The 945,593-nt window shown below is 37.5% G+C and overlaps 8 protein-coding genes, 1 non-coding gene and 4 pseudogenes across 34 annotated transcripts in view; 5 read left to right on the forward strand and 8 right to left on the reverse strand.

Annotated features, from left to right (window-relative positions):
- UBXN4 (UBX domain protein 4) overlaps window positions 1-39,511 on the reverse strand; it is a 58,345-nt gene extending 18,834 nt beyond the window's left edge. Inside the window, exons 1-8 of the mRNA XM_032411234.1 lie at window positions 39,168-39,511; window positions 31,437-31,539; window positions 28,224-28,252; window positions 27,582-27,700; window positions 26,775-26,949; window positions 9,398-9,491; window positions 3,150-3,204; window positions 2,241-2,405 (exon numbers count right to left, since the gene is read on the reverse strand). Of these exons, the coding sequence (XP_032267125.1) occupies window positions 2,241-2,405; window positions 3,150-3,204; window positions 9,398-9,491; window positions 26,775-26,949; window positions 27,582-27,700; window positions 28,224-28,252; window positions 31,437-31,539; window positions 39,168-39,249 (822 nt within the window). The 5' untranslated portion in view covers window positions 39,250-39,511. The remainder of the gene's footprint in view (window positions 1-2,240; window positions 2,406-3,149; window positions 3,205-9,397; window positions 9,492-26,774; window positions 26,950-27,581; window positions 27,701-28,223; window positions 28,253-31,436; window positions 31,540-39,167) is intronic.
- On the forward strand, window positions 12,808-24,518 carry LOC116637565 (transcription elongation factor A protein-like 1). Its single transcript, XM_032413067.1, has 2 exons — window positions 12,808-12,882; window positions 23,486-24,518. Exons 1-2 carry the CDS (start codon window positions 12,808-12,810, stop codon window positions 23,987-23,989), a joined length of 579 nt encoding a protein of 192 aa, XP_032268958.1. The 3' UTR covers window positions 23,990-24,518.
- A 12,245-nt stretch (window positions 39,512-51,756) lies between the features above and the next one.
- Window positions 51,757-249,352, reverse strand: R3HDM1 (R3H domain containing 1). Of its 11 annotated transcripts, none has more exons than XM_032411256.1 (27): window positions 249,195-249,352; window positions 182,121-182,326; window positions 180,505-180,715; window positions 165,430-165,471; window positions 164,874-164,963; window positions 160,539-160,653; window positions 159,382-159,460; window positions 150,466-150,525; window positions 150,242-150,382; window positions 146,457-146,565; window positions 146,272-146,367; window positions 144,093-144,130; window positions 143,960-144,010; window positions 143,624-143,850; window positions 141,265-141,519; window positions 138,211-138,362; window positions 134,702-134,803; window positions 132,146-132,442; window positions 125,296-125,419; window positions 104,531-104,685; window positions 100,808-100,959; window positions 69,842-69,945; window positions 67,460-67,632; window positions 59,769-59,913; window positions 54,397-54,479; window positions 53,843-53,927; window positions 51,757-53,108 (listed from the first exon to the last, which is right to left on the reverse strand). In XM_032411256.1, exons 3-27 carry the CDS (start codon window positions 180,673-180,675, stop codon window positions 52,747-52,749), a joined length of 3,408 nt encoding a protein of 1,135 aa, XP_032267147.1. In that variant the 5' UTR covers window positions 180,676-180,715; window positions 182,121-182,326; window positions 249,195-249,352; the 3' UTR covers window positions 51,757-52,746. The 11 variants fall into 11 exon arrangements, with proteins under 11 accessions (XP_032267147.1, XP_032267137.1, XP_032267184.1 ...); XM_032411246.1 differs by lacking the exon at window positions 249,195-249,352 and adding an exon at window positions 197,007-198,799; XM_032411293.1 differs by lacking the exons at window positions 141,265-141,519; window positions 249,195-249,352 and adding an exon at window positions 197,007-198,801.
- A 458-nt stretch (window positions 249,353-249,810) lies between these two features.
- Window positions 249,811-560,569, forward strand: ZRANB3 (zinc finger RANBP2-type containing 3). 9 transcript variants are annotated; one of them, XM_032411398.1, is made up of 23 exons: window positions 277,983-278,043; window positions 283,736-283,777; window positions 284,559-284,639; window positions 358,136-358,154; window positions 395,416-395,525; window positions 405,735-405,913; window positions 417,941-418,172; window positions 421,654-421,739; window positions 465,320-465,491; window positions 467,075-467,191; window positions 493,228-493,347; window positions 495,779-495,898; window positions 498,764-498,943; window positions 499,762-499,914; window positions 533,627-534,014; window positions 537,238-537,435; window positions 540,837-540,928; window positions 544,199-544,300; window positions 545,478-545,620; window positions 551,747-551,857; window positions 552,867-553,269; window positions 556,279-556,410; window positions 558,256-560,569. In XM_032411398.1, the coding sequence occupies exons 6-23, from the start codon at window positions 405,735-405,737 to the stop codon at window positions 558,352-558,354; spliced, it is 3,027 nt and encodes a 1,008-aa protein (XP_032267289.1). In that variant the 5' UTR covers window positions 277,983-278,043; window positions 283,736-283,777; window positions 284,559-284,639; window positions 358,136-358,154; window positions 395,416-395,525; the 3' UTR covers window positions 558,355-560,569. The 9 variants fall into 9 exon arrangements, with proteins under 9 accessions (XP_032267250.1, XP_032267239.1, XP_032267289.1 ...); XM_032411369.1 differs by lacking the exon at window positions 395,416-395,525; XM_032411359.1 differs by lacking the exons at window positions 283,736-283,777; window positions 284,559-284,639; window positions 395,416-395,525 and adding an exon at window positions 249,811-250,203 and having other exon boundaries at window positions 277,873-278,043.
- LOC116637962 lies at window positions 257,996-258,095 on the reverse strand. The gene has a single exon (XR_004300572.1). It is a non-coding gene; the product is annotated as a U6 spliceosomal RNA (small nuclear RNA).
- Window positions 275,343-276,442, reverse strand: LOC116636624 (annotated as a pseudogene).
- Window positions 433,594-461,457, forward strand: LOC116637572 (annotated as a pseudogene).
- Window positions 560,570-598,988: 38,419 nt separating the features above from the next.
- Window positions 598,989-712,037, reverse strand: RAB3GAP1 (RAB3 GTPase activating protein catalytic subunit 1). Of its 2 annotated transcripts, XM_032411443.1 has the most exons (25): window positions 711,953-712,037; window positions 711,797-711,852; window positions 705,843-705,918; window positions 680,927-681,059; window positions 678,822-678,900; window positions 658,840-658,959; window positions 657,223-657,388; window positions 652,631-652,730; window positions 649,704-649,785; window positions 645,311-645,379; window positions 643,683-643,756; window positions 640,468-640,560; window positions 639,848-640,017; window positions 637,854-637,943; window positions 636,136-636,308; window positions 634,866-634,920; window positions 634,265-634,624; window positions 622,861-622,998; window positions 619,323-619,550; window positions 606,482-606,578; window positions 606,281-606,384; window positions 606,024-606,139; window positions 604,466-604,568; window positions 601,651-601,671; window positions 598,989-600,792 (listed from the first exon to the last, which is right to left on the reverse strand). In XM_032411443.1, exons 1-25 carry the CDS (start codon window positions 711,968-711,970, stop codon window positions 600,556-600,558), a joined length of 2,958 nt encoding a protein of 985 aa, XP_032267334.1. In that variant the 5' UTR covers window positions 711,971-712,037; the 3' UTR covers window positions 598,989-600,555. The 2 variants fall into 2 exon arrangements, with proteins under 2 accessions (XP_032267334.1, XP_032267344.1); XM_032411453.1 differs by lacking the exon at window positions 601,651-601,671.
- On the forward strand, window positions 647,708-649,485 carry LOC116636636 (annotated as a pseudogene).
- A 26,203-nt stretch (window positions 712,038-738,240) lies between the features above and the next one.
- On the forward strand, window positions 738,241-789,232 carry MAP3K19 (mitogen-activated protein kinase kinase kinase 19). Its single transcript, XM_032425626.1, has 12 exons — window positions 738,241-738,264; window positions 740,353-740,507; window positions 742,223-742,338; window positions 752,059-752,165; window positions 760,887-760,983; window positions 767,018-767,096; window positions 768,011-768,270; window positions 772,442-772,485; window positions 775,064-777,517; window positions 780,770-780,919; window positions 782,005-782,702; window positions 788,373-789,232. Exons 2-12 carry the CDS (start codon window positions 740,410-740,412, stop codon window positions 788,437-788,439), a joined length of 4,170 nt encoding a protein of 1,389 aa, XP_032281517.1. The 5' UTR covers window positions 738,241-738,264; window positions 740,353-740,409; the 3' UTR covers window positions 788,440-789,232.
- A 6,020-nt stretch (window positions 789,233-795,252) lies between these two features.
- Window positions 795,253-832,994, reverse strand: CCNT2 (cyclin T2). 6 transcript variants are annotated; one of them, XM_032411496.1, is made up of 11 exons: window positions 832,812-832,994; window positions 831,905-831,986; window positions 830,011-830,037; window positions 812,216-812,344; window positions 810,380-810,440; window positions 808,481-808,543; window positions 805,277-805,322; window positions 803,527-803,690; window positions 799,439-799,509; window positions 797,763-798,921; window positions 795,253-797,661 (listed from the first exon to the last, which is right to left on the reverse strand). In XM_032411496.1, exons 1-11 carry the CDS (start codon window positions 832,967-832,969, stop codon window positions 797,594-797,596), a joined length of 2,028 nt encoding a protein of 675 aa, XP_032267387.1. In that variant the 5' UTR covers window positions 832,970-832,994; the 3' UTR covers window positions 795,253-797,593. The 6 variants fall into 6 exon arrangements, 5 of the variants coding, with proteins under 5 accessions (XP_032267387.1, XP_032267395.1, XP_032267367.1 ...); XM_032411504.1 differs by lacking the exon at window positions 830,011-830,037; XM_032411476.1 differs by having other exon boundaries at window positions 795,253-798,921.
- Window positions 832,995-859,353: 26,359 nt separating this feature from the next.
- ACMSD (aminocarboxymuconate semialdehyde decarboxylase) lies at window positions 859,354-927,369 on the reverse strand. Of its 2 annotated transcripts, XM_032425760.1 has the most exons (10): window positions 927,187-927,369; window positions 919,450-919,494; window positions 907,691-907,787; window positions 895,312-895,361; window positions 893,441-893,677; window positions 888,930-889,023; window positions 885,889-885,984; window positions 884,541-884,713; window positions 863,365-863,463; window positions 859,354-859,569 (listed from the first exon to the last, which is right to left on the reverse strand). In XM_032425760.1, exons 1-10 carry the CDS (start codon window positions 927,241-927,243, stop codon window positions 859,507-859,509), a joined length of 1,011 nt encoding a protein of 336 aa, XP_032281651.1. In that variant the 5' UTR covers window positions 927,244-927,369; the 3' UTR covers window positions 859,354-859,506. The 2 variants fall into 2 exon arrangements, with proteins under 2 accessions (XP_032281651.1, XP_032281737.1); XM_032425846.1 differs by lacking the exons at window positions 895,312-895,361; window positions 919,450-919,494; window positions 927,187-927,369 and having other exon boundaries at window positions 907,691-907,765.
- Window positions 904,640-905,606, reverse strand: LOC116637581 (annotated as a pseudogene).
- Window positions 927,370-945,593: the final 18,224 nt, after the last annotated feature.

Below are 945,593 nucleotides of genomic sequence, written 5' to 3' on the forward strand. Positions count from 1 at the left end.
TAAGTCAAGCAGAGAAAGTCAATTATCATATGGTTTCACTTATGATAATTGACTTTCTCTGCTTGACTTATTTCACTTAGCATAATCTCCTGCAGTCCCATCCATGTTGATGTAAAAGTTGGGTATTCATCCTTTCTGGTGGCTGAGTAATATTCCATTGTATATATGGACCACATCTTCTTTATCCATTCGTCTGTTGAAGGGCATCTCGGCTCTTCCCACAGTTTGGCTATTGCGGACATTGCTGCTATGAACATTGGGGTGCATATGGCCCTTCTTTTCTCTACATTTGTGTTTTTGGGGTAAATACCCAGTAGTGCAATTGCTGGGTCATAGGGTAGCTCTAGCATATGAGATTTCTTAAAGCCATCTGTAAACTTTATCACTCTGGATCCGCTATTTTTTAGTTTTATGAACTATCAGAGACCAGCGAAGTTGTTTATTAAACAAACAAGGACTTGATTTTGGTCACTACTGTATCGCCAGAGCCTAGAAAAAGATCTGACACACAGTAGGTAATCAACAAATATTTGTTGCATAAACAAATGAACAATATTATTAAGGTAGACATGGCTTTCATATGTATTATAACTGCTTAATTCTAAAAGCAGTTGTTGCGGGGCGCCTGGGTGGCTCAGTCGGTTGGGCACCTGCCTTCAGCTCAGCTCATGATCCCAGGGCCCTGGGATCGAGCCCCGCATCGGGCTCTCTGCTCAGCGGAGAGCCTGCTTCTCCCTCTGCCTGCCACTCTGCCTCTCTGTGCTATCTCTCAGTCAAATAAATTTTAAAAATCTTTAAAAATAAATAAATAAAAGCAGTTGTTGCAAAACCATCTTAACCTCCTACTTGATGTGTCTATATCTTCTGAATGTCCCAGAAAAGAACAGTTGTGACTACAGGAGAATGCTACATAACCAGTTCTAAGCTTCTTTTCTAGGGATTTTTTTTTTTTTAAAGAAAGGCAGACTGCCACGTGCAGCACCTCATTTGGATGTGTCTGAGTCTTGGAAGCCTAACTACGTTCTTCTACAAATGGACCTTGAGAGCTTGTTTGGAGGTTCTAGCAGGGGAGCGCAGCTTCAGAAAGGACACACATGGAGCAGTGAGGGAGGAAGGGGACACACACCTAGCCAGCCAGATTATCTGAATCAACCCTGGCAATCAATAGCATGACAGATGTAGCAGCCAGATCGCCCTCACATCCCTAGGGAATTTTTGAAAACTACATTTGACTACTGATAAAATTCATAACATAGAGAAAAATTACTTTGAAAAAAATCATCTCAATTTTAATCTTTTATCAAGTTTTTGTTTTAATTTCAATATAATTAACATACATTGTTATATTGGTTTCAGGTGTTCAGTATAGTGACTCAACAACCCCATACATCACCTGGTGCTCATCCGACAAGTGCACTCCTTAATCCCCATCACCTATTTCACCCATCCCCCCGACCACCTTCCCTCTGGTAACCAGCAGTTTGTTCTCTAGAGTTAAGAGTCTGTTTCTCGGTTTCTCTCTTTTTCCTTTGCTCATTTGTTTTGTTTCTTAAATTCCACATATGAGTGAAATCCATATGGTATTTGTCTTTTTCTGATTGACTTATTTTACTTAGCATAATACTCTCTACCTCCATCCAAGTTGTTGCAAATGGCAAGATTTCATTCATTTTATGGCTGAATAATATTCCATTGTGTATATATATATACTACAACTTCATCCAATCCCAATTTTTAATTTTTTTTTTTTGTTACAGGGGGTGAGGGCAGAGGGAAAGGGACAGAGAGAGTCTTAAGCAGGCTCCAAGCCCAGCATGGAGCCCAACGTGTAGCTCGATCTCACAACCCTGAGATCATGACCTGAGCCAAAATTAAGAGTCAGCCGCTTAACGGACTGAGCCACCCGGGCATGCCCCCCAATTTTAACTATATTTTATGGTTTTTTGGAGGGGGAGAGGGGCAAAGGGAGAGGGGGAATCTTAAGCAGACTCCACGCCCAGCTCAGAGCCCGACACAGGGCTTAATCTCACAACAGTGAGATCACAACCTGAGCCAAAATCAAGAGTTGGCCGATAGCTATCCAATATACAATTTCTACTAAAAGGAAGCTGAAAATTGGTACTCTTTGAGTCACTAAAATCTACTATTTTTGTGTTCATGGGCTGGTAGTAAACCAAAACCACTGTGCATGGAAAAACAATTGCACAAGAGTCAAGCACTAAAAATAAACGACTACTCACCAACGCAATCTGCTGTTTTATACGCTCTCGAGCTGCCCTATCTTCTGCCTTTTCTCTGTTTCTTTCCTCTAACATTCTTTTTGTTAATTCTTCTTCTTGTTTTCTTTTATAATCCAACATTTCTTTTCCAGTTTTTCTCCTCTCAATTTCCTTCTTAATTTCTCTCTAAATTAAAGAGAGGGTAAGTCTTATGAGCCCAAAAGACAACTTAATAATCCACCTTAGGTATTATTTTATATGAGCTGGTTGCAGGGCACAGCTAAAGGAATAAAATAACTTTGTAAAATATAAGGGTCTAGAGAATTTATTAACAGTATGAGTTAAAGGTCAAGTGTCTATCAACCTACATATCTTAGCATTTCTATTAAGCTTATGATATAATTTGTGATGTGATTTGAAAAAAGAATTCTAGGTCTTTGGTTTGTAAAGTAAATGTTACCCTCTAAGGACAAGGTAGTCATTTATTTGGCATAAAGAATTGATAACTTTCTGATACTACAACCTCAAAGAGATGATGTAGTTTAGGGGCACACGATGAGAAAAATGAATGGTGTACCACAATGTGGCAACACCAGAGGGAAAATTCAGCAAAATGTCTACAAATTTCTTTTGCATAAAAAGGAACTAAGAATTTCATCTGCATCAAAATAATACAATTTTAATTCAATTCCCTTTATTCTTAATGTAAAAGACTCACTGCAGGGGGAAAAAAGATGATCAAACTTATTCCTAGCAATTTCCAAAAAAGTATACACTATGATCCTACTAAGGAAGCCAGGTAATTCCCTTCACTGTGCTTCAACACTCAACTGTAACCAGAAAGCCATCCAAGGTCTGCCAAATTGAGCAGGGAATCAAACATTCCCTCACTTACTGGAAGAGTGAAATGATGATGTACGTGAACTTTACCTGTTCCTCCTCTTTCCTTTTCTCTTCTCTTCTTTCTTCGAGTTTTTTAGTGAGTCTGTATATAAAAAGTTTAAAAAAAAAATACATTAATGGAGACACATCTTATTAATATAATAAACAAATGGGAGATTCCTTTCACTAAAAACAACTGGGAAATGAAGTAACAAACAAAAAAAGCTCCTGCAGGCAAAGGAGCAACTCATCTGCCTGGCCTCCGGCCCCAAGAGAAATCCATAATCAGTCAGTGGGAGCCTTTTAGAAGCCTAGTTCCACCTCCTACTTATTAACCATTAGTTTTCCTTTCCCCCACCGATATATCTGATACTGATTTTAAAACATACATACACATCTTCAAATAAGTACATAAATTAATGAGTTACAAATGCTACCGCCACACAAAAGTAAACAGCAATATAGCACAAATTGTTAAAAGTAAAAGCAAAAAACTGAAGGCTAGCATTTATAAAAACCAATACCAAAACTGATTCCCAACTCTTAAGAAGTTCATCAATTAAAAACAATTATGAAAGCAAACAGTAGTAATGGTTGCAAAACCTAGTGAATACATTAAAACCCACTATGAGTTTTGTGATATCTAATTACTTCAATTTTTAAAAATTAATGGTACTTTCTCAGAGGGATTTCAGTTACACAGTATAAGTGTTTGCTAAAGCTCAGTTAAACAACCTGAACCAGAAATCAAGGGAGTGCTCAAAGAATGATGGGGACATACATCAAAGAACAGAAGAGCAAGAATGAAGAGGATGTCACTAGTCAAATCAATGGTAATGTGTGCACCAAAAAGAATGATAAGAGAAGTGAACTGTAATGCAGAGGAAAAAAAGGATCCATAAAATGTCTTACTGCTGAGGGGAGTTATAAACTGGTACAACCACTCTGGAAAACTGTTTGGCAAGTGTTTATGACCCTTTTCTGCTCCTGCAAATACACCCAAAAGATATGTCCACCAAGACATGTAAAAGAATGCTCATACAGCAGCCCTGTTCATAATAGCCCCCAAAATGAAAACAAAATCCATCAACAGAATGAATTAGTCAAGGGCGCCTGGGTGGCTCAGTCGTTAAGCATCTGCCTTCGGCTCAGGTCATGATCCCAGTATCCTGGGATCAAGCCCCGTGTCGGGTTCCCTGCTCAGCGAGAAGCCTGCTTCTCCCTCTCCCTCTCCCCCTGCTTGTGTTCCCTCTCTCACTTTCTCTCTCTGTCAAATAAATAAAATCTTAAAAAAAAAAAAAAAAAGAATGAATCAGTCAAATAAAAGAATACTATACAGCAACAAGAGTATACCAATTATTGCCACAAGCAGCAGCACAAAAGAGCTGAAGCAAAGGAGAGCAGAGAGAGAACATGTGGTGATTCCATTATGAAGTTTATGAGCAGGCAAAACTCAGCTATGGTGTTAGACGCAGGACAGTGGTTATTTTGGGGAGGAAAGTACTCATTGTGAAGGGGTTCTCAGACCCCTAGTGTATGGAGTACACTAGTAATTTTCTATTTCTTGATCTGGGTGCTGGTGTCTAGTAAGTTTACTGAAAAAAAGGTAGGGGAAAGAAAGTAGGAAGAGGTGGATCAAAGCAGTTCTCTACAGAAGAATGCTAGCTAAAAAATGTATAAGGTATGAAATTAGAAGGTACAAAACTAGAAAAAAAAAATCACCATTTTCAACTACCAATGAAATAACTGATCCAAGCAAAAATAATAGATGCCAGAACCACCGGGTAAAAGCTTTTGAGGAACAGCATATTCACTGTTTCAAAGAATCACCCTATAGATACTTATTAATTAGGGAAAAGGGCATATTTATAATCAAGAAATCCAACAGACACCATCTTAATTAATAATTAAACTTAACATCACCAATAATGCAAACATCTGATATCAGGTGCCTCCTCATGTGAGTAATGAGAAAGACAAACATTACCTACGTAATGTTCTCATACTTTAACCTGAACCTAGAATGATAAAACAGGAACCAAATCAAAGGACATTCCAGAAACCGGGACGCCTGGGTGGCTCAGTGGGTTAAGCATCTGCCTTCAGCTCAGGTCATGATCCCAGGCATCGGGCTCCCTGCTCAGTGGGGAGCCTGCTTCTCCCTCTGCCTGCCGCTCCCGCACTCTCTCTCTGACAAATAAAATCTTAAAAAAAAAAAGACATTCTAGAAACAATTAGCCTAGACACTTAAAGAATGTCCAAGTCATGAAACATAAAAACAAAAACAAACAAAACAAAGGAAATGTTTTGAATTAAAAGAGACTAAACTAAATTCAATGAATGATCCTTGAATGGATCCTGTATCAGGGAAAAAAAAGTTATAAAGGACATTACTGAAATAACTGGGCAAATCTGAATGACTGCTTATCAGATATTTTACTGTATCATATATTTATAATCTGAGTGTGACAATGGGATTATACTAATATCTGAAAATGTCTTTAATTACATGCCACTTGCAGAATTCTCTTCTGAGAAAAACAGATGCTATTTTGTTCTAATCTAGTTGAAAAGCCCATTGCATCTTACTCAATGACATAACTATTGACTGTTTCACCACTCCCGCATCCAGGAATCTACTGCTAAATTGTGTTCATTGGCCTGAGGAATGGGGTAGGGCATGAATCAGTAGGCAGAGACTCCCAGGCCCCTTCCTAGGCTGTAGCCCCTGCTCCGAGCCCATAAAATCTCAGCCAATGTTTTTATTCTTAGGAGATACACACTGAAGTATTTAGGGTAAAATGAAAATGATGTCTGCAACTTTCAAATAAATTGGCAAAAAAAAAAAAAAAAGGTCATTATACTATTCTTTCAACTTTTTCAGGCTTGAAACCTTTCCCCAAAAAAAGGTTGGAATTGATGGTACAATTAATTGATAATATATCTATTATCTTTCCCAGAGAATTCTGCCAATTTTTAAACATAATGACATAAAAACATAAGCAAAATTTAACTAAAGATTTATCTTTTCATGTGAGTCGCTAAAAGATTCAAATTTCAGGGCCACCTGACCAGATCAGTTGGTAGAGCATACAACTCTTGATCTCAGGGTCGTGAGTTCGAGCCCCACGTTGGGCACAGAGATTATTAAAAAAAAAAAAAAAAAGATTCAAGTTTCACATCTTTTAGCTTTGAAAATAAAATTGTATATGTTTTAATTAATATTAAGAAGAAAAACTGATATCTCACAATTACAAATCATCAATCTGTTTCTTAAAAAATCAAGTTTACTTCCCTTTAAGACAGTTTTTTTTCTTTTTTTTTAAGACTTTATTTGACAGAGAGAGGGCACAAGCAAGGGGAGCAGCAGAGGGAGAGAGAGAAGCAAGCTCTCCGCTGAGCAGGGAGCCTGATGCAGGGCTTGATGCCAGGATCCTGAGATCACGACCCAAGCCAAAGGCAGACGCTCAACCAACTGAGCCACCCAGGCGCCCCAGATTTTTTTTCTTAATATGTATGGGATAGGATGAGTTTCTGAGCTGACATCAATTTGATTTAGTCACCTTTTCACCTAACAAAACTCCATCTCCTTGAAGCCAGATGAGAAAAAAGCCTAAGATCTAGTGGGAAGTACTTAGTTTTCCAGAAACTTGGTCTCTGGAAACAGATGTTATAGCTTGAGAGGATGATGAGAATCCTATATTTAATAATCCAACCTGCCAAATTTTAAGGCTGAGTTTTTTTATTATTATCATTTTTAAAGATTTTATTTATTTGACAGAGAGAGACACAGCGAGAGAGGAACACAAGCAAGGGCAGTGGGAGAGGGAGAAGCAGGCTTCCCTCCAAGCAGGGAGCCCAATGCGGGGCTCGATCCCAGGACCCCGGGATCATGACCTGAGCTGAAGGCAGACGCTTAACGACTGAGCCACCTAGGCGCCCAAGGCTGAGTTTTTAATCTGTACGACAGAAATTTTAAAATATATTCAAAGTTAGAGAAAAATGTATGTATTTTGCTTCACAGAGCTTAGTATTACAAACTTCTATAAATATCAGATTACACCATAGGTATTTGATGTGTCACATTTATCTGGGCTGCGAAAAAGCACTGCAGCTCAGTTCTATGGGCCAGGGAAACTAGCAGTACATTAGGGTTTCAGAGCCGAATAACCTGCAGAAGATGGGTAAGTCAACGGCATAAAAGCACTACAGAGTCTATGACAAGGGATGATGGAGATGAAGGCCACCTGAAGGGTAAAATGATGAGCTAAGATGCCATTTGGGATAGGAATATTATATAGGCTATTGTTTTTAGTTGTCATTGTCAGTGAATCCAATTCCATAAAAGAAACAAAACTCCTAAGAGGTTACAACTCAGATGAATAAAATACAGGACCACAGTGTAGGAAATAATCTGTATTAGTACCTAGGCTTTACTGGTTAGCTGAGTCTGATAAACTAATCTCAACAACAATCTGAAATGCTTTTATGGTTTAATTATATGACCTGGATTTTTCAAAAGTTGTTTAAACAGAGAACAGTTACTTCCCAATGAAAACTGTTCCATTTGTAAGTATGCCAACATTTCATCCAATTTTAACACTAGTGTCCTTTTTTAAAAGGCCCTAGCCCACATACATTTCATGTAACGGGTTCTAACAGTATATGGTTTAAAAAAATATACATGTATGTATCTCCAAGAGTGCTTTGAAGTTTTTTTCAGTTTAAGGATCTCAAACAACTTGTAGACCCACTCTATCCTGATATGCGATTATAAAAGTAACAATGCTCAATGAAGACAGTTTGGCAACCTCAGAAGAAAGCAAAGAAAAAAATCCCTTAATTTCCCTTTCATAGATATTAATATAAATGTTTTCTTCTATGTCTTAAACTCTCTTTATCTGACTCAATATACTATACATAACACATATACACCAGCGTAGTTTCTTTTAATTAAAGATGGTATATTTGTTTATAGCACCATATAGGCAGACAGGGGCAGACACGCTCTTACTTAAGAATGGAAGGGGCGCCTGGCTGGAAGCTATTATGAAACAAGAGAAGCTCCCCTTTCACACTGCAATTAAATAGCACGTAAGCCCACCTTACAATGAAGGGATATCTGCTGTGTGTCCTCTCATTCCCCCCAAGTCTCCAAATCCTTTTCTGACCTTTTATTGTCACTTCCCCCCAAGGTGGTACAAATAAAGATGTCCAGTGATGGACTTGGTGTTAGCAAAACAGAATGAAACAAAGAGGATGAACCACTGGGTGAACTTTGGTTCCCTGCTAATATTCTTTGAGCCTTCTACCTCTTCTCACCACCGTGAGCAAATCTATCCTTTTTAGCTCAAGATCTTGGCCCTGCCCTGACTCCTACAAAGAACCATCAGAATCTAGGTTTTGCTGAAATAAAGCTGATTCTCAGTCATGAGCAAACCCAAATGCCCAATGTCAGTAGTCATTTTGAAACTTGTTTCCCCATAGCATCTGTGTGGACAAGAAACTCAAGTCTAAGGAATTTTAACTTCCATATAACACTAAGTTGTTTTAGGTCAGGATTAAAAAATATTCCTGCTTTATCCATTCACAATTCATGTAACTTAAGAATCATACTATAGGGGCGCCTGGGTGGCTCAGTCCTTAAGCATCTGCCTTCAGCTCGGGTCATGATCCCAGAGTCCTGGGATCGAGCCCTACATCGGGCTCCCTGCTTCTCCCTCTCCCACTCCTTCTGCTTGTATTCCCTCTCTTGCTATGTCTGTGTCAAATAAAATCTTTAAAAAAAAAAAAAAAAAGAATCATACTATAAAGGACTCTAATTTGGTAATTTCTGTATTATTAAAAATACTAAACTACAAACCACAAAAAGTCAGAAATCTGTATCTGATTATTACACCAACTAATAACACATGACATTTAACAGACACCCACTTATGCAAAACCAAGGCTCAGTACAGTCATAAAAGTAGCTGAAGTTCTTCCCACCTGGAACTTACTATCCTATGGCATAGAGAGTTAAAAGCAGAAGTGATGGAGACAAACACACATGTACCAAAAACCAGTGAAAGAGATTCTTAGGCTGATCAGACCTAAGAGTGACTGATGACTTCAGATACCCAACTTTATTTGTAGAATATAGTTTTTATGGATACAAATAAGTTGGCCAGGTAATAAAAAATTTCAACCCAAGATTCTGAAACTTCATTTGTGTAATTTTAACTTTTATTCAAATTAATTAAGTAACTGAAAACCACTCTCTTTTAAAAATACTATTTGCAAAAATAAGAGCAAACCTTTCCACTCTGACAGTGAGGTCCTCCGGAGGTCTCTGATTTGAACATCCACCAGGCTCCTGAGATGGACTGGCATGGCCTGAACTTTCTCCTCCTTAATTATTTAATAAAAAGAAATAAGAATATTGTATTTAATGCCAAATTTTAAAATGTATAAATGTTTTAGGTTACATTTGTTAATCTTTTTTTTTTTTTTTTAAGATTTTTGTTTATTTGACAGAGAGAGAGAGAGAGAGAGACAGCGAGAGAGGGAACACAAGCAGGGGGAGTGGGAGAGGGAGAAGCAGGCTTCCTGCTGAGCAGGGAGCCCGATGCGGGGCTCGATCCCAGGACCCTGGGATCATGACCTGAGCGGAAGGCAGACACTTAACGACTGAGCCACCCAGGCGCCCCCATTTGTTAATCTTCTTAAACATTACAAATTTTTCCTAATAATGAAGAAGATAAGAAATGAGTGATTACTGGGGCACCTGGCTGGGCTCAGTCACTAGAGCATGCAATTCAGGTTTGTGAGTTTGAGCCCCACACTGGACGTAGAGTTTACTTAAAAAAAAAAAAAAGAGAGAGAGAGAGAGAGAGAGAAAGAAAGAAATGAGCAATTACTAATTTTGGCATTTGGATCTGGATACAACAGTATATAAGTGGAAAATAAGGTAGTTACCCTGGCTGAGGGCCACCAAAGTCAGGGTCAAAGGGAAAATATGAAGAAGTATTATCCTGGCAGAAGTTCGGGAACATAACAAAAAGAGTAAGCATGACTGACCATGGGTAGGCTTCACTCTAGAGCATCACTGTCCAGTATCTATGCTGTCCAATACAGTAGTCACAGTCACATGTAAAGTTCTAGAGGCAAAGTCTGATCCTGGGTATCACTCTAGACTTATACTGGCCCAAGTGATCGGCTTTTGCAAACCAGAGTAATTCCTTAAAGAAGCTATTTTTATCTACACTAGTACTAGATGGCCTCCAACTTAACTATGGTTTGCCTTACAGTTTTTCAACTTCATGATGGTGCACAAGTAATACACATTCTAGAAACCATACTTCCAATTTTGATCTTTTCCTGGGCTACAGATAATGCACTAAGATACTGTCTTGTGATAGATAATGGACAGTGGCAGCTCTCAGTCAACCACAAAATCACAAGGACAAACAACTAACACACTTAATATCATTCTGTACCCATACAACCATTCTGTTCGCACTTTCACTACAATAGTCCATAAATTACATCAGAGAGTCAACCCTTCATTATAAAATAGGCTTTGTGTTAGATGACTTCGCCCAACTGTAAGCTACTGTTTAAGTGTTCTGAGCATGTTTAAGGTAGGCTAGACTAAGCTATGATGTTCAATAGTTTAGGTGTATTAAATTCATTTCTGACTTACAATATTTTCAACTTAGAATGGGTGTATCAGGCTGTAACCGCATCATAAATCAAGGAAGATCTGTATATTTTAAAAAATTTCCTGGGGCATCTGGGTGGCTCAGTCAGTTAAGCATCTGACTCTTGATTTCGGCTCAGGTCATGATCTCCAGGTCATGAGATCGAGTCCTGTGTCGGGCTCTGCACTCAGCGCAAAGACTGCTTGTCCCTCTCCCTCTGCTCCTCCCCAGCTTGCACTCTCTCTCTCTCAAAAAAAAAAATAAGTAAATAAAATCTTAAAAAAAAGTTTCCTGAAGGCCAGAATTTTCTCCTTGGCTTGTAGAGAATAACTACGTTCTGGTACTTCTCTTTAGAACCTCTGCCATTTTTTTCCTTACCACTGTGACTAACTTGATTCTTTACATTTTTGATCTTTGAAAGAGCAAGGACTGGGGTGCCTGGGTGGCTCAGTTCGTTAAGCATCTGCTTTCGGCTCAGGTCATGATCCCAGGGCCCTGGGATCGAGCCCCGCATTGGACTCCCTGCTCAGCGGGGAGGCTGCTTCTCCCTCTCCCTGCCACTCCCCCTGCTTGTGCTCTCTCTCTCTCTCTCTGTGTCAAATAAATAAATCTTTAAAAAAAAAAAAAAAGAGCAAGGACTATGAAGAAACAAAATCTGGATTCAAATCCTGTTCTATTACTTTAGTAAATTACTTAATCTGGGTCTTATCTATAAAATGGGAAGAGTAACCTCATAGAGTTATGTTAATTCAAATAAAATGCTTACACTTTTACTTTTTTTTAATTTAATTTTTTTTTAAAGATTTATTTATTTATTTATATGACAGAGAGAGACACAGTGAGAGAGGGAACACAAGCAGGGGGAGTGGGAGAGGGAGAAGCAGGCTTCCTGCGGAGCAGGGAGCCCGATGCGGGGCTTGATCCCAGGACCCTGGGATCATGACCTGAGCCAAAGGCAGACGCTTAACGACTGAGCCACCCAGGTGCCCCCACTTACACTTTTACTAAGATAGCACAAAGTAAGTGCTTCAGCTATCACAGTGGTGGTGGAATAGGAGAATTACTAAGTAGAGCTGATGATGCACATCTATTCCTACCTCTGCATTCAGTGGCATCACCTAGATAATCTGAAATCAGCCACAGCAGGAGTGTTTACACCTTGGAAATTAGCAAATACTGCCAATAAGGGCCCTCACCCCACCCCCACCAGAGCCTCTTCTTAAATATTTACTGGCACATCACTAAATACAACCCTTGAATAAGGAGTGGTAACCACTAACATCTGGTGTGTGTTCAATAGGAAATAAATCAATTTCTTTAATAAATAAAATGAATGCCAAGGACACTCATATCTTAATACAGCAAAAAAATTAACAGAACTGTGGAAAATAACTTGTAGACAGTTGAAAAAAAAGGTGAACAATACAGTTAGATGGATCTATGACTAAACACAAAGAAAAATGGACAGATGTTATATACAGTAACATTTCCAATGGCATGGCAGAGTGACTTAAAAGTACAGAATATACATTTATAACTTTATGCATGAAACAGCTTATATGCATGAAAAGCTTATATTAGCTCATATTTAACAGGTAATTAATGAATGAAAAGTTCCAGATTTTCAAAAAAACGTTAAACTAAAACAACTGATAAACATCCAAACATAATGAAAATTTATTAAAAGTTCTAATTGAAGGTTTAAAAACATAACTGGATAATTAAGCATAATGTATCTCCCACTTACAAAGCAGTCTTGCCAAAAAAGAATACATAATGAACCTAAATCTGATCAAGCCTGTAATTTTAACTAACAACTTAGAAGAATATTTACATAATACCATAAGAATGCAGCAAGGTCCACAGTGAGGGGAAGATGGAGGTGAAGTAGGAGGACCCTGGGCTGGTCTCATCCCACAGATACAAATAGATAACTATCAAATTATCCTAAATATACCTGAAGACTGGCAGAACATACTCCACAACTAAAAGTAGAAAAGAGGTCACATCAAAGAAGGTAGGAAATGCAGAGACGCAATTTGGAAGAGAAACGAATCATGGATGTTGAGGCGGAGAGAGGACCGTGGTTATGGAGAAGGGTGAGAAACAGATAAGACAGGGGAGTGCACAGGGAAGACAAACCCCCAGAGCAACTGGCTTGGAAAGCAAGAGGGCCCAAATTTCAAAAGTTCTTCTAACCAGCGGGGCTTAAAGCCTGGAGTTTTAAAGGTCAGTGTGCTTGGCTCTGGGAGAGCTCAGAGGACACTGGGGCTGCTCTTGGAGAAAAGGCAGGGCAAACAGCCCACAGACATGCAGCATGGAAAACAGTGATCTAAAGAGTACCTGGAGCACATAATGGGGAAGTTAGTTGCTCATCTCAGACTGTGTCCCAGAGAAGCAGCACTGACAGAGAGACCCCTCCAGAAACAAAGGAACTGGCCAGCACCATTTCCCTCCCTCACCCCTCAGCATAAACACAGCCACAAGCGGGAAACAGCACAGCACCCACACTGGCTACCTAACTTGCTTAGAACAAGCCCTGCCCCCTCACACTCTGGAAAAACTACCCTTCCCAGTCATACTGCCTCAGTCCTGGCATGGTGGGCCCCCTTCCCTGAAAGACCAGCCCAAATCCCTGCTCACAACACATCTCCCAACCCTGGAGTATAGTGGGGCCTCAATTCTGGTGGCGGTGGTGACAGGTGTCATTTCGCAAGCAGACCAGGGCACACCACTTTCAGGCCAGGAACCAAACACTGTCCACAAAAGACAAAAAGACAAAGAGAGCATCTGCAGACAACTGGCCTGAAGCATAAAGCAGCCAGGACACAACAGCAGAGTGCATGAAGCACACGTTGGACACACTCCCAGAAGCGCAGGCCCTGGGGAACAGAGGATGCTACACTGCAGGGCACTACAGGACCTCTTCTTCATTATATCATTACCCTCAAGAACAGGAGACGTAGCAGACTTTCCTAACACACAGAAACAGGCACAGAGACTTAGACAAAATGTGAGGACAGAGGAATTTGTCCCAAATTAAAGAACAAAACAAGGCCATGGCTGGAGATCTAAGCAAAACAGATATAAGTAATATGCCTGATGGAGAATTTAAAGCAATGATCATAAGGATACTCACTGGACTTGAGAAAAGAGTAGAGGACATCAATGACCATTAACACAGAGATAAGAAATAAGATAGCAGAGGGGTGCCTGGGTGGCTCAGTCAGTTAGGCAGCTGCCTTCAGCTCAGGTCATGATCTCAGAGTCCTGTGATCGAGACCCGCATCAGGCTCCCTGCACAGCAGGGAGTCTGCTTCTCCCTCTGCCCCTTCCCCCCGTTCATGTGCACAGGCATGCTCTCTCTCAAATTAATAAAATCTTGGGGCGCCTGGGTGGCTCAGTCGTTAAGCGTCTGCCTTCGGCTCAGGTCATGATCCCAGGGTCCTGGGATCGAGCCCCGCATCGGGCTCCCTGCTCAGCGGGAAGCCTGCTTCTCCCTCTCCCACTCCCCCTGCTTGTGTTCCCTCTCTCGCTGTCTCTCTCTCTGTCAAATAAATAAAATCTTTAAAAAAAAAAAAAAAATTAATAAAATCTTAAAAAAAAAAGAAAGAACATAACAGAGATAAATGGCTCAATAAACTAAATGAGAAACACACTTGAAGGAAGGAATAGCATGCTGGAAGAAGCAGAGGAATGAATTAATGACCTAGGAGACAAGAGTAATGGAAAGTAATCAAACTGAACAAAAGCAAGAAAAAAGAATTATGCAAAACGAGAACAGACTTAAGGAACTCAGTGAAAACATCAAACATAAAATTTGTATTACAGGGGTCCCAGAAGAAGAAGGGGAGAGAGAAAAGGGGACAGAGAATTTATGTGAAGAAATAATAGCTGAAAACTTCCCAAATCTGGGGAAGGAAACAGATATCCAGATCCAGGATGCACAGAGAACCCCCAACAAAATCAATAAAAGCAGATCCACACCAAGACACATTGCAATTAAAATGCCAAAATATAGTAAGAGAGAAAAAATTTTAAGGGGTGCCTGTCTGGCTCAATCAGTGGAGTGTGTGACTCAATCTCAGGGTTGTAGGTTTGAGCCCCACATTGGGTGTAGAGACTACTCAAAAATAAAATCTTTAAAAAAAAAAGGAAAAAGAAAAAAGAAAAAATACTAAGCAGTGATATAAAAGACGACAGTTACATAAAAAGGAAACACCATATGGCAATCAGAGGATTTTTCACCAGAAACTTTCCAAGCCAGAAAGGAGTTGCATGATATATACCAAGTGCTGAAAGGGAAAAACCTGCAGCCAGGAATACTCTATCCAGCAAGGCTATCATTCAGAATAGAAGGAGAGGTAAAGAGTTTCTCAGACAAACAAAACCTAAAGGAGCTCACGACTACCACACCAGTCCTGCAAGTAACATTAAAGGGGAATGGAAAGGAAAGGAAAGACCAAAAATGACAGTATGAAGGTAGGAAACATAAAAACAGTAAAAATGAATATTTATATAAAAAATCAGTCAAGGAGCTCTCAAAATAAAATGATGTAAAATATGACACCATATACCTAAAACATGGGGAGGAAAATTGGTTCAAACTTAAACAACCATCAATTTAAAACAGACTGCTACATACAGAAGATGTTATATACAAATCTAATGGAAACCACCAATCAAAACCACTAATAAATATGCAAAGAATAAAAAAAAAGAAATCCAAATATATCACTGAAGAAAATCAGCAAACCATGAAAGAGAGAAAGATAAGAAAGGATCAGAGAGAATCTTCAGAAACAAACACAAAACGAATAATAAAATGGCAATAAATACGTATCTATCAATAATTACTTTGAATGTAAATGGACTAAAACCCCAATCGAAAGACAGGGTGACAGAATGGATAAGAAAACAAGACCCATCTATATGCTGCCTACAAGAGACTCAATTTAGACCTAAATACATCTGCACTGAAAGTGAGGGGATGGGGTGCCTGAGTGGCTCAGTCAGTTAAGCATCTGCCTTCAGCTCAGGTCATGATCCCAGAGTCCTGGGATCAAGCCCTGAGTGGGGCTCTCTGCTCAACAAGGAGTCTGCTTCTCACTCTCCTCTGCCCCCCCCCCCGCTCATGTTCTCTCTCTGTTTCAAATAAATAAATAAAATCTTAAAAAAGAAAAAAAAAGTGAGGGGATGAAGAAACATTTATCATGCAAATGGATGTCAAAAGAAAGCTAGAGGAGCAATACTTATATCGGACAAAATAGACTTTAAAACAAAGACTATAATGACACAAAGAAGGATACTATATAATAATAAAGGGGACAATCCAACAAGAAAATATAATAATTGTAAATATTCATGTACCCAACACAGAAGCACCCAAATACATAAAACAGTTAATAATAAACATAAAGGAACTAATCAATAATAATACAATAATAGTAGGGGACTTGAACACCCCACTTATATCAATGGACAGATCACCTAAACAGAACATCAACAAGGAAACAATGGCTTTGAATGACACACTGAACCAGATGGATTTTTTTTTTCCTTTCAAGATTTTTATTTAAATTCAAGTTAGTTAACATATGGTGTAGTATTAGTTTCAGGGGTAGAATTTAGTGATTCATCACCTGCATATAATATCCAGTGCTCATTACAACAAGTGCCCATCGCCCATTTAACCCATCCCCCCCCCCTCCTCCCCTCCAGCACCCCTCAGTTTGTTCTCTATAGTTAAGAGTCTCCTATGGTTTACCTCCCTCTCTCTTTTTATTTTATTTTTCCTTCCCTTCCCCTAAGTTCATCTGTTTTGTTTCTTAAATTCCACTGAGTGAAATCGTATGGTATTTGTCTTTCTCTGACTGACTTACTTCACTTAGCATAGTATGCTCTAGTTCCATCCCTGTCATTGCAAATGGCAAGATTACGTTCTTTCTGATGCCTGAATAATACTCCTGTGTGTGTGTGTGCGCGCATGCACACGCACATGCCACATCTTCTTTATCCATTCATCCATCAATGGACATTTGGGCTCTTCCCATATTTTGGCTATTGTGGATATAGCTGCTATGTGGAGGTTCCTCAGAAAATCAAAAATAGAACTACCCTACGACCCAGCAATTGCACTACCAGGTATTTATCCAAAGAATACAAAAACAGTGACTCAAAGGGGCACACACACCTAATGAACCAAATGGATTTAACAGATATATCAAGAACATTCCATCCTAAAGCAACAGGATACACATTCTTTTAAAACATTCTCCAGAAGAGATCACATATTAGGCCACAAAACAAGCCTCAACAAATTCAAAAACACTTAAGTCATACCGTGCATCTTGTCTGACCACAACACTATGAAACCAGAAGTCAACCACAAGGAAAATCTGGAGAGACCACAAATACATGGAAGTTAAATAATATGCTACTGAACAATGAATGGGTCAAACCAGGAAATAAAAGAAGAAATAAAAAGCACAGAGAAACAAATGAAAATGAAAACACAATAGTTCAAAACATTTAGGATGCAGCAAAAGCAGTATTAAGAGAGAAATTTATAGCAATACAAGCCTAACCGGAGAAGCAAGAAAAATCTCAAACAACCTAACCTTATACATCAAAGAGCTAGAAAAAGAACAACCAACAAACCTAAAACCAGCAGAAGGAAGGAAATAATATAGAGCAGAAATAAGTGAAATAGAGGGGCGCCTGGGTGGCTCAGTCATTAAGCGTTTGCCTTCGGCTCAGGTCATGATCCCAGGGTCCTGGGATCGAGCCCCGCATCAGGCTCCCTGCTCCGCGGGAGGCCTGCTTCTCCCTCTCCCACTACCCCTGCTCGTGTTCCCTCTCTCGCTGTCTGTCAAATAAATAAAATCTTTAAAAAAAAAAAAAAAGAAAGAAAGAAGTGAAATAGAAACTAAAAAACATTCGAACAGATCAATGAAATCAGGAGCTGGTTCTTTGAAAAAACATCAATAAAATTGATTAACCTCTAGCGAAACTTAGCAAGAAAAAAAGAGACAAGACTCAAATACATAGAATCAACAAAGTAAGAGAAGAGAAATAACAACCAACACCACAGAAATACAAACAACTGTAAGAGAATATTTTAATAAAATATATGCCAACAAAATGAACAACCCAGGAGAAATGGATAAATACCTAGAAACATATAAACTACTGAAAGAGAAACTGGAAGAAAACAGAAAATTTGAACAGACCAATTACTAGCAAAGAAACTGAATCAGTAATCAAAACACTCCCAAGAACCAAAAGTCCAGGACCAGATGGCTTAACAGGCAAATTCTATCAAATAAGGAAGAGTTAATACCTATTCTTCTCAAAGATTCAAAAAACTAGAAAAGGAAGGAAAACTTCCAAATATATTCCATGAGGCTAGCATTACCCTGATACCAAAACCAAACAGACAACACACAAAAAGAAAACTACAGGTCAGTATCTCTGATGAATACATATGCAAATATCCTCAACAAAATACCAGCAAACTAAATCCAACAATACATTAAAAAAAAAAATCACCATGGGGTGCCTGGCTGGCTCAGCTAGCAGAGCATGTGACTCTTGATCTCAGGGTCGAGTTCAAACTCCACATGGGGGTAGAGTTTAGTTAAAAAAAATTAAAAATAAAAAGCAATCATTTGCCACAATCAAATGGGATTTATTCACAGGTTCCAAGGGTGGCTCAATATTTATGTATCGATCAACGTGATACGCCACATCAATACAGAGAAAGGATAAGAATCACATGATCATTTCAATAGACAGAAAAAATGGATATGACAAAGTACAACATCCATTCATGACAAAAACCCTCAACAAAGTAGGTCTAGAGAGAACAGATCTCAACATAATAAAGGCCACACATACACAAAATCCACAGCTAACATCCTCCTCAATGGGGAAAAAGCTTTTCCCCTAAGGTCAGGAACAAAACAAGGATGGCCACTCTCACCACTTTTATTCAACACAGTATTGGAAGTCCTAGCCACAGCAATGAGAGAACAAAAAGAAATAAAAGGCATCCAAATTGGCAAGGAAGAAGTAAAACTTTCACTATTTACAGATGACATGATATCATACAGAGAAAACCCAAAAAGACGCCACCAAAAAACAGCTAGAACTGATAAATGAGTTCAGTAAAGTTGCAGATAACAAAATCATTGCACAGAAATGTTACATTTCTATGCACCAATGAAGCAGCAGAAAGAGAAATTAGGAACATAATCCCATTTACAACTAGACCAAAAATAATGAGATATCTAGGAATAAACCTACCCAAAGAGGTGAAAGACCAGTACTCTAAAAACTATAAAACACTGATGAAAGAAAGTGAAGAGGACACAAAGAAATGGAAAGATGCTATGCCCGTGGACTGGAAGAACAAATATTGTTAAAATGTCTATACTACCCGAAGTAATCTACACATTTAATACAGTCTCTATCAAAATACCAACAGCATTTTTCAAAGAACTAGAACAGACAATCCTAAAATTTGTATGGAACCACAAAAAAGCCCAAAATAGCCAAAGCAATCTTGAAAAGCAAAGCTGGAGGCATCACAATTATGAACTTCAAGTTATATCACAAAGCAGTAGTAATCAAAACAGTATAGTACTGGCACAAAACAGAAAACCGAAAATAAAGCCACAACTTATATGGTCAATTAATCTTCGACAAAGCAGGAAAGAATATGCAATGGGAAAAAGAATCTTCAACAAAAGGTGCTGGGAAAACTGGACAGCTACATGCAAAAGAATGAAACTGGCCCACTTTCTTACACCATACACACAAAAATAAACTCAAAATGGATTAAAGACCCAAATGTGAGACCTGAAACCATAAAAATCCTAGAAGAGAACACAGGCAGTAGTTTCTCTGATATCAACTGTAACAACATCTTTCTAGATATATGTCCTGAGGCAAGGGAAACAAAAGCAAAAACTATTGGGACTACTCTGTATAGCAAAGTAAACAATCAACAAAACTAAAAGGCAATCTCTGGAATGGAAGAAGATACTTGCAAATGACGTATCTGATAAAGGGTTAGTAACCAAAATATATAAAGAACTTAACAAAAATTCAACACCCATGGGGCAACTGGCTGGCTCATTCAATGGAGCACGCTACTCTTAATCCTGGGGTTCTGAGTTTGTGCCCTACACTGGTTACGGAGATTACTTAAAAATAAAACCTTAGGGGTGCCTGGGTGGCTCAGTTGGTTGGGCATCCAACTCTTGATTTCAGCTTGGGTCATGGTCTCAGGGTCATGGGGTTCAGCCCTGCATCAGGCTCTGTGCTCAGCAGGGAGTCTGCTTGTCCCTCTCCCTCCCCCCTCCGCCCCTCACCCCACTCACATGTGCACTCTCTAAAATATATAGAAATCTTAAAAAAAAAAAAATCTAAAACTAAACCTCAACACCCCGAAAATAAATAATCCAACTTAAAAATGGGCAAAGATATGAACAGACATTTCTCCAAAGAAGACATCCAAATGGTCAACACATACATGAAAAGATGCTCATCATCACCTATCAGGGAAATGTAAATCAAAACTACAGTGTGATATCACCTCACACCTATCAGAATGGTTAAAATCAAAAAGAAGTGTTGAAGAGAATGTGGAGAAAGGAAACCCTCTTGTACTATTGATGGGAATGCAAACTGGTGCAGCCACTCTGGAAAACAGTGTAGAGGTTTTTCAAATAGTTAAAAATAGAACTACCCTATGACCCAGCAATTGCACCACTACGTATTTACTCAAAGAACATAAAAACACTAATTCAAAGTCATACATGCAACCCTGTATTTATAGCAGCATTATTTACAATAGCCAAATTATGGAAGTAGCCCAAAGTCCACTGACTGATGAACAGATAAAGAAGATGTGGTACACACACACACACACACACACACACAGACACACACACACAGAGGAATATTATTCAGCCATAAAAAAGAATGGAATCTTGCTATTTGCAACTGCATGGATAGAGCTACAGAGTATAATGCTAAGTGCAATAAGTCAGTCAGAGAAAGACAAATACCAATGATTTCACTCATATGGGGAATTTAAGAAACAAAACAAATGAGCAAAGTGAGAAAAAAGAGACACAAACCAAGAAACAGACTCTTAACTACAGAGAACTGATGGTTACCATAGGGGAGGTGGACAGGTGGGGGGATGGATGAAATAGGTGACAGGGATTAAGGAGTGCACTTGTGATGAGCACCGGGTGATTAAAATAAAAACTTAAAAAAAAAAAAAAAAGAATGCAGCAAAATCCAGACTGCGGGCAGTTACAGAAAAAAAACAGTGAGAATGGGAAACTGTTTATGAAATGAAAAATAAGACAAAAAAGAAAAAAGAAAAAGGAAGACTCATCAAGCAATAACAATATACTGGACTGACTCCAAACAAACAAAAATTTAGTGTAATATAAATACTGCCTAGATAATTAATGATAAAAAGGAATTACTGTTCAATTTTCTATGTTTCATAAGGGATACCAATTTGTGGTTATTTATTTATTTATTTTTAATATTTTATTTATTTGACAGAAAGAGCCACAGCAAGAGAGGGAACACAAGCAGGTGGAGAGGGAGAGGGAGAAGCAGGCCTCCCGCAGAGCAGGGAGCCCGATGTGGGGCTCGATCTCGGAACCCTGGGATCATGACCTGAGCCAAAGGCAGACGCTTAACGACTGAGCCACCCAGGTGCCCTGTGGTTATTTTTTTAAAGTTCTCATCTTTTAGGGGCACCTGCGTGGCTCAGTCAGTTAAGTAACTGACTCTTGATCTCAGCTCAGGTCTTGATCTCAGGGTCATGAGTTCAAGCCCCAAGCTGGGCTTCACACTGGGCATGGAGCCTACTATAGATGATAGATAGATAGACAGATAGATAGATAGACAGACAGACAGACAAAGTTCTCATCTTTTACATACTAATATTTTAAAAATGAAATGATATAATGCCTGAGATTTGTTCTAAATAATAAGTGAGAAGGAGAAGAGCAGTAGGGAGCTCCAATGAAACAATACCAGCCATGAGTAGGCAGGAGTTGAAGACAGGCAGTGAGTTCATGGGATTTCTTACACTGTTTTCTCTACTTTTCTAGAAGTCTGAAATTTTCCATAACGAAGTAAGAAAAAAAAAGCTATAAAGAACTGAGATTAGAGCTTCTACTCACACTTCAGGTAAGGCAGAGTTTGAGTTAAAGTTAAGTGCCTACTGAAACAAAAGCATCAACACGGTTTGTAGGAATATAACAGAATCCAGAGTGTCTATAACAATGTACAAGATACAATCCAAAATTTCTTGACACAAGATCCAAAAGGAAAATGTGACTCATTATTAGGGGAAAAGACAAAAAAAACGGCAATCCTGAGATGAGCTAGAGCCATTATAACTCAATGAGGTAAAGAAAAATGAAATGAATTAAAAGATAAATTGAATAAAATGTTGGTAAATGGTACTCAGGGACCAAGTATAACTACTGTAACTTTCTGTGAGTCAAACTATTTCAAAATAAAAAGTTAAAAGAGGAGGAGGAGATGGAAGGAAGAATAAGAAAATCTAGAATCATTTTACCTGCAAAATGGTACAGCCACTTTGGAAGACAGCTTGATGGCTTCTTACAAAACTAAACATATTCTTAGCACACAATCCAGCAATCATGACCTTGGTATTTACCCAAGGAAAGTAAAAAAACTTATATTCACACAGAAACCTGCACACAGATGCTTACAGCAGCTTTATTCATAATTGCTAAAACTTGGAAGAAACCAATTTGTCCCTTCAGTAGGTGAATGGATTAATAAACTGTGCTACATCTAGACAATGGAATATTATTCAGCTCTAAAAAGAAATGAGCTATCAAGTGATGAAAAGACATGAGGGAAGCTTAAATGCATATTACTAAGTGAAAGAAGCCAATTTGAAAACACTACTATATGACATTTTGGAAAAGGCAAAACTAAAGATCAGTAAGGATGAACAGGCAGAGCACAGAGGACCTTTAGGGCAGTAAAAATACTTTGTTCTATATTATACATTTGTCCAAACTCATAGAATGTAGAACACCAAGAGAAAACTCTAATGTAAACTATGGACTTTGCCTGATTACAATGGTGTCAAATGTGGATTCATTAGTTGTAACAAATGTACCACTTCCGTGAAGGATGTAGATTGTGGGGCAGAAGGTATATAGGAAATCTGTACCTTCCTCTTAATTTTGTTGTAAACCTAGAACTGCTCTAAAAAAAAGTCTATAGGGTGGCTCAGTCGGTTCAGTGACCGATTCTTGATTTCAGCTCAGGTCATGATCTCAGGGTCATGAGATCGAGCCCCACATTGGGCTCTGCACTGAGCATGGAGCCTGCTTAATATTCTCTCTCTCCTTCTTCTCCTCCCCCACTTGTACGAGTTCTCTAATAAAAATAAAAATAAAAAATATTTTAAAACTCTATTAAGAAGGTAACGGGATCTGAGCTCGGCAGTGACGGGCAGCCCTCACGTGACCAGGAGCCTATGTCTGCCCGAGTCCCTCTCTCCTGGTCCTTTTTGCCTGTCCAGACACCGTCTGCCTCCTGCCCTTTGGTCGAGGGGAAGAGGAGAAGGAAGTCTGCAGATCTGCAGGTCACAGCAGTGCGCCTCGAGGAGAGGACTCCTAGAGCAAACCGCCAGGAGAGGTCCAGACCGTCCTGAACACGGAAAAATCCTGCAAAGAAAATGAAGAACAGCCACAGAGCGCACCCAAGATGGATGAGGAGCAGCCTCCTGTGGAGCACTCTCCCGAAAAGCAGTCTCCAGAGGAACCATCTTCCAAGGAGCAGTCCTCGGAGGAGGAGTTCTTTCCCCAGGAGCTCCTTCCCGAGATGCTGGTATCCGAGGAGCACCCTCCTCAGGAGCACCTTTCTGGAAGGGACCTTTTTGAAGATCCCCCTCCCATGGAGCAGCCTCCTTGTGGAGTGGGAAAACATAAGCTAGAAGAAGGAAGCTTTAAAGAGAGGCTGGCTCGCTCTCGCCTGCAATTTAGAGGGGACACACACAGCAGAAATTTAAGCAATGAGGAGATGATAAAGGTAGCAGAGGAGATGGAAGAAATGAAAAGAGTACACAACAAATTGATGGTTATGCACTGGAAGGCGAGATGGAATCGTCCTCATCCTATTTAATGTGTTCGGCCTTCAATTCTGCTTTGCCTGATGTAAGTATTGCCACCTGAAGGTTGTATCTTCTCATATACCTTTCCCCATCTCAATCATAACTTTTCGCATGGCTTTATTCTAGGTGCTTCACTTGTAACTGGCATAAAATTGGGTTTTCCCCACCGACAAGCTGGAAGTTTCCCTTTTTCAATCATGGGTCTCACCCATTTCCATGAAAAGATGTACATTATATATCGTTAAGTGAAAGAAAATTTTCAAAAAGTATATGTTGTATCCCATTTTTGTAAAAAATGTATATTTTATATTAATATGCAAAGAAAAAACTTAAAGTATATACTTAAATGGCTTAACAGTGGCTATCTGAGGTAACAGGTATTCTGGTTTTTCATTTTTGCTTCATCGGAACTTCTCATTTGTCAAGACAAACATTTTACTTCTGTTGCAAAAATATATAATGGAAAAACTTTAAAAGCTGTCAATCAGCTTATAAAGACAATGTGGCACTTAATAAATACTTCTCAGAACTTAAAAGTAAAAAAAAAAAAGCCTATTAAGAAAAGGTCAACTTAAAAAAAGTATAAATATGTTACCAAATTTTATCTAAAATAAAAATCCACTAGGGGCACCTGGCTAACTCAGTTAGTAGAGAATATGACTCTTGATCTCAGGGTTTTAAGTCTGAGTCCCACACTGGACAAAGAGATTACTTAAAAATAAAAATCTCAGGGGTGCCTGGGTGGCTCAGTCATTAAGCGTCTGCCTTCAGCTTTAGGTCATGATCCCAGGGTCCTGGGATCGAGCCCCGCATCAGGCTCCCTGCTCAGCGGAAAGCCTGCTTCTCCCTCTCCCGCTCCCCGCTTGTGTTCCTTCTTTCGCTGTGTCTCTCTCTGTCAAATAAATAAATAAAATCTTAAAAAAAAAAAATCTTAGAATAAAAATAAAATAACAATTCACTAGATGGGCTTAAGAGCAGAGCAGAAAGAGATGATAAAGAAAAATCAGTGAACTTATAGATCAACAAGATTATCCAATCTAAAGAAGAGGAAAAAAAGAAAAAAGTGAACCTGTGGGATAATATCAAAGAAGCCTAGCATACATGTAATTATTTCTAGCAAGCTAAGAGAAAAATAGTTAAATAAATAATGGCTCCAAATTCCCCAAATTTAGTAAAAGTCATACATTTTCAGATTTAAGAAGCTCAGCAAACCCCAAGCGGAATAAACACAAAGAAAAGCCCATCTAGGCATAATATGGTCAAACTGCTGAAAACCAAAGAAAGAGAAAATCCTGAAAGCAGAGAGAAAAGCAATATATTCCATATATGGGGAAACACTGCTACCAACAGAAAGTTCTCATCAGAAAACTATGGAGACCAGAAGATCCTTAAAGGGTTGAAAAAAATAACTGTAAACCCCAAATTTTGTATCCGGTAAAAATACCCCTCTAGAATGAAGATAAAATCATTTTTCAGAGACAAAGAGAAGTATTTTACCAAAAGACCTGTATAATCAGAAATGCTAAGCAAGGGGCACCTGGGTGGCTAAGTCAGTTACATGTCCAACTCTTGGTTTCACCTCAGGTCATATTCTCATGGGTCATGAGATACAGCCCTGCACTGGGCTCCTTGCTCAGCAGGGAGTCTGCTTGAAAATTCTCCCCCCCACTCCCCTTGCGCATGCCCTCTCTCTCTCAAATACATAAATAAATCTTAAAAAAAAAGAAAGAAAGAAAAGAAATGCTAAGGGAAAATTTTCAGGCTGAAAGAAAATGATACCAGAGGAAAACATACTCGAAAGGGAATGAAGAATTTGGCAATGATAAATATCCAGATAAACGTAAAAGATTAAGTATCCTGCTGTACAGTTAAATGGGCTACATTCACTATAGCATCCCCTCGTTCTGTATGCATCCAGAATTTGAATGATCTGCAGATGTAAACCTCAAAATGAGACTACTGAGAGGGGACATGGCAGCTATTCTTCAAATATTCAAAACCTGTTATGTGTAACTTCTTAAGTTGCACTAAAGTTAATGAGAAATTACAGGGCATCAAATTTCATCTCAATATAAAGAAGAATTTTTCTAAAAACTAGGACTTTGACAGTAGGCTTTCTTGCAAGGTAATGAGCTTCCTGTCAGTAAATAGAGGTTTGATAATTATCTATCTGGGATGCTAGAGTAGGATTATCTTTTAGGATACTAATCTACTAACTTCTTGATTTATCTAACTCTATGTTGCCCAATACAAAGATATATTACACCAAGCAACTCTGAACACAATCCCTAATATATAGTATAAATTTTCTCTTTTGCCTTTTCTATCAACCCCTCTGCAGTCACATCTTTTATTTCCACAATTTTATCTTTTAATTCTAATTTCTAAAAATGCAAATACTATTTTTTAAATGTGTATGGTATCTTATAGGTTATAAAAACAATTCCAAATACATTAGTTCATTTGGACCTTTCAAGATCCTCTGGCTGGAAAGATATTTATAAAATTGTTAACTGTCATAATGACAGTCCCTGAACTACAGCACAGTAAAAGAAATTACAAATCAACTATTCTGGACTGTTGCCTATTTGGATTTGAAAAGCATATTCACTGACTTTATTCTCTTCTGCCACTGTATGACCAACACCTGTATTTAAGACAACCTTTAAATTTTAAGTTAAATGAGTATGACAGAGTTTGAGAAACATGCTATTTTTAAGGATATTAATCCCTGGCCTTTAAAACAAAGTGATGGAGTACTTCTACCTATACCCAAAAGGGTACACTAAAAATTACCTGTTGCAGAATCTGACTTTCTATCAGAAGTGGGTGGTGTCTCACAAAGCTCCACATTTCTGGACTGAGAGTTTTCAGAAGTGTTGTTAGGTTCACATGAGGTGGGTGGAGTAGAGACTGAACTTTCTGACTGGCTGCCATTTGCCACCGATGTTTCACCTTTTAATGAGTGCATCTAGGGAGAAAACACACTGGAATTTAATGAACAGGTAAGAATCTAAACCTACCTGGCAGATGAGGCCAAAATATAAGTCAATTGTCTCTACAGGAGGGAAAAGTACTAAACCTTCTAAGTACATGAATCTAAACTGTGTAATCCTACACATGGTATAATCACACTATGGAATTCAACTATAATGTGACAAGAACATAAAAAGATTTTCAAAGCACAATGATTTTCCTTCAAATTAGAATTCTAGGAAAAAAGTTTGAAGCTATCTTAGCCATTTGCCCAAAGAGGACACTAATGAGAAATTGACTAAATTCCTTAAAATGTGTCAAGCAATACAGTTTGGGAACTTAATGTGCAACCTCTCTCTTGCAACAAAGGAATAGTGATGTGTATTAGTAGTTAGGTGAGGGAGGAAAGAAGGGAGAGTAAGAAGTCACTCATTAGGTTCAGGTACTTACAACTTCACAATGCTATTTTCAAAACCAATCCAGGAAAATAGTATTTACTACCTTTTAAAAGTTTAATGGCATGGCAGGTTCCTGATTATACAGAGCAGCTCCAAAAATATTCCAATGTCAAGTTTCTGACATACCATTTTCCCATGTTTATAATAAAGAAATTCTGTTCCTTCTCACCTGCCGGACTTTGTGAATTCTGGTAACAAGTTCATCTGCAGAAACACTTCCTGCTATTACTTCCAAGGGAATTCCACTGTCTCCAATAAAGAAACTGGATGGAACACACACTACGGGATCTGTACAATTTAATTAAGTCTAACGATTCATGAAAAACAAGGGGATAATTTTATGAAATATTACTGATAAAAAAGCAAAACAAATCTTTGTGAATTTCACAATGTTATCCGCTAACATGTTTACCAAATAATTTCAACTACCTTATCATTATGCTTATCATGCATGTGATAGATAAACTGATTTATGTTTTATTTGTATTGTATAACTGAGTGGAGAACATCCACTACATTCCCCTCTATTGTCACTTTTACATCTATCTTGCCCCTTAACAGCTTCTTCTAACATTCCAACCAAACTGCTCCATACTGCTTTCCAGATCTTGACAATAAAAAAACTCTCTATGATCCCCTTTGTTACAATGTATTATCTCAAAGGACACTTAGCAACATAAATTTTCAATAAACAAGAATGCAAGAGTTCCTAAATAAAAATGAATAATTTCAAAATGTCATGAATTAACTAAAAGAAAGGCAAATCCTCAAGCAAAATATATATCAAACCAATTCTTTATTGAAAGGATACAGATTTGTGAAAATTGTAGGCAGGCTTCACTGTAAAACAAAATCAAACAGAAAATCACTAGATGCATGCGTTTTCCAAATACTCAGTTGTTTTTATAAAAATTTACTGAACCAATTAAAATGATTTTTCTGAAAGTACTAGTTCCTTTCACAGTCATCAGGTGGGAGGAGAAAAGTGCAATTCTTATTTTACAGACCTTTTCTGGTTTGTTTTATAATTTTCGGATTAAAGAGCTACTTGCTCTTGCAACCCACAAACTGGTGGCTGGATCTGGGGACTAAAAATCAAGCAGGTATCTGCCATGTTGCTTCCTCAGCAGCAAGTATACCTCAATACAATATCTTAACTTGTAACAAGAGGCTATTAATGCTTATAACTTACTTGTGCAAATGATAATACAGTACTTTGTAATAAGAAATGATTCAAAACAACCTAAATATCCACCAGTAAAAACTAAGCAATCATTAAAAAGATACAAAAAAGTGTATCAAAATGCTACCACTTTTGTAAAAAAAGGGGAGGAAAATAAACGAGAATGTAAGAAAGGGGAAGAAAATAGATTTGGTTACTGCAGAGAAGGGAACTGGGTGGTTAGGGACAGGGATAGGTGGGACTTTACATTATGATACAAGTAAGAGATACTAATCACTGTGGGTCAATAATACCAAGAATCAAATTAATATTTCCAAGAATTAGAAATTTGTTTCATTTTCTGAATATAAACCATGATCATAAAAACATCTGAAAATAGAATGGGAAAGTATAAAGAAAAAAATTACGAAGAGTCCTACCTTCCCAAAACTAACCAAAGTAAACTTTTTTTAAAGATTTATTTATTTGGGGGGGGGAGGGGCAACAGGAGAGGAGAGAGAGAATCTTCAAGTAGACTCCCTGCTGAGCACAGAGCCCAACACAGGGCTCTATCCCAGGACCCTGAGATTATGATCTGAGCCGAAATCAAGAGTGGGACCCTTAACCCACTGAGCCAGGAGGCAGGCGCCCCACCAATGTAAATTTCTGATGTATTTCCTACCAGTCTATTTTCAACACAGGCTATCTCTATAAATAAATGCACACTAGAATGTTACTAAAACATTAGATAATTTCATAATTATTATATAATATATAAAATTTACTTTCATCAGTTAAGACACATTAGATTCTATTAGCAGGCAGTCCATAATGAAACAAATAGCAACCATCCTATACACAGGTATCCCTGCAACTGCTTTTAGAAATTTGTTTTTAAAAAAAAAAAAATAAAATTTGTTTTGAAAAATGCTAGATACAGGGCTCCTGGGTGACTCAGTTGGTTAAGCGTCCAACTCTTGATTTTGGCTCAGGTCATGATCTCAGGGATGTGAAATCAAGCCCTGCAGTGGGCTCCTCACTGGGCATGAAGCCTACTTAAGATTCTCTCTCTCCCTCTCCCTCTGCCCCTCCCCCTCTCCCCCCTCTCTCTTTCTCAATAAAAAAAAAACTGCTAGATACATCAGTCTGTGTACAACCTCAAGAATTCTGATATTCTCATCTCTTCTCCATTTCCAATATACTCCTACACTCCTCCTGCCATTACTGGTACTTCTGGAAATAATGGACAATATAAATGATAGGATATACATTAAAATGGTAAGATTCTTTTTTTTTTAAGGATTATAGCTCAATAAATATATAGTTCAATAACTCCTGCTGTGAGGCAAACCACTATGATGTGTTTTATGACATTTTTAATATTGAAAAATTTTTAGTAAAAAATTTTCAAACTGGGGCACCTGGATGGCTCAGTCAGAAGAGCATGTGACTCTTGATCTCAGGGTCATGAGTTTGAGCCCCACGTTGGGTGTAGACATTACTTAAATAAATAAAATTAAAAAAAAAAACAAACGTACAAACTTACCAGGTAAATTGCTAAATATTTTAATCTTGACAGTAATTTTCAACCACCACTCATTCTGATATTATCAGTATCAAAAGGACAAAAATGCCATTTTATAGTTGCTAATGAATTAATGCTTCTAGGACTGATCATTGATGCCTGCTGCTAACATCATAAAGATAAGACAACAGGTCATTATGTGCCTTCTAATGGAAGAATGGAAGACATTACCACTATTTATGAGGTAGTCTTGATGGAAAAAAAAATCTAACCTGAATCCAACTGTCAATTTACAAGAAATAGAGGACAGAGGAACATATTAGATAACACTAACAGGGATGCAGTCAACAAAATCCATACCGTAGGAAACTAAAGAACGAATGACCTAGTTTCTCCAAAATATTAACTGCAAAGAAAAAAAAGGGGGGGGGGTCTACAGACTAAAGGAGACTTGAGAGAGATCAACACATCACAGTGTGTGGACCATGATGGATCCTCAACCAAACAAATTATAATAAATTAAGAATACAACTATGACATAAGACAACTGAAAATATGAACAGTAGCTGGGTATTTGCTATTAAGAAACTTTTATTAATTTGTTTTTGAAGTATTACAGTTATGTTAAAAATTTAGTTTTTCACATATTAAATTTAGGTTAATTAATGTTAAAAAATATATTTTTTAGAGACATACTAAAACATTCATTGATGAAGTGACATGATGACTGAGATTTGCCACAAAAGTATATGGGATGAGTGGAAATGGGTCGGGGTATAGCTCAAACAAGACTGACTATAAGTTGATAATTACCAAAGTAGTTGACAAGTACATGGGAGTTCATTACACTTTCACTTACTTGTGTATATGTTTGAAATTTTCTACAATAAAAAAACATTTTTAAGGGGGGAGGAGAAGGAATGGATTAACAAATAAAAGAGACTTGTGGATATCAAGTACTGTGAGGACCTAAAAAAGTCCTTACTCCTACTGAATTAAACAGCTTCATTCCAAAAATAGGATCCAAAAGAGTGGTCAACCTTCCAGAGATAATCAATATATAATTTATAATTTACAGTTACTTCCAAGTTCTTAGAAGCTAAGGATCACATTCTTTTGAATTCCTGGTACATGTCACATTGCTGCTTGGTGGACCAGCAGAACTTAAAAGTTTTTCAGCAAGATATCATGATGTATTTGGAAAATGGCAATCAGAATTTAAGTCCCCAACATGCCCTAGAGAAAAATCAACATTCTTATAATGTAAGAGTATCACCATAAATCTCAACAAAAGACAATGGTTATAATCTTTAAAAAATTAACATATATAAGCAAACCTTTTGGTATCGATTTTAATAGCAACAAAACTGTCTGAAGATGCTTCTGTCACTTTCTCATCTTCCCAACTTGCAGCCATCTGTGTAGACTGCTCATCATCACCTGTAAAACATTTCAAGGATACTTATAAGCCCAATATCTGCAGATTCTTTTCCCTTAGAATATGGAATTTCAAATAAAATATAATTCCACAAATACTACAATTGGTATTTTCTACCAAGTTTGAAAACTAAAATTTTCGCATAAAATGAAAAGCATGATTATATACACTGTTAACATTATAAAAAGTAATGAAAAACAGCTTAGACAGCTAAAAAAAAATAAATGACGATGTAATGAAAAAGAATGAAGGTATCTCGATTTTACAAAGTATTTTCTAAAAAAAGACATCCAAATTATGAAGCAAATGGTATCACAATAATTGGAAGTCATAGTAGAAATGTACAGCAGCTATTTTGGCTTTTGTGCATGTAATTTTAGAAAATAAATGCACAATACTCTTCCTTTATGTAGCACTTTTCTGTCGAGCTCAATGTTCCCACACCACAGCATCACTCCCCAGAATTCCTCCAAGGTAGACAGAAGCAGGTGCAATTCTGATTGCAGTTTTGGACTTGCCTTTTATTATAGGTATGCTAATTTTAAAAGATATGCTGATCCAGGGGCACCTGGGTGGCTCAGGTGGTTAAATGTCCACTCTTGATTTCGGCTCGGGTCATGATCTCAGGGTCTTGAGATCGAGACCTGAGATGGGCTCCACACTCAGCAGGAGTCTGCTTCTCTCTTCCTTTCCCTCTGTCCCTCCCCCTGCTCACATGCATGCACACGTGCTCTCTCTCTAAAATAAATAAATCTAAAAAAAAAAGTTATGCTGGAGCGCCTGGGTGGCTCAGTCGGTTAAGCAGCTGCCTTCGACTCAGGTTGTGATCCCAGGGTCCTGGGTTCGAGCCCCGCATCAGGCTCCCTGCTCAGCGGAGAGCCTGCTTCTCCCTCTCCCTCTGCCTGCCTCTCTGCCTGCTTGTGCGCTCTCTCTGTCAAATAAATAAATAAAATCTTTATTAAAAACAAAAAAGTTATGCTGATCCAGAAGTTATCTATGGTGATAGAATTCAGCATAGCAGTTACCTGGGTGGAGGTGCTACTGACTGGGAAAGAGCATGAAGGAGCCTTCTGGGGGTGCTGGAAATATTTATATCTTATCTGGATGAGAGTTACACGAGTGTGTTAATATATAAAAATTCACTGAGCTGCTCACTTAATATATTTCACTTAATATACTGTATGTCATACTTCAATAACAAAATGTTTTAAAAGTTCTATCTATCAGATATTACTTCCTTTTTAGACTTGTAATGTCTAGACTTTGACATAACCACTTACTGGTGGGCAGAAGGAAACTTACCCAAGTAAGTCAATGAAAAATACTTCTGATGTTTAGCAGAGCTAAGTGCTTTCTCAAAAGTGAACAACCTCTGCCAATTTAAAGATTAAAAAAGTTCTCAGGTCACATTTTTGTTTACCAAAAGATAATTCTGTATCTATTCTTCCATAAGCTGTTTTCTTCTCATGTGTAGCCCCTTTCCCCTATTTAATCCACCCTCAGCCTTCCTCATCTCAGTTACCTGTTTAAGGTAACTCCATCCTTTCAGTTTTTAGGCTAAAAACTAATTATCCTTGACTTCAGCTGACTCTATCTCCAAAATATATCCAGAATGTAACTATTTCTTACCACTTTCACTGCTACCACCCTGATTTAATCTACCACATGTCACCTAGATGATTACAATAGCCTCCTAACTGGTCTCCCTTCCCAATCTAGCTTCCCCACCCCACGCCAATCAATATAGCTTTTACTGCATCTTTTAAAATACCACAAATAAGCCTGAAAAGTCATCTAGCATCTTGCTGTTGCTGTAGCTGGACAACTTAGATCTTATTCATTAGCCTGCTGAACTCTGCCTTTTTCAGAAACATAGATACCGTCCAAAAATTTACTGATATCCTTGTTTTTAACTGTTGTGGCTTGCTAAATCAAAGCAGCTGAGTTTGATACAAGTCCAATGTCATTTCCTTCAAAATTAACTCATCTTTCTGGACTTGAGACACTGAACAAACAATACTTGGCCTCATCCAAACCCCACAGATGTGTTTTTCAACCAAGAAATTCCAGATTTCAACAAGAGAACCATTCTACTGAATAACAATATTTATGGGGAAGTGACCATACAAAGACCTCATCTTGTAAGGGAAGCCCAGTGTAGCCCCCTTGATCACGTTCTTTTTTCTTTTTTTTTTTAAAGTAATCTATATACCAGGGGAGCCTGGTTGGCTCAGTTGTTAAGCGTCTGCCTTCGGCTCAGGTCATGATCCCAGGGTCCTGGGATTGAGCCCCACATCGGGCTCCCTGCTCCACAGGAAGCCTGCTTCTCCCTCTCCCACTCCCCCTGCTTGTGTTCCTTCTCTCACTGTGTCTCTCTCTGTCAAATAAATAAATAAAATCTTTAAAAAAAAAGTAATCTCTACATCCATCATGGGGCTCAAACTCACGACCCCACGTTAAGAATCACATGCTCTACCGACTGAGCCAGTCAGGAGCACCCCCTCCCCCAGATCATATACTGTACAGGACTACAGGTAATGGGAATAGTAGCCAGTTCTTTTCTATTTCCCCACCATTTGTCAACTCAGAGCCTCTTCTTTCTCCTTCCAAGGAGATGGAGTTCTACACTGATGTGACTGAAGTCCCTTCACAGGGTTCCTCTGGGGCCTTTCACAATAACTATGCATCCCTTCACAGTGATGTCGACATTTTCTGGAACGCCAACAGTCTGACTGCTGGCTGCAGTAGATGTGGCAAAGCTTCTCAGTCTGTTCTTAACATGGCAACTTTCATTAGAGTCTTACCACATCAGTCCTCTGCTCAAAATCCTACAATGGCTCCCAATTTCCCTCACATTAAAAGTCAAACTCCCTACAAATGGTCTCATACCTCCAGTTACCTCTGACCTCATTTCTCTTTACCTTATTCCTATTCAGCTAATACAAAAACACTCTTACTTTAAGGTCTTTGTACTAGTTGTTTCCTCTGCCTGGAATGTTCTTTCCTCAGATATTTAGATGGTTAACACTCAACTCCTTTAAGTTCTTGGTCAAATATTACCTTCTCAATAAAGCCTTCCCTACTACACACTACTTTAAAATGACAGCCTTTAGGGGCAGCTAGCTGGCTCAGTCAGTAGAGCATGCGACTCTTGATCTCAGGGTCATGAGCTCAAGTCCCACAAGTCCCATATATACAAATATATACAAATAAAAAACAAAATGACAGCCTTCAGACATCCCCAAAGTTCCCTAATCTCCTGGTCTTTTTTTCCCCCTGTAATACTTAGGATCTTCTAATAAACCATGTGTTTTATTACTATATTTACTGTCTCCCTCAACTAGAAAGCAGGCTCCATGAAAGCAAGGACTGTTTTCTTTATTTACTAATATAACTCAAATGCCTACAATACAAGCTGGCATATGGTAAGTACCTGGCATATAGCAAGCCCTCAATAAGTATTTTGTGGAATGAACAGCTAAATTTCTGGTATAGTAAGTATCTTGGCATACCTACAATAATTGACTAATGCTGCATATATATACATATTTTTTAAAGATTTTATTTATTTATTTGACAGAGACACAACGAGAGAGGGAACACAAGCAGGGGGAGTGGGAGAGGGAGAAGCAGGCTTCCCGCGGAGCAGGGAGCCCGATGCAGGGCTCGATCCCAGGACCCTGGGATCATGACCTGAGCCGAAGGCAGACGCTTAACGACTGAGGCACCCAGGCACCCCTAATGCTGCATATTTGAGTATATTCTATGTGAGATGATCCAGGAATAGGAGCTTGACAAATCTGGCCATGGAAAAGTAAATAGGGAGTAGAACGCATCCACAGACCAGGACCAAAAAGAATGCCCATTAGCAGACTCCCAGATGTTGAGGAAGCAAATGAGGAAAACTATAAGCTAAATGTGAAACAAATGAGACACTGCCTGCCCTCCGTGGAGTTTAAAAATCTAAAGGTACAAGAAATGTACTTGTTTAGTAAACAATTATAAATAATTATAGTAATAAATACGGTGAAAAAAAGAACAGATCTAAGAAAATAACAAGACCTTTTTAGATCAGTCAGGGAAGTCTTCTCTGGGGTGGCATTTAAGGGAAGACATAAAGGATGAAAAGGCTGAGCTGGGCCAAGAGTCTGAACAGTTCACTAAGCAGGATTTTACGTGTAGGAAAAGGCCTGTGTGACTGGGAATGTCATAAACAACACGGAACACGAGACAAGAGGAGACTAAAGAGTTGAGATTCAAAGATGACTCCCACACTATGGTTTATCCACCTGAATGTAAAAGTCGTGCCATTTACTAAATGTACAACACTGATGGGGAGAAACACAAGTTCAGGCAGTAAACATACTTTTATACTTGAGAATCCTATGAGGCATCTAAGTGGGGATGACGAGTGGGTAGCTAGAAGTATGGATCTCCTATTTCTGAGGTTAGTACTTCTTACTATGTTGTACCATCTGGGGAGGGTCCCAAATATCACATCCCCGTTAGCAGTGTCTGTCCATAGCTCAGCCTAGTGGCAGCAACACCTGCTTGACTAACAGAGACGTAAGGTTGAATGGAATTACTTAACTCACTGTGACCTACATTAACTCTACGGAGTAAGATTATTAACTGCCGACTTCAGTATCTTTAGTTTCTTATTAATCGGTATATGAACTATGCTATGGAGTTAGGTCAGCCTAAAATTTTAGTAGAAAATGTTGTATCTTTGGTAGTATCAGCAGTACCCAAAGTAAAGACACTTAAAAAGAACAATACAAGGACACCTGGCTAGCTCAGTAGGTAGAGCATGTGACTCTTGATCTCAGGGTTGTGAGTTCGAGCCTCACATGGGGTGTAGAGATTTTTAAAAAAATAAAATCTTAAAAACAAACAAACAAAAGAACAATACAAACTCAGAAACAAAGAGTTGCAGATCTTAGTACAGCCAGGAATTCCAATCCAGAAAACGTCAACTAGTCAAAATCTAAAAGCTTTTGTGGTCTTTTTGAACCTAAAAGGGCAGTAAATAGTGTCTGTCATGAGAAGTTTAGCCCACTAGCAACACTAGTCTGTGAACTGACACCTTTGCTTCCGGATCCTTGTCAGAATATTCTACCTTCCCAAGAACAGAATCAAAATCTTCAGTTTTATTTCTTTCAATTTACAAAGACATAATACCTTGAAAATACTTGCTAAGTTCTTCTCTGAACTAGTAGTAATCTCTCCAGTTTTAATTCTACAATTTTCTTTAATTCATCCATGAAATCAACTTGCGTGAAGTGCTTCCCAAATGAGGGGTTATATGAAACAAAGTATACCCTTAAGACCACTTCTTCCAGCCTTTAAGATATCTTTTTAATTTTCTACTGAGTTGGTTTATTATTGTAAAGGTATCCCATCTAAGAAAATCGTAAGTTCTGGCTATGAACAAAGGTCTAAGCAATATGTAAGTGTTGCAGTTTCAAGACCCCAATATCTACATATTCCTGGAGTGAAACTAATCCTACCTAGTGTTGGAGATTCCTAAAAACTCTAGGAAAGCCAACAGTATTTTGAACAGGTCAAGGGACAAACTCCTTTGACAGATTGCTAACGGTGTTCCTACAAACATTCAACAAACATTCATTGATATTCTACAAACATAATATGTGCTCATCAGTAAAAAGTTAACTGAAGAATGTATACACACACACACACAGTCCCAAAGACCTCTAACTTTATTTTGCTATAGTAATAACTACCACTACTGTTTCCTATGTTCATTCTAGAATTTCTTATTTCAAATTAACTATTTAGCCCAAAAAGATCTTCTAGGACCATTTAGACACCATCAGTTGTGTTTTTTGTTTAAAAAATGACTACCATCAGGGAGCCTGGATGGTTCAATCAGTTAAGTGTCCGACTCTTGATTTCGGCTCAGATCAGGATCTCAGGGTCCTGGGATCAAGCCCAGCACTGGGCTCCCCACTCAGCTGGGAGTCTACCTGAGGATTCCCTCCCTCTCCCTCTGCCCTTCCCCCCTAAAATAAATAATTTTTTTTTAAATGACTACCATAATCCTAGATTTCCTGACTTCTACACCAATTTCATTAATACATGAAGTCTACAGTTCTTGGTTTTTCTTAAGAAACAAACAAACAAAACAAAACCAAAACAAAAAAACACATCTGAAGCTGCTAAAAAAAAAATTTGTCAAGACAAGATGGAAATACTTTTTGTGATGCTGGTGCAGGTCACTTAACCACTGTGGACATAAATTTCCTCATCTACAAATGGGTATAATAATACCTGTTCTACTTATCAAAGAATCAACCGAGATTTTATGTGAAAAACAACTTAAAATGTCATAAAACTATTAATATACTCTTAATGAGCATAGTTAAGTATCATTTAATTCTCCTTTCCTTTGTAATCCCTTTTTTATCCCACTTTTTTTTCCTTACAGGATTATAGCAGTTATGTATGTAAAATACAACTCTAAAGCAGCATAAGAGGATCAAACTGCTTTTCTAATTAACAACACTGAACTAAAAATTTGGCATAACTTAAAACAATTATAAATTTCAAATTTTATGTTAAGTGAAACTCATATTTTAGCATTTCTTCACTGCAGTGCATAAAGTTATAGAGCTGTTATCTACTCTCCCAAGAGTCATAAGTGAATGAGTACACCGTTATTAAGCACAAATTGCTGAAATAATACACCTCAAATTAATAGAAGTCACAAACACTAATTTGGCTCATGTAATGAGAACAGCAAAACCACAGAGGCTTAGATCTACTATAAATCTAGATGATTTCTGTGATAAAATAGGGTGGTAATAAAAGACGGAGCAAAATAAACCAGAGTAACACGGATAAATGAGTTAGCTCACGTTCTCGAAACTGTAGATATTAGACTAGGTAGACAGCAAAACGAACCAAAGACTGAACGTCTTCTTCTAAACAAACGGTACAAAAAACAACTTGCAACAAAGCAAATATTCCACATTAGACTCTCTCCCCCTATTACAATTGAAAAAAAAAAAAAAATCCAACCTATATAAAGCTCAAAAGTTTGCGTTTCAGGAACGTAACGACCGCCAGTAGCCGTGAACATCAGGTGGCTTCTCTTTGTTGCTTACCGATGACACAGCTTTCTTCCTGACAGTCCACAACTAATTACGAACCCAACTCCCTGTCGAATGGCCTGTCTCTATCCCCACCTAAACACTTACGCTACACGAACGTTAAGCATCCCGAGGTGGGTCCTAGGGGACAGAGAGATCTACTGAGGTCCCCGAGAGGGGGCTGTTGGGGTCTAAGTGCGCCAACTCCTTAGGGGGCTCAGCGGGGGTGGGCGGCGAGGGCCTGCCGGACGCTGCCCCGTGCCCCGCCAGAGCTGTAAGCGGGGCTCAGCAAGCTTTGGGGGCGAGGCGGGGACCATGCCTCCCGCCGGGGTGCTGGGAGAAGCGGGAGCTGGGGGCCTAGGCAGGCTCGGCATGCCCCAAACGGAAGGGGGAAGCGCTGAGAAGCCAGGGACGGCAGCCTGGGCCTGTCGGAGCACGGAGGAAAGGCTGGTGGATCCTAGGATTGGAGGTAGGCCGGAGGGGTGTTCGGCCACAACTCGGGCCCCCGCCCCCTTCACCTGCCACGAATACCACGAACACCGCGCCGCTCCTCTTGGCCGACGCGATGGCGGCCGGAATGGCGCCCTGGAACCACAACATCGCTCTCCTCGGGCCCAGGCGCTCGCTCGGAGTGTTGTCGCCGCTGTCCCGAAGCTGGCCCCGCCCTCTCCTTCGTCTGGCCCCGCGGCCCCCGCAGCCCCAGCTGGTCTGCCCCCCGCCTCGGCGCAAGCACGCAATCCCGTCAGCAGTCCCCTAGGACGCGCGCAAGCGCGCGAACCAGGCGCGCCCTGCGTCCCGTGACGCCACACGTCGCCGTTGACACCGCGCCCCAGTGCCTTGTCTCGTTGGCAAGTTGGTGTGTGCGCGCGGCCTCTAGGCCTCAGACCCTGCAGTTCCGGAAGTGGAAAGAGCCAGTGGGAAAGCTGACTAACCGCTCCGGCGCGTCGGCGACGCCTTCATGAGGCATGACGGGAATTGTAGTCTTCTTAGGCTTCTTTTCTCCTATGTGGAAAACGTAACTGTGGTTTCCGGGGCACAGCTGAAGGGGGCAGCAATGAGAAAGCCTTTTTCCAATCTGTAAAGGGGAGGAGAGGACGCAGGGCTCACTGTCGAGGAGGTGCTCTGCGCCGCCTCCCTGAGACATTAAGTATGGAGGAAGTCGTCCCCGCCCCGGGTGAAACCCTAATTGTGGACGATGTAATTCTTTATTATGAGTAGTGGCCATTGTGTGATAGGGTAGGTGTTTCTCTGTATGGAACTAAGTGCGCTTCGACTTCTGCTGAACTTAGCAGCCCAACCCTGAAGAGAAAGGGTAAAAACCGCGACGTCAACCTCTGTAATACCATACAGCCCGTGTACCTGAGGGGAGGTGTTGGTAGAATGCAAGCTTCCAGCAGTCCCTAGGCGTTTCCAAAACCTCAGAACACTGGCTCTGCTAGTGCCACAGCTGCTTTCTAAAATGACTTAAAAGCAGAGAATAATCATTCATTCTCCATGGTAATCCAAAGGAGGAGGACAGATAATGCTTTCGTTTACAATTTTATATGTGAATGTTCTATAATCAAGATACGGCCTTTTGTGCTCGGTTACCATCCCGTGGCTCCTGGCCGGCTCAGTGGGTGGAGCATGTGACTCTTGATCTTAGGGTCCTGAGTTCCAGCCCCACCTTGTGTGTAGAGATTACTTAAAAATGAAATCTTTAAAAAAAAATTTTAATAACCTGAAAACTGGTCTATACTTAATACTTTCTGGAATTACACAGTCTCTAATAACTATTAGCTAAGGCTTATATGGCTTTTTTAAAGTTGCATATGTTATTATATTATACATTCTACATCAATTGAATTGCCCCCTCAGCAGTACAACCATTTGACAGTCTTTGCAGGATTAAGATACTACATCTGAAAACACCTCTTTCCTATAAATATTTTACCTAAAAATAGTTAACAGATTCCACTCTGATTTGTATTTACTTTTTTCCAATCAGGCCTCTTATATAGTGTTCTTATACATGGAAACATAATGCTGCTTCTATAGGACATCATTTCTCAAGAAGAATTAAGAGTTGTTCTTCAATATCAACTTTAAATGGATTTCTTAAAATTCAGTTAACCTAGGGGCGCCTGGGTGGCTCAGTCGTTAAGCGTCTGCCTTCGACTCAGGTCATGATCCCAGGGTCCTCAGATCGAGCCACACATGGGGCACCCTGCTCCGCGGGAAGCCTGCTTCCCCCTCTCCCACTCCCCCTGCTTGTGTTCCCTCTCTCGCTGTGTCTCTGTCAAATATATAAATAAAGTCTTAAAAAAAATTCAGTTGACCTGTAAATTCTTTCAGTAGAGTGATGTCTTTATTTCTAATGTAAGAATCATTCATAGCCTTTAATTCATTTATCAAATGTTTATTGCTCATCTACTATGAGCCAGACATACATACTAGGCATGGATACAGTGAGGCAATCAGACAGGGCCCTGCCTTTGTGACTGCACAATCTAAAGAGGAAGGCAGACACTGAACAAGTGATTGTAAGTGAGGATGAATGTCACAAAGGGGAAATTCTAAGTGCTTCAGAAATGTGTGATGATGACCAAAAATGTGTGATGACCAAACATGGATAGCAGGGGTAAGGAAAGCCCTTCCTGAGGAAATGACATGTCAGGGAAAATCTAACCAGGTGAAGGAAAAGACTAATCAAAGTAGAGGAAGCAGTAATGTGAATGCTCTGAAGCCAGTGAGAACAGTACACTTGAACTAAAATGTCCAGTGTGGCTAAAACATAGAAAGGGGAGTGCGGTGCAGATGAGGCTGGAAAGAAAGGCAAGAATTAGATCATACAAGGCCTTGGAAATCCTGTTAAAGATTGCAGACATTTTTCTAAAAGTTGCAGAAAGCCATTGAAGAATTTTAAACAGAGGAGTTACATATAAGACTTGTGTTTTTAACATTTAACTATGCTACAGTTTAAATGGACTGGACTGGAAGTGGGATGGGTGAATGTGAAGAGACTGGTTTAAGAGGCTACTGTCCATGTGTAAGGGAAATGGAGAGGTGGATACTTTGGATGTTTTGGAAGCAGACCCAACAGTGTTGTTGATTTATTAGATACAGAATTTGAGGAAGGAGCAGTCAAGAAAAAATCTTGGGTTCCTGTCTTGAGAAATTGTATAGAAGGTCTACTGAGAGGGAGAACATTGAAGGAAGAGCAGGTTGAGGGGGAGGAGTGTATGAAGACGTGAGTTCAAAATTAGACATGTTTTTGGAGTGCTGGAGACACAAAGTGGAGATATTAAGTAGGCAGATACTAGGTTTGGAGCTCAGAAAACAGTTCTTAAACCTTGAGGTAGGGATTTTCTACATACAGGGGACAATTGAGGCTCTGGAGGATGATATCACTTATGGAGTATGCAAAGTCAGGGAAGACAAGGGTATATGACTGAAGTCTCAACCTCTAAGATCTACAGGGTTGTATAGAAAAGTATAAACCAATAAAGGAAACCCAGGAAAAATGGTGGGGTTGGAGGGAGGGACTGTGTGGAGGAAAATGGGAGAATGTGATACCAAAGAAACCAAGGGTAGAGAGAGTTTTGAGAAGGGAGTGAGAAGCAGCTATGTTGAATCCTACTGTTGGGTCAATTTAGATAAGATCTTTAAATGTCCATAGTTTTTAGCAACATAGAAGTGATTATCAACTTAGCAAGAGGGGCTTTGGATTCTCTGTGTAAGTTAGATGGCAATGGGTTGAAGAGAGAAGGGGGAAGTAAGGAAGGGATGTCAGTAAGTGTGAACGGAAGGAAGAAAGGGGTACAGGGATTTGGAATGGTAAAGAACAGCCTTTTTAAATGATTGAAGAAATGTGTACACAATTCAGTACTGATAGAAAAGAGCTATGGAAACACAGGAAAGAGGGAGGGCTCTATGAAGATCGGAAGGAATATGAGATATATGGCAAATTCTGCTAAGAGCCCACCTGACAATCATTCTTTTTCCACGCCCCCATTATCCCTTGCTGCCAGAGTTTCCCCATTGAGAGGGGAAACTGCCAGACACTTATTTTTTCAACCTCCCCTTCCTTGCAGGGCCTCATGGGAAGGGAGGGTGGCACTTCTAGGAGGAATTTTCCTAATAAAAAGAGACACATGGAAGAAAGCACAACCCTTCTTTGCTGTATGTGGTTGTGTGCATATGATGCCTGGTACTGCTGCAGCTATCTTGTGGCCATGAGGAACGACATTGCCAACACTCTGAGAATGACAAAATGGAATATGGAAAGCACTGGTATCTATGATGACACAAGTCTTGTGAGATAATAACTAGGACAGTTACTGTAAGTCAAATGTTGCTTATTGTACACACCACGGTTCTAAACAAGCTGCAATGGGATCCAGAGCACAAGCAGAGGAGATACCCCTTCCATTTTAACAGGAAGAGGGGGAAAAATATAACTTTAGACATAAATCCATTCGTAAGTTTCAAGATACCCAATATTCACAAGAAGGTGGATGATTCAGTGCCAGCCCTTTACCATTGCTTGAAAAAGAAGTCAAAGCTGGCTTGGTAATATCACCTTGAAATATAAAGTCCTACACCTGCTTTTTTAACCTCCCCCCCACCCGCCTTTTTTTATTCCATAGAAGCTTGCACCTCTTTACCACCAGAGGAGGCTATATGACTTACATATTGCAAAGCCATTTATATAAAAAACATGTAAAGGGAAAATAATATTCTCTGTTTTTGTTTTTTCTTGAGTGAAAGAGGGAAAAGTGTAAAGAAATTAAAATGATTATACAAAGGATAATCACTTGCCTATAGACCAGTGAGAGAATAGTTACGATATAAGGCTTATAGATGCATATGAATTTAAAAGGAGAGAAGGAACATTTGAATATATTCCAAACTTCACTCACAACAATCAAATTTTCATGAGTAAAGATGGGATGGCATTCTTTTCCCGCTTCTCATAGAGATCCAGGTGAATAAGACCAATAAAAGTGGCAGTCACTCTATTAACAAGGCTTAAGGCAGTAATGTAAGTAATTAAGCCCATGGACTCTGGAGTCAGGCTTTCCTGGCTCAATTATACAGCCAACAGTTACTGTGTGACCTTCGGAAATTTCTTCACCTCTCTCTCACTTCAGTTCCCTCACTAGTAAACTGGGATAAAAATAGAAACTCTCCTTTTAGGGCTATTGTCATAAAATAGGGACCTTCGTAAGTGTTGAGCAAGTGCTAGGCACATAGTAATTAACTGCTTTATACATGCTAGCTATTATTTCTGCCTGCCTGCCAAAACCATACTTAAGAAAAATAAATGTGTGCCTTTCAGGATTCAAAGCATTTGACTCAGCTAGATCATTTCTTCATTTAATTACTGGACAAATATTTGTTGAGAAAGGCCCTGGTAGGATCTGAGAATGTATTAGTAAACAAAAGCAGTAGTCATTTTTCCTGCTCTGAAAATTACATGCTGATGGATAGAAAAACATTAAGCAACCAATTGACCAATTACTCATATAATTACCATTGTGATTAATGCTTCAAAGAGAAAGGACAGGATATTATTAGGGTTAATACTGGCAGAAATGACTTAGTCTGGAGGACTGAAATAGGGAGCTCTAAAGGAAGAGCAGGCTACCTGAAGGAAGTGATATTTGAGGTAAGATCTGAAGTGTGAGCACAGATTAACCAGAAGTTGGTGTAAGGTGGCAAGAACAAATGTTCCGGGCAGAGGGTAAGTTACATGGGGAAAAAATCCTCAAATTTCAGTGGCTTCACACAAGAAAGGCTTATTTCTCATTCACTTCACAGACTATGCCAACCAGAGGTATAAAGGGGAGTTGGTGCATGGGGCTCTGCTCCGTATAGTCAAGAACTCTTGAATCTTCCCATCCAGTGGCTGCTCCTTTTCTTGACACCCTGGAGATCTCCGTTAGATCCTCCACATGCAGCCAACAAGCAAATTTCAATGTCTACAGATCACCTGGAAATCTTTGTTAAAAATGCAGATTCTGATTCAAGTAGGTGTGAGGTTGGACCAGAGATTTTGCACTTCTATCAAGCCTTCTGATGATACTGATAACAGCTAGCTTCTAGCCCCCACTCTGATTAACAAAGACAAAAGAAATGTCTCAGAAGGTTTAGGGGCCAGGCATGTACTTCTGCTCACATTGTAGGCTAAAACTCAGTCACATGGCCATCTAGGTGCAGAGGGCAGGAAATCCTAATCTGGCAATGTGCTGGAGAAGAGAGAGACATATCCACCTCCTCATAATTTGCTGAAAAACTAACTGATCTCTGCCATAGATGGGGAAGAACCCGTTTCTGGCAGAAGATTACCACTGTACAGAACTCTGGAGACAAAACAATTTGGCATGTTTGTGAAGCTTAGGGAGGTCCAGTGTGACCAGAACCTAGGAAGGGAGAGGGCAAGTGCCAGGTAAGCCTAGAGAGGTTGGTAGGCAAGGGTCATAGCATGCAAGACCTGGGAGGTAATGTTAAGGATTTTGGACAGTGGAAAGTCACTGAAAGGTATTAAACAGGAAAGTGACATGATATGATTTGTGTTTTAAAAAGTTCACCCCAGGGCACCTGGGTAGCTCATTTAGTTAAGCATCCAACTCTTGGCTTCAGCTCAGATCATGATCTCAGAGTTGTGGGATTCAGCCCCATGTCAGGCTCTGCGCTGAGCAGGGAGTCTGCTTGAGATTCTCTCTCCCTCTCCCTTTCTCCTGCTCATGCTCTCTCTCAAATAAATAAACAAATAAATCTTTTTTAAACATAATAAAAAAAAAAAAAATGAAAAGTTCACCCTGATTGCAGAGTGGAGAGTAGATGGTGAGGGCAATGAGGAGAGAGCACTCAGAACCTATTGCAGTTGTGCAGGTATGAAATGGCAGGGGTCTTCAGACACTACACTGCTCTCCTATGCTACCAAAGATAGAAGACACGTTGACTGTTCTACCCCGCATGTCTGCATATTTTTGAGCTTATACTCTCAAATCATACAATCCATACTTCTTTTTTTAAAGATTTTATTTATTTGACAGAGGCAGCAAGAGAGGGAACACAAGCAGGGGGAGTGGGAGAGGGAGAAGCAGGCTTCCCGCTGAGCAGGGAGCCGGATGCAGGGGCTCGATCCCAGGACCCTGGGACCATGACCAGAGCTGAAGGCAGATGCTTAACGACTGAGCCACCCAGGCGCCCCATCCATACTTTTTTTTAAAGTCAACTCTACACCCAACATGGGGTTCAAACTCAGGACCCCAAGATCAAGAGTCACATGCTCTACTGGCTCAGCCAGCCGGGCACCCCTGTATAATCCATACTGTATTTGCAGTCTTCGTCTAGTCAACATGTCTACTGTATATAAAATTTTACTGGACATCAAGGATGTATGAGATGTTATCAGTTTTTAGGACAGTGTTGTCTGATAGAATTTTCTGCAATGGAGGGAATGTTTTATATCTCCTCTATTCAGTACGGTAGCCACTAACCACATGTGGCTATTGAGCATTTGAAATTTGGCTAGTGCAACTGCGAAACTGGATTTATATTTAATTTAATTTAAATGTAATTCATTTACTAGCTACATGTATCTAGTAGCTACCATTTTGGATAATAGAGCTTCAGGAGTTGGAATAAAATGGGAGGATAACTAGCAATTCTTGGCAGTACTTATTTATTTATTTATTTATTTTTAAAGATTTTATTTATTTATTTGAGAGAGAGAATGAGATAGAGCATGAGAAGGGGGAGGGTCAGAGGGAGAAGCAGACTCCCCGCTGAGCAGGGAGCCCGACGTGGGACTCGATCCTTGGACTCCAGGATCATGACCTGAGCCGAAGGCAGTGGCTTAACCAACTGAGCCACCCAGGCACCCGGCAGTACATATTTAAAACCAAATAAGTCACATAATACAGAATAAACTGTGTTAGGGGCACCTGGGTGGCTCAGTCGGTTAAGTGTCTGCCTTCGGCTCAGGTCATGATCCCAGGGTCCTGGGATCGAGCCCTGTATCAGGCTCCCTGCTCAGCAGGGGAGTCTGCTTCTCCATCTCCTTCTGCCCATCCCCCTGTTCATGCTCTCTTGCTAATAAATAAATAAAATCTTTTAAAAAAAGAATAAACTGTGTTACATACAATTAAGAAAGGGATACAGAGTTTAGGGCACAGTCTCTGGAGCTCTCTGTCTCTCATTCTCTCTCTCTCAAATAAATAAAATCTTAAAACTGATGAAAAGACTTATTAGCTTGTTTAATCTCTCCAAGCTTCGATAAAATGTAGCTAGTCATACTGACCTCCATGGATTATTTTAAGAATGAAATGAGATCAGGTATGTAGTATAGATACACAGAAACAATACAACTACAAGGAATTCTGTGCAATGCCTGCTTCCTCTCTTTGTTCTCTTCCTAATCCCATTCTTCTGGATGTAAATGTGGCTGGTGGAGACTCAGATCACAAGCCCTATCACAGCCTTGGTCTTCTGAGCAAAGGGAAGCTAGGAATTGAGTCATCCTGGCCACTCTTTTGGGGAAGAAGGACTTGTAATATGGGAATTTCCCCAAATATAGAAATATAAAGGATATTCAAAAGGTGTCCAAATTTGACAGATGTCCTCCACCAAGAGTGATGTTTTGGTGACAGTGGAATATAGGATAATGTAGACCACAATTAAAGAGGAATAACTCATAGATATTTGTACTGATGTGATACTGTGGGGGCCAAAGTATAAAATGAATACTTTATTGGCTCTCATCCATGTTAGTTGAAGATGCTTGTTTCTTCTGTTTACATGTGGGGTAAATGACGCTAATGATGTGTCAGAGCTGCATGATTTTCAACTACTCATAGGAATTTTCTCCTCACCTGGAATAATAATAGCCTCTTCCTCTCAGGACGTCCAGGCAAGTCCCAGTTCTAGCTATGTGCTTGGAGTTATTTCTCTGAAAATAGGGATGCCTTAGTGCTTACTCCAGGTGTGGTCTGAGTACCAGCAGCATCATCGACTTGAAGTTTGGTAGAAATGTGGGACTCTTAAGCCCTATCCCGGACCTACTGAATGAGGATCTGCAATTTAAAAGATTACCCAGGGGAAAAATTACCCAGGGGATTTGTATGCATATTTTGTTCCACTTTCTCTTGTGACCAAGCAGCACTGCTGTAGCTCCAGTCATTAAGGAACTGAACTAAGTGCCAAGACAGCCAGAGCACGGTATGTGAATCATCCTTCTACTCCAGCTCCCTGCCATCTCCTGACATCACTTAGTAGGAGAGCTCAAGACCAGCAAAATGACCATGGCTGGAAGCTCGGGTTCTTCTGGTCCTCTCTTTGTCATGAAGCAGTCAACAAATATTTGTTGAACAACTAACAGGTGCTTGGGAATAAAGCCACAAGCAAGACAGGCAAGATCTCTGATCTCATGGAATTTATATTCTAGTGGTAGACAGAAAACAAAGAAAATACCTAATAGTGGTAAATAATATGCAGAAAATTGAGATAAAATGATATAGAAGGTTGTGAATGGTTGGCTAATAAAGATCTCTCTGCTGGGAACACCTATATGAGAGATAAAGGAGTTGGCTCGGCAGAGTTCACGGGAAGAGCATTCCAGGTAGAGGGAACAGCAAGTACAGATACCCTGGTATGAGGTAAGATCAGAGACTAGACAGGGCTAGATCATGTAGTAGAGTTCTGTAAGCCAAGATAAACATTTGCTATTTAATACTAGAAAGCCATTGAAGGATTTTGGCAGGGGAATTATATTTTAGGTCATTCTGGGGATGTGAGGACATGGGAGCAAGAGTGCAAGCTGGGAGACTGGTTAGGAAGGTCGTTTCAGTAGTTCAAACACCAGATGTTGATAGCTTGGATTGGGTGGGGGTAATGGAAATGAAGTGGTCAGCTTCAGGAATTGGTTGGGAGGCAGAGTCAATGGGACTTTTTTTGTCTATTTTGTCTATTTGTGTTTGTGGTAAATTGTTTCCAAAATTGGTTGCTGCCACATCTTTCATCCTACACGCCTTTTGGCCCCCTCTCTCATCAAGAGGTGGATTTTATTTCCTCTGTTGTGGGCTGGCTCCAAGACCTCAAGAAGAGAGTGTCCACGTAGAAAACTGAGGCATCATAGTGGGGAGTCAGCCCCTGGACCTCAGATGTGAACGAGACCATTTTGGAACTTCCAGCCCAGGCCATTCTGAGCTGAGGGCAGCTAATTTCAGGTAGAGAGGAGCAAAGCCACCCTTTTTGAGGCTCCCCCAATTCCTGACCCATAGGATTGTTGCTTTAAAGCACTCAATTCTGGGTGGTTTGTTAAACAGCAAGAGATAACTGAAACAGTCTGGGATTTTTTGAGGGGTATTGGGAAGATTATGTAGCTAATGATTTATCTATTTCAGTGCTTCCCCCTCCCTTTGCAAAGAACCAACTTCTGTTTTCTGATTCAGAAATTCCTACCGTCTTTTCATTATACATTTCCAATATTCTTATGCTGGTGAAATCAAACCAAAATGATTCCAAGCATAGACACTAAAGGGGAAAAGAATTGATATGCAATATGCAGCCTGAGCATATGTAGGCATGGGCTAGATTAAAGGGCAACCATACCTGCCTGTTTCTAGACTGGTGAAGGGCTACATATAGGCTGCATGTGTTCATGTGAGCTCTGGTTTTTAGCATCAACTCATAAGGCTTCTAGAATTCCAAGCAACGTGGGGCTAGATTTGAATCATACCAGCATGCATAGAGCCCCTTGATGCTACTGCCATACTGGACCCTAGCAGGAGATGGGAGTCTGTGCTCTCTGCTTTTGAGGACTAGACATACTGTATTTCATTATGTGGGCAGGTAGTATACTGGGAGAGGGGATCTGGCCGCCTTCACAAAGGCCCTGTGGCTGGCCTCTGCTGAAGTCTTAAACTTGCATTTTTTCTGTTGCTGATGACATGTGGAGAACCCAACTTTTGCTGCTGCCTGAGGCTGGCTTTGACTCTTCTCAAGCCACTCAGGCAGTGTGGGTTCTACTGAGACCTGTGTTTCCATACTATTCCCAAGCTGCAGGTCCCTCCCGGTGGGATCAGAACAACAATGGCTAGCTTGGTTGAGGGTTCAGACACCTATTCTGTCAGTTCGGATGACAAGCTAATTACTGATTACTGCTGGCACCATGGCAAATACTTTGTGCTCTAGATTCACAAACACATACCCAATATATTCGTGTTCTTCATGGACCAAGGGCTCAAAAATATTAAGCTGTATCCTCAGCTTTCTAATACATAAAGTAGCAGAAGTGGACCAAAATTTATAAAGTGACCTCTATCGTTCCCAAAGAAGGGGCTGATGGAGCTGCTATTATTGGCATAGGTAAGAATGGCCTGTTTTATTGGCAAAAGTAGTATCTGTCCCTAAATACAGCCAGTGCTCTGGGAGAATCCACAGCCAACGCTGTGGGACATCTGAAGTTGTCTTTAGAAGGTTTGAAGTCTGGGCCAAATCACATCTTAAAAGCTTCCTGTGTGTGCTTCTTCCTCCCACCTTTTTTCTGTAGGTGAAATCAGATTCTAGAAGATCAAAAAGAACAGGGGAATATAGTCTAGGGAATGTATGCATATTTTTGTATGTGGGGGATTGGCAATATTACCATGTGATTGTCAGGGAACTGCAGTGGTGGTGGTGGGGTGGCTAAGACCTGACTTCACAATAGCTTTGCTCTGGTTTCTGACCTATTTTCTCTGGGCAGGGTATACCAAGTGTTGAAAGAAAAAACAGGTTTTAATGTATAGCATGGTGACTATAGTTAATAATACTGTATTGTATATTTGAAAGTTGCTAAAGAGAGCATGTTTTAAAAGTTCTCATCATACATAAGGGGCATCTGGGTGGCTCGGTCAGTCAAGCAGCTCTTGATTTGGGCTCAGGTCATGATCTCAGGGTTGTGAGACTTAGTCCTGTGATGGGCTCTGCTCTGGGTGTGGAGCCTGCTTAAGATTCTCTTTCTCCCTCTGCGCCGCAACCCCCCCCCCCCCAACCAGATGCGTGGGCTCTCTCAAAAAAAGTTCTCATCACATAAAAAAATCGGTAACTATATGAAGTGATGGATGTTAGTTAGACACTGTGGTGATCATTTTGCAACACATACAACTATCAAATCATTATGTTGTATACCTGAAACTAATATAATGTTGTATGTCAATTATATCTCAATGAAAAAAAAAACAAACCACTTAGGTTTACCAGGAATCCTATTACAGGAGTTAAATGTTCAGAGAATTGAAATAAACCAAAAGGTTGTGGTTTTTGGTCTCCATCCCCCATATATGACTGAGTAATAATTCTTGCTGCAGTGCTGTCCCTAACTGTGTATCCTCTCCTTTGACTCTCTCCAGTCAAAACTAATAAAAATTCAGCTGGCCTTGGAAGTGAGGCACTTTCTTACTTCTTCCTCTGTGCATGGCTCCTTAATCTGAGGCATGCTCCAACTTCTCCCAGGAGTAAAATCTTCAACATCAGGATGTACCAGCTTGCGGGGAGGCCTGGGATTCCCTGAGACCAAGTGGGACTTTGCAAAAGCTTTAGAGTGAGTGAGCATCTGCGCCAGAGTCTGGTAACACCTGTTGATCTTGAGTTGCAAAGTAAACCCGTAGTCTGGGCTGGAAGCAAACCAGGCTCCAGGCAAGTTGCAGATGGCAGACACTCCCACCTTTTGGGTTTCACAAGCAGTTTGTGCTTGGCTAACAAATGGAAAAAGCTTTCTATAAAGCACTTGAGCTAAACTGGACAATGGGGTGCTCAATATATTAGCTAAAACCACGGATTCTTTGTCCAAACAAACATAATGTTCTATTTTCAGTTGTCTGACTTTAAGTATATTCATACTGAAAACCGTCTTTAATTAATTGGTATTAACTTTATGATAGAACAAAATGACATGAATCATACCCACAGCAATCACTCCCACCGAGAAAGCGATGTTTTGTAGGACTTTCGTAAAACTAGTGGTTTTACTGTCTATCATCTTTTGTAAATTTAAAATTGAAATCTTCAAGACGGGTTAAGTCTCCAATACTGATACTCATTTAAAAAGGTGTTTTTAATTTACAAAAGACAAAATGGGTCTATATTTGTAAACATTTATTCTCTTGAACTGAAAAAGGCTTGCATCAGCACACATTGTACAGCCTTGCAAATTACACAGAAATTGAAAAAAAGTTCCTTGTTCATAAGTGCAATGAATCTTTGATGTCCAGTGATCCGCTGCAAACAATGAAAACAAATTATAAACCACTTAAGAAGTTTCCAGCACTCATCAAATGCATTTCCTTAGGTGACAAAAAAATCCACAAGGAGGGGAATGCAAAGTAAGTGGCATTTAGTTATCAGAGGGACACTTAAAAAAAAAAAAGTGGAAGTATTTTCTTGCCTAAAATGATTCCTATTCCCCTTTGAATCTAAGTGGTTTGATTAAGAAGTGTTAAGAACATAATTTACTTTACACCTAATGTTCATACTACCTAAATGAATAAGGAAAACACCTTATGAGAGAGCTCTGCGTTTTCTGAAAATTGTTTCTATGTTTAGAGATATAGGGGAAGAGTAATCTTCTATTTGTGGGCTCTCCTTAGGTACCCTCCAGCCCCCCCAAAAGATAGTACATGGCTTTGACTTGGTTATTCCACTCCTGCATTCTTTTCCCCCCAGATTCTATGTTGGCTCACATTGTGCTGGCTGCAAAAAAGAAACACAGGCTGCAACTGGTTGTAATCATTTTGAAGAAGACTTTGCTGTACAATAGAGCTTTGGATCTGATACAAGAATTCAGAAATATAAAACAAAATAACTATAAAAGTTAGGAGGCATTTGAACAGCATTTCCTCAGAAAAAGCTGCTAACTCTGTATCATTCCGATGTGGATTCCTACAGTCATTTGGGGTGAAATGTGTAATTTTCCCCCTTTGCTGGATCACTGGCCTGTCTTCAAAAGCTATAACGCCATGACCACACGTCCTAGGAGTCTCTATCATGTTAACAGAAGCTCCAAATACCAAGCCAATTAAAGATGGGTGAGGACAGGGGAATCATAAAGGCCAAGGGTCCAAGGTGGCTCTGTTACTGAGAACTTGCCCTTTCCAGAATGTGAAAGTCATAGTGCTTCTTGCTCGTTCTCAGCTTAAACTTGTTAACCGAGTTAATTTGTTTCTTCAATGCATTCTGTGCAGCTGAAATGGAGGGGAATGTGGCTAAGACTGTATATGTGGAGGCCAAGTCACTGGGTTTAGAGCGTTCAGGGTTGACGGTGTTGTCCCCGCTGCCACAGCAGAGGGGGTGACGACGCAGCTGGGGCTGGGATTGAGGGTCCCGGAGCCACCGGATCTTGGCGCCAATTTTAAAGAGTTCCCCAAAAAGCTTCTCGGCTTCCATGCGAGTTATTCCATCTGGTAGTTCAGTAATTTCCAAGACTTTCCCAACAACTAGAATGGAAAAGGTGTAGAATTAATAATCCCTGTTACCAAGATGGTGGGCAAAAAGTACTGAAGACCCAAATACGACATAAGAAATGAATGGGATTTTTGTGAAACCATTCAAACCCACAAAACTATAATTATGGCCATCTTTTAAATCATTTCTACTTACCCCTAAGGCAGGGGGTGTAGAGCTAATGGTACTAAATTACCCGTCTCAGTCTTGACTGACAGTTGTACATAGAAAACACAGCATTGTATAGTGGATTCTCTAAGTTAGGTGTGTTATCTTGGGCTGTTTCCTGAATTTCCTGTTCCCATTGTAAAATAAACGTAAGAGCACTTGCTGTAACCACCCAAGGCTGTTGAGTGCATACCTGAACGCCCAACTGCCAAATAAAGGCAGTTATTTGTTCATCAGACTATTTCTGCGTGGGTGTAAGGACTACTTCCTTTCTCCAAAAATAGGGAGGCAAAGAGTGTCATTCTACCTGTTCTTTTCACACATAACTTTTTCCTTTGGTCCCTTCATCCTTCCTAAATCCACCTGACCTTACTGTACTCTGAAATCTGAAAATGAGACAATTAAAAGAATCTATTTTAAGAGCCCTACATTACAGATGGCATAATTTCTTGTAAGGTTGTGCAAGACTTCATGAAGCGGAAAGCCCATTTATGTTTAAAGACTGTTGAACTGGCCAACAGTTTGCAGAACCACATCCAATTGCCTCTCAGGGACATACCTGCTTCTCCTGCACCAAGGTCAGTGGATGCAGCTTTTTTAGCTTGTTTCCTTCCTCGGTTTCCATGTCTGTTGCCAGATTGACCCTGAAACCCCACAAACAGATGAGAAATAAGGTTCAGTGCTGAAAAATGTGACTGTAATATTTAGACACTTAACACCTAAACATACTCAGTCTGGGTTTTGTACTTCAGCAGAAAAAATCCAATCCGAGGCTCCTGTGGCAATGGCATTTCTGTCCCTCACTATGACCAGTCACTTGTCTTTCTTAAGCAAGGGTGCCCTGATGCCCCAGCCACCCTCTGCCCCCTTTTGGAGAGCGCTAGTGCATGACTGCTCAGGCAAACAGCACACCACCTTCTCCTTTGTCTGTTCTCAGTGGGGCCAGACCCACACTCAATGCAGCCAGATGACACTGATACATCAGCTGGCTGAGGCACACAGGTCTCCCTTTGCAGTGCCAACGAGCGGGCCCAGGGCCCCCTACACTCTCTGCAACCCAAGTATGATGTTCTGCCAACAAAGCCTAGGTCGTCAGACAGCTAGCTTTCACACCTGTTGGGCTGGAATGTGTCCATGCAGAACAGCAGGAGGGTTGTACTGCAGAGGCTGGCCAAGTAACGGATATCTGGCATCTCCTGAAAGTCAGGAAGAAAACATTTTTACATTGTTCTCTGCTCATTTATCAAAGTACTTTCCAAAGTTTTCTAAATTGTCCAAAATAGTTAAGATGACTAGGGGAAACACATTTCGTAGAATAAAAAAAATGTAGGTACTGACGTATTTTTAAAAAGGATTAAAAGTGGCGCCTGGGTGGCTCAGTTGTTGGGCGTCTGCCTTCGGCTCAGGTCATGATCCCGGTGTCCTGGGATCGAGCCCCGCATCGGGCTCCCTGCTCTGCAGGAAGCCTGCTTCTCCCTCTCCCTCTGCCCCTGCTTGTTCCCTCTCTTGCTGTGTTTCTCTCTCTGTCAAATAAATAAATAAAATCTTTAAAAAAAAAAAAGGATTAAAAGTTTCCATTTTTCCTTTAAAGAGCTGGGGTAAATTTATGAGAGGAATAAAGACTAACAGTGGCTATGAAGGAAGGTAAGCGGTGGGAACTGGGTGGAAAGGGGATAGGATGGAGAGAAAGTTCCCTAATTTACCTTAACATTCGATATGAAAGCCTTCAAAATAACTGTAATACCCATTCCACCCACTTGAGATGCTAAAATCCACATTTTCTATGATGATTAAAAATTGATATAACTTACATTTCAGGAGAAGGAAAAAACCCTGGAAAAACATTAAGCTCTCTATCTCCCCAAAGTTACTGCTTTTTAAAAAAAAGTATTCTTAATTTTTTTTTCAGTAATCTCTACACCCAATGTGGGGCTCAAACCCACAACCCCGACATCAAGAGTTGCATGTTCTGATTGAGCCAGCCAGGTTCCCCTCCCCAAAGTCACTATTAATTACTAAAAATATATGCATGAATACATTTATATACACTCATTACATTTTTTATTTATTTTTATTTATTTTTATTTATTTATTTATTAAAGATTTTATTTATTTGACAGAGAGAGAGACAGTGAGAGCAGGAACACAAGCAGGGGGAGCGGGAGAGGGAGAAGCAGGCTTCCCGCCGAGCAGGGAGCCCGATGCAGGACTCGATCCCAGGACCCTGGGATCATGACCTGAGCCAAAGGCAGATGCTTAACGACTGAGCCACCCAGGTGCCCACAAACATTTTTTTAAAAGTTCATTTATTTTGGGGAGCCTGGGTGGCTCAGTTGGTTAAACATCCGACTCTTTTTTTTTTTTTAAGATTATTTATTTACTTGACAGAGAGAGAGACAGCGAGAGAGGGAACACAAGCAGGGGGAGTGGGAGAGGGGGAAGCAGGCTTCCCTCTGAGCAGGGAGCCCGATGCGGGGCTCGATCCCAGGACCCTGGGATCATGACCTGAGCTGAAGGCAGACGGTTAACGACTGAGCCACCCAGGCGCCCCTAAACATCCGACTCTTGATTTCAGCTCACATCATGATCTCAGGGTCAAGCCTGGCATTGGGCTCCACACGCATGCTTAAGATTCTCTCTCTCTCAAGAGAGGAAAAAATAAAACAAGACAAAACCAGAGAGGGAGACAAACCATAAGAGAATCTTAATCATAGGAAACAAACTGAGGGTTGCTGGAGGGGAGGGGAGTGGTGGGATGGGGTAACTGGGTGATGGACATTAAGGAGGGGACGTGATGTAATGAGCACTGCATATTATATAAGACTGATGAATCACAGGCCTGTACCTCTGAAACCAATAATACATTATATGTTAATTAATTAAATTTAAATTAAAAAAGTTAAAAAAAAAGATAATGACATTGGGGGAAAAAAATTCTCTCTCCCTCTCCCTCTGTCACTCCCCACCACCTCTGTCTCCCTCTCAAAAAAAAAGAAAGAAAAAAAAGGAAAAAAAAAAAGTTCATTTATTTATTTATTTTTTTAATAATCTCTACACCCATTGTGGGGCTTGGACTCATGACCCTGAGGTCAAGAGTTAAGCTCTTTCAACTAAGCCAGCCAAGTGCCCATTACAAAGATTTTTATAGTCTTAACCAATGGGTATATTTATACTTTAGGTCTTGGGTCTGCTCTTGAACACTCTTTAAAGGGATTAATAAATGCTGATGGTAAAAACCTTGTCCTGGAGAATAATGTTTTCATTTGTTAATATTCTCATTTTAGGGACGCCTGGGTGGCTCGATTGCTTGTTTCTGACTCTTGATTTGGGCTCAGGTCTTGATCTCAGGGTCCAGGGATTGAGCCCTACATCGGGCTCCATGCTCAGCAGGGAGTCTGCTTGAGGATTCTGTCTCCCTCTTCCTCCCGCCCCTGCTCACACATGTGCACTCTCTCTCTAAAATAAATAAATCTTAAAAAAAAAATTTCTCAGGGTGCCTGGATGGCTCAGTCGGTTAAGCGGCTGCCTTCGGCTCAGGTCATAATCCTGGGGTCCTGGGATCGAGCCCCACGTCCGGCTCCCTGCTCAGCGGGAAGCCTGTTTCTCCCTCTCCCTCTGCCTGCCACTCTGCCTACTTGTGCTCTCTATCTCTGTCAAATAAACAAATAAAATCTTAAAAAAAAAAAATTTCTCATTTTATTTTTAACCATAAGTTCCCCAATTCAGTACATTCTGTATTTGGAGGGGGATTATGCATAGGTGCTAGAAAAGCACTTCAGAGAACCATACGTCCCTTCTCCTGAAAGCTTCCTAACAGACAAAAAGCAAGGTGTAGACTTCTCTCCACTCCATGGAGCTCTTTTCAGATGAACAGTGTGAAGGTGCTAGGGCAGCTCCCTGGCAGGACACACCTGTGACACACCTGCTCTTTCCCAAGCACTATTTGAAGGGCAGATATGCCATGGTGGCTTAATGCTGAGATCAGAGAAGCATGAAGATGCATAAAAAACAGTTTCAAGAAAGTCAGTTAAGTTTACATCATGGAGCAGTATTCTTTTGAAATATGGAGATGAGCTGTAGACAGCAGTAATCAAAGACCCCTCCTTATAAGCCATGCTATGTGCTCCTCTTGGGGCATTCATACTAGACCATGCATCCCAATATTACTATATTGCCATATACTGTTTAAATTTAAGGTATGTGGCTTTGTAGAAAATTTGGAAACAGAATTACAAAGGAGGAAATAAAAACCTGTCTGGTAATTCTATCACTTCTAACATTTTGGTATGTATCTTTTCAGTCTTTGTTCTACATATGTGTGCTTGCACATATGTACATGTGTGTATTTTATAAGTCTTTTTTTTTAAAGATTTTATTTATTTATTTGAGAGAGAGAGCATGAGTGGGATGGGGGAGGGACAGAGGAACCTGAGCCGAAGGCAGATGCTTAACCAACTGAGCCACCCAGTCACCCCTATAAGTCTTTAAAAAATTGAGATATAATTTACGTAAAATAAAATGCGTATCTTTGGTGTTGGGTCTGATGAATTCTAACAATTGTAAAAGTCCATGTAATCACAACCCAAAAAAGACAATGAACGTTTCCATCCCCTGAAAAGTTCCCTCAAGCGCCTTCACAGTCAATTCAATATCCCATCCACATTACTACCTGATTTCTAACATCATAGCTTAGTTTGCCTATAACTGGATTTCAATTAATTAGAATCATATAGTAGGTCTTCTTTTTTGTGTCTGACTTGTTTTTTGCTTAACCTGACTCTGAGATTCATTGATGTCACTGCAGTCAGTTTGCTTTGTTCAAATTGTTGAGCAGTATACCACTTTAAGGATACATTACAATTTGTTTATCTAATAGTCTCCGTTTGGTGGACATTAGGTCGTGTCCAGTTTGGGCTATTATAATAAAATAGGTTGTTATATATGCTGTGGTACAAGCCTGCATAGACATGTTTTCATATTTCTTGGGTAAATACCTAGGAGTGGAACTGCTGCATTGCAAGGTAAGTGATTAACTTTGTAAGAAACTCAAATCTTTTTCTAAAGTGGTTTTAAAATTTTACACCTCTACACCAATGTGCAAGAATTTTAGTTGCTCTGTAACTTCACCTACATTCAGTTGTGTTAATCTTTTTGATTATAGCCATTCTAGTGGGGGCGAAGTGATATCTCATTCGGATTTTAATATTCCTTTCCCTAATGAATAATGAATGATGTTGCGCACCTGTTCAAAGGCTTGCTGGACATTTGTATATCTTCTTTTTTGAAATGCCCACGTAACTTTTATTTTTAATTAAAAACATTTTTTTAATTAAGTAATCTCTATGCCCGATGTGGGCTCAAACTCATGACCCCAAGATCAAGAGTCACATGCTCTACAGACTGAGCCAGCCAAGTGCTGCCTTTTTAAATTGCAGTATAGTTGACACACAATATCACATTAGTTTCAGGTGTACAACACAGTGACTGCACAACTCATGCGTTATGCTATGCTCACCGCAAGTGCGGCTACCATCTGTCACCATTATAATACAACTGAGTATATTCCCCTATGCTGCGCTCCCCATCCCTGGGACTTACTCATTCCATAACTGGAAGTTTGTATCTCCCACTCCTCTTTATGTAACCTGTTTTTTTGAAATCACTCACTGTACTGTGAATATTTCTTCTAACGATTCTTTAAAAATGATTTGTGGATAACTGCATAGTATTCCTTATACAGATAAACCAAATCTAATCCTTACTGATGGACATTTAGGTTGTTTTGCATTTTTCTGCTATAGACCCAAACTCTTCTGTGGATAAATCGTTGTGTGCATTATCCTTAGGATAAATTCCAGAAAATATAATTAATGTTTTCCGTATTATTTTAGAATCATCCATTTGCTGTTCCTCCAACTAGACTGAGGGTCAGTGAGGGTGAGGACTTCACCTTATTCATCTTTGTATGTCAAGGGCACAGTGAGGACTCAGTAACTGCTGAATACACTTTTGAATAACCTCTTGACATATACTACTCTGATATAAAAATTAGAAATAAAAAACAAATTTATAGCATTGCCTATTACTACTATAGAGAAATGGAGTCTAAAGATAGTAAATTATGGTCATTTTAACTCTATCACATAAGTAATTATTAAATGGAAGTAGTTACTAAGATAGTAATTATTAACTAGTGATGAAACATCAAGGTTAGGACAGTATATGGTAATAAACACATATGCCTGGGTGGAGGTGGAAATGCAGTCCTGTGGAGAACTGAAAACAGTACCAAGGGGAATCACAAAGTGATTGGGAAGGGATGTCTTTTATCTTCAATTTTTAATTTTTTAAAAAAATTTAATTTCAGTGTAGTTAACATACAGGGTTGTAAGAGTTTCAGGTGTACAATACAGTGATTGCACTCAACACCCGGGGCGGGGATGCCCTACAATCCTCTGAAGCTGTGACTAGTTTCGTGCACTTACCTTGCCCTGGAACGAAAGGTCTAGAAAACTGAGGTATGATGGAAAGGGGTGGTCCAGAGGGACGGACAGTTTTGAGGGTGGTCAGCTGAGCTGGTGCTGGCGACTGAGCTGGTGAAATAATGGGACTACTGAGTTGAGGGCTGTGCTGTAATCACATCAAAAAAGCAGGTTAGCATTTTAGTCATGCTCTTTGCAAATTAACTTTTGGACAAATTTCTTATTTTTTTTCTGATTACAAATATGTATTTATTAAAAAAATTAAAACAGAAATTTATAATTTTCAACTTCTGAAGATACACACTGGAAGATTGTTTCTATGCATATGTGTCCATATGTCTATGTTTTACAAAAACGGAAGTAGACTATACACCCTATTTTTGAATCTTGCTTTTGTACCTGGACAATAATATTGTAGATACTTTTCCATGACAAAAAATATCCATTTATCTCATTCTTTTTGTCATGGTAACTGTTTAACATTTTGTTTTTAAACAATTCATCCCTAAAGAACAATTACCAAAAATAGTACAAAGAATTCTCAGATTTCCCAAATGTTATTTTCTTATATTTTTTATCTCTCTCTGCATACTTTTGAATCTTTATCTCTCTCTGTATATACTGTTACTTTTTTCGTTTGAGAATGAGTTGCTTACAATACCCCCATCCCAAAATAACTTAGTGTCTTTTTCCTAAAAACAAGGACATTCTCCTATATAATTAACCAGAGTAGGATCATCAAAATCTAAATAAAAGTGATTCTACTCTGTATGTAGTGGAGTGTTTAAGAACACTTGAAATAAAGATGCTTCTAAGAAAAGTCCTTAGAATTATCAAAGAATTATCAAAATCAGGCAATTAACAACACAGCAATATTATGTAATCTATAGAATTATTCAAATTTCACCAATTGTCCCATTAACATACTTTATAACAAAAAAAAAAAAATAAAAAAAAAAATCTCCCTTTTTAGTCCAGAATCAAATGGTGCATTTAGTTGTTATGTCTCTTTCAACTTTTTTTTTTTTTTTAAGTAGCTTGGGGCTTGAACTCACAACCCTGAGATCAAGACCTGAGCTGAAATCAAGAGTTGGATGCTTAACTGACTGAACCACCCAGGTCCTCCTTTTTCCTTTTTCTTTTAAATTGGGAACACAGACTTAGTCTTTTTTCTCTCTCATGACTTTGACATTTTTGAAGGTCATTTTGAAGATCAGTTATTTTGTAGAATGTCCCTCAATTTGGGTTTGCCTGCTGCTTCCTCATGCCCAAATTCACAGTGCACATTTGGGTAAGGACTACTAGAGAAGGGACGATGTGTCCTTCTCAATGCATCAGGAGAGGGAACTTGAGGTCCACGTGTCAACACAGTCCTGGTGATATTTACTTCCATCACTTGGTTAAGGTGGTGTCTGCCAGGTTTCTTTGTTGTGAAGTTATTATTTTTTCTTTTCTCGTTATAAGTGTCTTAGGGGGAGATCATATTTTCTGTAAACAGAGAATTTTACTTCTTCCTTTCCAATTTGGATGCCTTTTATTTCTTTTTCTTGACTAATTGCTCTAGGTAGGACTGCCAGTACAATGTTGGCTGATATGTACCCTTTAAAATCTACTGAGATTTAACTTGCGGCCTAACATATAGACAGTCTATCCAAGAATATGTCCCATGTACACAGGAAGAGTATAAATGTTGCTGTTGTCAGGGAGAGTGTTCTCTACACCTCTGTTGGATCTAGTTGGTTTGTTGTGTTTAAGCTTTCCATTTCCTTACTTACCTCTTGCCTGGTTGTGGTATCCCTTATTGAGAGTAGGGCATTAAAGTTTCCAACTATTATGTGACAGTCTGTTATCAGGTAAGTAATTATTAGGTTCATATAATCAGGTTTATAACTATTTTATCTTCTTGCTGTATTGAACTTCTGTATCTTGAAAATTTTTTGGATCTAGAGACTTACTTTGTTTAATATTAGCAATAATAACCCCTATTCTCTTTTGGTTACTATTTTCATGAAATATCTTTTTGCATCCTTTCATTTTCAATTGATTTGTGTTTTTGGACCTAAAGTGAATCTCGTAGACAGCATATAGTTAGATCGGGTGTTTTTAACCACTCTGCCAATCTCTGTCTTTACAGTTAAAAGAACTACTGATAAAGAAGGACTTACCTTTGTCATTTTGCTTTGTTTTCTATATGCCTTCCAGCTTCCTCCCCACCCTTCGTTTCTTGCATTACTGTCTTCTTCTGTGTTTACTCCATTTTTTGTAGTAAAATGTTTAAATTCCTTACTCATTTCCTTCTGTATATATTCCCTAGGTTTTTTTTTGGGGGGGGGTGTGGTTTACCTTGGGTATTACACCTAACATCCTAAAGTCACAACACTCTAATTTGAATTTATACCAGTCTAACTTCAATAATATACAAAAACTCTGCTCCTTTACGGCTCTGTTCCCACCCCTTTGGTTGCTGATGTCATAAAACCACATCTTTATACATTGTGTGCCCCAAAACATAAACCAGTAATTCCTTTAAGTGCATTAGTCTCTTAAATTATGTAGAAAGCAAAAAGTAGAGTTATGGACCATTGGTACAACCAGCTTTTATAACTGCTCATGTGTTTAACTTAATTGAGAACTTTATTTCTTCGTATAGCTTTGTCTTACTGTCTAGTGTTCTATTTCACTCCGCAGGACTCCTTTGAGAATTTCTTGCAGTGTAGGTCTCAGCTTTTGTTTATCTGGGGATTTTAATTTCTACCTCACTTTTGAAGGGCAGTTTTGCCAGGTATGGGGTTCTTGGTTAACATTTTTTTTTTTCTTTTAACACTTTGAATATACTGGTCTGCTGCCTCTGGCCTCCAGTTTCTGATGAGAAATCTGCTGATAATCTTTCTGAGGATCTTTTAAATGTGTCAAGTTGTTTCTTTCCTGCTGCTTTTAATATTCTGTCTTTATTTTTTGAGACTGATTATATTGTATTTCACTGTGGGTATTTTGGCAGTTCTTACCTGGAATTTGTCAAGCTGCTTGATGTTTATATTCACGTCTTTTATCAAATTTGGTATGTTTCCAACCATTATTTCTGCAAATATTTCTCTTCTCCTTTTGGGACAACCACTACATGTATGTTGGTCAACTTGATGGTGTTCCACAGGTCCCTTAGGCTCTGTTCACATTTATTCATTATTTTTTCTGTCTGTTCCTCGGACTTGATCATTTCCACTGTCTTGTCTTCAAGTTCTCTGATTCTCTCTTCAGCCTGCTCATATCTGCCACTGACTTCCTTCACTGAACTTTTCATTTCAGTTATTGTATTTTCAGCTCCAGAATTTCTTTTTGGCTTCTTTTTAGGTTTTCTATCTCTTTAATGATATTTCAATTTTGTTCATATATTGTTTTCTTGTCTTTTTCCGTATCTTTCCGTAGTTCTTTGAGCAACCTGAAGACAGCTGTTTTAAGGTCTTTGTCCAGGAGATGTGTCATCAGGTCTTTTTCAGGGACAATTTTATGTTGACTTCTTTTTTCTTCCCTTGCATGGGCCATACTGTCTTGTTTCTTTGCATGCCTTGTGACTCTTTGTTGAAAATTGGACATTTGGATCTAACAATGTGGTAACTGGAAATCAGATTCTCCCCCCCTTCCCAGGGTTTGTTGTGTTTTGTTGTTGCTGTTATGGTTTTTGTTTATTGACTGTTGCAGCCTGTCTCTGTGCCAAAGATCGGCCTGAGGTATAACCTTGAGGTCTTCTCAGGGTTTGGCCTGTGCCTTTCCCTGGCATGTGCCCTATATATTCAGTTGCTTTTGAATGTCCTAGGCTTACTGTGTGGCTCCCAAAATGGATTCCAAGAGAACAATGAAGGGAGGAAAAACAGGGTTTTGTCCCTTTAAGTCCCCTAGAAGTGTCAGGGGAAGAGATTTGCAACAATGTGGGGAGGTGCACCAACAGTGATTACTGCCCCTTTGTCTACACCTCTGTGATCAGAAGCAGAGACCCATGATGAGAACATAAAATCCTTTGTATTTGGAGGACACGGTCCTTTTTGCCCACCCTGACTCCTGTAAGCTGCTCTAGTAACAACGTGCACAGTTGCCTGTCTGGGGGCGGAGCTAAGGAAAGGTAGCTGCTACTGGGCTAAAAGCCGAATTTGACTGAATTTAATTACAATTTATTACCCAAGCTTTTCCTGGCAGTTGCAAGCCTTCAATAGATTCTAGAGCTCCAAAATTGTTATATCAGACAGATTCTACCAGTGCAATTATTTCTAGGTGGAGGGAGAGACTCCTGATGCTTCTACTCTGCCATTTTCCTAGAATCCTCTCTCCTCCAGCGATGATTCTTGCCTGGTGGTTTGCAGGTGGTGATTTTCTAATTCTATCATTCTTTCTATTTTTTACAGTTCACATTTTACTGTAAAGAAGAGCTTCACTTTTTCCCCATTCATTCATTTATATCAGTAAGGACTCATGGGTTCTATTTTATTTTATGGGTGATCATTCATTTCTTATTTTATTCCTAAAGTATTCAAGCCTGGTCCTGTGTCCCTTGACACATCTCCATCATCCTTTAAGTACTTCATTACCTGCTGGCACAGCAACATGTTCCAGAATCATCTTGTACTTTTCCCTGAATGAACCCTGGCAACAGTCATTCCACTAAGGAGCCCTGGTTGCTTTTAGTTTGGAGAATGGTATTTAGAAACTACCATTTGGGTAGTAGGTATATCCCATTCTTCTTAGTACCTACACTTAAGATATTTTCCTAAATGGCATAGTAATTTATTTAATCGGTTATCCACTGTTGAATATCAAGATATTTTTAGCTTTTCAAGGTTACAACAGGTAAGAAAGAAATATCCGTGTACACGTATTCTTATATGCTTGTTCCACAGTTTTTATTGGACAAAGTTCTAGAAGTAAATTTGTGGATCAAAGGCTATGTACCTTCTACATTAATTTTTTTTTTTAATTTGAGTACAGTTGACAGTTTCCAGTGTACAACACAGTGACTCAACTTCTCTATATATTATGCTATACTCACCACAAGTATAGCTACCATCTGACACCACACAATGCTATTACAATTATCACTGACTATATTCCTTATGATGAATGTTTCATCCCCATGACTTATGCATTCCATATGAATGTATCGCCTGTATCTCCCATTCCCCTTCATCTATTATGTCCACCTCCCCATCCTCCCATCCCTCTGGCAACCATCAGTTTGTTCTATGTATTTATAGGTCTGACTCTGCTTTTTGTTTATTCATTTGTTTTGTTTTTTAGATACCACATATGAGTGAAATCATATGGTATTTGTCTTTCTCAGTCTGACTTATTTAACTTAGCATAATACTCTCTAGGTCCATCCATGCTGATGCAAATGGCAAGATCTTATCCTTTTTAATGGTTGAGTAATACTCCATTGTTTATATATACCACACCTTCCTTATCCATTCGTCTATCATTGTACAGTTAGGTTGCTTCCATATCTTGGCTATTGTAAACAATTCTGAAATAAATGCAGGGCTGCTTAAATTTTCTTGAATTAGTGTTCCCATTTTCTTTGGATAAATACCCAGTAGAATTATTACATCACATGGTATTTCTATTTTTAATTTTTTGAGGGAAGTCCAAACTGTTTTCCACAGTGGCTATACCAGTTTGCATTCCCACCAACAGTGCATGAGGGTTCCTTTTCCTCTACATCCTTGCCAACACTTGCTATTTCTTGTCTTCTTGATTTTAGCCATTCTGATAGGTGTAAGGTGATATCTCATTGTGGTTTCGATTTGCATTTCCCTGATGAGTGATATTGAACATCTTTTCATGTATCTGTTGGCCATCTGTATGTCTTCTTTGGAAAAATGTCTATTGAAGTCCTCTGCCCAATTTTTAATTGGATTGTTTGTGGTTTTGGTGTTGAATTGCTATGTGCCTTCTACATTTTCAAAAATGTCATCAAACTGCCTCCAAGAAGAGTTCTATCAATTTGTAGTATCATCAAGAATGTACAAGAGAGTTTGTAACTGGACATCTCTGCCAACACTGCAAATTTTAGTCTTCCTAAATTTCCCCAATATAGATAAAAATATTTTTATATTTTCATTTTATTTTGTGAGCTAGCCTATAAATTGATCTTTGCCCTTTTTATTCTGATTTTGTCATGTGCATTGAAATATTTATTCAGTTCATCTTTTTTTTAAAAGATTTTATTTATTTATTTGACAGAGAGAAACCAGCGAGAGAGGGAACACCAGCAGGGGGAGGGGGAGAGGGAGAAGCAGGCTCCCCGCAGAGCAGGGAGCCCGATGTGGGGCTCGATCCCAGGACCCTGGGATCATGACCTGAGCCGAAGGCAGACGCTTAATGACTGAGCTACCCAGGCGCCCCTTATTCAGTTCATCTTTAAAAAATATTTATTTATTAATATTTTCTCTCAGGATGTTATTTTAGTTTTTTTTAAGTAATCTCTACACCCAATGTATATGAACATAATGAACTTCCATGGACCCATCACCCAACTTTGACTGTGTTCTCCCCTGCTTTGTTCCCCCTAAAGAGTTTTAAGCAAATCTCAGATATCACAGCATTTCACTTGCAAATATTTTAATATATAAATATTTTTATCTAATGGAACTACTTTTTTTTAAGTAGGCTCCACATCCAGTGTGGAGCCCAATGTGGGGCTTGAACTCATGACTCTGAGAACAAGACCTCAGCTGACATCAAGAGTCAGATGCCCAACCAAATGAGCCACCCAGGCGCCCCAGGAACTATTATTTTCTAAAAAAAAAATCAAAACATGATTCTCATACTAACAAAATTAACATATTTAAATATCCTCTCTATGCTGAAAAATGTCTTCTGAGTGTTCAAAATCCAAGGAAGATGTGCATGTTTTATCTGATTATAACAACTGAGTATCTTTTAATCTATGAAAGACTCACCCTTCATTTCAAAATGCTATTTTTTTTTTTTAAAGAAATGAGGCCAATTTGTCCAGTAAAATATTCCATGGTATAAGTTGTTTTTTTCCCCCTTCCTATATTTTCTGTAAATTAATAGCTAGATTTAGAGGCTTGGTTCGATTCAGGCTCTGTGTTTCTGATAAGAGTACATTATAACTGATGCTGTGTACTTCCTTCCACACTACATTAGGAGGCAAGTAATATTTGGTTGACCCACTTTTTAGTGATCTTATAATTGATCAGTTGCTTCATGTGTTGTCTGCCTAATCTATCCATTTTAAATTCCCCCATAAACCTTTTTCTAATGTTCCTGACGTGTGCTGATGATTTTCTTTGATCCATTATTTTAGTGAAATTCCAAAAAGTCCACCATTGCTTTTACATTTATTAACTGTATTTCTTCTACAATAAAGAATGTTCTCGCATCAACCTTCTGGTTACACTAATAGTTCATATGGAAAAGGTAGGAAAATGACTTAATTTTTTTAAATCAAATTTTAGATCTAGTACATCTTCTGATTTTTTTAAATTAAAAATATTTTGAATATGCAAAAGTTGAAAAATAATATTTACATATTGAAAGAAATAGTGTGGATATAGAGAATGTTCAAACTTCTTTACTAATCTGAGAGGATTTCAAATTCAAAGTCAAGCCTTATAAGGTCTATCACATGTGTCTAAAATGTAGAAAGTTATAAATTATAATAAACAAAAGAAGCATCTTACCTGAACAATATTGTCTACATTGCTAAATTCCACACACTTCTGCCCTCTCTGGTGATCACAGTAATATTTGTTTTGTTTCCATTGTGGGGGTGAGTGGGCACGAGATTGTGGATTGTTTGGTACATTGAGCTGCATCATCACCATTCCTCCACCAGGGGGCGGAGGTGGCACAGCTGGAAATTAGAGTTGGGACACTGCAATCAGTATACTTTACCAACTAGCTGGTATCTTTAAACACTAAGAAAATGGCAATAATTTTACACTTCTGAACAAAACTTTACTATCATATATGCGAGCCAGATTTAAGCCCTAGAGCTTCATGCTACAAGCATGTGTGTTTAAAAAGGCATTAAAATGGGACTCTGTAGGCCTAAACATCTTATTCTAAAAATAACACAGTTCCACAGTTACTCAGGGAAGTCCAATTACCTACTACCGGACCTAGTAGAGAGTAGCATAATTGAGACATTATCTATAAAAGTGATTAATTTAAAAAATAAACTAATTTTAACACTGGCATTAAATACACAGAGAAGAAAAAGTTTGGGATGTGGGAATCAGAAAGCACAATTTTAGTACTCTGAAATGTTCTAGGACTCTGGGAAAATCATTTAACCTCTTTTATTACAAGTTCTCATCTGAAACAGCAGCAAAGACTTCCTTGGCTAACTTTATTTATTTTAAAGATTTTATTTATTTGACAGAGACAGAGCAAGAGAGCAGCGGGAGTGTGAGAGGGAGAAGCAGGCTTCCCACTGAGCGGGGAGCCTGATGCGTGGCTCGATCCCAGGACCCTGGGATCATGACCTGAGCCGAAGGCAGACGCTTAACGACTGAGCCACCCAGGCGCCCCTCTTTGGCTAACTTTAAAAAGTTGTACTGATCACATGCATGCACAAACACTTGTTAAGTGTATAGCAGAGATAAACAGTCTATTTTATCTGTCTCCTTATCTGATTTATTTCTCTTGTGTATTAGACTGCAGCACTACTAGTATTAGGCATGTATGTTTCCTGCCACCCACCCCTTCAGCGTAAGGTAAGGTAGGATTCTTATGCCTCGAGGGCCTTAGTTCTCACTGCAGTAACCAAAATGGTAGTTTCCAGTTCCCTAGAAGTAGAGCCAGGCTGACCAGCGAGGCAAACCACAGAGGGCTGACTGCTTAGGGACACCTCAAAGTTCTCCTCAACAACAGCAGCCATGCTGGATGCACACTATTAGCCATTTATTTGATAATCATTTACTGTTTCTCTGTTTCTCAGAGATTTACATATGTCAATAAATCATTATAATAAAATATGGCATCATGATAAAGGATTAAGACACTACAGAAGCCAAAAAAAGAAGAAACAAACTCTATTTTAAGTGCTAGGGAAGCCTTTGTAGAAGAGGTGATTTTTGAGTCAAACCTTAAGCACGAGCAGGATTTTGGCAAATAATGGTGGATGGGCATTTCAGGCAGAGGGAGGAACAGGTACAAAAGTGTCTTTGGCATAAAAAAGCATGGTACTTTCTCGAAACACAGTTCTGTTTGACTTGAACATGTAAATATAAATAGGAGGCTTACTTGCTAGGGAGTTTAGACAGAGAATCCATGCACATTCCTGATTCAGAGGAATGACATAAACAGACTTTTGTTTCAGGAAAGTATTTCTTGAACAGTGTGTGTGTGTGTGTGTGTGTGTGTGTGTGTGTGTGTGTGTGTTGGGGAGGTGGGAAGCTGGGTGTGGGGGAAACATGAAACCAGCAAAATACTCAGGAGATTGCTGCAAATAAGATGTGAAAAGACTGACCAAGAACGGTGGCAGTGGGGAAGGAAAGAAGGCATGATATTTGAAGGAATGGTGGCATCACGAATGTGAAAGGAGAGAAAGAAGAGAGGTGATTACGACTTTGAAAACTTTTTGGTCCCTAGAGAGAAGATGACGTAAGGGATGCAGGAAGAGGGAGGAGTATTAAATCTAAAGTGCCTCTGGCACAACCAGGTAGGGATGCCCAGTAGGCAGTTGGCTATCTGCCTCTTCTCAGCCAAAAGAAGATTTGAGAGGCGCTGGCAAAAAACAGTTGTTGAAGCCTTGGAGATAGATGCATCCGCTAGGAAGAGCATGAAGAGTAAGGAGATGATCCCAGAGAACATCAATGTTTATGAGGCAGGGAAGGAAGGAGAGTCTGAGGAAGAGAAACAGAATAGCAGTGTGGGAGTAATAACAGCAGAAAAGGAAGGAGCGGACGGGAACTGTTAGCTCTGAATTTGCAAAGCACCCTAAATATCTTGGCTATATCTCAGCACATAACAAGTTGAAAACCGCATTTGAGAAATGCCTAAGGAACTTAATTTCTCAAGTGGACAAACCATTACCTATTTTCCAATTATATTCATACCTGCACACTGGTGGCTTTGAAGCTGCTGGGAATTGCATGGTGAAGTAGTTCGAGGAAACTGTACTTGTTCTGATCCTGGATGTGGCAAGTAACCTACTGATGAGCTATGGGGGAAAAATCAGACAAACACAAAAACACAGCACAGTGAGATGGAGAGGACTGTAAAGATTCTTTGAAAGAACAAACCTACAAATTTATTTAAATGAAATTATTTTTCAAATTGATTAGGAGTAAAAATAAAATCTACCTCTATTCTCTAAGAGTTATGAACAATTACTTTTTGGACAAAAATCTATGTTATGACAGTAATACTGATTTTTTTTTAAATCAGGAAACACCACTCCTAATTTCATTGCTCTTACTCCTTTACAACTTATTCTAAATAAGACTTTTTTTTATTATTCAAATAATTATTTTAAAAAGAAGAAAAATAACTCACTAACTTTACAAAATGAAAAATTAACTTACTTGGATCTCACTAAGCTATATTTTAGAAAAGATACACAGTTTGACAACAATGAGACTCAAGAGAAAAATGTTTTACTGCCTTTTTTAAAAAAAGATTTATTTATTTGACAGAGAGAGAGAGAGCACACAAGCAGGGAGAGCAGCAGAGGGAGATGGAGAAGGAGACTCTCTGCTCAGCAGGGAGCCCAACTTGGGCCTTGATCCCAGGATCCTGAGATCATGACCTGAGCTGAAGGCAGATGCTTAGCCAACTGAGCCACCCAGGTGCCCCTGTTTTATTGCTTAAAATATGTACTAAGAATAAAGGAAATAGTAAAACATAATTCTGACATATTCTAACATAAATACTGACAAAATTAAAGGCTGCTAGTATAAAACTATTCAGTTTTTCCTGTATTTTTCTTTTTAAAAAGATTTTATTTGAGAAAGAGAGAGAGCAGGAGTAGAGGGGAGAGGCAGAGGGAGAAGTAGACTCCCTGCCGAGCAGGGAGCCCCACATGGGACTCGATCCCAGGACCCCAGGATCATGTCCTGAGCTGAAGGCAGATGCTTAACAGACTGAGTCACCCAGGCACCCCTTTTCTTTATTTTTCAAGTTAATCTTTGAGACTCAAACTAACATGGAATCTGTCACAATGTGTCTTTAAAGTTTTCTCTGTTTAGCAAATTCTTTGAGGAAAATAGTTTCTTTCCTTTTTTTTTTTTTTTAAGATTATATTTATTTATTTGACAGCGAGAGAGGGAACACAAGTAGGGGGAGTGGGAGAGGCAGAAGCAGGCTTCCCGCGGAGCAGGGAGCCCGATGCAGGGCTTGATCCCAGGACCCTGGGATCATGACCTGAGCCGAAGGCAGACACTTAACTACTGAGCCACCCAGGCGTCCTGAGGAAAATAGTTTCAAATTAGAGAGTGATACTATTAGTTCTTTCTGAGAATTCTCAAGTAATCAGAATATTTTTTTTTTTTAAAGTAATCTCTACACCCAATGTGGGGCTTGAACTCACAACTCCAACATCAAGAACTGCATGCTCCACTGACTGAGCCAGCCAGGCACCCCTCAAGTAATCAGTCTTAATTTATATATAAAACCCCATTAGTTACCAGTCTTTTTTCATCATTTAAAAAAACTTTCCTTACATAGTGTAATTTCTTAATCTAGCTTTAACAACTTTTTGCATTAAAAATATGTTAGATCCAACTACTGAATTATTATAAAGACTATAGGAAGATGTGTTCAACACCATGACACAATCAGTAAAATTCACACTATGGGACACTCAAAAAGACAAATGTGTAAAAACATAAGCAATATTTGTAGGGTAGTTGGAAATAAAAATGCTAACTAGATATTTGATATAACTAAGAAGTTAACGATTACAATTTTTAACATGCAGAAGTGTAGTTCTGTGGGTTAAAAAAAAAAAAAAACAACTTTCAGGTATTCCTAAACTGAAATACTCATGATTGAAATGCCATGATATCTGAATTTATTTAAAATCATATGGGAAGAGGGTGAAATAGAGCTTTAGAGGAAAACAGATAGGTCATTAGTTAATAACTGTAGAAGTTACGGGTACATGGGGGTTCAGTGCACTTTACATTTATATGCATTGAAGAATTTCTATAATAAAAAGTTAAAAATGTTTCTCTAAATTAGGCTGACAATTCTCCAATTACTAAAAATTCATAAAGTTTTATTTTTTAGTGGCAGTAACTCATTGTGGTTCAATAAAAAGGAAAAAGAAAGGGCTGTAAAGGGAGGATTTCACAAAAGGTGATTTGGGACCGTATGACAAAATGTAAAAACAGTACTTCCTGAAATTGATATTAATTATGATTGGGATGCATTATGAGTCTTAGCTAAGCTGTGGAAATAACACAGCCCAAGACATGGTTTGTAAACATGCTGCTACCAGGAGAACAGAAAGTTTCACCATAGGATGGAAGGATTTTTAGGTTCTGTTCTAATTGGGATACATGCCCCCTTGGGCCATACAGGACCCCTCACCCTGATCTTGTTCACTAAGCACCTTCTAATGGCTTATCCAAGTTCTGAAGCATATGAGTGACAGGAAGCCACCCAGAATAGGAATAAGAATATTCAGGTCACTGAGATGAGTGATATATCCCAAACTACTAAACTACAAATCGCCATTCACTTTACCAGTTTAGTGGGTTTTAGTTTTATATAGTTAGTATAAATTGGTTTTGTAGTCCTAGATTATCCCTTAGGTAAATGAATTATAAAACTGAGTTCCAAGACTAACTGATCTCCTCCAAAAGACATGAAGACACTTCAAGGGATATAGACTGGGCAATGAATCTCTCTCTTAAATTTCTTAAATGGTCTATTTTCAATTACCATCTATTTTGTCTTTTACAAAGGCAGAACTAGAATAGGTTAGAAAGAAAAAGAAAAGCAAAAGAGTCAGCTTTTTAAATAACACTCTCACTTTAAAACTACAAATATTTAAATAATATATCAAAAAGGAAAAACCGTTTTGTAGTAATTTCAAAAATTTCTCCTTTAGAAGACAGGGTATAAACAGAAAGGGTACTTTTAATTTTTTATTTTATTTTAAAGATTTTTATTTATTTATTTGAGAGAGAGAGAGAGAGCACAAGAAGAGGGAGAGGGAGTAGCAGATTCTCTGTCGAGCACGGAGCCCGACATGGGACTCGATCCAGGATGCTGGGATCATGACCTGAGCCGAAGGCAAATGCTCAACCGACTGAGCCAAGCCAGGTGCCCCAGAAAGGGGACTTTAAAGCAAAACACCACGCCTAGTTCTTGAAATTCAGACACTACCACTGAACAGGAAAATAAAACATCAATCCCATGAATCCATTTGGTCCCAAGCTTCCTGAAAACCATGAATGTAAATTAAAACTAATAATATCAACTTTCAAAGGTATTAGAGTTCATTGCAACAAAAATTGGCCTTGCCACTTACACCAATTGTTTTGCTATTATTTTTTAGGAGCTGTCCCTTCCCATTCTTTGGTACAGCCAGGTCAAATTGCTGCAAAATTGCGTCTATGGGATCAGCAGAGATTGATAAATGATGTAAATATCTGAAAAGTTTCTTCTTCTGGGTTTTCTATAATGTGCACTTATTCCTACAATGTTCCACGATAATTCATAGGTAAAAATTCCTCTTTCCTCTAGTCATTTGTTTTTGCATTCTTACTGTATTTTGGAATCAAAGCCATAATGGGAAAAATGATAAACACATTATGTATTTTTAAAATCAGAAACCTACTGTAGTCTACCAAAGTATGAAGAATTTTAAAAAGTGTCCTATAACCATTTATGAATGCTTAAAACAGTCCTTTTAAGGAGTACTCCTGATGCCTCTTTGATTAGATCATGGTAATCTATTTGATACACGATGAGTGGAAATTAATTCTTATTAAGATATACTCATTGGATATTCTTGCAAATTCAAGTGATATTACATTGCTCTCTATTTTAATGGCTTTTGACATTTAATACTTGATACAGTGGAAAGCACCACGGATTTGGGTGTCAGAGGGCAGCATGGGTTTGAGTTCAAACTCCATTTATTTGTAGTATGTCTTTGAACTTCAGCTCTCTCTTCAGTAAATGTGTGATTAATCTTTACCTTACCAAATATGAGGAAAGACTTGTCCAAAAAATTCAAAATACAAATAGTCAAATGCAAAAATGTACATCTTCATTAATGATCAAAGAACCGAATTAAAATGAGATACGTCTTTACGAAACATGAAAACAACAAAAACAAGTCAGTACCTACAAGGATTGTAAATCAAAGGAAGATTTTGTCAAAATGCACTTAAGGACCTTAAAAACAGACATACTTTTTAACTTACTAATTTCCCTCTAAGGACTCTATGCCAAGAAAGAAATTCAGATTGCTCACTAAGTGGTTCAATAAAGTGAAAAAGATGAATACAACCTGTATGTTCTTTTTTTTTTTTTTAAAGATTTATTTATTTATTTGAGAGAGAGAGAGGGAGGGTGTGAGCAGGGGGAGGTACAAATGGGGAGGGAGAAGGACAAGCAGACTCTGTTGTGAGCTCGGAGCCCAACGAGGGGCTTGATCCCATGACCCCAAGATCATGACCTGAGCCAAAATCAATTGTCGGACACTCAACGGACTGAGCCACCCAGGTGCCCAAACTATATGTTCTTTTCAAACTATATGAACAGAAAAAAGACAAAGGAAAAATATGAATGTGACAATAAAAGTCAACTTAGGGTTGTGGGAATATAGCTGATTCTTGACAATTTATACTATTTGGTATTTTCCAAAAAGGCATGCATACATTATATAAGTATAAAAAATAAACACTAAAAATATCCAATGAAAACTGCCTGGAAAGTTTGACGTTTAAATGTTGTTTAGGGATTTAATTTCAGTGACTGATCTGAATCTCCTCAGAACTCCTCAGCAAATGTCAGAGTGAGGCCATCTGGATGGAGACAGTTAACACTGATCCTCTGCAACATAAACCTTCAATTCATTTGAGGATCAGCTGCTCAGCTGAGCTTGCTGTGTCTAGAAGAAAATATTAGTTTTTGGCCTTATAACCTTTTTGCTTATATATTTTTGTGATGATGGTACTTACTTAGGACAATATAAATAAAACTCTCAACTAATTAGAATCTCACCAAACTACATGCTCAATTAAAAATAAATATCAAATAAAATTTTTACGGTACAATATTTTAGGTTTTCCCTTAAATGAGAATGGCCAATTTTCCTTAGCTTTCTGGTTAAATGTTCATATTTATACAAATACTCATTTACAGCTTACCTATTCCCAAATGTAAACTATTTCTAAAAACTCAATAGAAAAGAAAATATTTAAAAGACAAATAAAACAAAGATGGGATAAGGCCACCTGAGATAAAATTGTTGCTTTCATTGAGCACTGAATCTAGCTTTGTGTTTCTTGGCAGCTAAGACAAAACGGTGAACCCAGAGGATAAAACTCTGCCGGGATGATAAAAGCAGCAAGCATTTAAGCCTCTGGCGGGTGCTGGATTACAGACATATCATAACTATATTCTATGATGAATTTAAAGCATGTGGTTAATTATAGAAGAATCCAGTCTTTCGATATGAGACACAGTTCATATTTTACTATGAAACTGAGGGACTGGGGTGGAAAACTGGCCTTATGACAGGATTATTTCCCATTAAATAAACAGGTAGGCTGCAAAAGTACCTGTAGTAAGGGCTAACATTTTCCTTACAAATGAACTTTGAATTTTTCAATTACTGGCATGAGAGCCAAAAGTCCACTATAATATTTCACATAAAAATGTCTTTGGCTTGAGCACTGTAAGGGCAGCTATTATCAAACACAATCAACCATAAATATATCTCTGGTGCTCTTGGGAGAATGACTGATTTTGAGAAGAACCATATTCTGACCAACTTACTAGGATGAACTTGCTATCATTAAGCAGCTGTGTTACTGGACCTGTTGGATACATCACTTTAGTAGCTCAGTGAAGTGGCAGAAAACACAGGCCAAGCAGTAATTTTAGCTTTATTATAGTTGATCTTAAGTTGCTCTTTCTGGAAATAATTTAGCTACTTATTAAATCTGCTCTTAGAGTGACACCATAATACTGCCATTGACACTGAGGATGATGGTTATACACCTATAGGGATAAGCTAAGGAACATGGATCCTGTTCCTCAAACAGCTTCATCAAATCTTTTAAATATAATTTCAAAAGATGGGATGCCAGAATAGTGTAATTTCATATTTTTTAAATTAGTATTTCACCTATTAGAAACTGATTTCTGGCATGACAGCAATTCTGTTAAACTGCTCCCTAGTGGAACTGGTGAAACTATAAAAAAAGCAACCACTTAAAGCCTCTGGAAATGGTTCTAAGGATGACTAGTAAATAAGAAACATCTTAAGAACATCTACAAAAATTTGGCAAGAAACGTTAGTCTGGTATTTGAACCAAGACTGCTCCCCCTTGTCCCCCCAGTTTAGTGAGAGACTACTCCAGACAGCTGCAGCCAAGAACACAGAGCTCCTTCTCCTTGCAGCACCCAGATGGAGGGCTTTCTTCCAAGGAGGAGTCGTATGTCAGCTTTCTCATCTTGCCCTCAAATACCTGTGCTGAAGCTAAGTCCAGTGTGAGTGAGGTAGGGAGGTGGAAACTCCTATTCCCCCAACCTCCATTTGTAGAACTGAGGGTCTACTGTGGGTATGACATGTTGAGCAAGTACTGGGCCCTGGCATGATCACTCTTGCCCCAGCTCCTTAAGTGGTGATTCCATGCCAGGAGAGGTAAGCTGAGGACCCTAGGTTGTGGTTCCCTCACTCTCCACCAAATATTCAGCTCATGGGGAGTTAGGGTGTGATTCTGAAAGAAGCTTATGATTGTCCACATCTCCAGCTCCAGAGCTCTCACTCAGAGATTATTCTGAGGAGTAAACACCATAAAACAGCACCTAATTTCCTCCCAAAAGAACTATCTTAATTGCAACAGAAGGGGAAGAAGTTCAAGCCTACATGTGCAGTCAAGAACGGCACAGGTTGTGGTAAAGACAACTGGGAGATTCAGGCTAAACTGTAGGTCTGCTAGTTTGCAGGAGAGCATCAGGTGAAAAAAGAGCTGGAAGGAGTCCTCTTGAGACCAGAATAAAAATCAAACACTGACCCCAGAAACTTTACCTTCAAAGGAGCCAGATTTTGATAGGATTACTTTGTAGAGCAATTTATGCACCAGGGCATTGTTAAAAACAATAGAGCAATGAGCTGGCAGTTAGTAGAGTTTAACAGTTGGGTGTTCTAAGGGAGAGAGGAAGACAGTCCTAAAAACATTGTCATCCTAGAATGACAGTGAGAATACCCAAAGCTTTCCCTTCTTGAGGAAGATCAGAGGCTGAACATCGGGGGTGGGAGAAAGTAAAAGAGACTTCACTAAAATGATCCAGTAAGTCACTAAACAAATAAAGTAAACAACAGGGGTGCCTAGATGGCTCAGTTGGTTAAATGTCCGACTCTTGATCTCATCTCAGGGTTGTGAGCTCAAGCCCTGCGCTGGACTCTGCTGGGCATGGAGCCTACTTTAGACTAAAAAAAAGAAAAAGAAAAAAAAAGATGAAAAAAATTAAACAACATCAAGTACCCAAAGTTGCTAAAATATATCATCTAAAATGTCTAATTGAAAAAAAATACAGGGCATGCAAAGAAACAGGAAAGTATGACTTATACATTAGATAAAAGCAGGAAACAGACAGTTTCTACAAAAAAGAACAGATTTTTCACACATTCATCAGAAAAAGACCATAAAGTAATCATTAGAAGCAAGTTCATAGAACCAAAGGAAACCATGTTTAAGGAAGAAAAAATGGTGACAATATCACATTAACAAACAGAGAATATTAATAAAGACAAAGAAATTATAAAAAAGAACCAAATGGAAATTATGGCATTGAAAAACAGTTAAAATAAAATATTCACCAGAAGGGCTCAACAGTAGATGTGAACTGGCAAGAGAAAGAATAAGTGAACAGATAGATCATGCAAGCTGAAGAACCAAGAGAAGAAAGATCAAAGAGAAAAAAGAGCCTCAAACAAATGTGAGACATCATCAAGTACACCAACACATGTATAACGGGATTATCAGAGGAGAGAAAGAGAAAAAAAAAAAATCCAAGAAATAATGGCTGGAAATATCCCAAATTTATTGAAAAACAATGACTTACTCATCAGGAACCTCAATGAACTCTAAACAGGATAAAGGCAAAAAGATCCAAAGAGACATCATAATAAAAATGCTGAAAATCAAAGACAAGTAACAAGGAAAAAAAATGACTAGCTACTTATAATGAAACCCCATTAAGATTAATAGCTGACTTTTCAGCAGATGGGAGGGAGGCCAGAAGGCAGTAGGATAAAACATTCAGAGTGGTCAAAGAGAAAAAACTGTCAACCAAGACTCCTATATCCAGCAAAGCTATTCTTTCAAACATGAAGGCAAAATAAAAACTTTCCCTAGTAAATAAAAACTGAGAGAATTTGTTGCTGCCAGACACACCTTACAGTAAATACTAATTAGAATATACATAAAATGATAAAGAGTACCAGGATCATGGACTGAATGTTTGCCCCTCCTCACATTCACATGTTGAAGCCCTAACTCCAATGTGATGGTATTGGGAGGTGAGGCCTTTGAGAAGTAATTAGAGTTAGATGAGGTCATGTGGGTGGGGTCCTGGTCCAACGGGGTTAGTACTCTTTTAAGAAGAGACATTAGAGAGTTTCTTTTCACTCTCTCTGCTTGCACATACTTAGGAAAGGCTATGTGAGCACACAGCAAGAAGGCAGCTGCTGACAGCCCAAGGGGAGAATCCTTGACAGACATCAACCCTGTTGGTACTTTAATCAATCTTGGACTTCCAGTCTCCAGAACAGTGAGAAAATATGTTTCTGTTTTTAAGCCAAGTAGTCTATGGTATTTTGTTATGGCAGCCTAAGTGGATGGATACAACCAGTACAGGAAATTATGTGATTGTACAAGACAGGAGAAATGCATATTTTACTTCCTTTCTTCTAGTTGATTTAAAAAAAAAAACTGTATAAAAGAATGTATATATATAATGTAATGTTGGGCCCATAGCATATAGAAATGTAATATATCTGTCAATAAAAGCACAAAGGAAATAGGTAGGAGCAAATCTACAGTGGGATAAGGAAATGCCTACAGATGGGAGGGAACGTGATAATTAGAACGGGTACTTTTTTCTATGTGACACTACAATTAAGCTAGTATAAATAAGAAGTTGATTTGGATACGTTAAGATGTATATGGTAAATCCTAGAAAAATCACTAAAAAATGCTAAAAAAGTAAAAAAAAAAATCATTAAAGAAGAAGTGACATTAGGAAATATTCACTTAATGCAAATAAAACAGGAAAAGTAGAAATGGAGAAATAAAACACATGAGAAAGAGAAAACCAAAGCAAAATGGTAGACATAAGTCAATTATATCAATAACATTAAATGTGAATGGATTAAAGAATTCAATCAAAAGACAGAGATTGTCATAAGAATTAAAAAAATGATCATACACTGTCTATAGGAGACACACAGGAATAAAAGGATGGAAAAAGATATATCATGCAAACAGTGACTGTGAGAAAGTTGGAGTGATTATATATTAATATAAGATGGACTTAATTTAAAACAAAAAACGTTTTGAGAAATAAAGATTTCATAATGAAAAAGTGTAAGTTGGACAATGTAACAGTTATAAACATATCAGCCCCTAATAAAGGAGCACCAAAATACATGAAACAAACACTGATGGAATGAAGGGAGAAATAGACAATCCATAATAACATGTGAAGAATGCAATGGTCCACTTTCAATAATGGATAAAATAATAACACAGAAGATTAATAAAGAAATAGAAGACTTGGATAAAACTATAAACCAACCAGACCTAGAAGACATCTACAGAACCCTCAATCCAATGACAACAGAATACACAATAATTTTCAAGTGCACACAGAACATTCTGCAGGACAGACCATATACTAGGCAATGAAACAAACCTCAAAAATTTTAAAGGATAGAAACAATACAAAGTATGTTCTCCAACCACAATGGAATGAGATTAGAAATCAACAGGAAAAAACTGGGAACACAAATGAGTGATAATTAAACAATGCAACCCTAAATAACCAATGGATCAAAGAAGAAATCAAAAGGTAACCAGAAAATACTTTGAGATGAATGACAATGAAGATACAACATACTAAAGGAGAGAACTAAAGCAGTGCTTAGAGGGAAATGCAAATGCCTATTTGAAGAAAGAATGATTTCAAAGCAGTAACCTACATTTCCATCTTAAGACATGAGGGGAAGGGGAAAGAGCAAACCAAACCTAAAGCAAGTGGAAGAAAGTAAATAATAAAGATTACAATGGAAATAAAATACAGAAAAGAAAAACAGGAAAAAAATCAAATCCCAAATATGGTTCATTGAAAATATCAACAAAACTGACAAACTTTTTGTTAGACTGACAAAGAAAAAAAAGAGAAAACCCAAATTATTAGAATCAGAAACAAAGAGGGGATACTACTGACTCTATAGAAATAAAAAGCATAATAAAGGAACACTATGAAAAACTGTATACCAACAGATTAGATCAAATTCCTAGAAATATGTAACTACCAAAATGAACTCAAGGAGACATAATCTGAATAGACATAAAACAAATCAAGAAACTGAAGTAGTAATCAAAAAGCAACTTATAAACACAAAAGTTCCAGCATAGAAGCCTTCAACAGTGAATTCCATCAAACATTTAAATTAACACTTCCTCATACAATCTTCCAAAAAATAGAACACTTTCCAACTCCTTCTATAGGGCTAGTATTACCCCGTACTAAAATCAGACAAAAGTATCACAAGAAAACAACAGACTGATATTTCTTGTGAATATAGATGCAAAAATCCTTAATATACTATACTAGCAAGTGAACCCAGCAACACATGAAAATAATTATATACTAAGACTGAATAGGATTTACCCTAGGAATGCCAGGGCCATTTTGTATCTGAAAAATCTATTAATGTAATATATCATATCAACAGAATAAAAAACAAAAATCACATGATCTCAGTAGGTGCAGAAAATGTATTTGACAAAATCTAATACTCTTCCATAATAAAAATATTCAACAAACTAGGAATAGAAGAGAATTATCTCAACTTGACATAGAGTATCAATAAAAAATCCACAGCTAACATCATACTTAAGGTGAAAGAATGGGTGCTCTCCTGCTAAATTCATAAACAAGGATGTTTGCTCTCATTATTGTACTGAACATTGTGCTGAGGTTCTAGACAGAGAAATTAGGCAAGAAAAGAAAAGGCATCCAGATTGAAAATGAAGAAGCAAAATTATTATCTTCACAGATGATATGATCTTATATATGGAAAATCCTAAAAAATCCACTGAAGGAGTATTATAACTAGTCAATCAGTTCAACAAGGTTGTATGATACAAGATCAATACAAAATAAAAATACATACAAAATACAATATATACAAAAATAAATTGTATTTCTATACATTTCCAATGAATGAGCAAAATAAAATTAAAGCAATTCCATTATAGTATCATTAAAAAAATGAAATACTTAGGTATACGCTTAAGAAAAGAAATACAAAATTGACTCTGAAAACTCAGGAACATTGTTAAAACAAATAAAAGATCTAAATAACTGGAAAACATCCCATATTCATGGAATGGAAGACTTAACATAGTTAAGACGTCAATACTTCAAATTAATCTACAGATTCAATGCAATTCTCACCAGAATCCCAGCTGACTTCTTTGTGGAAACTGACAAGCTGATTGTAAAATTCATATAAAATTGCAAAAGACCCAGAATAGCCAAAACAATCTCGATAAAGATCAAAGTTGGGAGGACTCACATACCCTAATTTCAAATTTCATCAATACAGTGTGGCACTGGCACAGGATAGACATATTGATTAATAGAAGAGTATTCAGAAATAAACCCAGACATCTACGATTATCTGATCTTTTAAAAAAGATTTTACTTATTTGAGAGAGCGCATCTGTGCAAGAGAGCACAAGAATGGGGGAGGTGCGGAGGGAGAGGGACGAGCAGATTCCCTGCTGAGCAGGGAGCCCAACGTTGGGCTTGATCCCAGGACCCTAAGATCATGACCTGAGCCGAAGGCAGACACTTAAGGGACTGAGCTACATAGGCGCCCCAATCATCTGACTTTTGTGAAGTGTTCCAAGACCATTCAATGGGAGAAGAATAGTCTTTTCAACAAATGGTGCTGGGGCAACTAGACAGCCATGTGCAAAAGACTGTAGTTAGGTCTAGTCTCTTACCATATAAAAAAATTAACTAAAAATGGATCAAAGATTTAAATGTCAGAGCTAAGACTATAAAATTTTTAGAAGAAAATATAGACAGGAATCTTTGTGATCTTGGGAGTTAGTAATTATTTGATATGACACCAAAAGAATGAGCAACAATAGAAAAATAGATAAACTGAACATCAAAGTTAAATACTTTTGTATTTGAAAGGACTACATGAATAAAGTGAAAAGACAACCGACAAAATGGGAGAAAATATTTGTAAGTCATACATCTGCTAAGGGACTTTTATCAGAATACAGGAAGAACTCTTACAATTCAATAATAAAGAGACATATAACCCAATTATATTGGGCAAAGTATCTGAACAGACATATTCCAAGGAAGATATACAAATGGCTAATGAGCACATGAAGAGATATTCAATATCTTAGTCATCAAGGAAATCAATATCAAAATCACAATGAGACATTACTAGAAGGGCTATAATAAACAAGTCAAATAATTAACAAGTATTGGCAAGGATGTGGAGAAATTAAATCACTCATGCATTGCTTAAGGGAATTTAAAATGGTGTGGCTGCTTTGGAAAAGTCTGGCAGTTCCTCAAATGATTAAACAGAGTCACCATGATCCAGTGATTCCACTCCTAGGTATATACCCGAGAGACATGAAAACATATGCCCACACAAAAACTTACAAACTAATGTTTATGGCAGTACTGTGTGGAACCAACCCTAATGTCCTTCAACTGACAAATGGATAAGCACAATGTGGTAGATCCATACAATGGAATATTATTCATCTATAAAAGTAGCGAACTACTGATATATGCTAACACAGAAGAACCTTAAAAACATTATGCCGAATATAAGTAGCTCATCACAAAAGACTACCTATGATTCCATTCATATGAAATGTCCATAACAGGGAAATCTATAGAGACAGAAAGTAGATTAGTGGCTGGGAAATGATGGTGGTGGTGGTATTAAACAGTGATAGCTAAAGAGTAGAGTTTATTTCCTTTTTATTTTCATCAGTATATTCACATTAAAACATTTAATTGTGGTGAAATACACATAACTTACAATTTACCATTTTTAAGTGTGTAGGTCAGTGTCATTAAGTATATTCACATTATTGTACAATCATTACCACCATCCATCTCCAGAACTCTTTTCATCTTGCCAAACTGAAACTGTACCCAGTAAATACCAGCTCCCCACTCCTTTCCCCAGCCCATGGAACCACCATTCTGTGAATATGACTACTCTAGTTACCTCATATAAGTGGAATCATACAATACTTGTCTTTTTGTAACTGGCTTATTTCATATAGCATAATGTCTTTAAGATTCATCCATGATGCAGCATGTCTGAATTTCCTTCCTTTTAAGGCTGAAAAATATTCCATAGTATGGAATACCCCACATTTTGTTTATTCACTAATCTGCTGATGGACACTTGCTTTTTTCCCACCTCAGGGTTTCTTTTTGAAGAGACGAAAAGATTCTAAAATTGACTGTGGTGATGGGTACATATCTGTGAATATACTAAAAACTACATTTTGAGTAGCTGAATTATACAGTATGTGATTTTATCTCAATAATACTGTTGCAAATAAAGATAAATAAGGAAATGGTAGAACGGACAAAAATGGTGTGTGTGTGTGTACATATATATATATATATATAAAATTATTCACAAAGAAGTTCTATCACATTGGGATGCCTGGGTGGCTCAGCTGTTAAGCGTCTGCTTTCAGCTCAGGTCATGATCCCGGGGTCCTGGGATCAAGTCCTGCATCGGGCTCCCTGCTCAGTGGGGAGCCTGCTTCTCCCTTTGCCTGCCGCTCCCCCTGCTTGTGCTCTATCCCTCTGACAAATAAATAAAATCTTGAAAAAAAAAAAAAGTTTAAAGCAGTTAACAAAGAACAAACACTTTGAAACCCACTGGTACCAATGTCTGAAATACCATGTGTGTCAACGAAGCAAATTTCATTATAGTTCTTTTTTTTTTTTAAAGTAGGCTTCATGCCCAACGTGGGGCTTAAACTCATAACCCTGAGATTAAGAGTTGCACACTCTAGCGACTGAACCAGCCAGGTGCGCCCCTATAAATTTAAACCAAACTTAATCGGCCTAGCAGAAAAATAGGAAATTGATAGTTTATTCAAAAGCCAGGGTGCCTGTGTGGTGCAGTTGGTTGAGTGTCTGGCTCTTGGTTTTGGCTTAAGTCATGATCTCAGGGTCCTGGGATAGAGCCTGTGCCAGGCTCCATGCTCATTGTGGAGTCTGCTTGAGATTCTCTCTCTGCTCCTCCCACTCATGTTCTCTCTCTCTCAAAATAAATAAATAAATCTTAAAAAAAATTAAACTATTCAGGGGGCCCGGGTGGCTCAGGTCATGATCCCAGAGTCCAGGAGTCCCGGGTTGAGGCCCCAGGTCAGGCTCCCTGCTCAGCAGGGAGTCTGCTTCTCCCTCTGCCCCTCTCCCCACTTGAGCTCTCTTGCTGTCTCTCAAATAAATAAATAAAATAAAAGGTTTAAAAAAAATAAACTACTAAAAATTATTACGTATTTCTTTTAGACTTAAAAAAAAAACCCTTTCAAATTTAAGTATAGTTGACAGACTGTTCTGTTAGTTTCAGATACACAACACAGTGATTCCCCTTCTGTGTATGCTACGTCACCACAAGTGTAGATCTGTCACCGTACAATGTTATGACAATACCACTCCATATATTTCTTTTGCATCTTTTTTGTTAGATTTTCTTATTAATAACAGCACTGTTGTAACTTGTCTTGCAGCAATTTTAATTTTATGAGTGGATTATATATGTGGTAAACTTTCAGAGATAGAATTACAGAATAAACAAGTATAGCAATTTTGTGTTCTGTTAAATGTCATCAGACTGATTTATAGAAAAGTGGGCTTTTCATATGCCTAGCAACCAGCAATATTTGTCTTTATGTATAACACTGTTTAAAGTTGCCTTAAATTCTCATTTCTTAGATTGCTGGTGAGAGTAAACATTTTCTCATGTGATAATTTACTATTAGTTTTTGTTTGTCGAGTCTCACTGTTCTTATTCTAGAACATACAGAAGTGACAAAAGTATTTTATATAATAAACTTTTATCAGACATAATTGTCACATTTCCTCACATCTTGCTGCTTTCCTTTTGAAATGTCTTAATGTTACCATACTGGATCTTTACATTAAAACACTTTACAGTATTCGTCTACTCTTTGACAATATACTTCATATCTTAAATCAGTGAAAAAAACAAAGCCATGAGAAAAGAATTTTCATAAACTCCTTACTGAACCTACCCCCTACCAATATCTTGTGTACTTGGCTTTTCCTCTATTACCATATGTAAATCCTCTGCATTCTTAGCTAAGGCTTACATACTTATATTTGAATGTTGGCTCACCCCCTCTTTGGGGACCTTACAACTCCCCCCTCCTCCTATAGTGACAAATCTTTCTACTCTCTTTCCCTTCAACATAGTAACACTTCTTTTTCCAATTAAGAAAAGGACATTCTTTCCTGACCTCCTTTTCCCTTCCCATGTAAGATCGAAATTCAATGTTCCTTTTTATGAAAACAATCCTCCTCAAAAGTTGTCTCTATTTCCTCTCCTCTCATTCACTTGGTTTTTATCTCCTAGAGTCTTTCCCCATAGTTAAGTCTCTCTTCAAGTGCTTTTATTACCTTTTTTGGGGTTTGAAATATATATATATGACAAGAATGGCCAGAAATACGTTATACAGTTCAAAGAATTATAAATTGAACCGCCATTCAAATAAATAAACAAAACATCACTAATATCTTAGTAGTCCCCAAACCTCCCCCAACATGCACCTCTAACTGTTGTATGGCTGTTCTCTGAATGAATACACCATAAGGCATTTATCCATTCTATTTGGGTTGCTGCTACAAACACTCATGTACAGGTCTCTGGTACATATCTGTTAAGGTTTTAAGGCAGAAGCTGGAAAATTTTTTTGTAAAGGACCAGCTAGTATACATATTTAGGCTCTATGGGATATGTATGGTCTCCATTGCCTAGTCTTCTTTCATTTTTAAAATTATCCTTTAAAATTTAAAAACCAAGGAGGATGGGGTGGCTGGGTGCTGGATAATGAGGGCACATGATGTAATGAGCACTGGGGATTATGTAAGACTGATGAATCACTGACCTCTACCTCTGAAACCAATAATACATTATATGTTAATTAACTGAATTTAAATTAAAAAATTATAAAAAAAATTTAAAAACCATTCTTAGCTTGTGCATCATATTTGATTTGTGGGATACTGATGACTTCTATTTTAAGGTATAAACCTAGTAGCAAAACTGCTAAACCACAGAATCAGGTATGCACATCTTCAACATCACAAGATGTTTAGTTTCTCTCTGTTTGTTTTCTGCATAAATGCCCACATTGGGCTCCCTGCTCAGTGGGGAGTCTGCTTCACCCTCTCCCTTTGCCCCACCCCCCATGCTCTCTCTAATAAATATCTTTAAAAAAATTCATCTTCAAAATGATTCTGTAAAAGGTTTTAAAATTAATTATTGTGAGTCTACTTTTATGCCTCCGTTAACTGCTCTGCAGTATTTACGTTTCCTTAAAAACTCGATTTGAAAGATTTCTTGGTTTTGCAGCTTTTCTCTTCATTTTATTTTTTTTATATTTTTTGTTAAAGATTTATTTATTTGAGAGAGAGAGAAAGTGTGTGAACAGGGTGGGGGGGATGCAGAGGGAGGGGGAGAAAGAGAATCTCCAGCAGACCATCTGCTGAGTGCAGGGCCCAATGCAGGGCTTAATCTCACAATGCTGAGATCATGACCTGAGCTGATGAAATCAAGAGTTAGACAGACACTGAACTGACTGTAGGTTTTAAATAAAACTAGTCTTTGCTCAAACTTTTAGAAAAGGAGACCAAGATCATATTTTTATAGCTTTATGGAGGTATTAACTGAACAGAAAATAAACTGCACACAATGTGTATTATTTGAGTTCTGACATATGTATATACCATGAAACCTTCACTAACCCCCAAAATTGCATTATGCCTCATTGTAGTACCTCCCTCCTTTCTTCCCCCTCAACTCCCCCTTAACCACTCCCTGGCCAAACACTGATCCGCTTTCTGTCACCAAAGATATTAGGGTGCATTTTCTAGAGTTTTATATAAATGGAATCATATGGTATATACCTTTGTCTGGCTTTTCTTCACTCAGGATAATTATGAGATTCATCCATGTTGTTGTATATATCAACAGTTCATTCTTTTATTTGCTAAATAATATGCCATTGATGAATATAACACAAATTGTTTATCCATTCAGATGTTGCTGGACATTTGGGTTGGTCCCAGTTTTCATTTCTCTTGGTTAAATACCTAGAAGTGGAATAGTTGGGTCACACAGCAAGTTTTAAGTTTAACTTTTTAAACAAACTGCTTCCCAAGGTGTGTTTTTGTTTTGACCGAGGTTTGAGAACTCTTGATATATTCTCCACAAGTCCTTTCTAAGATATTTGATTTTTTGAGCAGTATACTGCTTGACTTTTAATTTTTATTCTTTTGTACAGGGCCAGTTTCCACTAGATACAGTTTTCTTTCTATCTGAAAGACTTCCTTTAACATTTCTTGCAGTGGAAGTAGCTGGTGATTATTAATTCCGTTTTTGTATATTTGAAATAGTCTTCATTTCACCTTTGTTTCTGAAAAACATATTTACTGGTACAAAATTCCAGATTTTTTCTTTCACTACTTCAAATAAAGATGTTGTGACACTGTGTTCCAGCTTGTATTGTTTCGAGCAAGAAGTGTGCTGCCATTCTTACCTTTGTTCCTTTATATCTAATGTCTTTTTTTCTCTGGCTGCTTTTACAATATTCTCTTTACCATTTTTCTAGAAGTTTTTTCCTTCAGGCTTCTTTTGCTTGGAGATGGTTGAACTTTTTGAAACTGTGGGTTTATAATTTTCATCAAATTTAAAAAAACTTCATCCATGACTTATTCAAATTTTTTTTGTTCTCTCCTTTTCTCTCTTTTGAGAATGCCAATTACACAAGTATTAGGCCCCTTGAAAAGCACTGCTGCTCTATTCATTTTTTCTCCTGTCTTTTTTCTCTCTCTGAATTTTATATTTACATTGTTTCACAATCAGTTTTAATTAACTGTTTTTTCTCCTCATGATTGGCCTTAGTTTCCTATTTCTTTCCATACTTGGTAATTTCTGGTTGGATGGCAGGCATTACAAATTTAACCTTGTTGAGTGTTGGGTATTCTTGTATTTTTTAACAGTACTTTTGAGCTTTGTTCTGGGTCACAGTTATCTAGAAACAAATTAATCCTTTTGAGTCCTTCTTTTCTTTAGGCATGACCAGAGCAGCCTATAATCCAGGGCTAATGTTCCCCCACTACTGAGATAACATCCTTTTAGGTCCTCTACTCAATGCCTCATATACTATGAGGTTTTGACATTCTGGCTGCTAGGACTATAAACTATTCCTGTCCTTGTGTGAGTTCCAGGGACTGTCCTGTTCCTGGCCCTGTATGGTTTTTGCACATACAAGCACCAGGCAGAAATCAACTAGACTCAAAAGTGTCCCTCTGTAGATCTCCACAGCTTTTTCTTGGTAGCCTCTTCTCTTCAGCATTCTGCCCTGTAAACTCCAGCCACCTTGGCTTCCTTGCACTCCTAACCTCATCTCCTTAATTTAGAGAGAGGCTCTCTTGGGGACCCCTCCCTGTGTGGTAGCTGGGAAACTCTCTCAAGGTAGCAAGCTGGGGCACTGATGACTCATTTTATGTTCTTCTCTCAGGGTTTATAAGTCCTTCCCTGTTTAAAGAAAACTTGTTTCATATATTTCTCTGGTTTTTAAGTTAAGGTAGGAGGATAAATTCAGTCCCTAACACCCCATCTTGGCTAGAAATGGAAGACCAAAGGATGTAGATTTTTAAGATCATTTCATCAACTTGCCACATATTGTTCCCAACAGCAGTAAGTAAAATACAAAGTCAGCACGCTCCCAAGCCACCGGAATTATTTGCAATATAAAATACATGGGGCCAGATGGGCATTCCAAGACAAACCTCTTCTGCCTCCTAAACTTGGCCTATTTCAGGGGACTGCATGTTATCTAGGTTACCTATGGCCTGGAAAAATACCAAATAAAATGGAAAGCCATTCAAAATCTTGGGCTGTGCAGAATGTCACTGTGGATACTTAGAAACAGTTTGGAAAAACTTAAAATGTACATGGCGAATTAAGTAGTGAAAATCTAATGATTCAAAAAGTAGACAGGGGAGATTAAGAGATTTTCTTTTCCCCTAATGTTTAAAAAATATACTTTTTAATCTGAATTTTTCCTTTATATAAAAGTTCTTTCCTTTCTATCTTTCAAAAAAGTAGTATCTATTTTTGAATAAATACTCTGGACCCTTCATACACAAGACTTCATGAACTGTCTAAACTTGTCATTTCCTTTTCGGAGTTCTCTAATCTACTACATACCTTCTGGAAGGTTGCAGACCTTCCAGGTTCTTACATCCAATGTCTTTCCCTCTTGATGGTTTTCATGCTCCCCAGCAACACCTGACTGTTAATCTTTGAAATCTCCTTGTATGTTGGCTTCTCTTTCCCTCTTTTCCTATATGATCAGCCTTCATTTCAGACCATTTCCTGTTGGTCTTTTTTACTGGCTATTAATCATCTAGTATAGGTACTGGCGAACTATGGCCACTGGGCCAATTATGACCCAGTGTCTGCTTCTGAACAGCCCACATGCCAAGAATGGTGTTTACTGATAAATATTTGCAATCAATTTGATGATAGAGAACACTCACTTTGAGCCCCAATTAAATGAAATGCTATCTCCCTACCTAAAGTAATTCTATTCTCATTAATAGGCCTGTATTAAAAAAGAAAACACTATGCTCAATTATTGCTATATTTTGAATTGTCAATAAAATTTCTTTGGAAATTTATTGATTTAAAATATTTATTTATTTGAGAGAAAGAGCATGCGAGCACACGAACAAGGGGAGGGAGACAAGCAGACTCCCTATTAAGTGGGGAGCCTGATGTGGGGCTCGATCTCAGGACCTTGAGATCATGACCTGAGCCAAAATCAAGAGTTGGATGCTTAACCTACTGAGCCACCAAGGTGCCCCTGGAAATTTCTTTTCTTTTTTTTTAAAGATTTTATTTATTTATTTGACAGAGAGAGAGAAAGCGAGAGCAGGAACACAAGCAGGGGGAGTGGGAGAGGGAAAAGCAGGCTTCCCGCTGAGCAGGGAGCCCAATGTGGGGCTCGATCACAGGACACTGGGATCACGACCTGAGCCGAAGGCAGATGCTTAACGACTGAGCCACCCAGGCGCCCCTGGAAATTTATTTTCTTATATTCTTGCCTTTAAAACCTAAAGTATTTCCTTTCTGGCCTGTTACAGAAAAGTCTGTTGACCCTAGATCTAGTAGGTTTTTTTTTTTTTTTAAATATTTTATTTATTCATTTGACAGAGAGAGAGATAGCGAGAGCAGGAACACAAGCAGGGGGAATGGGAGAGGGAAAAGCAGGCTTCCCCTCAAACAGGGAGCCCGATGTGGGGCTCGATCCCAGGACCCTGGGATCATGACCTGAGCCGAAGGCAGATGCTTAACCGACTGAGCCACCCAGGTCCCCCTCTAGTAGGTATTTTTAAGTAAATGATATTCAAATAATAATTACACTAATCTCCAACCCTAGCATTCTATTGTTGCTAGTGAAACATTTTCCATCAAGATATCTGAATTTTTTCTTTAATCCTCACTTACAATATCACCAAATATTTGTATCTTCTTTCAAAGGGCCACCTTAAATGTATCCCTTTCCTACTGGGACCACCACAACCAGGGATCCTGCTACTTGATGCTTGTGGTCTCTGCTGAATTCAAATGTATCTCAACAATTGCTATGAACTAATTAAAAAACAAACAAACAAAAACAAACACATTATCACATCAATTTCATACTTCAGAAACCACATTTTTTGCTATTATTAAAAGTCTAAAACACAAATTCCTTAGCCTGACCTCTTACAAGCTGGTTTCTCTCCATTCTAACCTAAAAGGAAAAATTCAAATACTCTCTGGAAAGATGTTCAAAAGTAACATTTAATGAAAAAAAACAAGCTGCAGAATAAAACATTTAAATAATCCCACATATGCAAAAAAAATTCACAGTAAAAACAAAAACACTCCTAATCTCTTTACCTCAAAAACAAAATGGTGATGCTCTCTTTTCAAACCACAACTATTTTACATGTCTACTTAAAAGTAGTAAAAGTGTTAGAAAGTACATACCAAAGTCTAAATGGTGATTATTTTGGTGAATAGTAATTGCTTTGCACAAAGGGCAATGGGTAAGGCAGAATTTTAAAATTTTACTTTGTATTTTTATATGGTTTAATTTTTAAACCAGAGCTGATGAATAATACAGTTAAAAATACAGAAAATACAATGTTTAAAACATTTAATTCCTAATAAAGTTTACATATTATGTGTGCACTGAGAAATGACTTGAGAAGTGCACCAAAAAAATTTTTTTTAAGATTTTATTTATTTATTTGAGAGAGTGAAAGAGAGAGAGAGCACACAAAGTGGGGGTGGGTGGGTAGAGGGAGAAGCAGACTCCCCACCGAGCAGGGAGCCCGACGTGGGGCTCGATCCCAGGACCCGGAGATCATGACCTGAGCCGAAGGCAGACACTCAACCGAATGAGCCACCCAGCTGCTCCTGCACCAAAATTTAACAGTAATTATTTCTGGGTAATGAGACTGTAGTTGATTTCCTTTTTCACACTTTGTAATTCTTCTATATTTTCAAATTTTCTACAATGACTATGTATCATATATAATGAGAAATGGAGAAAAGACTGTTTTAAAGACAAAATACAGATGTAGGAGAAATATTTTCTGTTGTTGACAGATACCCACTGAGAGAAGGAGGGAGGGCCACAAGTATGGTCAGTTTACATATGTATAAAATGAAGAGATTTTTGCATGAAAGGTTACCACTCCTCCCAATTCTTTAAGAACCTATGAAGTACTATTATTTTAATCTAAAATATTATACTATCAGTCATTTTGGTGAATTCACAAAAAATCAAATAGCTATAGCACCCTCTTTCCTTCCCATTTAACATCATTTACGTCAGTAAAATTTAGTTTTCTAATGAATTTGCAATAAATTCATGCTTACAAAAATAGTAAGAAGATTTTATATTCAGTGAAGAGAAAATGAATGTTACGGAAAGACAATGTTTTAGCTCCAAAAGTCATTTTCTTACTCCATTTTATTTCTCTCGGTTAGGTGTTAACTTCCTTGTTAATAACAACAAAAGCAAAACTTCACTAAAAGGTATGGCTCAGATTGCCACTTTGTTATTGACAATTATTTCAAAGGATGGCTGAGGCAAATGAAAAAATTAAAATGCAAAACCAGAAGTTTAGGAGAAATAAAATTAATCCAAGACAGGTTCCAGAAGTAGGACAAAGGGGATACCACAGGAATAGCAGAATATAAAAATGGGGAAAAATATACTGTGGGGAGGCAAAAGGGAAAAGACTTAAAAGTAGGTTTTCTTTTTCATCATTTCATAAAGATACTGTGAAGCATTTTTATAGCAAGTTCTGAAAAATAGAGGTTACAATCTCTTCAAGTTTCTCTGTGTATTCTAACCCTTTGAGATGACAGATCAAAAACAAAGGTATATATTCTCCTTTTGAGTTTCAAGATAAAAATGAAAAATGAAAGGTAAAACATGAGGAAAAAACCCACCAAAAATGAGGGCATTTTGAAGATTTATCCAACTAGCTTGCCACTTTTGAAGACACTGTAGGAATGGAATTAATTTTCTCTCTATACCAAAAACGGACAGAAATCCTACGATTAGTTGTAAAACTAGTTTCTCTGACCACTATATGGCTTGCTGAAAGTGACAAGACATGTAACGTATATCAGGCTATGCTAAATCTTCACAGTACACATAACAACACAATCTAATCTAAACACAAAGTAGCCTCAGTGATAACTGGAAGGCTGAGCGGAAAGTAAAAATAATAATTCAAATTCTATTTTTCTGCATAAGGAGTCTCTCCCAAAAAAAAAGAAAAAAAAAAAAGAAGTTGCTAAGCAACTCAAGCTAAGGAAGACATTTTTAAAACAAAGTCTCACTTATTGTTCTTACAGAAATCTTCTCTTCTTATAATCTGGTAATGGAATGAAGCTCATTACAGTCCATTTAGTAAAAACATAAAGAATGTTTGGATGAGGACCTTGTAAGCTCAGAGTTTAACATATACTTCCCATCTAAAACTGAGTATACTTGTTGATATGGGGTAATTTACACAGTTTTATCTTCAAACATTGGGTCTTGGATGAAAGTTTGCAAATAAATAGTGACAGACATAATTTTCTTGCAAATGTGTAAAATATTACTGGGTTATGGCTACACACAGCTCACGTCTATGGATAAAGATAAGAAGGGCTGGTTAGGTGCAGGTGAATGGGTCTTAACTCTTGTTGCCTGAAGGCTTCAAGGCTTGTTGCCAGAGGGCTTCAAAAAAAATTATGTTCAGGCTTAAGAGCAGGCCCATGCCAGTGAAAGGAGAATGTGGAGAACTAGGGATTATGACCAGTACTTTTAACAGAGCCCTATAAGTGATTCTAACATGCTGATAAGATTAGGAATCACTAGTAGATAGTTAACAAGGTAGGGTGCTACAAATCAGGGCCGAAGAGTTAAGGCCTTTAGGTTAAATTCTATGGTTAACCTTTTCGGGTTTCATAGTCTATATGTAAAATAAAAACAAACACACATTCTTATTCTTTTCAGAGGACACTCTGAGGACAAGCTTCTAGAAAAGTAAAATGTTTAGACAAGAAAAAATTTTGGAAGAAAGGTTTTATCTGCATTTGTAAGCTTTCTGGAATAAAAACACCATTTTAGATGGAATGAAACTGAAGGTGAAGAAATGTTGACCAGATAGGTAGGGCTCAAATGATAATATGGTCATATACCATTTGCTTAGTATCTATACATATTTTAATACTCTCAAATTATCCCTTCCCCCCCCCCCTTTTTAAAGATTTTATTTATATATTTGAGAGAGAGAGAACATGAGCAGCAGGGAAGGGTAGAGGGAAAGGGAGAAGCAGACTCCCCGCTGAGCAAGGAGCCTGATGTGGGGCTCCATCCCAGGACTCTGGGATCCTGACATGAGCCCAAGGCTGAAGCTTAACTGACTGAGCCACCCAAGTGCCCCTAATTATCCCTTCCTTATATGCATTTTGTATGACTTTCTTCTTGTTCCTTATGTATAAATTTAGCTTTCCATAAAAAATTATAGCTCTCTAAGGACAAGGATTATGTCCTATCTTTCTTCCTTATCTAAATATATTTAAATATATGAATTCTTGCTGGATTGAGTCTTTGGCATTAGAGAGGAAAGCAAACTCTTTAGTGTTCTGAAAAATAAAGGCTACAGATTTGTCAAATTTTATAGTCTTTACTTGACCATCATGCTTTACTAAGATTAAGTAGGCTTTAGCAGTAGTAATAATTAAAACTCAGTAACAATATGAACTCTATATTACTACTGCATTCTGCATGCGTTTATGGTACCTAACACAGTATGAGGCGTAAGATTTAGTTGGTTCTTGTTATTCCTGACAATTATGTTCTAAAAGTCATACGAACACTGAATTAGCAAATACCGAGCCATTGTCCCCACAGGAAATACAGGGTTAGGTTACTGAGAGCCTCTGGTCACAACATCTTCATCGACTGTTCAATACATAACCTGTTTTTATGTGTTTCTGTTTAAAGATATTTTATTTAATATAGATTCCTTACAATAATTAATTATATGCAGTATTTCTTTATAATGAAACGTTACTTGAGAAGGCTTTAACATTTTCCTGACCCAGAGTAATCTGACCATAAATCTCTTTGGTTTTGGCCTTAGAACAATGTTGTCTCTATGTTTTTTTTTTATTGCTTGTCGGCCCAGAAATCCACAAATTTATCTGCTTTTCCATCCTTTCCATAGCTTGATCACGCACTTTAGATGTTACTTTAGCATTTTCTGGAGCGATCTCAACCTACAGACTGGTGAATTTCTTTTTCCTTTTTCTGGATATGCCACATTGTTGATTCCTTAACATTAATCTGATGGCCAGCAACAATATAATTAATGCCAGAACATACATATTTACTCCATAAGACACATCACACAGCCTTCTTGTGATTAGGAACACTAGAACTTCAGTACTATGCTTGGGGGCCATTTTAAGCAGCAACATCACCAAATAATAGCACAAAAATGCCAAAACTGTGGCACCAAACAGGCTGAAAAGAATATTTACAGTATGAGAACTGAAGTAAGGAGGAAGAGTGTCAACTTGTTTGACCTCAGCTGAGAATGTGTTCGTCGGGTGACTCAAATTTTTCACTGTTCTCTGCATATCCGCAAATGACTGAAAAAGCCTGCAAATATCTATTTTGGGATTATAAATAAATTATAGGGAATACACAAATTTGCAAATACAAATCCACAATGTGATCAACTTTACAGATCTCTCTTTATGTAAGTGACTCTGAAGATATAATGTAATATATTTTTTCTTTCCTCAGCTTAACGTTTTGGCAAAAATACAGGTTTGAAATTCAGTGAAGTAAATAGAGATAAATTTTTTTAAATCTACAAAATGGAGTGTCTTTTAAGAAGTCTTGACTTGGCATTACCAGAAAAGAACAAATATGTAAATTCTGTTCACACAGAAAACACAAATAATTCGGAAAACAAATGAACATTTTACTATATTTAGTCTACATGGGAACAACACTCAAAAATACTTTCTGCTTCAAGGAAAGACTAATGATATTCTATGGTTTCTTCCAGCTTTCTTACTGCTTTTCAGGGAAGTGTGCAGCCACCACAATAAAGGGGAAGAGAGCTCGGAACCAGGTAAGCAGTAAAGGCATGGAACTATTAAAACAGAAGTCACAAATTCCTCAAAGATATCACAACCTTTTTTCAAAGTAGAGCCCTCCAGCATCTGACTCACAGCCTTTCTTTTTAAAAACTTAGTTCTGGTAACTCCACTGCAGATTTAGAGCACTTACACTGACAATAACTGACAAAGAAAGACCCTAAGTTTAGAAAGTAAATGAAAATATCTCCAACATGCTCAGGATTATGGCTCTGAATCAGCAATAAAAAGTTTAACTATTTTTAGTGTCCTCTACTTAAGAACACAGGCAAGTATATATTTTATTTATTTATTTATTTAAAGAGTCTATTTATTTGAGAGAGAAAGAATGAGACAGAGAGAGCATGAGAGGGGGGAGGGTCACAGGGAGAAGCAGACTCCCCGCCGAGCGGGGAGTCCGATGTGGGACTCGATCCCAGGACTCCAGGATCATGACTCGAGCTGAAGGCAGTTGCCCAACCGAGACACCCAGGCACCCTATATTTTAGAATAATTTTCATACACAAAGTCCTACACATGGAATTCCTCACACCAATCCTGTAAGGTGTTCTTATTTTACAAATGAGAAAACCAAAGTGCAAAAAGACTAAGTAACTTGCCTAAAGTCACAAAGGCTTGAAGTCAGGTTTTGTTTGATTCCAAAGCTCATCTTCTTTCTAACCATATCATGCCACCCCATCAATTAATGACTAAAGGCACAAGATTCAGTTATTTAAAAAAGTACCTAAGTTAGACCATTTCATAACCTGATATCAAATCAATTAGATTCCAAGATGAAGAGCCTCAAGGAATAATGCATACATTTGGACTCCTGAGAAAATGGCAGAGGTTACAAGCCCAGTGTCATAAAATAAACAAATGAAGCTACAGGAAAAAAACTACTGTATCATTTGTAATACTAAATTTGAAAGATTAAATTCTCTTATCATATTTCAAACATCATATGGTTGTGTATTAAAAAAAACCCAAGCTGTAGACATTTCATATTTAAAATTATTTATAAATTCCATTTTGGGTCTGTGTTAATCTTAATTGTGTCTCCATACCTATTTATGTTAGCATGTGATTAGGTACAAGGAGGAAAGTGAGGAAGGATATAAACCAGGATAGAAACATGGGTTACCCAGCATGTGTGTATATGGGGAATGATTCATTGAAAGGGTCGGGGGAGAGAAGGAGGTTAGAACAATAGAAAACTGCTTGTATGACATGATTTCATTTATGTAAAATTATGTTTGTGAAGAAATGAGGAAAAAAACCACACATAAAACGAGAATGTCTTAGACCGAATTTTACTAATCTGATATTCACAATACACTATTAAAGAGAAAATGCAAGATAATGTTTATTTCATTAGAATTTACCACCTAATTTCAATATATGTGTATTTTATATGTGTATATGTTTGTTTGGTCAGGAGGCTAATGTGACAGAATGCACATACTATCATATGAACACTGGTTACCTGGAGGTGAGGGCAGAGTGGGGCATGATGATTAGCTTTGTTTTTACACATTTTTGTATTGATTGTTTAACTTGTGTCAACAAGCATAATTTATTTTGTAGTAAAAAAATGAAAAATTTAAAAAGTATATAGAGGTTACAGAAACAAAATAATAATATTAAGGCCAATAATTCTACATAAACAATAATGAATAACATATATGTACCAATACATATGTGTAAGTTGGCCTTTACCACTAAGGAAGTGTGTTCATTCAGTATGCATTTACCAAGCTTCTATCCTGGACTGGGCCCTGTTCTAGATGCTGGAATATTCAGACAAACCTCTGCTCTGCATGTAAACACAGTGGAATATGTAAGATAAAATATAATTTATACAAGCTAGTAAATCTAGATTTATGAAGGAATGGTCTCTCTAGTATTGGCCCTTGGATAGTAATGATCTGGTTAATAAATGCCAACAGTTGATTTTTAAGTTGGAAATCTGAAATATTAAGCAATTTGCTTATTAAATATTGCCCAGAATCAGAAACAAAATTTTCTGTAAGAAATGCTGTTATATTTTGGAAAATAACATTAGTTAGAAATGGTTTTCACCCAAAGGTATCCTTAATTAATTCTGTATGACTTGTATTCCTACCTAATAACTAGCATAAAAGGTACCAGAATACAAGTCTGACAGGATACACATTCTTTTTTTTTCCCCCCAAAGATTTTATCTGTTTGTCAGAGAGACAGAGACAGACAGAGCACGAGCAGGGGGAGGGGCAGAGGCAGAGGGAGAAGCAGGCTCCCCGCTGAGCAAGGAACCCAACATGGGACTCAATCCCAGGACCCTGGGACCATGACCTGAGCCAAAGGCAGACTTAACCAACTGAGCCACCCAGGCGCCCCAGGATATATTCTTGCTTTATGTGCAACTCATTCATTCCATTTCTCACACTGGCAATTGGTAGTTGGAAGAGATCAGTGCTAGTTTGTTACATAGTAACAATCTCTACTGTCAAGTAACAGCTAGCTTATTTCAAATTTCTTTGACTCACTTAGGTCATAGCCCTAACCTGCGAGTAATTCCCAAAACTTTTTCTCAAAATTCAAGTTGGAGGGGAATCTCACTTCCCATTTAATTGCTGGGCTTCCAAGCTATTCCTCCAGCCAAGGCTAGCTCACCAAATTTTTATTTTCTTGCAGAAGCAGGCCCAGGAACTAAAAGTTGGTATGGTTCTTTCCAAAGTGTAGTTATGACAGCTTTTAGATCCTGCTGTCATACTTAAAGTTGAATGTGGGGGGACAGTACAAAGCTGTGCTCTCACCTCTACACACACTCCTGGGGTCAATTCTCTTGCAAATCAAGGGGACAAGATTGTTTCTGTTTAAGGTATTGATAAATATAACAAACACGGGAAAGTTTAAAGTCTAAGTCATTTTATATAGGTCCTTTTAGGCTTGATCTTCCTTCAAGAAAGCTCCTCTACCCAGCATGTAGGTCTACATAAGTTAACTTATAAAAACAGGTGTTTTTGATCTTGAACAAGTCACTGAATTAATACCAACTTCTCTTAGCCTCTGTTCTACACTGGAATGATTTCTTTGGTAATTTTCTCTCAGATAAAAGGTTATACTTTGGTTCAAGAAGCAGATAACCCAGCCATTTTCACACCATCTATTTCACCTGCTTTAGCACAGAATTCTGCTTCTGACACTTCTGAACCTGAACTGGCATTACAGACCCCAAATTTACCTAAATTGGAAAAAGGGGTTCAGATTGGGAGTATCTTCCCCTTATTTAGAGATTTTAAACTTAAACAACAAATGGGAAATTTAACACAGTACACATTTCTATTTTCATTGTGTAGTCCCTCTACCTTTAAAGAGCTGGGCTCATTAGAATTTAAAACTCCAAAGTTGCCTATGATTCACAACCAACTCACTGTTTAAAAAGCCTGGGCCTCTTCAATCTGTGAAACCACAGAGCCGGAAAGGGCAAGGAAGTATGTTGAGTCCTGTGTGTGTGTGTGACAACAAATAAAATGAGAATCAAGGCTGAGGAAATATGTGAGTTCCTATGTGTGTGTGTGTGTGTGTGTGTGTTTGATAACAAATAAAATGAGAGCCAAGTTTCCATTCTCCCAAGTAGATTCAATGAAGCAAGTCTGTCAATCACTTTCTCACCCCTAAATACCATTATCTGTAACCATAACCAGTGTCAACCTCTTATAAGCAATTAGAACATAGGTCCTCTTTCTTAAAAAGAGCACTGTAGTCCCTCTGGCCACCTTACAGGGATGTCATGAAATAATGAAAGACTGTAATATTTTGTTTTCTTTCTTTCTTTTTCTTTTTTTTAAAGATTTTATTTATTTGAGAGAGAGAGAACAGAGGGAAAGTGAGAGGGAAAAGCAGACTCCCTGCTGAGCAGAGAGCCCAACGTGGGGTTTGATCCCAGGACCCTGAGATGATGACCTAAGCTGAAGGCAGATGCTTAACTGGACTGAGCCCCTGTAATACTTTCTGAATAATGGACTAAAGTTACCCAATTCAAAGGAAGATTACTCTGTATCACATTCGGCTTATCAGAAGAGCTTCTGCTCTTCCAAGTTGAAGTAGCTAAAGAAGTAGCTTCATGACTTGCTTTTTTATAGAGCTACTATCATTTGCTTCTCCTATATGCCTCCTTCTTCTTACTGATGAAAATTGAGCTCCCTAGAGCCTGAAAAATTTTAGCAAGAAATTCTGTTGCTGAGGTTATATTCTCCCCCAACTCCTACAAAAATCTTACAATAGTAAATGCTCCAACTCCAGGGTCCATGGCCAACTACTATTCCATCTGGCTAAGAGGAGAATGGCCTACTTTTAGGCAAATGAGAGAAGATCTGACTCTTCTTTAGGTTACATATGAAATGCCTGGCTTATCCTGATTTTGTTAGAAAAACTATGAGAAAAGGAGACTGTATCCTACTTTTTCTATTCTATATTAGATAATGATTTCAGGTCACGCTCCTTAATCAACTTTAAAATTAGTAACAGATCATAATCCTGATAAACAATGAGCAGCTATAGGATTAGGTTTCTTGGTTGTACTCACCTTAAATTATTTTGTTGGCCAGGCGGAATGACACTATAGTAAACTGGCATTCCTGTTGTGGGCATAGATCCTTGATTAGACTGATTAGGGAACATAATAGGCTGTTGATAAGTCTGATGGGCAATTCCTTGAGAACTTTGAGGCAGTGAAACCTAGAATTTGAAAGACAATTTAAAGGGAAAAATGTTCTTCAAAACCTTGCAAATGATAATGTCTCCAGCCTCCATAAACTTTTCCAATATCAACATTTAGGAATAAGCTAAACTGCCAATAGTCATGATAAGTTGGCCACAGTACTACCACTTTATTTCTGCCCTTTTCAGCCAGCTTTTGTTTTTGGCTAGCATTTATCAACTAAACAATAGGCTAGATGCATTAGATTATAAAAATAAAATGTGACTTACATCCTTAAGTAAAAGTTGTTTTAAAAAAGAAATGGTTTCCAAATAAGGATGATCATTTGACGTGGAAAGAGTAAATAATACAGTACATCTCAGACAGAGCTAAATAAAACGCAGGTAGGGCACCAGTGAGATAAACTGGATCAGAAAGTGTGAGTTTTGGAGCTTAAGATATCTAGATGTGGTATTGGTTTCATCCTTTAGCTATCTATGTGACATTAGGCAAATGACTTAACTATTGTGAGGCCCAACAGCTCCTTATGTGAAAAAATGAGATGCTACCTCCATCTCATGGGAGGCATTATCTCCACTGTAATCTCTACTTGCAGGATCTAGCAGAGTAGACGTCTGGTGAACAGTGTATCTTTTAGTTCTGTTTTCTATACTATCTACATAGAACCCACATGAACACAATGGATTTTTCAGGTCTCTGGTTTCTAAAATAGAAACCACAGACACAATGGACTCTTCTGTTGTTGTTGTTCTGTTGTAATGGGTTCTTGTGCCACAACATTACAGGTGGAATATACTGATTTTGGTAAATAAGGCCAATATAAAAGCTTCAGACGGTTATGATGATGATGATGTTAGCAACAGCAGTAGCAATAATAGTAGTAATAGTGATGATAATGCAAATTAACATTACTAAGTATTTATTTACCACCATGCATCAGGTTCTGTTCTAATGACTTTATGTGTGTTATAATATTAAGTCTTCCTAATAACCTTAAGAAGGTACTTTTATCACCCCCGTTTTATAGATGGGGAAATTGAGGTTAAGTATCTTGCCCAAGGGTGTATAGCCAGTAAGTAGGGAAGTTAAGATTTGATACTATGCCCTCTGGCTCCAGAGCTTCAGCTCTTTAACCATTTCATTATTCTCTATACCTGGCTTCCATGATTTAGAAGGTGATTAACTTCTGAAATGCAAACTAGTCTTTTCAAAATACACAGTAATCCCTTAATTACTTTCAATTTGGCTCAATTATTGCAAAGAGAAAGCTACTGGTATGATTTATCCAACTCTGTATAACATAATATATATCAGTGTTTTTGCCTACTAAGGGAGTATAACATTCTAAGATTATTATTTCTGATTGTATCTAAGTTAATATATACTCAAAGCAGATCCAGGGAAAACAACACAGTTCAATCTAGATGATTTAAACTATAGAACAGACCTACAACTAGTGGTAAAGAAAAATTAAAGTAGCAGAAGAGAGGGAACAGTATTTGAGACATGTGGCCACCAAATACAGTCTACTGAGGACAGATGATTTTTCTGACTTATTTTTTGGACAGCATTTTATTCCCACTCAGCCTCTCTACCAGAGGTAGCAGGAATTATAAAGCAGGCTCTAATTGCTCTACAGGGCTATCCTTCTCATAGTCTTTTACCCAGTATGAGGATTATATAAAATACCTTGAGAAATGATTTATAACTTATAAAAAAGTATGCTATAGAAATTGTAATTACTGTCTTAGCTCTGACACATTTCCAGTATCTAGCTTAAAAAAACCCCAAAACTACACTAACAAGTCTGTAATTTATTTAAAAATTGTATTACTTGCACTAGACTGTGAGCCCCTAGAGGTAAAGGGCAGATCTTATTTGCACAGTGCCTAGACATCTAACAGGCGCTCAATGGACTGGGTTAGGTAGCACAACCAAGGTCCTTGACAGGAGAGAGTTCCTGGCCTGGTACTGATTCTCTCTAATGTCTATCTATGGAGAAGAAGGGAATGGGCAGTCCCACGTGCTGGGCTCAAGCACAGAGGATAAGGAAGAAGCACGGGGATGGGAGAGAAAATAAAGATGTAAAACCTAGTTCTATGATTAATCTTTTTAAAAAAAATTTTTTATTGTTATGTTAATCACCATACATTACATCATTAGTTTTTGATGTAGTGTTCCATGATTCATTGTGCATAACACCCAGTGCTCCATGCAGAACGTGCCCTCTTTAATACCCATCACCAGGCTAACCCATCCTCCCACCCCCCTCCCCTCTAGAACCCTCAGGTTGTTTTTCAGAGTCCATCGTCTCTCATGGTTCGTCTCCCCCTCCGATTTTCCCCCCTTCATTCTTCCCTTCCTGCTATCTTCTTCTTCTTCTTTTTTTTTTTCTTAACATATATTGCATTATTTGTTTCAGAGGTACAGATCTGTGATTAATCTTTTCTTTTTTCCTTAGTTGCTTTCTATTATCAAGAAGCTAGAAAACTAGACATATATATATATATATATATTTCCTAGATATATCGTAGTGCTCACTAGTCCTTGACAATTCCATAGTTTACATTTAATTTCAATTTAAAATTTCTGGAATTATATGAAATATGCTAGCACCTTTACTCATATCCTTCCCCATCCCCAGGATTTCTTCTTAACCAATTTATGCCCATAATTTTCTCTTAAGAGCTAGTTAAAGGTTTTTATCTTTCCAGAGAACTTGTACATTTAAGTTCCTAATCTGTTCATGGCTCTACTTCATAATCCTTTTAGTTATGGGTCTGTGCACTATCATCAACTTGTTTATATGTACATTTATCTTCCTAACTAGATTGTCTTTACCTTGTTGAGATGAATGAAAATGGTCTTTGATTTTTTAACATTAGGCTCAGCTACGGAAAACCATGAGGCTAATAAAGTCACTTGCAAGTTATTCAGAAAGATGAAGGAAGGGTAAAACAAATTTCTGAAAATGTGCCGTATTATACTAGATATATTTGACTTATTTATGAAATAATAGATACTTCTACTTTAGAACTATAAATTAAAATCCACAACATTTTAAATACATGATATGCCATTCTTTTCTGGGAGTGAGGTGGGGAAAAAGATCAGTTCCAGCATGGAGAACTTAACATTCTTCTCTATTCCGTAAACACTGATTTATAGTTTGTACTCTACCTCACTCTTTTAGGTACCTACCTCTACCATTATTTTCCCTCTCATTCCACTCTTTCCTCAAAAGAGACTTTCTAAGAAGCTGAAGAATTGAATAAGATACTTGCTTATTATATACTTATATCGTTGGAAACACAGACAATGCCAAACAAAATTTACTTGCTACTACCAATGTGGTTAACATTGTAGTTCACATTTAATTATTTATAAAAATTAAAAAAGTGAATGAATAAAGCAATACAATGAGGATAAAACAAAGCTGCTATAACTAATAAAACTCTTAAGACTATAAAGTTATATATCACAAAAGCATTTTCCCTATATAAAAAAAAGAGAGGAGATGAACTGTGGCTATACATTTTATTTACTCAAAATCTCCTCCATCCAAAGATGGCAATAGTGACCACATACCTGGTATGATGGCACTGAAGGATATGGGATGACTACTCCTTGGATCTGATTTCCAATGCTGTTGGGTTGGCCACCAACTAGGCTCTGACTCTGGGGTTGCTGAACTCCAACTAGTCCTTGGTAGTTTTGCTGGTGGTTGGGTATAACTTGATAACCTGTAATGGCACAGTGAGTTAAACCCTGCTTTGAATTTATTCTTTTTCATCTAATAGAATGTTTCTGTGTTTTAAGCAAATACTTTTGTGTTTTGAAATGACAAAATTCTGTTAAAATAGCAAATCTTAAAAACCCTCTATTATGAGAGCTGACATTTAAAGGGTTTACTGTACAGGTAACTCCCAGCTATATTTTTCTCCGCTTAAAATGCATTCAAATAAAATTTGTGTACAAAGATTTCCTTTATAGTTGAGGCAATTTATATGGTCACAGACTTGGTTTACAGACAATTACTTTTCAGTGTATATTACAATCTATTACGACAACTAGTGTCTGAGGATCAGTACTAGTTACGTAATTCCTGGTCCCTGGGCAAGAGGAAAATGCAGGGGTGCTTGTTAAAAATTATTGAGAATTTTGAGTTGGTAATAGCAGAACATTAAACCAAACACAGGGCCCTGTGTTACATCAGAGGGTGCATGCCAAGGAAGCTGGCCCTTCTGAAGACCAAAAGTAGGAGAGAGGAGAATCGCTTTTATAGAATGGTTGTCATACTAAAATAGGAATCCTTATACTAGGAATGTGTCAAGGGCACAAGGAAAATGGAGTCACTTAGCAAATTTTTAGATTATTTCCTTATTATATTATTAAGGTCACTTGACAGAGAAACAGATCATGAAAGAGATTAAATAATTTGACTGCAGTCACAAATCAGACACCTAAGGGACAACTCTTCTCTAAACTAAAGGCACTATTAGTAACTTAAGTAGTAAATTAAGAGTATACATTTACTTTTACCAAGTGAATTCATCAGTTATTTAAATAACCACAATGATAAGCTTTGAGTAGTGAATAAGAATTGTATTAAAAAAAAAAAAAAGAAAATAGGAATTGATTTTGCTTCTTGACCCCAAGAGGATTCCTTTAGGTAAACCAACCAGCTCAAAACTTACGTAAATTACTAGAAGTTACCAGAAATCATTTTTTTCTTTTTTAAAAGAAACCAGATAAAAATAACTAACCATCCAGCTTCAGGGTATTTAAAAAGTTTCTACAAAGATGAACCAAACTATAGTATTGCCTATACAAACTCCCACAACTAAACGTCAGTGAAATGATTTCTCTGGTAATACCATAAATATATTTCACTATCCTATAAATAGCAGTTTTCATTTCTATCCTTATTAATCCCTAAAGCAACAGAAATGGCAAAGATCGCATCTCAGGTATTTGACTATAGACAACAGCATCACTGCAGTTGCCTTTCAGCCTCAATGATTCTGCTCAATGACTAAGTAATTGAATAAAATCTAGCATTAACCTTCTCTAAATATAGAAATACAAAGCATATTTGTTAACTAATCAACATATTAACACCAACAAAGTAAAAATCCAGTTATAGTGAACTAGTTAGAAGTGAAAGGTTTTGTAAAATTATGCTATTTCTACGGCAATAGTGCTTTATGGCCATGTTACAAATGACTTCTGAGTAATCTAACTTTGTACAAAAAATTTATATTCTAATCCTAGTCAGTAATGAAGTGATTGATAATATGCTATTTTCTCAACTTTTCTGTGAATGAATTTTCTGTAATACTTAAACTTGTAGGCAGATAAAGGACAAGGGGAAGCTTATTTCTTGCCCTTTAGTCTAACAATTAACAGTCAATCCTCTTTTCAGTTTATCAAATCACATGTACTTCAAATTCATGCTCTAAATTCCAAACACCATCAAAGCATACATTGACACATTTCCACTCCTAGGAACATAAAGGGCAGGAATGGAAATGGGAAGTGAAGATACAACCTTTTCTTGTGTTGGAAACATTACCTCAGAACATACACATACAGAAGCATAGACCACAGTGTCAGAATTTGGGCTCAGCTCTTTATAGACTGGAAAAGTAACTTACAATGGTCTTGTAAGAATATAGTCCACTACAATTGACAAGAAAAATGTAGAAACCTGGCAGAATTCGCTGCAACATAACCTGACTTCAAATACCTTGACTTATATAGTCACATCCCCCCAAGGAACTTCAACTATTTCTCATACTACTTTTGTAGTTTATTCAAAATACTTTCAAAGTTATGTTATCTTGAAATACAACTTTGAAAAAAAATGCCAATTTATGGACAGATGTGGCTCCAATTTCCTTTATTTAAATTCACTAATTTTTGGAGATTCACATTGGAGCCTCCCAGCCTAAAAATTCTCTCTTAGGAAAAAACATCTGACAGCGAAAACTCAATAAATAGTTATAGATTCCATGTCACAGAATACTGCGTTATGGAATTTGCATCAGTAAGTTTCCAATGGTATTTTAGATTCCCTAATGCAACCTAATCCCAATCAATATCCATGTCACAGTGTATCTCCACACAAACATGCACATTTTCAAAATGTGACAACATAACACGAAATCTAAAACATGTGACTCCAGCACCTCATCATTTGTAACAGAGTGTAGTAGGCTGTAAACCCAGGATATGACTGGAGGGTGATATAAAGATGAATAAGGTCCCTGTCTTTGAATTAGGTATGCTTAGCTCTGACACCATATTAGAATAGTAGTATAAATAGGACTTATGAAAGCAGGAGGCAGAAATTAATCCTGACAGCGGTAGACATCTGAGCTTGAACTTACGGAAAAAAAAAAAAGTCAGAAAAAAGTATAAAATGAATAATACCCGTGGGGAAAAGTAGAAGTAGAAGAGTTGTGAGAACACGAAGTTCTAGATTTGAAAGACTTGGAAAATAGAACAATGACTAAATGTTAGTACTTCATTCAGAAGTAGCATAAATACACTGGTAGCATATTCTTTTTTTTAAAAATTTTATTTATTTGACAGAGACAGCGAGAGAGGGAACACAAGCAGGGGGAGTGGGAGAGGGAGAAGCAGACTCCCCACGGAGCAGGAAGCCCGATGCGGGGCTCGATCCCAGGACCCTGGGATCATGACTTGAGCCGAAGGCAGACGCTTAAGGACTGAGCCACCCAGGCACCCCTGGTAGCATATTCTTAAAACAATAGTGGAGCTATTAAAAACAAGAATGTCAAGCACTTTAAAAGAAAATATATTTCCTAAGAAGCTCATATTAACATAATTTTGTTCACTGCCTTATTTCCAGATGTTTTAAAAGCTGTAAGTAACCCTCCTATGTGGCTCCTGCTGCATCACATCCTGCAAGCAGCGTGGACAGGGATGGGAGGCACTCCAAAGTGACTCCTGTCCTGGGGAGAGGGCAACATAACCACACAAACCAGTTCCACTGCAGCCCCAGCAGATGGACTGGGGGCAGACAGCTGATCTGACTGCCAATCACATCCACCAACAAAAAGCTCTCAAGTGGCAGCACAGGAAGAGAGCCCTGCAGTTTGGGATCACTGCAGCCATGCCAGACAAATTGGGGGTAGGCATCTGGTCTGACTGCTGGCCCCACCTACCTACAAAAGCCTCTCAGGGGACCCTGCAGGGCAGTGCTATTGTAGACCCAGTGAATTGGATGAGGGCAGGCATCTGGTCTGACTGCTGACACTGCCCAACTACAAGCCCACAGTGGCCCTAAACAGCACAGGGACTAAATCCTGCCCACAGCATGCAAGATGGGCCACTGCAGCTAAGAGGACTGAAGGCAAATGTGGCTCAGATACAGCAGCAGCGCACACGCAACCCATGGAGGAGACACCCTGAAGAACCGGGTTCAGATCAACAGGAAACAATGTGCTACAGGGCACCACCCTTCTTCCTAAGGCCACTACTTTCAAGATCAGTAGACATAGCTGACTTTCCTAATACACAGAAACAAACACAGAGAGTTAGACAAAATGAGGAGACAAGAATATGTCCCAAATGAAAGAACAGGACAAAAATTGCAAAAAAAAGAGCTAAATGAAACCGAGATCAGCAATATGCCTGGATAAATAATTCAAAGTAATGATACTTTGTAATGATACAAAGATATTAACTGGACTTGGGGAAAAAAATGGACAAACTCAACAAGAACTTCAACAAAGAGAAAAAAACAAACAAAAAACCAGTCAGAATGAAGAATTCAGTAACTGAAATGAAAAATATACTAGAAGGAATCAGCAGATTAGAGGATGCAGAAAAACAGACCACTAACCTAGAAGGCAGGGTAATGAAAACCAAAAAGAAAAAATAATAATAAAAAATGAGAATGGGTTAAGGGAGCTCAGCAACATCATCAAGTGTAATAACATTTCCATTATTGGGATCCCAGAAAGAAATGAGAGAGAAAAAGAGGCAGAAAATTTATTTGAAGAAATAAAAGCTGAAAAATTCCCGAATCTGACGAAAGAAACAGACATCCAAATCCAGAAGGCACAGAGGGCCTCCAACAAAATCAACCCAAGGAGGTCCACACCAAGATACTTAGTAATTATAAGCAGTGATAATGAGAGAATTTAAAAAGCAGCAACAGAAAAGAAAACAGTTACTTAGGAGGAAAATCGCAGAAGACAATAAGCTGATTTTTCAGCAGAAACTTTGCAAGCCAGAGTAATATGATATACCTCAAAGTACTGAAAGGAAAGAAACCACCAACAAGAACACTATGACTGGCAAGATTATCATTCAGAATAGAAAGAGAGAGAGTTTTCTAGGCAAACAAAAGTTAAAGGACTTCACCACAATTAAACCAGACTTACAAGAGAAATTAAAGGGAACTCTTTGAGTGGAAAGAAGGCCATAATCAGGAGTAACAACATTATGAAAGAATAAAATTTCATATGTAAATACAAACACAATAAAAGTGGTGGATTAACCATTTATAAAATCATTACAGAGGTTAAAGCACAAAAGCAGTACATTAAATTATATCTATAAAAAGCGTTTAAGGGATCCACAAAATAAAAGGATGTAAAATATGACATCATATACATAGAATGTGGGTTGGAGGAGATTATAAATTAGTTCTCTTACAACAGGTTCAAAGTTAAATTGACATCAATGTAATATAAACGGCTAATGCATAAGATGTTACATATGAACCTAATGGTAACCACAAATCAAAAATCTGCAATAGATACACAAAATAAAGAGAAAGGAATCTAAGCATTTCACTGGAGAAAGCCAGCAAACCACAAGGGAAGAGAGCAAAAGAAAGGAAAAGAGAACTACAAAAACAACCATAAAACAAGTTAACAAAAGAGCAGTAAATATATACCCAACAATAACTACTTTGAATGTAAATAGACTAAATGTACCAACTAAAAGACATACGGTGAACGAATGGATAAAAAAAGCAAGACCCTGGGATGCCTGGGTGGCTCAGTTGGTTAAGCATCTGCCTTTGGCTCAGGTCATGATCCCAGGGTCCTGGCATCAAGTCCCGCATCAGGCTCCTTGCTTAGCAGGGAGCCTGCTTCTCCCTCAACCTGCCGCTCTACCTGCTTTTGCTCTCTCTCTGACAAACGAGTAAGTAAAATCTTAAAAAAAAAAAAAAAAAAAAAAGGCAAGACCCACGTATGTGATGTCTAAAAGTCTTACTTCAGACCTAAATAATCATGCAGGTTGAAAGTTAAGGGATACAAAAACATTTATCATGCAAATGGAAGTGAAAAGAAAGCTGGGGAAGCAATACTTACATAAGACAAAATAGTCTTTAAAACAAAGACTGTAACAAGAGACAAAGAAGGATACTACATAATGATAAAGGGAACAATCTAACAACAGGATATAACAATTGTAAATATTTATGCACCCAACACGGGAATACTTAAATTAACATAAAGTAACTATTAAGAGACATCAAAGAAGAAATTGATAGTAATACAATTAATAGTATGGGACTGTAACACTCCAATGTTACATGGATAATCAGTGGATAGATCATGATGGATAGATCATCAATCAATGGATAGATCATCCAGACAGAAAACAAGGAAGCAGTGGCTGTGAATGACACATTGGGATCAGGTGGACCTATCAGATATATTCAGAATATTCTTTCAAAAAACACTGTAACATACATTCAAATGCACATGAAACAGTCTCCAGAACAGATCACTTGTTATGCCACAAAACAAATTTCAGTAAACTGAAAAAAACTGAAAACATATCATGCATCTTTTCTGACTACATGGTATGAAACTAGAAATCAATCACAAGAAAAAATCTGAAAAGAATACGAATACATGGAAGCTAAATAACATGCTACTAAACAATGGATGGCTCAACCAAGAAATCAAAGAGGAAATCAAAAAATACATGGAGACAAATGAAAATGAAAACACAATGGTCCAAAATCCTTGGGATGCAGCAAAAACTGTTCTAACAGAGAAGTTTACAGCAATACAAGCCTACCTCAAGAAGCAAGAAAATTTTCAAATAAACAACCTAATCTTAGACCTAAAGGAGCTAGGAAAAGAACAAACCCCAAAGCCAGTAGAAGGAAGGAAATAATAAATTTTAGAGCAGAAATAAATGAAATAGAGACTAAAAACACAACAGAACAGATCAATGAAACCAGGAACTGATTCTCTGAACAGATAAACCATTACCCAGATTCATAAAGACCAAGAGAGAGACAGATACAAAGAGAAAGGACTTAAATAAAATCAGAAATAAAGGAGGAGAAATAGCTGACAGCCACAGAAATACAAAGGATTATAAAAGAGTATTATAAAAAATTATATGCCACAAATTGGGACAATCTGGAAAGAATGGATACATTCCTAGAAACATATAATCTTCCAAAATGAAATTAGGAAGAAATAGAAAATCTGAATCTCTCAATTACTAGCAATGAAATTGAATCAGCAATCCAAAAGCTGCCCCAAAACAGAAGTCCAGGACCAGATGGCTTCACAGGGGAATTCTATCAAACTTTATTTATTTTAAAAGTTTTTATTTATTTATTTGAGAGAGAGAGAGAAAGAGAGTGTGAGAGATCACAAGCAGGGGGGAGGGGTAAAGGGAGAAGACTCCCTGCTGAGGAGGGAGCCCGATGCAGGACTCAATCCCAGAACCCCTGGGATCATGACCTGAGCTGAAGGCAGAAGTCTAACTGACTGAGCCACCTGGGCGACCTCTATCAAACATTTATTTATTTATTTTTTATTTTTTTAAAGATTTTATTTATTTATTTAATTGACAGAGAGAGAGAGAGAGAGAGAGACAGCGAGAGAGGGAACACAAACAGGGGTGAGTGGAAGAGGGAGAAGCAGGCTTCCGGCCGAGCAGGGAGCACAATGCAGGGCTCGATCCCAGGACCCTGGAATCATGACCTGAGCCGAAGGCAGTCGCTTAACCAACTGAGCCACCCAGGTGCCCTCTATCAAACATTTAAAGAAAAGTTAATACCTATTCTCAAACTATTCCAAAAAAAAGAGAAGAGGAAGGAAAGCTTCTAAGTTCATTGTATGAGGCCAGAACTACTCTGATACCAAAACCAGATACACTACAAAAAAGGAAAACTACTGGCCAATATCTCTGATGAACACAGATGCAAAAATTCTCAACAAAATATTAGTAAACCAAATCCAACAATACATTAAAAAAAATCATTCACCAGTGTAGAGTGAAATTTATTCCAGGGATGCAAGCGTGGTTCAATATTTGCGAATCAATCAATGTGATACATCACATTAACAAGAGAAAGGATAAAACCACATCATCATCTCAGTAGATGCAGAAAAAGCATTTGATAAAGGACAACATCCATTCATGATAAAAACCCTCAACAGGGGTGCCTGGGGGCTCAGATGGTTAAGCATCTGCCTTCAGCTCCAGTCACGATACTGGGGTCCTGGTATGGAGCCCCGCATCAGGCTCCTTGCTCAGTGGGGGGCATCCTTCTCCCTCTCCCTCTGCTGCTCCCCCTGCTTGTGCTCTTTTGCTCTGTCAAATAAATAAATAAAAATCTTAAAAAAAAAAAAAAACCCTCAACAAAGTAGGTTTAGAGGGAACAAACATACATAATAAAGCCCACATACAAAAAACCCACAGCTAATATCATACTCAGTGGTGAAAAAGCTTTTCCTCTAAGAGCAGGAACAAGACAAGGATGTTTACTCTCACTACTCTTATTCAACAAAGTACTGGAAGCCCTAGCCCCAGTAATCAGACAAGAAATAAAAGTCATCCAAATTGGAAAGGATGAAGTAAAAATTTCACTATTGGAGATGACATAATATTATATATAGAAAACCCTGAAAATTCCACCAAAAAACTACTAGAACTGATAAATGAGTTTAGTAGGACACAGGATACAAAATTAACATACAGAAATCTGTTGCATTACTATACACTAATAATAAAGTAGCAGAAAGAGAAATTAAGAAAACAATCTCACTTGTAATTGCATCAAGAATAAAATACCTAGGAGTAAACTTAATCAAGAAGGTACTTTGAAACTACCAAACATTAATAAGAGAAATCAAAGATGACACAAACAAAAGGAAAGATATTCCATGCTCATGGATTAGAAGAATCAATATTGTTAAAATGTCCATACTACCTAAAACATTTTTTACTGAACTAGAACAAACAATCCGAAAATTTGTATGGAACCAGAGAAGACCCTGAATAGACAAAACAATCTTGAAAAAGAACAAAGCTGGAGGTATCACATTCCTAGATTTCAAACTACAGTATAAATCTGTAGTAATCAAAATAGTATGGTACTGGCACACAGAGAGACACACGGATCAACAGAACAGAATAGAAAGCCCATAAATAAATCATATTTATGTGGTCAATTAATTTATGACAAAGGAGACAAGAACATACAATGGGAAAAAGTTTCTTCAACAAATGGTACTGGGAAAACTGGGCAACTACATGCAGAAGAATGAAACAGGACCATTTTCTTACACCATATACAAATAAACTCAAAATGAATTAGAGTCGTTAAGTATGAGACCTGAAATCATAAAAATCCTGGAAAAAAACATATGCCGTAATTTATTTTTTAAGAGTTTACTTATTCATTTTTTATTTTCTTTTAAGATTTTATTTATTTATTTGAGAGAGAGAGACAGAGAGAGAAACAGCATGAGAGGGGAGAGGGTCAGAGGGAGAAGCAGGCTCCCCGCTAAGCTGGGAGCCCAATGTGGGACTCAATCCTAGGACTCCGGGATCATGACCTGTGCTGAGGGCAGTTGCTTAACCAACTGAGCCACCCAGGCACCCCAGCTTACTCATTTTTTAAAAGTAATTTCTACAGCCAACAGGGGGCCTGAATTCACGACCCTGGGATCAAAAGTCACATGCGCTACTGACTGAGTCAGGCGCCCCCTAGGCAGTAATTTCTTCTTTGACATTGCCTTAGAAACATTTCTCTAGATAGGTCTCCTTGGGTAAGAGAAATAGCAAAATTAAACAATTGGGACTATACCAAACTAAAAAGCTTCTGCACAGCAAAATAAACCATCAACAAAACAAAAAAAGTAACCTACTGAATGGGAAAAGATATTTGCAAATGATATATCCGGTAAGCGGTTAATATCCAAAATATATAAAGAACTTACACAAGTCAACAACAAGAACCTTCAAATAATCCAATTAAAAAATGGCAGAGGACATGAACAGACATTTCTTTAAAGAAGACATACAGATGGCCAACAGACACATGAAAAGATGCTCAACATCACTCATCATCAGGGAAATGCAAATCAAAACCACAATGAGATATCACCTTATACCTGTCAGAATGGCTAAAATAAAAAAACACAGGAAATAACAAGCGGTGAGAATGTAGAGAAAAAGGAACCCTTGTGCACTGTTGGGAGGAATATTAACCAGTGCAGCCATGGTGGAAAACAGCATGGAGGTTCTTCAAAAAATTAAAAGTAGAATTACCATATGATCCAGTAATTCCACTACTGGGTATTTACCCGAAGAAAATGAAAACAGTAATTCAAAAAGATATATGCACCCCTATGTTTACTGCAGGATTACTTACAATACCCAAGATATGGAGGCAATCCAAGGGTCCACTGATAGATGAGTGGATAAAGAAGATGTGGTATAATATATGTACACCATGGACTATTACTCAGCCATAAAAAATAATGAAATCTGCTATTTGCTACAACATGGATACACCTAGAGAAAGACAGATACCATATAATTTCACTCATATTTGGAATTTGGAAAACAAAACAAAGGAAGAAACAGAAAGATTGAAACAAAAACCAGACTCTTAAATAAAAAGAATAAACAGGTTGTTATGAAAGGGGAGGTGGTTGGCAGGATGGGTGAAACAGGTGAAGGGATTAGGAGTACAGGTATCCTGATGAACACTGAGTAATGTACAGAACTGTTGAATGATTTTATTGTACACTTGAAACTAACGACATTGTATGTTAATTATACTTAAAGAAACTCTACAGGTAATATAAAATTGATCTCTTTAATTGTTCTCTCATGATGTATGCCTTAAAAAACCAAAAATTAAATGGTGTGCTTTTTAAGAGTAAGGTTAGAAACTTTAACATCCCCCTTCTCCACCCCCATTAAAAACAAAGAAACCCATATCAGCTATTGCAGGGCTAAGCCAGTAAGCAGGCATTCAATATTATACTCACTGAATAGATAATAGAGAAAAACATATTCTTAATAGAGAATCAAAATAATATATGCTTCTACATGAAACCAGAAGCTTACTATGCATGCTGACAGGCAGACCGAGAATGGCATTTTTCACTCTTCATGTTCAGCAAATGGCTCTGTAAGCAAAAGCTGAACTTAAGTTTTAAGGTAACATGTTTAAAATACGGTTAAACACATTAAATTGCCCTTTCATTAAAATGAAACTTGACCGCATGATTACAAAGCACCTCAGTGAATTCATGAATTCTTGGTCACTCATAAATCCTCTCCTTAGAATCTGCACTGCAGCTGAAATGCAGATTTCATGTCATTAATCTCGAAGTGTTTACTTGATAAGGAGTAACACCAAACTGTTTTAGTTTACATTTAATACAGAAAGCTTGAAACAAAGGTTTTATTTCAATATTTCTGAATAAGTCTGGACATTTAAAACATCTCTTAAAAAAGCCTTACTTGATTATACTATAGGTTTTCATAGTAGAACATTTGGAAAATACAAAAAAGGAAAAAGCCACTATAGAAAAATCCATTTTTGTAAAACAATTACTCATAGATAATCACAATTTACATGTATATATAGACAGCCTTATTTCTATGCTCAGATATAATATAAATATCCACTTACACTGTTTATAGAAATGGCACACATACTGTTTTAAAACCTTTTCCATGTAATGTTTCCATAGCTATGGATAGATAAGATTAACAGAAATTTTTAGAAATGATGGGAAGTCAATCAGAGGAAGACAATTACCATATGATCTCACTCAAATGTGGAATTTAAGAAACAAAACAGAGGATCATACGGGAAGGGAGGGGAAAATAAAACAAGACGAAATCAGAGAGGAAGACAAACCATAAGAGACTCTTATTCATAGGAAACAAACTGAGGGTTGCTGGAGGGAAGGGGGCTGGGGGGATGGGGTAACTGGGTGATGGGCATTAAGGAGGACATGTGATGTAATGAGCACTGGGTGTTATATAAGCCTGATGCATCACTGACCTCTACCTCTGAAACTAATAATACACTATATGTTAATTGAATTTAAATAAAAACAAAAACAAAACAAAAAAAATGGGAAGGAACTATTTAAGTAAATTTTCTTAGAACATATTTAGACCTCAAGTTAACAATTCAAGGATGAGAAAAGAAGTCAATTGATGTGACTCTGTTGTACTTTAAGGAAAGGGCATATGTTAAGAAGCTAACAAGACAAAAAGACTAAATATTTTAGAACAAACTATGTCGGTTTCCTCTGGCCACTCTGGAATTCAGACCAAACACAAATTTAGCCCAAAATTCCTATGCCTTTTCATTTAGGATACTACATAATGTTCTTTTTTTTTTTTAATGGTAACACAAAGTAACATTAGTAGCTAACATTACATGACATTTACTAGGTTTTGGGCACTGTTCTAAGCACTTTATATATGAAGTGAGATGAAGAAACAAAAGCACAGAGAGGCTCACACCACATTGCCCAAGGTTACCTCCTGGTAAGTGTTGTAGCTGGGATTTTCACATAGTAGTCTGATTCTAAAATTTACTTTTCTCAGGGACAAATGTTGAAGTAGAAAGAGTATTAGAGTAATACTGCTCAAATAAGTGGAACACTATATACTTGGTCTCCTTCCATTTTTTTAGTATTTTGGTTAATGAAGACTTTTACTGTAGTTTAAGATACTTGTCTCAAGATAAATTTAATTATAGGAAAAAAATTATTGCAAATAGTCAAACAACAAGGGAACCTTTTTCATTTGAATTTAAGATTGTTTGTATGTATAAATATGGTTATCCAAAATAGGAATCAGAGTGAAAAGTTGCTGAACAGTTGGTGCAGATGGTAGTTATATGAACTTGGAGCTAAAAAAAAAAGACCATACATCAAAGAGTTTAAACGATCAGCCCATAATGTCCTCTCCTTGGGAGGGACTCTTCTTTACTTGTTTTGCCCATTACTCTCAAGGTGCGTGGTTTGTGACCTCCTGTATTTCAAGATTACACTTCCTTGCCTTATTATAATTAGATCTCACATGTACATGAAACAGTTGGAAGAGGAAAAGGAGGCTCAAATGGTGACATGTTTCAGGTTCATGTCCCTTGATCTGTGTCTCTCAACCTAAGTATTTTCATGCCAATCTTCAATGTTTCTTGTTGGGGTTTAGCTTTGCTTTTTTGCTTCAAAGGCTGACTTTGCTCAAAATGTATACTCTGTTTCTATATCTCAGATGAATCCACACAAGATTTAACAGAATTTTCATTATCTGGATCTCTTCTCTGCAAAGTTGACTTGTTTTGCCAAGAAATCAGCCTCTACCTGGTGGGGCAAAGCTAGCTTTAACCTGGATGCCTGTGTACAAAGGGCAATGTTCTGTATCATGGGTTAAGTCTTAAGTGCTTGTGAAGCAATGATTTTTTTTTCTATACAGAGTAGCTTTACATTCACGTTTATATTTGAGGCAGGAAAACTCACCAGGTATGAACCCCACTGGGCAGGAAGCTGCCAGGGCTTAAGGACTCTTAACTCTAAGCCTGTTATGGCTGAAAAAAAGTATCATTTAACATTTGATACTCTGTATGACTAGCACCTCAGGAGGTGAATTCTAGGGTAATTTGGACAGGTGCCTAAACGTTTTTCTAGAAGTCACAATGAGATGCCAGACCACTCATTCCAATAATGACAACAAAAAACCCACAACCTAGTAACTAGTTGAAAAGTATGTAATTTTTTTTAAAGATTTTATTTATTGGTCAGAGAGAGTGAGAGTGCGCACAAGCAGGGAGAGTGTCAGGCAGAGAGGGAGAAGGAGACTCCCTGCTGAGCTGGGAGCCTGATGTGGGACTCGATCCCAGGACTCTGGGATCATGACCTGAGCCGAAGGCAGACGCTTAACCTACTAAACCACCCAGGCACCCCAAAAGTATCTAATTTTGGAGTATATTCTCTAAAGAGCAGGATATTAAAAGTTGCAAAAAGACTGGGGCGCCCGGCTAGCTCAGTCAGAAGAATGTGTGACTCTTGTTCTTGGGGTCGTGAGTTTGAGCCCCATGTTGGGTGTAGAGATTACTTAAATAAAAATAAAAAAAAGTTGGAAAAAAGATTAATCGACTTTTTTGGGTGACGTAAGACCATGGGAATTATGTTGGTTAAAGTTACTATAACCACAGGGAAAACTAGAAATATTCAGTTCGAAAGCACTAAAAACAGAAAAATCCCCCACATCATTCTACTAATCAAATTAAAGAACCTTACCACTGTCTATGCAAGACAAAGTCATCAATAATTTATTAGCAACATAATATAAAGGATCATCTAATCACAAGTATGCCTCACTTTATGCACACTTGGTAAATAAAATTTACATTTAAAAGAACTGTTCAAGTTACTCACAAATTCCTCTGAACCTGTGTTTAAGCAAAGGAATCTCAGGCTGCTAAGTGTCAACTGTTACAGAGTGGCAGTAGAGAAGTGGCACTGTGGTTCAAGTTCATTATCTAATTATTCAGTCTAAAAGGAAGGGAAGGGACATAGTTCTGATAGTTTAGATGGTATAGTTTGAAGACTGCCAAGTATGAGTAAAAAAAAAAATAGTGATCTCGAAAAGAGGGAGAAAGCTGAAGACCTGGAAAGAGGAAGTAGATTCCTAGAGAATGAAAAGTACCATTAGGTTGCTGGAGGGGAGGTGGACAGGGGGATGGGTTAAATAGGTGATTGGGTAGAGGCACCTGGCTGCCTCAGTCAGAAGAGCATGTGACCCTTGGTCTCGAGGTTGTAAGTTCCAGCTCCATGTTGGGTGTAGAGATGACTTAGATAAATAAACTTTAAAAAAAAAATAGGTGGCGGGTATTAAGGAGGGCACTTGTTGTGGTGAGCACCAGGTGTTGTATGTAAGTGATGAATCACTAAATTCTATTCCTGAAGCTAATATTGCACTCTATGTTAACTAGCTGGAATTTAAATAAAAACTTGGAAGAAGAAAAAAAAAAATTCTAAGAGTATTTCCAGTATTCTAACACGCAATATATCACCAACTTGGCTACACCTAAATTATTCTTCCTTTAATAATAAGTGTTTCAGTATATCAGAAATTAAAAAAACCACAAATCATTCCTTTGATCTATCTAGGTTTAACCTGGAAGTCAGAGGAAAATAGGATCTATATCATCTGTAGAAATTTGTGTCAATATTGTGGGAAAACTTGTATTTTGTAAAGTAAGCAATGCTGATAAAAGTGATACCAAACAACAGAGTAAAAACCTCCAGACCTCAACATAGGTGTTACTTAACAATGTCATTCTCCTTTGTTAAAGGACTGCACTGCTGCAATATTACCCCATTTCTTCCAACACTTTCAGAGAAGAGTACAATCAATTCTGCAAGCAAAGAGAACTAGGACAATATAAATTGATGGCTTAGGCACTTTCCTGGAGGGCTCCAAAGAATATTCTATTTTTAACTCTCTTTCACTTCAACAGAGAAGAGAGCAAGAAGGAAACACAGTGCTCAGCAGAAAAGTATTGCACAGGCTTTAACAGGCTAGTTTTACTTTATGCAGGTGACCTGAACAGCATCTGTGTTAAAGGAAAGCATTCTTAGTAATACGAATTAGATATAATAAGAAAGATAATAAAAAGAACCGAAGAACTGCTTTGTCAGAACAGCCCTAAATCTAAGGTGATTTCATTTAAGTTTTTCAAGACTAAACTTGTATAGCAGAAGCAGTGTGAGGGGAGATTTGTTTTTGTTTTGATAAGCCATTTTTGCCAACTCTAAGTTTATATGTAACTAGGTATCTACAGTGCAATTTAGATGAACTGTTTCCAAATCCTCAAAACCTCAAGTTTGTAATCCTGGTCTGTCTTACACACCTGCAGCACATTTTTAGTGAGCAGGCAAGTCCAACTAAGGATAGTGTCTTTGGTGCATTTAGAAGAAGACACAAACACCAGCACACCTTCACTACTCTTTCTCCTGTATCACCTTCTGCTCCACTACTTCTGTGCCTGAAATAAACATAAACACAAACACAAAAAAACGAATCTAATAAAAACAGCCACGTAGAGGTTATAACTCAGGGCTATTTAAATGATGACCCCATGGAAGAGTCTGCACAGCTCAAGGAAATCGGTGGGTACTTACCAGATACTTTTGGCTCCAAGTTTCAGTGGCGGCAGGTTAATGGAGAGGGAAAAGGGAAATAGGTGGATTTGTAGGTATTACACAATGTCTGAATCTGTGCTGGTTACACAATACTCAGAAAAGCTCATAGAATCAATGAAAAAAACAAGGATAACCAGGGCCATCACGAAGTAACATCATTACAAAATTCCTCTTACTTGAGTCAAAAGATGCCAGTAAAGAAACTAACTTTGTACCAAAGTCCCTATTTAACACAGCTAAGTCCCCTGTTAATATCATCCCTCTGATGCTTATCCAATATATCAATTTCTTCCTTGCTTTTATACCAAGTCAGCTTTAAATTTGTGTTCTGCAATGCTGCCAATATTCTCCACATGTCACAGATTGTTTATCCTAAAATGTTCCTTCTATGGTGTGGTTCATCGGGAACCTACTATAGTCTGCTGGTAACGAAGCTTAATTGGAACCACATAGTTTGAGTTACCTGAAAAGCTAATACTGATGATATAATGCATTGATATTCTTTGCATTTATCAACTGGCGGCAAAACTAAAATGACATTTCATTTTACAAAGTCATTTTGCTTCCCACATGCATAAAATATCACAGTTTGGGGGAAAAAAATTGAATTATATCCTTAGTCAGAGCCAAAGTAGTTTCAGATGCTTTTAGGTGTCTTAGGTCCATTAGATGGCATGCATTAATGCACACTAATATTCCTTAAAAGTTATGTAGCAATAGACTTTTGCTAATGAGTTTGGCATGCTTAAGCCATTAGATTTTTAAGAAAAGCTATAAACCAAACTGAATCTGTCATTCAAATCTGCTTTGGAAAAGAAATTAAAGCAATAGCTTTCACAAATTTTTAAAAGGTAAATTATATTAAGACAAGGTTGTCATTTAAATTCAAATCCCTATTTCTGAGTATGATGCATGAATAAAAGGCATTATATGGAAAATATAAGCAAATATTAATACCTTAATACAGCATTAAAAAAAAAAAAAGAAAGAAAAAAAGCAGTGGAAACCTGAGTAAAAGGAAGCCAGGAAGCAGCTGAAAAAGAGACCGGTTCACTGTGAGAAATGTAAACCTCTCAGACAGTGCTACGGCCCCGAATCCAACAGCTCAGGAACAAGGCCAATTATTGCAAAATATTAAACATATATGGTAAAGCTGCAAACCTTTCAAAAAAGAGTCATAAGAATGAAAGCAGCTACAGAGAAAACAGCCAGGGCCGCATAAACCCAAAATCTTTGCTCTAAGTACTATGTGCAGGAACGGTTTCTTTATATCAAGCTCCTTACATGTAGTATACCTTATAGTATTCAAGCTGTAAAGTTTATGATAAAGGGTTAAGATAATAAATCCTTACTATTGTAAATGGCAAATAACCGTATCTTTTGAAATAGTTGTCTGTGTGACTCCAGTTATTGACAGTAAGTCACTAAGCTATTGCAAACCAGTCTTCCAATATTCTACCTTTCTGAACTAAAAAGGTCTCACATAAGATAGAAACCAGAATCATGGAATTTTAGAGTACACAGAGGCTTCAATAGCCAATACAGTAAACCTCCCTTTGCAAGCAAGTAAATTGAAACCCAGAAGCTTTAAGTGATAGATCTAATACCAGTTAAAAATGAAAAAGGGCTGTCAGGATTTTACTCCTATTTTGTTTTCTTTCACACTATACATTCCATTGTCTGAAAATCCTCACGTAGCCAGAATTTCTTCTGCTTCTGTTGACTGGGGTTGACTTAACCTTGTTTTGAATGACCACGACAGTTTCATATTCATAACACAAGATATATATATTCATTCCTCAGCAACAGGGTTAGCACTGTTTTCAATTCAAGTCCCGTAAGAGATGAGAGGTTTGTTGTTAAGGGGATCAATAACTATTGTGGACCTCTGACACGCATGTGGGATAGAAGACCAAAGCATTTTATCCTTGAGATATCTCCCCAACCTTCTTCCTGCCGCCAAAAGGGAAAATAACAGAAAATCTTTTATTTCTCTTGCCATATCCCCTGGTTTAAGAATACTTAATTCAATAGGTAAAAACAAACAAAAAACCCCAAAAAACAAAACCCCCAAAACCCCAAAAACCACTTAATTCGATTGGATTTGTTAAGTTAGGGGACAATTTCTTTAAATTCACATACAAACATTTAAAAATTATTTATTTGTGCCCCAGTGAAGAACTGTTCCAAATTTATTGTTTTCATTATTTGGTTGAACAATTAGTCTTACCCTTTTATGTAATAAAAGAAAATATGTTTCTTCACTTAATGTTGTTTGACAAGAAACAAAAATGTAAGAGACATTAACAAATTATTTCTAATTTTAATCAGACCGGGATGGTGGAATGTATATAGGGAAATACAAGGAAAAGAATAAAAAAATGAAATCCAGAAAGTATGATGTGTACATATCAAAATGTAAATTATGGAAGGAGAAATTGCTATAAATCTGTTAAAAAAAAAAAATTAGAAAAAATTGCCTTGTCCATTTCCCACTGCATTTTACTTTTCTATTAGGATATACACAAACATAAATGCACACTTTTCTATATGCTTTAACATAAAAAATAACCATCAGCTAACTACAAATTTTTAGATTATAACTTTTTTAGTAGTTAAAATACTACTAATTCCATTAAAAGGTTAAAATTACCAACACAATACTTGCCACTGGCACTATGAACTTTTCTTTAAAGAGGAATTTGCTATTGTACTTATTAACATAACATTCCTTTCCCTTTCAGGTAAGGAATGCTTTGAGGATTAATTTCTCTTTTTTTTCTTCACACTGAATGATATTCAACTAACTTACGCCTGTAAACTGAGAGGACAGTACATAAAATAACTGGAAGGACAAATTTTATATAACAAGTTATATTATGATGACTTTAAGAGTCAAACATAATGTCAAAAACTATTCAGATGTACTTTTTTCTGTGCCTGTTCTATATGGATGCAATCTAACTTACTTTCGTTTCCTTCCTTCTCACCATAATTAGCATTAGAAAAAAATCCACAATTAAAGTATCACTGATGATAAAAACACCTACTACCTATAACATAGATATTTTGGCCTTCAACTGGGAGGAGTGGCATATTCAGTTGTTTTCCATTACGTGGGAATATTTTTGCTGAGATGCATTTGTAAAAGCACACTGGTCCGGCCTGTGATTGAAAGTTTTCATTCTGTAGGCAGTTTGACAATGCAGAGGAATAAAAGTTTAGCGATGGAAAAGAATGAAACTAATAAGCTCAAACAAATATAGAGCAAAGGATCTCTGCTTGCCTCAATTGGCTGTACTAATAAACTAAGTTAATTAGTCACACAGAAGATATTTGAATTGGGAGAGTAAAGGTAAATTTCTTTTTTGTTATCATGACATTAACTATAGTCTGTATTATAATTTTGAAAGAAAAAAAATCAAGACAAAACAATATGAAACATCAGTCACTGTGGCCCAGGAAAACTCAGAAAATAATTTTTATTAGAATAAAACAACAATGTGTTTAAAGTTAATGAATGAACAGTGTCACAATGAATATTCTCATATAAAGAACAACTTTTGATGACTTTCAAAATTAGAGCCTGTACTAATTTGAAGCGGACTGTATTATCAAACTTCACGAAAACTTGAACTAAAGGGAGTCACAATTAAGAAAGAAGACAAATTCTAAGTTGGCTAAAATGAACAATGTTTGTACTCAATATCCTTTGGAAGAACATTTGCCACAAAAATGGGAAGACCTTATACTAAGTGTAAGATGACTCCTAGGAACAATGGATTAAGAACCTGAAAGTTCCCCTACACGGGTGATAAGTAAGAATCCTCTCTGGTTTAAGAAGTTGGTGAGTCACAATGATCACCGAAGACTGCTCAAGTCGGGAGAAGCAAGAATACTTCTCTTCAGATTGCCTGGTGCAGGCATCTTTCTCCTAAAACTGCGGCTCCCCTTAAGACTTGCACATAATATCAAGAGCAAGAAACTACCTAAGTGGAGGGTTTTGTGGCCTCAGTGAGTCATGCTGATATAGTGTGAGAGCCTCCAACAGTGACAACCAGCTAAAAAGGCCTCAAAGATACCAATAAACATTCCGCTTCAACCGCTAGAGGTATGGAAGGCTGAAAAGTACCTTATTACACATCTAGGGCAGAAATACAAATCTAGGTGGGAAGCACAGAAAGGAATTCAGTCAAGATCGTTTTTTCCACTGAGGTCACAGCAGTTTTCACTGAAAGCTTAAAGAAAATTTAAGAGGGGCAAAAGGAAAAGAATCTTTTGAGTTTTAACATATGAGATATGCCTAGTATTAGATTGCATTTGGTTTAAAAATACCTTTCACTATACAACCAGCAAACCGAAAAACAAAACACAAAAAAGATATTTAAGGACATCATTCCTTTTAAAAGCATACTGAGACCAAGACATCAAAACATCTTCACCAGGCTAAATTCTCAAAGTTGGGTCACTTGGGTCCTTGCTTCTAGTTAGCTGTTCAGGAGACATTGTAGCTTGCCTCGTCTCTCTTTTGTTGTTAACAGAGGTGGATTATTGGTCCCCAAAGGAGGCTTTACTACAATGGCAGGGAGCAACATGCAGCTGCTCACCACTCTGCTTGGCCTGGTACAGTCTTCTCATTATGGCTCTAAACACTTTACCATATAAACCTGGCAAGAGTTATTTTCTGGCAGGTGCTAAGATTTGCCCACTCTTTCAATCTCAGTGGTTTGTATATTCATATGGATCATATCTGAGACCCCTGACAGGCAGAGTGTGGCAATATCTTAATGGTAAGACTGAAATAAAGCAGAATGAAAAAAGCAATATCCGTAGCTAAGAGATCATAGCCTCAGAAATATTACTCACCTGTCTGCTGTGCAGGCTGTGGCAGTGGTTGGTTTAGATGTGAATTGTAATGGACAGAAGGGACTGGGCGGTACTGAGGTTGACTGGAGTGATAGTGGCCTGGAGCACAGTAACAGGCTGGCATCTAGGGTAAGTATTGAAAGAAAAAAAGTCCATTTCACTTGCAATAGAAATGTCTTCTCTGAGGAACAACAGAGTGTAATGAGTAATACTTCTTTTTAATGCCATCTAAAAAAATATTTTCTTAGCTTTAACTGAAAAATTTTTTAAAAATTTCAAGCATGCAGTATACGTAACAAAAGACACCTACAAATATGCCCATCAATTAGATTTAATAGGTTTAAAGTTTTGGGGCATAATTGTTTCAGATTTTTCTCCCTCTTTTATAAAACCAAACACTATTAAAATAGCTAAGGGCTCACTCCAACATTCTTTTGCTCTATGTTCAACAGAAAAACCATTATCCTATAGTTGGTATATATGATTCCTATAAATGTTTTTAAACTGTTACTATATATATGTTATCCGTAAAGAAAATTGTTGAGGATTTAAAAAATTTACATTTATGGTGCTCTACTACATAAAACTCCATGCAACTTATTTTGCAATTAACATTCTTTTTCGACACTTATCTTGGTTGAAACATGTACACTCATGCTCATTCAATCTGAATGCTGAACTGCAGTCATTGTATAAATCAGCCTATTTATCTATTCTCATGCTAATACACAGTTGTGCTGGTTCCATTCTTTTTCTCATACTTCTAATGTAAATTAAAATGCCAATACAAATCTTATTTGTCAATTATATCTTAATAAAGCTGGGGAAAAACCCAGTAAGACTAGCTTAATTCTATTTCCTTCCGGAGCTATTTATATCAGTTGTGCATTTCTCTTAAAGTAATCTGACCTAGTTTGGAATAAGGAATAAACAATCAATTCAGTGATGTAGAAGTTTGTGGTAAATTAACTTTATTAGCTTCAAAAGCTCTTTCAGGTTCTGTCTTCCAATCGGGTTACTTCTAAAAGAAGAGACATCTGTAGACATCTTAAAGAGTGCCTATTTCATCTGGAAACCAGTTGAATACAGAATTTCTAGATCAGTTATAAGCCAAGAATCTCCTAAATTTACTGTTAACATTCTTCTGTTTTTGAACCATTAGATGCAATACATTTGTGATCCCTTAATTGTTCCTGGAGGTATCAGCAAGCAATAGGTATGTCCTAATTTCAGATCTTAATCTATTATTATACTCTTCAGTATGTGTATAAATAAGAGTATACACTGTTCTCCCACTTAATTAAAAAAAAGACATCATTGTTTAAGGCAAAAATCGTAACCATGATATATTTTATTTATAATGTATACACATGCAATGTATATGACAACAGCACAAACAATGGAAGGTAAATAAAATTATACTGTCAATATGACTACTATATTTTACTTGCAGTTTCATATGAACTTGAAATAGATAGTAATAACCTAAAGATACAGATCATATCCCTAAAGAAACTATACAAACATGAGATTTAAAGGACTGTAGTAAAAAGGCCAAAGAAAAAATAAATTAGAACACTAAAGGAGTTCAAATAATACAAAAGGTAGGATAGGAGGCATATAGGAATAAAACAGAGATAGAACAAATGGAAAACAAATAGCAATGTGGCATACCTACCTCTAACCATGTCAATAGACCTATTAAAGCTAAGAGGACTAGACATTCCAATGAGACTAGATAGAACAGCAAAGATGAACTATATAACTATATGCAAAAGACAGACTTTAAATATTAAGGTCACAAATTACAGGATGGAAAAGGCATACCACTTAAATGCTCATCAAAAGAATGCTGAAGTCACTATATTAAAGTCAGATAAAATAGGTTTTAAGACAAGAAACAGTACTAGAGAGAGAAAAACATTTCATAATGGTAGGAGTCAATATATTAGGTAGAAATGATAAATATAAATCGCTTAATATAGGTTTCAATATTATTAAAAAAACTGGCAGAATTTAAGGGAGAAATAGACAAATCCACTATCACTTATTGGTAGAACTGGATAAAAGATCTGAAAGACACAAATCAACCACATTGGCTCAACTAATACTTAGAGAATACTAAATGCAAGGAACAGTAAAATATGAAAGAAATTAAAGACGACCTAAGTAAATGGAAAGACATCGCATGTTCATTAAGACTGGAAGATTTAATATTAAGATGCAGTAATATCCAAAGCAATCCACAGATTCAATGCAATCTCTATCAAAATTTTAATGGCCTCTTTTGCAGAAATGGAAAAGCCAACCATCAAATTTACATGGAATCGCAAGCTATATCAGCAAATAGTCAAAGCAATCTTGAAAAAGAACAGTTGGAAGACTCACAATCCCTGATTTTAAAACTTACCACAAAGATATAGTAATATAATAGTGTAGTACTGGCATAAAAGTGGAAACATAGAGAATAGCATAAACTGAGAGCCCAGAAATAAACTCTTACATTTATGGTTAACTGATATTTGACAAAGGTACCAAAATCATTCAGTGGGAAAAGAATGCTTCAACAAATGATGCCAGAACAGATAGATACACACATGCAAAAGAATGACGTTGGACGCTTATGCCTCATTATCATATGCAAAAATCAACTCAAAATGGATAAAAGATCTAATTATTGGAGCTAAAGACCACAAAACTCTTAAAAGAGAACATAAGGATAAAATCTTCATGACTTTGGATTTGGCAATGGATTCTTAGATATGACTAGAAAAGCAATGAGCAGTAAAATGAAAAGAGATAAAATGGATTTCATCAAAGTTAAATTTTTGTACATTAGGGACATTATCAAAAAGTCAAAAGACAATCAATAGAACAGGTGAACATATTTGCAAATCACACACCTGATGAGGGTCTAGTATATAGTATATATAAAGAACTCTTACAACTGAACAACAAAAAGACAATCTCCTGAAAAAATTGGCAAAGGACTTAAAAGAGACATTTCTCCAAAGACAGACAACAGCCAACAAGTACATGAACAGATGATCAACACCACCAATCATTAGGGAAATACAAGTCAAAACCACAATGAAATACCCACTTCACATCACCAGGATAGCTGAGATAATAATAACAACTTTTAAAAAAGGTAAATAGTAAGTGTTACTTTGTCAAAATGTGGAGAAACTGGAACCTCTATACATTGCAGACGGGAATATAAAATGACACTGTGGAAAACAGGCTGGCGATTTCTCAAAAAGTTAAACATAGATATACCATATAATTCAGCAATTTTATTCCTATATATATACCCAAATAAATGAAAGTGGATATCTGAATAAAAACATGTACCTACATGTTCATAACAGCACTGTTTACAATGGGCAAAAGGTGGAATGAACAAATGGTGGTATATTCATACAATGGTATATTATTCAGACAAAAGAAGGAGAAGGAATGAGGTACTGATACATGCTACAACGTGGATTAACCATCAAACATGTTAAGCTAAAGAAGCCAAACACAGAGGGTAACAATATTGCATGAGTCCATTAATAGGAAGTATCCAAAATAGGCAAATCCTTGGAGACAGAATGCAGACTGGTGGTTGCCAGGGGCTGGGGGCTGGGGCGATTAGGTAGTAAATGCTTAATGAGTAGAGTTTTCTTTTGGGGTGATAAAAATAAAATGTTTTGGAACTAGAGAGAGGTGATTGTTGGAAAACACTGTGTATGTACTAAATGTCACTGAATTGCTCACTTTGAAATGGTTAATTTTATGTTATGTGAACTTTATCTCAAAACAAAACCAAAAGAAATCACAAAACACTAAAATGATAGAATACAAGTTCTTTTCTTTTTTTTTAAGATTTAATTTATTTATTTGACAGAGAGACAGAAAGAGCACAAGCAGGCAGAGCGGCAGGCAGAGGGAGAGGGAGAAGCAGGCTCTCGCTGAGCAGGGAGCCCGATGCGGGGTTCAATCCCCGGACCCTGGGATCATGACCTGAGCCGATGGCAGACGCTTAACCGACTCAGCCACCCAGGCGTCCCTAGAATACAAATTCTTTTTTTTTTTTTTAAAGGTGTTATTTATTTATATGACAGAGAGAGACAGCGAGAGAGGGAACACAAGCAGGGGGAGCAGGAGAGGGAGAAGCAGGCTTCCCGCTGAGCAGGGAGCCCGATGCAGGGCTTGATCCCAGGACCCTGGGATCACGACCTGAGCCGAAGGCAGACGCTTAACGACTGAGCCACCCAGGCGCCCCTAGAATACAAATTCTTTTCAAGTGCACATGATCTTCCCCCAAAAGACTACATACTGGTACATAAAATAACAAGAGATTCCAAAACAATGAAATCTTAGATTCTCTGACCACATGAAATTAAAATAGAAATCAGTAATAATAAGGTATTTAGAAAGCCCCAAGTATGTGGAAATTAAATAACACACTTCTAAATAAATCATCTGTCAAAAAAGTCATACACATACAAAAAAGAGACAAAACATTCTGAACAAAATGATAACAAAAAGAACACATCCAGTTTTGTGGGTTGCAGCTAAAATGGTAATTAGAGGGAAATTTATAGCATTAAAAAATTTATGTTAGAAAGGAAGAACAATCTAAAAATCAATGATCTATGCTTCCACCTTAAGAAGCCAGACACAAAGGAGCAAATGAAACCCAAAATAAGCAGAAAAGAAGAAAACAATGGTAAAAGTAGAAATCGTTCAAATAGAAAATGAATAATAAAATTAATGAAATCCTAAGTTGGTTTTTAAAAAACATCAATGGAATTGATAAATCTCTTGAGTAAATAAAGCAAAAAGAAGAGAGGAGTGAAACTACCAACATTAAGAATTACAGAGGTGATACCACTATAGATCTTTTTTTTTTTTTAAAGGTTTTGTTTATTTATTTGACAGAGAGAGACACAGCGAGAGAGGGAACACAAGCAGGGGGAGTGGGAGAGGGAGAAGCAGGCTTCCCGCCGAGCAGGGAGCCCGACGCCGGGCTCGATCCCAGGACCCTGGGATCATGACCTGAGCTGAAGGCAGACGCTTAACGACTGAGCCACCCAGGCGCCACACCACTATAGATCCTTAAGATACTAAAATTATAATAAGGGGATATCATGACTGACCTTTTGCCAATAAATTTGACAATTAAATTGATATAAACTACAAAATTCAATCCAAAAAGGAATAGGAAATTGGATTAGCTCTATATCCACTAAAAAATTGACTCTGTAATTTTAAAGTCTTCACCACAGAAAACTCCAAGTCCAGATGCATTAGTGAATTCTAGCAAATATTTAAGAAGGATGTTAAGAAGAATCCTACACCAACTGTTTTAGGAAATGAAGGAGGCAACAATATCCCATTCATTTGAAGCCAGTATCACTGCCATCTTGATACTACAACCTGAAAAAGACATTATACACAAACTACAGACCAATAACCATTATGAACATGCATGCAAAAATCCATAAGAAAATATAAGCAAGATGAATCCAGCAATATATAAAAAGATATTCTATCATGACTAAGTGGGAGTGTGCTCTCAAAATGAAAGGATTAACTTAACATTCAAAAGTCACAGTAATTCACTGTATAAATAGAATAAAAGGGAAAAATCACATGATCATCTCAATAGATGCAGAAAAGGAGATTTCATAAGATTTAATACTCAAGTCATGGTAAAGACTCTCACCAAACTAAGAGAATTTTCTCAACCTGATAGAGGGCATGATAGAGGGCAAAAAACTCACAGATAATATCATAGTTAATGATGAAAGACCAAATGCTTTTCCTAAGACTGGAAACAAGGAAGAATATGTACTTTCAAAATTTGGCTTTAAGTTAATAAATGAATTCTAGGGATTTTACTTCTCCCTGTTGTGTTGTGTGTATATTCAACATTAGCGCTCATAGGTAATTCAATAAGGCAAGAAAAAGGAATAAAAGGCATATGTATTGGAAAATCCTAAGCAGTCTATGAAAAAAGTACTAGAATAATTAAATTTAGAAAGTCTACAGGATACAAGATCAATACACAAAAATCAACCTTATTTCTACATATGAGCAAATGAATAGAAAATGAAATTTTAAAATAATCTCCTTTAGAATATTAAGCATTTTTTTTTTTTAAGGATTTTATTTATTTGAGAGAAAGCGAGCGCATGTGCAAGTGCGGGGGAGGGGAGAAGGGTCAGAGAGAGAGAGGGAGAAGCAGATTCTTTGCTGAGCAGGGATCCTGATACAGGGCTCAATCCCAGGACCCTGAGATCATGACCTGAGCTAAAGGCAGACGCTTAACCGACTGAGTACTCAGGCGCCCCACGAAGCATTTAAAAACATTACATACTTAGAGATATATTTAATAAAATATATGCAATATTTATATAATGAAAACTACAAAATATTGTTGAGAAAAATTAAGGAATATCTAAGTAAATGTAGAGAAATAACAATAAAGCTTTATTAGTATTACGATGTTATTAATTCTCCCTAAATTAACCTACTTCTTCCTGAAATGCATCATTTTATTTTTACAGTGTATTTACCTTATTGTGTTTCTCTTAAGCCAATTAAAACAAATCAGTCAAGAGGAAACCCAAAGGTCGCCTATTTTTAACCATCCAGCCAACTGAAGGGTCTACCAGTCATGTGGTTGTCTAGCATATATTTGAGAATCTCCAGAGAAGGGAAGATGATGACCAGCTTTGTTTATACATTGTCACAAATTCTCTCCACATGAAATTAAAAGTAAGCTCTCTAGTTAGGGTTAAACTGATCTTAAATGAAGAGGTTTCCATGGGAGAGAAAAGATGAAAAAGCGCCGTACCTGTGGTGAGGGCTGCTGAATGTATCCCTGCTGCTGCAGCACAGGCTGGCTGACAGGATGGCCAGAGGCAGAATAGCCAGCAGTAGGGACTGGCTGCCCGGGTGGCAGGGGAGGCGGGGGAGGTGGTGGCGGCGGCGGCGGTGGTGGTGGAGGGGCTGCCGTCATGATATAACCAGACTGCTGTGGGGACTGAAGAACAACAGTGGACTGGAACATGGTGGCATGAGGGTCAGAACCATCTGCAGATGGCTGGCGGGCAAGACTCATGTGGCTAAACTGAGACCCAAGGTTGTCCTGCTAAAAAAGGGAAAAGTCAGAAATCAGTAAGCCTTCCATACATACTTACCAAAATCTTATCAACCAAGCTTATCGAAAAACCCCCACTTCATATATTTTAAGATGATTTGCAGTAGTATGCATTATGGATATCATACATCTACAACAGATATGACTTAATAGAACAGTGTCAATAAAATTAGAACTCTAAGGCAGGAAAGTAGGAATATTACAATGCTGTCATTACAAATTACTTATAAAGTGTATCTAGTAGAGTGCATAGCATGCAGAAGAGTAGGGTGTAACAACATTTCACAATAAAAATGAAAAGACACTAAATGACGATTAAAGGCACATTAGGATGTGGAAGTGAAACTGGACATATTTATATTATACAGTTAACATTTTCTGAAGAGACCTCAAGGACCAGGTAACTAGCAAGGCATGGCACTAATTTACACTCTTTACCTCTCTTCCTAAAAGGCAAGATTCTGCTTCTATGACCTCTGTATATCTTAGCATACCTGTTGAATATACTAGTAGAAATGAAATAAAATATATAAAATCTATCCACCCCAGTCTTCTAATCTCTCAAAAATCATTTGGCCATAAATTCTATTCTTCCCTAGTGTTTTTCAGTCTCTTCTTAAAGTCAGATGTTAACACAAGTTTAATCCAAATGACAGTTTCCTACTGCTTTTGCTACTTGGTGAGCAGGCAACGGTGTCCGGCCACGAGAGGGTGATGATTTACATGCCATCTGACAAATGTTTTCTCTGACTCAACAGCTAAGGACCAGTTCTGACTGGTCTGGACAATATCACTGAAATGATAAAAATGGGGTTAAAATGGCATCCCCTTGCTCCCAAAGAGACATAGATTGGCAACAATATATATCACAATTTGTTAAGAGGAGAATTTTGGAAAAAGTTACTTAAAAAATTGTGGCAATTGAGTTGTCAAAGTTGACATGTCTGCAATTTCTACAGTCTGCTGGTTTTTTGCAAAGTACATTATGGCTACAGAGAAGACAAGGGATCGAAAAAGGGAACCTGATTCAATGACTGAAAATATGTGGTTTTACTCTTCCAATGCTGCTCTGACATACTCTAGCACTATTAGCCTAATTCAATGAATACTTTCAAAAGGGAAAAATGTACCAAAATATACTTATTAGCTGTAATTACATAGTAATCTGGCCAAATATTTTAACTATACACCACCATCAGAGTCATCTCAAAAAAAAAAAAAAAAAGTCATTTTCTTATTCCAATTATCCACCATTTTTCAAAACATTTTTGAGGCTATTATGCTATTCTTAATGATGCTTTCAATCTTCTCAATGCCGGCAAAATTTTATTTTTTCAGACTGGAAGTCATTTTTGAAAATCATTCAGAGCCGATGCTGTTAAATAAGGTTGCCGCCAGCTCAAAACAAAAACACTCCCAATAAAAGAAAACGCTTCTAAAAAGTGTCAAGTGACTTTAAGATATAGCTTACATTTTAACTTGAAAAGTAATGTCAAAACGTGATGCCATATAGTCTGGCAAAATAACAGCATCACTGGGAAAAGTGTGTTAGGCTGAGACTCATATCAAGGGAAGGAAAGTAACAACTTATCGAATACTAATTTCATGTTAGGCACTAGGCAGGAAGTACTTTACATGGTTATTAGAGAAGTCACTAGTAACTAGAGAAGGTTACACAGAGAATACACAGCACTGGTGCTTCTAAGCTCTTACTGAGAAGTATAATTTGGGGCATACTTTGGATTGAAGGTGGTTATCACTTCTTTACAGTCACAGATTAAATATCTAGGGATCTTCTTTGGAAATATACATAATGTCTTATGTAACTGTAAGGTCCAATTCACCTAATAACTGGTATGTAGTTTAATGGACCTAGTTATTGGGGAAAGAACAGAAAGCCTTAAACCCAGATGAAAGCTGCCACTCCAGGATTGCAAAGATAGCACTGACCTCAGTGAGAAAAGTAGCTAAACTATCTTAGGACTAGAATACTCAACCTGAAAATCATTTCATTATGAAAAGGCAGGAAAAGATTTGGACTTATATAACCACGGTAATATGCAAATATAACAAATATTATACAGTAGAGATTAAATTATTTCTAATACAGGTCAGAAACACTTTTTCAGTATATATGTGTCCAAGACTTTAAATAATCACAGAAGTTCGTATCACATTAATCACGTTCATGAGCATCCATCACACATCAGCCCACAGAAACAATGCAGGAGGTGAATAGAGATATAGTACCACGGAATATTGCTGGGTGGGTGAGACTGGCAGGAGCGGGGATGGGTAAGGGGCTGTAGAGTACTGAACAGGCTGTGAAGAGGACTGCAGAGGACGAACAGGCTAAGAAATAACAGGTTGGCAAACAATGTTAATGTCAGAATAAAATGTTACAAGAGTTGCATAAAATGGAAAGTTACACTTTTTTGGCAATAGCTTATAACTACATTTATAAAGTCATCTTATACAATGATATAGGAAACAACAAAAATGATGCTAAATGAAGAAACTGCATAGTAAAAATTTTTTAAGAATACCTATGCTTTAATATACAATTAGATAATTTTTTCATAAAAATATTTCTCTATTAGATTCACAGAAACAGGTAATTTAGACATTTCAAATCCTATTATCTAACCAAAGTCCCCAGGTTAAGTCAGTAAAAGCAAAACCACTCATTCTTACTTCCTCGTTTGATGGAGGAGTTGCTCTGTTTAGCATTATGACACTAGATAATAAAAGAAAACTTCACTCATTATCAGACAATGAAAACTTATACAATATGTATGCCAATTACCCTCTCTATTTGATAAGGCATGATTAAATACTCTTTGGGGACCAAAGTGCCTGAAGTTTTTGCAATTTTTAAAGAAAAATATACTGTGGGTACCATTAAGAATAACAACCTAAAGAACCACACACACACACACACACACACACACACACGCACACACACGCACAGGAACACGCACAAACATATCTCTTTTACACAAGGAAGATAAACACATTTTTCTTGCAACTAAAAATTTTTATCGAGAGAGTAGATGCCAGGAGCTAAAAAATTAGTTACTTGAAATTTTTTTTGGTAATGAAATACTCCTGCATTTCAGGAAAATAAAATAAGTTTTATGTTTCCCAGGGACAATCAAAAACAGGTGTTATAAAAAAATGAAAAAAGATTTAATCATTTCTAAACCTTAAGGAGTACAGCTGGTCATCCGCAGGCTAACACTGGCATCTGATTTAGTTTCCCAGTCTTGCATTTATATTATCTAGTTTATTCCTAAGGGGTAATAGGCATACGGCTTAAAGACTCTGGTCATCCACATTACAGGTGGCAATCAGGCTAAGATAAGTTAAGTGACCTGTATGTAGACAGTCATGTAAAGCAAACACCGGAGGAATCCAGGTAATTTTATCCAGTGAAAACTCTTACTTTTGGTTAAAATGTACATACATGAATCTCCCTCTGGGCAGTATTTTCTAGAAGAATACTTTACAAATGCAAAATAAATGAACTGAATAAGACTGCCCAGGAAATAATCTAAATACAGAGAAATTGTTCTGACAACTAAGATGAGTAATGATGAGTTGCACTTCTTCCACAAAATCAATGCAAGAGTTTCTAAAAAGTGAAAGTCTTAGATCAGAATCCCACAAAAAATCTAAAATTAAAGTAAAAGTACTACAAAAGGTAAAAGCTGAAAGATCTATAGAGCCACTGGTCCCTCACTAACCTCTTGGTCAGCAGTTAGCAAGCTTCCTAATGGATGGCAGCACATACCACATACCTTTAAATGAGGTACAGTAGCTCTAGAATTTCCAAAGTACAGGCTATTCGATCTGTTATTAAGTCAGACAACCATTAAGACATAACTTTCTTCCAGACATCTTGACCTACTATGTAAGTGTCAGATGAAACAAAAGCTTTAGACTGCTGGGGGATAAAAGAAAGGGGAGTCCTACAAGCACCAATGGTATGAATTAACGTCTCCCAGAGTGTCAAGTTGTAATGAGTCAAATGTGGGCGAGAACACTGGTTGATCAAAGTGAAATTCTGATACCACTTAGAAAAGAAAAAGCCTTAGCACTTCCTTTCCCTACTTAAATTGCAACTGGCTGCAAAACAACAACCACTTGAAGTGATTGATTTTAAGACATGTAGCCCATCTGAAGGCTTTGGAAATCACAGTATTATTTTGTTTGGTTATTTGAAACTTCATGGATGGATTATCTCAGTGCAAAAAATGGTTACTGAGTATCATTTGTTTGTCAATTCTTTCTACTGGTATCTGATGGTGAATTACCTGAAACACCTGAGGCAATACCAGGAAAATCAGCCACGAAGTTTGATGCATATTGCAAGATTTCAAATTACAGTCCATTAAGGCTCTATTTCTAAAGTAAGCTGTCTACACCTTCATTTAGGATTGTCTCATCTGTGAATCAGACAAAATTATTTCTAAGAGATAATAATCTGAAATATATAACCACAGATAAACCCTTTAGACTTTTTTGAAGCTGCCAGACAAACATTATTTCCATTGAATGAAATGAAAATCAGGCCTATAAAGCTCCTGGTGAAATACATAGCACTACAAAGACAATTACGTGACAGCACGATGAAGGAAAAACACTTCAGGACCAAACCGAATGAAGGCAAGGCACAGAAGGCCAGGGAGGGAGTTTTACGTAGTCTAACGTGTACCTGAGAGTTTGTAATTAAATGGGGCTGCGAAGCAGATACGGCAGTCTTTGGAAACAGGTTTAGGCAACTTCCTCTACATGTATTTGTACTGTCTTAGAAGCACAGCAGAAACCTAGAAATCCTTCTACTTTATATAAGCTGCCTTGCCTATTAGGAGTTTTAATTGCCAGAGGTACAATTACCTACAAAACTTTCAAAATATTTGATAATCTTATCAAACTGCTCATATGTTCTTCACCCTTGCAATACAAACGATATAACTTGTGAGCAAAACTAATGAAATTTCTCCAGTTCAAGTTTCTCATCATACTTCTTTCATACATCATCAGAAAGTACTCTGCAAGTTCTCACCAGTAGAATATTTAGATAGTCTTACGGGGAAAAAGAGGTGTAACTAACTGTACAAACTGTCTTTGAGATGTTACACAACCTTTAAAAGATAGAATAAAATAAAAGAATTTACACTGGTATAATCAGGTTCCCCAAAGATGAGTAACACATCTATAGGGGAAAAAGGTGAAAGTGTATGTGTAAACTCTAAACATTTATACAAATTCAAGACACTGCTAAGAGTGCTTCTGTGAATTGTAATTCAGAATGTTTTTGCCTCTCTCTTTCATAGGGTAGGTGGGATGGAGGGTAACCTGCAGAACTTGAGCAACTCAACTCAGTTTCTTCTATCTTCTTGATCTGTTGAACCTTAGAGGAACTTACTTTGCTCAGTGGGATAGTCTTAGTTGTTTTTTTTTTTTTTTTTTACTCCTTTTCTCCATTTCTTGCTGTTGTAGAATAGGGAGAACATACTCACCACATAGGCTCATAAGACACAAAATTTCCTTCTTTCCAATATACATTCTATATTTATTAGCTGAAAATCTTGTGAAATTAACCTTTCTTCCTACAAGCAGGGAATGGGACATCACTGGTACAGAATATTAAAGTTCTAAGAAATACTTGGGCTACCCAATTATAATTAGTGAGTTTAGTCCCAAATATGCAAAAGCAGATGAACTTAGCATTATGTAATCATGGATATGTGCACCTGTGAGAAAATGTGATTAGCTGCTTGTTGTTGAGGTGGTGGAGGTGGCAAAGGTGGCTGTGGAGGTCCAGGCACTTGGGTTCTAACTGGTTGTTGAGTCATAGGAGGATTATACACAACTGGACTTCCATCTGGGTTTATGAAGGGCTGACCTGAAAAATTAAAAGAGGAGGGAAAAAAATACTTTAAGAATAGAGATCGAACATAGTTCATTTTATGAATAATTTACAACACATGTCTATAATCCTTATTCACAATCCTAAAGACCCAAGTTTCTGAAAACCAAAAGATTTACTCAGCAGGGGAAACAAAGTCTGACCTTGCAAGAGGTTATTTTAATACTCTTTTTCTCACTTAGTGTAAATATTTGAAAACTGTGCTGCAGCATTTTACTATGGGGGTGCTGCTCCAAAACCTACTGAAGTTATTTAATAATATGTAGTGTTTTTCGAAAACCTCTGAATCCTGAAACATATCTTGCTCCAGGGACTCAGGTATAGGATTGTTGTCCTGTAGTGTTGTAACACAATTCAGTTTTAAGAAAAAATTCTTGACTTTGGGATAACTGGAATATTACTAATTAGCCTGTATTAGGTGGTGAGAAAGAGCTAATTTATAGACCACACTGTGTATACTTGAGTAGTGAAATTAACACTGGATGAAAATTAAAAATGGTTGATAGCTTCAAATTTCAAATCATGGACTCGATGGCAGAGTCCTTATTTTATAACTTCTTCTAAAATAATTTCTTTTTAATTCCAGTGAGCTTGATTCATAGGTAAGAGAGAAAACTTTTGTATTGATTCTGTGGCTTGTTGTTATTGCTTACTAATTACGGGGGTTATCTTAAGTGCTCAAGTAAATAAATTCTATTCTCTTTTCTATACATACATTCTAAACAACTTTTTTTTTATTATAGAAAGTAATATTTTTATTGTGGGAAAATAACCAAAAAATAGAGATCAAAAGAAAATAATCTTATAGTTAACAATTTAGATACCTTCTTCCAGACTTTTTTTTCAATGCATATGTAAATAAATTCACAAAAATTAGTATTTTTCCTTATCCTATATAGTATATTATTTAAAAAAAAAAACAGGGTGCCTGGGTGGCTCAGTCATTAAGCATCTGCCTTTGGCTTAGGTCATGATCCCAGGGTCCTGGGATCGAGTCCTGCATTGGGCTCCCTGCTCAGCGGGAAGCCTACTTCTCCCTCTCTTAATCCCCCTGCTTGTGTTCCCTCTCTCGCTGTCTGTCTCTGTCAAATAAATAAATAAAATCTTAAAAACAAAACAAAACAAACAAACAAACAAACAAAAAGGACTATGTGAAATACACTATGATATATCCATGTAGAATGGAAGGAATACAGAAGAAAGAGAAATCTGACTGAATAATAGTTCTTAAAATTGTTTTCACAATATCCTTTCTTCCATGATAAATCCCCGTGCCATTTTTTTTTGGAACTTATGACATAGAATAAAATAAAATAATTGTGGGGAGAGAAGAATATACTGCTCCAATGATACCAAGAGGAAAAATTCCTTCAAATTCAAGTCATACTGGGTATTTATTGATGGTTAAATAATTATGAAAAAAAATGGTGGAGAAGATTTGGGTGGAAGCATGTTTTAAAAGTAACTTAAGGATTGTCTGAAAAAAGTTGGATGTGTTGTCATGCTGTTCTCAAAAAGCAAAGAGATCACTTTTGGACACATTAAGACTACAATTCAATTTCAGGTTGATCAGTTGCTCACTCTATCATTTCCTATTCAGTTAAACCTTTCATATTATCAAAAACTCATTAACTAAGATGTTTTGAATGAAAAATAATAGTAAACAGTAAATTAAGTCATCTTATATCCTGCTTCAGGAAAACAAGAAGTTTAGTAATATAATAAATCTGAAGGATAGGAAGACAATGGTTATTAAGCAAAAACTGAATTTCTGAATAGTCAGTTATTCAATTCTTATAATAGAAACAATAGTCTGAACACTTTATCTTAAAAAAGAGATGCAAAGAAATCTGAAGGTAACGAGTTCCAAGCCATGGTCTTCTCTACAACGAACAAAAGGAAAGGTTCAGGAGCACACAGAGACCCTGATACTCTCACCTGTACCTACCTTGCCCAGCTACTACCATACTGATGTGACCACATTAGCTAAGTGTGAGAATTTCTAAGGAAGGTTATCAAATGATTTATAAGATTGTTCTCATTATCTCACAAAATTATTGGACTATAATACTGTGAATAGAGACCAAAGACTTCAAGTGATCTTTCAAAAGACCATGTTTTCCATATTTGCTCATACTGCATGCATAATGAAACATATTATGACTACAGTTTCTGAGTCTCTGAGGTTCAGTTTCCTTATCTGTAAATGAGGATTTCACCTACCTAATAGGGTTGTTACAATGATTATAAATAATGTATTTAAAGCACCTAGCACATTATATGACACATAGTAAATGCTGAATAAATGAGAATTATTACCTAACTGAAAGAATATGTGTCTTCAATATTAATTCATAAAGACTACCTAGTTCCTTTTTCTAATAATAAGAATAAGAATAAGTCCCTTACCTTTTCCTCAGGAGAAAACAATTATCATATTCAGGAGAACAATTGCTTATAGGTTCTTTCTACTTCATTCTATAATGAATAAGAGCTGCTTACTTTCTCCCTCTTCATGAAACGCATACTATTTTCCCCAGGATAATTTTTATTTTTTTAAATCAAATAAAGTTCTTTCAGTGGTGTTTGTCTTATTTCTAGGAAATGAACTGTTTTTTTCAATTATGGTTAGGCCATTATTTGGCCTAAAAGATGACATCTGGATGTTACAAAGAGAAAAATACTTTCTGATATAAATATATGTCTTGGAACATTTTCTAGCAGAAATGTTTTATTAAAGTTCTAGGGAAAATGCTAATTACTCATGAAAAATAAAAAGCTGACAACACATATACAAATAATACATTTAGTACATTCTTTAATTTTCAATAACTCCTGCTATCTCAACTGAAATAAACACCTTTTTCTGGATACCAACCTGTTTGTGGGTTGATCAGAATACTGCCAGGTGGTATGCCTGCCGCTTCCAAGGGAAGCAAAAAGAAGCTAGTGCTAGGAGATGCGACTTGCCCATTTAGGCCACCATCAAAGGAAAGAGAGCTATGAGTGCTGACAGTTGGATAGACGACAGGTGCGCCATGAGAAGACTGGCTGAGAGCTGTACCTGGAAGAGGCTGCTGGATGTGAGAAAGAGAGCCCGTAGATGACCCTACACTACCAGAAGACTCAGAACCTAGGGGAGGAGTAATGAAAAATAGGGATTTTTTAAACCTCATATAAAAACGCAGGTTTTAAATACGTAACAATAAAATTCACATTGCATAACATGCGGTTACCACATAAAAGCATTGGGTATTTTTGATTTACTGTGTAATTTTGCTTCCCCTCCCCATAATGAACAAGTTTAATACAGCAAACGGATCACATAAGTTATCAGAGATCTCATAGCCAAAGCATGCAACTTAAGCAAGTTTATAATACCACCAGCCACAGACAGCCACAAAAAGCACATTACCCACATTCCTCAAAGCACAAGGTTATGTACATTTTACCTTTTTAGATTAATACTTAGGAATATACAGATTATAATTTTCCCCCAGGAAAAAGAACATAGCACAGCCAAATGCCCAAAACCTCTTATATCAGAAACCCCTTATCTATAAGAACACAGAAAGATTAAGAATAGTGTAGGAGATAACAAAAATGATAAATTCTCTATCAAGAGAAACAACTGTGAAGTTTCACCGCAGAATTCCATTTTAAGCTCATAATCATAGCATCTTCCTATAAAGTCAACTTCGCATTTTTTTTATCATATCAAGGGACAAAGACAGCATGAAAAATAATCTAAGTACTTATATTAGATCAGCATCAGTTTAAAATTTATTTTCACTAAACTTAGTAAATTTGATAATTTATTTTTAGCTGTTTTCATTCCTGCAATCTTATTTCCTTTTCTATTACCCAGAGACTGAAAATGTCACTGACTTTCAGGATAATAGCTGAAAGTGGATAATAAGACAATCAAAGAAAGGAAAAGATTTGGAAAATGTATATAGCTAATTAGGTTTTGAGTAAGAGTTGACTCTGGGATGGAGAATTAATCTTTAATGAATGAAATCAACAAATATGATACACTATACAGATTTGCCTTCTGAAGGATAACTTCTATTTTAAATTGTGCCAAATGACTACTGATAAAAACTCCATCAAAAATAATTTTTCCCTATTAAAAGAGGCGATGTTTCTTTTCATCTCTGAAGATAATACAAATTAAAAACAGTAGATGATCTTAAATGTTTTTATTCAGCAGTATGCGCCTAAGTAACATTCTCATAAATAATTTTTTTCTGTTGTGATGACTGAGTGGCCATTTTCCAAATAAATGCATATCTTGTACACATGCATATTTTTTATATTAATAAAATTTACCTATCTCTAGCAATATTCTATCATATACACTAAGACATTTTTAATATCCATATTATAAGCTGAAAAGGTGACAAGTGCAATTCATAAGCCTTAACAATTTAAAGCACTGACTAATAGATAAGGTTTAAAAAAAAAATACTCGGCTACCTTCAAATCTCTCCCTTTGATTGTTACCTGTATAATACCATATGTCTAGGCTAACCCAAATAAGCTAAAGATAGCCACTTCTGCTAACTTTCAATGCTTATTTTGGGATAAAAATAAAGATCTATAAGGATTCTAAGAGAGACATGAGCTTCTCTAGTACTGAACCCAGTTGGTGAAGGTGAAGAGAAAATGTATGAGCCTAAATGTCAGGCACTGCAAAAGCAAAGAAACTAGGAAAATGAGGATGTTACTAAAATTTTTACTCACTCACAATAATTACAGCACATTATTTTTCCTTAGTTTTAAAATTCCTGAGAAACTTCTCAACAATTTTATTGATGTTTTGAATAGCAAATGAAGGACTTTATCATGAAAAATGCAATCAATAATTGATAGTATTAGCTGAAAATGCAATCAATGTTAAATAATCCTGGGTGAGAAATGAGGCCTTCCAATTATAAATAAGCAATGAAAAATTTCCAACCACCTCTGGGGACTCAAATAAGAGACAACATTTTACTGAACTAACTTGATTAAGTTTATGTCACAATAGAGAATTTTTACTTTAATTGATGTTTGTAAATCTCTCTCCAACAGAGAATGAATCTTAATGTTGATACATATATTACCTCTTAAGTACTGTGGAGGTGCTCAATGCACTGCTGGTAAGAATTTTATATGTTAGGATAACTGCAAAAGCCACATGATTAATGGGTAAGACAACAGTTGATTGCACAGCTGTAGACAAATATTTATACCTGTTTTTGAAAGCCTGCCTATGCTTTTGCTGCTCCCAGAACTATCACCTCTTGTCAGGACTGAGATTCCACTGAAGCTGCTGGCTTTAGTTACAGCAGGCTTGAAGTTTCGGAGAGAACTGTCAGAATCCGTGCTGCTCCAGGGTCGTGGTTCAGAATACTTCAGCTCATTCTCGGTGCTGCTTTGATGGCTATTTGTTGACCTCCCTGAAGCATCTTTATTAACTCTGTAATTTAGAAATACAACTTTAAGAAGCTAATAGGAACAAAAGGGGAAAGAATAGAGAAGAAAATGCTTTGATTTTTCAATATAGCATGAAAACATGCTTCCAATACCTAAATATCTGACGCCTCTGCTGGGTACTATTAGCATCCTCGTCTTGGATTCTGTTGGCATTTTAATAAGACATTTTAATTTTTATTAGCATCAGTCAGATAGTTAACAAACGAACGTTATAAATTCCCTCACCTTTTGTCAATAATATAATTCTCTTGGGAACACAGGGACTAGAAAGAAAGAATAGATATAAAAAGTTGAGCTTTTGTCAAATACATCATGCATCTGTAAACCAATGATGACAATCAAAATCATATGTAATAATATTTAAAAAGTATCACCCACCCTGCCCACAAAATCCAAAATGGTGATTAGGATGCAAAATAAATAATAATGAAATTATTTCTGGCTTAGAGACACATGCATTCTTTTAACAGATACACATCTTGAAGCCATTCATTTTTGTGGTACAGATTAATTTGAAATTCAAATATTCTCTTCCAAACAAGTGAACTCATTTTCATGATTATATATGGAAGGTATACACCAATATGTAGATTCTACCTCATTCACTCAACAAGTAGTTTGATCACCTGTGCTTCGGCCGCGGCTGTAGCAATGAACAAGCAGCTCTACCTCAATGCAGATCAGAGCCACTCTTCTAATGCTAGTAACCTAGCTCAGGCAACCACCATTTTTCCTTCTATTATTACGACAGTCTTCTAACTAGTTTTCCGCTACCAGTTTTTGCCCCTTTCATCCAGTTTAAACAACAGAAGGCACAGCAGTCTCTCTAAAATGTTAATCTGATCACGCCTCTTCCCTCCTTAATAGCTCCCTCATGTTCTAGCACAGGGGTCAGCAAACTGGTCAGCCACCTGTTTTTGCAAATAAAAGTTTTACTGGCACACAGCCATGCCCATTCATTTATGTATTTTCTAGGTCTGCTTTCACATTAAAAAGGCAGATGTGAGTTATTGCAATAAAGACTGCATGGCTCTAAAAGCCTAAAATACTAATTATCTGGCCCTTTACAGAAAAAGTTTGCTGACTCCTGCTCTAACTAAAAGCCCAACCACCTTAACCAGCTTTCATGGTCAAGTCATCTGCTTCCTGCTTATTTCTCTAATCTAAACTTTCCTCACTTCCTCTGTCACCTAGGCTATAGTCCAGCTTCTCTGAATCTTTTAATTCCTTATCTGTCAAGTTCTCCTTTATCTCTGGGCCTCTGCAAATACTGACCCTCTACTTAGAGGGTTCCTTTAGGTCTCCTCTTGGAAGCTAACTCTCCCCCTCACGCCTCAGTTCTGGTTTGTGGTGCTTCTCAGCTGTGTCCTTTATTTTACCGTCATGTCTCTGCACAAATCATACACATATTGTCATTACCTGGCTATTTACTGGCGTAGAGACTTTATAAACTAGAGAGAGAAATACATCTAGTTTAGGCTCTGAGTGCAGCAGACCTGGGCTAAAATCTCAACTTTGTCGTTGAGATTTGTTGAGTACGCACACCACATACTATTGGTGTTCAATAAGGTTTGTATGAATATTAACTGATAGATTTTAATGTTACTCTTTTTTTTTTTAATATTGAGGAAATTTTTATCTCTGGCAGTGTTAACACAAATTACATGCATTCATATGTCCTTGAATAATACCTAGTACTGTACAGAATGGGTACTTAATAGACACAGGTAAAACCAAACTGAATCTCTTCTCACATACATGTATAAAATAATTAGCCACTTGAAAGATTTTTCATATAATCACTTAAAAGTAGAAAACAAATATAATCTAAAAATTAATTAGTTTTATTTACTTATTTGTTTTTTTAAAAGTAGGTGCCACACCCAGTGTAGAGCCAACGCGGGGCTTGAACTCACAACCCTGAGATCAAGACCTGAGCCTAGATCAAGAGACTGACTCTTAATTGACGAAGCTACCCAGTTGCCCCTAATTAGTTTTATTTTAAAAGAAGAAACAAGTTACTTATCGAGAAAAGTCTACTACCGAGAAGAATTTAGAGTACATGATTTTGTAGACTATGACCAATGCTCTTAAGATCTCAAGTCTGTGAGAGGTCTGGAAGAAAAAAAATTACACAAACTATATACTCAGTCTGATATACTGCTCCTGTAGTCTATCTGCACGCAACATTTGAAATATTTATCTAACTGCTGCAATGTAGCATTTTATAAGCTATTAAATTATTAATATGAACAAGAGAGATCTCAATATTTCTAATAAGTGACTTTATACATAACAAATATGGTTACAAATAAATGATCAATAGATGATAGAAGGAATGAATTCCTATAATGCAATTAGTATATATCCTAACAGTGAGATCTAAATCTAAGTCAGTACATACATCTTGGGAAAATATTCGGTCTCTAGCTCTCTGGTACTCTTCTTCCCTTTCTTCTATAGATTTGCTTCTTCTGTCGTCTTTCAAACGTATTCTCATCTAAAGAAACAAGGACAATTAATTCTTGGGAAAATGATCTACTGGTATAAGTCCTGACCTAGAAAAAAGCTGCAACTGTCACAGATTACCTGATTATCATCTTTGTCAAAGCTGGAGTTATCTCTCTTGAGGATATATCGTTTCTGAAAATCTTCACCTTTATCATCCTTAATATGTTCATTGAATTTCTGATCAGGTCTAAAAAAACCCCACGGGAAAAGAAGAGATAGTACACATTATTTACAGTAAAGTTAAATATAATATTTTATGTAATCAAAGCAATAAAAAATTCCCACTCGCTAGTGCCACTAATAATTAATACTTGTGTTATCTCATTCACTCTTGATAATAATCTTATGAGAAAATATTAACCACCTTATGTTACGATTGAAAGGCCATTATGAAAAATACACTGTGGGCTCTGGAATCAGACTGCTTGGGTTCAAATATTCAGCTTTACCACTTTAGTTGCTTCAGGATGTGCACAAGTTACTTAACCTTTCTGTTCCCTAGTTTCCTCATTTATAAACTGAATTATAGTATACTCACTTCATAGGCTTGCTCTGAAAAGGAAATGAATTAATAGATGAACAGCACTTAAAACAGGAAATACTCAACAGAAGTTTGTTATTATTATAAATAATACTAAAAAAACCTAAGGGTCAAATGGCTTAAGCAACTGTCCAGGGTCAAGGGCAAGCGCATGGCTAAGTTGGACTGCTGGTACGTCAGACTCAAAGTCTATTTATCCTTTTTGCATTTCCTCCTCTAAATCTAAGAAAAAATTCCAGGAGAAAGAAAAAAGTATATAATACTTCATCTTATGTTACATTCTTACAGTACCTGGTTTGGTGTGACATAATTTAAAGTAATAAAATATTTTGTGTTTGAATTACCTAAAACCTAGGAGGCTCATTCAAAATGCTACCAAGTTACCAAGAATTCTTAATTACAGTAGGGTACATCTTTGTTTTATATTACTTGGAACAGGTTAAAAAATAGTTCTTTTTTTGGAGGTTAAAACTTCATTAAAGTTTTGGACCTTAAGGAATAATTATGAAATCGTAACAATGGCTGAATGGTCTTTCCTCTACAGAAATGTTTCAAGTTCTAATGAGATCCAGAAGACAGACATAAGGTTATGTTCTGTGGAAAACTAAAATTATGTAAAACTTCACTTTCTAAAATATATTGTCAGCTTCAACAAATTAATTTATTTAATACTCTTGTGACTTAATAACATCTTATTATAAAATTGGAATTATTCTTTTGAAATACATGATACATAAAAATATATTTAGAGGCACAAAGGAAGTCTAACCGAACCCGAGTAGATTTTTACATATAGTTTAAATATGTATTATATAGGGACATAATGTATTGTGAATATTCCAAGTAAATTCCTAAACCAAATAAACCTAAGTAATGATATCTTCAGCAAACATGACCATATATATATATATATAGTATATATAATATTCAAGTAACTCTTCTGAATATTTGTTTTAACCTAGTGAATTTTTAAAGTACTGTTTCTACATCCTGTCAAATTATGCAAAAGGAGATTTAAAAATAAGAATTATCTAAGTAAGCTGAAGAAATCTCTACTTTAAAATATACTCAGATAAGCGAAACAAGAGCAGATCTCCACACAGAGCTATGTACATAACTAGGAAGAACAATAAAAAGAGTAAAAACAATTTCATGACCAAAACGAGGAAGAAAAGACTGCTTTCTTTAGTAGGAGTTTGAAAGATTATCTATTTAGTTCTGAAGATGGCAGTATGTTATTTCTGTCACATGATTACCCTGCTTACTTTTATCAACTATTTTTGTAGCTGTTCAAAGTCATATTTTCTTCTTGAAGGAGTCTATACTTGGGTGAGAGATTCTTATTCCAAAGTCAACTATAATGTTTGACCTAAGGCCTGGTAACTTTTCTAAAGCAGCTGGATTCCCACACCAAATAGCATTGGCAGGCATTTCAGCTAACCTTAAGACTGTCTTACCTCTTTCTTTTATAGATGCCTGATATTACTGCCCTGCAATCGCCAACTTCCCGCTCCATTGAGACACCCCAGTGGACACTGGGTTGTTGACATCCACAACACCACTGGTTCAAGGCTGGAGCGGGTAATTTGCCTATGAGGAAAAGGTAAGTTTGCATTTATTCAATGTGGAGCAGATCTCTAAGGTTTTCTGATTTACAACCTTCTTCATATTTCAGAAGATATAAAATAAGAATACAGTGTAACTTCAATGATCTGAATGTCTAGTTATAATTACACTACTGATCCATTCTTCTTTAAGTACATCATGAACATCTGTGTTTAGCTCAACTTTTGATGACTTTGATAAAGAGAATCCTAAAGCTTTCTGACACCATTCATAGCATTCAAATAACTGAGGTTACACTGTATCGAAAACCTTAGAGTCATCAGTCGAAATGTTAGACAAAATGCCTGCTAATGTACATGTGGTTGGGTATCCAGCAGCTCTGAGTAATGTTGAAAGGTATTGGCTAAATGAATTAGAGTTCTATTCACCTTCAGTTCAGCTCAAATCTTATGGTTACTTGAGCTATGATATAACGAATTGGGCAAAGACTAATTGATGAGGATATTTTTAAGAGTAAGGGACAAGTAGAGGAATATTAAATCAGATTCACATTTGCAGTAGGTAAAATATAATCTCTAAAGAAAGACAAGATACTTTTCAAAGACATCTATCTTCACTAATTTTAATTGTAGGAACAAAAATTTAAAAATACTAGGTTCCACCACTGTTATATATTTAGTTGACAAAACACCATATGAAATGGAAGAAAACCAACTTTGTTCCAGTAAACAATATGGCAGCTGTAAGAGTAAAGGCCATTATAACAGAAGGGATGTAAGTGAATTAAATACAACCATGCAAATTGAATAGTTCATAGATAAGACCCTAAGAGAAACGTAGCTTCAAGAAAAGCAGAAAAATAATTAATTTTAGCATTATCTATGTCGTCTGAAGCTGACTGCTGCTCATTACCACAGACCCACTGCTGCCACATATGAAATTGATACAGAAAATGCTCCCGATAAGCAGATTACCACCAAAGTATAAATATTAGCTGAAATCAACTAGGTGTTTTAGGATTAGTTTTACAAATAGGCAGAAGAGGTGCTGTGTACATGTTAAAATTTTAGGTACCTCTGCATTGGGCCTTTTGCTTCCAAATACCAACACTGATGATATAATTCAGCAACACTATAAGGCTATCACTTTTTAAAGCAAATGGCTCCTCTTAACTCCTTAAAAACTTTACGTCAGTCAATTATATATAGCTCAGAAGGGGGATACAACATTATGGATAATACTGTATTAATCAACATTCCCACCTTCTTGAGATTTGTGGGATAAAGAAGCAAAACTAGAGGTTGAAAGGATGGTAAAATGATGGGAGATTAATTCAATGTGAGGGTGTCAAAATCTGCCTTAAAAAAATTTTTTTTACACTGTATTAACTTGAATTAAAAAACCAAGCAAAAAACCCCAAATTTGCTTAAAGTTGGCCACAGCTACCTAAATTACATTAACTAAAAAATCCAAGTGAATGGTTTTCAAACATAACTGATAGGACTTCTCAAGTTTTTTTGTTTTTGCGCTTTTAAACCAGTCCTTATCGATTTGCCTTATTTTAGTCTAGACTGGTTCATTTTGTATCTAGTGTGCTAAAATACATTTTATGTATTTTTTGGCCCTATTACATAAGGTTGTCATAACGCTTAATTAGGCTGCTAAAACGTGGAAAACCTTGGATGAAAGGTGCTGTAGAAAGATAAAGTATGGTCACATACGTACTTAACAAATGCCTACATTTGTTGATACTTACATTCTTGTATTACTAGTTTTGTTTACTATGACAGACTTCCCACTCTGATCAACATTGTGGTCTAATCCAAAGTAAGCAGCTACTCTGTGTAATAGCATCCTATGGTAAGATGTCATTGGGGGAAATTTTTTACGTGGAGACCTAGAAGTAGAAGAAAAACTAATTTAGTAAGTCAAGGAGAACTATGATGACAATTTGTTTTCTTGTTAAATGTCAGGACTTACTCATTATTACCAATGAAATCTAAAATTTCTTGTTCCAATTTCAACAGCATCATTCTGTCCCTGAAACAAAATATGAAGACTCATATATAAAACTTAACACTGAAATAATCATAAATACTGAATTATTATGGCTAAATTTTTCCCTAAAAACTGCATTTTTGAGGAATATCACAAACTTGATGCCAGAATATATACATGATTTCTAAAAAAGTAATGTTTAGAAAAAAATAAGAGATTACTTTTTTTAATTTTTTATTATGGAAAATTTCACACATACACAAATGTACGGAGAACCGTGTAATGAATTTTAATGTAGCCTTTACCCAACTTCAACAATTACCAACATGTGGCCATTCTTAAAACAGATATATTTTGATCTGCTAAGTATCACTATGTTGGAGTCTGTTCTGTAGATACATGGATAATAAGAGCATATTAGTCTTTACTTCCTTAATAAAGCTGAGAAATAGCAGGAACAGACATCTTTAGTTAGGCTCATGACTTTGTTATCCTGAACTCTATAGAAACAGTACTCTAAAGAACATGCAATGCCAGTAATAACAGGAATACTCCTGTGGGAATCTAATTCTAGTATACAGATGGAATTATAGCAGAGAAGTATGAATTACATTACTAATTCTAACTCAGAAGGAGAAGCCTTTTCAAATCATTCTGTAAACTTGCATCATACATTTTTAAGACTTTGGAAATCTTTGCCATAAAAATAAAAATGAACTCAAGGCTTCCAATATGAAAAATAAATAAGGACTCTAGGGAGAACCTGCATGTGCTCCTTTAGACCACTAGGGTCCTATTTAACGCACATATGCTCTAACGAATACTAACGGTATCACTACTCCCCAAAGGACCACCTTGCTCACATACCAAGGACATGGCTCAAATGAGTGTTTTTGTGCTCACTGGGAATTTCATGTGCATGTGAAACAAACAAACACTCTGAGAATCTTCAAACTAGAAGTAGCTTTAGAGATCATTCAGTTCTGTCCCTGAATTTTTAGAGATCAAGAAAACTAGGCCGAAGTTTAATGTTTCCCTCTCAAATAAACAATACAGAGTAGAATCCTCTAACTCTAATAGGACAGAGGATGTGGTGCTCCTGCTTAAGCTGCCTGAAAGTCTATACTATACATCAGCCCTGAGTTTGACCCTCCCTCTAGTTGCAAAGAAGTCTCATAAAAACCGAGTAATATTTGATATATATATATATATATATATATATACACATATATATATTCATACATTAGTTGAAAACTCAAGAGAAAAACATGCCTACCTGGTGACTTTAAACCCAAAGCTGAAAACCAGATTACACTTTAACACAAATTCTAGCAACATTCAATTCTGCCCCAAGCCTGGTTCACCTTTAGTATTCCTCGTCTCAGTAAGTGGCACTTTCTTTCACCCAGCATACTGTACTAGAAGCATCTGTAGCCTGCTATAATCCTTTTTCTAATCCTCCTATGCAGTTAATTACTACTGCAAATTTTATCTGCCTTCTATTTTTCTTCTTTTTCTCACTGCTGCTACCCTGGATCCAAGCAAGCAGGATCTCTGGCTTGACTACTAAAACCGTCGTCTGTTGTTTCTCTGTGTCTTCCCTTGTTCCCTCCTTATCTATTCTACCTGGAACATCCATAACGATCTTCTAAAAACACACATGTGACCACATGTTATTGCCTTGGTTAAATATTTATCATAGGCTTCCCACTGCTCTTAGGTTAAAAATAAGTAGCTGTAATGGGGCCTACATTTATCTACCTCTTCAGCCTCATCTTCTGCCCCTTAATCACAAAACTCTTACCATTTTGGCTTATCTCTGTACTTGCCAAGCTTCTTCCTGTCTCTGGTTACTTGAACATGCTGTTTCCTTTGCCTAGAACAACTTTCTATATTCTTTCTTAGAATCTCTTTCACACTTTTCTTTAAAAGCATTTATCACAATTGTCATTGTATACTTATTTGGACTATATAGAGGAGCTCAACAAATGTATCCGCATGGAATCTATTAATCAAATTATTTCACTCATAAGTCTTTTAATATTTTTTCCCCGAAGTTTTTTGGGGCGGTTGGGAAGGTTTACTTCAGATGGCTCCCCCCCACAAAAGGACTAATTTATGTAACTATAAGACCCTCTTTTCATTTAACCTTTTGAATACAATGTGTATTGAGATGAAATAATTCTAACTTTCCTGATGTATTTTATATACTTATTGTTAAAAAAAAAAAAAAGGAATCTGAGGCAGGCAATTCATTAAGCATTCATGAAATAGTACTTTCAAGTTGGTCTTCTGTTTCACAGGTAAGTGCAAACCTATAATAAAGGTAGTAGATTAATCACTAATAAAGCCAATATGGAGGTTAAAACACACAAGTGGTAAAATAAATTATATCTATAAAAATCAGGCAAGGGGTACACAAAATAAAAGGATGTAAAATGTGATATCATATATATATAAAACATGGGGGAGGGAAGTAAAAATTTTGTGCTTTTAACGTAGTTAAAACTTAAGCGACCATCAACTTCATATAGACTGCTATATGTATGTTATATACGAACATAACAGTAACCACAAATCAAAAACCTGCAATAGATGCACACATAAAAAGAGAAAGGAATCCAAGCATAACACTGAAGAAACTCATCAGACCACAAGGGAAGAGAGCCAAGAGAAGAAAAGAAAAGAACAGAGAACTATAAAACAACCAGAAAACAAGTAACAAAATGGCTATAAGTACACACTTACCAATAATTACTTTAAATGGACTAAATGCTTCAATCAAAAGATATAGGGTGAATGAATGGATTAAAAAAAGATGATCCATCTATATGCTATCTACAAATTTCAGACCTAGAGACACATGCAGATTGAAAGTGAAGGGATGGAAAAACATTTACCATGCAAATGGGAGTGGTGGAGGGGGGGAGGGAAGCCAGGTTAGGAATACTTGTATCATACAAGATAGAAAAAAAATTGTTTTCTGTTTTTGAACAGCGGGCAAAAGATCTGTGAAATGTTCTTCAGTGAATATATTGCTACTGAAAAGAAATTTCTGTTGTCTCCATGAAAGAAAAAATTCTAACAATTCTACTAGCTACTGATAAAAATTCAGGCTTCTTTTTTTCTTTCACATGTAGATCTATGGATTGCAGAGGATTTTTTTTTTTATTAACATGTAACGTATTATTTGTTTCAGGGGTACAGGTCTGTGATTCATCAGTCTTACATAATTCATAGCGCACACCATAGTACATAGCCTCCCCAGTGTCCATCACCCAGCCACCCCATCTCTCCCACCCCCCTCCACTCCAGCAACCCTCAGTTTTTCCTGAGATTAAGAGTCTCTTATGGTTTGTCTCCCTCTCTGGTTTCGTCTTGTTTCATTTTTCCCTCCCTTCCCCTATCATCCTCTGTCTTGTTTCTCAAATTCCTCCTATTAGTGAGATCATATGAAACTTCTCTCTCTGATTGACTTATTTCGCTTAGCATAATACCCTCTAGTTCCAACCATGTCGTTGCAAATGGCAAGATTTCATTTTTTTGATGGCTGCATAATATTCCATTGTGTGTGTGTGTGTGTGTGTGTGTGTGTGTGTGTGTGTGTCTATATATACCACATCTTATTTATCCATTCATCTGTTGATGGACATCTAGGCTCTTTCCATAGTTTGGCTATTGTGGACATTGCTTCTACAAACATTGGGGTGCATGTGCCCCTTCGGATCACTACATTTGTATCTTTGGGGTAAATACCCAGTAGTGCAATTGCTGGGTCATAGGGTAGCTCTATTTTCAACTTTTTGAGGAACCTCCATACTGTTTTCCAGAGTGGCTGCACCAGCTTGCATTCCCACCAACACTGCAGGAGGGTCCCCCTTTCTCCACATCCTCGCCAACAACTGCTGTTTCTTGACTTGTTCATTTTAGCCATTCTGACTGGTGTGAGGTGGTATCTCACTGAGGTTTTGAGTTGTATTTCCCTGATGCTGAGTGATGTTGAGCACTTTTTCAAATGTCTGTTGGCCGTTTGGATGTCTTGCAGAGGATTTTTTATCATTATCTGGACCACATACTATTTAAACTAAGCCTCCCTGCTTAGTTTACTAAACTCTTAGTTACTAAGAAGTATAACTTATTAGAAAAATAAGGCCGGTAATCTTCCTAAATTCTTAAGATTTACACTTCCTGCCTTTTATCCACTACAGCTTAGTATATGCTTCCTGTAATATGTAATAAAGGTTAGATATTTTGGTAATGACTGTAAGTTAAAAAATTAATAACCCTTTAGAGAAGCACTGCATACAGGACTCAAACTAACAGGTGCACAAATTACTTTTCCCAAGGCATAAGGTTTTTAGCACATGAACCTAAAAGTGGGCATACTTATTGAAATTATTGTACACTCTTTTAAAGGGAACCAATGTATGCTGTCTATTATTTTATTTTATTTTATTTTTTTAAAGATTTTATTTATTTGACAGAGAGAGACACAGTGAGAGCAGGATCACAAGCAGGGGGAGAGGGAGAGGGAGAAACAGGCTTCCCGCGGAGCAGGGAGCCCGATGCAGGGCTCGATCCCAGGACCCTGGGATCATGACCTGAGCCGAAGGCAGACGCTTAATGACAGCCACCCAGGCGCCCCTGTATGCTATTATTTTAAAAATAAGAAGAACAGGGATCTCAATCAAACCAATCAATAAGCTATTACCTAAAGTTAAAATGAAGGGGCAAAAATCTTTTAGTTATCAGTGTTCTAGCCATTATACCAGAAATAACTTTAGAGAAACTGTACACAGCTGGTAATATCAGTGGCAAATAAAAAAAACCCAGAAAACAATAATGCCTCTATCTGACCACCCCCTTTCCCAATATTCCATATGAGCCTGGCCAAACATTTACAGCAAATAAATAAAATAAACATTACTTCCAATAAAAGCAATTTTAGAAATTAAAACAGAACTATTATATGACATTCCCCAGAGCAAACCAAATTACTTTTAAAATACCCATTCTCAGGATTAATCCAAAAGTTTCTCCCCTCCATTAGTTATGTAACACAGTTGCCTGTATTATCCATATTTCTTTACTACACATGGAATTTACACAAAATGGTATAAAATCAATACAAAAATAGGTAGAAGATCATGTCACTGAGTATAATTTCTATCAAAGTCAATTTTAGGTTCTTAGGTTCTAATTCAGCAATGACTAGTTAACATAGCCTCTGCAAATACTTTTTGCAGTAAGAATTACTGATAAATTATTTTACATTTGGAGCTAAGTTTATTTATTTGGCTAAGAATAAGATAAAAATTTTATGATCAGAAGAAAAATTTTGAAATGAAACATTGAATTTTTATATTACTAAAAATAAATCTGCTTAAAATCTAGCAGAACTCTCTGAGCAATATTGAATCTTGAAAGTTTTACTGGAAACCTGTCATACTTACTACTACTTTTGTACCATGTATATCTGGCAATTAATTGTGTGTTTCATTGAGAGAACACTGAGTCATTAATTAAGCAAATTTTATTTCTCACAAAAATTTAACATTTGCTACAACTTTCTAAACCACACTGACATTAGTAATAACTTATACACTAGCCATTACATGAATTATTCACTTATGTTTATCCAAATATAAATGCATACACAGAAAAAAAATAAAGTACTGATACATGCTACAACATGGAGGAAACCTGAAAATATTATGCTACGTGAATGAAGCCAGTCCACAAAAGACCACATACACATGATTTCATTCCTATGAGATATCCAAAACAGGAAAATCTATAGAGATATAAAGTAGATTAGAGCTCAGAGCATAGGAAGATGATAGCTAAAGAATACAGGGTTTGTTTTTGGAATGATGAAAAAATTCTAAAATTGACTGTAGTGATGGCTACATATATCTGCGGGTATAATAAAACCATTAAATTGTACACTTAAAAATATATATGCAGATAACTTTATAAATTTTGCATTTGTAGAAGAAAACAGAGAACTTACAATAGAAAGATATTTTGGGATGTATAAAAATAGACTTCTAATTGTTGTCCTTACCAAGGTCTCTCCTACAGGTTCAGAGCAAAGAAAAATTCTGCCTTTCTAGCATCCTATTTTGTTTCATGGAAATTAGCTACGTGTTTTCTACCTTCCCCCTTATTCCTCAACCCACTGAGTTCTGGTTTCCACCATCCCACCCCAAATGGAACAATTTATTAAAATAGCCAGCAATTTCCTAATTTCTCAACCTAGTAGGCTGATTTTGGTACTTCTATTTTCAAGTCCCTGTGTTATTTTATCTTTCATGAAACAGCTCCTGGCTTCTGACCCCCTGGCTAACTTCATTTTTCTTGAGACAGAAAAAGAGGGTGGGGTGGGTGGGGGGAGCAGGGAACGACAGCAGGAGAGGGAGAAAGAGATAGAATCTCAAGCAGGCTTCAAAACCAGGGTGGAGTCTGACGAGGGGCTCGACCTCATGACCTTGAGATCATGACCTGAACAGAAATCAAGAGTCAGATGCTTAACTGACTGAGTCACCCAGGCCGCCACTCCCTGCCCCAGCTAACTAAGACAAATGTTCTCATGATTGTTCTGCTTTTAAGACTTAAGTCTCTTCCTTTCTCATCTACCTTGTTTATGCTGTCTTTCCACAGAATTTTATCCTTCTCATTTAATCCATCTCTCAGGGCAAACACATCCTCCTCAAGCTCCATCTCTACTAGTGACTCCCGAATCTATTACTTGAGTCAGGCCCATTTACTTGAAAACCAGAGCTTTTTAATTTTGGACAGATCTCATCTCCTGATTTTTCATCAGGCACCTCAAACTATACTTATTTATAACAGAACATGCCCTATTCCATTCAGGCCTGCTCCTTACCCACTTTCGCAGTTAATGGGGCTGTCAGCCTAGCCAGAAACCTAGTAGCTATTCTGTTCTACCATATCACACCACTACCATGGTACTTCCTAAGTATCTTTCTCTATTCTTCCCTATGGTCTCCTAGCCACACTCCTTGTTTGTGGTATTGGTCCCTCACTGCCAAAGTAATCTTTCTAAAATGCACATCTGATTATACGGCATTACCCTATACAAAATCCATTAATTATTCTTCAACTTAGCATGTCAAACTCAGTACTTAAATGGTACACTACTGACATTTCAAAGAAGACTATTTTTCACTGTTCATTACTGTCTTAAAGATCTTTTTTAGCATCCTTGGCTTCCCAGTAGCACTCCACACTCACTGGGACTCACCACCCCATAATGTTGGTACAATCTTAGGTCAAGGACAAATGGAAATGGGCTGTCTTCATACCTCACCAACACCTTCCCCATCACTTTCTAGAATCACCTGCCATACGCCTCCCTGCTGGAGCCAGAATGTACAGTCCCGCACAGTAGTGTGTAAGAAAGGAAGTATACTACTCACACACTACTGTATCTTGTCAATGCGTGTGTATCTATCTAGAATGCTTTTCTCATGCTTCTCTATACGGAGAGCTTCTACTTAAAGCACTGTGAATTCAAGGCTCAGCTCAGGCATATATTTTCAGTGAAGTCTTCCCATATCCTTTCAAAACGAGGTTGAGGCCTCCTCCCTGGATTTTTATAGAACTCCAAAAACTTCTTGAACAACATCAATTCTATTTTGTTTTTTAAAAAAATTTTCTGTATTTATTTGACAGAGAGAGAGAGAGTACACAAGCAGTCAGAGCGGCAGAACCAGGCTCCCCACACCTCAATTCTATTTCAATTATATATCATGTCTTTTTTTCTAGCTCAGAAATGGTGAATACTTTAGGGTAGAGATTATATCTTCTTTATCTTTATATCTACTATTTTTTAGCACAATGCTTGGAACATGACAGGTGCTCAGTAAATGCTTGTTCAATGAACTAATGAATTAATTGTTCTTTTGGGACCACTGAGGAATAAACTTGAACTGAAAAAGTTATGTAGACTTGTCTTATCTTCTTCCTCACTCCATACTGTATACTCCTTCAGCCCTTTTTACAAGGAGACCACTTTTCATTTTGGTGGTTCTCTTTTTGGCGTTTATGTTAAATGTAAAATAGAAAACCCAGATGATACTGACTACAATAAATCCTGAATGAAAAAAAGATTATCTTGAAGCATGACATAAGCCTCAGTGAGACTAAAGAGAATTATTCCTGTTTTCTTCCATGTGCATATACCCAAAGAAACTGTTTTACTTTCATTTTAGTGTATGTTAAAAAACTATCACTCTGGGAAGCTAACATCTAGAAGAGGGATTCTCAACCTTGGAGTCTTCTACCCCATGGACGTGTATTTTGTAGATAAGCCTTTTTGTGGGGAGAATGCCACAAAGGGGTCAATGACCTACCAGAAAGTTAGAGTCTATTCATTAGTACCCTGGCAATACAAAGGGTTTCACAGTGACCCACATAAGGACCTTAAAAATCTATGGGTTGAAGGTTAATACCTGAGAAGGAACAAAAATTCTGCATTTAGCTAAGTTCAAAAACTCATATAAATGAATACACCAAGTTCTTATGTGGTTGAGAGTATTATTACGAGGGAAGTTTTTTCTTTTTCTTTTCCATGATTCATGATTACCTCTCTACCTCAATTAAGAGCCAAAATATCTTGGTGATTCTGTATTTCCAAAAATTCCTACAAAAAGGATCAGTTATTTTTATATCATGGGACATGAATAATGCAAAGAACTATTTATACATGTTCATATAGTAGACCAACAACATCTTAGCCCTAAGAAACTAAAATGTTTCTGGTGTTCTTCAAACACTGCAATCTTATTCTAATATTCTAACTCAGTAATGAAAACAAACATAGCAAAATTATGGTACTCTAAGCAATGTAAACCTTATAAATTTAATTTTTACCTGGGATTGTTTTTTAATGTATTTACTAAAAATTCATGTAGATCTATGCCAGTTGAATCAGTGTATTCTTGACTGGAATCTAAAAAACAACAACACAAAAACCCAGTATAAAGCTGTTTGAAAACAAATCCCTTTCCCTTTCACACATGATGCATAATCTTAAATGAGATGCCCCACATGGGAAAAAAACTGACAAATTAGGAAAAGGGAATTTATGATGAACTCAGATGACCACAAGCTTTCTATTCCCATATAATAAACATGACATTGATTTATATAACTGCATGTACATTCATGTTCTTAAAATTTTTTCTCACATGTGCCAGTTTAATTTACTCTAAATTCTTTAAAGACCCTTTTATATACACATGACAATTCTCATGATTAAAAATGCCTCCTTGAGTGAAAAATTAGAATGAGTTAAATCATCTACAATTAGTGCAAATTAAGACAGCTTAGTTCAGTTATGAATATATGTAGAGGCAATAATTTGGAGTTAGGTAGGAATTCTAGTTCTGAAAGAGTATTTAATTAGATTTGATCAAGTCTATCACCAAAGGCTTGCTTTCAAAATAGTTTTTCAGACTACTCATGCATAGTTTTGCATATTTAAGTTCTTCCCCCTAAATGTAATATACTTTCGCTGTTTATAATACTGGCCAATGTAACTGGGTTTATAAATCAAAGAAGCATTTTTATTGACTTGCAATGCTAGATGATGGTGGAGTTCCTTGAAACTGATTATGAAAGATAAACATTCTGGGTTTCCAAGAATATTCTTACTGGATACTGAATATTTTGGCATCAGATCGTTGTATCACAAAGAATTAAAGAGTAGTAGTATTTTTAGCGGAATCAAGTATTCAAATTATAGTGATTCCAGTATTCCATTATGAGAGACCAATAAGAGGTCAAGACAGTTACCTGCCTCAGTGATTCTGGCGTATGTTGCAGTTTTTTGGCTGAAGCATCTTACTGATGTTCAGATTTGTGTTGCCATTTTGCCCAGATGAACAAATATTTTATCATCCCTTCAGTCTGTTCTGTTAGCATTTTTACTACAGATATACTATTTTTAATTTTTCTGGGGGTAAAGGATGGAATTATTGATATTAAAATGAAAATTTTGTTTGAAAACACAGAAATAAATCGCAAACCTCTTGATAACATTTTTCTGGGCAACTTATCACTGGCTTTTTCTTTTTCTGCTTCATCTTTTGAGGGCTTCTCCTCTTTTTCAAATGATTGCGTTAACTGGATCTGAATTTTCTCCTGTTGGAAGGCAAAATCAGTTATAAATGAAAATATAAAGCAATTTAGTTAATACCATACATTTTATTTCTTGAGTAACACAAAACTGTATAGGAGGAAAGGGACACAGTTTTTATGTTATCCAATTAGATTCTTCAAACTGGAATACAACTTAATATTTTTATTTTTATCTAAGTCCAGACAGAAAATGTTAAAATTAATGTTTTGAGTTGAATATATCAATTGAAACATATCCTCAAAATTACTTCAGAGAATGTAAGTATTTTCCACATTACTCTGAAGATATCTACTTGTGAAACCCCTAGAGAGTCAGGAGCAAGATCTTCTTAACCTATTTTTGTACTGGAGAAGCCACAGCCAAACAAAAGAAATAATTATCATCAATTATGACAATACGAACGAGTGACAAGTCAACACTTAAAAAATAATTTTTTGAGTATCCATTATAATCTCATACTCCTCCATTCTCTTAACATATAAAAATGTAAGTAAAACTTTCTAAAACCAAATCCACACAACTGATTATTTTTAATTTATGATTTACACATTACTGTTCCTCCTTCAATCACCACAAAGTTTTAGAAAGGTTTCAAACAAGATTGTTTTCCTTCTGGATATGTAATATTTAACTGTGAAGTGATCACATTCTATAAAACTGAAAAGGAGAAGGAATTCTACATTCCATTTCAAAAATAGTGTCATTACATATAATTTCAGAATCCAAAGAAATTGTTGGAAATGAATTCACATAGCCTAAAAAGGCAAAAAAAAAAAAAAAAAAAAAAAAAAAAAAAAAAAAAAAAAAAAAAATCAAATCACATTGCTCTGTTTATTCAGGCAAAGTTATAAAGGTAGAATCACTTCCAGACCAGTTCTACTAATGCTAGAGGTATGATCTATTTATAGACTAAATGATACTATTCTTTAGTGATGAAAAACTCTGATCAGATAATTACTTCACTTTTCTGGGCGATAGCTGTGGTGGAAATAGGTCTAATAAGTCAACATCTAAGGGGATATAAATTTCAGGAGTTGAACTTGCAACCACAAGAATTTTATTAACCTTTTTTCCCCCCCACATAATTTTTTTGAAATAATATTTGGCAGAATTTCAAATCATATATATATATATATGTGTGTGTGTGTGTGTGTGTGTGTGTGTATATATATATATATGTATTTTTTCCTATAGGGTTGGTGACTGCTATTTTTATCTCCTTTTACTTCTGCTTCCCATTCTACTTCAGTTCAAATTTGTGCTTAGAATACAGGGCAAAAGCTCTGCATGGCAATTTTTATTAGAATGATGAATACTTGCTTTATGCCCTTCCTTTATCTTGCTTACTAAACTTCATATATTAAACAACTTCATATATTCATCAACTGGTAAGTCATTTTTCTCATTATGACTCGTTTTCTAATCTATTTTCCTTATTCTATTCCTAAATGTAAAACAGATATTTAAAAATGAATCCCAGAACTATGTTTCAGAAGTAGAATATTACAGAAGTTTTCCTGACTTATAAATTCTACTCCTACTCAAGAATAATCTATGGAATCCAGGTTGGAAGGAAAGATTTCACATTCAGACCTTCACTAAAAGGAACTTCCATTATCAAATTTCATTGCTAAATTCCCTTCCCAAAGCCCTACATTTTAATTACAGATACTAAATTATTTTATCAAGATGAAATGTATTTAAAAATCCAGTAGGCTTCATACATTGAGGCCTTGCTTTCAGTTGGTACTGAGGCCTTGTTTTTAGTAGCAAATAAATGAGACATATTTTAAACTCAGTAGTCCTTTTAAATGAACTCTTCTAACTATAAATAACTGGAAGGATAGCAACATCTCCATAGGAAGCTGTAACTCCTTTACTCTTCACTCTGTCATTGAAATCTGTTATTGAGGTCACTTCCCTCTCATAAGCTCTCATCAGACACAAGTGACATTTCTCTTTTAATTGCCTCTCAATCTTTTGAATAATGAGTTTTATTCCAAATTAATTCCTCAAAAACCACATTCTGAAGCAGGCATTATTAGTTGGAAAGTGTCTCTACTGCCAAGAATTAGATACTACCACATTTCATGAGAAATAGTTCATTTTCTAATTCCCGTTCAGGTGCAATTTAGTTAACTCAAGGCTTGGAAGAAGACAACTTTTTACTAAAAGGAATATCTTTTGCTCAGAGAGAATAATAATGGGTTATTATCTGAAAAGAAAAAATTTATTGTATCCAAGAGAAACTGAGAAAGAACCTAGTAAGTGGAATACTGAACTCTGGCATAAATACCTTATTCATTTTTCACATGCTATAAACTCAGCTTTTTGAACTTTATATAAACACAAAAATTATTATCTCTGATCAATAATATATGTATTAATATACAACATACAATCTTGATATTTTTTCTCATATGAATTTTCACTAGGCATATTTATGTAGCACTGTAAGAATTTTCCCTCTAATATTTTTCAGATCAGGTTAAAATGTACTGAATAAGACCTAAGATCACATTACACTTTTTCTCAAAAAGTATGTACTTTTTCCGTATTAACAGTCTTATGAATGCCTGACCCTTCTCATTTTCTCAATATCCTTGGATTAATTGCATGAGGCTAAGATGATGCAACATTTTGGATAGCGGAATAAAGAAATGAATTTTCAAAAAACGTTACAATATCCACTGCTCCACCTTGTACAGGTGTACTGTTTACTCTGACTTGTACAATATAACTTTTAAAATTGCTATTTAAAAAAAATTTCATTCATTTCTTCCAAAGTGTGCCATAACTCTTCAGCCTTGTCAACAACCATGTAAAAGCCAAAGGTTAACACTTAAAAATGTTCTCCAGGCAAAAATTCTTAATAAAATATTTTGATTATATTTCAGCTTCTTGCTAGAAAGTCCATTATTTTATTACTAAAGTGTATCTACTTTATAGAATATACAGTTATCTTCTAACCATGTAGTTAAATTTTAAATAAAAATCACAAATTTTGAACCCCATGTTCCTGACACTTGAACAAATTTCAAAGGAAACGAATTTGTATATATTCTTCATTGACAATAAATAATTTATTTTCAAAACCTTCCTTTTCTTGTATTTTGGAAACAAAGAAGTGAAGTATTTTTAAAGAACCCAACACGTTCTAAATATGTGACAACTATCTTCAGTATCTACAGGAGGGTTTTGAGGGTATAAGCTTCTAAATCAAGGTAAAGCACAACAGTCTTTTTTTGAATTAATAAATGTACAATTGGCATTTATTTAAAAAAAAAAAAAAGATGTACAACCTGCATGGTCATTTTTTTCCTTCCTCTTTTTAGTCATAGTTTCTTAAATAACCATGAAGTTGCTTTAGTTCTTTGAAAATGGATTAATGGGATGTAAGGGGATATCAGACATGATATATCCTTAAGAAGTAGAACAAAGCACAAACAGGCAAAATTATCACACTTGATAAAAACATTGGTAGAGGGTCCTAAAATATTTATGTATAAATGTCCAAAGGTAACATGAGACAAAGATCAATGCATAGCTGAGATTATTAGAAAAGTAAAGCCATAGCATTAAAAAGAATACAAAAGGCAAACTGAACCATTTGCTTGAACCTCAGTTGTTCAATATTTTATAAGCACAGACAGAAGAGAAATTAGAAGTATTAAACTATTACAGCCAACCTAACTAGAAAACTGGCTTCACCATGCATTCAGGTTAATAAGTAAAACAATACATCAAGCCAAAGTCTTGGGTAGTCTCTCCTCTTCACACACAAGCAGTAAGTGTTTAACAAATTTATAAAAGCCAAAATCAAAAGGGCAAATTTCACCACAATTACATTCAGTCTAAGTACTACTTTAGTATTTTATAACTTTTCAATAATAATTTATAATCCCTTAAAGTCATATTCCCAGTTAAGTATATAATCCCTACATTTTTCCAGAGAGAAGCTACTGCACTAAGCCTTAGATTGAAGTAATAAGGTTTTTCCACCTTTTCATGTGTATCTTCCGTAGCAAGTATTATGAAATCAGTTTCACTCATTAAAAATAAAACAAACGAATGAAAACACATACATAATGCACACACATGCATATACAACTTTTATTTAACCTTATGAAAAAGTATTCTCCAGGAAGCAGGTTACTGGACCATGTCTTTAAATAACAATTTTGTTTTGTTTTGTTTTTGTTTTTGTTTGTTTTTTTTTTACCTGGTTCTCCTGTGATATCTCTGCTGTAGGGGGTGGTGGAGATTCTTCACACACTGCAAGGCTCCGAACTAGCTTTAACTTTGAGCTTGACTAAAGAAAAGTATTTAAAATTAACACTACATTTCACAAATCTAGGGCATATCCAAAAGCCCCCTAGAGTTTCTTAGAAAGTTTCTTTATAGTTTCTGCCATGTATAAAAGTAGGTGAAATGTACAAGTTAAATATATCATTAAATATCACAAAACCCTTTGTTAAGAGTGAAAACAAATAACTGCAGTTTCGAAAACTGTAGCAATAGCAAGAATGGGACTAATTCTAATTTCAAAACCCAAAGAATGGTAAGAAAGCCATTTTCTCTATAGAGAACCATTAAAGATATAAAAGCAATGCACAAAAGCGACTAGGCAAGACAAAAACCCCAAATAAAACAAAATAAGCTTTCTGCCCCAAACAAAATATGACAAAACTAAACTGAATGCAGCGCTGTATGAAAACAAGGATTCATCAAGCATGAAGGAAGGCCCTTGGCATGCCAGCACAAAATATTTACTATACCTTAGACCTTTTTCCTGTCTGTCCAAATGACTGCAATGGCCGCTGAACACACAAGAAAGATTTGTATTAAATATCATACTGAAACAGAGAGTTTGTTGCTTAATTCATAATCCTAAACCACAGAGAAACTACCTGCACAAAGTATTGGAAATGAGGAAATCAAAGTTGGTTTTAAGTAAAAAAGTATTGATTCCTCCCAGAAGTACACTTGTGGAAGATTCTCTAAAACCATTCTGTGGGTTGGTATTTTCTTTAAGTCAGCAAATGGCCACAATTCTCATGTTAACTGAGCTAAATGGAACTTGTAAGGTAACTTCTTAGGTAGTACCAAAATAAAATACACTTCTTAAGTTATTTTATAACACATGATACTTTAAGATTAGGAACACACACACACACATACACACACACACACACACACACACAAAACCCTGAGGCATTTTAAGTAGCTACACTTAGAAAAATTCCAAACTTATTAAGAAGAATGTTTCAAATGCACATCAAGTCAGAGTACAACCATCTATCTACGGCGTCTTTTCAACACTGTAAGAAGTTCACCACCAGTTTATTAGTGATGGAATCCTATTTGCCTGGTCTAGGGTAAGACAATGAAGCAGAAATGAAGAAAAGAGGGCAGAGTTACAACGTGCATGTTCATTCAGCATGACTGTAAGATTGTCAATCACATGACTGGGACACCTGCTGGGGCAACCAGCTGTAGTTTGTGATACCAGGCTTTGGTTTGGGAAAGCAGCTGAAGTGTCTGTGAAATAGAGCCAGATAGGTTTTAAACACACTTTACCACCTCCAATCTACCTCTCTAACCCCAATACCAGACAGGTATCTATCATTCATACATATTAAAAGCAAGAAGCTAGTTTGGTACCAAACATGAAACATTAAAAAAAAGTCCTTAATATCTAGATTAGCATGCTTGACCTATGAAAAAAAGCCACCATTTCATTCTAACATCCAAGAAAGCCTTCTGTAAAACCAACAGAAATGAGAATCTGCAGTAACAGTGTGTCTTGTCCCCCATTTTGTGCCCAAAGTTCTTGAAAGATAAGCAGCACTGTATTTTGGGGATTTTGTCCCTGGACTATGCATACTACAAATTTAGCAGTGACAACAAAAGGAAAATAGAAAAAATAAATAAAAATGACTTTCCATGTCTTACAGAGAAGGAAGCAGCACGTAAGTGCATGCAGATGCACACATCAGTGCTCCCTACGAGAGCTTCTACATGTCAGGACTGTCCTCTGTTCCCATTTACTTTCTTTAATTTGGTCAAGAGGATTTCTAACAGTCTAAAACACACAACTTAAAAAGTTATGCTACATAATGGAGTGAGGGCTTACAGGCAAAAAAGTGGGAGAAAATCAAGAGATGAATACTAGAAAATGCACAAAAGTAAATGAGTTCCAAGGCATTAGAAGAAAAAAGAATTTGTAACTTACTCCCATCCTCGGTCATCCCTTATAATTCTAAATATCAGGGGTATAAAACTTTCTATTAAAAAATTTTAAAATAAAAGAGATGAGGAATTGGCAAATACAAGCTGTATTTCCTATGCAGGAGGACTGAATTTAAATCTCTAGCTTTGCTTATAAGTAGGTGATCCTGGTCAAATTTTTCAGTTTATTCTCATCTGTATAAAAGCTCATACTATTTGTACTAGTTTTCAAGGCTCTTGAATAGGTTCATTAAAAGGCAGATTTAAAAAAGGGGTTTTGTAAAACCTAAAGCACTATATATATATGTAATAGGTTATTAAAGGTTAGGAATCTAGCCTGTCAGAAGACCAATGTCCTACTTCTGCTCACTAGCCGTAAGATTTAACTTAAAAAAAAAAAATTAAGTGAGGATACTGTATGTTACTCCTATAGTAATGATTTATAGTTTTCATAGACTTATACATGCATTCACCAGCTCAGTTTTAATTCTGTAGGAACCTCTGATGACGATGAAGATGAAAAGAAAATAGAGAGGTAAAATTATCTCAGTGTGACTTCATTTAATTAACATGTTCTGAGTTCCCCTTATATACAAGACACTGCCAGGCACTGGGGCTACAGAGATAAGTAAGACAGTTCTGGTCTCAAGAATCTCATAGTCCAAGTTCAGAATTACTAAACAGTCAAACAGAACCCAAGACCTTCAGAACCTCAGTCTAGTACACTTTACATCAGACCTATAAAAAACCTTCTTGTGGATCAAATACTCTCTGTGGCAGACAGAACACTAAAGATGGCTTCCCCAAACTCCCATCCTCTGATTATTTAATCAAACTCCAATCTAAGTATAAGTAAGGCTGTGGAAGGGGGTTTTATAGATACAATTAAAATCCCAAATAAATTCATGTTAAGATACAGAGATAACTCAGCTGGGTCTGATCCAATCAGGAGAGCCCTTTAAAAGTTGAAAGTTTACTTTAGTTGGGAGCAGAAAGGCAAGTCAGAAATAAAGGGTGAGAAGGAAATGACACACCATTGCTGGCTGCCAAGATGGAGAGGCCGTGGGAGGACTGTAGGCAGGCTCTAGGAGCAGAGTGGCCCTTGGCTGAGAAGTCAGTCAGGAAACATGGATCTCAGGCTTACAGCTAGCTGTGAGGAACTAAGTTATGCCAGCAACTGGAATGAGCTTGGAAGCAAATTCTTCTCCCAAGTTTTCAGATGAGGGCCCAGCCTGGCCAACACCTTGGATTTTGGCGTTGTGAAACCCTAGACAAAGAACTTGGCTGAGCCCAACTTAGCTTCCAATCTACGGAACTGTGAGTTGACAAGGGGATGTTCTTTTAAGCATCTAAGTTTATAGTATATGCTATGCTGCAACAGAAAACTAATACACTACTACATAAGTAGATTATAACCTGCCAAAGTGGCATTACTCAATAAAAATCAGTTATAATTTCACTTCAAATAGCAAAGAACTGAAATTACATAATATATACACAAGAACAAAGCAGAGAAAACAAGTTCTGTTTATTAAAGTAAATAGCCTTTGTTTTATATTTTGGTATCAATTTGGCTGCCAGATTTGGCTGTAATAGGAATACAATTTCTTAAAAAATGTATCTTATTACTTAAAGCATGCTTTAACTTTTTCCCATTTTTTTAACCAGAAAAATACACACAAAATTTACCATCTTAACAATTAAGTATACAGTTCAGTAGTATTAAATACATTTATAATGTTGTACAACCATCACTACCATCCACATCCATAATTTTTTTCATCTTGTAAAACTGAAACTCTATACCTAATTAAATATAATTCCCATTCTCCTCTCCCCACAGTCCCTGGCAACCACCATTCTTCGTCTTAATGTTCTATTTGAAGTACTTCATGTAAGTAGAATCATACAGTATTTGCCTTTTGTGATTGGGTTATTTCATTTAGCATAATGACCTCAAGATTTATCCATGTTATAGCATACTGCAGAATTTCCTTCCTTTCTAAGGCTGAGTAATATTATATTGTATGTATACACCAAAGTGTGCTCATCCGTTCATATGTTGATGGACGCATTTGGGTTGATTCAATGTTTCAACTATCGTGAATAATGTTGCTAAGAACAAGGGCATACAAATAAATATATATTCAAAATTCTGCTTTCAGTTTTTTTGGGGTTATATACTTAAAAGTAGAATTGCTGGACTATATGGTAATGCTATTTTTAATTTTTTGAAGAACTGCTATACTGTTTTCCATAGTGGCTGTCCCATTTTAAATTCCCACCAAGAGTGTACAAGGTTTCAATTCCTCCACATCTCTGCCAACACTTGTTTTTGGTTTTTGATATCCATCCTAATGGGTGTGTGAGGTAGTATCTCACTGTAGTTTTGATTTGCTTTTCCCTAATGATTAATGATGATTTGTCTCTTTTCATGTACTTATTGGCCATTCACAGATCTTCTTTAGAGAAATGTCTATTCAAGTCCTTTGCCCATTTTTGAATACAGTTGTTTCATAGTTGTGTTTTTAGGAATTCTTTATATATTCTGGTTATTAATCACTTGTCAGATACACGATTTACAGATGTTTCCTCCTACGGGTTACCACTGCCTTTTTACTCTGTTGACAATGGCTTTTAATGCACAATTTAAAAGAATCTTCATGAAGTCCAATTTGTCTTTTTTTCTTTTGTTACCTGGGCCTTTGGTGTCATATCCAAGAAGTCATTGCTAAATCCAATGTTTTGTCCCAAGTTAATTCCCCTCCCCCTTTTAGAGATTTGATTTATATTCCCTTTGATACTCTGATTAGAGTAAGACCAGTGAGAATTATGCTTTATAAATACCATGAGATATGACTTTACATTGATTGTATATGGAGAAAAATTAACATTGGAATTAAGGCAATAATTACAGGTGCAAACCAAGCACATTACTCTGACACAACCCTTAGTAACAAGCTCTTTTGGTTAGGTGATAATTGATCTTGCTGCATGGGGTCAGTCACTGCTTTGAAGAATAATCTTTGAATGGCTTCATTCATTTAAAAAATACCTCCTACTGGCCCACAAAGGCCAGAGGGAACCTTTAGTAATCTCCACTAGTGTCACTTGGAATCACTGTGCCTACAGTCTTCTGATACACCTGACTGAACATCTGTTTTATTTGTACAAGATCAATCTTCAGTGACCATGATCCTGATTAGGGTGGAGTCATCTGTGTTGGCAACTTTCATGGACTAGTAGAGCCTCTCAGTAAAGAAAGCAAGGTGGTTCAGGGCACACAGCAAGATGGTCTTCAAACCACTTCTAACTCAAGGCCAACACTGCCTAACAAATCTTGATTAGCCATCCTGGAATAAGCCTCCATGGTAGTTTTCAGCTGAGAAAACCTACTTATGGCAAGAATCATGTTAAAGCAAGATTCATCTGTCCCTAGTCTCCCCTCATCAGCCTGATAGAGATGCTGAATACCTTTCCTGAGCCAATCTGTGGCATGTATGCATGTGAGTTTAGCATTTTATTTTCCCTTTCTAAAACCCATCCATCTTGAGAACACCCTATCTTATCTGACTCTCATCAGAGAAGTCTCACAAATTAGGAAGCAAGTCAAAGCCTCGGACAGGGATGCCCCCTGGAGTGTCCTCATTTTTGCAATGTTGTAACATCTACAAGACTCAGCAAAAAGAGCTTGAGTTCGCTGGAAAATGCACCGAAACACAGATGCTGCTTTTAGGGTAGTTGGGCAAAAATGAGGTATCACTGCTCTGGAAAAAACAAATGGAGGTAGAAGGCTAGAGGCGAGTCTCAATCATGCCACTGGCTCCCCAGGTGACCCTGTGTAATTCATTTCCATCAGCGTAGGTATCTGGAAAATGGAAGGAGTGCTCAGTTGAACTTTGGAAACTTTAGCTCTGAATCTTTGAGTTTAATGAATTTAACTCCAAAATGGTGGGTCATTACTTTGAGCTTCTCTTTCCAACTCAGGATCTTTTTTGGGAAGAAATGTCAATGGGATTAACAGAGGGCACCTCTCCTCCAAGGATTTCTTCCCCAAGTTCTTAAGGTTTTCAGGAGGTCCATGGTTTTCAAAAGGAAACCCATCCACTCTGAACCCAAACACATACTCTCAAGTTCCCAGGCATTGGGTCTGGCACCAGAAGATTAATATAGTCTTGTCTCAGATCTCAGCATCGACTCTTTTCTTGAGAATGCCACATTCCCTCTTTGGTAATACTGAACCAGCCTAGTGGCTTTCCTCCTGTTGTCTGTGGGGCCATGATCATCGTATCACTGCTCTGGGCTGTGTGGGTTTTTGCTGGAAACACCCAAGGGTCAAGGAGTCTGCTGTGACTAATCATTTGGTTGGCATAGCTTCCATAGCTTAATGGTTGTTTTCCTTTATTAGTGTTGTTGTTTTTCTCTTAGGCATCTTATGTCCTCACTGTTCAAAGTACAGCCCATTAGCCTGTCAACAGCCAATGCTGGCATCAGCTGGGAGGTTGTTGAGATGCAGAATCTTGGGGATATCAACCCACACCTTCTTCAGTATGTTTTGTGGTTTTGTAGTATTTACCCTTTGACCTCCTTAAAGTTGTCAACTTTTAACAGGTCTGGCAGCCCCAGCTCCATGGCCTGTTCTCTCTCAGATATGCAGATTGTAGCAGGTATCCCTGGGGACTGGGGTGTCTTGGAGGTACGGTCAGTTAGGGACTGAAAAAGCCCTCTTGGCTGGCCCCTTTGGTGTCATATTTAAGAAATCATTGCCAAATCCAATGTCATGATGCTTTCCCCCTGTTTCTTCTAAGAGTTTCATATTTTAGCTCTTATGTTTAGGTCTTTCATTCATTTTGTGTTAATTTTTATATACAGCATTAGGTAAAGCTCCAACCTCCTTCTTTTGCATGTGGATATCCAGCTGTCCCAGTCACCATTTGTTAAAAAGACTGTCCTTTCTCCATGGTGTTGGCACCTTCTCAAAAATCATTTGACCATATATGCAATGCAAGAGTCTATTTCTGGGCTATTTTCTTACATTGGTCTATCAGTCTTTTTGTCAGTACAACAGTTTTGATTACCGTAGCTTTGATATAAGTTTTGAAAATGGGATGTGTGAGTCCTCTAATTTTGTTCTTTTTCAAGATCGTTTTGGTGGGTGTAGGGTGGAGCAAAATGAGTAAAGGGAATCAAGGAGTACAAACGTCCAGTTACAAAGTAAGTTACAGGGGATGTTATGCACAGCATGGGGAATATAGTCAATAATATTATATTATAATATATTATATTAATTTTGTATGCTGAGATGGTAACTAGATTTATTGAGGTATACATTTCACAGTGTATACAAAGGCTGCATCACTGTTGTATACTTGAAGCTAATATACTGTATGTCAAATAATCCTCAATCAAGAAAAATTATTTTCTTAATTCTATTCTGGGTCCCATCAGATTCCCTATGAATTTTAGAATGGGTTTTTCTATTTCAGCAAAAAATGTCATTTGGATTTTGATAGGGATTGCATTAAATCTGTAGATCATTTTGGGTAGTACTGACATTTTAACAATATCAAATCTGTTCATAAACATGGGATGTGTTTCCATCTAGTTATGTCATTTTAAGCAACATTATACAGTTTTCATTGTACAAGTTTTTTACTTCCTTAAGTTAATTCCTACGTACTTTATTCTTTTGGATTTTTTTTAAGGGGGAGCAGAGGGAGAGCAAGAGAGAGAATCTTAAGCAGGCTCCATGTCCAGTGTAGAGCCTGATGTGGGGCTCCATCTCACCATCCTGAGATCATGACCTCAGGAAAAACCAAGAGTTGGACACTTAACCAACTGAGCCACCCAGATGCCCCAGTATTTTATTCTTTTGATGCTATTGTAAATTGAATTGCTTTTACAATTTCCTTTTCAGACTGTTTGTTGTTACTGTATGGAAGTGCAACCCAATTGTGTGTGTGTGTGTGTGATTTTGTGTTCTGCTACTTTACTAAATTCATTTATTAGTTTTAACGGCTTTTTAGGGAATCTTTACAGTTTTCTATATATAAGATCATATCATCTGCAGAAATTTATTTCTTCCTTTCCAATTTAGATGCCTTTTATTTCTTTTTCTTGTCTAATTGCTCTGGCTAGAATTTACTAGTACTATGTTGAATAGAAGTGGTGAAAGCAGGCATCTTTGCCCTGTTCCTGATTTTAGAGGAAAAGCTTTAAGTCTTTTGCTACTGAGTATGAACAATGTTGGTTCTTCATATATGGCTTTTATTATGTTGATGCAGTTTCCTTCCATTACAAGTTTTTTTGAATGTTTTATCAAAAAAGGGTGTTGAATTTGTGAAATGCCTTTTCTGCATCAATTGAGATGATCGAATGTTTTATTCCTTTCATTCTGTTAACATACTGTGTTTAACTGATGGATTTTTATATGTTGAACCATCCTTGAATTTCAGGATTAAATCCCACTTGGTCAGGGCATATAATCTTTTCATATGCTGCTGAATTCAATTTACTAGTATTCTGCTAAAGATTTTTGCATCAATGTTCATAAAGGACATTGGTCTTTAGTTTTTTGTAGTATCTTTGTCTGGCTTTGGTATCACAGTAATGCTGGAAACACAGAATGAGTTCGGACGAGTTTCCTTCTCTGTAATTTTTTGGAAAAGTTGGAGAAGGATTGGTATTACTTTTTAAATATTAATTTATTTATCTTAGAGAGAGAAAGAGAGAGCAGGGGGAGGGGCAGAAGGAGAGGGAGAGAGACAGAATCTCAAGCAGACTCCCATTGAGCACAGAACCCAATGTGGGGCTTGATCCCATGACCCTGAGATCACAACCTGAACCAAAATCAAGAGTCGGACACTTAACCAACTGAGCCACCCAGGAGCCCCTGATATTACTTTTTTAAATGTTTGGTAAAATTCACCAGTAAAGTCATCAGGTCCAGGGCTTTTCTCTGCTGGAAGATTTTTGATTACTGATTCAATCTCCTTACTAGCTACAGGTCTTTTCAGATTTCGTGTCTTCATGATTTTGTCTTGTTAGGTTTTATGTTTCTAGCAATTTGTTCATCTCCTCTACACTATCCAGTTTGTTGGTGCACAGTCATTTAGACTACCACAGTCGTTTATAATCTTTTTATTTTGTAGAATTGGTAGTAATGTCCCCACTTTCATTTCTGATTTTAGTAATTTGAGTCTTGTTTTTTCTTAGTCCATCTAGCTAAAGTTTTGCCAATTTGGTTGATTTTTTTGAAGAACCAACTCCTGGTTTCATTGATTTTCTCTATTGTTTTGCTTTTCATTTTTACCAGAATTTTATTGTCACAGTAAAAATTTAGCAGGTTGTTTAACAGAACTTAACATCTCTAGAAAGATGCTAAGGGACAAGGTCCCCAATTTATAATTAACATTGTTTGATACAAAACATGTATTAGGCCAATAAATGCATGCAGAATATGAAATATGCTTAAAGAACTTCAGTTTGAAACGGGTCAGAACTACAAGCTACTAACCTGGAGAAAAACTGAGGTTTAGGAATAAGTGGTTAAGGTGTAATAGCACAATAAATGTAAACTATTCTTAAATTAACTACCCTGTAGATCAATTTTGAGGGCAAATAAAAACAAACATCATTGATGATTTCAGTACTTTGGTCTTTTGTTTACAATAAAGGAACTTTAAACAGATCTAGAATTTGTTTCAGAATATGAATGTGGAAGGATTCTCAAAACATTACTTGTACCTTAACTGCTAAGCCAAACCAGACAGTTTTACAACTAACAACAAAAGAAACAGAAACTTAAATTTATGTAGTCAACTTAATATAAAGAAATGGTACATAGGTGTTTTTTTTTTTCCTTTTTCCTTACCATAAATGTCTCTTTTGGTCTAATAGTTTCAGTAGTTTTCTTACCTTTCCCTGTATTATTAAGAATAGTTTAGATCTGTTTGAAGGCTCTTTATTATAAAAGAAAAGTGAAAAAAACACAAAAAACAAAACGTGGAATGATGAACAATGACAATTAGGTACTGCTAAGAAAGAATAATCTTTATGAGTTATACTATGTGTTAGCATAAAAACAGCCACCAATTAAAGACCCTCAATTAAGAGGAAATCTATTTCAAAAAGGGGATCATTTTTCATACGTAATTACTATGAACAAAATAAATTATAATGGTTGAAATGCTTCAACTAAGACTCCTAATACACCTTGAAGAGTTTACTAATTCTCAGTACTTTTTAAGTTAATAGTAAGGATTATGGTAATTATGTAGGAGGAGATAATGAATTGAAGTGTTAAATGTCTAGCTTAAGGTCAGTAGCAATAAAAACCATGGAGTCGGGCTGATCATTTCCACTGGAATAATAGAAAACATCAAAGTTTTCTGAGTTGGAAGACAGGACTTTTAAATCAATAAACCGACAAACCAACACCAATCACTAACTGGTTTATATCATTTTACACTTTGGGCAAAAGAACACAGGGTTAAATATCCAAAGCCCTAAATCTTAGACTCTAAGGAAAAGTCCATGGAGAAACTCACAGACTTATCTGGTTTACAGTTACCCCTTATATTAAAGATTAAGGATCTCAGCATCCTATTGGAATTTACTGGAGGAAGTAAAATATTATGTAAAAAGATTTCTACATCTGTAAGAAGTGAACTTCTATATACATGTAATAATGAAGCACTGTGAAAAGCAAATGTGTTTATAAGTGCTAGCTATCTTATGTGCATATAACCCAGGTTCAATAGAAAGAGTATCAAGTCCTTGAAATAATTTAAAAATTAAAGTGCACTATGGGAAGTGAATTTTAGTTTTAAAAGTTGAACTCATTAAATATTAATAAAAGACAATAAAAGTACAGTATAAAGATCTAGAACTTAATGCAAAGGAAAAAAAACTGCACTGAAATTTTGGGGAGCTTATATCAAAAAGTAAGTTTTTTTATTTTATCACTAAAAAAAGGATGTTGTGTGACAATAAAGGGACCAATGTGAGGAGCCATACAGTTGTACTATTGCTATTAAATAATTAATAACATGCTAATGATTATAAATATGATACGGTTAAGAGAATCTACCATTTGCCAGGCTCTCACTGTGTATCAGGTATGTTATATACATCCTTTATATCTTTGTTAGACAAACAGGAAAACGGTGAAGCTATGTATGATTTTGTATAAACAGACTTTTATTCAACCCATCAAATAAAAACTTCTTTGCATGTTTCATCAGTTAAGGAATTTAATGCCCATTAATCTGTTGAAGTGTACCTATACCTCGAATTTTTCTGATAACCTTATTAGATTGCCATTGCTTTCTTGTCTCTTACATGCCCCATCTTCCCCTTTTTAAAGATATGCATTGGAACTAACTAGGTGATACAAGATGTAAGAGTATCATCTTGATTATCAAAGGGCCTGCTACAGAAACTGAGAATATACTAAACACCCACTTCAACTGATTCTGTGTCTGGAAAATTCACTCATATATATCAGAAGCTGTTCATGCACTTTGGCACATAAAGGCCTAGTTGTTAACAAAAATCGGTTATTTCCTCCAAAACAAAGGTAACCAACACAGACTGAATTGGCCATCCTATTGTTCAATAAATAGTTTGTCGAGAGACCATTGTTTAAATTGCTCTAAAATATGTTTTGGATCGTGTTTACATACACATGTACACGGATGAACACACCTAGGCAAAACATTTGTCAAGTAAAAAGATACAACTGTATAAGAATGGGAAAGTTGAGTATGACCCATTAATAAGTAAGCAGAGTACAAGATTCCTAATTTTACATTTCAAATAAATTATTGCAAAAAATCAACACAATTAATTTACCCTAAATTTAATCTGAAAATTCTATGGCTGAGAAAAACCAAACACCAGACGTCACATAAATTAGTTATACAAAGAAAACCAAAGCAAACACTTACTCCCCTGCCCCCACCATTCACCCCACATTACATATTAGTTGTAATCAAACAAAATTTAGAAACTTGGCTCCTCATCACCTCTATCTTCTAAATACTTCATAATCATAGAAAGTCCAATATGCAACTTAAGATTTGCAATAGGACTAGCGTGTGGCAGTAGAAAAGTTACTAAGCAAAAACTATGCACAATTATTTGGGACCATAATCAATAGTTCAGAACAACTCCACAGCAATTACATGGGTAAGTTAACTTCTTGATATTAATGCACACAGATTGCTTGAATTAGCACTAAAGTATTCTTAAGGAAGTAATCCTTAAAATTCTGTAAAAGATTATAACCTGAAGCAAAACTTGGAATAAAAAACACAACTAAAATTTTTTAAAAGTAGAGAGTCACGCAAGTAGAATTATTTATAAAAGCAAAGGTTAAGGAGCTCTATGAGAGAGTCTCTACTTGTAACGATCCACCGCGATGTCCAACGTTTGCTGGCTTCTCCCTAGTTGGATGAAATTTTTCATGTAAATGCTATCTTTAACAGATAGTAGAAAATCGTAAGATTTCTTCATAGTATTAAAGAAGTTAATATATCCCTTCATTTAAAAATGACTTTTTCTAGGGGCACCTAGGTGGCTCAGTAGGATAAATGTCTGCCTTCGACTCAAGTCATGATCCCAGGGTCCTGGGATGGAGCCCTGCATTGGGCTCCCTGCTCAGCGAGGAGTCTGCTTCTTCCTCTCCCTCCGCCCCTTCCTCTCCACTTGTGCTCTCTCTTGCTTTCTCTCTCTCTCTCAAATAAATAAATAAATAATATCTTTTAAAAAAATGACTTTTTCTAAATAAAATACTAAGGGGATGGCCAGGAAATTAAGACTTGGAAATGGATAAAATGTATGATTGTTGAGGAAAACATTTTCATTTTCCTAGGTCACTTCAAGTATTACTGTGCTGAAGCAAGACAACTGGACATAAGTTTATTCATGGTAGTTCACTTTCAAAATGATATAGAAGAAAGTAGAGAATATATTGGTTTATTCAAAATTCTTAATGGGAAACCTATGTTAGTTCGCACATACATCTAAATTTGAGTAAAAATAACAGTTGCTATTTTCGAGCCCATGAACGTGGGGCTCGAACGCAAGACCTGAGCTGAGATCAGGAGTTGCACACTTAACCGAATGAGCCACCCAGGTGCCCCTAATAATAGTTGCTACTAAAATTAAATCTTTAGGCAGTATCTTAGAGGTACCAAAGAAAGATGAACTGTCTACTAGTATGTTAGAAGAAAGGCATTTCATAAAGAGTAATTCCGTATTAAGTTAAAAGGTAACTTTGTATTAGCCAGATTCTTGTTAACAAGATTCTATTCTCTTAACACAGTTGTTCCAAGCAGAGTTAATATTCTCACACATAGTAAATTCTTAATAAACGTTTGAATAAACTGTGAATATAGCATTCAATGGATTAAATGAATTCTCATGTTCTCTTTGTTCCTCTTCCCAACCTTTACAGTCATGATGCTATATGGAATATGATATCAGAGACCATGCCATTTTTGCTTACTATAGTATTTCCTTGACATAGAATAGGCCTTCAATAAGCGTTTGGGTAATGCATGAAATTTTCCTATAATATCAACAATTGGGCCATGATTCGATAGTCATCATCAGAATGCTCTTGTGCTTATTGCCGAGGGCAACACAATAGACACAGTTGGAAATGCAGTAATCCAAATTAATCGCTTGTTTATAAGCATGACCTAGAAGAGTGAACATTAGGTGTAAAAAAGGGACTAAAATGAAATCTTCTACTATTTCAATCATGAATAAAATAGAATTTTAGCAGATTTTCTCTGATTCAATCAGGATACTGGCATACTGCCATCACCAAGTATAGTGATTGCAGGCTTGGCAATTTTTTGTTTTAAAAAGTGCTATTACTAAAAATGCCTAGGGAAAGTACGTGATTTCTCCCCATTTCTTAGGTAATTACCACTTGACTATACTTAATAAGTGGGGCCTAAATGCTTTTTTATAGCTGTGTGAGTTGCTTTCATTTTCTAACACATTTCTGGCATATACTGGGGAATAAACAAAGTTTTTGACTGAACGAAGGTATGAAATAACCTTCAAAAGAATCTTCTTTACTTACAAAACAAATAAAAACAAAGTAGCCCTCATGTAGCCCTCAAGATCTCCAGGATGTATTAAGAATGATAGAGTAATGATAAAATATTTTCTCCAAAAGCAGAATTCTTTATCCATAGGGCTAAACTAAAACAAATGAGTTAAAAATAGTATTTTAAGGTAAGTTTTTTGTGGCAGATTAAAGGTCTTTCCTACTAGAAGAACCATGAGAGACGATGGACTCTGAAAAACAAACTGAGGGTTCTAGAGGGGAGGGGGTTGGGAGGATGGGTTAGCCTGGTGATGGGTATTGAGGAGGGCACGTTCTGCATGGAGCACTGGGTGTTATGCACAAACAATGAATCATGGAACACTATATCTAAAACTAATGATGTAATGTATGGGGATTAACATAACAATAAAAAAAAATTAAAAAAAAAAAAAAAAAAGGTCTTTCCTACTGAGAAGCAGGCTCTAATTCCCCTTCCCTTAAATCTGGATTAACTTTACTGACACGTGTCATCAAAAGACAACAGTGGAAGAGACATTCTGGGACTTCTGAGCCTAGGTCAAAAGAACGCTTGCAGCTGTGCTTGGCTTTTGGAACACTGTTTCTGTGACGCCCTGAGTTGTCACACGGTAAGTCTAACTACCCTGGGCCTCCCACGTTGGAGGGGCCATAGGTAGGCGCTCCCAGTTTCAGCTGAGACTACATTTCTGCCGTTCCTACCAAGGTGCCAGATATGTGGGTGAAACAGTTTGGACCTTCCACGCCAGCCCATCTGTCAGTTAAATACCAGCAAAAACCACTTTTGATGCCTTGTGCAATAGAAAGTTCAGTAAGCCAAGCCCTTATTCTTTCGGACTCATAAATCATGTAATATTAAAAAATAAAATGGTGTTTAAAAATTAGTAACCCTTTGTTTTGCAGTAATGTCTTTTATAGCAAGAAGATAACTGGAACACTTAGAAGTGAATGTATGTACTACCTGAAATAATTTTTTACCTATCTTGAATCTGTTGACCAACTCATCAATTTCCATCTATGCCTGGAATTAAAAGCCTTCTCCACGGTTAATTCTGTCATCATATATGTGTAGTGACAAAAGCCTCAAGTGACTTCTTTTTTCCCCACCAACCACTTTTCTTAGTCATGGATGATTGCTTCCCTGGAGGGTTGTTTTTGCCAAGAGAACTATAGTTTTCAATGCTTATTCTGCTCTCTTTTAAGGGCTCTTAGGTTAGACTCTGAACTCTCACGACACTAACAGGTGCAGAATGGTATGAAAAAGTAGAATGCCAATAAAAAACATATTGGCCACATACAAATAAAAGCAATTACAAGTAAATACAAAGCAAATCAAAGATATAAGCAATTCAAAGAGCTACACTCAACAAGCTAATCCAGACCGCTAAAAAACCAGCCGGTCAGCATGTCCCAAAGGGTCAACTTAACCTTTTAGAATTCTGAAAGTGAGTTTGGTATAAAGAGTATAACTCTATCTTGAGTATTTAGTATTTGTAGCCAGAGAGAAAATCCTGTTTACCTGCAAATCAATATTGTTGTCAATACAACGTTCATTCTTCTCTGCCAAAATCTTCCCATAGTTTTCTGATTTGATAAGATTTTCAACTCTGGTTGTATCTTTCACTTCTGCCTCCAAATCCTTCATTGTTTCAGTTTCATTTTTTACAGTAACAGTATCAGACATCCTCATCAGCAAAGGTTATTTTAGAATTCTACAGGGAACTTGAAGCCTTAGCAAGAAAGGAAAAAAAATTAAGTTCAGTTTGAAACATTTCTTAAATTCGGGTACTGTACAATATTGACTAAGTGCCTTCTATGGTCCAGGAATAATGTTGAGTTTACACAGGTAGAAGCAAAATTCCTGCTTTCAAAGAGTACAGAGCTTAGTGGCAGACATATACAAATTAAAAAAACCATAATACAACGAGATACGAGCTATAATAAGGATACCAGGTAATTCTGATTTACATATCACTTTTTTTTTTTTTTAAGATTTTTATTTATTTGACAGACAGCGAGCACAAGCAGGGGTAGCAGTAGGCAGAGGGAGAGGGAGAAGAAGCAGCAGACTCCCCACTGAGCAGGGAGCCCGATGCGGGGCTCGATCCCATTATGACCTGAGCCAAAGGCAGACACTTAGCCGACTGAGCCACCCAGGTACCCGTACATTTCACTTTTAAAGGGTCTTAAGAAACATTAAGGAGTGAGCCATATCAAAGCAAAAGATAATGGTTGCAGAGTTATAAAAAATACATATTTAGATGACATGAGAAATCTTTTTTTTCTAAAAGGATTTCAGGAGTATCATCCTGTAAGAAAAATGTATTCATATTATAATCTTCACTTATTCCTAAAGTTCTAAAATTCTTAAATTTTCTTTCAATTCCAAAAGGAAATAATTAAAAAAAAAAAAAAACAGCAACATTATATACAAAATACAGTTGGGAATGTGCATTAACAGTCTGTATTAGGAATCAAGCATTGAAAACTCTCCTGACTAATGTGATTCAGTGCCTAACAACATGTATTACCAGACACTGAGGAAATCAAATCCACTGGATGCTAATATATTTCATATCTTTAGTGAGGTTAAGAGAACACTGGGGACTTTATACTGGGTATCAGATAGGAATGTATGAGGGACAGGTATCAATTTAGATCCTGTGAGAAATGTGATGTTGAAGAGGAGAACTTGATGTCAACAACTTATATTTTTTTCTAGCTTGAGATATAACTGACATATAACAATGTGTAAGTTCAAGGTACATGACATAATGATTTGATACTCGCATATACTGTGAAATGACTGCCACAATATATCGCTTAACATAATAACAATATCTAAACAGACGAACAAAAAATATCTAAACACAAATTTCAGAAGTCCATAAACAATCTGAAAAGGTTAAAAAACAAAAAAAAAGAGGGAGAAATAGATTCTAAAGTCACAGGTAGACTAAACTGAATTTAAAAGTCTTCCTTAATTATATTCCATACCAGAGTTAATTGGCTCATTCTCAAAACAATAAGGTTATTAAGAGATACGGCATTTCTTAAAATACTCTGGTTCCTTGTTATTCGTAAGATTTTGAAAGAAAAAGGGATGTGTTTTTCTCAAGTGTTCAGACAGGTTACCTGACGTATCCTATGGAACTGGGATCGTGGTGTCCCACAAAAATAAAATAAAGTAATCCAAGGTTCTTTTCCGCAGTTGTCAGCCAGGATGTCAAGTGTATTGAACCATCTGGAATCTGGCAGGAGGAGTCCCATGTCCTTGTCACCACTGTAAGTTCCTGGGCTGAGGACTGTTGTGGATCAAATATATCATACCTTTCAGTGGCCTAAAATTAAAACAAAAGGAAATGTTTTAACAAAATAGCCAAGAGAAATGGAACACTATATAGTATTCAGAAATTAAAAATGCTACTGTTGGTGAATTTATTATTTTCTTGTCCTAAACAAGTCAGAATGCTTAGTTATGACATGTATTTTGTGAGCCTGAAGTCACTCAGGGCACACCGAGAATTTATCAGTAAAAGCAGAGGGGAGAAGAAAAAAGGGAACTACCATATAATAAGAATTCAGTATGTGGTCAGTGTTGTAAGGGAGATAACTGTTTATTTTATAGATAAAGGAAAAAAAGATTTGCCTAAGATTGTGACCGAGAATGCTTAACTACAAGAAGAGTTTTCTTCCAGAGCTACAACTCTATGGACTTAAGGGAAGACTGAAGTTGTGAATAATGATCATACTCTAGATTTTTAAGAGTACAAAAGAACAAAAGGCTGTAATAAGTCATTTAACATCTTCAAAGAAACCCACATTGGTCTGTTAAAAGCAAATGTCTATGAAGGGTAGAATGACTATTTTCAAAGACATCTGAAATGCCAAAATTCTTTCAGTGTCATCTGTTTTTAAAGTCAGTTTCATTTTATGTTTCTCTGGTGCAAATGAATATATTATAGTAAATAAACAGCTCTAAAAATCCTACATAGCTTTTCCATTTTCCTTTGACAGTGCTGTTGTCAATAAACAGATCAGTACAGTTTTAAGGTGAAACAACTGAATATAGAATGGTGTAAGCACCAAGAGATAATATTGCCAACCATGCATCACAGAACCATTCACATCTTATACTAGCTCTTCAAAAACTAATTTGAAATATAATAATTTAGAACCCTGATATAGATTCACATTAGTTTTCACATCTCAATTTCACTAAGAGATTAACAGGAGGGATCAACAAATGTCCAAGTTGTTTTCTGACACCGTCCTCTCTATTTCATCGAGGCTGCTAAGCCACTAAATCAAATAACTGTTTTGTTTAATTTTCACAAAAAACAAGAACAAAAAATACTTCGATTTAATTTTTCTAATTTTTAACTTTTTGTCTCATAGAATGGTAGACACAAGATGGCAGCACCCACTAAGCACCCAAATTATTATGTGTGTGGTTTTTTTTAGTAAAGGACTTGTGATTCAATCATGAATCCTTTAAGTTTGAAATTGCAAAGCAAGGCTATAATCCATATAAGAAAAAAAGGGGGGGGGTGCTCCTAGATGGCTCAGTCAGTTAAGTGTCTGACTCTTGGTTTTGGCTGGGGTCATGACCTCCGGCTTGTGAGATCGAGCCCCATGTCAGGCTCCACGCTAAGAATGGAGCCTGCTTGAGATTCTCTCTCTCCCTCTCCCTATGCCCCTCCCCCTGCACGTGCTCTCTCTCTCACTAAAATAAATAAATCTTAAAAAAAAAAGAACTAAAAAAGGCAACAGCTGCAAGGGGTAAGGAGGACGAGGCACAATATAAAGAGGTAAACACTCAGTTCTGAGGAACCCCAATGAACCTTAGGAACCACCTAGTTGAATCTAATAATTTACCATGCAAGCTATTAGCACCCAGAAGTCAAATGACCTGTCCCAAATCACACAACCAATGTGATAACCAATACTTGTCAATATTCCACACTTGACAAACTAAATAAATAAATGATTTTGAACCAAAATGACCAGTTATTATTTCCTGGGAAAGAGATAATGATCAAGTGCATTAGCATTATACCAGAGTTTAAAACCCAGCTCTGCCAGTTATGACTTTGGAAATCACTTAATCTTTCTGAGCCACAATTTTCTGAGCTGTAAAGTAGGAAAAGGAACATTTCACTCATAAACTTATTGGGAAGACTGAATGTTTGGTTTTTTTTTATGATTTATTTATTCATTTGAGAGGGAGAGTGAGTGAGTGGCGGTAGGGCAGAGGGAGAGAATCTTCAAGCAGACTCTGCTGAGCAAGACGCCCTATGCAGGGCCCGATCCTCTGATCCATGAGATCATGACCTGAGCCGAAACCAACAGTCCGACGCTTAACCGAATGAGACACCCAAGCACCCCAAGACTGAATGTTTTAAATAAAAATGTTTTTCCTCTCCACATCTTCAAATAAAAGAGATAATACAGCTTTTTGGTACTCACTAAAACAAAAACCTTTTTATCTTGGCATAATGCCTACACTTCTGGAGTTACTCAAGGCTGTATGGGCATGTGGGGGTCAAGTATAGGAAGCTACAAGATCGGGATGGCATATGGTGTCTCTGCCATAACAATTAGGAGTCACTCTAATGTAATAAATTGTTATACAGTAAGTGAAAGCAATTTAAAAACGTATATAAATTTGGTAAGTTTCTACAACAGAAAGGCAACTTAGAGAAAGTTAGCAAAATGTTGGTATTTGTTAAGTGCATACATGTGAGTACCTGTTACTGGTATTTAAAAATTGTCTCAATCTGTTTCAACCTAAAAGAGATGGATATATGTGCTCAAAATTCATATTCAAATTTGAATAAACATTCTTGCAACTGCTAACATGTTATTTATTAGGAACAAGTCAGAGATTTGATTATATGCAATTTCTGTGCTATCAGGTAGCCAACAAAAGATAAACGTCTGTATAAATAATAAAATCTTCAGAACCACATGCACAAAAAGGTTTGCACCCACCTGGCACCATAAGCAAAAGGGAATCAAAGGTAAACTTAAAGATTGTAACCTAAAAAAAAAAAAACAACAAACTATAAAAGTACAAGGAAATACAAGAAATATTTTTATAATTATTGGGAGAGCCCTTACCAAGCATGACGTAAAAATCTAGAAGCTATCAAAGAAATATTAATAAAACGTACAATAAAGTTTTAATATTTCTGTATGACAAAGTATAACAAAGAGATTAAAAGGCAAATGATAAAATCTATTTCCAACAGAAAGGGTCAAAGTATCTAAAGTAAAGCAGCTTTTATAAATCAAGAGGAGAAAAAAAGAGAGAAATGGGGAATAGGCAATCTACAAAAGAAACACAAATAATTACCACCAAAAATTAATACTAATATATAGCTTGCCACGTGCCAGGTGCTGTTCTACTATCTTTCATAATTAATAAATTTAGAGCTCACAATAATTCTAAGTAGGTCCTGTTATCACCCCTGTTTTACAGATTAGGAAACTAAGGCACAGAGAAATTAAGTGATTTGTCCAAGGTCACACAGGTGTCCCACTCCAGGCTCTTTCTTACCCACAGTGCTCTATCATCAGTCCTATGTACCCAGAGGGGGGGCAGTCTGTATTTAGAGAACACCTTTATTTCAAGAGTTCTTTCTTCTTTTTAAAACAATTTTATTTATTTATTTGACAGACGGAAGAGAGAGAGCACGCGCACAAGCAGAAGGAGCGGCAGGCAGAGGGAGAGCGAGAACCCAACATGGGGCTGGATCCCAGGACTCTGGGATCATGACCTGAGCCGAAGGCAGACGCTTAATCAACTGAGCCACCCAGGCGCCCCTCAAGAGTTCTTACAACATGTACTCACTCCCTTAGCATTGTGTTCATTACAAAAAGTAAACTTAGCCTTTTCACATGGATAGGAACTACGTATTGTTCTTTGCTGCACAGCAAGGCAGCACTATTAACTTATAGTGGTCAATAAAGCTAATCACTACCGAAATATCAGAACTGCTGCATAATCATCCAGTTTCTCTTAATCTCCCTATCTCGGTAATCATCACTATCAAACAGGGTATACCTGGTTGGCAATAAGGATTCAGTTTGTGGCTAAGGAACAATGTGAAGCCTAGTAGTTTACAAATGATAAATATGAATACTTAAGTACCTTCTTCAAGGAAACAAAGCAAGACAGAATTGGGATCAATATTTGAAAAGACAGACTAGTATATGCAATCCATGAATGTGTAGTTTCTTTAGTGAAAATTTCAGATAGAATTTTCAGCAATAAAAATACAATACTGCTAATTCAAAGGATCAGTTTATTATGCCTGGGGTCTACTATTTGGTTCTACAGCACAAAAGAATTGAAAAGTTAGGCATTTACAAAAATAAATAGTCTACTTTCACATGAAGAAAATCAGTTCACTCCAGGTTAACAAAACATCAAAAAATCAATTAATTTTGTTACGAGGAAGAAATCCGGCTCATACAGGTAAAAATTAAGTACTCTTCACATGAGTATTGAGGGAAAAAAGAATTACATTACTGAAGTTATCTGAAAGAGAATTTGGCAAAGCACACTGCATTTTTCTTCTCTTATGACTACCTGGTTATTCAGTGTCATTTCATTAGATGAACACAGTGCTTATTTCTTCCTTCAGAGTAAAACATGTAATCAGGCAGGCAAATTTAGAAAATAAACCAAGTTGCACAAGACCAACACACATCAGCTTCTTCTCTTAAGGTCAGCAATCAACACAACCAATTGGTCATGGGCCTCTGGTGAGAACGACAAGGAAAACGGCTTATGCTCTATTTAGAAAGAATGAAAATTTACATTCTCAGAGTCAGTTACTTGAAGAAGAATATAAGCACCAATATTTCAAAATGCTCAATGTCTATGTGATTTATAAACAGCTACTACCATCCAGAAATGTAATGAGGAACCACAGAAAGCAACAAAGCTGCAATAAGTATTAGCTACGTTTTACAAGAGCAAAAGAGAAAGAACTACCTTGACCTAATGGAGTTGGTGAAACCCAAGAGAGATGGTTAGCAATGACATTTATCAACAACGATATAAAATAATTTTAAGATGATATTTAAGGAGAGGGGAAAAGACTTGGTAAGTTGAAGAATGGGTGCAAATAAGAGTCCTTACAAGACTATGAAACAAATTACTTTTAGAGAAGAAGTGTTACAGAGACGTAAGATGTTACAAGAACATGTTGCATTCTCAGTGGTGAAATGGGGAAGATAGGAAAAAGAAGCCCATTTAATGGAAAGAGAGTATATATGTTCGAGGTGAAGACAAACCAACCAACAAACAAACCAAAAAAACTGATGATACCTAGAGGTGTGATGGCATGGGGAATGGGAACTCTCAGCTGCTGTGAGTTCACTTTAGTAAACAATCTGTGATCTCAGATGAGGTATAAATTCCTCTTATGTTACAGCCCAGCACTTCTACTTCTCGATCTACACACTAAAGAAACACTTATATGTGCATGAGGAGACATGTACAAAAATATCCACTGAATTGTTTTATTTAAAAGCAAAGAATGGGAAAGACCAAATGTTTACCAATAGAGGCATTGATTTTTTTTTTAAAAGTGTAAGAACTGTAGTATACTCCTGCTGCACCGTATGATAAACAATTAAAATGCATGAACTAAAGCTGTAGCAATACAAGTCTCCAAAAGAATGTCAGAATGTTTAGCGGAAAAGCAGAATTATCTCTACAATACAATGCAACTTACATAAACATTTAAAAACCACTCAAGCACTGATGGTAATGGTACAAATCTATTTCACGTAGTTCTCTCTGGGGAGGGAAAGGAAAAGGTTTCAGGTGAGACAGAAAAGGGACTTCAATCATGTCTTTATTATTATTCTATTTCTTAAAAAAAAAAAGACTTGTAGCAAATATAACAAAAGGTCAGCATTGCTAATTTTGAGTAGTAAGTACTGAATTTTTGCTGTAATGCTTCTTTTTTTGGTCTTGACATTTTTCATTAAAAACATGTTCTAAAAACAAACAATAGGAAAATAGCATCAAAGGGTGGATATATTTGAAGTTAAGACTAGAAGTTTACCCTTGATCTCATGAGGGATAGAAAGCCTGAATAATAGAGGAACGTATTTTAAGAGAAGCCATAGAGAATTATTTCAGTTACAATTGTAGATGGACTCTGTTCTACCAGGTAAAATGTTATAAGAATTGTGGTGGAAAGTGACTAGAGCCTAGACAAAGGACTGAGAAGGCTGAAAAGGAAAAAAGAGATTTCACTCATTCATTCTAATCTTTTGGTTAGGTACTATGTGCTAAGCACTGCTCTGACTGCTAAGGATTATCGCAGTGAAACAGGCAGATAGGACCCTTTTACTCAAACTGCTTCCATTCTACAGCAGGGGAAAAGTCAACAAGATAATTACTGACTGTGATATGTGTGTTAAAATCAATAATATTAACAGCAAACTCTGAAATAGCTATTATTATTCACAAAGCACTATTCCCAAAGCTTTCACTGTATTAATTAATTTAATCCTCATAATAACCCTGTAAGGTTGGTACTCTTATTATCCCAATTCTACAAACAAGGCAAGTGAGGCAGAGAACGGGTAATCAGCTTGCCCAAGGTTGTAAGACTACTGAGTGGCAGAGTTAGAATTTGAATTCAGATAGTATGGTTCCAGAGCCCTTGCTATTAGCCATTACCTATATTATTGCCTCTAGAAATGAAGAGATATAACAGAAAGTAACTACCTGGGGGAAGCCAACTAGATACAGGAGTGGTCAGGGAAAAGGTTAGGGCTGTGATAACTGAAATCGTTATGATACAACACAGTGAAGGTGTAGGTGGTGCTTGCTACCCACGACACAGGAAATATCTGAGGGGGAAAAAAAGGATTTGGTGCAGAACAATGATTTCTGTTATGAACACAGTAAGTTTAAGGTACCTTCAGGACATCTGGGTGGAGAAATCTAACAGGATGTTGGATGACCTGGAGCTAAGGAGAGAAGGCAGGGCTGATTCTATTTATTTGGGTATAATCACTGGATAGATGGAAGCCTTGAATTATCAACATAGATGAAATTGATAAGGAGCCACCAAGCAAGACAAGAAGTAGGCTTAGGATAGAATCCCTAGAGCACCACAGACCCTTACAGATGATGAGTAGAGAGGTGGAGGAACAAAAAGAGTCTACCAGATTTGGCAACAAAGTTAACAGAAGATGCAAAGTTAGTGGAAGACTGTCAGGATGGAAAGTGTGTAGGCCAAAGAGAAGCCAGAAGAGAAAGGAGAGAGAGGCTGGAGGTTTAAGAGGAAAAAAGAATAAGAATTAGAAGAAAAATCTGAAGTGGAAAGAAAAGAAAAAAACGGGGTCGGGAGCACAAATAGAGACATAGACCTTAAAAGTATTCATTGTCCTCAGAAACTGAGGGAATTCATATCTAATAAATACATTTTCTATTTTACCCAGAACATTTCTTGCTGGAAGTCAGGAAGTTGGGATGACTGTAGGGGTTGGGGAGAACAGTGGGTGAGGATAAGTCCTGGAGTGAATCTCTAAGGGGAGGCTCTTTAAGTCTGACACCTACATCCAGGACCATTTAGGCACAGTTCTCCAGGAGAAGTCTGTAGACTACAAGATTTAGGGTTTCTATAATTCTGTAACTGAGGTCAGTGTAATGGGAGTGATTTAAATGAGATAGCTCAGGTGCAATTTGGCTATAGAACAGGCCAAATGTCCTTTCACAACCATTCCAGATCTGACTTTATAGTACTGTGTGGTACAGGCTTAAGAAGCCTAGTAATGTCACGGGTGCCTCGGTGGCTTAGTTGGATAAGCATCTGACTCTTGATTTTGGCTCAGGTTGTATGATTGAGCCCTGCTTTGGGCTCCCTGCTCAGGGGGGGAGTCTGCTTCTCTCCCTCTTCCTCTGCCCTTCCCCCAAGCCTGCGTGTGTGTGTGTGTGTGTGTGTGTGTGTGCGCACGCGCTGTCTCTAAAAGAGATTTAATTTAAAAACAGATTTGATTTAAAAAGAAATCAAATCAAAAGGTAAAACCAAATCAAAAGGTAAAAAGTTAGAAATTAGGAAAGCTAGAGTACTAAAAGAGCTCTACATGTATCTTTATGTAGCAGGGGCCCTAGTTTGAGCCAAAGCAGAAGCTAAAGGGAATGTTTTCATTAGTGAACCAAAGCAGCAGAGAAGTGGGAGACAAAAAGCTTTATGGTACCCATGTGATGGAGCCAGGAACAGAAGACTCTAGGGAATATGGTACCCTGAAGACTGATGTTGGATGCTCTAGGAGATGGAACCTTGGGCAGGGACATGAGCAAATTATTGCAAGCACTACCAAAACTGGTAGTGCACCAGAGAAAGACAAAATTGGAATAGTACAAAAGAGCTGTTCAGGAGCTCCCAGGAGATACCTGGAGAATCCTGGGGTAACCTGGCGAGATTCTAAAGGCATTTAGATATTGGGAGAGGAAGGCAAGAGACAACGCAGTATGTGAGGGCCATTAATGTAACTCCATAGTTGAAAGCTTTATTAACCACCTCTTAATACAGTGGTAGTGAGGATAAAATGTATTTTGCCTTAATTCTAAACCTATCACAGTCTGGGATTAAACTGGGAGCTCCCTACTTTTGTGTTAAATGTAGGATTGAAACAGATCAAGTTCTAATAAGCTCTCTTGGCACATAACAAAATCTCTTTTAAAGACTACAAAGAGAAAAAACGACTGGTCTTACCATCTGATCATGCTTTGGGAAATAAACAAAGAACATTTAAACGTTTAGATTCCTGGAAACTGGGCACAGATAATGAGGATGAGACAAGAACTTAAGATAATGGGCACGTAAGGAGAGAGAACATGGATTTTTATTCCATATTGAGTTTAAATGATTATAGTTCATTCTTTAAATAGTGTATTATCTACTCAGAGATGCTTCTAAGCAATGCAACTGGATAGAGGGAACTGGTTGGAGGGAGAAATATTGATGTATTCAGTCTGGAACTCAAGTTTTTCTCTTCTAAATAATGAGAACCACAAAAGTAAATTATTTACCTAATACAGAACACCAAGAAATATGATAGAGAATAAAATATTGTATAATGAAGAATTTGGCTGGCCTTTTCCTTTGTTCCTGGGAGGTAGCTTCCAAATCCTTGCCATGAGAGTGTCTTTGTTACTATTGGTTATGTCCTGATAGTTTACCCTAATGAGGTGACTCATGGTGGGCCCCTAAGTAGTTTATGCTAATGAATGATCCAGGATGGGGACAGGTCACACCAGAAAGACTAACCAGGTAATTAGCAAGTTGGGGTTTTGAACCATGCGATAGCAGCATGACCTCTTAGAAGGGAAGGGTGGGGCGGGAGTATGAGTTCAACTGCACAGCCAATGATTCAATCTTTCATGTAACAAAACTCCAATAAAAACTATGAATGCTGAAGCCTGGGTGAGATTCCTGGACGGCAACATTCTGCCTATTGTCACATATCACTGAATGGGAAGATAATGCATCCTAACTCCACAGAGAGAGGGCAAGGGAAGCTCTGCATTTGGGATTCTCCTAGATCTGGCCCTGTGTGTCTTTCCTTTGGTGCTGACTGCATCCTTTATAAGAAAACTGTAATTTTAAGTTTAGCACTTTCCTGAGTTAAGTTGTTCTAGTGAATTATCAATTCTGAGAGGGTAATAGGAACCTTCATATTTATAGCCAGCTGGTCAGAAGTGAGGGTGGTTTGGTGTCTGAAGTGAGAGTAGATTTGTAGGGAGTACCGTGTCCTTAACCTGTGAAGTTAAGCCCAACTCCGGGTTAGCTGGTATAAGAAGTCACTGCAATTATCAACCTTTTGCATTGTCTAGTCTCATTCGTTACATTCCTTACCAATGTATTTTGTGCTAGGTTCATAGCATATCTGTAGTTTATAGCTCATGAATAAAAGTGAACATCATCATGAGCATATTCAGCCATTCTTAATGCCATCAATGAGAAGGTATATACTTTACATAGACTGTGCCAAGTGCTAGGCTGGTCCCATAAGAAACCTTTATAGTCTTCATGGTATTTTAGCTAGACTGTGATGTGATGTTCCCTTTACTCCTTCAGAATTCTATTTCATTTGGTATTTTTTTCTCTGTATAACTAATATAACTAAGTGAATTTACCTCCATGTACTTTTTAGCCATGACGAGCATTTCATTCTTATCAAAGGATCACAATGAAAATTCTTTGAAGGCCTTAGAAGTATTAAGCTCTGTCATCAAAGAGTCTTAGTAAAACTCATGCTGGGCTTCTGGCACATGTATCTAATCCACCCAAAGGTTCTTTGATGGCTTAATATATTTCATCAACATGTGAAACTTCATATTTTCTCTAGCATTTGAATCAGTAGACCCAACAACCCATTTCTTTCTTACAACAAAATCTGTTTCCTTTATAGGATTTTAATTTAGGTTACAATTGGCATTCTGTTTTATAACTACTGATATGCCACTCTTTATTTCTTAAACTGCCAACTACATTCTTTCTAACAAAGGATCACAACCCTCTTTCAAGAAAGCACCTAGGGATTATGATTGGAGGGAAAAAAAAAAGCTCAAAAATGTTTTATTTCTTCTTTCGGTCAAAGAGTATTTCATGGTCAGTAAAAATAGCTTAAAAACAGCTTGAGGTAGAACAGGTGCTGTCTTTCAGTTGCCCTCGTCTACCTTCAGACTCGACAAAAGGATGTGTACAACAAAGTGCAAATACTTTTATAGCTTGAGGATGCTGCTACTAGGCATGAGTGAACACTGCTGAGACCTTCATGGTCTCTAGCATTCACACCATACACTGAACTTGTACAATGAGCAGATAAAATTTCTCTTTAAAACACCTAAGGTTCTGTCCAATTTAACCGGTTCAACTGCCTATGGCTTTGCAAAAAATGAATAAATTCAATGTCTAATACATTTCAGATCTGATTTTTTAATGACTTTCGTTCATTATTTCCTAGCCATGTCCACATCAAATTGTTTTAGTAGTTATTAATATGTAATAAATTTCTTGCTTTCTTTACAACTGTTTCATTGGAGCTCAATGGGGGCATGCAGTCCTCAATGATTTTGGCATTCCTTTTCGACCTATTAAAAGAAGTTGTGGTTTAAAAGTACTTTGAAAGTACTGAGGTAACAAAACATTCTGCTGTATCTCTCTGGTGATCCCGTATTGTAGTTTGACATCAGATGTGTTTGGTAATCAGTCATTGTGTATGTTCAAACTACTTGAAAAAAACTACATATGATTTTTGTGGAAGTGCCTCCTGTTGGAGGAAATCATACACCCTTCTAAGCATTTGAAAATAAAGGGAAAGAGAGAAAATGTTAAATCCACATAGATTAATGATTTATAGACACCATAAAGCAGTAATTCTTAATTATTTTTAGACCATGAAAGGATCCTCTTGAGAGTCTTATTAAATCCAAGGATCTTTTCTGTAGAAACGCAGCACTCATACTTGTGTATGTTCAGAGACATTTTTGCATGTGGCTTTCGGGGTTTCTTGGTTCTCCAGAAGCATATACATGAATCCTAGAATTAGCAATTCTTATTTTATATTTTACATGTAATATTTTTATATGCATGTTGTGTATAAAATATAGAATATATATATATGTGCATACACACACACACACATTTCCCCTCCCTTCATTCCCCCCTCCCCCCAACCTTGCTCTCGTCAAATGAGAAGGTGGGGCTGGGTCAAGAGACATTAACTGGGCTTCAGGCTTCCCTCTAGTTACTAAGGCACATCTGTGGAACTCTATGGCTTAGAGGATCTTAGTCTGAAAAAATAAAAATCACTGTATTAATTTTATTAAAGATAACCTGTATCAATCAGAATAAGGGTTGGTCAGCCAGAGAGGTATGATGAGAAAGTTTACAGAGACAATGACTTTTCAGTCCTATTTCACTCCCACCCCACAGGACCAGGAGTCTGACTGAACAGCAGAGAAGCAAACTATAACAAGCAGGGCAGGAAACAAAAGAAGGTAGAAATGACAAGTGCTACATAATTTCAGAGGAGAGATATATGTGAAAATGACATTTAACTCTGCTCTGAGAAGATTTTCATCTTACATAGCTTTCTTTGCTTTTTAAACATACATAACTTGTTAACTGTGAATTTTTCTTCCCAGATAGTTTTATGCTAGTTATCACGAAACCACAATGCTATTTAAGAAATACTATTGCCTTCATCAAATTGCTGTCTCAATCTGCTTCACAAAACAAAGCAAACACAGTATAATGACAGTTGCTAGGTTTGTGATTATGTAAACAGGTAAATGCTAAGTGAATTTTTGTTCTTCAGAATATTTTTAAAAACTGAGACGCTAGATACAAAATCTTGAGGAAAGCATTTAAAAAATCTTAAAAATCTTTAAAAACACACATGGGACCTCTGTGTACTATTTTTGCTGTTTCCGGTAAATCTATAATTATTTCAAAGTAAAAAGTTAAAAATGAAAGAAAAAAAATCCCAACATATGTCCAATGTAACACATTTGGAAAATACAGGATGGTATAAAAAAAAGCCATATAGGTATTAAAAATAATACAAGTTTACCATAACCTGGAACACAATTATGAGGTGGGATATTGTCTTAATTATCTTGAAAAGTTAAAAATCTTGAAAAATACAAAAATTATTTAAGAGAAAAAGAATTCCCTTTAACAGTGTAAACATGTCTCTTTGGAAGGCAAAACATTTTAAATGATAATTTCAATATGTAGTCATTTCAATCCACTTATAAGGCCTGAAACATAAGTTTCTAAAAATAAAGAAATTGAGCAAAGGGTAAAATCTGTTTATTTAAAATATATGTAATTATTTACCCCTTAATATCTTTTAGAAAGCACAGGGTTTAATTAACATAAATTAAAATGCAACTAGTAACTGCTATTAATTAACCAAAAAAAAAAAAAAATTAAAGTCAAGTGCAGATCTGGTTCCAATGAAAAATGAAAAACTGTATGACAATGAAAATTGGAGAGTGTAAGTGTGTGAGTAAAGCTTGGTCAGGAAAGACAGAAAGACCTGAGGGTAGGGTGAAAAGTGAGCAAAATGCCAAGAAAGGGAGGGAGGGACACAGAAAGAGAAGGGCAGTCAGGGAGAATGGGAAAGACAGAAAGAGGGTCAGAGAGGTAGGGAGAAGGTGAGGCACCAAGGAGTAAGAAGATGGTAAGTGAGGAAGAAGGAAGGGGTAGGGGAGAGGACAGACAGAAAGAAAGAGGGAGGAAGGGGCACACTGAGAACCCAGAGACAAAGGCAGAGGGAGAGACAGACAGAGACCAACAGAAAGGGAGAAAAGAGATAGACAGAGAAAGACAGAGAGGGAGATACAGAGATGGCTAGACAGGGACAGAGAGGCAAAAACAGAGAGGGAGATACCAGGAAGAGGGAGAATCAGATGAGCAGAAAAGAAAGAAAGACAGGAAGAGAGACCTTGAGACACCAGACAGATGGACAGAAAGGGAAAGAGACTGAGACAAAGTGGGAAAGACCAACGGGCTGGGGGAAGGAAAGAGGGAGAGAGGAGTGACAGGAAGAGACACTCAGAAAGTCTCTCTCTCTCTCTCTCTCTCTCACACACACACACACACACACACACACACACACACACACACGGGTGGGGCAGGCGAAGGCAGAGAGAGATGCAACCAGAAACTTAAAGGAAAAAAAAAAGAATAAAAAAGAGGAAAGGTATTTAAAAAAGTAGAATATGATAAAAGATGGATGAAAGCAGTTGTAGGCAAGAATTCAGAGAATGTGCTATTTAATTTTTTTCTTTTCTACTTCTCAACATAAAACTTCAAAGAAACCCTGAAGCTTAAAAGAGAAATGATGAAATTCTCCTGGCATTAGGCTGAAATAATGTATCTGATAAAAGACCCTAATTTTATTAGTAGCTATTAATATTTTCATGATCCTAATTACTTACACAACTGGGAAGGAGAAAGAAACAAAAGAAAGAGAAGTAATGATATTCAGCATTGATAATAGGCAATTTAGTGATTTTCCTCCTGTTTCCTCTAAAAGAGAGGAGTTATTTCTCAAGATCAAAATAACTTTCATATGGGGGGGGGGTTGAAAATAGCACAGAAATTCCATATACTGGTAAAATTTCGGCTAACTGTAGGTGAAAAGGAAGCAAAACTCTCAAAAACCTTTCAAACGAGCCAGTTACACACTAATGGACATATTTTAGTCATCTCAGTATACCTCACCTATATGGTGAGATTCCTGTTTTGAAGAATTATAAAATATCAAGGTAAATGTCAAAATTTTTAGACAGTATGATTAGAAATAAGATAGTTCTTTAAAATTACAGAGTTTTATTAGCATTAGCTCCTTTGCAATGTGGTATGATTATGCTAATCACAGCAATGACAGATCTAGGTATTGCTCTGTTATAAGCACTTTAAAAATTATTCTACCTCTTCCCCCTAAAAAGGGTACAAAAAATTAATATCATCTTTGAAAGTTAAGGTTCTTAGTTTCCTATTTTCAAAAGAAGACTCTCATCTATACTGCACTTGTTCCACAATGAAATTTTTAAGATTCAACAAGCCATACAGCATGTCTATTTAAGATGAACCTGAAAGAAATCATTTCGCCAAATGACAATTTGTTCTGTTATACACAAATAATAAGGAGCATACAGATAAACTGTTCAATCAATACAGTACAAAGAGTTACCACAAATTTGGGGGTAGGGGAGGAGAAACTTGTCCTCGGCTAAGAAGTAAATGACTCCTACTACTCATTCTATCAACCTAAACAAATCTATCTTTGCAAAAATAAGCAAAAACCATTTTTAAAACATACTCTCATTTTGGACAAGGTAAGGATTTTACCACACATGCCCCTAGCAAAATTATGGTACTAAGTGACATGAAGAATAACTCTTCATATATTTGATTACCTTTTGTACACATTTAGCAAATAAACGAAGAGTCCCATACATACCTTCATTGTACTGGTGTTTGCTTCATCATACAGAGTGAATGAAGATATACTTCCCATAGTATCTGTAAACTGGTGCTCTGCATTGCTCCTCTACAGAGCTCCCGCACACACAGCCAGCTGATTAGTCAGGCATCGGGAGAGCGCTGCTTTAGAGCAGTCTAAAGCACTTGCCGAGGACTCAGAGACAATAGAAAGTCAACAGCTGTATGTTGTGATGTCAGTAACACTCTAGCCAGTCACCACCAGAATATCTGAAATGCATCAGAAGCTATATTGAGCTCTTCATTAGCAATTCAGAAGCAATGATGCAAAAGCCCATGAAACTGTGAATGTGCAAAGGCTGTCAGGATTTTTGAGATTTCTCACTCTTAAATTTTGCACACTGATTCCTGATCTCACACTGGTGAAAAAAGTTGAGATAATTACCTGTCTCTGAATTCCCTAAAACAAAAGGTATAGAATCTAGGCATGGTTAATATATCAGCTTTTTAATAACTCTCTTTGACACTTTTAGTATCATTAGCAAAAAAGTCTATAAAAAAATAAAGACAATCTGACTATGGAAGCTGACATCCCATCATAGTTTTGCATCTTCAAACTGACTTAACTGTCACAAAGGAAGAAAATGCAATTAAGAGCATAATTCCTTATTTGTTAATTTGTTTTTGCTAAAATTAAAATGAGCTCGCTTATTCTGGCAAGAGCATTACTTCTTCACACCAACAGATGGAGACAGCAACAGAACTGAGATCAGAGGACAATTCTGCCTTGTGTCAAATGCTTGTTGTCTAGATGAGCTCAAGTGGTGGACTTACAAGAAAAGGAATTAACCGAAATCAAATAAAAAAAAAAAACCCAAAACAACTTATTAAACATTCAATATCTAGGAGCAGACACACAAAATAAAATGAAGAAAACAGACAACCAATTGTGTCTGTTGGGTAAAACACCAAATAAGCAGACAAATGTGTTTTTTAAATTCTCAGCATGGATTTCTGTGATAGCTGGGTAAAGCACATGCCTGTTTCCCATTCTGTGAAACAAAGATCATACTTTCTGTAAGCATACAGGAATCTTGTACGGATCCTAATCAGACAAGGCTTATACATTACTGGTACATTGGAAGAAAAAAGTATCCCACCAACCAGACATACTACTTTTCTCTGCCACTAAAAGATTAAGTCTTAAAGAGTTGATACGCTCTAACAGATCAGCAGTGCACTATATACCAGCTAGCAAACAGCAAAATAAAAGACACTGACTTTTTAACTTGGAAATGTTCCTTTCTCAAAAATAGGCTCTATTTCAGTCCTATAAATAGACTTAATAATAGATTTAAATCCACAAAACCTTCCCTGACTATACAAACAACAAAGGTGGTAACAGCAGCTACTATCAGTGATTCTTGACTGAGAGGTTTCACATTAATTTACTTAAAGTTCCTCAAAATACCTACCTCCCCAGTGTACAATCCTTACCATGCCCTGTACTTTTTGGTATCTAGGTATGTGTTAAGAGGTAAAAATCAAGCATGAGAATCCCAAAACAAATATCCAAGTTCTTGACTTTTCCATAAATGGTTACTGCTTTTATCAAAGGGTACAAATGATTTTTTCTCAGATAGAATCTGTTACTTATGAGAAACAAATTCAAGGCAGCTTTTCTTAAAAACCATAATAAAGTCTTTTGCTATGAAACAGATGGACAAACTAAAATGCAGAATAATGAAGGAACTCACTTTCATTGTGGCAAAAATTAAAATGAGTATTTCTACTAGTCAGAAAGGTCAGGATAAATCCACTTGTATACACGTGGATGATAATGTTCCACATGAGTCCATTTCTCTTTGAGCTTTGGAAATTTTTAGGCCTTATAAATTCAAGGAATTTTGAATTAGTGAAAAATCATAACTAAAAACATTTTAAAATGTAGTTATATTACTGTCAAGTAGATTCTGAAGGGAAAGGACTTAGATGTTAATAGTGAATTCCATGGATAATGAACCTTTCTTTTTTTTTTTGTTTAAAGATTTTATTTATTTATTTGACAGAGAGAGACACAGTGAGAGAGGGAACACAAGCAGGGGCAGTGGGAGAGGGAGAAGCAGGCTTCCCGCGGAGCAGGGAGCCTAATGCGGGGCTCGATTCCAGGACTCCAGGATCATGACCTGAACCGAAGGCAGACGCTTAACGACTGAGCCACCCAGGCGCCCCGATAATGAACCTTTCATTTAGGAACATCTACAACTAGCCAATAAGACACAGAACCTTCAATATTCCTTTTGGATACTATACCATTAATAACCATTAATGGATACTATTATCATTAATTACCAAGTCACCTTGTCTGCACCCTGTTAGGTATTCCACACAAATAAATAGTGCAACAGATTTAGAAAGGTTTCTTATGATGCCTTAGAAATGTGCTTAAAACATGCCAACAAGGTCAGGTAACAAAGGAAAACTTTCACGAATAAATCCTCAGGAAAAGAAAGATGAATTAAAGAATTTCATTTTTTGCTTGCATCTCAAGTTTCATACTATACTTCTTAGAATGCTCAGTAATGTCCTCTGCAAAAACTGAAGCACACTGACTCTATTAACATATTGTTTAACTGTAATTATAAGGTAAAAACCTAATTCCCAACCGAATTATAGGAACTAGGGCAACTATGGGACTAATAACAGAAATTTAATTGTCTAAATCTAATTACTGACATTCCTGATAAACTTTCTTAACTTTTTGGTGCCTTAGCTCTCACTTGACTTTTTAAGTACCTGACCTTTAAAGGTGAAAACAACATCTGAATCTAGTTCTCTCACATATTTCCCAAGACATTGTAAATAAAAAGAGCAAATGATTACCATAAGCAAGGGACGTCTTACGGGAACTAATTTTTTAAAAAGTTAACATTTTCCTACAAGTAGAAAATCAGTATTTTGCAACTAGTAATGTAAAAACAGATTCTGGCAAAGATCAGGAATATATGACACAACCTACTGGGTGAAAGACAGTTACTGCACAAGATACTCTCCAATTTATGGTAATTTTTAATTACAAAGAGTAAAAGATATGTTTACAACCTGCAGACTCTACCTTAACCAAGTGACCAAATTTAACATCACAGGCTTCCTGATGTAATGCAGTAGGGGACAAAAATAACAACCTATGTGATATTCCTCTGAAAATATTTCAGCTGAATCTAGTCGTGAAGAAACAATCAGACAAATTTATACTGTGGACCATTCTACAAGACAGCTAGCTTGAACTCTTCATATATCAATATTATGAAAAAATAAGCAAAATTATGAAAGACTAGAGAGATATGACAACAAATATGAAGTGTTATGTTTGAGTGGATTCTGGATTCTTAAAAAAACTATGAAGGATATTTACAAACAACTGGGGGGAGGTGTCAATCGTATGGTTACTATATGAGATGAAATTTTTATCAATATTAAAATTTGGGGGTATGATAAAAATACATTAGCCAAAGAGACAGAACAAGCAAATATGGCAAAATATTAAGAACTGGTCAAACCAGAAGGTATTTGGATGCTCATTATACTACTATCTTTAAACTTTTCTGTATAACCTGTTCTAGCAGTCTTCCTTCCTTTTTTCTTTTTGAGGTAAAGTCTTAATCTATTGTAGCTTTTTTTATGTATGGAATTTGACATATCTTTTAAACTGTGGTGTACTTTTATTAGGATTATTATTTTTTTATAATGTTATAAAAGGGGGGCAGGGAGACTGTCATAAGGCAATACTCTATTAGCAAATATATTTTCCTTTCGAAAACTCTGTAATTTGGTAAAAATACTTCACTTTAAAGTATTAAAAAATAAGATGCAGAAGACATTATCCTGCTAAGGGAGGGTTCTTTCTACTACTCCATGCCAAAGAATGTGGGTTTCTACATGTCCCTCCACCCCCTAACACACTCCTTGTGCTACTGAGTAAGCTAGTCTCTCCATGTGGTATTCTGTGTTAGAGATACATTTGAACCCTGGCAATTTCCTCATTTCCTTAAGATTCTGCTACTTTTACTGAAAATGAAATCACAGCAACATAAAAAGAAATTCATTTCCTGTGTCTATTTTTATTTTTCAGCCAGAATAGCCCCCTCAATAGAAACACTTATTTCCAATAATTGTCAATAAACAACAAAAGTACGAAAATCTTGAGTCTTGGCTTGGTCAAGACACTTCTATTTATATTATACACCTTTAGTAAAATGCTTTTGTTGATTTATGAAATAACTAATAGAATTTTATACATTTGCAATGAACCTCAAGAACACTCTTACCTAGTCCCCACCTTATTTTATAGTTTGGCAACTAAAGCTTAGAAGTGAAGTGACATGATGACTGCCTGTCTTACTGTAAACTGGATGGTAGTATAAACTAGCTAATCAGATTTTTTTAAAGATTTATTTGAGAGAGAGTGAGAGAGCGCGTGTGAGTGGGGAGAGGGGCAGAGGCAGAGAGAGAGCCCCCCAAGCAGATTCCCCGCAAAGCCCAACTCAGGGCTCCATCCCAGGATCCCAAAATCACAACCTGAGCCAAAACCATGAGTCGGATGCTTAAACGACTGAGCCACACAAGTGCCTCGCTAATCAGATTCTTTAACAAGTTTTTATCACACACTACTTACAAATTGCCCCAAATTAATCTGGCCTAACTGTTGGCTTGTTTGCAATCAGTGCATTTAATAAATTGCAAAGGTGGATAATATACACATGCAGGGATTATGTCCCTCATGGGATGGATTCCTTTCATCTTGTGAACAATGAAGTTCACTCCTTGATTGCTTTTCCCGTGTCCTGTCCTAATGAGTCTCCAGTTGTCTTATTACTTACATTTAGATGCTATGTTCAGCATTTTTAACATATGCTGAACCTGATATTACCTCCCCCAAAGTGAAACTACTTCATGTCTTAAGTGTTTCCTGTCCAATTAATACATACGTGCAGTTACATTACAAAAATATACAACATGTTTTGAGTGCTTCAGTAATGATCACCTACGATTAATGTCAATACACTTTTATTTGTTACCAATGTCAGAAAAATGTGGCAAATGTAGTATGCTAGGTAGCAAGCAGTTTGTAAATGTTAATTTAATTAGACCTCATGACAATAACCCTAAAGGAGACATTATTATTCCTATTTTATTTTATTTATTTTATTTTTTTTTTAAAGATTTTATTTATTTGAGAGAGAGGATGAGAGGAGAGAGAGAGCACATGAGAGGGGGGAGGGTCAGAGGGAGAAGCAGACTCCCTGCTGAGCAGGGAGCCCGACGTGGGACTCGATCCCGGGACTCCAGGATCATGACCTGAGCTGAAGGCAGTTGCTCAACCAACTGAGCCACCCAGGCACCCATCCCTATTTTAAAGTTGAAAAGTCAATGGTACAACCAGATTAAGTGATTTGTCTTGTGTAGTGTCAGACCCAAGACGTGAGGCTGGATTTAAATTCTACAGCCTTTACTCTTGATTAGTACACGATTCCCTTCCCCTGTAGAAATTAAGGCTAAACAAATATTGGCTCAATTATGAAAGACCTTAAGAATCAAACATTAGAGTTTAAAATGGAAAGATTTTAAAGAAGAATAAAGCAAGAGCGAAGGGATATATATTTACAAAGCCCTCATCTATTATCTCATTTACTACCATTCTGTCAAAAAATTAAATTCACTGAGATACTTCAGGGTCAAAGCTTAAAGTCAAAATAACTGTGAATCTAAGTTGAGGATAATGAGGCAAAGAAAGTAATAATGTAACCTGGGAGGTTCTTATAATAATCTAAATATAAGATGACTATGGTTGCAGATGGGAGTGCTATTTAGGAAAGAAAATGAAGGCAGTGGAGACACTTCAAGGCAAAACTTGGCAAGTTATGGACGACTGATGAAATGACAGGGAAGGTTAGGTCAACGATCCACCAAACACTAAAAACTGGGGAAGGGAAAGAATGTTGATGCTACTATAATAAGTAGGACATTTGGCATGGAAAACTGACATGGGGCAGAATCACTAATTTCTTTTTTAAGATTTTATTTATTTATTTGTCAGAGAGAGAGACTCAGCACAATCAGGGGGAGGGGCAGGCAGAGGGGGAAGCAAGTTCCCCAATGAGCAAGGAGCCCGATGTGGGACTTGATCCCAGAACCCTGGCATTATGACCTGAGCTGAAGGCAGACGCTTAACCCACTGAGCCACCCAGGTGTCCCAGAATCACTAATTTCTTATCTACCCAAGCTCATCCCCACCAAAATCAAGTAAACAAATTAGCAAGGGAGCAAATAAACAAGCCCAATCATCCTCTTCAACTCAACATGGCACACAGAGAAGATTCTAGAGTAGTAAGATATTCCCCAGTTAGTCAGATGAACTGAATCAATATTTCACAGACTTTCGCAGTTAATTACAGAAGTAAGGTATCGAGACAGGTAAAGGTAAAGTGAAATGTTCCACATTTCATTTATGACTTTAAGGCAGGATTCATGAGCGTCTCCCAGCTATGGATCTAATGGCAAACAGGACAACCCTGCCCTCAAGGGTCTTGCAATCTACTTTCTAAATGTTTGGATTAAAAAATAAAAAAATAAAAAAATAAAAATAAATGTTGGGATTCCATCGCATTACCATTGTTGCCTTCCTGCTTGATTTCCCCAAGCAGGGGAACTGGTCTCTCTAGCTTTAAAATAGCCATGTCCCTTTCCAATGTATTCTTTATACCACAGATAGTCTGATGAGAGATACAAACATTATTATAATAGCGTGGTGCGTGCTACAACAGGGGAACTAAGTGACGCTACGGAAGCATCTAAGGGGCCAGTGAATGATTTGGGGGAGAAGAAACAGTATGAGCAGGAACCAAAAGGCATAGTATGAGTAAATTTGGTGAACTGAGAGTAGCTCAGCAAAGCAAGAACTTCAAACTCAAGGAAGGGTAAGAGTTTTAAAAATGAGGGTGAAGATGTAAGTCGGAGCAAAACAGCCAAGGACTTGTGAGTGAAGTTTAAGAGCTAGAACTTTTATTGCGACTAATTCTAGAACTTTTATTGCGACTAATTAGGGAGACAGTGAAGACGATCAGGTTGGTGACATGAACAGATTTTTCAATGAAAAGTGAAAGTGACAGCTGATGCCAAATAAATGGATGAGCTCTCTGAGAAAGAGAGAGAGAATAAGCAAGGACCCGAAGGTTGACCCCTGGGGAATAAAAATAAATACTAGACCAAGTTTCAACAATACTGCAACATAAATATCAATAATAAATACATGTATTTGGTGAATCTATTCACCCTTATTTCAAATAGAGTTCTGACAGCAAAGGTTACTGTTTTGTCAAAATTTATCCGGTTTCTGAGTTCAGGTAACAAGAGTTCAGGCAGTAGAAGGTACCTGTATCTCAAGCCCTTATCTGTTTTTTAAAAATGTTCTATTTGGAAATAATTTTAGAATTGGGGAAAAGTTGTAAAAGTAGCAGAGTACCTGTATATACTTCAATCAACTTCTCCTAATGATAACATGTTACATAATGATAGTACAATTACTGAAGTCAGAAAATTAACGATAGAATACTATAAACTAATCTGACCCTAGTTAAATTCTTGAAGCAAATTAATTCTCCAGTTTATCAATCAATAAGAGCTTTTAATTTTTTTTTTTTTTAAAGATTTTATTTATTTGACAGAGGGAGAGAAAGAGCACAAGCAGGCAGACAGGCAAGCAGTGGGACAGGGAGAAGCGGGCTCCCTACCGAGCACAGAGCCCGACGCGGGGCTTGATCCCAGGACGCTGGGATCATGACCTGAGCCGAAGGCAGATGCTTAACCGACTGAGCCACCCAGGCGCCCCAATAAGAGCTTTTTAATACCTTTTCCTGAGCTAGGATCCAATCCAGGATCTCACGTTGCATTTAGTTGTCATGTCTGCTTACCCTCCCTCCCTTCAATCTGTGACAGTTCCTCAGATTTTGTCTTTCATGACCTTTACACCTTTGAAACACAATGGTCAGTTATTTTATAGAAGGTCAATTTAGGTTTGCCTTATTTTCTCATTAGAAGTTAGATTAAATTAAGATAATGCGTTTTTGGCAAGTATAACACGGAAGTGAAATTATACCCTTCTTAGTGTACCACATCCGGGTATACATGATGTTGCCATGTTGTCTTATAACTGGTGATTTTTACTTTGATTACTTAAGGTGGTATCTGCCATGTTTCTCCTATACAGTTGCTTTTTTCCCCTTTGTAATTAATAAGTATCTTGTCGGGAGGCATTCGGTAACTTTGAAAACATCTTGTTCCTCATCATAATTTTGCCAATATTAGCACCCACTGATACTTCTTGCATGCAATAATTATTACAATGCTGTTTGCCTAAGGATGATTTTCATTTCCTTCTTCTCTTCTATACTTATTGGAAGTATATAGTTATTGGAATTCCATTGTAGGAAAGCACTATCCCTTCTCCCCCTTTAATTTTGTTTTATATGTATGAATATTTGAATATATATTATAATCTAATACCCTCATTTAAAAAATTACTTTCTGGTACTACATGACATTCCAGGCTCATTCATATTTTCTGGGTCCCAGACTCAGACAGAGCCACTTCTCCAAGGATCCATGTTTCCTTTTTTCCAGGAAATGGTATTTACAGAGGATCTGGGCACTCATGTGCTCATTCTGACTAGGGTCTCAGTCCTCTTTGTCCCTCTCAAGAGAGAGAGAGCTAGGACATAAACATTCATACATCTATATTTACTTTTGTATTTCTGCATTTGCATATGCATTCAATCATGGGTTCATGATTTAATGATATGTCCAACTCCAGGGAAAGAAAACACTGTTCATTCTAGACTATTCCTTTCACTATCTTTAAGTGCTTTATCTAACAGTGAGAAATCGTACTTTTGTTATCTATGATATATTCACTTAGTTGTTCAAACTCAGTATACAAAAAAGATAGTTTCAGAACTCCCAACCAATACCTCTGGAAGAACACATTTAGTACAATATTTGTTCTTTTTGTCTTCAGAGTACATAAGTACTGTTTCCCAAGGTTAGTTCTTTTCTTCCCCACTCAAGTCACTGTACTTACGTTATTTATTTGTAATATAGTTAGGTTCACTGGCTAGGATTTGTATTCCATTTTGGAATCCCCACCCTCACCCCTCTGCCTGCCCAAACACACACACTGGGTTGATTTTTATTTATTTCTGGAGGGCATGTGAAATATCACCAGAGTTCTAAGAGTCAGAATTATAAAGAAAAGTATAGTTGGAGACATGTTACTTCCTCCTCATCCCAAGTATCTCATTCCCACTATCCCCAACCTTTCTACCACATTCCCACTCATTTCCTATAGGAAACCAATTTCATTAGTTTTTGGTTTATCATTCCTGTATTTTTTGCACAAATAAGCAGATACATGTGTATACTTCGTTCTACTTACACAGAGTAGGACAGTATACACTTTTATACTTTATTCTTTTTTTTTTTTAAAGATTTTATTTATTTATTTGAGAGAGAGAATGAGAGACAGAGAGCATGAGAGGGAAGAGAGTCAGAGAGAGAAGCAGACCCCCCGCTGAGCAGGGAGCCCGATATGGGACTCGATCCCGGGGCTCCAGGATCATAACCTGAGCTGAAGGCAGTCGCTTAACCAACTGAGCCACCCAGGTGCCCTATACTTTATTCTTTTCACTTAATTGCACCATAACAGTTCAGAGATAATCCTTTCTTTCTTACAGCAACATAGTACTCTATTGTGTGGCTTTACCATAATTGATTCAGCCATTCTCCTGAATGGGCATTTCAATATTTTGCAACTACAAACACTCCTAAAATGAACAAACTTGTGCATATGGAAGGGTTATCTTTACAGAAGATTCCTACAAGTGGGACTGTTGTGTCAAAAGTGCACGTGTAAGGGGTGCCCGGCTGGCTCAGTCGGAGGAGCACGCGACTCTTGATCTTGGAGTTGTGAATTCGAGCCCCACATTGGGTGTAGAGATTAAATAAATTTTTTTAAAAGTGCATGTGTATTGGGGCACCTGGGTGGCTCAGTCGGTTAGGCGTCTGCCTTCAGCTCAGGTCATGATCTCAGGGTCCTGGGATCAAGCCCCACGCTGGGCTCCTTGCTCAGTGGGGAGTCTGCTTCTCCTTCTCCCTCTCCTGCTCTCCCTGCTTGAGCTCTCTCATTCTCTCCCTCTCTCTCAAATAAACAAAATCTTAAAAAAAAAAAATGCATGTGTTTTTATTAGGGATTGCCAACTGCCCTCCAGAAGAAGGGCTATGCCAGTTTGCATTTTCCACCAGCAGTGTGTAATAAGGATGCCTACTTGCCAATAATCTCACAAGAGAATGTGCTGTCATTCTTTTTAATTTTCATCAATCTGACCAGTAAGAAATGTTATTTCAATGCTGTTTAATTTGTATTTCTCTAGTTTTAAGTGAGATTAAACTTAAAAAAAATTTTTTTTTTTTTCCTAAAGATTTTATTTATTTATTTGACAGAGAGAGATAGCGAGAGCAGGAACACAAGCAGGGGGAATGGGAGAGGGAGAAGCAGGCTTCTTGCCGAGCAGGGAGCCCGATGTGGGACTCGATCCCAGGACCCTGGGATCATGACCTGAGCCAAAGGCAGACGCTTAACGACTGAGCCACCCAGGCGCCCCCCCCCCCCCAAAAATTAACGGTCATATTTACATTGTGAGTTGTCTGTTTATGTCTTTCCCCCATTTTTCCATCATGTCTTTGGTCCTTTGTCTCTCTCTCTATATTTTTTGTCCTTTAATTATTAAGAGTTCATGGGGAACCTGGGTGGCGCAGTCAGTTGTGCCAGACTCTGGTTTCCACTCAGGTTGTGATCTCAGGGTCATGAGATCGAGCCCCACATCAGGCTCTGTGCTCAGCCTGCTTGGGACTCTCTCTCTCTCTTCCCGCTCCCAGCCCCCACCTGTCAATCCCGTATGCACCCATGCACTCTCTCAAATAAATAAATAAATCTTAAAAAAAAAAAAAGAGTTCTTTACTAAACCTTTGTCTGTGGTATATGTTGACAATATTTTTTCCTAGTTTGTCAGCTCTCTTTCAACTTTCCTCATAGTGGTTTTTGCCATGCAAAATGTTCTTATTTTTATGAAATCCACTTTATCAATCTTTTACTTCTTCTGGACTTTTGAGTCATAGCAGGAAAATCTTTCCATACACCATGGTTAAACAAGAAAATCCAATTTCTTCTAGTACTTGTATGATCTCTGTCTCTCTTTTGGAAAATTTTATCCATCTGAAGTTTATTATTATTATTTGGTAAGAGTTTTATTAATATATAATTCATATGCCATACAATTTGCCCATTTAAAGTATCTAATTCAATGGTTTTCAGTATATTCAGAGTTGTTCAACCACCAATACTTTGACCAAATTTAGAACATTTTCATCACCTCAAAGAAAAACACTGTACCTTTTAGCAGTCATTCCCCTTTACCCCAAATTCCCTCAACCCCTAGCAACCACTCACCTGTTGCTATCATTTGCCTGTTATGGACATTTCATGTAAATAATTAATAAAATCTGTGGCCTTTTCTGACTACCTTCTTTCACTTAGCACGTTTTCAAGTTTCTTCCATGTTGTAGTATATACAATATACTACAGTACATACAATACCACTTGCTATTGCCATATAATATTTCATTGTATGACTATCACATTTTGTCTATCCATTTTTTGAGTGATAGACATTTGTGTTGTTTCCACTTTTTGGATATTATGAATAATGCTATGAATATCTCTATACAAACTTTCACATTAAGTCTATTCTTGTGCAAAATGAGGATCTAATTTTATCTCTTTCCAAATGGCTACCCAGATATCCTGATACCACTTATTAAAAAGGCCTTCTCTACCTGAGTGATACGAAATGCCACCTTTATTATTTCCACTTGTACCTTGGTTTGTTTCTGGGCTTTCTATTCCATTGCTCTATTTTATTCCTGTGGCAGTAGGACACTTTTTTAATTGTAGAAGTTGTATGGTAGATGTTTTAATGTCTGGTAGGGGAAGTTCCTCCTGGCAGTTTTTCCTTTTTTAGTCTCTTCTTGGCTATTATTGTATGTTTGTTTTTCCATATAACTGAATACCAATGAGTCTATCTTTATTAATAAAAAGTTTCTTGGTACTATCGCTGGGATTGCATTGAATTTAGAAATTATAATGCAGTTGTCCTATTCAAGTCTACCACTGACCTTCAAAAATGTTAGGAAATTATTCTCATATAGGTTTTGCACAATTCTTTTTAAGTTTATTCCTAAGTATTTAACCTTCTTTGTTGCTATTGTAATTGGGGTTTTCACCACCATTACGAGTATTAATTGGTAATTGTGTATATGAGGCCAAGTTAATTTTATATACTGCTACTTTACTGAATTCTTTTGTTTGATTTAGTCTTACCAGTGATCCTGTTTGCTAGCTATACTACCATAAAATATGCAAATAGAGATAATTTTACTTCTTTACCCATTCTCATGCCTCTGATTAATTTCTTACCTAATTATATTTCTTAATACTTCCATTACAATGTTGAATATTAGTAGAGATAGCGAGCACTCACCTTGTTTTCATATAATGTGGAAATACCACTAGTATTTCCCATCTTATAAGCTTTCTGGCTTTAGGACTAAGGATTTTTTTAATTTAAAAAAGTATCCTGCAATTTCTATTTCCTTGAGTTGATATGTGTGTGTGTTTTATTTTTATCATGAATGGGTCAATTTTTTTTTTTTGAAGCTCTTTCAGTATCTATGGAGATGATTTTTCTTACCAAATCTATTAATATGGAGTATCATATTAATAGATATCCTAATACTGAACCATCCCTGAATTCTTGGAATGAATAAATCTCATATGATCATATTACTTAATAATAACAATGATATTATTTAGTATTTTTGTATCGATATTCATAAGGGATATTGTAGTGCTTTTCTTTTTATTTCGTACTGTTCTCATCAGGTTAAGTATCACCACATTTGTTCCATAAAAGGATTAGGAAATTTTTTATAATTTTCTTTCTTTTTTTTATTTAATTTTTTTTTTTTAAGCTTTTATTTATTTGCGAGAGAGATTGAGAGACAGAGAGCATGAGAGGGAGGAGGGTCAGAGGGAGAAGCAGACTGCCTGCTGAGCAGGGAGCCTGATGTGGGACTCAATCCCGGGACTCCAGGATCATGACCTGAGCCAAAGGCAGTCGCTTAACCAACTGAGCCACCCAGGCGCCCATTTTCTATAATTTTCAATGCTCTGGAACAATTTATATAGCAGTGGAAATAAAATGGGGTTCAGTAGAAATCCTCTATGAAACCATCTGGCTTTTTAGCTGATGCTTTTTAGTGGGGGTAATTTCTTAATAACATTATTTCTTCTGTGGAAATTGGTCTGTTTAAAATTTCTCACTCAATTTTGGTAATCTGTATTTCCCTAGGAAATTATTCATCTAGGTTTTCAAATTAATTGCTGTGAGGTCTGCTAAGTAGTCTCTTATGAATTTTAAAATAAAAAAAAATTGTTTTCACTAGTTATTTTCACCCTTATCTTATTTTGCATATTTTTGCTTTATTCCTCTACATGATCAAGTTAGCTAGTAATGTCTATTTTGGTAATTTAAAAGAAATTCATTATATAGATTAATTAGGTCTACTGTTTTTCTATTCTCTACCTCATTAATTTCTACTTTTATCTTTGTTATTTCCTTCCTGTGCTCTCCTCAGGTTTACTCTGCTGTTGTTTTTCTAGATTCTGTTTTGAGCTGGAAACTGAATTCACTTATTTTCATTTTTACAGATAAATCTGCTTACGGCTATGAATTTTCATCTGAATACTATTTTAGAGGGATGATTTACAGATACCTATTTCAATGGTGCCCTCTTCTGTCAATATTGCAAATTCCAGATATTTCAGCCAACTGTTTTGTTCTGGGGGAGAAGTTGGTTATGAATCCTGCAGTTTTATGGTTCCCTTTGTCTTGCTGGATTCTGAATTTCCTGCTTTTGCTTTACTCTTTCTTCACCACCCAACTGCCAAAGAAGGCGTCTCCCTTCCTTATGTGCCTTCTTCCCTCCCCTGAAGCTAGACATTTTGAAAGCTGCTGCCTCAAATTGTATCTTTACGTTCTTTCCCTACTCCGATTTGAATCCTTTTTCTTTCAGAATTTTTAGTGTGTACTTAGTCTTTCTGGCTGAGTGTTTAGATCAAGCTTAGCTTCCCTCTCTATTTTGCCCCTCCTTTTTTTGGGGGGGAGCTTTGCTTGCCATAAAATGTTGTGTGGCAGACAGGATGGAGTGAATGTGAGAGCTCATATGCTAGATTTTATATTTTTTCTTTTTACTTAAATTTATTTTGAGGTTTTAAATTCTCTCAAATTATGCTATATCTACAAGTTTTATATAAATTTTTTCTTCTCATTCTGTATTTTTCCCAAGGAAAATTGAGAGACAGTAGCTACATGGCCACCACTGTCTTCAGTGGAAGCCCTCCTGACATTTACTTTTTGTAACAGTTTTATTGAGATAGAATTCACATACCATATTATTTGCCCATTTAAAGTGTACAATTCAATAATGTTTAGTATATTCACAGAATTGTGTAACTATCACCACAATCAATTTTAGAATATTTTCATCACCCCATAAAGAAACCCTGTATGGTTTAACTATTATGGCCTAATCCCTACAACCCCTACCCAGCCCTAGATAATCATTAATCTATTGTCTCTATAGATTTCCCTATTCTGAACATTTCATATAAAAATGATAGACACTTGAGGGTTGTTTCCCATCTTTTGGTTATCATGAATATGCTGCCATGAACATTCATGTACAAGTTTTTGAGTGGACATATGTTTTTACTTCTCTAGGCTATATACCTATGAGTCAAATTGCTGGGTCAAATGGCAACTCTACTTTCCCAAGTGGCTGTACAATTTTGCATTCCCGCTAGCAGTGTAGGAGAGTTCCAATTTCTCTCTATCCTTGCCAACATTTATTATCTGTCTTTTTGATTACAGCCATCTCAGTGGGTATAATGTGGTATCTCATTGTGGCTGTAATGTGCATTTCCCCTGATAGCTAATGATGTCTGTTACCCTGCCATGTGCTTGGCCATAGGTATATCTTCTTTGGAGAAATGTCTATTTAGATCATTTGCTCATTTAAAAATTAGATTATGTGTCTTTACTATAGAGTTTTAATAGTTCTTTATGCATTTTCCACATAAAAGTCCCTTATTAGATATTTTCAAATATTTTATCCTTTTCAAATGGGTTGTATTTCTCAATGATGTCCATTGAAATACAAAACCTTTTAATTCGACAAAATCCAATTTATCTATATGTGACATATTTGAAAAACAATTACCAGCAAACATTCTATACTCCACATTAACTAAAAATACATATTGATTCCAGGAATTCTGGTAGTAGAACATGTGTTAAAGCAAGGTATAGTCATCTTTGGGCTCAAGAGAAATGAGTCAAAGAATGTTAAAAGGTGTGTATTAACTTTTCTAAGGGGTAGAAAGGCAGTTTTTTTATAAAGTCATTGCCTAAACGAGTCTTCTTGAAGGAAATTTGGTCACAAAAGATATGTACATCAAAAATAGTTTTGAGGGGCGCCTTAGGTGGCTCAGATAGTTAAGTGCACAACTCTTGATTTCATCTCAGGTCGTGACTTCGGGGTTGTGAGACCTGAGCCCTGTGATGGCTCTGCGCTCAGCAGGGAGTCTGCTTGAGATTCTCTCCCCCTTTGCCCCTCCCCTCCAACACTTTCTCTCTCTTAAAATACATAAATAAATCTTTAAAAATAACAGTTTTGAAAATGAGATAGCAAAGCCTAATCAAAGACAAAGGACCTAGAATAATGAAAATGTGTATCTGATGTCATGCAAGAGTAACAAGTCCTCTGGTAATATTGGTGAAAAGCTTTATTTTACATCTCAACAGCAATGTCTAAGATTTACTTAATTTCATTCTTTTCATGCTCATTTCTACAACTTTGGGAGAACTGGATAGCTGTAAGGGGAAACTGATATTTTTTTCTTTTGTTTTTAGAAAGGGAGGGTAGGAGGGAAAAAAAAAGAGGGAGGGAGGGAGATGGGGGTGGGGCGGAGGGAGAGGGGGAAAGAAAACCTTCAGCATGCTCCATGCACATCAAGGAGCCCGATGCGGGGCGGAGCCCAAATCAAGAGTTGCATGCTTAACCAACTGGAGCTACCTATATGTTCCAGGGGAAATCAATTCTGATTCTTGCATGAAGTGTGGGATATCATTTTTTTTTTCCAAAGAAGTTTTCGGTCCGTTTGGGTATATGAACCAGTTTTTCTGGTGTTCATCATCCCCTTCTTAGCTGACAAAATTAAGTTATACAAAATAAATTTCCAAGAGGCTGAAGGTAACCAGCTAATCACTTAACCACCAACAAATGAAAGATTTTTTTTTTTTTTTTTTGCCAAGCATATGGGCTAAGGCACTATTTGCTTATACATTCCTAAATTAGAGAGACATGTAAGAAAATGCATTACAATTGGACACGACATTCAACATCCAGATCACTTAAGTTGTATATCAATTAACAACCAGAGAATTAATCTGGAGATCAACTGGTGGAACAAAAACTTAAATGGCAAAGAATAAGGATGACTCAGTTGCTTAAATTTTAAAATGACTACCTCAAATACTCTACCTAAATAAAAGAGCTATTGATAATTAATAGATTCAAATTTATTAGCCAAAGAACAGATTCTTCTAATTCTTGGACAAAAACAGGAAAAGGACCATGACCTAACGCTTAGAAAGGGTTTACTATGTGACAGGTAGGTATAGGTAGGTAGGTTTAGGTTTGCCCAAGGTCACACAACTAGCTAGTTGTAAAGCAAGGATTTGAAATGAGTAGTCTAGCTGCAGAGTCCATGTGCTTATTCACTTTGATATATCACCTATTTGTGATTGTATAATTTTTTGAATGTCTTCTACATTTTTTTTTAAATGGAAGGATCCTTTATTTATTTGAGAGAGAGAGTGAGAACAGGCAAGGGGAGAGGCAGAGGGCCAGGGAGAAGCAGACTCCCTGTTGAGCGGGGAGCCTGATTCAGGGCTTGATTCCCAGGACTCCAAGATCATGACCTGAGCTGAAGGCAGATATTTAACCAACTGAGCCACAAAGGTGCCCAATCTCTTCTACATTCTTAATTGGTTTAAATGGCAAACATTACCATCTAGTCTTGTTTCCTTTTTGTGGTACAAAGTAGGGCAAGTCTGGTCCATATACTCCAGAATATAAAGCCAGTGAAAACAAAACAAAACAGGATTACTGGATTGGGGAGAGACGGAGAAAATAAATGTGATGCTAAAGTTTCTGGCCTGAGCAACTGGTTTTATAGAGCTGAAGTTTGTTAAGATCATGATTCCCTGGGGTGGAGCTGGGGGAGGAAGAAGTCTTCCCTTTGCTGTCTCTTTGCACATTCTTTGTCTTTCACATCAGAGAAATCCCAGAACAGAACTGGTAGGCCTCTTATCTACCTGAGGTGGTTACCTATGTGGAAACTGTTCCTCAGCAGCAAAGTGTTAACTCCGTATCCCTCCACTCCTTTCTTCTAACAGGTCATCCAATATTCACCCTTTGAATAGGGGTTCTAGTGAAACAATTAAAAAGAGAAGAATAATAAAAAGACAAAAAAACCCTACATACAGAAATAAACCCTGAAATGAGACCAGTAGATGATTCTTAGGCATGGTTTAGCCCTTCAATGAAAAGGAGCTGTTATGAATACCACGTCATTTTTTTTTTTTTTTTTTTTAAAGGTTTTATTTATTTGACAGAGAGGGAACACAAGCAGGAGGAGTGGGAGAGGGAGAAGCAGGCTTCCCGCAGAGCGGGGAGCCCGATGCGGGGCTCGATCCCAGGACCCTGGGACCATGACCTGAGCTGAAGGCAGACGCTTAACGACTGAGCCACCCAGGCACCCCAATACCACGTCATTTTAGACATTTAATTAAAAATAGGAAGACCTAACTTAGTTTTTTTAAAGGCAAGATATGAGAGCTGTATCTTGATATATTCTGCATTGCTGGAATTATCAACTTTACCATTCTTGGCAGTACTTCAGGCAAGCAGTGTGCCCCCAACCTTCTCCTTGTAGTAATAAAAAGATTACACTATATGGGTCAAAAGTAAAGCTTATCTGTGTATGTGCATGCAAACATACTACACAATTGTCTATCTTTGGGAATAAATCAAGTCACTGTAAATATGACTCCAGAGTTTAATAGCACCTAAAGTACGTGGGTATATAGTCTCAAGGAGTGAGTACTTATTAATTATATTGGGCCTTAACTGGACCAAGTCTATAAAGAGAAGCAGGATTTATAGGCTACTGCAGGGATTACCAGACTACAAACTGCAGACTGCTGAGTAACAGCAAGATCTATATCCCAGGCATTTTACTACTGACCTTTTAGAAATTAAAACGAAATTCTTTCATACTTGAAAAAGTTGAGACCCTGATCTTGAAGACAAGTACGAGAGTCAGGAGTGCCAACACCAACAAGGAAGAAACCATTTTGCCCAGGCCTATAGATTTGATTGTTCCTTCCCTAGAATAGGTATATTCCTCTGCGACCATCCAACCAACCAACTCACTTTAATCTGCACCCTGGTCACCAAAAACCTTCTAATTATAATCAGCTAGCCCATGCAGGTTACCCTGGATAGAATGCACTGGTAATGCTGACTAAAACAAAACTCAACTCTCACAATCAATTAATAATCTGACATCTGGATTTATTCATTCTCTGTAAACTTTATTAACATATATGACCTGAGTACTTGCTTTATGTGAGTAAAGTGAATCAAAAACAAAACTTCAAAGTTGAGGCTCCAAACACTACAGTTGTGTAAATCCACCAACATAAATGATATCTTGTAAGGTCTGTTGGCAGTACCACTCTTACCCCTAACTCATGCCCCTTCTATAGAGGGAACAGGTAAAATAATATCAAGCACTTTATACGTATCCTAGATCAGTATCCCAAAGCAACTGCCAAGTTTATGAAAACAGAAAAAGAGAAATCTAGTATTCTACTTAGTGTTTCTAGCTCAGGGAGAGTGGTTGTTGAGGAGAACCTTTCAGATAAAATGAAATTCAAGAGTGATATCTGAATCATAAATTATTTGGTAAAGTTTTCAATTCACTATATGTATATCTGCATTTAAATTTCAAACATATCTTCTCATTGCAAAAGGCAGTAATTTATTCTTATTGTTGAAACTGCAAAGCATCTTCAGTTAGCTCTGTGCAATAATTTCCAGTAATAAAAATTTAATAATTACTGTTAAAGGATATTTTTAATTTCTAAATAAAGAAGAAAAAGATGAACATACCTGTGAAAAATAGGCAAAAAAATAGGTATTTCACAGAAAAGAAATTAAAGATTTTGGATTAAAGAAAAGCACAATTTTAGAGAAGAGCGTTTTTCACTGGTAAGGACAGAAGAGAACTCTGACAAGTGCATGGAGGGCCCAGAAAAATGGGCATTTTCATACATTGTTGGTGGGAGTGAAAAATGGTCCAAAAACTTTGGAGGTAAAATTTAGCAGTATATATCAAAAGCCTTATACTGAACATATCCTTTGATCCAGGAAGACTACTTAGAGGAATTTTACCCAAAAGAAAAAATTACAACATGTATCATACTACAGTAAGAAAAACTGAACAAGTGTAAACACTACAGGACTGGCTGAGTAAATGGAAATACACTCAATAAGCTGCAGAAATTCCTTTATTGGCACTCAAGATGATGATATTTAGGTGAAAAAGAAACAAACCAGACCACAAAACAGTATGTACAAAATGATCTCATTTTTTGTTAAAATAAAAAAAGGAATTACTTATTAACTTAGTGATAACTATTTGGCTAGGAAATGCAAAAAATACATTTTTTAAAGTCTGGAAGGATATATACCAAATGTTAACAGTGGTTTTCTCTCCATAATAATAATTTATTAGTGGCTAGTTTTCTTTTTTTTTATTTTTATTAGTGGCTAGTTTTCATTATTTTGGTTGATTTGTATTTTTCTTAACGGTCTTCTAAAATGTATATTAGGTATTTGTTTATAAAAATCAGTAAAAATCTACATGCCACTTTCTATACTTGTGGGAAATGTGACTCTGTCAGACTTACCTTATTCTCCTCTCAAAAATAGACGCAAAGATTAAGCAACTGTCCATGACTACCTTACTGCTGAGGTAGAGATACAAAATATACAGGACAACACATAATAAAGAGCCAAACCATAAACGTTAAAACTTATTTTAAGGCTAGTACTAAGTAGCTAGCTTATTTTTAGTAGTTGGTCTTTGTTCCCTGTACCAGGGTTATAAAAATATTACACTCAGCTTTGCGTACTTTCTCCACCCAGCCTCAGTTTATTTCAAAAATAGTAATGGCTAACATTTATTGAGTGCTGAAAAGGTTATGATTTTATACCAATTACCTCGTCCCAAGTTTAAGATGGCTTCCAAAGTGCCAAAGAGTATACCATAAAATCACTCTCACGGAAAGGAAGACATATGTTAACTATCAAAACAGCTACTACAGATAACCTGATTGAGGATTAATTTGGGTCTGAGTGTTAAAGCAGCAAGGGCAAAAGGGGAACAAGAGAGACATGCAGTTTTCATTCTCAGAAATGAGAAAATGTACCAAATCCTTCAGAACAGAGAGAATTTTTCTTTCTTTAAATTAAAAGGCAATTCTAATACTTCCTTTGGTGGTGCATAGGCAAAAATTAGATTATATGACCCCTGCACAATGATGACATACACATTTGTGAATTATTCTCCTTGCTAAGGATTTCAAGGTACCCAAGTATCGTCCTGTAGACTACTTGCTGTTGTAAGGGATAAATGAAGCAATCAAGTTATCAGCCAAAAAATCCAAAACACCTGAATCCAAAATATTTCTGCCAATGATGGCCATAAGCAAATGACAGAGAGACTGACCATGTAATTTTCTGTCCAAATTAGGGAGAGTGAAGGGGGGCACATTATTTTTCACAGGGCAACAGGTGTAAACCAGTACTTGTGATCACCACAGTTATCAACCTAACAGCAAATGGTAAGGTGAGAAGTAAAAGGAAGAGCTCATTTATTTCCACAAGAAATTAAATGAAATCAATAGTAAACACTTACTGCAATTGAAACAGGAAGTTTACCTTTCCTAAAGCTGAATATGTCCCAGCCAGGTAAGTTTAGTTTATTAAACACACTTGGCTTTAAAAAGATACTTGCTAAAAGTACAGGACTAAGGTAGGGATAAGAAGGCCAAAACACATAGCCAACTTAAAATCTCAAGTGATCAACTGTTCAGGTCATCTCATGAACCTGATAGCGTAAATAAACCTGAAATGGTAAGTTTTTTAAAACTAAGGAGATGAAATTTTTCAAAAGTCTAGATATTGGTAAGTGATCTCCCAATTTTCAATAAATGGTGTAAAGACTGGTAAATTTGAGGTCAGTCCCCAGCAAAATTCTAGACTGAATTATTACAAGAAAAGCAACTAAAAAGGAAGAAGAAGAAAACAACATATGATCTTTAATTACTAAGAACTAGGATAGAAAAGTAAATCATATAATAATAACCACAATTTTGAACAGGGTTACTTTTTGTTAATATACTATAGACCATATGCTTTATGATTTTAAAAAGTTAATAACCAAATATGCTATGGAAGCTTTAGGGATAATGCTCAAAGATGGCTAGAAAGATCAAATGTAGAAGCTAATATTCACTTTTGGAATAACTGCTTAAAGCTCACAAACCTTAAAGATCTGATATCTCAGTCTCTCCCTAACCCTGGATATCCATATGCCTTATTCCCACAAACAGCCTAAATTAGCCATCCTCTGTGAAGATACAGAGAGAAAACTATTAAAAGATGGATTTCATTATAAACACTTGAGTATGACCATATGATGTCTGATGGCCCATTTCTCTTTAATAGGAAATCTCCCCACTTTCTTTAATCATTTTCTCTGTGATATGGTTTCTAGACTTTTGGTCTAGCCATCCTAGTGACCATTCTTATACACTAACTTTGTCGATTTTTCCTTTAGAACTGGTTGCCTTTAATTGAATAGATGTGGCTACACTGGTTGTCAAACAGTAGAAAGATACCTGCACTAAACAGAAGACAAGGTTACAATTGGATTAATTTTTCAATTGTCATTTTACTGCTTTACACTAAGTTGACAAGTTTTTTCTCATGAACTGAGTCTGTCTTACCACGTATGCAACTGTTTTTCCTAAAATTAAGTGCAGCTTAACACTTTCTAGTTTATATAATTTTATTCTGAGTTTAATTTTTAAAAATCATTTTTTATTCTGTTTTCAGAATTATCACTCTAGGAGAGATCTGAAAACTATCATATAATAATAAAAAGCTGCCATAAAGTATAAACTTTATCCAGAAGCACAAATGGAGCCAAGAGATAAAATGGTATCAAGAATTTGGCTTACTAAAAAGAGAAAAGTTTCTTACATCTGGAGTTGAACTATAATGGAACAGGCCCTTTTACAGAATGTGCAGTATGGAGATTCCTGATGTCAGAAGCATTCTGCAGGAATCTGGTGGGGTGAGGGATTCAGATGAGATCACCTGTATATTAGTCAGGTTATGCTGTAATAAATAACACTACAACTCACGGGATTAACACAAAAACTTGTTTCACTTGCACCATACATTTGATACCAGTCAGGTGACTCTCTAGTATAGATGTTAGGACCTGCTGCCCCTTTCATATGTCCCTTGAGCTAACATGGTTTCTTTCATTTTTAAAGATCTGTGAAAACAATATAAAACAAACGACAAAAAAGAATGCGTGACAGGAATGGTACGTAGTCTGCAAAACCTAAAATATATACTATCTGCCCTCTGTGTGAGGACTCAAAGATTCATGCTACTTCCACCTGTGACTTCTTGCTTCCTTCTCTAAGTGTCTCTGCCATCACAACACCTACCCTCCATGACTCTCTTCTGCTCACCCTCCAGAAGGACTCATGTGGCACCACTTAACTGCAACAGGGTTGGGAAGTGTGTTGTGCCTGATGTCCAAGGAAGCAGAACAGTACTGATACGGGAAAGCACTGCCAAGTCTCCATCACAACTCACATACTTCATTCTAACTCAAAGATTTCATGGTTCTAAATATTTCAACTATAATTTTCATTTTTAGTATAAATCTTAATGAAATGGTTTTAAAATTGAGTTAGAAAGAAATGTATCGTAATATTGCAGCTGGTGGTAAAGTAAAAATGCTTTATGCGTGTTACAACTAAGACAAAGGAACCTAAACATCATCTGCAGCATGTCTGGATTAAATTGTTTAGTTTACATAGTCTTCAATTTTTAGTATGCCCACAATGTTACTAATGATTCATAAAAACTTGAAATTTTAAACATTAAATGATTTAGAACAGAAGAATTGATAGGTCTTGCAAAAAAAATGTACATGTAGTCACTTTGTAAATAAAAATAAAGTAAGTCCTATGCCATCACTGCAGGGAAAACTTGGTAATTTGGTCATTTAAAAATCTCAACACTTTCCACTGAATTGATTTAGTAAGTTATGGAACAGCTGCAAGCTGAATTATACATGATGATAGCAAAATATTTTATAGATTGTTCAGCCATATCTACTGGGCATACTAAAAGACATAAATTGGAGTACCCCCTTTATTTTTTTAAAGATTTTATTTATTTATTTGACAGAAAGAGACACAGCAAGAGAGGGAACACAAGCAGGGGGAGTGGGAGAGGGAGAAGCAGGCTCCCCGCTGAGCAGCGAGCCCGATGCGGGGCTCGATCCCAGGACCCTGGGATCATGACCTGAGCTGAAGGCAGACGCTTAACGACTGAGCCACTCAGGGGCCCCTGGAGTATCTCTTTTTTCTTTAATTTAGCAAGTGAATATTTCATTACTTGGTAAAAAGACTTTCATTTACACAAACATATCAAGTTTTAAAAACTTAGTTCACAGTTCACTATAGGTTTTAAAAAACCCAGGTAAGTCGGCATACCTGCCCTATACTCATCTGTCAGGCATAATAGGAAACTATATAAATGATAAAAAATATTTTAAAACACACACTAAAGATCAAATGACAGAAAAAAAACTAATCATACCAGAATATGTTATCACATTAGGAAGACTGAAAAGTAATTTTAACAGTCTACATCTCACAAGGAAATTACAAAAACTAAGATCGCCTTTTTATGTTAATAATCAGTATCAATATAGAAAATGAGGAAGGAGGTATAAGAAATGAGATGAAGTACAACATATAAACTTCTAAACAAAGTTCACCACCAGTATTACTATGAGAAAGCTAAAAACTTGAAATTAATTTTAGTTCCACATTTCAAAAAGACAAAACACTGTCAGGCATACTTCAAACATTCACTGGGATAGATCTTTCAACCAACTATTGATAAGAAACAACAAACTAATAAACAACTGTCTAAAATATTCAATTGCAGATAATAAACAGGTGGATTGTAGTGTGAGAGGTAGGGAAATGCAAAGGCCAAGGGACTCAGCACTACTTAAGTATCTAACACTAATGTAGCAATTAAGGTGGTCAAGGACTTAAGGAAAAAATTACAAAAATAGAAGAAATACAAGAAGAACCCAGTGATTTTTCTAACATTTCAAAACATTTCAGGGAACAAAATATCAAACAGGTATTAAGGAATGAAAAAAAAGGGATGACAGGTAACATTCTGCAAAATCGTGAACACCATTAATAAAGGTTAGTTTTAAGATCTCAGTAGGCAAACAATTTAAAAATGGAAGTAGATTAAAATGTAGTAATCTCTAAATTTTGTTTAGTTGTATTCTGACTTTCAGAGAAGGAAATCCTTAAAGAAAAGTTCTGCTGAAGATACTAATCAGTAAGGCCATAGCTATTACTGACAATTCAAAAAGGTTTCAGAGTATTTTTAAAAACATGACTATCATTTTAAAGGTTTCAAAATACATTTAGCCACCTTAAAAATGGAAAATACTGACCAAATCACCACAAATTATGTTCACGGACTTTGGTTTGATAAATACAATTTCCCCCATCTCTCATGACAACCAATCCCAAGAGCTGACAATACTTAGTACTGAAATGTTCTTCCCTAAATCTCTCCAAGCTATATTTAACCCCGTTTTCTATGCTCAATAATTCAGTCAATAATAAGGTACACATTATCAGTAAATGGCCCAAATGCTACAGCTCCAAAAATCTTCAAAAAAAACCAAAAAAACCAAAAACTTAATTAATGGACTACTGGCCCATTTTTTTTTTTTTAAAGATTTTATTTATTTATTTGAGAGAGAGAGAGAGACAGCGAGAGAGGGAACACAAGCAGGGCGAGTGGGAGTGGGAGAGGGAGAAGCAGGCTTCCTGCGGAGCAGGGAGCCTGATGTAGGGCTCAATCCCAGGACCCTGGGATCATGACCTGAGCCGAAGGCAGACGCTTAACGACTGAGCCACCCAGGCACCCCCTGGCCCCCCATTTCTTTAGCTCCAATTCTAAGGTGATGAAATAATGACAACAAAGATGATAATGACTAACACTTGAGTGCCGTCTACCAGGTATGTGGTCTGAATGGTCCCCCTAAAATTCATGTTGAAATACTAATGCCCAATGTGAAGGTGTTAGGAGGTAGGACCTCTGGGAGGAGCTTAGGTCATGAAGTCATAATTCATGGAACCCTCATGAATGGGGATTAGTGTTTTTAAAAAAGACATCCCACAGTACTCCCCTTTTGTTAAGTTGATATGCTTTGGATTTCTGTTGCTTAAAATTAAAGGAGCAGAACACTAATCAGAGATAAAGAGTTCAAAGGCCCTTGGTATTGTTTGGGAAGTAGAATAAGACACTAATGATCTATTTATGTTAAATATGCATAGTAAAAAAGGGTAACTACTGGGCACCTGGGTGGCTCAATCATTTAAGCGTTCTGCCTTCGGCTTAGGTCATGATACCAGGGTCCTGGGATAGAGCCCAGCGTCGGGCTCCCTGCTCAGCGGGGAGCCTGCTTCTCCCTCTCCCTCTGCCTGTGGCTCCCCCTGCTTGTGCTCTCTCTCTCTCTGTCAAATAAATAAATAAAATCTTAAAAAAAAAAAAGGGTAACCACTAAAAGAAATAAATTCCAAATTAGTAAAGCAAAATAAATGGCAAAATCAACCCCAGAAAACCAGGAGTAAACCAACAAAAAAATACCAACTTAGGATAACTATATTGCTAATTGCCACTGCTGAACAAGTGGGACAAGAAGGGCACTTGTCCTAGACTCGCAGTTCTAGGTCTCTGAACTAGAGCCAAGATGGGGTTTAAATGACTCATTAAGAAAGAAAAAAGGCTGTCAAGCCTAGACATTAGCCTGTGTTTTATGTTATTCAATCTTTAACCCGTGGCACCTTTCCTACAAGGGTAAACTACATTTCTGTAGGAAGCTACAGCAATATGATCTAGCTATATAGGAAAATGATGAAACTGTAAGATCTAGAGAACAGAAGTAAAAGAATTTTAATAGTTCTTTTCCCCCTCTGAAATCTAGTGAGTGTTGCTCCAAAATGACAATTTTGATTTTTGTTTTATTAAAGTTAGTTGCTAATGATTCTGTCTCTACAACTAAGAAGGAACTTAAGTCTCTTGTCTTTTCATACCTAGTATTTAACAAAGAACCTGATATACAGTATGTGTAATAAATGATTATTCAGTCAATTGTTCCTCCTGCCCACAAATTACAGTGATTTATCATGTGTTCTGTTTTTTAAAAAACTGCTTTATTGAGATACAATTCACATACCATGCAGTTTACTCATTTAAATGTGTAATCCTACGCTCTTAGTATATTCAAGGAATTGTACAACTTTACCACCATCAATTTCAGAACATTTTCATTACCTGAAAAAGCAACCCCATTTCTCTTGGCCATCATCCCCTAATTGCCCCCATTCTCAAAACCCTAGGCAACCACTAATTTACTTGTGTCTCCAGAGATGACCTATTCCGGACATTCATATACATGGAATCACACAATATGTGGTCTTTTGTGACTGTCTTCTTTTACTTAGAATGGTTTCAAGGTTAATCTATGTTGTAGCATGAATCAATACCTCATTTTTGCTATCATATAATCTTCCCCTGAATGGATATACCAACTTTTGTTTATTCATTTTTCAGTTGAAGGACATTTGTGTTGTTTCCACTTTTTCACTATTACAAATAATGACGTTATGAACATTCATGTATAAATTCTCTGTGAACTTACATTTTCTTTTCCTTCGGTTATATACCTAACAGTGGAATTCCTGGGTCTATGGTAACTAATGTTCAATCATTTAAATGCTTACTCATTTTGAGGAACTGGCAGTTTTTCAAAGCTGTGCCATTTTAATAACCATGGGTGGTATAAGAAGCTAGTTTCTCCACATCCTCAATAACACTTGTTCTTATCTGCTGTTTTGATTATAGACTGTAGGTATGAAGTAGTATCTCACTGTGGTTTTGATTTCCATTTCCTTGATAGCTGATGTGTACTTGCTTTTTAAGCTGATTCCTGAATGCAACAGCAGGATTATGTCATCGGCACAAAGGAGGACGTTTATTTGTTAGGATAGAATGGGCATGGACCATTTCATCTTTGTACTAATTTGCTAAGGTTGCTGCAAATGAAATACTGCAACTGGGTAGCTTAAGTAACAGAAATACATTGTCTCACAGTTTTAGAGGCTACAAGTCCAAAATCAAGGTTGCTGGCAGCATTGGTTCCTTTTGAGAGGTCTATTCCCGGACTCTCTCCTTGACTTTCAATGGTAGTCTTCCTGTTTACCCAGCATTTTCCCTGTATAAGTATCTATCTCCAAATTTCACCTTTTATAATGATATCAGTTATATTGGATTAGAGGCTTATCGTACTCCAGTAAGACTTCATCTTAACCACTCTATCTGCAATGACTCTATTTCCAAGCAAGGTTATATTCTGAGGTACTGGAGGTTAGGACTTCAACATAAGAGTTTTGCATTGTGGGTGGGGTTATAATTCCACCCATAATATTTTCAAAATTTATGGTTTAAAAAAGATGATACTGAAGGAAAGGGCATAGCTTTGTCTTAGATACCCCTTTAAAATTAGATCTTGCTCTGCCAAATGCCTTTTCCATGGACCACGATTCCTACTGGTACTGCTAGGAATACTTTCCAGCAATAACAAAAGCCTGGGATCTTTACTGTTAGAAGATGGCTTAGGTCATAAACTGTTCCTCTCCACGTAATCCTAAGGAAGCTAATAGAAGTGGAGGTTCTCTTAAAGAAATATTAGTCTTAAAAAAAAAAGTACTTCTATATTTCAGAAGCTTCTGGCAGTCCATTGGCTTTCAACTTTCTCATCTACTGCTTTATTTTTCATTGTACCTTGGTGAATGTTTATTTCTTTTCAAATACAAATGTCTTTTATACAACATAAAGTTTTGAAGACTAGAAACAAAAATGAAAAAGTTTTTAAAGAAATACTAAACTTATCCCAGATGTGTAAAAATATTTATGAAATAGCCAACTGATACAGATACCAGAATTTTAGGAACAGCATTCCTTAGATGACCGATACTTTCAACAATAATATAACTGACTTGTAAACTTGGGAAATCCTAAGAAGTTTATAATGCATTTTAAAAACAACTTCATCAATTAAGACAATTCTAATTTACACTAGAAATGTGTAATTATACTATACTCTTAGATTGATTTATTAAAAACTGACTGAAGAGTAAAGTTAATTTCTTAAAAACCACATATGATATATATTTTCCCATGTCTAACTTAGTCCTCTGGAAACAACTTGAAACTGTACAGTGTCTAACTATATTTCTGATATATAGCTTCAATTGTTGCTAAGGAAAAAAATACCAGTACTCTTCCTTATATTATTACTTTGTGAAGCATCCAATATTTAGGCTTCCAGTTACATGTACAGCACATTTTAACACGTGACATTAAATAACAATGGAATCTGGCTTTTAAAAAGTATTGCTTAAAACTGAAGCCCAATAAATCTACAATATAAACAAAAAACACCTCCAACTCAACAATAAGCAAATAATCCCCATTAAAAAATGGGCAAAGGACGTGAACAGAAATTTCTCCAAAGAAGATATACAAATGGCAAACAACCACATGAAAAGATGCTCACCATCATAAATAACTAGAGGTATGCAAATAAAGGCCACCTCACACCTACTATTAAAAGAGCAGAAAATAACAAGTTTTGGTGAGAATGTGGAGAAACGAGAACTCCTGTGCAATGTTAGTAGAAATGTAAAATGGTGCAGGCATTGTGAAAAACATCATGGTGAATCCATGAAAACTCACAAACAGAATTCTATATGATCTTGTAATTCTACTTCTGGGTATATACCCAAAAAACCTGAAAGTGGGGTCTCAAAGGGATATTTGTATACTTACATTCACTGCAGCATTACTGACAGTAGCCAAAAGCTGGAAACAACCCAAATGTCCACCAATAGATGAACAGATACACAAAATGTAATATATACAAAAGAATTTTTGTCTCAGACTTAAAAAAGAAGGAAATTATCTATAGTTTTGTTTTTCTTTTTCAAGACTGCTTTGGCTATTCAAGGTCTTTTGTGATTCCATACAAATTTTAGGATTGTTTGTTCTACTTCTGTGAAAAATGCTGTTGGTATTTTGATAGGGATTACATTAAATGTGCGGATTACTTTGGGTAGTATAGACATTTTAACAGTATTTGTTCTCCCAATCCATGAGCATGGAATGTCTTTCCATTTCTTTACATCATCTTCAATTTGTTTCATCAATTCCAGACTTCAAGTTATATTATAAAACTGCAGGAATCAAAACAGTAAGGTACTGGCACAAAAACAGACACATAGATCAATAGAATAGAATAGAAAACTCAGAAATAAAACCCACAGTTATATGGTCAGTTAGTCTTGGACAAAGGAGGCAAGAATATGCAATAGGAAAAAGTATCTTCAACAAATGGTGTTGGAGAGCTACACACAAAAGAATGAAACTGGATCACTTTCTTACACCATATATAAATTCAAGATGGACATCTAAATAAATTCAAGATGGATTAAAGACCTAAATGTGAGACTGGAAACCATAAAAATCCTAAAAGAGAGAGCACACAGGCAGTAATATCTCTGACATTGGCTACAGCAACATTTTTCTAGATATGTCTCCTGAGGCAAGGGAAACAAAAGCAAAAATAAACTATTTTTGACTACATCAAAATAAAAAGCTTCTGCACAGTGAAGGAAACAATCAATAAAACTAAAAGGCCATCTATGGAATGGGAGAAGATATTTGCAAAGACAAATCCAATGAAGGGTTAGTATCCAAAATATATCAAGAACTGATACAACTCAACACCCAAAAAACAATCCAATTAAAAAATGGGCAGAAGACATGAACAGACATTTTTCCAAAGACATACAGATGGTCAACAGACACATGAAAAGATGGTCAACAGCATTCATCATAAGGGAAATTCAAATCAAAACTACAATGCGATATCACGTCACACCTGTCAGAATGGCTAAAATTGAAAACACAAGAAACAATAAGTATTGACAAGGATGGGGAGAAAAAGGATCCCTCTTGCACTCTTGGTGGGAATGCAAACTGGTACAGCCATTGGGGAGAACAGTATGGAGGTTCCTCAAAAAGTTAAAAACAGAACTACCCTATAATCTAGTAATCATACTATTGGGTATTTATTTAAAGAATATAAAAACACTAATTCAAAGGGATACATGCACTCCTATGTTTATTGTAGCATTATTTACAAAAGCCAAATTATGGAAGCAGCCCCAAGTATCCATCGATAGGTGAATGGATAAAGAAGATGGGGAATATTATTCAGCCATAAAAAAGAATGAAATTGTGCCATCTGCAATAACATGGATGGAGGTAGAGCATATAATGCTAAGCGAAATAAGTCAGAGAAAAAGAAATACCGTATGATTTCACTCACATGTGGAACTTAAGAAACAAAAACAAATGAACAAAGGGGAAAAAAAAGAGAAGACAGACTATGCAACTCTTGATCTCGGGCTTGTGAGTTCGAGCCCCACACTGGGTGCAGAGATTACTTAAAAATAAAGTCTTAAAAAAAAAAAGAAAAGAAAAAAGAAACAGTGCAGCGCCTGGGTGGCTCAGTCGGTTGAGCATCTGACTCTTGGCTTGATCTCAGGGGTCGTGGGATCGAACATGGTGGGCTCTGCAAATTGGTGGGGAGTCTGCTTCAGATTCTCTCCCTGCGCCCCTCCCCCCACCCCGCAAGGGCATGCACATGTGCTCTCTCCCTCTTTCAAATAAATAAAAATTAAAAAAAAAAAAGAAAAGAAAGAAAGAAAGAAAAAAAGACTCTTAACTATAAAGAACTGATGATTACCAGAGAGGCGGTGAATGGGGGGATGGGTGAAATAGGTGGTGGGGATTAAAGAGTATACTTATCATGATGAGCCTTGAGTAATGTACAGAATTGTTGAATCACTAAATTTTACACCTGAAGCTAATGTAACACTTTATGTTAACTATACCAGAATTAAAAAACTTAATTTAAAAAAAAAGAAGGAAATTCTGACACATGGATAAACTTTGAGGACATTATGCTCAATGAAATAAGCCAGTCACAAAAAGACAAATACTGTTATGATTCCACTTGAGGTACCTAGAGTAGTCAAATTCATAGAGATCCAAAGTACAATACTGGCTGCCAGGAGCTGGGGAAAAGGGAATGGGGAGTTATTGTTTAATGGGCATGAGTTTCAGTTTTGCAAGATGAAGAGTTCCGGAGATTGGTTGCACAACATGAATATACTTAACATTACTGAACTATACACTTAAAAATGGTTAAGATGGTAAATTTTATGTTACATGTATTTTACCACAATAAAATAAAACAAAACAAAACCTGCCAATCACCCAGTTTCAAGATTTTTCTGCCCTAGGTTTAGGATTGTGCACACATAAACTCATAAAGAAAACATATATTAACTATATATAAAAGTACCACATTCCAATGAGATACTGTATTGATGTATAATTAGAGCATGGAATTTTACACACACACACACACATACACACACACACCCCCGCAGGGGCTAGGGGTACTGACCCCTGCATAGTTGAAAATCCATGCATAACTTTTAAGTCCCTCAGAACTGAACTACTAATAACCTACTGCTGACTGGAAGCCTTACCAATAACATAAACAGTCAATTAACACATATTTTGTACATTATATGTATCATGTACCATATTCATATAATAAAGTAAGCTAGAGAAAATGTTAAGAAAATTGTGAGAAAATACATTTATAGTACCATACTGTATTTATTGAAAATAATCTGCACAGAAGTAAACCCACACAGTTCAAACTCATGCTGCTCAAGGGTCAAATGTATATATAATTTTGTATATATCACATATATTTCATATGTATAAATTATACACACAAAATAAGAAATAACTGGATTTAAGCTGTTCAAAAGGTTGGGATTAGTAAAATATATATAGGAATCTTTACCACAGCAGTAGATCTTCAGCTTTTTCTTTTTTGCTACCACACACTTTAGAGACATAATATACTCCTTTCAGAAATCTCAAATGGGAAGAAGGAGAAGGTATAATGTAAAAGAGGCTCCCACCTCTTATCTCCTTGAGGGAAAACAATCTTTCTCCTTTCCATTAAAAAATTCTCTACTTCTCGGAATACAAACAAAAATGAACAAATGACAAAGATGAGAACACTGCAAACAGCACAAACACAGACCAGTAAGCTTCTTTTAAGAATTATATCTTGGGGCACCTGGGTGGCTCAGCTCATGATCTCAGGGTCATGGAGTCTGCTTAAGGTTCTCTCTCTGCCCCCCAGCCCCACCCCCGCTTGTGCACCCTCTCTCGAAAAATAAAATAAAATTGTATCTTACTCATTACTGTGTTTCCTAGAAATCCTGTCACAATCCCTGGCACACAGTTAGGGATCAACACATTCTAAAGAAAGGTGAGGAGTAGGTTTGAAGGAGAGGGACATCTCTTCACTTGGGAGTCATAGAAGAAAAAAGAGTATGGGCATCGAGACAGATACTTCTGAAGTGCCCACACCTAATTCAGTGATCCCATACATAATAAATAGCCTCAATGTCTTCAGAAAAAAGGAGAGAAATTCATTTATGAAAATAAGAGGAGGCAAGGGGGCTTAAAGACAGAGGAGAAAAGAAAACCATAAATGCAGGCTGTGAAATACAAAAGAGATAATTAAAAGTATTATGATCCAAGTCCAAGCCAACATTGATTAAAGAAAAGGTTAAATACAAATACTTCTCTATCTTCTTTTAATACCACCCACATATCAGAAAAAGCATAGAAAGGAGACCATGTGGGTGATCTAGAAATGAAGGTCAGGGCACTGGCCTTGGTGAAGTAACACACCAATGAGAATTTACTTGAAACAAAATGGGTGAACAGGTGGCTAATATCTCTCTGAAAAGGTTTCTAGAAAAGGTAATTTTAATATGGCTTAACAGAACAAAAGTATACTACAAAGCATTTTTTTTCAGGTTAGTATTTATCCTTAGCAATTACACTATCAGTTTCTTACATGGCAGTGTTCAAAACAAGATAATGTCAATTAGCAGTTTGAAAATCAATTCTCCCAACTAGACGGAAAAGCAAGTTCCTCAAGTAGCCATGAAGACATACTTTGGTCCAGAGAGGAAACATGAGAGCATTAGGAAGGATAAGGACAGTTCAGTGTTCATGGATCAACCTAACCGCAGTGTTAAGACTGGGATATGGCATTAACCTGGGATACAGGCATCAGGCTAATGAATAGGACGAGTCTTGAGTTCATTAAACAAAGGGTATCTGCCAGTTATCAGATTGTAATCATTTCTTATCAGAGTCACGCTTAAACCAAGGGGGAAAAATTTTACTCAAGATAAGGTTTTGACAAAATTTTATCTTGAAGTAGACTATCTTTGAATTTATGAAAAAGAAGTTTCTTTTTCTCAACCTGTTACTAAAATATTCTAGAGCTGTAAGGTTCAGTCCTACTATTCTCACGAATCAATACAAGATATCTAATTACATTTAATTCCACATTTATTAAGTACAGTGGTATACAAGGTATTCTATCAAGCTGACCAAGTCCTTGACCTCAGGTAATTTTAAAATGGAGCAGTGCTTCTTTGGATATAGGGGGAAGGCAGGTAGTTAATGGAGGAGAGGTTGTGTACACGATGAACTACATTTAACACAAGGTTCAGAGTAATAAAAGTTAAAAATGACACATATTTAGTGCCTCAGAAGAACAAATGTGAGAGAGCAGTTCTGGTATGTTTCAAAACAAAATTGGCATTTAAAAACAGGTTACAGAAACGTGACATACATAGTGGGGGAGGGAAGGATTAGTAAATGGTAATTTCAGTTTGAAGAAATATGAGCAAAGACTGGAAGTGAGAAACTGCATGAGGATTTTAGGGATCACTCAGTTGTTTGATCTGAGTAGGGTTAACCCTGTGTGTTAAGAAATGGTATCGTTAAACAGGAAAAGCTTTATCCATTTCATCTTTAAAGGTTTTTGACACACATAGGGGATTAAATATGCAGATTAGCGAAATTTTATTATTCCTGTGCTCATCAGTGTTTATGGCATCCCCCTTTATTGTTATTTATCTATTTTCTATGGTTCTGTCCATTATTAGGTACATATAATTTAAAATGGCTGTTTTCATTTTGAACTGAAACTTTTACCTTTAGAAAGTCCTGCTTTTTTATCTCTAGTAATACTTTTTTGCTTTAAAAGCTACTTTGCTACAAGGTTGTATGTGTTAAAAACAAAAGAGAAATGGTAAGGTAAGAATTAAGGCAGGATGTTGCTCCACTGCACCCTGTACGTACCTCAACACACCTTTTGCTTTTTTTTAAACAAACAAAACAAAACAAATTATCAAGTGGATTTGTAATTACTTACTTAGATCGCCTCTCCTATTAGATTGGGCTCCTCCAGGGCAAGAGTCCAAATCATTGATTTTTGAATTCTCAAAGCCAGGCAGATATTCACTAAATGTTTTTTTGAAGTAATTGCTAAATGAACAAATGAATGGACAGTATAGTAGAACCAGATCAGAGAGTCTTAAATGCTTATTATTTTCTTCTGTAGGAGATCAAATGAAAATACTTTATGCAGTATCACATTTAAGGGACAGTTAATTCCTAGGAAATAAAAAAGTAGTCAAATAATACTAGAAAATAAAAACAGAAAATTACAGGGCGCTTGGGTGGCTCAGTCGTTAAGCGTCTGCCTTCGGCTCAGGTCATGATCCCAGGGTCCTGGGATCGAGCCCTGCATCGGGCTCCCTGCTCCGTGGGAAGCCTGCTTCTCCCTCCCCCACTCCCCTTGCTTGTGTTCCCTCTCTCACAGTCTCTCTCTGTCAAATAAATCTTTAAAAAAAACAAAACAAAAAAAACAGAAAATTACTCTAAAAGCCATAAAAGTATTTAAAGTACACATAATCCAACATGGGTTTAAGGAAATTGTATTATTAAATTCTCACAACCTGAATTTGGCTTTAAGATAAACAGTTACATGTACTTCACATTTTAAATGCAGTTTTTATCTATATATTTGAAGTTAAGAAATCAACAAATGATGAGATGAGACTAGAAAAATACTCTTGGGACCTTCTCACTTTTTCCTAAAGTCTACATTTATAATGTCTACGGATCCTTTACATTCCAGAAAACAAAACAAAACAAAACAAAACATAATTTTCTTAAGCTGAACTTGCTTTGCTTCTCTAAATATATATTTTAAAATAAAGGTCAAGAAAATGAGACAGTATAATTTTGGATCTTCATATACAAGGAGGGCCCAGTATCTTTAAATCTTTCCAGACTCAATTATGTTGCCTAAAATTCATATTCTTGAAAATTCGTAATATTTACTGAATTAAGCCATACTTTAATACTATAATAGTAGTGGAAATTATTTTGTCCCTCTCTTCCAGATCTAGTATTATTACTTTATTGTAATTAAAGAGATTTGATAATACCAAGAAAAATAAGGTGACAGGTTGATTAACATAATAAAATAAAATTAAAAAAAAAACTATGAAAAAAAGTCAATAAAAAAAAGAATTTAAAAACCAATTTCCTGATAACCACAACTAAAGTATTAAAGGAAAAAAGGCTAATAGCATAAAGAGGCAGAAGTAGCATTATAAATACCTCAAGAAAAACACAGCCCAAGTAACAATAAGGCAAGGAAATCTGAAATCAACTATCTTGCTCAAGAAAATCTTCAGTAGTTCCCCTTGACTCAGAGACACCATTTAAATCCTTCAGTCTGGCATTTAAAATCTTCACCAATTTTACCCAAACTTAACTTTCCATTTTTATTTCCCCTCAACCATCCCAGACTGCAGCCAAGCCAGACCACTCACCTTTCATTACCTATACTCACTGGTTCTTCCCTTCTCTAGAATGTTCTTTCATCCATGTCTACCTAGTGAATTAAATCTATTCTCTAAGCTCTAGCTCAAACTCTACTGGACCCCTTCCTGTGTTGTCGTTACCTGTTTCATGACCTACTTTCTTCCTCACAACTTTCCCTAACCTCTCCAGTCCAGCCATTCCTTATTCTTTTGAACTTCTCAAGCATTTATTATTGTGTTCTTCATTTGGCACATCATTATTTGCTCTTGTTCTCTCAGATAAATATATACAAATGAAAAGTCACTAGCTTTTGGAGACAAGAGTACTTGCTCCATAAATATGGACAAGTCTTAGTAATAATCCAATGTAAATCATCTTACTATAAATAATTCATGACAGTTTCCCCAAGTTAAATTAACAAGCTGTTTCATTTCTCCACTCAGTTACTGTATGCTCAGAAGACAAATTATAATGGCAGACTTGCCATAGCATCAATTAAAAAAACCAGCATCTCTTCCAAATACACTTTGAATATATGCAGTTCATTGTACATCCATTATACCTCAATAAAGCTAAAAAAAAAAAAAAAGTCCCCCCCCAACCAAAGAGTTTTTGGATGAAATACTGTGGTGTGGATAATTATATTGAAGACTGTGTTCCTTGGTATTACAGCCCATATAAGAGTTGGCTTGATTTTCTGGCTAATGGAAATATCATGAGGCAACAGTTACGTTGGGATACAGATAAATTCCTAACTTTCCAGCCATTTCTTAACTAATTTCTTAATTATGTGTCATTGGTGGTAAAGGGTGATCAACCAAATGACCAAATGTGAATGGCCCAGTATAAGACCCTCCACAAATAACTAGTGCATATTACTTGCTTTATACTGAGTCAAATGTGTTTGCTTTCATCTTAAAGACAGTTATACAATTAGCAAATAAAAAAAATCTTAAAAAACTTGGATGGGCATCTCTGACACCTGTGTAAAAATACAGATCTCTTACAAGTGCCTGACTTAAAAATGACCATGTGTAGAAATATTCTCAAATCTCACTGACCCCCAAATAAATAAAAACCAATGGTACTACATTTTTTTCTGTAACCTAGCCTCGGAATCTGAAAAAACTTCTCCCACACCTCTGCCATTAGTTCTTGATCCCAGTTCTCAGGTATGAAGAACATCTTCATGAATCTCTCCTCTACTCTCATCCAACTTAAAGGGAAACATTACCGAGATGTTCAGTTTTGCTCATTGCCTCCATCCTGAGACCACCCTACTTCTAGAAATGTATTTCCCTTTCTTTTCCCATACTCTTTTGCCCCTAAGAGCCTGTCCAACACGTGTATTATGAAATATTCCTCCTCTATCGTTACTTTAAGGAGAAGGATGGCGCTAGCTTATCAAATGAAATTATTTCTCTCAAATTTTAACTTGGAACTCACTGTCCCACTAAAACAATGATAATGGGTTTTGGGTCACAGAGCAACACCAGCATTCTGCTAGAATAATATAAATGTGCTTGACCTTGAAGTTGCTAAAAACTTATTTCCAGGCACCTTTCTCGGAGGCTCTGATCTAGTAGGTAGCAAGTGTGTATTTAAATACTCTAGGTTAATTGTCAGTAGGATGGCCATATCATTTATTGTCCAAATCAGGGCACTTCAAAGTGAAAGAGGGCACTTTTATAATTATGCCACAACAATAGGCATTAACTGGGACTATCCCAGGCAAACTAGTGACTATCCTAAATATCACATAAGTTTGGAAAAACAGATGAATCAGTATCTCTCCAATTCTCCAACAGGACATAGAACTAACTAGGACCTTTAATGTGTTCATATATACACTGGCATTTTCTGTGGAACACAGAGCCTAAATACTGAGTAATTGTAGAGTGCATAAAAGCTACACAAACATCTAGATATCAAGGTCTACATAAACTCAACAGTAGCCAATAATAAGTACATGAAAAAATGTTCAACATCTTTAATCATTAATGAAATGCAGATCAGAACCACAACAAGATATTACTGCACACCTATGAAAATCACTATAATCAAAGACTGACAATGACAGCACTGGTGAGTATAAGGAGACTGCAACCCCTTCATATTGCTGCTGGGAATGCAAAATTGTACAGCTACTCTGGAAAATAGCTTGTCAGTCCTTCAAATGGCTAAACACAGTTATCATGTGATCCAGCAATTCCACTCCTAGGTATATACCCAAGGGAAATGAAAACATATACCCACACAAAACTTATACAAAAAATTTCATAGCAGTGTTATTCATAATTGCCAAGAAGTGGAAACAACTCAAATGCTCCTCAACTGATGGATTAAAAAAATGTGGTATATCCATACAGTGGTGTATTATTCAGTCACAAAAAGGAAAGAAGCACTGATTCATGCTACAACATAGATGATTCTTAAAAACTATGCTTAAGTGAAAAGACAGTCACAAAAAATGACATATTGTATGATTTCATGTATATGAGATGTCCAGAAGAGGCAAATCTATAGAGACTGAAAGTAGGTTAGTGGTAAATTCCTTTATACTTGGTATAGTATAAAGTTGGACTTGTAGTTTAGAGATGTGTGATGAAGTCTTGGCTGGGCTGTTAATTTAGTATCTTTGAAGCATAGGATGCCAGGTGAAGAGTTGTGAGAGAAATGAGATCAAGACAAGAATACCTGTATTCTTTTAAAAAAAAATTTATTTGCGAGAGAGAGTGAGAGCAAGAGAGAGCACAAGTAGGGGGAGGGGCAGAAGGAGAGGGAGAAGCAGACTCCCTGCTGAGCAGGGAGCCCCTAAACATGGGGCTCTATCCCAGGACCCGGGACCACGACCTGAACCGAAGGTAGACACTTAACTGACTAAGCCACCCAGGTGTCCCTAGAATACCTGTATTCTTTATGACAGGATTTTATGATAGGATACGTGAGAGCAATTCAATTCATAGTTACCTGACCACCAACTTTCACTTGGTTTTCTATTGTGCATTTAGAAGGGTAAACCCCTTGGATTGAGATTCCTGTCCTTTCTTTTCCTTTTTTTTTTTTTTAAAGATTTCATTTGTAAGTAATCTCTACGTCAACTGTGGGGCTTGAACTTACAACCCCAAGATCAAGAATGGCATGCTCTAGTACTGGAGCTGGCCAGGTGCCCCTTGTTCCTCCTTTTTCATAGCTCATTCATCCTGTCCTATCTTTAAGTAAATATGTTCAAAGACAAGGGGAAAGAAGAGAAGAACAAGTAGGTGGAGGAGAAATCAAGAAAAGGAAATGGAAGCTGCAGCCATTTACAATATGGAAATTTTGACTCTAATGGATTTCCACTAAGTCATGAGCTTCTTGAAAGTAGAGTTTATGTCTTCAAGGACAGAAGCAATTTATTTAGTAGTCATTTCTGTGATTTTAGTGGAACTTTCACAAACAAGAACATCAATTATCCCTTATCGTAGTACCAGCATTTCTTTAAGCATTTTCACAAATGCCACATAAACCAAGAAAAAAATGACATGAGAAAAGATGAATAAGTCCTTTCTAAAATTAAAGTATAGGTGTTATATGCCAATAAAGTCCAGGTACACATAAGCAGTATTTAACATTTAAATCAACCCTCTCAAACTGTTGCCTATTTTATTACTGGGTTTTCCATTTCAGTAGTAAGGTAAATGCTACTGAAACGTTGTGTAGCAGCTGCATGTAGTTTTGGAAAAGCCATAAAATAATTTTCATACGCCACAAACACGGCCTGAAAACTAGACTACAAAAGACACTACTCTCTTTTTGTTTTAATTAAATTTCAAAATCAGCATTCATTAGGCATAACATTAACACTCACAAAAAGCTGTGGAATGTGTACACTGGAACATTATACCAGGATAACCCTTTTGTGTAATGTAATATGGCAACCAGAAAATTTCATTCTTATTTACCATAAAAATTTAACAAAATTTTAAGCTAGAAAAGACCCTCTAGATCACGTATATACGATTTTAAAATTGGGTCTTTAAAATTTCAAAACAATTACCAGTAGAAGCGACAATCTTTATTAAAAAATAAGTGAAATACACAGTACTCCTGCATAGTAGACACAAAACATAACTCAAAAGGTCATGCCTCTCTAGATTAAGGGTGATTCATATAAAAGTTAATGTCAAATTAATATATTCTTTAAAAACTTCTACCTCTAAAATTCAATGACTTTATGTGCTGAAATGCTAATTTCTAGGAAAGACAATTACTTTAAACACCCAATTACCTAAAATCAGTCAATGGACTAGGAAACACAGGTTAATCCTAAAATTTCAATAAGAATGTTCAAAACTTTAAAAAAAGGGGATGACTTTACGGGGTGCCTGGCTGGCTCAATCAGTAGAATATGTGACTCTTGATCTTGGGGTTGTGAGTTTAGCCCCATGTTGGGTGTAGAGATTATTTTTTTTTTTATTCATTTTTATTTTCTAAAGATTTTATTTATTTATTTTGACAGAGAGAGAGAGAGAGCGAGCGAGAGAGGGAACACAAGCGGGGGCATGGAAGAGGGAGAAGCAGGCCTCCCGCCAAACAGGGAGCCTGATGCGGGGCTTGATCCCAGGGTCCTGGGATCGAGCCCCGCATCGGGCTCCCTGCTCAGCAGAGAGCCGGCTTCTCCCTCTCCCTCTGCCTGCCGCTCTGCCTACTTGTGCTCTCTATCTCTCTGTCAAATAAATAAATAAATAATCTTAAAAAAAAAAAAAGGCATGACAATATTCTCAGCTACTGTGCCTTAATTTTGTATTAACAAAAATTCAAGATCTAGGAAATGAATGGACAAAAGAAATAAATGGATTTTTGTGCTGTACACTGCATGTTAGCAGGTGTTTCTAATTTGAAATTTAAAACTTATTCTCAAATATTCTTGCGAGTCAAACAGCTTTATTTTATTTATTTATTTATTATTTATTTATTTATTTTTTTTTTAAAAAGATTTTATTTATTTATTTGACAGAGAGAGATAGCGAGAGAGGGAACACAAGCAGGGGGAGTGGGAGAGGGAGAAGCAGGCTTCCCGCGGAGTAGGGAGCCTGATGAGGGGCTTGATCCCAGGACCCTGAGATCATGACCCAAGCCGAAGGCAGACGCTCAATGACTGAGCCACCCAGGCGCCCCCCAAACAGCTTTATTTTAGATAAAAAGCAGAAACAACACATAGGTGGCAATCGACAGAATAGAAAAACAAATTCATACATGCAACAACATGGATAAATGTGAAAAACATGCTGAATTAAAGAAGCCTTACACAAAAGAGCACATATTGTATGATTCCATTTATGTAAGTCCCTAGCACAGGAAAATATATGATGAAAATGAATCAAAACTTTTGGTTGTTGTTTACTGGCGTGATGGTAATGTTCTATATCTTGACAGACACATGAGTCTATGTATACAATTTGTTGAAAATTCACTGAATGGTAAGTTCCTGATTTACGCATCTCCTGTATGTATATTTACCCATAAAAAATAATCAAATACTGAACTCTAGTTATTTACATGCATGCCAAAGTGTTCAGGAGTGAAGTATACTGATCCTTGAAATTTATTTTGAAATGTGTCAAAAAAATGAGATGGATTGATCTAGAATAAAGCAAACAGAGCAAAATGTTAACTGTAGAAATGAGTCACCTATCAAACTTTGTATATGCTTGGACAATTTCAGCAGCAGGTTTCTCAAAAGCAACCCAGATGCTAGAAGACACCAGCGACACATATAAGTACAAAGGGGAAATGACTCTGAAGTTAGCATTCTATACCCTCCATCAGGTATGATGGCAGAATAAAGACTTCAGGCATCTAAAGTCTGAAAAGGTTTACTTTTCAAGCAACCTTTTAAAGGAAAATATCTCAGGCTATAATCTAGCAAAATGAGTATAAAAACCAAGAGATGAAGGATCCACAGAAGTCAGCAAACAGCTGACTCAACCTCAAAGGGCAGAAGGGAAGTCCCAGGATGAGGGCAAGAAACAAGAATCCAAAAGAAAATCTCTGAGGTAAAGAGGCCTCCATGAAACTGAGACTGAATAACTTTGATATGTTGATGGTACATTATTGCTTGTCAATCAGAAGAAAAGACAATTAGAAACTCCAGAATAAATTTTAAAAAGTTACAGAAAATCCATGCTTTCAATGTGTAAGAAAACAATGTGACATGATTTTGATAAATTGATGGAAGCATAAAGAAGAATGCATTTGATTTTTGGTGCTAAGAACATTCTAGCTCTCTTCAAGACACTCCTGAATCCAGATAATAAGATAGTAGATAAGGGAATGATAATCAATTACAGATCCACTGTACTATTTGATTTTTATGTGCAATACACTGATTTGATTTTTAAAAAAGCTTTTAAAAACTACAAACTTTCCAAAAAGTTCATTTTAGAAAAGCAGTGAGTTTTAAACTGGTTCAGTTTTTATCCCAGTCAAAAAGTAAAGCTTACAATCTGTTGAGTGTATTAAATATTTTAAAAAATTTTAATTTATTTTTTCCTTTTTTAATGAAATATTTTTGACTTTAAAAGACACACAAGTTGGCAAAATTACCCAAGTTAAAAAAGGCAAAACACTTAATTCTGAGCATATTTTTCAAATCAGCTTATCAAAATAATTTAAAAATAGTTTTTAAAACTGTCCTTCAAAACATTTCTTTCCTGTGATCGTACCATCTTGCATGATATAAAAACCTAAAACCAGAAAGTGGTATCATTATGGTCTAGCTTCCTCGTACTGTGACAAGATCTAATGCACTTTGAGGACTAGGATGGAGTCTCTCAGCCAGTAATAATATGGAATACAATCTGGTAAGTCTAAAGAGGGTGCTAAACATCCAGGGGGAATAAAATGGGGAGACACATACCTACCGAGGACATTTACAGGGTTACTTTTCCTTTCCCTTTTCCCCGTTATTAGGACAACTAGGCCAAGCAGGAGGGTCTTACACCTGGGCAGGTAAAGTCTCCCATCCTTACCCACACCTTAGGTTCTACTCTCTGGGGGCACTACTTTTTGTGTGGGATATTTTTGACATGGATATTGATGCACCTTTATGATTAACATTTCAATTACACTCTTCTCCTCCAACTAGATCTCCTCTCCGCTGACTATGCCCTTCCTCCATATATCAAAAAAAAAAAAAAAAAAAAAAAAAGCTATACACACACACACACACAAATATAAACATACAAATCTACACTATGTACACATCTGTATATATGTATATATCCATATCTGTGACTATATACCTGAAGACGCTGAAACATCCCTTAGAAATGTACTCCTGTCACAAGAATAGTTCAAGCAAAGGCTTAATGACTGTCTGCCTGATTTCTCTGTCCTATCAGATCCCCACCACAGCTGGCTTGAAAGGCAGGAGCCAGGCATCTCTCTCTCCTGTCCTCATTCTAATACCCTCTGGAAGAAAAAAGGAAATGAAAAGCAGATAACTTTAGGACAAGCTGCCCAGGTGATTGCCACTGGATTGATCCCTGAGAACTACTGAGGTTGGACAAGATGAATTCTCACATTCCAACACAAAGATGTGCCTACTGCTCTATGTAAATGCAGGTTAATTTTGTTTAAGAAAAACTACTGCATCTTTTGGTTTAGCACTGAAAAGACAAGAAATCCTTGATAAGTGAAGATTAAAGATTTGGGTTGAGACTTTGCAAATGTCCCTTAAAACCCAGTACATTTGGGATTAAGAGGGTCTACAGTGGAAATGATTCATTTGGCTAAAAATATGCACAGCTGACAGTCCCAGAGCCACACCTCAAAGTGTTCTTAATGTACTTGTTCCTTTAAATACTGTCTTCAGGACAATGCTGCTGAACATCAGTAAACAAGTATAAGTTCCATCTCCATCTCCTCCATTTCATGGCCTTTGCACTTTGTACCTTCTACCCGGAATGTTCTTCCCTTACATATCTCATGGCTTGTTCCCTTACTTCATTCAAGAGTTTGCTCAAATGTCAAGAGGTCTTCCCTGGTCACCCAGTCTCAACAAATAGACCCTATACCTCATTCCGTCAATCCTTAAGCTCTCAACCTGCTTTTGTTTTCATTGCAATAATTTCTATATTTCTATCTGACATTATATTTTATATATATTTCATTTCTTTGTCTCACCCACAAGAAAATGAGATCTAGGAGGGCAAAGGCATTCTCTGTTTTACAAAACCAGTGGAGGGTACAAAGTAAGTTTTCAATAAATACTTTCTGAATGAATGAATCCACACTTTCCATGTCCTATATAGTAACAATCAATTCAATTTATTTAGTTTTGCAGATAAATGCAAAGTTAAACTTACTACTCTAATGATGTAGAGTTTTAGTGGCAAGAGTTTTTTTTTTTTTTTTAGAACACTATATATGATTTGGTTCAGTATTATAGAATCATTAAAGATTTGGAGTCATTTATACTTCAATTTTATTAATTGAATACATGCTAAAGAACCATTCTTTAATTTAAGGCAGAGGATTTTTTGGCAGTTTCCTTAATTCTTCAACATTAATAGCAGGACTGGAGTGAGTGACAAATGATCTTAAAGAAGGCATCAAAATTACTCCCCCATTTCTGATAAATTCTTTTACCTTCTTTGTCAACCCTTCTCTTTCCTTCTTACCGTGATTCCTAGCTAAAAGGAATGATAATAGAAAACTATATAAATAAAGCTCCACTCTTAAGTAAATACCACTATAATGAACCAAATTTACATAAAGGTTACCATGCTGTGGTATGTGAACTTTCTGAGGAAAAAAATTAGCTAATCCCATACAACAGACAGAGGTGAACAAGTATGAATGGAAGAGAACAAGAATCAATTCTTTGGTGGTTTCTATATTCCCAAAACCTTACAGGCATGATCTTGTTTCCTCCCTTCAAAGTATGGTGTCATTTTCCCCATTTTACAGATGAAGAAACAGATTGAAAGGCTCAAAATCATATCAGTTGTTCAGTGGAAGTCTTGTGATATTTAATCAAGTCTCTTGAGTTTCCAAACATGTATTTCTTTCCACTGGACAAGCTGTTTTCAAAGTGTGGTTCAAGGACCACTGTCGATCAAGATCCTTTCAAAGGGTCCATGAGGCCCCTCACTTTTCTTCTGAATATTGGTTTGTGGCCAAATTGTCTTCTTATATTTCAACCAAAATCAAATGTCCTATCAGAGTGAATGCAAAAGCAGATAAAAGAACCCAGCTACCTTCTGATAAGTCAGACATTAAGGAGATTTGCAAAAATGTAAAACAATCCCATTCTTCTTGCTATTTTTTAATTTGGAAAGTTATTTTTCATAAAATATGGTATTTATATTAATATGCAATGAGTTTATTATTCTTTTTAAATGAATCATTACATGTTAAAGAAATTCTCTTATATAATACTGTTAAAAATGGTAATATTCCCCAAATTACCAAACCTACCTACGTGTTTGCCACAATCTGTATCAAAAGTCCAGGCTGATCTTAAACTAGTGAAGAAATAAAAGGGACCCAGAATAGCCATAACAATTCTGAAAAAGAGCAAAGTTGGAGGACCCAGAAGTCCCAATTTAAAAACTTGTTACAAAGTTACATAATCAAACGGTGTGGTACTACTGGTCTAGTGATAGACCTATAAGTCAATGTAATAGAATTTAGAGTTGAGAAATAACCTCCTACATTTATGGTCAACAAAAGTGCCAAGACAATTCAACAGGGAAAGAACAATGTTTTCAACAAATGGTGTGGAGATAAAAATGATACCCACGTGTAAAAGAATGAATTTGGACCCCCTACCTCATACCACACACAAAAATTAACTCCAAATGGATCAAGGTCATCCATATCACAAAAGATGTATCCTCCCCAAGTTGGTGGTCTAACTTTTACTTTTGGCCTCCTCACATTACTCTCCAGTTGCTTTAGAACATTTAGTACTTTTGTATTAAAAAGTGTAGGGTCATACAGTAACTACAGTGTAACTTAACAAGCACTTATATCACTTTCTTCCCCCAAATGATTTATTTGCTGGTTCTGTATGTCTTTACAAGAAGATAACATCTTTTTTTTTTTATCTTACAGATAATCAATAGGTTTAATATATAAATATCTGGTTAAATAATGAATACATAGCCTCTTGACAAAATCCTTTTACTGCAACTAGAAAATGAACAATATAGATAACTAATGTCAGATTCCTTTTAGTTTATATGAAGAGGGGTTGAAAAGTCAAAGGGTAGCAAGCCTTTATAAAAGGAGAATGAAGAAAGAATTGGCATTTAGGGAAAACAAGGCATATAAAATGAAAACAGAAACTGCACCTTGGATATGTCTGATGTAGAGGTATTTCTGTTGTCCTCAGATGCATGTGAACTTGACTTGGTAAAACTAACACAAATGAACAATATAAAATGTATGAATGGTATTTTAAAGGATATTTGCTTAAAATTATATTTTTTCTCAATACTATACAGGAACATATATGTAAATACCGGGGTTTGCGCTTAACTTTCATTTTTCAAATAATTATATATTCATAGGAAGTTGCAAAAAAAAGTATAGAAAGCTCCCCTGTACTCTTCACTGTTTCCCCCAATGATAGCATTATGTAAATACAGTTCAACATCAAAAGCAGGGATTGACATTGATATACAACCTTATTCAGATTTTGCCAGTTTTACATGCACTCATTTGTCTTTCTTTTTTCTTTTTTTTTTTTTTAGAGAGTGAGAGAGTGCATGTGCACAAGTGCTCATGCTTGAGTGGGGTGGAGGGGCAGAGGGAGAGACTCTTAAGCAGGCTCCACGCACAGTGCAGAGTCTGACTTGAGGTTCCACCTTACCACCCTGAGATCATGAACTGAGCCGAAATCTGGAGTCAGACACTTAACAAACTGAGCCACCTAAGTGCCCCCATTTGTCTGTGTTTCTATGCGATGTAGATTTAGGTAACCACCATACAATCAAGACACAGACCCGTTCCATTACTACAAAGATCCCTCATGCTACCCCTTTATAGTTACAACCATCCTGCTCCCTCAAACCCCATCTCTAATGCCTGGCGACCACTAATCTGTGCTCTATCTTTATAATTTGCCATTTTGAGAATGTTATATAAATGAGACCACACGGTTGTCCCATTTTAAAATTGTTTTTTTCACTTGGTGTAATTACTTTAAGATCCACCTAAGTTACTTTATCAGTGGTTTGTTCCTTTTTATTGCTGCATAGTATTCCATAGTATGGATATAGAATAGTTTAACCATTCACTCAAGGAAGGGATTTGGGTTGTTTCCAGCAAAAACATACTATTTTTAAACATAGCAATTCTGTAATAAGCATCTTTCCCAAGAGCACTTTAAAAATGAGGGCCTTATGTTCATTTAAGTCCTTGCTTTGCATACATTTACAGTTTTTTTCCCCACAACATTAGACCTTTCTTTTGTAATTAAATTCCATAGCTTCTCTCCCTATTGAGAAACAAGGCATCAAGGTAAATCTGCAGTTAAACTTCCAACTCAGACTATAAGTTGATATACCGGTTATGGAATATCTTTCAAGCAGAAGAAAGGTTAGTAAAGTTAACCGTACAACTAGCCCACAAAATTAATTTTTATCTGTCAGTGATAAAACTAAAGTTGGGAGAAGTCAAATCATAGTACTTTAAGCTCTTAGGCAAGACAATATCAAATTATTGCCCTTCAAGAAGAAAGGTCAAGAATAAAAACATATGTAACTTATTTTCCATACTTAATTTCTTTTCAAGAGAAAGTACTTATAGGGAGTTGTAGATGAAAGCACTAGTCAAGCAGGCTATAAGAACAATAATTTAAACATGCTATATGGTTTAGTATTTATGAAATAAGAAGGCACAAAAACCACGATTTGCTTAGAGAAGTGAGCTTACAGGTAGAAGTTTTTTTTTTTTAAAGTTACAAATCTACAGTTCACAAGGCAAAGAGAACAACAAAGATCGTAAGTACAGGTTTTCAAAACTCATTGGGAAAAAATTTTAAGTTAATAGGCACATGTAGAGACTAAGAAGGTAAGAAGAGGCAAAATTTTCAAGGACAAAATCTGGGAAAAAACCAAACTGTTGGAAAATAAGACAAAGAACTAGCTTTGAGCCAGGATTAAATAACTCATCTCTTATTTCAACCATCATCCGATGACTAATTGAATTAAATTCTGGAAAAGATACACATGCTTACATCTTATCAGGTACACACAAATTTGCTTAATTTATATAACATATCCTTATTTGGAAAGCAAAGTTAACTTAATAAAATTCTGTTTGATTTTAAGATTTGATTCTTTGCACATGTCTGTATTACTAGTAAACATGAGACTTCACAGGATCAAATGCAAGACTATTTTACTTTTTTAGGAAAAAATTATTATACTGAGAAAAAACTGACATGCTCCTTATGTATCCTAGTTATCTTAAATTATAAATTATAAATAATAAGTTATCATCACTGTATACAGGTGTGACTACAGAGTATAGATTCTATGATTTGGAGCTATAAGAGCCTTTTGAAAAGTTGACTGCTATTTATAGCCACACCTCTTTGACACACAGACTGCCAGAGTATTTACAATAGATCATGAAAGTGTTAATAGTGAAATTTTCTAATTCAAATGGCAACAATATATTATAAACCCATCAAGTCTTAAGTGTTTATTATTGTAATATTTTCAAGAATGGAGAAAATAAAAACTTTATCAACTCTCAGTGCTTCTGTTTCTGCGGAATTAAAAGTTAACATCAACTCAAATGTGTATAATTAGGTATTCTAAAGTGCCAGTACTAGAAAATCTCTTTATTTGGCAAGGCATGGCAGTGCATTTCTTCTGCATAATTTTTGAAAAAGTTTATTTCAATTTTATAAAATATTCTGCTGATGCCATGTAACGCTCCCCAAAGGAGCATCCAATCATACTGTGTTCATTCACCATTCAGCATAAGGTACAGCTGCTGTGAACCCTGGCCAGGCCTTACTATCAGAAGACTTCACAATAAAACTTTTCATGTTAAACTTTAATTTGCCTACCGGGACAAACTCAAAAGACACTATTATATGTGAAGACCAATACATTTTCAAAAGTGCCTGAAAAGAGAAAGGAACAATGTATCTGGGATACTGTTTCACAGAAAAGAAACACTCAAGTACTGATAAATATTGAGAATTAAAAACAGGAACAAAACTGCACTCAGCCTATGGCCATAATGAATTCAAATGACTTACTTAATCTTCACTCTGTATTAAAGAGTTGCTTGTCAGTAGCCTGATAGCACAGTGAATATGGAAAGCAACAATATAAACCTTGAAACACCTATCAGCTAACTAAAATTTAAAAGATTTTACAATTTATCACTACAACAATTTACCACATACTTTTATTCCAAATAATTCATTTGAAAGATATTCCAAACATGGGGATTTTAACGCAAAAATTAAAAACCTTCTCTAAAATCAACAACTCTTCAGTATCTCATTACCAGTTTCCCACATACCTTTTACTTTGAAAAATGGCTAGCAGCAAACTGCACCAATTTAAGTCCTTATATAAATGAAAACTCCCGTCGTACTCTGCCATAACAGAGCAAGTTCTGAGGCTTCAACATCTTGTGCATGTGTATCACTCATTCTCTTAAGATGCATTAATAAGTTAATATTTAATAACACATGCTATGTATTAAACACAATAGTAGGAGCTTTATATACTTCATCTCTAATCCTCACAACTCAAAGAGTTAAGTGCCATCATCCCAACTTTATACATGAGGAGACTGAGCTGAGGCTCATAAAAGGGTCCCACAGCTAGTAAGAGAATGTAAAAGTCTCCTGTATTTTCATCAGCCCTTTCTGTACATGAAATATATGAGATCTGAAAGTATCAATTCTGTAACTTATCAATTAGCCAACAAGTTACAGAAAATGCTAAGCTGAGTGACACGTGAATACATATATACTTATCAGTGCTTTGTGGGGAGCTGTGCGAATTTACCTTCCAGGGTTATGTTTCATTTTTTTAGCACACATCCACATTTCTTCCATATCCTGAATGTAGGATCTATGTAATTCTGTGTGCAAGTATATTAGCTATGGAACATGTAAGATCATTAAGCCAGTAGGATCTCCTTAGACCCTGAAGAAATGGTCTAACACATAGTCAAAACTCTGATTATTTTTTCAGAAGCCAAGTTTACTCTGGTAACAAGTTAAGCCTCAGAAGTGGGCCTAAAATTTTACCTTTGATACAGCCTTGTCTACAACAAATTATAGAATCCATTATTTAAGGACATACTCACCCACGCAAAACACACACACACGGCGTGAAAAGATGAGCGCCTAATCAATATGTGAGAAAAAAGCAATCGCTCTCAAATATGCCAAATTTTATTAAACTGAAGCATGTCCAATTACTCTAGTTACACTGGTATCGACTATATTAAATATTACATAGATCTTACTCTTTCAAATATTACAACTAGGTTAGCTTCCAGTTAGACTTTAACCACCTTTCATTACTCAAAAGTTCTTGTAATCAATGACATACAAGCTAACAGCAAAGGGTTTCTTCAGAATTACAATTTGACAAACTATAACCATGGATACTTAGATCTATATACACATATTTTCTGGGACATCATATTAGAAAAATCATCTGCTATTTACTAAGCCTTACTTTTACTTAACTTGCTATCCAGGAAATTACACACGGGACAAGACAGCCTCAACAATTTGTTTCTACATAAAAGCAAGCTCAAAAAGCAGAGGCACTCTCCTCTGCACCTAGTAACAAAAAAAGGGAACAAAAAAACCTTCAAAACCATAGGTTTGCTCCTAAGGCTCAACCATAAGGTGTGTAAATCTGACCCCCGGGGTCCGTGGCACTAACAGTCATTCAACTTTCTTTTCAATAATCCCATTGTGCTTTTTTCTTGTACCACAGGCAAGATATGCCTACATTTTACCAACTGGTCGGAACGCCTTATTTCCTTTCTAAAAATTCTCCCGGTGCAAGGCCGGGGGCTGAGGCGTGGGGTGGGCCGGGGAGCCCGAGGCATCGGCGCCAGCCACCCGAGAGAGCAGAAACACGCACGGCACCCGCTCCTGGCAGGCCTGCTGTGGCTGGTTCCCGAGTCCCTGGGGCTGCAAAGGCAGCAAGCAGCAGCCATGGCAGGGACTCGGGAACCTTTCCCCTGCCTCCTCCGCTAGGCCTCGAGGGGTTTGCTTTTCACATGGCCCCCGGGTGGGGGCGGTGGGCACAAGGTAGTGGATGCAGCTGCAGCCGCAGCCGCAGCGGCGGGCCAGGCGAGCCGGGCTCCCTCGGAACCCGACCTCCCGGCGGGCTGGCAGCAGCAGCACCTCGGCGGGGGCCTGGCTGGGGCGCCGATGGCTCGGCGGGGAAGGCCACCTTCTCACACACCTCTCCCCTGCCTGCCTCCTTCTCCGTTAGCGCTACCGGTTGGCGGGCGGGGGAGGGGACCGAGGCGCGTTATTCCCGGGGAGCTGGAGGGGGGAGGGGAGGGCATCTCTTACCCGCGTTACTGAGGAGGAGGAGGAGGAGGAGGCGGTTGGAGCGCGGCGCGGCGGGGCGACGGCGGGGCTGGGTGGGTGCAAGTAAGAGTCTTACGAAAGGGAATTAACCCCATCACCAGCCCGGACACCGGCTCCAGCGGCAGCCGCGGCTGGCAGAATCCCGCCCCTTCCCACCACGCACTAGCCCCGCCTCTTCGTTCTCTTTGAGGGGCAGTCCACAAATCATAGGTTATACATCCTCCGAGTGACAGGAGGATCATCCAATCAGGCTTGAAAAAACTGCCTTCTCTCCTCCCCTTTATCTCCTCCCGGGCCGCGGGAGAGCCGTGCCAAGTCTTCCTCCACCCTCAAGAGAAAAAGAACCAATCGGTGATAAGTAACCGCCCTTGAAGGACGCAAAGGACAACCAATGGTAAAACTAAGAGGACAGCCATTTTGCCCACTTGTAAAAAAGGCACCTTTTCCCACGAGTTGGGAGCCTGAGGTGGCAGAGTTCTGTGGAGTTTTTACTGACCTGGAGATATCGGAAAGACAACCATATTTCTTTAGGGAATATTTATAAAGCTTTCTTGGAGTGAATGAACATTTTCATCCTCCATGGGAGGGGGAAGTGAGGAATGCTGTTTAAGGGCTTGGCTCCTCCTTTTAGTGGTAACGGGTTCTAAGCCGAACACCTGGTTTCTCCAGCTTCAGTGGGGGAAGGCGGAGTTACTGCTCTGTTCGGCCTGCGGGGGACTACATTTCCCAACGTGCTTTGCCCCCGCCGCTGTCCTTTCCTGCTTTTACTTCCCGTGGGGCCTGACGGGAATTGTAGTTCCTGGGAGATACCCATGGCACTTCGTTGACCAATGAGAGGAGACGACCTTAAATGATTGGAGTTTGGAGCGGGGAACAAGTTGCAAGTGTGCGGCGAATCCTTTTTGCCACCCTAACAGAAGAGGAAGGCATAAAAGAGAAGGGTACTCAGAGAAGAGTCTTCTCAGAACGCCGCAGGGGTTTTAGATTCCTGGTATTTGAACTCTCTTACTTTCAGTTTGTCCCTTTGAAGTCACTTCCGCCTTGGGGCGGACGCAAGCCAAACCTGTGGCGGGAGTTGGAGATTCTGCAGCGAATACACCAGGTGTGGCTTTCGGAGTGGCGTGGCGGGCAAGTCAGTAGTTTCTTTCGAGAGAGATAGGAAGTTGAACGGCATGTAATTGTGTTTTAAAGAAAGAGTGGGTGAAATGGGATGGCGGTAGTTCCTAAGTCCGGAATGCCATTCTCCACCTCTAGTCTTCAATCCCAGAGTCCCATTTTTCTTACCTTTTGACTTGCTCACGATTAGATTGCACCCGTGTATTTGTGGAGGGTGCCTCTAATGTTTTTAGCCGCTTTGCGTGCATGAAGCATGGCTTCAGGTCGTCTGTTTGAATAAAAATGGTCTTAGAAGTTCTGAACTAACAACTCCCTTACATACAAACACTCTACTAAAGACTGGTTGGAAGGAGATAAGCTACGGAAGGGTACAGGATTAATACTCAAGAATGGTCCATTACCATTCTTGGGTTTTTTTTTTTTTTCTTCAGTAAAGCATCAGTGTTGTGGGACCAACAGTCAAAGCATTATCTCTTTTTTTTGGTAATATTTTATTTTAATTCAAGTTTGTTAACATATAGTATTAGTTTAAGGTGTACAATATAGGTCTCTTGTTTTCTTAATGCAGTTGGGATTTTCAGTATAATTTTGCAGTGTAGTTTCCTATAGATGCTTAGTTTTGTTTTTGTTGTGAGTTCTTCAAGTCAAGAAATAGTAATTGTGGCCATCATTTTTTATTGAGTGTTTCCCCAGCCAGGAATGATATTAAGTGCTTTAAGTACATTTTTCTTGAAATAATCTGCAAGTATTGTTATGTGACATTTATAGTTGAAGAAATTGGTGTTCAGTGACGTTCATTAAGACTTTAAGGCCTTGATCAGTAAATTTTGGAGCTGAGATTCATATCCAGGTCTGTCTCATTTCTGATCTCTTAATCACTACTCATCTTGCCTCTCAAATATTTATTAATTCCCCAATATGTGCTATAGACACATAGGGAGAGAGAAATGTAAAATTCCATTCTAGAATTCTGGAACAAATGGTGGCAGTCACTTCTTTTGAAGTATTCTCTGTCACGTACATAGTATGTACTCATTGTATTTAAAAACAAGGAAAATATAAAAAAGGAGGTCATCTGTAATACTGTTTTCCAGAGATACCACCATTAAATTGGGGTGAATATCCTTACAGATCTGTTATAGGTACAGACATTTGCATGAATGCTATCATACTACTTTGCTTTTTTGTAAACTTTTTTTAATTCAACAATAGGCTGTGGATATGACTGGATATATATTAATGTCATTTTTAAAATATCATTTTTGGTTGCTATCTGGTATTTCATTGTATGTCTCTAAGATAATTCCTACTTGATGGATAGTATTTTTGATTAACTTTTTTTGATTGTGGTAAAAAACATAAAATTTACAATCTTAACCATTTTTAAGTGTATAGTACAATAGTGTCAAGTATATGTACCTTGTCATTAAACAGATACATGGAACTTTTTCATCTTGTAAAACTGAAACTGCACTTTTTGTACAACTCCCTTTTCCCCCTCCCACAGCCCTTGGCATCTACCATTCTACTTTTTTTGAAGAGTTAAACTACTTGAGTTCACTTGTATGAGTGAACTCATGGCAGTATTGGTTCTTCTTTGACTGGCTTATTTGACTTAACCATTGTATCCTCAAGGTTCATCCATGTTGTAGTGTATGACTGGATTTCCTTTTTCAAAGCTGAATAATATTCCTGTGTGTGTGTGTATACACTACATTTTATTTATCTGTTCCTCTGCCAATAGACATTTAGATTGCTTCTACCTCTTAGCTATTGTGAATAATGCTGCAGCCAACATGGATGTGCACATATGTCTTCAAGATCCTGTTTTCATTTCTTTTGGATATGTGCCCAGAAGTGGGATTGTTGGGTCGGTTATTAACATTTAAAAAGAATGCTCTTGTGAACAAATCTTTATATGCTTGTCTGATTATCCTGTAAATCTAACTTTTTAGAAGTAGGTTATTTAACCACAAATACTCTATAATTCCTAAATTGCTCTTCAGAAAGGTTGTGCCCATTTTCTTACTAACAGTGTTTGAGAGCACCCACTTCCCATCTTTTATCCCATCCAATCAGATTGCAAAAAGTGATTCTTCATTATTTTGTTTGTAACTGAATTCTGTTGATGTTGAGCATTTTTTATATGTGTAGTGTCCATTGTTTAATCTCTTTTAAGTAGCTTGTTATTGGCTATCATGATCTCTTAATTTTAAAGGAATTACTTCTTAGGTTTTTAACTCCCATATTTTGCAAGCTTTGACTCTCATTTTGAAATTTGTCTTTTAAAATTTTAATGCTGTTTTTCCATGAAATAGTTTTAATTATTTTACTTTTGAAATCTGCCTTTTTTCTTTTACAGTTTCTAGTTTATTTGTGATGCTTAGAAAAACATTTCTGATGCTTATAAATTAGATAATAAAAAATAGTATGAATATATAATTTAAAATTTGTTCTTACATTTAATTTTACAATTTATACATACTTGATTTTGTTTGGACTCTGTTTTTTTTCCCCCATTGTTCTGTCTTCGACTTGAACCATACACATTATCTTAATTTCTCTAACTTTAGACTATGTTTTGATATCAAGTAGGTAAAGTGTGCTTCCACTTTTCTTTTTTCGGTATTTTCTTGTTATTGTCATATTTTCTTGTATTTTTTAGATGGATTTTGGTATCATTTTGTCAAAAGTACATCTCGGCACTTCTATATTTTAATAAAGTACAAGTTTAACATTTATATAGATACTGAATGCTACTTAATGACAAGTATTTCATTTCTTATTAATACAGAATTTTTCAGATACAGTCAAGGCTCAATGGGGGCTCTCTGTGCTTTGTGAAAACATGTTTTTATTACAGAATTGGATCTAAAAGATTACAGTTTAAGAGCATTTCCAATTTTTTAAAAATTATATGATCGCTTTTTATTATAAAGGGGCTTGCATTTTACAGGTGGTTTCCAGTAGAAGCTGATGACTTCTGCATGCTTATTTTTTTAAAAAGATTTTATTTATTTATTTATTTGAAAGAGAGAGAGAGAGGGAAAACATGAGATGGGGGAGGGGCAGAGGGAGAAGCAGACTCCCTCCTCAAGACAGTTAGTCTGATGTGGGTCTTGATCCCAGGACTCTGGGATCATGACCTGAGCCCAAGGCAGACACTTAACTGGCTGAGCCACCTAGGCGCCCCTTTGGCATGCTTATTGTAACTATCCCTCTGTACTTCATAGTCTTCTCCAAGTACTTCAAACTTAGCATGTCCCCTAAACCTGTTCCTCTTCTCATTTGTTTATTAACAATATAAATAAATAATAAATATTGTTAATATTTATTGAGCACCTACTAAGAGAAGTACTAGCTAATAATCAAGAGAATGGGCTCCAGACTGCCTAGGTTTGATTCTAGGTTCTGCCATGTACTTGTTGGGTGACCTTGTGCAGATTAGTTAGCAATCTGTGCCTTAGTTTTCTTATCAATAGAATACCTACATCACAGGGGCGCCTGGGTGGCTCATTCTTTAGGCATCTGCCTTTGGATCGGGTCATGATCCCGGGGTCCTGGGATCGAGCCCGGCGTCGGGCTCCCTGCTTGGCGGGAGGCCTGCTTCTCCCTCTCCCACTCCCCCTGCTTGTGTTCCCTCTCTCGCTGTGTCTCTCTCTGTCAAATAAATAAAAAATCTTAAAAAAAAAAAAAGAATACCTACATCACAGGTTGTTGTGAGGATTAAATGACTTCATATACATAAAACACATAAAATAGTGCCTGGCCTATAGTAAGTATGTGGTAGTTGTGTTAATACTGTTTATTGACCTGGCTGATGCTAGTGTGCTGTAAAATGATAAACAAGACAGTTTATGGTCTTTGATTTTATGAAGGCATTCTAATAGGAGGGAAAGACAAAATTCAAGTAAATAGAGGAATTGCTAATTATAATAAGTGCTTTAAGGAAACCAACTGATATTAAGGAAAATGTCAGGGAGTCCATTTGGGAGCTATTGCAGTATTCCAGTTGAGCAGTAATAGCTTGGGATGGCAATGGAACTGGAAAGAAATGGATGCATTTGAGATATGCCTTAGGAATAATTAGTAATAAATGGATTTAGTTTGGTGGGTAAGGGAGAGGGAGAAATCAAGAGCGAACCCAAGTTGCTTGTTTGAGTAACTTGCATGGTTGTACTATGACTGAGAGATTGGACAGGGAGCACCCAAGTTTGGTGGAGAAATAAGACTTTGATTTTGGACATTTAGGCTAGAAATGTCTGTGAGATGTCCAAAATGTCAGGTAGGTAATTAAATATAGGAGTCTGAAGCAAAAAAATTATAAATTGTATTACCTGGGCTATTTGTGGTAGACTTCTAAAATGTTGTTCCAACCCTTACATCTATTTTTCCATATTTGACAAGGTAATCTTTGTAAACTAATGGCCTGATCAAAGTCTAAGAAAGGTCCCCAGTTTCTTACAGGATAAAGTCCAGACTCATTTTCACATGGCATATGAGAACCTCCCTAACCTGGCATAATATTACTTCTCTACCACTTGTCACAAGCACTGTATTTTTTAGCTATGCTAAACTGCTTAGGCTTTTCTGAAACTTTGTGCTTTTGCAAATAAGGCATCTTCCTGTCTAGAATATCCTTACATTGATTGTCCATCTGCAAACCCTGCTTTTCCTTTAAGTTTCAACTTGCATCAACATTTAATTTAATATAGGGGCACCTGGATTGCTTAGTTGGTTAGGTGTCTGACTCTTGATTTCGGCTCAGGTCATGATCTCAGGGTCCTGGGATCGAGCCCAGTGTGGGGCTCTGTACCCAGTCTGCTTGGGATTCTCTCTCCCTCTTCTTCTGCCCCTCCCACCATGTGCTCACTCACTCTCTCAAATAAATCTTTTAAAAAAAATACTTAATATAATGTCTCTTATATACCAAGCATTTTTTTCTCATAAGTGAAGCCTTCTTTGATTGCTTGCTACCTTACACAGAGCAAACACATCCACTATTATATGGTATTCATATATATCTACTTCTTTCATAGCACTTATTGCATTGTGTTGCAATTATTTGTTTATAAGTCTTATTTCTGCCCTAGATTGGGCTAAGATGTGAGGCTGCAATGGCACAAACTCATCTTTGTATACGTGGTATTTTCTGCAATGCCTGGTACATAATGGGCACTCAAAAAGTATCTCTTGAGTGAGTGAGTTTAAGAGGCAGTGTTGTATAATGGCAAAAATTCAGACTTAAAATTAGAAAAATCACCGTTCCAGGCTTACTTAATATAACCAGTTGCTAACTGGTAAGAAATTATTTCACATCAATTTTCCTGAACCTCAATTTTCTTGACCTTAATGTGAAGATAATAATACTTTGTGAGTTGTTTTGAGAATTACAAGAGATTAAAAAAAAAATGTCCTCACAGAGAGGTCACTCAATAAGTGGGAGGTATTGTATCATTATTCTGGAAACAGTTGCCTACAGAATGAAAGGTTCTAGTGTCCTTGCTTTTAAAGTAATTAGATACTAGATATGGTAGTTTTTAAAGCCCCATAAATGATTTTTTAAATATTATATAATTTTGTAATTTACTGAAATTAACTTATCATTTTAGAATATTCAGTTTTATTGACAAAAAATGTGATTTCCATTTATTTAATTTAGGTTGTAGCTTAACTGACAATTTTTAAATATAGCTACATCAGATATAAACGTAAAGAGAATGTATGCTATTATGAAAGCACTGAGTATGTTAAAATGTGACATAGGTACATTTTCAAGTCTTGTTTAGATTTGAAGAGTTTCTGTGATTGAATATATGACTTTGTGTATAATCACTTTGAAAATATTTGAGTGGATAAGTAGACTTCTTCATTGACTACCTTTTGAAACTTACAACGATAAACTTTGTTTTGTTTTTTTGTGAATCTGTGGTTTCTGGAATCCATGTACTTTAAAGCAGAATTGTCCAATAGACCTCCATATTAACCACTTGCAGGAACTGGTACTTTTTCAAGCCAAATTTATATCCCCAATAAGGAACTTGGAATTATTTATGTTATTACATGGTTACTTCCCTAGTTGGGAGAGGTATTTACTGAGGTTCCTGGCTTCTAGTCCTCTTCCCTTGCCTCTATCCACCTGCCTCTTATTATTAGTGGGATGGGAGGAGAGGAGGTGTGAGTAATCAGATGTTTTATCATAGGTCCTCCAAGATTTGTTAAGGCATTTCATTGTCACAGTATTTACTGGTTGTATCTATGTAGCCAAACTGCTGTACTACTTGGAACCATTTCCACGGATCATTTTTTTGTTTGACTAGGATGAATTTATGAAATTTAGTTATCTGGATTAACTGAATTTGATCTTAATTTCAACAGAAGATTTGATTGATACTCTGTAGTAGGAAGAATTTTCCATATATAGGCATCCTTTCTATCTTAGAACTTTTTTTTAATCACAAATTATTTATTTTATTCATTCAACAAATACTGGTAGAGAATGTGCACAGTGTGCTGGGGACAGGAAGGAATACAAAGTTGAATCGGGCATGGCTCCTAGCCTCATGGGAGGTAGGAATTACATATGCCATAAAAAAAAGGAGTATGTGAGACAGCTGTCTTCTTAGCTGGGCGAGCAAAGAAGGCTCTTTAGAGAAGGGGACCCAGTGACTGAGGGAAGAACAATGCCAGCGTGGGAAGAGCACCAGCAAAGAGATGACTCTTCAGGGTATTCTAATACCCTAATATCCTAATAGGGAGCCTTAATCTGTATTCAATAAACAACCCTCCCTCTAATCTTAATCATTCTGCAAACTGTGTCCCCAATTTCCCTGCTAAAACTTGAATTTGACTTACTGTCTTTCTATCTACTTAGGGTGATTTCTGCGTTTGAATGTTTAGCCCAATTGACACAACATGCTAGTTTCTTAGTTCCTGGACTGCTGTGTCTCCTGTGAATTTTTTTTTTTTTTAAAGATTTTATTTATTTGTCAGAGAGAGACACAGCGAGAGAGGGAACACAAGCAGGGGGAGTGGGAGAGGGAGAAGCAGCTTCCCGCTGAGCAGGGAGCCCGATGCGGGGCTCGATCCCAGGACCCTGGGATCATGACCTGAGCCGAAGGCAGACGCTTAACGACTGAGCCACGCAGGCGCCCCTCTCCTGTGAATTTGATTTCCACACTAGTTCAGCCATGCACTCCTATGGTCCTACTTTATACTTCCTCATCTCTATGAACTACTCTACCTCTAAACTCTCTAATCATGGTACCCCTGTCCTTTGAAACTTGAATGTAACAAATAATATTGAGTGCTTGGTGCCGGGCATATCTAGATGCATGGAATACACCAGGAAACAAAACAGACAAGAATCTCTGTCCTTTTGGAGCTTATACCCTCATGGGGAAAGACAAATAAAAACTGCAATAGGAAACTAAATCATATAGTGTCTTACAAAGTGGTAAGTGCTGTCAAGAAAGAAAACGTAGGGTAAGGTAGAGATAATAGGGAGTTGCAATTCTTGTTTGTTTTTTGTTTTTAAATTTTTAAACTTTTATTCTGAAATAGTTTAAGACATACAGAAAGTCACAAGAATAGTGCCAAGAACTCCCATATGCCCTTGACCCAGAATCACATATTGTTGCCACATTTACTTTAAAATTCTTTCTCTGAAAAATATGTAACAATTCATGAATTTGTGTGTCATCCTTGGGCATAGGCCATGCTAATCTCTGTGTCGTTCCAATTTTAGTATATGTGCTGCTGAAGCAAGCGTGAAAGTTGAAATTTTAAATAAGGTAGTCAGATTTTAAATTTGACATTTCAGAAAAGACTCTTGAAGGAATCAAGAGAAGTAGCCATGTAGATAATTGGGGGAAGAGTGGTATAAGCCAGTGGACCAGCTAGTGCAGAGTCCAAAGCAGGAACATGTAAGGACATCATTGTGACAGAGAAGAAAAAGTGAGGAGGGACGGTAGTAGGAGTGGGAGCAGATTGTAGAAGGGCTTATAAGCCATTAATAGGCCTTTTATCTGACTAAAACTGGGAACTGCTGAGGAGTGTTAGGATCAGACTTACCTTTTCAAAGTATCTCACTGACTGCTACATTGAGAGGAGAATGTAGGGAGGGAGGTAGAAGCTGGGATATCAGTCAGATTCTTGCAGAAATTCAGACTAGAAATGATAGTAGCTCAGATCGGGTGAGTGGATTTAGAGGCAGTAGGAAATGGTGGGATTCTGGGTATATTTTGGATGTAACAGGAGTTGCTAATGAATTGGATATGCAGGATGAGAGACACTGAGAGGAGTCAAGGAATTGGTGTGGACAACTGGAAAGATGAGATGGGGAAGATTGTGGATGGAACAGGGTTTGAGAGAAAGATCTAGAGTTCAGTTTTAGTTGTGTTAAGTTTGAGATGCCCATTAGACTGCTAGGTAGAGATGTTTGGTTAGATTTATGAGTCTGAAGTTCAGGAGAGGTCTGATCTCTTTATATAAATGTGGGAGTCATTGGCATAGAGGTAATATTTAAAGCCATGCCACTAATGATATCTCTGAAGGATAGAGCAAGGGTTACTAAGAACTGAGCTGTGGCACACTCTAACCTTAAGTGGGCAGGGAGATGAGGAAGAACCAGCCCAAGTGTAGACTGAGCAAGAATGACCATTGAAGTAGGATAGAAACCATGGGGATGTGGTGTTCTAGAATCTTAAATGAAAAACGTGATTTAATGAGGAAGGAATGATTTACTGATAGGTCCAGTAAAATGAAGACTAAGAATTCCTACCTGCTCTCTGCCTTTTATTTCCAAATCAGGGCCTTTGTATATGCTTCTCATCTGGTTATTGTGTATTCTTTATGTCTCAGCTTTGTATGTATCTCTTAGGAAGCCTTCCAAACCTCCAAATTTGAAAACTGAATTTTTGTTATATGCTTCTTTAACACCTAGTACTTTCCCTATAGTATTTCTTCAAAACTACATCTATTTTTTGTATTATTATGTTTCCAGAGCCTAGTGAAGTGTCTGCTCCATGTCAACACCCAAATATATTTTTGTTGAATGCGTGAAAGAATGAAATTCAGGAATAAGATTCATTAGATAATTACTTATTTTTTAACTGAAATTCTTTTCAGGGCAAATATTTTGACTGTTTAAGATAGATATTTTCACTGTGATTTAGCTCTGAAGCAGAGGTGGTGCATTCCTGTGTTGAAAAGGAAGCAGAGACCCAGGTATATGTTTTACTTGTCAGTGGCTACATAATCTTAGAGTATTATCTTTGTGGACCTCCTTCTCCTGCACTTTGAGATCCATTGCTATGTGTTAAGCTAGAGTGTTTTCCCATTTTTTTAAATGAAACTTTATTTTGAGATCATTGTAAATTCACATACTGTTGTGAGAGATAATGCAAAGAGATCCTGCATATGCTTTACCCAGTTTTCCTCAATGGTAACATCTTAAAAAACTATAGTACAATATCACAACCAGGATATTGACATAATTAAGATAGAGAACAGTTGCATCCCACAGGGATATCTCATGTTGCAACCATCACTTCTGTCCCTCTCCACCTTCACCCCTGGCAACTACTAATCCCTTCTCCACTTCTATAATTTTATCATTACAGGAATGTTATATAAATGGAATCAAACAATATGTAAACTTTCAAGATTGGCTTTTTTTCACTCAGCATAATTCTCTGGAGATTTATCCAGATTGTTGTGTGTATCAGTTGTGCCTCTTTTTTGTGAATAGTGTTCCATGATATGGATGTACCACAGTTTGACCATTCACTATGAGTATAACTGAGTTCTTTCTAGTGTTTGACTGTTATGAATAAAACTACTGTAAACATTCATGAATAGTTGTTTTTTTGTGTATGTGTATTTTTTGTTTGTTTGTTTGTTTTTGTGGACATAAGTTTTGATTTCTTTAGGATAAATGCCCAGGAGTACCGTTGCTGAGTCAGATGGTAGTTGCACGTTTAGTTATTTAAGAAATTGTCAAACAATTTTTCCCAGTGATTGCATACCCCATCTTCCTAGGAGCATACATCAAGACAGGATTTGTTTTTTCGTTTGTTTTAAAGATTTTATTTATTTATTTGAGAGAGAGAGAGACAAAGAGAACGAACGGGGGGAGGGACAGAGAGACAAGTGGACTCCCTGCTGAGCGGGGAGCTGGACACTGGGCTCAGTCCCCGGACCCTGATATCATGACCTGACCTAAAGGCAGACGATTAGCCAACTGAGCCACCCAGGCGCCCTGTTAGTTTGTTTGACTTTTGCTTGTGTTTTAATTCTTTGGATGAAGATTTACTTCTTTTTAGGCTTTGTAGCCATAGAAGCTTACATTTGAATCCTGGCTTTCTCACTCACTGTGTCATAGTTTCCTCATTAGTGAAGAAAAAAGTACTTGTTGCATAAAGTTCTTAGGATTAAATGAGACAGTATGTGTTCAAATTCTTGGCAAAAAGAAGACACTGTGATAGGCACTCCAAAAATATCAGTTTTCTCCCCCACCTTCAGAACTAATACCTGTTTTTGCTGATGTTCATGTTGTTTTAGTGACATGTCACATCATCTCAAGAGTTTGTTTATATTATAATCAGTTCCAATCTATTAACAGGGTTATCACTTCTTTGTTTTATGTCTTGTTTAATTTTACTAAACATCTCTTATAATTTTTGTTTACAGTTCTTATATTTCTTTTTATTAGGCTTATTTCTAAAATTTGAATTTTTTGATGCTCTTGAGAATGGTTTTAGTTTAAAATTTTATTTTCTGCTTTTTGTTTATATAGAGGAACACAGTTGACTCTGTATATTGATTATGTATTCATTAATCTTACTAAATTTGCTTATAAACCTACTAGTTATATATAAATTATTTTTGTTCTGTCTACATAATCCTGCTATGTCATCTGTTACATTTTAATTTTTTTACTTTATATTTTTAATTGAAGTATAGTTGACATAAATGTTACATTGGTTTTGGGCATACAATATAATGATTTGACAAGTCTATACATTATGCTCACCACATAGCTTCATGCAACTTTAATTATCATGCAACTTTAATTATAATACCATTGACTATACTCCTTATGCTGTATCTTTTATCCCTGTGACTTATTTGTTCCATAACTAGGAACTTGTATCTCCCACTGTCCTACACCCATTTTGCTCATGCCTCCCTCCCACCACTGCTACTACATCCATTGGTGTGTTCTATTTATGGGTCTGTTTCTGCTCTTTGCTTGTTTGTTTATTCATTTGTTTTGTTTTTTAGATTCCACATATAAGTGAAATCACATAGTATTTGTCTTTCTTTGTCTGACTTATTTCACTTAGTGTAATACTCTTTTGGTCCATCCATGTTGTTGCAAATGGCAAGATTTCATCCTTTTTTATGGCTGAGTAATAGTCCATTGTATATATACCCCAACTTGTTTACTCATTTATTTATTGAGGGACACTTGGGTTTCTTGGTTATTGTAAGTAATGATGCAGTAAACATAGGGTGCATATATCTTTTTGAGTTAGTGTTTTTGTTTTCTTTGGGAAAATACCCACTAGGGGAATTACTGGATCATATGGTAATTCTCTTTTTAATTTTTTGAGGAACCTCCATACTGTTTCTCACAGTGGCTGCAGCAATTGCAATAGTGTGTGAGGGTTCCTTTCTCTCTGCATCCTCGCCAACACTTATTATTTCTTATCTTTTTGATTCTAGGTATTCTGACAAGGTTAAAGTGATAATTCATTGTGATTTTGATCTGCATTTCCCTGATGACTAGTGATGTTGAGCATCTTTTCATGTGTCTGTTGGCCATCTGTATGTCTTCTTTAGAAAAATGTCTATTTAGGTCCTCTGCCCATTTTTAATCAGATTTATTTGTTTTTTCGGTGTTGAGTTGTGTAAGTTCTTTATATATTTTGGATATTAATGCCTTACCAGATAGATCTTTTGCAGATATCTTTTCCCATTCACTAGGTTGCCTTTTCTTTTTGTGGATGGTTTCCTTCCCTTTTTATTTTGTTATAGTCCCGATAATTTATTTTTGCTTTTGTATCCCTTGCCTGAGGAGACATATCTAGAAAAATGTTGCAAAGTCAAAGAAATTACTGCCTGTGTTTTCTTCTAGGAGTTTTATGGTTTCATGTCTCACATTTAGGTCTTTAATCCATTTTTTTTTTTAAAAAGATTTTATTTCTTTTTTGACAGAGAGAGACACAGTGAGAGAAGGAACACAAGCAGGGGGAGCGGGAAAGGGAGAAGCAGGCTTCCCACTGAGCAGGGAGCCCGATGTGGGGCTCGATCCCAGGACTGTGGGATCATGACCTGAGCCGAAGGCAGACGCTTAACAACTGAGCCACCCAGGCGCCCCGGTCTTTAATCCATTTTGAGTTTATTTTTGTGTATGATGTGAGAAAGGGGTCCAGTTTCATTCTTTTGCGTGTAGCTGTCTAGTATTCCCAGCACCATTTATTGAAGAGACCGTCTTTTTCTTATTATGTATTGTTGCCTCCTTTGTCATAGATTAGTTGACCATATAAGCATGGGTTTATTTCTGGACTTTCTTTTCTGTTCTGATGATCTATGTGTCTTGTTTTTGTGCCAGTACCATATTGTTTTGATTACTATAGCTTTGTAGTATATTTTGAAATCTGGGACTGTAATACCTCCAGCTTTGTTCTTTCTCAAGATTGCGTTGGTTGTTCAGGGTCTTTGTGGTTCCATATGAGTTTTAGGGTTATTTGTTGTAATTCTGTGAAAAATGCCATTGGTATTTTGATAGGGATTGCATTGAATCTGTAGATTGCTTCGGGTAGTTGGGACATTTTAACAATATTCTTCCAGTGCATGAGCATGGAGGGTCTTTCTATTTGTGCCATCGTTCATTTCTTCATCAATATTTTATAGTTTCCAGAGTAAGTCTTTGATCTTTGTGGTTAAGTTTATTTCTAGGTATTTTATTCTTTTTACTGGGATTGTTTTAATTTTTCTTTCTGCTACTTTGTTATTAGTGTATAGAAATGCAACTGATGTATGTGTATTAATTTTGTATCCTTCAACTTTACCGAATTCATGTATTTTAATAGTTTTATGTGGAGTCTTTAGAATTTTCTTTAAAGATTTTATTTATTAGAGAGAGAGAGAGAGTGCGCATGAGCAGGGGGAGGGGCAGAGGGAGAGGGAGAAGGACAAGCAGATTCCCTGCTGAGCACCGAGCCCATCGCAGTACTCGATCCCAGGACCTGAGATCATGACCTGAGCTGAAGTCAGATCCTTAACTGACGGAGCCACCCAGGTGCCCGTGGAGTCATTAGAGTTTTCTTTTTTTTTTTAAATTTTTTTATTGTTAATGTTAATCACCATACATTACATCATTAGTTTTTGATGTAGTGTTCCATGATTCATTGTTTGTGCATAACACCCAGTGCTCCATGCAGAACGTGCCCTCTTTAATACCCATCACCAGGCTAACCCATCCTCCCACCTCCCTCCCCTCTAGAACCCTCAGTTTGTTTTTCAGAGTCCATCGTCTCTCATGGTTCATCTCCCCCTCCGATTTCCCCCCCTTCATTCTTCCCCTCCTGCTATCTTCTTCTTCTTCTTCTTTTTTCTTAACATATATTGCATTATTGGTTTCAGAGGTACAGATCTGTGATTCAACAGTCTTGCACAATTCACAGCACTCACCATAGCACATACCCATTAGAGTTTTCTATGTGTAGTATCAGGTAATCTGCAAATAGTGACAAGTTAACTTCTTCCTTAGTAACTTGGATACCTTTAATTTATTTTTCTTGTCTGATTGCTGTGGCTAAAATTTCCAATATTATGTTAAATTAAAGTGGTGAGAGTGGACATGCTTGTCTTGTTCCTGATCTTAAAGGAAAAGCTCTTTGTTTTTCACCATTGAGTATGATGTTAGCTATGTTTTTTTCATATATGGCCTTTATTATGTTTAGGTATTGTCCATATAAACCTATTTTGAGAGTTTTTATCATGAACAGATGTTGATTTTTGTCAAATGCTTTTTCTGCATCTATTGGGATTGAACAAATGATTTTTATCCTTAATTTTGTTGATTGTGGCATATCACGTTGATTGATTTGCTAATATTGAACCATTATTATGTCCCCGGAACAAACCCTCTTGATTGTGGTGACTCATCCTTTTAATGTATTGTGAATGTGGCTTGCTAGTATTTTGTTGAAGATTTTTGCATCTGTGTTCAGGGATATAGTAGTTTTCTTTTTTTAGTAGTGTCTTTGGTATCAGGGTAATGCTGGCCTCATAGAATGAATTTGGAAGTTTTTTTGTTTTTTTTTTTCTATTTTATTTTTTGGACTAGTTTGAGGAGAATAGGTATTCATTCTTCTTTAAATATTTGGTAAAATTTGCCTGTGAAGCCATCTGGTGTTGGACTTTTGTTTGTTGGGAGCTTTTTGATTACCAGTTTAATTTTCTTACCATTAATTAGTCTGTACAGATTTTCTATGTCTTCCTGATTCAGATTTGGGACATTGTGTATCTAGGAATTTATCTGTTTCTTCTACATTGTCCACTTGTTGGCATATAATTTTTTATAGTATTGTCTTACAATTCTTCATATTTCTGTGGTGTTGAATGTTACTTCTCCTCTTTCATTTCTAATTTTATTTTTCTCCTGTTTGATTTTGTTTTTTGATAAGTCTGGCTAAAGGTTTTTCAATTTTGTTTATCTTTTCTAAGAACCAGTTCTTAGTTTCATTGATCTTTTCTATTTTTTTTGTTTTGATTTTAGTCTCTGTTTCATTTATTTCTATTCTGATCTTTATTAATTCCTTTCTCCTACTAACTGTGGGCTTTGTTAGTTCTTGTTCTAGTTCCTTTAGTTGTAAGGTTAGATTGTTTCTTTGAGATTTATATTGTTTCTTGAGGTAGGCCTGTATCACTAAATATTTCCCTCTCAGAACTGTTTTTTCTATGTCCCAAAAACTTTGGACCATTGTGTTTTCATTTTCATTTGTCTCCATGTATTTTTTAATTTCTTCTTCGGTTTCTTTGGTGACCTATTTGTGTTTTTTCCAGTTTTTTCATGTGATTAATTTCTAGGTTCATACTGTTGTGGTCAGAAAAGATGCATGATATGATTTCAGTCTTCTTAAATTTATTGAGACTTGTTCTGTGGCCTAAGATGTGATCTGTCCTGGAGAATGTTCCCTGTGCACTTGAAAAGAATGTGTATTTTGCTGTTTGGGGATCAGATGTTCTGTATGTATCTGTTATGTCCTTCTGGTTTAATTCAAAGGTGGTGTTTCCTTATTGGTTTTCTGCTTGGATGAACTATCCATTGATGTAACTGAGGTGTTAAAGTATCCTACTATTATTTTATTACTGTCAATTTCTCCCTTTATCTGTATTAACTTTTGCGTTATGTGTTTTGGTGCTCCATCATTGGGTGCATAGATGTTTACAATTGTTATATCACCTTTTGAATTGTCCCCTTTATCATTATGTAGTGTCCTTTTTTGTCTCTTGTTATATTCTTAGTTTTAAAGTCTGTTTTGTCTGATAGAAGTATTGCTACCCTGGCTTTTTTCTCACTTTATTTGCATGGAGTATCTTTTTCCTTCCTTTAACTTTCGTTTTCTATGTATTTTTAGGTCTGAAGGGAGTCTCTCTCTTTTTTTTTTTTTTCAAAGATTTATTCATTTGACAGAGAGAGCACAAGCAGTGGGAGCGGGGGAGGGAGAAGCAGGCTCCCGCTGAGCAGAGGGAGCCTGATGTTGGGCTTGATCCCTGGATTCTGGGATCATGACCTGAGTTGAAGGCAGACGCTTAACGGACTGAGCCACCCGGGCACCCCTGAAGGGAGTCTCTTGTAGGCAGTGTATAGATTGGTCTCTCTCTCTCTCTTTTTTTAAAATTTTCTGCCCCTCTTTGTCTTTTGATTATATCATTTAATCTATTTACATCTAAAGTAATTATTACTGGGCATGTGGTCTATTGCTATTTTGTTAATTGTTTTTAGTTGTTTTTGTAGGTCTTCTCTATCCTTTTTTCTTCTCTTGCTCTCTTTCCTAGTGATTGATTACTTTCTGTAGTGTTATGCTTGGCTTTCTTTCTCTTTATTTTTTGTGTATTTATTATAGGCATTGTGTTTGTGGTTACCATGAGGTTCAGATGTAGTATTCTAATTATATAGCAGTCTATATTAACTTGATGGTCACTTAAGCTTGATTACATTGATGTCACAACCCTGAGGTCATGACCTGAGCCAAAATCAAGAATTGGATGCTTAACAGACTGAGCCACCCAAGTGCCCCTTATTTTTCATATTTTTATTTGTAATTTTCTTCTAATTATGAACTTTCCTTTTCCACTTAAAGAATTCCCTTTAAGATTTCTTGTAAGGATGCTTTAGTGGTGATATACTCCTAGCTTTTGTTTATCTGGCAATTCTATCTCTACTTCAATTCTGAATGATAATCCTCCTGGATAGACTATTTTTGGTTGTAGGTTTTTTTCCTTTGAGCATTCTGAATATATCATGCCACTCATTTCTGGTCTGTAAAGGTTCTGCTGAGAAATCAGCTGACAGCCTTAGAGTGTTTCCCCTGTATGTCACTTACTTCTTGCTGATTTTAAAATTCTCTCTTTATCTTAAACCTTTGACATTTTAATTATTATATGTCATAGTGTGCACCTTCTTGGGCTATCTTTTTTGGAACTCTCTATGCTTACTGAATCTGGATGTCTGTTCCTTCCCAGGTTAGGGAAGTTTACGTCTATTATTTTTTCAAACAAGTTCTCTACCTTTTTCTTTCTTCTTCTTCTGGGACCCCTATAATGTGATTGTTCATTTGGTCTTGTCTAAGAGAACCTTTACCTTATCCTCATTTTTAAAATTATTGTGCTTTGAATTTGTTTTTTGCTGTTCATCTCAGGTATTTTCCAAACCCTGTCTTCCAGATCACTGATCTGTTCTTCTGCATCCTCTAATGTTTTGTTGATTCCCTCTAGTGTAATTTTTATTTCACTTATTGTATTCCTCAATTCTGATTGGTTATTTTTTTATATTTTCTCTTTGTCAAAATTGTCATTAATTTTTTCCACTTTTCCGTGTGGTAAGCATTTTTATGATCATTACTTTAAACTTTTACCAAGCGTATTGCTTTTGTTTTGTTTCATTTGGAGCATATTCCTCTGTCTCCTCATTTTGCTTGACTTTCTGTATTTGTTTCTGTGGATTAGGTGGAACAGCTGATTCTGTAATTGTCCCCTGTGAAGACTGTGTGTGCCTGGTGACTTTGGCTGGCCGGCTGGAGCTGTGTCTGGGGTGCACTGGGGTTCCTGGGACAGTCTGTACTGGTGCTGACCTGATATGATGGCCTGAGCTGAAGTGGGCATACATTGGGGTGGTCTCAGGGCTCTTTGTGCAGGGGGCACCCTGGCAAGACAGCTAAAGTTGAAATGCATGCTATCCAGAGTGTCCTGGGACTGTGCAGAGAGTGCCTTGGTAGGACAGCTAAAGCTGAAGTGGGTGCGGGCCAGTGCAGTCCCTGGGTTCTCTGCACAAAGGGCACTCTGGCAGGGTACCTGAAGTTGAAGTGTCCCAGGGTTTGCTGCATAGAGGGTGCCCTGGTGGGGCAGCTGGAGCTGAGGCAGGGTGCAGGCCAGGGTGTCCCTTGTGCTACATGCAGGGGCACCTTGTTCAGATAGTTATAGCTGAAGTATGCATGGGTGGGGCATTTCCTAGGGCTCTCCATGTAGATGGTGCCCTGGGAGGACAGTTGAACCTGAAGTGGGTGCAAGCCAGGATGTCCTGGGATGCATAGCACAGGGGATTCCCTGGTGGGGTGACTGGAGCTGAGACTGTTAGAGGCTAGAATGTTCTGATGTGCTCATGCAGGGGGTGCCCTGGCAAGGTGGCTGGAAACTTTGTGGGGTGGGGACAGTGGTGTCCTGCTGCATTCCATATAGGTGGTGCCCTTGGCAGGTAGCTAAAACTGATGTGGGCATGGGCTGGGGATTCCTGGAATGCTCTGTGGAGGGGGTGCCTTGCATGGGTGGCTGGAGCCTAAGCAGGGGTGAACCGGGAGGTCCTGGAGCACTCTGTACCAGGGCTGCCTTAGCAAGCTTTCTGGAGCCAGAGTGGTGTGGGCCTGGGGTGTTCTGGGGTGCTTCGGTCCTGTATCACCTTGGCAGTATGGCTGGAGTTGTAAGCAAGTGCTGGCCAGGAGTGTCCTTGTGTGTGCTGCTCTGGGGCTGTTTTCGTGGGATGGCTGGCCCTGGTGTGGGCTAGGGGCCCATGGCTCACTGAGCGAATAAGCTACATAGGGCACCCAGACCCTGCTCCTGTTTGCACTATCAAAGTGGATACAGAATGTAAACTGTGATGCTCTCTAGCTCCTCCACCCTGGAGAGAGTTCCAGCAGCTCCCTTGCTGTTTGATGGAGATCTATGGCTGGATATTTTACAAACTAGCCTCTCTTCGAAACCCTGACATTTTCTTCTGTGCCCAGGGCATCCGGGGCTGCTATGGGCCGGGGACCCTGTGGTCACTAATGTGGTAGGCTGGCTATTAACACCTGGACCCTGCTGCCATCTGTACTCTCAAGGTGGAGGATGTGCGTAAATGTGGGGTTTGCCAGCCTCTCATACTTGGAGAGAGTTCCAGCAGCTCCACCATTCAGCAGGGTTCTAGAGCTAGTTCCTTTATATTGCAGTTGCCCTTTTAAACTGTCGCTTTTTTTTTCTGTGCCCCAGGGTAGAAGAATCTGCTCTGTGTCTTTCAGTCTTATCCCTTCACACTGCAGATTGCAGCATCAGAGGTGGCATTTCTTTGTTACCATGTCTTCATCTCTCTTGCCTTTCTCTATGTGGTCTATCTTTTGTTGTATAGAAGTTGTTCACTCAGCCCTCAGTTCTTCAGGAGGAGTTGTTCTGTAGTAAATAGGTGTAGAATTGTTGTGTCCATGGAGGAGGTGAGTTCAGGATCTTCTTACGTTGCTGTCTTGGACTGGAATCAAATTTTAATTTTTTTTTCTCTTATTTCTTTGTCCTTTTCCTTTTGTCTTATTCAACTGAGGTGATTCCACTATTAAATAAAATTGGCAATAACAGGCATATTTGTGTCTTTTATGACCTTGCAGGTAAAGCTTTCAACATTTTACCTTAAGTATGATGTTTGCTGAAGGTTTTTGGTAAAAACTTGTATCATATTAAGGAAGTTCTCTTCTATTTTTCCTATGTCAGGTAGCTTTTGTTGTAAATGAATTTCAAATTTTATCAAATGCTTATTTCGCCACTGTTGAAATGACTGTACAACTTCTTTATTTTGTTATTTTTGAGGATTACATTGATTGAGCTTTTTTCACAGTGCATTTTTTAATAGCTTAATTGAGATGTAATGCGCATACCGTAAAATTCACTTATTTTGCAATTCTGTGAGTTTTGTTATATTCATAGAGTTTTGGAACCATCATCACAATCTAATTTTAGAACATTTTCATTACTTTAAAAAAAAACCTAGTACTCATTAGCAATTGCTCTCTGTTCTCTGCCATCCTACTCTTCCCACCCCCTGTCCTGACTCTAACCCTAGGCAACTATTCATTTACTTTATGTCTGTATGAATTTGCCTAATCTGGACCTTTCATATAAATGGAATTACACAATATGTGGTTCATTGTGACTGGCTTTTGTCACTTAGTGTAATGTTTTCAGTGTTCATCCATGTTATAGCATATATCAGTGTTTCATTGCATTTTATTGTCAAATAATACTCCATTGTATGGATACACTGTATTTTCTTTACCAGTTCATCAGGTGATGGACATTTTGTTTGTTTCCCATTTTTACTTTTATGAATAATACTGCTATGAAAATTTGTAAGCAAGCTTTTGTGTGTATGTGTTTTTGTTTCTTTTGGGTATATATCTAGAGGTAGAATTTCCAGGTCTTATGGTAAGCAATTATGTTTAAAATTTTGATGAACTGCCAGACCGTTTTCTACAGTGCTATATTTTTATACATTTCCACAAGCAGTGTTTGAAGGTTCTAATTTCTCTACACTTTTGTCAACACTTGTTACTATCTATCGTTTTTCCTTTAGCTGTCCTAATGAGTGTGAAGTGTCTTATTTTGGTTTTGATTTGCAGTTTCCTTACTACTAATGGTGTTGAACATACTTTTGTGTGCTTATTGGCCATGTATATACCTTCTTTGGAGAAATGTGTATTCAGATCTTTTGCCCATTTTTAAATTGGATTTTTTTTTATTATTCAGTTGTAATTCTTCTTTATACATTTTTGTCATACACAATGTACAAATATTGTCTCCCCTTCTTTGAGCTGTCTTCATTCTCTTGATTTGTAGCTGTAAAGTTTTTAATTTTGGTGAAGTCCAGTTTATCTATTTTGTTGTTGTTGCTTTTAGTTTTGGCTTTGTATCTAAGAAACCGTCGCATAACCCAAGGTCATGAAGATTTATTCTTTTACTTTCTTGTTAAGAGTTTTTCCATTTTGGCTACTACATTTTAGTCTTTGATCCATTTTGAGTTAATTTTTATGTATGGTGTTAGTTAGGGGTCCAAGTTCATTCTTTTGTATCGGGATATCTAGTTGCTCTAGTGCTATTTCTTGGAAAGACTGTTCTTTTCCTGTTGAATTGTTTTGGCACCCCTGTGAAAAATGAACTAACCATAAATATAAGAGTTTATTTCTGGACTCTAAAATCTATTCCATTGATCTGTCTATCATCATGCTAGTACTACACTGTCTTAGGTAGCTTTGTGCTAAGTTTTACAACCAGGAAGTATAAGTCCAAGTTTGTTCATTTTCAAGATTATTTTGGGTTTGATTGAGTTTTGAAAGTTTAACTAGGCTTGTGTTCCTAAAATAAGCCCATTTTATTTTATTTTATTTTCCCTAAAATAAGCCCATTTTACATGTCTTGATATTTTAGGCTTTTAATTTATTGCTGTCTTTGGTTTGCTAATATTTTGTTTACCCATGAATATGAGAAAATGGCTTGTGTGTGTGTGTGCTCACATGTGTATGTTTGTATTGTGTTTGTCAGATCAGTGTGTTTCTCCCAACCTGATGGGGGCCCTCAAATGTGGGGTGATGATGATTGGGTGGGGGCTTTTGGTATGGGTGGTGAAAGAATTCACCTGAGGCGGGACAAAGGAGATAGAAGTTTATTAAATACACCACAAGGGAGCAAGGGGCAGGACAGCAGAGGAGAGACTGCAATGAGGCAGTGGTTGAGGGTTGTTTTTAAAGGGGGAGGGTGAGGAGGTATTGGGATATATGGAATTTTCCCTTTTTTGGTAAATGTGTGTTTGTTAGTACTCCATTGGTCAGTTAGGGCTTATGGATATTTTGAGGTGGGTTTCCTGATGGGCCTGTCTGTATTCAGCTAGGTGGTCGCTGTGGGCTCTTTTGCCTTGTTCTACATTCCATTGCTCAAGCCTGTTGTCTAAAAGCAGCCTCTACCGGACGCCTGGGTGGCTCAGTCAGTTAAATGTCTGCCTTTGGTGCAGGTCATGATCCCAGGATCCTGGGATCGAGTCCCGCATCAGATTCCTTGCTCATCAGGGAATCTGCTTCTCCCTCTGCCTGCTGCTTCCCCTGCTTGTGCTCTCTCTCTGACAAATAAATAAATAAAATCTTAAAAAAAAAAAAAAAAAGCAGCTTCTACAATCAAGTTTAGGCTGGCTTCATAGAATGAGCTTGAAAGGAATACATCTGTCATTCACTAAATGGCTCAAGTTTGTATATTGGGTTCTTCAAATCTTCCATATCCTTTTTCTATTTTTAATCTGCTTATACAATCAATTACTGAAAGAAATATATTAAAGTCTTCCACTGTAATTATAGATTTGGCTATTCTCCTTTCTCAGATTTTCCTTTTGTTTTTGTGTATTTGCATTTTATTTTTTACATATTTTAAGGCAATGTTTATGTTTTTAGTAAGCTAAACCTTTTATCATTATAAAATACCCTTTATTTCTAATAATGCCCTTTTAGCCAATATTTGTTGCCTTATGTTAATAAAACTATACCGGCTCTATTTTGATATGCATAATATGTTTTTTTTCATTCTTTTCCATTCGGTGTTTAAGATGTGTCTTTTTAAAGCAGCATATAGATACTGATTTTTAAATCCAGTATGATAATCTTTTTCTTTTAATTGGCATTTTACTTCATTTCTATTTAATGTGTCTTCTATTCACTGATTCTCTTTTTGTCTGTATCTATATCTACTGCTTATTTCATCCAACAAATTCTTTTTTAAATTAAATTAAAATTTTTAAAGATTTTTTATTTATTCATTTGATAGAGACACAGCAAGAGAGGGAACACAAGCAGGGGGAGTGAGAGAGGGAGAAGCAGGCTTCCCGTGGAGCAGGGAGCCCGATGCGGGGCTCGATCCCAGGACCCCGGGATCATGACCTAAGCTGAAGGCAGACGCTTAACGACTGAGCCACCCAGGTGCCCTATAAATTAAATTTTATTTTTAAGTAATCTCTACACCCAGCGTGGGGCTTGAAATTGCAACCCTCCGACCAAGAATTGCATGCTCTACTGACTGAGCCAGCCACACATCCCTCATTGAACAAATCCTTAATTAAAAAAATAAAAGTAACAAAATCATCTCCTCAAAGTCTATAATTTCTCTGAGCAGCCATTTGGTTTTTATTTCCAAATAAATTTATTAGTACTATATTTCAACAATAGCTGATTCTCCTCAACACGATTCTAATATTTATTTAGGAATGTATCAGTAAATTCCATTTGAATTTATCTTGTTCCCAATTGATTATAAAAATGCCATCTTGATCTTAAATAAAATATTGAAAATGAAAACTTCCCTTTATTCACTTCTCAAGTGTTGTTTATCAAGAGAATTGCTCAGAAAATGAGTTCTGCTAGATTTTGCTTTTACTAAACTTCCCTAGCCAATGATTTTAATTTTGATAATTTTAATAACATGGTATTAAAAGGTAAATATTGTTGGTTCCATCTTACCAGCTCCCCCAATCTTACTAAAAAATAAAGTTGTATGTATACACTGAATAAAACTTTTTCCTAAATTTCTGAACTAAATTCTCTATACTTTTCATGATTAGATAGACATACACACTTAGTATTAGTTTCTTGATAAGTTAGAGAGAAGATGAAGCCCAAGTCTTCCTTTATTAACACAATATTGGTTACACCTGACCTTTTGCAGCAGACGAACCTATATGACTGACCTAAATGAGGTATTTTTTATTATAATATAATTTTTAGACTTTCTATAGTATAAGTGGGAAAGGGTATTTTAAAATTATTTTATTTTGAATATTAACTGGAATATCCCTGTGTTATTAATTAATCGTACCACTACTTATTTTTAAGTTCTTTATGTATCCAAATACCTATTTGAATCATCAGTGAAGCAGACATACCACAATTTTAGTTCAATTGAAAGTTTTCTAAACATTTTTGTACTATTGTAGACTTTTTTAATCTTCCATCTATATTTTTTCTCTTATTTGTGACTCTCTTAAAACAATTTTTTTATTAAGATGGCTTTAGTTTCATTGTTTATTTTTACAAATGTAGTGCTTGATTCAGTCTTACTAAAATAAATCAGATAAGTTGCAGTATGACCTCATTTTAGCAGGTATTTTTTTCTTGGTGTTCGTTAAAAATTTTTACAATGTAAAGAAAGCAAAGATAATAGACAGTAAAATGGTTTTTGTATTTTTTTTCTGAGCTTCTTGCTAGTGTTCCACCCTAAACTAATGGTATGAGGTACTCCTTAAAACGTTAACCCTCAAAATTGCTTCTGAAACCCTATTAGTTTTGGAAAGCAGACGTGGCACTTTCTACTGCTGCTACCCTTGCCAGAATGGGTTTCACTTATTCATTGCTTCTTTGAGTTTTGACTTTCTGGATTAAAGTCTGGAATGGGTATATCTAATTAGCAAATCCAATTTCTGTAAGGCAGGCTGAGAAAGCAAGAATTTGCTATTTCCAGCTTTTCTATTGGGACATGGTATCTGACTCCTACTCAGATTTGTAATATGAGGAAATTCCTAGACATAGCAGGGGTCCCAGATGTTGGGTGGCCTCAAAGAATAATGTAGATAGACTATCCTATGTCAACTCCCAAATACATATATCCAGCCTTGTTCTCTCCCTAGGGTTCCAGACTCATGTATTTCCAAATCTATTAGACATTTCCACTTCATAATTTACAACCATCTCAAAGTTTATATATTTCTAAAAGATGTATTGATTTTTTTCTCCCCAATCCGTTTCTTCCTTAGTCTTTACTATCTCAATAAATTTGCATAAATTCCATCACTCTAAATGTACATCTTGAGTTCACATGTCCCTCATTCTCCACATGTCTTCCATCAGCAAGTTCTGTTTGCTTTACTTCTGATTCATTTCCTGAACCTCTCCAGTTCTACTGCCAAAGATGATTCTCGCCTTGTCTGTTTCAGCCTGGTAATAAATTTCTTGCTTTAATGCTTTACGCTTTTTGAACCATTCTCTGTTATTTACTCAGTGTTTTGGTGGTGGTGTTGAGAAGGGATGCCTACTCACTGGTGTTTAGGAGGACCTTATCAGACAGGTTTGAGTCTGTCATAAGTCATATCCAAATCCAGTGGCCTTCAGATGTAGTGGGGCCTTTATGGACTGGCCAAGTCCTCTAGGGACATTTATCCCCTATCTTTCTATTAATAGCTTTGTCTTCTACTGGTAGTTTTTAAAATATAAGAGTGTGTCTCGCTCCTGCTTAAAACTCTCCAGTAAGTGCTGTCTAATACAGCTTTCAGTGAAGATTGAAATGGTATATATCTTCACTGTTCAGTATGATAGCCACTAGCCACAAGTGGCCACTGAGCACTTGAAACATGGCTGATGCAACTGAGGAACTGAAGTTTTAATTTTTTTTATTTTTATTATTTTTTTCCAAGCCAAACTGTATCCAGCTTTATTAAAGATACTTTTCATAAACAATCATGGTATTTCAGGCAGCACATGGGAAGATAGTCATTAACAATATTCCGTAACTATTATACTCCATTCTTCCATGGATTACCAAAATCAGAAAGCCACTATAAAACCCAATGGAGTCTTCATCTGATCCCCTGAACAGGGGAAGTTTAGAGTGAGGGTTGACATTTCACATTTAGCATGTTGTTCAACAACCTTTTCACAAGCAGACACTGACTTTCAGGAAATGAAATGAAGATAGCATAATTAGCAATCTGAAGATCCACAAGCTAAAAAAGGAGGTCTTTTGAGGGATGCCATCTCCATGGTGACACTGTAAAGTCCAGATTGCCTGACATATACTGGGAACCATGTCTTGGGGTCAAGTTCCAACAGATCTCTGGGTTTAAGGGAGTTAAGTCTATGTTGAAGGCAGACAGGGAGAAGAGGACAAAAAAAAAGAATTTTAGTTTTTCCACACCACAAGGCATTTGTGCCAAGGTGGCTAATGTGTTTCAACATCAAGGAATCCCTCCTCCTGGGAACCAAAAGGAAGATTCTCAAAACTACAAGGGAATGGTGTTTTTCCATTTGTATCAGTCTAGCTTCAGAGATACTCTGTTAGTGATATATGCCCTTCCCCCCAAACAACAATGAAATGTTCTGTGTGCTAACAACATAGCTTAAAAGAAAAAAGTAAAACAAAATTCTGCATTTTTATAAAACTTGATAAAAAATAGTATTTCAAACTGTACAGTCACAAGAAATACACAGCTATCAAAAATGCACACACTTCACTTGGCATCTCCAGCACCTTCAGCTTTCTGTGCCTGGTCTGTTTTGGCATCTCTGTTTTCTGCAGGGTTATTCCCAATCTTTGCCCATTGGGTACCTTCTCTCCCTTCTTTGCAGGGGCCTTTCTAGGCTTGGGCTCTGGCTTTAGAGGAGCAGGTTTAGCAGATAACTTTGCAGATCTTCTCTATGGCTCATTCTTCACCTTAGCTTTATCTCCTTTAGCATCCACTTCAGCCTTTCTCTTGGGCATGGTGGTGACGGTGGCACTGGACGCGGAGATATAGTGGCATGGGCTTTGGCTGTCCGGAGGTCATTCTTGTCTCTTCTTCACACCATGCCTGGAGTTTTAATTTTTAACTTAAATAGCCACTTCTGGTTAATAGTGTTTTGGATGGCAGAGCTGGATTGGCTCCCCTTCATTCTTAAAATAGAATCCAAAGCCCTTATCAGGGCCTTCTATGATTTTACTCTTGCTTATCTCAATAGCTTCATCTCATACTATTCTCTCCCTTGGTTCAGCCACATTGGCCTCCTTTCTGTTTCTAAAGATCACTCAGCCCTTTCTCAGCTTGGAGCCTTTCCGCTGATGCTGTCTGCTGGGAGGGCTCTTCTCTCAGTTTTGAACTTGGTTGACTCTTTCACACCCTTCAGTCTATGGAGTAAGCATCATCTAGGAGAGTCCTTACCTGGTCAGCCTACCTAAATTGGCTGTTACGATCTTAAGTTCCTTCATAATATTTACACTATACTGTAATTAATCATTTATTTATTTATTTTTAGTCTCCCCCTTAAGAATGTAAGCTCTGTGAGGGTATGGTCCTTGCTTCTCTAGATCCTGGCATGTAATATCTATTTATTAACAAATACGCACTGAATTCTTGAGATTCTTAGACATTGGATACAGAGGTTGATGATTTTTTTTTGGGTGGGGTAAAATTTTATAAGTCTGCAAGCAATTGAGAAAAAAGTGAATTTGTTTTAAAGATGAAGTGAGATTACACATAAACAGATGAAAAGGTGCAATCTAAATACGAAGTATTATTAAAGAAGTTTTATAGTTTAGTGATTTAATAGGACTTTTTCTTGCAGAGCTCTGAGAATTTACAGATATATGAAATTTTCATATAGAAAATTAAATTGACATTTGTGGAAACCCAGGGGTGAGGGAGGTGCCAGTCAGGCAGAGTTTATACTGTGTTTCATTTGATTTAAAAGAATTCATTTTAATATTTAAAAATGAGTCTCATTTAATATTGATTTAATTATAAATTTGGAGTTAATATCTTTGTATTTTGTAATTTTTAAAATGCAGTTTTATCCCATTCTTAGAAAATTTGGTGTGATATGAAAATGTACATCTACAAAAGGATTAATTAGAAAAGAATTCCTCTTTCTGTAGCAAATCATTCCTTATTTAAAAAATTATTTAGTCTTAAAAATCTGGCTGATGTATAAACTTTCAGTAAAACATTTATTGCTTAAAACAGGATAATGGTTATGTATATGGTTCAATTTGAAATATAAATGAAATAAAGGATGCTGAGTTCCCGAATTGTGCACTAAGTAATTGCTTTTGGACTTAGTGCTTTGAATTTTCTTAATAGCTCATTTTGGATTGTGATGTAACCAATTTATATCTATGTAGATAGTATATCAAAGCTAATGGTAAGTACTTTATTATTTATGTTTAGTTCTCTAATACACTCAGTAATAACTATTTCCCTACCCCTCCTCTTTTGTGATTTCTTTTTTTTTAGGATCAGGATGCCTAAAGTTCATAAGATAAAAAAGTCTCTTACACCTCAGATTTCTTGTTTGACAAATGAAGATTCTTATAAACAGTTGGATTTTTTACCTGACAAACTAAGAGCAAAGCTGCTTCCTTTCCAGAAAGATGGCATTGCTTTTGCCCTCAGAAGAGATGGCAGGTAAAGTACTTTTTTCAAGACATGCTAAAAATATTTAATTTTGGAGTGTGTATATATATAAAAAAGAAAACAACAAAAGTTTGTGCAAACCAGTTTTTTGTGTGTGTACATAGTCTTCCTATTAATTTTTTTTTACTGTATCTTGAAATAATAATTTTAGGATACACCTCATTTTGCCTTCTTGAATTATATTTTAGTTGACAATACAGCTCTACATTAATAGCCATTTTTTTCCTAGCACGTGGAAGGTTGTATCCTATTGACTTATGTCTTTCATGGTTGCCATTAAAAAGTATGCTCTTGAGTCTCAAAAACTTACTTTGCAGTTGACTTACTGATTACAAAGAGAAAATTACAAAATGTTCATTTAGTATAACCAATAGTGGGGCAGCTATAGGCATAATGTGCTGCACAGGAGTTATACAACATTTCTTTCTGGAGATACTTGTCCTGTTGATAATGGGGAAACAGTCAAACCAGTTCAGAATGTGAGGTATTTTTTTAGGACAATTGACCTGAACTCTTCAAATGATACAGTGTCATGAAAAACCAAGGGAAGTGATGAGAATGTCCTAAATTGAGAGACCGAAAAGTTAAAACATCTGAAAGTAATACATAAATCTTGATTAGATCCTGGATAAGTAAAAAAAAGCTTTAGAGGACATATTAGGATAACTAGGAAAATTTCATCTGTGCTCTCTTAGAGTGGTGTTATTGAATTAATGTCAATTATCATGGGTGAGGTAATGATGTTGTAGTTGAATGTTCTTGTTCTTGGAAAGTGCATGATAAAGAATTTGGGATGAAGAATTGTGATAGCAGCCTACTTTCTGTATTTCCCCAAAAGGAAAGGACATATATATGTTTAGATAAACTTTGAGTCAGTCAGTCACAATGTTAACACTGAAGCTGGTGAGTGGTTAAGGGTGCTCGCTATAGTATTCTCTTTGGATTTTCTGTCAGTTTGAAAATTTGAAAAAAGAAGTGATCAGTCTGATTTTCATTCCTTTGTAGGTCATCTGTGTTTTCTGATTGGATCCAATCTTTTTCTGTATCTGATTTTAAGATTTTCTCTTGGTCTTTGGAGTTCTGCAGTATCACAATAATTTATTCAGTGTGGTTTTCTTCTTGTCTATTCTCCTTGAGATTATTGTGCATTTTTTAATCTGGAATTTATGTCATGTTGATTCTGGAAAATTCTCAGCTATTATCTATTTTTAAAAATTATTTTTAAAGATTTTATTTATTTATTTGAGAGCAAGAGCATGAGCGGTGGTAGGGGAGAGAGGGACAGGGACAAGCAGACTCCCTGCTGAGCAGGGAGCCCGACGCAGGGTTCCATCCCAGGACCCCACAATCATGACCTGAGTGGAAGGCAGACGCTCAACCAACTGAGCCACCCAGGCACCCCTATGTCTTTAAATATTGATTCGTACTCATTCTGTTTATTTTCTTCTTCTGCAACGTCAATTAGACTTAAACTTAACCTTTTCACTCTATCTTATGCTTCCATTAACGTGTCTTATATTTTCTGTGTCTATCTCTGCTACAATATGGCTACTTTTAAAGATCTCTTTTTAAAAATAAAAGATCATAATTTAGTTATTCTAATCCATTTAACTTACCTATTCAGTGTTTAAAGAATTTTTTGAAATGATGTATAAAATATATGGAAAAAAGTATGCAGATTATAAGTGTACAACTTGAAAAATTTTTACAGTATCACCATCACCAAGATCAAGAAATAGTACATTACCCGCATCCCAGAAACCTTTCTCTTGCCCCTTCCCAATCACTACTGCCTCCTTCCTCTCCAAAGGTAACTACTTACCCTAACTTCTCAATCTACAGATTACTTTTATATATTTGACTGTATCATTGTAATCATCCATATGTATCTTTTGTGTCTGAGTTCTTTTGCTCAACATCATTGTGATATTCTTTCTTGTTATTGCATGTGGTTGTAGTTGGTTCATTCTCATATAAAATTCCACTGTGTAAATATACCATAATTTTTTTTATTCATTCACTGTTGATGAATATTTGAATTATTACTAGTTTGGGGCTTTTACAAATAATAATGTTATGAACATTCTTATACAAATCTTTTGGTAAATACATACATACACATATATTTCTGTCATGTGTATACCAAGAAGTATAATTGTTGTGTCATAAGATCTGTATGTATTACAAGTAAATAACTTCCTGTATTAGTTTGCCAGGGCTGTCATAATGAAATACCACAACTGGGTGACTTAAACAACAGAAATTTATTGTCTCACATTTCTGGAGTCTAGAAGTCCAAATTCAAGGTGTAAAAAAGAGTTGATTCCCACTTAGGGTTGTGAGGGAAGGATCTGTTCCAGGTCTCTTTCCATGATTTGTAGAACACTGTCTTCTTCCAATGTCTTTTCACATCATCTTCTCTCTATTCATGTCTATTCCCTTTCTTTAAGGACACCAGTCATTATTGGATTAAGGCCCACCTTAATAATCTAATTTTAACTAATTATATCTGCACTGATTCTGTTTCCAAATAAGGTCACATTCTGAGGCACTGGGTGTTAGAACTTTAACATATAAGTTTTGTGGGGACATAATTCAACCAATAACTCAGACAGTTTTCAAAGTGTACCAATTCTTATATCAATAATGTGTAAGAGCCAGCTGTATCACTTCTTCACCAACACTTCTTATTGCCTATCTTTAATTTCATTTTAGGTATTCTGGCAAGTATATAATGATACCCATTTAGGTTTTCATTTGCACTTTTCTGATAACAAATGAAATTTAACACCTTTTCGTATGCTTATTAGCCATTCTGTCGTCCTTTATTATTAAGTGTCTGTTCATATGTTATCCATTTTTCTACCAGGTTGTTGGCCTAATTGTTTTCTAGGAGTGTTTTGTCATATTTATATTCTGGATACAAATTTTTTGTCAGATATATATGTTGCAAATAAAATTTATCAGGCTACAGTTTTCCTTTTCTCTCTCTCACTGATCTCTTGATAAGCAAAGTTCTCAGTTTTAATGTATCTTAAATACTCATTATTGGTATTGTATTTTATGGCTGGCACTTTTTGCATCTTATTTTACAAACCTTTGTCTACTACAAGGTTGTGAAGTTTATTTTCTATGTCTTCGAAAAACTTTATTGTTTTGGGGCGCTTGGGTGGCTCAGTCGTTAAGCGTCTGCCTTTGGCTCAGGTCATGATTCCAGGATCCTGGGATCGAGCCCCTCATCTGGCTCCCTGCTCCACGGGAAGCCTGCTTCTCCCTCTCCCACACCCCCTGCTTGTGTTCCCTCTCTTGCTGTGTCTCTCTCTGTCAAATAAATAAATAAAATCTTAAAAAAAAATTAAAAAATTAAAAATAAAAACTTTGTTTTATTTTTAATTTTTTAATTTTAATTTTTTTAAGATTTTGTTTATTTATTTGTCAGAGAGTGAGAGAGAGAGAGGAGGCATAAGCAGGGGGAGCGGCAGGCAGAGGGAGAGGCAGGCTCCCAGCTGAGCAAGGATACCAATGTGGGACTCGATCCCAGGACCCTGGGATCATGACCTGAGCCGAAGGCAGACGTTTAACCGACTGAGCCATCCAGGCATCCCTGTTTTATTTCTTACATTCAAGTCTACATTCCACTTAGAATTGAGTTTTGTATGTGGTATAAGGTGGGGATCAAAGTTGATTATATATTTATTATTGTATTATTTACTTTTGTCTATTGGTGTCTGATTGATCCATCACAATTTATTGGAAAGACTAACTTTTCCCTACTATATTAGACCTTTGCCATAAATCATATAATTTTATGTGTGTCTTTCTAGATAAGTGCTGTCTAATGGAACTTTCTGCCATTATGGAAATGTTCATATATATGCCGTTTAATTCAGTAGCCACATGTGACTGCTGAGTTCTTGAAATATGGCAAGCGTAACTAAGGACTGAATTTCATATGTTAATGAATTTTAATTTAAATTTAGCCACGTGTCTGGTGGCTACCATATGGGACAGTACAGGTATAGATTCTTTGTTTTATTTTTCTGATTGTCAGTCTGTGTCAGCACCATACTTCTTAATTATTATAACTATAATAGATATTTTGGTCTGAGATAGCATAAGTCTTACAACTTTATTATTTTTTTCAAAATTGCCTCAGCTCTTGTTGACCCTTTGCATTGCCTATAAGTTGTAGAAATCATTTATCATTTTTCACCAAAAAAGCTGCTGCAATTGTGAATGGGATTGTTTTGTATCTGTAGATCAGTTTGGGGAGAATTGATATCTTTACAGTATAAAGTATTTTAATCAATTAATGTGAATATTTTTCCTTATTTAATTGTCCTTCATTTATTTTCATCTCAATTATTCTTTCCTTTAATTTCTTTTCAATAAGGTTTTTTTTTAAGATTTTATTTATTTATTTGACAGAGAGATATACAGCGAGAGCAGGAACACAAGCAAGGGGAGTGGGAGAGGGAGAAGCAGGCTTCCTGTGGAGCAGGGAGCCCGATGCGGGGCTCGATCCCAGGACCCTGGGATCATGACCTGAGCCGAAGGCAGATGCTTAACAACTGAGCCACCCAAGCACCCCTCAATAAGATTTTATAGTTTTCAGTATATAATTCTTTCATGTATATCATTATATTTATTCCTAGGTGTTTAGTATTTTTGATGTTGCTGTAAAATGTCATTTCCTCCCTCTGGCTTTTCTAAGATTTTGTCCTTGTTTGGTTATCCAAAAGTTTTGCTATGTATGATGTGCTTAGGTTTGCATTTAAAGTTTTTCATCTGTGGGTTGATGTCATTTATTAGTTCTAAGAAAATACTCAATCTCTTGAAATCTCTTCAAATATTATTTTTGCCCCATTCTTTTCTCCTTGGTCTCCCATTATACCTATATTAGACCTTTTCTCTGTGTTCTATATATCTCTTATTATTTTATTTTTTAAAAACTTTCTGTGCTTTATTTGGATATTTGTGGTTTACTTATATTCTTCTTTACTAATCCTAAATTTTGCTATTAAATTAATTTATTGGATTCGCTAAAGGAAAAGACCATCACTCAAAATACTTGAAACCAAAACCCATTAATTATTGCTGAAACAAAGAGGCTGAATTTATTACTTGCTAAGCAAGGGAGAAACTGTGCTTCTTAAACATGGCAAACATAGCAAAGAATTGGTGTTGAATCAGAGTTTGGGAAAGTTTGGAGTCTTTAAAAAGCCAGAATGTTTAAGTATTTGCTCAATATCACAGTATACTTTAGGATTAGCTGACTGATGTCAAAGAACAGTTAGTCCTTCCCTATCTTGAAATTGGAGAACAGAAACATTTATTTTCTGTTTTTGATGTCAGATAGTGTATTTTTAAGTCCTCGAATATCCAGTTCCTGTCTGCTGGTTATGTTGATAATATCTTGCTTCTTGCCATGTTTTAATTCCATCTCTTCTTTCTGTAAATATTTAGAACATACTTATTTTACATATCTGAAGTCCTTTGGAGGCTAATTTTACTTTTGTTCTTGTTATTCATGATGGTTTATTTCCCAATGTATTTGCTAATTTTTAAAATTTTTGTTTTTATAATTAGGTAATCTTAATCTCTGAATCTTGAGAGACTTAAAGAATGGTTAATTTTTTTAGGGAGGATTTGCAAAATTAAGTTCTTGGTTTTTTTCCCACAGCACAGAGGCAGTATAAATTCAAAACCTCAAATACATTTTCAGGTAGGCTTGTGATTATGAATTTTGATAATTAATTATCACTTCATATTAAACCATAAGTTTCTTTAGTGGCTTTTAAAAAAATTTAGATATAATTAAATTTAATAAAATGCACAGATGCACAGGTTTTATGTGTATATTTCAGTGAATTCTGATGTTTGTCTACCCATGTGTTTTTTAATACCTCTGTCAATATATAGAACACTTCTACCACCCAGAATAGACCTCTTTCTAATCAACCTCATCCCCATGAATTAGGAAACTATTGAGCTGACTTTTGTCACCAGAATATGTTTTTTTATGGTTACTTGATGCTCTTTATTTTTTTAACTTTTAATTTTGAAATAATTTAAACTTTGATTTAAAAAAGGTACAGAAATAACTTTCATATACCCTTTACCTCGATACACTAATTTCTAACATCTTAGCACTTTTCCTTTATTGTTGTATTATTCTCTCTCCCTCTTCTGTCTTTCTACACACACACACACACACACACACACACACACACGTGCACTTGCACACAAAGTAGTATTTATTTTTTTCAAAGCCATTTGAGATTAGGTTGCATATATCTTTCTCCTTTAACCTACAGTATTTAAGAATAGTTCATATTTTAAGAACAAAAATATTCTCTAACATAACCACAGTACAATCATCAAATTCACAAGATTTAATCTTTAATCTCCATATATGTTGTTTTTCAGACTTTCATGACACTGAATATAGGCCAACGTATTTTATAGAATGTGTCTCAATTTTTTTAAATGTTTTCTCATTATAGGATTTAGATTGTGCAGTCCATTCTGGATTAGTACACAAGGGAGAAAGAAGTTCTATCCTTCTCAAGATACTGCTTTTGAAGGTACACAGTATCTATCAGCCCCTCACTGGTAGTGTTATTTATTTTTTTTTCCGGAATGGTAGTGTTAATTTTGATTGTTAGGCAAAGTGTTATAACTACCACACTCTCTACCACATAGTTGCTATTTTTCCCTCTCACAATTGTTGCCTATTTAACAAACAACTAACATGAGATGTTCAAACCATGTAAATATGCTTCCCCTTATCTAGTTTTCTCTTTTGAATTTAGCTTCCATACATGTTCTTGCTCAAAATAATTTTTCCCCTGATAGTTATGAAATGATGATTTATTAATTGGCATTTTACTGTAAGGAAGAGCCCTCCCTTCTGTTGCAACAATCTCTCTCTTTTTCTCTTTTTCCCTGTCTGTTTCTACCCATTTATCTATCCATCCATTCATCCGTTCTCTTGGATTCCTAGTGGGTTATAATCCCTTACTATACCATAGCTTACTTTAGTCTATTTTGGAACTTGTTGCAAAAGGAATCATGCAGGTGATATGAGTCTCTGACGACTTTTGCTCATCATGTTTTTGAGATTCATATATAGTTTTGATCTCTGAATATAAGAGTTATTTTGTTCATTCACTTGCTGATGGACATATGGGTTGATTCTAGTTTGGGAGTCTTATGAATAAAGATGGTGTTAACATTTATGGACAAGTCCTTTTGTGGACATGTTTTCAATTCTATTGCTTTTTTTTTTTTTTAAGATTTTATTTGTGTGTGTGTGTGAGAGAGAGAGCATGAGTGGAGGGAGAGGCAGAGGGAGAGGGAGAAGCAGACTCTCCACTGAGCAGGGAGCCCAATGATGGGCTGGATCCCAGGACCTTGAGATCATAACCTGAGCTGAAATCAAGAGTCTGATACTCAACCGACTGAGCCACCCAGGCACCCCAGTAACTCACTGATTTTGAATTTGTATTTTCCTAAAGACTAATAATGTTGGCCTCTTTCAACATATGTTAATGTTTTACATATGTTTTAATTACTGTCTCTTTATTATTGATTGAAGGAATTCTTTTATTATGCATAGAAGACCTTTGTCAGATACATGTATTATAATTTCTCCTAGTCTGTAGTTTGCTTTTTTAATTTTCTTTATAGTATTCTTTGATGAACAGAAATTCTTAATACTCTGGTTTTTCTTCAGTTGAAATAAATTTTTTGCCTTTTGATGAACAGAAATTTTTAATTTTCTTTCTTTTTTTTTTTTTTAAAGATTTTATTCATTTGCGAGAGAGAGAGAGAAAACAAGCCTGTGGGTGGGAGAGGCAGAGAGGTAGGGAGAAGCAGACTCCCCACTGAGCAGGGAGCCCAACATGGGACTCAATCCCAGGACCCTGAGATCACTATCCGAGCTGAAGGCAGATGCTCAACCAACTGAGCCACCCAGGTGCCCCAAGAAATTTTTAATTTCATAAAATCTAATTTATCAAGTTCTTATGTAGTTAATGCTTTTTATGTTGTCACGAAGAGGTCTTTTCCTACCCCAGGATCACAATGTCCCTGTGTTTTCTTTTGGAAGCTTTCTAGTTTTAGCTTTTATGTTTTGATATATGATTCATCTCAAATTAATTTTTGTGTATGGGATAAGATAATAGTTCTAGGTTCAGTTTTCTTTCATATTGATATCCAGTTACTCTGGCACCCTTTCTGGTGGTGCCAGAGTAAAGTCTCTTCTGTCCCAAAAATTACCTTGACATCCTTCTGAAAAAGCACTTGACCATATGTATATAAATCTGTTTTCAGTTTTTTCCCCCCATATTTGTCTTTTTTTAAATTTTTTTTTATTGTCACCCCTTTTCCATTTTTACTTAGGTTATAGCTTTCTTAGGCTCAGGGTTTGTTTAGGAGTCATTTTCAACCTCTGCTTTGTGTAGGTATAAGACCTTATTACCATTGCTCTGCTTGGCTGTTAAGTCATAAGATTCCCTGTTGATGGTGTTTGCAGACACCTTCATTGTGGCCTGTAGTTTTATCACTCACCTATCACTCAGGTTTTGATTTTTCTCTTTTGTTTCTGGCAGTTGTAAATTTTTTTACTTTTCTTCAGAACAGCTCTGCATTTTAAAAGATGGTATTTTATCTAAGTTAGCATTTCTAGGTGTTTGCAAAGGGAAGGATCTGAGACTTTATAAACCACCATAGCACTGGGAGCTGAAATCTTACTATTAAGTCTTCATTCATTAAAGATTATACTTGCTATCATTGTAAAATACCCTTATTATAGAATTACTTAATTCTTTCCTATTATATTCCAAATTTAATATTATATAATTTCCCAACAACGATTTCTTTCTGACCATATTTTCCTTGCATGCCTTTAACTATTTTTCTATTTTCAACATTTTTGAGACACTTCTTTTAAATGAGTTTTTAAGTTCCAGATTTGTATTTCACTTTGTGATTCCGTTTGTCTTTTCTTTTAAGTAGTATTAAGCTCACTTTCATTCATTGACATTAGAGCTGTATTTGGTCTTAATTTTGCCATCATAGCATTTGTTATGGTTTCTGTTCCTAAAAATATGTTACTATATAATCACTATATGATCCATTAAATATATTACTATAGTAGCATCAAAGTTTTCTTCATGTTTAGTATACACTTTTAGTAAATTGAAGGGTTTGGAGCTTGAATCCATTAGTAATCTTTGTAACTATAGCCTTGCGTAATACAGTTGATTCTCTCTTTTATTTTATTACGCAGTGTTTTCTTATTCCCAATTATGTACAGTGGCATTTGGTGTATTACCTTTTCCTTCCTTTCTGTCCTTCTTTCTCAGCACATCATATTGGTTAAATTATTTTTCTTGATATTCACCTTTGTATCTTTAAAAATACTTAAATTTGTTCCTATGAAATATGTATTATATATTTTTTGCAAACTTTAGATGATCTTTGCCTTTTTCTCCTCTTTGCCTCTTGTTAGGTATGTCATTTCTGTGCAGTCATTGTCTGTAACTGTTACATTCTTTTCTGTACCCAGATTATTTAAAGAACTAAGTACTTTCATTGCTTTCCTCTCGTCCATTTTGTTTTGCACAGTGTTCTTTGGTTGGGGTTATCTTCTCAAAGTTCTTTTAGAAGGGCTAATAGGAAGTCATTTACCCAATTTCTTGCATTTAAAAATGTCTTTTCACTGAGTTTATACTAAATGACAAATTGGCTGAGTAAGAAATTTCTCAGTCCCAGGGCACCTGGGTGGCTCAGTCGGTTAAGCATCTACCTTCAGCTCAGGTCATAATCTCAGGGTCCTGGGATCGAGCCCTGCGTCGGGCTCCTTGCTCAGCAGGGAGCCTGCTTCTCCCTCTCCCTCTGCTGCTCCCCCTGCTCTTCTCTCTCTCTCTGTCAAATAAATAAAATCTTTAAAAAAAAAAAATTCTCAGTCCCAGTTTCTTTTCTGGCTGGTGTTATAGTTATTGTTCCACTGTTTGCTGTAGACAAGCCTGAGGGCTGCTTGGCTTTTTCCTCTTTGGAGATGGTTGTTTTTTTTTTTTTTTAATTTTTTTTGTCTCACTACTTATTTTGGCAATCCAGTACTAGGGTATGGCTTGTTGTTGACACTTATAGGTCTCTTTCCTTGTTGTGCTTTATTATTTTAATCTCTAGTTTATCTTTTTCTTTAATTTCTGGAAACTTTTCTTGAATTATATTGAGAACAGTTTTCAGTTCTTTTATTTTGGTTTTCTTCTTTAAAGACACCAAATATGCCTATGTTGATTTGTCTTGACCTGTCATCTGTATCATTTGTATTTTCTGTCTTTTTGTTTCTTAATTTATTTTTTCTCTAAAACTCTTTTGGTTTCTTCATTCCCTTTGAAAATTTCCTTTCAGTCCTGTCTCGTGTGTAATCTCCCCCACCCCACCCCCTTTTTTTTTTTTTTTTTTAGCAGTACCTATTCTCTCCTGCTTCCATTTGGTCTTCATTTCAGTGATATTTATTTTTCTTTTACTTCTCTGACCTTCAGCTCACATTTAAGTTCTTCATGTTTCTTGCCATATCTTTCCTGAGTCTTGTACCTCTGCTTTGTGGTTCTTGTGTCATAAAGGTGATTGCTTCTTTAAGTTTATTTTTTTAGATTTATTTATTTAAGAGAGAGAGAAAGAGAGCACAGGGGAGGGGGCAGAGGGAGAGAGAGTCTTAAGCAGATTCCTTGCTGAGTGCAGAGCTAGACTCGGGGCTCGATTCCAGTACCGTGGGATCATGACCTGAACTGAAGGCAGATGCTTAACGACTGAGCCACGCAGGTGCCCCTGTGGCAAAATGTTTGACTATGATTTTCATCTGCTTCATAGGTACTTTTTTTTTTCTGTGTGTTTTTCCATTTGATTTCCCTTTTTCCCTTTTTTTTATTTTTGTAGAATTGATTTTTTATAGTTACTACTCTGTATTCATTGAGGAACATTTTTCCTGAGCCTGCTATTTGCAAAAGATCACCTGAGAGAGGGCCAGAATAATGCTCTAATAATGTTCTAGACTAACACCTATTCTCTCTATGACATTATTTTTATATGTATTTTTTTTCATTTTATTTCCTGAGCCAAACGAAATCAACATAGCGAAGTAGCTAATGTTGCAAATCTGTCATTCCTGCCCTTACTCTGCTTCCCCCCATCTGGGAGTTTTCATTGAAGGCCTTGCCTTCTCTGCTTCTCCTTGTAGCCTGGCTGGTCCTGGGGATATTCTGGCCACCAGTCTGTTTCTTGTCTTGTGGTGATGCGAGGAAAGGATTCTTGATTACGATACAAGTGTCCCTCTCACTTTGGAACTATGTCTTGCTGTTTTGTTTTGTTTTGTTTTGTTTCCCTGAGATGTTTAGTCAAGTGTTCTTTCCAGATATACCACTTTAGTTGTTGTTGTTGTTGTCTTGTTTTTCATATTTAATATTTCTGGTAGCCCATGCTCTTTTTTGTCTAGTTTTCAAAGATGATAAATAACCATGCATTAAATTTTTAATCTGTGCTCCAATAAGCTGCATATTGTATCTATTACTTAGCTCTTTATTAAATAATTATTTATATACATGAATTTATGTCTGCATATATGTGGATTTACATGGTTAAAAATAATTGACAAACTTATTAATATATGAAATTTTTGGTATATAGTTGAACAAGAAGGTTTACTGTATGTTGTTTGCTTATTCACATCCAATGAGATGTAAGAAGTCTGTTACTGAATGAATTAATTAGACTTGTCATTGTTACCTTTGTCATTAGTTAATACTCTTTGTATAGATAGTGTTCTGAAATAAACTGTATTTCATTTCTTCTGAAAAGTCTGGCAGAACAGTTTGTTTTAATTATCTGTCTGCGTGGAGGAAGAGAGGACTTTGTGGTATTTAAAGCTTTTACAAAAAGTATAAGAGATGATTTTGTAGTAATTTGTATTCTTTAAGGTATCACTTGATGACAGCCTAATTGCTTTCATTGTTTTCTTTTCTCTCCTAAAATTGAATAGTTTTCTGTTATATTACCCATTTAGATATACTGCTTTTGTAGTGTTACACTCCTCAGTTGTTTCGCTGAATGTAGATTGAATTTTTGCATCAGTGAACAAATATATTGAAACACCTGGTGGTTTTGCTATGAGAAAGTTCTTTGTTAAACTCTTTTAATATTAGGGTATAAATCACCATGCTTATCATTTCAGTTTAAGATAAGAGTAATTAAGTGAAAGTATGAATGAACCTTGAAGTATGGATATAAAAAAGCCAGACGAAATAAGTTAAACAATTTTACTTATTAATTTTATACAGTCTAAGTAATCTGATTTATGAAGTACAAAATCTTGCTATTCTAAATAGTGTTAATTTGAGTTTTAGAATGTCATTGTTTTGCCTCCTCCCCAGGCAGCAAGGGACCCTATAAGGGTGTGTAGAGAGAGGCTTGGCTGTGTCGAAAAGTGTTATTGATGCATAGGTATACATTTTGCACAAGCCAAAAAAAAAAAAGCAAAAATAAATAAATGGGACTACATCAAAATAAAAAGCTTCTGCACAACAGAAAATACAGTCAACAAAATGAAAAGGCAGCCTATTGAATGGGAGAAAATATATGCAAACTATATATCCACTGAGGGTTTAATATCCAAAATACATAATAAACTCGTACAACTCAATAGCAAAAAACACCCAAATAATCCAATTAAAAAATGAGCAAAGGACATAAATAGACATTTTTCCAAAGAAGACATACAAATAGCTAACAGGTACATGAAAAGGTGGTCAACATTACTAATCAGGGAATTACAAATCAAAATCATAATGAGATACAAGCTCATACCTTTTATTAGAAAGGCTCTTATCAAAAAGGTAAGAGATAACAAATGCTGGCGAGGATGTGGAGAAATGGGATCCCTTGTGCACTGTTGGTGGCAATGTAAATTCGTAAAGCCATTATGGAAAACAGTATGGAGTTTCCTCAGCAAATGAAAAGAAGATGTACGGTGTGATCCAGCAATCCCACTTCTGAGTATATGTCTAAAGGAAATGAAATCAGTATCTTGAAGAGATATCTGCAACCCTACATTCATTTTAGTGTTAGTCACAGTAGCCAAGACATAGAAACAGCTAAGTGTTCATTTATGGATGAATGGGTAAAGAAAATGTGGTGTATATGTATATGTATCTATGTGTGTATACATACATGTATTTTTTGTAATGGAATGTTATTCAGCCATAAAAGAAGGAAATTCTATAATTTGTGACAACATGGATGAACGTTGTTGGCATTATGCTAAATGACATGTCAGAGAAAGACAAATGCTATATCTCATTTATACGTGGAATGTAAAAACGCTGAACTCATAGAAACAAAGAGCATATTAGTGGTTGCCAGGGGCTGGGGTGTGGGGGACTTTGGGAGATGTTGGTTAAAGGGTACAAATTTTCAGTTGTAAGATGAATAAATTATAAGGATCTGATGTATAGCGTGATGACTATAGTATATATATACATAATATACTATAAAAATATACTTGACTGTTTACTTGAATGTTACTAAGAGAGTAGATCTTAAATGTTCTCACTACACAAAAATTGGTAACTATGTTTGGTGATGGATGTGTTAAATAGCCTTATTGTGGTAGTCATTTCAAAATATATACATACATCAGGGCGCCTGGGTGGCTCAGTTGTTTAAGCGACTGCATTCGGCTCAGGTCATGATCCTGGAGTCCCGAGATCGAGTCCCGCATCGGGCTCCCTGCTCAGCGGGGAGTCTGCTTCTCCCTCTGACTCTTCCCCTCTCATGCTCTCTCTCTACCACTATCTCTCTCAATAAATAAATAAAAATCTTTAAAAAATAAAAAAAAAACAAAAAAACCCCAAAATATATACATACATCAAATCATTACATTGTACACATTAAACTTATGCAACATTATAAGTCGATTATATCTTGATGAAGCTGGAAGAAATAGGTATCCATTTTAATAGATGAGCTTAATTGCTGCTTTCGCTTTAGGTAACCTGACTTAAAATCAGACTTATTTATTTGAAAGTATCCTGTGGATTTGAGGAATAAAGTTAAGTGTGCTTTGGTCAACATATGTACTAATTTCTGTTGGAGATGTATATAAAAGCAAAATTGCAATACCACTACTCACCCACTAGAATGGCCTAATTAAAAAAAAAAAATCAGGGATGTGAAGTATCTGTAATTATCTTACACTACTGTTAGAAAAGAAAATTGGCACATCTACTTTGGAAAACTATTTGGCAATATCTACTATAGGTGAACATATGTATATATTCTGAGACCTAGTAATCCTATCTCTAGGTCTATAGATACATATATATGTTCACTATAAGAATGCTCTTTACAGCATTATCCATAAAGGTAAAAGTTGTCCATCAGCAGTAGAAAGGGAAATAACTGTAGTATATTCACACAACAGAAAACTTAAAACAATGAGAATGAACAAATTATAGCTACTATAACAGCAGGATGAATCTTACAGACATGGTGTTGAGTGAAAGAAGCCAGACATAAAAGAATACATACATTAACTGTATATATCCATTTATATAAAATATATGTAAGATACTAATTTATTTATGATCACTTACGTAAAATAAATATACTAATTTATGGTGTTAGAACTCAGGAAGTGGTCACCCTTAAATGGGAGAGCATTATGAAAGGAAGAGGGTCAGTCACAAGGGAGGCTTCTGGGGTGTTGATAATATTCTGTTCCTTGATCTTGGTGCTGTTACATGGATATCTTCATTTTATGAAAATTCATCAAGTTGTAGCCTTAAGATTTGTTTAATTTTCTATATTTTTTATATGTGAATAACAAATTTACCAAAAATATTAAACGTGGGGGCACCTGGGTGGCTCATTCCGTTGGGCGTCAGACTCTTGATTTCAGCTCGGGTCATGATCTCGGGGTCATGGGATTGAGCCTCCCATCGGACTTTTTGCTCAGCAGGGAGTCTGCTTGAGATTCTCTTCCTCTGCCCCTCCCTCGCTTGCCCTCGCGCTCTCTTGCTCTCGCACTCTTTCTCTCTAAAGTGAATAAAGCTTTCAAAAAATATTAAATGTGCTTTGCTTTTAAATACATATATACATGTACATATGTACACATATATGTCTGTACATATGTATGCACATAGATTTTTTAAGCATAGACCACTATTGAAATATTAGTGTTTCACTACTTTATCAAAAAGAATGCAGGGGTGCCTGGGTGGTTCAGTCGGTTAAGCATCTGTCTTTGGCTCAGGTCATGATCCCAGAGTACTGGCATCAGCCCATGTTGGGCTGCCTGCTCAGCGGGGAGCCTGCTTCTCCCACTCCCTTTTGTCCCCCCCCCACTTGTGCTCTCTCTCTCTCCCTCTCTCAAATAATTAATCTTTTTTTAAATGCAATTTCTTTTTTGGGGGGGAGATAAATGTTCATAGTAGCTTGATTAATAATAGGCAAAAACTGGAAAAATTCAATGTCCATTAGCTGTTGAATGGATAAATTACAACACACTACTGTTCAATAAAAGACAGTGAACTACTGATACATGCATCAACATGGATGAATTTCAAAATAATTACACTGGGTGAGGGAAGCCAGCTCCCCACTCCCAAAAAGACTATGTACTGTATGATTCCATTTGTTTAAAACTCTGGGAAATGCAAATTAATCTCTAGAGACAATCAGATAACTTATTGATTGTAGCCTCGTTCATTTTTGTAAGTGCTCTGTGAGTGCTTTAAGAGAATATGTATCCTCTAATTGTTGGATATATAATTTGTTTATGTTATCTTAAATTTGTTAATTTTTTGTTCCCTACCCTTTTGAATTTTATGCTCTCTTAATCCACCAATTACAGAGAGACATTTGTTAAAATGCCCTTCTTTGTCAGTTTAACTCTTGTATTTCTGTTGATTTTTGCTTTACATATTTTGAGGTTATGTTATTAATTGCAAACAAGTTTCTAATTGCTTCATCTTCCTAGAGAATTTTTCCATGTTCCTTTTTTTTTTTTTAAAGCTTTTATTTATTTATTTGACAGAGAGAGACACAGCGAGAGAGGGAACACAAGCAGGCGGAGTGGGAGAAGGAGAAGCAGGCCTCCCGCCGAGCAGGGAGCCCAATGTGGGGCTCGATCCCACGTCTCTGGGATCATGACCTGAGCTGAAGGCAGACGCTTAACAACTGAGCCACCCAGGCGCCCCCATGTTCCTTTTTCATTACGATTCTTAGTAATGTTTTCTGACTTAACTCTAATTTGTTTAATATTGATATAGTAACACCAGCTTTCTTTCACTGATATAGTAACACCAGCTTTCTTTCTATTAGTAATTTCCAGCTCTACCTTTTTTTACTCTTTTACCTTCAACTTCTTTATATTTTATGTGGATTTTTAATAATAATTGTTAATAATTCATAACAAATTTTAATAGCACACACATATGGTTTCTATATGTTACCTGAACTTGTTAATATTCTGTTTTGTTATTTAATTAGTCAGTAAATATGCTAAGATGGTTCAATTTAAGAGATTTTAATGAGGGACTATTAGGAGGTATGGGTGAAGTTAAGAGAGCCAACATATAGCTAGGGGCTACAAGCAGCACCTGTGGTTCTGGTGGGACCCAGCCACTCGCAGACCTCCTTCTTCCCATTCCCTAATCACCTCCCACTATCTAATCTCCAGCTGGTACCTTCATTGATCAAACTGTTTGAAGCCACCTGGCATGGGAGTAATCTGTAGGAGGAAGAAAATGGAGAATAATCAGTGAAATTACTTTGACTTTGGAAAACTCCTTCCAGAGAATTTATATGGAATATGATGTTTTGCCCTCTAATCACCTTTTGCCTCTGAAGTTCCATTTTTGGTGATTGTCATGTTAAATATACCTATCCATCCATGCATTTTTCTTTCTCTCCCTCTTTCTCTCTTGTTTTTATTGAAGTGTAGTTGATACTGTTACATTGGTTTCAGGGGTACAACATAGTGATTTCACAACTCTATATGCTGTGCTATTCTTACCACAAGAGTAGCTATCATCTGTCACCGTACAACACTATTACAATTCTATTGACTATTTCCTGTGCTGTACCATTCATCCCCATGAGTTATTCATTCCATAACTGGCAGCCTATATCTCCCACTCCCCTTCATCCATTTTGCCCATTCCCGACTCTCTTCCCCTCTGGCAACTATTGGTTTGTTCTCTGTATTTATGGGTTTATTTCTTCTTGTTTGTATGTTTGTTCTTTTGTCTTTTATTTTTTTTAAAGGTTTTATTTATTTATTTGACGGAGACACAGCGAGAGAGGGAACACAAGCAGGGGGAGTGGGAGAGGAAGAAGCAGGCTTCCCACCGAGCAGGGAGCCCGATGCGGGGCTCGATCCCAGGACCCTGGGATCATGACCTGAGCCGAAGGCAGACGCTGAACCAACTGAGCCACCCAGGCGCCCCTGTTCTTTTATCTTTTAGATACCACATACAAATGAAGTCACATGGTATTTGTCTTTTTCAGACTTAATGTATTTAGCATAGTATTCTCTAGGTCCATCTATGTTGTCACAAATAGCAAGGTCTCATTCTCTTTTATGGCTAAGTAATATTCCATTGTGTATATATGCCCCATCTTCTTTATTCATTCCTCTTTCAATGGACACTTATGTTGTTTCCGTATCTTGGTTATTATAAATAATGCTGCGGTAAACATAGGGGTTCTCTTTATATATAGGCACATATATGTATGTGTATGTATATATACACACATACTTCACAACAAGTAAAATTAAAATTAACACTAAATTTAAAATCACTAAGTAAAAACAGTGATGATTTGTGAACCAATATGATGGTAAGAGTTTAAAACAATAGAAAAAATTTAGGGGCGCCTGGGTGGCTCAATTGGTTAAGCGACTGCCTTCGGCTCAGGTCATGATCCTGGAGTCCTGGGATCGAGCTCCGCATCAGGCTCCCTGCTCAGCAGGGAGTCTGCTTCTCCTTCTGACCCTCCCCCCCCCATGCTCTCTCTCTCTATCTCATTCTCTCTCTCAAATAAATAAAATCTTAAAAAAAAAAAAATAAAACAATAGAAAAAATTTAAGTCATTAGAAATGTGGAGAACTGAATAGTGGTTGAATTTTCAGGGTATCCCTGTACTGAATTTTGCAACATGGTTACCCAAAGTTTTATACTAGAAAGAAATTTTACAAAGTTCAATACTGCAGTTTGTTTTATCCAAACATTTTTATTATGGAAATTTTCAAGTGTATTCAAAAATAGAATAGTATACGGAAACTTCATGTAGTTGTTACCCAGCTTTAATAATTATGAACATTTCTAGTTATTTGTTCTATTCTGTATTTCTTCCATAAAAGCATACTTTTCTTTAGCTGGTATATTTTAAAGTAAATTCAAGAAATTATGTTTTACCCATAAACACTTCAGTTTTAATCTCTAAAAATAGGGATGTAAAAAATAGTGTAATTATCACAGCTGATAAATTCAAGGTAATTAATTCTTCATTATATCTATTATTTAGCCCATTTAAAAATTTTCCCCACTTATCTCAAAGTGTCTTTTGTACTATTGGTTTTTTCATATCAGTTTGAAACAGGGTCCACACATTGCATTTGATGGGCTCTTTAACTTACAGATCAGCAAATTTATAGGAATATTATATTTTTGTTTATAAATTTGCCTTATTAACTTTTAAAAATTTTCCTAGGTTGAGCTGGATTATTTTTAATATAAGGGAACATTCTGTAATGAATTTAAATATCCACTAGCACTTTGCATTTTTTTTGAATCCTCAAAATAATCTAATGGAATAAAGAAATACTCTAATGACTGGCCTTTCCAGAAAGTATCTACATAGTGCCTGCTGTGGTGCCCAGCACTTGAAAACACTGGTGTGGAGCAAAAAGAGCATGTGCTTTGGCCGTAGCTGGCCTCATGTCTGTTTGTTCCCTTTATTTCCACCATTACAGTCATGGTCATATTTTAAAACTTTGTGAAATGGGGGATGATAACATGATTCTCAGTTCAAGAGAGATTCCCAAAAAGTGTTAGATTTAATTATTGTGAGTTACTTAAAATATTTATGAGTAGATGAATTATATCTGGGAATTTCAGACATTCAGAATGACTGCAGTCAGAGACGTAGATGGAGGGCAGGAAGAACATACTCTCTAGCAGGAAAGACAGAGTAACTGAGACCCCAGTGTTAAGTGAACACTTCGTGTCTAAGTGTAGACTCAGTGGTTAGACCTGATTAGACTATTGCAGAGGGAAGAAGGTCAGATTTTTATCAGTAACAAGTCTGCTTTTTTATTCAAAAACAGACTTTTGGGAATAGTGACAAAAAATGGGAAGCATGTTACATTGATGAGTAGTTACTGTTTCTGGCAGCAGTTAAAAGTGGTCACTGGGAGAGTGAATGGTTGATTCTATCATTAGAAAGGGGGGAAACCAACAGATGAAACACAAAGTAAAACAGCCCTTTGTTCTGCAGAAGAAAAATGCCACCATTCCTATCTGCTCCTGTAGGCAGAGCCCGATGACCAGTATCCTGCAGTAAGTCCTGTGTGTGAATAGTGTGGGTGGGTGGTCTGTGTTGGGATGACGGTCACATCCTTTTGAGTTTCTTCTTAGGTTCTGTGTCTCTGCTACCTCTCTGGTATTTATATATACCCTCCCTGCTTTTAAAATATTTAACCTTCATCCCATCGTGGTAACTGAACTACATAGGAATCAAACCACAGCTATTGTTAAAAATATTTCAGTATCCATTCTTTTGTACAAAGAAATTCAGGGCAGGAGTTGGGGTCAAACGTGGCCAATTCCGTTGAATTCATATTCGTTACTCCAACTGGCATGAAACTAATTCTTCTTGATTTTATTGTCATAGATTTCTCTAAGTATATTCATCTATTAAGGAAAGTAAGTTTCCCTTGTAAAAGGTTTTTTTTTTTTGTCTTTTTTTTTTTTTAATTTGGAGCTCCAGAGCTGAGAGTGATTTCTACTGCTCTGGGCCACACTGCCACCTGGGGGCTAACAGGAAAGGCTGTTCTGGTGTTGTCCTAGCCAGTGCCAGAAATCTTTGACATTGACCTTGATTTTATTAAGACAAATACCAAGACACCATTATCTATTGGTAGGTACCAAAATAATGCAGTTGGCTTACCTGGTGGTGGTGTGGTATGATACAATATTATAAAAACATATTTAAAAATTTAATGTGATACTTCCATATTCTTTTGCTGTCTTTCACTTTTCCCTTATATTTTGGGGTATTACCAACTATCTTGAGACAAAGTTAATGTACATTTCCTGGGTCCTTTTATATGTATACTGCTACTTTATACTTATAGAGAGTAGTATGTGAGTACTGGTAGTTTACCTTTTATTACCATAAAATTGGTTAGTATATGAGTGTCCTTCTAGCAGAAATATTTTGAACATATATAAACATTTTTGTACTATTGATATGTATTTATTTTCTTTAATGAAAGATGATTTTTGTTACTATATGCTATTTGGCGCTTTAAAATGTGTAATTGAAGAACAAAAATTATATGATTCCACTTATATGAGGTACCTAGAATAGTCAAATTCATAGAGACAGAAAGTAGAGTAGTAATGGCCAAAGGCTAGAGATAGGAGTGGGGTAATGGGGAGTTACTGTTTACTGGATACAGTTTCAGTTTGGGATGATAAAAAGTGCAGGAGATTGACAGTGGTGATAGTAACACAGCAATGTGGATGTACTTAATACCATTTAATTAGACACTTAAACATGGTGAAAATGGTAAATTTTATGTTATATATATTTTACCCCAGTAAAAAAGGTATTCCTTTAGTAGTAGTATTGGGTGGTATACTTTCTTAGGGCATAGGAATGAGTAGGTATGTGAATTTCATTTTATAAAGCAGATGTTATGTGCTAGAAACTTCACATGTATAAGGCTATAACCCTATGTGGTATATACTTACTAGATTTCTTTTACCCATTAAGAAACTAAAGCTCAAAGAAGATCTTTTATAACAAATTTACTGACAGCTTAACTGTTCGATCAGCTCTCAGGATAATTTGTCACAAGTATACGATTTATAAGCTAATGAAAGAAGTAGCGGAGATGTGGACCTATTTCTGCTTGACTCTAGCATATGTTCTTTCTATTCTACCACCCTATCCATGAGAACATTTTAGGTTTATGTTACAGTGAAATGCTGACATGGCATCCTGTTATACTATAGATTCTGACATGTCATCATTCGATATTGGAAAAAGGCCCTATAACAGCAGTGGGAACACCCTGAAATAACCCAAGCTGTGTGTAACATCTGAGGGCTTTAAACAGGTCATGTCTAATTTGAGTAGACTATATAAGGTGGAAATGACTCATGTGCTGAGAGGTCATCTAATATAGTATTTTTTATTTTAAATTAGTTTTCCATCAGACATAAGGTTGGAGCTTCTTTTCATAATACCACGAGTCTCTAAGGGAAGAGGTTCATTCTTGTATCTGCTATTTTAAATTGCATTCTTCATTCCTATCTGCTTTTCTTGCTTCCTTTGGGAGACTCCTTCCTTCCAGTGAAAGAAAACTAAAGGTATCTCATCATGATGAATAATTTAATGAAGAAGTCTCAGCATAATGATTTTTAAACTCTAGTCATGAAACCACTGTCTTTCAGTAATGTTCTAAGCAAAAGAATTTTAGTGTAGACAACAAAAAAGATCTGGACATTCCCTTTATATTTGTGGTAATCTGATTTTACGTATATAACCTTTCAATTACCCTTGGAATTGGATATTTAGAATATTTCATATACTGTGGAGAAAACTAAATCAATCTTACTTTTCTTGAACCCTAGTATTTAACCATCTTTAGTGTTCCTGGGAATAATTCCCCAGTAAGAATGTAATTGTTAAATCACTACCTAATTACTTGATTTTGTCTATGCACAAAATAACTAGTATTTGTAAAACACCTAGGTTTTTAAATGAAGTTAGGATATTTGACTACAGTGAAACAATTCACATATTTTGTTAACGTGTTCCCCAAACTCTTACAGAGTACTGAGCCATACTGGAATGCTTCTTTGGAGGCCAAGGAACTTGTTGCTGACATAGTAATAATTTGGTTGTTTGCACATTTTATAAAATATTAAAATGTTCCCAGTTACCATAGTCCTTAAATAACTTAGGGTGAGATGTTATCTGTGAAGTGTTGGCTTGTGAGTAGGAGGGAAATTATATGTTACAGTGTTATATAAAACTGACTCATATGAGTGGGTGAAAAATCCCAAGAATACCAGACACCCACACTTGAAAAAGCCATTATGTGTCGTTTTTCTTTTTATACCATGTTCCTGCAGGCTGCTTAATGGAGCTGCATTCATTAAAGAAATCTCTATAAGTTCTTTCATTGCCTTCATGAATATCTTCCTGTTAAAAAAAAAGTGAAATAACATTTTTTGTCATTTAAAAAATCATTGTTCACAGGACAAAAAGTTTGATTCAGTATTTGAAGTAATTCACTTCTCTGTGCTTCAGGTTTTTTAAATTGGTTAAAATCAAGAGAATCAAACATACCTACTTTTGGAGTATATTAGAATATTTGTTAAATCCTATATAAATACAATTAAATTATCTTTTAGCAAGTAGTAATCTAGGTCTTGATAAACAGCTAATGCTGTTTTACTGATTAAAAACAGTATATTATATGGCGATGTTATCACAGATTAGCCCGTTAGGTAATTCAAGTTTAATCAAGGTATTCCTTTGCATAGTAACATTAAATATTTTTAAATATATTTGTTATGTTATCCAAAATGTTTTGGTTGGATTTCACAAATTAGGTTTTGTTTCTATGGAGATTTTTGTTGTTGTTTGATTTTTAAAGAACGCTTCCTTGGTTCTTGCACCACATGTGCTAACTAAGCCTTACTGTTTTATTCAAATTCTCCTTCCTCTTTTTACCATTCTTTGTCCAAACTGAGAATCTCAACTGTACTAAAAAAAAAAAAAAAGTTCCTATTGGTTGAGAAGAATGTAACCTTCATTTGAAAATAGTAAAAGGACAGTTCTTGCTGTGAAATAGGTCTTCCAAAAGACACTTTCATTTATGTTTTTTAATTATCATAAGACCTCTTTGATGGTGATGGTGTTATCCTAACTTTTTTGAAATGAAAGCTATAGCTTTGAGAGGTAAAGTAACTTGCTCATCTAGTAGAGTTGGGATTTCAACCTAGACAAAACCTCTGTTCTTTTATTTTTATTGTGCTGTAAAACACAGTATATATGCATTTTTGTACATAAATCTTTTGAAGGGTGTTTTGTTGCTGTTTACAGATGTAGCATATATATATATAATTTCTGGTATATAATTTCTGTTATATATATTCTGTTATATATATATATTCTGTTATATATATATATATAATTTCTGTTGAATTGCATGCCTGTCTTGAACTCTGTTAAAAAAAGAAATCTAATGAGCAATTTGTCCCCTTAATCTTCTGAAAATGAGATTCTATTCAAACTGATTTCTATTATGATTATTAATATATTTTTAAAAATGAGTTTAATATGATTATTAAAATAACTCTCCTTATGACCCAATAGTAATTCTTGTTATAATTGTCATACCCCATCGTGTAACTAAAGCTGTGATCAAATTACCAATATTATTTTTACAAGATGCTTATTTGCTTTAGTTAAGAGGCAGCATGAAAGCATATTAAGTAAATCCTAATTTCTGTGATATATATATACACACACACATATATATCATGTATGTATATGTATGTATTTATCTTTTTGTATTTGTGTATGTATGTATCATAAAATTTTAAGTAGGGTATGTTGCACATGTAGAAAACTGTTGATTTGTCATTTTTCCTGAGACTTTTCTTAGTTAATGAAAAGTTAATTTGATCAGCAGGGACCTCAGAGGATAATTTTAAGTTAGAATCTTTCATACTTGTATCTAAGATTATCATTGCTTGGACTCATGGGGCATCTTTATTTTTTATCATTTATACTTTAATTTCTATGATCTCATCTTAGATATTACTCCTACTGTCTGCAGATAGATGTGTTGAGGTGATAATTCTTGATGATTTTCTCAGTAGAATTTAAGCTATTTGTGACAACTGATTCTTACTTAGTTCTATCCACTAAATCATTGTTTGCAAATATGTCTGTCATATCTATGGGAATTTTTTATTTTGTCTTTTTGTCTTAGGGATAAAAGTTATATAGGTAAAAACTAGTTTCCAGAAATAATTCCCAATTGGAATAACATTTTCATAGAATTGGACTTTGTTTCTTAAACCATTGTTCCTCACATTAGAGTCCAAATAACTCACTTGTTTTCTGAGGTAATTTCAAATAAATATCCACTGAATGGCTATTTACTGGACACAGAGAGAGGCCCTTGGAGTGCAGAAGTGGATAAGACATTGTCTTGTTTTCAGGAAATACATTGCCTAATAGCAGAACATACATAAAGAAATTTTATTGTAGTGTGATGGATGTTACTGTAGAAGGATGTTCGAGGTACAGAATGCATACTGATTGAAAATGAGGGCATGGAACAAAGATTGTATGAGAATGCTTCTCAGGGGACTAAATCTAAGCTGATTTTGAAGGACAAATATGCACTTACTAAGAGGCTGGAATATAGTAGGGAATTTTCATGGGCTTACTTCAGGTAAAATGAACACTGTTTAGGGAAATATATAGAAAAAATTCATATTTATTCCAAAAGATTATTTTAAAACTGTTTCTCCTTGTTTTTTAAGTAAAATATTGCAGTAATTAGAGCATTTATCAAGAACACTTGCAGTGGGTGCCTGGGTGACTCAGTCGTTAGGCGTCTGCCTTCGGCTCAGGTCATGATCCCAGGGTCCTGGGATCGAGCCCCACATCGGGCTCCCTGCTCCGCGGGAAGCCTGCTTCTCTTCTCCCTCTCCCGCTCCCCCTGCTTGTATTCCCTCTCGCTGTGTCTCTCTCTGTCAAATAAATAAATAAATAAAATCTTTAAAAAAAAAGGAAAAAAGAACACTTGCAGTGACCTAAGTATTCAACCATCTCTGATCGTTGGTAAGCATTAATGGTGGTCCTAAATAGCAGATAATGGAAATGAATAAGATACCTGGATTATCTGCCAACTTTTTATATATAACTTTATTATAGTTAGCTGAAAATTTAACTATGTTATTTAAAGTGTAAATTCTATGTGTGATTTATTTATTTAACATACGTATATTGAGTTGGTACCCCCACTTTACAAGCAGAAAACTAAGGTACAGAGGTGAAGTAATTTTCCTACACGTACTGGTATAAATAGAGGAGCCAACATACATTTTGATTCCAGAGCCAGTGCTTAAAGAAATAAAAAAGGTCAGTAGGCTGGAGTGGTGAGGGTGAGACAGGGCACAAAATGAGGCTGGAAGCTTGGCTGTGCTGAGGTGGGAGAGAGTGAAGCTAGAGAGGCAAAGTAAGGAAAGGGAGGCATTCTTGTTTGTTTTTAAGTTGAGTAATACTTAGCCTATGGAAATGCTAATAAAAATGATCCAGCAAAGATGGACAATTAGAAGATACAGGTGACAGAAAAGCTAATCAATAATGAAGGGGCTGAGAATGTAAGATGTGGTGGTACGCCTCTGAAGAGGAAGGAGATGAGCATGGTACTGAAGCAGGTGAGTTAAGGTTGGTGTTGGGAAGTTAGAGGTGGTTAATATATCACCTGCACCAGCCTATTAGGCTGCTTCATTTCTGCACATCATCTTTAACCGATCTCTGTGGTATACCTGCAAGAACACCATATACAGTTTAGAAGTGTTCATGGAATTCATTTGGGAGTGTAATAACTGAAGAGGATAAGAATAGGAGGCTTGGTATTTGGAAGTCTTAAGGGAGAAACCTGTGACTGCATAGTACAAGGGGGAAAGTGAGGTAATAGTCTGCTCAGTTTAAATGCAAGCAGAGAATGAAAGCCACTTGGGGCGCCTGGGTGGCTCAGTCGGTTAAGCATCTGCCTTTGGCTCAGGTCATGATCCCAGGGTCCTGGGATCAAGCCCTGCATCGGGCTCCCTGCTCGGCGGGGAGCCTGCTTCTCCCTTACTCTCTACCCCTGCTTGTGTTCCCTTTCTCACTGTCTCTCTCTCTCTGTCAAATAAATAAATGAAATCTTTAAAAAAAAAGAAAAAGAAAAAGAAAGCCACTTATTCCAGTCTTAATTAAGCTTGGGTCTAGGAGAAGCTGTAGCAAGAAATACAACTAAGTTATAGGAAGAAGTACTGGACTCAGAGAGAAAATACCTCTACCTTAAAGGAAATGAAGACATTCTGTCCACAGTAATAGTGATAGCATCGTACTTTAAAGAATCTAAACTTTTTCTAAGCTCTTTTTCTAAGAGCTTTTGTATGCAATAACTTTTCAGATCAATGAATCAGAATTCTAAAGCTGGAGGATACTTAGGTATTATTATTGTCCATTTAATAGAAGAGAGAACTGAGACCCGCAGAGGTGAAGTGATTCATCCAAGATCTGAAACACAGCTCTTGGTGTCCAAACTCATACTGCAGGTTCTTAACTTCTAGTTTACTGTTCTTCCCACCACACAATGCTGCCTCCCGTTTCAGCAACTTAACTAAAACTGTTTTTGCAAGGCCCTTATATGTATTTGAAGATTGCCATAGTGCCTCATCCTCACTTTTCCAAACATTTTTCCTCTTAAAGTAATTTATTCATTCATTCTTCATATGTTGTGTTTTTCATATTCTTCACTCTCCTGGTGACTCTCTTCTGAGTTGCCAGCATTTAATCGATGTTTCTCTTCAAGTGTATAATTTAGATTGTCAGCTACTTGGTCTGCATAATATCTGTTAGATGAAACCATGAACTTTATTTTGCTACTCATTAAACATTTATGATGTGGTAGGATAAATACTCTCAGTGAATATGCTACTTTCTTATTAACTTATATTTTAATTACCTTATTTAAAAACTGTATCAGAGCATCCTTTCTAAATTTAAATTTCAACTTTAATTTTTTTTTCTTCCCCTTAACTGGCAGTTACCTAATCTTTTGATGAAAATCTTTGAAAGTTTAAAATTCAGGTCAAGTGACAGTTCATTATCATTCTCAGGATGTAATCAGACTGGCTATTCCAGAAGGAATTTGGTGAACAAATGAAGCAATAAGATTTCATATTTTTCTGAATTCTTGTTGTTGTTTTTTTTTGCTGGATTAAATTAATTTGCAGAACATGAAACTGAATATGTATGTGAAGTTGAAAATAAATGTTTAATAACTCAGACTTGTACTCCCGGATATAGATTTCATTAAGTTTTTATAGGGACAGATGGGTAGGGTGATGACAGAATTAGGTAACTGCCAGTTAAAGGAGAAATGTTTAACTGAACCTTAAAACGCAATAAGAACTAAGAATTTCTGAATCTAAGATATTTTGCATGAGTGTCCTTTGATAAGTCTGCTGAGGATTTATTTTCCTCATCGATAGAATGAAGAGACTTATCCATGCATGCAGGAATCATTTGCATCATACCTACTTGTACTAGGAACTGAGGGTACCATTCCAATTCTAACCTTCTTCCATTCTGTTCTCCTTCTGCTTTCCTGTGGACTGAAATGCCTTCTTCCACCCACTTTCTTTTTGGTGTTGGGGTGCAGTCAAGCTGGAGCTGTTTCTCAGTTCATCCTGCTTGCCCAGAGTACAAAAGCTTCTAACTAAATGGGTCTGGAGTAGTTTGTATAGTTTTCTTTTGAAGCAGAGCTGGAGTCCTAACACATCTAACAGACTCCCATCTGGCAACTCCTGTCACCTATTACAACATTAAGTGATAGAGAGATCCTTAAGCCACAGGAGTTAGATGAGTGGCATATGCATGCTGTGAAAGAAGCATACATATGAGGTAACTTTGTACTGTAGATCCTCTTCAGAACCATGCCTGAACTCCTCCTCAAACTACCTTGCAGCGGCCAGGTAGGTAGCACTTACCTCATATCTCAGGGGATAGCTGCTACTTGGGTCCAGCCAGTTATTGTCATACCAGAGGACCCACCAGAGGACCCATCCAATTTTGCTAGATTTCTCCATTTTTCAAGGATTTTTTTAAAAAGATTATCTATTTATTTATTTGACAAAGAGAAAGAGCAGCACAAGCGACGGGACGGGGGGCAGCAGAGGGTGAGGGAGCAGGGACTCCACCGAGCAGGGACCCCAGTGCGGGGCTCGATCCCAGGACCCTGGGATCCTGACCTGAGCTGCAGGCAGATGGTTGACTGAGCCACCCAGGTGCCCCTTCAAGGATTTTTTTTTAATGAAATATTAGGATTTTTAAATGTTAGCAACGAATATGAATTTCCAGAAAGCTCTCTGGGTCCAAAACAAGTCCTTTTGTGAGCCAGACTGCCAGTTTGCAGCCTCTACTCTAAGGAGAACAGTGTGACATAGATCCCTGGACGTCCCCATAGCCCCACTTGCTACCACTGCCATTTTTACCCTGACTCTGAGACTGGTAAGGAGGAAGAATAACAAAAGCAAGTGGGAACTTACTTGCTTTTTGGGTAAGTTGCATTACTTCATCTCTTCTATTTTCTGAAGAGGAAAAGCATTTAAAAAAAGCATTAAACATTAAAGCATTAAGCCTATTTTCCTCTGAGAAACTTTTTTGGGTAAGTTTATGTCAAAATGATAACTGCTCAATTTTGTTTCAAGAATTGACCTTACCTGTCTGTTGAAATTGACTGTAGTACATCTTTGAGATTTTATAATTCAGCCTTTTCTTGTCCTTTTTGCTTCTTAAAATGATGAGAATTGTGGATATTTGCAAACATTAATAGGTAGAAGCTTATGGTTTATAGATGAATGGATTTGGAACTTGGTCAGAGAATTTGATTTTTCTCTGAATTAAACTGTTCCCAAGCTTTTTTTTTTTTTTAAGATTTTATTTATTTATTTGAGAGAGAGAGATCAGAAGTGGGGGTAAGGGACAGAGGGAGGGAGACAAGCAGACTCCCCACTGAGCAGGAAGCCCAATGCGGGGCTCTATCTCAGGACCCTGAGATCATGACCTGAGCTGAAGGCAGATGCATAACTGACTGAGCCAACCAGGCGCCCCAAACAATTCCCAAGCTTATAATTCTAAAGCTAATTTCTGTGGCCAATGTTTATGTTAGTCAAGAGAAAGTTTCTGATACATTTTTGGGGAAAAACAGAAGGAAAAGCAGGGGCAATTGGCATTTGTAAGAAAGACCAAATGCCATTTACTGAAAAGGCAAGACTACTTAAAAATTTCTGCTTACTTATGTCATCCTTCCATAAAATTTTTAAATGTTTAATATAGATCCTTTCAAACATGTATGTAACAGAAAAAGAATAATATAATAGCTTCAACAAGTTACCAACCCACATAGATCCCCCAAGCTTTATCATCCTGCTGGAATTTTTTTTTTTTTTTTTTTAGATTTTTTTATTTATTTGACAGAGACACAGCGAGAGAGGGAACACAAGCAGGGGGAGTGGGAGAGGGAGAAGCAGGCTTCCCGCGGAGCAGGGAGCCCTATGCGGGGCTCGATCCCAGGACCCTGGGATCATGACCTGAGCCGAAGGCAGACGCTTAACGACTGAGCCACCCAGGTGCCCCTGGACTTTTTTTAAAATTTAAAAATTTTTATTTATTTTTAAAGATTTTATTTATTCATGAGAAAGAGAGAAAGAGAGAGAGGGGAGGGCAGAGGCAGAGGGAGAAGCAGCTTCCCACAGAGCAGGGAGCCCGATGCAGGACTAGATCCCAGAACCCCGGGATCACAACCTGAGCTGAAGGCAGACGCTTAACCGACTGAGGTTAAAAATCCAGGCAGCCTGGATTTTTTTTTTTTAAAGCAAAATCACAAGCTTTTAAATATTATGCTTCTATGTGTGTACTCAGTTAAAGGGAATTGTCACCACAGATTTCTTCTATAACTGGATGCAGTCATTGGGAATAAGTTTTGAAGTGACCCTTGGGGCCTCAGTTGCCGGGAAGTAGGAGCTTTGTAGTACTTGTGATCAACTGAAGTAAAGAAGACTCCTGCACTACTAGATTTGTCAGACGAAGTGTCTGTTGGTGCTTTTATGTTATTACCCAGTCCATAAAGTGTTTATTAGTGGCACAGCAGTTTATTCAAATGTATGTGTAAGTGTATATATCTGAAGATTGAATAAACTAAGGTAATTAATGTTTTTATTTTACTTTAAGTTACATTTGTCTTTTAATTTGAATTCACATCCAATTTAGTCTTTTTCAGGGTAAGAATGTTTACTGAATTCTTAACTTGCCTAGAGACTCTGCTAAATGATTTACATGTTTTAAATTATTTAATCCTTGTAACAGTCTTTTGAGACATGTACTATTGTCTAGGTTTTGCTAATGAATAAGCCAGACTCCAATGCATTTAATGTTTCTTGGCCAGAAAATGGTAGACTCCCTATTTGAATAGTTTGTTTGATTAATGAACTACTGTCTTTTCATCATACCCTATTGCCAGAGAGCCTATTCAGAGCTGTCTGGTCAGTGTTAAGTGCAGTATTTTCAGTTTATCAGCTCACAGTTTTAGTCTGAACTACTAAACTATAATACCATAATCTACTATAATATTAATGTTGATTATATTTATCTATAGCAAAAACCTGCTTCATGAATCTGCCACTAGACCTAATTTACAGGCATTTTGTTTACCACTTACTTGACTGTGAAGGTCAAACCTGCCATTCTTATTCATAGTGTAATTTATGAATAATGTATGCATCAACTATCCAGGAGTGATGAAGGTGAGCATATAAATTTTTCACTCTTATCCTCAATAGGAATATCCGCCTGAATGATGATTTTCAGGCCTTTTCTCTGTCACTGTCTAGTAGAACTTCCTTTAATGAAGGAAATGTTCTGTCTTTGTGGCTGTCCATTATAACACCTGCTAGCTACTATGGCTCTTGAGAACTTAAATGTGGCTAGTGTGATGGAGGGGCTGAATTTTGTTTTTTCGTTTCATTACATTTTTATTGAAGTATAGTTGAAACACAGTGTTATATTAGTTTCAGGTGTACAGCCAGTGATCTATTAACTCTATATGAAAGAAACTTCATAGAGGTTTTCCCAAATTAGATAACATTCCTAGAAATGTACATGACTTATCAATATTGAGTTGGGAAATTAAAAGGCTATTTGTTGTTTTTTGTTTTGTTTATTTTTGTTTTAATTCCAGTATAGTTAACATACAGTGTTAGTTCCAGGGGTACAATATAGTGATTCAACAATCCTATACATTACTTACTACTACTCATTGCATTCTTAAATGCCTTCACCTATTTCCCCCATCCCCCTACCCACCTCCTTCTGCTAACCATCCATTTGTTCTCGGTAGCTAAGAGTTTGTTTCCTGGCTTGTCTCTTTTTTCCTTGTTCGTTTGTGTTGTTTTTTAAATTCCACATGAGTGAAATCATATGGTATTTCTCTTTCTCTGACTGACTTATTTTGCTTAGCATTATACTCTATAGATCCATCCATCTTGCTGCCAATGGCAAGATTTCATTCTTTTTTATGGCTGAGTAATACTCCATTGTACATATATGTCCATGTATATATATCCATATATACCTGGATACAATGAATATTAATGGATAAATTCTTCCACTGTATATGTATATATACCCTTGTATACACACACACACATACGCAATTCTATTCTTCTATTGATAGACACCTATGTTCTGTTGATAGACACTTAGGTTGCTTCCATAACTTGGCTACTGTAAATAATGCTACCATAAACATAGTGGTGCATATATCTTTTTGAATTAGTCTCTTCATATTCTTGGGGTAAATACCCCATAGTAGAATTACTGGATCATAGAGTAATTCTATTTTTAATTTCTTAAGGAACCTCCATACTGTACAGTGACTGCACCAATTTGCATTCCCACTAACAGTGCACAAGGGTTCCTTTTTCTCCACATCCACTCCAACACTTGTTTCTTGTATTGCTGGTTTTAGCCATTCTGATGGTGTGAAGTAATCTCATTGTGGTTTCGATATGTATTTCTCTACGATAGTGATGTTGACTATCTTTCATGTGTCTGTTGGCCATTCATGTCTTCTTTGGAAAAATGTCTATTCATGTCTTCTGCCCATTTTTAAATTGCATTATTTCATTTTTGTTGTTAAGTTCTATAAGTTCTTTATATATCTTGGATACTAACCCTTTAGAAGGTTGTCTTTTACTTTTGTTGATGTTTCCGTTGCTGTGCAGAAGCTTTTTATTTTGATATAGTCCCAATACTTTATTTTTGCTTTTGTTTCCCTTGCCTCAGGAGTCATAGCTAGAAAAATTACTGCCTATGCTATCCTACAGGATTTTTATGGTTTTAAGTCTCACATTTAGGTCCTTAAACCATTTTGAGTTTTCGTGTATGGTGTAGAAAAGTGGCTGACTTTCATTCTTTTGCATGTAGCTGTCCAGTTTTCCTAGGATCATTTGTTGAAGAGACTGTCTTTTTCCCTTTGCATATTCTTGCCTCCTTTGTAGAAGATTGATTGACCATATAGCTGTGGATTTGTTTCTGGACTCTCTGTTCTGTTCCATTGATGTATGTGTCTATTTTCGTGCCATTACTATAGCTTTGTAGTATATCTTGAAATTTGGGATTGTGATACTTCCAGTTTTGTTTTTGTTTTTCAAGATTGCTTTGGCTATTCAGGACTTTTGTGGTTCCATATAAATTTTAGGATTATTTGTTCTAGTTCTGGGAGAATACTATTGGTATTTTGATAGGCATTGCATTAAATGTGTATATTGCTTTGGGTAATATAGACATTTTAACGATACTTATGCTTCCATTCCATGAGCATGGAATATTGTTCCATTTGTTTGTGTCACTTCAATTTTTTTCATGAAGATTTTATAGTTATTAGAGTACAGGTCTTTCACCTCCTTGGTTAAGCTTATTCCTATATATTTTATTATTTTTCGTTCAATTTTAAGTGGGATTGTTTTCTTAATTTCTCTTTCTGCTGCTTCATTATTAGCATATAGGAATGCAACAGATTTCTGTATATTGATTTTGTATCCTGTGACCTTACTGAATTCATTTATCAATTCTAGTAGTGTTTTGGTAGAGTATTTAGGGTTTTCTATTTATAATTTTATTTCATCTGCAAGTAGTAAAAGTTTTACTTCTTCCTTATCAATTTGGATGCCTTTTATTCCTTTTTCTTGTCTGATTGGTGTGGTTAGGACTTCCAGTAGTATGTTGAATAATAGGAGAGTGGACATCCTTGTCTTGTTCCAGATCTTAGGGGAAAAAGCTCTTAGTTTTTCCCCTTTGGGCATGATGTTAACTATGGGATTTTCATATATGGCATTTATTATGTTGCAGTATGTTTCCTCTAGATCTGCTTTGTTGAGGGTTTTTATCACGAATGTATGTTGTACTTTGTCTAATGCTTTTTCTGCATCTACTGAAATGATCACATGGTTTTTATCCTTTATCTTGTTGATGTGGTGTATTGATTTGCAAATATTGAACCACCCTTGCATTTTAGGAATAAATGCCACTTGATTGTGGTGAATGATTTTTTAATGTATTGTTGGATTCATATTGCCAATATTTTTTTGAAGTTTTTTGCATCTGTGTTCATGAGATACTGGCCTATAGTTCTCCCTTTTTTTTGTAGTATTTTACCTGGTTTTGGTATCAGGTTAATGCTGGCCTCATAGAATGAATTTGGAAGCTTTCCTTCATCTTCTACTTTTTGGAATAGTTTGAGAAAAATAGGTATTAATTAACTCTTCTTTAAATGTTTGGTTGAATTCACCTGTGAAGCCATCTGGTCCTAGGCTTTTGTTTTTTGGGAGTTTTTTTGAATACTGATTCAGTTTCATTTCTGGTAATCGATTGGTCTATTCATATTTTCTGTTTCTTCTTGATTCAGTTTTGGGAGGTTATATGTTTCTAGGAACTTATCCATTTCTTTTAGGTTGTCCAATTTGTTGGCATATAATTTTTAATAATATTCTCTTATAATCTTTTGTATTTCTATGGTGTTAGTAGTTATTTCTCTTCTTTCATTTCTGATTTTATTTACTTGAGTTTTCTTTCCTTTTTTTTTTTTTAAGTTTGGTTAAAGGTTTTTCAATTTTGTTGATCTTTTCAAAGAACCAGCTCCTGGTTTTATTGATCTGTTCTAGTGTTTTTTATTTTCTATTTCATTTATTTCTGCTCTAATCTTTATTATTTCCTTCCTTCTACTGGTTTTGGGTTTTCTTTGTTCTAATTCTAGCTCCTTCAGGTGTAAGGTTAGGTTGTGTTTTTTTATTTTCCTGCCTTCTTGAGGTTGGCCTGTATTGTGATAAACTTCCCTCTCAGAACATTTGTTACAGCATCCCAAAGATTTTGGAACAAATTTTCATTTGTCTCCATGTGGTTTTTTTATTTCTTTGATTTCTTGGTTGACCTGTTAATTGCCTGTTAACCTCCATGTATTTGTGCTCTTTCCAGATTGTTTGTTGTGGTTGATTTCTCCTTTCGTACCATGTGGTCAGAAAAGGTGCATGGTATGATTTCGATCTTTTTGAATTTGTTGAAACTTGTTTTGTGGCCTAATACGTGATCAGTTCTGGAGAATGTTCCATGTGCAGTTGAAAGGAATGTGTATTCTGATGTTTATGGATGGAATGTTCTGAATATATCTGTTAAATCCGTCAAGTCCAATATGTCATTCAAAGCCACTATTTCCTTGTTGATTTTCTGTTTGAATGATCTACTTTCAGATACTTTAGGTTTGTTATTAACTGTTTTATGTATTTCTGTGTTTTCATGATAGGTGCATAAATATTTACAATTGTTTTATCTTCTTGTTGGATTTTTCCCTTTATGATTATATAGTGTCCCTCTTTGTCTCTTGTATAGTCTTTGTTAAAGTCTATTTGTCCCATATAAGTATTGCTACCCTGGCTTTTCACTTCCACTTGCATGAAAAAGTTATTTCTATCCCTTCATTTTCAATCAACATGTGTCTTTAGGTCTGAAATGAGTGTCTTGTAGGTAGGTTATAGATAGTCTTGCTTTTTTATCCATTCACTCACCCTATGTCTTTTGATTGTAGCATTAGTTCATTTACATTCACAGTAATTATTTTCTCAAAAGATTTTATTTATTAGAGAGAGCGAGAGAGAGCATGAGTGGGGAGAGGGAGAGTCAGGCTCCCTTCTGAGCAGAGCTCGATCCCAGGACCCTGGGCTCATGACCTGAGCCAAAGGCAGACACTTAACCAATAGAGCCACCCACGTACCCCCATTCACAATAATTATTAATAGGTATGTACTTATTGCCATTTTGTTACTTTTTGATGATTGTTTTTGTACTTCTCTGTTCCTTTTTTCTCTTGCTCTATATTGTCTCATGATTTGCTGACTTTCTTTAGTGATATACTTGGATTCCTTTCTTTTTTTTCTTTTTTTACATCCCTATTACTGGTTTTTGGTTTGTGGTTACCATTAGGTTTGTATATAGCATCTTTTACATATAGTAGTCTATATTAAGTTGATGGTTGTTTTAGTTTGAACCCATTCTTTAGTCCTCTCCCTCAATGCTTTAGGTATATGGTGTCATACTTTACATTCTTCTATTTTGTGAATACCTTGACTAATTTTTATAAATACACTTATTTTTACTGTTTTTAACTTCCTACTTTTCTTACTCTTACTTATAGTCTTTCCTTTTCACTCAAAGAGTCCCTTTGAACATTTCTTGTAGGGCTGATTTAGTGATCATGAATTCCTTTAACTTTTATTTGTCTGGGAAACTCTTTTTCTCTCCTTCTGTTCTGAATGATAGCCTTGCTGGATTGAGTATTCTTGGCTGCAGGGTTTTTTTTTTTTTTTCCCTTCAGCACTATGAATATATCATGCCACTTTGTTCTGGCCTGCAAAGTTTCTGCTGAAAATTCAGCTGATAGCTTTATGGGGTTTCCCTTGTATGTAACTGTTTTCTTTTGCTGTTTTAGAATTTGCTTTTTATCACTACTTTTTAACATTTTAATTACTGTGTCTTGGTGTGGACCTCCTTGGGTTGATTTTGTTGGGGTTCTCTGTGCCTCCTGGATCTCAATTTCTGTTTCCTTCTCCAGATTCCAGTTTTCAGCTATTATTCAAATACATTTTCTGCCCCCTTTTCTCTCTCCTCCTTCTGAGATCCCTATAATGCACATGTCATTATGGTTATGGTGTCACCACGTTCCTCCTTTTCTTTTTTAGAAAATATTTTATTTATTTATTTGAGAGAGAGAGTGTGTGAACACATGAGCGGGGGAAGGGCAGAGGAGAGGGAGACAGAGAGGGATAAGCAGACTCCCTGCTATATATCCAGTGTATTTTTAATTTCATTTATTGAATTCTCCATCTCTAATTTGTTCCTTTTTATATTTTCTATCTCTTTGTTAAGGGTCTCACTGAGGTCTTCCACTGTTCTCAAGTCCAGTGAATATCTTTATAACCATTACTTTAAATTCTCTATCAGTCATATTACTTATCTCTGTTTTGATTAGGTCTCTTTCTGTGATTTTGTCTTATTCTTTCATTTGGGACATATTTTTCTCTCTTCTCGTTTTGTGTACCTCTCTGTGTCTTTTTCTTTGTGTTAAGAAAGTCATCTGTGTCTCCTGCTCTTGAAAGTAGTGACCTTATGAAGATGGAATCTTGTAGTGCCCTTCCATGCAGTATCCCCTGTTCAGCAGGACCTGATGCTTCAGGGGTATTTCCTATGTGTGTTGTATGTACCCTGCTGTTGTGGCTCAATTGCTTTTCCCTTCAGACCAGTTGTCTACCATGGCTCTCTTTGCCTGTTGTAGACAAGGTTTGGTCCTTGTGTTGTTGGTGGGCAAGTCTGGGTCCTCCCTGGGCTTAAGTTGAGTCTAAACAGGCATTTGCTAGAGATGCAGTAGCTCCAAACTACAGGGCACTTTCCTTGTGTTATCCCTAGAGAAGATTTTGTTGGGGGCAGGGCCTGCAATCAGACCACATGTCTGCCCCCAATCCACTGCTGGGGCCTCAATTTGACTGTGATTATATTCCCCTTGCCCCTGGGGCAGGAGTCACTTTAGAATGTTGCTGGCCCCTATCAGGGCTGCTTGCACACTGTCAGGTTTGTGACACCAGTTTGAATGTGTTCCAGCCAAGGGTCTGTGGAAGGGGAAGTCAACAGGACAATGTGGGGGTGAATTGCCCAGTACCAGCAAGGATTGCACCAGTTTGCTGAGTAAGGGGACCTGTAGCTGCCAGGACAATTTGAGACAGTGGATTCATAGAAGCCCATGTAGGGGCCTGTGATGTGTGCAGGGTTTGCCCAGATCTGCTTTGGGAGGAGACCTGGAACCAAGGCTTGGCCGGAGGGGGCATGTCCATAGGATAATGCGTGGGCAGGGTGTGCTGTTAGCAAGTTAGGTAACAAGTGTTGGTGCTGCCCTGGTGAGAGGCTGAATTTTTAATTTAATTTACTTTTAATTAATTTAGATTTAATTTGTCTAGTGGCTACCATAATGGATAGCACAGCTCTATAATAATCCTATAGGATTATAGTTTATATTAGATACGAATCATACATGTTATATGTTTATTTTAAATAAAAAATAAGGTATTTAATTCAATTTGGTCCTGAGAAGCCTTATTGGAGCAAGGAGTATAATTTATTAAATTGAACACTTAATACTTGTAAAGAAAATAAGAAATTGCCTTACTCAGATAGCAGAGACCTTATGAAACTAAACTTACTTCGGTTTATTTTATGCAAAAATCATTAAATAAGAAGTTTAAAATATTACTTTATTAATAATAATGCTTTTGGATGGGTGGAAAACTTTTAAGTTCAAAAGTTGTTAGCCATTTGGTCAATTTGCTATTTAAGCAGTAGACAGGAAAATAAAAACAACAGTTGCAGTAAGGAATTCTTGTGGCTGCATTTATAAAAAATTTGAAATAGTAAATCTTAGCCAGGTCAGGAAGAGAAGTCTTAAAATCTTACCTATATTGCCTCTCCCACCCCACATTGATTACCTTCCCACCCTCTGAATATTCTGATATATTTCCCTTTCTGTTTCAAGTGATTTTGTAAAGTATGAAATGTTACTGATGTTGGTGGTATACACACCTCTGAGAATGATGAAGACAATGGGGGAAAAAAAGACTTGAGAGCCAAGATTTTAAATTTTATAATTTGGAATAAATCAACTAAAGATTTGTTACTTAAAATTCTTCCTTCTTTTAATTTAAAAAGTTTTATTACCACTGTCAAATTACTGTAAATAAATCAGCCAGCAGATTTCTTTTTCTCTTTTTTTTCATTGTCACTATTCCAGAAGATTATGTTGAAAGTTTGAATAGAGTCCACTAAAGATGACTACACTGTTCAACAGTTTTCTTCATAAGGAGAATTTCTAAGTAGGTTTTAGCCCTAGAACTGGATGAAAACTTTTTTCTTTGTACAGTTCTTAATTTGGGGGACCTTTTTTTTTTTTTTTCCTGATTTTAAAAGACTTTTCCTGTTTTATTCAGGCTTCTTTTTTTTTTTTTTTTGAAGTAGGCTCCATGCCCAGTGTGGAGCCCTGTGTGGGGCCCATTAGGGTTCTAACATGGGGCCTGAACCCATGACCCTGAGAAGAAGACCTGAGCTGAAATCAAGATGCTCAACCTACTGGACCACCCAGGTGCCCCTTGTTTTATTCAGGCTAAGTGATTTAATAGGACCTACTCTGATTAGGGAGGACAATAACTTTTTTTTTTAAATCAAAGAATCATAATTTTTCTTTTTTTTTTTATAAGATTTTATTTATTTATTTGACAGAGAGAGACACAGCGAGAGAGGGAACACAAGCAGGGGGAGTGGGATAGGGAGAAGCAGGCTTCCCGTGGAGCAGGGTGCCCGATGCGGGGCTCGATCCCAGGACCCTGGGATCATGACCTGAGCCAAAGGCAGATGCTTAATGACTGAGCCACCCAAGTGCCCCGAATCATAATTTTTCATTGGAGCAAAGGATTCTGGTTTCTTCTCTCAGGGGCTCTCTTCAACAGAATGATAATAGGACATTTTTAATAGGTATTTGTAGTAATGTTCATTCGTCTGTGTCCAGGGCATGCTTCTTTCTTTTTCCTTTGATTTAAACCTCAAACTTTACTCTGGATAGAGTGGGGCACTAACGCTGTCAGAATAAGCTGAAAATGTATTAAAAGAGATGAAGAGATGAGTTCTAATAGCATGTTGATTGCACTGCAGCCCGAAATAACTCATGTGTATGAGAATAATCTTATGTTTTAACTGAGAGAAGAATGAGGCAGAAGGAGTTAACAAAGTAGAATGATTATATTCTTCCGTAATTACCAATTCCATCATTGGATTATCAGGACCCTGTGAATTCTGAGAATCTGAGAATCTGTCATACAGTGAGAAATAGTCATGATCACTATCTTTTTTTTTTCCTTTTTAGTTATTAAAGAAGATATAAGGAGTAACATGTTTGGGGAAAAGAGGTTTCAATAAACCTAAATTAGAATTTCTCAACCACAATGTCTGTCTGCTGGACTAAGAGCTAAGAGACCTGGGTTCCAGTTTTGTTCTAATGTTAATTATGTGTTTCACCTTGAGCAATTTACTTAACTTCTCTTGATCAGTTTTATTTTTCCCTTCAAATCCGTATTAGGGTTTTCCAGAGAAACAGAACCAACAGCATATCTATATTTTTGTCAAGACTTATTATGAGGAATTGGCTCGCATGGTTATGGAGGCCAAAAAGTCCTGAGATCTGCAGTTGGCAAGCTGGGGACACAGGAGAGTCAATCATGTAGTTAGTCCAAGTGTGAAGGCCAGAGAACCAGGAGAGCCAAAGCTGTTAAGTTCTAGTCCATAGGATACAAGCTTGAGACCCAAGAAGAGCTGATGTTTCAGTTCAAGTCCAAATAAGAAAAAAAAAAACTGTTGTCTCTGCTTGATGATAGGCAGGAGTTCCTGTTTACTTGTAGAAAGGTTAGCCTTTTTGTTTTATTCAGGCTTCTTTTTTGTTTTTTTTTGAAGTAGGCTCCATGCCCAGTGTGGAGCCCTGTGTGGGGCCCATTAGGGTTCTAACGTGGGGCCTGAACCCATGACCCTGAGAAGAAGACCTGAGCTGAAATCAAGATGCTCAACCTACTGGACCACCCAGGTGCCCCTTGTTTTATTCAGGCTAAGTGATTTAATAGGACCTACTCTGATTAGGGAGGACAATATGCTTTACTTTGTCTACTAATTCTAATGTTAATCTCATTCAGAAACACCCTCACAGACACACCCTGAACTTTTACCCAAATTTCTGGGCAACGCATGGCTCAGTGAAGTTGAGCCACAATGTTAACCATCATACTGTTGCTTCCCACCACCCCCCACCCCTGCCATTTCAAGGCTACATTCAAACACTTCACTACATTTAAAATAGCATATGTAAGGTATTGTTTCTAATAAAGCAAAGTAATAAAATTAGCATTGTCAACCTACAATCCAAATTAAAAAATAGAACATTAGTGATGATGTGGAAAACAAGGGCAAAAGAAATGTAGGTAAAATTAAATCTCCTTACAACTTGCAGCCCATTGACAAATACTTGAGTCAGGTAGAGTGACATTCCTCAAGGAACTTATAACTGCCTTAATGTTAATACTTTACTAAAGGCAAAAAACAGCCTTAGCCTGTCGTTAGCCAGACCTCCAGGATCCTGTAAGTCTTCTTTAACATATGAAAATACCTTTGGAAACTTCCTTTATCTCTACCCGCCCCCCCAAGATATATGTTAGTAGCCATCCTTCAAACATATGGCCCAGTGATAAATATCTGGAGGGTCTCATGACTTATGTTTTACTAGACAGTGGTAAATAACCTTATCTTAATGGCAGCTAGCCCCTCAAGGTCCTGGAAGTCTTGCTTCCAAATTCCTTAGAGATTTAAGCTATCCCTAACCCCCACTAAGAAGTATATAATCAGTCACTCATCATTATCCCAGTGCAGTCCTACTGCACACAGGTCCTGTCCCCATGCTTTAATAAAACCACCTTTAAAAAAAAAAAAAAGATTTATTTATTTATTTAACAGAGAGAGAGAGAGAGAGAGAGAGAGAGCACACATGCACAAGGAGGAGGAGTGGCAGGGAGCCTGATGTGGGGCTCAATCCCAGGACCCTGAGATCATGACCTGAGCTGAAGGCAGATGCTTAACCGACTGAGTCACCCGGGCGCCCCATAAAACCACCTTTTTGCACTGAAAACATCTCAAGAATTCTGTCTTGCTTGTTTGCTCCCAGACCCCAACTTCACATCAAGTGATACAATTGAATTTAATACAGGGTGTTTTTTATTTTTTTAATATTATAGTATTATAATAGATTTCTATTTTTTATCATAAACTTTTCAGATTCCAAGTAATGTTTATTGAAACTTGCATCACATTTTTTTCATCGATGGTGCTCAGTATCCCTGTAGTACCAATCATATGTTACTGAGCAATTGACGTATTATTCTACTGTGAACTCTAGACTTCGTAACATCTCCATTTGCACGTTTAATAGATATGTCAAAACAGTACGTCTAAAACCAATATATATTATAGATTGAGTGCAATCCCTATCAAGATTCTGGCTACCTTTTTTTTTTTTTGTAGAATTGACAAGCTGATCATAAAATTCATATGGAGTAAGATGCCCAGAATAGTCAAAGCAATTTTGAAAAAGAAAAACTCATATTTCCCTACTTCAAAACTCCTACAAATAAAATCAGAAATGAAAGGTATGACAGAAATACAAAGGATCATAATAGACTACTATGAACAATTATATGCCAAGAAATTGGACAACCTAGATAAAATGGATAAAGACTGAATCATGAAGTAGAAAATCTGAACAGACTGATTACTAGTAAGGAGATTGAATAGGTAATCAGAAACCTCCAAACAAAAGTCCATGACCAGATGGCTTCACTGTTGAATTCTACCAAGTCTTCAAAGAAGAGTTAATAATTATTCTTAAACTCTTCAAACAATAGAAGAGGAGGGAATACTTCCAAACTTATTTTATAAGACAAGCATTACCTTGATACTAAAACCAGGCAAGAATGCCACAAGGAAACAAAATTAAAGGCCAATACTCCTGACTAACACAGATGTAGAAATCCAGTAAAATATTAGAAAGCCACATTCAGCAATGCATTAAAGGATCATACACTGGGGAGCTTGGGTGGCACAGTTGGTAAGCATCCAGCTCTCGGTTTCAGCTCAGGTCATGATCTCAGAGTTGTGAGATTGAGCCCTGTGTTGGACTCCACACTCAGCATGGAGTCAGCTTGAGATTTTCTCTCCCTTTCCCTCTGCCCTCCCGCTCGTGCTCTCTCTCTCTCTCTCGAATAAATAAATAAGTCTTTGAAGATAAAAAAAGATCTGGGCACCTGGGTGGCTCAGTTTGTTAAGCGGCCAACTTGATTTCCACTCAGGTCATGATCTGAGGATCGTGGGATTGAGCCCCAGGGATCGAGCCCCACATCGGGCTCCTTGCTCGGTGGGGAGTCTGCTTGAGATTTTCTTTCTCCCTCTCCCTTTGCCCCTTAACCCACTCATGTTCACATGTGCATGTGCTCTCTCTCTCTAAAATAAATAAAATCTTAAAAAAAAAAAAAAAAAGGATCATACACCATGGTCAAGTGGGCTTTATTTTAGGAATGCAAGGATGTTTCAACATCTGCAGATCAATCAATGTGATAGACCGCATTAAAAAAATGAAGGATAAAAATCATATGAGCGTCTTAGTATATGCCAAAAAAGTCTTTGACAAAATTCAACATTAGTTCATGATAAAAACTCTCAACAAAGTGGGTATAGAAGGAACGTACATCAATTTAATAAAGGCCATATATGACAAGCCAAGAGCTGACATCTTTCTCAGTGGTGAAAAGGTGAAAGCTTTCTAAGATCAAGAACAATAGAAGGATGTCTACTTTTGCCACTTTATTCAACATAGTTTTGGAAGTCCTAGCCAGAGCAGTTAGACAAGAAAAAGAAATAAAAAGCATGCAAATAAGAGAGGAAGAAATAAAATTGTCACATTTACAGATGACATGATATTTTATATAGAAAACCCTAAAGACTACACCAAGAAAATGTTAGAACCGATTAGTAAATTCAGTAAAGTTACAGGATACAGAATCAGTATAACAAAAGTCTGTTGCATTTCCATACACTAATAATAAAGTCTCAGAGAAGTTAAGAAAATAATCCTTTTTACAATTGCATCAAAAAGAATAAAATACCTAGGAATAACTTTAACCAAGGAGGTGAAAGACCTTTACACTTGGTTTCAGCTCAGGTTGTGATCTTATTAATATGATAAGGTATTAATGAAAGAAATTGAAGGGGTGCCTGGGTGGCTCAGTCAGTTAAGTGTCTGCCTTCAACTCAGGTCATGATCCCAAGGTCCTGGGATAGAGTGCTGCACAGGCTCCTTGCTCTGCAGGGAGCCTGCTTCTCCCTTTCCCTCTGCCTGCCGTTCCCCGGTGCTTGTGCTCTCTCTCTCTGTGTCAAATAAATAAAAATTTTAAAAAAAGAAAGAAATTGAAGAAGACACAAACCAATGGAAAGATATTTCATACTCATGTGTTAGAAGAATCAATATTGTTAAAATGTCCATACTCCCAAAGCAATCTACAGATTCAGTGAAGTCCCTATCAAAATTCCAGTGGCATTTTTCACTGAAATAAACAATCCTAAAATTTGTATGGAAGCACAAAAGATCCTGAGTAGTCAAAGCAATCTTGAGAAAGAAGAACAAAGCTGGAGGCATCACACTCCTTGATTTCAAACTGTATTTCAAAGCTATAGTAATCAAAACAGTATAATACTGGCATAAGAGCCACATAGATCAATGGAACAGAATAGAGCACAGAAATAAACCCATGAACATATATGATCAGTTATCTCCTGTAAAAGAAGTAAGAATATACAATGGGAAAAGGACAGTCTCTATTGGTATTGAGAAAACTGGACCACTCTATTACACCATATACAAAAATTAACCTAAAGTGGAGTAAAGAAAAAAAATAATAAAATGGATTAAAGACTTGAACGTAAGACCTGAAACCATAAAACTCCCAGAAGAAAGCATAGGCAGTAAGCTCCATGACATTGGTCTTGGCATTGATTTTTTGCCACCAAAAACATAGGCAACAAAAGCAAAAAATAAATAGTAGGACTATATAAAATTTAAAACTTTCTGCACAGCAAAAGAAAACATCAACAAAATGAAAAGGTAACCTTCCAAATGGGAGCAGATATTTTCACATCATATATCTGTTAAGGGGTTAATATCCGAAATACATAAGGAACTCATAAAGCTCCGTATCAAAAACAAACATACAATCTGATTAAAAAATGGTCAGAATATCTGAATAGATATTTTTTCAATGAAGACATACAGGTGGCCAAAAGGTACATGAAAAGATGTCCCAAATCACTGATCATCAGAGAAATGCAAATCAAAACCACAATGAGGTACCACCTCACACTTGGAATGACTATTATCAATATGATAAAAAATAACTAGTATTGGTGAGGATGTGGAGAAAAGGGAACCATGGGCACTGTTGGTGGGAGTATAAATTGGTACCACCACTATGGAAGACAGTATGGAGGTTCCTCAAAAAATTAAAAATAGAACTACCATATATTCAAGCAATTCCACTTCTGAGTATTTATCCAAAGAAAATGAAAACACTAACTTGAGAAGATACGTGCGCTCCCATTTATTGCAACAAGGGAAATGCCTGTTAACTGATAAATTCATGAATGAAAGTTGTATATCCATACAATGGAATATTATTCATCTTCAAAGGGAATGAAGTACTGATATACTCTACAACATGGATGAATCTTGAAGATATGCTGAATTAATGGAGCTAGTGAAAAGGCCACATATATGATTACATTTATATAAAAGTTCCTGGAATTACATAGTGGTGATAGTTTACAACTTTGTGAATATACTATAAATCACTGAATTATACAGTTTAAAAGTGAATTTTGTGGTATGTGAATTGTATCTCAGTTTAAAAATACTGGATTTAGTGATTTTTCCCCCCAAACCTGCCCCTTCTAGTCGTCTGTTTCAAAAGCTAGGGACCATTTGAAAGGCGTTCTTATGTTAGAGGTGACAGATTATTGAATCAGAAAGAGACTCAGAGGTAATCAGTAGAGGGATAGTCTGAGGTTCTCTAGGAATAGACTGTTTACCTCACTTCTGTACTTCCCACCTACCGAAAATCTTTGCCAGGCATCACATAATGCGATGGTCTAATTTCAGATCAATTGGTAAGTGTGACTTTCTGGATTCCTTGGAAAAATCACCAGAGCTTTAGGTGGCTGGAACCTTCCAGGATGAATGAGAATTCCTTCACCCACAAGATTAACTAGATTGACACAGTCTGCCTCAAAGCAACTCCCATCTTTCCTCTAAAAATAAATTGTTATAAATAGTGCTTTGACAGAATGGCTATGACAAGACTGATAGCTATTCACCCCAAATCCATTTCCTTTTCTTCTTGGGTATACAGCTGGATACATTTCCTCACCTTTCTTATAGGTAAAAGTAAAATCATGTGAATGAATTCTAGGCAATGAAATATTAGCAAAAGAGACTTTCCGAATGTGTTCCTTCACTTTCCCCTTCTGCCAGCCAGATGGAAAAGCTAGAAAATGGCAGATCCTCCTGGAGCCTGTGTCCTTGAATTAGATAGACAAGAGGTGCTTACCAACCAGAGACACCCCTGTTGTATTACTATATAATTGGAAAATAAATTCCTTTTTTAGTTGAATATTTATACACTTTGGGGTCTGTTTGCTATTACAGCCATGCCCACACTAATTAACATATGGGTGACTGCAATTCTAACAAAAATTAATGATGAAGAAAAATCACCGAAGTATTTTAACAGCAGAGGCATGTTGGTACTAGATACTTTTATATTCTTATAAATATTGTTGAGCTTTGTTCTAGGACCCAGCTAATTTATCTAGAAATGGTTTGGTTCTTTTGGGTCTTTAAAAACATATTCAAGTAGGACCAAAGCAGTGTTGAATCTAGGGCTGATTTTGCCTTGCTATGAAGCAAGACCTTTCTGAGTTCCCAACATTCCATGAATTATGAGCAGAAACTATTCCTGGTCTGGAGGTTGTTCTCTCCAATATTTCAAGTGAGTGTTTCCTTGGATTTGGGCATTCCCTGATCAGTACTTGGACAGATTCTGTAGATATCTGGAGCTCTCTCTTTGGGCAGCTCTTTCCTCTTTACTCAACCCTGTGAAATTTGATCTTCATCTCCCCACATTCCTAGTATCATCTCCGCTCAAGGAGACTGTGGAGACTACCAGTGTGTTCCTCTTGGAAGCTCTCTCCATGCAGTAACCTTTAGCACTTGTAGGGCTCATGTCCTTTGACCTGTTGTTCAGAAATCACGGCCCTTTTTTGGCTCATGTGCAATGTCTTAAAAACCATTGTTTATTTTGCAGGGCACCTGAGTGGCTCCGTCAGTTAAGGGTCTGGCACTTGGTTTTGGCTCAGGTCATGATCTCAGGGTCATGGGACTGAGCCCCGCGTCAGGCTCCATGCTCATCACAGAGTCTGCTTAAGACTCTCCTTCTCCCTCTCCCTCTGCCCCTCCCTGCTGTGCTCTCTCTTTAAAATAAATAAATAAATCTTTAAAAAACATATATATGTATTTTGCATGGGTTTTTTTGGTTGTTTTAGGTGGGAGGATAAATTTAATCTCTTATCCTATTTTAGCTGAAACTCTTTGTATAATTGTAAGAATAATATAAAAGCGATATGAAAAGGCTCTGAAGCTTTATTGCTTCAATTTAAATGGTGGCCCTTAGACTAATTAGCTGTTTGACTTTGGGCAAATTACTTAAGTTCTCTGTTTCAACTTTCTAATCTATAAAAGGAAAATAATGGTAATACCTCCATTCTATAGGGTGTTTGTGGGGATTAAAAGAGTTATTAGTACATGTGAAGTACTTCAAAAAGTGATTGGCATATAAGCTCTCAATAAATGAGTTATTACGGTTATTATTATAATCATAGAAAATATCTAATGCAAAAAACTTTGGAGTAAGGGAGTTCTTTGTTTCAGTAACCAGCTCTACCACTTATTGTGGCCTTATATTTAGCCTCTGTTAATCTCATTTTGCTCATTACAAAAAGTGGATAATAATAACACCTACGTATTAAACAGTTGTGTGGGTGAAATAAAATGATAATAGTACAGCATTTGGCACAGTGCCCGACACAGATTGGGTACTAAGTGATTGTTATTATTTGGATTATTTATTGCTACATAATCAATTGCCAGGAAGCTTAGTAGCTTAAAACAGCAGTTATTGTTTTATTATCTCTAATGGTTCTCTCCTGCAGTTGTGGTCAGACAACGGCGGGCCTGCAGTCATCTTCAAGGCTTTCTTAGTCATCTGCCTTGTAGTTGATTCTGGCTCTTCACTGGGATCTCTTCAAACCCTCACAGCATGGTGACTGAATTCTAAGAACAAGCATTTTAAGAGGATCAGGCAGAAGCTGCATTCTGTTTTATAATAGCCTCGAAAGTCAAAATCACCTCGTGTTATTTTGGCTGTAGTTACAGGCCCACCTAATTTAAGGAGGAGAGTCAACATCACCTTGCAAGAAAAACATGTGTGTAATGGGAGATACTGCTGTAGTCACTTTTAGACAATACAGTCTGCCACAGTTAGCTACTATTCATGTTTACATATATGCAAACATTTTGCATAAAATTTTCATTTCCTCCAACACCACACTTTATATAAGGTTTTCCATGTACTTTTTAAAGCTTTTTTAAAAAGTTTTTATTTTAATTACACTTAGCATACAGTGTTATGTTAGTTTCATCTGTACAATATAGTGATTCAACAATTCCATACATCACATGGTGCTCATCACAACAAGTGCCCTCTTTAATCCCCATCACCTATTTCACGCATCCCCCCTGGTAACCATGAGTTTGTTCTCTAGAGTTAAGAGTCTCTTCTTGGTTTGTCTCTCTCTCTCTCTCTTTCCCCTTTGCTTGCTTGTTTTGTTTCTTAAATTCCATGTATGACTGAAATCATAAGGTATTTGTCTTTCTCTGACTGACTTATTTTGCTTAGCATCATATTGTCTAAACTTTTTTTTTTTTAACTTTATTTTTATTTTATATTTTTAGATTTTATTTGAGAGAGAGAGAGTGAGAGAGAGAGCACGAGCAAGGTGCGGGGCTGAGGGAGAAGCAGGGAGCCCAATGCGGGTTCGATCCTGGGACTCCAGGATCATGACCTGAGCCGAAGGCAGACACCTAACCAACTCAGCCACCCAGGAACCCCAGCATTATATTGTCTGGATCCATCCATGTTGTTGCAAATGGCAAGATTTCATTCTTTCTTATGTCTGAGTAATATTCTGTTGTAGATATATATCACATCTTCTTTATCCATTCATCAGTTGTGGGCTGCTTCCATATCTTGGATGTTGCAAATTATGCTACTATAAACATTGGGGTGCATGCATCCCTTTGAATTAGTGTTCTTGTATTCTTTGGATATATACCTAGTAGTGCAGTTGCTGGATTGTAGGTTTAATTCTATTTTGAAAAATTTTTTTAAATATTTTATTTATTTATTTATTTGACAGAGAGAGAGTGAGAGAGGGAACACAAGCAGGGGGAGTGGGAGAGGGAGAAGCAGGCTTCCCACCAAGCAGGGAGCCTGATGCGGGGCTGGGATCATAACCTGAGCCGAAGGCAGATGCTTAACAACTGAGCCACCCAGGCGCCCCTCTATTTTGAAATTTTTGAGGAACCTTCATACTGTTTTCCACAGTGGCTGCAGCAGTTCGCATTCCTAACAGCAGTGCACAAGTGTTCTTTTTCTCCATATCCTCGCCAACACCTTTTGTTTCTTGTGTTGTTAATTTTAGCTATTCTGATAGGTGTGAGGTGATTCTTATTGTAGTTTTGATTTGCATTTCCCCGATGATCAGTGATGTTGAACATCTTTTCCTGTGTCTGTATGTCATCTTTGCCATCTGTTTGTCTTCTTTGGAGAAATCCATTAATGTCTTCTCATTTTTAAATTTGATTATTATTTGGCTGTTGAGTTTTAAAAGTTCTTTATATATTTTGGATTTTAACCCCTTATTGGATATGTTTTTGCAAATATCTTCTCCCATTTCATAGATTGCCTTTTAGTTTTGTTGATTGTTTTCCTTTGCTGTGCAGAAGCTTTTTATTTTGATGTAGCCCTAGTAGTTTACTTTTCTTTTGTTTTCCCTTGTCTCCGTAGACATATCTAAAAAACAGTTGCTACAGCCAACGTCAGAGATGTTACTGCCTGTGTTATCTTCTAGGATTTTTATGGTTTCAAGTCTCACTTTTAGGTCTTTAATCCATTTTGAATTTATTTTTGTATGTGGTGTAAGAAAGTGGTTGATTTTCATTCTTCTGCATATTGCTGTCCAGTTTTCCTAAATACCATTTGTTGACGAATCTGTCTTTTTCCCATTGGATATTCTTGCCTCCTTTGTTGAAGATGAATTGACCATAAAATTGTGGGTTTGTTTCTGGGTTTTCTATTCTGTTCCATTGATCTATATGTCTATTTTTGTGCCAGCACCATACTGTTTTGATTACTACAGCTTTGTAATATAAATTGAAGTCTGGAACTGTGATGTCTCCAGCTCTGCTTTTGTTTTCCAAGATTGTTTTGGCTATTCAGGTCTTTATTTATTTATTTATTTTTTAAATTTTGTGGTTCCATACAAATTTTAGGATTGTTTGTTCTAATTCTGTGAAAAATGCTGTTAGTATTTTGATAGGGATTGCATTAAATGTGTGGATTCTTTTGGGTACTATAGATATTTTAACATTTGTTTTTTCAGTGCATGAGTATGGAATGTCTTTCCATTTCTTTGTGTCATCTTCAGTTTTTTTAATCAGTGTTTTATCAAAGTACCAGCCTTTTACTTCTTTGGGTAGGTTTATTCCTCAGTATCTTATTATTTTTGTTGTAATTATAAGTGGGACTGTGTTTTTAATTTTTTTTCTGCTGCTTCATTATTGATGTATAGAAATGCAACAAATTTCTGTGCATTGATTTTGTATCCTGTGACTTTACTGAATTTGTTGATTAGTTCTAGCAGTTTTGTGGTGGAGTCTTTTGGGTTTTCTCTATATAATATCATGTCATCTGCAAATAGTGACAGTTTTACTTCTTCTTTACCAATTTGGATGCCTTTGATTTCTTTTTTTGTCTGATTGCTGTGGCTAGAACTTTCAGTACCATGTTGAATAAAAGTGGTGAGAATGGATATTCTTGTCTTGTTCCTGACCTTAAGGGAAGAGCTCTCAGTTTTTCCCCAATGAGGATGATGTTAGCTCTGAGTTTTTCATATATGGTCTTTATTACGTTGAGATATGTTCCCACTATACATACTTTGTTGAGGGTTTTTACCATGAATGGTTGTTGTGCTTTGTCAGATGCTTTTTCTGCATCTAGTGAAATGATCATGTGGTTCTTATCCTTTCTCTTATTGATGTGTTGTATCATGTTGATTGATTTGCAAATATTGAACCACCCTTGCAACCCAGGAATAAGTCCCACTTGATCATGGTGAATGATTTTTTTTTAATGTATTGTTGAATTTGGTTTGCTAGTATTTTGTTGAGGATTTTTGCATCTGTATTCATTAGGGATATTGGCCTATAGTTCTCTTTTTTAGTGGTGTCTGTATCTGGTTTTGGTATGAGAGTAATGCTGGCCTCATAGAATGAACTTGGAATTTTTATTTCCTCTTTTATTTTTTGGAATAGTTTGAGAAGAATAGATACTAACTCTTCTGTAAATGTTTGGTAGAATTTGCCTGTGAAGTCATCGGGTCCTGAACTTTTGTTGAGTGCTTTTTGATTACTGATTGAATATCTTTGCTACTTATCAATCTGTTCAAATTTTCTATTTCTTCATGTCTCAGTTTTGTTAGTTTATATGTAAGTTTATATCTAAGAAATTTTTTGTTTCATTTTTTTTGTTTTTGTTTTTTACTGATTATATCACAGAATGATACTTATATCTTTATTTTTTTATTTTTCTTGAAGTATTGTTGACGTACAATGTTATAGTAGTTTATATGTAGTTTATATCTAAGAATTTATCCATTTTTTCTAGGTTGTCCAATGTGTTGGCATATAGGTTTTCATAATATTCTCTTGTGATTGTTTGTAATTCTGTGGGGTTGGTTATTTCTCCTCTCTCATTTGTGATTTTATATATTTGAGTTTTTTCTCTTTTTTCCTTGATAAGTCTGACCAGGGTTTTATCAATTTTACAGATATTTTCAAAGAACCAGCTGCTGGTTTCATTGATCTGTTCTGTTGTTTTTTTTTAGTTTCTATTTCATTTATTTCTGCTCTAATCTTTATTATTTCCTTCCTTTTGCCAGTTTTAGGTTATGTTTGTTGTTTTTTTCTAGCTGCTTTAGGTATAAGGTTAGGTCATTTATTTGAGATTTTTCTTGCTTCTTGAGGTAGACCTATATTGCTTTAAACTTCCCTCTTAGAACCACTTTTGCTGTATCCCAGAGGTTTTGGACCATTGTGTTTTTATTTTCCATTGTTTCCATGTACTTTTTTAACTTTTTCTTTGATTTCCTGGTTGACCCATTCATTGTGTAGTAGCGTGTTATTTAACATCCATGTATTTGTGTTCTTTCCAGATTTTTTCTTGTGGTTGACTTCTAGTTTCATAGTGTTATGGTCAGAAAAGGTGCATGATATAACTTCAGTCTTCTTAAATTTATTGAGGCTTGTTTGGGGCCTAATATGTGATATATTTGGAGAATATTCCATGTGCACTTGAAAAGAAGTGTATTCTGCTGTTTTAGGATGGAATGTCCTGAATATATCTGTTATATCCATCAGGTCTAGTGTATCATTCAAAGCAAATACTGTGGAATATTAAAGTCCCCTAGTATTATTGTATTATTATTGATTAGTTACTTTATGTTTGTTATTAATTGTTTTATGTATTTGAATGCTCCCATATGGGGTGCGTAAATATTTATAATTGTTATATCTTCTTGTTGGATTGTTCCCTTTATTATTATAGTGTCTTTCTTTCTCTCTTGATACCATCTTTGTTTTATTTTATTTTATTTTTATTTATTTATTTTTAAAGATTTTATCTGTTTGAGAGAGAGAGCAAGCAAGAGCGAGCATGAGTGGGGCGTGAAGGGGAGAGGGAGAAGCAGACTCCCTGCTGAGAGGGAGCCTGATGTGGGACTTGATCCCAGGACCCCAAGATCATGACCTGAGCTGAAGGCAGACACTTAACCAACTGAGCCACCCAGGCAGCCCCTGTCTTTGTTTTAAAGTATATTTTGTCTGATATAGATATTGCTACTCCAGCTTTCTTTTGGCATCCATTTGTATGATAGATGTTTCTGCATCCCCTCACTTTCAATCTGCGGGTGTCTTTGGGTCTAAAATGTGTCTCTTATAGGCAGCATGTAGATGGGTCTTTTTTTTTTTTTATCCATTTTGACACCCTGTGTCTTTTGATTGGAGTATTTAGTGGAAGTTTGTACCTCTTAATCCCCACTACTTATTTAACACATTCCGCTATCTGCCCCCCTTTGGCAACCACCAGTTTGTTCCCTGTATTTATGACTCTGGTTTCTATTTGTTTTGTTTTGTTTTTTTTTTTCATTTTTTAAAAATATTCCACATATAGGTGAAATTATTTGGTATTTGTGTTTTTCTGACTTCTTTGACTTAGTGTGATAACTTCTAGGTTCACCCTTTTTGCAAGTGGCAAGATTTCATTTTTTTTGTTTTTGTTTTTTACTGATTATATCACAGAATGATACTTATATCTTTATTTTTTTATTTTTCTTGAAGTATTGTTGACGTACAATGTTATAGTAGTTTCAGTTTTACATTATAGTGATTCAACAGTTCTATACACTGTGCTCACCATGATAAGTGTGGCTATTATCAATCATCACATAACATTATTACAATGTTATTTACTATATTACCTGTGTTGTACTTTTCATTCCTTATTTATTAACTTATTTGTCTTAGCATAATAGTCTCTAGGTCTATCCATGTTGTTGGAATGGCAAGATCTCATTCCTTTTTTATGACTGAGTAATATTCCACCATACCACATCTTCTTTATACACTCCTCTATTAATGGACACTTAGGTTGCTTTCATATCTTGGCTATGGTACATAATGCTATCATAAACATAGGGGTGCGTATATGTTTACAAATTAGTGTGTTATTTTTTTTTTTAGGTAAATACCCAGTAGTGGAATTATTGGTTATATGGTATTTTTATTTTTAATTTTTTGAGTAAACTCTATAGTTTTCCCTAGTGGCTGAACCAATTTACATACTCACCAACAGTGCACAGGGGTTCCCATTTTCCGCATCTTTGCCTATACTTGTTATTTCTTGTCTTATAGATAGTACCCATTCTGACTGGTGTGAGTTGAGATCTTGTTGCAGTTTTGATTTGTATTTCCCTGATGAGTAGTGATGTTGAGCATCTTTCTATCTGTTAGCCATCTATATGTCTTCTTTGGAAAAATGTCTATTCATTTGGTACAATGTCTACCCACTTTTTAATTGGATTGTTTTATTTTTGGTATGGACTCATATGTGGTTTTTTAAAATATATTTTGGGGGTGCCTGGGTGGCTCATTTGTCCGACTCTTGGTTTTAGCTCAGGTCACCATCTCAGGGTCATGAGATTGAGCCCCATTTCTATCTCCGTGCTTAGTGCAGAGTCTGCTTGACATCTCTCCCTCTCTTTCTGCCCCTCTCCCAGCTTGTGTGCACATGCATGCTCTCTCTCTCTCTCAATAAATAAATGAAATCTTCAAATTACATATATATAGATGTTAACCTTGTATCAGATATATGATATGCAAATATTTTCTCCCATTCTGTAGGTTTTCATTTTGTTGATGATTTCCTTTGCTGTACAGAAGCTTTTTAGTTTTATGTACACCCACTTGTTAATTTTTGCTTTTTTTGCCTTTACGCAAGGATACAGATCCAAAAAAATACTGCTAAGACTCATGTTTGAGATTTTACTGCCTATGTTTTCTTTTGGGAGTTTTATGGTTTCAGGTCTTACATTTAGATTTTAAATACATTTTGAGTTTATTTTTGTATATAGTATAAGAAAGTGATTCAATTTTAATTTTTTAATATAGCTGTCCACTTTTCCCAACATCATTTATTGAAGAGTCTCTCTTTGTCCCCATTGTTGTTTTTTTTTTTAAAGATTTATTTATTTATTTTTTAGAGAGAGAGAGAGAGAGAGAGCATGGGCATGAGCAGGGGGAGGGGCAGAGGGAGAGGGAGAGAAGCAGACTACCACTGAGTGTAAAGCCCACCCAGGGCTCAATCTCATAAACCTAAGATCATGACCTGATCTGAAATCAAGAGTCAGATGCTTAACAGAATGAGCCTCCCCAGCACCCCCCCTGTTGTATATTCTTTAGTCTTTTGTTGTACATTAATTGACCAAATAAGTATGAGTTTATTTCTGGACTCTCTATTATGTTACATTGATCTATCTTTCTGTTTTTGTGCTAATACCATACTGTTTTGATTACTGTAGCTTTGTAGTATAGTTTGAAATCAGGGATTGTGATACCTCTAGCTTTGTTCTTTTTTCTCAAGATAACTTGGGCTATTTGGGGTCTTTTGGGGGTCCATACAAATTTTAGGATTATTTATTGTGGTTCTATGAAAAATGGTGCTGGTATTTTGATAGAAATTGCATTGAATCTGTAGATTGTTTGGGTAGTATGTACATTTTAACAATATTAATTCTTCTAATTTATGAGCATGGTATATATTTTAATTTATATGTCATCTTCAGTTTCACCTTGGTTAAATTAATTTTTAGGGTTTTTCTTGGTGCTATTGTAATTTGGATTGTTTTAACTTCTTTCTGCTGGTTTGTTATCAGTATACAGAAATGCGATTTATTTCTATATATTAATTTTGTATCCTCAAACTTTATTGAATTTATTTTTTATAAAGATTTTATTTTTATTTATTCATGAGAGACACAGAGAGAGAGAGGCAGAGGGAGAAGCAGGCTCCCTGTGAATCAGGGAGCCCAGTGCGGGACTTGATCCCAGGATCCTGGGATCACAGCCTGAGTTAAAGGCAGATGCCTAACCGACTGAGCCACCCAGGCGCCCTATTGAATTTATTTATTAATTCTAGTAGTTTTTTTGGTGGATCTTTAGGGTTTCTTATATGTAGTATGTCACTGCAAAGAATGACAGTTTTATTTGTTCCTTATCAATTGGATGTCTTATTTTTTCTTGTGTGATTTCTGTGTCTAGGACTTACAGTACTATGTTACATAAAAATGGTGACATTTGACATCTTATCTTGTTCTTAATCTTAGAGGAAAAACTTTTAGCTTTTCATCATTGAGTATGATATTAGCCCTGGCTAGGACTTCTTCCAATATTATGTTGAATAGAAGTGGCAAGAGTGGGCATTCTTGTCTCCTTTCTAATCTTGGAGGAAAGGCTTTCAGCTTTTTAACACTGAGTATGTTTGCTGTGGGCCTGTCATATATGGCCTTATGTTGTGGTATGTTTCTCTATACCCACTTTTTTGAGTTTCTATCATGACTCAATGTTAAATTTTGTTAAATGCTTTTGCTCCGTCTATTGAGATGATCATATAATTTTCAGCTTCATTTCATTACTGTGGTTTATCTTGTTGATTGATTTGTGGATATTGAACTGTCCTTGCACCCCTGAATGTATCCCACTTGATTGTGATGCATGATCCTTTTAATGTATTGTTGAATTCAGCTTAATAATATTTTGTTGTGGAATTTCATGTCCAGTCCATGCTCATTAGGGATATTGGCTTGTAATCTTTTTTCTTTCTTTCTTTTTTTTTTTTGGTAATATCTTTTCTGGTTTTGGCAACATGGTAATGCTGGCCTTGTAGAATGAATTTAGAAGAATTCCTTCCTCTTCTATTTTTTCGGAATAGTTTGATAGAGATAGTTATTAACTCTTCTCTAAGTGTTTGGTGGAATTCACCTGGTCCTGGAAGCCATCTGGTTCTGGACTTTTGTTTCTTTGTTTTGGTTTTGTTGTTTGTTTGTTTTTTTTTAATAATTAATGCAATTTCATTACTAGTAATTGGTCTCTGATTCTTCCTGATTCAGTTTTGGAAGATTATATGTTTCTAGGAATTTATCCATTTCTTTGAGCTTGTCCAATTTGTTGGCATATAATTTTTTGTAGAAATCTTACAATTTTTTGTTTCAGTGGCTTTGATTGTAACTTCTCCTTTTTCATTTTTGAGTCTTCTTTCTTTTCTCTTTTTCCTTTTTTTTTTTTAGCTAGACTTATCTGGTTAAAAGTTTTCAGTTTTATCTTTTCAAAGAACCAACTCTTCGTTGTATTCATCTTTTCTTACTTTTTAGTCTCTATTTCATTTACTTTCACTCTGATACTGTTATTTCCTACCTTCTACTAACTTTGGACTTTGATTTTTTTTTTTTTTACTTCCTTTAGGTGTAGATTAGATTGTTTGAGATTTTAGTTGTTTCTTGACCTGCATCACTATAGATCTGCATCACTATAAACTTCTCTCTGAGCACTGCTTTTGCTACATCCCAACAATTCCAGAAAATTTTGTTTCCATTTTCATTTGTCTCCAGTTATCCTTTGATTTTCTCTTCGATTTCTTTGTTAACTCATTGTCTGTTTAGTAGCATGTTGTTTAGCTTCTGTGCATGTCTCGCTTTTTGTTTTGTTTTGTTTTCTTCTGGTAACTGATTTCCACTTTCATACCACTGTGGTCAGAAAAGATACTTCGTATGATTCCGTCTTCTTAAATTTATTGAGACTTGTTTTGTTGCCTGACATGTGATCTGTCCTGGAGAATGTTACATGCTCACTTGAAAAGAATGTGTATTCTGCTGTTTTGGATAGGATGTTCTGTATAAATCTGTTAAGTTCATCTGGTCTAATGTGACATTCAAAGCCCCTGTTTCCTTTTTTTTTTTTTTTTTTTAAAGATTTTATTTATTTATTTGACAGAGAGAGACACAGCGAGAGAGGGAACACAAGCAGGGGGAGTGGGAGAGGGAGAAGCAGGCTTCCCGCGGAGCAGGGAGCCCGATGCGGGGCTCGATCCCAGGACCCTGGGATCATGACCCGAGCCAAAGGCAGACGCTTAACGACTGAGCCACCCAGGTGCCCCGCCCCTGTTTCCTTTTTATTTTCTGTCTGGATGATCTATCCTTTGATGTAAGGGGTTTAAGTTTTTTCGTACTGTTATATTATTGTCAGTTTCTCCCTTTATGTCTATTAATATGTGTATTATGTATTTAGATGCTCTTATGTTGGGAGCATAGATATTTACAATTGTTATATCCTCTTGTTGGGTTTATCCCTTTATCATTATGTACTGCCCTTCTTTGTCTCTTATTACAGTCTTTGTTTTAAAGTCTGTTTTGTCTAATATATATATTGCTACCCCAAGGTAATTTTTGTTGCCATTTGCATGGAATATTATCTTCTTTCCTTTCACTTTCAGTCTTTATCTGCGTTTAGGTCTGAAGTGAGTCTCTGGTAGGAGCATATAAATGGGTCTTTTTTTTTTTTTTTTTAATTTGTTCGTTCACTGTGTGTCTTCTCATTAGATCATTTAGTCCAGTTACATTTTAAGTAATTATTGATAGATATGTACTTACTGCTATTTTGTTTATTGCCTCCTAATTCTTTTTGTAGTTCTCTGTTCCTTTCTTGTTTTCTTGTACTCTTCCTTTGTGATTTGATGACTTTCTTTAGTGCTGTGCTTGGAGTACTTTTTCTTTTTTGTGTGCGTATCTGTTGTAGATTTTTGATTTGTGATTACTATGATGTTCATATATAACATCTTATAAATACATAGCTATCTATTTTAAGTTCATGGATGCTTAGTTTGAACACATTCTAAAAGTTACGTTTTTATTTCCCCCTTCCTTGCTGTATGTATTTGATGTCATAATTTACATCTTTTTATTTTGTGTATCTCTTAATTAATTATTGTAGGTAAAGCAACTAGTGTAGACATAATTAAAATTACTACTTTTGTCTTTTTACGTTCATTCTAGCTTTATAAATAATTAATTACCTTTAGCATATGTTTCCTTTATCATTGAAATTATTTCTTTTGTAATTTTCTTCTAGTTGTGACTTTTTTTAAGATTTATTTATTTATTTTAGAGAGAGAGAGAGAGAGCACACGCATGAGTGTAGGGAGGGCTGGGCAGAGGGAGAAAGAGAATCTCAAGCAGACTCCCCACTCACTGGGCACGGAGCCAGACTCGGGGCTTGATCTCACTACCCGAGCCGAAATCAAGAATTAGACACTTAACCCACTGAGCCGCCCAGGTACCCCTAGTTGTGGCTTTTTCTTTTCTGCTTAAAGAAGTCCCTTTAACATTTATTTTAAGGCTGCGTTAGTGTGATAAACGCCTTTTACTTTTCTCTTTCTAGAAGGCTCTTTATCTCTCCTTTACTTCTGAATGATAACCTTACCAGTAGATTATTCTTGGTTGTGAGTTGTAGCTTGCAAAGTTTCTATGAAAAATCTGGTGATAGATAGCCTTATGGCTGGGAGGGGTCTTTCGTGCATAACTAGTTGCTTTTCTCTTGCTGCTCTTAAGATTCTCTATTTTAATTTTTTCACATTTTAATTATTATGTATCTTGGTGGTGATCTCTTTGAATTCATCTTGCTCGGGACTGTCCATGCTTCCCCTACCTGATTGTGTGTTTCCTTCTTCAGATTAGCGAAATTTTCAGCCATTATTTTTTCAAATAAGTTTTCTGCCTTTTTCTCTCTCTTCTTCTGGGAGCCCTGTAATGTGAATGTTAGTGTGCTTGATGTTGTTTCAGTGGTCCTTTAACCTATCCTTATTATTTTTTTAATACATTTTTTTCTTTTTGTTGTTCAGTTTGGATGATCTCCACTAACCTATTTTCCAGATTGCTGATCTATTCTATATCATCTAATCTCCTTTTGAGTCCCTCTAGTGTATTTTTCATTTCAGTTATTGAGTTCTTCAGCTCTAATTGGATCTTTTTTATATTTTTACTCTTTTTGTTGAAGTCCTTGGTGAATTCAACCCTTCTTCTCCCAAGTCTGGTGAACTTCTTCATGATCATTACTTTGAATTCTTTATCAGGTAGATTGGTTATCTCCATTTTGTTTAGTTATTTTCTGAGGTTTAGTTTTATTCTTTTATTTGCTACATGTTCCTCTGTCTTTTCTTTTTTGTCTCTCTGTGTTTGTTAGTATGTATTAGCTCAGCTATGTCTCTTTATCTTGAAGTTAGTGGCCTTGTGTAGGAGCACCCTATGGGCCCTAGGAGCTCAATCCCCCCTGGTCACCAGAACCAAGTACTCCAGAGTTGTTCCATGTGTGGGCTGCTTACTGCTGCCCTTGCATTGATGGGTGGGGCTGGCTACAGTGGCTTGCTGTAGCTGCTGTGGGCTGGCTATTGGGTGGGGTTAGCCCCCAAACAGCTGGCTGAGACGCCTTGCTGCAGCTGCTATTGATGTGCTGATGGGTGTGGCCCTTCCCCCTTCCCCAAGGAGTTGCTTTGGCGGGTGCAGAGTCTTGGCCAGGGCTGCCCTGTGGGTGTGGCAGGGTGGTAGTCACTTTGAACATTGTTGTTTTGGGGTTTGGTGGCCCCACTGATACTGCCTGCCAGGTTTGGTGAGGCAGGAATTCTTTGGAGGCATGCCAGCCAGGGCAGGCTGGTGAGCTGGGTGGGTTCACAGGAGAAGTCCAGCATGGGGACAAGTAGTGTTAACAGGGTAGGGAGAGGGTGCCACAGCTCTCACCCTTCTGCACGAATGAGGGAAGAAAAATGGTACTTACCAGTCCTTCCATTTTGGAGAAGTTCCTCTTGCATACTCCCTAAAATTTAATCTGTCTTACATGTGGCTCAGGCACTTTTCATATCACTCCTTCTCTGCTGTGTCTCAGAATGAGTGATATTGTGTAGTGTCCTTTAAAACAGAGTCAGTTTCCAATAGCCTGCTGGCTCTCCTGGAGTAAAGCCCTGCTGACTTTCACAGCCAGATGTTGTGGGGGCTCCTCTTCCTGGTGCAGATTTCCAGACCAGGAAGGGAGGATGCCTGATGCGGTGCTTAAGCCCTCGCTCTTCAGGACGCTCATGATATCTTTCCTGCTTATGGGTCACTGTGCAGGGGGTTTGGTTTCTGATTATTCAACTTGAAATTTTAGAGGAAAAAAAGCATTTCCATTTTTATAACCTTTTAAGAGCATTAAAACTCCCCATTTTCATGTATTTGAATGACTGTTTTTAAAATTCCTTTAGAAATATTTGAATTCTTATTTTTTATTATGGTCTATTTGGGATTATTTTGACAGTTAAGATCCCAGTTGTGTAATTGAGATTTGCTTAAGTGTATTATTTTAGTATCTTTGATTTCCTGCTAGCTTCATTTTTCTTATTCTAATATTCTCTTGTTACTTTTTTTTAACTCTTAAGAAGACTCTGTTCTTTAAAATTGAATATTGTCTCTTCAAAGATTTATAAATAATCTCAGTAGTTGGAATCATATCGACATCTTTATTTATAGTACCGTGATGGTTTATTAATTAAAAAATTTTTAAGGACAAGTTTATTCAAGTATAATTTACATATAGTAGAATTCACCCTTTTAAAGTTTGCAGTTCAGTGTGTTTGGATAACTTTATACAATTTTGTAACTACCGCCAAAGTCAAGGTAGAGAAGACTTCCATTATCCTAGGCAGCTCCCTTGTACCCTTTTGTGAACAGTCACGTCTTACAAATCTAACTTTTCACAACAACTGATTTGTGTCCCTATAATTTTGTTTATTCTAAACCTTCATATAAATGGAGTCATACAATGTGTAGCATTTTGTGCCTGGCTTCTCTTATTAACATAATACTTCTGAGATTGATCCATTTGTTGAATGTATCATTCCTTTTTATTACTGAGTAGTATTTCATTGTAGGGCTGTACCAAAATTTATCTAGCCATTTGACACTTTGGATTGTTTATAGTTTTTTATGGCTATGAGTAAAGCTACTATAGATGTACACACACAGGTCTTTGTGTGGGCATGTTTTTATTTCTCTTGTGTAAATACTCAGGGGTGGGTGGGATTGCTATGACATATAGCAAATTTATGTTTAACTTTATAAGAGACTACTGTGCTGTTTTTTAAAGTGGGTGTATATTTTTGATTTGCACCAGCAATTCCAGTCACTCTGCATCCTTGCAAAGATTTGGCCTTCTAAATCTTTTTAATTTTAGTCATTCTACTAGTTGTGTAATGGTATCCTATTGTGGTTTTAATTTACAGTTCTCAGATGACTAATGATGTTGAGCACATTTTTGTGTGCCTCTTGGCCATCTGTACATCTTTTCTGTGAAATATCTATTCAGATCTTTTGTCCATTTTAATAATTGTATTATTGAACTATAAGTGTTATTTATATATTCTGGATACAAGTCTTTTGCTGGCTAGTACATACATGTTCTCCTAGCCTGTGACTTATCTTAGCAAGTGTCTTTTGAAGAACAGATGTTAATTTTGATGAAGCCCAATTGATCAGCTTTTCAGTAGTTTGTGCTTTTTGTGTCTTATCTAAGAAAAGACTAATTCAATATCACAGATTTTTTTTCTGTTTTCTTCCACAAATTTATGTATTTTTTTAAGATTTTATTTATTTTAGAGAGAGCATGAGCAGGGAGAGGGGCAAAAGGAGAGCAAGAGAGAATCTCAAGCAGTCTCTACATTGAGCACAGAGCCTGATGCGGGGCTTGATCTCATGACTCCAAGATCATGACCTGAGCTGAAACCAAGAGTTGGACACTTAACTGATTGAGCCACCTAGACCTCCCCACAAATTTGTATTTTTATCTCTTACATATAGTTTTCTTTTTATTTATACATATTTAATTAAGATGGAATAGGCATAAACCAAAAAGAAAAAAATCAGGATAAAGTGTCACTGCCATTTTGTTTGCAGGGAGGGGTCAGGAAATGGAACAGATTATCTGGGAAACATCCTAAGACCATCCCAAAGTGGCTAGATTACAGAATATTAAGAGTAGGACGCCTGGGTGGCTCAGTTGGTTAAGCGACTGCCTTCGGCTCAGGTCATGATCCTGGAGTCCCTGGATCGAGTCCCGCATCAGGCTCCCTGCTCGGCAGGGAGTCTGCTTCTCCCTCTGACCAGAATGTTAAGAGTAAATGATAAAACTAGGTATTATTCCACTTAATCTACAAATGAATAAAGGGAGTCAAAAGTTTATCCTATTTGGTATAAGAATTTTTACATTTAATATATAGTGATTCATTTCTCAGAAAGTAATACCGGTAACTTTTAGAAGAAAGAAATTTCCATTACACAATTGACTAGAAAATCTCAAATGCAACTAAGCAGCTATGCTATAGCTCAGTATGTACCATTAAATTGTTCTGGGCTAGTATACATTTCAGTTTAATATAGAACTGCATTTTGGGTTTTAGAAAGGAGCAATAGTTATGTTTTGGCTTTTATTCTAGATGCTTAACAGTTAAGGCGATAGTTTTATGATACATTTCAACTTAAATTTTGTATATTTTTATATATGGTATGAGATAGAGGTTGAGGGTTTTGTTTTGTTCTGTTTTCCATGTCCAGTTACTCTAGTACCCATTTGTTGAGAAGTCTGTCCTTTCTCCATCAAATTATCCTGGTATGTTTGTTGAAAATCAATTGATCATGTATGTGTGGGTTTATTTCTCCACTCTATTCTGTTCTGTTGATTCATATACCAACTCTAGACAAACACCACATTGCTTTGATTATTGTAGTTCTATAATAAGACTTAAAATTGGTTTATTCTTACCATGGGAAAACTAGTATTGAGATGAAATTTTTCCATCTATACTTTCTTCCCATTGGTCCTATGATCCTGTTGGTCCTATTATTCTAGAATGTCCTCTAGAATAAGATTACTTCCTATTTTATATGACAGTCTTTCATCTATATGAATAAATAAATGTTCACACAGTTTAATTTGGACTAAGCCTCCATAGGCTCGAGATCTTTTAAATTTAGGACATTTTTGTCTTTTTATCAAAAGAGCTTACCACAAATTAGGAACTGAGTAAATATTTGTTGGAATTGAATTGAACTCTCTGTGGAACAATTATTCATTAGTATCCTTAAAGCAGGTTACTTAAATCCAGCATAGCAAAGAAAGCATAGTTCTTGTGACATTAATTTCATTAGGAAACTGTGGTTCTCATAATCAAGAAATAAATCTTTCTGGACAGTTGATTGTTTGCAGCTTTTTTATTTTCCCGGTTTAGGCATTATCTATTAAGTTACTTTCATATTGGGCGCCTGGGTGGCTCAGTTGGTTAAGCGACTGCCTTCGGCTCAGGTCATGATCCTGGAGTCCCGGGATCGAGTCCCGCATCGGGCTCCCTGCTCGGCAGGGAGTCTGCTTCTCCCTCTGACCCTCCCCCCTCTCATGTGCTGTCTCTCTCATTCTCTCTCTCTCAAATAAATAAATAAAATCTTAAAAAAAAAGAAAAAAAAAAAAAGTTACTTTCATATTATGTGCTAGGCACTGGTGGAGCCAATTCAATATGAAAACTCAACTTCCTTTAGTTGGGGAACTTTAAAAATTGTTAATATCAGTATTGTTTATATCCTCGTTTTCTCTTTTTATTCTTTACACATTATTCAGATATTGGATGTCTTGAGTTGATCGTCTAATGTTCCTTTCTCTTTTTTCCTGTTTTCAACTCATTATCTTTTTGTCCTTTGTTAGAATTCTCTTCAACTGTATCTTTCTATTCTGTTAAGCTTTTGATCTCTGGTATTATTTTTTAATTTTCAAGAGCTATTTTTTTGTTCTCTGAGTATTTCCTCTTACTAGCATTCTGTTCTTACTTCATGGGTGATATATCCTCTCTGAGAATTTTTTTTTTTTTTTAAGATTTTATTTATTTGACAGACACAGAGAGAGAGGGAACACAAGCAGGGAGGTAGTGAGAGTGGGAGAAGCAGGCTTCCCACTGAGCAGGGAGCCCGATGCGGGGCTTGATCCCAGGACCCTGGGATCATGACCTGAGCCAAAGGCAGACACTTAACTGCTGAGCCACCCAGGCACCCCTCCTCTCTGAGAATATTAATGACAGTTTTTCTTGAGTTATTTTCTCTTTAAATAGTCATGATTTCCTTCAACTTTCTTTCAGTATGTTTTGAATATTATCTGTCTTTAATATTATTAGTTGTTCTTAAATGTCTAGTGATCTTTCTCTGTCTAGTGATATACTCTGCTTCACTCTCTCCAGAAGATATACTCAGACCTTTGATGGGGTGTGGGAGGACATTGTATGAAGTAGGGAATCTGGGAGTTTAACTGTTTCATAAGCTTTTAACAAATCATACTGTTTTCTTCCCTATTTTTACCCTACTTGCAAATGTACCTTATTGTGCCACTTTCTGAGCTCTTTGGGGGTTCCTCAGTACCAGTCACATTGCTTTTTAGCTTTATTTTCGCTGAAGTAGGGTTTCACTTTTAGGTCTGCTAAGGTGCTTTTCAGTTGTGCATCTGGTTTCACCTTCTGAAATTTGCTTGCTATTTTCTCCCTCTGTCCTATGGGTTTATGTTTTTTAAAGAAAATTCATTTATTGTCATGTTAAGATGGATTCACTGTGATGAAGAAATAAGAAAGATTTCTAGTTAAAGATAACATTTGAACATATAATGTAGCTTTACTTCTTCTTAAAACTTCTCTTTAATCAGAAACCTTTCTTCATTTCTTTAGCCAAAAACCTAATTCTTTTTTCTTTTAAGAGAGGGAGAGAGGTGGGGGGAGGGGCAAAGGAAGGGGGAGAGAGAGAATCCCAAGCATCCTCCATGCCCAGTGCAAAACCTGACACAGGGCTCAGTCTCACAACCCTGAGATCATGACTTAAGCCAAAATCAAGAGTCAGATGCTTAACTGATTGAGCCTCCCAGGAGCCCCCAAAAACCTAATTTTAATCTGAGGAGTAAATGCTGTAAATCATCATTTGCATTAGTAACTTTGATTACATATGTGGAGTACAGTGGGCTTCCCATGCCTGTCCCCTGCTGTACTCTTGCAGTGTGCTGGTGGCTATGCTTTCAATATGATATTCTGCGCTGTAAAGACCTAGAACAAGAGTGAGGCTGAAGTTATCCTTCAACCTTTATGCCTACCTACTCCTTCCCCCCTCCCCCACTTGTGCTCTCTCTCTCTCTCATGCTCTCCCTCAAATATTTGAGCTGGGGGAGAGGCAGATGGAGAGGGAGAGGCAGACTCCCTGCTGAGCGGGGAGCCCTACCCAGGGCTCAATCCCAGGACCCTGGGATCGCGACCTGAGCTGAAGGCAGACGTTTAATTGACCCAGGCACCCCCCTTTTCTTACCTCATACATAGAAATCAACCCAAAATGGATTAAAGACTCATTTATAAGATCTGAAACTATAAAACTCCTAGAAGAAAACATAGGAGGAGGTAAGCTCCTAGACATTGATCATGGTGATGATTTATTTTTTTTGGCAACAAAAATAAATCAACAGGATTACCTCAAACTAAAAAGTTTCTGCACAGTAAAGGAAACAAAGTGAGAAGGCAGCCTATGGAATGGGAGAAAATATTTGCAAACTGTTTATCTATTAAAGGGTTTATATCGAAAATATCTAAGAAACACCTCCAACTCAAAAGCAAAAAACAAATACCCTGATCAAAAAATGGGCTAAGGACTTGAATAGACATTTTTGTAAAAGATATACAAATAGCCAATAGGTACATGAAAATGTTCTCAACATCACTCCTCTTCAGGGAAATACAAATAAATCAAAATCACAATGAGGTATCATCTCACACCTGCTAGGAGAACTATTATTAAAAAGTTGAAAGATTTAAGAAGTGTTCATGAGGATGTGGAGAAAAGGAAACCTTTGTGCACTGTTGGTAGCATTGTAAATTGGTGCAGCTATTATGGAAAACAGTATGAAGGTTCCTCAAAATATTAAACATAGAACTATCACATGACCCAGCAATCATATTTCTGGGTATATATCCAAAGGAAATGAAATCCCTATCTGGAAGAGATATTTGCACTCCTATATTCATTCCAGCATTATTCACAGTAGCCAAAATAAGATAGCCATGGTTAGTGGATGACTGGATAGAGAAAATGGTTGTGGCTTACACACACACACACACACACACACACACACACACACACGAGTATATTATTCAACCTTTTTTTTTTTTTTTAAAGATTTTACTTATTTATTTGATAGAGATAGCAAGAGAGGGAACAGAAGCCTGGAAGAGCTGGAGAAGGAGAAGCAGGCTTCCCGCTGAGCAGGGAAGGGAGCCTGATGCGGGGCTCGATCCCAGGATGCTGGGATCATGACCTGAACCAAACGCAGACGCTTAACGACTGAGTTACCCAGGTGCCCCTATATTATTTAACCTTAAAAAAGAAGTTAGTCCTGCCATGTGTGACAACATAGATGAAATGAGGACATTATGCTGAGTGAAATAAGCCAGACGTAAAAAGAGAAATAATGCTTAGTCTCACTTATACGTGAAATCTAAAAAAAAAAGTCAAATTCAATGTAATAGAGTAGAATGGTGGTTACTGGGATGTAGGGAAAAGAGATGTTGGTCAAAGGGTCAACTTATTCATCTTACAAACTTTCAGTTGTAAGATGAATAAGTTCTGAAGACCTAAAACACAGCATGGTGACTATAGTTAATAATCATATCTTGTATACTTGAAATGTTAAGAGAGTAGATTTCAAGTGTTCTCACCACATACACACAAAAATGGTAACTGAGGGGATGGATATGTTAATTAACTTGATTGTGGTAATCATTTCACTATATATCTCAAATATATATATATATATCTCAAAACATCTCATTGTATACCTTAAATATATTTAATTTTTGTCAGTCAAACCTCAGTAAAGCTGGAAAAAAGAAATACAGTGTTTTTAAACTACAACCTCAGATAGCATTAGGTTCTTAAGGGTACATTCAGTAGGTGATGTATTACATATGCCATCAACTAAAATTCACAGATTTTTAAAATATGTTCAGGGCTATGGGAACTAAGGCCACAGACTCAAGGTTTAGAGTAGCACTTACTAAGTTACACCCAGGAAGTAATGGGCATGAGGACATAAGAAACTGTAGTTCACCTCAATTCCTAGATTGGCTTTTTATAGACATTCAATTTATATTCTTGAAAAAAAAGCATATAAGATTGGGCAGCAGATTTTTTTTCTAGGCACATTAAATCACAAGATAATGATGTCAAAATGTTGTAAGAAATGTTATATTGCTTAATATTCTTTGTTGTTCTTATAATTGAGTTGTACTTAGAATGCTATTTGTGAAGAATGCTGATAACATGCTTTTGAAAGAGAAAGATCTCAGTATTTGGCCAGAGGAAGTGAAGCACAAAATTTTATCAATTTGAGACTACTTTTTCTCTAGTTGGCTGTCTGTGTGACATTGTAGCTCTTTCTATCTGTGGCATCTGATTTCTTTCTCAACTATTACTTTGTATTTCCTCAATTCTGAATTTATAACAATTCTGTTTTTATACTCAGGCACAGTTCTTTGAACTTAGTCCCATAAAATTACATCTATTGGTATGGGCTTTGCTCATTCTTCTGATAAATCCACATTTTGTTTCTCCATGCAGTGTTAATAGAAAGGTTTTATTTACCAAACAAAATTCGTAAACCTTTGGCACTGTACCAGAAGCTGCCTTTAGGTCATTAAAGGTAGTTCATGAATATATTCTGAGACCGAGATTGGCAAACTTTTTCTATTAAGGGCCAGATAGTAAATATTTTAGACTTTCCATGCCATACAATCCCTGTTACTACTACTCAGTTCTGTTTTAGTCACACAAAAGTAGCTATTAATAATATGTAAATGAATGAGCTGCACTGTATTCTGATAAAACTTTATTTACAAAAATAACTGATAGGCCGGATTTGGCCCATGGACAGTAATTTGCAAACTTTTGTTTTAAAGGAGTCAGAATTCTTGTTTTTAATTGTTTAGTGCTGAGTTTTCATGTGGATTATAATCTAAAAAATAGTACTCTAAAAGTTTCTGGATTATCTGAATAACTACTTTATTCAGTTGTGGGTATAGTTGATGCTGTTTTACAATTCAGATTGAATGAGGCATCTTTCCTCCTGCACATACTCAGACTAAATACTTGTTATTGTGGAACACTGAATGAGTAGAGGTTTTTACAATAGTTGGAATAGAGGAAAGTGAAATAATTGAAATGTCACCTGAAACATAGGAGTGCATGCATGCAGAGCATCATAGTAATAAGAGAATTGATTTTTCTAGCTTCCAAACTTCTAACTTTCATTATCAGTAACGGTGATAGTCAATATGAAATGAAGAACTTCTTTTCTTCTTGAGTATAGCCATGGCCATATACCTATTTGATACAGATTTCAATAAAACCTCAGAGCTGACTTGATCTGTATGCAATACAGGCTACAGTGTTCCCAAATCACTCTTACCTAAAATTGCCCTTGGAATTTGTGGCAGAGCCTGAGGTTGCTTTCCCAAATCCCTTCTTACCTTTTCCTTCACAAATATAACCCTGGGCGTGGGGTCTATGTGACCAGCTGAAACACTTTTTTCTAAACTCCGTTTTGATTAGGAGTGGTTATGTGATACTGTGTGGCCAATGAGACACCAGTAGAAGTCACTGGATGATGATTCTGGGAAACCTTGCTAAAATAGAGTTGACTTGTTTGGCAGATGCCCTTTTATCCTCTTCCTTTCTTCCTGCATCAGACATTGATGCCAAACCTGGAACTGTGCCAGCTGTCTTTTGACCTACCTGGAAGGAAAGGACAAGAAGGCTGTAGGTGACCCTGGTACCTGGCCACTGCTCCAGCGTGGACTTACCTAACTTCAAACTTCTTGTTAAGGAAGGGGGCGTGGTGGTGGGTGAGGTAGAAAATAATCCTGTCTATTTTAGCCGTTACTGTTTGGCTTTTTATTATGTGCAAGTGGGCTCAACTGTCTGTCATTGAAGAAGTAAATTGAAACAATATGATAGTAAATTGAGTTGTTTTTATTTTGTGGTTTATTCTTTCTAAATGTGTTCTCATTTTGAAATATTTTCAGATTTTACATATAATTCATTAAATCCAAAACCAGGCAAAAAAGGAATTCATAAATAAAGGTTAGTGTTCTATTATATTCTGAGAGAGGCTCTCAATTTGTAATAAATTATTTAACTTATTTATCTGCCTGTCAACACTTAAGTATCACTGATGTACCTGTCTTTATTAACAAAGCCATTTTGATACTATGAATCATTTTTTCTACTTTTAAAATCACTTTAGACTAGATTAAGCAGACCTAACTTACTCCTTGGTTTCTTTTTATATAAACTATATTTTGTTTGTAGCTCTAATATATTCTAATGAATGTTATTATCTAACTAAGCCCTAAAAATCTTCCACTAATTGCTATAGGAATAATCAACTTTTTTGACCTGAAGCTTTATAAACAAGAATAAATAATTGTGTGAAAGCTAGTATGTGATATAATGGCCCAGTGGGAATTATTATACATCCTGAAAACAATAATAATTCTCTCAAAACAGCTGATACACACCTTTTTTTTTTTAAAGCCATCTAGGCGAATGCAGAGATTTTTTTCCTATTTTGCTCTTATTAGTAAAAGTTATGGGGCAATTTTGTGCTAATGAAGTCAGACTAGTGAAGCACAATATTTTCAAGATATTATCAAGCATTAGGGACTAGTTTAATTTTTTTTAATGCTTATGAACAGACAAAGCAATTCTTTTTAAAAACTTACTTCGTTTTTGGTATACAGAGGATTTGTTCATATTACCCCACATCTTTTAGGTACCTTTTATGCCCTTTCTGTATGACTCGTGTTTCATAAAGGTAAAAAGAACTAAAAGAAAACAAAACACCAAATATCCTTTTAACTTGGTTTTCTTTTTCTTTTTTTGAGATTTTATTTATTTGAGAGAGAGAGTACGAGCACTGCACGAGCAGGGGGAGGGGCAGAGGGAGATGGACAAGCAGACTCTCCACTGAGCAGGGAGCCCAATGCGGGGCTGGATCTTAGGACCCCAGGATCATGACCTGAGCCGAAGGCAGACGCTTAACCTACTGAGGCACCCAGGTGCCCCTTAATTTTGTTTTCAAAGTCATAACAGGTGCAGCAGATGTGAGTTGCTTTACCTAAAGTCTTTCTCCTCTTCCTTCCCTATTAACAAACTCGAGAATTCTTTAAGTACACATTTCCTGTGCTTCTGAACATTGGTGGGTAAGGATGAATTGTCTGGAGCTATAGGATGACAGAACAGAAAGATGACATGAGTGGGCTGTGGAATTAACCACCCTGTAACCATCCCACTCCTGAATTTCTTGTTATGAATTATGTGATATATTAATTATTTTTAGTGATTAAACCATTTTGAGTTGAGTTTCTATTCTTGCATTGCATCCTAAAGGAAACATTGTTTATAAAACCAGTTTTTAAAGTCAGTCACATTTCCTTCTTTTTTTTTTTTTAAAAAGATTTATTTATTTGACAGAGAGAGACAGCGAGAGAGAGAACACAAGCAGGGGAGTGGGAGAGGGAGAAGCAGGCTTCCCGTGGAGCAGGGAGCCCGATGCGGGGCTCGATCCCAGGACGCTGGGATCATGACCTGAGCCGAAGGCAGACGCTTAATGACTGAGCCACCCAGGCGCCCCTCCTTGTGTTTTTAATGCCTAAATTTGAAGCTCCTGTCCTAACTCCCCTATATCCATTGCCAGTATTTAGTTACTGACAGTGAGCATAGTTATTTGTTGTACAGAACTTATCATCAGCAAAACACCAATAAAGTTTTTTCCATTTACAAAGTACTCTCTTACCTCATTTGATCACAGCTCAGCCTACTTTCCTTAGTCATTTCATAAAATAGATGAGACAAAGAAGCTGGATATAGAGGTCTAGGATATATTTAATCATATACTTGCAAATAAAAGCATTGCTTTAAGCTTTTACAGAAATTGGGCAGACTGATTTGACATGCAACCAAAATAAATACTGTTGTTTTGTAATTTTAATTTTAAACAGAAATTTCTGGCCCAAGGGTAAGAATCACAGACTCAGATTAATTGTTTGAGTAACTCCTTTAGAAATTTTTATTTTATTTTATTTTATTTTAATGTCTAGGGTTTACTTAGCTTTAGTTTCAAATATCAACATACATAACATGTTATAATAACTTCAGGTTATCAAGGAAAAAAATGTCCAAATAGAGGTTTTAAATGCGAATCTGGATCATATGCTAAAAGCCTTAGGTACAGATTTAGAACTCATATGGGTATCACTTAAAAACTAGGAGAATGGATTATAGCCTTAGGAATAGAGGTAGAACACAAAGAGAAAATGACTATAAAGGTTGAACACTGAACAAGGTGGGTAGAGGTGGAGGCATAGAGGAAGGACACAGAGATGAAAGCTAGGAGAACAGAGCATCTGGGAGGCCCAGGAGAGCTTTTCCAGGAAGTGGTTGTTCTATCCCAGACGTCTATGAAGAGGCCAAGCTAGAGGAGAACTGAACCTGAAGGTTCAGTTGCCAAAGCAATGGAAACAAGGATTTAAAAATAATATATATTTTTAAAGATTTTATTTATTCATTTGAGAGAGAGAGAGACAGCACAAGCAGGGGGAGAGGCAGGGGGTAGAGGGAAAAGCAGACTCCCCACTGAGCTGGGAGCCTAACATGGGGCTCGATACCAGGACCTGGAGATCATGACCTGAGCCAAAGGCAGACACCTAACCATCTGAGCCACCCAGGCACCCCTAAAAAAAATATTTCAACCTCAGTTTTTTCCTTTTCTTTTTCATTCTGTTACGTGCTATATGGTGCCCTTTCGGGATTTTACACAAGGTCAGGAAAGGTTAAATCTAATGTTATTAGATATATATGTGTGTATATATATAATAATACTTATATATACACACACATACTTAAACAGAATATTTCTAAAAGGCTACACAAGAAATTGGTAACTTTGTCATCTTCAGAGCAGCTAATATCTGGGACACCCTTGACGAATAGAGATTGGAGAGAGACTTTCCACTTTTGTACCTCTTGAATCGTGTACATGTGGATATATCCCCTGTTCAAAAAATAAATAATATTAAAGCTAAACAAAATAAAGTCCATTTTATTATGTTGAACTTTTATAGTTATGGGGGGAGTATTTTGAGACTTTGCTCTGGCTGGAAAAAGTATTATGATTTGATCTTCTGAACCCATGGTCCCTGTAGCTTTGTCTTTGGGGAGAGTGTGTGGGGTTTATTAAAGTTACAGTAAGTTAGCACTGGTCAGTTATACACATATACTAAAGGGTAGTATGAGATATAATATGGTTTAGTATATAAATGGTTGATTCTTCCTGAAGGACAGATTGCATATAAATATCTAGAAGGTTAATATTTTCCCAGAGGAAATAGCCCACTTCTGAGGCCAAAGCATGCATGGTAATTGACTAAGCAGATCTTGTGTTCAGGTACCAAGTCCTGATTTCTGCACTTACGATTCCAAACATCTTACATATGTTCATTTTACATGTGTTCACCTCACTGAATTATCAGTGTTACCAAAATATCCTTTTGCTGTTTTCTTTTTAGACATGATATATTCAAGAAATATGGGTGTTATTTATTAAAAAGGTGGGTTTTTTTAATAGAAAGAAATTGGAGAAAAGGTTTGAGTTAAATACAAATTGTTCAGTTCTGTGAGTCTTAGATTAGAAATTTAGCTGGTGGGTAAAATGATTCTCAGAAAAGTATAATGCTGTTTAGGGTTTTCTCTTCTAGCTGTATGAAAATTTGAGTTAAAAATAGCAAACACTGAGCGTGTGCATCCAAAGATATGGCTGCTGCAAACACTGGAATATATATGTCTTGATACTGTAAGTGGAAGATTAATGTAAGGAGCCTCAAGGTTTTGGGAACAACTCAGTGAAATGAAAAGTTGCTTTTTGATGTCTGCAGCCAACCTGGATAAATTATAATTCAAGCAATTAACGTGAATTTGGAACAAAGAATATTACTTATTTTTTGTAACATTGGAAAACTGAACTGCTTGTAAAATTCAGATAGAATTATATAGCTGTTGGCACATCAAACCAGGCTTGGCAAATACAATGGATATTCCTTTAAAGAAGGAAGTTTTCTTTTTAGCTGTAGGTTAAAGTCTCTGTAACTCACATTGTGTTTGCCATTTCCCAATGGGAAAAAAGGGTATTTTTATTTCTATGAATAACTGTGGTTATGGGTATAGTCTTTTGATTACAAAGTAGAATTTAGCTTCATCAAATGTGGTATAAAATTTCTCTGAAGTAAGAAATTGTATTGGCCATATTTTCCCTTTTTAAATTATGGTAGCACGGTTAGGTCTTCATCAGTCAGCTTCCTTGTTTTCTTTCACAGTATTAACTCCTTGCCCACTCTTAAGGTTTCCAACATGTTCTGTAGCTACTGCTCTATTTTTAATCTTTTTTTTTTCTTTTGCTACCAAAGTTTCTTTTTAATTACTCTGTATCTGTTGACTCCCTTTTTTGCTGCCCACCATCTTCTTAACCACTTTTGCATAATGCTTACAAGTAAGCTCCTGGTAACTTTTATGATAGCCTTTTAGCCCTCATCCTTTGCAACATCTTTGTGGTATTTGGATACTGTTAACCCATTTACTCTCTTGTGAATGTATTTCCCCTGGGCTTCTTAGACCCTGATCTGTGTTTTCTTTGAACACTTCTCTTCCTTCCCTTTTTTTTCCTAAATGAGACTGTTTCCCAAGGGTCTAGCCATGAAAAATTCCTCTCCATCTTTTTACAATTTCCACATGAGAAACCCATTCATTTCTGTTTCTTCTATGATCATCTCATGCATAGCTACTTTCTCATTTTTATTTATTGTCTTGACTTGATTCTTTAGTTCCTAATTCACACTTCTACCTGCCTGCTAGATATTTCACTCATAGGATCAGTAAGGTACTTATTGGGCTATTTTTACTATTCTATGTTTATAAAAAAGTCTTCTCCCAGGCGTCTGGGTGGCTCAGTTAGTTATGCGACTGCAGCTGATCCCAGGGTCCTGGGATCAAGTCCCACACTGGGCTCCTTGCTCAACGGAGAGCCTGCTTCTCCTTCTCCCTCTGCCTGCCGCTCTGCCTACTTGTGCTCTCTGTCTATCTCTCTATCAAATAAATAAATAAAATCTTAAAAAAATAAAAATAAATAACGACGATGAACATTTTTTCATGTGTCTGTTAGCTGTTTGTATGTCGTCTTTGGAGAAGTGTCTGTTCATGTCTTCTGCCCATTTTTCAACTTGATTATTTGTTTTTTGGGTGTCGAGTTTGAGAAGTTCTTTATAGATCATGGATACCAGCCCTTTATCTGTAGTATCATTTGCAAATATCTTCTCCTATTCTGTGTTCATCATCATTAGACATCAGGGAAATGCAAATTAAAACCACCCTGAGATACTACCTTATACCAGTTGGAATGGCAAAAATTGACAAGGCAAGAAACAACAAATGTTGGAGAGGTTGTGGAGAAAGGGGAGCCCTCTTACACTGTTGGTGGGAATGCAAGTTGGTACAGCCACTTTGGAAAACAGTATGGAGGTACCTCAGAAAATTAAGAATAGAGCTACCCTATGACCCAGCAATTGCACTCCTGGGTATTTACCCCAAAGACACAGATGTAGTGAAAAGAAGGGCCATATGAACCCCAATGTTCATAGCAGCAATGTCCGCAATAGCCAAACTGTGGAAAGAGCCAAGATGCCCTTCAACTGATGAATGGATAAAGAAGATGTGGTCCATATATACAACGGAATATTACTCAGCCATCAGAAAGGATGAATACCCAACTTTTACATCAACATGGATGGGACTGCAGGAGATTAAGCTAAGTGAAATAAGTCAAGCAGAGAAAGTCAATTATCATATGGTTTCACTTATTTGTGGAACATAAGGAATAGCATGGAGGACATTAGGAGAAGGAAGGGAAAAATGAAGGGGGGAAGATTGGAGGGAGAGATGAACCATGAGAGACTATGGACTCTGAGAAACAAACTGAGGGTTTGAGGGGGGAGGGGGGTGGGGGGATTGGTTAGCCCGGTGATGGGTATTAAGGAGGGCACGTACTGCATGGAGCACTGGGTGTTATAAGAAAACAATGGATCATGGATCACCACATCAAACACTAATGATGTATGGTGACTAACATAACATAATAAAACAAAATTAAAAAAAAAATAAAATAAAAATAAATAAGTTCTCTGGACCCTAGTTTTCCTGCCAACTACTACCATGTTTCTCTTCTTCCCTTTACAGGGTAATTCTTTGTGACGGTAATCTCTATTTCCTCTCTCCCCATCCTCTCTTCCCATTCTCTCTTGAACCCACTCAAGGGAGGCTTTTGTCTCCTAACATTTTATCAAAGTTGCTCTTGTCAGAGTTATGAATGATCTCCTCCCAAAGCACATGGTCAATTTTCAGACCTCATTTTACTAGGTGTTTTTAAGAGCATTTACTATAGTTGCTCATTCTCCCCTTCTCAAAAAAATGTCTTTCTTTGGCTTCCAGGGCATCATACTCCTCTTGTATCTTTTTACATTACTGGACACTCCTTTTCAGTCCCTTTTGCTGGGTCCTTTTCCACTTCGTACCCCTGTTTGTTGGAGTGCTACAGGGGTCAGCCATAGCTCTCTCCTCTTCTTCCTATACTCTTACTCCCTAGGTGATTTCATTTAGTTTCCTGACTTTAAAAATTATGTTTGGTGTTCTGCTTTAGAATAGTTTTAGTACCCCCTCTCCTTTTCTGTAAGTGAAAAATTAAAGAGAGGTAATAAAAAAAAAAATCTCTTTAATTTTTCACTTACAGATTTTCAGAATATGTCCCTTCTGCTTCTAGAGTCCTTATGTAGAATACACATCATCCATTAAATTCATGCATATGAAGCTTCATTGCTGACTAGATTTCCTTTTTATCTTCTCCTGTCTTGAATCTGTATTAAGGTGTGTTTTTTGTTTGGTTATTTTCTTAAGTAGTTTTTCCTTTTCTGGTTTACTTGTGTTTTATAATTTTGGAGATATTGGTTGGCCTCAAATATCTTTTTGCCGTTGCTTACAAGTAATGGGTATCTTGGCTAGAATAAAGATTCATGAGTTCTGCTTTCTGTTCAGGTAGTCCGGATCCTCGTTCATGGTTTTTTAGCTTCTAGTGTTGATCATGATAATTCCAATGCCAGCCCTGGTTTTTCCATTTATGGATAGTTGTTGTTTTTTTTTTTTTTTTAAGATTTTATTTATTTATTTGACAGAGAGAGACGTGGTCAGTTGTTTTTCTATGATGACTCATTGAAAATCATGTCTTCTTGTTGAACTGTCCTTAACTGCAGGAATCCTGGTCCTTACCTGTCCTTACCATTCCCTTGATGCACATATCCAGTTGCCTACTTAACAGTTCGACATGGTAATCTAACGGATACAAAGGTTGCATGTCCCATGCTTGATTGTCATCACCAGACCTACTTCTCCTGAGTCTTTCTTATCTCAGTGAATGGCATCTCCACCATTTTTTAGGGTTAATTGCATAAGCCAGTATCTTAAGATTCATTCTTGACTTCTCTCTTTTATTTTTACATCCACATCCCAATTGATCAACAAATCCTATTGGCTGTACTTTCAGAATGTACCTAAATTGATCACTTCTTACCCCCTCTACCTCTACCACTCATCTGTACCTCATTATTTCCCTCCTGGTCTACTGCAGGTGCTTCCTTACTGTTCTTCCTGCTTCTGCTCTTGCCCTCTACAGTTTATTCTGTATAAGCCAGAGTAATCTTTTTAAAAGGTAAAATGTTGCTTCCCTCCAAAGGCTTCTAAGAAAAGCCAAACTCCATGCAATCGCTTATGAGGCTCTCCATGCCATACGGCTCTCCCAGCTGCCTTCCAACCTTATTTTCTATCATTTTCATGACTTAGTGCATGTTAGTCACATTAGCTTCCTTGTTCCTTCTTAATTGCATCATAACCCTCTTATCTCAGGGCCTTGCCCTTGCTGATCACTTTGTTTAAGAATACTCTTCTCCCAGGGCTCAGGGCTTCCAGGGCTTCCAGGGCTTCTTCTGTGTGGCTCAGATGGTTAAGCCTTTGGCTCAGGGCATGATCCTAGGGTCCTGGGATCGAGCCCCGCATCAAGTCCCGCATTTGGCTCCCGGCTCAGCGGGGAGCTTGCTTCTACCTCTCCCTCTGCCTCTCCCCCTGCTCATGCTCACCCTCTCTCTCTCTGTATCTCTGTGTCTCAAATGAATAAACAATATCTTAAAAAAGAAAAAATAGTCTTCTTCCAGATTTTCTCATGATTCTCTTCCTCATTAAATTTGTGTCTTGCTCACATGAACAGACATTTCTCCAAAGAAGACATTCAAATGGCCAGCAGACACATGAAAAAAATCCTCAACATCACTTGGCATCAAGGAAATAGAAATCAAAACCACAATGAGATACTGCTTCACACCGGTCAGAATGGCTAAAATGAACAACTCAGGAAACAATAGATGTTGGTGAGGTTGCAGAGAAAGAGGAACCTTCTTACCCTGTTGGTGGAAATGCAAACCGGTGCAGCCACTCTGGAAAACAGTATGGAGGGTCCTCCAAAAGTTAAAAATAGAACTACCCCATGACCCAGCAATTGCACTACTAGGTATTTTTCCAAGGGATACAAACATAGTGATTCAAAGGGGCACATGCACCACAGTGTTTATAGCAGCAATGTCCACAATAGCCAAAGTATGGAAAGAGCCCAGATGTCTATTGACAGATGAATGGATGAAGAAGATGTGGTATATATATTACTCAGCCATCAAAAAGAATGAAATCTTGCCATTTGCAACAACATGGATGGAATTAGAGGGTGCTAATTGAAATAAGTCAGAGAAGGACAAATACCATATGATTTCATGCATATGTGGAATTTAAGAAACAAAACATATGAGCATAGGGAAAGGGAAGGAAACATAAAGATAAAAACAAGAGAGGGAGGCAAACTGTAGGAGATACTGGCTTATGCATGTAACAAACAGGATTGCTGGAGGAGAGGTGGGTAGGGGTATGGGATAGTTGGGTGATGGGCATTAAGGAGGGCACTTGATATAATGAGCACTGGGTGTTCTATGCAACTGATGAATCACTAAATTCTACCTCTGAAACTAATAGTATAGTATATGTTAACTAAACTGAATTTAAATAAAAAAAATTTTTTTTAATTGTGTCTTGCTCAAATCTATTCATACTGCCTTATCATAAAGACTGTTCCCTACCATTCTATAGAACAGATTCTTTTCTATGTTGCCTATACCACCTTACCCTGTTTGAGTTTTATTAGCACCTTTTACCACTTAAGCCACATGTTTGCTTATTGTCTTCTTCCAGGCACCCTCTATTAAGAAAGAACTCTGTAATTCACTGCTATATATCTCTAGCACTTAGAACAGTGCTAGGTACATAGTAGACACTTAATATACACTTCAAATGACATCTTTACCAAATTTGAATTGCATTTTAAAATGAAAAATAAGTATGCATGTGGACCTTTCTGGGAATAAATCATGTTTTTAGATTATTTTTTAGTTTTCTGTTTGTTAGACTTGTTTGCAAAACATGTAATACACTTTTTTACTTTTGAATGTTTTCAATTTCAGTTCAAGTATTTGTATTTTATTTTTCTCTAAAAATACTCATTATGTAACCTGACTTTTTTTTCTAAGATTGAAATTCCATTTTACCTATAACTTATCTTTTGATGGTATTTTTATTACCAAATTCTTAGTTTGTGTTTTATTTTAAAAGAAATCTTATAAAACTGTATAATGTTAAGACCATTGGGAATAAGGGAAGAAGAGAATGGAAATAAGTACTTTATTCCTTTCTAATTCTAATATTCTAGTGTTTTCTAGGTTGTCTGGAAATCCCCTCAGTTACAAGATTGGCTTTTCCCCATATGACGTACTCAGTGTTTCTAAGGGACCCCTCATGATCCTAACCACACCTGCTATTCTTTCTTTTTGTTCTTTGTTTTCTCAGTTTATGACCCCTATCTTCAATTTTCAGTGGACAGAATTTACTTCTATTGGTGAATAAGAAAGAATAGAGAAGAGAAAATTTAGCCAAATAGTAGTAGAAACCAAAATTCAGCTTGCAAATAGGCTTAGCATATATAATGTAGCTATAAAATTGTAGGTATAACATGCTAATATGTGGCTAAGATACATTTTTTTGTACTTTAATACAGCATTCTTCTCATCTCTAGAGAAGGCCAATTTTAAGATTTATTGGTAAGGAGGGCATTCATTGGTACAATCACTTGCCATGTTGCCCTCATTTTTGAAGGGTTATTGTAAGTATCGCCTGGGTGGACATGGGGAACATTTCTGAAGCTAACCCTCCTGCATACCCATATGCCACTGGCCGCTGGAGAGTCTTACAAAATCAGCAGTGGCCCATGTTCTCAAGCACACTTGTAAACACGTCTCTTTGGATTAGTACTTTTAACATTTGTAAACTGTTTTCTGGCAAGCTACTTAATCAAAACTTTTAAAATGGGTGACTTTGGTCATTAAAATATTAACTTGGTTTTATTTTTATTTTTTTCCAGGTGTATGGTGGCTGATGAAGTAAGTGTTTCATGATTTTTACATCTTTTATAAAATTCCACAACCAATTTTTGGTGTCCACTATTTACCATGTATTCTTTGTCTTTCCAAATGACTCTCTGTCTATATATAGAGAGAGAAGGAGAGGGGACAGATAAAGAGAATGAGAATGAGAATGAATGTGTTGTGTATGTGTTTGTGCTTGCGTATATACACACACATGCATGCAAGGTGTGTACTTGAAACATATTAACATTAGTGATCCAAAATTTTATGTTCTTGGCAGAGAAAGCATGAATGTGCTTAAATTCAGCCTCAAATGAAATGGACTCTTTTTGTCATAATACTGCTTACTTAAAAGTTGAATTTTTAAGAATTTACTCTAGAAGTTATTGTTAATTGTTTCCTATGAGTGTGAAACATAATATTAAAGTGTTACTTTATTATCACTAAACAAAACAATTTGGTACATGTAAGTACCATGTACTTATATATAATATTCATGTTTTCTCACTAAAATGGAAGTTCTTGTTGTATAAATTATGATACTCTTTACATACATTCTCAGTAATGTGAATCAATAAAGTTCTAATTTTTATTCAGTTTGAGAAATGTGTTGCTGTTTTTATGATGCCTTTAAAAGTAACAGCAAAACGTTTAAAAAACAGAAATGAAGAAAACATACTGAATTTTTAAAAAAATAAAAGTGGAACCAAAGAGATTCTCCCAATTGACTGTCTTAGCTTTAGTTACATATAGACTCACCAATGGCTGATCTCCACAGTCTCTTCTTTAAGAAAAAGAATGAATTAGAGTGTAACATGAACATGAATGCTGTGCAGAAAGTTTGATACAAGGTTTCTTGGTTTATGCTGATTTATGATTACTGAAGTTTTTAGTTTGAACTCTTTATTCTATACATATTCTATATATATGTATATATAGGCATTTCTTTAGATTAGATGTTAGGAGTTAGAAACATAGTCATTGCCTATGAAGAATTTCAACAATGTAATTGAAGGGACAGGACATAGACATTTGGGAAACAGCAGCAATTTCTATTTTGGAACAGGATGAATTCCAAAAGTCTCTTCATAAATTAATAAATTTGTGAGCCCAAAATTACTGAAAGAGGCTCACATTTTTAGTCCCTGGGTGTTTTCACCAAATAGAAATGTAAACTCATCCTTCAAAACCTCAAAACTGGGGCGCCTGGGTGGCTCAGTCGGTTAAGCGGCTGCCTTCGGCTCAGGTCATGATCCCAGGGTCCTGGGATCGAGCCCCGCGTCAGGCTCCCTGCTCAGTGGGGAGTCTGCTTCTCCCTCTCCCTCTGCCTGCCTCTCTGCCTACTTGCGCTCTCTATCTATCTGTCAAATAAATAAATAAAATCTTAAAAAAAAAAAAACACCTCAAAACTAGGCATAAGCATTTTATATAATATATATAAAATATATGTGTGATACATATATAGATGCATGTGTGTGTTTATATCAGTTTTTTATGGCAGTCCATTTAAAGATTTTATTTATTTATTCGAGAGAGAGAGACAGAGAGAGAGAGAGTGTGTAAGTGAGCAGGGGGAGGAGCGGTGGGGGAGGGAGAGAGAAAGGGATAGAGAGAGAAAGGGAGAGAGAATCTGAAGGAACATGGAGCTCGATCCCACAATCCTGAGATCACCACCTGAGCCAAAACCAAGAGTCCAATGCTCAACCAACTGAGCCACCCAGGCACCTCTATATCAGTTTTTAAACAGATCAATTTTATGTCCATAGAGATTATACTGTATCAGGTAACAACCATCTTGATAATCTCTCCACAGGTGATAGAGAGGGAAAATCTTAACAGCTGTGTTATGTCATTGCTACCTTGTTCTTTACTTTGATGTCATGGAGACATCATAGAACATTTGAATGGGCCTTAAATCTATGGAAGTGTTCATGGATTAAAATAAACACTTGATTGGCCCCTTAAGCCTTCTTAACTTTTCTTCAACCAACTCCTGCTTCTCCTCAGTTAACATTAGACTAAGAATTGTGTGGAGTTCATGATGAACCTTTAGCCAGTACGAGTTTTTCATTATACCAACTGCTTTTCCTCATCTCTTACTATTTACAGTTTCATAGCACTTGTCACACATTGAGTGATTTCAACACCATTTGTACAACAACATTCTTATTTCTTAATAAATTTAAAAGAACTATTTAATATTTCCTCAGCACTTTAAAAAAAAACTCTACTTTGTGTCCATCATAATTACTTGTCTCTTTTCACCCACATTTTAAAGACTTCCTCTTTTGCACCTATTCGACTTTACAGGGTTATTATGTTAAATCCTATCAGTGATGTTAATTATGAAAAAAGAATCCTCAACAGTGTGATGCACAAGTGTAAGATCATAGCTCACAACCTCTAATATCCTCTGTTAGCAGTAGAGTTGAAATGCCATTTTTATGGAATCTTACTAAACTAATGTGGATGAAAGTTAGTAAAAGTGATGAAGTAGAAAGAACTTGTATATATGTAAATTATGTGAACTCTGGTTTTGACCTTCATTCGATTTTTTAATACTGTTCTTTTCTTGCTCTTATCACAAAGTGGTAGTCAAGTCAGAGAAGGAAATGTAGTTTATAATTTGGAGGTCAACCACCTTTTTCTGATTTTTAAATTAAAAAGTATGTTTTGATATGATGAATATTTGACTTATCAAATAGCTAAAAGCCTTAGGAGGGCAATTTTACATCTCTGTTATCAAACCTCCTTCTTTTAAATGCTTGAATAACCACTTGGAGTGTTGTGTAATGTAGCTGTCTACTGTGATCTTTCCTCCCTAGCTTTAGAAACAAATGACTTCCTTCAACTGGCATTACTCCTCCTTCTAGTATTTTTCCACTATTATCTTTTTCTAATGTAGTCATTCCTTGTGAACTTATATAATCTATCTAGTGTATATAAGGTAATAATTAACTTTAAATTGGAATGAAAACTAAATTTTAGAGAACAACAAAGCTGCAACATTTAATAAAATTAACTTTACAAACTGTTTTAAACACTTCCTATTCTCCCCCCCCCCATCTTGGTTTAATGCAATTAAATATTGTTTCAAGAACTGTGTAATGAATATACAGAAACTCTTGTCAATTTGTGTTCCATAAATAATGGAATTCAGACCACAGTCCACAGTGAGGCTATTGCACTGTTACCTTGTTTTTTAATAATTACTTGTAAACCACTTTGTCCTTGTTCTTTTTTTTTTATTTATTTATTTATTTATTTATTTATTTGAGAGAGAGAATGAGATAGAGAGAGAGCATGAGAAGGGGGAGGGTCAGAGGGAGAAGCAGACTCCCCGCCGAGCAGGGAGTCCGATGCGGGACTCGATCCCGGGACTCCAGGATTGTCCTTGTTCTTCAGTTGAAAATTATTAAAAGTCTTTATTCATTAAAAAGTTGTAAATGCAGGGGCACCTGGTGGCTCAGTCGGTTAAGCGTCCAGCTCTTAATCTTGGCCTGGGTCTTGATATCCAGGTTGTGAGTTCAAGCCCTTCATTGGGCTCCACACTGGGCATGGAGCCTACTTAAAAAGAAAAATTGTAAATGTGAACAATAGTTTCACATTAACACAAACCAGGTAATTTAATAGGATATACATGCAGAAAAATATTAAATCTACACATTTCCTACCTTATTTGTCAAGTATTTAAAAACTATTGTTCTTGGGGCGCCTGGGTGGCTCAGTCAGTTAGGTGTTTGCCTTCGGCTCAGGTCCACATTGGGCTTCCTGCTTAGTGGGGAGCCTGCTTCTCCCTCTGCCCCTCCCCCTGCTCGTGCTCTCTCTCTGTCAAATAAATACATAAAATCTTAAAAAAAAAACTTGTTCTTTGTAGAAATATAGTATTAGAAAATTTTACAATGTTCATTTTTACTTAAGAAGATGGGATTAATATCCTGGATTTTCATAATGGCCTAATATGGTGTCATAATGGACAAAAGTTTCAGTGCATGGATTCTGTCTTTACTTGTCTACAGTATCTATTATCAAAGCCAGAAAATTCCTACTTTCATCTTATTTAACATTTTTTTGTTAATACTCTATTTTAGTTCCCCATCCCTAACACACGCACACACACACATACACACACACACTTTTTAAAAAGTTTTCTCCTTCCTGTTACTTGAGAAAACATTTTTGGGGTGGGGGGAGTATACCAAATAAAGTGTTGCTTCCTTCCTTTTTCAAAAGAAAAGGAAACCATTTGTTAGGGCTGACCTACTTGGTTTCCCTTTGTGGCTATTTTGGGACACATTAATAGATAAATATTTGGAACAAAGGCCCTATAGTCATCATTATCAATGCTTTTCTTTTGGTCAAGGTGCTTCTCTGGAAGAGGAGTTAGGAGGGGGGAGGCTCTGGGACTTGTTCCATGCTGGTAGAAGTATTTCTACAGGCAAAAGTCAAGTTTGAAAACCCTTGTCAGTTTCTCTGCAGGCAGAAATGTGTAGATGTGTGGAAACAGTGAAGGACCCCCTTTGAAGGTTATTTTTGCTCAGAAGACCTTAAAATTGATACTGTGATATATACTCTGCCAATATTAACTTTATAGATTTGAGGACTAAGAAATTAAAATAGACATGAAGAATTTTAGTTTTCCTTTATTACAAACTACCCACATTTGACAAAGTGAGCTGAGATGGCAGTTTTTATTCCATTGGTATCTACAAATCTTAGATTTCCTTTACCAGGCCCAGGCTGAATTACACTGTCTCCTTGAGCTCTTACTCTTTTGGATTTATAAGCTTCCTGTGTCTATTGATCCATTTTTGTTGAATGAATGAACTAGTTAAATAGTTAACACTTAACTAACACCTGTGTGCCAGGTTCTGTTCTAATGCTTTACGTGTATTAATTTACTTCATCCTCACAACAACCCTATGGGGTGGTATTATTATTATTATTATCATTATTATTCTCATTTTATAGATGAGAAAGCTGAGGTACAGAGAGGTTAAGTAAATTGTCCAAGAATATGCAGCTAGTATGTGCTAGGAGCTGAAATATTTGACCTGAAGTAATCCAGCTCGTAAGTCTCTCTATCAATTACTATTCTATACGAAGTCTCTAGGTGCCAGACTTTCTATATTTAGCAACAGGAGTCTTTAGGACAGAAGAATCTGCAGGACACAGTACTCAAATGAATGTAGCTGAATGTTAGATTAAGGGTGATGGCATAAACATTTTGCGCTGGTGTGAGTATCTGTATTCCTTTAAATCAGCATCATTTGCCTGTTTCCTTACTTTCCTTATTTTTAAGGCCAGCCTTATTTTTTTTAATGTCCTTTTTAAAAAATAATCTTTTATTTTAGATTTTTAGAATTATTTAGGTTTTGAATTTATAGAATTACAGATAGTACAGAGTTCTTGTGTACCCCATATCCAGTTCCCTATTATTGTCTTAGGTTAATATGGTATATGTGTCTTAATTAATGAACCAATATTCATGTGTTATGATTAAATAAAGACTATACTTTATTTAGGTTTTCTCAGTTTTCCCCTAATGTTCTTTTTCTGCTCTCATGCCAGATCCAGGGTACATACCATCAATATGACTTTTCGCCATAGGTGTAAATCACCTGTCTTGATACAGTGTGTGTCAGATTTCTCCACTGTAAAGTTACTATTTTTTCCTTCCTTTCCATACTGTATTTTTTGAAAGAAAGTAACTATATGCAGCCCATAATTAAGGAATATGGAGTTATACTCCATTTGCTTAAAGGCAGAATAAATACACAAACTATTTGGAATTCAATCATTCATGCATTCACTTTATCCGTATGGACTCCTGGATATTTATTTTTATGTTTTGGGTTATTATCCACTGCTACTTTATTTTTTTTGTTGCTCAAATTGTTCTAGCTTTGGCCAGGGGGAACTCTTTCAATTCACTCCTGTGTCCTTTTGACAAACTCCCTTCATTGTGGGCTGTTTTGTTTGTCCAATTTGGGGTTTTGGTTTTTTTGAAGGGTTTTCTTTTATTATTTTGAGCATTTTCTTACTTTTTAATACTACAAGGTGCTCCAGCCTCATCTTATATATTTCTTGTCCCAGTCCTAGAATCACCCATTTCTCTAAGAAATCCTGGTTTCTTTTTATTGAAGAATGATATAAGAACCAGAATCTAGGGGGCTAGGTGTGTATTCATATCTATTGGGGTGTCATTTCTTTTAGATCCTTTCAGCTGATGGAGCAAGGAGAAATGTGTATGTGTGTCTGTGTGTGTGTTTTTGTGTATACACACATACATACACATACTTACAAATACTTTTATATGTAACCATCTGTTCATACTTATGTCTCCAACTGTAATTGATTACCATGTAGTTAATTCTCGCCTCTTCCTCTTGCTTATCTATAACCTCCCATTCCAACAGTAAGAATCCTGGCTCCCACCATCTGTCATCCATTTACTTAATTGTTCAATTCCAGTATACAGGTATGGTCGTTTCAGTAGTGTTAACCCATATACCCTTGGGAAAGAAAATTGTCAACTAGAATATAGTGCTTACGTACAGTTCATTTTGCCATTATTCTTACAGATTCCACTCAATTCTAAAATTACTTAGCTCAGCATCTTATTCCTCTACTTCCTTCAGTGAGAGTGTTTCATATTTAATGATACATTTAAATTCTTTTATCACATTCTGCATTCCATCATGAGATCCCTGACCACCTAACTTTTTAAAAAAAATATTTGTGAACATTTAAGTTTACTCTTTGTAATGTAAAGTTCTATGGGTTTTCACAAATGTTTTATGTCTTGTATTCACCATTACAGTATCTACAGAATAATTTTACTGCCTTAAACAGTTCCCTGTGCTTCACTTATTTAATTCCTCCCAAGCCAATACCCCAGACAACCACTCATGTGTTTAATGACTATTGTTTTGCCTTTTTTAGAATGTCATATAATTGGAAGGACACAGTTCACTGCTTTCTCAGACTGGGTCTCTTCAGTTAGCCATATGCTTTTAAGATTCATCCATGTCTTTTTGTGGCTTGATAACTTTTTCTTTTTACGACTGAATAATCCATTTTATGGATGTGCAGTTTGTTTTTCCAGTCACCAAGATAAAGCGATATCTTAGTTACTTCCAGTCTTTGACAATTATTAAGGCTACTGTTATTGTTCACATGTAGGTTTTTGTTTGGATAAGTTTTTAATCAGTTGGGTAGTTATCTAGGACTGCAGTTGCTGGATTGTATAGTTTGGTTAGTCTCCTAGAACTGCCATAAGGAAGTTTCACAAGCTCTCTGGCTTAAAACAACAGAAATTTAATCCTCTCACAATTCTGTAGGCTAGAAATCTGAAATCAGTGTGTCAGGAGGTTTGGTTCCTTCTGAGGGTTCTGAGGGAGAATATGTGTGATGCCTCTCTTCTAGCTTCAGGTGATGGCCAGCAGTCCTTGGTGGTTCTGGGCTTATAGATGAATCACTTCAATCCCTGCCTCCATCTTCACGTGCTGTTCTCCCTATTTGTTTATATCTCTTCTTTTATAAGGATACCAGTCAGATTGGATTAAGGGCTCACCCTACTCCAGTATAACATCTTCTTAACTAATTGCATGTGCAACGACCCTATATCCAAATAAGGTCACATCCTGAAGTACTGGGATGTTAGGACTTCAGTATATCTTTTGTGGGGGACACAATTAAACCCATAATATGTGGTAAGACTGCGTTCATTTTTGTCAGAGGCTGTCAAACTGTCTTCCAAAGTGCCTGTGCCATTTTGTATTTCTACTAGCAATGAATGAATGCTCTTGCCCAGCAACCTTACTAACAGTTGGTATTGTCAAGTTAATTTTTTTTTTTTAATTTTAGCCATTCTATTGGGTGTAGTAGTGTGTTCTTTTTGTTTTAATTTGTGATTCTCATGATGTTGAGCATCGTTTTGTATGTTTATATGCCATCTCTCTCTCTCTCTCTCTCTCTCTCTATAGGTGTGGTCTCTGTTCAGTTCTTTTCCTCATTTTTAAAACTGGATTGTTTCTTTTTTGTTATTAAGTTTTAAGAGTTCCTTGTCTATTTTAGGTCCAAGTCCTTTATCAGTTATATGTTTTGCAAATATTTCCTCCCAGTTTGTGGCTTTTCATTCTCTTAAAAGTGTCTTTCATAGAGCAGAAGTTTGTAATTTTAAGTCTAACTTATCAATTTTTTCTCATTGATTTTCCTTTTGGTCTTGTATCTTTTTATGCTATGATATCTGTATTACATTGTTCTTTTTATGATGAATGCCTTTCCTTCTGTATCCCACTCTTTACCCAAGTCCATCAACAAAATCACCATTCAAAACACTCTTCAGATATCTCTTATTCTGTATCACCATCCTTGTTGCCTAGTTCTTTTGTGCTCGTATTTCTACTATAGTTTAAATTATGTTCTGTACTCATCTGCTCCTCTCCCATAGATGGGAACTCCTAGGACTCAAGCCATGTCTATCTAATAGTATCTGGGGAATACATTTCCTGTTAATGCTTTATGAATGAATGAATGAGAGAGAGAGAGAACTTTTTTTTTCTTATTAATGTTTTTGTTGTCATTGACTTGAAACCATTGAAACTCATCAAGTAATGTCTCTTTATTTGGACAAGAGGGATATCTTGTCTACCAGTTACCAGTATTTTAAATCAGGTCCACAGCCTACTACTATCCACCTTCACTTATTCTAGGCACAGAGGTAAAGGAGAAAAGATTCCTTTAAGTGGGCTTTGGGGTTAGGGGATCTTTTAATACACTTTATTAGAAAGTCATCTTTTACACATCTATTCAAAATCTTTGGGATGCAGCAAAGGCAGTCCTAAGAGGAAAGTATATAGCAATACAAGCCTTTCTCAAGAAACAAGAAAGGTCTCAAGTACACAACCTAACCCTACACCTAAAGGAGCTGGAGAAAGAACAGCAAATAAAGCCTAAACCCAGCAGGAGAAGAGAAATAATAAAGATCAGAGCAGAAATCAATGAAATAGAAACCAAAAGAACAGTAGAACAGATCAACGAAACTAGGAGCTGGTTCTTTGAAAGAATTAACAAGATTGATAAGCCCCTGGCCAGACTTATCAAAAAGAAGAGAGAAATGACCCAAATCAACAAAATCATGAATGAAAGAGGAGAAATCACAACCAACACCAAAGAAATACAAACAATTATAAGAACATATTATGAGCAACTCTATGCCAGCAAATTAGATAACCTGGAAGTAATGGATGCATTCCTAGAGATGTATCAACTACCAAAACTGAACCAGGAAGAAATAGAACACCTGAACAGACCTATAACCACTAAGGAAATAGAAGCAGTCATCAAAAATCTCCCAAAACACAAAAGCCCAGGGCCAGATGGCTTCCCAGGGGAATTCTACCAAACATTTCAAGAAGAATTAATACCTATCCTTCTGAAACTGTTCCAAAAAATAGAAATGGAAGGAAAACTTCCAAACTCATTTTATGAGGCCAGCATTACCTTGATCCCAAAACCAGACAAAGACCCCATCAAAAAGGAGAATTACAGACCAATATCCCTGATGAACATGGATGCAAAAATTCTCACCAAAATACTAGCCAATAGGATCCAACAGTACATTAAAAGGATTGTTCACCACGACCAAGTGGGATTTATCCCTGGGCTGCAAGGTTGGTTCAACATCCGCAAATCAATCAACGTGATACAATACATTAACAAAAGAAAGAACAAGAATCATGTGATCCTCTCAATAGATGCAGAAAAAGCATTTGACAAAGTACAGCATCCTTTCTTGATCAAAAATCTTCAGAGTATAGGGATAGAGGGTACATACCTCAATATCATAAAAGCCATCTATGAAAAACCCACAGCGAATATCATTCTCAATGGGGAAAAACTGAGAGCTTTCCCCCTAAGGTCAGGAACGCGGCAGGGATGTCCACTATCACCACTGCTATTCAACATAGTATTGGAAGTCCTAGCCACAGCAATCAGACAACAAAAAGAAATCAAAGGCATCCAAATTGGCAAAGAAGAAGTCAAACTCTCACTCTTTGCAGATGATATGATACTTTATGTGGAAAATCCCAAAGACTCCACCCCAAAACTGCTAGAACTCATACAGGAATTCAGTAAAGTGGCAGGATATAAAATCAATGCACAGAAGTCAGTGGCATTCCTATACACCAACAACAAGACAGAAGAAAGAGAAATTAAGGAGTCGATCCCATTTACAATTGCACCCAAAACCATAAGATACCTAGGAATAAATCTAACCAAAGAGGCAAAGGATCTGTACTCAGAAAACTATAAAATACTCATGAAAGAAATGGAGGAAGACACAAAGAAATGGAAAAACGTTCCATGCTCATGGATTGGAAGAACAAATATTGTGAAGATGTCAATCCTACCTAGAGCAATCTACACATTCAATGCAATCCCCATCAAAATACCATCCACTTTCTTCAAAGAAATGGAACAAATAATCCTAAAATTTGTGGAACCAGAAAAGACCCCGCATAGCCAGAGGAATGTTGAAAAAGAAAAGCAAAGCTGGCGGCATCACAATTCCAGACTTCCAGCTCTACTACAAAGCTGTCATCATCAAGACAGTATGGTACTGGCACAAAAACAGACACATCGATCAATGGAACAGAATAGAGAGCCCAGAAATGGACCCTCAACTGTATGGTCAACTAATCTTTGACAAAGCAGGAAAGAATGTCCAATGGAAAAAAGACAGTCTCTTCAACAAATGGTGTTGGGAAAATTGGACAGCCACATGCAGAAGAATGAAACTGGACCATTTCCTTACACCACACACAAAAATAGACTCCAAATGGTTGAAAGACCTCAATGTGAGACAGGAGTCCATCAAAATCCTAAAGGAGAACACAGGCAGCAACCTCTTCGACCTCAGCCGCAGCAACTTCTTCCTAGAAACATCGCCAAAGGCAAGGGAAGCAAGGGCAAAAGTGAACTATTGGGACTTCATCAAGATAAAAAGCTTTTGCAAAGCAAAGGAAACAGTCAACAAAACCAAAAGACAACTGACAGAATGGGAGAAGATATTTGCAAATGACATATCAGATAAAGGGCTAGTATCCAAAATCTGTAAAGAACTCATCAAACTCAACACCAAAAGAACAAAGAATCCAATCAAGAAATGGGCAGAAGACATGAACAGACATTTTTCCAAAGAAGACATCCAAACGGCCAACAGACACATGAAAAAGTGTTCAATATCGCTCGGCATCAGGGAAATCCAAATCAAAACCTCAATGAGATACCACCTCACACCAGTCAGAATGGCTAAAATTAACAAGTCAGGAAATGACAGATGTTGGCGGGGATGCGGAGAAAGGGGAACCTTCCTACACTGTTGGTGGGAATGCAAGCTGGTGCAGCCACTCTGGAAAACAGTATGGAGGTTCCTCAAAAAGTTGAAAATAGAGCTACCATATGATCCAGCAATTGCACTCCTGGGTATTTACCCCAAAGATACAAAAGTAGGGACCCGAAAGGGTACGTGCACCCCGATGTTTATAGCAGCAATGTCCACAATAGCCAAACTGTGGAAAGAGCCAAGATGTCCATCAACAGATGAATGGATAAAGAAGATGTGGTATATATATACAATGGAATATTATGCGGCCATCAAAAGGAATGAGATCTTGCCATTTGCAACGACGTGGATGGAACTGGAGGGTATTATGCTGAGCGAAATAAGTCAAACAGAGAAAGATATGTATCATATGACCTCACTGATATGAGGAATTCTTAATCTCAGGAAACAAACTGAGGGTTGCTGGAGTGGGGGGTGGGGTGGGAGGGATGGGGTGACTGGGTGATGGACACTGGGGAGGGTATGTGTTCTGGTAAGCGCTGTGAATTGTGCAAGACTGTTGAATCTCAGATCTGTACCTCTGAAACAAATAATACAATATATGTTAAGAAAGAAAAAAAGAAGAAGAAGAATGTAGCAGGAGGGGAAGAATGAAAGGGGGGAAATCGGAGGGGGAGAAGAACCATGAGAGACGATGGACTCTGAAAAACAAACTGAGGGTTCTAGAGGGGAGGGGGGTGGGAGGATGGGTTAGCCTGGTGATGGGTATTGAGGAGGGCACGTTCTGCATGGAGCACTGGGTGTTATGCACAAACAATGAATCATGGAACACTATATCTAAAACTAATGATGTAATGTATGGGGATTAACATAACAATAAAAAAATTTTTTTAAAATGGTGCAAAAAAAGTCATCTTTTAGTGTGACATTTTTTTTATCTAGAACACTAGCAAAGTACGAATGCAATTGATTGCATTTTCAATTTTAAAGAAGTTTACTCTGATTTCTTTGGAAGCTGATGTAATTTTGTTCAGGGTTCTTGCTGTTTCATACAGCTGGGTTATTACAATGTTCTCTCAATAATCTTGGAAAAAATTCAAATTGAAAAGCAGAGGTGTCAGCAGTGGTGAGTTAAACCCTACCCAGATACAATCAGACACAAAGTATCTTTCTGGAATTTAATGTTTACAGTCCACATAAGCATTTGAAAGGCTCTGCTTCTATTATCGAACCTTAAGGCACTGTTAATATACATTAACACTTCCAAGTACATTGTAAGGAGGATGTTGCAAACATTCCTGCCTCACCAGTTTTTACTAAATGGAATGTTCTTAATGAATAGAAATTATTTAAAATCAGAAGAGTGGTCAGAATTAAATATTACACCATAATCTGTTTTCCCTTTTCTAATAATGGGCTTAAGTTTCCCCAGAATTTAAAAGCCCAAAGAGGCCACAGCTGCATTGGGAATTGGACAATAATTGTGAATATACATAAGAGTTTCATAATGTTATGGTCAGAAAATGTGCATTATATGACCTCGATCTGCTTGAATTTATTGAGATTTATTTTGTGGGCTAATATGTGATGTATTCTGGAGAATATTCCATGTGCACATGGAAAGGTGTATTCTGCTGTTTTAGGATGGAATGTTCTGAATATATCTGTGAAATCCATTTTTTCCAGTGTGTCTTTCACAGCCGTTGCTTCCTTTTTGATTTTCTGTTTAGGTGATCTGTCCATTGATGTAAGTGGGGTGTTAAAGTCCCCTAGTATTAGTGTATTATTATCAATTAGTTCCTTTAAGTTTGTTACTGTTTTATGCATTTGGGTGCTCCTATGTTGGGTGCATAAATATTTACAATTTTATGTCTTCTTGTTGGTTAGCCCTCTTTATTATTATATAGTGTCATTCTTTGTCTCTTGGTATAATCTTTGTTTTAGTGTCTACTTATCTGCTATAAGTATTACTACTCTGGCTTTCTTCTGACATCCATTTGTATGATAGATGTTACTCTGTCCTCTCAGTTTCAATATGCAGGTGTATTTAGATCTAAAATGTGTCTCTTGTAGGCAATAGATGAGTCTTGTTTTGTTTTAATCAATTCTGTCTCCCTGTCTCTTTTGATTGGAAGGTTTAGTCCATTTACAATCAAAGTAATTATTGATAGATATGTATTACCATTTTATTATTTGTTTTCTGGTTTCTGAAGATTTTCTCTGATCCTTTCTTATCTTTACTCTTTCATGCTTTGCTGATTTTCTTAGTGATATCTTTCTCTTTATTCTTTGCATATTTCTTAGTGTTTTTTTTATTTTTTATTTTTTACTTATTTATTTATTTTATTTATTTATTCGACAGAGAGATAGCGAGAGCAGGAACACAAGCAGGGTGAATGGGAGAGGGAGAAGCAGACTCCCGGCCGAGCAGGGAGCCTGATGTGGGATTTGATCCCAGGACCCTGGGATCATGACCTGAGCCAAAGGCAGACGCTTAACGACTGAGCCACTCAGGCGCCTGCTTAGTGTTTTTTTTAAAGATTTACTTATTTATTTTAGAGAGAGAATGTGGCAGAGGGCGAGAGAGAGAATCTCAAGCAGACTCCCCACTAAGCTTGGAGCCTGACACAGGGCTTGATCCCACGACCCTTAGATGAAATCAAAAGTCGGACACATACCCCACTGAGCCACCAGGGGTCCTGGTTTTCAATATATAGTTACCATTAGATTTGTATATAACCTCTTATGCATATATATATAGATAGATAGATAGATAGATGTCTATGTTAAGATGATGGTTGTTTAAGTTTCAACCCATTCTTTACTTCTCTCCTTCTGACATTTTAGGAATATGTTATTATGTTTTATATCCTTTTTTTTTTTTTTTTTTGGTGAGTTCCTTGACTGCTTTTTTACAAAAATAATCATTTTTTCTGGTTTTGTGTTTCCTCCCTATATGCTGTCACTTTTGGTCTCTGCTTTTCACTCAGTGAGTCCCGTATAATATTTCTTGCAGTGCTGGTTTAGTGGTCATGAACTCCTCTAGTTTTTATTTGTCTGGGAAACTCTTTATCACTTCTTCTATCCTGAATGATAGCCTTGGTGGATAGAGTATTCTTGGCTGCAGATTTTTCCCACTCAGCACTTTGAATACATCATGCCACTCCCTTCTGGCTTTCAAAGTTTCTGTTGAAAAATCTCCTGATTGCCTTCTGGGTTTTCCCTTGTAATTAATGACTTCTTTTGTCTTGCTGTTTTTAACATTTTTTCTTTATAACTGTATCTCACCAATTTAATTCAATATGTCTTGGTGTGGGTCTGCATTTGTTGATTTTGATGGGAGTTCTCTGTGCCTCCTAGATCTGGATATTTATGTCCTTCCCCAGATTAGGGAAATATTCAGCTATTGTTTCTTCAAATAAATGTCCTGCCCCCTTTTCTCTCTCTTCTTCTTCTGGGACTCCTATAATATGAATGTCACTACAGTTGATGGAGTCACTGAGTTCCCTAAGTCTGTTTTCATTTTGCATCAGTGTTTTCTCTGTTTTGTTCAGCTTGCTTACTTTCCATTACTCTGTCTTCTAGGTTGCTGATTTGTTCCTCTGCTTCTTCTATCCTGCTGTTCATTCCATCATGCGTATTTCACATTTTGTTTATTGTGCCCTGTATCTGCTGTGTTATTCCTCATCTAGTGTTAAGGGTCTTACTCGCGTCTTCTACTCTTTTCTCAAGTACAGTGAGTATCCTTATGATCATTGCTTTGAATCCTCTATCAGTCATGTTATTTATCTCTTTCACTTAGATCTTTGGCTGTAGCCTTTTCCTGTTCTTTCTTTGGGGATAAATTTCTCTGTCTCCTCATTTTGTCTGCCTGTCTGTTTCTGTTTCTGTGTCTTCTGCTCTTGAGAATAATGACTCTATGAAGAAAAGTTCCTGGAGTGTCTTGAAGTGCAGTGTTCCCTGTTCACCAGAATCTGGCACATCAGGAGAGCATCCTACATACATCTTTTACACCCTGCTGTTTTGTGTGAGTTACTTTTCCTTTCAGTGCGGTCATCAGCACTGACTGTCTGTCTGTTGTGGGTTGTTCTTGCTCTCATGGTGTTAGGGGGACCCAAGTAGGCTAGCTCTGAGGGGGCAAGCCTGCTGGGGAACTTGGAAACAGGGCTGCAGTGTGTGTATAATTTGCTCCAAGCCACTAATCCTATGCCGGATTCCCATGAAGCACAAAAGTGACTGGGGGTGTGTGATTGGCCACTGTATGCCACTGGGCCCAATGCTGTGGCTGGGTGTGGCATACGGTGGCAACTGTGCACCTGGCAGCTGACAGGGACATAGGAGTGAAGCTGGGGATGTGTGGCTGTGTGTGGTGTGTCAGGTGTGTGCGATGCATTGTGGCTGCTATGTACCTGGCTGCTGGACCAAAAAAAATTTTAATTGATGTATAGTTGACATACAATGTTACATTAGTATCAGGTGTATAGCATAATGATTCATCAACTGTCTGTGTTATCCTGTGCTCACCACAAGTATAGCTCCCATCTTTCATCATACAATGCTGTTACAATACCATTGACTATATTCCCTGTGCCGTCCCTCTCATCCTCATGGCTTAGTCACTCCTTAACTGGAAGTCTGTACCTCCTACTCCCCTTCACCCATTTCCCCATTTCCCCATCCCCCCTTCCCTCTGACAATGACTACTTTGTTCTCTGTGTTTGTGGGTCTGTTTCTGCTTTCTGTTTGTTTTGTTTTTGATCTTCCAGATATAAGTGAAATCATATAGTATTTTTCTTTTTCTGACTTCATTAAGCATAATACCCTCTAGATCCATCTATACTGTTATGAATGGCAAGATTTCATTCTTTTTTATGGCTGAGCAATATTCCAGATAAACATATAGCACATCTTCCTTATCCACTCATCTATTGATGGACATGTAGGTTGCTTTCCACCTTGGCTATTATAAATAATGCTGCAATAAACATAGGGATGTATGTATATTTTTGAATTAGTGTTTTGTTTTCTTTGTGTAAATACCAAGTAGTGGACTTACTAGATGATGTGGTAATTCTGTTTTTAATATTTTAAGGAACCTTCATAGTGTTTTCCACAGTAGAGCACCCAACTTTTCATAGAGAGCAGCTAGGGATTGTTATCAGTCCCGGTTTTATTTTTCTTACATTAGAACATTTTAAAGCCATTTTTGCCTTTAGACATTGATTAACCTACCTTTCACCTCCTGTTTTCAACAAATAAATGTTATTGAGCATCTTCTATTTGGTAAGTTCTTAGGGATATGGATTAAGAAAGATAACCATTCTCTGAGAAACTTTTAATCAAGAATGGAAGATTGGCAAGTATATCTCTCTGTGTACTATAAGGTAAATTGTAGGATATTGGAAATGTTAGAAATGAAGTTTACAAATATAAATTCTATAGCACTTTCATGGACGGAACCATTCTGGCTTGATTAAGTTGCAAGGCTTTCTGGAGGAAGTAGATTTGAAGTAAGCCTTGTAGGAGCAAGTAGAAAACCAGCATTGAAAAAGGAAAATTGAGTTTATTGACCAATTTATCTTCCATGGTTTGCACACTATATTTCCCAGAGCTGTATTTCCCATAACCGTGGTTGAGGCTGATGGTATGGAGCTGAGTTCCCTCCTTTACCTCAGCCATAGCCATCTTAGTTTTGTGCTATACAAATGCTGAGTTTCTGTTTGATGTTTTATTTGAAAAGGCTTACATTGCTTTTAAAAAGTTTGAGAAATGTTTTTGTAGATTCTTAGTGTCCTCTTTTTGTATATTACAGTGAAATGAAATATGTATCTTTCTTAACCTTAACATAATTTTACTCATAAGTGATGCAAAAGGTTTCAGGAGAATGATTCAATCTTTGGCGTTTTTTTCAAGTTCTAATCTCATTCTCCTTCTCTCAAGCTCTAAAGCTAATTTAAAATGTTAAACTAGAATATATTTTTTGATGATGTTATTTTAATGTTGTGAAATTTTATGTGTTTAAGCCTATAGGAAATGAGATGTTTCTTGATAGTCAAAGTCTTTAGGACAGCCAAGCATCCAATTTTTGTTTATCGTAACAGTTTTGAAAGGAAGATATTTTTCATATGATTTCTATGTGCTTCTGTGTCTTTAAACATTGTATACTAAGGATAATTTAACCTTTTTTCATTTGTTCAAGGTTATCAACTACTGAGAAAAGTTAGGCCCTTTATTTAAATCTCAGACTATTTTAAGTTATTGTGTCTGCTTGTAATTATTTTTGCTACTCCAAGGCCTTTTTCTTCCATGTCTTAAGTTTCAAATGTTAACAAAAATTCAACTGAGTAAAATTTAAAGATCTAATTGGCTTTATTAATTGATTGATGAATCAGGCAGCATCCCATTTAGCAAGTAGAGGGGAGCTCCAAAGGGCGACAGAGAAAGAAAGTGTTTAAAGGTAGAAAGGGAGTGAAAAGAAGGAAGTTATTAGTAAAGAATTCGTTATTTTTAGGCACGATCTCCCTCCTAAGAGGATCGGAAGGGGTCTATCAGTAAATTTCCCAGTGCTGACCAGGAAATTCCCATGTTGACTGGTTAAAAGTGACCTTTAATGGGGTTTGAAACTGCAGTTAGGTTAGGTATTAAGTCTTGGTTTACTGACTTGGGACCTTATGCTAAATGATGCCATTTGGAGGCCTGTGGTTTTCTTGTGAATAGTTAGCCCCTTTTGATCATACTCTGAGCTTAACTGAGATGTGACCACAATTTAAGGCATTAGTGCCACTCTCAGCTACTCCTCTGAAGTTCTCACAATTGATGTTCCTTTGTGTGGTAATTCACAGGTCATGATGTTTTTACTTGACCTCTGTGATATTCACAGGTTCACAGTTTGTAAGTTGGTAGTTTTCTTAGTTCTTTTGCCATTTCAGTCTTAGGGAGATCATTTGTTTGGTGGTTCGTGGCTGCAAACATGCGTTTAAAACTTTTGAGAGAATATAACACACCAGGGACATTATTATGATTACTATAAACAGGTTAATTCCCACTGTTCCGAGTGTACTTTGAAGCCATGGTTCCCAAGACCCAAACCAATCAAAATCAAACAAGTGAAATAAGACCCTCCTGAAGGAGTCATTCTTTTAAGCCAAATGACTTGCTCGGTGATTTTATGTAATTGAGTTTCAACTTCCACAGAAGTGTTAATCCAGGTATTGCACATGGTGTTGGCTACAGCACACACCTCCTCACTCAGGTAAAAGATAATCAAGAGCTATTGTATTATCAAGAACTCTTTTGGCCAGATGGCCTAAGAATCTTCATTGGCACCTATTCCTTTAGCATCAGATTCTGCGATAATTTCAAGAATTAAGGAAAAGTTCCTGATCATAACCTCGTTTACTTTTATCCTTAACCAGGGAAGTGGGGACCTGCCAAAAGAATCCTAAATCATGAAACAGCCCTTGTAGGTCCTTTCTGACTCATGATGAAAATCCAGGGGAGTCAACCAATGAGATTTCATTTTGCTTTTTTTCAGCCTGAAATGAAAGTATGCTCTAAATTCTAATCATTGCCCCCCTTAGCAGTGGCCTGGGAGATATAGTTGAGGTTGTTATCTTTCTAGGCCAGTGCCAGAATAGAGGAAAGGAAAAGAAGGAGAAAGGGTGTCATGTTTAGTTGAAGTATGAAGCCTTATTCTGTCCTCTTGGGCAGAAACAGTCTTCCTTGATGTCACCTACTTCTCTTCCTCATCAGTTTGATTTGGAGGTTTCCAGCATCTATACAGGACTAGGTGAGAGCCTTCTTTAGATGTGTGATGTATACCAAAAGCTCAGTACCTTTTAGTTTTTCAACATTGTTAGTGGTCAGGAACACTTGGTAAGTTCCCTTCCAATAGGGCTTAAGTGCTGTCTTCCTCTTACTTTGTTTTAGAGTACCCAGTCACTGATCTCTAGACTGTGGCCAACACATTCTTTTGAATTGGGATCTAGGAAGGCTTTTTTAAAGCTGTTGTTGACAGACTTAAGTATAAGACATTAGAGACTTATAGTAGGTTGTCATACTTGCATGAGACAACAAGGGATTAGCAGATGGTTGTGTACTGATGGATTCCAAGAAGTTTGTAAGGTTTTCATTAAGATTCATATGATTTGCCCAGTGAAGTAGGTGCCTCAGTCACTGGAGATTATACAAAGTTATACCCCCAAGTGGGAAACACATTTTCTTATAGTTTCTTTGCCAGTGTGATGGCATTAGCCTAGCCACAGGAAAAGGCTTCAACCCATCTAGAAAATATGTATACAATAATAAAAACATAATTGATAACCGATAGTAAGTGGCAGATGAATGAACACCTGCTACAGGTGTTCAAAGGGTCCAGAGGAGGAGTCTGAGGCCTCTAGAAATAAAAATAGTTTATTCAGAATTATGGACCTGACAAGTCAGACATTGCCAGTCACTGTTGTTGTTTTATTATAGAAGTTTCCCCACCAGTGTCTTTTTATAATTTGAGTCAACCTAAATGCACTATGGGAGGTGAAGGAATGTAAAAACCAGTAAGTGGGGCTTGCCAGGGAGCCAAGAAGAACCAAATGGCTGTCTTGGTTTCCCTATAGCCCTGACTGTTTATTTAAAAATATTTACAGCCATTGTTTACCCACCTTAATTTCTGAGATTCGAGAGCCGATTACTGCCATGTTACAAGGACGTCAGGATGGCCAAAGTCAGACAGGAGGGGCAATTTTTTCCAGAAGCAGAATGAACTTTTTCCCCATGTGCCCACAGTTTTACAAATACAACATAAAGTAAATTTAGTACTACTTCTTTTTTCTAAAAAAAAAGATTTTGTTTGAGAGCGAGTAAGAGGCAGGGGGCGGGAAACAGGAGCAGGGGAAGGGGCAGAGGGAGAATCAGACTCCCCACTGAGAGCAGGGAGCCTGATGTGGGGCTCAGTCCCAGGACTCCAGGATCATGACCTGAGCTGAAGGCATAGGCTTAACAGACTGAGCCACCCAAGCGCCCCTTAGTACTACTACTTATTTGACAAGGCTTTATGTAATTTAGCATGGCAAATAAGCCTAATTAGTTTAATAGATCCTTTAGAGTGTTCCGGGGAACCCTCTGGAAAAAAATCCCAGTTTCTTTCAGGTCAAAAAGACTTCATTTAGAATTGGATTTGGTAAGTTTGTCAAAAAAAATGAAAGGGTTTTAAAAAACACTTGGTCAAATAAGATCATAGGTCACTGTGAAACAATACTTAATTGTCCACCTAACCATGGTGACAGTGAAAGACTGCAGGCAAATGCAGAAAGTTAAATAGATGTAAAACAAAACAAAAACTTAGCTTTTCTTAATAGAGTTCAGCTTTCTTAAGTAATCAGAGACTGATAAAGACATAGAAAGTTATTTTGATAAAACCCAGACTCTTGTTTTCTAGGCAGATTACTTAATAGGTTAAGGGGGAAAAACAAAACAAAACAAAAAAAACCTTTTACAGTTTCTTATCAAGAACAGACCTGTAGTCCAAGAAAACTTTGTCTTTTTAATAGGGAGAAAACCACATTCTAATTTTGGACCAGTTACTTTGAAACTTATTTTTAATTAAATGTATTCCAGTCTTAGCCAGCTTGACCACACACTGAAATTCCTTTTCAAAGATCCTTTTTCCACAAGCCTAGAACTTTCTTTTTTACATTTAGATCTTGCCCTATATTTTGCTTCTTTAAACAACCAGGATCACTTTAGGACAAAATTACTTTCCTTTCCCTCAACAGCTATAACAAAAAAATGCATCTCTATTCCTCATACTTTTTTTTTTTTTAATCAAAAACACACATCCTGCTCTCATTGCATACAGAGTTGTTTCCCTCAGTATTTCCAGTACTTATTTACACTTATTAGATTTCTGAACTCTTAGAAATTTTAGTTTCTAGTTAACGCTAATAAATAAGCAATTATGAACTGTTAAACCAGCATTCTTTAGATTGGCAAAGTTATGAATACATTTCATAATTTCTAGAAACATGTGCTTCTTCATAATTCATTCTCTCAGTAAAGCACAAAACATGTTTACTCACAGACCCACGTTTATCTTTAGTTTCTCTGTAATAAGCAAGCCAAAACTAGATTAATCTGTGTTCCATGATCAATATTTTAGTATTTTATCTTATTTGAAAATTATCTGAATATTTAGTGAATTTAACTTAACTCATCACTCAACCTAACTCAACAAAACTTTAAGGTTTTAATTTACCAAAAGATCTGGAAGACTACTTAAAAGTTTACCTAAAATTTTAAATTTTATTTATACCTCTTCAGTTTAATTGTTCTTAATTATGCTTAGATTACCCATAAAAACCTTATGAGACAACAAATTTAGTCATTCTCCGAAGTTTTTTTCTTTTTAATTTTGTAACAGAGATCACATCAACTTGTTGAACTTAAGTATCCATGCCGAATAAAAGTTTCAATTTTAATGCTGATTACTATAAAGATATGTCCATTCTAATTAAACCAACAACTGAATATTTTCCCAGATCACATGAACTTGAAAAACATTTGAGTTAATTTCTGTCTGAGAGTTTAAGAATGCCCAATCTTAAAAGTGCTTGTCCTCAAGCCAACTAAATAGAGTTCTTTTATAAATTAATTGGCAATAGTATCCATAGGTGGAAAAATATCTCACATTTTCAACATGTATATTTGGACACACAGAGACAGATGTAAGGACCCTATAGTTACTGGTTTTTGTGGAGAAGATTTTTAAGATGTGTATTTGTCACTGGAATTAATCTTAAGGAGCCTGTGCTAGAGTTTGGACACACAGCCCTTTTAGCAGTTTATATTTTTATTTTTATTTTTAAGATTTTATTTATTTATTAGAGAGCGAGCGAGAGAGAAACAGCATGAGAGAGGAGAGGGTCAGAGGGAGAAGCAGGCTCCCCGCTGAGCCGGGAGCCCGATGTGGGACTCGATCCCAGGACCCCGGGATCATGATCTGAGCCGAAGGCAGTCGCCCAACCAACTGAGCCACCCAGGTGCCCAGCAGTTTATATTTTTAAAAGGCTTCTTTTTTTATTCTTCGTTTTCACTTGTCCTGTCCTTTCTAAATCCATTTTAAAGATATAATAAGATGTATTACTTTAAGGGACAGAGAATGCAGGTTCCTCCAAGAAGGACTTTGTTTTCCTAAAGCCAATAATTTATTAACCCTATAAGATAAAAAGGAGACGTTTTGGGATTGGTAAAGAGCTACATTTGTAGTTTTGTAAAGATTTGTAAGATAAGGACAGTTGCCCCTTTCAATTTCTCAAAGGCATAAAGTCAAGCCCAGTTATGCAAAACTAAACGAAGAAGGCAATAACTATCAATCTTTGGGAGAGAAGGATCCATGACCAATGGCCTTGGATTTAGAAAGGACGGGACAACATGAAATTTTATTTTCCTCTCTCGACTGGGAACTACAGAGATAGGGAAAGAACTGATACTATTAAGAATTTTCACCAATTGCTGGTATTTGCCAGTTTTTCCAGGATTCCCTCTGCAGGCTCAGGTACCTACCAGAGTTTCCAGTTGGTTGTTTAAGGTAAAAACAGAGCAGTTAACCAGAAAACTCCTCAGTTTCATCAACTCTGGGAGGGGCCCATATGGGGGCCCTTCTTTGAAGGCAGAGATGGGGATGTCTGTAAGGCCATTAACTTGTCCACATTTTGTTTACAGTTGTGTAGTATTTTCAAAGTGGAAAAACAATTGAGACAGAAGATTAGTAGAATGAGTACTCAAAGGAGGAAGGAGGGAAGCAGTAGGAGTTATGTCTGTCTTTTAGGTACTTCTTACATCTTTAATTTTCCATTAGACTTTTGCAATGAATCTATAAATGAAACTACTTTGGAATTTTGGAACCTTTTGGAGGCTTCTGCTTGCCAATTAAAACAGGTATCCCATTCTGTTTAATTTGGGGACCCTCACTTTCAAAAGCACTTCTTAAATGATCTTATCTAATTGGGATGGTCCCCATTATGGCCATTGTATTTCTAAGTTGTAATTCTCCTGAGGGTTGGCATCAGTTTGGTAGGACCCTGGCTGCAAATGGAGTTAGCCCACATATCTCTCTGGCTTTATTTTGGGCCCCCCCCCCCCAACCTGACAGTTACCAACCCAAGTTCCTTAGGGCAGAAGACCAGCTTAGTAAAATTTTGCTGTTTCTGCTAGATATCTGTAACTTCTGGGACAATAGTTCTTAAAGATTTTTATTTATTTATTCATGAGAGACAGAGAGGCAGAGGGAGAAGCAGGCTCCTCGCTGAGCAGGGAGCCCGACACAGGACTCAGTCCCAGAACTCTGGGATCATGACCTGAGCTGAAGGCAGACGCTTAACCATCTGAGCCACCCAGGCACCCGCGGGACTATAGTTCTTAAACATAAAATAAGCAGATGTGCCGCAAGGTGGTGTGCTTGACTCTTTAGAATTTAAGGATCCCATTCTCTAAGCCTTTGGATTTCTTGGAGTTGAACTAAGACCTAAAAAAAGATGTGCTTCTGGGTTAGGGATTGTGCATGTTTTACAGTGTACCTTGTTACACAGAAGTTTTCTTGAGGTTGGTGGGTGAACTAGTGTTAATTTAACCTATTCTGTGACCAACTTTTTTTATCACAGGAGTCTTCTTGAGGTGTCATGCACTCTAATAGCCTTTAAATGCTCAGCCCGGACTCATCAGTTTTTGCAGCTTGTAGGCCTTCGAGATCCCTGTTAACAATAACCTTTATCTACACAAAGCAAGACAAATGAGCTTGCACTCCTTAATGTATTGGTAATAACCAAGAGAAGTTACTGCATCCTGGCCACAAAACCCTATGCACACCACAAAAATTCATTTGGTACTTGCAAGAGTTTTCTGCCTGGGGAACTGTAGTCTGAAAAGGTAGTAGGGACTTGAATCTGGGCAAATATGCCAGTTCATTTGGGCTCCAGGCAAACCATCTGCCACCTCAAGCAGACCTGTCCTTCGAGGAAATCCAATTCAATCAGGTGCTTGAAAGCAAAAAAAAAAAAGCAGAGCTCCGAGCCAAGAGTATTTACCCACAGCCCCTGCAAATGGCAATAAGGACAGTGTAGTCAGAGGCTTTGCAGGGTACGATGCCTGTGTTTCTCATTGTCTCCAAATGTTCTGTAATTCACTTCAGATCCCACTGCTGCCACCAAATCTGTTAAATAACAAAAATTCAACTGAGTAAATTTTAAAGATCTAATTGAGTTTATTAATTGATTGATGAATCAGGTATCATTCCATCTAGCAAATAGAGGGGAGCTCCAAAAGGCTACAGAAAAAGAAAGGTGGTTAAAGGTAGAAAGGGAGTGGAAAGAAGGAAATTATTAGTGAAGAATTAATTCTTTTAGGAAAGGTCACCCTCCTAAGGGAAATAGGAGGGGACTATGAGTAAATTTCATAGTGCTGACCAGGAAATTCCCATGTTGACTGGTTAAAGGTGACATTTAATGGGGTTTGAAACTATTAGGTATTAGGGTGCCTGGGTGGCTCAGTTGGTTAAGCGACTGCCTTCAGCTCAGGTCATGATCCTGGAGTCCCGGGATCGAGTCCCGCATCGGGCTCCCTGCTTGGCAGGGAGCCTGCTTCTCCCTCTGACCCTCCCTCTCTCATGCTCTCTCTCTCTCTCTCATTCTCTCTCTCAAATAAATAAATAAAATCTTAAAAAAAAAAAAGATTAAAAAAAAAAAAAAAGAAACTATTAGGTATTAAATCTTAGGTTTTGTATTAAATCTTAGTTTACTGATTGGGACCCTAACCTAATAAAGCCATTTGGGGTTTGTGGTTTTCTTTTTTAATACCACATAAAATGAAATGACTTTTCTTTTCTTTTTATTAATATTGGTACTGCGGCTATTAATGATAAATAGTATTATTTATAATACTATAAATAATATTAGAAAGCATAAATGAATAAATAACATTAGCTGAATATTCTTGTCACCTTTTATTTTTTTTGTAAAATCTGTATTTTAGTTTATTTTGAAATATATCAACATATCATTGATTGTGTTGGTTATCTTACTGTTTTTATTCTAACATTTATTCCTAAAACTCACTACTTTTTTATTACAACATTTTGATATTTTGTTATTTTCTGTAACTTTTTAGTTCATTACATTGTATTACCTATGAATTTAATGACTATTAACTATTTTCTCCATCTTTAATATCACTAGTACTTCAGTAATTTAAAATCAACTCTGGTTAGATCTTAACATATGCATCGTCCTCATATAAATTGACTTTTATTATTTGTGCTTATCATTATAGTCATTAATATTTTGCAAATGACATTTATTTTGATTCTAAACCCAATTTGAATTATTTTTTAGGCAGATTTTCTTAGATAACATTTTCATTAAGTTTTCTGTAGTTCCAATATATTACATTTTCTCTACTTAACTGGTTCTACAAAAGCAGAGTCAATCATTTATTTTGACATGGATAATATTTAATAAATGAGGACTGTGACTAGCATATGATGCCATTATCATAATTTTGACATATCTCATTTCTTTTCATGGATTAAAATTGAATTCCTTAACTAATAATTGATGGGCTATACACTTCCAAGCCTTTTTTATATGTAGATTGATTTAAGAAATTTGGAGCCGTTATTAGTTCTAGTAGAAGATAAAGAAAGAGAAAGAACATACAAGATATCCAATATTAACCTATATTGGGAAAGCAAAGGGCATCCCTACCCAATAAACATGTCAGGAACTAAATATATTTCACCTTTCTATAATCCTTCGCTGGGGTTCATGTGACATTGCATTGTAGGAGAAATTATCTATAACTTCATCTAATATGGAAGCAGTCTATACAGATTCTGCCATAGGGAAGAAAATTACATAGTTTAGACCCAGGGATATCCATCTTGATATGGGGTGGTTTCTTTTGGACACACACACACACACACACACACACACACACACACACACACACAAACCCTCTCTATTCTCTAAACATATAAAAATTTATTTTTAGGTAATAAAATATTAATGGTTTTCTCTTTTTTATTCCTTAGTCACCCAGAATTTTCTTTACAGCCTAAGCAATTTTTAAAAAATATTTTATTTATTTATTTGACAGAGAGAGAGACAGTGAGAGAGGGAACACCATCAGGGGGAGTGGAAAAGGGAGAAGCAGGCTTCCCACCGAGCAGGGAGCCTGATGTGGGGCTTGATCCCAGGACCCTGGGACCATGATCTGAGCTGGAAGGCAGACGCTTAACAACTGAGCCACCCAGGCGCCCCAGCCTAAGCAAATTTAAACAGCAATTTTAATATTTGGTAAGATTCCATGTCTTTTTCTAAAATGACAAATTCATTTTACAGCCTTATTTGATTCACATTCTTGTTTCCATCTCAGCTATAATACTCCAGCCCAATCTGAGTCTTTGTTGGCCATCTTTTACTTTTTAACTGATGAAAGCTTATCTACCCAACTCATTAAGGATCCATTTTTAGTCAATAGTGGCATTTTGGCAACTGGTAGAAGATGTGATTAGCATTTTGTTTCTTTTTGCATGTTTCCTCTTCATTTTATATGACCATTTAAGTGAATTCTTACTTTTCTTTTAAAAAAACTTTTAAGAAGTCTTCTTTTTTACTTCCTTTGTTATATATATAAGACTCATCTTGAAAGGGTCTCAGTTCAGAATCTGAGTACTGAATCTCTGACATTACTTAATTAACATCTTCAGAAATTACTGGATTGAGATTTCAAGTTCTTTCTCATGGTTCTAAAGTGATTGCTATATGTCAACACATGAACTGACAGATTAATACAAGTACTTTTTAAACTGAGAGCATTGTTTTAACCTTGTAAAAATTTTGTCTCTGAAGCTATGATTGATTTGCTTTTCATTGATATGCATTTGATTCCTTATTTTGAAGGAATTTTCCTCATGTCTCAAATAAGTGGTGGCCTTACTTATTCTACCACAATTTTTATGTGTCATTATATAACTGAAGACAATTTTATTTTAATATTCTAATCTAAATTTCAAGATGAGATCTTTTTTTTTTTTTAAAGATTTTATTTATTTACTTGTCAGAGACAGACACAGAGAGAGAGAGGGAACACAAGCAGGGGGAGTGGGAGAGGGAGAAGCAGGCTTCCTGCAGAGCAGGGAGCCCGATGTGGGGCTCCATCCCAGGACCCTGGGATCATGACCTGAGCCAAAGGCAGACGCTTAACGACTGAGCCACCCAGGTGCCCAAGATGAGATCCTTTACTCTTAATTCTCATGTTGTCTTAAAATTAATTGCAGTGTTGCCATATAAAAAAGGATACAGAACATCCCACCATAGTCATTTACAGTGCTAAGCAAGGGATTTATTCATCTTACCTTTTATAAAATCTTAAGTTGATTTTATCTATGATCATCAGTGGCAACAATCAGGCTTGCCAAATGCAGATGTTCACTATCCACCCAGGCACCCCAGGATTTCATTCTTTTTATGGCTGAATAATATTCTCGTGTGTGTGTGTGTGTGTGTACACATCTTCTTTATCCATTCATCTATCTAAGGACCCTTGGCTGTTGTAAATAATGCTGCAATAAACATAGGGGTGCATGTGTCCCTTTGAATTAGTGTTCTTGTATTTTTTGGATGAATACCCAGTGTGTGATTGCTAAATCATGGGGTAATTCCATTTTTAACTTTTGAGGAATCTCCATACTGTTTTACACAGTGACTGTACCAATTTTCATTCCCAACAGCAGTGTAAGAGGGCACCTTTTTCTCCACATCCTAGCCAACACTTGTTGTTTTTTGTCTTTTTTATTTTAGCCCTTCTGACAAGTGTGAGTTGGTATCTCACTGTAGTTTGATTTGCATTTCCCTGATGATGAATGATATTGATCATCCATTTTAATTTTTTTTATTTTATTTTGTTTTTTAGAGAGGGAGGTGGGGGGTAGAGGGAGAGGGAGAGAGGGAATCTTTAGTAGGCTCCACACCCAGTGTGGATCCCAGTGTGGGGCTTCATCTCATGACCCTGAGATCATGCCGTTTGCTGAAGTCAAGAGTTGGACGTTTAACCGACTAAGCGACCCAAGCGCCCCCCACATCTTTTCATGTGTCTGTTGGCCATCTATTTATCTTCTTTGGAGAAATGTCTATGTGGTCTGCCCAATTTTAATTGGATTGTTTGTTTTTTAGGTGTTGACTTATGTAAGTTCTTTATATACTTTGGATGCTAACCCTTACCCAATATGTCATTTGTAAATATCTTCTCCCATTACATAGGATGCATTTTAGTTTGCTAATTGTTTTCCTTCGCTGTGCAGAAGCTTTTTATTTTGACATCGTCACAATAGTTGATTTTTGTTTTTGTTTCCCTTACTTCAGGAGACATATCTACAAAGAAATTGCTATGGCCGATGTCAAAGAAGTTATTGCCTGTGTTCTCTTCTAGGATTTTTATGGTTTCAGGTCTCACATTTAGGTCCTTAATCCATTTTGAGTATATTTTGTGTATGGTGTAAGAAAGTGGTTTACTTTCATTCTTTTGCATGTTACTGTTTAGATTTCCCAACACCATTTGTTGAAGTGACTTTGTTTTTCCCATTGGATATTCTTTCCTTCTTTGTTGAAGATTAATTGACCATAGGATGGTGGGTTTATTTCTGGGTTTTCTATTCTGTTCCATTGATCGATGTGTCTATTTTCGTGCCAGTACCATACTCTTGATTACTATAGCTTTGTAATGTAACTTAAAATCCAGAATCATGATGCCTCCAGCTTTGCTTTTTTTTCCCAAGATTGCTTTTGCTATTATGGGTCTTTTGTATTTTCATAAAATTTTAGGACTGTTTGTTCTAATTCTGTGACAAATGCTGTTGATATTGTGATAGGCATTGCATTAAATATGTAGTTTGCTTTGGGTAGTATAGACATTTTGAGAATCTTTGTTCTTCCAATCCATGAGGATGGAATGTCTTAACATTTCTCTGTGTCCCCCTCAGTTTCTTTCATCAATGTTTTATAGTTTTCACAGTACAGGTCTTTAACTAAACTCTTTGGTTAGGTTTATTCCTAGGTATATTATTATTTTGGGTGCAATTGTAAAATGGATTGTTTTCTTAATTTCTCTTTCTGCTGCTTCATCATTGTTATATAGAAATGCAACAGATGGGGCACTGGCTGTCTCAGAAGAGGATGGGACTTTTGATCTTGGGGTTCTGAGTTTGAGCTCCACATTGAGTGTAGAGATATCTGTACAAAAAAGAATGAAAAAAATGCGATAGATATCTGTACATTGATTTTGTATCCTGTGACTTAACTGAATTCATTTATCAGTTTTACCAGTTTTTTGCTGGAGTCTTTGGGTTTTCTCTCTATAGTATCATGTCATTTGCAAATAGTGACAGTTTTACTTCTTCCTTACTGATCTGTGTGGCTTTGATTTCTTTTTGCTGTCTGATTGCTGTGGCTAGGACTTCCAGTACTATGTTGAATAAAAGTGGTGAGAGTGGACATCCATTTCTTGTTCCTGACCTTATGAGAAAAGCTCTCAGTTTTTCTCCCCTGAGGATGATGTTAGCTGTGGGTTTTTCATATATGGCTTTTATCATATTGAAGAGTGTTCCCTCTGACCTTTCTTCATGGAGGTTTTTTCATGAATGGGTGTTGTACTTTCTCAAATACTTTTTCTTCATCTATTGAAAGGATCATATGGTTCTTACCTTTCTCTTACTGATGTGGTGTATCACACTGATTGTTTTGCAAATATTGAACGACCTTGCATCCTGGTAATAAATCCCACTTGATCATGGTGAGTGATTTTTTAATGTATTGTTGAATTCGGTTTGCTAATGTTTTGTTGAGAATTTTTGCTTATATCTATATATTTGGGTAGTCCCCTTTATTATTATTTTATAGTTTCCTTCTTTGTCTCTTGTTATAGTCTTTGTTTTAAAGTCCTTTGTCCCTGTAAATAATGCTAATCTGGCTTTCTTTTGACACCCATTTGAAACATACAGGTTTGTCCTTCTCCTCACTTTCAATCTGCAGGTGTCTTTAGGTCTAAAATGAGTCTCTTGTAGGCAGCATATAGATGGGTCTTATTTTGTTTTAATCAATTCTGTCTCCTTGTCTCTTTTGATTGGAAGGTTTAGTCCATTTACAATCAAAGTAATTATTGATGGCTTTTTGTTTATTGCCATTTTTATTACTTGTTTTCTGGTTGTTTCTGAAGATTTTCTCTTTTCTTACCTTTCTCTCTTTCATATTTTGCTGTCTTTCTTTAGTGATATATTTTGATTTCTTTCTCTTTATTCTTTGCATATTTTGTAGTGGTTTTGATAAATAGTTACTAGTAAGTTTGTATATAACCTCTTGTGCATGTAGAAGTCTATATTAAGATGATAGTCATTTAAGTTTAATCTCATTCTTTTCTCCTCTCCACATTTTGTTATGTTATTCTGTTATATATCCTTTTGTGTGTGTGTGTGTGTCCTTGACTTTTTTTTTTTTTACAGAAATTTTTTTTTTCTAGTTTTGTGTTTCCTACCTATATGCTGTCACTTTTGGTCTCTCCTTTCCACACAATGAGTCCTCTGTAGTATTTCTTGAAGAGCTGGTTTAGTGGTCATGGGTCATGAACTCCTTTAGTTTTTGTTTGTCTGGGAAACTATTGCTCCTTCTATTTTGAATGATAGCCTTGCTGGATAGAATATTTTTGGCTGTAGATTTTTCCCACTCAGCACTTTGAATATATCATGCCACTCTCTTCTGGCTTTCAAAGTTTCTGTTGAAAAATCTCCTGATTGCCTTCTGGGTTTTCCCTTATAAATTGTCTTGCTGTTTTTAACAGTTTTTCTTTGTCACTATGTCTCACCAATTTAATTCAATATGTCTTGGTGTGGGTCTGCTTTTGTTGATTTTGATGGGAGTTCTCTGTGCCTCCTAGATCTGGATATGTATTTCCTTCCCTAGATTAGGGAAATGTTCAGCTATTGTTTCTTCAAATAAATTTTCTTCCCCCTTTTCTCTCTCTTCTTCTGGGACTCCTGTAATATGAATGTTACTACATTTGATGGAGTCACTGAGTTCCCTAAGTCTGTTTTCGTTTTGCGGCATTCTATTCTCTATGTTTTCTTCAGCTTGCTTACTTTCCATTTCCTGTCTTCTAGGTTGCTAATTCATTCCTCTGCTTCTTCCATCCTGCATTCATTCCATCATGCATGTTTCTCATTTTGTTTATTGTGCCTTTCATCTCTGCTGTGTTCTCTCTCTGTTAAGGGTCTCACTCATGTCTTCCACTCTTTCCTCAAGTTCAGTGAGTATCCTTATGATCATTGCTTTAAATTCTCTATCAGTCATGTTATTTATATCTGTTTCGCTTAAATCTCTGACTGTGGCCTTGTCCTTTTCTTTTACTTGGGATGAATTTCTCTGTCTCCTTATTTTGTCTGCCTATGTCTGTTTCTGTGTGTTAAACAAGTTAGGTGTGTCTTCTGCTCTTGAGAGTAGTGACTTTATGAAGAAAAGCTCCTGGATTGCTCTTCGGTGTAATGTTCCCTGTACAGCATAATCTGGCAGTTCAGTACAGTATCCTCTGTGCCTCATTTACACCCTACTGTTGTGTCTGAGTCATTTTTCCTTTCAGTGTAGTTATCTGCACTAGATCTCTTCCTGTTTTCGGCTGCCCTTGGCCACTGTGGTATTACTGAGACCCAAATAGGCAAGCTCTTAGGGGGCATGCCCACCAGGGAACTTGAGAACAGAGCTGCAGTGTTAGCAAAATTTGCATTGGGCCACTAGTCCTTCGGGTTCGCCCAAAGCTGGGGGCTGTGGGCCAGGATGGCCAGGTACAAAGCTGGGCACTTGTCACTGTGTGCTATGATGGCTGGGGCACCTGGCCTGGCAGGTGAATGTGGAGCCAGGTGGTTGCTGTGCACCTGGTGGCTTGGTGGGCAAATGTGCAGCTTTAACAAATTTGCCCTGAGCCCAGGGCTGAGGTTAGCAGACTTGGGGCAGACAAGTCCTGAGGAAAACACATGGATGTGGGGCACTGCTAGCAGGTTAGGTATCAAGTGTCTGTGCAGCCCTACATTTTGCAGATGGCTCTGTGTTTATGCTGGGGAGCAGGAGAGGAAAATGACACCTGCCAGCACCTTTGTTTTTGAAGTGTCCCAACATGCTCTGAAATCAGAATGAACAAATCTGTCTCCCACTGGCCCCTGGCACTGTGTAAATTGCAGTTTTTATGTTACTTCTCAGTGTAGGCTGCTGTTTCTTTAAGGGCATCGATCTGGCTATCACTTGCCCTCCCAGCTCCTCCAGTGCTGAGTCAGCTAACTTTTAAAGCTACACGCTCCAAGTCACATTGGTTTTACAAACTTAGAATTCAGGGCCATTTGGGTGGCTGATTCTCTTAAGTGTCTGACTCCTGATTTTGGCTCAGGTCATGGTCTCAGAGTTGTGAGATCAATCCTGGCATCGGGCTCCATGCTGGGTGTGGAGCCTGCTTAGGATTCTCTTCTTCTCCCTTTGCACCTCCCACCCCCTAGCTCACAACCTCTCTCTGTCTCTAAATTAATTAATTAATTAATTAATTTTAAAAACAAACAATCCCAAACTCATGGAATTCAAAACCTCTGTCTTTTGAAGCCAAACTAACGTTTGTGCTCCCTGGTATGGGTGCCCTTTTCTCTGCCCTCTCTGTGCATGCAGCTCCCTCCTTCCAGTGGGCAGCCTCCCTCCGCCTTTCTGACTGTCCTAACCTTTCAGATGAAGATTCTTCTCTATATTTAGTTGTACAGTTTGCTGTGCCAGTATTCGTATGGCTCTCTGATTTATTGTCTCGGGAAGTGGATGATATCTAGTTGTAAACATGGCACATGGTGATCTTAGGGTCCTCCTACTCCACCATCTTCCCAAGCTCCTGTCCTTTGTTTCTTAGTACTTGTTTTCATATGCTTTTGAAAGACTCTTTTGTTTCCATTTCTGAACAGCATATTTACAGTGTTTTTCCACAAATTTTGCTTCCATTTCACCATCTTCCCAAGCTCCTGTCCTTTGTTTCCTAGTCTTTGTTTTCATATGCTTTTGAGAGACTCTTTTGTTTCCATTTCTGAACAGCATATTTACAGTGTTATTATAACACATGGATAATTTTGTATTTTTCCACACATTTTGCTTCCATTTAGGAATGCTTTATGTTTGATTTCTTTGTGTTCATCATAACTCGATATTTTAGTGATGTAAGTTATTTATTCTTCCACTTTTTAAATAGTTAAGTTTTGATCATAACCTCTTAAATATAGCCCTTTAATTGACTACATGAAATAAGAGATAAAGCAACATGCAAATTAGATTTCCTTTTTGAGCCTTTATTAAATTTCTAAAATGTCTTTTTCTGTTAAATTGTTAGTTCATCTAAATAGATTGTGAAGGTAGAAGCAGAATTCTGTTTTTGTTGAAGTTACTCTATATACTAAATAGCAAAGTAGTGTTAGAAAGACAAAATTCAACAGAGTAAATTTAAGGATCTGATTGGCTTTATTAAACAATTCATGAATCAGACAGCATGCCATCTAGAAGTAGAGGGGAGCTCCAAAGAGTTGTACAAAATGAAAGGCAGGTGCTAGAAAGTTATAAGCAAAAGGAAAGAATAGATTATTCCAGGCAAAGTCTCTTTTCCTTAGGGGGGAAGAGCAGAGGATCTTACAATGCAGATTACCTCGTCTTCCTTTGGCGAATGGAGATTGCCTGTGTGAAGACTCGGTGTCCATCATAAAATTACTCACTGACCTGTTAAGACTGCATTTTGGGGGGAAGTTGAAACTGCTCTTAGATGAGGTATTAAGTCTGGTTTTACTGACTTGGGGTCTTATTCTAAGTGACATTATTTTGGGCTTATTGTTTTCTCTTTAGGAGTGGAAAGCACTGTTTATGGTACTGCCTTGGAATTGTAATTTAAGATCACTTAACGGAACAAGGTTATGAAGAAATTAATATGTTCAAAAACAAAATCCTCTAAGTGTCAATTCTGTTTTCACATTTTTTTTAATCTTGAGAATAAAATGGCCAAAAATTAAGCAAAATATGCTAAGATTTTTTTACCCCGAAGTTTACTCTTTAGAGTAGTTAGTCTTAAAATACATCCTAAGAGTCATCCACCAAGAATCACTTTAGGAGTCATTATTTTAAAAGTCCAGTTTAAAAAATAAATAAAAATAAATATAAAAATAAAAAAATGTTTAGACAAAAAAAAAGTCTCATTTATTTAAATTACAATTTGGGGAGTTGGTGCCCAGAAGCCTGAATTTTTAACAAGTGAGTCATTCATGAGTATGTTAGATTTTAAGAACCTAGGTCAAGGGGTGCCTGGGTGGCTTAGTGGGTTAAGCATCCGACTCTTGATTTTGGCTCAGGTCATGATCTCAGGGTTGTGAGATTGAGCCCCATGTTGGGCTCACCCGCTGGGCATGGAGCCTGCTTAAGATTCTCTCTCCCTCTCCCTCTGCCCCTGCCCCCTCAAAAAAAAAAAAAAAAAAAAGAACCTAGATCAAAACCAAAAGTTTCGGCTACTTTTTTTTCCTATTCCTTTTCTTTCTTCATTTCCTCAGCATCTATAATTATGTTCTTTGTGTTGTGTTAGAATTTCGCTTTCAAAAAAGCCTCCAGGCACTAATCCCATAATACATATGGAGAAAATGAATAGAATCTTATTACAGTTTGTTCATCTGATTTTAATTGTAAAAAAGAGGTTTTAAAAAAGATATGAAAAAATATATGGAAAATCTCCTTCTGAACTATGAAGCTTTACCACCAATCTATATCATTCTGTCATGATATTTTATTTATCTTAAGAGTGGTAATGTTTGAATGCATAATACATATACATTTCACATTATAGTTACATATCTCATGTTTTACTATGTCTTATAACTCTTTAAAGCTAAATATGATTGTAAGGGAGGAAATATAATTTTCCCTCTACCCTTCTGAGTTCTTGGCTGAGTCTTCTGGTATAAAAAATAAAAAATATATAAATAGAAGTTTATTAAAATGAACACTTCATGTACACAGTGGAGATACCCAGGAAAAATGATTAAACTCCCTGAGATGCCCCAAGCCACCACCTTAAATACCATGTTCAACTAAACACAAAAGAAAGATGGTGGTTCAGGCAGTTATGGGAGGTTACCAGGAAAAGCATCTTAAACAAGGATAAGGTTAGTTATGCAGATTTAGGTCAGTGCCTTCTCCATTCATGAGAGTTCTTGTGGTTTTCAGGCATCACTCCCTTGCAGGTATAGAGAGGGAGACACATAAAGAGAGATTTCCTTTTAAACAAAATTATAACGTCTACTCCATCTTCACAACTTCTTCTGTGTCTGCTGTTTCTCAAAAATAATCACTTTAAAGTAATCATTAATCTATTGAGGCTTATTTTGGAGTGACATACTCTGATTTCCTTCATTAGCCAATTTTCCTAATAGCACTGAGTGAACCATTGTTTTCAGTAGCTTAAAATGCCACTTTTATCATGTTTTCATTTCCCATAGGTATTTGCGTGTTGTTATATTCTCTTCTGTTTCATTGTTCTGTTGTGATTATTCCTTCCAAAATACCAAAGTACCAAACTTTTTTCATCATAATTTGAAACTAGCTACTTATCTGAATTTTGCATGTAATACTTAGGTATTACTACCAATAGTAGTAATTATTTTCCTATTGATTCTTCTGATTTCTAAGTATTTGGTAATATCTGCAACTAAAGTACTTTTTGCTTGTCAGTCCTAATATTTATACATCTCATTTCTTTCTCATTTCTGTTTCTGATATTAATGGGAATGTTTTATCCATTAAAAACAGTACAGCCTTTTTGTTTGTGACACATACTTTTTCTCCCGTGAAGGCATTATCCTCTTGGTGTAATAGTCAACAAATAAAAGGGCTTTTATCAAGAATGAGTGTTGATATTTTTTTTTTAGCACATAATGCCTTTTTAGCATATAATGATTACCATAAAACATTTGATTACCATAACATAATGATTACCATAGAACATTTTTCCTTTTATCTGTTAACATTGCGAGTTATAGTAGCAGACTTACTTATGTTGAACAGTCTTTTTATTCCTGGACTTGATCTCCTTTTGGTCATTTGTTATACGTTCAGTGGTCTACCAAGTTCTAATAGTCTACTTAAAATGATTGTGCCAATACTCACAGGTGAGACTGATCATTTATTATCTTTTGTACTGCCTTTCAGGTTTTCATATCAGTGTTATATTGACTTAAAAGTAATTTTTAAAGAATTGAGAAGTTTTTCTTCTTTCAGCACTATCTGGAATAGTTTAGTATCATTTCCTCTTGGCCACTTTTTTGAAATATAGGACAGCCCTCTCATTCCTCCTCCCAGCACAAGTGATACTAGGTTGTGGAACTGTAACTTTTTTGCCTCAGATTTTTATTTGAAAATTACTTCATTCATATAGAAGAGCTGCAAGAATATGAATAGTACAAAGAGCTTCCATATACCCTTAACTCAAATTTACCTGTTGATAACATTTTTCCCATTTGTAAAGCTATGACTTTTAATGAAACTTTCCTAGAAATTTGTCACGGATAAAACTTCATTACTGAAAGCGTAACAATTAACTGCTAATAGTAAAAATGGTTATTTTTAAAGTATATTTGCTCAGATCTAGCCTCTCTGTTCATTGCAGAGCCTCATCACTGTACTCTTTTTGCTATCTCCCACATGGTATCAGTAAGCTGACCTACTTGAGTTTTACTGCCATCCTCAAGTGTCTTATTTTTAGATAAAGAAGTGTTTTATCCCATCGTCTTGCCCCTCGAGACCACCTCCTTTCCAGCCTCATTTGATCCCAGTGTTTTCCCTTCAGGAGAAAGCCTGCTACCATCCATGAGGAAGAGCTAGACAACCAGAGAAGTGTGACAAAGCATTTCTGAAAAGGTCGCCTCTTCATTCTTGAGTAAAGAGAATATCAGGCCTGTATGTCTGTATCCCTATGATCTGTTCTCTCTCCTAGTCTTCTGTAAGACAAAAATACATGAATGAACACACACATGCACACACACACATCTAAGAAGAAACAATAATTTTGCAACATACCATCTAAATCACCTATAGGAAAGGAAATTATAGGCATACCTTGGAGATATTGCAGGTGCAATTCCAGACCACCCCAATAAAGTGAGTCAAATGAACTCTTTGGTTTCCTAGTGCATATAAAAGTTGTATTTCCACTATGCTGTAGTCTGTTAATGTGCACTAGCATTATGTTGGGGAAAAAAATGTACATACCTTAACTTAAAATACTGCTACAAAATGCTAACAGTTGTTGGGTAGGAAGACATTTACTCTGCCCTTCAAGATACTTCTGGCTAAACTGAGGATCAAATTGACATGAGATACAGATTAACAGGAGAAAATTCAGTTTAATTTCATATTTTTTGGGAATCCACATAGAAATGCAATTCCAAAGACAGTTAAAAAAGGTATACATATCATTTTGAACCAAAAAGAAAGGGGTAGAGATGTTGGACTTAAAAGGGAAGGAATGCAGCTCACAGGATGATGAAAAGAGTAACTGGTACATAAATGTTGGCTGGGCCATTTAGAAACAACGGGACATAAAGGACTTTCCTGACTGTCTTCCATACCTGTTACATACATACATATTACAGTGCAGTTATCTATAGTGATAGGGCTCTTCCTAGAGCAAATCCTCCATCTACATTCTTTTTGGCAATCGTGGGGGAGGTAAAGAGCTTTTCCTAAATCCTGTAGGGTTTTAATTGTTACTAACGCAAAATAATCTTAATGACAAATTGGCATATTTTGGGGAGACCTGTCACAAACCACTCTACCAACATCTGAGCTTTCAGCAAGTCATAATTTTTTTGCTGCCAGATGGTCTTGCCTTGATGTTGATGACTGCTCACTGATCAGGTTGGTAATTGCTGCAGATTGGGGTGGCTGTGGCACTTTTTTAAAATAAGACCCAGGTGTTTTATGGAAGTGTTGAATCACTATATTGTACACCTGAAACTGATATTACCCTATATGTTAACTAACTGGAATTTAAATAAAAACTTTAAAATACACAAACAATTCTTTGTAGCATGTGATGCCGTTTGACATAACATTTTACCCACATAAACTGGGTAAAAGTAGAACTTTTTTCAAAATAGGAGTCAGTCCTCTCAAACTTGGCCACTGCTTTATCTACCAAGTTTATGTAATATTCTAAATCCTTTGTTTTCACTTTGACAGTCTTCACAGCATCTTCACCAGAAGTAGTTTCCATGTCAAGAAGCCACTTTCTTTCCACATCCATAAGAAGAAAGTCCTCATCTGTTAAAGTGTTATATGAGATTATACCAATTCATCACATCTTCAGGCTCCACTTCTAATTCTGGTTCTCTTGCTATTTCTACCACATCTGCAGTTACTTCCTCCACTAACATCTTGAACCTTTCAAAGTCATCTAAGAGGGTTGGAATCAACTTTTTCCAAACTCCTATTCATGTTGATATTTTTACCACTTCCCATGAATCACGATGAATGTTCTTAATATCATCTAGAATGGTGAATACTCCAAAATGTTTTCAATTGACTGCTCAGATTCATCAGAGGAATCACTCTGACAGCTGTTTCCTTACAAAATGTGTTTCTTAAATAATAAGACTTCAGTGTCAAAATTACTCCTTGACCCATGGGCTGCAGGATGGATGTGTTAGCAGGCAAGAAAACAACATTCATCTCATTGTCCCTTTCTTTCCATCAGAGCTCCTGGGGAGCCAGGTGCATTTCAGTGAGCAGTGATATTTTGAGATGCATCTCTTTCTCTGAGCAGTAGGTCTCAAGAGTGGGCTTAAAATAGTCAGCTAACCATGTGGTAATCAGATGTGCTGTCATCCAGGCTTTTTTGTTCCATTTGTAGAATGCAGGCAGAGTAGATTGAGCATAATTCTTAAAGGCCGTAGGATTTTTGGAATGTAAATGAGCCCTGGATTCAACTTAAAGCCACCAGCCATACTAGCCCCTACCCAGAAACTCAGCCTGTCCTTTGAAGCTTTCAAGCCAGTCATTGACTTCTCCTCTCTAGCTATGAAGTCCTAGATGGCATCTTCTTTCAATAGAAGGCTGTTTCGTTTACACTGAAAATCTGTTGTTTAGTGTAGCCCCTTCATTAATGTTCCTAGCTAGATTTTCTGGAGAACTTGCTGCAGCTTCTACATCAGCATTTGTGACCTCCCCTTGCACTTTTATGTTCTGAAGACAGCTTTTGAACCAGCCTCTGCTAACTTCAGACTTTTCTTCTGAGGCTTCCTCACCTCTCAGCCTTCACAGAATTGAAGAGAGTTAGGGCCTTGCTCTGGATTAAGCTTTGGTTAAGGGAATGTTGTGGCTGGCTTGCTCTTCAATCCAGACCATTGAAACCTTCTCCATATCAGTAATAAGGCTCTTTTGCTCTTTTATGATTTGTGTGTTCCCTGAAGTAGCATTTTTAATTTCTTTCAAGAATGTTTCACAACTTGGCAACTGTTTGGTACAAGAGGCCCAGCTTTTGGCCTTTCTCAGCTTTTGACATACCTTCCTCACTAAGCTTAATCATTTCTAGTTTTTGATTTAAAGTGAGAGACATGCAATTCTTCCTTTCACATGAACACTGAGAGGCCATGGTAGGATTGTTCATTGGCCTAATTTCAATATTGTTGTGTCTCAGGAAATAGAGAGGTCTAAGGAGAGGGAGATAGATGGGGGAACAGCTTGTCATTGCAATAGTCAGAACACACACAATATTTAAGTTTGCCATCTTATATGGGTGTGGTTTGTGGTGCCCCAAAACAATTATAATAGTAACATGGAAGATTCCTGATCATAGATCACATAATCAAATATAATTATAATAAAAAAGTTTGAAATATTGCAGGAATTACCAAAGTGTGACACAGATACATGAAATTAGCAAATGCTATTCGAAAAATGGCACCAGTAGATTTGCTTGATGTAGAGTTTCCACAAACTTTCTATTTTTAAAAAACACTATTTGCAAATTACATAAATCAAGTAAAATGAGGTATGCCTATATAATTTAATCTACAAGGATACAAAAATAGTTCTGCTAAACCATACATCTCCTTAACAGTAATAAATAATTGAATATAAGATTTCAGTCTGACATTTCTATATGTGGGTTTCTTTACTCAATTCAGTCTGTCATTAAGATTTAAAGTCTGCATATCTAAAAGTCTTCTTTAAAGGAATCTCATCTAGAACAAATTGATCACCTACTCTAAAGATGAACCTACATCCTTACCCTAAAAATACAAATTGCTTATAACTTTAAAACTGGAAACTTCCAAAAAAAAATTTTTTTAATTGGAAACTTCTAGTCAAACAAAATTCTCAATCAGAAGGCATTTTCTGATTTATGCATTTACTGTATAAATGCAATCACAATACAAAAAATTGAAAATGAAATTCTGGGGTGCCTGGGTGGCTCAGTCATTAAGCTTCTGTTTTTCATTAAGCTTCTGTTTTCAGCTCAGGTCATGATCCCAGGGTCCTGGGATCGAGCCCCACATCAGGCTCCCTGCTCAGCAGGAAGCCTGCACTCCCCCTGCTTGTGTTCCTGCTCTCACTATCTCTCTCTGTCAATATAAATAAATAAAATCTTAAAAAAAAAAAAAAAGAAAGAAAATGAAATTCTGTATGTCAGTTAAGATTATTGTTGTTTAATTTCTCTTACTAATTTTGTGGAGTAAGACATTTAGAAAATCCAAATTTATTCTCCTAAATAAAATAGTGATTTATTATTTTGAATACATTGATAAAATGTATATTTGAAGTTAAAGTATTCTATTTAATTCTTCTTATGTAGTACCTAGATAGTTGTTATGCCTTTGGTTCTTTTTCGATTATTATTATTCATTTGAGACAGAGAGAGAGAGAGAGAGAGCAGGAGCAGTGGGGAGAGTCAAAGGAAGAGGGAGAAACAGATTCCCTGCTGAGCAGGGACCTGGAGATCATCACCTGAGCTGAAGGCAGGTGCTTAACCATCTGAGCCACCCAGGCGCCCCTGTGCCTTTGGTTCTTAATAGTTGATTTAGACTTAATCATCTTGAAACACTGGACCATTTTACTTTAACAAATTCTTTTGTAGTGAGAGCCAATGACTTTGAACCACCTATTGAGTATAGTTACTTTTTTATACCCACATTATTTGAGAGTGTTTTTGGTTTTATAATTGAATGTTATGCTATTTTAATTCTTTGGAAAATACTTGAAATATAAGTACATTTTTTTTTAAAGTTCATATATATATATAGTAAAAATATTGTCCTAGCAATTATTTTCCTATTTACAAATTTTATCTAGAACTCAATTTTCCTGTATTATGTGATCCACTCTTTCTTTAATGGGAGCATGAGATTTTAGTCATATACTTTTAGTTTGAATCATGTTTTATTCAAGGATGTTCCATGAGATTTTATTTTTTACTGAATTGTGCCTGTGAGAGGATACATGAGAGAATAAGGAAAGGAGACTGACTTGATTTTTTATTGGGTTCATGGAATTGGCCTAAGATCATGGTTTTCAACATAAGGGCTGTGGTTTTGTGGTTTTGAATTTCCCTCTGATGCTAAAGGAAGTAATGCCCACATTTCTTATCAGCTTGCCCGGATTTAGAGCAAGAGGGTAAGGAGGACTAATGGGGCTTAAAAGCTGTCAGCATTCAAACATTAAAAATGGAATCAGACTTTTTATCATACCCTTTGCTTTGCTCCCATTGTTTATTCTTGTATTCAACACGTTACCTTCTTAGCTAAATTAATCCTTCCATTTCTTATACTTAAGACTCATTGGCTTGGGATTCTTTCTTTCTTTTTAAAATGGCTCCTTATTTCTTGATTTTTACTTACTTTTAAAAAATTTATTAGTTTAGTTCTTAAAAGGCAGTCATTTTTTTTATGTTATTAAGAAATCATGTGATAAGATAGCTGGGAACAATAAAAAATATTTAGAATTTCCTAAACTTAATGAAATAGTACACTGATAGCTCCCCAAATTGACTTTCCGTTCTTCTTCAGCTGCCTAGATTGATCACTGTATCTTCAGTTCTTTCTCTTCTTAAAGCCATAGGCCACATATTTGAAACAGGCTGCGTAAACCGGTTTGTATCAGAGACTACTCTGTCTATAACTATCAAACTATGCATTGTACCATTGGGAAATGAAGGGAAAAATCCCAGAGAGAAGGTAACTTGAGAGAAAGACCCAAGAAATCTGCATAGATATTACCCTCACATCATTGGCCATTTCTTAAAGTGTACATGCCCAGGATGCGACTCCAAAAAGCCCAGCAGAAATTTGTAGTTGGAGGAGAAAGACCAAGGCAGAGATTTTAGCATTATTGTGGTGCTGAGGACATACATCAGAGTTGTGCCTTGTCAAGGGAGAAAAATCTTGGTAAATACCCTGCTTGGGCTTGTGGTGACCTCCAGAAGTACACCTCCTAGTAGTAAAGACCATACCCTAGTAATAAGGGCAAATATGAAATAAACTTGCCTAAACCAAGACTTAAAGGGAATGAGGTATCTGCTCTTACTCAATTTGTATGTCAAAAGAAAACTTAACCTAATTTCTGTCTGGGGGAAGATATCATCCAAAGCTTCTATAATTTCTTCACCAATCATTTTCTAGAATCCAATTAAAAATATAAGGGATGCTGAGAAACAGTACCAAAAGGAAAATTAGGTAATAGAGTCCACAGTTGATCAGATATTGGTGTTATCAGAAAGAGATTTTAAAATAACAGTGTTTTTTTATTCAAGAGAATCAAGGAAGTGGTGGACAACAGAAATGAATAGATAAAAAATTTCAATAGAGAATTTAATCTATTAAAAAGAATCTAAAAATATATTTTAAAAGATTCTGATGTACATTTTAGAGCTGAAAAATGACACATCTGGAATTAAAAACTTATTCATTTGGTGTAATATAGCAAATATACAAGAAAGCAGGATTAGGGAACTAGAAAATAAAAATAAATTCAAACTTCTAATGAGATTAGCTTTTCAGCACATCTTGATTATTCTTATTCTTTCCTGTATTTATGTCAGTTCCCTCTCTTTTTTCAATCCATAACTTCTCTTTTCCCAACTTTTTTCCTACCTATTGTTTCAGTTTTTGTTTCCACACATCCCTGTTGAAAACCTGTGACCCTGATATCAGTAGCAGACAATATTAGGAAATTTAATTTAAGGTGCCTGGCAGGTTAACACAGAGATAACTGTTAGTCCCACTACATGAAATACACAAAATTCTAGGTAGACAGGCACCAAGTAAATTTAGCAGCAAGCAAAAGATGAGCAGCAAGCAAAAGACCCGGTAATAGAATCTGAGGCACAAAGACTTCTACTTTCCAGAAAATTAGGGTAGCAAACAGACCCCTATTTCCAGAGAAATAGAAGTTAAGAAAATGATCTATGAACCCACTGCAGGAAGCAAAGCCAGGTAACCATAGCTATGGCACAGAGTTACTTGGTGGTATGGTCTACACACACAGAATTGACCATGGCTCAGTTCCCGGAATTGTGCTCCTTTGTCATAGTTGTTAGGGATAAGCAAGCCAGGAAACATCTGTAATTTATAAATTTCTGCTGCCTTGGAATCATATTGGTCCCAGAATCTAGTGATGTTTAAGTGGGTTCAGCTATGAGGATTGGTGGGCTTTTGAGGACAAGAAAATATAGCAGTCATTATACCAGATGTTGGTGCATAATTGCTCTTAGGTTTGGTTTTATAAAACTAAGTTATGTAAAAGTTATTTATTTCTCTTAGGGTTAGGTCTACTACCATCAAATAAATCTTAAATTTGGCTGTGTAGGTCTAAAGGTTGGGGTTATATGCTATTCCTTAGAAAGAGATATAGAATAATAGGCTGTAAAATGATTTAATTTTGTAATAAAGTATGTAGGCTGTGTGTGTGTATGTGTGTCTATATTCCTAAGTTACCCAGTTACCAAGCCCTGCCTAACTTAACCAGAATTTTATTCTTCACACCCTAGATAGGAAACGATTTTTATCTGCAAATGGATCTTGTTTCAATATTAAAAGCTTACATATCCAGTATTTTTTTATAATTTTAGGTTTACTGAGGTATAGCAGAAAAACAAATTTCAAGACCTATAAAGTATGCATCATGATGACCTGACACACATATATAGTGTGAAAGGATTTCCCCTATACATTTAACACATCACTCATCGCACATATCTATACTTTTCTGGGTTTTTCATTTTGTTTTGTTTTGTTGAGAACATCTTAGTTCCACCATCCCACCAAACCTCAATCATACAACACTGTGTTATCAACTGTAGTCACAATGCTGTCCATCAGTTCCTCAGACCTTATTCATCTTACAGCTGAAAGTTTGTACCCTTTTACCAGCCTCTCCCTATTCTCCCTATCCCTTAGCCCCCGCAACCACTTTTTTACTCTCTGTTACTGTGAGTTTGGTGCTTTCTTTCTTTTTTGTCCAAAGATTCTATGTATACATGATACCATGCAGTATCTATCATTCTCTCTCTGGCTTATTTCATTTAGCATAATGTCCTCACACTCCATTCAGGTTGTTGCAAATGGCAGGATTTCCTTTATTCTCGAATAATATTCCATTGTATATATATACCATGACTTCTTTATCGGCTCAACCACTGATGGACATTTAGGTTATTTGTATACATTAAAGGTTTTAGACTTAGCTTTGGCTTTTTTTTTTTTTTCTTTTTTGCAGGAGAGGGGCAGAGGGAGAGAAAGGATCTTAAGCAGGCTCCACACCCAGCACAGAGCCCAACTCGGGGCTCACTCTCACAACCCTAAGATCATGACCTGAGCTGTAATCAAGAGCCAGATGCTAAACTGACTGAGCCACCCAGCTATCCAGGCGCCCCTGCTTTGGCTCTATTTTTGAATGTGATTTGCCTCAGAACTTTGAAATGTTAGCTAATAATACTGCTCTTGCACTAAAATCTTTTCAGTATTCCTTCCTGTTTTTTCTCTGCCTGGGTTTTGCCTGTCCCACAGAATTTAACAATCTTGATCTTTATTTACTCATTAATTCACTCATGGATTCAAATATCTGAGCACTTACTGAACACCAGGTCAGAAACAAAGTCACTTACTGCATTTCATTTACCTTGTCTCCATTTGACAGTCTTTATTCCAATCAAAAGAACATCTTCTAAGTAATTCGCACTAGTTTTCTCTTTCTGAGTGTGATTGATATAAATGTTAGCTTGCTTGAATATTCTGGGATTACTTTTGTCATTGTTAATAGCAGTAGTTTAATGAAAAATACATAAAACAAGATTTTCTTAGTGGAGACTTGCTAAAAATCCCAAACTTCCTTTTTGTCTCTTCTTTAATTTTGTTCAGCATTTAAAATTCATTTTAAATTAACTGTATTAGGTATCTATATCTTTTTTCTCTTTGAAACATCAACTCAGGAGTCCTTACATCTTTTAGTCTCTCTCTTATATCCATAATAATAACTACTTTTTTTTTTTTAAAGATTTTATTTATTTATTTGACAGAGAGAGACATAGCGAGAGAGGGAACACAAGCAGGGGGAGTGGGAGAAGGAGAAGCAGGCTTCCCGCGGAGCAGGGAGCCCAATGCAGTGCTTGATCCCAGGACCCTGGGATCATGACCTGAGCTGAAGGCAGACGCTTAATGACTGAGCCACCCAGGCGCCCCTAATAACTACTTTTTTAAAGAAGTCAGTGTTCTTGAGGTGTAATTCACTCTTTTAGGTAAATTCATCCTTTTTAAATGCGCAGTTCTATAGGTCGACAAATGTGTACAGACATGTAACTATCACCACAATCAAAATACAAAACAGCCCCATCATCTCAAAAGTTCCCTCATGCTGCTCTCCTCCCACTCCTCGACTCTGATGTGTTTTCTGTATGACATAAACATGGAATCATATGGTATGTGGCTTTTGAGTTTGACTTCTTTCATGTAGCAAAATGCAACGTGTTGTTGTGTATAGCAATAGTTTGCTCCCTTTTTATTGATAAATAGTATTCTATTACATGGATGTACCCCAGTTTTTATCCATGTACCAGTTGAAGTACATTTGGGTTGTCTTCGTATTCTGGCTGTTAGGAACAAAACCACGAAAAACATTGATTTAGGGCGCCTGGGTGACTCAGTTGGTTAAGCGACTGCCTTCGGCTCAGGTCATGATCCTGGAGTCCCTGGATCGAGTCCCACATCGGGCTCCCTGCTCGGTGGGGAGTCTGCTTCTCCCTCTGACCCTCCCCCCTCTCATGTGCTCTCTCTCTCATTCTCTCTCTCTCAAATAAATAAATAAAAAATCTTTAAAAAATAAAAATGAAAACATTGATTTAGTAACTACTTTTTAAATGGGTACTGCTTAGAAATGGGGCATTATGATATAAGTGTGAAAACAATTAAGTGGGAAGACACCAGAGACCTGGGCTCTCACACTAGTTTTGCATTCAATTAATGTTAAGTTGAATAGAGAATTTAACCACTGTATGCTTATTTCTTTTTTTTTTTTTTTTAAAGATTTTTTCTTTATTTATTCATGAGAGACAGAGAGAGAGAGAGAGAGAGGCAGAGGGAGAAGCAGGCTCCCAAGGAGCAGGGAGCCCGATGCGGGACTCGATCCCAGCACCCTGGGATCATGACCTGAGCCGAAGGCAGACGCTTAACCATCTGAGCCACCCAGGCGCCCCTGCTTATTTCTTTTGTAAGATGTGCATGATTTAGGGCTTATTCTAGCTTTAAAATAACATGATATTGTGTTGTATAGGTAAGGCATTTACCCTTGTGCTCTCTAAGAGATGAACTTATAAATGGTCATATACATCTTTATAAAATTAAGTTATATGAATTCAATATAACTAATATTTTAAATAACAGGTTATTTTGTCTCTAAGTCCAGTCACAAATGCTTAGAAGATAACATAATTTGCTTAATGAATTTTAAAGGTCATCATAATCTTGTGCTTTTTATTAACTATGTAATCCATTTACGTTAGAAAATTATTTTGATGATAATACTCTTAAGTAAATATTTGATTAATATTTTCATTCAAAATATTTCAGCATTTATTTACTTATATATTTATGTATTTTTAATTTATTTTTATTTTAGATGGGTCTAGGAAAGACAATCCAGGCAATTGCAATTGCTTACTTCTATAAGGAGGAATGGCCTCTTTTAATAGTGGTCCCTTCATCTCTGAGATATCCCTGGATGGAAGAAATAGAGAAATGGATCCCAGAGCTGGGTCCAGAAGGTATCAATGTTATTCAGAATAAAACTGACGTGGGGTAAGAACGATTTTTTCATCATTAGAGGGGGGAAAAAAAAGCCTTGCATGTATTTAGTATATACTGATGTTTGGAATAAAGTATAATCTATAAGTCATAATTTAGAACTAAGAGAATAGTGTGGAGAATTTTATTTTACATTTTTAAATATGAATTATTTATCTAAAACTCAACAGTATATTTGATGTTAAATTCCTTTATGATATATTTTTAAACGTAAATACGTATACTTTTGAAGATTTATGTAATATATCTATTTTATATATACTTTAAATATACTTAAAGCTGACGATTTGGGGGTTGAAAATTAAATTTCCCAACTTTTCAATGATTAACTTGAACCTTGTGAGCTTTTATTGTCTGCATCAATGGCAGATTTTGCTTTCCAAGTTGTTGGTTAATATGCAAGTTTTATATATAACTCAAAATTAGTATTAACCAGTTTTATTTTCTTTATTATATTAATTTATAATTTTAATATTTTCTATATTGAATATACTCGCTTTGTGATTATTTGAAGTATCTCCTCAAAAATAAATCATAAAATAGCTACTGGGTTTTTAAAATTTGTTTTCTAGCCATTGGGATAAACCAGTCTATTTGAATATTAGTAATTTGTTACATTGTGTTTCTAGGTGAATTATGCAAATTATCATGTTTCCAGAAGTTCAAAATTACCACTTTCTGAGCCTCAAATAAAAGGCAATATACATATTTGAAATAAATGTCTGTTAATAGTTACATTTTTTAAAAAATTTTTTTATTGTTATGTTAATCCCCATACATTACATCATTAGTTTTAGATATAGTGTTCCATGATTCATTGTTTGTGCATAACACCCAGTGCTCCATGCAGAACGTGCCCTCCTCAATACCCATCACCAGGCTAACCCATCCTCCCACCCCCCTCCCCTCTAGAACCCTCAGTTTGTTTTTCAGAGTCCATCGTCTCTCATGGTTCGTCTCCCCCAATAGTTACATTTTTTATTATGATTTTATTGTATTGTATTCTCTAGGATTGTTTATAACATAAAGACTATTTGTAGAAATAATTTTGGCCTTTGTGAATGTCCTGAAAAAATAGTTGGAGGCCTTTTCTCTTTTGACCTTTGAACTAAAATTCTATAAAATATATTTTTATGGGTCTAAGGACATTTGGACAGTATTTGCATGGTCAAAATAAAATGTTGGCAATAATTATAAATTTCCTCTTCTTCAATAAAACTATATAAAATTTAAGACTTAAGGATTTAGAGAATGTAGAATGAACTGAGGCATTTATAGCCACTTTTTGTTAGCTATATTTTATCTGAAAGTTTACATTTAATTTTCTTAAAATATGTATCTTCTATCATCTTTTATTTAGTTCATATAGTTTTCTTTATTTTTTAGGAAATATTGTTCTACAATTAAATAGAGGCTAATATTTTTATTTGGATAACATTTGGTATCTGTTAGATAGTACTACAACCCAGAGTATAACTCTTCTCGAGGATGTCACCTTAGGGAAAGAAAAACTTAGCCAGTGTCTTCCAAGTGCTTAAGAAACAACTTTAGATATATACCAATATCTGGCAACATATATTTACCAAAAATACATGTAACTCCTTTTGGCACATGCCACTTATGCATGGACTGTTCTCAGTGGACATTCAAGCCCTTGTCTTCTGTATATGGTTCTCAGTATACCTAAGTTAGTAATATTTATTCTACACTTTTCTTCAGAAAGCTTTCCTAGTGTTTGACTACAAAAAGAAAATTTTAAGTCTCTATATTAGCTAGATTTACCCAGGGCTTAAAATATAGTTGACATTAAGAAAAACATGCAATTATTAATATTATGCACACAATGTGGGAACACCCAAATACATAAAATATTTATTAACAAAAATAAAGGAACTACTCAATAGTAGTACAATAATAGTAGTGGTCTTTAACACCTCACTTATGTCAATAAACAGATCATCCAAACAAATCAACAAGGAAACAGTGGCTTTGAATGACACATTGGACCAGATGGATTTAACAGATATACTCAAAACATTCCATCCTAAAACAGCTTAATACACATTCTTTTGAAGTTCACTTTGGAACATTCTCCAGAATAGATCCCATATTAGACCACAAAACAAGTCTCAACAACTTCAAAAAGATCTAGATCCTACCATGCATCTTTTCTGATCACAACACTATGAAACTAGAAATCAACCACAACAAATAATCTGGAAAGAACACAAATACATGGAGGTTAAATAACATGTTCCTAAATAATAAATGGATCAACCAAGAAGTCAAAGAAGAAATAAAAAATTGCTAAGAGAGAAATGCAAATGAAAACACAGTGATCCATCCTCTCTTAGGTCCTCGCTTCCAAGATGACCAAGAAAAGAAGGAATAATTGTGCCAAAAAGGGCCACAGCCACGTGCAGACTCTTCACTGCACCAGCTATGCTTGTTGTGTGCCCAAGAGCAAAGCCATTAAGAAATTCATTACTCAAAACATAGTAGAGGGCTACCATTGTCGGGACATTTCCAAAGCAAGTATCTTCAATGCCTGTGTTCTCCCCAAACTGTATGTGAAACTACATTACTGTGTGAGTTGTACCATACACAGCAAGGTAGTTAGGAATCGCTCTCCTGAAGCACAGAAGAACTGAACACCCCCATCCCAATTAAGACCTGTGTGTGTGACCACCACCAAAGCCCATGTGAGGAGCTAAGACATTCAAGACTGAAGAAAAACTATTCTTCGGAAAAAAAATAATAAATGGAGATAATACTTTGAAAACAAAGACTCATAAAAAGAGAGAGGTTTTAAATTTAAAAAATCAGAAATGAAAAAGGAGATATAACAACCAACACTCCAGAAATACATAAGATTACAAGAGATTATAGAAAATTTGAACAGGCCAGTTACCAGCAATGTATTTGAATCAGTATTCAAAAACTCAAACAAAAGTCCAGGAGCAGATCAATTCACAGTAGAATTCTACCAAACATTTCTTTTTTTTCTTTAAGATTTATTTATTTATTTGAGAGAGAGAGAGTATGCAAGCTGGGGGCAGAGCGGTGGAGGGACAGAGGGAGAGGGAGAGAAAGAATACCAAGCAGGTTTGATGCTCAGTGTGAAGCCCAACATGGGGCCTGATCCCACAACCCTGAGATCACAACCCAAGCCGAAATCAGGAGTTGGACACTTAACCACTGAGCCACCCAGGCACCCCTCTCCCAAACATTTAAAGAAGCATTAATACCTATTCTTCTCAAACTATTCCAGAAAACAGAAAAGTAGGGAAAACTTCCAAATCATTCTATTAGGTCACCATTGCCATGATACCAAGACCAGAAAAAAGACCACCAAAAGAGAACTACATGCCAATATCCCTTATGCACATAGATGCAAAATCCTAAAAAAAAAATACTAGCAAAGTAAATCCAACAATATATTTTTTTTAAATCATTCACCAGGATCCATTGGGATTTATTTCCAGGATGCAGGGATGGTTTAGTATTCATAAATCAGTCAACATATTACATTACGTCACATCACTAAGAGAACAGATAAGAACCATATGATCATTTTAATAGATGCGGAAAAGCATTTGACAACTACAAGATTCATTCATGATAAAAACCCTCAACAAAGTAAGTTTAGAGAGAACATACCTCAACATAATAAAGTTCTTATATGAGAAACCCACAGCTAACATCATCATTAATGGGGAAAACTGAGAGCTTTTCCCTAAGGTCGGGAACAAGACAGGGATATCCATTCTCACTTTTTTATTCAACATAGTAGAGAAAGTCCTAGCCACAGCAAACAGACAAAAAGGCATCCAAATTGGAAAGGAAGAAGTAAAACTTTCACTATTTGCAGATGACATGATATGCTATATATAAAACTATAAAGACTCCACCAAAAAACTACTAGAACTGATAAATGAATTCAGTAATATCACAAGACACAAAATGTACAGAAATCTATTGCATGTCTATACACTAATAATGAAGCAGCAGAAAGAGAAATCAAGAAAACGATCCTGTTTATAGTTGCACCAAAAATAGTAAGAACCTAGAAATAAACTTAACCAAAGAGGTGAAAGGCCTGTACTCTGAAAACTGTAAAACATTGATGGAAGAAATTGAGGACAACACAAAGAAATGGAAAAACATTCTCTGCTCATGGATTGGAAGAACAAATATTGTTAAAATGTCTTTACTACCCAAAGCAATTTACACAATAAATGCAATCCCTATCAAAATACCAACCGCATTTTTAAGAGAACTGGAATAAACAATCCTAAATTTTATTTGGAACCACAAAAGATCCTGAATAGCCAGAGCAATCTTGAAAAAAACAAAACAAAACTGGAGGCATCATAATTCCAGACTTCAAGTTATAATACAAAGCTGTAGTAATCAAAACAGTATGGTACTGGCACAAAAATTGACACACATCAATCAATGTAACAGAATAGAAAACCCAGAAATAAACCCATAATTATATGGTCAATTAATCTTCAACAAAGGAGGCAAGAATATGCAATGGGAAAAAGACAGTATCTTCAACAAATTATGTTGAGAAAACTGGACAGCAACATGCAAAAGAATGAAATTGGACTACTTTCTTTTTAAAAAAATTTTTTAAAGATTTTATTTATTTGACAGAGAAAGAGAGTGAGCATAAGCAGGGGGAGCAGCAGGCAGAGGGAGAAGTAGGGTCCCCACTGAGCAAGGAGCCTGATGCGGGACTAGATCCCAGAACTCTGGGATCATGACCTGAGCTGAAGGCAGATGTTTAGCCAACTAAGCCACCCAGGCACCCTGAAACTGGACTACTTTCTTACATCATACACAAAAATAAACTCAAAATGGATTAAGGACCTAAACATGAGACCTGAAACCATAAAAATCCTCCCAAGAGAGCACGGGCAATAATTTCTCTGCATCAGCTGTAGCAACTTTTTTCTAGATATGTCTCCTGAGGCAAGGGAAACAATAGCAAAAATAAACTATTGGGTTTACATCAAAATAAAAAGCTTCTGCACAGTTAAGGAGACCATCAGTAAATCTAAAGGCAGCCTACTGAATGGGAAGACATTTGCAAATGACCTGTGTGATTAAGGAATAGAATCCAAAAAAAATAAAGAACTTACACAACTCAACACCAGAGTGCTCCAAAATGTCAGCTTCAGTTGTGGTGGAAATAAGACCAGGCTTTCTTTTTTTATTTATTTTTATTTTTTCCTTAGTTTTTAATTTTAATTTTTAAATTTTTTATATTTTCTTTTCTTTCTTTTCTTTTCTTTTTTCTTTGGTATCAGGCTTATAGTTTATTGGTTTGTTTCCTTTTCTCATTTTTTTGGATCAGGCTTTTTTTTAAAGATTTACTTATTTATTTTAGAAAGAGTGTGTGCAAACAGGGAGGGGGCAGAGGGAGTGAAACCCAAGCAAGCCCCCTGCTGAGCAGGGAGCCCAACACGGGGCTTGATTCCTCAACCCTGAAATCATGACCTGAGCCAAAATTAAGAGTCGGACCCCCAGCCAACTGAGCCACCCAGGCGCCCCCCCCCCCCGTTTTTAAATCTGGCTTATCTTAACAAATAAATCAAAGCACACCTAGTTAAAGGTCCAAACACTCCCCACTGCAAGCAAGGAGGAACTCTGTAGAGGACTGATCTGTGGGAATGAGCAGCCAAAGCACAACAGCACAGCACACACAGCATACGCCAGAAACATTTCCTGACATGCCAGGCCCTGGACAGTGTGTGACCCCTTCTTAATATAGTATTACTCTCAGGAGCAGGAAACATAACAAGTTTTCATAATATGCAAAATACAGAAACCTAAATGACAAGATGGAGGAAATCTCCCCAAAAGAAAGATCAAAAAGAAATCACAAGCAGGGATTTGATCAAAACAGATATAAGCAATATATCTGAATAAGAATTTAGAACAGTCATGAGAATACTAGCTGGGCATGAAAGAAACATAGAAGACACCAGAGAAACCCTGGCTGTAGCTATAAAACACCTAAAAACTAGTCAGGCCGAAATAAAAAATGCTACAACTGAGATTCAAAACTGACTAGATGTACTCACAATGAGGAAGGAAGAAGCAGAGGATTGAATAGGTGATATAGAAGATAAAATTGTGGAAAATAATGAAAAAAATAGGGAAATAAAACTATTAGATCATGAATTGAGACTTAGAGAACTCAGTGACTCCACAAAGCACAATCATATCCGTACCATAGGAGTCCCAGAAAAAGAAGAGCAGGAAAAGGGGGCAGAAGGTTTATTGGAACAAATTATAGTTGAGAACTTCCCTAATCTGGGAAAGGAAACAGGCATTCAAGTCTAAGAGACACAGAGAGCTACCCTCCAAATCAGTAAAAACAGGTAAACACCAAGATATATCATAGTGCAGCTTGCAAAATTCAAAGATAAAGAGAGAATTCTGAAAGCAGCTATGGACAAAAGGTCCTTAACCTACAAGGGTAGTAGCAGCAGACCTGTCCACAGAAACTTGGCAGGCCAGAAAGGAGTGTTATAATATATTCAGCATACTAAATGAGAAAAATATGAAGATGAGAATACTTTATCCAGCATGGCTGTCATTCAGAATAGGAGATAGAGTTTCTAAGACAAGCAAAACCAAAGGAGTTCATGAACATTAAACCAGTTCTGCAAGAAATACTAAAGGGGACCCTTTGAGCAGGAAGGAGAGACGAAAAGCAACAAAGACTAGAAAGGAACAGACACAATCCACAGGAACAGCAACTTTACTGGTAATATGATGGCAGTAAATCCATATCTCTCAGTAACTACTCTGAATGTAAATGGACTCAATGCTCCAGTCAAAAGACACAGGGTATCAGAGTGGTTAAAAAAAACAGGACCCATTGATATGCTGCTTACAAGAGACTCGTTTTAGACCCAAATACACCTCCAGATGGAAAGTGAGGGGATGGACAACCATCTCTCATACTAATGAACATCAAAATAAAGCTGGAGTAGCCATACTTATATCAGACAAACTAGATTTTAAACCAATGTCTGTAACAAGAGATGAAGAAGGACACTTCATAATAAAGGGGTCTATCCAACAAGAAGATCTAACAATTGTAAATATTTTTGCCCCCAACTTGGGAGCAGCCAATTATATAAATCAGTTAATAACAAACTTAAACTCATTGATAATACAATAATAATAGGGGATTATTTTTGTTAAAGATTTTATTTATTTAAAAGAGAGAGCACACAAGCAAGGGGAACAGCAGAGAGAGAGGGAGAAGCAGACTCCCCACTGAGCAGGGAATCCAACCAACGTGGGGCTCGATCTCAGTCCGGAGATTGTGACCTGAGCCGAAGGGAGCCGCTTAACCAACTGAGCCATCCAGGTGCCCCATTAATAATGGACTTTAACACCCCACTCACAGCAACAGACAGATCGTCTAGGCAGAAGATCAACAAGTAAACAAGGGCTTTGAATGACACACTGGACCAGATGGACTTAACAGACATATTCAGAGCGTTTTATCCTAAAGCAGCAGAATACACATTGTTTTTGAGTGCACACGGATCATTCTCCAGAATAGATTACATGCTGGGTCACAACTCAGGCCTTAATGGGTACAAAAAATTTGAGATCATACCATGCATATTTTAGACCACAATGCTATGAAACTTACAAGTAAAAATTTGGAAAGACCACAAATACATGGAGGTTAAAGAACATCCTACTAAAGAATGAATGGGTTAACCAGGAAATTAAAGAAGAAATTAAAAAATACATGGAAGCAAATTAAAATGAAAACACAACAGTCCAAAACCTTTGGGATGTAGCAAAGGCAGTCCTAAGAGGGAAGGTCTTCCTCAAGAAGCAAGAAAAGCCTCAAATAAAAAACCTAACCTTACACCTAAAGGAGATGGAAAAAGACCAGCAAATAATGCCTAAAACCAACAAAAGAAGGGAAGTAATTAAGATTAGAACATAAATAAATGATATAGAAATTAAAAAAAAAAAAACAGAACAGATCGATGAAACTAGAAGCTGGTTCTTTGAAAGAATTAATAAAATTGAGAAACACCTACCCAGATTTATCCAAAAAGAAAAGAGGAAGGACCCAAATAAATAAAAACATGAATGAAAGAGGAGAGATCACAACCACACTGCAGAAATACCATTGTAAGAGAATAGTATGAGCAATTATATGCCAAAAAATTGAGCAATCTGCAAGAAATGGACACATTCCATTATATGTTTCTAAACATATAAACTACCAAAACTGAAACAGGAAGAAATAGAAAATTTGAATAGACCCATAACCAGGAAAGAAATTGAATCAGTAATCAAAAATCTCCCAACAAACAAGAGTCCAAGGTTGAATGGCTTCCCTGAGGAATTCTACCAAACATTTAAAGAATTAATTCCTATTCTTCTGAAGCTGTTCCAAAAAATAGAAATGGAGGGAAAACTGCCAAAGTCATTAAATAAGGCCAGCATCACCTTGATTTCAAAATAAGACAAAGACCCCACTAAAAAGGAGAATTACAGACCAGTATCCTTGATGAGCGTGGATGCAAAAATTCTCAACAGGAGACTAGCTAATTGAATCCAACAGTACATTAAAATGATTATTCACCATAATCAAGTATGATTTATTTCTAGGCTGCAGGGATAGTTCAATATCCACAAATTAATCAACATGATTATATTAATGAAGAGTAAGACAATATGTCTTCTCAATAGATGCAGAGAAAGCATTTGACAAAACATAGCATCCTTTCTTTTTTTTTTTTTTAAGATTTTATTTATTTATTTGACAGAGACACAGTGAGAGAGGGAACACAAGCAGGAGGAGTGGGAGAGGGAGAAGCAGGGTTCCCGCCGAGCAGGGAGCCCAATGCGGGGCTCGATCCCAGCACCCTGGGATCATGACCTGAGCCAAAGGCAGACACTTAACGACTGAGCCACCCAGGCGCCCCAACATAGCATCCGTTCTTAATGAAAACCCTCAAAAGAGTAAGGATAGAAAGAACATACCTCCAGATCATAAAGGCCATATACAAAAGACCCACAGGTAGTATCATCCTTAGTGGGGAAAAACTGAGAGCTTTTCCCCTAAGATCAGGAACACAACAGGATGTCCATCCTCACCACTGTTGTTCAGTATAGTACTGGTTCAGCCGGTTTTATAAATAAATAAATATCTTCTGCACAGCAAAGGAATAAAAGCTTCTGCACGGCAAAGGAAAAAATCAACAAAACTAAAAGGCAACTGATGGAATGGAAAAAGTATTTGCAAATGATATATCAGATAAAGGGCTAGTATCCAAAATCTATAAAGAACTTATCAAACTTAATACCCCAAAAAACAAATAATGGTCAGTTAAGCATTGGGCAGAAGACATGAATACACTTTTCCAAAGAAAACATCCAGATGGCTAATAGACATATAAAAAAATGCTCAACATCACTTATCATCAGGGAAATACAAATCAAAACCACAATGAGATACCACTTCACACCTGTCAGAATGGCTAAAATGAACAACTCAGGAAACAACAGATGTTGGTGAGGTTGCGGAGAAAGGGGAACCTTTTGTACTGTTGGTGGGAATGCAAACTGGTGCAGCCACTCTGGAAAACAGTATGGAGGTTCCTCAAAAAGTTAAAACAGAATAACCCTACAACCCAGCAATTGCGCTACTAGGTATTTATCCAAAGGGTACAAAAATGCTGATTGAAAGAGGCACATGCACCCCAACTTTATAATAGCACTATCAAGAATAGCCAAATTATGGGGCACCTGGGTGGCTCAGTCGTTAAGCATCTGCCTTTGGCTCAGGTCATGATCCCAGGGTCCTGGGATCGAGCCCCACATTGGGCTCTCTCGCTCAGCGGGAAGCCTGCTTCTCCCTCTCCCTCTCCCACTCGCCCTGCTTGTGTTCCTGCTCTCGCTATCTCTCTCTCTGTCAAAAAAAAAAAAAAAAAAAAAAAAAGAATAGCCAAATTATGGAAAGAGCCCAAATGTCCATTGACTGATGAATGGATAAAGAGGATGTGGTATACATAAACTATGGACTATTACTTGGCAATCTAAAAGAATGAAATCTTGCCATTTGCAACAACGTGGATGGAACTAGAGTATATTATGGTAAGCGAAATAAGTCAGTCAGAGAAAAAAATACTGTATGATTTCACTCATGTGGAATTTAAGAAACAATACAGATGAACACAGAGGAAGGAAAGGAAAAATAAAATAAGATAACAGGGAGGGAGCAAACCATAAGAGACTCTTAACTATAGACAAGAAACTAAGGGTTGAGGGAGGGGAGGTGGCTGGGAGAATGTGCTAAATGGGTGATGGGCATTAAAGAGGGCACTTGGGTGTTATATGTAAGTGATGAATCAATAAATTCTATTCCTGAAACCAATACTATACTATATGTTAACTAAGTTGAATTTAAATTAAAAAAAAAAAAAAGAACTGTCATATGATCACACTACTGGGTATTCCCCTAAGAATATGAAAACACTAATTCCAAAGGATATATGCACTCCTATTTTTTTGCAGCATTATTTACAATACCCAAATTATGGAATCAGCCCAAGTGTCCATTGACAGATGAATGGATGACGAAGATGTGGTATATACATAATGGGATACTATTCAGCCATAAAAAAGAATGAAATCTTGCCATTTACACCAACCTGCAGTGTTATAGAGTATAATACTAAGTGAAATAAGCCAATCAGAGAAAGACAAATATCATATGATCTCACTTGTATGTGGTATTTAAGAAACAAAACAAATGAACAAGCAGAAAAGACACAAACCAAGAAACAGACTCCTATCTGTAGAGAACAAATAGATGCTTATCAGAGGGGAGGTGGGTGGGGTGAATGAATGAAAGAGGTGAAGGGGATTAAGGGTAAACTTACCTTGATGGTTACTGGGTGATATATGGAATTGTTGAATCACTATATTATATACCTGAAACTAATATAACACTGTTGTTAACTACACTGGAATTAAAATTTAAAAAATAAATTGAAAAAAATTTTTAAATGAAATTGTTGTATCGTTGTGTTGTGCTATTTAGGAGCTCTGCCATTTCTCTTAGAGGGTAGGGAACTGTAGAAGATTGACTCTATCCTGTATATTTTTACTGGTGATATAGAAAATGCAAAAGTAATGTGTTTTATTATTAATGCATTTATTTGTCCAGTTATTTCATTCTACAAACTGGTTAGGAGCCTATCACTATATATACAAAGATGAATAAGATACATTCTTTGTCCTCATCAGTTTTATGAGGTAGCAAGGGAGATAAATATGTACATGAATAATTTCATTACAACATAGTAAAGAATACTATAGATGTGTGAATAATTAAGTAGTTCAAAATATGAACGATCTCTTTAGGCCAGTGTTTGTCTGCATAAAGTTGTATCCTCCTCTCCTCTTTCCCATGCTTTGGATCACCCATCAGCGAGTGAATTTTTGTTGTCACAATTTCAAGCACTCTGCTGGCCTTTAATGTGACAGTCCAGGAATATGAAATGCCTTGCAGTACACTGGGCAGCCCTGCAATACTAAGTATTGTCTTCAAAATTCCAATAGCACCTGGCTTGAAAAATACTGCTGTCCTCTTTGTGGGAAGGCTTCAATGAATACTCAGTTAATATTTGTGTATCCACTTTATCCATGATTCTAGATGCCTGTAAATAAATATTCTTAGAGAGTAATGTCCTTATCCTAGTAAAATGTGGCTTGGTGGTTGTCAAACTCTTCCAAAAACCATTTAACCAAATATTTGGTTTTAGTTATCCTTTAAATTTTGGATTCTGCTTAATCATACCTGAAAACTAAAATCTTAAGAGAAACTGAGTTTTAGCAATGTAATACCATCCCTTTTATTTTTCCTTTTATTTTCCTTCTTCCGAAGAGTTGTGTTGTTTATGATAACTTGGTTACTGAAATATTTTTAAATTACATGGATTTTTTTTTCTTTTCTAGGAAAATATCAACCAGCAAAGTGACAGTTCTGGGTTATGGTCTTTTAACCACAGATGCAGAGACTTTGGTAGATGCATTGAATAATCAGAAATTCAACGTAGTTATAGTGGATGAATCACACTACATGAAGTCCAGGAATGCAACCCGCAGCAAGATTTTATTGCCAATAGTACAGAAAGCCAAACGAGCCATTCTTCTTACAGGAACTCCAGCTTTGGGAAGGCCTGAAGAGGTATTAAAATCCTTAAATTTTGGCTTAAAAAAAATCTTTCACCAAAAATAATCATTGGGAATTTCTAGATGGCTATTAATGATTAAATATATCTTTTATATGACTGTTTTCTCTGTTTACATGTGAACCTTACCTGTGCTTGTACATGTATATAAAAAAATAGTTTTTACTTTCAGTATAAGGTTTTCATATTTAGTATACATTTGTAATATTCATCACATTTGTTTTCTTATGATTCTTATATGGTTTTAGTCTTCATTTATCCAGTTTGTTTGACATTATAAGGATATAATTTAAGATTGGAGTTTAATCTATTTTGTATCTTTTGAGTTGCATTACAGAACTTCTTCCTGTTTCTCTTGTACTTCAACATACATGTTTTGGGGACGCCTGGGTGGCTCATTCAGCTGAGCGTCAGACTCTTGGTTTTGGCTCATATCATGATTTCGGGGTCGTGGGATGAGCCCTGCTTAAGGCTCCACACTGAGCACAGAGTTTACCCAAGATTCTCCCTCTCTCCCTCTCACTCTGCTGTTATCCCTACTTGCACTCTCTCTCTCAAATAAATAAATAAATGTTAAAAAAAAAAAAAAAAAAAGATCCGTGGTCTGGGAAGGTATAGGTATCTGAACTTATGTTCAGATCAGGTAGAATAACTACTTGGGTGGAGAAATAAGGCATTTGTTTGATACCCCCATTTAGCTTTACCACTCTTAAGAGCTATGTAGGGTATGGAGTAAAGGGTTGGGAGGAAGAAATGACAGTTGAAATTCTTATGAGTCTATAAGGGTCGTTGTAACCTAGAGAAGCCCTTTCCATTAATGAACACTGAGTCACAGAAAAAAAATGTACTTTTTGTCTTGTAGGGTTTAAAAATTAAAGGAAATACTGGTTTTAAAGTATCTTGCTATGTGCCCTGGCACATGGTAAGCACTCAACATACAGTAGCCACTTTTATTACTGATTAGTAAGCCAGGCTTGGGAGACAGCTATTGATAAGAGTGTATTATGTTCATTGATTTTCAGATGTTAAACCAACTTTACGTTCCATGATAAATCTCTCTTGACTGGATGTCATCCTTTTTATTTGTTCCTGGATTCAGTTTGCTCTATTTTGTTGATGATTTTTGTGTGTATGTTCACAAAAATAGTGATCTGTAGTTTTATTGTTATATCTTTGGTTTTGGTGTCAAGGCAGTACTGGTTTCATAGAATGAGGTGGGAAGTATTCTCTCCTTTTCTGTTTCTAAGAGGAGTTTGTGAAACATTGGTATTACTTCTTTTTTAAATGTTTGGTAGAATTTAGTGGTGAACCCATCTGGGCCTGAGTTTTTCTTTGTGGATAGTTTTTAAATTAATCATTCAGTCTCTTCACTGAATATTATGTCTATTCAATTGTATATTTCTTCTTGAGCAATTTTGATACGTATCTTTATAGGAATTTTCCCGTTTTATCTAAGGTATCTAAGATATTAGCATACAGTTGTTCATAATATTCCCTTATAGTCCTTTGTGTTTCTGTGAGGTTGATAGTAATGTTCCCTCCTTTATTTGTGATTTTAGTAACTTGAGTCTTTTCTCTCTTTTTTAATTTGGTTAATGTAAGCTAAAATTTTGTCAATTTTCTCGTTCTTATCAAAACCAATATTTGGTTTCATTGATTATTTTTTCTGTTGTTTTTCCAATCTCTATGTTGTTTATTTCTATTCTAGTCTTTATTATGTTACTCCTTCTGTCTGTTTTGCGTTTTGTGTACTCCTTCTTTCCCAATGTCTTAAGGTGGAAAGTTAGATTATTGATTTGAGATCTTTTTTTTTTAAGATTTTATTTATTTATTTGACAGAGAGAGAGAGCACTAGCAAGTGAAGGGGCAAGGGAGAGGGAGAAGCAGGCTCTCCGCTGAGCAGAGAGCTTGACATGGGGCTCGATCCCAGGACTCTGGGATCATGACCTGAGCCGAAGGCAGACGCTTAACTGACTGAGCCACCCAGGTGCCCCATGAGATCTTTTTTCTTTTTTAATGGAGACATATACAGCTATAAATTTCAATCCTTGGATAACACACTGGCAATTACTTAGAAAGTTAAAAATAGAATTACCAAAAGATGTAGCAATTCCATTTTTTAAGTTTACACACAAAAAACTGAAAACATATGTTCACAAAAAAAAAACAAACTGTATACAGATGTTCATAGTAGTAGTATTTATAATATCCAAAAAGTAGTAAGAAGCCAATGTTCATAACTGATGAATGGATAATGAAAATGCAGCCATAAAAAGGAATGAAATACTGATACATTCTACAACATGGATGAACCTTGAAAGCATTATGCTAAGTGAATGAAGTCGGACACAGAGGCTACATATTGTATGATTCTGTTTATGTGAAATATCCAGAAAGGCGAAGTAATGGAAATAGGAATCAGATTAGTGATTGCCAGGATTGAGGGAGAGAATGGGAAATGACTAGTAATGGGTATGGCGTTCCTGTCTATAGTGATAAAAATATTTAAGAATTAGATAGTGGTGATTGAGGCATTTTGTGAATATACTAAGAGCCACTGAATTGTACACTTTAAAAGTGTGAATAATGGAAGTGGTATATGAATTATTTCTAACTAAAGCAGCTGTTTTAAAAATGTATACTAAAATAACAATGAGACACCACTATGTGCAGCGTATCAAAGTTATAAAAATGAAAAGATTTCATGATACTACTGATGGGACTTGCTTTTTACAGTGGAACACAGTAATATCCATCAAACTTCAAAAAGCATATATCTTAAACACACCTATTTCATTTCTAAAAATATATCCTACAGACTCATCTAATGGAAATACCAATTGGCGGGTGGGTGGGTAGGTGGATGGATAGATGGATAAATAGATAAATGATTGATGGATGAGATGTAGATATTCTACCTACGCCTACATATATATAAGCACACATACACACACATAGACTTACCTGAAGTTATTAACTTATATCATTGTATAAAAGCTAGAAACAGCCTATAGGTCCATGATTAGGAGACTGTTTAAATATTTTACAGTACTTCTACATGATAATGGGTGCTATGAGCCTTTAAATGGTACTTTATTATAGTAATACCATTGCTTAGATAATTTTTAAAACTAAATAAAAATAGATATATATGTACTCTAATGATGTCTAAGACATGTTTTAGGGGACAGAATCCTGGTTTTATATGTATAATAGCATCTTCATGTGAATAAAAGAGAATATATACATATCCCTATATAGGCATACAAAATATGTAAATGTATTTTAGAGAAAAGTGTAGCAGTTACCCCTGAAGAATAGGATGGCAGAGATGGGTGGATGGAAGAAAAGGAGGAGGCTGAGAAAGAAGAGGTGGATTTTCTTTTTTACTCCACTATTTTTTTAACTAGATTTATCATAGTAATAATACTTACTTGAAAGTGTTGCAACATATTGAGAACACTTGTATTGTTACAGCTTTTCATGCAGATTGAAGCTCTCTTTCCACAAAAATTTGGAACATGGACAGAGTATGCCAAAAGATACTGTAATGCACGTATCAGGTATGACAAACTACTTTCTATAAATTTTAATTCTTGCATATTTACTGTGAACATTAAGGTTTTATTAGTCATTCTTTGTTCCAGTGCTTTTCAAACTTGTGGTAGCCATGGAATAATTTCTTCAAGTAAAATCTTGTGGGGTGCCTGGGTGGCTCAGTCGGTTAAGCATCTGCCTTCGGCTCAGGTCATGATCTCAGGGTCCTGGGATCAAGCCCAGCATCGGGCTCCCTGCTCCATGGGGAGCCTGCTTCTCCCTCTCCCTCTGCACCTCCACCTGGGCTCATGCTCTCTCTTTCTCCTTCTCAAATAAATAAATAAATAAATCTTTTTTAAAAATTAAAAAAAAAAAATCTTGTGTGAAAGACCTATACATAAAATAAATAAAAGAAGTAGATAATGGCATTTTTTTTTCTTTTATTTTTTACCTTCCATTTTGTTTTTGAAATTATTTATCTGTATTGACCGGATAAATGTGCACAATGTACAAAATTGAAAAGTAAGTTCCCTTTCCACTCATGTCTCCCAGCCAGCCATTTTCCTTCACAGGTAACCAATGTTGGCAATTAATTGTGTATCTTTCTGGAGATACTCCATGCATGAAAAACCGTATGTGATTATGTGTGTATAATATTGTTTCATTCTATTTCTACATATATAGTAATATAAGGTACACACTGTTCTGTAGTTTGCTCTCTTCACCTAATATCTATTAGAGATCCTTCCATATCAGTTCCTAAAAGAGCTTTGATGTTCTTTTTTTATTTTTAAATGCTGCATGTATTCCACTATTTGCATGCACTATAATTTATTTAGTCTACTACCAATAGATGTCTGTTTGTGGTACATAGCTGTTGCATACAATACCACAATGAATATCCTTGCACGTTTTGAGAGGCAGTACATGATATTGGCAAAAAGCATGGAAAACTAGAGCTAGACCATCTGTCTTTCATATTCATATCCAGTACTTACCACGTTTCATTTTACGAAAGTTATTCTACCTCCCCATACCTTCATATATTCAGCTGTAAAAAGAGAAAATTATTCCTATCTCAGAGAGATATTAGGAGACTTACATTAGCTAATATTTATAAAGGGCTTGAATAGTCAGTGGCACGCAGCGAGCACTCAATAATTATGAGTTATTTTAATATTTCATGTCACACACACAGGACTAAATCTGTTGGATAAATTTATAGAATTGGAATTGCTGGTACAAAAGGGCATGTGTATTTTTATATTTTTTAGATTGTTGCAGACTGCTCTACCAACATTATACTAGTTTATATTCCCACCAGCAATAAGATTGTCTCTTTCCCCACACTTTTCCAACCTGTTCAGATATTATTTTATTTTGCCAATGTCTTCTGACTGTTCCCTTCTTATGTTATTAAATGCAGTTGAACATTTTTTTATGCATGTAAGAGACATTTATACTTTTTTTCCTGCTAATTTCTGTTTATGTTCTTTGCCCTTCATCCTACTAAACTTACTGGCTGTTTTTTTTCTTAGCGATATATTGGAAATCTTTATATATTATAGAAATCAGCTCTTTGTCTGTGATATGAGTCCCTCACATTATTTCCCCAGTGCGTGTGTGTGTGTGTGTGTGTGTGTGTATGTTTTCCTTTACCCTTTCTACAAGTTTTTAAAGTAACCCTAGTGTGTTTTGATACTTTTTAAAGGGCTGTAGAGCACAGAGATAGAAGGAGTCCTTCCAGATTGTTTGTATGAAGGCATTTCACTGACAGCAAAATTAGACAATATCATACAGAAAAAAAAAGGACCTTTTTTTTACTTAAGATTATAAATGTAGAAATCTTCAATATTATTATAAATGAGAAACTCATGAAAAGATCTAATATGTTAATCAGATGCAAATGGAATTCATATCAGCAAGTATTGTTTAATATTAGAAAATGTATTAATATAGTCATGTTACTAATGAAAAGGGAAAACTTCATTATATCATCTCCATTTATGCTGAGATGTAATTTGACAAAATTCAGCACCCATCCTTTTATAATATTTAATAATTTTTAAATTATTGAAGTGTAGTTGACATATAATGATAAATTAATTTCAGGTATACAACATAGTTATTTGACAATTCTGTACATTACTCAGTGCTCACCATGGTAAGTATAGTGACCATCTGTCACCATACAACATTATTACAATGTTACTGAATTTATTCCATGTACTGTAATTTTCATCTCCATGTTTTATTTATTCTATAACTGGAAGATTGTACCTCCTAATCCCCTTTACCTATTTTCCCTAGCTACCCACCTCCACTCCCCTCTAGCAACTACCAGTTTCTTCCCTGTGTTTAAGAGTATGTTTAGTTTGTTTGTTTGTTCATTTATTTTGTTTTTTAGGTTCCATATGTAAGTTAAAGCATATGGTGTTTGTCTCTGTCTTATTTCACTTAGCATAATACCTTCTAGGTCCATCCATGTTGTCTTAAATGGCAAGATATCATTCCTTTTTATGGCTGATGATTATTTTTTGTATTTATATATCACATCTTCTTTATCCATTCATCTATCAGTGGACACGTGGGCTGCTTCGATAATTTGGCTATTGTAAATGATGCTACTATAAACACAGGGGTGCATGTATATTTTGAATTAGTGTTTTTGTTTTCTTTGAGTAAATACCCACTAGTGGAATTACTGGATCAAATTGTAGTTCTCTTGTTAATTTTTTGAGGAACTTCCATGTTGTTCTCCACAGCGGTTGTACCAATTTACATTCCCAGTAACAGTGCACAAGGGATTCTTTTTCTCCACATCCTTGACAACACTTGTTATTTCTTTTTTTTTTTTTTTTAAAGATTGTATTTATTTATTTGACAGAGACACAGCAAGAGAGGGAACACAAGCAGGGAGAGTGGGAGAGGGAGAAGCAGGCTTCCCGCCGAGCAGGGAGCCCGATGCGGGGCTTGATCCCAGGACCCTGGGATCATGACCTGAGCCCAAGGCAGACGCTTAACCGACTGAGCCACCCAGACGCCCAACACTTGTTATTTCTTTTGATACTAGCCATTCTGACTGGGTTATATTTAGAGGAAGCTGTAAATACAAATATGATTTGGAGAAGGCAGCACATTCAGGTTTGCATTTCCTTGATGATTAGCAATGTTAATTGAGCATCTTTCCATGTGTCTATTGGCTATCTGTATTTCTTCTTTGGGAAAATGTCTATTCAAATCCTCTGCCCATCTTTTAATCACATTGTTTGCTTTTTTGGTGTTGAGTTTTATAAGTCCTAATATATTTTGGATATTAACCCTTTATTGGATATATCACTGGCAAATATCTTTCCCCTTCTCTGGGTTGCCTTTTTATTTTGTTGATAGTTTCCTTTGCTTTGCAAAAGTTTTTTAGTTTGATATAGTCCTAATAGTTTATTTTCGCTTTTGTTTCCCTTGCCTGAGGAGACAGTCCATAAATATGTTGCTAAGGGTGATGTCTAAGAGATTACTGCATATATTTTCTTCTATGAATTTTATGGTTTAAGTTCTCACATTTAGATCTTTAATCCATTTTAATTTTATTTTTGTGTATGATATAAGAAAGTGGTCCATTTTCATTTTTTTTGCATGTAGCAGTCCAGTTTTCACAACACCATTTATTGAAAAAACTGTCTGTAGCCCTATCATATAATCTTGCCCCCTTTGTTGTAAATTAATTGACCATGTAAGTGTGGGTTTATTTCTGGGCTCTCTATCCCATTCCATTAATCTATGTGTTTGTTTTTGTGCCAATGCCATATTCTATGAATACTGTGTCTTTGTATTATAGCTTGAAATCAGGTATTGTGATATATCCCTCTGGCTTTGTTCTTTTTTTTCAAGATTGCTGTGGCTATTCGAGGTCTTTTGTAGTTCCATATGAATTTTAGGATTATTCTAGTCCTGTGAAAAATGTCATTAGTATTATAGTAGGGATTGCATTGATTCTGTAGATTGCTTTGGTTAGTGTGTACATTATAACAAGATTAATTCTTCCAATCCATGAATATGTGGTTTTTAATAATCTTAATGTATATGTGTGTATGTGTTCTATACTCAAAGCCACTGTATCATATGAAACTTTAAATCCGGAGCAAGGATGTTCACTGACATCACAGTTTACTTTATTCAGGCAGCACTAATCAGTTCAATTACCCCCAAAAAAGGTAAAAATTAGAAAGAAAAAGGCAAAATTATCATTATTTGCAGCTGATATTATTTACTTGGAAAACCTGAGGGGATCAGCTCAAAAATGCACAAAAGAGAATTTATTAAGATGTTCTAGCACAAAGTTACTATTTAAAAAATCAATTGTCTTAAATACATAAATAATAATACATAGTTTTAATATATAATGCAAAATAGACATGATACTACAAAATTGTTAGGAAACTCTAATGCCAAAATTTTGCTTACAAAGAAACAGACATATTAATTGCATTTATCTTTGGGGGACTAGGAAATCCTAAATGGTCAGAAAGTATTCCATCTTTTCTGATTATCAGGACTTTCATATGACAACAAAAGTGTATAACTGTCCCTTTCTTGATTATTAACACATGCTGTTTGAAAGAAAAGTTTATATTTTGGAAATGCTTTAGGATTGGGGAGATTGTGTTGTTTTCTTTTTACTAGAGAAAGCCATTTCAAGATTATTATGCTTCTCAAAAGACATTTTCTTCCAGATTCCATTTAAAAATTTTTATGTTATTCCTTTTCTTTATTACCTTGAAACCAGTATGGTATCATAGACTCTGATTCAGATCAAGGCACTTCCTGGCATTTTAAGTTAGTTTGGAATGTTAAATTTTTTCCATAATGTTTTGCTTTCATGAAGATGTCAATTTCACACTATAATTTTGCAGAAAGCAAATTATGGTTAGTTATTCAGTTCTAGACCCATATTTTATATTTGAAATATCATGACTGTATTCAAATTAAGTTAAATGAAGCTTGAGCAAAAATACAACTTTATCTTTGTAAAGTTTATTAGATACATATATGATCACAAACAGAAGTATACTAATACAAATGTGGTTTGGTGATGAGAAGTCTAGGTATAGATGACTACTTATCTGGTTTGATTTGAGAGTCACAGAAAAAGTATTACTCAACCAGAATATCCCATATCCACAGCCCTTTACATCACTCACTCTACTGCATTATATTTAGAGGACACTATAAATGCAAATATGATTTGGATAAGGCAGCACATTCAGTTGTCAACCATTAGCACATTAGAGCTAGAAAAGACTTTACAGATCACCCAGTCCCCCTCTGTCACTTTATTACCTGGCAACATTAAATGGCTTGCCTAGTATTTGACTTCATCTTGCATTTTTTTTCACATTTCCTGAAAGTAAGAAAGACCTCAGGAATGGCAACTTTAATAAAGTTCTTTTACACAGAAAAAGAGGACACATAGATAATCCAGTGAAGCATTCTTTTATCAGCAGCCACTTTCAAAAGGCACGCTATGGGAAGACAAATTTGTCCTCCCTGATGGCATGGTTAAAGGTTAAGAATATCTCAGCATATTTTTACGAAAACTTATCAAATTTTCTAAACCTTCTTTACTGCTGATATTTTGTGCCATTTCCACCTCTTAGGAGAAATAGTTGTCTAAATTTTTGTGAGAGGAAAAATGCTGAATGATACTACATATTAAACATATTTATAGCCATTTTCCAAAAGTGTTAATTAATAGGTCATGTCAGCTTCAAGAAATGTCTCTTATGGAATTGCACTGTACTTTGTCCTAAGCATTGTCACATTTAATGTTCTTAACCGTGGGCTAAATAGAGGTCAGGTCTATTCCATTTGCAAATGGCTCAAATCTGAGAGAAATAGTTAATATACTGGATGGCAAAGATAAGTTTGAAAAATAATTAGATAAAAATTAATAGGACAAATCCTGCACTTATGCTTAGAAAGTCTGCTTTGTGTGGAAGGGATTTGAGAAATCATTACCTATTATCACTAGTTTAGTTCAAAAAGACTTCTGGTTTTGAATAACCCTAGGCTAAATTGAAGCCAACTGTCTGTCATAACTAATAAAAATAAAGTAATATTGGGACGTATTATTCAGATTAACATTCAGAGTAAGGGATGGTTCTACTCCACTCATTGATTAGACTACATCTGGAGTATGGTTTAATTTTGATTAATCCATTCATTCAAAAATATTTAAAGGGTATCTGTTATTTGCCATGCCTTGTGTTAAGCATCAGATATGCATTAGAGAACAAGACCTACATGGTTCCAACCTTCACTGAGTTCTCAAGTCAAACACTAACCAGATAATAACGTTTGTGATGAGTGTCGTAAAAGGGAAGTAAAGGATGTTATGGCGGAGTTTAACAGAGTGAAGTATCAAGTCAGAAAGGACAGAAGGGGTATCCTGTGAGTAAGTGATATCTATTTGCATTCCAGGAAGAAGAATTTTATGTGCTAAGCCTGAGAGCCGGAGAGACTGCTAGGCCTTTGAGGAACTAAAAGTAGTCCAGGTCATATAAATATTGTTGAACTAATAGAAGAGAGTCTCAAGACAAAATGGAGTTAGGCATGGGTCATATTATATGGGATCTTTTTCTTCATCAGAATAGCAGTAAGAAGGCACTGGAAGGTGTTTTTTCCTTTTTAGTTATTAGTGCTATAGGATTTTTTGTTAGTAAAATATACATAACAAAATTTACTATTTTAACCATTTTTGAGTTTATAGTTCATTTATATTAAGTACATTCACATTGTTGTGCAAACATCACTACCATCCATCTCCAGAATTTATTCATCACCCCAAACATTAAACAGTAACTCTCCATTTCTCCTGCCCCCCTAGCCCCTGCATTGTGGGGTTTTAAAGCGTGAAAGGCACAAACATGACTAGGTGTACAAGTTTGGTTTGTTATTTTTTAAGACAACATTTTCACATTGTTCAACCTTCTCAATCTATATAAGAGTGTATACTTTGAGAAATCTCCCTTTCACTCACTTTTTCTGGAAACTCTAGGTAGTTTTTAATTTTTCCACAAAAATTATGTGCATTTTCAAGGGAATTCATGTTTTTTTACCCAGATACTAGATAGTGTAAACATACAGTGTTTTTTACTTATTTGTCCTTTTTTTGTATATGTAAATAATTTCATCCTTTTTTTATGGCTGCATGGTATTATTGAGAATATCCATAGTTTCTGGGGTGACAAGAAGTTGAGGGAGTTTGCGTATGGTGACTTTTGTTTTTTTCAGGGAATGGGAAAGACATTTATGTGTTTAGAGAAATGGAAAAGTAGAGAATTGAATGTTTGATGAGTGTCGACACAGTGTGAAATATTGCTGAAAGGGAGAGTGAGAGCATGAGATTAGTGTGATTGAATTGACAGCAGCACCAAGTAACTATTTGAGAACAGAAATTTAGGTTTAACCAGTGCTCTCAAATGTACGATTTCCCTGGCAGCACCTAGCAGTGTGGGTACGGTCTTAGGAAAGGCTTTTGGTTGGATCTGTTCAAGATTTTTGTTACCAGCTTGTGATGCATGGACTGAGGGACAAGGAAATTATGCAATTTTTTTTTTTTTAAATATTTGATTTATTTATCTGACAGAGAGAGACACAGCAAGAGAGGGAACACAAGCAGGGGGGTGGGAGAGGGAGAAGCAGGGTTCCTGCCGAGCAGGGAGCCTGATGCGGGGCTCGATCCCAGGACCCTGGGACCATGACCTGAGCTGAAGGCAGCCGCTTAACTGACTGAGCCACCCAGGTGCCCCAGGAAATTATGCAATATTGATAAAAGGAAAGGTAATGTATGGCCTGGGAAATCCACACAAGGTGAGGAAAGACATCAAGACAGGAAGGATGTTGTGGATATGGTCAAAGTGGAGCGGTCAGTTGACGGAAAGGTCCTGATGTGATAGTGAAGATACAATGGGTACAAGTGAACAAGTGGGCAAGAAGAGTGGGGCAGTACAGAGTGGAATGTCTGAATTTACCGGTTAGAGCTGTTTTTCAGGACTGGTTATAGTCATGGGAATGGAATGGTTGGAGGAGAGTTTTAGAAGGTCACTGGAGATAAGGAATGTGAGGAACTGAGAGGGAACTAAAAGTCATATTGTAGGAAGCATGTTAACAAATGAAAACATAGCTGGGAAAGGGTGACAAGAATAGTGAGAGTATTTCATATTCATCTCTACAAATGCCTATATTATTGATTGCCTACTATATTTAAGACATTATTTCAGACCTGCCGGCAATATAAAGATGAGCAAGACATAGTGCTTGATCTTATGAAGCCTATAGGAATTTGAAAAACAGAGGGCTTGGGGGGAGCAAGTCTTTAAATATTTAAATATCTGTCATGTTTTAAAGGAATTAGACTTTTGTCTTTGTGGCCTTAGGGGGCAAAACTATTATCAATGAATGAAACTTAATAGGGTGGTAGATTTACGTTTAATATGAGTAAGAATTTACACATACATGTGATATGACAAAAAATCATGTAATACTATATAGTAAAACTGGAACAAAAAATACTATAATCAAGTATACTAACAAGTAAATTGTTTTCATTTTTTTCTTTATAGCCTGTATGTAATGCTATCATCTGCTAATTTCATTTAGCATCACCCGTCCCATGCTTTAACTTGTCTTTCTCGGTTGTTTTATTGTCCTTTAAAATTTAAAGATAGTGTATTGCTTTGGAAAAATGATTATTTTAACAGATCAAACAAGAAAAGTTTTTTAAGTAAGTAAAAATTAACTGAACTCTCACTATGTAGAAATAACCATACAAAGTTTTGATAACTTTCCCTTTAGATAATTCTCTGCTTAGGTCAATAAGGACAGAGAGAAAGAGGGAGATAGATAGGTAGGCAATTTTAAATAAATAGAGCCATATTATACATACTCTTCGGTATTGTGTTTTTCATTGAAGACTATTTTTAGAATAGCTTTCTACATCAATAACTAAAATATATCATTTTTATTAGCTGCATATTATATTTTGTACATAAGCTATATATTTTAGATATATTATCTTTAATTCTTTCAACAATTCTACAAGGATGATGATACGTCCATTTTATAGATGAGTAAACTGAGATTTTGGAAAGATTAAGTCCCTTGTTCAAATCACAAAACTAAAAAGTGATAAAGCAGTAATTTAAATACCCATTGTCACCATTTTTCTTCCATTCTCTTTCCGGTGTTTGAATTATTTGGTAATTCAGTGTCCATGTCTATATGAGTCACTAAATAAATAGAAAAAATGGGGTAAATAAATTAAATATTGTTCTCTAAAAGATCAAGTAGTTGACTATTTCTTAGTCAACTTTTTATCTGATAATTAATTATTTCCTTTTTCCATCTTCTGGTTTTTGATAAAGCCATCACAATTTTTTTATTCAAAGACTCCAACAGATCTATCAACTTCCAAAATGTCAGATGAGCACGTAAAATAATCTTTTCTTTTTCTTTTTTTTTTTCATATTCCTGGAGGCTGCCTTCTCACATGTGGCCTTCTGTTCTGCTCTAATTTCCAACTGCTTTATCTTTGCACATAGGTGCACAGGTGTCATCCTGAATTTTCTTTTGCCATTCTACTATATTGCATCCCAAAATTCCTGGATTCTATGACTTTTGTTTTTTCCTTTATTTTCTGGTCCTCTTTTTAATATTTTATTATGGAAAAAATTCAATATATACAGAAGTAGAATAGTATCATGAACTCCCCATGTGCTCTTCATCAGCTTGGATATTTATCAGTTCATAGCCAGTCTTGCTTTAGCTATACAGGCATGCCTCATTTTATTGTGCTTTGCTTTATTTTGCTTCACGGATAGTGCAGTTTTTACAAATTGAAGGTTTTTGACAACCCTGTGTCTAGCAAGCCTATCAGTGCCATTTTTTAAATAGCATTTTGCTCACATCTTGTGTCTGTGTCACATTTTCGTAATTCTCTTAATATTTCAAACTTTTTCATTATAATTATATTTGGTTATGGTGATCTATGATTAGGGATCTTTCACGTTACTATCGTAATTGTTTTGAGGCACCACAAACCACGCTCACATAAGATGGCAAGGGATTGATAAATGTTGTATGTGTTCTGACTATTCCAATGACAAGCTGTTCCCGCATCTATCTCCCTCTCCTTGGGCCTCTCTACTCCCTGAGACACAATAATACTGAAATTAGGCCAATTAACAACACTACCATGGCCTCTAAGTGTTCATGTGAAAGGAAGAGTTTCATGTCTCTCACTTTAAATCAAAAGTGAGAAATGATTAAGCTTAGTGAGGAAGCTATGTCAAAAGCTGAGAAAGGCTAAAAGCTGGGCCTCTTGCACCAAACAGTTGGCCAAGTTGTGAATGCAAAGGAAATATTCTTGAAAGACATTAAAAGTGTGACTCCAGGGAACACATGAGTGATAAGAAAGCAGAATAGCCTTATTACTCTTTTTTTAAGGTTTTATTTATTTTTTTGACAGAGAGATAGAGAGAACACGAGCAGGAAGGAGGGTCAGAGGGAGAGGGAGAAGCAGACTCCCCGCTGAGCAGATGGGGCTCCATCCCAGGACTCTGGGATCATGACCTGAGCCAAAGGCAGACACTTAACCAACTAAGCCACCCACATGCCCCACAACAGCCTTGTTACTGATGTGGAGAAGGTTTCAATGGTCTGGATTGAAGAGCAAGCCAGCCACAACATTCCCTTAACCAAAGCTTAATCCAGAGCAAGGCCCTAACTCTCTTCAATTCTGTGAAGGCTGAGAGGTGAGGAAGCCTCAGAAGAAAAGTCTGAAGCTAGCAGAGGCTGGTTCAAAAGCTGTCTTCAGAACATAAAAGTGCAAGGGGAGGTCACAAATGCTGATGTAGAAGCTGCAGCAAGTTCTCCAGAAAATCTAGCTAGGAACATTAATGAAGGGGCTACACTAAACAACAGATTTTCAGTGTAAACGAAACAGCCTTCTATTGAAAGAAGATGCCATCTAGGACTTCATAGCTAGAGAGGAGAAGTCAATGACTGGCTTGAAAGCTTCAAAGGACAGGCTGAGTTTCTGGGTAGGGGCTAGTATGGCTGGTGGCTTTAAGTTGAATCCAGGGCTCATTTACATTCCAAAAATCCTACGGCCTTTAAGAATTATGCTCAATCTACTCTGCCTGCATTCTACAAATGGAACAAAAAAGCCTGGATGACAGCACATCTGATTACCACATGGTTAGCTGACTATTTTAAGCCCACTCTTGAGACCTACTGCTCAGAGAAAGAGATGCATCTCAAAATATCACTGCTCACTGAAATGCACCTGGCTCCCCAGGAGCTCTGATGGAAAGAAAGGGACAATGAGATGAATGTTGTTTTCTTGCCTGCTAACACAACATCCATCCTGCAGCCCATGGGTCAAGGAGTAATTTTGACACTGAAGTCTTATTATTTAAGAAACACATTTTGTAAGGAAACAGCTGTCAGAGTGATTCCTCTGATGAATCTGAGCAGTCAATTGAAAACCTTCTGGAGAGTATTCACGATTCGAGATGACATTAAGAACATTCATGATTCATGGGAAGAGTTCACAATATCAGTATGAACAGGAATTTGTAAGAAATTGATTCCAATCCTTATGAATGTGTTTGAAGCGTTCAAGACTTCGTTGGAAGAAGTAACCACAGATGTGGTGGAAACAGCAGGAGAACTAGAATTAGAAGTGGAGCCAGAAGATATGATGAATTCCTACAATCACATACAGTTTTAATGGATGAGGACTTTCTTCTTATGGATGAATAAAGAAAGTGATTTCTTGAGATGATATCTACTAGTGAAGATGCTGTGAAGATTGTTGAAATGACAACAAAAGATTTAGAATATTATGTAAATTTAGTTGCTAAAGCAGCAGCAGAGTTTGAAAGGATTGACTCCAATTTTGAAAGAAGTTCTGTGGGTAAAATGCTATTAGACAGTGTCACATGCTACAGAGAAATCATTTGTGAAAGGAAGAGTGAATCAATGTGGCAAACTTTATTGTTGTCTTATTTTAAGAAATTGCCACAGCCACCAAGCCTTCAGCAACCACCATCCTGATCAGTTAGCAGCCATAATCACTGAAGGAAGATCCTCCACCAGCAAAAAGGTTATGACTTGCTGAAAACTCAGATGATGGTTAGCAATTTTTGGCAATAAAGTATTTTAAAATTAAACTGTATATGTTGTTTTTTAGATGCATTACTTTTGCACATTTAATAAACTAGGGAATACTGTTAACATAACTTTTACATGCACTAGAAAACTGAAAAATTTGTTTGACTCTCTTTATTGCAATTTCCCTTTATTTTGGTGGCCTGGAACCAGACCCTCAGGATCTGCAGATTATGCCTGTATTCCCATGTAACTTCACCACGTTATGTTGAAAGAAAGCCTACACATGCCCCCCCCCCTTTTTTTTTAAGATTTTATTTATTTATTTGACAGAGAGAAAACACAGCGAGAGAGGGAACACAAGCAGGGGGAGTAGGAGAGGGAGAAGCAGGCTTCCCACTGAGCAAGGAGCCTGATGTGGGGCTCGATCCCAGGACTCTGGGATCATGACCTGAGCCAAAGGCAGCCGCTTAATGACTGAGCCACCCAGGCGCCCCTACACATCTCCTTTTAGCTAAAAATATTTCACACTGTGTCTGTAAAGAGTAAGGACTCCACAAAAATCAAGTAATTAGAATCCCATTATCGTACATAAAAATTAAAATAAATAATAGTCAATCTTTAAAGTAAAAAAAAAATGCAATAAATGTTCAAATTTTCAGTTATCTTTTTAATATAATATCGCAGGTTTTTAAAATTGTCTTTCTCCACACAGTTTAAATCAGTACCCAAAGGCTCACACTTAACCAATGTTAGATATTTCCCTTAATCTCTAGTGAAGTCTCTCTTAATCTCTAGGGTTTCCCTCTTTTGTCTTGTTTTATTTCTTTATTTTTAATTTGTTGAAGAAAATAATTTATTACTGTAATCTGGATTTTGCTGCTTCCATCCCCATGAAGTTTAACATGTTCCTCTGTTCTCTTATTTCTATAATAGTATTTAGACTTAGGGACTTCAGTTTTTTGGCAATTCTTTTTCATAGGAATGTCATGTTCTTCCATTAGAGGCTCTTGATATCTAAAGCCTCTTTTTTTTGTGATGTTAGTAGCTGTCAACATTCAGTACATGATCTATTAAATCTTTAGGCATTACAAAAGGGCTATAGTCTAATACTCTTCCTTCATTTATTAGTTGACATAGGTCTATAAAGGAAAACCTCCCCTTATCTACTATTTGGAAATCATTCATTCAGTTTATTTAGAAAAAGCAGGAAAAATGCTTACTTTCTCTTTATTTGTTAGTTTTCAAAATAGTAAGTTGTTTGGCTAACATTCTCTAATGATTTCCAATGAGGATTTTCATTTTTTAAATTGGTAATTGTAAGTCTTCTAACTTTGTTCTTTTTCAAGAGTTTTTTGGCTGTTCTGTAACCCTTGCATTTTTATCTGAATTTTAGGATTAGCTTGTTAATTTTTGCAAAGATGTCAGCTGAAGTTCACATTATTTGACGGAGTTTTGCCACTTTAATAATATGAACTCTTTCCAGTTAATGAAGGGAGATGTGTTTCCATTCATTTAATTTCTTTCTACAGTGCTGTGTAGTTTTCAGTATATAGTTCTCATAATTTTTTATAGATGCTATTTATCAGGGTAAGAAAGTTACTTTGTAATCTTAGTCTGTTGAGTATTTAAGAATTTTATTTTTAACTCATTTTTTTTCAATTCACTTTATCTATTATCTTTATTGTTGGTTAAATTGTCCCACCTTTAATAAATGGGACCATTTTCAATATGGTCCTTTTGATACAACGCTACTAGGCTTTGATTGCTTTCTTAGTATCTGATGTGAGAAGATGTTCCAGGATCATCTTGTACATTTTTTTCTTTGGTTCCTTTTGGACTATTTCCTAGTTTTCTGGAAAGATAACCCTCAACAGCTTCCTAAGAATAGTGCATAGAAAGTAAACTTTTTGAATTCTTATATGACTGCTTCTAGATAATCTCTAAATTGATAATTTTATATTTCTGTGTTGAAAATCATTTTTCCTTAGAGTTTTGAGGTTAGTTCTTCATTGCCTCTACTACCAAGGTTGCTATTAAGAATCACAACGCTTTTATGCCTGGGTGGCTCAGTCATGGTTTTAGCTGTAGAGGTGGTTTTAGCCTAGGTGGTTTTAGCTATAGAGGTTGTAAATGAGTATCAGTTGCTTAGGCAACCACCCAATATTTAAAGCCAATCTGGGGCGCCTGGGTGGCTCAGTTGGTTAAGCATCTGACTCTTGATTTCGGCTCAGGTCATGATCTCAGGGTCCTGGGATTGAGCCCTGCGTCCAGCTTCCTGCTCATTAGACAGTCTGCTTGTCTTCCTCTCCCTCTCCCTCTCCCCACCCCCCCAGGTGTTCTCTCTCTCTCTCAAATAAATGAATGGATCTTAAAAAAAAAAAAAAAAAGAATCACAACTCCATTCTCATTTTTGACCCTTTGCATGTCTCATAGATATTTATATGTCTCCCCATTCTGGAAGCTTCTGAGCTTGTCCTTTATTGTGGTTAATCTTTAATTTTATAAAAATATACCTTTGTTTAGTTTTTTTTTTATTCTATTGATAGACAGTAGGTATTCTCTTTCAACATGGTAATTTGAGTGCTTATGTCTGGAAATTACTCATTTTTAACTTTCTTTCTCCTTTCCTTCAACATATCTTTCTGGAACTTCTATTATTTACTTAATTGAATTTCTGATATTTTTGTTTTACTTTTTGGGACATTTCTTCCTTAATCACCCAGGTCTTCTGTTGCATTTTTGTATTTAACTAAAGAAAATTGCTAAAATGTTACAGATTTTTAATCTTTTTTTTTTTTTTTTTTTTTACTCTTTATACCCTTAGTCGCTTTTCTTTCTTTCTTTCATAGCCTCCTGTGTTTGGGGATGCTTATTGTTTTGGGATGCTTGTTGCTGCTCAGGTTTTTGTTATTATTTTGTTTTATTTTTTGTTCTTAATTTTCTGTTTGCTGCATTGTATGTTTACTCTAAATTTCTTTTCATTTTGTTTTCATCTCTGTTGTTCATATTGGATACTTTTCTTCAATGCCTATTGATCTGTGAATGTCCATTCATATTTTAAGATTGAAAATATAAAAAGTTGATTAGAAAAGCTTTTTGACTAGAAAAGTATGGGCTTTTCCCTGGGAAATCCCTAAATGTTAATATATGGAGGTCTTTTTGTGACCTCTTAAAATTTTTTTAAAAATTTTTTATTTAGGAGGGTGGGAGGGATGGGGTGGCTGGGTGATGGACATTGGGGAGGGTAAGTACTATGGTGAGCACTGTGAATTGTGTAAGACTGATGAATCACAGACCTGTACCCCTGAAACAAATACATTTATGTTAATAAAAAAATTTTTTAAAAATATTACAAAATCTTAAAAAAATAAAAATTAAAAAAAATTATTTAAATTCAATTTAGTTAATATATAGGGTATTATTAGTTTCATGGGTAGAATTTAGTGATTCATCAGTTGCATAAAACACCCAGTGCTCATTACATTAAGTGCCCTCCTTAATGCCCATCACCCACTATCCCATACCCCTCTCTACCCCCTCTCCAGCAACCCTCAGTTTGTTTCCTAGAGTTAAGAGTCTCCTATGGTTTGCCTCCCTCTCTGTTTTTATCTTATTTTATGTTTCCTTCCCTTCCCCTATGCTCATATGTTTTGTTTCTTAAATTACACATATGAGTGAAATCATATGGTATTTGTCTTTCTCTGACTGACTTATTTTGCTTAGCATAATACCCTCTAGTTCCATCCACATCATTGTGAATGGCAAGATTTCATTTTTTTTGATGGTTGAGTAATATTCCATTGTGTATATATATATATATATATACCACATCTTCTTCACCCATTCATCTGTCGATGGCCATCTAGGTTCTTTCCATGTTTTGACTATTATGGACATTGCTGCTATAAACATGTGGTGCATGTGCGCCTTTGAATCACTATTTTTGTATCCTTTGATAAATACCTTAGTAGTGCAATTGCTGGGTCATAGGGTAGTTCTGTTTTTAACTTTTTGAGGACCCTCCATACTGTTTTCCAGAGTGGCTGCACCAGTTTGCATTCCCACCAACAGTGTTAAGAGGTTTCCCCTTTCTCTGCATCCTCACCAACATCTGTTGTTTCCTGTGTTGTTAATTTTAGCCATTCTGACCGGTGTGAGGCAGTATCTCATTGTGGTTTTGATTTGTATTTCCCTGATGCTGAGTGATGTTGAGCATTTTTTCATGTGTCTGTTAGCCATTTTTATGTCTTCTTTGTGACCTTTTAAAGTTTTTGAGAGAAAAAGGTATCCTCCATTCTTGTGCTGTATGTGGATGTTTAAACATAGCTACCATCTTTGTGGCATAAACAAAGGAAGCAGAATAATGTTGTCAATTCTCAGCATGTAGACTTTTCTCAATCTGTCTTGGTTCCATATGGCACCATTCCGCCCTCTCCCCCCCAAAGACTATTCTTAGTCTTTTAGGTTTGAACAGTAGTTCACTTTCTTTATAGAATAAAACCATGGTCTTGTGGGGGTGGGATAGTAACACGATGACATCAGAATGGCTAGAGAATCTGGGCATTTAACCATTCCTTATACAAACTTTAAACAGTGTCCCTGGTTTTAGCTACCATGTCATACTTCCACCTTCTAAGGTAGCTGATGCTTTTAGTTTCTGAGACATTCCAGGAGTTTGTGGACAGTCCTCTTTTAGTTGTTAGTCTTTAGCTTTCTTGGTTTTGTTAGCTTCTTCAGTTGTTTTTTTTATTTTGTTTTTTGCTTCTAGAATATGTTCATATTGTTGCCTGTTGTGGTTTTTGGTGTTTCTGTTCTTGTTTTTGTTTTCCATTATCTTTGTCCTGGTCAGTTAACACATTCATATTGCTTTGTATTCATTTTGATTGAGGATAAATGTATTTGTTTACTCACCATGGTTTTTTTTTAAGATTTTATTTAAATTCAAGTTAGTTAACATATAGTGTATTATTAGTTTCAGGGGTAGAATTTAGTGATTCATAAGTTGTACATAACACCCAGTGCTCGTTATATCAAGTGCCCTCCTTAATGCCCATCACCCAGTTATCCCATCCACCCCCACCTACTTTCCCTCTAGCAACCCTTTGTTTGTTCCTTATAGTTAAGAGTTTTAACCAGAATATCGCCTCTACATACCTTCTCTTTACTATAATTTTTTGAAATTGCTTATCCACTATTTCTTCTCTCGTTCTCTTTGGTCTTATTATTTAATAGCTTTTATATTCATTTCTTCTCATGTTGGAAGGTTTTCCATAGAAATAATTGATAAATATGATTAATTTTGTATGCTTAATTTTATGTCCCTCTGCAAACTCCAGTTATTGCTTTAGTTTTTGCTTCCTCGGGTATTTCTTTTCTCAAGAACTCTGAGGTGTATTCATTAGTCACCTCATCCATTTGTTCATTAATTCATAAACTACTTATTATATGTCAGGCATCATACTAGGTGCCAGGAATACAAAGACATGGTCTTTGCCATTAAGCTTACACTTAGGATATTCGCAATTCTAACTCAGGTTTTCATAAGAGCTGCAAAGTCACAATATAACTTCGAGATATTTCATGAAGTAATATGTTTTGATAGATCTGAATGAATTTTTAACTTGCTTCCAAATGTATCTAAATAGCTAGAAAAATAGTTCTTGGATTCATGTTTACTTATCTCTGTAATTGAGATACAGGTATGCTTTGTTTACGTGAATAGTTTGCTTCAGTTAAATCAGCTTCTTTTGGTCCTGATCACTATCTGATAGTTCAAATACATCTTAATATTTGCTTTGCTAAAGAAACATAAAGCATTATTTCCATCTATATGAATATTCAGCTCTGGGCCTCTAACCCCTTTGTCATTAATTTTCTTTCCTGGTCCTCTTTGGTCTTGCCAGAAATTACAGTTTTATCCTCAATGCTCAAGAACAGCCAGGTAAGAGATGCATAGGGCAAGGTATAGGGAAGGGGTGTGGAGATTCCATGCCCTCTCTAGTCACTCCACTCTCCCCCACATCTCCCATATGTTCACCAATTAGGAAACTCTATGGTCAACTGATTTTTTAGAAAGATGCAAGGCAGTTCTATGTGGAAAGGTGTCTTTTCACCAAATGTTCCTGGAATAGTTAGATCTCCATAAGCAGAAACAAAGAGACACTGAGAGAGAGAAGAAAAGCAGAAACAGCAGCTCAATTCATATCTCACACCATATGTAAAATTTAACTGAAATGAATGATAGAGGATGCTGGGAAGATGCCAAAGTAGGAATCATCAGGAATCTGTCTTCCCATCAATTTTTTTTTAAAGATTTTATTTATTTATTTGACAGAGAGAGACACAGCGAGAGAGGGAACACAAGCAGGGGGAGTGGGAAAGGGAGAAGCAGGCTTCCCGTGGAGCAGGGAGCCCGATGTGGGGCTCGATCCCAGGACCCTGGGATAATGACCTGAGCCGAAGGCACTTAATGACTGAGCCACCCAGGCGCCCCCTGTCTTCCCATCTAGACAGCAGTTGACACTCGCAGAATCTTTGATATCACAATTTTGGAACTCTGGAGTATATTGAAGATTTGCAACTTCCAGGGGAAGGCCTGGACAGTAAATTGTGGTTAATTTCAGTTAATTCCAGCTTTTACCAAAGTAATAGTTACCATCCTCCACCTACAGCTTCATGACAGACAGCTTCATTGACCTTCCTAGAGCAAGTTGCACACAACTTGTGGGAGCCAGGATGGGCAAAAATGACCGCATTCTCATCAAAGATCTCTTCTCTGATAACTGATTGCTGCTTCTCATCATAAAGGTGCAGATGAAGTGGGAGCATCCATTGTTGTTGCACCTATCCCCATTGCAATCCCCCCCCCCAACTTTTGGCTAAAGTGACTTCTAGAGGATTTAAGGTGCTGGTGCTATTCCCCAGTTTTTCTTTTTTTTCTCCTTTTGGGAACCAGTCATTAAAGATTAAAACATCCATACACAACTGCATATATGGGTTAAATTTGAAAGTGACTGTGCACACCCAGGGAAGGGAATAGGGTCAGAAGAGAACGGAGAGGACCTCAAGTTTATACCTCAGGCTTATCCTTGGCACAGAGACAGCTTACAAAAGTTAAAAAAATAAATGAATAATTAATCAAAAGGAATAACAACAACAAAACCACAGTAGAACACGGAGGAGGGGGAGAATCTGATTTATATAGTTACCACATTATTAGATCTGAACATTTAGTTTTCAACAAAAAAATCATAATGGATATAAAGCAACAGTAAAGTATGACCCATTGAAAGGACAAAAATAAGTCAACAGAAACAGTCCCTGAAAAAGACCTAATGACACATCTAGACAAAGAGTAAAACAACTTCTGTAAAGATACTCAAAGAACTAAAGAAGATGTGGAAAAAGTCAAGAAAATGATATTTGAACAAAAAATAAAGATGTAAAAAACCTAAAAAAAAAAACCAAAAAGAAATTCTGGAGCTGAAAAGTGTAAGAACTGAAATGAAAACTTTATTGAGGGTTTTAGAGACAGATCTGAGCAGGCAGAAGTTAAGAATCAAAGACCTTGAAGATAGGGCAACAGAAATTTTTGAGTCTGAGGAACAGAAAGAAAAAAGTATGAAGAAAAGTGAACAGAACCTAAGGGACCATCAAATAGATAAACATGTACATTGTAGAAGTCCCAGAAGAGAGAAAGAAAGGGGCTGAGAGAATATTTGAAGAAAGAAGGTGACTGAAGACGTTCCAAATTTGATGAGACATGATTATATACATCTAAAAGCTTAATGAACTCTAAGAAAGATGAACTCATAGAGACCAACATGGAAATAAAGTATAATCAAACATTCTAAAGACAAAGAAAATCTTGAAAGCAGCAAGTGATAAACAACTCCTCCCATATAAGAGATCCTCAAAAAGATTTTCAGCAGGTATCTTACCAGAAACTTTGGAGGGCAGAAGTCAGTGGGCTGAATTACCATATGATCCAGCAATTTTACTTCTGGGATATATTCCAAAGAATTGAAAGCAGGGTCTTGATGAGATTATTTGTACACCTGATTCATAACAGCATTATTCACAGTAGTGAAAATGTGGAATCAACCCCTGTGTCCTTTAATGGATGACTAGATAAGCAAAATGTGTATAGTATTCAACCTTAAGAAGAAAGGATATTCTGACATATGTTGCAACATGGATGAACCTTGAGGACATTATGTTGAATGTAATAAGCCAGTCTCCAAAAGACAAATACCATATGATTCCTCTTATATGGGGTACTTAGAGTAGTCAAATCATAGGGAGGTAAAGTAGAATGGAGATTGCCAGGGCCTGAAAGTATTGGTGAATGAGGAGTTATTGTTTAATGGATACAGAGTTTCAGTTTTATGAGATAAAAAGAGTTATGGAGATTAATGGTGGTAGGGTTATACACTTTTATGAGTTATTTGATACTGCTGAACTGTACACTTAGAAATTTTTAAGATGACAAATTTTATGTTATGTGTAATTAAAATCAATTAAAAATGAATTCTAAACTTAAAATTACTAAAAGGAAATAAAGGAGAAAATCTTTGTGACCTTAGGTTATGCAAGTATTTTTTATTATATAGGATATAAAAAACATGAACTATAAAAGACAGACGTGATGAATTTTACTTCTTTAAAATTGAAAAAATCTTTTCTAAAAACACTATTAAGAGAATGAATGGACAAGCCACAGGCTAAGAAAAATATTTGTAAAGCACATATTTGATAAACAATCTATGTTTATATATATACACATTTTAAAATATACAAAAGGATTTATAAGAGTATATCAAATCTCTCAAAACTCAATAATAAAAAATGTTAAATCATTAGGTTAGGGACTTCATGTAAGAAGATATAGGGAATTCATATAAGCACTTCAAAAGATGCTCAATATTATTAGATATTAGACAGTTGGTAGTTGAAACCACAGTGAGATACCAGTCCACATGCATTAGAATAGGTAATATTTTACACACTGATAATACCAAATGATGGCAACAACGCTGAACAATGGAACTTACATATATTGCTGGTGGGAATGCAAAATGGTAGAGGAACTTTGGAAAACATCATGCCAATTCCTTATGAACTTAAACATACCCCTACCGTATAACTCAAGGATCCCAATTAGGGTGTTTCGTCAAGATAAATGAAAACATATGTTCACCCAAAAATCTGTATGCAAAATGTTTACAGCAGCTTTTTATAGTCACCTAAAACTTGAAACAATCCAGATGTCTTCAACTGGTGAGTATATAAACAAGTCATGATATATCCATACAGTGGAATATATTACACATCAGAAAAGAAATTAACTACAAATACATACAACAACATAGATGAATTTCAAATGCATATGGTAAGTGAAAGAAATCAGATTTAAAAGATTACACACCATATGATTGTATTTATATACCATTCTGGAACGTGCAAAACTTTAGGGGCAGAAACAGATTAGTTTTTCCCAGGAGGTAGGGGTTAAAAAAAAGGATTTCTATTAAGGGACATAAAGGAACTTACATTAAAAAAAAAAAAAAATCAGAGGGTAATTTCCAAATTCCACTGTTAACTCTGTATGTGTGCTTTTATGTGTTCATGTGTCTGAGTGTGTGTTTCTAGGAACACAGATAGATAAGCATGCGTGTTCTTGGCCATAAACTTCCTATTTCACCATTATGAGCTAGTGATTTGTGCCTATTGAGAAATACCTTTTTAAATTTATATATTATCAGAAAGAAAAATAAGTTTGTATTTATTCTTACTTAGAAAAGGAAAAATGAAATTTTATTCTGTAAATCTGAATAAGAAAATGGCTATGTTAATCTCAAAGTAGTTTTTAAGATTCATGTTTTATAACTTGTGTAGAGACATTAGAAATTTTGTTGTTGTTAATTTTAGGTTGTTAGGAATTGAGTTTCCTTTATGTTTAATTACACCTTAAACCATTCTGCTGCTATTTTGTCCTTTAAAAAATATTTCTTTTTTATTATTTACTTATACTTTTCCTCTTTCATCTATATACCTTACCTCTTTGCTATTGCACTTATAAACTTGTATAATTTTCTTTCTTTGCCCTAAAACTAATGAACCTTACAGAATCCCCCATTTATATAAGCCCATTTCAAGGCTCTAGGAAGGGCTTTGGCAACTTACACTGGGTCTTATGTCCCTGTCATATTTATAGAAATAGGCTATTTTAATATTAATAGATTGAAAGATCTCTTTCTAGTTCAATTTTGGGGTGTGTGTGTGTATAATGTAATATCTATATATTATATGGGTATTTATATTGTGTCCTGGTATTGGAGTATCAGCAAGCATTTTGGGGATCAGGGTAAGAGGAAAGTATATTGAAGGTACATTTAGTTTGAGTTTAGTGGGCTATATTTTTGTAGTTCTCAGTAATTTCCATGTATAGTTAAGTTTTTGATAGTCAACTCAATGAGGGAATGGTTTCCAGGAATACTCCTAGAGCAGAGATGGCAGAGGTACTGCTTTGTGAACTTGTCCTTGGTACCTGGTGCTGGAAGGATATGAATCATGGAGAAGCATAATTGAAATGTACAGGGCCAGAGGATTAATCTGTGAATAATTCTTCAAATTCGTAGAGCTGATTATGGCAGAAACTTGATAGAAGATTTTTCAAATTTGACAATTCAAAAGTAATTTTATACAACATGCTGATAATAAGTTACAAGCCTGAAAGAAACTTCTGAAAAGTAAGAATGATAAAAAACAGAATTTGGTCATCCATGCTTGGTTTGAGTCTGAATTATCCTATTTCTTTGTAAAAAATAATATAAAGTTGTCCCATGAAGAGGCAATCAAAGTATAAGCAGTAGAAAATGTCGAAAAGGCATTATAAATATGTGTCCAGTGGTTAATTAATAAAAATGTGTTATTTTCCTGGATTTGGAGACATGTGGAAATATTTTAAAAAGGTAAAATTGGTATATAACATTAGGTAAGTTTCAAGTGTACAGCATTATATTAGACATCTTTATACAGGGATCACCACAAAAAGTCTTGCTACCATCCATCACCATACAATTGATCCCCTTCACCCATTTTTCCCACCTGCCATGGCCCTTCCCTGTGTGACTTATTTCACTTAGCATAATACCCTGAAAATCAATCCATGTTGTCACAAATGGCAAGGTTTCATTTTTTTTTGTGGCTGAGTAGTATTCCATTGTGTGTGTTTGTGTGTGTGTACCACATCTTTATCCATTCTTCCATCAGTGGACATAGCCATTTCTTGGCTATTTTAAATAATGCTGCAGTGGACATAGAAGTGTATATATCTTTTTGAATCAGCATTTTACTATTCTTTACATAAATACCCAGAAGTAGAATAGCTAGATAATATGGTGGTTCTAGTCTTAATTTTTTGAGGAATCTCCATACTGTATCCTGTAGTAGCTACACCAATATACATTCCCACAAACAGAGTGTGAGGGTTCTCTTTTCTCTACATTCTCTTTAACACTTCCTATTTCTGGTCTTTGTGATAATAGCCATACCAAAGGTATGAGATGCTATCTCATTGTGGTTTTGATTTGCATTTCCCTAATAATTAGTGATGGTGAACATCATTTCATGTGCCTTTTGGCCATCTGTATGTCTTCTTCGGAAAAATGTCTGCTTAGATCCTCTGCCCATTTTTAAACCAGGTTGTTTTGTTGTTGTTAGGTTATATGAGTTCTTTATGTATTTTGGATATTAATCCCATATTGGAAATATGATTTGCAAAATTCTTCTCCTATTCTCTCCAACCCATGCTTGGTTCTTATGAATAGTTGCTTAATAGTCCATATTTGATACAACCTGCATTTTATTCAATCATTTGTCTGAAATAGAAAACCTTCCTGTTTCATACATTTTGGAAATTGAGAGTTAGGAAAGAAAAGTGCAAGACCTGACCTGAAGTCAGGAATGCTTCCTAGTCTTGGAATCTCCTGGCTTTTGTACACCTTCCCCTCCAAAACACACACACAAATGAACTCAGGCATAGCAAAATAATCCCAAGTTCCGTATTAAATATGATTTTCATATTGTTATATCAAAGATGGGTTTTATTCAAGCAGGACTTTGGGTTCTGACTGCCAAGCTTTTATCCTAGTACTGCTGTTACCATCTTTTGAGAGCTTGGACAAATTCTTCAACCTTTCCATACTGTTTCTTGTTCATAAAATAGAGATGATACTGGTACTTTACCTATCTTACAGAGTTGTGAGGGTTTAATGAATTACTTCATAGAGTACACTTGATTATACTATTATCTTTGGAATTGATGTTATTGACGTTTGGAGCTAATTGGGGGGATTTTTTTGGTTTTCTTTTTTTACTTTATTTCTCCTATTTTTATATATTTTTTAAAGATTTTTATTTATTTAAGAGAGACAGAGAGAGCATGAGTGGGGGAAGGGGTAAAGGGAGAGGGAGAAGGAGACTCCCCACTGAGCAGGGAGCCCAAAGCAGGGCTCAATCTCTGGATCCCAGAATCATGACCTGAGCCGGAGGCAGACACTTAACCTACTGAGCTACCCAGGTGCCTCTATTTCTCCTATTTTTAAAGTAGGATTTTAAATTCTTGGGCACTGGGCACTTAAAAGGCCTTCAGCTCAAGATCCTAAGCAATCTGACATCAGCATAGGCACTCTTAGCTAAGAAGATCCATAGACTCAGTGGGCTTTGGGAAGGGAATTTGGGGAATATGGAGGACAGAGATTGATATATGCAACCCTCCCCCACCACTTTTTTTAATTAATAAACTATTTTTTAAGAGCACATGTGGGTTCACAGCAAAATTGAGTGGAAAGTACAGGGAGTTTCCATATACCCGCTGTCCTCACAAATGTAAAACCTCCCTCACTATGAAATTCTGCACCACAGTGGTACATTTATTATAGTCAGTGAACCTTCATTGACACATCATTATTACCTTGTGTCCATAGTTTACATTTCAGTTCACTCTTGGTATTACACATTCTATGGGTTTTGACAAAGGTATATTGTCATTTATGTTACAGTGTTTATGGTCTTTAGCATTTCCCTTTTATTTACTATTGTAGTAGCATATGGAATAGTTTTACTGCCTTAAAATTTTTCTATGCTTTGCCTATTCATCCCTCCTTCCTCTGTAACTTCTGGCAACCATTTATCTTTTTATTTCCATAGTTTTGCCTTTTTGAGACCATTTAATAGTTGGAATCACATAGTATATAGCTTTTTCAGATTGGCTTCTTTGACTTAGTAATATGCATTTAAGTTTCCTCCATGTCTTTTCATGGCTCATTCTTGTTTAGTGCCTAATAATATTCCACTGCTGGGATATACCACTGCTTACCCATTCACCTGCTGAAGGATATCTTGGTTCCTTCCAAGTTTTGGCAGTTTGGCTGTAAGCATTCATGTGCAGTTTATTGTTTAGACGTAAGTTCTCAAATCCTTTGGGTAAATACCAAGGAGCATAACTGCTGTATGTATGGTAAGACTATATTTAGTTTTGTAAGAAACTGACAATCTTCCAAAGTGGCTTTACCGTTTTACATTTCCTCTATCAATAAATGAGATTTCTTGTTGTTCCACATCCTTGTCAGCATTTGGTATTGTTAATGTTTAAGACATAAGCCATTCTAATAGGTTTATATGGGTATCTCATTGTTGTTTTATGTTACAATTCCCTAATGATTTATGATGTACATCATTTCATATGCTTTCTTGGAATCTGTATATCTTCTTTGGTGAGATGCCTGTTTACATCTACATCTTTTGCCATTTTTTTAAATCAGGTTGTTCATTTTTCTTACTGTTTTAAGAATTCTTTTTATATTTTGGAAAATAGTCCTTCCTAGATATATCTTTTGCAAATATTTTTCCCAAACTGTGGCTTATCTTATCATTCTCTCGATATTGTCTTTCATAGAGCAGAATGTTTTTATTTTAATGAAGTCCCACTCATCAAATTATTTCTTTCATAGATTGTGCCTTTGGTATTCTATCTCAAATGTCATTGCCAAACCATGGTCAGTAACACTATACTACTTCAGTGGTAGTGCAGGTACCTTATAATATCAAAATAATCCTGATTCCTCCCTGCAATCCCTTGTATCATTGCTGTCATTCATTTCACTTATGAATAAACATAGATAGATCGCTGTCATTCATTTTACTTATTATAAGCATAGTTAGAAAGAATATGATGTCATACATTGTTACTATTATTATTTTGAGCAAACTGTTATTTGTTAGATAATTAAGAATAAGAAAAATAAAAGTTTTTATTTTACCTTCACTTATTCATTCTCTAGTGTTCTTCCCTTCCTTATATACATCCGATTTTCTGACCTATATCATGTTCCTTCTCTCTAAAGAACTTCTTTTAGTATTTCTTGCAAAGCCAGTCTTTTAGCAACAAATTTCCTTAATTTTTGTTTGTTTGAGAAAGTCTTAATTTCTCCTTGACTTTTAAAAACTAATTTCACAGAGGGACGCGTAAGTGGCTCATCAGTTAAGCATCTGCCTTAGGCTCAGGTCATTATCCCATCTCAGGGTCCTGGGATTGAGTCCTGCATCAGGCTCCTTGCTCAGCGGGGAGCCTGCTTCTCCCTTTGCCCCTCCCCCCCGCTTGTGCTCTCTCAGTCTCTCTCTGACAAATAAATAAATTAAATTTAATTAAAAAGAAAGAAAACTAATTTCGCAGAGTACAGAATTCTAGATTGGTGAGTTTTTTCTTTCAACACTTTAAATATTTCTCTCCACTCTCTTCTTGTTTTAATGGCTTCTGAGATGAAGTTGTATGTAATCCTTACTTTTGCTTCTATATAGGCACAATGTTTTTTTTCCTTGACTTTCTTTGATTTTCTGAAGTTTGGATAAGATATGCCTAGGTATGGTGTTTTGGGCATTTATCCTGCTAGATGTTCCCTGAACTTACTGGTTCTGTGTTTTGGTATCTTGACATTAATTAGAAAAATTCTCAGTCATTATTATTTCAAATGTTTCTTCTGTCCCAATCTCTCTTTCTTATCTGTCTAGTATTCCAATTACATGTACATTACACTTTTTACAGTTTTTCCCACACGTTTTGGATTTTTTTTATGTTTTTTTTTTCAGTCTTTTTTCCTTTTGTTTTTCAGTTTGGAAATTTTCTATTACCATACCCTGAAGTTTAGAGAGTCTCTTGTCAGCCATGCCTATTAATGGGACCATCAAAGACATTCTTCATTTATGTTACAGTGTTTATGGTCTTTAGCATTTCCCTTTTATTCTTTCTTCGAATTTCCTGTCTCTGTATATATTATACATCTATTCTTGCTTGTTTAATTTTCCCATCAATACCTTTATCATTTTTATCATATTTTTTTAAGTGTGTATATGCTTTATTAAACATTTTGCCAATTGTATTTTCATTCTTCTTTGGCCTAGTATCTATTTTATGAATACCTAATTCTTTTCTTTTTTTTTTTTTAATTTTATTATGTTATGTTAGTCACCATACAATACATCATTAGTTTTTGATGTAGTGATCCACGATCCATTGTTTTCGTATAACACCCAGTGCTCCATGCAGTACGTGCCCTCCTTAATACCCATCACTGGGCTAACCAATCCCCCCTCCCCCCTCCCCTCTAAAACCCTGTTTGTTTCTCAGGTCCATAGTCTCTCATGGTTCATCTCTCCCTCCAATTCCCCCCGCCCATTTTTCCCTTCCTTCTCTTAATGTCCTCCATGTTATTCCTTATGTTCCACAAATAAGTGAAACCATATGATAATTGACCTTCTCTGCTTGACTTATTTCACTTAGCATAATCTCCTCCAGTCCCATCCATGTTGATGTAAAAGTTGGGTATTCATCTTTTCTGATGGCTGAGTAATATTCCATTGTATATATGGACCACATCTTCTTTATCCATTCATCTGTTGAAGGGCATCTCAGCTCTTTCCACAGTTTGGCTATTGCGGACATTGCTGCTATGAACATTGGGGTGCATATGGCCCTTCTTTTCACTACATCTGTGTCTTTGGGGTAAATACCCAGGAGTGCAATTGCTGGGTCATAGGGTAGCTCTATTTTAAAATTTTTGAGGAACCTCCACACTGTTTTCCAAAGTGGCTGTACCAACTTGCATTCCCACCAACAGTGTAAGAGGGTTCCCCTTTCTCCACAACCTCTCCAACATTTGTTGTTTCTTTCCCTGTCCATTTTTGCCATTCTAACTGGTGTAAGGTGGTATCTCAGTGTGGTTTTGATTTGGATTTCCCTGATGGCTAATGATGATGAACATTTTTTCATGTGTCTGTTAGCCATTTGTATGTCTTCTTCAGAGAAGTGTCTGTTCATCTCTTCTGCCCACTTTTTGACTTGATTATTTGTTTTTTGGGTGTTGAGTTTGAGAAGTTCTTTATAGATTTTGGATACCAGCCCTTTATCTGTAGTGTCATTTGCAAATATCTTGTCCCATTCTGTGGGTTGCCTCTTTGTTTTGTTGACTGTTTCCTTTGCTGTGCAGAAGCTTTTTATCTTGATGAAGTCCCAAAAGTTCATTTTTGCTTTTGTTTCACTAGCTTTTGGAGATGTATCTTGAAAGAAGTTGCTGTGGCCGATGTCAAAGAGGTTACTGCCTATGTTCTCCTCTAGGATTTTGATGGATTCCTGTCTCACATTGAGGTCTTTCATCCACTTTGAGTTTATCTTTGTGAATGGTGTTAGAGAATGGTCGAGTTTCATTCTTCTGCATGTGGCTGTCCAATTTTCCCAGCACCATTTATTGAAGAGACTGTCTTTTTTCCATTGCATGTTTTTTCCTGCTTTGTCAAAGATTATTTGACCATAGAGTTGAGGGTCCATATCTGGGTTCTCTATTCTGTTCCATTGGTCTGTATGTCTGTTTTTGTGCCAGTACCATGCTGTCTTGGTGATCACTGCTTTGTAATATAGCTTGAAATCGGGCAACGTGATGCCCCCAGCTTTGTTTTTCTTTTTCAACATCTCCTTGGCGATTTGGGGTCTTTTCTGATTCCATACTAATTTTAGGATTGTTTGTTCCAGCACTTTGTAAAATGTCATTGGAATTTTGGTCGGGATGGCATTGAAGGTATAGATTGCTCTGGGTAGCATAGACATTTTAACAATGTTTATTCTTCCGATCCATGAGCATGGAATATTTTTCCATCTTTTTGTGTCTTCTTCAATTTCTTTCATGAGTGCTTTGTAGTTCCTGGAGTATAGATCCTTTACCTCTTTGGTTAGGTTTATTCCGAGGTATCTTATGGTTTTTGGTGCTATTGTAAATGGAATCGTTTCTTTAATTTCTCTTTCAACAGTTGCATTGTTAGTGTATAAGAAAGCAACTGATTTCTGTGCATTGATTTTGTATCCTGCCACATTACTGAATTGCTGGATGAGTTCTAGTAATTTGGGGGTGGAGTCTTTTGGGTTTTCCACATAAAGTATCATGTCGTCTGCGAAAAGAGAGAGTTTGACTTCTTCTTTGCCAATTTGAATACCTTTTATTTCTTTTTGTTGTCTGATTGCTGTTGCTAGGACTTCTAGTACTATGTTGAACAACAGTGGTGAGAGTGGGCACCCTTGATGTGTTGCTGATCTTAAGGGAAAGGCTCTCAGCTTTTCCCCATTGAGGATGATATTCGCTGTGGGTTTTTCATAGATGGATTTTATGAGCTTGAGGAATGTTCCCTCTATCTCTATACTCTGGAGAGTTTTAATCAGGAAAGGATGTTGTATTTTGTCAAATGCTTTTTCTGCATCAATTGAGAGGACCATATGGTTCTTCTCCCTCCTCTTATTAATGTGTTCTATCACATTGATTGATTTGCGAATGTTGAACCACCCTTGCATCCCGGGGATAAATCCCACTTGGTCGTGGTGGATGATCCTTTTAATGTATTGTTGGATCCTATTAGCTAGGATTTTGTTGAGGATTTTGGAATCCATATTCATCAGGGATATCGGTCTGAAATTCTCCTTTTTGATGGGGTCTTTGCCTGGTTTGGGGATTAAGGTAATGCTGGCCTCATAGAATGAGTTTGGAAGTTTTCCTTCTGTTTCTATTTTTTGAAACAGCTTCAGTAGAATAGGTATTATTTCTTCTTTGAATGTTTGGTAGAATTCCCCAGGGAATCCATCAGGCCCTGGACTCTTGTTTTTTGGGAGGTTTTTGATCACTGCTTCAATCTCGTTACTGGTTATTGGCCTATTCAGGTTGTCAATTTCTTCCTGTTTCAGTCTTGGCAGCTTATAGGTTTCCAGGAAGGCCTCCATTTCATCCAGATTGCTCAGTTTATTGGCATATAGTTGTTGATAATAATTTGTAATAATTGTTTCTATTTCCTTGCTGTTGGTCGTGATCTCTCCCCTTTCATTCATAATTTTATTAATTTGGGTCCTTTCTCTCTTCTTTTGGATAAGTCTGGCCAGTGGTTTATCAATCTTATTAATTCTTTCAAAGAACCAACTTCTAGTTTCATTGATCTGATCTACTGTGTTTCTGGTTTCTAATTCATTGATTTCTGCTCTAATTTTAATTATTTCTCTTCTAATGCATGGCTTAGGCGTCGTTTGTTGCTTTTTCTCTAGTTCTTTAAGGTGTAGAGTTAGTTGGTGAATTTGGGATTTTTCTGTTTTTTTGAGTGAGGCTTGGATGGCTATGTATTTCTCCCTTAGGACCGCCTTTGCAGTATCCCATAGGTTTTGGACCGATGTGTTTTCGTTCTCATTGATTTCCATGAATTGTTTAAGTTCTTCTTTGATTTCTTGGTTGACCCAAACATTCTTGAGCAGAGTGGTCTTTAGCTTCCAAGTGTTTGAATTTCTGCCAAATTTTTTCTTGTGATTGAGTTCCAGTTTTAGAGCATTGTGGTCTGAGAATATGCAGGGAATAATCTCAATCTTTTGGTATCGGTTGAGACCTGATTTGTGACCCAGTATATGGTCTATTCTGGAGAAAGTTCCATGTGCGCTCGAGAAGAATGAGTATTCTGTCGTTTTAGGGTGGAATGTTCTATAAATATCTATGAGGTCCATCTGGTCCAATGTATCATTCAAAGCTCTTGTTTCCTTGTTGACTTTCTGCTTAGATGATCTGTCCATTGCTGAGAGATTGATAACGTATTGTTATCAATATGACTCTTTATTTTGGTTAACAGTTGGCTTATGTAGATGGCTGCTCCCATGTTGGGGGCATAGATATTTACAATTGTTAGATCTTCTTGTTGGATAGACCCTTTAAGAATGATATAGTGTCCTTCTGTGTCTCTTATTACAGACTTTAGTTTAAAATCTAATTTGTCTGATATAAGAATTGCTACCCCAGCTTTCTTTTGAGGTCCGCTGGCATGGAAGATAGATCTCCATCCCTTCACTTTCAGTCTGGATGTATCTTTAGGTTCAAAATGAGTCTCTTGTAGACAGCATATGGATGGGTCCTGTCTTTTTATCCAATCTGCAACCCTGTGCCGTTTTATGGGAGCGTTTAGGCCATTCACGTTGAGAGTGATTATTGAAAGATATGAATTAATTGTCATCATGTTGCCTGTGAAGACGTTGTTTTTATAGATTGTCCCTGTAAATTTCTGTTGTAGATCACTCTTGGGGTCTTTCTCCTTTTATAGAACCCCCCTTAATATTTCTTGCAGGGCCGGCTTAGTGGTCACATATTCTTTCAGCTTCTGCCGGTCGTGGAAGCTCTGCATCTCTCCATCCATTCTAAATGAAAGCCTTGCCGGATAAAGTATTCTTGGTTGCATGTTCTTCTCATTTAGTACCCTGAATATGTCTTGCCAGGCCTTTCTGGCTTGCCAGGTCTCTGTGGATAGGTCTGACGTTATTCTGATGTTCGTCCCTCTGTACGTAAGGAATCTCTTCCCCCTAACTGCCCTTAAGATGGTTTCCTTGGTTCTAAGATTTGCAAGTTTTACTATTACATGCCGGGGTGTTGGCGTGTTTTCCTTGATCTTAGGAGGGCTCCTCTCTGCCTCTAGGACTCGAATGTTTGTTTCATTCCCCAGATTAGGGAAGTTCTCAGCTACGATTTGCTGAAATACATCTTCTAGCCCTCTCTCTCTCTCCACTCCCTCCAGGATTCCAATGATTCTGACATTGGAACGCCTCATGGTGTCACTTATTTCTCTGATTCTATTTTCATGGATTCTGAGTTGTTTTTCCCTGGCCTCCTCTTTTCCCTTTTTATCTATTATACTGTCTTCCAGATCGCTTATTCTCTCTTCTGTCTCAGTTACCCTAGCTGTTAGATTATCTAGATTGGATTGGATCTCATTGATAGCATTTTTAAGTTCTGCCAATTCCCCTTTCATTTCTGCCCTTAGAGACTCTATGTTGCCATTAATTGATTTCTCCATTCTAGTCATTGTCTTCACAATTGCTAGCCTGAATTCCATCTCCGACATCTTGGTTATATCTGCATCCATTTGTAAATCTTCAGCATAAGTCATAATCTCTGAGTCTTTTCTGTTTTGGGGGCTCCTCCTCCTAGTCATTCTGTTGATGGGTGTTTGAGGGAATGTATAGAGTCCAAATTATTGACCAGAACCCAAGCAAGATGTACCTGTTTTCTTGGTACCTTAGGGTTGCTGGCCTCTTGTTTTCCCAGCCTGTCTTCTGCGGGAGGGGCCTGCTGCGCTGTTACTCAGGCAACCCTGTTTGGGCGTAGTTGCCCTGCCCCCCTGTGGCGGGGGATGGGCTCAGTGGGAATCAGTCTTTGGGGCTTTTGTTCTCTGGCGCCTTTCCCTGGGGGCTTTCCGGGTCTCTTCCGCGAGTCAGAGCAGAAGAGACCGTTTCCAACCCTCTGCCTCAGAGCAGAGAGACCTCAGTCTGTTCTTCAGTGAGCTCTCCAGGCCACACTGTCTCCGTTTCTGTCTGTGCTGCTATAAACTGCAGCGTCCTGGGTTGTGCGCCCCTCCCCAGCGTTCCCAGTCCTACCTCCAGGTCGGGGTGCGTCTCTGCCCTTTGTGCTTCTAAAACCACCAGCCGCTCCCAGTTCGCGCGTGCGCACGCGCTTGCACGGCTCTGCCGCTTGGGGTCCTGTCCTGGGGACTGCAGTTCGCGCGCGCGCGACTCCGCCGCTTGGGGTTTCCACCCCCGGGGGTTGCAGTTCACCGGTGCGACCCCCCCCCCGGCGCACCAGGTTTCTGTCTCGGAGGCTGCAGTTTGCATGTGCGCGACCATCGCTCCGGGTTTCTGTCGGGGCGGCTGCGGTTCCCGTGCACGCGACCCCACCGGTCTGGTCCTTCACCCCGGGGGCTGCCCTAAAGTCCTTTCCTGACGCTACCGGTCTGGGAGTCTGTGCCCGTCCGCAGCGTGCGAGGCTGTCACTCACCGGTGGTGTAGGATCGCCACGTCCAGGCACCCCCCCGCTGCGTTTATCCTCCGATAGCTGCCCGCAGAATCACGGCTCTCTGCTTCGTACCTCAAAACCAACTGCCTGCGATATTCTGTTTGTAGAGATCCAGATCTTCTTACATCTCAGGCTGGTTTCGTGGGTGCTCAGAGTGGTCTGGTAGATATCCAGCTCAATTCTGGGGACCAGTTGAAATAGGGTCCCCTACTCCTCCGCCATCTTTCCCCCCTCCTATCATATTTTTAAAAAATTCTAGCATTCTTGCCATATATAACTCTGATACTGATGCTTGTTCAGTCTCTTCAGACTATTTTTACTTTTCAGGATGCCTTGTAATTTTTTTTTTTTTTTCAAAAGGTGGATGTGATTAACTGAGTGAAAAGAACTTCAGTGAATGGCTTCTAATAATGTAGTGGTGTAAGCTGTAGAGTGAGGGGAAGCCTTCTGTTGTCTATACGTCTCAATCTTGTGTTAAACTCATGACCCTGGGCTGTGAAATAAATCAGTGCTTCTCGGTGGCTTTTCCCCCCTTAGTCGGGAAAGGATGGCTAGCGGGACTGGAGTTGGGTATTTCCCTTCTTCTAGAGCAGTCAGGCTCTAATAAAATCCTAGCAGATTAAGCTCCAGTAAAATACTTTTTCTTAAATACAGGCCTAGTTAAACAGAATGTCTGAAATATTTCAAAATCGATCCTTTTCTTTTCTCCATGCCAGAAGCATCAGAGGACTTTTCTCTTATATTCACTATAAGGACCTAGTAGAGCTCCTGTAGGTAAAACTCAAGCAAGTCTGGGGGCCCCGTGCAACTGGACCCCCCTAGAGTTTTTAACTCAGAGTGCTCCCACTGAGCCTCTAGCAATTCATCAATTACAGTTCAGATTTGCCTCTTCTGGCACTGGTTTCCGTGGAAGTTTTTGCCCATGGATTCTGCCCTGGTCCGTTATGATTTTCTGTATCCACTGTCTTTCTAGTTTGGAGGGCAGTGGTTTACTTCGTGACCTCACTTCTCTGACAAATCTTAGAAGAGTTTTTAGATTTTTTCTTGTTAGGATGGAGTGGTAACTTCTAAGCTCTTTACATGGTGGACTGGAAACCAGAAGTCTTCTGTTGAAGGTTTTTAAGCAAGATAATTTACATTTTAGGAAGTTTATCTTAGTATTATGTAGGAGAGATTAGAATGGTCGGAGATAGTGTAGTTCATAGCTACCAACATACCCTGGGATATATTTATTCCACTGAAGACAATTTGACTTGATGAGTTCCATTTATTGTCTTTTTTATCTTACAAAATACTTCTTTACATTTTATTTATGGTGATGAGAGTCACCATCCTGTCTTTAGTTGACACACCAATGTTACGTTAGTTTCAGGTGTACAATATACTGATTCAACAAGTTTATACCATTCTTGCATCTTTGTAGCAAAGTAATCTTGCATGTCAAGTTACACTGACCTTCTGAATACTTGTAGTTTTCTAGCTTATGACATTGAAAATTTTATACATTCATCTTCTTAAAATGTTGTGGGTTTTTTTTCTGTCTTTATTGCTCTTTGGGGGCTTTTTAAAATTTACTTTGTGTTAAAGATTGAAGTACATGAAATACACACACACACACACACACACACACACAAACACACTGTTTTTCCTCAGAACTTAGTCTCATGTATTAATTGCATAATAGCTATAAATGACCATAATGAGAACAGGGAGGTGGTTATATTGTAGAGCAGTGTTTTTCCAACTTTATCGACCTAATGTCCACCTTTTTATAATAAATGCTATATAATGCTCCCCTTCTTATACTGAAATAAAATTCATAGTTGCAGTAATCTCTGTCTTCATGTATGTTCAAAAAAAACTAATAAAACCCCAGTATAACATAGAGGAGAAATAAAAATTATATGAACTATAACAAAATAATATGTACTTTAGGATGTAAATAGGTAGGAATGACCACAGTAGAAGCCAATTTAAAATAAGAGCAAAATACATATTTTTATGAATCCAAGACTGCCTTGATTATAATATATACTATTATTTTACACACCACTAAGAGAAAAACTGCTCCAACTAGACTGATACATATGTGTGAATATCAGACATATTAAAGGGGAAAAGTATGAATCATTTAATGAAATTTGATATATGTGTAGAATCATTATGAGCACTTGCTCTAGAAATGTAAGCTAATACATCTGGTGTGTTTGCAGGTCAGCTACCACAGTCATGGTGTTAACAGCATGGGTTTTCCAAATTGGCAAGCAACTCAGGGTTAAATTTCAAACAAAAAAATATACAGTATTCTGTGGAATTAACAGCATACATGTGGTTCTTGGAAAATTTATTGTATATTAAAACTGTATAGAAAATGCTTTGTCTCTATATCCCTGGTTCTTGGATCTCACTGTCTGCTCTTAGACTTAAAACAAGCAGATTGATATCTTCAACCCTGTTCTCTTCTTTACATTTTCGTTCTGTTTCTAGGCTACAGAGACATTTATCTTCTTTGTCCCCAAATGTGGCTTTTTGTTTTCTCTGAATATTATTTATCTTGAGTTTGAGGATATATCAAAACCTGGACTTACTGATCAAAATTGTTTGAAAGTTTTTGTTTTTTTTTTAAAACTTGTGCATGTATTACTTCAATAAAAATATTATTTAAAAATATAGTTTTAAAATTTGAAAAACAGCAGCTTAATGCTATAGGCAGCTTTCTAGTCCAAGGTAAGTTCATGTGGCTACAATGAAAGTAGATGGTAAACAGATCCTAGTCGGGAAAGATTGGTCACCTTTTTTTTTTTTTTTTTAAACAATATGCCTCATTCTTCCCAACATGAAATCACATGTTGTTAGGATCTACTTCTAATAGTATTTAAAACAAATTAAATAATATTAGGACTTAACATCTGAAATAAGCAGACAAAAGAGTTAATAGAAACAAGGAGATAATAAAAGAGCATATATTCATAAGCTTCATGGGGTTGAAGATTGAGAGAGCATGAGTTATTAGGAAGAGAAACTGTTAACTAATTTTGCTTATTTAGTGAAATTTTATGACTACTGTCTAATCTCATAAAATTGATAAAGCATAATAGAATACTTGGTGTAGGACAGCTGAGTTTTTAAGAACACTTTAAAACCATACAAGTTTATAGTATGGGGGGGAAGTAGTCATCATTAGTCATATTTTCCTGATAAAATATATATAGATTTTACATGCATATAGTGTAATGCTAAACATATATATGCACTTATTCTTGGAAGTAATAATCTGCCTTTAAGAAATAACAAATTGTGGGGCGCCTGGGTGGCTCAGTTAGTTAAGCGTCTGCCTTCGGTTCAGGTCATGATCCCAGGGTCCTGGGATCGAGCCGCGCATCGGGCTCCCTGCTCAGCGGGGAGCCTGCTTCTCCCTCTCCCTCTGCCTGCCACTCTGCCTGTGATCTCTCTCTCTCTCTGTCTGTCAAATAAATAAATAAAATCTTAAAAAGAAATAACAAATTGACATGTACAGTTTTTACAAGTGACTGTCATCTATCACTGGTTTATTGTATATCTTTTTGATAATTTGTCTATATTTGTGGCATCTTTATTGAATATAAGTGTATTTTAAAAATGATTTTGTAGAACTGTTTTTCGCTCTCTTTAATCTCAGCATGCATTTGAACTCATGAATTCCAGTGGTGCTATGCCAATTCCTTATATTAAAAGAGGCCAGTGATATGGAGAAAAGTTTGATACAGGAAATAAAAGAACTATTTTCTAGGGTAAGATAAACAAAATGGCCATCTTTCCTTTTCATTTTTTTTTTTTTTCCTGTCACTGACCAATTTCAACCACCTTTCTGGCTTTAATTCTAAAATTCATGTGGTATCTACATCTCCAACTTACTCTATTCTCCTGATTTCCAAACTGCTACATCCAGTGTTAAACTAGTAGGCATCTTCAGTGTATCAATATGCCATCAGCACATAAAAGTCAGGATATTAAAAACTGTGCTTCATCCCTGAAAATTGCTCTTCATCCAGTGGATTCAATCTTCGTTGGTTAAGATTCAATCATATGTTAGTTAAAACCTAGAAGTCAACTTAACTGTTGCCTGTGGCTTACTGTTGATATCCATTCGTTTTTCACATCCTATAGACTCTACTGCTTTAACCTTTCTTGAATGTGTACCGTACTCTTTCTCACAGCTACAGTCTCAGTTCAGATCCTTCTTATTATTAGCTTGAACCACATCAACTCAGTTTTTATCTGCCAGTGGAAGGTATTTTATTTCTGAAAAACCATTGTAAGGGTAATTTTCACTATCAAAAATATAATTACCATTTTTTTCAACCTGGTTAAGGGCATTTATTTACAAATAACCCAAAGCTAACACCATACTTAATGGTCAAAGACTGAATGCTTTCCTTAAGACAGTGTTATCTGTTCTTGCCACTTCCATTCAACTTTGTACTGGAAATGCTAGCCAGAACAATTAGATAGGAAAATAAAATAATAATTGCAATAAGATTGGAAAGGAAGAAGTAAAACTATCTCTATTTTCAGATGCCTTGATCTTGTATATAGAAAATCCTAAGAAATCCACTAAAAAACCATTAGACCTAATAAATGATTTCTGCATTGTTGCAGGATATATCATTGTACAAAAATCAATTGTATTTCTATACACTTGCAATGAACAATCTGAAAATTAAGTTAATTCTGTTGACAATAGCATCAAAAAGAATAAAATACTCAAGAATAAATTTAACAAAAGATGTGTAAAACTAATACTCTGAAAGCTACAAAACATTGAAAGAAATTTAAGAAGATCTAAATTACTGTAAAAACATCCCATGTTCATATATCAAAAAGACCCAACACTGTTAAGGTGGTAATACTCCTCAAACTTTTCTATAGACTCAAGAGTCTATCAGTATCTCTGTTGATTAGAAGGGTAATCATGACAATGTAATCAGGACATTGTAACAAGGATAAATATCTAGATCAACAAGAGAATCAATAGCCCAGAAATAAACTCATACATATACAGTTAATTTATTTTTAACAAGAAACTAAGACCATTGAATGGGGAAAAGAGTAGTCTTTTCAATAAATGATACGGGGATAGCCATATGCAAAAGAATGAAATTGGACTTTGAACTCATTCCATATACAAAAATCAACTCAAAATGGATCAAAGACCTAAATGTAAAACCAGAAACTATAAAACTATTGAAGAAAGCATAGGGGTAAATTTATTCCTTGGTTTTGGCAAGGGATTCTTAAATATGACTTTGAAACCATGAGCAACAAAATACCAATTAGACAAATTGAACCTTATCAAGATTAATAACTTCTGTACTTCAAAGGACACCATGAAGAAAATGAAGACAACCCACAGAATGGTAGAAAATATAGGGAAAGCATATATTTAATAAGTGACTCATGTCTAGAATGTGTTAAGAACTCATATAATTCCGACAATGGTGACTAATGGTTTGCTAAGCGGAGGATGGAAGTACTGGTTTTAGGGGGCTCTGGGAGTAGAAGGGTGTTGATAGTAGCAGCCAGGGCAGCGAGGGGGTTACCGAAGTGCTCGGATTCTCCCGGCTGTGCAGGGATTTAAACGCCACCATTTCGAGCAAAAGGGCAAAGACCAAGACTACCAAGAAGCGCCCCCAGCTCACAACATCCAACATGTTCGCCATGTTTGACCAGTCACAGATTCAGGAGTTCAAAGAAGCCTTCAACATGATTGATTAGAACAGAGATGGTTTCGTTGACAAGATTTGCATGACATGCTTGCCTCCCTAGGGGAAAATCCAACTGATTAGTATCTGGATGCCATGATGAATGAGGCTCCCGGGCCCATAAATTTTACCATGTTTCTCACTATGTTTGGTGAAAAGTTAAATGGCACAGATCCAGAAGATGTCATCTTTGCTTGCTTTGATGAAGAAGCAACTGGCACCATCCAGGAAGATTACCTGAGAGAGCTGCTGACAACCATGGGAGATCGGTTTACAGACGAGGAAGTGGATGAGCTGTACAGAGAAGCGCCTATCAACAAAAAGGGAAATTTCAATTATATTGAGTTCACACGCATCCTTAAACACGGAGCAAAAGACAGAGATGCCTGAAAAGAACTTCAAATTCCAGCCAAACGTTCCTTGTTGCCACTTCGGGTATTTCTGAGACGTTCTCTTAGAGTCTGTTGCATGCCCTTAGCTTTGCAGCTTTTGCCTTTCTTGTTGTATTTATTCTCAGCCATTTTGGGCACATGTATCTCTATAATCAGACTGGAAATGGAACTTTTTATGATTTTCAGAATAGAAAATAGGGCAGTTTAACTTACTAGCCCCCTCCCAAAATAACTGCAGTCTACACAGAGTCAGTGTATTTTTTCAGAGAAAGTTATTCACTCAATTTTTTCTGAACCATAATTAAACTTTATGATAAAAAAAAGAACTCATACAATTCAATAGTAAAAAGACAACCCAATTCAAAAATGGGCAAAGGATTTGCATAGACAATTCTCCAAAAATGATACGCAAATGGCCAACAAGCACATGAAAAAAATGTTTCTCATCATTAAACATCAGGGAAATGCAAATCAAACAGTATGACTACAATCAAAAAGTCAAATAACAAGTGTTGGTGAGGCTTTGGAAAAAATGGAATCCTTGAACAGTGCTGGTGGGAATGTAAACTGGTACTGCTGCTTTGGAAAACAATCTGGCACTTCCTCAAATAATTAAACGTAGTATTACCATATGACTCTGCTACTCAACACCTAAGTATATACCCAAGAGAAATGAAAAAAATATATGTCCAAACAAAAACTTGTACATGAATGTTTTCAGCAGTTTATTTGTAAAAGCCAAAAGTTGGAAACAACCAAAAATGTCTGTCAACAGATAAATGGATAAATAATAGTGGTTTCTCTGTACAATGGAATATTATTTGGCCTTAAAAAAGAATGAATACATGCTGCGGCATGGGTGAACCTTGAAAACACTATGAAAGAAGAAAAGTGAGAAGAGATAGTCACAAAAGACTATTATATGAGTCTGTGTATATGAAAGTTTAGGGAAATCTTTTGAGATAGAAAATAGATTAATGGTTGCTTGGGGCTGGGATGCAGGACAGTGATTAAGGGAGTGATAGCTAAAGATTATGGGGTTCCTTCTTGAGATGTTGAAAACGTTCTAACATTTACTGTGGTGATGGTTGCACATATCTGAGAGTATATGAGAAACCATTGAATTGTATACTTTAAGTGGGTGAATTTTATGGCATTATGAATTACATCTCAATAAAGCTGCTTAAATAAAAGAATAGGCTACTCCAAAAGTATATATAGTTATCATCAAATTTATCAGGAAGGGACCAGACATTTATAGGTGGCATTTCTTTTAGCCTTCCCTCCCCATCTCATTTCCCCTTTGCACCCCAAACTTGAAGCAGGAGATTCAGCAGCATATTGTCCTGCCAGTACTTTTTTTTTTTTTTTTTAGTTTTTTTAAGATTTTATTTCTCAGAGAGAGAGAGAGCACAAGCAGGGGAAGGGACAGGCAGAGGGAGAAGCAGACTCCCCTCTGAGCAAGGGGCCTGATGCAGGACTTGATCCCAGGACCCTGGGATCATGACCCGAGCTGAAGGCAGACGCCCAACCAACTGAGCCACCCAGGTGTCCCCTGCCAGTATTCTTTAGGGTCGTTGCAACCTGCAGTCTGACTCCAGCCTAAAGAGAAGGGTGTTGGGAGAAAGGATTTCTCTAAACCATGGCTCATACCAAGCATAGGGCTTGCAATCAATCAGTGGTAAAGCACCCAGGAGGCAACTGGCTACAAAAGCTTCTTTCAGTAGTTCATCCTCTCCTGGAGGAGTGAAATAACCTTTTTGTCACAAGCCTGTTACAAGTACGGTGGCATCTGAAATTAGATTGCTCTGACTTCTAAACAGACATGCCCTTTCAGAGCACAAATATTGGTGCTCTGAAGGAGGCCAGTGCGGCCTGTGTGGTTGGCCTGTCTGAAGACATCTGTGTGGAACAATTGTGCCAGAAGGCTTGCACCTAGCATGTTGTATTCCTGCAGAATGTATTGCATAGGTGGAGAGTGTGCTAAATAATTCATTTTAATTGTAAACGTTTCATTCACAAAAAAACAAAAGATCCAACCCCTTTTTCCCATCATTGGTAGTTCTGAACATTAGATTTTTTTTTTTTTTTTTACCATAAGGTCAAAATGAACCTAAGTATATGATTGTGAATGGACAAAATGGTGACATAATTGTGTATTGGCAAGTTATTTTTCCATTTTCATTAGTGTGTGAATTTTTAATATTAATATGGCGACATAAAACATAAAGGAAGTCAACTCTCTGTAATATAATTTATGGCAAATATAAATAAATCTAGTAAATCTTTTTTTACAATGCCAGCACTTAGCTTCTTTTTTTTTTTTTTTTTAAGATTTTATTTATTTATTTGACAGAGAGACACAGCCAGAGAGGGAACACAAGTGGGGGAGTCGGAGAGGGAGAAGCAGGCTACCTGCGGAGCAGGGAGCCTGATGCGGGGCTCGATTCCCGGACCCTGGGATCATGACCTGAGCCGAAGGCAGACGCTTAACTACTGAGTCACCCAGGCGCCCCAGCACTTAGCTTTTTTTAAACAAGAATTGAATTTATTTTTGATCACAACTGAGCAGTGTCTATCATTTTATCAGACAGTAGTTGGATCTGTTCACTCAACTTTTCTAATTGATTCTACATGCAAGTGCATGTTTTTTTTTTTTTTAATTTCATTTATTTATTTGAGCCTGACAGAGAGAGCACAAGCTGGAGGGGGAAAGGCAGAGAGAGAAGCAGACTCCCCACTGAGCAGGGAGCCCAATGTGAGGGTCAATCCCAGGACCCTGGGATCATGGCCTGAGCTGAAAGCAGACCCTTAACTGACTAAGCCACCCAGGTGCCCCCAAGTGCATGTTTTTAATGTTGTCTGTACTATTCTTGTGTGTTTGTTATCAAAATATGTTTAATTAAAAAAATTAATGTTAACAAGTTTCAAATTTCTCAAATTGACACTATTATGCTAAGATACCACACAAATCCCATTAAAATGGATAGTCATTTAATTATTAATATCAGTAATCATGTTACAACCTAATAAGAGTTTTCCTGTTAATTATTCTCCACCAGCTAGCTTCAATAGCATGGGCCCCTAGAAGATGATTGGGAATTTTGTGAGTAGTTTTTGGGTTGTCACAATGTTAGGGGGATATTAGTAGGCCAGTAGATTCCAACCCTTGTCTTTATACCTGCTGTCAGTGCTTGGTGCTTCCAACTCCCAATCTTCTCAAAGGTCTAGAGGACATACTCACTTTTGCAAGCATTTTACATTGTGGCTTCTTTTCTTTTGCCAAGTCAGCTATCACTTATCTGTCAGCATTGACTTCTAAACATTTGTTGAAATTTTTTATCCTATGTTTTCTTTCCCATTCTCTCTTTCATAGTGAGTTTCTGTCCTTTTTTTTTTTAATTCCTTTACTGTCTGTCCAGTGTTTTCAAAGGCCAAGTGATCACCAACTGATGAATCTGCTATGCTTAACAGCTCAGTGGGAGATACTTCCTCTTAGAGGATATGGCAAATATTTTAGGTAGTTTGGCTATTATGTAGACTAGCTGGTGTCCTGGCAGTTAGTGCCTAGTTGGGGCTAGATCTGCTAAGCACATTGCCATTTCTGAGCCCACCAAAAATGCCAATGGTACTTAGAGTTATCAGTTCATTCTAACCTTGCATTAACTCATCGTAAACAGTATGTTAGACAATTAACATTTTCTATGACTGAGACTAATTTGTAATCTTACTCATTACTCTTTCTCAGGCTGAGCTTTTGGAAACTGATTTGCATTCAGAAGTAACAGTAAAAACAGTGTGATGGCTCCTTATCATTAAAAGGAAAACACTGGATTTTTTTCATTCCTAACATTCAGCTTTGCTACATGGTTTTTCTTCATATTAACAGATTTTTTGGTAAAAGGCCTCAGTGGGATTGTAGAGGGGCATCAAATTTGAATGAACTTCATCAGCTATTAAGTGACATAATGATCAGAAGATTGAAGACTGATGTTTTAACCCAGCTGCCCCCTAAAGTCAGACAGCGTATTCCCTTTGATCTTCCATCAGCAGCTGCCAAGGTGAGAATGCTTGTTTGATTCAAAGTCTTACTTTAAGTCATTTTAATGAAAGATTGCACATACTGATTTTTCATAGAAGGCAAAGTCTGTTTTCTTAAAATAGGATTAATTAATAGAACATATGGATTGGCTTTGTATCATTTCAAGAAGAGAACAGGAAGAATTTCACTTTAGTCATCAAATGTGAAAAGATTCAGTATCCTACTGATTTAGAAAAAATACTTCTGCTCAGTATAGAATGAAAGCACTTCAACTGCAACGAAGATTTACTATTAAGAATTCTAAGTACCTGTAGGGTGTAAAGCCCAATAATTAGGATGCGAAGTTGTGTTTCTTGCTCTAGGATTTTTTTGAAGTATGAGCTATCTTCTAGAATAACTTGGATATAGCTTCTTCTTGAGATCTGAAAACTCTATGATCATGTTGGAAGAAGTGAAGGTCTATATATTAGAAAGTCAAATTGTATTTTACCTAATCCTTATCTACATATACTTTTAGGGAGTACAGTGCTTATGTTTTCTCTGAAATTTCTTTAAATCTGGACAGGACTTTGTTGACAAAGACTATTTATTGCATTGTTTTATCTTGAAAGATTGAGGAGACATTTTATAAACATTGGCAATATGTTATTGGTAAAATAGGAATAATGATTTTCTTTATCCACCATTTTAGCATTAGAAAGAAAAATAAAAGAGTCAGTATATGATTACATTATATTTTTATTTAGCTAATATTCCTCATGCTTATTTAAATGAAATCATATCTTGTTATGAAAATACTTTGCTATCATACACATTTTCACTGTTTCCTTTCTTATGTATGCAAATTTTTATTTTTACTTTACAAAATGTTTTTTCTTTTTTTTTTTTTTAAAGATTTTATTTATTTTTGACAGAGAGAGCGAGAGTGTACAAGCAGGGGAAGCAGCAGGCAGAGGGAGAGGAAGAAGCAGGCTTCCCGCGGAGCAGGGAGCCCGATGCAGGGCTGGATCCCAGGACCCTGGGATCATGACCTGAGCTGAAGGCAGATGCTTAACCAAGTCTGAGCCACCCAGGCACCCCACAAAATGTTTTTTCTTAAGGGGAAGCTCTAATTGTTTGATTTATGATGTTAGCAAAGGGCTTGGCTTTCACCCACAGCTTTTCATTGGTTTCTGTCTTTTGTGTGAACATGTGACTGACCTATCTCCATATTGATGTTTTTCAATGAACACATTGGTATCTTTGGGAATTTGTTTTCATATCTGTACAAAGAAAAAAGAAAACAAGTAGGACAAAATAAATTATTGCATTAATTGTTCTTCTGTTCTGTTTTTTTTAAGATTTAATTAATTAATTTAGTTAGTTAGTTGAGAGATAGCATGAACTGGGGGAGGAGCAGAGGGGCAGGTAAAAGGAGAGGGAAAGAATCCCAAGCTGACTTCCCACTGAGTGCCGAGCCTGACTTGGAGCTGTATCTCATAACCCTGAGATCGTGACCTGAGCCGAAATCAAGAGTCAGATGCTTAATCTGAGCCACCCAGCGCCCCTGTTCTTCTGTTCTTTATGCCATATTTCTAAGCATTGTTATTTTCTCCCACATAGGAATTGAATACCAGCTTTGAAGAGTGGGAAAAATTAATGAGAGCTCCAAATTCAGGTGCCACCGAGACTGTCATGGGGTTGATTACCCGCATGTTTAAACAAACTGCTATTGCCAAGGTACTCATTGCTGGGACAGCATATGTTTCTCTTGATACAAATTATTTAATGTATTTTAATGCTTTTATTTAAGCAGCTTATTTGCATACTGTAACATGTCTTTGCCATTTAATTCTTTAACTCTGATATTGAAAAATTCAGACATTCAAAGTAAACAATGATATAGTGGACACCATTATATCTGTGCATATATTGATCTTTTCCAGTATATGGGTACACTTTGATGAGGGAATATAACATGCTTTACACGTTCTCATTTAAAGGACATACATATATTCATCTTTGTCATCAGATTTTTCCGTGGTTTTTGTTACATAATTGCTACAAATAATGTTTATTTAAGTCAATCATTTTTAATTGGTATTATGTTTCTAGTTCCCTACGGAGATAGATGTGCTCATATTCTGTTTGTCTAAAAGTGCAAAGTAGAGGTGTTAGAGTTTTTAAATCTCAGTGTGAATATAAAGTAGTTTCATTACACGTTCTTGTTTTTACTAGCATGGTAGAACTTAGACATGCTAATGAGTGTTACTCCTTTCCAATTCTGAAATTTTTTTATATAAGATAATTTTTTAAGTGAGGTATATTGAGGTATAATTCACATTCAGTGAAATTTGTCCTTTTAAAATACATAGCTTGATGAGGCTTGACAAATACATTGAGTAAATCATCAGTACAATCAAGATAAAGAATATTTCCATTTGCCCAAAAAGTTTCCTGATACGCCTTTGTAGTTGTCTCCCTCACACCTGCCCTCTGCACCTCAGCAGTCACAGATCTACTTTCTACAACTGTAGTTTTGCATTTTCCTGAATGTTCCAAAAACAGAATCATAGAGTATGTAGCCTTGTGTCTGGCTTCTTTCATTTACCATAAAGCTTTTGAATATTGATCCATGTTTTGCATATGTCATTAGTTTCTTCATTTTTATATCTGAGTAATGTTCCAGTGTATAGATATATAACAACTTTTTTCCCTCCACCAGTTAATGGCCATTTGGGATCTTATCAGTTTGGGCCATTATGAGTAAAACTGTTAGAATCATTCATGTACAGGTCTTTGTATGGACAGATTTTCATTTCCCTTGAGTAAATAACTGGGAGTGGGACTATTGGGTCATATGGAAAACACAGATTAAATTTTATAAAAAGCTGCCAAATTGTTTTTTAAGTACTGTATCATTTTGCATTCCTTGTAACAACGTATGAGTGTTCCAGTGGTTCTGCATCTTTGTCAGCACTTGGTATTTTCAGTCTTTTTAATTTTAGCTGTTTTCCAGGGTATGTACTGGTATCTCATTGTCATTTTAATTTGCCTTCTCCTAATGTCTAATGATAGCATATTTTTATGTGTTTGTATCCATAATAGATATCATATATCTGTTATATATATACATGTAAAATATATATATTTTTATATATAAAAATAATGGCAAGCCCATATTTATATTGGATTATAAGAGTTTGTTTTTTGTTTTTTTTTAAGATTTATTTATTTATTTTAGGAAGAAAGAGAGCGGGGGGTGGGTAGTGGAAGGGGCAAAGGGAGTGGGAGAGAGAATCTCAAGCAGACTCCCCACTGAGCATGGAGCCCGACATGGAGCTTGATCCCACGACTCTGAAATCATGACCTGAGCTGAAATCAAGAATCAGGTGCTCAACTGATAGCCAGTCAGGCACCCCAGAGCTCTTTATATATTTTAGAAACAAGTCCTTTAACATATAGGTCTTTTCCAAAATTTCCTTTCAAGTCTATATATTCCATTTTATTTTCCTGACATTGTCTTTAAAAGAACAGAAGTTTTGAATTTTGGAACAGTGCGGTTTTTATTTTTTCTTTCATGTATTCTGCTATTGAGTCCTAATTAATTTTTGCTTATTCCAAGTTCCCAAAGATCTTCTACTGTGTTTTCTTCTAAAAGTGCTATATCCTTAGGTTATATAGGTAGGTCAAGAACTATTTTGAGTTAATTTTTTTATGTGGTACAAAGTTAAGGATAGAGATTTAGTTATTTTGTTTTGGTTTGAGTAGGTTTTGTTTGATTATTTGTTTTGCTTATGGATTTTCAATTTTCAATTGATACTCATTATTGGAAACCATTTTTCTCTCATTTATTCACCTTAGCACCTACATAAAAAATCATTTGGTTATATATGTGTGGATCTTCTTCTGAGCTGTGGTCTGTTTCACTGACCATTACATCTCATTTGACAGAATTCTAAAGTATCTGGTTACGGTACCTTTCTAATAAAGCTTGAAATCACATGGTGTTCACTCCTACTTTATTTCAAAATCATTCTGTCTATTATAGGTCCTTTGCTTTTCCTTATGTGGTTTATAATTAGCTTGTTAAGTATGTACACTTTTGATTGGAATTGTGTTGAATCTATAAATTCATTTGGAAGAATTGACTTCTTAATAGTATTGAATTTCCTGATCCATGGTAGGAATGTCTTCTTTCATTTCTCCCAGCCATGTTTTCTAGTTTCATTGAATACATTTTGCTAGATTTGCTCTAGTCATTTCATGTATTTTTATGCACCTGTAAATATTTCTTTTTCTATTTAAATTCAGTTAATTAACATATACTGTATTATTAGTTTCAGAGGTAGAGTTCAGTGATTCATCAGTCTTACATAATACCCAGTGCTCATTACATCACATGCCCTCCTTAATGTCCATCTCCCAGTTACCCATCCCCCCACAGCCCTCCCTTCCAGCAACCCTCAGTTTATTTCCTATGATTAAGAGTCTCTTATGGTTTGTCTCCCTCTCTGATTTTGTCTTGTTTTATTTTTCCCTCCCTTCCCCTATGATCCTCTGTTTTGTTTCTTAAATTCCATATATGACTGAGATCATATGATAATTGTCTTTCTCTGATTGACTTATTTCACTTAGCATAATACCCTCTACTTTACATCCACATCGTTGCAAATGGCAAGATTTCATGTTTTTTAGTGGCTGAGTAGTATTCCATTGTATACATATACCACATCTTCTTTATCCATTCATCTGTCAATGGATCTGGGCACTTTCCATAGTTTGGCTATTGTGGACGTTGCTGCTATAAACACTGGGGTGCAGGTGCCTTTCAGATCACTACATTTGTATCTTTTTTTTTTTTTTTAAAGATTTTATTTATTTATTCATGAGAAACAGAGAGAGAGAGAGACAGAGGCAGAGGGAGAAGCAGGCTCCCCGCAGAGCAGGGAGCCCGATGTGGGACTCGATCCCAGGACCCTGGGATCATGACCTGAGCCGAAGGCAGACGCTTAACCGACTGAGCCACCCAGGCGTCCCACTACATTTGTATCTTTGGGGTAAATTCCTAGTAGGGCATTGCTGGATCGTATGGTAGCTCTATTTTCAACTTTCTGAGGAACCTCCATACTGTTTTCCAGAGTGGCTGCTTTTCCACTTGCATTTCCACCAACTGTGTAAGAGGGTTCCCCTTTTTCCGCATCCTTGCCAACATCTGTCATTTCCTGACTTGTTAATTTTAGCCATTCTGACTGGTGTGAGGTGGTATGCTGCCTATGTTCTCCTCTAGGATTTTGATGGATTCCTGTCTCGCAGTTAGGTCTTTCATCCATTTTGAGTCTATTTTTGTGTATGGTTTAAAGAAATGGTCCAGTTTCATTCTTCTGCATGTGCCTGTCCGGTTTTCCTAACACCATGTGTTGAAGAGACTGTCTTTGTCCGATTGGATATTTTTTCCTGCTTTGTCAAAGATTAGTTGACTGTAGAGTTGAGGGTTCATTTCTGGGTTCTCTATTCTGTTCCATTGATCTGTGTATCTGTTTTTGTGCCATTACCATACTGTCTTGATGATTACAGCTTTGTAATAGAGCTTGAAGTCCGGCATTGAGATGCCATCAGTTTTGTTCTCTTTTTCAACATTCCTTTGGCTATTTGGGGTCTTTTGTGGTTCCGTACAAATTTTAGGATTATTTGTTCCAGCTCTGTGAAAAAAGCTGATGGTATTTTGATAGGGATCTCATTGAATGTATAGATTGCACTAGGCCGCATAGACATTTTCACAATATTTGTTCTTCCTATCCATGAGCATGGAAGGTTTTTCCATTTCTTTGTGTCTTCCTCAATTTCTTTCATGAGTGTTCTATAGTTTTCTGAGTACAGATCCTTTGCCTCTTTGGTTAGGTTTTTCCTAGGTATCTTATGGTTTTGGGTGTAGTTGTAAATGGGATCAACTCCTTAATTTCTCTTTCTTCTAATTGTTAGTGTATAGAAAATCACCTGATTTCTGTGCATTGTTTTTATATCCTGCCACTTTGCTGAATTCCTGTATGAGTTCTAGCAATTTTGGGTGGAGTCTTTTGGGTTTTCCACATAGAGTTTCATGTCATCTGTGAAAAGTGAGAGTTTGACTTCTTTGCCAGTTCAGATGCCTTTTATTTCTTCTTGTTGTCTGATTGCTGAGGCTAGGACTTCTAGTACTGTGATGAACAACAGTGGTAATAGTGGACATCCTTGCCGTGTTCCTGACCTTAGGGGAAAAGCTCTCAGTTTTTTCCCATTGAGAATGGTATTTGCTGTGGGCTTTTTGTAGATGGCTTTTAGATATGTTCCCTCTATCCCTACACTGTAAAGAGTTTTAATCAAGAAAGGATGCTGTACTTTGTCAAATGCTTTTTCTGCATCTATTGAGAGGATCATATGATTTTTGTCCTTTCTTTTGTTAATATAGTGTATCACATTGATTTGCGGATATTGAACTACTCTTGCAGCCCACTAATAAATCCCACTTGGTTGTGGTGAATAGTCCTTTTAATGTACTGTTGGATCCTATTGGCTAGTATTTTGGTGAGATTTTTTACATCCATGTTCATCAGGGATGTTGGTCTGTAATTCTCCTTTTTGGTGGGGTCTTTGTCTGGTTTTGAGATCAAAGTAATGCTGGTCTTGCCAAAAGAGTTTCGAAGTTTGCCTTCTATTTCTATTTTTTGAAACAGGTTCAGAAGAATAGGTATTAATTCTTCTTTAAATGTTTGGTAGAATTCCCCTGGGAAGCCATCCAGCCCTGGACTCGTTTTTTTGGGAGATTTTCGATTACTGCTTCAATTTCCGTGCTGGTTATGGGTCTGTTCAAGTTTTCTTCTTCTTCGTCTTTAAGTTCTGGTGGTTTATATGTTTCTAGGAATGCATCCATTTCTTCCAGATTTCCTAATTTGTTGGCATATAGTTGCTCATACTATGTTCTTATAATTGTTTGTATTTCTAAAGTGTTGGTTGTGATCTCTCCTCTTTCATTCATAATTTTGTTAATTTTGCTCCTTTCTCTTTTCTTTTTGGTAAGTCTGGCCAGGGGTTATCGATCTTCTTTCAAAGAACCAGCTCCAGTTTCGTTGATCTGTTCTGTTCTTTTGGTTTCTATTTCATTGATTTCTGCTCTAACCTTTATTATTTCTCTTCTCCTGCTGGGTTTAGGCTTTATTTGCTGTTCTTTCTCCAGCTCCTTTAGGTGTAGGATTAGGTTGTGTATTTTAGACCTTTCTTGTTTCTTGAGAAAGGCTTGTATCACTATATATATCTCCCTCTTAGGACTGTCTTTGCTGCATCCCAAAGATTTTGAACAGTTGTGTTTTCATTTTCATTTGTTTCCATGAATTTTTTTAATTCTTCTTTAATTTCCTGGTTGACCCACTCATTCTTTAGTAGGATGCTCTTTAGCCTCCATGTATTTGAGTTCTTTCCAACTTTCCTCTTGTGATTGAGCTCCAGTTTCAAAGCATTGTTGTCTGAAAATATGCAGGAAATGACCCCAATCTTTTGTGATCTGTTCTGGAGAATATTCCACATGCACTTGAGAAGAATGTGTATTCTGTTGCTTTCGGATGGAATGTTCTGAATATATCTGTGAAGCCCATCTGGGCCAGTGTGTCATTTAAAGCCTTGTTTCCTTGTTGATCTTTTGCTTAGATGATCTGTCAATTGCTGTGAGTGGGGTGTTAAAGCCCCCTACTATTATTGTATTGCTATCGATGTGTTTCTTTAATTTTGTTATTAATTAGTTTACATAATTGGTTGCTCCCATATTAGAGGCATAAGTATTTATAATTGTTAGATCTTCTTGTTGGGTAGACCCTTTAGTTATGATATAGTGTCATTCCTCATCTATTACAGTCTTTAGTTTAAAATCTAATTTGCCTGATATAAGGATTGCCACCCCAGCTCACTTTTGGTGTCCATTGGCATGATAAACAGTTTTCTACGACCCTCACTTTCAATCTGGAGGTGTCTTTGGGTCTAAAGGAGTCTTTTGCAGACAGCATATGGATGGGTCTTGCTTTTTTATCCAATCTGATACCCTGTGTCTTTTGGTTGGGGCATTTAGGCCATTTACATTCAGAGTAACTATTGGAAGATACGAATTTAGTGCCATTGTATTACCTGTAAAGTCCCTGTTTCTGTAGATTGTCTTTGTTCCTTTCTGGTCTATGCTACTTTTGGGCTCTCTCTTCACTTAAAGGATCCCCTTTAATATTTCTTGTAGGACTGGTTTAGTGATCACAAATTCTTTTAGTTTCTGTTTGTCCTATAAACATTTTATCTCTCCTTCTATTTTGAATGACAGCCTTGATGGATAAAGTATTCTTGGCTGCATATTTTTCGCATTTAGCACCCTGAATATATCATGCCAGTCCTTTCTGGCCTGCCAGGTCTCTGTAGATTGGTCTGCTGCCAGTCTAATGTTTCTACCCTTTTAGGTTAAGGACCTCTTGTCCCAAGCTGCTTTCAGGATTTTCTCTTTGTCTCTGAAATTTGCAAGCTTCACTCTTATATGTCTAGTGTTGACCTATTTTTATTGATTTTGAGGGACATTCTCTGTGCCTCCTGTACTTGAATGCCTGTTTCCTTACCCAGATTAGGTATGTTCTCCACTATAATTTGCTCCAATGTGCCCTGTGCTCCTCTCTCTCTTTTCTCTTCTTCTGGGATCCCAATTATTCTAATATTGTTTCGCTTTATGGTGTCACTGATATCTCAGATTCTCCCCTCGTGATCCAGTAGTTGTTTATCTGTCTTTTTCTCAGCTTCCTTATTCTCCATCATTTTGTCTTCTATATCACTAATTCTCTCTTCTGCCTCATTTATCCTAGCATTTAGAGCCTCCATCTTTAATTGCATCTCATTAATAGCCGTTTTAATTTCAACTAGATTAGTTTTTAGTTTTTTATTTCTCTAGAAAGGGATTCTCTGTGTCTTCTATGCTCTTTTCAAGCCCAGGTGGTATCTTTATAATCATTACTCTGAACTCTAGTTCTGACATCTTACTTATACCCGTACTGATTAGGTCCATGGCAGTCAGTACTGCCTCTTGTTCTCTTTTTTCAGGTGAGTTTTTCCATCTTCTCATTCTGTCCAGAGAAGAATAGATTAATGAGAGAATATAATTCCAAAATGGTAACAACAAACCCAGGGTAATATACACTAAACAAATCAGAAGAGACCCAAAACCAGAAGAAAAAAATAAAAATTTTAAAAAAGAAAAGAAAAAGAAAGGAGAGAATATAATCAGACAGGTGAACAGAACAGAGCAATACACTGGATCCTGTGTGTATTTTGGTCTGTTTGTTAGAAAACTAGATCCCAAAATTGTGTGGATTTTGGTCTGTTTGTTAGAAAACTAGATCCCAAAATTGTAAAGAAAGAAAAACTTATATATGCGCAAAAATATAATTAAATGTGATGAAACGATAGAATGTAAGTGTAAAAATGAAAATTAAAAGGCCAAAAACAAAAAGAAAATATAAAAAGACAGGTGAACAGAACAGAGCAATACACTATATCCTGGATGTATTTTATTCTGTTTTTTAAAAGAAACTATATCCCAAAATTGTAAAGAAAGAGAAACTTATATATATACAAAAAAAAAATTAAATACAATGAAAGGATAGGATATTACTGTAAAAGTGAAAATTAAAAAAGACTTTAAAAAAGGAATTGATAAAATAAGAAATTGGTTGAAAAGGAACAAAATTAAAATTGAAAGACTAAAGAATCATGAGGAAAAAAAACATGAATTCTATATACAATTTTCCCCTAGTGCTGGAGTTTTGCTGTTCTGTGTGATTGGTAAACTTGGTCTTAGCCGGATGTTCTTGCTGATCTCGGGGTGGGGCCAGTTGCGCTGATTATCAGGTGTCTTTGCCCAGGCAAGAGTTTCACCATCCTTACCAGTGGGCTGGGCTAAGTAAGTGACTGCAGATTGCTCTATGGGACTTTTGTTCCCTGAAGGCTTTCCACACTTCTGTAGAGGATGGAGTGAAAATGGTGGCCTCCCAATCTCCAGCCCTGGAGCCGAAAGTTTGCACCCTCCCACTTCTTAGTGCGCCCTTTCAGAATAGCAGTCAGTCACTCCTGTCTCCCTGGTCTCCATCTGCACTCACCCAGCCTGTGACAGAGCATTTCTGTCTCAGGCACATGAGCCCCCTTTCGAGTCTCCAAACTTTGCAGACTCCTGCAGCACACATCCATGCCACTCCTCCAGTGGGGGTGGGGGAGGGGATGGGAGGGGAGGTGAGTCTTGCCCCTGTTCTGCTGCTCGCTAGGCCAGTCACCCAACTGTGCCTCAGTTTGTGGTTTATGGCAACACTGAGCTGAAAACCCACTCCTGAGCTTGCTGATTGCACCGACTTCCCCTTCCGATGTCTGGGAACTCTGTTGCACTCAGGCACCCCTCTTCTTTCTGTGACCCTGGGGATCCTGAGACCACCCTGTCCCACCTAAGCACCTTTGTTTTTGTTTTGCCACCTGAGCACCTTTTCAGGCAGGGATGTCTTGTTTTGCCACCTGAGCACCTTTCAGGCAGGGATGTCTTGTTTTGCCACCTGAGCACCTTTCAGGCAGGGATGTCCCTCACGGGAGCAGACTTCTAAAAGTTCCAATTTTGCACTCTGCTGCTATATCACTTTGTGGTAGCAAGCTTACAGAGGCTCCCTCCCCCCATGGTTTTTCTTCCATTATATTGCCACAGATTCACTTCTCTGCACCTCCTACCTTGCCAAAAGTGGTTACTTTTCTATTTGTAGAATTGCAGCAGGTTTTTTTAGATCTCCGGTTGAGTTCGCAGGTGTTCAGAATGATTTGATGGCTATCTAGCAGAATTCCAGGGACCAGACAAAACTAGGGTCTCCTACTCCTCCACCATCTTGGACAAATATCCTATAAATATTTCTTAAATTTAAATTTCTAATTTTTATTGCTAAATATAGAATTATTGTCTATTTTTGTTTATTGACTTTTTATCCTTTGACCTTGCTGAACTCACTTATTAATTTTTATGGGTTTTTTGTAAATTTGGGGGGATTTTCTACATAACACATCTTTTTGTCTGCACATAAGAACACTTTATGCATGTAGTCTGTATATCTTTTATTTATTTTTATTGCCTAGCACAGTGAAAGAATGCAAATACAATTTTGAATAGAAGTGATAGAATTGAGCAACCTTGCCTTGCTGCCATTCTTAGAGGGAAAGCTTTCAGCCTTTCCCCATTAATAATGATGCTATCTTTAAGTTTTAACCCTTTTTTAGGTTCAGAAAATTTTCTTCTTTTATTGAATTTGTTGAGAGGAGAAACAAAACATATGAAAATTTTTTACCTGGTAGAGCAAGGTTAGGATGAGGGTGGTTACCATAAAAGTGGACCCAAAAAAATGGCTAAAATTTTAAGAAAATTATAAAGACTGAGCACAGGCTATCATGACTGTTCAGAATAACAGGGTATCTTAACACAGTAAGTCCACACTCACTCACAAGCTTTATTTCCTTTGGCGTCTACCAGGTGCTGACTAGAAGATCATAGAGCAACCCTGTTAGTGGAACACAAGCACAATACCCTATCTACTTCCAGAACCTTTTCTCATACTAAGTGAAATTGCTCCTGGGTGCCGATTCATAACAAAAGCTGTCTGCCCTGCAGGCTAGGTAGAAAACCCTACTGAAATTAGGACCTTGGACTGTTATAAGACAGTTCCATCAATGCTGGAGGAGAGGCATGAAACTCTGTCCTGCCTAGGACTATCCACAGACATAGCGTGGTGTCAGGGAAAGAGGCAGAAACTCCAGGAAAGTGCCACCTTTAAGTCTTAGCTGGATCAAGAGGCCTGCCTTACATTGAATTGGTTCTAGAGACTGAAGATGTCCCCTGCCCAGAGCTTGACACGGAGAAACCATCAAGATAAGTCTACCCCTGGGGGAGAGAAACACCTGTGTATAGGGCAGGCATGCAGGAACTACTGGAAGCTGAGAATGCTGCTGGAATACTTAGAAAAACCCATGGCATACATTATCACAAGGTAGAAGCATTCTGTTGCTGGGGGAGTTCAAAGTTTGTAGTGTACTAAATTAGGTAAATGTAGCAAAAAGAGAATCTAAATACAAGGGAACCTAAATAAAACTCAGTACTGGCTAGATTGTCTCCTTCCCACACTATCATCCTGACCCCCCAAAAAAAAGCTCATTTCTGGCTGTGTAAATATCAATTATCTCAGACTGTCCTGTTCTTCTACACATAACTTCTAGCACATAATAGAAATTATGAAATAAAAAAAAAGAAACTTTAAGAAACTAATCCATTCTCAAAAGATAAAGTAATCAATAAAGCCAAATTGATAAATGACCTAGACTGTAGAACTATTAGACAAGGGCTTTTAGGAAGCTATGAATAGTGTTATATGATCTAGTAGCAAAGATAAACAATATGCATGAAAAGGTGGGAATTTTAGAAGAAATATGAATATTTTAAAGACACTAAAATGGTAATGCTAGAAATAAAAAAACAGAATCTAAAAAAATTATTTCAATTAGCTTATAAGCCAATAGAGAAGATGAAATGTAATCATAAAAAATCTAAATGTCCTGGATATTTATCTGAGAGAAATGAAAACTTAGGTTTACACAGACTCCTTTATGGGAATTTATTTATAATACCAAAAACTGGGAAATAATCCAGATGTCCTTAAATTATAGTATATCCATACAATAGAATACTCAAAAGGAATGAAGTATTGATAAGCATGATAAATTGGATGAATCTAAAGGCATTACACTGATTGAAAGAAGCCAGCCTCAAAAAGTTTTCATATATCATGACACCATATTTATAACATTTTCAAAACAATGGAATTTTAGTGATAGAAAAAATTATTATACAAATGTCATTTTCCTGGTCACAATATTGTACTATGGCCATACAGGAAATGATCATTAGGGAAGCTACGTTAAGGTTATGCAGGAACTCTATTATTTTTGCAACCTCTGGTATGTCTAAAATTATTTCACAATAAAAAGTTTTAAAATGTACATATAGTGGACACAATATGGTAACCTAATGTAGAAAACATTCTAAGTTAATCCAAAAGAAGGCAGAAAAGAAAGGAAAGGAACAAAGAACATATGGGTCAATCAGAAGACAACAAGATGTTAGGTTTTAATCTAGTTCTATCAATAATTACATTAAATGTGAATGTTCTAAACCCACCAAGTATATGGTAAGAAGTATCATGTTGCATAAATCATATGATATCTGCAAAAAGTTCTTTTTAAGTATGAAGGCTGAAAGTTGAAAATAAATGGATGAACAAAGATATACCATGCAAACAATAATCAAAGGAAAGCTGAAGTAGAACTGTAATACTAGATAATGTAGACTTCAAAACAAAGATTATTACCAAGATTAGAGGAAATTTATAGATCACTAAGATGATAGCATAGGTTGTTCTTGACTTTGCTTCTCCTCACAAGAATAATAACTAACAACTATTCAGGAAGAAGATACCCCTAGGAGAATCCTAGACACAAGGGTGAAACTGAGACATGGCCCTGCACCTTAAAGACCAAAACAGACTACATTACTAGGGTAAGAGTAGTGGCTACATGTTGATCCTGTTGCCATGCGCCTAGGCCAATGTAGCACCACTCAGGGAGATCCCACCCTGAGCCTCTGGCTCCTCCAGCAGGAGAAGGAAATCCATGGGGAAAAACAAGTACCACCACGCCACCCCACCCCACCACCTGGCATCGTGGGTTGCTTTGCCAGAGCCACTACTCTGATCTTTATCCATGGGAATTGTAGGAGAGTTTGTGAGGCTCAACCACTGGGAAACTGACAGTGACAGAAAGGGGAAAGGAGCTTGCAATAACCAGCACATAAATCTTGGCAGACTGAGTTTGTACCTGCAGCACCCAAGTTATTATCCTATGGAGTGACTTTGTTCGTATGCAGAACCAAGTCAGTGGCATACTCTGACCAGGGAGCTTGGCAGGGTGCAGATCTGCTTGATTCAGATCCTCATATGAGGATTTTTGCCAGCCCTACAGCCCAGTTTCCCCATACCCAGGCAAGGAGGTGAGTCATACGCCCACTTGCTGTAGAGAATGTGTTCTGGCCACATCTGACCAGAGGAACTGGTGAAAACATCTGGAAGCTGTGAGGCATAGCAGTGCTCAAGCCTAGAGGCAAGTGGGCCAAGCTGATTGCCCCCTGAGCAAAGCCAGTTCCAGGCATGAAGTTTCCTGTGCTATACACAGGCAGGGGCCTTAATTCATATTCAAGGCTGACAGTAGTTCCCAAACCCTCCCAGAGAACCTTTTTGGGAAATTGAGAGTTGCCTGGAGCAGCCCCTCTCCTTCCAGTTGAGGCAAGGGTGAGACTTAACTACACCTACCCACTTGACTCCTGGTCTCATCTGACCACTAGGACTGGCGAGAACACCTGGAAGCTAAGTAGCCCTGAAGCACCCTAGCCGAGGGTAGGGAAAGCAGAGTTGACAGTTTGCAGGGCAAAGCCAGGGACCTGTTCAGCCAGAGAATTTGGGTCATGGGTCAATTTGAGTTTAAGACAACAAAGAGATTTACTACCATTTTAGCTGCTTCTCCCATTGCACTCAGGCAGGGAAACTAATTTGTAGCCCCACCCGTTTACAGAATATAGCCTCCAGCCTACCGGACCAGGAAACCTTACAAGAACATACAGTATCTGCATAGCCCATCCAACAGCCCTGCTTACAGTGGCATTTGAACAGAGAATACAGCCTCTGGCTTTCCTCATCTGCACAATGAAACTGATGGCTTCACCTGACCAGTATATACTCTTGCCTGATTTGGGTCCCCAAACAATGAGCCTTCCAATCCCATCCTGCTGCCCTCCCAGGGCAGGGAAATTAATTCATAACCCCATCTATTACTGAACCAGACCTGATCATCTAGTCAGCCTGACCAGAGAATCCAGACAACTGTGGAGCCCATTCTACAGCCTCACTTGGGTAGAGAACCAAGCCAGCAGTCCTATCCAGCTATTCTCAGCCAGTAGCACACTCCCTTATCCTCAACCTCAGAGCTCAAACAGTTTTCTTGCCACATTCATTTATGATAAAACTATCTCTCAGCATACTAGGAATAGAAAGGGACTTTATCATCCGAATAAAAGGCATTTATGAAAAACTTAACAATTAACATTATACTTTATGCTCAAAGACAGAATGCTGTTCCCTTAAAATCAGGAACAATACAAGAGAGTCTGTTCTTACCACTTCTGTTCAACACTGTTTGGTTCAACATTGTTCTTATAACTGTGTAATAAGGCTAGAAAAACAAATATATACAGATTGAAAAGGAATAAGTACAGTTGTCTGTATTTAGAGACAACATGATTGTCCACATGGAAAATCCAAGAACACTTCAAGCCACTAGAACTGAGTGAATTTATCAAGGTCTCAGGATTCATGTTCAATATACAAAAATTATTTGTAGTTCTATATACTAGCAATGAAAAATTGGAAGTTGAAATTTAAAAAATACAATTTACAATAACAATAAACATGACCTTCTTTGGGATAAATTCAACAAAGTATATGCACTGAAAACTACAAAACATCATCTAGAGAATATAAAGCAAACTTAAATAAATGACAAGATAGATCATGTTCATAAATTGGAAGATTCAGTATTGTTAAGATGCCATTTCTTTGTAAATTAACTTACATTTTCAGTGCAATGCTAATCAAAATCCCTGGTCTTTGGTAGAAAATAACTAACAAGCTGAAAGTAAAATTCATGAAGCAGCACAAAGGACTTAATTTAGCCAAATTAATCTTGAACAAAGTTGAAAGATTCACACTGCATGATATAAATACTTACTATAAAGTTACAGTAATTAAGATTTTGTGATATCGGCATAAGGATAGCCATTTAGATTAGTGAACCAGGGAAAAGAATCCAGAAATAGACCTTCATATAGATTGTCAGTTGTTAGGGAAGGGGAGGAGATAACTCAATGGGGAAATGATAGTCTTTTCAAGGAATAGTATTCGGACAATTGGATATCCATAGGGGGGAAAAATGGACCTTGGACCATTACTTTGCACCATTCATAAAAATTAACTTGAAGTAGGTTATAGACTTAAATACAAAAACTGATTTATATGGTGTGCCTGAGTGGCTCAGGAGGTTAAATGTCTGCCTTCAGCTCAGGTCATGGTCCCAAGGTGCTGGGATTGAGCCCCACATCAGGCTCTCTGCTCAGTGGGGAGCCTGCTTCTCCCTCTCCCTCTGCCTCTTCCCCCACTCGTGCTCTTTCTCTCTGTGTCTCTCTCTCCCTCAAATAAATAAAATCTTTAAAAAAATAATTTATAAAACTATTTTTAAAAGATTTTTATCTATTTATTTTTTAAAGTTAACTCTATGCCCAACATGAGGCTCTAACTTATGAACCCGAGATCAAGAGTCACATGTTCTACCAACTGAGCCAGCCAGGCACCCTGATTTTAAAACTTTTAATAGTATATATACATAAAAATATTGCCAACCTTTGGGTAGAGACATTTTTTTAGGTAGGGTGCAAAAAACACTTTAAAGGGAAAAAATGGTACTCAAAACTTTAAGACTTAGGGTGTTTTTTAAAAGATATGGTATACAAAACGCATTGTTTTGAAAATGAAAAATGTAAAATACAGATTGGAAAAAAGTATTTGCAATACATTTCTCCCGTTGCTCCATTTTCCCATGTTAAAATTTTTGGTTTGATCAGCGTTCATTGTTTACAATATAATGACTTTGTTAAACATTTCACAGTTGAGCTATAATTATTTGACAACTGTTGTTTTTCCTAGATTTAATAGCTGGGTTTTTTTGTTTGTTTGTTTGCTTACTTGCTTAGCTTAGCTTTCTTAGTACATAATACTTATTGAGTGCAGAAGCTTGCTTAAGGAAAAAGAGTATATTATGAGACCTTTTAGATAATTTCTTGTCTGTGGTGAGAACCCTAGCTGGATGTCAGAGAAATGTCAATAGTCAACAGAAAGTTGGCACCTAATTCCTAGGATCCTTGAAAGAAAAGAAAGGAGATGAAAAGTCATTTGTCCCGAGATTGGAACTCGATCCCAAAGATTAATGGCAGCAGAAGACCAATCCTTGCTGTCCCAATTCCTATTTTAGTCATTTTTCATTCCTTACCTATTAGAACCTCTGTTCTCAACCACCTATGTAAACTGGAACTGTATATTTCTATTTCTGGGCTGCAGCCAGAAATCATCAGTTCATGGCATTACCGAGTTGGAATTCTTAATATATTTTCCCCAGAAACATTACTGATAATATCCCATAGTTAGGATCTATAGTAACTGTAAATAATACAGTTTATCTACGTTATCGATGAAATAGACTTTGGGGGAAGTAGCTAGTTATAGACTGCATGTAATATTGTTTCTATGAGAAAATGTGTTTCAGAGTACTCCCAAACCAATTTATAAATGGACTTTTGAAATACCACAGTTTATAAATTGGCTACTATATTGTTTGCATACTAATATTGAGACTTCCTTTCTTTGGTTATTTGGACTTATTCAACAGATATTTATTGAGTGCCTGTTGTTTAGCAAGGATCATGCTTGGTGATAGGGAGGCATGGTGAACAAGGTACAGTGTTTCCCTCTCAAGGAATTTGCGGTCTGTTGGAGAGAACAGTAAAATAAATGTTCAAATACAGCACAGTATATTTAGTATTTAAATTAAAACAGGATGTTGTTGGGAGCACTTGGGAGAAGACACTTGACCCAGTCTTGGAAGCTCAGGAAAGACATTCCAAGGAATGAACAAGGAAGATTTAGCCAACTAGAGTGGAGGGGAGTGAAATGAGGAGGGCACGGCGTTGATGGCGTATATGTCAAGGCAGATGAATACTTTGTGCAAACTCACAAAGATTAACCAGAAATGGCATACTTAGGGTGTCAAAAGTAGGTCATCATAGCTAAAGCATGAAGTGTCAGGGAGGAATTCGGAGACTAGGCTGGAGATCACAGAGAGCAGTAACCCTATCCTAAAAGGTCACATTTCATAGTTTATGATTTATCTTAAGGGTTCTGAGCAATTAGGTATAGTGGAGTAGAGTAAAATGATTGGATTTGTGCCTTGGGAAAAGAACTGTAGCTATGTGGAGAATGCGCTGGAAGGAACAAGCCTGTAGTCAGGGAATCCAGTTGAGTAACAACACTGGTAGTCCAGGCTAACAGTTGGTGACACTAAACCAAGGAGCTGAGGGTAAAATAATCAGTGTTACCGGTAAAAAGTCAACTAGTGAAGGATCCCAGATAATTAGAATTACTTTCCTTCTTCTCTGTCGTTATTTTTACTGCTTTGTAATATTTGTTGAGGATACAATGGATGAAAATAAACAAATTATTTTTTTTAAAGATTTATTTATTTGAGATAGAGCGAGAGAGAGAGAGCATGAGCGGCGGGGAGGGGCAGAGGGAGAGGGAGAAGCAGGCTCCTCAGTGAGCAAGGAGCCCGATGCAGGGCTCAATCCCAGGACCCCAGGATCATGACCTGAGCTGAAGGCAGACACTTAACTGACTTAGCCACCCAGGTGCCCCAAAAATAAAGAAATTTAGGATCCGCATAGTACTCTTCTAGGGAAAAAAGACAGATATAAGTGGTATGGTTTGGCCAACCCTCAGTTGTTTTCTGGTACACTGCAACCCTTAACTTTTAGAAAAAACCATTTTAAGAGAAATGCCAGTATCTTTTCTATGAAAACAATTAAACCAACCCATAATTTTAAATTTCCTGTCACTTTGAGGATGACAGCATTCCTTAGTGCCTTAAAAACTTTTTAGAAGGCAAACTGCTCTAAACACGTTTCCATTATGCACAAAGTGCATTTCCTCTTTGCTGTCTTGCAAAGGTAGAATCCTATTTATAATATGCAGTGTTGTATAATGAGGCCACTGCAATATTCCCTGCTGCACAGAGACTGGGATGTTGTCAGACTGAACAGTACCTTGTCCTGTGCCATTCTTTTGTGTAGGAAAGGGACTCTGACTCTAAACCAGACACATTCTGCCTCCTGTTCATTGATAAGGAGATAGTAATAGTAAAGTACAAATAAAACAATAGTGTTATCATTTTAGAGGAAGAAAGAGATAGTATGTTAGCTATATGGTCATGTGGCATGAAGGAAGGCTTTAATAAAGATGGAGCAATATCCATTTGAGAAGGAAGAGTGGTGTAAGGTTTTTGAGGTGGCAGGAATGGTTCAGTTTGGAATCACAGATGGAGAGATTTGCCTTAGAGAAAAGAAGAAATACTTCTCGTATTACAAAAGGAAAGGAAATGAGGATGAGAGAAAGTAACAAAAGGTAAAAATTTTCACATGATGAATTTTTTCTCTGTGCAGTGGGACATTTGAGGGCCAAAAGGCATGGGTTCTGATTTTGAAGAAAATAGTAAAGGTTGAAGTTGTTTTTGCAGTTTGCTAGGGAAATATAGCAATAATAAGAGCTAACACTTTTACAGTACATACCATGGGCCAAGCACTACTCCATGCATATTTTATGCACTAAGTCATTTAACTCTCACTGCCACTCCATGAGGAGTAGGTACCTTTTGCCCCTTTTATAGATGGAGAAACTAAAGCACAGAGTTTAAATGACTTGCTCAAGGACTCAGATTGTATATGATAGAGGCAGGATTTGAACCCAGACAGTCTGGCTCCAGAGTACATGCACTTGACCATCACTGCAGTAGGATAGCTGAATAAATTTAATATTTGGTGACCATGGGCTTAAGGTGGTATCTTTTTCCTATTAGTGATTTTTAAGCATCCCTGTGCAAGCATAGGGAAGATTTAGAATTTAAAATTCTATATATTCTCTGTATTACAATTTTTAACACCCAAATAAGGTTTATTCATGCTTATGCTATGGTAGTACAAATCTGATTACTTTATTGATATGACCAATAAGACAGAGTTTGGAAAGAAATTGAAAGTGTTTTTGAAAACTGAATTTAATTTTAAAAGAATTAGATTAGCTGTTTTGATCAATGACTTTTATGATCAAACTTCCATGAAATCAACTTTCATGAAAACAACTTTTTAAAAGTCTATAATACTATTAGCTTTACTTTGTAACTTTGTTTAATTTTGGGTAAACCCAGTAAAATAATCACCAGCTAGACCCCAAGACCTGATCATTACTGCTCACATGCTTATACCCACCGACCTTTATCCCACATTTTTCCTTAAGCTCTTCTTTCCAGCTTATCTCTTAACTAAGGCAAAAGACCCAGTGGGCATAGCATCTGGTGATGGAAACCAAAACTACCCCTCAAGCAATAATGCCTGCCCATAGAGAGAGCTCCTGCCAGCCCAGACCACTAGACCAGTTTGAGCTCAACCCCTGATTCATACGTGCACAGATGGACCATGGAGTGATCCATGGAATGACCAACAGTTATTACCTTTATGTCATTATAATACTAAAATCTCTGTCCAAGGAGGAGAGCAAACCTCATTTACATAATATACAATGTATGTATAGGCATGTTTCCTTAAGGTGCATGCATGACCTTATGCCTACCTCTACATATAATGACAAGGTTCCCCTTTCTAAATATTCGTCCTAACCCTAAATAAAAGGAACCCATTCACCCTTGCTCAGGGAGTCATGGCTTTGGAAATTATTCCCTGTGATCTCCATATTTGCTGCAAATAAAGTTTCCTTTGTGTGACAACTCTACCTGATATAGTTTCTATCTGTGACTTACCAAGGAGCAAAGTCACATTAGTTCAGTTACAGAATATGTCATTTATGGGAATGTTCTCTCTCATCTATCTTAGATAGATAAATAGATAGATAGATATTTTGTTCCAAAAAGCTTTATGGAAAGGTTTAGGATCCCAGGTTCTTTTGTAAAATTGTACTGGTTAAAGTATTAAATTGGGGTTGCCCTCTTTTCCTGGTATTATATACCATCTGATTTACTGTGAAATGGGCTGCTTATAAAACTCATTGTTAAAAAATTAGATGTATTAGAAGTGCTAGATTTTCTGTCTACAGATACATTCATAAGGGAATAAAAGTTGCAGGACACAAAATCAGTGTATGGAAACCTGTTGCACTCCTATACACTAATAATGAAGCAGCAGAAAGTGAAATTAGGAAAACAGTCTCATTTATAATTGCACCAAAAACAATAAAATATCTAGGAGTAAACTTAACCAAAGAGGTGAAAGACCTGTACTCTGAAAACCAAAAAACAATGATGAAGAAACTGAGGACAACACAAAGAAATGGAAAGACATTCTCTGCTCAAGGATTAGAAGAACAAATGTTGTTAAAATGTCTAACTACCCAGAGGAATCCACAGATTTAATGCAACCCCTATCAAAATACCAACTGCACAGAGCTAGAACAAACAGTCCTAAAATTTGTATGGACCATAAAAGACCTCAAATAGCCAAAGCAAACTGGTAGTTACCAGAGCAGAGGTGGGTTGGGGATACGGGGGACATAGGGAATGGGGATTAAGAGTGCACTCATCATGATGAAAACAAAAATTAAATGAAATGAGAAAAAAAAAAGAAACATGCCTAGAAATAAGAAAGTAATAGTTCCAGTAGTTCACCCAAACCTTCTTTGGAAGTGAAATTATTACTTTCTATGGAAAAATTTTGGCATGGGGCTCAGTGAAAATGTCCAACATACTGACATTATAGTATGGAACTACTGTTCTTCCTCTGAAGGCTGTCTTCTGCTGGATTTGAAAATATTTACTACCAGATTTGAAAAATTTTTTTTCAGACTGATAAAATCCTTTCTAAATTAAGAACCATGGGCAAGGGGGAAGGGATAGCAGAAGATAAATTTTTAGCCTTTCTTTTGTGAGGGTGGGTGGGAGGTGAATAAACAGTACATATTCTCTTTTACTTTTGCACTTTCCTTTTCTCTTATAAGATATTTTAAGGGATAAAAGATAAATCAACTATCACAGATAAATTAATAATAAACAATGTAAGGTGAGCAAGATAAATGCATAAAAACAAGAGAAGCAGAGAAGATATCGATTGAAGAATGGGCAAATAAAATGTGATATATCCATACAATGGAATGTTATTTGGCAATAAAATAAAATTAAATACTGATACATGCTACAACATGGATTGAAAACATTTGCTAATAAAGAGGCCAGTCACAAAAGATTACATTGTATTATTCATTTTATGTGAAATGTCCAAAATAGTCCAATTCATAGGAACAGAAAGTCAATTAGTGTTTGTCTCAGGCTAGGGTATGATGGCTAAGAGGTGAAGGGTTTCTTCTTAGGATAATGAAAATACTCTATAACTGACTGTGGTGATGGATGCACAACTCTGTGAATACACTAAAAGCCATTGAACTGTACACTGTAAATGGGTGAATTTCATGGTATATGAATTATATCCCAATAAAAGTGTTGTGTTTTGGGGGGTTTTGTGTTTGTTTCTATAAAGAACCCAGCTTCTTCTGTCTTTTGCTTTGGCCATGGTAGTTCACTTCTTGTCCTTACTGGCTTCAATAGTACAAGATGGCTGCTGCAATTCCTTATACCAAGTACAGACCATAATGTCCAAAGCAAGAAAAAGCCTTCCCTTTGTCAGTGAAGATTTTTTTGGAAGGCCCCTGCAGACTTCTTCCACTTCTTACTAGTCAAAATCACTTACAGGGAGAATAGAAGTGCTAGGCTTGTTGATTAAAAAAGTCCTGAAGATCTTTCCTTAAAGCATATGGCCACCCCATATGTAAATAAAACTGCATTTGCTCTGGAGCCTGAGGACTTCAGAATTTAAGAAGGTGCTTCCTTTATGTTCACACTCCCTCAACTGGAATTCGTAGCAGCTAAACAAAACAATCGTTCCAATACTTATTAAAATGGTAAGGAAGACTTCATTCAAGATCATTGCAAAGGAGTCAACTCTATTACAGTTGTGGAGAGAGGTCGCTCAACTCTGAATACAACAAGAACCAGTGGGGATTTATAGCCACTGAGCTGGATCAGGAAGGGGGGTCACTGGATGCAAAATTAGTAAGAGGAGACATTAAGGGCAGGGGGATTCTTGCTCAAGGTAGCCCAGGGACTTAGACATCGTTAAGTGGGGGATGAGGAACTTTATCAGATATTAAGGGTTGATCAGGTAGCAAGGGTAGGGGCTTTCTTAATAAACTGACTCTGCAGGATTCTTGCTGAGACTGGGCTGTGTAGGCCTGGCCAGGACAGGCTGAAGCCTAGTCAAGAGGGCCTGGGGAAACCTAACTAACATTTAGTCAAGGAGAGAGTCTGTGTCATAGTGCACGTTTGATGTTTTTTTCATTCATTATTTCTCCCTTTTATCATTTGATTAAAAGCTGACAATTTATATCAAGTAAGTTTCATCAGGTCTTAATGCAGTTTAGGTTTTTCTTTAATTACTTTTTATTTCAAAAAGTATGATGTACACCTACTCACTAAAAAAAAAATTTAAGAAATAAATTTAACACATATTCTCTTCATTTTCTGCATTTCTTTAAATGAGATGTAGTGTGTAGTCTTTGTTATGTAATTTAGAGCTTGGACTAACAGTTTCAGTAAGGTAAGATTGTGAACACAAAAATTTTTTCAACTTCTACAAAACCTGAACTAGCTTAACCAAAATGCTGATCAGGACCTGCCATTCCACATAATTTGTTTAAGATAGTTTGAAAGCAAATCCTGCTCAGATAACTTAAAATATGACAATGCAGTGACAGTTTTAATTAGAATAAAATCAGAACAATTAACTTGTATAGTACATTTTAAAATGCACTCCTTTGCAGTCCCATTTTAAGAACCTAAGAAAAATCCTTACATTTATTTGTTACATAGATATTTGGTTCTCTTTCTCGCAGGAAGCAAGGTCACAGTGATGGTTAAGTTACCAGGCTAATCCCAAGAGACTGTTTAGCCCATTATATAATTGAACTTTATAATATTAATATTAACCATAAGCCTTTCTAAACCAGTGATTAGAAAGAGTGCGGAACAGGAGGCTTGGGCTTTGACATCAGCAGCTTTTGGTTGTAATGAGGAAGGGGTGATATCAGTGGAGGGGACTCTGGCAGAAATAGTTTTCTCTTCAGGCAGGGAATGCATCTGAGACTGGGGGTACAGTGGTTGTATAATTTGTAAGTCTGCAATGGATGGTAAATGAATGTACCTTAAAAATACTCTAACTTGACATGTGTTTTTTGAAAGACTTATCACAGTAAATACAGCTCTTTAGTCAAACAAGCAGTTTATTAAAGTGGTTCAGTTACCATAGCAACGTATCTGGAATTTATAGCTCCTTATTTTGAGAGGACTTCATTTCACTCTCTGAGGCACTGAACCAAGGCTAAAGTTCTTAATGGCCTCCAGTCTCATTGCATGATGAATTTCTGTTGTTTGGAAAATTTATACATATAAAATGTAACTTGCAAAATCAGTCCTATGACTTCATAGTGGTGTGTGTCAATTTTAAATAGGTACTTTTCAATTTGGAAATGCCCCTCTTTAAAATTTTTTTTATTATTACCAAAGCTACATATGATCATAGTTTAATGAGGAAAAACAGCTATTTGAAAAAATAAGTCTTCTAAAGTTATTCCCCAGAGGCAACCATTTTCTGTTCTTTTAGCTGTTTTGTTTTTTCAGTATTTACTTCAAATCCCTCAGCAACATGTTTATATTGCTTCTTGGTTTGTATTACTGCTTGCTTTGTGATTTTAGCTGTCATCAATTATTTGAGTCTCTGCATATTTGAAAATGGCTTTATTCTACTTTTATAATTGATTTTTAATTTGGCTGGGTATAAATTCTTAGTTAGAAATAATTTTCTTTAGAATTACTAGTACTGATGTTGAGAAATCCAATGCACTTCAAAGCTTTTATTCTATTTTAATTCCTTTCCTCCACTCCCTGGAAGCTTATAGAATTATTTCTTTGTCCCCAGTGTTCTAAAATTTCATGATGATGGACCTTGCTCTAGGTCCATTTTCATCCATTGTGAAGGATCCTCAGAGGACCTATTCCATTTTCCATTTTGGAAACTCATGCCCTTAAGTTCTGTAAAACTTTTTTTATTTCTCTGATTATTTTCTTTCTCTGTTTTCTCTGTTGTTTCTAGAAACTTTATTATTTATGCATTGCCCTCTTGGCTTGGTCCTCTAATTTTCTTGTACTTTTATATTTACTCTATTATTTTTCATCTACTTCCTGGAAGATTTTTTCAGCTTCACAACCATAAATTTTTCATTTCTGCTATTATGCTTTTAATTTCTAAGAGTACTTCCCTCCCTTTCTTCTTTAATCATTCCTTTTTTGGAGCATCCTGTTGCTTTATAAATGTTATCTCTTCTAGTTACACTGCCTGGAAACTCTGTACATGGATATGGCTTGGAGACTATGGCCTTCAGTAAAGGGTAATCTGGCTGGATGTCTTATGGAGGAACCCTCAATATCAGAATCTTTAGTCTTTTCTCCCTGGCTTGTCTGATTCCCTAGAAAATAATCATTTTATATGATTCTGCTGTCCTGTGTAGAAGGCATAAGCCTCTTTATCTTTTGGGGGACATGGGAGGATAAGAAGGCTGAGGGAGAAGGCAGAGCTCAGCATTTATTATGTAACTTTTATTTAATCTCTCTGATATTGTAGAATAGTCTGCCATCAATGTGGGATTCCTTTATCCAGATACCTTCTGTTTTACCCTCTCCAGAAAATAAACCTCTTGCTTTCTGCGAGAGTAGGTTGGAGAAGTACTCTATCATGTGGAACGGGTACAGAGAGGATATAGATCAGTGTTGCACATAATCAACTACTTAAATATTCTTTGACCAATCCTCCTATTGTAGCCACACACCCCTCACTTCCCCTTGCATCATTTCCTAAGCCTTTTTTACATTACCATATTCTAACCCACATGCTTCTCAACTTTCCATATTGCCAACTTAGGAGCTGTCAGGTTGGGTAATCAATTACTAAACTAATTTTTAGTTTCCAAAGTTTTCTTTCTGTTTCTTTTTTAAGATTTATTTATTAGAGAGAAAATGCTCACACACACGAGTTGGGGGGGAGGGGTAGAGGGAGAGAATCTCAAGCAGATTCTCCGCTGAGCATAGAGCCCTCCGAGGGTCTCCATCTCATGATGCTGAGATCATGACCTGAGCCAAAATCAAGAGTCACTGCTGAACTGACTGAGCCACCCAGGCGCCCCTAATTTCCGAAGTTTTGTTGCTATTGATCCCTTTCCAGTTCTCTTTGTCTCTGTACGCCTTACTATACAGCATTGAGGGGGAGTCTAGGTCAAATATGTTCAGCCTGCTCTCCTTTCCCTAAGTTTCTAAATAATTAGTTTTTAACAGTTAAGAGACTATATCCATGTTTTAGATTTAATTGATGCTTTAAATTTAATTCCTATTTAATTCATCTCATATTCTCTTTCTTAATAGGAAAAGTCTTTTTAATCTGAGCTTTCTTTATTTTCTCCTTTCTACTTCACAGTTTCTTCATACATCCTCCTGTGTTCTCAGACCTCCCTCCTGTTCTCTGCATCCCACCACTCCAGCCTCTTCTACAAACTTCTCCATCCTGGAAACAAGTTAAATCCCCTCACTTTCCATTTCTCTTAGCCTGTCTACACATTAAATGGCCTGTTTTTAAACCTATGGAAGTTTCTTAGTTAAGAAACTGAATTAATCAACTTTCCTTAACCCTTAAGCTCCAGTCCCAGCTTTCTTATTTTTTAGTTTTCTCTTTTAAAAAAAAAAAAAAGTTATTCATCCATTTCCACTTAGTCTTTTATATGAGCTTTTTTGAAAATTACTTTCTTTTTTTTTATATTTTATTTTATTATGTTATGTTAGTCACCATACAATACATCATTAGTTTTTGATGTAGTGATTCACGATTCATTGTTTTCGTATAACACCCAGTGCTCCATGCAGTACGTGCCCTCCTTAATACCCATCACCAGGCTAACCCATCCCCCCACCCCCGTCCCCTCTAAAATCCTCAGATTGTTTCTCAGAGTCCATAGTCTCTCATGGTTCATCTCTCCCTCTGATTCCCCCCCTTCATTTTTCCCTTCCTTCTCCTAATGTCCTCCATGTTATTCCTTATGTTCCACAAATAAGTGAAACCATATGATAATTGACTTTCTCTGCTTGACTTATTTCACTTAACATAATCTCCTGCAGTCCCATCCATGTTGATGTAAAAGTTGGGTAGTCATCCTTTCTGATGGCTGAGTAATATTCCATTGTATATATGGACCACACCTTCTTTATCCATTCATCTATTGAAGGACATCTGGGCTCTTTCCACAGTTTGGCTATTGTGGACATTGCTGCTATGAACATTGGGGTGCATATGGCCCTTCTTTTCTTTGTAAACAAAACCACCAACCCCTTTTTGGCCACAGCCTAATTGACTACCTATTTTCCATTGAAACCTTTTCTTCTCATTCTTGTCTTGTTCTTGTTTTACTTCTCAGAATTAATGGGATTTGTTTTTTCCCCTCTTGTGTCTGTTTTTCCCTTTTCCCCTTAGATGTGGGCCTCTATTTCCCTAGGTTACCTAGAGAACAAAGCAGGAAAGTTCACAAAAATTTTTGACTTTTGAAGTTTTTCTTCTTTGTTAAAGTGATGTGATTTTTTAATAAAGATTTATATGCCATTAATAAGGTTTAACTTTTAATATTTAGGCAGGTGCTGTAAAGGACTATATTAAGATGATGCTTCAGAATGATTCACTTAAATTTCTGGTTTTTGCTCATCATTTAAGCATGCTCCAAGCTTGCACAGAAGCAGTCATAGAAAACAAGGTATGTTATCATTTTTCTGTAAAATACTTTTTAGCATGCAGGTTGTTAATATACTAAACATCAATTGTAGTCTTGTAATTGAGGGTTCTTTTGGCCTTGTTTAAATGATGATATATTAATTATTATTAGATTTTTTCTTGCAAATTATACTAATATTATTATGTTTATTAAACTTTATCTTCTATTCCAGGCTTATAATTTTCCACCAATCTAATTATCTGGATTGATTAAAATATGCTGACTTGATAGGCTATATTGTGAATTCCATTATTGTTACTGGATATACCATTTGAGACTGGTGTAGGCAGTTAAAAATTAAAATTTTTATTTACCTGCAAGTCAGTTTTAGAATATGGTGATGTCGAGGGGAAACAGAATGAATTCAGCCAATGTTAGTACCCAGCTGCAGTCATGCCTTTTAAACTGCCAGGCAGCATCCTCTGTAGAGTGTGATTTAGAGTAAGATTTAGTACAGGTGAGTTTCAAACAGATGGTCCAGGTACCCTCTCAGGTAAGCTCCCCAAACCTGCTGGCCTTACTGCATTTTCTTAGGTTCACCTAATACCCAGCAGTCTTGGGGCACCTGGGTGGCTCAGTCGTTAAGCGTCTGCCTTCAGCTCGGGTCATGATCCCAGGGTGCTGGGATCGAGCCCCGCATCGGGCTCCCTGCTCGGCGGGAAGCCTGCTTCTCCCTCTCCCACTCCCCCTGCTTGTGTTCCCTCTCTCGCTGTCTCTCTCTCTGTCAAATAAATAAATAAAATCTTTAAAAAAAAAAAAAAAAATACCCAGCAGTCTTATCAGTGACAGCATCTGCCATGTTTTCTTTCAGAGTTTAAACCTGTCATCTCTCTTTATGTGCTGAGGGCTTTTAGAGATGCTCAGAAACAGCCAGAAGAAATTTCCTGACAAATTGTGTGAACTTAATATACATGTTGGAGCAAAACCACTTGCCTATGTAGGTAGATTTTTTAAGTGGAGAAATTAAGCCATGTTTTTTAAAACTTTGTATACATTTTTGAGCATTTGCCAGTATGTTTATTAACGTTACCAAAGAAGTAATTCTAGTGTTTCCTTCATAGAAAGATTTATGATAATAAAGTGCTACCTGTGAAAATGTGCTCTCGCATTGATTATCACATCGTATCTTTAAAATGCCTCTTGAGGAAGAGTTAAATTAACCTTAGAAATATTTTTTTAATGATTGGGCAATAAAATTAGATTCATAATATTTTCTTATTCTGATTCCATTAAGCTTAAAACTTTAAAACTACTGGGATCTATTCTAAGTATAGCAGTCATTCTCCCCAGTTCTGCTTTACTGATGTGTTTAGAATCCCGTTTAACATCAGTAACAGTTAAAAATGGTAGACAGTCATGGGTTGGAGGTGAATCTTTCCCAAACTCTCCCTAGGCTGACAATGTGTGTTTTCTTTAGAAAGACTGTTGGAAGATTTTACAATCTCCCTTATTGGATATTAGATGGCTCACTGAGCAATGTGTATCTGTTTGTGAAGACATAGAAATTTAATATGGGACATTCTATTTAATGATTAACTTGACTATTTCCTTATGAAAGTGAATATTGGTATGTCTCAACTATATAAGGCTATGTTTTCCATAGAAGTGCATGTATAAATGAGACTATGTGAAATTCATGACTTAATACTGAATTTTAGAAAGTTGAGTAATGAGTTCTTTTTAGTTACTCTAACACACACTGATTGCTCCCTTTTTCTAACCCAAATCATTCCTAGAAGACAGCACTGTTGAGTTTAGCATTTAATGTTTCCCTACTTTTTAAAAATGTGTGTGAGTGTCTTGGTTCCCCAACTCAATGGAGGTGCCTTATCACATATTTCTGTTAAGTTTAGGAATGTGAAAAAAATGAATTCAAATGGTACACCAAAAAAGATATTTTCCCAGTTAATATTGGGATATTTCAGAAGTCAATGCACTACTCTTCATGAATCCGTAATAACATGGGTAAAATCCTCTTTCTCCCTTTTTCCCTGTCTGGCTTTATTTTTACTTTGGAATCAGTGAACCTGAAACTTTAAAGTTAGTTTGACCTATCATTTAAAGTTTACATGTGAATTTATACAGAATTTTACTGAAGACATTAGCTTAATTCAGTGATGATTTATGGAGCTCCTGTTATATACAAGGCATTGCACTTGGCATTGATGGTATGAGGATGAATTAGACATAAATCCTACCCTCAAGTAGATTAAAAGATTTAAAAATAGGGAATTGTTATAAGAAGCTATTAAGAAATTTGATTAAGATTCTTCTTATATAACATTTACTAACCTTTCATCGTAACCCATTTATATTTTGTTATTTTAAGCATAAAAATAAGGCATAAAACATATAAACTGAGATGGGTGCATAGGGGTTTTGCTAATTTTGCTATTTCCCTTGTTGATACTAGGCTCGCTACATTAGGATAGATGGAAGTGTTCCATCTTCAGAAAGAATACATCTAGTTAATCAGTTTCAAAAGGATCCTGATACTCGTGTGGCTATCCTAAGCATTCAGGCTGCTGGCCAGGTAAGAAATTCCATGTGTAAATTTGATAATGAAATGTCATTAAGATAATAAAAAGGTCATTAACCATAATTATAACTTTACATCAAGATAAAGGTGTAATAAATATTCTACTTTGGAGAGTGCTAGAAAGTATAATAGAAGGAGACCTCAAATCTTAAATTTTCAAGGAAAGAATTTCCTAGATGAATATAGTTAATTTGATGCTAATACTTTTCCAAGACCTTTTTTTTTTTCTAACTTTGAATTTGCATAGAATTTTCCTTTCATTTCTTTTTTTTTTTTTTTTTTTTTAAAGATTTTATTTATTTGACAGAGAGAGATACAGCGAGAGAGGGAACACAAGCAGGGGGAGTGGGAGAGGGAGAAGCAGGCTTCCCGCGGAGCAGGGAGCCCGATGTGGGGCTCGATCCCAGGACCCTGGGATCATGACCTGAGCTGAAGGCAGATGCTTAACAACTGAGCCACCCAGGCGCCCCTCCTTTCATTTCTTATAGCACTTATACTTACTTGATTGGTTTCACCAGAGCCTGTGAGGTAAGGTGACCTCAGGGAAAAGAACTTTTTATGGAGCACCCCTGGTTTGACCCTTAGGATTGGGTTTGGCTGCAAGTAAATGAAAACCCAAATTAAGAATGACTCAAATACACAAAGTTTTACTCTTTCATGTAGACAGTCCAAGGTTAGCATGGTAGTTCCACAAAGTCCTTAGGGCTTAAGCGTCTCCTGGCTTTCTGCTTTACCACTCCTAGCAGGTATCTCTTTTTTAAGAGAGCTGCTAGAGTTCCTCCATCATATCTGTGATCCAGGCAGCTGACTAGAGAAAGTCATGCTGCATCTCATTCACCTGCAGTCAGCCCCATGGTTACAACTAACTTCAAGGGAAGCTGGGAAAAATAGCCTTTATTTTGTCTAGTCACACTAAAAATCAGGTGTTATGTTACAAAGAAATAAGAACTGAATAGCTCTTATGGAAGACAATGACAGTCTCTGCCTCACTGTGTAAGGGGGATCCTTCTGGACTTTTTTTTCCACTAACATTCTACAATATTTTGATGTAAATATCTAAGCCAGGATATTTAACATAGGGAAAAGTGATTGAACATATTTTCTGTGCATCCAACCTGATATATAGCATATCTCTAGACTCTGGAATCTGAACCAGGGCCAAAGATCTGCTTTTAGCCAGCTAATTGATGTCTATAAAATTGATTATAGAGAGAAGCTCCATGAGGATAAAGAAGTTCTAGAACTCACCAGGAGTTCTTACCAAAAGGAGGATTATCTCAATACTTCCCTCATGTTGGATTAAACCTCTAGTAGTCTAAGTTTTATATCTGTTAGAATATTCCAGCCAGAGAGAATGTCATCAGAAAGAGCTTAAAATTAGAAATGGAGCACTCATAGCATGGGAGAAGAAAAGTAGAAGGAAGCCAGGCAGGAGGATCTGGGAATGGCTTGATAAAAGACTTTCTGAAGTTAAGATTGTATAGGGCACCCATATTTTGTTCAAAGCTGTATTCCTGAGGACCTGGTATAATTCAAAACTCATATACTTGAACACTAGTATGTTCATAGGAATAAAGGAAAGTAGAAAGGGCTTTGTTCTTGGGGCATGTGAATCTTCCACTGTAGTTTAGTAGTATGTTAGAGGGATGTGGGTCTTGCCAGCATATTTCCCTTTTATTCTTGTATGGTCATATGATGCTTCTAACACACTTAAAGGTTTTCATCCCTCTTTAAATACTACTTGTTATTTTCCAGCATCATCTCTAATATTTTGTGGTGTTTCCTGTCCTAAATAGCAGCACAGTTTAGCTTGATGGTTGTTGGGCTTACCATGTTTTTATCACTTCTAACTTCTGTTCCAAAGTGATGGATCTTTAGTGAATTTTTCAGCTTGAGAACTTATGCCACTATTTAATGAATGCTGGTATGATGTCATTATGTGATATAAAAATATTTTAAGTTAAAGTAATATAAAAATAACAGCACAGCAGTCACAAAAGTCATTCACTGATGGAAGTTCCAGGGCATGTGAACACCAGTGTGGATTAGATGATTCTTTCAAAGGATGATAGGTATTTCTTTCAACCACATAACATCATTTATTACTGTGTGGCAATAGCTTAAGCATGGCTCACATTTCACCCAGCCTTTCAACTTTAAAATCATCCATTTTTGGAGACATTCTTAATTTGAGATTTGCATTATTTTTTGCATAGTGATTATACAACAAGACTTAGTTAATACTTACTAATGTCAAACTGTTTCAAACTGATGTAAAATGCAATTGCACAAAATAGTCAATTGTGTTATATATATATTGAGATAAAAGCCAGTAAACTTAAGGGTGTTTGAGATGTAACATGAGAAATTTCATAGGAAAAGAACAGTGTGACTGGAAACATGATTTTCTTGCTTTATAGAACAACACTATGAATTAAATGAATAGAGGAAGTCGTTGCTCTCTGCCTAGTTGCTATGGATACCATGTGTTAGAAATTATATTCTCATTTATAATGTATTGTATTAGATTTTCCAGTGGTAATGTGAATCCAGTCCTCATCAGAGGATAAAGTGATTTTGTTTATATATATATATCCATCAAACTGACTTTTGAAATATTGAAATACCTTTTAAATGTGTTTTTTGTAGTTTACCTGGCCATTTGCAATAAGCGGTCTTCATTTGCCTTTCATGAATTAAATTTTCTTAATTTGGCTTAAAACGAAAGATTGATTTATTTTTAAGTCCTTTAGCTTTCTCTTGTTCATTTAACATGTTCAGAAAGACTTTGTTATATCTGGCTGTATGTTACATTTTCAGTTTATTTGCATCTCAATTTCTTCACTTTATTGTGCTTAGGGTTTGACATTTACTGCTGCAACTCATGTTGTATTTGCTGAGTTGTATTGGGACCCTGGACATATAAAACAAGCAGAAGACCGGGCTCACCGAATTGGACAGTGCAGTTCTGTGAATATTCACTACCTTGTTGCAAATGGGACTCTGGACACCCTTATGTGGGGGATGTTGAATCGAAAGGTAAAGCTTCAATTCAAACCAGGTTACCAACTTATTCATTATGTAGAGCCTACGTAAGTTAAGAGACTGAGTTGTAGTGTTTTCAGGCAAAGGATATTCAAGTACACTAAGATAGTGGTGTTAATAGGGACCAAGGTTAGAAAAGTCTTCAGCTGGTAGTACCTTACTTATCCTTACTGGGAGAGATGTGCATTTACATGTGTTCTTCCTGTCTTCCAAGGCCTTCATCTACCATTTTAGAGGCCAGAAGAGGATGAGCTAGCAAGGAACCATAACAGTGTCAAACCCCAAGTCCTTTTTGTAAGCAAAGAATAAACCCTTACACAGAAGGATTGAGTTCTGGCTAATTTTGGACAGAGGACAGCCTGTACCTGGACCCCAGAAAGGGTAGGAGGGATGTCGCTTGTTCTATCCACTCAACTGTCCCTTCTCCTCCCCAACCTGGAGGGGTATTCATAGAAAGGATTTGACTAATTGTTAGAGGATGTTTTTCAAGCCCTGAATATATATATTCAAAATGACCAATCATGTGGGTTCAGTTTCAAAGTTTATAAATATAAGAATAAAAGTTTTTATGAGAAAAGAAAATAGTATAACTTCTCTGGTTAGACATTTACCTCATTAAGTATAGGAATCACCGACTTGGTAATTTGGTTGTAATTTTGAAAAATTTTATTACTAAGGTCCATGACAGGTTGAAACACTAAGAGTTTCTTTAGTGAATTGCTTGTGGTTTAAATGCAAAATCAGGTCACTGCTTAGTAAGTATCAGCTGTGAGAGAACTTTTGTAAAATTCATATGCTTCTTCATCTTACAGACACAAGTTACAGGGAGCACATTGAATGGTAGGAAGGAACAACTTCAGGCTGAGGAAGGTGATAAGGAAAAATGGGATTTCCTGCAGTTTGCTGAAGCTTGGAATCCAAATGAAAGCTGTGAAGAGCTCAGGAATGAAATTTTGTTCACTCACGTAAGATTATATGACAAATTCTTTTCTTTTTTAATTTTTTAATATCCTAAAACTATAACTTTATCATATATTTTTTAAATAGCAAATTTTAATTGTGCTGTTAAAAGGAGCTTCCACATAAAGCTGGAAAACCTCTTAGAGCCACCAGATGACATTACAAGGAGGCTGCACCAGTGGCTTGTATCTTCCAACAGTTAATGCCAGTGTTCACTGTTCTCCTTAGAAAAGGAAGCTCAATAGAATCCAGCCTTCAGAAGAAAACGTAGATGGCTGTATGTACAATCCAGAGGACAGGGGAAAATGTATTAAATTTACCACAAAGTGTAACACAGACAGGTCACAGATCTAAAGATATTGGCATTACAATGTCCAAAGTGTATAAGAATTTATACAATTTAATTAGTAAAATACAAGCCAACAGAAAAATAGGCCAAGAATATGAACATTAGAGGACACCTGAATAGCCAAGAAGCATGGAAGGAAGCTCTTCCTCACTAAATTAAGGCAAACTGTAAAGGCACATTTTTCCCTTGACAATTATTAAGTAATCTGTGGTGTGGTACTTTGAGATTATGTGGCTGTCGTGTGTCCAAAACTTTTCATCTGATGGACTTAGCATTCACTCTGATCTTTGTCTGAATCAGTTTTAAAATAGTGGTTTTTCTAATTCTATCTTTGCTTCTATATTTATTAGCTGGCATTTTTCTGTAAAGATGAACTTTATTTTTCCTTATTTAAAAAAAATATCACTAGAACTTGGGGATTCTGTTACTATTAATGTATTATAATTCCTCACTTTTTTCCTTTGTTTTTCTTAAGATCTGGCTTATAGAGGCACCTTTCTTTCTTTTCTTTCTTTCTTTTTTTAAAGCAAGTCCCTACATCGCTCTGAATGCTTTCTAGCTTTCTGATAAACAATTTGAGATTGACCTTGTGTTTTCTTTGCCCCAGACCTGGAACCAGCATTTCTTTAAGGATTCCTGATTCCTTTAACTGGGGAATGATACTTAGAAATCAGGATTTTTTTTTATTGCTCTGGATATCATTACTTCTGAGCTATTTTCAGTGTATAGAGTGATCTATACACATATACATTTTTGCGTGGATAGGTTAATATGTATATATGTGTATATGTGTGCATTTTTAGTTCGTAAGCTCACTCTAATACTCCAATTCAAATTCAGCACCACCAGGTTCTTTTTCACCTTCTCTTTATATCTATGCAAAAATAAGTATTTATGTTTCCTTTATCCAACAGTAAGAACTCTGGTTCCTGACATCATCATATTTGCTCAGTGGCTCTGTCCTTCCATACATGCAAAATACTTGTAAAATAACTACACTAATACCATATTTTACACCTACTAGATTGGCAACAATGAAAATACTTGACATACCAAAAATGTTAGGAACATTTCATATACCAAACTCTTCATATACTGCTGGGTAGGAGTATAAATTGTTGTAACTCCTTTGAAGAGCAGTTAGGCAATATCTGGTAAAGTGGGAAATGCCTTCCAACCAAACCATTCCATTTCTAGGAATATATTCTTACCCATGGGTATAAGGATACGTGTACAAGGATGTTTATTGAATCAGTTTCTGGAATGCCAAAGATTGGAAACAACGAAAATACTCATCAGTAGGAGATGGACTACTTAAATTGTCTTAAGAAGGGCGCCTGGGTGGCTCAGTTGGTTAAGCGTCTGCCTTCAGCTCAGGTCATGATCCTGGGGTCCTGGGATCCAGCCCTGCATCGGGCTCCCTACTCGGTGGGGAGCCTGCTTCTCCCTCTCCTTCTCCCTCTCCCCTCTGCTCATGCTTGTGCTCTCTCTCAAATAAATAAATAAAATCTTAAAAAATAAAAAAATTTTAAAAATAGTAATAAGATACCATTTAGAAGTTAACATGAATAAATTAGATTTATGTTTTAACATGATTAGATTTTGAAAGCATAATGTTATTTTTTAAATGCATAGCACATACACACAAATAATATTAGGTATTTTATGAATATATATGTATATTTAATCAAATATATAAACATAGATTGGAAGAACACATATTAAACTTGTAATATTGATTTTATCTGGAAGGAGAATGGGTCTGGGGAAGAGTAAAAAATTTAATAGCAACTTCAATAGAACTATTTTACTTTAAAAAAGAATAGGAAGTAAACCTTACAGTATTAGTATTTGTAAATCTTGAATGGTGGGTATGTCTCTGTATAATAACAAATACTATCACAGGCCATATATAACTGAATAAGAAATTATACATTAGAAAAGCTTATAGTCATTCAGACTGTCTGGGTTTTTTTTCCCCTAACCCTTTTGGTGCAATCTGGTGTGAGAGTTAGGGGGAGTTTTTATTTTTTTTTTAATTTGAGTATAGTTGACACACAGTGTTAGAGGTGTACAAAATACAGTTTTAGGGGGCGCCTGAGTGGCTCAGTCGTTAAGCGTCTGCTTTCGGCTCAGGTCATGATCCCAGGATCCTGGGATCGAGCCCCACATCAGGCTCCCTGCTCGGTGGGAAGCCTGCTTCTCCCTCTCCCACTTCCCCTGCTTGTGTTCCCTCTCTCACTGTGTCTCTCTCGGTCCTATAAATAAATAAATAAATAAAATCTTAAAAAAAAAAAAATACAGTTTTAGGTTTACAAAACAGTGATTTGAAAACTTTATGCATTATGCTATGTTCTCCACAAGTGTAGCTATCTGTCCCCATGCATTTCTATTATAGTATCATTGACTATTTTCTTTATGCTGTGCCTTTTATTCTTGTGACTTATTCATTCCATATAGGGGGGTTTAATTTTAATTTTTGAAAGAATTGATCATATAGGAATAAAATTAAAGTCTACAAAGTTTAGTTCCATAGGAAGAAACAATGTTTTTTATGTGAAATCTTACTAAATTTTTTAGGTATCTTATTTAGAGCTAGTACTTTTCTTTTTTTTTAGGATACTAGAATACCATTCTGTCAAATATTGCTAAAAAAAAAAGAAATGGATTACTTCTAAGACTTTTTTCTTTTGTTTAACAAACTACTTTCCTGGGGCGCCTGGGTGGCTCAGTTGGTTAAGCGTCTGCCTTCAGCTCAGGTCATGATCCCAGAGTCCTGGGATCGAGCTCTGCATGGGGCTTTCTGCTCGGTGGGAAGCCTGCTTCTCTCTCTCCCACTCCCCCTGCTTATGTTCCATCTCTCTCTCTCTCTCTAATACATAAATAAAATCTTAAAAAAATAAAATAAAATAAAAAAAGACTTTCCTTTTGGTGGTGTTTATAATTTTGGTCTATAAAAAAATCAATAGGTATTTAAAATCCTAGGTATTTTAAAAATACATAACTAAAATTATGATTTGTAGCTGTTTGTTCTCTAAAACTTTGTAATTATAGAATTATGTTTCAGGGTTCATTTTTAGGATAATATTAAGAATTTGAAATGTGGGGCACCTGGGTGGCTCAGTCGTCAAGCGTCTGCCTCTGGCTCAGGTCATGATCCCAGGGTCCTGGGATCGAGCCCCGCATCGGGCTCCCTGCTCAGCGGGAAGCCTGCTTCTCCCTCTCCCACTCCCCCTGCTTGTGTTCCCTCTCTTGCTGTGTCTCTCTCTGTCAAATAAATAAATAAAATCTTTAAAAAAAAAAAAAAGAATTTGAAGTGCATCTTCCCATGAGTATGCATGTTTATTGTTTTTAAGTGTATCTGAAGAAGAACATATATCTGTGTACAAAATTTCTTAAAACTCACCCAATCACCTTTACCAAATCTTTCTTTTATGAATCAGGTGTTTTTCTTTCACAGTTCAGTATTACCTTGCACAGATATTTCAATGCATGTCAATTTTTTTAACAGCAAATATTTATTTTTTTATTTTTTACTGAGGTAAAGTTGGTAAATAACATTGTTTCAGATGTACAACATAATAGTTCAATTTTTGTATACACTACAAAGTGATTTCCACAGTAAGTCTCGTACTCACAGTCACCATACAATTAACCCCCTTTACCCATTTCAGCCAAGCCCCAACTCCCTTCCCCTCTAATAACCACCACTGTGTTCTCTGTATCTGTGAGCTTGGTTTGGTTTAGTTTGATTTGGTTTAGTTTGATTTGGTTTTTTAGACTCCACACATAAGTGAAATCATATGGTATTTGTCTTTCTCTGCCCAATTTTTTCACTTAGCATAATACCTTCAAGGTCCATTCATGTTGCAATGGCAAGAATTCCTTTTTTATAGCTGGGGACTAGTCAGTGAATAGATATATACAATACATTTTCTTTATACATTCATTCATCATTTCTTCCTTATCTTGGCTATTGTAAATAATGTTGCAATGAGTATAGGATTGCAATATATCTTCTTGAATTAGTGTTTTTGTTTCTTTGGATAAATGCCCAGAAGTGGAATAGTTGAATCATATGGTAGTTCTATTTTTAATTTTTTTAGTACTCTCCTTACTGTTTTCCATAGTAGCTCTACCAGTTTACATTCCCACCAACAGTACACATTGTTCCCTTTTTTCCACATCCTCACCAACACTTTTTGTTTCTTATCTTTTTGATAATAGCCATTCTAACTGGTGTGAGGTGATATCTCATTGTGATTTTGATTTGTATTTCCCTGATAATTAGTGATATTGAACATCTTGTTATGTGCCTCTTGGCCATCTATATCTTTTTTATTTTTCTTCATCTGTATGTCTTCTTTGGAAAAATATCTCTTTAAATTTCCTGCCCATTTTTTAATTATATTGCTTGTTTTTCTGCTATTGATTGTTTGAGTTCTTTATATATTTGTGATATTAACCCCTTATTAGATATATGATTTACAGATATATTTTCCTATTTAATAGGTTGCCTTTTTATTTTGTTGATGGTTTCCTTCACTGTGCAAAACCTCTTCAGTTTGATGTAGCCCTGCTTATTTATTTTTGCTTTTGTTGCCTCTGCTTTGGAGTCAGATCCAAAAATTCAGCTCCATGACCAATGTCAAGTATCTTACTGCTTATGTTTTCTTATAGTTTTATGGTTTCGGGTCTTACATTCAACTCTTTAATCGATTTTGAGTTAATTTTTGTGCATGGTGTAAAATAGTAGTCTAGTTTCATTCTTTCATATGTGGTTGTGCAGTTTTCCTAACACCATTTATTGAAGATACTGTTCTCTCCTCATAGTATGGACTTAGCTTTTTTGTGGTAAATTAGTTGACCATAGATGTGTGGGTTTTTATCTGTGCTCTCTATTCCATTGATCTATGTGTGTTTTTATGCCAATACCATACTGTCTTGGTTACTATAGCTTTATACTATAGTTTGAAATTAGGGTGCCTGCTACCTCCACCTTTGTTCTTCTATCTCAAGATTGCTTTAGTTATGTGAGGTCTTTTGTGGTCCCATACAAATTTTAGGATTATTTGTTCTGGTTCCATGAAAAACTCCAGTGGGATTTGATATGGATGCATTAGACCTCTAGATTGCTTTTGATATTATTAATCTTTCAATCCATGAGCACAGAATACCTTCCAATTTATTTGTATCTTCTTCAGTTTCTTTCATTAGTGTCTTACTAGTTTTCAGTATACAGGCCTTTCCTGTCCATGGATAAATTTATTCATAGGTATTTTATTCTATTTGGTGCAATTGTAAATGGAATTTTTTTTTCTTATTTCTCTTTCTGATAGTTCATTAGTAATGGACAGAAATGCAATGTTTGTGTATATTAATTTTGTATTCTCCTACTTTACTGAATTCATTTATTAGTTCTAACCATTTTTTGATGGAGTCTAGGGCTTTATGTGTATAGTATCATGTCATCTACAAATAGTGACAATTTTATTTCTTCCTTTGTGATTTAGATGACTTTTCTTGTCTGATGGCTGCAGCTGGGAATTATAATACTATGTTGAATAAAAGTGGCAAGAGTGGGCATTCTTGTCTTGTTCCTACTCTGAAGAGGAAGAACTTTTTCAACTTTTCCCCATTGAGTATGATGTTAACTGTGGGTTTTTCATATATGGCCTTTATTAAATTGAGGTACTTGCCCTTTGTTGAGAGATTTTATCATAAATGAATATTAGATTTTGTCAAATGCTTTTTTCTACATTTATTGAGATTATTTTTATCATTTGGTTTGTTAATGTAGCATAGTTATTAATTTGTGGGTGTTGAACCATTCCTGCATCCCTGGAATAAATCCTACTTGATCATCATGTATCATCCTTTTAATGTATTATTGAATTCTGTTTGCTAATATCTTAATGAGGATTTTTGCATCTATGATCTTTGGGGATATTGGCCTGTAATTTTTTTTTTCTGTCATGTACTTGTCTGGTTTTAGTATCAGGGTAATGCTGGCCTCATAAAATGTATTTGGGAGCATTTCCTTCTCTTTAGTTTTTGGAAGAGTTTGACAAGTATGTTATTAAATCTTCTTAAATGTTTGGTAGAATTCATCAGTGAAGCCATCTCTTCCTAGACTTTAGTTTGTTGGGAATTTTATAATTTCTGATTCAATCACTTCATTATTAGTCATATGTCTACTCAGATTTTCTATTTCTTCATGGTTCAATCTTAGAAGATTGTATGTTTCTAGGACTTTATCCACTTCTTGTAGGTTGTACAAGTTGTTGGCCTATAATTATTCATAATAGTCTCTTATGATCATTTGTATTTCCCTGGTAACAGTTATGACTTCTCCTCTCATTCCCGATTTTATGTGAGCCCTCTCTCTCTTTTTCTTGAGTCTAGCTAGAGGTTTGTCAATTTTGTATACCTTTTCAAGAAAACAACTTTTTGGGGGGTGCCTGGGTTCAGTCATTAAGCGTCTGCCTTTGGCTCAGATCATGGTCCCAGGGCCCAGGGTCCTGGGATCGAGCCCCACTTTGGGCTCCCTGCTCAGCAGGAAGCCTGCTTCTCCCTCTCCCACTCCCCCTGCTTGTGTTCCCTCTCTTGCTGTGTCTCTCTCTGTCAAATAAATAAATAAAAAATCTTTAAAAAAAAAAAAAAAACAACTCTTTGTTTCATTAATCTTTTCTGTTGTTTTTTTTTTAAGTCTCTATTTCATTTATTTCACTCTGATCTTTATTATTTCCTTCCTTTTAACATTATTTCCTTCTTTCCTTTGGGCTTTGTTTGTTCTTTTTCTAGTTCCTTTCTTTATTATTATTATGTTTTGTTAGTCACTATACAGTACATCATTAGTTTTTGATGTAGTGTTCCATGATTCATTATTTGCATATAACACCCAGTACTCATTGCAGTACGTTCCTTTAGGTGTTCCTTTAGATTGTTTGAGATTTTTCTTGTTTCTTTTGGTAGGCCTGTATTGCTATGAACTTCCTTCCCTCTTAGCACCTCCTATGCTGCATTCTATACATTTTGTTGTATTTATAGATATATTGACATATAGATAAGACATATTTCTGTTTTCATTGTCTCATGGTATTTTTTTTATTTCCTCTTTGATTTCTTCATTGGCCCTTGGTTCTTTAGTAGTATGTTGTTTAATATCCACCCATTTGTGATTTTTTTCCAGTTTTCTGTTTGTAATATATTTCTAGTTTCATACCATTTTGATTGGAAAAGATGTTTGGTATAATTTCAGTCTTCTTAAATTGATTGAAACCTGTTTTGTGGCCTAACATGTGATCTGTCCTGGAGAATGCTCCATGTGTACTTGAGAGGAATGTATTCTGCTGCCTTTGGTTGGAATGTTCTGTATATATCTTTAAAGACCATCTGATCTGGGGTGCCTGGATGGCTCAGTCACTCTTGATTTTGGCACAGGTCATGATCTCAGGGCCATGGGATCAAGTCCCATGTTGGGGCTCTGTGCTGGGTGTGGAGCCTGCTTGAAATTCTCTTTCTCCCTCTCCCTCTGCCCACCTCCCTGCTCGTGCTCTCTCCCATTCTGTCTCTCAAGAAAAAATTAAAAAAAATAAAAAAGACCATCTGACCTAGTGTGTCATTTAAGGCCAATGTTCCCTTATTGATTTCCTGTCTAAATGATCTATCCAATTGTATAAGTGTGGTATTAAAGTCCCCTACTATTATTGTATTGCTGTCAATTTCTTACTTTAGGTTTATTATTATTGGCTTTATATATTTTGGTCCTCCTTTGTTGGGTGCATAAATATTCACAAATGTTATATCTTCTTGTAGGATTGACCCCTTTATCATTATGTGATACCTTTCTTTTTCTTTTTCTTATATTACAGTCTTTGTTTTAAAGCCTCTTTTGTCTGGTACAAGTGTAGCCAAACCAGCATTCTTTTAGTTTCCGTATCTGTGGAATGTATTTTTCTATTCCTTCACTTCCAGTCGTGTGTGTCCTTAGATCTGCAGTGAGTCTTGTTTTTTCGTCCATTCAGCCACTCTTTGTCTTTTGACTGGAGGATGTAGTCCATTTATTTATAGTAACTATTGATAGGTATGTACTTATTGCCATTTTATTAATTTTCCTTTTTTTTTTTTAAGATTTTATTTATTTGACAGAGAGAGAGACAGTGAGAGAGGGAACACAAGCAGGGGGAGTGGGAGAGGGAGAAGCAGGGTTCCTGCCGAGCAGGGAGCCTGACGCGGGGCCCGATCCCAGGACCCCGGGATCATGACCTGAGCTGAAGGCAGACGCTTAACGACTGAGCCAACCAGGCGCCCCTTCTTTTCTGACTTTTATCATAGTTCCTCTCTTTTCCTTTCTTCTTCTGTTGCTCCCTTCTGTTGCAGTTTGATGACTTTCTTTAATGTTGTGTTTAGATTCCTTTCTCATTATCTTTTTTTGTATCACTGTAGGTTTTCGCTTTGTGGTTAAAATGTGGTTTATATATAACAGCCACTATATATATGGCAGTCTATTTTGAGTTGATAGCAACTTATGTTTGAATGCATTCTAAAAATTCTACATTTTTCGTGCCCTCTCACCTCAGTGTTTTATGTTTTTGATATGATGTTTACATCTTTCTTTTTTGTGTATCCCATAACTAATTATCATGGTTAGAGTTGATTTTACTATTTTTGTCTTTTAACCTTCATTCTAGCTTTATAAGGGGTTAATTTAATAAACGGTTACTATATATTTGCCTTTCCAGTGAGATTTTTACTTCATATGTTTTTTTGTTCCTAGTTAATGCCTTTTCTTTTCAGCTTAAGGAAGTCCCTTTAACATTTCTTGTTTAGTGATGATGAATTCCCTTAGCTTTTGCTTTTCTGAAAAACTCTTTATTTCTCCTTCAGTTCTGAATAACAGCCTTGTTAGGTAGAGTATTCATGGTTGGAAGTGTTTTCCTTTCTGGACTTTGAATATATTGTGCCACTCCTTTCTGGCCTGCAAAGCTTCAGCTGAAAACTCAGCTGATAGTCTGATGGGGATTCCCTTGTATGTAACAAGTGTTCTCTTGCTACTTTTTTATTTAAGAGAGGAGGTGAGGGGAGGGGCAGAAAACAAGAAACGCAGGCTCCACATGGGGCTTGATCTCACAACCCTGAGATCATGACTTGAGCCGAAATCTAGAGTCGGACACAACCTACTGAGCCACCCAGTAGACTTTAAAATAAAGACTGTAACCCCTCTTCCTGCTTTTTAAGATTCTCTCTTCATCATTAACTTTTGACATTTTAATTATAATGTGTCTTGGTGTGTGTTTCTTTGAATTCATCTTACTTGGAACTCTGTGCTTCCTGGACATGGGTTTGTTTTCTCTCTCACATTAGGGACGTTTCTGGCTATTATTTCTTCAAGAAAGTTTTCTGCCCCTTTCTCTCCTCTTTTTGTGGGACTTCTGTAGTGCAAACATTATTCCCCTGGTGTTGTACCGTGAGTCCCTTAGGCTATCTTCACTTTTTAAAAGTTCTTTTTTTATTATTGCTCCTCTCTTTGGGTGAGCTCCACTTCCCTGGGTTAGGTTGCTGTTCTGTTCTTCTGCATCATCTAGTCTGCTTTTGAACCCCTTTCATGTATTTTCAGTTCAGTTTTTTTTTTTTTTTTTCAGTTATTGTATTCTTCTTTCTGTGACTTCTGTTTGATACTTTCTTCTGTTTTCTGTCTCTTTGTTGAAATTCTCTCTCTGCTCGTCCATTGTTCTTCTTACTTTGGTGAGCATCTTTTTTTTTTTTTTTCATGTTCTGTATACTGTTTATTATTTTTTTATTATGTTATGTTAATCACCGTATATTACATCATTAGTTTTTGATGTAGTGTACCATGATTCATTGTTTGCATATAACACCCAGTGCTCCATGCACTATGTGCCCTCTTTAATACCCATCACCGGCTAAACCATTCCCCCCCACCCCCCTCCCCTCTAGAACCCTCAGTTTGTTTCTCAGAGTCCATAGTCTCTCATGGTTCGTCTCCCCCTCCGATTCCCCACCCTTCATTCTTCCCCTCCTGCTATCTTCTTCTTCTTTTTTTTTTTTTTTTTAACATATAACGTACTATTTGTTTCAGAGGTACAGGTCTGTGATTCAACAGTCTTACACAATTCACAGCGCTCACCATAGGACATACCCTCCCCAGTGTCTGTCACCCAGCCACCCCATCCCTCCCACCCCCCACCACTCCAGCAACCCTCAGTTTGTTTCCTGAGATTAAGAATTCCTCATATCAGTGAGATCATATGATACATGTCTTTCTCTGATTGACTTATTTCACTCAGCATAATACCCTCCAGTTCCATCCACGTCGTTGCAAATGGCAAGATTTCATTCCTTTTTTTTTTTTTAAGACTTTATTTATTTATGTGACAGAGAGACATAGTAAGAGCAGGAACACAAGCAGGGGGAGTGGTAGAGGGAGAAGCAGGCTTCCCACAGAGCAGGGAGCCCGATGTGGGACTCGATCCCAGGACCCTGGGATCATGACCTGAGCCGAAGGCAGACGCTTAACGACTGAGCCTCCCAGGTGCCCCAAGATTTCATTCCTTTAGATGGCTGCATAATATTCCATTGTATATATATACCACATCTTCTTTATCCATTCATCTGTCGATGAACATCTTGGCTCTTTCCACAGTTTAGCTATTGTGGACATTGCTGCTATAAACATCAGAGTGCACGTACCCCTTCGGATCCCTACATTTGTATCTTTGGGGTAAATACCCAGTAGTGCAATTGCTGGATCGTATGGTAGCTCTATTTTCAACTTTTTGAGGAACCTCCATACTGTTTTCCAGAGTGGCTGCACCAGCTTGCATTCCCACCAACAGTGTAGGAGGGTTCCCCTTTCTCCGCATCCCCGCCAACATCTGTCGTTTCCTGACTTGTTAATTTTAGCCATTCTGACTGGTGTGAGGAGGTATCTCATTGAGGTTTTGATTTGGATTTCCCTGTTGCTGAGCGATGTTGAGCACTTTTTCATGTGTCTGTTGGCCATTTGGATGTCTTCTTTGGAAAAATGTTTGTTCATGTCTTCTGCCCATTTCTTGATTGGATCATTTGTTCTTTGGGTGTTGAGTTTGATAAGTTCTTTATAGATTTTGGATACTAGCCTTTATCTGATATGTCATTTGCAAATATCTTCTCCCATTCTGTCGGTTGTCTTTTGGTTTTGTTGACTGTTTCTTTTGCTGTGCAAAAGCTTTTTATCTTGATGAAGTCCCAATAGTTCATTTTTGCCCTTGCTTCCCTTGCCTTTGGCGATGTTTCTAGGAAGAAGTTGCTGCGGCTGAGGTCAAAGAGGTTGCTGCCTGTGTTCTCCTTTAGGATGTTGATGGACTCCTGTCTCACATTTAGGTCTTTCATCCATTTTGAGTCTATTTTTGTGTGTGGTGTAAGGAAATGGACCAGTTTCATTCTTCTGCATGTAGCTGTCCAATTTTCCCAACACCATTTGTTGAAGAGACTGTCTTTTTTCCATTGGACATTCTTTCCTGCTTTGTCAAAGATTAGTTGACCATATAGTTGAGGGTCCATTTCTGGGCTCTCTATTCTGTTCCATTGATCTATGTGTCTGTTTTTGTGCCATTATTATACTGTCTTGATGATTACAGCTTTGTAATAGAGCTTGAAGTCCAGAATTGTGATGCCGCCAGCTTTGCTTTTCTTTTTCAACCTCCTCTGGCTATTCGGGGTCTTTTCTGGTTCCATACAAATTTTAGGATTATTTGTTCCATTTCTTTGAAAAAAGTGGATGGTATTTTGATAGGGATTGCATTGAATGTGTAGATTGCTCTAGATAGCATAGACATTTTCACAATATTTGTTCTTCCAATCCATGAGCATGGAATGTTTTTCCATTTCTTTGTGTCTTCCTCAATTTCTTTCATGAGTATTCTATAGTTTTCTGAGTACAGATCCTTTGCCTCTTCGGTTAGATTTATTCCTAGGTATCATACGCTTTTTGGTGCAATTGTAAATGGGATCGACTCCTTAATTTCTCTATCTTCTGTCTTGTTGGTGGTGTATAGAAATGCATCTGATTTCTGTGCATTGATTTTATATCCTGCCACTTTACTGAATTCCTGTATGAGTTCTAGCAGTTTTGGGGTGGAGTCTTTTGGGTTTTCCATATAAAGTATCATATTATCTGCAAAGAATGAGAGTTTGACTTCTTCTTTGTTGATTCGGATGCCTTTTATTTCTTTTTATTGTCTGATTGCTGTGGCTAGGACTTCTAATACTATGTTGAATAGCAGTGATGATAGTGGACATCCCTGCCGTGTTCCTGACCTTAGGGGGAAAGCTCTCAGTTTTTCCCCGTTGAGAATGGTATTCACTGTGGGTTTTTCATACATGGCTTTTATGATATTGAGGTATGTACCCTCTATCCCTATGCTCTGAAGATTTTTGACCAAGAAAGGATGCTGTACTTTGTCAAATGCTTTTTCTGCATCTATTGAGAGGATCCTATGGTTCTTGTTCTTTCTTTTATTAATGTATTGTATCACATTGATTGATTTGTGGATGTTGAACCAACCTTGCAGCCCAGGAATAAATCCCACTTGGTCATGGTGAATACTCCTTTTAATGTACTGTTGGATCCTATTGGCTAGTATTTTGGTGAGACTTTTTGCATTCATGTTCGTCAGGGATATTGGTCTATAATTCTCCTTTTTGGTGGGGTCTTTGTCTGGTTTGGGGATCAAGGTAATGCTGGCCTCATAAAATGAGTTTGGAAGTTTTCCTTCCATTTCTATTTTTTGGAACAGTTTCAGAAGAATAGGTATTAATTCTTCTTTACATGTTTGGTAGAAATCCCCTGAGAATCCATCTGGCCCTGGGCTTTTGTTGGGAGATTTTTGATTAGAGCTTCAATTTCCTTAGTGGTTATAGGTCTGTTCAGGTTTTCTGTTTCTTCCTAGTTCAGTTTTGCTAGTTGATACATCTCTAGGAATGCATCCATTTCTTCCAGATTATCTAATTTGCTGGCATAGAGTTGCTCATAATATGTTCTTATAATTGTTTGTATTTCTTTGGTGTTGGTTGTGATCTCTCCTCTTTCATTCATGATTTTATTTATTTGGGTCATTTCTCTTTTCTTTTTGATAAGTCTGGCCAGGGGTTTCTCAATCTTGTTAATTGTTTCAAAGAACCAGCTCCTAGTTTGGTTGATCTGTTCTACTGTTCTTTTGGTTTCTATTTCATTGATTTCTGCCCTGATCTTTATTATTTCTCTTCTCCTGCTGGGTTTAGGCTTTATTTGCTGTTCTTTCTCCAGCTCCTTTAGGTGCAGGGTTAGGTTGTGTATTTGAGACCTTTCTTGTTTCTTGAGAAAGTCTTATATTGCTATATACTTTCCTCTTAGGACTGCCTTTGCTGTATCCCAAAGATTTTGAACAGTTGTGGTTTCATTTTCATTGGTTTCCATGAATTTTTTTAATTCTTCTTTAATTTCCTGTTTGACCCATTCATTCTTTAGTAGGATGCTCTTTAGCCTCCCTGTATTTGAGTTCTTTCTGACTTTCCTGCTGTGATTGAGTTCTAGTTTCAAAGCATTGTGGTCTGAAAATATGCAGGGAATGATCCCAATCCATTGGTACCGGTTGAGACCTGATTTGTGACCTTGGATGTGATCTATTCTGGAGAATGTTCCATGGGCACTAGAGAAGAATGTGTATTCCGTTGCTTTGGGATGGAATGTTCTGAATATATCTGTGAAGTCCATTTGGTCCAGTGTGTCATTTAAAGTCTTTATTTCCTTGTTGATCTTTTGCTTAGATGATCTGTCCATTTCAGTGAGGGGGGTGTTAAAGTCCCCCACTATTATTGTATTGTTGTCGATGTGTTTCTTTGCTTTTGTTATTAATTGGCTTATATAAGTGGCTGCTCCCAAGTTAGGGGCATAGATATTTACAATTGTTAGATCTTCTTGTTGGATAGACCCTTTGAGTATGATATAGTGTCCTTCCTCATCTCTTATTATAGTCTTTGGTTTTAAATCTAATTTGTCTGATATAAGGATTGCCATCCCAGCTTTCTTTTGGTGCCCATTAGCATGGTAAAGGGAAAAAGGGAAAAAGAAAATGGTTTTCCACCCCTTCACTTTCAATCTGGGGGTGTCTTTGGGTCTAAAATGAGTCTCTTGCAGACAGCATATCAATGGGTCTTGTTTTTTTACCCAATCTGATAGCCTGTGTCTTTTGATTGGGGCATTTAGCCCATTTACATTCATGGTAACTATTGAAAGGTATGAATTTAGTGCTATTGTATTGCCTGTAAGGTGACTGTTACTGTATATTGTCTGTGTTGCTTTCTGGTCTATGTTACTTTTAGGCTCTCTCTTTGCTTAAAGGACCCCTTTCAATATTTCTTGTAAGGCTGGTTTCGTGTTTGCAAATTCCTTTAGTTTTTGTTTGTCCTGGAAGCTTTTTATCTCTCCTTCTATTTTCAGTGACAGCCTAGCTGGATATAGTATTCTTGGCTGCATATTTCACTCATTTAGTGCTCTGAATATATCATGCCAGCCTTTCCGGCCTGCCAGGTCTCTGTGGATAGGTCTGTTGCCAGTCTAATATCTCTACCATTGTAGGTTACAGATCTCTTGTCCTGAGCTGCTTTCAGGATTTTCTCTTTGTCTCTGAGACTCGTAAGTTTTACTATTAGATGTCGGGGTGTTGACCTATTTTTATTGATTTTGATGGGGGTTCTCTATGCCTCCTGGATTTTGATGCCTGTTTCCTTCCCCAAATTAGGGAAGTTCTCTGCCAATATACCTTCTGCCCATCTCTCTCTTTCTTCTTCTTCTGGGATCCCAATTATTCTAATATTGTTTCGTCTTATGGTATCACTTATCTCTCGAATTCTGCCCTCGTGATCCTGTGGTTGTTTATCTCTCTTTTTCTCAGCTTCTTTAGTTTCCATCATTTGGTATTCTATATCACTAATTCTCTCTTCTGCCTCATCTATCCTAGCAGTTAGAGCCTCCATTTTTGATTGCACCTCATTAATAGCCTTTTTGATTTCAACTTGGTTAGATTTTAGTTCTTTTATTTCTCCAGAAAGGGTTTCTCTAATATCTTCCATGCTTTTTTCAAGCCCAGCTTGTATCTTTAAAATCATAATTCTGAACTGTAGTTCCAACATCTTACTAATGTCCTTATTGATTAGGTCCCTGGTAGTCGGTACTGCCTCTTGTTCTTTTTTTGAGGTGATTTTTTCCATCTTGTCATTTTGTCCAGAGGAGAATACATGAATGAGAGAACAAAATGTTAACAGGGTAACAACGACCCCAGAGAAATATACACTAAAGAAATCAGAAGAGACCTGAAACTGGGGGGAAAGAAAGGAAAAAGAAAAAAAAAAAGATAAAGATAAAAACAAACAAACAAAAAACAGAATATGATCAGATATGATCAGGCTGGTGCATAGATCAGTGCCACACACTAGATTTTGGGTGTATTTTGATCTGTTAGAAGAAAGTGCCTCCCAAAATTTTAAAGAAAGAAAAACTTATATATGTACAAAAATAAGGGTAAATATTATGAGGGGATGGAATATGACTATAAAGATTTTATAAAAGGAATTGATAAGATAAGAAGTTGGTTGAAAAAAGAGAAGAGGATTTAAAAAAAAGAAGGGGGAGAGAATGTGATCAGGCAGGAGACTAGAACAAAGCCATACACTAGAGATTTAGGGTATATTTTGGTCTCTTAGAAGAAAATGTATTCCAAACTTTTAAAGAGAGAACAACATATATATATATATATATATATATATATATATATATATACCAAAAGTAAGGTTAACTACTGTGAAGGGATAGAATATGACTCTAAAAATGAAAAATAAAGATTTTTTAAAAAAGGGATTGATAAGATGTTGGTTGAAAAAGGGAAAAAGAAAAATTAAAAAAAAAAGAAAGTTAAAAAAATTTAACTGTGAAAGACTAAAGAATCATGGTAAAAAAGCCATGAATTCTATGTGCACTATTCCCCTAGCGCTGGAGTTCTGCCGTTCTCATTGATTGGTAAACTTGGTCTTGGCTGGCTGTTCTTGCTGATCTTCTGGGGGAGGGGCCTGTTGCCATGGTTCCAAATGTCTTTGCTGGAGGCAGAATTGCCCCGCCCTTGCCGGGCTGGGCTTGGTTTTGCTCTCGGGAACTTTTGTTCCCTGCAAGCTGTCCATACAGCTTTTGAGGCCGAGAGTGAAAATGGCGGCCTCCCAATCTCTGCCCCAGAGGAGCCAAGAACTAGGGGCCCCACTCTTCAGTGCACCCCCAGAGAAAAGCAGTCAATCACTCCCCTCTCCCCAGTCTCCAGCCGCTCTCCATGCTCACCCTGACTGCGACGGAGCGTCTCTATCTCTGGCACTCGACCCTGTCTGGAGTCTCCACACCCAGCAGATCCCTGCGGTGCGCTCCTGCGCCACTCCTCCCAGGGGAGGAAGGGGAGTCTCCCCGGATCTGCCACTTGTTGGGTCCCTCCTGGAAGAGCAGTGGCCCGACTGTGCGGCAGATCATGTAGTTTATGGCAACCCCGAGCTGAGAGCCCACTCCTCGGCTCCGTCTCTGCAGCCGGCTTCCCTGCTCTAATACTTGGGAGCTCTGCCACACTCAGGCACCCCCGGTCTTCCTGTGACCCCCGAGGGTCCTGAGACCACACTGTCCCAGTGAGGGTTCCACCCCCCACTTAGCCACTGGAGCGACGTCCCTCAGCGGAGCAGACTTCTAGAAGTTCCAATTCTGTGCTTCACGGCTCTATCACTTGCCAGTAGCGGCCCACGGAGGCCCCCTCCCCTGCCGTCTATCCTACCAAATATCGCCTCAGATTCACTTCTCCGCACATCCTACCTTCCAGTAAGTGGTCGCTTTTCTGTTCAGAGAGTTGCTGCTATTCTTTTCTTCCATCTCCTGTTGAGTTCGTAGGTGTTCAGAATGGTTTGATCCCTATCTAGCTGAATTCCTGGGACCAGACGAAATTTAGGTCTCCTATTCCTCCACCATCTTGCTCCTCCTGACTGATGAGGATCTTTATGACCATTAGTTTGAACTTTTTATCAGGTAAATTACTTATATCCGTCTCATTAAGATTTTTTTCTGGGGTTTTATATTGTTCTTTCATTTGGCATATATTCCTCCGTTTCCTCATTTTGCTTTTCTTTCTTTGTTTCTATGTATATTAGGTATAACAGCTTCCTCTGAGTCTTGAAGGACTTTCCTTGTGTAGGTGATGAACCTTATTGTTCCATCTTGCCCTAGTTTTTGGTTTCCTCTTGTACCTTTGTGATTGTCTAAGCAGCCTGAATTATTCTTGATGGGTCCCACTTTTGATGGTGTGCCAAGCCCTGTCAGTGTTTGAAAGGGAGAGACCTCAGTCAGCACCTAATTTCAAGCTAACTGGAAGCCAGACCCTGAGGCAGCTGATTTTTAAAGTTTGCAAATATATACAGTCCGAAAACAATGAATCGTGGATCACTACATCAAAAACTAATGATGTATTGTATGGTGACTAACATAACATAATAAAATAAAATTTAAAAAAAATAAAAAAATAAAATTCAAAAAAAAATATATATATATATATACAGTCCTGTGGGACTGTACTCATAACCCCTGCTGGCCTCCCAACCAGGTGATTTGGAGGTGTGCCCTGGTGCCAGTTGCACACTGGGGCTCCAGACAAGTGGATACGCTCCTTGCTGGGGGATGCCAGCAAGTTGTAGTGAGGCCAAGGGAGAGTACAGCTGGTGTCTCACAGCCTACATTCCCTGAGAGTTCCTCTGTTGCCTCTAGTTTTGTGGTAAATCTGTAGTCTGTCTTTCAGGCTGACGCTCTAGGACACGTAACAAGGCCTTTTTCATAGGAATACTGGAGTTTGTTTCAGTGTACTTTTTGAGCTATGCCCTGGTGTTAATCATCTGCCAAGATCTGTCTCTCTGATTGTTTTAGTCTCATGGGGCCCCGCAACACAGGCCACCGTGGCCACCAAAGCCAGCCGTTGGAGGGGTTTCCCCTCTGTTGACTGCGCGTGCCTGCCAGCTTCAGCAGAGCTGTGGGAATCTTGGCTGTAGCAAGGCCACAGGAGAGCATGTCGGCTGGACTAGCCCACTGGTTACAGTAGCAGAGCAGGAGCATTCAGGGCCAGGGCAAGCCCACTGGCTTCAGGAACCTGCAGGGGAGCCTGGGGCCAGGGCAGGCCTGCCAGCCTCAGCATGACCATGGGAGAACATTGGGGCAGGGCAAGCCCACTGGTGCTAGCAAGGCTGAGGGAGTGCCAAAGTGGTGCCTGCTGGCATGGCAAGGTGAAGTAAGCAGTCAAAAATGACACCCACCAGTACCTCCTTTCCCAGAGAAGGCCCTACCAGCAGATGCTTGTCTCCAGCAGATGCTTAAAGAATAGCTAATGCATCTCCTTTGCATATGGTCCTGGCACTTTTCAAACTTCTGCTTTTGCCCTGGGTCCTAAGATGAGTGAATCTGCACAGGAACCCTTTAAGAACAGACTTTTAATTACCTATAGCCTTTTGGGTCTCCTGGATATAAGCCCCATTGGTTTTCAGAGCAAGACTTTTTGGGGGTTTATCTCTACACCCCAAGGGTTGGGGTGTCTGATATGGGGCACCAGCACCTTGCTTCTCTGGAAGAAGTGCTGGACTGCTGAGATCCCTCCCTCTGGCAAGGGTAGGGTTCTTGACAAAACCATGTCTCTGCCTCTCCTACCCATCTTGATGTAGCCTTCATATCCTTTGTTGTAGATAAGCTCTTCAGCTAGTTTTCCAGTCTTTTTGAGAGAGAATAAATCTATATGTATCTGTATATTTGTATACATGGGAAGAGGTAAGTTCAGGATCTTTCTGCTCCACTATCTTGAACCACTCTGGCCTCACTACATGTCTTTATGCACACATGGTTTTCTATAAATTGGAGTTCTATAATGTGGAGACCATTTGTCTTGATTTGGTTTTGCTTTGTTTATATTTGGTTGGGTTTTGGCCAGGATGTGAAATGTGCTTTAAATGAGTTTAGGTGTGCATTGCTACTACCACTTTGTCTTTATACCCTCCAGCTTCATGCATGTTAAGAAATACTCAATTTGTTGAAAGGTCCTAAGGATATTTAGTCTGATTAACATATTTTTCTTCTGAATGTTGCCAAAATTTCAGCATTTCCTATGGGAATTTTTCTATTTATACTAATTTCTTTCTGATCCTTTTTTAAAGCATTTTTTTTAATTTCCTACATTTAACGTTTTTTGAATATTTCCAATTTTCTCAATTAATCTTTGCCAAATTAACCAAATTTGCCCATTGTCATCAAAAGCTTATTTATCTGAAAAGCTTATAACAGTTCTAATGGGATGGTTTTTAACAGCTTGTGAATATTTCTGGAGTGTCAGCATTTTAAGAGATGTTCATTGTCTACCTGTCCCAGTGCCCTGTGGCTGCAGCTGGAGGTTTGAGCTGGGGCCAAGAAGAGGGACCTTCCATTGTGGGGAAAAACAGATTGTGTATGTTAGCACATGACTCAGCCTGGCCCATCAGCCCTGGTGAACAGGAGCCTGAGAGACTCAAAAGAGGAGGGGATCAAGGAGCAGACAGTGAGCTTGAAGGGCAAAGAAAGGATAAACTGAGGGCAGGAAGAGTCAGGAGGCCCCAACACCTGCATCCCAAGCTCCCCAGTCATCTTAACCCTGCAATGTATCTTGTTCAACATGCTATGAACTCTATAAATGAGTTTTAGAAAACCAATAAATTTGGTAAATTTGGCAAGTTGGTCTTCAGGGAATTGGGCTTTAGGTCAGTTGTCTTTTAGCATATGGGCTTTCGATAAATTGGTTTTCTGTGAATTGCTCTAGAGGCTAATATTAGTATGATTATGTGCTTGGGGGACAGAAAGCCCTATGGTTAGGAAGAAGAGGAGGGGAAGAATGAGAGCAGTGTTCCTGGACAATGTCTTTATCTGAGTGTTGGTATCTTTCCATCTCTCTCACCTGGTATTCATCGCCTTTCAGAATGGCATTATCTGTATCTCCTTCCTCTCTTAATCAGAATTCTCTTTCTGCTAACTATTGGGGTAAAAAAAAAATGGTACTTTACCAGTATATATGGGTATAAGTGTACTGATTGTTACAATATTCAATATTTTGGTAATGTTTGGTAAATAGCCACTTCTTCAGTCCCCTTATTGTACTCCCTCATCCCACCAATAGGGCCTTCTGTCCATCCCTGTGATCTGGCATAGCATGGGGCCTCTAGGACTCTGCTTCAGTGCAACACTGGTTAATGCTCCTGCTATAGCTGTTGGGAAATATTTGATTAATACCCTGTATGGAATTAATCCCCATAACTGAATGAGTCACAATTCTTTACCCATCCTAAATATATTTACATTTTTTAATGAAATTATTAATCCAAATGTAACTCAAATTGAAGTCCAACTCAATGAAAACATCCCACCACCACGAAGAGAGATAGCTCTGCACAGCCCAGTTGACTGTCCCTTAAGTAACCAGCACTGTCCAAGAGTCTATCACCAGGGTCACTGCCTCAGATGCCTGTTTCTCAGGCTTCTTCCTTTTTTTCTACCTCTGCATGTACATGACATCTAAGTACTGTTTTGATTTTGAGGTGTTTTGACTTTCCTACAGTGGTTTATGTTGAGTGATAAAGTTGGTCATTTATAGGTGGAAGGAGAGAAAGATACGGAGTTTATTATTCTATATTGTCATTTCCAAGTGATTAAAGGCTATTTCTGAATAAAATACACTGAGTGGAGTATTCCAATAGGAAGGCTTCCTATTTTCATTTATGCTCCATCTGAGGAGTATCACTTTCTTTAGCAATAGGTGTGGGGGTTGGGCCCTTCTCTTAACCTCTACAGAGCCCTTTTCTCTTTTGGCCCTTAATGGATAAACAGTAACATCATTATCCAGCCATCTAGATCACTGGATGATCTTCTGAGGTCCCTTTCATCTATTTTATGTACACTATAAAGTATCCAAAGAGAAACTTGGTACATTAGTGATTCATAGGTGAGCAAAAGAAGGGACTCTAATTTAGTATGGGTAACAAGTCCAACTCCTGCCTAGGGCAGGTCTTTCTGCTTGGTTTCTCTTCAAGTCTCAGGAGGCCAGAGCTGCTTCCATTTTGTTTCTTCAAACAGTAGTTCTCTTTCCATTTTGGAACAGGTCTCCAGATACCAAATTCAGTCTCTGATTTTGAGATCTGTGTTTTACCTTACCAGTTGTTTTCATTTTGTGGGCTCATAATTCAATGTCTCACAGTTTTACTTTCTCCTTATTAGACTCTAACTGGTTGCCTACCTTTCTTACCCTGCCTTAATACTTGCATCTTTGACCTGGCTCACACCACTGTCTTTTCTCTAGCATACCCATCCTCAAGTCCCCTGGTCTGCTGTCCTCAAAGCCTCAAACATCCTTAACCCAAAGCAGATTTGTATTTTAAACACTCATACTTGCATTAATAATATGTAGGATGGTTGCTGGTTTACTGCAAAAAATATTGTGTATAGTTGGGAAGGAAGGCTCTTTAGCACAACTATGAAATTTAAAAATATGCCCTCAAAATTCAAAAACAAACCTTGCATTTTTTATTAAATACCAACATTGTATGAAATGTTTGTTTTATTGTGGGCTAAGGAGGGCAATAAGAAATTATCTCATGCAAATTAAAAATAACCTTGTTTTCCACATAGTGTCTAGTTGAAAAAATGGTAACAGCAAAATAAAGTTGACCATAGGAGCTGTGGCATTCATAAAGTCTAAATTTTTCTTACCCAAAATCTCTTGTTTTTGAATATGTGAATATACTGGTTTCTTGACACTAGCACATCTTAAATTAGAATATTTATCTATATATATTTTAGAATTCAAACCACTCTGTAAACATTGTATGATTAGTCTGCATAATAGCCTAATAATAAGGACAAGAGGGTAACCTCGTTGTTATGGACAGAAACATATAAATATCTCTGTCATGGCTTACATCACATAGTGCTATTATTAGGCATTTGTCTTTATTACTTCAATTCACTCAGTAATAATAATTCACTCAGCAGTAATAATTAACATGTATTGAGTAGCTATTTCATGCAGCCACTGTGCTAAGCCCTTAAAACACATAATTTTATTTAACCTTCATAGCTACACCAAGAGGCAGATACTATTACCATGACCCACTAAAGCTCAGACAGGTTAAGTGATCTACCTGAGTTCATGCAGCCAATAAGTGGCAGAGCTGGGATTGAACTCAGGCCTTTCTTTTCTACAGTCTGCCTTCATGACCTTGCCAGACTATACCAGATGCATTAGAGTTAGCACACTGAGGGCCCTCAGTTATTTGTGGAATGAATAGAACACTGAAACACTTCAATTTGATTTAGTCAGAGTGATGTGATGTGTATTAGTTATGTGATGTGTATATGTATAGAGCATTTAAAGATCATTCATTACATAAACATATATTAAGGTTATATTAAAACCACAATTATATTCCACTTCACACCTACTAGGATGTCTAAAATTAAAAAAGACAGACAACATGTATTGGCAAAGATATAGCAAAATTGGAACACTCATACATTGCTGTAGGCATATAAAATGGTATAGCCATTTTGAAAAACAGTCTGGCGGTTCCTTACAATGTTAAACATAGAATTACCATATGATCCAGCAGATTCACTTTTAAGGGAATTCAAAATATATGTCCACATAAAAACTTGTGCATAAATGTCACAGTCCAAACATCCATCGGTTGATGAATGGATAAACCAAATGTGGTATAGTCATACATCGGAATATTATTTAGCCATAAAAAGGAATGAAGTTCTGATACATGGTACAACATAGAGGAATCCTGAAAACCTTATGCTAAGTTAAATAAGCCAGACATAAAAGGCCACATATTGTCTGGTTCCATTTATATGAATTGGCTAAAATAGGCAAATCCATTGGGAAATAAAGTAGATTAGTGGCTGTAAGAGGTTTGGAGGAGGGAGAGATGGGGAGTGACTGCCTAATTGATATGGGGTTTCTTTTTGAAGGTGATGAAAATGTTTTACAATTAAACAGTGGTGATGGTTGCAGAATTCTGAACACACTAAAAATCACTGAATTAGACACTTTAAAAGAGTGAATTTTATGATATATAAATAGATTATATCTCAATAAAGCAATTAATTTTAAAAGACTATATGCTAGGTGCAAAGATAAAACAGCTAACATTCCTTTGGAACTTACTCTTTAATTGGAAGAGACGACTGTAATTAAATCATTTTAATGAGGTATAATGCATGTCAAAATAGAGATATGTAAACCAGGCTCTGGGATCACAGGACAGAATAAATAAACTACCTGGGCTTGTGGGAAAGTTTCCCTTTGGAAACACCCGAGCTGGATTATGAAGGATGAGTTCAAAGGGAGTGGGTGCTAGTTCAGCCAGCCCTCTGGAACACCAAAAGCATGCCTCAAAGCACAGTGATAAGAGCAGTTCTCACTTGTTCTGGGAATGGGAATTCCATGTGAATGTATGAGCATAGGGCACATAAGACGCAATTCAAATGGGAAGAACCCGATCAGATGGAGAGGAGGCCACACGTGTAATGCCAAGAAGTTGGATTTATCATGAAAATAGTGTAGTGTCATCAGAGGCTTTTAAGCAGATGCATGACATGATCAGATTTCTGTTTTCAAAAGACGATCCTAGTAGCAATGTGGGAAATGAATGGGAAGGAGAAGGGACAGAGGTTCTTGGAGGCGGTGGTATTTGGGGAGGGGATTATGTCTGCCATCCCTCCCAACTCATTTTAACCTATGGTAAAGAGAGATTCTGTCTCCACTCTGTCTCAGGGTTTTCTCCCCCTGTCCCTGAGAGATGATTTTTCAGAGCCTGAGGACTTAGCTGGGCCACAGCTGAGGACTAATAAGTTACTGAGCTCCCCCAGAGGCATATCTGTCCTGCGCTTGTGTCTCCCTGGCAGGCCCTACTGTCTAGATTCAGGCTGAGAAGTAGGAAGTCCCATTATGACCTTGGGTTTTAGCTGGTTTCTGTAATACACCTTTTACCAAAATTTTACTTACAATATTAGACATGTACAGGTCTATTAATAAAGTGAGTTTGTTTTTATTCTTAGGGCTATGACTATATAGAAGGCTGCTTTGTCAGGCATTCCCAGAAGGAATTTAATGCCACCCTGAGCTTTAACAGTAGTAGTGGTAATAGGAACAGAAAAATTCCAGACATTGCAGAGGTAGGATCAACATAGTGGGGCCTGGGAGGAATTCGGTCTAATAGCGGCCTGTGCAGGAGGAGGAGAGGGAAGATGCCATAACCAGAGGCATGTGAGTAGGTGATATTCCAGTCACATTCTTCCGAGTCACATTCTAGTGACTTGTGTGTTATACAGAGTTTTGCTGTACATTCTAATTATCCTTATTGGAAGAGATGGCTCTTCCCAAAGACATTTGCTTGCACTGCTTTTGATGTCATCTTTAAAAATAAATAAAAACATTTTCTTTTTTACCACCTTTTTTTTAAACCAGTGTTGTTTTGTATTGTTTGCTTTGTTTTCTTTATGCCCACAGAGGAAAATATATTGTGCCTAAGAAGAGGATCACTGTCAAAATTTTATTTAACTACATGAGAATGGACCATTTTACAAAATCTGAAAAAGTCCCCTTTTAGGAGAACTGAAATTCATTTTTTTTACTTAGATGATTAAAATGGTATTTTTGTCATTCTGTATCCTCTGGCTTGTTTACAAATGTTAGCGAAGGCTCTTTAGTTCCAGTTCTGGGCATCATTCGTCTGCCGTTCAGGACCAGTCACCCATTTGTATCAGAGCGGTTTTGTTAATTCTTTTAAGAACTGGAGACGGATGACATGAAACAGTAATGATTCCTACCAGAGCTGCCCTTTGATCAAAGTCTATGAGACCCGACATGGGTGCTTTTGGTGGTGGTGTGAGCTGTGAGGGAATAGCACCAGGCTTTGAAGTGCTTTCTTGTTTTTTATGAGTTTTACGAGATTTCCTTTTCCTCTCCTTCAGTTCTCATAACTGACTGACTTTTAATCCTGTCATCATGGCCAAGAAATTCATCTCTAAAGAGCAGGAGTTTACCATGGTGCAAAACAGAGCAACTGTATTAGGTCCCTGAACCTTTCAGATAAAAACACACATTTTGCCACCTTGAGCATTTTGTAGTTTTTATTCCCAGCACTTCTCACTGAAAGCAGTATTTTTTCTTTTGTTTTTCAAAAGCAATATTGAACAAAAGTCAGGAACACAATAACTGAGTGTCAGCTATATAACCAAAGAGAGGAGTATCTTCTATTTTCCACATCTTATGACATGGGCATGTTGACTTAACTATATTTTCCCCAAAGCTTTGTGATAAAAATTACTATAAGCTTAGATCATTCCTCCTACTTACAAACACCTACATTTAAGTTCTTTACTTATCACGTATTAAAGGGGTCACTTAATATAGTTCTTTCTTTACAAGGACAGTCATGATGAGTTAGGATATTTGTCAATAATTTGCTAGTAAATCTCTTCTAAATGCAAGAATGTAGTCACAAAAGATAAAGATAAAAAAAAAACCTTTTTAGCTTAATTGTGCTATTTAAGTAACAAAGCTTTCCTAAGCCATAAAAAATATTTTGTCTTCCTGCGTTCCTGCTTATATTTACCACTGAGAAATGCTGATAACATTAATAAGGTTGGTAATTTTCCTAATACAGACCTGCCAGAACAGGATGGGTACTGAGTATTTAACTATCAGTGTGGCTATTATAACTTGAGGATTCTGGTCTATTCTGGTAAGACCAATAAAGCTTGCTCCTGTAGGGAGTCTTGTTATTAATAAACCTAATATTTTTAGAAAACATGTTTATTTAGGAAGCATTTTGTTTACAGTTATTTCTTACTGCCTCTTTCTCGAATACTTTAATCAGTGTCCACATTCACTTTATAAAAGGTTAAATTAAAAAGGACAAAAGAGAAGTAATTAGAAGCACCTCACAGATATAGAAGTTTTGCATTCATGTTTAGTATCTGTGTCTACAAATCTTGTTAAAGATCACTTCCTTCTTTCATTAATCAGACATATCCCAGGAACCTGCTGGAGTCTCCATGAGGAGCTGATGGGGATGTATCCCTGTCTCCAAACATCAAGGATAGTGTGTTTTGTTTTGAGTTGACCGGCCTGACATTACAGCTGTGAGTCCTATCAGCACAGCATTGTCTGCTCTCTCAGCCCTCGCGGTTCCTGCGCTCTCCTCTGCTCACCTCATCAGTAGCTTCCTTCTCTCTGGCCATGTGGGCACTCCCATGTCATTTGCTCTCTCCTGAGAAGCTGTTCAGAGTCCAGTTACCGTGACAGATGAGCCAAGTGAGCGTGTTTCAGGCCTGCACACAAGCTATTCTGTTTTGGTATTACTCCGTTTTTAAAATTATTATTTGAGAACAGCTAGAGGGATTCTCATTAAGTATTTAGGGGAATTTATTTCTTTGTATCTCCTTAAAAAGAGTTCATTCACCACCCATATGTACACTCACATAGGAACTTTCACTCTGTCTTTACTTATAGACAATGAAGGAAAGAAACGGAGCTCCTCCAACCACAGGCGCGTGTTCAGATATTTTATTCTAGTCCAGTGGCTCTTAACCTTTGTTGGTCCTGAATCCTTCTGAGACCATGGAGAGGGTAAAGCTCTCCAAAAATGTACATACAATACAGACATTTTATAGCCAATTTCAGGGGTTTCTCAGGCTCACAGGCGGCCATCCTAGGTCTTGTGAAAGGCCCACGGGTCCCACGCTAAGAACGCCTATTCAGTAAACCTGCAGCCTTTATCTGTTCCCAGCCAACATGTATGATTATCGTTAGGATGTGTCAGAGAAATTTTCCCACCTGTGTTTCTATCACTCCTAGCTGCCAAGTAGCAAAGAAACCCCATCAACCACCCTCTTGCCTGATTGTTCAGAGGCTACACTCAGAAAACATAACTATTAACATAAATCAGGCTTGTAATTGATTACCCCAGAGGAAGCCTTCATTTCTGTTGGGCCTTACAGCTTCTGGCAGCCCTGTGGCCACGTTGCTAAGTTCACTACCTATAGCCACGTTCACCATTGTCCAGTGTAGCCATCATAACATTAACTAAAGTCATTGCTACTAATTAATCTTGCCCTCTCTTTTTTCTAAAATTATACTCTAAGTGGATCCTTTGGTTCCCAAAATTATGTAAAATGATTCCCTTTACACCCACACACTCCTTTTCTGGGTTTTACGCACTCAAGTCTCAATTTATTATAACCCAAGCAGCTGAGGTTTCAAAATAACACCTATACTGATTACTCCCGAGTATGATAAGTTAGCCCTCAAAGCGGCAGAGGTAGCCATCAATTTCCGATTACTGTCAGTCACTGCTGACCTTTACTGTGACTTGCCTCTGGCACATAGCGAGAATTTCTCAAATGTTAATTTCCAAAATTAGTCATTACTTAAATAGTGAAAGATGTTCATTTAAAAACAGCTTAATTAGAGGCGCCTGGGTGGCTTAGTCGTTAAGCGTCTGCCTTCAGCTCAGGTCATGATCCCAGGGTCCTGGGATTGAGCCCCACATCGGGCTCCCTGCTCAGCAGGAAGCCTGCTTCTCCCTCTCCCACTCCCCCTGCTTGTGTTCCCTCTCTCACTGTGTCTCTCTGTGTCAAATAAATAAAATCTTTAAAAAAAATAAAATAAAATAAAAACAGCTTAATTAAATATCTTAATTAAAGAGATCAACTGTAAAAGCTGATGTTTTAAGGCCCTGAGAATTCTTTTTTTTTTTTTTTTGAAAGATTTCTTAGGTTTTTGTGTTGTTGGGAGGGTTGCTTTTTTATAAACAAATCTAAAACTATTTTGGGTTTTTTTTGGTGGGAAGATGGAGAGATTAAAATGTTTTTACAGAAATAAATTCCTTACAAGGTAGAATGGGACAAAAGATTCTGATACTATCTAAACATTATTTCATGAGAGAGTGGCCTGTTATTATATATTTTATTCATTTTATTTTTTGTGTTTTATGTTTCCTATTTTTTATATTTTATTTATTTATTTAACTATTTTATTTCCTCCTTTAAAAAAATATATTTCAGTGGTGCCTGGCTGGCTCAGTCAGTGGAGCGTGCAACTCTTCGTCACAGGGTTGGGCGTTCAAGACCCATGTCAGGTGTATACATTCTTTAAAAAATGTATTTCAAAATGTATCTAGGAAGAGAGCCACTTCAGAGAGGGGGAAGGCAGTAAATTGAAAACAAGCATATTATATGCAAGACTCCTTAATTAATGATAGAATCCTTAGCACCCTTCTCCTAATCAGCTCCCGGATTACTGGTAGCCAGCATTGTACTCTTCAAGAAGGAGACTGAAGGACTCCTTTCTGGAGAACGAGACCGGACCACGAAAAGACTATGGAGACTGACAGGGTTTCTCTGACAGTCACTGGTCACCTCAGTGAAGTCCCCCACATGAAACTTGCCATTGCATTTTATTCTTAATGCTTATTAAGTCTCATTCTTAAATATGAATGGACAGTAAAGGCCGCGAGGCCTGGAGGAAATCCTTTCACTGGAAAAGCAGAGACCAAAACAAGCATGTAAGCCAAGAAAGGGATCAGAAGAAGCAGAGACAATGGAGAAGACGTTAAAAGGAAACACCAAAACTATTACTAATGTCCATAGAGAAGTGAAAGAAAATACTGTGCCCATGAAACCAGAACAAGGAGAGGAAATGAGACAAGTGAAGCTCGTAGGAACTGGACCTGTCATATCAGACAATAGTAATTCAACAAGGATGGGACAGAAGTAATGAATTCACAAAGAAAGAAGAACAAATAGCGATCGGCAAGTGTGAGAAAAGTTGAAGAAAATCAAATGATCAATCCAGAAGCTTTTTGCCTAATAGGAACTCCAGAAAGAGAAGACAGAGAAAACAGAGGAAGAAAACATAATATATGAAAATTTCCCAGAACTGAAGGACATGGGTTTTTCTGTTTTAAAGTGCCCAATGAGCATCTAGTATGAGTGGAAAACGAAAACACACGCACACATATCCAATAAAGCTACCACTCTCCTGATTTTTCTCCCTTTCTTACTATTGCTTGTATGTTTCTTTGCTTAATATCTCTTCGTCATTCCACCCTTAATGCTGTTTCTGTACTTTCTGTCCTTGACTTTGACCTTTTCTCACTACCCTCTCCCTCCATGTATCATGACATCAAGTCCTATACCTTTAACCACCTCTCTCTGTTAGTGGTTCCCAGATGTGTGAATCTAGTTGTTTCTTTCTCTTGAACTCCAGATCTGCTTCCTGGAACTCTCCATCCTCGTACCCATCAGTCTTCACACGTGTCTAAAAGTGAACTTATTTCCTTATCCTCTTTTTGTCTTTTTAGGAGCCCAGTTATTTTCCTATATTCCCTATTACAGGAAAACATCATTCCTACAGTGTTACAAGTCAGAAATGTAGGAGTTTGAGATCACTCTGGGCCCCTCCATCTACCTCACCCCTTGCAGTGAATCATTATGTCCTTTTATTTTTTATGTTTTTATTTATTTTTAAAGGTTTTATTTATTTATTTGACAGATAATGAGAGAGCACAAGTAGGCAGAGCGGCAGGCAGAGGGAGAGGGAGAATCAGGCTCTCCGCTGAGCCGGGAGCCCGATGTGGGGCTCGATCCCAGGACCCTGGGATCATGACCTGAGCCGAAGGCAGACGCTTAACCGACTGAGCCACCCAGGTGCCCCTATGTTTTTATTTTTTATTAAGTTCAATTAGCCAACATGTAGTACATCTTTAGTTTTTGATGTAGTGTTCAATGATTCATTAGTTGCGTATAACACCCAATATGTTCTTTTAGAACTTCATGGTGATAAGCCCCATGTGTCCCACATTCCCAGGCCAACCCTTCTATTCTTTCATTGACATGTATGCAGGGACAAGCAAGGTCATTGGCTATTTGGGGCGGAAATCTGTAGCATGAAAAAGGGGAGCAAAAATAAGCTGATAGAAAAATTAACCCTAAAGATAACATTTTAAAAACTCAAATTAGTAGCCTCACATTTAAGATGATATTGCAAATATAAATAAAATCAGACTACTATGAAAAAGGAACAGGAAACAAAAAGGAACCTTTAGATGTTAAAAATATGGCTGTCAAGGGGCGCCTGGGTGGCTCAGTTGGTTAAGCGTCTGCCTTCAACTCAGGTCATGATCCCAGGGTCCTGGGAACAAGCCCCACATCAGGCTCCCTGCTCAGCGGGGAGTCTGCTTCTCCCTCTCACTCTCCCTCTGTGTTCTCTCTCTCTCTCTCAAATAAATAAATAAAATCTTTTTAAAAAATACAGCTGTCAAAATAAAATAATTCTGTAGTCACGGTTGCAAGATAAATGAGAGAAAAACTAAGAATTTAGAGGTTAAAAAGACAAAAAAAGGGAAAATATGACAATAAAAAGTAAGACATTATGTCTAGTTCCATCGTTCTGCTAACAGTAATTCCAGAAAAAAAGAAAATAAAGGGGAAGAAGCTATCAAAGAATAATGGAAATTTCCAGGAGCTAAAGCTACTGAGTACCATTCAAAATTAAGGTATCCTGGGTGCTGAGCATAAGGCATAGATATAAATGATACAGATATAGAAATACAGATTATTATGAAATTTCAGAGCACCAGGGATAAAGAGAAGGTCTTGAAAGCCTCTTAAACAAAGGAAAAGTGCAACCTATGAAGGAACATCATCAGCATCATCAGGTGTTGGAAGAAGCAGAGCAATGTCTTTAAAGACTTGAAAAGAATTATACGCCCCATGAAACTACTGACTAAGGGTTAGAAACAAAATCAGTTCATTTCCAGACATGGAAGGACTCGGAAGGTCATGCTTTAACTTTAAATAGCTGATGGAATTTGTTCATGTTTGCTGTACATTTGCTAGTATTTTCAAAATCCTGAAAGCCCTCTTGGCCGTCCTATTATATGGAATAGAACATTTTCTTTAAATGTTTAACTATCTTTTTTGCTTTGTTACCTTTTTAAACACCAAACTCTGTTAGTCTGCTAATCTCTCTGCTTTTCTTCACCCTTTTTTTTTTAAATGTTTTATTTATTTATTCATGAGAGTCAGAGAGAGAGAGAGAGAGAGAAGCAGAGGCAGAGGGAGAAGCAGGCTCCCCGCCTAGCAGGGAGCCCGGTATGGGGACTTGATCCCAGGACCCAGGGATCATGACCTGAGCCGAAGGCAGACGCTTAACCATCTGAGCCACCCAGGCGCCCCTCTTCACCCTTTTCTTGGATTTCCCTTGTGCCTTGTTTTAAAAATCTTGTCTCATGGTTAATAATTTCCTTCTTTATATTTTTATCTAAATTCTGTAACTTCCATAACTAATCAGATAACTTTTTATAGGACATGAGGTTGTGTAAATAACAGCCATAGAAAATAGAAGCTGTACATTTTGGGGGGGGGGGCCACGTGATTTTTTTTCTTATATGTTTTAATTTTACCAATATGGGAACAGCCTAAATCTTCCTGCTTTTTTCCCTTCCTTTTTATATTTGTAAATACATAATCATAAAGCTTGCCATTTTCACCATTTTTAAGTGTACAATTCAGTGGTAATGCCCCTTAATATCACATTCACAGTGTTGTACAATTGTCACCACTATTTTCAAAACTTTTTCCTCACCTCAGACAGACTCTGTGACCATTTAGCAATAACTCCCCATCTCCCTTTCCCTCAGCCCCTGTTAACCACTAATTGTTCTGTCTCTATGGATTTGCTGTATCTTGCTTTCTTGTGCACCACTGCTAAGCAGGTAGATGTATTATGTAAAATATTTCTTTACAATATATGGTATTTTGCTATCATTATCCATAGTGTCTGTCAGTGTTATCTATTGCTGCATAACAAATTACCCCCAAATTTAGTGTCTTCAGACAACAGTAGTCATATATTATTTCTTATGGTTTCTAGGGGTGAGGAATTCAATCGGTGTAATGGAGATGATGTGTCTTTGCTCCACAGTGAGTGGGGACTTTGATGGAAGACCCCATGTCTGAGATCTGGAAACATCTCAAGGCTCATTCACTCACATGTCTGGCAGTTGATGCTGCCTGTAACCTAGGGGCCTACCTGGAGTTGTCAACTCAGACATCCACACATGGCTTCTCCCTGTGACCTGGGCCTCCCCACAACATGGTGGCAAGGCTCCAAAGGCAAGCAACCCAAGACATAAAGAGAAAGAGATTCAGAATGCCAGCAACCAAGTGGAAGCCATATAATCTTCAACGACCTAGCTTCACAAGTCACACAGTGTCATTTTCACTGCATTCTATTGATTGAGACAGTTACAAAGATTCACCCAGGTTCAAGGGAGAGGAACACAGACCCCACCTCCAAATGTAGGCATGTCGTGTCATATTGTGAGAAAAGCATGTCAAGTAAGATAAGAACTGGTGTGACCATCTTTGGAAATGCAGTGTGTATCCACTATGGTACCCCTAACAGGAATTCTCTAAAATTGACTCCTCTGTCTTCCTTCTACAAGCTAATCACTTGTGGAGATATGTATTCCACTTTCTCTAATAAGGAGGTTGAGATTTACACATTGAAGACAAAAAAACATGAGATAATGATGGAGATTTTCTTAGAAAAGGGAAATAAATTTCTTGAAAGCAAGATAATTGTTAAGATGTGTCTGTTAAAGAAGTTCTAATTAATAGCTTTAATGCTATTTGAAAAAATGCTTCCTAGTCAAGAAAACATTGTAATATGAAAAACATTGTTTATGAATACTGTATTTATAGTTTGGGCATGGAAACATTTTTGTAGGTTCTTGGTTGACTTGAAATATTTAAATACACAATTCTCCTTTCCCTGATATACCTCTAGAGCAGATAGTTGATGAAGTATAATTTTATTACATAAATTCTGTAGCCACATTACTTAACATCTCTAAAGCGTTAGTGTCCTCATCTAAAATATAGGAAGAATACTAGTACCTGTCTCACAGAACTGGCATAAGGGTTAAATGAGTTAATATATGTAAAGTGCTTGGCACACTGTAAGTGCTAAAAAAAAAGTTAGACACAGGAAGTATATAGATGTGTTAATGATATTCTGCATATATGTATATATGAAGAGTCATAGCATAACTGAATTCATTTCCAACAAGGTATTCAAAAGATAAAGGAATATGGTTACTGAAAATAGTTGGTTAATCTGTTTCATTTAGGAAGAACATATTAGATTGCTTCTTAATTTGATAACTGTTTTTCCTAGTTTGAAAAAGAAAAACAGCATGATATTCGATCATTCTTTTTACCGAAACCTAAGAAAAGACAGTTGGTGACCTCCTGTGATGAATCAGGGATATTCCAAGAGAAAAATACTGTCATGCCAGCAGACCCTGGAAAAAGAGCCACAAGACATATCATTGATTATGAAAGCAATGTTGAACCTGAAGCTAAAAGATTGAAGTCGGTCACCACCAATGACCACCGCAGTGCCCCAGAGGAGAAACCATCCCGGCCCAGGCAGACCACGGCTCTAGCCCAGGCAACCAGCCCAGTCCTTCCTGGAAAGGGCTGGCAGTGTGCTTTCTGCACCTATATCAATAACTCAGTGTTACCTTACTGTGAAATGTGTGAGAATCCTCCAGGCAGAGCTGGTGAGTACATGGAGTGGGGCCCTGGACGGGGCTGGCGGTGTTGTCTTCACATAGTCTGTGTTTTTAGAGGCAACTGCTGTTAGCACGGGTTAGTGGGACTCGACACTGACTTCAGCTTTTAAGCTAGAGTAAGAACTTTACATAGTGAAGACTGAATTTATCCCCTGGTAGAATGTGGAAAGCTCCCAGTTCTGTCAAGAATGTATATCCCTGAGCGTCTGTGACATGGCATTAATTTGGCACAAATGGACATTTCTCATTAATGCCGGCAGGATGTGAATTCAGTGGGCAGGAATAGAAGCTCGGTTGCTATGGCAGCAAATATGCCTTATAGTCATAGACCTGCTGTTTTCTTTCTCCTGTAGATAATACTTGTTTTTAAAGAAATTATAGATTATTTTTGTTTAAATAGCAAAATAATCCAGGGTAGCTTCTTTGCCTAGTAAAATATACATTGTGTCCTGTTTCTTGTATGACAAATCATAAAAATTCCTCTATAGATCGTCTTTTAAGAACCAATTTGGTATCTGTTTTATGAGTTTATTCTTTTCCAAAACATGCTATTTTAAAAGTAGAAATTATAAACATACCTCAGAGTATGTTTTTATAGCATGGTATTACATTTTCTGATGTTTTGTTTTTGAAATTAATTAATACTGAGGTTGTCTTAAGAAAAAAGATCATTAGTATTTCTTTTGTTTCCAGTTTGAGAGACCATTTTCATGGCAACTCAAAAGGCCAACTTGACAGTTTTGGAAGCTGGAAGAAATCATTTTATTTTATCAGTTGTAATAATTGTACACACCTCCTTTTCCATCATATGTGAACTCTTTAGAGAGTGACAGTAACAAAGAGTCAGCTAAGATAAAGGCTCTGCTACTGCAGTTGCTTCCTGTCTTTCTTGTTCTCCTATGTCTTAGTTTTAATCTGAAAGAAAATGTAATCAGTAGCTGAGTCTTTCCTCTTTCAATTCTGGGTGTTCCTACAAAAATGACAAGTCTGCCATCTGGGTGGTTATATTTGTAACGTGGACACCTGTTGTCTGTGAACTAAATTGGAACCACAAGCTTATTCCATATAATATCTCTCACAATTTGCATTATCTCATTCAATTTCCAACTACTCTAGACCATAAAAATAAAGTATCTCATGACTACAGAATAATGCCAGTTCACATTAAGTATAAGTTGAGTGATTTAGCAATGAAAATCATAGTTTAATAGGGTTTGTAGTTCTGATTTTTCTTTGTGACACCAAGAGCAACAGCAAAAGTTTCTAGACTCCTGATTTAATAAGCAAACTCACAAGTAACCTAAAGAAAAATAAAACTCCTTTTGTGACTATGAAAGTCTGACTAAACAGAAATACATATAACAGTGATACTACTGTGTATAAAAGGTTATAATTGTTAGATTAATATTATTGTACTTGGCATAATGATTTCCCACCCTAATTTGGATGTACCCTCAAAAGTACCGAAAAGCAGAATTAATTCTAATTCATCCAAAATTTTCAATCAGTGTTTGCTATATAACACTTTGAGGAAACAGAATCCAAAAAACTAAAGGAGAGGGGCGCCTGGGTGGCTCAGTCAGTTAAGCATCTGCCTTCAGCTCAGGTCATGATCCCAGGGTCCTGGGATCGAGCCCCTCATTGGGCTTCTTGCTCAGCGGGGAGCCTGCTTCTCCCTCTCCCTCTCCCTGCCGCTCCCCATGCCTGTGCTTTCTCTCTCTCTCTCTCTCTCTCAAATAAATAAAATCTTAAGAAAAAAAAAAAACTAAAGGAGCAATATTATGAAATTACAGTCCTATAAAGGTTGCTAATGCATTCTCCAGGACATTCAGTACAATTTGGTATAGTATATACTGAACACTAATATTTGTCAATAAATAACCCTTCTCTTGTGCTTTGTTTTTTTTTGTTTTGTTTTGTTTTTTTAAGTAATCTCTGTGCCCAACATGGGGCTTGAACTCATGACCCTAAGATGTAGAGTCGTATGCTTTACTGAGCCAGCCAGGTACCCCTCTTGCGCTTTGTTCCTAATATCCACATAGCTCATACTTGCCATATTACAGTTCATAGGCCCACACTTGTCTCCCGCTTGAACTGCGGCTCATCCATATGCCTCTGTCTCATCTGCACCTGCTCGTGTGATGGGTACCTCAAGGTGAACATGGCCCAAGGTGGAGTTCTTGATTCACCACCACCACACCTAACACCTAAATCTTCTCTTCCCTCATCATCCCTCCATGATGCTAGAAACGCAGGCAGTGTCCTTGATTCCTTTCTCTCCTCCCACACTTGATTTGTCAGGTTCTGCTGGCATAACTTCAAAGTCTATCTTGATTCTGGCCACGTCTTCCTTGCTGCTACCATCCTACCAGAAGTTACCATTTTCTCTCCCAGACCTCAGTGGCCTCCCAGCTAGCCTCCCTGTGGCCCTTCAGTACAAACAACCAGAGTGAGCCTTTAAAAACTCAGATGATTCCATTCCTTTACCTAAAACCCTCAATGGCTTCCATTTACATTTACAATCAGGTTTGAGAATACAGGCCCTCGGGCTGGGCCTCCTAGATTCCCGAACAGCCCTCAGCTCAGATGGAATTCGACCCAGAGCTTGGCCCTGCCGACCTTTGCTCCCCACTGTCCCCTGATTACAAAACCTTGTTTTATTCTCTTGTTTTATTTCTTTTTCTTTATTCACTGGCCTTTATTCTCCTTCTCTGATTTTTTTGTTTCCTTGGTGATTGTCTGTCTCTGACACTTAGAATGGAAACTCTAGGAAGCAGGGATTTGTCTGTCTCATTCCTCACTGCCTGTCCAGCACCCCATCATTTGCACATGGCGCATTTAGTGACTCCCAGCAGGTGTTTCCAGAGAATGAACAAACATTGTTGACCGTGTTTCTTTTTATAAGACCTAGCTGTGACTTTTTAAAAACTGACCGTAGGGGCACCTGGGTGGCTCAGTCGTTAAGCATCTGCCTTCGGCTCAGGTCGTGATCCCAGGGTTCTGGGATCGAGCCCCACATCGGGCTCCCTGCTCCGCAGGAAGCCTGCTTCTCCCTGACCCTCCCCCTGCTTGTGTTCCCTCTCTCTCTGTGTCTCTGTCAAATAAATAAAATCTTTTTAAAAAATGAATAAAACTGACCTTAGAGTAAATAATGATTTTACCTAAATTTGTGTGTAAATTGTTTGTTTGATTTTCATAATTCTACAACTAGATAGCCTCAGCTCTACCCAGGATAAAAACGAAGATGAGAAAGGTGATCCTCAGAAAGACACTTCCAAAAACGTTTGGACTAGTTCTGACTGTGAAAAACAAGTCCTTGCACCCTCAGAACCTAACCCGTTGGCTGAAAGCAAGGAAGAAATATCAGAAATCAAGAGAGAAGACGGACTCACACCCCAGCCAGGTGATGGTAAGTCTGGTTTCCACTTCCAGTGTCCAGATGCAAACCATGCACGTGGATAGATAATACTGTTGATAGATTTGCTACTACTATCCCGTTCCAGGTTCCTTGCATTGCCATTTTTGTATTAAACATTTGGAACCACACACTGAAATACCAGATGGCTGGAAGAGCAGAACTGTGGGCATTCAGACATGACCCAGAGAGCAGAACTGACATGTAGCTCTGCCCATGCTGCCCCCAGGCCGCTCGCCCAGCCTCATCCGGGTCAGGCCCATCCACGAGTGAGGGTGAGGTTTTGATATTTGGGAGGTTCTTTTGGACAAAACAGTAAGATGGACATATTATTAACAGCTACTTAACAGATCATTAATCATTTGCACATGAATTTCTTTTAAATGGCTACAACTAATTGGCCTATTTTAAATTTAGGATTTTGGGTGTTTTGTTTTTTTTTAAGAAAACGTTTTCAAGGTACATAATTTCAAGACTGTATGAATCATGACTGCACTTGGAGCCAACCATGTAGTGTTTGGATTTATTTACTCTTTGGTTGATTCCATTCATTACTTCAAGCTGTGATGGTGGGTGCATACCAGCCCATATGTCACACATCACTGTCGTTATGGGCCGACTGGCCAGAGTTGGTGAGTACTTTGGGGTTATTTTCTTTGTTAATCGGTTAGTGACCATAGTAACCCACAGACTGATGTTCTCATTATAACAACACCAAAACTGTTGAGATGGGACAGTTGAAGTTTTCCTTCTAAATCAGTTGCTATTAAACACAGATATAATTCAGAGTCAGATTCATTTAAAATGAAACGTTCATTTAAGAATTTCTGAGCTCAGGCCATTCTCCTTTCTTTTTCCCTCAGCCCTCCTTCCCTCTAATGCCTCAAGGTCTTCTCAAATAATGTCTTGGAATGGACCCTGTTTTAGGTGTGTTAATTTTAACGGTATTTAGGTAGACGGTGTAGTCTCAAGTGGGGTATTCCCTTCATAACTCTGGTTTCCTTCCTCCTGCTCTGACAGTCCCTCAAGTGCTGATGAAGCCCTTGTTGTAGGACAGCGTGTGGCTCACTGGACTAAACATCAGACCGAGAACAAACAACTCACGGACCATGAGTCTCTTCATCTGTGGCAGGGAAATTCTGGTTTGTTAGTTGGAAATTGGTCCCTTGATGAAGGCAGATGCTAGGTTTACTTACACATACTTTTCAAAAATCACTAGACCTTTAGAAATTCTATTCTGCCAGTGAAATTTGCCTTGGCCTCATCCACTCCAGACAATGCCAACTTTTCCCCCATTCCTGACTTCTCAGATCACTGGGCTGAGAATTCCATACAAGCGATAATGTTTCACCTCTCCCCACTAACATGGATTTCCATGAAAAACAAACAGAAGGGTGTCAGGGGGCACACTATGTGAAAATGTTTATTCTATGCACATAAGCTCTTCTAGAACTGGAGTGGTATGTGCTTTGCGGGGACTGTGGTTTTGTTCTAACTGGAATTCTAAGGGTCTGGAAGGGTGGCTGTGTCTTCACAAGATGCTTCATCTCTAGTCTCGAGCCATTAAATTATACTTCATGAAAATAATGACAAGAGAAATATGTTCCCTGATGTAGCTGCTAGCTACCAAGAATATCAACTGATTTGGAATCAATCCTATAATGCTTTTTATCAGAGAATGACTTCTGATCTTTAAACATTAATGCATTAACTATGGTTCTTCAAAAAATCTGAAGACACAGTGATTATAGGATGCACTTATTTTATGTACATTAAAAAAGAAAGAAACTCTAAAAATTAAGCTGTGACTTAATACCCAGTGAATGAGAGCCCAGACCAGGTCAAACCACCCTCTGTTGCTTTGATATTTCTTTCATTTGTCCTGAGGGATTCGGCAGTCCTTCTGCCTTCATTGCTGAGCTTGGCATGTACTAGGGCAACCTTTCTGTACATCTCAGGATCCAGATGTGAGAGTGCTTCCTCTGTCTGCAGGGATCTCCTTTCCTTAGGTTCCATGAAGCACTTAGTTATTCCTTTGCAAGAATATAAAAAAATTTTGGTTCTTCCTCCAACGATACATATTTACTTCTTTAATATCAAATTTATCCTCTCCCGCCTTATATGCAAAATTTTTTGGTACGCATGATAACTTTTCATTTCAATACCAAATCATAGTGAAACGTTTTGAAGACATTGTAGAGGTAATTAAATTGAACTCATGTAGTAACAGACAATGCGTTTGACTCAAGTGTGGTGTTGAAGTAACAGTAGTATTGTAGTTATGACTAAGCTCATGGGTGCTCGGGCGGTGACAACCACTTCGCACCTGCCACTGGGCCAGCAGTGAGTGTAAAATGGCACAGTTACTGGCTGTACAACGTGCCAATCTCAGGGGTGTTAAAGTGTGGGAAAAGCTGACGTTTTTGAATTTATGAAATATGGGAATACTCCCAAGTTTGTAAAATGACCAGTGGCTTGATTAGAAAAATTAAAATATGATGACCTTGCCAAGTAGAATGACAAATCATAGACTTCTAGATCTGGGGAAGCACTTTAAAAGGTCACCGAGGAAAAAATAAAATAAAAATAATGATGATGATGAAAGTCGTTCAGGAACTGTGGCAGAGGTTAAGGGCATAGGCTCTGTAGCCACATTACTGGTCTTCAGTCCTCTTACTGGTGGTGTGACCTTGGGCAAGTTAAGGTGCCTCAGTTTTATCCTCTGTAAAATGCACTACTTATTTCTGAGAGATGTTAATATATGTACTGAGAACAGTGCCTGGCACATTGTAAGTACTTGATAAGTGTTAACCATAATTATTATTTAGATCCACTGTGTTAACCCTCCCTCTCCTATATATATTGGTCAGTGAAACTGAGAAGTGGTAAATAAAAGAAGATAATCAGAAAAAAACTTGTCCACATGTCCCCTTTTCTGAATGTGAAGTACTGGGTCATAGGGAATCTGGCATTTAAGTGGCCTTTCACAGAGCTGGATTGCTGCTGGTAACCAAAGTGGTGCTCCTTCAGTCCCAGCTTAAAACCACTCTTGGAGAAGTCCAGATTCTAGACTCCTTTAAGACCGATTAACAACTCTCGGTGGAGGAAGTTCTCTCTCATACCTAACTCATATCTTTTCAGCTAATTCCTAATTTGTTTCTCTCTTATGGGGTCATTAGCAAAAGTGCAAAGCAACTGGTTTCCATATAAGCCAATGTGGTCTTAGATGGCCTGCCATCGTAGTTTTATTTCAAGTGCAGACACATGTTCTTTGTCAAATATGTTGATATGTTTTATATAGCTCTTTCATCATTCTAACCCAGAGAAGATTAAAATAAGCTATTTTGGTTAGAGGACAGGTAAGCCTTCAGGTTCTTTTTTATCTTCTTAACTAGAACAGTTGAAGAGTTCAGACAACTTGCCAGTGTATGATACCTTGATGTTCTGTGCAAGTAAGAATACTGACCGGATTCACCTCTATACTAAGGTAAGCATCATGCAGATTCTGTAGCTTGAAACATACAAAAGGCTTCCTTTTTTTCATGTCTCAGTGGAGATATTTAATTTTATTAACAGTGATATAGGTATCTGGTTCTTTTTCTCCTTAAAGCTAATTCTAAAATTCTTTTGTTAAATCTAAAGACAATGAGAAGCAAAACAGCGTAGTAGTTAAGAGCACAGACTTCAGGGCCAAACTGCTTCAATTCATATCTGTTACTGAGCATGGAATCTTGAACATATTACTTAACTGCTTTGTGCCTCAGTTTCCTCAACTGGAAAATGTGGAGAGGAGTTGTTGCAAGGGTAACATGAGCCAATTCCTGTAAATCACTTAGCACTGTGCCTAGCCATAAGAAACTCTCAGTAAGAGCTCCTAGATGTGGTATACACACACACACCCCACATGTACACAATGGCATATTATGCGGCCAAAAAGAACAAGATCTTGCCATTTGCAACAACACGGATGGACATAGAGGGTATGATGCTAAGTGAAATAAGTGAGACAGAGAAAGACAAGTACCACATGATTTCACTTATGTGTGGAATCTAAAAAAACAAAACATGAACGAACAAAGCAGAAAAAGACCCATAAATCAGAGAACAAACTGGTGGTTGCCAGAGGGGACAGGGTGGGGGCATGGGCAAAATGGGGGAAAGGGAGTGGAAGTTACAGGCTTCCAGTTATGGAGTGAGTAAGTCACAGGGATGAAAGGTACAGCACAGGGAATACAGTCAATGATAATGTGATAGTGTTGTATGGTGACAGATGGGAGCTACACTTGTGTGAGCACAGCATAACGTATAGACTTGTCAAATCACCATGTTGTACACCTGAAACTTACATAACGTCGTGTCAACTGTACTTGCAAAAAAAGTTAGCTCCTTCACAGATCATTTGTAGCAGACGCAGCACCTTTGCCAAAGCCTGACTCTGCCCATCCATGTCGAATAAATTCTAGGAAGCTTTAAAAATATGATTGCTTGGATTCATGCCATAGCCTAGGTTAGTGGTGCTCAAACTTTTTAGTCTCAGGAGCTCTTTGTACTTTTATAATTTGTTGAGAACCCCAAGGAGCTTTTGTTCATGTGGGTTATATCTGTTGATATTTACTGTATTTGGAATTAAACTGGAAACACTTAAAAATATTTATTAACTAAAGATAGTAATAACCCATTGTTGATACTCATGTCAATAGCTTATTTTTATGAAACGTATTTTATAAAACAAAGATAACATTTAGTGAGGAGAGTTGGCATTGTTTTACATGTTTTGGGGATTTTTTTTAAAAAATTATTTATTCTAGAGAGACACAGAAAGCGGGGTGGGGGGGCTGGCGGGGAGCAGAGGGAGAGGGACAAGCAGGCTCCACGTTCAGCAGGAGCTTGACACAGGCTGGATCCCAGGACCCTGAGACCATGACCTGAGCTGAAATCAAGAGTCGGACGCTTAACCGACTGAGCCCCCCAGGCGCCCCTTCACTGTTTTATATTTTTACCAGTTTCTCTAGAGTCTTAATGAAGACATTGGGATTCTCATATCTGTCTGTCCCTGGGAAACATCACTGTGCTTTTGTGAGAGGATGAGGGTGAAAAGGGCAAATGTTGTTTTACTGTTATTAAGAAAACACTTTTGCCTTTGTGGATCCCCTAAAGTGGTCTCAGGGGCCCTGTAAGAATCTGTGGCCTAGGTAAACTAGTGTGAGTATTTGAGGAAAAACTTGTTGAGATGATGAATACTTTGCTCTACAGTATCAAATTCCTAGTCTTTATAAGTAAAATAAAATATTTGTAACTTCTTATACTCATGAGAGCCTCCTGAAAGAATGCCTTTTTCAAGATAACTTAGGTTACAGGTTTTACACTAAACCAAATAGAAATATAGATAGATGGCGGGCTGTGTAATAATCTCCAGTGCCAACTAATAATTAGAAGGGATTGCTAGAAGATTAAGAGATGACTAGGATCGTGAATGTCAGAAGCCCCACACTGCTTCTGTCATGGGACCACAGCCAAGAGAGAGACACCGGGAACAAAGCCAGCCAGGGAATGATGCTTCTCTTTAAGGCTTGGACCCCTGTCCACCATGTGGAACCTCTGGGTGTGGAGGGAGCACAAGGCCTTCTCAGCTCATGTAGAGGCAGGTCTGAGTGCCTGAGCACCCTCATCTGCAGTGTGGGGAGAGCTCCAGGCCATGGTTCCCAGACCACCATGTAAGAATAATAGAGAACTGGTCCCCAGAGGCGATTGAAGGTCAAGAACCCAAAAGGCAGACACCGGGCAGAGTACAACACAGAATTCAGAAGCCCTTAAATTCCTTACACTTTTTATTCTGTACAGTGAAAGCTCTGCATCCTGGGTCATCTGATCAATGTTTTCACCCCTTTGGGTGGAGATAGGAGAGAAACTGCAAAGTCCTGGTGCGACAGCCTCGCTGACCCACCTTCTAGTTCCAGCACCCAGCCTGCGTCGCGTGGGCCACCTCACCTTCTTGACATCTCTCTTAATAGTCTCAAGTGCATTTTTATGAATGAGCTAAATACTTGCATGTCCCTTTACCATAAAATGTTATTCAATTAATTTTCTAAATATGAGACCCTAAGCAGAGGACACATGAACAGTTCTTTTCACAGCTGTAAGGTGAGCTGAGGTGAATCTGGAAGTAGGAATTTGGATAAAAACCCCTTAAAAGGAAGATCAGTAACAGCTGTTTAGCATCCTATGTTGCAGTAACAGTGTCCCTCTAAAGAGCTATTCATTTTAGCCAGAATCCCAAGTCTAATTCAGAGTTTATAGGAACCATTACGTGTCTAAACTTTGAATCAGTATGTTAAGTACTTTTTGTGTGTTTTTTTCCAAAGTGATTGTGGAAGCTGTAACTTTCTTTTCAGCTGAGAGAATTCCAATATGGGTTCAGCTTTTATTGATACAATAGATTTTCACTTGCAGAAGTTTTTCTTCCCCTTTATAAAAGAAATACTCATATTTAAACCTCATGTTTAACTGACTACAGCCCTCTACGTGGTATTTTTACCCTTAAGAGGAAAGCAGTGGAGGCATTCAGAGCGCCTGGGGGCCTGGCCCCTCTGCCCAGCATCCACGCAGGGCATCTGTGTGTGTGGAATCTTGTTAGAATGTGCCGCCTCCATTTATCTTTTAGGAATATTGTGCCATAATATAATTCTTTACTTTTTAAAATAATTAGTAGTGCCTATAGACCAGATGGATTAATAATGCCTTCCTAATCTATAATCAGGATGGAAACCAGATGAACTGTAACTTCATTCCTTTGGATATAAAATTAGAGCTTTGGGAAGACTTACCTGCAAGCTTTCAGCTGAAACAGAATCGCTCCCTGGTAAGACTAGTTCTGTGCATTTGTTTTAAGTTAAAATCTGTTGAGTAATTTAAGACCATTTTCAGTTTAATAAAAGTAAAGTTACCTTGTGGCCTGGTGCAGAGTCAGATCACTGGTCGCATTTTCGTCAGTCCAGGCACTGCCTATGATTTACCTTGGTGCTGAGAATAAACGTGAGATCTGTTTCCTTGGTGAGTGATCACACCTAGGTTGCTGTTTCTGTGGATAGAATTATCCTCACATCGTTTAATTTCTCATTCACAGGATTAGCAACTGTGGTATTTGTATCTGACAGAATCTCATTTTATCTCTGACGGTTAAGTTCTAACAATGGCCAGTTCTGAGAGCAGGGACGATGCCGTGCTGGGGGACTCTGGCATCCTCAGAAGCGCCGCATACAGCCACAGACCAAGTACACGCTCGGAGGCCTTAAGCCTGATCTGTGGCCAATTGACCTTCACTGCTGAGAAGGATCAACATGGGTGGGGCTGACAGCATGCAGCGTACCACTTTTTACAAGAGAATAGTGATTATGTTTCTGCCCTTTGAGTGAAAAGCAAACGTTGCCCATGGGTCAGCCATACCCGTCTTAAAGGAAAAGGTAGCAGTGAGCTATTTTCTCTGGTATCATTGAATCCTGATTCTCAGATTCCCAGAAAATAGCCAGTTACATATAATTGACTAATAAGCAAGAATAATAGCGACCCTGGTAAAAATGTGCCAGATTTATTGCTGGCTGTTTGCCTATGAGAAGTCAGGCAGTCGGGTACAAAGCGATTCTCAGATGTGGCGCTGAAACCTGCCGCCGCTGGAAGACCCGCTCTCCCCAAGACCACTTTTGCCTCGGCTACCGCTGGCTTTGTGCTTCTAACAGCTGGGCCTCTTTTGGTCTCGCTGAGCACATTGTTGCCATTGGTCCCTATGTGCATTAAGGACATATGCTGGATGTCCTGAAATGTGTCTTTGGGTTGAAAGAGACCTCTGCAGAACTGGCCACAGATATTTTACAATAAAGATATGAAGATGCATCAAACTGAAGAAAGCCTTAAATTGTGACATTCAGAAGCCTATTTGGGGATATAATAAAACAGCAGTTTTCTGATGTGATATGGGGCTTACTTTCAAAGGAAGATGCCTGGTGTGCTGGTTAACTCTTCATTACCTCATTTTCTGCCAGATTTTGAGATTTGTTCGAGAATGGAATAGTCTAACTGCCATGAAGCAAAAGATAATCAGGAAAAGTGGGCAGCTCTTCTGCAGCCCAGTTCTTGCTTTGGAAGAGATCACAAAGCAACAAACCAAGCAAAACAGTACTAAAAGGTATGCATTGTCTTTCTTTTTTATTTTGTAGTTCATTATTTGTCATGGTTATTTCTACGGGGGGGGCAGGGGGAGAGACATTTTATGTAACCAGTAATGAAATCCTCATGAGTTAAGAGAAAATTATACATAAAATAACAGCTTATTTTATAGCAACATAATTAGATATTTTGTGAATTTGATCAAATCTGCTGGAAAAAATCAGGTTTTCTGGGTCTTGGTCCCATGAGTCCCCACTCATCAGGAGAGAGGCCAGAGTGACAGGCGGGTGTGACCTGTGACCTGCCAAGCCCGGGACACAATTTACAACAGGAAGACAGGTCCCTATTAGAAGAGCCGCTGCCCTGCGCTCCTGGAGCGTGAATCTGGGTGCCATGCAGCAGGGGGGCTAGTTCTGCTGGACACACCAGCACCCTGAGGATGGCGGGGAACTCTTCTCGTGCCCATGGCCGGAAGCAAAATGAAAGGTCAGGTGTGTCCTGTCCGTGTTTTACCTTAACCATTACAGGTTTCTTTCTAATCTCTGTACACTTACTTTCCTTTCCTGGCTTCATAATCATCTCTGCCCAGCTCAGGTATCCCCTGCGGGACCTCACTCCCCCTTCTCTGAAGACTCTTTCTTCAGCATGAAGTAGCGACATGCAGTCCGCTGTTCTGTTTCCCAGCTCCCGCGTGGGGAGAGATCACAAAGCACCAAACTGTACAGCCCCTGTCACTCTTGCCATCTCTATACACCAGTAATGTGTCCTCATCCTCAGTTTATGATCTCTAGACTTGTCCATGCACACAGGTGAGAAACATCCATCAATGATATGTGAGAGGGTGCAGTTGATCATACAGCTTGTATCCCTATACAGTGAAAAATCCCTTCAGCTGTTGCAAAATGTGGCATATGGTATATGCATATGTGAGAATAAGGAATGATACTTGTGATATATTATTAAGAGTAAAAATAAGTATAAAAAAAAGATGGAGATACAGATATATGCAATTGCTCTTATGACACAAAGTATCTAGAAGGGTACCCTAGGAACTCTTACCAGAGGTTTCTCTAAGACAGTAGCTCTCAGCTGGGGGCAATTTTACCCCCCAGGGTGGCAATGTTAGGAGACATTTTAGTTTATTACGATTAGGGGAAACAACCGGGGAACATGTAGTGGCTAGAGGCCTGGGATACTGCTGAAAATCCTACAGTGAACAGGACTGCACTCCCAAGCAGTTATCTGTTTCAAAATGTCAGTAGTGCCCCTGATGAGGACTCTTGCCCGTATAATAGGGGAGTTGTGGAGATAGTAGGGACTTTATATTTTAGGCCTGGATCGCAAACTCCTATGACTAAAAGCAAAGCAGGAACCAGAAATGAACACATGAGATCAAGTGTAAAGCCAGAGAAGGTTGAGGTAGGGGGGAGAAGTATAGCAAATTGGAAAGTGCATAACCCATCTGAAGTCATTCAAATTCAAATTAAAAATAAAATACTCTGTGAATCAATTAAAGCCCCTTGCCTAGTTGGATTTGTGCACAAGCTGCCAGTTTTGGACTCACCTAAACTCTTTTGTAGTGCTTAAATATTTCCCACGAATGTTGATTACTTTATATAAAAAATACATTTAAAATACCTGTGTGTATTGCTATGTATATGTACACACACATGCACACACACCCCTACACATACACTCACGTGTAACAAAAAGCATGATGCCTATGCTGTTTCTCTCGATCCTTCTTCCAGTCCCCTACATTTTCTCATTGCCATTACCACCGTCTTAGTTGCAGTATTGGTGTTCTCTTTGCATGACCTTAATTTCCTTCTTAACTAAATTTACAGCCCACTCCAGCCATTTCTAGACTTGTCACATTGTTTCCTCCCCATCAGACATGGCTGACCACCTAAATAACCACCTGAGAAAGGTGGCCAATCAGGTGTAAAAGCAAAAGTCATGAAATCAATACAAACTAGAGTCAGACACACCGGTGTTACCTATACAGTTTTCTGGAGATGATCCATGAAAGCTCAAACATGTATTAGGCAGCATAGTCAGCGTCGGGTTTGTGTTTTTCAGAGCTCCCTCTGGCAGCAGCTGGGAAATGAGATCAAAAGAGAGGACTTGAAGTAAGGAAACAGGCTGCATTGGCTCTCTGTCTCTGCCTTAACACACCACCACAAACTTAGCAGCTCAAAGCAACAGAAATGTATTATCTCACAGTTCTGTACGTCAGAGGTCTGAGATGGCTCTTTGGTTTCTCTGCTCGGGATTTTCTAAGGCTGAACTCAAGGTGTCGGCTGGTTGGACTCTCACTGAGAGTCTGGGAAGAGTCCATTTCCATGTTCAGTCAGGTTGTTGACAGAATTCAGTTCCTCGTGATTGTAGGACTTGGGTTTTCTTGCTGGCTGTCAGGGTGGGGGTTGCCCTTAGCTTCTAGAGGCTTCTTTCTAGTTCTAGCACATGGGCTCCTACGTCTCAGGGTCAGCAATAGTGTGTCAAATCCTTCTCATGCTTGGAATTGCTCCCTTTCTTAAGGTCAACTGATTAGTAACCCAAATTACATCTGCAAAGTCCCTTTACAACATGACCTAGATGAGTGATTGCCTCACCAGAGACAGGAGTCCTAGGGAGAGATGGTTAAGATACTGCCTCCCACACAAGTTAAGAGACATTAGGAGCAATGGGAATGGAGGAAAGAGGATGAAGAGAGGTGTTAGGAGATAGATCTGGAGACCTTGGTCACTGATCAGAGAGAGGAAGAGAGAGGGAAGGCTCCAGGGAAGTGGATTTAGCAGAGCCATGAAAACAAAACCTGTGTGCCTGCAGAGGGGTGTGCTTTGGGGGAGCGTGCTGGTTCTTGCTGGCCAACCTCAGCACGTCCCAGTGACTTGGCGTAACTCTCTCTCTGAAAGCAGGTGTGAGAGATCAGGCTACACAACAGCACTGATTGGAAGTCTGTATGAGGAGCAGGTAGATACTGGATGCCTTGCCCTCCCACTGAACCAGGGAGGCACCAGCCTTGGAAACACCAGGCTTAGTGGAGATAAAGGGAGAGGCATTATATTGGAAACCAGCACTCCCCGGGCCCCTTTCTTCACTTCCAGGATACTAGAAGCCACATTTTACTTCCTAGCAGAAAATTAGAGAATTCCTCTCTGAAAAAATGGAATGACCTTAGAATAAAGACACATAGACACTAATTTTAAGCAATGGCTAGATCTCCAGCTGGATTATCCTGTTCTTGGGACGCATCCAAGCTCAGAGTTTGCAGTTAGCTTTTGAGTAGCTCCATCTTAAATGTGAATGGAAGCCAAGATCACCAGCTATTGTTTCAGTTGCTGAGTTCCCATTTGTTGAGGCCGGCCTGCTTCCCTTGGAGCCCTGTTAGGTTTAGAATGCCAGCGATTTATTTTGACCCCCAAAGCAGGTCAGCATCCTAGAGCCCAGCACTGCTTTCCCTGTTGTGGGCCACTTTCCAACACACTCTTCTCTTTTTGCAAAATTTGCCATCTTCTACTGCCATGCCCATCCAGGAATTACTTTAGTAGACAGTGTTCTCCCTTCCCTATTTTTGAAAATTGGGATTTACCATAATCCTTTTGAGAGGTGGTATACTTACATCAACTTCCCAGCAAACCTCAATGGAAAATTAAATGGTGGTAACACAACCATGTTTGAGAAGTTGCCAACCTCCCACTTTGTGGGTTGATTGATCTGTTTCTTGTGGTTTCCAGAATTTTGTGCTTAAATCTCTTGTAGGAAAGGTTATTTTTAGTTCTTAAGTCTCTGAATAGATTTCTCAGCATCTTTTAAAGTTACTGAATTAGGTCTCTAAGCTTTTAAACATTGAATAATACCTGAGGCAAGGCTTAATATCCCCTTGCCCCTCAAAGCCAGGAAGTGTTTGAGTTCATTAGAATCCACTGAAATACTTAAGTGAAGTGCTTTTGTCAAGGGAATAAAATGGTTGAAGAATTGGGGGATGGAGGGACGTGGGAAATTTAGGAACCAAAAGGGCAAGTTAGAGAATTCTAAAAGAATTCACTGCGATTCTTTTTTTTCCTTTGCTTTCAGAATAACACACCAGTAGAAATGCAAATATATGAAAAGAGAATCATTTTTCATAGGAGAAATGCAGGTTTAAAGCTATAAGGAGATGTGTATCACCATTAGCAGAGATGTTTTTAACTGACATATCTTGTGCGAGTTTAAGTGTGAGGAAACAGGTCCTCTCCTGCATTGCTGGTGGACCCATATATTGGTTGGTACAAACCCAAAGGAGAGAGCAATGTGTCAAAATCTGTCCAAATTTAAAGCACCCAAGACCTTTGACCCAGCAATTCTGCTTCCAGAAAATTTATTCTACATATATTTAATGTGTAGAAATATGTGTAGGGATATTATAGCATTTTTTATGATAGCAGAGACTAGAACAACAACCTAAATGCCATTAATCGGAAACTGGTTAAACATATGATTTATTCAAATAATGGAATAACATGCCATCATTAAAAAATAGGGCAGCCTGTGTGTACTAATCTGGAAAGATCTCTGAGATGTATGTGCAGGTAAAAAGAGCAAGGTGGAGATTAGTGTGTATATTGTGCTACCATTTGTTTTTAAAAATAAAAAGTATAGGGGCACCAGGGTGGCTCAGTCATTAAGCGTCTGCCTTCGGCTCAGGTCATGATCCCGGAGTCCTGGGATCGAGCCCCGCATCGGGCTCCCTGCTCCGCGGGAAGCCTGCTTCTCCCTCTCCCACTCCTCCTGCTTGTGTTCCCTCTCTCTCGCTGTGTCTCTTTTGTCAAATAAATAAAAATCTTTAAAAAAAAAAAAGTATGAGGAGTGACTGCTAATGAGTACAGGTTTCTTTTTGGGGTGATGGAAATGTTCTGGAATTAGTGGTGATGGTTGGACAACCTTGTGACTGAACTAGAATGCACTGAAATGTAAACTTTAAAATGGTAAATTTTATGGTTTATGAGTTATATGTCAATAAAAATAGAAAATAAAAGGTATAACCTCTACACAGAAAAAAATTTTTTCTGAAAGTATGTATTAAAAACTGGTCATAGAGATAGCTCTGGGGGAGGGAATGGGAATGGATGGTAAACTTGCTCTTCACCATATACACCATTGCATGCCTTTTGAGTTTTGAAATATGTGCGTGTATCAAAAAATTAATAGTTTATAAAAAGAAGCAAATCTGTTAATTATTAAATCTACTTTAACAGAAAAGCAAATTTCTAAGATCTTACCTACAATTACACAATTCCATCGTGATTTAACTTTAATTTTATTGTCAAGATACCAAATTAAGAAGTACTTGGAAATATGAAGAAATTCATGTTTAAACTAATTAAAAAGGAAAAAAATCTACAATAAGTGTAAACTACCAGAGAAAGTGGGCCATGCTAATTAGAAGGAATTAATTGGGTAATTGCATTTTACCTACTTAAAATCCCCCGTCACCTTTAATTGGAATAACTTTCCTCTTTACTTCCAGTCCCTAAACCATTTTGTGGTATCGATAGTGTTGTGTAATAAGGTTCTGAATCCCCATCAAGAGTGGCGTTATTTCAGTGGAAGGATTCCATAAACCCTGTATTGCTGATAATAATGGAAACAGCCTTAAGATTATAGAAGATGTGATGGAACCTGGTTAACTAAAAAGAGAATTACTTTACCCAAGTACGCTGATACACTGTTATAACTCATCAAGGTGATTGGGGGAACCTTAAAGGAAAGGCCAAGAGGGAGGTAAACATGCAGTGGGAGATTCTCTGTGCAGCGTGGCAAGCTGTTTACTCATGGCTGTCAGTTGTGCGTGGATTTGGTTGTTTCTTATTCCTACACCCACTCCACTTGTCCCCTAAGTGAAAACTGGTCCAGAGGATATTGAAGGACTCTTGAATATCTTAGAAAAATAAATCTTGAAAAAACCACTTTGGAACAGAGATATGCTTCCCACACATGGAGGCCAATGTAAAGGTAGGAAATATTCCCTAATGTTCGTATTAGCACCATGAAGACTCCTGTCTTACCTTTTCTCTTGCTTTTACAAGGAGGAATGTGAGCATGAAATAGAGAAACTCTTAGAGGAGAGAGAGGAAATCTTCTTAACATGTAATTGTTTTAGATACATCACCAAAGAAGATGTTGCTGTAGCCTCACTGGACAAGGTGAAGAAGGATGGGGGCCATGTCCGTCTGATCATGAAGGAGTCCGGGCCACGGGAACCTTCTACACAGTAAGGTTTCATTTATGAGAAGAACATAGTAGTACTACTTGTACTCCTTTAAATTTCTGTATTCGTATTTGTAATCATACTTGACCTTGATGTGGCCACTTACAGGTTAGAAAGAGCTTTCACAATATGGTAACTCCTCCATCCTCCTAGCAACCCTGTGAGGAATAGGATGTCCTCACCTTAGAAATCAGAAGGACCCTGAGACCAGGTGGACCAAGTGACCCACCCAAAGATACTAGATGTTCCCAGTCATGAGCTCTATCACAAGGAGCTTTTAACACTTCTGAGAAACAGCCATGGAAAATAGGCAAGCAGTTTTGGTAATTCCGTGTAGGACCTTTCAACATAATTGAGGGATGTACCTTTTCGTTTTATTTTAACAAATTGAGTGCATGTCCTGTCATGTCCATTTCTCATTTTAATTCAGTCAAATCTGAGTTTACCTGTAGGAGGCACATACTTAGCAAGTCTTCTGTTCCAGCTCCTAAAAATAGTATTAGCATCTTGGCTGTGTCACTCCGTGGGTGTGACTGTCTCCTGGTGGCCAGCAGGGGCTCCCAGAGGGTGTCATGGAAGCCTTAGTAAATGGCCTCTCTGTCCTGCTACAGTGTGTGGTCCAACACACACAGAGCACGGGAGCCCCAACTTCAGGTGGGGTTTCACATTAGTCTGTCCTTTCCCAGCCTGAGGAAGCATTTTCTAACTTCTCATTTGCCAATTTCTTCAGATGTTTCCAAGTCTGATTGTTTAACTTGAAGATATCTAAATTCCCAAGAGAGGCAGCATATTTGTATTCAAATTAATTTTTTAACACCCCATTCTTTGCTTTATTTGGCATGAAGCATCAAGTGCTGACTATAACTGTTGTTTCCACACTGAATCACAGAATCTGTGGGTCCTGCACTTACTGTTTATCAGTATAGAAACTTTGAAAACCATTCATTATATGAAGTAGTGACTAGTGTTAAGTGTTCATTAGTTACTTATTGCATGTTTTGCTCAATTCTAGAAAGTTCCTTGATGATGGAGTGTGTGTCCCATTTCTAAATCCCTGCATAGCCCAAGCTGATCTCACTGGGAAGCCTTCTATATCCAAAGGCTATCTGCAAGCTATGGATAATGAAGGAAATCCACTTTGCCTTCGCTGTCAGCAACCCACTTGCCAAACTAAGCAAGAGTGTAAAGTGAATGCTTGGGATTCACGATTTTGCTCTCTGAAATGTCAGGAAGAGTTTTGGATTCGATCTAATAACAGTTACCTGCGAGCCAAAGTATTTGAAATTGAACATGGTGTGTGTCAGCTATGTAATCTGAATGCACAGGAACTCTTTTTACGTCTGAGAGATGCCCCCAAAAGTCAGAGGAAGAATCTTCTGGACATTACCTGGATCTCAAAGCTCCCATTGGAACAGGTAAATTATAATCATGTGGCAGACAGAAGGCTGCATTGTACTGAGTGATGAATATTGACTCACTTTTTCTTTAACTTTTTAATATGGCAGTTTTTGAAAATATACATACAGAAGTAGAATAATCAACCCATAGACCCATCACCCAACTTGAACAGTTATCAACATTTTGCCTTCATTTTCATTTGTCCCTCACCTCAATCCTTTTTTCTCCTGGAATTATTTTAAAGCAAATTCTAGGCATTTCATTTCATTTCCTTTTTTTTTAAGATTTTATTTATTTACTTGACAGAGAGAGAGACAGCAAGAGAGGGAACACAAGCAGGGGAAGAGGGAGAAGCAGGCCTCCCGCTGAGCAGGGAGCCCGATGTGGGGCTCGATCCCAGGACTCTGGGATCATGACCTGAGCCAAAGGCAGATGCTTAATGACTGAGCCACCCAGGCACTCCCCCCTTTTTTTTAAGTAATCTCTACATCCATCGTGGTGCCTGAACTCATGACCCTGAGATCAAGTCGCATGCTCTACCAACTAAGCCAGCCAGGTGCCCCTCATTTCCTCTTGAAATACTCTCATTATGGGGGTGCCTGGGTGGCTTCTCCCTCTCCTGCTCCCCCTGCTTGTGCTCACTCACCCTGTCAAATAAATAAAAATATTTTAAAAAATACTTTCATTATGTACCTCTCACAGAGACTTCCTCCCACCCTCCTTCTTTCTTTCTGTCGCTTTCTAAAATATAATCCTATACCCCAGTACCCATTATTACACTCAACACAATTATGATTCCTTAATAAATCCAGGCTTAGTTTCCCAGATTGTCTCAAAAATGCCTTTTTGCAGTTGCTTTGTTCAAATTAGGATCACAATATGACCCACACACTGCATTTGTTCATTATACCTCTTACGTTCCAGTTAATCTGTAATATCACCTCCTTCCTTTTTTACACCACTGATTGTTCAAGAAACTGGATCATTTGCCGGTAGGATTTCCTACATTATGGATTTGTCTTCCTCTATCCTCATGGTATTATTTGACATGTTTCCCTATCCCCCTGATTCCAGAATAATAGTTATAAGATATAGTGGCTTAATTAGATTCTGATTAAATTATTTTGGGAAGAGAGCTTAACAGATGATACATCCCATCAAGAAGTACCTATGGTCTGGTTGTTCCACTTTTCATGATGTTAGGATTGAATGACAAGAGGCAAACAGATAACTCCCAAAATGTAATTCATTACAATGTGAAGAAAATATTTGTTCATCCCATTGTAAAATGTAATTTTAGCAGAGCAATTTACGGAAAAATTATTCTTAGAAAACAATCACCAGGATTCACTTTTATTTCACATTAGAAACTCAACTGGTTTCTAATGTTGTGATCTAATCAGTTCTAAGTTTCAAACTAGAGCAAAATGTATAATTTTGTAGTGTGCTTAATTTTAAAAATCACTCCTGAGCCATTCTCTCCCCACTAAAATAATGGATAAATTTCTGCCAGTTGGTCAAATCATTTTTATTCACCTAGTATCACCAAATTATGACAGAATTAATTAAGCATTTCTGCAAAGATGAATTAGTGTGTCTTTGAGAGCTAGGGAAATAAACTATTTCCTTCATGATAACCAGAGTTCCTGAAATATCCTTTTGTCTAACTGGTGAGGGACACACTGCACCCATCCCAGGGGTGTCAGCCAGATGGCAGTCAGTGTCTGCTGCCTCAGAGCCGAGTCTTCCAGAAGACAAGCAATGAAAGGACTCAAGGACATCGTGAAAGCAGCCTGTCCAGGAACGCAGAAGTTATTACGTAGTGTACTACTAAAACAGAAGTGCTCCGAGGCTAGGGAGCACCGTACGGCTCTTACTGGGGAGGATCAGTCAGAGAGGGAGTGATTATTTTAAGAGTTAAATTTAGGATGCTGAACACTGACCCCAGGTGATTGGCCAGGGAATTACTAGGAGGAATAAAGAAGCACATCTGGATTAGAGTCCATCCGAGGAGAGACGACTGTTGAGAGCAAAAGAATTGGTTACAAAAAGCAGACAAAATGGATCTTTTTCCCTAAGAACACGTCATGTGCTTGATGCACAAGACTGCCATTTGTAACTGCTTCTAACAATGCCGGCCTCAGCTGGACAGAGTTTACCGCTCCAGCTTGCTGCTTCTTGGGCCTCTTCTGGGGCTGGGGTCCCTCTGCCTCCGCGTGTCTAAGTGCTGTAGAACCATGACACAGGTTCCCCTGCCAGCAGCACGCAGCCAATTTTAATTTTGTCCTTGTCCAAGACCAAGCTTCATGCTCATCTTTATCATATTGAAAAAACTACAATGCTGAGCTGGTTTTACTGCCTCAGGCAAAACATTAAAATACATTCCATTTTAAGGTAGGTCATCACAGATAAAATATAAAGTGTATATATGTGAGCTGGCCTAAATAGTGCTGCTTTACATGGACAACTTTGTTTATTCCAGATACACCAGTGATAGAGATCTGTTGTGGAAACTTCCTTCCAGTCCATGGAACTGGACTGGAGAGGCTCCCCAGGGAATGGCATAAAAGTTCCGGCTGACAGCTGTTAATATTAATTTTTCACTGTTTATAATAAATGAATTTAGGTCAATAACTAAAGATTATTTGACTCTGTAATATTCAGAAGTTTTTTTCTAATCTGATCTTACTCTTTTCACAGTTTTCTTTTAGTGACTATCTAAACTAGCTCAAAGGTGCAGAAGCAAGTAATTTTCCCTGATCTGTCAGGAGTCTTGGTATTTTATACTTGCTTGTAATTTTTTCAAAATGGGTTAGGTAAGGGAAAAAGAACTTTTTCAGAAACATATTTTATTGCTTTCAAATTGCTAACCTAGAGGCTTTTTCCTACTCACAATAAAAGCTATAAAAAGCCATCCTAATGTGTTTTTCGCTGTGATCTTGCTGTATAAACATGATTGCACGAGGCAAAACCAACAGTTCCCACAGTGTATGATGAAAAGTGCTGATCTTGTGTTCTTACTGCAGCTTAATGAAATGATAAGAAACCCAGGAGAAGGGCATTTCTGGCAGGTGGACCACATCAAGCCCGTGTCGGGTGGAGGAGGACAGTGCTCTCTGGACAACCTGCAGACGCTGTGCACAGTGTGTCACAGAGAGGTGAGTGAGGCTCTACAGACCCATGTGACTTCTTCCTGGGCCAGCAAATAGAAAAGTGTGTTTACAGGTGCGGGAGACAGAGTGGATGAATCTGTATCCCTTGTCTGGGTTCCGAGATGCCTTTATTCCCTTCATCACCTGAGTTTCCTCTCGAGGCTGATGTAAGTTCTCAGTCCCAGACAGAAGAGAAGCTGCTTTCCTTTGCATTCATTCTAGGACAGGAGATCGTCACCACCACCTAGAAGAAAATGAATGTAACTTACACAGTGTTGAAGAGACCCATCAACCTAGAAGACTGGTGAACTGGAGCAGTGACGTGTGTTTGCATTTGCAGCTAAGGCTGTCCTGACATGTCAGAGAACATTAATAAATTCCTTCTAGGACCAACTCCGTTCAACATGCAGACATTACACTCTTGGCCAAAGTGCAAAATCTGTTATCCTTGGCACATTTTTGAGCAGTTACCTGTTGCTTAAAACAGGAGGGAAAAATATGACAACATTATTTACCAACTAGGATGAATTTTTAACAGGCCGTCTAGCAAAAGGATCTACTGATTAAAATTTTCTTAGAAAGAAGCATACATTCAATATGCAACTTTGGATCTAACTTTTTTTCCAATTGTGGCAGGATTTAAGTATTTTCCCATGTTCCCATGATAAGCATTCATGTTTATCATCCCAAATAGCTACACGTTATTGAGTCTATGTCTGCTATAGTTTATTTAGCCATTCCCATACTAATGAACATTGAAGTGGTTTTCATTTCCTGTTTACATACTGTTCTTTCCATTTTGAAGTTGTTCCTTAAGATAGATCCTCAAATGTAAAATCACAGAGTCAAGTGTTTGACCATAGGAGTTTATCTCCAAGCAGTTTTCCAAAGGACAGTGTTCTGCGCCTCTTCCCCCAGGGGACAAAAGTGCCCATTTAACTGAGCTCATCAGTGTTCATGTGCCAGGAGAAGGGCCTGCCACTATTTTGTTTACCAAAGATACTGAGGTTTTTAAAAACGCTCATCAGTGGTATTTACACTTTCGAAACCTGTTCAGATCCTTTGCCAGTGTTCATATTGTATAAGCACTCTTAGCCTTATTTTAATATTTTAGGTTCCTCAGTTTCTTCACAAATATAAGTCTTACATAAATGGGATCCTGTAATAGGGTTTTTTGTTTTATTTTTAGTTTTAATCCTCTTTTCTCTCCCCACCCCTTCTACCTGGATAACTTCACACATACATGAACTTCAACTGGGAAAAAAAAGTCATCTGATTTCTCTGCTGTGAAAATTACTAGCACATTCAAGACCTCTAAGAGAATTAAGATATAACAAAAAGAAAATCCACCCCTTCTGTAATCACTTTTTTAGATTCTCATGAGAAATTCTATTTGTGGAAATAGCAGAAGAATTCAGTTTTGATCTACCTCATTTTGTTTTTCTGCATTGGCTTGGGAGTGGCTTCTGAGCCCACAGAATAGGAAGCTGGTAGGCCGTACATGCACTGCACTATGAGAAATCGCGAGACACCTCATGTATGCCCTCCCTTAGATGAGGAGAATCAGGGCCTACTGTAGTCCCCGAATGAGGCATTCACAGTCTCACTGGGGAGTAAGTCATTCCCCAAAGCATCTGGTCCTAAGTGAACGTAGGACCTCAGGGCACTTACCAGAGCTACTGGGGTCCTCTGCTTGTGGTGTGGTGTCCCCTTTGAGGGCAAAGCAATGGGAAGTGGGCATGGTGATAATGTAGATTTTTCCGGACTAAAGAAATACAAAAAGTTTTTGAGATTCTGAAACCAGTACTCTTTTCCTAACAGGTGTACATTTGTATATTTTTTAACTTTTAGAGAACTACCAGGCAAGCTAAGGAAAGAAGTCAGGGGAGAAGACAATCTCTAGCATCAAAGCATGGATCAGACATCACAAGATTTTTGGTGAAGAAATGAAGTATAAAAATTTTTGAGTGGATGACAAATGGTTTACATGTGGAGGAACTGAAACCTTTTTTTTCATGTTTCTCAGATTGAGTAAACATTTTTAGAGCAAAAAATCAAGAATTCAACTTTCTCTTTCATATTATATGCTTTTAGTGTCCAATACCTTTTGAAAGTACTTAACATAAACTGAGATATAATACTAAATATTTCTGTGATCTTCTTGATTTCAGGCAGGCTCTCAATTATGTTTCAGTAAGGTTTTGTTAAGCTTTCATTTCCCCCTGCAGTACCTTAATCATGGTATTATGTATAGACTGTATTTGAAAAATATACTCTCAGTTATTTGGAAAATGCTCAGTATTGCTTCTGAACTGCTGTGTGGAGATGCAGAACACTGGAAAACTGCAAGGGAAATTTCGGAGGCAAATCATTCAGGAATTCGGGGTCAAGCATGACCTTCCTGCTTAGTATGCAAGAGAGACTCTTGTTCTCTGACTGCCTCCAAAATGGGCTTCGGGTACACATTTTGAGTGTCGCCCTATTTTTTTTATTTCTTAGCAGATTGTCTTTATTGAAAAGATGCTTCTGAAAATAAGCTAATTGGACCTATGGTGTTGATAGACGATTTTGGGTTCTAGATAGCAAGTAATTGTTAAAACTATTTAAAACTGAAAACATAAAATGTAAAATGTCACTTACTTAAACTTCATTTTTCAGTTAGTTTGTTAGTTTATGTTAATGCATAAAACTAGGCTCACAGTCCAAGCGCCCTTTGTCTCCTGGTTATCATTTTTGTTTTTAAAATCCCGGTCTTATTAGAAGTGTATTCCTGGTACCTCTTTAAAAAGGAGTGAGGATGATAAAACACTTATACTAAAGCATGATCAGATGGAGATAAAGGTTTCAAAAATACAATGGTAATACTAACATGTCACTGACATTCAAAAATAAAAGCATGACAATGAAAACCAGGATACAGTCCTGCAAAATGTCAAAGTCATGAGAGGAACGAGAACTACACAAAATACAGGTCCAAGCAAGAATTACATTCACGAAAGGCCTATTTGTAAACACTGTTTGGATGTAAATTTCATTTATTTATTTGAGCACTTTACAATTTTCATTAGTAACTGATGCTCTACAATGTGTAGAGGACTTGTTTTTAGAAAGACTATCCAATCATGAATTATCCTTCCAGAGTTCTTAAGGTTTATAACTATTTTATTGCATGAGATCAAATAGTGTTGTTTATTTTATAGATTGGGCCAGGCTTTCTTTTGCCTCCTTTCTGCTTTGCTGGCCAGGCTCTTTGCAGTTTTCTGCCTCATTGCCAGGGTTACCTAGGATTCCTCACGGCTGAGAGCTGAGAAATCAGCTGAGAGCTGAGAAACCGGCAGGCTGCTTTTCCTCCAGCATGGGGTGCTTGCAAGTGAGACTTAGGTCTAAGTAAGTAGTTCAGGTGTCAGTGGCAGTTACCGCTTTAGATTAAACTAAGGTGGCAGTTCTAGGAATAAAGTTCTCAGATATAATAAAGGAATGATGGTTTGAGATTAAATGACCCATGTGCCAGATTTCAAAATCCCAAACCAAATAAAAATGCCATAAAAGCATCAAAAAGAATAAAATACTTAGGAATACATTTAGCTAAAGAGGTGAAAGATAGATATGTACACTGAAACTACCAGACTTTGATGAAAAAAAAAAACTGAAAAAGATACAAATGGAAAGATATTCCATATTCATGGATGGGAAAAATTTATATTCTAAGGAAGTACATACTACCCAAAGAAATCTATAGATGCAGTATAATCCCTATCAATATTCCAGTGACATCTTTCATAGAAATAAATAGAAAAAGAAATTCTAAAATTTGCTTGGAACCACAAAACTCAAAATAGCAAAGCAATCTTGAGAGAGAACAAAGCTGGAGGAATCAGGCTTCCAGGTTCAAACTATATTACAAAGCTGTAGTAATCAAAATATTATGGCATAGCTAAAAACAAACCCATAGATCAATAGAAGAGCATAGAGAGCCCAATAAAACCATGCATATATCTTCAACTGATTTTTTTTTTTTAAAGATTTATTTATTTTATTTTAGAGACAGAGCACAAGGGGAGGGGCAGAAAGAGAGAGAGAATCCTCAAGCAGACTTCCCGCTGAGCTCAAAGCCCGACACCAGGCTGGATCTCACAAACCTGAGCCGAAACCAAGAATCGGCCACTTAACCAACTGAGACACTCAGGTGTGCCCCCCTTCCTAATTTATTTATTTTATTTTAGAGAGAGAGAGTCAACTGATTTTCAACAAACGAGCCAAGAATATGTAATGGAAAAAGGATAGTCTCTTCAATAAATGGTGATGGGAAAACTGGACAGCCACATGCACAAGAATGAAACTGGACCCCCTACTTTGTAGCATATACACAAATCAATTCAAAATTGAATAAAGACTTGAATGTAAGACCTGAAACAATAAAACTGCTCAAAGAAAACAGGGAAGATTTAGGTCCGAGATGGCGGCTAGGAAGACCTTTAACTTACCTCTTTTCACAGACACACCAAATCTATACCTACATATAGAGCAGTTCCTCCTGAAGAAGAACTGAGGACTGATTGAACAGCTTCTGTACAACAGAGGATAGAGAGGCCACATAGAGAGTAGCAGGAGAAACAGAGACATGGTAACAACAGGAAACCCAACGCTGAGGTAAACTGCAGTGGGAAGGGATGGCACAGAGGGACTCATGCACAGATTCACCCATGCTGGGGCATGGAAAAAAGCAGCAGTTCAAAAGGCAACTACACTACCAGTGAACCAACCCTAGAGCATTCAACAGTGAAGGAACTGCTGGAACTTTCTCCAGACTCAGAGGTGCTAGTGAGTACCATTGTTTACATTCATCCTTCACCTTGATGGCACAGATGGGCTCAAGGTCCCAGCACTCTAGCCAGCCTGCTGCATTAGCAAACACCAGGGCCCTAGCCCACACCAGCCTGACATCTCCCCAAGGCGGCTCCTGCACACATGCCTGCCCAACCTCCAGTTGTCCCACCAAGGTGAGCCCAACACAGTGCACACCCGGTCATTCCTTTAGTGTGCCCATTACAGCTGCAGCCAACTTACCAAGATAATACAGGCACAAAACACTCCAAGACACCCCAGGCCTCCAACTGTTTTAGCTGCAGCCAACTCACCAGGGTATCCCCTGTGTGAGGCCACACCCACTACAGCTGGAACCATCCCTCCAGGATTCTCCAAGCACAGAATGCCCTGGGACCACCTAACCCATGCCCACTTCAGTTCCAGCTACCCCACCAGGGCACCCCTTTATGGAGCGCCCGTCCATGCCTGCTTCATCTCCAGCCATCTTACCAGAGTGGCCATAGGGTAGACTGCCCAAGGAATTCTCAGGCCACACCCCTTACAGCTCTAACCAGCCAGCCAAAACCACGAGACATACAGTCTACACCAGGGATATGCCTATACAAGTCCTGTCATCCAGAATGGGAGAGGTAGCTGTTTTGCCTAAGTAAAAAGAAAGTAAAACAAAATGAAGACAGAGGAATATCCTCCAAACAAAAAAAATGAGACAAAACTTGAGGAAAAAAACTAATTGAAATGGTGATCACCAGTCTATGATAAGGAGTTAAAAGTAATGGTCAAAAAGATGCTTGTCAGACTTGAGAGAAGAGTGGATGAAAGATGGAAGTATCACAATTCCACATTTCAAGATATACTACAAAGCTCTAGTAATCAAAACTATATGGTACTGACACAGAAATAGACACATAAATCAACAGAACAGAGAGCCCAGAAATAAACCTACACATATATGGTCAATTAATCTACGACAAAGGAGGCAAGAATGTGCAATGAGGAAAAGGCAGTCTCTTTAATAAATGGTGTTGGGGAAACTGGACCACTTTCTTATACCATACACAAAAATAACTCATAATGGATTAAAGACCGAAATAAGAGATCTGAAACCATTAAAATCCTAGAAGAGAACACAGGCTGTTATTTCTTTGACATTAGCCATAGCAACATTTTTCTAGATCTGTCTCCTAAGGCAAGAGAAACAAAAGCAAAAGTAAACTAGTGGGACTACATCAAAATAAAAAAGCTTCTGCACAGCAAAGTAAATCATCAACAAAACTAAAAGGCAAACTATAGAATGGGACAATATTTGCAGATAACCTATCCTATAGGGGTTAATATCCAAAATATATAAACAACTCCTATAACTCAACATCAAAAGAATGATAATCCAATAAAAAAATTACTTGATTACTTGAATAGACATTTTTCCAAAGAAAATATACAGATGGCAAACAGACATATGAAAAGATGCTCATTACTAATCAGGGAAATGCAAATCAAATGGGTAATATAAAAAACACAAAATAACAAGTGTTGACAAGGATGTAGAGAAAAAGGAACTTCATGCTCTGTTGGTGAGAAGGCAAATTGATACATTCTCTAGGGAAAACTGTATGGAGGTTTTTTTGGAAAATTAAAAATGGAAATAATATGTGATTCAATGATTCCAGTGCTGGGTGTTTACCCAAAGAAAATGAAAACACGAATTTGAAAAGATATAGGTACCCCTATGTTTACTGCATTATTTACAATAGCCAAGATATGGAAGCAGCCCAAGTAGCCATCAGTATATGAATGGATAAAGAAGATATATATAGGGGCGCCTGGGTGGCTCAGTTGTTAAGCATCTGCCTTCAGCTCAGGTCGTGGTCCCAGGGTCCTGGGATTGAGCCCCACATCAGGCTCCCTGCTCAGCAGGGAGCCTGCTTCTCCCTCTGCCTGCTGCTCCCCTGGTCATGCTTGCCCTCTCTCTCTGTCAAATAAATCTTAAAAAAAAAAAGAATATATATATATATACACACACACAATGGAATATTACTCAGACATAAAAGAAGAATGAAACTTTACCATTCCTGACAATATGGATGGACATAGAAGACATTATGCTACATGAAATAAGTCAGAGAGAAAAAAGACAAACACCATATATTTTCACTTATATGTGAAATCTAAAAAAACAAAACAAAAGCAGAAACAGACTCTTAAATACAAAGAACTAACTGATGGCTGCCTAAGGGGAAGAGAGAGGCAAAACAGGTGAGGGTGTTTTCCACTTACAATAAGTTACAGAGATGGAAAATACAACACAGGGAATACTGTCAATAATTAATAATTTTGTATAATGAAAGATAGTGACTACACTTACTGTGGTGTACACTGAATACTGTATTGAACTGATGAATCACTATGTTGTATAGTTCAAACTAATATAACATATGTCAACTATACTTCCAAAAAAGTAGAGAGTGAGCCCCTTGATAGCAGTCTTGGCTGCAGTCTTTTGGATTTGACATCAATAGCAACAAAAGCAAAAATAAACAGGTGGGACTATATTAAACTTAAAAGCTTCTATAAAGTAAGGAGACTATAAGCAAAATGAAAAGACAACCTCCACAAAGAAAGAAAATATTTGCAAACATACTCAATAAGAGGTTAATATCCAAAATATATAAGGAACTCATACAACTCAATAGTAAAAAAACCCAATTTAAAAATGGGCAAAGGACCTGAATAGACATTTTTCTAAAGAATGCATAAAATGGCCAGTATCACTAATCATCAAGGAAATGCAAATCAAGACCACAATGAGATACCACCTTCCACTGGTCAGACTGACTACTATCAAGACAAGAGATAATAAATGCTGGTGAAGATATGGAGAAAAAGGAACCCTTAGGCACTACTGGTGGGGATGTAAGTTGGTAAATTTCCACTATGGAAAATGTGTTGGGGGCGCCTGGGTGGCTCAGTCAGTTAAGTGGCTGCCTTTGGCTCAGGTCATGATCCCAGGGTCCTGGGATCAAGCCCCGCATCCAGCTCCCTGCTCAGCGGGAAGCCTGCTTCTCCCTCTCCCACTCCCCCTACTTGTATTCCCTCTCTCGCTGTGTCTCTCTCTCTCAAATAAATAAAATCTTTTTTTCTTGAAAAAAAGAAAAAAAAATGTGTTGGTTCCTCAAGAAATTTAAAACAGAACTATCATATGAGACCACAATCACACTACTCCATATATACCCAAAGTGAATGAAACCACTATCTCAAAGAGGTATCTGTACACATTCCTTGCAGCTTTATTCACAATAGTCAAGGTATGGAAACAACCTAAGTGTCTGTTGACAGATGAATGGATAAAGAAAGTGTAGTAGGTGTCTACAATCAATATTATTCAGTTTTTAAAAAGACAGAAATCCTGGTGGGGTTCCAAGATGGCAGCATAGGAAGATATCCTGAGCTCACCTCCTCCCATGGACACACCAAAGTTACAGATACATATAGACTAATTCTCTCTGAAAAAGACCTCTAAAGACTTACAGAACAGCTGTTCTACAACACAGGGCAGAAAAAAGAGAGAGAGAAACCCACCTACAAACTGGTGGGAGGGGCAGAGAAGTGCTCTTGCCAGGACTCCTACCTCCAGCACATCAACCCACAAGAGGGAGGGATATCACAAACTCACAGGTCCTCTCTGAGGAACAAGGGGTTTGAGCTCCACATCAGACACCCCACCCATGGGACTTGCACTGAAAAGAAAAGCCCCCAAAACAACCGCCATTGAAATCAGCAGAGCTAACATCCAGGAGAGCCAGAAGACTATAGGAAACTGAGATTCTGCTTTTCAAGGGCTGACACACAGACTCCCTTGCTACAAGTCCCAGTGCAGAGGCAGTAGTTTGAGAAGCTGGGCTCTGTGTGAGGGAGGTTCATTTATTAGTCTTAGGGAGTATACCAGAAGGGTGGGGGGTTGAGTATAGATCTCTGCAGAGAGAGGTGCTGACAGGTGAATTTTAATTTTCTCTCCTTCCTTGCTAGCCCTGTGCTGGACAGTGCCAATTTTGGTGCTCATAATCTTCCTCATTAGTGCCACTTCCTCGTTAATGTGGTCTCCCAATGTCCTGCAGCCCTGCCCTACCAGACCCAGCCCAATGCTTATCCACCATGCCTCCACCCTGTGAGATCTGACATGTGGACTCCAACCACAACAGTGCTCATCCACTAGGGCCCCCAGCCCACCAGATCCAGTAGAAGGCTTATCCAAGCCCCACACAACTCCATGGTGGCCCCTGCCTTGCCATATCCAGTGGATAAACACTCCCCAGTCTGGTGCTTATCCACCATGACCTACAGCTGGCAAGACCCAAAAAGTGAACACACTGCACAGGCAATACTCCTTGAGCATCTGGCAATGGCTCAGGGTGCAGGATGGGGTTGTATCTCTGGGCTCCACAGGACTCAAATATTCAAGAGAGACAAGAGCTTGGCAGGCTTCCACCCCAGGGTATTACACAAACAGCAGAATGCAACACATCCCCAGTCTTCCAATGAATAACCCTTCCAAGTCTGGAAGACAGAACTGCTTCCCTGAATATATAGAAATAAATGCAGAGAGCCAGACACAATTAGGAGGCAGGGGAAGATGATCCAAATGAAAGAAACAAGACAAAACCTCAGAAAAATACATTAAGAAAATGGAGATAAGCAATCTACCTGATAAAGACTTCAAAGGAATGGGCATAAAAGCTGTTCACTAAACTCAGGAGAAAAATGAATGAACACCATGAAATCTTCAACAAGACAGAAATATAAGAAATGTACACACATAAGTTACAGAGCTAAAGAATATAATACCCAAACTAGAGGGGTTCAACAACAGACTGGATGAAGCAGAAGAACTGATTGGCAAACTGGAAGAAAAAGCAATGGAAATCACACTGGACAGAGCAGCAAAAAAAAAAAAAAAAAGGAAGATTCTTTATGGGAACATTAGGACAACATCAAGTAGAATACACATTCACATTATAGGGCTCCCAGAGGGAGAAGAGAGAATGGACCAAAAAAATTTTGGAAGAAAGCTGAAAAGTTTCCTAATTTGGGGAATGAAACAGGCATCCAGGTCCAGGAAGTCCAAAGACTCCCAAATAAAATGAACCCCAAGAGATCCGCACCAAGACACATAATTGTAACAGCAAAAGGTAAAGACAATCTGAAAAGCAGCAAGAGGAAAACAACTTATCACGTATAAGGCTTTCAGCGTATTTCTCAGCAAAAACTTGGAGGCCAGAAGAGAGCGGCATGACATAGTCAAAGTGCTGAAAGGAAAAAATTTCCAATCAAGAACTCTAACCCAGCATGGTTATTCAGAAATGAAGGAGAGATCAAGAGTTTTCCAGGGGCGCCTGGGTGGCTCAGTCAGTTGAGCATCCAACTCTTCATCTCAGCTCAGGTCTTGATCGTGGGGTCCTGAGTTCAAGCCTTATGTTGGGCTCCATGCCAGCCGTGGAGCCTACTTAAAAAAAAAAAAAAAAATGTTTTCCAGAAAAGCAAAAGCTGAAGGGGTTTATCGCCACTAAACTGGCCTTACAAGAAATGTTACAGGAAATTCTTTGAGCTGAAAAGAAATACAAAACATACAAAAGTAAAAATCTCACTGGAAAAAATAAATATATAGTAAAGGTAATGGATCAATCACTTACAAAGCAAGTGTGAATGTTAAAAACCAAGAGTAGTAAATTTAAACTACAATAATCAGGTAAGGGATACATAAAATAAAAATATGTAAAATGTGACATCAAAAATATGAATCATTGGAGTGACTGAGTAAAAATATAATGGTTTGGAATGTATTCAAACTTCAGTTGCTAAAGAATAAAACCAACTGTTATATACATAGGATCCTGTGTGAGATTCACAGTAACCACAGGCAAAAACTCATAGGTAAGGGCGCCTGGGTGGCTCAGTTGGTTAAGCGACTGCCTTCAGCTCAGGTCATGGTCCTGGAGTCCCGGGATCGAGTCCCGCATCGGGCTCCCTGCTCGGCGGGGAGTCTGCTTCTCCCTCTGACCCTGCCCCCTCTCATGTGCTCTCTCTCTCTCATTCTCTCTGTCTCAAATAAATAAATAAAAAAAAATCTTTAAAAAAAAAAAAAAACTCATAGGTAAATGCACAAAAGAAAATGAAGATTCTAAACATCACATCATGCTAAAGAAAGCCATCAAACCACAAGGCAAGAAAGAAAAAAAGGGAGAGTGAAGAACTATTAAAAAGCCAGAAAACAAAAACAAAATGGCACTTCACAAACTGGCAATAGGTACATACTTACCAATAATTCTTTTAAATGTAAATGGATTAAACTCTCCAATCAAAAGACACAGAATGGCTCAGTGAATAAAAATACAAGACCTATCAATATGCTGCCTAAAAGAGACTTCAGAAGACAGACATTAAGACTGAAAGTGAAGAGATGGAGAAAGATATTCCATGCAAATGGAAATGAAAAGAAAGCTCATGCAGCTATACTCATATCAGACAAAATAGACTTTAAAACAAAGACTGTAATAAAGACAAAGAAGGGCATTTCATAATGATAAAGAGGTCAATCCATCAAGAAGATACAATGTTTACACACACACATACACACACCCCATAGGATCACCAAAATATATCAAGCAAAAATTAACATACCCAAAAGAAAAATTGACAACAATGCAAAAATAGTAGGGATGTTAACATCCCACTTACATGAATGAATAAATTAACCAGACAGAAAATCAATAAGGAAATATCAACCATAAATGGCACATAAGAACAAATGTACTTAACAGATATATACAGACCAGTCCATCCAAAAGCAGCAGAATACACATTCTTCTCAAGTGCACATGGAACATTCTCCAGGAGAGATCACATATTAGGCCACAAAGAAACACTGCAATAAATTTAGGAAGATTGAAATCATAAGCACCATCTTTTCTGACCATAATGGTATGAAACCAATCAAGTACAAAAATAAAATTGGAAAACAACACCAAAATGTGGAGATTAAACAACACACTACTGAACAACCAGTGAGTCACTGAAAAAAATTAAAGAATTTCTTTTTAAATAATGACAATTTAAAACAGAAATAGGACATGCCAAAATCTATGGGGTGTAGCAAAAGCAGATCTAAGAGGGAAGTTCATAGCAATACAGTCTTACCTGAAGAAGCAAGAAAAATTTCAAAAAATAAAAAAAAAAACAATCTAACTGTACACCAAAAGGAACTTGAAAAATAAGAACAAATAAAACTTAAAGTAGTAGAAAGAAGGAATTAAAGATCAGAGTGGAAACAAATAAAATAGAAACTTAAAAAAAAATAGAAAATATCAATGAAGGGGCACCTGGGTGGCTCAGTCGGTTGGGCCTCTGACCCTTGATTTCGGCTTTGGTCATGACCTCAGGGTCTTGGCGTCAATCCCCGCTTCGGGACCCATGCTTAGTGAGGCATCTGCTCTTTCTCCTTCTCCCTCTGCCCCTCCCCCTGCTCATACTCTCTCTCTCTCTCTAAAATAAATAACTCTTAAAAAACAGAAAATATCAATGAAACTAAGAGATGGTTCTTTGTAAAGATAAACAAAATTCACAAACCTTTACCTATAGTAACCAACACAAAAAAGGAGGGGTCAAATAAAATCAGAAATGAAAGAGGAGAAGTTATAACTAATACCACAAAATACAAAGGATCATAAAAGACTACTATGAACAATTACATACCATCAAACTGGACAACCTAAAAGAAAGGGAAAAGTTCCCAGAAACATGCAATCTTCTAAGACTAAATCATGAAGAAATAGAACATTTGAATAGACTGATTACTAGTAATTAAATTGAGTAAGTAATCAAAAACCTGCCCCAAAAAACAATAGTCCAGGACCACATGGCTTCACTGGTGAATGCTACCAAACAAAGAAGATTCAATAGCTGTCCTTCTCCAAGTCATCCAAACAACAAAGAGGAGAGGAGGGAATGCTCCCCAACTCATTTTATGAGGCAAGCATTACCCTGATATTAAAACCGGAGAAAAACAACACCAAAAAAAAAAAAAAAAATTACATGCCAATATTCTTAATGAACATTAATGCAAAAATACTCAACAAAATATTAGCAAAAAGAATTGAACAATATATTAAAAGGATTATATACCATGATTCAGTGGGATTTATTCCAAGGATGCAAGGCAGGTTCAACATCTGCAAATTTTTTGACATTACACACATTAACCAAATGAAGGACAAAAATCATATGATCATCTCAATAGATGCAGAAACAGCATTTAACAAAATTCAACATTCATTTATGATAAAAACTCAAGAACACGGGGATAGAGGGAATATACCTCAATATAAGAAAGGCTATATGAGACAAAACCACAGCTAACTTTATACTCATTGGTGAAAGCTGAAAGATTTTCCTCTAAGATCAGGAATGAGACAAGGATGCTTACTCTTGCCACTTTTATTCAACATATTTTAATTCCTAGCTACAGTGATTAGATAAGAAAAAGAAATAAAAGTCATCCAAATTAGAAAGGAAGAAGTAAAACTGTCAGTATTTGTAGATGACATGATACTCTAAATAGAAAACCCTAAAGACTCCACTAAAATACTGCTATAACTAATGAATGAATTCAGTAAAGTTGCAGGATACAAAATCATTATACAGAAATCAGTGGTGTTTCTAAACAATAATAACCTACTATCAGAAAGAGAAATTAAGGAAATGATCGCATGTCCAATTTCATCAAAAAGAATAAAATACATAGCAATAAATTTAACCAAGGAGGTGAAAAACCTATACACTGAAAACTATAAGATACTGAAGAAGAAGGAACAAATGAATTGAAAGATATTCTGTGCTCATGGATTGGAAGAACCAATATTGTTAAAATGTCTATACTACCCAAAGCAATCCCTGTAAAAATTCCAGTAGCATTTTTCACAGAACAAATCAATCAAGAATTCGTGGGGAACCATGAAAGATCCCCAATAGCCAAAGCAATCTTGAGAAACAAGAACAAACATGGAGGTATCACACACCCTAACTTGAAACTATATTACAAAGGTATAATAATCAAAACAATATGGTATTGGTATAAAAAAAGACACACAGATCGGCTGAACAGAAGTGATACCCCATAAATAAATATACCCACACATATAAACATAATTAATTTATGACAAAGGCGCCAAGAATATACAATGTAGAAAGGACAATCTCTTCAATAAATGTTGCTGGGGAAACTGGACAGCTACATGTAAAAGAATAGAACTAAACCACTATCCTCTACCAAACACAAAAATTAGCTCAAAATGGATTAAAGACTTGAATGCAAGACCTGAAACCAGAAAATTCCTAGAAGAAAACACATGCGGTTAGATCCTTGACCTCATTCTTAGTGATGTTTTTCTGGATCTGACGCCAAAGGCAAGGGAAACAAAAGCAAAAATAAATAAATGGGACCACATTAAAGTAAAATGTTTCTGTGCAGCCAAGGAAACCATCATCAAACTGAAAAGGCAACCTGCAGAATGGAAGATGTTATTTGCAAATCAAATATCCAACAAGGGGTTAATATCCAAACTAAAAAGAGAGCTCATACAGCTTAACCAAAAAAAAAAAAAAAAAAAAAACCAAAAAACCAAACAACTTATTTAGAAAAATGGACAGAGGATCTGAATAGACATTTTTCCAAAGAAGACATTCAGGTGACCAAGAGACACATGAAAAGATGCTCAACATCACTAATTGTTAGGGAAATGCAAATTAAAGCCACAATGAGATATTACTTCACAAAAATTAGATCGGCTCTCATCAAAAAGACAAGAAACGACAAATATTGGTGAGACTGTGTAAGAAGAGAACCCTCATACTCTGTTGATAGGAATGTAAATCGGTATAGCCACTATGGAAAACAATATGGAGATTCCTCTAAACATTAACAATGGACTACCATATGATCCAGCTCTCCACTTCTGGGTATTTATCCAAAGAATACGAAAACATTAATTCAAAAAGATGTATTCCAATATTCAGAGCAGCATTATTTACAATAGCCAAGATATGGAAACAACCTAAAATGTCCGTTGATGGATAAATGCATAAAGATGGTATGGTGTATATATACAATGGAATATTACTCAGCTATAAAAAAAAGTGATATCTGACCATTTGCAACAACATGGATGGGCCTTGAGGGTATGATGTTAAATAAGTCAGAAGGGAAAAGAGAAAAAAACAGTACAGTGTCACTCATACGTGGAATCTCAAACAACACAAAACAAATAAAAAAACAAAATAAAAGCAAAGACATAGACACAGAGTAGATTGTTGATTACCAGAGGTAAGGGGATTTAGAGGGTAGGAGAAATGTGCAAAGGGGTCAGATGAATCATGATGGATGGTAACTAGACTTTGTAATGAGTACAGACGTCAAATTACAATGTATACCTGAAACTTATATGATGTTATATTCCAATTATACCTCAATGAAGAAAAGAGAAATCCTGCCATTTGCAACAACATGAACTTGGAGGGCACTGTGCTAAGTGAAATAAGCCAAAGAAAGACAAATACTGCATAGTATCACTCGTATGTGGAGTCTAAAAAAAGAAAATAATTTTTAAAAGTCTAACTCTTATAAACAGAGCGTTGAAAAATAATTACCATGGACAGGGAGGTGGAGGAAATAGGGAAAGTTTCCTAAAAGGGTGCAAACTTTCAGTTATAAGATAAAGAAAATCTGAGCATGTAATCTATAACATGGTGTCTATAACTGGTAACACTATACTATGTAATGGAATTTTGCTGACAGTAGAACTTCAACATTATCACCAAAAAAAGAAGATAAATACACGAGGTGACGATGTGTTAGTTAACTAGATGGTAGTCATCCTTTTACAACGTATAGGTCCATCAAATCACCATGTTGTGCACTTTAAGTATCTCACAATTTTGTCAATTATATATCAATACAGAAAAACAAAAACGCTATAAGGAACAACAAGCATTTGCCACACAGGGTGTTGACTGGCCTGTCCCCTCCCTTCCTGCCATGTCTCAGATCTTTGTACCCTGCCTTCCTGATTGTTTTCTACTTTACAGCTGTGGGGCACACTGAGGGGAAGCATTCTGGGACTGAATATAACAGTAATCCATCGAACGGCAACGACCTGAGAAGGTAAGTCCGGCAGGGCCATTTCAGAGAGTTCTTTTTCTCCACGATGGGAAGAGAAGCTGCCCTCTGTTGTGCAAATGGAAGGTTCCAATGGAAGGCAAGTGTCAGGGCAAGTGGTGGCCCCTGTGTGTGGAAAGAAGTGCAGAGGGCCCTCCGAGGAAGAGGACAGCGGCTCCCACACAGGAGATGGTGACTAAGTGGAAAACAGTGGGGCGGGGTGGATATGAAGAAGGGAGGGCCCAGCTCAGAAAAGTCTCAGAAGTTACACAGCGCAGTTTAGGCTTAGAAAAGATAAGGCGCTGGATCTGCAGAACAAAAATGGGAATTAATAGCTAAACAATAAACCAGTTTACAGTATGGGAGCGGAGAGAATCTGGTTGCCCAGAGAAATGTGGTGCCCCCATCAGTGAGGCTGTGCCCTTGCCCTGGCCTGGGGTGTACAGCTGAGGCCGCCGGGCTGCTGGCTGCAGGGGGCGCGGACCCCCTGAGCGGGGTGGTTCATGCGCCCAAACTACGCACAGCCGATGTCAGGCTGAGTGACCTCAATCTCCAGACACTCCAATGATGGACAGAGTTGCTTCTGGTAGTCCCAGAGCCGTGGAGAAGATCTTACTTGGAATCTCTGAAGAAATCATCTCTCAGCATTAATCACAGCCTAATGTACATTTCTTGGGGAGATTTTCCTGTGACAAATGAATACCTTTCTGTATTTCCTTAACTGTTCATGGGAAAAGGATTTGCTGCCCACATGTCTTACTAATAAATCTTCAGATGCTTGAGTGAAACATTTAAAATACAGTTTCTTTGGAAATAAAAGTATGAAACACTTTAAATTATACGTCTAAGGAGTCAACATTCTTGAGCTCTTCAGAGTGAAATGGAAAAATTGTGTTTACTTAAAGGATACAGAATCATGGAGACTGAACATCAGAAATAGGTTGTGGAAATAAAATCTCATTTTCTGTTGCATGTTATTAACCTGTCTCTCATTCCACCTTTTATTCTTTGAAACTGGGAAATGTGAGCTCCTCATCCTTGCACAAATCTATTTGAATTATCCAACCACCAGAAAAATGTCCCATCACCTCTCCAGTTTGTCAGTGGCTTTATAGTGGTGAGGGTGCTTTGCCATGGTGCCTGTGTTTATATTTACTACTGAGAATGTTACTGGTACTGAAATGAACTCTGGGCTCTGTACCGCCTCTGTTTCAACAGCTTCTCTCCTAGCTCTTTGAAATTACTGACTTGCTCTGTCTCATTAGTAGATACCAGCTTTTTTTAAATAGAAACTGGCATATGGAACACCTTAAAAATACTGTTAATTGTTCTGCATGTCCTAAAGTGTTCATATTTACAGTCTCTCTGCTTATACATCTGACATCATCTTACAGAAACCCCAAACATCTATATCTGTGTAACAGCTAAGGTCTGTTTAAGAAGGATCTCAACAAGGTTTTGACTTACTCTACAAAATGAGCTTTAAAAAACCACTATCCCAGGATCTGACCCTAGCAATTTCTCAACAAGCATAGTTTACACACACATGCCACACATAAAGCCCAATCTTCTCAGCTGTAGAGCCAGACTACTGCAGTTCACCTGCAAAATGTTTTACCTGCTTTCCATAGAATACTCACTTGAAGAACCATGTCTTAACTCTAGCTTCAGACTTCATCAAATGGATATTTTAAAAGGCATGAAACCACTGGGACTCCATCAAAATAAAAAGCTTCTGCACAACAAAGGAAACAGTCAACAAAACTAAAAGATGACCTACTGAATGGGAGAAGATACTAGCAAATCACATCTCTGATAAAGGATTAGTATCCAAAATATATAAAGAACTTGTACAACTCTATACCAAAAAACAATCCAATTTAAAAAATGGAAAGATACGAACAAACAGATGGCCAACAGACACATGAAAAAGATGCTTAACATCACTCATGATCAGGGAAATGCAAATCAAAACCACAATGAGATATCACCTCACACCTGTCTGAATGGCTAAAATCAAAAACACAAGAAACAAGTTTTAACAAGGATGTGAAGAAAAAGGAACCTCTTGCACTGTTGGTGGGAATGCAAACTGTTGTAGCCACTGTGAAGAACAGTATGGAGGTTCCTCAAAAAAAAAACAGAACTACCCTATGATCCAGTAATCACACTACTGGGTATTTACCTAAAGAATATAAAAACATTAATTTGAAGGGATACGTGCAACCCCATGTTTATTGCAGCATTATTTACAACAGCCAACTTAATGGAAGCAACCTAAGTCTCCATCCACTGAAATGAATATATATATACACACACATATATATATAATGGAAAATTACTTAAAAAGAATGGAATCTTGTCATTTGCTATGACATGGATGGATCTAGAGAGTCTAATGCTAAACAGAATAAGTCAGTCAGAGAAAGGCAAATACCATATGATTTCACTCATATGTGGAATTTAAGAAACAAAATCAACAAAATGGGGAAAAAAGAGATAAACCAAAAAACAGACTCTTAAGTATAGAGAACAAACAGATTCCAGAGGGAATGTGGGTGGGGGGATGGGTGAAATAGGTGAAGGGGATTAAGAGTACACTTACCTTGATGAACACTGAGTAATATATGGAATGGGTGAATCACTGTATTTTACACCTGAAGCAAATACAACACTGTAGGTTAACTATACTGTAATTAAAAAATAATGAATAAAATAAATAAAGCATGAAACATCACTATGCTATTATTCTGTTGTTGTTTTAAAAGCTGCCATTAGCTTTGGGGAGGATAATTATTAATACCTCTCCGCCACATCAAATTGGGAACTGGTTGAGAAATGAGGCACAGGAGTCAGACTGATAGAATTCAAAATATCAGTTTTGAGGCTAATAAAGTAGAACTGGGGATCATGCATGAATCTGCTCGCCAGTCAAGCTGATAGTTGTGGCCTCCTGTTTGGTTGGTACCCAGGGCAGCCCCCTTGCAGGAAAGTAGGAGCCTCATATATTTTGGAGGGCAAGCACAACTCCCTGAAACCCTGCCCCACAGCCACTTGGCCTCATCTTGGGGACAAGAGAAGCATCCGTAGGCCTATCTTCAGGGCCTATGTCCTCAGCACATAAAAATGGTAGAGCAGAGGGGCACCTGGGTGGCTCGGTCGGTTAAGCATCTGCCTTTGGCTCAGGTCATGATCCCAGGCTCCTGGGATCAAGTCCCGTGTCAGGCTCTCTGCTCAGCAGGGAGTCTGCTTCTCCCTCTCACTCTGCCTGCTGCCCACCCACCCCCCTCCCCCGCTTGTGCTCTCTCTGTCAAATAAATAAATAAAATCTTAAAAAAAAAAAAAGTGGTAGAGCAGAAAGCCCTAGTCTTACAGACAGGCTGATCAGAGAGAGGAGAAGCGGCAGGCACTTTTATGCTCTATACCTTCTCCTAAATTCTCCAAAGGCATAAGTCACTCGTCTCCATCAGGGAGGAAGGACTAAGGGAGCAGAGAGGCCAAACATTTCCCCTTTTAGCAGAATCTGAGGTGTGAGGCCTCAGTGTATCATGTCTCATCACTGTGTGCTGTCTTATGTACACAATGACAAAAGTAGTTCCTAATGAATGTTATCCGTCCCTGAACCCTGGAAATGTATTCACTAGTTCCTGAATTCCCCTTGGGCTCTGGAAGCCATCTGCCACTCTGAAATGGATTCTTACCCTATGTGCATCTCTGGAAACCATTTTGTTCCCCCATGCCTGGAGAGCTGCTAGGTAAGTATGACTCACTTTAGGTAGTCCTGACATCATAGCAACATTAACTTTTACAGCTCATGAACACAAAATGTCTTTCCATTTGCTTGTCTTCTTTAATTTCTTTCAACCATGTTTAAATATTTTAGTTTACAAATCTTCTTTTCCCTTGGCTAATTCTTATGTATTATTTTTGATGCTATTACAAATGGGATTTTCTTAATTTCCTTTCCAGATTGTTCATTGTTAGTGTGTAGAAATGTAACTGATTTTTACAGGCTGATTTTTTATTCTGCATTTTTGCTGTATTCATTTATTAGTTCTTCAGTTTTTTTAAGTTTTAATTTAAATTCCAGTTAGTAAATGTACAGTGTTATATCAGTTTCAGGTGTACAGTATAGTGATTCAACACCTCCATACATCATCCAGTGCTCATCACAAGTGCCCTCCTTAATCCCCATCACCTATGATACCCATCCCCCCACCCACCTCCCCTCTGGTAACAATCAGTTTGTTCTCTATAGCTAAGAGTCTGTTTGCTGGTTTGCCCCCTCTCTTTTTTCCATTACTCATTTGTTCTGTTTCTTAAACTCCACATATGAGTGAAATCATATGGTATTTGTCTTTCTCTGACTTATTTTGCTTCAGTCATAAAACAGAATGAAATCTTGCCATTTGCAATGACATGGATGGAGCTAGAGTGTATTATGCTAAGTGAAGTAAGTTCTTCATATGTGTGTGTGTGTAATCTTTAGGGATTTTTTTACATATAACATGTCATCTGCAAATAGATCATTTTACTTTTTTCCTTTCCAATACAGATGCCCTTTATTTCTTTTCTTTGCCTACTTGCTCTGGCCAGAGCTTCTAGGACTGTGTTGAATAGATGTGCTAAAATTGGGAATGTGAATTGGAAGGAAAGCCTTCACTTTCACCATGAAGAATGGACGTTAGGTGTAGGCTTTTCTATATATGGCCTTTATGATGTTGAGGTGGTTTCCTTTTATTCTGAATCTGTTGAAGTGTTCTTATCATGAAAGGGTGCTAAAGTTTGTCAAATACTTTTTCTGCATCAATTGAGATGATCATATAGTTTTGGTCCTTCATTCTGTTAATATGGTGAATTACACTGATTGATTTTTTTGTATGTTGAACCATCCTAGCATTTCAGGGATAAATTCCACTTGGTCATGGTGTATAGTCCTCTTAACATGTGGCTGCATTTGGTTTGCTAGCATTTTGTTGAGAATTTTGCCTTGATGTTCATAAGGGATATTGGTCTGTAGTTTTCTTCTAGTGTCATTGTCTGGCTTTGGTGTCAGGACAGAGGTGGTTCCATAGAATGAGTTAGTAAGTGTTCCTTCCTCTTCAATTTTTTGGAATTGTCTGAGAAGGACTGGTGTCAGTTCTATAACTATTGGGTAGAATTTATCAATGAAAGCATCAGGTTCAAGGTTTTTCTTTGTCAGGAAGTTTTTAATTACAGATTTCATCTCTTTCCTAGTTACACAGTTCTACTCAGATTTTCTTTCTCTTCATTCAGTCTTGGTAGATTTTTTTTTTTTTTAAGATTTTATTTTTTAAGTAATCTCTGCAACCAATGTGGGGCTCAAACCTATTAACCCAAGATCAAGAGTTTCATGCTCTAGACTTGGTAGATTTTCTGTCTCTAACCATTTGCCCATTTCATCTCAATTATCCAGTTTGTTGGTATACAATTATTCACTGTGTGCTCTTATATACTCTTTTTATCACTGTAGAATCAGTAGTGAATGAACCCACCTTCATGTTCATTCAGTAATTTGAGTCTTCTTTTTTTCTTAGTCCACCTACCTAAAAGTTTATCAATTCCATTGATTTTTTGAATAACCAATTCTAAGTTTTGTTGTTTTTTTCCTCTATTTCCTATTTTTTTAAATCTCTGCTCTAATATTTATTATTTCCTTTCTTCTGCTAGCTTTGGTTTTTGTTTGTTCTTCCTCTTCTAGTTCCTTAAGGTATTAAGTTAGGTTGTTGACTTGAGAAATTTCTTCCTTTTTTATGTAAGCATTTAGAGCTATAAATTGACCTCTTAGCACTACTTTTGTGGGATCCCATAAGTTCTGACAGGTTATGTTATTTTCAATCTTTAAGTATTTCCTAATTTCCCTTGTGATTTCTTCTTCGACCCTGTGGCCGCTTAAGAGTGTGTTATTTAATTTCCATAATTTTTTGAGTTTTCTAGTGTTCTATCTATTAATAATTTCTAACTTCATCACATTGTGGTCAGAGAAGATACTCTGTGGGACATTCATCTTTTTAAATATATTAAGATTTGATCTGTAGCCTAATTCATAACCTATCCTGAAGAATATTCCATGTGCAGTTGAAAAGGATGTGTATTCTGTTAATGTCTGGTGGAACATATTTTTCTGTTAGATCTAGCTGCTTTACAGTATTTTTTTTATTTCTCCTAACAAAGTAAATGAGTCTTCTCTTTCCATACTCATCTTCTATCTGGTTGTTCTATCTACTGTGGAGAATCGGATATTGAAGTCTCCAACTATTAAAACTGTCTATTTTTCCCTTCAATTCAGTCATTTTGCTTCATGTTAATAATGTTTATAATTGATATATCTTATTGATTTACTGAAACTTTTATTAATATATAATGTCCTTCTTTGTCTCCTGTAACCATTTTTGACTTAAATAATATTAATTTTCTGTGACACTATTTGTATTAGGTATTAGTATGGCCACCCCTGCTATCTTTGGTTACTAGCTATAATAAATATCCTTTTTTGTCATTTCACTTTCAACCTATGTGTCTTTGGATCTAAAGTGAGTCTCCTAAAAACACTGTAAAATTGATCTTTTTTTTTTATCCTTTCCACCAATCTCTTTTGATTGAAGATTTTGATCCACTTATATTTACAGTAATTAATGATGGGGAAGGACTTCTGACATTTTGTTATGCCTTTTCTATATGCCTTATAGCTTTTTTGTTTCTCATTCTTGCATTACTGTATTCTTTTGTGTTCAGTTGATTTGTTCTAGTGAGACTTTTTTTTTTTTTAATTAGTCTTTACACCCAACGTGGGGCTTGAACTCACGACCCTAAGATCAAGACCTGAGCTGAGAGGCACCCCTCTAGTGAGACATTTTAATTCCTTTCTCCCTTCCTTTTGGGTATATTCTGTAACTATTTTCCTTGTTGCTACCTAAGGATTACATTTTATATCCTAAGGTTATAACACTCTAATTTGACTCTATAACAGCTTAACTTCAATAACGTAAAAAAACACTTTTATACAGTTCCATCCCCAACCCCTTATGTTACAAAATTACATCTTTATGCACTGTGTGTCCAAGAACATAGACTAAGAATTATTCTATGTATTAATCTTTTAAATCATGTAGAAAAAGTGGTGTTACATACCAAAGTTACAATTTACCAGCTTTTATATTTTCCCATGTATTTATTTTTATTGGAAATATTTATTCCTTCATATGGCTTTGAGTTACTTTCTAGTATCCTTCATTTCAACCTGAAGGACTCCTTTTAGAATTTCTTGTGGGGCAGTTCTAGTGGTAACGAGCTCCTTCAGCTTATGTTTATCTGAGGGTGTCTTAATTTCTCCCTCATTTTTTTAAAGATTTATTTATTTGAAAGAGAGAGAGACCATGGAGGGGAGGATCAGAGGGAGAGGGAGAGAGAAACTTAAGCAGACTCTGCACTGAGCCTGACGTGGGGCTTGATCTCATGACCCTGAGATCGCAACCTGAGCAGAAACCAAGAGTTGGATGCTTAACCAGCTGCACCACCCAGGTGCTCCTCTCCCTCATTTTTGAAGGACAGCTTACACAGTTTGGTTTCTTGGTTGACAAGATGTTTTTGTCAGGCAGCACTTTAAATGTATCAACCCACTGTCTTCTGTCTTCCACTGTTTATGATGAAAAATCTGCTTATAATCTTATTGAGATCCCTTACATGTGATGAGTCACTTCTCTCTTGATGCTTTCAACATTCTCTCATCCTTGGTTTTTGACAGTTTGATTGAATGTGTCTGAATGTGGGCCTCTTTGAGTTATTCTATTTGGAGTTCATTGAGCTTCTTGGGTATTAATATTCATATCTTTCATCAAATTTGAGGTTTGGGGCCATTATTTCTTCAGATAATCTCCTTGCCCTTTTCTCTGTTCTCATGAGACCACAGTACATATGTTGGTCTGCTTTATGGTACCCCACATGTCCATAGGCTCTATTTACTTTTCTTCCAGTTCCTCAGCTCAGTCATATCACTCATATTTTCCTCAAGTTTGCAGATTCTTTTTCCAGCTCAAATCTACTTTTGAATCCCTCTAGTAGATTTTTTCTTTCAGTTATTGTACTTTTCAGCCCCAGAGTTTCTTTTCAGTTCCTTATGTTACCTATCTCTTTATTGATATTCCCATATTATTAACAGATCATTTTCTCAACTGTGTCCTCATCTTCCTATAGTTCTTTGAGCATCTATAAGATAGTTGTGGTCTCTGTGTAGTACATCCACCTCTGGGCTTTCTCGGGGATGGTTTCTGTTGTTAAATTTCGTTACTTTGAATTGTTCATAGTTCTTTTTTTCTTTGTCTTAGGATTTTTTGTTGAAAACCAAACATTTATTTATTTTTTATTTTTAAGTAATATCTACACCCAACAAGGGGCTCAAACTCACAACCCTGAGATCAAGAGTCACATGTTCTACTGACTCAGCCAGCCAGGTGCCCCAAAACCTGGACATTTAAATCTTATACTGTGTTAACTCTGGAAATCAGCTTTTCCACCTGCCCCAAGGTTTGCTGATTTTGTGGTTGTTACTATATAGTATCTCTGTGCCTAGAGAAACATAAACTTAAGATCTTCCCAGGTCTTGGGGCTCCTGGGTGGCTCAGTCGTTAAGCATCTGCCTTCGGCTCAGGTCATGATCCCAGAGTCCTGGGATCAAGCCCCGCATCAGGCTCCCTGCTCAGCAGGAAGCCTGCTTCTCCCTCTCCCACTCCCCCGCTTGTGTTCCCTCTCTCGCTGTCTCTCTCTGTCAAAAAATAAATGAAAAAATTAAAAAAAAAAAAAAAAAGATCTTCCCAGGTCTTTTCTAAGCCTGCACTTTCCCCAGGTATACACAGTGACTTTGTAAATTCCCTGTCTATGCAATTGCTTTTGAATGACCTAGTCCTTAAATGTCTAGCTGCCAACAAGGGAGAAAGGGGAAAATGAATGGGGAAAGAAAAATAACTCTGAGTCTTTAAATCCCCTGGAAACCACGTTAGATGGTGGGGTTGGAACAATGAGTGCTCTCACCTTTGTGTCTACACCTCTGTAATCACAAGCAATCATCAGAACACACATCGCTGGTATCTGGAGGACAAGGTCCTTATTACTCACCCTGGCTCCCACAGCTGTGCACAAGCTGCCAGGTACATGGGCATGGCTGCCTACCTTGGCAGTGGGAATGGGGGATACGTAGCCACTAATGTGCTAAAAGCTGTAATTGACCAAAATTAACCACAATTTACTGTCCAAGACTTGCCCTGGAACTTTCGAGTCTTTGAATAGTCTGCAGAGCTCTAAAGTAGTTACATCAGACAGACTGTGCTGGTACAATTATCTAGGTAGCGAGATGGATTCCCGGTTCTTCCTACTTCACCATCTTCCCTGATGTCACGCCATGTCTGTACTTTAAAATTTTATAGTAACCACTTTTAAAAGCAAAAAGAAACACATAGAACCTTTAACAATATTTAACCCAGTGTATCAAAAATATGATAATTCAATGTAATCAACATAAAAATTTTTTTACTATCTTCAAAAGTGGTGTGTTTTATACTCAGAGGAAATATCAACTCAGATGGTAATTTTCAAGGGTTAAAGTGAAGTGTTGTACTGCCACAACAATAACACGTTTAAGAAAAAAATACTCCACATTGCTTTTGTTTTATGGTTTAACCTCAGTCACAATTAAGCAAAACGTAAAATCCCGTTTCCCAGCTGCACGAGCCACATTTCACTTGCTCAGTAGCCCCATGTGGCAATGGCAGCTCTAGACGCCCAGCTCCAAAAAAATGAGATTTGGGAGGTGAAGTTTGGTTTGGTTTACCTTCTATCCTTTACTGAAGGCCCTTCTGTTCCTTGCTTTTCCAGAAGGCCCACTGGATTAGCTTAGACACTTACCCTGCCCGGCAGTCAAGTAATCGGCAGAAGGCTGGCAGGTTGCTGTCGCCCTCTTAAAGGCCGCCACACAGCGTAGGAATGAGTGGCTGTACCTTCCAGGCATGAGTTTCCAGAAGGCATGAGAGATGTGCGAGTCATTTGGTACTTGTCTTCCATTCTAGAAGCAGCAGTGCATTCACACTCAATCCAGCAAAAACCCACCAGTTCTGAAGAGAATAACAGGGCTGGCAGCAGCTTCGGCTTCATTTTACAAGCCTGACGAAGTTCTGCTGTGTGTGGGGTCATGCTGTGAACATCCATGTGGAGGATACCAGCTGCTTCAGGGAGAACTGTTCTTAACATTGCTGAATGAGTGTGACAAAAAGAACTTCATCAGCATTTTTCAATTTGGGGGTTTTTTAAAAAAAATTTTCAGATAACTAACACAGGACAGCGAATGTCAGCAAATGCAGGTAAAACCGTAAGAAGATGCCATTTCACACACATCAAATTGGTAGAAAAAATTTATCTCTGTCAATGTCAAGAGCTGGCAAGAATAGGAAGTAAAACGAACTCTCATCCAGAACTAGTGGGAAAGTAAATTATTTCAGTCACTTTGGAAAAACATTTTGCCATTATCGGATCAAGCTGAAAGCACAGATCCCTCACAAGTACGTGCAGAAGTCCCCACTTATCCCTGAGGGATATTTTCCAAGACCCCCCGTGGACGCCTGAAACTGTGGATGGTACTAAGCCCTATATATACTATGTTTTTTCCTACCCATGCATACCCATATAAAGTTTAATTTATAAATTAGACACAGTAGATTAGCAACAAGAATAATAAAAGAGAACAATTACAACAACATACTGTAATAGAAGATGTGAATGTGGTCTCTCTCTCATACTCTTTTCTTCCTATGCAGACATATCTCTGATCAACTTTAATTTATAAATTAGGCAGATTACTAAGAGATTAACAGTAACTAATAATAAAACAGAACATTTGTAATAATACACTGTAATAAAAGTTTAGTGAATGTGGTCTCTCTCTCACAGTATTTTATTATACTGTACTCACCCCTCTTCTTGTGATGCTGTGAGGTGATAAAATGCCCACGTGAGGAGATGAAGTGAGGGGAACGACGTAGGTGCTGTGGTGTAGTGTTTGGCGACTACTGACCTTCTGTAGATATACCAGGAGGATCATCTGCTTCTGGACCACAGCTGACCACAGGTAACTGAAACCATGGAAAGTGGACCCGTGGATAAGGGGAGACGATGTAATAATAAATGCACTTTTGTATCAACTCTTCTACTTGTTCACTTAGTAGTCATATGTAGTGTGGGAACTTGATGGATTAGACAAAGATGTAATGGTCCCCACCCTTCAAGACTGTGTGATCTAGCAGATTCGAAGAGCTTGCAAGCCTGTTGCTAATGTATCCGGACAACCACAACTGGCCTCCTTTATGCTAGCATGAAGTAATTCATTAGATTAGCAAAAAGGCTTTGAAGGGTCGCATAAATGTATTGATGGGTGGCTCACAGAGGGGGGTATATAAAGAGTGGGACCAACCAGTGGCAGACTGGATGACTAGTTTAGAGAGGAGGGAAGGATTCTCAAATAGCAGGATTTCAAATATATGTTTCACCCATTCTGTTTTGCTGAAAATCAGCCCTAAATCTTAGAAATTATATGTCAAGTAAAAGGCAGATATCATCTTCTCATTTTGCCACTGAAAGAATTGACATTTTCCTGCTTACCCTGTTTAGAAATACATGTGGTATTTAGCCAGACTAGTCAAGAAAAAAACAGAGTAGTCAAATAAATGAAATCAGATATGAAAGAGAAATTACAAATGATACCACAGAAATACAAAAAATCGTAAAACATTACCATGAACAATTATATACCATCAAATTGCACAACCTAGAAGAAATGGATAAATTTCTAGAAACACACAGTCTTCTGAGATTGTATCAGGAAGAAATAGAAACCTGAACAGACTGATTACTAGTAATGAAATTGAATCTATAATCCAAAAACTCCCAACAAAACCAGTCTATGACCAGATGGTTTCATAGGTAAAATCTAGCAAACATTTAAAGAGTTAACACCTATTCTTCTCAAACTATTCCAAAAAACAGAAGAGGAAGGAATGCTTTCAAAATCATTCTATGAGGCCAGCATTACCTAGATAGGAAAACCAGACAAGGACACTATAAAAAAAGGAAATTACAGACTAATATCCCTGATGGACACTAATGCAAAATTCCTCAAAATTTTAGCAAACAGAGTTCAAAAATATATTAAAATGATCATTCACCATGACCAAGAGGGACTTATTCCAGGGAAACAAGGATGGTTCAATATACACAAATTAATCAATATGATATACTCCATTAACAAAATGAAGGATACAAATCACACCAGCATCTCAGGAGATGCAGAAAAAGCGGTTCACAAAATTCAAAAACTGTTCATGATTAAAACTCTCAACAAAGTAGGTATAGAGGGAACACACCTCTTTTGCCACATATGACAAATGCACAGCTAGTATCATACTCAGTGGGGCAAAGCTGAAAGCTACTTCTCAGGAAATGCGGGTCTCCCTGGGTAGCGCTGGCTTCCTGGCTTACTGGAGGCATCATTTTGGAGCTGAGCCCATTATTTTATTGGTAACTTTTTCATCCAGCACCCTACTTCCTACCACCGTCCCTGATTCTGAGGGGCTGTGGGCCAGGCCCTTACACCTGACATTTACATCTCAATAGGTATACTGCTGAAAAGGCTCATTCCTTCCGTAAGAGGAAACAGGATAACTGAAGAACAAAATACCAATTCCAGTGCTTGGAAAATGCAATTTATAAAATTCCTACTAAGGCATCTGCTATATGGATTGTTCCATTGATCTGAATTAATAGCAACCAAATGAATCATCACAGTTAATTGGCATGATTTGCCTTCTTTTGTTATTTTTATAAATGTTTTACTTAGAAAGCAGCCTATTGTTCCTAGTAAACTTAATGGATGGTGAATATCAACTCAACAACTCGGGATGTTTTCCCAAAGTGTCTTCCAACTGTTCCTTTGAAAACTAAGGGAGCATTTTATTGCTAGTCCCCTCTCTTCCTTTCCAGGCTAAGCCACAAGAACTATCAGCTTGGTATAAATATCTTTCAGCTGATTAAATGGTGTCCTGGCAAAAGGAGATTTGTTTTGGTATAATTTCTTGGACACTCTTCCAAAGAATGCTTTCTACATGAGAACCCAATGACATTTTCCATTCCTTGAAAGGAGGGTAACAAAGGAATGATCTTCCTGCTGAAATGGGTCAAGAGTTCTTCGCTCTTTGTACCACTATGACAAGCCAGCCTACAGTTCCGGGTTGGAATTGGGCATCTTTTTCGTTTTTCAGCAGCATGCTTAAAGCAGTCGGGTCCAGGCAGAATGAATCTTGAGGTACAATGTGACCTTCAGACTCAAGGCCAGCAACATAAGGGTCCATTCCCATCCTTTCTCCAAATCAGTAAAAGTGCTCAAAGCTAGATTTTAGGATGATTTGAACAAACAAATCCTCATTCCTTCTGAGAACACTCCCATCTGGTGGGCACTGGGCGCTGCGGCAGAGTCGGAGGAAACAGGCCGCCGTGTGTGACCCCCTTCACTCTCCCAGCTGCCCTGCTTCTCATCCTGACCCCACACTCAGGTTTGTACAGAACTTTCAAGCCATTTTTCTACTTCCATTGTGACCCTTCTGGGAAAGAATGCCTGGCTGAGGTTTCCCTGAGAAGCCTGATCCTTCCCCAGGGGAAGCCTTCAGCTAGTGGCATGCCTGACTTGTTTGTCAGACAGCGAGATCTGCTAACGGCCCAGTGACACGCTCTCCGACTCCTCTCTCGACACTGGAAGGGAATGCTATGGAAGGTCTTTCTGGAGACCTGCTCACCATGGTCCACCCCAGTCCTCACATAAATACTTTCCTTGGATGTTTTCCAGGAAGGATGGATTTATCCTGAAAGGAGGGCAAATTTTGCTGAGCTCTAAAAGACTTCCAGCTTGTTTACAAACTCCACAGTTTTAACCTGAGCTACAAGCAATCAAATGTTCTCCATGAGAACAAGTCAATTCCACGGTAGATTTTTTGCAACACTTGCTTACCTGTGGTTCTCAGAGACAGGTAGCATCCACTTACTTGGACAGCGACAGCCCCCAGGAAGACACTCCCAGGAGCCATACCACCAGCCTTGCCCTCTATCCCACCTACACATGGCCGCCTGAGTGGTCATTATAAAAAACCAGCGTGACCTGTTCTCTGTTCTCCATTAGTAATCATCTTGGGATATTCAATACTAGCTGCCACATCAGAAAAACATCCAATTCTCAATAGCTTCACAGCCCCTCCTGGGCTGTCATGCAGGGAAAAGGGTGGAGGGGGCCTGGGGACCTTGACCGCCTCCTCACTTAGCTCACAGACCAGTGGCCTCAACACCCTCATCACTAGGAGAAGTTTTCATGAGCTCTAACTCCCTGCCTTGCTCATGGAGTATCTTGTCAACTTTTCTACCCGAGTATAGTACCTATAAGGGCAGAGCAAAGTGAACAATTTACTGTCAGGAAGTCTGAGGGGGTACCCTTAAGGGAGTCCCAACCAGTGCACACTTTCCTTAAAGTGTTTTAAAAATCATGCGTATTTGCACCCTGCTCCTTGTTACATCCATGTTCATTTTCATATGAAAGTCTTTTCTGACATCAGGAAAATACTGCCTCTCAATTTTGCAATCCTACATCTTACAAAACTGAAATGTTCAGTTCCCACTCAATATACTATTTTTTTAAAATAGTAAAATGAATAGCAATATACCCATCACCTAGTTTTAAAAAAAATAGGATCTCTCCAGTACCTTTAGTGCTTGTATGCTGCTCCCCAATTATATCTTCTTGCCTTCCCCACAAACAAAACCACTGTTCTGAATTGTGTATAAATCATCCCCTTGCTTTTCTTTATAGGAGTACTACATATGTAGCTATTCCTGAACAGCTGCTTGTTCAGAGTTGCCTGGTTTTGACTTTTAAATAAATGAATTCATACTGCATAGATGCCTCTGTGACAAGCTTTTTATCCTGAGTTTTGTGTCATCCGTGCTAGTAAGTGTCACAGTGGATTGTTTATTTCCACTGCTCTACGGACACACTGTAATAGGATTATCCTTTCTACTGGTGAAGGGTATCAGGGCTTCTAGTGTGCAGATTTTACCAAGTGCTACTGGGAACACTCCTGCTCGAGTCTCCTGATACACACACACACAAACGTTTCTTGAAAGCAGCGGTTCCAAGCTTGAACGTGCATCAGAATCACGTGCAAGGTTTGCTCAAGCACATAGTGCCGGCCCCCCCAGACCAAGAGTCTCTGGTTCGGCAGGTCTGCGTGGCTGGAGAAGGTACATCTTTAACAAGCTCCCGGGAGATGCTGATGCTCCCAGTCTGGGGATCACACCATGAGAACCACTCCCTAAAGCACCCGCCCACGTTCAAGTTACTATACTGTAGGTTAGCATGTGCTCAAATTTTATTAGGAAATGCAAATTATATTTCCAAAGTTGTACCAATTTACACTGTTGCCAGCAATGGATGAGTCCCGGTTGCTCAAAATCCTTGTCAACACTTGAATATTGTCTAACTTTAAGATGTGTGCCCACTGTGTGAAATGGTACCTCACTATGATTTTAATCTGCATTTCTCAAATTACTAAAGAGGATAAACATCTCATAAATGTTTTGCTCATTCTTTTTTCTCTTTCTATGACCTGTTCATGTCTTTTTCTGCCTATTTTGCTAGTAGGTTTTCAGCCCTTTTTAACTAATTCATGGCAGGTGGGGGCAGGGGGAGGATTTTTAAATCTATTCTGGACACTAATTCATGTTGGTTGTCTGTGTGCAAATACCATTTTCCAGCCTGTGGTTTCTCTTCTCATAGTCTTTATGGTATTTGTTGAAAAGAGGTTCTTTTTTTTTTTTTTTTTTTTTAAAGATTTATTTATTTATTTGAGAGAGCGAGAATGAGAGAGAGAGAGAGTACATGAGAGGGGGGAGGGTCAGAGGGAGAAGCAGGCTCCTCGCTGAGCAGGGAGCCCGATGCGGGACTCGATCCCGGGACTCCGGGATCATGACCTGAGCCGAAGGCAGTCGCTTAACCAACTGAGCCACCCAGGCGCCCCGAAAAGAGGTTCTTAATAGTAATGTAGCCAAATTTATCTTTTGCTTTACGGTGAGTATTCTTTGTGTCTTTTTTTTTTTTTTAAGATGTTATTTATTTGAGAGAGAGACAGAGATAGAGAGAGAGAATGAGCGAGGAGAAGGAGAAGCAGGCTCCCCACTGAACAGGGAGCCTCACATGGGGGCTCAATCCTAGGACCCTGGGATCATGACCTGAGCCAAAGGCAGACACTTAACTGACTGAGCCACCCAGGGGCCCCTCTTTGTGTCTTATTAAGAAGATCTCCTTCCAGGGGCACCTGGGTGGCTCAGTCGTTAAGCATCTGCCTTCGGCTCAGGTTATGATCCCAGGGTCCTGGGATCAAGCCCCGCATTGGGCTCCCCGCTCCACGGGAAGCCTGCTTCTCCCACTCCCACTCCCCCTGCTTGTGTTCCCTCTCTCACTGTGTCTCTCTCTGTCAAATAAATAAATAAAATCGTAAAAAAAAAAAAGAAGAAGAAGATATCCTTCCACTAAAATTTTAAAGCTACTTTCCCCCATAGTAGTCTAAACATTTTATGTGGAGGTTTTTTGTTTCTTATTCTTTGTATTTATGTAAGAGTCTTTCATCTGCCAGGAATTGATTTTTGAGTAGGCAGTGATATAATAAGCATCCAATTTTTTTACTGAACTATTATGAGCCATAAATTATTATAGCATTATAATAAGTTTTAATATCTCATAAAGCAAGACCTCCTAATTTATTATTCTTTTTCAAGAATAGTTTGGCTGTTTATGGCTGTTTGCTCTTCCATATACATTTCAGATTCAACTATTCTAGTTCCCACCAAAACTCAAAAAAAAAAAAAAAAAAGAAAGAAAGAAAAGAAAACCAATTTGGGATTTTATTAGACATAATATAGGTAGGTCATTGTGGGGAGAACTGACATCTTTGTGATACCAACTCCTTATATATAAGAACAAGGACCTATCTCTCAATTTATGCCTTTGAATTTGTTTCAATAAAGTTTTATGATTTTCTCCTTTAAAAGGTTTGCATATCTTACCTGGACAATTGTCCAAAGAAGACATCCAGATGGCCAACAGACACATGAAAAGATGCTCAATATCACTCATCATCAGGGAAATGCAAATCAAAACTACAATGATATCTTACCTCACACCAGTCAGAACGGCTAAAATCAACAACACAAGAAACAACGGGTGTTGGAGAGGATGTGGAGAAAGGGGAACCCTCTTGCACTGTTGGTGGGAATGCAAACTGGTCAGCTACTCTGGAAAACAGTGGGAGTTTCCTCAAAAAGTTAAAAATAGAGCTACACTATGTCCATAAATTACACTACTATGTACTTACTAAAAGAATACAAAAACATTAATTCAGGGGAAACATGCATCCCTATGCTTATAGCCGGCATTGTTTACAATAGCCAAATTATGGAAGCAGCCCACGTGTCCATCAATTAATAAATGGATAAAGATATGGTGTGTGGATATATACACAATGGAATATTACTCGGCCATAAAAAAAAGAATGAATCTTGCCATATACAACAACATGGACGATCTATAAAGGAAAATGCTACACGAAATGTCAGAGAAAGACTAATACCGTATGATTTCACTCATATGTGGAATTTAAGAAACAAAACAAATAAGCAAAGAGAGGGAAAGTAAGGGAGAGGACAAATTATAAAAGACTCTTAACTACAGAGAACACACTGGTGGTTACCAGAGGGAAGGGGTTGGGGGATGGGTGAAATAGGTGATGGGGACTAAGGAGTGCATGAGTTATGATGAGCACAGGGTGACGTATGGAACTGTTGAATCGCTATACTGTACACCTGAAACTAATATTGCACCGTATGTTAACTAACTGGAATTAAAATTTAAAAACTTAAAAAAAAGTACTTAAAATTCTAAAACAACAACAAAAAAGTTTGCATATCTTTTGCCAAATTCACTGCTAGGTAAATTTTTTGTTATTGTAAATTGCGTCTTTAAAAAATTAAAATCTGTATAATATACACTTTAAAAGACATTTGATATTTAGTATTTCAGTTGCTTTGGCTATGGTTTTTCAGAGAATCTAGGATGTCATTTTCTTAAGCTTTAACTGCATGATTTTGTCTTATGCAATAAAAATAACAAAAGATCTCTACCATGTCTGATAGGATTCAAATTTGAAAACATATCTCCTAAATCAGCTCCATACTGTTCTGACAACTTCTTTCCTGAGAATCGACCCAACATAGCTTTTGTCATTTCTCTCCATCACAACACAGGGGGAAGAAAAGCTAAGTGGGCAGAGGGGAGATAGAGACATTCATCATTTCTATTTAACACAGATTTATTAAAAACTAGGCTAGGAAACTAAAATGGCAAAATTATTGACAAGGGGTGAATCTGCATAATGGATTTACAGGATTTCTTTATACTGTACTATTCTTGCAACTTTCTAAGTCTGAAGTAAATAAAACATTAAATGAAACTTTAAGGAATAACAAAAATCATGACCACACTAGAGTTACTGCCACACCTCCTGCCAAAGGATTCTTTCCTGTTCAAGACCCTCCCCTAAGAGGACAATCCGTGGACATCCGTGAACCATTTCTCAGCTGTAGTTGAAGGGATAACCCAAGGAAGTTAATCTGTTGGCTGGCCCGTGATCCAAAAATTATGCCTAATGGGCTGGATTAAAAGATGAACTGGGCTGGTCAGGCACTTTATAGAATTGGAAAAGTGAAAGACTAAACTAGGAAGCAAGAGAAGCTGGTACTGAAAGGTGGTGATGTCGAAGTTAAGAGAAGCTGCCTTGGACCCTGAGCAAGCTCACTCTCCACAGGAACCAAACTATGAACAAGATGAGGAGGCTAGCTGGCACCAGGACAGAAAGATGGTCACTTGGAGCCACGTCGCATTCCTGGTCATACACGAGCAGGGGGGAAGCTGTGAATTCCTGCAGCTAAGTTTCTCTAGAGCCAACCCAAATTTTAAAACCTACTCCAGACTCTAGACTCCATGAGGTCGAGTCCTGTGATGGCTCAGTTTCATTTCATGGCCTTCACTGCTCCCCATGAATCCTTACTTTAGGTCTTTATTTGTTACAATCAAAAGAACCCAAGTAAATTCCACTAACCAGTAAGTTTCCCTGTGAAACTGAAAAATGTACAGCCTTTAATGATTTTGTAAATAGAAGCCCAAAGTCATATACAAAGGTGTGCCACTAAATGCTATATTATATTCATTGTATGTAACTATATCACTAACCAAAGCCATTCTACCTTGGTCAGAATACCATAAACAGGAAGGCTTGCCAACAACAGAAATCTGTATCTCATGGGTCTGGAAGCTGGAAGCCTCAGATCATGGAGCCAGCATGGTCAGGCTCTAGTGAAGGCCCTCTTCTGGGCTGCAGACTGCTGATTTATACGGTAGAAAGAACGAGAGAGCTCTCTGGGGTCTCTTTTATAAGGACACTAATCCCATTCATGAGGGCTCTATCCTCATGACCTAATCATGTCCCAAAGGCCCCACCTCCTAAAACCAACACACTGGGGGTTAGGACTTCAACATGAATTTTGGGGGGACAAAAACATTCAGTCATCCTTTTATTAACTTTCTCCTTTTTCCCCTCTGGCTTTCTTCCTTTACAGGGCCAATATTTCACAGAACCTATGTGAACACAGAGAGTAAGGCAGATGCTGGGTAGCCAGCCAGAGTTATTCACTAGCCTTCTTGCCTCTAGGCAGGATTCAAACCCCTACGCCAGCCAAATGACAAGTAACCGCATGTCATGGCTACCACATGCTACATTGAGACCCATGAGTGAACTGAACCTCTGACCTTCCCGTGCATCTGGCAGGCCCTTCTGTATGCGGCTCTCGCAGCTTGGTTGGGCTTCCACCTCCTAGGCTCCTCCCATCACTGACCCTGGAGAGCACATCAGATGGTCACAAACTTAGAATTGTCCTCTGTACAGAGCTGGGAGGAAGGCTAGCAGAACTTACACCCATGGGCCCATGAACATCCCTTCACAGGCAAGGAACATCTTACATACAGTAAACCCTTGGAACGGACATATAAAGTTTCAGCTCGATGTTGTCCATTTAATCCAGTATTGTGATTACTGCACAAGCTAATGTGCTGTGTTTCTCCCTGGAAATAGCTCTCTATCACATCTGACAGGTTCTGTAGACCTTTCTCCCACCACAGGGTCTAAGGATATAGTCCCCAGGGTCTTTTGAGTTCTGTGATGCTTCTTAAAGTGTTACTGCTTTGTTTTGTTTTCATTTCAGTGGTAGGCTGAGCAACGACTATTAGCTATTCTGACTCACATGAAGACTGGGGTGCCCACATTTACAGGTGAAATTGCTCTCACAGTGCTGCTAAGTGATCTGAAGATAAACGCCAGGGTCTGTAAGAAGCTGTGCCTTTACGATACACCATACATTATTTGTGCTTGAGAAACTCTGGATTAGTTTATTTAATTGTGGGATAATTACCTGCTCTAAGATCATATATAATTTGACTATTTGCCAAAGTTTCAGATGAAGTCTTCAATGATGAGGGTCACCTATATCCCAGCTTTCTCATAGGACTTGCTGAGCTGAATTGTCCCTATTAGGACCTGAACAGTTCTTCTTGGGCTGCCCCCAGCAGCACCCCTGTGCTTAGAGGTAGGTCAGCTTTTCCTACAGGTTGGTCCTACAACAGCTTCCAGAAGCAGTTTCCAACTAGGATACTCTTGGGGAATCCCCTAAACCCATGAAGGAAACCTGTCTGGCTCTCCAGCCAGATGGTGTAAGATCTGAAACTCCTGGGCTCTTCGGAAGATACATTTTTATAGGCCTTCTATGGCTCAGCAGAGACGCATCCAGTTGGGACTGAGCAACTTCCGCACAGACCCATTCTAGGGAAGCTGCCTTCTTAGGCCATATCCCCTCAATTAAGCTACACAAGCCTCCTGACGGACAGCTGGGAACAAGCTTTTCAAACTTATTCAAACCACCTTGTCCTCCTGGTTTGACCCCCACAGGGGGTTCAGCCTGTCACTAGACTGCTTAAGAAGAGCATTTCATTTGCTTTTGGTCATTTTTTCCCCCAACCTTTGGAATATCCTGAAGCAACAAAAATGAAAAACAGCCATTAAAAGTATGAGCTGCTAAAAATGTAAAACTCTGTGCAGAGAGAAGCTCTTGCCATTTGGCCAGGGAGCGGAGGGCACCAGGAAGTTTCCCGCCATCTTGCAAGGACCAGGTTTCGGCCTCAGCCTGGGAAGACTGGGCCCTCTCCCCACTGTAGTCCTCCCTCCATGACGTTATGCCTCCAGGCCCGGAATAGTTGAGAACGTTTGGGAAATTCACACTCCAAAAATATTTCCTTTTTTCGTGTAGGCAAGATAACACAGGAGTGACAGTGGGTTACTAAGAATGCAGTTCCCTCATTATGTAACGCGGACAAAAATAAAGAGTGTTCTGGGCCAAAAATAGGGCTGAGAAAGGAGAATGTGAATAAATAGCACCAAGAAGTCATTATTTACTCAAACTGTCAAATGGCTGAAGAACTTAAGAAAAGTTTTGATCTGTGTCCCATCACTTGTTAGTCAGGGTCTGACTAGGCCCTGGAGGGAGGCGATGTCACTTTCCTGACAAATGCGTAACAGAAACAAGTGTGTGTGCAGAGGCTGCTGAAGGAAAGGCGAGTACCACCGGGGCTCCCTCCCCTCCCCTGTCATTAGCAAGCTGGTAAGACTGAGGACTGCTGGATGCTGTATGTAATGGGCATTTCCCCACGGACATCGTTCTACCGTGGGTCCTGTAACAGAACGGGTGCAGATCTCACTAGAGTGGGGACAGAGCAGTACTCCAGCAGGGGCTTCCATGGCAAGTGGCTGTGCTTAGGCTGATGACGTACCACAAATCTGAGCCAGGCGCTGCCTCTCACGACAGAGCAGCTGGCCCCTCGGGTCAGAGCCGGGCATCCAGAACACATCAGCCTTCGCCGACCACCTCCTCCTGCACTTCACCCAGTGTTACCTGCTGTATCTCTCACCCCATCACCACCACCGCAACTCAAGGCCATGGCCATCCTTTGCGGGGATCACTGTGGCTCCTACGGGTCTGAGTCTAAGCTTGCACCTCTCTCTCTACTGAAAACCTTTCGAGCTCCTCCACTATCACTTGACAAGGTCCAAGTTCTTACACAGGGAAGGAAGGCTCTGGAACCTACCACCACTTCCTCTACCTTGCCTCTCTTTCCCCTCACTCTTCACCCCGGCCACACCAACACCGACACCGTGTCTGCAGGACTCTGCGGATAGGCCCCTCCGCCTGGAACGTGCCTCGACTCTTCCCAACTTCCCACCCCAGTCCTCTGACTTGACAGAGTCTATTTGGTTGTTAAATATAGTTTCCTCCAGGGAGCCAGTGACCCAAGGAGGGGAAAAGGGATCAAAAGAAACGAGCTCATTTGATGAGATGGTAGGCGATTTCGGTCACTCTTCTCGTGATGGGGCTATCTGGGCTGTCAAGTCTAGGAACACTGGCTGGGTAGGTGTGTCCTCACGTAAACAACGGCTAACCATTCATTCGCCCACAGCTGTACCACTTTCCAGTACAGTTCCTAGACACAGTTTGTTTTTATTAAACAACTACCTATACCATGCTGGGCATTTTTTAGATAGTATCCTGTTTAATTTTGTTACAATGTGTTGGATACTTATTTTTGTCCCCACTTTGGCAGAAGAAGACATTAGGTACCAGCCCAGGATCTTGCGGCCAATCAAGGCAGAGAATGGAACTGCTCTCTCCGGAGGTGGGCCCGCGCTCTTATACATCAGGCCCCGTGGCCTGCCACCAACTAGCTGGGCATCTGTCCAACCAGGGGGCTTCTGAGTGATGCTTGTAGGTGTTGAATTATGACCCCTGCTCCCGTCCAAAAAAGAAATGCATGTTGAAATCCTAAACCCCTAGTACCTCAGACTGTGATGTTTGAAGCAGGGTCACTGCAGATGTAAGAAGCTCAGATGAGGTCATGCTCGTGTCCCAGGAAGAGAACAGACACAGCCGAACAGGAGAGAAGGCCACGTGACAACAGAGGCACAGACTCAAGTTCTGCCCCTGCAAGCCAGGAATAGCAAGGACTTCTGGCAACCACCCAAAGCCAGGAAAAGGCAAGGAAGGATTCTCCCCGACAGGTTTCAGAGGGAGCATGGGCCTGCCAACACCTTGATTTCACACTTGTAGCCTCCCGAACTGTGAGACAATAAATTTCTGTTTTAAGCCACCCAGTCTGTGATACGTTGTTACAGAAGCCTTAATAAACAAATACAGTGACTCATTCTGGTTTCCTTCCCCGGGGAGTACTTTTTATCACAAGCTTAGGTACTGCAGATAATCAACTCACCAGCTTTGAACCCGGCAAGCAGCTCCTCCAGCATGAGCCAGCCCAGCCCAACAGGTCTCCCTCACAGGCTATTCATCCACCTTATTCTGGGACAAGAGGAAGACAAACCTGCAAACCCAAACAAAGGACAGCCCATCATGGTTTTACCTGGGGAGAAAATCTACCTGTTTATCAACCGGAGAGGGAAGAAATGTAGTTTCCTTAAAAAGGCTCATCCAGCTGGAAAGCATCAGGGGTATGTGTGCCAAGAGCTGCCAGAGGCCCCTGCTGCCGAGGAGGGCCACGCAGAGGGGACAAGAGGAGTGCTGCCACAGACCAGTCAGAGACTGGCCCACAAGACTAGGGGCCAAGTAGGGGCCTTTTGTTCAGCCGCCTTCTTTGACTGGTAAGCTCACCCCAGGAAGGCTCCCTGCGACAGATGAGACTGTTCATTTGAGGCAGGTTTATCCACAACCACCTGTCAGACATCACAGGCCACCAGGGGGAAACTGCTGGCAAAGAAGGCATGCTAAGATGAACTAGCTTTATTCTGTAGTTCAAGAATTAGCCACGCCCATTTATATAGGCTGATGCCATGCCCCACTTCTCAGAGCTAAAGAAATGCCGGCAGCACTGCTCTGGCTTCCAGAGGCTCATAATCTGAAATATTCTGCTTTCATGGTGCCCGATGGCCAAAAATTAGAGTCCAGAAGATTCAAACACAATAGTGGGGCCTCCCTTGCCATCAAGAGGTGCTCATCCATTCAGGGTGTGTGGAGTGCCAAGCCCTATCCATCACCCCGTGTGCCCAGAAGGAGCAGGCAGTGGTGGGGCAGGGAAGAGGGGTGTGATTGGCTCGGAACAGTGGCTTCATGCTCTTGCCCTACCCCAGAGGCCCCTGGCGATGAACAGTGTGCGGCAAGCACAACCCCACTTGGCTTGGGCAGAGGTGCACCAGCCTCCCTCCAGCCTGCCACTTCCCTGCTCTTTCCCAGTGAGAACTGTGTTTCCTTTCTGCACGCAGTTGTAACAGTCAGTCCTGAGCTCTTGTCTTACTTGACATCTCAGTAGCATCTGACACAGTTAATCAACTCCCACCTCCTTCAAATATTTTCCTTCCTAGGTTCTGAAACATCACACTGAAGGGTTGTCTTTCCACCTAGCGCCTGCTCCTCCTGAGTCTCCTCTGGCAGTCCTCCTCCTCTTCCTGATCTCTGGTCAATCTCCAGACCTTCTCTTCCCACTGTACTTACTCCGCAGGGCTCTCCTACTGTCTCTGCCTAAGTACTATCTACACTGAAATTTCTGTTTACTGCACAAGTTCTAACCTTTTCCTGAAACCCCAAACTGACTTAATCACTTGGGTACTTTGTTATTTTGCTGTGAAACAAACTGTCTCCAAACTTAGTTTAAAATAAAAACATTACCTCACCCCAATTTCTGAGGGTCCGCAATCCAGGAGCAGTGCAGCTGGGTACTTCCGGCTTGGGTGCCTCAGGAGGCTGCAGTCTTCTGAGACTGAGGAGAATCCACTTCCAAGCTCACCCACAAGGCTGTTGGCAGAAGCCCTCAATTCCTCACCATGTGGGCCTCTCCTTAGGGTTGTTTCTGGCATGGAAGTTGACTTCCCCCAGAGCAAGTGATGAGAGGGACAGAGAGAGAGCATGCACACGAGAACAAGCAGCCAGAAGTTGCAACATCTTTTATAACCTAATCTTGGAAGTGACATATCAACACTTTCTCCATGTTCACTGGTCAAAATGTGGGAGGGTGGGGACTACACAAGGGTATGAATACCAGGAGGCAGGGATCAGTGGGGGCCATCTTAAAGGCTGGCTACACCACAGGTATCTAAATGCTCTCTCAAATTAACACATCCTAACTCAGAACCTTACATCATCCCCCAAAATGCTCTTCCCTCAGTCTTCCCCACCTGAGTAAATGACAGCATCATTCACTCAGTTACTCAGGCCCCAAACCTTCAAGTCATCCTTGACTTTGTCCTACCCTCATGCATTCCATCAGCAAAATCCATGCATTCTGCTTTGAAAATATACACCTGATCTGCTCACCTTTTATCTGAGCAGAGACCTGAAGGAAGTGAGCAAACGGGCCTTGTGAGAATCTGGGAGATGGTTCCAGACAGGGAATAGCAAATGTAAAGCCCTGAGGTGTGAGGAAACGTGGGAAGTTGAAGACACAGATGAAAGGTCAGTGTGGTTAGAGTAAATGAAGGGAAGAGAGTGGAGGAAAGGAAGTTGGACAAATGCACATTTGTCCAAGCCCCAAGGTGCAAGTACTTTTCAAGTCTCCACCTGTGTCACACTTGCTAATACTCCAGTGACCGAAGAGGCATGGCTAAGTCCAGATTGGAAGACAAATAATGTCCAAATATACAAAGTAAACCACACTTCAAGGGAGGGGCAGCAAAATCACAATAAATTATCAGCAAGTGTACGGGATGTAGTTCTTTGCAAGCAATTTACTCTACTTCCCTAACCCTTTATCAGCTCCTACTCATCTTCTGGTCTCAATCTAGAAATTACCTCTAAGAAGATTTTCCTGATCCCTAAAGCCTGAGTGAAAAACCTCAGGCATAACACCTTATTATTACACACATTAGTCTCTTCACTAATATTGCATGTATTACTCTGTTGCCACTGAATGAATGAATGCATTTATACAATAAATGTTGGACTTCCAATTCATTCAGATGAGTTGACTGTACTCACCATTTTACGGCAATGTAACATCAACCCTCCCTACACGACAGAAAGGTCACTGAAAAGGAGGGAGTGTTGTGGTGTCTGTTTTATCTTTACCGCCTAGTACAGTACCTGATATAAAGTAGGTACTTAGTATCTGTGAAATAAACCAACACACAGCTATAATAAAAGTAAACTGGGGTAACTGCCACTAAAAGAGAAGGCACAAAGAGTGTTCTCTGAGACCCCTGCAAGACTCAGCAGGCTGCAAATATTTAAGAAGATGTGAGACAGAATTAAACTAACTGAAATAAGACCAAAGTGCACACCAGAGGAGAGAAAAGACAAGTAGTCAGAGAAAGCAAGACTTTCCTTTTTATTAGATTCACAATGCTATTTTAAAGTCCAACTTCTCTTTGAAAAACGTTTCTTTGCTATTAACTTCCTCATTGGAAAGCAGACAAATCCTGTCCTTGAAGGATACATTTTCTACTTGGTACAGCGCTCAGTACTCAGGCCTGCATCTGTATGGTTTACCAGCAGCAATCAAGTCCAGCATCTCAGAGAGAAGCACTGTGAAGGCTGGGAGGTCACCAACCAGGGCTCCCCTACTTCATATATACATATATACGTATATATGTGCATATATACATATATATGTACACACACACTTTTTTTTTTTTTTACAAAAATAATATAATAGGGTTTACACAGCTCTTTTAATTCTTTAAATTACATAGGCAAGGTCTATGCTTCAGTATAACCATTTTTTGCTTTGGATTAAAATGAGAATTTTAGGCCTAAAAATAGACTTCAGATTACTGAACAGAGGCCATATAGCAATACAGATTTAATAAATCTTGATCACCACATAACTAGAAATATGCTGCTTTTATCCTTATGCTGGGTGCTATATATCTGCATCAATTATTTTCATTTTAGCTAAAACACAAAAGCAAAACAGTTCACTGAAATAATCTTGTATTCATTACATTAGCACATACACCAAATTATACTAAGTGCATGATAATCTCTATGTTCCAAAGCTATATTTGTAGCATGTGCTCATCTCTACTCCATTAAATATAGTATCTAGCCGGCAATCACAAAAAAAGGAATGCATGCTGTACAGCAGGAGAAGAGAACAGTTTGCAGGGTGGTATCTTACTGGCAACCAAAAACAAAGTAAGAGAAACAAACCTTACAAGATAAGATACAAAACTAATTTGCAGTGACATTTAATACATAGTTTTATCAGAAGGAATACATTTAGATCATAGTTACATGGAAAAACACATAAACTATGTGAAATTCTGAGTTTTCTCCTAGAATATTCAAAATACTCATCAAAAGTTAATTAGTACAATCAAGATGGCCACTAGATGATTGAATAAACAGAATGTCATTTAGTATTTCAAAAACACAGATTCTGGGAAAAGCAGCTACCACCAAAATATCCAGAAATCTCAATTAACAGACACTCTGTCTTGCATACCTGATACTAACAAATATAACAAGTGTGTTTGCACAGACTATGAATGCAAGGCAATAGCCTACGGGATAGTCACGGGAAAGAATAAATGAGCACAATCCCACTGGAGCGAGTACAGAGAGCTCCTGCTGTTCTTCTGGTCCCTGCACATCCCCCACCTCCTGCCCCTGACCCCTGGTCAAACAAGGGCCATTTCTTTGGAGAAACAAATCTTTCAACAGCTCAAGCCCATTCTCTCTGACCCAACCAAGATACAACAGAGCCCAAGCATGGTGCTGGAAAGTCTTTCAGATGCTGGTATGATTCCTGATCATTGGACTGGACAGGTCCTCTTCACAGCCTCTCAAGTTCTGACTGGCACAACCTCCCTCCCTCAGAAGGGGTCAGCATGGTCTCTGAAGCCATAAATGAGGCGGCTCTAGAAGAATTAGAAGAAGGAGGTATCTGATGAAAAGGCACCTGCAAGTCTGAAATCCTCTTTGGTGAGAACACTGTACAAGCGCTGAGGCAGAGCCCGGGAGTACGGAGCCGGGCGTGGCACGGTGGTGCGCAAAATGAGTTCCCGGCCAGCAGGGGGTGGGAAGTCTGACACGGAGTTCTGCCTTCTCTCTTCTGGAGAGCCCATTCGCTTCAGTTCCTCCTCCGGTGGAGCCATGGCTGCAGCCTTGAACAGAATCAAATGCTAAATTCAAGAGCAAGTCCAAGGCTAAACTTAGATCATTTTGAAGGACAGATGAATAAACATGACAAATATATAAAAAAATGTTCTACGTTACTCAGTAATGCAGTCAGCCATGTTATGATTCCTCAAAAACCAACAGAAAAAGCAAGAAGCTTGAAACACTGCATGAGCAGCCAGAGATTACAAATAAATTGGTGACAGAGACAAAAGAGATAATGACTGCCAGGCAATCTGCTTTGAAAAGTAAGGGCCATATTCCGACATCTGAAGAGGGAAAATGTAGCACTGGTTTCTACACATTTCTTCTAGCAACAACACACGTTCAAGTCTGATGTCCTCAGTCCAGTAAGGAGCTGCTTCTCCCCCAGAGTCTGGAAAGATGGTTTTTATCTCCACTCTTTCATTTCTTTTTAAAGTTCATTTGCCAAATTAAAACTGGGGACATTGGCTTTGTTTGCTGAGCAGCTAAGGTGATAAAGAAATGATAGAGGTCCATGTAATGTAGCAATGGCCACAAAAGAGAAGTTCTCAATATTAAAGGCATCTATTTTTTTGCATTAAAATTGCATAAAAAACATTCAATTAGAGCCTTCATTTTAACCTTGATCACTATACTTCTTTCATTTCTCTGATTATTAGATTTCTTTCACAATACCATCGATTTAGAAAAAAAAAGTACTGTTTTGGTAATGGAAATATGAAATCATGTTATACTAAACATCAGCATGAAAGGTATGCCAAATCCAGACTGTTAAAGAGGTGGTTAGTCTTAATGACCTTATGAAGTTAGAGGGATGGGAAGGAACAAGGAACTATGAGGGACAAAGGCTATTTTGTTACCTCATCAGAAGATTCAGTCAGCTTGAGAAAAGGTGAGAAAAGAAACAGTGATGAAAAGGAAACAAGCAAGATGGTTTAAAAAGGGCTAGACAAGAGATTTCAAGATCATTTCAGAGATGGCATGCACTACATTAAGGAACAGGATCCTATCAAAAGAATATCAAGACAGACACACACCACATAAAACACACCTAGCTGTTAAATTGAGCAGACATATCCTACTTCTCATGCATCTGATGGTTCAACAGGCAACATACAGTGTCATTTAATGGGCAAAACTGATAAAACTGAAGCAAAATCCAATCTGTGGTTTATTTGCTGAATTCCACTGGAATACACCACTGACACATGTAATCATGATGAAGTTTAAACAAAGAGTTCTAAATATGTAAAACTGCTGTATGCTATACAAAATTCTCACTGAAATTTCATTACTTTCTAAAAAAAGTGAAAATCTTGATTAGTAAAACTGATATAAAGTATCAGTTAATTATGAAAAGTTACATATACTTTAATGGTTTACATCAACCAGACACTTAAGGTTTGAGTTCAAAAATGTACCAACCAGGTGCTTGTTTTATGGATTAAAGTCTGCCAATTCCCTAAAAACATTCCCTACAAGGTTTGAAAGTTTGAAATCTTCTACAATTACATAACGCAGGAAAAATGTACAATTTCACCCCTTAAAGGGTATTAGCTATTCAAGGCCACTGAAAAGATGATACACTCCTGTATTTATTAATGTAATAAGATAATTAAGTGGAACACAATAACAAAGTAAATCACGGAATATAATCCTGTTTTTCTAAAATATATATGTATTTATATATACTACATGTCAAATGTTGACAGTGATCATCAGAGGGTAGTGAGATTAATGTGATTAAGTTTTACTTTATATTTTCTGTATTATCCTACATTTTACAATAAGCCTTCTAGGGGGTGGGGGGAGCTATTCCCATTCTGGGGGGCAGAGGGGAGCTATTTCCATTCTGGAAAATATAATTTTGCTTAAATATTCACAAGTAATACTCTCAGCATTAAAAATAAAAATGCTTGAGATTTCAAGTCCTCTTAACACACAAGTTTTTTAAAAGTGAGGACAGAGGAAAGAATATCAGCAATAGGAGGAAAATTCATATTGGTGGTGACAAGGAAATGTGGTTGTTAGCTTTTGGCTAGTGAGCTAGTGAAAGATATAGGATGCAAAAAACAAACTTGGTTCCTGATTTCATGCCAAAGACAAAAACAAATCAAAGTAAGCATCTATTGTTTTCTAGAACTCTAATTTATAAGGAAATAAAATACTTGGTTTTTAACTTGAAATTCTTAAAGTTAGGGAACAATCCCATAAATAATCACAGGTTTCAATTCTTGCTAAAAATTCAGGTCAGTACATTTGGCTGTGAAACTGAATATATTAACTAGATAATACTCCAGACAGACTCAAAGGAGATTATACAGTTTTTATTTCATATGTAAACCCATGAAAATTCTTATTTGATTCTGAGAATTACACTTTCAAAAGTGGGTCATTCTAGAGTCATCACAGTTCCAGGTAAAGGGCACCCTTGTACTTATATATCTTCCTTTACTTACAATTGTGTTATATCCCAATAAACCCATCCTAAGTTGAAAATATCCTAAGTTGAAAATACATTTCCTACACCTAGCCTACCAAACATCACAGCTCAGCCTGGCCTACCTTACCTGAGCTCAGAACATTCACTTAAGCCTACAGTTGGGCAAAATCATCTAACACAAAGCTTATTTTATAATAAAGTGTTGACTATCTCATGTAATTTATTAAATACCGTACTGACAGTGAGAAACAGAATGGTTTTTGGGGTAGAGTAGTTGTAAGTATATTGGCTGTCTGCCCTTGGGGTCTCATAGCTGACAGGGATCTGCCCCTGCCCAGCACCATGAGAAGATTATGCTGCATATACCGCCAGCCCAAAAAAAGATCAAAATTCAAAATTCAAAGTATGGTTTCTACTGAATACATATTTTTTTCCTCCATCATAAAGTTGAAAATCCTAAGTCAAATTATTGTAAGTCAGAGACTGTCTGTATTACACTCTATAATATTTTTATCATAATCTTTCACATAATGAGTGCTGACATGAAAATCCTCTTAACCAGTAAACAAGATCAGTACAGAAAGTATCCACACAAAGTATAACTAGCATCACCTCCATAAAAATTCAAATTTTAAGAGTTTCAGAATGTCAGAAAGTACTACATATCTTTTGAGCCTTTACTTTCAGTAGCAGAGGTAATGGCAAAGATAATTATTCAAACTGGGCTTTCTTTCTGTGCTAAAGCCTGTTTCCATAGTCCTAAACATCTGAAATCTTGCTCTTCCTTAGATCAATGCACCATGACAAAAATAGACAAACTTCACAAATGAAACTGTGAATCCATTTGTAGTACATGGAGTTTAAAATTGGTAAAACTGAACTCTATTCTAATATGAAAGTAGTCAACATTTTTTCCTACCGCACAGCACTGGCCATTGCTAACACCGAGTCCCTATTAGATTCTGGAACAATGGATTTCAGACCCTTCTGGGTCTGGAAATTTATATCCTAAAATATACTTATTATTTTACTTAAACATGTAAGAAAGCAAATGGATTTCAAAGACTCAAAAGTCACTGTTGAAAGTCATTGTTTTTTTTTTAATGTTCAAACCCAATGCCCAGACTTACACTCAGCAGCTATATAACCAGCCAAGTGTGGGAATCAAAACAGCATCTTCCTGAGGAGAGGTCTGAAGAGATCAGGATCAGTCAGTAAGGGAATTCACATACCCTGTGAGCATTCACGAACAGCTTGTGAATGATTCTGCCAGCATGGCCTCTTCCTGCACCCACGACTAACACTTCAGGCTGCTCCAAAAGGCAACTCACAAACCTGGGGGAGAAAGGTAATGAAAGGACAGAAAGCGAGCTGCTCAGTTCACACTGTGCCAGTCCTCCCAAATTAATTCTGTAGACAGACTCTCAAACCATACTGGCTAAACCTACTAAGGCTAGAGTGGAACTTTTATAACAGAGGGACATTTGGAATTAAAATAGACTCAAATGACAATCTTACTGCCTTTCAACTGTTTTCATAAAATTTTCCTAAAAATCTCATATCTGGGGATGGCTGGGTGGGGCTCAGTTGGTTAAATGCTGGACTCTTGATTTCAGCTCAGGTCATGACTTTAGGGTCATGAGATCGAGCCCTGTGTTGGACTCTGCATTCAGTGGGAATCTGCTTGGATATTCTCTCCCTCTGCCCCTACCCTACTCTCACGCCCCTCTCTCTCAAATAAATAAATAAATCTAAAAAGAAAAAAAAAAAAAAACCTCACCTCTGTCAAAGGGTAAAAAGAAATATTGAGTCTATTTCTTTCAGACTAGGAGCTTAGAAAATACTACAGTAAATAAAAGATTAAAACAGTATTTTGGGGGATGCCTGATTGGCTCAGTCAAGTTAAGCATCCGACTCCTGGTTTTAGCTCAGGTCATGATCTCAGGGTCATGAGACCGAGCCCCACATTTGGCTCTGCTCTGTGTAAGGAGTCTGCTTAAGATTCTTTGCCTCTGCCCCTACCCCTGCTCATGCTTTCTCTCTCTCTCTCTCTCTCTAAAGTAAATGAATAAATAAAATCTTAAAAACAAAACAAAGTATTTCTGGACAACAAAAACCAATTTATACATATACAGCAAAGCAATAATCCATATCTCTCATTATTTGTTCTTTTAAAGTGGGTGTGTATGTGTGTGTGCATGCATGTGTGCTTAAAATACACATTTTTCTGGGCAAAGCCTCAACTGTGCCATTATGTGCTAGAAACACTACACCTCCAAGTACATCCCAGAGAATGTATGTACAGCTATCAGGGTCAAAGCACCACGCATGCACCACTAATTCATACTGCTATTTCAGAAACGATTCCCTTGATTAGTACTTATTCTTCTCATTTAAAAAGGAAGGAGTTTTCAAGAGCAAAGAAGCCTAGGAGAAAATTTCACTCAACACAAGATATAAAATTCTAACAAGAACTTGTTAAGAGCTATAGCACATGCTTGTCATATTATCTTAATTATTTAGCATCAATAATGACATTTCATTTCTGAAAAGGCTGATGAAGAATTTAAAGTTATGATAAATTCAAGTTGCTGAAGTAACAAATTTGGAAATACTTTATCACAATTAAAATAACATTGTTCTTTCAAGTACCACAGGCAAAAATGGCAGGGACTCATACTGACAAATAAAATAGGGTACCACAAAAGAATCTCAGTATTCTATTAAAATGTTCTAAAGAGAGTGGTGGCTTTTCCTACTGCAGACAAAAGTTACTCAAATATCAATTACCTTTCAAGATCTTCTTTTTCCTCCTCTTGTTCACATTTCTCAGTTCCAAACTTGGCTTTCAGTGAGCGGGCTCTGGCAATTATAGCTTCTACATTAGTAATTTGATGGATGATTTCCTAACAGTGGAAAAGAGAGAGACATACATTGGAAAACAGCAAAAAAAAAAAAGGCAGCCTTTTAAAAAAATGTATCTTTAAAATAATCAGTGCCAACTAGTGAGAACATTTGGCAAGATCCTGACACCATAGCAAACTTACTTCCAATTTCTTGTCTTCTGGATTGGGGAAGTGCAAAACTTTACTGGAATGGGTTATTATCTGCTTTATAATCTTCTTAACTGAAGAAATGTTTTCCAGATTTTCTATTTTTAAGAAGATCAAAGCCATCATTAAATAAGTCAGGCAAAATATACTTTCATTTTAGAAATGAACTAATGACTAACCAAATAAGACACTTACCTTCTTCCTTTACCTTGAGTACAGCTGCGTGAATTACACAAGGTAACAGGTGCCGAGCGAGGTCTGCAGGTTTCTGTACCGCCAAATAGTGCAGCACCTGAAGGAGGCACAAAGTTACATGAATGATCAATGGAGCTGTCAAAGAATAAAGTAGCCATTTATGAACGAAGAAAAAAAATCCTCTGCACCACTGAACTCACATCTATAACAAGAGTTGAGAAGAGCTCTCTTCTCTTGGTACTTTGCCCTACTCATCCAGGTAAGTAGCTACTACCCACAATAGTAAGAATAACGTTACTGAAAACTAATAAGGATTTTAGAATTTTATAGTGGTGACTATGCAATTTTGTTCTTCTTTCCAGTATGTAATACATGCAAATTAGGAAAATACAAAGAAAACAAGAACCATCTGTAAATTATACCACCGAGAGATAACAATTGTTAATGGTGGAAGATTCTCATTCTGGGATTTTTTAAGATACTGAACACAGATATTAGGTAAATGAATATTAAGTATGTAAAATACTGTTTTGTAACCTGCTTTACTCACTTAACATTTCTAAACATTGATGGAGACCTTCCACTAATTTTCTGGTTTATCGTTTATCCAAAATGCAAATTGTTTTATTATTGTTCTAATTAAAAAAATACAGAGAAGTTATGTATAACACATGGACCCTACCTTTAAGCTCCTTATTCAACAGCAGTAAAGATAAAAGAAATCTAATCTCATTACGTGAACCTGGATGATAAATGCTCACAGATCTCTGAAATGAATGAATGAACGAATGAATGCATACATACATACACAGAGTATAATGCAAAAACTCTCCAGAAATCCTACTTCCTAAGAAGCAACACATTTTTGTGTTTATCTTCTCAGGCTTATTTCTATGTCCATTTAAACACAAAGATATAGGCATATTCAATTTCTTAACAAAAAACTGTAATATACATACTATTTTATAACTTGCTTTGTTCATTTAATGACTTATAACCTTTACTTTTTGGCTTGCAGAATTTTGTGTGGTTTGATAATTTTCTTTAATTAAGAAATACACATACCAGAGTATTAATAAATAACTTAAAGACAACATGAACACTTGTTTACACACCACCAACCAGCTTAAGAAACAGAACATCACCAGCACTTTCCAAATCCCCGTGTGCCTCCCTGATCAAGTCTCCCTCCCTCACACACCCCACCATCAGTAAGTGACTACTAATCATTCTTTTGCTTGTCGACATAGTTTTCTCACATATGTGTATAGCCCCAAACAATGTATTGCTTAGTTTGGTCTGCCCTGAATCTTTATATAAATGGAATGTTTCTGGTTCCGACCCTCAGTGACTTGTATACAGCATTCTTTTAGAGATGCATATGTTGATACATACTGTAGTTTATTCATTTTCACTCTATATTAAAATGTTCCTCCACTGATGGACAACCCCCCGCCCCCCCATTTTTGGCTATTACAAATAAGGTCCCTGTTTTATTATTGGGTATGTTTCCTGGAGTACATGTAGGGGAATTTCTTGAGGGCATATACCGAAAAACAGAACTGGATATATACAAGATAATGCCAAACAATTATTTTTTTGTATTGAAGTCATATTCCAAATTATTTTACAAAGTGTTTCAAAAGAGTTACATCCTTATCTAGAGTAATAATAGTTCCCAGTGTTGTACATCTTTGCTAACACTTACTATTCAACTTTGGTTTTCCTTAACTTAAAACCAAACAAATTTGCAAGAAGACAAAATATATCTATACCCTTTGCCTAGACTCACCTTTTACCTCATTTAATCACACCCATCTCTTTCCTCTGTATGTGCATACGATATATTACACACATACATTTTTTTCTGAGTAATGTGAGAGCAAGTTACATACACCATGTCCTTTTACCCCCAAAGATCTCAGTGTGTATTTCCTGAAATTAAGAATGTTTTCTTATATAATCAAAAGACAAACTATTGTGATTATATAAACTACCTTTAACACTGATCAAATACTTTTAATGTAGCCTACTTTCCCTTATTACAATTTCATCAATAGACCAAATAATGATTTTTATAACCTTTTCCCACCACCATACAGGATCTAGTTAAAGATCATACACAGCATTTAGTTTTCATACTTCTTTAATCACAACAAATCTGGAAGTTTTCCAGTCTGTCTTTTATAACACGGATATTTTGAGTACAGTGCCCTCCCCTCCCCTTTCTGAATAACTGAATTCCATGCTTTATTCATATTTTCTTAATTTAAAAAAATTTAGATACAATTTACATACCATAAAATTCACCACTTTAAAATATACACTTCAGTGGTCTTTAGCATACTTACAAGTTATACAACATCACCATTATCTAATTGCAGAACATTTTAATCACACCAAGAAGAAACCCATTACCCGACAGCAGTCACTCCCTCATTTCTCCCAGCTCCTAGCCCCTGGTAACTACTAAACTAACTTTCTGTCTTCATGAATTTGCCTATTCTGGTATTTCATATAAATGGTATCATGTTACATGTAGCCTTCTATTTCTGGTTTCTTTCACTTAACATAATACTTTTAAGGTTCCTTTGTGGTATACCATGTATCAGAACTTCATTTATTTTTATGGCTTAATAATATTTCATTGTATGAATATGCCGTGCTTTACTTATCCATTCATCAGTTGATCGATATTTAGCTTGGTTTCACTTTTTTGCTATTATGAATCATCCTGTCAATATCTGTATATTCACTCTCCTCAGTTTTTATTTAATGTCCTTTTCCTATTCCAGGATCCCAACCAGGATACCACATTATATTTAGTAGTCCTATTTCTAGGCTCCCCTCACATGTGACACTTTCTTAGACTTTTCCTTGTGTTTACTGACCTTGACAGGTTTTTTTTTTTTTTGAGATTTTATTTATTCATTTATTTAAGAGAGAGAAAAAGTGAGTGTGGAGCTCAACACAGGGACCCTGAGATCATGACCTGAGCAAAAATCAAGATTTGGGCGCTTAACCAACTGAGCCACCCAGGTGCCCCTGACTTTGACAGTTTTAAGGAATTCTTGTCAGGTATTTTGTAAAAGGTGCCTCAACTGGAACTCAATGTTTTTCTCATGGTCAAACTGGGGTTAGGAATTTTGGGGAAAAGATGAGAGAGTTATAAAGTGGTACTTTCATCACCTCATATCAAGAGTACATGAAACTCATCAATATTGACTTATCCATGTTGCTAACCTTGCTCACCTGGCTAAGACAGTATTTGTCTGGTTTCTGTACTGTAAGGTTACTCATTTTCCCCAATTTCCATACTGCACTCTTTGGAAGGAAGTCACTATGCACAGTCCATGCTTACACAGTGAGGAGTTCTGCTCCATCTCCTTGTGGGCAGAGCAGGTTTGAAGTTCTTCTGCATCGATTTGTTTCTTCTCGCCAATTTATTCAATCATTTATTTGTAACAGTATAGACTCAAGGATGTCTATTTTATACTTTGAGTTACAGTCCAACGGTACTTTATTTTGTTGCTCATACTGTTCTAGTATTGGCCACTGGGTAATGTTTCAATTGATTCCTGTGTCCCTTTAATATACTCCTAGAATTCTGTGCTGTGGATTGGTTTTTTTTTCAGCTCTTTTTTAGAACAGAATGTTTCTCATTTGGGGTTTACCTAATGCTTCCTCATGTTTAGATGCAGAATATGTACTCATGGGTCAGTGCATAAGTGCTGTTGGATCCTTCAGAGTATCACATCTCAATGCAGACAATCTGCATCTATCCCTTATTAGTAATATTAGTTTTGACCATCCATTCAAGGTATTGCCCCATTTCTCTACTACATAGTTATTATTTCCTTGCAATTCTCCAGTTGTCTTGGAGAGACACTTTAAAATCATGCAAGTATGATGCTCTTCACCCAGATTTCCACCTAGACATCTACTGATGATTCTCACCTGAACCAATCTTTACTATGAATATGGTCGTAAAATGAAGAGTTTCCTACTCCAGCATATCCTCCATATTTATTGGTCATCTTTGAGCTGAAACGCCTCCCTTCTCTCCCATTTCTTTATCTGCAAATTGTCAATGTGGACCCATGGGTTCCGATTTTTTCCCAATAGTGTAGAATTCATTACTGTCCTTAGTTATTTGCCATTCAAATTGTCCAGATTTGGCAATTAAGAGTCCCTTCAAACTACCTCCTTATGATATACCCCTATCTTCTTTTAAGCAGTTCCTTATTTTCTGGCAACATATAATGTTCCACACTCATACCTTCCTTGTCCCAATTCTGAAATCAGCCATTTCTCTGAGGAAAGCATGGTCCCTTTTAATGAGGAATGTTCTAGAAATCAATATATATGTGTGTTCACTGCTACTGAGATGTCACTGTTTCTAGACCCCTTCAGAAAAAAGCTAGGAAATATATATTATTATGCCTATGTACATACCCACATTATCTATCCATACTTTAGAAACCTATGGGTCCACACCAATACTGCCATTTCCAATGCACTGCCATTTGGTCTTCCTTGCTTTCCTCAATTCCATGTTTGTATCTGACTTCTACAGTGAGAATTCTGGCTTCCAACAACACCAACACATTTAATTACTCATTTAATCAAACAATAATCCACCTAGAAGTTTCAGAATTGCTTACCCAACACCACTACAAAAAACAAATCTAGAAAATAGAGTTTAGGATTTGTTTGCAGTGCTCTCCCACCTCTCCCCATACCTGGGGGTATACAGTCAAACATATTTTATGTGATCATATATTACTGAATTAGATCCTCCTCCTAACTCCGACCCCATTTCAGTGTGGTTATGTTATTCATTTAAAATACACCTGGACAGGTGGTTAAGTGTCTGCCTTCGGCTCAGGTCATGATCCCAGGGTCCTGGGATTGAGCCCCCCATCGGGCTCCTTGCTCAGCGGGGAGCCTGCTTCTCCCTCTGCCGGCTCTGCCTGCCGATCCCCCTGCTGTGCTCTCTCTCTCTGACAAAATCTTAAAAAAATATATATATATACCTGAACTAATTTATCTCAGCTTGCTTTCAGTTTTGGTCATTTCCCCTCTTTCCATTCTTGTTGATTTATTTTAATTTTTGAATATGTAGACAATTAACATTTTTCCAGAAGTCAAAAGTATACAGAAAGTATACTCTTTCCTAAATGTCATTCCCTCCCATATTCCTTTTACTCCTATTTTTTCCTCCCTTTTCAACCATTCTGGGTAACTAATTTCAGTGTTCTCTGTTTGTGAAGATAAATTTCTTTTTATGACGATCAATAGACATGTTTTCTTAATCTCCCTTTTTTACACAAAATGAAGCATACTATATATATTCATTTGCACTTTACTTTTCTCTTAAAAACATCCTAGAAATTGCTATCATTTAATAGATATTTTCCTCATTTTTTTAACAGCTGTCTAGTCCTCAGTTATGTAGATAAACCAGTCTTCAATAAAGCTCCTAAGTTTGGGCATACAGAGAGTTTCCACTATTTTCTAATTACAATTAATGCAGCAATGAACAACTTAGTGCATCTTTATTTTTGTACTGTTGAAAATATTAGTGCAAATTCCTAGAAGTGGGATTGCTTTTGGAGTGAAAGGGTAAATGCGTATGTAAATTTTATTAAATACTGCCAAGTTCCTCCCCACATGGGGATTGTATCATCCTGGCTCTCACCAGTAATGTATGAGAGCTGTTGCCTCAGGGCCTCATTGAGTATTAATTAAGCTGTTAAATTTTCACCAATGTGATGTGTGATAAATGTTATCTCAGTGAAGTTTTTTAATTTGCATTTCTCTTATTATGAATAAAGTTGAACATCTTTTGAAAAGTTTAAGGGTAATTATCTTTTTTGGGGATGAGCTATCTCCTCAGACCTCTTGCCCATATTTCTAGAGTATTTTGGCCCTTTAACTGTAATACATATATTTCTCCCAGTATACAAATATTTCTCAGTTTATCGTTTGTCTTCTGGCTTTTTTTCAGTCCATTCTTGTGTGTGGTATGAGAAACAGATCTAAGTTCATTTTTTGCCAAATGGTTATTCAGTTATCCCAAAACAATTTATTAAAAGGGTCACCTAGGGGAGCCTGGGTGGCTCAGTCAGGTAAGTGTCCAACTCTTGATTTTGGCTCAGGTCATGCATGATCTCAGGGTTGTGAGATTAAGCCCATCGTCAAGCCCCGAGTCCAGCTCCATGCACAGCATGCTTAAGATTCTCTCTCTCCCTCTCCCGCTGCCCCTCCATCGCCCTCTAAAAAATAAAGTAAAATAAAGTAAAAGGGCCATCTATACCAGTGATTTGAGATGCCATTTTTATCATATACTAGATTTCTACATGCATCTATGAACTTGCTATTCGGTTTCACTGGACTGTCTATGCACCATTATCACATTATTTAAATAGTGAGGCTATGTACTATGTTTTAGTATCTAGTTGGGTTAGTTGCCCGCCCCCCCGCTCCCCCCCCCCAAAACACCTACCTCATAGCTCTTTCTTTTCAATCTATTCTTAGCTACTCTTATTTATTTTATTTATTTATTTATTCATTTATTTATTTATTTGACAGAGAGAGATACAGCGAGAGAGGAAACTCAAGCAGGGGGAGTGGGAGAGGGAGAAGCAGGCTTCCCGCCGAGCAGGGAGCCTCATGTGAGGCTCAATCCCAGGACCCTGGGATCATGACCTGAGCGGAAGGCAGCTGCCCAACTGACTGAGCCACCCAGGCGCCCCTATTCTTAGCTATTCTTGCATGCTTTTTTAAAATAACAATTTACCCATTTAAAATATACAATCCAATGGTTTTAGGTATATTCATAGTTGTACAACCAAAACCACAATCAATTTTAGAACATTTCCATCACCCAAAAAAGAAACCCATTAACAGTCACTCTCCAAACCCCTCAGTCCTAAGCCTACATGTTTATTTTTCCAAATAAATTTGAGTATCAACTTATCTGGCTCCATAGTAAAGACTTTTGGTATTTTATTGGGACTGCATTAAATTTATAAATTAATTTAAAGAGAACCGACCTTAATGATGTTGAGACTTCCTAACCAAGAACAAGCAGTATCTATTGTTCAAGACAGTTCTACTTTCTTTATTCATATTTCTAACATTTCTGGTTAGCTTTATTTCTAGGTATTTTACCATTTTTTTCTCTTTTAATGAAGAGAAAATGTCATTTACATCTTCAGAATGGTTATTATTTGTGTATATGAATACTACTAGATATATTAACTTTATATCCTGCTGCCTTGCTGAATTCTTCTGTATGAATTACTTTTATCATTGGTTCTTTAGATTATTCCAGGTATACTGTCACATCATCTACAAATAAAAAGTTCTTCAAGTCCTATGCTTCTGCTTTCTCTTTTCTAATTATAGTGGGTAATAACTTCAGAATAACATTAAATGGAAGTGGAGTTAACAGGCACCATTGCCTTGTTCCTGACCTTAGTGAGAATAACTCTAGGATCCCCCCCATTAAGATGCTGTGTTTAGGATTGAGCTCTATACATCAAAAACTAATGATGTAATGTATGGTGATTAACATAATAAAATAAAATAAAACAAAAAAAAGGATTGAGGTCTATATTTTTCATTTTAAGAAAATATCTACCCATTCTTATTTCTCAATTTTATTGGGAATAAGTATTAAATTTTATCAGACTTTTTCACTATATATGGAAATGATATATTTTCTGTTTAAACCTATTAATGAAGTTAATAAGTAAATTTCCAAACAATCATTGTGTACTCAGTCGACATGTATTATTTTCTTAAAGTGGTGAGAGTATATTCACTTAGGATTTTGCATTCAATTTCTTAAGTACTACTGGTCTGTACTTTTTTTTTATATGCTACTTTTATCAGACTTAGGGACCAATGTTATAGTCAACGTTTCTGATAAAAGATTTTGGGAAATTTCCTCCAACTGCTATGTACCAAAACAATAAAGTAGCACTGGGACTATCTGGTCTCTCAACATTTAGATGAATTCACTGTGAAACCATCTAGGCCTGGTGGTTTTTTATGGGGTCATTTCTTGGCAACTGTGTCTATTTCTTCTATGGAAATGTCGGTTTAGATTTTCTATCTTTAGTCATTTTTGATATGCTGTATTTTCCTCGGAAATCATCCATTTCATCTTCATTTACAAATTTATATACAGAATCATACAAAGTATTGGTTGTTGTTTTTGTTTTTTTTACTATTTCCTCCATATCAAGTTATTGGCACTTTTTGTCATTTCTTATTTTGTATATGCATGCTTTTCCCTCTGTGATTAAAGCAGTCAACCATGTGTCTATTTTGATTTTTTAAAAATAAAACCAGATTACTTTGATCTGTTTTTCTGCTCTCTATTTATCACTCTTTGCTTTTATCTTTATCACTGCCTTCCTTTCGTTTTCTTTTGGTTTTACTTTGTTCTTCCTCTAACTTCTTAAGTTAGAAATTTATTAATTCAGTAATTTTCATTCTTCTGTTTTTTTTCTTGATGGAGGTATTTAGGTCTATGGATTTTCCTTTGAGCACTCCTGAAATATATCTTACAGGTTCAGGTGTATAGTGTTTTCATTATTTTTCAGAAATTTGTCTTAGTATTTCTCCTTTACCCAAGAGTTAATATAAGGCTTTTACATTTCCAGGTAGAAGGCCTAGTTTTTTGTTGTTTCATTTTTAATTCCTAGTTTTACTGCAGAGATCAGAGTACTGGTTCTATTTCCATTATGAATCCTGCTGATATTCTCTTTGGGCCCTAATATACTATCAGATTTGTGAATTTTCCATGTGCACATGAAAAAAAGGTACAGTCTCTACTCTCAAGGTGTCATGTTTGGGATATATCTAAAAGATCAACCTTATGACCTTGTTTCGATCTTTCTTTAGTTTTGTCTACTTGACTATCTTGTATTAAGAGTAATGTGTTCAACATCTGTTTCAATCTGTTTCTCTTATCTCCTGTGGCTTCCTATTTTTATAGATGGCTACTGTGTTATCTAGTGTATAAACATTAACAAATGTTATATCCTCATTGTCAAATACCACTTTAAGATTATAAAGCATATCTGTGTCATCATTTAATGCTTTTCTGCTTTACTTCTACTTTATTTCGTATCAGGACCATAACCCCTGCTTTCTTTATTGCTCTCATGTACCTGGTAAATCTTTGTCCACTGTTTACTTTGTAACCTTTTTGTGTGTGTGATAAAATAAAATTTAATTATGTAATTAAGCATTGGCAGAAAACTAAAGGAATAATTTGGTTATACCCTTATTCTGATCATATCTCTATGTATTTTATTTTTTATTTCATTAATTTTTTGAAGCATAATATACAGTGTTATATTAGTTTCAGGTGTATGATATAGTGATTCAACAGTTCTATCCACTTCTCAGTGATCAAGATAAGTACTCTTAATCCCCTTTATCTATTTCACTCACATCCCCACACCCATCTTCCATCTGGCAACCATTAGTTTGTTCTCTATATTTAAGTCCTTTTTTTTTTTTTGTCCTTTTTCTTTGTTTTGTTTCTTAAATTCCACTTATGTGTGAAATCATATGGTACTTGTCTTTCTCTGACTAACTTATTTCACTCAGCATTACATTCTCTAGGTCCATCCATGTTGCTGCAAATGGCAAGATTTCATTCTTCATGGCTGAATAATATTCTACTGTAAATAGACAGATAGATAGATAGATATATCACATCTTCTTTACTCATTCATCTCTCAATAGACACTTTGGTTGCTTCCATATCTTGGCTGTTGTAAATAATGCTGCAATAAACATACGCGCGCATGCATCTTTTCAAATTAGTGATTTCATTTCCTTTGGTAACCCAGCAGTGGAATTACTGGATCACTGATTGTTACTATGTGTGTTTCTCTATTTAGTGTGTTCTTTGCTTTTTAAAAAACTCTGTAGGTACTTAAGAAGGTTTATATTTTTATTCTAGTAGAGATTTTTGCGGTTAATACTTTTTATGCTGTCCTTAATTCCCTCGCTTTAAGTGTTTTATAATTTGGTCTGACAATTTTAAATGCTATCCTCTGATTACCATCTTCTTCGTCTACCCATATCCTCACCTAGTTTTAGTCTTAGCTCTAAAATTAATGAAATAAAATGCTCACCGTTTCTCCAGTCATCTCTTGGCTGGATCAAGTTCATCCTCCTATACTATGTTGTTCAATATGAACAAGGCAGAACCTAGCCACATGCAGGCATTTAAAATTCAGTTCTTTTGTTATACTAGCCACATTTCAAGTGTTCATTAGAGCCATATGTGGCCAGTGGCTGTAATTTCGAACATCACAGCTACAGAATGTCTCTAACACTGTAGAAAGTTCTATTAGACACGGCAACTCTAGTGGATTCCTCAGAAAGGGTGCATGTGTACAAAAATTTCTATGTGTAAAACCTCAGAGAAAATTTTCTTAGAGCCTTATTTGGATACCTTGGTAGGATATATATCTTTGGTTTGTACTTTTTGCTTACATTTCTTGAAAATGCTGCTCCATGCTGCCTTGCTTTTGAGAAATATGATACCTATCTAATTCTCCCTTGTAAATTATTTTCATCTTTTTGCCTAGAAGTCCTGAGAACCTTTTTTTTTTTAAATATTTAAGTTCCTGGGGCACCTGGGTGGCCCAGTCGTTAAGCGTCTGCCTTTGGCTCAGGTCATGACCCCAGGGGGTCCTGGGATCGAGCCCTGCATCGGGCTCCCTGCTCAGTGGGCAGCCTGCTTCTCCCTCTGTACCCCTTGTGCTCTCTCTCTCAAATAAATAAATAAAATCTTTAAAAATAAATAAATAAATAAATATTTAAGTTCCAGTAGTTTACAATGATGTATTTTGGAGTTCATTATTTATGGAGCATTTTTCCCTGCATCTAGTGAAAGAGCCCTTTCAATATGTAAACTCAGGTTTTCTTTTATTTCCAGAAAGTTTTCTTGATTACAGTTTCAAATACTAGTTCTGTTCCAATGTTTTGGTTTTTCCTCTTCAAAGACTCTGATAAAATGAATATTATTCCTACTTTTCCTATCTTTCATTTCTACTAGTTTCTCTTCAACTCCTTTTACTCGTCATCCACTTTCATTCTCTTGGCTGTTTTTGCTGCTTTTCCTTGATATCTTTTATTAAATTTAAATGTAATTCCGTTCTCCTTTGGGCCCTTTGTAATTTAGTCTTTATTTTTGATATGGTTGTTATTCTTCTACTTCTATCCTGAGTTAAACCAGCTGTGGTTTCATTTCTTTGTGGGGTTTTTTGGTCCATTTTTGCTGTTGGCTTTAGTATTTCTGATTAAACATGATTTTTCATATCCCCCATGTTGGTTTGAGGACACCTGACTCCTTTCAGAGTGTTACATTACAATTTTTTTCTGCTTCATGGTCAATTTTCTGGGAAATGTTTTTATTAGCTCAAATAATCATATCTGCAGTTTCTGCTTTTTTATAGTAGTTCTGTATGGATATGATCTGCTCTTTACCAATCCTAGTCATGTCACAGTTTAAAAGTGCCCTCTTCTGTAACGTTTCTTTAATGGATTGGGGAGAGGGTGACGGTCTTATTTCTTATTTCTATTGCATTTCTGCAGGATTCCCTAATTTTCCCCTTATTCCTTTTTTCCCATCATTGCTTTATCTCAAAGGGGTATCATTCCTTCTCTATATATCTGGTTCTTCCAAAGGCAGTGTCTCTCCGAGTGTCCACTTCTATTCCTGCCCACTTCAAGCCCCTTCTCTATAGCCGTGCTGTGAACTATCAAACCATATTTACAAAGTTGAGTATTTTGCACTGAGTATTAATGTCAGGTTCTCTCATGCTGGGGGTGACTCTGTGCTCCATCTAAGTCTTCTATATCCCTCAGCTCTTCTTTTTAAGACTCCCTGCCCCCACTCTCTATATACAGGCTTACAGCACTAGGAACTCCATTGAAATTTGACTTATTTCTCTACTGAAAATTAATTCAAAGGTCACTATAGTCTCTATATCTTAGTAATGCTGAAAGCATAGATTTATTTTCTTACTAATTTCATGGGGTTTCGGGGGAGCTATGGGAGAGTGTGTAGGACAATTTGTTATCAGGTGTATGTCACTATTCTCCAGAACTCTAAATGTTTATTTATTTATTTATTTATTTATTTAGATTTGATTTATCTATTTGACAGAGAGAGACACAGCGAGAGAGGGAACACAAGCAGGGGCAGAGGGAAAGGGAGAAGCAGGCTTCCTGCTGAGCAGGGAGCCCAATGTGGGGCTCGATCCCAGGACCCTGGGATCATGACCTGAGCCGAAGGCAGACGCTTAAAGACTAAGCCACCCAGGCGCCCCTCTAAATGTTTTTTTAATAATTACAAAGCAGTCCACCAAATGATTATACCATATTTATTGAACCAAGCCTTATCTCTGGAAACCTTTGTTGTATCTACCTTTTCACTAGAAAACTTTGTTGAACATCATTCTTGTACATTAGTATTTCTGTATTTCTTATTATTTCCTTAATAAATTTTTTGATACGAACTGCTAGGTCAAAGGATGTGACCATCTTTAAGGCTTTTGACATATGCTATAAGACAGTTCAATGGTAAGCATTCTATATAAAATATACATGTCTTATTCTCCGGCCTATTTGCAACTAGTTCTAAAATCTTAAATGTGAATAGGAGATATATAAAAGGCCCATTAAATTACAATGCTTTGCTTCTCAGTTGTGTCCAAAATTTCACATCTATTATAGTGAATTTTTAAAATGCTAGAAAAATTGTTAGCTTTCCAGTATTAGATACTGAAACCTCAGTTACCTTTTCTGCTTCCCGTGTATCATCAAAAAGTCTCCTTTGCCTCCTAGCAGGAATTGGCTTAGCTGTTTCCCAGGCTTCTACCCACATATTGCTTGGAATCTTCATTCGGGCACTCAGTTCTCCTTTCAGAACCATGTTGCCCTTTTCGTCAATGACCTCCTCTTCAATATAATCCCGGGGTGAGTACCACCTCACAAAATCTTCCAGAAAACAACCTGGATTAGCTGCCTAAAATAAGGCAAAAAAATTTCAGCAGAACCAAATAAAAATCAACAGGTAATGATAAAACTGTTTACAAATTCATACTTTCACAAAAAGCTTATCTAATCTTTACAAAATCTAATACATGACATGAGTCTGGGTGTCACCTTTAAAACAGGTCAGATGTTCAAGTACCAAAAGCATTTTCTTTTGTTGTCTCCATTTTATAGAAAAAGAAAACATTTGATGAATTTAGAAATAAAAAGTTGATGGGAAGTGAAAATAATTCTCTTAAGTGTATTGTTAAGTTACATAAGTTAGTTTAAAATTATAATATAGTAACTACTCAATACTTGGAAAAATATGAAATAAGCTCAAGTCAAGTAATTAAATAATATACATAATGCGATCAGAATAATAACACAATTAACAGAAAAGTTCTACCGTTTTTTACCTCAATAAATCACTACTGGTACTGCAATAATTATCAGCTAACCTCAGAAATGTTCTTTTTAGTCATCAAATTCTTGTGCTTTATATAACAAATTACCATCACATAAATTGCTTTTGTCCTGTTAAGGAACTGGAATTCAAACTATTGCTTTTCAGGTTTCTGAAACCAACTAATTAAACTTTTATTTAGTAGGTAAGTCTGTAGAATTAATGATGATGCATGCTAAAATGCTTTAAGTAATTCTACAGTCAAGCCTGGAAAAAAGGAGAAGCTTCACAGTGTTAGTGGTAAGGCATGGAGGTCGTCTTTGCAAGTGTCCAGTGATGTATCAGTAGACTACTAAAGATGGATACACACACACACACACACACACACACGCACTATCTCAAAGAATATGTGTGCACACATTAAACACATACCTTTTTGGTTAAATTCTCTACCACAATGTATACTTCCTACCAAGAGTACTATTTTATTTTCCTGAAATAGTTAAGTGATATAAACATTAACAAGGAAGTGCTAATCAGAAGATAATTTTCTTCCTTTTTAAATTAAATTAACCTCTAACCAAAATGAAAACAGACATAAGAATAGTCAGTCTTAAATGTAAAGAGCAAAATTGCCCATTTCTCCTCATTGAGTTCACTGTCTCTCAGCTTCACAATCCCCATCAATTTAGGAAATCCCCCTGAGGGATGAGGACTCAGAGGAAGGTCCTTAACTGAGAGTCGTCAACATCAACTTCTAAGGGCTATGGCATCATGGCAACCAAAAAATGCTGTGAAGTGCAGTGGATCAAGACTGCTGCATGACTCAGGATTCATGTACAAAGATCTGGTTATTAACCAGGCAACATCACACCTGCACAAAAACATCTTAGGAACTAGAGATAGACCTTGAGAAAAGAGAACGAACTTAAAGAAAATAATACTGAACTCCTGCACTACAGAAGTTAAAAAAAAAACAACAACTTTTCACACAAAAATTCTTCATCTGCCTGGCCTTACTGTACCAGGCTGAACATACAGCTACCAGGAGAGAGTCAAGCCTCACTTCAGCTATGGCTTATCTTCTTTCTACTGTTAAGGTATGTACTCCAAGGACATGCTTGAGAATAGGCCCTGTCCTATTGCGAGGTGTAGGTACCTCAGGTACATATCACCATTCATCCAAAGCTCTGCAGACTCTCCTAAGTGCCCCTAATACCAAGTCACCCCTATATAAAAAGGTAAAGGCAACCATGTCTATTTTAGAATGACTATGTTTCCTTAAATATATTAACTGATTCCCACATAGAGACAGATGTGTAAGTTGGCTATCTGAAATACAATCTTTTTACTGAAACCATGTTTTAAGAGATTTGTAGGTACTCAAGGTAGTCTAAAACAGTCTAATGAACCCAATCTTGCTGAGGTACAGTGTTGGAATTATACAGAACTTTCCTGTGAGGAGCCAATATGTTTCTTCTATAAGGACAACTTTTACACTTCCAATTTGCAATTTCGTCTGGTAAGTGCCTCTGCAAGGAAGCTGTAGCAGGTTAAGGACAGATACATATGAAGGCAGCTAGAAGTCAGGTACAAAAATAGCTGCTGCACACTCCTACTATGCACATACACCCTTTCTACCTTTTTGATTTAGCACATGTCCTGAGAGTCAACTGTCTTCTCTTTATCCACTATACCAACTATTTGTCTTAAAACAATTATGTCTTTCTTGTCTCATGGCAGAACAAAATGCACAGATTTTCCATATCTTTTTAGTCTCTAAGAAAAACACATACCTCTCAAGAGGTTTCCTGAATATTTTTTTTTCTTTTGGTAAAGATGGGGTAAATAAGCAGAGAATAAAAGCATTCCCTTTTACTGTCACTAAAATCTGCTAACAGGGAAGATAAAAGTGACATAGGTTTTCATAGGGTATTTATATTGAAAAAAAATCAATCTCGGGCTGGCATACGGCATGAAAGCAGGACTGATTGGAGGCTATGGAATGGGGAGATGGAGGCCATCACAGGTAGCAGCAGGTCAAGGAGGAAAATCTGGGCATGGGAGACAGTTCAGAGTATCAGCAGGAGGCACAAGGAAGGCCTATGGCCCACTAGACTACCCACACTTGGTTGTTTTGTTGCTGTTGTTCTTGTTTTTAATACACATGGCTTCACCTCGGCTTTCAAAAATAAGTAATTCAAAAACAAAAGACCTTTCTTCATCCCTGGGTTTTTAAGCTAATAAGCTAAATGTCACCATTCTCTGAATCCTCTATGTTCTAATATAAGCCTATATCTAAGCTTAAAATATTCTTCTCCAGGTAGCAAATGCCTACTCATCCTAAATGGTGACTCTTCTGAGAAACCCTCCATGACCCACTCAGCAAAGTCAGTCACCTTTTTGACATTGCCTTCATAAGTGAAGGCATCACCTAATTATTTACATATCTCCCTCCACAACTTCAATAGACTATAACTGAGGATAAACATTGTATTTCCTACTTATCTAATAACAGTACAAGTCATAAAGTAGGCAATCAGAAAGTTTGTTGAATGAAGCAGCCTATGTTAAATCCTAAGGGTTTCCTAAAAGCCATACATTAAATTGGCTAAACACACACAAAGGAGAAAAACATCCCAATGCACATAAAGAAACGATTCAATTCTCAACTTTCGACTACTATTCAAAGATTGTTCTTTTCTTTTTTTAAATTTAAGAAGCAAGTCTGGCTACAACGTTTAGGAGATAAATGTAGGTTGTTGTAACTACTAAGAAATCAAAACGTTTAATAAAAAAGACATTCAGGCCTTCACACCACGTTAGAGAGTGACTTTCACAGCTTCATCCCAGAATAGTTCAAAATAGACTCCCAAGCTCTGACAGTGTGACCCACCTTAAAAGATTCCATATCTGAAAGCAGACAGGCACTCTGCATGCGTGCTCGGAGGTGAGCCCCTTCTGCTGATGTACCTAATTTAGCTAGAACCTCCGACTGCTCTTCTAGCAGATCTTCTGTCATAGGCGCTGGTTCCTGTGAAGCACAAAAGGACAAAGCTCATGAACAGCTTTTTTTAGAAAAAGCAGAACTATAAAAACAGAATAAAGACAATCATATCAGCTCTAGCAGTCACAAGATCTGTATTTAAAAGAATTTAGAGAAATTCACAAGTTTTTTGGAACCTACATAAAAAATTAACAAATTAATAATAAATATGACTTTCAGGACCCCCCCCCACAACAAATAAGATTATCATGTTTCCCTTGACAAGGATTAATAAAAGAGGAATTTGGGTGCACCGAACATTTTCCTGCCTCTTAATGATAAGAAGTGAAGTTCTAATGATATGTTTATATATGCCACCGTTAGTTACAACCAGGTTTTTATTGTAACTCCTAAGAGAAAAAAAAATGATAAATATGAAAATTAAAATAAAGGCAAATTAATTGAATCCCAACTAAAAGACCCCAAATAACTAAGTTTTATGTTGGAAAAGCTGCTTTGAGTTTAGGTTCCAAAGATATTCTAATTACTAATTCCCATAAGAAGTCTTTGGATTTTTGTTTTGAGAACCAGGGACATTATAGATTCTAATGGTAACCCCAAATAAAAAAGAAGCTAAGGCAAATCTAAAGGAATACACAACTACAGAATCATTATGAACATTCCAAGCTGTTCAAAGGGTCTTAGGAAAGTTCTCTAAGAATTGATTCCATTAGATTTTATATCTGAAATACGAAGCACTCAACAATCCAGAGACTAACCAAACAAAGCTTGCCTGCTTCATTCTTAAAGCCAAAAAAAACCATGGACTTTTCTATTCCTAGATAATAAGATAAAGCACAAGAGAAATAATTTTTTAGAGCATCTTGCCAATAAATACATTCTAGATTTCAACAGCTTACTATAAAGCAGGTTTTATAGCCTCAGCACTACTGACATTTAGACTGGATAATTCTTCGTGGTGGGCCTGTCCTATGCATTGTAGGATGTTTAGCAACATCTATGGCCTCTACCTATTAGATGCCGATAGCACCACTCCACCTCATGATAATCAAGTGTTTCCAGACATTACCAAATATCCCTGGGGGGGGCAAAAATCACTCCCCAGTTGAGAACCACTACCGTAAAGATAAATAATTTTCACAAATATCTGTCAAAAATAAAGTAGGAGCATGGTAAAGCTATGGCATTCAAAACAGAGCAACAAACAAAAGAAAGTAACTTTTTCTTCTATCATCCTCATTTTTGAAACAAACCTAAATGAGGCACTTTCACATACTGCTGAAGAGAACATAATGTATAAGCTTTTCTAGATGACAATCTGGGAATCAATACATGGCATTAATGATGATGCCCTCTGACCCAATAATCCACTTCTAGAAATAGCACTATAGCATTACTTAGAATAGTGTGAGAACTGGAAAGAATCTCAATGTACAATAGGAAAATTGTTTGATATAGGAAAAATGGAAAGAAACTGCTCTAACAGTGATTATCTGTGGATTATGGAATTATGAATTTTTGTTTTCTTTTCTGTACAATGAACATGCATCACTTTTAAAGTCTCACACCGATACTCAGGGTTGAATAATAATAGGTAAGGCAATATGACACAGTGGTTAAGAGCTTGGGCTCTAGAAAAAAACGTGCCTATGTTTGAATCCCAGCTCTATGACCTTGGATAATCACTCAAGCTTTCTGTGACTCTTTCTTGTGAAGAAAAAATCCTGGCACATACTCAATAAATGCTAGCAATTAGAGACAAAATAGTTAGGTTTTAATTATAACCTCCCACTGATATCAAAATACCACAAATTAAAAAAATTATATGAACCCCCAATGAAGCAGTACTCAAGAGCAGAAGCCTTCAGTCTTTTCATTAGGAAGGAGCTACTTTTCATTGTCCTACAGCCCTGAAATCTCAGGATGGCAAGAAAGGAACAAGATGTTGAAAAGATACTGATAACCCTCCCACCTGGAAATCTCAGGCCAACTATAAGTAAAGAAGAACATGATTAAGAGGAACATAAGCAGCAAGCAGCCCAAGGACCATACGCTTTCATATCTACCACTTCTAAATATGCTCAAAGCTTTCTCATATACATGATCTCATGTGATCATTGAGAGGAGGTCAGAGCATTTCACAACTGATGAAACTGAGGTACAGAGATAAGTGACCTACCCAAAATCAAGTGGCAAAACTACAAAGTGTCAAACTGAAGGCAGAATCTCAGACATCTATCTGATGCTGACTTTGAGAACTACTAGTTTGGTTCAATCCACTAGTTAAGGAGTCTTGCTCCAAGAGAGTCTCCATAGGTTTCTCTTCTAGCCCTGGCTCTAGAATATTAGGTAAAGTCTTCAAGCTTTTCCTAGCCATAAATTTTAGGTTGAACTAAGTCTACATGAAAGAAATATTAAAGTGTGCTTGAATTCTTATGAAGCAAGGATCTATATAGTCTTATTTTTGTGTGTGTGAAGTGGGCAATTGATTAATGGCACATTTTAAGCTAACTTCTAAAGTGTGAAATTTTAAGTGTTTCAACTGAGATCATTTTGAATTCCAACCATTTTATGTAAGTACATATACAATGATTATAACTCAAGTGAGATTAACTTTTAAGAAAGTAAAATAGACTAAAAATCTGCCCTGATTTGCCTAAATGTAAGATATAAAAATGAATTTTTAAATACATAGGATTCATATTGAGAAAAAAATAAGTTTAAATTATTCCAGATTTATATAATAAATCTGAATGTAGAAAATGAAGCATCTAAAATGAATGAGGGGGGTATAGCCTTTTGAAAAGAAATAATGCTTGAGCTTCCAGAATAACTTTTTTGGACTCTTCATTAACCCAATCAAACCAAGACAACATAATGTAACTAGCTCATTAAAAATAAGGAATACTGTTAATTAAAATTTGGAAAGGGAAAAGATGTAATAAATTAACCTTTGTTGGATACTTACATGCCAAATGCTTTTAAACATACATGGTTTAATCCTTAACAACCGAGAGTAATACAAACTATTCTTGGCTTTTAAAGGATTTAATATTTGATTATTAAACAAATAAATAGATAGGGTTTTCAAACTGGAGATATGTTAGAACAGAAATACTTTCCTTTTCTTCCTGTCAAGCACTGATCATAGAACCACTTAACTTTTTTAACCGCTTTTGTGAAGTATAATCGACATATAATAATTTAAAGGGAACATGTGATGAGTATACATCCATGAAACAATCACCAAAATCGAGATAATGAATATATCCATCAATCCTCAAAGTTTCCTTAGATCATTTTTGGAATGTCCATCAAAAAATGAATGGACAGGGGCACCTGGGTGGCTCAGTTGGTTAAGCGACTGCCTTCAGCTCAGGTCATGATCCTGGAGTCCCAGGATCGAGTCCTGCATCGGGCTCCCTGCTCAGCGGGGAGTCTGCTTCTCCCTCTGACCCTCCTCCCTCTCATGCTCTCTGTCTCTCATTCTCTCTCTCTCAGATAAATAAATAAAATCTTAAAAAAAAAAAAAAAAAAATGAATGGACAAACTGGTATATCCATGCAATGGAACACTACTACTAAGCAATAAAAATGAATGAACTATTGATAGACACAACAGTATGTATGAATCTCAAAATAATTATGCTCAAAGAATTCCTACACACACAAAAATAAAAATGAGTAAAACTTTACACAAAATTCTAAAAAATGCAAACCAACCTATTATTTTTATGAGAGAGCAAAACAAGGCTCAGAAAGAAAACACAGCTTGTACTGGCAATACCGTTAATAAGTGGTAGTGCCAGAATATAAATCTAGTTCTGGTAGTTTCCAAAACCAAGGTCTATACCACAAGACCTTAATGCCAACTGCATGCTCCAAGACAAAATTAGATTAACTATACACTCGGTTTTTAGTATTAGAATATTCTGTCCTAATATTAAAATTTAATAATGAAATACCTAAAAAATATAATTTACTTTTAAAAGGATATAATGAACAAAAAGCATAAGGCCTGTCAAACAAAAAAACTAACCTTGTAAATAATAGCCACCTGCCAACAGTATAAGCATGGAACAGAATCCATGCTTAAAATTATCAAGCAAACATCCCAATATCCAACTGTATAAATATTAAAATTAATCAACCCATTTCAAAATATAAAAACTGCTTACAAACTTTTAAGTAAATCCTTGCATCTTGAGAAGCAATACTAGCCACTTATGTCTTATAAGAAAAAGTCCTCAGAAGAATAATAGCTAAAAACTGAGTGCTTATTGTGGACTAGACACTGTATTCACTCATCATGTGCTATTTCACTTAAAATTCACAATTAGCTTAATGATAACCTCAATATGCAGAAAAGCATTTGATAAAATAGAACACCTGTTCATGATAAAAACTCTCAAAAACCCGGAATAGAAGAGAATTTCCTTAATATGATAAATGATATCAACATCAGATATGCTCAATGATTATTACATGCTTTCCTCCTGAAATTGAGAGCAAGAGCAGGTATCCATACACTAATCAACACTGTCCTGGTGGTCCAGTACAATAAAGTATGAAAAAGAATTAAAAAGTATAAAGGTTAGAAAATCAAAATTCAAATTGTCTATATTAACAGATAACATGACTGTGTATACAGAAAACTCCAAATAATCTACAAACTGCTAGAAATAATAAGTGAATGTACTAAGATTGCTAGATCCAAAGTCCATATAAAAAATCAACTGTTTCTATGTATCAGGGAAAAAAAATTTCAATGGAATTTTTAAAATGCCATTTATAACATTTAAGAAATTACAAAAACTATGAATTAAATCTAATAAAAGATATGCAAAACCTCTACATTGAAAACTATAAAACACTGGTAAGGGAAAGTAAAAGAAACCTTAAATAAAATGAAAGGTATTTCACGGTCATGGGACTCGAAATTGTTAAGATGTCAATTCTCCTTAAATTAATTTATAAATTCAATGCAATATGGATTAAAAACCCAGCAGGATTATTTTATATGTGGAAAATGACCAGCTAATTCTAAAATTTACATAAAAATGCAATGAACACCCAAGATAATCTTGAAGAACAAAGTTAGATTTATACTACAAGACAGAAAGACTGTAAGTTGTAGTAATATAGTATCTTATTGGTACAAGGATAGACAAAGAGACTAATGGATAGAATAGTCTAGAAATAGATGAACACTCATTCGATCATATGATTTACAACAAAGACACCACTGCCATTGTGTGGGAAAAAGCAGTTCCTCTGAATAACAGTGTTGGAACATAATTATATATCCTTACAGAGAAAAGACAATCTTTTCCTCATACCAAACACAGTCAGTTTGAGGTGGGTCACAAACATAAATGCAGTAAGTAAAACAATGAAGCTTCCAGAAGAAAACATAAGAGACTACACTGGGGCAGAAAAAGATTTTTTTTTTTTAAAGATTTTATTTATTTATTTGACAGAGAGACACAGCAAGAGAGGGAACACAAGCAGGGAGAGTGGGAGAGGGAGAAGCAGGCTCCCCGCCTAGCAGGGAGCCTGATGCGGGACTCGATCCCAGGACCCTGGGATCATGACTGAGCCGAAGGCAGACGCTTAACGACTGAGCCACCCAGGCACCCCAGAAAAAGATTTCTTAAAAGGGAGACAAAGCACTATCCATATAAGAAAAACACTGACCGCTCAGACTTTATTAAAATTAAGAATGCCTATTCAACAAAAGGCATCATTAAGAAGGTGAACAGACAAGCTATCGATTGGAGAAATTATCTATAATACATATAACTGACTGAAAACTCATATCCAGAATATATGAAGAAACCTGCAAAGCAGTAAGAAAAAAAAAAACAACTAACTTTTTAAAACAGGCAAAGGCTCCGTATAGGTACTTCACCAAGAAGATATCCAAATGGACAATATATAGAATACAATATATGAAAATGTGTTCAGCAGCACTACTCACCAAGGAAATGTAAAAACATGAGATACTACTACATACCCACCAAAAAGCCACAAATTTAAATGACTGAAATAATCAAGCATGCAGAGAAGACTCAACATAGCAGACTTAAGACTGCTATCCTTTGAAAGGCCTGTTTGCAAAGTTGACCCTTTGCTGGCATCTAGAAACTTGGATTTTGACAGGGTCTCCACTGTACTCAAAACTGATAAAAATGGCACACTGTGCCTAAATTATTTATGCAAACGATATGGTTTATGCTGAACACCTGCTTTCCTTCTAGGAATCTGGAATTATGGTATGGAATTATGGTATGTGCTAGGCGGAGGGTGACAATATGACCAGACCCCCAGTAAAAACCGGACCCTCTAAAAAGTCCCTCTGGTAGAAAACATTTCACATGTGATCACAATTCATTGCTGGAGTGAGAATTAGGCATATCCTGTGTGGCCACACTAGGAGAGGACTCTTGTGTCTGATATCCTCCAAACTTTGTCCCATGGTTTTTAAAAATGAAAAAACTCACCAAGCAGTATACTTAAGATTTGTGCACTTTATATATAGTTTATAAACCAATGAATAAGCAAATGTCTTTTAAATGACAGGAGAAAACATGTACAATATATATAACAAAAGGATCTATATCTAAAATATGAAGGACGAATAAAAAATCAATAAGAACAGGTCAGCAACCTAAAGAAAAAATGACAGGCAAGTCAAAGGAAAAGACGGCCAATAAACATACTAAATGATGCTTAATTTCATCAAAAATCAGGGAAAACAATCTAAAACACTGAGATACTACTTTTGTCCATCATACTGGTAAAAATTTATATGACTGGTAATGTTTATAAAAAAATTAAATAAAATATGAATATAAGTTCCATGAGTACAAGAACCTTACTGTCTACTTTACTGCTAAATCCCCAAGTTCTAGAACAGTGGTTGGCATATATTAGGCCCTCAATACAGATTTGTGCCAGGAAGGAATTGAGAAAGGGAAGTTGAGTAAAGAATTAAAAAAAAAATAGTATTCCCTTATTCCTATATATGCACCAGTGACCAGAGTATTAAAAAAAGGTACAGCCTTTTTGAACAGCCATTTTGTAATTTGTGTATCTGCTTATCTAGCAAATCCACTTATTTCTTTCCTTAAGAAACATTAAAATGTGGGGGCACCTGGTGGCTCAGTCGATTAAGCATTTGCCTTTGGCACAGGTCATGATCCCAGAGTCCTGGGATGGAGCCCCACATCGGGCTCTCTGCTCAGCGGGGAGTCTGTTCTCCCTCTCATTCTCCCTCTGTGCTCTCCCTCTCTCTCTCTCTCTCTCTCTCGCTCTCAAATAAATAAAATCTTAAAAAAAAAAAATTAAAATGTGAACACACAATATGTGAAAAACTGCAAGAATGTGTACTGTAGCACTATTATAGCAAAAACTAGCATATAACATATACTGTGCATTAAAAGGGGAATGGTTAAATAAACTATGTCTCCTCTCTGCCATGGAATATTTCACAGCAATTAAAAAGGAATAAAGTAGACCTACATGTAATGGCATGGAAAGATCTCCAAGACATACTAGGTTAAGGGGCACCTGGGTGGCTCAGTCGTTAAGCGTCTGCCTTCGGCTCAGGTCATGATCCCAGGGTCCTGGGATCAAGCCCCACATCGGGCCCCCTGCTCCACAGGAAGCCTGCTTCTCCCTCTCCCACTCCCCCTGCTTGTGTTCCTGCTCCCGCTCTCTGTCAAATAAATAAAATCTTTAAAAAAAAAAAAGACATACTAGGTTAAACAAAAAGTTGTACACCAATGCACACATTTAAAAACAAACAAAACAGGGGTGCCTGGGTGGCACAGTCAGTTGAGCTTCCGACTCTTGGTTTCAGCTCGGTCGTGATCTCAGGGTTGTAAGACTGAGCTGAGCGCTGAGAGTCTGCTTTCTCCCTCTCCCTCTTCCTCTTCCTCTGCCCCTCTCCACCTCTCTCTAAAATAAATAAATTAAAATCTTAAAAAGACAAAAAGCAAAACCAAAACCAAAAGTCCACTAAACTCTGTATCTTATGTATACACATATATGTACATCAATATATAGGAACAGGTATAAGAAATGATAACCCAAACCAGTAACAGTGGTTACTTCTAGAGATGTGAGTTAAACTAGTGGGTAGTGGTTTTTATTTTTTCTAGATTGAGTTTTTCACAATAAAATGTATTCACATACTTATGCAAAAACAACCCAACAAAACTATTGTTCTTCCTTAGGGGTTGAGTTGTTGCTGTTCTACTTCATAATGGTGTAAAGTGGCTTTGAACTGTATTTTTGAACAGACAAAACTAATCATATAAATTCAAGGAATTTTACTTTTGCTCTTTCTCTATTTTTGGATTCTGTTTCTTTTTTTTTTTTTTAAGATTTTTATTTATTATTTGAAGAGAGACAGGGATAGCGAGAGAGGGGAGGAGAGGGAGAAGCAGACTCCCCGAGAAGCAGGGAACCTGATGACAAGGGGCTCAATCTCAGGACCCTGGGATCATGACCTGAGCCGAAGGCAGACATTTAACCGACTGAGCCACCCAGGCACCCCTAGGCTGATTATTATTTTTTTTTTTTAAAGATTTTATTTATTTGACATAGAGAGACACAGCGAGAGAGGGAACACAAGCAGGGGGAGTGGGAGAGGGAGAAGCAGCCTTCCCGCAGAGCAGGGAGCCCAATGTGGGGCTCGATCCCAGGACCCTGGGATCATGACCCGAGCTGAAGGCAGACGCTTAACGACTGAGCCACCCAGGTGCCCCAGGCTGATTATTTTTAAGAAACAACAGACACACTGAAAACCAAGTAGAAGATACCATTTTGTAAGAGGCGTTTACATACTATTTTTAAAAATATTCTTTCTTTCTTTCTTTCTTTTCTTTCGTTCTTTCTTTCTTTTCTTTCTTCCTTATTTTAAAGTGAGAGAGAGAGCACACAGAGGGGAGAACAGAGGAGGAGGGAGAAAGTCTTAAGCAGACTCTGTGCTCAGTGGTGGAGCCCGATACAAGGCTCCATCTCAGGAGCCTGAGATCAGGGCCCTGAGATCAGGACCTGAGCCGAAACCAAGAGTCGGATACTTAATCTCCATTTTTTTTTTTTTTTTAATTTTATTATGTTATGTTAGTCACCATACAATACATCATTAGTTTTTGATGTAGTGATCCACGATCCACTGTTTTCGTATAACACCCAGTGCTCCATGCAGTACGTGCCCTCCTTAATACCCATCACCGGGCTAACCAATCCCCCCTCCCCCCTCCCCTCTAAAACCCTGTTTGTTTCTCAGAGTCCATAGTCCCTCATGGTTCATCTCTCCCTCCGATTTCCCTCCCTTCATTTTTCCCTTCCTTCTCCTAGTGTCCTCCATGCTATTCTTTATGTTCCACACATAAGTGAAACCATATGATAATTGACTTTCTCTGCTTGACTTATTTCACTTAGCATAATCTCCTTCAGTCCCATCCATGTTGATGTAAAAGTTGGGTATTCATCCTTTCTGATGGCTGAATAATATTCCATTGTATATATGGACCACATCTTCTTTATCCATTCGTCTGTTGAAGGGCATCTCGGCTCTTTCCACAGTTTGGCTATTGCGGACATTGCTGCTATGAACATCGGGGTGCATATGGCCCTTCTTTTCACTACATCTGTGTCTTTGGGGTAAATACCCAGGAGTGCAATTGCTGGGTCATAGGGTAGCTCTATTTTAAAATTTTTGAGGAACCTCCACACTGTTTTCCAAAGTGGCTGTACCAACTTGCATTCCCACTAACAGTGTAAGAAGGTTCCCCTTTCTCCACAACCTCTCCAACATTTGTTGTTTCTTTCCCTGTCCGTTTTTGCCATTCTAACTGGTGTAAGGTGGTATCTCAATGTGGTTTTGATTTGGATTTCCCTGATGGCTAATGATGATGAACATTTTTTCATGTGTCTGTTAGCCATTTGTATGTCTTCTTCAGAGAAGTGTCTGTTCATCTCTTCTGCCCACTTTTTGACTTGATTATTTGTTTTTTGGGTGTTGAGTTGGAGAAGTTCTTTATAGATCTTGGATACCAGCCCTTTATCTGTAGTGTCATTGGCAAGTATCTTCTCCCATTCTGTGGGTTGCCTCTTTGTTTTGTTGACTGTTTCCTTTGCTGTGCAGCAGCTTTTTTATCTTGATGAAGTCCCAAAAGTTCATTTTTGCTTTTGTTTCACTAGCTTTTGGAGATGTATCTTGAAAGAAGTTGCTGTGGCCGATGTCAAAGAGGTTACTGCCTATGTTCTCCTCTAGGATTTTGATGGATTCCTGTCTCACATTGAGGTCTTTCATCCACTTTGAGTTTATCTTTGTGAATGGTGTTAGAGAATGGTCGAGTTTCATTCTTCTGCATGTGGCTGTCCAATTTTCCCAGCACCATTTATTGAAGAGACTGTCTTTTTTCCATTGCATGTTTTTTCCTGCTTTGTCAAAGATTATTTGACCATAGAGTTGAGGGTCCATATCTGGGTTCTCTATTCTGTTCCATTGGTCTGTATGTCTGTTTTTGTGCCAGTACCATGCTGTCTTGGTGATCACTGCTTTGTAATATAGCTTGAAATCGGGCAACGTGATGCCCCCAGCTTTGTTTTTCTTTTTCAACATCTCCTTGGCGATTTGGGGTCTTTTCTGATTCCATACAAATTTTAGGATTGTTTGTTCCAGCACTTTGAAAAATGTCATTGGAATTTTGGTCAGGATGGCATTGAAGGTATAGATTGCTCTGGGTAGCATAGACATTTTAACAATGTTTATTCTTCCGATCCATGAGCATGGAATATTTTTCCATCTTTTTGTGTCTTCTTCAATTTCTTTCATGAGTGTTTTGTAGTTCCTAGAGTATAGATCCTTTACCTCTTTGGTTAGGTTTATTCCGGGGTATCTTATGGTTTTTGGTGCTATTGTAAATGGAATCGTTTCTCTAATTTCTCTTTCTACAGTTGCGTTGTTAGTGTATAAGAAAGCAACTGATTTGGATTCTGTTTCTTAAACACCTGTGTACTCACCACTCATTTTAAGAAGTAACATCACCTTAACCATGATGAACTACTTATTTCCCTAACTTCAAAATATTTCTCAATTTCAGAAATGATAATACCTGAAAGCCCCAAAAGTTTATTTAGATTTGAAATCTTAGATCTTTGAACACAGATTTGTTTAAAGAATTGCTCCTACCCAAAGCAAACATTTCCTACTAGGATGAAGATATAAACAACAAAATAAAAATAAATAAAGCTTAAAGAGCCAGTCCGTATCCTACCTGGGTCACTGGAATGTAGAGAGGTTCTCCATTATGTAGCAGTGTGAGTTTTCCATGCTGATATAGTCGTCCCTCTGGTTTTAAGCTTGTCATCTCCTTAGGTCCTCCTTTCTTGCTACTCTCTTGTCCGTTTCCCTTAAATTCTTCAGTATCACTTAGGCATTCAAAAAATTCTTCTTCACTGTCACTCCAAGAATCCCAAGATTTTCCTACCTCTCCCTTTTCCTTATCCATATCTTTTAGATTATCTGGCGCCAGCTGGTCTCCAGCTCTTCCAGCATCCCCTGGATACATATCTGAAGTATTTGTCTTTCTCCCCTCATCACGGGCCTTCTTTCTTTCAATACAACAATTTAACATCTTAAGAAAACAGAAATAACATTTATATTTAAGTTAGTTACAGTAAAATAAAAATCTATCCACTTCTTCGATATTTAATTTGCCTTCTCCACCCCTTCCCTGGACCCTATTGTGAATAACAGTGACTACAAGTAACCTACAGCAGCACAATGAGAATAGCCTATAATCCATTATTACATTTAGTATTAGAATAAACTCCAATTAAGACCATATTTAGATACTGTCGTTGGGAAATCTTTACCTGTAGTTTCTGATGTAGTAAACAGCATCTTAGATCTGGGGGTCCACTTGCTAATCTATCAAATAAAGCAGTGGGAAAAGTTAGTTTTAGGAAAATGGCTTCAGGTATGCAAATTTCTTACGCTACCATAAATTTTAGCCATTTGATAAGAAATCAAAACTAGATTTCAACAGGTAAGATAACTGAGATGGAGCAAATAAAGACTAAAAAAAATCACATTTTATCCTCCTAGTCCACCAACAGCAAATATATTTTTCAAAGCATAGTAGCAAACTAGTAATAGTTCTCAAGTTAATAGAAACTTAAAATGAAAAAATGTCTCTAAATCTATCCCAGGGAGTAGCTACCATACAGTATTTCACACCATACAAAACAGATTAGTTACATATTCAGTTCTCAATTATTATAGTGGATTCTCAATATAAAAAAAATATTGATTTCCACCTCTCTTTTGCCAAGAGGAGCCTAAACTGCCTCTAGTTCTAAACCACTAAGTTCCCAAGAATCAGCCAAGAGATAATCCAGCTAAGCAGAGACTGGCAAATGAAACAGAAGTAAATATTTTTGGCTCAATCACCAATTTATACTACTCATATCACAATTCTGCCTTAGTATATGTAGATGAGCAGTAACCTACGCAATATTGAAATATATGGTAACTAAACTCTTCCGCTTTATTAAGTGAAATGTCAACATAAATTCCACAAAAAAATTACAGGTGAGTACCTGAACTTATGAACTCTAAGAATGTTTTCTCTTCAACTATAAAAATTTATATTCACTACAGAAGGCTTAGAAAATACACAAATGTATAAAGGACAAAATAAAATTTTATTTCACACCTGGGAAAAACTACTGTTAACATTTGGCTTTATTTCTTCCCAATTATATTTCTATAAATATAGATCAGCAAAACTGAAAGCACTTAGTATACAAAACACTGTATTCTACTTTACTACAAATACTATGATCATTTTCTATGTTATTAGATTCTTGAAAAAAAATAAAACTTGTAATAGATCCATAACTTTCCACTGTAGACATATATCATGATTTACACCATTCTTTTATGTTTGGTACTGAGGTTGCTTCACCTTTTTTCCCCTATGATAAATTTGCTACAATGAACACCTCTGAGTATAAATCATGTCCAGTTTCTTACCACTTTCTTAGGGCGGATTTCCTAGAAGAGGAAAATTAATGGGCCAAAAGACTAATTATGCTAACAAACAAAAAACCTACATATACAAACGAAAATTCAAATTCTTACCCTGGAATCAGAAAGTTGTTTTCCCATCTGAAACGCATTTCAAGAACAAATTCCTGCCAGAGATGTGCCACTCCTTTTAATCCTCCATGGTAGAAATTGATCATACAAAGACACAAAGCCAATTTGTATGTTAAACTGTCAGATGGTGCAGATTTGAACTGATTGTAGAGATTCTGAATTTAACAAAATAGAAACAAAGCAAAACTTGTTAACAACATATTTGCAGGTATAATCAAAAACTGTGTGGGGAGAGATTTTAATACTAAAATTAACCTATCCTACCAAACTAACCTTTTATCAAATACTTAATACATTACTGCCTAAATTGTTCTTAGGCAGTCCCATGTTTTCAAAATTTCTGCAAGGATCGAAAGACTGATGCTACAGTTTAGAAAAGCTAAAGTCACAACTTTCAATTTCCTCTGTGGAACCTTCAAGATGTATTCCAAATATGTTGTTTTTAAAATCTTTTATTTTTTTTTTAAGATTATATTTATTTATTTGAGAGAGAGAACACGAGACAGAGTGTGTGTGTGCAGAACATGAATGCGGGGGGGGGGGCGGCAGAAGGAGAGGGAGAAGCAGACTCCCCGCTAAGCAGGGAGCCGGATGTGGGGCTCCATCCCAGAACCCCAGGATCATGACCTGAGCCAACGGCAGACATTTAACCAACTGAGCCACCCAACAGCCCCTTAAAAATCTTTTAATTATAAATGAGTATAGATTTATTATCAAAATCAGAAACATAAAATCAAAACTGTATAAACCGAAAATATAAAGCCTCTGCTTTTCCTCATTTCATGAAATCTACTTCCCAAAAATAACTACTGAAAATAGTTTATCTCTATGCCTGTCATTTAAACATCTCATTTCTCAATTTATTAAAGACCTGGATAAGGAACACATGAAAATTTTGCTTCATTTTACACATTTTACTTCATTAAAGTGTTCCACTCACTGTCTGGTTTTGAAATACAGAGAAGAATCAATGGCAAAACATCAATTTGATAATTTTATAAAAAGTCTAAAATGAGGGAAATCCTACAATCATGCACAATATACTTATTTTTTCACTGTTTCCAGAGAAGTTCTTGCTACCCAAAATACATATGTATGGTCAATGTATCATAATCTGAGTGGAGGCCATGATCTCTACTCAAGCTTTCCTAAGGTGATTTTTAAAATTAAAAGATCCTTGGGGCGCCTGGGGTGGCTCAGTCGGTAAAGTGGCCAACTCTTTTTTTTTTTAGAGAGAGAGAGAGAAAGAGAGCACGAGCAGGGGGAAGGGACAGAGGCAGAGGGTGAAGCAGGCTCCCCGCTGAGCAGGGAGCCCAATGTGGGGCTCGATCCCAGGACTCAGGGATCATGACCTGAGCCAAAGGCAGATGCATAACCGACTGAGCCACCCAGGTGCCCCAAAGTGGCCAATTCTTGATTTCCACACAGGTCATGACCTCAGGACCCTGGGATAGAGCTCTGCCTCAGGCTCCGTGCTCAGCAGGGAGTCTGCTTGAGGATTCTCTCTCCCTCTCCCTCTGCCCCCCGCACCCCCACCCTGGTCACATGAGTGTGAGCCCGCTCTCTCTCTCTCTAATAAATAAATATTTTTAAAATAAAATTAAAAAATAAAAAGATCCTTATGTTACTAAACTAGCAATATAGCAACCCCTTAGAAATTCAATGCATTTTAAATATTTTAATATTAAATTCCAACTTACATAATCTTCACTCTCTGATACAGGATTATTGTTGTCCGTGGAAGAACTTCCATCTAATGGTTTCTCAGAAGCAGCATCAGGGAATAAGAACTTAGGGAGAAAAATAAAAATAACCACATTTCAACCAATTTCCTACTTTGTTGATATTCATAACTCATATAAACACTATTTTATTTTTTTATGGTTTTGCTATTAAAACAATGGAAATGTGTTTATTGTACTGGCCAGTGGGTTCTACATTATATCAAACATTTTCTGTTTTTCTTTAAAAATACATAGTTTCAGTGATAAGCCAATTTTAGAAATCAGAGATTTTTCTTAAAACCACCTGGTTGTATAGACTAAACAATGAAAAACCAAAATCTCTTCACTATGATCCATGGTCATTAAATTTATAAAAAAGTATTAGACAAAACCTAAGAGAAAAAATTTAAATACACACACATTCATGAGGCTCTATGAAGTTATACAGTCCACAGGTTTTCATATATGAAATATTAAGACTATGATATTTAAGATGATAACTTTACAAGATACCCCTAGAAAGTCGGAAGCAGTCTAAACCTGTAATGACCAGTTCATCTTTTTCCACGTGGTTTCTGTTTACGTGTATGTAGGAATGGTACAAAAAAAAAAAAAAAAAAAAAATTCAGTGCATTTGGTAACTAGAATAAAATCTCTAAGGATATATTGTTAAGAAGGGGCCTTTCCCAGGGCCACTGGGTGGCTCAGTCGGTTAAGCATCTGACTCTTGATCTCAGCCCAGGTCTTGATCTCAGGGTTGTGGGTTCAGGCCCCGCATTTGGCTCCCTAGCGTAGAGCTTCCTTAAAAAAAAAGAAGGGGCCTTTTCTGCAGAAATATATTTTCAGTCCTTTTATCACTGTTCTTCCCAAGTGTGTGTTGTACTGCTGACTTGTGATTCCTTTTACTATGCATACTATGCCACATATTACAGAACGTGCTCAGGAGACTTTTTCAAATTTAGAGGAACTACTCTGTACCAACGCCCACTACTAGGTACATTTGCAAACAATATCCTAATCTAAAACCACTGTGTAAGGTAAATATTACTGCCCACTTCTTACAGATACACAAGCTGAAAATCTGGTGAAGAGTTTTATTCAGATTAATGCTGGGATGAGATTAACATCAAGTTTCCACGTCCAGTATTCTTTTCATTGCACTATTCAAAGGTTGTTCCCAAGATTGTCATAATGCACAAATTGCCAGAAATATGACTATACTTACAATTATAGTAAGAACAGCTATCATTTTACCAGAGGCCTATTATATGCCAGGCAGTGTTAAGAGATGGTCCTTTCATCCTCCAAACAATCTAACAGGGTTTCATTAGCCTCATTTACAGATGACAAAACTGAAATTAAATGACTTACTCAAAATGATATAGTAAAATCAGGATTAACCCTGGTGTGTGTGGTTCCCAGGCTGGGCCTGTTCCACCACTCTATACCTAGGAGACATCTTAGCTCTTTCTAGTACTTACTATAAAGCTTTCCTTAGACTTTTGTGAAAGGAAGCTTTCAAAAATCCAGTTCTGATGTTGACCCTCTGCTTAAAATATTAAACTGCAAGATGAAGCCCGGTGTTTCAGGACTGTTCATCTGTTTCTAAAACCTTCTCTTCAAGATGCAACTCAAGTGCCCTTCTTTATGACACCTTCCCTGATTCCCACTGCCCAGATAGAGACAGACACATCCTCTGCTGTGTTCTCACAGCCAAACTGCCAGACTTCTCCCATGCAACATGGTATTGTAACTACAGTTTACCTTCCTTCTTCCCATTAAACTAGTGGGAATTCTCTGAATGTGGAGACTTTGTTTTACTCATTTTATATTCCCAATCCAGTGCTTGCCACATAGAAGGGACTGGTTGATAATGAATAAATGAGTATACATACAGACATAGAAAGATACCACATTTAGTTACCAAGAAATGAGTATACATACAGACATAGAAAGATACATTTAGTTACCAAGAGAATAGTATTGAGGACATCATTATTCAGTGGTGACTCTTCTACACCTCTGTGTTTTCGTATTTTCTTCTTTGCACTGTGTACCATATTTGAAACTGATAATTTATGAATTGGAACCGGTGCTGGCTCTGTCAACTTTGACAAAGCATGAGTTATATCAGCAATTTCTATAAAAAGAATAGAAACGAACAGAAATTATATCACCAACCTTAGCAAGTTAAAGTGATGAATAAACTGTTGATTGTATAAAACATTTTAGTCACTTCACTGGTATTATATGGTCTCAGAATTACAAAATTTTAAGACACATTCAGCTTTATATGCGTCCATAATGACAAAGGTGTAACACAAATTATTTCTCTCCAGAAGTTTTAAAAAAAACCTCTAAAACCCTGCTTTTCAAAATATCTTACAGTTTTGGTAGAAAGAACTTACTAAATGTACTTAATTTTTAAGCTCAGGGTAAAGCCCAGAGAGAAATGGTAGCAGTCTACTTCATCAAAACTTGTTTTTCCAACTTAATTCAAATGTGAAAATAGATGAAAAGTTACTAGAAAAATGCCAAAGAAAAAGGGTTAGATGTCTGAAAGTAACTTAAAAAAAGGAAAGTAGGTCACCTCTCCCTTCTTCCTCAAATGTGGATCGTCCAAGAATTTCATCAGTTGACTCCTTTCGACGGCAAATTTTAAAGAATTCAGTGACAAAATCACCTACATAGAAAAAATGTTACTCATATTTGACACTTAACTAAAAGAAATCAGCCCTACAAATTAAAGTACATGTCTTTTCACAAAAGCTGTAAGTAAGATTTGGTAGAAAAAGAAACCATTCAGTTTTTCCACCCAAGACAAAAATTAATCCTCTTTCAAAGATAGCCTTGTTCTTCCCTTCTCTCCATGTCACAAGATATTAAAAAAGTTTTTCCTTAGAATCCCTTCTAGAATGAAAAGTAACTGTACCTAGTAATATTAATCACTTACTATGTGCCTGAAGAAGACAAATAATTATCTGTTCTCAATGAATTGTAGAAGTAACAAGAATATTACTATATGCACAAAGTGCCACCTTAACTGCCACCCTTCTAGAATTCTGGGTTCATTAAAAAAAATTAAAATTAAAAAGAACTTCTGGTCCTTTCTTTTTTTTTTTTTTTAAAGATTTTATTTATTTATTTGACAGAGAGAGAGAGAGCAAGAGCAGGAACACAAGCAGGGGGAGTGGGAGAGGGAGAAGCAGGCTTCCCGCCGAGCAGGGAGCCCGATGTGGGACTCGATCCCAGGACTCTGGGATCATGACCTGAGCCGAAGGCAGACGCTTAACGACTGAGCCACCCAGGCGCCCATGAGAACTTCTGGTCCTTTCATGAAGATGGTACCAAAGGTCAAGAAGGAAGCCCCTGCCCCTCCCAAAGACGAAACTGAAGCAAAAGCTTTGAAGGCCATGAAAGCGGTGCTGAAAGGCGTCCACAGTCACAAAAAGAAAAGAAGATCTGCATATTGCCTATGTTCCGATGATCCAAGACACTGCGTGTCCGAAGGCAGCCCAAATATGCTCAGAAGAGCGCCCCCAGGAGAAACAAGCTTGATCACTATGCCATCATCAAGTTTCCCTTGACTACTGAGTCAGCCATGAGGACAACAACATACTTGTGTTCATTGTGGATGTCAAGGCCAACAAGCACCAGGTCAAACAGGCTGTGAAGAAGCTCTACGACACTGAGGTGGCCAAGGTCAATACCTTGTCAAGCCTGATGGAGAGAAGGCATTTGTTTGACTGGCTCCTATGATGCTTTGGATGTTGCCAACAAAATTGGGATCATCTAAACTGAGTCCAGCTGGCTAAATCTAATTTTTTTCACCACAAAAACAAAAACAAACAAAAAACCTGAAGATATGTTTCTAGAGGATTAAGAAATCATGTAGCATAAAGTTATTTTAGCTTCAGCTGCATTATTAATGGTACACTTCCTGTCATTATTATAAGGGGAAAAGGTTTGATATCTTCTGAAGACCTGCAATGAGACATTTGTACAAAAAAATTAAAGTTTAACAGGAATTAAAGTTTAATCATCAGTACTAAAACTACCAGACAATACAAGATATTAAATTCATCAACTAGTTCTGAATAAATCTAGAATACTTTCTGGACTTCTTTAGAAAAGTAAGATAATCCTATAATTCAATCATATAAACTATATGACTCTAGTTAATTATATGACTACATAATCCTTTAATCTCATCATATAAACACATAAAGTCAAAGAGTAGGGTGGGATCATGGAACAATAACTTAAAATGAGAATACTTTAAATTCTAAGGTCCTCTACAATTATCACAGAAGTCAGTGGATGAGAAACAATAAGGAACTAGGAAACAATTTAGTAAATAAATTTAACAATTTAATAATCCAATGATTTAACAAGAGAAACTATTTATTGAGCATTTACTATACAAAAGGCCGTGTATTAAATGTGATACACAAACACACACATAATCCTATTTGATCCTCTCAATAACTCTATGCATATACTATTGTCTCTATTTTACTGAGACTTAAAGAAACTAACGAAACTTGTTCAAACTGGCAGACCTAGGATTTAGAATAAAAATTCTAAAACTCTTAATACCAACCCTCCACTGTCTCCCTAATACCCCAAGACAAATTCACCAATGGCAGGAATTTTACCTTCTACATCTTTGTATTCACCATTATGTAGTTAGCAAAAATGGCAAGTGTTAATTAGCATTTAATGAATAGCATGTGATGAATTTTAAAGAACCCAAGAAAATAATATTTTAGAGAAATGCATCATTACTGTCATCAATAAATATTTAGTAACTCCATTAGCTGAATGGTAATATATCAGGTTATATGGAATAAAGGTGGTTTATATAAAAAAAACAGAAATGAAATATCTTCATATGTACTAAATATGAGAGAAAAAGATGGAAAGACACATTGAGGAGATGGGTTCAGAAGACTTCATGAAAGAGACACATCTACAAAAATGATAAAAGAAAGAAATGCCAGATATGGGATACAATAATATTATCCCAAAGGCAAATTAACATTTTTTCAAGTATTTCTATTTATGATATTTCACTTGAACCTTTACACCTCTTTCCCTCTATCAGAAAATAGGTTTGCAGATGTCGTACAACCCTACAGAAGGGCTTGTTCTTCCCCTCACATACCACAGGTCCAGAGGATGGCAAAAGGCAGAAAGTGCTGCACTAACAAGAACGGAAGATGCAAACTGCCAGAAGAAGAAAAAAAGGGAGTAACATAAAAGCCTTAGAAGAATAAAACTCAGATCATGAGAAAATATGTGAGAATTCTGAGATGTAGACTGCTTAAAGCTAAAAGACAAGAAAGAAATCCTGTGGATGCCTGGGTGGTTCAGTCGTTAAGTGTCTGCCTTGGGCTCAGGTCATGGTCCCAGGGTCCTGGGATCGAGTCCCATTGGGCTCCCTGCTCAGCGGGAAGCCTGCTTCTCCCTCTCCCACTCCCCCTGCTTGTGTTCCCTCTCTCACTGTGTCTCTCTCTGTCAAATAAATAAATAAATTCTTTTAAAAAAATAAAAAATAAAAAAAAAGAAAGAAAGAAATACTGCTAGTGCTATTCAAGACTTACTAGGATTCACCGCTGTTGACAAAGATTTCTTTTTTAGTGGTAATAACCGAGAAGATCACAAATGTAAAAAAACAAAAATGTACCCTTTTGATAGGTGAAATAAAGTATAAAGAATACATTCAGTCTTCCTAATCTGGAAGATGGGCAGATTGGTGGGGAAGGAACATAATTTCAGGAAAGGAACATAAGCATGTCTTACCCAGCAAACACTGAGGATTTTCAGCTTTTCGAACTCGAACAGACCAATGGGGAGCCTGAATAGGATCCAAATCACTAAAATACAAAACAAAATAAACAAAGATCCTAATTATGACAATGTACAACTCATTAATTTATCAAAATGCAGCCTAATTAATTATATAAAAGGACAAGCAATCCATTTTGCGTCCCTTAAACTTACTGTTACTCAGATAAGGCCATTTGGGTAAGTTTAAAAAAAAACCAAAAAACCCAGAATTAAGAAATCAAAGTTTGTAGACAAAAAAGCAAAAAAGAAAAACCACAATCAAAACAGAATAATCAAAACACACATATAAAAATTATTCTGAACAGGCAATGCACAAAGATAATCTAATAAAACAATTAATTTTAGAAATAATAAAAAAGAAATGATCTTAGTTTTTTTATAACACTAATAGTAAAAACAGAGACTACAAAAATTTGCACAAGATCAAATGTGCCCTATTTTCTCAATTAAATAGATTATTATACATCCACTTAATGGATTATGCAGCAATTTTAAAAATAACACAGATCTTTATTTATGGGCATATAATATGTAAAGATACATACTAAATAAAGCAAATATATAAATTTAAACTTTAAAAATATACGCTCCCATAAAAATACTGAATCATTATGTTGTACATGTGAAACTAATATAATGTTACATGCCAATTACATCTCAATTAAAAAAAAAAAAGTATACACCCCAAAATGCTAACTGGCTATTTTTTAAGTAACAGGATTGCATGTAGTCCTTATTTTCTTCTTTAGAGCCATCTAAATTATGTGATTAAGAAAGCTCATGTTACTTTTATCATCAACAAATACAACCTATTTATTTTCTGATTAAGAAAGCTCATGTTACTTTTATCATCAGCAAATACAACCCATTTATTTTAATTACAACAAAAAAGTGTCCTATCTCTCACTGTTCTGCATCATGCATGAGAGATACTAAAATCGTATTCCTCTCTCTCCACACTCTTCCTAACGTTTGCTATAATTTTTGAGTTGTTTCCATTGCACAAGACTGGGAAGTTTCATTATTTATGACATTTAATGTTCAAATATTACTCCCACACATTCTAATGACCATCACCTCTTCAAAGTATTTCATGAACTGCTTCTAACTAGCTAAGAAAAGTTCAACAGAATTATGCACTATATCCCTCTTGAAGACATCTTTGCTAAAACAAAGTAAGACTGAGGTTGTTCAGGGTAGGGGGGACGGGTTAAATAGGTGATAGAAATTAAGGAGTGCACTTGCGATAAGCACAGGGTCATGTATGGAAGTGTGGAATTACTACGTTGTACACTTAAAACTAATATAACACTATATGTTAACTAACTGGAATAAAAATAAAAACTTAAAAAAAGGGAGACCGTTCATTATCCCTGAACTAAAGATCACATCCCCAAGGTCAACAGCTTAAAATACATCTCTAATACATATCTAATCAGCCTAAAAAGCTACCTTTAAAAGTAAAAAATCAACCAACCTAATCAGAAACTGATAGAAAAAGGAAAGTTGCTAACCACTTGGCAGTTAATTTATTCTACTGAAATGTTTGAATCTCAATATACTACTCTTAACATACTTACGAATAAACATCATTATCCACAATGATACCTTCTGTCAGGTGAGGCCATGTAGTTGCTAAATGGAGTTCACTAAAATAAACAAAACATAAAATATATCCAAAAGCTTTAATATTGTATGTATATCCTCTGACTCAGCAATTCTACTTCTAGAAATGTATTCTAAGTAAATAACCAGAAATGTACATACAAGTATGTTAAAAGTGGTGCTATCTATAATATAGTAAAACAGGAGACGACTAGTTTATTAGCAAATGGTAGCACACCCATATGAAGTTAATGTCTTGCAGACATTAAGAACACATACTATACCTAACAGCCCAAAAGTGTAAATAACCCCAATATCTATCAGCTGATCAATGGATAAATAAAATGTGGTATTAGCCATATAATGGCATATTCTACACCAATAAAAAGCAATGAAATACTGACCATGCTACAATACAGATGAACCTCAAAAACATTTTGCTAAATGAAAGAAGTCGGACACAAAAGGCCACATACTGGATAACACAATTCATATGCAACGTCCGGAACAGGCAAATCCATAAGGAAAGAAGGTAGATTAGTATTTGCCTAGAGCTGGAGGGCCTGGGGAGATCAATGGGATGACAGCTAAGAGGTGAAGGGTTTCTTTTTGGGACGATGAAAGTGTTGTGGAATTAGAAAGAGATGATGATAGCACAACTTTGGAAACACTAAAAACCACTGAATTTTATACTTTATATGGTGAATTTTATGGTACATGAATTATATCTCAATTTTGAAAAACTCATGTTATATATCAGAGGTTAGCAAACGTTTTCTACAAACGACCACATAGCAAATATTCTAGGCTTTTGGGACCATGTAGTCTCTGTTATATTCTTGGTTTTTTCTTTTAAAACTCTAAAAATGTAAAAGAGATACAGAAACAGGCTACTGGCCAGATTTGGTCCAAGGTCATAGTTCACTGACCTCTTAATATAGATAAATTTTAAGTTTCAAAAAGTTTGCATGTAAAATAAAGAAAGCAAGCCACAAAACATAGAGGATGACATATATTTATAAAATATACAAACCTATCGAGTGAAGAAGAGTTATCATAGCAGGCCTGATACTTAGAAAAGGACAACCTGCGAGGTTCACCCTTGACTTGCCATCTGGGAACTTAGATTTTGGGGGGTTCCTATCATTCCTTGATAGGGGTGGCTCACTGTGCCTAAACTACTACCTAAACAGTATGGTTTATGCTGAACGCCTGCCTTCCTTCTGGTACATGGACAGAATGCCTAAGTAACCAGCCTCAGATAAACACACCATGTAGTGAGCCTCTAATGAGTTTCCCTGGTAGACAGCCTTTCACACATGTCACAATTCATTGCTAGGAGAATTAAGTGTCCTGAGTGGCTACACTGGGAAAGGAAGCTGGTCCTTGGCTGGCTCTGGACCTCACCCTATGTGCCTTTTCTCTTTCCTGATTTTTGCATTATATTCTTTCAATGTAATACACCATAGCCATGAGCACAATTAAATGCTGTGAATCCTCCTAGCAAATCACTGAACTGGAGAGTCTTGCAGAGACCAAGTTGTCATCAGTGACCATCTATGAGTAGTGGGATTATGAATTTAGTGAATATTTTTTTTCCTGTCGAGATTTTGAACCCACTTCTTGGAGAGTAAAGTTTGGAGAGTAAAGAAGCCAAAAGAACCAATTACTTATTTTCTCTGATCTTCAGTGGTGCTCAACTGACTGGCAGCTCCAGTCTGGACTCTACATTTTAGAATTCACTGTGGTAACAGGGCCAGAATCTACGACAATACAGTATAACCTTGGTTAATAACTGGACAACTAGCCACCATTGGCTCAAGCCTATTTTCTGAACTGGGTCCTATAATGGTCCCAATTAAACTTCTGTGTTACCAAATACCTCTTCAGTAAGTTGATTTTTTGACTGAATTAGTCACAGTTGACTACTATAGTTTACAACTAAGAAACTTGACTAGCAAACATGGTTTTTGCCTCTTTTTATGTTTTCTAAATTTCCCTTACTTAGCATAAATTTATTACTTTCATAATAAAACAAATTTTTAAGGTAAAAAAATGACTAGACAGTATGTGATATTAAAGGACATGAATGATTACAAGTTTAAAACTCTAAGCTCTGAAATAATTTTAGGTATTAACCTCAGATTCATTTCCTAAGCTTTTTTTTTTTTTTTAATATTTTTATTTATTTTTTTCCAACAGAGAGAGAGACAGCGAGAGAGGGAACACAAGCAGGGAGAGTGGGAGAGGGAGAAGCAGGCTTCCCGTGGAGCAGGGAGCCCAATGTGGGACTCGATCCCAGGGATCATGGGATCATGACCTGAGCTGAAGGCAGACGCTTAATGACTGAGCCACCCAGGCGCCCCCTAAGCTTTTATGACTATGTTCTCTCCTCACCCTCTAACTACAGAACAACTTCTCTGACAAGGAGGGGACACTGAAAAATGCCTCATTCCCTCTTCCACCACCAAAGATTCCTTTTCAAAAGCACTGTGCGTGCCCACAGCATTTGTGATTTAAATGGTTTACCATACACACCATCTCATCCCCAAATTATTTTTGTACTCTTCTTTGATCATCTATTTCTCTGCTGATTCCTCATCATGACTTAAAATTAAGAAATATTTATTAACTAATTCCTTCACATTTCTATTACCAGGTCAATTTTATTCTCTCTCCCTAAAATTTTCTCTAAGCAAAATCTAATGACTGAACCAGCTGGAGGGCCACAAATATACCATTTCTCCCTTATTTACTATGCCTTGATGGCCACCTTCTTTATCCTCTGGTAAATTTCACCAAACTCTTCCCTGTATCAGGGCCTTTACACAGGCTCTTCATTCCACCTGCAATGGTCATTCTCTCTCTCTGCCTGGCTAAATCCTCCCTGAGACATTTCCTTTCAGAATACTTTCCTGATGGCATCCCAATCCAAACTAGTTTCTCATTTTACTGTTATTATAACCTGTACATTTCCTTCAAATTACCCCACAGCTTATAAAACTGTTCACTTATTTAGGTGATTATTTTGTCCATTTCCTGCAATCAGATTGTAAATGCCAAGAAGCCAGAAAGTGTTTTATTTACTTCTATAGCTTCCTAATTCAGCATAGTGCCTGGCACATATAATAAATATCAATTACAAAAGATACTTACTTTATCTTTCCCTTGAGTGATTTTAAGTTAAAACTACTACTATTTCTACCTCTATGTAAGAGTATTAAGAATGTATGTATGTGTGATAATCTCCCCACGACAATATGCCACTCGCAAAGAACCTCCTTCATCCCTCCCTGAAAGAGAAGATTCGGAAGCACAAGAAGTGCCTGGTGCAGAGCCCCAAATCCTACTTCATGAACATGAAGTGCCCACAAGGCTACAAAATCACCACCATCTTTAGCCATGCACAGTTTTGTGAGTTGGCTGCTCCACTATCCTTTGCCAGCCTATAGGAGGAAAAGCAAGGCTTACAGAAGGATGCTCCTTCAGACAGAAACAGCACTAAAAGCACCCTGAATCAAAATGAGTGGGAAACCATCCCAATAAACACATTTTGGATACAAAAAAAAAAAAAAAAAGAAGGTATGGATGTTTGTGCATATATTTTTTAATTAGCCAAGTAGTTTAACTAAACAAACAAGACAGTTTCTAAATCAGCATTATTTATATTTTCCAAATATTTTGCTCTCAGTGATTAAATTTTCCAAGCCTTACATTTTTTTATAAAGCAAAATTTTCTTAAAGCTCAGTAGCTCTTCTAGAAAAGCAGTTGGGTAACCTAAGAGGTCTGACTTAAGCCTTAACTTGTATATTTGGAAAAAGTGGTCAGGAAAAATGTAAACACTTGTTAATTCTCGGTGATGACTACATGAAAGTTTGTTATATATGACATTCTCTGTGCTTTTCAATATATAAAATGTTTCCCAAAAAGTAGGCCAAGAATCACTTCTATAAAGAATAATCAATAAGTGGCATTATACACATTTTATGTATTATTTGAAAGCTTCTTTTACTTCTAAATTACAGAGGAAAAACAAAACAAACGGACAGACTGTTGGGTATAGGTCTGCTTCCGGTACTGTACTCATTCCAGAAGGCTACAAAACACAGTAATCAGTATTAATAGGATTTAAAAAGTAAAGTCCCAGGGCACCTGAGTGGCTCAGTCAGTTAAGCATCTGCCTTTGGCTCAAGTCATGATTTCAGAGTTCTGGGATGGAGCCCCATGTCGGGCTCCCTGCTCAGCAGGGAGTCTGCTTCTCCCTCTGTCCCTCCCCTCTGTTCCTGCACATGTGCTCTCTCTCTCTAAGTAAAATCTTAAAAAAAAAAAAAAAAAAAAGTAATCCCATAATTCAAATGATATCCCACCTTATAGGATCTTCACAGGCACCAAATGGTAATTTGCCAAACTCCAGGCCTCCAACTTCTCCTCCTACAAGGGCATCTATATCTAAACAAAAGGAATATTTTTCCGTTATTCAGCAAAAAATGAAGAAATAAGAATTTAATTAGGTTAGCTCTTTGGGCAATCATATATTTAAATGTGCCTATATCAAGAGCACACACAGAAAGTTAGAAAGCAAAGAGTCTTTAACTGGACTGCTTGTAATAAAAGCAGTTATAATAAATAGAATGTTATAATAAGAGAACAATTCCTATTTGTATAGTGTTTCATTCAAGCCATGCATTCTACATTTTACCTTTTTGAAATATTCCTTAAACAATGCTTGAGAGAACATTAGTCCTGTAAATTTTTTTGCATTTTCTAAGAATGTGATTAATATCATCTAAAAGAAAGATTATCCAAGTATTTAAAAATGTAATCACCAACCTACAGTTCTGCTGTCAATAATTTCTGAATAGCAAATCAGTTATCATTAATAAATTTTTACTTCAGATGGCAGTACATGGAAATATTTTAAGTTCAACAAAGAATTTCCTTTCTGTTATGAATAGTATCTGCGATTAGAGGAGAATGTAGCGGGTAAATCACTCTCCTTACTCCACCCCTCTTAAAGAACTAATAAAACACTTTTAAAAGACATCAAAAAGATTTCTCTTTGAAATAATTCAAATGGTTGCTTTTCATTATTTGCACTATACTGGGAATTCCACAAATTAAAGTCCATTGTTGAGTTATGAATATTCCCCAGATTTGCTAAAATCATGTTTGACAATTATCTACAACCTAACTAAATTAAAATTAGTCATTAAATAGGGCTCAATTACTTCAATCAGTAAACTTTTTCAAGTCAATTTCATTCCATTTTTCCAACTAAAGAATGCTTATAATAATAAAGATTACAATGACTAGGTTTATTACAAGATGTGAATTTTTAAGAGCTTCAAAATGTGTAGTAAGCATATTTTATAAATTAATAAGCTAAAAATTATTACTAGACCATAACTGTGCAAAAGTTTTAATTCAATTAAAAGTTCCGAAGCGGGGCACAGGGGTGGCTCAGTCAGTTAGGCATCCAACTCTTGATTTCAGCTCAAGTCATGATCTCAGGGTTGTGAGATTGAGCCCCATGGCTAGCTCCACACTGCGAGTGGAGCCTGCTTAAGATTCTCTCTCTCTCTTCTCCCTCTCTTTAAAAAAAAGCAAAAAAACAAACACAAACACACACACACACACACACACACAAAGTTCAGAAGCAACACTGTGGAATGAAAGTATCATGGGATTTGGAGTTTGAGCAGTGTTTGAAAGCAAACTTTATCATTTGATGACCATGTGACCCTGGGCCAGTTACCTATGTTCTCAAAGACACATATATTCTCTAAGAAACATCACAGATAAATGATAATTACATGAAATAATATATAAAATGCCAAGCACAGTGTGTGGCCCATATTACATGTTCAAATCCCTTCCTTCCCTTTATAGGAAAAAATATTAAAAATTTATATGGCCTTCAATTCACTGCAAATGGTTAATATTTTGGTCATCATTAAAAAAGAACTGGCAAGAGAACATTAATAAAGGCTTTACTGGCAATCAAAATTATAATGCTAACATTCTGGCTCTTGGGCTTCCTCTTAGATCACCACAGACTGTATCATCTTGGGAAATATTTAAAATTGACTAATAATAGAGCAGCCTTTGAAAAAAAGGAAAAGGAGGGCAGGAACTGAAACTTTCACAGAGAAGCTGGCTACAAATTGTCTAGAGGGTATTGTCTGGAAACTAAAATTACCAAAATGAACACTTGAGTCTTTCTTCTAATTTAATTCACAGCTTAGCTTTTATTTCCCTTTGCTACAGTTTAGTTGCAATTCTTTTATTGTACATTAGAATTTCAAATTATTCTGTGGTACATAAATAAAATACTGATAGCATATATAACTACCAAAGGCTAAGGATGTACTACATTAATTCTAATATCATTCCAAAACTACCGATTTTCCATCCTATAAATAACCAACGACTTGAAACAAAAACAGTAAAGAATATTGTTTTATTCTAATTTATTTTTCTCTGAGCGGGGTAGAGTGAGAAATGTGTCAGGCTAGTAAAATCCTTGTAATTATTTATAAATTTGTATTACATTTCTTATAGAGATACTTGAATATAATTACACTTCTATGTGAGAAACACCCAGGAACCAAACCCTCACTTAATTAGGCTATATGTCCAGTAGGGTGAACTTTTCTAGAACTTAGGTAATATCTTGTTCACACCTGCAGCCCAAACATCCCAAGCTGGCCCATTATAGGTTAATAATTAATGATTACTGAATGAATCAGTTTATCAGTATATACTGCTTTATGGCTAAGTGGGTAAATTGGTTTTAATTACATCAAAAGCAAGTTAAAGTAAAATATTCTAGAGCTCTACCTATCGTAAGTATATGTGTATATACACATTTTTTTTTTCTTTTCTGCTTTCCTTATTTAGCACTCTTCTTCAATCTCTACTTTCCATAAGGTTCTCAGCTTATGAGAGTGGCTTCCGTTATTACATTCTAAAAACAGACATTTTAATCATTCACTACATACTAATTTACAGCACATGATGTTCCACAGCAGGGGGATGCTTTATAAATAATGTTAGCTTTCAAAGACAGATTGTCACATATAGAGTAATGTTGTTTCTAGAACAAACTTCAAAGCGTTTTTCAAGAGAAAAAAAACGATAAAGGCAATGAAATCAGCAATACTGCATTTAGAATGAATTACAAACATTTCAAATTTAAAACACTTGAAACACACTGTTAAATAAGTTTAATTTCTGAATATATTTTCTTTTCCACTTATATTCAGTAAGTTAAATATACTCTAAATTATCTCACCTGGAGGTTGCTGAGGCCAAAAATACTGCTGCCAATCCTGAAGTACATATGTAAAGCGAATAGCAATACTAACTGGAGGCAAAGGAGTTAAAGGACATCCCTAGGAAATAAATGCAAAGACAATATAGTATAGCTTTAAAAAAAAGTGTTTTAAAAACAATGCCAGAGAGCAAATTACATGAACATGAAGCTGTTTAAACTACTAACTGGAGGGGCACCTAGGTGGGTGAATGGTTAAGCCTCCAACTCTGGATTTCAGCTCAGGTCATGATCTCAGGATCCTGAGATTGAACCCCTTGTGTTGGGCCCCACATCTGGCCCATGTCAGATCTCTGGGTTCCCCGCTTGGCATGGAGGCTGCCTGTCCCTCTCCCTCTCCCATTGCCCCTACCCTAGCTCGTGCTCACTCGCACTCTCACTCTCTCTAAAATAAATAAATCTTTTAGGGGCGCCTGAGTGGCTCAGTCGTTAAGCGTCTGCCTTCGGCTCAGGTCATGATCCCAGGGTCCTGGGATCGAGCCCCGCATCGGGCTCCCTGCTCGGCGGGAAGCCTGCTTCTCCCTTTCACACTCCCCCTGCTTGTGTTCCCTCTCTCGCTGTGTCTCTCTCTGTCAAATAAATAAATAAAATCTTTAAAAAAAAAAAAAAAGATAAGTCCGCAAATAAGAGGACTTGACAGCACTAAAATAAAAAATAAATAAATAAAATAAAATAAATAAATCTTTTAAAAACAAACAAATAAATAAATAAACCGTTACCTGGAAACAAACTAAATGCTCCTTCAAAATATTTTTAACAATTTTAATTATACAAATATAATTTCTTACTATTCTGTTCAGCCATAATGAATGTGAAAAAATCTGATTCATTTTTTAAATAAGTGAAACTATTATAAAGTGTAGGACTAGGATTGAGGAGACAATGTCTTTTCTTTCTTTCAAATGAAAATAAACTCAAATTAAAGCCAGTCTTGAATAATTTAACCATAATTTTAGACTAAGACAAATGGTCACTCATGCAAAATATACTAATGAATCAGTTAACATAAAATTTAGATTCATCTCTGCATTCATTAAAAATCATGAAAATAAATATCACCTAAACATCCTATGATCTCAGATAGCCTTAATAATGGTTAACCTACATTAATGTGGAGTAGGACTTAAATATACAAGGATTCACCTATGGAACATGTGAAACCATAAATTCAAGAGTATTCTGCATATCTAACCAGTTACCAGGTGTTGCTGATACTACTGATCAGGAGGAATAAAAGACATTTAGCTCAGTAGCAGCATCTATAAATGTCACTAGTAGCTTTAACCAAATACAAACTCAATCTAAAGTCACAATACAAGGTGGCCCAAAAGAAAGATAATTCAGTTTTGGGCTGCTGTGTCCTAGACGAGCAAGGTAAGATTCTGGCTGGTTAGGAATAATAGACTTCTCAGTCAAGTGCAGATATTAAGTGAGTGTTCACCCATAATAAGATACAAATAGTCTAAAAACCATAACAAAGTTGCTTTGACACATAACCTCTGCTCCAGTTAGATAGCAACATAGATAAATATAGAAGAGATAACCAGAAAGGAATAGCTAGGATCAAACATGACATAAATATATCTTTTGGGGCCCTAGAAAAGGTACACAAAATCCCAAGTTTTAAGTGGGGCTTAAGGCACATGCCTGCTGAGTTCCAGGTGTGGAAGAAGGCAGTGACAGCCTAGGATTACAGACTGCATTAAGTGGAACTGGAAGTTCAACTCTGCCCAGAGTGAGTGCACTGTAATACTCTGCTTAAGGCAGACACCGGGACAGGGCACGCCTACTTGGTACAGTAGCTTTGTTGGAAGTTAGGGGCTGGGGAGAGTCACTGAGTGAGGGGGAAAAAACACTCTCATAATCTAAGCAAGCAATCCAGTAATTCCAAGACCAGATAATCAATATCCCCAATATCACCACAGAGCAAGAGGCTCCAAACACCATTTTAAAACCCAACTCTGAAATTTTCTACAGGTAGGGAGCAACCACAAGATTACAGAGCCACAGGGGAGGATAGGAGAGAAAGTTAAAAATTTTAGATACAACATTCATTCTAAATGAGCCTGCAAACAAAATTTCCACAAAACATGAAGAAATGTAGTTCTAAAAGAGATAAATATCCAAATCAACATTCAAGAATATAAAACCATGATATATAAAGAGCATGTGAAAGACGGAAGAATGTCTAAATGAAAAAAGAAAAGACTAGAGTACGAATTTTCATATATTTAGAGGATCATGGCAGAATTTAAATTTAAATTTTATGTACCCCAAAGGGCAAAACTGATCCCCCACCCCTGCCAGAAGGAAAGCCTTTTCTAATAAATTAGATCTATGCAAAAACGAAATAAACTTCCAGTGAAGGGTGAGTGCTCTGGAACATTGCAAGCAGGTGTTAAAGAGTAATTTTTATAAAGATAGCTTTAGGGGTGCCTGGGTGGCTCAGTCGTTAAGCATCTGCCTTCAGCTCAGGTCATGATTCCAGGGTCCTGGGATGGAGCCCCGCATCAGGCTTGCCGCTCAGTAGGGTGCCTGCTTCTCCCTCTGCCCCTCTTCCTGCTCATATGCTCTCTCTCTCTCAGATAAATAAAATCTTTTAAATAAATAAATAAATAAATAAATAAATAAGCAAGCAAGCAAGCAAGCAAGCACATAAGCATCTCCTTGAAACTGAATGGAGAGAAAAACAGATGGATGGCAAGGATGGCCAGGACAAAACAACATTGGGCTGCTCTGCGGGAAGCCTGCTTCTCCCTCTTCCACTCCTCCTGCTTGTGTTCCCCTCTGTGTCTCTCTCTGTCAAATAAATAAATAAAATCTTCAAAAAAAAAAGTAAAATAAAGACAGCTTTAGAGAGATATTACAGAAGAGTCACATACTGGGTAGTTTTAGCTATGTAAAACCCCTAAAGTACCCAAACAACTCTCAATTATTTTAACTCTTATCAAATCAATTTTGAGGGGCGCCTGGCTTGCTCAGTTGGTAGAGAACACGACTCTTGATTTCAGGGTCGTGAGTTCAAGCTCCACATAGAGCGTGGAGCCTACTTTAAAAAAAATCAATTTTGAGAGGTGTTTCATATCTAGGTGAGTGAGTTTTGTGAAAGTTCTGTCAGATAATGTGATGAACTGATTAAGAACACTTTTTCTAAAAGTACAACTAGCAAACTGTCATAATCTAAATTAGGCTCCACAGATCAAGGTGGTCCCTAGTTTCAATAAAGAGAAGTTCAGCTACGTAAGGGACATAAAAGATCCATGAAAATAATGTTCACTAATGTTTTTGAAGAAGGAATAAAGTATTAATATTTGCATCTGACCAGAAACCTGATCTGACCAGAAACCTGATCTAAAAATACATAATTGAAAACTTCTGGTGAGAGAACAAAGGGAAACAAATGGGACAGAAATATATACATACTTACCTTTTTCAAATATTTCTCAAAACACCACATGTAGAATGAAGCAGTACTTAAAGCTTTTCAAAGTTTTTGAAAAAAATTTACATACATACACAGAACTCTCTAAAATATATGCTTCTATGATCTTTTGGTGGCAATAAACACAAGAAACTGCTAACAGTAGTTATTCTGAGGAGCAAGATTGAGAGATGAAAGGAAGCTTTTACTTTATTTAAATTTCTTAACATGGTGACATGCACTACTTTTTTAAAAAAATGTCAAATGGATTTATCTGGGTGGTAATAATCCTACCCTACACTATTTAGGGCCTCAACATTGAAAACATTTTTATGAAATTAAGTTCTAATCCTAAATAGCTACCATACCTACTAAAAGAGAAATTTCAGCATTTTCCTCATTATTTTTTCCTTTTTAAAATTTCCCAACCATCAGAAAGACTGCAAAACTAGTATAATTAACAAGCAGCTACCTGAAGCACACTCATCTGGGGATGTTGGCAATAGCTGACCCCTGAACATGGGTCTGAACTATGCAGGTCCACTTATAGATGAGCTTTTTACAGTACAGTACTATAAATGTGTTTTGTCTTCCTTATGATTTTCTTAGTAACATCTTCTTTTCTCCAGCTTACTTTATTGTAAGAATATGATATATAGTACATATAACACCACAAAATATGTGTTAATCAAGTGTTTATGTTACTGGTGTGGCTTCCAGTCAACAGCAGGCTAATGATAATCAAGTTTTGGGGGAATCAAAAGTTATAAGTGCATTTTTGACTATGCACAGGGGAGGTGGGATGTCAGGATCCCAACCCCCGTACTGTTCAAGGGCCAACTGTTTTACTATTAGAGGAGAAAGAGTAGAAAGAGATAACACAGTAAATAAATGTTAACAAACTGAACAAAATTAGTTTAATTAGTTGTTCTTTAGCATTAGTACACTGAAAATCTAACTGGATACTGTTTCTTTGAACATACATAGTAATTTATATAGTCAATTATATCTTTCTTCCACTAATTACGTTATCAATATTATAGAGAAATGTTTCTACATACTCAATAAAATTACCAAACTGCTACTTTCATCTGGATCCCAGATAAGACTGACAGTATCAATACAAACTCACAATCTTTGATTTGAAGATATCCAGCAGACCTGATAAATGAGTGTACTGATTTGGCACTTTCCGAAGATGAACCATTTCAAAATCAGTTCGGACACCATGACCCTGACATTCTCCCACATACATTCTTCGCCATTTGTGATGAATTTGCACAAAGAGTGGCACCTGGCTGTAGGACACAATTAAATAGGATTAGATTTTAAGTTCATTAAACACTAATTCCTAAATCTAAAAATTTCCCCATTATTTTAATCTCAAATATTTAAAAACACTAAGCAAGGATCATTTATCAGGCTTATATTTATAAGAGACACAGTTAGTTTCTTTTCTCCGTACACTAATAAGCTGAAGAAACGATCACCTAGTGGAACTTTATATTCAGACAATTGTTTTAAAATAGCTGAAAGTAAAAAAAAAAAAAGGCGCAATGAAAATTTTCTTGAATAAAAATGATCATATTAAGATAGGGACTGAAGGACTCCATAAAAATCTGCTTTTTGCTCCTTTTCCTGCTTCTACTCTTGCTAGGACCTGCACCCCCACTTTACACATGCCTCAGTAGTTTATGTCCTCCTTGTAAGAGACAAGGAGTTAATGATTTCTCTAGAAAAGATAACATTTAAGGAAGGACCAGGTGAGAATGACCAGACAAAGCTATCATATGTGCATTCCAGACCACCAGCACTAGACATATCCATGTCAAGATACCCAGGCTCCAAGGAATAACACATGGGCCCTCACCTTTGATCTAACCAGTTCCTGGATGTCTGAGAGGACACATACACCAGACCATGATCCTCAACAAAAACTCCCAGGCCAGAAGCAACGATGAGACTTCCTCCTTTCCTGAGTCTCTCAGATACTCTGTACCTGCCACTCTCTCTATGCCTTTAATAAATACCGCTTTCATCTCTTGCTGGCTCACATTTGATTTCTATCCTGCACGCATCCAGGGATCCCTCTGGTTGGTCCTGAGGGACCCTCTCTGGGTCCAGATCAGGCCTGCTGGCATCAGTACCATATTAGCCTTTTAAAGGCAAAATAAAATTTGATTCACAGGTATGAAACAATACAAATCAAAACAACATTAGTGGTGAAATATTTTTTACTTTATCATTTGAAGATAGAACCAATCCTTATTATTCACAGATTTGCATGTTTGCAAATAAGCCTATTCCCTAAAATTTATTTGTAACCCCCAAATCAATACTCAGCATTTTCAGTCATTTGCGGACATACATAGAGCAGCAAAAAGTTTGAGTCATCTGACTTGGGCAATCTCAGTTGAGGTCGAACAATTCAATGATCTGTTTTTAAGTTTGAAAATTAGATTTTGTAACAAAATTTAAATAAACTAAACATTTGAAAGTGAAACACAAAAAGAGTACAATTTACTCATTTCAAATATTCATTGCATATTTCAGTAAATTTCCCTTTAGAAATGCACTCACTAAAGGTTTTGAGTTTGTCCTTCTATATGATATTCCAATATAATAATGCATAAGTAGGAATCCTAAGAATTTTTTTTTAAATCTTAACTTAGAAACCATTTTCCTTCATTAATTATAATTAAAAATAGTTTTTAATTCAATGTCTAGGTTTTTCAAAATGTTCACCTACCAGCCAGTGTTTCCCAAAGCAATAGACACAGAACTCAGAAGAAGATTGCACTTAGATTCACTGAGAACTGCATCATGGTTTGCAGCAGGGGCAATCACCACAAACTCCCGCAGTCCATACCTTTAAAAAAAAGAACCACTGCCATTAAACAGGGAAAACTTCAGAATACAAAACCATTATTTGAAAAAATCTCCCTGCATTTTAGCAAGTCATGTCTGAGATATAGGTGTTTCTCTTTTTTCTCAGTGGCAACTGAACTGACAATAACATGAATTTCCTTCATTTAGTAAAACACTTCCATTATTCACCTAATTCCTCTCAATTCTTGACAAATTAAAAGCAATTTGCTGAAATCACAAAAGAAAAGCATTAACAGTTTTGCCTTAAAAGTTAAGTTTCCAAGACTGAAATCTTGCTTTTAATTAACTGATAACATTAAGTCCAATGATGTGGAAAGATAGAGTTTGACAGATTCCCTAAATGGGAGGAAAATAATTATCATCCATCATGTATTTGTGCTGTCTAAATGTGAAAATGTGGTTTACTCAACTAAGGAATTATTATATTGTTGTTGTTGTTGTTTTAAGAGAGAGAGAGAGGGTGGGAGAGCAGCAGAGAGAGGGGGAGAGAGAGAATCTTAAGCAGCACCCCCAGCACAGAGCCTGAAGCGGGGCTCACTCTCACAACCTCGAGATCATGACCTGAGCCCAAATCAAGGGTCAGATACTTAACTGACTGAGCCACGCTGGTGCTCCAATGAATTCTTATATTCTTTTACACAATAACACATCAGATAGGAGTCACAAAATTATCAGAGAATGGCTTACTCTTGCTACAGTATCTTGCAAAAATGAAAACTTCTCATTTAGTTGTCAAGTCCTTTAAATAACACAAATTTGTGGCCAAACTTTACAAAAATATAAGATCAAGTTAGTGATTTTGCCTATTGAAAATTCCTGCTCTAGTCACTCCTAAATGTATTTTTATTTAATATTTTTAAAATTAATTATGAAAGGCATTACCCATTTGCCTAATTTATTTTAACGCTGATATGTAGAGTTGTGAAGGCTTATTTTTATGAACATTCTCAAGAAATCCCACAGTGATAAAGATCAAAAAATAAAAACAGTCCAAGCTATAATCTGTTTATTGTTTAGATGACAAAAATTTAGTTCATCTTCTCACTTTGCCTCTATCCTCCTACCCCTGAAATCAAAAATTAGTTATACAGAAATGGCATTAAATACTGGAAAGAATCCAGAGCTATGAATTTTAAGCTCTAAAGGTTTTAAAAAATACGCTTTTCTCTTTTTTAATGTCCTTGGAAGAAAGAAAACAAAACAAGTGAACATTTTTCCCCATGCCATCACCCACACTAGAGTGAAACCACAGTCAACAGTTCTTGGTTATTCTGGGGCGCCTAGGTAGCTCAGTTGGTTAAGCGACTGCCTTCGGCTCAGGTCATGATCTATCTATAGGATAAAATCCTGTTAAGTTGCCGGATAAAAGAACATCTGTATCTGTTATAGCTGCTGCCAAACTATCTTCTCCCTCTCCACACACACACAAACTGTGCCAGTGTATACTCCCAATAACAACAAATAAGCCAAACCGAACTGCTTTCTGTATATAAGCAATAAAATTGTGTTCTCTATGTCTTTATTTCCTCTAACTGGAATGTTTTCCCTCATTCTATCAGTATCTGACTGATACATTCTTTGAAGATTTACCTCAAATACTACCCCACCACTCCTGTTAAAAATATGCTATCTTCTCTGAATTCTACTGTATTTTTCCAGGTACTATTATTATCTTTGAAGGATCAATATATATCACTGATTTACTATCTGTATTAGACCTATTTGAGGCCTGAGACGATGCCTTCAACTAAGCAAACATTAAGTGGAGGCCTTAAAAAATGAGAAAAATCAACAACAAAAAACAAGCAACCTGATTAAAAAGTGAACAAAGAACCTGAATAGACATTAGTCCAAAAAACATATACAATAGGAAAGTAAGCACATGAAAAGATGTGGTCAACATCACTAATTAGGAAACGTAAATCAAACCCACAATGAAATATGACTTCACACCCACTACGATGGCTACTGTAACAAGCAAAATAAAACACACAACAAACGTTGGCAAGGATATGGGGAAGTGAGAACCACTGAGCATGAATGGTGTGAATTTAAAATAGTACAGCCACTATGGAAAAACAGTACCGTGATTCATCAAAAACTGAAACACAGAATGACCAGCAGTTTCAGATCTGGGTATATACCCAGAAAAATTAAAAGCAGGGACACAAAGATACTTGAACATGCGTGCTCACAGCACCTTATCCACACAGCCAAAAGGTAGAACAACCCAAATGCCTATCAATAGATGAATGGATACACAAATGTGATATATGCACACAGTGCAATATTATTCAGCATTAAAAGGAAAAGAAATTCTGATACATACTACAACACAGATGAACCTTGAAGACTTAATGCTAAGTGAAATAAGCCAGTAACAAAAGGATGAATACCATATGATTACATTTATATGAGGTACAAAGAGTAGTCAAACTTACAGAGACAGAACATAGAATGGTGGTTACAGGGCCTGGCGGATGAAGGATTGAGGAGTTATCATTTAATGGGTATAGAGTTTCAATATGGGATGATGAAAAAGTTCTGAATACTGGTGATGGTTGCACAAAAATATGAATGTACTCAACACCAGTGTACACTTAAAAAATGGTTAAAATAGTAAATTTTGTTATCTTTCACCACAACAAAAAAAATTTAAACAAATATATGAGCAAAACTGATACATATTTTAAAGAATAAGAAATATCAACAGCTAAGCATTTTATTCAAAGATGTCCAACCTTATTAGTGATTAGGAAAATAAAATTAAGGGAAGATAATCACTATTTACCAATTAAATTGGCAAAAAATATAAAATACTGGTAAGATCCAGTATTGGCAAGAGTTTGGGACATGCCACAGGTGGTGGTATAAACTTTTAAAACATTTTTGGAGAACAAAAAGGCAGGATATATCAATATTTAAAATTCACAAACTTTGTACTAATTATATTTCTTTTTATCTATTTTACAAAAACATTCATACAAATGCATTATCTTGAAGATATTGCGGGTTCAGTTCCAGATCACCACAATAAAGCAAATATCAAAATCAAGCACGTATAAATGATTTTTTTGGTTTCCCAATGCACATAAAAGTTATTTTTATACTACACTGTAGTCTATTAAATGTGCCAACAGCATCTTGTCAAAAAAAATGTAAATACCTTAAATAAAAAATACTTTATTACTAATAAATGCTAACAATCTTCTGAGATTTCAGCAATCACAGATTACAACAATAAATAGAAAAATAATGAAAAAGTTTGAAATACTGCAGGAATTATAAAAATATGACAGAGACCAGAAGTGAATAAATGCTACTAGAAAAACCGACTTGCAGATATACACTTGCTCAACATAGGGTGCTACAAACCTTCAATTTGTAAAAGATGAGTATCTGCAAAATACAATAAAGCAAAGCACAAAAATGAGGTATGCCTTTATGCATAATGATGTTCATTGTAAACAGTTTCATTGTGAAAACTAAAAACAACCTAAATATCCTTCAATGGAAAAAAAAAATGGGTAAATAATTACAGAACCCTCTCATACTACATGATACTTGTCATTAAAAAAAAAATAAGGTTTTAAAAGAAAAGTTTACTGACATAAAGGCAATCATGAAATGCTAAGACAAATGTATATCAGAAGACACATAGTAAAATCTAATTTATGAAAAAAAGTCACAAATCAAAAGCACGAAAATACATAAACATATAACCAACATAATCTTAAAATATCCAGATGGACATATCCCATATTTCCCATGATTTCCTGCTTGGTTGTCCAAAATTAGTAAGTATGAGATGTTTAAACCCCCTTTTTATATGTGTGTAGAAAGGAAGGGATGGGGAGGAAAGAAAAGGAAAAGTGAAGGGGGAGTAGAATGGTATGGTAAGTTTCATTAATAAATCTTTACGTATCCTACAATATCTAGTCTAGTAATTTAAATTTATTAGGTGTTCAACCATATCAACACAAATAAAAATCCCACTATGGCAATTTTTAATAATAGAACTGTTTTATGTTAGATAATCTGTTAGATTACATTATGTACAGGCTAAATACTAAATTTAAATATAAATGTGCCTTAGCATCACATTCTCCAACTGAGAAAGGTAGGACAATCACTCATTTTTATCTATTTTGTTCTAAGATACATTTTTCTTTCTTGCTCCAATAAAGACTGAAAGCAACAACAAATAACCAATATTTGTACCTGTTGTTTATCTTGCATAGGAAAATCATAAAAACACACACCAACTTTGAATGCTACCATTTTACATCTCCTACATGTAGAGTTTCTTTCTTAATTTAGAAAGAAATATATTCAGGGGCACCTGGGTGGCTCGATCAGTTAAGCGTCCAACTCTTACTTTTGGCTCAGGTCATGATCTCAGGGTTGTGAGACTGAGACTCATGTGAGGCTCTGTGCTGGGTGTGGAGCCTGCTTAAGATTCTCTCTCCCTCTCCCTCTGCCCCTCCCCCCTCCAGAAAGAAGGAAAGAATATATTCAGAGCCTCTTTGAATAGTGTAAAGAATATATGCATAAAATATTGGATCACCAAAAACAGTAATGATAAATAAAAAACTTTCTTGGACATATTTATATCTAGCATGTACAATATACCTGAGAAAATGGAAGTGTTCAATAAGCAATTTCTTTTTTCAATTTCATCCTCCCAGACACCTCTGGATACTGCAAACTGTACCTTTAATTTATAAATCTATTCGGATTAATTCTGATAAAATCTAGCAATTTTACACAGTATAGCTCCATTTCCTCCCCTATTCCTTTGTACAACACTGTCATATACATTATATTTACCTACGTTATAAACCCAACAGTACAGCGTTATAATTATTGCTTAAGCAATATTAGGGGCTTTTTTAATTAAGAGAATATCCCTTTTGTATGTACTAGAGTATTTCCAATGCTCTTCATTCCTCCTATGGATCCAATTATCATCTCTTTCTTTTAATACTGCCTATATAAGGTAGGTCTCCCGGCAATGAATTCTCTTTGTTTATGTAATGGTGTTATTTCATCTTTATTTTTTTGAAAGATAGTTGTGCTGGATACAGAATTCTAGGCTGGCAGTTTTTTTTTCTTTCAATACTCAATATCTCATTGCACTGCCCTCTGGCCTCCAATGTTTTTGTCAGCAAATAGTATTGTTCTTTTGTACATGACAAATCATTTTTCTCTTGCTGCTTTCAAAATTCTCTTTGCTTTGGGTTTCAGCAAATTGATGATAATGTGTCTAGATTTGGTTCAGAGTCCTGGGTCCATAAATATTTTTTCATTGAATCTAAGAAGTTTTCAGCCATTATTTCTTTGAGTATTTCCTCCCCCTGCCCTTTCCTTCTCTTCATCTGGGACACCCATTATTACATGTATGCTTTGTAACACCTCACACTGAACCACAGATCTACTAAGTGCTGTTCATTTTTCTCTATTCTTTTTTCTTTCTTTCTTCGGATTGGATAATTTCTATTAATCTTTCAAATCCATCAACTCTTTCTTCTGACATTTCAGATCTGCTTTTGAGCTCATCTGGTCAAAGTTTATTTCAGTTATACTTTTAAACTCTAACATTTCCATCTGGTTCTTCATTATAATTTCTGTTTCTTGAGACTGCCTATTTGACGCATTGGTAGCATATTTTTAATTCTCTGAATATACTTCAATTTTTTTTAACATACTTATAACTGTGGCAGGATACAAAATCAATGCACAGAAATCAGATGCATTTCTATACACCAACAACGAGACAGATGAAAGAGAAATTAAGGAGTGATCCCATTTACAATTGCACCAAAAAACGTAAGATACCTAGGAATAAATCTAACTGAAGAGGCAAAGGATCTGTACTCAGAAAACTATAGAATACTCATGAAACAAATTGAGGAAGACACAAAGAAATGGAAAAACATTCCATGCTCATGGATTGGAAGAACAAATATTGTGAAAATGTCTATGCTATCTAGAGCAATCTACACAGTCAATGCAATCCCTATCAAAATACCATCCACTTTTTTCACAAAAATTGAACAAATAATCCTAAAATTTATATGGAAACAGAAAAGACCCCAAATAGCCAGAGGAATGTTGAAAAAGAAAAGCAAAGCTGGTGGCATCACAATCCCGGACTTCAAGCTCTATTACAAAGCTGTAATCATCAAGACAGTATGGTACTGGCACAAAAACAGACACACAGATCAATGGAACAGAATGGAGAACTCAGAAATGGACTCTCAACTCTATGGCCAACTAATCTTCGACAAAGCAGAAAAGAATATCCAGTGGAAAAAAGACAGTCTCTTCAACAAATGGTGTTGGGAAAATTGGACAGCCACAGGCAGAAGAATGAAACTGGACCATTTCCTTACACCACACATAAAACAGACTCAAAATGGATGAAAGACCTAAATGTGAGACAGGAATCCATCAAAATCCTCGAGGAGAACACAGGCTGCAACCTCCTCAACCTCAGCCAAAGCAACTTCTTCCTAGAAACATGCCGAAGGCAAGGGAAGCAAGGGCAAAAATGAACTATTGGGACTTCATCAAGATAAAAAGCTTTTGCACAGCAAAGGAAACAGTCAACAAAACCAAAAGACAACCAACAGAATGGAGAAGATATTTGCAAATGACGTATCAGATAAAGGGCTAGTATCCAAAATCTATAAAGAACTTATTAAACTCAACACCCAAGGAACAAATAATCCAATCAAGAAATGGGCAGAAGACATGAACAGACATTTCTGCAAAGACATCCAAATGGCCAACAGACACATGAAAAAGTGCTCAACATCACTCGGCATCAAGGAAATCAAAATCAAAATCTCAATGAGACACCACCTCACACCAGTCAGAATGGCTAAAATGAACAAGTCAGGAAACGACAGATGTTGGCGAGAATGTGGAGAAAGGGGAACCCTCCTACACTGTTGGTGGGAATGCAAGCTGGTGCACCACTCTGGAAAACGGTATGGAGGTTCCTCAAAAAGTTGAAAATAGAGCTACCCTACGACCCAGCAATTGCACTACTGGGTATTTATCCTAAAGATACAAATGTAGTAATCCAAAGGGGCACATGCACTCCAATGTTTATAGCAGCAATGTCCACAATAGCCAAATAATGGAAAAAGCCTAGATGTCCATCGACAGATGAATAGATAAAGAAGATGTGGTGTATATATATACAATGGAATATTATGCAGCCATCAAAAAAATGAAATCTTACCATTTGCAATAAGGTGGATGGAACTAAAGGGTATTATGCTAAGTGAAACAAGTCAATCAGAGAAAGACAAGTATCATATGATCTCACTGATATGAGGAATTTGAGAAATAAGACAGAGGATCATAGGAGAAGGGAGGGAAAAATGAAACAAGACAAAACCAGAGAGGGAGACAAACCATAAGTGACTCTTAATTTCAGGAAACAAACTGAGGGTTGCTGGAGTGGAGGGGGGTTGGGAGGGATGGGGTGGCTGGGTGATGGACATTGGGGAGGGTATGGACATTGGGGAGGGTATGTGCTATGGTGAGTGCTGTGAATTGTGTAAGACTGATGAATCACAGACCTGTACCCCTGAAACAAATAATACATTATATGTTAATAAAAACAAAAGAAAACTACATTTAGATAATAAAAACCAAGTTTAACTTTTCTGAGGGTTCTTTGCTTATATTTAGTAACTTGTCAAGATTTAAACTGTACAATCTGTCTTTCCCAAGACATTCAACTACTGAAGTCTTTATTCAACCATTTTATTCTTCTTAGCTGGCTTCCTAGGGGCTACCCACTGTCAATACAGCTTTGTGATAAGCCAGTAATTGGGGTAAAGAATATGCTCAAACACCTGAACCCATGAGACCTGCTGACTGATCTGCTGGGAGGGGGTGCGGGTGCATTTAAAGTTGCAACCAGTTCTGAAGTTTGGGCTCTCTTACATCTTCCCTGCGCACATGTAGTTTCCCTATGATACAGGGATGCGTAAAAAGTGTATACAACTCTTCTACGGCTCTCATACATATAGTATGTCCCTATTAAATTTCTGACTAACCCACCAATTGCCTTGAACTAGAACTACAATCTTGGCCTAGTTCAGATACAACTTTTCCTTATCCATTCTCAATCAAGTCTACTACTCTTAGATGGCAGAGCTACAGGTTTTTGCCCTCTACTCGTATCAAGTCTGCTCATCTGCCAACAGAACTGGTGGTTTTCATGACCAGCCTAGACTGGAAAGCCACAGTTCTCACCAACATAGATTGGGGAGGGGAGGGGCAGTAGTAACAGTTACAGGCAAAATGGCCAGAGAATCCATCTATCTTAAATGAAACACCAGTAATTTTTCAAAAATCAATGTTTCGTGGGGCACCTGGTGGCTCAGTCGTTAAGCCTCTGCCTTCGGCTCAGGTCATGATCCCAGGGTCCTGGGATCGAGCCCTGCATCGGGCTGGGCTCCCTGCTCAGCGGGAAGCCTGCTTCTCCCTCTCCCACTCCCCCTGCTTGTATTCCCTCTCTCACTGTCAGATAAATAAATAAAATCTTTAGAAAAATAAATAAATAAATAAAATAAATGCTTCTTAATTTGTTGTCTGCTTTTGGGTAATTTCCAGTACCCTAAAATTGTTGTTTTGCAATTTTTTCCAGTTTCATACCTTTTTTTTTTTTTTTTTTTGCAGAGGAGGAACTGCCAACTGTGTTATGTCACCATCACTAGAAGTCTTCTGAACATTTCTGCTTTTGAAAGAGTAAGAACATCTTACACGTCCTTAGAGCTATTCTAAAATACTATTCTCTCAAAACTATCAGGTCCTTTTGCACATATCTCTTTCTACAGCTATCTAAAAAATGCATTAAAATCACAAAAATATATATTTCAAAAGCCATCATAATTATTCAACTACACAATTTACAGGATTGTGGGCCATTTCTTTATGTTGTTCCTGCTATTCCCTTAAAGTGTGGTTGAGCTGAAGGTCCAGAGACTAGGCTGAACAAAGGCAAAACCAAAGAGACAAAAATCATGAGTTAAACCCAGCTGTACTTTCAGTGTATTTTTCCAATCTCTGTAGAGCCTCCCTCCCAGGCATATAGCATTTATGCCCTTATTTTTTGTGTTGTTTTCATACTGCTGCTGTAACAAATTACCACAAAATTGGTAGCTTAAAACAAATTTATTATCTTACAGTGCTATAGGTCAGAAGTCTAACAAAAGTCTTACCATGCTAAAATCAACTTGTCAGCAAGGTTGTGCTCCTTTTGGAAGTTTCACAAGCGGGAATTCATTCCTTCCCTTTCCCAGTTTCTAGAGGCTCCCCTCATTCCTTAGTTCCTGGCTACCTTCTTCAAATCCAACAATAGCAGGCCAAGTTCTCATATTACACCACTCAGACACTGACTCTCTTCTGCCTTTTCTCCACTTTAAAAAATTCTTACGGAGCGCCTGGCTGGCTCAGTCAATTGAGCATCCAACTCTTGAGTCAGATTCTTGATTTTGGCTCAGGTCTTGAGCTCAGAGTCGTGCAAGCCCCGTGTTGGGCTCCACACTGGGGGTGGAGCCTGCTTAAGATTCTCTCTCTCCCTCTGCCGCTATGACCCCGCCCAAGCTCCAGCATACACAGTCTCTCTCTAAAACAAAAAAACAAAAAAAGAACTCTTGTGATTACACTGGACCCACCCAGATAATCCAGGATAAATCTCCCAATCTTAAAGTCAGTTAATTAGCAGCCCTAATTCCATCTGCTCCCTTAATCCCTTGGGGCCATGTAACCTAAATTCACAGGTTTTAGGATGTGGACAGGTTTGGGTTGTAGAGAGGTTCATTATCCTGCCTACCATTCATTCTTATCAAAACCTCTGCTCGAGAAAGTCAATTGCCATATGGTTTCACTAATTTGTGGAACATAAGGAATAGCATGGAGGGCATTAGGAGAAAGAAGGGAAAAATGAAGGGGGGGGAGATCGGAAGGGGAGACAAACTATGACAGACTATGGACTCCGAGAAACAAACTGAGGGTTTTAGTGGGGGGAGGGATGGGTTAGCACAGTGATGGGTATTCAGGAGGGCACATATTGCATGGACCAATGAGTGTTATATGCAAACAATGAATCATGGAACACTACATGAAAAACTAATGATGTACTATATGGTGATAACATAACATAATAAAATAAATAAATAAATAAAAATAAAACCTCTGCTCAGTAAAGATCTCACAAATTTACATTTGGGCATAAATGTCTCCTACGTTAGAAGAACCATGAGAGACGATGGACTCTGAAAAACAAACTGAGGGTTCTAGAGGGGAGGGAGGTGGGAGGATGGGTTAGCCTGGTGATGGGTATTGAGGAGGGCACGTTCTGCATGGAGCACTGGGTGTTATGCACAAACAATGAATCATGGAACACTATATCTAAAACTAATGATGTAATGTATGGGGATTAACATAACAATAAAAATTAAAAAAAATAAAAATAAAAAAATAAATGTCTCCTAGGTTAATGTCTATATCATTTCCAGGGCTACTTATTTTATAAGGAGTAACAATCAAGGGAATAAATCTCTACTTATGGTTGCAGGAATCTGCCATTAGAAGATAAAGGATAGGTATATAAGGAGGTAGAGAGAAGTATCCAACAAATCACATCATTAACATCAATTATCTTGCCTAGACCATAAAAACTGATCATGCCCACATATCTTTCAACGACCAGTTTTATAAAATACCCTTAAAAAAGTTAAACAGGCTTAGAGCTTATCTGGCAGGTGATTAATATAAAAAGTGAAACTACAAGATTTCAAAATAGATGTAGATAAAAGAACTATCAAAACTGAACATTGCCATAAATGCCAAAATTCTATTTCCTAAAGTTTGGTTTGAAAATATAAGTTTTGTTTTTTTGAAAGATTTTTTTATATATTCATTTGAGAGAGAAAGAAAGAGCAATCAAGAGCACGAGCCGGGGGGAGGATCAGAGGGAGAAGTAGGAGCAGACTCCCTGCTGAGCAGGGAAGCCCAATGGGAGGCTTTATCCCAGGACCCCAGGATCATGACCTGAGCCAAAGGCAACCACTTAACCAACTAAGCCACCTAGGTGCCCCAAAAATATAAGTTAATCATACATTAATTTTATCTCATTCCGACAGGGTCAACCTATGCTAATTGTATATGTATGGTATAAATGAGTATTTTGCATAATAGTTATCAAATTTTCAATGTCATTGTTTTAGTATTTAACTTTTAAAAAAGTAAATATTTATAGATGAACACTTTTGTGTATGTTATTCTTCAGGTGCTAAGAAGCATGACAAGTAATTTATAACTTTGAAAAATGTAAAATTTAAGTTTGTAACAATTATAATTTTAAAATTCTATTTAAAAAACAAGTATAAGAACATTATGGGAGCACCTGGGTGGCTCAGTCATTTAAGTGTCTGCCTTCAGCTCAGGTCATGATCCCAGGGTCATGGATCAAGCCTCACATTGGCTGCCTCTCCCTCTCCCACTTCTCCTGTTTGTGCTCGCTCTCTCTGTCAAATAAATAAAATCTTTAAAAAAAATTATTAAAAAAAAAAAGAACATTATGAAATCTTCTTAAGATGACCAGTTCACATTAGGCCCAAAATACACAGATACCCTCTCATCTTCTGTCATTCTCAACCCTCTGCTGCTATACTCCATGCTTATCAAACTACTTGCATGTTTAAAATTCTTAACTTAAGCATTAACATCGCTACTAATGCTCTTGTTCTGCCTTGAATATCTTTTTACCTAGCTTCACCTGGCTTATTCTCACTTGTCTCTCAGGATTGAAGTGAGGTAATGCCTCCTCTGAAAACAATTTCCTGGCTTGATCTCTATTAAAAAGAGACACCTCCTGTGAGTTTGCATCAAGCCCTGTGCTGTCTTCCATGAGAGCATTTATCAATAGTGCTGCCACTGTTCCCTTATGTAGCCCCCTACTAATCCCAAAGTTTACTGAGCCAGGGATCATATTTTATTCTTGGTATCTCAGTATCTCACTCACAGTAAATGTTTAAAAAAAATGTTTGCTGGAAAAAAGAAAACACATATACCTTTAATATGGTTAATTGTCAAAAGTTTGATTGCTGGCCTTCTAATCTTTAAGAAAGATCAAATTTAAAAAAATGAAAGCAAAGTGGCAGACTGGCATGACACAGACTCCCCCAAAAATAAACCAAAACACTTTATAAAATATGACAATGTTTTAAAATACATAGCTGAACTTCAAAGAAAAAAAAGGATTGATAAAAAGGGTGACAGAAACAAAGAGGGAACTGAAAGGCAAAAGTAAGCACACAAGGTGACTCTGAAGAAACCCAGGAGATTATCAACTCTGGATTATAGGCCCTAATAGCTAGGAACTGGGGATTGGGATTTTACAGGATAAGCCTTTTAGCTGCTAAAAGCCTGCTAATGTGACTCACAGAGATGTGTGCAAAATTGACCATGCTCTGATAGATTCAAGAAACTAAGAATTGTAAAAGAAAAGTCTGCTTATGTCTGCAAATACCATGTATTTTAGCCTAGCAGTGATAATGTGAATTATATAACTCTGAGATTGATAAGGTATACCCAGCCCAGGGGAGGTGGTCTCTGGCATGTATCCAGACAAGGCTATGTCCAAAATTATCCCAGCTTCATAGTAATCATAAATAAAGTGAGATCTGGAAACTATGATTCCTGAGGGACGGGAAACAAAAGCAAAAATGAAACAAAAGCAAAAAGGGACTTCATCAAGTGAAAGATTCTGCACAGTGAAGGAAACAATCAACAAAACTAAAAAGCAACCTTCAGAATGGGAGAAGATATTTGCAAATGACCTATGTGATAAAGGGTTAGTATCCAAAATCTATAAAGAACTTATCAAACTCAACACCCAAAAAACAAATAATCTTCTTCTTAAGATAGGGCAGAGGAGGGGTGCCTGGGTGGCTCAGTCGGTTAAGTGTCTGCCTTAGGCTCAAGTCATGATCCCAGGGTCCTGGAGTCGAGCCCCGTATCTGGGTTCCCTGCTCATCGGGGAGCCTGCTTATCCCTCTGCTGCTCCCCCTGCTTGTGCTCTCTCTCTCGCTGTCTCTCTCTCAAATAAACAAAATCTTAAAAAAAAAAAAAACTGATATCCCAATTCCTACATTAAAAAAAAAAGAAAGGAAAGGGCAGAGGACATGAATAGACATTTTTCCAAAGAGGACATACAAATGTCTAACAGACACATGAAAAGATGCTCAACATCACTCATCATCAGAGAAATACAAATCAAAACTACAATGAGATATCACCTCACACCTGTCCAAATGGCTAAAATTAACAGCACACAAAATAACAGATGTTGGCAAGGATGTGGAGAAAGAAGAACCCACTTAACACTGTTGGCAGGAATGCAAACTGATACAGTCACTCTGGAAAACAGTACAGAGGTTCCTCAAAAAGTTAAAAACTACACTACAGTCCAGCAACTGCACTACTAGGTATTTACCCAATTCGAAGGGACACATGCATCCAGGTGTTTATAGCAGCATTATCAATAACAATAGCCAAATTATGGACAGAGCCCAAATGTCCACTGATTGATGAATGGATAAAGAAGTTGTAGGGGAGCCTGGGTGGCTCAGTCGTTAAGCGTCTGCCTTCGGCTCGGGTCATGATCCCGGGGTCCTGGGATCGAGCCCCACGTCGGGCTCCTGCTCGGCGGGGAGCCTGCTTCTCCCTCTCCCACTCCCCCTGTTTGTGTTCCCTCTATTGCTGTCTCTCTCTGTCAAATAAATAAATTAAAAAAAAAAAAAAATTTTTTTAAAAAAAGAAGTTGTAGTATAGGGGCGCCTGGGTGGCTCAGTTGGTTAAGCATCTGCCTTCAGCTCAGGTCAAGTTCCCAGGGTCCTGGGATCAAGTTCTTGCTCAGCAGGGAGCCTGCTTCTCCCTCTCCCTCTGCCTGCCTCTCTCTCTCTCTGTCAAATAAGTAAATAAAATATTTTTTTAAAAAGTTGTGGGGTGATACACACACACACACACACACACACACACACACACACACACACGATGGAATATTAGCCATAAAAAGGAATGGATCTTGACATTTGCAACGACTTAGATGGAGCTAGAGTGTATTATGCTAAGCAAAGTCAGTCAGAGAAAGGCAAATACCATATGATTTCACTCACATATGGAATTTAATACAAGAAAAAGATGAACATGGGGGAGAGGGGAAAAAGAGAGAGGAAAACCAGAGAACAGACTCAACCATTGAGGGTTGCTGGAGGGGAGGTGGGCAAGGGTATAGGTTAAAAGGGTGATGGGTATTAAGGACGGCACTTGTGATGAGCACTGGGTGCTGTATCTAAGTGATGAATCACTAAGTTCTACTCATGAAACTAGTATTACACTATATATTAACCGACTGGAATTTAAATAAAAACTTGGGAGAAAAAAAATCTGACAAAACATATACAGGATTTATATGCTGAAAACAGTAAGACACTGATAAAAGAAATCAAAGAAGATGTAACCTGGTGAGACCATGTTCATAAAATGAAAGATTCTGCATAGCAAAGATAGCAATTCTCCCTAAACTATCTAGAGATTTAAGGCAATTACAATGAAAATTCCAGCAGGACTTTTTGTAGATATAAATAAAACAATTCTAAAATGTAAATGGAAAAGCAAAGGAGCTAGAAAAGTCAACACAACTGTGAAAAGGAGAAACAGAGTTGGCGGAATCACACCACCTAAATTAAAGACTTCTAAAACTACAGGAACCAAGAGCATCTAGGAATATACCCACACAAATATGGCCAAGTGATTTTTGACAAAAGCATAAAAGTCAGTCAATGGAGAAAGGAAGCTCTTTTCAACAAATGATACTGGAACAACTGAACATTCATTTGCAAAAAAGAACCCTGACCCAAAACTCTTACCTTATACAAAAAAATTAACTTGAAATAGATAACAGATCTACATACAAAATGTAAAACTTTTAGAATAAAACACAGAATTGGCCATATGATCAAAGTTAACTAGTGATTAAGTCATGTTGATAACATGACCTTCTGATATGTGATGAAAAAGGCAATTAATTCACCTCAATGGTATTCCTTCCAAAATCCCACAACTCAACTGTTACCAAAAGCAAAACAGAGACAAACCCAAATTGAACGACATTCTACAAAATACCTGATTCGACCTCCTCAAAACTGTTAAGGCGATGAAAAATAAGGAAAGACTGAGAAACTTTCAAAGACCAGAGACTAAACAAACCAAAAAGACATGATGACTAAATGCTTGGATCCTAAAACAGAAAATAGACTTTAATGGAAAAACTAGTTAAAAGTTAAGCTAATAACAAGGGACCAATGTTGGTTTCACAGTTTTGACACATATATCATGGTAATATAAGCTGCTAACAGTAGGGAGAGCTGGGTGAGGATAATATACTAGAACATACTGGACTATCTTTGCAACTTTCTATAAATGTAAAATAAACCAAAAATTTTTTTAAGTTTATTTTTAAAACATATGAGAAAGCTCTGGGACCCGGTGCAAAGAGTTCTTAGACATGGCACCAAAACATGACCCATAAAGTAAAAAATTAATAAACTGACAGGACAACACACCTATTACAATGGCTAAAATAAAAAATACTAGCACCAAGTGCTGATGAGTACAAACAGCAACCGGAACTCTCATACATTGTTGGTGAAATGTAAAATGGTTCAGTCACTCAAGAAATCAGTTTGGGGGGCGCCTGGGTGGCTCAGTCGGTTAAGCATCTGCCTTCAGCTCAGGTCATGATCGTGGAGTCCCAGGATCGAGTCCCACATCGGGCTCCCTGCTCAGCGAGGAGTCTGCTTCTCCCTCTGACCCTCCCCCCTCTCATGCTCTCTCTCTCTCTCTCTTATTCTCTCTCTCTCTCTCAATTAAATGAATAAAAAATCTTAAAAAAAGAAATCAGTTTGGCCATTTTTTTAATTAAGTTTTTAATTCCAGTATAGTTAACATACAATGTTACACTAGTTTTAGGTGTACAATACAGTGACTCAACAATTCCATACAACACCCAGGGCTCATGACAAATGCACTCCTGAATCCCCATCACCTATTTCATCCAATCCCCCCACACACCTCCCCTCTGATAATCATCAGTTTGTTCTCTATAATTAAGTTTGTTTCTTAGTTTGTCTTTTTTTTTCCTTTTGCTTGTTTGTTTCTTAAATTCTACATGAGTGAAGTCATGTGGTATTTGTCTTTCTGACTTATTTCACTTAGCACTATAACCTCTAGCTCCATCCATGATGTTGCAAATGGCAAGATTTCATTTTTTTATGGCTGAATAATATTTCTGTCTGTGTGCATGCGCATGCACACACACACCATATCTTTTTTATCCATTCATCTATCATTGGACACACTTGGGCTGCTTCCCCATCTTGGCTATTGTAAATAATGCTGCTATAAACATAGGGATCCATGTATCCCTTTGAGTAAGTGTTTTCATATTTTTGGGGTAAATACCAGGACTGCGATTACTGGATCATAGGGTAGTTCTACTTTTAACTTTTTGAGGAGCCTCCATACTATTCTTCCCAATGGCTGCACCAGTTTGCATTCCCACCAACAGTGCAAAAGGGATCCTTTTTCTCCACATCCTCACCAACACTTACTGTTTCTTGTGTTTTTTACTTCAGCCATTCTGACAGGTGTGAGCTGGTATCTCACTGTAATTTTGATTTGCATTTCCTTGATGATGAGCAATGTTGAGCATCTTTTCACATGTCTGTTTGGCCATCTGGATGTCTTTTTTGAAGAAATGTCTGTTCAGGCTTGCCCATTTTTTAATTGGGTTGTTTTTTGGGTGTTGAGTTGTATCAGTTCTTTATATATTTTGGATACTAACCCTTTATGGGATAGGTCACTTGCAAATATCTTTTCCCAATCAGTAGGCTGCCTTTTAGTTTTGTTGACTGTTTCCTTCATTGTGCGGAAGCTTTATATTCTGATGCAGTCACAATAATATATTTTGGCCATTTTTTATAAAGTTAAAAATAAACACTCACCATATGACTAGCAATCTCAACCTAGGTATTTAGCCGAGTGAACTAAAAATGTACTTTCACACAAAAATCTGTTCACATATATTTATAAAAGCTCTATTCATAAATGACCAACCTAGAAACAACCTTAATATCCTTCAACAAGTGAATGAATAAACAAACTGTGATATACCCTCACAAAAGAATACTACTCAGCAATAAAAAGGAACAAGCTACTGATACAGAATTACTTAAAAGATCTTGAAAGCATTACATTGAAAGAAGCTAGTCTCAAACAGTTACTATATGATTCTATCTCTATGACATTCTTAAAAGGACAAAGCTATCAAAACTAAAAATATATCAGTAATTGCCAGAAATAATAATGGACAAGAAGTTTTTTGGGAGGTTACACAATTGTTGTATATCCTGATTATGGTAGGAGTTTTAAAAAACCTATATATATGTGTTGAAGTTCAGTGAACTATTCATTAAAAGAAAATCAATTTTACTACATGCTAATTTTTAAAATAAAAAATTTTTTAAGTAAATGTAAAAGTTAAAAAAACTACTAACAAGTGATTTTCATTAATATAAAGAAATATATCACTAACAAGTACTTCATTAATACATAGAAAGGTTTTGCTTATTTATTCAACAAATATTTTTAAACTATGGACAATGTGTCAAACCCAGTTTTAGGAAATAAATATTAAAAAGCTGAACAGAACAAATATGTTTTGTCTGTGGAATGGACATGAACTGGGGGAGACTAGATGTCAGACTGTAGTGGGTTACATAGTGTTCCCTATGTTCCCAACATTCATGTCTATCTAGAAGATTTAAAAAAAAAAAAGCTGAACAGAAATTATATAACAGCATTCAGAGTTTGACAAACATACTATGTACCATTATCTTACTAAACCCTCACAATTACTCTTAAAGGTGGATATTATTTATTATTCTGTCTTTATCAACGTAGAAACCAACTCAGAGAAATTAAGTAATTTGCCCAAAGTTGACAATAAGTATTTGAGCTAGAAATTAAACATAAGTGTGTCTAATTCAGTGTCTGGCCAAACAGCAGATATTCAATTAATGTTGAATGAATGAATACATGCAAACTCATGCTCTATGATATCGTGCTGCTTTCTGATGTATTCTGTCATTTTAAATGTATATATTCACATTTTAAAAGATCAGAAGAGATTCTGGATTAATTAAATTAAATGGCAATGTACTCAATTCTCTTATATTTGTTTAAGTTGTTTAAGTTCACAGTTTTTAAAAGATCACACTAAAATGACAGGCATACCCAGTTTATTTGCATTTGCAATTAGTTTTAGTGTGCTACAGTCTACTTGTTATAGCAATCACACTAGAATGAAGAAAAAAGAAGCAAAGGTATCATTTTTTCCTTTCTTAGAAATTCTTTAATAAAAAATCAAGGGGTGCCTGGGTGGCTCGGTTGGTTAAGCAACCGACTCTTGATTTCAGCTCAGGTCATGATCTCAGGGGCATCGGGCTCCTTGCTTAGCATGGAGTCTGCTTGAGGATTCTCTCTCTCTCTCTCCCCCTCTGCCCCTCCCCCACTTGCACACACGTTCTCTCTCAATAAATCTAAAAAAAAAAAACTCAAGAGACCAACTCACACCAACACACTAATGTAAAACCAGTAAAAAAATTTATTTTAACTAGGTCTCCTTTCTTGACCATAGACTCACACTTGAGACATTTTGGTGGTGGTATGCTTCAACACCACCCCTACCAAAATAAGATAAAGACCTTTTAAGTGTGATGTACCTCTTATATTAATTTATCACATTTATAATTTAGATATAAGTGAGTCATGATGTTATCATGTAACTGAGATCAACATTTTATCTCAAGTCAATTTCCAACAATAAATACTAAGTTTTCTATGATATGTAAATGTTCTATGCTAGTCATCAGAATTATAGTTAGGCTCTACCCTAGATTATGAAATATATTGTGCAGAAAGAGTTAACAGCAGGCCTGTGACTACTATCCTTAGAATGGCCTGCATGTAAGGCTGACCTTCAGCAGGCTTCTAGGAGTTTGGATTTGGAGAGAGTTCTCAAAAAAACCCTCCAATAAGAGTTACTATGCTTGGGCGCCTGGGTGGCTCAGTCGTTAAGCATCTGCCTTCGGCTCAGGTCATGATCCCAGGGTCCTACGATCAAGCCCCGCATTGGGCTCCCTGCTCCGCGGGAAGCCTGCTTCTCCCTCTCCCACTCCCCCTGCTTGTGTTCCCTCTCTCGCTGTGTCTCTGTCAAATAAATAAATAAAATCTTAAAAAAAAAAAAGTTACTGTGCTTAAACTGTTTGTACAAACAATGTGGTTTATGCTAAAAACCTGCTCTCCTTCTGGGAGTCTGAAATTTTGTTATGTACCAGTCAGAGGCAGTGCCAGCCCCCAAATATAAACCCTGAGAGCTGAGCCTCTAAACAAGCTTCCCTGGTAGAAAACATTTCATACATGTTATCACAACTTGTTGCTAAGGAAATTAAGTATGTTCTTTGTGACTCCATTAGCAAAGCACTCAAACACGAGTTCCTCCAAACTTTGCCTCAGGCACCTTTTCCCTGTGTTGATTTTGTTTGCAGACTGTCGCTGTAATAAATCGTAGTAAGTGCAACCATATGCTGAATTTTGTGCATCTTCCTAGCAAAGCACTGAACCTGGGGGAGATGTTGGAGTCTCCCCAACACACACACTAAAAGTTACCTGAGTAAAACGTATACCTACCATCTTACCAGGCAATGTGCTCTTGGAGGAAAGTCATTATTCATACACAACAAATCTTGCATAGATTGTGGAATAACATCTACAAGAACATTTAATAGTGAAAAAATTAGTATGTTCATTTTAAGGCAAAATTTTATAACATGTCTGAAAAAAATCACATTATGTAACATGTTGTGCTAGTCCGTGTAGTTTTGCAATTGCTTAAGGATTTGTATCTAGGACTAGCTCTAAGATTTGGGATGACAGATGTCTCTCTCCCATTGTCCTTTATTTTAAAAAAGCCAGCCTCTAAAAACAAAAGTATTATTCTTACATGTGTAGTATTTCCTTTCTTCTAAGTCATGACTCAAACGTTTTCTCATCCTTCCTAGAAAGTCATGTTTTATCTGTTCTTCTTGGTCTGCCCTGTCCCTACTTTTCTTCAAAATTCTACTTAGAATCTTGTCAACATCTTATCACCTCCTATGGTTAGTCTTTGCTGGCCTCTGGCCATCTTAAGTGTTCTTATAAAACCACTAACCAGCTTCCCACTTATTACCCATGCATCTTTAAGCACTTGTATTGCCATTTATAGTAAGATACTGATATAAATGATCCTTATTTATTCATAAATGCATAATAAATTCAAAGTATAAAGAATATTTGTTCATAAAAATATTTCCTTTTGCTGTATAGCCATCAATCCTTAGCAAATTTATATTTTGTTCATTTTCAAAAAGAATAGAACACTAAAGACTTGATGCTTTAACTGAAGCAATGAACAACCCCAACAAAATAAAAGATCAGTGCTCAAATCTTCTGACCTCTGATAGTATAGTTTTAAATGTGTATCTCCAAATTAAATGAGTTGATGATTTACTTGTAACTTCTATCATGAGGTACAGCCTTAATCACAACCAAAATGAAACTGCACAATACATATACATATGCAATAATAATGACTTAACTAACTTAAATCCATTCATCTTCTCTCATATCACAGTCTCCTATATGAGTTCATCTCAGAAACACTGATTCTAAGCCTCATCATTATAAGAGCTTCTCCTTGATAGATGATCTTTCCTCAAATAACAGCACTCAAGATTTCTCTACCTTTTTTTTTTTTTTAAGATTTCTCTACCTTTAACAGTTCCTTCATTAGTCAGAAGAATGTAGGACCTGGAAATCTCTGGGCTATTATCAGACTTCCCACCAGTTGCACATACTTCCCTCATCCCCTTACTCCTAAAGTACATACATTCATATTCTGGTGTAATTATTTTATTTAGTGCATAACTGTCACTATATATGTGTATAGATGGTCAATGTTATCTGTCCTAGTTTAATTGTCACTATATGTGTATAGATGGTCAATGTTATCTGTCCTAGTTTATGAATCTGAATACAGATGCTAACTACTTTATTGTTTCTAAAAAGAATGCATAGAATACAAAAGGTAATATAATTTTATTCCTATACAAGAAAAGGTACAAGTATTTCAGGCCTACACTTACAAATGATAATCTGTTTTGATGAGAAAAACTTTTTTTAATTTATTTTTTCAATTGAAATATAATTGACATTTAACACTATATTACTGTCAGGTATACAACATAACAACTCATTAACTGTATACACTACAAAATGATCACCGTAAGTGTAGTCAATATCTGTCACCAGTTAACAACAAAACTTTCCTTGTCATAAGAACTTTTACAATTTGCTCTCCGAGCAACTTTCAAATACACAATACAGTACTATTAATTATAGTTACCATGCTGTACATTAATTACATCCCCATGACTTACTTATTTTATAACTGTAAATTTGTACCTTTTGGCCCCTTTCATCCTTTATAGACCATATCCCCTTACTGGACTGTAAATTTCTTTTAACTGTGGGTTAAAAGTGCACTCAATAAATATTTGTTAATCTAATTAATTTTGAAATGATTGCTATGACTGTTCTTTAAAAAGATCATATTCTGTTTCAGATGTAGTGAAACAACTTGGCAAATGTAAAACATCTCCAGAGGACATAACCTAATTAAGAGAACTAAATTCATAATTCAAAATTATAATCACTCTTACACTCAAGAGTTTCAAAATATGTAGCTAACAACTTACCTTCCAATACTTCATCCTTTCCTTCTTTATCAGTGGAGTCTTGTACAAGATAATGATGAGTGACTGAGAACTTGAAGTCGGCAAAGGAAATTTCATCTGATTTCTCTTCCCATGTTCCAGAAGTAAATATACCCTATATTTAACAACAAAATGGAAAAACATCCTCATTTAAAAAAAAAATTCGCTTAAAATATTAACTATCAAGTGACATACAAAATTATAATTTTTGAATAATCTTGTGAGATAAATATATAAAATCAAGAATATACAGTAAGTCCCATGCCTCTTACATACAAAAAAAAAAAAGCATTTTTTTTCTCTACCATTAGCAGAATCTCTGAGTTACTTTTAGCTGAAAATGATAACATTTTATAAATTTTATAATTCAGAAAAAAATATATGGCAATAAAATGTACTTTTATAAAAATCTCAAATCTGATAACATCACTATATAGTACAGAGCATTACTGGATATCAGAAATTGCTTAATAAAAAAGCAGTTTGTAGAATCAACTTGAGTGACATGATATTTGTAGCACTTATTTGCTTAATATGTTCTGCAACCATCTTTATCAAGCTTTGGTATTCAAATATTTTCATTTAAATAGCAACTCCTTGACTGGAAAACACTTTAATTAAAAGTTCCAAAGAGCCCCCTCACTTATACAACATAATCCTAAAAAAAGGATTTTTCCCATGGGCCTCCAATCTCTCATAGCTATTCCTTCCACTGGAGAGGAGGTATATAGTCATTACAGCATATAGCACCACTATGAGGCAGGAAATACCAACCCAGGAACTTGGCAAGCACAGTCCAGTTTCAAACTAGACAGAAAATATGTAAGGAATGAGTCTGTGAGTTACTGCGTCTTTATAAAAAGTGTTTTCATGACCATACCTAATGTAGAACACTCAAATTTTTTATATGTGTTGCTGGCAAAGTTAAGGGTATCTTATTATGTTAATATATCAAAGAGCAATCTTTTTATCAAGGGAAAAACCACCATGTATGATACATATCAAAACCTATAATTTTATATGTTGGGTGTCTCTAAAGTGAGGTTAACCTGTATTGAATTAAGACATATATGGCCCATACAAAATTCTCAAATTGTAATAAACATTATAATGATATACACAAAAGCTTGGTGTGCTACGAGGAATGCCCACTATAAAGCAGTTAAGGCTAAAACTAAGGACAAGGGAGAAGCCCAGAAAATGAGAGAAAACCTCATTTGTCAAGCATGCAGAAAAGCTGAAATACTCTGTTTAAGTGATATAAAGAAACATTACCTGACCCTAATTTTGGATTCTGAGAATTACTGTTAACCTTACCAACAGCCATTAAGGAGGATTTGGTTGTATTCAATAAACAGGAGGTATACAGGTTCTGTCTCCCAGACAGACTTTTTAAGATAATTAGTTCAACAGAAAACAACACTCTAATCTGCTTTCCTTCAATTCCATTATGATGCAGTCCTTTGACACCAAATTTCAGTATGGTGTATATTTACAATTAGAATCAGAAATGACAACTGTGGTTCAAAACTAATCTAGTGATTCATCAAAAATAACCTCTGAGGGCTCTGATCAGACAAAAAAAACAGAATCTCTGAGTTACTTTTAGCTGAAAGAATGGAAAGAAATAAAACGGTCTGCATTCACAATGATCTGATATGTACCTAGAATAGCCAAAGCAACCTACAAACTACTAAAACTAACTGATGAGCTTATGAAGTTGTGGAATTCAAGATCAATATACAAAAACCAGCTGTATTTTTATATACAGGCAGCAAACACTTGGAAAATGATTTTTTTTATATACCACTCTTACAACATCAAAAATAAATTAATTAGAAATACATGTAAAAAAGATGAGCAAGAATTCTACCTAAGAATGCTTCAAAACATTGATGAGCGATTATTAGAGACCTAAAAAGAGCTAAATGTACATGGATTGGAAGATACAACAGCATTAAGATGTCATTCTCCTCAAATAGATCTATAAATTCAACACCATCTTAATCAAAATCCCAGCAGGCATTTTGTAGAAATTGGCATGCTGATCCTAAAACTAATATGAAATCCAAAGGACCTAAAATACTTAAAATAATTCTGATGAAAAATATACTACCTCATTTTAAGATTTATTTTGCTATAGTAATTAAGACAGTATAGTACTGGCATAAAGACAAATAGATCAATTAAGACATAATAGTCCAGAAATACATTCACACTTATACTCCATTTTACAACAGAGGAGCTACTGCAATTCAGTAGGGAAAGGGGAAAGGATGGTCTTTTCAACAAACAGTCCTGGAATAATAAGATATTCATATGGAGGAAAACGGAGGAGAACTGTCTTTACAACCTTGAGATAGGCATAGACTCCTTCAACAGGACACAAAAGGCACTAATAATTAAGAAAATTATTAAGGCACTAATAATTAAAAATTAAGAAAATGAGGAACACCCAAATACATAAAGTAGCTAATAACAAACAAAAAGGAACTAATCGATAATAATAGCAGGGGACTTTAACACCCCATTCACATCAATGGACAGATCATCTGTCTAAACAGAAAATCAACAAGGAAACAATGGCTTTGAATGACACAATGGATTTAACAGATATATTCAGGATATTCCATCATATGACAGCAGAATACACCTTCTTTATAAGTGCACATGCAACATTCTCCTGAACAATCACGTTAGGCCACAAAACAAGCCTCAACAAATTCAAAAAGACCACCATGTATCTTTTCTGACAACATTATGAAACTAGGAGTCAAGCACAAGAAAAAATCTGGAAAGACCACAAATACATGGATGTTAACTAACATGCTAATAAGCAATGAATGAGTCAACCAGGAAATAAAAGAAGAAATAATAAAATACATGGGGGAAAAAAAGAAAATGAAAACATAACGGTTTAAAACCTTTGGGATATACCAAAAGTTTTAAAAGGGAACTTTATAGCAACAGGTCTACCTCAAGAAGCAAGAAAAATCTCAAACAACCTAACCTTATATGTAAGGGAGCTTCTGTAAAGATAACAATTAACAAAACCTAAAACCAACAGAGGGCAGGAAATAATAAAGATTAAAGCAGAAATAAATGAAATAGAAACCTAAAAAAACATTGGAACAGATCAATGAAACCAGGAGCTGGTTTGTTTGGGGGAAAAAAAAAAAATCAATAAAATTGATAAACTTCTAGCCAGACTAATCAATAAAAAAAGAAGACTCAAATAAAATCACAAATGAGGAGAAATAACAACAAACATCAGAGAAATACAAACAATTATGAGAGAATATTATGAAAAACTATATGCCAACAAATTGGACAATGTAGAAGAAATGGATAAATTCCTAGAAACATCAAAACTGAAACAGGAAGAAACAGAAAATTTGAACAGATCATTAACCAGCAAAGAAATCAAATCCGTAATCAAAACCCTCCCAACAAACAAATGTCCAAGACCAGATGGTTTCACAGGCAAATTCTACCAAACGCTTAAAGAGTTGGGACGCCTGGGTAGCTCAGTCGGATAAGCCTCTGCCTTTGGCTCAGGTTATGATCCCAGGGTCCTGGGATCAAGCCCTGCATCGGTCTCCCTGCTCAGCGGGAAGCCTGCTTCATCCTCTCCCACTCCCCCTGCTTGTGTTCCCTGTCTCACTATCTCTCTCTCTGTCAAATAAATAAATAAAAATCTTTAAAAAAATAAAAAAATTTTAAAAATTAAATATAAATAAAGAGTTAATTTCTATTCTTCTCAGGCACCTGGGTGGCTCAGTCAGTTAAGCATCTGCCTTCAGCTCATGTCATGATCCCACAGTCCTGGGATGCAGTCCCATATCAGGCTCCCTGGAAAGCAGGGAGTCTGCTTCTCCCTCTCCTTTTGGCCCTCCCCCCACTCTTGTGTTCTCTCTCACTCAGCTCGCTCTCCCAAATAAATTTTTTTTTTAAATCTTTAAAAAAAAATCTATTCTTGGGTGCCTGGGTGGCTCAGTCGTTAAGCATCTGCCTTCTGCTCAGGTCATGATCCCAGGGTCCTGGGATCGAGCCCCGCATCGGGCTCCCTGCTCAGCGGGAAGCCTGCTTCTCCCTCTCCCACTCCCCCTGCTTGTGTTCCTGCTCTCGCTATCTCTCTCTCTCTGTCAAATAAATAAATAAAATCTTAAAAAAAAAAAATCTATTCTTCTCAAACTATTCCAAAATATAGAAAAGGAAAACTTCCAAATTCATTCCATCAGGCCAGCCTTATCCTGATACCAAAACCAGACAGACACCACAAAAAAAGAGAAATACAGGCAAATATCCTTGAAGAACACAAATGCAAAAATACTAAAGAGAATACTAGCAAACTGAATACAGCAATACATTAAAAAATCATTCACGCTGAGCAAGTGGGATTTATTCCCAGGATGCAAGGGTGATTAAATATTCGCAAATCAATCAAAGTGATAATATCACAGCAATAAGAGGAAGTATAAGACCCATATGATCATCTCAATAGTGGAGAAAAAGAATCTGACAAAGTACCACATCAACTCATGATAAAAACCCTCAACAAAGTAGGCTGAGAGAGAACTACATCAACACAATAAAGGCCCTATAGGAAAAACCCACAACTAAAATCATCCTTAATGGGGAAAAATAGAGCTTTTCCCCTAAGGTCAGAAACAAGACAAGGAGGGCCACTCTCACCACTTTTACTCAACACAGTACTGGAAGTGCCAGTCACAGCAATCAGACAACAAAAAGAAATCAAAGGTTTCCAAATTGTTAAGGAACAAGTCAAACTTCCACTATTTGCAGATGCCATGATACTATATAGAGGAAACCCAAAAGACTCCACGAAAAAACTGCTTAGAACTATTTAATGAATTCAGTAAAGTTGCAGGATGCAAAATCAAGATACAGAAATCTATTGCATTTCTATATACCAATAATGAAGCAGCAGAAAAAGAAATTGAGAAAACAACCCCACTTACAATTGCACCAAAAATAGTAAGACACCTAGGAAGAAACCTAACCAAAGAGGTGAAACACTTGTACTCTAAAACTATAAAACACTGATGAAAAAAAATTGAAGATGATACAAAGAAATGGGAAAACATTCCATCTTCATGGACTGGAAGAATACTGTTAAAATGTCTGTATTACCCAAAGCAATCTACTCATTTAATGCAATCCCTATCAAAATACCAACAGCATTTTTCACAGAACTAGAACAAATAATCCTAAAATTTGTATGGAACCACAAAAGACCCGGACTAGCCAAAGCAATCTTTTTTTTTTTTCAAAGATTTATTTATTTATTTTAGAGTGTGTGTGCATGCAAGCAAGGGAGGGGGCAGAGGGAAAGAGAATCTCAAGCAGACTCCCCACTGAGTGTGGAGCCCAATACGGAGCTCAATTCCACGACCCTGAGATTATGACCTGAGCCAAAATCAAGAGTCAGATGCTTAACCAAGTGAGCCATCCAGGAGCCCCTAGCCAAAGCAATCTTGACAAAGAAAAACAAAGCTGGAGACATCACGATTCCAGAGTTCATGTTATATTACAAAGCTGTAATGATCAAAACAGTATTGTACTGGCACAAAAATAGACACATAAACCAACAGAACAGAATAGAAAACCCAGAAACTAACCCACAACTGTAGGCCCAATTAATCTTCAACAAAGCAGGAAAGAATATCCAATAATAAAAGATTGTCTCTTCAACAAATGGTATTTGGGAAAAGTGGACATCAACATGCAGAAGAATGAAACTGGACCACTTTCTTACACAAACACAAAAATAAATTTAAAATGGATTAAACAGGAGTCCAAGATGGCAGAGAAATAGGAGACCTAAATTTCGTCTGGTCCCAGGAATTCAGCTAGATAGTTATCAAACCATTCTCAACACCTACGAACTCAACAGGAGATCGAAGAAAAGAACAGCAGCAACTCTATGAAAAGAAAAGTGACTACTTTCTGGAGGTAGGACATACAGAGAAGCAGATCTGAGGCGATATACGGGAAAATAGAATGCAGGGGGGAGGGAGCCTCCAACAGCCAGCTACCGGAAAGTGATAGAGCAGCAGAGCATAAAATCGGAACTTTTAGACATCTGCTCCGGTGAGGGACGTCACTCCAGTGGCTAAGTGGGGGATGGAACCTTCGCTGGGACCCATTGAAAGGGGTCCTCTAAGCAAAGAGAGAGCCTAAAAGTAACATAGACCAAAAAGGAACAGAAACAATATACCGTTAACAGTCACCTTACAGGCAATACAATGGCACTATATTCTTATCTTTCAATAGTTACCCTGAATATAAATGGGCTAAATGCCCCAATCAAAAGACACAGGTATCAGACTGGATAAAAGAGCAAGACCCATCAATATGCTGTCTGCAAGAGACTCATTTTAGACGCAAAGACAAGTATCATATGGTCTCATTGATACGAGGAATTTGAGAAACAAGACAGAGGGTCACAGGGGAAGGGAGGGAAAAATGAAACAAGGCGAAAACAGAGAGGGAGACAAACCATAAGAGACTCTTAATCTCAGGAAACAAACTTAGGGTTGCTGGAGTGGAACGGCTGGAAGAGATGGGGTGGCTGGGTCATGGACATTGCGGAGGGTTTGTGTTGTGGTCAAAGCTTCCGCACAATGAAGCAAACAGTCAACAAAACTAAAAGGCAACCTACTGAAAGGGAAAAGATATTTGCAAATGACATATCCCATAAAGGGTTAATATCCAAAATATATAAAGAACAGATACAACTCAACACCCAAAAAACAAATAACCCAATTAAAACTGGGCAGACATGAACAGACAATTCTCCAAAAAAGACATCCAGATGGCCAACAGACACATGGAAAGATGCTCAACATCATCATTATGGGGAAATGCAAATCAAAACCACAGTGAGATACCACCTCACCCCTATCAGAATGGCTAATGTCAAAAACACAAGAAATAGTAAGTGTTGACAAAGATGTGAAGAAAAAGGATCCCTCTTGCACTGCTGGTGGGAATGCAAACTGGTGCAGCCACTGGGGAGAATAGTATGGAGGTTCCTCAAAAAGTTAAAAATAGAACTACCCTATGATCCAGTAATTGAACTACTAGATATTTACCCAAAAAAAATACAAAAACACTAATTCAAGGCAACATGCACCCTTACGTTTATATAGCAACATTATTTTCAATACCCAAGATATGAAAGCAGCTCAAGTGCATCCATCAATAGATGAATGAATGAAGAAAATGTGACATACTCTTAATTAATGAAACAGACTCTTAATTATAGAGAACAAACTGATGGTTACCAGAGGAGAGGTGATTGCAGGGATGGGTCAAAGAGGTGAGGGGGATTAAGGAGTGCACTTGTGATGAGCACCAGGTGATGTAGGGAATTGCTGAATCACTAAGTGTACACCTGAAACTAATATAACACTGTATATTAACTAACTGTAATTAAAATAAAACTTTAAAAAAGTTTGAGAAAATGAACTTCACTAAAGTAAACATGCTTATCAAAAGACAAGAAGAAAATGATTGGGGAAGCCATGACTGGAGGAAAGACTCAAAATACATATATCTAACAAAGGACTCACAACCAGAATATGAGGATAATTTAAAAAACTAAACAATCCCATTTAAGAAAAAAAAGGAGCAAAACACTTAGCAAAAGAAGATATAAATGACCAATGAGGGTGCCTGGGTGGCTCGGTCAGTTAAGCGTCTGCTTTTGGCTCAGGTCATGATCCCAGGATCCTGGGATTAAGTCCCTGCTCAGCGGGGAGTCTGCTTCTCCCTCTGGCCCTCCCCCTGCTCATGATCCCTCTCTCTCTCACAAACTCTCAAATAAATAAATAAAATCTTTTAAAATAAAAATAAATGACCAAGAACACAGTTAACTATCATGAATTAGTAGATACTACCACATATTAGTAGTCATCACTGAAATCCAAATTAAAAAACCAAACTGAGATACCACCTCACACCCAATGGATGGAATGACTAAAAATAGAAATCTGACAATGCCACCTGTCAGAAAGAATGGAATAACAAATCTTACACATTGCTAAGAACAGAAAATGGTACAACCAGTTTAGAAAAATGGTTTGGCAATTTTTTTTTTTTTTAAGATTTTATTTATTTATTTGATGGAGAGAGAGAGCACATGCAAGGGGAGCAGCAGAGGGAGAGAGAGAAAGAGACTCCCAGCTAAGCAGGGAGCCCGATGCGGGGCTCGATCCCAGACCCTGGGATCATGACCCAAGCTGAAAGCAGACACTTAACCGACTGAGCCACCCAGGCGCCCCACTAATCATTTTTTATATATTTGTTTCTCCACTACATTGTAAAAAGCAAAGACTATGTATGTTCTATTCTGCTTTGCATCCCAGAACTCAACAGTTCCTACATACTTAATAAGTATCTTAGGAATTACCTTTTTTTAATATTTATAATAAACCCCCATATGTCCCAAAGACACTAGGAAATATGTAATGCATTTTAAGTATGTGAATATATTTAAATATTTAAATATACTTAGAAATATTTGTGAATGTATCAGAAATATGTAATATATTTGGATAATATATACACTGTGATCTATTCTAACAACCTGAAATAGCACACGACCCAATCCAAAAGGTATTCTCTATGACTTGAACTGATATATGTACATCAGAGTCCTCGTGCAGTGTTTTTTGTGAAATTTATTTCCTCATTGCATGAGTTAAACACAGATGAGTAAACTCAGTGCCTTTCTGGATTAAGAGATTTTCTCTAACACCTAAACACAAGTCATCTTTAGGACTTACTCTTTACCAGAATTTAATTTCATCTTAAATGGCCTATCATGTAAAATATAATCCTCCTTCTATTAAGAAATATAAATTTAACAATTAATTGTTTAGCAAATTAAAAACTGTTTCTTCTACTGCCAAATGCAATACATTATTGAAAGGGAGAAAAACATGGTAAAGCATTAAAAAAACAGTGAATTTTTTTCCATTTCTTTTTTTGAGGAGGATACCGCTATGGTTCTCAACCTAATTAGACTTTAAAATCACTGAAGAGGCTTAAAAAATGTACTGACATTTATTTATTGAAGAGGCTCCACAATAGACCAATTAAATCAAGATCTCTGAGGTTGCAACCTAATAAACACTAGAATTTTTCAGAAGCTCCTCAAATAATTCCAATGTGCAGCCAAGGTAGACAACCAAATAGTGTATGGAGCTAAAATTAAAGTTTTCATCCACGGGTATAAGAAATCCTTTTGACCACAGACAGTATTAAAATATAAGCATTAAAAAATCATCTGTGCTGGGACAACTGGATATCTACATGCAAAAAAAATGAAACTGGATCCTTTCCTCAGACTTGACATGAAAAGTAACTCAAAACGGATCACAAATCTAAATGTAAGAGCAAAAACTATAGATACCATCAAGAAAGTTAAAAGATAACCCCCAATGATACATGCTACAACATGAAAAATAGGGGAAAATATTTGCAAATTATATAGCTCCTAAGGGACTTGTATGCAAATGTATAAGCAACTCTAATACTGAATAAAAAGACAAATAATCCAATTTAAAAATGGGCAAAGGATCTGAATAGACATTTCCCTAAAGAAGATATACAAATGGCGAGTAAGAATATGAAAAGATGTTTAATATCAAAAGCCATTAGGCAAATGCAAATCAAAACAACCAGATATCACTTCACATCCAGTAGGATGGCTATAATAAAAAAGATAACAAGTGTTGGTGAGGAAGTGGGGAGATCAGGACAAATACATTGCTGATAAAAATGTAAAATGATGCAACCACTTTGGAAAACAGCCAGGCAGTTCCTCAAAGGGTTAAAAATAAAGTTACCATATGAACCAACAATTATACTCAAAAGAAATGAAAATATACATCCACACAAGAAACTTACACATGAAGGTTCAGCATTACTTGTAATAGCCAAGAAGTAGAAACAATGTAAATGATATATCATCATCACCCAAAGTACTTAGTTTGCATTAGGTTTCACTATTGGTGGTGTACATTTTATGAGTTTCCAGAGGCAACAGTAATCAAAGACTAATAAATGCTACAATATGGACCAATCTTGAAAACTTTATGCTAAGCGAAAAAATCCAATATACCAAAGGCTCCATATTGTATGATTCCATTCACACAAAATGTTCAAATTAGACAAATCTACAGAGACAAACAGTAAGTCAGTTGTTGCCTCAGGAGAGGAGAAAATAGTAAGTGACTAACAGGTATAAGGTTTCTTTTGGGAGTGAAGGAACTGTTCTAAAATAGATTGTAGTAATGATTGTACAGCTCGGTCAATATACTAAAAACCACTGAATTATACACCTTAAATTGGTTAACTGTATGGTATATAAATTATATCTCAATAAAAAATTTAGACTGAGAAGATTTTCTTTTAATCACAGTATTTTACATCTATCTACTCTGCCTGAAAAACAGTCCAGGCAGTTTCAAATCTGAATGCACAAGAATCTTCTTTAAAAATAAAGAGGGGGTGCATGGGTGGCTCAGTTGATTAAGCGGCTGGCTCTTGGTTTCCGCTCAGGTCACAATCTCAGGGTCCTGTGATGGAGCCCCACGCCCAGCTCCACGCTTGGCAGGGAGTCTGCCTGGGGATTCTCTCCTTCTCCCTCTGCCCCTCCCCCTTTGCACTCATGCGTGTGCTCTCTCTCTCTCTCTCAAACAAATAAATCTTTAAAAAATAAAACTCAATGAACATTTCATCCATTTATGGAATAAAACAAACCAAGTGTTTCTCTAGTCAAAGGTGACTCTAAAACAAGTTGTTTTCCTAAAACAAAACAAATATGCCAGTATGCTGGCAAAGTAGCATGCAAATAAACACCTAGAACAGTAGTCGACCCTCACCCGCAATTTCGCTTTCAACGGTTTCAGAAAACCACAGTCAACGTCAGTCCAGAAGTGGATGATCCTCCTTCTGACATATGGTCAGAAAATCAGTACTAGATTAACACTATATCACAATGCCTATGTCATTCACTTCACTTCATCTCATCATGTAGGCATTTTATCATCTCACATCATCACAAGGAGGAAAAAAAAACGGGTGAGCACAGTACAATAAGAGAGACATTTACATAACTTTTATTACAGCATATTGTTATAATTATTGTTTTATTATCAGTTGTTGTTAATATCTTATACTGTGCCTACTTCACAAATTAAACTTTATCATACGTACGTACATATACAAAAAAATATCTATAGGATTCAGTACTATCTGTGGTTTCAGGCATCCAGAGGCATTTTTGTAACATATCCCCCATGGATAAGGGGGAACTACTATAGAACTCAATTCCAACAGATTCTGATGATTCCAAACAGTAACTAAAAGACAGCAAAAACATGAAAGAACATACTTAATCTAGAAAGCTGACATTGCATTCTCCACGTATTTTGTAAAAAGGAGATTAACTATTACATTTGAGGAATTTGTTGTGAAATGGATAGAAGTATGTGATACAGTTTGCAATAGTAATGAATGTTCCATGGCAAAGTTTCCAGTTCAGTGTATTTATTATACAGTCATGGATACTGGCCATGACAACTTGAAATTAATAAAAAAATGACATCTAATCTCACACAGACACAATCTATAACCTTCCACTCTTCACAGGTAGCCTGGTTGGCCCTCTGCCTGGATCAGGATCATTCCAGTAAAAGCACTAAGGCTCAGTCCAGAAGCTCTTCTACATGGAACTTTGACTTTAGTTCCAGAGGATTATTAAAAACCCTCACAAAGGAAGTTCAGAAACAAAGGGGAATTTGACATGAGTCCCTCTTGAATCAATAAAGAGCCACAATTCATCCAGAGAACATTCAACTACCTAAGAACTCTAACAGTAAGAGATCCTAAGAAAAGGCGACACAGCCAACTACAAGTGAATCATAACAAATACAACAGGCTAATCTTTAAAGAACTACCCAGTAGATTTAAGTATGCATAAGACACATTGGTTGACACAAGTTAAGTCTGCTTTACAGGCAACAAGTACTCTTTACCACCACCTCGGGCACTCAGCTCTAATAGGAGTTTGGGCCTACCTCCACAGCCAGAACTTAAAACTCTTCTGAGTCAGCGTGGCTTGTAATTTAAGCCCAAGCATTTTATCTCTTGATCTGACCTCTCCATCTGTAGAGATGAGCTTCTCACTTGTTTACACAGTACTTGTTTAAACAGTGACATAGGCCCTACACCAAACTAAAGTTCAAAATGTAATTCATGATGTACACTGAAAATTTTACTTCCCACTGCAAGAATGTTGTGCTATAACTCAATGGCAAGCAAAAAATCTTTTTAAAATCTACAAAAGAAAGAATTAGGAAATAATAGAACTAAAAACATCTGAAGACACCTCTAATCTCTCAGATTAAACCTGAGTTTTTTCAGCCAGAATACATTACATAAAACTTCTCCCCACCTGGATGATAAATTTTTAACTTCTAGGAGCTCTAAGGAAACAATGAATCAATTTTACTGCAAAAAAGGGTTAAGTAATTCTGTGTTTATATTCTACTCTGCTTAAGCAACTACCATTTGAAAGCCTCTGGTGAATACTTCTGAGAGAGCTGCAGCAGCAACAGCAGCAGGGGCAGCTAATACTAACTGAGATGGCACAGTGCCACACGGGGTTACGGTAAGCAACAGAACTAGATTTTCGGGGTGCCTGAGTGGCTCAGTTGGTTAAGCGACTGCTTTCAGGTCAGGTCATGATCCCGGAGTCCTGGGATCGAGTCCCACATCGGGCTCCCGGCTCAGCGGGGAGCCTGCTTCTCCCTCTGACCCTCTTCCCTCTCATGCTGTTTCTCTCTCTCTCTCTCTTTCAAATAAATAAATAAATTCTTGAAAGAAAGAAAAAAACTAGATTTTCAACACCAGCAGTGCAAAGCCCAGACTCGTCACTCAGCTAGACATTTTATATTACAATAAAAACTTTAACACAACAAAGAACTCCAAAAACTTTCAATTTGAAATAAAAGGAAATATGATAAAATGCTAATTTTTTCCTTCTGTATAATATTCAGAAAAGTTACATACACTATGGTTATTATTGAAAGGAAAAACAAAAATGGAGGGGGAGAAAGGACTATAAACCTTACCTTAAATAATCCTATTCCTAAAAACATTACAGGCATGCTTATAGGCTCTATGTTGCTTTCATTCTGATTTACTTCATTTCAGAAACACTATTCTCATCACTGACTGACCCTCAACTGTCTAATTTCCAAAAACTTTGTCTTTAAAAAAGTCTCCACTCTAATCCATAAAACATTTAAATATTCTGCAAGAATGCAAATAAAGGAATCTAAACTGTTCATAATGTTTCTATCAGCCTCAAGTTTGACCTATTGTTACAACTTAGTTTGGGAAGTTTCTCACACAAGAGAAAACCTATAATTCAAATTTATTTTATATTTGCTATGTGAACTTTAAGTACTGAAGTGTCATTCCAATCTACTAAGTGGGTATGAAAAATCTGAACTCATTTCAATACTTCTTTCAATACTTCTTTCAATATTCTTCTTTTAATATTCTAAAGTAATGATTCTTCTTCCATAAATTTTTAGTGAGGTAAGAATCAGTCACTGACTAAACAGTTCAATTACCAGATCATGCCATACTTAAACTTAACATCTCAAAATAAGTACTTATAATTTCTGCTGGCTATATAGAATCATAAAATTACAAGGCTAAAAAGAATTTAAAAGGTCATTTCTATCAATCCCCTGCCTTCAAGCAAGATCACACTCATACCACCAAGACTTTTGACCAAGACTTTTAACTATTTTATTAAGCCCAAGACACTAAGATTCCAAAATCTGCTTTAAAAACTTTTTCTAATACTTCCTCTACCTAAGTTTACATTTACTTAAATCTCTAAACCAAAAAAGGCAGAGTAAAATAGAAACAACATGAAAGCCTTATTTCTTGTCCATAAAATGGGTAACACTTAACCATTAAAATTTGCCTAAGAATTAAGATTAAATAAATTAACAGACACAATCCCTATTATATTACATGGCACCCTAACTGACGCTCAGTAACTGCCATTTCCTCCTCTCTTAAAATCATTTCCCAGCACTTCAGGGTCTGTTATGGTAAAGTAGCTTGGTCAGATTAACCATCCTTCAGATAAAAATTATAAACTCTGGACAAAAACAATTTTTCACAGCTCTGAAGAGTAACCAAATGGAGGCAAAAACCAGGGTGTCCATGAAAAAAAGGAATTTTATCTGATGAGATTTGCCTGTCTGTACCTTTTTGTCTCAGATAGCAGTTCTCAAAATTTTTTGCCTCAGGACTCCTTTGCTCTTTACTTTTAAAAATTACTGAGGAACCCATATTAGAAAATAAAAAGGAAAAAATTATAAATTTTTAAATTCATTTAAAAATGATAATTTGGGGCACCTGGGTGGCTCAGATGGTTAAGTGTCTGCCTTCGGCTCGGGTCATGATCTCAGGGTCCTGGGATCGAGTCCTGCATCAGGCTCCTTGCTTACCAGGGAACCTGCTTCTCCCTCTGAGTGCCACTCCCCCACCCTCTCTCTCTGGCAAATAGATAAATAAAATCTTTTTTTTTTTAATATTTTATTTATTTATTTGACAGAGAGAGAATACAAGCAGGAGTAGTAGCAGAGGGAGAGGAAGAAGCAGGCTCCCTACTGAGTAAGGAGCCCAATGTGGGGCTCAATCCCAGCACCCTGGGATCATGACCTGAGCCGAAGGCAGCCACTTAACTAACTGAGCCACTCAGGTGCCCGATAAATAAAATCTTTAAAAAATAAATAAATAAATAAAATAAAAAATGATAACTTATTACATGTTAATGTTCTACCAATATTTTCCAGAACAAACAAAAATATGAATGAGGGGGGTGGCACTGTTTCACATTTTGTAAATCTCTTTATTGTATAGTTTAAAAAAGACATTTAGATTCTCGTTATCCGTACCTTCAATCTTTGCAATCCATTGTTCTGACTGAAGTATATGAAGAAAACTGGCCTCAAATACATAATGTAGTTAGAAAAGGCAGGGCCTTCTCAACCCATGAAAGGGTCTCTGAGACCAACAGGGTCTCAGGCCACACACCATGAGAATTGCTGATCCAAGGGTACTCTATCCTGTGCACAACTCAGGGTTGCAGAATGATGGAGCTTTACTGGATTCAGGCAACAGAGGACATACTTCAAAGATGACAGGAAAGTTCTAAAGTTAAGATATAAATTATGGAAGGGAAGAAACCCATAGGGGGTAGCTCTCAAATTTGTATATAAACTCTGCCCCAAATTTTTGGTTACTGTTAAACCTGGCATGAACAGTGGAGACTCCACAGTACAGTGACAAAGAAAGAAACTAAAAGAAAAGATTTCAGGGGTGCCTGGGTGGCTCAGTCAGTTAAGCGTCCAACTCTTGATTTCAGCTCAGGTGTTGACCTTGGGGTCATGGGTTTGGGCCCTGCACTGGGCTCCAAAAAAAAAAATTTTTTTTTTTTTCAGTGCTGTCACCAACGAGAAGAGAGTGGAGTTTTAGTGCAAATGAACTGCTTGCTAAAATAAAAAAATCCCTCTTCAGAGGAACACGACAGAATATAGTCTTCTACATTTCATGCAAAATTCAAGCATATAATTAAGAAATTACTGGATATGCACGTGCACGAGACAAACTAAAAGAAAAAAAAGAAGAAAAAAAGGAAACAGGAAAATATGACCTATACTCAAAAGAATACAGTCAATAGAAACCAACCCCAAAAAGGCCTAGATGTAGCAACTGGCTTTAGATTAGCTATAATAAAATGCTCAAAGACTGAAGGGAAATATTTTCAAAATAAATTTAGAGATGAGAAACCTCAGAGAATTGGAAATTATGAAAAGAACCAAATGGAAATTCTAGACCTAAAAAGCACAATAACTAAATTGAGAAATATATCAAACGAGCTTAATAGCAAATCAGAGACAGCAGAAGAAAGAGTAAATGAACTAAAAAAAAAAAAACAAGAGAAATTAGGAGAGAGGGAAAAAAAAAAATGAGGACAGCAGAACCTCAGAGACCTGTGCAAAAGTACTAAGAGTTCAAATATAACTTAAGTCACAGAAAAAGAGTAGAGAATGGGGCAGAAAAGTATTTGAAGAAATAACAGCCAAAATTTCCCTAGTTTGGTGAAAAACAAAAATTTACATATCCAATATTAACAAACCTAAGCAAGAAAAATGACAAGTAAATACATCTAAGCACATTAATAGTTAAATGACTTAAAAAGAAAACTGAAGAAAAAAAAGCTTAAAACCAACCAGTGAGAAAAACACCAAAATAGAAAAAAAAAATATGAATGACACCTAACTTCTAATCAGAAACTATTGAGAGAAAAAAAAACAGAACTACATCTTTAAAGAACTGGAATGAACAAATGAATGAATGAATGTCAAGCCAGAATTCTTCAGCAAAACTATCCTTCAGAAACAATGTAAAATAAAGGTATCTTCAAACAAACAAAACAGAATTTGCACACAGCCAAAAGTACGGCAATTCCTCAAAAAATTTAAAAAATTATCAAGCAGAGACTTGAAAAGATATTTGTACAACCACATTCACAGCAGCATTATTCATAATATAATTCATAATAGCCAAAAAGGAGAAACAACCCAAGTGTCCACCAACTGATGAATGAATGGACTGACAAAATGTCATATATACATACAATGGAATATTATTCCACCATAAAAATATTTTTTGACACATTCTACAACATGGATGAACCTTGAAGACATCATGCTTAGTGAAACAAGCCAGACACTAAAAGACAAATACTCTATGATCCCACTTATATGCGATACCTAGACTACTCAAATTCATAGAAACAGAAATAGAATAGTGGTGGGCGCCTGGGTGACTCAGCTGGTTAAGCGTCTGCATTTGGTTCAGGTCATGATCCTGGGGTCCTGGAATCAGCTCCTGCAGTGGGCTCCCTGCTCAGCAGGGAGGCTACTTCTCCCTCTCCCCCTCCCCTCTGCTCATGTGCTCTCTCTCTCTCAAATAAAAAAGTAAAAAGTAAAGAAATAGGATAGTGGTTACCAGGGGCTTAAGAGGAGGCAAGAGGAAGTTACTGCTTAAGGAGAATGAAGTTTTCAGTTTGAGATGATGAAAACTTCAACAATGTCAAAGTACTTAATGCCACTGAGTTTTACACCTAATGGTAAATCTTACATATATTTTGCCACAATAAAAAAAAAAAAATTTAAGTCAACATGATTTACCACATTCAGAAAACAAAAAGGAAAAGCCACATGATTATTTCAACACAGAGTAAGATTTCAAAAAATTAAACACTCATTTACCATTTAAAAAAAAAAAAAAACAACTTTCAGCAAACTAAGAAAAGAATTCCCTCAGCTTTTCCCCATTGAGAATGATATTCACTGTGGGTTTCTCATAGATGAATTTTATGAAATTGAGGAATGTTCCCTCTATCCCTATACTCTGAAGAGTTTTAATCAGGAAAGGATGCTGTATTTTGTCAAATGCTTTTTCTGCATCAATTGATAGGAACATATGGTTCTTCCCTCTCCTATTAATGTGTTCTATCAGATTGATTTGCGAATGTTGAACCACCCCTGCATCCCAGGGATAAATCCCACTTGGTCGTAGTGGATGATCCTTTTAATGTACTATTGGATCCTATTAGCTAGGATCTTGTTGAGAATTTTGGCATCCATATTCATCAGGGATATTGGTCTGAAATTCTCCTTTTTGATGGGGTCTTTGTCTGGTTTAGGGATCAAGGTAATGCTGGCCTCACAGAATGAGTCCAGAAGCTTTCCTTCTGTTTCTCCTTTTTGAAACAGCTTCAGGAGAATAGGTATTATTTCTTCTCTGAATGTTTGGTAGAATTCCCCAGGGAATCCATCAGGTCCTGGACTCTTTGTTTTTTGGGAGGTTTTTGATCACTGCTTCAATCTCGTTACTGGTCTATACAGGTTATCAATTTCTTCTTGTTTCAGTCTTGGCAGTTTACGAGTTTCCAGGAATGCATCCATTTCTTCCAAGTTGCTTAATTTATTAGCATATAGTTGTTGATAATAATTTCTGATAATTGTTTCTATTTCCTTGATGGAACATGACAAGGATACCCACTCTTACCACTACTGTTCAACATAGTACTAGAAGTCCTAGCAACAGCAATCAGACAACAAAAAGAAATAAAAGGTATTCAAATTGGCAAAGAAGTCAAAATCTCTCTCTTTGCAGATGACATGATACTTTATGTGGAAAACCCCCAAAGACTCCACCCCTTACTAGAACTCATACAGCAATTCAGTAATGTCACAGGATACAAAATCAATGCACAGAAATCAGTTGCTTTCTTATACATTAACATGTAACTGTAGAAAGAGAAATTAGAGAATCGATTCTATTTACAATAGCACCAAAAACCATAAGACACCTTGGAATAAATCTAACCAAAGAGGTAAAGGATCTATATACTCTAGGAACTACAGAACATTCAAGAAAGAAATTGAAGAAGACACAAAAAGATGGAAAAACATTCCATGTTCATGGATCGCAAGAATAAACATTCTTAAAATGTCTATGCTGCCCAGGGCAATCTATACTTTCAACGCCATCCTGATCAAAATACCAACAGGATTTTTCAAAGTGCTAGAACAAACAATCCGAAAATTTTATGAAATCAGAAAAGACCCCGAATCGCCAAGGAAATGCTGAAAAAGAAAACCAAAGCTGGGGGCATCACGTTGCCCGATTTCAAGCTTTATTACAAAGCTGTGATCACCAAGACAGCATGGTACTGGCACAAAAACAGATACACAGACCAATGGAAGAGAACAGAAAGCCCAGATATGGACCCTCAACTCTATGGTCAAATAATCTTTGACAAAGCAGGAAAAAATATGCAATGGAAAAAAGACAGTCTCTTCAATAAATGGTGCTGGGAAAATTGGACAGCTATATAGAGAAGAATGAAACTCGACCATTCTCTTACCCCATACACAAAGATAAACTCAAAATGGATGAAAGACCTCAATGTGAGACAGGAATCCATCAAAATCACCTCTTTGACATTGGCCACAGCAATTTCTTTCAAGACACGTCTCCAAAGGCAAGGGAAACAAAAGCGAAAATAAACTTTTGGGACTTCATCAAGATAAAAAGCTCTGCACAGCAAAGGAAACAGTCAAGAAAACAAAGAGGCAACCCAGGGAATAGGGGAAGATATTTGCAATGACACACAAAGGGCAATCCAAGATCTATAAAGAACTTCTCAAACTCAACACCCAAAAACCAAATAATCAAGTCAAAAAATGGGCAGAAGACATGAAGAGACACTTCTCAAAAGAAGACACACAAATGGCTAACAGACACATGAAAAAATGTTCATCATCATTAGCCATCAGGGAAACTCAAATCAAAACCACACTGAGATACCACCTTACACTAGTTAGAATGGCAGAAATTGACAAGGCAAGAAACAACAAATGTTGGAGAGGTCATGGAGAAAGGGGAACCCTCTTACACTGTTGGTGGGAATGCAAATTGGTACAGTCACTTTGGAAAACAGTGTGGAGGTTCCTCAAAAAATTAAAAATTGAGCTACCCTATGCAATTGCACTACTGGGTATTTACCCCAAAGAAACAGATGCAGTGAAAAGAAGGGCCATATGCACCCCAATGTTCATAGCAGCAATGTCCACAACAGTCAAACTGTGGAAAGAGCTGAGATGCCCTTCAATAGACAAATGGATAAAGAAGATGTGGTCCATATATACAATGGAATATTACAGCCATGAGAAAGGATGAATACCTAACTTTTGCATCAACATGGATGGGACTGGAGGAGATTATGCTAAGTGAAATAAGTCAAGCAGAGAAAGTCAATTATCATACGGTTTCACTTATTTGTGGAACCTAAGGGATAGCATGGCGGACATTAGGAGAAGGAAGGGGAAAATGAAGAGGGGAAAATCGGAGGGGGAGACGAACCATGAGAGACTATGGACTCTGAGAAACAAACTGAGGGTTTTAGAGGGGTGGGGGGGTGGTGGAGAGATGGGTTAGCCTGGTGATGGGTATTAAGGAGGGCATGTATTGCATGGAGCAATGGGTGTTATATGCAAACAATGAATCATGGAACACTACATCAAAACTAATGATGTACTGTATGGTGACTAACATAACATAATAAAAATAAATAAAAATAAAAAGAATTCCCTCAAACTTATAAAGGACACCTATGAAGAACCTATGATGTTCTTAATGTTGAACCACTGAACATTTCCCCCCTTACAATGGGAAGAAGGCAAGAATGTCTACTCTCAACAGCTCTCAACATGTTACTAAAAGTCCTGGTTAGAGGCGCCTGGCTGGCTTAGTCAGTAGAGGACGTGCCTCTTGATCTCAGGGTCGTGAATTCAAGCCCCACGTCTGACACAGAGTTTACTTAGAAAAACAAACAAACAAACAAAAAAGACTGCCCTGATGACACTGTGCATAACTGACAGGGGTCACTAGCTGTTTTAGTAAATTAAAAAGAAAAAAAAGGTCCTGGTTAGTGCGTAACAATAAGAAAAGGACAAAAATTGAAAAAGAAGTAAAACTGTCCCTATTTGCAGGCAACGTGATTATGAATGTAGAAAATGCAAAAGAATTAACAATAAGATTATGAATCTTTACTTTAGCCAGGTCTGAAGATACAAAGTCAACATATAACCTATAATTACAGAGAACTAATGGTTGCCAGAGGGGAGGTGGATGGGGAGATGGGCAAAATGGGTGAAGGGGAGACACAGGTTTCCAGGTATGGAATGAGTAAGTCATGGGAATAAAAGGCACAGCGTAAGGAATATAGTCAATGAAGCTGTAATAGGTTGTATGATGACAGATGAGAGCTACATGTGCGAGCATATTATAATGTATAAACTCATCAAATCACTATGGTGCACACCTATAACTAATATAACATTGTGTGTCAACTATACTCAAATAAAAAGAATTTTTTTAAAGTCAACATACAAAATTTTATTGTATGTCTATGTGCTAACAATAAACAAATGAAAAACTAAACTAAAAAACAATTCCATTTACAACTACATACAATATAAAATACTCAGTAATAAATTTAACAAAAGATATGCAACACCTCCATCAAAAACGTTAAAGCACTGCCAAGAAAAATTAGAGACTTAAATAAATGGAGCAATGTGCCATTTTCATCACTGGAAGCTTCAAGACTGCCCAAATGTCACTTCTCCCCCAAAGTATCCTATAAATTGAACACAAACCCAATCAGTTCCAGCATAATCATAATCCTTTCTATAGAAACTGAGAAGCTCACTCTAAAATTCACAATGGAAACATAAAAGACCTAGAATAGACAAAACAATCTTGGGAAAACAACAAAAGCTAAAGAATTTACATTAACCTCAGGACTTAGTATAAAGTTATTCAATAGTTCTCAACTGAGGGCAATTTTGCCTCAGAGGACATGGGGCAATGTCTAGATACATTTTTGGTTGTCATCATTGGGAGAGTGCTATTGGCATCTAGTAATTAGAGGCTAGGGATACTACTAAATATTCTATACTGCATGGGGCAGCCCCATAACAATCTGGCCCAAAATTTTAATAACGCCAAGGCTGGGAAACCCTAAACTACAGTAATCAATACAATGTGCTACTGACATAGTATAGTCAAATAGATTAATGAAACAATACAGATTCCAGAAGGTAACCCCCTATTGCAACTGTCTGACAAATTTAATGGAGAAAAGTGTTTTCAACAGAGGGTTCTAGAACAGGATATCCCTATGTAAACACTGAACTCAATTCAAACCATATACAAATATTAGTTCAAGATGGATCACAGACCTAAAGGCTAAAATGATAAAGCCTGTAGAAGAAAACATAAAAAGAGTATCTTCATGACCTACAAAACTACTATCTGAAAAGACTTAAAAGCAGAATACATAAAAGAACTAAAAGACTCCTAAAACTCAATAAAAACTCAAACCAATTTAAAACATGTACAAAAAAATTTGAACAGACACTCCACAAAGACAAATGGCTAATAAGCACATGAAAAGTGGTTAATATTAACATTCATCACAGAAATACCAAATGAAAACCAGAATGAGAAATACAAATAATTCCACAAACTACATACCCATTTGAACGACTAAAATTTTTAAGACTGAAAACAAGCAATTGGTGAGAATGTACAGCCACCCAAACTCTCATACATGTATTGCTGGTAGGTGAATAAAATGATATAAAAAGCTTTAGCAGTTCGTTAAAGTTAAGCATATACCTATCCTATGATCCAGTAATTTCATTCCTGGGTATTTATCTAAGAGAAACAAAAACACAAGTCTCCAAAGACCTCATACAAGAATATTCTGCTTTAGGGGTGCCTGGGTGGCTTAGTCGTTAAGCGTCTGCCTTCGGCTCAGGTCATGATCCCAAGGTCCTTGGATCGAGCCCCGCATCAGGCTCCCTGTTCTGCATGAAGCCTGCTTCTCCCTCTCCCACTGCCCCTGCTTGTGTTCCCTCTCTCGCTGTGTCTGTCAAATAAATAAATAAAATCTTTAAGAAAAAAAAAAGAATATTCTGCTTTATTCATAGCCAGTATATCTGTCAACAACTGAAACTGCAGTATATCATACAACAGAGTACTACTCAGCAATAAAAAGAAATAGTGATCCTTGCAGCCATAAAGAAACCAGGCACAAAGAGTGTATATACTGTATGATGCCATATCACAAAATTCAAGATCCAGGCAAAAGTAATCTCTAATTTAAAAGAAAAAAAGAGAACAGCAGATGCCTGGGGAACATGAGTGAGGAGCACTGGGATTAACTGGAAAGGGTTGCTAGGGACCTTTCTGGGGGGGCAGCAATGTTCAGTTTCCTGAGTGAGGAGTGTTGTTACACTGATATAAACATTTGTCAAAATTAAGCAGTTTTGTGCATTAAAATATATGTAAATTTTATTTTAAAAAATCTAGTGGGGAGTGAAGAATTGATAGAGGTACTACTGAAACAAGAAAATAGCAGAACATTGTTAAAACTGAGTGATGGGCATATAGGGGTTAATCATACTATTTTGTCTACTTTACAAATGTTTGACATTTTTCATAATTAAAGGGTTTTTTTTTTAATTTCTCTTAATTCCCTCATTACTGGAGGAAGAGAGTTGGTAATCACTGTCCTCCACATGAATTAAAATCTCTTCAGTCACTATTTAAACTTTCTTTTATATGCTCAATAATCCCTGTCCTTTACACTTTCTTTAATCTTATTCATCATAATTAACAGCTCACCTTGCAATCTATTCATGTTTTCCCTAACTCACTTATTCACCACTATCTACATGGAGGAAAGGGTTGGAGAGAGTTAACCTTCCTTTAGCCCATGCCAGGCAGTATGCTACGTACTTTGAATACATTACCGAATTTATATCCCAAAATTGAATTTAGCATCTAAAATTTTAATCTTATTTACTTATTACTTCTCTCCCTCATCAGAATTTATGTTCAATGACAACATGGATCCTGTCTTGTTCATTATTTCTTCATATATGGCACACAACAGATACTCAGCAAATATGCATAAATCAAAGTATTAAGGAATATAAATAACATCAGAGATCACAAATACTCAGTTCAGCTCTCTTTTTGGTGCTGCAAATCATTTCCCATTCCAGTTATAGCCACCTTGTTTTGCCCTTAATTTTACTGTCATCTATATCAATTGTTATGTATTTGTTTCAAGTAGAATAGAATGATCTGTGTTTGAAAACTTCACATTTTCTCTTTATGAAAAAATGTAATCATAAAAATATTTAAAAAATCAATTTATATTTCAGCATATCTTTAAATGATTTTTTTAATGATGTGTGATTTCTGTATGCAGTGTTACTTTTTCTGCTCTTATTCATATGAATAAAGAAGAAAATCCTAATGCTTTTATAATCTCAAATTCTGTTACCATCACCATAAAGCTTAAAAACCCTCGCAAATATTCAGAGTTCCTTACAGAAGGATAAACTGTAGTTAATAACAGATTTATAATAAAAATGATCAATTTTACTTCAAAAAAATTATCTAACAAAACGAAGCATCTACATAAGCCTAAAATCAAATCATTAGTTCCCTTTAGTGCAAAACAGAAAATCTAGGTTTGTTCTCAGAGTACATTCTTTAGTAATCATTTGGGGCATGGTTTATCTTAGATTAGAATTAAGTATCTTAATATCCAGCAGTATCTTAGATTAGAATTAAAGTTCCACCTCAATTTTGAATAATTTCTTCATTCTTAAATATCCTCAAAACTTCCATAAAGTTAAAAAACGGGGTGGGGGGGACAAATCTATTAGTGGTATTGTAAAATACAAAACCTGAGTGAAATAGCTGCTAATAACAGCAAGTCAATTAAGACCAAGATTTCTCCTCAATAGTTAAGCAAAATACTCTATCATGAAGTTGGTAATTGCAATGTTTCTCTGACTAAAAAACTTCTGAAAAGATTTTCTAACATTCTAAGGGAGAAAGCAAGAGAGAAGTAAACATCAGAAGAAACAAAATCACTCACAAAGAATGACATTATACATATAAAATTCTATTTAAAAACAGTTCACAAACGTCTTACATATGTTTTTTGCCAGATTCAAATCCAAGTTCTTTCAGATGCCACTTTATGTTCATAGATCATACATAACTTTAAAAAAACATTTAATTCAAAAGTACCAAATGCAGCAAAGGGCTTAAAAATAGAAATTTCAAAGCAAATACTTATTTACAGACACCAGCAAAAAGATCTGACCTTTTCAAGTGGCTTTCCCAAAGAGTTTCCAATCAGTTTCCAATCATTTAAGACTTCTTCAACTTTGGAAATAAACCTAGGGAGGAGTAAAAAACAACAACAACAAAAAACTTTCTGAACATGTAACAACTCTTTTTTTTTACTATTGTTACACAATTTCTTTAAAACAGTATTTTTTATATTTTAACATTTTTATCAGAGAAGACTCAGTAAATTTAGTATTATTAGTCTATTTTATGGATATGGAATAAATGTGGAAATAATCTTCTCTAATCCAAGAATTCTTAAATTTTGATTTTTTGAAATAAATATTTTTTAGTAAACTCTACCCTCAACATAGGACTCGAACACAGAACCCCAAATCAAGAGTTCCAAGCTCTATTGACTGAGCCAGCCAGGCACCCCAAATTTTGACTTTTTTAAAGTCTACTTCTTATCCAGTTAAAGCATTCTGCTTCTATAAAATATAAATTAAGAATAAATCTCTCTATATTAAAATGAATATAAATTTGGAACAGAAGTAAAAACTGACAGACTAAAAGGATACTAGTAAAGATAACTATGAAACCGGGACACCTGGGTGGCTCAGTCGGTTAAGTCTGCCTTCAGTTCAGGTCATGATCCCAGGGTCCTGGGATCTCTCTGACAAATAAATAAATAAATAAAATCTAAAAAAAAAAGATAACTACGAAATCAATCACTTTTCCCTACCTTCAAAATAACTAAGCTATTTAAATTAAATTTTCCTTTGAAAATACTTAGGAACTGATTTATCTCCCCCTCCCCCGCAAAAGAAAACATTCGGGAACTTTGCTCATTAAAATAAACCATGTTTTGGGGCACCTGGGTGGCTCAGTAGGTTGAGCGTCTGCCGTAGGCTCAAGGTCATGATCCCAGGGTCCTGGGATCTAGCCCTGCATCTGGCTCCCTGCTCCATGGGGAGCCAGTTTCTCCCTCTCCCTCTACCTGCCTTTCCCCCTGCTTGTTCTCTCTCTCTCTGTCTCTCTCTCAAATAAATAAAATCTTAAAAAATAAACTGTGTTTTAAGGGACAGCTGGCAAGAAACTACAAGGAGATCTGTCAGCTATAAGGAATAACTGACAGATTTTAAAACTAATCACTATCTAATCTTTAAATCTTCTGATGAAGCACACCTATTAAAAAGAGAATGAATTTTGGGGTGCCTGGGCGGCTTAGTTGTTTAATCGACTGCCTTCGGCTCAGGTCATGATCCCAGGGTCCCGGGATCAAGTCCCGCATCGGGCTCCCTGCTCGGTGGGAAGCCTGCTTCTCCCTCTCCCCCTGCTTGTGCGCTCTCTCTCTCTCTACCTCTCTCTGTCAAATAAAAAAATAAAATCTTTAAAAAAAAAAGAGAATGGGGCACCTGGGTGGCTCAGTTGGTTAAGCAACTGCCTTCGGCTCAGGTCATGATCCTGGAGTCCCAGGATCGAGTCCCGCATCGGACTCCCTGCTCGGCAGGGAGTCTGCTTCTCCCTCTGATCCTCCCCCCTCTCATGCTCTCCCTCTCTGTCTCATTCTCTCTCCCAAATAAATAAATAAAATCTTTAAAAAAAAATAAAAATAAAAAAATAAAAAAAAAAGAGAATGAATTTTGACTAGTGACATGCTCAATATCAGCAAATTAAAACTGTCAAATCTCAGTAGTAGCATTAAAAGACTCAGAAGACTTTTATTACTCTTAAGAAGCTAACTTCTTATGTAAGTATGATGCAATCTAATAGCAAAATTGCTCTCCTAAAACACCTACATCATATTGCTAGAGTAGTAGAGTTAATTCTAGTCAAAATATATTCACAGGCATCAGGTTTTTTTCTTCAGTGACATAATTATAAGTTAATACTTACATCTGTTGTAAGACAGTAACGATAGTAATGATAAATCGGAGTTTTTATGATTTAAATGAACCTTCTAATTAATTCCTCTTTAAAAGTAAAGGCAGTATTAATAAATATACTAATTCACTTCTGCGTAGTTCAGTCAAAAGGCAATTAATTATTGGTGATGAAGATGAATACTCTAGAAATAAGTCAACATGTTTACCAAAAAAAGGAAATAAAAATTTTAAATGTATCCACATGTGAGCAAAAATGTGCATGTGAGGGGCACCTGGGTGGCACAGTTGGTTAAACTACCGACTCTTGGTTTCGGCTCAGATTGTGATCTCAGCATCGTGAGATCAAGCCCTATACCAGGCAATGGGAAGTGTGTCTGTTTAAGACTCCCTCTCTGCCCCTCCCCCACTCTCTCCAAAATAAAATCTTTTTAAAAAATGTGCATGTGAAATGTACATTGCATTTATAAAGGTAAAAAACTGGAAGCCACCTAACTGTCCAACTGCAGCAAGCAGCTGTAAATTTACGGTATATCCACTGAATGGATTAGTATGCATCCATTAAAAATCATTTTTGAAGGCCATTTGAGGAAATAAGAAAATGCATTTCATATATGAAATGAAAAATGGAAGCTATAGAAATAAGTGTCAATATGTCTTGATACAAAATGTTTACAACACACAGATTAGAAGAAATTTTCTCAAAATATTAATAGTAGCTATCTCCTAGTGGTACAATTATAGGTTTCTTAGATTCTTTTTTTCTTTTTAATTCTACTGTGAGGTATTATAATAAAAAATTTGAAAAAAAAAAATCATTTAGGGGCGCCTGGGTGGCTCAGTTGGTTAAGCGACTGCCTTCGGCTCAGGTCATGATCCTGGAGTCCCGGGATTGAGTCCCGCATCAGCAGGGAGTCTGCTTCTCCCTCTGACCCCCACCCCTCTCAATGTGCGCTCTCTCTCTCTCTCTCATTCTCTCTCTCAAATTAAAAAAAAAAAAAATCTTTAAAAAAAAATCATTTAGAGGCACCTGGGTGGCTCAGTCATTAAGCGTCTGCCTTCGGCTCAGGTCATGATCCCAGGGTCCTGGGATCGAGCCCCGCATGGGGCTCCCTGCTCCGCAGGAAGCCTGCTTCTCCCTCTCCCACTCCTGCTTGTGTTCCCTCTCTCGCTCTCTGTCAAATAAATAAATAAAAATCTTAAAAAAAAAAAGAAAAATCATTTAAAATAATATTGCTTTCACAGTAAAAGGAACATATCAAAATACTTATTTTATGATTTCTACTGATACTAGCTAAAAGAGAAAAATTAGTCTAAAATATTGAGAATTTGACTAGAAAAAATTAATAACTATCCCAGAAAAATCTCAAGGATCACAGTCGAAGGGTCATTTCCTCTGACTCCTCACTCTGTATTAGATTCCTTTTTTATAGGCCCTTGTAAGACCAGGTGTTTCCCCTTCTCAGGTCTTATTTCAATTGTAATTACAGACTCATTTGTATTATTATTTGATTCATGTCTGTCTCTTCCACTAGACTATATGTTAAGAGCAGGAATTATCTATTTTTATTGACCACATCCATATGTCCTGCACTGTATTTGACACATGGGCACTCAAATATTTCTGCAAAGGACAAAAGATTAAAAAGAGGGGGTTCTATTCAGTCCTCTCAATAAATTGTATGGCTCCTAACATATTAACAAGAACTTTCATTCACACATTAAACTCAAGGTTTAAGAGACTCCAAAGTTTTAACATTTTCCCATGAGCTGTAAAACACTACTTTAGCTCTAGAAACAAGAGGATAAAAGCCAAAAACCAAATTTCCTACTTTGTGGTAGTTCTCATAACTGTATTAACAATTATTTCCGTATCAAGAGCTAAAGGACTTAATATTGCACTTCAGGATATTTTAAATATTTAGCTAAGGGGAAAAAAAAAATCATGTTTCCATTCCATACCCTTGTTGCTTCCTCACCCCACCCTCTAAGTTTCAGGTTACATTTTTCTATCTACCTTCAAGACATCAAGTTATTATTTCAAATTCAACATGTCTAAAACTGCACTCTTCCCACTTTGCCACTTTATCTTCATTCTTCCAGGCAAGAAATTCCAGTGGCATGTTTCTTTCTACTCTAACATTTCATCAAGTGTATCTAAAAATCTTTGAAATGTCTTACAATCCTCCCGCCTAGCCTCCCTTTCTCTCCAGTCTCCAAATCACCAACCTATTGATCAAAGTAAGTCACTTGGCTTCTTTTTACCTAATCTCCTGTAACAACTCTCATCCTATCACTTTGCTACTCCAAAATCAAGGGCCTCTTTAATGGTTCTAAGTGTGGTCTCTTGACCAGCAACATCAGCCTCATCTGGGAACTTGCTAGAAATGCACATTTTTAGGTCCACCTCTGACATGATCAGAAACTATGATTCTGATGCACACTGAAGTTTGAGAATCCCTGGTCTTAAAGCACCAAGTCTAGAGATTCCTTTACTGAGCTTTGGAGGCTGTCCATGACCTGTCCCATTTTATTAATCTTATGTATTTCCCTTCAATAGATAGCCTTCACTCCAGTAAAGACATCTTCATGAAGTCCCAAAGGCTCATTTTCACCCGTCTCTTCTCATGTTAACCTTCTCATGTCTAACCAACCACTTCCCACTTTCAAGGCCCAGCTCATTTCCTATCTTTTCTATGAAATTATCTCCCCTAATTGTGATCCACAATATCATCCTTCTTTAAATTATTATTTTTTAAAGATTTTATTTATTTATTTGACAGAGAGAGACACAGCGAGAGAGAGAGAACACAAGAAGGGGGGAGTGGGAGAAGCAGGCTTCCCGCTGAGCAGGGAGCCCAATGCGGGGCTTGATCCCAGGATGCTGGGATCATGACCTGAACTGAAGGCAGACGCTTAACGACTGAGCCACCCAGGCACCCCTAAATTATTTTTTTTTTATAGTTAATACAAGCTGGCTTACAATTTAACCATTTGCTGTTTTGTTTAACACATGGATCAAAGGTTCTGTTTTATCCTTTGTTCTTTTCCACTAGTTTAACTCTGGACACAGAATACCTGCTCAATAAAGCCTTGCCAGTATGGTTATGTCTTACAGACTTTTCTGTTTTGGAGGATACCACAAGTCAAACTATTATTCCAGCAGGGATTTTTTTTTTTTTTTAAGTAGGCTCCACACCCAGCATGGAGCCCAACACAGGGCTTGAACTCATGACCCTGAGATCAAGACCTGAGCTGAGATCAAGAGTTGGCCGCTTAACCAACTGAACCACCCAGGCGCCCCTCCAGCAGGGATCTTTTATATTTTCCTCTGTCATCTCATGACAACATGCACAAATTTCCTCTCCCAACCTGCAACAAGCTAAATACTGACCTCCACACCCATAAGGGTCTCTGTGACACCGACCAGAAAATCTCTCAATCTAAGCTATCACTCCTTCACAAAGTTGGCTTCCAACTAATTTCAGTGATAAAATTTCACTCAGCTGTTCACTGAGGTTTAAAAGTCACAGGAAGGCTGGGCACATTACCCACTGGAATGTAACAACTTGAATCAAAGAGTTCCAAAGCCATCTGCAGCCTATCTTAAAAGGTTATTCTAAAGGACAGAATGGAGATGGTGGGAGTGTGACAGATGGACAACCACCAGTACTATGAAGGCCCCCTCCAAAAAAGGGTATACCAATGCATAGGACAGGAAAAAAGCAACTGCCAAGTTTACTGCTTATGATAACAAAATGAGTTAAACGGAAATGAAACCAGGAACGGAAGTGGTAGCTACGGAAATTGTTTCTGCGGGTGGGCAACAACCAAGGTCTGAGGAAAGTGGCCTCAGAGTAAACAAAACTTTTTCTGAGAGCTGCATCTCAAGGGTTTGGCTGACGGGGGCGGGCCGGGGCTTGTCAGACGCTAGACGCGGAAGAGCCTTGCAGCACATTGGGGACAGGAGAAGACGCAGAGCCGGGGCTTCGCCGGTCTTACTTTTCCCGCATAAGTAGCATCACATGTGGTCTACGTTGGGGAAGCGGCAGGGGGACGCCGGGGCCCACGGTACTGATAACCAATCATACGACTCACTCACCTTTCCCATTCCGAGGCAGTAGTGAAGTCCGTGATCTCAAATACCTCGGATTCGGGCTACGGTAAAGAAAAGGAAAGAAAAAGAGATTGAGCCCCCGGGCGCTGACACGAAGGAGCGAACTTACAGACAGGGATAGGTAGGGAGGAAACACCTCACCTCACTGTCGGCCGCCATCTTGAGGAGCGCCGGGAAAGGCGCTAGGGCTGCCGGGAAGAGGAGCAGGACGACGGAGGGAAGGAGGATAAGGAAGGCGGGGAGCGAGGGGGGCGGGGAGCGAGCGGGGGTGGGGGGGAGCGAGCGGGGGCGGGGCCTCGGCGCAGACCCGCCCCCGGATACACCTCCCCCTAGTAGTGAGTCCCGCCTAGAAAAGTCCTCAAAGGCTGAAATCATTTGATTTAAAAACAAACAAAAAAGAAAAACTTTGAATTTGAAATTTTCCTTTAAAGTAATGAATTCCTGAAGAAAACAGAAGCAAGGAGGTAAGACAAGGCCCTAGATTCCTGTGGATAAAGTTGTATTAAAAAACCTAAACCACATTGAATTTGTTTTCATTCAACCTCTATTTATTGACTGCAAGGCCCAAGGCTAGATGCTGTAATATCCACCCTCCTCCACCCCCCTCAAATAATTTACACCAGTTTGAGGAGCATGAAATAAAATCATTGTGCTAGTTACCTGGTTTCTGGGAAGAGCAACATACTGTTCAATGAATATTTCACTTTTTAAGCCACTGAGGAACAGAAGGGGTAGCAGCTAGATAATTATATCTCATACATACTGAAATGTATATCATGAAATGATACCATGTCTAGGATTTGCATGAAAATAATGGGAGGGGAAAGTGGGTAGGGCTAGGAATAAAACCAGATTAGCTATGTGTGGGTAATAGCGTAAGCTAGTGATGGGTACATGGCTGTTTATACTATTCTACTTCTGTTAGGTCTGAAATTTTTCATAATTAAAAGCGGAAAAAGATTAAATCTCATTTAATGAGTTTTGCAACCCACAAGAAGGAATTTGGTAGAGGACTAAGAAATTTAGCTTCAGTGATAAAAAAATTTTTTTGATCTTGTGATTCAATCAGTTAAGTGTCCAACTCTTGATTTTGGCTCAGGTCATGATCTCAGAGTTGTGAGATTGAGCCCTGCTAGGGGTTCCACACTCAGCACGGAGTCTACTGGAGATTCTATCCCCCTCCCTCTCCCTTCCCCTCTGCTCCTCTCCCCACCCTACCCCCACTCATTTTCTCTCTCTCTCTCTCAAGTAAATAAATAAATAAAATCTTTTTTTTTTTAATTTTTATCTTAAAAGGTTAAGATATCAAAAATTCAGTGATATAGATAGGGCAGATGAGGAAACTAAAGTCAGAAGAATTTTGACAACAGATAGTTATTTCTAGTGCCAAACCTTGAACCCCTATCTTCTGATGTTCCTTCTAGTTTCTATCTACTATACCAGTGGGGGATTGTGAGTTACTATGGCTCAGTCTTTCCCAAGAGGTCTCAACTTGCATCCCTCATTCATTTACAAGCATTTATTAAACAGCTAACTATAAGCCAATCACTGTGCTAGGATATTAAGATGTATTGTAAATATAGACCCTCACTTCAAGGAACTCAAAGTCTAGTAGGGAAACTGGAAATTCATCGCACAACAGAATGAAGAGGTGCTACATGTATCAGCATTAGTATTAGCAATGTAGAGGTCAATGGTAATCTTGACAAGAAGAATCTTTTTTTTTTTTAAAGATTTTATTTATTTATTTGACAGAGAGAGACACAGCGAGAGAGGGAACACAAGCAGGGGGAGTGGGAGAGGGAGAAGCAGGCTTCCCACCGAGCAGGGAGCCCAATGTGGGGCTCGATCCCAGGACCCTGGGATCATGACCTGAGCTGAAGACAGACACTTAACGACTGAGCCACCCAGGCGGCCCTTGACAAGAAGAATCTTGAAGGAGAGCTGAAGGATAAGATGGAGCAACCAGGTTGAGAGTGGGGAAGGCTTCTAAGCATGTCTAGAGGCTCGAAGGTGGGAAAGTCTGATCCATCCAATGAACATAAAGGGGGCACTTAGAGCACAGTGTTTGTGATGAAGTTGGAAAGGTATGAATGGGCCAGACCAAATAGAGCCTCTGGCCAGAGTTGGACTGTATTTGAAGCACAACGAAAGTCACTGAAATATATTCAGCAAGAGAGCAATATGATCCAATTTACATTTTGCAAAAGTCTGGGTACTATATGAACAGATTGGGGGTGCAGGCATTGTAAAAGAAGTAGGATCAGCTGGTGACTATTAAAGCATCCAGTGAGAGATGATGGTGTGGGGTCTTGGACTGGGGCGGTCAGCTGACATGGTGAACTTATTTGATATGCATTTTGGAGATAACAATAGTTGGGACTTGATGCTGGATTAAATGTAGAGATAAGGGAAAGGAAGGAATCAAGATAATTTTCAGGTTTCTGGCCTAAGCAAATACGTGGGAAATGATGCCATTTCCTGAGATGAGCAAGACTGGAAGGAGCAAGGAAATTCGTGTTTGGTTTGGGTAGTGTGAAGTTTGACAGGTTTGTACCCAAAGATACTCAAGGAGAGGTGTCAAGGAGAAAATTGGGTATAAGACTAGGAATCAGAGGCAAGACCTGGTGGTGAAGATTTTTGGGTGGATCTTAAATCACAAGAACAGATGAGGCGATTTAAGAAAAGAGCCTCATCTGAAGACCTGAAAACATTTTATATTTAGAGAATGGATAAAGGAAAAGTATTCAGTGAAAGAAGGAGGAAAGGAATGGCTTGAGAAATAGGAAAGCAAAGAAAGAGTGATGGCACAGAACCCGAGAGAGGAAAATGTTTCACGATGGTAAATATTGACTGCTGCTTAAAAGCGAGTGATAGAGGAATATAGGATCAAGGGTGATGGATTGATGTTGTTTCTGGGGTTTTCCTTTGTCTTTAAGGTAGAGAACAGATATGTTTGCGTGTGGATGATAATCTAAGAGAGAGACTGATGATGAAGGGGAGCTGGGAGAGTTGAAGTTCCTGATAAGGTAAGAGAGGAGGAAATCCAGAGCTGTTGGTCACACAACCCCTGGGGGCACCATTCACATTGCATTCAGAAGTCTTGCTTCAGGAGGTGAACCCCTGAAGATCACCTTTCAAGTAGCACTCCCTGGAGTGAGCAAGGAGCCTGATGCAGGACTCGATCCCAGGAGTCTGGGATCGTGACCTGAGCTGAAGGCAGACACTTAACTGACTGAGTCACCCAGGTGTCCCAAGTCTGTAGCTCTTAAGGTCAGACAAACCCAGGTTCAGCCATTTACTAACTACAGTATATGACTTGGGGCAAATTACTTAATTCTTCCAAACCCCAGGGTCTTTATTAGTAAAATAGGACTTCTAAGACCTCGTATTGCAAAGGATTGTGGCAAAGATTAAGTTTTATGAACCTATGTAAATTGTTTAGCTCAACGTCCTGGCACGTAGTAGGTGATCAACTGTAGTAGGAGCATTTATCATGAATTTACTATGAAAACCAGAAAGTGCTACTCACATGAAAGGCATTACTTTTTCTTGCTCCCCGCTTATCCATGTTTCAGTACATACCAAAATGAGAAACTAAAAAATCACAAAGACTTTGCTGCATGAAGTTAAATTTTAGAAACTGGATGAAACAGCCTTACCGGGTTGCTAGGTAAAGTTTTCTTCCAAGATATTTTTGGCTTCTTGTCTCCTCCCTGGAGAAATTTTTAAAATAAGTTATTTGTTAAAGCGAAGTGTGAAGCCAGGATGCTAATGATGTAAAGTACCCAGGGGAGACACACTTTTATTAGATTTTCACTGGTTCACAAGGCAGAAAAGATTTTGTTTCTTCAGTATTAAGAGCTCTTTGGCTACACGTCCAAAGGCAAGGGTTTTTCTGTTGCAAGCACGTTTCCTCACTGGCATAATTTTCGGTTATTTCAAGGTGTTAACCAATAATAGCCATGGGGAGAATTTTGACGCTTAAGCAATTTAAGAGGTTAGATGCCTGGAAAAAAAAAGTCACCCTTGGCTTAGTCCTCAGAGGAATGTGGGGGCATAACAGTTTAATTAGGTCTTAGTGAAACAGCAAACATTGTGAGAGGGGCAACAGCAGTGAGACTACACCATCCTCACCTACCGGGATGCCTCTGTGCAGGGAGGGCAGCTACAATAGAAGGTAGAGCCGGAAGACAAACACGTGCTGTGAAAATAAGAAACTCTTTAAAGAGAAATCTCTAAAGCAAAATCCTCAGGCAGCATTTTTTCATTCACTCAGTAATATTTATCAAGTCATAGCATTGTGGTCAATCCTACGGAGGGATTCAAAGAATCATCCTGGCTCACAGTCTGAGATAAGATATATAAGTATGATATGGTTTAGAAAGGGATGCATGATGGTTAATCCGACTTCTTCAAACTCTTTCCAAAATCAGTGGTAAGAAAATAGCCAAGTGACCTTTCAGAACACACACACACAATATTTTTTTAATTATTTATTTATTTGGGAGGGGGCCACAGGAAGAGCGAGAGAGAATCTCAAGCAGACTCCCGGCTGAGTGCAGAGCCTGACACAGGGCTCCATCTCACAACCCTGAGATCATGACCTGAGCAGAAATCAAGAGTTGGACACTTAACTGACTGAGCCACCCAGGCATCCCAATAGTGGAGTACTTTTTTAGAATATTAAATACTGTGTGTGTGTTCTTCAGCTCAAGTCATGATCCCAGGCTCAGCGAGGAGCCTGCTTCTCCCTCTCCTTCTGCTGCTCCCCCTGCTTGTGCGCTCTCTCTCTCTCTGCCAAATAAATAAATAAAATCTTTTTAAAAATTTTTTTTAAAAAATAGGGGCACCTGGGTGGCTCAGTTGTTAAGCGTCTGCCTTCGGCTCAGGTCATGATCCCAGGGTCCTGGGATCGAGCCCCGCGTCGGGCTCCCTGCTCCGCGGGAAGCCTACTTCTCCCTCTCCCACTCCCCCTGCTTGTGTTCCCTCTCGTGCTGTGTCTCTCTCTGTCAAATAAATAAATAAAATCTTTAAAAAAAAAAAGTACTCCACTATTTCTTAAACTAGAAAAAGGTACAATCACCAAGGCAGGGAGTCTCCAGAGAATTTTTTTTTTATTATGTTATGTTAATCACCATACATTACATCATTAGTTTTGGGTCTCCAGAGAATTTTAAGAGAAGTGATTTATTCACTCCTTCACAGTCTTTCGTCACTTACCACTCATTCTGTCATTTCTTCATTTGCTAAACATTTATTAAAAGCAGCTGCTATGTGCCTGGTACTTTGTAGAAACTGGGAAACAAAAACATAAAAACAAGATGCTTGCCCTCAGGAATTTTCAAGTATAAAGTAATTGAAATCCTTCAAGATGATAATAATAAGTCGAGAACAACCAGTTCCAATTCTTAAGTGTGGCACATGTCTGGTAGATTCAGTTAAGAACAGTACTGTTGACAGGTTGATTTAGTTTGTCCAAGATTGTGTTTCCATTTTTAAAATATTTTAGTGGGTCTTGAACTCAGAATGGAGGAAACAAAAGAATTAATTGAGGAGTCTTGAGAATTGTGTACAAGTTTATGGAGTAATCATATCCTTCTAAGGGTACCTGGGTGTCTCAGTTGGTTAAGTGTCTTGCTCTTGATTTTGGCTCAGGTCATGATCTCAGGGTTGTGAGGTTCAGCCCCGCGTGGAGCCCTACATCGGGCTCTGCATTGAGAGTGGAGCCTGCTTAAGATTCTCTCTCTCCTTCTCCCTCTGACCCTCCCCCTCTAAACAAACAAACAAACAAATAAATAAAATTTAAAAATAAAAATAAAAACAACTTAAAAAAATAAAAAAAATCTAAGGTAAAATTTTATTATACCTGCATCTTTGTGATCATCTGTCAGAATTACTCTAGGGTGAATACTGAGAAATGGGAATACCAAGTTAAAGAATGTGTGCATTTTAAAAAGCAATAGATAGCACCAGATTGCAATGTCCAAAATGAGTGTTACAAATTTATATACACTCTAATAGCGTATAAGAGTTGCCATTTTCCCACACAGTTAATATTACAACTCTTTTAAATTTTTGTCCATATGCTAAACAAAACATGGTTTGATTTACATTGTCCTGATCCCTAGTGAGGTTAATTTGTGATTTAAATGTGTTTCCCGGCCATTTGTATTCCTCTCCTATTAAGAGTGATTTCAGGGGCGCCTGGGTGGCTCAGTCGTTGAGCATCTGCTTGTGGCTCGGGTCATGATCCCAAAGTCCTGGGGTCGAGCCCCACAAATAAAATCTTAAAAAAAAAGAGTGATTTCAAATCTTTCACTTGTTTTTCTGTGGTCATTTATCTTTTCTGTCATGGATTCAGGTTATGTCTCCATCATTTGTTTCCTGGCCCACTACAATAATCTTTTAACATTTCTATCTGCCCCTCTCCTTCAATTAATTGTCATTCCTGCTGTCAGGAGGATATTCCTAAAATACAGATTTGATCATGTCTCCCGATGAATAAAATCTTTTTTTTTTCTTTTAAGATTTTATTTATTTATTTGACAGAGAGAGGCAGCGAGCTAGGGAACACAAGCAGGGGGAGGGGGAGAGGGAGAAGCAGGCTTCCCACCGAGCAGGGAGTCCGATGCCGGGCTCCATGCGGGGCTCAATCCCAGGACCCAGGGATCATGACCTGAGCCAAAGGCAGACGCTTAACAACTGAGCCACCCAGGCGCCCCGTGATGAATAAAATCTTCTAACGTCTCCCAATTCAGCTGGAAATAGCCTCACTTCCCCTCCGCCCTTCTCCGCCCCCACCATGTATTCTGTGGTCCAACCACACATGTACATGCCAAACACAATATTTTCAACATTTTATGCTTTCTCTTTCCTCTGGACATGCTGTGGTTTATTTTATCTGCAATATCCTTCTGTCTGTGGTTTACCTGGTGAACTATTTGTCCTTCAAATTTCAGCTCAGGTAATTATCTCTTCTCTGAAGACTCCCTATGTTGTTATAGGCTGAACTGTGTTCCCCCCAAAATTCATATGTTGAAGCCCTAATCCCTAGTACCTCAGCATGTGATTATATTTGGAGGTAAGACTTTCACAGAGGTGAATAAGTTAATGAGGCCATTAGGGTGGCCCCTAATCCAATCATATTGGTGCTCTTATTTAAAAAAGGAGATTAGGCCACAGGGAGAGACACCAAGGGCTCGTGCACAGAGAAAAAACCCTATGAGAACAGTGAGAATCAGCTACCTGCAAGCTGAGGAGAGGAGCCTCAGGAGACACCAAACCTGCCAACAAGTTGATCTTGGATTCTCAGCCTGCAGAATTGTGAGGAAACCAACTTCAGTTGCCTAAGCCACCCAGGCTGTGGCATTTTGTTATGGAAGCCCTAGCAAACTAACATACCCCAGCCCTTTCAACTGAGAAAGTTCCAGGCTTCCCCAGAGCCTTCTACATAGCTCTGTGGTGGCCTTATCACCTAATACAGGAGCCCCCCCTTATCCGTGGTTTCCGTAGTTTTAGTTCCCCATGGTCAACGACCCTGGGGAAGGAGAGGATCCTCCTTCTGACATATTGTCGTAAGGTCAGCAGTAGCGTGAGGCTACGTCCGTCACAGCGCCTGCGTCGTTGTCATTCCCCTCACTTCATCTCATCACGTAGGCATTTTATCACCTCACATCATCACAAGAACTTGGGTGAGCACAGTACAAGTTACTTTGAGAGATAGAGAAAGACCACGTTCACAGAACTTTTATTACAGTATAATGTCATAAATGTTCTATTCCATTAGTAATTATTGTTTCTAATCTCTTACTGTGCCTAATTGATAAATTAAAGTTTATTCTAACTATGTATGTATATTCTAACTATGTATGTAACTAAATATGTATAGGAAAAAACCAGTGTATGGAGGGTCTGGTACTATCTGAGGTTTCAGGCATTCACTGCAGGTCTTGAAGCATATTCCCTGAGGATAAGGGGCAAACACTGGATTCTCCTTGTTTTGCATGCTTATCTTGCCACTGCTTCTGAAAATTTGTGTTTCTTGAAAAAAAAAACATGATTTGAGTGAATGACTGTTTCTCAAAATGAGAGACAAGGGGAGGACTGCTCTCTGAGGAACCAATAGAAAGATTCATGGACTGCAGACCAGGCTGAGCCCAAGGGTAACCCTGCAGAAATCCTAAACATCAGAAAGTACAGTACTTACAACTTTCTCTTGACATAAAAGCTAAGAAAGAGTACTGTTCCTCCTGGCAGCAGAAACACGGAAGGTTGTAGAAAGTAAAACTGAGTAACAGCCTGCACGTGCTTGGATTAGCGTTAAAGCGCTTCAGGCTGGGGCACCTGGGTGGCTCAGTTGGTTGAGTGAGACTGCCTTCGGCTCAGGTCATGATCCTGGAGTCCCGGGATCGAGTCCCGCATCGGGCTCCCTGCTCAGCGGGGAGTCTGCTTCTCCCTCTCTCGCTCCCCCCTCTTGTGCTCTCTCTCTCTCTCTCTCATTCTCTCTCTCAAATAAATAAAATCTTTAAAAAAAAAAAAGCGCTTCAGGCTGAATGAGGTGATGAAAGAGTGTACAGAAACCTAGCAATCTCTGAGTGGTCATTTACCCTGCAACGTTCACTGACTCAAGGGGTGTGTGTGTGTGTGTGTGTGTGTGTGTGTGTGTGTGTGTGTTGTGTGTTAGCATAGTAAAAGTGGTTAATATTTCAACCTTGCAGTCAGGCTGCTTTGGTTCAGTCCCTAGCTCTACCATTTATTAGCTTAAAATTTCTTCTAAGCCTCAGTGTTCTCATCTGTAACATGGGGAATGATGGTGATTATAGAATCAACTCCTTAGAGCTGTTGTGGGGGTTAAATGACATCATTAACGTAAAGGACTAACCTAATAAGAATTTAATAAATGCCACCTGTTGTTACAATAAAATATTTGCACCCTTTGCAGTTGAGTATATTTAACATCTTCCGAAGAAAACCCCCTGCATCCTCCAGTAAGTGGCATTAAAAAAAAACAAATCTAGCAGCACACAAATGGCAGACAACCCTATGTTTTAGAGTGCCTTGGGTCTACCTCCTCATGAGTGTTCTTGTAGTCCACAACTTAAAGTCTCTTACAGCTGGGTTTATTAGCTTTTATGACTCAGACAAAAATACAGTCCATTTCCTAAAGACTTTGCTTGGGAATATCACAAGTCTAGACAAGAAATGTGTTCTGATGGAAGAACTTCCATTCACTGGTGCTTTTTCAAACATGACTCTAAGAGTACAGCCAGTCTGGGGGTAACCTATTGGATTCTCCTGCTCTGTATCTTATATTTAGATTTGGAAAGGGATCCTTCTAGCACATTATGGCAATAACAAAGGTATGGCTTTCCTGGAGAAAATCTCAGTGGGTAAGATGATAATGGCAATTGTGCCAAGCATGGAAGTACACTAGGGTCCAACTCCTTCAAGCACTTAAACAGCAACTTTGAAGAGTGTACAATGCTTGTTTTCCTTCCTGGATGAGATTGTCCTGCCTTCAATTCTCAAAGCTGAATGCACAGTGGATGGTTGCCTGGGTGACAACCCGTAAACTAAGCAGGCTCTTTGCAGCTAACTGAAGGGTTTGTGCACACAGAACCAGCTTTAATTATTTTTTTAAGTACTTTGAGCTGTGCAACATTGGAAAATAATCAAAGAAAAAATCTGTATCTATGCTGCTTTTAAATGGATCCTTTACTGAAGCGTGGGTTGACAGCTGTCCCAGAAATCAGTGCCACAATAAATTAGGATGACACTGACTGCTGTTTTTCTCAGTCTTTCTTCAACTGTGTATCAGCTCCCTCGGCAAAACGCAACATAGGTAAGCCAAATCTCCACTTTTTTGGCACATTTTAGGTATTGCCCTATGTTGCAACTTTTTTCTTCTCCCCAAAGGATGTCCCAGAGGAGGAACGTCAGGTAAACTGATAGAGGAAACTATGTCCTAATCTCAAATAATTATATCCTTAGAGTTGCTGTAATAAATTATCTTTGAGTTTTCAAATATCAAGACAATCCTTTCTAATACTTTATGCAAATGCCTCTAGATCACAGGCTAAACTGGTAAGGGCAAGAAAAGTATACAAGAATACTTGCTTTGATTTAATTATACCCAGGGACATCTTTTATTTTAGTTTAGTCACTTAAGTATGTGTTAACTTTAAATGATATGTCTTCTTTTTTTTTTTTTTTTAAAGATTTTATTTATTTATTTGAGAGAGAGAGAATGAGAGAGAGCATGAGAGGGGTGAGGGTCAGAGGGAGAAGCAGACTCCCCACTGAGCGGGGAGCCCGATGTGGGACTAGATCCTGGGACTCCAGGATCATGACCTGAGCTGAAGGCAGTCGCTTAACCAACTGAGCCACCCAGGCGCCCGATATAAGTCTTTTTGTAAACACTCAGTACTGTATATATGTGACCTGGCCATATTTTCTCAACATGAAAAGGGATCCCATTACTTTAAGTCTCAATTACGTAAGATTCCAAATGAAATGTACAGTGTAATAAAATGCTTTGTTTTACAAGTAGACTAACCATGCACACAGTGAAAGATAAAAGACACTGGGTTTTTCTAGATGCTAAACCAGAAATCTCTGTGGAATGAAATATTATTGCTTAAAAATCATTGATCAAAACAATCCTAAAAGGAAAATTGAGAAACATTTTCTTATTAAAAACAACAACAACCTGGAAATGTGCTGACTGAAGATCAGAAGAGAAAATGGAACTCACTAACAAAAAGCAATGTGGGTCTGTCCATGTTAATTGAAAGAGCTTACCTGTGTATAGGAATACTGCTATATGCTGATCCAATTTTCATGGTCTTCCTCCAGCCACGACTCAGTGTGTGAGACAATGAATGACCAAATAATGACCACATTGCCCAGTACTGTAGTGGTTTGATTTCATAAATTTCAGGTTGCAATTTGGTTTAACTCTTTTTTAAAAAATTTTAAATTCCAGGGGTGCCTGGCTGGCTGTTGGTAAAACATGTGACTTTTAACCTCAGGGTCGTGAGTTCAAGCCCCACGGTGGGCATAGAGCCTACTTAAAAAAAAAAAAATTTAATTCCAGTAGAGTGAACATTATAGCCTTATAATAGTTTGGTTTAAATCTGGTGTATTTTTTATTAGAATGGCAGATACTACTTGTGAAATGCTCTCACTTAAAGGTAACATTAAAGAATTAAGCCACAACTCCTGAACATCCATTGTCATTTCATTGTTAGGGTAATAACCTTGCAAAGAAATACCTTTGGGGTTTTATTTCCACTTTAGGAATGAATATAAGTATATATTCCTTGCCTAGTCATTATTTGAATACCTGATTTTCAGCTTTACTTTGTTTCTGAAGGTGTTTCTTTTACCTGTGATATTGCAAACACTTTTACATTTTCAAAAAGAAGTATATAAATCCAAGTTTCAAAGCCGTTTGCTGGGACAAATATGTATGCTGATTTTAAATTTTTCTATGGCCTAATTTCGAGTGTATCATTTGATCCTTCAGTCCCTAGCAATGTTCCAAGTACACTGCTTATTCAATGTTGATGATAATGATAATGATGATTAAGTGACAGCAATCAACCAAATGTCTGCTTCCCTCAGAAGAGCTTAAAGAAAACAGGCACTACTGGTGGGAGTATAAATTGGTGCAGCCATCATGGGGAATAACCTGGCAGTATTTCGTGAAATTAAATACATTCGGCTCATTCACCTTATTTTTTTTTATTTTTTATTTTTTATTGTTATGTTAGTCATCATACATTACATCATTAGTTTTTGATGTTGTGTTCCATGATTCACTGTTTGCGTATAACACCCAGTGCTCCATGCAGAACGTGCCCTCCCCAATACCCATCACCGGGCTCACCCATCCCCCCACCCTCGACTCATTCACCTTAGAGAAACTTTTGCACAGTGCATAACAAGGCCTGAACAGGGATATTTCTTGCAGTGTTGTTTATGGAGTGGCAAGTTGGAGGCAACTTAGATGTCCATAACCAAGGGACGGGATAATAAAGTGTGGTGGAGACATGCTATGCAACCATTAGAAGCAAACAAACAGAGGTACGCATAAGTACAAGGTTAAAGCTTTAAAACAAAGTATTAAGTTAAAAAGTAAGTAATAATACCATTTGGGCAAATTTAAAACATGCACACGTACATAATGGCACTACATGCTTTTAGAACTATCTACCCATCTGAGGATACCTCTTACCCACATCAGATTGGCTCCTGTGAGGCAGAGGGGAGTGGGAGAGATCAGAGTTGAAGAAAGAAAAAATAAAACAAGAGGAAAACTAGACAGAGCCCAGTACTGCTAATGGGTATGATCAACCCACCCCTCTCTACCTGGGATCCAAAGAGATGAAAATAGGCTTACTTTACAAATGTTCCTGTAAATACCAGTTGCATTAAGTCTTTTTTGGGTGCTAGCACCGACATGTCTCCTGGGTGAGAGCCCATTTTGCCAACACCTGTGCCTAATTCTCCTCATCTGTAAAATATGGATAATAATACTACTCTCCGGATGGTGTTGTTTGGAATTAAATAGATAAAATATATGTAAAGCATTTAGAATAGCATATGGCATGTAGTAAGCATTCAATAAATGTTAGACATTACTGCTGTTATGATTATATTATTAATATTATTATTAGGTAACAGCATTTTGAACAAAACTAGGGAGAGACTTGAGGAATTGATTCTCTATTTCAATTTATTCTCTATTAGAAATTTAGGGGAAAATGGTATTTATTCTAAGAAATTTAAATCAAAAGGAATAAGTGGTAATGTTAAATGTCAATTAGAAAATAAAACGAGGAGCACCTGGGTGGCTCAGTCAGTTAAGTGTCTGACTCTGGGTTTCGGCTCAGGTCATGATCTCATGGGTCACGGGATTAGCCCTGCATCAGGCTCTGCACTCAGTGGGGAGTCCACCTGGAGATTCTCTCCATCTGCTCCTTCCCCCATGCTCGCGCTCTCTTTCTCTCCCTCTAGCTCAATTAAATAAATAAATCTTGGGGAAAAAAAGGAAAAGAAAATGAATTGCAAGAAAGATTGTGGATTGGATTCTAACCACTAGGTCTATGTTTCTAGAAGTTGTCTAATGATAGAAATCACCTGAAAGCTTGAGCAAAAAAAAGGTATGTCCTAGAGACAGTAAAAAAATAAGCGGTTGCCAGGTATTGAGGGTCAGGCAGTTGAATAGGTGGAGCACAAAGGATTTTTAGGGGAAACTAATAGTATAAAGGTGGGTACATATCATTATACATTTGTCCAAAGTCCTAGAGTGTACAACACCAAGAGTGAGCCCTAAGAGTAAATTCTAAACTCTGGATAATAATGATGTGTCAATGTAGGTTCATCGATTGTAACAAAGGTACCAGTGTGGTGCTGGATGTTGATAACGGGGAAGCTGTGTATGTGTGGTGTCAAGGGGCATATGGGAACCCTCTGCACTTTCCATTCAATTTTGTTGTGAACCTAAAACTACTCTAAAAAAAATAAAGTCTATTTAAAGCAAGTCTATTAAAATTAACTAAATAAAATGAGTCTATTAAAATTTTTTTAAATTAAAACAAAAAATGGGGGGGAATCCCCAGTCTCATTCCGTACAGGATAAATCAAAAGGAACTTGGGAATCTTTATTCATAACAAGGGAATACCAAAATTCTTATGCTCAAGCTAGTTTAGGAAACTGCACTCACCCAAGGCCACATTTCTTGGAGAGCCAAGGAAACAAGACACCCTACTTATATGCTGGCTCTGTTGCTGACCTCATTGATTATCATTCTGTAAAAGCAAATGGCTGCCTACCCCAGCATCAGGTCTTCCCTGGTTGCCCAAACACATCCTCTTGGACCCATTTCTCATTTTCTATGGCCAATCAGTCACAAATCCTTTAAGCTTTACTTTCAATGTCTATTTTTGCCTTTCTATTGTCTATCATAATAATCTTCTCAAAGTACCACTGTTCCTAAAAGGCACTACTCAAACTCTCCATGGGCTTCCCAACCTGTTCAGAAGTAAAGTGTAGATTCCCATCTGGTCCACTCTCTCCTCATTGACCCTGATTATGGGCCTCATTCATGCCCTTCCCCTCGTCAAAACTACCCTTTCCTCTTCACTCCAGCTCTCCAAATATTATTGATACCCTTTTTCCCACGGAGTGCTCCAGTCACATGACCATCCCATTTCTCTGACATTGTAAGATTCATTATTTGTTGCTTACTTTGACAATTTAATTTTTTTTCCTTCCATTTTGTCTTAGCTATTTTATGTTATTTTTGATTGTGACAGGTCAATGAAAACAACTGAAGGACATATAGTAGCCTCTTAAATGAATGAATGAATTTATCAAATAGTACTATTTCTGGGGTGAAATACATGTTCTCTTTGAAAAAGAAGGCCCTATATAATCTGGCCTATGAATTCTAAGGCATTTGTGTGTGTAGAACATGAAAGACCAATTCTAGACATTTTCTTGTTTATTTTGGTTAACTTTTATCCACAAAGTTGTACTATGAAATGGGCTTTTTGTTTTCTTGCTTTCAACATAATGCCAGTTCATTGCAAGTAAATTGCCAGTTCAATGAAATAGCATATACCTACCTGCAGTGACTATGGTTTCAGAAGCTGAAGTTGGAATATAGAGTCTGACAAATGATTTTGTGCTGTTTCCAACAGCAAGAGGCTCCATGGGGGAGATAATCTGGTGACTTCAAAAATTGCACTCTAAGAGATATTTCAATGATTTGGAAAACTGAGATGACATATATAAAATCAGGATTTTCCTGGAAAATCTGGAATGGTGGCCACCATGCTCTTCGATGACTCACATTGTACTAGAGTTATTGAGGATACAAAATGTAAGGCATGGAATGTTCCTGCTACTGAGGAGTTTATGGTATTGTTAGGAAAATAGAACTTCCATAAAGAAAATAGTTACAGGGATTTTAATAAACAACACTAAAGAAAATAAAATCCTACAAGAATTTTCACCAATAGAATGTGCCAAAGCTTTGTTTTAAATTATTATTATTTATTTAAATTCAATTAGCCAACATATAATACATCATTAGTTTCTGATGTAGTGTTCAATGATTTATCAGTTGCATATAACACCCAGTGCTCATCACATCAGGTGCCCTCCTTAATGCCCATCACCCAGTTACCTCATCCCCCCTCCTACCTCCCCTTCCTCAACCCTCAGTTTGTTTCCCAGGGTCAAGACTCTCTCATGGTTTTTGTCTCTGATTTCTTCCCCTTCAGTTTTCCCTCCCTTCCCCTATGATCCCCTGCACTATTTCTTATATTCCACATATGAGTGAAACCATATAATTGTCTTTCTCTGATTGACTTATTTCACTTAGCATAATATCCTCCAGTTCCATCCATGTTGATGTAAATGGTAAGTATTCATCCTTTCTGATGGCTGAGTAATATTCCATTGTATATATGAACTACATCTTCTCTATCCATTCATCTGTTGAAGGAGTGCCAAAGCTTTGTATATAGTATTTCAGATCCTCACCAACCATTTGAAGAGGGGATTTTTATTTCCATTTTAGAGATGAGGAAATTAAGCTTGGAAAAGTTGAATGACGTGCTCAAGTTTACACAGTGGTAATCTGTGGAGGAGGGATTCAAACCCAAGTTCTTTCAGGCTCCAGAGCCTCTGTTCTTTCCATTCTGGTGTTGATCCATCCTCTCTTCTACTGTACCACAGCAGAGCTCACAAAGTGATGGTAAAAATTGTTATTTATAATTTAAAACATGTGCACAGAACCAAGACTGATGGGATTACTAGGTTTTCCTCTTTTTCAAAATTATCTTAAAAACTGTTATAATATTTTATACATAGAAGAGGGAAAGAGGTGACACTAAAGATAGAATACATTACATTTGAACCACCCATGCTTTGTTGGCTCTCATTTAATTAAATTGTTTCTCTTCTTTGGCAGGCAATTATATGGAATTAGCAAGATGAATAAAAATAAACTGATTCCTGATTTCCTGGAAGTAGTTTCGAGGGGTGATGTGGAACTCATCTGTGACTATATTACTAAAGTCCATTCCATCCTTGGAAACCTTAACTTTCAGCATCCAAAGACTGGGAATACACCTCTCATTACTGCAGCAGAAGAAAATCTAGCAGAGGTACCATGTGATGTCCTGGGGCCCATGGGTAATCTTCTAAGCTAAGGAGTCCAAGAATGAGCTGCTTACAAATAGCATAATCACTTACCTCTATAAAAGAATGCCTGAAGGCAGGCTTCAAAGGGAATAGGAAAGGGCTTAGAATGGGGACAAGAGGATGAAAAAGACAAATTTCACTCAACTGAGCAGGTTGATGCCTCTATAAGTTCTTGAGAGTCTAAATGCAAGTGGACCCTCAACCCTGCCTAGCTAGCCATCTAAATAGCCTCTCTCTTAACTATATTCTTAGCTTTTTTCTCTTTTGACTCCTTTCTATTAACACTTTTTAAACAAATTATAAAATGTAGCATATATGTTAAAATATATATATATACAACCTAAAGAAAAATAATGACATTAACACCCATGTACCTACCATCCAAGCCAAAAATTAGAATGTTTCCATGCCTCAAAAGCCCTTTATATTCTCCTCCTGAATTGTGTCCCCCACCCTTCATAATCATTATTCTGAATTTTGGGTTAATCATTTCCTTTGTTTTGCCATCTCTGCTTATATTCCTAAATAATGCATTATTTACATTTTCCTGTTTTTGAACTTTATAAAAACAAACTCATACTACATGTGTACCTCTGTAACTTGTTCCTTCTCTTTGTTATTGTGTTTTTGATATTCAACCATTTTGAGACATATAACTGTGGTTTTTTGTTTTTACTGCTGTCTAGTAATACATTTATGCCACAACTTATCTGTCTGTCCTACTTTGAAGGACATATGGGTGCTTTCCATATTTATGTGATTACAGACAACAATGCTACTTTCCATTAGAATTTAATATGCTTAGATATCTCCTTTCTGATGACACATAAATAAACAAACACCTCCACTGATCCCACATCCTCCTCCAACCACATCTTTTCCTCTCTCAGACTTCTTCATCTGCAGATCTATGTCAAGAACTATGAAAGATCTAAGATTTTACTCTGCTTATAAGCTAACAAGTTAGCCTGCCCGAATTTCTTAGATCCTTGGCATAAGAAACAAAATTGGTTCAGAGACAAAGGGCACTTTATTACTCATAACAATAGGATTACCAGAGTATTATCAGTTTTGTATCATTTCCCTCATCCTAATTCCCATAGGACAGTAGGAAGAGGACCAGATGACCCCTGTTTAGACAGTAGGTTAGATTGCAGCAGGAGAGGAACTCTAAATTTAGGGAGCCCAAATCTTTTATAATGGGTAGTAAGCAAACCTACTCTTTGCTTCCAAGGCTGTTCACTCTACAAACAAGCTTGAAAAGAATGTCTGAGGCAAAGGCAGTCAGTGCCTCTGCTCATACAACTTGTAGAAATGTGAGAAACCCAGAGAGACTTGTTTCCTAAAAATATTTACCTTTCACTTCTACATTGTCTTGGCTCCTGGTGAATTTTCCCATGCACATACCACTCTGATTAATCTGACCAACAGAGGCTGGAACCACATCCATTAATTTGTCTCATACAATATTCAGTCAAAGCTACTATCAATAGAACTCCAAGCAGTAGAATGAGGCCATTTTGTAAACTAGTGTCAACCATGCCATCAATGGTCCTGAACCCCTCCAGCTGAACAAATCCTGTCAACCAGATGGCTTTCTCCTTAAGTTTCTCTGTTGATCTTCTCTCTTGGTCCAAGGCATCAACCCAGGTAAAGCAGTCTGTAGTAGCCATTGCACAGACTTCACCTTGACCCACAAGGAGGAAGTCTAGGGCAGTTCTATCATTCATAACAACCCTGGCCAGTGACTTGACTGATGACCTGAATGTCTTGAAGGGATGAGGTGGTATCATTGATAACTTTAGCTAAAGGCAGAAACAAATTTTGTTCTACTTTTTCTAACTGGACATCTGTCTGAGGGATAATTGTCCACAAGGGGCACATAAATGACAAGTCAACTATCCCCCAGGGAAGCTCCCTCAAGTAACCAATGGTAGCTTCATTTTGGGAAAGCTCTGAAGTTATCTGAGGCTACATCATCTACTGATGGTATTTACTTAAAGATTTGAAGGTCTCTTTTGACCACCCCTAAAGCATAAGTCATTATGTTTTCAGGAGCCATACAAGTTAATGCCAGTTTCTCTATAAGAGGTATAATCTTGGGGGTACCCCTTGGGGACAAAAATATGGTGTTCTCAATTGTTGGGCTCCTTTGAGTGGGACCTGCATTAGTCAGGGGGCACAGGTTGACAATGTCTCCATGTGACCTCTCAGATGGCTGGTTAGTCTTAGGATTCTCAATTTAATCTGAGTAACTGAGTCTGGTCCTTGATTTGGGAGGATTATCAGTCCTGTTTGTCCCTGCTAACAGCCAAGCAGCATTCATCCATCCCCACAGAATGAGAAGTGATGGCTGCGGGAATGGGAGTGGGAAGAAATCTGGAGGTGTAGACAGGTGTTTTACATGGAAGGTGTAAGAGGTGGGGTTGTTGACTGCAGTTAGTAATAGACTTTTTTGTAAAGCTAAGGGAACTGGCAATCAAGTCATGATCAGGGCTGTCCGGCAAGGAATAGAAGACCCAGTAGTCAGTCACATGTAAGGTGCTTTGAACAATTTGGGAGAAACTCTCTAGGACATTTTCTTTCATGAAGAAAATGTCCTGGGTGTTTCTAAAGAACAAAGGTCATCAATGTCTCTCCCTTCCCTGTACTTCATAAGGTTGAAAATGCTCTCTCTTTAGGTACCCTCAACCACCACAAAGTCTGTGTATCCCATTTCAGTGGCTCAGCTTCACCCCATAACAGTTCTCTACTTTGTGCCCAGTCTGTGTTGGTGGCTGTGTTGCCATGTCTAATATGATGATGGATTCAAGCAGCAGTGGAGGAAATCTGGGTTGTATAGCATCAATCAATAGTTTTATTCCAGTCTATCTCATCAGAGAATGGACGCTTGCCACGGGCTTCTACATGACTTGACCCAGACAGTTTGCTTCCACAGTTTATGGCCCTAAAAAGAAGTGTTTTTAATCCGCCAGTCTGTAATTTTCTAAGTGGCAGGCCCAACAGCCAGACCATTGGCAGCAGCCCAAGAATCAGTAAAAATATAACAAGGCTCATCAAGGGGAGTATTGGCCAGAGCTATGGGAACAGCCTTGAGTTTTACCCACTGAGTGGAACAACCATGTCCCTTGCCAGTTCTGCATAGCTGGCACTGAGGCCAACCAGCTGCAATAGCCCAGTGCACACATCAGGTTTCATCTTGACTGAACCATAATTGACACAGGCCCAGGCACTTAGGGGAATCCCTATGAATCAAAGTACCCTTAAGCCAGAAGTTTTGCTTCAGGTGGTGGAGTGGGGGTGGGGGGGTAGAATTTCCAGCAAAGGAAAAGATACCATTTTTTCATGTGAAGCAAAGATGCCAATGTGTCCAGGCTAGTTACATTCTTAAATACACCATTTCCATTGGACAAATAATGTTTGTTAGGCCTTTCCTTCCTTGTTAGTCATTGAGTTCTGGTTTCCCCTAAATGGAAATATTGGACATGAGACCCACAAGATCTCCTTGGATTAGGCATTCAGTTTTGTTTTTTTGTTTTTTTTTTAAAGATTTTATTTATTTATTTGACAGACAGAGACACAGCGAGAGAGGGAACACAAGCAGGGGGAGTGGGAGAGGGAGAAGCAGGCTTCCCACTGAGCAGGGAGCCCGATGCGGGGCTCAATCCCAGGACCCTGGGATCATGACCTGAGCTGAAGGCAGATGCTTAACAACTGAGCCACCCAAGCACCCCTAGGCATTCAGTTTTGACAAAAACCTACTAGCAAGCTAATATCTGATTTTATTTAATTAATTAATTAATTATTTTTTTTATTTTTTAAGTAATTTCTACACCCAACATGGGACTTGAACTCACAACCCCGAGATAAAGAGTTGTATGCTCTACTGACTAAGCCAGCCAGGCACCCCTAATATCTGCTTTTTAAAAGTGATATCCCTAGTAGACATGCCGAGGAGGCAACAAGTCCAAATCCCAAGAAATGCCTCCAGATAGAGACTGCCTCCCTTTGCCAGAAACTCCCCAATTGGCAAAATTATCAGTCATAGGGACTCAAAAGGATCAGTAATTCTAAAGATACTAGCACTTCTCTACAGACTAGCTCATCATGATCAAAAGAATCCTCTTGATACTTAATGGGATGGGGAAATATACATAATATATTAATTCCTATTACACATTCAGATCGAAGCCACAGCAATAATCCACTGAATTGGCCCAAAGGGCCCCACTTATAGAATCATATTAGCTTTCCTTCCCTACTACAAACTTTGCTCAAACACCATTAGCTGAATTCAGACACCCACTTTTCCCAAGGGACTAGACAGAATGGTGACTTGAAATCTGAATCTAAGAGAGCCATAAAAGTTTGAGTCTCTCCTTCCCCAGTGTTCATCACATAGCCATGTCAGTGGCTATGACCTTCAGGCCCCTTTGAAGACTGGGTGTCCTTGGCCCCACTTAAAATGATCTTTCTCCTTAAAGCAGCTGAGGTCAAGGTATAGGGGGAGGGAGGGATTAGGAGCATGGTGAAAGAGAGTGGCTCCAGACCAATAAGCAGAGGATATTTACTTTTGGTTTCCAGAAGCATTGAGGCTTCTTGCTGTTCAACAAAATGAACTTCCAATGTTTTTGGTCCATACAAAGCTCTTTATCAGGTGGCAAGGTCATTATTACTGACACCATCTATTTTAGCCTCAGGGATCCTTGACTTAGTGGCCATAGCCATATTGCTTTCTGACTGGAACTGCAGGGTTTGCACCCTTTGGTTGACTCCAGCTTGGCTTTCATAGCAAGGCCTTTTTTTTTTTTTTTTTAATTTTTTCAATTTTTTTAAGGATTCTATCTTAATCTGAATCATTTGCTGACCTTTTGTCATGATAACATCTTTACATTTTCACCTGGTTTTAACATAAGGGATAGGGGAGTTTTCCAGGGTAGTGGGGCTAATCACAAAAATTTGCTAGATTTCTTTGTGTCATTTTCTCTCTCTCTAATGGGTCATCTTCATTAGTATTATAACCCAATCCAGGCCAATAAGAACCTGAACACTACTTCTGTGCTTTATCATGGGAACTTGTCTGTCTCAAAGAAATCTTTCCAGGAGGTCCAAAGCTCCCTTACAGTAGCTGAAACACACTGCAAAAAATTCTGAGACTTTTATCATCATTAAATGGATCTAAGCTTGTCAGCAGGAAGGGCTGAGCTATAATATAACTATTATCACTCTTCCTTAACAAACATAATGCATCTCACTACCCAGATCCCAAATGAATGAGCCAAAGTTCAAAGCCTGGTTTTTGCCTGTATCAGTCATGAATTTTCCTTCTTTCCTGCTCAGTGGAGATATCCATTTCTGTAACTGTTGTCTGAAAGGGAGTAGAATCTTCTGCCCACCCAGGACAAATCTTGTATTATTTGTTATAGTGGCAGGGACCTGAAGCCGACTGCCAGATTGTTGAGGAAGATAGCAGCCATAGAAAAATTATCAAAAACCAGGGAACAGTTGTTTTTTGAACTTATTTTCTGTTACCCAGCCTTTAACTACCTCCCAGTTCCTTAAAGAGGCATTGGTAGTCAATAAAATGGAGGATCATTTATTGCCCAATTGACCATACAATTTGGTCAACATATTTGCTACCACTTCCCATGAACTTTCTATAAATCTCATTAGTTACCCCATGAAGCCCTCATTCTTCCTCTATCATTTCTATCTTTCTCATCATCTCATCTTTTGCAAAAATTAGTAACTGTGAAGCATCTGAGATTTTTCCTTAAGTTAGCCTACCAGTTTCAGTCTGGCAGAAGACACGAGACTCCTGGGTCAGAGGAAAATGACAGTTTACTATTCACAACTGTAATGGCCAGAGTATCAGCATTTCCTTCAGTTTCTACAAGGCAACATAAAGAAGTGATATCTGTACATGCAGTGGGTTGAATAAAAAGAGAGGAAATCTGAGCTTAGGAAAACTGAGTCTTTTACAATAGACAGTAAGCATGTTTTCCCAATGCTCCCAATGCTCCAGAAAGAGACACTATTTCTATCTTGCAAAGTCATTCACTATATACACTTCTTTGAAAACATGGTCTAGAGCAAAGGCAGTCAGCACATCTGCTCACAAAACCTACAAAAACACAAGTTCCTGGAGTTTCTGGAGAATTGTCTTCCAACAGCCCCTCTAAAGAGTGTTCTTCTGGTCAATCCTCACTGCCTCCACTTTCTCACCTCTTCAAACTACTGCAGTCTGGCATTGTTCCCTACCAGTCCACTGAAACTGCTTTTGCTGATATGACCTATAATGTCCTTTATGACCTTTCAGGTATTAGCAGCATTAGATACCAATTTTTCTTGAAATGCTTTCTTCCATTAGCTTCCTTCTGGTTTTTCCCCCACCTCCCAGGCAGTATCTCTCCAGTCACATTATGAATTCTTTTCTTTTCATCCATTAAATATTGGTGTTCCTTAATGATAAGGGGGTGGCTCCTAATTCTGTATCTCAACTCACATCTCTCACCTGAATACCTTTGTGTGTGTGTGTGTATGTGTGTGTGTGGCAGATCTCAAACATAGCATGTCCACATTGTCTTCATTGTTTTTCTCCCCAAATCTAATTCTCCTGAGGAACACCAGCATCAGTGCTTTCCATTTTATTAAATAGCATCAGCATCTATTTATCTTAAATCATTCATTTACTCATTCCTAGACATTTATTCATGTGATAAGATCTCTTGCAATGTGGACTTACATGCTAGTGAAGGTGAAACAGAACAAATAAGGAAACAAAAAGCACTTAATTACATTACAAATTGCTGTTAGTGCTTTGAAGTAACCAATAGAGTGAATCCTCTTTTAATAAGGTGGTCAGGAAAATCTTCACTAATGTGGTTACATTTATGCTAAGACTAAAGTAATGATAAAGGATGACATTTGAAGAACTGTTGGGGAAGAAGGGATAACGGAGATAAAGCCTCTTGGTTAGGAAAAAACTTGCATATTTGAGGTAAAAAGGTGACTAGAACTTGCAGCGGAAAGGGGAAGAGTAGCATAAGATGAGGCTGGAAAGGAAGGCAGCGCCCAGACCCCGTAGGACAACCAGGCATGCAAAGGCATTTTTTAAAACTGCTTTAGTGAGATATAATTCACATACCATACAATTCATCCATTTAAGGTGTGGAATTCAGTGGGTTTTAGTATATTCACATGAATATACAATCGTCACCATGGTCAATTTTAAAACATTTTCATCATCTCAAAAAGAACTACCCACCTCCCTGCCCCCCCCAAAAGAAACTCTGAACCCTTTAGCTATCTCTTTCTATCTTTCCTCCTTTTCCCTGCCCTGGCCCTAAGCAACCACTAATCTACTTTCTGTCTTTAAATCTTCCTATTCTGGACTTTCATATAAATGGAATCATACAGCATGTGGTCTTTTGTGATTGGCTTCTTTTACTTAGCATACTGTTTTCAAGGTTCATGTTGCAGCATGGATCAGCACTTCATTCCTTTTCATAGTTGAATAATATTCCGTTATATGGGTATACCACATTTTCATTATTCATTTGTCCATTGATGGAAATTTGGGTTGTTTCCATGTTTTGGCTATGATGAATAAGGCTGCCACAAACATTTGTGTATAAGTATTAATGTGGTCATATGTTTTCATTTCTCTTTCATTCCACTTCTAGAATTCCTAGGGGTGGAATTACTGAGTCGTATGGGAACTCTGTGTTTAATCATTTGAGGAACTGCCAGAATGTTTTTTAAAGTGGCTATACCATTTACAATAGTGTATAAGGGTTCTGATTTCTTCAGAACCTTGACAACACTTATTATTTTCTGACTTTTTGAATCTATCCACTGTACTGGGTTTCAGACAAAGGTATTTGGAAATGGAGAGACCTATTAGAAGGTTGTTGCATTGTTTCAGGCCAAAGATCATGGTGGCCGGGTCCTCAGTGGCAGTAAGGAAACTAGACAAAAATGGACTGAAGTGAAAAACTTGGGGATTATCTTGATTTCTGGCTCACCATCAACACCCATATCTAATCGGTTCTATCTCCTAAATATTCTTGGATTATGCCCTCAGTTGCTACAGTTCTACTACCACTTTCCTGATTTGGTACCATTTTCTCTACATGAGGCCACTGAGTAATCTCATTGGTCTCTCAACTTCTGCTCTTCCCACAGTGATTTTTTTGAAGTGCTGATCTGATCATGTCATCTCTCTGTTTAAAATCTTTCACTGGCTTCCCATTGCCCTGAAGATACAACTCTAATTCCTAAAGGGAGTTGGTAAAGCCTTTCAGGATTTATCTACTGTTGACTTCTCCATCACATTTCCTTACCCTCCATCCCCCATCCTGAGCTCCATGTCTAATTTAGACTTCCAGAGCTTTGAATGTTATTTGTTCTTTTGTCCTCTGTATTCGTCATCTTGGGCTTTCCATAGCAAAAATACCATGGTTGAGTAGCTTAAACAATAGAAATTAATTTTTTCATAGTTCTGGAAACTGGGAAGTCCAATATCAAGATTCTGGCCAATTTGGTTTCTGGTGAGAGCTTTTTTTCTGGCTTATAGATGGCCACTTTCTCTCTGTGTCCTCACTTGGCAGAGAGAAAGAGAACAAGTTCTCCTGTCTCTTCTTATAATGACACTAATCCTATCAGATCAGGGCTCCATTTCTAGAACCTCATCTAATCTTAATTACTTCCTAGAGGCCCCCTCTCCAAATACAGTCACATTGGAGATTAGGGCTCCAACATACGAATTTGAGAAGAAATAATTCAGTCCATAGCATCCACTGTACTTTGTTTACACTATATCCTTTGCTTGAAACAATCTTTCCCCTAGCCTTTGCCTAGTTAACTAAGTCTGATCCCTCAGTTCTCAGCTTGATAGACATCATTTTCTCCACGAAGTCTTCCTGGACCCTCCAAGACAGCTTAATTCATTTCTTCTAAGTGGCCACCTTCAGTCTCCTATATTTACCCTATCATTGCATTTATCACACTATGTCACAATTGCCTTTTTATCTGTCTCTGTTCCTCATTAGTTTGTAAATGCCTTAAAGCTTGGTTCCTGCCTTGTTCATTGTTGGAGTCTCAGCACCAAGGACAGTTCTTGACCCATGTTAATCACTCAATCTTATTTGTTGAATAAATTATGTATCAACATTTTGAATAGCATTTATTTGCTCCCTAGACATGCTTGTGGAAATATTTGTACTTTCAAGAATGTATGTCTAAATTTGGGGGGTTTATATTTTATTTTTTTAAAAGATTTTATTTATTTGAGAGGGAGAGAGAGTGCAAGAACAGGGGGAGGGAGAAGCAGACCCCTGCTGAGCAGGGATGCTGGGATCATAACCTGAGCCAAAAGCAGATACTTAACTCACTGAACCAACCAGGAGCCCTGGGTTTTATATTTTAAATTACAGATCATACTAATAGGACTTGGATGCTTTATGTGGGTTTAACATAATATACTCACAGACTTCTAGTTTTAAGAAAAGAATAGTATCCCCAAGGGGTGCCTGGCTGTTAGAGCAGGTGACCCTTTTTTTTTTTTTTTAAGATTTTATTTATTTGAGAAGGAGGCAACACAAGCATGGGGGAGGGGCAGACTCCCTGCTGAGCATGGAGCCCAATGCAGGGCTCAATCCCAGGACCCTGAGATCATGACCTAAGCTGAAGTCAGATGCTTAACCAACTGAGCAACTCAGGCACCCCAAGCATGTGACTCTTGATCTCAGGGTTGTGAGTTCAAGCCCCATGTTGGGTATAGAGATTACTTAAAAATAAGATCTTAAAAAAGAAAAGAATAGTATCCCCAAATCATCCATGTCATGGAGATTTTTGTTTTCCTAACTTAAAAAAGGCAAATAGCAATCATCGGCATTCAAATCAATTCTTCATTTTTATGCCCCTCTTATTCTCCTTTCCTACATCATGAATCAAAGCCATGTCTAACTAAGTTTTCTGAGTAGCCCTGAAGATACTATTTGCACTCAAAAATGTAAATAAGAATGTTGTGGTGTTGCAGGTTGTTGAATTTCTTCTGGAAAAGGGAGCAGATATCACCCTTTGTAATTACAGCAATCAAACCGCAGTTCATGTGGCTAATTGCGATGTGCAAAGACAACTCTTGGCCATCAATGGAATCCAGGCTCCCCAAATGCAACTTCTACAAAGTTCATGGCAAGGCGATCTTGAACAACTTCAACACTTGCTGGTAAGTTAAATTGATGTTTGTTTCTGCCTTTGGATAGGTGGGTAGGTGAATGGTAAGAAAGGACTACATAGGACTCCTTTTAAAGAAAAATAAGTTCTTTGCAAATGCAGTCCCAGAAAGTTTCAGGAAGAAAATAGGAGAAAGAAACAGGATCAAAGAGGATACTAGGGTGGAAAACAGGATAATAAAAGAACACAGCAGCAGCCTATTTCCACCTTCCTCCAGCTGGATGTTAGAATCACACAGCACCCATGGGAAATGACATGCTCCCAGGATGCCCCTAGAGAACTGCTGTCAACTTGCTCAGAGGAGTTCCCTTGACATCATTGCCATTTGTACAATTGCTGTTTAGATCCCTTTGGACCAGCTGCACTTATTATCTTTATCCTGAAAAGGGAATCAGAGAGCCTATGCTTTGCATAATATTTAGTTGTAACCAGAGGAGTTAAGAGGATATGTTTTTTAAGTGCTTTCTTCTAAAGGTATTGATCTTCTTGTTTAGATCTTCTAGCCACAGATATGCTTTCCCAAAGTAACTTACAAAACCATATACATAACCAAGGACTTTAATTGTCGGTGACCAGCAACTGTCTATTCTTGGTATTTACCTTCAGAGATACTGTCAGATCACATGATCTTCCAACTGAAAGAAAATCAATTGCTGCTAGGAAACAGTTTCTTCTAGTCCCTATGGTAGAGACACAAACAGATAAAGAGAAAGTGAACAGAATTCTGGTCACCTAGAGTTCAAAGAAATCTACAACAAAATCCAAAGGACTCTAAATTCTTTTGTTGTATTAAACCATAGTCTAAAATTGCCATATGTCATAACTGAAGCTTAGAACACTTTTGAAAGACAATAATTTTATTTCAATGGTATTTGTAACAGTTGTTATAATCCAATATGTTTTCATAACCACATTTTTTCACCCTAAATATTAGCAGCCACTTTTTGAGAAACTGGTGCCTATAACTGAATCCAGAACTTAATAAGCAGATATGCTGAATTAATGTGCTATTGCAAGGCTACTCTCAGCTCAAACCTTTCATGTTGGTTCTAACTAATAATAAACATTGATATAAGAGGTAGTTTCTTTTCAGAGACTGAAAAAAAATATTAACTAATTAATTCCCACAGCACCTCTCTGAGGTAATATCATTATCTTTAGTTTGTCCCTAGAGAAACTGAGGTAAAAACATTGACTGTACTGATATGGCATAAAGTGAAGTAGAGATGGAAATTAGTGAGTTACTTTGGTCTACAAAATAAGCAATTTGGATAATTTGGCCTTACAGTGGTTTTTCAGTTCTGAATTATCCAAATTAAGTTTTACTTTCATTAAAGCAGCAAATATCATCTATATACCCACCTACATTTGACTGTTCATATACAGTTAAATGAGCTACCTTATTATTGTGGATCATTCATTCACTACACAAATATTTATTGAGCATGTGTCAAATTCTACTCAGTGCTTTTCATATTCTATCTCCAATCATCAATCCTCTCCCTGCCGCAGAGGCTGGGAGTCTGCTTTTCCTTCTCCCTCGTCCTCTCCCCTGGCTCAGCTCATGCTCTCTCTCTCTTGCTCAGTCTCTCTCTCAAATAAACAAACAAAATCTTGAAAAAAAAAAAACCCACAGAGAAGACATTGTTTTTCCTACTGACAGCTGAGGACTCTGAAGGTGAGAGAGTAGGATTGCCAGATTTTGCAAACAAAAAAATACAGGACATTCAATTAAATTTGAATTTCAGATAAATACCAAATAAATATTTTAATATAATTATGCCCCCAGTGAAAATTATTCATTGCTTAACTGGATGTCCATTGATTTAATCAAGTGTCCTTGATATAACCTTATCAGCGAGGTTAAAGAATGAGCTTACGGAAGTAAAATTCAAACCCAAGTCTGTCTGTCTCTTAGGCCTGTGTTCTTTCAATTCATCAGCCCCTCCTCAATATAGATACTGAGAAAGAATGTACTGAGGTTAAAATGAAAATTTGGCTAAACAAGGAAAATGCAAAGATTAGTATAAATAGTCACACAGTAAAAACATAACAGAAATTAAGCTTCTTGTTTTTAAAGGCATCTGAAGAGTTCCTGGATATAAATTTCCCAAACCAACATGGCTTGACCCCTCTGATGCTGGCTGTGAGGGATGTGGATCTGTTTGAGGGTCTTGATATGTCAACAGTCTACAGACCTGTGGAGGTTCTGTCTGAGCTCCTCAAGCATCACGCGTGAGTAAGAGTGGTCAGTCAGCATCAGTGGAAGAGGTTCTATGTCACTGTTATTTTTAGAAGTCACTTGTAAACCTAAACATATAGATTGCTTTTTGCAGTCAAATGCTCTACCACTGAGCTATACCCCCATATAGATTGCTTTTTAAAATTCTACATATTGGGGTGCCTGGCTGGCTCAGTCGGTAGAGCATGTGACTCTTGATCTCGGGGTTGTAAGTTCAAGCTCTGCATTGGGTGTAGACATTGCTTAAAAATAAAATCTCAAAAAAAATTTTATATTGAATTGAATGCACATGCATGTTCATAAAAGAGACTTAGCAGTTGCAAAGTGATGTACAGATGTTAGATGTTGCTATCTATTATTCTTAGGATGTTGACTATTTTTTTGTTTAAATATTATTTTGGTAGTTATGAGGAGTGTCAAATATTTCTTGAGTATGTAGCTCCTTACCCCCAAGTTGTTACTAATTATTTCAGAAAACATTGTCAATTATCAAAAGCAATTTATAGTAGTGATTTCCAGTTATCTAAAAATTATTATATGCCCCAAAATGCTCTTTAGGAGGAGGGTAAGTAAACAATTAGCTTTTTTTTAAAAAAAAAATCAGGATTAATATACAGTTTTTCATGTTGGAATTGCAGTTTCCTAATACTGTTACCTAGATATCTTATCATCAAATAAGAACAGATGGCCCAAATTCTTTCTCAGTATTTCATGAGAATTTTGTTTTGGGAATAAAAGAGGAAAAGGGAACTACAAGAACAAAAGTGTAGTTAAGAACATGAGCTATTGTAAAAGGATCAGTTAGTATAATGGGATAAAGATGAAGGTTTGAAGCTACCTTAGACTTCAGAGTTAAGAAACAACTGAGGAGATTGTTTAACACGGAGATTACTGGACACCACTCCGGAGATGGTGTTCAATAGGCCTGGAGTGGGGTCCGGAATATAGGAAATCAAAAAATGCCACATTGAGAAACACTAATCAAGGCAAACGAGCAAACTCAAGTGCCAATGAGTTAAGTGACTTACTTACTGCCACATATCAAGGCAGTGGCTGTCCCCTGATTCTTGGTCCTATGCTATTTTTTTGAATCATGACCTTTGATGGAGAAAAATCCATAAGAGAGTATTGTTGCAGATGATAAAACATCAAAGAGAAATGAGAAGATCATGTAGAGGGATTTTATGACAAGATCGCTCCACTCAACCAGAGCCTGTGAAATAAACATGTCAGCTTAATTTTAAAGAGAGATTCTATGCCATTCTACTATTTTGAATGATAAAAAGCTAGCTGTTAGCATTAGAAAAAAAGAATTATCAAGAAAGTAAGCAGTTAGCTAAATCACTGGAAAGAAAAAAACCTATCAAGTCAGCTATTTGGAATGGTAAGACAACAGTTTATCAGGATGTTTCAATCTTTACTTGATTTACTCATCATTAAAGAATTATGAAAACTTTTGCCCAAAGTTGGACATTTTCTGCAAATATTGGAATGTTTTTAGGATGGGAGTGGGAATAAGATATACAGCATAATCCTTTTACTTAAAAATCTTGAAAAATTGTCACTCTCTCTTACATTTTGAAGTTATTATTGTCAGCTCCAAACTATGTTATTACTTTTATTTATTTGATGTCAATGTTTTTCCCTCATATTGCTTTTTTAATAGATTTAACTAAATTATCTTTGATGTTGATTCTATTCTTCCTAGAGATCCTAAACTCTGTGATTTTAGTGGAAAATCAGCAATACATTATGTGTCACAAATACAAAGTTTTAGGAAACAGCAGTTATTGGACATTCTAATGAATTCTATGCCAAAACCAGGTAAATACTTCTATCCCACTTTCCCCTTATTGAAAAGTCTTATTAGAAATCTTTCTTTTTCTACATGTATTTGATGGATTCATTTAAAGATATCAAGGCAACAACAATTTATGGAGCAGTGACTATATACAAGGCCCATGACTAGGTATTCTGGGGGATGCAAAGAAATCTAAGACATGGTCCAAATTCTTTTTTTTTTTATTATGTTATGTTAATCACCATACATTACATCATTAGTTTTTGATGTAGTGTTCCATGATTCATTGTTTGCGTATAACACCCAGTGCTCCATGCAGTACGTGCCCTCTTTAATACCCGTCATCAGGCTAACCCATCCCCCCACCCCTGTCCACCCAGAACCCTCAGTTTGTTTCTCAGAGTCCATAGTCTCTCATGGTTCGTCTCCCCCTCTGATTTCCCCCCCTTATTCTTCCCTTCCTGCTATCTTCTTTTTTTTTTTTAACATATAATGTATTATTTGTTTCAGAGATACAGGTCTGTGATTCAACAGTCTTACACAATTCACAGCGCTCACCATAGCACATACCCTCCCCAATGTCTATCACCCAGCCACCCCATCCCTCCCAACCCCCACCACTCCAGCAACCCTCAGTTTGTTTCCTGAGATTAAGAATTCCTCATTATTGATGAGGTCATATGATACATGTCTTTCTCTGATTGACTTACTTTGCTCGGCATAATACCCTCCAGTTCCATCCATGTCATTGCAGATGGCAAGATTTCATTCCTTTCAATGGCTGCATAATATTCCATTGTATATATATACCACATCTTCTTTATCCATTCATCTGTTGATGGACATCCGCTAGGCTCTTTCCATAGTTTGGCTATTGTGGACATTGCTGCTATAAACATTGGGGTGCACGTATCCCTTCGGATCCCTACATTTGTATCTTTAGGGTAAATACCCAGTAGTGCAATTGCTGGGTCATAGGGTAGCTCTATTTTCAACTTTTTGAGGAACCTCCATACCGTTTTCCAGAGTGGCTGCACCAGCTTGCATTCCCACCAACAGTGTAGGAGGGTTCCCCTTTCTCCACATCACTGCCAACATCTGTCCTTTCCTGACTTGTTAATTTTAGCCATTCTGACTGGTGTGAGGTGGTATCTCACTGAGGTTTTGATTTGGATTTCCCTGATGCTGAGCGATGTTGAGCACTTTTTCGTGTGTCTGTTGGCCATTTGGATGTCTTCTTTGGAAAAAAAGTCTGTTCATGTCTTCTGCCCATTTCCTGATTGGATCATTTGTTCTTTCGGTGTTGAGTTTAATAAGTTCTTCTTTTTTTTTTTAAAGATTTTATTTATTTGACAGAGAGAGCACAAGCAGAGGGAGAGAGAGGGAGAAGCAGGCTCCCCACGGAGCAAGGAGCCCAATGTGGGACTCGATCCCAGGACCCTAAGGATCGTGACCTGGGCCAAAGGCAGCTGCTTAACTGGCTGAGCCACCCAGGCGTCCCAATAAGTTCTTTATAGATTTTGGATACTAGCCCTTTATCTAATATGTCATTTGCAAATATCTGCTCCCATTCTGTTGGTTATCTTTTGGTTTTGTTGACTGTTTCTTTTGCTGCGCAAAAGCTTTTTATCTTGATGAAGTCCCAATAGTTCATTTTTGCTCTTGCTTCCCTTGCCGTTGGCAATGTTTCTAGGAAGAAGTTGCTTTGGCTGAGGTCGAAGAGGTTGCTGCCTGTGTTCTCCTCAAGGATTTTGATGGACTCTGTCTCACATTTAGGTCTTTCAACCATTTTGAGTCTATTTTTGTGTGTGGTGTAAGGAAATGGTCCACTTTCATTCTTCTGCATGTGGCTGTCCAATTTTCTGAACACCATTTGTTGAAGAGACTGTCTTTTTTCCATTGGACATTCTTTCCTGCTTTGTCGAAGATTAGTTGACCATAGAGTTGAGGGTCCATTTCTGGGCTATCTATTCTGTTCTCTGTTACATTGATCAGTGTCTTTTTTTTTTTTAAAAGGTTTTATTTATTTATTTGAGAGAGAGAGAATGAGAGAGAGCAGATGAGAGGGGGGAGGGTCAGAGGGAGAAGCAGACTCCCTGCCGAGCAGGGAGCCCAATGCGGGACTCGATCCAGGGACTCCAGGATCATGACCTGAGCCAAAGGCAGTTGCTTAACCAACTGAACCACCCAGGCGCCTGATCTGTGTCTGTTTTTGTGCCAGTACCATACTGTCTTGATGATTACAGCTTTGTAATAGAGCTTGAAGTCCGGGATTGTGATGCCACCAGCTTTGCTTTTCTTTTTCATCATTCCTCTGGCTATTCGGGGTCTTTTCTGGTTCCATACAAATTTTAGGATTATTTGTTCCATTTCTTTGAAAAAAGTGGATGGTATTTTGATAGGGATTGCATTGAATGTGTAGATTGCTTGAGGTAGCATTGACATCTTCACAATATTTGTTCTTCCAATCCATGAGCATGGGACATTTTTCCATTTCTTTGTGTCTTCCTCAATTTCTTTCATGAGTATTTTATAGTTTTCTGAGTACAGATCCTTTGCCTCTTTGGTTAGACTTATTCCTAGGTATCTTATGGTTTTGGGTGCAATTGTAAATGGGATCGACTCCTTAATTTCTCTTTCTTCTCTCTTGTTATAGGAATGCCACTGATTTCTGTGCATTGATTTTATATCCTGCCACTTTACTGAATTCCTGTATGAGTTCTAGCAGTTTTGGGGTGGAGTCTTTTGGGTTTTCCACATAAAGTATCATATCATCTGCAAAGAGTGAGAGTTTGACTTCTTTGCCAATTTGGATGCCTTTTATTTCTTTTTATTGTCTGATTGCTGTGGCTAGGACATCTAGTACTATGTTGAATAGCAGTGGTGATAGTGGACATCCCTGCCGTGTTCCTGACCTTAGGGGGAAAGCTCTCAGTTTTTCCCCATTGAGAATGATATTCACTGTGGGTTTTTCATAGATGGCTTTTATGATATTGAGGTATGTACCCTCTATGCCTATACTCTGAAGAGTTTTGATCAAGAAAGGATGCTGTACTTTGTCAAATGCTTTTTCTGCATCTATTGAGAGGATCCTATGGTTCTTGTTCTTTCTTTTATTAATGTATTGTATCACACTGATTGATTTGCAGATGTTGAGCCAACCTTGCAGCCCAGGGATAAATCCCACTTGGTCATGGTGAATAATCCTTTTAATGTACTGTTGGATCCTATTGGCTAGTATTTTGGTGAGAATTTTTGCATCCATGTTCATCAGGGATATTGGTCTGTAATTCTCCTTTTTGATGGGGTCTTTGTCTGGTTTTGGGATCAAGGTAATGGTGGCCTCATAAAATGAGTTTGGAAGTTTTCCTTCCATTTCTATTTTTTGGAACAGTTTCAGAAGAATAGTATTAATTCTTCTTTAAATGTTTGGTAGAATTCCCCTGGGAAGCCATCTGGCCCTGGGCTTTTTTTGGGGGGGAGGGGGAGATTTCTGATGACTGCCTCAATTTCCTTAGTGGTTATAGGTCTGTTCAGGTTTTCTATTTATTCCTGGTTCAGTTTCAGTAGTTGATACATCTCTAGGAATGCATCCATTTCTTCCAGATTATCTAATTTGCTGGCATAGAGTTGCTCATGATATGTTCTTATAATTGTTTGTATTTCTTTGGTGTTGGTTGTGATCTCTCCTCTTTCATTCATGATTTTATTTATTTGGGTCCTTTCTCTTTTCTTTTTGATAAGTCTGGCCAGGGGTTTATCAATCTTGTTAATTCTTTCAAAGAACCAGCTCCTAGTTTCATTGATCTGTTCTACTGTTCTTTGGTTTCTGTTTCATTGATTTCTGCTCTGATCTTTATTATTTCTCTTCTCCTGCTGGGTTTAGGCTTTATTTGCTGTTATTTCTCCAGCTCCTTTAGGTGCAGGGTTAGGTTGTGTATTTGAGACCTTTCTTGTTTCTTGAGAAAGGCTTGTATTGCTATATACTTTCCTCTTAGGACCGCCTTTGCTGCATCCGAAAGATTTTGAACAGTTGTGTTTTCATTTTCATTTGTTTCCATGAATTTTTTTAATTCTTCTTTAATTTCCTGGTTGACCCATTCATTCTCTAGTAGGATGCTCTTTAGCCTCCATGTACTTGAGTTCTTTCCGACTTTCCTGCTGTGATTGAGTTCTAGTTTCAAAGCATTGTGGTCTGAAAATATGCAGGGAATGATCCCAATCCATTGGTACTGGTTGAGACCTGATTTGTGACCTTGGATGTGATCTATTCTGGAGAATGTTCCATGGGCACTAGAGAAGAATGTGTATTCCGTTGCTTTGGGATGGAATGTTCTGAATATATCTGTGAAGTCCATTTGGTCCAGTGTGTCATTTAAAGTCTTTATTTCCTTGTTGATCTTTTGCTTAGACGATCTGTCCATTTCAGTGAGGGGGGTGTTAAAGTCCCCCACTATTATTGTATTGTTGTCGATGTGTTTCTTTGCTTTTGTTATTAATTGCCTTATATAATTGGCTGCTCCCAAGTTAGGGGCATAGATATTTACAGTTGTTAGATCTTCTTGTTGGATAGACCCTTTAAGTAGGATATAGTGTCCTTCCTCATCTCTTATTACAGTCTTTGGTTTAAAATCTAATTTGTCTGATATAAGGATTGCCACCCCAGGTTTCTTTTGATGTACATTAGCATGGTAAATGGTTTTCCACCCCCTCACTTTCAACCTGGGGGTGTGTTTGGGTCTAAAATGAGTCTCTTGCAGACAGCATATCAATGGGTCTTGTTTTTTTATCCAATCTGATAGCCTGTGTCTTTTGATTGGGGCATTTAGCCCATTTACATTGAGGGTAAGTATTGAAAGATATCAATTTAGTGCCATTGTATTGCCTGTAAGGTGACTGTTACTGTATATTGTCTGTGTTCCTTTCTGGTCTATGATACTTTCAGGCTCTCTCTTTGCTTAGAGGATCCCTTTCAATATTTCTTGTATGGCTGGTTTCGTGTTTGCAAATTCTTTTAGTTTTTGTTTGTCCTGGAAGCTTTTACTCTCTCCTTCTATTTTCAATGACAGCCTAGCTGGATATAGTATTCTTGGCTGCATATTTTTCTCATTTAGTGCTCTGAATATATCATGCCAGTCCTTTCTGGCCTGCCAGGTCTCTGTGGATAGGTCTGTTGCCAATTTAATGTTTCTACCATTGTAGGTTACAGATCTCTTGTCCTGAGCTGCTTTCAGGATTTTCTCTTTGTCTCTGAGACTCTTAAGTTTTACTATTAGATGTCAGGGTGTTGACCTATTTTTATTGATTTTGAGGGGGGTACTCTAGGCTTCCTGGATTTTGATGCCTGTTTCCTTCCCCAAATTAGGTAAGTTCTCTGGTATAATTTGCTCTAATATACCTTCTGCCTGTCTCTCTTTCTTCTTCTTCTGGGTTCCCAATTATTCTAATATTGTTTTGTCTTATGGTATCCCTTCTCTCGAATTCTGCCCTCGTGATCCAGTAGTTGTTTATCTCTGTTTCTCAGCTTCTTTATTTTCCATCATTTCGTCTTCTATATCACTATTTCTCTCTTCTGCCTCATTTATCCTAGCAGTTAGAGCCTCCATTTTTGATTGCACCTCATTAATAGCCTTTTTGATTTCAACTTGGTTAGATTTTAGTTCTTTTATTTCTCCAGAAAGGGTTTCTCTAATATCTTCCATGCTTTTTTCAAGCCCAGCTAGTATCTTTAAAATCATCATTCTGAACTGTAGTTCTGACATGTTACTAATGTCCATATTGATTAGGTCCCTGGCAGTCAGTACTGCCTCTTGTTCTTTTTTTTGAGGTGATTTTTTCCATCTTGTCGTTTTGTCCAGAGGAGAATAGATGAATGAGAGAACAAAATGCTAACAGGGTAACAACGTCCCCAGAAAAATATACACTAAACAAATCAGAAGAGACCTGAAACCGGGGGAAAAGAAAGGGAAAGAAAGAAAAAAGAAAAAATTATAAAAATGAACAAACAAACAAAAACAAAAGCAGAATATGATCAAATATGATCAGGCTGGTGCATAGATCAGTGCCACACACTAGATTTTGGGCGTATTTTGGTCCGTTAGAAGAAAGTGCCTCCCAAAATTTTAAAGAAAGAAAAACTTATATATGTACAAAAATAAGGGTTAATACGATGAAGGGATGGAATATGACTGTAAAGATGAAAATTATAAAAGATTTTATAAAAGGAATTAATAAGATAAGAAGTTGGTTGAAAAAAGAAAGAAGAGGATTTAAAAAAAAAAAGGAAGAGAATGTGATCAGGCAGGAGACTAGAACAAAGCCATACACTAGAGATTTAGGGTATATTTTGGTCTGTTAGAAGAAACTGTATCCCAAAATTTTAAAGAGAGAACAACATATATATAGATATATATACCAAAAATAAGGTTAACTACTATGAAGGGATAGAATATGACTCTAAAAATGAAAAATAAAAATGTTTTTTAAAAAAGGGATTGATAAGATGTTGGTTGAAAAAGGGAAAAAGAAAAATTTAAAAAAAAGTTAAAAAAATTAACTTTGAAAGAGTAAAGAATCATGGTAAAAAAGCCATGGATTCTATGTGCAGTATTCCCCTAGCGCTGGCGTTCTGCTGTTCTCATTGATCAGTAAACTTGGTCTTGGCTGGCTGTTCTCGCTGATCTTCTGGGGGAGGGGCCTGTTACCGTGGTTCCCAAATGTCTTTGCTGGAGGTGGAATTGCCCCGCCCTTGCCCGGTCCGGGCTAAGTAATCTGCTTGGGTTTGCTCTCGGGAGCTTTTGTTCCCTGCAAGCTTTCCACACAGCTTTGGAGGCCGAGAGTGAAAATGGTGGCCTCCCAATCTCCGCCCCGGAGAAGCCGAGAACTCAGGGCCCCACTCCTCAGTGAGCCCCCAGAGAAAAGTAGTCAGTCAGTCCCGTCTCCCCGGTCTCCGGCCGCACTCCGTGCTCACCCGCCCTGTGACCGAGCGTTTCTATCTCTGGCACCCGACCCCAGGTGGAGTCTCCAAATCCAGCAGATCCCTGCAGTGCGCTCCCGCACCACTCCTCCTGGGGCATGAAGGGGAGTCTCCCTGGATCTGCCGCTTGTCGGGTCCCTGCTGGAGGAGCAGTGGCCCGACTGTGCCGCGGATCACGGCTTATGGCAACCCCGAGCCTAGAGCCCGCGCCTCGGCTCCGTCTCTGCAGCCAGCTTCCCCGCTCCGACACCTGGGAGCTCTGCCGCACTCAGGCACCCCCGGTCTTTCTGTGACCCGAGGGTCCTGAGACCACACTGTCCCACGAGGGTTCTACCCCCCACTTAGCCACTGAGCGATGTCCCTCAGTGGAGCAGACTTCTAAAATTCCCGATTTTGTGCTCTGCGGCTCTATCACTTGCCAGAAGCGGCTGACGAAGGCCCCCTCCCCCGCCGTCTATCTTCCCGAATATCGCCTCAGATTCACGCACGTCCTACCTTCCAGAAAGTGGTCGCTTTTCTGTTCAGAGAGTTGCTGCTATTCTTTTCTTCAATCTCCTGTTGAGTTCGTAGGTGTTCAGAATAGTTTGATCCCTATCTAGCTGAATTCCTGGGACCAGAAAAAATTTAGGTCTCCTACTCCTCCGCCATCTTGTTCCCCCATGGTCCAAATTCCTGAAAGTGTTCAGTATGGTCAGGGAGGCATCACGTAAGTCAGGAGAGAAAGAGCTTTTTGTGAGCTTGAAAGGGGACAAGGGACAGACCATGGTCCTTAAATGCTAGATAGGATTTGGAAGGAAGAGAGAGGCACCTGGGTGGCTCAGTTGGTTGGGCGTCCAACTCTTGGTTTCTGCTCAGGTCCTGATCTTATGGGTTGTGGGATAGAACCCCACCTCGGGCTCCTTGCTTGGTGGGGAGTCTGCTTGAAAGAGTCTCTCCCCCTTCCCCTGCTTGCTTGGATTCTCTCTCTCTCTCTCAAAATAAATAAATAAATCCTTAAAAAAAGGATTTGGAAGGAAGAGAAAAAGACACAAGGTTTGATATAGGTGGGGAGAAAGAGTCTGAGCAAAGACACAGAAATAGAGAGAAAAGTAAAATGAAAAAAGTTCCACTGAGCAACATGTGACCTTGTGAAAGCTGCTTGGCTTTCTTGTCTGATTGGCTTTTATTTGAAGCTTCTGGTCAGGGAACAAGGCTATCCCTAGTAAGGTTTCATGATAGAGGTGAGACCCAATCTGGTCCATCATTGAGAAACAATGGGATTTGATTTGGTGGAGCAGAGGCATCATGGTGTAAGTGAGCCTCGCTTATCCGAGGGGCAAACAAGAGACTAGAAAGTTTGTGTTGGGGAACAGGAATACATAGTCAGATCAGATACCTAAAGAAACTGGGTCCATTGAAGACTGATTGAATGCAGATTTTTTTTTGATAAAATAGAGTCACTAAAGAATTTTAAGCCAGGGAATGATGAAAGCCATGTTTTAGGAAAATTAAACTGTTGTTATTGTGTAGAATGGATTCAAAGGAAGGGACTCATAGCAGGGAGCTCTATTAAGAGACTGTGGAAGTGCCTGTGTGTGATGACAAGGACCAGAAAAGAGTCCTGGGCTTGGTGTGGGACTGTGCCTGACGTGTGCTGGGTGCGGTGAGCCCAAGAGCTGTTGTAAAAGAAGAACCGACGGAACTTAGTGATGTAAAGCCGACAGAGACAAAAGTCGAGAGGGTTCAATCAAATATGATTCCAAAGTTTCAGCCCTGGGAAGGGGGGAGATGGAAAGACAATCAGCAAAAGAGAAGACCACTCTGGTTTGGTGAGGATATTGAAGGTAATGGGTTCCAAAGCATTGCATTTGTTGGAACCTTGGGACTTCCAAGTAGCGATGTTCTGTAGGACAGGGCTGTGGGAAGGGATGATTTGGTATGTTCGTTTGGGAGGTCACTACAAAAAGGAGATTGTGAGGATCTGGAAGTGGGTAAGATCACTGGAGGATTGCAAGGGGCTGAGCCCAGGAGGCATACCCACAGTTAGAGAGTGGTGTGCACATAGGGACCCAGGGCAGTGAGAAAGAGAAGAGGGAACTGGGAGAGAGTTGCTAGAAGCAAGGAGTGGGAAAATGCCAACTTGGAAAAGAGGTTGCAAAGCAGATGTGGTAAGGAAGTGTGAAGTTTCAATGACAGGATAGAGGCAGAAGATAGACTGCAAGGAGTAAGGAAGGAAAATTTGGTAAAGAAATGGAGGATCTGAGCAGAGACAAATCTTGTGCAATTTTGTATCAGTTACAAAATAAATGGAAGAGCCATCGAAATAGGAAGAAGTTTTCATCGAAGAGCCTGCCCTTATTTGAAGAAGTCACAATAGCAGGAGGGGGATGCATATGAGAGCAGTCCCAGGAACTAACGGGGAGTTCACCTTTTGGTGTTCAGAACTCTGCCAATTTAATGTGGCTTCAAGTGCTAGACATAAAATGTGCCTGGTCTTGATAACTATAGAACAAATGTAATTTCCAAACCCATTGTTAGGGGTTTCACTTGGCAACTTTGCCTAACTTTTGTTTTTTTAAACAAACAAAAACCCATCCATTTTGTGGACTCTTGTACTCACAACCTTCCTGTGAAAATTATTGCCTGAAGTTTCATCAGGATCCCAGACCACTATTTTAGGAAAATCTTGGACAAAATGGAACTGGTTTTAGAACCAAGAGCTAGATCTTTCTATGAAATTGATAGAGATGAGTCTTATTACAACACATTATTCTGTTTCTTTTGGCAGAAAGACATGCTGAATCATTGCTTGACATTTGTCATGATACAAACTCTTCTCCAACTGATATGATGACAGTTACTACAAACCAAAATATAATCATCAGCAGCAGTGAGGTAAGATGTTCTCTTTAAAGAAACTAACAAAAAATGGATAACCTACTCCATCTACAACTTCATTTGTATTGCTTGAATATTTTATAACAGTCACATATTACAATTATATTTTTAATCACAAAGTAATTGAAAGCACAATTAATAAGACAGTGTTCCACAAATTTAATCTCACAGCAGTAATTAACTAATCAACTCGGAGTCTTGAGCATTGTGTGTGTGTGTATATGTGTGTGTACATCTAATACCACAGAATATTGAACCCATACTAAATAATAAAATATAGCTTGTGTTTATGTGTGTTAATGTGGAAAAAGAGAAGACCATTAATCTGATCATTTCAAATCCATCAGAGGGTACCATAAAGAAGGTGCCTCTTCTTGGCCCCAGTCACAATCCCCCCAGTCCCCCCGCCCCGTCATGATGAATGACTCCACAAAAAGTCCCTCACAGGTCAGTAACAGTACTAGTAACAAATAGTGTAATCCATAGAAAACTGTGAACTGATACACAGTATATACAACAAACTGGTAACAGTGGTTGCCTACTGGGAGAGAATTGGAGACGAACTGTGCACTGTGTCCTCATTTGTACCTTTTCAATTTTTATAAAAATTAACATAGCCCAGACAGTTAAAAATATTGCTACCCTATATTTTTTTGGTAAGAAAAAATATGGCCACAAATTGTTTATTTTTAAAAGTTAATGGGGGGGGGTGCCTGGGTGGCTCAGTTGGTTAAGCATCTGCCTTCAGCTCAGGTCATGATCCCGGGGTCCTGGGATGGAGCCCCGTGTTGGGTTCCCTGCTCAGCAGGGAGCCTACTTCTCCTTTTCCCTCTGCTGCTCCCCCTGCTTGTGCTCTCTCGCTCTCTCTGTCAAATAAATAAATAAAATCTTTATTTAAAAAAAGTTAATGAGGTATGGACTATAATATTTATCAACAAGGACTTTTGGAGATGGTGGAGTAAAGATTTTTCAGTCCCTTTCTCCTCCGAAAAATCATCCCAAAACAACAAAGAAAACAAAACCCAAAAATTTAATTTGAAAAAATTTCTTGGGGCGCCTGGGTGGCTCAGTTGGTTAAGTGTCGCCTACAGTTCAGGTCATGATCCCAGGGTCCTGGGATTGAGCCCCGTGTAGGGCTCCCTGCTCAGTGGGGAGTTTGCTTCTCCCTCCTCCACTGCCCCCACCCCGCTTGTTTTCTCTCTGTCTCTCAAATAAATAAATAAATAAATAAAATCTTAAAAAAAAAAAAAGTTCTTGTTTTGAAATAATTATAGATTCATAGGAACTTATAAAAATAGTACAAAGACATCCTGTGTAAACTTCACCAGCTTCCCCCAATGGGAACTATTATCATAACTATAGCAGATTGTCAAAACTGGGAAGTTGATATCGACACATTACAATTAACTAAACTACAGACCTTGCTTGGATTTCACTAGAATTCGCATACATTCCTTTTTCTTTCTTTCTCTGTGCGTGTCTGAGTATGCAATTCTGTGACTTTTTTTAAAGATTTTATTTATTTATTTATTTTAGAGAGAGAGTCCCCATGCTGAGTGGGGAGCCCCACGGGGGCTGATCCCATAGCCCCGAGACCATGACCCGAGGCGAAACCAAGACTCGGTCACCCAACCAATTGAACCACCGAGGCGCCCCTGGTTCTGTGACATTTCATCCCTTGAATCACCAGAATCAAAATATGAAACTGTCACCACAAGGGAATGCCTCTCCTACTACCCTCTTTATAGCCACACCCTCTTCCTTTCCGTAACCCCTGGCAACCACTGATCTGTATACCATCTCCATCATTTTGTCATTTTGAGAATGTCATATAAATGGGATTATCATACATAAAAACTTTTGAGATTGGCTTTTTCTACTCAGCATAATGCTCTTGAGATAGATCCAAGTTGTATGAAGTTTCTTTACATTGCTAAGTAGTATTCTATGGCACAAATATTCACAGTTTACTTAACCGTTCACCTGTTGAGAGACATTTGGGTTGTTTCCAGCTTGGGGCTATTATATATAAAGCAGCTATGAGCAATTGTGTATAGATTTCTGTACAAACATGAATTTTCATTTCTCTAGGATACATGTCCAGGAATCCATTTACTGGGTTATATGGTAAATGTATGTGTAACTTTTAAAAAAACTGTCAATTTTTCAGAGTGGCTTTATCATTTTATATTCTCATCAGCAATGAATGAGATGTCCAGTTTTTCTGTACCCTGGCCAGCATTTAGCACTATCAGTATTTTTTTTTAAACTGTCTTAATAGATGTATGGTGGTCTCTCATTGTGGTTTTAATTTGCATTTCCCTAATGACTGATGTTGAACATTTTTTCATGGGTTTATTATTCCCCATTAGCATAAATTATTCAAACTTTTATCCATTTTCTGATTGGATTGTTTGTTTTCTTACTGTTGGGTTTAGAGAATTCCTTATATGTTCTGGATATGTGATTTGCAAATATTTTCTACTAGTCAATAGGAAGAACTGGCTTGTTATTTTCACCTTTGTAACATGGCTTTCATCAAACAAAGTTTTTCATTTTGATGAAAACCAATTTATCTATTTCTTATGGGTCTTAATTCTCATGTTATATCTAAGAATTCTTTTACTTGATCTGGGTCCTGGTTACACAAATGTTCAGTTTATAAAAATTTACAAGTCTATGCACTTTTCTGAATGCATGCTACACTTAAATTGAAAGTAATGCCAAGGGGAGGGGTATGCTTTCAAATATCTGAGAAAAGAATTGTTTTCAACCTCAGATTCTATATCCAAACTATAAATCAAGTATTAGGGTTGAATAAAGACATTTTTCAGACATACAAACACTCAAGCACTTTACTTCTCAAATACCTTTTAAGGAAGCTACTATGTGCCCTATTAAATCAAAGGAATAGAGGGGCAGCTGGCTGCTCAGTTAGTAGAGCATGTGACTCTGGAAACGGGTTGTAAACTCAAGCCCCATGTTGTGTATAGAGATTACCTAAAATAAATAAATAAATTAAATCTTTTTTAAAAATTAAGGGAATAGATAAAAATAAAGAAGGAAAATTGGACCCATGATGCAGGCAATCTGGAATCTAACACAAGAGAGAGAGAATCATTGGTATAATGGAGAAGGCAAGTTCCAGGGTGTCAGCCATGTATCCGGTCTAGGGAACAAAGAGCTGAGATAATTTGGGGTGGGGGAGGGGAGAAGAGCAGGATAATGGAGATTTCCAGGAAGGAAATGGAACTAATATATTATCTGATATATTTAGCCAAGTGGAGAAATCACTGGAGGTTGGAAAGATTTAGGCATTAAAAAATATATAAGAAAATGAGTAAAACAAAACAGAAATAAAAATGGGGTATAAGAGTATGAAATTGTCTACTCTAATAAAAAATCAGTAGGTAATATTTCATTTTCGTGACTTAGAAGATAGCAGAACAATAGTATTATCTAGAGATCTGGAAGAAAACACCAAAAGAAACAATTAAAAGACTGGAAGTGGTTATCTCAGAGAGAAAGGGTGAGGAAGGAAAATGATGACCTTTTTGTTATAAGTTTTTTTTACCATTATTTGACTTTTTAAAAATATGCAAGTTTGATAAACATTGAAATTAATTAAAAATTAAAATATAGAAATGGTTAGGGCATCTGGCTGGCTCAGTTGGTAGAGCATGCAACTCTTGATCTTAGGGTCGTGAGTTCGAGCCCCACATTGGGTGTAGAGATTACTTAAAAATAAAATCTTTAGGGGTGCCTGGCTGCTTCAGTTGGTCAAGCCTCTGCTTTCAGCTCAGGTCATGGTCCTGGAATCGAGCCCCACATCGAGCTCCCAGCTCAGGAGGGAGTCTGCTTCTCCCTCTCCCTCTGCTCCTCCCCCTGCTTGTGCTCTCTCTCTCTCTCTCGCTCACTCTCTCTCTCAAATAAATAAAATCTTAAAAAAAATAAAATCTTTAAAAATATATGTATAGAAATGTTTAAATCAGGACTCCTTTGGGGCATGGGATGGGATGAGGTAGAATGGAAATGTGTATTTTTTAGTACTATTATTACTATTTTTTAATATTAAAGAACAGCATAGGGGTGTCTGGCTGGCTCAGTTGGTAGAGCACACGACTCTTGATCTCGGGGTTGTGAGTTCAAGCCCCGCGGTGGGTGTACTTAAAATCTTTAAAAAATAAAAAAAAACCAGCTTATTTAATACTATTGGAATATTTTCCTGTGTGCCTTTATAACTTTTTAGAACAGGTTAAAAACCAAAAACCAAACCAAAGTTGCTTTGATACACTGGTCCTCCACAGGGGGTGATCTTGCATTTGGCAACATTTGGAGACATTTTTGGTGTCACAACAGGTGGAGGTGGCACTGGCCTCTAGGGGGTAGCAGTAGGGGCTGCTAGAGTGCGTAGGATCGCACCCGCAATGGCGAGTTACCCAGCCCCAAAGGTCAGTGGTGGTGAGGCCAAGCGACCCCGCCAAGCAGCAGGTTTTATCACAACATTGAAGGTTGTCTTGGTTTTGGTTACTAATATTACATAGTAATTGAAATAAAATACCTAGAGACCAATCTTTAAAGCGACGGTCATACATTAGAAATTGATACACAAAAACACACTTACTTTTCATTTTTTATGGTATGTTTAAGTAATTTTCTTTTGTAAAAGGACTAAACACCCCTTTACAGCCGTACATTTTTTCCCCATGCAATTTAAAAACGTTTATTGAGCCTTCACTCTATATTTTTCTTATTATGATTGAAATAACTTTGAACTCATTTCTGAGGGAGAAATAGACTCTGACTATTGAACTTGCCTTTTCTCTCTCATGCTTTCTCTTGGGTTTAAATGGTAAAACCCAAGGTCATCCTTCACTTCTGTTCTTTGAATGAAAGCTTGTTTTTCTTTATGGCTGTCTGCAATAGGTTTTTCTAGTTTACAAATAATAGGCAGCTGCCTTGCTTCTGGGATTGCCCTCTGGGAGGCTTTACAGCCTCTCCCAATCTCCTTTCATCTAAGGAGAATCTTCCTTCCCAATTTAATTACGTATGATTTCTCTGCCTCTTTTCTCTTCTGTATATTTGGGATTCCGTTGTTTGCAGATTAGAATGCTGTACTCTTTTTCTAGTCTAGTGTTATCTCCTGCATCATTGTCAGTGGTTTATGAAATCCATTTATGTTGGGGCTGTGCTGTTCTAATATTTTCTCTCCTTCACTCATGACTGAGTGTCATTATTTCAATTGTCCTCCTTGTGGCACCCAAGTACATCTTAAAGTCTTTCATATTTAGCATTCTAAAGGAAATTAGAAAATCCGGAGCTGTTTCTGTTTTAGAGTCTTCATTTACATGATAAACTTCAACGTGTATATTATTCCCTACATCCTTTTTGTGTATGTGTGATGTTTATGGTTTTTCAGTTTATTCTATGGAAGAAATTGTTGTCAGGTACTTACAGGTATCACATGTCTTTTATTTTTTTCCTGTACAAAACTTACAAATGGGTTTTAATATCCTTTCTCTTAATTTTGCTTACTGTATTGATTCTTTTCTTTACGGTCCTTTTTTTAAAGATTTTATTTATTTATTTGAGAGAGAGAGAGAAAGAGAATGAGCGGGGAGGAGGCGCAGGGAGAGAGGGACAAGCAGACTCCCCGCTGAGCAGGGAGCCTGATGGGGGGCTCAATCCCAGGATCCTGAGATCATGACCTGAGCCAGAGGCAGACCAGCTGAGCCTTCTGGTTCTTTTTGAGATTCTTTATTTCAAAAGTTTCATGGTAGCAAGAAAGCAGAGGGTTTAAGAGCTTTGGAACCAGACTTCAGAGTCCGAGTGTGATTCCTGGCTCTACCATTGGGTAGCTACATGACCTTGATTAACCTCTCTGGGCCTGTGTGTAAAAAGAAAACAATAGTTCTTACCTTTAGAGTTGGTGTGAGGATTAAATTAGTTAATATGTGTAAGTTGTATAGAGGAGTGTCTAACCCTATATATGTAAATGCTAGTCATCCTCATGGATTTTTGTGGGTAGGTGTGCACACGCTCTGCGTCTTCCAGCTTTTCCAAAAGGACCAACTAATAAATGAACTGAGCAGCTGAGACTGATCACAGCTCATTAATTAACATAGACACCTGATGTGAGAACCAGTTGCATATTAAGACTTCCATATGAAGACTGCTATTTTCCAAAGCTTAGCATAAAAATTTCATTGAATCACTGTAATTATATGAAATCGTAGAAATATATTTTGAGGTCTCATAGAGTGTTCCAGAGTAAGGATCCAAAAAAACTATATATATATAGAAAAATTCAGTGGTTAATAAACATGTGAAACTATCTCTAAATTTTTTTACTAATCAAAGTATGTACATTCAAAGAACAATAAGATGATCCATTCCATATATTACATCACTAAAAATGAAAAGTGATGATAATTGATAATGGAGAAGATGTAGCAAAACACCCTCATGCACTGCTGGTAGAGTGTAAGTAGTAACTGTAAACTTTGCTTCTAAAGTAATGTGTGGGGGCACCTCGATGTCTCAGTCGGTTAAGCATCTGCCTTTGGCTCAAGTCATGATCCCAGGGTCCTGGGATCGAGCCTCGCATCGGGCTCCTTGCTCAGAGAAGAGTCTGCTTCTCCCTCTCCCACCCCCCTGCTTGTGTTCCTGTTCTCACTCTCTCTCTCTCTCTCTCTGTCAAATAAATAAACAAAATCTTTAAGAAAATTTTAAAAAGTAAAGTAATGTGTATAAAACAACTTAAAAATGTTCATACTCTTTTGATTAATAATTCCATATCTAGAAATTTACTCTGAAGAAATAATACAAAATTGGGGTATTCATTGCAAGGATGTTCATAGCACTATGTGAAATAATGAAGAATTAAAAACTGCCTAATAAGCATTATGGGCTTATATGGTAAGACTCATGGGGTTAACTAAACATGACCCTCTGATAGATATTTGTTGAGGGAAAGAATTTACAATTACATTAAAATAATGTTTACTTAGTAAATTGCTATGTAATTTGTACTTGTCTTCAGTGAAAAAGCTGGATAAAACAATGTATGATGCAACTATATTTTATAAATACTTTGGAAAAAGACTAAGGAAGTATTATTTCTATGTTAACAGTGTTTGCTTTTTATTTGTACGATGATAGATTTTTTTTCTATTGCATTTTTAAAGATTTTTTTTAATTTCTATATATTCTAAAAAGAGTTCCCTGCTCCCCCTTTGTAAATGAATGGGAAGGAGAAGAAATTTGCCACATAGTGGTAGAATTTTTGAAATGCAGAGAAGAGCAAGCAGTGAAATTCACTACCGTCTAGTATCAGGGTGAACCCGCCCGGGTCTCTTATTTGCCATTGACAACCGGGATAGTCTGAGACAGGGTACCTAACCTTTGCCAGGAGATAGAAAATGCTTTAAAAGCAGGTACTGCAGGGGTGCTTGGGTGACTCAGGCATTAAGCGTCTGCCTTTGGCTCAGGTCATGATCCCAGGGTCCTGGGATCAAGCCCCGCATCAGGTTCCCTGCTCAGCAGGGAGCCTGCTTCTCCCTCTCCCACTCCCCTCTGCTTGTGTTCCCTCTCTTGCTGTGTCTCTGTCAAATAAATAAATAAAATCTTAAAAAAAAAAAAAAGCAGGTACTGCTGCGTAATAGGTATGACTATGAAGTTATTATGATTCAATACCTAAAACATTTTAATGGCAGTGTAAATAAAGGACTTTACTTTTAGTATTTTCTGTGATAGTTAAAATGAACAAAGTGGGAAAGATTCCCAAGCTCGACTGGGAATGAATGAATGACATATCAGAGGCTTTATGATAGCCTGCCCACCTGTGTGACAGGCATCTGTGTTTAGGGCAAAGACTTTTTATCCAACAGTTCCCTTAAATAGGTAGCTCACCCAGATAATAGAAACCAGAGAGCTAATTGTAACTTACCGGTTATGAGGTGATATTTTAACTACTACTTGCATCTATCACTGTTCTAGACATTAAATAGGGCAAAATCACTGGCAGCAACAACTCCTAAGGAAGGACCCTATCGACAGCAATGAATTCTAATAAGAAAACACTTCTTATTTAGGGAGTTAGGATTACTTTTCATAAATCAAGTTGGCTTTCAACCATCGTTCTTAGCATAATGATTACTTTCTAGAAAGGAGGTTTTTCCTTCCTTGAGAGGTTGCATGCCATGATTAGATCAGAAAGCTGTCATAGTGAAAACTTTAATCAGCTTTGCTGCCTCCTTTCAGTCTAGAGATATCTGTAGCTTCCATATGGGGCAGGGATTTCCATCCTCACCAAATGTAAATGATGCCCCAGGGAGGCATTATGGAAAAAATCATGTTCCTTTGGGGCTGTTCACTGCTGTGGCCAAAGGATTCTTTCCAGTTTCCCACCCAGATGGAATTTGTGGCAGCTTAGCAGCCTGGATGCTGATGTGATAAAAAGTATAAGATATTGAATTTCTATGTGTCTATGTGATTTCAGCTTTGATCTTCATTTTTGATTGTGCAATTAATCATGTCCACGTCTGTCTGAGCCTGGTGCTCCAGGAGGAGATACTTTTCCCATTATTTTAGTCCTAAATACATTCTCCAATTTAAAAGGAATCCACAGTGTGAAACTTTAGCTTAGAAAAATCAATATTCATTCTGTCAACAAAGTAGTACATTGAATAACTGAGTTGCTATTTCATGATATTGCAGGAGTTTGACCAGGATGAGGACTGCAGTCATTCCATATTGGTTAGTGAAGGAGGAGATCCAAGTGGTGATGGACAAGATTGGCAACCCAGGACAGAAGGTATCTGGCTTCTGTCCTTGATGTGTTCACAAAGATAACGCTGATTATTTGGCTCCCCCCCACCCCGCCACCCCAATTTCAATAGTGCTTGGTAGAGAACTTTAAAAACACAGAAAAGCACAAAGGTCAAGAAAACACGCTCACAGTCCTATTCTTTGGTCCTTTTCTCAGTCAGAGAGTCTTGGCCACTTGCCGGTCAAAATGGCCATCTCTCTTATGTCTCTCTCTTGACTCACTCCACTCCAGCTCAGCCGGCCATCCTCTCCCCCTTTCCTTTTTGTCTGATAACATCTCTCCCCCCATTTCTTTCCTCTCAGAATCTTCCGTCAGCTCCAGGGATCTGTTTTCTTCCAGAACCAAGCATTTCTCCATCAGCTGTTATCCCAGAGCTTCTCTCTTCAGGAAAAGATGGGGGCTGAACAAGGCACTAAAGCCCCAAGTCTCAGTCTTTTGTTCCGTGAGGACATAAGTCTGGAATTTTCCAGAACAACACCCATTCCAAATATGTTATCTTGTCATTTGCCTGAGTGGCTTTGCATTTAATAGACCACAAGGTATTTGCAGATTCTCACTTTCAGAAAATAGTCTCCACAGCGATCCCAATGATCTGCTCACCTACAAATTTATTAAATTAAATGTTTATTCACACTGCTACTGTTTCTCTTCGGCAATTTTCTGGCTTCCATTTCTAACTCTCCAGGGAGGCTGTCCTCTTGGATTCTTTTCTCCGCAACCCGGTGAACCTCCCCAAACACTGCAGCGCTGTCCCAACCGCCCTCTCCTTTGGCCCATTATGCGATGCTGCCCTCTCCTGGGCAGCTCCTGCCTGTCTCAAACTGACTTGGACTCTCCTTTCTCCAGGCTGAGGGCGGAGAATAATTTAGTAACATTTGAAATAATGAACACCATGAAACCTCAAAAACCTAATTAAAATGAAAAATCCTGGCCCTCTTCCAAACACCCCTTGTGGTCTGACTTTGACTTTCGAACACTTCAAAGCAGAGTTCTCAGAACAATTGTGTCCCAAGTACCCTCCAGGAGGCTAGATAATTTGCTTATTCTACTCAATTTGGAGATGACTTGCCATTTGAGGTGCAGTTAATTCTTTTGAAATAATTTATAATTTTTATAATTTTAAAATACACCGAATTTTCATATAGGAGCCACAACACACAGGTAGGTAACCTCCCCACTAAGCTCTTGCTTAAAATTTGAGCTTTTATAAGGGGTTCCAAATTTGAAAGAAGCAGTTATGTTTCTGATACATTTTCTTCTCATAGTTATTAGTCTATAGTAGTTACTCTTTTAAGTCGTAAGTCTGAAATAACAACGTTTGGGGCACTACTGTGCGTTGTATTCATCTTAAGTATCAATATATCTCTTTAACCCCCATTTATGTGTTTCTAACATACTCGAGGCTGTTGATATTTAAGTGCTGGAACACCGTATACTTTCTGCATATGCCATATGAGTATCCTGATGTAGATATACACATTTAATCATTTAGTTTATCTCTGCATGTTCACTGTATTCTATTCAAAAGGGAGCATCACTAAAATATATATAAACTCTATGATGTTTAGATCACACCCACAGACTTTAACAGCTAAATATTCCTGCAGCATGCATTGGCTTAATTATAGGCTTTTATAGATGGTAATTTATAAAATACAATTTATGGCTCCCCTAAAAAAAATCCCTCATCCTTTTCCTTAGTATAAAAATCTTCTTGCACTCGTCAATCAGCTACGTTCCTAGAACAATTATCAGATACAAACCTTGAAGACTACGTTGAGCATGGAAAATTACTCTCTTCATAAATGCAATAAGAACTTATTTCCTAAAATTACTGGGCTTAAAATTTTTTTTTAAGATTTTATTTATTTATTTAACAGAGAGCGACACAGCGAGAGAGGGAACACAAACAGGGGGAGTGGGAGAGGGAGAAGCAGGCTGCCCGCGGAGCACGGAGCCGGATGCGGGGCCCGATCCCAGGACCCTGGGATCATGACCTGAGCCGAAGGCAGATGCTTAACGACTGAGCCACCCAGGCGCCCCTGGGCTTAAAAATTTTTTAATGCAGTGTATCCATCAGGATTCTTAGTTGCAGATAACAGAATCTACTTTTAATTGAGTTAGAAGTGAAGGAAGTTTTAAAAAAATATTAGAAAATTCACAGACCATTGAAAAGCCAAAGGAGAAGAACAGACTCTAGGTTCAATGTCAGGAAGAATTCTTGTAACCACATCTCAAAACTGGCTACTCACCTCCACATCACGCTGCTCTGCCACAACCAGGAAGTTGCTCCCATATCATTCTTGGAAACTCATCCATCTGCTAACAAGCACATCAGCAAAAACAATGACGGCATCTTAACTTTTTTCATAACTCATGTGAATCTGTCTCTCAAGTTGGCTTTCTGAACTCTAGTGGCAAAGGAGACAGGAAAATGTAGTTTAAAAAAAAAAATCTGTGTTGAGATTCATGATTTAGGAAATTATAAAAATGTGGAAAAGGTGTCAAAATATTTTGAACTTTAAGGCCCATCAATTTAAACAGAACAAGCAGAAAACACAGGAAAGAAAGATGCTTCTGGAGACAATAATTTTTCATCACTGAATGAATTAGACTCGGCCAATTTTCAGTTTTCATTTTAATAATGGCTGAACATTAGCAATTTAATGATCATTTTCCCACTTTGAATATCAGTTTCACTTCTTTTGTGAAATTACATTTCCGGCTATATTTAAATGTTGCCTCTTAGTTTCTCCTTGCAGTAACATTTTCTGGTGGGGTTACCTTTACCTCTTCTTAAGTGGAAGGATACACAGGAGCAAGTGTTTTACTTCTATATGTGACAATGCATCTTTTCTGGCCCACTGGGTAGGTTCAGAGGCTCCCACGACCATTCACGCTACTCGAGAGACAAAACGGAGAACATTTGTATGTTCCCAGCTGATTTCAGAGTCAGTACGTTCTATAATCTTTACCCCCCCCTATTTGGGATCAACAATTAGGATGGGGCCATTAGTTCTTAACAATTTCCACAAAGGTAGGTATTTCTTATTCTTGCTTATTCTATCTTTGTTTCTTGGTTGGAAAAAAGAAATCAACCAATTAACAAACTAGTGAACACATTAAATTTGCTTAAAAACATTCTGGGTTTATGAGTTCTCAATAACTGTAAAAGTAGTCATTCTTAAGAACATGTTCACATGAATACACTCTGCACAGTTTTCGAACTTCCACAGCAAAGCACTAATTTCACTTAGCCTTTGTAGAGAATAGCCTTTTCACTGATGGTTTAGTTATTAGGAATGCATGCTGATGGTTTTTCTTACTTTAACGTGTCAGCTAGGTTTTGCACTCAGAGATGACGACAAAAATGTTATGAAAGACATCCATCTCCCTTCCAAGTATGAGAGTGGCCCTGAGCATGTCACACAACCTCGTGGTTACCAGTTTCTTTGTCTATAACATGAAGGGCTTGCATCCGATGAGTTCTAAGTTCCTTCCTGCTCTGTAATTCCAAGCCTCTCATTTTGTGCTGATAAATAGTGTGGTGGTAGGATCTTTGAAAAATTTTTAAGAATATATTGACCATCCAAGGGAAAACCTCATTTTTAGAGAAGTGCTCGTTGCTATTTTATTAGAAAACATGCAGTCATGTCGTCATATTTGGAAAACATTGGGAAAATCAAATTATTATTATTATTATTATTCAGTAACTTTCCCAAGGTCATCCATGAAGAACAGAGGAGGGATGTAGGTCCAGATCTGTCTGATTCATACCTTCCTTTAATCTTCTCTGCTCTACTTCTTTCCTAGCATTCCATCAGTGGGGCTGATTAAAACCATAGCTCCTCTAGACATAGGGAGACTCACTAAATGGTCCTGAGAAGTACACAGATAGGACTGAATCCTGGGACACGCACTGGGTCATTCTAGAAGGATACGCCTCTGTGTTCCCACAACACCATTTGTACACTTCTCTCACAGTGTTTAACTTGATACACTCTTGGCTTTCTTATTTGCTGTCTTTACTAAGGTCACAGTTGCACCTTATTTCTGTATCTTCAGCATAAAAAGTTAGGCTTGGCATCTACTTAACAAAAGTTTGTTGAATGGAAAAACATGAATACATGAACAAACCTTAAAGTAGCATGGTTCACACTAGTTTTTAAATGTAAATTTAACATGTTATATTGTAAGCAAGCATTGATTCTGCAAGTTGGAACTTTCTGTCTTAAGGGTTATACTGGAAATCATTCCATGGAATCAGATAGGATTTGACCAAAATTCATATACAAGTGAGTTTCTAGAAGGCAAGAAAAATGATCTCATTTAAAGTTCACAATGGTTGTGTGAAGTAGGTATCATTAGTTGCACTTTACAGAAGGAGGCCTTGTTTTCTCCATCCAGGGAGAAAGCATTGCTCATCATAAAACTTTATTTTATACCTGGAAAGTTTTGTTATGTACTTTTTTTGCTCATGCATCTGTCATTTTTATGTCTTCTTTGGAGAAATGTCTGCTCATGTCTTCTGCCTATTTTTATTTATTTTTATTTTTTAAAAAAGATTTTATTTATTTATTTATTTATTTATTTATTTGACAGAGAGAGACACAGCGAGAGAGGGAACACAAGCAGGGGGAGTGGGAGAGGGAGAAGCAGGCTTCCTGTGGAGCAGGGAGCCCGATGCGGGGCTTGATCCCAGGACCCTGAGATCATGACCTGAGCCGAAGGCAGATGCTTTTCTTTTTTTTAATTTTATTATGTTATGTTAGTCACCATACAATACATCATTAGTTTTTGATGTAGTGATCCATGATCCATTGTTTTCGTATAATACCCAGTGCTCCATGCAGTACGTGCCCTCCCTAATACCCATCACCGGGCTAACCAATCCCCCCTCCCCCCTCCCCTCTAAAACCCTGTTTGTTTCTCAGGTCCATAGTCTCTCATGGTTCATCTCTCCCTCCAATTCCCCCCCCGCCCCATTTTCCCCTTCCTTCTCCTAGTGTCCTCCATGTTATTCCTTATGTTCCACAAATAAGTGAAACCATATGATAATTGACTTTCTCTGCTTGACTTATTTCACTTAGCATAATCTCCTCCAGTCCCATCCATGTTGATGTAAAAGTTGGGTATTCATCTTTTCTGATGGCTGAGTAATATTCCATTGTATATATGGACCACATCTTCTTTATCCATTCATCTGTTGAAGGGCATCTCGGCTCTTTCCACAGTTTGGCTATTGCAGACATTGCTGCTATGAACATTGGGGTGCATATGGCCCCCGAAGGCAGATGCTTAACCGACTGAGCCACCCAGGCGCCCATTCTGCCCATTTTTTAATTGGATTATTTGCTTTTTGGTGTTGAGTTGTATAAGTTCTTTATATATTTCGGATACTAACCCTTTATCAGATATGTCATTTGCAAATACTTTTTCATTCACTAGGTTGTCTTTTAGTTTTGTTGATTGTTACCTTTGCTATGCAGAGCTTTTTGTTTTGGTGTAATCCCAATAGTTTATTTTTCCTTTTGTTTCCTTTGCCTCAGGAGACCTATCTAGAAAAATGTTGTTATGGCAACATGATATTACCACCTGTGCTCTCTTCTAGGTTTTTTTTTATGGTTTCAGGTTTCATATTTAGGTCCTTAATCCATTTTGAGTTTATTTTTATGTATGGTGTAAGAAAGTGGTCCACTTTTTCATTCTTTTGCATGTAGCTGTTGAGTTTTCCCAACACCATTTGTTGAAGAGACTGTCTTTTGCCTGCTCTTGCCTCCTTTGTCATAGGTTAATTGACCATATAATCGTAGATTTATTTTTGCATGCTCTTGCCTCCTTTGTCATAGGTTAATTGACCATATAATCGTAGATTTATTTTTGGGCTTTCTAGTCTATTCCACATTCTGTAATTATTAAAAACAGATTAGCTAAATAATCAGAAGTAAAATACTCAGTTCCCGGTTGCCACTGGAATTCATTACTTTCTTCTTTTTATTACCGTCATGTGTTTCTATAGGTGTTGAGATTATTGTTACTTTTCCAAGAGATGTCAGTTATCCCCAAGAAATGAGCCAAGAAGATTTACAAGAAAACAAGTAAGGAATTTTCTTTGAAAGGTTAGGCTGAAATTTAAGTATGAAGTGATACTTGTGTGATTCACCCTCCAAAAAACACTCTAAAGCAGGGGTTGTAATAAATATTATCATGGCAGGAGCTGGATAATATACATTTTAGTCTTTATGGGTCATATGGTTTCTGTTGCAATGATTCAGCTCTGCAGTAGTAGCTTCAATGCAGTCATAGACAATATGAAAACAAATAGGTATGGCTGTGATCCAATAAAATTGCAAAAACAGACTGAAGGCTGGCTTTGGCCCCTAGGTCAGAGTTTGCTGACCCTACAGCGGTGCCACTTAATATGTGATTCTGTGGTCCTTCTGTTACCAGTCCATGATGAAGTCAGGACAGAACATGAAAATGTAAACGCTTAAAAAGTTGTATTACAATTTGACCAAGTAATTTTAGGTTCACTGATCTGATAATGAAAAAACTGGGATTTGTTTTCATGGTTTTGATTTTTTGCTTTATTCTGATAGTAATTCACTTTTATTATAAAAGTGCTACAAAAGTTTCATTCCACAATGGATTGGAAAATTTAAAAACCGGTCCTTTCCCAAAGATAGTTTGAGAAGTCCTGGGCTGGTTAATGCCTTTAGAGAAGGAAAAGAGTGCATCCCCTATGCCTGCACTTTGCCCCTCTGATTTCTCTGCTCGAGGAAATAGGGACTGGGGAAACTATGGTGTGGGGTGCAGAAGGCAGACGATGTGGGGTGTCAGTCAGAGGGTGGAAGAGGTCTTGTCCTTTCAAGAATACAGCTCTTCCACTCAGCAGCTCCACTTGGAAATAGTTCTCCAACTCTCTGGTGATGTCAGGCTGGACTGAGAAGTGGAGATCCAGAAGAACATGCGGAATGAGTTTTGAATGAAACTGTGTCCTCCTCCCTTTCAGTCAGATAACCCCAGTGCATCGAGAATGGGCACGAGCACATGCTGTTTCTCTCCCAAATGAAATCGAGATGGTGGACTTCAGGACAAAGACGCTGACCATGGGGCCTTTGCTTCTGAAGAAAGAGGAAAGTTCCAAGGAGGTCTGTGATGAGAATGTGGGCTTTTTCTTACCAAGACCTTGCTTAGAACCAAACATTTCCACATCGGTAGCCAGAGAAGATGTTCCTCACTTTCTGAAGGGGCAACAAAGAAAATCTGAAGGTGAGTTCACTTAATTACAGTGATCCCTTTATTCTTCTGCCAACAAATTATCTATCATCTATCATCTATCATCTATCTATCTATCTATCATCTATCATCTACCTATCATCTATCTATCTATCTATCTATCTATCATCTTTTTCTTGAATGTATGAAAAATCTTAACCGTGAACTCATATTTAGTTGATGTTTACCTGTGGGAATCTTGGGGGCTTACACGGAGGATGCCTTCCTCCAAGATTTGAGTTTGCCACTCTGTCTAGCCCAAGACTTATTTACCAGAGAGCACAATGGTGCCAGCATTTTCCCTTAGGACAATGCTGTCTTTGATATTTGCTTGCCACTGTCCTAAACCACTTGGCCTAAACCTCCAGGGACAAACGTGTAGTCCAACAAGGTGCATTTACTGGCTTACTGCAATAAGATCGCATGGCAGAGAAACTGTTAGGGTAGGGTTTTTCGTAGGGTGCATTTCCAGTAGCTTCCTGAGAAAAGGTGCATAAAGTATATTAATGATAGTTTTTCACTGTCTCTGTTTCTTTTGAACTCTGTTCTTTCCATTTGTCTTGTTCTCTGTATTTTCACATTAGTGGCTTTTCTCACATATCCGTTGTTCCTTGACTATCTGTTTGTATTCCCTGGTGCGCCAGGGAGTGTGTTGAATGGGCAGAGAGAGACCTAGATGGTTGAGTGAGGGATTCCCCAAGTGTCAGTGTGCACAGATAGCCTTTTGTCTCGGTCAGTTCTTCCTGGACAGGGATAACCAAGCCCCTGACGATGGGTTGAAAGGCTGGGACTCACCTGTCAGTGTGTAGGCTTTCCCTTAATCCTTTTATTTTCACTCCAGCACCTTGTTTCTGCTCTCACCTATACCTAGCTCCTTAGTATCTTTGTCCCAAACTCTCCAGAAAGTAAACTTCCAGCCATCTGCCAGGAACAGAGAAGAGCAACTCCTGATGAGTGGGGCAGGACAGGGAATCTGGAAACTACTTCTTCCACAGACTTACAAGCAACCCCTTGTTTCATCCTCACCTTTGGAGGTAACCAGTGTCTTCAATTCCTGCTCCTTTCTGGAGTTCTTATTCCTTATTGAGTTCTCCCCCTGCAGGCACTGAGCAGAACAGACGACCACTCAATATTCATCCATTAAGTTTTCACCATGTAAAATTTTGTTGACTTGGCTCATCTGCTGTCTTGTCCTCTGGGCTTTTGTTGTTGTTGCTGTGCTTGTTTACTCCTTTTTAATTTCCTTTACTATCATTATAGTGAGAAATTTGTGGAATGGAGAAAAGTGGGCACATTTGATCTTTTAACTAGAATTCTATACACATGTAAAAGGCCTTCGACATATATTACCAAGATACCGACCAGCAAGATCTCACCTCTACATTCTCACCAGAAGTGTTTGAGTGTTTTTCTACCTCATGTCGTGCCTTCCCAACACTGGATAATATTTATGCACATATTTAAAATAGGTTTAGAAAGGTTTTTTTCTTTTTTTTAAATCAGGAGGTTATACATATGCACCCAATTATACATTATATTCTGTTGTATTTCTGGTATTAACTTGTAGCATCCTCTTAACAGGGAAACCTCAGCCTCTACAATATGACCTCTTAGAGGGCAAGGATTTTGTCTTTGTTGTTCACAAGGATATTGCCATCTTCTGGGATGGTATCAGTCACTCATCAGGCACCTCAATAAATATTTGTCAAGGGGTGCCTGGGTGGCTCAGTCGTTGGGTGTCTGCCTTCGGCTCAGGTCGTGATCCCAGGGTCTTGGGATCGAGCCCCGCATCGGGCTCTCCTCTCAGCAGAAAGCCTGCTTCTCCCTCTCCCACTCCCCCTGCTTGTGTTCCCTCTCTCGCTGTGTCTCTCTCTGTCAAATAAATAAATAAAATCTTTAAATAAATAAATATTTGTTGAATAAATGCATAAAGAATTGGAGGGTGGTTGTTTTTTGTTTTAAAGATTTTATTTATTCATTTGACAGAGAGAGACACAGCGAGAGAGGGAACACAAGCGGGGGAGTGGGAGAGGGAGAAGCAGGCTTCCCACTGAGCAGGGAGCCCGATGCGGGGCTCGATCCCAGGACCCTGGGATCATGACTTGAGCCGAAGGCAGACACTTAACCGACTGAGCCACCCAGGCGCCCCAAGAGGTCTGTTTCGAAGTCAAATTTCAAAATGGCAGCCTGTGGCTAAAATGGACCTGCAATATATTTTGTTCAACCTTCAAAGCACTAAAAAAAGGGGGTAAGAGGGAAATTTCACATAAAGTCTCCAGCTCTCTGGCTTCTCTTGACGACTGGAGAATCTAGCAGTACTAGATTATCCATCTGGAGTGGACAGCATCACTTGGAACTGTGTAGTGGATGTCTTTTTAGTTGGGGCACATAATTTCAGCTTACTCCTATCCCTAGCTGTCCCACTTCATCCATTTATGTGACCTGCTTTGACCCTGGACACGTGGGAACTTTTGGTTTCAACTTTAAGCTGTGGTGGTGGGCGGGGCTTTAGGGACGATTCTGACTTTTTGGTAAGAGGACAACAACTAGGTCCACACAACGTAGTAAATCCCATCTATGATCTATCCCATGTTTAAGTTCAAACAACCGTCTCCTATTATACATGAATATTTATTTCCACATTTCTGTATGGTCCAGGCTTTATGAACAAAAAGCACTAGGAAATGAGGTTAAAAGATGATTGAATGATAAACATGTCTTGGAAATTAGAATTAGTGTACTGCTCCAGAAAGATTCAGACATTTATTTCCTCAGGAGCTGTTTGCTTACATTCCAGGATAATAAAACCCAGAGATACATTTCCCCTTTCTCCTGGAGACATTTGCTTACATTTCATAGTAAAGGTCTCTCTTTCTTGGGAGAGAAAGATGGGTCGAAGTACCAATCAATCTGAGTCTCATAATTTCAGGGTTCACTTCTGTGGTGCTTCTCCACAGGTAAACGTGGTGCTCACTGTGCTGCCCTGTGGGGAACTGGAGTGTGGGAAACTGGTGCTATGATGCTTTGTGCGTAATGAATGCTCTGTTCTCTGATCCAGAAAGCTTGTATTTCCTACCAGAATATAAACATAAACATAAGTATCATTATGAATATGAATGTAAATGTAAATATACACACATATATACAAATGTTATGTGTGTATATATATAATATGTATATTATATATATAATATACATTTACAGTTGGCCCTTGAACAATGTGGGGGTTGGGGACACTGACATAGAAAATCCGTGTATAACTTTTGACTCCCCAAAAACTTCACTACTCATAGCCTACTGTTAACTGGAAGCCTAATCAATAACATAAACAGTCAAGTAACACATATTTTGTATGTGTATTATATACTGTAGTCTTACAATAAAGTGAGCTAGAGAAAAGAAAACGTTATTCAGAAAATCATAAGGGGGCACCTGGGTGCTCAGTCGGTTAAGGGTCTGACTCTTGGTTTCAGCTCAGGTCATGATCTCGGGGTCATGGGATTGAGCCCCATGTTGGGCTCCGTGCTCAGCACAGAGTCTGCTTGAGATTCTTTCTCTCTCCTTCTCCCTCCCCCTCTACTCCTCCCTCTCCTCTCTCTTTCTCTCAAATAAATCAATAAAATATTTTTAAAAATCATAAAGAAAATATATTTACAGTACCCTATTGTATTTATTGAAAAAAATTCACGTATAAGTGGACACACGCAGTTCAAACCCATGTTGTTCAAGGGTCAACTGTATATAAAAAACAACATTATATATAAAACAGCATCCCCCTTCCGTGGTGGTAGCCTTAAGTGGTTTTTTTTTTTTTAGATTTTTATTCATTTATTTGATGCGGGAAGGGGCAGAGGGAGAAGCAGACCCCCCACTGAGCAGAGAGCCTGATACGTGACTCAATTCTGGGACTCCAGGATCATGACATGAGCCGAAGGCAGTTGCTTAACCGACGGAGCCACCCAGGGACCCCTTTTTCCATTTTTTTTTTTAAAGCCTTAAGTTTTCTATAATCATTCCATGTGGATTACAACTTGAAAAACTCTTAATTTTAACTTTTCCTCAAATGTTAGCACCAAGATCACTCCATCTCCAACTCTGGCTTAAGACCTACTGCGTTCACTCTATTATTAAGAATATCTAATTATTTTATTTTTTCTTGTTATAGAGTTTTCTATTTCTGATATGAAGTACAGTAACCGAAGAATCGAGGTAAGATTAGTTTTAGCCTTTCTTTTTTTTTCTTTTTAAGATTTTATTTATTTATTTGACAGAGAGAGACACAGTGAGAGAGGGAACACAAACAGGGGGAGTGGGAGAGGGAGAAGCAGGCTCCCTGCCGAGCAGGGAACCCGATGTAGGGCTCGATCCCAGGACCCTGGGATCATGACCTGAGCCGAAGGCAGACGCTTAACCCTCTGAGCCACTCAGGTGCCCCAGTTTTAGCCTTTCTGACTTAAGATTTAAAACCAAAGAACCTCTTGTTAGAGACAAACTCTATCAAAGAACTCAGAACCAAAATCCTCAGCAACTATAGCTTGGAAAACAACAGCTCACAGATAGTTTATAGAGTCACAAATAACTACTGGGAGAGTTATACTTTGCCATGTACATTTCTTTTCTGGGGTGTTTTCTGTTCACTACATAATGAGGTAAGTAACTCTTTTAGACATATTTTAATTTGTCTTCTTTTAACATGTCTAGAAATTAGGTAAACTTTTCCCCCAGTGGTAGAAAGATTTTCCTAGTTGTCGAGTTTGGAAGTATAGTTTTTGGAAAGATTCTTGTGACCCTCTCAACTGTCGGCCTCTACTCTGTCCCATGAGCCTATGAGAAAGTGCATAGGTACTGCTTAGTGTTGTAAAAAGTTTATTGGCCTTAAAAACAAATAACAGCTGCTACTAGGGAGATGTTTAAGGCCTGGCAGAATCTGTCTTTATTTCTGACGTTACGTTTGATTGAAGAAAATCATCTCTACAATAAAAGTGGGGGATTACACTGCATTTCACTACTTCTAATGCCTAAGTCTCTAGTCTCAGCTTCCTTTCCCTTTCTTCTTACACACAGGTGGCAATACAATGACAAACATATAGCTCTCAGTTGCCATGCATGATCCCTGCCTATAAGTATGGTAATATAATTAGGTACCAAATCTGGGAAGAACCACAACGGAAAGTTAGTTTATAGCTTAATGACCATAAAGCTGAATTTATATATTGGGTTACACTGACCTCTAGAGGTTGCTGATAATAAAAACTAACTTCATTTGAAAATAGTTGAGAGGGCCAAGAAGTAATAACCATTCAGGGTTGCTAGCTTTCAAGTGTATAGTGGGGCACCTTTATAAGCCCCACCCAACAAAACAACTCAGCAAAATATGAAGGAGTAGTTGTGCTCCAGATACAAATTCTGAGTTAGTCTGTAACCTAATGATCATTGTTAAAGTAACTGTAACAGATTTTTTTTTTTTTTTTAAGAGAGAGAGCAAGAGAGCATGAGCAGGGGCGGAGAGGGGCAGAGGAAGAGGGAGAGAGAGAATCCCAAGCAGACTCCTTGCCCAGTGTAGAGCGCAACACAGGGCTTGATCTCACAACGCTGAGATCATGACCCGAGCCGAACTCAGGAGTCGTACACTTAATTAACCTTAAGACTGAGACACCCAGGTGCCTCTGTAACAGAAATTTTATGCTGTTCTAAGTGGGTATTTTAAAAAATCTTATATCGATTCTATGGAAAGGAAAAGGAAAAGAGGAGAGAAATAAAATTTCTCATCTTAAAATTTTAATGTTTACCTGGGGCGCCTGAGTGGCTCAGTTGGTTAAGTGTTGGACTCTTGATTTCTGCTCAGGTCGTGATCTCAGGCTCCTTGGATCGAGCCGCACATCGGGCTCCACAATCAGCGGGGCATCTGTTTCTCTCCCCCTCTCTCTCTTTGCCTCTCTCCCCGCTCACACACTCTCTCTCCCTCCCTAAAATAAATAAATATTTTAAAACAATTTAACGTTTACATTATAGGGCCCTTATTTTATTATAAATACATAAACATGAATCTTTATAGCTATACCAATCTTGGTTTTTATTTTTTATTTATTTATTTTTTTAAAAAGATCTTATTTTTAAGTAATCTGTACACCCAACATGGGGTTTGAACTCACCGCCCCGAGACCAGGAGTCACCTACTCCACTGACTGAACCAACCAGGCACCCCCAACAATCTTGGTTTTTAGAAGTATTGTTTTACCAAAAATCCCAGGCGTGAGCTTTTAGTTTTTAAAATTGGGATCTCTAGTGGACACCTGGGTGGCTCAGTTGGTTAAGCATCTGCCTTTGGCTCAGGTCATGATCCCAGGATACTGGGATCGAGTCCCACATCGGGCTCCTTGCTCAGCGGGGAGCCTGCTTCTCCCTCTGCCTGCCACTCCCCCGCTTGTGCTCTCTCTCTGTCTCTGACAAATAAATAAATAAAATCTTAAAAAAATAGATAAATAAAATTGGGATCTCTAGGATAGCCTTGTAAAGGCCTCCCTAAATCAAATCTTAGAATCTATCTGGAATGGATGGGGAGATGGTAACTGGGTGATGGGCATTAAGGAGGGCAGGTGGTGATGAGCACTGAGTGTTATACGCAACTGATGAATTGTTGAACACTACATCTGAAACTAATGATGTACGATGTGCTGGCTAATTGAATTTAAATAAAAAAAGATAATCTCTCTGGATTACTTTAAACCACTTGATATGATATGCATGTACGTTTCTGCGTTCATTAGCCTTTTCTCTTTTCTTTTAGTTCCCTCTGCCACCATTGTCACTTTTGTCCAGGAAACCTGGTGTTCATACAATCCCCCCAAATCACAATGATCCAAAAGAGAGAGAAAGAAATATTCTGAACTTCATATCCTTTGTACCTAAGCTCTCAGAGCCCGGAAGTCGATCTGAGGAGTTTAGACCATCACACAAGCAGCAGGAAGCTCCGTTTAAGGTGTTTGTGGATCAGACTCTCAGGTCCTCTGATAGCTCCATTTGGTCCAGAAACATGTGCTTGTTTTGGAAGGCTAGCCATCAGAGACAACACATGGAAATGGAGGAGAACAGGAAATCCAAGGAAACAGAAGGAAGCGACAAAATTGCAATCTCTGACTTTGAAAAGGGACAATCTTTGGGATCCTTTGGAAATTGTGAGGAGAGCAATTTTCCTACAGATCGGGAAGTGGATCTTGACTGCATTGGTCATGAAATTCGAAAAGCAGAAGAAGAGAATTCTCAACATCTTTCATCAGGAAAGAAAGAGGGTTCAGTAGCCAGAAACTGTAAACAAGACTGTGAAGTTGGGTGTACCATGCCAATCAAGTTCCAAGAAGCCCAGCATTCAGAAGTAATTCTAAGGCAGGATGAAGAGACCAGAAATGATCAGGCTGATTCCAAAAGTTCTTCAGTCCAGAAAGGTGAAGCAGTTGAGCCAAATCATATTTTAGAAGAGTGTACTGTACATAAAAGTTTGTCCAATATAGTCCCTGATGGCTCTACTGAAGAGCTCCCACAAGGTCATAGAGGCATGGAGACAAACATAAAAATATCAGTAGCAGAGGCCACCAAACCAGAAATGAATGCAATGGTGCCTCTTATCCACATCACTTTCCCTGGACATAGACCTCCCAAGGAACTGGCAATAGCCAAACTGAGCCTCCAAAAAAGAAAGGGCACTCTTCAAAACAACAATAGCTTCAACATACTTGCACACCAAGAAAACGACGGGCATAAGATGAAAACCCACAGAAATAAGTTGGAGTCAAAGACCAAGACCAGTAACAGGACACCCCAGAATTTCATGATTTCCCTTGAGGGTTCCATTAAGCCTACCATGCATAAAACCAGCAAAAAAACTCAAGTTTTCCCTGCTTTGGGGCTTGTTGACCCCAGACTTCGGCAGTCACCCAAGTTTCAAAGGAGAATGCCACAGGTAGAAAAGAAGCAATCAACTTACTGGGCTCTGAAACCTAAAAAGCAATCTTTTCCTTGCATCTGTAAGAATCCAGCAATGAAGAAGTCTCCTGTTCCTCTCTCTGCTCAACCAACAGAGCCAAGACTAAATTATTTAGATCTTAAGTATAGTGACATGTTCAAAGAAATCAATTCAACTGCTAATGGGCCTGGAATCTATGAAATGTTTGGGACTCCTGTTTATTGTCACATGAGAGAGGCTGAACGTCAGGAGCACAAATATTACCGAGAGATATGCTCAGCTCCATCTGGCAGATGTATTACCAATAAATGTCGATTGTCACACAGTGAGAGAATCAGCAATAGCAGAACAAGATTTTCTCAGAAAAGACCACACATTAAACCTGCAAAGCCTTTGCTTGGCATTAAACAAAAGAGCAAAAGTTTAATTTCTAAAGAAAAGGGTTACAAGGCCGTAGGTAGCAACTTACAAGACATTGAAAATGGTGATGATATTTCAGATCCAGAGTGGCAGATAAAGTCTTTAGGAAATGACTTTCTCTCTTCCAGTGATGAAGGTCAGCCCATGAACTTGGCTCTGCCTCAGAAGCGGTCCACTGCACAGAATGGATTCCTTCCTGTTACAGATTTGTCCACTGTTGAAGAAGTCTCTATGGAAGAGTCTGCTGATAAAGGAGACATTTCTAACAATCAAATACTTGCCACGAGCCTCAGAGATCTGCATAAACTTGAAGAACTACATCACCAGACCCCATTTGTTCTTTCAGAAAATAGCTGGGCAGTGCCCAGTGAGAAGGGTTCCAATAAGCATGTACTGCAAGAAAAGCAGAATACAGCATCTCTTGGTAAAATAAATGCCAACCAAATTTTGACTAACGATATAGGGTTCGAAAGTGTTTTAGATAAGTCTGAAACACTTACGAGTTTCTCTTTCCAAGAGAAACAACAGAGTGCATCTTCCCAAGCATATCAACATTGGGCACATTCTTTGGATCATGATAGTTTAGCTAATGAGTCAATTACATATCACACATTTGGACAAACTTTAAATGATGCAAATTCAATTTCGCAAGAAATTCTAGATTCTGTGAAGAATGAAGAATTGACAGATGAACTATTAGGATGCCTAGCTGCAGAACTATTAGCTCTTGATGAGAGAGATAACACCTCTTATCAAATAATGGCAAATGAAACAGATCCTGAAAACCTAAATCCTGTCTTCAGTAGGAGAGGAAAAACCACGCCAGAATTGGGCAGAGAGACGACAAATGTTAAAATACAGGTTGGTATAATTAGAATCAGTGATTCATTGAGGCAGGAAGGGTCCTCAGAGACAGTCTGGTTCAAACTCCTTATTTTCAAATGAGGAATCAGAAATCCTAAACAACTCAGTAGTTTTGTCAAGGTCTCACTATTTGGTTGCAAGTTTGGAATCCAGATCCCCTGACTGTCAGGCTAAGATGTTTCCTTTTTCTTTTTTAATTAATTAATTAATTAATTAATTTTAAATTAACATATAATGTATTATTTGTTTCAGGGGTACAGGTCTGTGATTCATCAGTCTTACACCATTCACAGCGCTCACCATAGCACATACCCTCCCCAGTGTCTATCACCCAGCCACCCCATCCCTCCCACCCCCTCCACTCCAGCAACCCTCAGTTTGTTTCCTGAGATTAAGAGTCTCTTATGGTTTGTCTCCCTCTCTGGTTTCATCTTTTTTCATTTTCCCCTCCCTTCCCCTATGATCCATTGTCTTTTTTCTCAAATTCCTCGTATCAGTGAGATCATATGATACTTGTCTTTCTCTGATTGACTTCTCTTAGCATAATACCCTCTAGTTCCATCCACATCGTTGCAAATGACAAGATTTCATATTTTTGATGGCTGCATAATATTCCATATTGTGTGTGTGTGTGTGTGTGTGTGTGTGTGTGTGTGTGTCTGTGTGTGTCTGTGTGTGTCTGTGTGTACCACATCCTCCATTCATCTGTTGATAGACATCTAGGCTCTTTCCATAGTTTGGCTATTGTGGACATTGCTGCTATAAACATTGAGGAGCACATACCCCCTTCAGATCACTACATTTGTATCTTTGGGGTAAATACCCAGTAGTGCAATTGCTGGGTCATAGGGTAGCTCTATTTTCAACTTTTTGAGGAACCTCCATACCATTTTCCAGAGTGGCTGCACCAGCTTGCATTCTCACCAACAATGTAGGAGGTCCCCTTTCTCCACATCCTCGCCAACAGGCTAAGATGTTTTCATTACACCGCCTTACTTCTGGAATTCAGCTAGCCCGACACTGCAATGACATCACTTTAGGTACATTAATATAGCAAAACTATTTATTTAAAGTAGGTCAGTATTTTATTCAGTGAAAATGTTTTCCATCAACAAATAGCAGAGAGATAATCATGGGTAAAACATTGCTCTAGGTGGTATGTGAGATAGAAGGAAATGCACAAGTAGCTCACCAGCTAACTCCAAAACAGATATGAAGACATGAAATATGAAAACTTTAACACAGAAATATTGGTGCCTACTGTGTTTCTGGCACTGGGCTAAGAACTAGAGACATGATGGGGTACAAGACTTAGCCATTGCTCTCAAGGAAAATAAGCAACAATCATGAAAAATTAAAAAAAAATTATTTGGCATGGGAGTAGGAGTGGAGAAGAAGAATATCAACAGATCCATTGGGTTTTGTTTTGTCTGTTTCAATTCTCACTGAATTACATGAGCCTCGTGTTCTACTCAAATTTTAAAGACAAATGGTAGGTTTAGCTGAAATATTTATTGAGCACTGACTCAGGCTATATCACACTATCTCAGGATCAGGAACAATTATTTTAGTCAGTTGATCAAAGTATACACAAGGCAAATAGTTATATCATAGCTAGGTTTATTGAGAACTTACCATGTAGGAGCGAGATATGTTACATTGTCTTCTTTATATGCTTCATAACACTCTATGACATAACAAGTCCCCATCTGGAAGATGAGAAAATTGAGGCTTAGAAAGTTAACATAGTCAGTGAGTGGTGGGACCAGGCATTCTGCTTCCAGCCCACACTCTTATCACTACAGAGTGAGATTATTCCTTGTCCTGAAACACCAGCTCTGCCCTCATGGTGAATTTGGTTTCTGTTGGGGGTAGGTAGTGATTCAGGGAGGCCTCCAGGCTTGGGTAAGAAACGGGGATATGTGTGTACACACTTGTGTGTCTGAGATGAGTCTACCACTCTGCCATTTTAATTTTTTTTAAAGATTTATTTGAGATCGAGAGAGAGAGAGAGAGAGAGCGCATGTGCATGCACATGCATGCAGGGGGTGGGGCAGAGGGAGAGAATCTTTAAGCAGACTCCCTGCTGAGCCCAGAGTCTGACTTGGGGCTTGATGTCAAGAGATCATGACCCATGAGATCATAACCTGAGCCAAAACCAAGAGTCGATCGCTCCACGGATTAAGCCACCAAGGCGCCCCACCACTCTGCCATTTTAAATTTAAGCAAAGCTAACAAGCTAGTAAATATCAGCAGCCCGTAACCCCATCCTGTAATGGTGGAGTCAAAACTGACTTTTTGCAGCCTTTTCCTTCCCAAGCAGTCCTTAAGTTTAGTTTGGATAGAAACATGAAAGGATGGGGAGGAAGTACCCAGATGGCCTTTTCATTCCTGAGGAAGGTACGCTTGCAAGGCAGTCTTGATCATAATGGCCTTCACCATGCATCTGCGTCACCATCATTTATTTTTAAGAACTTGTGGAGGAGATCAAAACAAAGCATTTTTGGCCCTGATCAACCAGTTGGAAAAGATGGTCTAAGTTCTACAGAGATTCTTGTTCCCTGACTTCTAGAGCAGGGCTTCTCAAAGCTTACTGTGAATGCAAATCACTTGGGCATCATGTTAAAATGTAGACACTGATTCAGTATGTCTGGGGCCCGAGATTCTGCATGTCTAACAAGCTCCTATGTGATGTTGATTCACCTGTCTGCAGATTCTCCTTGGAGGAGCAAAGGTCTAGAGGACAAGGATCGTCATTCTATTGCAGCTGGTCTTGACCACACTTCAGTGTTGTGGCTGTGTGTGAGGAAGAGAGAGTGTGTGTGTGTGTATTTGTGTATGAATGTGTGTATGTATATAGGCTTATGCATATATGTGTGTGTTTGAGTGTATGTTTGTGTCGTGGAAATAACTGAAGAACAGACAAAAGCTATTCAGAGCTTGCTCTAGCAAGAGTCAGCCACTAACACTTGTGTTTGGCAGAGACTCAAAGGCAGGCAGAGGAGTGGGAAACCTTCTTGGAGGGAGAGAAGGGCAGCTTTCAGTATGCTCTGATTGGAGGCTCTTGGCAGGGGGATACTAGAGGTGGGCTAACAAGCATCATCCTATATGACTAATTAGGGGTGCATATTTGGCTTTCTCTAGTTGGTCCCGAGTTAGAAGAAAGGAAGACTCTACTTTCCAGCCATCTTCTCCATCCCAATGACTCAGAGTTTAATGGTGACTTTTCTTTTTGTCTCATTGTCCCAGAGGTGTAGTAGTGGGTTTAGGATATTCAACAAGGAGGAGAAGTTTCTCAACTCAAATGAAAAGAAGACATTTTCTGAAAATAGTTCAAAGTATGAAGAATGTATCCTGTGGACAAAGGGCGAGATCCTTGGGAAGGGAGCCTATGGTACAGTAAGTTAAATGGGAAACATGATGAAACCCCAAATCCCCACTCCTCCTTGACCCACCCTTTCCTTCCTAATCCTCTCGTGCCCTCCCCACGCTGTAAACTCTTTGACTTGGAACTTTTTCAGTTGGAAGTGATAGGAAACCCAACCCAAACTGGCCTGGGGGAAAGGATGTTCACTGGTTTATGTAACTGAAGGGTCTGGAATAGGTGTGGCTCTGGACATAGCTGATTTCAGGGGTCAAACAATGTCACTAGGGTCTGGCCTCTCTGTATGTCTCCTAATGGGTCTCATTCTCAGGGTCTATGTGGCGGGGCAATGGCCAATGTATTTCTAACCTCTCATTCTCCTGGGTCCAAGTCCAGTGGGAGAGATGTCTCATGGTTCAACAGCTCAGGATGTTACCAGAAGTTGGGAGAATCATTGTTGAGTAGCAAAAACAAAAAAATGTTCCTTACAGTTTTTGAACTGCATCAGAGACCATCTAAATTCCTAGCACATTAGATGGTATTTACATAGATTGGTAAAAAGAAGACCGATCCCCAGATAAGACAGGCTATTTTCCAGCTGGGGGACATATCAGCAAGAAGCTGGAAAGACATGAAACCACTGAAGACACATGATGGGGTCACTGCCAAATTACCCCAGGACCTGCGTTCCTCTCTCTCCTTAGAGCTTTAGCACTGAAATAGGCGTTTCACTTATTTGGTGAGGAGTTTTCCCAATGTAGTCATGTAGATATCTGTGAGGTAAGAATTATCACCTCTATTTTATAGATGAGAAAAACTGAAGTCAAAAAGATTATACAACTTACCCAAAGTTACATACCTGGGGAATGGTGAGGCCAGGATTCTAACCAATCCAGGCCACTTGACTCCAAGCCAATATGCTATCCATTCACCATGCTACTCATCCCCATTTTGGCCTCACTGAAACATTGAATTTGCTTAGGTACTTTGCATTTAGGTAGGGATGTGTCAACTTAGAAGAAGACAAGGGTTTGGGAGGAGAAGGGAAAGACGAGCGTCACCTGAGGCATTTTGTGAACAGGTTATATAATTTAAATTTAATAATAAGGTTTGCTTCTAGGTATATTGTGGTCTTACTAGCCAAGGACAGCTAATAGCTGTAAAACAGGTGGCTTTGGATACTTCTGATAAATTAGCTACTGAAAAAGAATACCGGAAACTGCAGGAAGAAGTAGATTTGCTCAAAGCACTGAAACATGTCAACATTGTGGCCTATTTGGGGACATGCTTGGAAGAGAATATTGTAAACATTTTCATGGAGTTTGTCCCTGGTGGCTCAATCTCTAGTATTATAAACCGTTTTGGGCCATTGCCTGAGATGGTGTTCTGTAAATATACAAGACAAATTCTGCAAGGTGTTGCTTATCTCCATGAGAACTGTGTGGTGCATCGAGATATCAAAGGAAATAATGTCATGCTTATGCCAACCGGAATAATAAAGCTAATTGACTTTGGCTGTGCCAAGCGTTTGGCCTGGGCTGGCTTAAATGGCACCCACAGTGACATGCTTAAGTCCATGCATGGGACTCCATATTGGATGGCCCCGGAAGTCATCAATGAGTCTGGCTACGGAAGGAAGTCGGACATCTGGAGCATTGGCTGCACCGTGTTTGAGATGGCCACAGGGAAGCCTCCACTGGCTTCAATGGACAGGATGGCAGCCATGTTTTACATTGGAGCACACCGAGGGCTGATGCCTCCGTTACCAGAACACTTCTCGGAAAACGCAGCGGACTTTGTGCGCGTGTGCTTAACCAGGTAAGAAACTGAACACAGGCGGAGGAGAAATCCTCAGGGAGTCCAAGATGGCTGACATTTCCCCTGCAGCTTATGGCCCACAAAAAAATCAAGCAGGGAGTGATTTTGTACTGAAAGGAATCATGATTAACCACATTGGGTGCCTGTGCTCCTCATTGCATCGGGGTAGGGAGGGTAATGCCTCAAGTAGCAGGTGTCTCAATTAAATGTCTTATCAGGGACAGACAAATCAATGGGTGTGTGAACATTGCTACAGATCTACTTATTTATGAGTGGGACGTCTTCCGAGGGACTGGTCATGGTGCAATGATATCACCTGTGCTTAGGTTCCCTTTTCCTGAGCTGCCTTTCCTCTCAAGGAACCGGTGTTCTCACCTCCTTCCTAAAACCGGCTCTCAGGAAAGTATGTGAGAAAGTCATTCATATTGAGGGATTGATATGAATTGACTGATTGATGACTGACAGATTTAATGTATCGGTCCCCCCAGAGACGCTGGCATCCAAAATGAGGGGAAACATTTGAGCCTTTGAGCCAAAGGAACAAATCTCTAATTGAAGCATTTCATGCATCAAGTGTGGGGAATAATTGGGGAAGCAGAAAAGTAGCAGAAAGTTGTCTGTTTTTTCCTGTTCTGATGCTCCCTAGTATCTATGGAATAAAATGTTGGGTAAAATGTTAGAAGGGACCTTAGAGATTACCCACTTGTGTGGTTTTCAAACTTTTCTTAGCCAGGCACTCTCTGCTCATATGAATTTCTTTGCTTTTTTTTTTTTTTTTTTAAATAGACTTCATGCCTAGCATGGAGCCCAGTGTGGGGTTTGAACTCACAACCCTGAGATCAAGACCTGAGCTGAGATCAAGAGTCAGAATCTTAACTAACTGAGCCACCAGGCACCCCTCATATGAAATTTTAATTCAAAGAATAAAACATAAGAGCAGAGAGATGGCTCTGGTTAAAGTATGTGTGTATGTGTGTATGTGTATGGTGAGGGGGAGCTGAAGTGTAGGGTGGGGTGCTGGAGCCCACCCGCCTGGCCTCTGTCCACACCTAGTGAGACTCAACATTTAGTTGTACATGCAGGACGAGGAAGGCTGTCTTGCTTTCAAAGAAGTGTGCGTTCTTTTTCCTAGATGAAAAATTCTAGTGCTCCAGCTTTAAGCAAGCCTACATGGCAAACTCCAACTCCCGGAATGGGTTCATTTTTTTCTTTCTTAATGAATCTCAAAACCCACAGTTCTCCCTGCCTGCTGACAAATGTGTCTCTCTCTTTCAGACTCTGTCTCTCTTTGCCATCATGTGTACCAGTGTCCTGGTTGATTTCAGGGGATTGCTCAGGACGAGGCAGGAACACATACTCCATGCTCCAGTTCTGGGCATCCTCAGATGTAGACACCATAGGCGTTCCAGTGTGGATTTTGTGGACAGAGCCCCAGGCACAGAGCTGCCCCTTGTTCCCCGCAAAAAACCTCACACAAGAGACATAAAGGTGTTAGAAACATCATATGAACCAGTACTAGTTTTGGAATTGGTCTTAGCTCTTAAGACTACTATAGTTGCTCTGTTCTGAATTGAACAATTATCTATTATTGATCCACAGAAACTACATGCTATTTTCATTTTTCTTTTGAGTTGTCATTATTCACACACAGACACACACACACACACACACACACACAGAGCTTTAAAGAGAAAGGGTGAAATCTTTTTTATGGCTCTCCTTTTGAAACATTGCTTCATGAACTAAGCAAGACACAACTCGTACCATTAATGATAAATTAATAGGGTTGTTGTGAGAGTTAATGTAAATTGCTTAGCAGAGTATGGGGCACATAATTAGGGCTCCATAGTTATTAAATGTTTGGGAGAATATTAATACATCTTACCTAATTAGCATCATATACAAGCATAAAATTACCTCTTGAAATTCTTTTTTTTTTTTTTTTTTTTAAGATTTTATTTATTTATTTGATAGAGAGAGACACAGCGAGAGCAGGATCACAAGCAGGGGGAGAGGGAGAGGGAGAAGCAGGCCTCCCGCAGAGCAGGGAGCCCGATGCGGGGCTCGATCCCAGGACCCTGGGATCATGACCTGAGCCGAAGGCAGACGCCCAACGACTGAGCCACCCAGGTGCCCCACCTCTTGAAATTCTATGGCAAAGACCCTAAGGACTCTAGAATCTTGCCTTATGACGATATTCCTTGGAGGTGTGGATAGTCAGAAATAAAGTGGGGGGGAGGCACTGCTAAAGATTCAGAAGTACAGATGACTAGGTGTTGACCAGAAGAAGGACTGAATAGATCAGAAATGAACTTTGGGGAGCAATAGGATGTGTGAGTGGGGGTACTCCTACGGGCAGGTTGAAAATCTGGGAAGGGGTGCCTGGGTGGCTCAGTGGGTTAAGCATCTGCCTTCGGCTCAGGTCATGATCCCAGGGTCCTGGGATCAAGCCCGTCGGGCTCCCTGCTCAGCGGGGAGCCTGCTTCTCCCTCTGCCTGTGGCTCCCCCTGCTTGTGCTCTCTCTGTCAAATAAATAAATAAAATCTTAAAACAAGAAAGTTCTGTGAAGTCAGGCCAAGGCAGTTAGCTTTGTTGCAATAGGCAGCGAAGAGCAGGGGACTGTAAAGAATTTGGGGCAGATCATGCCGTAAAGAAACTGGCCTTTGGGAAAGCAAGTCGGATGGCAGTGCATCGAAGGACTTCACACGGAGCTGCTTGAGACTGGAAGGCCAAGCAGGAATCCAGAGCTTGGACTTGGATGGTGGTGGAAGCAGTGGGACTATAAAGAGAAGGGTTCCAAAACGATGGTGGTGGAAGCAGTGGGACTATAAAGAGAAGGGTTCCAAAACATTCCAGAGGAAGGTGAATCAGGACTTGGTGATGGGGCATGATGGGACTGCATGGTTTTGAGTATAGATAATGGAAGAAATAATAGAAAGTTGTGAAAGAGGAGCAGGGGAGGGAATTGAAGAGGGCCCACCATTTAAGGAAATTTTCGAAGCTATGGGATTGGAGCTCAGGAAAGCAAATGAGATTGGAGGTCCATCTTTAGAAATCCGAAGGTTGGTAGCTATAGTCATGAACAACTTAAGAGGGCTGAGGAAAATTTTATTGAAAATGCTCAGGGGAGGGCACCTGGGTGGCTCAGTTGGTTAAGCGACTGCCTTCGGCTCAGGTCATGATCCCGGAGTCCCTGGATCGAGTCCCGCATCGGGCTCCCTGCTCGGCAGGGAGTCTGCTTCTCCCTCTGACCCTAACCCCTCTCATGTGCTCTCTCTCTCATTCTCTCTCTCTCAAATAAATAAATAAAATCTTTAAAAAAAAAAAAAAAGAAAAAAGAAAATGCTCAGGGGAGAAGTAACAACAGACATAGCAGCAAGTCCAGCACGTGGCTGAAGGAAAGGAGGGAGGGAGGGAGGGGAGTTGTCCCAAGGCCAGAGAAGAACCAAGAAAAGTTTCCTCCGAGTCTATGCAGAGATCGTTTTGAAAGGAGGGGTAGTGAATGCTTCAAATGTTCCTGTAGAGATGACAAGGGGGATGAACTCATTACATTTGGTAAGGAGAGGATCATGGCTAATTTTACGAGGGCAATTTCTATAGAGAGGAATGGGCCAAAGGGTAACGTTTGGGATAATGAATGTTGGAAAAAAAAAAAAAAGTCAATGGGTTTGGCTATGTTAAGGAAAGAATTTTTGGAGAGGAGAGATTTCTGCGTATTTTGAAGACAGGAGAAAGGGCTTCCAAAAGTGGAGGTTTTATTTCAAAATAATTTATGGTCACTGTATCTTTATGTCCATTTTCATCTGGGCTATCCTGGTAGTTATCCCCTGCACCTCTCCCCACCCCCCCACTGCCTCCATTCCCTGCCACCCAAATTATCAAAAGATAGCCAATTTAGGCAAAATAATGTCTTTGGAATAGGTCATTGCAGATAACTATTGACTGGTTCACGGCTTCATTGTTCACTGTTTATTGGCAAAATTTTAATTTGAGGAAAAATAACCTAAACCAAAATAGTACTAAGTGTATAACTGTCTCCCATTACTTTGCTCACCCAAGAGTGCCCCAAATGGGATTATTTCAATTAATCACCAAAACACATTTAAATGTCTACATCTTTTATTTTTTATTTTTTTATTATTTATTTATTTATTTTTAAATTTTATTTATTTATTTGACAGAGAGAGACACAGCGAGAGAGGGAACACAAGCAGGGGGAGTGGCAGAGGGAGAAGCAGGCTTCCCGCGGAGCAGGGAGCCCGACGCGGGGCTCGATCCCAGGACCCTGGGATCACGACCTGAGCCGAAGGCAGATGCCTAACGACTGAGCCACCCAGGCGCCCTATTTTTTATTTTTTAAAAGATTTTATTTATTTATTTGACAGAGAGAGACACAGCGAGAGAGGGAACACAAGCAGGGGGAGTGGGAGAGGGAGAAGCAGGAGCAGGCTTCCTGCAGAGCAGGGAGCCCGACGCGGGGCTCGATCCCAGGACCCTGGGATCACGACCTGAGCCGAAGGCAGACGCCTAACGACTGAGCCACCCAGGCACCCCTACATCTTTTATTTTTTAAAAGATTTTATTTGAGAGAGAGAGAGAGAGAGAGGGAGTGCACAAGTCGGGGGGGGAGGGGCAGAGGACAAGGGAGAAGCAGGTTCCCTGCTGAGCGCAGGGCCTAACATGGGGCTCGGAGATCATGACCTGAGCTGAAAGCGGTCGCTTAACCGAATGAACCACCCAGGTGCCCCTTCTTAAAGGCTTTTTTAAAAAAAGATCTTCGATTTTATTTATCTTGAGAGAGAGAGAGAGAGAGAGAGAGGGAGAAAGAGTGGGGGAAGGGGCAGAGGGAGAGAGAGAATCTCAACCAGACTCCTCACTCAGCGCAGAGCCCAACACAGGGCTCGATCTCATGACCCTGAGAACATAACCTGAGCCAAAATCAAGAGTCAGATGCTTAACCAACTGAGCCACCCAGTTGCCCCCTTAAAGGATTTTCAGTTCTGGATTCCAGTGCCTCTAAGTTTTAAAAGTAAATTTAATGCTAGTTAAAAGTGCATTAAATTGTACATCTACAAGTGTGGGTCTTACTGTGTATAAATTACACCCCAAACTGAACAAAAGTACAATGGGAAAGTAGGGCCTAGTTTTTAATAATAGTGACTACTTTTTGAACTATCACTATGTGCCAGACACTGTTCAAAACTTGTATATACATTATTTCTCTCAAGGAGTTAGGTGTTATTGTTCTCCCCATTTTACTGATGAGAAGAGTTTAGGTCACTGACCTAAGCTCACACAGCTAAAGGCTTAAGTGTGGACTCAAATCTGTTTGGCCAAGATTGTACATCCATTTTTATTTTAAAATTTTTTAAAGATTTATTTATTTTAGAGAGTGCACGCACGTAAGCAGGGGTGGGGGAGGGGCAGAGGGAGAGGGAGAGGGAAAGAGAGAATCTTTAAGCAGACTTCCCACTAAGTGCCGAGTCTGACACGGGGCTTGATCCCAGGACCGAGATCATGACCTGAGCCGAAATCAAGTCGGTCACTTAACCGACTGAACCACCCAAGTGCCCCTGTACTTCCATTTTTAAAGTTGGCATTTTGAGTCAAGTAGATCCAGTTGGGAGGCACTAATGGGGTGCTGTTTCTAAATTGTTTTTCCCTTCTTAGGGACCAGCATGAGCGACCTTCTGCTGCCCAGCTCCTGAAGCACTCCTTCTTGATAAGAAGTCACTGAATGTACATCCACTTTTCTCTCCAGTTCCTTTATAGGCACTCTGTGATTGCTTCATTGTGGGAATGATGGTTAAGGGACCTTTGTTTTCCTACTACTGAGTCAACTCAACCCAATTTAACCAGATCCTGCAGTGTCGCTAACTAGTAAGTTTGCTACGTATTAGCCTCCTCAAGCTTCAGGCATGGTTACACATGTATATGAGAACATTTTCTTCAACATAACAACAAAAAACCTATTCCAGTGTTTACAGCTTTGGACTGTCCAGGAATTACAATCTCTATTCCTTTGTAGGATTCTACCTTTTAGTTTTGGTCTATCAATTTTAATGTCCTTAACTTAAATTGTAAAAACAAAAAAAATTGTTTTGGCTTGGTGGGTAAAGACATTTATTTCTTGGAAAGGAAACGAAAGGAAGGTGAGAAATTAAAAACTAGAGAGATGCTAGATTCTGTTTACTTTGGCAGCAATCTTAACTTTGCAGACTACAGGAGCCTCAAAGTTAACAGGAAGAGCTAAGGGCCTTGGCATTTCATTATCAGAGGGTCCCCTAAGTTTCCACCTACAAGAAGCTGTACTGTTCAAGGTGGCTCCATACACCTCAGGCTGCTTTCCCTGTAATTTATAGTATGACTTGAAGACTTCACTTATTTGCAGGGTGCATTGAGTCATGGCACATCTAGAACTAGCTAAACCTAAGCCTGCTAGTAGGACAAAAGCTAGATCTGATCAAGGGGAGTGGGTCAGCATATAAATTTTTTCAGGGCTCATTTCACCTAAATGATGGACATCCCCAGTGAGGTCACTTTTTTTTTTAAGGATTTATTTATTTGAGAGAAAGAGCGATAGAGCAAGCAGGGGGAGGGGCGGAGGGAGAGAAAGAATCCTCAGGCGGACTCCTGGCTGAGTGCAAAGCCCGACATCAGGATCCTGAGATCATAACCTGAGCCTAAATCAAGAGTCAGACGCCCAACCGACTGAGTCACCCAGGTACCCCCTGAGGTCACTCTTCATTTCTAGAACACTGATAAACCTCACCAGAAAAAGTGGACAAGTTGTCAGAATTATTACAATGCCTTGTTTTAAGTTGGTGGAAGAAGCATTGTTAATTAAGGTTTCTACTGCTGTGATTCCACTCATCTACTAAATTTCATTGACACCTATTGTTTTGAGCTATTTCTATAGAATCTTTTTACTGGCTGCTATCATTTCAAAGTGGCACAATTACAAACTAACTTCAGGTGTATTCTAACACCAGTTGTCAGGCTTTGTCAAAATCAAGCTGGTTCTTCAGAAGTTTTTGAGAAGCAACTGAAATGCAGTCAAGCTGAGATAAAAGATTTTACTTTGGCCGACATGTTTAGATACGTCTTTCTGGGTATACCTTCCTTCTTTGTAATTTGTACAGTTTTCTCATATCTGATAATTTAAGAGATACGTCCCTCATTTACTTGTATATCAGCATAATCTGACAAAATGAAGTATTTTGTTAAAGTGGTTTTTAAAAAATTTTAGTTGGGATCTTAAGCATTCTTTAAAACCTGGATGGTTTTATCTGATTTAGGAGCAAATAAACTACACATGGGAAAGGCTAGGGAGCAAAGCATATTCTGTACACACGTGTATCATAGCAATGGACACATGAAGTTGGTGCTAACAACCCTAACCCTCTTTATAGAATACTGAACACAACTTTGGAACAGAACCTTCAAAATTTTTGTTTTCAGTAGGTGACCCTTGGTCCTAAGAGTTTTCTGTTTTTTTGTCATTCCTTGTGTTTAAGACATAACAGGCTGGAACTCTGCTCTTATCATTGCCCAGATTTTTGCTCCCTTTTTATCTTCCTTTGGGAGGAGTGTCTGAGAGGAGATAGGGAGTAGAGTTAAGTGGTCACGGGAAGGACTAGCATTTCCTGAGCTCTTAATATAAAAAAGCACCTCATTTAATTCTGTTGTTTGGGTTGGTTTTCTCATTTTGTTAAAGAACGATAGGGTTGAGAGCTAAGTGACTTTCTCAAGGCCATCTACTGGTAGGTGGAAGTCAGGACAGTCACTCAGTAATGTGTGTGACTTTACAGCCTGCTGCCTCTCAGCTGTGTGGTTTATAAATACAGTTACATCGTTAACCAAACAAAACCCCACTGCGATGCTGATTAACAAATTCCACCAGTCCAGTTAGTGACTTTGGTTACTTTAATGGTGTGAAAAGCTTTTCCTTTTTCACTTAGCCACAGCTCCCTTTTCACCACTCACAATGCTTGTTTTTAATTATATTCCCAAGTACACTTCATTATGTACTGAATCTTCCTGTCTGCTCCACCAAAGGAAATCTAACTCCCCAGAGCAGTTCCAACTCTACAGCACTTCCCTAACTTGAAGCTACCTTAGTCCTTGCACAGGAGACATTTCTCAGTGGCGGAGTGAGGACAGCTGCCAGAATGGCAAAGAGCAAGCTCTGGAGTATGGGACTGGCGTGTCCAGGACTCCACCATCCACTTCCTCCAGCACGACCACTACAGCAGTCCGAGGCCTTCTACACTGGAAGGAATAGGTCCAAGATAAAAACCACTTAATCTGCTCAATGAGCAGTCAAAAGCCTCCATCACCTACCAGGTCATCTTTATTCCTCATACGTGCTGCACTTGCAAGTATTAATTCAGCTTAAAGCCGCTATGTAAGGTAGAAACTTGCATTTTAAAAAAGCTTTCCAGGAGATTCTGTCAACATTAGAGTACCCAATGTAGGCAGTCTGCATGTTCACTGGTGATCACTACAATTAACAAGAGTGCAAAACTGGAATAGCAAACAATTCTGAGGAAAAGCTCAAGTACTTTGTCCTACTGACATCACTTCTCACACTTGTGCAAAACTATGGCTGAATTCATCTGTAGAGTAATTGCTCTTATGGATTATAACTTGAAAAGCTAAAACAAAACTCAAACCTAAAACTGACCTTGGGTATATGCCCTGACACTTGTAAGGTCTAAAAGCTCTTAATTTCATGGCAATAAAAGAAAAACCCTTTCATCTGTGAGGCTCTTCACTGCTTTGGAGGGTGGTACTGGGGAGGGGGAAGAAGGCAGTTCATACAGCAGAACTAAAACAAAAATGTACAATTGTTTTCATTATATTGAGAACAGCAGGGCAAAAAAAGAGGGAAGAAACAATGGAGTAGGATGTATTACAAAACGGAATTACTAACTTTGGTAAGGTGGAATTGACAAACTTTGTAATGTTCCTAAGTAAAACTCATGCAATTTATTATATGCTAATACAACAAGCCCTTACTGGTGTTATCAACAGAAGATTAAGACAACTCTCTTTTAATTGATTTCAAAACATTTATTTTACATTTAGGCTTAAGATGCATTTTAGAGAAAGTAACTTTTCTATCCTAGTTTTATTTTATTAAAGCCACTGCATGGCTTCAATTTTCTTTCAAGGGGAAGGTGCGGGTAAATCGGTGGGGAAGGCAAGGGGTTGGAGAGAGCAGCAATAATAAAGTAGTTTATGATTAAATATTTTTTCACGGATAACTCCCCTTCCAGATAATTGCAACTCCTCTTTGCTTTTTGGGGAGGTGATTCAACAGTTTAACCAAGAAAATCCCGAGGTATGAATTAGAATGAACAACTTAAATTCTGGAAACAGTAGGCATGCAGTTTAATACACACCCAACTTTAATGCACCTGGACTGGATTTCATCATTCCCTCCAATAGCTAAAACATACCTCTACCAAGAATCTCATCAATGCCACCTATTTAGCCTTCCCTGATCGCCCAAACCTTAAACCTCACAACCCTATGAATAGGTACATTTTGTAGGTAAGGAAATCAAGGCACAAAGTCAGGTAATTCACCGCAAGGACATCAGCTACCAAGTGGTGGGTCTGAGACTAGAATACAGACAATCTGAATGAACTCAAAGGCCACACTCCTTGAAGATTTATGAAGTTACTCAGATAAAGAGAAACTTAACATTAAGACCTTATTTCCCAGGGACTGAAAGTTATTTCTGACCACATTAACAGCACGTTACAGCCTTGGATTTACATTTTCAATAAACAAATTTTATTAATAATTCCTCGTAATAGATACTGTCCTGAAATTCTGTAACTAACTAAATTCATGCCACAAACACAAATTCCTGTTTTGGATTTTCTATCAGCAAACACCCTATTCAATAGTCCTTGGGGGTTCTGAGCATATTCAGAAAACAAAATCCCAATCACTGCGGACAACAAATCAGTACAGGTCAAGTTTTTCAAACCAAGTGAAGCTGCTTGAAAAATACACCTTAAAAGAAAGAATGTATTCATTACTTAACAATAGGCAAATCAAACCAACTACTAAACAGGTTTTAAGCGAGGCTTCCGCCCAAAAGTTGGAAATAAGGGAAATTAGCTCTCAGAATCTCCTTTGGGGTTAAAGGTGAATGGGTGAACTCACCTTTATGAAAACAATTACTCCTAGCCATACAACCTTCAATGTATCTTGCTTATCAACCTATTCTAAAGAACCTGTCAGGCGAAAATAGATACTAGTAAATTATACGGAACAGAAAAAGAGGAGTCACAGAAGCAAAAGCTGGCTGTGCCCAAATCGACACTGTGGAATAAAAAATGGATGCATATAAAATCTTAAAAAAAAAAGGGGGGGGGCACCTGGGTGGCTCAGTTTTTAAGCGTCTGCCTTTGGCTCAGGTCATGATCCCAGGGTCCTGGGATCGAGCCCCTCATTGGGCTCCCTGCTCCACGGGAAGCCTGCTTCTCCCTCTCCCATTCCCCCTGCTTGTATTCCCTCTCTCGCTGTGTCTCTCTCTGTCAAATAAATAAATAAAATCTTAAAAAAAAAAAAAATGGATGCATGGCCAATCAGACCTAAAACACTGAGCATTCCAGACCCACTGGCAAGATCATCTCTACTATAAAGGCAAACTTCCCTTACAAAATAAGCGCACTTCTAATTTGGCTTACAGCAATCAAATTTCAGGTATTAGAGGAATTGTGAATTCTCAAATTAATACACTGGTATCATAACTTGGTACCCTAGGAGGGCAGAGACAGAATGTGCTGTTTTCCAACGCAAAGATCCCCATCTAAATCAGCCTACCATAAATATCCGGGCACACAAGATTACCAAGTATCATTCTGTGAGCTCGGTTAACGCAAGTTTCCTGGGTGTGGGATTCACTGATCCTTCATCTGGGTAAATGCAGTTAGTGAATCCTACTGCCTCCCAAGAAAGCCTCTTGAGCAAAAGATTGCTAAATCAAAGATTCTTCACAAGAGCTCTCAAATTTTTCTCAGCAGAGATCTTAAAAGTCACCTAGCAATTTAAGCACAGTAGTAGCTAAAGAAACAACTGCTTACTGTTTAGATAAAATGTGGAAATGGTGAGATATTTTGAGAATATAACTGTCTTCCTTCAGAGCTACTACCATGTTAAAAAAAAAAAAGACAACAAATCCTCCTTACTTATTTCCACAGTAAATGCAAAATACCCTAACATATCTAATCGACCCAAGATACTTCTACAGTACACAAGTCATGCATAGGTATGCACTGGTTTATTTCTAAGGTTGGTTATGGAATAAAAACCAGCAATTTAAATTCTCAAATATAACCAAAAAATGTGCTTAAAATGCTAGGAAAGGCAACTGGTAACTAACAAAAACATTTAAAATTTGGTTCTCTGAAGAAGACCAGTCATTTCTTTAGGTCAAGGAAGACAGACAGACCAAAAAAAAAAAAAAAAAGGTATTCTACCTAATTATAATCTGTTGGTACAAAGTCATGCAAGCACTTCTCATGACATTCCACACGAAACCACTGATATATCATGGTAGAAATCTGGACTCAACAACTCTAACCAGAATGCACCTGCACACACAGAGAAAGATCAAGATGCACCTGTGACTGCTTTCAAAGACAAACCTAAGAAACAAACTTCAGGTTCAACAACAAAAGGGAATTGGGACATTTTGCAAGGTCTTACCGCTAAAGGATACCGCTAAAGTTTGGTACAGCAGGCCTTCCAAGAATGTTTCAGTGAAAAAACACTCTGCTTTTTGGTTCTGAAAACATATTTTAAAGTAGCTAAGGCATATATTTAGGGGGCACAACTCAATACTGGAAAACTACTTAAAAGAGGTAGAAGTAAAGCCTTTCTATGCAATGTGCTTCTGCATAAAGGTAACAAAACTATGATCTAGGGAAAAGACAACTGAAAAATGAATCACTCTTTTAAAGGATGTTCAAAGATAATGCTTTTTAATATTTCAAATATTAAAAAAAATCTCATCAAAAATGTAAATCACCTTAACAGTACTTTGCACATGTGGAATTTCATACCTAAATTTGATGATACTATTTTGGTTTATTTATGGCTATTTACAAGAAGACTCAATAATAATGTCCATTCATTGGAGTCTTTTTCTTTGGTTGAGCCTATTGGGACCAGGCTGATGAACTATTTTACGCAAATGAGATGGGGAAAACAAATTAATGGTAGTATGAGTAATAGGGGTTTTCATTTAATGGAAATGAAACTTAAAAGGATTTTCATATTCATCCCCATGGTGGTTTTAGAACCTATAATCCTCTTCAGAGGTTAAAGAGTTTGAATAGCTCACACAATCCTGTACAAATTACAACTGGCTGCCCTTTAATAAATAAAGTCATTGTAAAGAATTACATTTACAGAGTGAAAAGTGAATACATAGCATTTCAAATTCAATTTTGGAAGTACTAATAAGTACTGACCCATAACAATATATACTAGCTACCTTTTAAACTGTCCATCATTAGCACCAATAAAGATTCAACAAAATTACCTTTATTCCCACATCTCAAAACAATTCTGCAAATTCTTAGTGAAGTTTAAGTATAGTCACAGACCTTAAATATTCACATTGTTTTCTATGTCATACTGAAAATAAGTTCACTACTTTTTTGGATATTCTTTACAAAATCTTAGTAAAATTCCTGTTATTATCATCCCCCATTATACAGTAGCACGACCACCCTATGTTGTTTCACATGATAGCTCCTTAGAGGTTTCACATCTAAATTACCAAGAACAAAACCCTTCCCCGCCCTCATCTTGCACTCAGCTTAATTCTATACTAGTCCTCAGATTATGTACCACTGTAAAAGTATAACTGTATCAAAATTACCATGTTTATGGATACAATAATATGCCATACAGAGCAACAAAGTTACATGTAATGACAAAGATTACTAAAGTTATGCAAGACAAAGAACAAATGTTAGGACATGCTAGCTAGGCAAAGTCCCTAGAAAGAGGCTCCTAGTATCCTAAGTTCAAATAACATTGACAAAATAATGAACAATTATCTTAAAAAAAATTATAAAGCTACTGGCAAATTAGGTAATCGCTAAATAAAGGTAGAGCACGAGATTAAACGCTCTAATATTTACAACTGCAACATACTTGAGTAAAATTACAATTGTGCACGTATCAGTGGCTTTGTAACAAAAATAATTCATATACATAGAGGAAAAAATTAAGACAGTTTTCAGTTCAACGAAAGTTGAAAATTCACCCCATCTAAAGACACTCAACAGCTCAAAGATTTACCACAGAATAAATTCAAGATTAGCTGATAAACCGGAGCCACATTACTGGTGTTTATGACAGATTTTAAACAAGTTAAAGTCTATTGTTTGTTCAGAAGTTAGATGACTGTGCAAACTTGACCTCAACAGGAATATACTGAGATGTGCAAACAAATGTAAAACCTCCACTAGCTTGTTTACCTGGAGGCTAACCCTTTTTTCTCACAGAGCTTCCTGATAACAACCATAAGCTATAAATACAGGTACAATGCACAGTCAGTGATCTTTTCTTTTTATTTATTGTTAGAATATAAAAGAACTGAGAGAGCAACAGGTTAAGTTCATTTCTATAAGGAAGACTGCATTTACCTGAAAAAGAAATATGGCATCACACACAAACACACTTCATGGGAGGAGTATGTTTAAGAATATGGTGTCATTCTGAACACTAAAGGAAAAGCAATCCCTGTTTACTGTTAAAATATGTAGTGTTAAAGTTCTTTATTTAAGAAAAAAACTTACTAGTTCTTCACTATATAAGTTTCGTGGATTTAGTTTTCAAATCACAGTAATCTACATAACCATTATTAACAGCTCTGTGTTTATAGTACTGCAACAAGCCGACAAACATTTCAAATGCACTTCACATCAAGAGTATGTAAACTTTATTTTTTCCTCTTCAAGCCTTCAGAAAATTAGGGGCTATTTCAGCAGCCAACCTGGTCAGAAGCTCTGAAGGCAAAAGTTCAGTGCCTCACAGTGTAAATACATGACCATCTGCGGCACTGCATACCCATCTGGTAGTGAAGTGTCCCCCCCCTTCAGTGGCTTCCAGTAAGGCCTAGAGTTTAAGGTTAACATGAAAAAGTGCCACCTTTGTTTTAGATTAGTGATGGACTCTGACAAGATAAAATAAAGTTATATCGTTATACTTACAAGCAGCTCCAATCCTGAGTATTTATGGTAATATCTAAACATACAAAAATGTATGTACATTTTTCTCCACTTTCTTGTAAACAGTTGTCAGTATACTGTTTTATCCCTTTATCATTGAAACATGCAAATCATACATACAAGTATAAATACACAAAAGAAAACAATTTACACTCATTCAAAAGCCAAGCAACAACAACAAAAAAATAGCTACAGTATTCAAATTATAAATAATGAATGCTTGAGGCATCTTATATTCCTAGAAGCAGCCAGCCATTCATCCTAATGTTCTTAGCTGCAATTGTAGAAATACTGAGTTTTGCACCTTCCATGCTTTTACAGTATTTATAACACTATCATATGTGGAGATAAAGACTTGTTTACTATCATCTCTTCTTTTCAGAATGAAGAATAAAGCAGCACTTACAAATATTGATACAGTGGCAGCAAGAACAGGTGTTACCACTGCTAGATCAGGAGAAAGTTTTCCATTCTAACCATTTTTAAATTAAAAAAGTAAAGGAAAAATGGACCTAAACAAATGATTACATGTTCATTCCTTGGGCACTTAACAGCGAGTCCAGCATGTCGAATGTGTCTTTGTAGTCCATATGCTGGCTGTTTGTACTGTACTCGTGATTGACATCAGGACCGTTGGTCTCCACTGGCTTCTTGTCCAGTTTCACGAGGGTGCTGAGATGTCCGTAGCCCACCTGGTATGTGACAGGGGGAGGAGGGGGTAAGGGATGGTTAAAAACAGAGTTGTGAGAGGATATATACTGCTTAACAGAGGAGGAAGAACTAGATGAACTACCTGAACTTTTGGAACTTTTGCTCATTTTGGAGTGATGGTTGTGAGATGCATCATTGACATGCAGCTTCTTCCTTGAAGAGCTGGAACTAGAGGAAATGCCATCACTGCTCAGGCCGACGGGACTCCTCAGAACAGTGGGTGGTATTCCATCAGCACTGTGTTTACTGCCACCGCTGCTGCCGCCACTATGTGAGTGGGAATGCTTGTGACTGCTAGGGTGGTGGCGGTTTGAGGGATGGTCCTTGTGCTTCTCCTTATGGTCTCTGCTAATATGTGGGCTCGAATGCTTGCTCTTCCCACTGCCCTCATCGGAAGAGCTGTGTCTTTCTGAGGAAGAAACTTTGATTTTCATTTTCAGTTCTTCTTTACTAGCACTCTTATCAGTGGGTGGTATTGGAATCCGTAATTTCAGTGATCCGCTCTTTTCCTTCTTTTCCGCCATGTATTTTTCAGGTTTTTCCGTATTTGTGATGGGAATTTTCATTTTAATGGGAGAAGTGACAGAACTGCTGCTGGCTGGCTGTGACTGCACGTGTTTGTGTTGCTGTTCTACTTGGGCAGCTACATAATGATCTCTTACATCCAGATCAAGGGTTTCTAGCTTACGCTTTTCTCTATATTTATCTAAAGACATTTTCTGAGGAATTACTCCAGGAGTAGCAGAAATTGGCCCGTGGTGTTTACTGCTCCCTGCTTTATGAGCATATTCTTGCTTAATGGATGAATGATCGGAAATTTTGTCCGGTCTGTGATGTAATCCTGAATGCAGTGATATAGAAGGTCCCTGCTGGAAGTTGATGTTGTACTGGGTACCAGACAAAGATGTCTCTTGTTTCTGTGAATACATCTGTTCTGTCCTTGCTGATTCTTGATGTTGAGGCCATTCTTGGTGTGATGACAAACCATAGGAGGTACCTGGCATTCCTGTTGCCAGCATTGACAAATTATCAGATGTATGGCTGTCTTGAACAGAAATATTTCCTGAATTTAGAGGTACTGGTGCAGGGAATGCTGATGTAGATGGTTTCTGAAAACTTGGGTTTGTAGGCACACCAGTAACGCTATCTACTAAAATGGAATTCTGGACCAAAGATGAACCAAGAAGTGGCGTTTCTGAAACTTGTCCATCTACTTTTGGTTTCTTAGCCGCCTGATTAGCCTATTTAAATAAAACACAAAAGAAGCAATGACAACAAAGGAATTTAATACAAATTTCCTTGCTTTATAAAAATCTATATTAAATATATGCAAACAAAATCACCTGGGGTTTAAGGCTTTATGTCACCAGTAAATAAATGTCTTATTTAGAGGCCCAAAAGAAGGCTGTAAAAAGTGGAAACCACTGGTTTCAGAGTTAGATACAGGTTAAATCCTAGCGAGCATTTGAGAAAGTAATTTAACTTGTCTAGGCTTTAATTTGCCCATTTGTAAAATAAGGAGAATATTTCCATTATAATCACCGTGAGAATTAAACACACAATTTATAAAGTACTTAACAAAGTCCACTGGACACAGCAGTTGAATAAACTATGAGTGTATGCAGCTTACAATACACTGTAATTATCTAGGAATACTGGAAATAAGGATATTTAACCAAAAAATTCAAACTGGTTAGCTATGTAATTGTTAGATAAGCGACAAACTGATATTCTATTAAACCCTGCCAATTCTCTTACCCTCCAGTTTCGAATCCTCTTCAACCTACTAGGTGTTTTCTCCAATATTTGTAGAAACTCATGTGTTAGCTCTAAAAATAAAATTTAAATTTAAAACTTAGAAGGTGTCTTTAGGATTTATATTTCTCTCAAGTGGGCAATATTAAAAAGGGGCCTCAAGAGTTCATCTACTTCACTGTCACCCTTCTATTCAACCTTCAGCAAATATAGAAGTAGACACAGATCTGAACTGCTATATTCAAAGATGAATTCTTAAAAAAAAAAAAAAAAAATCACTCTCCCCCCACCCCCATGCTTACTCAGAATCTCTGGAAAATTTAGTAGCATTAAAATTCCCCCCAAATAGAAAATCTTCATTAGGCAAACATCATAGTAATAATTATTGCAGGCAAGATCTATCAATAGATTCTTTAAAATTAATGGACAAAAGTTTGAGGAAAAAGAAGATATCTGTGTAATCCTAAAATACCTTCCTCAAGATATTTAATTACAAAGAGAAGACCAGTAACTTTACAATGGAGAAACTCAGCAGATATCACCTTAACCAAGTGATCAGAGTTATTATTACCAGTAATAAGGTATACACTTTGAGAAAAACAAAACAAACAACCCTTGATATATGATGTAGCCCTTGATAAGATGCACAGGGTAAGGTACAACCCATTTCCCATTTCTGTGGTATTCTTGCCAAAAATACATAATTTCAATCTAATATTGAAAAATATTAAACCCCAATTGAGGAACATTCTATACTATAACTGACCATTATTTTTTTTTTTTCTTTTTTTAAGATTTTATTTATTTGAAAGAGAAGAGAGCACGTGTGCGCAAAAGCAGGGGGAGTGGCAGAGGGAGAGGGAGAAGCAGACTCTCCACTGAGCAGGGAGCCTGATGTGGGGCTTGATCCCAGAACCCTAGGATCATGACCTGAGCCGAAGACAGATGCTTAACTGACTGAGCCACCTTGGCGCCCCCGACCATTATTTTTCAAAGTGTCAAGGTCACAAAAGAAAATGAATGATAGAAAAACTGACATAATTTAGAAGAGATTTAAGGGGCATTTCAAGCAAATGGAACATGGGATCCTAGAACAGAAAAACTGAGGACATCAAATAAAACCTATAGTTAGGTAATAATATTGTAACAATGTTAATCTCTTGGTTTTGATATCATGTATATAAGATGTTAACATTGGAGAAACCAGGTAAAGGGTATATAGAAACTGTACTATTCTGTAGTTTAAGTTTAAAATTATTTCAGTGTTAAATGAAAAAAATTTTTCCATCTATACTCAGATTCCTAGTAATTATTACTCTTAACTATTAGTAAAACCACCCTGGTCATATATTTTTACCTCACTTTTTTCTTAAATTTGGGATTACAGTGAGATGACTCACTTTTCCAAGGTGGTGCAGTGATGAATTCTACTTTCCTAACCCCAAAATAGTGCCATTAATAAAGCTATTGACCACTCAAGACAAATATTCATACCAAATGAATTACAATATCATGTAATATCAATAATGCCAATTCAGTAGAGACTACATAGATTCATTTATTATTTTTTAGTATACACAGTAAGCTTCTCTATGAACGATTCTAGGCAAATATGCCAAGACTGATAATGAAAATTCAGACAATACGAAATTTTTCTTGAAGCAAAAAATATGCAAAACCTCGGCACTTATTATATGTTCATAAGCTGTGTTAAACCTGCTCAAGATTCATGAACTTTTTGATCCAATTTGAATGAAAACAATCTAATGCCTGGACTACCATTCTTCCTAACCTGAAAAAACCCCCACCTTTTTCTACTTGGACACTTAAGAATCTGTCAAATAATCACTGCTAATCTATTAGTTATGTGCACAAAAATCACAGATGATGCTTAAAATAGAGCTTTTCCCTTCAAAGCTACTATACAGAAAAAAATTCAAAATGCAAAAAACACATGAGGGTTTGTTATTAATCAGAAAATAAAAACTCTGCAAAGCAACAAATGTTACAGGTAGGCCAAGTCCAAGCCAACGGTGTTTTTGCAACAGTCATTAAATGAATTATTTTAGTGAGCACTAATGCTTAGACACCAGGCTAAAATTCAGATATATCTTAATATCTTAAACTGTTACTTTTCTCTCTCTCTTTTTTTTTTTGTGATTAAAACACAGAGAAAGACTGCTATAGGAAATGCTGAAATTGTCAATGTCTTAAATGTCCCAGATTCCTACTCAGTGGCTCTCCAAATGAGTAACAGACTTGAGCCTTTTCAGGATGGAAGCAGAGAGATTATTTAGGTGGCCCTCACTGGGTCAAAAAAACCAACTTTATAACTTAAGAGCAGTGTTAAGAGGCAGACTACTTGCTTTTTGTGAACTTTTGTTTTAGGATCATGTATATAAACTATTTTTATTCAGATTACACCTACTTTATCTTATCTTTTAACTGCTGAAGTAAGATGGTGGCATCGATAACCTATTTTTCAAGTCATAGATGAAAAAAGCCCCCACTTTTAGAAGATGCCATTTCAACTCATTTAAGATTTCCTTCTCTCATTTTTTTAAAAGATTTTAATTATTTATTTGAGGGAGGGTGGGGAGAACACAGAAGGACAGTGAGAGAGAGAAGCAGATTCCCTGCTGAGCTGAGAGCCTGACCTGGGGCTCGATCCCAGGACCCTGAGATCATGACCTGAGCAGAAGGCAGACGCTTAACTGACTGAGCCACCCAGGCACCCCTCCCTTCTCTCTTGTTAAACTTAAAAACAAAACAAAACAAAAAAAACCTCTGGCAACATAAGGAAAAGAGCATAATCATGTGGCAGTAATATAGCATGAGATACATACTCTGTGAGAAATTTTTCAGGGAAAAAAAACCACAAAACCCCAAATCAAAAAATCTAAAAAGGAAGCATATTTTACCAGAAAGGTAGGCAATATTGCAATTATGACCTGTACCACGTGTTTGTAAATGAACACAGCCACACCCATTCATTTACAGATTGCCCAGGGCTGCTCTGCAGCCCCAGTGGCAGAGTTGTGTAGTTGGTATAGACAGAAGGGCCCATAAACCCTAAAATTAGAGTTACTTTTGGCCCTCCACAGAAAACAAACATCTAGGTTACAGAAACGTGAGATTTTATTGGAAGATCACATTCAAAACCCAAAGGGGTCTCTATGTAACATACGTCCTCAGTAGCAACAGATATAAATCCTATTTTCCCATTAGCTTCAATTTTGCAACAGAAGTTAGGGAAAGCCCACAAAAAGAGTAAGCTGAAAACCTAACATACGAATTTAGGTGTATCTTCGGTAAGAAGTGTAATCTATTTCCTTTCTGAAATCTATAATACTTGGTTAAAATGTCTGAATCCCCAAGAATCTCTCCTACCTCTGGTCAGCTTCTCTTATCTCTAACCAGAGAAATTTCTTATTAGGACACCCAACTCCAGGTTCACGATTTATAGAATTTGTACCCCGATTTTGTCAATTCATATTTAGTAATGCAAGGCAATAACGACGCACGTCACTATCAGTGGAACTACAGAGCAAGGAATGTTACCCTGAAATACCTTTAGCTCACTGCTTCACATGTTCTACAGTAAGTTATAACCGAATACCAACCTATAGCATTACAAATCATATATATGTTTTTTGAAAAGTCCTGAAGGCTTTAGATAGTCATTGGTGGTTAAAACATGTTCAAGGTTTTTTCTTTCTTTTTTTTTTTTTTTTTTTTCCTTTAGGCTAATGAATCCTTATTTTCATCACGTTCACCTGACCATGTAATTATACTTTTTAAAATTCTATTACCAAATTGTTCATATGAAATTGTAGTTATGTTTTTAAGGAGTCTCTTATCTCTTGAAACACAAACTGAAATATTAATAGTTGAAGAGATATCTGGGATTAATATCAAAATAACTACAAAGGGAGGGGGAAATGTTGGAGCGGCCAGAACTGGTAACTGTTCACTTAAGTATGAGTCACGGGGATTCGCTTTTTTTCAAACCTATACAAAAAGTAGGCAGACTTTTTCCATAATAAAAAAATGTTTTCAACGTAAAAAAGGATTTATTTTTCTCTACTTACCATCTAGTAATTCTAGAGTAACCGTAGGATCCACATATTCCCACCAATGTTTTCCATCAGTTGACACAGGAATCTCCCAATTGGACCATTTGCAAGCCAAATGAATACATACACATGCTATCACTGTTGGTTTGTACTGAAGACAGAAGGTGGTAAGGTGGAGACTGTTGTAGAGCAGGTTTGAAAACGAAGAACCATAGTAATTCAAATATGTAAAACAAAGAAAAATATTTACCAATAAGATTAGAGCAAAAACATAAACGTTTTCTTTTTTAAGTCTACAGTACAAAACCTTATTAAAAACTAGCACTATAGTTATAAAATTCTAATACTAAAAAACCTACATAGATTATGAACATTCTCTACATTCTGACTCCCCAGATCATTATACTATTATTTTATTAAGACTACTAATATATTAATATTTCTAAATTTTGAAGTATTTTTACTTCTTCATAAAAGGAGAAGACAGTATATTTCCAATAATCAGCATATAACATTTTAATTTTTTTGTAGTATTTTTGTTTCTTTTGTAATGTCATGGCAAAAAAGTAAAGAAAAAGCAGAAGACTCTGTAAAATTGACAAAGTAATTTCAACATCACATTATAGAATCAGGAATTCTACCATTTGATGTGGGTTAACAAACATAATTCTCAAGTCAAAGAGAATCTAACACTTATCTATGTAAACCTCTGTCTTCTTTTCAGCAAAGCCACAGAGAAAACTTACCTTTTGGTGAACAGCTTCAAGGCCCAATGCTGCTAAGTACTAGAAAAATGCTACCTTTCTCCTTCTGCTATATGCCCCAAACTGGGCATGTAACATGTTACAGCTAGCTTTTTCTAATGAAAGTTTTATATTTAGTACTTTGTTTTTCAAAATTCCAAGGGATAGAGGTTAAATCCCAACAACATATACCTAAGAAAATATATTCGTATTTGCCAATCCAAAGCTTTACATAAAACTTAACAGTGTCACAAGAAATCAAGGACCACACAATGCTAGTTTGGTCCCCTCCTCCCGAATGACCCATTTAAAAAACAAATTTAAGGCATTAATATAATCAACCCAGAACAGAATTATCTATTAGATATTAAAGGCTTTAAAAAATTATTCTTCCAGTTCAGTTCAGAATTGATGAAAAATGTTTATCAAGAGCAAACCCACACCACTTTTTCTTTATGTAAACTGAAAAGGAAATAAGTTTTTTTAAAGTAAAAATTGTACTTAGTCAAATCTAGGCACTGACAGGACTTGGCTACTTCTGATTTACAACTAGTGGGTATTATCTGGAAAAAAAACCCAAGTTATATAAATTTTATTTATTAAAAAAAAACTTTTATGATTAAAGTTAAGATTGGATCAATGTGAAATTTAAAAAAATTGTCATTTAACTATAATTGTAAACTAGAAATAGCTTTATACTTACCAAGTTGCTCGAATTTCTACGTTAAGTTTAGCTCTTTGTAATCTTTAGCTGCTATTCAGGCTACCAATTTTAGACTTATGCACTCACAAATCGAGAATATGTCATCAGAAAGCACCACTACACTTCACAATGTGCATTTAACCCCTCTGTGCCAAAAGTCCCTTGTACAATACACCGCAAAGCAGACAGGAAGGTACCACCACAGTAGATGGTCCAGTCTCCTGTTGCAACAAGGGTAAGAGACACATTGAGGGGGCCCTGCATTAAAGGAAGCTATAGTGTGCTACAACAGTGCAACAAAGAGGGTCAGGATAACAACCTGTTGGTAGCCATGAAATAGGATGTCTGTGCCAAATCCTTGCTTGCTGTAAGAAAAGAAAAAAAAACGAAGACAATACTATCAGCTTTAATGTGCTACCATCAAAAAGTTCTCAACACAACAAAAACTTCAAAGTTTTGTACACAAAAAGTAAATTTTACTTACTACTTACAAATATCACAAGAGCGCCATCATTTTCTATACTACTGAAAATCTTCAACAACATTCACTCAAATGTTTCTTGCTATCCCCCAAAGATCTGAGAAACAAGCCGATTTGCTTTTAGCTAGCCAGTTACAAGGGCTAAACTTGTTACTAAGTTAAGCATCTAGTCAGCTAAAAGTTGCAATAAAGCATTCTCCTGGATTTAAAAAAAAAAAAAGAAGAAGAAGAAGAAGAAAAGATTTTGAAGTCTAATACAAAATACAAAGAGTTGCCTGCCAGACTTAATCCTCAGTCATCATATTTAAGTTGGCTTAAGTACTTCCATCCAAAGAAAAGAAAACAAAACCCCCACCCCCCCAAACTCAAGAGAGCACAAACTGCTCAGTTTTTCATGCTACTAAGCATCAACAAGGAATAAACGACCTAGAAACATCCTAAGGGCATAGATATAGAAAACTCCACTACATATATTTTTCTTACAGAATCCAATAGTCAACTTTAGAAAAAGATATAAGTACTCCGGGGAATCAGGATGCTTCAACACTGGTCCCCAAAGGAAAAGCAATTTTTACCAACTAGCTTTTAAGACATTGAAATTGAAAACAGTCCCCCGCTCACTTTATCTGATTTCTTATTCTCCCCAAGAGGGATTCTTTTGCTATAATTTCCCTTTTCCCCCAATTACATTCATAATCATTGATGTACCTTTCCCCTCTGCTCACCTAGGATCAGTTCACCTCAACTCACCCCTCTCTAACAGGCCTCAAATTTGCCCTCTATTTTTTTCATGGCACCTGTAATCCCTGCTGCCCCATGTGGATCACCAACATAAGGTATACAAAAGGGATTTGGGCTTAGCAGAGCTGTGCTAAGGAAGAGTGTCAAAGCATCAGATGTCTTGGAGGCAGTGTGACTTATGTATGGCATTCTTTCCTGGTGGGGAGGGAAGGAGAAATCACAGAAATGAAAGGTCCCTGTAAAATGACATTAGCCAATTCTGCAGCAAAGTAGCATAATATCAACTTTCTCAAGTCCAGAGGGGGCGGGGAGGGGGCGCGAAGAACTTTAAAGAAACCAAACCATTTACCACCCCCCTGCCCCTCAAAGAATCAAAATACGTAGAGAAGGAAGTAAAAATAATTTTAAATTGCCGTAGCAGTTTTTACCTCAGAATATATCTAAATTCAATAACCTATTAACAGTGTGCAACAGAGGAAGAATGTAGGGAAAATGTTTGTTAGCTGAAAATTTTAACAGAGCAAAGAAAAACAGACACCAAACATGAAAGAATGTTTTTAAATGGAATGAAATGTAAACTATAGTTACCTGAAATGTTAGTCAGACAAAATGGAAGTTAAACATGTAAGATTTGTACTAAAATTTAAGAATTGGTCACATTTTAAGCATTAACAACAACAAAAAATTAGATTTAAATATTCTGCTTTGGATAAAACATCAAATTTATAGTTTTTGTGAATTTTTAAAAACTTACTATTCAACTTTGCAAATGAATGGACTTGATGTCTCTAGCTTTAGATACAGGGGAACATGTACAAAAGCTACTGAACTCTGATTATGGATTTTTGAAGAGGACTCAAATTTCACAATGATACTAAGCTGAAAATTCAGTTTCATCTCCTACTAAGTACATATATATATATTTTAACCTATATAAATATCTTTTTTCATTAGGCTTAGTTTAAAGCAAAGTTACATGGCTCCCCATTATTCTGACAAAACAGCTTATTCTTTCAAGTTTTTAGGAAAACTACTCTAAAACTTTTTTTTTCTTAATTCAAACATATACACTAGTTATCTAATATAATTCTATACTACACTGAAATTCTGGGATGAAAATGTGCTCTAAATTATATTCCAATAACCATGAAGTACAGGAATCATAATTAAATATGTTCTACAAGTCATAACATGTACTAGCTATTCGAATCAAAAAAATATAAATGGGACTTTCAGAAATCCATGTCTTAACAATGACACTGTGATAACAGGTTTGTCTTAAATGTAGCCATTAACATAATAAAATCCTACCAGGTATATGAATTAAATTTAGAAGGAATAAAATGTGAGAATATTCAGGTAAACACTAAAAAACAAAGCAGAGCCTTTAAAAGTCTTACCCATTTTGTTTGGAATAAACCTAAAGAAAAGAATCTGGGGGTAAAAGAATGAAACTGCAAAATTTCATTTTCAAAAAGTAACAGAAAAAGGCACAATGAAAGTTCCAAGTGGTTGCTCTTAGTACATTAACACTTCAAATGGGAAACAGGAAAGTAGAAGTAAGAAGTAGTGTAACAACATGCAACTGTGTAAAGAATATATCTAGGGATACAAGAACAGATACATAGGATTCATTAACAAGAGTAGAAAAATGTATACCACATGCTTTATAAGCAGTAAAGCAAATAATACAAAAAGTTCCTACTCCTGTTTTAAAAGGTTTAATAGGCACATCACTTGCTGTCTGTAGCATACTATGTATTTCCCCAAAACACACAAAAAAGAAATTATTTTCAATAATGCTAAAGAACTTTGAAAAATGTATTAAACCAATTTTGTTCAAATGAACACGGGGAAAATATTTCCAAAATGGCAAACCTGCTAAGACAATTTTTATCTGAAAGATCTGAGGATGGCCTCCAAATTCTTAAATTGTCATCATTTTTCTAGAAGTCAATGAAAGCTTGAGATAGTCCAGAAATTTTCTGCGTGTATGTGTCAATGGCCAACTTCTTAAATATTAAATGAAATGGGACTGGCTTAGCCTAATGGGGAGGTGGGGAGAGTCTTAATATTTGGAAGCCCTCCAATTTTTTAGTGAAAGGAGATTCTCCTGTAAGTTTAAAGGAAACTAATTCACCAGGTAGAACCACATACAGAAGTAGATGAATAGGTAGATGTAGGACACCAAAAGACGTTGCTTCAAAACGACATCTCCCCATTTTGATAAAACTCATTCAAATCAATTACAGACAATAAAAAGCATTAATACTTAATTTAGAAGTTTCAAAGATCACTTACCTCTTACTAACTGGGTACATTTCACCACATCTGTGTGTGGATGTTCAATGGTGATCTCAAAACCTGAAATGAAAAGCACTTTTTTCCCAATCACTTACCACACTACAATACTTGCCTGAGAAATGCCATGTGTCAGCACAACCATAAATGTGTATAATACATCGTTCATTATTAAAAAGATCCAAAGACACAGTTATTTTGACATGCTCATTATACCTTCAATGACGAGAAATAATTTCTTCTCAAAAACAATGTTCCACTTAATGAAAACTGGTTAACAAAGCTATTCGTAGATTGGGGTGATATTTATTAAAAATTCTGAATTATGATTAGTTTGAGATTACCCTCAGGTTAAAAACAAAATTATGGAAAATATAACTATTAAGCAAATAATTCAACTATGTAACATATTTTTAAACGTATTACAACTCTTTCCGAAGATGTAAAAAGAATATTTTTCGTAAATATAATCCCTGGGCCATAGTGGGATAAAAAGGACCTTTTAAATGATTTATAGTCCTCTTATTTTCTTAGTATGCCTTAGATGAGAGGGTTTCAAAGCTAAGTATAATTAGCTTATAATTCCACTTCATTGATAATAAAGTTATTAAGACAAGTGAACCTTGTAGGCTCAAGATTCTTTAAATCACTGTTTCTAAAACCAAAGATAAAATGCTGAAAGAGCTTTCAATGTCTAAACAACCCTTAGGCAGGGCATGGTTTTTCCTTTTTTTAAAAAGTGGAGGTCACATCTAGTGTCTTCAGAAGCAGTAAACGAGTAACATCCTGACAAACAGGTAATCTAGATTTTTAAAATTGCTGTGTGATCTATTCCTACTGTAATTAAAACTGCAAAATCATACTTTAATCAAAGCCACAGAAGTGTATCTTAAAAATTCTAACATTCCCCTTAAAATAACGTAATTTTCCTTTTAACCTTTATTACACAAATCTTTGTAAATTTCATATTTATATAATGTCATATAATAAAGCAATAACATGCTAAATCATTGGATTTGGAGCTAATAAGATTCTCACTTTTATTTTTATATCTTTTTATATTATAAAAACATCAAACAAGTTATATCTATTTCAAACAAGCTACTTTTCTTAAAAAAAAAAAAAAAAGTCTGTCATGATGGGAGGCTATGATTATCGCACTTCTTTTCAACGTTTGGGAATGGAGTAATAAATAAATAACTACCATAATGAATAATGGCTACTTATGACACACACACTATGTGGTACATGTTTTTTATATACTCTCTCTCATCTTCAAATTCACAATGTTAAGGCAGACATTATTTCTCCACCTCGCATATATAGAATGGAGATATGAAAGGTAAAACAACTTTGCCCAAGCTTAAAAAGCAAGTCAAAGGGATATGGATTTTAAACCAAGAGCTCCATAAAGCCCATGTTATTCCCATCATACACTGCTAAGTTCTTCCAGAAGTAATATATGACTTCACACAAGACAGACCTTGTTAGGTCTCAATTTCCTCAACAATAAAGTGAAAGATTTAAATAAATAATCTTTAGAGATCACTTAAATTGCAAAAAACTTGAAGACAATGTAACTTTTAGAAAAGGATGATCATTTAAATAACTACTGTGTCACATTAAAAATGTGATAAATTTATTAAATACTGACTATAAGTCAGAATATTTGTACACATTACAATCATATGCAGTTTTTCACAATGAAAACTATGTTTACCATTCAATTAATGGTAAATGAAATTTTTAAAAAAATGGTTTCCTTATAACCAGGTAATACTATTCTGGCCCCAAACATTGTTTTAAAATGAAACTTTGTTCAATGATAAAATTATTCCATCTTTAGGACACCACACTGAAGAACACAACACAAAAATAATATCTGACATAAGTACATACCTAGGGTTTGTAGCATTATGGTTTCAAGTAAAACCAGTTCTTGAGTCTGTTGAAGGTAAGCCTGCCAGGTAAAAATAATAACATTAAAATGCTTAAGATAAACACTACTAGACTATGGGACCGTTAAATCATTACAGAAGAATCAGAGTAGTTTGGAAACACAAAAGAAATAATTTGAGGGCGACAGACAAATCCTATTTTCTACAACCAATCTAAATTGAATTACTTCTAATACAGAATATGTAAACAAGGTAAAAAAAAAACCAACAAAAAACCCCTAAAAAGACAACAATAACATGAAAGGAGGTAGAGCTTAACTGAAAACAACAAACCCTCCAGCCTGTAATACAAAACTTCATGTAGGCACTGGTGCTTCAAGACATACTAAGATAGGAAGCACCAACTCAAGCAAGAACATCAAATTCAAACCTGCCTGTGAAGAAAAGACGCATAAACTCACTCTAAGATATTTCATGTAGTAATTCCTTGATGGTAAGAGTAAGTCAGTGAGTTATTTTTTTAGAACTTCCTCTCTTCAAAAAGACAAAATAAAATCAAAGCAAACCCTCAAATCTCTAGGTTAAAAGAAAACATTTTAGATATAAAATATCAAAAGAATGTATCATACACCCATGGGGAAATAGAGGGCCTTCTCTTTTAACTTCAACAAATCATTCCCCTACTGTAATTACTCTGGGAATAAAGAGTATGAAAAATTTCTACCATTATCAAATTTCTTAAATTATGACAACTGAGTGTAAGGTGATAAAAAACAATACATCATACATAAATATTCATGTAAGGACATGTTGCTAAACTCAGAGTGAAAAGCACCTTTATTTATGTCCCATTTTAAAAAGGTCACTAGATGATTTTTTTAAAGCATAGATTTCTATTATTTGAACAATACCCTAAGTATTCACCAAAATTAATTCTGAATTTGTAAAGTTAATAGAAATTACAAGAACAATCTCTGAATAATCACACATTCTTTATTATTGAATGGTTACATTAGTATCTCACTCCCTTAAAGCCAACATCTAAGATAAAACTTGTCATTAATAAACTCAGATATACTTTAAAAAAAAAAATCAGATACACTTTTTTTTTTGTATCAGATATACTTAATCTGGACTTTAGGATTAACTAAATGAAAGTAAACTAATATAATCTGGCAGTCATTTAGTAGTTAAAAGTTCCCGATAAAGGAACTCACCTATAATACAAGTGCTGGCAAAGTGAATTTAAAGGCCTAGAATTCTCGCTTCTGTTTTAAGATGTCATAACATTTTAAAATGGCACTTTCAAAATGGTCTATTAAAATGCTGATGATGAACAAGCTGTTTAGAAGTTAGCATTACTCTTGAGGAAAATTAAAATATGAAAAAAACCCTCTCATGAAAGTATGGTAAAACAGCATCTTTATGGATCAGTATCAGAGAGGTAACTATTAGTATATATGCATTAACAAAGGAACAATTCTGTAAAATTACTATTTACTGTTCTAGAGGCAAGTCCAGGGGTTTTTTCTATTTTTTTTCATTGTTGACAATTTAAGAGTTATTTATCTCTGGTCTCAAATGGACCCAAACAATGGAGATGATATGACTTACCCTCTACATACAGCATAGGTTTGCTGTGAGGATAAACAACAAAATGTGAAACACTTATAACCACCTTTGAATCACAGCCTTAACATGATTCAGAACGACACTGAAACTCATGTACATACATAAAATATGTTTCTGTTAGATCACTCCCCAGTATTACATCCTAAATGGTGAAAGAAATAAGCAGCAGTTGGAAGGCAACACCAATTGAATTATTATTACATACATCACATTTAGTATCCAGCAGTGGCTCTAAGGGATGAAGACAAGCATGTGCTACTTTGATAACATGTTCAAGTTTTCGAGCCTGTTCTTCCACTTTTGCAGCCAAAAATAATGCGGTAGGTGATATTATCTGCAGAAAAGATAAACATTTGGTGATTTAAAAGTAAAAAATTTTGGAAAAACCTTCTATTTTCTAAAGGAGGGGCGTGCAAAGAAGGAATGGAGTATTAAAAGTATGAACTGTGAGTTGGGCTAAGATTGATATAAGAGTTTTAATAAAGGGATTCATTAAATAAAACTAGTTACCCTAGTCTATAAAACCTGCTTTACTTGTTTTGCAAATAGAACACCAAAGGGAAAAAGGAAAAAGACTTCTATTTGGGCTAACTAAAAGAAACTTTAAATCTTACTAATGCATATTGTGGAGGTAAAGGGGGAAAAAAAAAAACCTCAAGCAAAATAATAAAGCCATAGCTTAAAAAAAAAAAAAAGTAGTAAAATATACCCAGATTTTCCTTCTTTTTAGGTACAGCTACTACTTTCTAGGGTTCTTTTAAATTAATCAACAATTCATTGTGTGGCTAAGAGCTACGTAATACCGCTTTCGGGACAGAAAAAGGGTCTACAAGGCAAAATGAGAAGATTCTGAACGTGATTACTACCTAGTATCTGTATTACTTCACTATAGCGTATTAAAAGTAGCTAAGAAAAAAACAAAACAAAACAAAACCCAACCCAGGGAATAAACATGTAAGATAAACCAAGAGAGCAGAAACACTGCCAACAGATCAAGAAATATGCAATTTTTTTTGGCTTCAGTAAGTTATATGTTCTTGGGATTGAAGTATAAGAACATAGCACTACAAAGACATTGACTAAGACAGAGAAACATCAATTTTGAGCAATATTTACCCAAAAAGGTAGTAATAAACCAAATTAATTGCTGACTCAGAAAATAGGCACATTCTAAATTCAAATAATCAAGATAATACAGAAGAAATTTCTCATGGGAAGATGATTTCTAAATGATAAGATTCAGATTCATTATTTTTCAAGAGATGAACACTGAGTCTCACTGTATCTTGGGGGTCATCAATCACTATATAGAAACAATGCCAAAAGAGGGAGGGGAGGAGAGATAAGAGCATAAATCATGCTACATGATTTGGGTAGTTAACATGAGGAGAAAGTTTCTGATACAAGGAGGACTCTTTCCTCTGAGCTTTTAAAACAACTTATAAATAATGCTGAACCATGAAATTTAATCACTGGGTTTTGGATCTGAAAGGGACCTTCACTAGTCCAATTGCATTTGCAGATGAGTAAATGGGGTAAAAATGACTTCAAGAAATTCACTTCCTGATGTATACATGTTTAAAACAGACCTAAAATTAAGTGAGCTTGGCTCCAAACAACCAGTAATGTTACCTTAAAAGGACTGAGTAATTTCAACTTGGGACTTTCAACTTACTTCCATCCTTCAGAATTAAAATTACAACAAGGAAAAGATGTCAAAATTGAGAATGCTCAAAAAAACAACTTATTCTTAGTTTTCACAGACTGAGAATAAACTGTTATCTTTACAACAAATTTAATTAAGCAACACCAAAATTAGTTAATATTCTTGAAATACCAACTAAACTTAAGCAGTCATGCAGGCAGGGGGTCTTCTGAAATGTAGAAAGTACAAGAGAGTGGATAATCATTTCCGAGCTCAGTTATTTCTTCCACATGCTGAAAATTTCCTACACTGCTACCTACTTTGTTTGATTAATTCCTTTTCTATTTAAAGGCTTACCTCATCCTAAGGAAAATTCCTGAGTCAGAGTGAAGTGCCCTTCTTTATTCAACAGGAAGCTGCATACCTCTATTATTGTACTTTCACTGTATTCTAACTTCTGGCTTATTAATGTTGTCTGCCCTACCAGTCTAGAAGCAGCTTAAATATAGAGACTGAATTACTCATTCAGGTTCCCATTGTCTCCCATTGTGCAGCTGCTGTTCAATGTATTTGCTAAATGAATGATATGTGGATAATCCACAAATAATTATAAGGGCAATGTTAAATTCGAAGTATTCCAAATCCCACAGTAAAATCTAAGAGCCAATAGCATGGGGTAAGAAATGCAAGAAACAATAAAGATACTCTCAGTTTCCCACAATCTCTCACTTTTTATCTAAGTCATGTCTAAGAGGGGAATGGCTAAGCCAGCCATCAAATGCCAGAACTATTTACAAAAGAGTGAAGCAATACAGACTCAAGTCCAATGTCAAATTACACCGAACTTAATACATAAATGTCCTTCTTAACTGCCAGATGATCCAGGATTTCTCTTACTCGCCTAAAAGGTACCTCTAAAAGTCTCCAATGAGTTCTTCTTGGTAAAATCTCTTAGGATTCCCAGTCACCGCTTCATTCTCTTCAGACTTCTTGTAAGCCTCAATACCAACAAGTACTTTCAAACCACACTGCTTTTCTCCTTACAAGATAGTCTCAATGGAAACAAAGTATGTGTACTAGTGAATGGTTCTAAAGTTCTACAAATAATTAAAAAAACCAAATGTTCAGAGAGCTAAGCAATGATCTTCAGGGTAGATTCCTGGTTTATTTACCCACACTCCTCACAGAAGTCTTTCTGTTCCCTCTAAATAGCGTTCAATTCTCATCCTCCTCCAGTGCAACACTAATACCCAACACTCTTCCAAAGTTCTGGTGAAATCCACTAACTCCATTCACATTTCCTCCTCTATAGCCTGCAAACATTTTACTCCATCAGGGCTGTAAAAACAAAACAAAACAAAACAAAACACCTTTTTAGATAATACTTTGTGAATATCCACGTGAGGCTTTAATTTTAAGGATGACTAAAGAAGGTAATCAAGTTAGGTACTTCTGCTTTTTTGTATAGAAAGCTGATTTTGTTGTGTGGCTTATTGAAAGGAAAAGAATTCCAAAAGATCTAAGTAATGGCTATATTATTAGTTGGTCTGTGGCTTTTAAAGGTGAGGGTCCTTTTTGAAGGCAACAAACATTCATTAATGCACGTAAACTTGGTTCAAAGTCAAAGAATTCACACCAGTATTGGAGCAGATACTTGGTTTGAGTGAGCAAACAACTACAAACTGAGATTTAGTTCACTGGGGACAGGGACCGTGCACTATCCATCCTTGTGTTATCTAATTTAATAAACCTTCTTGAATTACTATAATTAAAGGAAATAAAAACTGATTTTTAAATAGTGTCCAGAGTTTGCCAGTCTAGCAGATGCACAACTATTTCAAAGGGATATTATGTTCTCAAAACAAGACAAATTTCTACAGAAATATACCATACAAATCATGGAGAGGGGAGGGTGGAGGTGATGAAGCCAGCTGTAGCACAGTAGTCAGGCTGCCTCAATGGAATCCTGGCTCTGTTATCTGACTAGCCTAGGCAAATTACTTATTCTCTTTGTGGCTCAGTTTCCGCATCTGTAAAATGGGAGAAACAGTATCTGCTTATAAAACTGTGGTGAGGATTGAATGAATCAATATATGTAAAGCACTTAGAATAGTGCCCCAGAGTAACAGGACTCAAATACTATCATTACTATGTTGTAAAATTAAACAACTGTGTATTGCTACTGCTGATCTTAAAATTAAAAAGCGATTGAGCATGCTTTTAAAAATTCCTTTCTTTCTTGCTCATCTTCCTTTCACAGTTAAACTGAATTCTTTAAAGGTTCCATGGTAGCCCTAACTAAGCAGATTCAGACACACTGAAGTGATGACACACAACATTACTTCAATCACTTCAATACACCAGTATTTCTTTTGTCCCTTCTCCCTCCAGCTGTTGTCACCCCCTTCTCTTTTTTTAGTCCTTTATATGTTTCCATTCCTAGCACTTGATCTGACTCCCCTCCTTCTCCATCTTTTCTCCTCCTGCCCGTTCCTGGCCGCTGTCTCCCCTTTCTGCTCATGATGCCCTCACTGCTGACATTCTTAACTCTCCACTGCTGGCTTCAACCTTGATATTTGGAGGCAAGGTCAGTTAGAATTAACAAAAGCCTGGGTAATTTCTAAATCACTAATGATGGCTATACCAGTCAGTTTCAAATGAATCATTCTGGTCTTTATTCTTTTAGTAATTAATTTTGTGCATACACCTTGTGTGTACATCTGTATTTAAGAACTAGCCATAGCTGGGCACCTGGGTGGCTCAGATCGTTAAGCGTCTGCCTTCGGCTCAGGTCATGATCCCAGGGTCCTGGGATCGAGTCCCACATCTGGCTCCCTGCTCCCTGGGAGCCTGCTTCTCCCTCTGCCTCTCTCTCTCTCATGAATAAATAAATAAAATCTTAAAAAAAAAAAAAAAGAACTAGCCATAGCTGTTTTATTACTCAAATTTAAATTTCCTAATCCAAAAGAGTCTTAACAGAAGCAAAGAAAAGACTTCCAAGTCCACCTTCTATCTGCTAATACGTCATCAATAGGCTTGTTCTCATCTGTTCTTAGGCTTCATCTTTAGGCCCTACAGGCCGGTGAAGCCACTTCTGCCCTGTTCCTTAACTGCCCCCAAACTACCCTCTCTCCTAAGACTAGGATAACTATTTTCCTGTGCCTTCAAAAGCCTTCATTAATGAATATACAGTTAGTTCTAGATATCACAGCTCAAAATTGGGAAACCACACACCTAAGGCTATAGTTAAAGAAAAATGGTAATGGCGTAACTTTAGAAGACTCCCAGAAAGGTCCTAGAATAGGAAAAAGGAAGTAGAAACTTAGATATAATAAGGGGGTAACAGCCCCTCAACAAAGAAAAAAAAAAACAGAATAAGTCAAAATGTCCATTTGTTTAAAACAAAGATCACTAAGCTTGACCAATTAGACAAAAATTCCAGTACAAAGCTAAGTGGTTCATATCCTTAATTTTGATGCACTGAAAAGACTGACATCTCAGTATGACAGAAAATGTCATTAACTCAGTCTGGTATTTTCATTGTTTTCCTACCTGTATAATTATGCATGAGTGTAATACTGTCAACATAACAAAATTTATACTGAGAAATAAAAAAGTCTTCAGGTTGGATGTTATTTGGGATTTCTAATTACATCTAAAAGAGAGCTGGTTTAATAAAGACTGACTAGTATTCAAGTACTGCTTAAAAGCAGTAATAATTAAAAGAACAAGGCCTGATTTCCATAGACTAATTACATGATATTTAAAAGTATTTAAATGCTTAATGTAACTTGGCATTTAAAAACTTATTTATGGAGCCTATGTTACCATTATGAATCTGTTACAAAAACAAAAAAAAATTCAACTTACAAAGTACATGTAGCATTTCATAGTTAAGTCTCTACTCTCAGCTCCTTATACACTCAGCTCCTACCAGCCAACAATAAATAGAGATTACTGGGAAACAAGTTGCATAGGTATTCAAATATCCCACATAAATCTTTAAAAGTCCACTTTCCTTCAGATGGCTAAACAAGTAAGAACTAATATTATTGAAGACTTAATATTGTTTTGGATAGTATTCCCTAAACTGATGTACAGATTCACACATTCCCTGTCAAAATCTCAACTTTTCTGCAGAAACTTACCAGCTGATCCTAGAATTTCTATGGAAATGCAAGAATAGCAAAAGCAATCTTGAAAAAGAAAAACAGAGTCAGCAGACTCATACTTCCTGAATTCAAAACTTACTACAAAGCTATAGGAATTAAGACCACGTGGTAATAGTATAAGGAAAGACATAAAGATCATAAAATACAATAGTTTCCAGAAATAAACATTTAATTCAATGGAGAAAAAAAAATCTTTTCAATACACCATAAACACAAACTAACTAAAAATGGATCACAGACCTAAATGTAAGAGCTAAAACTATAAAACTCTTAGAAGAAAACAGGAATAAATCTTCATGACCATGGATCAAGCAATGTCTTCTCTGATGTGACATCAAAGCCCAAGTGACAAAAGAAAAATCCTAGTAAATTAAATGCATGTATTACAGATGAAACCATCAGCAAGGTGAAAAAGATAACCCATAAAATGGGAGAAAATATTTGCAAATCCTGTATCTGATAAGGGATTCGTACCAGAATATATGAAGAACTCTTACAATTTAATAGAGAGACTATGCAATTTAAAAAAATGGGAAAGGGGAGGCGCTGGATGGCTCAGTGGGTTAAGCGTCCGACTCCTGATCTCAGGGTCATGAGTTCAAGCTCTGCCTGGCGTGGAGCCTACTTTAAAAAAAAAAGGGGGGGGGGAAGGGATAAGTAGATATTTCCCCAAAAATCATACTACAAATGGCCAATAAACACATGAAAAGATGCTCAATAACACTAGTCATTATGGAAATGCAAATCAAAACCACAATGAGATGCTTTATACTCACTAGGATGCCTATAATAATAATAATAATGATGATGATTAAAAAAAGACAGACAATAACAATTACAAATGTTGGCAGGGATGCAGAGAAATTGGAACCCTTAACACATTGCTTGTGGAAGGTAAAATGGTATGGCTACTTTCTTCCAAGATTACTGAGGTCTAGAGTTACTATACAACCCAGCAATTCCACTCCTAGGTATATACCCAAGAGAAACGAAAACATATGTCCACACAAAAAATTGTACAGGGTTGTTCACAGCAGCATTATTCACAATAGCTAAAAAGCAGAAATAACCCAAATGTCCATCAACTGATAAACAAGATGAAGTATTATCTACATGATGGATGGAATGTTACTCAGCAGCAAAAAGAAATGAAGCACTGATACATGCTACACGATGGATGGATCTTGCAAACATTATAATAAGTGATAGACCACATTATTATATAATTTCATTTACATGCAATGTATAAAAAAGGCAAATCTACTGAGAGACAGAGAATGGTTGCCAGGTCTGAAAGGGAGGGAGGAATCAGTGAACAACTGCTAATGGGTACAGGGTTTCTTTTTGGGGTGATGAAAGTATTATAAACTTAGACTGTGATGATGGCTGTACAACTCTATAAACACATCCATTAAACTGTACATTATAAATAGGTGAATTTTATGGTCTGTGAATTATCTCAATCAAGTTTTTTTTAAAGAAGCTTATGTCAAAGACATCCCCCCCCCCCCTTTAAAAGACATCCCTTTTACTTCCAACAAAGGACATTTCTAGGGGTGCCTGGGTGGCTCAGTCGTTAAGCATCTGCCTTCGGCTCAGGTCATGGCTGCCTGCTTTTCCCTCTCCCATTCCCCCTGCTTGTGTTCCCTCTCTCCCTGTCAAATAAATAAATAAAATCTTAAAAAAGGAAATTTCTAGGAAACCAAAAACCTAATCACAGTACAATAAACACTGGTAAACAACATTCATGTTAACCCTGTATAACTAACTTTATAGCACATCTGTTAATTTAAAAGTAAAATGGTATAATATATACCATTACTTAAACAACATTTAATTTTGACATTTAAATTACATAATTATTTCAGAAAACATTTGATTTGTTTGGTTAACAAAAATAATATGAACAGATGTTTAAGTCTACATAAAGTGAACCATATTATTAATTCAAGTAGCTACTCCTATGAGTCACTGAGTTAGAGCAATACAAACTAAAACTTCTATCTAAGGATGTGGGGAGTGTGTAAAAATTTGGTTATCTTCTTGGAATCAATGTACCTTCTAAAGACTGCCCCCAAATCCTCAAAATTTCCTTTCCCTGCTCAAAGCTATTTTTTTTCTAAGCATGAAACTATGACAGTTTTCATGATCTCAAGATTTTTGACCAGAAAAGAAACATTATCATTACTTTTTCAACTTCTAAATGAGCCCTCTATTTAAAATTAGCTTGAATGTGCAAACTTTTTTTTTTTTTTAAAAGATTTTATTTATTTATTTGAGAGAGAGAGAATGAGAGACAGAGAGCACGAGAGGGAGGAGGGTCAGAGGGAGAAGCAGACTCCCTGCCGAGCAGGGAGCCCGATACGGGACTCGATCCCGGGACTCCAGGATCATGACCTGAGCCGAAGGCAGTCGCTTAACCAACTGAGCCACCCAGGCGCCTGAATGTACAAACTTCTTTAAGAACAAATTACTACAGTGAGATCCAACAGTAATCTTGTTGACACACACAAATGTCTATACTTTTCATTAGTTTAACTGGTACTACTTTTTAAGAGTTTATAGCTCAAACCAGCACCATCAAATAGAAATGTGAGCCACAACTGTAATTAAAATTTTCCTAGTAACCATGTTAAAATAGTAAAGAAACGTGAAATTAACCCACTTCCAGTTAGTGGCTATATTATCAGCACAGGTTTAAACCCACAACTGGCATTCTAAAGAAAAAATTCATTAAAATGATATGAAACAGACTGAAATGTATTAAATGTTCATAGGCATTACAAAATAGCTCAAATTGATTACGTTCCTAGTCATTCCCACAGTAGAAGACAAACTTTTTTTCCCCCTCTCTTACTAGAATATAAGTCCCTTAGGAAAAACACTATTTCTTATTTATTTATTTTAAAAAAAATCATAACTTCTTTGCACACTGCTTGTCATATAACATGCACTCAATGTTTGTGGAGTAACTACTGTCATGTAAACATAGTATCACATAACAAAGTACAAACCATTAAAGCTGTAATATTTAAAAATTTAACGCTGAACAAGTAGGTGAACTTCTACAGTCACTTTTTCTTTTTCTGTATCAGATTCAAATAATTTAAAGAAAAATTTCATTTTACATGTTTTTCTGTAAATATGATATCAGGAGTACTTAATACACCACCCTTACATCTAGAACCATAAGTTAGTTAAGAATAAAATTTTAGATTTCCATCATTTCTCCCACTGTAGAGTATATAGCAATCTAATTTGATTTTCCCTTAAAAAATTTATTTTACCCAATTTTACGCACTAAAAACATCTTCAGAATTCCCGTTGTTAACTGCCTTTAAAGTCAATTTATAAATTAGTCTTTACACAGAGACCTTTGTGTGTCTTGGCTAATAAAAATACTCAACATACATTTGTTAATGTAAAAATCTGCTCTATTCTATACATCAGTTAGTCTACAAATACTACACTACCAAACTGTATAAAATGCTTTCTTATTTCTGAGACAAATGAGCTAAAGTTACCACAGAAACATATGAACTATCAAGACTAACAGACAGGGGCGCCTGGGTGGCTCAGTTGTTAAGTGTCTGCCTTCGGCTCAGGTCATGATCCCAGGGTTTTGGGATCGAGCCCCACATCGGGCTCCCTGCTCCATGGGAAGCCTGCTTCTCCCTCTACCAGTCCCTCTGCTTGTGTTCCCTCTCTCACTATGTCTCTCTCTGTCAAATAAATAAATAAAATCTTTAAAAGAAAAAAAGACTAACAGACACATGAGAGTGTGTGTGTGTGTGTAGAAAATATCTGATTTGAACCTTTTACAATCATCTAATTTTGGGGGGAAAAAGCTGCCTTATGAAGACTTTATAAAGACTTGTATAATATAGAGCCCAATACACTACATCAGTCAACATCTCTGTACTTAGGCAGGCAGATTTCCATGTTTCAAAATAACATTAAAGTTTTGTGGGAGAACATTCTAGAGTTCTTTTCAGAATTCATTTGCCAAAAAAAAAAAGATCAGTCAAGAATATCACATATGCTTTTTATGTCTATTGATAAACTATCCCAGATGGATCATATGTTCCCTCTTCAACAGGATGAAGTTCAAGTGACTTAATTATTCCTAAAAAATTATCCTTATCTTCTTAGAAGTTCTTAAACCTATTAAAGTTGTCCCCTGAACAATACAGGGGTTAGTAGTGTTACCCCCCAATACACGTGTAACTGACTCCCCCAAAACTTGACAATTAGCCTACTGTTGACTGGAAGCCTTACAGATAACACAGTCAATTAACACATTTAGTATATTATATGTACTATATACCGTATTCTCACAATACCTCATTTTTCTCAAATTTTTAGTATTTCTAGGCTATGCAGTTTGTCATTGAGTTTTTTTCAAATTGTTGTAAATCTCTAAAAAACCTCCAATATACTTACTGAAAAAAATCTGTGTATAAGTGGACCCATGGAGTTCAAACCTAAGGGTCAACTGTACATTTAGATGATAGTCTATTTCTGTGTTTGGAAATTAGTGTATCATCTCTTAAAGTGACCGACAATTACCTTTTAATGTTTTATCTGAAGAGTTCTGAGAAGACAGTGGCAGAGGTGGTAACCAAATCCCCATAGAGAAACAGAGTAACAAGAAATATCAAATAAATATCAACAAATATCCCCACAGATATTTATAACCAAACTACCTGGCAAGGCATTCCTAGGAAATTCCAAACTACAAATGGGTTAAGGACAAAACTGGCAAATATGTAGCCATAATACCTACTCAGTATCAGCATCTATGCAACAAGAAGCAATGGAAAGTAATGGGACGTTTACTGGACTTGATAAAAGAACCTCAAAATAGCCCACAGACATTTAACTGGAAATCATGGTGGGCCAATTGGGGAACAGCAGCTGAACTTGGGAGGAATTCTGTTAAGTTCAATAAGTGAGTAGATGCCAGAGGCCTAGAGTAGGGCTTAAAGGGTTGAAGCTAACTTCTTATGTACTTTTCAAATCGATTGATCTCCCAAGGCTCTTTTCCAGGACTTCATACTGAAGAGAAACTTTTGAGAACCAAAGCAGAACTGGCAGGATAGGGGGAAGGTAAAGAGAAGATAAAAATGAGGGAGGGGAACACAGCCAGGGAACCTCAGAAAGCAAGATGCTATATTTCTGTATATGTAACTGGAAAGTATTTAGGCCATACAAAGATACTATAAGAAAAAATTAGAAGAATTAACCCTAAGCAACAAAAATCACACTAGAAAGAACAGCTCAAAAAAAAAAAAAAAAATCAACAAATGGTACTGGGGAAACTGGATATCCACATGCAAAAGAATGAAATCAAACCCTTACTTCACACCACATACAAAAATTAACTCACAATGGATCGGTGACCTAAATGTAAGAACTAAACCTTTAAAACTGTCAGAAGAAAACAAAAAAAGTTCCATGGTGCGTTTGACAATGATTTCTTAGAAATGACACCAAAAGCATAAGCAACACAAGAAAAAATAGGTAGACTGGGCTTCATCAAAATTAAAAACTTTCATGCATCAAAAAAGCGAAAAGAGCTCACAGAATGAAAAAAAAAATCTGCAAATCACATATTTGGTAAGAAAGTAATATCGAGAATATATAAGGAACTCCTGTAACTTAAGAAAAACCCCAATTAAAAAATGGATGATAGACTGGATAGACATTTCTCGAAAGAAAATATATAAATGGCCAGTAACCACATGAAAAGATGCTAAACACCAGTAGCCACCAGAGAAATGCAAATTAAAACTACAACAAGATACCATTTCACATTCATTAGGATGGTTATGTTATTATCAGAAAACTAGAAAAGAACAAGTGCTGGTGAGGACATGGAGAACTTGGAACCCTTATGCATTGCTAATGGGAATTTAAGAGAGTGCTATACTGCTGTGGAAAACAATATGGCAGTTCCTCAAAAAATTAAACATGAAATCAAAATGTGATACAGTAATTTCACTTCTGGGTATATGCTCAAAAGAGTTGAAAGCAAGGACTTACGCAGATTTTCGTAAACCCACATTCATAGCAGCATTATTCACACAATAACCAAAAGGTAAAAGGAATCCAACTGTGGTTCATACATACAATGGAATAACATTCAGCCCTAAAAAGGAAGGAAATTCTGACACATGCTACAACATGGATCAATCTTGAAAACATTATGCTAAGTGAAATAAAACATACAGAAAAAAGGACAAATACTGTATGATTCCACTTATATGAGATAACAATAGTGAAATTCATAGACTAAATAGAATGGTGGTTGCCAGGGGCTGGGGGAGGGGAGAATGTGGAGCTTGCTCAATGAGCAGAATTTCAGTTTGAAAAGATAAAAAAGTACTAGAAATGGATGGTGGTGATGTTTGCACAACAATGTGAATGTACTTAATATCACTGAACTGTACACTTAAAAATGGTTAAAATGATCTTTAAAAAAAAAAAGAAAAGGGGACGCCTGGGTGGCTCAGTCAGTTGAGTATCTGTCTCTGGCTCAGGTCATGGGATCCCAGGATCCCAGGATCGAGTCCCGCATCAGGCTCCTTGCTCAGCAGCTCAGTGGGGAGCCTGCTTCTCCCTCTGCCTGCTACCCCCCTGCTTGCTCAGTGTCTCTCTCTCTCTCTGACAAATAAATAAATAAAATCTTGAGGGGCGCCTGGGTGGCTCAGATCTTGATCCCAGGGTCCTGGGATCGAGCCCCCATCGGGCTCCCAGCTCAGCGGGGAGCCTGCTTCTCCCTCTCCTTCTACTGCTCCCCCCTGCTTGCTCTCTCTCGTTCTGTCAAATAAGTAAATCTTTAAAAATAAATAAATAAAATCTTAAAAAAATGGTTAAAATGATAAATTTAATGCTATGTATATTTTATCACAATAAAAAAACCAGAAAAATTAAAACAGTAACACACCTCCAAACTAATAGATACTAAGGATTCAAAACACAAAACATAAGTAAAAATGATATGAAGTGGGCAACCCTCTCAGGTCCCCTCCCTCTTGGGGAGCTTTGTACTATCACTCAATAAACTCTGCTTCACTATCTCTCTATAAACCCTGCTTTGCTGCCCACCAAAAAAAAAAAAAAAAAAAAAAAGATATGAAGTCACACATTGAAAGATCACCTGAGTATATAAACCCAGAACAACCAACATTAAGACATACTGTAATAAAATTACTGGATTATAAAAAAAAAAAAAAAGTCCTTTGGCCATAAGAAAACTAGATCACCACCAGTAATAGTGCTTTATGCCAGGAAAAAAAAGTGTTATATATTTAAGATACCTAAAAAAAGAAAGCGTGAGTCAAGAATTTTATACACAGTAAAACTGACCTTGAGTATAAACATCACAGATAAACTATTATCAACATGCAAAGATTCAGAGGATTTTGTTTCCATGATGTTCAAGAGAACTTCAAACAATCAAAATGAGTATAGAGACTTGAACAGAAGCACTGGCAGTAAACAAAAATAGTTACCTGTAGAACTAAGATTAAATAAGGATTAAAAGGAAGAGTTTTGTAATGCCTATTTAAGATAACGTAGCCATAATACGACTTTAAAAACCAGGGATGAGAGGGAAAGCAAAAGAAAAACATTTTACTGTTCTCAGTAATTATACTGGTGGTGATAGTACTGCTATTACAAGACTTATTTGTGTAATGTGGGGTTCAGTTAATGAGTGATGATGGGATGAATTCTCTAATCCCACATTTTTTTTTTTTAAGTTTTTATTTATTTATTTGACAGAGCACAAGCAGGGGGAGTGGCAGGCAGAGGGAGAAGCAGCTCCTCGCTGAGCAGGGAGCCTGAAGTGGGGCCCGGTCCTGATCATGAACTGAGCCAAAGGCAGACGCTTAATCGAATGAGCCACCGAGGCGCCCACTAATCCCACATTCTTAAGAACTACGATTTTGGTGTGAAAGGTCATAGAAATGTACCATAAAAGAGAGGTTAAGTAAAAAATGCTGCTGCTATCTTGAATCAGTGAACTCCTGAGGTATTATACATTTAAAATGAATACCTATTAAAAAAACCTGGTTAATGTATGCTTCATATATTTAATGTGTAAATGAATAATAAACATTTAATATACTAATGTGCATAGTAAATATATATTTACGGTACTATGTATTTCCTTACTCTCTTCATTGCAGATCCCTAGAAACAAGATGAGCACAGTAATAATGAGTATCCCTAGTGTCCAGCTCATGGTTTTGAAATAACCACTTCCTACTAAAACAAAGGAGGATTTCTTAAAGAAATGGCCATTCCAACTGTGGAAAAGAAAATGTACAAGATGAGCCTGGAATACCTTGCTGTCACAGATAGTGAGGAAGCTATCCAAGATTATTGGGGTATAGAGTTACCATATGGTCTAGAAATTCTACTCCTGCACCCAAGAAACCAAAACATATGTCCACCTAGAAACTTATACATAAATGTTCACAGGAGCAGTATGATAACCAAAAAGTGGAAACAACTCAAATGTCCATCAACTGATAAATGGATATATAAAATGTGGTATAATGGTAGTCTGCAAGAAAAATAAGTACTGATACAAGCTACAACACAGATAAACGTTAAAAACATTATGCAGTAAGGGAAAGAGGCCAGTCACAAAGTACCACGTATTGTAGGATTCCACTTACAGGAAAAGTCCAGAATAGGGTTGAGGGAAGAATGGAAAGAGATGGCCAACGGGTGTAGGGTTTCTTCCTGGGGTAATGAAAATTTCTAAAATTGACATAAAACTTTGTGAATACAATTAAAAACCCCACTAAACTGTATACTTTCAACTGATGAAATGTACAGTGTATGAATTATATTTCAACAAAGGTGGTACATGTAGGGTGAGAATCATGTATTTATCCTGCCTTTCCTTTATGAACTGTACAACTGGGTGTCTAAGTAGTAAATGAATTACAGCATTTCATTATAAAAATATTCCAATTAATAATGAAGAAATGAGAGTATCACAATGAGTGAAAGGATCTAGGCATTGAATATCAATCAACAGCTGCTAACATAGAAAGACAAGACATCAGGTAGCTCCTAATTAGATGTCTCAACACCTGTAGTTTTACTAAAGACTTACTCATCTAACCTGAGTTTGATGAAATTTCTAGATCCACCTGGCAATTTGCAGGGACTTCAAGAACAAAAGAACATAATAAACTGTACCATGAGTATACAATCAGCAAAATCCGGACGCTACAGGTCTAATGCTTTAGGTTCTTCAACAGATGAAATTTAAATGAAAGAAAGGGATGGAGGGGAAACTTGTATATTCAGAGACTTAAAAAACTAGTCAAATTTTTAATAATGGGCAAGACTAAACTGTGGCATTCAGGAATGCAGGATTGGGTGGTAAAACTATACAGAAACAGAAGAAAGTGATTACTATAACCAGGATACTGGTTATTTTATGGAGGGAGGAAAGAGGTTGACATAGGGATGGGGCATATGGAAACACTTCTGGGAAAGTTAAGCAAAGTTCTCTTTCTTGAGTGATGGTTACAAGGTTGTTTGCCTTACTATAATTCACTAAGCTATAAATTTGTTTGGTGGTTTTATGTTTGTGTTGTACTTTACAGTAAAAACAAAACAAAACAAAACAAAACAAAAAAAGCCCGGGGCGCCTGGGTGGCTCAGTCAGTTAAGCGTCTGCCTTTGGCTCAGGTCACGATCCCAGGGTCCTGAGATCAAGCCCTGTGTCGGGCTCCCTGCTCAGTGGGGAGCCTGCTTCTCCCTCTCTCTCTCTCTCAAATAAATAAATTAAAAAAAACTTTATACAAAAAAAAAAACCCACTTCACCTCATAAATGCTCAGTTATGTTGAGGCAATAAAGGACACCAAATAGATGGAATACAATAGGATGTGAAAAGGACCCAAAGAATAAGAGAGAGAGAGAAATTCAGAAGTCAAAGAGTGGAGTTATCTTGGGAATGCTTCATGAAGAGTTGAAACTTCACCTGTCTTAAAACCTGACAGATCACTGTCACATGAAAAGGGAAGAGACTGCACCATCTCGAAAAAGAGGGATGCACAATGCATAAATGATAAGACTGATATATGGCTAACAGGGGAATTAATTCAAAAGAGGACTTCTAACAACTGTGAAACCAAACCCAACCCAACCCTTTTGGGGGGGGGCTGAAAAAGATATACATACATATACGCTTGCACAAGCAAAAAGTATTTCTGAAAGGGCACACAAAAACTATTAATAGCACATGTTCTAGGGCAGTGGGCTTACACACTTAAGTTGGAGGGAGGTTTATCATATCCCCCTTTCTACCATTTTCATTTACTATGTGCTTATATTAGTTTTCAAAAATAAAACATTTAAAGCTTGTCTCTGTGGAGAGGATGTATACAGAGAAAAATGTGTAAGGATTCATTCAACAGACTTGTGAGCAACAAGACTGATCCATCTTATTGACAGCTGCTAAATTATCTACTTTATGTGAAGTACTGGTGACACAACTGTGAGTAAAACCAAAAAAGAAACAAAACCCTGTCCTTAAACTGTTTACCTTCTAGTCTGAATGTGTGTGTCAGGGGACATTTTTACATTTGACTTCATCTACATTACTACATTTGAGAGAAATTTAGGGCTTTCACAATAAAAATATAAACAAAACCCTTTAGCTAACCCAAGTTCCCCAAAATGTTGGTTTTCTTTCACAAAAGGCAATCATGTATGACAACTTTATAAGCAATCTGAGTACAAATAAGCACAGTGTAAACTGGATAAAATCTACTTAAAAAAAAAGTCTTGAATAAATTTCTATTGCAAAGACTTCTTAAAAATTACAATGGCAGAATGCTGTATTATCAAAGAACAGAGACTATAGGCATTTCTGTAGATGGATACAAGAATAGCTTTTCTCATTTAAGCCTTTACAGGGGGAGGAAAGGAATGCAAAAAGAACATCTGCAAATTTTCAAATGAAATCTAGTCACTAGTCAGGTCAACTGAGAAAGATTATAAAGATTGTAAGCAAAAAGTGGTAAACAAATTTTAGCACAAGCAAAAAATACAAGTTTGCTTATATGTAGCAGCTGACTAATGTAACTCAAATGTATAAAATGAAACGCAGATAGGATCTAGATGATATATTCTTCGAAGTCATTATAGTCATTCCTTAAAATCATCAGTCCCGAATACTGTCCTTAACTGTGTACTCTTGGAACCTTAGCAGAAATACAGTACATTAAATAAGAACTACAATACATTTAAATCTGGCAGATTATATACAGTTCTGAATGCTGCAGCTCAAAATAAGAGGCAACGGAACTAAGGAAAGTTAAGAGAAGATTAAAATGACCACGTGATTTGGAGAGGTGCTATGAGAATAGACCATGACCACTAAAAACACTGAGAAAACAGTATGCTCTTTAAGATCTGATCTTAAGAGAACTCATTAGACTTGGAATTAATATAAGAAACAAAGGCATCATGAACTTGACTAACCAAATTAATGAACAGAGTTTCTAAGAGAAACCGGGTCAATATTTATTCTAAGACTGACACTGTAGAGGATGTTATCCCACAGTATAGAACTTGGAGGCACTGTTGGTGCCAGGGCTTTTATACTTCACTAGATTTATCTTGAGCTTGATGCTGCAAGGCCATTCTTTAATTACTAACCCCAATTACATAAACCTCACTGCATCCAGTGAGCAAAGGATAGACTTATCTAATTAGGTTACATATAAAAGTCATTTACTGCTGATAGTGATCCAACCCTCCAAGAGATACTGACATAAAACTCAATGATAAAAGACAGTTTCTGGGTCACTAACACATGTTGATGATGATTTTATTCTTAAACAATAGCACTTTAGATTTAGGGGATATTTTACTTTTAAATTAGTCAATGTGGGAAAACACAATGAATCCACATGAACATTAAACATCTTAATATAATTAATGCATGGTGTTTATTAAAAAACTAGATATAGTTTGTCCCTAGCATCTTAAATTTAAGCTTGTTAGGGTTTAATTTAGTGAATGGTGTTCAGTTTACTTTGCGGTGAAATTCATGCTTTTTGTAGTTTACTATGACATTCCATTATAACCCTACAAGAAAAATTTTCCCAATGATGTGGGGGAGTATGAATTTAAAAGTGACTCACATTCAATTTGAGACCACCCCCTTCACCCTAAAAGAATAGGGGAAAAAAAAGATAAAAGAGTGAGGCTGTGCAATTGATGCAAATGCACCAGTACAAATATTAAAACCACTTTTGATATAATAGCAAAGGTAAAAAAGACAACAATGAGATATGAAGGGTGCAATGTTACTTTTTCAAATAGAAATTAACATCAGATTTCAATTGCTAATAACAATTTAATGTAAAATGCTGAAGTTTACCTTTGTACATATATAAGACACTAAGTGGGGTAATAAAAATACTTTGGCTTTTTATTCAATGATGGCATTTAAGTAAATTAGTTAAAGAATGCAAATGACCTGGGCTTCACCAGTCCATTTAAAGTTAAAGCTGTGAATTTTGGCTGTAAGCAAGGTATCTGTTTTAAAGCACACCAACCAGGCCACAGAGACAAATTATGAAAGAGTGAGGGTTCAAAAAGAGAAGTATAGTCTTGTGGTGAGATCATTTACTGGAAGTAGAAAAGTAGGCCTGTTTCAGCAAATGGGACATCTGTAGCCACATCAAGAATTTCCAGAACTATTTTGACTTGTGACTTCTACCGGCATTTTCCAGGGCTACTTAAGGAAAGTCACATTTATATTAGTATTCATTAGTTTACCACTGCCTTTGGAGCCAATTTAAATAAAAATGTCATTCTCTCAATCTAAATGTTATTGCCAAAAAGGTTTCCTCTCTCTTCCATAACACTATCACTGACCTAAGTTCTGTGCGCAAGAAATAACTAGGAAAACGGAAACAGAACAAGAATCACGTAGATTTAAAAGAGAAAGAGAAGAAAAGGAGCCTGCAGGAGACCAAAACGCCTTATGATCCGAAGAGATTAAAATAGGAATCAATCTAAGCTATGAAGCTGTTCCTTCCAATTAGAAGAAAGTATTTTAAGGACCTTTCAAAGATTGTTTTCTTAGCAAAAAGGTCTTAATGACAACCTACAAAAAGCATAAAGTCTTCCACGGTCCATTTTTTTCTACACACACCTTTCAGAATAGCATTCTAAAAACAGCTGTGATAAAAAGAGCAAAAAATATAGTGACAATTAAGACAGTTAAATATTTCTAAATAATGGGCAATTCTGTTAATGGATGCAACACAGTATGCATATTACTCTGAAAAGAACAGATCCCAAACTCACACCTTTCACAAGGTAAAATAAAAATTTCAACTCAACAGTACTAACTCAATTCTTCAAGATTTACAAGTTATGTTCTTTAGTCCTGGAGGATAAGTTTTACTTCAAAACTGATTATACATATACACACTTCTGACAATATATGTGTGAATTCAGGCAAATTTGATGTCTAAGTCACCAAAAATTTAAGTAGACTACTAATGCTGTGATAAAGAGGAACGTTGATACCTTAAGAAATTGTGTTAGTAAATGAAATATTTCTGCTAACCATTTAACTTTCAAAGTGCCATTTAAAAAGAACGTCACAATTAAATTAAGCCCAATTCACAGTATTTCAAACAGAAGGAGTCCAACACATTTAAGATGTACAACAGAATGACTAGGCCAAATTACACTGTACATTACAATCCGAAATTATTCAAAAGTTAAGTATAAAATTTAAACGAATACCGATGTAATAACTCTGAGTAAATAAACGTTTCTTATTACTTTTTAGCTCAAAAACCTGGCAAAGCCTTAACACAGTGCCCGGCAGCTTGTCATCACAAATTAAAAAACAAACGAGAAACATTTTGCATTTCAAGCGAAACGTTTATCACGCGGTTTACCTTCACTATTAATTTACAACACTAAATCCAAAAGTAAAATCCACGACCAACTCTTTTCTGCGTATCCATTTACCTCAAAATCTGGTTATGGTAAAAACAATAAAATAGTACTTACATTTCTATTGAATTTGGTGAAAGAATGATGCATATAAAACCTGTGCATATAAACAATCGCAGTGTTTATTGTAAGCTGAGAGCTGGAACGTAACATTTAGGAAATATCCGAGAAAAACAAGATCTAATTTCCAAAACAATTCTGATGGAAAATTCCCGATCTACGGTGTTTTTCCAATGCTTACCGTTCACTCAAAACCAACCCCAAAACTATATATATATATATACATATATATATATATGTATAAAATAAACCCTGCAAGGCGGTGGTAGGCTCGACGCCAACAGTAAAAATAAGTGCTGAGCATTTCACTCCAATATTGCTATTAAGCAAGCCCGGGAAGGATTTATCAATGGCTAGGACTGACTAAGCTCAACATCAGACAGTTGAAACGCGCGCGCGCACACCCATACAAAACCACGCCAAAAACATAAAGACCTCCAGTGAGCTCCCAAGGTACGAGACCCGCCATCAAATCAGCGAGGAGCGCGGGGAGAGGCTGCGGAGAACACTTACGCCTTTCAGCATCGGTAACCCTCCTACCTCTCGACCCCCTTCTCCGACTAGAAGTCGAAGTAGCCACCTCTTTTCAGCGATAATCCCTAGGATTCCCTTCTGGCCTACGCGCCACTCCCATCCCCCGCCGCCACCACGCGCGGCCCCAAACAGATTACACAACACAGCTTCCCAGCCCGCATTCCCGGACTCCTCTCCTTCCCTCTTTCATTGGCCGCTTGCGGCCTCCCGAGCCCGAGCCTCCCTTCCCTTACAGCGCAGCCGAGGCCCAGAGAAGGCCGAGGCGGCGGCGCCATGTTCGCGGTGCACAGGTCCGGCGACCAGGCGACCAGGCGAATAGTAAGGGGGGACAGGGCGTGAGCGGCGGAGGGCCAAGAATAGGAAAGGATACACATTGAGACGCTGTCCCATGTCCTGGATAAGGTTGGCCGCCTGCTGGCGATATGAGAGCTCTTTATCCGCCTCCACTCCGCAGCGGCGGCTCGGCGTATTCTCCAGCTGTTCCCGAGTAAAGAACCAGCGAGAAGAAGCTCCACGGCCCGACGCCATGACACTTCCTCCTCCGCCCGCTCCCTCACCCACCCCCCTCCCCTCCCGGCTCGCGGACTCCCCGCCAAGGCCGTGCGACCCCGCCCCACTCCGCTCGCCGTAGACCACGCACCGCCCCTTTTCACCCCCGCCGCCGCCCGTGCGCGTGCGCAGGGGCCGCCCTACCGGCTCGCCCCAGTCTTTTGCTTTCTTTTTCCTGCCCCCGGTCTCGCTCTCACGCTCGGGACCACAATGCCCCGCGCCGCTTGTCATTTGGAGGCGCCCGAAGGTGGGGGGTCGGCTGGGAAGGAAAAGGTCGGCGCGATGCATGCCGGGCCTAGGATTGGCGGGGCGAAGGGTTGGGCGGAGAGGAGCGAAGGGGCTAGCTCTAGGTCGCGTGGAGAGGGAAGGCGGGCAGGCGGCTGCGCAGTGCGACCTGGGCGTGGACTTTGAGGTCGGGGCGGGTTCTTGGGCCGGGAGTCTGGCGGCGCTTTAAATAAAGCTCTACTCTGTCGCGCGCGCACGGCGCAGCCTCCATTTTCCTCCAGCTGTAATCTGCGCAGTCTCGTAGGCTTTCTTGGGAGTTGTCCACGATGGAAAGCCTCCTCCTACTGGCGGCTCTGGGAGGGAAGCACCTGGAAGAGTGCGGGAGAAACAGCGCTCCACGGTTGTGTTGCACTTGAATTCCACAGCAACTTAGGCTGTGGGACTTATTTTTGAGATGTCTGGCCAAAGGTTATCAAGTTAGAAAGAGGAGCTGAATTTTTAAACTAGATTTCGAGGCCATATGGGTAGTGTGTTTTTAAACCAAGCTATGATTTAAAATAGAAGGTTAGGGGAGGAAGAGATAAACATGTTTTGTTACAGTTAAAACTGTAACACCGCACGTATCGACTGATTAACCCCTTCTGTCCTTTTAAGAGAGTACCGCAGAGCTCAGTTCTGGGAGTAGATAGGTCTCTGGCTCTGAGCCAATGCCTATTGTGTGTGAATAAAATCTGCCTTTTAAAATTTTAACTATTTGCCAAAGACAGAGTACAGGCAGACATTTTTCTAAAAGGCAACTGATAATGCTTTTAAGTGAGTTCCAGGCATTTGTCCTTGTTTTTGGGCTCCTATGCCCAGTGTACCGCTGTTCCTTTGCTTTGCTTGCCCCTGTTACGTATTCTATATAGAGCTATTGATTTGGTTGCAGTAGGCAGTTTGGAATAGTTGTCTGCATAACTGTATTTCTTACCTCCCTTGCTTGCTTCCCATCTGTCCCTGCTTAGAGAATTAATAGGATAGATTGATTTAAAGCAACATTTATAGGTGCTTACTCCAACACTCATTTATGATTAAAAACTCTAAAAAAACTAGGAATAGAACTTACTCAACTTGATAAAGAAAATTTATAAAAACCCTCCAGTTAGCATCATACTTAATGGTGAGAAACTAGAAGCTTTCCTGCTAACAAGGATGTGCCCTCTCACCACACCTTTCAACATTGTACTGGAAATCCTAGCTAATACAGTAAGAAAAGTGAATAAAAAATGAACAGATTGGGAAGGGAAAAAAATGAATTTGTTCAGGGATGACATAATTGTTTTTGTAGAAAATCTCAAAGTATTAAAAATGTGGAGGGGTGCCTGGTTAGCTTTGTCCGTTAAGTGTCCAACTCCTGATATCGTCTCAGGTTTGATCTTGGGGTGGTGAGTTTGAGCCCCACACTGGGCTCTGCGCTAGGCATGGAGCGTACTTAAAATGTAGAACCGGTGATTATGGCAAGATCTTAAGATACAAGGTTAATACACAGGAATCCAATTGAAATTTGAAATTTAAAGTATAATATCATTTACAAAAAGTAATACTTAGAAATGACTCTAAAGGGCGCCTGGGTGGCTCAGTCGTTAAGCGTCTGCCTTTGGCTCAGGTCATGATCCCGGGGTCCCGGGATCGAGTCCCACATTGGGCTCCCTGCTCGGCGGGAAGCCTGCTTCTCCCTCTCCCACTCCCCCTGCTTGTGTTCCGGCTCTCGCTATCTCTCTCTCTGTCAAATAAATAAAATCTTTAAAAAAAAAAAAAGACTCTAAAATATGTACAGCATCTATGTGTAGAAAACTACAAAACTCTAAGGCAATCAGAGAAGATATAAATGGAAGAATATTCTGGGTTTATGGATTGGAAGACATCATTTGGAATCAGTTCTTTCCAACTTGACCTATAGACTTCAATGCAATCCCAAAGTTTTAGCAAGTTATTTTGTAGATATCAACAAATTGATTCTAAAGTTTATATAGAAAGGCAAAAGACGCCCAAATAGCCAGCACAATCCAAAGAAGTTGGACTGATACTGCCTGACCACAAAGCTACAGTAATAAAGAGAGCATATATTGGCAAAAGAATAGATAGATCAATGGAACAGAATAGAGACCCCAGAAATAGACCCACAAAAATAGTCAAGTGATCTTTGACAAAGGAGCAAAGGCAGTTTAATAGAGAAAGGATAGTCTTTTCAACAAGTGATGCTAGAACAACTGGATATCCATATGCAAAAAAAAAAAAAAAAAGAAAGAAAGAAAAGAAAAGAAAGAAAAAGAAAAATCTAGACACAGACCTCACACCGTTCACAAAAATTAACTAAATGGATCATGTCCCTAAATGTAAAATGCAAAACTATAAAGGTTCTAGAAGATGGCACAGGAGAAAATACAGACAACCTTTTGTTTGGCAATTATTTTTCCATACAACACCAAAAGCATGATCCGTTAAAGAAAAGATTAAGTTGGATTTCATTAGAATTAAGGACCTTTGCTCTGTGAAAGACACTGTAAAGAGAGTGAACATACAAGGAGAAAATCTTTGCAAAACACACATCTGATAAAGGACTTGTATCCAAAGTATAAAAGAAGTCTTAGAATTCAACAGGAAGAAAACATCCCCATTTTTAAAAACTGAAGCAAAATTAACATACAATCTTATATTAGTTTCAGGTGTAGAACATGTAGGTTCAACAATTCTATACATTACTCAATGCTCACCACAATAAGTGTAGTTATCATCTGTTACCATACAACATTATTACAATATTATTCACTATATTCCCTATGCTGTACTTTTTATCTCAGTGACTTACTTATTTTATAACGGAAAGTTTGTACCTCTTAATCCCCTTTATATATTTCACTCATCTCTCCCACGAGCCTCCCCTCTGGCAACCACCAGTTTGTTCTCTGTAAGAGTCTGTTTTGTTTGTTTGTTTGTTTTTACATTCCACATATAAGTGAAATCATACTGTATTTGTCTTTCTCAGTATATTTCACTTGGCATAATGTCCTTTATATCCATCTATGTTGTTACAAATGGCAAGATCTCACTCTTTTTTATGGCCAAGTAATATTTGATTATGTGTGTGTGCGCACGCATGCACACACATGCATGTGTGTGACATCTTCTTTATCCACTCGTCTATCTATGGACACTTGGGTTGCTTCCATATCTTGGCTATTGTAAATAATGTTGCAATTAACATAGGGGTGCATCTATCTTTTCAAATTAGTGTTTTCATTTTCTCTGGGTAAATACCCAGTAGTGGAGTTACTGGATAATGTGCTATTTTTATTTTTAACTTTTTTGAGGAACCGCCATACTGTTTTCCACAGTGGCTGTACCAATTTACCTTCCCACTGATACTGCATGAGAGTTCCTTTTTCTCCACATCCTCACCAACGCTTGTTATTTCTTGTGTTAATTTTAGCCATTCTGACAGGTGTGAGATAACATCTCATTGTGGTTTTGATTTTCATTTCCCTGATGATGAGTGATGTTGAGCATCTTTTCATGTGTCTGTTCACCATCTGTAAGTTGTCCTTGGAAAAATGTCTCTTCAGGTCCTCTGCCCATTTTTAATTGGATGATGATGATTATTATTATACTGGTGTTGACTTGTATAAGTTCTTTATATGTTTTGGATATTAACCCCTTATTGGATATATCATTTGCAAATATCTTCTCTCATTCACTAGGTTGCCATTTTGTTTTGTTGATGGTTTCCTTCACCATGCAAAAGCCTTTTATTTTGATATAGTCCCAATAGTTTATTTTTGCTTTTGTTTGCCTGAGAAGACATATCTAGAAAGATATTGCTAAGGTCAGTGTCCAAGAAATTACTGCCTATGTTTTCTTCTAGGAGTTTTATGGTTTCAGATCTTTAATCCATTTTGAGTTTACTTTTGTGTATGGTGTGAGCCAGTGGTGCAGTTTCACTCTTTGGCATGTAGCTGTCCAGTTTCCCCAGCACCATTTAGTGAGGAGCCTGTCTTCCTCATTGTATATTCTTGCCTCCTTTATTATATGTTAATTGACCATGTAAGCATGGGTATTCTGTTCCATTGATCCGTGTGTCTATTTTTTATACCGTTCTGATTATTACAGCTTTATATTATATCTTGAAATCTGGGATTGTGATACCTCCAGCTTTGTTCTTTCTCAAGCTTGCTTTGATTGTTCCAGGTGTTTTGTGGTTTTATGCAAATTGTAGTATTATTTGTTCTAGTTCTGTGGAAAACACCACTGGTATTTTTGTTACCGTATCCAAGTTTGGCTGCTTGAAAGGCCATTACTGAAGAGACAAACTTTGATTGCAAAGGAATTTGAGCTTTATTCAGAAGGCCGGCAACCTGAGGAGAAAACAGACTCTTGTCCAAAAGCTAATGCCAAGGTTTCTGCCTGGCCCAGGGGTTTTTAAAGGGATTTAGAGTGGTTAATCAGCAAAGGGAATGCAGTGACCTGCAACATTTCTTGATTACATGAAGACTTGATGATGCCAGCTCTAAAAGTTATCTCAGTGTTTGGGGACTGTGTGATGGGGTCTGGTTCTTGTTTCATCATGTGTAGGAGTACTCTGTTCCTTCACAGAGGAGGGCCAGGTTTACAGATACACAAAGGGAGGTCAGTAAAATCATTTGGGTGACCTAAAAAAAGAAAAAAACATTTTGCTAAAAAATTTTTAGGCTAATCAGAAAGCTGCGTTGGCTTCAAACAGAATTTTTGGCTTCTGTGTCTTGGGAAAGTTCTGGTCCTTCATTCCTCAAAGCCAGTGGTTTGCAAATCTCAAAGAAAGTAAATTAGTTCTGTCACAAATCAAGGGTCTTAGGTCAGCAAGTGAGGAGTGTGTCAACTTGAAGCAAGTTAACCCTTAGGATCAGCTGGAATGCTGTTACATTTTGATAGGGATTGCGTTAAATCTGTAGATTGCTTTGGGTGGTATGGACATTTTAACAATGTTGATTCTTCCAATCCATCAGCATGGGGTATCTTTCCATTTGTGTGTGTCATGTTTTATAGTTTTTAGAGTACAGGTCTTTCACTTCTTGGTGAAGTTTATTTCTAGGTATTTTATTCTTTTTGGTGCAATTATAAATGGAATTGTCTTAATTTCTCTTTCTGCTACTTCGTTATTAATGTGTAGAATGCAGCAGATTTCTGTATGTTGATTTTGTATCCTGCAACTTTACTGAATTCATTTATCAGTTCTAATAGTTTTTTCAGTGAGTCTTTTTTTTTTTTAAGATTTATTTATTTATTTAAGAGAGGGGGAGCGAGAGTGTGAGCTGGGGGAGGGGAAGAGGGAGAGGGAGAAGGAGGAAGCAGACTCCCCGCTGAGTGTGGAGCCAGACTAGGGGCTCAATCTCACCACCCTGAGATCATGACCTAAGCCAAAATCAGGAGTTAGACACTTAATCAACTGAGCCATTCAGGTGCCCCTTGGTGGAGTCTTTAGGGTTTTCTATATATAGTATCAACAAATAGTGACAGTTTTACTTCTTTCTTACCAATTTGCATGCCTTTTACTTTTTGTTGCCTGAGCTGTGGCTAGGACCTCCACTACTGTGTTGAATAGAAGTGGTGAGAGTGGATGTCCTTGTCTTGTTCCTGACCTTAGAGGAAGTGCTTTCAGTTTTTCACCATTGAGCATGATGTTAGCTGTGGGCTTTTCATATATTGCTCTTACTATGTTGAGGTATGTTCCCTCTAAACCCACTTTGTTGAGAGGAAAACATCCCAATTTTAAACTGGGTAAAAGATCTGAACCCACACCTCACAAGGAAGATAATACAGGTGGCACTTAAGCATATTAAGATATTCAACATTTTATGTCATGAGGGTGTTCTTAGTTATAGTTTATCACTACAAAAGAGTGGAAGTTGTCCTTGAATTGAGGCTTGGATGTTTTGGTACCTCTATGCAACGAAACACTGTCCAGGTATTAAAAAGAAGAAGGCATCAAAGTGCTGAAAGAAAAAAAACTGCCAACCAAGAATACCTGGCAAAGTTGTCTTTGAGAATTGAAGGAGAGATAGAGTTTTCCAGATAAAGAAAAGCTAAAGGAGTTCATCACCACTAGACTGGCCTTACAAGGAATGTTAAAGGGACTTCTTTAAGCTGAAATAAAAGGGCCACTAGTTAGTAACAGGAAAACACAGGAAAATGTAAATCTCACTGGTAAAGGTAAACACATAGTAACAGAATAATCTAACGTTGCAAAGGTGTTGGGTTAATGACTTATAAAGCTTGTGTGAAGGTTAAAAGACAAAAGCAATATTAACTGTAACTATAATTTGTTAATGGATAAAGAAGATAAAAAGATGTAAATTGTGACATCAAAGATGTAAAATTTGGGAACTGGTTTTAAAATTGTAGAGCTTTAGAATGCATCCAAACTAAAGTTATCAACTTAAGACAGACTGTTATAAAAAGAAGGCAGCTTAAAAAAAAAAAAAAAAAAAGAAGGCAGCTTATATGTGGAATGACCACCAAGGTATTAAGTAGAAAAAAAAAGCAAGATGCCACTGTCTGGGTAAAATGAGCAAAGGAATCTGCACGTGTAAGTACTTGTATAATCATCAATGATCTTTGCAAGAATACCCAAAAGAATATGTAAAAATGGTTCCTTCTGGGATAGGTTGAATTTGATCTCTTTGAACTCTTCTAACATATTCATGAATTGACTTTTCAAAAAAACTTAAAAATTTTAGGTACCTAATAAAAGTGAACAGTATTTTTGGGTGGCTCAGTCATTAAGCGTCTGCCTTAGGCTCAGGTCATGATCCCAGGGTTCTGGGATCGAGTCCCACATCAGGCTCCCTGCTCGGTAGGAAGCCTGCTTCTCCCTCTCCCACTCCCCCTGCTTGTGTTTCCTCTCTCACTGTGTCTCTCTCTGTCAAAATAAATAGAATAAAAAAAAAATGAACAGTATTTTATATTTAGAAATGGAAACTTCACTTTTGTTCAATTTGATTGGAAAAGAGCCTCAGAATCTTCTTTTAAGCAAATACAAAGTGGGTATTTATTTTCATTAAGTTAATCTTAAGTAATTTCCTGGAATATATAGGTTGGTGTTTTCTGGTTGGGTAATAAAAATTGGGTTGAGTCAGATCTGGTTTACTTCTTAGGAGAGATCAAAAAGATGGGGAAGGGTACTGTACAAGGAAGAGAAATGCTTGGATGGCTGTGAATAGATGTCCTTTGGAATCTGATGGTGTGGGATTTTTTTTTTTTTCAGGGATATATTTTGGGGCGTATGTATATTAGATAACAAGGGAGAGAAAAGGCTAAAAAAGTGATTTTCCTGAGAGAATTTTGAGATTCTGGATATGAGCAGTGTTGTTTTAGGGCCAGAAGATTCTTTTCAAAATTCAGCTCCAGTCATGTCATCCCTTACTTAAAGACTTCATTGCTTTTTGACAGATAAAATTCTTTTTTTTTTTTTTTGTAGTTTTTAATTTTATTATGTTATGTTAGTCACCATGCAATACATCATTAGTTTTTGATGTAGTGATCCACGATCCATTGTTTTCGTATAACACCCAGTGCTCCATGCAGTACGTGCCCTCCTTAATACCCATCACCGGGCTAACCAATCCCCCCTCCCCCCTCCTCTCTAAAACCCTGTTTGTTTCTCAGGTCCATAGTCTCTCATGGTTCCTCTCTCCCTCCAATTCCCCCCGCCCATTTTTCCCTTCCTTCTCCTAATGTCCTCCATGTTATTCCTTATGTTCCACAAATAAGTGAAACCATATGATAATTGACTTTCTCTGCTTGACTTCTTTCACTTAGCATAATCTCCTTCAGTCCCATCCATGTTGATGTAAAAGTTGGGTATTCATCTTTTCTGATGGCTGAGTAATATTCCATTGTATATATGGAATCTTTATCCATTCATCTGTTGAAGGGCATCTCGGCTCTTTCCACAGTTTGGCTATTGCGGACATTGCTGCTATGAACATTGGGGTGCATATGGCCCTTCTTTTCACTACATCTGTGTCTTTGGGGTAAATACCCAGGAGTGCAATTGCTGGGTCATAGGGTAGCTCTATTTTTAAATTTTTGAGGAACCTCCACACTGTTTTCCAAAGTGGCTGTACCAACTTGCATTCCCACCAACAGTGTAAGAGGGTTCCCCTTTCTCCACAACCTCTCCAACATTTGTTGTTTCTTTCCCTGTCCATTTTTGCCATTCTAACTGGTGTAAGGTGGTATCTCAGTGTGGTTTTGATTTGGATTTCCCTGATGGCTAATGATGATGAACATTTTTTCATGTGTCTGTTAGCCATTTGTATGTCTTCTTCAGAGAAGTGTCTATTTATCTCTTCTGCCCACTTTTTGACTTGATTATTTGTTTTTTGGGTGTTGAGTTTGAGAAGTTCTTTATAGATTTTGGATACCAGCCCTTTATCTGTAGTGTCATTTGCAAATATCTTCTCCCATTCTCTTTGTTTTGTTGACTGTTTCCTTTGCTGTGCAGAAGCTTTTTATCTTGATGAAGTCCCAAAAGTTCATTTTTGCTTTTGTTTCATTAGCTTTTGGAGATGTATCTTGAAAGAAGTTGCTGTGGCCGATGTCAAAGAGGTTACTGCCTATGTTCTCCTCTAGGATTTTGATGGATTCCTGTCTCACATTGAGGTCTTTCATCCACTTTGAGTTTATCTTTGTGAATGGTGTTAGAGAATGGTTGAGTTTCATTCTTCTGCATGTGGCTGTCCAATTTTCCCAGCACCATTTATTGAAGACACTCTTTTTTCCATTGCATGTTTTTTCCTGCTTTGTCAAAGATTATTTGACCATAGAGTTGAGGGTCCATATCTGGGTTCTCTATTCTGTTCCATTGGTCTGTATGTCTGTTTTTGTGCCAGTACCATGCTGTCTTGGTGATCACTGCTTTGTAGTATAGCTTGAAATCGGGCAACGTGATGCCCCCAGCTTTGTTTTTCTTTTTCAACATCTCCTTGGCGATTCGGGGTCTTTTCTGATTCCATACAAATTTTAGGATTGTTTGTTCCAGCACTTTGAAAAATGTCATTGGAATTTTGGTCGGGATGGCATTGAAGGTATAGATTGCTCTGGGTAGCATAGACATTTTAACAATGTTTATTCTTCCGATCCATGAGCATGGAATATTTTTCCATCTTTTTGTGTCTTCTTCAATTTCTTTCATGAGTGTTTTGTAGTTCCTGGAGTATAGATCCTTTACCTCTTTGGTTAGGTTTATTCCGAGGTATCTTATGGTTTTTGGTGCTATTGTAAATGGAATCATTTCTCTAATTTCTCTTTCTACAGTTGCGTTGTTAGTGTATAAGAAAGCAACTGATTTCTGTGCATTGATTTTGTATCCTGCCACATTACTGAATTGCTGGATGAGTTCTAGTAATTTGGGGGTGGAGTCTTTTGGGTTTTCCACATAAAGTATCATGTCGTCTGCGAAAACAGAGAGTTTGACTTCTTCTTTGCCAATTTGAATACCTTTTATTTCTTTTTGTTGTCTGATTGCTGTTGCTAGGACTTCTAGTACTATGTTGAACAACAGTGGTGAGAGTGGGCACCCTTGACGTGTTCCTGATCTTAAGGGAAAGGCTCTCAGCTTTTCCCCATTGAGGATGATATTTGCTGTGGGTTTTTCATAGATGGATTTTATGAGCTTGAGGAATGTTCCCTCTATCCCTATACTCTGGAGAGTTTTAATCAGGAAAGGATGTTGTATTTTGTCAAATGCTTTTTCTGCATCAATTGAGAGGACCATATGGTTCTTCTCCCTCCTCTTATTAATGTGTTCTATCGCATTGATTGATTTGTGAATGTTGAACCACCCTTGCATCCCGGGGATAAATCCCACTTGGTTGTGGTGGATGATCCTTTTAATGTATTGTTGGATCCTATTAGCTAGGATTTTGTTGAGGATTTTGGAATCCATATTCATCAGGGATATCGGTCTGAAATTCTCCTTTTTGATGGGGTCTTTGCCTGGTTTGGGGATTAAGGTAATGCTGGCCTCATAGAATGAGTTTGGAAGTTTTCCTTCTGTTTCTATTTTTTGAAACAGCTTCAGTAGAATAGGTATTATTTCTTCTTTGGATGTTTGGTAGAATTCCCCAGGGAATCCATCAGGCCCTGGACTCTTGTTTTTTGGGAGGTTTTTGATCACTGCTTCAATCTCGTTACTGGTTATTGGCCTATTCAGGTTGTCAATTTCTTCCTGTTTCAGTCTTGGCAGCTTATAGGTTTCCAGGAGGGCCTCCATTTCATCCAGATTGCTCAGTTTATTGGCATATAGTTGTTGATAATAATTTCTAGTAATTGTTTCTATTTCCTTGGTGTTAGTCGTGATCTCTCCCCTTTCATTCATAATTTTATTAATTTGGGTCCTTTCTCTCTTCTTTTGGATAAGTCTGGCTAGTGGTTTATCAATCTTATTAATTCTTTCAAAGAACCAACTTCTAGTTTCGTTGATCTGATCTACTGTGTTTCTGGTTTCTAGTTCATTGATTTCTGCTCTAATTTTAATTATTTCTCTTCTAATGCGTGGCTTAGACATCGTTTGTTGCTTTTTCTCTAGTTCTTTAAGGTGTAGAGTTAGTTGGTGAATTCGGGATTTCTCTATTTTTTTGAGTGAGGCTTGGATGGCTATGTATTTCCCCCTTAGGACCGCCTTTGCAGTATCCCATAGGTTTTGGACCGATGTGTTTTCGTTCTCATTGATTTCCATGAATTGTTTAAGTTCTTCTTTGATTTCTTGGTTGACCCAAATATTCTTGAGCAGAGTGGTCTTTAGCTTCCAAGTGTTTGAATTTCTGCCAAATTTTTTCTTGTGATTGAGTTCCAGTTTTAGAGCATTGTGGTCTGAGAATATGCAGGGAATAATCTCAATCTTTTGGTATCGGTTGAGACCTGATTTGTGACCCAGTATATGGTCTATTCTGGAGAAAGTTCCATGTGTGCTCGAGAAGAATGAGTATTCTGTTGTTTTAGGATGGAATGTTCTGTAAATATCTATGAGGTCCATCTGGTTCAATGTATCATTCAAAGCTCTTGTTTCCTTGTTGATTTTCTGCTTAGATGATCTGTCCATTGCTGAGAGTGGAGTATTGAGGTCTCCTACAATTAACGTATTGTTATCAATATGACTCTTTATTTTGGTTAACAGTTGGCTTATGTATATGGCTGCTCCCATGTTGGGGGCATAGATATTTACAATTGTTAGATCTTCTTGTTGGATAGACCCTTTAAGAATGATATAGTGTCCTTCTGTGTCTCTTATTACAGACTTTAGTTTAAAATCTAATTTGTCTGATATAAGAATTGCTACCCCAGCTTTCTTTTGAGGTCCGCTGGCATGGAAGATAGATCTCCATCCCTTCACTTTCAGTCTGGATGTATCTTTAGGTTCAAAATGAGTCTCTTGTAGACAGCATATGGATGGGTCCTGTCTTTTTATCCAATCTGCAACCCTGTGCCGTTTTATGGGAGCATTTAGGCCATTCACATTGAGAGTGATTATTGAAAGATATGAATTAATTGTCATCATGTTGCCTGTGAAGACGTTGTTTTTATAGATTGTCCCTGTAAATTTCTGTTGTAGATCACTCTTGGGGTCTTTCTCCTTTTATAGAACCCCCCTTAATATTTCTTGCAGGGCCGGCTTAGTGGTCACATATTCTTTCAGCTTCTGCCGGTCGTGGAAGCTCTGCATCTCTCCATCCATTCTAAATGAAAGCCTTGCTGGATAAAGTATTCTTGGCTGCATGTTCTTCTCATTTAGTACCCTGAATATGTCTTGCCAGGCCTTTCTGGCTTGCCAGGTCTCTGTGGATAGGTCTGACGTTATTCTGATGTTCGTCCCTCTGTACGTAAGGAATCTCTTCCCCCTAACTGCCCTTAAGATGGTTTCCTTGGTTCTAAGATTTGCAAGTTTTACTATTACATGCCGGGGTGTTGGCCTGTTTTCCTTGATCTTAGGAGGGGTCCTCTCTGCCTCTAGGACTCGAATGTTTGTTTCATTCCCCAGATTAGGGAAGTTCTCAGCTACGATTTGCTGAAATACATCTTCTAGCCCTCTCTCTCTCTCCACTCCCTCCAGGATTCCAATGATTCTGACATGGGAACACCTCATGGTGTCACTTACTTCTCTGATTCTATTTTCATGGATTCTGAGTTGTTTTTCCCTGGCCTCCTCTTTTCCCTTTTTATCTATTATACTGTCTTCCAGATCGCTTATTCTCTCTTCTGTCTCAGTTACCCTAGCTGTTAGATTATGTAGATTGGATTGGATCTCATTGATAGCATTTTTAAGTTCTGCCAATTCCCCTTTTATTTCTGCCCTTAGAGACTCTATGTTGCCATTAATTGATTTCTCCATTCTAGCCATTGTCTTCACAATTGCTAGCCTGAATTCCATCTCCGACATCTTGGTTATATCTGCATCCATTTGTAAATCTGCAGCATAAGTCATAATCTCTGAGTCTTTTCTGTTTTGGGGGCTCCTCCTCCTAGTTATTCTGTTGATGGGTGTTTGAGGGAATGTATAGAGTCCAAATTATTGACCAGAACCCAAGCAAGATGCACCTGTTTTCTTGGGACCTTAGGGTTGCTGGCCTCTTGTTTTCCCAGCCTGTCTTCTGGGGGAGGGGCCTGCCGCGCTGTTACTCAGGCAACCCTGTTTGGGCGGAGTTGCCCTGCGCCCCTGTGGCGGGGGATGGGCTCAGTGGGAATCAGTCTTTGGGGCTTTTGTTCTCTGGCGCCTTTCCCTGGCGGCTTTCCGCGTCTCTTCCGCGAGTCAGAGCAGAAGAGACCGTTTCCAACCCTCTGCCTCAGAGCAGAGAGACCTCAGTCTGTTCTTCAGTGAGCTCTCCAGGCCACACTGTCTCCGTTTCTGTCCGTGCTGCTATAAACTGCAGCGTCCTGGGTTGTGCGCCCCTCGGCAGCGCTCCCAGTCCTGCCTCCAGGTCGGGGCACGTTTCTGCCCTTTGTGCTTCTAAAACCGCCAGCTGCTCCCAGTTCGCGCGCACGCGACTCCACCGCTTGGGGTTCCGGCCCCGGGGACTGCAGTTCGCGTGCACGCGACTCCGCCGCTCCCCGCTCGGGGTTTCCACCCTGGGGGTTGCAGTTCACCGGCGCGACCTGGGCGCACCAGATTTCTGTCTCGGAGGCTGCAGTTCGCGTGCGCATGACCGTCGCTCCGGTTTTTGTCCGGGGGGCTGCGGTTCGCGTGCGCGACCCCGCTGGTCTGATTTTCCACCCCAGGGGCTGCCCTAAAGTTCTTTCCTGATGCTACCGCTCTGCGAGTCTGTGCCCTGTCCACAGCGCACGAGGCTGTCACTCACCGGTGGTGTAGGATCCCCACGGCCAGGCACCCCCCCGCTGCGTTTATCCTCCGATAGCTGCCCGCAGAATCACGGCTCTCTGCTTCGTACCTCAAAACCAACTGCCTGCGATATTCTGTTTGTAGAGATCCAGATCTTCTTACATCTCAGGCTGGTTTCGTGGGTGCTCAGAGTGGTCTGGTAGATATCCAGCTCAATTCCGGGGACCAGTTGAAATAGGGTCCCCTACTCCTCCGCCATCTTTCCCCCAACCGACAGATAAAATTCTTTAACTGACCTGTGGTGCCACATGATCTTGCCACTTACCACATTTGCCAAAAATGTCTTGCTTTCTCACCTCCAGCCTCAGTGGTCTTATTTCTTGCTGTGTTTTCCCTCCTGCCATAAGGTTTTCATTTATGCTGCTCCCTCTGTCTTGAATACTCTTCTCTCTCTCCTCTTCACCTCTTTACCGTTACCTCTCACCTCTTGCTTCCGATCACAGCTCAAGCAACATTTCTTCTGAATAGGCTCTTCCCAATTGTGATTAGGCCAAGTGTCTTTTTATAAGCTTTCTACCCCCATGTGCCTCTCCTTCCCAGCTCTGTTTTGGTAGCAATTTTATATCCGTTTTTTGCTTAACTGATACCTGTCTCCCTCACTAGATTATAAGCACAATTGAGGGTTCTTGCATGTAAAAACAAACGGGATCCCAGCACCTATAATGATTCTTGGCACTAAATAAGCCCTCAATAAATACTGTTGAACACATGTGAATGAGTAAATAAGTGGGTGAAGGCATAGAGCGGTCTAATGGGAAGATAGCAATTGCAATTCAAAATGAGAGGTGTGTTCTTTACAGATATCAGGGGGAAGATATAGATTAATGAAATCCAAAAGCCTAGGAACCACCACTTTAGGTCCTGAGGAATTTTGAGAGAGGATAATGTGATCTGAAATGTAATTTGGAAATTTTCCTGTGGCAAGACTAAGCCCAGAGGCAGAGGTATATATAAGATTATTTCACTAGTCCTGATGAGAGATGCGAACCTGAATTTAGTTGGAAAATATGGGGAAGAAAAAAGAGATAAGAAGTGGAAGATGTAAAAGTGGTAGAAACTATTGGATTTAATGGCAGATTTAATATGGATGAAGGAGAGAATTTAGGTGACTGGGTGATGCTATTAATCAGAATTGGGACTGTAGGAAGTGGAATTAAATTTGTGGATAAAGTGATTGAGTTACACTTGGGGCATATGATTCTGTAAAATAACATAGCATTGTAGCTTTGTTTTTTTTTTATGCCTAAAGCTCTTAGTACTTCTTGAAACTTTGTCTTCCCTTGACTTCCACATTTTCCTGGTTTTCCTCCTTCCTCACTGGGCGTTACTCAGTTCCCAATGCTAGCTCCTCCCTCTGACCTCCAAGTGTTGGTAATTTCAAGAATTAGTCCTGGGTTCTTTTGATTATGTGCTCTACTTTTTCTCCCAGTGATATAATCCAGTCTCATTTCTTTAAATACCTTTTATACACTGATGACCTCTCCCTAGCCTCTCTCCTGAACTCTCCAGACTAGTATACCCAACTGTTTACTGGACATTCCTACTTAAATGCCTAAGAAGCATCTGAAATTTAACAAGTCCAACAACAGAACTATTGATTCTCTTCCATCTCAAACCTATTTCTCCCATAGTCTTCCCATCATGGTAAATGGTAATAAATCTACTCAGATGCTCAAGTGAAAAAAAACCCCAAAAAACCAACCTAGGACTCCGTGTCTAAAATATGGATGAGTTTAATACCATCAACTACATCTCAGAGGCTAAATGTCCCCAGAATTATTGCACCGAAGAGTCATAGTTGGAAAGCCCTTCTTTATATCTAGATTAAAGAGGAATTCACTTATCTTTTCTTCTAGTGCCTGCATAGTTTCCTTTTCTTTAAAAATTTTTTAAATTTGATTTTTTATTGAAATATAGTTGACACACAATGTTACATTAGTTTCAGGTGTACAACGCAGTGACTCAACAAGTCTATACAATTTGCGCTGCTCATCACAAGTGTAGCCACCAACTGTCACCATGCAGCACTATTACAGTACCATTGACTATATTCCCCATGCTGTACCTTTTATTCCTGTGACCCTTTTCTCTTTTTTTAAATTGAAGTATAGTTGGCATACAATATTATATTAGTTTCAGGTGTGCAGCACAGTGATTCAACAATTCTATGCAAAATGCTCACCATGATAAGTGTAGTAACCATCTATTACCATACAGAGTTATTACAATATTATTGCTATATTCCCTATGCTGTACTTTTCATTCTCATGACATTTATTTTATAACTGGAAGTTTGTACCTCTTAATCCCCTTCACCTATTTTTCCTATTGCCCACTCCCCTCTCCTCTGGCAATCACCAGTTTGTTCTCTGTATTTATGAGTCTGTTTCTGATTGTGTGTGTGTGTGTGTGTGTGTGTGTTTTATTCTACATATGAGTGAAATCATGCAGCATTTGTTTTTCTCTGACTTATTTCAGTTAGCATAACACCCTCTTGGTCCATCCATGTTGTCCTGAATGGCAAGATTTCATTCTTTTTAATGGCTGAGTAATATTCTATGCCATGGTGTGCGTGCATGTGCATGCGTGGGTATAATATACATTATATATACTGTTATATATATTATGCATATACACACAATGGAATATTATATATGTTATATGTGTAATTGAATATATAATATGTAACATGTGTTTATACACACATACTCACTACTTTATCCATTTATTTATCAGTGAAAACTTGGGTTACTTCCATATCTTGGTCATTGTAAATAAGGCTGCAGTGAATACAGAGGTGCATATATCTTTTTGAATTAGTGTTTCCATTTTCTTCAGGTAAATATGCAGAAGTGGGATTACTGGATCATATGGTATTTTTATTTTTAGTATTTGAGGAACTTCCATACTGTTTTCCAGAGTGGCTCACCAATTTACATTCCCAACAACAGTGCATGAGGGTTTCCTTTTCTCTACACCCTCACCAACACTTGTTATTTCTTGTTTTTTTTATTTCAGTCATTCTGACTGGTGTGAGGTGATACTTCATTTTGGTTTGGATATCATTTCTCTGGTGATTAGTGATGTTGATCATGTGTCATTGGCCACCTGTATGTCTTTATTTTGAAAAATGTCTATTCAGGACTTCTGCCTGCACACACACATACACACACACACACATATTTATTTATTTGAGACAGAGAGAGTGAGCGAGTTGGGGAGGAGCAGAGGGAGAGGGACAAGCAGACTCTATGCTGAGGTCGGAGCCAGTCGTGCGGACCCTAAGATCATGACCTAAGCCAGAACCAAGAATCTGCCATTTAACTGACTGAGCTATCCAGGTGCCCCTATATCAGATTGTATTTTTTTGTGTGTGTTGACATAATTTCCTTTTCTTATAGTTAAATCTCTTACCCAATTGATGTTGGAGTTATTCCTATGTATGATGTGGGAAATGAATCTAATCTTGTAGCATTATTTTCTTTTAATTTTTTTTTATTAACATATAATGTATTATTTGTTTCAGGAGTGCAGGTCTGTGATTCATCAGTCTTACACAATTCACAGCACTCACCATAGCACATACTCTCCCCAATGTCCATCACCCAGCCATCCCATCCCTCCCACGCCCCTCCACTCCAGCAACCCTCAGTTTGTTTCCTGAGAGTAAGAGTTTCTTATGGTTTTTCTCCCTCTCTGGTTTTGTCTTGTTTCATTTTTCCCTCCCTTCCCCTATGATCCTTTGTCTTGTTTCTCAAATTCCTCATATCAGTGAGATCATATGATACTTGTCTTTCTCTGATTGACTTCTTTCGCTTCGCATAATACCCTCTAGTTCCATCCATGTTGTTGCAAATGTCAAGAGTTCATATTTTTTGATGGCTGCATAATATTCTATTGTGTGTGTGTGTGTGTGTGTGTGTGTGCATGTGCACACATTGGGGTGCATGTGCCCCTTCAGATCACTACATTTGTATCTTTGGGGTAAATAACCAGTAGTACAATTGCTGGGTCATAGGGTAGCTCTATTTTCAACTTTTTGAGGAACCTCCATACTGTTTTCCAGAGTGGCTGCACCAGCTTCCATTCCCACCAACAGTGTAGGAGGGTTCCCCTTTCTCCACATCCTCGCCAACATCTGTCGTTTCCTGACTTGTTAATTTTAGCCATTCTGACTGGTGTGAGGTGGTATCTCATTGAGGTTTTGATTTGTATTTCCATGATGCCAAGCGATGTTGAGCACGTTTTCATGTGTCTGTTGGCCATTTGGATGTCTTCTTTGCAGAAATGTCTGTTCATGTCTTCTGCCCATTTCTTGATTGAATCATTTGTTCTTTGGGTTAGATACTAGCCCTTTATTTGATATGTCATTTGCAAATATCTTCTCCCATTTGTCGGTTGTCTTTTGGTTTTGTTGACTGTTTCCTTTGCTGTGCAAAAGCTTTTTATCCTGATGAAGTCCCAATAGTTCATTTTTGCCCTTGCTTCCCTTGCCTTTGGTGATGTTTCTAGGAAGAAGTTGCTGCAGCTGAGGTCGAAGAGGTTGCAGCCTGTGTTCTCCTCAAGGGTTTTGATGGATTCCTGTCTCACATTTAGGTCTTTCATCCATTTTGAGTCTATTTTTGTGTGTGGTGTAAGGAAATGGTCCAGTTTCGTTCTTCTGCATGTGGCTGTCCAATTTTCCCAACACTATTTGTTGAAGAGACTGTCTTTCCATTGGACATTCTTCCCTGCTTTGTCGAAGATTAGTTGACCATAGAGTTGAGGGTCCATTTCTGGGCTCTCTCTTCTGTTCCATTGATCTATGTGTCTGTTTTTGTGCCAGTACCATACTGTCTTGATGATGACAGCTTTGTAATAGACCTTGAAGTCCGGAATTGTGATGCCGCCAGCTTTGCTTTTCTTTTTCAACATTCCTCTGGCTATTTGGGTCTTTTCTGGCTCCATACAAATTTTAGGATTATTTGTTCCATTTCTTTGAAAAAAGTGGATGGTATTTTGATAGGGATTGCATTGAATGTGTAGATTGCTCGAGGTAGCATAGACATTTTCACAATATTTGTTCTTCCAATCCATGAGCATGGAACGTTTTTCCATTTCTTTGTGTCTTCCTCCATTTCTTTCATGAGTATTCTATAGTTTTCTGAGTACAGACCCTTTGTCTTTTTGGTTAGATTTATTCCTAGGTATCTTATGGTTTTGGGTGCAATTGTAAATGGGATCAACTCCTTAATTTCTCTTTCTTCTGTCTTGTTGGTGTATAGAAATGCAACTGATTTCTGTGCATTGATTTTATATCCTGACTTTACTGAATTCCTGTATGAGTTCTAGCAGTTTTGGGGTGGAGTCTTTTGGGTTTTCCACATAAAGTATCATATCATCTGCAAAAAGTGAGATTTTCACTTCTTTGTCAATTCGGATGCCTTTTATTTCTTTTTGTTGTCTGATTGCTGAGGCTAGGACTTCTAGTACTATGTTGAGTAGCAGTAGTGATAGTGGACATCCCTGCCGTGTTCCTGACCTTACAGGGAAAAGCTCTCAGTTTTTCCCCATTGAGTATGATATTCGCTGGAGGATATTCATAGTTGGATTTTATGATATTGAGGTATGTAACCTCTATCCCTACACTGTGAAGAGTTTTAATCAAGAAAGGATGCTGTACTTTGTCAAATGCTTTTTCTGCATCTATTGAGAGGATCCTATGGTTCTTTTTCTTGCTTTTATTAATGTATTGTATCACATTGATTGATTTGCAGATGTTGAACCAACCTTGCAGCGCAGGAATAAATCCCTCTTGGTTGTGGTGAATAACTCTTTAATGTACTGTTGGATCTATTGGCTAGTATTTTGGTGAGAATTTTTGCATCCATGTTCATCAGGGATATTGGTCTGTAGTTCTTTTCGATGGGGTCTTTGTCTGGTTTGGGGATAAAGGTAATGGTGGCCTCATAAAATGAGTTTGGAAGTTTTCCTTCCATTTCTATTTTTTGGAACAGTTTCAGAAGAATAGGTATTAATTCTTCTTTACATGTTTGGTAGAAATCCCCTGGGAAGCCATCTTGCCCTGGGCTCTTGTTTCTTGGGAGATTTTTGATTTCTGCTTCAATTTCCTTACAGGTTATGGGTCTGTTCAGGTTTTCTATTTCTTCCTGGTTCAGTTTTGGTAGTTTATACATCTCTAGGAATGCATCCATTTCTTCCAGATTGTCTAATTTGCTGGCATATAGTTGCTCATAATATATTCTTATAATTGTATTTCTAAAGTGTTGGTTGTGATCTCTCCTCTTTCATTCATGATTTTATTTATTTGGGTCATTTCTCTTTTCTTTTTGATAAGTCTGGCCAGGCGTTTAATCAATCTTATTAGATTGGTATTATCTTATTAAAGAACCAGCTCCTAGGTTTGTTTATCTGTTCTACTGTTCTTTTGGTTTCTATTTTATTGATTTCTCTCTGATCTTCATTATTTCTCTTCTCTTGCTGTGTTTAAGCTTTATTTGCTGTTCTTTCTCCAGCTCCTTTAGGTGTAGCATTAGGTTGCGTATTTGAGACCTTTCTTGTTTCTTGAGGAAGGCTTGTATTGCTATATACTTTCCTCTTAGGACCACCTTTGCTGCATCCCAAAAATTTTGAACAGTTGTGTTTTCATTTTCATTTGTTTCCATGAATTTTTTTTAATTCTTCTCTAATTTCCTGGTTGACCCATTCATTCTTTAGTAGGATGCTCTTTAGCCTCCATGTATCTGAGTTCTTTCCGACTTTCCTCTTGTGATTGAGTTCTAGTTTCAAAGCACTGTGGTCCGAAAATATGCAGGGAATGATCCCAATCTTTTGGTACCAGTTGAGACCTGATTTGTGACCTAGGATGTGATCTATTCTGGAGAATGTTCCATGGGCACTAGAGAAGAATGTGTATTCTGTTGCTTTGGGATGGAATGTTCTGAATATATCTGTGAAGTCCATTTGGTCCAGTGTGTCATTTAAAGTCCTTATTTCCTTGTTGATCTTTTGCTTAGATGATCTGTCCATTTCAGTGAGGGGGGTGTTAAAGTCCCCTACTATTATTGTATTGTTGTCGATGTGTTTCTTTGCTTTTGTTATTAATTGGCTTATATAATTGGCTGCTCCCATGGTAGGGGCATAGATATTTACAATTGTTAGATTTTCTTGTTGGATAGACCCTTTAAGTATGATATAATGTCCGTCCTCATCTCTTATTACAGTCTTTGTTTTAAAATCTAATTTGTCTGATATAAGGATTGCCACCCAAGCTTTCTTTTGATGGTCATTAGCATGGTAAATGGTTTTCGACCCCCTCAGTTTCAATCTGGAGGTGTCTTTGGGTCTAAAATGAGTCTCTTGCACACAGCATATCAGTGGGTCTTGTTTTTTTATCCAGTCTGATACCCTGTGTCTTTTGATTGGGGCATTTAGCCCATTTACATTCAGGGTAACTTGAAAGATAGGAATTTAGTGCCATTGTTTGCCCATAAGGTGAATGTTACTGTATATTGTCTGTGTTCCTTTCTGGTCTATGATACTTTCAGGCTCTCTCTTTGCTTAGAGGATCCCTTTCAATATTTCTTGTATGTCTGGTTTTGTGTTTGCAAATTCTTTTAGTTTTTGTTTGTCCTGGAAGCTTTTTATCTCTCCTGTTTTCAATGACAGCCTAGCTGGATATAGTATTCTTGGCTGCATATTTTTCTCATTTAGTCCTCTGAATATATCATGCCAGTCCTTTCTGGCCTGCCAGGTCTCTGTGGATAGGTCTGTTGCCAATTTAATGTTTCTACCATTGTAGGTTACAGACCTCTTGTCCCGAGCCGCTTTCAGAATTTTCTCTTTGTATATGAGACTTGTGAGTTTTAGTATTAGATGTCGGGGTGTTGACCTATTTTTATCGATTTTGAGGGGGGTTCTCTGTGCCTCCTGGATTTTGATACCTGTTTACTTCCCCAAGTTAGGGAAGTTCTCTGCTATAATTTGCTCCAATATACCTTCTGCCCCTCTCTCTTTCTTCTTCTTCTGGGATCCCAATTATTCTAGTGTTGTTTTGCTTTATGGTATCACTTATCCTTTGAAAATTCTCCCCTCGTGATCCAGTTGTTTATCTCTCTTTTTCTCAGCTTCTTTATTCTCCATTATTTGGTCTTGTCTATCACTAATTCTCTCTTCTGCCTCATTTATCCTAGCGGTTAGAGCCTCCATTTTTGATTGCACCTCATTAATAGCCTTTTTGATTTCGACTTGTTTAGATTTTAGTTCTATGCTTTTTTTCAAGCCCAGCTAGTATCTTTATAATTGTCATTCTGAACTCTAGTTCCGACATCTTACTAATGTCTGTATTGATTAGGTCCCTGGCAGTTGGTACTGCCTCTTCTTCTTTTTTTTTTTTTTTTTTTTTGAGGTTTTTCCATCTTGTCACTTTGTCCAGAGGAGAATAGATGAATGAGAGAATAAAATGCTAAGAGGGTAAAAACGACTGCAGAAATATATACACTAAACAAATGAGAAGAGGGGCGCCTGGGTGGCTCAGTCATTAAGCGTCTGCCTTCGGCTCAGGTCATGATCCCAGGGTCCTGGGATCGAGCCCCGCATTGGGCTCCCTGCTTGTCAGGAAGCCTGCTTTTCCCTCTCCCGCTCCCCTTGCTTGTGTTCCCTCTCTCGCTGTGTCTCTCTCTGTCAAATAAATAAATAAAATCTTAAAAAACAAAACAAAACAAAAAACAAATGAGAAGAGAGCCAAAACCAGGGGGAAAGGAAAGGGAAAAAAAAAAAAAGAATATGATCAGGCTGTTAATAGAATAGATAGAGCCATACACTAGATTTTGGGTGTATTTGGTCTGTTAGAATAAATTGCCTCCCAAAATTTTAAAGAAAGAGAAACTTATATATATACAAAAATAAGGGTAAGTACGATGAAGGGATGGAATATGAATGTAAAGATGAAAATTATAAAAGATTTTAAAAAAGGAATTGTTACGATAAGAATTGGTTGAAAAAAGAATAAAAAAAAATTTAAAAAAAGAATGTGATCAGGTGGGAGACTAGGACAACGTCATACACTAGATTTAGGGTATATTTTGGTCTCTTAGAAGAAACTGTATCCCAAAATCTTAAAGAAAGAAAAAAAAAAATATATATATATACAAAAAATAAGGTTAAATACAATGAAGGGATGGAATATGACTGTAAAAATGAAAATTAAGAAAGGTCCTAAAAAAGGAATTGATAAGTTGGTTGAAAAAGGAAATAAGAAAAATTTAACTAAAAAAATAGAAAAAAAATAAAGAAAATTAAAAAAATTAACTTTGAAAGAGTAAAGAATCATGGTAAAAAAGCCATGAATTCTTTGTGCTGTATTCCCCTAGCACTGGAGTTCTGCCGTTCTTATTGATCGGTAAACTTGGTCTTGGCTGGCTGTTCTCGTTGACCTTCTGGGGGAGGGGCCTGTTGCCGTGGTTCCCAAATGTCTTTGCCGGAGGCGGAATTGCCCCGCCATTGCCGGGTCAGGGCTAAGTAATCTGCTCGGGTTCGCTCTCGGGAGCTTTTGTTCCCTGCAAGCTTTCCGTACAGCTTTGGAGGACGAGAGTGAAAATGGCGGCCTCCCAATCTCCACCTCGGAGGAGCCGAGAACTCAGGGCCCTGCTCCTCAGTTCACCCCCAGAGAAAAGGAGTCACTCCCGTCTCCCTGGTCTCCGGCCGCACTCCGTGCTTACCCGGCCTGTGACCGAGTGTTTCTATCTCTGGCACCCGAGCCCCTGTGGAGTCTCCAAACCCAGCAGATCCCTGCGGTGAGCTCCCGTGCCGCTCCTCCCAGGGGAGGAAAGAGAGTCTCCCCTGATCTGCCGCTTGTTGGGTCCCTGCTGGAGGAGCAGTGGCCTGATTGTGCCGCGGATCACGGTTTATGGCAGCCCCGAGCTGAGAGCCCACTCCTTGGCTCTGTCTTTGCAGCCGGCTTCCCCACTCTGATACCTGGGAGCTCCGCTGCACTCAGGCACCCCCGGTCTTTCTGTGACTCCAAGGGCCTGAGACCACACTGTCTCACGAGGGTTCCACCCCCCGCTTAGCCACTGGAGTGACTTCCCTCAGTGGAGCAGACTTCTAAAAGTTCCGATTTTGTGCTCCGCTGCTCTGTCACTTGCTGGTAGTGGCTGACGGAGGCCCCCTCCCCCACCGTCTATCCTCCCGAATATAGCCTCGGATTCACTTCTCCGCACGTCCTACCTTCCAGAAAGTGGTCACTTTTCTGTTCAGAGAGTTGCTGCTATTCTTTTCTTCGATCTCCTATTGAGTTTGTAGGTGTTCTGAATGGTTTGATAACTATCTAGCTGAATTCCTGGGACCAGACAAAATTTAGGTCTCCTCCTCCTCCTCCATCTTGCTCCTCCCCCTTGTAGGATTATTTGTAATGGCAAATATTGGAAATTATATATAATGTCCAAATATAGGAGATTGATGGAACAAAGTATGGTACACACACACACATATAGATACCTGAGAATCAACCTTGATTTCTTTCCTTCCCTTCTTCCCTCTTCCTCACATTTATCAAGTGCTGTTGGTTCTATCTACAACCACATCTCACTATCCCCATTCTGTTACTCTTGCCCAAGTCACCATTTCTTGCCTTGTCTCCCTACTACCCTTCTTTACCCCCTTAAATAATTGTCTACAGCTCCTAATTTTTTTTTTTAACACATAAGTCAGAGCATATCACAGACCTATTTCAAAAACTCCAATGGCATCCTGTGAAACTTAATATAAAATCTAAATTCTTGCCTATGGCCTAGTTATCAGGCTATCTTTTCAGCTTCACCTCCTACCTCTCTCTTCCTTGCTCACAAACTGCCATAAGCTCTTTCCTGCCTCAGAGGTTTTTCTCTTTGCCTGGAAGGCTCTTCTCCATGGCTATTGCATTCTACCATTTAAGTCTTAGTTTAAAGTCCTCTCTAAAGAGGCTTTATCTGGCTCCACAATTTAATGTTTTATCCCCCTTGCTTCCTCTAGTCACTCTATACATTTCCCTGTTTTAATTTCTTTATAGTGTTTGTCAGCGTAAGAAAAAAATTTCCCTCCCTCCCTCCTTCCTTCCTTCTTTCCTTCCTTCTTCCTTCCCTTCCTGTCTCCATTCCTCCTTTTTCTGTTCTCTCTCCTTTGTTTACTTGTGTTCTTATTCTCCAGATTGTAAGTGTAATCAGAAAAGGAATTTTGTGCTTCTTGTTTACTTTCGTATCCCCACTCCTACAGCCCTTAGATCACACAAACACTCTGTGAGTATGAATATCCTTGTCTCTATCTATCTAATCTGTCTTTATCTGTCTATGATATTGAATAAGGTGCTTAGGTTACTGTTCATAATAAAACAGTGATTTAACACTACATTAAAAGTGTTCAAATATAGAATATATGAAAAATAACAGATGTTTTCCCCAAAGAATGGGGAAGGAAAAAGTAATAACATATGCTTCATGTTGCCATTTTGCTCAACTTTGTTTTTCTTTTTAGGCAGGTTTGGTGGGTGGGTAAAGTCCTAGAAAGCAACAGGAGGAGCAGGAAAAAGAGGGAATACTGAACTAAATAAAGTGAAGATAATGGAATAGGTATAGTTTAGCAAAAGTTAGATCACCTCACATTACATGCCAGTATTCAACTCTTGGTTTTCTGGACTAATAGGATGGAAAAGAACTATGAATGAATCCAAAGCAAGAGGGTCATTTTTTTTTTTTGGAGGTTTTATTTATTTATTTGACAGAGAGAGACACAGTGAGAGAGGCAACATAAGCAGGGGGAGTGGGAGAGGGAGAAGCAGGCTTCCTGCCGAGCAAGGAGCCCGATGCGGGGCTCGATTCCAGGACCCTGGGACCATGACCTGAGCCAAAGGCAGATGCTTAATGACTGAGCCACCCAGGCGCCCCAAGAGGGTCATTTTGAAAAATTGTATTTGGTTTTAGAATTCAGCCAGAGGTACATGAACCACAGATGTTCATCACCCCTCCCAGGACCAAGTTCATTTTCAGCAGCCCAGATGGGACAACCATAAATGAAGTAAGTAGAACAAAGCTACCCTGGTATTTCCTTGCTCAATCTCCATAACTAGCTTTACACATTTTGCTCAGTATTTTAAATTAAAAGAGCTTCTGGTAAAAGTAAATTATAGACTGGAGCTTTTCTTCAGAATAGGTAAGTTCTCATTCTGTCTGAAATCCCTGTTGTAGATTTGCCTCTTTGTCTATTTCCCATCTTCCAACTAGGCTTGTCCATCCTTAGAGACTCAGCCCGAGTTCTGTGAAGATCTGCCCAAGTTTGAACCCAGATGAGTTTTTCTTACTGAAACTTCTGTGCTTCCGATTGTATTGCTTAGTAATTATTCCATGAACATGTGTCTTGCCTCTTTAATTGGACTATAAGCCCTCTAGAGATGATGCAATATATGTATCACTTATTTTTTTGGATTGTAAAGCATTCCCGGCCCAGTTGTGGACTAATGGAGGGTGTTAAAAGTGGATAAAAACGGGTTATTTGGGCCCTATTCACATATACTTGCTCAAAGTGGAGAACCTACCTCAGCCCTCCAGGATGAGTCTGGTGGTTGGTCTTTCTACATATAAATCATTAATGACATTTTGCTTTTTATTTCTGACATTAATTTAAAAAGTGTTGGGAAAATCATTTTTGATTTGTACATAAAATAATGTGCTGTTTTTCAGAATGAAAACATATTCTGTGAGTCATTTTTGTTATGAATAATTTAGAACATTTGTGGATATTCTATTTCTGGGTAAAATAGTTCCAAATAAGATTTTAGTAATGCATGTGTGATACATATTTAAAAACAAAAATAAAATAACTTCTTGAATGTTTGCCTTTGTAGTAAATCCAGTCATTCAAATTGTTTTCTTTCAAGGCCCAAAAATGCTAGGGCATTGCCAGCTTTGAGTTTATCCTGCAAAAGAAAAGAAAGGTTCTATTTAAAGTATTATTTAATGGTTATTTCAAAATACTTTACTGAGTGTCTTTATCAGGTTTTTTTTTTTTTAAAGATTTTATTTGTTTGACAGAGAGAGACACAGCGAGAGAGGGAGCACAAGCAGGGGGAGTAGGAGAGGGAGAACAGACTTCCCACTGAGCAGGGAGCCTGATGCAGGGCTCGATCCCAGGACCCTGGGATCATGACCTGAGCCGAAGACAGACACTTAGCGACTGAGCCACCCAGGTGCCCCTTCATCAGGTTTTTAAAAGATGAATTTCCCAATGTGAGAGAAAAAGTTTAGCAGGTTAAACAATGAATCTCTTGACCCCTGTCTGCCCTACTATTTAAAATCTAAGTTTGAAACTTGGTCATGGGAAGAAAGGAGAATTGTAAGGGGGAAAGCCCTCTTAGGAAAAAATGCCTTATTTCGAAACCTATATAGGACCCTCTAATGGGTTTCAAGGACTATTTAGAGACAAATACAGTTGACCCTTGAACAACATGAGTTTGAACTGTGGAAGTCCACATACGTGAGGATTTTTTTCAATAAATATATTGGAAAATTCTTTGGAGATTTGTGACAATTTGAAAAAACTCACAAACTGTGTAGCCTAGAAGTAAAAAATTGTAGAAAGTTAGATATTGTAAGAATACAGTGTATAATACAAGTAAGATACAAAATATGTGTTAATCAATTATGTTATCGGTAAGGCTTTTGGTCAACAGCAGGCTATTAATAGTTAAGTTTTTGGGGAGCCAAAGGTTATATGTGGATTTTGATGTAGGGGTCAACGCCCCTAACTCTTGTGTTGTTCAAAGGTCAACTTCATAGAGAAAAGGTACAGGTTAGGTCTGTGGGACAGGTGAGCTGGAAATAGTGCCCAGAAGTCATCTAGATATCCTCCAGTTTTTAGACATATGTGTTGTCCCTTCACATGGCCATGAATAAAAGGTAAGCTCTTTTGGCACAAGAGAAGTGATAGATGAAGCACCTCAGAATATGGTACAAATATGTAAATTTATAGATTTCAGATGAAAAAAAAGACTGCCAAATTTTTCCTCACTTTCTTCCCAGTTATAGACTAGGTCAACCCCACAGCAAGAGCTCCTGTGACCTGGGGCGCCTGGGTGGCTCAGTTGATTAAGCATGTGCCTTCAGCTCAGGGCATGATCCTGGAGGCCTGCATCAGGCTCCCTGCGCAGTACGGAATCTGCAGCTCCCTCTGCCCCTCCCCTGCTCATGTGTGCATGCTCCCTTCCTCCCTTTCTCTCTCTTTCTCTCTCAAATAAATGAATAAAATCTTAAAAAAAAATCTTGTGAGTTAAGGGGGTAACTTACTTGATATATGTCCAGCTTGCAAAGGGCACCATGTAGCTGAGAGTAGAAGGAAACATGTATGGGGTTGTGTAAAGTCTCTGGATATTAATGTGTCTCTATATATTTTGATCACTTCAGTGTTCTTACACAGCCTTGGACAGTGGGGGATTTGAGGCAGGGACTTCTTACTCAGGGTTCTTCCCTCATACACACTTGGGCCATCCCCATCTTAAAGGAGGATTTAGAAGTGACTATTGTTGCTCTGAGAAAACTGTTTGCTTTACTTTTAAAAATATGTTGGTACCAACTATCGTTTGAAGAAGATACATTTTGGCATGTCAGATTTGGGGTTGGGTCCATGTGCTATAATCTAACAGTTAATATTGCCTTTGGCAAATCACCCAGCACCCAAATCTTGTTTTCCTCCTCTGCATCTACATGGTGGAATGCATCTGCCTGTCTACCTCCCAGTGTTGTTGTGGTCATCAAATGGGTTTATTGTGTCTAAAAATTTTTTAGTGAAATTTACCTTTATGTGGCTCAAAATTCAAAAGGTATAAAATGGATGCCTCCTTTCACTACCGCCACCCAACCAGTACTTTTTCTTTCCAGAGTTACCAGTTTCTTGTCTGTTTTCCCAGAATATTTTATGCATATATAAGCAAATACTTATATTTAGGTATATGGACGTTTTTTACAAATGGATAGTGTATTATACACAAATGGAAGTACAATGTATGCGTTGTTTTGTACCTTGCTTTTTAAACTTAAGATACTTTGGAAATTGATTTTTAATTTTTTTATGGCTACATACATTCCATTGTATGGATATATTATTTATTTAACTATTTCTCTCTGAAAACTAGATTGTTTTCAATCTTTTATTATAAACAATTTTACAGTAACCTTGTACAGAATGTCATGAATTTGTGAGTATAACATTTTCATGTAAGATTTTTTTTAAAACTTTGACCTTAAAAGTTATAAGCAGATACAATAAATAACTAGAGGCAAAAATAATAATAGTAATTATTATTATTATTCTGTTAAAGGTTTAATCAGGATACTTAGGGTAATTTGGTTTAAGTTTAATTTTGGCTAAGGGAACTTGGATTCTAGTTTAGAAGAAAGCCAGGAATTATGCAAAAGATTATGACTGAGACTTTTTTTTTTAAAGGTTATTTATTTGAGAGAGAGAATGAGAAATTATGAGTGGGAGGAGGAGCAGAGGGAGAGGGAGAAGCAGACTCCCTGATGAATAGGGAGCCCGATGACGGGAGCTCAGTCTCAGGACCCCTGGGTCACAACCTGAGCAGAAGGCAGACGCTTAACTGGCTGAGCCACCCAGGCACCCCATGACTGAGAATTTGTAAGATTTGTTAAGAGTTTATATGTTCCTATGTCTTCATCTTTGGCCAAGCTTGACTGCGGTTATGATTGGCAATGAATCCCTTAGGAAGAACTTGTTTTGTTGTGGGGTAGGGGTGGGATGGGAGGGGGATGACAAAGGAGAGGGGATCTGAGGACAGATTCTCATTTTAAACTCATCTTGGTTCATAAGCCAAAGGGGCAGAATAGGCAGTGGCAGCATTATAGTACATTTTAGTATCATTTATCCACCCTAAAAATCAAATGCCAAAAGAAAAAAATCCAGTTACTTGAGAGTTCTGGTTCTTTGAGTCCTTGTTAATCAAGACTTTAATCTCAATATCCGAATAACCAGGATCATTATAATTTTTGAGATTGGTAGATTTGTTACAGAAATGTTAAAAGGAAAAACAGACCTTTTTCTTGTTCATCGAACATACAAGCATAAATATATGATTATGATATGCTTCTTTACGGTTTTTGTTCTTGGCTTTATGAATTTAGTTGTACTAGGTTGACTTTCAGCTTTTTAAAAAAAAAAATTTAAAAAATTTAATTCCAGCGTAGTTAACATAAAGTTAGTTTCAGGTGTACAATGTAGTGATTCACTAGTTCCACTGAGTGCTCTCAAGGTAAATGTACTCTTAATCCCCATCACCTGTTTCACCCCTCCCCCCACCTACCTCCCTTCTGGGAACCATCTGTTTGTTCTCTATAGTTAAGAGTCTGTTTTGTGGTTTGTCTCCTTTTTTCCCTTTGTTTTGTTTCTTGAATTTCACATTGTGAAATGGTATTTGTCTTTCTCTGACCGACTTATTTCACTTAGCATTATACGCTCTAGCTCCAACTGCATTGTTGCAAATGGCAAGATTTCATTCTTTTTTATGGCTGAGTAATATTGCAATGTATATATATACCACATCTTCCTTTGCCCTTTAGTAGTTCCACTATTTCTAGTAACAATTCTAGGAATATTAAGCATAATGTTTCCCTTGTTCTTTGTTGTCGCATATCAAAGTTCTCTGAAACCAAAGAATTAGAGTGGGAAAACTCAGGAAGACCATGAAGTAAAAAGCATATACCTTTGTTTCTGCATCAAATTCTTCTATGGACTCTATCAGTTTCCCAGGTTCCAGCTCCCCTAGTGGAAAGGGGTAATCAGTTCCCAAAATGACTTTATCCTGAAAAAAAATTTTTTAACTGTAACTTTACAGAGCATCAAAGAATCTTCTGTAAATGTAATTATATTTACTTATTACAAGCACTCCTATGATAAAATAACAAATTCCTTCCAGTTAATAGAAACAAACTGATCTAAAATGTTTAATGGATTCAAAACAGATTCTGACATTTTCTCCAGCAGGTGTCGCTATTGGGTTTCTTAAAGTTGCAAATCAACCCCCCCATCCTCCCTTTTTTGAATAACTGAAATATATATATATATATATATATATATATATATATATATATATATGAAGCAAGAATTTATTTAATAAAACATGTTGATATCTTCAGATGAAATTAAGGATTCTATATTTCTTAGAATGACACATTGCAATTCATTCCATAATTTTATATTATTTTATTTATTTATTTGAGAGAGAGAGAGAGAGAGAGAATGAGCAGTGGGGAGGGGCAGAGAGAGAGGGAGAGGCAGACTCCCCGCTGAGCGGGGAGCCCAATGCGGGGCTTGTTCCCAGGACCTGGGGATCATGATCTGGGCCGAAGGCAGACACTTAACTGACTGAGCCACCTAGGTGCCCCTCCCATAATTTTTTTTAAAAAAGATTTTATTTTTAAGTAATCTCTACACTCAATGTAGGGCTCAAACTAATGACCCTGAGATCAAGAGTTGCACACTCCACGGACTGAGCCAGCCAGGCGCCCCTGATCCCATAATTTTTGAAAACACACTGGAGTTGAAAAGGAAAAAAATAACAAACAACTGGATGAAAAGTAAAGACAAACAAACAAAAACCAATCCCCAAAGAATTCTTATCTCTATAAACTGAATAGTTGTCTTTTTTTTTTTTTTGAATGATGTTGCTTCGAATCTCCATTTGACACTTTGTACAACAAAGCACACAGGCTTGTCCATCTACAAATATATAAAGCAGTATGTCAAGCAATGTGTTAGAATCTAGATTACCCTGGCCAACCAAACAGAAATGGGCCCTGTCCTCAGAGAACTCATAATCTAGTAAGAAAGAGAGACATTAAATCAATAATGGCAGTCTATCAAAATAAAATAAGAAAAACACATTTTCAACCAGAAATTTTACTTCTAGAAATGTGTTCCACTAATACACATGTAATGGAAATATATACAAGGAAATTAATTGCAACATTATTTGTAGTGGCAAAAGACTAGCAAACTAAATTATAGCATATCTAAAAAATAAAGAGGATTGAGGAATACTTAACACATGTTGAAATGGAATAATCACTAAGTTATATTGTAGAGAGGAATGATGTTGAAGTTATATTGTAAGGAGAAAAAGTCTAGGACAAAGTATCTGCTATGCTCATATTTCTGTTTTTAATAAGGGACCTATAGACACACAAATATACATTTGTATGTATACACTCTATTTCAGGAATGGTACTCAAGAAACAAATAACATTAGTTGCCTCTGGAAAAGAAGATGAGGATTTGGGGATGGAGGAGATCCCTGCCTCCCTTTTTGAAATGTAATTCACAGGGGCACCTGGGTGGCTCTGTCGGTCGGGCATCTGCCTTCGGCTCAGGTTGTGATTCCAGGGTCCTGGGATCAAGTACCCAGTCAGGCTCCCTGCTCAGCGGATGGAGTCAGCTTCTCCCTCTCTCTCTCTCTGCCCCTCCCCCTGCTCATGCTCTCTCTCTCTCTCTCAAATAAATAAATAAAATCTTAAAAAAAAGAAATGTAATTCACATAACTTAAAATTTAGCCTTTAGAAGTGTATAATTCAGTGAGTTTTAGTGTATTTATGAATTTGTGTAATCATTCCCACCATCTTATTCCAGAACATTTTTATCACTCCAAAGTTAATCCCATACCCATTAGCAGGCACTCTCCATTCCCTCCTTCCTCCCTTCCTAATGTAAACTAATTTATCCTCTCTGTCTATGGAATTGCCTATTCTGGACATTTCTTGTAAATGGAATTGTCATATGTCGTATCTTTTGTTTAGTGTACTGTTTTCAAGGTTCATCCATGTTGTAGTCTAAATCAGTACTTCTTTCCTTTTTAGGTGGGATAATATTCCATTGTATAGATGTACCACATTTTGTTTATCCGCTTATCACATAATGGGCACTTGGGTTGTTTCTACTCTTTGGCTATTATGATAATGTTACTCAGAACATTTTTTTAGATTAACATATAGTGTATTATTAGTTTCAGAGGTAGAGTTCAGTGATTCATCAGTTGTATATAACATCCAGTGCTCATTACATCACGTGCCCTCCTTAATGTCCACCATCCAGTTACCCCATCCCCCCACCCACATCCCCTCCAGCAACCCTCAGTTTGTTTTCTATAGTTAAGAGGCTCTTATGGTTTGTCTCCCTCTCTGATTTTGGCTTATTTTATTTTTCCCTCCCTTCCCCTATGATCCTCTGTTTTGTTTCTTAAATTCTGCATATGAGTGAAATCATGATAATTGTTTTTCTTTGGTTGACTTATTTCGCTTAGCATAATACCCTCTAGTGCTCTGAACATTTTTGTATAAGTTTTTACCTGAGCATGTTTTCACTTCTCCTGGATATACACTTAGGAGTGGAATTGCTGGGTCATATGGTAAGTCCACGTTTAACATTTTGAGGAGCTAGTTTTCACAGTGGTTGCATCATTCCCACAGTGGTTGCATCATTCCCACCAGAAATGCGTGAGGGTTCCAATTTCTCCAAATCCTCATCAATACTTGTTATTGTCCATCTTTTTGATTAAAGCCATCATAGTAGGAATAAAGTAGTATCTCTCTGTGGTTTTGATTTGCACTTCTCTAATGACTAATTATGCTGAACGTCTTTTCATGTGTTCGTTGGCCATTTTTATGTCTTTGTAGAAATATCTATTCTGATCCTTTGTGTCGATTCAAGCCCCTACATTTTCTTTTTATAGTTGAGTTGTAAGAATTTTTCAATATTTCTGAATATTAGAGATTTATCAGATATATATTTATAAATATTTTCTTCATTCTGTGGGTTGTCTTTTCACTTTACTAGACATATTTGAAGTACAAAAGTTTTTAATTTTGATGAAGTCTAATTTATCTAATTTTTTCCTTTGGTTGCTTATAGTTTTGGTGTCACATTTAAGAAATTATTGCCTGGAGGCACCTGGGTGGCTCAGCTGGTTGAGCATCTGTCTGCCTTTGGCTCAGGTCATGATCCCAGCGTCCTGAGATCAAGCCCTGCTTGGCGGGGAGCCTGCTTCTCCCTCTCCTCCCCACTCATGCTCTCTCTTGCTATCTCTGTCTCTCTGTCTCTCTCTCAAATGAATAAATAAAATCTTAAAAAAAAAGAAATTATTGCCTAGTCCAAGGTCACAAAGATTTACAACTATATTTTCTTATAAGGTTTGTAGTTTTAGCTTTTCCATTTAGGTATTTGATCTGTTGGAGTTTATTTTTATGTAGGGTGTAAGTAAGGGGTACAACTTAATTTTTTTGCATGTGGATATCCAGTTGTTTCAGTGTTATATGTTCAAAAGACTATTCTTTCCTCATTTAATTGTATTGGCACCTCTGTTCAAAATGTCTCTCCTTATGCTAGTACTACACAGTTTTGACTACTGTAGCTGTGTAGAATGTTTTGGAAATTGGAAGTGTGAGCCCTTCAACTTTGTCCCCCTTTTTCACATTGTTTTGGTTATTCTGGGTCCATTGCTTTTATATATGAAGTTTAGGATTGGCTTGTCAATTCCTGCAAAAAAAAAAAAGGCCCCTGGATTTTTGGTAGGGATTGCATTGAATCTGTAGGTCAATGTGGGGGCTATTGCCATTTAACATTATTGAGTTTTCCAATCAATGAACATGGGATGTCTTTTTTTTTTTTTTAAGTTTTTATTTAAATTCCAGTTAGTTATCTTATAGTATAATATTAGTTTCAGGTGTACAGTATAGTGATTCAGCATTTCTATGCATCACCTGGTGCTTATCACAAGTGCACTCCTTAATGAACATGGGATGTCTTTTCATTTATTTAGGTCTCCTTTAGTTTTCTTCAGCAATGTTTTATAGTTTAGTGCCCAAGTCTGGCACTTCTTCAGTTGGATTTATTCCTAAGTATTTCATTCTTTTTGATACTATTATAAATGGAATTGTTTCCTTAATTTCATTTATGAATTATTCATTACTAATGTATTGAAATACAGTTTTTTTTTTAACATTTATTTATTTGAGAGAAAGCGGGGGAGGGGCAGAGGTAAAGGGAGAGAGAAACTCAAGTAGACTCTGCTGAGTGCGGAGCCCAATGCAGGGCTTGATCCCACGACTCCGAGATCAGACCTGAGCCAAAACCAAGAGTTGGAAGCTTTAACTGTGCCACTCACGCGCCCCTGAAATACAGTTAATTTTTATATATTTATCTGTTACCTACAACCTTGCTGAATCTGTTTAATTATTAGTTTATTTGTGGATTCTTTGGGACTTTCTATATGTAAGTTTGTGTCATCTGAAATAATTTTGCTTCTTCCTTTCCAATCTGGATGGCTTTTATTTTTCTTCCCTAATTGCCCTAGCTAGAATCTCCAGTGCAATATTGAATAGAAGTGGTGAGAGCAAAACCTTACAGTTCACCATTAAGTGTGTTAAGGTTAGTCACCCCAGAAAGTTCTCGCATGGCCCTTCATTTAAGATTGTTTCTGTTTTTTGGCTATTTTGAATAAAGCTGCAATGAGCGTTCTTATAAAGTCTTTTTGTGGATATATGTGTTCATTTCTCTTGGATCAATACCTAGGAGTAAAAGATCATAGGAGTATGTAGGAGTGTGTTCTGTTAGCAATATACTGAAGTTTTGTTGTGCCGTATCTTTTGCCAGGCAGTTTTCAGTCTCTTTCTTTTTAGCACTCTAGTGATGTGTGGTAGTTTCTCATACTGCATTTCCCTGGTGAACTAATGATGTAGAGTGTCTTTATTTATTTACTTATTTTTACCATTTTGAAGAGCATATTTCCTTTTAGTTTGTTCTTTTCTTTCAAGTCTTACTGAGATCAATTAACATGGAACATTGTATTAGTTTAAGGTGTACAACATAATAATTTGACATATGTATGTATTGCAAAATGATTACCACTGTAAGTTTACTTAACGTATATCACCTCACATAGTTACAAATATTTTTTCCTATGATGAGAACTTCTAAGATCTACTCTCTTAGCAGCTTTCTTTCTTTTTTTTTTTTTAAAGATTTTATTTATTCATTTGACAGAGCGAGAGAGCACAAGCAGGGGGAGCAGCAGACAGAGGGAGAGGGAGAAGCAGGCTTCCCACTGAGCAGGGAGCCCGACCCAGGGCTCGATCCCAGAACCCTGGGATCATGACCTGAGCCGAAGGCAGACAGTTAACCAACTGAGCCACCCAGGCGCCCCACTCTCTTAGCAACTTTCAAATACACAGTACAGTATTGTTAGCTATAGTTACCATGCTGTACATTACATCCCCAGAACTTATCTTACAACTGGATGTTTGGATCTTTTGACCATTTCACCCGTTTCCCTTGGTATCTTTAAACATGTTTATTGGCTAGTTGTACATCTTTTGCAGAATGGCTGTTGAAGTCTTTTGTCCATTTTAAATTGGATCATTTGTTTTTTTATTATTGAGTTGTAGTAGTTCTTTATTTTGGATGTAAGTCCATTGTCATACATATATTTTATGAATATTTCCACCATTCCGTGGCTTGCCTTTTCACTTAATTTTTCTTATGATGAGATAAAGTATTTAATTTGATGAAGTTTAACTTGTCTTTTTAAAAAATGTTTACTGTTTTCTGTGTCCTGCCTGCCCAACAAATTTTTGTTGGCTACCATGTTAAAGAGATATTCTTCTATATTTTTTTCTTGGAGCCTTATAGTTTCAGCTTTATGCTTAGGTGTATGATCCTTCTCAAATTAAGTTTTGTTTATGGTGTGAGGTAAAGTCAAATTTCATTTCCCCGCCCATATGAATATCTACTCGTGCCAGTCCCATTTGTGAGATAGCTTTCCTTTCCTCATTTAGTTGTTTTTGTACATTTGTCAGAAATGAATTGATCATATAAAAGTGAGACTATTTCTGCACTCTTATAGTCTATTCCATCAATCTATTTGCCTGACCTTATGTCAACACCACATTGTGTGGACTGCTATAGCTTTATAGTAGCTCTTAAGTCAGTTAGTGCAAGTCTCCAATTTTACTTTTCTTTTTCTAAATTATTTTGGCTTTCTGGTCCTTCGTATATCCCTATATATTTTGGACTCAGCTTGGATTACATTGAATGTATAGATTAATTTTGAGAGAATTGGCATCTTAATATTGAGTTCTTGGATTCTTAAACACGGTATATCTTTCCATTTATTTAGGTTTTATTTACTTATTTATTTATTTTTAAGATTTTGTTTATTTGAGAGAGAGAGAATGAGAGAGAGAGCACATGAGAGGGGGGAGGGTCAGAGGGAGAAGCAGACTCCCTGCCGAGCAGGGAGCCCGATGCGGGACTCGATCCAGGGACTCCAGGATCATGACCTGAGCCGAAGGCAGTCGCTTAACCAACTGAGCCACCCAGGCGCCCTATTTAGGTTTTAAAAAATTGCTCTCAGTCATATTTTATAGCATTCAATGTAAAGGTCTAGCATATCATTTGTTAAGTTTATTTCTGTAGATTTTGTGGTTTTTAACACTATTGCAAATTGAATTGTTTTGAAGTTTTATTTTGCAGTTGTTTGCTTTTAGTATACAGAAAAACAATTGATTTTTTAAAAATTGCCCTAATGGGGGTGCCTGTGTGGTTCAGTCGGTGAAGCATCCAACTCTTGATCTCAGTTCAGGTCTTGATCTCAGGGTTGTGAGTTCAAGCCCCACATTGGGCTTCACACTGGGCATGGAGCCTACTTAAAAAAAAAATTGCCCACATGTCCTCAATCTTGCTAAATTCACTTATTAGTTCTAGCAGTTACTTTGTAGGGTCTTTAAAAATTTCCACATAGACAATCATGTCATTTGCTAACAAAGACAATTTACTTCTTTCACCAGTCTGTATGCCTTTTATTTCTTTTTTCATCTTCTTGTACTGACTAGGATCTCTAGTACAATGTTGATTAGAAGGGGTGAGTGTGGACATCTTTTCCTCTTTCCCTATCTTAGGGAGAAAGTGTTTATTTTACCATTATGTATGGTGATAGCTATAAGTTTTATGATGATGCTCTTTATCAAATTGAGGACATTCATTCCTATTCCTTATGTTGTGAGTTTTTTTTTTAAATCAAGAGTGAGTAATTTTGTCATATTTTTTCTTCATCTATGAAATAATCATACTGTTTATTCCATGAATATGGTGAATCACATCGATTTTAAAAAGTTAAGCCAATCTTGCATTCTTAAAATAAACCCTGCTTGTTCATGATGTATTATTTTTAAATTATTGCTGAATTTGATTTACATATATATGTATATATATACATATACATATATTTTAGAGAGGGGGAAGGGTGGAGGAAGAGGGGGAGAGAGAATCTTAAGTAGGCTCTGTGCCCAGTGCGGAGCATGACGCACGGGGCTTGATCGCATGACCCTGAGATCACGAACTGAGCTGAAATCAAGAGTTGGACACTTAACCAACTGAGCCAGTCAGGCCCCCCTGATTTACTAATAATTGTTAAGGATGATGCATCTTATTATGGAGGGATAGTGGTCTGTAATTTTATTTTCTTATGTAGTCTTTTTAGGTTTTGGTATTAGGGTCATTCTGGCCCTATAAAATGAGTTGGGAATTGTTCCCTTCTCTATTTTTCTGGAAGTGTTTGTATAGGATTGGTATTATTTCTTCCTTAAATGTTTGATAGAATTTACAAGGAAAACTACTTGGGCCTATAGTTTCCTTCGTAGAAAGGTTTTTGAAAACAAAATTCAGTTTCCTTTAATACATATTACAATTTTGGTAAATTATATATTTCAAAAAATTTGTCCATTTAATTTGTAAAGTTTAGTGGTCTAAGATTGTTCATAATATTCTTTTAATATCCTTTTAATGTCTGTATGATCTGTGGTTTTATCCCACTTTTAGTCCTGATGTTAGTAATTTGTGCTCTCTCTCTCTTTTTTTTTTTTTTCTTGATCGGTCTTTATAGGAGTTTATTTTACTAATCTCTTAAGAAAAAACCCAATTTTGGGGGTGACTGGGTGGCTCAGTCTGTTAAGCATCTGCCTTCAGCTCACATCATGATCCCAGGGTCATATTGGGCTCCCTGCTCAGTGGGGAATCTGCTTCTCACTCTCCCTCTGTTCCTCCCTTTGCTTGTGCTTTCTCTCTCTCTCTCAAATAAATAAATAAAATCTTAAAAAAAAAAAAAACCCAAACAAACACAATTTTTTTTTAAAGTAAGCTCTACATCCAATGTGGGGCTAAACTTATGACCTCAAGATCAAGAGTTGCATGCTTTACCAACAGAGCCAGCCAGGCACCACCAAACACCCAAACTTTGATTTATCAATTTTCTTTATTGTTTATGTTGGTTCTGTTCTTTGATTTTGGCTCTTTGTCATTTCTATCTGCTTTTTAGAGATTTTATTTATTTATTTGAGAAAGAGAGACACAGTGAGAGAGGGAACATAAGCGCAGGGGTGGGAGAGTTTGGAGAAGCAGGCTTCCCACCGAGCAGGAAGCCCAATGCGGGACTCAATCCCAGGACCCCGGGATCATGACCTGAGCCAAAGGCAGATGCTCAACGACTGAGCCACCCAGGCGCCCTCTGCTTTTTTTTTTTTTTTTAAGATTTTATTTTTATTTCTTTGACAGAGAGAATGCAAGATGAATTTCCTCATATTTTCTTGTATATACACTTGTCATTTGTCTGTTTCCACTCGAAAATATGAAGTGTTCCCATATATCAGCCCCAGTCATGTTGTTAGAGCTTAAAAATATTTCATGAATGAGAGAATGACTTTTTTTTTTTTTTTAGTTGTCAGGATTTTTTAAACTATTATATGGAGAATTCTTGGGGACTGGAGGACGGGGAGCAGCATCAGTGAAGGTTATATAAAAGAGATGGGACAGGGGCGAGGCGGAGGCCTATCAGATAAAGCTTCCCTCCCAGCCTCTACTGCCTAATTAGAACAACTCTGCTTTTCTCTATTTTACTTGTTTACACAAGACTTTGTTGACCATAGTTTCCATGGATTAAAAGCAAAGTTCCAAAACTAGAGTATTTCTAAGGTTCCTTGTGACCATAAATTATAAATTCATACTGATGCTAACCCAGTTTTTCCACGCTACTTGTATATTAATATCACCTGGGGAGCTTTAAAAAAATACCCCAGAAACTACCCCAAATCAATTAAATCATCATATCTGAGCGTGGGGCCTAAAAATACTAGTAACATTAGCATTTTTTTAAAGCTCCCCAGATGCTGGGATGCCTGGGTGGCTCAGTCGGTTAAGCATCTGCCTTCAGCTCAGGTCATGATCCCAGGGTCCTGGGAACGAGTCCTGCATCAGGCTCCTTGCTCAGCAGGGAGCCTGCTTTTCCCTCTGCCGGCTCTGCCTGCCACTTCCCCCCCCCATTTGTGCTGTCTCTCTCTGACAGATAAATAAAATCTTTAAAAAAAAATATAAAGCTCCCAGATGATTCTAATGCACAAGTAGGGTTGAGAACCACTGAACTAACTCATATTCTTGGCCTCAATTAACCTACATTGTATTCATCTGAGTTAATAAGTCATAGATATTGGGCCAACAGTGTGGGGACATTTAGAAAATACTTAAACTTGAGCAATTAATTAGATTTATACTGTAACCGAGTTTAGGATTTTTTTTTTTTAAAGATTTTATTTATTTATTTAATTGACAGGGAGAGAGAGAGAGAGAGACAGCGTGAGAGGGAACACAAGCAGGGGGAGTGGGAGAGGAAGAAGCAGGCTTCCAGCTGAGCAGAGAGCCCGATGCGGGGCTTGATCCCAGAACCCTGGGATTATGACCTGAGCTGAAGGCAGTCACTTAACCAACTGAGCCACCCAGGCACCCCCCGAGTTTAGGATTTTAATGTGCCTTCCATAATAATGACTGTGTCCAGTTGAGGATGTTAAGTAACAACTCTGATAAGATTTGTATGACCTTTTTGCCACTGTTAACTGGGAATTGTATCTTGGGTATTAATTAGGTAATTTCACAAATTCTAATGACTCGTGCATGATTACTTGATAGAGCATGAACCCAAACCTGTTTTTCCTTTAGGTTGATGGCATTACTTTTCACCCAATTGCCCAAGCTGGAAACCTGGGAATCACGTTGGACTCCTTCTGCTCTGTTACCCCAGCATTTCATGGGTCACTGAGCTCTTTGGATTCTGTCACTGTATCATTTCTTGCACCCATCACTTCCTCTCTACTTCCTCAGTTCTTCCCTCAACTCAGGCTCTTACCATCCCTTCACTCAGCCAAGTGCGACCTCTGTATCCCTAAAGCACCCTACAGATACTTTTATTCACAGCACTTCTTACATTGCTGTTAGATAACCCCTTATAATAATAATAATATCTAACATTTATTGATTGCTTACCATGTGTGAGATGCTGTTATAAGCCATTTGCATTCATTAACTCATTCTCACAGCCTTTCTATGAGATGGGTCCTATCATTATCCCCATTCAACAGACAAGGAAGCAAAGATGATAACTAACTTGCTTAGAGTTGTACAGCTAGTATGTGGTGGAGCCAGACTTGTGTCTCCATTTCCTCAACTCAGCTAAGAAGTGGGACAAAAACTGTCTCCAGCACTAAGCAAAAGCTTGGTACAGAGTGGATGTTTATTGAATTAAATTGGACTGCTACTATAGTTTTCTAACTGATTTCAGTCTCATCCATTTTAATCAATATCTAACACTGGAGAGAATGCTGTTTTAAATAAAAATCTGATCATGCCACATCCCTTCTTAAAATCCTTTAATAATTTCCTGTTGTCCAGAAGGTGAAACCCAAATTTCTTAGCATGGAATAAAATGCCTCCAGTAAATGTGAAAAAAAAAGTTGTCCTAAAGCTGAACTAGGGCAGAACTTTGTGGTCTAATATGACTATCTGCTCTTCCTGGGGAATAATGAGCATTCTTTTTCTTTTTAAAGTGAGGTATAATTGATATATAGCATTATGTTAGTTTCAGGTATATGACATAATGGTTTGATACTTGCATATATTACAAAATGATCACCACAATAAATTTAGTTAACATTTGTCACCAAACATAGTTTAGCATTCTTGATAAAATATTTGGCTAATTTTTTGGATAGACTTATTGAGCTTAAGAGTTTCTAGGGCACCCCTTTCATTGACTATTAGTCTTCAAACTAGTCTAAGACTTTTAACCAATAATCCTTAACTGGATAGTTGTCTTCTTTTTAAAATCCAGTCAACAATAACTGTCTAACCAACTTTTTCCCTATAAAATATCTCTGCCAAGATAGATTCTTTGAGTTGGACTTTTCAGAAGGCCTCTTTTTTTAAAACAAGTTTGAAATAAAACTCTGACATATGCTTATAATCAATCTGAGAGTGGCTTTATATTTTGAAGGAATGAATACTTAAATATATGAAAGAGGGAAGTCGTCTGATTGTTACTAGCCCTGAAATATTAAAATATTTTATTTTATTTTTATTTTTTGGCACAAAATGGTGGTTTATTAAAGCACAGGGACAGGGCCCATGGGCAGAAAGAGCTACTGCCTAAATATATTTTAAATATGCTAAATTTGAGCTCCTGTAAGAATAAATGACACTTTGAATTTCTACCAGGAAAAAAAAAAGAATTTTCCTAGGTTTTATGAATACATTCACATGAAATGATATGGGAGAATGTATAATAAAGTTAGAGGAAGGCCATGATGGACTAACAACTCTATTTCTAGATTCTTATATTCATTACTGTAAAAAACCAAGCAAATACACCTGCTTATAGAAGCCCTAAAGGCCCAAACTTATATCTACTCACATCTGTGCCAACAGCTGATCTTGTTCTGAATGCCTGCTTTGTATTCACTGGAGCTTCATTTGTTCTTATTTCTGCTCCTCTTGCTAAAGCTGTTTACAGTTCCAAAACACAACATAATTTTAAAAAAGTCCCATGCTATATTACATTTGTTAACTACATTAACATGAAATTGAGATTTAGAAATTTATTTTGCTTTCTAGTCAGGAATTCTTCCATTCTCAGTGTTATGGCCTTCTTGGATATAAATACATTTTAAGGGGGGAATGTGTCTGTTCCATTTTAATATGAAGAGAGCAAAGGATTTTAAAACAGAAGTGAAAACCACTCCTCTGCATTTTATCCTTCCTGGTTAAGATACTTCCTTGTTCTCCTTGCTAACTTGATTGTGGATGCCTTTTGCCAAACTCCAAACTCATGGTTTGGCAATATTCAATTATTATTTAGTAGCTATTGTTCACAGTTCCTCTCTATAGGAGGTTAATTATCTGCTTGTGATAATCTCTGGTTTGTTAATTTTTCATACCCTATATCTATCTGTATACCTTTTATTGATACTCTCTGGTAAGTTTCTGACCATTTCTAACTTGTTAGGAATTTCATAAGGGAGAATGAAGTAGGCATAAAAGAACTGGGAGTGAAGTTCTTGTTAATGAGATTTCTTGTTCGGAGGGAGAAGAGATAGTAGTAGGGAAGAGGTGGGGAGATGAGATTCCTTAAAGTATGGTCCTGTATGATAAAGGTTGCATTCTCCATTGCTTAATAACAGTCTCCACTTGATAGAAGCTTAATAAATATTTCTTGAGTTAAAAATACTTTTTGTATTGCTATTTTTACCACCTTTTGTCTCATAACTGCAAATTGATTGTATTTTAAAGGGATTACATAGAGAATCCTGGTTAAGGAGGCATAGGATATGGATGTGGATGATTGCTGCCCTATTTTGAAGCTCTCAGGGAAACCTAAGCTCTTGTGATATCTCAGGTTCCCAAATAGCATACCTGATTCTGGCCTTCCAAAAGCTAGAACTTTCTTCTGTCGTCTTGTCTGTGATGTAGGATTTTATTCTCTTAGGATCCACCATAATCATGAACTAATTTTTAAGGATATCTGTGCTAATGTAACATTTGACAACATCTACATTTTACTAGCGCTTTTCTAAAGACTCTGTAAACCCAAAGGAATAATTCTAATGGTGGGCCTTTTAGTTACCATGGCTGCTGCTTCTGGGATCCTGAAGTTATACCGTCTACCCAGACACTGGCTTTCTTTGTTAGACAGTGGATAATCCTGATTGATTTCTCAGCACCAGCACTCTCCCCCAACATATGTTTCCCTCCCCAAAGCTGGCAACACACATTCCCTATGAGGTCAAAGACTTACTGAGATGATAATAATAGTGATTAATATTCCTGCCAGGGAAAAGAAATAAACTGCTCACCTGCTGGGATGTATTAACTTTTTCACATTTTCAGGAAATGCTGTGAACACTGAAAGATGTGGTTTACTAAATAAATTCAAATAGTAGAAGAGAGTTCATTTGTCTTCTAGAAAAGGAACAATTAGCTATCTTCTCATTAGCCAATTTCATTAGTAGCATATGCAGTAAATACAACATAACTCTATTATAATGTAGCTTACTACAAAAATTGTAATTTACCAAGAATTCAGTTTGTTCCCTGAGACATAATTTCCTAGAGAAGGAGCCTGGTTTAATTAAATCAATGCACAGTAAGATTAGCCTTATACTCACAAAACCATTATACAAACTCAGTTAAACAAACATTAACTCAATACCTACTATTTGTAAAGCACTAGAATAGGTGATATAAATTGCTGACATTTGTATAGTACTTTGACATAGTATTATGCCAATTCCTCACATCAATTCTGCATGGTTGTCATTTCCATTTTACAGTTGAGGAACCTGAGGGTGAGAGGGATAAGTGACTTAATAATAATCTCTAAGGAGATTAGAAACATCCTAGATGCAATGAACAGGGGGCTGGAAGAAGCAGAGGAACAAATTAATGACCTAGAAGACAAGGTAATGGAAAGCAGTGAAGCTGAACAAAAGAGAGAAGGAAGAACTATGCAAAATGAGAATAGACTTAGGGAACTCAGTAAGTCATTCAAATGTAATAACATTTATCTTATAGGAGTCCCAGAAGAAGAAGAAGAGAGAAAATGGGGCAGAAAATTTATTTGAAGAAATAATAGCTGAAAACTTCTGGGGAAGGAAACAGACATCCAGATCCAGGAAGTACAGAGAACTCCCATCAAAATCAACAAAAGCAGGCCAATACCAAGACATATTGTAATTAAATTTGCAAAATATAGTGATAAAGAAAAAAGATCTTAAAAGCAGTGAGACAAAAGAAGTCATTAACTTACAAGGGAAAACCCATAAGGCTAGCTGGATATTTTTCAAAAGCAACTTTGAAAGCCAGAAGGGAGTGGCATGACATATTCAAAGTGCTGAATGGAAAAATTTGCAGCTAAGGGTACTGTATCCAGCAAGGCTATCATTCAGCATAGAAGGAGAGATAAAGAATTTCCCAGAAAAACAAAAACTAAAGGATTTCATGACCACAAACCAGCCCTGAAAGAAATATTAAAGGGGACTCTGAGTGGAAAGGAGAGATCAAAAGTAGCAGTATAAAGGCAGGAAACACAAAAGCAGTAAAAATGAATATTTATATAAAAATCAGTCAAGGAACTCACACACACAAAAAATTTATAAAATATAATAACAAGAAGAGAATGGGTTCAAACTTAAGCAACTATCAACTTAATATAGACTGCTATTTGCAGAAGAGGTTATATACACACTAATGGTAACCATATATTAAAACCACTAATAAACATGGAAAGAATAAACAGAAACAAATCCAAATACATCACTAAAGAAAATCAGCAAACCATGAAAGAGAGAAAGACAACAAAAGATCAGAGAAAATATTTTAGCAACAACCACAAAACAAGTAATAAAATGGCAATAAATATATGTCTATCAATAATTACATTGAATGTAAAAGGATTAAATGCTCCAATCAATACACATAGGGTGTCAGAATGAATAAAGAAACCAGACCCATCTATAAACTGACTATGAGACTCATTTTGGTCCTTAAGACACCTGCAGATTGAAAGTGAGGGGATGGAGAAACATTTATCATGCAAATGGATGTCAAAAGAAAGCCAGAGTAGTAATACTTGTATCAGAGAAACTAGACTACAAAATAAAGACTGTAACAGGAGACAAAGAAGGGCACTATAAAATAATAAAGGGGACAATCCAACAAGAAGATATAACAGTTATAAATATTTATGCACCCAACATGGGACCACCCAAGTTATAAAACAATTAATAAGAAACATAAAGAAGCTAACTGATAATAACACAATAATAGTAGGGGATTTTAACACTCCACTTATATCAAAGAACAGATCATCTAAACAGAAAATCAACAAACAATGGCTTTGAATGACACACTGGATCAGATGAACTTAACATATATTCAGAATATTCCATCCTAAAACAGTGGAACACACATTATTTTCAAGTACACATGGAACATTCTCCAGAATAGATCACATACTAGGTCACAAATCAGACCTCAACAAATACAAAAAGATTGAAATCATACCATGCACCTTTTCTGACTATAATGCCGTGAAATGAGAGGTCAACCACAAGAAGAAATCTGGAAAGACCACAAATACATGGAGGTTAAATAACATGCTACAAAACAATTAATGGGCCAAACAGGAAATCAAAGAAGAAATAAAAAAATACATGGAAACAAATGAAAATGAAAACACAACAGTCCAAAACCTTTGGGATACAGCAAAAGCTGTCCTAAGAGGGAAGTATATAGCAATACAGGCCTACCTCAAGAAGCAAGAAAAATCTCAAACTACTTAACCTTACACCTAGAGGGGCTAGAAAAAGAACAACAAATGAAGCCTAAAGCCAGTAGAAGGAAGGAAATAATAAAGATTAGAGCAGAAATAAATGAAATAGAAACCTAAAAAAAAAAAAAAAAAACAGGTCAGTGAAACCAGGAGCTGGTTCCTTGAAAAAAATCAGTAAAATTAATAAACCCCTAACCAGACTTATCAAAAAGAACAGAGAAAGGACCCAAATAAATAAAATCACAAATGAGAGGAGAAATAACAACCAATATCACAGAAATACAAATAATTATAAGAGAATTTTATGAAAAACTATTTGCCAACAAATTGGACAACCTAGAAGAAATGGATAAATTCCTAGAAACATAATACCTACCAAAGCTGAAACAGAGAGAAATAGAAAACTCAAAAAAAAAAAAAAAAAAAAAATAGAAAACTTGAACAGACTGATAACCAGCAAAGAAATGGAATCAATAATCAAAAAATTCCCAAAAAACAAAAGTCCAGGGCCAGATAGCTTCACAGGTGAATTCTACCAAACATTTAAAGAAGAGTTAATACCTATTCTTCTCAAACTATTCCAAAAAATAGAAAAGGAAGGAAAACTTCCAAATTCATTTTATGAAGCCAGAATTATCCTGATACCAAAACCAGATAAAGACTCCACTAGAAGAGAACTACAAGCCTATATTCCTGATGAACATGGGTGAAAAAATTCTCAATAGAATACTAGCAAACTGAATCCAAAAATACATTAAAAAAATCATTCACCATGATCAAGTGGGATTTATTCCTGGCATGCAAGTGTGGTTCAATATTCACAAATCAATCAATGTGATACATCATATCAGTTAGAGGAAGGATAAGAACTGTATGATCATTTCAATAGATGTAGAAAAAAACATTTGATAAAGTACAACATCCATTCATGATAAAAACCCTCACTCAACAAAGTAGGTTTAGAGGAAACATATCTCAACATAATAAAGGCCATCTATGAAAAACCCACAGGTAACATCATCCTCATTGGGGAAAAACTTAGAGCTTTTCCTCTATGGTTAGAAACAAGACGGGGGTGTCTAATCTCAACAGTTATTTAACATAGTACTGGAAGTTCTAGTCACAGCAATCAGACAACACAAAGAAATAAAAGGCATCCAAATCAGCAAGGGAGAAGTAAGACTTTCACTTTTTGCAGATGACATGATACTCTATATAGAGAACCTGAAAGACTTCACCGAACTGATACACAAATTCAGTAAAGTCACAGGATACAAAATCAGTGTATAGAAATCTGTTGCATTTCTATGATATCGGCTGTAGCAACTTTTAAATTAAATTAAATTACACTAATAATGAAGCAGCAGAAAGAGAAATTAAGGAATCAATCTCCTTTACAATTGTACCAAAAACAATAAGATACCTAGGAATAAACCTAACCAAAAAGGTGAAAGACCTGTACTCTGAAAACTATAGAACAATGATCAAAGAAACTGAAGATGACACAACAGTGTCTTTCCATGTTCATGGATTGGAAGAATAAATATTGTTAAAATGTCTATACTGCCCAAAGCAATCTACACATTTAATGCAATCCCTATCAGACTACCAATAGCATTTTTCACAGAACTAGAATAAACAATCTTAAAATTTGTATGGAACCACAAAAGATCCTGAATAGCCAAAGCAACCTTGAAAAAGAAAAGCAAAGCTGGAGGCATCACAATTTCTGGACTTCAAGGTATATTACAAAGCTGTAGTGATCAGAACAGTACGGTAGTGGCACAAAAGTAGACACATAGATCAACAGAACAGAATAGAAAACCCAGAAATGATCTCACAACTATATGGTCAATTAAAAAGCAGGAAAGAATATCCAGTGGGGAAAAGACAGTCTTCAACAAATGGTGTTGGGAAAACTGACAGCAAGATGCAAAAGAATGAAACTAGACCACTTTCTTACACCATACACAAAAATGAACTCAAAATGGATTAAAGACCTAAATGTGAGACCTGAAACCATAGAAATCTTAGAGGAGAGCATAGGCAGTAACTTCTTTGATATTGGCTGTAGCAACTTTTAAATTAAATTAAATTAAATTAAATTAATTTTTTAAAGTAGGTTCCATGCCCAATGTGGGGTTGAGCTCATGACCCCGAGATCAAGAGTCACATGCTTTATCAACTGAGCCAGCCAGGTGCCCTCACCCTCTGTCTTTTTTTTCTAGATATGTCTTTTTTCTAGATAGGTCTTTTTTTTAGATATGTCTCCTGAGGGAAGGGAAACGAAAGTAAAAATAAACTACTGGGACTATATCAGAATAAAAGCTTCTTCTGCACAGCAAAAGAAACAATCAACAAAACTAAAAGGGCTGGGAGAAGGTATTTGCAAATGACATATCTGATAAAGGTTATCCAAAATATATAAAGAACTTATAAAACTCAACACCCCAAAAATGAATAATCCACTTAAAAAAATGGGCAGAAGACATGAATAGACACTTTTCCAAAGAAGACATCCAGATGGCCAACAGACACATGAAAAGATGCTCAATATCACTGATCATCGGGGAAATTCAAATCAAAATTACAATGAGATATCAACTCATACCTGTCAGAGATTATGTAATTTAAGTCCTTCATTTAGCAGTGTTTTCAATAAATAGTTTTGGTATATATACTTTCTTCTCTAAATGTTTATTATTCTATTTATTTTTCTCTGTAAATTTTTTCTATATATTCATTTACTCCTAGGGTATTATGTAAATTTTTATTTATCAAAGTAATGCCTATACATAGTTAAATAATCAAATATCACTAAAATATCTTTCCTAACTCTTATCTTTTGAGGAAGCCACTTTCACTATTTTAACTTGCATCTTCTGATAATTACCTTCATTGTTCTATTTAATTACCTTATTCTGTTCTTGATTTATTAGCTTTAGAGAGTATTTACTGACTTCTCATTATGATCCTTGAGAATTTCTTTGTTACCCCAACTTCTCTCCTCCATTTTCCCAATAGAATTAGAATTTTCACTTAAACTAGTACTTAGTATTTACACTATTATGACTATAAATATTGTTCACTGCTGAGTCAAGTAATGTACAATGATTATCTGTCCTCATATGGGTGTTTGTTTTCTTGGAGTTAATGATTTCCTTTTCTTTCATTTGCTTAATTTTCTATGTACATACTGCTTATTTGTTCCTAATACATCAACAGATCTGTTGAATGCCTGGTAATCAACATTTCAAACTCACAGACCTGTGAAATAATCCATCAGTTCCATTTTTTCTCTCCCAGAGACCTCCCTTTACAGCTCTAATGATTCTCTCTTGTCTGGCTGTCATGGTAGGACTTTCCTCAGCCATTTTAGTTTGGGGGTTGTTTTTGAGAGGATTTGTTAATGTGAATATAACCAGAATGAAGAAGCATTAATGTTTTAGAGAGAATCCAAATTATTAATATATATTGCTTCTGTGTCCTGGATTCACCAGACAGTGAGGTCACATAAAATGAGGTTGCATTTGCTTTTGATGCCCAAATTATAATGGCTCAAGCCTTCATAGTTTGAATGTAAATTCTGACTACCACTAACTTTGCAAAGTGCCCTCTCAGTTTTTCTGGGGGTTGCTAAAAGGGGTGGTGCTCACATGTGCTCACTAACTAGTCTGTCTGCTAGTACCACAAGCCATTTACCATGTTCTTCCTCTTTTGCTCTGACCCCCTGGCAATATGTATTGCCCTGAGTGTTGTCTGATGCTGAGAGAATCCTCACTGCTAATGGTAGGTATCATAAGAGGTGTGTTGTATTTGCCAGGGACATTTTCTCCTGATTTTACCATTTCTAAGAATACCAGGGGTACTAGGTTTGATGGGAGGTCATCAGAATGACTCTTTCCCCAATTCCACACCACTTCCCCACACCGCCTCCTCCATTACTCAAAGTCGCAGTCACCCACAGTCTCTTCCAGTCTCTCCTTTTTGTAATTTCTTCCCCATCACCCCTGTGTCCAAACCAATAATCGTCAACATTCACAACCCACTGCTAACCACCCATTTTGGCAGGAACAATGTAAAACCTAGAAGGCCCAGAAGCACAGCTCAACTATATAATTTATTACCAAACCAGAATGTTTAACATTTATATTCTAGTGAGTTTCTTAAGCCAGAGAAACAGCTTTAAAGTAAGATGAAGTCTCCATTCTGGAGATGGAGAACTTGCAGGTTTGAAATGATGGACCTCTCTTTCTTCTGGACAAGATTTTAAATACCTTAGAGTCTACTCTCAATCCAAGTACCACATTGCAAATCTTTAAATATGTCCACATTTTTAAAGAAATCCTCAAGGTTTTTTTTTTTCCTTTGAAAATTTGGAAACCTTCTATAGATATTTGTAAATAATATGAGGGAATTGAAATAGTATATATTTCAGACTTTTCACTGATTCAGACTGGACTTTGCCCTAAAAATGGTATAACTTGCAGACTTAGCATTTTCAAAAAGGACTTAAAAGTAGAAATGCCACCAACGAGGAGATCTGCGAGCAGATGACAACAAAGGAAAGACTCTCTCTTGTGAAGTTTAAAGTAATACTATGTTGGTCTTTTTGGACTAAATGAGAGAATTGTTTTCAAAATGAAGGCCATACCGTATTAATCCAGAAAAAAATTTCAGGTGGTATACAGACCCTTCATCATCTTCCCCTGCCTCCCTGTCAAGTGTCATTTCCTCCTTTAATGTTCCAATTTTCATTTAATGGATGAGGACAGTTGGGTTCATAATTACCCAATTAGTAAGAGATAGAGCCAAGATTTTAACACAGGTCAATTTGACTTCAAAACTGGTATCTCTTTTCGTGCTTACCATATTGCAACGTGTCATTTTGGGTGGCTACAGAAATGACCCTAAGGAACAGAGCTGACCTAAGGGAATTACCCAGCCATGCGGGTTATCTGGGATTTCCCTGGTATATATAATGGTTGCCTGACACTACACACTGTGTTGAGGGAGGCTCTGGAGAGGATCTCCCGTGCAAGCAAATCTAATCCTAAATCTCACTGTCCCTCTCCTTTCTTCTAATGCCTTTTCTTCCATCCCCTTTTTGGAGGGAGGCCATGTAACTGGTTGCTGATCCTATACTTCGCTCCCCATAAGCCATCCACATGGCAGACCCAATTTACCTTTCCTATGACATCTGTTAACAGCTTGAGTGCCAGAGGATCATGAACCAAGGAGTCTGTGTAAAAGGAACCAAGGTATTTCTTTGGGTTGGTTGGATTGTCCTGGGCACACAGATCTGGGCGCATGTTGAATCCATGGGAGATTCTTCCGACTGTAAAAGGGAAGGCACCACCTGCAAGTAAAACCCGTTAGTGAGGGCTAGTGTCAATTGAAAAGGATATTTTTCAGTCCTCATGTTGTATGCAAAGAGGAGTTACTATAGTCCAGTATTTACAAAGGATTTATTGTGGCCCAAATGCTGGGAGATGACTCAGAACAAGTGATATGAACTCATCTATAAATTCATGTTTGAGGAATTTATCCTAAAGAAAGAATGCAAGTGTGTAAAGATATGTGGTCAAGGTTTTCAAATGTAGTGTGCTTATAATAGCAAAATACAGAGGCAGCCTATCAACTGGGAAATATCTACATAATGATGGCATATCCATAAAATGTATTGCCATGCATGCAACCATCAAAAGTGGTGGTCCTGGTGGTATGTGTGTGTGCCCAAGAGTCAGAAACTCAATTACTTGCAGGGACCAAGCAGGAAATGTAAATGAATGAAATAGACCTATTTGTAAATAATAGAGAATGGTAGGGACTATTGCAAATTGGAGAGCTTGTAGTCTGACTAGAGGAATTTAAACAAAAACAAAACAAAATTAAACAAAAACTACGCCAAGCAAACTAGCCTTGTCCACAAAAATGGAATTTGGTCCCCAACCATCATATACTTTATGACTAGAATGATGGCTGTAGGCATGTTATGGACTGAATTATGGGGTCCCTCCAAAATTCTTATGTTGAAGCCCTAATCCCCAATCTAACTGTATTTGGAGACAGGGTAATTAAGGAGGTAATTTAAGGTTAAATGAGGTTATAAGATGCGACTTTAATCTGATAGGAAAAAGGAGAGGGACAGTGAGATTTAGGATTAGATTTGTTTGCACAGGAGGTCCTCCCCAGAGCCTCCTTCAACACAGAGTGTGTTATTGCCAGAGAACCATTATATACACCAGGGAAATCCCAGATAATCCACATGGCTGGCTAATTCCCTTAGATCAGCTCCTGTTCCTTCAGGTCATTTCTGTACCCATCCAAAATGACACATCACATGCATAGTGAGAAAGTGGCCTTCTACAATCCAGGAAGACCGGTCTCACCAGAAACCAACCCTGCAGGCACTTTGATCTTGTACTTCTAGCCTCCAGAACTGTGTAAAAATTAAGTTCTGTTGTTTAAGCCACTGAGTCTATGGTATTTTGTTATGGTAGACTGAGCTGAGTAATGCAGATAGGGCCTTACCTCCATGTGCAAAACACACTTTCAGTTTGGGAAATTTCTCAAACACTCCTCCCATGATCATGGAACAGATGGCGGTGGTGGTCTCTGCTGGCATTCCTAAAAGAGGAAACAGTCACAGGGTGCAGGGCTTGTTATCTCAAGCAGGAAGAAGCTCAGTGATACTAGTGGTTGGGGGAATGGCAGCTTGCTGAGAAATGTGAGGTCCCTCTGTCCCAGCATGGCTTGGTTGTCTACAAGCCATTACTTTGGCAAACAGACCATCGGAAACGTCCTATTTGCCACTTGCAGGTGGAGACATCTAGTGGACAACAGAATCAAGGAGCCAGAGGACCTAGCTTTTGTCCCAATTCCTCACTTCAGTTTGGATGTGGTGGGGCAAGCAGAGTAAATGAGTCTGGGTTGAACCCTAACTCTTCTAATTTTCTGCTTCCTGGCCTTCGACAAATTATTTAATGTTCCTGAGCCTGTGCTTCTTCACCTGTAAAATGGGAATTCTGTTGCCCATCTTGCAAGACTATTGTGGAGCCTTGAAAATGATGATGTTGGGAAAGGTCCTGGCCAGAACCTCACATTGGAGGCGCTCAACAAATATTAGTTGCTTCCCTGTGCCTCAGCTTCCTCATCTGTAGGATGCGTTTGTTCTTGCCACTTGGTACTCAGTAAATATTAACAAAAATTATAATTCCTGGGGTACCTGGGTTGCTCAGTTGTTGTTAAGCGTCTGCCTTTGGCTCAGGTCATGATCCCAGGGTCCTGGGATCGAGCCCCGCATCGGGCTCCCTGCTCCGCGGGAGGCCTGCTTCTCCCTCTCCCACTCCCCCTGCTTGTGTTCCCTCTCTCACTGTCTCTCTCTGTCAAATAAATAAATAAAAATCTTTAAAAAAAATAATGATTCCTGCCAAATCTTTGTGCTTCTTAGAGATGAGGTCAAAAATAACTGGATTAAGATGAGTTGTTTCAAGTGCTTTGTGCCCCTAGAAGAAGCGGCTGTTTCATGCCTGATGCCTTCACCCCCACGGAGTTAGTCTGGGTTACATTTCCAGGCAACTGCTTTTCAGACTGTGATCAAGAAATCTTTGGGGGCTCCACAGGTAAGCCTGTACCTTCAGGGGAAGACTTAGTCTCTGGCTGCCAAATGGGGCTTTACCAGATGCTCATCCTGCCCCAAGCCTGTCATTGCTCTATGGACAGAGATGCCTCTGGCTCCCCGGCCTTTTGGGAATTCTGGAAGCACAATACATTCCTATCTATCTGGGAGTGGTTTGTGGGCAGAGCTTCCTGAAGGCAGGGGGATGGACAGCCTCACTTCCTTTTGGTCCTGTGATTCTGCTCTCCATTAGTTACTTGGACCATAGTTACATAATCCATTCTCCATACAGGAGCCAAAGTGGGATATTTACAGTGTCCGTTGCATCATGTCCTTCCCTTGCTGGGAATCCTCCAATCTGCTAATGACCACTTTTGTGTCCAGAATAGAATTCTGAAATTAGCCTGTTTGTTTGTTTATGATCTGTTTGTCATCTCTTTCTTCTAACCAGAACATTGGCTTCAGGAGGGCAGAGGTTTTGTCCATGTCAATATCCTCAGTGCCTGGTACAGGGCCTGGCATGCTGGAGAGGACCAATATATGTGTGTTGCATAAATGAATAATGAAATGGCTCTTTATGCACGTTTTCTTCTCTGTTTTCCATGTGGGAAATTATAAATAAGTTTGTGGGACTGATCAAAGTGTTGTCTGAATTAAGATGAGATTTTCTTTGGAGCTGGACAGCATTGGTGCCTCTTAGATTGTCTCTTCCTGCTGATTGTTGCTCAAAATTTGGTGGAGGATGGGTAGGAAGCTGCCTTACTAAATACGTTGGTCTCCAGAAGCAATCAGAGAGCCACAAAATGTCAGAGCAGAAAGATAATGCAGGACCAGCTCTCCCATTTTACACATGAGAAATGGGCCTGCGAAGGTGAAGTGATTTGCCATAGGTTATACAGAGAACTAGAGACTAGCTGCAACTGAAATTCAGGTTTCTCACTTCCAATATACTGCTCCATTTAATTCTTCATGTTGGTTACTTTATCATTACTTGTACTAATTGGGCTGAGGAGAGAATGGATAATGGCCTCTCTAAAGAAAATCCAAGGCTGTTCATCTGGGAAACCCACTATTAGCTGCACTTTTTACTTGTGGCCACAGAACTGCCGCCTGTCTCCATTTCTCGTTATCGGGGATAATAAGGAGATTGGATAGGCCAACCAGAGGTCTCCTCTTCCTCTCTCCCTTACTTTCATGTGGAACCATGAATGAATAGTGCAGGAACAAAGAGCAGCAGAAAGGAGCAGATAAGAGGAAAATTGAAAGCCTGGGTCATCTGCAATCTAGGGTGGTGGAAGTTGACCTTCTACTTGTAACTCCAGCGTTCTCATGGTAAGAGCTGATACTCCTTTTTTTTTTTTTTTAACGATTTTATTTATTTATTTGACAGAGAGAGAGCACAGGCAGGGAGAGTGGCAGGCAGAAAGGGAGAAGCAGTCTCCTCCTTGCTGAGCAAAGAGCCTGATGTGGGGCTCGATCCCAGGACCCTGGAATCATGACCTGAGCTGAAGGCAGACGCTTAACTGACTGAGCCACCCAGGCACTGAAGAGCTGATACTCTTGTTGGTTCTTTAAAAAAATCTATTAGGCAGGCATGATTACTTATTTTTGGAGCCTTTTTGGGAGTCTGTATAGTGAGGTAGCTTTGGAGTCCGTCAGATTTGTGTAAATTCCATTTTCACTTATTAACTGTGTGACTTGGACAGCTTATCTAACCACTCAGAGACTCAGTTTCTTCCCTATAAAATGGTTATTATAATGTCAACCTCATAGAGTTTTGTGTGGATATGATTAAAATTAAGGTAATATATATAGCATTTATCCAAGAGCTCAGTAACTCACAGTCCTGTTAATTATTCCCACTTTCTCTTTTTGACATAGTAGGGTTCCAGAAATAATTGGGAAAAAAACCAAAGGCTTGATCCTCTTTTCCAGATGCCAAGCTGACACAAACCTACAAGCCAGGGGAGCCAGTATTTGGCCATCCGTCCATCCATCTGCATGTCCCAGGGGTGCACAAATAGGGAACAGTTCAGCTTTTCAGCCACCTTTAAAGAAGCAATGAGAGAGAGAGTGTGTGTTATTTGGATGAGCCAGCAAATATAGGGTACTATTTTAGGGAAACTTTTTCTCTGGGTCTATATTGATCTGAATAAATAAGCTAAAATATTTTTGAAGTTGTTTCTTAATCTATATAAAAGAGGCATTGAGAAATTCTGCTCCTGCTTAGAAAATAAAAAGGCCATTTAGAATTAACAAGGGGGTTGGTGGATTCACCATGGAGGTCGATGAATTTAATACAAGTCACAGGAAACATCCATCATTCACATGTTTTAGCTGACAGCAAAATGCTCAAGGACTGATCCCACACCTCAAATGCAAGGGAAGTTTCCCCTGCTGGTTGCTACTTGATTCATTCTTTCAGGAGGATTGTTAGAGTCAGGGCTAGAGTGTTCCCTTGCTTCCCCCACTTGGAAACCTGAGGATGTGAAAGTGAAGAAGTGATGGCTGGGGCTAGGGGCTCGTGACTGGACTGGAGCAGGCTGGCCTGACCCAAGCCATCGGCCACACAGAGCCCAACACCAACTAGGAATTTCTGGGGGTCTACAGGTACTCACAAAGCCTCAGGAGCCCATCTGAGTCCCTGGACAGTCTGTTGTGAATGAGATGACTTCAGAAAGTCAAGAGCTCTCAGTGCCTCAGCCAGGCAGGTACTGAGACGAATGTCATGGGCAAACCTATTCCAGGGCCTTCTGGGAAATGGAAATCCTATCTGGATGGAATGACTTTTATTCAACAAAATGTTTAATTTAAAAAAGTTCCCTCAACGGGCATTGAGTATGAGTGCTTAACAAGGTTCAAAACAGATTTTCCTTAGCTCATTTCTTTTCCAAATATATTGAGGTGCTGGAATGATTCATCCTACCTTTACATATAAATACGTGGGCTAAATAGGCTGGTGCAATGTGAGTTCTGGACATAAGCATTTTAATTTTTTTTTAATTAATTTTTTTAAGAAGAGAGAGAGCTTGCACTAGTTGGGGGTGGGGAGGGGAGGGGGAGGGTTAGAAGGAGAGAGAGAATCCTAAGCAGGCTCCATGCCCAGCACTGAGCCCGATGCAGGATTTGATCTCACGACCCTGAGATCATGACCTGAGCTGAAATCAAGACTCTGACGCTTAACTGACTTAGGCACCCAGGCGCCCCTGGACATAAGCATTTTTAAAATGGAGATGCAATTCTTGGACAACAGGGGTTCTGGAAGTGGCAGACAAAGGGTAGATTGAAGAATGGACTTCTAATTTCCTCAGGTTCTGGGGGCAGAAGGGAGAGGAGCTAATTAGTTTCTGATAATGGATGCAGGCTGGGTCAACTTCTTGGGATGGGCTGAGCTTGACAAAAGCCCAAAATCATGGTATCTCAGTGGGATTTGACTCCTTATTAGGATAAAACTTTATTCTCTGCACCTCTGATGGTGCAGAGATCCTTTCTGTATGTGAGGCATTGTAGAGAACACAAAAAGAAGTCACTTAAACTCTCAAAATCACGATAACTCACATTAACTGAGAACTTACCATATGCCAAAGCTGTTATAAGAATTTTACAATTGCTAACTAGTTTAATCCTTTATAAGATGAGCACTTTTTAAAATTGAAGTATAGTTGACACACAATATTACATTACTTTCAGGTGTACAACATGGTGATTTGACAACTCTGTACCTTACACTGTGCTCACACAAGGGTAACTATCATCCGTCACCATACAACATGATTATAATACTCATTTTATTCCCTATGCCGGACCTTTCATCCTCGTGCCTTATGTATTCCATAACCGGAAGCCAAGTATCTCCCACTCCGCTTTACCCATTTTGCCCATCCCCCACCCCCTTCCTCCTGGCAGCCACTGGTTTGTTCTCTGTGTTTATTGGGTCTATTACTGTTTTTGTCTGTTTATTTTTCTTTTAGATTCCACATATAAGTGAAATCATGTGGTATTTATTTGTCTATCTCTGACTTATTTCACTTAGGGTAATACCTTCTGAGATGAGCATTTTTATTACCCTTATTTTACAGAGAAAGAAACTAAGGCAGAGGCTAGGTAACTTACTCTGGTCTTGTGGCTGATACATGGTAGAGGCAGGCTGTCTGCCTCATACTTGTAATGAGGTCATTTTCGTGCCTGAAAACTGACCTGAGCATGTAGGGTTGGGTTCACTCACTAACAAGGGAGGTCTAGGAGGTAAGGAGATGGCTAGACACTTTGGAACTCCAGACTCCCCTTGAAATGACAAAGCCAACTTGGTTCATGGCAACTCCTGTCGTTTGTTTTAGCCATGTTACTGATGCAAGATAGAGACTAGTGAGGCTTCCAAGTCTTGCTAACCAAACAAATGTGCTGCCAGCCCCTGGATATTACAAATCGGCTGGGGCCAGGATGCCCTCCTGAATTCCCTGAGAGACCGGTGCCCCCAAGCAGCCTATTTAGAGTGAGTGGTGGGTTGAGCTCGTCACACAAACGAAAATACCCATTTGGACCACAACTGACTGCTCTTACTTTTTGAGCTCCTTAGTAATTCATAAACCCAATCCTGGCAAAGAGTAAAATGACCTGCTGCTGAAGACTTGCTCACACTGTGCTGAAACAACTTGGATGCACAAGTAAATAAATCCTCTTTCAAAGCCCATTAAAGTTTCTAGAAAACATTCACTGCATCAGCTCAGCTTATTGCAGCCAATAAGCTTCAGGGAATTCAGTATTTATAGGAACATTAAGTCTTTCAGGTTATTGGGAGGCAGTTTAACAGGTAGCCCCCCAACTGGTGGGCAGTGTCCATAGATACAAACATGGAAACATTTGTGCATGTAGGCAGAGCTCAATAAACATGAAAGGAATAAGTGATCAGTGGTTTTAGTGCTGGGGAGCACACCAACATCTATTTTTTTTTATTATTTTTAAAGATTTTATTTAATTATTTGACAGAGAGAGAGAGAGCACACGAAGGGAGAGAGGCAGGCAGAGGGAGAAGCAGTCTCCTCACTGAGCAGGGAGCCAGATGCGGGACTCGATCCCACGATCCCGGGATCATGACCTGAAGGCAGACGCTTAACTGACTGAGCTGTCCAGGCGTCCCCACCAACATCTATTTAATCCACTATTGAAGATTTTGCACTTACAATGAAAATAATAGAAAACAATACTGTTATAACTCTAGGAGGAAAGTAAGAAATAAAAAAATGCAATTGAGTATAGAATATGCATCTTGATTCCTGATATGAAGAAAAGCAGGCTTAGTAGCAGAAAGAACAGAAGGGCAGAGGAAGTCCCATGGAGAGGACCATGGGACTGTGGACACTTCAGTTGGATTCTTGAGAGATGAAAATAGCAGTGAATCCCTGAAAATATACTTTATAATGCAATATTTCAAATGTAGAAAGTTGTAAACAATAGTACCATGAACTTCCATATACTCACCAGCTAGTTTCATCAAATGTTAGCATTTTGATGGCACTGTTTTTTGTTATGTGTTTTAATTATACATTTTCAAAATATATGGGGAAAAAGTATATTAATTGAGGACTGGTTAAATGAATCAAAACATATCCATATATTGGGATATATGCATTTATTTAAAAATCATGCATTAAGAGAATTTTCATTTAGATTGGAAAGTCTTCATTAGGATACAAAATCACATGTATAATAGAATTCAGATTTCATTAAAATATAGATATATGCAGAAATATGCAAACAAAAAAATCAAACAAAATATATAGTAACAGTGATTATTTATCGTTGGGTAGTGGGATTATGAGTTATTTTTGTTTTCCTCTTTATGCTTTTCTGTGTTTTCCAGAATTTCTTCAAAATGACTTGATAATTTTTTTTAAAAGATTTCATTTGTTCATTTGAGAGAGAGAGAGTGAGAGAGAGGATGAGAACGAGCGAGAGGGGAGAAGCAAATGGAGAGGGAGAGGCAGACTCCCTGCTGAGCAGGCAGACTCCCTGCCCAAGCCTGATGGGGGACTCCATCCCAGGATCCTGGGATCATGACCTGAGCTGAAGGCAGGCACTTAATGGATTGAGCCACTCAGGCATCTGGAAACAAATTTCATAATTTTAAAAGATAAGTATTTTTTTCTAAAGCAAAATAAATACTTTTTTTTTTTTTTGCATGTCACTAACATGGCCTTTTGTACCAGGGCTGTAATGAGGGTACTATTTCAGCTTCCAAATGAAACAGTAGAAAGAGAGCATGGGGGATGGAAAGTAAGAGAGATTTCCCTGAGGTTCCCCACACCTCTTGGAGAACTCTTTACATATTTCCTGCTATATGCAGCATGTCATCAGGCATCTTTCTTTCCCCCTGCCAGGTAGGTGGTGCATTCATGTTCTGCCCTCCTGCACCCAGCGCAGTGCCTGGCCCGCCGCATGCTGGCTGAGGGATCGCCGCGTACTCACTGCGTAGACAGGGAAGAGTTCCGGCGCATTCAGATCCCACTCATTGATGTGGGAGCCAATCTGGACCCCGGGAAAGCCCAGCTCCTTCACGCAGCGCTCCATCTCCTTCACGGCAAGCTCGGGGGCCTGCATGGGCAACGTCCCCAGACCCACAAACCTCCTGGGGTGGTTTGCAACAGTGGCAGCCAAGTCATTGTTTAAAAGCTGGCACAGGTCGAAAGTGTCCTGAGGTTTGGCCTGGCGGAGACAGGTAAGGGAAGATCATATCATTCACAACCTACTTCTTTACATATTTACTCTGAACAACACCTTTCCTGAGCTGAATCATTTGTCACTGTCCGTGGCTTTTACTCTTCAGCCAGCTGGGGCACAGATTGAAATAGGCACTGGCTGCAGGAGACCCAAAGCCAATCACTGCAGAAGTAAAGGAAACTGCTAGTATATTGCCAATTAATTAGAAAAATGGAAGTTATAATCAGAAGGGATGGACACAATTACTGGGCCGGTCATCCTATAGAAGAGATGGAACGAGAATGGGCCACGCCCTCGCGCCCACCCCAGGGCACACAGCGGGCGACAAGGCAGCTCCCCCACGCCGGAGCCGGGCCTGATGAGTGTCCCACATCATCGGCCATGCTCCTCCTTGTCATGCCTCCTCATGGGATGGCAGGCTGCTCACGGACCCCTCCTGTCCCTGTCTGTGTTCCTCCCTGTCCTTCCTGTTGGCAGTGACACTCAAGAGTTACCTTAGCAAAATGCTGATGTGATGGTTTGTTTTCTGTTCCTTAACTCTCCCTTCTTTACTGTTTTCTCTCCTTTTAACTTCACCCCACCCCACTGGCAGGCGTTTGGTATTCTCCTGAAATTCCAGTTGTTCAGTCAAAATAGTAGACACTCTGATAAATCTGTGCATACTGAAATCTTAGAGCATTTTTATTTTAAAAAAATGAGTCTAGAGGTGCCTGGGTGGCTCAGTTGGTTAAGCGCCCAACTCTTGATTTCCGCTCAGGTCATGATCTCAGGGTCGTGAGTTGGAGCCCCTCGTTGGCCTCTGCGCTCAGTGGGGAGTCTGCTTGGGATTCTTTCTCCCTCTCCGCCTGCCCCCCTCCTCCTTGCACACTCTCTCTCTCAAAAATAAAAAATAAAACAAAATAAAAAATGAGTCTAATCCCAGGAACAGATAAAGACTGAAACACTAATACTGGAATATGAGCATGGGTGGGGAAAGTCTGTGTGAGCAGGTGATATTTCCATTGCTCTTTAAATCACAACACAAATGAATATTCACTTAGTTTAGTAGATACTTAGTGCATCCCTAGCTATGTACAAAAATGACCTCCCACAGGCTGTGATCATGCCTGAAACTCAGCCCTTGAGACTTAATTTCTCAGGGAGAGTCATCCTACTGCAGGAATCCCATTTTGAATTGTGTATTTCTCCCAGAGAGGCAACATATTCGGCCTTTATTATTGTTCTCATTCTCCAGTCATTATCATCTCAGAATAAACTTGTCAATGGCTTGTCAATGACTGAGCAAGGCACTGCAGGAATGAGGCATGAGGCCGGTAAATTCTGATGGAATTCAGGTTGAGTCTAGAACTGCCCTGTTCAATGGAAATGTAATGTGAGACACATGTTGACATGTGGCTCCCGGCTACCGTTCCGGACCATGTGGGTCTAGAGCAAGAACATGACTAGGAGGAAGGCCTGGAAGGGGACACTGCAGTATGAGAAGCTGGGGGTCCCTGGTGATCCCTAAAGGGGAGGAGAGTTGGAGGGCAGCGTCAAGACTTGAGGCATCTGTCTACTCGCTACTGAGCTAGACGTGAGCCTTCGCTCACCAAGGAGACGGTTTGAGTTTTCACACTCACCCAGTAACTAAACATGACAGGAACTGTGGAAAGGGCTTGCATGGTCACTCCTAGACACAGACACAAAGAAAGGCAAAGGTGATGAGAATAGTCCAGGCCCTCCTCTTGCATTTCCCAGAGCCCAGCACATCTCCATCCCACTCTCCCCTCCCCTGCTGCTCCTCCCTATCCCCTTCTCTCAGGCTGTCTGTCCCAGGCCCCCCTTATCCCTCAGCCCCAGGTTTAGGGGGAGGGGTGAAAGCTGGACAAAAATGAGCTCATTCAAGAAAAACTAAGTGGCCCCATTTGTAAAGAGCTATTTCTACTCTCCTTCCTGTGAAGTTTTATTTAAGCAAGACATTTTTCCATCTTCTTTCAGAGCTCTTCATCTTAGGTCATGTGTGACAGAGAGTGTTTCTCAGCCACCTTCCCTTTTAATTCATCTCCTAAGTGAGCCTGGGTGGAGTCCCACTGTCTAGAATGCACAGAATGAGTCTCTGGGGTAGGCCCTAGAATCCAGCAACCAGGATGCCTAAAATCTCTTGTCTTCAAGCTCCGGGAGCTGGGGTATCAGGAGAGATGCTGCCAGACTGAGCTGACTCCTCTTTCTCTTGTAGTCACATCCAACCCACCGGCAAGTCCTGTTAGCTCTACTCTGATTCCTTTCATTGCCATCTCTCCCACCTCCTGCTACTACCTGGTTCAAGCCACCAGCATACATGGACCACTGCAGAAGCCTCGGAACTGGTCTCCTACTATCATTCTTGTCCTCTTAGAGTTTGTTCTGTCCTTGGAAGTCAGAGTAAGGCTTAAAACTCAGATCAAGTCACTTCCTTGCTTCAAACTTCCAAGGACTTTTCATCACACTTGGAGTAAAATCTAGACTTGAACGTGATCTATAAGGCCCCATGCAGTCTCTCCCAGGGCTCACCTTGTGCTTTGTTGGCCTTCTGCCTGTTCTTTGGAGTGCTTTCCTACCCCAGGGGCTTAACAACTAACTATATCCTACCACCTCTGTGGAGGTAAGAAAATAAAATGATGAAATGCCCAGCACAGAAGATTCCAGCAATCCATGCCATCTTCATGGGGAGGAAAATGTAACCAGCAGACCCTGGGTCATTTCACCACAAAATCCAACACAGAGCTGAGATAGACCGAAGTAGTAAGATAACAACGAGATGATGTATCTGTGTCTCCCAAGTCCTCAACTAGGTTGAGTTCCTCTTGAAGCTGGTTCTGGGGTCAACCCAGGAAGGTCAGAACTGGTGAGGGATCCAGGCCTGATAAGGGCTGGAGTGGGAGCTCAGTCTTCTCTGCAAGGAGGAGGCTAAGAGGCCCCAGTGGAGTCTGAGGAATGTGAGCACATACCTGCTCATATCTCATCCTTTCTCAACATCTCTAGAAGGCAGGTATTGTTGTACCTATTGCCACCTAAGGGAGGCAAGGAGGTTAAGTGATTTGCTCAGGATCACACAGCTAGTAAATGGCAGAGCTAGGATTGTTCCTAGGGCTATTTCTCTCATTCTACCACAAAAGCTCTCCCCAAACCTCTCTCAGCATAAGGATTGCCTGGGATGCATGCTAAAATTCTTTTTTGGGCCCCCTCCACTGAATCAGAATGTCCAAAGGAGGGCCTAGGCATTTGTTTCTATAACAACCCCCCCTCACCATTTTAATCAACAGGTAAGTCTGGGGAATGTTGTGCTATGCTATAGGGTCAAAACCCTGTTTTAAAAAACATAAGCTCCAAATGGATTAGGCTTGTTTTTTCCCTTTCAGTTCTCAGAGACCAAAGAATATGTATCCAAACCAAATGACGCACAAATAGTGCAATTTTAATCTGAACTATGTGACGTGCAATGGCCCCTGGGGTACAGGGAAGGAGCAAGGCTGGACAGGAGCCTCATCCCACCACTTTCAAGCCATGTGACCTTACATCTAATCTACAAAATGCAGAAACAAAATAGAATAATGTAAGCAAAAGTATTTAGGTAAAATGTAAAGACTTTACAATTGAAAGGAGCTCATCTGTTTTATACTAATCAAGGAACATAAACATTATCGTGACAGTGTTTTAACAAAGCTTTCTAATCAAACACTGCAGTCTCTAGTCCTCACTATATAATGATTTGTTCTTTCATTTATTGGGTCTGTTCAACATGCCAGGCACAGTTCTGGACACTAGAGATATGGCATGGATGGTCAGGCTCAGGCGGTGTTTACCTTCATAGGGGAAGCCACAGAGTAAACCACTGAACACAGTAATGACAGACTGAATAGAAAAGGGAAGGAACAGAACATTGGGACAGCGAGTGAGTGGCTGGAGCTAGGGAAGGCCTCCCTGAGGAGGTGACATCTCAACCAAACCTAAGGGTGAAAAGGAGTCCATCCTGTGGTGAGCCAAAAGAATATTCCAGGCAGGTGGAACAGCAGTGCAACTGCTTAGCCTCCTCCTTGCAGAGAAGACTGAGCTCCCACTCCAGCCCTTATCAGGCCTGGATCCCTCACCAATTCTGACCTTCCTGGGTTGACCCCAGAACCAGCTTCAAGAGGAACTCAACCTAGTTGAGGACTTGGGAGACACAGATACATCATCTCGTTGTTATCTTACTACTTCGGTCTGTCTCAGCTCTGTGTTGGATTTTGTGGTGAAATGACCCAGGGTCTGCTGGTTACATTTTCCTCCCCATGAAGATGGCATGGATTGCTGGAATCTTCTGTGCTGGGCATTTCATCATTTTATTTTCTTACCTCCACAGAGGTGGTAGGATATAGTTAGTTGTTAAGCCCCTGGGGGGTCAGACTGCCTGGATTGGAATCCTGTTTCTGCCCTCTGTAAGCTGTGTGATCTTGGGCAAATTGCTTAACCTCTGTACCTCACTTTCTTCATCTATAAAAAGGGCATAATAATAGATACTATCTCCTAGGGTTGTTATGGGGATTAAGTGAGTGAATACATGGTAGGTGCTGAGAACAATGCCTGGCACAAAGTAAGTGCTCAGCCAGGGTTAGTCATGACAGTTCTCTCAAGGATAGCCGTGGAATGAAACACAAAACAAAATCCAAAGGAGACAACACACTTCATCTAAACTGCAGGCATAAGCAGTGGTTCTGACAACAGCCATCTGAGTCTCATTTCTACTAGTTTTCTCCTTGAAACAATGGTCTTTGCTTGAGCTTCACATTTCTTTCTTTCTTTTTTTTAAATTTTAATTTTATTTCATTTAAATTCAATTAATTAACATATAGTGTATTATTAGTTTCAGAGGTAGTTTAGTGATTCATCAGTTGCATATAACACCCAGTGCTCATTATATCAAGTGCCCTCCTTAATGCCCATCACCCAGTTACCCCATCCCCCACCCACCTCTCCTCTAGCAACCCTCAGTTTGTTTCCTATAGATAAGAGTCTCTTAAATTTGTCTCCCTCTCTGATTTCATCTTATTTAATTTTTCCCTCCCTTCCCTGATCCTCTGTTTTGTTACTTAAATTCCACATATGAGTGAGGTCATATGATCATTGTTTTTCTCTGATTGACTTATTTCAGTTAACATAATAGCCTCTAGTTCCATCCATGTTGCTGCAAATGGTAAGATTTCAATTTTTTGATGGCTGAGTAATATTCCATTGTATATATACACCATATCTTCTTTATCAATTCATCAGTGGATGGACAGGTGGGTTCTTTCCATATTTTGGCTGTTGTGGACATTGCTGCTATAAACATTGGGGTGCAGGTGCCCCTTAAAATCATTATGTTTATATCCTTTGGATAAATAGGGCAGCTCTATTTTCAACTTTTTGAGGAACCTCCATACTGTTTTCCAGAGTGGCTGCACCAGCTTGCATTCCCACCAGCAGTGTAGGAGGGTTCCCCTTTCTCCACATCCTCACCAACATCTGTCATTTCCTGATTTGTTAACTTTAGCCATTCTGACTGGTGTGGGGTGATATCTCATTGTGGTTTTGATTTGTATTTCCCTGATGCCGAGTGATGTTGAGCACTTTTTCATGTGTCTGTTGGCCATTTATATGTCTTCTTTGGAGAAATGTCTGTTCATGTCTTCTGCCCATTTCTTTTTTTAAAGATTTTATTTATCTGTTCGAGAGAGAGTGAGAGAGAGCATGAGTGGGGGGAGGGGCAGAGGGAGAGGGAGAAGCAGACTCTCAGCTGAGCGGGGAGCCTGATGCAGGGCTCAATCCCAGGACCCTGGTGATAATGACCTGACCTGAAGGCAGACACTTAACAGATTGAGCCACCCAGGCGCCCTGACTTCTGCCCATCTCTTGACTGATTTTTTTGTTTTTTTGGGTGTTGAGTTTGATAAGTTATTTATAGATCTTGGATACTAGCCCTTTATCTGATATGTCATTTACAAATATCTTCTCCCATTCTGTCGGTTGTCTTTTGGTTTTGTTGTCTGTTTCCTTTGCTGTGCAAAAGCTTTTTATTTTGATGAAATCCCAATAATTCATTTTTGCTTTTGTTTCCCTTGCCTTTGAAGACCTGTCTAGCCAGAAGTTGCTGCAGCCAAGGTCACAGAGGTTGCTGCCCGTGTTCTCCTCTAGGATTTTGATGGATTCCTATTTCACATTTAGGTCTTTCATCCATTTTGAGTTTATTTTTGTGTATGGTGTAAAAAAATGGTCCAGTTCCATTCTTCTGCATGAGGCTGTCCAATTTTCCCCACACCATTTGTTGAAGAGATTATCTTTTTTCCATTGGATATTCTTTCCTGCTTTGTTGAAGATTAGTTAACCATAGAGTTGAGGGGCCATTTCTGGGTTCTCTATTCTGTTCTCTATTACATTGATCTGTGTCTGTTTTTGTGCCAGTACCATACTGTCTTGATGATGACAGCTTTGTAATAGAGCTTGAAGTCTGGAATTGTTATGCCACCAGCTTTGCTTTTCTCTTTCAACATTCCTCTGGCTATTTGGGGTCTTTTCTGGTTCCTTACAAATTTTAGGATTATTTGTTCCAGCTCTGTGAAAAATGTTGATGGTATTTTGATAGGGATTGCATTGAATGTATAGATTGCTTTGGGTATCATGACATTTTAACAATATTTGTTCTTCCAATCCATGAGCATGGAATGTTTTTCTACTTCATTGTCTCTTCCTCGATTTCTTTCATAAGTGTTCTATAGTTTTCTGAGTACAGATCCTTTGCCTCTTTGGTTAGGTTTATTCCTAGGTATCTTATGGTTTTTGGTGCAATTGTAAATGGGATGGATTCCTTAATTTCTCTTTCTTCTGTCTCATTGTTAGTGTTTAGAAATGTAGGTGACTTCTGTGCATTGATTTTATATCCTGCCACATTGCTGAATTCCTGTATGAGTACTAGCAATTTTTTGGTGGAGTCTTTTGGGTTTTCAACATAGAGTATCATGTCATCTGTGAAGAGTGAAAGCTTGACTTCTTCTTTGCCAGTTCAGGTGCATTTTATTTCTTTCTGTTGTCTGATTGCAGAGACTAGGACTTCTAGTACTATATTGAAACAGTGGTGAGAGTGGACATCCCTGTCATGTTCCTGACCTTAGGGCTCTCAGTTTTTCCCCATTGAGATTGGTATTCTCTGTGGGTTTTTTGTATATGGCTTTTATGATATTGAGGTATGTTTTCTCTATCTCTATACTGCAGGGAGTTTTTTATCAAGAAAGGATGCTGTATTTTGTCAAATACTTTTTCTGCATCTATTGAGAGGATCATATGGTTCTTGTCCTTTCTTTTATTAATGTAGTGTATCATGTTGATTGATTTGTGGATGTTGAACCACGCTTGCAGCCCAAGAATAAATCCCACATGGTCGTGGTGAATAATCCTTTAAAGTACTGTTGGATCCTATTAACTAGTATCTTGGTGAGAATTTTTGCATCCATGTTCATCAGGGATATTGGTCTGTGATTCTCCTTTTTGGCGGGATCTTTGTCTGGTTTTAGGATCAAGGTAATGCTGGCCTCAAAGAATGAATTTGGAAGTTTTTCTTCCATTTCTATTTTTTGAAAAAGCTTCAGAAGAATAGGTATTAATTCTTTTTTAAATGTTTGGTAGAATTCCACTGGGAGGCCATCCAACCCTGGAGTATTGTTTGTTGGGAGATCTTTGATTACTGCTTCAATTTCTTTGCTAGTTATGGCTCTGTTCAGGTTTTCTGTTTCTTCCTGTTTTTGTTTTGATAGTTTATATTTCTAGGAATGCATCCATTTCTTCCAGATTGCCTAATTGGTTGGCATATAGTTGCTCATAATATGCTCTTATAATTGTATTTCTTCATTGTTGGTTGTGATCACCTCTTTCATTTATGATTTTATTTATTTGGATCCTTTCTCTTTTCTTTTTGATGAGTCTGGCTAGGGGTTTATTGATCTTGTTAATTCAAAGAACCAGCTCCTAGTTTCATTGATCTATTCTACTGTTCTTTTGATTTCTATTTCATTGATTTCTGCCCTAATCTTTATTATTTCTCTTCTCCTCCTGGGTTTAGGCTTTATTTGCTCTTCTTTCTCCAGCTCCTTTTGGTGTAAGGTTAGGTTGTGTATTTGAGACCTTTCTTGTGTCTTGAGAAAGGCTTGTATTGCTATATACAGCCTTTGCTGCATCCCAAAGGCCCTGAACAGTTGTGTTTTCATTTTCATTTGTTTCCATGAATTTTTAAAATTCTTTTTTAATTTCCCAGTTGACCCATTCATTCTTTAGTAGGATGCTCTTTAACCTCCATGTATTTGTGTTCCTTCCAAATTTTCTCTTGATTGAGTTCAAGTTTTAAAGCATTGTGGTCTGATAATATGCAGGGAATAATCCCAATCTTTTGGTACTGGTTGAGACCTGATTAGTGACCCAGTATGTGATGTATTGTGGAGAATGTTCTGTGTACACTCAAGAAGAATGTGTATTCTGCTGCTTTAGGATGAAATTCTCTGAATATATTTGTGAAGTCCATCTGGTCCAGTGTGTCATCCAAAGCCCTTGTTTACTTGTTGATATTCTGCATAGATGATCCGTCCATTGCTGTGAAAGGAGTGTTGAAGTCTCCTACTATTAATGTATTATTATCAATACATTTCTTTATTTTGGTTATTAGTTGGTTTATATAATTGGCTGCTCCCAAGTTAGGGGAATAAGTACTTAAAATTGTTAGCTCTTCTTGTTGGTTAGACCCTTTTATTCTGATATAGGGTCCTTCTCCATCTCTTATTACAGTCTTTGGTTTAAAATCTAGTTTGTCTAATGTAAGCTACCCCAGCTTTCTTTTGATGTCCATTAGCATGATAAATTGTTCTCCACCCCCTCACTTTCAATCTGGAGGTGTCTTTGGGTCTAAAATGAGTCTCTTGTAGACAACATATCAGTGGTTCTTGTTTTTTAATCCAATCTGATGCCCTGTGTCTTTTGATTGGAGCATTTAGTCCATTTACATTAAGAGTGATTATTGAAAGATATGAATTTAGTACCATTGTATTACTTGTAAAGTCCCTGTTTCTGTATATTGTCTCTGTTCCTTTCTGGTCTTTGTTACTTTTGGGCTGTCTCTTCACTCAAAGGAGCCCCTTTAATATTTCTTGCAGTGCTGGTTTAGTGATCACAAATTCTTTTACTTTCTGTTTGTTCAGGAAGCTCTTTATCTCTCCTTCTATTCTGAATGAGATCCTTGCTGGATAAAGTATTCTTGGCTGCGTATTTTTTCATTTAGTACCTTGAATATATCATGCTAGTCCTTTCTGGCCTGCCAGGTCTCTGTGGACAGGTCTGCTTCCAACCTTATGTTTCTACCCTTGTAGGTTAAGGACCTCTTGTCCCAAGCTACTTTCAGGATTTTTTCTTTATCTCTGAAATTTGCAGGCTTCACTATTATGTGTTGAGGTGTTGACCTATTTTTATTGATTTTGAGGAGGGTTCTCTGTGCCTCCTGGACTTGAATGCCTGTTTCCTTCCCCAGATTAGGGAAGTTCTCAACTATAATTTGTTCAAATAAACCTTCTGACCCCTCTCTTTCCTCTTCCTCTGGGACCCCGATTATTCTAATATTGTATTGCTTTATGGTATCATTGATCTTTCATATCCTCCCTATGTGATCCAGTAATTGTTTATTTCTCTTTTTCTCAGCTTTTTTATTCTCCATCATTTTGTGTTCTATACCACTGACTCTTCTGCGTCATTTATCCTAGCAGTTAGAGCCTCCATTTTTTTTTATTGCATCTCAGCAATAGCCTTTTTGATTTCAGCCTGATTAGATTTTAGTTCTTTTATTTCTCCAGTAAGGGATTCTCTAGTGTCTTCTATGCTTTCTTCAAGCCCAGCTAGTTGTTTTGAATTGTAGTTCTGACATCTTACTTATATCCATATTGATTAAATCCCTGGCAGTGAGTACTGCCTCCTGTTCTTTCTTTTGGGGTGAGTTTTTCCATCTCATCATTATGTCCAGAAAAGAATAGATGAAAGGGAGAGAAAATACAAAAATAGCAACAACAACACCAGAAAAATACACATTAAACAAACCAGAAGATAACAGAAAACAAACAAACAAACAAAAAAAGAGGGAGAGAGAGAGAGAAATCAAACAAAACATAGAACAGAACACAACAATAAACTAGATCCTGAGTGTATTTTGGTCTGTTTTTCAGAAGAAACTAGGTCCCAAAATAGGAAAGAAAGAAAAACTTACATATATACAAAAATAAAATTGAATACAATAAAAGGAAACCAAAAATGAAATATATATATATATAATGTAAATGTAAAAATAAAAATTAAAAAAGACTTAAAAAAAGAATTGATAAAATAAGAAACATGCTGAAAAGAAAAAAATATACAACTGAAAGACTAAAGAATAATAAGAAAAAAGCCACAAATGCTATATACTCTTTTCCCCAAGAGCTGAAGTTTTGCAGTTCTCTGTAATTGGTAAACTTGGTATTAGCTGGATGTTTGTTCTGGTCTTCTGGGGGAGGGGCCTGTTGTGCTGATTCTCAGGTGTCTTTGCCCGAGCAGAATACACCCCCCTTGCCAGGGGGCTGGGCTCAGTGTAAGCAGCCCCAGACTGCATTATGTAGTGCTGTTTTGCTCCCTGAAGGCTTTCAGCATGATGGGGGGATGAAAATGGCAACACCCCGATCTCTAGTTCCAGAGCTGAAAGTTTGTGCCCCCCCCACTCTTCAGTGAGCCCTCACAGAAAAGCAGTCAATCACTCTTGTCTCCCTTGTTTGTTTGTTCCTTCCTTCTTTCCTTCTTTCCTTCCTTCCTTCTTTCCTTCCTTCCTTCCTTCCTTCCTTCCTTCCTTCCTTCCTTCCTTTCTTTCTTTCTCCCTCCCTCTGAGATTTTATTAAGGAAAAGAAATCATGATTTTCTTTAGTTGAGGTGAAAAGACTGCTTCATAAGTTCATATGTTGTACAAGCCACTGCTTGAGAGGGAACACAGAGAATGTAATTAAGAGATAAACCACGATATAATCCTCTTTGAATTCCATGGTGTCCATAGACGTACTTCATAGTCTCCCACATGGCAAGGCAGTTTTCAGATTCTGGAAGAACAGTTCCTAATTGCATTCGCCGATGAGTTACATCAAATGGGTAGGATATTGTCTGTGCTATGGCTTTGGCAACACCCCCACAAAATAAGTTTATGTGGGTTTTCAAAACTAAGATGTTAGGATTGTCTGATGAAGGTCTGCCAAGAAGGGGGGGGAGCATGGGAAAGCCCAATACTCTTTAAGGTACCAATAGTAAAAAATGAAACACCTGCTTATGGAGCCATTCCTAATATAGTGGGCATCAGGCCTCTGTAAAATCCAAGGAAACCACCTTCCTTTGCATAAATTGTCTTGAATGCATGAATAATTCCTGTCTAAGTGTGTTCCCCTTTCACCTGGAGTGCTAGGCGTACTCTCAGCATGTCAAGAGGGTAAGGACAGATAACTGCTGTCACAGCTGCCGTGGATCCAGCCATTAACCTGTGCACATGACTGGAAACCCCGAGCTTTGTAGTAGTTAATGTTTTATAATGCTCAAATGCCATAAACTGGATTGCACCGTAGGGAGAGATTTGGATCATCATTACATATACCTTTATATAATCCAAGGTATCCCTCCTTTTGGGGAACAGCACCCAATGCAGCAAATACTCCTCAATGTTTGTAATGGTGATTGTGAGCTTGTAATAAAACTTCTACTCGATCCAAAGGAGCGACTGTTGTTTTGGCACACATTCCGGCCAGAAAGGAGTGCAGCCTGTGGAAGTCCCAACGGGCAGTGGGCCCTCCAGCTCCTGCCACCTATGGGCATCGAGGGAGGGGGGGTCGGCCGCTGCCACCGCCATCAGGACCGGGGCCCCCTCAGGAACTCTGGTGGCCAATTTACAGGCCGCGGGCTGGGGCCATGGTCACAGTGGGCGGTGACAGGGCACCAACCGCCGTGCGGGTGGGAGGGAATGTCTCCCTGGTTTCTACCTGCTCTCTGTGTTCACCCAGCCCGTGACTGAGCGTTTTTATCTCAGGCATGACCCTATTTTGAGTCTCCAAACTTTATGGCTTCCTAAGGCAGGGACCCATGCTATTTCTCTTGGGGGGAGTAACAGGGGTTTCGCTGGGGTTCTGCTGCTTGCTGGGTCGCTGCTTCAAGAGCAGTTCTCTGACTGTGCTGGGGCTTGGGGTTTATGGCAACACCGAGCAGAAAGCCCATTCCTGAGCTCTCTGTTTGCAGCTGGCTTCCCTGCTCTGATGCTTGGGAACTCAGCTGCACTCAGGCATCCCTGTTCTTTTTGTGACCCCAGGGATCCTGAGACCACGCTGTCCCACCTAGGATTCTGCCCCACTTTGCCACCTGATCGCCTTTCAGGCAGACTTCTAAAAGTTCCAATTTTGCATTCTGCTGATTATAACACCTCTGGTACCCAGCTTAAGGAGGCTCCTTCCCCCAAAGGTTTATCTTCCAATATATTGCCTCAGATTCACGTCCCTGCACCTCCTACCTTGCAAAAAGTGGTTGCTTTTCTTTTGTAGAATTGCAGCCATTCTTTTCTCAGATCTCTGGCTAATTTTGCAGGTGTTCAGAATGATTTGATAACTATCTAGCTGAATTCCGGGGACCAGACGAAATTAGGGTCCCCTATGCCTCCACCATCTTCACTCTAAACTTCACATTTAGATCAAAACCCTGCTCTTTGCTCTAGGCCTGGGATGCTTTTTCTCTCTCACTCCCCTCCCACTCCCATGTACTTGTAGAACAGGGGCATATATTCTGTGTTCTGTGGAGTGGTCTACAGAGGTGCTTTAGACTTTCTGTAAAATTCAATTTGAATGCTATTTAAATATAATTGTTAAAAAAAAACCTATAAAGAAGTACCTGGTCAGAAGTATCCTAGACCAAGTTCTAACATGCCAGAGACTACCTCCTTATTTAGGGCTGGCAGGTTAACTCATTTTGTGCAGACTTTGGAATAAAATGGCTTCTGCTATCTCAGTATGTATTTGAAGTTCTTATACGTTTGTCTTTGATTAAGAAGGTGATAATCCCAAGCTGCTCTTTCATTTGTGTATATGCATTGTTTGTTTTCTTGTTTGAATCTAGACAACCCATGTCGAAATTTAGGCCTGAGAGTGTTGTAGTGGTGAGTTCCCCATCATGGCCCATGGTCATGGCTCACATGTGTCTAGAAGGCTCAGTGCATCTTCTTGGAGCATAGACTCCTCAGGTCGCACAGTCGACCAGGTAGTAATAAGTGAAAGCACAATGTGGCCATCATACCTTATTTGAGATAGTCTTTGAAATTCTTTTAAATTGGGGAGACTTGTTTGCTTTTTAGATGTAAGATAAGGAAAATCAAGCAGTTTTTAGAAATTGTTAGTGATTCAGCTTTGAAACAAGAATTTCCCAATTTTTACTTTTCAAATTTCTGGATTAGTTTCATTGTAGAGTATTCTGAGATTATTATACGATTAACTTTCTTTTTAACTACTCCCATTTCCACTCCTTATATGTCAGTGGGGACATTCTGTGTACTGTGCATTGAGACAAACTATAGAAAGAATATGGATCCTGAATCTGATTAAGCAAGCAGTTGGCATCCTTAATTGTGAATTCTTGTTTTTACGGTTTTAGTTGACTTCACAGTAAGTACTCTACATTTGAACTTAAAAGTTTAAAATAATAAAATACTACTTTTATTTTTCTGATGATGTAGAATTCTACTTTAAAACAAGGTATACCTAATTTAAAAAAGTTTAAATCCATATTCTTAAAAGCATTGTAGTAGAAGCGAAGCTGGAATAGCCTGTCCTGTGGAGAAAAGGCAATCAGAAGTTGCCATCACGTTAATCACATAAAGTGGTCAACAGACTTTTAGAGGCAGATGTTGCTTTTATATCAGATATAAACATTGGTAGCATTTCTCGTCCTAAGTACCTGTTTGGTCCATTTCTCTAATACGGACTTCTGGATCCCAGCAGTTCTCTTGGACCACTCTGAAGACCTTCCCATCTTTCAGCATCTTTGCTTCTCCCTAGGGCAGAAAACTCACATCAGCAAAAGGTGTGACCTAGGCTTACTTAGATTTATTCTTCCTTGTATGCTTTGGAACATGGTTCTCCCCTAACATTTTTAGGGGTTTTTACTTAATCCTCAGAAAAGTAGAAGTCTGTTCATTTAACGGGACTCAGCTTTTCATCCTCATGCCATAATGTTGGCCTGGAATCGAAGGGGTGTGCTCTGTGAGTGTCAGTGGCTGGACACAGAGAGAACAAGGTCATGGTCATGGCCTTTTGGGGCAGCATACTGAGGATGGCTGTTCATCTTGCTGATCTCAACTGCTGGCTACAGGACCCAAGAGGATGGCCCAGTGCCTGGAAAACTCCAGATCCATAACATTTTAGATTTGGAAAGGCCCTCTGAGATAGACCATCTAGTCCAACCCTCTTGTTTTATAGAAAAGAAACAGATGGGTAGTGACAGTAAATGATTTGTCTATCAGAGCAGGGCTCACTGATGTCAACACCTGCAGGAGGAGGCAGGCAATGAAGTGAATCAGTCTAGTAGCATATATGAAATTTGGTGCTAAGTTGTTAGCTTCCACCAGGCATCATGCCTGCCTGTGCACACTACATTTAATACTCAGTGCAAGGAGTCCTCTAAAGTGGACTTTCAATTTGTGATCCCTAAAGAAAAGGGAAAGGTCTGATCCAGGTCCCTGAAATCATAGTGATCAATGGGGATCAAATCCCCATTCTACCACTTACTGTGGTATAATAATAGTAATCCCTTACCTTAAAGGGATCTTGTAAGCATGAAATGGGATAATCCCTGTAATGCACTTAGTGGAGTTTCTGACACATAAGTGCTAGTTATTCTCAGTATTAGTTATTAATGATGTATAGCTAATTAGGGACGAGACTATTTCCTGATATTTCCCTGCTTTGAGGGCACATCACCTCCGGCGGTGCTTCAGGGCCTCAGGATCGCCCTTGGGCCCTACGTGATGGCTGAATGGGCATGTGGTGATCAAAGGCCTTGAGCTCTGCTTGGTGGAGTCCTTCACCTTCCTCCTCTTCCTCTTGGCTTGATTGTGAGTGGTACACAGGCCCTGCCACAGCTTTCTTCTCCATTCTTCTATTCCTTGGACAAGACCTTCTCTGTCTCATGCATGGAGAAAGTTGACCACTTTTCACCTTCAAGTGTGGCAGCCCATTCATATCTGGCATGCATACATAAGACCTTACATCTAAGTTTCCATTTCTCATGGCTGGGGAAAAGGTCAGTGAACAACTTGTACATCCTGAGACAGATGTCCATACCTAGGCATAGCTGAGTCTCTTGACATCAGGACATCAGGATTTATTTGCCTCAGTTCCCATCCTTTGTTGACCTTGGCAGCATCTGAACCTCCTTCCCAGCTTGGGAAATCTCCTACAAGGCAGGTCCCAGATACCCTCTCATAAAGCCCCACCCCCAATGCTTGCTCTCCTTGCCCCAAGCTTGACCAGCAGTGCTTGGTTTTTAATCAAGAGGAAGTGATGCTTAAAGACAGGATCGGTGAATTTATTCTGCCAGTGATTCCAGCAGTGGCCACGTGCTGGGTCCATTGGCAGTGGTGTTGGTGGCAGTGTCCAGTGTCCAGCTGGGAGGCAACAGCTCCCTAGCCAGGCTAGTCCTGTGGTGTGGTCTTGGCTGTGGCTTCAATCACCTGCACATCTTATGAGTGGCTCCCTAGGCATTTGTAATTCTGGAGGGGCTTAAAACACTTGCAACCAATTCCTTTTCTGCTTAAACTGACCATTGTTGGTTTCCATTGTTTGCAACGAAGCGTCCAGAATGATACTGATTGCACAAATAGAATATAGGAACACATGTCTTTCCATTTGGTGAAGAAGGGAGGGGAGAGGAATGATGGTAAAAGAAAAAGTGAAGAAATACACTTTTATTTGGCAAATTAGAGGCTTTATTTTTCTTTTGCTCCTAAATAGGAAAGCTTAAGCACCATAAAGCACCCAGAATAGCAGAGTGCTGAAAGAGCATGCACTCCAACAGACCTGGGTTTGAATCTCCTGAAGTTACTTACTACCAGTAGAAGAGGCTAAGTTAGGGGATTTCTGAGTTGAAGCCTCACTTTTTCTATCTGCAAAATGTGGACAATTATATTTGTCATGCTTGTGGCCACCCAGCATCTTTGGAACACTTTTGTGTGTGAATAAATGTTATGAAGGAGAATCCAGACTTCACTTCCCCAGGCTCCCTTGTAGTGAGGGTACGAACATGCGTGCAGGAGCTGCGTTCTGCTATGGGTGTTGTCTGAGGTGTCAGACGTGGCTGGAGCAGAAACGTCAGCACTCTGGTCTCCAGTCTCAGCAGCATCAGCATGAGTATGAGCTTCCTGTCTGTGGCCAGGAGGGGCGGCACTTGCCTCTTTGCTGGAGCAGTCCGCCACGTATGATTGGGCATTGTGCATGTTAGCACGGCCTCTGGTTTTGATCTGTTGTCTTCCCAGGAGGTTTGTGAGCTGCCTTTCTACTAAAGCAAGCTAGAGTGTGTTCTGTTATTTGCAACTAAGAACACTGGGTAAAACAGAAGATTCAATAGAAATAGAATATTTGTGAAGAACCAGGTCAGAGAACATGCTCCATCATTTCAGGCCAGATTTTACCATATATTATCAATGGCAATGGAGGAACTTGGGTTTCTCTGGGCGATGCATAAGTAAGTTTTGGTTTCAGATAAAGCAGGGCACATTAAAGCAGAAATGGATCATTTAGTTCAACCCTTGCATTTAGCAGTAAGTCTATAAAATTCAGTGACTTGTCCAAGGTTATGGATCCATTTTCCATACCACCATGCTGATATTGGTAATTGGTGTCTATTTAGTAGGCAAAGGTTAATTACTATCATTTCCTACAGATTCTGCTCTTTTGAGGGGATGGCCCTCATTACATGGCAGGAGAATTGGACTCACTAAACTTCTCTCTCCACATCCTTCATGCTGGATCCATGGTAAAGCTAATGAATGACAGCAACTCTCGGTTGAACTTTTTCTGAGTGAAAAGTAACACAGAGCAGCTGTGCCCTATAGTAGGCTCCCAATTTGCATTGTTTCTTAAGCCAGAATTTTGGGAGAATCAATTCCTGATACCTCTCACTTTACATTTGGGAACCCAGTATCCCTGCAGGGCTGTAAATGTGCCTCAGAAGGCAGCACTTGTTGCTGGGGGAGGGACAGAGGGTTTCTTAGGTTCTTAAGCTGACCTCAATATCAACCAAGATCTTAAACTAAACTAATAACCAAGTAATTGGAGTAAGGTGCTCCAATTTATTCAACCCACAAACAAATCCTGTTTTTCTAAACTCTCAAAACCAAGTTGTTGTTTTTTTAAAGAGTTTCCCAACTGGGGTGCCTGGCTGGCTCAGTCAGAAGAGCATGTGACTCTTTTCTTTCTTTCTTTCTTTCTTTTTTAAGATTTTATTTATTTATCTGACAAAGAGAGAGTGTACAAGCAGGGGGAGCGGCAGGTAGAGGGAGAAGCAGGCTCCCCGCTGAGTAGGGAGCCTGACACAGGGCTCCATCCCAGGACCCTGGGATCATGACCTGAGCTGAAGGCAGATGTTTAACCAGCTGAGTCACCCTTGCATGTGACTCTTGATCTTGGGGGTCCTGAATTCAAGCCCCACGTGGGGTGTAGAGATTACTTAAATAAATAAAACTTAAAAAAAAAAAAAAGAGTTCCCCAACCAACAATCGCCACCTGGGTAAACCATTTCAAATACACCTCTAATATTTTTAAAGCCAGAACAGCATGACATAATAGAAATCATGATACCGCAGGAGTCAGGAGACCAGGACCCTGTGTGTAAACAACCTCCCAGAACCTTGGATTCTAACTATAAAATAAGGGCTTAGAGTAAGAGATGTCTAAATTCCCTTTCCAGGATGGTGTGATGTGCTGCTCAAATCCTCTTTCAGGAATAAAAGGCCTTTTTCTTCTAGCTTCTGGGGGTGTTGCCTAAAGACGGCCCTGGACTATCAGCCCCTATGGGGAGATAGGAAGACTGCCTCAGCTGAAGAGCCACCTCCCTCCAGGTCCTGCTTCATTTCCAGGGCAGCCCACTTCCAATGTCTGACATGGAGGTATAAAGGCCCGTCTCTCTTGTCCTCCTGCACCCCAACTTGGGACAATTCTGAAGGTTTAGCTTTAGAGCTCCTGGTAGGGTCAGCTGAGGCCTCCATTGAAACATCACAGCTCAACATTGCCCTCTGTTCTATCCAGCTTTGTTCTCCTCCTTCCACTGGTGCCCATTGTCACAGCACTTCCTGATAAACCTCCTGCATGCTAATTTCTGTCTCAGAGTCTGATTCCCAGGGACCCTAACCTGGTATACTTCTGGTTCTCACATTCTAATTCTAATACTGTCCACAGATAAGTTCGAATATGGCTGGTATTTCAAATGATGGGTACTTCATGCCTCATTTAAAATGTACTTTCAAACTCAATGTTTCACTATCAGATTCCCATTCTCTGCTCCTTACCCCCAGTGCCTACTCAGGCTATCCCTCTAGACCATGCAAACTTTTGAGCTGGTTGGGTTTGAAGTGCAGAGTTGTTAGAAATGGCCCAGATGCTGTCATCAGGAAGCACTTTCTATTATCACTCCAATGCTCACATCTCAAGGTTCTGAAGGGAGCTCCACTGGAGGCCCTGATACCACCATTTCTCTCCCAGCCCTGCTGGCCCTCCCAGCTCACTGCTTTTGGCCTTGATGCCTGCAGTATCTCTCTCATCTCTCTGAGACAACTTCACTTTTTCCCTTCCCTCTGCCTACCATGTCATTTATCCAGTTCATTTCCCAGTGCCCTGAATTCTATCTCCAGAGTAGATCCTGAAGTGGTCTCCTCCTCCACATCTCGCTGCCCTAGTCTGGCCTAAGCCCCCTCCTCTCTTGCCCAAATGACTGCATCAGCCTCCAGCCTGATCTCCTGCTTTCACTTTTGTTCCCTTCCAACCCAGTCTTTAAAAAAGAGCCAGAGTCAGCTTTTTAAAATTAAAATTAAATTTTTTTTTTTTTTAATAAGTAAGCTCCACTCCTGGGAAGGTGCCCAACGTGGGGCTTGAACTCACAACGCTGATATCAAGACCTGAGCTGAGATCAAAAGTTAGATGCTTAACAGACTGAGCCACTGAGCCACCCAGCTCAGTATTCCCAGAGTCAACTTTTGAAACCTTAAATCAGATTTGGCCACTGCCCCACTTAAAGCTCTTGAATGGAATCCTATTGCCCTGAAGGCACAATCCAGACTCCTTAACCCAGCCTGCAAGACCCTTCGTGCTCTCATCCCTGCCTGCCTCTACAGCTTCATCCCACACATACCTACACCTTTAGAAATAGGCTCTTTGTTAGCTCTTTTCTGAGTAGTCTAAATTGACTACTCACACTTAAATTAGTGTGCCATTTGTTTTCTGTTTGGAGGTTAATTGATTTAACTAAAAAATATACATAAACATTTTACATAATACTATGTGTTTCTATAGGTACATGTATATATAAATAGAATAATGGGAAACAGTCTGGAAAGATACCCACCAAACTGTTAATAAAAATTACTTTTTTTAAAAATAAGATTCTGTTTTTAAGTAATCTCTGTACCCAATGTGGGGCCTCAAACTCATGACCCTCAGATCAAAAGTTGCGTGCTGTACCAACTGAGCCAGCCGGGCACCCCGATAGCAATCCCTGATAGGAATTACTTTTGAGGATAGGGAGTGCTGATCCAAGGGAATTAACTATAGCTTTATCTCCAAAAGCCTAAATTTAAAAAGGAAAATTTATTCAAATATTCCTTATGTAATGAAAAATTAACCTTAAAAATAAAAGCATGAAATGAGGGCATTGGATGAGGGCTTTAATCAGTATTGGCCATGATACCACATGAAGAAATGTATTTTCCATTGTGATGCATTGCACCCCAATATATCTATTTATACAGATACAGACTGAAATAAAAGTTTCATGAAACAATATTTACTCTTACCATGAATGCATTCTGCTATTCTCTTTTGTAATCTATTTTATTTTTTAAGCTGCTCTAACCTACTGCATTGATAAGACTCACTGTTGCATTGCAGCCCATATTTTCAAACACTGACTAGATAATCACTAGTTCTACAATTCAGAGATTCTTTTATGAAAATTGCCCCCTGCCCCTCCACCTCTCCTAAAGTCCCTTACTATTTTTTGTCTCTTTTGCTCAGTTAGTACAAAATTATTGCTATCTGTGTGTTCTTTATCCATTTGGGTGTTTTCCTGGCTCCCCAGTGATGGAGTGTGAAATAAAAGAAAATATATATATTGGTCTCTGTCCCTGATTCCTGGCACACTGCTTCTAAAACCCTTGTAATTTCCTAAGTGATAAGAAAACTAGGGGAATCTCTCTTTTTTTCTTCCAAATTTTTATTTAAATTCTAGTTAGTTAACATAGAGTGTAATATTGGTTTTAGGAGTAGAATTTAGTGATTTATCACTTACATACAATACCAGTGCTCCTCATAACAAGTGCCCTCCTTAATACCCATCACTCATTTAGTCCGTCCTCCACCCACCTCCCTCCATCAACCCTCAGTTTGTTTTCTGTTGTTGAGTCTCTTATGGTTTGCCTCCCCTCTCTTCTCTCTCTCTCTCTTTTTTTCCCTTCCCACATGTTCATCTGTTTTGTTTCCTAAATTCCACTATGAGTGAAACCATATAGTATTTGTCTTTCTCTGACTGACTTACTTTGCTTAGCATAATACAGTCTAGCTCCATCCATGTCATTGCAAATGGCAAGATTTCATTATTTTTGATGGCTGAGTCATATTCCATTGTGTATATATACCACATCTTCTTTATCCATTCATCAATCAATGGACACTTGGGCTCTCTCCATAGTTTGGCTATTGTTGGTAATGCTGCTATAAACATTGTGGTTCATGTACGCCTTCAAATCTGTATTTTTGTATCCTTTGGGTAGAGATCCAGTAGTGCAATTGCTGAATTGTAGGGTAGTTCTATTTTTAACTTTTGGAGGAACCTTCATACTGTCTTCCAGAGTGGCTGCACCAGTTTGCATTCCCACCAGCAGTGCAAGAGGGTTACCCTTTCTCTGCATCCTCTCCAACATCTGTTGTTTCCTGTGTTGCTAATTTTAGCCATTCTGACAGGTGTGAGATGATATCTCATTGTGGTTTTGATTTGCATTTCCCTGATGATGAGTGATGAACATCTTTTCATGTGTCTATTAGTCATCTGGATGTCTTTGGAAAAATGTCTGTTCATGTCTTCTGCCCATTTCTTAACTGGATTACTTGTTTTTTGGGGTGTTGAGTTTGATAAGATATTTATAGATTTTAGATACTAACCCTTTATCAGATATGTCATTTGCAAATATCTCCTCCCATTCCATAGGCTGCCTTTTAGTTTTGTTGTTTGTTTCCTTCACTGTGCAAAAGTTTTTATCTTGATGAAGCCCCAATAGTTCATTTTTGCTTTTGTTTCCCTTGCCTCTGGTGACGTATCTGGGAATTCCTGTCTCACATTTAGGCCTTTCATCCATTTTGAATTTATTTTTGTGTATGGTGTGAAAAAGTGGTCCAGTTTCATTCTTCTGCATGTGGCTGTCCAGTTTTCCAACACCATTTGTTGAAGAAACTGTCTTTTTTTCCATTGGATATTCTTTCCTGCTTTGTTGAAGATTAGTTGACCATATAGTTATGGGTTCATTTCTGGGTTTTCTGTTCTGTTCCATTGATCTACGTGTCTGTTTTTGTGCCAGTGCCATACTGTTTTGATGATGACAGCTTTGTAATATAGCTTGAAGTCTGGAATTGTGATGCCTCCTGCTTTGCTTTTCATTTTCAGGATTGCTTTGACTATTTGGGGTCTTTTGTGGTTCCATACAAATTTGAGGATTGTTTGGTCTAGCTCTGTGAAAAATGCTGGTGGTATTTTGATAGGGATTGCGTTAAATGTGTAGATTGCTTTGGGTAGTATAGACATTTTAACAGTGTTTGTTATTCCAATCCATGAGTATGGAATTTTTTCCCATTTCTTTGTGTCCTCTTCAATTCCTTTCATAGGTATTCTGTAGTTTTCAGCATACATATCTTTTACCTCTTTGTTTAGGTTTATTCCTAGGTATCTTATTGTTATTGGTGCAATTGTAAATGGGATCGATTCCTTGATTTCTTTTTCTGGTGCTTCATTATTGGTGTATAGAAATGCAACAGATTTCTGCAAATGGATTTTATATCCTGGGACTTTGCTGAATTCATGTATTCTAGCAAACTTTTGGTGGAGTTTTTTGGATTTTCTACATGGAGTATCTTGTTGTCTGCAGATAGTGAAATTTTGACTTCTTCCTTGCCTATTTAGAAGCCTTTTATTTCTTTTTGCTGTCTGATTGCTGTGGTTAAGACTTCTAGTGCTATGTTAAATAGTAATGGTGAGAGTGGACATCCCTATCTTGTTCCTGACGATAGAGGAAAAGCTCTCGGTTTTTCCCCATTGAGGATGATATTAGCTGTGGGTCTTTCGTATATGGCTTTTATGATGTTGAAGTATGTTCCATCTTTACCTACTTTGTTGAGGATTACTGGGAGCATCTCTTATTTTAACATTTGGTCTTTAATCGTCTGACATAGGACTGCTAAAACCCTTGTAAATTCCTAAGTGGGTAAGAGACTAGGAGCATCTTTTGTTCTATTGACATGACTCCGAATAGACCCCTGGATGGCTCCTGGATGGGGGCTGGTCATCAGAAAGACCATGCCATGATTAGAAGCTTGGAATTTTCAGTCCCCCCACCACTTCTCCAGGGAGTAGAGGAGGGCTAGAAATGGAGTTAATAATTGAACATGCCTACATGATAAATCCTCCATAAAAATCCCAATAGCATGGGGTTCTGGGAGCTTCCAGGATGGAGAACACGTCCACACTGGGAGGATGATGCACCCCAACTCCATGGGGATGGAAGGTCCTGTGCTTGGGACACAGGTGAAAAACTGAGTAGGTTTTTCTTTATGGGGGAAATCATTTTGAGAACAGCAACCTGATGAGATCACACAGAACAGTGTGTGCAAAATGCTAATCGGATAGAAATGATGTGTATGTGTGTATGCATACGTGTTTATGTGCATGTGTGTGCGTGTCTGTATTTGTATTCTCAAGGGCCTGAAAAACACTCAGTGGATGTTTCTAGATGCTTCTGACCCATGGATTTGAAAAGGACCCTATGTCTACCCTCTGAAATGCTCCTAGGTATTTTTTCCCCACCCCAAACAGCTCCTGAAAGGAAGTTATACAAACTGGCTTACTACTTATACTTTTATCAATACTCAACCAAGGACAAATGGTGTTTCTTTTTTTTTAGTTCTGAACAAAGCTTTCCTGTGGCAAACAAATACCCCTCAATTCATTCCAAGAGCATTGAAAAACCAAAGTTAAAAAGAGAAACAAATGGGCAGACCAGAGAAATGTTTTAGAAAGATTTTTCAGAGGACAGGAATCTCCAAGGTAAATCAGTCTTGGGAGCCACAAAATATTTGTTCAAAGGAATGTAGGAGAACAAAAAAGAAATTTCAGCCCCCAAATACTGGATTTTCTCATTGCTTAGCCTAATTTCCCATTTATATATATATATATTTGCATGTTGTTTTTCCTGACTGTAATCCCTAACCCCTTAAATTATGAAAAATACAGATCTGGTTCTCTTGTATTTTCATTTGTTTTGTTTTTGAGAGAGAGGGAAGGAGAGTGTCACTGTTTTGTTCTATTAAATTCTGTCCAATTTTGCTGGAAATATGTAGGTAGCCGATATGAAATATTTTCATTCCTGTTTTCTTTTGGAGATTTACTCTTTATGCAATTTTTTGACATGAAAACAAAATGAAATGAAAGCCATTCAAATCCAGTATCGAGGTTACAAATGAGATCTAAAAACCAATCACAGGCTGCCCACTCCTGTGGCCTTCCTGATAGCGTTGTAATCAGCTCCACTCAGAATGTTCTCTACCTTGGGGAGATTTAAGGCCAACTGACATCACCAACTCCCAGGCTTGGAACTAGCACTTTTAATGGGGAGAGTGCAGGACAGTGTCTAAACCAGCACTTAGTAGGCACTCTTTAATGAAGGTGAGAGCAAGCTGCCCCAGGGATTCTGATTTCCAAAACTATTTATTCTCCATTGCCTTTAGGATCAAGTACAAAGGCCTAAATCTATCCTCTATGGCCCTGTCTAATGAGGCTTCTGCCCATCTCTCCAGCTCTTATCTTGGCTCCCTAAACTCTACCTGTTTCTGTTCATATTCCACAGAGCATTCAGGGTGGTCTTTTTAAGCCATTAAGACCCTCCAGAGAATTTACGTTGCGCTGAGAATAAAATCCAGACTCCACAGCTGGGGACACTCTAAGTGTCCCCAGAGTCCCTCCATGATCTGGCCGCTGTGTACCTCCCCAGCCTTATTTCCTACCATATCCCCCTTTCACTACATCTCAGCCACATTCCCTTCCTTTCTGTTCCTCAAACACAGTTCTTTTTTACTTGGTGGGCTTTGCAACTGCTGTTCCTCATCCAGGGACACTTGTCCAGGTTTTTCCTTCCCATCCTCTGAGTTTTAGCTGGCTCCCTGAGCAGCCAGCCCAGTGAATCTTCCCCAGTCACTCGCTACCACAGCACTGTTTTTCATTCCATTCTCTGTTGTGATCATGTTTGTTTGTCTCTCCCTGGAATTTGAGCACCATGAGGGCAGCGAATATCTCTGTCTGGTTCACCAGCCTATTCCTGGTGTTGAGATTGGTGGGCCTGACACAAAATAGGTGTCAATATAAATCAGTGAGTGAGTGAATGAATGTATGAGCCAGTGGTTCTTAGACTTGAGTGAGTGTCAGAATCACCAGAGGCTTGTCAAAACAGATTGCTGGCCTGACCCTCCAAATTCCTGAGTTGGTAGGTCTGGGGTGAGACCTCCAAGTCTGCATTTCTCCCAAGTTACCCCTGCACATGGTAACTCTGCCTTCCCAGACCCTGAGTTCTCCAGGGTCCGTCTGCATTTAGCTGGAAGCTCAGGAATATGATCTGAACTCCAGGAGAGCATGAGATGCCTCTGCAAGTGAAGTCAGATCTGATGGCTGCATAGCACTAGACATCAGCTCACTCTCAGGCCTCGTTACTTGCAGAATGCTTTGCCCCAGGCCTTCCTCCTCTTGCTTTTCCTCTTACCAGACTCAACCTTTAATAAAAGTGGCTTTTTCTCCTCTTTGTCTCCAATGTTTAATTTCTCCAGCTTATGCGCAAACCTAAACTGTGCCATTTGTTTGGTTGGCATTAATATACTGTAATAACCTGTGGAAAGAGCCCAGGTTGCTTTCTTGAGGCAGAGCAATAAATGCTAAAATTGATTCTAGGGCGGAAAAAAAAATAGACAAAAAAGATTTCTTAATGACTTCTCAAATTTTAATTTTATCTTCTTAAATACTGCTCTTTGAAGTCACCCTCATTTTTCTGGTAATTTTGAGAAACTCAGGGCTGCTCCCTTGCCTACTACAAAGTCAATAAGAGGACATGAGTTGAGCCTGGAGGCCCACCTGCAAGAACATCTCAGGCTCAGGATGTCCTTGGTCTAAGGCACATTCACCCTTTGTAAGAAGCTCACCTTACTGTGGTGTTGGAGCTGCACCCAGCCTCCATAGCCGAATCTCTGTGGGGGAGAAGCACAGTTAGACTGGAGGAACAAAAAGGGGAGGACTGCAATAAAGGGGCATCCCTGGGGCAAAGGATCCTGAGCTCCCTCCTACCAGGCACCACCTTCCCATTTTCTCCCCCCCACACCCATGTATCATATACTCAATATTGATATTTAAATCAATTTACGTTTTTTCCCTCAAGTATATTTATTTGAAATATAAAGAGGAAAATTCTATATCATAGAAGTGCTCATTTTACCGAGGTTACAATTTTCTTTTTAAGATTCTATTTTATTTATTTGACAGAGAGAGAGGGAGAAGAAGAGAGCGAGCACGCATAAGCAGGGGGAGCAGCAGAGGAAGAGAGAGAAGCGGATTCTGCTGAGCAGGGAGCCCAATGTGGGGCTCGAACCCAGGACCCTGGGATCATGACCCGAGCCAAAGGCAGTTGCTCAACCGACTGAGCCACCCAGGTGCCCTGGTTACAATTTTTTTTAAGTTTGGTTTATTGAGGTATAATTTACATACCGTAACATTAGATATTTGTAAGTGTATATTCTATGAAATCCCATGTTGCAATCAAAATAAAAATAGTCTTTCGTCACCCTGAAATATAATCTCATGCTCCTTTACAGTCAACACTTGACTCACCCTTGTCCTCAGCCCCTTACAGCCCTGGTCTGATTTCTCTGTTTATAAGTTTGACTTTTCCAGAATGTTGTTTAAGTTAAATCATACATTATGCATCCTTTGTGAGTGGATTTGTTTTCATTTAGTAATGCGTTTGAGATCCATCCATGTTGTTGCATGTGTTAGTAGTTCACTCCTTTTTTTACTGATGAGTAGTATTCCATTCTAGGGATATACCACAATTTATTTATTCATTCATCACTTGGTGGACATTTTGTTTTTCTACTTATCTGCTATTATGAATAAAGTTGCTATAAACATTTGAAGACAGTTCTTTGTGTAGAAATATGTTTTATTTTTTCTTAGGTACATATCCAGGAGCAGAATTGCCTAATGAGAAACTGCCACTTAGAAACTGTGGCTAAAGTGGCTGTAGCAGTCTGCATGCCCAGCAACAAAGTATGAGAATTCCAGTTGCTCCATACCCTCACCTGCATGTAGTATTGTCAGTTTTCTTAATTTAGCCATTTCAGTAGGTGTGTAGTGGTATACCAATGTGGTCTTGATTTGTATTTCTCTAACAACTAGAACAGCTTTTCAAGTACTTACTTGCCATATTTTCTTTAGTGAAGTATCTGTGAACATTTTTTGCCTAGTTTTTTTAAAATCGGGTTATTTGTCTTCTTATGACTGAGTTTCGAGAGTTGTTTATGTGTTCCGGATCAGATATCAGACACTAGGTTGCAATTTTTAAATGAGGATTAACATTAAAAAATACTTGTTCATGTACCACCTAAAATCATTTCATGGACCACCAGGAGTACACAGACTGTAAGGACTACTCTTTAGGAAATACCATCTTAGAATGCTAACACTGCTCTTCAAACCATGGGTTGCAGTCCATTAGTAGATCATGAAATCAGTTTAGTGGATAGTGACCCAGACATTCTAAAAACCAAAATAGTTTGTGTAATGGATGCTGCCAGCGTCCCACCCAACTTCCCTCCCCTTAACACTCCTGTGCACACCAGCCCTCCTTCACCTGCCAGCCCCTGCATTTCTTTGACAAGGGCTTCCCTGTTGCTACTGAAGCCAGCTTTGATCCGGTCCTTCTAGAGGGTCAGAAGTCTCAGGAAATTAGTGTCCCCATTCCTGGCTCCCTGCCTCCAAAGCCCTCAACCAGTGACTGAGGGTGTCTGTATATAAGTACACTGAATACACTGGTTTCCCCACCACTTGGGCATCATGAGTCTGAGTTAGGCACACATTCTACACTTTCATTGGCTGCCTTGCTTTCCCTGTCTCATTTCTCCTCTTTCCTGGTGTTTCCAGGGTCATCTCCAAAGTAAACTACTTGCATTTGAATCTTTGTTTCAGGGTCTGCTTCTTGGAAAACCCAAGCTAAAATAGGAATGGAATGGAATGGAGTAGAATAGAACAGAATAGAATAGAATAATATATTAGAATGTTTCCCATGTGGTATTAGTTCATTAGACTTTTCCGTTATATATATGAATGTACTGAGTCACAGTATAAAATATATTTCTTCTTGAGGTCATGAATAAAAAATTTTCAAAGGCTGCCTAAGAACATAGGTATATATAACTCATGTAACCATAGGTTTTAAAATATCATTTTGTTCATTTGTTCTCCAAACCATCAGGGAATCCCACCCCTGACCAGCCTTACTAGGGCAGAGAAAATAAAAGTGAAGGACATTTCCAGCCTGTGTGGAGCACAGTCTTGAATGTGTGGGGCTGGGATGGCAAGTACTGAAGGGTAATGGTGTGTGAGACGTGCTGTGGTAGAGTAACACAAGCTCTCTGGGAGCCTGGAGGAGGGTACTGGCCGCCAACTTGCATCAGGTGGTATCTAGGGAGGGAGGTTGAAATGATAGTCTGGGATCAGATTGGAGAGAAACTTCCAATGTTCACCATTTCCAGGCTTCAGAACAGTGATTCTCACAGTGTGATGAAGAAGGGAAGGTGTTGGGGGCTGGAAACAGATGTGAAGAGCTCATCAACAGCTCTTTTCAGTAGTGATGAGTAGGGAAGCTGACCATCAGCTCAACTTCTTGCTTGTTGTAGTTGGATGAAACCAGCTAACAGTGGTTGGTTTTCATGTCATGTTACAAGGAAGTTGTCTTGAGGGAGTCAGGTGATGGAAGGTTCCTCTTCCTAGCTACCCTCTCACCTCCAGACTGAGAGGAGGTCTGGGCCTACAGCATAGAGGTGTTTGTATGTCTCTGTGTCTGTGAGTGGGGCCTGCCCCAAGAGATTTAGGATTTGGTAAATTCTGTATCAGCCTTATTCTACCTCGGCATAAGGTCTGTTCTTGAGTTCTAGCTCCAAATAATCATATTAGCTCTGGAAATCTACTGGCCCCCTTCCTAAGTGACATCACAGGACCTGAAGTAGGCTGGGCATGCAAAGGAAACTGTCCACCAGGGGGCCTAGCTTCTCTTCTCTGTACCGAGTCTCTCCTTTGCCCCCCTCTATCCCACTCTGCTCCTTTCATGCATTTAATACCCTTGTGCTACCCCCCTCCACGTTCTCCTGGATAAAGCTGCTGAGAGATCTGTACTGGTGCAGGAGGTGGCCTATGGCCTCAACCAGTTACATTTTAGAGTAAATCAACTTTCTTTTGAATTGGAAAATTGCCATTGAAACTTTACTGTAGAAGAAAAGGTTTTGTTTCCTTGTTTCCTTCTTTTCTTCTTTTTTTCTGTATTCCTTCTTTCCTCTCTGTCTTTCTTACTTTTTCTTAATTTGCTAAGGAGCTTTAACCCTGTAAGTTAGCAGGTTAAAGACGTGTTCCACTGGAGGAAGGGCAGAGAGGCAGAGAGAGGCGGAACAAAGGGATCCTGTCACACATGACAAACCACTTACAAGATCCTTGACTTTGTTGGAGTAACTTAGTATCTCAAAGTCACTGTTTCCTTATGTGTAAAATGAGGCTACATTTTGTGCTTCATATGTAGCTGTGGCATAGGGTTTTACAGGAATTAATTGAGATAAAATTCATAGAAAACCACTGATACCAGACCTGGCTTACAGAAAGAACCTCATCAATGCTAACAATGGTTATGATGATGGTGACAGTGGCATTGGTGGTGGGGGAGGTGGGGGAGGTGGTGACAAAGGTGGTGAGAGTGATGGTTGTGGTGTTTGTAGGGTTGGCCGTGGTGTTGGCAATGGTAGAGGTCGTGAGGTGGTAGCCTAGGTGATGGTTGTGTTAGTGAGCTTCATGGCGGTGGTGGTGGCAGACAGGGATGGCGTCTGACGTAGCATAGAGGTGGCAGCCTGTTTTCTCCTCAGGTGGTGCAAGAAGGCATACCCTAGCACCAGACATTAAAGAGTGCTCTGAAAGAAGGCGCTCTTGTCACCCTTTTTTCTTCCTTCCTCTTTCTTGGAAAGCACAAAATTTGACCACTTTGTGTTTCTTCTAAGCCCCCTGCAAAGGCCTAACCTATTTAGGGCAACTGCTGCAAGTCTGGGCTCTACATAGTTCTGCAGCTGTCATCCTAGGTTGAACCAAGCCTGGGGTCTGAAATTTATGACCTTGAAAGTAGTTTTGGTGAGAGCATATGCCAAGAGGCATTTACAGTCTGAAAATGTTTGACTGGCAATGACCAGGGTCCCATAGGCATTTAAGGGCATGACAATAAAAAACAAACTAAAAAATCCAAGGGAATTCAGTTTTATATACAAGAGATATGTTTCTGAGATGGATTTATATGAATCAGAGGTAGATGAACTGAATGGCATTTTTAGTGTCTTGGGGACCTCACACTTCATGAGGTGAATAAGGAACTTCCTGTGTGATGAAACCAGATATCTGTTTCCTCAGAGGGGTTGCTTAAAAGTCAGGTTATGTCTGGGATTTGGTCTCCTAAAACCTGACAGTGATCAAGTGCAATTAAATCATGCTATCGAAAAAAGATGTAAATATATATTTATTAAAGGCCAGAATTTTTTGACCCCATTTAAAACTAGAAGAATCTTTGCAAATCTTACTTTGGGGACATAGTAGGTGATCCATAAATTCTTACTGAAGGAAAGAGCCAAGACCTTATTATCATCATAGTTGTTATGAACAATCTCATCGTGGATCAGTCTGAAACATTGTTCACCGTGGTTCCTTGGGCCACCATCCTCCTCTTTCTGATAGCAGAGAGTGGAGGTCCTGATGCATCAGAAACACAATTTAATCAAGTGCCCCCTGCATCTGCTCTCTTTCCACATGAGATAGATTTTTTCCCCCCCTGAGGATTTTAACTGTAAGTCTGAGTAAAATCATTATTAGCAAGTGAAAACGAAAAGATTTCTCAAATCCCAGTCCTTTGTAATCATTAGTTAATTATCAGCCCAGGCATGTTGATTCTGCTTGTTTGTTTCCTCACTGCATTAGGAGGTCAAGGTTATTGAGGTGTGTCCATTAATGTTTAATAGGGAAAGGCAGGTTGGAAAACAGGTATTAGTTCTTCAAACAAAACTAGTACTGGCTTCTCTTTTTCATTCTTTTATTGGAAAGTTTGAAAAAATGGTTAGAAAAGATCAGAGATTGATGTTTTGAAATAATATTTTACCCCTTAAGAAACAATTTGAAGATAAAGGAAAATCTGCTGTAATTACTGAACTATATGAACGCCAAGGATTCATGTCACTTTAATGCTCACTTTACTCTGACTATATGGACTGGAAATGGGGAGAGAGGAAGAAGAATCCCAGCACTATTTAAATGTATGTTTATTTATCTCACTCCCAGTTTGAAGACACACAACTGTTTTTCAGCTGGTTTTTTCATCACTGGCTTGCCTGCAATCAAATGAACTTTACCATATAACAGATCCACTTGCTTGACCTGTGGGTTGAAGTCAGGTTCCAGTGACCCTGTGATGAGGCCCTCAGTGGGTTTACATGAGTGTGGGGGATTGGGGAACAGGCTGGTGTCGAGGGAGGCACTGGGGGACAGAGGGAAGCAGGGACATCCCTCATAGCAGTGATATTCTCCTGAGCCAGCTCTATCAAGGTGGTTGCAGTGGTAATGCTGTAGAGGGGCCACCACGGTCCCACATAGCTCCGGGATTAGAGGCTCATTTCTGAGTCTTAGGCACTCATTCGTCCAGCAAGGTTAATAATATAAATCCTATCTGCAATTTACACAATTTTTATGTGAATCAAACATATATATATTGCTCCCTGGAAGTCTAAGAGTATAATGGTTATTATTATTATCATTATATCATCAACATAATTAAGTGTATCAGTTATCTGTTTGCAGCACATGAGACTACTAGATAGAACCCTGGTTTATTGGGACAAAATGCCCCTCCCCTCTTATGAGGCAACAGCTAGAAGTTAAGAAGGAGAAGGGAGGGGGATGTCTGGAGGGGGATGGCTCATTCTGTTAGGTGTCTGACTCTTGGTTTCAGCTCAGGTTGTGATCTCAGGGTTGTGAGATCGAGCCCCTTGTCAGGCTCCATGCTCAGTGTGGAGTCTGCTTGAGGCTCTCTCTCCCTCTCCCGCTGCCCCTCCCCAGCCTCAAATAAATAAATAAATCTTAAAATAATTAAGAAGGAGAAGGGGGAATAAAGAACCAGCAGAGCATGTGCTTGGGAAGTCTCCAGGGCACACATTTATGGTTATAGCCTCCCTAAGCTCTGCATCTTTCAGCGTCTTAAGCAGTTTTAACAATGCCTTTAGGACCCTGCATTGGGTGGGGGCACCTAGAAATTGTCAGCTCTTGGTGACAACTTCTCTGCTCAAACTGGAGGCAGGCTTCCAGGTGGGAGGCAGATAATGGGAGGTGGAGTTGTGGCACAGGATACTAGGTAGAAAGTTTTCTCCCTTTAGCAAAGAGGAGGCACCTTTTTAGGCTGCCCTGGGTCTTCATCACTAGCCTTGTGAAGTGGTGTTTACACTTTAATAAAACATGATGAGGACAATAGCATTCAGAACAGCAAGTTCCTATGTAGGCAGTTAGATTCCTGGAGGGGTCAGTTGGTGCGGTTAGTTTTTAGTACCTGCTCTAACAGGAAAGCCTTTTCCTGTTAGAGCAGGTACTAAAGATGGTTCAGCATCATATGTATTTTTCAGTCTACAATGTCTACTATCCACCTTACCTGAAGTACCAATGGACAAAGAAACAAGATTAACATTCTTCCAGGAGACAATTATGAGAAGAAAATAGTTTCACTTACTTGCACAATAAACCATATTTTAATTAGAGTTTGTGTTAATTCATTTTTCCTCACTTGGGATAAAAAAGATGAAACATTATTAGTGGCATGAAAATACTAGAGAAGGCTGAAGATTGGGTAAAACCTGATACTTAGCCTGAATAAAGCTCAAACCAATTATAAATTTCTTCATGTTCCCCACCTCCTTCTTTTAGTATTCATTCAAAAGTTCTTAATGACAAAAGGAAATTTCCCTCTTTTGAGAAACACAGAGAAAGAGACACTCATTGTACAAAGGCTTCATGTCATTTTCTCTAGGGTTTTTTTGATGTTCCTACTCTCTAGTTCGTAACAAGAATTTACAGCTTAAAGAACATCAAAAGGAAAGGTTTCAGACAGTGTCCTAAAATAGACTTAAAAAAAACTCCACAAAGCTATCTCTTGGTGCTTCTAAAACTTATTTTAAACATTTTGGAAAGGAGATGTGTTTTAGAAGTCCTGGAAGCCTATCACATTCCATTTTTTTTAATAGTCTTTTACTTGAAACTATAACTTTAAATTCTGTAGTTGGCACGTATCTTCCCAGCAGCTGAGTATGTGATTTAAATGGAAGTAAAACTGCCTGACTTAAATTGTCCAGAAATTTTAGAGAATGCTTCATTTGAGGAGAAAAGGGGATTTTGAGAAGGCACTTCTTTGATCAATGTTCTTTCAAAATAAATATAAAAGTAATTTTAAAAAACTGGAAAATCAGAGCTACCAAATAATTTTAAATCACCCCTAGAGCAGAGAAACTTAACATCTAATTCCCCAAAGAAGAGATAGATCTGTAATAGAGGCAGTGAGAAACCCTGGAGAACGTCCAGAAATAATTCAGCAGATTAATCACCATTACCTTTTTTAGATCTGGCCATTCTTTTGGTAGAATATGACTATGGATGTCAATTTTCATCTCCGCAGGATCAGAGAAGCATGAAAAGAAAGAAGATTTGGTGTCAAGAGATCTCCATAAAAACCATGGAGTTAATTGATTTACATAGTTCCTTTACAGCTATTTTCTGGCACCAGTCAGTAGGCTTACTCAGCTCTGTCTAGGTCCACTGGAATTGCCTTATTAAAGTTCAGAATTCTGTTTATTTGTCAACTTGGCTTTGGGTCAGCCACTCTTTGGTAATTGGGACTTTGGGCACTAAATTAAAAAATAAAATAAAATTAAAAAAAAAAAAAGACTGTACTAAACCTCAGGAAGTCAGATGTACTACTGGGTGCTTTTGAATTACAGCAGGTCCAAAACTGGCTAATCTTTGTTTTTAAATATTTCATTTTTTTTCAAGATATACATAAAAAAATCTGGGGCGCCTGGGTGGCGCAGTTGGTTGAGTGTCCAACTCTTGGATTCGGCTCAGGTAGTGATCTCATGGTCGTGGGATCGAGCCCCGCGTGGGGCTCTGAGCTCAGCATGGGGTCTGCTTGAGATTCTCTCTCCCCTTTCCCCTGCCCCTCCTGCTCATGCTCTCTCACTCTCTAAAATAAATAAATAAATAAATCTTTAAAAAAAGATATACATAGTAAAAAATCGAATAGTACAGAGGGTTTTTAAAGAACAGTAGATCACTGATTCACTTATCATTGGTTTCATTCCCCAGAAGCAACCAATTTTAATGCTTTTGCTTTTTGTTCAGTTATTTACCTTGATGTCTTTAAACAGTATTGATCAATTGGCTTGTTCCTGAAAATTTAGCATGTTGAAAAGTTGTGGGGGAAGTTTCACCTTTACTTTTGAATCAGAGAAAGAGCCCATTCTTCATACATGTTATTTTTTCCGTTGCCTTTTTCTTTCATTTGTTCATTCATGCATTGGGTATTTATTGAGATTGAATGAGGTAAAATAATGCATATGTTGTAATAATAATTGTACACAGCTTAAGTGCAGGGGAAAAAAGAAAGTAACCATTCCACTGAGAGTTGTCAGAGCACTTTGGGGAGGTCTTCCACTGGAGCAAAAAGTGGGGCTATTGGTCATGCCTCTAAAGAGAGCCTAGAACAAAGCAGCCCTTTGTTATTCTATGTTAACCCTTTCCTATTCCTGGAAAGCTTAAAATGTTCAAGGACCTGAGGTCCCTGGCACAGCCTTGAAACTGCTTTGGGATGATCCCTTCATCTCAGTCTCCACAGCACAGGGACTAAGTCATCAAAAAAGCATTCCTACTAGGCTCTTCAACTAGATTCTGGAAAAACTGTAACCAACATTCTTTTCAACTAGATTCTGGGTAAATTATAATAAGTTAAACTAGATTCTGAGTAAATTATAACAAACATTCTTTTAAATGCTGCTCAGCTTGAAAGAAAATAAATCAAATCCTCAAGATCATTTTTAAAAAAGTTCAGTGAGCTAAAACTGAATAAGTGAGCCTTAAATCAACATGGGGGCACATGCCAATACCCAAAGTAAGTGTAAGCACTTTTGGAGCACTTTCTGTGGCTCAGGCACTGTTCCAAGCATTTTACTCATATCAGTTCATTTATTCCTTATAACAATCCTATGATAGAGGAATTATCACTAATATCCATTTTATGGAAGAGGAAACTGAAGCACAGAGAAGTTAGGTAACTTGTCCATGGTCACAGAAAAAGTGATTGGGACAGAATTTGAACGCAGGCAGTGTAGACTCAGAATTCTAGAGCTTTAAGGATTTATATCTCACAGAGGAGTAGGAAAGCATCCCATGGGTTTGTATAAAACTGAGACCCCTTCATTTAACTAGAATTTTTGAAGGGGCTAGAACTAGCAAATAAGTAAACTAGAAGAAAAAAATCCACTGGTCAACAAAGGGAGTGTATAAGGACATCTGTCTCCATGATGATAAAAAAAGGAAGAAAAAGAAAAGAATAACAAATTTTTTCGAGAATTCTTTGAGAAGTATTATCCAAAGACAGTTACTGAAGGTTTTAATTAAAGTGGTACCAGGTTAGTAATCCTTGACTACTCCATTTCCACCCATGCCCAGAAAGAGAAAATAGAAATCTTTCCTGGAGAAGAGCATCCCAACTTAGTCCTCTCAATATTGCCACAGATTAAGGTCAAGAAAATATGGGCTCATAATAAAAAATTCTACACACATGAGGAAAAAAACCACCATGAGGGAATGCCTATAGAAATAATAAATAATAGATTTAAACCTCCAAGAACATAAATATTGGAATTATTAAGCATAGAATATAAATTTATTTTACACAGAACGTTTAAAGAAATAAAAATTTGAAAATTAATGGACTATCAAATGATTGACCAAGTTTGAAAAGGGACAAAACTTTTATAAATGAAAACATAATAATTTAAATAAAAAATGCAGTCGGTGGATTAAACAGCAGAATAGACATAGTTGAGTGGAGAATTAATGAACTGGAAGAGAGACTTACTTGCACAGAAAGATGAGGGGATTGAGCATATTTAAGAGTGTCACAGAGTACAAAGGATAAAATAAGGAAGTCTAAAAGGAGTCTAACAGAAGTGCTAAAAGAGAGGAGAGAGAAGTTAGAGGAGTGATATCCCAAGAGATAATAGCTGAGAATTTTCTAGACCTGATGAGCCAACATATCTAAGAATCAAAAACTATATCAAGAAAGATTAACAAAAAGAACTTCATTTCTAGAAACCTTGTAGTGAAACTACAGAACACCAGTAATAAAGATCAGATCCTATGAACTGCTAGAGAGAGAAAGAATGCCTTCAAAAATCAGCAATTAGACTGACAGCCAACTTCTCACAGGAATGAAGGGAGACATAGGACAAAAGAAAATATGCTCAAAGGGATGATACACATGAACTGTCAACCTGGAGTAATATACTTTGTAAAACTTAATTTTAACGATGAGGGAGAAGTAAAGATATCTTCAGATGAAAACTGAGTTTGCTACCAAAAAACCTTCACTTAAGGAATTCCTAATGATGTACTCCAGAAAGGAGGAAGAAGACTCCAGAAAGAAGGTCTGAAATATAAGAATGCATGGGAAGGAAAGAAACTGGTAATCATATAAGTAATTCTAAATCATATTAAGTATTTAAAATAATACCAGTAATAACAATGATAATGCCTTCATTAAGGAGATAAATTACTTGCAAAAAGTTGTCCAACCATACTTTTGGCTTTCTCTCCAAGGTATGCTCTCCTGACAGCAACTCTCCTAATTTTGATATCTTTTGCCATCTGGATAAGCTGAGAGTTCCCTAAATCACCAAGTCCTGATTCCTTTTTTCTTACTAGTTTTTCAATCTGTCTTTTTCTTCTTGCATTTTACTATAATCACCAAGAAGGGACGAGGATGAACCTTTAACACTTTTCTTGGAAATCTCAGCCAAATATCCAGTTTCATCACTTATAAATTCTTATTTCTACACAACTGTAGGACACACAATTGAACTAAGTTTTCTGCCACTATATAACAAGGACCCCCCCCTTCCTCTACTTTCTGTCATGTTCCTCATTTCCTTCTGAGCCCTCACTGGCAGAATCATTTGCATCCATATGTCTATTAACAGTCTGTTCAAGGGAATCTAGGATTTTTTCTATCATACACCTCAAAGTTCTTCCATCCTCTACCTATTACTCAATTCCAAAGCCACTTTCACATTTTCTTGTATTTGTTACAGCAGCACCCCACTTCTGGGTACCAAAATCTCTATTTGTTTTCAATTGCTGCTATAACAAAGACTACATCCTTTGTGGTTTAAGCTAATACAAGTTTATTCTCTTACTATTTTGGAAGCCAGAAGTCTAAAATGGGTCAGCAGATCTGTGTTCCTGCTTAAGGTTCTAGAAAAGAATCTGTTTCCTTACTGTTTCTGCCTTCTAGAGACTGTCTGCATCCTTGGCTTGGACTCCATCCTCCATCCCCAAAGCCAGCAGTGTGGTATCTTTCAGTATTTCTCTCCGTTCTGTCATCACACCACCTTTTTTTTTTTTTGACTCTAACCCTTCCATCTCCCTCTTGTAAAGATTCATGTTATTACATTGGACCCACGCAGATAACCCGAGATAATTTTCCCATCTCAATATCCTTAACATCATCACATTTTCAAAGTCCTTTTAACCATGTGAAGTAACATTTTCACAGGTTCTGGGAATAGGACATGGAAATCCTTGAGTGGGGAGCATTATGCAACCTACCACAATTGGGCATGGTAGAATGTTCAGAGTAACTACTAAAAGAATACATACAGAGAATATAACTTTCAATCCTGTTAAGTGGAAACTGGAATAAGAAAAAAAAAATCAATCTAAAAGAAGGCAATAGAGAGGAAAAAAGAAACATGGAAAAAGTAGGCAAATAGAAAGCACACAGTAAAATGACAGAAATAACTACACCAGCTAAATGTTGTTTATAAACATATTTAAACTCTAAGGATAGAGACAGTTTGAAAGTAAAAAGGAAAGAGAAAATAGAAGAAGCAAATTCTAACCAAAAGAAAGCCATGATAGCCACGTCTGTCGTAAACACTTCACATTAGTCCAAATAAAAGAGACTACAATACAAAAAACATTGTTAAGGCAAAGGAGGATCACTATAATAATAAAATGGTTCAGCTAAGTACAAAGACACAATAATTCTAAATTTGGTATACCAGATTGCCTCAAAATATGTAATGCACACAACACATATTCCAAATATATATATGTATATATGTGTATATATATCTGAAAATTTGAAAAATTTTCCAACATATGTCTCTCAATTATTGATAAGTCAGATAAAAATTATCTACAGGGAGCTGCAGAGGAAGGCCCCAATGCTGGGGAGCCACTAAAGAACCTCAAAAGCATTTCACAAGAGAAAGAGAAAAAGCATTTTAAGCTCCAGCCTGCCCCCACAAAGCTCTAAGCCATTTTACCACAGGGTCATTTAATTGGCAGTTGTCCTAAAGCCCTAACATTTCTTCTCTCTCCCTGCTTTGGCCCTCCCAGGGAAGGAGATCAAGCTCAGGGAGGAGGAGAATTGCCAGTGGGGAAAGAAGAAGAAAGAATCTGTGTGCCCATCTTCAGGGGGAGAAGCCTCACCTTTCAATGAGGATTGAAGAGATTATTAGTATATGTCAATGGGTATTTTTTAGTTTTTCAATTGAGACTGGCTTTGTAATTTAAAATGAGCTTAGGAATTTTTATTATGTATAAGTGAGTAGAAATGTCATGGAGGCTGCACAGGTTTTCATCCAGAGGGAGGAGGAGGACCGCCTTCACCAAGCAGTATTAAAGGGAAAGTGGGAGATTTAAAATGATGCATATGTAACGACATCTGATGAGTTCTGTGTATTCAGTGTACCTATAACAGAAGAAGAGAGCAATGCTTTTATTTTTGCTTATAAAAACAAGCAAACTTTTTGCCTAAATGGGCAGGAGGTTATAGGGTCCTTGACCCTTTCATTTCCCACTACAGGAATGAGGGAAGTGACAACAAAAAAGGAAAATTATATAAGATCTCATCTCCACATTTAAGAAAATGAATTATAAATCAGATGAGCTTTATTCTCATTTATACTGGCATTCCTTTGTGGAAAAAGGCAAGAGATCCTTAAATTATTCAGTATTGGATTGTATAAAAATAAAAAAATGGTTTAGACTAAGTCTGAGTAGCTCCTTTCTCCTGGCCCTCATCTGATGGCTATGAGTCAGCTTAAATACCAGGCTTTGACTCCTGACTACTGCTTATAGTTGGATGGTCTTGAGAAAGTTACATGGTCTCTGTCAAATAGGGATGATAATAGAATTGATCTCATAGAGAGTTACTCTAAGTATTAACTTGAGTAATATAAAACTATCAGCTATGAATTATACCATGACACCTAACCCAATTGCTTCTTAGTCTGCCATATGCAAAGACTGGTAGGAAGTCTGATATTAGTCAGTTTGAGGGAACTTGCTCCCCCTTTCTTAGATTATATAAGAACCCTGGGCTTTTGTGATCCAGGACTATGGGGTAAGGGTGTGCCCTCTGTTGAAGTGACCACAATTGTGTTTCTCCTTAGCCAGGCCTGTGTGTTCCTCTTGAAGGTGGGCAGCTCCACTGGTTGAAAGGACCACTTCTCTTCCCCAATTTCCCCCCACCCGCATAATCAATAAATTGCCAAATTCTTTTTTTTTTTTTAATATTTATCCATTTATTTGAGAGAGAGAGAGAGAAAGAGAGCACGAGTGGGAGGAGCAGAGGGAGGGGGAGAATCTCAAGCAGACTCTGCACTGAGCACAGAGCCTGATGCAGCGCTTGATCCCAGTACCCTGAGATCAAGATCATGACCTGAGCCAAAACCAAGAGTCGGCCGCTTAATCAACTGCACCACCCAGGCACCCCTCGCCAAATCTTTTTATTCTAAGCCCATTGCATCTTCCAACCTTTTTCTCTTCTCTCCAGTCTTTCTTTGAGGCCCTCACCATCTTTCTCCAGGATTGTTTAATTGCCCACTAGTGGCATCTTGGCCCACTGTAATCCATCCCCAGGACTCTTCATCAGCATGATCTTTCTAAAACACAAGACAATCACATCTTCAATGTAACACTTTTTATGGTTTCTCACTGCTAAGTCCAAGCATGCATGGGAAACAAGGCCCCATGGGTATTTCTCCACCTCTTTTGTCTCTGTGCTTTGCTACCGTGCCCTGTGCCCTAGTCACGGAATATTTGTGCCTCCCCAAGTATGATATATTTCCCTTTTAGGCTTTATATATGGCTTCTTTGACTTCTAATGCTTGGAATAATTTTTCCCTGTCCTTTCTGCCAAGTGTACATCTCTATCCATCACTGAACATTTAGCTTAAACATCACCTCCTCTATGAAGCCTCTTCTGCCAATACCCATCTCCAAATGGCAAAAGGGGACTACCTCCTCCTGCAAGAGTTAGCTGGGGAAATGAGTAAGAATGGTCCCGACAAAGCTGTGAATGATTACAAGTTCATCTTCAAAGATACCAGAATCCCTTTCTACTACCTTTTCCCAGGCTTCTAGTTTTTGGCACCCAGAGACCTCTTTATCTCTTTCTCTTCCTTATCAATTCTTGCTACTTGGAAAAGAGCTAATTTCAATCTTTTGCACTTGAATTTGAATTTGTTTACATCCAGGCACTGTTGAATTAGTGAATTTTTGAGTAAACACCATGGGGCCAGGGACTATGTTTGTTTTGTTGTCTGTTGCATCCCTAGTGAAAAACAACTGAGTAGGTGCTTGTGCTGGTTAATTTTATCTGTGGACTTAGCTAGGCCACAGTATCCAGATACTTGGTTAAATGCTATTCTAGATGTTTCTGTGAAGGTTCTTCAGGAAGAAGGGATTAAGATTTGAATGAATGGACTTTGAGAAAAGCAGATTATCCTCCATAACATGGGTGGGGCTCCTTTACCCATCTGAAGGCCTTAATATAAAAAGGCTGACCTCTGCACATGAAGAGGGAATTCAGCCAGCCTTCAGATTCTGATTGCAGCGTCAACTCTACTCTGGGTCTCCAACCTCTCAGCCTATCTCGAAGATTTTGGGCTTGTCATCCTTTACAATTGCATGAACTAATTCCTTAAAATAAGTCTCTCTATATATACACATCGTATTGGTTCTATTTGTCTGGAAACTTTGACTAATACAGTGCTTTATAAGTGTTTCATAAATACTCAACAAACTAACAAATATGTAAATAAACATGAATAAGTGGATAAAATGTCTTTTTCAGGAACATTTCTATCTAAGCCTCATGTGAAACTGTTATGTGAAAGATTTAGCCTTTACTCAATATCATACAGCAACAGGTGCCATTCTTAGTATTTCTGTGAACCTTGTGGCCCTTTTTATATTTGGAAGATTAGGTGTTCAAGAGTAAAAACAGAAGCCAGCTGTTGGGTTTTCAGGGTTTTTTTTTTTTAAGGTTTATTTATTTATTAGAGAGAGAGAGTGGGGGGGGAGGGGCAGAGAGAGAGGAAGAGAGAGAAAGAGAAGCAGACTCCTTACGAGTGTGGAGCCAGATGGACAAGGGGCTTGATCCCACGACCCTGAAATCATGACCTGAGCTGAAATCAAGAGTTGGATGCTCAATCAACTGAGCCACCCAGGCACCCTGGATTTTGAGTTTTAAAAACCTTAGCCTGAGTGACTGATGGAAAGACTGAGCCAAAGATTTTGTAGGATACAGGGTTGAGATCACATTTTCACTCACCCTAACTAAATAAAGACCTCCCAGACCAGGCAGAGGGGAGTCAAAGAAGGAGAGGTGAGTGTGTTAGATACTCTGGGTCCCTGAGGAGGACATCCTTATGGCCAATCCTGGGGGTTGAATGGGAGAAGAAACTCTAGATGGGTCATGAAATCTTGATCTGGTAGTAGAAGGGACTGTCTTCATTCCCAAACAGTGCCTGGGAAGGTGGCAAGGAAACGTGGTTGAATGTTATAGCCAGACAGAGAAGGCTTCAGGTAGGTAAGCAGAGTGCCTGAAGCTCAGTAAGGCAAGAGAGATACAGAGTGATCCCAAAGGGAAAATAGAAGTAGCTGAAAGTCAGTCAGTCATGAAGGAGCCTTGGAATGAGGGATGAGGATGAATCAGCAGGCACCTGCATGAGTTTGTGCTGGAAAGAAGATGTTTCAGTGGATGCCAGCATAGACAACGGTCCAAGTCACATACTACCTATGCCTGCTAATGACTTGGGCTACAAAAGAAACTAAGTGGGTCTGGGGTAATGGTTTAGAGCACGGACTATAGCATGACTTATTTTTTTTTTTTTTTAAGATTTATTTATCTATTTGACAGAGAGAGAGACACAGCGAGAGAGGGAACACAAGCAGAGGGAGTGGGAGAGGGAGAAGCAGGCTTCTGGCTGAGCAGGGAGCCCGATGCAGGGCTCGATCCCAGGACCCTGGGATCATGACCTGAGCTGAAGGCAGACACTTAACGACTGAGCCACCCAGGTGCCCCTTATAGCATGACTTATAAAACTTTGTTTCCTTGAGCCAATAACTAATTTTCTATATACTCATCTCCCTATATGTAAAATGAGAGAATAATAGATTGTACCTTGGGCTGTTGTAAGAATCAAATGAGTTAATTTCTTTGCTGGTTATGGGTCTGTTCAAATTTTCTATTTCTTCCTGTTTCAGTTTTGGTAGTTTATATGTTTCTAGGAATGCATCCATTTTTTCCAGATTGCCTAATTTGTTGGCATATAATTGCTCATAATATTCTCTTATAATTGTATTTCTTCAGTGTTAGTTGTGATCTCTCCTCTTTCATTCATGATTTTACTTATTTTGGTCCTTTCTCTTCTCTTTTTGATAAGTCTGGCTAGGGGTTATTGATATTATTAATTCTATCAAAGCAATTGCACTACTAGGTATTTATCCAAAGGATACAAACATAGTGATTCAGAGGGGCACATGCACCCCAATGTTTATAGCAGCAATGTCCACAATAACCAAACTATGGAAAGAGCCCAGATGTTCATCAACAGATGAGTGGATAAAGAAGATGTGATATGTATACACAATGGAATATTACTCAGCCATCAAAAAGAATGAAATCTTGCCATTTGCAACAATGTGGATGGAACTAGAGGGTATTATGCTAAGTGAAATAAGCCAGTCAGAGAAAGACAATAATCATATGATTTCATTCATATGTGGAACTTAAGAAACAAAACAGGTGAATATAGGGGAAAGGAAGGAAAAATAAAATAAGATGAAAATAGAGAGAGAGGCAAACCATAAGAGACACTGAACTCTAGGAAACAAACTGAGGGTTGCTGGAGGGGAGGTGGGTGGGAAGAAGGCATAATTGGGTGATGGACATTAAGGAGGACACTTGAAGTAATGAGCACAGGACGTTCTACGCAACTGATGAATCACTAAATTCTGCCTCTGAAACTAATAATGCAGTATATGTTAATAAAATTGAATTTAAATAAAAAAATTTTAAAAAAGAATCAAATGAGTTAAGACATGGAAGGCATGTAAAACAATGTCTAGCATAGAGTAAGTGGCATGTAAGGGTTAGTCATTGTTTTTCATATTATTGTTGTCATACAGGCCTGCCAGAATTTAGACAAAACCTCAAAGAAAGTGTGTAAGGGAAATTCTGATGTAACTGAGATTATTTCTGCCATCTGATGGCATAAGGGCTTGTATTATTAACATTTGAGAGGTATTACAGAAAAGTGGGGACAATTACATTTTGTAATTTTTACATTTGTACAGTGACACACCTGAAATTTTTGCAAGCTCAACTAGGAATTCCAGGTATTATTAATGGTGGGGAGGTGAGATTGATAATCCTACCATGTATAAGCCATATTATCAATAGATGTGAGCCACTTGAGGAAACATGCAGCGATGGAGACCAGAGTATAGGTGGAGGGTTAGCTTACTGGGGGGAAGGGAGCATGGAGTGTTGGGGGCTGGGGAACAGGTGGAGGGTTAACTCAGGGGGATAGGGAGTGATGGGGACCAGGTAGAATGTTAGCTTAGGAGAGGAGGGATTGTCTCTCTTTTGAGGGTGAAGGGAAAGATGTGAGGGGACCATGATGTGTTGAACCAAAGGTAATCAACCCTCAAGAGTTGTTAGTATCTATGGTCTTTTTGAGGTAGGAAGTGAAGTCATCCACCAAGATAGGGTTAGAGACTTAAAAAGAAAGGAAATAAAAGAATAGTTATAAAATGGCATTTGAGTTGCTTGCTAGGTGATTAAGAGCAGCATTGGATCTGCAGTGTAGTTGGACTTTAAGAATGTTTGATGGACAACCACTTAAAAACACACAAAGGAATTTCTAGACTAGAAGAAAATGCATCCCAATGCAAATAATGGTTCAATTAGAGTAGTGATATTGATATTCTGAATGACTTATCTTTATATTTTCAAATATTTTGTAGTGAAGTTATAATATTCTGATCATTGGAAATGTGTATAAAAATATATTTAAAAAAGAATGTATGAGATTAAGAATTCCTCGTATCAGTGAGGTCATATGATACATGTCTTTCTCTGTTTGACTTATTTCGCTCAGCATAATACCCTCCAGTTCCATCCACGTCGTGGGGTGACTGGGTGATGGACACTGGGGAGGGTATGTGCTCTGGTAAGTGCTGTGAATTGTGCAAGACTGTTGAATCTCAGATCTGTACCTCTGAAACAAATAATGCAATATATGTTAAGAAAGAAAAAAAGAAGAAGAAGAATGTAGCAGGAGGGGAAGAATGAAGGGGGGGGAAATCGGAGGGGGAGAAGAACCATGAGAGACGATGGACTCTAAGAAACAAACTGAGGGTTCTAGAGGGGAGGGGGGTGGGAGGATGGGTTAGCCTGGTGATGGGTATTGAGGAGGGCACGTTCTGCATGGAGCACTGGGTGTTATGCACAAACAATGAATCATGGAACACTATATCTAAAACTAATGGATGTAATGTATGGGGATTAACATAACAATAAAAAAATTTAAAAATAAATAAATAAATAAAATCCAAAAAAAAAAAAAAAAAGAATGTATGATGTGTCACATTGTCAGTTCTCAAAAGTCACTATGACTAATGTCATCTTTGGCCATGAATCATAATGGTTTGCCTTCTCTAAGCAATTTTCTTTTCTAATGAAATATGGTTGACATACAATGTTATATTATTTTCAGGCATACAACATAGTGATTTGGCAATTCTATACATTACACAATGCTCACCACAATAAATGTAATTACCATTGGTCACCAAACCAAGTTATTACAATGCTATTGACTATATTCAGTAATAATCAATATATATAATATACAGGTCAGTATACAATATTATTGACTATGCTGTGCTTTTCATCCCTGTGACTTATTTCTAACTGGAAGTTTGTATCTCTTAATCCCCTTTTTCTACTTTATCATAGGTTAATCCAATATTCTTGTTTCACTATGATAACCTAGATATGATATGGCCTACCTGTTTGCTTCAGTGATTGAGTCAATAACCCCACAGCAATATATATTCTACTCCAGTTTCCCCATGAAATATTTTTAAAATCAACTGCAGGAACCATGAATTATAGTTCAATCCAGGATCTCCTCTGATTATATTAGCTTTCACCAGATCAGAATAACCTAATAAAATTCTATACTCATAGAACTATGGCTACTGGAACTCAGGAAAAATGATTGGCTCACTCTAAATGAGATTTATGAGCATCAACCTAAAAGCTATTGGTACATTTGAATTTTATTCATCTTCTTTTCCCCTGACACTTTGAGTCAGAGATCAGCTCTACTCTCTGACTAAGCCTCTTCACTTGCTGTTGCCATAATTGATGCCTAATTCAGAAATGAGGTGGTAGGCATTTACATAATGGGGGATTATGTGCTGTTCACTCATAATAGCAATGATAGTGTTGTCAATCATTGTACACTTTTACAGTGCCATGGAGGGGAGAAGCAGAAATAAATGAATGGGAAATCCATCACCTGAAGTGTGTTTAGAGAAGAATGAATTCCACTCTAGACTTACTCAAAGCTCTGATGATAGGAAATAATAATAACTTTTATCCTATGGGGTTAAGGATGGGTTGAGCAAAACCAGAGATTCTCAATCTTAAACTTCAAACGGTAATCACTTGAGGAGCTTTAAAAAGACTGATCCACCTGCCCCCTCCTCCTGCCGTTGCCCCTGCTCCCCCTGTCTGGGGAGGCCTGATTAAATTTAAACTCATAAGCAATGAATAATATTTTTAGTATATCTGAACTATTGCATGGGACACCTTTATACTAAAAAAAAAAATTATTATTTGTCTAAAATTCAAATTCAACCATGTGTCCTATGTTTTTATTTTATTATTTTTTTTAAGATTATTTATTTACTTGACAGAGAGAGAGAGAGACAGCGAGAGAGGGAACACAAGCAGGGGGAGTGGGAGAGGGAGAAGCGGGCTTCCCGCTGAGCAGGGAGCCCGACGTGGGGCTCGATCCCAGGACTCCGGGATCATAACCCGAGCCGAAGACAGACGCTTAATGACTGAGCCACCCAGGCACCCCATCCATATGTCCTATATTTTTAGTTGCTAAATCTGACAGCTCCCTAGCACTGCATCCCATCCAGATTCAGAATTAACAGTTCTGGTATTTTTAAATGTTCCTCAGGTGATTCTAATATGCATCAAGATTCAGAAACACTGGCTAAAGCCTCAAAGGCCCCCCTCTGTAGACTAATGTTGGCAGAAACAGAGAGGAAAGAAGGATGGAAATGATTCTTTTTTTTTTTTTTAAAGATTTTATTTATTTATTTCACAGAGAGAGACACAGCGGGAGAGGGAACACAAGCAGGGGGAGTGGGAGAGGGAGAAGCAGGTTTCCCGCTGAGCAGGGAGCCCGATGCGGGGCTCGATCCCAGGACCCTGGGATCATGACCTGAGCCGAAGGCAGACGCTTAACGACTGAGCCACCCCGGTGCCCCGAGAAGGATGGAAATGATTCTTAAAAGATCAGTAGAATCTATTGCAACTCCTTTAGAGTGTTCTATTTCGTCATCCTATATTCTGTGTATTATTCTGTATTTGTTATAACTTATTGAGGAAAACAGTCATGGTGCCTATTGCATCCACAGCCCCTTCTGAACGACTATACCCTTTGCTGCTGCTGAGTGGGTATCTAGGTAGTTATGCAGGCCTGTGTAGCCATGCTCTGTATCAGTGACCCTTCCCGCCCCCTTCTAAACTGGCTACTGGGGCCAGGGTTGACTGAACTTGAGGAAAGCACATGGCCTGAGATTGCTAGTTTATAGTCTGGACAACGGCCTAGGAGGTGGCATGATACAAGAGTTCTGTCCAATGAGTTGATGATTAAATTAGACCAGATTCTTTCTTTGGGCATTTTATTTTTTGGGTACAGAGTGTCAGTTTATTGGTAATGGAAGTAGAATCATTCAGGATAGCTTAGGTCAGTGGCTTTCAAACTTCAATGAGCATTAGAATAATCTGCAAGGCTTATTAAAAAACAGAATTCTGGGCCCCACCCCCAGTGTTTCTGATTGAGTAGGTCTGGGCTGCAGCCCCCAAATATGCATTTCTAATGAATTTCCAGGTGATACTGCTGCTTTAGATTCAGGGACCACATTTTGAGAATTAGTGGGTTAGCTTGTGTGGTAGCAACAAACAAGTTCCAAATCTCAGTGGATGAAGGAAACAAAGGTTTATTTCTTGTTTGGGCCACATGTTTGTCATGAGTTTGCTGGGTGCTCTGCTCTGCAATGTCAGCTTCCTCATCAAAGACCCAGACTGATGGAGCAGCCACTGCCTGGACCATTCTGGCCATAGTGAAACATGCCCTGGCTCTTAAAGTTTCCTCCTGAAAGTGACATATGTCACTTCTACTTAGTTTCACTGGCTAAAGACAGTTGAATAGCCACACATAACTTCTAGTAGAACAGGTAAATACAATCTGAGCATTTGCTTAGGAGGAGAGAGAGCCAAAAGATTTGCAGACTGCTTTCTAATGACCACATAGAAGCTGCAACTAAAAATGACACACAGAAAGAGAACAGCATGCACAGGGCATGAGACCATCACAGCCATGAACTGAGGAAAACCCTGGCTGGTTCTTTGGTAGTGGCAGGAATAATTAGAGATAGAAGCAAAGATGAACAGAGTGATGTAATGGCTGACAGTGGCCAAAGCTGCTTTTGGTCCTGACCTGCATTTAAGGTTGTTGCATTATGTTCTGGTCACCATGAAATGTGTTAATATGGTTGCTCCCACATCCCTATGAGATTCCCAAGATCCTTATTCCCAAATCCACCTGTAAGCTCCTAAAGCATTCACCTATGGGATCTCATCACATTACCAAGTCACCACCAACAGAATGTATCCCAGAAATTAAATGTAATTGCAAAGTAACTCAAGTCTCCAGTTTGTGTTTCTCAAATATTATGAAGGGGATACATAGACCAAAATAAAACATCTAAAAATTTCTTTAGATTTGTTATTTTCCAGAGAAAGCTCCATGCTCCCAATTCTTCTCTAGCCCGGGCCTATGAATTTCTAGTTTTTATCCTTTCCCTTTACTACCAGTTGTGCATCACAAAATCCCAAAGGTCTGATTTAGCAAAACAGGAGTAGGACCAACCTGAGCAACTCCAGCAGACTCCTTTATGGGGGTGGGATGAGGAAAGTCTAAAGATATGTGTAGGTTACTAGAAATCATTCACTCCTGGTATGAAAGTCTATGTCCAAGTTTGGACTCTGTTGATTATGAAGAACTGAATGTCCCTCAGGTATGTTAAGTAATGGGGATTTGTTATTAGCTGATGGTAGGTAGGTAGTCAATTTCAAATGTAGAGTTTAGTAATTCATCAGTTGCATATAACACCCAGTGCTCACATTTTAACAATATAGATTCTTCCAGTCCATCAGCATGGAATATCTTTCCATTTTTTTGGTGTCATCTTTAATTTATTTATCAGTATTTTATAGTTTTTAGAGTACAGGTCTTTCACCTCCTTGGTTAAGTTTAATCTTGGTATTTTATTATTTTTGGTGTAATTGTAAATGGAGTTGTTTTCTTAATTTCTCTTTCGGCTGCTTTGTTATTAGTAAATGAACCACAACTGATTTCTGTGTACTAACTTTGTATTTTGCAACTTTGTTGAATTCATTACTTCGAAGAGTTTTTTGGTGGAGTCTTTAGGGTTTTCTATGTATGGTATCATGTCATCTACAAATAGTGACAGTTAATTTCTTTCTTACCAATTTGGGTGCCTTTTATTTCTTTTTCTTGTCTTATTGCTGTGGCTAGGGCTTCCAGTACTATCTTGCAGAGTGGACATTCTTTTTTTTTTTAAAGATTTTATTTATTTATTTTGACAGAGAGAGAGAGACAGCGAGAGAGGGAACACAAGCAGGGGGAGTGGGAAAGGGAGAAGCAGGCTTCCAGTGGAGCAGGGAGCCTGACACGGGGCTTGATCCCAGAACCCTGGGTCATGACCCGAGCCGAAGACAGACACTTAATGACTGAGCCATCCAGGTGCCCGAGAGTGGACATTCTTGTCTTGTTCCTGATCTTAGAGAAAATGCTTTCAGTTTTTTCAAATTGAGTATGATGTTAGCTGTGGATTTTTCATATATGGCCTTTATTTTGTTGAGATATGTTTCCTCTACACACACTTTGTTGAAAGTTTTTAAGATGAGTAGGTGTTGAATTTTGTCAAATGCCTTTTTCTGCATCTATTCAGATGACCATATGATTTTTATTCTTTGTTTTGTTAGTGTGGTTTATCATATGATTGATTTGCAAATATTGAACTATCTGTACATCCCTGGAATAAATCCTACTTGATTGTGGTGAATGATCCTTTTGGTGTATTTTTGAGTGTGATTTGCTAATATTTTGTGGGGGATTTTTGTATGTATGTTTATCAAGGAAATTGGCCTGTAGTTTTCTTTTTTCATAGTGTCTTTGTCTGGTTTTGGTATCTGGGTATTCTGGCTTCATAGAATGTATTTGGAAACTTTCCTCTCCTTTCTGTTTTTTTTTAAATTTAATTTTATTATGTTATGTTAATCACCATACATTACATCATTAGTTTTTGATGTAGTGTTCCATGATTCATTGTTTGCATATAACACCCAGTGCTCCATTCAATACATGCCCTCTTTAATACCCATCACCAGGCTAACCCATTCCTCCACCCCCCTCTCCTCTAGAACCCTCAGTTTGTTTCTCAGAGTCCATAGTCTCTCATGGTTCATCTCCCCCTCCGATTTCCCCCCTTTCATTTTTCCCTTCCTACTATCTTTTTTTTTTTTTTTTTACCTTTTAATGTATTATTTGTTTCAGAGGTACAGGTCTATGATTCATCAGTCTTCCACAATTCACAGCGGTCATCATAGTACATACCCTCCTCAATGTCTATCACCCAGCCACCCCATCCCTCCCACCCCCCATCACTCCAGCAACCCTCAGTTTGTTCCTGGGATTAAGAATTCCTCATATCAGGTGCCTGGGTGGCTCAGTCATTGAGCGTCTGCCTTCAGCTCAGGTCATGATCTCAGGGTCCTGGGATTGAGCCCCGCATCGGGCTCCCTGCTTGGCGGGGAGCCTGCTTCTCCCTCTCCCTCTACTGTTCCCCCTGCTTGTGCTCTCTTGCTCTCTCTGTCAAAAAAATAAATAAAATCTTAAAAAAAAAAAAAAAAGAATTCCTCATATCAGTGAGATCATATGATACATGTCTTTCTCTGATTGACTTATTTCACTTAGCATACCCTCTAGTTATATCCATGTTGTTGCAAATGGCAAGATTTTGGGTTTTTTTTAATGGCTGCATAATATTCCATTGTATATATACCACATCTTCTTTATCCATTCATCTGTTGATGTACATCTTGGCTCTTTCCATAGTTTGGCTATTGTGGACATTGCTGCTATAAACATTGGGGTGCACGTACCCCTTCGGATCCCTACATTTGTATCTTTGGGGTAAATACCCAGTAGTGCAATTGCTGGGTCATAGGGTAGCTCTATTTTCAACTTTTTGAGGAACCTCCATACTGTTTTCCAGAGTGGCTACACCGGCTTGCATTCCCACCAACAGCGTAGGAGGGTTCCCCTTTCTCCGCATCCCCACCAACATCTGTCGTTTCCTGACTTGTTAATTTTAGCCATTCTGACTGGTGTGAGGTGGTATCTTGTCAACGTCTAGTGCGTTGGGGTCCCTGGGTAAGGGTCGCGAAATCACCAGGACACAGGGGATGCAGAGCAAAGGCAGCACTTGCAACTGCATACTGCCGTTTATTTCTTGACATCTTATATACTCTTTACAATCAAAATATATTGTTACTGATTAACAATGTAAGCATTAAGATATCCTGATACTTCTTTACGCAAGAGAGGACAAAAACAAATCAACTCCGGTTGCACCGGAATAATTACATATCTTAAGTAAATCTCATTCTCTGATCAGCTCTTGTGCAAAGGTACTTCATGACCCATTCCCCGAAACTACATAGAGATAGAATCAAATCCTATGCAGGAATGCTGAGATTAGACAACACCCCGCATATACATTTGAAGCAGGATGTTATCTGATCATCACATCCCCGCACACGAAGCCACTCTCCTCGGTGGGCGTCACAAGGAACAATGTGCCCAAGATTACTCAAAACATCATGAGCCATTTCTCAGCTGACCGGATGCCTGAGGCATAGGCACACAACAAGGCGAGGGAGACTTTTCCCCCTCTCAGGCCTGGGCGTTCCCGACCTTACCCTGTGTGCGCCACAGCACACAAACAATTCCGGCCACAGAGGGCTCACATGCCTATGTTGGCCTCA

Source organism: Phoca vitulina, unplaced genomic scaffold, assembly GCF_004348235.1.
Source record: "Phoca vitulina isolate PV1807 unplaced genomic scaffold, GSC_HSeal_1.0 scaffold1, whole genome shotgun sequence".
Lineage (NCBI taxonomy): Eukaryota > Metazoa > Chordata > Mammalia > Carnivora > Phocidae > Phoca > Phoca vitulina.

Excerpts from the sequence above, each read along its gene's own strand:
- CCNT2 (XM_032411476.1), bottom strand. The coding sequence starts at position 832,969 with ATGGCGTCGGGCCGTGGAGCTTCTTCTCGCTGGTTCTTTACTCGGGAA. Across the intron at positions 810,441-812,215 it reads TGCTGGATACTAAATGTGAT|GCTTACCTTCAACAGACTCA; the intron begins GTATGTAATAAT and ends TTTACCTGGCAG. Across the intron at positions 808,544-810,379 it reads CATAATGCTACAAACCCTAG|GTTTTGAGATCACCATTGAA; the intron begins GTATGTACTTAT and ends TTTTCATTTCAG.
- RAB3GAP1 (XM_032411443.1), bottom strand. Across the intron at positions 705,919-711,796 it reads ACTGCCTCGGAATGGGAAAG|GTTTATTTCCAAAGTTGAAG; the intron begins GTGAGTGAGTCG and ends ACTCCTCCCTAG. Across the intron at positions 640,018-640,467 it reads ATTTGAGGAAGAAGGGAGAG|AAATTGCTGATATAACTCAT; the intron begins GTGACCTACTTT and ends TTCTTTTTATAG.
- LOC116637565 (XM_032413067.1), top strand. The coding sequence starts at position 12,808 with ATGCAGAGACGCAATTTGGAAGAGAAACGAATCATGGATGTTGAGGCG. Across the intron at positions 12,883-23,485 it reads GACCGTGGTTATGGAGAAGG|AGCAAACCGCCAGGAGAGGT; the intron begins GTGAGAAACAGA and ends GAGGACTCCTAG.
- ACMSD (XM_032425760.1), bottom strand. The coding sequence starts at position 927,243 with ATGAAAATTGACATCCATAGTCATATTCTACCAAAAGAATGGCCAGAT. Across the intron at positions 885,985-888,929 it reads CTGGCTCCCCTGGCTTGTAG|GAATGCCAGCAGAGACCACC; the intron begins GTTTGTGTCAGC and ends TTCCTCTTTTAG. Across the intron at positions 859,570-863,364 it reads AATTTGATGCAGAAACAAAG|GATAAACTCAAAGCTGGCAA; the intron begins GTATATGCTTTT and ends TTTCTTTTGCAG.
- ZRANB3 (XM_032411359.1), top strand. The coding sequence starts at position 277,880 with ATGCCTAAAGTTCATAAGATAAAAAAGTCTCTTACACCTCAGATTTCT. Across the intron at positions 421,740-465,319 it reads TACTGTAATGCACGTATCAG|ATTTTTTGGTAAAAGGCCTC; the intron begins GTATGACAAACT and ends TCATATTAACAG. Across the intron at positions 551,858-552,866 it reads CCACGGGAACCTTCTACACA|AAAGTTCCTTGATGATGGAG; the intron begins GTAAGGTTTCAT and ends GCTCAATTCTAG.
- R3HDM1 (XM_032411256.1), bottom strand. The coding sequence starts at position 180,675 with ATGAGGATGTCTGATACTGTTACTGTAAAAAATGAAACTGAAACAATG. Across the intron at positions 165,472-180,504 it reads ACAACAATATTGATTTGCAG|CGGCCATTGCAGTCATTTGG; the intron begins GTAAACAGGATT and ends TTGTGTGTTCAG. Across the intron at positions 164,964-165,429 it reads AGACAGGAAAAAGGTCTAAG|TCAAGCTCAAAGTTAAAGCT; the intron begins GTATAGTAAATA and ends ACTTTTCTTTAG.
- MAP3K19 (XM_032425626.1), top strand. The coding sequence starts at position 740,410 with ATGCTGGCTGTGAGGGATGTGGATCTGTTTGAGGGTCTTGATATGTCA. Across the intron at positions 777,518-780,769 it reads CGACAAATGTTAAAATACAG|AGGTGTAGTAGTGGGTTTAG; the intron begins GTTGGTATAATT and ends TCATTGTCCCAG. Across the intron at positions 780,920-782,004 it reads GGAAGGGAGCCTATGGTACA|GTATATTGTGGTCTTACTAG; the intron begins GTAAGTTAAATG and ends GTTTGCTTCTAG.